General features: G+C 37.8%; 6 protein-coding genes, 6 long non-coding RNA genes and 4 pseudogenes across 48 annotated transcripts, besides 63 other annotated features; 7 read left to right on the plus strand and 9 right to left on the minus strand.

Annotated features, from left to right (window-relative positions):
* Nucleotides 1–17,629: 17,629 nt before the first annotated feature.
* CETN3 (centrin 3) lies at nucleotides 17,630–35,129 on the minus strand. 3 transcript variants are annotated; one of them, NM_001297768.2, is made up of 6 exons: nucleotides 35,018–35,129; nucleotides 33,072–33,207; nucleotides 31,058–31,172; nucleotides 24,845–24,922; nucleotides 21,866–21,937; nucleotides 17,630–19,480 (listed from the first exon to the last, which is right to left on the minus strand). In NM_001297768.2, the coding sequence occupies exons 1-6, from the start codon at nucleotides 35,032–35,034 to the stop codon at nucleotides 19,437–19,439; spliced, it is 462 nt and encodes a 153-aa protein (NP_001284697.1). In that variant the 5' UTR covers nucleotides 35,035–35,129; the 3' UTR covers nucleotides 17,630–19,436. The 3 variants fall into 3 exon arrangements, with proteins under 3 accessions (NP_001284697.1, NP_001284694.1, NP_004356.2); NM_001297765.2 differs by having other exon boundaries at nucleotides 24,731–24,922; NM_004365.4 differs by lacking the exon at nucleotides 21,866–21,937 and having other exon boundaries at nucleotides 24,731–24,922.
* Nucleotides 34,899–35,098: an enhancer, noted in NCBI's record as "active region_22777". NCBI's record gives its function as "activates an Ori minimal core promoter by ATAC-STARR-seq in GM12878 lymphoblastoid cells {active_cell/tissue: GM12878}" and the evidence as "EXISTENCE:reporter gene assay evidence [ECO:0000049][PMID:35858748]".
* LOC731157 (uncharacterized) lies at nucleotides 35,373–36,042 on the plus strand. The gene is made up of 2 exons (NR_105024.1): nucleotides 35,373–35,677; nucleotides 35,873–36,042. It is a non-coding gene; the product is annotated as an uncharacterized LOC731157 (long non-coding RNA).
* Nucleotides 59,614–59,703: a silencer, noted in NCBI's record as "silent region_16167". NCBI's record gives its function as "represses an Ori minimal core promoter by ATAC-STARR-seq in GM12878 lymphoblastoid cells {active_cell/tissue: GM12878}" and the evidence as "EXISTENCE:reporter gene assay evidence [ECO:0000049][PMID:35858748]".
* MBLAC2 (metallo-beta-lactamase domain containing 2) lies at nucleotides 83,582–100,144 on the minus strand. The gene is made up of 2 exons (NM_203406.2): nucleotides 99,212–100,144; nucleotides 83,582–86,925 (listed from the first exon to the last, which is right to left on the minus strand). Exons 1-2 carry the CDS (start codon nucleotides 99,663–99,665, stop codon nucleotides 86,540–86,542), a joined length of 840 nt encoding a protein of 279 aa, NP_981951.2. The 5' UTR covers nucleotides 99,666–100,144; the 3' UTR covers nucleotides 83,582–86,539.
* Nucleotides 99,302–139,930, plus strand: POLR3G (RNA polymerase III subunit G). Of its 12 annotated transcripts, none has more exons than NM_001370354.1 (8): nucleotides 99,302–99,691; nucleotides 110,898–111,057; nucleotides 113,373–113,502; nucleotides 121,050–121,106; nucleotides 123,029–123,079; nucleotides 127,279–127,361; nucleotides 131,901–132,047; nucleotides 137,426–139,930. In NM_001370354.1, the coding sequence occupies exons 2-8, from the start codon at nucleotides 110,941–110,943 to the stop codon at nucleotides 137,510–137,512; spliced, it is 672 nt and encodes a 223-aa protein (NP_001357283.1). In that variant the 5' UTR covers nucleotides 99,302–99,691; nucleotides 110,898–110,940; the 3' UTR covers nucleotides 137,513–139,930. The 12 variants fall into 12 exon arrangements, with proteins under 12 accessions (NP_001357283.1, XP_047272590.1, XP_011541403.1 ...); XM_047416634.1 differs by having other exon boundaries at nucleotides 127,282–127,361; XM_011543101.4 differs by having other exon boundaries at nucleotides 110,908–111,057.
* Nucleotides 99,847–100,026: an enhancer, noted in NCBI's record as "active region_22778". NCBI's record gives its function as "activates an Ori minimal core promoter by ATAC-STARR-seq in GM12878 lymphoblastoid cells {active_cell/tissue: GM12878}" and the evidence as "EXISTENCE:reporter gene assay evidence [ECO:0000049][PMID:35858748]".
* Nucleotides 101,748–101,887: an enhancer, noted in NCBI's record as "active region_22779". NCBI's record gives its function as "activates an Ori minimal core promoter by ATAC-STARR-seq in GM12878 lymphoblastoid cells {active_cell/tissue: GM12878}" and the evidence as "EXISTENCE:reporter gene assay evidence [ECO:0000049][PMID:35858748]".
* Nucleotides 139,931–140,998: 1,068 nt separating the features above from the next.
* On the minus strand, nucleotides 140,999–154,957 carry LYSMD3 (LysM domain containing 3). Of its 3 annotated transcripts, none has more exons than NM_001286812.1 (3): nucleotides 154,821–154,957; nucleotides 150,408–150,673; nucleotides 140,999–144,798 (listed from the first exon to the last, which is right to left on the minus strand). In NM_001286812.1, exons 2-3 carry the CDS (start codon nucleotides 150,660–150,662, stop codon nucleotides 144,670–144,672), a joined length of 384 nt encoding a protein of 127 aa, NP_001273741.1. In that variant the 5' UTR covers nucleotides 150,663–150,673; nucleotides 154,821–154,957; the 3' UTR covers nucleotides 140,999–144,669. The 3 variants fall into 3 exon arrangements, with proteins under 3 accessions (NP_001273741.1, NP_938014.1, XP_047272650.1); NM_198273.2 differs by having other exon boundaries at nucleotides 140,999–144,857; XM_047416694.1 differs by having other exon boundaries at nucleotides 140,999–145,834.
* Nucleotides 149,639–150,140: an enhancer, noted in NCBI's record as "H3K4me1 hESC enhancer chr5:89820083-89820584 (GRCh37/hg19 assembly coordinates)". NCBI's record gives its function as "activates a minimal SCP1, AML or CMV promoter by ChIP-STARR-seq in naive H9 embryonic stem cells {active_cell/tissue: H9 hESC(naive)}" and the evidence as "EXISTENCE:reporter gene assay evidence [ECO:0000049][PMID:30033119]".
* Nucleotides 154,228–154,728: an enhancer, noted in NCBI's record as "H3K27ac hESC enhancer chr5:89824672-89825172 (GRCh37/hg19 assembly coordinates)". NCBI's record gives its function as "activates a minimal SCP1, AML or CMV promoter by ChIP-STARR-seq in naive H9 embryonic stem cells {active_cell/tissue: H9 hESC(naive)}" and the evidence as "EXISTENCE:reporter gene assay evidence [ECO:0000049][PMID:30033119]".
* Nucleotides 154,994–155,243: a silencer, noted in NCBI's record as "silent region_16168". NCBI's record gives its function as "represses an Ori minimal core promoter by ATAC-STARR-seq in GM12878 lymphoblastoid cells {active_cell/tissue: GM12878}" and the evidence as "EXISTENCE:reporter gene assay evidence [ECO:0000049][PMID:35858748]".
* Nucleotides 155,354–155,613: an enhancer, noted in NCBI's record as "active region_22780". NCBI's record gives its function as "activates an Ori minimal core promoter by ATAC-STARR-seq in GM12878 lymphoblastoid cells {active_cell/tissue: GM12878}" and the evidence as "EXISTENCE:reporter gene assay evidence [ECO:0000049][PMID:35858748]".
* Nucleotides 168,041–168,782: an enhancer, noted in NCBI's record as "OCT4-NANOG-H3K27ac hESC enhancer chr5:89838485-89839226 (GRCh37/hg19 assembly coordinates)". NCBI's record gives its function as "activates a minimal SCP1, AML or CMV promoter by ChIP-STARR-seq in primed H9 embryonic stem cells {active_cell/tissue: H9 hESC(primed)}" and the evidence as "EXISTENCE:reporter gene assay evidence [ECO:0000049][PMID:30033119]".
* Nucleotides 179,638–180,438: an enhancer, noted in NCBI's record as "NANOG hESC enhancer chr5:89850082-89850882 (GRCh37/hg19 assembly coordinates)". NCBI's record gives its function as "activates a minimal SCP1, AML or CMV promoter by ChIP-STARR-seq in naive H9 embryonic stem cells {active_cell/tissue: H9 hESC(naive)}" and the evidence as "EXISTENCE:reporter gene assay evidence [ECO:0000049][PMID:30033119]".
* Nucleotides 182,790–183,291: an enhancer, noted in NCBI's record as "NANOG hESC enhancer chr5:89853234-89853735 (GRCh37/hg19 assembly coordinates)". NCBI's record gives its function as "activates a minimal SCP1, AML or CMV promoter by ChIP-STARR-seq in naive H9 embryonic stem cells {active_cell/tissue: H9 hESC(naive)}" and the evidence as "EXISTENCE:reporter gene assay evidence [ECO:0000049][PMID:30033119]".
* Nucleotides 183,955–184,064: a silencer, noted in NCBI's record as "silent region_16169". NCBI's record gives its function as "represses an Ori minimal core promoter by ATAC-STARR-seq in GM12878 lymphoblastoid cells {active_cell/tissue: GM12878}" and the evidence as "EXISTENCE:reporter gene assay evidence [ECO:0000049][PMID:35858748]".
* Nucleotides 184,170–789,810, plus strand: ADGRV1 (adhesion G protein-coupled receptor V1). Of its 16 annotated transcripts, none has more exons than NR_003149.2 (90): nucleotides 184,170–184,290; nucleotides 240,208–240,392; nucleotides 243,177–243,326; nucleotides 244,459–244,554; nucleotides 247,970–248,074; nucleotides 250,503–250,616; nucleotides 252,584–253,149; nucleotides 253,935–254,205; nucleotides 254,583–254,912; nucleotides 260,487–260,663; nucleotides 263,098–263,321; nucleotides 268,009–268,135; nucleotides 268,229–268,414; nucleotides 269,176–269,356; nucleotides 270,079–270,242; nucleotides 271,341–271,464; nucleotides 272,871–273,137; nucleotides 276,977–277,103; nucleotides 277,719–277,936; nucleotides 278,582–279,325; nucleotides 283,278–283,651; nucleotides 297,919–298,095; nucleotides 299,427–299,607; nucleotides 300,616–300,818; nucleotides 301,453–301,582; nucleotides 304,922–305,002; nucleotides 306,688–306,827; nucleotides 308,959–309,568; nucleotides 311,153–311,368; nucleotides 315,234–315,449; nucleotides 316,170–316,331; nucleotides 317,978–318,159; nucleotides 319,263–320,074; nucleotides 322,310–322,519; nucleotides 329,038–329,168; nucleotides 329,762–329,861; nucleotides 330,773–330,952; nucleotides 331,604–331,767; nucleotides 334,189–334,282; nucleotides 336,354–336,432; nucleotides 336,557–336,695; nucleotides 337,660–337,801; nucleotides 341,840–342,102; nucleotides 345,421–345,596; nucleotides 346,308–346,432; nucleotides 350,205–350,362; nucleotides 350,459–350,605; nucleotides 350,922–351,029; nucleotides 354,042–354,306; nucleotides 355,015–355,137; nucleotides 370,419–370,638; nucleotides 370,964–371,168; nucleotides 375,924–376,070; nucleotides 378,947–379,202; nucleotides 380,356–380,558; nucleotides 381,827–382,003; nucleotides 382,352–382,534; nucleotides 384,782–384,961; nucleotides 388,678–388,842; nucleotides 399,559–399,676; nucleotides 401,826–401,949; nucleotides 403,278–403,416; nucleotides 403,800–403,982; nucleotides 404,238–404,470; nucleotides 406,803–406,951; nucleotides 408,497–408,698; nucleotides 409,211–409,430; nucleotides 413,444–413,683; nucleotides 415,075–415,224; nucleotides 416,246–416,719; nucleotides 428,112–428,255; nucleotides 430,657–430,831; nucleotides 432,975–433,110; nucleotides 435,606–436,711; nucleotides 440,992–441,109; nucleotides 448,798–448,969; nucleotides 454,317–454,559; nucleotides 465,951–466,358; nucleotides 474,010–474,194; nucleotides 478,657–478,906; nucleotides 479,435–479,574; nucleotides 481,114–481,274; nucleotides 489,130–489,230; nucleotides 590,788–590,904; nucleotides 610,717–610,895; nucleotides 697,820–697,977; nucleotides 727,592–727,713; nucleotides 775,403–775,594; nucleotides 778,594–778,771; nucleotides 789,155–789,810. NR_003149.2 is itself a non-coding variant. In XM_017009963.3 (90 exons), exons 1-90 carry the CDS (start codon nucleotides 184,269–184,271, stop codon nucleotides 789,271–789,273), a joined length of 18,942 nt encoding a protein of 6,313 aa, XP_016865452.1. In that variant the 5' UTR covers nucleotides 184,170–184,268; the 3' UTR covers nucleotides 789,274–789,810. The 16 variants fall into 16 exon arrangements, 15 of the variants coding, with proteins under 15 accessions (XP_016865452.1, NP_115495.3, XP_016865453.1 ...); XM_017009963.3 differs by having other exon boundaries at nucleotides 316,170–316,414; nucleotides 330,752–330,952; NM_032119.4 differs by having other exon boundaries at nucleotides 316,170–316,414.
* Nucleotides 184,275–184,394: a silencer, noted in NCBI's record as "silent region_16170". NCBI's record gives its function as "represses an Ori minimal core promoter by ATAC-STARR-seq in GM12878 lymphoblastoid cells {active_cell/tissue: GM12878}" and the evidence as "EXISTENCE:reporter gene assay evidence [ECO:0000049][PMID:35858748]".
* Nucleotides 230,510–230,708: a silencer, noted in NCBI's record as "fragment chr5:89900954-89901152 (GRCh37/hg19 assembly coordinates)". NCBI's record gives its function as "represses an EF-1alpha promoter that drives an FKBP-Casp9 reporter gene in an ReSE screen in K562 erythroleukemia cells {active_cell/tissue: K562}" and the evidence as "EXISTENCE:reporter gene assay evidence [ECO:0000049][PMID:32094911]".
* Nucleotides 238,381–238,580: an enhancer, noted in NCBI's record as "active region_22781". NCBI's record gives its function as "activates an Ori minimal core promoter by ATAC-STARR-seq in GM12878 lymphoblastoid cells {active_cell/tissue: GM12878}" and the evidence as "EXISTENCE:reporter gene assay evidence [ECO:0000049][PMID:35858748]".
* Nucleotides 270,292–270,795: an enhancer, noted in NCBI's record as "NANOG hESC enhancer chr5:89940736-89941239 (GRCh37/hg19 assembly coordinates)". NCBI's record gives its function as "activates a minimal SCP1, AML or CMV promoter by ChIP-STARR-seq in primed H9 embryonic stem cells {active_cell/tissue: H9 hESC(primed)}" and the evidence as "EXISTENCE:reporter gene assay evidence [ECO:0000049][PMID:30033119]".
* Nucleotides 270,527–270,606: an enhancer, noted in NCBI's record as "active region_22782". NCBI's record gives its function as "activates an Ori minimal core promoter by ATAC-STARR-seq in GM12878 lymphoblastoid cells {active_cell/tissue: GM12878}" and the evidence as "EXISTENCE:reporter gene assay evidence [ECO:0000049][PMID:35858748]".
* Nucleotides 293,229–293,760: an enhancer, noted in NCBI's record as "H3K27ac-H3K4me1 hESC enhancer chr5:89963673-89964204 (GRCh37/hg19 assembly coordinates)". NCBI's record gives its function as "activates a minimal SCP1, AML or CMV promoter by ChIP-STARR-seq in primed H9 embryonic stem cells {active_cell/tissue: H9 hESC(primed)}" and the evidence as "EXISTENCE:reporter gene assay evidence [ECO:0000049][PMID:30033119]".
* Nucleotides 297,776–298,333: an enhancer, noted in NCBI's record as "NANOG hESC enhancer chr5:89968220-89968777 (GRCh37/hg19 assembly coordinates)". NCBI's record gives its function as "activates a minimal SCP1, AML or CMV promoter by ChIP-STARR-seq in primed H9 embryonic stem cells {active_cell/tissue: H9 hESC(primed)}" and the evidence as "EXISTENCE:reporter gene assay evidence [ECO:0000049][PMID:30033119]".
* Nucleotides 338,890–366,642, minus strand: LOC105379077 (uncharacterized). The gene is made up of 3 exons (XR_001742802.2): nucleotides 366,280–366,642; nucleotides 341,159–341,182; nucleotides 338,890–339,083 (listed from the first exon to the last, which is right to left on the minus strand). It is a non-coding gene; the product is annotated as an uncharacterized LOC105379077 (long non-coding RNA).
* Nucleotides 363,129–363,630: an enhancer, noted in NCBI's record as "NANOG hESC enhancer chr5:90033573-90034074 (GRCh37/hg19 assembly coordinates)". NCBI's record gives its function as "activates a minimal SCP1, AML or CMV promoter by ChIP-STARR-seq in primed H9 embryonic stem cells {active_cell/tissue: H9 hESC(primed)}" and the evidence as "EXISTENCE:reporter gene assay evidence [ECO:0000049][PMID:30033119]".
* Nucleotides 426,712–426,912: a silencer, noted in NCBI's record as "peak5350 fragment used in MPRA reporter construct". NCBI's record gives its function as "represses an SCP1 promoter by STARR-seq MPRAs in K562 erythroleukemia cells {active_cell/tissue: K562}" and the evidence as "EXISTENCE:reporter gene assay evidence [ECO:0000049][PMID:32103011]".
* Nucleotides 519,784–519,928: an enhancer, noted in NCBI's record as "145 bp 5:90190300 sequence used in MPRA reporter constructs". NCBI's record gives its function as "activates a minimal TATA-containing promoter with rs4580808 allelic activity by MPRAs in UACC903 melanoma cells {active_cell/tissue: UACC903}" and the evidence as "EXISTENCE:reporter gene assay evidence [ECO:0000049][PMID:36423637]".
* Nucleotide 519,856: a transcriptional cis regulatory region, noted in NCBI's record as "rs4580808 or 5:90190300 MPRA-significant variant associated with a GWAS melanoma risk locus at 5q14.3". NCBI's record gives its function as "allelic transcriptional activity by MPRAs in UACC903 melanoma cells {active_cell/tissue: UACC903}" and the evidence as "EXISTENCE:reporter gene assay evidence [ECO:0000049][PMID:36423637]".
* Nucleotides 542,376–542,520: an enhancer, noted in NCBI's record as "145 bp 5:90212892 sequence used in MPRA reporter constructs". NCBI's record gives its function as "activates a minimal TATA-containing promoter with rs28368305 allelic activity by MPRAs in C283T melanocytes and UACC903 melanoma cells {active_cell/tissue: C283T | UACC903}" and the evidence as "EXISTENCE:reporter gene assay evidence [ECO:0000049][PMID:36423637]".
* Nucleotide 542,448: a transcriptional cis regulatory region, noted in NCBI's record as "rs28368305 or 5:90212892 MPRA-significant variant associated with a GWAS melanoma risk locus at 5q14.3". NCBI's record gives its function as "allelic transcriptional activity by MPRAs in C283T melanocytes and UACC903 melanoma cells {active_cell/tissue: C283T | UACC903}" and the evidence as "EXISTENCE:reporter gene assay evidence [ECO:0000049][PMID:36423637]".
* Nucleotides 554,809–555,361: an enhancer, noted in NCBI's record as "NANOG-H3K27ac-H3K4me1 hESC enhancer chr5:90225253-90225805 (GRCh37/hg19 assembly coordinates)". NCBI's record gives its function as "activates a minimal SCP1, AML or CMV promoter by ChIP-STARR-seq in primed H9 embryonic stem cells {active_cell/tissue: H9 hESC(primed)}" and the evidence as "EXISTENCE:reporter gene assay evidence [ECO:0000049][PMID:30033119]".
* Nucleotides 593,878–594,022: an enhancer, noted in NCBI's record as "145 bp 5:90264394 sequence used in MPRA reporter constructs". NCBI's record gives its function as "activates a minimal TATA-containing promoter with rs6884254 allelic activity by MPRAs in UACC903 melanoma cells {active_cell/tissue: UACC903}" and the evidence as "EXISTENCE:reporter gene assay evidence [ECO:0000049][PMID:36423637]".
* Nucleotide 593,950: a transcriptional cis regulatory region, noted in NCBI's record as "rs6884254 or 5:90264394 MPRA-significant variant associated with a GWAS melanoma risk locus at 5q14.3". NCBI's record gives its function as "allelic transcriptional activity by MPRAs in UACC903 melanoma cells {active_cell/tissue: UACC903}" and the evidence as "EXISTENCE:reporter gene assay evidence [ECO:0000049][PMID:36423637]".
* Nucleotides 595,552–595,696: an enhancer, noted in NCBI's record as "145 bp 5:90266068 sequence used in MPRA reporter constructs". NCBI's record gives its function as "activates a minimal TATA-containing promoter with rs10056755 allelic activity by MPRAs in C283T melanocytes and UACC903 melanoma cells {active_cell/tissue: C283T | UACC903}" and the evidence as "EXISTENCE:reporter gene assay evidence [ECO:0000049][PMID:36423637]".
* Nucleotide 595,624: a transcriptional cis regulatory region, noted in NCBI's record as "rs10056755 or 5:90266068 MPRA-significant variant associated with a GWAS melanoma risk locus at 5q14.3". NCBI's record gives its function as "allelic transcriptional activity by MPRAs in C283T melanocytes and UACC903 melanoma cells {active_cell/tissue: C283T | UACC903}" and the evidence as "EXISTENCE:reporter gene assay evidence [ECO:0000049][PMID:36423637]".
* Nucleotides 598,860–599,004: an enhancer, noted in NCBI's record as "145 bp 5:90269376 sequence used in MPRA reporter constructs". NCBI's record gives its function as "activates a minimal TATA-containing promoter with rs6452920 allelic activity by MPRAs in C283T melanocytes {active_cell/tissue: C283T}" and the evidence as "EXISTENCE:reporter gene assay evidence [ECO:0000049][PMID:36423637]".
* Nucleotide 598,932: a transcriptional cis regulatory region, noted in NCBI's record as "rs6452920 or 5:90269376 MPRA-significant variant associated with a GWAS melanoma risk locus at 5q14.3". NCBI's record gives its function as "allelic transcriptional activity by MPRAs in C283T melanocytes {active_cell/tissue: C283T}" and the evidence as "EXISTENCE:reporter gene assay evidence [ECO:0000049][PMID:36423637]".
* Nucleotides 602,240–602,384: an enhancer, noted in NCBI's record as "145 bp 5:90272756 sequence used in MPRA reporter constructs". NCBI's record gives its function as "activates a minimal TATA-containing promoter with rs6881586 allelic activity by MPRAs in C283T melanocytes {active_cell/tissue: C283T}" and the evidence as "EXISTENCE:reporter gene assay evidence [ECO:0000049][PMID:36423637]".
* Nucleotide 602,312: a transcriptional cis regulatory region, noted in NCBI's record as "rs6881586 or 5:90272756 MPRA-significant variant associated with a GWAS melanoma risk locus at 5q14.3". NCBI's record gives its function as "allelic transcriptional activity by MPRAs in C283T melanocytes {active_cell/tissue: C283T}" and the evidence as "EXISTENCE:reporter gene assay evidence [ECO:0000049][PMID:36423637]".
* Nucleotides 605,782–605,926: an enhancer, noted in NCBI's record as "145 bp 5:90276298 sequence used in MPRA reporter constructs". NCBI's record gives its function as "activates a minimal TATA-containing promoter with rs10073898 allelic activity by MPRAs in C283T melanocytes {active_cell/tissue: C283T}" and the evidence as "EXISTENCE:reporter gene assay evidence [ECO:0000049][PMID:36423637]".
* Nucleotide 605,854: a transcriptional cis regulatory region, noted in NCBI's record as "rs10073898 or 5:90276298 MPRA-significant variant associated with a GWAS melanoma risk locus at 5q14.3". NCBI's record gives its function as "allelic transcriptional activity by MPRAs in C283T melanocytes {active_cell/tissue: C283T}" and the evidence as "EXISTENCE:reporter gene assay evidence [ECO:0000049][PMID:36423637]".
* Nucleotides 607,159–607,303: an enhancer, noted in NCBI's record as "145 bp 5:90277675 sequence used in MPRA reporter constructs". NCBI's record gives its function as "activates a minimal TATA-containing promoter with rs11742679 allelic activity by MPRAs in UACC903 melanoma cells {active_cell/tissue: UACC903}" and the evidence as "EXISTENCE:reporter gene assay evidence [ECO:0000049][PMID:36423637]".
* Nucleotide 607,231: a transcriptional cis regulatory region, noted in NCBI's record as "rs11742679 or 5:90277675 MPRA-significant variant associated with a GWAS melanoma risk locus at 5q14.3". NCBI's record gives its function as "allelic transcriptional activity by MPRAs in UACC903 melanoma cells {active_cell/tissue: UACC903}" and the evidence as "EXISTENCE:reporter gene assay evidence [ECO:0000049][PMID:36423637]".
* Nucleotides 607,347–607,491: an enhancer, noted in NCBI's record as "145 bp 5:90277863 sequence used in MPRA reporter constructs". NCBI's record gives its function as "activates a minimal TATA-containing promoter with rs11742722 allelic activity by MPRAs in UACC903 melanoma cells {active_cell/tissue: UACC903}" and the evidence as "EXISTENCE:reporter gene assay evidence [ECO:0000049][PMID:36423637]".
* Nucleotide 607,419: a transcriptional cis regulatory region, noted in NCBI's record as "rs11742722 or 5:90277863 MPRA-significant variant associated with a GWAS melanoma risk locus at 5q14.3". NCBI's record gives its function as "allelic transcriptional activity by MPRAs in UACC903 melanoma cells {active_cell/tissue: UACC903}" and the evidence as "EXISTENCE:reporter gene assay evidence [ECO:0000049][PMID:36423637]".
* Nucleotides 608,465–608,759: a silencer, noted in NCBI's record as "tiled region #3426; HepG2 Repressive DNase matched - State 10:DNaseD, and K562 Repressive non-DNase unmatched - State 8:EnhW". NCBI's record gives its function as "represses a minimal TATA promoter and a strong SV40 promoter by Sharpr-MPRA in HepG2 and K562 cells {active_cell/tissue: HepG2 | K562}" and the evidence as "EXISTENCE:reporter gene assay evidence [ECO:0000049][PMID:27701403]".
* On the minus strand, nucleotides 656,065–656,922 carry LYSETP1 (LYSET pseudogene 1; annotated as a pseudogene).
* LOC107986432 (uncharacterized) lies at nucleotides 777,195–890,646 on the minus strand. Its single transcript, XR_001742795.2, has 7 exons — nucleotides 890,036–890,646; nucleotides 870,193–870,383; nucleotides 868,314–868,375; nucleotides 833,006–833,161; nucleotides 827,984–828,073; nucleotides 820,869–820,965; nucleotides 777,195–777,561 (listed from the first exon to the last, which is right to left on the minus strand). It is a non-coding gene; the product is annotated as an uncharacterized LOC107986432 (long non-coding RNA).
* Nucleotides 788,079–788,128: an enhancer, noted in NCBI's record as "active region_22783". NCBI's record gives its function as "activates an Ori minimal core promoter by ATAC-STARR-seq in GM12878 lymphoblastoid cells {active_cell/tissue: GM12878}" and the evidence as "EXISTENCE:reporter gene assay evidence [ECO:0000049][PMID:35858748]".
* Nucleotides 788,149–788,278: an enhancer, noted in NCBI's record as "active region_22784". NCBI's record gives its function as "activates an Ori minimal core promoter by ATAC-STARR-seq in GM12878 lymphoblastoid cells {active_cell/tissue: GM12878}" and the evidence as "EXISTENCE:reporter gene assay evidence [ECO:0000049][PMID:35858748]".
* Nucleotides 826,287–826,499: a silencer, noted in NCBI's record as "fragment chr5:90496731-90496943 (GRCh37/hg19 assembly coordinates)". NCBI's record gives its function as "represses an EF-1alpha promoter that drives an FKBP-Casp9 reporter gene in an ReSE screen in phorbol 12-myristate 13-acetate-treated (for megakaryocytic differentiation) K562 erythroleukemia cells {active_cell/tissue: K562(+PMA)}" and the evidence as "EXISTENCE:reporter gene assay evidence [ECO:0000049][PMID:32094911]".
* On the minus strand, nucleotides 862,156–864,151 carry LOC107986433 (uncharacterized). Its single transcript, XR_001742801.2, has 3 exons — nucleotides 863,981–864,151; nucleotides 863,130–863,388; nucleotides 862,156–862,376 (listed from the first exon to the last, which is right to left on the minus strand). It is a non-coding gene; the product is annotated as an uncharacterized LOC107986433 (long non-coding RNA).
* Nucleotides 896,100–896,240, plus strand: RNU4-90P (RNA, U4 small nuclear 90, pseudogene; annotated as a pseudogene).
* Nucleotides 898,328–898,457: an enhancer, noted in NCBI's record as "active region_22785". NCBI's record gives its function as "activates an Ori minimal core promoter by ATAC-STARR-seq in GM12878 lymphoblastoid cells {active_cell/tissue: GM12878}" and the evidence as "EXISTENCE:reporter gene assay evidence [ECO:0000049][PMID:35858748]".
* Nucleotides 904,891–905,832: an enhancer, noted in NCBI's record as "H3K27ac hESC enhancer chr5:90575335-90576276 (GRCh37/hg19 assembly coordinates)". NCBI's record gives its function as "activates a minimal SCP1, AML or CMV promoter by ChIP-STARR-seq in primed H9 embryonic stem cells {active_cell/tissue: H9 hESC(primed)}" and the evidence as "EXISTENCE:reporter gene assay evidence [ECO:0000049][PMID:30033119]".
* Nucleotides 905,831–906,090: an enhancer, noted in NCBI's record as "active region_22786". NCBI's record gives its function as "activates an Ori minimal core promoter by ATAC-STARR-seq in GM12878 lymphoblastoid cells {active_cell/tissue: GM12878}" and the evidence as "EXISTENCE:reporter gene assay evidence [ECO:0000049][PMID:35858748]".
* Nucleotides 905,831–906,774: a biological region, named in NCBI's record as "H3K27ac hESC enhancer GRCh37_chr5:90576277-90577218".
* Nucleotides 905,833–906,774: an enhancer, noted in NCBI's record as "H3K27ac hESC enhancer chr5:90576277-90577218 (GRCh37/hg19 assembly coordinates)". NCBI's record gives its function as "activates a minimal SCP1, AML or CMV promoter by ChIP-STARR-seq in naive and primed H9 embryonic stem cells {active_cell/tissue: H9 hESC(naive and primed)}" and the evidence as "EXISTENCE:reporter gene assay evidence [ECO:0000049][PMID:30033119]".
* Nucleotides 928,359–939,775, minus strand: LUCAT1 (lung cancer associated transcript 1). Of its 2 annotated transcripts, NR_103548.1 has the most exons (5): nucleotides 939,453–939,775; nucleotides 939,011–939,150; nucleotides 938,451–938,602; nucleotides 929,246–929,344; nucleotides 928,359–928,534 (listed from the first exon to the last, which is right to left on the minus strand). It is a non-coding gene; the product is annotated as a lung cancer associated transcript 1 (long non-coding RNA). The 2 variants fall into 2 exon arrangements; NR_103549.1 differs by lacking the exons at nucleotides 928,359–928,534; nucleotides 929,246–929,344; nucleotides 938,451–938,602 and adding an exon at nucleotides 936,287–936,405.
* Nucleotides 936,649–937,848: an enhancer, noted in NCBI's record as "P300/CBP strongly-dependent group 1 enhancer chr5:90607093-90608292 (GRCh37/hg19 assembly coordinates)". NCBI's record gives its function as "activates an origin of replication core promoter dependent on BRD2, BRD4, P300/CBP, MED14 and CDK7 cofactors, with strong dependence on P300/CBP, by STARR-seq in HCT116 cells {active_cell/tissue: HCT116}" and the evidence as "EXISTENCE:reporter gene assay evidence [ECO:0000049][PMID:35650434]".
* Nucleotides 937,211–937,755: an enhancer, noted in NCBI's record as "H3K27ac hESC enhancer chr5:90607655-90608199 (GRCh37/hg19 assembly coordinates)". NCBI's record gives its function as "activates a minimal SCP1, AML or CMV promoter by ChIP-STARR-seq in naive H9 embryonic stem cells {active_cell/tissue: H9 hESC(naive)}" and the evidence as "EXISTENCE:reporter gene assay evidence [ECO:0000049][PMID:30033119]".
* Nucleotides 939,200–940,399: an enhancer, noted in NCBI's record as "MED14-independent group 3 enhancer chr5:90609644-90610843 (GRCh37/hg19 assembly coordinates)". NCBI's record gives its function as "activates an origin of replication core promoter dependent on BRD2, BRD4, P300/CBP and CDK7 cofactors, and independent of MED14, by STARR-seq in HCT116 cells {active_cell/tissue: HCT116}" and the evidence as "EXISTENCE:reporter gene assay evidence [ECO:0000049][PMID:35650434]".
* Nucleotides 939,287–940,074: an enhancer, noted in NCBI's record as "H3K27ac-H3K4me1 hESC enhancer chr5:90609731-90610518 (GRCh37/hg19 assembly coordinates)". NCBI's record gives its function as "activates a minimal SCP1, AML or CMV promoter by ChIP-STARR-seq in primed H9 embryonic stem cells {active_cell/tissue: H9 hESC(primed)}" and the evidence as "EXISTENCE:reporter gene assay evidence [ECO:0000049][PMID:30033119]".
* Nucleotides 957,532–958,032: an enhancer, noted in NCBI's record as "H3K27ac hESC enhancer chr5:90627976-90628476 (GRCh37/hg19 assembly coordinates)". NCBI's record gives its function as "activates a minimal SCP1, AML or CMV promoter by ChIP-STARR-seq in naive H9 embryonic stem cells {active_cell/tissue: H9 hESC(naive)}" and the evidence as "EXISTENCE:reporter gene assay evidence [ECO:0000049][PMID:30033119]".
* Nucleotides 964,256–964,850: an enhancer, noted in NCBI's record as "OCT4-NANOG hESC enhancer chr5:90634700-90635294 (GRCh37/hg19 assembly coordinates)". NCBI's record gives its function as "activates a minimal SCP1, AML or CMV promoter by ChIP-STARR-seq in naive H9 embryonic stem cells {active_cell/tissue: H9 hESC(naive)}" and the evidence as "EXISTENCE:reporter gene assay evidence [ECO:0000049][PMID:30033119]".
* Nucleotides 964,425–964,719: a silencer, noted in NCBI's record as "tiled region #9063; HepG2 Repressive non-DNase unmatched - State 23:Low". NCBI's record gives its function as "represses a minimal TATA promoter and a strong SV40 promoter by Sharpr-MPRA in HepG2 cells {active_cell/tissue: HepG2}" and the evidence as "EXISTENCE:reporter gene assay evidence [ECO:0000049][PMID:27701403]".
* On the plus strand, nucleotides 979,813–980,346 carry RPS18P7 (ribosomal protein S18 pseudogene 7; annotated as a pseudogene).
* On the minus strand, nucleotides 994,004–1,008,690 carry ARRDC3 (arrestin domain containing 3). 6 transcript variants are annotated; one of them, NR_138072.2, is made up of 8 exons: nucleotides 1,008,186–1,008,690; nucleotides 1,004,067–1,004,148; nucleotides 1,001,994–1,002,141; nucleotides 1,000,884–1,000,986; nucleotides 1,000,295–1,000,551; nucleotides 999,487–999,649; nucleotides 999,057–999,249; nucleotides 994,004–996,829 (listed from the first exon to the last, which is right to left on the minus strand). NR_138072.2 is itself a non-coding variant. In NM_020801.4 (8 exons), the coding sequence occupies exons 1-8, from the start codon at nucleotides 1,008,463–1,008,465 to the stop codon at nucleotides 996,773–996,775; spliced, it is 1,245 nt and encodes a 414-aa protein (NP_065852.1). In that variant the 5' UTR covers nucleotides 1,008,466–1,008,690; the 3' UTR covers nucleotides 994,004–996,772. The 6 variants fall into 6 exon arrangements, 4 of the variants coding, with proteins under 4 accessions (NP_065852.1, NP_001316599.1, NP_001316601.1 ...); NR_138071.2 differs by lacking the exon at nucleotides 1,008,186–1,008,690 and adding an exon at nucleotides 1,004,821–1,005,470; NM_020801.4 differs by having other exon boundaries at nucleotides 999,057–999,211.
* Nucleotides 1,005,582–1,005,761: a silencer, noted in NCBI's record as "silent region_16171". NCBI's record gives its function as "represses an Ori minimal core promoter by ATAC-STARR-seq in GM12878 lymphoblastoid cells {active_cell/tissue: GM12878}" and the evidence as "EXISTENCE:reporter gene assay evidence [ECO:0000049][PMID:35858748]".
* On the plus strand, nucleotides 1,005,720–1,046,088 carry ARRDC3-AS1 (ARRDC3 antisense RNA 1). The gene is made up of 3 exons (NR_027435.1): nucleotides 1,005,720–1,006,297; nucleotides 1,044,082–1,044,144; nucleotides 1,044,228–1,046,088. It is a non-coding gene; the product is annotated as an ARRDC3 antisense RNA 1 (long non-coding RNA).
* Nucleotides 1,006,382–1,006,451: a silencer, noted in NCBI's record as "silent region_16172". NCBI's record gives its function as "represses an Ori minimal core promoter by ATAC-STARR-seq in GM12878 lymphoblastoid cells {active_cell/tissue: GM12878}" and the evidence as "EXISTENCE:reporter gene assay evidence [ECO:0000049][PMID:35858748]".
* Nucleotides 1,008,597–1,008,906: a silencer, noted in NCBI's record as "silent region_16173". NCBI's record gives its function as "represses an Ori minimal core promoter by ATAC-STARR-seq in GM12878 lymphoblastoid cells {active_cell/tissue: GM12878}" and the evidence as "EXISTENCE:reporter gene assay evidence [ECO:0000049][PMID:35858748]".
* Nucleotides 1,008,597–1,009,456: a biological region, named in NCBI's record as "H3K27ac hESC enhancer GRCh37_chr5:90679204-90679721".
* Nucleotides 1,008,760–1,009,277: an enhancer, noted in NCBI's record as "H3K27ac hESC enhancer chr5:90679204-90679721 (GRCh37/hg19 assembly coordinates)". NCBI's record gives its function as "activates a minimal SCP1, AML or CMV promoter by ChIP-STARR-seq in primed H9 embryonic stem cells {active_cell/tissue: H9 hESC(primed)}" and the evidence as "EXISTENCE:reporter gene assay evidence [ECO:0000049][PMID:30033119]".
* Nucleotides 1,009,157–1,009,456: an enhancer, noted in NCBI's record as "active region_22787". NCBI's record gives its function as "activates an Ori minimal core promoter by ATAC-STARR-seq in GM12878 lymphoblastoid cells {active_cell/tissue: GM12878}" and the evidence as "EXISTENCE:reporter gene assay evidence [ECO:0000049][PMID:35858748]".
* Nucleotides 1,101,591–1,102,593, plus strand: RAB5CP2 (RAB5C, member RAS oncogene family pseudogene 2; annotated as a pseudogene).
* Nucleotides 1,112,714–1,113,261: an enhancer, noted in NCBI's record as "OCT4-NANOG hESC enhancer chr5:90783158-90783705 (GRCh37/hg19 assembly coordinates)". NCBI's record gives its function as "activates a minimal SCP1, AML or CMV promoter by ChIP-STARR-seq in primed H9 embryonic stem cells {active_cell/tissue: H9 hESC(primed)}" and the evidence as "EXISTENCE:reporter gene assay evidence [ECO:0000049][PMID:30033119]".

The raw sequence follows: 1,153,433 nt of genomic DNA on the forward strand, positions 1-1,153,433 counted from the left end.
TTATATGTTGTATGTATCATATACTGTATTCTTATGATAAAGTAAGCTAGATAAAAGAAAATGTTACAGGAAATCATAAGGAAGAGAAAAATATTTACTATTCATTAAATGGAAGTGGATTGTCATCTTCACATAGAGTTCACTGAGGAGGAGGAGTAAGAGAAAGGTTGGTCTTACAGTCTCAGGGGTGGTAGAGGCAGAAGAAGTGGAGAAGGTGGAAGAAGAAGCAGGAGAGGCAGGCACATTTTGTGTAAATGTATAGAAACACATCATAATTTCTGTCTGATGTTTTTGCTTTTTCATTTCTCTAAAAATGTTTTTATATAGTACAAATCCTTCTCCCACCATTTGCTTTAGTTTCAATGTCTATATCATTGAAGAATTCATGTCACTAAAGAAATTAAAAACAGTCTTGAATCATTAGTGCCCTTCTGCCAAAACAAATATCAATTTGTTTTCTGGCACTGCTTCTTCCACGTCTTCTGGCTCATCATCTGGCACTGGTTTGGAAGCACTTATCTTCATCAAATCATCTCCTGTTAATTCCTCTGATGTGGTGTCTATTAGGTCTTGAATTTCTCCAAGATTCCTATCTTAAAACCCTTCATTCTTCACCTATTTTGCCATATCCACAATCTCTTTCATGATTTCCTTGATGGACTCTGTCATAAATCTTGTGAAGTCATGCACAACATCTGGACACAGTTTTCTCCAGCAGGAACTTATTGTTTCAGGCTTGATGGTTTTCACAGCTTTTTCTATAGCAACAATGGCATCTTCAGTGGTGCAATCCTTCCAGACTTTCATAATGTCCTCTTTATCAGTGTTCTTTCTCAAAGCCTTGAAAATGGTTTCCACAGAATATTGCATATAATGAACCTTACAGGTCCTTATGGCCCCCGATTTAGAGCCTGAATTAGAGACATTGTGTTTGGAGGAAAGTAGACCACTTTAGCACAGTTGATGTTGAACTCATGCGGTTCTGGGTGGCCAGGGGCATTGTCCAATATCAAAAGAACTTTAAAAGGCAGTCCCTTACTGTCAAGGTACTTCCTGACTTTAGGAGCAAAGCATTGATAGAATCAGTCCTAAAAATGGAGTTCTTGTTCAGGACTTCTTGTTCTACAACCAAAAGATTTGCAGCTGTTTCTTAACTTTCTCTTCAAGGCTTAGAAGTTAGCAGTTTTATAACTAAGGGCAGTCCTCATCTTAAACCCAACTACATTTACACAAGGGTAGAGTTAGTCTATCTCTTCCTGCCTTACATTTCGGTACTTGTTTCTCTTCCTTACTAATAGATGTCCTTTATGTCATTTTTCCCCTAAAATAAGGCACTTTTATCTGTATTAAAAACTTATTCAGGCAGATAAACTTTCTCCTCAATGATTGTCTTCATGCACCTGAGAATTTGTATGCTGCCTCTTGGTCAGCAGAAGCTACTTCTCCTCTCATCTTGACATTTTTTAAGCCAAACCTCTTTCTAAATTATCAAACCATCCTTTGCTGGCTTTAAATTCTGCAGTTATAGATTCTTCACTTGCCTTTTGCTTTCTGTTGTCATATAATGACCTTGCTTTCTCTCAAATCATATTAGAGTCTATAGATGTGCCTTTCTTATAGCAATCCTGTAAGCAGATAAAAGTTGCATTTTCAATACTATATAAAAAGGTATTTCACAATAAGTGAAAGGTTTTCGAACTTGCTTGCCTAGCTGTAATAACAGCTTCATGACTTTCCTTTTCTTTTATTATAGTGGTGCTTATGCTGGACTCATTTATCTTGAAATGGTATACAACTGCATCTGCAGACCTCTATGGCACATTTTAAGCAATTCAACTTTCTCTTGTAATATCATGACTTTTCTTGGCTTCTTGGGAGCACTTGCAGCATCACTAGTGGTACTTCTTATGGGTCCTGTGATGTTAGCCAAGGTTTACAGTATCGCAGAAAACATGATGAAAAATACACAAGGATCACAAGAGATCACTTTTTACTTCAATAAGCAACTTACTGGAGAGAGGTACTGCTCACGTGGGGATGATTGGTAGTCACATAGCATTTTAAGCAGACATTTGCAACACTTCAGCTCACCACAATACCAAAGGATGGGGGTTAAAATATTATTAATAGTGGTGCAGTATTATTACAGTTCATTGTATACAGTTGTGATTTAATACTGCATCTTTATGTTTGTTTACATTTCTTTCAACTGTGAATGGCACCACATACACTCTGTGTGCATAAGTTCTGATACATTTTAACTTTCTATAATAGATTTGTGTGTATTTTTTGGTCTTAAATAATAAAATAGACTAGTGTTTACATGTATTTTATGCATTCATGGCATACCTTACTTTTTTTATTTTTTTATATTTCTAGGCCATGTGGTTGGTCTAGGAGTTTTTTTAAACTGTCACAAATCTCCAAAACATTTTCCAGTATATTTACTTAAAGATTCCTCACATAAGTGGACCTACAAGGTTCAAATCTACATTTTTCAAAAGTAAACTGTGCATGGAAAAATTTCTAGGCATTTGATAGATGCCATTCCATTGTGCATTTAAGATTATAGTTTTTCTGGCCGAGCATGGTGGCTCACGCCTGTAATACCTGCACTTTGGGAGGCCAAAGCGAGTGGATCACCAGAGGTCTGGAGTTCGAGACCAACCTGGCCAATATGATAAAATCCCATCTCTACTAAAAATACAAAAAATTAGCCGGGTGTGGTGGTGGGCAACTGTAATCCCAGCTACTCAGGAGGCCTGAGGCAGGAGAATCCCTTCAACCTGGGAGGTGGAGGTTGCAGTGAACTGAGATCACACAACTGCACTCCAGCCTGGGCAACAGGAGCAAAACTCCATCTCAAAAAAAAAAAAAGAGAGATTATAGTTTTTCTTCATTACGCAAAAAAAAATAATGATGCAATGGGAATTTATGTATATCAATCTTTACATATATTTCTAAGATTAAATTAATTAAAAAAATAACTAAGTCAAAAAGTATGGATTTTTTTCTTTTTTTGAGACAGTTTTCCTCTGTTGTCCAGGCTGGAGTGCAGTAGCATGATGTTGGCTCACTGCAGCCTCTGCCTCCCAGTTTCAAGTGATTCTCATGTCTCAGCCTCCCAAATAGCTGGGATTACAAGAGTACACCACCACTCCCAACTAATTTTTTTTTTTTTTTTTTTTTTGTAGCAATGAGATTTTGCTATGTTGGCCAGACTGGTCTCAAACTCCTGGCCTCAAGTGATCAGCCCACCTCAGCCTCCCAAAGTGCTGGAATTACAGGTGTAAACTACCATGCCTGGCCAAGTACGGACATTTTTAAAGTTCTTAATGGATATTGCTCACTTGCAAAATCCATGAGTTTAGGAACTTTATCTTATTTGCCTCTGGGTCAGTAGAACCAGAAAAGTGATGAACATATCATAGACACTCACTGAGAATGTACTAAATTAATGAATTAATACATCGCCCAAGGGCTTTCCAAAATAAATAGCACTTTCAAATACAATCATTCCCACAGGAAGTTAAATCTATTGCTTGTCGCCATCTTGGTCTGATTCATTATTTAGCTGATTTATTTCTTCCTAATACTCACTAAAGGAATTGCTATATTTAATAGGAAACATTTGCTGGGAGGTAGCTGATGGGAGGACACAAACTTACTTTTCCCTGCAATTCCCCAAGAGCTTTTCTTGGGACTTTAAGATTCAACAATTTATTTGATAATCTTGCAGTAAGAAAAAGAAATACATTGAATAGGCTAGAAATAATTGTAGTTTCCTAAAGCCTGGGTAGGGAATGGATGCTTATAGATAAGCATCTATAAGCATCTATTATCTTTTATTTTAAGTAGTATAAGTAACTGTGTGTGTGCCCATGCATGGGGGTGTGTGCATGCCTGCTAATTGCTACGATAAGATCATCTACATTTTGTTGCAGGTTAAATACTGCTCATATACCTCAAATTAATCCACATCCGAAATGCATATGTAGCTACCCATTTCTACACAGGACCATAATCCCAGTACAACCTTTGACAAATCCTTCAGCTTTCCTGGCTCACTCTTCTCTAATAATACAACAAAGTATACATGTAATAGTTTGATATAGAGCTTCTATATCTCAGTTCCTAAATTAAGGCCTTTCACAGAGCTTTTAATAATACAGCCCCACGCTCCTGGAATTACAGGCAAAGTTAAAAATCATTCCTCCTTTGCCTTTCAACAAATTTCAGTTCTCTCCTGTAACTATGTGCATGCAAATTCTATTAATGCTAATGAAGGCGATGTACATGCATACAGAGTGGAATATATCTCTAAATCACACTTTAATCTTTAGCTACATAACTCTGGCACCTGTTCAAATGATACATGTGCCTCAAATACACACTGTATGTCTGTTGTTTCCTGTCTGGGTATTAAAATTTATTCATGTATTTTTAGTAGCTATTACAATATTTGACTGACAAATTTTGTTATTATTGTTATACATGTGTTGAGTTTTAACTGGGTGCTAGATGTGGCCATAAACATTCCTGATTTATTATAATGCAATTAGAATGCAAATTTGATTCCTGACCAGGTTATATTTATTTTTTAAAATGGAAATTTTCTGTTGTTTTCCACCTGGTTAAACATATGTAGTAAAAAGAAAACATAATGCTAACAAAATAAATATAAGTAACCTGGTAGCTTGTTTCTGTACTGAATAGTGGTTATCTTTACATAATTAAAAAAACATTTTAATGCATGCATTTTTAAAAACCCAGTTGAATGAGGTCATATTTGGTTTATTTATACTAAAAAATATTTTATTAACTAATAATTTTTAGAGAAAAAGTGGTTAGCTAAACAATTTTACATTATTTTTACATATTTGACGTTCCCTGGACACATGTAAATCTAGCATTAGCCACTTCTCAAGAGGGCCTCCTGCACCTCCACCTTCACATTCTTTCTTTCCTTTTCCACCTTCCCACAATGTTCCCCCAAAAGTTGAAAAAGGTAGATAATACTGAAATCTGTACACTATAGCAAGGCCAGAAGTTTTATACTTTGAGGTGGAAAAAAAAGGTAATATTCTTTCTAACTGATCTCTTATTCTGGAGCCCCTTACCAATAGATACAGAAACTTGCCAATTAAATGCATTCAGTCTCTTTGCATTTAAAACTGTAAATATTCAGTCAGTGCAAAGTTCAAAGTCCCTCCCAGGACTATTTTCACTTTCCTTTCCCCTTTCCCATTCCTGAGAGAGTGGGGCAGGGTGTAAGCCTTGACTCCTCAGGCAGTGGCAGTAGAGATGCTCCCATGTGGCGCAGCAGATTTTGTGAATTCGTTTGAATGTAACCCAGAGAGCCCCTGGCCTCTGCCACAGCCTCCAGGCATAAAATCCACCTTCTGCAGAAACTTTGAATTATATAGAACCTGAACCCCAGGCCAGACCCATTCACCTATCCCCATCCTTCAGCCATCTTATCCCTTACACAGTGGCATGATTGGATGTGGTTTCATTCCAATTTCTGGACTTCTCTGAAAGACTTGCAACTTCCCAGCTATGTCTCAAGAAGCTAGGACTAAGGATCCCATCACTAGAAACTCAGATGTTTCTATCCCCCTCAATCCCACCCTACAATGCTCCTCCCCAGGCTTAAACCTTAAGTAGGGAGCCAGGCAGGACACTCATCTCTGACCCTTCCGCTTCTCTCTCTTCTCCCAGTAAAATAATTTTCTACTTTGCCACCCTATCTCACCAGAACTGTCTCTAAAAACTTCTATTTATTCTTCCCTATTCCATGGCATTTGCCCTTCTCCTCCACATTCTCTACTGACATAATCCTGACTTTGTTCAAGTATGGATCGGAGGTGTGTTTAGGGGAGCCTGAGCCCCTCCTCAATTTCAGAGAGAAAAATATAATTTGGATTAAGCCAAGCATGGCAATTTAATTTCTCTGGCTAGTTGGTTAGGAATGGCATGTGGTATAATTATGGCCACTGAGATATGAGGAGAAACGTGCTGGGGGCTTCTGGCAAAGTGTTCCTTTTGTTCCGGGAAGGGGTCCTGATTCAGACACCAAGAGAGGGTTCTTGGATCTCGAGCAAGAAGGAAATTTGAGGCAAGTCCATTGAGTAAAGTTAAAGCAAATTTATTAAGAAAGTAAAGGAATAAAAGAATGGCTACTCCATAGGCAGAGCAGTCCCGAGGGCTGCTGGTCGCCCCAATTTTTTTTTTTTTTTTTGAGACAGAGTCTCGCTCTATAGCCCAGGCTGGAGTGCAGTAGAGTGATCTTGGCTCGCTGCAACCCTCACCTCCCAGGTTCAAGCAATCCCTGTGCCTCAGCCTCCTGAGTAGCTGGGATTACAGGCACACAGCACCATGCCTAGCTAATTTTTCTGTTTTTGGTAGAGACAGTGTTTCACCATGTTGGCCAGGCTGGTCTTGAACTCCTGACCTCAGGTGATTCTCCCGCCTTGGTCTCCCAAACTTCTGTGATTACAGGATTGCCCATTTTTATGGTTATTTCTTGATTATATGCTAAACAAGTCGTGGATTATTCATGCCTCCCCTTTTTAGACCATATAGGGTAACTTCCTGATATGGCCATGGCATTTGTAAACTCTCAAGGGGCTGGTGGGAGTGTAGCAGTGAGGACAACCAGAGGTCACTTTCATTGCCATCTTGGTTTTGGTGGGTTGTGGCTGCCTTCTTTACTGCAACCTGTTTTATCAGCAAGATCTTTATGACCTGAATCTTGTGCCAACTTCCTATCTCCTCCTGTGACTTAGAATGTCTAACCTACTGGGAATGCAGCCCAGCAGTCCCTATTGAAGATGGATTTGCTCTGGTTCAAATGCATCTGACACTTTCTTAAAGAGAGACATGAAGACAAATGACCGCTTCTCCCACGCGGCCTTTGGATATTATTTATGAGGACCACGGCCTGCAACTGCTGCAGTCATCTTGCAGCTATGAGGAGAGTAGCCAGCACCCTAAGGATGGCAGCCGAGACTTCAGAAAAACACCTGGTCCTTAATAATGTCATTGAGTCACTGAGCTAGACATCCTACCTAGAACCACTCACCTCAAGGTTTCTTTTCACGTGAGATAATATTTACTTTTGGGTAAACACTTCTAGTTTCTAGTTGGCTTTCTGTGGCTTGCAGCCAAAAGCACACTAACTTCCTTGAGGTAAAAATGTTGAGAGGGCCATAGGGAGATAAAACAGAGGTCAGATAAAGGAAAATATATTGAAATATAATATAGAAATACTACTTCCATAGCAAATGTAAAATATTTCTTGTCAAATGATGTGAGAGAGGTGTGGAATTACATCACAGTTTTTTTCAGAGGTGGCTTGGCTACAAGAGTTACTGGTGAATCCAGGTTCCTGTCCATGAACCAGGAGTCCCAAGGAGCTACCAGGATATTAATAAGCTAGACTAAATGTAGCCTGCATTTATAGAAAGTGCCTAATGTGCCATTAGTCCCTATTGATGGCATCCTCTATAGAGCCCCCAATGTCCACGGTGCTTGAGAGTCTCACCTGAAACCTCACTATCCAGATGAAAGAGACAAGAAATAATTCTCATTTATCAGACACTACCTTTTTGGTTTGTTTGTGTTTTTATCAACATTATAAATATACGTAGTTTAGGCCAGGCACAGTGGCTCATGCCTGTAATCCCAGCACTTGGGGAGGCAGATGCATGCAGATCACTTGAGCCCAAGAGTTTAAAACCAGCCCGGGCAACAAAGTAAGACCCTGTTTCTACAAATAATCGAAAAACTAGCCAGTGGGGCGCACCTGTGGTCCCAGCTACTCAAGAGGCTGAGGCATGAGAATCATTTGAGCCCAGGAAGTCAAGGCTGCAGTGAGCTGTCTTTGTGCTACTGCATTTTGGCCTGAGTGACAGAATGAGACCCTGTCTCAAAATAAATAAATAAACAAACAAACATAGTTTAAGGAGTCAACAAGTTTGATAAACTTTTATTTAAACAACAACAACAACAATCTCTTTCCCTGCCCTTATATTCTGTTTCCCAGAAGCAACCTGTGTTTCAGTTTTTAAAATTTAATCTTTTGGTATTTATTTCCAAATCTTTCCACAATTTAATAATGTATTAGATTTCAAGAGCTGCCATAACAAAATAACATAGACTGGGTGGCTTAAATAATAGAAGTTTATTTTCTCACAGTTCTGGAAGCTGGAAGTCCAAGATCAATGTGTTCGCAGGTTTGGTTTCTCCCGCAGCCTCTCCCTTTGGCTTGGAGATGGTTCCCTCACTGTGTCCTCATATGGTCTTTTCTTTGTGCTCAGGCATCTGTGGTGCCTCCCTCTGTACTCATTGCAATTCAGGACTAATCTTTTCTTACAAGGATAACAGTCAGATTGGATTAAGGCCCATCCTAACAGACCAGCCTTTGAATATGGGCTCCTTCTGGGGAAAGGATGTAACCTCGGGCAAGGTAGCACATTTTAGTCACTCAGCTATGACCCCTCCACTACGGTCTTTAGCTTTTATTTTAAAAGTTTTCTTCATGGCCAGGCACGGTTGCTCATGCCTGTAATCCTAGTACTTTGGAAGGCCAAGGCAGGGGGATCATTTCAGGCCAGGAGTTTGAGACCAGCCTGGCCAACATGGTGAAACCACGTCTCTACTAAAAATACAAATATTAGCCAGCCATGGTGGTGCATGCCTGTAATCCCAGCTACTGGGGAGGCTGAGGCACAAGAATTGCTTGAACCCAGGAGGTGGAGGTTGCAGTGAGCTAAGATCACTCCACTGCACTCCAGCCTGGGCAGCAGAGCAAGACTCCATCTCAAAAAGAAAAATTTTAAATAAAGCTTTCCTCACTTGGTGAGTTTTAACTTTTTGTGCAGTACTAAAAAGTTATCTGAAAGCTCTGAATGCGACCTGGAGCCTGTCAACTGTGATCTATACTATAGGGGGTTCTGGCTGGTCATTTCATTGGTTCTTCAGTTGTCTTTTCTCTTGACTGCTCAGATTTCCCAAAGAAGCATCTTTTGCCTAGACTTATTGTGGACACTCTGAGAGCTAAGTGGAGAAAGAAAGATTAGAGAGAGGAGTCTGAATATTCAATATGCAAATGTTCAATTAATCCCTTTTTTCAGCAAGTATTGCTCCTCCCGACCTCCGCAATACCCCACCCTACCACCACTACTCTTCTTGATGCATGTCAATCCAGAGAGGTTTTGTTCTATCTGCTTTGGAGACTAACCCCATCAAGTTGGGTAAAGGCAGTTGCCCACCTGTACAATTGGGGATTTATTTAATGGCCTCTTAAGGAAACTTTCAACCAATCTTCCTATTTTTAGCCCCATTTTCAATCTCATTTTCAGAGGTACCTGGAAATGCCAATTCCTGAACCTTCTGGATATTCTGCAGTGTAAAAGTTTCTCAGCTTTTCCCAAGTCAGCAACAAAGAATTTGGCTTTCTAAGTTTGCTGAGTCAATATTATTCATTCATCTGCCTTCTAGCTTCCAAAATTTTTGCTATTTCTTTCTCCTCCATTCTTTTTGTCCTTGTGGGTATGTACCTTTTTAAAAATATCCCTTTACTGTCATCTTAGGGAGTAAAAGTATACGTGTCTACTTAAACTCGACTTACACATTTTCTCTTTCCCTCTCTCTCATTCTCTCTCACACACACTTTTTAAAATATAGGTAGAATATTCTAGCAAAAGAAAATAAGTGTCTTTCCTACCCCTGTCTGTCACCAGTTGCCTCTTTGCCTCCAATCCCAAGCAGGTAATCACTTTTATTAGTTCTCTATGTGTTCTTCAAGAGTTTCTTTATGTATATAAAATGAAATATAAATATATATTCTTATTCCTCCTTTTTTACACAAATAGATTACTATAAGACTGTTCTGCATTTTGCCATTTTCATCTAATATTGCTTGAAGCTCTTTGCATATCAGTATAGACCTCTTGCTCATTCTTTTTAACAGCTGTATAGTATTCCAATTATTTAGCCTCCCAACAAGGGACATTTGATTTGTTTCCAATTTTCGCTATAAAAAACCTATAATGAATAGTCTTAAACATAAACAATTTTGCATGTGTACAAGTATATCCATAGGCTAAATTCCAAGAGATCTGTTAGATCATGTGGTGTAGTTATTTGTAATGTTACCAATTGCCCTCTGTGGGAGTTGTACCAATTTGTAATGCCAGCAGTGAAAGGATTCTGGTTTATTTCCCCTCCTCCTTGCATTTAACAGAGTATATTACAAAAATAATTGAATAAGTAAAAGTGGTACCTCGGTGTACTTTAATTTTGCATTTCATTAATATGAGTGATTTCATATGTCTAATGTAAATTTTTATTTCATTATTATTGAACTTTATTCAGTTCTTCATAAGGTAGAGTTAATAATTTTATTTGGAGAAAAAAGTAGTGTGTGTGTTTATGTTTGTATGTGTGTGTACATGTAACCAAAAGTTCAAAGGCATCATTACAACCTTGCTTGGCCAAATGTATAATTGCAGTATATATATTTAAAAATCTCTTGCTACATCTAAAGTATGGTATTATGTAGGTTGGTGTTTATTCAGGACAAGGAAAATTATCCAAATAAGTTATTTAGAACAAGGAATTTATCACGCAGAAGAATATGTCTGGGATAGAAGGCCCATTAACACTCAAATTATGAGTTCACTAATCTGGTCTAGGTTGAGGAAGTATGTCAAGAACAATAGCTTGCTCATATCTGAGATGTGTTAAAATTAACTGTGTGTTTAATAATATTGGGCTTAGAATCATATGGTAGAAAACATTACATTAACTGAGTAACGTAATCATTCTCAGCGTCAATTTCCTGATCTGAGAAATGGACATGGTAATATCTGTCCCACAGTGTTGGTAAACTTTCTTCACCACTGACACCCATTAATATAAATCACTTCTAATCAATGAACTCAGAAAGGAGGTAGTCATATAAGTCAGATAAAAACATCTAGAATTTAGAAAATTATACAGCTCTCAGAAAGAGAATATTTGAACCGTAAAAAATAAGGAATATTAAGATATATATGACTATAAATAAATAAAATAGCACTTGATGCTAAGAAAGCATGCATAATCTCAAAGCAGAAAATAGAATGTCTCACAACTAGAAGTGAGGCAAAAGGATAGATTTACTAACTTTGTGATTATAGAACTTACCTATTTTGTAATTATAAATAGTATAGTATGAAAATGTTTCATAAAAACTATAAGCCTTTAAATCCCAGACAAAAGCCAGTGGAGTAGGGGATAAGACATACTGAATTCGCAAAATTTAGGAAGATATGTTTTCATGAAAAAGAGTTTTCTCTGCTTTCTTTAGGTAATCTTGTAGATATATTAAACAGAAATTCTTCTCAAATAAAGACTGAATTTATATTTTCACTTAATAGTTTATTCTACTTTTAAAAAGCTTAACTAACAAATCAAGAAAACCTCATATTTTGTTTATTTTTCTATTTTAATTACTAGATATAATGTAAAAATAAAATTATACCACAAGAAATACCATTATGTGGAATATAAAAAGCACTTTTTTTCAAATAGGTGTATACACTTAAAAAATAAAACTATAATATCATGTAACTGTTGTGTAAAACAAATGTTCTTCCTCAGATTCATTTTTTTGTTGCAGCAATAGGTCCCCCTGGTGGAGATTGAAAATATATTTTGTTCTATTTTTCTCTTTCCAAGTCACTATCTTAATTTGAGTAATTAAGTGCCATTCTTCCTTGAATAAATGAATAAAGAAGGAGTTTAGAAGGCCTGTGAATTGACTGTCATCCCTTCTGCAGGTGAATTTGTACCTAGTAACATTCATAATTGCAGGAATCAAACCCTTCTGCCTAGAAAGAACATTCCCCAAAACATAAAGTCTTAGTTGATAGAGACTAACAAAATTAAATATGCAAAATAATGAAGCTTTTAAAAATCACATTCATAGATTATAAGAGTCTAGTTAATGATTCCTCTTATTGGTCTATATATATATTCCTGTATACAAGGCAAATGTCTCCTTAGCTGGGAAAGAACAATCGTTGTTCATTGAAGACTCACAAGACAATTACCATATGGAAATACCATGAGATACATACACCCTTCATTGTTGGGTTACATGAGGTGATACCTTAACAAGTGATATATAATGGAAGGAAAAAGTGTGTCAACTTCTATGCATGAATAAAACAGGAGTTCTTAAAGTGAGACCAGAACCATGTGTTCCCATTCAGTTCTACCAGTGGATGCCCACCCAGAAGCATAATCAACTTGGAACAATATGGAACCCAGATTTCATTCCATACTCTCTTGAAAATGAAAGTTCCAGCAGTGTCAGCCTGGGGCAAAAACTGAAATTTAGATGATACTATCTTTTTGTAACTGTTTCCCACACTGTAGAGGTCCCGGAGATCCCAGAACATCCAAGATCCGATTATAGAGCTGCAAATCTCTTGAACCTATAGGTCAATAACCACTCCATGAGTCCTTTCTCTGGCATCAGCGTCCCACTGCCGCTCACCATTTCCCTGTGACTCCTGTACATTTCCCCTACATAAGCCCTAAATCTCTGGTTTCCCTGAGGCTTAAGAACAACTAAGCAGCTATTGATATGGATGGTGTATTCCTCAACACTGAATTCATCAGAATCCTGAGCAATGTTTTTAGATGGTCAAACACTACAGCAATCTTAATCTCTTTAATTTCATGTTTCTTGATTTTTTTCAGTAAGTAAGTAGTATATGGAGTATGTCATTGAACCAATAAAGAGTATGTGAATTAATTTACACTTCAGAAAACCTCTACATCCATACTGTAAGCTGTATTCTAAATTAAGCTCTCCTTTACCTCTAGGCCCTCATGCACCTTTTATTTCATCCTGGGTTCCTAGAACAAATTTCTTGATTATATAGGAGCAATTTGACTGGTCTGTAGACTAACAATATTAAAGTACAGCAGATGTCTAGCGTTTTCCCTCCCCTGTAGTGCTGGGAAGGTCTCCTTTGGGTTCTCAACCCTACTTTAACCAGACATGCCTCTCGTTAACTCAGCACTTCTCTAATCTCGTGGGAGACAAGGGGGAGAAGGTGAGAGCAAAAGTGGTAAACAGCAGCAATTACTTGGTTGGGAGATGAGCCTTGTCCAGGTCTCTGCTATGTTTAATATGGTTGATCTGAACACTCCTCCATCTGACCCCAAATAACTGAAGTTGACTGCATTTGTCTCTTCTTATTTCTATATAGTTTGTGATCTGTTATTTCTAATTTAATAATCTTACTGAATTTGTGTTGGAGAAGTGTGCTACAATCCTTTTTTGGAAAAAAAAAAGATGTTACATAAAGTATAAATAAAATAGAAACTAAGAACTCTTTTAAAAAGATTTGCCTTTTCTATCTCTTTTTCACATGAATTAACTCTTTAGACCCTAATAGCTGCCAGCAATCAAGTTTAGCTTTTTGAAAATAATTTTTAAAAACCTTTGACTTTAATATAACTTAGGTAGAACTATAAACCATGATTTTTAAGCTGATTTCAACCAAATGTTAATAGCATATATTTTATCCATGCTCCCTAAGAATACATTTCCTCCAAATGGACTGAACACTGCCTTGCTCACCTGTTTATGAATACTCCAAAGAAACTAATCTGAGTTTAGAATTTACCCCCAAGCAGTATCCTAGCTAGCTAGGTTTGGGTACAACCAACAGCTCCTTAGAGGCCCTCAAGACCCCAGAACTTCCAGGATCAGATTGTAGAACTATAAGCACTTGGGCCCATAGGCCAATAATTCAAACTACAGAAGAAGCATAACTATAACAATTAATTTTAATATAACTTTGCAATTCACAAAACATTTTCACAAACATAATGTCATTTAATTTTTCCCCAAACGACATGAAATAGACTGTTAATTTTCTAGTTTTTAAAAATCTTTCCCAGTTTTTTTTCTTGTATCTTTGCTACAGTAGTGAAATCAACCAATTAGATATAAACAAAGTTTTCTTTCACAAGGAAAATTCTTAGAATCCAAATCTTGCTTCTCCCTCTTTGAAAGAGTTATTTTGTTTTTATTGCCAGTGTTGAAAAACATCCCACTATCCCTTGGACTTAGATTAGCAACAATTATCTCCCAGCAAGACTGGTATAGAAAGTCTCCTGGAAAGCTCAGTTTTGGCTAGCTACTCAGATTTAATGGAACATTTTAAATCTTAATAGAAAAAGGAAAATGTAATCTTGCTGAAAGTATGGTTATATCTACCTGTTTGGTAGAAACCTTAAATGTATAAACTTTCAAAACAATCAAAATGTATATTTTCTTAAAAAATAAGCCAACCCCAAACCTTTAACCTGCTGTTAAATTTAAGGAGGTCCTAAATGGTAGGAAATATAATTTGAAAATATTTTTGTCACTTAACATTTAGTTTATGTATATTGAGTGGTCTTTAAAAAGCTACGTATCAGAAATAGGCTTCCATCAATAAGTCTCTAGTATTTATGCTCTACAACAGTACACGTTTCCATGCTGTCAAACGTACATGGACTTTTGGAAGACCCTGGGGATAGGCAGTCTAGGTAACACCATACAGTGAAAATGATCGCCCTTTTCAGAGAGCACAGTGGTGTGTTAGGCAAATGTTACAAGCATATTAAATCAGAAATGTTGGACTCCGGGGATTCTATTATCTCTTATTTATTTTATTATAGAATAAAGAAAACCTATTTTAAAATATCCTTAATTAAGTATAAAATGGAAGTAACCCTGCTGATGTTTGATTCTATAAAATGTTAGTAATATTCCTAAAATCATCATATAATGAAAATATATTTTACATAGTCTCAGAATAGCACAAGACATATGGGTTTCCAAAGTTCTCATGAAAGAGGTAATTTGGATTTCTGTAGACAGTTAGATAAAATTACTAATAAAAACACCTGGTATTTAGAGTTTACCTCACAAAGGTAACTTTTAACATACAATCATAAAGCTCAGATAAACCAGAACCTGGTTTTATTTTAGATTTTATTTGGCAATTTTTCATAGCATCTAGGATGAAGTTTTCAATGAATGGTTTAACTACAGTATATTCTGAATTCAGAATCAGGAAAGGTAAACAAATTACCTATTCCAACTGAAAATCTATTCCAAGATCTCCAAGACGCAACTAAGCTCTCATCCAGTTGGCTGCCATATTTCCTTCTGAGATTTCCTGCTTACAACCCAAATTCTGCACAATTCTAATATTAAAGTGACCTTTACTGACCACCCCTCCCCTCCAACCAATGCACCTCAACTGAGACCTACAAGAACTTTGCTTTAAGACTACCAGCTTGAGGTCCATAAACCTTGCTCCCTCCTCCTCTTTGGCTTAATGCCTAAGACCACCCACACAACCTTCTATCAACCACACTTCTAAATCTAAAGTTCCTTTCATTTTAAACAGTCCCTAAAATAAAATCTTCTCCACAAAAATTAAGTGGAAAAATGTTTCCCTAAATTTTACCCTCAAAATGAAAACCTTTTACAAGTCTTCACTACTCAATAATGTGTACTTTCTCAATAAGTATTTGCTTAACACTATTTTTAATGTATTTATTTTCCAAACTGATCTACTCTTTCAATGTGTTGTCTCCATGACTATATAGTTATCTAAGATTATAAGCTTCCAGAGGTCTGACACAAAACACTAACTTACATGGAATAGCACATAATATAATGCCATGCTAACTTCAACATGTTTCATGAATGTTTTTCAGCTGAGCTTCTGAAGCTCAAATTCTCTTTCATGTTTTGTGGTTTTAAAGGTCTGATGTATTACATCTTGAGGGAGTACGTAAAAGTCATTGTTAAGAAGATAGCATCAGTTATGAGTGGGCTCTAGAGTAAAACAGCTGGGGATCATATTCCAATTCAGTTACAACCTATTACCTCCAACATGTTATTTAAACCCTCCAAATGTTTGTAAAAGACAATCCTACAGTATCTACCCCAAAAGGTTATTAAGATTAAAATATGTAACTTCTCTAAAATAACAGTGGTTACTATTCCCAGAGATCAATCTTACGATTTGCCTAGGACAGTTCTGATTTACATCTGTTATCCCAGCTTAAATAATAGCTCCCCCCTACCCTCTAGCTCCTTCATTCTCAAAAGTAACCTGGTTCAGATAATAAAATACATAATCAGCTGTGCTAGTTATTGAACTACTTTTTTCCCCACAACTCCAAACCACTATTCTACACTCAAACTGTGTAATACTAGGGCTGGGACTGTGAAAACTACATTTCTCCTTTGCCACCTGAATTTTTGTTAGGCTCCACTAATAGCAGGACTAGAAGATAAAGACATAAAGGCAGGAGAGGGAAAGAATCTTGCTGTTTCCTGTTTGTTTGTAATTCCTGCCAGCATTCCCAGAGCAACAGCTCTTCATTCCAGTAGCGACACTTGGTTTGTCTCCAGCTTTTTCTCAGCATTCCCCGTACCAGCCTCATCATTCCCTAACTATACTACCACCACTTACCAGTGGCCCCTCCCCAAATGTCTGAGTCCCTGCTCTGCTGAAGCTCTCCCCAAAGTGTCTAGTAACCACAACCTCTAGCTCGGTCCCCTAGGCCTAGGGGTGGTAGCTGCCACCTGAAGTTATGTGTCCTTTCTGCTTTTGTTTTGGTTCTCCATTGTAACCTATTCCTTATATTACACTGTTAAAATTGTAATGTTACATACTACGGTTTTTTAAATTATTTTTTTCACATTGGTCATCAGAACATTGTAAACAATCTTTAAAAAACACATCGCCATTAAATCCCTAAGAGATTTTACTTCCAGTGACTAGCATCAAAGCTCACCAGGAAACCAGAGTAACAATGCACTAAGCAAGTTTAGTAGGTAACATAACTTTCTCACATCATGAAATGCCACTGCATGGTAAGTAGGATTATAAGGATAAATATGACGAATATCTTACCTCCCTCTTTTTACAAAAAAAATCACTCTTTTCTTCATACAGCCACCTCCACTAGTCAGTATTTTTTCCTTTCCACTCTACAGTTACTGATTATGAATACTAGAAGAAACAACAATAATTCATATCCTACTGTAAGGCAAGTCTTCCACAAACATGAAGAGCCCAGATGAGCACTCTTCTCTAACCCACAGTAAGAGAAGAAACAAATGTGTTAGTATCCCAAGAAGAAACTATGTATATTAACAAAAAAGACGGCCAGGCGGGGTGACTCATGCCTGTAATCCCAGCACTTTGGGAGGCTGAGGTGGGCGGATCACCTGAGGTCAAGAGTTCAAGATCAGCCTGGCCAACATGGTGAAACCCGACCTCTACTAAAAATACAAAAATTAGCTGGGCATGGTGGCAGGCGCCTGTAATCCCAGCTACCTGGGAGGCTGAGGCAGGACAATCGCTTGAACCCAGGAGGCGGAGGTTGCAGTGAGCCGAGATCATGTCACGGCACTCCAACCTGGGTGACAGAATGAGATTCTGACCCAAACAAAAAAAAAAAAAGAAAGAAAGAAAAAAGACAATATATCCGTAAAGTGGCAAAAAAATAGCTTCACTGTTCCAATAAAGTCACAGAAGACTCACAAAACTAGATTTACTTTTACTGTTTTATTTTTCACTTTCCTGGAAATCAATATATTTCATGATCAAGACAGAGGGAACTCATCAGTGTGCGACAAAAATTTTTTAATTTCAAGGTCTGTTGCCCTGAATATAATGACTGTGACCATTGAATTTGTATTCAAAATTAAGTTTTACTCTAGTTAACCTGCTGATATAGTTTGTATATCTGTCCCCACTCAAATATCATGTTGAATTGTAATCCCCAGTACTGGAGGTGAGGTCTGGTGGGAGGTGATTAGATGTCCTCACAATAGTGAGTTCTCATGAGATCTGGTGGTTTCAAAGTACTTGGCACTTCTCTCACTTGTTCACTCTGGTTTTCACCATGTGATGTGCCTGCTCCCCCTTTGCCTTCTACCATGACTGTAAGCTTCCTGAGGCCTCCCCAAAAGCAGAAGCACCATGCTTCCTGTAAAGCCTGCAGAACCGTAAGCCAATTAAGCTTCTTTTCTTTATAAAATATGCAGTCTTGGGTATTTCTTCGTAGCAATACAAGAATGACTTAATATACACTTGCTTCCTAGATAACTGTTTGAAATGTCACTACTGCTATAGTATTCCCTACTGATTTTGTGTTAAATTTCTAGTGGACAACCCTTAATGTAATACTCTTAAAAGGCTCACAACATTTAAAGCGCCTCAAATGATACTACACTTTAAACTTAAAAATTTAAAACAAGAATTCTAAAGAAAGATTGCTGAAATAGACAACTCAATTCCGTTCCTGGGAGAGCCCATAACACCGAGTACTAGATATGAGTGAAGGATCCATATAGGTACTATTTTTTTCTATGATCGATCTCCATAACCACTTGTTTCCCCCTAACATACACTTCTACAAGGCAGAAGAGCCCACCAGTACTTGGAAACTGTGTCTCTACTATTTCCTGGTGAATCACAGACTGTTCCTTCATATAGGTAAAACATAGACTTAAATTATTTCTGTGGCTTACAGTTTTCTATTTTCATCACTGTGACATGTAATTGAGTGATAATTACCTTAACAAATCAAAATTCCAAAATTTAAATCTCTCAGTCAAGAAGTTAGAAAATTCAAATTGTATTCATTCAATTTGTTTAAGGAAATATTCAGAAGAAAATTAACTTTCATACTTACAATGATACCAAGTTAAGAAACATAATACACAAGGATAAATGGGTCTATCTGCACAATACTTATTCCTTCTAAACTCAAAGACAGGACTCTTAAAAAAGGAATTAGGCTTATATTGAGTCAGCTTGTATTAAAATATAGAATGTCAAAATTGATGAAATGTTAGGTAATGGAAAAATGTGCCACTCTATTGCTAATTGTATTTCAATTTTTGTTTCAGAAACTAGTAAAATTATAAAGGGAAGATTTAAGAAATCCACTCTTGAGGGTTAACAGATACTAGGAATAAAAACAAATTTACCAAACTTTAAAATTCTAATAAAATAAATATTTTATTAACGAAAGTCTGGAAAATGTGTGCACTAAAAAGTGACTATAAATGTTAAATTAAAAAACCTTCAAAGAACACATATCACACATTCAATTTTTAAAACTTTATATAAAAGCTCTATTATAAATACAAAGCTAAACTATCTGAGTACTAACAACACAGTTCATACAAAGAAACTTAACAGTAGTAAAATACAGATATATAAGATGCTTATTTTTGGTCCTTTAGGATAAAAGAACTAAGTTGGTTTTTTTCACATGGCTCCAGGCACAAAAATAGAATATAAGATGGTAACTGCAACATTCTTAGTGTTTATCCTTGTAATTCTTTAAATGTCACCAGTCATAATAGCAATGAACTCCTCTTGGTTTACTGTGGTAAGAAAGAAAATGAAATAGTCAGAAATATAAACATTTTATTTTTTCAGAATCCACGACTACCATTTTACACTAAGTATTTAAAAAATTTTACATTATGCAAAATTATTACATTAAGACATGGCTTTTTGCTTTTACTTCTTTGTTAGGAAGTGGAACATGTTTATTAAATGTAACTTCTTGGATGCAAAAATACATATAATGTGATAAACATTACAAATTAGTATTCTATAATATTAACTGGGGAAAAGATAATGTTACCAAAAAAGTCAATCACAGTCATATTTGTACATACTTGCTAAAACATTTTAAATGCTTGACATTTCAAGGTTCTTTAAACAACCCTCTTTATAATCTTTATTCTACTAGTTCATTTAGCAAATCCTTCCTTTACAAGTAAGCTTGAACATATCATGCATGTAAATTAGATTTCTAAAGAATGAAAATATAATAAAATTATAAAAAGAAGTTAAATTATTATTTTTTGAACTTTTATATACTTAAAAGCCTATGTTAAAGAATAATTAAAACCAGGTCACCATACCTCAAAGGTATCAATAAAAATGGCAATTTGAAAAGATTACAGATGTAATCTTAATCACCAAAGTAATCCAGTAACTATATAGATGTAAAGGCAGAAAATAATCATGGATAAGGACTAATTTTTAGTTTGCCAAAATTATAAATATAGTAAGAATCTCCAATTTATAAAACATAATGTTTAAGACAGCAACCTAGAAATAAGAAATCAGATAATCTTATAGAATATAATTTTGAAAACCCGACATATGCGCACGTATCAATTAAGAAAAATGTTCAGAAGATACTTCTGGTAAGTATTTAGCATTTAGCCCTAAGACTTAATACATACCTAAACAATGCATAAATTATGAATGATAATTTTGATAATGCCAAAAGAAAACTACACTGAGACTTAAGACCTGGTCTCTAGTCACAGCTCTGCACAGAACAGCTCTGCATCTCATTTCCTTCATCTGAAAACACTGAACTATGAGATGATGTTTTAGATTGTTTAACTCTTATTTACCATAGAAGGTATTATATGAAAATACTCCATTGAATCAAACATTTTTAAGTGGCTAGTGAATGCCAACACCACAATAAGTGTTGCGTAATATATCAAAACAGACACCAGGCTTCCTATTCTGGAATACATTAAAACCGAAATGAGAAAGATATTATATGATATTATAAAATTATTGTTAACTTTCTTAAGTGTAACATTGGTATCATAGCTTTATGAAAGATATATCCTTGTTCTTAGTAGATGGATATGCTAAAATATTAAAGGATCAAGTTTTTGTTTTATTATTAAAATTTAATTAATTAATTAATTAATTTAGAGACCGGGTTATGAGACTGGCTAATCGTTGTATTTTTGGTAGAGATTAGGTTTCACCATGTTGCCAAGGCTGGTCTTGAACTCCTGGGCTCAAGCAATCCACCTGCCTCAGCCTCCCAAAGTGCTGGGATTACAGGCATGGGCCATGGTGCCTGGCCTAAAGACTGAGTTCTTGATATATGAAATTTATTTTCAAATGATTGAGAAAAAAATATACACACGACAGGTAAAGCAAATGCGGTAAAATACTAATTACTAAATCTAGGCAGAAGGTACAATGGTGTTCATTGTACTAGTCTGACAATTTTTCTGTTTGAGAATATTCATAATGAACAGTTAGAAAAAATTAACCAATTAAAAAATGTTGAGGAGATAAAACATGGTCATAGGGAATGAAAAGAATATATACTGCACTGGTTCTAGAAACCACATAGAAAACCGGTTTTGATAACTATGTTAGTCAGTTTTTATACTTGAAACAGAACAAATGTTTTATAACACAAAATACTATTTATTATTAAAACAAAGACCAAATCAGTGTTGAAAAAAAATCCTTCACAATGGTAAAAATTATTACTAATAAGAAAAATTTAGGTAAAGGTAAATCATTACTTGGGCTCTAAAATAAAAATACAGAATTTGGAAAGGAAGTAGAAAGAGAGCTGGGGTGGGAGAATACCATCAGAAATACAGTCAAAGAAAGAATAGTGTATGCCTCACAGAAATAAGCTATGAGTTAGGAAAAATGCACCCTCCAGAAGCTGACAGGGAACTATGAAGCCATGCAATCAGTATTTAACATCTACAAAACACTATGACAAACATGGTAAGAACGTAATACAAAATCTGTAATACTCCAAACTACTTTCAAGAATCTTACAAATTGATGTAGTGATCTTTAACCTTTGCAGTTAAATAGCCATGTCTGAATATCTTAGGAAAGCTATGATCCCTCTCTCTTTCCAATAAATACAGTTCAAATATATAAAATTATTAATCAGTTTAGCCAGTGTGCACCTTCACTGAAGAACTCCCGATTTAGACTGAGGCATCTAGACCAAATAGGAAGCAAGAGTATGTTCTTAAGAACTGTATTAAGAGAAAAAACATAAAACAGCCTTAGAATGATTTGATTACAAATCATTTTAACAGTGTAATACATCCATGATTAAAATATTCAAAATCCAAAAAGTACTTGTTACTTAAAGATCTAGAACTTTTTCTTGATCTGTAAAATTTCAATACTCAAACTGCAAATTTTAAGTTTCATATATAAGTTTGAAAACCACAAAACACTTAATTTTTATATTGTTTATATACAAAAACTTTAAACTATAATAGCATTTCAAAAGTATTTAAAATACGGTCAGCCTTCTGTAACCACAGGTTCCTCACATCTGCAGATTCAACCAACTGCAGATGAAAAATATTTGGGAAAATAACACAATAAAAAATAATACAAATAAAATAAAGTATAACAATTTACATAGCATTTACATTGTATTAGGTATTATAAGTAATCTAGAGATGATTTAACGTATACAAGAGGATATGTGAAAGTTATATGAAAATACTATGCCATTTTATACAAGGGACTTGAGCACCATAGATTCTGGCATCCTTAAGCGACTTGGAACCAATCCCCTGTGCTTATCAAGGGACAACTGAATTCCATGATTCATACCTAAAAACACACTACTTAAACCCAAGAAAGTAAAAATTAGAAAGTGGCTCAGGAAATTAAACTAGCTACTTTACTTTAATTGTCTTGTAGACAATTAAAAGACAATCTTCTATATCTCTGTGCATTTGATTTTATAACCTTCTCTATTAACAATATCTTATATCAAGTTCCTATATCTAATAAATCTACCACAATGCCTAGCTTAAAATAAGCTTTGGTAAAACATTTATTGAATCAAGAAAATATGACACTTTGTTTCCTTTTATACTGCCTTCTTTAACAAAATTTTTCATACATCAACCATTTCATAGAGCAAATCTTATTACAAGTTGCTAACAATAAGAATTTTACAGAACTAAGTAGATTAAGTACCTTAGAGACCATCTGGCTTTGAAGGGGAAAAGCAAATCTTAGAATTGGAAGTTCCAACTGAGTATGTTGCTAATACACTGCTTCCTATAATAGCATGTAATTTTTAAAACTCCATAAACATAGAAGTCTAGTTAATATTTTACTTCATAGCCCGAAAGGCAATACAATATTACGTTTAAAAGCACATTCTTTGCCATTTTGGAGATTTGATTTTGAGTTCTGGCTCTACCATGTACAGTATTAGCTTTGTGATAACCTGGGCAGATTAATAATCTCTCAAAGCTTTAGCTTCCTCATCTCTATATATGCATCTATTATACACATGTATAGGTATAATACTATATCTACTTTACAAGTTATTATGGAAATTAAGTGACATAATTAATGCTAATATCCAATATAGTAGCTGCTAAATAAATGTTAAAAAACATCATCATTATTTAAAAGATTATCCATTCTGGCTTTTCAAAACGTTCCTTTCATTTTTTCCAAAAGATGTGCTGTGTTTTATTTTATATATGCTGTTGAGGGGGCAGGGGGAAGTGACTCTTTCTGTATCATTACCACAGCTTTATGTCTATCTTGTAGTACATCTTATTTACCTTTAACTTCACATTCACCATGTTTATTATTCTATATACCCAATATTTTTAAAATTTCATTGCTCTTAGATACTGAAAAGCATGAAAAAGTCACAAAGAGAGAAGAACACTAAAGTCCACAAAAAAGACAGCAAGGTCTAATCTTTAGCAGTTTAACATACAAATAAAGTGGTTTTTATCTCAACAAAACTTAGTTTCCAGCCAAAAGATTCCATATTAAGTGTATGAAAGTATCAAAACAATTTGTTTCTCTAAATGCTATAGGCCTTCAATGGAAGTCTCATGATTCATAGAGCGTTATGGGAAGCTTTTGGGAAAAAGATGGTGTTTAATATTTACCTGAGAGAATGAATCACATTTTAGCAGGCAGAAATTAACAATTAGAGCATTCTAAGATTAAGAAACAGCAGGATGAAACGAATAGCATAAAAATGTGTTTTCAGGATAGCATATGTTGACAAAATGTGTACATACAGGAGGTGAGGGTTAAAGAAGAAAAGTGAAAGAATACACTGGAAAGTAAAATCAGTTACTCAAGGTGGGATAGATCATAGAAGGCTTTGAACTTTACTCTGTAGGCACTGAAGAATCGTTTCAAGTGTCTAAACACAGAAATGGCATTATCAAATGTATATTTTAGGAAAAGAATGATACCAAGAGACTGAAGAAGAGATTAGAGACTTTTATATGCCGAAAGGGCAATTAGGACACTACAAGAGACTGCAAAGTGAAAGCAAGAACCACATCTGCCTTTTTCATTGTGTAGCACCAGTCAACACGCAGGACACTGCACCCAGTAGGCAGCCAAGGCAAGAATAAATGAGGCCATTATAACATTCCTAACTAGAAATTAGGGCCTGAACTAGGACAGCCACAATGGACAAAGATAAAAACAGATTCAAAACATTTGAAGGGGAAAATCAATAGAACTTAGAACTTAGCATGTAGGTTGAGGGAGAAGCCATTAAAGACTGAAATTATATTGAAAGGCTGAAATTTTGGTGGTTTCACCTTCAGAGAAAAGTGAAGGACCTTCTTGAAGTATAATTGGTTTTAGAGATCTGCTTCATTCTAAATTGAATATGTGAATTATTTAGACAGAAGGTCCATTACAAGAAGCAGTTAAGTTTACAAAAAAGTCTTGCAAGTCATTTGGTTTTAGAAAAATGTATTACATGTGTAGCATCAGGAAAACCTGGAAAATACGTTTCACTTAAAACTTACTTTCTCCATCACCATCTTTGTCAAATTCTTCTATCATAGCTCGAAGTTCTTCATCACTCATGTTTTCACCCAATTCTCTAGCAACACGTCGCAAATTCCTCAAGCTTATTTTACCTGAATCATCATCATCAAATAGTTTAAATGCCTTGAGTATTTCTTCATGGGGATCTCTTTCCAATATCCAGTCTGTCACTACAGTTTAAAAACATATATATTTTAATAAACCTGCATAATCACAAAGGCATTCATTTGTGAAATCAACTAAATATTAGATGAGAATTAAAGCTGTGACTGTCAACTTTTAGTCTGACAATAAAATGTCAAATGAGATCCCCAAACCCCGAGATAAACCTGAAATTAGAAAAATCAAATCCATATTTTAAATGTTAACCTTTTTTATCATGAGCAACTTGTCTTATTATAAAAGTAAGCAAAACTATATCACACAGAGGCAAAATAAAAAGGACTACATTTATACCATATTTATTTAAGATCTACTATTATCAAGAATTGTACTAGGCTCCACTGACATCAAGCACACAAGGAGTGTGTCATCTACCTGTGGAGAGACATACCAACAAAATAATTGGAGCTAACTAAATAAAAGCTGCTTGCTGACTAAACGTCATACTAACACTGATTCTTCCTCAAATTTAATCCAACTTCAAAACAAGAAAAACTGCAAGAGACAAAAAGTACTGCCATCGCAGACACAGGCACAATCTCAGACAGCATTTGAAAATTCCACTAATACCTTTGTGATTAGAAGAACCTCTTGGTTTTCCAAAATTTACAAAGTAGTAAATAGGATCAAATCTGACTATAGCAGGAAAGCCCACCCAAAAAAAACCTCTGCAAAGAAGGTCTCCTTAAAGCTTACCCATTTTGTTTGGATAAATCACTCTCAGACAACTAACTAAAAATAAATGTAGTTTCAAACCTCAATGGTAATTGTGTATTTTAATACACTAAATATAATCACATGTAATAACATAGTAATAAGCTTAAGTATTTTCAATTTTACCAGTCTTTAATCAATAGCCACAATAAAAATTAAAATAAAAATCTATGGCATAAAAATTGGTAAGTTACTAAATAAAATTCTAACAGTATCTAAATAAGTATCTCTGAAGTAATTATATACACTATCTGCCACTACAAGAAAAGGTATTTATGGCCTTTACTATGCTATTAAAAATAACTCGGTCCTGTTGAAGGTTACAGAATCATTAAAAAAAAAAAAAAAAGCAACTGCTTATAGATGGAAAATACTGGAATGTTTAAGGAACCCAGAATGAAAAAAATACAATCGAAGTCTCCAACAAGCTGTTGTTTTGCTGCTGTTTCACCCGTATTTGGTTCAATAATCACCTATTCAAATGACTATTATATCATCTACACATATTTTCAATAGTTTCCTTTTATCCATTAATTTTATCCAAAAAGGCTTCCAAGTAACTAATTGAAGTATATTACTGTAAGTATGCAAATCATCAAAGCTCATAAATATTCAGTCAAAAAGAAGCTGGCATATCTACAGCCATAACACCAAAATAAAATACCACACTTAACTCTATGGCACATACTCAACTTATTTTGAATTTAGTCCCAACAAAAAAGCAGGACAAGGAAAAAAAGTGTTAAGAAATTTTCTTCACCAATTAAATAATTTACATGACAGGTGAACCAAAAAAGCAGCTTGCTGAAAGTATTAATGTACTTAAAGAAGCAACAGGGTGATTGGGGAACAGATGGGGCTCCAAGATGTATAAATTCTTATCCCACTGGTACTTTAATTGTGTTAGTTATTTCAGAGCTATGTGTCTATATATTCTTTTATCAATATTCTTCCTTAAAATGCAGCTTTTCTTGGGAATTATAAATGCTCATCATTTTGGACAGCAAAAACATTACCTAATATATAACTTTATAATGACTCTCCTCCATGCCTTCAGGTTCTATTCTTGTTCCACAAAGTAGAATTTAATTATAAGGAATATATTTATTTTCAATGAAAATATTAGTAAACTGATATAGAGGCAGTTAAGGTGGGTTTCATTTATTTCACAAAACTCCAAATTTCTGTCCATGCAACTGTATTTTCAAATGATTTAATTACACATACTATCAGAAATGTACTTCATCAAAATACTTTCTTAGACCTTTAATGTGTAAAAATCACTTAAGAATACGGCAAATCCAAAAACATCACATCAAAAGTAAATTAAAAATTATTATAGGTAATGCTAGAAATACAGCTTTAACTGTATTTCTCAATGTCTTTCGGAAATTTCTATCCAAACATACCAGTTAGACATGTTGGACTCCAAACTCATTCCACTACCACCATAGTAACTGCAGCTGCCTCCCCTACCCCAACCAAAAGATAACAGCAACATTTACAGCTAGATTCCATATTTGAAAAGCATAAATCATTTTCAGTCCCACAAACTTAATCAGGTCCTATAGTACTGAGAATACTGTTTTTTTTCTAATTTATTTATTGTTTTAAAACAAGGTCTCGCTCTGTTGCCCAGGCTGGAGTGCAATGGCGTGATCCCAGCTTACTGCAGCCTCAACTCCTGGGCTCAAGCAATCTTCCCACCTCAACCTCCAAAGTAGCTGGGACTACAGGCATGTGCCATCATGTCTGGCTAATTTTTTAAAATTTTTTTGTAGAGACAGGATCTCACTTTGTTGCCCCAGCTGGTCTCAAACTCCTGTGAGCGAGCAATCCTCCCGCCTTGACCTCCCAAAGTGCTGGGATTACAGGCATGAGCCACCAAGCCCAGCCTCTTTTTTATTCTTAAATGTATTTTCTTTTCACCCTCGCCATCCTCAGCGAAAAAAATAGTATTTTCTGTCTGCAGTCTCTCTTCCTTCCAACTCATCATCAATAATACTCTCATCAGTTTTCTTTCTCAAACATATCATATCCCCTTCCCTTAAAAATTGTGAATGATCTCTGCTGACTAGAATTCAAAATCTTCATGTTTTGCAAGACTTTACCAATCTGGCCCAATCCTATGTTTCCAGTCATTTCCCTATGTCTAGCCCAGAACACTACCTAGTTTCCCAAACATGCTATCCGTCTAGTACCATTCTTTGTTGTTGCTGCTTTCTAAGCCTAGAATGCTTTTTCTCTACTCTTCCTGGCAATCTTGGAATGAAATCTTACTCACATTTCCAAAGGCCTAAATTTAAAATCTCCTCTGCAAAGACTTCAATTCCTCTAGATCAGGGATTAACAAATCTTTCCTGTAAAAGGCCAATAGTAAATATTTTAGGCTTTGTAGAGGGCCATAAAGTCTCTAACTACTCACTCTGCCATAGTAGCACAAAAGCTGCATAAAAGAAGGGGTGTGGTGGTGTACAAGCAGCAGCTGAATTTGGTCCAAAGGCTATAGTTGCTGACTTCTGTCCTAGACAAAATTACAATTTACCACATAGTACTATAGCCTGTTGTCACCTATATTTACATTGTAAACTCCCTGAAAGAAGAACCTTTTAGTAACTTTTAATTAAGTCTTCTTCCCAACCCCAGTACAGTACCTAATACCAAAAAATTCAGTGTTAAATAAGCAAAATGAAGACAATAATACAGTATTACAATCTCAATCAGCAATAATAAGTAGTACATGTCAAAAATAGTGTACAAACGTTTGACTTATGTTAGTCTTAAAGACACTAATTCCTAAAATATCTATGTTACTCACTAGCCTCAGGCTGTCTTGACTCTAAACTTAAATTAAATATATTTTAAAGCTTTTTTCCAGTACTAGGAAGAGTCTATAATAGTTAACTGCCAAACTTCATCCAGATATATCTGTGGAACAGTGTCCTTGGGTAGTTCATAAAACTAGGACTCAAATGTTATGATTTAGAATCATCTGTCCCAAAGTATAAAACATATTAATCTGTGGTCAGTGATTAGTTAAAAATAATCAACAAAAGGGGTAATACATAGTTCCTGAATGATTCCCAAACAGTAATACATTTTTATTTGACACCTGGTACTCTCCATAGGTAGCCTTAAGATAGCTAAGATACATGTTGACCCTGTCAAAAGGTTAATCTTTTAGTGTCAAAGCTGAAGTTTAGCCACATCTATTTATTCTAGAAGGAACCCAGTATTTCTGCTCTGTTAATAACATAGAACAGATGGGGTGTCAGGAAAAAGTGGAGGTGGCATGGGATTCTGGTCCCAACTGCCAATAAAAATCACAATTTTTGGCCGGGCGCGGTGGCTCACGCCTGTAATCCCAGCACTTTGGGAGGCCGAGGCGGGCGGATCACGAGGTCAGGAGATCGAGACCATCCCGGCTAAAACGGTGAAACCCCGTCTCTACTAAAAATACAAAAAATTAGCCGGGCGTAGTGGCGGGCGCCTGTAGTCCCAGCTACTTGGGAGGCTGAGGCAGGAGAATGGCGTGAACCCGGGAGGCGGAGCTTGCAGTGAGCCGAGATCCCGCCACTGCACTCCAGCCTGGGCGACAGAGCGAGACTCTGTCTCAAAAGAAAAAAAAAAAAAAAAAAAAAAAAATCACAATTTTTAAATTGTGTTCATTTAAGGTGAAATAACATATTTTGTAAAATTATTAGTGATGATACAGTGCTTACAATAGCCTTTATGAAAAAAGTCAATAAAAAATATACACAAAGTCTATTTTATGTCCCAGTGATGCATATATGATTATTTCGAGCCCCTGAAACAAAGACAATTTTTTAAAGTAATAATAATAGCAAATGCTTAGTAGCACTTACAACATGCTAGGCCCTTTTCTAGGTACTTCACATATCATTAACTTAATCCTTAGAAGAATCTCATGAGAGAATACAATGATCCCCACTTTATAGTTGAAAATGAGGCATGGGGTATTAAAAAGACCAAGTTCCAGAGCTGTAAAGTGGCAAAACCAAGGTATGAACCAAGGGAATCTGGTTCCAAGTGCTAAACCACTATACTGTACTAAACATACCTGGATTATAGCTCCTTCCTAATAGTACCATTTCCACTATATACAAACACCTTGTTTCTACAAATAAACAATCTAAGGTAAAACTAGGAATACTACGATCATAAACTTCAGGAGAGTGTCCATTCTGGGAGAACAAAAGGTGGCTCTCTCCCTTTCCTCAAATAATTAATTCTACAAATTAGAGGAAAAAAGGAAAATGTCCCCAATGGACAAGTTGCCTCTCTAAACAGTCATATATTAGTTCATAAGTTGAGGATCTTCTGTGCTGTGTTTTTTTTCTCTTAGGTTCATCATTTATTTTCCATCTCAACTGCTTATGACTTGAGCTTTTGGATTTAAAAAACTGACTAATGACATGAATCTAAATTTTCTCTGCGTCTACTAATTGCCATTTCTTTTTGCTTCCCCTATTGCTTCTTGATTAATATTTAAAATAAGGGGTTTGTGTATATAGCAGAATTTGTTTCCAAATTTTTAAAATATCTTAAAATACTTATATGATGTGCTTATATCGTGACCCATTGGTTTAGAGAAAAAAAAAAAAAGAAATAAACCTGAATATTTACATATTTTGTAGATAATATTCTAGACAATACATTTAAGTTATAATAGCAACATCCTTGCCTTCCGGACTCTTCTATTTTGAAAAAGCCTGGTCTATATATGCTATAAATAATTCACTAAAATCAACTATAAAAAAATTTAGCCATATTAAGCCTATGACACATTATCTTCAGTTGGTGGTACTAGGATGTTTTCTCCTGCTTCCAGTATGCCCACTGCCTCCTTTACTACTACCCTCTAAACAGATGACTTTATCCACTGAGATCAAGGTCATCCAGAGGATGTAGCCTCTCATAAACTTTGTCAACCTGAAGTCGTGCATTTCATCTACAGCCAAAGATACCAACTACTACCAGTTCCCTCTTCTCCCACTTAGCCAACAAAAATCACATACCAGAAAGGTCTTGGGAAACATTTTCCAAACAGCAGGATATCAAATTTTCTGTTTTATTAAGCAAAAATAATTTTTTGATCACCCTTCAAGTTTTATCACATAATATAAATACAAACAACTTGGAAAAGCATCTTTCTATAAAAAGCTACACAATAGTTCCTTGGTTAGAATCTTCACAACAAAACAAAAGACAAAACTATAAATCTCAGAGCAAAGCCATATTTTTTCTTTGAAAAAAAAACCAACAAAACAAAACTGAGTAAGAGTCACATTATACACCAGTGTTCTATAAGAAAATTCCATAACCTAGAGAATTTAAAATTTAAAAAGTGATATTAATCAGACAATTTCCTAACAGCTGCTGATTACAAAGACTATTAAAATACACACCAACTTCATTAAAATCTTCAAAGGTGATTTTCCCTGTGGCTTCTCTGTCATAATCTTTAAGAATCTTCAGTACATCAGCTTTTTTTACATCAAACCCCAAGGCTCTCATTGCCACCTTTTGGATTAAAAAGGAAAAGCAAATTATAAAGCACTCTTTACAAAAGAATTTCTAATTATTAAGTTTTTACATCTTAAGAGATGACAACACATTAATAAAATATAACTTTTTTGCATGTTTTACCTCTTTAAAATAGCAGTGATAGTGTAATTGTTCTTCACTACTGAAATTAAGTATGCATAAGTTTTTTCATTTATAAATTGCATTTTTTATATGACAAAGTAACCAACAAGTGTTTACAGATTTTACTATATAAAATGCACTAACTTATTGCACAGATAATTTGATTGTTATTTGTTCTGAAGGGATTAACAATCAAAATGAGAAAAAGGCGTGGCATAAATATTAAACAGTTACATGATAGAAGAGATAAAACATTAAAACAAGAATTATCATCAGTCTTTCCATGATTAGTTACCAGGTAAATGATAGGGCTAAGGACCCTGAGTTTAGAGAAAAAAGAGATTTTGTTACTAATAATAAGGAAGGAGACATATTACTGACTAGAGAAGTCTTATTTGGAAAGATTCAAACTGTTCCTTGAAGGATAGATGAAGAGGAGCAGTAGGGTATTTGGGAAGGATGACTGGTATTAAAAGAAACACTGAAACGAATAGGTTCGAAGGACAATGAACAGAGCAGTTTACCTCACCTGAATTAGAAAAGTTCAGGTGAGGTAAACTGCTCACCTGAATTAGGAGGTGAATTCCACCTTAATTAGAAGAGTTCAGGAGGAAGAAAGCAGTTAGCAAATGAAAAAAGTAGTTGGTGGCAAAAGTGTAGAGAACATTCAGTAGAAAGCAAAGGAATCTGAACTTTAAGTAGTATACAATGAGGAGTTATGGTTTATGAGCAATGAACAATTTATGAGCAATGGTGAAAGAATTTTTAAACTATCTAAATTCAGTGGTAGTGTACAAGGTGAACTAGTAAGAAATCATTTAGGAAGCTCCAGGTATGAAATAAGGTCCCAAACCAAGATAGTCAATGGTTACAAATGGAACAGACATTATAAAGGAAGATCAAATCTGGGTAACCAAAAAAAAAAAAAAACAAAAAAAACAGTGGGAAAAGAGAGCCAAAGAGGACTGCAAGATTGAGAAAGCTAGACTTAGCAGGCCTATTAACTGCTTTTATACATTCTATCCTGTCACTGCATAGTTCCTATCCCTACTTGGAATTCTAATGCTTAAAAATCCCTTACGAAATTACAAAAATTAAAACTACCAAATAAACACTTACATTCACCTATCCATTAAGGCCATTAAAAATCTCAAAATACTATCTTTCCCACTGTGCTGAAAGTAAGTCCCATTCTACCCTAAACCCAAATCTCTCCTTATACCCTGACAAATAATAATTTACAAATCTCTCCCTACACTTTGACATTCTAGGTCTTAAAGCTGACATTTTTACCTATTAGCATGTGTCAACATCAAACAGCACTAAAGTTGTTTGCACCAGAGAAAGTGGATTGAGACTATGTTACTAACAAATCCAAATTATAAGATTAAAAGACAACACTCCCACAGTCTGAAAACAGTATGAGTCACCAAGAAACAAAAACAAAAACAAAAAACAGTGAAAAGAAGATGGTAAGAATAAATTCCAGTTTGAAATCCTTTAATTATGACAGTGAAAAATAAGCACCTTCCCTGGGAATGTATTTTTACATTTAAAATACTATTCGTTTTCTCATGTGAAAAAGATTTTCTAAAAACTATGTTAGGAGTTCTCTTCAGTTTTATTACAGCATCTAACTATGAATGCTTAAAATGCCTTCATAGTTCCAAAACCAATTTAGTTAAAATAATTATTTAGAAATGTAATGTAAAGCAACTGTAAAAATGCAAATCATTTTAACACAGAAACAAATATTTTAAAGTATACCATTACCTTTAATTCATGATAATCTATTGCTTCATCTTTGTCTGTATCAAATAGTTCAAAAGCATCTTTAATTTCTTGTTTCTGTTCCTCAGACAGTTCTCTTCTTTTTTTCCTCTTTGTTTTGTCCACTACAAGCTCACTTCTATGAAATGGAAAGAAAAAGCCCTTAGTCCACTTTAATTCTCTTTACTAACAGAAATTAGCCAATAATTACCTTCTAAATTTCAAAAAAGAAAGTACTTTGGAGAAAGATAGGGAAACTTTCCCTTTATGAGTCAATGACCTGTTTATTCCATAGTCTAAATTGCTATAAATCTGAACTTCGCAAAACTAAAGAGTGTTACAGATTATTAAAAGAAATGAGGACCAAACTTTTCTTTTTCCCAGCTTTTTATTTATTCCCACTAATGTTACTGTGGAAGAAACAAGAACTGTGAATAAGCAACACTACTTTTATGTCTGAAACTCCAACCAACTCCAACCAAAAAAACAAAAACACGTTATCCTACAAGAATGTTAAAGAATTTAAAAAAAATCTCCAAATGAAACCAAAATTCATAACTGACAATCACTATATATCGGTTTACTGTTGATAGTTCTGATAATTATGTTCATAAAATTACAAAAAAAAAGTGAATTAACTTATACAGTATTTTAGCACTGTTGGTTCAAAATGTTTTTAGATTACACGTTTTTAACAGTTTGGCAATTTATGTGTCATTTCCTCCATTGATATTAACAAACCATCGAAAATATTAATGAGTCTAAACATATGACAAATATTAGATGCCAATATACAATGTTTGTGCTTCATTCTATATAAAAATGTGATGAGTCTTGTCTCATTTAACATGTAAACCGGAGGTTAACTTCTCATAAACTCTGGAAACGCTTAAAGAAAAAAAGCAAAAATTATTTTAAAGCCAGAAATGTTTTCCTTAAGAGCTGCCCATCTAAATGTGCTCCAAATTTTCAAATGGAGCCGCAACACTGGAATAACGAGTTTTGAAACACAATCCGGTAACACATTAACATGTCAAACCAGTTGACTGTACTTAAAACACCTATCTAGTTGCATTTGAAAGTCGTTTTGGTCTCTGAAAGCTCCAAAAAAAAAAAAAAAAAGCTAGGAAGTGACTAGTAGGTGCAGTATAACAAAGCTGAGGAAGATCTTCCTTTCATGAGACCTGACTTGACACAAACTTGGGTATTCCTGGGGTCAGTCTTTTCCTTCCTGAGACTTTTGGAGGCCAAGTCCAGAACCGACCCACCCCTGACCCCATCCAAGGGTACCATGATTATCCCTTAGCAGAACATGGAATATTTTCGGAGTGTCGTAAGTGTATGGATAGTTTTACGGTACAACGTCTACATAGTGGGAGAGGGCAACAGAGGGTTAGAGGTTAGAACTGAAAGGTAAAAAAATGCAAGAAATTTAGGAAATCCAAGAGACAGACTGCCAATTAAAGTCACTAAAATGGGTCTCCAATTACACCGTAAAGCAGGGCCCTGGGAGAAGAGGAAAGAGTTTTTGTTATTTCCAAAATTTATAGGTGGGTGATTGCATTAGCAGCGGAGCAGCCGAGGTGGGGCCCTGACCAGGCACACGGATGAATGAAGGGATGTCCGCGACCTGATCTGAGAAACAAGAGTAGAAGCCTCGCGATATTTCATTCCCACCTCGCTCGCAACTAAGCCCAACCTTCTGGCAGTCCAAAGCCCTACGCGCTGACAGAAATAACCTCCTTAGCAGAAATGCACTGGTCTCGTTCCCTGCAGGGCATCAGAGCCCAGAGGGTGAGTGATCCGGGCAGGCTGCCCTAGGCTCCTTTCCCGCGTCCCAAACTACATCCCCTGCCTCGCCTCGGCCCCAAACGTCCTCCCTTCCACACACACCCTCCCTGGGCCCCGCTCCGGGGTGTGGAGAGCACTGCCGCCTCCTTATTACCGACCTCAGAGCTAAACTCATTATCTCTTCGCACAGAGACGTTCCTCTCAAGAACGATTTTAACCCCCTACCCAAGGCAGCAAGACGCCCACAGCCGTTCAACAGACACGAACGACCTCAGCGGCCTCAGGGACCTCCCACAACATAGACACTTTTGAGCTGGATTGGTTGAAATGTCGCTATGGTTCTGCCTATTAGGGGGCGGAAGCTTTACCAGTTCTATTTTCATTGGGTAGGTTTTACGTCAATCAAGGAAAAAAAAATTTTTTTTCTGTGCCCCGCCCACCTCCTAACGCCCCCCCGCCCCCCCAATCTAGGGCCGCTCTCGCCCTTCGGATTGGCTCGATGCGTTTTTCCCCGAATCCTTTGCGGGTCCGGCCTCCGATCCCTGTGTGGCTGTTTGGCGGGTGGGCGCTGTGTTCCTCTCTCGTAAAGCCGTGCGGTCTGTGGGCCGCCATTCAGAAACTGGATGGACAGCTTCGGCGGTGGGAAGGGAAGGGACATGCTGCAGGCCACCCTCCGGCTAGAAGGAGGGAGTACTTGAGGAACAAGGTCTGCGAAAATTGGCTGTGCTCTGTTCTAAAACTTGGAATGGCCTCAGTACCTGGGGAATGTGTTTAAAATGCAGACTTAAATGTCCGTTTCTCCATTCTAATTTCAGTAGGTATGAATCTGCGTTTTTACTCCTCACAAGCCTTCCAAGTGATTCTGAGGCAGGTGCTGTGGCTGTACTTGGATTATCACAGGGTTAGATTATCAGGCTATTTATGATTTAGCTGTATCTAAACCACCTTTCCCTCTCTTTCCTCCTTTGAACTGTTTGAAACGGATTTGTTCCCTTCTGTCTCTTATTTTTCAGTGCTGTAAGCTGTTAACACACATGAGACTGTCTTCACTACCAAACCAAGTCTCCTAAAGCTCACTTGAATGTCTGCTTATTCGTGTCTCTTACTAGGTTCAATTTCTTGGAGGCCGTGATTATATCTATTTAACGCTTTTCCTTGTACCTAATAAAATGTCTGGTGCGTAGGTGCTCGGTAAATTGAGTGGAATCTTTTGAAAATCCACAAAATACTGAGCTAAACAGCAAATCTCATAAACGTGAATAAAATAGCCTGAGGATGGGAGTTGAAGGCGGAGAATATATAAACATTATATGTTTAAGGGATGTATATAAAATTTTAGAGAAGGGAGAGAACACAAGATATGCTTCTTAAAGGAGGTGACATAAACGTTAGACCTAGAAGGATGGGCTAAATTTGCACAAGGAAAGATAGTATGATAGAATAAGCTAAAAATTAGCTAAGGGATAGCACCCCTAAAAAACAAAAGTGGAACTTTTATTTTGTTCGTATTTTAAATTTTAAAGTACCTTTATAAATCACCTTTGAGTCTAAAAGGAAAGAGAAATTGTAGTTACTAGAACATAATGATATTGAAAAAAACTATATGTTAAAATTTTAAGATACAGACCAAGTTATAGGAGAACATTATTTTAAATAAGAAAGAATAAAAATAGGCCAAGCATTTATTTGAAGATGTTAGAAACGAAGAACAAATTGTATAATTGAAATTAGGAAGAGGAAATTAGTAAAGATAAAGTTTGAGAACAGTGTTTTAAAAGGAAATTGGTAAAATTGATAAAGTACTCATAATCTAGTATAAAGCTGGTTTTTGGCAATACCAGTGAAATTCAAAGACTTATAGGAAGTGTAACAAGAAAAGGAATAGTGCCACTAGTAAGGTTGGTAATTTAATAAAAGGGAGGTTTAAAAATTATTAAAATATTTTATACAATTTTATACCGCCAATAAATATTAATAGAAAATGAAATAGTCACTTTTCAAGGAAAACATAACTCAAAAAAGGTGGAAAACTGAATTAAGTCAATAACTACAGACAGGACTGGAACAAAGATGCCAAAGTTCTGTACTCACAAATAAAAAGCCTCCAGCCCACTCAGATTTATGATTAAAAATCATAAGAGCTAAATCTTGTGCTTTAAACTCAAGTCATAGAAAATGATGGAGAGCTTCTTAGCTTAATTTTTGAAGCTGCCATAATCTTTCACATCCTAAAAGAACATTTAAAGTCACTCAGTGTAAGCTCAGTGATGATGAAGGCTATGCATGTTTCTCACCATTGTATCCCCAGTGCCTGACTCATGTTTGATGTTCATTTGTGAACTTAAGTGCAAAATTCCTAGATGTTAGCAAAGTCAGTTTGATACTGTCTTAAAGGAACATTTCTCTATAACTAAATTGAGTTTTTTTTTGTTAAGTGCAAAGATAATTCAAAATATAAATCTGTGTTAAATAATTATAATGTTAGGTTAAGGAAATCATCTCAGTGTCAAAAAGGCACTGAATAATAGGTAACACCTTTTCTATTAGGATATAAAGTGGGTTTAGAAAATACTTTTTTAAATATGATCGGCAGAATACTTAAACACCAGTGTTTCTCAAACCTCATTCCTGAAACACTAGGATTTTGTGAGATGCTTTTGGTCTCAGAGTGCGTTTTATAAGCAAATAATTTGGGCAAACAGATTTTAAAAGGTTTTCAATAGGGTGTCCTTTTAAGAGAGTGACAGGGAATTTACACGCATCACTTTTATTATATTTAATTAGTGAGAACTAGTGACAACCACTTCTTGCTTCACGGGAGGTTGAGGCAAGAAATCTCTAGATGGAAAACTGCTCTGCTGAAACTTGGGGTCTAATCATCTATTACTAAAGATAAGACAGGTGGTTACACTAATTATATTTTAAACCTAAATTTGATGCAATCAAAATTCTCATATTTTTCTTGAATTGAACAAAGGTATTCCAAAGACCATCTCAACAACAATTCTATAAAAATAACTTACTAAACTGTGAAAAAGAATAATAATACAAAAATTGCTGTATGGGACACTAAAATGTATTTGGTACAATGGTAATCAGACCAGAAATTCCAGAGACAGCCAAATGTAAATAAAAATGTCTGCTTTGAAAAGGTAGTGACATAAATATTTGTTTAGTCTGCCTCCTAAAGCCTTAATAAATCAAGAGTTCCTCTATCACCCACGCTGGAGTGCAGTGGCATAACTCACTGTAACCTCAAACTCCTGGGCTCAAAGGATCCTCCCGCCTCAGCTCCTGAAAAGTTAGGACTACAGAAGCATGCCACCATGCTCAGCTAATTTTTTTTAAATTTTACACTGTGTTGCTGTGTTGCCCAGGCTGGTCTAGAACTCCTGGTCTCAAGTGACCCTCCAGCCTCAGGCTCCCAGAGTGTTGAGATTACAGGAATTAGCTCCCATGCCTAGCCAATAAATTAATTTCTAAAGCTGAAGTGACCTGGAGAGGGACCATCAGCAGACTAGGTATTTAAAAAATTATTGGAAAGATCAAAAGAAATATGGAAACTTGTTGACAAATGAAACAGATCACTGAAGTGGCATCCTATAATTTTCCAGAGATGACTTATGTTTCACAGAGAGTTGATCTACCTAGCAAAGTCCCAGAGAGACTCCAGGAATAGAGTTCCCTTGTACAGTAGAAGGTGGAAATGAGAAGGGGGCTAAAAACAAAATGTCAATTTAAAACCTCTTTAGGAAACCACTGTACTTCAGTTCCTCCAGATTCCTCTCCCCAGTGTTTTGTCTCTTTACATCTATCTAGAACTCCACTCTTTTTTTTTTCCTTTTTTTAGAGACGGGGGTTCTCTCTGTTGCCCAGGCTGGAGGGCAATGACATGGCCTTAGATCATAGCTCACTGCAACCTCAACCTCCTGGGCTCAAGCAACCTCCCACCTTGCGCCTTGGCCTCCTGAAGTGCTGGGATTACAAACGTGAGCTACGGCACGTGGCCTGAGTCTTTAAAATGAATGAAGAATGAAAAACCATCAGAGATATGAAAATCAACAGCATGAAAGATAAAACTAAAAACCATTTCAGGAAGACTCTGAGTCAGCTAAGGAACCAAAATAAAATAATAAGAAATTAATAATAATAAGCTGCCTAAGAAGTACTCAAGAAAATATTAGAGAACAGAATACTCTGAAAAAGGAGCATTGGAGAATAAGAAAAGACTGTTGAAAATAAACATGAATGTAAAAATTAAACTGGCAAGATGATTTAATTGAAAAAATATCACAAAACTTGCAGTATTCAAACAAAAACATGGAGAATTTTGAGAAAAAAATGGAGGACTAATTCATTATTTGACTAATAAGAATTTCTGAAAGAGAGAACAAGAGGAGGAGGAGAAAAATATCACACATTGAAAAGATACTTCGAGGAACTGAAGATAAATACAGGTCTCCAAATTGATAGAACACATTTAGTACTGAGCAAAATAATAGTAAAAGAACCACACCTAGACACATAAAGAAGCCATTTCAGAGCATCAAAAATAAAGAAAAAGGCCTAAAAGCTTCCAGTCACAAGAATCTGACCTTTTATAAAAGAATTTAAGAATTGAGCTAGTATCAGATTTCTCATCAGAAACTTTAGATACCGAAAGATAATACCTTCAAAATTGTAAGTGAAAATTATTTTGAACTTAGAATTCTATTTCCTGTCAGAACAAAACTCAATTATGAGTACATAATAAAGATTTCAGAAAGTTCAATTATCATATACTCTTTCTGAAATATGTACTCCAGAAAAGTAAGAATGAAATCCAAAAATAAGATAGATGTAAAATACAAGAGTGTGGCAGATAGAATGACCCATCGAAGATGTCCATGTCCTAATCCTTGAAATTTGTTAATGTTACACTGCATGGAAAAAGGAACTTTGTAAGTGTAATTAAGGTTATTAACCTTAAAATAGGGAGTTTATCCTGGATTATCCAGTGGGCTCAGTCTAATCATGTGAGTCCTAAAAATCAGAGAACTTCTTCCACTTAGAGGCAGAAAAAATGAAGCAGGAGAGGTTAGAGAGATTTAAAGTATAAGAACTCTGGCCGGGCATGATAACTCATGCCTGTAATCCCATCACCTTGAGAGGCCGAGGCAGGTGGATCACCTGAGGTCAGGAGTTTGAAACCAGCCTGGCCAACACGAAACCCTGTCTCTACTAAAAATCCAAAAATTAGCCAGGCATGGTGGCACATGCCTGTAGTCCCACCTGCTCAGGAGGCTGAGGCGGGAGAATTGCTTGAACCCGGGAGATGGAGGTTGCAGTGAGCCAAGATTGCGCCATTGCACTCTCCAGCATGGGCAACAGAGTGAGACTCTGGCTCAAATAAATAAGTAGGTAAATAAATAAACCAAGTATAAGAACTCAATCCACAATTATAGGCTGAAATGAAATGAGATCATGAGTCAAAAGAATGAAGGCTGCTTCTAAAAGTTGAGATGACCCCAGCCAACAGCCAGCAAGAAATTGAGGACCTCAATTCTACAAAAGTACGGAACTGAATTCTGTCAACAACCTGAATAAGCTGGAAGTAGATTCACCCCGCAAAGCCTCCTGAAAGAAGCTCAGCCCTGTTGACACCTTGGTAGGCCTTGTAAGACCCTAAGTGGAAGACTCAGTTGAGCCACACTGTACCTAGACTTCTGATTTACAGAACTGCAACATAATGAGTGGGTGTTGATTTTAGCCACTAAATGTGTAGTAATTTGTTATGATAGCAATAAAAAACGAATACACCTCTTAAGAGGTGAAAGAGAAAAGAGGGAGATACAAGAGGCTTAGAAAGCAACTGGTCTAAGATAAATTGATAGACAACTAGGGGAATGTTTTCAAGAAAAAATTGAATGAGTTCCAAGCAGTAGATAGAAATGGATAAAGAGAACATGAACATACTCAGTGACATGGTGAAGAAAGTATTTATTTATTATTTACTCTAAAGGAAAAAAAGAAGGTAATTAGAAAGTCTTTGAAAAAAACTAAAATTTAATTGGAAAATTATGGCTTAAAAATGATGTAAACTAAAATAATCCATTATCAAGCTGCAGTGAACATTATGAAGTACCACCTACCATTCTCTTTTCAGAACCAAGGAACTTATATCCCCAGTTTCCATGAGTTTTGACTGCTAAAAACTCACAATTTAGTTCCCCCCAGGAAATTGCCCTCCACCAAAGGTATGTGCCTTGCAAAAGATTACACAACTTCCCTGGGGACAGAACACATCCAAAGACTGATTAGTGTGGAAGAAAAAAGGTTGGGCTCCTTGCCTCAATTCAAGGGAACTCTGAAGGTCTTCTCCAACTTCATAGTTCCCCATCTAGTTGGCTGAGGCGTCTGTTTTGACTGCACCATGGTTTAACTTCTCTCTATGCCCAATTCAGCTTCAGTCAGCTCCTTGTTTCTGAGAGGCTGGAAATCTCTTATCTCCTAATCTGTTTCCTAGAGAACTCACCCTAAGACACACCGTAAGAACAAGAACAAGACAAATATATTAGATCGCCACAAATACAGTTAGGCAGCTTAGCCTTAGAAACACAAATTTTAAAAGTGAAGTAAAAAACATGTTTAAAGAAAATGAGTGAACTTACTAGAAAAGAAGATGAAATATTTAAAAGACCACAGATGTTTAAAGCAGCTTTATTTATAATGGCCCAAACTGGGAAGAAACCAAGATGTCTTCAGTGGATTACAGGATAAACTATGGTACATCCACACAATAGACTATTACTCACCTCTAGAAAGAAAAAAAAAACAGGCCAGGCATGGTGGCTCACACCTGTAATCTCAGCGTTTTGGAAAGCCTAGGCAAGAGGATCACTTGAGGCCCGGAGTTCTAGACCAGCCTGAGCAAAATAGCGAAACCCACCCCACTGCCCCCCTTCATGTCTACCAAAAAAATAAAATTGTTTTTAGGGTTTTTTTGGTTTGTTTTGTTTTGGCTTTTTTTCAGATGGAGTCTCACTCTGTCACACATGCTGGAGTGCAATGGTGAGATCTTGGCTCACTGCAGCCTCTGCCTCCCAGGCTCAAATGACTCTGGTGCCTCAGCCTCTCATGTAGCTGAGAGTACAGACATATGCCACCATACCCGGCTAATTTTTTTATTTTTAGGAGAGACAGGGTTTCACCATGTTGCGCAGGCTGGTCTGGAACTGCTGACCTCAAGTGATCCACCCGCCTCTGCCTGTCAAAGTCTTGGGATTACAGGTGTGAGCCACCATACCCAGCCCCCAAAAATGTTTTAAATAGTTAGGCACGATGGCACACACCTGTGGTCCTAGCTGCTTGAGAAGCTAAGGCAGGAGGATTGCTTGAGCCCAGGAGGTCAAGGTTGCAGGGAACTACTGTGCCACTGCACTCTAGCCTGGGTGACAGAGTTAGACTGTCTCAAAAAAATAAAAAGAACTCAGTAAAAAGAAAAAAGCTATCAAGCCATGAAATAACATGAAGGAAACTTACATGCATATTACTAAGTAAAAGAAGGCAAATCTGAAAGGCTACATACTGTATGATTCCAACAATGTGACATTTTGGAAAAGATAAAAACTACGGAGGCAGCAAAAAGATCAGTGGCCATCAGGGATCAGGCAGAGGAGGCATGAATAGGCAGAGCACAGAGGATGTTTAGGGCAGTGAACACTATTCTATATGATCCTATAATAATGGACAGATTTAATGATATATTTGTTAATACCCATGGAATGTACAACACCAAAAGTGAATCTTAATGTGAGCTCTTTACTTCAGATGATAATAATGTGATAACACATCAATGTGTTACTGGCAGGTCTTTGTTCTTAAGAGTTCCCAAGATGGTGGCGGGCCACTCCCAAGATGGTGGCAAGCCTTTTGCTCTCTGACCTGGAGTTCTTGGCCTCACAGATTCCAAGGAATGGAACCTTGGGCCATGCAGTGAGTGTAATAGCTCTATTAGAAGCTGTGGGTCATGGAAGAGAACTGTGGAACCCAGCGACTAGTGTTCAGCTTGATTAGGACGAACCTGGGCACTTAGCTGCACAGGAACAATGGTGAGCCTTTAGCCCCATCAGGAGTGGCAATGGGTGCCTCACTGGATCAGAAGTGCAGTGGACACCCTGCTGGATCTGGAGGGTGGAAGTCAGCAGCAGTGTCTGCAATGACAGCGATCAGCAGTGGTGGACAGTGAGCGAAAGCTCAGCTCGAGCCAGAACAAACAGGGACCAGAAGAGTGTGCAGTTGCAAGATTTAATAGAGTGAAAACAGAGCTCCCATACAACAGGAGGGCACCCAAAGGGAGTTGCCACTGCTGGCTGGAACGCCTGGGTTTTTATCCTGATCATTGTCCCTCCCCCTGTGCTCTCAGGTGATAGATGATTGACTATTTCTTTACCTCCTGCTTTTAGCCTAATTGGTATTTTAGTGAGCTGAGTTACAAGCCCTGTGTTTAAAGGTAGGTGCAGTCACTTCCCCAGCTAGGCTTAGGAATTCTTAGTCAGCCTAGGAAATCCAACTAGTCCTGTCTCTCAAATGTAGGTTCATCAGTTGTCATAAATATACCTCTCTCATGCAAGATGTTGATAGTAGGGGAGAGGTTGCACAAGTATAGGGGCAGAGGATACGTGAGCTCTGAAATTTCTGCTCAATTTTGCTGTGAACCTAAAACTGCTCTAAAAAATGGTCTATTTTCTTAAAAAGATGAGACTGTTGGAGTACTTAAAATGTATTACCTCTGGGAAATGGGAAATGAGACACTGATTACCTATTCCAACTGAGACCAATTGCCCAATTGCTTTTTAGATCTGTAAAACAACAGTTGGATTCCTTGGTTAAACTCACTGTTTCTCATATTTCACATCTTCATCCTGTTATGTTTCACTCTTACTTTGCTGGAGTATATCTTCAGGAACTCAGAAATGGTATATGACAGGCAAATTTTCTAAATTCTTTATTTTGTCCCCACAACTGCTTTCACAGTTGAAACAGAAAATGGAAAAGAATGGGACAGGCGACTTTTACCCTTATGAACTATATTTAGTAAACCACATCTATGAAGTACTTTGATAAAAATGCAGAATAGAAGGAAAAATTCATCTGGACAAAATGTATTCTACAGTCCATTGGGAAAATAAAGTTAGATCCACATTTCAGATTTTGTATCAAAATACAATCAAAACAAGTTGAAAGTTTAACTATAAAAAAAGTTAAAAGAACATATACTTAGTTTAATAATTTTAGAATTCAGAAAGACTTCCTCAGCATAATTACCAACATTAGAAGCCATAAAATAATGATAGATCTGAGTACACAAATGTACTTTTTTTTTTTTTTGAGACAGAATCTTGTTTTGTCACTCAGGCTCGAGTCCAGCGGTGCAATCTCAGTTCACTGCAACCTCTGCCTCCCAGGTTCAAGCGATTCTCCTGCCTCAGCCTTCCAAGTAGCTGAGAGTACAAGCCCGTGCCACCAATCCTGGCTGATTTTTGTATTTTTAGTAGAGATGGGGTTTCACCACGTTGGTCAGGCTGGTCTCGAACTCCAACCTCGGGTGATCCACCTGCATTGGCCTCCCAAAGTGCTGGGACTATAGGCGTGAGCCACCGTACCTGGCCCAAGTGCACATTTTTATATAAATAAAATATCTTTATATAAATAAAATACACACCAAGCTATTTAACCAGTGGTTAACTCTGGAGAGAACAATGGCAACTGGAGAAAGGGATCAGGAAGGATCTTCAGTGGAAAGTACCGAAACGGCAAAACAGAAAATAATAAATTGGGCTTCACCAACAAAACAGAAAATAAATAAATTGGACTACACCAACAAACCAGAAAATAAATAAATTGGGCCTCACCAAAGCTAAAAACTTTTGGGCATCAAAAGATACTATGAAGAGAGTGAAAAAGAAACCCACGTGGGAGAATGGGAGAAAATATTTGCAAATCATATATCTGAAAAAGGACTGATATTCTGAATATATAAGGAACTCCTATAACTGAACAACAGAAAAACAAACAATTCAAAAATAGGCAAAGGACTCGAATAGACGTTTTTCCAAGAAGACATAGGAATGAACAATATGAACATGATAAGATATTCAACATCACTAACCACTAGGGAAATGTAAATAAAAATCATGATGAGATACCACTTCATATCCAACATCTGAAAATAGCAGATATTGGCAAGGATGTGAAGAAATTGGAACTCTATACATTGCAGGTGGGAATGTAAAATGGTAGAGATGCTGTGGAAAACAGTATGGCAGCTCCTCAAAAAATACACGTGATTCATGTGATTCAACAATTCCACTTCTGGGTATATACCCAAGAGAAATGAAAATAGAGGCTAGAACAGATAGCTGTTTACCCATATTTGTAGCAGCATTATTCGTAATAGCCAAAAGATAGAAACAACCCAAATGTCCATTGGATAAATCAAATATAGTCTGTAAATACAGTGGAATATTATTCAGCCTTAAAAAGTAATGAAATCCTGATATATACTACAACATGTGTGAACTTTGAAAACATCGTTAAATGAAATAAGCCAGATACAAAAGGACAAATATGATTCTGCTTAATTGAGGTACCTAGAATAGGGAAATTCATAGAGATAGAAGGTAGAATGGTGATTATCAGGGATTGGAAGAAGGGGAGAATGGAGAGTTATTGTTTAATGGGCATAGAGTCTCAGTCTGAGATTATGAAAATACAGGAGACAGAGGAACCATTTTAAAAAAAATTTTTAAGGTACATTGTGAGGAAACAATCAGATGAATCCAGAAAGTAAAACATTCCTTAGGAACTGGCCATTCTCTTCAGTAAGCCAGTGCAAGAAAAAAGGCAGTAAATTAGATTGAAAAAGATTGAAAGGATATTACAGCCAGATAAAATGTCTTGTCCCAGATTAGATACTACTCTGGACAAAGCTGCTGTAAAAGGCATCATGGAGACAACTGAGGAAATTTGAATATGAATTAGGAATTCGGGGATATAAAGAAAATATTATTAATTTTTTTCAGGCATTATAAGAATACTTTGCCCATGTATGAAAATGTTCTCTTTTTTTAGAAATGCAAACTGTGTTTAGAGGTGAAATGTTCAAAATCTCTGTAATTTACTTTAAAATAATATACAAAAATATTTTAAAATTGGGATACAATGATAAATAATGTTATGTCATCTAATTCCTAATTCATATTCAAATTTCCTCAATTGTCTCCATCATACCTTTTATAGTAGTTTTGTCCAAACCAATATCTAATCTGGGACAAGACATTTTATCTAGTTGTAATATCCTTTAAGTCTGTTTTTGAGTTGGTGCAAAAGTAATTGTGGTTTTTGCCATTATAAAGAAACTAAGGGGAATTAGATAGGAGGTGACCAGGGATTGAGTACTATAGATTTGCAATCTCTGAGAAAGTGACATTTGAGCTGAGATATTAAGTGATTGCCAGCTATGTCAGTTCAGGTCCTCCAAGGTCTAGATGACAAGACAGGATTAGTTTTAAAATAGATCAGAAAACACCTGTGAAGGATACAAGCAAGAGAAGGCAGGAGAGTCTTCAAACCACAATGCAGTTCTGGCACCTGGGAAAGGAGAGCAGGAAAGAAAGAGGATTGGATAGGAAGATTTTCAAGAGTGCAGCACAGTTGTGAGAAAGTCTCAGGCCAATGGGAGCCCCAAAGTAGAAACTGCCTATCAGAGGAGTCCTGCCTTGGGCAAGAATGGCCCAGCTGTGGTGTCCCTACTGACCATCCCATCGATACTGCTCAGTCGTTGGCTGGATGCAGTTAGCCTCAGTATGAATGCTGATGTGGGTCACAAGTCACGGCCACTAGAGAGTGCTAACTCTGCTCCTCACAGCAGGTTCTCTTGAAGGGAAATCTGAGCGGCATACCTTCATAGCTATCCTTCCAGCCTTGCAAAGATCTGGAGGGAGAGTCTATCAAGAGGAGGAAATGGCAAAGGCAAAGTCCCTAAAATATAGGAAAATTGTTGGTATATTTGAGGAAAAGAGAAAACTGAGTAAGTTTGCAGCATAATGAGAGTGGCAAACTGGCACAAGAAGTCAGATTGATAAGCAGAGACGTCGTCATATGGAGCTGAAAAGACTATGATGAGGGGGTAAATTTTATTCCAAGTATAATGGAAATCCATCAACCAGTTGTTTTAAGCAGTGACTTATTATGATCTGATTTAGGTTTTAGATTCAAACTTCCTAAAACATTAATCTGTATTTATAGCATCCATTTCTTCATATTTCATTTTCTCCCAACCCACAGCAAGTTTGATATTCATCCTCACCTCTCTATTGAAAATGCTTTTACTAGGTTACCAAAAGCTTGTTAATTGCTAAGTTCAATTGCTTCTTTCTAATTCCCATCCTAGTTGTCTCCTGGGTCACATCTACACTTAGCCACTCACTCCTTAAAATTTCTCTCATGGCTGCTTTTCACTACTCCTTTCTAATTTCCTTCTATGGCTTTTTAAAATCCATTCCCTAAATTTTTTTATTCTCAATTATATCTTTAATACTTTCCTGTTATCCCAAGGCACCCTCACCTGCTAAATTTCACCTACATGCTGATGACTCCAAAATTTCTTTTTTTTTTTTACCTCTAGCCCTCTATTCACACTCTTCAAACCTAGATTTTCATATGTGAGTCATTCATTTCCACCTCAGAGCATAATATACCAAAACAAAAATCATTACCGTCCTTAAGAATGCTTCTTATGTCCTGGTGCGGTGGCGCACATCTATAATCCCAGAATTTTGGGAGGCTGAAGTGGGTGGATTGCTTGAGCTCAGGAGTTTGAGACCAGCCTGGGCAACAGGGCAAACAAAACGTTGTCTCTACAAAAAAATACAAAAATTAGCTGGGCATGGTGGCACAGGCCTGTAGTCCCAGCTACTCGGGAGGCTGAGGTGGGAGAATCACTTGAGCCCGGGAGGTGGAAGTTGCAGTGAGCTATGATCATGCCACTGCCCTCCAGCCTAGATGACAGAGTGAGAATTTGTATCAAAAAGAAAAAAAGAAAATTCTTCTTATATATTCTCTTTCTTGGATAATGACATCACCAGTCACGCAGTTCACATAACTTCTTGAAATAACATTTACCTCCTCACTTATGGTCAAAGTATAATTTTCAAAATTTAAAGATATGACTGTCGTATAATTATAGAATGAATAGGTTTCAAATGTCTGTCTCTTTAATGAGATAACAAGCATGATGGTAAAGCTGGCTTATAGAAAAATTAGGGAAACAGTATACATAGCGAGTCACAAAAGATACGTTTAAAGTTATAAGCTGAAATAAGTTTGCTAAATTACAATGTCATACAAGTTAATGTTCTATAGGTCAAAATAAACTATAGCCTTTGGAGTTATGTTCTCTGCTAGATAAAAATGATTTGCTTCTCTATAGGGCAAAAATCTACAAGTTAACTTTTTACACAGTATTAGTTCTAATAAATGGCATATAAATCAAACAAAGGTATATCTCTTGGAGAATAAAATAATCATTGGGTAGATCTATTAAGCAATGCTCCAGGATGACACACAGTCATTCTTTGGCCTTATTTCCAAGTTCTGGATATTATTTTCTCATACTTGCTGTTGATCTTAAATAGCCATTATGTGGTGATGGAGCTATATTTTAAAGACAAATCTGCCTGACTTCAATGCCTATGTTTTTCCTCACAAAGAATGTGAGTTGCTGGCTAATGCAAATCCATGCATAAGATGAGATGTAAGGACTGAGAAGAGGCCTCTGCTTTTCAAAATCAGTAGGACACAGTGATTAAAAGAGTACGGCATTAGACAAAGAAAGAAAAATATATCAATAGGTAGACCTGCTTATACAGTCCATATGATCTACTACAAAGGCACCAATACAATTCAATGGGAAAAAGAAGACCTTTATAATAAATGGTGGGGCAGCAACCAGATATAACACACATAAAAAGACATGAACCTTGATTCCTGCCTTGTACCATACACAGAAATTTACTTGAGATTAATCATATACCTATATGTAAAATAAAAAGCTATAAAGATTCTGAAAGAAAGTATAGGGGAATATCTTTATGACTTTGGGGCAGGCAAAATTTCTTAAACAGAACTTAAATAGCCCCAATCATGAAATTAAAACTTGAAAAATTAGACATTACCAAAACTAAACATTTCTGCTCATCAAAGACACCAGTAGAAAAATGAAAAGGCAAGTCACAGACTGGGAGGAAAAATTTACAATACACATACCTGACACAGCATTACAAATCAATTATAAAAAGACTAAACATCCAATAAGAATAATGAATAAAAGATTTCAACGGCACTTCACAAATGTGGCTATCTCAATAAACACATGAAAAAGTATTTAACATAATTAGTTAAATACAAGTTAAAACCACAATAAATAATGTCATGCAGGCACCAAAATGGCTAAAATTAAATTTAAAAAATTTTAGATCAGGAGCAGGTTGCTCATGCCTGTAATTCCAGCACTTCAGGAGGCCAAGGCGGGCGGATCATTTGAGGTCAGGAGTTCAAAACCAGCCTGGCCAACATGGTGAAACCCCAACTCTACTAAAAATAAAATTTGCCAGGCGTGGTGGTGGGTGCCTGTAATCCCATCTACTCGGGAGGCTGAGGCAGGAGAATCGCTTGAGCCCAGGAGGCAAAGGTTGCAGTGAGTTGAGATAGCGCCACTGCACTCCAGCCTGAGTGACAGAGCGAGACTCCATCTCAAAAAGAAAAAAAAAAAAAAATTTAAAGACTAATGATATCAAATGGTGGCAAGAATGTGGATCAGCTCTCAAAATTGCTGGTATGAGTACAAAATGATACAACCACTTTGTAAAATTGTCTGTCTTTCTCTACTAGTGTTAAACATTCACTTACCTTATGACACAGCAGTTTCAGTTGTAGGTATTTACTCAAGAGAAGTGCATGTCCCCACAAAAAACTTTCACAAGACTGATCATTGCAGCTTTATTCACAATAACCCCAAACTGAAACAATTCAAATGTCCACTAACAGGCAAAAGAACAAACAAGTTGTGATATATTCCTACAATGGAATAGTATCAGTGATAAAGGAAAAAAATAAAAATAGAATACTTCTAGTGTAGTCTACAACCAGGTTGCCCCTCCTGCATATTGTTTTGAGTGAAGTAAGTCAGATATAAAAGATATATAAAAGACTACACACAATGAATATGTAGTATAGGATTCCATTTATAGAAAGTTCAACAACAAGCAAAAGTAAACAATGTTTATAGAAATCAGAGTAGGGTTTACCTCTGGATAGGCAGGGATGGAGGTTGTAGTGATAATATGTTCTGAAAAGAAACACAGTTGAGTTTTACGGGGTTTTGGAAATGTTTTGTGTCTTGATCTGCATGGTGGTTACCTGGGTGTATACATGTAAAAATAATCTAACTGTTCATTTAAGATTAGTGCACTTCAGCAAAGGAAAATGTCAGCAGAGTGAACAGACAACCTACAGAATGGGATAAAAATTTTTCAACTATGCATTTGACAGAAGTCTAATATCTAGCATCCATAAGGAACTTAAATTTACAAAAAAAAACCCATTGAAAGTGGGGCAAGGACATAAACAGACAAAAGATGACATATATGCGGCCAACAAGCATATGGAGAAAAAGCTCAACATCACTAATCATTAGAGAAATGCAAATCAAAACAACAAAGAGCTACCATATCTCACCAGTCAGAATGGCTACTATTAAAAAGTCAAAAACCAGCAGATGCTGTTGAGGTTGCAGAGAAAAAGGAACGCTTATACACTGTTAGTAGGAGTGTAAATTAGTTCAACCATTGTGGCAGTGTGGCAATTCCTCAAAGACCTAAAAACAAATATTATATGACCCAGCAATCCCAAGGAATATAAATCATACTATTATGAAGACACATGCACACATATGTCCATTGCAGCACTATTCACAATAGCAAAGGCATAGAATCAACCCAAATGCCCATCGATGGTAGACTAGATAAAGAAAATGTGGTACACACACCCCATGAAATACTATACTATATACCCCATGAAATACTATATACCTCATGAGATACTACGCAGCTAAGAAAGAATGAGATCATGTCCTTTGCAGGGACATGAATGGAGCTGGAGGCCATTATCCTTAGTGAACTGACAGAGGAACTGAAAACCAAAAACCAAATACATATAAGTGACATGTACTCACTTATAAGTAGGAGCTACATGATGAAACACATGGACACATAGAGGGGAACAACACTGAGGCCTGTCAGAGGGTGGAGGTTAGAGGAGGGAGATGACTGGAAAAAATGGCTAATGGGTACTAGGTTTAATACCTGGGTGATGAAATAATCTATACAACAAACCTCCATTACACAAATTTACCTATATAATAAACCTGTACATATACCCCTTAACTTAAAATAAAAGTTAAATAAAAATAAATAAATAAGGTTTAGCACACTTTATGCATTTTACTAGATATGTTATCCATCAAAAAGTCTTAGTTTTTCATGGGGCCTTGGGTTGCAAGTTTTGTAGAACCAGAGAAAATAGTCTAGATTATAAAGGATCGATGAATAATGATGTAATGAAAATTAACTTCGGTTTCAAGAAATTTCACTTGAAGAGAAAGGAGAAAATTAAGGAAGTAATAAAAGACATCAACAAGTCAAAGAAAAATGTTTTCAAAATTCCTTTAGAATTGGGAATGACTATGAGGGAGAAGAAGCCAGTGGAGAAGTGTAAGTTGAAGATGGGAACGGAGAGAAGAGAAAGTTGGTATCTTTGAGTTAGAAATGGAAGAGTTACCTAAAAAATGAGAAGGAAGCTATCTACCTTATCAACTAGAGCAAAGGAAGAGAGTAGGTGAAGAAACATAGAGACTATGCATCTGACAAAGGTCTAATATCCAGCATCTATAAGGAACTTAAATTTGCAAGAAAAAGACAACCCCATTAAAAAGTGGGCAAAGGACATGAACAGATGCTTTTCAAAAGAAGATATACTTTTCAAAAGAAGACACCTTTCAAAAGAAGACATAATTTAGGGACTTTTACTGTACCTGGCCTCAACCTTCTTACTAAAATGGGAAGTAAGAACATCTACTAAAATTCAAGAGGTGTAGGGAAAAGAGGACTGGAGGTAGAGAGCTTGATGAAGTAGCTATGTCATTATCTGTGAAATCCTAGGCAAGTTACTTTGCTTTTTGAGTTTCCTGACTCATATGATGGAAATAACATTCACCTCACAGAGTTGCTATGAAGATGTAATGAGCTAATGTCTACAAAGTGTCCGTATAAGGAAAACAGTGAATATTAGTTCCCCTTTTAAAGGAGCAGAGATGCTGAAAATTACCCTTCCTGAATAGTTTGGTGAAAACAACGAATAACCTGGAGTCAGCCTAAAAAAGACCCAACAGAGAAGGATACAGAATCTAGTGCAAAGCACTTCCCTAACATTTGTGAAGGACAGTGCAAATGAAGGCCAAAATACCTTATGTCTAAATATTTAAAACTTATAAATCAAGCTAGCAAAGTATTCAGTAAAAGATGTTCTGTCCTCCTCCTTTAATAAATATAGCTTAGAAATGACTTGAAGTCCAGTTTCAAAGTTAGAATCTCCAGATTCCTTGGGGTTTCACACTGAGTCTTGGTGATGTGAGAAGAGCCAGAACAACTCTGCCTTCTTCCGCCTCTGTCCCACACTGAAAGGGGTCTCCAGTGTATGTGTGAGGATACTCCAGCCTGAGAATCCAAGCTCTGTTCTCACCGTTGGCATCCTTGGGTCATTCTTCGGCTTAGGGTTATACACTCCTATGGCATGGTCTTTGCCTTACAAAAGCCCTAGCAGCAAGCTCAGAGCCATTTGGGCAGAAAATTCTGAGGGTCCGAGTACTTGGAGCTTTCTCTGGAAAGGAGCACTGTGGGCTTTGGGTTGGTATATCTCATTAGGCCCTGGAGGCTCCTCACCTCATAGTGGAGTGGTGTGGCTGAAGAAGAGCCAGTGTGGCTCCAAAGCATGGGCCCCTGAGCAGGGGCCTCTCATGCCCAGAGCCAAGGGCTATGTAGCTAGTCACGTTTAAGTCTAAGATTACTCACACTTCGCGTCCCAACAGTAAATGCAGGGAAACTCCAGTACTACTGACTAGAAAGAGCAAAAGACTCAAGACCAGAATATGCTAAAAAATAGAATGAAAATGAAGTACAACCTATAAATCTTTATTAAGAAGCTCTTTTCTACTTAAAAAGTAAGCAATGTAGCCTTCTGAGTTATTCTGACGAATTGAAAACTTCCCTATAAAGTATTGTGTAAAACTGAAAATGATATCTTAATCTCAGATATACTCTGCAAATCAGGATACTTTATAGCTAGCAGTGACCTGAAAATGCTTTGTGAGCCTTGGCTGGAGAAAAAGAAATTTTCTACCCTCTATTCTTTGTCTGGCTTTATATTTCTTAAAATCAAGCAAGTTGTATTTATATATGCATATTTGTAGATTCATAGGATGTCTGTGAACTCAAATGGTGTTCTTATTACAACAATCAGAAACAAAGAATTTTGCATTTTTTGACAAATTCTCATTAGTAAAGAGGCACTAAACATGCTAGTGAATACAACATAGAGGAGAATATTCATCAGATTATTTTTAGCTACCACCTACATACACCATCATGGCAACATCAAGAGCAGGAGGGAAATAATGATTCTTTTAGTTTAATAAACCATGATGTTTCTGAAAATTTCCTCTTTCCTTTCCAAATCAGGGCATCTAATTATATAAATTATTACTGTGGCAACAGATTAGATACCAGAAGAAAGAGAAAGAGTTGGGGGAAGAATGAAGGAAGGAAGGGAGGGTGAAGGAGAGAAAGAGAAGGTGGGAGGGAGGGAAAACTAGGCTATGAAACAAACAAGAAATAATCATTAAAAGAAGAAAAAAAGTATTTTTACTAAGAGTAGAATGTGGGAACTGGTAACTAGAAGAAAAAGGAAACACTGAAAAAATGTATTTAGGATTCAAACCAGTCAGTATCAGAATAAAGTAAAGGTAAACTTTGTGAATGTTGGTAAAAGATGCCACAAATCACAGTAGTAGGTTGCAAAAGATAGGATGAGGAAATATATACATATATTTTGAAACTATGTAATAAACCCTGCAAGTAAGATTCAATAGAATATAAGATACTGTGTAAATAAGAAGATACAAAGATTACATATTTTTTATAACATATACATTATATATTGTTACACATAATATGTGTTTATATTACAACTATTTGAGAAGACAGCTCACATAAAAAGATATACAAATCCTTTTTAAACATAGAGCTCAAACAACATCTCTAAAAATAAGATGAAAACAAACTACTTTGAGATAAAAATTTTTACCCAATGAATTTGCAAAGACCTAGGTTTGGTAATACAAATTTGCTATGAAAAGTGTAGCAGGACAAAACTTTCTTAAATATTGTAGGTGGTTAAATCATTTGGGGCAACTTTTTTGTAAAGCCTTGGAAACAGTATGTATCAAAATTTAAAATGCACATACCCTTTGAACTAGCATTTATACTTCTCAGAAATTATCCTTTAGATATACCTGTACTTGTACAGACAGTATGTACAAAGCTATTCATGTAGATTATAAGAGGAAAAGATTGGAAAAAGACTTGAATGTTCATTAATATAAGGCAGGTTAAATATATTCATTTACATTCATATTGTGCAATTATTATGCACCTGGTAAAAGGAATAAGGTAAATCTGTAGGCACTAATATGCAGTATGTTTGAAATATATCATTAAGTGAAATAAAAAAAAGTGCAGTGTATATAACATACTATCATTTGAGTTAGAAAACAGTAATAAAAAGGGGTTGGGGCAACTTCATATTGTCAATGCTTTTCAGCCAAAGATCCCCAGAAGTACTTACAGTTAAACAAGTTGGGTTTAATATTTTGTGCTGCAAGGGAGAAAGCAGGGAATTTGTGTGATATCTCAGCGAAAATATGTAAAAAGAACATAATAAGGATTTGGCTTTGGTTTGGGTTTATGGAAGTAAGGGCAATTTCATGATTGAATATCTTAAATTTTATCTACAGGGAGGAAAGACTATAGGAGGACAAAGCTATAATTGGGTAAAGTTAAAATCTCCCCACTTGGCCTTCACTGGTATGAGTGAGGATGGGGCCATAGTTTTGGTGTTTGGCAGCAGTAAGTTTGTTATTTTTCTATGAAGTTTTCTGTCTTGCTAGACTGCCTTTATCCTGGTCCTTTGACTCGACGGAGCCGACTTTTGCTGGGACATTTTTTTTGTCTGTGCCCATTGGCATTTCCAGGTTGCCAGCTTTGCAATTACCATCTGTGACATGTAAAGGGAAAACAAAGAGTAAGGAACTCACTGTCATGTCATTCTTCAGATCCTGAAGTTCTCTCACCTCTTTTGCCTTCTCTTTACTAATCAGAATCTTCATATGTTTGTTTTATATATTATGCCCAGGGTTTTTTTGTAGTACCGGGAAAAGTATATCTATTGCATCTTCCTGGAAATGGAAGTCCTCCTGGATATACTTTTGTTTGGTTTGAATTTTTTGTCATAAGCATGAATGCCATAGATTATTACATGCTTTTCTAGGACTGATAATTGTTCAATCTTAATGAAGAGAATAATGGAATAAAGTTGGGGTAAGTAAAGCTGCTTAATTCAGTTGATCAGGAAAGGCCCCTCTACAATACTTGAGCTGAGATCAGAATCTAGGCTTGTGAAGAACTGAAGAGCAGAGGAAGGGTAAAAGCAAAAGTCCTGAAGTAAGAACAAGCAAAGCACAATCCAGGACAGAGTGCTAGTGTCAGTGAAATGCTGGAGCTAACTTGTGTCAGCTCAGAAGAGCCAATTGTTAAAACTTCAGGAATTTTGTGAGCTGGTACACAATTATTATTAAAAATTAAATTATATAAACTTATAATTAAATATTTGAAACTCAAAAGCAATAAATAATCAAAAATTTACCATTTTTGAATTATTTTACATTTTCTTATTATCTATGTTTTTGAAATTATTTATACCTAATACACACACACATTGTGGAAATACTATATAATACCGCACTGCTCTGCATCTTCAGTGACCTTATATTGATGTATTTAAGTTAGTGAGAGTATTTACACCTCAGATACTGGCAAATGCTACAAATCAGGGCTTAATTTGTTGTTTTTCCAACTGTCTAGATTTAAGAACATGATGAAGAAAATGTTAACAATACAGATTAAACTTAAAAGTATGTGAAGTTAGTAACCATTACATTATGCATAGCATGAATAAATAAGGAAATAGCCTTCCAGTATTTAAAAACTATCATTTGATTCAGCCAAGAAGTCACTCAGATCATCGATAAAGGCATTAAATTTCAACATATGTCTTCATTGTTTTACTTTTATCTTACTTATGGAGGAAGGAGAAAGAGGGGAGCAGGAAAGAATAGCACTTGTAAAAATAAAGCAAAAATTTATAGACATTATCACTGCTTGCCTTATTTATTGTATCTCTGTCAGATGGCCATCTGTAACTGTAAGGGAGTCTTTGAACATGCATTTTAAACATTGCTGCCTCTAACTAAATAATGATTCTGTTAATAAGGAAGGAGAAGAAAGTAGTTGGCTAGAAAAGTAGACAAGGCAGATGAGGCAAGAATGGAAGCACAGAAACCAGTAGAGGCTATTCTAGTGGCCCAGAATACAGAAGATGTAGGCTTATACTAAGGCGGGGGTCATGGGAATGGAGAAGACTGAACAGATTCGAAGTAGTATTTGGAGACTGAATGAATAAAACAAGATTGGAGGAGGCTGGGGAAGGAAGAATTAATAACTTTCTTAGGTTTGGGGTTAGAGCAACTAGGTGGATGGTGGTGCCATTTACAGAGATGAAAAAGACTGGAAGGAAAGTATGGGTGCAGAAATGGGGAATTTGTTTGAACTTAGAGACAGCAACTTTCAGATGCCTTTTAAAAATCTATGTGGGGCCGGACACCGTGGCTCACGCCTGTAATCCTAGCACTTTGGGAGGCCAAGGTGGGTGAATCACCTGAGGTCAAGAGTTTGAGAGCACCTGGCCAATACGGCAAAACCCCGTCTCTACTAAAAATACAAAAATTAGCAGGCATGGTGGCGGGTGCCTATAATCCCAGCTACTCGGGAGGCTGAGGCAGGAGAATCACTTGAACCCTGGGGGTGGAGGCTGCACTGAGCCGAGATAGCACCACTTCGCTCCAGCCTGGGCGAAAGTGTGAAACTCCGTCTCAAAAATAAATAAATAAATATATACATAAATAAATAAATACGTGGAACTGTTAAGTAGGAAGTTATTTATAAGAGTCTAGAGCTTCAGAGAAAAGTGAAATCTAGGAATAAATTTGAATCATCAATATTTAAATAATATTTAAAGTAACGTAACTAGACAAAATCAACTAGGAAAAGTGTGTCTGTTATATATATGTTTATATATATGTCTATATATGTATGTGTGTGTGTATATATATATATATATATATATATATAGTTCAAAACCAAAGCTAGCATATTGTAAGAGGTATGACCAATGTAGTAGAAAGAAAACCAGGAGAAAAAAAGAAAATATATATGATGTATACACACACACACACGCATATATATATGTATATATATGTGTATATATGTGTATATATGTATATATATATGTGTATATATGTATATATGTGTATATATGTATATATGTGTGTATATATGTATATATGTGTGTGTATATATATGTGTGTGTATATATGTGTGTATATATGTATATATGTGTATATATGTATATATGTGTATATATATTTGTATATATGTATATATGTGTATATATGTGTATATATATGTGTATATATGTGTGTATATATATGTGTATATATATGTGTATATATATATAGAGAGAGAGAGAGAGAGAGAGTTCAAGACCAAAGCTAGCAGTTTGTTAAGTGGTATGATCAATGTAGAAGAAAAAAAAAAAAACAGGAGAAAACCGGTCATGCTGAAAACCATATAGGAGAAACTGGTCAACTCAGCTGGGCTTGACAAAATTGGTAACCTCAGCAAAAGCACATTTTGTGAAATGTTGGTATTGGCAGCCAGAATGAATTAATTAAAAATAGTCACAGCATTTCTATTATCAACCAAGACTTATGCAAAACGTATTCTAAAATTTTTTTCTAATTGTGAGAACTCTAAGGTGGAAACCATTTTAAAACTCACAAGTTTACCTGGCAATTGGAGACTGAATTCCTTCCTTTAAACTGACGCTATTATGAGTCTATCCCTTGCTGATTGCCCCTTTCCCCATTTATTATTTATAGCAAAGCTTGCATACTTATGGCCTGATGGCCAGAATGTGCCCACATATTTTGTTCAAGCTGTGTAGTACTGGCTTATGCAGAATTTTTAAATTTTTAAATCTTGGAAAGAAAAGAACCCTCATCTTTGTAGGATACATATTACTAGTCAGTCTCTCCTGCTTGCCCTCTACCTCCCCATCATCATTAATAATCTTTCCACAGCATTATTTTCTTTCTCACACATTCCTTAAAAAGCTGTTTAACTATTGAAGTATTTACAAGTGAGATGATGTGATGTCTTTAGCAGGCTTCAAAATAATGCAGTGTCAGGGGGAATTGGTTAGTGAGGGTGTAGATGAAACCAAATCGGCCATGCATTGAAAATTGTTCAGGGGCCAGGCATGGTGGCTCATGCCTGTAATCCCAGCACTTTGGGAGGCCGAGGCGGGTAGATCACCTGAGGTCAGGAGTTCAAGAACAGCCTGACTGACATGGTGAAACCCCATCTCTACTAAAAATACAAAAATTAACTGGGCGTGGTGGTAGACACCTGTAGTCCCACCTACTGGGGAGGCCGAAGCAGGAGAATTGCTTGAACCCTGGAGGCGAAGGTTGCAGTGAGCTGAGATCAAGCCGTTGCAGTCCAGCCTGGGCAACAAGAGTGAAACTCTGTCTCAAAAAGAAAAAAAAAGAAAAGAAAGAAAATTGTTGAGGATGGGTCAGTATGCAAGGGTTGATTATACTGTTCTCTCTACATTGTACGTGATTGAAAATTTCCAGCATAAAACCGTTTTTTAAATGGGGGAGGGGAAGAACTCGAGTAATCTTTACTATCAAGAAATTTATACTCAACTTGAGACGGCACATTACTCAAGAAGTTAAAACTCGGAGGCTGAGGGGAGAAGAGTGTGCACTGGCAGAAGGAGAGATGGCACAAAGGTATTTAAAGGTATGCCATGTTGATACAGAAGGCCAGATTGCAGTATGGTTGCAGCAGAGCAGGAACAAACATTCGTGGAGTACTTTGTGTTAACTTCTATGTACTGTGTTTTACAGGATTTTTCTCATTTACTGTTCACATACATCCTATGAGGTTGATATCATAGGCAAGAAAGCTCTGATACTCAAACAAGTTAAATTATCTGCCTTGGGTCACAAAGCTGGTGTAGGATAACTTTTGGAAAAGCAATCTCACTGGAAAAGCCAGACTGCAATTTGCTGAGGAAAACTTGTGGACCAGAGACCAGGGGTCACCTACAAGCTAAATAAAATGTATGGAAAGTATGCTTAAAATGTTTCATTTTGTTGCTAACATTTAAAAATCAGGAACAAAGACTTTAGATTTCTGACTTTTCTTTAAGAACTGAGAATCTATCCACATGGGTGCTGTACCACCTCACAGCCAAGGCACTGCTGCCCCCTTTAGGTGGGACTTACGCTCTCCTTTCTGTGGGAGTTCCTCCACTCATTATTGCAAATGTACTGCTTCACTTTACGCATTACGGCCTACATAGGTATTTGAATTCATTTATATACTAATTGTATTCATCCTGGAGTGTTATGACATGGTGGCATGGGTGTGATCAGTGAGAGAGAAAGGAGTACAGTCTTAGAAACTCAATGTGATTTGACCACCACATGTTGAGAACTACGCTCCAAACCACTTCTCTGGCAATTAATCCTGTACTCCATGCCTACTATAATGTCTCTTGCAGAGTTTTCTTGTGCTATAAATGCTAAGTGCCATATGATAAGTGGTGTGATAATAAACGCTTAGGGTTTCAGAGGAGGGCACAATTATTTCTGCAATCATTAAGACAAAAAATTATAAAAGTTGAATTGAAATTTTATAAGAGAAGACAAACCATTACATATGGAAGGAAAATCACAGGAAAAAGCATAAACTTAGGAAGGTGCAAATATGTGCAGAGAGTGGGAAGTGGACCAGTGTACTCGAAGCTGAGGTTCCTTCATCTAGGCAACTGTAACTCAGGGCTTGATAGAACCACAGAAATGTTTAAACTAGAAAAGAACTTACTTGAAATTATTCTTTCAGACCATCCATACTTGAAATTATTCTTTCAGATGACAACCAAGATCTTTTTTTACAATTTTTTGTAGAGGTGGGGTCTTTCTATGTTGCCCAGGCTAGTCTTGAACCCCTGGCCTTAAGTGATCCTCCTGCCTCGGCCTCTCTAAGTGTTCATATTATAGGCATAAACTACTCTGCCCAGGCACGATCTTTAGAAGTTAGGTGATTTGCTTAATGTCACATCGCTAGTTCATGAAGGAATTGACATTAAATCTTCCGCTTTCCATGGTTCTCCTCTGTACTTCCCTTCAACATGAATCATTTACATTGTAGACAAGGAGAGAAAAGTCTGAGCTGCTGCTGGGTTCTGGACACATTATTTTTCTTGACCTCAAGTAGCAATTGCCCTTTTCCTTTCATCATTCAATTTCACTTCAAATTCTTAACCAGGAACTGAACCAAGAAAGTACTGCAGGCAAATCTGACAAGTAGAAAAAAGAATTAAGAATGGTTGATGCATCATACCACTTTTTGCCATTATGTGACTACATCTGACCTTCTTCAAAAATGACCTGGCCAGCTTCTAAATTCTATATTACTACCAGGCTCAGAAAAGGGGAAGAAACTACACAGTGAATTTTTAACCAACTAAAGTGGGCATGAGGAAAGGGAAGATGTGCTGGCAGACGAGTCTCAGGCTCAGCATTTGTAATAATAAGAATTGAAATCTGAAAAGAGTAGTCAGTTTCAGTGCTGCCTAAAAGGCACTGAAGCAGGCTTCCTCTGGCTTTCAATCCACAGCTAGTGATGCCTAGTTTGCATCTTGGAATTCAGGACTGGCAATATAGCCTAGTGTTAAGATCACAGCCTTTGGATTTGAATCCAGGTTTTAGCATTTACCAGCTAAGTGATAGGGATAATTGATTTAACCTCTCCAAGCATAAGTTTACACACATATAAAATGGTGACAGGAATAGTTCTTACCATCCTCATTGGGTTGCAATGAGCATCGAGTACCTTAATTTAGGTTTCCCCAAAAGCACAATCTGAGATGAAAATTTGAGTGCAAGTAGTTTATTTGGGAGGTGAGAGTGTGATGATGTGAGACAAGGAGAAAAGCCAATAATGGCTCAGTTAACAAGCACATACCCCCTGGGTGAAGAAGAGGCCAAATCCTACCAGGGATTCTTCATCACAGGGCTAGGAAGCTGGGAAGGGTAGTTATCCTTAACTTCCCATTCCTCGCTGGTTGAGAATTTCTCCTGGGCAAGCGTCCCAGACACTTCTGGCCTCCCCTGAGCACAGGTCAGGTATAGTCCAGAACACAGAGAAAGCCCTCTCACAGAAAATCCATGACTTGAAGTAGAAAGCTTTGTTTTTATAGGAACCATCCACTAAGGCTGCAGGTGACTCCTAGATGGGGCCAAGGGGATATGGATAGGGCATTGACAGCATCTTCTATAGTGAGATAATGTATTTATCATAGTAATGCCTGGAACATAGTAAGCACTCAACAAATGATACAGCTACTTAAAGTACAAAGTGCTTGGCACAAAGATGGCAAAGGGAAGGTCTTCCCAATTAAAAAGAGGAAACACTATCACTAAAGAGATGAGATGAGTAGAATCAACCCAGAAACCTGGGAGTCATCCTTCACTCTACCTTCTTCTCTTCACCCCGCTACCCAACCGACCCCACCTTTTTCTCCATGTATCATCAGTTTAATCACTTTAGCATCTCTCCTTTCTCTCTTCTCCACTCCAGCAACACTACCTTAAGGTAGGCTTTCACATTCCTTGCTTTAAGTATCATATCAACTTTCTACCTGCCTGACCTTCCTGTTACTCTCCCTTTCTTGAATCACCCAACCCATTCATTCAGTAGTATCAGAATGCTTTTTTCTAAAACCCAATTCTGACAAGGTCAAACTCTACCTCAAATACTTCAATGATTCACCATTTATTTCTGGGTAAAGTTAAAACTCTTTAGGACACAAGACTCCTCATAACCTGGTCCTGCTTATTTACCCATCCTATCTGCACTGTACTTTACCTTCAACTTCCACACCCAGACATAAGATTTAGTGCCTAATGTATGGTACATTTTCTCATCATTCACTGCCATTGCCTGACTCCCACCTTTTTTCATCTAGAAAGCTCCTAGTTTTCATTAAGGAATTCAAATTGTTATCATCTTCTACAAAAAACGATCCCTGATATTTCCCCTTCCCTCTTGATCTGGATAGGCGATCAAATGACCATCTTTGTATATCTTTTTTTTTTTTTTTTTTTGACAGTGTCTCACTCTGTCACTCGGGCTAGAGTTTAGTGACACCATCATGGCTCACTGCAACCTCTACCTCCCAGGCTCAAGTGATCCCTCTGCCTCAGCTACCAGAATAGCTGGGACTACAGGCATGCAACACCACACTCGGCTAATTTTTGTATTTTTTTGTAGAGATGGAGTTTTGTCATGTTGCCCATGCTGATCTCGAACTCCTGGGTTCAAGTGATCCTCCCACCTCTGCCTTGCAAAGTGCTGGGATTACAGGTGTGAGCCACCATGCCTAGCTTGTATATCTCAAAACCTACCACTTGTATTATCAGTATTGGCTTACTTTATGTCTTACTAATTAAACTATCATTCTTCATAATTAGATACCAAGAGTCTGCATTCATAAAAAGTATGCAAAGTGATTTTTATCCACACTGAAGTCTAAAAACAGTTTTTTACAATAAGTGCTTCCTAAAGGGAAGGACCTTTTCTCCTTGTAATTCCAGTGCCTAACATAGCTCCTAGCATGTACCTGATACTCAATAAATAACACTTGAATTAATAAATGAAATTACTTGTCTGGAATATTTCCACTCTTTCACAGAGATTTTATCAGGTTGCCACATGTGGTAATAAGACTTATTAAAGAATGCTTCCCTGCACAGATGGTATTGTAATTTGGGTATCTCATTGTTGATCTGCCAGTCCTCCAGCTAAGTGGTTATTAAATAAGACCTGTTGTTCTACTTTTTCACCCTTGATTGCCTTAAAATCTTTTTTAAGTATTTAGTCTTATTGGTTTTGGTAATGAAGTCTAGAAGAGTGGTTCTTAGACACATCAGAATGACCTGGAGAGCTTGCTAGAAATAGAGATGTTTGAACCCCAATCCCAAAGATTCAAATTCATTATTTGAGTGGGAAGGAGCCATGCTCTGTATTTTTAATGAGATTTTGAAGAAGAAAGTATCCCCTGTAATAAACACAACTATAGATTGTATAATTTAGAGAAAAGGATGGCATTTTTACAAACAGATACACCTACACCCTTATGACTTATTTCCTCTAGACAAATACCATGACCTGTTTCAAAAGAGGTTATCAGCACACTTTACAAATAGCTCTTGAAGTTTGGCAGCGTTACAATATTTTGCCTTGATTGGCTTGCCTAGTAACTTAACATACCTAAAGAAAAATCCACTGTCTTTTTTTTTCCTTCCTCTTGTGAATATAAAGGTAGACTGCATATTTAACCAAGAAATTGGGAGTATGGTCATCCAACTTTGACTTGTGTGAGCTCACATGTTGCATGTTGCCTTCTTACTAGATGACAAAATCAAATCTTACTCCAGACCTCGAGTCTGTTCTTACTTTCCACAGCAGGCTCTGTAGTTACCTGAACCCTGACAACAATGGAGGGGGCTGCAGGGTGAGGACAAGTATACACCTTCCTCCCTTTACCATAAACTATCCAGGGTGTCATGGCAGTCTTTGGCCCAGACTGTTTTCAGAATAAAGGGTTTTATTATTTTACACGGGAATCATAAAGTGAGCCTCTTTGTTCCTCTGTTTAGTTCATCTCCCCTTTAAACTTGTATATCTACTCTAGAAGACTACTAGAAAGTCTAGATTACTCTAGAAAAGACTTGGCATCTTGTTTGTCTCATGCTGGATATATTCCACTATGGTACTCTCTAGACCAAGGATGAGAATTAAACTCTATTCTGTTTAATTCCGTTTAAGCTATTATAGTCTCCAAAGTGAAAAAAATTGCTTTAAAAGTGGTATCAGAATACTCAGGAATTGAAAAAAAAATAGTTTTCTCTTGACAATACTTGAGCTAATGGTGATCTGAAATGTCCAAGGAGAACCTGGGAAAATATTTTTCATGGTCAGATGGAGTCCAGACATCTATGGGAGCTCTTGTCTCTCATGCCGTTATTAGAAATAAAATCGTTCTATAGAATAGAGTGATTCCATTTTACTTAGTACTGCAAAAACTTATACCCATGCAGAAAGTAAATGATACCTGTGAATTTTCTGAGTTTACCTATAAATAAAATGTTTCTGGACTTCCAGATGTAATTTTTATAAGTATAAATGTCAAAGGTTTTTAGATTGGATAGTGTTATAGAAATACATTTTAAATTTTATAATAAAAGTCAATGATAAATTAATATTTAATAAAATATACTTTTGTAGCCAATTTTGCTATAATAGTGTATTTAACAAAAGCAAGGGACTGTATGTAGTTTTAGACTATATTTTAGAAAACATTGTTATATAACTGTATATAACATATACCTATTTATTTTATAAAGTTCCCTTTAAAATTTTGTTAGAACTATTAATTTCACCATTAATTTAATTTTATTATTTGGTTTTGGCTGTCTAATATCTGGCAATTTCTTCAGTGTAACATCATCTTTCATTAATTTTTTTTCAATTATGAGGTTTTTGTGTGTTTTAATTCAAATCCTACTTAATAGAGAATATAACTTGAAAAGAAAGAGCTAAGTGGCCAAGTCTGAATCCTTAATTTGAAAAAGTGTATTAAGAATTGCTTTCTACAAACAAATGTTTTTATATTCAGGGCCACACGAAAATATTAATGTGAAACTTCATGGAAAAACTTGCTTTACTGAATTTCTTGAGTTAAACCACTAGATGGCAATAGCTTTGTTTCTTTGTGAATGAACTAGACAAATGGCTCTTAAAGAAAACATTTGTTTTCTTGAAAGCTCTTATCTCAGCTACCAAATTGCAATTCCTCAATTCTTAAAAAAGAAAAGGAGAATGGCGTGAACCCGGGACGCGGAGGTTGCAGTGAGCCAAGATCGCAGCCACTGCACTCCAGCCTGGGCGACAGAGCGAGACTCTCTCTCAAAAAAAAAAAAAAAAAAAAAAAAGAAAGTCACTGGGTCACCGAGGTGGAAAAAGAATGGCTTCACTTTGGAGCCCGCAAACTTCCAAGATTTTAGGCCTGTAAAGATACTTCATACAGGAAGACACAGGTGAACCAGGGCTCATGAATCTGTCTTCATTTCTTTCCACTAATTTTTTTCCTTTCTCATCTAATTTCACTTTCTCTAAAACTTATTTTTGCTGTTTGTGGATAAAAAAACACAGCCAAGGGTAGAAGGAAGGAAGGTTTGCAGAGCAGATAACACTTCTGATGGATTTTCTCTACCACAGAAGATTTTACACACTGCATGGAAAAACTATAGTCACTGTACCCAAAATGCATTTTCTACCTCAGAATTACTACCAAGTTTTTATGGTTCCCATACCATGTGATATATTATATCCAGCTAGCTTTACTCATTTTACTTATCTGCTTTCGTCTTCAAAGCATTTGAGTTTGCAAACTTTGACCTTTTCACAGTTCGCAAGATGTACTGTGTTCTCTTATTTCCAAATCTAGTCTCTGGAGAAAGTGGGACACATTTCCAGATTTGAGAATATTGAGTGGCACCACATCCCATTTAGAATAGTGATCCAAGTCAGAGATAATTTATTCAACCTCCCAAACAGGCAACTATGTGTCTTCCTTGCCCTCACAAAAATCTGCCTAAGGACGTTTTCTAGAAACCCTCTTCCATTTAAAGTCAGTTGAAGGGGAAAGTTCTGAGAAGTAAGAGTGTAATTGGAGAAGTGGCAAGAATTGAGCAGCAGTAATGGGCAGGCAAACAGTAAGAATATATAGGCTATAGAGAGAATATAGCTATGAGCCAACTGGGAACCACCACAAACGGTGGGTCCTTTGGGAGTTGGGAATTCTCATGACTTAGGAAAAACTTGAGTATTAAAGAGTATCAATTATCAATTTTATCATTTGTTTACTGACACTCAAAAAAATTGAGTATCAGTTTCATCATTTGTTATTCTCATCCTCCACTCCAATGCTGTCAGTGCTGAGCTCACTTAAGGGAACCAATAAATATTTGCTAATTGGGTTCTCATTCTTATAGTAGGTCAACGATTAATATAACAACTTTAATTTTCTGTCAACTGTTTTATAACTCAGACATTGTACATGTGTGTGTATGTGTGTGTGTGTCTTAATTTCGTAAAATCAGTGGAGAAGTAAAGGTGTGATTGAATTATTAATGGTAAAATTCCAGAATGGAACTGGGAATATATTATCACCACAGCCTGCTTTACTCCTTTACTACCTAAGGATTTCACAAAACTTTGGATAATAGAAAGTGTATTTTCACTGGTCACAGTTTCTGTAAAGATGTATACTAAAGTCTCTCCCACTATCACTGTCTATTAGGCCACTTGGAGAACCCTGACCTAAACTGAACCAATCAGATTCTTTTTCTTGAGATGCTGAACATGGACATTGAGCCGACGAGTCAGACAATGCTAAGTACTTGAACTGAAAGCTCAGGGCAAGACCTGACAAAGGACAGCAAACCAAAGCCAAGTCCAAGATAATTTATGGGGGCAAAGAGATGCCCAGAAGTACAGAGAGAATCAGGGCCGTGCCACTCGGAGAGAGATGAAAGGAAGTATTGAGGTTTTAAAACTTTTTTTTTCATTTTCCAGGTGGACCAACTATATTTTATTTCTTCGGATGCTTTTGAAGTGACCAGTTTTGTCCTCTTGATAAACTTGTCCTTTATTAGTGCTGATTTGTGTATATTTGCTACTTACAATCACGCAATGGATAATCCCTGTCTGCTACCTGCAGCACTGCCAGATGCAGGAAACTTCTTTGGCAGAATGGAGAGACCTCATTTTTGTGACCTGAGAACATGCTGTGGTCTCTATGGTGATTTTTACAGCTGATTCTCAGTGCTTTGTACCATCATGATGCTGAAGGTTAAATTAAAATGTTGCTAAAAAAACAGATGAAGTGGAACCTTAGGGTCAAGTTGAGTCTTCCTTGGCATTTCTGATGTAATTCTCTCCACATCATATATTTTCATTAAAAATATCAAAGTTGTGGTGGCTCCTAGGCCTACATTTAAAGGTTACAGGCTGGGCACAGTGGCTCATGCCTGTAATCCTGGCACTTTGGGAGGCCGAGGCAGGCGGATCACCTGAGGTCAGAAGTTTGAGACCAGCCTGGCCAACATGTTGAAACCCTATCTCTACTAAAAATACAAAAATTAGCTGGGCATGGTGGCAGGTGCCTGTAATCCCAGCTACTCGGGAGGCTGAGGCAGGAGAATTGCTTGAACCCGGGAGGTGGAGGTTGCAGTGAGCTGAGATCATGTCATTGCACTCTAGCCTAGGCAGCAAAACCAAAACTTTGTCTCAAAAAAAAAAAAGTTACAATTTTTGCATTTTTAGCTATAAGAAATAGTATCATTTTAATATTTAAAAACTATCTCATTGTATTATCTATTTAATGGTCAGATTTTTTTAAAGCTTCAAATAAGATAACTAGGTCAATGGAAACAATTTACCTCAATATAAATGTGTTTTTCTTTGATTCTTTCATCAATGATTCAGTTACCTTTTTTCTTTTCACCATTTTGTATTTATTATAAATGAATAAGAATTTAAATTAATTATAGAAGATGCATATATAAGTATAAAATATAGTTTTTATTTTTAAAAAATCATCTTTTTTGCCACAATCTTCTACTGGCAAGTAGCTTTATAATCATATCTAATTATATCAACTACATGAACAATTATGTTACAGATCATTAAATTTCATTATATTTTGCTATGAACTTAGAGTACAACAATAAGAACAAATAGACTCCTCAACTTCTCTACCTCTAATAACAAGTTTCCTTTCACATTAGTTTTTATCATCAGTAAATAAATATATAAATTTTTTTTATTATTACTGTTATTATTATTATTATTTTAATTATACTTTAAGTTTTAGGGTACATGTGCACATTGTGCAGGTTAGTTACATATGTATACATGTGCCATGCTGGTGCGCTGCACCCACTAACTCGTCATCTAGCATTAGGTATATCTCCCAATGCTATCCCTCCCCCCTCCCCACTCCCCACCACAGTCCCCAGAGTGTGATATTCCCCTTCCTGTGTCCATGTGATCTCATTGTTCAATTCCCACCTATGAGTGAGAATATGTGGTGTTTGGTTTTTTGTTCTTGCGATAGTTTACTGAGAATGATGGTTTCCAATTTCATCCATGTCCCTACAAAGGACATGAACTCATCATTTTTTATGGCTGCATAGTATTCCATGGTGTATATGTGCCACATTTTCTTAATCCAGTCTATCATTGTTGGACATTTGGGTTGGTTCCAAGTCTTTGCTATTGTGAATAATGCCGCAATAAACATACGTGTGCATGTGTCTTTATAGCAGCATGATTTATAGTCATTTGGGTATATACCCAGTAATGGGATGGCTGGGTCAAATGGTATTTCTAGTTCTAGATCCCTGAGGAATCGCCACACTGACTTCCACAATGGTTGAACTAGTTTACAGTCCCACCAACAGTGTAAAAGTGTTCCTATTTCTCCACATCCTCTCCAGCACCTGTTGTTTCCTGACTTTTTAATGATTGCCATTCTAACTGGTGTGAGATGATATCTCATAGTGGTTTTGATTTGCATTTCTCTGACGGCCAGTGATGATGAGCATTTTTTCATGTGTTTTTTGGCTGCATAAATGTCTTCTTTTGAGAAGTGTCTGTTTATGTCCCTCGCCCACTTTTTGATGGGGTTGTTTGTTTTTTTCTTGTAAATTTGTTTGAGTTCATTGTAGATTCTGGATATTAGCCCTTTGTCAGATGAGTAGGAAATAAAAGAGGATACAAACAAATGGAAGAACATTCCATGCTCATGGGTAGGAAGAATCAATATCGTGAAAATGGCCATACTGCCCAAGGTAATCTACAGATTCAATGCCATCCCCATCAAGCTACCAAAGACTTTCTTCACAGAATTGGAAAAAACTACTTTAAAGTTCATATGGAACCAAAAAAGAGCCCGCATCGCCAAGTCAATCCTAAGCCAAAAGAACAAAGCTGGAGGCATCACACTACCTGACTTCAAACTATACTACAAGGCTACAGTAACCAAAACAGCACGGTACTGGTACCAAAACAGAGATATAGATCAATGGAACAGAACAGAGCCCTCAGAAATAACGCCGCGTACCTACAACTATCTGATCTTTGACAAACCTGAGAAAAACAAGCAATGGGGAAAGGATTCCCTATTTAATAAATGGTGCTGGGAAAACTGGCTAGCCATATGTAGAAAGCTGAAACTGGATCCCTTCCTTACACCTTATACAAAAATCAATTCAAGATGGATTAAAGATTTAAACGTTAGACCTAAAACCATAAAAACCCTAGAAGAAAACCTAGGCATTACCATTCAGGACATAGGCATGGGCAAGGACTTCATGTCCAAAACACCAAAAGCAATGGCAACCAAAGCCAAAATTGACAAATGGGATCTAATTAAACTAAAGAGCTTCTGCACAGCAAAAGAAACTACCATCAGAGTGAACAGGCAACCTACAACATGGGAGAAAATTTTTGCAACCTACTCATATATAAAAGTATACTGAGCTGAGGAATATCTGTTAAAACTGGTATTTGAGGGAAATTATTCAAATTGTAGTGTTCAGGATTGGAGAGATGGAGAGAGAGGAGTCAGAGAGAGAGAGAGAGAAAGGATATGAAGCATAGTAGGAGGTTTCTATAGTAATCCATGTGTGAGCTGATAGAATCCTGAAATAGACTGAAGGTAGAGTGATGCAAAGTAACAGACAAGCTTGACAGACATCGGAAAGATGATGACATTTTTAATAGGAAAGAGACAGGATAACTGAGCATTCAGCTCTGGATACCTATCAGAAAAGTAGGGAAATCAAGAAAGTTATACTATAGACTGAATGTCTGAGTCCCCTCCAAAATTCTTATGTTGAAATCTAACCTCCAGTGTGATGGTATTTAAAGATGAGGCCTTTGCATAGTGATTAGGTAATGAGAGTGGAGCCCTCATGAGTGGGATTAGTGATTTTCTACAAGGGACACCAGAGAGCTCTTTCTCTCCCTTCGTCATGTGAGGTTACAGTGAGAAGATGGCAGTCTGTAAACTAGGAAATAAGCTTTCACCAGACACCAAATCTGTTGGCACCTTGATTGGATTTTCCTACCACACGATTTCATTGTTGGTTTGCCCTCCTCTCCCCTCCCCTCCCCTCCACTCCCCTCCCCTCCCCTTCCTTCCCCTCGCCTCCCCTTCCTTCTTCTTTCTTCAGATGCTCTTGAAATGACCAGGTTTTGTTTTTTTTTTTCTCACTCTGTTGCCCAGGCTGGAGTGCAATGGTGCCATCTTGGCTCATTGCAACCTCCGCCTCCTGGCTCAAGGGATGCTCCCATGTCAGCCTCCCAAGTAGTTGGGAGTACAGGCATGCGCCACCACACCTGGCTAATTTTTTTTTTTTTTTTTTTTTTTTTTTGTAGAGGCAGGTTTTCACCATGTTGCCCAGGCTAGTCTCAAACTCCTGAGCTCAGGTGATCTGCCGGTTTCAGCCTCCCAAAATGCTGGGATTCTAGGTGTGACCCACCATGCCCAGCCTCATTGCTGATTTCTACCAAACATTTAAAGAAGAATTAATACCAGTCCTTCTCAAATTCTTCCAAAAAGTTGAAAAGGAAGAAACTGGAAGAGGAGGGACCAAAATTTTTAGCCAGAGCAATTAGGCAAGAAAAAGAAGTCATCCAAATAGGAAAGGAAAAAGGAAAATTGTCTCTCTTTGCAGATGACACAATCTTATATATAGAAAACTCAAAAGACTCCACTGAAAAACCAAACTAATAAACAAATTCAGTAAAGTTGCAGGATACAAAATCAACATACAAAAATCAGTTGCATTGCTATTCACTAACAATGAACTATCAAAAAAGAAATTAAGAAAAGAATCCCATGTGCAATAGCATTAAAAGTAAAATACTTAGGATTAAATTTAACCAAGGAGGTGAAAAATCTGTAAATTGAAAACTATGAAATATTAAATAAATTGAAGAAGACATCAATAAATAAAAAGATATTCAGCCTCAATAGATTGGAAAAATCAACATTGTAAAAATGTCCATACTACCCAAAGTAATATACAGATTCAGTGCAATCTCTATCAAAATTCCAATGGTACTTTTCACAGAAACAGAAAAAATAATCCCAAAATTCATATGGAACCACAAAAAAACCCTGAGTTGCTAAAGCAATCCTGAGCAAGAACACAACTTCCTGATTTCAGATTATATTAGAAAGCTCTAGCAAACAAAACAGTATTGCACTGGCATTAAAACAGATTCACAGACCACTGGCACAAAAGAAACCCATGCATATACGGTAACTAATCTTTGCACAGGCTTCAAAAATACATTATGGGAAAAAAATAATCTCTTCAGCAAATGGTCTTGAGAAAACTGGGTATCTACATGCAGAAAATTAAATTAGATTCTAATTTTTTTTTTCTTTTTTGAGATGGAGTCTCGCGCTCTCACCCAGGCTGGAGCGCAGTGGCGTGATCTTGGCTCACTGCAACCTCCACCTCACAGGTTCAAGCAATTCTACTGTCTCTGGCTCCCCAGAAGCTGGGATTACAGGCGCCCGCCACCGTATACGGCTAATTTTTTGTATCTGTACTAGAGATCGGGTTTCACCATATTGGTCAGGCTGGTAGAGATGGGGGTTTCACTGTGTTAGCCAGGATGGTCTCGATCTCCTGACCTTGTGATCTGCCCACCTCGGCCTCCCAAAGTTGTGGGATTACAGGCATGAGCCACCGCGCCCGGCCACTATCTTTTTTATATGCTCAATTTTCTATGCATTTATCACTACTTCATCATCCAAATATTCTCCAGGTATGTAAATCTCTTCTTAATATGGTTAAATAAATATCTTAAGTAGTATTCTAATAGTTTCATCATCTTGAAGAAGTTTCTCCTAGAGCCATTTGATCTGCTCCAGTACAACTGGGCTGGTTTCTAGATTCCTGTGGTTTGAGAAGCTCTTTCAACATTATATTGGCAATGCCTTTGTCTTGCTTTTGTGTTGAAACCATGTGCCTTAAATCATATTTCTTCACATTTTAAAGTTTACTCTGTTGTTTCAGTAGAAGGCATTCCAGTATATAAAAGTTTTTGTTCTACCCTCACACTTGACTGATAGTTTGGCTGGGTATATAGTTCAAAGTTGAAAAGCATTTGCCTCAAAACTTTTTTTTTTTTTTTTGAGAGGGAGTCTCACTCTGTTGCCCAGGCTGGAGTGCAGTGGTGCAATCTCGGCTCACTGCAAGCTCCACCTCCCAGGTTCACACCATTCTCCTGCCTCAGCCTCCCGAGTAGCTGGGACTACAGGCACCTGCCACCATGCCTGGCTAATTTTTTGTATTTTTTTTTTAGTAGAGACCGGGTTTCACTGTATTAGCCAGGATGGTCTAGATCTCCTGACCTCGTGATCTGCCCACCTTGGCCTCCCAGAGTGCTGGGATTACAGGCGTGAGCCACCACACCTGGCCTCAAATTTTTAATAAATAATTCCTCCATTGTCTTCTAGCATCCAGGGTAACTTTTGAGGACTCTAAAGTCATTCTAATTCTTTATCTTTTAAATAAAGTCTAACTCTACCCCCATTCCTGGCACCCCCCCCCCACAAAAACTGGAAGCTTGTTGAGTCTTTTGTCTGTATCTAGTGTTCTTAAATTTCATGGCTTGTATCTTGGTGTGTATCCATCTTCATTTTGTAGGCAGTCCTTTCAGTCTAGAAATTCATATTTTGTACTCTCATAAATGCTTCTGAATAATTTCACTGATAATATTTTCCCCTTTGTTTTCTCTTTTCTTGCTTTTTAGGATACTTACTATTTGAATCTTGGGCCTCCTGGACTGATACTCTGATTTACTTATCACCTCCGTCCTATTTTCCATTCCTTGGTTTACTTTCTAGAAAGTTTTTTTCAACCATATTGTCCAAAATATCTATAAAGTTTCTACTATCATCTTTTTTAAGAGTTATTTTTTCTTTTTGTTGCTTATTTATACACCATTCTGTTCTTTTATGGATGCCAACTTTTGTCTTACCTTTGAGGAGATTAATAATATATTTATTAAAGTATTCCTTTCTTTAAAAATTTAAATCTATACAAAAGTAGAATAGTATAATGAGCCCACATGGATCTATCATTCAGCTTCAACAATTATCAACTCACAATTTTGTTTTTTCTATACTCCCAATGCTTTCCCAACTCTCCTCCCACTTTGAATAGTTCTGAAGTAAATCCCAGACCACACATTACATTATTGTTTTTGGTATGGTTGTCTAAAAAATGCATGCTGTATATTTTTATATAACCACAATATCTTTATCTTGCCTTAAAAATTAACAAGAATTCCTTTTAATCTTCATCAAAATAATACTCTATTAAAACATCAAATACTAATAACAATGGCAAAAATCAAAAACCAGCAACTCTTTGCCTTATTCCTGCCCACCTATAAATCTTACTTTCCAGAGGAAACTAGTTTAGAGTCCTTAAGACATTTTAAGATATTTACTTATCTTGCAATTTATGGTTTATGTTTTTACAGGTTACGTGTTGATATACTATTGTAATAGATGTAAATTTAGCACTCATCTGACAACGCTTCCTACTATCTTCCCCAGAGTTACATAAAAATTTCTGGTTATATCAGTGTTTGATATATGCTTTTTTGCTATTTACATTTTTTAAAACTTGTTATTATTGAAAATTTCAAATATATGTAAGAGAATGTAATGTAATAAATCCCATGTATCTATCATCCAGTTTAATATTTACAACTGCATAGCTAGTTTGTTTCATCTTTGTTACATCTTTTTTTTTTTTTTTTTCCTGAAACAGGGGACTCACTCTGGAGTGAGTGCTGGATTGCAGTGGCACAATCACAGCTCACTGCAGCCTCAACCTCTAGCCTACTAAGTAGCTAGGACCACGGGTATGTGTCATTATGCCCAGCTAATTTTTTTTTTTTTTTTTTTTGTAGAGATGAGGTCTTGCTATGTTGCCCAGCTGGTGTTGAACTCCTGGGCTCAAACTATCCTCCAGCTTTGGCCTCCCAAAGTGCTGGGATTACAGGCATGAGCCACGGAGCCAGCCTGTTATACCCACATTTTGTAGCAAATCTGAGAGAGATATCCTTTCATTTGTAAACAATTTAATATGTATCTCCAAAATAACTTTTTTTCAAAACTGTAATGGTTTAACCATGACTAAAAAAAACACACAAAAAAATACATTTGTGATAGTCTCAAATGATCAAGTCAGCATTTGCATTTCTCCACGTTTTATTTTTTCTTTTTCCTCTGCCTCCTCCTCTTCTTCTTTTGTTGTTATACTGGTTTGTTTGAATCAGGATCTAAATACTATCCAAACCTGCAAATTTTGCATTCCATTTAAATGTTTTTTAAGCCTTTAAAACTACATGGGTTCCTTTTTCCTCTGTCCTTCTTGTCCTCTAGTTTATTTGTTGAAGAAACCATTATGTTTATCTTACAGTTTTCCACATTATGAACTTTGCTGATTACATTTTGATGATGCCATTTAACATGTTACTCTATGCTTTATGTTTTCTATAAACTGGCATTTAAGTGTCTAGACAATCTAGGTATTAACCTTTTGTGGCATAAGCTGAAAATAATCTTTTCCAGTTTGTTACTTATATTTTTGCTTTGTTTATGGTCTTTTTGTCATGCAAAATTAAAAAATATTTTTAATGTATGCAAGTGTATTAATTTCTTATTTTATTGCTAGTATTTGGAATAAGATCAGAAAAATTTTTCATATCCACAAGTTATACAGGAGTTTGCTTCTGTTTTTTTTTTGAAACATATATGGTTTTATTATTTTACATTTAAATCTCTTGAGAAGAATGAATCTGATTTTATCTTTTTCCATTTCACTGCTATCCCAAGAGCACGTACTGAAAAATTTATGTTTTCCTTTGCTAATTTAAAGTACTACCTTTATTGTACACTAATCAATATAATAATTGTATCTATTTATAAATTTTTACATTTTGTTTGATCAATTCTGTTCATGCGACAATACCATAATGTTTTAATTTTACAGAATTTGTAATATGATAAGACAGGACCCCTTATATTTATTCTTCCTTAGCATGGTCTTTCTAGCTATTGTGTTTGTTTGTTTTTTTGAGACGGAGTTTCGCTCTTGTTGCCCAGGCTGGAGTGCAATGGCGCGATCTTGGCTCACCACAACCTCCGCCTCACGGGTTCAAGTGATTCTCCTGTCGCAGCCTCCCGAGTAGCTGAGACTACAGGCACACGCTGCCACACCCAGCTAATTTTTGTATTTTTAGTAGAGACAGAGTTTCGCCACGTTGCTCAGGCTGGTCTCGAACTCGTGACCTCAGGTGCTCCACCCGCCTTGGCCTCCCAAAGTGCTGGGATTACAAGTGTGAGCCACCGTGCCCGGCCTGTTTTTGTTTTGTTTTTTTTTTTGAGACGGAGTCTCACTCTGTCGTCCAGGCTGGAGTGCAGTGGCGCCATCTTGGCTCACTGCAAACCTCCGCCTCCCGGGGTCAAGCGATTCTTTTGTCTCAGCCTCTCAAGTAGTTGGGATTACAGGTGCGTGCCCCCACGCCCCGCTAATTTTTGTATTTTTGGTAGAGACGGGGTTTCATCATGTTGGCCAGGCTGGCCTCGAACTCCAGACCTCAAGTGATCCACTGGCCTTGGCCTCCCAAAGTGCTGGGATTACAGGCGTGAGCCACTGCAGGCCCGGCCATTTTTCTGGCTATTTTTGCTTGTTTGTTTTTCCTAATGATCTTTATCATTAACTTGTTAAGGTCTAGAAAAAAAAAAGGTAGCAATTTTATGGTATCATATTAAATTCATAAAGTGACTTAAAAGATTGATATCTTTATAATACAGAATTATCCTTGTCTAAAACTATGAAGAGTACAAAATTTTGCCCTACTTACAAGTTAACTAGTAAGCCTACCACAGTTTATGGATGCTGGTCGAAAACAAGAAATGTCTGGGTCGGAGACAAAGGATTTCATTACAGCAGTTAGTAGCTAGGGTATTAGAATGTTCTTGCACTGGTTTCCTGAATTCCAATGGCCACAAGGTGATGTGAAGAGGGCAAGGTGACACTGGCACATGTAGGGAGTTGCTAAAAAGGAAAAAATATATATATATAAGCTTAGGAAACCCAGTGTTTTTATATTGGACGTTAAGAAAATACACCCTTTGCTCTGGAGGGAGACACCATCTCTATTTTTGAAAACTATTCACTATACAGCCATCTTTGAAAATATGAATTTTTTTCCATTCTTATTTTAGAGACAGAGTCACACTATGTTGCCCAGACTGACCTTGAATTCCTGGGCTAAAGGGATCCTCCTCCCCTCAACCTCCTAAGTAGCTGGGACTTCAAGTGCTTACCACCATGCCTAGCTAAAAAAGTGATTAAAAAAATTTTTTTAGGCTGGGCGCAGTGGCTTATGCCTATAATCCCAGCACTTTGGGAGGCCAAGGCAGGCAGGGGTTTCGGAGGCCAAGCCTGAGCTCAGGGGTTTGAGACCACCCTGGGCAACATGGTGAAATCCTGTGTCTACTAAAATACAAAAAATTAGCCGTGTGTGGTGGCACGTACCTGTAATCCCAGCTACTCAGGAGGCTGAGGCATGAGAATTGCTTGAGCCCCGGAGGTGGAGGTTGCAGTGAGCCAAGATCACACCACTGCACTCCAGCTTGGGCGAAAGAGTGAGACTCCGTCTAAAAAAAAAATTTTTTTTTGAGATAGGGTCTCATTCTGTCACCCAAGCTGGAGTGCAGTGGTGTAATCACAGCTCACTGAAGCCTCAACCTCCCCCACCCTAGATGATTCTCCCACCTCAGCCTCCCAAGTAGCTGGCACTGCAGGCATGTGCCACCACACCCAGCTAATTTTTTTGTAGAGATGGGGTTTCACCATGTGCCCAGGTTGGTCTCAAACTTCAGAGCTCAAGCAATCCACCTACCTTGACCTCCCAAAGTGCTAGGATTACAGGCATGAGCCACAATGCCCAGCCATAAAAAAACTGATTTTTGACTAGGGTATAAAGACAATAATGAGAAAGAACACTTTCAAACAAATGGAGATTGGACAACTGGATATACTCTTGCAAAAGAAGGAAGTCAAACCCCCTACCTCACATCATATACAAAAAAATAACCCAAAATGGATCAAAAAACTAAATGTAATGGCTGAAACCATAAACCTTGCAAAAGAAAACATAGGCATGAATCTTCATGACTTTGGATTAGACAACACTTTCTTAGCTATGTTATGAAAAGCACAAGTAGCCCCCCAAAATCTAGATAAATTTGACTTCATCCAAATTAAAAACTTCTGTGTTTCAAAGGACACTACCAAGAAAGTGAAAAGATAATCTGTACAATGAGAGAAAATATTTTAAATCCATATATTTGTAAAGAGCTAGTATGCAGGATATGCAAGAATCTCTTAAATGCAACCAAAGATAATCCTATTAAAATTAAAATGGGCAAAAGATTTGACTAGTTGTTCCTTCAAAGGGAATATACAAATGGCCAATGAGCATATAAAAATGCTCGACATTTTTAGCCAATAGGAAAAGGCAAATCAAAACTACAATCAAAATCTCATGCTCAATAACATGGTGTCTTTATTTTTGTTGTTGTAACATAGTACCTAAGACTAGGTAATTTATAATGCACAGAAAGTTATTCACTAACAGTTCTGGAGGCTAAGAGTCCAAGGTCAAGGGGCTAGCATTTGACAAGGGTCTTCTTGCTGCATCACCTCATGGTGGAAGGTGGAAGGCCAAGACGGAGTCAGAGAGGGGTGAACCCTCCCTTTTATATAGGCACCAATCCTCCCCGTAAGAGTTAAGCTCTCATTGCCTAATCACTTCCTAAAGATCCCACCTCTTTTTTTTTTTTTTTTTTTTTTGAGACTTCTTATTCTCTTGTTGCCCAAGTTGGAGTGCAATGGCACCATCCGGCCCAATCTCGGCTCACTGCAACCTCCATTTCCCGGGTTCAAGCAATTCTCCTGCCTCAGCCTCCCGAGTAGCTGGGACTACAGGGGCACGCCACAACGCCCAACTAATTTTTGTATTTTTAGTAGAGACGGGGTTTCACCATGTTGCCCAGGCTGGTCTCAAACTCCTGATCTCAGGTGATCTGCCTACCTCGGCTTCTCAAAGTGCTGGGATTACAGGTGCGAGACACCTTGCCTGGACAAGTCCCACCTCTTAATACTGTTACCATGGCAATTAAATTTCAACATGAGTTTTAGAGTGGACAAATATTCACATCATAGCAGATAGTATAATAAAAAAGATGCAAAATAATGAGTGCTGGTGAGGCTATGGAGAAATTGTAACCATCATACATTGCTGGTGGGGAATATAAAATGGGACAGCCACTTTGCAAAAGAGTTCGGCAATTCTTCAAAAAATGAAATGTTAGAGCTACTATGACCCAACAGCTCCACGTCCAGGTATAGAACTAAGAGAATTGAAAATATATGAATACACAAAAATTATTCTTGAATGTTCATAACAGCATTATTCATAATAGTCAAAAAGTAGAAACAACTGAAATGTCCATTAATTGATGAATGGATATTCAAAATGTGGTATATTACACAAGGAAATATTCATCAACAAAAAGAACTACTGATACATGCTACGACATGGATGAATCTTGAAAACATTATGCTAAGTAAAAGAATCTAAACTCACAAGACCATATAATTCCATTTATCTGGAATTCCCAGCATAGGCAAATCCCTAGAGACAAAAAGTAGGCGTGGTTTCCAGGAACTGAGGGTAAAGGAGAATTGGTAGTGATTACTAATAGGTACAGGGTTTCTTTGAGGGCAATAAAAATGTTCTGGAATTAGGTAATGGTGTTGGTTGCACACATCTGTGAATATACTTAAAACCACCAAATTGTACTCTTTAACGGATGAATTTAATGGTGTGAGAATTATGCTTTTATAATTTTAAAAAATTTAACATATGGAACAAAAGTAGTCAGTGCTTGTTTGCAAGATGCACAGAAATGTGAGAGACCCCATGGAGAATTGTTTCTCAATATTCCTATCCAAATATTAATACATAGTATTTGTTGTTTTTCTTAACATAGTTTTCTGTAAATAATGTTGAACATTTTTTATTTGTGCCTAGGTATTTGAAAAATTATTATAAGTATATGCTTTATTATATATTATAAATAATATTTTTGGGCCAGGCACGATGGATCACACCTGTAATCCCAGCATTTTGGGAGACCAAGGCAGGCAGATCACGAGGTCAAGAGATCGAGACCATCCTGGCCATCATGGTGAAACCCTGTCTCTACTAAAAATACAACAATTAGCCAGGCCTGGTGACACACGCCTGTAGTCCCAGCTACTCAGGAGGCTGAGGCAGGAGAATCACTTAAACCTGGGAGGCGGAGGTTACAGTGAGCCGAGATCGCACCACTGCACTCCAGCCTGGCGACAGAGCGAGACTCCGTCTCAAAAACAAAAAATACATACATAAATAAATAAAATTTCTGAACTCATTGTATGTATAAATGAACTCTCGATTTTTAACGTTAATTCGATATCTCGTTACTTTATTCTCATAATGCCTTTAGTGTTGGTTTTCCACTTATTTACATTTTTTTTCCATAGGATGTTTGCTTTTGGCATAGACACTTAAACTTATCAGTAGAAGACTTTAGAGTTTCTGTGGTAGGAGTGGGCAAGAAAGGGAGTCTCAACTGTGAGCTGCCTTATAGGGTAATCTCACTGGGCCCTTTCCTTGGGGACTCCAGATTCAATATCATGAAGTTCTTGAGTCAAATTTCTGCAAAATGACTCTTTCAACCTTCTGCTGGGAGGGTGTGATCCTACCTACATGCATTCTTTCAACTATGTCAGAAGAGTCTGGGAATGGTGGGTCTTTGCTTTTGTATACAGACTTTTTTTTGTTTTTTTTAGATAGAATTTTGCTCTGTCGCCTAGGCTGGAATACAGTGGCATGATCTCAGCTCACTGCAATCTCCACCTCCCAGGTTCAAGGGATTCTCATGCCTCAGCCACCCAAGTAGCTGGGATTACAGGCGCCTGCCACCACACCTGGCTAATTTTTGTATTTTTGGTAGAGACAGGGTTTCACCACGTTGGCCAAGCTGGTCTCGAACTCCTGACCTCTGGTGATCCACCCACCTCAGCCTCCCAAAGTCCTGGGACTACAGGTGTGAACCACCATGCCCGGCTTTTTGTTGTATATTAACCTTTGCCAAATTTCTCTTTTTTCAATATAGGGCCCGAGTCTTAATATTAAGTTTAGTCTCCTCAAAATAAGAATCCACTGTTTTACCCTTCTAACTAAAAATTATCTAGCCTGGAGCAGATCTCAGTTTTGTGGGCCCTGAAGCGTATGGGATTTGAGGGCTTTGAGAGAATGAATACAAAAATAACTTACTTTTGCAAATTAAAAAAAAAAAAAAAAAAAAAAAGACTTACCAGGCATAGTGGCTCCTGACTATAATCCCAGCAATTTGGGAGGCCAAGGCAGGCAGACTGCTTGAGCTCAGGATTTCGAGACCAGCCTGGGCAACATAGTGAAACCCCATCTCTACTAAAAATACAAAAACTAGCTGGGTGTGGTGGTGCATGCCTGTAGTCCCAGCTACTTGGGAGGCTGCAGCGGGAGTATCACCTGAGTCCTGGAGGTTGAGGCTGAAGTGAGCTGTGATCAATCCATGCACTACAGCCTGGGTGACAGAGTGAGACCCTGTTTTAAAAAAAAAAAAAAAAAGACCATTTTAGTACATATCTCAGGCTCCCCCTGGGTTCTTGGAAGGGGCTCATCCAAGTGCAGTGGCCCAAAACTATAGCACACTTTACCTCATGGCAAATCTATATTCAGGGAGTTCAATAGTCCTGAACTTCAATAGTCCCTGAAGTTGGGGAAAATTGCTTAATGGTGTAAAGGAGAAACTTGGTGGTCTAAATCACAAACAAAATTTGAATCAAGAAGACCTTTAACCTCCCTCTCAGAGTCACCTAGTAATATCAATTTCTAAGCTTTTTATGGGGTTTTGTGCTACAATAAGATCAATTCTTGGCTTTCCTCATCCCTGGCCTAGTTTTCAGCTTTCTTGGGTTTGTCAAGTCAGTTTTCATTCACCATCTGCTTTTTGGTGTCCAGAAATGTTGTTGCTGTTGTCTCCTTTGCCATTCTTGTTGTTCCTGGGAGTCTATGCCATTTAAAAAATCTCTTTCCTGTCATTTTATTAAGAGTTTTAGAAAAGAGCAGAGGGCAGTGTGTATATTCAAACTGCCCTTCTTAAGGCAAAGTCTGATGGTGCCAAATTGTACTTCAAAATTGCCCCCCAAATGGTGCAGCACTTTATACTTCTGGCAGCACAGCATGAAACAGCCACTTACTCTTACCAGTACTCCATATTCTTAAAATTTACCAATCTGGTTAAACTATCTCATTATTTTAATTTGCATTTCCCTGGTTACTAGTGAGGTTCAGTGTTATTTTATACGTTTATTGACCCTTTGTTTTTCCTCTTCTGTGAGTAACCTATTCATACAATTTACCCCCCACCCTTTTTTTTCTTTTTGAGATGGAATCTCACTCTTTTGCTCAGGCTGGAAGTACAGTGGCGTGATCTCAGTCCACTGCAACCTCTGCCTCCCCGGTTCAAGCGATTCTCCTGCCTCAGCCTCCCAAGAAGCTGGGACTACTGGCATGCACCACCAGGCCTGGCTAACTTCTGTATTTTTAGTAGAAACGGGGTTTCACCATGTTGGTCAGGCTGCTCTTGAACTCCTGACCTCATGATCCGCCTGCCTTGGCCTCCCAAAGTGCTGGGATTACAGGCATGAGCCACTGTGCCTGGCCCAATTTACCCATTTTTTATAGTATGTAGTGAAGGGGATCAGAACATGCTACCCCAAAATATGCCATTTTGGTATACTGAATTTTTGAACTGAAGGTAACTGAGAAAATGCAGATGCCCCCTTACTACACGAAAGCAGGGCATAACATTTCCCATGAGAGAGGTACCCTTCTCCACCATACCATAAAGAGAACATTCTTCTCACTGGAGATGAAGAGTTATGCCAAAATAAATCTGCATAAACAAACCTCCTAAAGTACTCCTTATCTTCCATTGGTTTCTCCCATATATTTTCTGTTCACTTTCCCACAATTTACCACCCTTAGCCAAAACTCCACTTTCCTTTGTCTTGTCACACCTCCACAATTTGTCATTTTTTGTTAAAACGGTATATAAGTGCTCAGGCCTATCTTCTTCTATGGGTCTTCATGAAGGCCTGTGTGTATACATAAAAATATTAACATTAAATAAAATTTGTATGCATATGCTTTTCTCCTGTTAATCTGTCTTTTGTCAGTTTAATTCACAGCCCCAACTATAGAACTTAAGAGGGTAGAAGAAACGTCTTTCATCCCTTACAGTAGTTATCTTTTTCTTACTGATTTGTAGGCATTCTTTATATTTGCTAAATTGTTTTATGTTATACAAATTGTGATTTTTTAACTTTATTTCATCTAAATTCTAAGACATTTAAAATTTTGATGTAATTTTGCTTTTTGTGTCTATATAAGGCAGATCTTCCCCATTCCAAGGTGTTAAATATGATTTCTTTTAATACATGTGTGGTTCTGATTTTCACATTTAGGTCTTTAACCCATTTGGAATTTACTTTTATAATGGCAGGGGCCATTTTTCCCACATCAACAATTGTAACATTTATTGAATAGTCTATCTTTTACCCATTGATCTGAATTGTCATACTTCTTAATTACAAAAGGCTTATATGAGTATTTTTCTGTTTCTGGGTTCTCTATTCTTTCTCACAAATTTAGTATCTTATTGACCATGAGCTTCTCAAAACTGCACTTTATACAGGAAATATCCTTGCAAGAAATTAAATAGAAACTTGCTAATGTTATAAAAATATCAATTATAGATTGAAATAAAATGACTAATATTTATTACACAAGTGCTTAGTTACACTTATCTGAAAATTATAATAGGACAATTGGTGCATGTCACATTCATATTACTATCCATATAAGAACAAATACATTTAGTCAACTATATCAGGATAACACACAAGGTTTTTGTTTGTTTTAGGCTTCTCAGTTGAAAGAAAACATCGAGTAAGGAAAATGAATTTCCAGTGATTAAGTATTAACAATATAAATAATAAAAATTACTTCTAAATGTCTTACATTTTGACAACTTTGAATTATACTTACATACTAATATTTCCAAAAATCATTTAAGTTACAAGGGTCACTGTCAGGGTGAAAATATATTTTGAAAAGCTTTTTAAAGATATGTTATTATTATGCTTTAACATCATTTCATTTATTCTTGGCACACACGGCATCTTGGAAAGTAAAAATACATCTTGCCAATTTTCTGCTATTGTGCAGTTACAAGAGAAAGAGAAGTGTGGGGCAGACAGACCTGTGTTCAGTTACTAGCTTTGTCCAAAATTGTGTTGAGGCTGGTCAATTACCTTTTGGTGCTGGGAGTAAGATTAAATTAAATAATGCATATTTTAAATGTACAGCATGGGCACTCAATAAATGATATACTTTACCTTATTTATTCACATTGAAGTAATAGCAAAATATCACAGTTCTATGTTGTGGTACAATTTGAAAAACTGAAAAAATTGGGAAATTAAAAAATAATAATGTGTTTTGAAAAATTGCACTTTTTATAAATAAATCCTTCAGCAGGTTTAAATATTTCCTAATAAAACTTAGTGCCTACTATACCCTGATTTTTTAAAAAAAGGCCTAAAATATGATAAAAATGGTCAGTGGTTAAGGACTTTTGGTTTTCCTTTGTGCTATTGATATAAAAATAATGGCTTTATTTAAGGCTTAGTAAGTGATTATTTGTAGTTGCCCTGAACCAAATCATTATTCTCAATGTTGCACTCAGTTGAAAGAGACCTACTACCTTGAATGACCATCATAGAGAAATGCCCATGATATTCTGTTAATATAATTGAACCAATCATACCCTCCTTTTTGATTGAAGTAAAGGTTCATTTGGTGGCATGTGGCAGTTCAGCTTGTCTCCCATTAACAATGACTCATATACACAATCACAAATCAATTTTTCTCATGCTAAATATGTGATGTTTGGAATATACTGGATTCCTGAAAATTAAATTTATATTTTCACAAGGAATAGACTATTCTAGACTAGCAATGCTTATATCCCTATTCTTGGATTGTTTTGTTTCCAACTCTGACTATCTAACAAGTTCATCCTTCCAAATTTGACTCAAAAACCCCTCCTCCAGTAAACTTTGCCTAACCAAAGTTCACACCCCTCCATTTATGTCCCTTACACGCATGTATAATGTACATTAACTTGCATACACTATTATTTATATTTTGTGTGCTTTCGACTTTTAGTTATAATGTTGTCTTTGACTTTTTTTAGCCTCCACAGTGTTTAGCGCTGTGCTACACATGTATATATGTGGCTGTGTGTGTTTGCATGTGGGATTGTGTTTGTGTATGTATATGTTTATGTGTGTGTGAGTTGAATGAATAAAAAACTAAAGAACCTGGGCATCTGTAGGGTAGAAAAGTTTTGTAATTTTTCAGAAACCAAAATTGCTGGATCTTCCTAACATTAAAAAATCTGATTTCCAAAGCGATTTCAGTTTGGTTTTAGATATGTCAATAATAAAAAGGCAGTGGGAAAAAACTGTTTAAAACCCTTTATGAAATATTCTAAAAGGCCTTTTAGCAAATTATTATTAACAGCACCAAACTAAAACTTTTTACTAAATAGTGGTATAACCTTTTATATGACTTTACGAACATAGACTTCTCTATTCAAGACAAAGAATACTGAACAGGAATAGGTGTTGTGAATCAGGATACAAAAGGCAATTCACTCTAAGTCAATAGCTAATGCACATTTTGCAATTAATTTAAAAATCCCTCTGTAGTACATATGCATGTTAAGTAAAAGAATAGCTGCAGATCTTCATAGTTGTTTTAACGCTGTAAAACATAACACAATACTGAAGTCGCTATTTAACAGGAAAAATTTTGTTCATAATAGCTGTTAATATTAAAATAGGATATAATAATAAAAAATTATTCTCAATGTGTATATTTTCAAATTTGCCTGACAGTGTCCTTTTAAGAAATCTGACAATTTGTAGTTAGATAACAGACATTTGCATTTCACTTTCATAATTGAAAATATTACCTACACAATAACAAACAACAATATATAGTAGCTTTTTACTGAAGCACTCTGAAATTTATATTTAAAGCTTTGCAATAAAGCAAAATTCACTGTACTTTTCATAAGTTATATTACATAACATGTATGCTATAATTATACAAAGAATAAATACATGAAATGAAGCATAAAAAATTCAGGACCATAACAATGGAATGTTTTAGTTGTCATTCTCAATGTTACTTTATATGTCTGCATTAAGTTCTAATGTATTTTAAACCCAAGAACCTTTATCTTTAAATAATACACTAAAAATATCAAGTTTAAAGTATAAACATAATACTCTACATGCCTTTTTTTCCCTAGGTCATCAAGGGAATAAAACAAGAAAAACAGAGGCAAGGGCAGTTCTCTTGCCACAAAATCTCTCTTTGCTTCCCCATAAACCTTTATGTCATTTCTAGAGCATATATTACAAGATGACAGCTTTGGCAAAGTATAAGCTTATTTAAGTGGCTTCTTTCTTGGAAGAAAGAAAACAATTTAAACTAACAATTTTCTTTTTGGCTTATTCATTCTCAATCTTTCTCTGATATATAATAGTGGTATAAAAGCACTTCATGAAATGCTCACTATTAATCAGTTAAATAGCACAGAATGAATTAATGTATATAATTAATCAAAATATATTATCAGTATAGATACTAGGGCGAGGTCCTAGAATTTGTTACACGTAGAGCTAAACTTGCAAGAGATCGCATGGCAAAAGTAGAAACTTTGTGACATATCCCAGCTTTTGAAATATAGTTAGAAGCCAATCGAAAAAGCCTTTCAGCACCAAAGGTATTGAAGTGCCCAGGAAGCACCTTCTCTACCAGACCTCTGTCCACTAATTCTATTAGACGTTCACAAGTTCCAACATAGTCACTTATCCTGCTGTATGGGAGCCAGTCAATCAGTGATCCATCATACACGACGTCTCCACTGAAGAGAATCTTTCGGTCTTTGTCATGTAAGCAAATACTGCCCCTGGAGTGACCTGGCATGTGCATAACAGTGAGCTGTCTGTCACCAAGGTTGATCACATCCCCTACAAATGGAAACAGAGTTTACAGATAAACATGTTGTATACTTGACTTAGCATGTAAAGCATACTAGAGCATTATATGCTTCCAAAGAAATTGGGAAGGATGACACTTTATTTCATAAATACTGTATTTCTTAATGATGATTTAAAAATAAGCTGCCTATAGTTCATTCCTATTGTTTGCTAGACCAGTGTTTGCCAAAGCAAGTAATGTGGAACACTACTTCTACAGGCTATCATGATACATAAATGAAAAGGAGGTAGTTCTGTGGTCAAATAATTTGAGGAACTCTCACTTTAAAGAAAATTAAGCAGCTTTCTTTTCAGAAAGACTTCTTTGAGCTTTTATTATATGAATGTATACTGTGGATATATACAAAGTAGATATAGTTGTACAATTTCTCAAACTTATTTGATCATGAAACTTTTACTTTTCAGCACATCTATGGTACCAGTATCCTGTTGACACAATTAATGAATGTTGCTCTAGGGAATTTTATTGTATTTTGCCTCTTGTATCACCCTGTCAGAATTAGGGCTTGAGGAATTGATATAAATCATGATGCTCTAATATGTGAGTAATAATCTCCTTAATCTCTGACCCAGGAACCTCAAGTCTTCTGTCAGAATACATTAAACTCTGGCAGGCTAACTTGCAAATAGGGTAAAATCTCAGACTTCAGTTACCGACAGCAGAGAGGAAATGGAGCAACATGGGTGGAAAATTGCTCTGTTTCACTGGAATTAAATTAGTATGAACTTGAAGTAAATCATGGTAAATTAAAAGATTCATAATGTAATCTCTAGTGCAAGCACATACACAGGAAAAAATTTAAAAATATATAGCTAAAAAATAATAAAGGAATCAAAATGGTGTAATAATCAGGATTTGGTAAACATAAAAAGGCAGAGATTGTCAGACTGGATTAAAAATCAAGATATATGCAGCCTACAAGAAAGAAACTATAAGACCAAAGACACAAATAGGTTGAAAAGCTTAACCATATTAAATATTACTGTTAAGAGAACTAGGGCAGCTAATATTAATATAAGACAAAATTGATTTTTACATGAAGAATATTACTAAAAAGAAGTAATTTTATGAGAATGTACATTAAATCAATACATTGATAAATAACAATTATAAATGTACATGCACATAAAACATCACCAAAAATACATGAAGCAAAAACAAACAAACAATAAACAATTCAACAATGATACTTGGAGAGTTCAATATTCTTCTCTGTGTAATTCATAAAATAAGTAAATAGAAAATCAATAAGGATATGGAAGACCTGAACAACTCTTATCAACCAACTTGACCTGACAAAAATAAAACACTTTACTCCAAAACAGCAAAGTACACATTCTTTTCAACTGTAGTTGAAATATTCAACAGGCTATAAAGCTAGGCCATAAAGCAAGAATCAATAAATGTAAAAGGAATAAAATCATACAAAGTATGTTCTCTGCCTACAACATAATTAAATTAGAAATAACAAAATGAACAGAAAATTGATAACATGTAGTCTTTTTGTTTGTTTTTTCTGAGACAGAGTTTTGCTCTCTCGCCCCGGCTGGAGTGCAGTGGCGCAATCTTGGCTCACTGCAACCTCTGCCTTCCAGGTTCAAACAATTCTTGTGCCTCAGCCAGCTGAGTAGCTGGAATTACAGGCGTGTGCCATCACGCCTGGCTAATTTTTATATTTTTAGTAGAGACAGGGTTTCGCCATGTTGGCCAGGCTGGTTGCCATGTTGCCAAGGCTGGCCTCAAGCGATCCTCCCTCCCTGGCCTCCCAAAGTGCTGGGATTGCAGGCATGAGCTACTGCGCCCAACCTTATTATGTGTTTTTAATAGACAAAAAATAACAAATTAGGAAGAACAAAAATAAATATGGGCAATATTCAAATATATGTAAAGCAAACAGCAAACTTCTACATTGTTTATGGATCAAAGAAGAAATCAAAGGGAAATATAAAAATATTTTGAATGAATGAAAACAAAATCAAAACATATCAAAATGTATAGAATACAGCTGAAGCAGTACTTAGAAGAAAACGTATTGCTTTAAATGCTTATTTTATAAAGGATTAAATGTTTAAAATCAACAATCAAATTACTATCCTAAGAAGTTAGGAAAAGAAGAACAAATCAAACACAAAGTAAGTGTTAATAGAAATAATAAAGGGCAGAGCAAAAATAAATGAATACAAATACCAACAGAAAAAAACAGATGAAACCAACAGTTGTTTATTTGAAAACTACAACAAAATTGATACACCTTTAGCTAGACAAATCAAGAAAAAATTAGAGAAGATACAACTTGCTAAAATAGGAATTAAAGAAGGAACATCACTACAGACCCTGAAGAAATTAAAAGGAGAATAAGGGAATATTATGAACAATTTTAAGCCAACAAATTTGACAACTTATTTGAAATGAACATATTCTTAAAAAGAGACAAATTATCAAAAGTGATCCAAGAAGAAATGAAGTCTAAATAAATGTATATCAAGCAAATAAATTGATTAACAATTTAAAGTCTCCCCACAAAGAAAAGTCTGGGCTCAAAGGCTTCATTGATCAATTCTGTCAATCATTTTATAACGGGACAATTTCAACCCTATAATAATTTCAACCCATATAAAGACTTTCAGAATACAGATGAGAAATCTAACTCAGTTATTACCCTCATAAAAGCCAGACAAAGACAATATATTAAAATAACAACAACATCAGGCCTGGTGCGGTAGCTCACTCCTGTAATCCCAGCACTTTGGCAACATGTGGGAGGACTGCTTGAGGCCAGGAGTTTGAGACCAGCCTCGGCAAAATAGTGAGACCTCCATTTCTATAAAAATTAAAAATAAATAATAATTTAAAAAGCCAAGTAGGGTGTTTTGTGCCTGTAGTCCCAGTTACTCAGGAAGCTGAGGTAGAAGGATTGCTTGAGCCCAGAAATTTGAGGCTGCAGAGATCTATGATGGCGCCATTGCACTCCGGCCTGAACAACAAAGGGAGACTCTTTCAAACAAAACAAAAAAAAGCCTATACACAAATATACCTAATGAATGCAATCTTAAAATTATTGACAAAATATTGGCAAATCAAATCCAGCAACTTATAAATAGGAAAATGACCAAGTGAAGTTTATTCCAGAAATATTAAGTTTGGTTTAACTAGTGAAAATAAATTAATGTAATATACTGTATTAATAAAGGAGAAAGCCATATGATTATCTCAATAGATACATAAAAAGCATATGACAAAATCCAATTCTCATTCATGATAAAAACTTCCAGCAAACTAGGAATAGTTGGGGAAGGTCCTGAACTTGATAAAAGTCACTTATGAACATCTATAGGTAATACCTCTTTGAATAGAAAGTCTCCTAAGATAACAAGGCAAGGATGTCTGCTCTTACCATTTCTATTCAACATTATACTGAAGATCCTAGACAGTGTAATAAGCCAAGAAAAAGAGAGTAAGGTCTCACAGATTAGAAAAGAAAATCTGTCTTTATTTAGACATAATCTTACATACAGAAAATCCTAAGTAGGAAAAAGCTAGAGAACTAAAAAGTTTACCAATGTTACAGGATACCAGATCAACATACAAAGATAAACTATATTTCTATATGCTTCAAGTAACTATCAAAAATGAATTTTAAGACATTTGACTCAAAATAGCATCAAAAAGAATAAAATACTTGGGAAAAAATTTGACAAAAGATGTTTTGTAATATATGAACACTGTATAATGAAAACTACAAAAACACTGTCAAGAGAAATTAAAGAAGACCTCAATAAAAGGAGAGATAGGCTATGCTTACTGACTGTCTCAATATCACTAAGGCTCAATATTGCTATGATGGTAATGTAACCCAATTTTTCCAATAGCTACACTGCCTAATAAAACTTTCTGCAATGATTGAAATGTTGGTTCTCAATACTGTTCAATATGGTGTGGCTAATGGTGCTTGAAATAAAGCTAGTACAATTAAGGAATTAAAATTTTAATTCTAACCAATCTTAATTATTTTTTTAAAGAGATGGAATCTCTGTCACTCAGGCTAAAGTGCAGTGGCCCGCTTATAGCTCACTGTAACCCCTGAACTCCTGGGCTCAAGGGATCCTTCCAAGTAGCTGGGACTACAGGTATATGACACCAGCCCAGCTAACTTAAAAACTTTTTCTAGAGACAGGATCTCGCTTTGTTGCCTAGGCTAGTCTTATACTCCTGGCCTTAAATGATCCTCCAGCCTCAGCCTCCTAAGTAGCTGGGATTACAGGTGAGTCACCATATCCGGTAATCTTAATTTAAATTTGATAGCCATACATGGCTAGTGGCTACTGTAATGGCCAGTAAAAATTCAACATAATCTCAATCAAAATCTTGATCTTTTTTCGAAGAAACTGAAAATCTGACTCTAAATTTCACGTGGAAATGCAAATGACCTAGAATAGCCAATACAATTATGAAAAAGAGGAACACAGTAAGAAGACGTATACTAATTTCAAGAGTTACAATAAAACATCACTTCTCAGTCTTTTGGCTAAGATCAAGTGTACAATAAAGCTACAGTAATCAAAATATTGTGTTACTGACTAAATAGACATAATCGATATAACAGAGAGTCTGAAAGTAGACACAATATTGTCAATAGATATTTGACAAAAGTCAAACAAGATAATTCAACGGATAAAATGACAGTCTTTTTGACAGACTGGACTGGGATACTTTGTATATCCATTTGCAGACAAACAAATAAGAATCGAGAACCTCTCAACCCTTACTTCACAAATATTCACAGAAATTAACTGAAAATAAGTCATAAACCTAAATATGGGAGCTTCTAGAGAAAAATTAGGGGAACATTTTTGTGACCTTGGGCTAGACATAGAGCTCTTAAATATGACACAACAATCATAAAACACGAGACAAAAATTGCTAACTGGACTTCAAGTTATAAACTTTCTTGCTTAAAAAGACACCATTAAGAATGAAAAGGCAGGGCACACATTGGGAGAAGGTATTTGCAAAATGTACATCTGATAAAATCTTGTATTCAGAATATATAGAGCTTGCATAACTCAATAATAAAAAAGCTGAATTTTTAAAAAAGATTTTAATATACCATTTAATAAAGTGGATATCTGATTAGCAAATAAGTACCAAAAAGATGCTCAACATCATTAGTTTTTAGTGAATGCAAATTAAATCACAATCAAGTACCACTACACACTCACTAGAATGGCTAAATTGAAAAGGATTGACAAAACCAAGTGTTGAAAAAGATGTGAGCTGGGCGCACTGGCTCATGCCTGTAATACCAGCAATTTGGAAGGCTGAAGCTGGTGGATCACTTGAGGTCAGGAGTTCGAGATCACCCTGGCCAACATGGTGAGACCCCATCTCTACCAAAAACACAAAATTCACCAGAGGTGGTGGTGCATGCCTGTAATTCCAGCTACTCAGGAGGCTGAGGCAGGAGAATCGCTTGAACTTGGGAGGCAGAGGCTGCAGTGAGATTGCACCATTGCACTTCAGCCTGGGCAAGAGAGAGACTCCATCTCAAAAAAGTAAAAAATAAAAAAATGTAGTTGTTGGGTAGAATGTTCTGTAAATATCTATTAAGTCCATTTGTTCTAGGGTATAGTTTAAGTCCATTGTTTCTTTGTTGACTTTCCATCTTGATGACCTGTCTAGTACTGTCGACAAGTGGAGTATTAAAGTCCCCCAGTATTATTGTGTTACCATCTATCTCATTTCTTATGTCTAGTAGAAATTGTTTTATACATTTGGGAGCTCCAGTGTTAGGTGCATATATATTTAGAATTGTGATATTTTCCTGTTGGACTAGTCCTTTTATCACTATATGTTCCTCTTTTTGTCTTCTTTAACTGCTGTTGCTTTACATTTTGTTTTGTGTGATATAAGCCTGCTTACCTTTGGTGTCCATATGCATGGAAAATCTTTCTCTACCCTTTTACCTTAAGTTCATGTGAGTCTTTATGTGTTAGGTGAGTTTCCTGAAGACAGCAGAAACTTGGTTGGTGAATTCTTATCCATTCTGTCATTCTATATCTTTTAAGTGGAGCATTTAGGCCATTTACATTCAATGTTAGTATTGAGATGCGACATACTATTCTATTCATCACGCTATTTGTTGCCTGAATACCTTCTTTTTTTGGGGGGGGCGGTTTGTTTGTTTTTTACATTGTTATTGTTAGATGTTATATAGGTACTGTGAGGTTTATGCTTTAAGGAAGATTCTATTTTGTTGTATTTCAAAGTTTTCTTTCATGATTTAGAGCTCCTTTTATCAGTTCTTGTAGTGATGGCTTGGTAGCAGTGAATTCCCTCAGCATTTGTTTGTCTAGAAAAGACTGTATCTTTCTTTCATTTATGAAGTGTAGTTTCACTGGATACAAAATTATTGGCTGATAATTGTTTTGTTTAAGAAGGCTAAAAATAGGACCCCAATCCCTTCTAGCTTGTAGAGTTTCTGCTGTTAGATAGGTTTTCCTTTACAGGTTACATGATGCTTTTTTCTCACAGCTCTTAAGATTCTTTCCTTTCATCTTGACTTTAGATAACATAATGACTATGTGCCTAGGTGATGATCTTTTTGTGACTAATTTCTCAGGTGTTCTTTGAGCTTCTTGTATTTGGATGTCTAGATCTCTAGCAAGGCTGGGTAAGTTTTCCTCGATTATTCCTTCAAATAAGTTTTCCAAACTTTTAGATTTATCTTCTTCCTTGGGAACACCAATTGTTCTTAGACTTGGACATTTAACGTAGCCCCGGACTTCTTGGAGGCCTTGTTCATTTTTTTTTAATTCCTTTTTCTTCGTCTTTGACGGATTGGGTTAATTCAAAAGCCATGTCTTTGAGCTCTGAGGTTCTTTCTTCTGCTTGTTTGATTCTATTGCTGAGACTTTCCAGTGCATTTTGAATTTCTCTAAATATGTCCTTGATTTCCAGATGTTGTAACTGTTTTTTATTTATGCTATCTATTTCACTGAAGAATTTACCTTTCATATCTTGTATCATGTTTTTGATTTCTTACATTCTATTCATCAGCACATGGAACATTCTCCAAGATAGACCATATGATAGGCCACAAAACAAGACTCAGTAAATTTAAGAAAATTGAAATTGTATCAAGTGTTCTCTCAGACCACAGTGGAATAAAATTGGAAATCAACTCCAAAAGAAACCCTCAAAACCATGCAAATATATAGAAATTAAATAACCTGCTCTTGAATGATCATTGGGTCAACAATGAAATCAAAATGGAAATTTAAAAATTCTTTGAACTGAACACTAATAGTGACACACAACCTATCAAAACCTCTGGGATACGGCAAAAGCAGTGCTAAGAGGAAAGTTCATAGCATTAAATGCCTACATCAAAAAGTCTGAAAGAGCATAAATAGGCAATCTAAGGTCACACCTCATGGAACTAGAAAATATAAGAACAATCCAAACCCAAACCCAGGAGAAAAAAAGAAATAACCAAGATCAGCCTCCCGAGTAGCTGGGATTACAGGCATGCAACACCACACCCAGCTAATTTTTGTATTTTTAGTAGAGACGGGGTTTCACTATGTTGGCCAGGCTGGTCTTGAACTCTTGACCTCAGGTGATCCGCCCTCCTCGGCCTTTCAAATTATTGGGATTACAGACATGAGCCACTGTGCCCAGCCACCCTACTATTTCTTTTCTTTCACCTTCTCTGTCCTATCTCTGCATCCATTATTCTAAGGCTGGATTTTCCAAACTGGTCCTCCTACTTATTTTAGTCTTTTTCTCTCCTAGTTCCCATTTTCCTGTACTGATCTTTAGTAAGTTTTTCAACTTTATCTTCCAGACCTGCTGCTACATAATTTCTGATGTTTTAAATTCTAAGAGTTTTTTTTTTTTGGTGAATATTGTTCTATTTATTTTTAAAGCATCCTTACTGACTCTTGGATATCTTGAATGCAATAGCTTGTCTTATCCCCCTGATGATATTGATGATAGTTCCCCACTCTCAAATTGCTTTATGCTGTTTGTTTTAATAGCTGATCTCATGTTAGAGAATTTTCTGTTTTTTTATAATGCTTGGTTGCCTATTTAAGAGTTGGGGGGCATGAGTAAAAATGGCTATTGTCAAAAAGACAGAAAATAACAGATGCTGACAAGGATGTGGAGAAAGGGGAATGCTTGTACCCTGTTAGTGGGGATGTAAATTAGTACAGCAACTACGGAAAATGGTATGGAGGTTCCTCAACAAACTGAAAATAGAACTACCATACGACCTAGCAATCCCACTGCTGGGTATGTACATCCAAAAGAAAGGAAATCAGAATACTAAAGAGATAACTGCATTCCCATGTTTATTGCAGCAATATTCACAATAGCCAAGATGTGGAATTAACCTAAGTGTCCATCAACAGATGAATGGATAAAGACAATGTGGGAAAATATACACAGTGGAATTATTCACTCATAAAAAATAATGAAATCCTGTCATTTGCAGCAACATGGATGGAACTGGAGGGCATTATGTTAAGTGAAATAAGCCAGGCACAAAATGACAAATATCCCACGTTTATACTCATATGTGGGAGGTAGTGCTAGTATGGTGGTTACCAGAGGCTGGAAAGGGTAGGGGGGAAGGGAATGAAGAGATTGGTTAATAGGTACAAAAATACAGTTAGATAAAAGAAGTAAGTTCCAGTGTTTGATAGACTAGAGTTAACAAGGATTTATTGCATGTTTCAAAATAGCTAGAAGATTTGGAATGTTTCTGACACAAAGAAATGATAAATGTTTGAGGTGATGGATATTCTAAATAACCTGATCTGATCATTACATTGTATGCGTTTATCAAAATATCACACGTACCCCATAAGTAATTACAACTATTAGGTATCAATTAAAAAAAAGAAGGGGGGACAAGAAGGCTGCTTGCAGCACATGCATGGGGCCTGGTGACCAAGGCTTCACAGTAGAGAAAGAGGCCAGGATTTCTTAGGTATTCCTCTACATTGGTATCTTAGTCTTTCTTCTAGGAGGCAGATTCCCTAGATAACATTTTTCTAATTTCCTACCTGGGTGGGGAAAGGCCTGGCTCTCATCCTTCTAGGAAACTAGTAGAACACACACACACTCTTTCTCCTGTCTCTCATCCTTCTAGAAAACTAGCGCGCGCGCACACACACACACACACACACACACACACGCTTTCTTTCTCCTGTTTTCCATACTGAGCCCTTAAGCTCAACAGTAATTTGGCATCCTTCAATCAAGAAACTCCTTTGTTTTACTATCCCCAGAGAATAAACTAATTGGATGGGAGAGGGAGGGGCATTCACTAGAGTTTTAAGAGCTTCTTAAAAGGTTTTCAAGAAATTCTGCTTACTCTTCCCTTTGCCGCCACTGAGGTACTACTGCCTATTGCAAATTCCTGAGTTTTTTAAGGCTTCAGCGGTGCAAACTGAATTGGCTCTTAATTTCCCTTTGCTGGCATAGTATAAAACTGTTAACTTAGTCACCACATCTACTTTCTAGCATCCAAAACAGTTCCCCCCGCCAATGGGGATTTAAATTGAAATCACGATTTTTTCACAGTTCAACAGTGCTTCGGAAGAGAGCCAAATTAGATGTGTCTGTTCAATCCACCACCTTCCTACAACCTGTTTTAGCCTCTGCAAATGACTTAAGTCCACCTGAAACCACTCCTCTGAGATAATATCTTGGTGACACTGGGCATATGGTTTAAACATGTATGTAATAGGGATCACAATGCCAGAACTTTGTATCACTTGACTATAGTGAAAAATGGGCAAAATGATGTATGCCCACTCGAGAGGTATGTACTATGTCAATTTAAGGTCTGCTGCTATCTTAGAGGAAGATAACCATTTCACTATTAGTAGGGCGAGTTGCTTTTTTATCCAGAATAATGCACTGGAAGATATGGCTATTCTCTCCTTGTCCCTCATTTACAAGTCGGCTTTTGGGTTAGAGATACAGTGCACAGATTTATGCTTCTCCATGACAAGTGATCATCAATTCATTAAAGGAAATGTAATAAATGATTTCAGCTCCTTGCATTCTACCAAAGCAATGAAGACTTTATGCTGTTCATGTGTGTAACTGTATACAAATTTTTAATACAAATATTTTATGTATCCTCCCAGGCACCTGGATTATGTTAACAGCAAGTTAGCAGGCCACATCATTCAGAAGATACGGGAAATTAATATTCTTGAGAAGAGAGGAAATTAGACACTACCTGAGAGGGTGGGGCATCCAGCTCCTAATGAAAAACAACTTTTGATAACACGGATAACACAGTACTATCACCTTCAAAGTGTTTGGTAAACATTAAGCTTTCTTTTCACCCTTTTAAAGGCTTAAAGCACCACACAAGTAGTTTGCAGGCCCCTTTCAGCTCCAAAAATGTTGGGATTCTACCATCAACTGGAAACCTGGGTTCTAGTCCCAGCTCTTTCCGAGATGGGGTATGTGACCTCACACATGATACTCAGCCCTGCATGGGTTCTTTCTTCATCTATAAAAAACCCCTATCATTCTCTCACCTTTGATTTCCCATTGCTGACACAGAATCAAAAGTAAATTTCAAAAGTAATTTATTCTTTTCAACAATTTAAGTATATTTTAATACCAATGTAAACATTTTTGATCCGGGTGTCAGAATTTAGTCTGAATACCTATCAACTGCATGGAAATGTTACCTCTAAAAGTACCCATTTTTATCAAGAAATACAGTAATTAGGTGTGACTTTAATGTGAATTAAAATTTAATGTACATGTACTTTCATCTCATATTGTCAGATAATGTAAGACTCTTATCTAAATCAGTTTTTTTTTTTAAATTTAGATTTAAAACTTTAATGAAGACTTGTTCGGTGGGTGTGAGGTACAGAATCTTGCAATTTTTTTTTTAGCACCGATAAGCAGTACAATATTGCAATTTTTAAAATATCTCAAATGAAGATGTCATCTGTGAGATAAACTGATTTTTGTAAAATATTTCATTATTTGCCATATTGTTTGGTCATAAAGTGAGCTTCATTATACTGCAGCAACTGAATTTTTCTACCATATAGAGGCACGTTTTAATATACCACATTGGTAATTAAAATGATCTCACGCTAAAGGAAAGAAGGGGCCTTTCACATTCTACTCAAAATCATCATATATTTATGAGGCAGGATTTATGTATGTTCTGCATGCCTTGATCTATTGTGCCTAGATTCATATCCTAGCTTTTATCATGATCTGGCTCAGGCAAGCCATTTAACTGGGGGGTCAGTGGCCTCACTTTAAATGTGTTGTGAAGATAAAATGAAATCAAAAGTATTTTAAAAAGAAAATAGAAAACTAATATACCAAATATTGCTGATGTGGCGAATTAGCTCAATTATTTAAGTCCCTACGTAGGGAGAATGGGCTGAGGCCCTATTTATTTTCATTCCATGAATTTCTCTCTGAATTCCATACTTGTCTTTCACAGAGCCAAAGAGGACCATGGCTACCTATGCATTAGTCCACATAATTTACCTCTACCGAAAATTACTTCCTTATTGATCTTTCTCAGGCTTTGCTTTCAACCGGACCAAATATCTGTCATAAAGTAAGACTCAGACATATTCTACGTTTATGATTACTATTAAGCTTTTGCAATCGTGAGGCAACATCAAGAACAGAAACCTATCTGAAAGGTTTCCAATCGCATTAGCGGATTGGAATCACTGGTCTGATGACTCTCTAAGGCTACAGGTGGGAACTGCCCATACCCGGTGGGGACCAAGCTGATGAAGTCTGCAATTCTCAAAAGCACAGATCATGACATGCACTCTCCGTGAGGGGTCATTCCTTAAAAGTCTGCTCACTACGAAAGCTCCTGGAAATGTCGGGCAGGTGCTTAGGGAAAGAATGAGAAATCCCTAGTCAGTCACAAGTCTTTGTAGTGTTACTGCTACAGCCGATGCAGGAAAGTGGCTAGGGAGGGGGTGGTGCCGGCTTTCAAAGGAGTACTCAGAATCTCTACACGATGCCAGAGCTGGTCTCTGGCAGGGAAGGCTGTGATGGCCTTGACTCTGGTCAAGTGGGTTTTTACTCAGGGAAGGGTGAAACAGAAGTGGCTCTGCGAGGTGCCAAAATAATCCCCTTTATGGCCACGCAAGTCTGCAACATGCGGCACTCGGACAGTCTCTTCCCAATACCCTCCCTTAACGAGAGCGCGCGCCCGCGGGGGCCCATTACCATCCTGCAGGATGAGGGTGGGCTGCACCGCCTGTACCCGGAACTGTCTGGCCCTCCAGCCGGGGCTGGGCGTCCGCACCACCTCGCTATCGGAAAGCCAGGTCACGGTCTCAAAGTTGTCCCCGCGAGCCAGCGCCTCGGCCTCGGCGTGGTGCACTGCCACGCGGTCGAACTGGTAGAGGCCGCCGGAGTGGTCGAAGTGCACGTGGGTGGCCACGGCAAGCAGTGGCCGGCGCGCCGCGTCCTCTTTGGCCTCTCGGTCCTGCAAGAGGCCGGAGGAGTACAGGTACTCCGGGAGGCTGCGCAGCCCCAGGCCTGTATCGATCACCACGTCCTGCTCGGAGCCGCGCACCAGCCAGATGTTGGCACGGTTGCCCGACTCGTAGAAACGTTCTTGAATCCAGAAGATACCATCGCCTAGAGACTTGTGGGCGTACCACTCGAGCGCCGACATGCTGGGCAGGGGTGCAGCCAGGCGGGGTGAGTGTGGGCGTGCGAGTCTCCCACAGGCTGTCCACACACAGGGCACTGCGGCTGTGTGAAGCGGTCTGCCTGCAGCCAGGGAGGAGGCGTAGAGCGAGGCGGGGGCGTGGGATGCGGGGGTCGGAATAGGAGGAGGAAGGACGCAGACCGACGCTGCCCGTAGCGTGCGCTCCCGCACCCTTCCGCCAGGTCGGCAGCAAGCAGAGGCTGCGCCACCAGCACGGGGGCGCAGGAGCTACCGCAGCCTCGGCAGCCGCACCACGAGAGAGCTTTAACGCAGGGGCCACTGCAGCAGAATGGAGACTCAGGTGGCGACCGTTTCGCCACCCCGGGCGTGTGACAGCAGAGGCCCGCAGTGAGGGTGGGAAGAGCTAGAACCGCCCACCCACTGGCTCTGCAGGGCGCGCACTCCCAGCTGGCGCAGAAAGTGTGGGGCCTCGCGGGTTGTACGGCGACTACGGCGCCTGCCAAGGGCAAAAAAACCTCTTTGCCGAGGGGGTGGGGCCTTCCTAGGGAGTGGGCGGGGCTAGTTGGTAGGGCTCACTCCGCGGTCCTGGTGCCGCGTGCAGGTCGGTGCGCGCTTCTCCCGAGGTGGAACGGGCGGCAGTCAAGCGCCGGCGTTCTCTGCCGTCACCCTTTCCTTGCCGGCCGGCACTTCGGCTGCAGAGTTTTGCCCACGCTTCGAGACTTAGGGAGCAGGTAACCGAGGAAGCAATCGAAGACTTGGGAGGGGTGGTGAGGGTAGAGGGGAATTAAAGGGGCACGTGGAAAAGGTGAGGGGAAGTCAGGGGTAGAGATTCATTAAAGCGCCTCTGGTTTGAGGGGCGTTTGGAGATAGCTTGGTACCTCCCCTCCTTGTCCTGCTCCCTTCAGAATTTTTTAAGTCCAATTTCCAGATCTTACCTAGTCTCTACTCCTAGGACTGTTTGCAGTGAGTTAGAAGGGTATTTATGCTCTTACTGATAGTAGGTTATTTTCAAAATCCATGGCTTTATGATTTTTTAGGCACTAGTCATTGCCGCAGATTGCAGCTGAGGACCGACTATTCAGTATCTGTTTTCGTAACTGTTGGCACTTTATATCGTAGGGAAGGGAGTTGTTAATATGGTTTGTCTTTTCTTATAAAAAATAAAATTCTATATCCACCCTTTTTTTAATTTTATTATTATTTATTTATTTATTTATTTATTTTGGTTTGTCTGCCCTTGGAAGAGAGTAAAGCGAGTTGGTAGAAAGGCTCAAATAAAGAAAAGGAGCACCTGGTGAGGACGGGAAAAGTGAATAATGACTGGGTGTGGCCCCGCCAGCCACATAAATCATCCGCTCTGTTAACATCAGGTCACTGTCTCCACTCCCCGCTTCCCAGCTATTGAAATATCTATTTAGGGTTTTTGTTTGTTTGTTTGTTTTTTGAGACAGAGTCTCTGTTGCCCAGTCTGGAGTGCGGTGGCGCGATCTCGTCTCACTGCATCCTCCGCCTCCTGGGTTCTAGCGATTCTCCTGCTTCAGCCTCCCGAGGAGCTGAGGTTACAGGCGCCTGCCACTGCACCCGGCTAATTTTGTATTTTTAATAGAAACGGGGTTTCACCATGTTGGCCAGGCTGGTCTTGAACTCCTGACCTCAAATGATCCGCCTGCCTCGGCCTCCCAAAGTGCTGGGATTACAGGCGTGAGCCACTACACCCGGCCAGAAGCATCTATTTAGGCTTCAGAAATTCCCTTGAGAACTTAACTAACCTCTTAAGTTAGTCAGGAAAAATGATAAAGAGACTCATGAGACAGCATTACAAAAGAATTATGATAACCTTTACTGTGACAACTACTAATAAGCCTTCATGGAAGGAGAGGTGTACGCTCCTTTCCTACCCTCCTAAAGTCTTTGGTGGGCATGCAGCTTTTCTAAATACTTTGCTAATCTTCACAGAGATTATTCGGTTACTCAGCTGGGGGCTTTCCTTATGCACAAGTCGCTGAGCTGGGTAATTCATGAACAGAGTTGTGTAAAAAGGTCATAATCTGGATTCTCAGGAGTTTGAGGGAAGATAATGTCTGTACACAATTACTTGCAAAATAAAGCATTACGGGGTATGTACCACAGAGGAAGTAAAAGCTAGATTCAGTAAGAATACAGGTGGAAGGGATTCGTGAGGAGTGGCTTTTGAGCTGGCCTTAAAAGACTACTTTTAGGGCATTCTCAGCAGAGTAATATAGGGCCCTCAGTAGTCTGGGTACTTTTTCTCTAGGCAGAAGCAAGCCACTAGTGGTGAAATGGAGTGATATCTCTACCAGGCCATGAGCTCAGCAATAATTTATCCAATAATCATTGGCCTTTTGCTAGGCTTTCGTTAGTAATGGGGACATAAAAAGGAGAATAAGTTTCCAAGGAGACCTTCACACTTCCAGGTCCCCCTGCCTGCATCCCACATCTCACTGGATATCCTTTTTTAATTCTCTACATGGCTCTTTGCCTTACTTTTGTCAGGCTTATGCTCAGGTATCACCAAGTAAGAGAGGACTTCTTCAGCCACCCTTTCCACAATAGCATCCATGTTTCCTGTCTTTATTTTTCTTATCATTTCCTGACATTTCCTATAAAATATATTTTGTCAGTTTCTTACCCTAGACTATGAGCTTCATGAGAGGAGAAATTTTGTTTTGTTCACTACTGTATTCCCAATTCATAGAAGACGGCCTGACGATGAGGGTGCTTAATAAATACTTGATTGGATTGAAGAGGCTCCCTGGGAGACAGATAAGAGCTGACAGTTACAACATGATTGTAAAAAGGGCTTAAAAGCAGAGTAGTACTTGGGAAACACAGAGAAGGGAGAGGCCTACCTCCATGTAGGGTGGAAGAAATTGTCATGGAGAAAGTGTCATTTGCATGGCATCTGAAAAGAACCTGGGGCTTAAGTGGATGTGGCAGGAAGGGCACTCCAGGCATGCAATGGTTGACTTGGCCACAGCGTGGGGTGCCTGTGGTGAGAGGCAGAAAGACTCCAAAGCTCTGTTAAGGAGAGTCACATGTCAAGATTTGTATTCCAGAAAGATACCCTAGACTGCAGAGTGGATTGAAAGGGAGAATCCGGCCACAGGAAGTTTATTTGTTCTGTTTTAGAGGTCCAGGTGAGAGATGAGAGGGTCTGAACTGAAGCAGAGGTGGAAGAAACAGAACATGGGAGAGAGAACAGAGCTGGTAAACCTCTACTATTAGATGAGGGGTTGGAAGTAGACAGGTCAGAATACCTATCCTGATTGTAGCAATTTAGGGGTCATTCATCAGGAATAATACCGTGACTTGACTTTCACTGCCTCCTCTAGCTTCTATGTCTGCTTCTATCTGTTTGTGCATTTATTCATGGAGCTGACGTTGTTACTGGTGGAGGGTGTCCAGGTTCTTGGCGTCTTGAACAAAGAATTGGACGAAACGCGCAAAGCAAAGAAAGAATGAAGCAACAAAAGCAGATACTTACTGAAAATGAAAGTACACTCCAGTGAGGCAGTGGGTGGAGCATATGGGCTCAAGGGTCCCCTTACAGAATTTGTGGGGGTTTAAATACCCTCTAGGGGTTTCCATTTAGTTACTTGGTGTACACCCTATGTAAATGAAGAGGATGAAGTAAAGTTACAAAGTCATTTACTTGGCATATGCCCTATGGAGAGGATATTTCCTGTCATAGCCGTAATGTGAATTGGCCTTTTGTTCCCTGCCTCCAGACCCTATTTTCCTGCCTCAGTGTGGACAAGGAACTGTGTAAGACGTGGAGGACAAGACATTTCAGTTACCTCATAACTCATAAAATGTTAGAACTAGGAGGAATTTCAGAGATTAGCTCAGCATCTGCTAGGACGTTGTTTTGGTAGTTGATTAAAATTGACTTTTTTATTTCAGCTCTTGGATGCTTAAACTACACCCATTTTCAAACCTCTCAGAACAATTCTGAATAGAAATTTTCAGGAGACATCCTGAAATGGAAGGGGCAATGCTACTGATTTTACATTTTTAATTGAGTCTGTTTTGCAGTTATTAATTCACTTCATTGAATAAAGACCTCCCTGGGATTAAAAAAGTCTTCTAACCAGCCTAGACCTATGCTTCCTGAAGTGTAATGCAAATGGAAGAACAGTGGAAAGGTAAAGCAGTCCTGCTTTTGTTAGGAATTAGCTTTGCGTCTTTAGGTAATCAAGTAACCGCTTAGGGTGTTGCTTTCCTCTTCTGTAAAATGGGAGGTTTAATCTGCGTGGTTCTTTTTTTTTTTTTTTTTGAGAGGGAGCCTCACTCTGTCGCCTAGGCTGGAGTGCAGCGGCGCAAGCAACCTCCACCTCCCGGGTTCAAGTGATTCTCCTGCCTCAGCCTCCCGAGTAGCTGGGACTACAGGCGCGTGCCACCATGTCCAGCTAAGCCTGTAGTCCCAGCACTTTGGGAGGCCGAGGAGGGCAGATCACGAGGTCAAGAGATCAAGACCATCCTGGCCAACATGGTGAAACCCTGTCTCTACTAAAAATGCAGTGGTTCTTAATTTGGGTTGCACACTGTAATCTCCTGGGATGCTTTAAAAAGTCCTGATGCTTAAATGGTACCTCCAGAGCTTCTGATTTTATTGTTCTGGGGTGAATCCTGGGTTTTCTTTTCTTTAAAACCTCTCTCAGTGATTCCAATGTGCAGCCAGGTCCCACTCAAAGAAAGGGGGAAAAAAGCCTTAATAATGGGCTGACTGAATTGTCCTTCTGTGGGTAGATTTGCTCATCAAATCACAGTGCACAAATAGGGTAAGCTTGACATTAATTGTGGAGCTGTTGCTATATAGGAAGCACTATGGTAGACAGTAGGGAGGATAAAATCCCTGCTTAACACAGAACCAACAAACAGCCAGGCGCGGTGGCTCATGCCTGTAATCCCAGCACTTTGGGAGGCTGAGGCAGGCACATCACCTAAGGTCAGAAGTTCAAGACCAGCCTTGCCAACATGGTGAAACCCCCATCTTTACTAAAAATACAAAAATTAGCCGGGCTTGGTGGCAGGCACCAGTAATCCCAGCTACTCTGGAGGCTGAGGCAGGAGAATTGCTTGAACCCGGGAGGCGGAGGTTGCAGTGAGCCGAGATCGCACCAATGCACTCCAGCCTGGGCGACAGAGCAAGAGTCCATCTCGGGAAAAAACAAACAAACAACAAACGAAAAACATAGGTGAAACTCCTCCCCTTTGGAAAAGATCAATTTCCCAAAAGTGGTATTCTATTTCTTTGAAAATTGACAAGTGTGGCAACATATATCACCTGAAATTTTTTTTTTTTAATCTGTGTTTTAACAGGAGGATCTTTCCAAGAGCAATGTGGGATGAAGTGGTTGTTGTGGTTGCTGAGGGACTTAAACTGGCTTTTTTGGTGAAAAGGGATGTAGCAAGTCAGGGAGGCAGAGGGAGTAAGTTGCAGTGGAAAGACTGGTATTCAAGACATGACTATAGTGAGTCAGGAGAATAGGGTGCAACCATCTTAAAAGGGCTCTGAGTAAATAGGGAGTTTGGATTTAATTCAGTTAGCCAAGAGGGAAGATGAGGAGAGTAGCAGAATCAAAACTGTGCTTTAGGATGAGTAATGTGGATCCATAAATTAAACAGGAAGAACAAGGGATACCACAAAGTTTGCAGTTAATCAGAAGTGAGGTGAAAAAGGACTGAGCTGGATTATGGTAGAGAAATTGCAAAGAAAGTGACATTTAGAAAGAATATGATTGATCAGTGCTCTCTGGCTCCTAGCACAGTGCCTGGAATGCTCAATATTGGTTGAATGAATGACTCAATGAAATTGGGCCATATGAAGTAGAGAAACATTTGGAGCATGAGGAAATATAGAAAGCACTAAAACTCCTTTATTCTAGAGTTTGGTGTATTGAAAAAGGAATGAGACAGTGGTTAACTCAACCACAGTCTCACTTGTAGGCTGTTTCTTTCATGATACATTTACCAGGATCCAGGGACTCTCTCTGAGCTCTGCAGGAGAAGAAAATGAATTTATCAGCTCCTCTGTGTACAGGGTAATGGATTCATGAAAACTAACTTAAAGAGATGGGTTTGTAGGCTGGAATGCCACATAATTATTAAATGTGTCAAAAGCTAGGAAGTTTTTCTGGCAAGGGTGGTACCTTCGCTAATGATAGCAATTCATACACCCAAAGATTGCTTGATAAAAATGGAAATTTAGAGTCAATAGAGTTTGTTATTTTTCAAGAGCTGTTCCATGAAGCAGTGCTAGCTGGTGTCCTCTTTTTTTAGGGTGAGTTTTCCAAACTTTTCCAGGGCCCACCTCCAAAGATTCTGGTATGGTAGGTTTGAGGGCTTGAAGAAAGCCTAGGACTCTATGTTTAGCAGGTCCTCCAGTTAATTTTCATGATGAGGAAAGTCTGGTAAACTTTACCTGGAATTGTTTTTAATCTTTAAGTAGTGGCAAATCCTGGACTGGAGTGCAGCCCAGTGGTTTTGAGTAGGCCTAGTGGGCTCTTGCAGTTGTTTCTTAGAGTGAAAGGTGTGACCCCTTCTGCTCAGCAGTTTTGATACTTGGGAGATACGCTTTCTCTAGGCTCAGCATATGTTTTAGTGACTCAGCAATTGAAACAAGTCCATTTGGATATTTTCCTGCTTTTTTAATGTAGAGAGATGTAATAAGCTGGGCTATTAAAATAAATATAGTTCCTGTATGAACTTTATTTCAAGGTAACTAAATAATAGATAAGAGAAATTGATCCCTGGTGGAATTCCAATTAATAAAACAGAAAGAAAGATAAAATTTGTATACCACCATTTTGCAATTCATAATGGAAAAATTGATCTAGATTGTGATCATCAGTGACTGCTAAAATCATTAGGTGAAAACTGATGGACACTTTATACTTAATGAAATAGACCAACACCTGAACCCATGACCAGCCTGATCAATACCAAGAGGGAGACTTTATGTTCATCTTGATGTAATAGAGAAGGAAAGAGAGAGCATCCCTTTTCAGTATTCTTGAAAAAAAAAAAAAAATCAAACCCAAATCTAAACCTCTAGTTTACCTGTTTATTGGAAATACACCCAGAGAATACAGGAATATGTTAAATCACATCTCAGGTATAAATCAGTCAAATCCAGAATATGGGAAATTATATAGCTTTGCTACTTTCAAAGTATGGTTTACAAACCAGTTGATGTCTCCTGAGACCTTGATAAAAATTCAGATTCTCAGTTTCTGTCTGCAGCCAACTGATTCAAAATCTGCCTTTTAACAAGATTCCTAGGTAATTCTCTTGTACCTAAAGTTTAAGAAGCATTGTATAGGGCACTGACCTAGTTTCTTAGACAAATAGAAAGAAAAAAAAATGGGAAAACCATTACAGTTTAAAAGAAAGTTAAATGTCATGTATTTTTTATATCTTGATTTGAACAAATTAACTGTAAAAACATTTATGTGATAACTAAGAAATGTGAATGTTAGTTCTATATAAGATGATGGTATAGAGTTATTGTTAAAATTGTAGATGCAATGTTATTGTGATTTTTTTAAAAGCCCTTAACTCTGAGAGAGGATACATACTGAAGAGTTTAAAATAATCTGAAGCATGGGAGTAGAAAAGTATAGTTAAAGTACAATAGTCATATACGGATAATTTTGAAGCTGAGTAGTGGGTATATGGAGATTTAATATACTGACTTTTGTGCATGTAAGTATAGTAAATGTAAGTATTAGTAAACCAAAAAAGGCATAGACTTGTAGTTTAAAACGACAACATTAAAGATGACAAATCAACTTTTAGTGTTCAAGCAGTTATGAAGGAAAACTCAAATATGGAGGCCTGCAGGGATAAATTTACGAAATGAATAATGTAAAACTATGAAACCCAAAGGGAGGGATTGAAACCAACTTTGCAAAAGTCATAACTGAGAAAATTATGACAGTGAAAGATATCAGACCTAATTGATCCCATCTTGCTTCTAACCTCTGAACTGTCCTTGTTCATTCTTGGGCGTGAAACCACCTTTGCAAAATTATGACTGAGACAGTGAAAGAGATCTAACCTAACTGTGACTCCATCTTGCTTCTAACCTTTAAGCTGTCCTTGTTCATTCCTGGGCATAGGCTGAACTAACTTTGGGAGGAAATTAGTTTATGGTTTGAAACAAAGACGATAACAGACTTTCCCAAAACAAACCTCCTCCTTGCCTGGGGACTAGACTGCCATTGTCGGACTAAGAAATTATTCACAAGATTAGAAATTATAGTTTCGGAGTCATGCAGCTGGAGGCTACAAGATTCTGACCCTCCCTAAACCACTCCAAAGATCAGTGCTTGAGATATTTTGCAGACCCTGCACTTGATGGATCAGGGGGCACTACCCAGATCGATTAACTGACTCTTCTGATCTTGTGGCCCCCACCCAGGAACTGACTCAGCAGAAGAGAACAGCTTTGACTTCCTATGATTTCATCCCCGAGCCAACCTATCTGCGCTTCCAGTTCACTGGCCCCCTACCCACCAAATTAACTTTAAAATCTCTGATCTCTGGCTGGGCGCAGTGGCTCACAACTATAATCCCAGAACTTTGGGAGGCCAAGGCGGGTGGATCACCTGAAGTTGGGAGTTCAAGACCAGCCTGACCAACATGGAGAAACCCCGTCTCTACTAAAAATACAAAATTAGACAGGCATGGTGGCGCACGCCTGTAATCTCAACTACTCGGGAGGCTGAGGCAGGAGAATTGCTTGAACCCGGGAGGCGGAGGTTGCAGTCAGCGGAGACCATGCCATTGCACTCCAGCCTGGGCAACAAGACCGAAACTCCTCCGTCTCAAAAAAAAAAAAAAAAAAAAATCTCTGATCTCCGAGTTTTCGGGGAAACTGATTTAAGGAATAATAAAACTCCGGTCTCCCGCACAGCCAGCTCTGTGTGAATTACTCTTTCTGTATTGCAATTCCCCTGTCTTGATAAATCAGCTCTGTCCAGACAGCAGGCAGGGTGAACGCCTTGGGCAGTTACAAAATCATATCTGAAAATGTTCTCAGTATCATAGCCATTATGTCAAATCAAATGCCGTGCATTCTACTTGAGTAATTCACAGAAAACAGGAAACGATGTTTCATTACATAAAGATGTTGAATATATGATTTGCTTCTGGGGCCTTAAATGTAGAAGGACATTAAAATTGGCCATCATTGGCAGGGTGCCATTGGCCGGGCACGGTGGCTCATGCCTATAATCCTAGCACTTTGGAAGGCCGAGGCAGGCAGATCACTTGAGGTCAGGAGTTTGAGACCAACCTGGCCAACATGGTGAAACCCCGTCTCTACTAAAAAAATAAGCCGGGCATGGTGGTGCGCGCCTATAATCCCAGCTACTTAGGAGGCTGAGACAGGAGAATTGCTTAAGTGAGGGAGGGAGGTTGCAGTGAAAAAAATAAATAAATAAAATATTTAAAAAATTAAATTGGCTGTCTAAAAGTGCAATGCCTTGTTACTGCTATTCCTTGCAAATGAATTAAAACTTGGACTGCCACATCCTGAGTGTTACATAGATTTACAGCAATTATAGTTATCTTACCTTTAAGGCAAATATTTTTAAGTTGCTAAGGCTAATTTTATAATTTTAAACCTCAAAGATGAGATCTATGAAGTCCTTGATTCTACATGTGTATTTTAACTCAACTACTCCTTAGTAGCTAAGACTTCCACCAAAACAGTTCTACCAATACTCTTAACATTTGCTGTGTATTAGAATCACCTGGGAAGCTTCTAAAACTGACTCTTGCCCAATCCTCACCCCAAGAGATCTGGATTGATTGGTTCAGTTCAGTGATTCACAGAACTTAGCATACATAGAATTATCTGGAAGGCTTCTTAAAACACCAGTGCTGGGCCCACTCACAGTTTCTTTTTTCTTTAGGTCTGTGGTGGAACTCACAGTTTGCATTTCTACCAAGTTCTGAGTGATGCTGCTGCAGACAGCACTCTTTGAGAACCATTGCTCTAGTTTCTTAAGCCACCCAAGTCATTCTAATGGCAGCCAGGGTTGAGAACTGAGAGCCGCTTGCTTTGTAGTGTTGGCCCTGTGATAAAGTGAGCTGGGAGTTTTCAGCCTTTTGGTCCAAAATAGTGCCTATATTCAAATTGTAGACAGTAAAATTGATATAAAGACGTAGCACCTTGTTGGTTTTACGTAGTGTTCCTTCACCATTAATGTGGTAGACTAAGAAGGGTAACATTAATGACCAGGCAAGAAACCCTGGTGAAGAGTAGAGCAGCTGTGTGAAGTACTGTGGCTTGCATAATTTTGCAAGGAGGGCAAGTGAGTAGATTCAGAAATGAGACTGAGCTGATGGGGCCAAAACCAATGCCACTCCTCTGACTTCCTCCGAGTGGTCCAGGGGACATACCATTTCTCTCTTGGGTTCAAGGGGTTAAATGAGGCTCAGTATTATCAGCAGGGAAAGAAATGTAAAGAATGTGCATTATAATCATCACTACAGTTGAATGCAGACTTCTATTGAAAGAACTCTAGCGTAGGGATCCCTGTTTATACATTGGCAGCTCAGTTCTCATAGTATAATCAGAGGATTCAAACGTTCAATACAACTTGCATATGTGATATCACTCCTGTCTCCAAAATTGAAGAGTACAGGTTTATCATAACTTTAATGATTTTAACTGTTTTTCTCTGAATTTTTTTTTTCTTGGACAGGCATCTTTCGAGTCTCATTGATCCCATTCCCATTTCTAGAAGGAAGACATTGGACTAGATCTCAGGGATTCTTCCAAACACTCACATGCTAAGATAAATCATTTAAAGTCTTAAAGTATATATGACTAATGATAGTTTTTATGTTGACATGAAAGATTTCTTCTCCTCATCAGCCTGGTCTTGTCTTGTGTCCACTTTTTATGTACATTACATCTGAGATCCTACTGCCAAACCACAGAAGGGTGGGTGAATTGCGTGGACTGGATGTGGGGCAGTAGTGGGTGAGGGGGTTGAAGCCATCATTATCTTACCTGCCAGAGGTGTGTGAGTGTGAGCAGTTCAACAGTCAGTTGTCACATGTTTATTTGTGTACATGTTTTGCTTTCCAAAAGTATTTTAAGTCAACTGTGCTACTTAAGGGGTGCAGTTTTATATTTTGCTTTAAAGTGTTGATTTCTTTTTTATATGTGATCCAGTAAATCGTAATCATTAATAGTGCCTTTCAGAATTTGCCCACTCATCTGGTATAACTGGTTCTGATGGCTGGGAATAAAGGAAGAGGACGTGCTGCTTATACCTTTAATATTGAGGCTGTTGGATTTAGCAAAGGTGAAAAGTTACCTGATGTAGTGTTGAAACCACCCCCACTATTTCCTGTAAGTATATGAACAGTTGAATTCTCATAGTGTGTTTTTTCATTTTTCAGAGAATATTAAAATTCTATATGGGACTGGATGTATGATTATAGCATCCTCAAGTATAAGAAAGTAAAGGAGAGTGTGTTTCACTTACCTTTAAATATTTTCATGATCTGCTTTCTTAAAATATAGAAAACAAAACTGTATACATCTTTCCATGAATATATTTAGTACTATGTGAACCAGTAAAGAATTAGTTTTCAATTCTTACAACTTGTATTGGTGTTATTGATAAATTCCAATATGAAAATAATAGTTTTAAAAGTCATTAGGTTTTATAATGGTTCTCAGTTCGCACCCTATCACACCTTCACTTAATGATTTTCTTATCTTGTATCTATAGAATTTAAGTTTGCTCCTTAGTATACCACTTGACTTTTTCCCCCACTGAACTTTTTTTGCTTATTTTAGTGTTGTTTTAAAATTTAGTGAGTATGCTGCAAGCTTAATTTCCATAATATATAATGTTTTCGCTTTATGTTTAGTTTAGAATGTATCCAGGGATCTAGATGTATCACACAAGGAGTCTCTGCGTTTTGCTCTTGGTATTTTACCTTTTTGATATTCAGCGCAGCATAAAAACAAAGACAAATATCTCAGGTATTGGCATAATGTCACTTTACAGTGCTTTTAAAAACAAGCTCTTTTCCATGTGTGAGGAGATTACCTCTAAACACTGGGGATGTTAGTACATAGTATTTCTTTATACTTGGAATAAAATTAAAATTCCTTACTACTGGGTAAAAGGCTCTGCCCGATCTCTCCGTTCTGATGTCTCTCTGACCCTTTTTCTACCACTGTCCTCATTCCCCAGCTACGCAGGTCTCCTTGGGTCCTCAGGCCTTTGGCCCTGCTGGTTCTCTGCTGGAACCATCTCTTCTCTTTGCATGGATGGCTCCCTGATTTTATCCCAATCTCTACTCAAATGTGACCTCCCCAAGAGGCCAGGCATGCTCACCCTGCATAGATTCCACCTCCATCCTCCATGCACTGTCAGTCATTTTTCCTTTACCCACCTTCATTTATTTTTATGTCATTTGTCACTATGTGAAATTGTATGTCACCTCATTTGTTTACTAATTTGTTGTATGTTGCTCTCCTAGAATGTAAGTTCCCTGTGGGCAGGGACTTTGACTTATTTATCATGGTATCCTCCATAGTCTAAACATGTTGAGTACTCAATAAGTAGTTGCAGCATGAATGTATACATTCCTAATCAAATTTTGAAAATGTACCTTATCTTTATCCTCTGAAATCAGAAATGTCTTTACTAGGTACCCTGGAGATCCACTTGTTAATGAACATATTTGTGTAAATATATACACACATACAAACGCGTATTTGTGTATATGTATGTGTGTGTATAATTTTTAAAACTTGAAATGCAGCTTCAAACTCCATCTTGCCATTTATTCACTTCTCAATTTCTTCACTGTAAAAGGATAAATATTGGTAGCCCTTTCAATGAGATACTGGATGTTGGATATTGAGTATATTGTAGTCATAGCAACCACTTACTAAATGATAGCTGCTGCTTTTTTATTTATTTATTTTTTTCCAATAATACCACCACTAGCTGAGGTTAATAAGAACCTAAAGCAGCTGCTCTCATTTGGGTACCTTAGTTTTTCTTTTTTTTTTTGGTACATTAATTTTTTTTTTTTTTTTTTTTTTTTTTTTTGTGAGACGGACTCTAGCTCTGTCACCCAGGCTGGAGTACAGTGGCGCGATCTTGGCTCACTGCAAGCTCCGCCTCCCGGGTTCACACCATTCTCCTGCCTCAGCCTCCCGAGTAGCTGGGAATACAGGTGCCCGCCACCATGCCCGGCTAATTTTTTGTATTTTTAATGGAGACAGGGTTTCACCATGTTACCCAGGATGGTCTCGATCTCCTGACCTCGTGATCCACCTGCCTCGGCCTTCCAAAGTGCTGGGATTACAGGCGTGAGCCACCATGCACGGCCTGGTACTTTAATTTTTAAAGTAGATAATCACATAGGTCAACAGACTGTTTGGCAAAATGATTATTGGTGTAGTTTTCAGGGCCAATAGGAAAATTACGCATCTTTCTTACCTCTAATAGAAGAGCAAAGTAGGAAATGGGTTAACAGGTTAAATAGACTACAGAAGTTCATCTTTTAAGTTGGTTGTAAAACTTAGTGCCTGTAAAACATAGTATTTCAATAAAACTGCTGTTTTCTATAATACAGATAAAAGGGATATTAAAATACATAATTGATTTGAAAAAAATCTTTGTCTCTTAATTTAAACAGGATACAGATTATAAACCAGTGCCACTGAAAACAGGAGAAGGTGAAGAATATATGCTGGCTTTGAAACAGGAGTTGAGAGAAACAATGAAAAGAATGCCTTATTTTATTGAAACACCTGAAGAAAGACAAGGTACTGTATTGGAGTCTTTGATTATGTGGCTTAATGTATACAGATGAAACAGTGTTTAAGCACAAGATATATAATCATTTAATGTTGATTGATTCGATTCAATAAAAAATTATCAACTACTTTGAAAAAGCTATTTATGTTGCTTTAACAGAAAAAATACTTTAAACTTTTTGATATTTTATTTTTAGAAATATCTTTCATTATAATTTTATATGTTCAGTGAAAATTATGAAAAACAGGAAAATTTTAAAAAGTAAAAATTACCCATTCTTATGTCTAGAGAACCACTATTAATATTTTAGTATATATTCCAGATTTTTTCTTATGCATGTATATTCTCTTTACAAAATTAGATTCACATTACTTTGTATCTTCCTTTTTTCACTCAGTAGCATATTAGCATTTTCACATATCCTTATTATTCTTGGAAAACATGACTTTTAATGACTGGTAGTCTACTCTGTGGATATATTATTATTAACTGTAACTAATTTCCTGCTTTTTAAATATTATTTTCAGTTTTTTGCTTGTATATATAATGCCGTGATTGTTATCATTATACATAAACCTTTATGCATGTCTCTGATTATTTAATATTTAGGTTAAAAAAATTTTTGAGACTTAATTTTGTTTGGTTTATCATTTAGGTGTTTGATATGATGTAAAATATGTATTCATTGGTGCTGCTTAGGGAAGAAAGGAAACATTATAGTTGGAGAGGGCTCAACAGTCTCAGGCTAGAAGTGGGAAGTGGTTTTATAGGAAAGGAAACCATTCCTGAGTAGCTGTTTAGCACAGCAGTACTATATTGATTTTTCACTTTCTGCCCTTGATTGTTGAGATTAGAGAGACTGATATCATCTTTGAGTTCTCAAAACAACATCATTAAAACATGAGAAATTCGTAGTGTCATCTCATTCCATTCGTATTAAAAATGCATTCCATTTTTCCTCTCTCTCTAGAATAGTTTGAATTGGCTGAGTCAAAAAAGGAAGCCTTATGTAATGATCTTAGCATGTGCTTATAATTATAGGAAGCATTTTAGACAAATTCATTTAATTCTCAAAACATAGCTGCTTTAAGTTATATAATGGTTTGATAAGAAATATTTTATCTCAAAAATACTTAATTTTTTTTTTTTTTTTTTGGAAATGGGATGGAGTCTCACTCTTGTCACCCAGGCTGGAGTGTAGTGGTACAATCTCGGCTCACTGCAACCTCCGCTTCCTGGGTTCAAGTGATTCTCACATCTCAGCCTCCTGAGTAGCTGGAATTGCAGACGCACAGCACCATGCCCGGCTAATTTTTGTATTTTTAATAGAGATGTTTCACCATGTTGGCTAGGCTGGTCTTGAACTCCTGACCTCAAGTGGTCTGCCCATCTCAGCCACCCAAAGTGCTGGGATTACAGACAGACGTGAGCCACCATGCCCGGCCTAATACTGAAATTTTTAACTCTCATGATGATGTTGCATGCTTTCGTCTGTTTGAGTTCTAAAATAAAACTTTTCATTTTAAAGATTTTAAAAAGTAAGACCAAATGAACTAATCAGTATTCATTCTTATTAGAAAAAATAGTAATGCAGGGTATACTTTAGTGCTTTTAAAATTGATCTTTTCTCTATGACACAGATGCACTTAGGTGAATGTGGTTGTTATTAAAGCACATGTCTAATTTAAAAGTATGTCAAATCAGACTGGACACGGTGGCTTACTCTTGTAATCCTAGCACATTGGGAGGCTGAGGCAAGCAGATCACCTGAGGTCAGGAGTTCGAGATCAGCCTGGCCAACATGGGAAAACCCTGTCTCTATTAAAAATACAAAAGTTAGCCAGGCATGGTGGTGCATTCCTGTAATCCCAGCTACTCAGGAAGCTGAAGCAGGAGAATTGCTTGAACCCGAGAGGTGGAGGTTGCAGTGAACTGAGATTATGTCACTGCACTGCAGCCTGGGTGACAGAGTGAGACTCTGTCTCAAAAAAAAAAAGTATATCATATAATTAAAGCATTTATGTGAGTGTTTTAGACAGGGATATTAAAAACATAATTTTGTTGTTGGTCTATGGGAGTGGTTGGCTAGTACTTGGATTAAGGGGCACTTTATCTTTGATAACTATGCAATAAAGTATTTCAAAATATAAGGGTTTTTTTTTTTTTTTTGCTTTTATTTCTTTCAGGGGAAAACTCTTGTATAGAAATTTCCAAATTGATACAAGTACATTCTCCCTGAGATCTTCATGTTTACTTCTGTCTTTTTTTATTTTATTGTTTTATATTTTATTTTGGAGATGAGGTCTCGCTCTGTCACCCAGGCTGGAGTGCAGTGGGACAATCATAACTCACTGCAGCTTCCAAACTCCTGGGCTCAAGTGATCCTCCCACCTCAGCCTCTTGAGTAGCTGGGACTACAGGCGCACACACCATGCCCGGCTAACTTTTAATTTTTTTTTTTTTTTTTGTAGAGACGGGAGTCTTGCTTTTTTGCTCACACTGGTCTCACATTCCTGGCTTCAAGTGATCCTCCCATCTCGGCCTTCCAAAGTGCTGAAATTACAGGCATGAGCCACCGCACCCAGCTTACCTCTGTTTCCTGATATAGTGTTTAAAAAACACACGCATGTTAAAAATAAAGGTTTTTCTATAAAATATATACATTTATATGTGCCTATATAGGTTTATATAATATGTGTATATATGTGCATACATAAATTTATATAATATCCATGCTATGAGTGAAAAAGAATTGGCCAGACTGAAGAGAACGACCCTACTGTCAGAGAGAATCATATTCCGGATAGAGATGTTGCATGACTGTACCTTCGCCAGGTGCATCACTTACCACCTGTGTGCTTTAGGAAACAGAGACTTAAGGGCTACTGTAAAGAACTAAATCACTAGACACTAGGACAGACAAATAGGGTGAGAGATCTCAAGACTTCCTGATAGTCAAGTGGCTGGTGGCTCAGGGCATTGAGATCAGTCCTCAAGAACTGATGGCATGGAATGAACATATTTCATGTTGCGATGTCTTCAAAGTTTGTTTTTAATGTTTTCAGGTAGGATTATAGAAATGATTAGTATTTTCTTTGCATCGAAATTTGTTATTTATATAATAAAGGAAAAACACCAATGAATATTATTTTAGTGAATTTTAGCTATAAGAGATCGTCTAGTCTAGTGGTTCCCAGCTCAGGTTCCTGAACCACAGGGTCCTCTGAAGTAGAAACATGATTCTGACAGTGGTGATAGTGTCATAAGTCATTTTCAGAACCTCAAAGCTTAATGGAAATTATACATTTACTTAAATACATCCACAGGTCTGTTACTGAATAAATGGAATTTGGCTTACTAATTCTTGATATACCATCAGTGTCCATGAGACCCAATATAAATTTTTGACGTTTTTTTTTTTTGGAGCAGTTCTTATTGTTTGTATGATTAATATTGATAACTTTTATTCTTGCATAGAGGTTTTCTAAAGAAGAAACAGACATTTTCTTAAAAAGGAAAACTCATTTTATCATAGAATACCATATCAGCCCATTGGACCCTTTTATATATCTAAAATAATTATGGAATCTGAGTGATCTTATTTTTTCTCTATATTGAAATACCTTGCTACTTTATCATCATACATATTATCTCATCACTATTCATCAGACATTCCCCACTATGCTGAAAAAAAGAATAAATTTAAAAAATGGGAGAATGATGAAATTGACTGTGCAATTCAAATAAATTATCACTATTATGTCATCATATAGTTTTCCTATGGTGTTGTCCAAAGCATTACATCTGTTTTTTAAGAAGTTATAAAGTCTTCAGAGACTCTTATGTTTGTAGTTGCTCTGTTTTAATTTTCATTTAATACAATTGAAAATTTCAAAAATTTTTAATTTTTTGCTCATAATGTCTAAAATTGACAGAAAAACATGTTCCACAATTCTTAGACGAATCAGAAGTCAAATGCAAAGAGATAGATAGCTCTCTGGATGCTCATGATGATGATGAAATTGATTGTATAAGCAAAATCTCAGACTGTGAGTCTTCAGATGACAGTGTCTTCAATGAATTTTCTCAAATTCAAGAATCAATGAGTAAACACTGTATCTCCAAGAATTAAAAAGGAATTATGGTGGCCTTCTACAGTCAATCTTTGAAAAAGAACTCATCATGTAATACTTTGTAACAAAAACCTGGAACATCCTGTTTGCTAAAATGAGACGATCATTTTTGTTCTATGATATTTGTGCACCAAAATTAATTTGATGTGTTTTGTAACTGACAAATGCTGAACATAAAGGCAAAGACAACAATGATTGAAAGGAAATTGATTATATAGACATGAAATTGTTTTCTGGATTGATTGTGTTAACTGGTGATTATAAATTTAATAATGAAAATATTTTGCAAGTATAGAGCAAAGAAGATGGCTGGGCCATCCTCTCTTCAATAGAAGTATGAGACATCAGCCGGGCGCAGTGGCTCACCCCTGTAATCCCAGCACTTTGGGAGTCTGAGGCAGGTGGATCACGAGGTCAGGAGATCAAGACCATCCTGGCTAACATGGTGAAACCCCGTCTCTACTAAAAATACAAAAAATTAGCCAGGCGTGGTAGAGGGCACCTGTACTCCCAGCTACTCGGGAGACTGAGGCAGGAGAGTGGAGTCAACCTGGGAGTGAGCCGAGATTGTGCCACTGCACTCCAGCCTGGGCAAGACTCCGCCTCAAAAAAAAAAAAAAAAAGTATGAGACATCAAAGTTTTTTAAAGTATTGCATTTTGGATATGTAAGTACAAGAAGAAGAATTGGAAGTAGTGATAAGCTAGATTCTACTAGAAATGCATTTATAATCTGAAATTATTTAGATGATACACATATGAGAAAACCAGAGGAAATTATAAGTTAGAACCTATTAAAGATGTCTTTGGAATCTGGGATCAGGACGTACAGAAGGCATATATTCTAGGTTTGTATGTGGCAGCCGATGCACAGAAAACTGCATTCAAATGACTTTGCCCATTTTGGTTAAATTTACCTTCAAAATCAGTAAAACATGTAATATAAATTTGGATTTGCTATACTTAATTGCTTAGTAAAATCTCCAATAACTTTATTTATTTATTTTTATTTGAGACAGGATCTCGTTCTGTCACCCAGGCTGGAATGCAGTGGCATAATCTCAGCTCACTGCAGCCTCCACCTCCCAGGCTCAAGTGATCCTCCCACCGTAGCCTCCCAAGTAGCTGGAACCACTGGCATGAGCTACCATGCCCAGCTAATTTTTGCATTTTTTGTAGAGATGGGGGTTTCACCATGTTGCTCAGGCTGGTCTCGAACTCCTGGACTCAAGGGATCCAGCTGCCTTGGCCTCCCAAAGTGCTGGGATTACATCCTGAGCCACTGTGTTGGGCCTAGTTTTATTGATTTTTAAGTAACAGCTTTACTGAGACATAATCCACTATATAAAATTTACTTTTTAAAGTGTACAATTCAGTGACTTTTAATATAGCCACAGAGTTGTGCAATCAACACCACTATTTAATTTTTTTTTTTTTTTTTTTTTTTTTTTTTTTTTTTTTTTTTTTTTTTTGAGACAAGAGTCTTGCTCTGTTACCCAGGCTGGAATGCAGTGGCATTATCTCAGTTCACTGCAACCTCCACCTCCTGGATTCAAGTGATTCTCTTGCCGCAGTCTCCCAAGTAGCTGGGATTACAGGCACGTGCCACCACACATGGCTAATTTTTTTGTGTTTTTAGTATAGATGGGGTTTCACCATGTTGGCCCGGCTGGTCTTGAACTCCTGACCTATTAGCAATCTACCTGCCCCAGCCTCTCAAAGTGCTGGGATTACAGGTGTGAGCCACTGTGCCCAGCCACTATCTAATTTTTTAGATGCTTTTCATCATCTAGAAAAGAAATTCTGTACCCTTTAGTAGTCATTCCCTACTCTCCCTCCTTCCAACCCATGGCACCAGAAATCTGCTTTCTGTCTCTAGAGATTCCATGTCATATAAATGGAATGATGTAACATGTGTCTTTGGCTTCTTTCACTTGCCATAATGTTTTCAAGGTTCATTCATGGCTTAGTACATATGAGTGCTTCATTCCTTTTTATGGCTGAATAATATTCCACTGTATGGATATATGCCACATTTTGTTTATCCACTCATCACTTGATGGGCATTTGGGTCAGTTCACTTTTGGGATTACATGAGTTATCTTGTCATAAACATTCATGTACATGTTTTATGTGAAGACATGTTTTCATTTATATTGGGTATATACATAGGATCATATGGTAACTCTGTATTTCACATTTTGAGGAACTGCCAAACAGTTTTCTAAAGTGGCCACCCGATTTTACATTCCCATCAATAATGTATGAGAGTTCCAATTTTTCCATATCCTTGCCAACATTTCTTATTTTTTTTTTATTCTAGCCATCCTAGTGGTTGTAACACAGTATCTCATTGTGGTTTTGATTTGAATTTCCGTAATGATTGGTGATGTTGGACATCTTTTCATGCTTTTTGTCCATTTTTGTATCTTCTTTAGAGAATTGTCTATTCAAATCCTTTACCTCTTTTTAATTGGGTTCCAATAATTGGTTTTCAATATCTGTTCTTTTATCTGTTATCTTTTTTATTTATTCTCTGTATTTCATTATTTGAAATTAACTTAAAAATATTTTAAAATATAAAAAGTGGTCTACTGTACCCAGAGAAAAAGGGTAAAAACTGTTTTTTTCCGGTATACTGAGGGTTAAAATTATTTAAAATATGGAAACTGTTTTGGAGAAAATTCTTAAAAAGAAGTCATTGTGTTACAAATTCTAGGAATCTCTCATTTGTGCTGACTTCGTTTTATAGATTAAAAACTTGGCAAGATTAGTTAAAACATTTTACCTGAAGTCAAACAGTTAAAATACCTAGAAAAACCTGATCTCTTGGTCTCTGATCTACTACTTATTTTGGTTATCTTTCTCTAATACGTGGTTGTATTATTTGGAAGCATATACTTGACATAGAAGAAAAATCAGTATATATTTGGTCCTTGATTTTTATCCATTCATCTTTAGTATTACCTTCCCTTTTTCATGCCTAACTCCTGAACTACTTTTTATGATGAACATGGCTTCAAGCTTTTGTGTGATAGTGTTGCTTTCCAACTTGTGCTGCTGGAAAAGAGTTTGTGCCCTCCTTAAGGGTGTTTCTTGTGATAAGGTGGACTAGTCTGAATCAAGAGCCGCAGTTATGGCTTTACTGGTTTTGGCAAGCTCAGAGGGTTCCTGCAGAGTTTTCAGCAATTGGCATGTAGGGCTTGCAGCTTGCTCATTTATGCCTCAGATCAGTAACCCCTCACCAAGTCCATCCTTGCCTACCCCTACCCTTTTTCCCATTCTCTTATGTACAAAGGTGGGAAACTCCCTGTATGTAAAATTAAAAATGTTGTCTGTTGTTTTCAATAATCTTAAAGGAATGGCTTAAGTTCAGGGTTACTGTTGATTTTCCTAATGAGTTCTTTATTCTTTTTTCCCCTAGATATTGAAAGGTATAGTAAAAGATACATGAAGGTATACAAGGAAGAATGGATACCAGGTAACTACAAAACACACAATATGAAAACAGTTTTTAAAGGCTGTCTCTCTCACCTCATGTTTTTTTTTTAGAATAAGTTTTCTATTTTTACCATAGGAAAACTGAGTCTGGTTCTTTTATTGTGATTAATTAGTAATCTGTTAGAAACTAAGGTGAAAAGATTTTTATGCTAAAACAAGGAAGAGTTGAAGTGCTTTTGTGGAAGTTCTTAAAATATATATATATGTATATTTTATTTTATTTTATTTATTTTTTTGAGATGGAGTCTTGCTCTGTCGCCCAGGCTGGAGTGCAGTGGCACGATATCGGCTCATTGCAAGCTCCACCTCCAGGGATCATGCCATTCTCCTGCCTCAGCCTCCCGAGTAGCTGGGACTACAGGCCCCCGCCACCATGCCCAGCTAATTTTTTGTATTTTTAGTAGAGACGGAGTTTCACCGTGTTCGCCAGAATGGTCTTGATCTGACCTCATGATCCGCCCGCCTCAGCCTCCCAAAGTGCTGGGATTACAGGCATGAGCCAACACCCCCCACCCTTAATATACATTTTTTACAAAAATAGGACAGGCCAAACAAACCCTTTGAATTTTCCAATTTAATTAGCCACAATCACAATTTTAATTTGTAATACCAGAAAGCACAAATACTATGCTCCTGAGCAATTTTAGAGCATTTGAAGAGAAAGCAAAAATCTCGTTTTAAAGATATTTTAAGCCAAGCTCATGGATCTTCCTTTCTTTTAAGCAGACATAGACTAGTTTTAGTTGTTAGGCTTCTTCAAAAGAACCATATCCAAAAAGAAGCTTTACCTTGGGTATGGACAAGTTAGAAGGGTCTGTAAAGGAGATCTCATCCCACTCATTCATTTTGCAAATAAAAACAGTTGTCATAGAAATAAAGTGACCTGTCAGGCCATGTGGCCAATACTGTTAGAACCCAGGTCTTCTCATTTTAATTCACATTCTTTTTATGTCTCTGTCCTTGGTCTTTTATGGAAACTCCCCTTATGTAAAAACATAGATGGCATTAACAGCCTTATCATTTTCACAGATTATAGTACTATCTTTTCAGTGTTGGTAAGGTTGGGGCACCCTGGAAACAACTTAGGTCTCTCATTTCTTCCGTTTCATTAGTATTCATCTCTCAAATGATTCTCTACATATTCCGTCATGATCTAAAATGAATAGCTTATAAAAACTAAAATATATTCAAAGCAAAATTTATTTTTCAGGTAAAATGACTTGAGATTTAAATGCTTTGTAAAAATGCTCCAAATTTTCTTTAAAAGCAGGCAATATTTTTAAATCAACTTTTATGTTGCTTCCATTTCCTGTTTAACTCTATGCTTAAAAATTAAAAGAAAGTGACACATTAGAGGAATTATTTAGCTAATACAAGCAAAATTATTTATTGGAGGAGATTTGTTTTTGACAGCTATTTATATTTTTAATTTTAAAGTTTTCAGATATTACAATTGTTTATTTCATTTTGCATGTTTTGGGATTATGGTAACATCCTTTTGAAAAAAAAAATTTGTTGCATAAGAAATATATCAACTACAGAATATATCAACTACAGAAAACTTATGAAATATAAAGTGGTCAAATAAATATAAATAATACTTAAGAAAAACTGTCATAATTCCAACACCCACAAATAATTACCATAAGGTTTCCTTCACCAAAAATTTTATAGCACTATTTCAGAGCTATTGTAATAAATTTTCTTTATAGGAGAAAATATATCATTGTCTGTAATATTTGGATTTGGTTTTTATATGTTTCAAGCTAAATTTGTAAAGTCAGATACTAAGGCACTTTATTGTCATTTTCTGGACAACTGTTGTGTCCTTCAAATAGTTATGTTCAATGCCACAAATTCCTAGAGGAAACTGCAATTTTTTATTTTTTATTTTATGTACAGATTGGAGAAGACTTCCAAGAGAGATGATGCCAAGAAATAAATGTAAAAAAGGTACATTGACTAATATAATAGTAATTCAGGTAGGAAAAGGTTATTTCTTACATTCTGTTAATATGGATTTGTCAACCCAAAGTTATACTCACTGTTCTTAATGCTTTTCTTATTTTGAGCCAGACAAGGGATCTCATGCCTGTAATCTCAGCATTTCGGGAGGCTGAGGTGGGAGGATCACTTGAGCCCAGGAGTTTGAGACCAGCCTGGGCAACATAGTGAGAACTTGTCTCTACAAAAAGTTAAAACAAGTATTAGCCAAGTGTGGTGGCATGCACCTGTAGTCCCAGCTACTTGGGGGTCTAAGGTGGGAGGATCACTTGAGCCAAAGAGGCAGAGGCTGCAATTAGCCTAAACTGCACCACTGCACTTAAGCCTGGAAGACAGAGCAAGACCCTGACACTCTGTCTAGGACACTGACTCTCTCCCTCTCTCTGTCCCCCCATGTATGTGTGTGTGTGTGTATATATATGCATTATAACTATTTTGCTAAAGCTTGTTTTTTGTTGTTTGTCTTTTGGGTGTTTTTTTTCTTAGTTGTTGCCTTTTCTTTGTGTATGTCTTATTTTTTAATTTTTAAATGTTTTATCTTTTTTTAAATTTCTGTGTTTATTTTAGATACAGGGGTACATGTGCAGGTTTGTTACATTGGTATATTGCACTCAGGTAGTGAGTGTACTACCTAATAGGTAGTTTGTTAACTCACTCCACCCCGTCCTCCCCTCCCGACTTTAGTAGTTCACTGTGTCTGTTGTTCCCATGTTTATGTCCATGTGTGCTCAGTGTTTAGCGCCCACTTATAAGTGAGAACATGCAATATTTGGTTTTCTGTTCCTGCATTTATTCACTTAGGATTTTCCTTTAGTTATGGAATTGTGGAGCTGCTAAGAAAGACTTTTCAATTATTGTAGACCTTTTCATTTGCATAACTGCAGATTTTTTATTATACTGGCTACATTATAAATTATTAACTAAAACATTTTAAAATTGGGAAACCAATAAAATGGAGCTTTATGTTGTATAGAAGAATGCCAAAGTGAATGTTTACAGTTTGTTTTTCTTTAGTAATTTCATTCAGTAAATAGTTATCTATTATTGCCAGACATTGTGCTGACAGGAATAAAACTGAGCAAAGTGGGAATAATCCTTGTCCTCATGGAGCTTGTAGTCAAATGGGGTAAAATCACTAAAGAAAAACACACTGTCCTCATTGGGAAGGGTTCTTTGAGGACATGGAATTGGAGTTGAGATTGAAGGATGAATAGGAGTTTACTGAGACATAGTTGTGGGAGAGGAAGTAGGGAAATACCAGGTTTGTGAGAGAAAATCAGAAGTTCAGTTCAAAGATGTTACTTATGGTTCCTTTGAAATATACAAATATAAATGTTAAATATATTCTTGGATACAGGGGAATGGACCTCAAAATGGAGATAGCAGTCATTATCAGAGATATGATCATTGAGACCAAGAGAAAGGATGAGATGGTCTAGGGCAGAATTAGATAATTAGAAGAAAGGAGAGCCTAACCCTGAGCTTACAGGAATGCCAACATTTAATGGGCTGGTAGAGGAGATTGAATGGCAAAGAAGGGAACTGGAAAGAGAGAGGGAGGAGGAGAACCAGGAGAGCAGAGTTACACAAGGTAGTCTGGTATTTCGGAAGGTGGTCAACAATGTTAAAAGATGTTAGACATTGCTGCTAAGAGGTCAGATAGGACGAAGACTGGAAAATGTTCACTCGTTTTTGACATGTTGGTTATTGTGACCTCAGTGAGAGCTTTTTGAAAGATTCACTGAGGTAGAATCCAGATTGGAATGGCTTAACCGGTAAATGGAGCTTAGGAAATGGAGACAGCTAGCATAGATGAGTCTTCTTAGAATTTTGCTATGAAGAATGAAGAGTGAAAAAGGAAGGTAGTCAGAGAGGTTAAGAACAGTGGGGTTATCAACTAAGAGAAGAGAAGAGAAGGAATTCCTATTCCCCGTTTTAACACCTTTATTGAGATATAATTGACATACAATACAATGCACATATTTGAAGTACATACACAATTTACATTTTTTGCACATGTGTATTTAAGGCAGAGTATTTTTATTTTATTTTAAAGATACAGTATATAATCATATTTAGCTTGCATAAAGAATATTTTGAAATATGACAATTTATCTTCTGTCTTTTATACCGTTGGTTTTTATTGGGCAAATATATTATTTTCATAATAAAATACATGTGCATGAATGATACTGGTCATGTCCTAGAGGATCACACATCTGTAGTTGACTTTAAAGCTGAGAAAAATGTGTTCATTTTGGAAGAGTTAATGTTTTCAAATATGTTATCCCTGGGATTTTATACCCACATTAATCAGTAAAAGCTCCCAAAGTGTCAGGATTTCCATTTGTTAATAAACAAAGCAACAATGAAACTTTCTCATTTTGCTCTAGTATTTTTTATTACATATTGTGTAATTTTTATGTCTTGTTTCTGATAAGCTTGTACTGTCCTTTATGTTAAGATGTCCTCCATTAATTTACATGGAAGTAAACAGTAACAACAGAGTCAAAGGCTGAAAACAGTTGTTTCTTGAAGAACCAGCTACTGCCATGTGTTAAAAGAAACTATTCAAATATATGCAGATACTTGGCCAAAGATGGAAAAAAAAAATAAGTTTACTTACCTGGCCATATTCTCTAGTATCCCTTCAACAAAGGTTTATGTTATGAAATTAAATAATTTGATAAAAAGTTCTTAGAAAAAGACTTCATGATGTAAGTAGAATACATTCTTAGCTAATGTTTTTTGGCATTAATATTATAATAATTTATTGAGATCTTGTTCATATGTGATGCTATATTTTATGTGTTACAGTTCATATTAAACAGTCTTTGCCCTCGAGGGGGTCAGAGAAAGTTACCCATCATTAAATCTAACTATTACTTTTGTTTGAGAAACCTCACTAATACATATGTTTGGGAGCTCTGAGCTCAGTAATTCCCCAAGGGGCAATTCAGTATAACACAGTAAATTGTAATTCCATCAGTTATGGGTCATCTACCACAATCTAAAAATTTTCTTTTGTAGGTTAAATGTTAATCTTTAACAAAATTACATCTTTCTGAGCCACATTTTCCTCTTACAAAGTAATTTCTAAGTGTTTAGCTTTATTTTGGAAAAGAGCTGTAATACTCTTTGACCACAATGGGACAATTTTGTAGCCTATCATATTGCTTCGGTAACTGACTGGCAGAATTTATATGTGAAATACTTCTCTAGACCCTGCACTTTCAGAATAGCCTCAAAATGCAATATTTTTGATAGGAGTAAAAAAAATAATTATGTAGCCCAAAGCCATTACAACATTTTATTTCACTTACATGCTTTTGAGTTTTCAGATTCATATGATGAGTATATTCAGTTTATTTTAATCTTTATTCCAAAGATACTTCTGTGTTGCACTGTCATCTCTTTCACCATTGGTAAATGAACATATTTGAAGTACAGACACTTTACATTTTTTGCACATATATATTTAAGGCAGAAGTATTTTTATTTTATTTTAAAGATACAGTATATAATCATAATTAGCTTGAATGCAGAATTTTGAGATATGGCAGTTTATCTTCTGTCTTTTATACCATTGGTTTTTATTGGGCAAATATTTTCATAATAAAATACATGTGCATGAATGATACCAGTCATGTCCTAGAGGATCACAAATCTGTAGTTGACTTTAAAGCTGAAAGGAATATTTATCCTGCACTTCCTTTTTATTTTACACACCTGCTAAGATTCCTCTGGTTAAAATGAAGTACACTTACCAGTGAAGGAGAAGCCAGTGCAGGTGGATTTGTGGGAGCCTTTCACTATACTCTTGGTACTTCTCTATCTGAGGCAACATTTTAGCAGTTTTGGCCCTAATGATATTAATTGCCAGTACCAATGTTCAGAACTAGTAAAAAATATAGTTAACTTCAGTCTTAAAAAAAAAAATCCTACTACGTGATTATCATTTATTCATCATCATTGGAAAATTGGTGAGGTATGATTTGTTTATTCTTTGAGAAAATTAATTTACTCTGAAAACTATGTGACTGCCTAGGATGCAGTAGCACGATGCTGGACAGCATACGCAAAGACAAGGAAATATAATACAGAGTTGCAGTTGCAGAAAAATGTGTTAACTGGTAGTTTTACTTCAGCAGGCCCAAAACCCAAAAAGGCAAAAGACGCAGGCAAAGGCACACCACTCACTAATACTGAAGATGTGTTGAAAAAAATGGAGGTAAGGTTTTCTTCTTACTATACAAGTGAACTGAAAAAATGTAAAAGATCCTACCTCGTTTTGCTCTGTTTCAACCTTTCAGCATTCTCTTACTTTTTAATAATGTAAATTTGGCAGAAGCGAGCCCAACATATAAGGTAACTGGGAAGGTTTGAACTTTGCAGGCTGGGAGATATGGAGGGTCTGTCCTGTCCTTCGTTACCACTCACCTGGCCACTTACCTCACCTTCTGTCACCTCTTTCTTTTTCACTGTATCCCCCTTTCCGCTTATATTTGAATCATGCAGGCAGAGAGAAACATGAACAAGTTTTAAAAAGAGTTACATATGTAACTCTTTTAAAAACCTCTCATTTTTCCTCCTGTTGGTTAATATGTACAGTTTTAATGCTTTTTTTTTGGTCTTAAGTATTGAAGACTCTTGAGGGAAAAATGTATTTTATAGAACTTATTTTTATAGCTTTCTTTATCTAAATATTTCAAAAATAAAAAAATGTAGATTCAGAAGGTTAAAGCACTGAAAATTTTAAAAATTTAATTTTTCAAAAATAAAAAATGTAAGATTCAGAAGTTTAAAACACTGAAAATTTTCCCTCCTATTCCTGTCCCTAGTCATCCAGTTCCCTTCCTATAGACAACCAATGTTACTAGTTTCTTATGTCTTTTTTCAGAAGTATTTCATACATAGCAAATACGAGGTTTCTTTTTCTTTTTAAAGACAGAGATAGCATATTACATTCTGCGTTTTCATTTTATCACTTAACTGAATACCTTGGATGTGGTTCCATATAAGTCTGTGTAGAGTTACCTCATCCTTCTTTTTTTTTTTTTGGCTGCACTATAAAAATGAACTGTAATTTATTTAATTAATATCCTACATAATTGGATATATGGACATTATGTTTCATCTAGTGTTTTGCTGTTATTAACAATGCTGCAATGAATTCATGTTAAGTATGTCATTTCACCTGTGTAGGGTAGATTTCTAGAAGTATTTGGTCAGTACATAAATGTGCACTGTATGAAATGGATAGCTATTGTTACATTGCTCTTTATGGAGGTTATACCAATTTACTACCGTTATCAATGCATGCATTGTCTTGCCTTGGTGATGATGATGATGACAGTAACAGCTAACACTTTATTGAAACTTATTCTGTGCCAGCCTCCTTGATGAGCTCTTTACATATGTTATGTCCATAAGAGTTCATAACAACAAGGAGAGGTGGATATTATTCCTTCTTTACAGATGAGGAAGTCAAGGCTTTAAAATTTTTACTTGCCTGGCCAAGTTGGCACAGCTATTTGGTAGTGGAAACTCATATTTTTATTTTATTATTTGACCAGTACTGGAGTTAGAGACAACATGTCTGAAAAATAAAGCCAGAGTACTGATGAAGGAGCAGTGATAACTGTCAGGTTTAACTATGGCGGAATGATGGGAATGCAGTTCTAGCCAGTTTGTATTGACTGAACTCAGGTTCTGGCTATTCTAAAAGCTTCCTGGAGAAAACTTGCTAAGATGACATGTGCCGTAAGGAAGATTGATCTGGACCTCTGGGTTTCTCCGTGTAACAAACTGTGTTTCCATATTGTCTACATTTAAACACAATTTTCAGGACACACACTGGAAAAACTGGAAATTTAAATCTAGAAATACCAATGAGTTTAGAAGAGCAAAAGTTGTTCCCAGATGACTTTCTTATTGCTGATTTTTTCAGCAAAAGCAGTTCCAAGTTTTTTTTATAATAGAGCATTCGTGGATGGAGAGGGAGTGACATACATTCAAATCTCATGATTAATGTGTGAGTAATTAGTGGTAAACTAATATCTGAGGTTTCTTATTTCTGCATAACAGGAGGCTCTGTATGGTGGCTGTAAGGCTGTATAATATTTAAACCAGAAGAACTGCTCTCTGTCCATAATTGAACACTGTTTTCAGTATCTTTATATTATTCATTTTATTCTTAAATCTGTAAAGTAGTAAAGTTAGATGGTTAAATCTCAACAGGAGAGAAAATGGAGACTAGTAAGTAGAAGAGCTGAAACTAGTAGCTTAATGCAAAAGGAATGAAGCAATGAGACAATATATGTGGCTTTGAGATCAATTTTTATTAAAAAGTTGCATAAATCTACTTTTAACCTATTTTATGAGTCTGATTTAGATCTGTGTGGTGGAAATAAAGATGAGGATTTTTTTTTTTAAAGGTATTTGAGGTAGCAATAATAGAAATAGAGACTTCCTGGTTCCTATGTGGCACTGAATGAATACTGTATTTAAAAAGTACTTTTGGCCAGGCGCCGTGGCTCACGCCTGTAATCTCAGCACTTTGGGAGGCCGAGGCGGGTGGATCATGAGGTCAGGAGATCGAGACCATCCTGGCTAACACAGTGAAACCCCATCTCTACTAAAAATTCAAAAAAAATTAGCTGGGCGTGGTAGCAGGCGCCTGTAGTCCCAGTTACTCGGGAGGCTGAGGCAGGAGAATGATGTGAACCTGGGAGGTGGAGCTTGCAGTGAGCCGAGATCGTACCACTGCCCTCCAGCCTGGGTGACAGAGCAAGACTCCCATCTCAAAAAAAAAAAAAGTACTTTTACATAACTGGTTTAAATAACTGTGTTCTTAATTATAAAAATAAAATAATAGCATGTTTTTTAGATATAGTGTGTACCCTGCACAGAGCTAAATAAATATGGCACTACAATTTCCTATTAACTATACAACTTATTGGTTGCAGGTCTTTTTACTGTGATCTGATTAAAATAGTAAAAAAATATAATATTAACATACCATCAAATATGTGTGTGTATATCTTATTATAGATGCTGCAAAAGATCCATAAGCACGATTTTCTTTACTTGCACTTTTCCAAAGGGATTGCCAGTTGGAAAAATTGCACACATCATATTGTAGTAATAACTCATATAAGACAACATATGAGTCAGTATCAAGATAAATCATCTTATGTCTGTTACCTTGGTCTTATTTGTTCTGCCTGAGTGGGTTAAGCAGACAGGAAAGGTGGAGTTTGAATTTTGATTAGAAATTGAGCCTATCTAATGTAGTCTCTCTGTTGTCTTTGATTTCCTTAAATTCAAATTTGAATTTAATTACAAGGATTTTTAAAGATAAGCGTTTAAGAACCAGTAAAGGAATAGCTAAGTTGTAGTTACTCCAGATATAAAATCTGCTTTCTCTCTATATGTAATCTACAAAGCAAATACCTTATAATAGAGATGGAGTGTTTGCAGATTCATGCATTAGTATTCCAATTTCTGTTTAGGAATAATCACATTTTAGCTGAGGTGACTTATGCCTTAATTATGCGTATTAATATGTGAAATTATTGACTCCTGGAAAACTTGTGAAATTCTATCATATGTGCAAATTGAGCATAGTACAATTTAGTGAACAGATAGTGACAGTAATGAAAATAAGTCACTTTTTATTAAATGAAAAAAATTGTTGGTAGTCATAATAGAAATACAAAGATGTAATTTTAAAGTTAATTTTGTGTACTATTCCCTGATGGTTCCACTTGTGGATAAGTGGGACTCTCATGGAATCAAAGCTTTCCTAACTCTGCATCTCTCTTTTGTCTTCTCTTTTAGAATTCCTAATAATTGCTAGTATTGACTGTGATTTGAGTTTTAATTTCTCTCTTTCTTCTCAATCTGCCAGATATATTAAGAAACAAGAATTCCTGGCAACAGGAAGTAAATAATGAGAGAGAAAAAAGATAAAGACACAGATAAAATGCAACTAGGATAATCTAACCCAGGATGACTTGCTATTATAATAATAGTATTAAATGGCCTCATGTATAAAGTGAAACATAGACATTTTGAGATAATACTATTACCTTATTTTTCCCCTTTTATGTTAGAAGGAAAACAAAATAACATTCTAAAAGTTCTCCATAAACTAAGTCACCTCAAATATTTTAGAAGGAGGTAAGATAGACCACCAGGTACTGTGGCTCATGCCTGTAATCCCAGCACTTTGGGAGGCTAAGGTGGGCAGATCTCTTGAGACCAGCAGTTTGAGACCAGCATAGCCAACATGGAGAAACCCTGTCTCTACTAAAAAAATTAGCCAGGCTTGGTGGTATGCACCTGTAGTCCCAGCTACGCAGGAAGCTCAAGCAGGAGAATCACTTGAACCCAGGAGAAGGAGGTTGCTGTGAGCCGAGATCGTGGCACTGCACTCCAGCCTGGGTGACAGAGCGAGACTTTCTCTCAAAAAAGAAGGTAGGAGATAAATTATAAAAAATAAAGCATTGTGCATTAGAGCTGATAAGCCCAATATTAATCTGAAACCCAATTATTAAGTAACAAAATCAAAGAAAATGCTGGTTTAGTGGTGAGACAGTAAATTCCTTCTTTCTTGAGTTGACTCATAGTTTCCTAGGTGGTAGCCAGGAGGTGGTGGTAAGATGGGAGTAGAATAAGGTGATAGATAACTGTTCCCTTAAGGCTAAGCAGGGAAGTCAGCAGTCTAGTGGTTTCCATACAAATTAATGAAACTCACTTATACCAGGAATTGGAAAAAAGAGGTGATGGTGAAAAATCAGATGAGGAAAATGAAGAGAAAGAAGGAAGCAAAGAGAAAAGTAAAGAAGGTGATGATGACGATGACGATGATGCCGCAGAACAGGAGGAATATGATGAAGAAGAGCAAGAAGAGGTAATGGTTCATTTGGGGATGGTAGCAAAATTAATAAGGTTTATCTAATAAGGAATCAGATATAGAGTATGTATTGAAATCAATAAACAGAAACCAAGATGATGGGAACCAGAAGTATATTATTATCAATGGCATCGATTCCTTGCTATCAAGAGAACTTCCTTGCTATCGAGAGAACTATTATAGCATTGAAATTATAATGATGTCAAATTGAATATAGGAAATAAAAATGATTGGCAACTTTGTAAGTATAAATCTGCAAGTTAAGGAGATTGATCAGATTAGTGCAGTTAAGATTTAACAACATAAAAATTTAAGTCAGCAATTCAGGTAACGGAGGGCTTAACCACCTAGGTCTAGAGGAGAATCCCTGCAGTGTGTTTCAAATTCCAAAGTGCATGTGGATACTATCAGAGAAGATTGATAATTTAACCTCAGGTATCTGGCTGAGTCAGGACTCTGTGTTTTCCATTTGGGATGTCTAACTTTTAGAATGAAATGCACATAGTACATTTCAGAATTAGCTGGAGTCAATCAGGTATTTTTAGTAGGGTAACTTTGCAGACCACAGCCTCTTCGGGACTTTGTAGACACCTCAGACCGTAACCCTAGGTGGAGAGTTTCTTCTCCATTCTGGTGACCTTTGTCTTCATTCCATTTCAGCCTCTTATACCACATTCTCAAATTTTGCTTCTCTGGAAACTTCCAACTATGAAATCTTTACTATAATTATTTTGCATTAAATTTGGTATTCTTTTGAAATTTGTATTAGTATAAACAGAGAAGTGTGGATACATTTTTTATCTGTTTCCAAGTGGCTAGCCAGCTGCTAACCTCATTTCTTAATTTGCTTTCCTCGTTGATTTTGAAATTCTTCTGGTATCAGCTATTAGATTCTCATTTCTACTTCTGTTCTCTGTTCCATTGATCTATTTTGAACCAACACTAAGCTGTTGCAAGTAGTAGAAGCTTCTGATTATTTGTTAATGTTGGTAGGGTATGTCTTCCTTCCTATTCTTTTTTCACAATTTTCCTGAATATTCTGTCTATTCTTTCAGATACATTTTAAGTCTAAACATTTAAAAATTAAATATGTCACATTTGTGGTAGATCACATTTGTCTCCAGCCTTCTTTTCAGATCATTCATGTTTTTATTTCCATTGCTCTCTGACATGATTGAAACTGTCAGTACTTCTGATCATCTCTTTCCCCTTTATTGGTTCTCTGTTTTAATTTTCTTTTCTAAGAAACTTAGACCCTTGCTCGCCCTTCATCTTCTTTTTTGCCATTATTGTCTCTTGTCCTCCCAGCGCACACACTAGACCAAAGCCAACTTTGATCATTTCCATTCTCTACCTATTTTCCCTTTCAAATCTGACCTATTGAGCATTTCTTGGGAATCACAGAAATTGATGCCCCTCAAAAAACACTAGCCCCATTTTGCTGGATAACATGTTTTCTGTTTTTAAGTCAGCTCTCTACAGCAATTATTTTTGATCAACTTCTTTCTTCTTATTTCCCTTTGTTTACTACCTTTTCTTTCACTCTTAGCAGGTGATAATACCTTCATACGGGAAATGAAGTCATCAAGAGGAAACTCTATTAAATTTCATGTCCTCTGCCTTCAAACTCAGTGTCTTCCTTCCTCCTCCTCTTTTTTTTTTTAATCAAGGGAGGAAATCCCCTTTATCCTATTTGGGGCTAACGGCCCTATCCTTTTTTGGAACCATAGTCCTCCAGTCATTTCCCTTTCCATATTTTTAACCTCTTTTTCTGCTTGTCTCTTCCATTCATGAATGTTCATTTCCCATTGTAAAACATGTTCATTTCCCATTGTAAAATATGTTGTCCACATTCTCCCTCATGCCATCTCTTGAAAAGCTTCTTTAGCTGTCATCACCCCTCCCCCTCCCCCACCATTAGCTCTTTTCAATCTTAGTTTCACCTCCATCCTATTCAAATAATTGCTTTTGACAAATAGAAGTAGCTTAAAGAAAGAAATTATTGCTACCACGCTCACCATAGACAAATTTTAGCCTTTATGTCACTTAACTTTTTTGCAGCATTTAACACTTCTGACAGCTCTATTATTAAAATATTATTTCCTGGCCAAGCGCAGTGGCTCACTCTGTAATCCCAGCACTTTGGGAGGCCAAGGCGGGTGGATCACGAGGTCAGGAGTTCAAGACAAGCCTTGCCAACATGGTGAAACCCTGTCTCTACTAGAAATAAAAAATTAGCCAGGCGTGGTGGCGGGTGCCTGTAATCCCAACTACTTGGGAGGCTGAGGCAGGAGAATCACTTGAACCCAGAAAGCAGAGGTCGCAGTGAGCTGAGATCGTGCCACTGCACTCCAGCCTGGGCAACATATATATATTTATGATTTCCTTTATTTAAATTCAACAATTTACAGCAATTATATGCATCTTCTATATGCCAGGCATTGTGCTAATTGCCAAGTCTTAGACAAACATGGTTGCTTCCCTTAATTTTTGTTACATAATGCTTTTCGTTTTTCTCCTATTTCTGGTACATTTTTATGGTCTCTGGAGTTCTTTCTAGTCTTTAAATGTCAGTATTCTTCAGGGCTCTTCCCTCGGGCTTCTTTTTCTTGCTGTAATCTCTCTGATTGCATCCCTCCCCATAGTTACCCTGTATAAACATGTAACTCCTCAGTTCTTTTTCATTCAACCTATAGTAAGTGTACACTAAGTATATGCTTGGAATTGTACTAGGCAATGGGAATATGAAGATAAGATACAGTTCTTCTCTCAGGGAAATTACTAGAGAGACAAAAAAGGTAACAGTTAATATACAGTGAATAATGCTGTGATACAGTAGTACCGGATGCTATAGCGGCATATAAGAGATGCTGTGGGCACACCAAAGTCTATTTTAGGCATATCAAAGATGATATTTCAAAGAAGACAATTTAGGTGATCTGAAGAGCTAATCAGATCAAGATAGGAACATGGAATGGAGTGGACACTTGCAGGGAGAAAAAAGAACATGGAGAGAGGCTTGCAGGTGATGGGAGTGTAGCTTCTTAATTTAACTGACCAGATAAATCGGTATGGCGGGACTAGAGGGTGTTAAGTGGGCTTGTGTTGAGAGATGAAGCTGGAGAGATGAGCAGGTCATTAAGGACTTTGAATGTCAAGCTGAGAAATTTGACTTTATCCTGAGTACTGTGGGGAGCATTGAGGGGTTTTAAACAGTGGAATGGTATAATCATGTTTATATTTTAGAAAGCTCAGTTGCTTTGAATGGAAGAGCCAAGTTTGGGTCATATTTGAAAGCTTATTGCTGTAAACCAGTGGTTTTCAATACTCTTGAAAGGATATTTGGTAGTGTCTGGAGATATATTTGGTTGTCACACTGCCATGGGGGTAGTAGGGTGGTGGTGCTATAGGTTCTAGTTTGTGTGGTCAATACTCTAGACAAGACTGGCATTTGCAATGCTCTGTTGACAATGTCTGCTTGCACTGAGTTCAGGATCAAGACCATCCTGGCTAACACGGTGAAACCCCGTCTCTACTAAAAATACAAAAAATTAGCCGGGCGTGGTGGCAGGCGCCTGTAGTCCCGGCTACTCGGGAGGCTGAGGCAGGAGAATGGCGTGAACCAGGGAGGCAGAGCTTTCAGTGAGCCGAGATCGCGCCACTGCACTCCAGCCTGGGTGACAAGAGTGAGACTGCGTCTCAAAGAAAAAAAAAAAAGATTACTAACGTCACACAATTACCAAATTTGAATCACTTAAACAGAACTTGGAGGAGGTACTCATGTCTAAAACACAAGTGACATATGCTTGATTTGGAATACTAGAGTATCCCTTCCTTATTCATCTCCACTTTATGTACAAATCGGCTTACTTTTATTTCTACACAAGTGTTCTTGCCAAAGGTCTCCTTTACAATGAGACCTCATTTGAACTCTCAACCATGCCACCCTCCCCTGGTACACAGGCCCCAAGCTTCACCCAGGTGTCTAAATATTGCCAAATTTTTTTGGCACCAGAAAAGCCAGGCCAACTTTCCAGAGATGGGAATGGTCTTAGCTGAATGCAGAAACTTAAAGTATCTAGGGAAGAAAAAGTAATGAGATAACTATCTAAAGAATGCATATACAGTGAATAATGCATGTTACCTTTCTTGCATTATGTAAATATATTAAAAATCCCACTATCCAGATTTAAAAAAAAAAAAAAACTTTGGAAAAAAATTAGTAAAATTGATAGGAGACTTTCTTTTGAGAGTAGTCTGTATTTCTTACTATAGATAGTAGAGATGTGGACATTAATTTCTTATTATAGCAGATCTCAATCATGTGCAAAAATGTAGTGACTAGTAAAAGAAACACCCATGGTCTTATCACTCAGCTTTAACAATGGTCAATTCATAGCTAATCTTTCAACCACTCATTCATCTACCCAATCCCTCCCTGTCCACCCATCCCATTCCCCGTGCCCCATGTGCCTTGGATTCCAAAGAAAATCCTAGGCATCGTATCATTTCATCCACAAATATGTCAGTATGGATTCAAAAATAAGGGCTCTTTAACAACATCACTGTATCATTATAACACCCCATACAATGAAATATAATTCCTTAATTTCATCAAATATCTGGCCAGTATTGAATTTTCTTGGTTGTCTCAAAAAGTTTGTTTGTTCCAAACAGAATCCAAATACAATCCATACATTGCAACTGATTAATAACTCTTAGGTTTAATTTATATCCAAAGTGGATTTTTGATTGTAAGATACTGGAGGCCCGGAAAAATAAATAAGAAAGTAATATTTGAATTTTTGATAGAAAGCACAGATATTTTCTGAGTTATTTGCATGGATGATAGTCTTATTCAGCCACAAGAAAAAGAAACTAAGAGGTCCTAGATAGAATATAATATAGGCATCTTTTGGATTTGGTTTGGTATCATGCCTTTTTTTTTTTTTTTAATAGGAAGTAAAAGTCTTTCTGGCTTATGCTTAGTTATGTTTTATGACTAAAAATCTCAGTACTGGTGTAGTCTAATGGATGTTAATGTAAACTGGCTTTTTTTCTTGTCTGTGCATTTTTTGGGTAAGTGTTTAGTGGTTTAGCTAACTAAACTATGTATCATCCCAGTAAGCTGTAATGTGTTAGTAGCTATATTATCCTATTGAGATGGTATGGGCAACCCTTCATGTTCTCTTAGCTAGTTAGTGCCTGACAAGAGTGGAAGGTGGTGGTCTTAAGGAAGAAAGCGGCACAGGTAAACACAAGTGAAAACTGTTGTGTTTTTGAAGCAGATAAAAAGCAGAGACTTTTAGGCCTGGAATATTTTCTTACTACTCATTCATTTTAACGTTTACAAAGGAATATATCATTTCACTTAGGAAAATGACTACATTAATTCATACTTTGAAGATGGAGATGATTTTGGCGCAGACAGTGATGACAACATGGATGAGGCAACCTATTAGGCATGAAATTTTTCAAAAAATATTTTTATGATGCAGCTTCTGAACATTTGGACAGACTTGATTTGTATTTTATTTCTGATAAGGAATAAGTACTTGTTTCTGTTGTTTTGGACAAATAGTTGTTACCAAAATATTCAAAACCACTTTGAGTTTACATACTAGTTACCTTAAAAATTATTCCCTGACACTCTGACATTCCTTCTAAACACCTCTGCCATCTCTCTTATGTACTCTCATGGGTTTTTTTGTATGATTTGAATATGAATGTGCCTAAAGAATTTTTGCTCTCTTAATCTATGTATACATACTTGAACAAATCATTCTTGCTTAACTGCTGATCTTTTGTAAAACTATTGCTAGTCATAATGGATTTCTATAACCTGAAAGTTGATATAATACAGCACGTGGAGCACTTTAAAAACAAAGAAACTTGAAAATAATTTTATTTTTTACCTTTACATGGTGTGTTCTAGACTACTGCATTATGACTACATAAACCTACCTGAGCTCTTACAAGTACAGAATTGTGAGACAGAGGTTTTGTGATGGAAAACATACACATAGGGAAAAATACCAAACTGAGCAATATAAATTTCACAGCTCACATCTTAGCCAGTACAAAGAAACTTTCACATGGGGTGAATATTATAATACTTGAATTTGAGACTTAATACTGTATATGAATTAATCATCCCACTGTAATAACTGACATCTTCAAATAGTTGGGCTTATGAAAAATTTGACTAAGACATTTTATTTTATACTTTATGTAAATGTGAAATAAGTTCTGGTCATATAAATATGTAGAATGCATGTGTGTGAACTCTATGAAGTGAAGTGTGGTGGCCTTTTATGTTTCAGAGTACTCAAGTGTACAATTGATTTATATAAAAATGCAAAATGAACTCAGGTCATTTTGAAATTAATATTAATATTTTTGTTGTTTAACTTTAAAGCTAGCTCCCCTAACTTTATATATTTTTTGGGAAAAAATACCTAAAAACCTCAGCCTACAAAGACTCTCAGAAATGCCAAAGATTTTCAAGGAAATTCATATTATATATTTCAAAAATGATTTATCAATGTTATCTACCAAAAGAAATAATTTTATTTTTCCCCTTTGGGGAGATATTATCCTCTAATATGAGAATCAGATCCCTAGATTCTATTTCTACCTATACTATTAAACTCAACCTTGAACCTGAGCTTGGTTGTTTCTGTGCCTTAGTTTCTCCACTCGTAAACAATTTCCTATAAAAATTGTTTAAACACCAACCAAAATTTACCATATGTATTCATTCTCTTGCCTTAAAGATCACTTCTTAACTTACATTTGGCTCTCACCCTCTAAAAATTTGTAGTTTGGAGAGTAACTGAAAGCACAATTTTAAGAAACATGTTTTCCTCACAAAATATATTGTAATCTGATTTTCCTATCTTGTATTCATGCAGAAAATTGGAGAAAATGTGTATTGTCTTGTGCCATTCTGCAATATGAATTTCTCAGGAAAAAGATGTTTCAATGGCAATACTTTCTTAAATAATTCAAGATGGGTGTGAGGACCTATCTTATTAGTTTAGTGCTGTGTTAACCATTTGTGAATTACTTCTTGTTTAAAGGAAGTTGTCAAAAAATTTTAAGATTCTAAATGGAATACACGAATAAAGTAAGCCTTAGAATAGAAACCTCACAAAAAGTTGTCATTTGCGGTTGATAATTAACATAGGTGTTTTATTCTCTCAACTCCTTAGTACCAGAGCCAAATACAATTTAGTTTTCAGAAATCTTATCAATATTGTTCTATTTACCTACTTATAAATCTGCAGATAACCACTTGAACCAGGCAAATACACTGAAGATAAAGGTTATTTCTTTTTTTAGCTTTGAATTTGTCATGACCATTTTAGTCTTGCAGATAGCAGGGCAGCCCCTTGGGGCAAGGATTTACTCTGGGAGGTACCGTTAAGAGCCTTCTTTCCCCCTTTGAAAGATCCTTTTACAATGTTAAAGTATACTAGTTGCAAGAACAAGCAGGATTTGCAGGTTGCTTTACCAGCATGAGTCTCATTTTTCTGGCTTAAAATCTGGGACTGTGAAATTATTCCATAGGAAAGTGAATGTTATTTTGCAGAATTAGCCTCTTACATAAAAGTATTTGTTGAAGTGTCTTTAAAATTGCTATCATGAGCAAAACTGGTTGCTGTAATGCTTGTTTTTCTGTATTTATTTACACATTAAATTCTTACAAAACAAAATGTGTTCGTTTGTTTTATAGTAAGATGTTTTATTTTGAACTTATTTAAATGTTTATTTGTTAGAGAAAACTAATTTGTTAATATAGATCTTAACTAGTAACTATTAAGCAGGGATGTTTGTTCCAAATATTCTTGAATAAACAATCACCACAAACAACAAAACTCTGGTTAATGATTATTCAAAAAAGTTGTTGTGAGATGGGCATGCTGGTCTGTGCCTATAGTCCCAGCTACTCGGGAGGCTGAGGTTGGAGAATTATTTGAGCTCAGGAGGTCAAGGCTTCAATGGGCCAAGAGGAGGCTGAGGTGGGAGGACTGCTTGAGCCCAGGAGGTCGAGGCTTCAGTGAGCCAAGATGGCAACACACACACACACACACACACGAGTTATGATAACTTAAGAGATTTGGCAGACAATATAATTTAGTGTGATCATTCATGCTTGGGCTGACTTATAGTGGATACCAGAGAATGTTAAGACATTCAGAAGATTCTTTTTAAACTTTTCACTTCACTACCTTCAAATGTACAGTGTCGATGGCTTTGCCTTTACATGGTTAAAATCTCAAGCCCGTGTGGTGGCATGTGCCTGTAGTCCCGGCTACTTGGGAGGCTCACATGGGAGGATCAGTTGGCCCCAGGAGTTCGAGGCTGCAGTGAACCATCATGCTATTGCACTCCAGCCTGGGCAACAGAGCAAGAGCCTGTCTCCAAAAAAAAATTTAAAAAAACCTCTGTAGTAAAAATTACTATTTATTAAAAAAAATTAACACAATATTAAGATCAAGATGCATTTGAAAATGGAAGAAAAAAATCAGGGTTTATACACATTCCTCCATTAAATAAATAAAAGCTCCAAAGAACTTTCTCAATTTTTCTGCTAATAATCTTTTAAACAGTATTCTTGAGGTTGTTTTATAATAAATTAAAATCACATATAAAGAGAGCAGGTTATAATCTATAGATAATGACTCATCTACAACTTCATAGCAATTCCTGGACCATGCCTTACCAGATCTTACCCTGAGGAAAATCTCCCAAAGAACATTCATCTAAAATATTTCATCTATGTCTTACAAATAATCCAAGGTATTCTGCTTCACTGTAGCAAATAAGAAATCTGAATTGGTAAACCTTTGGCAATCTGCTCTATCTTACATAATATCTCTATATTAGATAGTTTGAAAGTGGAGAAAAGCTTTGCTTTATTCAATTAAATTCACTGGCTTCCATTTTAGATTGAATAAGAGAAACTTTATTACATGTTGGAGATCTTTCAAAATATGAAAAATAAGGGGCAAAAAATTTTAAAAACTGGTTTTACAGATACACATGCTAACAATGTTCTACAGTTACATTTGTATAAAATACATTATACAAAAGATTTATAGATTTTGCATACATAAAAATTAAAGCATTCAGATATTTCTATGATCTAACAGTGCAATATGCACATACGTGGAAGAAAATACTGATTACCTGAGCAACATTTTTGTAATGCAAATTAAAAATGAATCCATCAGTGCACCATTTAAATACAGACTTTAAAAAACTCCACCTTTACCCTGTAACACTGACTAGATCCTTGCTTCATGATATTTCTAAAACTAAGCATATCCTTCATATTTTCAACTAGGTAATTTTAGAAGTAGATACTTTAAAAAAGAACTAATTACTAAGTAGTGGTTCATTTAAATAACTCTTCAGGACACTGAACCAAGCAGGTAGAGTCCAGGAAAAGAAAAGCTGTAAATAAAAAGTCCTTTGGAGGAGATAATTTAACATGAGTCTTCTAATTTTTAATGTGGCCAGCAGAGTGTGTAACCATTTTTAACATATCTTTTGAAAATATGAACTCCATAACTTCCTAGGAGTGAGATAGCAAAGAAATTTTATTTTAACCGAGACTTCATAAAACTATCAGCTTTTTGTTTACTTGCTAACTCCAAAATTTTAAGTAAACCAAATGCAATGATTCTGCTGTTACTTTTACATTGCATACAAGTACATGCGTGCACACATGCAGACACACACACAGACACACATGTAAAGCAACAAATTCAAAGAAGGGTGTCAACACAATTAAAATCCATAATGTTAAACAATAACTGTGCTTGTTAGTTATACAAGGTAATTTGCATTTGATATAAACTTAACTTACATTAGTACTTTTTAGAAACTAAAATTATTCCAAATGTATTAAATGCTTAGAAAATTCATTTCTTTCCTAAACAGATTAGAACCATAATTCAATATGTAACCTTTATATAGAATTATATGTAACTCAAATTATATTCAATTAATTCAAATATATAATTTAAATACAGAAAAAAGAAAACTACCTGATGTGTTATAAGGATGTATATTTCCTTCAAAAAAGGATACTCTGCAAGACAAATGATTTTTAATCAACAAATACACAGCACACCTTATTCCTTTAAAAAATAAGTTACATATTTTGGAAATCGAACCCATAACAATTTCAAAGTACAACTAGCAAAAAAAGTAAGGAATCACTGACTGTAATTTCATCAATTTGATGTAAACAAAGTTCTTCAAAGGACACCTGGCCTGTTTACCCTAAAATAATCTGCATTTTCTTCCTTAAAACCTCATTTTTCAGCAGACTTAATAAATACAATGTAAAATGACCAGTTAACACTAAGCATAAATTATATCACACTCTTCTTTTCAAGATGCCCAAGGCACATTAAAACTACTTTTTAAATGTTTAATTTACTAAGAGAATCATTTGCAACTTCCCTATTAAACACTTTTTGGTAATTGTCTAAGGTCCTCTAATATTTGCAAGGGCTTTAATGTTTGACTTCTTTGTCCTGTCTTTTCCTGATGGTCTTCTCCTGAAAGTACATAAAACTGCATTTGCCATAAATATTTACTTATTCTGAGTTAAATTTGAAATATATAAAATGACTTATCAAAAGCCTGAAACATCAACAATTAGGAAATAATGCCCAGAAAATGAGGTGGTATTATATATCTTAAGTATATATTATATACAAAACAGGCAATCCAGACTCCACCAAATCTCATTTCTATTGAAGAATCATTCTGGTTACATTTTTAAAACACATACTTTTAAAGATTAAATGATGGAATCAGTATGCAAATGCTTCTTACTTAGCCAGACTGTAGCCGACTCAACAGATCTTAAAAAGAGGCACTACCACCCCCTTTCAAGCAATCTATACACCTTTGGCCTTTGTTTCCCAATTTGATGCTATATATAGAGATCAGGAAAAAAGTCTAAATTGGATATTTTCTCTTTGAAAAACAGAGGTTAAGGGATTACTAAATAATTTGTCTGTTACTGCTAATATAAAATACCTCTACTCTTTTTTGCTTAATGAACCATTTTCTTCAACAGACCTCAAAGGCAGTTTTGACCCAATTATTTGTGCTTGATGGTGAAAATGGAGACAAATTTATATAGCCTATGTAACGAATCTGATTGGACCATATGAAATAATGCTTATTTTTAATTCTGAAACTTGGATTTACTTACATAAAGCAGTAAGGCATTAAATGTAATTAAGGCATGTTACTGTATGTAACAGCAATGATTTATCACAGTATATAAGGAATTATTTCCTAAATAATGGTAATATGCACGTTTAATATATTTTTCATCATCAAAACTACAAAAGTGCTTTCAAATATCAGAGGCAAATATAATCATTTTAAAAACAGATGCACAGAGGTGAGGTTAAAGGGTCTGTCCTAAAGAAAGCATTCTTAAGACAAAAATTACTGTCAGGTCTTCACCTATTCCAGTGTTCTACTGACTTCCCAACCATAATACATTATTTTGGGGTCTTGAAAATATTTTAATCTATTTCTTGGCCTCTGTTGTAGGAATTATAAATCACTTTCCCCTTTCTCTTTGTACGTATGCTTTCATAGCACATGTGCTAAATGTATTTTTTAAAAGTTTTGAAGGGGTGTGTTACGTATCCTACCATGAATAATTTTAGAATCAAATTTTCTTGCAACTGAATATTTTGGGGGTTCATAGTAGTAAATTTTTTTCAGCTGCAGACATCTGATGCTATCATTCTGCATCATAAATTTAACATTAATAAACTTTTTAAAAATTACTTAAAAAAATAAAATTTAAACATGCATTTTAAGAAAAATGATACATCTTCCAAGTTAAGTACTTCCTAAACACACATTTAAATTAATTTCTGCTTGAAACATTCACACACCAGATTTATGGATCAACTGCTCTCAACATCAACAACTAGTTGCTCAAAAAATTTTCAAAGTGTGAAACCCTTTTGTTAAAAACAAAAGCATCCTCAATCTCTCTAAATTCTGCCTTTGAAGCTATTATTGGATATAACTGATTCACCACATTCCAGATGCACATGTGACCACTAACATTTGATTATGAGCTAATTGCTATGTTTCCTGTTGAGCAGCAGGTGACTGAGAATCTTGACTATACAGTTTATGATCATCTTGTTGGCTGAAATGTATTCCTTTAGTTGGCACAATTCCATTTTCCATTTCTCTCTGCTGTGATGGGGGTGTGATTTTTGAATGTAAATGTGAAGAGTCCACTGTTGAATGATGACTAACATCCACCTTAGCTAAAATTTCATAATACAACAAATAAAACACTGGTGTTATTATACCTACTATCAACATTATCACTACAGCTGTCCACCACCCTATTCCCCAGTCTGCTCCATAATAGGGGTCTTTACGTTGAGTGTTTTTGTTATCAGGTTCAAAACGCATTTGTTGTGCTGTTAAGGCCGATACTACCTCATTGAGGTTCTCTCTCTTATTGTCTGTACACTTTACTATTTGTTCTATGTCTCGGTCTACTTCTTTTAAAAAGCTACCAGCTGAGTCACTGTAAGCAAGAGAATCATTAGCTGGCAAAATTTCCTGTTGTTCGGAAGAGTATTGAACAGATGAATGACGTGAAGTCTGTCTTCCTTTTGGAGGACAAAGTGTTTCGGTCAAGGAACTGAACTTTTTTACTGGAATTTTGATAGACCTAAGGGCAAAAAAGTCTTGATCACTGATGAGATTGTTAACTCTCTTGATATCTGCTACCTGTGGGGGGGAAAAAAAAGCAACATACAACTGAATTCCAATCAAAATAAAGGCAGCAATAGTCATTCATTCTAGTTACTTTTGGAGGAAAAAAAAAGTTGAATTATTAGTAGTATTAAGTTGCACCCAGAGAAATTTTAATTTTATTTGTAGATGAGAATTCTACACCACTTTAGATGTACCAATCTTAGGAAATCACCAACTACTTTTTACTATCACCCATATATGTTAGTAACACTAATTAATGCTATTTAAGTAGATTCTAGAATCCTTTGCTGCTTCCCTTTGTGCATCATGCATAAATACCACAGTCCTTCTGCTTGTAAACAATTTGTGAAGGAAGGATTATGGGTAGTTATGTTCTTTATTCCAGTTTGGAAACTGGAATATAGACAAATGCTACCCAACTAAAACTACCATATTTTATCAAAACTAAGATGCCATAACTCTAAGATGCAGTATTATTTTATGTATATCTAGGGAAAAAAAAAACTTCACCAAAAATTGAAGATGCCACCATTCCAAAAAAAGATGCTAAAATGTGTGGAAAAGCATATATACCTTAGAATTTAAAAAATTGGTAATTTATCCCCCTTATTTCTGAAGCCATTTCCCTCCCAAACTTCTCAGTGTAAATGCATTATTCAACTACTTTCAAGATTAATCACTTTTATAAGCTTTTTCTCTATATATTATACATTCCTCAACCTGTTTGTATTATCCCATCCACTGTGAGATAACCTGTCTGTATATCCTATTCCACTGTGTTGGGGGAAGAGGGGAGTGTCTGGCAGATTACCAATTGGTATGCCAGGCTCTCCCACCATCTATTAGTCCCATTCATTTCCATCAATACTTTAAAACCTAATCATGTATCACCTGATTCATGTCAGAGAGATAAAGTGGGTCTAGTATGAAGCTTAGATTTCTGGTTTGGTCAACTTGATGGACGATGGCATTCATTGAGAAATGGAACACTGTGGAGGGTAAAAAGAGGCTAAATGCAGATTTTAGATATGCTGACTTGGAGCTGCTTGAGATACAGAAGTGGAAGATGTTCAGGACAGAGTTGTAGATATATGTCTGAAACTCAAGAACGATCTCGGCTAGAGACACAGATTTATGGACTATCAGCAAAAATGTAATTGAAGTCAGCCAGACGTGGTGGCTCATGCCTGTAATCCCAGCACTTTGGGAGGCCGAGGCAGGTAGATCACCTGAGGTCAGGAGTTCAAGACCAGTGTGGCCAACAGGTGAAACCCCATCTCTACTAAAAATACAAAAATTAGCCAGGCATGGTGGTGCATGCCTGTAGTCCCAGCTACTCCGGAGGCTGAGGCAGGAGAATTACTGGAAGCCGGGAGGTGGTGGTTACAGTGAGCAGAGATTGTGCCACTGCACTCCAGCCTGGGCAACAGAGCGAGACTCCATCTCAAAAAAAAAAAAAGTAATTGAAGTCAAAGAGGTCAAAGAGTAGAGAGATTCACTAGAAAAAGCCTGAGAGAAAAAAGCAACAAGATCATCCCTGAAGAACTCCAACATTTGATGGGTATGCTGAGTAACAAAAATCCACAAAGGAGATTACGAATGGCCAGGAAGGGAATATACAATAGTGGTTAAAAGCATGGATAACTGGGTTTGAGGCATGGCTTTGACACTTTCTAGCTGTATGACCTGGGGCAAGTTGTTTAACCTCTTTGCCATTAAGGTTCCACACCTGCAATATGGCAGTAATAATACTACCTACATTATAGGGTTGAGGTGAACATTAATGATTTAAATGTTGTAGGACACTCAGAACAGTGATTTATGGTATGTCATATAAAAGTTAGCTATTATTAAATGTTAATAGTAGGAAAACCAGAAACCTGAAAAGTCAAGGTGGTCAAGCAGAGAGGGTCTTTAGCAGGGAGTAGTGAACAGAATCCACTGTAGATTCGTGATCAAGTACAATGAAGACTAAAAGAGGTCAAGCTGGAAAAACTATCTTGCAATGTATGTGTGGGGGGATTGGAAGGAAAGGGTTGAACAATAACTAAAAGATGAAACAGTAAAGATAAAGTGTGTTTTATCATCTTACTACCTTCGCACTGTTTTGTCTTATAGCAAATGAAGATTCACTGAAAAATCCCAGTCTGACCCCATTCTCTTTAAATGCTCTTTTGCTTGGTATTGTGTACTCTTACTAATAACTACTTAATACTCTTTTTGAATTAGGGTTCCAAGGTTTAGTATCTACCTAAGTTATCTCCCTGAATATCCCTATAATGACTTCTATGCTATGCCAACTTCCTTGGTTGCATTCAAGATTCCAACCTTGGACTTTTTATTCTTCTCATCACAGTTGTATAACTGACAGATTTTTAATAATTCTTAAGATTATTTCTAAGTGGAATATACCACTAGCTACTTACTGTATTTTTTAAATGATAGATCCTTTTATAATGATAAATATTTTTATAATTTTTTTTGTTGCTTATGCTTCCATCAAAAAGGAGCACTGCTTATCTTAACTAATTCTGTTCATCCCTTTCCCACTATAGTGGCTGATATGTCCCCACCCAAATCTCATGTCATCTTGTAATCTCCAATGTTAGGGGTGGGGCCTGGGGGAGGTGATTGGATCATGGAGGTAGATTTCCCCCTTGATACTGTCCTGAGTTCTTGTGAGATCTGATTGTTTAAAAGTGTGTGGAACCTCCTCCCTCACTCGCTCTTCTTCCTGCTCCAGCCATGTGAAAATGCCTGCTCTGGCTTTGCCTTCTGCCGTTAAGTAAAAGCTCTCTGAGGCCTCCCCAGAAGTAGATGCTGCCTGCTTATGTACAACCTGCAGAACCATGAGCCAATTAAACCTCTTTTCTTATAAACTACCCAGTCTCAGGTATTTCTTTATAGCAATGTGAACACAGACTAATACAGTGGCCAATGCCATCTCTCCATTTAAGTACTTTTCATCATTCTCATTTCACATAAGCATTCAGCTGATATATCCTGTGATTTCCCCCAATACATTAACACTTCTTCTCTATCCTTATCACAAATATTTTAGTCTAAGTCCTGATCATCTTTATTATTCCAGTAATCTCTTTATTGGATCCCCTTCAATTCATCAGCAGGCCCCTCTGCTATTCTGTATCACTCCTGTTAAAACTCTACAATAATTGTATTCTCTTACTATATGGATCAAACTTTTCCATTCTGTATCACTCCTGTTAAAACCTTACAATATTTGTTCTCTTACTGTATGGATCAAACTTTTCCATAGTGTCTCAAAGCATTTCATCCCAAATAGTCTGTGCCACTCACTTCGGAAATAACTATGAAAATTCCCTTTGTTGTTTACCATATTTCCTCCTTGAAATCTTCTTCACATCACTGTTGAATGCCTGAAACATCTTTACACCTCATTGGAAATATGACCTATTTTTAATTATTCAGATGGTATGTTAAATTTCCCTAAGAAAATTTTCTAGGTTCATTAAAAGAAAGCTAATGTCTTATAAAACTACTGAATCACAAACTCTCCTCTCGGATCTGTACCTTGATGTTTTTTAGCCTTGTGTCTCATTTTGAAGTGTATTCCACCATCTACCTTCTATGACATATTCTGTAATTTATTTATCAATGGTCTTATTTCTCTACAAAACATTTACTCACATGTTTATTTGCATTTAGAAATAAACTTAGATATTTTCTGATTTAATAATGGCAAGAATTGATGTTTTCATACATGAGCAAGGTAGGAGGAAAAAACTACCCAGCTCTTACACCACATCAAAAAATTCATTTTAATAAAATATTTTATTAAATTTTAATATCAAAATTTGAAATGTTTTGATGAATTGTGAATTGTAATAAGAAATGTGAATTATTGCAATAGTTGCAAATGTAGAAGAAAACCTCATGACCATAATTTTTTTAGAATATAAATACATTTATATAATATAAACTTATAGACATGTGTGTTCCTATTGCAGAGAAGTATTACAGGTAATCAATAAAAGGTTTTTCAAGTATAAAAATACTTTACATCATGAAAAATTTGGGGGGAAGATGAAAATATTAATGAGAAAAAGGAATGATATAAAATCTCATGCTATTGAAAAAAGAGCTCTCATACACACACTTTCCACTTTTTTTAAAAATACAAATTTCAGGTAGCAAATCCTGGTGGTACTTAGAATTCTGTGGATGCATTTAAAGAGCACTCTAACAGTCTTATTTTTAAATGTTAATACAACATTCTGAAAATTATACCATTTGTAACTATGTTAAGTCATGAGGAAGAATTTAGGAAGTTCACTTAAAAATGTGCAATGAGGTACATAGTACATATATTTCAAAATTCTATTGGGAGTATGAGAACAAAAAGTTTGAAAACAAATGTTCTAACCAGTTTCCATATCAATGTGGATATAAAAATATCCTGCTAAGGCCTCAAGATGGACATAATGACACAGAGAGAAAATGGGTCCAAATAGAGTATAGTATCTATTAAAATTAAAAATACACCTTTCCTCTTATCTGGCAATCCCACTTTTAGGATCTATCCCACAGAAGTAAAGGCAGTGCCATTTAAAGATATAGTTGTGATGATATTTGCCACACAAGGTAAAACACCAAGAAAATCCTGAGTATCAATTAATAGGGCAATGGCTTAAAAATACTGGAACGTTAATACTACAGACATTATACAACCATTTAAAATAATGAGTTAATAAGGCTTTGAGGGATGGTCATGAGGGTGTCCATGATACACTAAAGAATGAAAAATGCAAGTTGCAGAGTAAAATGCATAATATAATCCACTTTTAAAAATACAAAGATTACTAACTCCCCAAATATGTATATATAAATAAATACTTATGAGCACAAAAAAAGGTAAAGCATTCCTACATGCCAAAGTGTTAATGCTGGTTATCTCAAGAAATTGGGGCAGGGAAAAGCTTTTCCTTACACATTTCCACATTTTCTTACCATTTGAATAAGAAGATAACATAGTTGAGTGTTTTTCAATACTGAAATTCGTGGATTTGGAAATACACAGAAATTCAAGTATTTGTTAAATATTTAAAAAGTAAACATCTACAAATGTGACACAGATTTCTTTTTTCTTTCCTTTTTTGGAGACGGAGTCTCGCTCGGTCGCCCAGGCTGGAGTGCAGTGGCGCGATCTCGGCTCCTGCAAGCTCCGCCTCCCAGGTTCATGCCATTCTCCTGCCTCAGCCTCCAGAGTAGCTGGGACTACAGGCGCCTGCCAACACGCCCGGCTAATTTTTTTGTATTTTTAGTAGAGACGGGGTTTCACTGTGTTAGCTAGGATGGTCTCAAGCTCCTGACCTCGTGATCCACCCGCCTCGGCCTCCCAAAGTGCTGGGATTACAGGCGTGAGCCACCGCGCCCAGCCCATGTGACACAGATTTCTATGCAAAAAATAAGAGCAAAAAATGGAGAAAGGAATAAACAAGGTAAAAAAGGACACAGAATTTATTTCAGTGTGCGTAAACAAATAATTTCTTCTGAATTGCATTATGTAATATTAAAACTTACCGTACAACAGTACTGAAGGGCTATTGCATTTAATGTATCTCCTTCTTGTATATCTTTTGTTAATACTATAATGTCGTCAAGTCTATCTCTTGATGTACTTCTTCGGACTTTCTCTTTTCCTCTGGATCGAAGTTCATACACTTCAGCATCCTCCTCCAAAATATCACTGTCTGAACAATTTCCAAATGCATGTACTTGACCACTTGACTGAACTCCTGGAAGAGGAAAACTACGATTCTGATGCCTCCCTGCCATAATGTTAAAATCTGGAGGAAAAAAAAAGCAGAGAAAATTTTGGAATGTAGCTGATCCAACTGACTGATTTGCATGCATCGTACATTCAGGACACAATCTTTTGTTTTTGTTTTAATGGTTTTAGTTATTTAAACATTTAGGTTTAAGTTCGTTTTTTTGTTTTGTTTTGTTTTGTTTTGAGATGGAGTCTCACTCTGTCACCCAGGCTGGAGTGCAGTAGTGCGATCTCAGCTCACTGCAACCTTTGCCTCCCAGGTTTAAGTGATTCTCCTGTTTCAGTCTCCCGAGTAGCTGGGATTACAGGCGCCCACCACTACGCCCAGCTAATTTTTGTATTTTTAGTAGAGACAGGGTTTCACCATGTTGGCCAGGCTGGTCTCGAACTCTTGACCTCAGGTGATCTGCCCACTTCAGCCTCCCAAAGTGCTACGATTACAGGTGTGAGCCACTGCGCCTGGCCTAGGTTCAGGTTTTACAACTGTTAAAGTAGAACAAACGTATTTGGCAGTGGAGACAAAGGTAAGGGAAGAAGAGGTAATCTCCTCTATTAGATCATATATCACTAAACACGTGGAGTAATTACATATTAACAAAGGCAAATTGCTATAATTCTTTTGGTAAAAATATAACTTATAAAATTAAATACTATAAAATATTACATTAAATATAAAATCGTAAATTCCCCTTATTCTGAGTATGTGAAGAAAATCAGAGAAATAATTGTGTTATGTCTTAAAAACTTGTGACTATATAACTTATAGCTCTGATGGAATCAAAGCATGTTTTATATACACATAATACTTTCATGAATTCAAAACTTTCCAGCTTGTTCTGCATTTCAACTTCATTCAGGATTGGAGTATCTTTCGTATTACTTCCTCCTGGACTTTGGTATTTATATTTAGTGCAGATATGCCTGCAATATAGGTTATGATTTTGCTTCCCTGGAAGCAGGAATTTTTCTTCCCTGGAAGCTTTTTAGCCAACTTAGAGTCCTCATCAAATTCAACTTATGGTCCATAAAGACTGTGAACAGATTTTAGGTTACTGTGTTCATTTATACTTTAGAAAAACCATTGTAAGACTGACTGGGAGCTGACCTAAGTTAAAAACAGGCATCAATGAATACTTTTTGTTTACTTGCATACTAACTCTCAACTCACCATCATCAAGTTGATCTATCTACTCTCTTTAATTAGGAACACAAGAACCTAAAAAACTAATTCCACATTCACAGTTTTGGCTTCGTGTTAATTATTCACATAAGAAGGGGCAGACTGCTTTCAGTTCTTGTTGGGAAAGATGGAGGGAAGTAGTAAGAAGCACTTTGGAGATAAAATTCTTTGCACTCAAGGTGGTTCAGACATGAAGAGAGGGAGTAAATTAAGCATCACACCAAGATTTCTGATTTGCATAATACATTGTGGTGCCATTCTCTGAGATATGGAAGAGGAGCTGGGGGAGGAGGTGCATGGCTATGATTATGAATTCCTCTAAGATAGTAAAAAGGAATGGCAAATAGACAAATGGGCTATATAGTCAAACTCAGAGAAAAGGTCTAGGTTAGAAATAAAATTTCATGACTAATTTGCACATAGATGAAAATGAATTTGTGAGTACATATATTACCTAGAGAGTATAGAAAAAGAAGAGGGTCCAAGACTGAGCCTTGAAGAAGTCCAAAATTCAGTATCTTGGTGAAAGGAAATCAGCCTGAAAATATGGATAAGGAGTGTCCAGAAGAGGGAGAAACCATGGAAGTGTTATGTCATGGAAGCCAAAGCAAAATAACATCTCAAAGACTCACTATTTTTTGAATACTATGGATGAGTACCAAGCGAAACAAAAACAAACAAACAAAAAACAGAAAAGACCAACTCCAAAACTCTGAGTATATAAAATGGATGACAATAAATTACAAAGGTTGAGAATCCCTAACCCAAAAATCCAATCTTAAATACTCTGAAATTTGAAATACTTTGAGTGCTGACATGAAGCCACAAATGGAAAATTCCACAACTGACGTTTCAGATTTCAGATTAGGAATGCTAAACCTGTACAGGTATTCTGGTGATGTGCTTAGGTACCCTGAACACATTATTTTTTCACTGTATTAATGGTATTTTTTTTTTTTTTTTTACTGTTAAGCACTTATGTGTGAAAAAGTGTAAGAAAATGACTGCTTATTAGTAGCATACAAATTCAGAGTTAGGAATGACGGTGATGCCAAACAACCACAAATTTTCCACAAGGGTGGCTGAGATAGTGACACTTTTACCTGCTGATGGTTCCAGGTACAAGAACTTTTGTGCACAAATCATATAAAATTACCTTCCGACTATGTGTATAAGTTGAATATGAAACACAAATTTCATGTTCAGACAGGTCCCATCCCCAATGTATCTTATTATGTATATGCAAACATTCCAAAATCCAAAGAAATCTGAAACACTTCCGGTCTCAAGCATTTCAGGTAAGGACTACCCAACCTGTACTTTCTAGGCATATACTTATCATAAAATGCTTTAAAACTATTTAATATAGTTGAATCCAACCCTTGAAAAGCACTTTCTGACCTTGCTCTAATGGCAATATTATAATGCTTTAAAAGCTCAAGAGTTCCTATTCAGATAACACAGATAACTAATAGCTATATGTTAAGTAGATTATTTCAACTGTTCTCTGAAGTGCTACATTATTACCAAGAACTAGGATTCCTAACTTGACAGCTATGAAACTAAAGAAAACTATCACATTTTATATCTCAAAAGCAGTTTTGAAGTCATGACCACATCTTTTCCTCCAAGGATAACAGTTTTATTTCCACTCATTTAACCAGGTCTTTTTTTAATCTTGTGTCTTTAACCTAGGGAATGTCTTTGAATCCTGTAGATTCCAGGCAAATTTTATACATATGTATATTTTTCTGGGGAGAATTTTCATTGCTTCATATTCTCAAAAGGCATCCATGATCAAAAAAGTTAAGACTTAATATACAGCAATTTACACTTGGCTATACCGACCTACTTATGTGTCTTGTTAGACAGTTTCACCCTAATAATTTGTACTTAGAACTTCAAAATTGGCTTAGTAGTGCAGCTAACTGAAAATCACTAAGCAATGCCCCAAAGCCATTTTAGATACTTGTTTCTATCAACCTCTCTCCACGATATATTTCTAAATATAATTTAAAGGTCAGAACTTCACCTGTCTCACTATCTCTCCACTCCCCTTTATAATGAAATGCAGGCAGCTGACTATCGTGTTACAAATCTGGGTATTCTGAATGATCAAGAACTGGCTGTGTCTTCAACCGAAGTGAACAGACTGACCCAGGCGATCACTCCAGTCTACTACTCAGAGATTAGAAAATACATAATATTTAAGTCATCTGGCTCAATTCTATTCACCTCTCTTAATTCTCTTAGAGCAGGAAAAAGGCACGAACTCCCTTTCAGAAACTTGGAACAAGCCTGCGTGCTACCTAGATTACGAGGGGCCACAAAACAGTGTTAAAGCATTCTTCAGCTCAGTCTGTAACTGAAAACGGTTTCCCAAACACCTTCGTACTGTAGAATGGCTGCTGGGTGTTTCGCCTTGACCTTCTTTAACTAAGCAAGGTGCAATAAGAGGGTCACAGGGCACAAGTTAAAGCTGCAAAGGGACAGAATCAAAGGCACCCTATCCGCTGCCAGGGACAATTTTGTTTTTTAAAACTTAACTACCTCCTCCCTCTGTATTCCACACGTCAAGTTTTTCTTTCCCTGCTATCGTCAGCGAAGATTACGTCTCAGAGTCTTCTGTCACAGCATGACACTTGAACGATGTGACAAGATGCCGTCAGCGAATATTTCACGCCAACATAAAGTCGTGGGAGAAATGCTGTGTTTGGGTGGGAAATTAGCTGCCCAGGTAATCCAGCAGGTAGGCGTCCTTCCTCTGAGCCTCAGTTTCCCCGACAGTGTGACAAGAGGGCCTGGCAGGGCTGGTCTGGAAGTTCTTCCCTGTCTCGGGGGTGTCCGCCACACGGGCCGAGCCCGGCCCTGCAGCCCCCACCACACCTGTGGCCGAGGCTCAGCGCCTCCCGTGAGGACGCAGCTGGGGCTCAACCCCGCCCTCCTGGACCGGGCTACCCTCACCTCCTGCCACCATCTTTACCTGTCCCCGTTAGCAGGGAGCACTCTGCGAGAAGATGGCCAAAAGGTCCGCCGCCGCCGCTGTCCCGGGTAAGTTCATGGCCGAGCCTCTGCTTTGGGCTGACCCCGTCCGCCTCCGCCTCTGCCGCCAACGTCTCCGCCTTCCGGGCCGTACGCCGCCGCCACGTCCGCAAACCTGAGATGCGTCATCGCGTCAAGTGGGCGGAGGTGGGAAGGGGCGGGGGAGGACGCGGAGGGCAGCCCAAAACGGGGGAGTCCAACCACAGGTCCACGCCCGGCACGCAGGCGCAGGGACTCCTCCGGGGCCCGGGGGCGGGTCCAATCCCCGGGCCCGGGGGCGGGTCCAATCCCCAGCCCCGCCCTTGACTCCGCTCCTTCCGTGCCGCTTCACTCCCCGAGGAAAAGATTTGGTGGCCAAGTCAGCGGATCCAACCCGCGACCACCAGCGACCTACTGGCTGCGTCTTTGTCCAGCGTCCACACTGCGCTGGCAGAGACTGTCGGGTGCACCCTGAGGACGAGGCGTGGCTCAGGATGTGTCGGGGAGCTGTCTTGCATTTTTTTCTTGCTGTGCATCTCGAATTTTCTTTAGGGTGGGAAAGGACACCTCAAAAACACTGTTGACATCACGGTTTCAGAAAATTGCGCCATGTTTGTTACCCTTTTCATGCTGAAGACTCCAGACTGCTGCAGAAGAGGCAGAATTCTGGAGAGAAATCCTTGGGGGACCGAGGACGAGGGTTGGAGGGGGTTGTCTCACCCTTCCTGTTTTTAGGTGAGGGAAGTGAGCCACCTAGAGTCAGGCCCCAGGAAATGTTTTCCCTGGCTCGAGGAGTCAAGGGAGTCAACAAATTGTAATCTAACTTATTTTGGTTTGAAAATTAACTGAGTCATTGGTAGTCACCATTGGACTCTATGGAATATTAGCTTATTAAATAAACTCATGACTTCATACATGATTTTTATCACAAATGTGTTAAATGAGTATCATAATGTGTTTGAATTTATGTATGACTTTGGCAAAAGCCGCAACTACTTTTGCACCAACCTAATTAATGAATGTAAAGCATTTTAATGAGTCTGATGTCTCTCAGTGTTGATATTAGAGACGTTGCACTTTGACAACCATGCTAACTGTTACGACAATATCCATTTTAGGCACAAATAGCTGGGGTGCAGGGTGCAGAGCAGTGCTTTTCAGAATGTCTGAATATTTATACATTAGAAAGCCTTTGAAGCTTGGTTTTAAATTGTTTTTCAAAGAGTATGTTTTTGGTTTTCTGGTAAGTGCCTCTGCAAAGGTTAGGAGTTTTGCATTGCAATAGTTTTCTTTTATTAGCAGGGATAGGCACTGTGCTTCCCAGCGCCACAAAAAAAAACTGCAGGAGAAGACTTTTTTAAAAAGTTTGTCTGAATTGTTCTGTGTGTTGTTGCCCTCATGACACCCCTGTCTGTAACCATTTATCACTGAGACGTTCTCTCATCAGCAGACAAAGGATATATTCCCTGCTTGATATGTAGGACTTCGGCTGCTTAGCCCTCATGAATGTTAATGGGAATACAACCTTCTTTCTGTCTATAGGTTACTTTTCTTATTTTAATGTCAATAGACAGCGGAATTAATGTGAGAGCCAAAGTGATAGATTTCAAGCACTTCTATAGGACCGATACCTGTATCCTTCATATAAATAACTTTCTCAAAGATATCTGCATGCTCTTGAATAGTTATTTGTATTTAACAAGGATGCAAATATTAAACTTTTTATAAAAATGGAAGAATAGGATTATATTTTATTATTAGAATATACAAAAGAAGCAGTTAGCGTGAATTTTGGCCAAGTTCCAAAAAGCCGGCCAGTAGGAACAAGCATTTTGTCTTTGAGAAAAAGGATGTCCCCAGTGCTCAGCAGAGCCAAAGGATTTTTAGTGTTTCAAGATTTCACCTGACACAGTTTCTGTTAAAACGCTATAGATGAAAGAATATGTCATTTCTAGGAATATGTGTTTTAGTCACTAACGTTTAGTTTTTGTGAGTTGCCCTAGAGTAGAAGTTGTACTGAAGTGAGAGTGTAAATTGATGCAACCTGTTAGGCAATATCTATCAAAATTTTAAATGCAACTGACTGAACTATTACATTGCTAAGTAATTACCTTAGATTTACTTACAGACACATATGTGCAAGATTTAACAGATATGTTCAGGAATGTTTGCACAGTAATAGCCAAAATCTGAAAATATTTTAAATGTTTATCAGTAGTTGACTGATACTTCCGGTACATTAAAACAATATAATGTTATACTTGGTTTCAGAAGAGTGAAGTTAATCTGGCATTTGCTGATTTATTCATTCATTTACCTAATAAGTTTCTGTTGAAGAAAAACAGTGCTTAAAAAGACAAATTCCCCTTACTTATGGAGCTTGAATGACTGAAGCGTGTAGAAAGATCTTTAAAATGTATTTTAGTCTATTTTAGGAAGAAAAAATAGGAGGTATGATATTATTTCTATGGAATAAAATTTCAAATAAGCATCCCTCATCCTACCCCCCGTACCCCACCGACACACATATACACATACACATTCACACACACATATATGCAGAGAGATGCACTTAATTTTTCTATCTGGAAAGTCACTCAAGGAATTTTAACAGTGGCTGAAAAGGACTAGACATGGCAGGGGAGTAGGCAGGAAATTTTGCCTTTTCCTCTTAGAACTTTCTATATAGACTGAATTTTTATTACTACATGCTTTTATTATATTAAGAATTAACACATTTTATTTCTAAGTAACTGGACTTGTTTATTCTGGAGCTAACCTATAGTTAACCATCCATCTCTTAGTCATTCCTGAGTCTGTTTGTACTTTGTATTCAGGCGGCAAATGTCTGGAGAAAAGAACCAGATCAATTCTCTTATAAATCAAAAAATGAAAGGGTAACAAAACATTGAATTCTTTTTACACGTCTTCTTGATTTTCCTCTTTCTGATTTCTTTCAACCCTGCTCTTTTACTCTCTCCTCCTTCCTATTATTCCTATTTCTATCCTTATAGCAGCCTTTTCTATCCAGCTTCTACTTTTCAGAAGCAGAACTAGAAAGAACTGTTGGACAATAAGGAAATACTTTAAGTAATCTCAGATGAAGTTAAAATTGGATTATGGAGTGAAACTTAAAAAAAAAAAAAACTCCCACATCTCTGATCTTCAAATAACCTATGTAGAGAGAAAATTATTGTGTCTCTTCTCTCGAAGTGTTGGAAAAAAACAGACTGGATGATTTGGATATGTTCTGCTAGCAGGTGTACCACATGACCTCTCTAGCTGCCTTTAATCCTGTGATTTTTAAACATAATGATTATTGTAATCATGGCTTTGCCATAATGTGGACAAAAGAAGAGTCAGATATACTTCAGGAATCCAAAGCTGTTTATAAATGCTAGTAATTAATTCATGGATCTTAAACATGACTTGAAAACAACCATCTTCAAGTCTTCATCCATGCAGACACGATGAAAACTAGCCTCACAAATACTATCCTTATACTCTTTAGCTAGGTGGTTGGTACATGTAGAAAGGAACAGTTACATCTTTATATTTAAGTAGACTATAATTTGAAATGCTTTGTTTCCCATGTCTCTTATAATCACTACTGTCACATAGGCAAATCAGTGCAGGTGAATTCCCCCAGAACCTGCATCCTGCTTGTTTTCGTGCCTACTTCTCCAGAGATTTAAGATGATAAGACAGTATGTAATTAAGTTCACTAAACCAAAGGAAAACCTGAGGCATGACCCAGTCTATGGAATTGGGTGATGATAGATAGTGATCACCCAGAAGTGGAGAGCAAGTCAAAATGGAGTACAGAGAGTGGACGTCCAGTTTGATTTCTTAGGTCTTCAGCAGTGCATTCACAGAGACAGGAAAGATAGGGAGTGGGGAAGAATAAAAGGATAATGGGAGAGGCAACAGCATCTTCTCTTTCTAGTCTAGGTCTTTCCAGATAGAGACCACTTCTGTGACAATCCTCAGCTTAGTCAACACTATCTGACAAAACCAAGCAAGAATTTCAAAAGCAAAACTTCCGTGCTCATTTAAAGAATAATAGTGAGGTGTACATGCATACCTAAAATGAAGGTAGTTGCTTATCTGACAAAATATAGACAGAAATTACATCTGTTCATTCAACAAATGTTAATTAAGCAGCAACTGTGTTTCAAATCCTGCTTTAATAAAGCATCAGGGACATGCAATGAACAAACAAACCCAAATCTTTGCCCTCTTGGAGCTTATGTTCTTGTGATGAAAGATAAAAACAAAATAAATAAATGAAATTGTGTTAGATGGTGATAAGTGAATGGAGGAACACTGAATAGGGTAGGAGCTGCAGTGTTTTGGGTTGGGGGAGAGTCTCCACCCTATGAAAATTCTCTATCCCTGAGAGAGGAACTGTGCCTAGAGTATTGGAGGAACAACAAAGATACCAGCATGGCTGGAGCAGATTGCCGAAGCAGCGAGCAGTAGGAGAAGAGGTCAGATAGAGCCAAATGGGAAAGGACTCTGTCAGCCACTGCAAGGACTTGGGCTTTCACCCTGAGCAAGATGGGAAACGATTGGAGGGTTCTGAGCAGAGGAGGTCATCATCTACCCTTTAAAAGGATCCCATAGGAAAGTGGAGGCAGCAGCAAGGAGATCAGTTAAGAGGAAATTGTAGTAATTCAGGCAAGAGGGAAGATGTCTCAAATTAGGGAAAAACATCAAGTATCACATTGATGTGGGTTAAAAATACTTGATTTAAGAATTTTTTCAAAGCCCCCGACTCTATGAGGATGCTCAATTTTAGTTTTAAAGATATTTTTCACTAGTTCCTTCTTGCATACTTTGATTAGTGACTCTGTACTAGGGCCTGTTTTCCACATTAATTCTAAATAAGCCAGATTTACCACTGTAGCAATTGTTGGATCTAAGTAAAGTTTCCATTCTGCCCTCTCACCATGTTTTCTTTTATTTACAGTTAAGATTGAGCTGAATTTTTTCCCCTTATTCCAAGCCTTAATCCTATCTGGCTTCTAAATCCCTTCAGAATTATTTGAAGCAAAGAATGCCTGCTGATTTCAAAAAACATTTTACACTTGGACTTACTTGATGGGGTATATAGCAAGGGTCGTGGAGGCTTCCTTCCTTTCCATGCAGAAAAATGTGTTTGGAAATGTATATACTAATCAATGAGCAATCTGTTAGTAAGAAACATACAGAAGCTCATTTCTTTGATTTGTTGTTTTGAAAAGTACTTATTTTTCTTTGGAGTATTTTTCAGTTTAAAATCTAATCTGTTATTTTGTAGAATAATCAATTTATATTAGTTGAAACTTGATTAACTTTCCTTTTATTACCCTGTCCTTAAGATCATACTACAGATTTGGTTATATATCACATAACAATATAAATGAACACTTGTTTTATAAAGATTTCTAATTCTATTGTTTCAGTCATTTCATTGAAAGATAAATATTACTACACCAATCTTCTAAGGAAAATTTCTTGTGTGTTATTCCTGGCTTTGTATAAGATAATGTTTATAGGCATTGTATGTAATGCTGATGCAATAGAAGGCATTATATTTAAAAAGAATGGCTTTACTGTATACAAATATTAGGATTGCTTGTAAGGCAAAGCCATAAAAGCATTGCGTAATCTATTCTAATAAAATAGATACGCTAGCCCTTTGACTTTATTTGGTTTTAGCAACTGAACAGGATAGAGTTTCGAAATGAATATGGTGAAAATAGACAAAAGGATTTATAGTAAATTTTTTCCTCCTGCTCTGTGTTACCTCCCATGAGCCTTGTTCACCTTTTTCTCAATATCTGCCATTACTCATTAAAATTCTGGTTTCATAAAAACTACAAGTAGAGACTGCTGTTGCTTGTTGTATGTGTGTAATGACAGCACTCAAATGCATTGCTAAAGGACTGGAAAACACAAGCAAGGATTATGATAAGAATGGTAACAACAACCACTTTCAACATGTATAAAGTTAAGGCAGTCTGCGCAAAACTGACATTTTGATAACTATACAAGGTGTTGTCAAAGTATGATCTCAGAACCCCTGCCAATCCCCAAGACTCCTTAGTAGGGTCCTCAAGTACTTTCACAATAATTCTAAGAAGTTATTTGCCTTGTTCACTGGGTTATCACTTGCACTCAGGTTACTCTTGTACAGCCATGGGAGATGAGCCCACAGAGAGCCAAATGGGATAGGACTTTGTTAGCCACTGCAGGGACTTGGGCTTTCACTCTGAGCAAGACGGCAAACAACTGGAGGGTTCTGAGCAGAGGAGGTCATCATTTACCTTTTAAAAGAATTTAATAGGAAGGTTAGGGCAGCAGCAGAGAGATCAGTTAAGAGGCAATTGCAGGCAGATGCGGTGGCTCATGCCTGTAATCCCAGCACTTTGGGAGGCCGAGGCGGGCGGATCATGAGGTCAGGAGATCTAGACCATCCTGGCTAACACGGTGAAACCCCGTCTCTACTGAAACAAAAGCAGAAAAAAAAAAATTAGCCAGGCATGGTGGCAGGCACCTGTAGTCCCAGCTACTCGGGAGGCTGAGGCAGGAGAATGCCATGAACCCGAGAGGCCGAGCTTGCAGTGAGCCAAGATCGTGCTACTGCACTCCAGCCTGGGTGACAGAGCAAGACTCTGTCTCAAAAAAAAAAAAAAAAAAAAAAAGGCAATTGCAGTAACTCAGGCAAAAGGGAGGTTGACTCAAATTGGAGAGGAACACCACATACCACTTTAAAAGTGTTCCTTGATTAAGCAGTAAATATATATTTATTGTATTAAATCTCAGTCCTGGAGGCAGGATGCAGTGGCTCACACCTGTAATCTCAGCACTTTGGGAGGCTGAGGTGGGTGGATCACCTGAGGTCAAGAGTTCGAGACCAGCCTAGCTAACCTGGCAAAACCCCGTCTTTTCTAAAAATACAAAAATTAGCTGGGCGTGGTGACATATGCCTGTAGTCCCAGCTACTTGGGTGGCTGAGGCAGAAGAATCGCTTGAACCCCGGAGGCGGAATTTGCAGTGAGCCGAGATCGTGTCACTCCACTTCAGCCTGGGCGACAGAGTGAGAGTCTGTCTCAAAATAAATAAATAAATCAATCTCAGTCCTTGAATATATGGCTTTTATTATTCTTTCTGATGAAACGGGAAATGCACATGAAGTTCTTCTGCTGCATGTCAAAGTAATATGGTTGTCTAAGAAAAAAAATCTGGTGGCCTTGTTTGAGTTGGGAACTGAGCAAACCGTTTTTATCAAAGGACACTATTTTTAATAGAAAGAATGACTGACAGAAAAACTATGGTTGGCTGGGCACAGTGGCTCATGCCTGTAATTTCAGCACTTTAGGAGGCTGAGGTGAGAGGATCAATTGAGCCCAGGAATTTGAAACCAGCCTGAGCAACACAGGGAGACTCCGATCTCTACAAAAATAAAAAATTAAAAAAATTAGCTGGTCATGGTGGCGCATGCCTGTGGTCCCAGCTACTCAGTAGGCTGAGGCAGGAGAATTGCTTGAAGCTGGGAAGTTGTTGCTGCAGTGGGCTGTGATCATGCCACTGGATCCCGGCCTGGGTGCCAGACCCTGTCTCAAAAACAATGACAAACCAAATATGATCAATAAGACTTGGATATTTGATGGACAGTTTATTGAAAATGAGCAAAGTAAGCCAGTTACTTCCAGAAAAAAAAAAAAAGACAGTAGTTGCTACCATTGATAAAACTCAAGTTCTCAAGCAGAAATTAGAATTTTAGAAAACGTTTATTGCCTCTATGAGGGTTGGCAGCTTCCCAAAACTGAAAGGATTTTGTGATGAGATTAGCGGTGATATCAATAATGTAATTTTTCAAATATCGTATATATTGAAATTTGTCAAGACTTGGAACATCTCCATAACTCAGGGAACAATATTTTCCAAATAAGTAAAGTAAGATGCTAAAAAATCATGCACAGATAAAAGATCCATTTAAAGTGTAAGGCCAAGGATTTTAATGTGACTGATTTGAAGAAAAAAAAACTTATTGCTATAGTTTTATTAACCAAAAATTGACAGAGGCAAATCTAATTGGATAGAGGTTTATTTTGCCAAAATTGAGGATGTGCCTAGGAAAAAGAAACACAAGTTACAGTAAGATCTGTTACTTGTGCTTTTTCCAAAGAAGGTTTTGGAAACATCAATATTTAAAGTGAAAATAACAAGCAGAAGGGAAAGCAAAAAAAGGAGGATGGATAGGCAATGAGGGAAGTGGTTACATTGTTGTAACCACTCTGAATAGCACTCAGTGAATCCATGTTTTACATGCAAAAAGAAGGAGGTAGGCGAAAAGTCAATTTGTATTCCTCTTGTGTTCCATAAGTTTACATTTTACACAAGATAAAGTAAGCATGTGAAATGGCAGCTCTCTGTTTGGACAAAAAAGGAAGGCAAGTTTTGTGTCACTCAGTTCTCAAGCTTAACTTTGCCTTGGGCATAGTGAGTTTGGGGTCCTGAAATTCATTTTTTCCTTCAGAGCTTCAAATGCTACATTGCAACTTACCTTTAAGAAGCTATCACTGAGTCTTGGTATAATATCAAAGAAGAATATTCACAATTGTCTGAAAAACTATTAAAGTACTTTTCCCTATTCCAACTATGTATCTGCATGAGGCCAGATTTTTTTCATCTACTTCAGCCAAAACCACATATAACAACAGACTGAATTCGGAGCAAATACAAGAATTTACTGGTCATTACAGCTAATAAATGACTTCAGTAAACTTGAAAGATGCAAGATACACACACACAACATCACTAGTATTTCTGTACACTAACAATGAACAATCTGAAAAAGAAACTAAGATTGTAATAGCATCAAAAAATACTTAAGAATATACTCTTATCAAGAGATGTAAGATTTGTACACTGAAAACTACAAAATAATGCTGTGGGAAAATAAAGAATATCTAAAGAAATGGAAAGACATGATGTGTTGATGGATTGGAAGAATTAATATCATTAAGATGACAATACTTCCTACAAATATCTACAAATTCAATGTAATTCCTATCAAAATCCTACTGGCCATTTTTTTAGAATTGAAAAACTGATCCTAAAACTCATATAAAATGGCAAAGATCCTGAATAGTCAAAATACTCTTGAAAAAGAAGTACAAATTTGGAGGATACACACTTTTGAATTTCAAAACCTATTACAAAACTACAATAATCAACAGTGTGGTTCTGGCATAAGGATGTTCCATGGTGGCAGGTCTATGCAAGACTACCCTTAAAAGTCTGAGGAAGCTGAAAGGCCAAAGAAAGAAAATAAGGTATCCAGTTTTTCAGAAATAAACATGATTAAGGATTTATGAAGACAATCATGTCTGTGTCTCGGTGGTGGTGAGACAAGATGGTGGATATCAGCACCTTCACTCCTCAGGGATAATATACCATAGGGAAGGAATGTATAGGACAACTATAGAGAAAGGCAAGAATGCCATAGTAATCTCCTGAAGCACAGGATTTATGGTCAAGGTTGTTTTGACCTAAGGACAGGATTTGTAGTAAGTACATGCTCTTACACAGGAGCAGTAGATAAGATGAAAATATTAGAGGCATTCCTGGAACTGGGGTCAATCAGAAGTCAACAGGGCAGATTAGCATCCAAGATTAAGTTGCTTTAGCCTTTACAGATATACATATAGATTAATATTGTAGAATTGAAAGTTCAGAAATAAAAACATGCATCTATGGTCAATTGATATTTGACAAAGATGCCAAGACCATTCTATAGAGAAAGAATAATCTCTTCAACAAATGATGATAGGACGCCTGGATATCCACACACAAAAGAACCATGTTGGACCCCTACCTCATAACATATACAAAAATTAACTCAACCTGGAAAAAGACCTAAAAATTAGAGCTAAACCTATAAAACTTTTAGAGGAAGACATAGACATAAACAGTCATAATCTTGGATTTGGCAATAGCTTTTTAAGTATGACACAAAAGAATAAAAAACAAAAAGAAAAATAGATGAATTGGACTCCATCAATACTAAAAACTTTTGGGCATCAAAAACACTACCAAGAGAATGAAAAGACACCCTATGAAATGGGAGGAAATATTTGTAAATATGTATGTTGTCTCGTATTCAGAAATATAAAGAACTCTTGCAACTCAACAACAAAAAGACAAATGACTCAATTAAAAAAATGGGCCAGGCTAGGTGCGGTGGCTTACACCTGTAATCCCAGCATTTGGGAGGCCAAGGAGGGCCGATCATGAGGTCAGGAGATCAAGATCATCCTGGCTAACACGGTGGAACCCCGTCTCTACTGAAAATACAAAAAATTAGCCAGGCCTGGTGGCACATGCCTGTAGTCCCAGCTACTCAGGAGGCTGAGGCAGAAGAATTGCTTGAACCCAGGAGGTGGAGGTTGCAGTGAGCCAAGACCGCACTACTGCAATCCAGCCCGGGCGACAGAGCAAGACTTGGTCTCAAAAAAAAAAAAAAAAAAGAAAGAAAGAAAAAAGAAAAATGGGCCTAGAATTGAACAGGTATTTTTACAAAGAAGATATACAAATGACCAAAAAGCATTTGAAAAGATGCTTATCGTTTAGTCATTAGGAAAATGCAAATCAAAACCACAATGAGAAGCCACTTTGTATTCACTAGGCTGGCCACAATTTTTTTAAATGGAAAATGAATATTTGTAAGGATGTCGAGATTGGAACTCTCATACATTATCGGTGGGAATATAAAATGGTGCAGTTGCTGTGGAAAACAGTTTGGCAATTCTTCAAAAGTGAAAAATAAAATTACCACGTAACTCAGCAATTCTACTCTTAGGTATATGCTCAAGAGAATTGAAAACAGGTGTTCAAACAAAAACTTGTACATAAAGTTAATTACAGCACTGTTCGTAATAGCCAAAAGGTAGAAACAAATCAAATGTCCATCAACAGATGAATGGGTAACAAAATGTGGTAAACACATACAATTTGAGTATTATTCAGCCGTAAAAGGGAATGAAGTACTGCTATATGGTACAATATGGATGAACCTTGAAAATATTATGCTAAGTGAAAGAAGTGAGACATAAAAGGTCACACACATTGCATGATTCCATTTATACTGTAAAATCTAGAATAGGCAGATCCATAGAGACAGAAAGCAGATTAGTTGTTGCCAGGGAATAAGGAGGGAGGAATAGGAAGTGACTGCTTAATGGTTACAGGTTTTCCCACTGAGAAGCTACAAATGTTCTGGACCTAGATAGTGATCCTAGTTGCACAATATTGTGAATGTACTAAATGCCACCAAATTGTACACGTTAAAATGATAAATTTTATGTTATGTGTATTTTACCACAAATTTTTAAAAAAGAATCCAGCTATCTTCTAAGTCAGACATTAAAGAGATTTTTAAATGATAAATAATGCCACTGATCTCACTAAATATTTTTGTTTTCAAAAATATATTTTTCATAAAATATGTTATTTCAATTAACATGAAATCAGTTTATTTTTAATTGAATTAATGAATAGATACATAGAAGTTGTGACTAAAAAGTTTGAGACCCACTAAGTTGTTGTGTAAGGTGTAGCCTCAAAGGTATCTAAGCCAAGTTACTGCATGGGTTTTAAGGTTCAAAAGATTTTCTAATATAAGTCAATTGTGAATCAAAATGTTACAGATTAAAGCACAACTAGAAAAGATATTCTTCTGATCATATTAGCTACCAAAGTGTAAACTAGAAGGTTAGAAACTATATTTGTTGGAGGCATGGTCTGAAGAAAAGAGTGGGGAAGCTGAGGAAGGGCAAAGTTGGAGATGGAAAGCAGCAGAGTGGGTTCCATCTCTACAGCTGGAATGAAGGTGGCCAGGATGATATGGTTTGGCTTTGTGTCCCCACCCAAATCTCATCTTGAATTGTCATCTCCAGGTAATGAGGAAGGGACCTGGTGTGAGGTGATTGGATCATGGGGGCAGTTTTCCCCATCTTTTCTCATGATAGTGAGTGAGTTCTCACAAGAGCTGATGGTTTTATAAGGGGCTCTTCCCCCTTTGCTCTGTCTTCTTCTCTCATCTGCTGCCATGTAAAATGTGCCTGCTTCCCCTTCCACCATGATTGTAAGTTTTCTGAGGCCTCTCCAGCCATGTGAACTGTGAGTCAAGTAAGCTTTTTTTCTTTATAAATTACTCAGTCTCCAATATATCTTTATAGCAGTGTGAAAGTATACTAATAGACAGGGACAGAATAGTTACAGGGACCCGTCAGGATGAAGGAAAAAAAGTTATAGGAGCGCAGGCTGTGTCAGCCACTGAAGTCATGGAATTGGGGTGGATGCTGGGAATGGCGAGTGGTGGGTAAAGAGGGTGTTGGCCTAGAAAATTCATGATTCATTGCGTTAATTCAATTTGACATTCATGTAATAGGTTTAAATGTATTTTTTCTCTGTTTTCTAGCTGTCTGTGCTAATAACACAGAGCTTACACTTACTGATTATTGTGTCAGGTATTGTTCTAAGATTTATGATGTGGATGGCACTATTCTTTTTATTTTTAATACAATTTTTGAGGAAGTATTTGAGAATAAGCTGCAGATATCATGACACTTCACCCTTAAATACTACAGCATATGTCTCCTAAGAACAAGGACATTCTTCTACATAATCACAACACAATTGTAACTGAAAAAACATAAAATTGATACAGTATTATTCTCTAATATTCAGTTCATATTTAAATATCCAAGATTACCCTGATTGTGTCCTTTATCTGGTTTTCCTTTTTTCTTTTTGAGACAGAGTCTCACTGTGTCACCCAGGCTGGAGTGCAGTGGCACCATCTCCGCTCACTGCAAGCTCTGCATCCAGGGTTCACGCCATTCTCCTGCCTCAGCCTCCTGAGTAGCTGGGACCACAGGCGCCCGCCAGCACGCCTGGCTAATTTTTTGTATTTTTAGTAGAGACGGGGTTTCACCATGTTAGCCAGGATGGTCTCAATCTCCTGACCTCGTGATCTGCCTGTCTCGGCCTCCCAAAGTGCTAGGATTACAGGTGTGAGCCACCGCGCCTGGCCCTTTATCTGGTTTTCTTTTTGTGTTTATTTGTTTTGTAAACCAGAGGTATCTGATACAAATCTCAATCAATTTAGAAGTTTATTTTGCCAAGGTTAAGGACATGCCCATGACACAGCCTCAGGAGGTCCTGAGAACACGTGCCCAGAATTATTGGGTTACAGTTTGATTTTATACATTTTAGAGGGACAGAAGTTACAAGCAGACATCAATCAATACATGTAAGGTGTACACATTGTTTTGGTCTGGAAAGGTGGGACAACTTGAAGTGGGGCAGGGGCTTCCAGGTCATAGGTGGATTCAAAGATTTTCTGATTGGCAAGTCGTTGAGTTATTGTCTAAAGACCTAGAATCAATAAAAAGAAATATCTGGGATACAATAAGGGGATATGGAGATCAAGGTTTTTGTTATTCAGATGAAGCCTCCAGGTAGCAGGCTTAAGAGAGAATAGACGGTAAATGTTTTTTACCAGACCTTCAAAGATGCCAGACTCAGTAAATCTCTCTTACATCAGGAAAGTACTGGAAAGGGAATGGGATTCTCTACAGAATGTAAATTTACCCCACAAGAGACAGCTTTTCAAGGCCATTTAAAAGTATGTCAAAGAAATATATTTGGGAGTAAAATACTTCTGATTTCTTTCAGGGCCTGGGATCTGTCATTTTGCAATGTATCTTATTGCCGCAAAGAGTCAGTTTGGTCAGTCTGAAGATCTCTGTTTTAATGTTAATGCTGGTCAGAAGTGTCTGAATTCCCAAGGGAGGAGGGTATAATGAGGCATGTCCAACCCTCCCTTCCCATAATGACCTGAACTAGTTTTTTAGGTTTACTTTGGAATGCCCTTCACCAAGGGAAGGGGTGGTCCATTCCATCGGTTGAGGGGGCTTAGATTTTTATTTTTGGCTTATAGTTAATTTTAAAATGCAGTCCATGATTTAATCAAGGATTATGCATTGCATTTAGTTGTCAAGCTCCTTTAGTTTCTTTTAATCCAGAAGTGTTTTCCAGCTTCTCTTTCCCCATCTCAATTTTTTGGTCTGACATGATGATGGTATTTTTAAAAAATATAGGCTGTAGTTGTTTCGTAGACTACACTTCAATTTAGATTTGATTCATTGTTTCCTCATGATTAGATTGAGATTAAATGGTTTTTGGCAAGAACCCTACATTGGTGATGTTGGATACTTCTCTGTGCATCATATCAGAAGGCACATAATGTCAGTTTTCCTCATGATTGGACACCGAGCACTGTTCTATGTACTTTATGCATTTAATTTTTAAAACAAATTTATACTGTAGCTATTGCTTTTATTTATTATAGATTTCAGTACTTTATACAAAAGGACACTGAGAAATTAAGTATCTTGTCTGAGGTCCCAGAACAGTGTCCTGAACTCAGACAGTTGTTCCAGATTCTGCAAGATTAGCTAATAATTACATTGTGAAGAAAGAGACAACTGACTCTGTGATTCTTAGCTCATCACCTACCTCCAGGGTATATAAGTGGAGGCCAGAATATTGATCTTTAAGCCTTTAGTAAGAATCCTCTTAGAGTTGTCATTGTGCTGTGCAATCTACCTCTGCCACCCCTAGGTAAAAATGGCAGACAATCAGAGGATCACTTGGAGAATTTGATGTGGAGTTTGAGGGACAGAGTGACTGTTACTTGACTCATCTTGAGAAAGTCCAACAGTGAGTTTGACCCTGCCCTGGAGGCAGAATAATTGTAGGAGATAGGTGTGGTGTTCTGAGGGCCAGCTGTGGATAGGACAAATGTGTCTAAATTTCTTAAGGCACCTCATTCACAAGACCCATCAGAAGGGATGAATGAACCCCTGTGGAAAGCATCTGTGATGGACTGCCAGAAGTTAGAGACTGGGGGGTTAATTGTAAATGGGTTGCCCAGGAAGACCTAGCCCATGTTGGGGTCCCCACAGATGACAGCGCCAAAGAACTCATTAAGAAATAACATTTTTTTACATCCCTTATGCCTTTCCCTGCTTTCCAATCCTGGAAGAGCCATAAAAGAACATAGCAAAAGGGGATAAGTAGTACAGTTGGGAGGAATTGAAAAAAAGGATAAGCATGCCCTCTTTTTCCACTGTAGGCTTTATAACCTAGGTCAGGCAACGATCTAACTCTCAAAGCTTAATGAGAGGTTAAGCTTTGCTTTGTGCTATCTGAGAAATAAGGCTACTTGTTAATTGAAAATGAATGTGACAAATGGGATCTACTCAAGGTTTCATCTTGGAACAGAAAGGAACGAATAACAATGCAAGGTGAGAAAGTGGTCAGAAGGAACAGAATTTAGTTAATACGATAAATTGGCTACTGAAATATTGAACCGCTTTCTAGTATTTCTACACTGGGTTAGTTTTATACTGAACTCTGGGAAAGAACTGTTTTCTTGGTAACTGCCAGACTGTCTCTGACCTTTGACTCTAATTTAGGAAGAGTTATTAAAGTTCTTCTCTTGAGAAATTGTCCAGAGTTTTGTGCTGTGTTGCTTTTATGTGAACTGCAAATAGAACACTTCCAATTGTTGAGTGTAGTAGATTATCACTGGGAATGTGAATTTTTTTCAGTAATGCCACTGAAATTCTGCCCCTATAGTGGGAGCCAACTGCAGTTGTCCTGAGCATAGCTAAACATTTGTTTGGATATTGATTCTCCTCTAGCTGCTAAGCTCTGGAGTATGGATGACGACTGTCTGCTCTCCATCTCCCATCCCTAGTGCTATATTTTTAAACTCACTTGTACAGGCAGCACTCAGTGGCCAAGTTCTTTTTCTCTTTCAACTCAGTCCCATTCTGCTCCTCTTCTTCACCCTTTCTTCTTCTTTCCTTTCAACACTGTTCCTAAAATAAGCCAACTTCTAATCTTTGAACTTTACCTTCATTTCTAGCACTAAATTTTCTCTCTAAACACCTAGAGGTGTTTCTGATCAGAGCTGGGATGATCATCCACAGATAGGCTTTGCTCTTGCCCTCTAGTTCCATTAGTGTAAAGCTTCAATCAACCCCACTCCCACAGCTCCTAGTCCTCCCTCTAAGATCTTCCAATCCCCTCAATAAGCCAAAAATGCCTACTTCTGGGCCCCTCAAGGTACCAAAGGGAGAAAGGCTGTCACTTTGCTTACGTCAGCATTTTGTAGAAGGGTATAAAAGCAGAGCTGATCCACTTCTTCAAATGGGGAAGAGCATCCTCCTTTTACCATCATCACAAATAGATAAACGTTTCTCTTAAAGTGCCCCATGACAGCTGAGAATAGACTCAGACTGAGTAATGAGATATTTTTGTATATGCAACTTTAAAAAAATTCTTAAAGGTAGAAAAAAGAAACATTAATTGATTCATGTGTTTATGGAATTCCATATGAGGTGGCTAAAAAAGCTAAATAACTTAAATAAATAAAATAAAATTAAGTCAATGTATTTTGTTCCATTGAGTGATGATGACAAAGAACAAAATAGGCTGCCGTTTTAAAATAGGAAGAAAATTATATATTAGGTTGAACCATATGAAATTGCTCTTATTCAACAATTCTGGTAATATTGAACATTTTAACATAAGAAAATATCAATTGCATGTGGTTCAGCCTAATACTGATGTTTTAAAGACATTTCTGATAGTATTTCTCTGCTGTAAATACTTTTCTACTTAAATGATAATATATGTTAGTCAATTTTTCTTTTGTATTATTTTTAATTACTTCATAATGCCAGTAGAGTGCGTTGGCTGTGTGGTGATATCAATTAAAATTTAAGAATAAAAAAAAAGGCATATACACATCTGGTTATGATTTGCCTTTCTTGCTCTCCAGTTGCATAATTCAACTTGATGCGCATAATTCTCTTTCCTTTTATTCAATTCCATGTGGTGGCAGAACTACTACCAAAAGATGAATACTTTCAGTACCTTTCATATGAAAGCTGCCGCTTTCACATTCTGTCCTATTGATACTGCATTTTGGCAGTGGATAAAGGGACACAGTTAAAGTCTCTGCTCATAATTGGTTTTATCTGGGAAAGATTTTCTTTGAACTAGTGGCCACCCATGCTTTTATAATTATCAGAAATTAACTAGCTCAGCATTTCTTGTAAGAAATATTCACAATTCACTTCCTTGCTTTTGGAAGAAAAGAAAAGAAAGACAGAAAAGGAAAGAACTAAGGAGTATTAGAGAACTCCGTTTTGTTTGGGAATATTCCATGTGAGATTGCTCTAATGCAATGCTAAAACTGTGTGTTTCTTCATGGTACTCTTTGAAACACAATCTCAACCTTTTTTCAGAACCCTACAAAAAAAAAAAAAAGAAAACTTGAAAAGAATTTTTGTTTTCTGAAAAGTGAGACAATTTCAGTGTAAGTTTTCTGATATGACCTGACATTTACAAGTCACAAAGTATTAAATCTTTGTAGAATATGTATATGCATTTCAATATGATTTGAAAGGTAGAGCACTCCTAACTTCAAGTCTAAAACTGTTGGCAGAGATGTTTGTGTCAAGTGGACCAGGCATCCACACATAAGATGTAAACTTTGCAAGACCTTGCACAATCTCCAGACACACCATAAGTCAACCCTCTTTTCTCACTGGGCTTGGTTTTCCCACCCATGAGGGAATAGACAGTGGGAGCTTTGTTTGTAGTGTCTTTGTTTGCTTGCAGCCACTGGTAAAACAAACATTACTTCAGACTGAAGAAGTCCTTGGTTGAGCTTGGGGGCTCTGGGAGAACTTTTCCTATATCCCAACACAGATGACTTCATCAGGTTATCTGGTGTAGACTCGCCCCACTTAGGATAATTGGATTGCAGCATCCTGTGCATATCCATGTAGGACTGGATGTTTAGTGAGAGACTCCCCACCCATGGGAAGGGATCTGAAAGAGGAATATTGAAGAGAAACTTGCCCTCTTTCACTTTAGCCTGACTCTATCTGTCAATGAAGCTTCAAAGGCACTTCAGGGTCTTGTCAGGCAGCATTATAGTCTTAAAAATTTCTCATAATTTCATCTTTGGACAGTACTGATGAGCTCTGCACTGGACATAAGCCACTGAGGGCTGAAAATGTACACAGTGAATCCTTGAATTGAGAAAACAGTCTCATTTTGTGACCCAATCTACTAGAAACTTACGTGATTATAAAAACGTATTTGAAGAATTCTCAGTATTTTGCAATAGAAAGGGTCAGTTTTATAATTTTAAATTTGTTGAATGGTGAAGGCATTAATGCATGGAAGTGATTATTAATAAATAGAAAGGTTTGGTAGATAACATGCTTCTTGTTACTTCTGTTTCAAGATACGTTATATATAGAAGTGGAATTTAATATGTTTTATATCATAGATTTAAAGATTTTGTACCAAAAGATTTATACCGTCCCCTCATCTCCATCCCCCCCTCACATACCTCCCAGGAAATTAACTGTTTGAACTCATCGTTGGATAAGTTTACCACAGCCCACAGAATATTTCTGGAAAATTTAAATTCTTTTTTACTGTAGTCTCTGGAATGTAAATGCAAGCTTATTATAAGATAATTATGCAAGGAGTGGAAACCTTATATTCTATCCTCATAAATAAAGTGTAGACAGAAATAATAATCTTGGCTCAACTGGAACTCGAAGTTAGGAATGAAGGATTTGTTTGCCTTGTCTCCTCCCAAACCTCAAGTAATAAATCTCAAAAGCTTCAATATTGATTCAACAAAATGAATGGCTGAGTCATTTCAGAAGGACTCTGACAAGTGGACAAACGCTGCCATGGCGACATTTTGATATGCAGCGTGCTTACTGAGCCTGGCTGGCTTCCTCCCCCTGCCATTAAAGCAAAATGACAAACCATGGGAAGTGCCACACACAGCGTGCCTAAACCAGAGGCAACTGGGGGTGAAAAACAGATTTAATTAGCTGTTCTCAAAAAGTTAAAAACTGGATATACATTTATGTTTGATTTATGGAGGAATTCCTTTTAAAATGTGAGAAAAACTGCTCTGAGATGTGCTTCTTGCTAAGAAATAGAAACTATTATTGATTTTAAAGTCTCAGACAGCATTCTCTGTAAATGTTTTGTAAACATACTTTGTAGGATAAAATATTTTTAGCTTGGAAATACAGATTTAAAATATTTCCCATAGGACATAAATTCTACTCAATTCGTCTTTTACTGAATAATGTAATAAAGTATTACATGTGGCCAGTAAAAAAAAAATACAATATGTGTAATCACATACTATTACTGCTGCATATATTTAGATTTGTAAGGAAATAAATGTCGGAAAGTAATATGTATACTTGGATATTACTTGATCTTAATATTCATTTGATGGAGCTACTTAGGAATTACATATGTGTTCTTTTCTTTATTAGTATAAAGTATATCAAGATATATTAAAAGCAGGAGCAATTCACATCAATGAAAAGATGTTATTTTAAAACTTTTAGTGGGAAATTGCTATTATATATGCGATTATGTATTTGTTAACTTTATTTATGTATAATTAACACTGTAGTTTTTTCAATATTGAATTGGTTAACTGAGAAGAAAAACTGTCTCAATTGCAGCTAAAATACAACTAGAGTAGGCAATAACTGTTTTGTTTTATTTTGCTGTTTTTCTGTTTGTCAGTTATTAAAATCTCACTATGTAGCAGACTTCACTATCTCATTCAATCCACACACAAGCCTGAGCAATGAGTCCTAGGAGACTCTCTATTTTGCAGATAAGGAAACTAAAATGTGAAAGGTTAATAAATTAATCTAAGTTCACTCCACCTATCTACACTATATGATCTCTTGACATCATCTGGACCTAACCATATTAAATGTTTTTATTTTTGCTATTCTATGGCTTTAGAAATAGAAACCATACTAGTGACTGATATCACAAAGTCTCAGACATCATGTTCTATAAATAGACTTCTTGAAAAAAACATTTTTAACTTAGGAAGGTAAAGATTTAAAATATTTGCAGTAGAACATGAAGATAATACTTAATTTATCATTTGTATTTTACTTATTAATTTTAGAACATTTCATGAGAGTATAAAAATTTAGATAGCATTAGGAGATATACCTAATGTTAAATGAAGAGTTAATGGGTGCAGTGCACCAACATGGCACATGTATACATATGTAACAAACCTGCACATTGTGCACATGTACCCTAAAACTTAAAGTATAAAAATAAAAAAAAATTTAGAAAAGAGAAAGATAAACAAGTACAAAAAAAGTGAAGTATTAATTTCACATGAAGAAGCAAAGAGAAAAGCCTTTTTTGTTGGGTTTGTTTGTTATCACGCTTGTGGTTTCAGCTTCTAAAATGGCACCTCAACTTCTGTTGTCTGTGAGGATCTGGGTTGACTGCTGGCTTATCAAACATCTCAGTCTTAAAGAGGAACTACTTTTTGTATACTTCATCTATATAGGGAAGAAATCATTTACAGAGAAGATTTTGTCACATCACATTAAAGATTTCAAAATAGTCATAATAAATTATGATAAATTTGTCACCACTAGATAACCCACACATAGTCTAGATAAGATCCAAAGGCCTTGGCAAGACAGGAAAATGTGGAGACCAGACTCCTAGACGCACTTCAGATTCTTCCCTCTGGGTCACTCCATGAAGCTTTTTGAGAAGCAGCTTTCAGTGGGCCTACCTTGTCCAAATAGAACCAACCAAGGCTTGAGATGCTGCTCACACCTTAACTCCTTTCTGGGAAAGTGTGGTGTCATGTCTCCCTGGAGCTATTTTTGAGCTCTTGAAATCTTTCTGCTCTTCTGCTTTATACCTTCCAGAAGGACTTACTCCTCTCAATTTTCCAAAATCTTCCCCAGCTTTTCTTTTCTTTCTTTCTTTTTTTTTTAGTGGTGGTCAGGGAGTGGGGAGGAGATGGGATCTCGCTCTGTTGCCCAGGCTGGAGGGCAGTGGTGCTGTCATGACTCACTTCAACCTTTGCCTCCTGAGCTCAAGTGATCCTCCTATCTCAGCCACCCAAGCAGTTGGCACTATAGGCCAGCGCCACCACACTCTGCTAATTTTTTTTTTTTTTGAGATGGAGTCTCGCTCTGTCGCCCAGGCTGGAGTGCAGTGGCACCATCTCGGCTCACTGTAAGCTCCGCCTCCCGGGTTCACACCATTCTCCTGCCTGAGCCTGCCGAGTAGCTGGGACTACAGGCACTCGCCACCACGCCCAGCTAATTTTTTGTGTTTTTAGTAGAGACGGGGTTTCACTGTGTTAGCCAGGATGGTCTCGATCTCCTGACTTCGTGATCCGCCTGCCTCAGCCTCCCAAAGTGCTGGGATTACAGGTGTGAGCCGCCGCGCTGGGCTGCTAATTTAATTTTTTTTTTAGAGATAAAGTCTCACTGTATTGCCCAGGCTGGTCTCAAACTACGGGGCTCAAGTGATCCACCTGCCTCAGCTTTGCAGAGTGTTGGGATTACAGGCATTGGAGCCACCATGCCTGGACTTTCACCAGCTTTTCAATCTCCTCATAAAGTACATGTTTTCTTATGCAGTCCTCATTGGAGAGACAGCTCCAGGAGCACCAGTCACATAGATTTCATGTAAATGGTAATTACGTGAACAAGAGTTGCACAACTCCTGCACCCATGAAGGGACTGACATGGACAGGCATGGCCCTAAGCCATAAGGATGTCAAACCCCAAGGAAACTCAGTCCCCTTCCGTTAGCTGCCACACTGGAATTCATATGACTTTGATGTTAGACCCACAGTAAGGCTTTAATACTTCTTTAAAACAGCACTTCCAAATTGTATTTTGAATGTTAATTGGAATAAGACTGAAAAAAATGTTTCTATCTTGCTATTTTATAAATAAATTTGTGAAACAGCAAGTTAAACAAATTTAAACTGATTTTATGACAGTACTCATATTTTAATATTTTATTAAATTATTATTTTAATGATTTTCTAAGAATGTTTCCCACATTTGTGGTTTGAGGCTTTTGCCCTTTGCAAAATTGGGGAACTGAAATTTATAGTAACTTTTTTTTTTTTGAAGTGGAGTGTCGCTCTGTTGCCCAGGATGGAGTGCAGTGGCAAAATCTCAACTCACTGCAACTTCTGCCTCCAAGGTTCCAGCAATCCTCCTGCCTCAGCCTCCCGAATAGCTGGGACTACAGGGACATGCTACCACGCCCGCCTAATTTTTGTCTTTTTAATAGAGACAACGTTTTGCCATGTTGGCCAAACTGTTCTTGAACTCTTGACTTCAGGTGATCTGCCTGCCTCGGCCTCCCAAAGAGCTGGGATTACAGGTGTGAGCCACGGCGTCCCTCTCCATAGCAACATTTTTAGAAATAGTGAGACAACTGGTTTACTGAGGAATTTTAATTCAGTGGGGTTCAACATGAATCAGCATTGTGATCTCCCATATCTTCTGTAGGTGTCCTACATTCTTTCTCACTGGGTAGCAGATCCCTTGGGCAGATTTCACAACTGCAATATAATTTAAAGCACCAATCTCAAACCATATTTAAAGCTTTCTCCTCCAAGAGACCAATTTGAAGAGAGAGAGAGACAGAGAGTGAGAGAGAGAGAGAGACTGTGTATGGTGATTCTGGTTTTAGGAAGCCCCTTTTCTACCTGTTCCTTTTCAAAGCCTAACTCTTCTGGATACTGAGGGAAAATAGGAAAAGGACAAACATCCTTTTATTTAACATGCTTATAGGAACAGTGCCTTTCTTTAGGGTTGTGGTTGCTTCTCTTGATAACAGACTAGCTCCTGCCTGTGTGACCAGCATACTAACTTTCCCAAAAGCACACAGGTAAGTTCGGTTGGCTTCTGCGAGCCTAACCCATAGTATGGTTGCTTGAAGTATGTTCTTCCTTAACTACCTCCTTCAGCTATTGCCCAGAAGTACACAGTCTCTTATTCCTGGGATCTTCCTGCTGCATAGGCTGTTCTCTTGTCAGGTATTGGCAATATTTTGCTTATGAGCAGCTTACATAGTATCACAATTCATGGGAGATCTATACATCTTTGCACAAAGGTATGAGTGAGGCTTCTCCCTTGCAGTCCTTCTCTGGGTCCTACCATCTTTCTTTCTTAAATTCTCTTTCCTCTTAGTGGTAGGCTTAGGGCAGATCAATAAGGTATTGACATCCAATGAGAGAATGAGTTGCTGTTTCTCACTCTCTAATACAGTCTCCAATCTCTACCACAAATTTTCTGGACAAGAGAGAAAAGCCAGAACCTCCCCACTAGGCTAACTACTTATGACTGCCTCTTTCCTTTTTCCCTTCTTCTTGGGGTGACTATGGAGGCAGGTAATTGTCCTATATTCAATCCTTTCACCTCTAAGAAAGCTCTGGAAGTAGATTCTGTTCCGAATGGTTGGCAGATTTCTTTAGAAGTCATGTACTTGTTTCTTTGGTCCCAACCTGTACCTAATCACCAGTTCCAGGGGAGCAGAAGATGCCTCATTTAATGCATTGGTTTATAATATCATACAATGTTCATAGCAGTTGGACACGAAGTACCAGTGGGTGCAGATGCTCATTATACTTGTTTGAATTTTTTTAGAGGTTGAGAATGGGGAATTTGGCATAAGTCTGGTAAGAGTCAGAATTTTAGATCAGATTAAGCAAGAAGTTAACCAGAATCTGGATGTATAGCAGGTTTGAGAGTCTGAGAGTCAGGTGAAAATATTGATCAGAAACTAGGCAGAGAAAGAAGAAACAGAATATTACAAAAATGAAGACCTAGAACAGAACAGTGCAGATTTTTTTTTTTGCAAAGAATCAGAGATAGAATATATTTAACATGTAACACGCAGAGGAACCTTGTGGGACAAGCCAGCAAATTCTGCTACAGAAAGCTTCAGCCAGCAAATTCTGCTACAGAAAGCTTCTTGTGGGCTGGGACCATGTCCTTATTCACCTTTCCATCTCTGAGGCATTATGCAATATTGGCACTTAGTAGATGTTTGTTGAATGAGTTAGTCAATTTAGGACAGATACCAGTATCAAAAAAGGACTTGATAATTAAGTAATTTTTGCTTCTGCATAGAGTAGGCATTGGTACACTATGACCCTTTCTGACTGCCACTTTTTGTAGATATTTTATTAGCACACAGCCAGGCTCATATGTTTACCTATTGTTTTTGGATCCATTCACACTACAATGAATGACAAGGCTGAATAGTTGCCACAGAGACTATGTGGCCTATGAAACTGAACTGAAATACTTATTATCTGGCTCTTTATATTAAAGGTTTCCTGATGTCTAGGCATACAGGTTTAAAACTGTTTTTACATGTTTCCTGCTGACTCAGTTATAGCATGGCTAACCCAGGTCCTACAGGTAGAGGTGATTGGGAACACCTGGCTGTTCTGTCAGAAGTATAACAGTAAGTCCCAGAGCTGAAACAGGATGGGTGTGAGAGTTCTCTCTGAGCCAAGAGGGAAGTCATCTTGATTCAAACAAGTAATCTCTTCCCTCCTTTCTTTGAATCATCTTTCCTTATATATCTCTGATAGAACTGTTCACACTGTACTTAGAATTTATGTCTTCTTTCTCCTATTGAAGTGGACTAGATGAAGGCAGAGATCATATTTTGCTCATGTTCATATTCTGAGTGTCTAATGATGCTTCTGAATAAATAGGTACTCATTTAAAATATGCATTGCAGCTAGCTGGATTATGATACTATTGGAAGAAGAGGAAAAGCAAGGTCTGGCAGCTTAGAGGCAGCAGGTTATTAAGTATTATTAAGCAAGAGATCAATTAAATGAAAATCAGTTTGGAGCAGAGTGTCTGAGTGAGTGGCAGTACCAACACATAGCTCTGTGTGAAAGACTGTTTAGGAACTTCCTCAGACTTTTGGAGGCTTTTTATTTCCAAAAGCCCAAGAATATTCATCTTTTTCTGACACTGGAGCAGATTCTCAGGCTGAAAGTAGTCTTTGTTGTTAAACGGATTCTCTGATCCCTTTGGGACAGGAAATTCTTTCCTTTGACTTACAAATTCTGAATCAGGTTCTGACAATGGGGCCTCCTTCTCACTTATTTTCCCAATCATATCGCTCATTTAAAGAATGTTAAGAGCCTATTTATGTGCCTGACTCTGAGATAACTTGGATTTAAGTTCTGTTTGTTTTTTCATTATTGCTACAGTTTGGACATTTGACCCCTCCAAACCTCATGTTGAAGTCCAATCCCCAGTGTTGGAGTTGGGGCCTAATGGGAGGTATTTGGATCCACCAGGAGGTGGATCCTTCATGAATAGCTTGGTGCTGTCCATGAGTGAATTCTTGCTCTATTAGTTGCCGAGACAACTGGTTGTTAAAAAGAACCTGGTACTTCCCAGCTCTCTCTCTGGCTTCCTCTCTTGACATATGAGTTCTGCACCTGCCAGCTCTGCTTTACCTTCCACCATGAGTGGAAGCACCTGAAGCCCTCACCAGACGCAGATTCTGGTACCATGGTTCTTGTACAACCTGCAGAACTGTGAGCCAAATAAACCTCTTTTCTTTATTAATTATCCAGCCTCAGGTATTCCTTTAAAGCAATGCAAAAATGGATGAAGACAATTATAGAGTTCTAAAATGATAAACTAAAATCTATGGAGAATGTTACTACATATTAGTGTGCAAATGCAGTGGGGTTGGGGGACTGTTGATGTGACTGGGTGCCTTATTTTATCTTTAGATTCTAGGTGGGTCTGAACTTAAGAGTGGGGAGAGAAAGAGGAGTTCAAGTCCGTGGCTCCTGACAATCACTACTTTTTCTTTTCCTATCTGGGACCTAGGGCCCAAACAGAAAAAGCCTTTAAAGGCAGATTCGGGTACTCTCGAAGTATTATCCTACTTTTACTTTTGGGGGGTAAGAGAGAGTAGATATTGCCTGAACTTGATTTTGCTGCTTTGGTGAAATTCCTTTACGCATGCCTAAACTTAGATATGTGAAACCTAGGATATAAAAAAATACCATTTTCAAGGGAATATAAAGATCTTTTCACAAGATTTATAAGGTTTACTTAGTATGCAAGACTAATTAAATTGGAATAGGAAGGAAAATTGTATGACATCAGTACTTTTCTTATTGGGTTTAAGAAAACTAATTTATCTTTACTGTGTGAAATTTGGAGCTACTGGGTTGATTTTGATGAAGATTACTGTAGGAGAAAAGGCTTACATTCTACCATTGTTGCTTTTAGGCAGAATTGGGAATTGGGCTTTGTCTTTAGAACCTTAAGCTTTCCTTTCAACACCCTTATCTCTCAGTGGCACCTGACACCTCCCACCTCCAGGTGCCTAGTAATGCTTTTCCTTTCTTTTTTTCTTTCTTTCTTTTTAAATCAAAGCCTTTGAAGAACAAAGGATCTCTAAGATGTAATGATGGATGAGGTTTAAAGTATCTCTGATTCAGGCATATTTGTATTTTACATGGGATCAAGTCTTATGTTTTGTAAGGTTGGATTGTGAAATATAAAGAAATGAAAAATGGGCTCTGGGAAACTTTTTAATATGACAGGCTTTCAGGCCCTTCCTTCCTTTTCCTTCCTCCCTTCCTTCCATCCCTCCCTTCTTACCTCTTCCCTCCCTCCCTTCCTCCTTTCCTTCCTTCCTTCATGTACTGAGTTTCTACTATATCCCAGAGACTATTCTAGCTACTGAGTATAGAGCAGCAAATGACAGAGACATGCAAGCTACCCCCATGCAGCTTTCATTTTTATGGGGAGACAAAAACACCTAAATATCTTAATAAGTAAATGGGATATTTATTAGGGATAAGTTATAGAAATTACATAGAAGAGGGTAGTGGCTGAGAGTGGCGGTGAAAGTTATCAGGGCAGGTGCTTCCAAGGAAGAGATAGTTGAGCTACCCCTCAAATGAGGTCTATGATAGAAAGAGCCAGCCATATGAAGCTCTGCAGAAGCAGTGTGCCTGGCAGAGGAAAAAGCTTGTGCAAAGTCTTGGAGGCAGGAATGATTTTGCTGTGGTTGAGACAAAGAAAGAAGCGTCAGTGTGATAGGAATACAGTGAAATGGAGGGAAAGTGGTACTAGATGAGGCTGGAGAAGAAAAGAGAAATAGAATTATGTGAGGTCTCTTGGTCCATGTTAAGAAGTTTGGATTTAAGTTCAATGAGCATTTGTTTAATAATTTCAGCATTTGAGAGTATCTACACTACTTTGTCAAGTATTTGTACCACAATTACCAACTATGTTGTTTCTTGTGGTTTTATTCTTCAAAGCAAAGCTTTTTGGAGAAGCCTTCAGCAATCCATACACTCTCTTCTTCCTAGAGATTTCTAGCACTTGAGTGGCTTGTTTTTTGCATGGCATATTCTGCTTTTCGGTTGATTAACTTTCACCCCAGAAAGAGTGCAAATTAATAAACTTAGGGTGGTTTTAGAGATCACTGTTTTTCCCACAGTGCCTTACAGAGTCTTCTGCTTCCTAAACACTTAGTAATAATTGTTAATTACCTAGTTCCCTGAGGTAGATTGGGTGAGGGTGTAAATTTTCATTTACTCATCACAGTGCCTAGGGTAATGTCATACACAAAGTAAATATGCAAGCTGAGGAAGTCCAGTTGTGGGGAATGTGTTTAATCATGGGACTTGGTGAAACAAAAATTAAGATGGAATATTTGGTTGGTAGACGTTGACTTTGCCAGGGTATTTAGCCACAAATAAAGCCTTTACAAACGCTAATAAAACAACACTGTGGGTTGAATATACATTTTAGTAAGACGTTTTAAATAATCAGGAAGAAAACATTTTTCTGTTATTGTTTTCTGTTTTACATGTGACTACATGGATAATTGATTCACAGTTTTCACTTTAAGTTGCTTTGAAGTTACCGTTCATATATGGCAGGATTTAGTAAGCATGTCTGTCTGTGTCTACTCCGTTGATATGCTCGTGGATTTAAAGCCTCCAGACCCAGGTCCGACCTTTGTTGTTGAGCCTCACAGGAAAGCTGTTCAATCTCCTGGATCACCTAGGTTGCTATTCTCCCCACCTTTTGCAGCGCCTTGATGTGTCATTTGCATTCCCACACGGTTTCTGTATAAGAATCATTTAGTCTCAACAAACTTGCCGTTTGATACCCAGCTGTTTGTTGAGTATTGCAGCTTTCAGAGGAGGTGCTCAGCAACAGCTCATAATAACGCTAAATGAGTGCCCCTGGACGGCAGTATGTAACACAAAGTATCTAGTTATTCCTATTCCAATTAAGAAGAGTACTTGTGTGAGCTGCATTTAAAATGAGGAGGCTGAGAACCCATTTTTTTTTTCTATAAAAAGCGGTGAGTTGCTGTGGGAGTGCTAATCTTTCTCTTTGCTCCCAGTTTGAAACTTCCGTGATTCTAATAATGCTGCATTTGCTTTAAAAATCTCTGGTGCAGGCGGGGATGTGCACATTGCTGATGGTATGGTCTGACATTGAGCCTTTACCTTTGTGTACTGGGAAAGATAAGCAACATTTGCTGAGGGTTTACCACGTGCCAGGTGTACTGTAAAGAGTTGCACTTCACACAGTCTCATTCATCTACTCCTAACAGCCTTATGAGTAATTAATAATCCTATTTTATAAATGAGGAGACAGACAATTTATCCCAGATGTTGACCTAAATCCCTGCTTTGTAAGTTCAGTTGAGGGTAGATCCTTCCTTTCTAATATTTCATCAATTTATGCTCAAATTCTTATGGGGTAAACTTAGGGAGAGCTTCGGTAAACGTGAAACGAAACATTCTCTTAGGAACGAAAAAAGACTCAGTAAATGGGTTTTTTTTCCCTGAAAGAAAACTAGGAATTGCTTACAGTGGAGTACCCAGGGCAGTGTGCACCACTGTCCATGGTGAGTTCCTTGTGCCGAAGGGGGCAACTAGAAAGTTTAGCCAAAGGAGACGATTAGAAAGCACTGACCGCGCACTTACATTGGGACGCCCAGGCAGAGGCAAGACTCGCGCGCTCCTAAGCCGAGGCAGGTCAGCCTAGGCGCCTGGCTGCTGGAAGAGTCCATTAGGGATGGCCAAGGCAGGGTGTTCCCGACGCCAGAGCGCGGACCTGGCTGCCCGCTGCGGAGAGCAGAGTGCGCAGCCCGGGGCGGCCACCCCCGCTCCGCTGGTCAGGTGAGCGCTGCCCCGGGAGCCATGGGTCCTATTGGAGCAGAGCGAGGATGCAGAGGGAGGAGGCAAGGGAGGGGGAGAAAGGGGAGGAGGATGGAGCCCTCCTCCTGATCCTGTAGTGGTAGTAAGAATCAGCAGCGCGGGCAAGGAGTACGGACGGGAGTCAGAGGCAGAGCGAGGGTGTGTGGAGGGCCGGCGGGGACCGCCGGGAGCGCGCGGATGTCGGTGTTCCTGGGGCCAGGTAGGCTATGGCTGAGGGGTGGTGCTGCGAGCATCGCTGAGCCCCAGGGGAGCGCCTCAGCATCAGCACCTGTTGCTGCAGGTGGGCGGCGAGGGCGGCGCGGAGGGCGGGCCACAGCCGGGCCCAGGGAGGCTGGGCGCGCACCCGGCGCCGCGGCCTGCGGGTAATGGGGCATAGCTGCCCGCGTCGGTTCTGTCCAAGGCTGCGGTTTTGCAGGGAGCGTTAGGTTCCTGCACCCCCTACCCGCCCTTTCCAAAGATGTCTGATCTCAAAGAAGGTGAGAAGTGAATGAGCAGAGTGAAGAGTTTATTTTCTTCTTTTTCTGCCTGTTTGAAACCGGAACCCTACCTAGCTTTGATTTTAAAGTCTTGCTGAAAAATAACAGACCAAGAACGGTGCGCCATAGGTAATAATTGATAATGGGAAGGGTGAGATAAACTTAAGGAGACTTGTTTGTGTTCCAAAATAACCACTGCGTCGAAGAATTTCAGTGAAATATATTGATTTTAGGGAGCTTGGGATTAACATGGAGCTATAGAATAATATGTATATGTATATATATTTAAAAACTTACAAATTTTTAATTTTAAAAACTGTCTCAAAATTGATTTTTTTCTTAAAATCAAGAAATTATAGCAGTGTTCGTCAGGGGAAAATTGATTTTAAGGTGTGTTAACTTATCCTATGTAACTTGTTTTAAACCAACTTTTCCCACTTCATGAAATCCACAGCCTTTAAAATGTGTGTAATGTATTTACTAGTATGCTATACACTCTTTTAGAAACTGATATCAAATTTTAAAGATGCATAATTACTGAGAATTAGGATGAAAGTCAAAAATATACCTTAACTCATACAGCATGATTAGAAATTCTTACTGAAGTTATGATTACTTTAAATTACTAAAGTGTTTTTTCTCCCTTTGTGTGTCATTTATCAAAATAATTAGATCAAACAACAACAACAACAAAAACCCCCAAAAGATCATAAGGAAGAGAAAAAATGATATCTTAGGCAGGATACAAATGAGCACCAATAATTTATTCTGGGTTAATTTCATAGAGTAAGTGGCGAACTATTCCGCCTATATAATTTGAGAAAAATGTAGGTTACAGGGAGATGTCAAATAGACTCTGAACTGTGTTATAATAAAATATATTAAATATATGTGATTAGGTATAATTTTCTGGCTCTGCCATTAACACACAATGACTTCGGACATTCACCCATCCTTCCAGGCATTAGTTTCTTCATTTATAAAATAAAGTAATTGGACTAGGTGATTGCAAAGGTTTATTTCAGCTAAAAATATTATATCTCTCAAATTATTACTTTTAGAAGAAGTAACCAAGATACACAGACTTTAAAAATTTACAACTGAAGTACGACTGAATCCTATCTCCATTTTCTCATTTCCATGATGAATAAATATAGCAGTCACTCCTTAATGAATGCCTGCTATGTAGTGAATTCTTAGAAACCCTTTACATAGGTTATCTTATTTAACACAATACCACCATAAATTGAATAGTAGTATATCCCAATTTATAGATAATGATACTGAAGAATGAAAAGTTTAAGCTCCTTGCCCAGAGTTCCAGTTTATAAGAACTGGGTCAAATATTTTTTCCAAATGCTCTTAGGACCTATACTATACTGAATGGGATGATTAAAAGCTAAAATTGCCTATAAACTGAAGTAATCTTGGACTACTATAAGAGTCTATAATGGGGCAAAGGTAAATTATGTAACACTGAGTCTTCATACCATTAAATATATAAGTGCTGTATCAGTCTCCATTTATTATATCTTAAAAAGTTACATATTTATGCTGTATATTTATTAATTGAATGCCAGTTGTATTCTCAGAAAGTGATCATATGAGATATATTTGTAACACAAATGGTTTTATGGTAATAAATATAACTGCTAGAAAAAATGTGAGAGGGCAGAAGCTAGTATTAAGCAAATGCTGGTATTAAGTATGTCAGATGTCTTTCTACTTGAAGGTACTCATGCTTGAGACAAAAATGCTTACACCCAAGGGAAAAGGGTGTTCAGAGTAGAATTAGCTGTGACTAAACTCTTTTGTTCATATCCTATGATGAATCATAATAGTATGTCACATTTATTGAATATACGTTGTATGCCAGGAATTCTCTTAAGCCCTTTATTAGTATAATTTTATATTGGATCATGAATTAAATTGTATTATCCTGATTTGCAAATGAAGAAACCGAGGCAGAGAGATCTATGCCCTGGGAGGACCCACAAAAAAATACTTTTTATCTTAGATTAAATGTGTGATCGTTCATTGTTCTGAAATTCTTAGGCTGTGAATGTAACATGAAATCTTGAAGCACTGGAAGGAGACTTGGAGCCAAACTAAACCAACCTCTTTATTTTATATTTGAGGTAAAAGAGACCTAGAACAGTTAAGAGACGCACTTAAGGCCACATATTTTAGTCACCTATACATTCTCATAAACTATTAGGTAAGAAGTATCCTAATGGGTAAACTTGGTTATTAATTGTTTGATTTATTGTCACGCAAACAAATGCCACCTCATGCCGTTTCTTATATTGCTGCCCTACTTTTATTTAAAATTTCAAGGTTGCCCCAATTAGGATGCAAAATCCTTGAAGACAGTGATTGTATTATATATTTCTCTTATATAGTATCTATAGGGTTCAGCATAGTGGTTAACCTATTGAATAAGTTGCTTTGTTGCCTGTTTGCCTTTGATAAGTCATTATTTTATGCACCAGGTCTGAAATCTACACAGTGGAAGCACAATGCCATCACCATTTTTCACTTCATGTAGAGGGCAACTAGACAATTTATGATGCTTACAAAGTGTAATGAGCTTCTTAGATAATTATTTAATTTGGTTATAAAATGCAGTGTGTTACCATGGAGAGATTTGGATGTGTATTTCCCTGATTTTGGGGGGACAAATTGCATAGCTAAGTATCACACACAGTTCAATTTACCTCCCCACCACTCTGTTCTTTTGATTTGGAAATAACTTTTTTTTCTGAGTGCAAAGATAATGCAAAGTCATGCAGGAAATTCAGACAGTAAAGAAATAATGAAAAAATCACCAGAACCTCCCCAGTCTAAAGGTTTTGGTGAACAGCCAGCCAGAGAGGTCTTTCTTCTCTTAACTCCTGTCGAATCAGGGTGAGAGCTGAATTATTTATTGAAACCATTTACAGTAAAGTTCTATTTAGTTTTAGTATTCCATTACTCCTGGGCAGTTCAGACTTTATGTAAATAAAGATATTTGTTGAGCAATGAAGATAAACATACTACTAATAAACTAGAGTCTACTCCATGTAGAATGGAGTAGTACAGAAAGTTGATTTCCTCACATCGTATGCCTAATTTTTTCCTTTCACAAGGTAGGTTTGGGAGCACAGGGAGCATCTTTTGCATGCATGGAGGGTTCTCCAATATGCCAGGATCTTAGGCCACACATGAAGCCACAGCACCCCAGCTCTGTTGCCCTGAGTGAGGTGTGGCAGAGGAGGAGAAGGGTGGAGCTGAGGCACAAGCGGCTGTGGTAATACAAAGGCTGTGTTTTCCGATTCTACTGTGACACACTATACACTTAAAAATGTACCAGACCAAGTCCCTCCCCGAGCTGCTGGGCAGGTGGTCATGGGGCCCTTTTCTGGTGCAGTCACGCGTAAGTCTGGCTTTACCTCAAAGCCAGGGCAAGATGCTGATAGGGCATTTCTCATTCATTTATTCAGGATTCTGAAAACCTAGAATGGACCCTCTTTTATATTAAAGGGAAACACTGGCTGCTGGAATCATTGTCCATAAATGAGTCTTGAAGTAATACTCACAAAATTATTAAGTATAAAGAAAAGTTGGGGCATCTCTTTGAGAGAGACAATAGCTCTTTCTGTATGCATTCGGATGTAATTACATTGAAAATATTTGTTTTGAAGATTATGTTTTCTGGTTATTTTAATTTCATAAATCTATTTGTTATTCAAAACTTCTTTCCCTAGGCATATTTTCTTTGTTTATACTATACATTTGAGCAGAGAGATTTTTCATGCTTCACTTTATTAGGGGCTTAACATGGCTTTAATCCAACCATCTGTTCGCATCTTGGCACATCAGCATGTCTGAGGTGCTGGTAGGGGCCAAATAAATTTCCCACATTTTAAAGGTTAGGGAAAGAGCTACCTTTATGAATAGATTTCAAATGATTCTCAGCAAGACAATGGTATAGAAGTGGAGTAAAAATGCATTTCATTCTCTGAAGCACAAGGTCCCCTGTCTGTCTTCAGTTTTGCTGAAAGGCAATTAGCATTTCAACTAGCCAATTTGGTTACATGCAACGAAGTACTTGGGTTTATAATTTGCTGCTCTGTCTGAGGCTGTTGAGTGCTAGGTCTTATGTAATCCTTTCCAAGTAGCCTTCTCTCCAGCATAGTTATTGTTGCTGGTCTTAAATAACTAATCAACAGAGAGTTTTCCTTGCCTTCAACTGTAGGGTGCCATAGGGCAAGGAAAATGAAATACCAAGCAAATAAGGGGATGACTGTAATTATAAATAGTCATTATTGAAATGTGGCACAGGTTGAAAGACATACAATAGCTTCAAATAAAATGCAACTCCAAAAAGTCATTGTGTGCACTGTTAATGGTTTCTCATGCAGTATGCACAATAAGCATAGGGCATACATGCTGGGATTAATTCAGTTAACATGACTCAAAATTAACAAAGAAGGTGCAATTCCTTTATGCCAGAAAGAATTTTGTTGGGAATAGGTTTAAAAGAGAAAAGATTCTAAAGTGTTACAACAAATGAATAAGTGCTCTGAGGCATATTGTGGAAATAAAGGTTTTGTACTGTGTGCTAATTGAAAATAAGATTTTTGTCAGCTTCTTTAGTCGTGAATTTTGACAATTAGGTAGTATTAATATACTTCATGTATACACTCATATTTCTCTGAAGGAGCCACTGTATGGTATGGTAATCCTTTTGTTAGGATAATTAGGATGATATTTTCCTGTAATCCATGTCATGGACCAGCAATTCAGTGTAGCTCATCTTTTGGTGTAACACTGTTTTTGCATAGATGTACTTGTGTAATTATTTGGAGGTAAAATAGTACATTTTTCATTCTTCAAGTAATGTTTAACTGAAAGAAGGCATAATAGAAAGAAGTGTTTTAGATATGTCTTACAAGTGATCAGTATAATTTTGAGAACATATGTGAAAGAATTGATTTTCATTTATATTTCCAATCTGCGATTATAAAGCTTTTGTTACGGTTATAGTTAGAATCATTAGTTTTATTTAACTAATTTCAACAGTGTTGATGAGCAGGAATGAAATGAAGAGAGCTTGTTCCTTCTCTGGCAGACTAGTAAGCTAAGGTTGGAGAGTGTTCTGGAAAAAGTGGGACTTGATTGGGACTTTGAAAAATGGTGGAAGAGAGGGAGTGGAAAAAGGTAGAGAGGACTGGGACTAGCTTAGATTAAAGGTGCAGAAGCATGAATAATACAAGTGTTTTGTCCCAGACACGTATTAGATTAACCTGGCTGGAAATGTTGAAAGAAGAGAAAGAGATAGCTGGAAGTGCAGAGGTTTGATTGTTTTTTAAATTGATAGATAATTCACATATGAAAAACAATCACCTTTCAAAGTACACATTTCCATGGCGTTTAATATATATATATATTTTTTTTTTTTTTTTTTTGAGACGGAGTCTCGCTCTGTCGCCCAGGCTGGAGTGCAGTGGCGCGATCTCGGCTCACTGCAAGCTCCGCCTCCCGGGTTCACGCCATTCTCCTGCCTCAGCCTCCCGAGTAGCTGGGACTACAGGCGCCCGCCACTGCGCCCGGCTAATTTTTTGTATTTTTAGTAGAGACGGGGTTTCACCGTGTTAGCCAGGATGGTCTCGATCTCCTGACCTCGTGATCCGCCCGCCTCGGCCTCCCAAAGTGCTGGGATTACAGGCGTGAGCCACCGCGCCCGGCCGGCGTTTAATATATTTAAAAAGTTGTGGCCTGGGCGTGGTGGCTCACTCCCGTAATCCCAACACTTTGAAAGGCCAAGGTGGGCGGGTCACCTGAGGTCAGGAGTTTGAGACCAGCCTGACCAACATGGTGAAACCCTGTCTATACTAAAAATCCAAAAAAATTAGCTGGGCGTGTTGGCGGGCGCCTGTATTGCCAACTACTTGGGAGGCTGAGTCAAGAGAATCGTTTGAACGCGGGAGACAGAGGTTGCAGTGAGCTGAAATCCCGCCACTGCACTCCAGCCTGGGCAACAAGAGCAAAACTCCATCTCAAAAAAAAAGTTGTGCAACCATCACCACTGTCTATTCCAGAACATTTTCATCACCTCCAAAAGAAGCTCTCTACCCATTAGCTTTTGCTCTCTATCCCACCTTTCTCCACTGCCTTCCAATTCCTGGAAACCAGTAATCTATTTTCTATCTCTATAGATGTGCCTATTCTGGGCATTTTGTATAAATGGAATCATACAATATGTGGCCTTTTGTGTGTACTTTCACTTAGCATGATGTTTTAAAGATTCATCCATGTTGTACCATGTAGCAATACTTCAATCCTTTTGTAAATGCCAAATAATATTCCAGAGTATGGATATGCCACCTTTCATTTATGCATTTATAAATAGATGGGTGTTTGCATTGGTTTTACTTTTTGACTATTATAAATAATGCTGCTTTAAGCATTTGTATACAAGTTTTTTTTGTGCTGACATAAGTTTTTTGTTCTCGTAGTGGCCCATCTAGGAGTGGAATTGCTAGGTCATATTGTCACCCTGTGCTTCATTTTTTGAAGAATTTCCAGCTGTTTTCTAAAGTGTGTTTACCATTGTATATGCCCACCAGCAATGTATGAGAGTTTTGATTTCTCTCTGTCTTTTTATGTTAACCATCCTATTCGGTGTGAAGTGGTATCTCATTCGGGTTTTGATTTGTATTTCCTTAATGACTAATGATGTTGAGAACCTTTTCATATGCTTGTTGGTCATTTGTGTATCTCCTTTGGAGAAATTTCTATTCAGGTTTTTTGCCCATTTTAAAAATAGGATTTTGTTTTTGTTTTTGTTTTTTATTGAGTCATAAGAGTTCTTCGCATACTCTAGATACTAATCCCTTATCAGATATATCATTTGCAATTTTTTTTCATTGTGTGGGTTGTCTTTTTACTTTCTTGATGGTGTCCTGTGAAGCAAAATGTCTTTAATTTTGTTGAATTAATTTATTTAACTTTCCTTTGGTTGCTTATACTTTTGGTGTCACAGCTAAACAACTGTTGCCTGATACAAGGTCACAAAAATTTATACCCATGCTTTCATCTAAGAGTTTTATAGTTTAAGCTTTTACATTTAGGTTTTTATTCCATTTTGTGTTAATTTTTAATATGATATAAGCTTCCTTCATTTGCACATAGATATCCAATTATCCAGGTTCCATTTGCTGAATAAATCATTCTTTTTTCATTGAATTGGCTAGGCTTCACTGTCAAAAATTAATTGACTATAAATGTATGGTTTTATTTCTGGACTCAACTCTATTTTGTTGATCTAGTTTTCTGCCAGTACCTCACAGTCTTGATTATTTTACATATTTTGTTAAATTTCTTCCTAAGCATTTTATTGTTTTATTAATTATGTTGTAAATGCAATTATTTTCTTAATTTTATTTTTGAATTCTTCATTACTAATGTATAGAAATAACAATTGATTCTTGTATATTGATTTTGTATTCTGTAATCTTGCTGAACTCTTTTATTTTTTTATGTATGGTGTTTTTAGGATTTTCTATATACAATATCATGTCATCTGTAGATATAGTTTAATTTATCTTTTCCAAGGATACGTTTTATTTTTTTTCTTGCCTAATTGTCCTGCCTAGAACTTCCAGTAAAGTGCTGAATAGAAATAATGAGAGCTGAGATCCTTGTCTTGTCCTGTGATCTTAGAGAGAAAACTTTTGGTCTTTCAGCATTAAGTATGATGTGGATACCCATTATAGATACCCTTTGTCAGATTGGAGAATTATCCCTTTATTCCTAATTTGTATAATAAAAAGATGTTGATTTTTTTCAAGTGCTTTTTTTGTGTCTTTTGAGATGATCATGTGATTCCCTCTGCTTTTTTTCTATTAATTTGGTACATTGCATTAATTGGTTCTTGATGGTGAACCAATGTAGCATTCTTGGATAGATCTAATTTGGTTATATAGTGTATCATTTGTTTTATATGTTACTGGATTTGGTTTGCTAGTATTTTGTTAAGAGTTTTTGTGTCAATATTCATAAGGGATACTTGTCTTAGTTTTTTTCTTGGTTCTTTTTTTCCATAATGTCTTTGTCTGGTTTTAGTATCAGGGTAATACTGGCCTTATAAAATGGTTTGGGAAGTCTTGTGTTTTATATATATATTTTTAAGTTTGTGAAGGGTTGATGTTAATTATTCCTTAAACATTTGGTAGAATTCACCAGTGAAACCATCTGGTCCTGGACTTTCTTCATGGTAAGTTTTGCAATTACTAATTCAATCTATTTAATTGTTGTGGGCATATTCAGATTTTTAATTTCTTTTTGAGTCAATTTTGGATGTTCGTATCTTCCTAGGGATTTGTTTACTTCTAGGTTATCTAGTTTGTTGGCATGTAATTGTTCATGGTCATGCTTTATATACTCAGTTTTATTTCTGTAAAGTTGGTAGCAATGACCCCTTTTGAATTTCTCATTTTAGTAATTCAAATCTTCTTCCCTTTTTTCTTAATCTAGCCAAAGTTTTGTCAGTTTTGTTATCTTTTTTTTTTTTTTGACAGAATCTTGGTCTGTTACCCCGGCGGGAGTGGGAGTGCAGTGGTGCGATCTTGTCTCACTGCAACCTCCGCCTCCTGGGTTCAAGCGATTCTCCTGCCTCAGCCTCCTGAGTAGCTGGGATTACAGGCACCTGCCACCACGCCCAGCTAATTTTTGTATTTTTAGTAGGACAGAGTTTCACCATGTTGGCCAGCTGGTCTCAAACTCCTGACCTCAAGTGATCCACCCGCCTCGGCCTCCCAAAGTATTGGGATTACAGGCATGAGCCACCATGCCCAGTCCCTTTTATTATCTTTTCAAAGAACCAACTTTTACTTTTGTTGATTTTCTCTGTTGTATTTCTATTCTATATTTTATTTGTTCCCACTCAAATATTTTTTCTTTGTTTCCTTCTGCTTGATTTGGGTTTAGTTTGCCTGTTTTTTTCTACTTTCTTAAGGTGGCAGTTTAGGTTCTTTATTTGAGATCTTTCCTTTTTTTAATATATGCATTTGTGCCTGTAAATTCTCTTCCAAGCATTGCTTTAGGTGCATCCCATAAGTTTTGGTATGCTCTGATTTTATTTTCATTAATCTCAAATTATTTTCTAATTTACATGTGCTCTCTTTTTTGATCCTTTGGTCATTTAGGAGTGTGCTGTTTAATTTCAACATGTTTGTACATTTTGCACTTTTTTCTGTTATTAATTTCTAATCTCATTCTCTTATGGTTGGAGAATATACTTTGTATGATTAAAGTTCTTTAAATTTATTGAGACTTGGTTTAGGACCTTACATATTATCTCTTCTGGAGACTGCTTCATGTGTACTTGATAAGATATGTATTCTGCTGTTGTGGGGTGAAGTGTTCTATAGATGTGTATTAGGTCTAGTTAGTTTACAGTATTTTTTAACTCTTCCCTTTTCTTGTTAATCTTTTATTTAGTCGTTATATTCAGTATTGAACATGGGGTACTAAAGTCACTAACTATAATTGTTAAATTGTCTGTTTTTCCCCTCAATTTGGTCAGTTTTTAATTCATGTGTTTTGGGATTGGCTTTTTATGTGCCTGTAGGTTTACAATTGTTACATCTTTCTGATAAATTGAGCCCTTTATCTTTATAAAATATCCTTCTTTGTCTGTAGCAACATTTTCTGTCCTAATGTCTATTTTGTCCAATATTAATGTCTTAGTCCATTTTCTGAATACCAGAGATTGGGTAGTTTATAAGCAATAGAAGTTTATTTGACTTACAGTTTTGGAGGCTGGAAAGTCCAAGAACTTGGCTCTGGTATCTGGCAAGGGCTTTTGTGCTATGTTATTCCAGGATGGAAAGTTAGAGGGCAAACAAGCATGTGAGACAGAGAGGGGAAATTAGACCAAACTTATCCTTTTATCAGGAGGCCACTCCTGTGATGACTAACCCACCCCCCTAATAGCAGTATTGTTCCATTCATGAGGGCAAAGCCTTCATAATGTAATCACCTCTTAAAGGTCCTACCTCTCAACACCGTTAGTTACAATGGCAATTAAATTTCAGTATGAGTTTTGGAGAGGTCATTCAGACCATAGTAATGAATATAGTCACTTCAGCTTTCTTTTGGTTTCTGTTTGCATGATATATATATATATATATATATATATATATATATTTTTTTTTTTTTTTTTTTTTTTTTTTTCTCATTCTTAGTTTCAACCTGTTTGTGGCTTTGAGTTTAAAGTGAATCACTTATAAAGAGCATATAGTTAGGTCATTTTTTCCAATTCATTCTAATGACTTCTGCCTTTTAATTGGAGTATTTAATCCAGTAATATTTAATGTAATTACTGATAAGGTAGGATTGATGTCTACCATTTTGCTATTTGTTTTTTGAGTCTATGTCCCTTTTCATCCCCTGTTCCTCTTTTACTGCCTTCTTTTATTTTACATAGATATTTTCTAGTGTATCATTTTAATTTTGTGGTTGTTTCTTTTATTATATTCTTTTCATTAATTTTATTATTGGTTACCCTGGGGATTACATTTAATATCCTAACCTATAATAATCTAGCTCAGATTAATAACAACTTAATTTCAATAGCGTGCAATAATTTTGCTCCTATATAGTTTCATTTCTGCCCCTGCTTTGTGCTGTTATTGTGGTACAAATTCCTTTTTTATACAGTATATACTCTTTAGCACAAATCTATTATTATTGCTTTATGTAGTTGTCTTTTCAATCAGAGAGGCTAAAAGTAGTTATAATAAAAGTACATTTATGCCATCTTTTATATTTATCTGTCATGTGACCTTTTCTGGCACTTTACATTTTTTTCTGTGGATTCAAGTTACTCTCTAATGTTCTTTCATTTCACCCTGAAAGACTCCTTTTAGTATTTCTGGAAAGGAAAGTTGCTAACCACATAGTGTCTCACTTTTTGTTTATCCAGGAAAGTCTTAATTTCTTCTTAATTTTGGAATGACAATTTTGTTGCATATAGTATCCTTGGTTTATTGTCTTTCAGCACTTTGAATACATCACTGCCTTCTAGCCTCCTAGGCTAGAGGAGAAATCAGATATTAATCAGGATATCACTTTTATGTGATAATTTTCTTCTTCCTTCCTCTTTCGTGATTCTCTCTTTGTCTTTTGCTTTGGCAGTTTCGTATATGTCTACATGTGGATCTCTTTGTGTTTATTTTACTTAGAGTTTACTGAGCTTCTTAGATATGTAGATTAATGTTTTTAAATCAGATTTGGGAAGCCTTCAGCCATTATTTCTTCAGCCATATTTCTTTAACTACTTTCTGTTGTTAGTCTTCTTCTGGGAGTTCCACTAGGTCTATGTTGGTATATTTTGTGGAGTCCTATAGGACTCTGAGGCTCTGTTCATCTTTCTTCCTTATTTTGTCTTTTTGTTCCTCAGCCTGGGTAATTTCAGTTACTTTCATGTTCACTGATTCACTCTTCTGGCTGCTTAAATCAGCTGTTGAGCCCCTCTGTGAATTTCTCAATGTAGTTATTTTACTTCTCAACTCCAGATTTCTGTTTTTTTTTTTTAAACTATCTTTTTGATATCATTCATTTGATGAGAAATCATTTTTATACTTTTTATTGTTTATATAGACATGATTTCCCTTAGTTCTTTGAATATATTTAAAACAGTTGATACAAAGTCTTTGTCTAGTAAGTCTAACATCTGGTATGTTCTCCAGGGACAGTATTTATCGATTACTTTTTTCCTGTGTATTGCTCATATTTTCTTGTTTCTTTCCATGCTTGGTATTTTTCTTTTTTAAGAAACTGTATGGCTTTGAAGTTCAGATTCTCCCTCTTCCTAGGGTTTGTTGTTGTCCCTGATTTTATTGTTGTTTGTTTAGTGAATTTTCTGAAGTCTTTTTAAAGTATGTACTCTTTGTTATGTGTGGCCATTGCAGTCTCTGCTTGGTTAGCTTAGTGGTCAGCTAATGAGTGGACAGAGATTTTCTTAAATCCTGGGAAACAGTAAGTCTCCCAGTTTTTGCTTGGGAGCTCCATGTGCGTGTTGAAGAATACCTTTAGCATTCAGCCAGAAAATTTTCAACTCTGCCTAACCTTCACTTCCTCTTTGCACACAGCCTCAAAACCAGCCAGAGGTGAGAATGTAGGGCTTTTACAGGTTTTTCATGAACATGTGCACAGCCTTATACTTGTGTGTCATCTTCTAGGTTCTAGGAATATGTCAGAAATTTTTAAATTTGCAATAAATGTCTCATTGCCCAGTCTTTCCTTTTAAGCTTTTAGTTAGCTTATTGTTTTCCCAGCTGTTATCTATTACCTCTGGCAGCTATTATGTTACATAATTGTCTATAAACATTTTTGACAAGTGCCTCTAAGGAAAAGGCTTTCAAATACTGGGCAAACTTTGAGTCAGGTCAAATAAAGATACTGTGGTGAGTGAAGTCTTCAAGAAACCACTAGATAGATCAAACAATGACAACTCTGTGAATTGGGCTTTGATGGCTTTCCTACCCCATTCTGTTCCCTTCAGTGGCTGCCAGGATGCTGGTTTTAACTGTTATTGCAGGCTGTTAGTTTTTAAGGTGACTTTGGAGGCTGGGAGAGTTGTGTGGGAATAGGTCAAGTTTAAATGTAATAAAGTTCACTGATTTCCTGGAGATTCAGCTGTATTTCTTTAATAAATGCTCCTTGGAATCCTGCAAGCCCTTGGTTAATTTCTGAAGTTCTGCAAGCATTGATTCTGACAGTTTTTGCTAGTTTTCTCATTATTTTTATGGAGCAGAGGATTTTAGGAGGTCCTTACCCTGACATTTGCACTGGTTTGGATTTTCAGAGCAAACATTAGGGCTTCCCCCTACCTCTTGTTAGATATTATGGAATCACTGTCAGTTTTTGAACTACAGACTGATATAAAAATAGTCTTTTGAAGACTATTCTGTTGGTAATGTAGAGAAGGCTGATTGGAATGGGCAGAAGAGAGCAAATTAATAAAGGCAATAACAGTGGATGTATGTTGATAAGCTCTTGTTTTGGGTAGCAGCAAAACAATGTTAAATGAAGGATAAAGGAGGCATTTAAAGAGGGTGTCAGAAGTACTTGGTGACCTTTTGCATGACTTCTGTATTTAAGCAGGTTTGATGTCAATAATATAAAATAAAATAAAGTAAAATAAAATAAAAAAGTTCTTCTGAAGAATATGTCATCCATCCAGTCATCCATTCATTCACCAAATACATGTGAATGAACTGGTACGAAAGCAGAAACAAAGACCAATGGAACAAAATAGAAAACAGAATAGAAATAAAACTGCACACCTACAACCATCTTATCTTTGACAAGGCCAACAAAAACAAGCAATGGGGAAAAGACTGTCTATTCAATAAATGGTGTTGGTATAAATGTGCACACATGCTCACACACGCACACGCACGTGCACACACACATGAATTAACAATATCTAACAAATTATGCTTTGATGGATGTAGAGAAAAAAGAGTGAATAATTTTCAAAGGAAAAAAGTTGAGACCGTAGGATACGTGTTTTGGGACTAGCCTTGGAAAAGGGAAGGATCTCCTGTACTGTGAGAGAGGAGAAAATAAAGTAATTGGGGGAAATTGGAATTAGAATGGACTGGATAGGAGGAAGGATACGTCAGAGAATGTATTCATGCCCTTCCTCACCTACCAGGAAGGGTGGATAAAACAGACAGGTGGCATTTAAAAGGAATTTGTCCCCATTCTTCTGTATATTTTGTTAAACTCAGGATCAAGTTATGGGGCAAATGCATCACAGATGGCTTGAAGGTTTCCCTTAGATCTCTCCGTGTATAGATCTACTAATTAAGTAAGAAATTTAAGGCCACCAGATTGTGAGGAAACACAATAAAGTAATGCTTTCCAATTCAGTTTTTCCCTTCAGCACTGGGATGTAGCTTTTCCTAAGAAAGGAAGTATGGTATTGGTTGGCATAATGATTGAGCTCTCCAGGATATTGCTAAAATCAGAAATGTGGTTGAATATTATCTGATTCCCACTGAATCCATTCCCTGATGGCTTCTGTCTTTTTGGTGGAGACTTATCTAAATTACAGTCATGCATTGCTTAATGATGAGGATATCTTCTGAGAAATGTGTTTTTAGGTGATTTTGTCATCATGCAAACATCATAGAGTGTACTTACACAAACCTAGATGGTATAATGAACCACACAGCTGGGCTATATGTATATCCTATGGCTCCTAGGCTAAAAACCTGTACAGCATGCTACTGTATTGAATACTGTAGGTAATTATAACACCAAGGTAAGAATTTGTGTATCTACACATACCTAAACCTAGAAAAGGTGTAGTAAAAATACAATATTATAACCTTATGGACCACCATCATATACCTGGTCCATCACTGACTGAAACATCATTATGCAGTCTATGACTGTATGTTGGATGAACTGCCAAAATGAGAAATAAATTATTGTTTTCTTCTGAGACAAATTATTGAAGTTTTAAAATGTTGTTTTTTTAAATGAGAGAAATTTAATAAATCACTTGATTGAGAACTGGGCATTAAGTAAAAATTAAGTCCCATTTACCAAAGCATAATTTGTCAGATATTGTTCATTCATGTGTGTGTGTGCACGTGTGCATGTGAGCATGTGTGCATGTTTATACCAACACCATTTATTGAATAGAGAGTCTTTTCCCCATTGCTTGTTTTTGTTGGCCTTGTCAAAGATCAGATGGTTGTAGGTATGCAGCTTTATTTCTATTCTGTTTTCTATTTTGTTCCATTGGTCTTTGTTTCTGCTTTTGTACCAGTAACAAGCTGTTTTGGTTACTGTGGCTTTATAGTATAGTTTGACATCTGGTAGTGTGATGCCTCCAGCATTGCTCTTTATGCTTGGGATTGCTTTGTCTATTGAGGCTCTTTTTCGGTTCCATGTTAATTTCAGAATAGTTTTTTTTTTTTAAATTCTGTGAAGAATGATGTTGGTAGTTTGATAGGAATCGCATTGAATCTGTAAATTGCTTTGGTCAGTATGGATGTTTTTATGATATTGTTTCTTTCAATCCATAAGAATAGAATATTTTTTCATTTGTGTCATCTGATTTCTTTCAGTAATGTTTTGTAGTTCCCCTTATAGAGATCTTTCACCTCCTTGGTTAGCTGTATTCTTAGGTATTTCATTTTCTTTGTGGCTATTATAGGTGGGATTCTGTTCTTGATTTAACTTTCAGCCTGAACTTTGTGTATAGAAATGCTACTGATTTTTGTACATTGATTTTGTATCCTGAAAGTTTACTAAAATTGTTTATCAATTCTAGGAGCCTTTTTGTGGAGTCTTTAGGATTTTCTAGATATAGAATCATATCGGGTTGACGCCAGCTTCATAGAGTGAGTTAGGGAGAAGCCCATTCTCCTAGATTTTTGGAATTAGTTTCAGTGGGATTGATATCAGTTCCTTGTACGTCTGGTAGAGTTCAGCTGTGAATCCATCTGGTCCAGGATATGTTTTGGTTGTTAGGTTCCTTATCACTAATTTAATTTCAGAAGTTGATAGTGGTCTGTTCAGGGTTTCAAGCTCTTCCTGATTCAGTCTTGGGAGATTTTGTGCTTGCAGGTGTGTATCCTTTTCCTCTAGATTTTCTAATTTGAGTGCATAGAGTTGTTCATACTAGGCTCTGAGGATTTTTTATATTTCTCTGGAATCAGTTGTAATATAACTTTTGTCATTTCAGATTGTGCTTATTTGGATCTTCTCTTTCTGTTTCTTTGTTAATCTAGCCAGGGGTTTATCAATTTTATTTATTTTTTTTCAAAGATCCAATTTTTGGTTTCATTAATCTTTTGAATGAATTTTGCATCTTGATTTTGTTAAGTTCTTTAATTTTAGTTATCTCTTTTCTGTGGGTAGCTTTGGGATTGGTTTGTTCTTTTTTTCCTAGTTTTTTTTAGGTGCAAAGTTATATTGTTGATTTGAGACCTTTCTAACTTTTTTTTTACTTTTAAAAAAGACATTTTATTTTATTTTATTTTGTGTTATGTTATTTTATTCTTTGAGACAGAGTCTCACTCTGTCACCCAGGCTGGAGTGCAGTGGCATGATCACAGCTCACTGCAACCTTTGCCTCCCGGATTCAAGCAATTCTCATGACTCAGCCTCCTCAGTAGCTGGGATTACAGGTGTATGCATCACGCCCAGCTAATTTTTGTATTTTTAGTAGAGATGGGGTTTCACCGTATTGGCCAGGCTGGTAAAAAGGGATATTTTAATACAAAGGAAGTAGTCAAAGAATTCTGAGCTCAGATTGCAGGATGGCCCTTTTCAAACAGAGGCAGCTGGCCGCTTACCTTGCCTTCATTTTCCAGGGGTTTCTCCTCCCATGAATGGACAGCGAAAGCTTCATCCTAGACCAATCCTGTCTCCACGATGGCTTTGGGGACCTGCCTTGCCCCAGGGTTTTGTCTACAGGCCTGGCAACTTTGACCATGAGAGGCAGACTCCCTCTAACTGGAGGCTGACAAGTGGAAACTGTTCGGATTATTCCCAGAGGGCTTACATGGGGGCGGGTCATCCTGGTGAATTCTCAGGCATGATCCAAATCTGCCTCCTAGGCACAGAACACCATTCTCCAGGGTCGCAGTGCTGCCTGGACTCCAGGAAGCCAGTCTCTGCTGCTCCTGGTGTGCCCCTAGGGGTGGCCGAGGTTAGTAAGGCCTCCCCTCACTGGAGCAGAAGACAAAGTGATTTATCTTGATCCCTGTGAAATGGTTGCACAACCCCAAGAGCCTGAGACTCATCAAAGAATGTCCCTCTTTATTTCCTGTTCATTACATTGCCATGCGCAATTCAGACAAGACATCCCAGCACTGCTTCCAGTCCTCTGCTTAAGGGTGGGATTCTATTATTATTATTATACTTTAAGTTCTAGGGTACATGTGCACAATGTGCAGGTTTGTTACATAGGTATACATGTGTCATGTTGGTTTGCTGCACCCATCAACCCGTCATTTACATTAGGTGTTTCTCCTAATGCTATCCCTCCCCCAGCCCCCCGCCCCACGACAAGCCCCAGTGTGTGATGTTCCCCGCTGTGTGTCCAGGTGTTCTCATTGTTCAGTTCCCACCTATGAGTGAGAACATGTGGTGTTTGGTTTTCTGTTGTTGTGATAGTTTGCTGAGAATGATGGTTTCCAGCTTCATCCATATCCCTGCAAAGGACATGAACTCATCCTTTTTTATGGCTGCATACTATTCCATGGTGTATATGTGCCACATTTTCTTAATCCAGTCTATCACTGATGGACATTTGGGTTGGTTCCAAGTTTTTGCTATTGTGAATAGTGCCGCAACAAAAATACGTGTGCATGTGTCTTTATAGTAGCATGATTTATAATCCTTTGGGTATATACCCACTAATGGGATCACTGGGTCAAATGGTATTTCTTGTTCTAGATGCTTGAGGAATCGCCACATTGTCTTCCACAATGGTTGAATTAATTTACAGTCCCACTGACCAACAGTCTGAAAGCGTTCCTATTTCTTCACATCCTCTCCAGCATCTGTTTCCTGACTTATTAATGATTGCCATTCTGACTGGCATGAGATTGTATCTCATTGTGGTTTTGATTTGCATTTCTCTGATGACCAGTGATGATGAGCATTTTTTCATGTGTCTGTTGGCTGCATCAGTGACTTCTTTTGAAAAGTGTCTGTTCATATCCTTTTGACCACTTTTTGATGGGGTTGTTTGTTTTTTTTCTTGTGAATTTGTTTAAGTTCTTTGTAGATTCTGGATATTAGCCATTTGTCAGATGGGTAGATTGCAAAAATTTTCTCTCATTCTGTAGGTTGCCTATTCATGCTGATGGTAGTTTCTTTTGCTGTGCAGAAGCTCTTTAGTTTAATTAGATCCCATTTGTCAATTTTGGCTTCTGTTGCCATTGCTTTTGGTGTTTTAGTCATGAAGCCCTTGCCCATGCCTATGTCCTGAATGGTATGCTGAAGTTTTCTTCTAGGGTTTTTATGGTTTTAGGTCAAACATTTAAGTCTTTAATCCATCTTGAATAATTTTTGTATAAGGTACAAGGAAGGGATCCATTTTTCAGCTTTCTACATATGGCTAGCCAGTTTTCCCAGCCCCATTTATTAGATAAAGAATCCTTTCCCCATTTCTTGTTTTTGTCAGGTTTGTCAAAGATTAGATGGTTGCAGATGTGTGGTGTTATTTCTGAGGCCTCTTTTCTGTGCCATTGATCTATGTATCTGTTTTGGTACCAGTACCATGCTGTTTTGGTTACTGTAGCCTTGTAGTATAGTTTGAAGTCAGGTAGTGTGTTGCCTCCAGCTTTGTTGTTTTTGCTTAGGATTGTCTTGACAATGTGGGCTCTTTTTTGGTTCCATATGAAGTTTAAAGTAGTTTTTTCCAATTCTGTGAAGAAAGTCAGTGGTAGCTTGATGGGGATAACATTGAATCTATAAATTACTTTGGGCATTATGGCCATTTTCATGTTATTGATTCTTCCTATCCATGAGCATGGAAGGTTCTTCCATTAGTTTGTGTCCTCTTTTATTTCGTTGAGCAGTCCTTTGTAGTTCTCCTTGAAGAGATCCTTCATATCCTTTGTAAGTTGGATTCCTAGGTATTTTATTCTCTTTGTAGTAACTGTGAATGGGAATTCACTCATGATTTGGCTCTCTGTCTATTATTGGTGTATGGAATGCTTGTGATTTTTGCACACGGATTTTGTATCCTGAGACTTTGCTGAAGTTGCTTATCAGCTTAAGGAAATTTTGGGCTGGGATGATGGGGTTTTCTAAATATACAATCATGTCATCTGCAAACAGAGACAATTTGACTTCCTCTTTTCCTGATTGAATACCTTGTATTTCTTTATCTTGCCTGATTGCCCTGGCCAGAACTTCCAACACTATGTTGAATAGAAGTGGTGAGAGGGGCATCCTTGTCTTGTGCTGGTTTTCAAAGGGAATGCTTCCAGTTTTTGCCCATTCAGTATGATATTGGCTGTGGGTTTGTCATAAATAGCTCTTATTATTTTGAGATACATTCCATCAATACCTAGTTTATTGAGAGTTTTTAGCATGAAGTGCTGTTGAATTTTGTTGAAGGCCTTTTCTGCATCTATTGAGATAATCATGTGGTTTTTGTCGTTGGTTCTGTTTGTGTGATGGATTACGTTTATTGATTTGTGTATATTGAACCAGCCTTGCATCCCAGGGATGAAGCCGACTTGATTGTGGTGGATAAGATTTTTGATGTGCTGCTGGATTCCGTTTGCCAGTATTTTACTGAGGATTTTTGCATCGATGTTCATCAGGGATATTGGTCTAAAATTCTCTTTTTTTGTTGTGTCTCTGCCAGGCTTTGGTATCAGGATGATGCTGGCCTCATAAAATGAGTTAGGGAGAATTCCCTCTTTTTCTGTTGATTGGAATAGTTCCAGAAGGAATGGTACCAGTTCCTCTTTGTACTTCTGGTAGAATTCGGCTGTGAATCCGTCTGGTCGTGGACTTTTTTGGTTGGTAGGCTATTAATTATTGCCATAATTTCAGAGCCTGTTATTGGTCTATTCAGAGATTCAACTTCTTCCTGGTGTAGTCTTGGGAGGTTGTATGTGTCCAGGAATTTATCCATTTCTTCTAGATTTTCTAGTTTATTTGTGTAGAGGTGTTTATAGTATTCTCTGATGGTAGTTTGTATTTCTGTGGGATCGGTGGTGATATATCATTTTTTATTGAGTCTATTTGATTCTTCTCTCTTTTCTTCTTTATTAGTCTTGCTAGCGGTCTACCTATTCTGTTGATCTTTTCAAAAAACCAGCTCCTGGATTCATTGATTTTTTTGAAGGGTGTTTTGTGTCTCTGTCTCCTTCAGTTCTGCTCTGATCTTAGTTATTTCTTGCCTTCTGCTAGCTTTTGAATGTGTTTGCTCTTGCTTCTCTAGTTCTTTTAATTGTGATGTTACGGTGCCGATTTTAGATCTTCCCTGCTTTCTCTTGTGGGCATTTAGTGCTATAAATTTCCCTCTACACACTGCTTTACGTATGTCCCAGAGATTCTGGTATGTTGTGTCTTTGTTCTCATTGGTTTCAAAGAACATCTTTATTTCTGCCTTCATTTTGTTATTTACCCAGTAGTCATTCAGGAGCAGGTTGTTCAGTTTCCATGTAGTTGTGTGGTTTTGAGTGAGTTTCTTAATCCCAAGTTCTAATTTGATTGCACTGTGGTCTGAGAGACAGTTTGTTGTGATTTCTGTTCTTTTACATTTGCTGAGGAGTGCTTTGGTTCCAATTATGTGGTCAATTTTAGAATAAGTGTGATGTGGTGCTGAGAAGAATGTATATTCTGTTGATTTGGGGTGGAGAGTTCTGTAGATGTCTATTAGGTCCACTTGGTGCAGAGCTGAGTTCATGTCCTGGATATCCTTGTTAACCTTCTGTCTCGTTGATCTGTCTAATGTTGACAGTGGGGTGTTAAAGTCTCCCATTATTATTGTGTGGGAGTCTAAGTCTCTTTGTAGGTCTCTAAGGACTTGCTTTATGAATCCGGGTGCTCCTGTATTGGGTGCAGATATATTTAGTATAGTTAGTTCTTCTTGTTGAATTGATCCCTTTACCATTATGTAATGGCCTTCTTTGTCTCTTTTGATCTTTCTTTATTGGTTTAAAGTCTGTTTTATCAGAGACTAGGATTGCAACCCCTGCTTTTTTTTTGCTTTCCATTTGCTTGGTAGATCTTCCTCCGTCCCTTTATTTTGAGCCTATGTGCATCTTTGCACATGAGATGGGTCTCCTGAAAAGAGCACACTGATGAGTCTTGACTCTTTATTCAATTTGCTAGTCTGTATCTTTTAATTGGGGCATTTAACCCATTTACATTTAAGGTTAATATTGTTATGTGTGAATTTGATCCTGTCATTATGATGTTAACTAGTTATTTTGCCCATTAATTGATGCAGTTTCTTCACAGCATTGATGGCCTTTACAATTTGGCATGTGATTGCAGTGGCTGGTACCGATTGTTCCTTTCCATGTTTAGTGGTTACTTCAGGAGCTCTTGTAAGGCAGGCCTGGTGGTGACAAAATCTCTCAGCATTTGCTTGTCTGTAAAACTTCCTGTTGGGGAAGTTCTCCTGGATAATATCCTGAAGAGTGTTTTCCAGCTTGGTTCCATTCTCCCTGTCACTTTCAGGCACACTAATCAAACGTAGATTTGGTCTTTTCACATAGTCCCATATTTTTTGAAGGCTTTGCTCGTTTTATTTTACTCTTTTTTCTCTAACCTTGTCTTCCCGCTTTCTCCTTCACTTAGTTTGGCTGGATATGAGATTCTGGGTTGAAAATTCATTTCTTTAAGAATGTTGAATATTGGCTCCCACTCTCTTCTGGCTTGTAGGGTTTCTGCCGAGAGATCCGCTGTTAGTCCGATGGACTTCCCTTTGTGGGTAACCCAACCTTTCTCTCTGGCTGCCCTTAACATTTTTTCCTTCATTTCATCCTTGGTGAATCTGACAGTTATGTGTGTTGGGGTTGCTCTTCTGGAGGAGTATCTTTGTGGTGTTCTCTGTGTTTCCTGTTGGGGAAGTTCTCCTGGATAATATCCTGAAGAGTGTTTTCCAGCTTGGTTCCATTCTCCCTGTCACTTTCAGGCACACCAATCAAACGTAGATTTGGTCTTTTCACATAGTCCCATATTTTTTGAAGGCTTTGTTCGTTTTATTTTACTCTTTTTTCTCTAACCTTGTCTTCCCACTTTATTTCATTAATTTGATCTTCAATCACTGTTATCCTTTCTTCCCCTTGATCGAATTGGCTATTGAAGCTTGTGCATGCGTCACGAAGTTCTTGTGCCATGTTTTTCAGCTCCATCAGGTCATTTAAAGTCTCCTCTACACTGTTTATTCTAGTTAGCCATTCGTCTAACCTTTTTTCAAGTTTTTTTAGCTTCCTTGCGATAGGTTAGAACATGCTCATTTAGCTCGGAGAAGTTTGTTATTACCGACCTTCTGAAGCCTACTTCTGTCACCTTGTCAAAGTCATTCTCCGTCCAGCTTTGTTCCGTTGCTGGTGAGGAGCTGTGATCCTTTGGAGGAGAAGAGGTGCTCTAGTTTTTAGAATTTTCAGCTTTTCTGCTCTGATTTCTCCCCATCTTTGTGGTTTTATCCACCTTTGGTCTTTGATGTTGGTGACCTACAGATGGGGTTTTGGTGTGGATGTCATTTTTGTTGATGTAGATGCTATTCCTTTCTGTTTGTGAGTTTTCCTTCTAACAGTCAAGTCCCTCATCTGCAGGTCAATTGGAGTTTGCTGGAGGTCCACTCCAGACCCTGTTTGCCTGGGCATCACCAGTGAAATATTGTTGCCTGATCCTTCCTCTGGAAGCTTTGTCCCAGAGGGGCACCTGCCTGTATGAGGTGTCTGTCGGCCCCTACTGGGAGGTGTCTCCCAGTTAGGCCACACGGGGCTCTGGCACCCACTTAAGGAGGCAGTTTGTCCATTCTCAGAGCTCAAATGCCGTGCTGGGTGAACCACTGCTCTCTTCAGAGCTGTCAGACAGGGCTCTAACTTCTTGATAAAGGTGTTTTAAGGCTATTAAGTTTCTTCTTAACACTGCTTTGGCTGTATCCCAGAGATTTTGGTAAATTGTGTCTCTACTCTCATTAGTTTCAAATAATTTTTACATTTCTATTTTAATTTCAATGTTCACCCAGGAGTTATTTAGGAGTCAGTTGTTTAATTTCCATGTATTGTGTAATTTGGAGCGGTTTTGTTGGTATTGCTTTTCATTTTTATTGCACTGTGGTCCAAGAGTGTACTTGGTATATGATTTCAGTTGTTTTTTATTTATTGAGGCTTGCTTTATGACCAAGCATGTGTTTTTTTTTTTTTTTTGGAATGTGTTCTGTATGCAGATGAGAAGATGTATATTCTGTGGTCGTTGGGTGGAGTGTTCTGTAGATGTATATTAGGTCTAATTGCTCAAGTGTTAAGCTTAATTCCAGAATTTCTTTGTTAATTTTTTGCCTCAATGATCTGTCTAACACTGTCAGTGGAATGTTGAAATCTCCCACTATTTTTGTATGGTTGTGTAAAGTCTTTTCTTAGGCCAAGAAGATATTGTTTTATAAATCTGGGTGCTCTAGAGTTGGGTGTGTATATATTTAGGATAGCCAGAGCTTCTTGTCAGATTGTACCCTTTATCATTCTGTAATACCTTTCATTGTCCTTCTTAACTTTTATTGGTTTAAAGTCTGTTTTATTTGATATAAGAATAGTGACTCCTGGTCTTTTTAATTTTCTGTTATTGATAAATCCTACTCCACTCTTTTACTTTGATAAATTTTTTTTAGAGATGGGATCTCACTCTGTCACCCAGGCTGGAGTATAGTGGTATCATCATTGCTCACTGCAGCCTTGAGCTCCTGGATTCAAGAGATTATCCTGCCTCATTCTCCCAAGTAGCTGGGACTATCAGTGTGCACCACCATGCCCAGCTAATTAAAAAACAAAACATTATTGTAAGATATGGGGTCTTTCTGTGTTGCCCAGGCTTGTCTCAAACTTGTCTTCAAGTGATCCTCCTGCTTTAGCTTCCCAAGTGGCTGAGATCACAGGTGCAACCCTCCATGCCTGGCTTAGTTTAAAATGAATTCACTTCGTATCTTAAATTTTCTAATATAAATAAATGTACAATCATAAATACATCTGTATTAGGTATTTTCATTGGGTAGTGTTAAATTGAAAACATCACTATAATAAATATATTTCTAAAACTTATCTAGGATTTATTTTTCTACCAAAAGTATAAATAATTGGAAACAATCTTTGAGTATTATTGTAAAGCAATTTGATCATTGTGTGGCAGTTTTATATAGTATTTAAGTAGTAAAGTCGGGAAACTTTGGAAATTGTTCATGCTTTCAGGTGACTAGAATGCCCTAGCTTTTATAAGTCAGTAGCATACCTAGTAGTTGAGACCTTAGTATAATATATGATTAATAGACTTTCCTGAAGCTTTTTAGCTTCCGAGAGACTTTACTTCATCTCATTTTTCATTTCTCAGTAATATTCATGAGTGATATATATTAGGAATTGGTCATTAATTCATTCTTTTTTTACTGAAGCACTCTAACATGAGTTTGAAAAAAACATTGAGCTGGCAATTTCTGCTTTCACATTTTATTACAGCCTCAAAACTTGTTTTATAATGATTTTTAGTGATATTTTAACATCTTTATGATTTCATGGCACCATACATTTGGAAATTCCATTCCTACTCTTCTAGCTACCAAAAACTTTTCCCTCCCTCCCCTGGCACACTTCTTTCAGCATAGGAGATGAATGTAACCATAGAATTAGGGCCCCATACTTGCATTTTTTCATTACTTTTGTTCTGTTGAGGTATCATGATAGCCACAAAAAACATCTAGGCCTACAACTAATTACCTTGCAAATGGTAAATCACTGTGGGTTTGAAATTGTATGTAATATGACCATTCTTATTACATAGTTAATCACTAGGTGTAAGGGCTTTTCTATTCATTAATGTTGGAAATAACAGACTGTGCTGCCCATAAGAGACTGAGTTGGATTATAGAGAGAAGAGAGTAAAATGTGCACGTTTCATTTGATGGTATTTTTAATACGATAGGTGCTATAGATATAGTGATTTTGAAAATGATCTTTCCCATATGACTATTAGTAAGATTTCTTTGTTAATAGAAAATGTATATTTAGAATTTTGTTAAGAGTATAAGAGCTGGACTCTGATGGCTTGGGTTTATATCCTGGCCATTTCCAAAGTGTAATTTGGCGAATATATTTAATCCCTCTGTAACTCAGGTTCCTCATTTCACAATGGGCATACTAATAGTACCTATATTATACAATATTTTAGATGGTTATTGGGAGGATTAACTGAGTTTCATGTAAAGCAGTTAAAACAGCATGTAGTGCTTGGTAAAGTTAGCTGCTATTAGCTAATACTGTGACACGTAAAATTCAAATTATTAATGATTCGGGTGCCTAAATGAAACTTTTTTTTCCTTAGCTCCTTTTTCTTCTTCTAGAATCCCGAAGAATGTTTAAATTTACCTTGAAGCTGCTAGAGCTCAAGCTTCAGCCCCTAAGCATTTTGTTTTTAATTTTTACTTTTCTTCTTGAAGCGGAGTCCCAAATTATATGTATGTGCTTTAGGCATAACCAACTTCTCTAAAAATTAATGACTTAAAATAACCACTTGTTTTGCTCATGAATCTGTAATTTGGGTAGAGCTTGGTGGGGACCACTTGTCTCTGCTGTATACAGGGTTCTTGGGGCAGCCCACCTGGGGCTGGAGTATCCTTTTCCAAGATGTCTTACTCAAGATGGCTGGCAAATTGATGCTGGCTGTTAGTTCTCCATGTGAGCCACTCTGTGGGGTGACTTTAGCTTCCTCACAGCATCATGACTAGGTGTCCTGAGCAGTCATTGAGCAAGTGGTGCAAGAGACCAGAAGTGGATGCTGCCAGTTTTTAAAGACTTGGGACTGAAAGCCAGCCTGTCTTTGCTAGAAGTAAATACAGTATTAAGTTCTACTATATTTTATTGTTCAAGTGGCCATAGAACCCACGTTTAAGAAGAGGGGATAAACAACCCACCTTTTAATGGAGAAGTGTCAAAAAATTTTGGTTCCATATTATAAAACCACCACACTGCATTTGCTATTAATTAAAATAATAACAAGCAAGGTAGCTATTATGGACTACTTTGTTGAAGTGTACCCATTTGACAGAGGATGTGGTTTCTGGGTTACTTTAAAAAAGGAAAAAGCCACTTTGACCTCCTGATGATGATATATTCATACTTTTGTTTTACACTGGAATTTCAACTGAAGCACCAACAAATATATCAGATGTCAAAATGAGTTGTGAGAAATTATCCAAACACAAAATTTCAAAGAATATAACAAAATGAGTTATATAACTTTTGAATTCTCTCACTTACATTGAGTGTATAAAAAATTCAAGGGTAAAATCTGAGAGAGAATTTTCTGAGGAGAATTTTCTGAGGAGAATTTATATTGGGAGAACTGTGGGGGTGCATCCCCTGTCCCTCTGCCCCTCATGTGTATCTGTGCATCATCGTAAGTGTGGTGAGAAGGGCTTCAACAAAACCCCTTGGAGAGTATGATTTTTTGCTTCAAGACAATGACAAAAGTCCTGATCTATTACTGAGGGAATTAAGGAGGCCTAGGGTTGTAGGATGGAGGGCGGAGTCTGGATAAACTGTATCACCTCCCACAGCAGGGCAAATGGAAGTGAGCCCCAGGGCTGGCTGTGAAACCTGTGGTAAAGACGTTAGCCTGAGGTCATTTTAAAGGGATCCTGCCCAGAGGGCAGCCTGTCAGGGGAAGGGGAGCCCAGGAGTACATTGCTATGGGCATATTGTCAGAAGCCATATTGTCAGAAGCTGAAATTGAAGGAGATCTAGATTAGTCAGCTGAAAGAGAAGCAGTCCCGCATGTTAGGATTGAAGTTGATGGGTCCTGCAGTGAGACCTCTGTAGAGACTTAAAATTCCACTACAATGATTCAGCCAAGGACATAGAGAACGAAGCCATCTTATGGCAGTCCAGTCAAATAAGAACCTTTCTAACCTCTTCTCAGTTCTGATCTTATTCAACCCTCACCTTGCTCTGTCCTTAGTGGGGATGGGAAACCAGTTGGCCAGCCGAGTGAGGAAGAAAAGTATCGACAGGCAAAAAGAAAAGATGGACAATAACTCTTTCTCCAGCTGTAAGCCACCAGCTTGCAGCAGTCCCTAGTTGGGGCAGAAGAAGAGTTAATGTTAAATTTAAGTTAGAGCTTTGATTATTATGTGGAGTGTGCCATTAAATATTTTTATTATAAAAGCTTTCCAACATGCACAAAAGTAGAATAGTAAAATGAGCCCCTTTTTACCTCCGACTTAGAATTAGCAATTATCAAGATTTTGCCATACTTGTTTCATGTATGTCTACATAATATAGAGTGCAGCTATAAAATGTATGGATATTTTCCTACATAACTACAGTGCTTTTATCCTACCTAGCAAAACTAACAATAATTCCATAGTATTGTTCAGTAATAAGTCCACCTTCAAATTTCCTTGATTGTCTTGAAAATGTCTTTTTATAGTTAATTTATTCTAATTAAAATATAACTAAGTTGTAGATAGTTTATCTGACAGTAGTCTTCTTGGCATCTCCTACCCACCAACCAACAGTGATTTGTTGAAGAAATGTGGCAATTTGTCCCATAGAATGTCCATGTTCTGAATTTGTTTGTTCTCTTTTTTGGATTACTTCACATGTTTCTTTAGCCCCCATTTTTCCTGTAAACTGGAAGTTAGCTCTAAAGCCCCAATTAGATTTAGGTTCTGCTTTTTGGGCAAGAATGCTACATCGGTATGGTGCTGTGAATTTCATATTGCATCACATCAGGAGGCACACCGTGTCTGGCTCTATCACTTTAGTGACATTGGGATTCAGCAGTGGGTTCAGGTGGTGACAGCTCAGTCCTTTCATTGTTAAGTTTCCCATTATCTTTGTATCTAATTGTTTCATCCATGCATGCTGGCTTCCTTGATTATTTTACTAGGAGTTACAAATAGGTGCTTTTCTAACTCTGTCATTCTTACCTCATTAGCTGGAATTTTTCTGTAAGGAAAAACTTTTTCCTTAACAACTTGGCTATTTGGTTACCTGGAAAAGGAGTTTACCTAGGATAGACAGGATAAATGTTTAATTCTTTCCCTTTAAATATTAATTTCAGAGTAAGTAGTTTGTGCCCTAGTTACCTTCAGTGGTGGCCATTGAACTGACTTTCTTTCCATCTTTCTTTTCATCCCTATGAACATATGGATTTATATATTCCACGTGTTTCAAACAATCACATTCATTATCCCTTTAGATACTCAAAAATTTTAATCTTTAGCCAATGGGAACGCTTTCATGTTTCTCTTGTGACGTGACCCCATTACTCTTACCTGGTTTCCTTGCTCAAGATGTTCAGGTTTATTTTGCATATTTCTTTCCCCAGATACCAGTCATTCCTCTAAAAAGTGCTGCTTCCTTGTAGTGGGGAATGATGGTTAGAGGCAAAAGTCTGGGCCCTTATGATCCTTATTGTTATTGAGTTGTCATTACTTGGAAGTCTTTTTAGTGGACAGAGCCAGGAAATATGTATTTTTTACAAAGAAAAAAGTCATGACGTGATACTGATATTTCCAGTTTAAATTTAACCTTACAGAAACTTTACATGATTTCTTTGATGATTTTATTGTCATTTCTCTTTTCTGTGTCTTTTTTTTTTTTTTTTTTTTAAATGGAGTCTTGCCCTGTCATCCAGGCTGGAGTGCAGTGGTGCAATCTTCGCTCACTGCAACCTCTGCCTCCCAGGTTCAAGCTATTCCTCCTGCTTCAGCTTCCTGAGAAGCTGATACTACAGGTGCGCGCCACCATGCCCAGCTAATTTTTTGTATTTTTAGTAGAGATGAGGTTTCACCATGTTGGCCAGGCTGGACTTAAAACTCCTGACCTCAAGTGATCCTCCCGCCTCAGCCTTCCAAAGTGCTGGGATTACAGGCATGAGCCACTGTGCCCAGCGTGTTTTCTCTTAAGTAATTATTATTTGCTCTATCCTACAAAATGTATAGTTTCAAAATATATATCTACAGTATATAAAACGTGGTTTCAAAATGTATATTCTATAGCATAAACATTTAATTTCACATAATTATACTGATATTACCACTGAGAATATTTAATGAAATATAAGCTTTCTTTACAGCTGTATTTGTCCTTAGAATTTATTCTACTAGGTATAGACAGTGAAAATACTGTATTCTATAGCCACTAGAAAAATTTATGTCTGTGCTATTATCACTACTTTATATTCAGTTGCTTTATTTCAGTTATTTGCCAGTATATATGCATTTACTTATAAAAGAAACGTTGGTGACTTAAAACCTAGTAGAAATGATTATCTATAGAGGGAGGAAAAGAATGGGTAAATGGAAGTGAGCATTCTCTGAATATACTTTCTTATATAGGTTTAACTTTGGATTCATATAAATGTGTTATATATTTAGAAAGTAAAAATGAGATTAAAAAATCTTCACCTGGAGATGCCAAATAGTCTCATGGAGATAATGAGTTTGGAATTTAGGGGAAGTTAGGAAATTTTTGGAAGTTAGGCTGGAGATGTAAATTTGGGAGACGGTATTTTAAATTACAGGTGAGTGAATGAGACCAGAGTGAGTCTGAATGTGGATGAAGCAGTCTGAGCCTGAGAAGTGATACGTCCCATGACGTAGAGGTCAGAAAGAAGGCAAGGGTTCAGCAAAGGAGGCAGAGGGGCTTCTAGTGAGGTGAGAAGGAAAACCAGAGGAGTGTGGTGTCAGGAAGCCACAGGAAAACGTGACTCAAGAAGGAAGAACTGACCATGTGCCCTCCCACTCACTTTTTGTATTGCTATCCTTTCGTATGTTCTAAACCACAAATGAATATCTAAAGAGTCATAAGAAGTAGCTGAAGTTAGGGAAGCGGGGGATATTTAGAGTGGGAGGGTACAACTCTGATAATGGGAAAGTGAGTCCAAGTGAGAAGTTGAAGTAAACCAATTCATTGAAAACTTTAACTCGGAGCCTAACTGCCTCCTTATAACCTCAGAATTCTCAGCTGATTTTGCAACTTAGATGGAAATCAGGAATTAAAAGAGCATCAAACTAAAATTTTCAGTCAGAATAATAAGAAGCTAAAAGTATTGTCTTTCAAGAAACACAAAGAGAAAAATAAAGATATCTTCTATTTTTTTAAAGGCAATTGATTAGCCTAAATTTTTTGATTGAAGGAAAAGACAATTATCATGATAGAAAGTGAGGGTGGAGTGGGTGGTATAACTTCAAAGTGTTCTGCACGCTGGACACATTGATCAAAGGCAAAATAATAAAAGAGGGAAGTCTGAGGAGTCATTACATTATTACAAAAAGACTCCCCGTATTTCAGTTTATGACACCAGAGTTCCTAAGTTGAAGTCAAGAGATGAAAGATACCATAGTTGATGCACTCAATGAATTCTGTTAATGGCTTCCTTTTCACTTGTGAATTTTCTTCAAAGGTAAGTTTTAGGTACAAAGGATTTCACAGAAGGATGTGAAATACATGCATGTGGAGGGAAACTGGCTTCTCTCCTCAAGCAATGTATTATGGCTGAGAAAGAAAGTGTGGAATGGAAGAAAAGTGGGGAATGGTAAAAATACAATAGATGATCTGTTTTTTGTTTCAATGTCTATATGCTTGTGTTGATTAAGTGATATTTTTGCCTTTTTTATTTTATAAAAACATTTGACATGTATGAAACATGTTAAGGAGTTCCCTGTTTGCTTATGGGTGGAGAAGACATTAATCTAATTCTAACTATAAGGTTGTAATTAAGCCCTGGGTGTTTATACCCACAATTCAAGTGCTAGATTCTGGGTGTTAAATGATCTTAGTTTTAAGGTTTTGGTTCAGAGTTCTAATTTCTGGAATTTTGCTTTTCAAAAACAGCATCAGAAATGACCAAAAGTAAAATATATTCAATGTAGAAACTATGGAAAACATAGAAAAGCACAAAGAAACACCAAAATTACTGAAAAACTCTGTACCTAAAGGTTGACCACTGTTCTTCCAGTGCTTTTCTATGGATATACTCACTTATATACATAAATATATTTGTACATTTTTTTCTATTTTAATGTAAAATATTCCATTTTAGATTAACATGCTGCATCATGAAACTCATTTAAAATATACCTTGATATTTTATGATATGACTTCCCTTATTATTTTAAATAATTATAAGAATTAAAATGACACGTTTTGTTGTATTTCATTTGAGGAATTCATGTGTATTCAAACAGCAGGATCAGAAACAGAGATATTTTGTTATCTATTGCTATGTAAGAAGCCATGTCCAAACTTAGTGGCTTAAATTAATTTACGATGATTTCTCACAGGTCTAGGGTTTGAAGGACTTAGCTGGGCTCTTCTTCCTTGGGGTGCATCATAGTTGCAGCTCGATAACGGCTGAGGCTGATGTCATCTTACTGCTTAATCATTCATGTATCTGATGTCTGAGTTGTGATGTCATATCTGGACATGACATGTATGGATGGCTGGAGGCTAACTAGATATGTCTCTTTCCATATAGCCATTCCATGTGGCTAGCTTAGGCTTCCTGAAAGCATGGCAGTCTTAGGTAGTCAGATCCCTTATACTGTGGTGCCTTCCTCTGGGGCAGGCATTCCAAGAGGACTGGGCAGAAACTTCAAAACAACTTAATGACGTAGCTTCAGAAGACCAAGAATGTCACATTTCTACTCCATTCTTTTGGTTTAGCAAGTCACCAAAGCCCAGATTCAAGGGGAGAGGACTTAGACTCCATTCTCAAAGTGAGGAGCACTAAAGAATTTGCAGCTACCTGTAATCTATTAAAAGTGGCCCCATCCAATTTGAAAGTATAATAATACACTGTTATTTTAATGTTCTGTAACAACAGACATATCTGTCATGTTATATATTCATTTAAATACTATTACTGGAAAAATGGCACTTGTGTGTTTTTTTAAATAAAAATGCTGTAATAGTATTTTTGTATTGTATTTATCCTACTTGTTACCCTTGAACACTTCCCAGTGTCTGTAGTTTTCATAATTTTTTTAATTTTTAATTTTTGTGGTTACATAGTAGGTGTATAATTTATGGGTTACATGAGATTTTTTGATTCAGGCTTGTAATGCATAATAATCACATCAGGGTAAATGGGGTATCATCACCTCAAGCATTTATCCTTTGTCATAAAATATTTTTAATGAGGCTGAGCATGATGGCTCATGCCTGTAATCCCAGCACTTTGGGAGGCCAAGGTGGGTGGATCACTTGAGGCCAGGAGTTCGAGACTAGCCTGAGCAACGTGGTGAAATCCCGTCCTTACTAAAAATACAAAAAATTAGTCAGGCCTGGTTACAAGCCATACTTGTAATCCCAGCTACTTGGGAGGCTGAGGCATGAGAACTGCTTGAACCTGGGAGGCAGAGGTTGCAGTGAGCTGAGATCACACCACTGCACTCCAGCCTGGGCAACACAGCAAGACTCTGTCTCAAAAAAAATATATATATATATTCATATTTTTCTGATATATCACTTCTGAAATTATGTAAATATTATCTACTGGTTAGATAAAATAGTTACTATAATAATGACAAAATAATTGTTCACTTTAAATTGTAGGGGGGTTAAGCAAACCAGTATACATTATAAACAGCTAAAATAACTAGAGATTTGCTAAAGGAAAGGCATAATTGCTAATGGCTCAATGCTTAACTGACCACTAGGGAATTGTAAATGATTGAAAAAGTCAACTAATCCGGGACACTTAAAGTGAATTATTGTGTTAGTAGCTAAAAATACTTTGAACCTGAAGTCCCACTTGTTGAAACATTCTTTTAGTAGCTATGGTTTTGTTCATGTAAATTGGGTGAATTAATAAGAATTAATAAGAATAACACAAGTTATTGAATGGTTAACATAACTTAGGCATTGCGCTAAGTATATTACATACATTATTTCAGTGAATCCTCACAACTACTCTTTGAGGTGGGTGATTTAATTTCACATTTTCAGATGAGAAAACAGGTTTAGAGACACAACTGAGATTTAGAGATGCTAAGCCACTTGCCAAGCTAACTCAGATAATAAGGAGTGATTCAGGATGTAACTTAGGTGATGTAAACTCAAAACAAATGTTTGGACTATGGAAAACAGTGTGGAGATTCCTTAAAAGTAGATCTGCCATTTGATCCAGCAGTCCCACTCCTGGGTATCAACCCAGAGGAAAAGAAGTCATTATATGAAAAAGATACTTGCACATGCGTGTTTATAGCAGCACAATTCGCAATTGCAAAAATATGGAACTAGCCCAAATGCCCATCAATCAATGAGTGGATAAAGAAAATGTGGTATATATGTTCCATGGAGGACTCAGCCATAAAAAGGAATGAAATAATGGCATTTGCAGCAACCTGGATGGAATTGGAGACCATTATTCTAAGAGAAGTAACTCAGGAATGGAAAACCAAACATTGTATGTTCTCATTCATAAGTGGGAGCTAAGCTATGAGGACGAAAAGGCATAAGAATGATACAATGGATTTTGGAAAGGGTGGTAGGAGGGTGAGGGATAAAAGACTACACGTTGGGTTTAATTAGATCCCATTTGTCTATTTTGGCTTTTGTTGCCATTTGTTGCTTTTGGTGTTTTAGACATGAAGTCTTTGCCCATGCCTGTGTCCTGAATGGTATTGTCTAGGTTTTCTTCTAGGAAGGAACTTCTGCACAGCAAAAGAAACTACCAGAGTGAACAGGCAACCTATGGAATGGGAGAAAATTTTTGCAATCTACCCATCTGACAAAGGGCTAATATCCAGAATCTACAAATAACTTAAACAAATTCACAAGGAAAAAACAAACAACCCCATCAAAAAGTGGGCGAAGGATATGAACAGGCACTCCTCAAAAGAAGACATTTATGCAGCCAACAGACACATGAAAAAATGCTCATCATCACTGGTCATCAGAGAAATGCAAATCAAAACCAGAATGAGATACCATCTCATGCCAGTTAGAATGGCGATCATTAAAAAGTCAGGAAACAACAGGTACTGGAGAGGGTGTGGAGAAATAGGAATGGTTTTACAAGTTTGATGGGAGTGTAAATTAGCTCAACCATTGTGGAACACAGTGTGGTGATTCCTCAAGGACCTAGAACTAGAAATACCATTTGACCCAGCAATCCTGTTACTTGGTTTATACCCAAAGGATTATAAAAAATCATGCTACTATAAAGACACATGCACATGTATGTTTATTGCGGCACTGTTCACAATAGCAAAGACTTGGAACCAACCCAAATGTCCATCAATGATAGACTGGATTAAGAAAATGTGGCACATATACGCCATGGAATATTATGCAGCCATAAAAAAGGATGAGTTCATGTGCTTTGCAGGGACATGGATGAAACTGGAAGCCATCATTCTGAACAAACTATCACAAGGACGGAAAACCAAACACCACATGTTCTCACTCATAGGTGGGAATCGAACAATGAGAACACATGGACACAGGGCGGGGAACATCACACATCAGGGCCTGCCGTGGGGTGGGGGCTGGGGGAGGGATAGCACTGGGAGAAATACCTAATATAAACGACGAGTTGATGGGTGCAGCAGACCAACATGGCACATGTATACCTATGTAACAAACCTGCGCATTGTGCACATGTACCCTAGAACTTAAAGTATAATAATAATTTTTTAAAAAGAGTACACATTGGGTACAGTGTACGCTGCTTGGGTGAGGGGTGTATCAAAATCTTAGAAATCCCACCAAAAGAACTTACTCATGTAACCAAATACCACCTGTTCTCCCGAAACCCATTGAAATAAAAAAAATATGTAGTATTCAAAGAAAAAAAATCTTTTATCATTAACTATGATCTTGGTAGGAGTTTTTTTTTGGTACAAGCTTTTTATCAAATTAGCAAATTCTCTTGTATTCCAAGCATGCTAAGAATTTTATGTTTTTTACATAACTTTCTTGATATGTAATTAAATTAAAATAAACTTCTTATGTTTAAATTGTACAATTTGATCCACTACCACAGATGTATACATCTGCAAAAACATTACTACAATAAAAATAGTGAACATTTTTATAATCCACCCCTCAAGCAAACACAAGTGTTTGTAAGTCTGTGTAATACGATTTCTTCTTGAAATAAAAAAGTATAGATTGGTAATTTGGAATATGATTAGGTTTAGGGTAGAAGAGGATGCAAAGGTAAATAAAATATGACACACTTTGTTATGGTGTGGCTGTGTCCCCATCCAAATCTCATCTTGACCTGTAGATCTCGTAATCCCCACATGTCATGGGAGGTACCAGGTGAGAGGTAATTGAATCATGGGGGCAGTTACCTCCATGCTGTTCTCATGATAGTGAGTGAGTTCTTGTGAGTTGTGATAGTTTTATAAGGGGTTCTTCCCCCTTCGCTCAGCACTTCTCTCTCCTGGGACATGTTTGCTGCTTCTTCTGCCATAATTGTAAGTTTCCTGAGGCCTCCCCAGCCATTCAGAACCATGTGTCAATTAAACATCTTTCCTTTATAAATTACTCAGTCTCTGGCAGTTCTTTTTTTTTTTTTTTTTTTTTAATCATTCTTGGGTGTTTCTCACAGAGGGGGATTTGGCAGGGTCATAGGACAATAGTGGAGGGAAGGTCAGCAGATAAACAAGTGAACAAAGGTCTCTGGTTTTCCTAGGCAGAGGACCCTGCGGCCTTCCACAGCGTTTGTGTCCCTGGGTACTTGAGATTAGGGAGTGGTGATGACTCTTAATGAGCATGCTGCCTTCAAGCATCAGTTTAACAAAGCACATCTTGCACTGCCCTTAATCCATTTAACTCTGAGTGGACACAGCACATGTTTCAGAGAGCACAGGGTTGGGGGTAAGGTCACAGATCAACAGGATCCCAAGGCAGAAGAATTTTTCTTAGTACAGAAGAAAATGAAAAGTCTCCCATGTCTACTTCTTTCTACACAGACACGGCAACCATCCGATTTCTCAATCTTTTCCCCACCTTTCCCCCCTTTCTATTCCACAAAGCCGCCATTGTCATCCTGGCCCGTTCTCAATGAGCTGTTGGGCACACCTCCCAGACGGGGTGGTGGCCGGGCAGAGGGGCTCCTCACTTCCCAGTAGGGGCGGCCGGGCAGAGGCGCCCCTCACCTCCCGGACGGGGCAGCTGGCCGGGCGGGGGGCTGACCCCCCCACCTCCCTCCCGGACGGGGCGGCTGGCCGGGTGGGGGGCTGACCCCCCCACCTCCCTCCCGGACTGGGCGGCTGGCCGGGCGGGGGGCTGACCCCCCCACCTCCTTCCCGGACGGGGCGGCTGGCCGGGCAGAGGGGCTCCTCACTTCCCAGTAGGGGCGGCCGGGCAGAGGCGCCCCTCACCTCCCAGACGGGGCGGCTGGCCGGGCGGGGGGCTGACCCCCCCACCTCCCTCCCGGACGGGGCGGCTGGCCGGGTGGGGGGCTGACCCCCCCACCTCCCTCCCGGACTGGGCGGCTGGCCGGGCGGGGGGCTGACCCCCCCACCTCCTTCCCGGACGGGGCGGCTGGCCGGGCAGAGGGGCTCCTCACTTCCCAGTAGGGGCGGCCGGGCAGAGGCGCCCCTCACCTCCTGGACGGGGCGGCTGGCCGGGCGGGGGGCTGACCCCCCAACCTCCCTCCCAGATGGGGCGGCTGGCCGGGCGGGGGGCTGACCCCCCCACCTCCCTCCCGGACGGGGCGGCTGGCCGGGCGGGGAACTGACCCCCCCACCTCCCTCCCGGACGGGGCGGCTGGCCAGGCAGAGGGGCTCCTCACTTCCCAGTAGGGGCGGCCGGGCAGAGGCGCCCCTCACCTCCCGGACGGGGTGGCTGGCCGGGCGGGAGGCTGACCCCCCCACCTCCCTCCCGGACGGGGCAGCTGGCCGGGTGGGCGGCTGACGCCCCCACCTCCCTCCCGGACGGGGCGGCTGGCCTGGCGGGGGGCTGACCCCCCCCACCTCCCTCCCGGATGGGGTGGCTGCCGGGCGGAGACGCTCCTCACTTCCCAGACGGGGTGGCTGCCGGGCGGAGAGGCTCCTCACTTTTCAGACGGGGCGGCTGCCGGGCGGAGAGGCTCCTCACTTCTCATACGGGGTGGCTGCCGGGCGGAGGGTCTCCTCACTTCTCAGACGGGGCGGCCGGGCAGAGACGCTCCTCAACTCCCAGATGGGGTGGCGGCCGGGCAGAGGCGCTCCTCACATCCCAGACAGGGCGGCGGGGCAGAGGCGCTCCCCACATCCCAGACGATGGGCGGCCGGGCAGAGACGCTCCTCACTTCCTAGATGTGATGGCGGCCGGGAAGAGGCGCTCCTCACTTCCCAGATAGGATGGCCGCCGGGCAGAGACGCTCCTCACTTTCCAGACTGGGCAACCAGGCAGAGGGGCTCCTCACATCCCAGACGATGGGCGGCCAGGCAGAGACGCTCCTCACTTCCCAGACGGGGTGGCGGCCGGGCAGAGGCTGCAATCTCGGCACTTTGGGAGGCCAAGGCAGGCGGCTGGGAGGTGGAGGTTGTAGCGAGCCGAGATCACGCCACTGCACTCCAGCCTGGGCACCATTGAGCACTGAGTGAACCAGACTCCGTCTGCAATCCCCGCACCTCGGGAGGCAGAGGCTGGCGGATCACTCGTGGTTAGGAGCTGGAGACCAGCCCGGCCAACACAGCGAAACCCCGTCTCCACCAAAAAAATACGAAAACCAGTCAGGCGTGGCGGCGCGCGCCTGCAATTGCAGGCACTCCGCAGGCTGAGGCAGGAGAATCAGGCAGGGCGGTTGCAGTGAGCCGAGATGGCAGCAGTACAGTCCAGCTTCCGCTCGGCATCAGAGGGTGACCGTGGAAAGAGAGGGAGAGGGAGACCATGGGGAGAGGGCGAGGGCGAGGGAGAGGGCGAGGGAGAGGGAGAGCGAGAGGGAGAGGGAGAGTGAGAGCTCTGGCAGTTCTTTATAGCAATATGAGAACAGACTAAACACACTTCTTAAAACAAAAACAAAAAGAGTGGTGGGTGGTCTTTTTAGTTATAAGACAAAGAATAATATTACAGGTGATTTATAAGAGAGATATGATCAACTCATCTTCACTATGTGGACACAGGACAGAGGCAGAGGGTAGTTGGGAGGTTACACTTAGTTTTGGTTTGATACATGTTTGAGGGACTGGTAGGACATTTGTTTGGAGATGTGTAGAAGTCAGTTGAAAGTGTGAGCAGGATTGGGGATTTATTTCTTTAACAAGAATTATTGCCACTATAATCAAAAGTTTGCCAGAAACTTCGAGGTAGCTCAGTGGAAGTGTTTTGATAGCTGACAATATGAGTGTTGTTCTGCAGGATGTAAATATCAATGGGGAAAGTTGTTCTGTGGCCATTATAGATTTTGGAAATATTGAATAAAAGTTGTATTCTTTTAGGCCTACTTAGGGTTTGTTATAGACTTTAGTAAGTATTTTGAATATTTAAGAAGGTTATTTAGTATCTGCACAAATGTATTTCCTAAATGTATTTCTAACAGAATTCTTTCATCTGATCAAAATGTGGGCATAACATTGCATAGACCACACTGGGGAATATTGGTTGGAACTTAAATGAAAGGATAAGAGTTGCACTGGGAGACTTTTACAGGGACCAGGCAAAGCTGAGATTGCTCAGAGGACAGGGTTAAATCTGATATTGAAGGGAAGGAGGGAGTTGAAGTGGAAGCTTGAAGAGGAAACCAGGCTGAGAATGGGAAGTTGTTTGTAGGTAAGAAGAGTGCATTCGTGGGATGAGGAGCAAAGGAGAGAGAGAAAGAGGGAGAGAGAAGAGAAGAGAGGAAGAAGAGAAGAGGAAGATAAATTAAGAGGTAAAATCTTAAACATGAAAGAATGAGGTCAGAAGCATAGATGGTGGGTTATTCTTAGAGAAGAGTATGCATGTTCCATTTTTGGAGACAGTCTATGGAGATAGAGATGGATAATTTTGAGGGAAGGGAAATAAAATCTTTTAAATGTTTGAACTATTACAAAAGTTTAAGGGTGGACAGTTAATATTGATGGGGAATCTGATGCAATAATGAAAGCAAATAAGAATAAACATTCTTATTTTAAATGTATGAAGATATACTATTCATTTTCAGTAACTATTCACGCGGTAGTGTGGAGGGCGTAGTTGGGAGGCAAGAATAGATTTAAAAAGGATTTACTTTTTCTTAGGAAAAAACTCACTGGAGATGGAATCCTATTTAAATGCCTTGATTTTCGTCATGTTTACTGCGGTATACCCACGCCTTCAATTATGCCTGGCAGATAGTAGAGACTCAGTGAGTACTTTTTGAATGCCATTGAATGATGAATGAATGTTAGACACAGCCACAGCACATCAATAGTGCCCACATGCCACACATGGCTTTCCTTTAAGCTCTTTCAAACTTGTGTCCATGAACGAAAAGACTAAGCTCTTGAAAAGACTTGGCGCTAAGCCCTGTAGCCAGGGAGAGCTGCTTAGGGACCCTGTGGGCTAAAGATAGCACTAAAGAAATGGCATAGGCAGTGGAGCGTTTCTCCTCTGAAGAAAGCACATACAGAGTACGTGCTGACCCGTGCCAGGAGTTGGGGCTAGCGAGGCACATGGGACACAGCCTGAAGTAGCAGGCCTGGACAGATGGAGGAAGACTGGCTTAAGACAGGGCATCAGGTACCGGAGCTCAGTGGCAGCTGAAGTACTGTAGTCTGGGAGACACCAGACCTCCTTTAGGAATGCATTAGCCACTGGAATTCTTAGAGCATACAAGTAGGGGAGCTCCAAGAGGTAAAAATGGATTTCCTGCCAGTGTGATGCATGGCGTCTTGAGTAGGATTTAATTTAATTTGGAAAATAACGGAGTGCTGACACATTTGCACCATGGGTGTTGTGGACTAGTTCATACTTGTTACATGCTAGGGATACCAAGGAATTAATAATCTTCGTTACATCACAGCTATAAGACAATTTTAATCAAATCTATCAATCTAACCCTATTATCCCTCCAATCCCAGCAGAGTACTGAAACACAGTTTGGGCTGCATTTAAAACAAAAAAACCCACCAAATCCTTTAAGAATGAGAAAAGAAGAGAAACATTTAATTTTGGAATATGTGTAGGTAGTAGCTCATGGCCATAAAAAACCCCCAAAGAGTAGAGGCTTAAGGTAAGAAAAGAAATTAGATGGTTAGAGTAAATGCATTGAGAAAAACACAGGTGTACTTACAAAGTATGTTCGTGAAAGCCAAAAAAGTAAAGCCAATATAGTATTAGGCATTCACTTCTCTGCAAAGATGAATTTAAATCAAACCTAATGAATACCTTATTTAAAATTTTAAATAAAAAATTTTACAAAATGTTTTATACAGCTCTCACCCATCTAAATGATCAGTTATTGATAAACTCTTAGGCATTCCCTAAACTAGAAAATTTTCATCCCTTGACATGGAATTTTTAAATGTTCTGATAGCTGTTATTAACATTTTTATCACTAAATACATCAGTCTGAAATGAGTTTACCCTGGAGTTAGTGTTACTTCTAGAGGGTACTTAACAATCTTCAATGGATTTAGCAAAGAGTATTTTCACATTTGGTTTTTACCTGATTGATAAATGCTTTTGTAATCTTATCAAGCATTATAGAAAGTCATTAAAAATTGATCTTAGGCTTTATCATCTTTTTTTTTATTTATAAACTTCTGTGTAACTAAGAAGCCAGAGAAGCCCAATCTCAGAGATTTTTCCTTAGAGATATAAGCATATCGACAAAACATCGTAGCATACCGAGATGACATGAAATCTCACAAGTTCAATGTGTATGAGGCGGATGGAGAAATAATACTGTAAAGTCATTGGCTTCAAACTTCCTGGGATGGAAATGTTTGTAATCCAGGCTTAGGTTTTACAAGTTTCAAATTGATGGAGGATTGTAGAAGTTGGGGGAATAATAGAGCATGTTCAGGTATTTTGGTTGCAAATTAAGGCTCTTATTTTAATATAATTTTGTACAGTCCTTGAGGCCCTGTGGAAAATTGTTAATTGAAGGGATTGAATGTCTAAAAAATATTAAATATCTTGTTTTAGTTTGGTAAATGGCTCCTGGTAGTGACAATAGATAATATGACACGCAAATACCTTGCAAATGGGAAAGAGGTAGTACTTAGTTGGACCATAAGTGATCTTCCGGAGCTCTGCCTAATTCATTTGAGCATCACATATATATTTTTTATTATTATACTTTAAGTTCTAGGGTACATGTGCACAACGTGTAGGTTTGTTACCTAGGTATACATATGCCATGTTGGTTTGCTGCACCCATTAACTCGTCATTTACATTAGGTATTTCTCCTAATGCTATCCCTCCCCCTTCCCCCCACCTCACAACAGGCCTTGGGGTGTGATATTCCCCACCCTGTGTCCAGTTGTTCTCATTGTTCAGTTCCTACCTATGAGTGAGAACATGCAGTGTTTGGTTTTCTGTCCTTGTGATAGTTTGCTGGGAATGATGGTTTCCAGCTTCATCCGTGTCCCTGCAAAGGACATGAACTCATCATTTTTTATGGCTGCATACTATTCCATGGTGTATATGTGCCACATTGTCTTAATCCAGTCTATCATTGATGGACATTTGGGTTGGTTCCAAGTTTTTGCTATTGTGAATAGTGCAGCAATAAACGTACATGTGCATGTGTCTTTATAGTGGCACGATTTATAATCCTTTGGGTATATACCCAGTAATGGGATGGCTGGGTCAAATGGTAGTTCTAGTTCTAGATCCTTGAGGAATTGCCACATATTTAGCCAGAATAATAAAATGTTTATTTTTCTTCATATCATTGGTAAATTCACACAATTCCATTTTGTGTCAAAAGTAATAAATGAAAGTGAGAACCAGAAAACAGCACATTGTGAACAAAATTAAATAAAGACCTACTTCTTTTTAAAAACAAAAATTAAAAAAAAGATGCATTAAAAAAACATTCAAAATATCCTTTCACTTAGAAGCAAGGGAAAACCCGGCCGAGCGCAGTGGCTCACGCCTGTAATTCCAGCACTTTGGGAGGCCGAGGCGGGTGGATCACCCGAGGTCGGGAGTTCAAGACCAGCCTGACCAACATGGAGTAATTTCGTCTCTACTAAAAAATACAATAATTAGCCGGGCGTGGTGGTGCATGCCTGTAATCCCAGCTACTCAGGAATCTGAGGCAGGAGAATCACTTGAACCTGGCGGTGGAGGTTGCAGTGAGCCAAGATCACGCCGTTGCACTCCAGCCTGGGCAACAAGAGTGAAACTCCATCTCAAAAAAAAAAAAGCAGCAAGGGAAAACGAATTCTTGTAAATAAGCCTTGTGTTAAATAGGAACTCATATCTGTGGCAATAGGCTTTTTAGAATTTCATAATATAACAGACTTTTTAGAATATCATACCACTAGGAACTCCACTTACCAAACCTGAGATGCAGCCAAAACTATACATGAAGCAAAACCGTATCTTTTAAATAATAAAAAGTAACTTGGTTTTCAATTTATGAATCTTAAAAGAATACCGTACTAAACCAATCAGGATAGAGAATTGATAAAGATTAAAAATGAAATTGATGAATTAGAAAACAGAAAAACATTGGACTTAATCCCAGATCAAAATAACCAAATAAAGTCAGTAGTCTTATAACTTCATTTTACAGAAGAGGAAGTAGACTCAGACGTTAACAATAGACTCAAACATTAACAGCCTGCTCATAGTTGCCCTGCTGGTAAGTATCAGAGTACTCTAAGGGCATAGATGCTAGGCTCTGCTGCATTTTTTTCAGTGTGAAGATTGGAATTATCCAACTGGCCAATTAGTCTAAATTCTGGGTAACAGTTTATAGCTTTAATGGCTAGAAAGTGGTTTGCAAGTGATACTGCTGGAGGCTATAATTGCTTGAGGAAGCCAAGGAAATATAGTAAAAACCAGCAGTCATTTGGGGATTGCTGGAGGCTTGGACAATAAGGGTATACAGGCATCACTACAGCCTGGAACATTATGATCAAGAGCCTTATTAACAGAAGAAATAATGAACGTAGACACATGATTTCAGAGAATATTTGAAGAGGAAAATCTGAAATTGTTAATTAGCCTTTTGGCAACACATCTCCATAAATGTATGCTGTAATGATCCTGTATTCCATTAATTCTTTTAGACTCCCGTATGTGTATCCTATTCATCATCCAATTAGATTCCATTCCCAAATTCTGCAGATTTACAATACAACATCCTGACAATGTTTCGATGCCTGGTACAGTTTTTAATATGTCGGTAGATAGATGGAAGGAAGTAAGTTTGTTTGATTTAACGGAAAACAGTAAGAAATTTTCGAAAGGGGAGAGGGGTGCTATACATAATGACTTCCTTCCAAAGTAGTTGGTATGGAAAAGAGGGCAAGAGTAACTTTGCAGTGGAGCACCCTGACAAATACCACCTCGGCCAGGTAACCAAGCTCGACACCAATAGTGATAAGTCATGTTGATAGTATGTACCTTTTGTATAAGTGATGAGAAAGTCTTTTTGCCTTTTTGGTCTTCCCCAAAACCCATAACCCCAGTCTAATCATGAGAAAGTTATCAGACAAATCCCAGCTGAGGGACATGCTACAGAATACCTGACCACATTCCTCAAAAGCGCCAAAGTCATCAAAAATAAGAAAACTCTGAGGAAATGTCACAGCCAAAAGGAGCCCAAGGAAACATGACAACCCAATGTAATGTGGTGTCCTGGATGTGATCCTGGAACAGAAAAAGAAAATTAGCTAAAAACGAAGAAAACTGGAATAAAGTGTTGACTTTAATTAGTCAAATTGTATTATGCTTTGTATTTCTGTTGTGTTTTAGAAATGATTAATAGACATGGTGGTGGCTCAGCAGAAGCTGGGTGGTTAAAAGATTTGTGGTGTTTAAGCCTGAAGAAAGACTGGGCACATGCAAAGTGGTGTGGCAGTGGTTTCCATTTCAAAACACTTTCAGGGCCTCTTGATCTAACTTTTGGTTTCTATCATTTCTTTTTCCTTTTTATTTTCTAAACCTGGAGGAACCACAAATTATTACAGATGAAATACAAACTTTTTTTTCTAACCATGAAAAGTACTGTTCTCCTTCTCTGAGATCATACATGTAGCTGGGAGGGTAGGCATCTGCCAAGTTCCCAGACCTCTACCTGTGCTTCCCATGCCAGTTGCAGTGTGTAGAGGTGGCGGATACTGTGGTTCAAATTTTGGGGGTCATCCAGAACATCAGAAGCCCCAACATTTTGTTCTTTCACATACAGTGTTGTAATTCATTTCTCTTCTGACCTTGAAGTCCATGATGAGTTTTCATTGTTCTTTTAAACTTTCCTAAGTTCTCAATGTTTCCATCTACTTCAAACATTCCTTCACTCTAATGTTGCTACTGTGGAGGGTAGGCAGGAGCTTGTGGATGTATGGGTGGTGCTCATATAAGACAGTCCAGGATGCCCAATGCTGTTTCCTTTGGTCTCTTGACCATGTGGAGATTGAAGGTCTACAGCCTAGAAACTGGCACTTCATGGTGCACAGAGATGGATTCCCTCCCCTGGGCCTCATGACTACCTCAGTGCTGTAGCTTTTCATTTTGCTTCCCTTTAGCAATTGAGGAAACTCAAGGCCATGTGAAGGGAAGTGACTTGTCTAAACTTCTACAGCTGGGAAGATGGCAGAGACTAGATTGGAGCCCAAAGCTGAGTGGAATCAATGCTTGCCTCCTGCTTTGGAGGTGACTTGGGGCCCAACACCCCAGGAGGCACTTGCAGTGTCCAGCTAAAGGTTTCATGGCATCTGTGTTAGGATGCCCATGGAGGTACTGCCAGGAATTCTTCCCATTGTCCTATGAAATCAAAGTCCTGGGACACTGCATGGAGGCATTCCACAAGGTGGTGAGCGTGCATGTGTGTGTACGTGCCTGCACACACGTGTGTGCAGGCACGTACACACACATGCACGCTCACCACCTTGTGAACTGGTTTTCCGCCTCTGAATGACATGGAGATAAGAAATTTCTTACTTTCCTCTTTGACCCTAGTCTGAGGAGACATTAGGAGGGTATAGGAGAGCAAATTCTCTGTCTAACTGGCAGCTACTGCTTAGCTCCAGGCAAGGGATGCCATGGAGAAATGTGGACCCAGATTTGCCAATTCTGGTAATTTTTCAAAATAATCTAGACATCCATTTTTTTAAAATGTGAAATCTACAAATTTTAAATCTTGGCAAAAATGATCTTTTAGTATTGTTTTGTAATCACAGTTTGGACTAAAAAACACATATCTCTAGGCATCTGGGTTTGTAACATTAAATTCCCTCTTTTGCTTTCTTTCTTACTGGCAGTGAGTGCAAATAATTCATTTAGAAAGCATAAGCACCTAGATTCTTCAATAAAAACAGACTGTCTTCAATGAAGAGAAAGAAACTCACAGAAAGTATCCAAAGAAACAATTTTTAAAAATTAGATAATACTACTGAATTTCAGGAGAAAAAAAAAATTTTGTTTGACTAGAGCTAATTAAAGTTGTTTTCAGTGAGATCTTAATTTCAAGAAAACTGCTTTTCATGACTTTTTAAGATCTATGTAGGATTACAAAATTACGTTTGTTTGAGAAGAGTTACAGGGGTCAAAAATCTATCCTTAGATCCTTAAGACCGCTTCATAATATGTGAAATTGTTGCTGTTGATTTTTTTTTTAGACAGACGGGTGCCATCTAATGGTGGTTTAAGAAATCTTAGTTAAACATGTGATCCTTATTTTTTAAAGGACCTAAAAGACAAGAGTTATCTTACTACTTGACAGAGACACTGTCACATACTCAGATTTATAACCTATATGAGCAAACTTTGACTTATTTTATTGCTTCTAAATTGGCCTCAAAGGATTTAGATTAGTGAGATTTTCATTTTGTGCTTTGCAAATGTGGGAGAGAGAAAGCACAATTGAAACCCATAATCTTCTAGAGCTCCACAGAGCTCTGGAATTAAAGCTTCTCTACACTGTTCTTCCTGTTTCCATGGTGGGCATATGTAGTCCAAATATAAACAGCTCGAATGGCTTTTGTGATCTGTTTTTTGATGACTCATGCAAACGGGAGTACATGAGCTCATGGAAAATGTCAAGCTTAAATATTCTAGAAAGAAGATAGAAATCAGAAGTTCAGTTACATGAGTTAAAAGACTTTATGTAACCCCAACACTCTGGGAGGCCGAGGCAGGCGGATCATGAGGTCAAGAGATTGAGACCATCCTGGCCAACATGGTGAAACCTCGTCTCTAATAAAAATAGAAAAATTAGCTGGGCGTGGTGGCACGTGCCTGTAGTCCCAGCTACTCAGGAGGCTGAGGCAGGAGAATCGCTTGAACCCGGGAGGTGGAGGTTGCAGTGAGCCAAGATCGCGCCACTGCACTCCAGCCTGGTGATAGAGCGAGACTACGTCTTAAAAAAAAAAAAAAAAGATAAAAAAATAGAAAAAACTTTGTGTATTAGATCAGATATTTACTTGCCCTGTTTCTGTTATGTAAAATGTTACTTTTCCTGGAAGTATTTGTCTGTACTGCATTATTGTTCATGGAAATGGCCATTGTAGAATCAGTCTTAGTATGTACCATGGCAATTTGTGATATCATGGTTACTTTTCTGGAAAAAATTATTGTGTGTAGGTACATTTTTTGAAAGTTTACAAGCGTAACTCTCACACAAATATAAAATGAACATGTCAAGATTTTATTCAACCCATTAGTTAGTGAGGAAACTAATAGAGTGTTAATACTGGTGCAAAAAGCATTTTTGGAACAAAATATTTACAAGAAAATTAATAAAGAAATGATAAGGTAAGGTTTCTGGGTGAGATGTAAAACTGGTTAACATCCTACCGGGAAATAAAGCTGTAACTTATGGATTATATGTTTCACTGTACAAAAATTACTTGCACTTTTCAGCCAAGTAAAAGGATGATGAAAAAAAAAGAAAAAGAAAGTACTTGCACTTTTATAGGACAAATTTTTCCCAATTTACATGTGACTTCACTAAGTCTGAGATCTTTTATCAATGGTAAACAATTGTTGATTTAACTAAGTGTGTTTTATTGAGTGGTCTGTGCCTTGTATGATCATTAAAAGCATAGTCCACACACTACTTTTTGGCTTGTATTCAAGCTTGGGATACCTTTTTCTTAAAAAATAATCAGACGTTAGCCTCATGTCTGTGCCTATGCCATTGTCAGAGTAAAATAACTGTGTTTGTCTGAATCTGACAAAACTAAATAAGGCAAGGGAGGATGAAGAGAGTCTCTTGCTTTCTTTTTCTATACCATGCTTTTCCTACCTTCTCATTACTCTAAGATGGTGGGTTAATCTATTTCTTTACTTGTTTTTTCATTAAATAAGCATGTCTTGAGGGTCATTGTATACCAGGGACTGTACTAGGTGGTGGACAGGTAAAGCTATTCAAGATGGGCAAGCTCAATGTCCTGCAGGTGTTTTTGTTCTAAGGAGAGAAACACAATAAATGCAAATAGCGACAACTACAAAGAAGGAAACAAAAGGGCATTGTTTAAAAGAGGAATATTAGGCTTCCAGGTAGACATTCGTGTTGGGAATTTATTTATTGTCTCAGCTACACACCATAATTATTGTAGAACTCATCAATAAAATGGCAGTTTCCATTGACTTTCACTACACCTATCCATTCATTCTCCAGGGAAGGGTAGACACAATTATGGTAACTTGCACTTTCCTAGACCACATGTTGTGAAACGTACATCAATCAAAAGTGGTTGCCCTCTACACCTAGGGGGCAGTAGATATCCTGGTATTCCCCTTTATATCATCCTGGGATTTCCTTTGATGCTTTGCTGTGTTTGACTCTTGATTGCTGATCCTATATTTTCTTCTTTCTTAGTTTACTTGGTTTATTCCCTTGTTTAGATGGAGAACTCCCTCCAGTAACATCTTGAGAAAGGGTATGTAGAGACAAAAGTTTTAGGTCTTTTATATTAGGAATTATCATGATATTATCCTTCCACTTAACTAATAGTTTCATTGGGTATAGAATTTTAACTATTACCTTCAGATAGTTACCTTTAATATAGCACTTTACAGAAAAGGGTTTTCAAACAATTAGAGAAACCTGCAAGGACAAAAGGAAGGCGAGAGGAAACAGTTGCAACTCAGTTTTGGAGCCAGAAGGCAAATGGATGAGTAGTGATTCTCTTAGCAGATCCAAGAAAGCTTAGCAGTAAGCTAGGAGGCTGAGAAATAGCCAAATTTATACAGAATAGCCACTAAAGGCACAGGAAATAATAGTATCAGGTACCTTTAAAACTTTGGTGGTGAGTGAGCAACTAGGTGGGGAGAAAACTGCTGCAGGAGATCCTTAAAATCATCATCCCTTCCATCCTGTGCTGCTGCTGACCCCCTGCTTACCCCTCCAAATCTGGTGTTCATTCTCCAGGAAAGGTAAAACAGGATCTCTTGAATGATGATGTGAGCCGTGTTTGTGGGTTAGGATCCCTAAATAAAACAGGGGATTAAGTGACCATATGATGATCGAATTCAGAGACTCCAGTTTTTTACCCCCTTCTACTAGGTCCCAGATGTCCTGGTAATTATATCTGTACCCTTTAGGTGGGAGAATGGAAGATTCTTCTTTGGGGAAACTGATCAATGTAAGAGTAAAGTTTTTTCTGTAGATACTAAAATTGGGACTTTCTAATAAGTGGTTCACTCGTTCACTGAAAGTTGACAAGCCACATCCTTCTGCACATGCTCAGAACTTTCAAGTATTATTTTGGTCACTTATCCTTGATCATATGAAGATATGAAGATCCATATATTCAGAGCATCCCAGTCATCAGTTTAGTCTCATAATTTTAAGTATATATAGATGATGAAGAATTACCAGATATAGAAGACAGATTCCAGAATAAATAACAAATTATTTTTGTTAATTTAGAGGTAACAAAGAATACAAAGAGGGAAGATTTTTTTTAAAATCAGTATTTTCTAAGATACTTTACAAAATCATTGGATTAATGGAAAAATAACAGGATACTGTTAAATTCTTAGAAATTGAAAACGATAGCATAAATTTAAAAATAGTAGGATAATTGAAATTTGATGATGAATTAAATTCTTGGGAAGCAGAGCAAAAATCAAAGAATCGGTAATTAAGATATAAGGAATAAGATATAAGGAAATGAGAAAACTATCCTCAGAATATCAGTGTGAAATAATAGGAGTTCTAGGAGAGAGATCAGTGAAAATGGAGTGGGGGCAGAAATCACTGTGAAATAATAAAGGAAACTTTGTCCGTTTGAAGGTTATGAGTGGCACATTGAAGGGAATTTACAGAGTGTTCATCCAAATGGACAAGAATAAACTAATTCCAAGATGCATCATTCTGAAGTTTCAGAACACTTTACAATGAGAAGAACCTTCCAAAGGGAGGACAACACAAACAATCAGAACGGGTCACAAACACTTTAGAATCAAAACAATTTTAGATTTTTTAGTAGCAACACTAGGAGTTTGAAAACAATGGACTGAGGCTCTCAAAATTCTGAAAGAAAATTATTTTTACCTACAATTCTATACTCAATTAAACCTTTAGTTAAGTGGAAGGATAATATTGTGATAATGCCTAACATACAAGACCTAAAACATTTATCTTTACATAAGCTTTCTCAGGCTGTGACTGGAGGGTGTTCTCCATCAAAACAAGGGAATAAACCAAATAAACTACTAAGGAAGAAGAAAACATGGGATTAACAAACAGAGGATGAAACACAGGAAAGGATTCAAAGAGATTCCAGGATGATAGAAACAAGGATCCCAGGATGACTGTTGCCCATCATGTGTAGAGGGCAACCACTTTTGATTGATGTAGGTTTGATAATATGTGGTCTAGGAAAGTGCAAGTTACCATAATTGTGTCAACTATTCCCCAAGAGTGAATTGATGGGTGTAGTGAAAGTCAATGGAAACTGGCATTTTATTGATGAGAGATACAATGTTGATGGTATGTATCTGAGACAATAAACATATTCCCAACAGGAAAGTCTACATGGAAGTCTGGTATTCCTTTGTTAACTAACATCTTGGAAAGGTGTGCTGATTTCTATAGTCTGTCTTCTGTAGGAATACATATATTTCTGTATATATGTACACACATAAACAATCTCTTGAGAGATATAAATGAAGTTGATAACTGGGATTGACTGTGGGTAGGAGCAGCATATGGCTGGTGGAGGGTACTGTGAGGGAGGCTTATTTTTTACTGTTTATCTTTTTATTCCTTTTAAATATTATGCCACATGCATATATAAGTTATTTAAAGATGAATAAAATAAAATGTATTTCTTATAAATTAAAAATAAATAAAAATAAAGACAAATAACATTAACTACAGTCTGAGTAAGAGACTATTCGTTTTATTTATTACTTTAAAAATGTTTAGCACTTACTCTATTTGTAACATTAGAGTACTTTGCTTTTGAAAGTTGTAAATTTAAATTCTGTTTTGGTTTGGGAGAGGGCAAAGATCATTTTTTTTTTGGTGGTGCTTGCCAAATACAAATAAGACAGATTAAGAATGCTTAGAAGCTGAATAATTGATGATAGGAATGATGAAGCTTCTCTTGTTCCACAGGAGTAATTCTATAGTTTTAGAATGCCCCTTAGTAGATGTAATAGAATTCAAGTAATTCTAAACTTGAAAACCTTGTTCCTTTAGGATCATATTTTCAGTATTAATTACCTGGTGGTCACACCATGGGAAGATGCTTGCTATGGCATTGACAAGGTAAAAGATGAAGCTAATAAGGTCAATGCGTTCATTCAATTCTGCACTAGTAATGTTTGTCTTTTCAGGCCCTTGTCCCATCACTCATAGATACTGTACAGTTGTTTATTCTGAAATGTAAAGAGATAGAGTCAACTTTCAAATTGAGGGAAGGTTTTATTTTTAATCGAAGTCGATTAATGCAAAATTAATTGAATTATGACTTTCTTTCATTGTCTTCTATTGGGTCCTAATTCTCATTTATTTTACTCTCTTCCTTATTCTACTCCGTTTCTATATAGTTATTGAGACATAGAAAAAAAGACTCTTTGACTCTTTCCTTTTAATCAGAATATGCTATACCTATTACATTTCCTAAGGTGCCCATCATTTATTTGAGTCAAGATGGGAGGAAGGTACTGTCCTAGATAAACAGGATTTAGAATTTATTGCTTATAATGACACGTTGTTGATGAATTTTATAATATTTGATGCTCTTATGGGCTACGTAATCCAGGTAAAAAATAAAGTAGGGAAAATAGGAGTAGGTTTTTAAACAGGAACAATAAAGCATCGTGGGAAACAGCAATAGGAATAAATTAATGTCAGACTAATGTAAAGAAGCAAGATATTGGGGTTCCTTGGTGACAATCAGAAGGGGCTTAGCTTTTTCAGGACACTGAGTCAATATGGTACACTCTTGTCCTGCTGTGTTCTATTCTGAAGACATCCTTAGTTTGTCTAAGTGTCTTATTAGTCATTACCAGTTTTGAGGTGGAGGGGAAAATATTAGACTGTGAGTACAGATGGTGGTAATAATTGCATGGGAACAGAAGATAGCTAGCGTGGTGTCCTTTCATGAATCCTTAGAGAAGAATAATACTGTTGAATGTTAGAGTGGGACAGAGGGGACTTTCCACTTTGTTTATCCTAATATGAGTTTGCAGTATCACAAACTGGAGATTGGCGGATAAATATTGATGTTGAAAGTGACGGAAAACCCAACCCAAGCCAGCTAGAGCACAAAACGTAATTTATTGTCTCAGAAACTGAAAACTCTAGGATAAAGCTGGATTCAAGAGCTTAAGCTTGATTATCAAAATGTGGCTCCTTTCATCCCCTTGGCTCTGTGGCTGTGTTTGTTTCATTTCCAGACTGTGGGAGAACTTGCCCCAATTATCACAATCCCAAATACAGTGGTAGAGGGAATTTCCATTCTTATGCTTAAAGGAAAGTCTCCTAATTGTGTCTTCTGTCTTCTTGGCTTTGATTGACCTGATCTGAATGGCCAACCCTATGACTCTGTTTAAGCCAAGGAACATATTTTAAGTATCTTTGTGTTCTCGGTGATTGATGAGCACAGGGCGTTGCATGATGTACAGGTACACAATATACAAATGTTATGTTAAACTGTAAGCTGCTTTTCTGAAAACAACCATTTTACATTGTAAGAGCTGGTCTAATATAGTCCAGATTTTAATTCTGAAATTTTTTTGGAGCAAAATTAGGTGACTTGTTGGAGAGACTGAATATGATTACTAGAATTCAAGAATTTGAGACTTTCTGCCTGTGTGCTATCAGGACTCTGTCAGAACCTCACAGTAGAATTCAGGAAATAAGCAAGAAATTAAATTACATATCATCTTAGCATGCTAAGAGATCTATTAAGAGATAAGGGATATAGTGGAAGAAAGAGTTTTAATTTCTTTTGAATCATACAAAACAAAAGTGAGAGGTGGGAGAAGAACATGGATGATAGCTGGAAATGAGAGGATTTGAATATTGGAATATCATCCCATTAGAGAAGAGGAATGATGTCAGTGATGCTAAAATTATTCTTTCACAGTTGCAACAGAATACAAATTACGCACATCATGATCTTAAAACATATGTTTGAAATTCATTTTATAGAGAAGTTTAAAAATAAGTGGTCTGATGGGGCATGAAAAAATTTTGTTAAATCTAGTAAGAGAAAAAAATGACCTAAAATAGATTTAAGACTTATGTGCTGTGTCAATTACTAATGCCTTGTCTTCTGAGTTTAATTTAAAAAAAGGGAATTCCAAAGACTAGATTTTTAGTGTGATAGAGGAAAGTGTACCTAGCTACTCTAAAAAATAAACTATTCAGCATTTGTGTAATTATGCCTGTCTTCTAATGGGAACTTCATTTTCAAAGCTTTTTTTAATCTTTAAATTCTATTGAATGCCAACTTTGCCCGAACAACTTTTCATACAGTGTGAAAAGATGAAAGCAAAGGAGATGCAATTATCAATGATGTCACAGAATTTGAGGCATTTCCAATCATGCCTGTGTGCTCATTTTGCATAATCAAAACTCACTGATGGGGACCAATTTAAAATGAATTTACTGACTTAAACACAGGATCTTGGAGCTCTAATTGCCTGGGAAACTGTAAGAATGCAGCATTTGAGCTCATTGGTCCTGACATAAAAAGATGCTGTTAAATATTTAAAGTAGTCAAGAGAGCTGTAGTGTCATTTAAATAAATGTAATGTTTATTAGAGTAATAAAGTGAAACTTTTAGGAGATTCATAATTATGCAATCTTATGAGAGTTTTGGTTATTGTGCATGAGCTTGAAATATCTGAATGCTTGGAAACGTAGCATAAATGATCTATCATATTATTCAAGGTGGTGATGTGTGATTTGTTGAAATAAAATGTAAATGGCAGTACAGTGTGGTTATTGGGTAGAGAGTTTGGAGTTAGCCTCCAAAGCCTACATAGCCACTTAACTGAATAATATTGCATATGTTGACTAACCCATCTCTGCTTTAGTTTTCTCAGCTATAAAATGGTACTAATGCTATGCTCGCCTTCTTCATAGAGATATTGTAAGGATTAAATGTGTTAATGTATATAAAGTACCTTAAAACAGTGCTTATATAAGCATTTGCTGTTATGATCACTCTGTAAAAGTCATTACGGTTTTTCTTCCGAATGCACAAAATCTTAAAATGCAATATCAGAATATGAAAAAACATATGAGGAAGTTCGCACATATAGCATTGAAAAGTTCAGTAGTTAACTCATAACTACAAATTTGGCCTTTTGTATGTTCACTCCAAGACACACTTCTAACACGATTCCTCACACTCTAGGACAGTAATTCTCAAAGTGAATTATACCAAGGATGAGTTGGATCAGAATTAATAGGGCTACTTGTTAAATGCATATTCCTGGTCCTCACTTTAGACTCACTGAATCAGAATTTTTGAGAGTGAGAATTAGCATTTTAACAAATGCCTGAGGTGATCCTAATGCAGGACAGATTTTGAGAACTGTTCTTACTTGTTCATGATTCCCTCTACTCATGCTGTAATTTCACTTTCACTCTGTCTCACATTGCACTTCAGATGTCTTATTTCTCTCAGTTCATGGTTCTGTCACGTCTCCTGTTCAAGGACTGTAGATTTTTCTTTCAAAATCACAGTAGATTGTAGTTGATCTTTTTCTTTCACATTCAAAGCCTAGTTTACTACCTTCTCCCTCTTCCATTTTGTGCTCTCTTCATTGTACCTTGTTCATTTCCTTGCCACTATTTGTCCTAAGTGGGATGTGAAATCATTCTGGCTTTAGAATTCCATAAAAGACCTTCACCTGGCTTTGGTTTAGCTCAGAACTGCTCCCCCTTTCCTGTCTCACACATGCTTTGCTTTTTCCCTTCCATTTCTCTCATCTTTTTCATTTCCTTTCTTTCCATGAACATTCCTGGGTTGGAAGACAGGGAAGAGTTTGCAGCTGGTCAAGGAAAACTCTTCTTCAGATTTCATTGGTCTTCTGGCAGGTTTGCCTGGAGAGAAGGGACAGGTACAAAGGAAGTCCCAATCCTTCAGCATCTCTGTCCCTGTTAGCTTATATCCCTTTCCTGGACTCCATTTGAACTCGGCATCCCTGTCTGGATTTTAGAGTCAGAAGTGTGTGAGACATCATTGAGCAGTCTCAGACTGCATTGTCTGTATATACTTAACGGAGAACATTGCACTTAAATCCTAAAATATATCAGGAACTCATATATTTGGCGTGTCTAAGTATAAAGCCATGTGTAGCCAAGTGGAAACACCACATACAAGAAAATTGTATTACTTCTTGGCCAAGGTAAAGATTAATAGGAAGCATTTTGGCTCATAGAGTATGTAATGCAGCTCTCCTTTAAAACACGTGAACTTTTTATGTTCGTGTGAATGATCACATAGATCCACGGGAATCTTAATGATCCGTGAGGGAAATTGTTCACATTTTTAGAGGTATATCTACATTACAAAACAGCAGCACTTTCAGGAGACCACTGCACTGTTGTGCTTTGGAAAGCACTTGAATCCCAGAGTGCTGAAAGTAGGAACAGTATTGATGACTCATAAACACACATATCATAGTGAAAAAAAAAAAAAAAAAGAAAGTTGTCATGGAAAAAAAGGAAATATATACTTTGGCAAATTTAAAGCAACATGGACATTTTCTTAGACGTGGTCTTAGTATTTTAGCTAGTAAAATGAAAGAAATTTAAGTCCTGGAAATTTATCCCTTCTTTGAAAGGATTAGAATTTCTTTGCAATAACTAAGAATTTAAAAAATTCTCAAAGAAGACAAGTTTAAGGAAAAAGTAGACACCAACCAAGAAATCAATTTATTGCTAAAAATTTGGCTTCAACTGTTTCAGTTTTGGCTGGTATTTCGTAGTTTTATTTGTGTAAATATGGGCTTTAATTAAATTTCCATGTTGCTGCTTAGGTTTTTCTTAAAATGTGGATGTCAATAAATTTTTTACATGAACTAAATTTAATAAGTAAGTTTAACTTACAGCTATTATCTTGGTATAGAAGCTAAAAAGCAAAAAGTACTTCTGAATAGTAGAAAGAGAACCGTAAGAATAGAATCGTGTTTTTTTAACTTCTGTCGTCACATATTTGAGTTTGATGGCTTAATAGTAGATGTATTTATGTCTTAGTTGTTTGCTGTCTAACTCTTCATACTATGTTTATATCTATAGACAATACAATCTAATGAGAATAGATTAGATATATTTTGTGAATAATATTTTTTTCTTTTTGTTTTAGGGATGCCCTCTGCATCTTTATTAGTAAATCTTCTTTCAGCTTTACTCATCCTATTTGTGTTTGGAGAAACAGAAATAAGATTTACTGGACAAACTGAATTTGTTGTTAATGAAACAAGTACAACAGTTATTCGTCTTATCATTGAAAGGATAGGAGAGCCAGCAAATGTTACTGCAATTGTATCGGTAAGAAATTATTATAGCTCTATTTTTACTGAAATAGATATGACGTTTCTTAGTTTTAATGGCAAGGATTTTTTTTTTCTGTTTGAGATTTTGAGCAGTTTCATTATGATAAATGATGGATAATTTGCAGATAATGCTATTCCATTTTTATCTCTTACAGGTTTATAGAGTGCTCCAACATAATCATGTATATTTAACAGTACTATTTTTAAAGATATAGACTGATCATTTTGTAGTGTTCATATATTTATTTTAGAACAAGAACTTTTCATTTTGGGTAATTTGGATTGTAGCTATCTCTGCTCAGATATACTATCTATTGTAAGGTGGTGTAGAGAAAACGTATGGAATATTTAAAAGTAGAGAAACGACAATAGTAAAAAAAAACTTTAGTTATGTCCAAGAGCTCTTTTAGTGGGAAAAATTAAGTATATTAACTTAAGTAAATGTTGGGTAGAATTTGTTAAACTATTGATCTATCTAGCACACAATTTAGTTACTGGGTGGATTGTGTGTGCATAAGTATGTGTCTATTTTTAACCAGAAAGTTATGTCATGTGACCACTAAGAGTATTGCTATATTTGAGTCTCAAAGTACTTATACTTTTTGTTTGCAAAAATAAAATCTTAAGAAATAGGCTTAATTATCACATTGTGAAATATTATAAAAAGAGAAGATGAAGAAAAATGACCTATGAACGAATCCAGTGCTATAATTTTAGTTATTTGTGACATATATCTATATATAGAAATTATTTTTAGAGTACACATTATATGAGATAATCTTTTTCATAAAATTTTGATTGAATCCTAACAATTTTTTCAGGTTCCTTTATCATTTTCACAACTTTTCTTAATGGTGTTGTAATTACTTCCTGATCATTCTTCCTTTTCATTGTGGTTGCTTCTAATTTTTACAGTTACGAATGTTATTCTGGTGAAACTGTTTACATATATTTTGATTTTTACCTATTTCGAATTGTTAAACGATTTTCATAGGCTGAATTACTGTGCTTTTCTGTTTGTTTCAGTGGCTCTTGATAACTCTTTCTTAAAGCTTGTGTCATTTTCTATAGTAAGGTATATTTTCCAACACCCTTCACAACTTACTTGGATTTCTCAAGTATTTAAAACTTAATTTATTGTTATGTATGAGAACTAGAAATTGACTAAAATTTCCCTATACATGATTTTTATTGGTACTAAATCAAATATTTTTTCTAGTAGCTTAATTACTCATTTTGAGCTCTTTCGTGAAAGAGATCTCATTTTGATCGCACAAGCTCATGCAGAATCTTACTAATAATACTGAGAATCTTACCAGTAATGCTGATTTCACAGAATAAGATCCTAAAAAGTTAAGGAAAAGTTTATGATGACTAAAACATTTGAAATGCTAAAATAATTAGATCTTTATTGGAGATGTGGGAGAATATAAGTACAACTTTAGGTTGAGTTTGGGAAAGAGCAGTTTCTTTGAAACTGATAGGGAAATAATTGATTTTCCTGACACAGTTTTTGGCAGGCCACATACATCTCTTTCTTTTCCTTTTCTCTTTTTTGTTGATATATAATAGTTGTACGTATTTTGGGGGTATATGTGATATTTTAATATTTGTATACAATGTGTAATGATCAAATTAGGGGAATTGGGGAATATCCCCAATGATCCCCAATGATCAAATTAGGGGAATATCCCTCACTTCAAACATTAATCTTTTCTTTGTGTTGGAAGCATTATAATTCCTCTCTTCTAGCTATTTTGATATATACAATAAATTAATGTTAACTATAATTTCCCTACTGTACTATCGAATACTGGAACCCATTCCTTCTGTTTTTGTACTCCTTAACCAACTTATCTTCATTAACCTCTTCCCTTCTCAGCCTCTGGTAACCACCATTCTACTCTCTACCTCCATCAGGTCCACATTCTTTAGCTGGATGAGAACATGTGGATGAGAACATGAGATATCTATCTTTCAGCACCTGGCTTATTTCACTTAACATAATGACTTCCTGTTACATCCATGTTTCTACAAATAAAAGGATTTCATTCTTTTTGATGGCTGAATAATATTCTGTTGTGTAGCTGTGCATATATACAACATTTTTTTGAGAATTTTAGCTATAATTTGTCTTATTGTTAGGTTTGCTGTTGTCTACTCCAGATCAATCAAGAGCAGAGAAAAAAATTCACATAATTGCTTTCCTATATAATTCTTTTTCTATGTAATATTTGTTTTCGTTTCACAGCATGAACAAATGATTTTGTTTAGAATCATTTCTTTTTTCCTTTTTTTTTTTTGAGGCAGAGTCTTGCACTGTCATTCAGGCTGGAGTGTAGTGGTGCGATCTTGGCTCACTGCAACCTCCGCCTCCCGGGTTCAAGCAATTCTCCTGCCTCAGCCTCCCAAGTAGCTGGGACTACAGACACACACCACCACGCCCAGCTAATTTTTGTATTTTTATTAGAGATGAGGTTTCACCATATTGGCCAGGCTGGTCTTGAACTCCTGACCTCGTGATCCGCCCGTGTCGGCCTCCCAAAGTGCTGGGATTACAGTAGTGAGCCACTGCGCCTGGCCTGGAATCATTTGTTTATTTCTGAAGATAAGTTTTTTCAGTTGTTAAATATTTATGATTTTTGTTTTTGTACACCCTATCTATAAACATAAATGTCACTTGATTTATGCTTTTTCTCTTGATTGCTGTAATTAACATCAGTTTTACTTGTCCTAATACTGTGTTAAATAAGAATGATCTATATTTTGCATTTGATAGCTGTATGGAGAGGACGCTGGTGACTTTTTTGACACATATGCTGCAGCTTTTATACCTGCCGGAGAAACAAACAGAACAGTGTACATAGCAGTATGTGATGATGACTTACCAGAGCCTGACGAAACTTTTATTTTTCACTTAACATTACAGGTAAGTCCGTGTTTCCTCCTTATAAAAATTATAAGGAGGACTTATAAAACTTATAAAAATCTTTTAGTGCTTAACAATCTATCTATCTAGAGATGAGCCAATTCAGATAACTGGTGGTGGTATTCATAGAATCCAGAACTGACAACCTCTTCAGCGCTTCCACAATCTGGTTATTCCTTGATCTTGTTCAGAAACTCTGCAGGTAGTTTTTGGATCCATTCAGCTTACTCGGGAATTGCCATGACAGTTGCTCCAGAAAACTTTGCCTTCCCTTTGGCCTTTTTTTCTTTTATTCCTCCCCTGCTACCAAATGTACAAAGAATGACTGTGACTTCTGAGATCAAAGGACAAGAATACAAAAAGCGGGCATGGAAGTGGGAGGTCCCTGTGACTTAAATTCAGAGTACCGCTGGGAGAAAAACCTGAATAGCCTTAGGTTTAATTGAACTTTATGGCTTGGTTTATTAGGTTGAGGCAATGACTCGCTAACACCATTCTGGTTGTTTTTTCTAAAGAACATTAAGAATTTTTTTTTGAATAATTGTGTCACTACCATTAAAATGTTTGTGAAAATTACACTTGAAACAGTTATGTTTTGCTCTTTTAAATCATTCTTTAAAAAATATACTTTTGTGCTGCTGTTGAATATCAGTACAAATGTTACAGAAAACTCTCCATTTTATAAACAGTTTTAATGTTTTATCTTCAGTTTGGTTCTGTGATTCATAGAATAACTAATTCTAAAGTTCCAGTACCTTCAATAGCATAGGAAAAATTACATTGAATAGAATTTTGTACTGTGTACTTAATTCTGTTATATTAGTGATAACATAGTAATTATAACTAATTTATAATATAGTATTATTAGCCAGTGATTATTTATAATTATACTATCATATATTATTAAGAGTCAGTGACTAATGGTTTTCAAAACTTTTTTGAAAATTTTTCATTTGGAACTTCTTAACCATATTGATGTAATTAGAATGTTTACTTAATCTGTGCATTAAGATTACATATGTATTTTTATTATATTCTGAATAACTACTTGAAGACAAATTCTACAAAAATAAATTTTTAACTTATTATTTTATTTTTAATTCATTATTTTATTTTTGGGATTTTATTTTAGAAACCTTCAGCAAATGTGAAGCTTGGATGGCCAAGGACTGTTACTGTGACAATATTATCAAATGACAATGCATTTGGAATTATTTCATTTAATATGGTATGGACACAATTTGATGATAATTGTGGTTGCTAGATAATAGTTTATTAAATTTTAAAAATTAGTTTTCATGATGTTAGCTAGTATCATGCTGTGTTTTGATATTTAAATAAAATTTGCTTTAACTTTGTCCCTGTTTCACATTCTGTAGACCATTCATTTGTTCTACCTAAGATGTTTGTGAATTGAGGACGCTTGTATGATCGTGGTCATCTTTTGTCCTAATCTCTTTCTGCTGATTGTTCCACCTGACTCCTTTGTTAACTCTTCTGTCTTTAACTCAGATATACCACCCATTGCCTTTTCCTGATTTCCCCAAATGTCACCTAAAGAAAGTGTTGTTTGTTTGTCAGACTCTTCTGAAAGTTTGGAGTTAATGGGAGATGAGAAAGCATATTGAAAGAATACTTTTCTTTTTTTTTAATTATTATTATTATACTTTAAGTTTTAGGGTACATGTGCACAACGTGCAGGTTTGTTACATATGTATACATATGCCATGCTGGTGTGCTGCACCCATTAACTCGTCATTTAGCATTAGGTATATCTCCTAATGCTATCCCTCCCCCCTCCCCCTACCCCACAACAGACGCCGGTGTGTGATGTTCCCCTTCCTGTGTCCATGTGTTCTCATTGTTCAATTCCCACCTATGAGTGAGAACATGCGGTGTTTGGTTTTTTGTCCTTGCGATAGTTTGCTGAGAATGATGGTTTCCAGCTTCATCCATGTCCCTACAAAGGACATGAACTCATCATTTTTTATGGCTGCATAGTATTCCATGGTGTATTGTGCCACATTTTCTTAATCCAGTCTATCATTGTTGGACATTTGGGTTGGTTCCAAGTCTTTGCTATTGTGAATAGTGCCGCAATAAAAATACGTGTGCATGTGTCTTTATAGCAGCATGATTTATAATCCTTTGGGTATATACCCAGTAATGGGATGGCTGGGTCAAATGATATTTCTAGTTCTAGATCTCTGAGGAATCGCCACACTGACTTCCACAATGGTTGAACTAGTTTACAGTCCCACCAACAGTGTAAAAGTGTTCCTATTTCTCCACATCCTCTCCAGCACCTGTTGTTTCTTGACTTTTTAATGATTGCCATTCTAACTGGTGTGAGATGGTGTCTCATTGTGGTTTTGATTTGCATTTCTCTGATGGCCAGTGATGATGAGCATTTCTTCATGTGTTTTTTGGCTGCATAAATGTCTCCTTTTGAGAAGTGTCTGTTCATATCCTTTGCCCACTTTTTGATGGAGTATTTTTTTTCTTGTAAATTTGTTTGAGTTCATTGTAGATTCTGGATATTAGCCCTTTGTCAGATGAGTAGATTGCAAAACTTTTCTCCCATTCTGTAGGTTGCCTGTTCACTCTGATGGTAGTTTCTTTTGCTGTGCAGAAGCTCTTTAGTTTAATTAGATCCCATTTGTCAATTTTGTCTTTTGTTGCCATTGCTTTTGGTGTTTTAGACATGAAGTCCTTGCCCATGCCTATGTCCTGAATGGTATTGCCTAGGTTTTCTTCTAGGGTTTTTATGGTTTTAGGTCTAACAGGTAAGTCTTTAATCTATCTTGAATTAATTTTTGTATAAGGTGTAAGGAAGGGATCCAGTTTCAGCTTTCCATATATGGCTAGCCAGTTACTTTCAAAAAACTTACTATGAACTTAAATTGAATAGCAGGTATTACATCTCTTCAAAATTCTGTAGTCATCCCAACTCTTAGGTTTTCCCATTAATTAATATTTTCTGAAGATTGAAACTTCCTTTCATTTCACTCACCTTTGCTCAATAGTGTATTTTCTGTTCCTTAACTGAATTCCTGTGGCTCTGGCCAATCCTGTGATCAGAGAGTTTTATCTTTAGAAACAAATACACAAAATAGGGCCCTTCTTGAGATAAATTGTTTCCAGCTCCTAAAACCAAGTTTATCTCCAATACAACTGAATCTGGTCGCTAAATTTTAGACTCCAGTAACATTCCTGACTCGGAGTCTCCTTGAATCACATTACTAATTATAATTAATAAAACACGTTGCAATACTTCCCAGCTTTTCATTTATTTTTAGATTGCTACTACAATTGGTTGTATTGTATGTCATTTTCTTGGTACCTTAACTTATCTTTGAAAGAAGTGGGCTATAAGTAAATATGATCTTTATAGTGCAGTATCTTTGTTAAAAAGGGTATTTGGCCAACCTCAGTTTAGTAGAAATTCGGTAACCTCCATTATACTGTCATTTACAGACATTAAGTTAATTAATCAACCATCTCTTTTATTTGAATGATAAGGAATTGAATGATAAAGAATTGTTAATGATGAAGCAGGCTCCCTTAATTGCTAAATTTCTCTCCATGTGGCTTTCCTGCTACACTTACTCTCTGTGTATCACCTCCGACCTCATACTGATTTGTTTAAAGGTTTCTTTTGTTGTTGTTGACATTATATATCTTAGCCTATGGGAATGAATCCTAGTTTCTGTCATGGGTCCTAGGTCCCTGACTGGTGGGGGTCTCAGTGCTGCCAGGCAGCCTCTGACATCCTTAAAATTAAACTAAATAACCATTGAGCTCACGGTGGTGCTCAATAGGCTGGCTTTGCTTTTCAGCCCTGAGGATGATTATGTTGGTAGTGAAGATGACATTGATGATGATGATAATAATAGCAACATTTACTGTGCCCTCAGTATATGTCAGGTACTAGGATAAGCACTTGATGTGAACTATCGCATTGAAACCTCATCACAACCCTTCAAGACGGACATTGCTAACCCCAGTTATGTATGGGGCTACTGAGTTTTGCTGTCACCCTGAGAGCTGGCAGCTGCTTCTGTAGCCTGTATGTACTTGGCTGTGTCCGTGTTCCTCCTCTTCTACCCTGAGTTTCCACCAGCTGAACCAGCATATTTCTTTTGAAGTCTTTGCTTTCACCTCCTGCAGAGATCCTGTCCTGAAAGTTATTAGCAGTGTCTGCTTTTCACTGACAAGCTGGCTGATGTGGAGAAAGAGTGGTTGTGGACAAGGCCAAGTGGTGGTCCCAGTGACCTGCTGCCTTGGTCTGGAGGCTTAATTCATGTTTGTGACCTCCTGGGCCCCTGTGAGCATTTGAGTTTGTCACCTTTCAACTAAAAAACCTTTAAATTCCTCAGCAGAACAGCTAGTTGATGGTAGAACCAGGACAAGAAACCACATCTTTTGCCTGACTAGTTTTTATGTTCCCTTTACACTATTCTTTTTAACTTTTTCAGCATTTTAAAGCTATAGTTCATTGATGCTAGGAAATATCACATTCTTATCGTACAGTGTGGATTGATGTGTCTGTGGAAATTGAGCGTTTCTGAGGTAATAGTTTTTACCGCCTCATACCTCTGATTGCTCAGCTCCTGATCATCTGTGCTTGCTTTCCTCAATAGCTTCCCTCAATCGCAGTGAGTGAGCCCAAGGGCAGAAATGAGTCTATGCCTCTTACTCTCATCAGGGAAAAGGGAACCTATGGAATGGTCATGGTGACTTTTGAGGTAAGTTTACTCTGAAGTCATTTTATTTTATTTATTTTTATTTTTATTTATTTATTTTTGAGACAGTCTTGCTCTGTTGCCCAAGCTGGAGTGCAGTGGTGCGATCTCAGCTCAATGCAACCTCTGCCTCCCAGGTTCAAGTGATTCTCCTGCCTCAGAGTCCCGAGTAGCTAGGATTGCAGGCATGTGCCACCATGCCTGGCTAATTTTTGTATTTTTAGTAGAGACAGGGTGTCACCATGTTGGCCAGGCTGGTCTTGAACTCCTGGCCTCAGGTGATCCGCCCGCCTTGGCGTCCCAAAGTGCTGGGGTTACAGGCGTGAGCCACTGCACCCGGCCCTGAAATCACTTTAAATGCGAACACTGGGGTTCATACCAGATGGCTGCAATTTTGAAAATCAAAGTTCCTTGTATAATAAACATGACACAATACAATTAAAATAAAGATGAATACTTTTCTGATCTGATACATTTCATGATTAATATAAAAATGTTTTCCTTGCTGCTTGTGTATACAATGCTTACATGAAATACAAGTAACATTTTAGATATGTGGGAAAAATAAATCATAGGATAGAATAATAATGTTAATTCTATAAAATTCATGGAACTTTTATGATAAATGTTTTCAAAGACAGGAAATTTTAAAATACCCATGGATTACTTAGGTTTACATAAAATTATTTAATATGTTGTCTTTCTCTATTTTATTTTATTTTATTTTTTTTGAGACAGGATCTTACTCTGATGCCCAGGCTGGAGTACAGTGGCACTATCATGGCTCACTGCAGCCTCAACCTCCTGGGCTCATGCAGTCCTCCTGTATCAGCATTCTGAATAGCTGGGAGTACAGGTGTGCATCACCATGCCCAGCTAAGTTTTAATGTTTTTTGTAGAGATGAAGTCGCATTATGTTGCCCAGGCTGGTTTTGAACTCCTGAGCACAAATGATCCTCCCTCTTCAGCCTCCCAAAGAGCTGGGATTACAGTCATGACCCACCATGCCTTCCCCCTGCCCCCCATTTTTTTCAGTACACCAAATGGATGGTGTTTGTAGCCATTGCACTCCACCATGGGAATCCATAAATGTTACAGGATGTGGCATGAATATGATAAGCTGTAGGTGAGGTGTATTTTTCAGGGGCTAGCTCTAATCATTTTATTTGATTGCTTACTGACCATGTGCCAATCATTGTGTCACCACATTGCTGTTCTATGAGATACACATTTAAATCTTCAACTAATTTTTGTGTTTTTTAGGATCCACAACATGATTATATACTATTTTCAAACATTAGAGTATTAGCAATTTCAGATACCAGTTTCTTTCCTAATTATTAATTGTAATATCAATAAAATGGAAGCATATTTATTTAACACAATTCTATGGTAGCATAGAAGAGTTCTGTTCATGCTTGTGGGTGTCCACATCATATGGTAGTTATGTTAACTACACAGAACATAGAATAGCAGAAGACAATAATGCATGAAAAACACAGTAAACACTAACTAAATATGCAGTAGTCTTGCAAGTTTTACACTGGAAGCATTACACAGTTTTTCAGGTACTTAGGAATATGCATTTAGACAATAAATTTTTGAAAATTTTTCTGATAAATATTGGAAAAATTAGAAAATAATTGGCTGTAGAAAGGATAAATCATCCAGAGTAGAGTGTTTTCAACTTATCTATGGATGTCTAAAGTTATTTTATCAGGTTTGTAGCCTGTTTTTTGTTTAAATAATTATAAGTAACATTTTTGGAGTGCTTAATATTGCCATATACTGTTGTAAGTGCTTTATATTGATTATTACTGCATACGTATAGCACCCCTCCCTGGCACTTGATCTCTCTCATGCTATTCTTAATTTTTTCTCTATGATACTTATTATCATCTAACGCATACCCATTCATTTATTTATCATTTATTCCCTTCCTTTAAATGTCAGGACTATATGGAGGGGAATTTGCTGTGTTCACTGCTAAATCTTTAGTACCTAAAAGAGATGCAGCATAGAGTACTCAACAAATGCTTTTTTAAATGAATGATTTTATTTATTCTTCACATCTTCACATCCAGCTTGTGAAGTGGAAAATACTGGTATTACTTGAGGGAATTTACTAATCTTGAATACCCTTTCTTCCAAGAAGAAATATTTGTAGAGTTTTTTTTTTCCCCTCAGGTTTAACATAATGGTTGAGAAAAAACAGCTCGTAGAAACCACGTAGTTTAATGCAGTTATAGTCAATATCTATAATTACGTTATAGGACCTATTAATTTGAAGGGCAGAATGATGTATGGGTTAGTGTAATTCTTGCAGAACATCTTTAAACTTCAGATTTTTGTCAGCTGACATCACAATGATGCTTTCTCAGTCTTGTGAAGTATTTTGCATTTATTGATGGCATTTTGTGTTTCTTTGCAGGTAGAGGGTGGCCCAAATCCCCCTGATGAAGATTTGAGTCCAGTTAAAGGAAATATCACCTTTCCCCCTGGCAGAGCAACAGTAATTTATAACTTGACAGTACTCGATGACGAGGTTGGCTAATGTTACATACCCAAATGGGACAAGGATTCTGTGTTGCAGGACACAGTCCTGTATAAACTTAGTGTATTGTGGCCAGTCGCACCTCAGCTATAAATAGCTGACTGTTCTGGAATACATCTTATTACTATTTATCTTACTTAATTCACATTAAATTACACATCTAAAAGCTGATGAATCTGAATATAACTGGCAACCATACATCATACAAATATTTAAGCATTTTGTATACCCTGGTAATCAATTTTTGTTAGTGCTTTCAATTTTGAGCAAGAACAATACTAACCTAGAATAAATATTTTACCATAAAAGCAAAGAAAAATTCTACTGCAGTTGGTATTCTTTTGTTTTTATTTTTTTGTTGTTGTTTAGAAGGAGTCTCGCTCTGTTGCCCAGGCTGGAGTGCAGTGGCGCGATCTCGGCTCACTGCAAGCTCCGCCTCCAGGGTTCACGCCATTCTCCTGCCTCAGCCTCCCGAGTAGCTGGGACTACAGGTGCCTGCCACCATGCCCGGCTAATTTTTTGTATTTTTAATAGAGACGGGGTTTCACCGTGTTAGCCAGGATGGTCTCGATCTCCTGACCTCGTGATCCACCAGCCTCGGCCTCCCAAAGTGCTGGGATTACAGGCATGAGCCACCGCACCCGGCTTGTTTGGATATTTTTAATGTTCACATTTATGGGAAGATTTTTATTATTTTTATATTTCACATTGGAACTAGCAAGGATAGAGATACATGATACACCTAGCTTAATTGCTAAGAATGAATCTGAACAATAATGTGCAAGGATGTCCCCCACATGAGCTAAACGAGAGAAAACATGACTTTTTATAAAAGAAACTAAGTTTTGCCAGAAAAGAAAACAAAAAGAAAATAGCTGGCAATTTGTAACCCTCCCTCTACCCTCCTACAAAAATTCTGAAACTAAATCACAAGAAAACTCAAGAGAAGGGAAAAAATGTATTAGAGTATTAGAAGACATTATTAGAAAAGAATTTTTCTCTTGAAAAAAAATGAAATATTTGGAAGCATTGATATCTCCAGTTCCTCTGGTTCTGGAAGCAAGCAAAAAAACCTTTTTGTTTTAAGATCTCAGAGCATTGAACGGGCTATAATTTGGGGAGATGATTAATTATACATTTTGATTGTAAATTTGAAAGATCAATCGAATCATAACATTTTATTTTTAAGATAAATAGCTTTGCTTTTTATATTGCTGCTGATGGAGGTAAAAGCATGCATTTTTTTCACTTTTATTTCTAAAATAGAGTTTATGGTGAATGAAAAGCTCACACAGCACAGTGGAGATTAACCCCAAGATTTCTCTGCAGCAGCATAAATAAAAGGAAAAAAAAAAGAAAGAAAAAAATGAAAAGCAAAAATTGCACTTTAACAGTGTCAGCATTTTTCCTAGTAGTGACTCTTACAGCTTTTTCTCCAGAGAGGCATGATGTGTATCTTGAAAAGCATATATTGGTGTCACGTGTTTAACTCCTGAATTAACAACCATTTGGAGAAAAGCAAGAATAATTCACAAGGAAAACTAACAATTTTTATGTAATGTTTAACGTACTTTCCAGATTCTTAGGTATTATTAGACTTTCAGTACTACTTCTAAGCATATCAAACTGATAAAACTGATAGAAATGTATGACAGTTTTTTACTGTTTAATCTTTGGAGTTATCTAAGGACCAGTTAAGGCTGAAAGACATTATACCTGGACTTCATTACTTGTACTATTGCTTCCTTACGTTTTCTTTTCCTGTGTAAAATACATTATTTACCTGTGGAAAATATTTTATTAATTGGAGACTAAACAAGCCTTTCTATTTGCTCCCTCAGTTAAAGAATTTTTATTTCTATGTAATTGTATTGAAACATAATGACTTGTTACACTTTAGTTTATTTGCAGGTGTTTTGGCTGTTGATGTTTTGCCTCTGTTTATATTCCTTTAACAGGTACCAGAAAATGATGAAATATTTTTAATTCAACTGAAAAGTGTAGAAGGAGGAGCTGAGATTAACACCTCTAGGAATTCCATTGAGATCATCATTAAGAAAAATGATAGTCCCGTGAGATTCCTTCAGAGTATTTATTTGGTTCCTGAGGAAGACCACATACTCATAATTCCAGTAGTTCGTGGAAAGGACAACAATGGAAATCTGATTGGATCTGATGAATATGAGGTTTCAATCAGTTATGCTGTCACAACTGGGAATTCCACAGCACATGCCCAGCAAAATCTGGACTTCATTGATCTTCAGCCAAACACAACTGTTGTTTTTCCACCTTTTATTCATGAATCTCACTTGAAATTTCAAATAGTTGATGACACCATACCGGAGATTGCTGAATCGTTTCACATTATGTTACTAAAAGATACCTTACAGGGAGATGCTGTGCTAATAAGCCCTTCTGTTGTACAAGTCACCATTAAGCCAAATGATAAACCTTATGGAGTCCTTTCATTCAACAGTGTTTTGTTTGAAAGGACAGTTATAATTGATGAAGATAGAATATCAAGGTATGATTTATTTTAAATATATTGCTACCATTATTTTATTATATTATTCCAGATTTAAGTTTTGTGGTGTTGGACACAACAATGAACTGTTAGAATATGTGTCATTTTTTCCCACAAAGTTTCATGACAAACTCAGAAAAGACACACACACACACACACACACACACACACACACACACACACACAAGAATATGTCATTTTTTCTACCATGGCTTCACTGTTTTCTTTCTTATTTGGAGTGTGATTTAATTATGCAAATGATTCATAGTATAGTAGTTCCCTAGGACACATTCACATATCTACACCTTCATATTAAAAATACTTTTTTCCGCCAGGCATGGTGACTCACACCTGTAATCCCAGCACTTTGGCAGGCTTGGGGGAGGATTTTCTGAGTCTAGGTGTTCAAGACCAGCCTGGGCAACAAAGTGAGACCCCGCCCACAAAATAAAATAAAATAAAATAAAATAAAATAAAATAAAAAGATTAGCTGAGTGTGGTGGTGTCCACCTGAAGTCCCAGATACTTGGGAGGCTAATGCAGGAGGATTGCCTGAGTCCATGAAGTTGAAGTTGTAGTGAGCTCTGATCACACCACTGCACTTCAGCTTGGGCAACAGAGTGTGACCCAGTCTCAAACAAACAAAAATAACAAATCAGTTATTTTTTTGTTGTATAGATTCTGTTTTTATCAGTGTCTAATGGACAACTTGACATTGGGAAAGCTTATCTAAGGGAAATAAAGTGTACTATGTGACAATATGTATTTCTTTTAAAACATTTAAGATATGAAGAAATCACAGTGGTTAGAAATGGAGGAACCCATGGGAATGTCTCTGCGAATTGGGTGTTGACACGGAACAGCACTGATCCCTCACCAGTAACAGCAGATATCAGACCGAGCTCTGGAGTTCTCCATTTTGCACAAGGGCAGATGTTGGCAACAATTCCTCTTACTGTGGTTGATGATGATCTTCCAGAAGAGGCAGAAGCTTATCTACTTCAAATTCTGCCTCATACAATACGAGGAGGTGCAGAAGTGAGCGAGCCAGCGGAGGTATAACCCTTGTTATGCTTTATGCTTGTTAATATTTCTGTGCTGTACAAGAACCAAAGAATTTGGTCATACACATCAACTTTATGTTTAGTTTGAAGGGACAGGAAAAACACTGGCTTTGCAAATGATAGTTTTCTTACTCAGTATTCCTTCTGAAAATAAATATTTTACCCTCTAAAAAATTCCACAAACTGTGATTTAGGAATATTTCCAAATCTGTTTTTGGTTCATCTTTTGCTCTATTATGTATAAGAAGTCATCATTTTTAGACATAAAATATTAATAAATATTAAAATTAGAATAACATGGAAAATACAGAGTTTGATCATCTCAGATGCGAGAATTCTGTACTTTAATATTTTATTCCTTTACTTCAGCTTTTGTTCTACATTCAGGATAGTGATGATGTCTATGGCCTAATAACATTTTTTCCTATGGAAAACCAGAAGATTGAAAGCAGCCCAGGTGAACGATACTTATCCTTGAGTTTTACAAGACTAGGAGGGACTAAAGGAGATGTGAGGTTGCTTTATTCTGTACTTTACATTCCTGCTGGAGCTGTGGACCCCTTGCAAGCAAAAGAAGGCATCTTAAATATATCAAGGAGAAATGACCTCATTTTTCCAGAGCAAAAAACTCAAGTCACTACAAAATTACCAATAAGAAATGATGCATTCCTTCAAAATGGAGCTCACTTTCTAGTACAGGTACTTGTATGATTAAAATAATCGTAATTTTGGTTAACCTTCAAGTGTACTAACCTGTGTGAAAGAATTAACTGAACATTATTTTGACCTTGTTATTTTGCCGTCATTTATATGTTGTTACTAAAAGTTGTTTAGGTAGTCGGAAGAGAGATTATGCCTGCTCCTAAGGTATATAAGTATAAATAAGACAAGAATTTTTACCAAAGTTAATATTTTAATTAAGTGACATTAAAAGTACACCAGACGTGAAATGCCAGTCATGCAAGTCAGACTGTCATGGATGACATAGTAGAGTAACTTACAAACTATTACAGGGGAGGGCGAGAGAAAGAGAGGCTAACCATGCTTTGAATTGATTTGGGAAAATATGACATAGGAATAGGATTTGTAGGATAAGTATGTTTTCATAATGAATATTGCAAGGAAAATATTTCAGAAACAAAGCAATATGAGATATATATTTTTTCTTTTTTTTTGAGACAGGGTCTCACTCTGTCACCCAGGCTGGAGTGCAGTGGCGGCATCTCAGTTCACTGCAGCCTCCACGTCCCAGGTTCAAGTGATTCTCCTGCCTCAGCCTCCCGAGTAGCTGGGATTATAGATGCCTGTCACCACACCTGGCTAATTTTTGTGTTTTTAGTAGAGACGGGGTTTTCCCATTTTTGGCCAGGCTGGTCTTAAACTCCTGACCTCAGATGATCCATGCGCCTGAGCCTCCTAAAGTGCTGTGATTACAGGTGTAAGCCACCACGCCTGGCCCAAGAAAAATTTTATAAATACTTTTAAATAATATACTCAAAAATCAATTTCTTTGTCTAGGTAGACTCTCTGGACCTTCAACTGTTTAGTAAAGTCCCCATGACGTATCCTTCCATTTTATACATTTCATTTCTTCTGTTAACCAAAATATTATTTTTATGGCCAAAGTATAAAATATCTGCACTCATTTATGATACTGTTGTTGTTTTCCATGTGTTGATTGCTTGATACTTAAAATTCTAAATCAATAAAGGGTACTTATTAAATTATGTAAATCAATTAAATACAGAATCAGGTAGTGTGAATGGACTGACAAGGAAAGAGCTAAAATCTTATGTTGCCATACATTGTGCCAACTGAAGTATATAGCAAATGAAATATTCTATTTCACTAATTTCTTTGAATCATGCCACATTTAAATATGTTTCATATTTTGCCTTGATTTTGTTTTATGATGGATTTATTATTCCTTTCTCTGGAGTTTCTGATTGTCCCTTTTCTGTATGTTATCTTCACTATATTATTGAGATCTTGCTGCTGTCTTCCTGTGTGTGTTGAATGTTGAGTTTAGCTAAACTAACTGCTTTCTGTGCTTGTTTCACATCTGTTGTCTGGGATTTTTTTACTGAGCTCCTGAATTTTCTTGATCTGTTGCGTTTCTCTTTTGGGATTATGCTGTAGTTTTGTTGTAGTATATCTACCCTCAAACAAATGTGCTGAAAGTATATATGTAAGGTAAACTTTTTGAGTCTTTGAGCACCTGAAATGTGAAATTTTATACTCATATTGATAGTTTGGCTTGGTAGAAATTTCTGGATTAAAATAATTTATTCTTCAGAACTTGAAAGGTATTGTTGTTAAGCTTCTAGAGTTGCAGATGAGAAATTTGAAGGGAAGGAAATGATTTATCTTTTAGATAACTCGATCTTTGTCTCTGAAAGCTTTTTACAACTGTTCCTTGGTGTTCTGAATTTTGTAAGACTGTGTCAGCACTTGGTAGGGTGACCGTTTTCATTTTGAAGACTCCCGCGTTTTTTTAAGCTGAGCCTCCAGGCATACTTGTGCTGTTAGGGCATTTTTCGAGGACTCTTGTCCAAGGGGCTTAGTGGGTGACCTGTTACGGGGATGTAGGATTTGTCAGTATGTACGCGACACCTTTTTGTAATATACCTACACAGAGGGAGGCATTTGCCATCTTCCCCAGAGCCCTACACTAATGGCAGTAGATCCTGATCTTCATCTTTATTATTATTAATTTTTGTTTTCTTGCGTCTCCTCCAAGCGGGAAAATTTTCATGTGATGCGAGCTTCTGCCTGTGAGGATAACTTACTCTCTGGAGGACCCTTGGATTTTTCTTGGAGTGGAAAGATAGGGAACACGGCTCTATTCACAATTGTGTCTGGTTTGTCCTGTGGCTTGTGGATGCCAGGGAGTCTGGATCTGTGAAGTGAAATACTGCAAATGGCCACGCACATGACTTGGGCCCTTGTGAGCATTAAGTTAAAACAACTAGAATGCTGCTACCAGAACACATTTAGAGCTATATTTAGAAACTAAAAACAAAAACAAACAAAAAAATCTCTGACTTTATACAAAAACATGACATAATTTGTTTGCTTTTAAAAATTGATTTTATTAATATGGAAGTGCATATTGATTTTACCAGTTCACACTTAGAGTAGCATTTCTGAAGTTTCAAGACTGTGTGGGATTCAATTTTTTGAGTTTCAGAATTTAATGGAATTTTTTTGACATTAGCACTTGTTTGTCTTCTCTGCTGTCAGTGTCCTCAGGTTTCAGGGTTTCAGAACATTCCCATAAGTATATGTTTAAGGGCTTTTTTTGGGATTTTTTTGGTCTTACTGTTCTCCCTTCTGTTTGTCTCCAGTCTTGCATAATCTACAACTCATGCAAGAACCAGATTATTAAAACAAGTGGAATGAGACAGAGATTTTTACACAGTTGCTTTTGCTTTCATGGAAGCCTGGGCATTCTGGCATATGTGGAGTAGTTGCAGTGATGTGATAGAAGTTTGAGAATTGATGATGCAGAAATGTTGTTTTGGAGTTACAGAGAACGTTTTTGTTATCATTTGAGCTTTCTAATGTCTTTTCTCATAATGCCTCAAAACTAGTTTTTACTGTGGATAAGGACAGTAAAAACTGTGCTAATATATAAAAAAATCTGTACCAATATCAGTATCCTCTATGTTAAACTTTTAATCTTTTGAAAAAGTCCAATATTTCTATCCAAGTAACTGCAGAGAATTCTTGTATAAATACATCCTTATTAGGAACTTTGTACAAGTCAGATATTATCTTAGCTACTCTGCTTCAGCATTCTATATAAACATGACAATTAATTTTTGATGACACTTGAAAGCTAAGAAAAAAGTTGAAGAAGGATGTAATTAATATCTGATTTTTGGTGATCCTGGGTTAGAAAGTTGCACCACTAATTTCAGACTCAATTCTTTATGTATCTATATAGTTAAAACCAAAGGTCTTACAGTGCAGTTAATTTATCACTTGCTTAGGGTGAACAAGGCATTATTAGTCACTGACACAAGTCATTGAGGTTCAAAACAGCTGTAGGTTCTGGAAGGCTAGTTGGAATAAGAGGGCTGTGTAGTTTGCATAGTACATAATGGATGAGCAACTCAAGAATAGGAAGCCTCAGCCTCTGCATGCAAAGTTGAATGAAACTAAAGAAAGCAGAATTCTTTAGTCGCTCCTCATTCTTTAGTAACCCTCTCAGCTAAATACGTTAGTCTGAGATGCAGCTTTTGGCAAGCATGGGGTTACTAATGTGCTGTCCCAGTGGCAAACTATCTGAAATAAAGAATGATTCTTTATGAATGAATAGAGCAGTTTGATTTAGCAGATGGAACCCAGACAGACAAAAAAAGGCTTATAGGCTAGGAAATAAGCCCTGTACAATTAACATTTTCTTTTCCATCAGTTCATTTCATAACCATCTACATTTTCTTTCTATTTGTCAAAAATCCTATATCTAGGATTAATTCTATAACTTTTTTGATAAGTGTAGGGAAATATGACTTATATATTTCTTTCTTTTTAGAAAGTTTTGTGTAAAAATTATTGTTTTTTTCTTGATGCTTAACACAGTATTATCAGTTTAGCTCTTTTTGAATATACAGCAATGACAATGTTCATTCACGAATGTGTGCTTGGTCATACATGACCAGTGTATTTTAGAAATATCTTTGCCTTATAACAATGCACACCCTTATATTTATATACCATTCAAATATACATATTTTATTTAACTTTGTGCTATTTTGTAAGATAAATAAATATATATGTGTATATATATATATTCCTTTTCTCTAGAAAGAATGACAGTTATGTGACTTTAATTATTTATCTTTACATTTTATCTACATTGTAAGGTAAATGCAGTATACTAAAGATCACGTTTTATTTTATGTGGCTTCATCTATATGCCAATACTTGACAAAATTGATCAATCTAATTTTTTTCTTTTTTCAAATGAATATTTACCAAAACCAAAATTATTCATGTCTTTCTCCTGTATATGATTTTTTAAAGCAAAATGTGTGACATTTAAAAAAGACATTTACTTTTACTATTAAAATGTACTATCCATCGCAAAATAGGAGAGAAATCAGTACCAGTCCTGTCCACGTGTGGAAAATCAATTTAAATCACAGGTCTACTGGTGATTACTTAGTGTCATCATTTCAATATTATAAAGCCTAACAGAGGGCTTTAAAGAGTGGCAGAGACATGTTTTATTAAGTTAAAAGTTGCATTTTATTTTAATATTTAAAATTCCTATGGTTTTTGCAGTCCTGTGACGATTACCTATTCCTGCATTCCTGAAGTGAACACTGTGTGCATTGATTGAGAAGTTAGGTTTTGAAAAGTTAGAATATTTAAGACGTTGAATGTTTGTGATTTATCAGAATTCTTATAGAGCTCAGATTGTGTAGAAGGGAGGAATTAACAAATATTTATTGTGAAGCTGCTGCAGTTTCAAGTCTATGTCAAGCCTACGTCATGTATTGGGAAAATGCTGAAAAGGACACAGACCCACAAGAGCTCTGCAGACCTGTTGGGAAGTAAAAATCTGGAATGAATCAAATGATGAGAAACCAGCAATATGTAAAATGTATAACTGCAGGGACACTATATGTTATACATTGCAGTTCTTTAAATGTAAAGATGCATGAAGTTATAAATGGAGTTCTGAGTAGTCTTCTGATACTGGATTTTGTCTGGAGGAGAAGGGAAATGGGGGATGATTGGAAGTGTGGGTCAGTGGAAGACAGGAAGGAGATGTGGATGACTCTCTGATATTTGGCTTTAAGGTCAAGGTAGTTGGATGTAGGTGGCAAGGAGGAAAAGCAGGTGGTGGCACTGCTGATGATACTAGTGAAGGGGCATGGAACAGGGACAGTGATTTCTGTTTTGGATATTGTATATGTAAGGTGTTTGTGTGACATTTATATGATGTCTGTGGCAGTTAGTTATAATGATTTGGAATTAGAGGGAGAGATGCAGAGATTATTAAGGAGCAGGCATAAAATTATAAGATAAAGGGTTTAGGCAGACCCTTGGGGAATAATAACAATTGAGGGGCAGAAAGAGCTCCAGAGGCCAGGGAAGGAGATTGAAAAGGGATGGTGAATGAGAGAGGAGGAGAATAACATTGCGAAGTTATTGGTGACCTCTACCTACGCTTACTTTGTCACCCCATGCTGTTAAGCTTTTTTAAAAAATTTATATTCTATCAATTCTTACTACTTTTTGTGTATTTGTTTATTATAGTTGGAAACTGTGGAGTTGTTAAACATAATTCCTCTAATCCCACCCATAAGCCCTAGATTTGGGGAAATCTGCAATATTTCTTTACTGGTTACTCCAGCCATTGCAAATGGAGAAATTGGCTTTCTCAGCAATCTTCCAATTATTTTGCATGAACCAGAAGATTTTGCTGCTGAAGTGGTAAGTAGGCTCTTTCTTACTGATGGGGGCTAATGAGTATGAAGTAATGTACAGACACTATTTTTAAAATAAGATCAGCATATAGGGTTAACATCTTAAAAAGCTTCAGCATGTACAAGAAGCCTTCAGTATGTCATTTGAAATAGGTAACTGATGAGTATGTGATTTTTCCATCATCGTTTACAGTATTAGATAGAATGAAATTGGAATTAATTGCTCACAGTGAGTGTCGGATATTTTGATGTGACAGCTTTCAGATAGTTCTATGACATTCGATACTACAGTGGTAGCCAAACATAAACTTTTTTTTTTTTTTCTTTGAGAGAGGATTTTACTCTGTCGCCCAGGCTGGAGTGCAGTGGCGTGATCTCAGCTCAGTGCAACCTCTGCCCCGGGCTCAATAGATCCTCCCACCTCAGCCTTATGAGTAGCTGGGACTACAGGTCTGTGCCACCACTCCTGCCTATTTTTTCTTTGTATTTTTAGTAAAGATGGGGTTTTGTCATGTTGTCCAGTTTGGTCCCCAACTACTGAGCTCAAGTAGTCCACCTCCCTTGGCCTTCCAAAGTAATGGGATTACAGGCATGAGGCATTGTGCCTGGCCTATAAACCTTTTTTTTTTTTTTTCTTAATGGCCAAGACATGGTACCACAGGTGTGCTTGACCTACTTCATTTCTGAGCATTCCATATGCTTGGGTTGGAGTGAGGTGGCCAGGTTGGGCCTTATGCTTGATGATGGAGATGATAGTGGTAAAGTTGTGGAATGCTAAATCTTAAGAATTTTTTACTTTATATATACAATATATGTAAATTTTTGCATATAGACATACAAAACGTTCACATGCACAGCACCCCATCCCTCCCCTTGCCCCCACCCCGACATGCCCTGGTTGAATTTTTCTCTTAGGGATGGCTCTTCCTTCAGCCTTACCATTTCCTGAGTCATAGTTGATCCCTGAGACCTTCTCCAAGTCCCCCACACTTAAATTTGATTTAAACCTAGTTGAGGTTTGGATCAGAAAGAAGGAGAGCTGTTTTTGTTATCAAAGCCTTATGTTAAAATATGGTGACCTCAATTTCCATTGTATATTAGCTTCTATAAATGGACAGAGAAGTTTCATTTTTCAAGATGGTTTTGATTTTTCATATTTTTCTGAATACACTCTTTTCTTCTTAAAACGGAAAAGCATTTAGTTTGCTCTTAAAGAGTTGATTGCTTTTATCTTAGATAGCTGTAAATTTACCGTTTCATATTTTTCCCTTAAGAAAAATTAGCTTTTAGGAAGTTTTGGGCTCCTTGGACCTGCATTCTTCCCTGTTGGGAAACAGCAGAAAAACTAGGAGTTTTCCTTTGTTTGTTCCAGATACAGCCTGGATGATGCCCACTCCCTCAAGGTGATTCAGGGCCCCAGCCCTCTGTTATAAGAATCTTTGCTCACTAGTCTCAGGTTATGACGATTGTTAGCTGAAGTAGCAGAATGATTAATGGAGAAAATGTCTTGTTTTTTTTTTTCCAAGATGAGCTTAAAGGGCAAAGAAAAAATAAAACAGGATACTCCTCTTTTAGGAGCATAAAAAGAATAGTGTAATCTAGCATTAAATATTCCTTTATATTCCTCCTTTGAAAAAAACTTCATCATGATATGCAGCGATCCTTTTATTATACATTTTTTAAAGTGTACTGCCCTTGAATGAAACCTCCAAATACAATTTGTTTCAGAATTATTATAATAGCTTCCATTTATTTAGCTTATACTGTGGAGAGGCACTGTCCTAGATACTTTACTTAAACAATTCCTAATCCTCACCACAAACTTGCCAAATAGGGAATCATTAGCTTTATTTCACATGAGAAAATTAGGATCAGAGAGGTTAAGTAACTTGCTCAAGGTAACCCAGAGTCATGATAAAAATATCTGATTTTATTTCTGTGGTATTTATCCTATTGGTTAGAATTTTTTTTTTAATTTTACCCCCATCACTTAGGATGTATTTTATATGAGATAATTTTCCAGTTTTAATCACCGGAGTTTATTTTTCAGTTTATATTGTGATAGTAAGTTCATTTTATTTTCAGAGAACCTCTAATGGAAATATATTCTTTAGCAAGATTGCTGTATGTTTTTCACAATTCTTTGGGTTTTAAAATATTTGCCTTTTATTAAGGCAAACCCAGATTAGACACATTTTTGGGTGAGGGTAGTTTTGTATATAAATTTGATTAGCAAAAATTAATAAAAATATATCTAAAGTGATTTCCATGCTTAAAGGATTGTTTGGTTGTGTTTTAATGCATTTAATAGTTCGCTTCTCTATATAGAATACATATGTTCACACAGTAATATATGTACAAACTAATATCAATACCAAAGCTTATATAATTTCTGAACATATATTTTAGAAGAAATTGTTCTGTTCTTTTCTTTTTATAAGGTATACATTCCCTTACATCGGGATGGAACTGATGGCCAGGCTACTGTCTACTGGAGTTTGAAGCCCTCTGGCTTTAATTCAAAAGCAGTGACCCCGGATGATATAGGCCCCTTTAATGGCTCTGTTTTGTTTTTATCTGGGCAAAGTGACACAACAATCAACATTACTATCAAAGGTGATGACATACCGGAAATGAATGAAACTGTAACACTTTCTCTAGACAGGTAATAACCCATTTAGGTAATGTTTAGTATCATTTATGTTTGAGTTCTCTTCAATAACTTTGATTTTTTTTTTACTCTTTTTTTTCTATATAAAGTAAAAAAAAAAGTCAAGTAAATAGTGTTATACTGGCCTTCAGACTTTTCTGTTATTTGTTGATGGCTTCTGATTAGACTATGAGTATAATTATATCTTTCAGTGAATTTTTACCCTGCTTTTCATTGTGAAGAAGCACTACAGAGAGAATTTATGGAAGGTATCAGATAAATATGAAACATAGCTAATATGTTGTTATATTAAAAAAAAAATAGGCACCAGCAAATCTAAAATGTTAGGTTAAGCAAACAGTTCTGCTGGCTTTATGTTCAACAGAAGAGAGGACTAGAGCTTGTGAGTAAAAAGAAAACATTAATCTTCATGTAATAAAATTCTCTTTTTTACATGGAACTTAAACATTAATTTTATGATTATTTTCTAAAGAATCAAAAATTGCACAAAATTAAGAGATACTTTTTCAGTAATAAATAATAAGAATCAACAGCATTTCTCAGTGGGTAATTTATATTAAGAAAACTTCACAATCTCTCAAAGAGTTTTTTTTTTCAGTTTTTCAGAAAATCCTTTCTAAATATATAAAATACTGTGTTTAATGATTTAATAATTCTAAAAAATCAGAATCAGTCTTATCCCTAACACAAGTCTCTTTATATGAAAGTTGATTCATATTAGAGAAGGTTACTGTGACTTGAGGGCTTTGTGCAATTCATATTTAGAAACAATAAAATTCAAGATAAATTCAAGGGACATTTTGTGTTACATTATTCAGGACTAAAGTAGTAAGTTATTTTATATAGTCCATGGATCTCTCTATAACAGTGTCTTATAGATTTTTCTTTGTAGATGCTTTGTCTAAACACATTTTTAAAAATCTGATGGGTAACTGATTTTTATTTTTATGTGAAAGAAAAGTATAGAATGTAAGCAACAAATTATTGAATGTCCACTGTTCCTTTTGCTTTCTTTCAAAACCACGTTGTGTTTACTTCCTTTCTTACATAAAGAGTAAAACAAAACAACCAAAATACCAAGCAAACAAAAAAACCAAAAAGCAAAAACCAATTTACAACACACACACACACACACACACACACGCTCGCGCACACACACACACAGAGTCTAGATGACTTATGGTTTTAATATATGTTTCAGACTCGATCTTAAGAAAAGGTATTTCATACGATGAAAAAATCAGTAAAATGTAATGAAATGTAAATTGGAAATTATTTTTTTCATTTTTGTTTTTTTCCTTAAGTAAGGTGTAAGCATTCAGTGGACAATCTTGAAAACAACTAAAGAAACAGAAACAGTGATGATAAACCAATGCTGTGGGAATCTGTAGAAACTTTGTTAGCTTAGCTGACAGTTTCTACTCTCAACTAAATGTTTAAAGAATGATTTACACTATCCATCTGCAAATTGATAGTGACTATTCTTTATATTCTTTCTAACTATTCATTTTTAAATCTTATGTAAACATTTGAAATTAAGTATAATTTTTAAGGGTTTATTTTGTTCTTCTTTTTCTATCCCCTATGGGTAAAAATAGTACATAGTAAAAAAAGTACATAAGGAAGTACAAATCATGAGGTAGAAAATTTCAGAAATTATTGGTTCTTTTCAAATAGAGGAAATTAGTTCAAATATATATTAAAATGTTTTAATTTGACTAGTAATTGGTGCATACTTGTATTATCTCATTTGTGTGTGAACAAGAATGAGCAAATTACATTTGAGTGTTCAGAAACATTTAGTTAAATAAAATTTAGATACTGTATTTTATCAAAAACTCCCTCTTAATTTTGCAAATTTTTAACAAAACTTGAGTGAAAGAATAAATGAATGATAGCAAGCATGATTACAATAAATCACATCACAATATTGCAATGAAAATAGTTAACAGTTTATTGTGATAACAGTTTATAATTTCCTCTCAATGTCAAATCCAAGTTCAAATTCTCTATATTTCAACTCAATATAGACAAAAGTTGCCCTGATACTAAAAAACTTGTGGTGCTTTCAAATAACATGCTGGTTAAAAATATTCTATTTAGTTTTCCTCAAATCACAAACAATGTCATTATGCCAGTTTATTTCAGAAAAATTTTGGTGTATGTGGTATATAACCCTATATTTATAAATGGTGCATTTGACTTTAAAAATGAAGCTCTAGGGCTCTACATTTGACATGTGCTTTCAAGGCTGTTTGAAAATGAAATACACTGTGGATTTGGAAAAGTGTTTTGGTTTCCTGATGCCAAGTTGTATTTAAGTAATTTTTGGCAGAATTAAAAGGTGCAATGATATGGCTTCTTCAGTATGTTCCTGTGCAAATGATATAGGTATAGATTTCTCTAGTTACACAGTTTTGTTTTTTCTAACTCAAAGAACAACTGGCTTTAGATCTGAGACTAAAGGTTTTTATTTTTTTTTAAATCTAATTAAAGCTACTAAGTAATTATAAGCAGGGCTGAATGAAATTTGTTCAGCTGCTGTGGTTTGTGAGCCTGTACAGTGCTTGGCAGGCACAGGCGCCTTGGAGGAGGCCTGGAAAGGAATGTCTTGAATGGGTCTTGACAAGCTTGCTGGCCATGGGGTCATCTTCCATAAGTGGGAACTGCCGAACCTCTTGCTAGCATTTGTCAATAGCAAAGAATCCAGGGTGCAGAGTTCCCATAAAACGCACATTACTAGCTCTTGGGAAAAAAGGAAGCCTTTCTTTAGCTTTATTTTTCCCTTGCCATTCTAAGTTTCTCACAGTATTAGTGAGATTTTAGCAAATGGTGCCCTGCCTCCTTTTTCCCCTTCCCACACTTCTTTCTGTGTTGACAGGGTAGAAACTGAAAGGTTTGTCGTGTATTTTGGGTAAGTGTACAAAATAATACCTTGTTTTTGGTGATTCAGTATTTTGTTTTGCAAGTGATTGTTTTTGGACGAGACTGCTGTTCTGCATGATTACAGGTCTTGGGAAATTTTGCTTGTCCACCTGGCCATGCATGCTTTGTGTGCAGTTTCATTTTCTAATGATAAGGGGAGCTTACACAAAGTTGTTTATTTATTTTTGGTCCTAAGAGTTTTGCACTGTGAATGCATTTAAAGTATTTTGAAATTTGAGAATTAGTGTAATGACATTTAGACGAACTTAAAATTTTTAACTTTCCTTGTAGGTCCACATAACCTCAAGAACAATTACTGTGCTGTACTTCTGAAATTTTTACCCAATGTCTTTTATGAATCTTGTAGCTTGTTTAACAGAGAATTAGCAATCAATTATCTGAACGGTTCCATTGGTTTTCTGAGAGCATCTAAGCAATTTATTGCTTATATCTCAGAGCCGTATACAGAACTTTTCAGAATTTGCATTTCACTTAAGGGTAGCATATTTTAAGAAAGTTTAAAAATAAATTTGTTTAATGTTCAGAATGGATTTTTATATTTTGCATTCTGATCCAGTTTTTTCTTTCCTAGCTTATGTGGATATAAGAAATTTTAATTAATGAGGATATTGATATAAATGATGGACAAATTTGGTATGAAAATTATGACTGTTTTAACAATATAAAATAACTCTCCTATTATTTAGACTATTCTGTGGCCACTAGCATGCTAAGTATTATCAGATTTCTAAAAACTAGGGAAGGATGACAATTCAGATTCTCTGTTAAATAGGAAGTGAGCTTTTTTTCTACATATTTCTACATATGAATTGTGGTTTCATTGTGATTTGAAGTCTGAGCATGAATATATTTTTGGTTCAATAGGACGTGACATTTCGCAAGGTTTAGAGCAGCTTGCAGGATTGATAATTCTTAAGAGCCTGCTGGCTTTTAAACTCTCAGAACATTGCAGTCCAAGTCCCTTTGATCATTCTAATTATGCTTTGAACGTTAAAACCAGAAATTTAAAAAACATGTTGTTTTAATATGTTCTTTTGGAGATACGTAGGAATTGGTATAACATGTCATGCATCTCAGATCTATTCTATTCTTTTTTTTCTTATATTCCCTACATTTTCTTTTATACTAAAAGACAAAAAAGCACAGGTTTAAAATTAAGGAGAATAGAAGGCATTTGAAACCACAACATATTCCTAAAATGTAATCACAATTGTGTTTATTTTTTATCAGCGTGGCTTGCTTTAGTCCATTTAGTTATCCAGCTATTATGTGCTCTATTCAGTTAGTATAATCTTATGTAATGAGTTTTAAAAATAAATTCAAGTGTATGTAAAATTGAAACACAATTTTGTTTTAAGCTATCTTCTAACTACATGTTACAAATTAAATTTTTCTAAAACTGGAATCAAATCTGCAAATTTTGATGCTTTATATAAATAAAATATATTGATAACATTTGGTTACAGTATTCTTGGTGTACATATGTAGTGTTTGGTTTTTGTCAAATAAAAAAAGATGTAATGAATTCAGAAATAGAAGTTCTTTCATAACTGTTATGAGTAAAACTGTTTTGATCTTAAATGATTTCAACACACGTGAATTCACTTAAGGTCTAATTCCTCATAGCCTTCCTTTTCATTATCTGGAAGAGTTGTAAATATTGCCTTAAAAGCCTGCAAAATTCAGAAGTAAAACTGGAAGTAGCGGGTGCCATTTGTCTCTCTGACTTCTCTAGGGTTAACGTGGAAAACCAAGTGCTGAAATCTGGATATACTAGCCGTGACCTAATTATTTTGGAAAATGATGACCCTGGGGGAGTTTTTGAATTTTCTCCTGCTTCCAGAGGACCCTATGTTATAAAAGTAAGTACGAAAAAAACTTCCATTTATTCTGTGCTCACAACTTTAGAAGAATGATCTCAAAGGGTTTCAACTTTTGTGGATTTGTTTTTAAAGGAAGGAGAATCTGTAGAGCTCCACATCATCCGATCAAGGGGGTCCCTTGTTAAGCAGTTTCTACACTACCGAGTAGAGCCAAGAGATAGCAATGAATTCTATGGAAACACGGGAGTACTAGAATTTAAACCTGGAGAAAGGGAGATAGTGATCACCTTGCTAGCAAGATTGGATGGGATACCAGAGGTATGGGATTTTATATTTTCTTTGTGTTTCTCTGTAAGATTGATAGTATTTGGTATATTATGAATATAAATATTTTGAATATTGGCAAAGAGACAGGAAAGAGGTGGGCAAGAAAAGACTGAGAAGTACATAGATTTGGAAAATTTTTAACAAAAGGTTTAAAAATGAAGACTCATTCATATTAGAATGGTGTATTTTTGCTCCACATGAAGAAATAACAAACAATCTTAGACTTTCAGTGTGTGATCAGTTTTCATCTCCTTTTAGCTTTATTCATGTTAAGGCTTCCTTTAGGTAATATGTATTGACTGAACTTTTAATGATGTGGTTTTAAACTGAAGAAATTTTGCTATAGAATTACTTTGTTCAAAAAAAGAAATTTGAGTTTTATATTAATGGAACCAGGTATAGTTCTATTATGCTTACTCACCAATACATATGTAACTCTAATTTTATTTTATTCACTTTTGTAAGTTTAAGTGACTAGATCATCAGAGATAACATCCACTTTTCTTACCATTTTAGAGTAGTATCATTGTTTCTCTTTTTCTCTTTTTGGACAATGTATACGTATTTCTGGTGTCTCTTAATTGATAGGAGAATGTTAATTTTTAAAGAAATGATACCACCTCTTTTGTCCTTTCAGTGAGTTATATGCTTCTGAAACTTTGAGTATATTAATATTCTTGAATATTTATGTTTTTAAATTTGTTGTGAAAAGTCAACTTTATAATTTCCATACTTTGACACATTCACTTTAGTTGGATGAACACTACTGGGTGGTCCTCAGCAGCCACGGAGAACGGGAAAGCAAGTTGGGAAGTGCCACCATTGTCAATATAACGATTCTGAAAAATGATGATCCTCATGGCATTATAGAATTTGTTTCTGATGGTCTAATTGTGATGATAAATGAAAGCAAAGGAGATGCTATCTATAGTGGTAATTTATTCTGTGTCTTATATTGTATTTCTGTTTACTGAAGAAGAAATATAATTTTTTTAGTTATTTCTTTAGTAACTAGTTATTTCTAGTTGCTCACCCTGCCTTAGAAATTACACATAGTGCGGAAGTTTTTTTTAGAATCATATTTAGGACCATGATTTTTATTTCTTACATAGTATCGTGATGATACTGATGACTTCAGTTATATTTTGATACCATTTAAGCATATGCAGTGCAACTCAAACACTCAAGAATGAGTCCATCCAAATAGCGAGAACCTTAAAACTAAGAACTACTGCTACGGAACTGTTGAGGTGACTGGAAATGATAAATAGTTTATTTTTAGAGCAGTGTCTGTCTGGATAAGGAAATCACACTTGAGCATGCAGCTTCCTGTAACTGCTTTTAGCAGATATCCTTACAGGACTTTATGATAGGTGTGCCTAATTCGTCATCATTCTGTTTCCCATGCCAACTGACTTCTAAAATCCCAAACTAGAAAAAAATGAGTCCATTTACTTTATTTATTATATACCTACAGAGGGAGGAACAGGCTAATATATTTTTATATGTACCTTAAAAACTGTGCTAAGCAAATAGTTGGCAGTTATTAAAAAGAGGTGTTGTTTTTATTTTTGTTTATTTAACCGATTTCTTTACTCATCATTTTAAAAGTTTCGTATGTCTTCATATGTATTATGTATGTTTCCATTTCACAGCTGTTTATGATGTAGTAAGAAATCGAGGCAACTTTGGTGATGTTAGTGTATCATGGGTGGTTAGTCCAGACTTTACACAAGATGTATTTCCTGTACAAGGGACTGTTGTCTTTGGAGATCAGGAATTTTCAAAAAATATCACCATTTACTCCCTTCCAGATGAGGTAAATATTGCATATAACTTTCTGCCTTACTTGTTGTAGTTGATCAATAATTATTTTTTATTAAATAATTAAACATCTGGTAATATATTTTGTGATAAAAGTTTGTAATAAAGAACTCAGGTGTGACAGTGTCTGACCATAAACCAGAAGAGCAGTATTATGTTTTGGTTTCCCTGAAGACATGTTGAACTCTAGAACTGAGAGTGGTCAGTGACACTGCTCATGTATCCAGTATCAGGGATTCTTAGTTGGAGAGGCGAAGCCCTCGGCTTGTATTTAGTCCCTTTGAAGGCAAGGTCATCTATCAAGTGTCCTGTGGTGCAGTCTCAGCACCGGGACACGGGGTCGCATGAGTCATGGACCAAACATGGCATTTCTTCTTACAGATAGTAAAGAGAAAGATCTTAATAACAACAGGAAGTGAACCTTTCCTAGGAGAGTGACACTTAGAACAGCTGTGGAGGCCAGTCCCCTCTCCCTCAGACCCATTCCTCAAGAGACAAAATTCGAATACCTTTCTGTTTTAGGGGGAGGGGAGCACCAGTTCACAGGGATGACGTGAAAAAGAAACAGCGTCCACCTGGGGATCCATTTAGGCTCAGAAATGTGGGGAATCAAATCTTGTTAGGACATGGAGTGAGGCCTTTATGACCCATGCAGTTAAAACTTCAGTAAGGTTTGTAAGAAGCCTTTGTGAGCTGGCTGAGCTTTAGTTACTCTAAACTCTGCTCTAAATGTTCAAAAAGTTATTTTTATGTTTCATCTTAAAAATCAACATGTCTCCCATTTTCCTGCAGAAATAATATGACCTCTGTGGTATATCAGTTTTTAGCTTATATAAGGCAAAATATCTATATTTCCATTAAATTTCATAGTTAGTCTAAATGAAGTGGCTGTTTGTATGAATGCACATGAAACTAATTTTTGGGGGGGTCTGAGTCTTACCTGAATGTGTTAGGGGAAGTTCTGCCTCCGAAAAGGAAATGAATAATGGTAGTGTTAATGGTGCTTTTTTAAAAAAACTGAATAATTTAAGAATATATGATGTAATTTATATGTATAAGTCACCTGACTTAAAACGTGTAACATTTTCCAAAGATTCCAGAAGAAATGGAAGAATTTACCGTTATCCTACTGAATGGCACTGGAGGAGCTAAAGTGGGAAATAGAACAACTGCAACTCTGAGGATTAGAAGAAATGATGACCCCATTTATTTTGCAGGTGGTATTGCTGTCTTATTTGAATGAGTTTACATATTTCTTAAATAGTATATATAAATGTATATATGCACGTGCATATATACATTTATATGCACGTGCGTATATACATTTATATACATATATATTTAGCAATTTTTTTCATTGAACATTTTCAATAAAGCACAATTGATGCTTGTTTAAAGATTTTGTAATTCATTCGAGGATTGTTATTTAATTGTTCGAAGTTTTGACTAATACTTCAAAAATTTTTTGAAGCAAAAAGAAAATAAGTACTGTTTTATTATCTTTTTCCCCCTTTCAGATTTCTCGGTATTTTTTTTTCTTTTGTGCAGAAAACACTTCTCCATGTGATTTCTTCAAATAAACAGTCTAGTTGGTTCAGGGCTAGATTATGTATTAGAAGGACCTGAGTATTATGCCTAATGGATGGCCATACACTATAATAACTAATTTTTAAGGGAAATATTAATTAAAATTTCTTCGTTTTGCCACTTTAACGCTTTCTTCAGAACTGTCTTTGGCCACCTGAGGCATCTTTTGGTTTTGTTTATGAAACGGTTGTTGTGTAACTCTTTCTTGAATCCTTGTTGTCAGCTATATATGGGTTAATTTACCTAATGCAGGAATTGCAGGAATCTTGTAAGCCTTTTGTATTTTATTGATTTGTATTCTTTCTTTCTTCTTCTTTTTTTTTTTTTTTTTGAGATGGAATATTGCCCTGTCACCAGGCTGGAGTGCAGCGGCGTGATCTCGGCTCACTGCACCCTCCGCCTTCTGGATTCAAGTGATTCTCCTGCCTCAGCCTCCTGAGTAGCTGGGACTACAGGCACACACCACCACGCCCAGCTAATTTTTGTATTTTTAGTAGAGACGGGTTTTCACTATGTTGGCCAGGATGGTCTTGATCTCTTGACCTTGTGATCTGCCCGCCTTGGCCTCCCAAAGTGCTGGGATTACAGGTGTGAGCCACTGCGCCCAGCCTGATTTGTATTCTTAACCTTCAGTTAATGTGTACTTAATGAATTAGCCTTATGTTCAACCTTCTGGTAACTGCTGTGACAAATATAAAACATAAGATCTCTGGGCCTGTTCTCAAGGAAGTTACATCCTCAACTTAGAAATGAGGTTTATGAAATAGTAAGCAGAGGATTTGAAATAGCATGCAATTTGCTGAGAAATTCGATGTTGAAGATAATGGATTTTTGTAGGATTAAGGCAAGAGGATGGCCATTGACTGTTGAAATAATCAGAGGGTAGTCATGTCAGAGTTGGGAACAGAGCTAATTATTTTGGCAAAGACACAGTACAAGGCTTCTCTCTTGGAGGGCAGGGAGAAGCACAATGTGATCTGAAAATATGTGATGGAATCAGAAAAGCTCATGTGTTCTTTCTTTGTGGATATTTCAGAACCTCGTGTAGTGAGGGTTCAGGAAGGTGAGACTGCCAACTTTACAGTTCTCAGAAATGGATCTGTTGATGTGACTTGCATGGTCCAGTATGCTACCAAGGATGGGAAGGCTACTGCAAGAGAGAGAGATTTCATTCCTGTTGAAAAAGGAGAAACGCTCATTTTTGAGGTTGGAAGTAGACAGCAGAGCATATCCATATTTGTTAATGAAGATGGTATCCCGGAAACAGATGAGCCCTTTTATATAATCCTCTTGAATTCAACAGGTAAGTAAATTATGCTTTTTTATGGCAGATCTGCCTCAGTGCTTTAATAAGATGAAATTAAGCACTGCAGTCCAATAATGAGGACAAGTAGGGCCTAACTACATTTGTACTATTCAAGAGTAAAATTATTTCATTGCTTTCTTGAGAAATGGGGTGAAGAATGTATGTGTTGAACCTTTATGTACTTGTTGAACCTTTATGACATCCTTTTTAACCTTTTCTTTATGATATGGCACAAATAGAAAATTCTGATATATAAGTAAGTGAATTCTTACAGCTAAAAGTAACAGGACTTGGGAATACGGCTTCCCTAGGTATTGCTTAGTCACCCAGCGACTTAAGGGATAGGTATCCTGTAGCATTTTCCTTGGAGCAGGGTGCTGGCACACTTGATTGGGAAGCTTAATTCTGTAGGCAGCTAACTTCAACTGTTTGATAATTCTCTGGAGCCATGGCCAAAATGAATGACAATCTGCAAGTGAAAAAGATGTGTTCGTCCTTCTCCATACTGTAAATGAAACAGGATGTTTTAACCCCACTCTTTGGGATTTGAGAATGTTTTGGCTCTACCTTCTGTAAATTGGAAAGGCCTATGGCTTCTCTTGATAGTTATTTTATTCTTTTAATAGTACAAGGAGTTTTTTTTTCCTTGAACCTTTTGAGAGTAAGGTAAAGACATGATGTCCTATCACCCTAAATACATTAGTGTATTTTCTCCTATAGAGATGCCCCCATGAGCTCTAACGTTTGCATCGGGTCACCATGATGCCCTGTCTGCCACCCCCAGTGGAATGCCAACGTTGTGTTCCACCTTGTGCCTTTTGGACTGAAAGACTGAGGAAGAGAAAGAGATCTCTTAATTATTGTTTTAGCTGTGTCTTTCATTCTCCCTATCTCTTTGACTTTCTTCATTGCTGTCTCTGTTTCTATTCTGCTTCCTCTTTTTCTCCTTTTGTCTTTCTCTGCCTCTCATTTTTCACACAGCTTAACAAAGAAGTTAAAACTAAAAACTATTATCCTGTGAGGAAAATTTGAATTTGTAGAATAAACCCACAAGGGCAATTTCACAATTGCAAAAAACATCGTCAGATCTTACGTAGACTAAAAACATTTGGTGAATCCATTCGTTGTTCTAAAATTTAAATGAAAGGAGTTGCTACAGATAAAAATAATTTTAGTGAAGTAAAAGTGGAAAACAAAGTTTTACTGTGAAATACAGAAAAGCGATGAAGGAATGATATTATTAATATTATTATTTTTTACGGAGTCTCACTCTGTCACCAGGCTGGAGTGCAGTGGTGCAATCTCGGCTCACTGCAACCTCTGCCTCCCAGGTTCAAGTGATTCTCCTGCCTCAGCCTCCCGAGTAGCTGGGACTACAGGTGCACACCACCATGCCCAGCTAATTTTTTTATTTTTAGTAGAGACAGGTTTTCACCATGTTAGCCAGGATGGTCTTGATCTCTTGACCTTGTGATCTACCCGCCTCAGCCTCCCAAAGTGCTGGGATTACAGGCGTGAAAAATGATATTATCTTAATAGAATTTATTTACTCTAGAAATAAGTTCTTGATGACATTTATTAACTTAGTGTGATTCTGGTAAACATTTTTGTCTCAAAAATATCACTGTGGTTAAGCTGTCATTAGGAAAAAAACGCCAATATGGTTAAATAGTGAATGAATCAAAACATCCTGAACCTTTTGTAAAGAGTAGGGGAACTGACATTTTTTTTTCTTTTTTGAGATGAAGTCTCACTCTGTTGCCCAGGCTGGAGTGCAGTGGTGTGATCTCAGCTCACCGCAACCTCTGCCTCCTAGGTTCAAGCAATTCTCCTGCCTCAGCCTCCTGAGTAGTTGGGACTACAGGCTGGCAACACCACACCCAGCTAATGTTTGTATTTTTAGTAGAGACGGGGTTTCATCGTGTTGGCCAGGCTGGTCTAGAACTCCTGACCTCAAGCAATTCGCCCGCCTGGGCCCCCCAGGGTGCTGGGATTACAGGCGTGAGCCACCGTGCCTAGCCAGAAATTGACGCTTGAAAAAGAGGTTTAGTTAGTTTGTGAAATATGTCATTGGGAAAATATATTTATTAATATTTGATTTTGAGAGAGAGAGAGAGAGAGGGAGAACACAAGATGTGATTGGGTTACTGGCCTGAGGTATGTGTGCTACCTCGTACTGCTGCTGCATTTGTCTTTAATATTTTTCCAGAAATGATGACATTTGAGAATCCAATTACTTTCGTTAAGAAGGCTCAGATGACAAAAATCTCTAGAGCTTGTGATTTTTTAATACATCCTTTCTTAGCTCTTTCCTCCTTTTCGATGTCAAAACATCAAGGACTTGTGGGACCCATGATGGGACACTGTAGAGGCAGCATCTCTGACATGACCTAGTGCTGGCAGTGGCTGTTTATCCTGATGCTAATCATTTAGAGCATATGCTCTGATATTGGATCAAAGGATATGGCCATCCTTCAAGCCCTTGTTAAATATTGCTAGTTCATCTTGCAGAGAAACAGAATGAATTTTCAGCACCACTGGGACATGTTTCATTACAAATGCATATGATAATAGAACCCTGCCAAAATTAGGTTTTATTATTATTTATTTTTGTTAGATTTTATTATATGCTCTTTATTTATTGTCAGCGTTTTCTACACAATGATTTGCTATTTTTGTGTCTTTTTTCCATTGAATTATCAAGTGAAGTTGAGTACAGTTGTATATTTGTATAATTTTTATTGATAAGCTGGTTTGCTATATATAAAATTTGTTTCTATAATTTTAGCTGTAGGTGTTGTATACATCTGTTTTTGAAAGTGTTAGTTGCATCAGTTCAGCAATAAATAAATTCTGCGCACCGGTTACTGAGCATCTATTTTTCTAGGGCATGGAATTGAATAAGAATCATTAGTCCAATGAGCTTATAGTAAAATTATGTGTATGTCTGTATGTGTATGTGTGTGTGTGTGTGTCCCAATATAATATGATCATTGTTATGATAGATTGACAAAGAGCAAAGTGCCGTGGGAGCACACTGGAGAGGCACTTAGCTTAACCTGGGGATTCAAGGAAGAATTCCTGGAAGAGTTGTTGCTTGAGCTGGGTTCTCAGGAATGATAAGTTAGGTGAGTGAAGATGGGAAGGACTTTTGCTCCCCTGTGCAACAGCTGGAGTAAAGATGAAGAGATAGGCACTTCAGGGAAGTGATGAGAAGAGACCCAATGTGTAGGCAATAACAGTGCCAATATACTGTGCAAAGAACTGGAGTAGAAAGGAATCAAGCCCAAACCATGGAGACTACTTTGTTCTATGTACAACCAGATCAAACTTTGCTGCCTGAAGGCAGAGATGTAAAGGGAAACACTCAAGCCAGTGATTCCAATGAACACAGACAGTAGTATTTTTATGTTATTGGGTAGTCCTTTATTATTTGTATGAAATAAAAGAATCCACCTAAGAAATTTGAAAATAGAAGAAATTATGTTTTTAATTTCTAATTAAGCTATTGAAGGTATATTCCTTTTGTGAAGAAAAGTGTGTTTTTCAATAAAATAGTTCATTTGTAACTAAAAAAAATGGGAACTATTTCATCTTGAAATTATGTAGGCATCTCTCTTTCTCTCTCTCTTTGTATGTATGTTTGTACTTATGTGTGTATACATAAACATCTTTGGAAATATGGAGCAGTATTTTGCATTTATTATATGACCTTCAGTGAGGAAATTCTTGCTGAAATTTTCAACTTAATTGTAAACTTTCTTAATTTAAAAGTATAAATTTTACAGCAAGTTAGCTACTTCTTTGTTATTTTGTCTTTTCCACTTTTAATTTAGGTGATACAGTAGTATATCAATATGGAGTAGCTACAGTAATAATTGAAGCTAATGATGACCCAAATGGCATTTTTTCTCTGGAGCCCATAGACAAAGCAGTGGAAGAAGGAAAGACTAATGCATTTTGGTAAGCATATGTAGATAAGGCAAGTTTAAAATTGGGTGAAATAAAACCATTAAGTATGTGAAATTCTGAAATATTCCTTCAAAATTTAAAAATTGGTTAAGAATTGAGTAATTTCAAAGTTGGCAGTCTGAATGAGTGGTAAACTTTGTTTATGCTGTTGCCACTTATCTTCAAAAAAAAAAATCTTTTAGCTAGTAAGCAGAAATTATTCTCCCCACCCCCCTCGTTCAAACTTCAATCCTTTGTGAGACTGAGAAACTTGAATTATTCAAGATCTTCAGGAACTCTTCTCTCAGATGATATGTGACTACCCCCACCCTGTACTTTGCTTTTGGAAAACTTTTTCCAACTGTCATTTAGTATTTTTTGATGGAGCTTAGAATTTATCTTTCAGTTTGGATTTTGAAGACAAGACTTTTATGACTGTTTCTCTTTTATTAAAGTTCTACCTTATTCTTCTCTTCCCATGAAATTCTTCATAGTTTGCCTCGTAGAACCAGCTGGTTTGTTTCTTTTAAGACAATAGATAGTAAAAATATGTTTCCTTAATAACACAGGAAGCTCTCATTAGAGTAAGATTCACTACTTATAAATTTTCTTTAATTTATTTTGTAGGATTTTGAGGCACCGAGGATACTTTGGTAGTGTTTCTGTATCTTGGCAGCTCTTTCAGAATGATTCTGCTTTGCAGCCTGGGCAGGAGTTCTATGAAACTTCAGGAACTGTTAACTTCATGGATGGAGAAGAAGCAAAACCAATCATTCTCCATGCTTTTCCAGATAAAATTCCTGAATTCAATGAATTTTATTTCCTAAAACTTGTAAACATTTCAGGTACTGTGTTTTTCCATGTCTTATTTTATTTCCATGTCTTATTTATACTAAATTTTACATTTTATACTTAGATAATTAGAGCCATATACAAAATGCAATTGGTGAAGTATTTGTGTCATGACTATCTGATTTTAAATGTTAAAATACCCTTCTTGTTTCAAGTGTTATTCTTAACATTCACTTTTTTGATATCTTAGTTTGGTTCAGTTTTAGGGATGGAGGCCTACATCCATCCTCAAACATGCAAATAGACTTTCTCCACACCAACTATAGTGTCTCCAACAAGACGTTAGTGGAAGGTAGGAGGTAAGGATTCATGGTAGCTTAAAGCTTGATCTTTGTGTCATAATTTAAGCAATCAATTTTCGCATCACTTTTGGTTTTAAAAAGCACAGAATTAAACCTTTCTAATTCATATACTCTTTTCAGGCTTGACTGATTATCAATAAAATTATGCTGAACAAATATTATTTCATATCCTGCCCCTAAAATGTGGTGAAAGCCACATGGTGACACTACTTTTCATTGATAATGAGTAAATTATTTAACCAGAAGTTTGTCTGCTAAACAAATTCTTTTTTCTTCACATTATACTAGAAAGTACTTGAAATTCTAGTTTCTCACTCATAAATTTTCTTGTTACAGGTGGATCCCCAGGTCCTGGGGGCCAGCTAGCAGAAACCAACCTCCAGGTGACAGTAATGGTTCCATTCAATGATGATCCCTTTGGAGTTTTTATCTTGGATCCAGAGTGTTTAGAGAGAGAAGTGGCAGAAGATGTCCTGTCTGAAGATGATATGTCTTATATTACCAACTTCACCATTTTGAGGCAGCAGGGTGTGTTTGGTGATGTACAACTGGGCTGGGAAATACTGTCCAGTGAGTTCCCTGCTGGTTTGCCACCAATGATAGATTTTTTACTGGTTGGAATTTTCCCCACCACCGTGCATTTACAACAGCACATGCGGCGTCACCACAGTGGAACGGATGCTTTGTACTTTACCGGACTAGAGGGTGCATTTGGGACTGTTAATCCAAAATACCATCCCTCCAGGAATAATACAATTGCCAACTTTACATTCTCAGCTTGGGTAATGCCCAATGCCAATACGAATGGATTCATTATAGCGAAGGATGACGGTAATGGAAGCATCTACTACGGGGTAAAAATACAAACAAACGAATCCCATGTGACACTTTCCCTTCATTATAAAACCTTGGGTTCCAATGCTACATACATTGCCAAGACAACAGTCATGAAATATTTAGAAGAAAGTGTTTGGCTTCATCTACTAATTATCCTGGAGGATGGTATAATCGAATTCTACCTGGATGGAAATGCAATGCCCAGGGGAATCAAGAGTCTGAAAGGAGAAGCCATTACTGACGGTGAGGGTCATCATCACAACTAGGACACTGAAATTTGCAGTTTCTAAAATTTTTCATTAAAATTTAGATTTTTAAAAAAGTGCTAACATGTATTTGAAAACTCTACTTATGCATTGGTTTAATTTCTTTAATCAAAACTATGTGCCTACCAAGATAATGAGAAATTCTGTCCTGAGTGTTACAGAAATGAATCAGAGAATTTTGCCCTTAAAGAACCTGGAATAAACCCTAGCAGAGAGATGTGTGATATATCACAATGACACCCTGTAGGAAGACAGAAAAAAATATGAAAGAGGAATGTTTGTCCTTCTGTGGGTAGTAGGAGAGATGGGGAGTGATATTCCTGCAGAGGAATGAACAAAGGAATAGAAATGTGAAACAGCGTGTTGCACCTGGGGAACTGCTGCTAGTTCAGTATTGCTGAAGGTAGAGGGTGGTGGGCGTGAGGTTGAAAAGAAAGCAGGAGAGAAGAATCACAGTGAAAAGTGATTATAGGGTTCATACTATCAGCAGGTAACTTGGTGAATTCTACAGAGTGCTTTGAAGAGATATTCTTTGTTGTCTTTAAACTAGATCATATGCTGATTCCTCAAGAAGCACATTTGTGTGTGTGTGCACACAAATACTGGTTATATGCATTATAGTCACCATTCCCTCTCAGCCCCTCCATCTTATGATTTTATTCTTTTTTATATTTCGTGAAAGATAGAGTAGAGCTTATATGGCTATAGCTTAATAGAGTATTTTCCTCTGAACCTCTTACATTAGTTATTTGGTTCTATTTTTTTTCCCAGAGGGGGAAAAAAAGATAGGCAAAGGAAAATGCACGTATCTACCAATTTCAATCCCATGGATTTTGGTTACAAGCACTTTGTGGTATTATCCACTTTTTGGCTGTGTGAATACCTACAAGTATCTGTTAGCCTTGATTCTTTTGGTGATGGTAGTGGTGGTGGAATGAGAATGGAAACGATTGGGGGAAGTGGGAGCTGGTGTTTTTTCCTCTGACTTACTGCAGAGGAACTTGTTATTTTTGTACTTTGTAATTTGGAAAGATAATTTTTAAACTATATGTAAAGTTATTGAACTGTAGTGCCCTTTATATTATAAAAATATAAAAGTATGCATATTGTAAGTGTACAGATAAGTGAAATTTTTAAAACTTAAATTCATCAGTTTCAGCACTCATGTGATCAGCCCCCAGACCAAGAAACAGCATTCCAGAAGCCCCCTTTGACTCCTCCAGTTGCTAACTCACCACCCTGCCTACTGACTATTGGCATTTTTAAGAGCTTAAGATTCACTTTTCCTATTTTTAAATTTATATAAATAGAACTGAACAGTATGTACACTTGAGTGTCCAGCTTCTTTTGCTCAGTATTGTTTGTGAAGTTCATCCATATTTTTGCCTGCTGTAGATATTTCATGCTCATTACCATATAGAATTATCTTATGTAACTGTAACACAATTTATTTATTAGTGCTACTTTCAATTTCTGTTTTGGTTGTTTTCTGTTCTGCCTACTACATATAGTACTTCTATGGATACTCTTATACATGTTTTTTGATGAACATATGCCTGCCATATGCATTTCTGTTGAGCACATTCCTGGGGATGGAATTGCTGAATGACAGTGTGTGCAAATATTCGGTTTTAGTAGATAATGCCTATCCTTTTTCCAAAACAGTTGAACCTAATTATACTCTCACCTCTAGTGTATGAGAGTTCCACTTAATTAATGCTTAGCTTCTTCCATCTTTACTTTTGGTTTGTAGTGGCATCTCACAGTATCATAAAAGGTGTATTTAAAAAAAAATAATGCTGTGTTCAATATAGAAAAATTGTAAAGTACACATATACAACAAAAATAGAAATCATTTACAATAAAAATCATTTACAATCATTATAAGAATCATTTACAGTCATTCAGAGATAGCCACTATAAACATTAAGCATACTGTTAACATGTTCGTATACACACACTGTATACATATTTCACAATTTTTCTTCTTTATTGTCAAAATGATACATGTATATTGCATGAAATTTGAAAAGTATAGAATAGTATTAAGATGCAGAGTGAAAGATGCCATATTCCCTCCATGAACCACTGTAACATATTGGCATTTTTATAACTTTTATTTTGAATGATTTAGCATTGTAACTTAAGTAGTTAACACTACAAGTAGAGAAATAATGATCAGGTTTGTCCCAGAGAATTAGTCATAGAAGCAAAGTGCTTAGAATCCTCAAATATGTATAATGTTTTACATTTATAAGGCATTTTCCATACATTACCTAATTTGTACTTCATAATAATTCAATATATTAAATAGAGGTCAGAGTCAGTAAATAAATTCGCTAGCATCACACAGGCAAGTAACAGAGGAACCAAGACATGAAAATAAACCATTAACTCCTAGGTCAGTATTCCTTTTAACATACCATAGAGACAGAACTAAAGGAGATGTGATCATTTCTATATCCTTGACTCCAGATAGCATCCTAACAGTGAGAACCATGATGTGGTTTTGTGAGAATCAGGGGAACTTATATCATTACAGTTGCCAGATAATTCAATAGGAGAGACAACATAGGATTTCCCATTGAATCTGGAGCTCCAGTGAAAAGGTGTTTCTGGTTTGCTGGGCAGGAAGGTGGTCTCTGTAGTCGGTATGGGAGCTGTCATGACAGTAACATGCCAGATACTTGTGACTACCCTGAAAGACATCTGGGTGGAGATTTGTGAAACAGCCTCCACTGAGGTTATTGACAAGAAATATTGCTTGTACTTTTTTTTCCAGAATCTCTGCCAATATCTCATCTTGCCTAAAGATCTTACATAAATATCTTAGTTGAGTTATTAGAGTACGAACAGGTAAAGAAAGGAGAACTAGTGAAAGCATGAAAAGGTTTGTTATTGAGATATAGTGACACAGTTGGGCTACATGTTATTATTATTTTTAAAAGTCCCCAAGACTTACATATAATGTTTCTGAGAAGAAATATTTCTATTTTTACATCTATTCTCTTAGTTGTTTGGATAGAGAGATATATTTGGCCTGTAGAAATACTTCTTATGAATTCTCACAACTTTAACTCAATGAGTGTCTAACATATCAAGCCTTGAAGTTCTTAAATAATAATATAGTACTGAAGTTTAAAAATTGTGATGAGGCTAGGTGCAGTGGCCCATGCCTGTAATTGCGCCTCAAGCGATCCTCCCATCTAAGCACTTTGGGAGGATCGCTTGAGGCCAGGAGTTTGAGACCAGCCTGGGCAACATAGCAAGACCCTGTCTCTACAAAAAAAACAAAACAACAACAACAAAAAAAGCCAGGCCTGGCAGTGGACTCCTGTAGTGATGTCCTTGCTATTTGTTAGTCTGAGGTGGTTGGATTGCTCGAACCCAGGAGTTTGAGGTCACAGTGAGCTATTAACATGCCATTGCACTCTAGCCTGGGTAAAAGAGCAAGATCTTGTCTCTAAAGTACATAAATAAATAAATACATAATTAAAAATTGTGATGAATAAGTCCATTTTTAAATGTGCAAGAGTAAATTTTAAAATACCATAGAATAAATTTCTATCCAAATACGTGCACATACATACATGCATACGTGTGTATGTATGTGTGTGTATGTGTATGTTCAGATACTTTTTTTTCTAGAAATGTTGACAGACTGATAGAAGTTACTTTTAAGTATATCATCTAATTTGAAGATAGTTACCAATTCTTTTAGTACAAAATATAAATCCTAATGATTATGGATTCCTTTTTTAAAATCATAATAGAAGATAATATCCAATTCATTGTATACTAGTTATGCAAAAGTTTCATTTATCCAAAAATATCTTTCAGTAAAATTGTCTTACTTTCTGAATCACACGTAAAATTTAGGACAGGACACTTGAAGGTATTGTAGCATTTAAACTTGTCTCTAATTTCAGGTCCTGGGATACTGAGAATTGGAGCAGGGATAAATGGCAATGACAGATTTACAGGTCTGATGCAGGATGTGAGGTCCTATGAGCGGAAACTGACGCTTGAAGAAATTTATGAACTTCATGCCATGCCCGCAAAAAGTGATTTACACCCAATTTCTGGATATCTGGAGTTCAGACAGGGAGAAACTAACAAATCATTCATTATTTCTGCAAGAGATGACAATGACGAGGAAGGAGAAGAATTATTCATTCTTAAACTAGTTTCTGTATATGGAGGAGCTCGTATTTCGGAAGAAAATACTACTGCAAGATTAACAATACAAAAAAGTGACAATGCAAATGGCTTGTTTGGTTTCACAGGAGCTTGTATACCAGAGGTAAGTAGTGAGCTTGGAGAATTTTGGATTTAAAAATTCATTGTAGGTGGATTTGTTTGGGACTCGGCTTTCTTTCATTTGGTAAGATTGGTTGCGCATCTACTCCAAGTCCAGAAGTATGCTAGGGCCAGTGATTGCAAATATAAATTACAAAATTCTTACTCTTATGAGTTCACCCTTTGGATCAACTTAATGAGCTGATAGAAGTAATAACAAGTTAGCAAATGAAACTTTAGCAATTCGCCTGAAAGTTAATGCTCTTCAAAGAACGTATGTGTATACTCTACCTATTTATTTTTGGCTACTGTTTTGGATGTCATTAAATTGAATGAAATAATATATATTGAAGGCTTGTATGAATAATTGTATTTGCAACTTTATTAAAATATGATTTTTTGATTTTTTTTTTTTTACATGTGAAACGTACTTGAGTAGTTAGTTATCACTTTCTTCCATGTTGGGTGTAAATACCTTTCTTATCAACCTTCTTGGCCAGCTTAATTCATTAGGCTGTCTTACTGTCCTTATCAGTTCTTTCCATGTTTTCAAAGATTCGTAATCATCTTGGTTTCCTGTTCAGTAATGTGAGAACTCATGAAACTACTTCCCAGGTGTTCTGTGTGACAGCAACAGCTTGGTGACCATGAAAGGATGCCAAGGAACAAGAGTCTTTCTTTTTGCAAGTTGATTCTAATTGGTTTAGAAGGATGTATAAGTAAATTGAAATGATTTTTTAAAAATGGATGAGTAGAGTTTGAAAAAAAATCTAGGTCATAGGCTCATTCTAGCTTAAACTGGGATGTCTGCCTCTCTGGAGTGTCTTTCTTGCCACTTTAGCCCTTTGGTTTGGTGGCAGTCTTAAGAGATCTTCAAATAGTATGGTCCTTTTTTTACATCAGAAATAGCATATCCTAGACTAGCAATAACAAATGTCATACAAATCTACAACTTGAAAAGAAAGATGTTTACATATAGTGGATAATACCTTTAAATAGGTATTCAGCTATCAAAGAACTTCTACATATTACATTTTATGCACCTTTCTGATAATCCATAATATAGGTGCGTTATTAACCAGTGTGATAGTGATATTAACCAGTGTGATAGTGACATTAACCAGTGTGATTATTTTGTATAATATGTGTCAACATTTTGAAGATCTGTATAACTCAGTAACTAGTATTTTTCAAGTAATCAATGCATATTGTTGCAAATCATGCCTGGGTAAAAGACTGTTCCAAAGTACAAGGTAGACCAGTAGATTTTAAAGTACTAGAGTATGTTTCCAGGTTGCAGCTAAATGCTAAGAAACTGCCACTTGTCAAATTTTGGATTTTGGTATAATGTCAAGGAAAAATACCCATAATTATCTGAAAAGACTAGTAAAATCCTCTTCCTTTTTCTGTTACACACATGTATATATAAGGCTGGATTTTCTTTATACACTTTAACCAAAGTAAAAGATAGAAACAGGCCGGGCGCGGTGGCTCACGCCTGTAATCCCAGCACTTCGGGATGCTGAGGCGGGCGGATCATGAGGTCAGAAGATCGAGACCATCCTGGCTAACATGGTGAAACCCCGTCTCTACTAAAAATACAAAAAATTAGCCGGGTGTGGTGGTGGGCACCTGTAGTGCCAGCTACTCGTGAAGCTGAGGCAGGAGAATGGTGTGAACCCAGGAGGCAGAGCTTGCAGTGAGCCGAGATGGTGCCACTGCACTCCAGCGTGGGTGACACAAGACTCTGTCTCAGAGAAAAAAAAAAAGAAAAAGAAAAAGAAACAGACAAATTGATTGCAAGAGGAGCTAGGAGAATCCAGCTGTCTTCTATTAAGCCAGACATTAAGGAGACTTTTAAAAATATAAAATAATACCCCCTTATCACTAATTTTTTTTCGAGAACTGTAGTTATTTCTCATAAAATATGTTGTTTATGTTAGCATGTAATGGGTTTATTATTGCTGTCTTAAAATGAGTTATCAATATTTAAATTTTTAATTTTTCATTTGAATATGGAAAATATCAGCAGATTTTAATGATATCAACAAAAACTCTCTGGGGTTCTCAATAGTTTTGATGTGTACAGGGGTCCTGAAACTAAAACATTTGAGAACTGCTGGTTTAGTCTGTGCTTGTAATTATCTTCTGAGTTCAAATTTTATGATCACTTGCTTCATTTTTAGAAATAAAGACTACAGCCACTTCCATAGATTCTTCTCCATTATGTTGTTGCAATGACATTGACAATTTAACGTTAAAAAAAATTCCCTCAAAATTTCTGAATGCAATAGAGACCCTATAAAGACTCTGGGCTGGGCACAGTGGCTCACGCCTGTAATTCCAGCACTTTGGGAAGCTGAGGTGGGAGGATCTCTTGAGCCTAGGAGTTTGAGAACAGCCTAGGCAACATAGTGAGACCCCCTTGTCTATTTTAAATTGAAATAAAAATTAAAAAAATTTAAAATAGGCCTTCTGAGTTATGTTATGCTTTTACCTTTTTCATAGATTAATATGACATAAAGTAATATTAAGGTTAAAATGATAGCATAATGACATCTTAAACAGATAATGAAAATATGTAGACTCTGACATAGCCTGCTATTTGGCACATTGAAAGAGAAGGTAATTATTCTGTGATTTGTTTTCTACCAACCAGGTACACTATGTCCCGGCAAAGAGCAGGTGCTTAATAAACTATAATTGAAAGAATGAATAAAACCTGTGAAGCAGTTTAGGGTCCTGGTGAGGCATGCCAAATAGTGCTTTGGATTCCAAGTGGGATCTGTATTGAACAGAAGATGGATTTTGTTAGATCTATAGCCTAGTAACCACATTCTCATGTTTCTTCCCCATATTTTGTTGTTCTGTGTATTTCCTATGTTATTTTCTCTGTACCATATTTTAGCACTGTTTTTACGTGTCCTGCCAAATTGTATACCACGTAATTATAAATTAATGAAGTTGCTTTCATAGTGATTCATAGAACTTGCTAATCGTATTGTTTTATTTTTTATAACTAATACTTGCATTATATGTTATATTTATAAACTATGGCTTAAGAATCAATTAAAGACACTTTGGGAAGATCTTCATGAAAACAAGAATATCATTTCAACTTGGACTATATTTGTTTTTAAGTGCCTACCATGTGCTATGTGAATAGATTCCTTGGGATATAAGTGATATTGGTATAATCCGATATCACCAATCATCACCCATGCATGAAACAAAATTAAAAATTAATTGGATTTGTAGCTTTAATTTTCTATTGCAATAGAGAAGGCCAATTCATGGTTCAGAATACTGCATTATTTTTTCTAAGAAAATAGGTTTCAAAAACTCGTCTTACTATTTCTGTTTATTATTACTGTTCTGATGATCTGAATATTTGGCAAATTCCTGACTTAAAAGAGGAGACGGTAGTGAGTATTATTGTGTCTAGTGAGAAACTGTTTGGGGATGGTTTGATGATTATTATGGATGTTAGGCCCCTTCATATACTGGCCTAAATGTTTGTTTGTATCATAATTCTAAACTCAATTAGATGAATATTTTAATATTAGAAAAAAGGTTTAGATATTTATTTTCTATGTCTTATGCATTTCTGTATTAATAATTACATACCGGAGTCTAGTATTTCTGAAAGTGTTGCCCTTGGATGACCTTGTCAGAAATATCTAATGCTTATTACTGGACATTATTCCTGACTCAGGACCCCATTCCTGGATCACAATCTCTGGCTAGGGGAGAGGGGAAGTTTAAGCTGAATTAGAAAACCTTTTTAAATGAAAGTTTTCATATATAGAGTATACACAAAAATAGAGAAGATAAAGGAATGAGTCACAGTGTACTAGCTTCAATAATTATCAGCCTTTTGGCAATATTGTTTAATCATTTTTGGTTAAACAACTTTTTTTTTTTTTTTTTTTTGAGACGGAGTCACGCTCTGTCGCCCACCCAGGCTGGAGTGCAGTGATGCGATCATGGCTCACTGCAAGCTCCACCTCCCGGGTTCACGCCATTCTCCTGCCTCAGCCTCCCGAGTAGCTGGGACTACAGGCGCCCACCACCATGCCCGGCTAATTTTTTGTATTTTTAGCAGAGACGGGGTTTCACTGTGTTAGCCAGGATGGTCTCGATCTCCTGACCTCGTGATCCACCTACCTCAGCCTCCCAAAGTGCTGGGATTACAGGTGTAAGCCACCGTGCCCAGCCAGTTAAAGTACTTTTTAAAGCAAACCTCAGGCGTTATGTTATTTCTCTGTAAATTCAGAAGTATTAAAGGTGGATTTGCACTGAGAATCCTGGTAGTTTTTTTTTTCTTTTTTTCTTTTTTTTCTTTTATTATTATACTTTAAGTTTTAGGGTACATGAGCACATTGTGCAGGTTAGTTACATATGTATACGTGTGCCATGCTGGTGCTCTGCACCCACTAACTCGTCATCTAGCATTAGGTATATCTCCCAATGCTATCCCTTCCCCCTCCCCCCACCACACAACAGTCCCCAGAGTGTGATGTTCCCCTTCCTGTGTCCATATGATCTCATTGTTCAGTTCCCACCTATGAGTGAGAATATGTGGTGTTTGGTTTTTTGTTCTTGCGATACTTTACTGAGAATGATGATTTCCAGTTTCATCCATGTCCCTACAAAGGACATGAACTCATCATTTTTTATGGCTGCATAGTATTCCATGGTGTATATGTGCCACATTTTCTTAATCCAGTCTATCATTGTTGGACATTTGGGTTGGTTCCAAGTCTTTGCTATTGTGAATAATGCCGCAATAAACATACGTGTGCATGTGTCTTTATAGCTGCATGATTTACAGTCCTTTGGGTATATACCCAGTAATGGGATGGCTGGGTCAAATGGTATTTCTAGTTCTAGATCCCTGAGGAATCATCACACTGACTTCCACAATGGTTGAACTAGTTTACAGTCCCACCAACAGTGTAAAAGTGTTCCTGTTTCTCCACATCCTCTCCAGCACCTGTTGTTTCCTGACTTTTTAATGATTGCCATTCTAACTGGTGTGAGATGGTATCTTATTGTGGTTTTGATTTGCATTTCTCTGATGGCCAGTGATGATGAGCATTTTTTCATGTGTTTTTTGGCTGCATAAATGTCTTCTTTTGAGAAGTGTCTGTTCATGTCCTTCGCCCACTTTTTGATGGGGTTGTTTGTTTTTTTCTTGTAAATTTGTTTGAGTTCATTGTAGATTCTGGATATTAGCCCTTTGTCAGATGAGTAGGTTGCGAAAATTGTCTCCCATTTTGTAGGTTGCCTGTTCACTCTGATGGTAGTTTCTTTTGCTGTGCAGAAGCTCTTGAGTTTAATTAGGTCCCATTTGTCAATTTTGTCTTTTGTTGCCATTGCTTTTGGTGTTTTAGACATGAAGTCCTTGCCCATGCCTGTGTCCTGAATGGTAATGCCTAGGTTTTCTTCAAGGGTTTTTATGGTTTTAGGTCTAATGTTTAAGTCTTTAATCCATCTTGAATTGATTTTTGTATAAGGTGTAAGGAAGGGATCCAGTTTCAGCTTTCTACATATGGCTAGCCAATTTTCCCAGCACCATTTATTAAATAGGGAATCCTTTCCCCATTGCTTGTTTTTCTCAAGTTTGTCAAAGATCAGATAGTTGTAGATATGCGGCGTTATTTCTGAGGGCTCTGTTCTGTTCCATTGATCTATATCTCTGTTTTGGTACCAGTACCATGCTGTTTTGGTTACTGTAGCCTTGTAGTATAGTTTGAAGTCAGGTAGTGTGATGCCTCCAGCTTTGTTGTTTTGGCTTAGGATTGCCTTGGCGATGCGGGCTCTTTTTTGGTTCCATATGAACTTTAAAGCAGTTTTTTCCAATTCTGTGAAGAAAGTCATTGGTAGCTTGATGGGGATGGCATTGAATCTGTAAATTACCTTGGGCAGTATGGCCATTTTCACGATATTGATTCTTCCTACCCATGAGCATGGAATGTTCTTCCATTTGTTTGTATCCTCTTTTATTTCCTTGAGCAGTGGTTTGTAGTTCTCCTTGAAGAGGTCCTTCACATCCTTTGTAAGTTGGATTCCTAGGTATTTTATTCTCTTTGAAGCAATTGTGAATGGGAGTTCACTCATGATTTGGCTCTCTGTTTGCCTGTTGTTGGTGTATAAGAATGCTTGAGATTTTTGTACATTGATTTTGTATCCTGAGACTTTGCTGAAGTTGCTTATCAGCTTAAGGAGATTTTGGGCTGAGACAGTGGGGTTTTCTAGATATACAATCATGTCATCTGCAAACAGGGACAATTTGACTTCCTCTTTTCCTAATTGAATACCGTTTATTTCCTTCTCCTGCCTAATTGCCCTGGCCAGAACTTCCAACACTATGTTGAATAGGAGTGGTGAGAGAGGGCATCCCTGTCTTGTGCCAGTTTTCAAAGGGAATGCTTCCAGTTTTTGCCCATTCAGTATGATATTGGCTGTGGGTTTGTCATAGATAGCTCTTATTATTTTGAAATACGTCCCATCAATACCTAATTTATTGAGAGTTTTTAGCATGAAGGGTTGTTGAATGTTGTCAAAGGCCTTTTCTGTATCTATTGAGATAATCATGTGGTTTTTGTCTTTGGCTCTGTTTATATGCTGGATTACATTTATTAATTTGCGTATATTGAACCAGCTTGCATCCCAGGGATGAAGCCCACTTGATCATGGTAGATAAGCTTTTTGATGTGCTGCTGGATTCGGTTTGCCAGTATTTTATTGAGGATTTTTGCATCAGTGTTCATCAAGGATATTGGTCTAAAATTCTCTTTTTTGGTTGTGTCTCTGCCTGGCTTTGGTATCAGAATGATGCTGGCCTCATAAAATGAGTTAGGGAGGATTCCCTCTTTTTCTATTGATTGGAATAGTTTCAGAAGGAATGGTACCAGTTCCTCCTTGTACCTCTGGTAGAATTCGGCTGTGAATCCGTTTGGTCCTGGACTCTTTTTGGTTGGTAAACTATTGATTATTGCCACAATTTCAGAACCTGTTATTGGTCTATTCAGAGATTCAACTTCTTCCTGGTTTAGTCTTGGGAGAGTGTATGTGTTGAGGAATTTATCCATTTCTTCTAGATTTTCTAGTTTATTTGCGTAGAGGTGTTTGTAGTATTCTCTGATGGTAGTTTGTATTTCTGTGGGATCAGTGGTGATATTCCCTTTATCATTTTTTATTCCGTCTATTTGATTCTTCTCTCTTTTTTTCTTTATTAGTCTTGCTAGCGGTCTATTTATTTTGTCGATCCTTTCAAAAAACCAGCTCCTGGATTCATTAATTTTTTGAAGGGTTTTTTGTGTCTCTATTTCCTTCAGTTCTGCTCTGATTTTAGTTATTTCTTGCCTTCTGCTTGCTTTTGAATGTGTTTGCTCTTGCTTTTCTAGTCCTTTTAATTGTGATGTTAGGGTGTCAATTTTGGATCTTTCCTGCTTTCTCTTGTGGGCATTTAGTGCTATAAATTTCCCTCTACACACTGCTTTGAATGCGTCCCAGAGATTCTGGTATGTTGTGTCTTCGTTCTTGTTGGTTTCAAAGAACATCTTTATTTCTGCCTTCATTTCGTTATGTATCCAGTAGTCATTCAGGAGCAGGTTGTTCAGTTTCCATGTAGTTGAGCGGTTTTGAGTGAGATTCTTAATCCTGAGTTCTAGTTTGATTGCACTGTGGTCTGAGAGATAGTTTGTTATAATCTCTGTTCTTTTACATTTGCTGAGGAGAGCTTTACTTCCAAGTACGTGGTCAATTTTGGAATAGGTGTGGTGTGGTGCTGAAAAAAATGTATATTCTGTTGATTTGGGGTGGAGAGTTCTGTAGATGTCTATTAGGTCCGCTTGGTGCAGAGCTGAGTTCAATTCCTGGGTATCCTTGTTGACTTTCTGTCTCGTTGATCTGTCTAATGTTGACAGTGGGGTGTTAAAGTCTCCCATTATTAATGTGTGGGAGTCTAAGTCTCTTTGTAGGTCATTCAGGACTTGCTTTTTGAATGTGGGTGCTCCTTTGTTGGGTGCATATATATTTAGGCTAGTTAGCTCTTCTTGTTGAATTGATCCCTTTACCATTATGTAATGGCCTTCTTTGTCTCTTTTGATCTTTGTTGGTTTAAAGTGTGTTTTATCAGAGAGTAGGATTGCAACACCTGCCTTTTTTTGTTTTCCATTTGCTTGGTAGATTTTCCTCAATCTTTTTATTTTGAGCCTATGTGTGTCTCTGCACGTGAGATGGGTTTCCTGAATACAGCACACTGATGGGTCTTGACTATCCAATTTGCCAGTCTGTGTCTTTTAATTGGAGCATTTAGTCCATTTACATTTAAAGTTAGTATTGTTATGTGTGAATTTGATCCTGTCATTATGATGTTAGCGGGTTATTTTGCTTGTTAGTTGATGCAGTTTCTTCCTAGTCTCGATGGTCTTTACATTTTGGCATGATTTTGCAGCGGCTGGTACCGGTTGTTCCTTTCCATGTTTAGCGCTTCCTTCAGGAGCTCTTTTAGGACAGGCCTGGTGGTGACAAAATCTCTCAGCATTTGCTTTTCTGTAAAGTATTTTATTTCTCCTTCACTTATGAAGCTTAGTTTGGCTGGATATGAAATTCTGGGTTGAAAATTCTTTTCTTTAAGAATGTTGAATATTGGCCCCCACTCTCTTCTGGCTTGTAGGGTTTCTGCCAAGAGATCCGTTGTTAGTCTGATGGGCTTCCCTTTGAGGGTAACCCGACCTTTCTCTCTAGCTGCCCTTAATATTTTTTCCTTCATTTCAACTTTGGTGAAACTGACAATTATGTGTCTTGGAGTTGCTCTTCTCGAGGAGTATCTTTGTGGCGTTCTCTGTATTTCCTGAATCTGAACGTTGGCCTGCCTTGCTAGATTGGGGAAGTTCTCCTGGATAATATCCTGCAGAGTGTTTTCCAACTTGCTTCCATTCTCCCCATCACTTTCAGGTAGACCAATCAGACGTAGATTTGGTCTTTTCACATAGTCCCATATTTCTTGGAGGCTTTGCTCATTTCTTTTTATTCTTTTTTCTCTAAACTTCCCTTCTCGCTTCATTTCATTCATTTCATCTTCCATCGCTGATACCTTTTCTTCCAGTTGATTGCATCAGCTCCTGAGGCTTCTGCATTCTTCACGTAGTTCTCGAGCCTTGGTTTTCAGCTCCATCAGCTCCTTTAAGCACTTCTCTGTATTGATTATTCTAGTTATACATTCTTCTAAATTTTTTTCAAAGTTTTCAACTTCTTTGCCTTTGGTTTGAATGTCCTCCCGTAGCTCAGAGTAATTTGATCGTCTGAAGCCTTCTTCTCTCAGCTGGTGAAAGTCATTCTCCATCCAGCTTTGTTCCGTTGCTGGTGAGGAACTGCGTTCCTTTGGAGGAGGAGAGGCGCTCTGCTTTTTAGAGTTTCCAGTTTTTCTGTTCTGTTTTTTCCCCATCTTTGTGGTTTATCTACTGTTGGTCTTTGATGATGGTGATGTACAGATGGGTTTTTGGTGTGGATGTCCTTTCTGTTTGTTAGTTTTCCTTCTAACAGACAGGACCCTCAGCTGCAGGGCTGTTGGAGTACCCTGCCGTGTGAGGTGTCAGTGTGCCCCTGTTGGGGGGTGCCTCCCAGTTAGGCTGCTCGGGGGTCAGGGGTCAGGCACCCACTTGAGGAGGCAGTCTGCCCGTTCTCAGATCTCCAGCTGCGTACTGGGAGAACCACTGCTCTCTTCAAAGCTGTCAGACAGGGACATTTAAGTCTGCAGAGGTTACTGCTGTCTTTTTGTTTGTCTGTGCCCTGCCCCCAGAGGTGGAGCCTACAGAGGCAGGCAGGCCTCCTTGAGCTGTGGTGGGCTCCACCCAGTCTGAGCTTCCAGGCTGCTTTGTTTACCTAAGCAAGCCTGGGCAATGGCGGGCGCCCCTCCCCCAGCCTCGCTGCCGCCTTGCAGTTTGATCTCAGACTGCTGTGCTAGCAATCAGCGAGACTCCATGGGTGTAGGACCCTCTGAGCCAGGTGCGGGGTATAATCTCGTGGTGCGCCGTTTTTTAAGCCCGTCGGAAAAGTGCAGTATTCTGGTGGGAGTGACCCGATTTTCCAGGTGCCGTCCGTCACCCCTTTCTTTGACTAGGAAAGGGAACTCCCTGACCCCTTGCGCTTCCCGAGTGAGGCAATGCCTCACCCTGCTTCGGCTCCCGCATGGTGCGCGCACCCACTGACCTGCGCCCACTGTCTGGCACTCCCTAGTGAGATGAACCTGGTACCTCTGATGGAAATGCAGAAATCACCCGTCTTCTGCGTTGCTCATGCTGGGAGCTGTAGACCAGAGCTGTTCCTATTCGTCCATCTTGGCTCCTCCCCCTGGTAGTTTTTTTTAATGGACGCTTGACATTCGAAAGCTCTTTTAGAACTTAAAAAATTTACTTTATTGTACAAAATATTCATTAAATTTTCTATAAAGTGTTGATATATAGCGTGTAACTGTACATTCTTTTATTAGATATGAATAGTGATTTTTTTAAACTGAAAATATTCAGGAAGCTATAGGTTTTGATGAAGGTTTTAGTAAATAAAAATATAGTTAGGTAACTTTTCCCTGTGACTTTTGCAAACAAAATCCTCATCTTAGTCCTAAATGCTATGTGCTAATGCTTACTGACTTGATAAAAATTTAAGTTTGTAAAAGAAACCATTATACATTTCTTAGTGTCTCTTTGGATCTATTTAACTAATGCCTCTTGCTGAAAAGGGAAAAGATTTTATATTTACATATTAAGATTAATGGTTTATTAATTTAACTCATGAGATGTTACGATCCCCATTTTCAGAGGAGACTGTGAATGCTTGATAAGTGGTAGAATGAGGAAGCTCAGGACTGCTTGGCCTTAAAGCCATACTCTTTCCACCACACATTTGCTCATGTACCATTCGGCTAGCATGAAAATCCTGATGTAGATCCCTAAGTGGAAATTAAATCTGATGTTGTATTGACACCTGGGTCTCAAGCTGCATTCTCCTCTTCTGTCCAACATCTTAAGGTTGGAGTGCCCTACCTTCAGGACAGTCAGTTCCGCCATGACATGATGGATGGATTCTTAAAAATCATCACACTATGCCAGATGCATAATGAGAAACACAGAACTTATGGAAAAGATGGGGTTAGGAAAACACTGCTCAAGGACTTGGTCGTTGACACTTAAAAAAAATAGAGACCTGATAAAAATGTTGTACACATTAAATATTTAATACTTATAAACCACAATAGATATGGCATATTATCTTTAAAAAACTTTAAGTTTACTTGTAGAAGTGGGCATCAGAAGGATTGCAGCTTGTGTGTTATTGTGAAATGATAGAATGAGCATTATCTAAAATTGGAGGAAAATTATAACACTAGATGTGGTTAAGTGTGGCTAGTAACACAGGTGTTGAACTGAGTAGCTGGTAGTTGTTTGAGGTATGTGTTTGAGGTATGTGGCTTGTTTCACGTGGGTACAATTTTCTGTGTTCACCAAGTTTCTTGTGGATGAAATAGCACTTATAAGCAAATGCAAGTTGAGGCTGTATTCAAATTGTTCCCCAATATATTATCAATTGCATTGGAACAATTTCATGATTTCAAAATAAGTGTTATAGCAGAATTAAATGTACTTGGTCCTCTTCTCCTCTCCATCTACACTCCCCCTGCTGTCGCAACTGGTTTTCGAATACCATTTGTATAATTATATATTTATCCACCAATTTTACATGGCTTTAAATATCATTTATATATTGATAACTTCCAAATTTATGATGTCAATCTCATCTTTTCTCTAAAATTCCAGACTCATTTCTTTAGTTACAACTTGATGCATTTCTAGGATATTTATTTCATAGACACTTCAAACTAGGCATATTTTAAGCCCTTTGATTCTTACCCAAAACCTGTGACTGATACAGGAGGAAAGTCAAACCTGCTTCAGAGATGCCTGGGCTTCATATGTTGCTACTTGCTGTAAGTGGGCTGATGCTTCTCTAGTGCCCTAATCAGAGGTGTTTCTGAAGGTCAGAGGGCAGAGCTGTAAACTGTCCACTTAGCCATTTATCTTTTGTGGATGGAGAAATGGCCTGAAGTATGAAGCTACTGCTTCAACCCTGAGCAGTGCTTATGGTGTAGTTGATCGGTGAGGGGCTTGGAAGAATCAAGACTAGAGACAAAGATGTTTGGGGAGAAGTCATGTGAATAGATTGCCAGGAGTTAACACTGAGTATGAGGGGGTGTTTCCCAAAAGGTTCTCAACAACCGTGAAATCAGAGTGAGGCTCTGTTGCATATCGGCCAGACTCTCCTTTGTCACCACAGTGCCATTAACAGCATGATGGTAGGGATGGAGGTTATGCATAGGTTTGACAGCATGAGCTCCCTCTTACCAAGACTGATGTAGCAACTGGTGGTTGCTGAATGTCCAAACAGCAAGCAGCAGAGACCAAAGCTAAGTACTTCTCAATAAACCATTTACTGGTACACTGATCCCAACCAGACTTTATCACTCCAAAGGAAACAGCAATTCATTCTTATTGGAATTAATACTTTGGCTAATGTATTTACTTTAGCCTCCTAATACATCCTAATACAAGCACCATCATCTGAAGGCATAAAGAATGCCAGCTTTAACCACATGGAGACCCGCATCACACGGCCTCAAAGGGACTAATATGAAGGAGGTGTAGCAATGGGTACGTAGTGATAGGACTGATTCACTGGCCTCACCATATACCATGTCACCTCAAGTAGCTGGCCTCATACAATTTAATGGCCTGTTGAAGACCCAGGCACAGTGCTGGCTTAAGGACAGCTTCTTGGAAGGTTGAAGTATTGTCCATCAGGATGCAGTGTGTGCATTCAATGGCTGGTATCTGTTTCTGTGTCCCCAATAACTAGAATGCAGAGGCTCAGGCAGCAGGAGGTAAAAGTGAGACTGACCCCTGTCTCTGCTACTTTTAGTGACCTACTGCCTGAATTTGTTTCCTACTTTAGACTCCACTGGATTAGAAATTCTGGTTCTGGCAGTGGGGCTGGGGGAAGAATGTGCCTGCTAGGAGACAACTGAGGGCCCCACTGACCTATCACCTGGTTGTTTTGGGCCTCTCATGCCCATGGACCAGCAGGCAAATAAAAGAGTTAGAATGTTGCCCCTGGTGTACTCGATCCTCTTTACCATGAGAACACCCAGGTTGCTGCTGCTCAGTGAAACTCAGAGGATTTGCTGGAACATCTGGTGACTCCACACTCATTGATAACTTTCGACTATTGTCGGTTTGTAGACAAATCCCAAATCTGTCCTCTCCAAAATGTCAGCACCAAAATGGCTCTATCTTATCCTGATCAGAGATGCTTATGGTTCATATGAAAAATACAGATGGCATTTTATATATTAAAACTTGTATTTTTATCTGTATTCATTTTTGGTTCTTTTTTCTCCAAACTATATATTTGCTAACATAAAAATAAAATTGAATTGAGAGACTGAGGATTTGACAGTAGGAAGGCCTTACTCTAAATGATATTCCAGCTGCTTCCACCATAGAGTTTTAAAGCATTATCTTAAAGTGTTTAGATAAAAAATTTTCCACTTGAAAAAAATACCTCTAGGTTTATATGATAAAAACACCAACAAATATATTAAGCATGGTATAAGATGCCCTCTTTGATCTGACTGTTGTTCCCACACTAGGCATCTCTCAAGGATCTCCCCATTTGGCACTTCATGCCACCCCGCCAAAATGATACCACCAAATATACTATATTGCTTCTTATGTCTGTGCCTAGAAAGTTCTCTCTGATGTCATGTTCCACCCTCTACCCCAACCCCCACCCCATTTGGTCTGTCTGTGCTGAGCCCATTATAAAATTGCAAGTTTGTCTTTCTCTTTAGAATTCTACTTATCCAGAGAAAGGACTATGCATTAAAAACTATTTTGCAACCATAGCATATGGCACAGTGGTTGGAACACAGGAGGTATCAATGAATGAATTACTTGTGCAGTTAAGACATTATAATTCTTTTTGCTTTATTTATCTCTATAATGGAATGGGAGAAAATGAATGATTGTAAATATTTCTTAGCAGTCAAAGTTTATCTGGGGGAATGCAGAGGCCTCGTTAGTCCCTTTTAGAGAGGTAGAAAGTTGTAGAATTAAGTTTATGGTAAAAGGATTTCATGGAAGCATTGTAATTTTGTCACTGATTTGAATTGCTATGCACCTATTAATAATTTACATTCAATTTCAGATTGCAGAGGAGGGATCAACCATTTCTTGTGTGGTTGAGAGAACCAGAGGAGCTCTGGATTATGTGCATGTTTTTTACACCATTTCACAGATTGAAACTGATGGCATTAATTACCTTGTTGATGACTTTGCTAATGCCAGTGGAACTATTACATTCCTTCCTTGGCAGAGATCAGAGGTAAACCCTACCTTTTTTGTTCCTTTGAAAGCCTCCTGGAAAGCTTTTCCTGAAGTGTTTGTTCTGTAATTTCTTTGCAGCTTTTGATTGAAGTGTCGCTTCCCATTATTATTTACAACTGTAACTGATACATTAGAATTTGCTTCAAACATGTCTGCTGTAAAACCTTTATCAGGTAGAGTTAGTTTCTTCATCACTTTATTTTGTACAGAACTTTATCATGACATTTTTGCGTTGGATTTTAAGTGATTTCCTATGGATCTGTCTCCTATGATAGATTGGGACTGGGGCCATGTCTAACCCCAGCATACTGCATATGTCAAAACATGTTTGTTTAATTAATAAGAAAGGAGAAATTGTTTTTTCACTTTAAATTTTGAATTAAATTTTGTAGAGCATGGCTCAGTTATTCCTATTCCTTTTATAACTTTTTTTGGATTAATTGCTTGTGCTGGACTCCTAAGGCCCATTATGAATCTATTTTCTAAAATACTGTTCCTGAGCACGTCAGGCTCTCCTTAGGCAGACGCTAGCCACAGATACATTGCCCTTGCTTCTTATCCTATCACATCTCATCATAGAACATGCAGTTTCTTAATTGGGAAGTCTCTACCTGTTGTTGGTAATACCACGGTCTTTGGTACAAAAAATATATGATATTATATTGATAAATCAACGTATCATATATGATGTAATACTGATGCATGTATAGGCTACTGTCAGAAAATGCTACTGCTCAGCACCTGCCTTAGTCTGTTGGGACTGCTATAACAACATACCTTACACTGGGTAACTTATAAACAACAGAAAGTTATTGCTCGCAGTTTTGGAGGCTGGGACGTCTGAGAGCAGGGTGCCTGTAGATTCTGTGTCTGGTGAGGGCTTACTCTGCTTCAAAGATATGGTGCCTTCTCAATATGCCCTCCTCACGGTGGAAGGGGCAAACAAACTCCCTCAACACTAATTCCATTCATGAGGGCTCTATCCTCAAGCCCTCATCACCTCCTGAAAACCCCATCTTTTAATACCATCACTTTGGGGATTAGATTTTAACATAGGAATTTGGGGGACAGGAGGATAAGACATTCAGACTATAGCAGCATCCATTATTTTTAAGGAATTAATCTATTCAGACTTCTCTTTCTCTTTATATGTCTATATACACACATATGCACACACACATACAATGTTTTAATGTTTTAATTTATGCAGAAATAAGTCGTAAGTGGTAACTTCATTTAAATATAATTTAGTTGCCTTTTGAATTTTCTTCTAGTAAGTAATTTCTAAATGCCTCATTGCTTAGTGCCTCTGGATATTTATATTTTTAGGTTCTGAATATATATGTTCTTGATGATGATATTCCTGAACTTAATGAGTATTTCCGTGTGACATTGGTTTCTGCAATTCCTGGAGATGGGAAGCTAGGCTCAACTCCTACCAGTGGTGCAAGCATAGATCCTGAAAAGGAAACGACTGATATCACCATCAAAGCTAGTGATCATCCATATGGTAACCTGCTCCTTTTGCAAGAAAAATCCTCTCTTCTCTGGGTGTACTTAGTTTTGTTAAGAACTTCTTAAGGCACTTTTTGCAAATGACGGAAGTAGAATGCCTTCAGACCTCCTAATTTCTAAACTCTTTAACTTGTATGCTACTGTTTTGAGAGACATTGTTTATGAGAGAAAATATAAAGATCAGTTTCCAAACTTCAATAATATGTTTTGAAAAGTTTTTGCAGGATTATTTAAAATGGAACAAAGTATTTCTGTTCATAGCTATCAAATTTCTTTAATTTAATAATTATCCTATGGTGATTTGTTAACACCTAAGTAATTGAAATACTTTGTAATTTATATTTTATTAAGCTTCAAGAAGTGAAGCTATCACTCTATATTAATTTCTTTTTGTCTTATGCTTAATAGTGACAATTTTCTCGATTGGGGAACTATCACAGATGTCTGTCCTAGTAAATTGAGAATGTTTTCTGTATTGGAAAATAATATTTCTTCTATGGGAATGAATCAAGAACATCTGTTAAAAGGTTTGGGTAGAAATCTTGAGAGGCTTTTCACCTTTAGTTTTCATAGTTAGGTTTTGTTTGTTTGTTGATTTGTTTATTTTTAAGTGTTGCAACTCCTTTAAGGTGCCATTTAACCTGTTCTACTATATGTTCTAGAATGATTTCTGGAGAGTCTAAAAAAATATGAGTAAAAGTTAGAAAATATGTATTTTAAAACTGTATCAGTATTCCTGCTATTGATGCTGCTGTGGGAAGAAAAGCTTTCTTTGAGTAAAGACTTGGAAAATTAACAATTTAACTTTCATTATTCTGAAAGCTTATGAACATATTCTGTATCAAAAGCATGTTAGTTAAATCTTTGCTAAAATATTTTCTAAATAAAGTCCCTCAGAATTTTGGCCTGGTGATCAAAATAATTGTGTAAGATCGCTTTAATTGAATAAGAAATTCTTGCACAGTTCATTGGGACAATGCCCTGGCCCCTTTGTCTCCACTAGGCTTGCTGCAGTTCTCCACAGGGCTGCCTCCTCAGCCTAAGGACGCAATGACCCTGCCTGCAAGCAGCGTTCCACATATCACTGTGGAGGAGGAAGATGGAGAAATCAGGTTATTGGTCATCCGTGCACAGGGACTTCTGGGAAGGGTGACTGCGGAATTTAGAACAGTGTCCTTGACAGCATTCAGTCCTGAGGATTACCAGGTAATTTACTCAGTCCTTTTGAAGTTGTATTTGCACTTGTAAAACAGACATAATCCTTCTCTGGAAGGGATATACACTGTACCTGGAACATAGTGACTCACGCCTGTAATCCTAGCACTTTGGGAGGCAAAGGCGAGAGGATTGCTTGAGGCCACCAGCATGGGCAACGTCGCAAGTCACTTTCTCTACAAAAAAAGAAAAAACAGATTAGCTGGGTGTGGTGGTGCAGCTACTCTGGATGCTGAGGCAGGAGGATTGCTTGAGCCTACGAGTTCAAGGCTATAGTGAGCTATGATCCCACCACTGCACTCCAGCCTTGGTGACATTGTGAGACTCTGTCTCTAAAATAAAAAAAGAAAAAAGAAAAATAAAAAAAGAAAAGAAAAGAAAGAAAGAAAAAAGAAATAATCTACTTTATCTAATTAATTGGAGAATATTTATTTAGAATTTACATTGAACATTATTCATACACACTGAAGTGTTTTCAATGTTGTATTTTACTTGTCTTCTTAGCATTTATAATAATTTGGGATATAACAAACATTCTGATTTTACAAATTTGTGTACAGAATGATTGTAATCTATTCATATACAGAATGATTGTAATCTAATGGATCAGTCTTTTATATTTCAGAATGTTGCTGGCACATTAGAATTTCAACCAGGAGAAAGATATAAATACATTTTCATAAACATCACTGATAATTCTATTCCTGAACTGGAAAAATCTTTTAAAGTTGAGTTGTTAAACTTGGAAGGAGGAGGTAAGGCTGGTGATTCAAAAATGTTAAATATTTGCTTGTCTACCCATGCTGATGAAAGTAGATTCCTTTAGGGAAGTAAGTTCCTTTGAATTAATCTTACTTAAATAAATGAATAAATTATTAGTTTTTGAAGAGAGCAGCCTGAAAGTTAATAATTGCTTAAGATACATGATAATATATACCATAATATATGTGGTAATATAATCTATATCAATCATTTTTGATTGATAATCCCTTTCTTGGTAAAAAGAAAATTTTCCTCTTTACATAAACTTTTAGAATTAGTTTTAGAAATTAATATTCAACTCATAGTTTCACATTGATATGCTTTCGCTATGAGGTTTGGTTAATTCTGAGTAATATCTCTGTTTATTATATGGACAGCATGTTCGTGCTATTTTTCCCCCTTATTATTACCCACTGATATTTTTCTAGAAGAGACGTGCTTTTAGAGTGAAAAGTATAAGTGTACTAAGTCACCAAATTACAGTTTTCATTCATGGTAGGTTCCCCTAAGGTCACCTCTCTCTTTTCTGTTTTTTGCTGTAGCTCTGCTAGATCTATCTACAGATATAACGCTGTAAAATCTGGTCCTTTTGGATGATCTATAATGAGTTGATTATTAATAAAAGAAGTCAACAATACCTTAACTTCAGTTCTGCTATTCAGAAAGCTCTGATTATCAAGGGTTATTGGAGTCAAACTTATTTCATGACAGAACTCATCTGCGCTAAGTGAGGCTATTGATAATATGTATCCCAATTAGATGGAATACTTTGCAAAAGTGTTAATGTGTTTATCAGGTGCTACTGGGAGTGTTATGGAATACATACGATATGCATTGTTAATTACCTTTATAAGTTTGAGAAATTGAGAGATGATATGGTGTTTATCAGGACAGTCCCTTTCATTACAAAACCCGGTATCATTACCTCATTATTATTATTTATTATTTTGATGAAGAAAGCCATAGTACATAAGCCATCCAAAGGAAAAATTGGTAGGACTGAGATACGAAAATTGTCTTTATGTATAAAATAGATAATTTGGGTAAATATGCAAAAATTTTTCTTTCCTGTGTTCCCAAATCTCAGGTAAGAGCAAGGAGACCAAGCCAGTGTTTGGGAGCAGGGAAGTGGTTAAACAGTGCTGAGCTTGGTTGAATGCATAAAACAGTAGAAATGTGCTGTCTAGTAGGTGGCATATAAAAATACCAGCTTTTCTTGTCTTCCAGAGACAAGTCCTTGTATCTCCAAATCACTATTTGCATTACTAAAAAGGTTACTATAAAATATTTGAAAAGTTGCCCTTTGTGTCACTTAAAGCTAAAAATCCTTATGTAATAGAAAGAGAAAATGTTAGTGACCATGAGCTAATACTGATTAATAATTGTACATGAAATGTTATTGAGATGATAATAATACTTGTGATCATATGACCACTTATAGTGACACTTGTTATATTATTGAGAAACTTCTCCCCATATCTCTAGAATATGCATTGTTATATATTAATTGGACTTGAATACTCACTAGAAAACCAACCTTGCAGTTGCGTAGGAAGCAATAGTGGCCGAGAATCTGATTTATCCCTCCGTGAGTTGGGATTGGAGGAAAAGGAATTTATACAATGACCTCTACTCCTGGACTCATATGTAGGGACTGTCTAACATGTCAAGTAGCTTATAGAGCTTAATTCTTTGGAGAGTCAAGGACTTATTTCATGCTTTTTGACTATAAAACTGATGAAACTGATGATTCTACATAAGGTAGCCACAACCTGAATAGATGTCTTACGCTAGCCAAAGTATATATGGTGTTGAACTTCTTTTTTATGACTTCTGGATAATGTGGGAGCAAAGCCATGTACCAGATATTTGCTGCAAATCCATTTTGCCTTTTGGATCTGTATGATGATTTCAGGTTCTGGGTGCCATACATTCTCATGTCTGGTATATTCCCATCCTATTGACAGGCAAAAACACAGGGCAAAAGGAGAAGAGAGGGCAGATCTTACACTAGCATGTCAATCAAGGATATTGGTAGAAGCGTATACGTATGGATGTGGCTTTGCTATTTTTACTCTCCTTTTTTTCTATTGCTGTCATCACTGCCCTTCCTATCTTCTTTGTTTGCAAACATTTGGTAAAATAATGGTTGGGGTACAAGATGTATTAGAGGGAAAGGTATAACCACTTTCTCTTTATTATTGCCAAAGTACTTTATATTTTATATTTTGATGATATTATTTATTTTCCATTATTTTATTTGATCTTTATAACTCTTAGTCCATTTCGTGCTGCTATAACAGAATACCACATACTGGGCAATTTATAAGCAATAGAAGTTTATGTGGCTCATGGTTCTCGAGGCTGGAAAGTCCAAGACTGGGGGACTGCATCTTTTAGGGCATTCTAGATACATAATAACGTAGTGGAAGGCTCCACATGGTCAGAGAATGCATGTGAGAGGGCAAGAGAGGGCTGAACTTGCTTTTACAAGAAACCCATTCTTGCAATAATGAACCCACTCCCAGGATAACAACATTAATTTATTCATGAGGGCAGAGGTGTCATGACCTGATCACCCCTTACAGGTCCCAATTCTCAACACGGTTGCATTTGCGATTAAATTTCCCACATGTGAACTTTGGGGAACACATTCAACCCATAGCAACAACATTTCTATAATAAAAGACAGCATCTTTCATAGGTGAGGAAACTGAGATACCAAGAAGTTTAGTGACTTGCTGAAATTTTTACAGCTGGCATCTTTCACAACCAGGAAAGCAGAATTGTTAGGTGACTTGTCTAGGACTCTTTCCACAATGCCAGTGGCCAGAGGGTGATCAAGTTTGAGAATGGTAAATAAATGTGGTGGGGATTTGAATGTGTGGATGGAAGGAAAGGTTAGATGCATTTCTCAATATTGAACTGGTTGTTGTGAATGGTAAGGTGATTATCACAGGCATATTAGGCCTAAGTGTATGATTATATAATCAGATAAATATATTTTAAATATCTAAGATATTAGAAAATAATTTACGTTGGTGTAAAAAAATGAAAATTTAAAAATAATACTAGATTGACAGAATTGGGAAGTAACAGTTACAGTCTACATGGAGTATTTCATGAAACTGAATGAAATTTTGATAATTTGGTAGCTTGACTGGTGCTATAATTCTACTATTTAAAATGATCCATTTCTTATGGAAGAATGCATGTTATTGGGTGAATATTACTGCATTTTCCTCTTTGCTTGATATGTTTTAAGACCTCTCAATTTTCTCATTGTGTCAATGTGTGTTGTGTGGGTTGTGTCTCTGTGTCTCCTTGTGAAGTAGCTGAACTCTTTAGGGTTGATGGAAGTGGTAGTGGTGATGGGGACATGGAATTCTTCCTTCCAACTATTCACAAACGTGGTAAGCAGTTTTTCCAAGGTCCTTTACTATTATAGGTTTTTATTTTAACTTCTCATTTTAGAGACAATACTAACCACTTATTGACACCTACTATGTGTAGGTCCTTTACATATTTTATCTTATTAACTGTCACAGAAACTTTATGAAGTATGATTTCCTTCATGTTGTAGTCACCCAGCTAGTAAGGGATCAAGTCAGAATCACATCCCTTTCTGCTTCCAAAACCCAGACTCTCCTTCTTGTATGAACCTAATGTAGTTTCCTGATTCTAATTGTGATAGAAATTTCACTTGAATGTCATTTATAAAAATGGTTGTTTGGAAACATTTTACATAGCTTTGAATACATAAAAAGAGGTCAATAGAAAATTTGTATTTTCGTTTTAAATACATCACACTTATTCTCTGTACAAAAAAGAACTATGAATCCTTATATGTAAAATGTAATCAAAACAAATGGGGAGTAATCCCAGCACTCTGGGAGACCGAGGCGGGCTGATCACCTGAGCTCAGGAGTTCCAGACCAGCCTGACCAACATAGTAAAACCCCGTTTCTACTAAAAATACAAAAATTAGCCAAGCGTGGTGGCATGTGCCTGTAATACCAGCTATTCAGGAGGCTGAGGCAAGAGCCCAGGAGGCTCTTGAACCCAGGAGGCGGAGGTTGAGTGAACCAAGATTGCGTCACTGCACTCCAGACTGGGTGACAGAGCAAGACTCTGTATCAAAGAAAAAAAAAAAAGAAAGAAACAAATGGGAAAAATAAATAAGGAAGAAAATAAATGGAAGGATAGTTGGCAATTATTGAAGGTGATATTGAAAAGAGGATGCCTTTTGAAGTAGATTTATATACAAACATGATTCAGCTTTTTACCTCAAATATTTTTTTCATATATGAAAAGCATACTTAGAATATTTGTTTCTTGAAGAAGAGCATTTTCTAATCCTCAAATCCTTCTTTTTTCACAATGTCAGATTTTATATTTTAGTGTCAGAACTCATGATTTCACTGCCTTCATTCCTAACTTCCATCAGTGCCTAATGCAACCTCTGTAGTTAATTACACTATTACTTTTAGAATTGTTCATTTTCTAGTCTGTAGACATTAATGCAACATAAAATTTGAACATACTTTTTAGGAAAAACTTAAATGCTGCTTTAGATCATGGCATCTTTTTAGCTACAGAATGGGACTATTTAAGATCAGGAGAGATAGATTTATAGTATCATCACATGATGAAAAAATAGGCCTAGGATTCATGCACGTTGGAAACCAAGAATCTGTTCCGCCAGAATGGGAAACTACTTATTATTTCATGAAGGTAAGAGTCATTTTGGCTCAAGTTCTTTTGAGGTCAGAAAGGTCGTGGGAGACCTTCCTCATATACTCTGTGTGGAAGAATGTTCTCTTTCATAGAGAAGAAAAAGAAAAACAAGTTTTCCTTATTCATCTCCAAGTGCTTATGCAGCACTTGTACATCACGTTGGTGCCAAAGTAGAGAAAGGTCATAAAAGCATGAATATGTGTGGCACCCATTTGTGTCTGCCTTTCTTTCTAAAACAAATTAGAATGTACTCAATGAATGGAAGGACTCTTTTCAAAAAGTTGTTCCTTGGCTTTTTCTTTGATTTGTAAATTACTGATCATCATTTTTTTTTTCTATTTGTTGGAACTTGTTCATGCAGCCAGTCTAGGAGTGGCTTCCCAAATTCTAGTGACAATTGCAGCCTCTGACCACGCTCATGGCGTATTTGAATTTAGCCCTGAGTCACTCTTTGTCAGTGGAACTGAACCAGAAGATGGGTATAGCACTGTTACATTAAATGTGAGTACCTTTTCTTCCTTCATTCCTAGACACTTTCTGTTGTTTTAAAAACTGTACTGTGCTATGAAAGTGTGTTTTATGCTTTCCTTTTTTTGTGTAGGCTGAGGGGAATGAGCCTATTGGCACAGGCAATACAAATTGGTGATCAAACAGTCGTTTGGCATTTATTTTTGTCTTTAGTATTGCACATGGAGTCATTGTTTAATTCTGAAGATCCTTGACCCTTTAAGGAACATAATGGAGCTGTACTACAAGTATTTATCTTACATAGATTTTTGTGTTTGTTCAGATAGGCTGTGGTAACAAACATCTCTAAAATATCAATGGCTAGTACAACAAAGAATTGCCTTCCTCCCTCCCTCCCTCCCTCACTCCGTCCCTCCCTCCCTTCCTTCTTTCCTTCCTTCCTTCCTTTCTTTCTTTCTTTTTTCGAGACGGAGTTTCGCTCTTGTTGCCCAGTGGAGTGCAATGGCGTGATCTCAGCTCACCACAACCTCCGCCTCCTGGGTTCAAGCGATTCTCCTGCTTCAGCCTTCCAAGTAGCTGGGATTACAGGCATGCACCACCACGCCCGGCTAATTTTGTATTTTTAGTAGAGACGGGGTTTCTCCATGTTGGTCAGTCTGGTCTCAAACTCCCAACCTCAGGTGATCCACCCGCCTTGGCCTCTCAAAGTGCTGGAAAAGATTTGTTTTTCATTCGTAGTATGTATATGTCCAACTTAAGTTAGCAAGGGGCTCTGATTATTAGTCACTTTAGGCACCAAGGCTATATCTCAGCAGGTGCTTTTATCTTCTTGGCGGAGGGAAATGTGGATGTGAAGAACAGCATACCAGCTCTTATAGCTTCTTTCTGGAAGTGATTTACATCATTTCTACTTAACTTCCTTGATCAAAGCAGGTCTCCTGGCTGTGCCTAATGTCAGTGGGTGAAGTGCAATCCTATCCTGTCTCTCTCCCATAAGGAAAGAAAATCTAAAACATGGGTGAACTGGCAATAACAATAACTCTATATGATGTGTGTGTTTGTGTACCTACTCTGCTTTGTTCCAGTAGAAATTAGGAAGGATTCATTGTTCAGTGACTCACAGGAGCTAGCTGCTTGCTCAGCTTCCATACGAATAATGAAGAAATATCACTCAAACATATCCTTCTGTACTATTATGGCAGATTTTCAATAAACTGTTGTGCGATAAATTCAACACCTTAGAAAGGATAACTAATGACTCAGGAAAGATAAAAAAAGCGTTAAGGGAAAGGATCAACTTTTATAAAATTACTGTCTCTAAATTTTATTTTGATGTAACCATCATATTTCAAGAATAAATAAAAATTACTCTTAGTTGGGATTTACTTGGAGAAATTTTTAAACTTTTCATTCTTAACATATTATTGACAAAAGCATATCTTCCTTCTTAAATGTATTTTCTTATACTTTGGGTCAAATATGTTTTTTGATGAGTTTGTTTACATAAAATATTGAAGATAAAAGTAAATGTGATTTGTTTTAAAATGAGTTTTACAGATCACTTTTCAGAAAAACACCATTTATACATTCCTTGCAATGAAATATATACCATTTTTGCAGTGAGTGTGAAAATTTTATGAGTGTGCCTGAATGTAATATGTTGTTAATCACATTTAATTTATTGGGCATAAAAGATACACAAAAAATAGTTATAATTTAAATAGAAGCTACGTTTTTTTCATCAATTTATAGTTTCATGCAACAATCGCCTTTGAAATTTCAATTGTGTTTTATTTATTTTTTTTAAGAGATAGAGTCTTGGTGTGTTGCCCAGGCTGGAGTGCAGTGACACCATCATAGCTGACTGCAGCCTCGAAGTCCTGGGCTCCAGGGACCCTTCTGTCTCAGTCTCCTGAATAACTGGGACTACAGGCATGTGCCACTGCACTCGGCATAGTCACTTTTTAAATATCCTCTATTTGTAAGACTCTCTGTGGGCCTTCAAAGATGGATAGTATATGACCCCTGCCTGCAGCAGTCTTGTAGTCTGGAGAAGAACTTATATAAAATAAAATTGTGCTGCTATCATTAATGTATTTATAAGCCTCTAAGTAACTGGCTTTAATCTCTCTTTTAATAGATTTTAATATTAAGTATTTTGTAGGTTATAAGACATCATGGAACTCTGTCTCCAGTGACTTTGCATTGGAACATAGACTCTGATCCTGATGGTGATCTCGCCTTCACCTCTGGCAACATCACATTTGAGATTGGGCAGACGAGCGCCAATATCACTGTGGAGATATTGCCTGACGAAGACCCAGAACTGGATAAGGCATTCTCTGTGTCAGTCCTCAGTGTTTCCAGTGGTTCTTTGGGAGCTCATATTAATGCCACGTTAACAGTTTTGGCTAGTGATGATCCATATGGGATATTCATTTTTTCTGAGAAAAACAGACCTGTTAAAGTTGAGGAAGCAACCCAGAACATCACACTATCAATAATAAGGTTGAAAGGCCTCATGGGAAAAGTCCTTGTCTCATATGCAACACTAGATGATATGGAAAAACCACCTTATTTTCCACCTAATTTAGCGAGAGCAACTCAAGGAAGAGACTATATACCAGCTTCTGGATTTGCTCTTTTTGGAGCTAATCAGAGTGAGGCAACAATAGCTATTTCAATTTTGGATGATGATGAGCCAGAAAGGTCCGAATCTGTCTTTATCGAACTACTCAACTCTACTTTAGTAGCGAAAGTACAGAGTCGTTCAAGTAAGTATCCCTTAGTGTGTTATTATTATTATTAGCTCTCAGAATCCTGAAACAATCAGTTTTAAATTTTATTTAATAGAAAATTCTATAAAAAGTAGTAAACTCTAACTTTGAAAATGTCCTCTTACAACAGTTTACCTGTAAGGTAACTGGAAGCCAGACACATTTTTTTCTTAGAAATTATGTTTTAAAAGTCAGTAGAAAGTAAGATGGGAACTTTAAAATTATCTAGCACACTCTATTATAACAAGGTTGGTGTAGTCTTGAGGCTGCCTCTGATTTCTGGATGAGTGGATTCATCCACTGGGGTTGCTGTAACAAACTGCCATAAACTGGGTGGCTTAGAAACAACAGACATTTTTCCTCATAGTTCTGGAGGCTGGGAAGTGCCACGATTAAGGTGCCAGCAGATTCAGTGCCTGGTGAGGGTCTGCTTCCTGGGCCTTGTGGAGGGTTGAGGGGTCTCTGTCTCTCTCAGGCCTCTTTTACATGGGGACTAACCCCATTTACAAGCGTCTCACCTCCTTAACCTAAGGGCTCCACCTCTTAATACTATCACCACTGGGATTAGGATTTAAATGTATGAATTTTGAGGCAGGAGAACACAAACCTTCAGACCATAGTAACACAGTAGTTCAGTGACAGTATTAATTAAGAATGGGCCGTGCAGAACAGGTTTGTCAGGGAAGAAGGCGAAGCGGTTAAAGAGGCAGTAATTTAGAGTATGATGATTTGCAGCTAGTTTTTGAGGTCAAGGAACTAAATTAGTTTCCTACTCAATCTTGTAACTGAAATGCAGTTTTGTTTTAATGGCACAGTGAACTAATTAGAAGAGCATCATTCTGTTGTAATATTATGTAAAGTGATGATTAATTATACTCTAATGATTTTTTCCTTTTTGATAACTTTTCAACACATATTAAAATATTTCTGTAGGTAACTGTTCTTTTGTTATAAATTCTATAATAAAAATTTCTCTAGAATGTAAGCTACACTAGAGCAGGGACATTCTGTTTAGTTTATTTTTGAATCCCGAATGTCTAGATTAATGCTGGTGCATATTAAACAATACATATTCTTAAATATTCTTAAATATAAATAGTAGGGCTGGGCGCGGTGGCTTATGCCTGTAATCCTAGCACTTTGGGAGGCCGAGGCAGGCAGATTGCCTGAGCTCAGGAGTTCAAGACCAGCCTGGGCAACATGGTGAAACCCCATCTCTACTAAAATATAAAAGAAATTAGCCGGGCATGGCAGCACGTGCCTGTAGTCCCAGCTACTCTGGAGGCTGAGGCAGGAGAATTGCTTGAACTCAGGAAGCGGAGGTTGTGGTGAGCCAAGATGGCGCCACTACACTCCAACACTCCAGCACTCCAGCCTGCGTGGTAGAGAGTCCATCTCTATAAATAAATAAATAAATAAATAAATAAATAAATAAATAAATAAAATAAATAGTAGAGGGAAAACCCCAAATGAGAATCCTATTTGGCTGATGGAATCTTGCTGAGGTTTCTTGATGACTTTTGGCCAGTTCTTAGAATTTTGATAGCTTTCTGTGTTCTGTGTGGATCTTCTGTCTTTCAGTTCCAAATTCTCCACGTCTTGGGCCTAAGGTAGAAACTATTGCGCAACTAATTATCATTGCCAATGATGATGCATTTGGAACTCTTCAGCTCTCAGCACCAATTGTCCGAGTGGCAGAAAATCATGTTGGACCCATTATCAATGTGACTAGAACAGGAGGAGCATTTGCAGATGTCTCTGTGAAGTTTAAAGCTGTGCCAATAACTGCAATAGCTGGTAAGAAAAGACATCTAAAAAGCAGTACATACAGAGGGATGTAAGCACAGAGGGACATGTATCCTTGATTAACACAGCCTCTCAAAGTTGCAATTAGGATAATCAACTAGAAAACTAGAAATACTCTTGTATCTTTTTCAAGGGACAAATCTAGAGTCTTTTTTTTTGGGGGGGGGGATGGAGTCTCGCTTGATTTTACAATTTTTTTATTTTTATTTTTATTTTATTATTATTATACTTTAAGTTTTAGGGTACATGTGCACAACGTGCAGGTTAGTTACATATGTATACATGTGCCATGCTGGTGTGCTGCACCCATTAACTCATCATTTGGCATTAGGTATATCTCCTAAAGCTATCCCTCCCCGCTCCCCACACCCCACAACAGTCCCCAGAGTGTGATGTTCCCCTTTCTGTGTCCATGTGTTCTCATTGTTCACTTCCCACCTATGAGTGAGAATATGCAGTGTTTGGTTTTTTGTTCTTGTGATAGTTTACTGAGAATGATGATTTCCAATTTCATCCATGTCCCTACAAAGGACATGAACTCATCATTTTTTATGGCTGCATAGTATTCCATGGTGTATATGTGCCACATTTTCTTAATCCAGTCTATCATTGTTGGACATTTGGGTTGGTTCCAAGCCTTTGCTATTGTGAATAGTGCCGCAATAAACATACGTGTGCATGTGTCTTTATAGCTGCATGATTTATAGTCCTTTGGGTATATACTCAGTAATGGGATGGCTGGGTCAGATGGTATTTCTAGTTCTAGATCCCTGAGGAATCGCCACGCTGACTTCCACAATGGTTGAACTAGTTTACAGTCCCACCAACAGTGTAAAAGTGTTCCTATTTCTCCACATCCTCTCCAGCACCTGTTGTTTCCTGACTTTTTAATGGCTGCCATTCTAACTGGTGTGAGATGGTATCTCATTGTGGTTTTGATTTGCATTTCTCTGACGGCCAGTGATGATGAGCATTTCTTCATGTGTTTTTTGGCTGCATAAATGTCTTCTTTTGAGAAGTGTCTGTTCATGTCCTTTGCCCACTTTTTGATGGGGTTGTTTTTTTCTTGTAAATTTGTTTGAGTTCATTGTAGATTCTGGATATTAGCCCTTTGTCAGATGAGTAGGTTGCGAAAATTTTCTCACATTTTGTAAGTTGCCTGTTCACTGTGATGGTACTTACTTTTGCTGTGCAGAAGCTCTTTAGTTTAATTAGATCCCATTTGTCAATTTTGGCTTTTGTTGCCATTGCTTTTGGTGTTTTAGACATGAAGTCCTTGCCCATGCCTATGTCCTGAATGGTAATGCCTAGGCTTTCTTCTAGGGTTTTTATGGTTTTAGGTCTAACGTTTAAGTCTTTAATCCATCTTGAATTAATTGTTGTATAAGGTGTAAGGAAGGGATCCAGTTTCAGCTTTCTACATATGGCTAGTCAGTTTTTCTGAATGGGCAAAAACTGGAAGCATTCCCTTTGAAAACTGGCACAAGACAGGGATGCCCTCTCTCACCACTCGTATTCAACATAGTGTTGGAAGTTCTGGCCAGGGCAATTAGGCAGGAGAATGACATAAAGGGTATTCAGTTAGGAAAAGAGGAAGTCAAATTGTCCCTGTTTGCAGATGACATGATTGTATATCTAGAAAATCCCATTGTCTCAGCGCAAAATCTCCTTAAGCTGATAAGCAACTTCAGCAAAGTCTCAGGATACAAAATCAATGTACAGAAGTCACAAGCACTCTTATACACCAATAACAGACAAACAGAGAGCCAAATCATGAGTGAACTCCCATTCACAATTGCTTCAAAGAGAATAAAATACCTAGGAATCCAACTTACAAGGGACGTGAAGGACCTCTTCAAGGAGAACTACAAACCACTGCTCAACGAAATAAAAGAGGATACAAACAAGTGGAAGAACATTCCATGCTCATGGGTAGGAAGAATCAATATCGTGAAAATGGCCATACTGCTCAAGGTAATTTATAGATTCAATGCCATCCCCATCAAGCTACCAATGACTTCACAGAATTGGAAAAAACTACTTTAAAGTTCATATGGAACCAAAAAAGAGCCCGCATCGCCGAGTCAATCCTAAGCCAAAAGAACAAAGCTGGAGGCATCACGCTACCTGACCTCAAACTATACTACAAGGCTACAGTAACCAAAACAGCATGGTACTGGTACCAAAACAGAGATATAGATCAATGGAACAGAACAGAGCCCTCAGAAATAACGCCGCATATCTACAACTATCTGATCTTTGACAAACCTGAGAAAAACAGCAATGGGGAAAGGATTCCCTATTTAATAAATGGTGCTGGGAAAACTGGCTAGCCATATGTTGATTTTACAATTTTGTTTTGTTTTGTTTTGAGATGGAGTCTTGCTCTGTCACCCAGGGTGGAGTGCAGTGGTGTGATCTTGGCTCACTGCAATGTCCGCCTCCCGGGTTCAAGATTCTCCTGCCTCAGCCTTCCGGGTAGCTGGGACTACAAGCGTGTGCCACCATGCCCAGCTAATTTTTGTATTTTTTAGTAGAGATGGGATTTTACCATGTTGGCCAGGATGGTCTCGATCTCTTGACCTCATGATCCGCCCACCTTGGCCTCCCAAAGTGCTGGTAGAGTTTTTATATATTTATGGCACTGAGCTTGTAGACTTTGCAAAAAGTTTTGGCCAAATTATCTATGAATTTGAAAGCTATGATGACCAAAATATGCACAAATCAATGAAAAGTAAACTGAGGAAAACACTGGTTTTCTCTGAGTGTACTCCTCATTTTTGAAAGGGATTCACTTGTAAATGACTACTGAGGAATGCAGGGAAAATGGGCAGCTACATGCTTTCAGTGCTTGGCAACAGTCTTGTCTCTGGATCCCTTTATCTTCTTGCTTATTTATTTGTGAAGAGCAAGGAAGAGGCAACAGTTAGTATTAACTATTTTATATATAAGAAAATGACTTCATTGCCAGATGTATATATAAGAAGACTGCCTACTTTGATAGTGCCGTCCCAGCATCCAGAGGGAGATTTGCCTGAGAACTATTCAATTCGAATCTTTCTAGTGTGCTTTCAGAGGAACAGGAATGTGAATGGATGGGATACTGTGCTTGATTTAAAAAAATAAATCATCTGGCCATAATACTTGCTTGAAAAGACAATAAACCAGGCCCATCTAATACCTAACTGGTGTAGGCTGGGGTAGCTCCTAGGAATACCTGGCTGCCTGTAGAGGGCCTCACACACTGACAGATGGTGGGGATTGGTTAGTGTACTAAGACATTAGTCCTCAGTCTTCACATGAAGCACCCCTCCTTTCCCCACCCACCTTTTTTTTTTTTTTTTTTTTTTTCTCTCCTGCCATCCTGAGCAGTACTCAGTAGCGGCTTTCAATCTATGCAAGAAAGTCTTTTCATGTCCAGCTGTATCATTGATGATGCTAGCGTTCCCATATCTGTGCAGTGGTATAATTTATCTTTCCAGTGGCATTACAATTCTATTTCTGTTCTTTTTTCTAAAAGTACACATTTTTTTCTTGTAGTTAAGGGGGCCTATCTTGTAATGAATGATTCTCTATTTATATAAATAGACCAAATAGATATACATCTTTCTGAAAGTGAAGGAATGAACTTGAGCACCCCTAGGAAGTCTTTTTCGTTATTTTGTGACATTATCAAACCCATTTTTCTACTGAGAGGCATAAAAGTCTTCTTGCTTAGAATAAATGTAGTCAATATCCTCAAAAAAGTATTTCCAAGTAGATCCATAAAGTTTGTTACCTGATAGTTTTTCCCTAGTATATGGAATGTTTTGATCATATTTTAGAAGTCTTAACATTTTACTTTTGGTCTTTTCAGGTGAAGATTATAGTATAGCTTCATCAGATGTGGTCTTGCTAGAAGGGGAAACCAGTAAAGCCGTGCCAATATATGTCATTAATGATATCTATCCTGAACTGGAAGAATCTTTTCTTGTGCAACTGATGAATGAAACAACAGGAGGAGCCAGACTAGGGGCTTTAACAGAGGCAGTCATTATTATTGAGGCCTCTGATGACCCCTATGGATTATTTGGTATGAAGACTAATTTATGTCTCTCTTTGACTTGTCTGCATGTATAGATCATAGATAATGATCTTTACTTTTGGAGACTCAGAATTGATCTGATCATGCTTTCTTTCTTAACCTGCTGTTACTGACATATAGGACATCTGTACACAGTTATTGGCAGTTGTTAGTGATTGTTTAAAAAAGAAATTAAATCAATCTCTTAGCATATGTGGAGAAGTCACGAACTATTGGCTTTAGGGTGTGACCTGGCTCCTATATGTGTTTTGTGAGTCTTAGGCAATTCTTTAGAAAAATAATTTAATTTATAGAAATTTACACAAAAATTTGGATTTCTGGGCTTTCTTGATAAATAGGAAATGTGGCAATATCAAGTTCCCTTTCCTGCATAACATCAGTCATGGGAACCAAATAGCAACTGCCCCTCTGGAGCAGGCTTGCACTGTGCAATCAGCTTCTGTGCTCACTGGACCTGTCACTCATGTCTGGTATAGACTTGAGCCCTATGGGCTTTGTGGTTTCTACTTCTATCACAGTGAAAAATAATTTGGAAATTTTGGCAGAGCAGACCAATTTGTATCACAGCATGTTACTCTGGTTTTTGTGGGTTATAGCTACTTAGATTGCTTAGGGGGGAAGAGAATCCACTATAGGATGGTGCTTGGTTAACTGTTATCTCTGTTTCACTTTGTATTTGAAATGAACTCTGCTCTGTCTACCCTTCAGGTTTTCAGATTACTAAACTTATTGTAGAGGAACCTGAGTTTAACTCAGTGAAGGTAAACCTGCCAATAATTCGAAATTCTGGGACACTCGGCAATGTTACTGTTCAGTGGGTTGCCACCATTAATGGACAGCTTGCTACTGGCGACCTGCGAGTTGTCTCAGGTAATGTGACCTTTGCCCCTGGGGAAACCATTCAAACCTTGTTGTTAGAGGTCCTGGCTGACGACGTTCCGGAGATTGAAGAGGTGAGAGGACTGGCTAGTATAGAATGACACTGTAAATCATACCGTATCTATAGTGACTAGAACAGATGGCCATTGTAACATTTTGGAGAGGATGTCAAATAAATTATTCCTGCAAGAATGTTCAAACTATGCTAGTGTGAAAGTGATCCTTACAGTTGACAAAAGCAGGAATATTCTAGAAATAGATTGTATACATATGCCAGTTTACTACTATAAGACTTTTTTGTACAATTAACTTGCATTGTTCAACATTTTGGTTAAAAGGTTAAATACATATATATATATGTATATACACATATATAGTCTTAATTTATAATACATTTGCTCTGTATAAACTTTTTTCTTTTTTTTTTTTTTTTTGAGATGGAGTTTTACGCTTGTCGCCCAGGCTGGAGGGCAGTGGCATGATCTTGGCTCACTGCAACCTATGCTTCCTGGGTTTAAGGGATTCTCCTGCCTCAGCCTTCCGAGTAGCTGGGATTACAGGCACATGCCACCATGCCTGGCTAATTTTTGTATTTTTAATAGAAACGGAGTTTCACAGTGTTGGCTAGGCTGGTCTCGAACTCCTGACCTCAGGTGATCCACCTGCCTCAGCCTCCCAAAGTGCTGGGATTACAAGCATGAGCCAACGTGCCCAGCCTGTTCTGTATAAACTCTTAACTTATATTTATACTCCCTTTTGGCTTGGGTGTGAGCCAGTCAATCTTAAGTATTATTGTGGTTTTTCATTCATTCATTCATTCATTCACTTATTCTTCAACCATTGTTGAGAACTTACTATATGAAAAATAGCATGCGAGATGCATCTTCTTGATATTTCCTTTTCCTGATGAAGCAGCAAGGTAGCAAATATAAGTACAGTATCAGTGGAAAAGTTAATCACTAACATACATTGGCTGAAGATAATTTTATTGTATGAAATTCAAGTATTAACATTTAGATCTCATAAAATTACTTTTGATAGCATTTATTCTTTAATAGTATAAAATTTTATACAAGTTCATAAAATTTATTTTGAATGCTAATTGTGCCATTTTTCACTTCTAAAATATTAGATATTCATTAGCACATAAAAAACATTTCTGTTTTTTTCTCTCTAAATTTAGGTGGCATTACAGTATGTTTTTGTTTTAAATTTTGTCAAATAATTTTATTTAAGATAATGTGGGAAATAAAGCATAGTATATTAACGCTCCATTAAAATGTATATTTCAGATTTTTTTTAAAAAAGTTATAGGACGTAAAAGTACTATTATTGAAATGGTAAACATAAACAGGGATATTAAAATTGAGTCACATGATTATATAACAATATTAAGGAGTTTAAACAGCCTGTATGTCTTATATATAACTAGGTTCTGTTATTAAATGTTGATGATGGGTTATTCTGTTACATGCTGGGTTTGTAAGTGTAATTGGGGAGTTCTTTTAGTCCATTTATATTTCATTCCATTTTGTTCTTGTACTTGTATGTATATGTTTGATTTTTTTCCCTTGAATCATTTTTATTCTAATTTCAGAACTGTGATGCTGTTAAGGAAGTTTTCACTGTATTTTTAGGTTATCCAAGTGCAACTAACTGATGCCTCTGGTGGAGGTACTATTGGGTTAGATCGAATTGCAAATATTATTATTCCTGCCAATGATGATCCTTATGGTACAGTAGCCTTTGCTCAGATGGTTTATCGTGTTCAAGAGCCTCTGGAAAGAAGTTCCTGTGCTAATATAACTGTCAGGCGAAGGTATATGAGATAGCTACTTGCCTCTGTGGGAGTGATGAGAATTGTGGGGTGGTGGGGAAGGATCCCTTGCACAGTTAAATCATTTAGGTTTTGTGGTTTTTTCTATGCCATAAATTATTTTATAGGTTATTTTAATGTGTTAACTGAATTATGCTTATTAGTATAAAGGGCCTTTCATTTATCATACCTATTGTTAGTGAAATGGGTAATAAATTTTACATCACTGAGCTCTCTAACCCCAGAAATGCATTGCTCTAATCTGTAATTTGTTACAATTAGTACTTAAATATAACTGGCTTTTAAATTAAAGAGCATTTGTATGATGTATGAAGGAGCTGATTTCCAGGTCTGTTTTTTTTTTCTTTTTTTGTGAGGCAGCATTGGGCTCACTGAGCTCCTTCAGAAATAGAAAACAGGATCTTGGGAACTTGTGACAAGTCCCTGGTATCCACAGGGAATTGATTGCAGGTCCTTGGATATAACAAAATCCTTGGATGCTCCCCTTTAATATAAAGTGGTGTAAAATATAATATTTGCATATAACCTATGCACAGTCATCCATATACTTTAAATCATCTCTAGATTACTTATAATACCTAATACAATGTAAATGCTATATAAATAGTTGCTATACTGGACTGGTTTTTAAAGTTTGTATTTTTTAAATTTTTTTTTTTCTGAATATTTTTGATCTGCGGTCTTGAATCCACAGATGTAGAACCTGTGGATAGGGAGGGCTGACTGTTACTACATTTCCTCAAAATGTAGTCATGTTTGTTATCATTGTTACTTTGTTTCAGTTAAGTAAAGCAATAAAAATTAACTTTGTAATTTTGTTTTGAAACCCTGAATTTGCATACCTTGGAAAATATTTTCATAGCTTGGTTAAAAATAAGTGTTGTTTGATTGAAAATTAGCAAGGTTTCCTCACAGGAGAAAACAAAATGTTGGGAGACAAGTGTAATTAAGAAACAGGATTGTGTTTGTACTATGACTTTAAACATTTTTTTAAAAAACTAAAGACCACAGTCAGCATTCCTCTTCTCTATTTGTAATTACTTTGAGTGCTTAACCTGTCTTTTAATTGTCACTCCACATTTTAGCGGAGGGCACTTTGGTCGGCTGTTGTTGTTCTACAGTACTTCCGACATTGATGTAGTGGCTCTGGCAATGGAGGAAGGTCAAGATTTACTGTCCTACTATGAATCTCCAATTCAAGGGGTGCCTGACCCACTTTGGAGAACTTGGATGAATGTCTCTGCCGTGGGGGAGCCCCTGTATACCTGTGCCACTTTGTGCCTTAAGGAACAAGCTTGCTCAGCGTTTTCATTTTTCAGTGCTTCTGAGGGTCCCCAGTGTTTCTGGATGACATCATGGATCAGCCCAGCTGTCAACAATTCAGACTTCTGGACCTACAGGAAAAACATGACCAGGGTAGCATCTCTTTTTAGTGGTCAGGCTGTGGCTGGGAGTGACTATGAGCCTGTGACAAGGCAATGGGCCATAATGCAGGAAGGTGATGAATTCGCAAATCTCACAGTGTCTATTCTTCCTGATGATTTCCCAGAGATGGATGAGAGTTTTCTAATTTCTCTCCTTGAAGTTCACCTCATGAACATTTCAGCCAGTTTGAAAAATCAGCCAACCATAGGACAGCCAAATATTTCTACAGTTGTCATAGCACTAAATGGTGATGCCTTTGGAGTGTTTGTGATCTACAATATTAGTCCCAATACTTCCGAAGATGGCTTATTTGTTGAAGTTCAGGAGCAGCCCCAAACCTTGGTGGAGCTGATGATACACAGGACAGGGGGCAGCTTAGGTCAAGTGGCAGTCGAATGGCGTGTTGTTGGTGGAACAGCTACTGAAGGTTTAGATTTTATAGGTGCTGGAGAGATTCTGACCTTTGCTGAAGGTGAGCAATGGTTCTAAATGAATTTCCGTTGCCCCAGTAAAGTCATCATAGTCCATTTTTATGATAAAATTTATAAGAATTCTTACTGTGTACATTCTTGTTAATATACAGAAATGTAGTTTGGCTTTAGAAAAAAATAGAAGTTAATTGGCTTGTTAATGGTTGACATGACATACATAGACTGACATGACTGTACATATATATCTTTTTAGTTTAAAAAATAGATTTTCCGGGAATATGTGAATTTTATCCCTTTATGTTTGATAGTAGTGTCTTTGACAAAGCACAGAGGAAACTATAAGGCAAGTTCTAATTTTGTAAGGGAAATTTTAATAATGACCCATGTACTTACAACCATACATGTTGGTAAGAAGCAGTGGTAGCTAGGAAAATGAGTATTAATTGATAAACATTTTCATATGCACTAGACAAATCAGGAAATATCATCAGAGAAAATTATTTGTAAGTAAAAGTAGCATAAACTTTGGTGACTGCATTTATATTACATTAATCCTAATGATAAATTTATAATACTGTTCCTACACTTGAGATCACTATTGTAAAATTTCATAAACAATATACTGATATTTTACATGATCAGCTAATTAGAATTAGGATCAGATTGAGTGGTTCTTTTTCAGGACTGGTTGACTCGTGTGCTATTTAAAATTGGGAAAGTTAGTATGTTTAAAATAGTTTTCTCTGGGTGTGGGACAGGTATCTTTATTGAGATTATTGATTACATCCTCATTTGGGCAGTTATATATTCCACAAAATTTTAAAAAACATAGTGCTTTTCTGGTTGAAAAAGTAATGTATACTCTAAAAACCTCAAAATATACAACAAAATGCAGGAAAGAAACTTTGTTCCTAATTCTATATTTTAGAACAATCCATTGTATTTGTTGTTTAACTTTTTAAGGCATATACTTTTTTTTGGAAACTAATTAGAGGTCATGGTACATATGTAATACGCTTTTTGAAACACATAATAATCATTATGTTTTAGAGTAAATTTTAAAAATTGTATAAAATATTTTTATTATGGTTATTTTCTAGTCAGTGATTTGAGGATTTAGTGGGATATGATATGCTTGACGGAAGATGGGAACAGGTTAGTAATTGGTAACTTTTCTATTTCAAAAGGAATAATGAAAATGTGACGAGGAGGGAGTGGAAATGAAAATATAAAGTTGGATTTTTCCAGTGGTTATGTTAACTACAAAGAAAGTTATATATAAAGAAATAGCATTATATAAATTACCATTACCATGAATTATAACCTTAGCATCACACAAAATGGACTCTATTGCTAACTTAGATTCTTAGATAATGCAGACTCTCTTAAAGCAATCTTGACACTGCTGTATTGATGAAAATGCAGCAGGGTCACAAAAGAGAGAACATGCATTTAATCTCCTTTCTCCTTTTCCCTGCCTTTTCTTTTCCCACTCCTTCATTGTCTCTCCAGAAAGTGGGGAGAAAATAAATAGGGGACACCTTAGGCTGAATGGCAGAAAGTATTGGATTTAGGGACATTCTGTGGTGCCCTATCTACTAGATCAAATTGCAAAGTAGATTGCTTGGACTTTTGTTGCTGTCACTTGTCCCTTTGAGTTCCTCTTTTGTTTTCTTCCTTCATTGCACTACTTCCTGGAGACTGGTACTTGATGCTGTCATCTCATCGAGTTACTCAAAGATGCATCTCATTTAGGCTGGTTCTTTTGCTCAGAATTTGACATCCCTTTTTAGTTCCTCATTTTGACCACGATTCCCTAAGTGTTCCTGGTTTTTCAGGAAGGTATTGTGTTGATATCTGATTAAAATTATCACAGTAATGCCAGAATGAGAATGAGACTCCACTTTCCTAAAGGGAGTTGTTTCTAAACAGGATATCTTTGGAGCTCTTTTCCTAGCTAGGTCACTGTTCTTGGCTAACAACCAGGAAGTAAAGCCATGATTCTTTGAAACAATTCTACCTTTTAACTTTCCCATAATTCAAAATGTCCTTCTCCACAATCTGTCTTCATTAATGAAATTTTACAGTGTTTGATATGTGAAAAGATATATATATATATAATTAAAATTTGCTTATGTTGCCCATGATATGGAACTGTTATAATTCACTCATATTTTTATTTAACTTTTAAACATAGAAATTATTTTGGGCCTTTCTGAGTTCTCTGTGTTGGTGATTTTGTTACTTTGGTTTTTATTCCATTGATGTTTTTATAGGTGAAACCAAAAAGACAGTCATTTTAACCATCTTGGATGACTCTGAACCAGAGGATGACGAAAGTATCATAGTTAGTTTGGTGTACACTGAAGGTGGAAGTAGAATTTTGCCAAGCTCCGACACTGTTAGAGTGAACATTTTGGCCAATGACAATGTGGCAGGAATTGTTAGCTTTCAGACAGCTTCCAGATCTGTCATAGGTCATGAAGGTGGGTTCCTTTTTTTGTTAAGCATATTCATTTTCTTTTCTATGGATGTTGTCTTTTGTCTAGTTCTTTAAAACTTGATAGTTTTTCCCTTTCATTATTTTGTTGAACTGTGTGTGTGTTAATCTGCATAGAACTTCTTTGGGAGAAGGCTTTATAATGAACTGTTTAGCCAGATTTAGGAGCCTTGCAAACCAATACCATGTTCTAGCTTGCCATTCTCTACTGGTATGATTTTAAGGAAGTTAAACCTGAAATGCTTAGTTTTCCCATTTGTTAAATGATTCAAAATATTACTTCATAGGTTTCTTTGTGAGGATTAAATGAGCTAATAAAGGTAAAGTGCTTAGCATAGTTCCTGGCAAGTATAGCGTATGCCCAAGGGTAGCTGTTGGTATCAAACAGTGAAACATTGGTAACCGGTTAAAAACAAGTAATAGTTTGTAATCAGTGAATATTTTAGCCTGGATTTTATATTGTGTTTGTACATTTTATGAACAAAGTGCCAAACCTTATAAAATTTCTTTTTTTCCTTAAAAAACAGTAATTTTCTTGAATTCTTACTTAATATTTTACATCATATGTAGGGTTTTGCATAGATGGGCTAATTTTTGTGTGTTTAAAACATAACAGTGTTTTTGTCTTCGAGTAAGCCTGTTTTGGGGTAAATAGGTATTGGTAGCCTGTGTTTCATTACATAGTTTATCTGGAATTAAAAAAATAATTTTACCTTGAATAGTTAATAAATGAAAAGGATATAGATTGTGTACTTGGACATCTATTTAATAGATGAGAAAACAAATTGAGACATAGAGAGATTAAAAGACTTGACAGTGTCAGATGGTTAGTGGCTGTGCCAGAAACAGAATGTATTTTACTGTATTACCTTTTCCCTTACTGTACTTCCAACTTGCAAGTTTATTTATCCATGCAAATATTCGAGCCATTTTCAGTACTCTACTTTTATTAACGGTTTGGAATTGCATGTTGTCATAGCAGTAATGAGTAAAAGTGAATAATTCCATAAATCTAACCTAAAGACAGATCATCAACTATCAAAAAGTTATTTGTAACATAATACAGAGTTACTGCAGGAATAGTTAATAATAATGACAACAGTAACACTTACGGAGTGTTTTCTGTGTGGCAGACACTCCACCTTCATTATTTCACTTAAGTTTAACAGCAGTCCTATGATATAGGTATAATTGTATACACCAGATTTTCATACAAGGAAACTGAATTTGAGAGAGACTAAATAGCAACAATTATTCAGTGGTAGTGCTTATGCCCAGCTGTGTCAAATCCAAAGCCCATGCTATATAGGGCACCTAGTGAGGAGAGACTTTGTTTTGCTTGAACTCACGTCTGCTGCAGAACCTGGCAATGCAGGGACTTTTGGTAAATATTTGAAGTTATTTGAGTTGGAAGCATAATGAATTTGAGTAGCAGTGCCTGTGTGAGGGAAGGAAATTAGTGAGAGAACCTGACTCTGTTTCAGGTTAAAGATGGACATTGGTTAAAGATGATAGCTGAAATCTGGAAAATGAATATGATGACTTTTGTGGACAGAGGAAAAAAAAGCAAATTATCGGAATGGAACCATGAAGAACATCAGACTAAGGTGCTGGGAAAGAAAAAATTACCTGAGAGGAGAGAGAAGCCTTTGCTGGAGAGGCAGGGAGAAACCAGGGAGAGAGTGTGTTTTCAATCAGTTACACTGATTACTCCGTAATCAGTGAGTAATCAGTAATCAGTGTGTCTCATACTAACATGGCCAAAAAGGGGAGTTAGATCTCAAATGGGCCAAATAAAACAGTGGCAATGGTAGATGAATTTTAAAGGAGTATTGGGGATAGGAAGCAAATATCTAAGGATGACAAACATAGAGGTCTTCAGGGGTTCCTCCTCAATGTGGCTTTCAGGAGGCTGCCTGTTCAGTGTTTGCTTCTGGTCTGTGACAAGAGGATTGGAAACTCTTTTAACAATTTCACTTTGCTGTGATATCCAAAAGCAGTATCTATGGGCTGGTATTTTGTATGTCTTTTTTGTTTGCGTTAGTTTTTTGCTATTTAACTTATCTAGTCATTTATTTTATTCTGTTTTATAAGAGGGTCAGCCTCTAATGGATTAAGGCAAACAAAACAAAACACAAATCCCTGTCCTTCACAGCATGAAGTTTTGAGAAGCACTGCTTATTGGCTATAACAGCAAGGAGAGGAGAAGCATTGGATAGAACAGATGACGGGAGCATTTTGGATTTGTTTTGTTGAAGAAATAGGGGGAAGGAAAAGAGAATCAAAGTATTAGTGGTATGGAAGGTACAAACAAGAGCTGAGATCAGGAAAGGATAGACGAGATTTAAGGAGGGACTTAGAGCTATACTAGGCATGCACTTTTCAGCAGTGTGATGAAATTTCTTTTCTAAGGAATACAAAACAATTTGGATGTCTAGGATCAATTTAATGAATTTTAACTGTAGGGCCACTAATGTTGTGAAAGTGCATCCTATGAGCCTGGATGGTGGTGCTAGTGGTGAGTTGGAGGGCTCTGAAGACACGGAGGCCCTCCTGCTGGGTACCACAACATCTTGGAGAAACTGCAGATATGAACACCTACAGTCTGTTTGGCCCAGATGAACTTCACCTGAAAACAATATTGTAGCCTCGTCAGTTTCCAACAGCTAATTATCTGCAGGAGAGGCAAAGAGGAAAGATTATTAATTAAAATAAATGGTCCAAAGGTGTTATTGGTTAAAAATCTGCTTTAGCATATCAATCTAAAACACCAAATTGCTTTTCTTGCTGGCATGAGTGCTCCCTAGATTTTTTATGTTTTCTACATAAAAGTTGGAGTCAATTTCTATTTTTTACTTACTTTTTTCTCTTCATTCCTAAGCCTTTTCCTAGATTATAAATTATTTTTTTCAAAAACATATTAAGCCACAATAGTTCAGTATTTTGTGTATGCTTTATATTACCATGAAAATTGCACAGAGAAATGTGTATCATGATGATTTTATGAAAGTGAATTAATGAAAACATCATGGTGATTCTTCAGAGATAACCGCTAAACAAATGGGGTGAAAATAATTGTGCCATGTGAGCTTTTAACAGTGTTAACGTTGCTTTTAGCCTAGTGTTGGAGTTTCATTTATGTGATTAGATTTAAAATGTGGACTATGCTGAACTTCTGGCTCTAGAATGCATTTTTGATTCATGGGAGGAATTGCCTTAGTCTCTAACAATGTATTGAATTCTGTAGAATCCTATTTCTACATTTTGTCCTAATGCAGTTGGAGAGCTGCCCAGTGGTAAATATTACTTTCTTTCAAATGTAATGGACAGAATTTAGAAATATGGGACAATGGATTTTACTGTGGTTGCACACTGGGTATAAATGTGCTCTTTATAAATCTGTGCTAGGTGTTTCTCTCAGTCACCCAGCTGAGCAGCAGCATAATCATCATGTCATGTTCGATGGATTTTAAATTTTTTCTTCTCTTAGGGACAGCGTGAATCTTTTTTACACAAAGATTTGAGCAAGAAATGTGATTCTTTAAAGAAATATATAGAACCGCTCTACTGGAAACACTCAACTTTTTCTTAACTGTTCTTTTTGACAGTCTGCTTCACATTATTCATATTCCTATAATTGTTTTATCCCGTTTTCTTTTTTGTTATAGAGGGCAATTTGGATAGTATATGTATGTCATGTATACACGAATCTATTAAATATATTTTCTGTATTTTGGTTTTCCATTAGTTTTATGTACATTGTAGTTGGTGTTTATCTTTGTAAAAAGAATTCTGGTCTTGAAAATAAGTGTCTAAAACACTTAGGTTTATTAAAATGCATTCTTCATTCATATTCTTTATCTGCATTAGGTTAGTCCTAGACACCATGTAACAGATCTGCTTTAGAGTTGAAATATGTCACTAACTTTTGGTAAACTCTGGATTTCGTATCAAGATGATCGTCCAGTTATGTAGTCAGACACTTTGTTATGTAAGGGTTGTTCTGCCTTTCATCTTGGGCAAAAACTAGAAGGCTGTTTAGTACCTAGTAAAGTCTTTGTCATCTAAAAATAACATACTCTCTCTTAAGACTTTTCTTCTGTCTTTTCCCTTAAATTTGGAAGGCTAAGCACTTATTTTTAAGTTTTTCATTTTCCTGTGACTGTTTGACTTTTCATCCTGGCAGAAGGTATCTTTCTGATATGTCCAGTCATTTTTTCCAGGAGGCATTTTAAATGGACCTGGCTCCTGGGAGTCTGCAATAAAGAGACAGAATAAATACCTCCCTTTTGATTATTGCTTAGAAAAAATTTCACACTATTCTTGCTGTTGACATGATACATTTTCACTAGGCTTACAAGATTATGTGTTTAAGAAATATTTCATTTATCTTTTATTTATATGTGCTTCTCTATGTGCGTGTGTGTGCGCATGTGTTTGTGTATATGTGTGTGTGTATCATACTTCAAATTATATTTTTGCAGTATTTTCTTGCAAGTTACTTTCATAGTAACTTTTTAAATTTTCAGAGGGGATATTGATGAACTAGTATTAGACTTTTAGTGTTTTTACATGTAGTAAGTTTGTCTGAATATTTTACTTTCTTTTCTCCTAAGCATTTTATTTTTACTTTTACCTAAAAATGATGTATTTATGCCCAAATCTCTGTGTCTAAACTTGCAACTGCAATTTTATTATTGTGATTATAGATTACCCTTCAACATGGAAATTTTTTGACCTGCATTTTGTTTTCTTGCCATTTGTGTTCTCTTTGCACTTTAGTACTTCATTAAACTTCCATAATTTTCTTTTTGAACCATTAACAAATTTTGTGATTTGAAAAGTTTGAAAACCATGACTCTTATGAAAGAGTCACCAGACAACACTGTAGGTGAAATAGCTTAATAACTTCAAAGATTTTTCTATGCTTTTTAGTAATAAATTTTTGTTTTTCAATATTCCAAACTTGCTCTATAAGAAATTCTATATATTGTACAATAGAGAGACACCAGAGTTTCACAGTAGTGTCTATATTTTGTTCACAAGTTTTACAAATACAAAATTTTTAAATGGTATGCTAGCAATGGCTGACTATACATAGTCCTTCATTTTCATCCCAATCTTTGGACAATCTGATCTAGAAATTCCTGTGCTTTTAAAAGATAAAACTAAGACATAGTCTACTAATGTAAAGGTAACTAATTTTTTTTGTATTGACACACTTAAAATGTGTTTTAAGAAGCCTTTCTAATGCTTTTGTTTATATTATCCACTCTCCTTAAAATGTTCATTTTGTTAAAATTGTGTTTAAATTTAGTATGAAAAATTATTTTGTTTTTAAATTGAAATTAAGATGGTCTCTAAATTAATTAATTCATGATATTTTAAGAAATCTTCCTATAAGAAATATTTGTTTAGTTGTCTTCAGAAATAAAAAATGTGGCGGTTTAAAAAATACTTGAAAATAGTGTTTAAAGTTTATTGCTTTATTTCTACTTTTTAAAAAATGTTTGAAGATATTACTTATATACACAAAAGTTACTTGGATAGCTAACTGAACTAAAACTAACTAAAAGTGACATTTTTAGTGAATGTTTGTGGTTTTTAACTATATGTCTATGCTATACAGTTTGATTAAGGATGTCGTCTTCTAAATCTTTTTAAACATCATTCTATCCTTGCATAATAATAATTTTTTAGTGATACAGTTCATTGGTATTTCTTAGTTGTGTTCATCATCATATAAAGCTAGTGAATTGAGCATATTTTCAACAAGTCATATGGCCATTAGCACGCTCCCTAACAGCTTACTTTATGCTTTTAGCAATTTGAAAGACATGTTATGATTTTCTTCACTTTTGTGAAGTATTATATGGGGAAAAAAGCCAGGAATAGAAGAGATCTAAAATATCTCCATTATCCAGGAAGGATAACTGTAACTTTGGCAAAGTTACAGATGTTGATGTACAGATTTGACACCTTTCCTTTGTATTTCTTTTTATAATACAAAATCATTGATGGTATATGTAAGTTACAACTAAAGAAATGTGATTTTCAGGTATTTGCAAGCATTTTTATGCATGCATTGTGTAAAATCACATTGCATATCAGTGTAAGGATTTGTGCCCTTTTGAAAAGTGAAGGAAGAATTTACTTGTGTTACTATCATGAGGACTTTATTATTTTCTTTAATTTACAGAACACTTATGTTCTGGTGCATGTTTTGGAGTGTATAAAAGTTTGTGTTTCCCATTTTAGCATGTGCTTTTGTAACTTTTACATATTAAATTTCCTCAAGTTCTACTAAATTGAAGTATTTAGAAGTGGGGATAATAAACAATAAGCATGTATAAAGATTCTAGAAAATTCAAAACAAAACAGCTTTGTAATGTTCTTGGGAAAGGTGCTGTAATAGTTGCATGCTTGGGATTTGGGTTTTGTTGAGTTCAAATGTGAAGTTTATTTTCCATTAAGTATTTATCAATTTACACATTTTACTTGCAGGAGAAATTTTACAATTCCATGTGATAAGAACTTTCCCTGGTCGAGGAAATGTTACTGTTAACTGGAAAATTATTGGGCAAAATCTAGAACTCAATTTTGCTAACTTTAGCGGACAACTTTTCTTTCCTGAGGTAATACTGCAAAGAAAAGTCGATCACAAATATCTAGAAAGAATGGTGTATTTTGAGGAAAATGGGATAGAAAAGCAGCACTATTGTAGTTATTATCTTTCTCTCTTCTCCAGACCTACTTCGTATGAATTCTTTGATGATGTATTTAATTGTTTTTATCTTCCTTCTCATTGCCTCAATATTAAGCCAAGCCAATATTACCCTCTGCCTTGAGTAGTACATTGGACTTTTAATGACTAGTGTCCCTGCAGCACTTGTCTTCTTTTCTCTGCTCCAGTTTTTTCTACTCACCATTGTTGTAGAAACCTCTCCAACTTTGTGCTTTGAGATTTCCAATAGTGTTACATTGCTCAATAAATAAGATTTATGTTCATTAGCTCAGCATTCAAGATCTTCCACAATTAGCCCCTGTCTGCTTGGAGCTTAGGTTCCCATGTGTCAGTGGTTTTTATTTATTTATTTTTAAGCCACAGAACTTTTGTTTAAATGAAAATATATTTGCCTGCACAATTTATAAGGTGAATAAAAATAAAGCAGGAGATAGTTCATATTCAATAACGACAGCGGGATTGATTTCTTTCTGTATGACATAGGGGTCGTTGAATACAACATTGTTTGTGCATTTGTTGGATGACAACATTCCTGAGGAGAAAGAAGTATACCAAGTCATTCTGTATGATGTCAGGACACAAGGTAATTCAGAATTTAATTTTAATTTTTTTTGGTATATTCTTTTCGTAAAAGAAAGAAAATTGTTATCTCTGTATTTAACAATTAGATGCATACCAATTTTTAAAATGTTACTTTATTATGTGTCCCCTAGAAATGTTAGATCAAAAAAAATTAGCACCATATGGGAATACTTATCTTTATAGACTAGGAAAGAAGCCCTGAAACGTTTTGCTAAATGGTTACTTACAGAATAAAATTCATTTCCGAAGGTAGAATTTTTTTGAAATTAATTTGAGACTTACAAGCCAATTTGAATTTTGGACCAATTATATGGATAAATCAAATTTAGTCTTTTTTTTTTTGCGACAGGGTCTCACTCTGTCACCAGGCTGGAGTGCAGTGGCGCGATCTCGGTTCACTGCAGCCGCCGCCTCCCGGGTTCAAGCGATTCTCCTGCCTCAGTCTTCCGAGTAGCTGGGACTACAGGCATGCACTACCATGCCCAGCTAATTTTTGTATTTTAGTAGAGATGGGGTTTCACCATGTTGGCCAGGATGATCTCAATCTCTTGATCTTGTGATCCGCCTGTCTCGCCCTCCCAAAGTGCTGGGATTACAGGCGTGAGCCACCACACCCGGCCCAAATTGAGTCATTTTTAAGCAAATTATCTGGGTACTTTCCTCAGTTTCTATTCAATTTCTATAATTCTGATAACCAGTATAACCAATAATGACAGTAATATGTGAAGTAAAGAAATTCATGATCTTCCACCTGAAAGAAAAATGGAATGTGGCTTTTGTTAACCTGAAGATTTGTTAGAGAAGTAAATAGAACACTTTTGATTACCTTAATGTTTCAGAGAGTGAGGCTATGTTTCCAGCGATTAAAAGCTAATGCCAAATCACTGTTAGATTCCTGCCTGACATTTTTAGGAGTTCCACCAGCCGGAATCGCCCTGCTTGATGCTCAAGGATATGCAGCTGTCCTCACAGTAGAAGCCAGTGATGAACCACATGGAGTTTTAAATTTTGCTCTTTCATCAAGATTTGTGTTACTACAAGAGGCTAACATAACAATTCAGCTTTTCATCAACAGAGAATTTGGATCTCTAGGTTTGTGTTACTCTAGAATGAATGGGGTTTCCAGGCAAGTGCTTATTAATATTCTACTTGTGTGGATGAAAGCCATTGCTAAAATAAATCGGGGACAGGAGAAAATTAATATTTCTTCATTCAGGACAGAACTTTATAACTTCTTTATCTTTGAAAAGATTAAAGGAATTATCTGTTTTCACAGAAATGCTGTGTAATTAACAAACATAACATTTCAGCAGCATACAGTAATTTAGGCTGTCTGTGGGTCTACTAATCTACACTGGGCTTGGCCATGGGTGGCTCTATTCCATATGTCTGTCATTCTTCTCCGGGAACAAATGGTAGCACAAAAGACCAAGTGAAAATGTGTAAGGCCCCCTGAGGTCTAGGGTTAGAACCAGCACATCATCATTTTTACCTTGTTCTATTGGCCAAAACAAGTCACATATCCAAATTCAAAGTCTAGAGGCAGGGAAATATGCTTTTCCCACAGTGAGACACCCATGAGCCATCACATGGTAAAGATTATGGATATAGGAAGGGGTGAGGAATTGGGACCAATAATACTAGCTACTAAAGGTGCTTTTAGGAAAGGCAAAAAATTCACAAGGGGATATTATTGTAAACATTTAGATAATTATAAAACATTTTTGCAACCTATTCAATTAGGAGCTATCAATGTCACATATACCACGGTTCCTGGAATGCTGAGTCTGAAGAACCAAACAGTAGGAAACCTAGCAGAGCCAGAAGTTGATTTTGTCCCTATCATTGGCTTTCTGATTTTAGAAGAAGGGGAAACAGCAGCAGCCATCAACATTACCATTCTTGAGGTAAAACTCTTTTTTTTTTTTAATCTTAGGGGGAGATAGTTTAATAAGTTTTTTTTATTATACTTTAAGTTTTAGTGTACAAGTGCACAATGTGCAGGTTTGTTACATATATATACATGTGCCATGTTGGTGTGCTGCACCCATTAACTCGATAACTCATATATTTTTCCTTATTATTGTATTAAACCTGAAGTAACTACATAGAAGGTAGAAATTGATGGAAGAGTCTATCTATAACATAAGTGGTAACATTTAGTAAGACACTTCTAGTAACTTTGCATTTTAAGACATCAAGTTTCATGAAAACTAAGTTTACCTGAGTTTTTTTCTATTAGTAAAAAAAAAAAAAAATTACTCTGACTTTAATATCAGGTTTGGACACTCTACAATTATAATACCAGAAACCTGGTGAATTCTCTTCTGCTTGTTCCCCCTGCTGGTACCTTTAAATCATCTTATTTCTTTTCTTGATTTTGTTGTTGTTGTTGTTGTTTTAATCATACAGGGGTTTCTGTTCTTGTTTAGATAGACAGGCCTGCTGTTATGTATTTTATTACAGACATGTCCGTGATAAAGAATTTTCTTAGGGCAGTCACCTTTGAGATGCCATAGACCTAAGAGGTTTCAAGGAGTATTTTGATTACTTCAAAGGATTCTTTGGACCAGAAAATCCGTGTATGTCAGAATCTTTGTTGGTAGTAGGACCACTTAAATTAGAGATAGGGAGAAACTCACCAGAGGCAGATGGCACAAAATGCGATTATGGTTACATTAAGCTTAGCATAATCATTAATGATTGAAATTGCATTTTAAATAATTTTTCATATTGTGGAATCTCATGTTGTTTTGGGGACTTAGTGTATCAGTTACCTAAATACAGTTCCAAGAGGTTTATAAAAATGGTACTCACGGAGGGAGTAGGAGATAGTGTGTAGGATAGGGGAAGGGAAAGAGGGAGAAAGCATGAATATTGCAGTTGAGAAAATATTTTTCAATTACTATGTATTTTGGGAGTTCTATTTTAAAATGTATTTTATTATCTTGGAGGCTTGTGCTTTTACAGAATTATAAGTGGTGTAAACCATCTACCAACTGAAGTCAGTAACTTATTTTGTTGATTACTGTGGCACTGTGACCTAATATAACAGTATAAAAATTCCAAAGCTGTAAAATTAAAGGTAATATTATGTCAGTATATGGGATATAACACAAGATTTGATAAAGCTTTCAAGTAAGTTATCTTTCAAATGTATACTCTATTAATAACAATATAAATAAATGGATTGATTATTCCTTAGATATGTTAGTTTTTAAAGCAGAGAATACACAGTCACCCTTCTTTTCTCTGAGGAGTCTAGATTTTTTTGAACATTGGGTTTTTGTTTCCACCTTTATTTGATCCTAGATCTTTGCAACCTTTTCTGCTCCCTGATTAGCACTAAGATTAAGAGACTGCAGGCCTATGCATATAGGAGCAAGCTGCCCTGGGGAGTGGTAGGGAGGAAGTATTGCGTGGGGGGTGGGGGACATTAAGAGTAGGCACAGCAGTCCTTCTATATCACTGACCTTGTAACTCATGTTGGTCCATATATTACATAAGACAATCTAGAGACCATGATTTTCACTTATATTTTCACATGGAAACATGACTCCATTAAATAAAGTGAGGAGAAAAGCATATGTTGGTGAGTGTGTACTGACATTATATATGCATAAATATACATACACATTGTGTTTCTTTGTAAATATTGATGGCTGGCTGATCACTCTTGACATGGATTTTGCTAATCCTTATGTTTTTGGTATCTGCCTTGTTTTCATTGCTATTATGTGGACTGGTGATTAATAATAATAGCTATTAATTTTAAAGCATTTTCTCTAGGCCACCCTACACATATGATTTGTGATCATTATTACAATCTCCCACCCAAAAGGAGCTATTATTGCCCCGTTATAGAGATAGTAGAATTGGGAGTTCTAAAATTTAAGTAACTTACTTAAAATTATAGAATTTGGTACTAGGCCTCCTTGAACTGCAGAGCCTTTTTTTTTTTCCATGGTGTTCTATTCCTCCTTCTACACATTAGATATTAAGGTAATTTCAAATGTTTTGTTCATATTATGCTTAAAATAATTAGGCTTATATATTTATATAATTGGTTTACATATTATATAAATCTATATTTAAAATGTTAAAATATTTAAGTGGTTTCATGTGGGTCAACCTAATTACTTCCTATACAACCAAGTATAAGTTTAATACGTTTATGTTTATTTTTTCTAATTTACATCTGTCTACTTTATGGTTGCATTTTTGTATCTTCTGTATACTAATTATACAGTTTAATTTAAAAACAGTTTCTGAGGGTTAATTACTTTGAGAGTATAACTAAAGGAATTTAATGAGTGTAATTTTTTCAGGATGATGTACCAGAGCTAGAAGAATATTTCCTGGTGAATTTAACTTACGTTGGACTTACCATGGCTGCTTCAACTTCATTTCCTCCCAGACTAGGTATGAGGGGTTTCTTGTTTGTTTCTTTTTGCTCACTTCAAATGAAATGAAGAAACTTCATTTTTGAATCAGAAGTGATCATTGTGCTGTTTTGTTAATCTTAGCTATGTGTTAAAATATGATGGGCTTTTATATTTATTTTTGATACTCTCATATATTGCAATTTTTACAATGAACAATGTAAAGACATTAAAAATTATTGTGTGATGCTCTTTAAATTTTACAACTATTTTATAAACAAATTTGTAATCCTCAAAATAGCTCTTTGGAAGGTATTTTCCTTTCATTTTCTTTTAAAATTAGCTGTTTTCAGTAGATCTCCAAACTCTCAGATGTTTTTATTTTCTTTTAGGTTAAGCAGTGCTGATATTTGCTTCTTTGTTGCTTTATTGTGTTCTCTGCTTCTTTCATGACCTTTTATCTTTTTCTTTTCATGCTTTTAGAAAAGACTCAGTTAATTCATTACAGACTGAAAGGTAAAACCTGAGCCTTGGTACAAACTTATCTAGATTCCTTTGAAAAGATGTATTCCTATGTTTAAACACAAACTCCTCTTTCAGTGTGGACATTTACTACTGGGAAATTTTGTCTGAAGCCTGTAGGTGTGATGGCCCACTAGAGGGTGGTGCTGAGTTGGTTAGAAGGAGTGCTGGACAGGGGAAAGTTAATTTGGATTAAAGGAAGAGAAGCATGGCCAGGAGCAGTGGCCTGGGAAACAGGCATTCCTCATTCATTTCTGAAGCTCACTGTGATAACTTTGAAAATATTGAAAGGAAATAATCAGTTTCTAACCTATTGTTTGAATAAATTCAGTTCTTTTGCTAAAGAAATAGATGATTCCAATGAGTAGGCTGTTTACATCAAGTATTATTACAAGATAATTATTATTCACACTAAGACAACTAACAAAACAATTCATATTTCTTTCATCCTCTTACTGAGATAATTTGAATAGTTAACTTCTGTTGAGTGGTTTCTAATGCTCCTATTTCAAGTGCTTTGTAGATTAGTAATATCATTACTTACATTCTTCTCATTTTACAGATGAGGTAGCTTAGGCTAAGAGAAGCTGCGTAATATGCCCCAAATCACACAGCTGGAGACTGGTAGAGCTGACTTCAATGGTGTGGTCTGATTTTAGAATCTCTGCTTTTTAGCCTCTTGTCTGATGGATGCAAACCCTGATTTTATATGCTTTCCTGGACAGTGTTGTTCTTTTCACTCTACAGAGAATTACACTCTCCCTACCCTTTCCCCATCCAGGCAGCTACCATAAGTGTCCTAGACTAAGGTAGCACCTCTGAAATTTAAAAGGTAAAGAACAAAGTATTAAAAACAAAAATCAAAACCAAACCAAAACACTAATCAGGAGCAGGATTAGTTAATATTTTAAGACTAGCCCAGGAGCAGGGTTAGTAATATTTTAAGACTGAAACCAAAAAGCCAACCAGGAGCAGAGTTAGTTAATATTTTAAGGTATTGGTAACATACTAAGTTTGGTGGATAGAATAAAAATAAAAAGGGAAGATAAGTTTACTTTGATATTAATCTCTCTTGACTTCACCAAACTTTTTCCCCATCTTTCCCATGTGTCTCTACTTCTGTTTGTGTCCATGTCTCTCTGTGTCTCTTTTGCACACCTCTGTTTTCTCTGTACCTTTCCTTGCACTTCTTTCATTTATTTTTCATTTTTTTTTGCTCTTTCTACTCCTTCCAACTGTCCCCATTTTCCTTTCCTCCTGAAATAGTGATATTATAGAATAGAGATGCCAAATATGTTTTAACTAATTAAAATAATAGAAACAAAATAGTAATCTCAGTTGTTTATTATTTTATACTGTTCTCAGTTGATTAAATTTCTATAAATCAGTGGCTCTTGTTAGCCAAAAGTGTCCTTATTCAGACGTGATAAGCATTGTCTCTTTATTTTCTTAAACATCTTTTGAGTAATGTTGATAATACCTGTACATTATGAATTATATAATTTCAAAGGGACTGTCTTTAAATCCTATATCAAAAATATTTTTAATCATTTATATGTATTTTAAGATATGCTTCTATGTTTTTTAAGATTCAGAAGGTTTGACTGCACAAGTTATTATTGATGCCAATGATGGGGCCCGAGGTGTAATTGAATGGCAACAAAGCAGGTAAGGCCAAGGCTGCATGAGAGCCCTCTTCTGGGTTTCATATTATTTACTATCTACCAAATAAAAGTTTCTAAGGGAAAAATTAATTTTTTTTGTTTGTTTTTGTTTTTTTGCTATATTATAGGTTTGAAGTAAATGAAACCCATGGAAGTTTAACATTGGTAGCCCAGAGGAGCAGAGAACCTCTTGGCCATGTTTCCTTATTTGTGTATGCTCAGAATTTGGAAGCACAAGTGGGGCTGGATTATATCTTCACCCCAATGGTGGGTCTCAAAATCTATCACAGATGACTTTTACAAATTATTTTATAATCATTATTCCTTGAGAATTACAGTGATTTAGGTCCCATATAAATAAATTATTCTTAAAAACCATTGTATTTTTCACAGTAAATTAGGACAGAAGATTTCCTCATGGTAAAATAGTTCCCTTAACTATTTTAGTAAATATAAATTGAATTTTCATTACTATTCTAAATGTTATTCTGTATGCATTAACTATTTCATTACAGTATTTGATACTAGAGAATACAAGCTGTAATATTAAAGAATTTATATCATTAGATAATCTTCCCAGAATGTTTCTTACACTTCACGAAAATTTTAACTCTTTCATTTCTTTGTTTTTGCTCACTGAAACACGTTTAGTGTTTTAAAATACTTTTACTTGGTCTCTTCATGCCTTTTATTTCTTAGCCAAATGTTTACTTTCTTCTCTTCCCCTATAATTTTTTTGGAGACAAAGTCTCGCTCTCTCACTCAGGTTGGAGTGCAGTGGTGCGATCTCGGCTCACTGCAACCTCCACCTCCCAGGTTCAAGCAATTCTCCTGCCTCAGCCTCCTGAGTAGCTGGGATTACAGGTGGCCACCACCATGCTAATTTTTTTTGTATTTTTACTGTATTTTATATTTTTAGTGTATTTTACCATGTTGGCCAGGCTGGTCTCTCAATCTCCTGGCCTCAAGTGATCAGCCCGCCTCGGCCTCACATAGTGCTGGGATTACAGGCGTGAGCCAATGCACCCAGCCCCCTCTTAATTTTTACTTTTTAAACTTAATGTTGCCAATTTAAATAAAAAGATATAAACCAAAATATAAGGAGACAAAATTCAATGTAAAATAGCTTATTCTTTACATTCACAACTATATTGTATTTCTTTCCAAACATTCTATAGAAACTCACAGTGTATATAAATATAATACATTCTGCTTTTACCTTTTTGACCAGATTCTTCATTTTGCTGATGGAGAAAGGTATAAAAATGTCAATATCATGATTCTTGATGATGACATTCCAGAAGGAGATGAAAAATTTCAGCTGATTTTAACAAATCCTTCTCCTGGACTAGAGCTAGGGAAAAATACAATAGGTAATTAATAATTTCTTATAAACAGCTTCCTCTCCTTCATGCTGGGTTCCTTAATATGGGGGAAGATGTAAAGGAATGAGAAAGTCTTGGTGGTTTTCTGTGCTTAAAATGAGAATGATTTTAAGTTAGAGCATTTCAGAATTCCTGTGTCTGTGTAACAGTGCCTCTCACGTGTGTATGTTGGTGTATATATGCATGTATGTAAAAGACAAAGTAGGTTGATACTACAGATAATATTATTTCCTCAGTTATTGTAGGATTATTTAATTTGTAGATGTCTTTCCTTTGGAATTTGAATTTTGTTCTGGTTTCCTACTTAGCAATAGAAGGAATTACAAAGGTAGTAATTCTACCTTTGTAGAATTACTTTGTACCTTTGTACAAAGGAGTAAAGGAACTCCTTTAGTGTCATCTACTCTGTAGTATTTCCGCATAGTGTTGAGGTATACTGATACTTCAGACAGATTATGGGAGACGTAATTCTTGGTTGGAACAGTTTGATATTGTTGCTAAGAGTCATCCTACTCCATTGCTTGATAGGTATTGTGCTGACTGTTTAGAGAAGGTAAGAAAGAGACAAAGGAGAAAACTCGGGAACATACAGAACTTGAGGGTTGGAAGGGCTCTTAAAAAGTCACTTCCGTTCATTCTGATGATAGACAAGCCAAATGAATTTCAAGGATTGAATGCTGACTGACCCTTCAAACTCCTGTTTTAGTCAGTGGCTGAGCTGGTTTTTTTTAAAAAAAATTTTAGTTTGATGAATATTTGCATTCCTGAATTATTGGCCTTTATGGAGAAATTTGATTTGTAGTAGAAAATATAAAAGAATTCTGAGTAACCCAAGGATTGGTTTTTACTTTTCTTGCTATTTTGATAAAATACATTGATATTTCTAAGTCCCCAGAAGCCTTTTTTTTTTTTTTTGAGGCTGTGGCTGTTGTTTCAAGTTCAAAGAGTATATGTTTGAGATCAAATCATTTTCTTGTAGAACATAGTGGGGTGGTAAAGCGTTGTATGAATGAATACCATGTGTTGGTTGAGAATAGTCTATGTACAAATAACAGAAAACCCAATGCAAATGGATTTAAACACATATAATTTATTGGTTTATTTAACCTGAGGATACAGCGACATACACCTTTAGATGAGGCAGGAGCAGGACTTAATGCTGCCAGAGATCCTGAGGTTTTCTGTCTCTTTTCTTTGCCTTTTGGAATATTGGCTTCATTGCAAGGCTAATGTTATTCATTGTCATAAGATGGTGATCAGGACCATTCTTCTGCATTTCATATAACAGGAAAGAGAGAGTATTCAAATTCATGCATTCCTATAAGGTCCTTATAAAAATCTGATTGAAATTACATAGGTGACATGCCCACCTCCATGAGTAGGAGAAAGGAATATAGTATTGGGCTCTCTCAAGCTTACTTTATATTTGTAATTTTCTATTTTTAAAGATTAAGAAATTCCTCAGAGCAAAAAGTGCTTTGACAGTGAGTCGTTTCTTAAACCATGCCCCATTGATTGACCTTGAGACTATTTCCAAACCCTTATAAAGTTTCAATAAATATCCTTTTACATAAATCTCTATATATGTGGATAATTAAGATTATCTGTTGAGTACAGTGCATGTTGAGTGAAAGGACTCATCCGTTGCCTTCTTTGTTAGTTACATTTCAATGTGTACATATACGATAGTTTCTCCATATCCTTACCAGCAATTTCTTTAGTCTTTAAATTTTTATATGCCATTTCTAATGACTGAAAAATGTGTGGTTGTATTATACATTATTGTGCATTTTTTCTTTCATTTTCCTGATTGTTAGTGAGCTTGACACTGGTTTGTTTTTTTTTTACTTTGTGATCCTGTTTTTCGTATCCCTTATGTACTTTCCTGTGGTTTTTGCTTTACTGGTTTGTAGGAATAGTTATATATTTTGAATTCAACACTTTGCCTCTTAAATATATTGCAGATATTTCTCCCAGACTGTCATTTATCTTTTATTATAATGTCTCTTATTATAAAAATTTTTTTAAATTTAAAATATCAAATATTTTCTGGTATGCTTTTAAATCCTACTTTCTTAGGTCTTTTCACCCAAATGCTATAAAATATTTTACTATATTTTCTACTATTTTCATTGTTTTGATTTATATTTACATTATTGCACATATCAGGAATTTATTCATTGGTAGTGTGTGAGGCAAGGATACAACTTCATTTTTCTTCTAAAATGCAGAAAATAATACCCTCATATCGTACAGAGAATGAAACATCCATTAGCCATTAATTTTCAACATGAAATATCTACCCTTCTTTTTTTCCTTTTTTCTATCCATCTACCTATCATTTTCCTGGACTCTGTTTTGTTCTATTTGCCTATTTATGTGCTAATAGCATACTGCTTTATTTATCATAGCCTTGAAGTACATTTTGCTAGTTTTTCAGGCCAAATATTTTTCTTTTTCTTTCTCTAAATTATCTCACCTATTCCTTAAAAAAGTCTCTTTCATATGAACATTAGATTCAAACTGAGATCTATAAAACAAACAAACTATTTTGATTGGGGTTGAATTAAAATTATGGATTAATTTGGATGGATTTGACATCACTGTAATATTGAGTTTTCCAATTTAGAAATATAAAATGCCTCTCCAGTAATTTAGATCTTTTATACCATTGCCTTCCCTTGTGTTCTCTCAAAACCAAACTGTAAGACAAGGATTTGGACAAGGATTTAGTTTATTTGAGAGGTGATCTCTGGAGGCCTGATGAGAAATGAGGAGGTGAGAGAGAGGAAAGCTGATAGATGATGTCCTAATGAGCAGTACTGCTGTGGGCAACTGACACTCAGTCCTGCTGGTGTTCCTCTTAGACACTGGGTTGAATGAAGCTTAGGACTGTCCCATGACAAGGAAAGAAATCTGGGCTGTTCATTTACCAGCTCCTATTTCTGATCATTTGAGAGTTGCTCTTGGGTGTTAAATTTGCAACAGTTCTGTCCTTACTCCTGCATGGGCTGATGCTGTCTTCAGGTAGAGAGAGACCACTAGGCAAATAGGAACTGCTGCAGGTGACTTTAGAGTGGGTGAAAGGGAGGTGCTGACAGTGTCTGCCACAGTTATACATTAAAATTTTGTGATTTTCTTCATATAGGTTTTATAGTTTTTACATTAGGCTAATTTCTAAGTATTGTTGCTATTGTGAATAAGGTCTACTTTTCTTTTTTTTTTTTAAATAGCTGATCTTTAGAGATATTATAATAGTCTTTAAGAATGTATGATCTGAAGCAGACTTTCTGACTTTGTGCACCAGGTCTGCCACTTCCCAGCTTGTAAACTTCTTCAAATTACCTGAATGTCCTTCAATCATAGGTTCTGTAAAATGAGAATAATAATATAATCAATATCATAGGGTTATTGTGAGAATTAAAAGAGTTAATATAGGTTAAGCAATTAGTAAGTTCTTAATAGTATTAGTTGTAATTATTATTAATATAAGTGACAGTAAAAAATAGAACACTCTTGATTTGTGAAGGTTACTCAGCTTGCTTTGTGTTCTTACTGTAGTTCTAATATTTTCTCTTACATTTTCTTAGTAGACAATCATGTCATCTAGAAAATAGTGACAGTTCTGACTCTTTCCACTACTTTTACAGGTGTTATCTGGCTGATAGCCCTGGGACACTGTTAAATAGTAACAATTATGACAGACATTATTATTTTGTTTCTGTTTTTAGTGGGAATGCTGCTAATGTTTCAATATTTGATATTTGTTGTTGACTTCTGAGAGATACTGCTTCATCAGGTTAAGGAAGCTGCCTTTTATCCCAAGATTACTGAGTATTTTTCTATCATGATTGAATATGTTATTTTATTAAATGCTTTAAAAAATTCTGTCATTTTTAAGATCATCTTAAGACAATCACCTTAGGTAAAGAGTTGGCCTAGTTTTCAATTAGACATCCACACTTTTTTCAGCATTTATAACCTCTTCTATTTTCATTTGTTGCTTTAATATTTTTATTTTGGCAGCCTTAATTATTGTCCTTGCTAATGATGACGGCCCTGGAGTTCTATCATTTAACAACAGTGAGCACTTTTTCCTAAGAGAGCCAACAGCTCTCTACGTCCAGGAGAGTGTTGCAGTATTGTACATTGTTCGGGAACCTGCACAAGGATTGTTTGGAACAGTGACAGTTCAGTTCATTGTGACAGAAGTGAATTCCTCAAATGAATCTAAAGATCTGACTCCTTCCAAAGGCTATATTGTTTTAGAAGAAGGTGTTCGATTCAAGGTACAGTAAGAAGCTTTAATGAGAATGGAAGTTTATCTTTAATATTTACAAAATAAATTTCTCTTAGATGAGCACTCAAGTCCTAGAATGAAAAAACAATACTTCCAGCTTAGGTGTTAGACAAAGACATGATTCATTTACTATGTGACAAGTGCTGTAGTTCTATTTACTCTGTATAAAGCGCAACTGGAAAAATTTACTATTAATAGGGTAAAAGAATATGCAAATAATAAAGAAAATATATGTATGGCTATTTTAAATTTTCAGCACATTTAAATTGCATATGTCACTTTATATTGTGTATAAACCATATAAAAGAAAACCCAAGCCAACTTTTGTAAACATTAAGTCCCAGCCAATCATTTCCCTTTCACCACATTTTTGTTGAACAAAATGTAACTGCTTACTTCAGACTGCTTGTTTGACAACAAGAATAGTTTATTGGAGAAAAAAATGCTGGATTTGGGATAAATATGATCTATACTCACAGTTTACCTTCCCAAACCTCTTTTTCTATATATTAACAATTTTCTGTTCCTGCTACTAAACTTTATTTTTTAAAACAGTTTAAGTTTAAAATGCAGCACACCAACATGGCACATGTACACATATGTAACAAACCTGCATGTTGTGCACATGTACCCTAGAACTTAAAGTATAATAAAAAAAAAAGCAATTTGCAAGATTATGTTGCAAATGTGATTTTTTTTTTTTTTTTTTTTTGAGGCAGAGTCTCACTCTGTCATCCAGGCTGGAGTTCAGTGGCGCAATCTAGGTTTACTGCAAACTCCACCTCCCAGGTTCAAGTGATTCTGGAGTGCAGTGACGCGATCTCAGCTCACTGCAAGCTCTGCCTTCCGGGTTCATGCCATTCTCCTGCCTCGGCCTCCTGAGTGGCTACAGGCGCCCACCACTACAGGCGCCCACCATCATGTCTGGCTAATTTTTTGTATTTTTAGTAGAGACGGGGTTTCACCGTGTTAGCCAGGATGGTCTCGATCTCCTGACCTCGTGATCCGCCCGCCTCAGCCTCCCAAAGTGCTGGGATTACAGGCATGAGCCACCACGCCCAGCTATTCCCAGCTAATTTTTTGTATTTTTAGTAAAAATGGGGTTTCACCATATTGGCCAGTCTGGTCCCAAACTCCTGGTGCCAAGTGATCTGCCCGCCTCAACCTCCCAAAGTGTTGGGATTAAAGGCATGAACCACTGTGCCGGGCCTGTGATTATTTTGACTCATTTTTTATTGTGGAAAAATACGTGTAATATAAGATTTACCATTTTCACCATTTTTAGTGAACGTTTCAGTGGCATTAATTATATTCACAGCAATGTACAACCATCACCACCATCTATTTCCAAAATTTTTCATCATTCCAAGGACAAACTCTGTGCCCATTAAGTAGTAACTCCCTATTACTCCTCTCCCTAGTAATCTCCAGTCTACTTTCTGTCTCTATGAATTTGCCTATTCTAGATATTTCGCATATGTGAAATTATACAGTATTTACCCTTTTGTGTCTGACTTCCTTCGCTTAGCAAAATGTTTTCAAGGTGCATCTGTGTTGTTACAGGTATCAGAACTTCATTCCCTTTTCACAGCTAGATTATATTTTATTGTATGTATATACCGTAATTTTTAAATCCAGCTATCTGTTGTTTCCACCTTTTGACTCTTGTCAATAAAGCTCCTATTATTGTGAAAATAAAATAAAATAAAATAGCTGATTATGTTAGCTTTAGGCATTTTTCAAGCCTGCTGTAGAAAATATAATAAATCTAAAATAATAGATTTAAAGCTATTTTGTCTAAAACAGTCCATCTAATAATTATTTTTTTAAATGATCATTTTATGTAACTTCAGCACATTTGCAAATGCATATTCATTGTCATGGTTTTTTTTCACATTTTGGAAATTTAAAACCTTAATTGGTTTGTGCAAGATCACTTACATTTAAATCTTGAAATATATATATAAAAATTCAAATTTGAAATATTTTATTAATTTTCTATTGCTTTATTCATGTTTTTTCATCTTTAAAATTTTTCTCAAATTTGTTGTTTTTTTTTACTGTGACTTTTTTCATAAAAGACTCCTTTTTCACAGTATAGCTATATACTTTTCTTTTTATTAGGCAAATTAAATGTTAGAGCAAATTGGATTAAATAAATTTTTTAACCGACATAACTGTTTTTATTCCAAAAAGTTTTTATTTTGAGGTATAAGTAGTAAAATACACAAATCTTAAGTATATGGCTTAGTGACTGTAAAGATATATATATACATACATGTAACTACCACTCAGATTAAAATATTTAACATTAAAGCTGGGCGTAGTGGCACACGCCTGTAATCTTCCGGGGGCTAGGCGGGCGGATCACTTGAGGTCAGGAGTTCGAGACCAGCCTGGCCAACATAGTGAAACCCTATCTCTACCAAAAATACAAAAACTAGCTGGGTGTAGTGGTGTGTACCTGAATGGTACTCAGGAGGCTGAGGCAGGAGAATAACTTGAACTTGGGAGGTGGAGGTTGCAGTGAACAGAGTGCCACTGCATTTCAGCCTGGGTGACAGCACAAGACTCTGTCTCATAAATAAATAAATAAATAAATAAATAAATAAATAAATAAATAAATGTATTTAACATTATCATCACCCGGAAGATTCCCCCTGTCTCTTCCCCTTTCCAGAGGAAACTACTTTCTGATTTCTATCATTGAAGACTCATTTTGCTGGTTCTTGAGCTTCATATAAATAGAATCATACAGTGTGTACTCTTTTGTGTCTGGCTTCTTTCACTCAATATAATGTTTAGGTCTGTATGGTTGCATGCATCAGTAGTTGGACATTTTTTTTAATCACTGAGTAGCATTTTATAAAATAGACCACTATTGGTTTGTCTGTTCTCCCACTGATGAACGTTCGGATGTTTCTAATTTGTGCCTGCTATGACTACAAATGTTTTTTTAACAGTGAACCCTAGATTAGAATGAGATTAATCAAGTTATGTAGCCAGAGCAGGACAAAAAGTTCACAAAAATGAAGACATAGATGTAATTTTTAATCAATGTTATTTTAAAATGCACTAAATATTTTTTGGACACTTTAGTGCAGTATATCACAAAGTTGAAAATCCTAAAAGTAGTAACCTGAAACAGATGTAACCATCACATTATAGGAATCAGTATTAAATCAAAGTGAGATGATATTTTTCAAAACATGCTATTTTGTTGTCAGAAATGTTCAGTAGATTTCGCTATATATGTGTTACAAAAATACTGTATTCTAGTAACCTTATCTTTTGATTTTGTTTTCAGGCCCTACAAATATCTGCCATATTAGACACGGAACCAGAAATGGATGAGTATTTTGTTTGCACCTTGTTTAATCCAACTGGAGGTGCTAGACTAGGGGTGCATGTTCAAACCCTGATAACAGTTTTGCAAAACCAGGCCCCTTTGGGGCTATTCAGTATCTCTGCAGTTGAAAATAGGTATAGTTTATTCATAAGGAAATTATCACTTCTGAAGCTATAAGTAGGGAATATTTTTTGACATAAGAAAATGCAGAAGGAAATTGATATCTGATTATTTTAAAAGGGATTTTTAAAATGAACTCTAGAAAAGATAGGTCTAGAGAGACCAGTTACTCTCCTAACTGGGAGTATCAAAAACCTAAACTCACCCTGTTATTAGAATGGTGTTATTAGAATTCTTATTTTCTCAGAGTTCACACTTTCAGGTAAAGGTCTGTACTATTTTGTGTTTTAAAAATAATAAAAAGCAAGAAATAATAGAAAGCAGACTTAACTGCTCAAACCAAGTGAATGACTCTTCAAATATATATTAACATGATTGTGGTTTTAAAATTTCTTCTAGAGGCTGACAAATATTTATTTTTTATATCATAAAAATATTTTAATAGATCTAGTTTCATTAATATGTTAATTTCCTGACTCATTTTTTTCCTATAAAGTGTTTTTGATACATGTGTGAAGAAACATAAGAATGACAATTTTATTTCTTTTTCAGAATATAGAGTGCAAAGTTACTGAAGTAACTGATTTTTAGTATTTTCTTATCATCTCATCTTGGATTGTGTAAATTTAAAAATGTATTAAGTATATGCTAGCAATATGATATATATTTCAAATATGTAGAATGTATACTTTTTCTGCTTCCCTCAATCCATGTATTTCTTTCAGAGCCACCTCCATAGACATCGAAGAAGCCAATAGGACCGTGTATTTAAATGTATCTCGAACTAATGGCATTGATTTGGCTGTGAGTGTGCAGTGGGAGACAGTATCTGAAACAGCCTTTGGCATGAGTATGTTTCATTTCTTATGAGAACAAAATTCTGTAACGAAAAAATATTGCATGTATAAGATTTATATTTTTTCCTTTGAATTGTATGTTATTGATCATTTGAAAATGGAAAACAGATAATCTAATTCTTTTATTGCATCTATAAATATGTGTTGAGGCTGGGCGCTCATGTGTTGAGGCTCATGCCTGTAATCCCAGCACTTTGGAAGGCCGAGGCGGGTGGATCACAAGGTCAGGAGATCGAGACCATCCTGGCTAACATGGTGAAACCCCATCTTTACTAAAAATACAAAAAATTAGCCGGGCGTAGTGGCAGGCGCCTGTGGTCCCAGCTACTCGGGAGGCTAAGACAGGAGAATGGCGTGAACCTGGGAGGCGGAGCTTGCAGTGAGCCGAGATCGTGCCACTGCACTCCAGCCTGGTCAACAGAGCAAGACTTGGTCTAAAAAATAAAATAAAATAAAATAAAAATAAAAATAAAATAAAATAAAATAAAATAAAATAAAATAAAATAAAATAAAATAAAATAAAATATGTATTTAGTGCCTATGCCAGGCATGGCACTGAACTCGTGGATCTTAGAATTTAGGGGATGGGGGTGACAGAAATGAATCAAGTAAGTAAAAATCAATGTATACTTTAAACTTTAGTAAGTGCTTTTGTCAAAGGAGAAGTTCTAAGTGTTGAAAGAATATAGGGGAATGCTTTCAAGGGGTATTGATCTTTGAGCTAAGACTGAATGATGAGTAGAGATTGATTATGCAAAGGACTGGGTTGGAAGAACATGGAGGTGAGAGTGAGAAGCTGTGAAGGCAGAAAACTGAGGCATAAAAAGCACACATAAGTGAAGAACTTGAGTGGATAGTAGGTACAGAAATAAGGAGGAATGTTGAGCTTGGATAGCTGGACAAGACCATATCATTCAAGAACTTAAGGAATATTTTATAGTTGCCAGTCTTTATAATAGTGTTAATGGAAAGCCTTCGAGTGGTTTAGGAATGGAGGAGAGTTACCATATGTAATGTGGTATGGTATAATCATATATGGATTTTGAAGATATTATTCACAGTGCCATGTAAATAATGGGTTGATACAGAAGAGAAGTGAAGATACAGGGAGGCAAGATGGTGGTAGCTTAGACTAGGTGTTGAGTATGAAGGTGAGGGACAGGGAAGTACCAAAGATGACTCAGGCTTCTAGCTTGTGCAGTTGGATGGGAGAAGGGGTTCATGCTATTCATTAAGATGGAATTCCAAAAAAGAATAGATGTATTTTAGTAAGGGGAGTAAAATAAATGTGGTTTAACACATTTTGAATTTGAGTTACTTTTGAGAATAAATTTCTCTAGACTCAAAAGAAGGTCTCTGCTGGGCCGGGCGCGGTGGTTCATGCCTGTAATCCCAGCAGTTTGGGAGGCCGAGGTGGGCGGATCACCTGGGGTCGGGAGTTTCAGACCAGCCTGACCCACACGGAGAAACCCCATCTCTACTAAAAATACAAAAAAAATTAGCCGGGCTTGGTGGCGCACGCCTATAATCCCAGCTACTTGGGAAGGCTGAGGCAGGAGAATCGCTTGAACCTGGGAGGTGGAGGATGCCGTGAGCCGAGATCGCACCATTGCACTCCAGCCTGGGCAACAAGAGCAAAAACTCCGTCTCAAAAAAAAAAAAAAAAAAAAAAAAAAAAAAAAAAAAAAAAGGTCTCTGCTGGAGAGATAAACCTTGGAACTTTAGCTATATATATTGTATTTGAAGTCATGGAAATTGATGTAATAATCTGAAAAGAAAGGCTGAAGATGGAGAAGGGAAGAGGACACTATAGACTGAACTATAAGAAGGTTCAACTTGAATGGCTGAGGATATGGGATGATGGCCTAGCAAAGGAGACTTAGGGGACCTGGTAGGAAACTCAGGAGAAAACAGGATGGCAGATACCAGCAGAAGAGTGCTTTAAAATGGAGGAAAAAGTAAACGGTGTCAACCCCTGGTGAGAAGTCCAGTAAAATGAGAACCTGGAAAATAATTATTATAATTAGCAACATAGAAGGCATTAATGACCATAGAAAGGGCTATTTGTATAGAAAGATGGGGAATTAATACCATTTTGAATAGAGGTGAAAGAAGAGAGACCTCAAATATATGCAACCATTTCAAGAAGTTTGGCAGGGAAGATAGGACCTGGAGAAGGTAGTAGTGGTGTGGTGTCGGAGGTTTTTTGCATGTTTAGTTTGGAGAGACCCAAGCATGTGTAGGTTGGATGGAAAAGGTAGAGAAATGTTAAATATTTAGAAGAAAAAGGAGATAATTAATAGTGGTATGGTTGTCTAGAAGACAAGCTGAGATGGGATCCAAAAAAGAAAGTCTGGTTTCTAATTTAGATTTCTGCATTACGCTTGGACTTTGCATGTGTTTTTTGGAAGTACTCATGAGAGCACATGTCGGAGATTCTTAATTGTTAGCAGTCATTGCTTATTCTTCATTTGTGGTCGTCTTGAATTATTGTAGAGAAGGATTTGTCCATATGTCAGGACCATTTGGGACTCTAAATGAAAAATCTGCAGTATACCTTTAAAAGGGAGCAACATAAAAATTTAAAATGCTGGATTTTTAGGAAAGGAAATTGCTATTGGATATTACATGTAAGGCATTGACAAATTCTCTTGAATTAGTAATCTAAAAATGATCAATCATTTATAGGGAGCCCAGGTTTCAACCTTGATAGTTGTTCTTACTGCATCATGTTCACACCATTAACCAAAATTTAAAAAGAACTTAATGTTTTGGAGGGAAGCAGCCATGTTAAGAGACTATACATTTTTTAAAAAATGTTTACTCCTCATTAGTTAGGGGATTTTTATTTTTGCCCTTTTTTTTTCTTTTTTTTTGTAGTACAGAATTTTAAAACATGTACCAGTTGTAGCAGTTTGATAAAACCTTGACAGCCATTTGAAATATGTGAGTCTGCTTGGCATTCTTAAAATGTATAAAATGTAAGTGAAAAATTAGATAGGCATAATTTCAAATTTAATAGCGTAAATTTTTTAAACCAAATATCATATTTCTATAAAAAGTATTTATTATTATAAAATTTCTCAGTTATATTTTCATCAGCTTTACAGAAGTTGATAAAAATCATGTTCTGCATATTTCCCTTTAAAATATACATTTAGTATTTATTTAGTTAGTTTTTGAGCCAGGGTCTGGCCATGTCACCCAAGCTGGAGTGCAGTGGCACTATCTCGGCTCACTACAACCTCCGCCTCCCGGGTTCAAGCAATTCTCGTGCCTCAGCCATCCGAGTAGCTGGTATTACAGGCGCACACCATCATGCCCAGCTGATTTTTGTATTTTTAGTAGAGAACGGTTTCACCATGTTGGCCAGGCTGGTCTCAAACTCTTGACCTCAAGTGATCCACCTACCTCGGCCTCCCAAAATTCTGGGATTACAGGCGTGAGCCACCATGCCCAGCCACATTTAGTATTTATTTCTAAATACACCTTGGAAAAGTATGTGTAGGTATAAAGCAGAGCTTTAACAAATTTTCTTGGTTTTTAAATAATAATTTAAAAATATTCTTATTTGTAGTACAAATTCATTATTTGTAGTTATTTTAAAGTTTTCCCACTTGTGTCTTTTCACACTCATACACACGTCATGAAAGAATTTTCATTTGTAGTCACAAATGCACTTGTCTCATTGTTTAAACAATAAATTAGAATAGATAAGTTTTTGAAGGAGTAATAAACTAGTAAACCATGATTTGTGTTTTTCAGGGGGAATGGATGTTGTGTTTTCCGTATTTCAAAGTTTTTTGGATGAATCAGCTTCTGGCTGGTGTTTCTTTACTTTGGAAAATTTAATATATGGTATAATGTTAAGAAAATCATCTGTTACTGTTTACCGATGGCAGGGGATTTTTATTCCAGTTGAGGTAAACATCAGTATTTTTTTATAGTACAAAAATAAAATGTGCAGATAAATTTTAGATGTATAATGAATAACTGTATTCTTATTCCTCATTTTCTAGGATTTAAATATAGAAAATCCTAAAACTTGTGAGGCCTTTAATATTGGTTTTTCTCCCTACTTTGTGATTACTCATGAAGAAAGAAATGAAGAAAAGCCTTCTCTTAACAGTGTGTTTACATTCACATCTGGATTTAAATTATTCCTGGTAAAAACATTTTCATTTTTAAATAGATTACTTTCTTTAAAAGAAATTAAGATTTGTAAGATTGTTCAAATTGGAAGATAATGTATGTTTTATGTTAATGTGAAAAAGGACTTTTTGTGAGTTGATATACATTTTAGCAAAGTATCTTAATCCGGGGATATTTTTGTCTTTTTAAAATGACACTTAGTTATGTGTAGCTTGGTATTAAAATTTTTTAAGTCTTGCACTTCAGATTTTAACTCATGCTATTAGTGTGTTCAGTGGCTTTCTTAGTTCAACTCTCCTTTAAGTTTTCATTCCCACTCTGTCCTTGCAGGTACAAACAATCATTATTCTGGAAAGTTCTCAAGTAAGATATTTTACTTCAGACAGCCAAGATTATTTAATCATTGCAAGTCAAAGAGATGATTCCGAATTAACTCAGGTTTGATTCTTTTAAAATGAAGTGGGTTTTTTTTTGCTTTTCTTTTTAACATTATAATTGAAATTTACCAAAGGTATGGTCTGCTGGTTTAGTATAAAAGAAAACCAAAATTTGATTGTGGTAAAGTAGAATGTAAAGACTGGTTAGTTAAAAGTTAATTTTTAAATACCAGAGTCATAAAATGTTATATTATCTTCAAGAGCCAAGGATAATGTAACAATAAAAATGAACATTTAATTAGAATTTAACTGAATTGCAAAACATTGTGGAGAAACATCACACAGCCAGACAGAGTATCACTAAAAATTCATGATTAGCATTGCCACACAGGCATTCAGTATCACCTCAGAAATCCCACATTTCTTTAGTAAACTAGATCTTGTAATTCTAGTAATGCTTATTTGATAACTTTTGTCACTCCTTAAACTTCCATACATGCTTCACAATTCCATTTTCAGCTAATTCCCTTGTTGAAGTGAAAGCTACCAAAAGGGGTATTATTCATTTTCCCAACACCAAATTCAAAAACCCACTTGAAACCCAATCTTAGTCCTCATTCCTGCTACGACAGAGAAAGTGTCCCTTCTAAAAAGCCAGGCCTCTCACATAAGTGCCCACCTTGTCCTTATAAGGTTTAGCTATTCCCTCCATCTCTGACATCTCTCTCTCTATTTGGTTACTACAATCAGCCTAAATGTTCTAGCTTCACCCAGCTTAAAAAGAAATTCCTCCCTTGATCTCATTCCCTTCTAGTTTTCATTTCATTTCCTTTCTCCCTTCTATAGTAAGACATCCTGAAAGAATTTTCTACTTGTTTTGTCTTTACTTCCCCGTGCTCACCAATGACAACTGCATTACCAGATCCAGTGGGTGTTTTTCTGTGTAATCATTATACATTCCACCAGCATGTGACAGTCACCTCATCCTCAAATATAAATCTTACCTTGCTTTCTAACACACTACACAAATTTTCCTTTTCCCTTTCTCTCTCTGGGTATGTGTGTGTGTGTGTGTGTGTGTGTGTGTGATCCTTCTCAGTCCCCATTGCCAGTTCCTCTTCCCTTTCGTAAACTTAGATGTCTTGGAGTTTTCCAGAAAGATTCACTTATAGTTCAAATTTCTTTTTTCTTTCTCTTCACTCACTTGGATACTTTTATCAATCCTGTGGTTTTAAATATCAGCAATAGGCTAGCGTATTTTAAATTATATCTGTAGCCTTTCCTCTGTATTCCAGGCCTACATACCTAACTGCCTATTGACATGTTCACTTAAATATATTTTTGGTACATAATATTTAACATATCCCAAACTGAACCTTTGATTTCCACTATGAAACTTGTTACTTCAGTGCTAGCTTTCATCTCAGGAAATAGCAACCCCACGAACTCAGTTGCTTAGGACAGAATCCTGGGATATTTCTTCCTTGATTACTCCTTTTTATTAGTGGGGGGGATGGGGTCTGGCTCTGTGGCCCAGGCTTGAGTGCAGTGCCATGATCACAGGTCACTATAGCCTTGACCTCCTGGGCTCTGGTGATCCTCCTACCTTAGCCTCCCGGGTGGCTGGGTCAACAGGCGTGTGTCACCACACCTGGCTGATTTTTTGTATTTTGTAGAGATGGGATTTCACCATGTTTCTCAGGCTGGTCTTGAACTTACTCCTTTTTATTCTTTCACATCGAGTTTATCATTAAGTATTTTTGATTATATGTGTCAATAAGTGAAGACATTTTGTCTCTACTCCTCCCTACTCCAGGTCCCCATTATTTCTCTTCCACACCATTATAGTGTCCTCCTAGCTGTTCTCTGAATTTCCTTGACCTCCTCAGATCCATTCTCCATTGAGTAACTGGAGGCATTTTTTAAAAATATTAATTGACTAATGTTATTTCTGATTTTAAAACCACTCAATGATTTGCAATTATACTTAGAATAAATTTGAAATTATTTAATATGGGCTTAACATAGGATAGCTATATTTCCTGATTTGCCTTGGAAAGTACTGGATTATGCCTGTTCTGGTATTGTTATTAATATTGCCCCTTTCACTCTTTAAAGGATCCCTGTTTAGGTGATTAATTATATGGTCATCCTAATGGAAGGTACTCCATGATGATCTTACCTCTCCAGCCTTAACTCTCATCATTCTCCCAGCACTATCAGATTCCTTCCAGTCTTTATTCAGATAATGACAAATTTTTTCTGTCTTAAGAACTTTGTCATGTTGTTCCTTCTAACTTGATTTCCCAAATACCTTCATAATTCTCTATCAGACCATCCTAATTGTCATCTTCAGTACTTGACTCATTTTATACTTATACATTGACTTAATTATTGATATGTTTCTTGTTTACCTTTTCCTAATAGTTAATAAGATCCATAAAGGGAAAGGTCGCTGTATCCATAGTTCTTAGCATAATGTCTGTGGCTCAAAAGTTCCTAATTGTTGACTGAATAAGTATAATTTTCTGTGACATTGACCAGCTTGCCTTCAGGTAGGGTCTGAATTTTAATTTTGCATTTATGAACACTTACCCTGAAAACTTGCATACGTTGACTGCCACCATGGGGACAGAAAGGATTTAGGTGTTTCTCTGTATTCTATTGCTCGAGCAATTGATAATAATATTGCAGCATTAGAATGTTTCTTATTCCGTTCTAAATTTTTCATATGTAGTGTATTTCCTGGTTTTAGCTTTCCCTTTCCCTGCTGTCAACAACCCTTACCCAGATGTACATTTGATACTGATTTCTTTTCAAATATCTTCTCTTTCATTCACTCTGTGTGTGTGTATGTGTACTTATGTGCATAGACATATATGTGCACACTCACACAGATTAGATAAGGGAGAGAGCAGCAAGGGAGCATCAGTTTTAGTATTTTCTTATTTATGAAAGTATCTTTTTAACTAAATAAAAGGATCCAAGAGAGTAAACATATGGTATTGATTACATTCTTGCAAGTGCTAAATTCCTAGTCATAAAGGGTTTTGTATTTCAACATTTCCTTCAGGTCTTCAGGTGGAATGGAGGAAGCTTCGTGTTGCATCAAAAACTCCCTGTCCGAGGTGTGCTGACCGTGGCCTTGTTCAACAAGGGAGGCTCTGTGTTCTTAGCCATTTCCCAGGCTAATGCCAGGCTAAACTCCCTTTTATTCAGATGGTCTGGCAGTGGGTTTATTAACTTTCAAGAGGTGCCTGTCAGTGGGACAACAGAAGTTGAGGCTTTGTCTTCAGCCAATGATATTTACCTAATATTTGCCGAAAATGTCTTTCTAGGTGAGAAGATAAAGTATTTGTAGTGTATATATAATTATTGAAATCATCTAGCATTCATATGGTATATTTTATATGAAAATGCTCTTGCAATAATTTTTTACTAATCCATAGAATATTTCTTGATAGATAAGTATTAATTGTCAGCTGTAAATGGATTTTTGAGAAATATTTAAGCATTATACCCCTAATCTTGTGTTCTGACTACTACCTGAAAGTTATATGAAAACAAAATTGGAAGTAGGTAGGTAAAGTTGAAAGATACATGAATATTTTATACGCAGGATGCAAACAAGTAACTTTTTATATGTATTTACTTGATGTGCCATGAATAATTTATAGTATTAGTAAATAATGTTCAGAACTTTTTATAAGACTCTTTCAGAATATTCTTGGAAGGAAAATTTGCTTTCTGCTGCTGAGTAGAACTTTCATGGGTAAAATTGCAACATTCCTAAAAAAATTAAAAAAAATTGTCCTTGTTCTTTCTTTAACATTATATCATGGTTAATGACTAATAATGTATTCCCGTCATGCAGTAAATGCAAAAAGACTTTTGAAGTACTTCCTATTAACTTGTATTTTTATTGGACTAAATGGATTCTGAGGAAATTTGTTTCTTGATATTTTTATTATAGTTTTATTATGTAATTTTGTCATTTTTTTCTGTAACTTTTGCATTAAGATTTGACTTCTATTTCATTATTGCAGGAGATCAGAATTCAATTGATATTTTCATCTGGGAGATGGGACAGTCTTCCTTCAGGTATTTTCAGTCTGTAGATTTTGCTGCTGTTAACAGAATCCACTCCTTCACACCAGCCTCAGGAATAGGTAAGGACTTTTCAACTGCTCACCAATTCTAAAGGTAGTATGGAAAGCCAGAATGATTTTAATCTCATTGATTTAGATTTAGTATCACATTGCCAGACACTGGGTATTTTTTTTTTTTTGGAGATGGGGTCTAGCTGTGTTGCCCAGGCTGGAGTGCAGTGGGGCAATCTCTGCTCACTGCAAGCTCCGCCTCCCAGGTTCCGCTATTCTCCTGCCTCAGTCTCCCCAGTAGCTGGGACTACAGGCGTCCGCCACCATGTCTGGCTAATTTTTTTGTATTTTTAGTAGAGACGGGGTTTCACCGTGTTAGCCAGGATGGTCTTGATCTCCTGACCTTGTGATCCGCCCACCCAAAGTGCTGGGATTATAGGCGTGAGCCACCACGCCCAGCCGACTCTGGGTATTTTAATAGGAATGTAACATCAAGAGCTTTACAATACTCCTTCCAGAAATCCTATAATTTTTTGAAATTCTTTTGAATTTCAATTTTCCTTTTGCAGATTAATACTTTCAGAATGGACATTGGCTTGAGAATAATCAGAATAACTAAAATATGGAGGAAAATATTAGTGAAGAATGAAAATAATATATTTCTTTTGTCTAGAGAAACATGAAGAGTGACATTAAATATATATTTTTAAAATATGAAAGTATGTATATGGCAATAGCAAGTATTTGCATTTATGAATTTTTTTTAAGTTGGAGAATGACTATGAGAATTCTTCCATCTTCATGAACTCTCCCAACCTCCTCCACAGTCTGAAATCCTTTCTTGGTCTTCTGTACTTTAATCCACACATCAGAAACATAAGCAATATTTTTAATCACTGTGGTTTCAGAAACAAAGTCGATTGGAGAGAACCCAAGGTATTATTGCTGTCTGCAGGTTGTAGGATTATTTTAGGGTTGGCAAGGAATCCCTTGGGTGGGCCAGTGATGATAAGGAGATGAAGCTGAGGCCAGTGGCATGGTGAGCTTATCAAGCTGGCTCATGGGGTGGGTGTTCATAGCACAGGGAGGAGACACAGACAGTGGGTCATCATGTCTCCTGTTGAGGTGTCTAGAGAATTTGTGAGCCAAGCCTGAGTGGCTCCACAGGTGACTCTGGATGAATCATAGTCCTGCTTTTAAATTGAGATATGGCAATTCTGTATGAATTAAATGGCACACAGTTATTAATTTGATATTATATGTAAGTCAATGTTACCATGCTATGAAGAATTCCTCTACTTAAAAGCCTTAATGTATGGTTGGAGAAGCAAGAAAAAATATTAAGATACTAATTCAAGGTACAGGACTATATTAGTCCATTCTCACACTGCTTTAGAAAACTATCTGAAACTGGGTATTTTATGAAGAAAAAAGGTTTAATTGACTCACAGTTCCACAGACTGTATAGAAAGCATGCTTTGGGAGGCCTCAGGAAGCTTACAGTCATGGCAGAAGGGTGAAGGGGAAGCAAGCACCTTCTTTACATGGTGGAGGGAAAAAGAGAGCGCGAAGGGGGAAGTGCTGCACACTTTTAAACAACTGGATCTTGGGAGAACTCCTCTACTATCACAAGAGCAGCAAGCGGGAAATCCGCCTCTATGATCCAATCACCTCCCACCAGGTCCCTCCCCCAACACTGAAAATTATAATTTGACATGAGATTTGGGTTGGGACACAGAGCCAAACCATTTCAATGACCAATACCATTTGCTCTGTGAGGGGTAGAATTGGAGTGATTAAGAGAGACAAGAGAAAGCTTGAGCTATGTCTGCGTGGATTGGCAGGACACACTTTGGGCAGAGGGAAAGGTATGAGCAAAGGAGAAAGGCAGAAGTGTTTATAGCATTGAGGCCACCATTGGTAGATGAAAGTGCCAGCGACAGAGGATTTGACCAGAATGTTGTGGTGCTGAGATTGGAGATACAACACTGGAATCTAGAGAAGATGGCCTGGAATGGCAGGCACATGGTGCGCCTGTGCCTCAAATCATCCAGCAGTTTTCACACATTTTGCTCTTAGAATCTATTCATATTTATTGTGTAAGAGATTAAAACTGAGAAATGTTAAAGTCATCTATTTTAAAATGACAGCAATATACTCATTATGTGTAAATACAACGTTATTTTTAAAAAACACTTTCTAAAACGAACACTTTTATGAGAAGAGTGGCATTGGTTTTATTTTAATTTTTGAAAATCTCTTTAATGTCTGGTTTAATACATGGTATATAGATTCTACTTTATGTATTTAATTAATTTTTTTAAGGGACAGCATTTTGCTCATTTGTCAGGCTATAATGTAGTGATGCAATCATAGCTTACTGCAGCCTTGAACACATGAGTTCAAGCCGTACTCCCACCTCAGCCTCCTGAATAGCTAGGACTACAGGCATGCTCCATCATGCCCACATAATTAAAAAAAAGTTTTTTTTAAAAGTGGAGTTTCTTTGTGTTGCCCAGCCTGGTCTTGAGCTCCAGGCTTCAGGAGATCCTCCTGCCTCAAAGTGCTGGGATTACAGTCATGAGACACTGTGCCCAACTGATTCTCCTAATTAATTAACTTTTTTCCATCTTTATTAAGGCTTGATTGACAAACATTGTTTATATTTAAGATATACAATGTGATATTTTGATATACATATAATGATATGTATTTCCTCAATTGAGCTAATTAACCCATCCATTACCTCACATATTTACCTTTTTTTGATGAAAACACTTAAAATCTAGTCTCTTAGCAATTTCAAGTATACAGTACATTATTGTTAACTATAGTTATTATGCTGTAGATTAGGTCCACAGAAATTACCCATCTTATAACTGAAAGTTGGTAGTCTTTAATCAAAATCCCCCATTTCTCTCACGCCCTGGCCCCTGGCAAGCACAGTTCTACAATTTGCTTTTTTGAGTTTGACTTTTTCAGATTCCACATATAAGTGAGATCAGGCAGTACTTGTCTGAGTCTGGGTTCTCATGTCTGCATCTGAATTCAGTCTACTCCAGTATTATCAGTCATTTAGCCTCTGCTAAGTTCTGTACACTCATGAAAGAATGAGAATGAAGTAGAAAAACAGCATTATTATGAAAACAGCATTATTTTCATTTTATTATGCAAACAGTTTTGACCTCTGAAATCCTCTAAAAGGGTTTCAGTGTCTCTTAGATCCCTGGATCACACTCAGCAGTAGTGAGATAGAGAAATCCTTGAAGGCTTTTCAATGGCAAATGATGATCAAAGGCATGTTTTACAACTCCTCATAGCTTTGGTGTATAGAATATGCTGGATGAAGTAACTTGCAACTGCCTGGGCAAGAGTTGAAGAGGGCCTTTAGCTGGGGTGAGAAATTAGGAATGAAGATTCTTGTGAGAAAGAGAAATTAGAAATGAAAATCCTTGTGGGAAAGAGAAGTTAGAAATGAAGATTCAACAGCACTTGATGTCTGTTCAAATGTGGGGAGCAAAAGTTATTATACCTTGGCAACTGGGAGGAGAATGGTTTTAAATTAGGAAAAGACACAGAAAATGTCTGTAGTGGGAAATGTGATGAACTTGTTTATAGGTGTCTTTAGTTTGAGATAATATAGAAGCATGTGTAGGTGGTTAGTAGAGATGTGGAACTAGAATCAGAAAGAAATTGGAGTTAAAGGTTTGGATTTTGGAGACATCCATGCGTGGGGATAGTCGAACTCATAAATGTTAAAGTGTACAAAGTAAATGATATTGATTGCGAAGACTAGAAGATTTAGCACAAATACAGGAGTCAGTATTTGGAATTTTTCCCTTAGGTGCCCAACTACTGCTTTCTTTATCAAGCATTTAACATTTAGGCAGTGTTACCTTCAGTCACCTCAACTACTGACCAGGAATCACGGTTATTTATGTCTAACTTTTAAATTAGTATTATTTTTAATTTACAAGTTATAATTATATTACACATATTGAGTGTAATATGATGTTTTGATAAATGTATACAACATGGAATATTAAATCAAGCTATTAACATATCCATCACTTACTTAACATTTTTGTGATGATACAGTTGAAATGTACTCTTAGTTATTTTGAAATATACTATACATTATTATTGATTATAGTCACCCTGGTGTGCAGATCTCAAAAATTCCTCCTGTCTAGCCAAAATTTTGTACCTTTTGACCACCAACTTCCCATTCTCTTGCTCTTCCCCGCCCTGGTGACTATTGTTGTACCCTTTGCTATGAATTCAACTTTTAAAAGATTCCGCAACTAGTGAGATCATGCAGTATTTGTCTTTCTGTGCCTAGCTTATTTACTTGGCATAATGTCTTCCAGATCCATCCATATTGTCCCAAATGACAGAATTTTGTTCTTTTTTTGAAGCAGAATAGTATTCCATCGCGTATATATACCACATTTTCTTTATCCATTCATCTGTTGATAGATATATAGTTTGAGTTCACATTTTGGCTATTGTGAATAGTGCTGTAATGAACATGGGAGTGCAGATATCCCTTTGACATACTGATTTCAATTTCTTTTGACATATTCTTAGACAGAAGTGGGTATTGCTGGATCATTCTGTTCATTGTTGGGGGAACCTCCATACCATTTTCCACAACATCTTACTAGTTTACGTTTCTACCAACAGTGCATCTGCAAGCATTTCCTTTTCTCCTCTTCTTCAACACTTATTTTTGTGTAAGATTTATTCTAATAGGTGTGAGGTGATAGCTTATTTTGGTTTTAATTTTTATTTTCCTAATGATTAGTGATCAGCATTTTTTTCATGAACCTGTTGGCCATATATAAGGCATCTTTTAAGAAGTGTCTTTTCAGGTCTTTAGCCTATTTTTTTTTTTTTTTTTTTTTTGAGACAGAGTCTTGCTCTGTCGCCCAGGCTAGAGTGCAGTGGTGCAATCTCAGCTCACTGCAACCTCTGCCTCCCGGGTTCAAGTGATTCTTCTGCCTCAGCCTCCCGAGTAGCTGGGATTACAGGCACCTGCCACCATGCCCAGCTAATTTCACCATCTTGGCCAGGCTGGTCTCAAACTCCTGACCTCATGATCCACCTGCCTCAGCCTCCCAAAGTGCTGGGATTATAGGCGTGAGCCCCTGGGCCCGGCCTAGCCTATTTTTTAATTGGGTTGTTTCCTTGCTATTGAGTTATTTGAGTTTCTTATATAGTTTGGATATTAACCATTTATCAGATAGCTGTATGGGTTTAAAATGTTTTTTCCCATTCTTTGGGTTGTCCCTTCATTTTGTGATTGTTTCCTTTGCTGTGCAGAAACTTTTTAATTTGATGCAATCCCATTTGTCTATTTTTGCTTTTGTCGCCTCAACTTCTGGAGTCAATCAAAAAATCCTTGCCCAGATTAATGTCATGGGGATATTCCCCGTTTTCACTGAGTAGTTTATAACTTAAGGTCTTTAATTTATTTTGAGTTGATTTATGTATTTGGTATGAAATAATGGATCTAATTTCATTCTTCCACATGTGGATATCCAATTTTCTCAACACCATTTATTGAATAGACTCTCTTTCTTCATTGTGTGTTCTTGGCACCTTTGTCAAAAATCAATTGGTTGTGAAAGTGTGAGTTAATATCTGGGCTTTCTATCCTATCCCATTTGATCAGTCAGTCTGTTTTTATGCCAGTACCAAGATGTTTTGATCATAATTGCTTTATATTTTGAAGTCAGGTAGTGTGATGCATCCAGCCTTGTTCTTTTTGCTTGAGATCGTTTTGTCTATTCAGAGTGTTTTGTGGTTTCATATGAATTTAAATTTTTTTTATTTCTGTGAAAATAGAAAAATGATACCAGAATTTTGATAAGGACTGCATTGAATCTGTAGATCACTTTGGGTAGCATGGACATTTTAACAATATTCATTCCTTCAATTCATGAATATGGGATATCTTTTTATTTATTTGTGTTTTTTTCTATTTCTTTCATCAGCGTTGTACAGTTTTCAGTATACCAGTCGTTCGTCTTTATTGCTGTTGTAAATAGGCTTGTTTTCTTAACTTTTTTGGATAGCTAGTTATTAGTGTATAGAAATGCTACAGATTTTTGTATGTTGATTTTGTATCCTACGACTTTACTGACTTCAGTTATCAGTTCTAAGAGTTTGTTTTAATGCAAACTTTAGGGTTTTCAATATATAAAACATGTTGTCAGCAAACAGAGACAATTTAATTTCTTCCATTCCTATTTAGGTATGTCTTATTTCTTTCTCTCGCTTAATTGCTTTGGCTGGAACTTTCAGAACGATGTTGAAAGGAAGTGACAATAGTGGGCATCTTTGTCTTGGCCAGGATCTTGGAGAAAACCTTTTTCAACTTTTCACCATTGAGTATAATGTTGGTTACTTGTTTGTTATATGTGACTTTTATTGTACTGAAGTACATTTCCTCTATACCTATTATTTTGAGAGCTTTTATCATGAAAGGATGTTGATTTTTTTCAAATACTTTGCATCAATTTAGATGATTATTTGGTTTTTCTTCTTTATTTTCTTAGTGTAGTGAATCACATTTCTTGATCTGCATATATTGAACCATCCATAAATTCCAAGAATAAATCCCACTTGATCATGGTGAATGATTCCTTTATTGCATTGTTGAATTCAATTTGCTATTGTCTTACTAGGGATTTTTGCATCTTTGTTCATCAGAGATATTGGCCTGTAATTTCTTTTTTTCTTATAGGGTCTTTGGCCTTTATATCAGGATAATGCTGGCCATGTAAAATGAATTTGGAATTATCCTCTGTTCTTCAATTTTTTGGAGTATTTTAAGAAGGATTGGTATTTGCTCTTGAAATGTTTGGTAGCATTCAGCCATAAAGGCATCAGGTTCTGGGACTTTCTTTGATATGAGTCGTTTTATGACTGATTTAATTTCCTTACTCATTATTGATCTGCTTAGGTTTTCTATCTCTTCATGATTCAGTCTTAGTAGGTGCTATGTGTCTAGACGTTTATTCATTTTTTCAAGGTTATCCAATTTTTGGCACATAACTGTGGTAGTTTCTCTTGATCCTTTGTATTTCTGTATTTCTGTGGTATCTGTTGTAATGTCTCTACTTTTATTTCTGATTTTGTTTGAATCTGCACTTTTTTTCTTAGTTGATGTAGCTAAGGGTTTGTCAACTTTTTCTTTTAAAAAAAAACAATTCTTAGTTTTATTTATTTTTTTCTATTGTTTTTCTAGTCTTTTATTTATTTTTGCTCTTTGTTATTTGCTTCCTTCTGTTAACTTTGGGCTTAGTTTGTTCTTTTTCTATTTCCTTTAGTTGTAATATTAGACCATTTATTTGAGATTTTATTTCTTTTTCAATACAGGCGTTTATTGCTGTAAATTTTCCTTTTTGGACTGTTTTTGCTGCATACCATACATTTTAGTATATTATTTTTATTTTTGTCATAAGGTATCTTTTTATTTCTTCTGCAAGTCATTTATTGTTTAGAGTATATTTAATTTCTACATATTTGTGAATTTCCCAAGATTTCTTCTGTTATTGATTTCTAGCTTAATGCCATTATGATCAGAAAACATACTTGCTATGCTTTCAGTGCTCTTAAATTTGTTAAGACATGTTTTGTGGCCTAACATATAGTCTATCCTGAAGAATGTTCTGTTTGCTTGAGAAGAAAGTGTATTCTATTGCTTTTGGATAGAAGATTTTGTATATGTCTGTTAGGTCTATTTGGTCTACAGTGTAATTAAGTCCAGTGTTTTCTTATTGATGTGCTGTCTAGATAGTCAGTTTATTGTTAAAAGTGGGATACTGGGGTCCCCTACTATTATTGTATTGCAGTCTATATCACCCTTCAGATCACTTAATAATTGCTTTATTATTTAGGTGCTCCAATGTTGGGTGTATGTATATTTATAATTGCTATGTCTTCTTGATGAATTTACCCTCTTGTTGTTATAGAATGGTCTTCTTTGTCCCTTTTTATAGTTTTTTACTTAAAGTCTATTTTACCTGATATAAGTATATCTACCCTTCTGTTTTGACTTACATTTGCAAGGAATGCCTTTTTCCATTCCTTCATTTTCACTTTATATGTGTCGTTATTGGTAAATAGTCTCTTGTAGGCAGCATATGATTGGATCTTATTTTTTTTTAATACATTAAGCCATTCTGTGTCTTTTGATGAATTTAATCAATTTCATTCAGGATAATTATTAATAGGAGCAGACTTGCTACTGCCCTTTCATTATTTGTTTTCTGTTTGTTTTGTAGATCTTTTGTTTCTTTCTTCTTCTGTTGCTGTTTTCCTTTGTGGCTTGATGGTTTCCTATGGTGGTCTGCTTTTAATCCTTTCTTTTTATAGTTTTTGCTTCCACAGTAGTTTTCTGCTTTGTGGTTACCATGAGGCTTACATAAAACATCTTGTACTCAGAAACAGCTATTTTAAATTGATAAAAAATTAACTTCATAGCAAACAAAAACTATATTTTTATGTTCTCTCCCCTAAAACTTTTATGATTTTGATCTCAGAATTTTTTTTGTAATTTGTATTTCCTAACAGTTTATTATAGCTACAGTTATTTTTAATAGTTTTGTCTTTTAAACCTGAGAGATAAATTTGCTTTATATAATCACCTTACATTATTAGAATATCCTGAACATGACTATATTACTTATACCATTCAGTTTTCTTTAAATTTTCTCATGTTTTATGTTATTAGTTATCAGACTTTCATTTAAGCTTAAGTAACTCCCTTTAGCAATTCTATAGAGCAGGCCGAGTGGTAACAAACTCTCTTAGCTTTTGTCTGGGAAAAATTTAATTCTCTCTTGTTTCTGAAGGACAGCTTTCCTGAGTAAAGTATTCTTGGTAGAAGTTTTTTTCCCCTTCTTCATTACTTTGAGTTTATTATTCTACTCTCTCATGGTCTGCAGGGTTTCTGCTGAGAAATCTGCTAATTAGCCATATTGAGACGCCTTTGAATGCGACTATATTCTCTATCTCTTGCTGCTTTCAGTATTCTTTCTTTGTGTTTGATTTTTGTCTGGGTAAACTCTTCATTGAGTTGAATTTGACTGGAGAACTTTGAGCTTCCAATTTCTAGATAGTGTTGTCTTTCCCCAGATTTAGGCATTTTTCAGCCAGTATTTTTAAAAATAATGATTCTTGGTATTTTTTCTTTCTCTTCTTTGGGAACTCCTGTTATGTACAGCTTAGTTCTCTTGATTGTGTCACATAATTCCTATAGACCTTCTCTATTCTTTTTCATTCTTTTTTATTTTTGCTTCTTTGACTGGATAACTTTAAGTATCCTATCTTTTAATTCACTAATTTTCTTTCTTCTGCTTGATCAAGTCTGCTGTTGAAATTTTCTACTGAATTTTTAGAATAGTCATTGTATTCCTTATTTCTAGCGTTTCTGTTTGTTTTTTTGTTTGTTTTTATTTCTTTGTCAAATTTCTTATTTTGTTAATGAATTGTTTTCCAAATTGCATTTACTGTTTCATCTGTATTTTCTTATAGTTCCCTGAACTTCAAGAGAATTATTCTGAATTTTTGTCATTCATTTTATAGATCTCCATTTCTTCAAGATCCATTATTGGAACTTTATTAATTTCTTTTGGTCATATTTCCCTGATTTAAAAAAAATCCTTATGTTGGCATCTGCACATGTGAGGAAACAGCCACCCTTTTCAGGCTTTTCTAGTGTTCTGTGGTGGTGATAGAACTTCACTATTTAGTCTAGCTTGGGATTCTGGTTGGGTTAGTTGGTAGTGACCCCAGACAAGTAGACTTTGTTATCATGTTTTGTATTTGGGCTGGGCTGTTACCTGTGACCTGGGATCAAATGGAAGTGCTGGCTGTGCTCTGAGATCCAGTGACATCTCTGGTTGGGGTCTTCAGTAAGTCAGAGCTGTTGCCTGGGCGTAGTAATTGCCTCTGATCAGTGTTGTAGATTGTCTTCTCTGGCTGGATAGTGCTGTGGTTTGGGATCTATATCTGCACAGGGCCACCTACTTGGCTGGGAGGCTGGGTGAGGTGTCTAGATTGCTACTTAACTACTCAGGGTAGGCAGGACTGCAGGCTATGCTGCATAGATATGCATGGACATGGGCTTGCCTCCCATACTAGGGTAACCTTAAGCACAGCACTGAGGTTTGGTTTAGTAGCTGTTTAGCTGCTGTAGTTGAGCAGAGTCAGATGCTCCCCTCAGAAGACATTCACACACATGCACATGACTCCTTGCCTGGCAAGGGCTTAAGGAGAGCCCCAGGATTTGGTTGGATTGATGCTCACTAGCTGAGTCTGGGCAGGACTAGATTCAGATAATTGCTGACCTGCTTTTAACTTCTAGCTTGGAGCGAAGTTAAGGAAAGTACTGGGGCTTGGCTAAGTCACAGCTCTGCAGCTGGGTCTGAGTAGGGTCAGATGCTCTCTTTGGATAATCCGTGGGTCTGGGAAGGGTCAGAGGGTCCCTTTGTGGATAATGCTGACCTGCCCTTGCTTCTTGGCCTGGAAGTGGCTGTGAAGGAGATCACCAGGGCTTGGCTAGATCACAGCTCTGTGGCTGCATCTAGGTGGGGTCAGATGCTCCCTCTGTGAATGATGACAAATGTACCCCTGCCTTCTGGCCTGAGAAAGGACTAAAGAGTACTCTAGAGCTTGGTTGGGTTGCAGCTCAATCACTAAGCTTGGGTGGAGCTAGATGTTTACTCAGCAGATAATTATCAACATGCCGCTATCTCCTGGCCTGGGGAAGTTTTAAGGAGAGCACGCAGGCTGGCTGTGGAAGCTGGCCAGGGATTTGGGCCTGGGAGGCCTGTCAACTGTGCCTCATTCAGAGCAATGCTGTTGGGTATTCTTTCTGGTGGTGTGCCTCCACTGGCCACAAGGCAGAGCCGCCACCAAGATCTGCTTGTCTGTCACTGTGAGCCCTACCCCTGTTCGTTGTTTCTAAGTGACCTCAGGTGGTCTAGCCCTGTTGATAGCTAGTGTTTCCAGTGGGGCAAGACAAGGGAGTGTTACCTGTGAATGGGCCCAGAATGTTGGGGAAGCTGAATGTCTGCCTCCAACTCAACTCTCTCTTCCCTCTGTAAAAACCCACAGTTCCCGGGGAATCTCTTGTGTGCCGGACTGTGCTGGCTTGGGGGAGGGGCAACATAGTCAAAGAGAAACTGTTCCTCTTACACTTCAATTGTAGCTGTTCTTTGTCTGTGGTCCAAGGGGTTGTTTCAGCCTCACTCCCATGTTCTGGGATATTCATCAAGGTATTCTTGTCTCTGAATAGTTGCAAATTGGATTTCTGTAGAAAACGGTGGAGCCAGAGAGTTCCTATTCCACCATCTTGCTGATGTCATTCTATTTACCTCTCACTTTTTATAGATTGTTTCTCACATTGTACTTTGTTTCCATGTTTTCTACTCCTTCCTCCTCATCCCTGTGGAATGCCCATACCACATTCTCCCAGTCCCCAGCCACCTTCTACCTGGACTATTACATCACTTCCTGGCCTCCACACTATCTTTACTTTGCCATCAGAGTCCTCTGCCTGTCTCTGTTCTGCTCATTCTTTCCTTAAATAACTTCTCTTTACATTGTCAACACTTTGACTCGTCATAAATCTGTTATTATCCTAAGATATACAACTTGAGTGACTTATCATTCAACAAGTGATTTGTTGAGTAAATTATGTATCTTTCATCATATATTTGTTTAGTTTTTGTCTACCTGTCCTTTAATTTTTTGCCTTTATTATATTTGCTTTTCTTATTCCTCAAGTATTCAAGTGGACTAACTATGTCTCCTTGAGTCACTTATTATTATTCAAAATAGTTGCCTAATGAATGTTTTTAAAGATGATGAGTGCTGCCTGAAGGGCCATTAATTAAAGTTATAGAATTCTCTTTAAAGATTTAAAAAATATATAATAGGCATACTTTCTAAAAGAATTTGCAAAAAATTCTGCCAGAGACTTATTAAAGGACCCATTGTGAGGTCTCTTTATTTCTTTTGTTTCTGTGACTTGAGGCTGTAGAAGTATGAAAAGATTGTAGGTAATTATTTAGAATGGCTTATTATAGATCTCCTGAAAGCTGAAATTATGCATTAAATAATGTTCAAGGGCTTTCTTATTTTGAATGTGTCAAATATTTTATTAAAAGTATTAGATTGGAGCTATAACCATGAGGATCACATATTTATTCTGGTTAATGACTTGACAGAGATTATTGGGTGGTGACTGAATTCTTTAAATGGAAGAAGAAGAATGAATATGACAAAGACTACAAGGACATACAAACTTATCTTCGCTTTCACCCTTTTCTCCTTTAGTAGTTAATAGATATTTTTAAGTGCAATTATGTGCCAAGCACATTGATAGACCCTGGGGAAACAAGGGTAAGCAAAACTACATATAAACCCTGCGCTGAAGAAGTTTTACAAGTAGCAGGGAAGAGAGATATTATGTATAATCATACATATAAGTTTCTAGTTATAAATGGATAACTGCTATGAAAGGATAGAATACTTTCATACTACAAAATGAGAGGACTTGCCCTGGTCTAAGAGATGCCCAGAAAACTTACTTAAGGAAGAATCATTTAATTGAGAATTATATGTTGAGTAGGAGTTGAAGAGGCAGAGTTGATGATGGATCAGCTCTAGGCAAAGAGAGGTCAGGTGGTGGTGGTGAGCATGTGCTTTTAGGGAACTAGAAAGGGACCAATGTGGCCCAAATACAGACAGTAAGGGAACAGTGATACTGGGTTTAACTGAAGATGTAATCAGATAGGGACTTAAAGGATTATGGTCTTTATCCTAAAAGTATTGAGATGCCTTTCTTGAGGAGGTGATGGGGAGGTGGAGATAGAGAGATGGGCAGAGAGAAAGAGAGAGCATGTGTGTGTGTGCGCACGGGTGTGCATGCATGTGTGGCTGCCATGGAGGAAAAACTTAAATGTTAGAAGAGAAGATGTCTGAGAAAGAGCTGGAGGCGCATTCTTTAGAGATGTTGAAAGATGAAGCTTGGAAAGTGGTAGGTGATGCTGGTTAGAGAAGTAGATTGATTCAGATGATGTCTCACAAGTAAAACCACGGGGGTTGGTGATAGATTAGATACGGAGGGAGACAAGAAAGAGGATGTCAAAGATGAGCCCTAATTTCTGCAACTGGTGGGTGAATGGTAGTACTGTAACTTTTGTGGTGGTGATTGCTTGGGAGAGGACCAGGCTTTTAGGGGCAGAGAAAATGAGTTTGGTTGGAATATGTTAAGTTTGCCATTCACATGCAGAGTAAGCACTACTGATTATAGAGTTTAGAGGAGGGTCTTGGTTTGCTGATATACATTGGAAGTCCGTGAGTACAGAAGGTCATTTTACTACAGGCAGAGGTTATCTTGGTTGAGACTATTGAATCAGCTCATTTTAAACTTCAGAGATGTTGAGATGCCCCTGAATTAATTTTTTTACTCAGTGTCTCCAGTTTTATAAAACTTGATGAAAAATATATGGCCATTTAAAATGCAAATTTATTGATAGCCTTTTTATTGACTGCCTTAACTTTTTATGCAACGTTTGCTGAAGTGTGATAGTATTTAAGTCCATTACTATAAATAAGCACGAACAGTGGTTCTTGATATGTAAGAGTAAGGATATGGGGCTTTCCGTTGTAACCTATGGGCTAAAATTGTAGAAGAGGCTCATATGTTCTTATTCTTGGTGCTATTTTAATATCTAACCAATCTCATTTGATATCTTTTTTTTTTTTTTTTTTGAGATGGAGTCTTAATGTGTCGCCCAGGCTAGAGAGCAGTGGCACGATCTCGGCTCACTGCAAGCTTCGCCCCCTGGGTTCACGCCATTCTCCTGTCTCAGCCTCCCAAGTAGCTGGGACTACAGGTGCCCACCACCATGCCCGGCTAATTTTTTGTATTTTTAGTAGAAACAGGGTTTCACCATGTTAGCCAGGATGGTCTCGATCTCCCGACCTCGTGATCTTCCTGCCTCTGCCTCCCAAAGTGCTGGGATTACAGGCATGAGCCACCGTGCCCGGCCTCATTTGATATATTTATGTTCCAATGTGTTTATCTAGGTACTGGAATTTGTACATGTTTTTCTATGATTTCTCATTTTTTCTCCCAGTTTTATTTAAGTCTGGAAATTATTTAGTATTGTATATAATATAGTAAGCCCCCTTCCTTCTTAACTTGTGTAGATATAAATATGTCCTTTGGCTATTTTTTACTTCTTTTTTAGAAGCAACCCTATTAACTGATATATATATATACATATGGACAAGATCTAACTCTGTTGCCTAGGGTAGAGTGCAGTAGCATGATCATGGTTCATTGCAACCTTGACCTCCTGGGTTCAAACGATCCTGCCACCTCAGCTTCCCAGGCAGCTGGGACCGCAGGTGCTTGCCACCATGCCTGGCTAATTTTTGTTTTTTGTAAAGACAGGCTCCCACTATGTTGCCGGGTCTCGAACCCCTGGGCTCAAGCAATCTTCCTGCTTTGGCCTCCCAAAGTGCTAGGATTACAGATGTGAGCCACTGCACCCAGCCTTGCTTTGAACTATCAAAAGTATGGTTTCCTGATAACATTTCAAAAACATTGGAAGAATATACTTTAGGAGTCATAAATTTGTTCATATCCTTTGGCCTAATTAATTAACTTGAAGAATTTATCAAGTGAAGATAATTAACATGAATAATTCTGTCTCTACTTAATATTTAATAATTAAATATACAATAACAAATATCAAATGTAGGGAAATTATTAAATATATTTTGATCAACCATATATATTATCTATGCACTGAAATCATAGACTTGAAAACTGTGTAGAAACAGAAAACTGTAATAGTATGGACATGGTGTAATATTGTTAATTAAGAGTTTTTTGTATTTATACTGTTTATAACTGTGTCAATTATGAATTCATATGAATGATAACTAGAAAGGAAAATGAAGCATTTCATGATGGGATTATGAGTATGTTTCACTTTTTAAAATATCCTAATATGCTATCTAATAAATATTAAGATGAATATAAAAGAGTTTAAAATTAGTTTCGGTTTTAGCAGCCAGTAATTTCTTTTTTATTAAATGGGTATGGAAACCTCATCAAGCTGGCTTGATCATTCTAAAGCACTTAAAAAATTATTATTTACGTCCAGTTATTTCAGAAATTGAAGTATATTTAGTTACCTCAGAAATCACAATGGAACTTTGAGATTTTGGAAGATTTTGCTTTGGAACCGATGCAGGGAGTGTGGGAGGTGACAGTTTATATCTCACTCAAGTTGTTTTTTCTTTCCTTCCTGCAGCCCACATACTTCTTATTGGCCAAGATATGTCTGCTCTTTACTGCTGGAATTCGGAGCGTAATCAATTCTCTTTTGTTCTGGAAGTACCTTCTGCTTATGATGTGGCTTCTGTTACAGTAAAGTCCCTTAATTCAAGCAAGAATTTAATAGCTCTAGTGGGAGCTCATTCACATATATATGAGCTAGCCTACATTTCCAGCCATTCTGACTTTATTCCTAGGTAGGTTCAACATTTTTTGCTAAGTATCTTTATGTTCACTGTAATTTTGTATGACAGCTCATTTCCAAGTCATTATTTGGTGACTGAAAAATATACAAAATATAAGAGCTATTTATCAGCCTGAAATTTGGTTATTATCCATGTTTCTAATATCTATTCTATCAAGTTTATCAGTATTACATGAATATTTTGGATTAAAATTTTCGTTATGAAATGTTGTGATTCTTCCAAACCTTTAATATCAATTAATGTAATGAGTAGTCTACTATGTATATATCTTAAATTTGTTGTAGTTGACTTATTTTGTATATGCTTCTTATGGTAGTTCAGGTGAACTGATATTTGAACCTGGTGAGAGAGAAGCTACAATAGCAGTAAATATCCTTGATGATACAGTTCCAGAAAAAGAAGAATCCTTCAAAGTTCAACTTAAAAATCCCAAAGGAGGAGCAGAGATTGGCATTAATGATTCTGTAACAATAACCATTCTGTCTAATGATGATGCCTATGGAATTGTTGCATTTGCTCAGGTAATGATACTGAAGACCCCACACTTGCAATGCAAAATGTTTTATTTATTGTATTTGTGTATTAGCTATTATTAGCACTCAGCAAGTCATAGTTTGAGTGTCATCAGCCTCTCTCCCTTCCCTTTCCCCTGCCTCCCTTTTATGTGCATTCTAGGGTGAATTCTACTGACATTTTGCAATTTACAGTCTTACACACTGGACTCTGAGTCAACTTGTCCTAATCATTTTATTTTCAGATTCCTTTTATAGGATTGACTTTGAAATGTTACAAGTTGATCTTGGTCTGAAAGTTTGGCTCTGCTGTTAGCTGTTACCAGAGAGAAAGGATGAAATAGATGCTAAATGCAATATATACTGTGTGATATACACATCACATACAAATATATTACTATCCTATTATGCTTTGTTACTTCTGTGGAGAGGGGAAGAGAATGAGAGGTGGGGTGGGGGGAGGGTGGAGGAGAGAGAGAGGGTTGTAATTATATGTATGTTGGACATGTAGATGTCTTCCTGAGGAAAGAGAACCATGCAAATCCTAAGTTACTTCCGTGCCCAGATTTCATATTTCTTTATCAGCAAGCAAAAGGACATCTATTATTTGCATCATTTAGTCCTTTTGGTAAAGTGAATTCTTACTTCTTAATTTGAGTTATAGCTGCAGCTATCATGTATCTTTCTCTGAAATATTTTTCATATGAGGAAAACCTAACCCAAGTTTGCCTGCACACCAAGAGCATGTCCTCAGAGAAAGTGAGCTTCGGGGTTAGTTGGATACTCTACCATGTCATTTTGGCTTAGATTGTTTCCATCTCTCTACTTTGCCATCACAAAATTGACTTTCATTTGGTTGTTTGAAAGCTGATGTTATTGTTAAGGTTACTATGTTCTGCTCATGTTCATTTGGGGCAGAGAGAGATATTTTATGAGATTCTCAAAGTAAAGAAGACATTTCCCAAAAGACTCTAGAAAATGGCTTATGTCTCATTGTCCAGAACTGGGTAACAAGCCCACTCACTCATTCATTCATTAATTCATGCAGCAGTTATTTAACAAATGCCTGTTAGGTACCAGATACTGTTTCAGATGCTACAGTCATGTTAGAAAATAAGACGGTAAAATTCTTTATTTTCATGGTCCTTAAATTCTAGAGAGGGCAAGGGGAGAAAGGCAGTAAACACAGACATAAGAAAATATGTACTATATCTGATGGTGATGAGTGTACTATGAAGAAATGTTAGGCAAGGAAGGCAGATGGAGAATGCAAGGGAGGGAGTGGAGGTTGTATGTGGGGAAATCTAAAATAGGATGATCAGTAAGGGCTGTTTGGAGGAAATGACAGAATGACAAAGACTGGTGGGGGATGAGGGTGTGAGCTATGTAATATCTGGGGTAGGAACATTTAAAGCAGAAGGACCCATCAGCAAGAGCAAAGGCCCTGCAGTGTAGCCCTGCCCATCTGGAGCAACAAGGAGGCCACTGTGGCTGATGTCTGCATGTGATAGGGGATGAGGTTCAACAGGTGCAGGGCCAGGGCTCTGTGTCAGGGATCCCCATGACCACCCACAGTTTCGATGAGTCACTAAGAAGACTCGCAGGACCTAGCATTTAGTCATATCCATGGCTATGATTTATTACGGCAAAGAATACAAAATAAAATCATTGAAGGGAAAAAGCTCATGGGGTGTAAAGTCCAGAGGAAGCCAGGGCAAGCTTCTAAGATTCCCCCTCCCACCCCCATCCATTGACACAGGACACACTTAATTCCCCAGCATTGAGTTGTCACAAGATGTATAAAATGTTGCCAACCAGGGAAGCATACTAGGGACTCAGTGCCCAGGATTTTAACTGGGGTCTGATCATGCAGGCACCCTCTGCCTGGCACATACCAAAATTCTAGACTCTCAGAAAGAAATGAATGTTCAGCATAAACCACAATTATTACACAGTTTAGGCACTGGGAGCCACTTAATAGTTCCAGAATGGTGGGAACTCTCCTGAAATTCCAGTTCCCAGACACCAGCGGATAGCCGACCTGTGAACAAGCCTTTAAGGATAGCAGTCAGGTCTGCTGTGTGAACACTTTCCTGCATAAGCCCATTAGCATTGTAATGAGTTTGGGCCCTGAGGGAATTAGAGAGCCTTTGAAGGGGAGGAGTAGAAAAGTGAATGATCTGACTCACATTTTAGAAGGAACAACTCTGACCATAGTATAGAGAATAGATTGTAAATGGGCAAGGACAGAAATAGACCAGTTAGGAATTATTACAGTAATAAATGATGGAGCTATGGGAAGCATGAATTTGCTGCTCATTGAGATATGGATGACTATAGGAAGAGCAGGTTTAGGGGATAAGATGAGGAGTTTTGGATGTGCTTAAAGTCTTGTGTCTGTTGCATGCAAGGGTCAGAAGTTTACACTACTACTCAATCTGGTCCATTCCTGGAGCTAAGCGTAGTAGATCAGCTTCCTCTGAGGCATCTCTGCCCAATAGGGATATAATGTGTGCCTCATATGTAAATTTAAGTTTCCTAGCAGCCTACATTTTTTAAAAAGTAGAAAGAAGCAGGTCACTTGATTTTAATATATTTTATTTAACCCAATGTATCTGAAATATTTTTTCAACATACAATCAACATAAAATTATTGAGGAAATAGTTTACATTTTTCATATCTTGTCTTCAAATTTTAGTGCGCATTTTACACTTATAGACTAGCTACACTAACTACATTTCAACTGGTCAATAGCCACATGTGGCCAGTGGCTACTGTGAAGGAGAAGGCAACCCTAAGACATGAACTGGGTCTTGAGTAGGGAGAGTTAGAAAGAAACAAGAGGACCCTATTCTTATTAGGTACTCACTTGTTTCTTCACTTTCTTCAGATCTCTGCAAAATGATACCTTACCAGAAAGATCACTGATGGAAAATTGCAGCTCCCCACCATCATTCTGTATCTTTTTATCCTTATAAAAAGTTTCTTCATGACACTTATAATTGCCTAGTTTGTCTATCATCAAGTTTTTTTTTGTTTTTTTTTTAACTAGAATTGAAGAGTATGAGAGCTGGTATACTGCTGTGCTCACAGCTTTATCCCTGCACCCAGAAAAGTGCCTGGCACACATTAGGGGCTTAGGATGAACCTGTCATTCTGTGGGAGAGGCAGAACACTTACAAGGCCTTCTCAAGGCCTTATACAACTCTATAGGGCAGAGCTGGGCTTCCTGGGGTGAGAACCGACATGCTCTGCTGTGTGGTTCCATCTTCTCACCCTGCAGCCTTGCAGCAGATGGAGAGCACATGCTATTCCTCAACTGTTTGAGAATGGTAGATTTCCCTTTATGAAGCTTGTTCCAAAATTGTTCTGGAGACATACAATTACTGTTATTCAATACTTGCCAATAGATACTGAATTCTTTCAATCTGTTCAGTAGAATTCTTCATTACAGGTCTTTGATGTCTGGACAATCTCATTTCAAAATGAGATATAGCAGATAATGAGAATTTCTTGAATATTTTCTGGCTGCATGAAGTGCTCATTTTATTAACCCTCATTGATGGAGGGCATGGAGCCAGAGAGAGCTGGCTTTTTAAAAAGGCATTGTCTTTTGTGAATAAATTATGTGCATATTTTAAAATCAAGGCATTTTATTTAGGAATGTTTGATTGCCTGGAGCAAGATTTTATTACTATGTAACATCTGTAACAATGTGTTAAAATGCTGTGTAAAATATTGCTAAAGGATAGGATCGCTACTCAAATTAGCATTCTAAGTAAAAGCTCTCATAAGTTTTAAGAAATTAATGGGGGAATCTCTTTTCAGGTTATCATAGTGACCTGAATGGGAAGATTTTCAAAAATCTTTACACTCCATATTCTTGCTTTACTGCATATGGAAAATCCAGGGGTATTGTAAGAAGAGATTCTTTGAAGCATTCATTTTGAGGAACAGTTCATGAAATGGCTGACAAGAGACGTTGTGTATGTTTGGTGAAGAATGGTGTAGTCACACAGAAACAGATAATTAGTTTGGGACAAAAGAAAGAGGCTAGGAAGCATAGATAAGAAGAAAGAAAGTAAGTAATTCTATCATAAGGGAAAGGGATATTTCAGGCAGGAAAAAACAGTTGTAAAGGCCATGAGCTAAGGATGAAACACCATCAAAGGAGGCAGAAGAGCCCACAGAAACATTTCCGAGGATATGAATTTAAGAATAAGAGACATTTGCCAGTGATCAAGGAGAAAGCTCTAATTCTCATGACATCGTTGTGCATGGATGGGATGTTGGAAACCATATAGGTCAAGCTCTTCTTTTACAAATAGGAAACAAAGACCTAGTGGGATTGCCAGAAGTTACACAGAGGAAAAAGGCTTCCCTACTCTCCTGACTCTATATCCGTTCTCTTCTACAAACTTTTTACATGCTATGAATACTTTTACAAAAGTACACGCTTTCTGAGTATGAATGTAATATATGTTCACTGAACAAAATTTGAAAAATATAGAAACAGAAACATAAAATAATCCTAAAATAATTAACATTTTTGCTTACTTTCACTTAGTCTGTTACTTATTCAAACATGTGTGTTTTAAATCATGGTCATTCTATATGACTGTTTTTTAATTGTCGTTTTCACTTACTATGTCATGTTGCTTAGGACCACAAAGTTTGCAAATCCATAATAACATGAGACAAAAAAAGAAGTCTGATTAGGTAATTTCAGGGAACCCCTTGTGACTTTCTGTGTATTTTTTCAGAATTCATTATATAAGCAAGTGGAAGAAATGGAGCAAGATAGCCTAGTAACCTTGAACGTTGAACGCTTAAAAGGAACATATGGCCGTATAACCATAGCATGGGAAGCTGATGGAAGTATTAGTGATATATTTCCTACCTCAGGAGTGGTATGTAATTTACAAAGTTATAGGAAACACTTTTAAATTATGGTTACTAGTGATGTATGGGACCAAATCCTGCCTTATGGATGAAGTGTTTGAGTTTGACCATATCAACACTGAATTCCTACTAATCATTGTAGAGAGGGATACAATTTAAGGTTAGTTTTCTGGTTGTGGGTATTGTTCTTTTTTAAAAAAATATAAAACCAAAATTGTCCTTTAAAAAGTCATTCTTTCTGAGTTTCAGTACATTCGTTGGCCACATTGTGGGTGCATTACATTGTTAGAAAGATAAAATTAACCAAATAGGATCAAAATGTGGTTTCCAGGTTTAGGCACAATGGAAGTAGTAAGTAGGGAACAAGTCTGTGTAAAACAGTCGGACTTATGAAAAAGTAGATCTGAGTTGTGGAGTGATATAGGTTGGGCTTCCTGTAAATAGACTCTGAGATTGAGAGTTGTGGACAGAAGGATTTTGGGGAGATACATCTATGAGGATGTGAGGAAGGTGAGGATGTGCAGAGGGAGAAGTTGATCCACAGGCAATTGCAACTGAGGTTGATTGCAACTGAGTTCAGGAGATGAGCTGGTCCTTAGGAGTTGTTCCCAGTTTAGAGCTAAGCTATTGATATCCCCATTTTAGCAGTCCTTGGCTTTAGGCCACCCTCAGGGTTGGGTATAACCTTGAGTGAGACAGTTTGCTGTAGGAAAGGGTGATTCCCAATGAGGAGCACAGAACCTGTTGTTCCTAGCAGCCGAGGGATGGGTACATCAGCCCCAAGAAGGGATCTGGGCAGACGACGAGATTATCTATTACTGGAGAATAGTATAAAGTTGGAGCTGAGGTTCAAGAATGGAATAAGAATGAGCCAAATAAGTACATGATTAACAACAAGAGGGATCAGAGAGCCTTTTGTTCCTAGCTGGAAGATGGGTTGTCTTCTTGGCTTGCCTTTGGTTTCATAGATTAGTCTGTGTATATGGCCCAAATGCTTCTCTGAAGAGTTCTTTTAAAGGAACTCTCATGGAACTGTCTCAAAAAAAGGACAGGTATATATCATGGTTCATCATTTCTAGGTTTCTGTATTATTTCAAACGTGATTGGAGCTTCTGTATATTAAGAATGTTATAGCAAATTCTATTGCATTTAATATTTACTTTAGGTAAGCTACCAGAACTGTAAGTTGTGTCTGTCAGGTTCTATATGTTCTGATTTGTGTTTCTCCAGTTATCATTTCTTATATAAACATGATTACAATTATTTCTAATTTAAATATATAATGGTACCTTAAACATAGACTATAGTTTGGAAGAATTAATTATTTCATTCAGGGAGCTAGTATATCTTTTTTCTGTAAAGGGCCAGATAGTAAATATTTTAGGCTTTGTGAGCCATTTGGTCTCTTTCACTACTGCTTTGCCTTTGTAGTAGAATTGTGCTAGGCAATATAAGCAATATTAGCAGACAATATAGGCAGCGATAGACAATATGCAATTGAATGAGCTTGGTTGTGTTCCAGTAAAACTTGATTTGTGACAAATGGGTTTGGCCATTGGGCAGTAGTTTTCTGACCTCTGATTTTATTAATAAAGCTCTTGAATTTATTTTTTTAACTTTTATTTTAAGTTCAGGGGTACCTATGCAAGTTTGTTACATAGGTAAACTGGTGTCATGGGGTTTTGTTCTACAGATCATTTCATCATCCAGGTCTTAAGCCTAGTACCCATCAGTTATTTTTCCTGATCCTCTCCCTTCTTCCACCTTCCACCCTTGAATAAGCCCCAGTGTGTGTTGTTTCCCTCTATGCGTCCATGTGTTCTCAACATTTAGCTCCCACTTATAAGTGAGAACATGTGGTATTTGGTTTTCTGTTCCTGTGTTAGTTTGCTAAGGATAATGGCCTCCAGCTCCATCCATGTCCCTGCAAAAGACATGATCTCATTTTTCTTTTATGGCTGCATACCTAAAGAAAGAAATACCATTCAATACAGCAATCCCATTACTGGGTATATACTGAAAGTTATATAAATCATTCTATGATAAATACACATGCATATGTATGTTCATTGCAACACTCTTCGCAATAGCAAAGACATGGAATCAACCTAAATGTCCATCAATGATAGACTGAATAGAGCTTTTGAATTTATATTCTCCATTGCCTTTTCCAGGTGGAAAAACGAATGTCAGCAAAGGTAGATACATCAGCCTATAATGCTAGTTTGAGTAATTATAAATAGTTTGTAGCTGCATTGCTGGAGAGTGGTGTGTGAGGTGGGAATCAGTGAAAAATGGCATTCAAGAAGTCCTATCAGCAAGGTCTTCCATGCTTTTTAGCAAATTTGGATTTGACTCTTTAGACAGGAGAGACATAAAAGGAGAAGAGAGTTGCTATGATTTGTATCTCTCCCTATCTTTCTCTCTCCACCTGTGTTTTAGTTGATTCATTGCTTAGTGATACATCTGTTCAGAGTTAGTCAAAGGAAATAATCCGGGCAAAAGTTTTGCAGAGAAAAATCTTTAAGCTAGTATGCCACCTTATTTTACTTTTATGGATCTTTGTATATGGTATCTAGAACTTAGATTCCCAGAGAGACTGTATACTTTATCTTAGAATGGAATTCAGTCTCCAGTATTTGACAATTTGGCTGCATTTTTTTTTATTAGCTTAAAGTTTATAAATGGTTTGCTCTTCCTTTTTCCTAACAATCTTCCATTAATATGAAAGACATCTGATTTGTAGAATCATATTATTATGTTGCTTAAATATCTCTTGCTATTTAAGTTATAGGTTTAATAAAAGAAAATCAATTTTTAAAATATTCTTACTACATAGTGACAATTACAAAATAAATAACATCTTCTTTCTTTAAAATTCTAGATTTTATTTACTGAAGGCCAGGTACTGTCAACAATCACTCTAACTATTCTTGCTGATAATATACCAGAGTTATCAGAGGTTGTGATTGTAACCCTCACCCGTATCACCACAGAAGGGGTTGAGGACTCATACAAAGGTGCTACTATTGATCAGGACAGAAGCAAGTCTGTTATAACAACTTTGCCCAATGACTCACCTTTTGGCTTGGTGGGCTGGCGTGCTGCGTCTGTCTTCATTAGAGTAGCAGAGCCTAAAGGTAAATATTGTTAAATATCTTTCAAGTTTTAATGAGAAGCTTCATTGGATAATTTAATTCTAATATTTATAAGGAATGTAAATTTCTCTTTTTATATGACTTTTTCAGTTTGGCAGGTCATACTCAATCCTTTTTGTTTATTGTTGTTAAATCTGGTAATCATGTGAAATTACCTAGCAGTAATGTTATAGGAAATGTGTCTTTTAAAAGATACATTATATTAGAAATATTAATATTTTAGTTGTGAGTACAGTAGAGGTGACTGTTTTTTATTTTACTTTATCTTTTTCATCATTCATCTGTTCTCTTTCTTCACTCAGCTATATTTTCTATAGATTTTCACTAGTTACAGAGAACAATGAGCAACACAATGAAATGTGTACATGGCACTAAAGGTATTAATTGTTTAATCCAAAATAGTAATTAGAATAATTTTATCCTGTGAAGTGTACAGTGGTCAATTTCTCTTTTGAGTACTAAAATCATCACCCAAATAATTATTCATATTAGCTGCTGGTGAAGGTTCTAAGATTTTCACGTAATAACATGGACATCCAGCTTTCAAGTACCTTTCATTTGAATAGTCAATGGGAAAAATACAACATGTGGTTATGTTCCTGGGTCTTTAATATGGCAAATTAAGTTTTTAAAATCTAAACAATGAAATAAAAGTTAGGTGCTGTGAAATACTTTGAGCCTCCTGATAGGCACGTCACTGTAAGAACAAAATCACTCTTAATGATTAGTCATTAAATGACTTTGTATATATAATTTTTCATTTTTTGAAGAATCTTTTGAGCCTTTATAATTATCATCTCTGTTCAACCTGCATATCTGTACTTCCCTAAGACTTTGCAGCAATTTCTGTTAAAGTGTATGACATGTGCAACATAGGAGGGTGCTTTAGAGAATCAGAAGTGGGGGATTAGAACTGGGATATAATGCTAGGAGTGGATGGTGATTCTCTGCCCAACTTTGGGGACCAGGAAGACCAAGCCCAGAATGATCCTTGGGAGTATACATTGTCTTTGTTTTACTTCTTTTTCCTTAACTGTCTACAAGGGATAGAGTAGAGTGTTCCACTCTAGGTCCTTGTAACAGCATTGACAGCAAATAGAAAAGACTATTTACTCGTGGCATGTTTCTCTCACAGAAAACACCACCACTCTTCAGTTACAAATAGCTCGAGATAAAGGACTACTTGGGGATATTGCCATTCACTTGAGAGCTCAACCCAATTTCTTACTGCATGTCGATAATCAAGCTACTGAGAATGAAGATTATGTATTGCAAGAAACAATAATAATAATGAAAGAAAACATAAAAGAAGCTCATGCCGAAGTTTCCATTTTGCCGGTAAGTCAAGGCTGCAAAGAATGTGATCTAAAATAGAGGAAAATTCTCTTAAGTAAAATTGTGATGCTCTTGTAAGTAAAAATCTTTTTTTTAATAAAAGGATTCTTTTAAACATAAAAATGTAAGTATTCTACTGTTGCCACCCACCTAAGTATTTAATAATGAATAATATTTTATAACTGGCTGGCAAAAATGATGTCTATTACTTGTATTTATTCTTGAACTGGAATATTGTTTGAATGAATTTTGAAGCACTGAATTTAGATTAATTATATCTGATTGGATCCACTGTAATTTTGTTTTGTCAGTTTTTAAACTAATGACAACAAGTGAAATGCCCAAATCAATCTGGTTATTTTTATTATTCATTTAATAGGACAGTATTTTCCTTTCATGATATGATTACTTGAATCAAGATTAGTCTTCAGATGGTTTAGATCTGGTTTTAGCTATCTGTATTTATCCATGTATGTATGGAGAGAGAGAGAAGAACAGAGAAAGAGAGGGGGAGAATATGTGACTATATCAGTAATGATGCACAAGAAATTTTAATAGTGGATTAGTGTTAATAATATTATAAAATAATAACAAAATGTTGTTTTATATTATATAAATAGTATTAATCTTATATATTATATACCATAGAATATATTATATGTTATTAAATAAATATGATATTATATAATGTTAGTGTTACTAATAGTGGTATTAGTGGTTTTAGGTAATAGTATCTCCTGAAGAGTATAATTTGGGAAAGATATAAGGGATGGGATAGAAATGAGGGTTTTCCCCCCCTTTTTAGAGTATTTTTTATCTCTGGAAATTTTTCATTATGCAAAAACAAAGTAAGAAATTTTTAAAAATTAAATATAGGCTTATATCTAGATTTTCAAGTCTAGAGCTTTTGCTTTAAAAATGTATGTAGCATTTACCAGTGTTTCCTAAATTTTCTTTTGGGATATTAAATATGTAAAACATACAATAGAATATGGTCAAAATTTCAGGATAGATTTTTAAAAATTATTTTATTTGCTAATGAGTGTGAAGATTCCATTGAAACATCACCAGTGAGCTAGAATATTCTATAGATTCTGAAGTGGTCAGTGGGAATGTATTAAAATATAACAAGAATCTTTTTTATGTTTGACAGAGCTGCCCATTCCTGTGAACAAAGTCAATTATTTCCTTACTGAAAAATATCAAGTATTCAATGCAAGTTAAATGTCTTAAAAAAAAATGAAACACCATCTTTTTCCCCCATCCCCCAGGATGACCTTCCTGAATTGGAGGAAGGATTTATTGTCACTATCACTGAGGTGAACCTGGTGAACTCTGACTTCTCTACAGGACAGCCAAGTGTGCGGAGGCCCGGAATGGAAATAGCTGAGATAATGATAGAAGAAAATGACGATCCCAGAGGAATTTTTATGTTTCATGTTACTAGAGTGAGATGAACTTTCATTTGTTTACAGTCATACAGAGGCCTCTCCCTGCTGATTTGGCCAGTGTTTTATGTTTAGCTTTGCCTGTATTTATTTTTAAATAGATAAATAACCAAATTTGTCTTATAAACTAATTCTTAGGTCTCTTTGGGCTAGACCAAAGGATTCAACAAGTTTACTTTCATTAAATATAAGAGTTCAGAAGACCTTTTATGCATACTTATATCTGACTATTAATTTCTACTTTAAAGGGTGAAATATAGAAAGTTAAGTAGAAACAATAACTTTAGAAAGATGACTTATGAGAGTTACCATTTTATCTTGCCTTTCAATTATATTCTTTACTTAAAGGGCGCTGGGGAAGTTATTACTGCCTATGAGGTGCCTCCACCCTTGAACGTTCTTCAAGTTCCTGTAGTCCGGCTGGCTGGAAGCTTTGGGGCAGTAAATGTTTATTGGAAAGCATCACCAGACAGTGCTGGCCTGGAAGACTTTAAACCATCTCATGGGATTCTTGAATTTGCAGATAAACAGGTATGCCAGTCATTAACATATTAGCCTTTTTGAGTTGTGCTTCAGACATTTTGTAGGCATCCATCAAATGAATGTACATTGGTGATTGCTAAATGCATTATACTCTAAATGTTTCTATGTTAAGTCAAACAAATATTATTAATTGAAATACAATTTATTAATGGGCATAGGAAGAGACTTATAAAGATACAACAATCTTACCCTTTTCTGAACCCCCGCCCCAGTTTTATTTAAAATAAATAGAAGTTACAAAACAGGATAATAATTGACTTAGAAGTGCCTAACAATGTATAGAAAACTGTCTGATGAACTAGACTCTTCCTGTGGACTTTAGTTTCTTTTATCTTTTATTTTGTTTCTTAATGCCAGTAAATATAGATATTTATTTAGAATTTGCACTAAAAGTGTGGACAGTTTTTACTTAATATCTAAAATGCCCTTTATAATTAAAAAAATTGACTAAAATAAGAGAAAATGAACAAAATAGTTAAAACTTGAAAAATTGAAAAACAATATTCTAGATTTAGGCTAACCAGTCTTAAATATTATAAAACATTCCCCAAGAATTACAAATTTTGTAAACTTGGCATTTTGTAATATGTAAGAATAAGATGTTTTCATACCATTTTTTTATCAGTAAGTGGAAAAGGCATATGAACAACCATGAAAATGTTAGTAACTTTAACTAGCACCTCTATCTACAGGTAGCCTTATTTTGGCTAGACAAATTACCAGAGTATGCGTCAACTTATTTGTTGCTCATGGGGGGCGGTAGTAAATGCTGTTAAAAGGTAAGCATACAGATGTAGATTTTCCTACACAGAAAAACCCATTATTGTTAATATTTTTGAAATCCTGAGCTTTTAAAGCAGATTTAGAACTTGAAACATTTCCTAAGTAAAAAGAGTGGAATGCAATCCCAGCACTTTGGGAGGCCGAGGCGGGTGGATCACGAGGTCAGGAGATGGAGACCATCCTGGCTAACACAGTGAAACCCCGTCTGTACTAGAAATACAAAAAAATTAGCCGGGCGTGGTGGCGGGCACCTGTAGTCCCAGCTATTCCGGCGACTGAGGCAGGAGAATGGCGTGAACCTGGGAGGCGGAGCTTGCAGTGAGCCGAGATTGCACCACTGCACTCCAGCCTGGGCAACAAAGCGAGACTCCATCTCAAAAAAAACAAAAAACAAAAAACCGGAATGCAAGTCAATGAGATTCTTATGTTAAAAGCAGAAACAAATACATTGATTATTCATTGAAGCAGCCTTTCAACTTTAATGACATTATCAGCACTTTATCTGTGCATGAGGTTCAAGTTCCATCATTAACCAGCATCCATAGGATCCTACTTATTCTTAAAATTCACATCCTCTAGGGAAGGGACTCTGTATTCTACAGCACAGATTTGAGGTGCAGGCAATTTAATTACCTTCTATTTGAGCATTTGATTTTATTCATGTTTCTATCTGTCTGAGTGTGATATCCAGGTTTTTCACTTTTCTCTGTTGTTAAATTAAAGATTTTAGGTAGATTTAATTTCATTTTCTGATAAATGTCTGTCAGAAACATTGGAATATTTTTATGACCAATAGTGAAACTGCAAGCTGGATCAAGTTTTATTTATTTATCAGTTTATAAAAACTTTTAACATAGACTCAGAAAATTGAACTAAATCCTGATTATAAACATCCAGGAATAGCAAATTTGGGTTTTCTTTCTGCCTTTCTTTTTGACTACGTTGCAAGAACAATATTTGAAACCAATGGGATTTATTTTAATTGTAGAAGACTGGTAATTTTTATGTAAGTTTCATATCATGTAATATTAATACCAAGCATACTGCATTTTATGTTTGTGCAATGGTGTTAGAACCTGCATGACATTAAAAAAATTTTAAGAATAAGGATTTATTGTTTTTAATCTGTAAATAATACTCTTATCACATCAATAATGTTTTATCTTGAAAATAATAGACTGTAAATTTCTGACTTTGAAATACCATAAATATACACAACTTTAAAATGCCATAAATATACATGCCATAAATATACACAACTTTAAAAGTATTACAAATATAATACGCAAAAAGAACTACTTTTTAGTACCATGTTTCTGAGATTTTTGGTTTCAACTAAAAAATTAAAATATATGTCAGCAAAAACTGTGATTACATTATTTCTTTCCTCATTTCCTATCTTCCTCCTTCTTTTCCTCCCTCTCTTTCTCCCTTCCTTCCTTTCTTTCATAGGTTACTGCAATGATAGAAATCACCATAATTGATGATGCTGAATTTGAATTGACAGAGACGTTCAATATTTCCTTGATCAGTGTTGCTGGAGGTGGCAGACTTGGTGATGATGTTGTGGTAACTGTTGTTATTCCACAAAATGATTCTCCATTTGGAGTATTTGGATTTGAAGAAAAGACTGTAAGTTAAACATATCAGGGGAAAGCCTTGTTTCAGGCTAGCGTTTCATGTAATTTTGAGTAGAAAGTGTCTCACATTTTTGTTTTGGAAGTCTTGGCCAGGCATGGTGGCTCATGCCAGTAATCCCAGCACTTTGGGAGGCCGCAGCGGGCAGATCACGAGGTCAGGAGATTGACACCATCCTGGCCAATATGGTTGAATTCCCGTCTCTACTGAAAGTACAAAAATTAGCTGGGCGTGGTGGCACATGCCTGTATTCCCAGATACTTGGGAGGCTGAGGCAGGAGACTCGCTTGAACCCAGGAGGCAGAGGTTGCAGTGAGCTGAGATCACGCCATTGCACTCCAGCCTGGCGACATAGAGAGACTCCATCTCAAAAAAAAAAAAAAAAAAAAAAAAAAAAAGGCCGGGCGCAGTGGCTCATGCCTGTAATCCCAGCACTTTGGGAGGCCGAGGCGGGCGGATCACGAGGTCATGAGTTTGAGACCAGCTTGGCCAATATGGTGAAACCCCGTCTCTACTAAAAAAAATACAAAAATTAGCCAGGTGTGGTGGCGCATGCTTGTAGTCCCAGCTGCTTGAGAGCCTGAGGCAGGAGAATCACTTGAACCTGGGAGGCGGAGGTTGCAGTGAGCCGAGATCACGCCACTGCGCTCCAGCCTGGGCAACAGAGTGAGACTTCGTCTCAAAAAAAAAAAAAAAAAAGGAAAGAAAGTCTTCATTACCCTTCATGTATGAGTCTCTTCTCAAGGATCTTTTGAGTGGTCTATTGAATTAAGGGCCAATCCTCCAGCCTGTGCACACAGTTTGATAGTAATGTGAGCTCTTAATATCAGGAAATTACAAAGGGGAACAGATTCCTATTTATTGGCTGTAGTAGATCAAGATGTACTTTTCATCCATACCACCTATTCTCTGCCTGCTTTACTGCCAGACCACCAATCTGGTCACAGGCAGGATTCTGTCATGGGTCTGGGTGTTACATCCCACAATGGGTTTATCTGGTGAGGGATTTATATTACCCACTGTTATGCTAGTCTGTTGTGACTTATGTAGAAAAAAACACCACAGTCACCCCCCACCCAGCTCATGTATTTCTCTATATTTCTTCTCTCTTACTTCTCATTGGCTGTTTACTTCCAAGACTTGAAAGAAGGAACCCAATTATTATTGATTCAGCCACAAAGAGAGAGAGAGAAAAAAAGGCTAATTAATCATGAAAACTAAGTATTTGTGCAGCCATATTTGGTACCTAGTACTAAATTATCACTACATCTTAAGTATAAAACACTATAAATTCCATCATAATTGTTATTACATGATAACTATGACATAATATTATGACCTTACCTTTCAAAAGAAATTCCAAGGTATGAATTAGCCATAAAAATATTTAGATAATCCCCATATACTCAGCAACTTTTCCGGCCCCATATGTCACCATTCCCTTCATTTAATCACTTATAGGTTGTCAGTAATTCACATAGATCACTTTTAATTAATAAACCAATTGCTGAAATGCCCATTGTCTACTGTCCTGTGGATGGAAGGCTAGACTGACAGCTTGCCTGCAAGGGCTGGACTTCCTGATGCTCCAAAATTGAAATATAACAAATAAGGATTTGGCTATTGAATTTCAATTTCATAAGAAAATGGGACCTGTAAGAGGGAGAGAACAAACTTTCACTGTAGCCCAATGAGCTCGTCCTTGGAAAAAAAATGGGCAGCTGTGTTTGTAAGGAGTGTTGGATTGGCAAAAGAGTAACTGTGAATATCTCTCAAGCAGCAGAAAATTACACATGAATATGTAATTTATTTTTTATAAAATGTCTCTTAGCTTATAAGTTTAGATTACAAGTTCAGCATTTAGTATTCAAATCTTCAATTGATGAAACTTCACAATAACGTTTTTCATCAAACTTCTGGACTTGGGCACTGGACAGTGTGTTTATAATCTACTTTTACTGTTAGAGAAAATGAAGACCTACACTAGTATTCATAAATAATTTTTGTTCATTTTATTGTAACTGCGGTCATAAACTCTAGTGTTTTAAACCTAGTGTTAAGCACACTTGTTCTGGGAAATAATATCGTTACAGCTACAAATTTTCAATTTGTCTTAGAGTCTAAAGGGAAGATTTAGGTTACCCAATTCCTACTGTATTGTTGAATATGTAAAGCATGCGTGCTTGAGCTTTAATTCATTAGATGTCCATGGCTATTTTGATTGTTGATGATAATAGTAGCTGCATGATGCTCAGCCCTTTGTGACTTTTTTCCTTGCTTATATCCTGTCTTTCCTATCACAAAAGTTTCTTGGTAACATGAAGTTTATCTTTTAACCTTAATAAGATATACAATATTGTGCACACAATAAACATTCTGTTAGCATTATTCGGTGACACAGATTAGATTCACAGCTGAGGTACATTGAGAAAAGACTGTTAGTATAAATCCATCAAAATTAACAAGCTGTTCACAAGGGCAATGTGGTTAAGTATACCAAAGCCCTGAGAATAGCAGAGACCCATGGAAATCTACTTGTGAAACCTAAACTAAAATGTTACATCTATGGAATCAAAGAAGACTTATATAATGGATTTTCTCTATTTTTTTCTTACTAAATTTCACTGGTCCCTGAGGAGTGGTATGAACAGTTTGGAGTCAAAATACCCTAATTAGACTCCAGGCTCCTCATCTCCAGATATATGTATATATCTGGCCCTCAGATTTCTATGAGTTTCTATGAGGCTTAAATAAGATAAGGTATATGTAAGAACTGACACACAATAGAAGCTCATTTCAGTTTGTTTTAAATCTGTGCTGTTGACATCAATGCAAATCTCATGAAGAAAACAAAACAAGATTGTATTGCATGTTAAGCTTCTATCCGTGTTGAAAGTGGAAAGCATTGTGTTATATTTTCTGTTTGTATAGCGGATGGATGATATAGGTTCAATGAGAACTTTGCTTCACAGAGTCAACATATGTACTTCACTTATACTAGATCTGTTAATAAGGACTTGTATGCAAAATAAATAGTTCTGGTAAATCAATGTATTGAATCTCCTCTCTTTATCTCAGATTAATAAAAACCACTTTTAAATTTTGACTCGCTAAAGTAGGTACACCATAATTCAGAGGACAGTTTAGGTCTGTATTATGTGAGGAGCCTGATTGTAGTAACAAAGATCCCGCCAAGTCTCAGTTTCTTCATATGGTAAATGTGCATTTCTTCTTCACGCAGGAATCCTGCACCAGCGTGCCCAGTTGGCTGATGCTTATGGACACCTCTTATTCAGCTGGCAGCTCTCAGGCCCTAGACTCTGTCCATCTTGGGGTTATGTCCTCTTCTAGGTCCTGGGCCTCCTCTCTATTCACCTGCCAAATGGAAAAGTAGAGGATGTGGGGTCTTGTGTGGGTGTTTATGGCAAGAGTATTAGCAGCATAAATCATTTCTGCCTCTATTCTCTGGGTCAGAATTCAGTCACATGCTCTACCTAATTGCAAGAGAAGACAGGAAATGCCAACTAGTTGAGCATCTAGGAATAGAAAGTGGGATTTGGTAAAAAAAATTTTTCTGCCACATGATAATTACATGTAACATTCTAAATTATAAAACTGCAGTCATTGTAAACAGAAATAAGATTCTACTTGTTTATCCTGCTCTTTTTGTTTTTTTTTTTGTTTGGCCTTACTGAATTTTCTTCTTTCAGGTAATGATTGATGAATCCCTTTCATCCGATGACCCTGATTCATATGTGACATTGACGGTTGTCCGGTCCCCAGGAGGAAAAGGAACCGTCCGACTTGAGTGGACCATAGATGAGAAGGCTAAACATAACCTTAGTCCTTTGAATGGGACCCTTCATTTTGATGAGGTATAGTCAGCATTAGCACTCCTGTAATTTTTCCCCAATTTGTCTTTGATTTTCTTTTTCCTTTTTATTGTAAATTCAGGGAGCACATGTGCAGGTTTGTTACATGGGTATATTGCATAATGCTGGGGTTTGGGCTTCTAGTGAGCCCATAACCCAAATAGTGAATATAGTACCCAATAGGTAGTTTTTCAACCCACACCCCACTCCTACCCTGCTGCCTCAAGTAGTCCCCAGTGTCTGTTGTTTCCATCTTTATGTCCATGTGTATCCATTGTCTGGCTCCTACTTATAAGTGAGAACACATGGTATTTGATTTTCTGTTTCTGCATTAATTCACTTAGGATAATGGCTCCTAATTGCATCTATGTTGCTTCAAAGGACATGATTTAATTATTTTATATGACTGTGTAGTATTCCATGGTGTATATCTATAACATTTTCTTTATCCAGTTCACTGTTGATGGACACTAAAGTTGATTCCATACCCTTCCTATTGGGAATAGGTTGACTGATGTCTGATGTTGAGTGGAAGCACCTGCCCTGGTGTGGGCTGCAGGGAGGGAAGGATGGTAAAAAGCGATCATGTTGGAATGTATTGGGGTCTCTTGGGGAGTGATAAGGGGGTGTACCAACTTCTAGTCCTGAGCCAGCAGGAATGAAGTTTGCTTCCCTCTCGTGCCCGTGTTGCAGGACTCATGACTCAATTCATAAAGACTTTGTCCTTTGGCTCTGCAGTGCAGCTGCAGGCCACAGATATGCCCCTCTAGGAGCTGTTACCAAAATGGGCTCAGGGCAAGGCCTCTTCCCCAACTCCAGGGCAAGCAACTTCACAACTTGTCTGTCCGCCATTGCTGGGACACTGCTGCTCTGTCTAAAGGCGGGGAGTTGGGCCCTGTTCTTCCTGTAAGCCCAAGTGGCACAAGCTTACTTTCAGCAGGGATTGAGCCACTGAAAAAAGCACACACAAAAAATGCTTTCTTTGTGTGTATGCACTAAGTACCAGTGGGAAGAACCACAGCTGTGTCTGCAACAGTCTAGAGTGGGAGATGACTCCCTCTCTACGACTGTCCCTAGGCATTGGTGCTGCCCCCTTCAGTGACTGGCCCCATGCCTGCATTTCCTTTGTCCCAAGGGGACTTTGATGGGCTGTGCTCCCCCTCCCTTATGGGCAGCCTACACTGTGGGTTTAGATCTTCAGAAGTCCTTTAGCCCCCTGGGACCCACCTGTCCCCCATGCTTCCCAACGTCAGAGCCAGTTGTGGGGTATATTTGCAGGAGATCTGGTGGTACAGTGACTCTAGAGCAGAGAGATCTCAGGCAGGGCAGTGGCACTATGGGTACACAACCAGTATGGCACCCTCCATCTCATTTTGGGTCTGAGGGAAACATAGGTGTGCCTGCACAAGCTAGCAACCTGGTTCTCTGTCCCTGGGAAGTTCCTGAATAGCCACTTATAGCATTGTCTTGGGTCACTAGCACAGAGGGGCTCCTTAGAAGCTTGGCAGTCAGGAGATTGTCAGAGGAGTGAGGGGAGGAGAGAAGCACTCCCACCTACTTTCCATGGGGCTCCAAGCTCCTTGGGGGTCAATCTCTGTGGACTCTTGCTGCTTCCCTTTTCTACACCCTGCTTCTTCCCACTGGCCCTCTGACAGATCCTGGCTCTCTTCCCCCAGTTTTCTGTTCAGAACTGGGCCTTTCACCAGTAACTTTGATCATCTTCCTGAGGAGAACTGGCACCTGATGTCCCTAGAGAGCCATCTGCTCGAGGCACTGGGCACTGTGCACTGTGCTGTCACTGCTGAGGGGAATGGTGACTGTAGTCACCCTGTGTGGCCACACCTCGAGAGCTGTCTTTGATTTTCTTTTGCATAGTATTACTTGTAAATTCATGTGATAATATTTACTATGTCTGGGATTTTTTTGGAAATCCATATGCATGATGGGGGGAAAAATCACAGACCACACACACACACACACACACACACACACACACACACACACAAACTCTAGATATCTGAAATCAAATTTTTTTTGAAGTTTTTATTGCTACATAATTGATATACGTATTTTCAGAGTACATGTGATAATTTGATGCATTCATATAATCAAATCAGAGTAATTGAGATATCCATCACCTTAAATATTTTTTCTTTATGGTAGGAACAGTCTAATTATTCTGCAGCTGTTTTGAAATGTACAATAGATTATTGTTACCTATGTCAAATTCTTTTTTTTTGTTTGTTTGTTTTTGGAGACAAGGGGTCTTATTCTGTCACCCAGGCAGTAATGCAGTGATGCGATCATAGCTCACTGAAGCTTCGACCTCCCGGCTCAAGCAACATTTCCACCTTAGCCTCATGAGTAACTGGGACTACAGGCATGTGCCACCATGCCTGGCTGTTTTTTTTTTTAATTTTTTAAAAATTTATTTTATTTTATTTTAATTAATTAGTTTTTTGAGACAGAGTCTTGCTCTGTCACCCAGGCTGGAGTGCAGTGGCGCGATCTCTGCTCACTGCAAGCTCCACCTCCCGGGTTTACGCCATTCTCCTGCCTCAGCCTCCCGAGTAGCTGGGACTACAGGCGCCCGCCACCACACCTGGCTAATTTTTTGTATTTTTTAGTGAGACAGGGTTTCACTGTGTTAGCCAGGATGGTCTTGATCTCCTGACCTCATGATCCGCCCGCCTTGGCCTCCCAAAGTGCTGGGATTACAGGCGTGAGCCACTGTGTCTGATCTATAGTCAAATTTTTAAGTTCAGATTCTGCCCCTGTTTTCCCATCAAAACTACCCCTCTCTCACATTTTTCCTCTTCTGATTGAAGGCAAAGCCAATCAACCACGCTGGATGTCTGGATATCATCCCCAGCTGCACCCTTTCTGTAATCGTTACATGTATTTGGTTACCAAGTCTAGTCAGTTTTCCCTTTAAGTGTGCTTTCTGACTATTCTGACTGTGGAGAACTTCTATACTGACTCAAAATACTGATGGTGTAACATAATAAGACAATGTCAAACTTACAAAAACTTGTAGTTTTTAACATCCATGTACACTTTGAAAAAAAATTAAGGAAGTATTTCAGCCAATCAAAAAACTGAAACACAATAAGTAGTTTGAGAATAACAAGCATATTACAGTCCATCTTTATGTGTCTCAGCCTCCCACAGTGATAAGAAGTGAAGGCGCAAGGTCCTATCTACTTTGAAGGGGGAACATAATCTTTTGGCCCATGGAGTTGGTTTCTGTAACTTGTAAGAATGACTCCCCTTTTCAAAGTTTGGTCGGACATTTACAGATCTGTTTCTTTATGTCTTCATCAGCATGAGCCTGAGAACCTTGGCTGGAGTATCAACCAACCCACTGTAGGATGCGATTTTTCTGGTTGCCTGTGTGCACTCAAGTTTCTTCCTCCTCTTTCCCTTCTTTGGCTAGTTTTAATAATCAAAAGAAGGTGGGGAAGCAGCATATGGGGCCCAGTTAAGCTGAGCACAGAGTTGTTTTTAATGAATAATTCCAACCTAACCACAGGACAGTGGTATTTACCAGTCAAACTCCTAAGTCTTTTTCTGGAAGGGAGGATGGGGAGGTGGAAGAGACAATCTGATTATAAAATATACATGGAAATACAAAATGCCAAGAATAGCCAGCAACTCACAAAGAAGAATATGGAGGGTGGCCCTACTTAGCCAATGTGTCAGATAATACACAGTTAAAGTAAATAAGGCAGTGTGATATTTGCTCTGGGATGAACAAACAGGCCAGAGAGAAGAAAATAGTCCAGATTTGTCAGTCGTTTTATAGTTTTTGCTTTTAGAATCATGTTTGATTCTAAACAGCTTTCTTAATACCTAAACAGCTTTCTTAAATTAATAAAGATGAAACCAGAATGCAATTAATTAAAAAACAAAAATACCAATAAAACCTGATTCATAAATTAAAAAACTTAGAAAATAAGAATTGACGAGAAGGAAATAATTATTAAAAGAGAAAATATTGAAAATTGTAAGAGACTATATAAATGTCGACAAATAAATTTTAAAAACCTATGTGAAATTGGCTCTAGCAGATATACAGCAGATATAGAAAGTCTAAACCTATGCACTTTTGAAAATGAATGGAGAATAAACATTAAAAACATTAAAAGCTCAGTAGGTGGTTTTCCAAAGGAATTCCACCAAATATGTTTACATGGTCCATGTCTTACTTTTTTTTTTTTTTTCAGTCTAATGACTCTTCTTCAGAGCCTTCAACATGAGATAGCACAGAAACGAATACCTTTTTTCCCTTCGGTATTGCAATATGTGATTAAGGAAGTCATCAGTGATGCCCTCTGGCAGTCTATTTGCCATGCACATGTTCTGCCATCATTCTTGAGGTGTGATTACCCTAATGGTATTAAATCTCAATCAAGATGTTGCAGGAATATCATCCGTTTACTTCTCAGCTTCTGACACATGATGACTCATGAAACATCTAGGTTGTGTGCCCTAGCCATGATCTGAAAACCTCTCACCTGAGGAGCATTTAGAATTTAGAAATTAGTTTCAAATGTCTATAAAGATTTTCCTCAGTAATAAGAAGCAATAATTTCCCAGTTACCAGATTCTTACTGCTAGATACACTTCCCAGGTGATTAAAAAGGTTTTCTTGTTTTGAGCATAAAATCTACATTAAAATGGCAAATAGTCTGATCTTTTCTTCCAGCGAATAAGTTCATCCATTTTTAGAGTACTGCATTAGGAGGCATGGGGTTGTTTCTAGATTCCACTCTCTCCATCTGCTTGTTTGGTCATCAGCCTGGTACATTTCATGTACAACTGTGTAACGGCTCCATTGTTTTTATATGTCTAGTTCTGAATATATACAAAGATCTATGTCTCCCACGGGTTCTAATTTGGTTTTGAGGATGTCTTTCATCATCTCTCAGTTCTACTTATGGCTAGTGGTATCCACTCCATCAATAATGCCCAGGTGGAAATCGTTCTCATAGCAACTTAGTATTCACATTGGCAATAAGGAAACCTAGTCTACAGAAGCTGTTATACCTACGGTACATCCCAGGTTGTACCAATACTTACTGTATAATAGTTTCCTGGACTTTCTCAAAATGTAGCAGTGACTGTGGAGTCACCATTGCCCATCTTACAGGGAAATTCTCACAATAATTCTGTTCAGTCCTACCTTGGTAACAGGGCAAAGTCCTTCTTTCCTATTTCTACTTTATGCAGGACAACTAAGCTCCATACTTTGTTTATAGAAACATACAACTCTCCGGAACTGATGAATGGTCTATAGGTGATGAGTCAGGGGGATATTGCACTTTACCTTCCTTGGGGAGAAAATTATGAGGTGGAGATTCGTGTCCAGAGGCTTTTTAGGAAGTGCTCTTGAGGTCAACACCTGTGTAAGTGAAAGAAGCAAGATTGGGCAGGGATGAAGGCAAAGCATGAGGCAGTTGAAACTGATGCTACAGTATACTACAGTTTGTTTTGAAATGGGACTGACCCTTCAGAGCTGTCTGAGTTAGAATGATGGTGAGTTTTATAATCTTGTGTTGAGCAGTCATTGTGTATGGACCATGCCAGGAAGAGCATTTGACCATGTGAGAAGGGGTTGTCTTCAGATGAGACAATTTGCAAAGGAGCCTGTCAGATGAGGGTAATAAGTCCTTTCCAGAAGGGGAATCTTAGTGAACATCAGAGCATCCACCACTGAGATGCAGGGTACAGCCACGTTCAAGAGAAGTTTGTTCTGAAAAGCTCTCCCTCTCTTTCCCTTGGTCTTTTATGATATACCTTATTTTTTCACTGCCCACTTTGACTCTTTGCCTTCTACCCATTCCTGTTTCCTTCCTGCCCCATCCACTGTTGTTGGTCCCAAGAGTACTCCCTATTATGTCTTTCCTCTCTTGTCTTTCTCTTAGCAGAGTAACTTCTAGAAACTTTGTTAAGTATCACTGTAGGCTGGTAAAAATAAAATGGTCCTGGGAAGATAAGAGGAAAGAAATATACAGAGAACAACTATGCCAATACTTTGAGAGAGAATCATGATGCATATCATTTTTATCTCTACCTTTTCCTCTGCATTCTAAAACAACTTGAATTTGTCCTATGCATCACTGATTAAATTTTCTGCAGTTTGAATTCTGTATTTTATTGTTTCTCATGAACATTGTAGTTTTGCAATTGCATTTTTTCTTTGAGATTTTTATTATTAAATAGTATTATTTTAATCTCTTCACTCAAGCTTTTGTTTCTTCATAGTTGCTTATTGTTATTTTTAAAATATATACATTTAAAAAATTTTGTAAGGGCTTCTAGGAAAATATGTGCTCCCTGCCTGAGACCTCATTAGATGTACTTATGAAAAATCTGTAATTCTGGGATGCAGTGCATCATTCCCATTCCTTTTACTCTCTACATATTACGAATTGGAAACTCAGAATTGATATAAAGATGAAAGAGCTGATAACAGTGGGAACACTAAAGCTCTGAGGTAGGTGGCAGCCAGTTATTCTTGGTTAGTGTAGTCTCTGTGGCCTGGAGTTCAAAGAAGTCAGGAAATGGGTCTTACCCCCAGTATTAGTTTGTTCTCACACTGCTAATAAAGACATACTCAAGACTGGGTAATTTATAAAGGAAAGGAGGTTTAATGGACTCACAGTTCCACATGGCTGGAGAGGCCTCACAATTATGGCAGAAGATGAAGGAGGAGCAAAGGCATGTCTTACATGGCCACAGGCAAGAGAGCGTGTGTAGGGGAATGGTCCTTTATAAAACCATCAAATCTTGTGAGTCTTACTCATTATCATGAGAACACCACTGGAAAAAACCCACCCCCATGATTCAACACCTCCCGCCAGGTCCCTCCCATGACGTGGGGATTATGGGAGCTACAATTCAAGATGAGATTTGGGTGGGGACACAGCCAAACCTTAACACCCACTTTGTGGTACTTCTTGTTATTTAGGTTCATGGCGTGGAATGTGTATCCTCTAGTCTACTCCAAACTGATTCCTTCATTAGTGAAATTTTACCTGTATTTTAGAAAGATTTTAATCTTTAGTTTCTTTCTTTCTGTTAGTCTTGGCCCTTTATGGTGTCTACATGTGCATTTGAAGAAGGCACAACTCATGCAACCAGTCTCTGCCAGTTTAACTCAGAAGTCTCTTTCCTACATCTTTGTTTTAATTTGCTGTAAAAATATATGTGCTCATGGAAAACAAACAAACAAACAAACAAACAAAAACAAAAAAACCTCAGTCAGTACAGAAGGATGTAGAAAAATGAGTAAAATTCCCCTGACTCCTTCTGAATCTTATATTCCTACTTCCCAGAGGTAACCGCTATTGACAGTTTTTTATATACCCTTTGAAAAATTTTTATGCGTATCCAAACATATGTGTCTTATTCTTACACAAATGGAATTTTACACTGCAATCTGTTCAGTAACTTGCTCTTTTTACTTTATAATCTATCTTAAACATTTCTTTTTCATACTAGCTAAAATCCATTGCACTAAAAAAATTGGTTACATATTTTTCATTGCATAGATTCCCCTTAGTATTTGATACTATTGACATTTCTTCATGAGCACTGTTTTACTGTGGTGTTTATAGTTCTCTTACATTTTTTATATCTTTCTGGGATTCACATTTCTTGTTTAGTATTTAGTTCTGTCTAGTTCTCCTTTCCCAAATGTTTATATACTTTTGCAGACTTCCATCACCTATATTTGTATTATTTTCCTCTCCTTTACTATCTTCGCAATCTTGGTTCTCTTGAGATATGGGAAGTAGCCACTGAAAAGTAAAAAGGATATAGATTTTATAGCCAGCTAGACCTTAATCCAAATCTTCACTCTACTGTTTAATGCCATGTGACTTTAGGAAAATTAATTTCTCTCACATTTGGGTTCTTTGTTGCAAAATGAGGATAATAAGGCTTAATCTAAACAAAGGCTCTGAGTATTGCATGAAATAATGTTTGTGAAGAAACTAACCAATTTACAGACATTTAGAAAGTGTTTTATACAACAACTGTAATTTAGAAACATTTTAATGAAATAGCAGGTTGCTACCTCAACTTAATATCTACATCATAGGATAAAAATTAAAGGCTTTAAATTTTTAAAATTCAACACCTTTTCTACATCATAGAATAAAAAATTAAAGGTTTTAAATTTTTTAAAAACAGGAAAAATTTATATTTCTATTTTCCTGAGATAGCCTATATATAGTACCATTTCTCAAACTGTTGCTCTGCACTGCTATTCAGCAGAATAGAAATAATTGTTCTGAATTTTAAAGAAAGAAAGGGATTCCAGGTTCACATGGACTTGGGAAAACCTTGATTGAGCTAAGTAGGCTCTTTCTATGCAGGATTATTTTTAGACACTTTAATATACTGAATTCCATTTTGAATCTCTAATATTCGGAATTTATTCCCCTATGAAACTTCCCCATCACCTTTTTATCCCAGAACATTTATTACTATCTTTCGTAACCATTGGCTGGGATTTTCCACCTGTAATCACCCTTTTCCCCCCTCTTACTGGTTGTAGATTTCTTTGAGAAATGAAGAGCATATGATATGAAGAGCTGCCTTACATATACAGTAGATAAGGTGGAAGGCAATATAAACATATAAAATATAGTTGATTCTCATGATTCACAGTAGCCAATCCTTATCATTCACAATCCCCTACTTGTGAATTTCCCTACTCACTAAGGTGTATTTGCAACCTCCAAAGTCGATACTTCTGGTGTTTTCATGGTCATTCAGGGACATACAGAAAGTGTTGGAGAATTTGATTCACCTGATTTGTGCATTTCCAGCCGAGGTTGAAGAAGCCAACACCTTGACTTTGTTTCAGCTCTCATGTTGTAAACAAATGTTCTTTTTCCAGTCCATTTATTATCACTTTTTTAAATTTTTGTGCTTTCTGTTGGTGAGTTTTCTGTTTAAATTTGCCCCCAAGTATAGTGCTGAAATATGGCGTTCCTAAGCACAAGAAGGCTGTGATGTACCCTAAGTAGAAAATATGTATGTTAGATGAACTTTATTCAGGTGTGAGTCATAGTGCTTATTAAACATGAGAAATGTATTTGAATGATTCTAAGTTTTTGCCAATATGTACATGTCTGCAAATTACCACAAAAGTGCTCAATATTGATTTTGGGGTTACAAAGTTGGATGAGTAGACAAATGTGCAAATAAGGAATCCAAGAATAGAGGAACCAACTGTATATAAAATCAGTAGCACCTTGGAGAAATTACTGTACATATAAAGAAGTATGTAAAGATGTTTATGGCAATATTATTTGTAATAGTAAATAGCCATTGTCAGATAAATCTTGCAAATAGTATAAAGGCAAACAATGGAATCCCCACAGCAATGAAAATAATACATTGAGTCTGATAGCGGTGGCTCATGCCTGTAATCCCAGCATTTTGGGAAGCCAGAGCCTGGTGGATCATTTGAGGACAGGAGTTTGAGACCAGCCTGGCCAACATGGCAAACCCCCGTCTCTACTAAAAACACAAAAATTAGCTGAGCATGGTTAACGCACACCTGTAATCCTAGCTATTCGGGAGACTGAGGCAGGAGAATAGTTTGAACCTGGGAGGCAGAGGTTGCAGTGAGCTGAGATCGTACCACTGCACTCCAGCCTGGGTGACAGAGTGAGACCCTGTCTCAAAAAAAAAAAAAAAATACATTGAGTCTACATAAGAAAACATGGGTAACCTCAACAGTGTGCATTGAAGGAAAAATTAAGGAGACACAGTGCATTTTAGAGTGAATAATATGATGGGAAGAGTTTTGCAAAGGGAGATCGAAATGGGCTAATAAATGGGTCAAAAAGAATAAATTATAATAAAAGACCATTTGTTGTCCAGTAGAAACAATGCTGTTGACCGAAGTAGGACCAATTCAAACTATGCACCTGAGATCCAAGAAAAAAAATAAGAAAAAATAAAATCATTAACATTCTTATGAGTTACCAGTAATGAGAAACAATGTACTATGAGAAAGAAGTATAAAATACCTAGGAATAGATTCAGCAAGAAACAAGTGGAACTGATATGAGTAAAGATAAAAACAAAATCTTAAAGGTGAAGGTAAAAGAAAACTGAAACATGCATATAAAAGACCAAGGTCTTAGACAGAAAAACTACATTTTCTTGTGAATTAGGCCCTTTACTGCTGCCTTTAGATATTTTTGTTAACTAGAAGCTGCCATTACTAATTTAACATCAGCAAAATATACCATGAATTGGATATCCAGTGTTGATGAACAACGGCTGGCATCTCAGGGCTGTGGTTGCCCCTACAACTGTGATCTAATGTCATTCACACTTTGTTTTCTCCTTTGAATGGAGCTGTTTCTTATAAAGTCTATGACCTTTGTCTGTTTACATCATTGTGTGATCATTTGGCTTTCTTTAAAGATTGGATTTTCAACGGTTAACATTTTTCAGTAAATTTAGGGGTTGTATTCTTTTCCCATTTTCCCCATAAAGAACCTAAGTGGAATTTGTATTCAGAACTGATTTTTGTGGAGTAATTCTTTCTAGCTGCAACTCGTAATTCTAGTGACAAAAAAGACACCCTTAAAAATGATTATGGACATAAACGTTATTCTGCTAATGACAACATTCAAACTTTGGCTTTGGTCAATCTGGAAAATGCACTGTTTCTGTCATTGGATGTAGACTGAGTCCCAGAAGACCATTGTGTTGCACACACTTCAAGACACAGTGTTGGAGGAGGACAGGCGTTTCACCATTCAGCTGATATCAATTGATGAGGTAGAAATATCTCCAGTAAAAGGTAAGAGAAATTCACATTTTTGGAAATTAAAAAGTAAATTCTCAGAAAAAATGTAATAAAAATAACCCGTAGTTACAAAAATGGACAGGGTTAGGTTTCATAATTCCTAAAACATAAAGATACCATTTTCCACATGTATTAAAGGTTAAGAATTTTTTAAATTAAAATTATAATACCCAATCTTGGTAAGGTCATAGGTCAAAGATTTCATACAGCTTAGCTGTGTAATTTTTTTCTAATGAAGATGTTTATTGTAGCAGTGTTTATAAAATGTAAAATAAAATATGTCAGCTTCCTAAATGGTCCAACAGTAGGAGACTAGTTAAATGTGTCAGAATACTAGGCAGCCATTCAACGTGACATAACAGGAAAAACTCTCAATTACATTAAAAATTAAGAACACATAATTACATGGATAATTGTCACGTTAAGAAAACAGGTTTTGCAACAACATGCTAAATGTAATCTGTTTTGTCATGTGCATGTCTTACATGAGGTTGGAATTATTTATTTGAAATGTTAATAGTGGTTTTTGATTACCTATATTTTCTAAACATATTTACAATTATCACACTTTACCTTTGTAATAAAACATTATTTTTAAATGTGTCATATTATGTTTAGCATTATAGCCTATGTACGTCTGTTTTCATCTGAAAGTAGTTACTCAAATATTTTGACACTTCAGAAACAGGCATTTTAATTCTCATTTGCCTCCAGTTGATATGATGATTTGTTTTTTGGATCCATAGAGAAAAGAGTAATGATTCTAAAATGGTTTTATTGTGCTATAAACAATAATAACCAACCATAAAAAACTGGTTCAGAAACTTTTAGCATGAAAATTTGGTGATTAATACATTTCTTTTTTGCCATCAAGAACTCCATCCTATGTGACTAAAAGCAGATTTAATGTCCAAGGAAATTTTTAGAATTGTAGAGTATCTATCACTGTGTATACTTAGGGTAGTTATAATTTCTGCATTTTATTTAGGATATTTTCCATTAAGGGAATGACATCACTGCACCATATTCTTTTATAAGTCTTTAGTTAGCTTTAGTTAACTCTTTCATAAGTCTTTAGTTATCTACATCATGTTAAAATGACAGATGTCACATAGGCTAATTAAACATAGAAGAATATATGATTGGATCAGGATAAATCATTTACCATATCAAAAAAATTTTTTTGAGGCAGGGTCTTGCTCTGTCACCCAGGCTGCAGTGCAGTGGTGTGATCACAGATTCCTGCAGCCTTGAATTCCCAGGCTCAAACAAACCTCCCACCTCAGCCTCCTGAGTAGCTAGGACTACAGGCATGTGGCACTATGCCCAGTTAATTTATTTTTATGTTTGCAGGGATGGAGTCTCCCTATGTTGCCCAGGCTGGTCTTGAACTCCTGAGCTCATGGGATCCTCCCACCTCAGCCTCCCAAAGTGTTGGGATTACAGGTATGATCCACTGCACCTAATTCTTAATATCTTTCTGTCTGACTGTGACACTTGCTGTGACAAGCCACTCTTGATTCCATTAATCCATTGCCAAAGAAAGTGAGAGTATAGTGATACAGCTCTTTGTGTCATGAACCCCTAATATGTGTTTCTGGAAACAATTTTCTTTAAGTTTCTGCTAAGTTATATGGATACTCAAATACTTGATATAGTTTTCTATTTCCATCTTAATAGAAATATTTGACACAGGTTTATAAATGCTTACAGTCAAATGATAGAGTCAGAAAATTAAAAATGAAAAAGTGCCCCCAAGAAATCTTGCTTTTGCCATATAGCCAGTTGACATAGCTATGTAGTCAATTGCAGTGAGCTGCAAAATGGTTACTGTAGAAACAAATTAATGCCAATGGTAGAGGAGCCCTTGCTTTTCATGAGCATGATAGGGCAATTACTGCCAATTTTTTTTTCTGCCCCTTTCATTAAAATGTAATCTTGGGCAAGCGATTTGCCTCCATGTCTTCAAGACCTCAATGTGCTTCAGAGTCATAGGTAAAATGAGGATATTAATACCTTACTGATATGAGAGTCATGAGAATGAACTAGATTCCTGTGTGTAAAGTGCTTAGAAAGTTTCCAGGCATATACTAAGTGCTTATGTGCACCTGCTACAAAGTGGTCTATATCATCTTGAATTTAGGTAGTGCATCAATAATTATTCGGGGTGATAAGCGAGCATCAGGAGAAGTTGGGATAGCTCCGTCATCTAGGCACATCCTCATTGGGGAACCCTCAGCAAAATATAATGGTACCGCTATTATCAGGTAAGGACTTCATGATTTTTCTTTGCCTATATGGGGGTTACGAAGTTTTATTTAAATCATTAGTCTTAAGTTTATCATTCTCAATACATACATAGTCTTCAAGCATTAACATTCTATATACTGTTAACATCCTGTGGAGAGGAGAACAAATTTGGGGCAGAAATTGGAATAATATCCTGACCTATCTTGATATTAGATCATGAGAAGGTTTCTGACTCTTGAGTGATTTGCACAAATTACACCAAGGAAAGCACATGGAGTTGAGATCAGAAAATCTATGTTTTCACCTCTGTTCTGTTACTAAACATGTGATATAAGGGAGTTATTTCATCTCTGCAAGCTTGTGTGTCTTAGCTACAAAATCATTCCTTAGAACATCATCAGGGCCAAACATTTTGCTTTCAAGTGTTCTAAAATCAGAGTCTGTATTAGTCTGTTCTCACACTGCTATAAAGAACTGCTTGAGACTGAATAATTTATGAAGAAAAGAGGTTTAATTGGTTCAAGGTTCTGCAGGCTGTACAGGAAGCATGGCTGGGGAGGCCTCAGGAAACTTACAATTATGGCAGAAGGCGAAAGGAGAGCTGACGTGTCCTACCTGGCTGGAGCAGGTGGAAGGGGTGGAGGGGTGCTATGTACTTTTCAACAACCAGATCTTGTGAGAACTCTATCAGGAAAACAGCAAGGGGGAAGTCCATCCCCATGATTCAGTCACCTCCCACCAGGCCCCACCTCCAACACTTGAGGTCACACTTCAACATGAGATTTATGTGGGGACACAGAGCCAAACCATATCAGGGCCTATCATATAACTAAATTAGTATGATCATAGGCAAGTTTGTTTCTGGTAAATTTTCTTATGGGGGATGGGAAGCAACTATCAATGGCATAGCTGGGTTTGACTTTATACTTTATCCTCATGGTAGTTATCCAGAAGTAAGACTATCCCTTCCCATCAGCATGCCCTTATATGAAGGGTCTTCCAGTCTTTAGAGAACTTAGACTTTTCATATTTTGTACCTTGCGTGTTAAGTGAAAAGCCTATAAATATTAATACTTCTTTTTATTTCTTTAAACCTTCTGCTTTTAGTAATCAGTTTTTGCTTGTATTCCTGTCAAGATAGATTTACACTAGCTTAATACTTTGGGTGTTACTATCTTGGAACTTTAAGACTTCCTTTGGTTTATAGTTTGGTAAATGAGGTTATTTAAAAGAAAACTGTTATTGAAATGGATGAAAATTGATTACTGTTAAAAGACAGAGAAAATGTTTAAGAAAAGTACCTTCAACTGAAATGTATTGGATATACATTTGTTTATTGTTGTAGCCTTGTTCGAGGCCCAGGGATTTTGGGGGAGGTCACAGTGTTCTGGAGGATATTCCCTCCTTCCGTGGGGGAATTTGCTGAAACATCAGGAAAACTGACAATGCGAGACGAACAGTCTGCAGTCATTGTAGTAATACAGGTATCAATATTAGCTGGTTTCTTTTATGCCCTTTACTCTCTGTGCTGGTGTGTGCACATGTGTGAGCATATGTGTATGTGTGGGTGTGTTTGTGTGTGTGTGGTTAGAAGTGGGGGATGGGGAGGAGGTAAATATTACAGCATTTGTGGTTGGCGTGCACGTGTGTGTGTGTGTGTGGTGTGTGTGTGTACGGTTGACAATGGAGATTGGGGAGAAGGTTAATGTAACAGCATTTGGTATTGTGGAGGTGCCTGTGTATGGGATTAAGAGTGGGAATGAGGAGGAGATTAATATTACAAAATCTGTTGTTATTATTTAGAGGTTAGGAGTTTTTCTTGAAATTCCACAGATTCTACTGTTGATGACTCTTTGTCTTTTTCTAGGCTTTGAACGATGACATTCCCGAGGAAAAAAGCTTCTATGAGTTTCAGCTCACTGCAGTCAGTGAGGGAGGAGTTCTGAGTGAATCCAGCAGCACTGCCAACATCACGGTGGTGGCCAGCGACTCTCCCTATGGCCGATTTGCCTTTTCACATGAGCAACTTCGAGTGTCAGAAGCACAGAGGGTATAGTATGAAATGCTTAAGATTTTAATATCATTTTTATTTTTAGATATGAAAATGTTTTCTTGTTTCTATTCCAGAGTTTTCATAAACTGATTAATTTGCTCCAAACATCATTATTTTAACATATAATCTATATAATTTTATAACCTTATATGTAATTTTAACACAATCCTGGTAAATAGAACGTTTAGTTACAGACAGTATTGTCTGGTAGATTAAACATCCAAATCAAATAAGAAAATGCATTTTGCATAGGTTAACATCACAATCATCCGTTCCAGTGGAGATTTTGGCCATGTGCGACTCTGGTACAAGACGATGAGCGGGACAGCGGAAGCAGGCTTGGATTTTGTTCCTGCAGCAGGGGAGCTCCTCTTTGAAGCAGGGGAGATGAGGAAAAGTCTGCATGTTGAAATCCTTGATGATGACTATCCTGAAGGCCCAGAGGAATTTTCTCTAACAATTACAAAGGTGGAACTCCAGGGAAGGTAAAGGAGAAAGGCAATTAGGAAAAAGAAAGCAAAGAGCAGAGAGAAAGAGAGAAAGTTCTATTGTGTAGAGATTAATACTGAGCTCTAAAGCAGTTCTTTCCCTACTCTTTCTCAGATTTGTGTGACATTAGAACAGGACATACAAGGGAAATTATGACAATGACTGAGTTTTTTTTTTTAATTTTGTTAAATATAACTTCCCTCTGAAAATTGAAAGTATGTGTTTCTATTGTGTGGACTCACTCTGGGTAGCCAGGAAGTTGAATATGATAACGGCTTCTAATTGGTGAAGACACAGCCTAACAGCTCTCTAAATCAGAGGTCAGCTGGTGTGGCTGAATTTGCTTCTTTTGATTTCCATACTTGTGAAAGGGCTGAAGGGAGGGATTTCTTTCATTGGTGCATCTGAAGTCTGTATCGTCTTCTCTGTGGGTGAATGACATAGATGCTTGCCCCATAGTTTTAAAGTGGGGAAAAATTTGAGTGAAAGCTAGTTGGCCATTAATGTGCACCATGTTTTCAAGGAAGATAATGAATTAACCTTAATGAGTCTCTTTCATTCCCTGATTTAGTGAGGCAGATTTGATGAGGTGGAAAAACATCTTTAGCATGTTTAAGTACTCACAGGTTCTGCAGCTCACAGGTTGAGAGAGACCTACCAGCATCTCTGCCCAGATAGCAGATAGGTGGGCCCTTCAACTAGAGTAATGCCTGCATTTAGAAGAATCATAAAGACATTTTTCTTGTGCATGAAAATATTTTTGCCTTTGTAATGTGAATATCATGCTTTAAAAACTTTTTAAACTAAAATATGTTACTCAGTGACTTAAGTGTATATCATCCCATCTGGGAAAAAAATATTGTGGGCTCACATACCCTTCAAATTTTAGATTTCCCAAAAATGCTTCTATGCCTGGCAATGAGAGTGAATTTGTACTCCTAGTAAATATAGTAAAAAGTTTGAGCTGATCACTGACTATTTTAATTAAATAAATGCAATTTGGTAAAAGTAGTCGTTTAGTGTGAGATCATATTTGTGTTACTGACCAGCTAGAGCTTGAGGATTTTGTCTTCTTTGCTACTGTTTTTTTAAAAAGCAGTTTCTATGTAAGTTTAATTCTGGGGAAACAAGTTTTTCCTTCCAGATAAATTTCTAGGTTTTCTTTGATCTCAAAAGGTAAGTAGTACAATTAGCTAATCTACAGCCCATCTCAGACTACTGGTAACAGTTACTCTTATCATTTAATATTCTAAATCTCAATTTTCTAATTTTGCCTTTTATATAATTCGCCAACTTTCAACCTTTCAACTCTAGGTAGGGTATAAATACCAGAATAGAATTTGGGAATTGAAGGAAGGACTAAAATGGTTTATCGGCATTTTTTAGCATGAGGAATTAAAGTCATATTTTAAAGCCTTGGAAGTTGAAGCTTTGTTTGATGGGAATAATATTAATCTAAAAAAAGACTTCTTTTGCAGAAGTATCATTACAGAAGTAAACTACCATCTATATTAAGGATAGAGGAATTGATTATGATTGGTTTCTGTAGAAATTGAAATACTTTTCTTTCTTTTTTATTTTTCTTTCTTTCTTTTTCTTTCTTTCCCTTTTTCTTTCTTTCCAAAGTCTTGCTGTGTCACCCAGGACAGAGTGCAGTGGCACAATCATAGCTCACTGCAACTTTGAATGCCTGGACTAAAGGGATCCTCTCACCTCATACTTCTAAATAGCTATGACTGCAGGCATGTGCCATCATGTCTGGCTAATTTTTTAAAATTAGTTTTTAGTAGAGACAAGGTCTCACTCACTATGTTGCCCAGGTTGGTATTGAGAGATATTTCTTTTGAATCTTGATGATTTAGTTTGAAATTTAATTAGTGTCATGACACTCACTATTTCTTTGAATAAATCATCTTAACCTAACACTGTAAATCTCAAGGCCGCCTGCTTACTTACCTATCTCTGAGTGCACTAGGTCTATTACTGTATATGTATGTATTCAGCCGTGATTCCCAAAGGTTCATTTTATGACAGCATCTTTCTGATTTCCTCACAGTTTATTATCTTCCCATTGCCCAAGTTTAGTAACTTTATATTAGTTTTGGCTTCGTACAGGCACCACTCATTGGGAGCAACACAGAAATCTGTTTCAAAACATCATTTCAGGAAAAAGAGAATATTTTAGCGTTGAGGATCTTTAAAAGTATTGCAGTACTTTATAGAACTAAGTTGTAGGAGCTAAGAGGATCTTTTAATTCATGCTATGCAATTATGTATTTTTTGTTGTTGTTGTATTTTATTTTATTTTGATTTGTATGACTTTGGAAGAGGGTATGATTTTACCATTCAAGAAAATGGACTTCAGATAGATCAACCTCCTGAAATAGGAAACATCTCCATTGTTCGCATCATAATAATGAAAAATGATAACGCAGAAGGCATCATTGAATTTGACCCAAAGTATACTGCCTTCGAAGGTAGGTTCAGTCAGCTAGCTTGTAAGTAAGTTTACTACCACTTTCCAAATTACATTAGTTTGAATTTCCGTGTGTAAATTGTTTTAGTTTGGTGTGGGTGTGTGTGTTTGTGTTTACACATATACACTTTTATATTTATTTACTTATTTGAAATACATTTTCAGTTATCTTTGGGTAGTCTTGAACCTTACTGTGAATGGCAATGTTAGGAACAAGCCTGTCTAGAAAAACTATGTTTAACATTAGGATTATTAAAATGTTTCTGTTTCAAACATTTTAATGAAAGCCTTTGTAATTTGTGCATATTTAATTTCCTATGTGACTAGAAATCAGTGAATATTCACTTCCTAATGAATAATCATCTTTGAAATGAATATTTTACTGGCCTAGAGATGCAGGTAGTATCTGGATCCTTGATCTTGCTTTCTCGAAACAGTCCCCAGTAGCAGCTTGCCTAATATTGCCAATTCTTTCCTCTTGTAGAAGCAGAATACAGAATATATGGTTATATTCCTTCCCAGGTAGGAAGAGATGGCTGCCTTTCTAGGAAATGATTTTATTCAAAGGCAGAATATGAATATGACTTTAAAAATAAATATCTTACTGCTGCATTTAACCTGATTGGCTTCATTGCCTCTATCAAAATTCTTTGGTTATCTAGCCATTTTTAAAGTTCATAAAAAATTGCTTTAGGAGTTGGTTTATAATGAGTTTATGGGTAAGTTGTGGAATACATCACTATTTTGTGAACTTCAATCTGTACCTGGAAAAAATCATATTACATTTTTGCATTAAGAAATAAATGAGACTTGGAATTTTTTCAGTTCATTGTTTTCTGTTAGATTCATTATCTTTGGGAATTTTGGTCAGTGTATATTTATATTTATAATATACATTGAGTATTATTTAGCCATAGCTAATGTGAGCCCTATTAAATTATATTTTAATATGCAGAATTTAGCATAGCTTAAGAAATATATTTTTGAAAATAATGTTTAAGTTGAAATCAAACATTGAAGACACATTTTCAGATTCACAAGTAGATTTCATAGGAACTGAAAATGTAATCAAATTGTACTTGTATCTGGACTTTTAAAAATTCATATGATATACATATCATAAACCTCATTTATTTATATTACCATATTTATATTTCAATTGAATGTGTGGAAGCAATCCAGAGTGGTTTCCTATGAGCACAAACAACTTAAATGTTTTTTTGTATCCATCTAACATTGTCTTAGAAAGCAAGGATCATTTGTTTTTATGTAGTACACAGGGAGAATGCCAATGCTACTGATTAAATACATTGTTTAAATGCTAATTGTACTGTTCTCTGTAACTTTCAACATCTGATAAACTATGTTCCTCCTAAAAAATGTCATGAGGTTTTCACTAATCCCCCTTTAAAATGATAAAAGAACTATGAAAACATAGAGTGCTTACTTTGTGCCATTATGTTTAATTGCCAGGTTTAATTTGGCTGAATCTTATAAGTTAGTTGCTCTGTCTGGCTTACCAATTAATTCCAAGTTCCCATTACAGTGGAGGAAGATGTTGGGCTGATCATGATCCCAGTGGTGAGGCTACATGGAACTTATGGCTATGTGACAGCTGATTTCATCTCTCAGAGCTCCTCTGCCAGTCCCGGAGGTGTTGATTACATTTTGCATGGCAGTACAGTCACCTTTCAGCATGGGCAAAACTTAAGTTTTATAAATATCTCCATCATTGATGACAATGAAAGGTTGGTATATAGAAAATAATGTGGGCACATATAAGACATAAGTATTGTGTTCAAACTCTTACATATGTTTTGCACTGACAATAGAACTTTAGATAATATGTGTCCATTGGAAAACAACAGGTGAAATACTTTTGGGGTACTAGGGGTAGGGAAAGAGGGGCTAGGAGACGATGTGGTTGCATATGTCACTTCATTTCAAATAAAGGAAATAATATTTTCTGTTTCTCTAGACTTAAATAATCTAATCAGAATGTGGAAACATTCTTTAATTCACTTTCTTTATGCATTAAGCAATTAAAAAGAGGGCAAGAAAGTCCCTACAACTGCCCTAGGTCATGTAATATTGATGTTAATCATTCATTCTTTTAGCTAAGCACCCACTTCTTACCACTTGATGTGTGACTACTGTGCCTTGAATATGTATGACCAATTTGGAAAATGACTGGTTATTGGGATTTTACAAGCACTTTAATATGTTTAGACTCACAGAATTGCTCCTTCTTGCCATGCAGTGAATTTGAGGAGCCCATTGAAATTCTACTCACTGGAGCTACTGGAGGAGCGGTCCTTGGGCGCCACCTAGTGAGCAGAATCATAATAGCTAAGAGTGACTCTCCCTTTGGAGTTATAAGGTTTCTCAATCAAAGCAAAATTTCTATTGCTAATCCCAATTCCACAATGATTTTATCACTGGTGCTGGAGCGGACTGGAGGACTCTTGGGAGAGATTCAGGTAGATTTATGTTCCCCATGACTTTAAATATAATTTTTGATAGACTGAGTATGGTAGTGTGTTTTCTCATTGCCCAAGTATATTTCTTTATTCACAGCCAATCAATATTTATTAATTATCTTGTATGTGTACAGCAGCTTTTGAGCCAGATTAAGTACATAAAAATGTATAAGGCATACATCTGTCCTCAGGGAACCTTGAGGGCTTGTTAGAAATGAAGTGAATGATTCTGATAAAATTCATTAATTCAACAAGTATTTGTTGAGTGCTTTCTGTGTGTCACACACTGTTCTAGGTACTGAGAATATACTGAGGAACTAGATAGACCTCATCTCCGTTCTTACAGAGTTTTCATTTTATTAAGCAGAGCTGAGCAATAAACAACTAAAAATAAATTGATCTGATAACAGTAAGGGCTCTGCTTGTAAAATTGGGAGACACAATTGCGAGTGCTGTTGGTGAGGATGTGATATTTCAGCTGAAAGATGCATTAGGAGAAAGAGGTTAGAAGGGTGAGCATTTGGGCAGAAGGAACAATAGCTTCTGCAGAGGCATAAGCTGGCATGTTTCAGGCATGGAGGGGTTCATGTGGTCGGGGCCTGGAGTTAAGGGGATAACAGCACAGGATAGACCAGAGGGCCCAATAGATGTTCGATCACATGGAACCTCCTAAGCCAGGTTAAAGATGTCCATTGCTCAATGAAATAAAAGAGGACACAAACAAATGGAAGAACATTCCATGCTCATGGATAGGAAGAATCAATATAGTGAAAATGGCCATACTGCCTAAGGTAATTTATAAATTAAATGCCATCCCCATCAAGCTACCAATGACTTTCTTCAAGGAATTGGAAAAAACTACTTTAAACTTCATATGGAACCAAAAAAGAGCCCACATTGTCAAGACAATCCTAAGCAAAAATAACAAAGCTGGAGGCATCATGCTACCTGACTTCAAACTGTACTACAAGGCTACAGTAACCAAAACAGCGTGGTACTGGTACCAAAACAGATATATAGACCAATGGAACAGAACAGAGGCCTCAAAAATAACACCACACATCTACAACAAACCTGACAAAAACAAGCAATGGGGAAAGGATTCCCTATTTAATAAATGGTGTTGGGAAAACTGGCTAGCCATATGTAGAAAGCCGAAACTGGATCCCTTCCTTACACCTTAGACAAAAATTAATTCAAGATGGATTAAAGACTTAAATGTTAGACCTAAAACCATAAAAACCCTAGGAGAAAACCTAGGCAATACCATTCAGGACATAGGCGTGGGCAAGGACTTCATGTCTAAAACACCAAAAGCAATGGCAACAAAAGCCAAAATTGACAAATGGGATCTAATTAAACTAAAGAGCTTCTGCAAGGCAAAACAGACTACCATCAGAGTGAACAGGCAACCTACAGAATGGGAGAAAATTTTTGCAATCTATCCATCTGACAAAGGGCTAATATCCAGAATCTACAAAGAACTCAAACAAATTTACAAGAGAAAAACAACCCCATCAAAAAGTGGTCAAAGGATATGAGCAGACATTTCTCAAAAGAAGACATTTATGCAGCCAACAGACACCTGAAAAAATGCCGTCATCCCTGGTCATCAGAGAAATGCAAATCAAAACCACAATGAGATACCATCTCACTCCAGTTAGAATGGCGATCATTAAAAAGTCAGGAAACAACAGATGCTGGAGAGGATGTGGAGAAATAGGAACGCTTTTACACTGCTGGTAGGAGTGTAAATGAGTTCAACCATTATGGAAGACAGTGTGGCGATTCCTCAAGGATCTAGAACTAGAAATACCATTTGACCCAGCCATCCCATTACTGGGTATATACCCAAAGGATTATAAATCATGCTGCTATAAAGACACATGCACACGTATTTTTATTGCGGCACTGTTGACAGTAGCAAAAACTTGGAACCAACCCAAATGTCCATCAATGATAGACTGGATTAGGAAAATGTGGCACATATACACCATGGAATACTATGCAGCCATAAAAAGGATGAGTTCATGTCCTTTGCAGGGACATGGATGAAGCTGGAAACCATCATTCTCAGCAAACTAACACAAGGATGGAAAACCAAGCACTGCATTTTCTCACTTATAGGTGGGAATTGAACAATGAAAACACTTGGACACAGGGCAGGGAACATCATACACTGGGGCCTATTGGGGGGTGGGGGGCTAGGGGAGAGATAACATTAGGAGAAATACCTAATGTAAATGACGAGTTGATGGGTGCAGCAAACCAACATAGTACATGTATACCTATGTGTCAAACCTGCACGTTGTGCACATGTACCCTTGAACTTAAAGTATAATAATAAATAAAAGATTTCATTCTAAGTGCAAATAGGATGCCATTAGAAAATCGTAAGCCAGAGAACAATGTCACCAGATTGTCTTTTAAAGCAGCTCATTTAAGTCTAGTGCAAGGAAAATGGATTCAAGAAGCTGGTGGGGCAGCATAGGAGCAGGAAGGATGGCTAGGAGGCTGTTTATTTCCCTCTACTCTCCATGTCAAAGCTGATGGTGGCTCAGACAAGGTGGTGGAAATAAAGATGGCGAGAAGTGGGTATACATTGATATTTGGAAGAAAAATTCATTGGGCTAGAAGTAGAGGCTGAGGGAAAGACAGGAATCAAGGATAACTCCTTGAATTTAAGTTTGAGCAGCTGGATAATTTGTAGGGTTGTTTACTAAGATGCAGAAGCTCAAGGAGAAATTAAGAGTTCTGTTTTGGGCGTGTTCTTCTGAGATACTACTGACATCCCAGGGGAGGGTGGTCACATAGGCAGGGCAGCATGCGACTGTGTGTTGTGGGGTGGTCAGGGCTGCAGATGCAGGTCTGGAAGATGTTGACACATGGGGAGGTGTTTGAACACGTGGGGCCTAAGGGGCATATCTGGAAACAGGAAGGATATGGTGCTGAGTCCTGAGCTTCCACCATTTAGAGATCAGAGGAAGGAGAACCAGCAGAGAAGCTTGAGAAGTAAAGGAGGAGGAAAACTAGGAAAGCAGGTGGCACATGAGTATCACATAAGCCAAGACGACAGGACATGGTGTTTCAAGAAGGAAATAGTCAGCTGGAGGGCTGCTGATGAAAGATTAAGAAGCAAAAACAAGTGCCCAATGTTCTTTCTTTGTAGATTGTGTGAGAGGCATACCATTTCAAATCATAGAAATGTAGAAAACTTTGTTTCTTATAACAATGTATGAAGATTTCCGTGTCTTTTACACTAGGAATATAAGTAGATTTAGCATTTTTGCATGGTCTACAGCAGAGTTTTTCCATGGTTTTGTTGTCTTATTTATATAGGTTTTGATTGGCACAGCCTGTGCACACAGCAGGACAGTATTGTACTTATATATTTTTAAAATGTTTATATTTCTCTAATACGTATTTTAATATAGATTTTTATATGTTTTTATCCTATGTGATGACAAATTATTCATGAATACTATAGGTATGTAGTTTATAGTTGCAAATATCTTTTTGTCTTTCTTTCTTTCTTTTTTTTTTTTTTTTTTGAGATGGAGTTTCGCTCTTTGTTGCCTAGGCTGGAGTGCAGTGGCGTGATCTTGGCTCACTGCAACCTCCGCCTCCCAGGTTCAAGCAATTCTCCTGTTTCAGCTCCGAGTAGCTGGAATTACAGGCGCCTGCCACCACGCCCGGCTAATTTTTGTAATTTTAGTAGAGACGGGGTTTCACCATGTTGGCCAGGTTGGTCTCAAACTCCTGATCTCAGGTGATCTGCCCGCCTCGGCCTCCCAAAGTGTTGGGATCACAGGCGTGAGCCACCACACCCAGCTGCAAATATCATTATTTTTAACAAAAAAAAACAAGTTTATGAAACAGGAATTTGATGGAATTATCCTAGAATAATTTTCCTATATGTGTATATATTTTCTTAATACTAGATACCCTGAAATAGTTTTTTGCTTAAAATTGATCTCTATTAAAGAAATACCAAAACCAAAAACATCCCGCAGGTGAACTGGGAGACAGTAGGACCCAACTCTCAAGAAGCCTTACTGCCACAGAATAGAGACATTGCAGACCCAGTGAGCGGGTTGTTCTATTTTGGAGAAGGAGAAGGAGGAGTGAGAACCATAATTCTGACAATCTATCCTCATGAAGAAATTGAAGTTGAAGAGACATTCATTATTAAACTTCATCTTGTGAAAGGAGAAGCTAAATTAGACTCCAGAGCTAAAGATGTTACATTAACCGTATGTATGGCTTTATTTTTCTCACAAAATGTGGATTTCATGGATTTATCAGAAAATACATTTACATTTGTTGAAACTCTATAAGCTTGTGATAAATTGGAAATTATAAAACCAAATAATATCATAATAATTCTGAAGGGTCAAACTTTTTGGTTTTCATGTCAGCTCATTGCATAGCCTGATTATTGGTAATATTTTTTTTAAAAACATTTTAGTATATGATACTTATTTTATAAGCTTGGAGAAAATTTGGTGTTTTTGGAATATTTGACAGTTTTAGAGCAGAGGTATTTGTTATAGCATACCAAACATTGGATATCTTTGTCTTCAGGGAATGTAAAAATTATTAACTAGTTATATTCCAGATAGTTTGAAGGAAAAAATGGTACTTGTTTAGTTAAGGCAAAAAGTGCTGGGACCAAGACTACTGAAAATAATGCAGAGGGATGACCCATTTTTTTGAAGTTTGTAAAATACTCTTATTTGAGATCTATATCAGTCAGAGTTTTCCTGAGAAACAAAACCAGTAGGACAGACATGCACACAGACACAGACACACACACACACACACACACACACACACTCACACACACAGCAGGGTGGAGGGAGAGAGAGAGATTTGAAGGAACAGACTCACATGATTGTGAGGGCTGGCAAGTCCAAAATCCATGAAATAGGCTGGCAGGAAGGAAACTCAGGAAAGAGTTGAAGTTGCAGTTTTGTGGAGCAGAGCAGTTCAGTAAGCTAAAAACTCAAGCAGGATTCCTAAGTTACAGTCTTGAGGCAGAATTCCTTTTTCTCCAGGAAACCTCAGTTTTTGCTCTTAAGGCCTTCAGTTGTTTAGATGAGGCCCATTCACATTCTTGAGGGTGATCTCCTTTACGTACAGTCAGCTGATTGTAAGTATTCATCATATCTCCAAAATACCTTCACAGTGACATCTAGATGAGCGTTTGACCAAACAACTGGGCACTATAGTCTTGGCAAGCTGATACACAAAATTAGTCCTCACAGGGCCTGTTTGCTTCACTCCATGTATATCATAGCTAGTAGGAAGAATTTAGCTAAAATTAACTGATTAAATGTAGTAAATATGAGATGAATAAAGCGAAATTCAGGCATCAAATTACTATTCTCTTGGGATTCTACAAATGGGAGTTTTCTGGATTCTTATTCCCATCATCTTTGGGGAATAAGAACCTACTTGTTTTAGGTAACAGTCAATGTGATAAAGAAGTTTTCAAAAATTAGGTAGCTAAGTAGAGTATATTCAAGTGTCATTTTTATGTTTCTTTCATTTCCTCAGCTTCTCTGTTTGTTAATATGTTGGATACTATAATTTCATCCCTATTGTTTTATAAATTATTTTCTCTGTTGTTTATATTTTTTAGATACAAGAGTTTGGTGACCCAAATGGAGTTGTTCAGTTTGCTCCTGAAACTTTGTCTAAGAAGACTTATTCAGAGCCTCTGGCTCTGGAAGGGCCCCTGCTCATTACCTTCTTTGTCAGAAGAGTCAAGGGCACCTTTGGAGAGATTATGGTATTACTTTTCATTTGATTTTTCAAAGTACCAGTTTGCCTAACAAATGTGGTTAAGAGGGACAGGGAAACTGCATGTTCTAGTTAATTAAAGTTTTTGATAAACTAAAGTTACGTGAGTTTTCAGAGAAACAGAGGCTTTATTTAAACATCTTTGGGCTCTCTCATCAGCATCAACCTCTAGCTATCTCTCTAAATTAAAATTGGTTACAGTTAGTTCAGAAAGATTTTCCTCACACTTAATCATAAAGAACCAAATGATTTTACATTTTATTGTTTGCTATAATGTGAAGGCTTTCCTACTTAAGCCTCTCAATGATTTGTGTAAATTCTCCAGGGCCTTATTTCTCATTAGAATTTTTCCATTTAGCAACTGTTTTTTAAGAGGTTGTCTTTGCATGTATATTTAGATAGAATGTTTGGGGATGCCCTTGTAAGTTTTCATGATATTTGATTAACAGATCAAGGTAATTTGTTTGCAGGAAAAACATATTTTGTGAAATTTCTCTATACACTGACCTCTCTTTCTGTATTGGATATTAACTGGTGCTTCTTCAGTTGACACTTCATAGTTTTGAGGCCAGCAATTCTTGGAAAATAATGATTGATTTTTTATATCTCATAGATAGTCCTTTTTTATTAAAAACAAACAAAAATTCTGATTTGAATTGTCAAATTATCTACTTTTTACCTTGAAATACTGTGTGTGGTGTACTACTAAAGTTATTTGTGGAACTGGAATTTTTAAGGTAGCTTGCTTCTCTGTGTCCCTTCAAATTGTGCTGTTATTTTAGAAGCAGGTAAAATAATGAGATTTTGTAATCTTATCCTGCAAATAGCATTCAACAGCCTGAGTCAATATACCTTCCAAGCTAACATATACTTAGAGAGTTTGGCTTTGAATATAGTGATGCACAATTATATTTTTTTTTTGTATATTATAGAGAAAAACATAATTTAAGGGAATTTGGTGCAATATACTGAATTATATAACTTTGTTGAGTTTTTTTCTTTTATTTTAGGTTTACTGGGAATTAAGTAGTGAGTTTGACATTACTGAAGACTTTCTTTCCACCAGTGGATTTTTCACCATTGCTGATGGAGAGAGTGAAGCTAGCTTTGATGTTCATTTGCTACCAGATGAGGTACCTGAGATAGAGGAAGATTATGTGATCCAGCTTGTTTCTGTAGAGGGAGGAGCCGAACTGGATCTGGAGAAGAGTATCACATGGTTCTCTGTTTATGCAAATGATGACCCACATGGAGTATTTGCCCTGTATTCGGATCGCCAGTCAATACTTATTGGGCAGAACCTTATTAGATCCATCCAAATTAACATAACCCGGCTTGCTGGAACATTTGGAGATGTGGCTGTTGGGCTTCGAATATCATCGGATCATAAAGAACAGCCGATTGTTACCGAAAATGCAGAGAGGCAGCTGGTGGTCAAAGATGGTGCCACATATAAAGTGGACGTGGTGCCAATAAAGAATCAGGTTTGTGGCATTTCTTCAGTTTCCTGATCATTCCAATAAAACCCTTTCAGGAGTGCCCATGCTTACCTCATAATCAGTTTGAAATCTTATTCAGGTATTTAAATGGAACCACAAAAAAATGCCCTCGAAAATGTTTAGTAACTACTGGATAATACATTTGCAGATTATAATAAGTATATTACTATTTGGATGGAGATAATAGATTTTTGTGTAGAAAGTAACAGACACTTATTTAATACTTACAAAGTTCTAGGAAATGTTTCCAGTGGTGTGCATATACACCTGCACACCCATGGACATGTGTATGCACACGCACACACACTGATACTTGTCAAAGGGGAGAAATTTATAGGCTTCTTTGTGCTTCTAGCAAAGAGTAGTGCAATGAAATAGATTACATGAAGAGGATTTGTGAATACAGAGACTGGTAACTGCTTCTCTTTTTGAAAAGTTGAAATGTAGGAAATTGGCTATGATATTCTCTAATGGTAATGAGGAGAAATCATAGCAGGCTGCTCTGCCAAGATCTGGGGTGGGTGATCAGAATGCATGGATGTCCTGTGGCTCAAGCAGACAGCCCAGCAGTCTTTCTCAGTCTGAACCACAGAAAGTGATTGAGTGACTTTTTTTTTAATTCCTCCCAAGGATGGTACATGTCATATCATCCTCTGTGCATGCATTATGGCATTCATTGCCACTGGATGCATTATGGCATTGGGATTAATTATCTCATGGGCAAGAAAGGCTGTCCAAGAAGTAGACAGATTGGTGTCATCTTGAGAAAAACTTGCAGGGTGAATTATGTAGCTAGAGAGAATGAAAAAGGAGAATATATTCTCTCTGTCGAGGAATGGTGAAGAGGGGAATTCTGAAGCCTTTGGGAACACCCAAATCAACTCCATGAAGGCTTGAGCATTTGGGTGCTGCTTTCATGGAGGTGTGTTATTCAGCCAGTGTCAGCTTAGTTTCATATAAACTTGTGATCCATAGAAAATAGGCTATCATTTCCGGATAAGCAACAAGCCTATTACACTAATCCATACTTACAGTGCTACCTTTTGATGTGTTGTGTACTCGAGCCTTTTGTAGTTGCTTAATAAAGAAAACAAATGGGGTCTTCTTAGTGAGACATGGGTTTCATAGCTATTCCTACATTCCTGTACAATATGTCCTCAGTTAATGTCCACAGGTTCTTGGAAACTGCAGCTTTAAGTGAAATGATGTACAATGTAACCAATTTTACCGTAAGCTAATTGATATAAAAAACAATAGTTAAGTTCCTACAGCATATTTCTGGTCACAAAAACAGCGCCAGACTTATAATAAAGATCAGCTACTTTGAAATTAAACATTGAAATAAATGTGAGCTATACCTGCATTTGAGAAAGAGTAATAAAAACAAAATAATTATTCACCCTATTTTTCCATTTCAAGGTTGTAGGTTGCCAGAGCCTTCCATGGTAGCTCAGGGCTCAAGGCAGGGATCAACCCTGGACAGGACTCCATCCCATCGCAGGGCACAGTCACACTCACACCCACACTCACTCAGACTGGAATCATTGACACATGCTGATTCAGCCTCACGTGCACATCTTTGGAATGTGGGGGAGACTGGAACACTTGGAGAGACCCATGCAGATATGGGGAGAATGTGCAGACTCCACACGGACAGTTGCCCTGGCTGGCAATTGATTTTTTTCTCATCAACATTATATGAAACAGCATTGAGTGAAACTGTGTGATTTGAAGACCTGTTGTAGTTCCTTGGGAAACTGACTCAATGTCATGACCTTACTTTATCAATTTCTAACCTGCATTTCCTGTATCCGACAGCTCTCAAGGCTAAACAGTACAAAAATGGAAAAAGAGAAGTGGATTAAGTTAACCAGAGTATCATTGTATCAAGTCTCACTTACAAATTAGAAAAAGTTTAAAAAATACAATATGCCTAAATTGTGTAACTCGAAACATTTTCCCATGTATTCATAGCATTACATTCTGAACATATTCAATTTATAAGCTGCTAAAGAACACTAGGGGGCAATCCTTTAACTTTTCCAGAAATAGCTGGTATCATTTTATAGTAAGTTTTCATTTGACAATAAGGCAGGCCAAAGAGAAGATTAGATATTGTATTGTTTTACTAAGCAACGTGTATAGTACAAAATTGCTCTCAGGCATAAGAAACCCAAAATATGTGATGTATATTACATGGACTAACACCCTTGATCTGCCTAGTTGTTAGATTGTTTTTCACGGTACCTGGAACATTTTGAAGCATGTGGTAGTGCACTTTTCATTTCATTTGAAAGCTTAGCATTGCATTTCATAAAAATACTTAGCTTTCCTAATATGATAAATGAATTATCATTTATGAATTTCTTAATATTGTCTTTGAACCCATTTTAATTATTTTTATGATTTCTATTTTCATAAAGAGTGACAAAAGTTTACTAGTTTATGCATGCATAAAAACCCTCTTTTTTGGTCACTTTAATATCTCTTTTTAACCTATTTCAAGTTGCACAGCTTCCTTCTCTCTGGCACATTCCAGGATTGTGGTGTAAGACTGCACATAGATTTTTAGGTGTTGGTGAGTTAGTCTTCCAAGGAACTGTTTGGGGAAAGGTGTGACATGCACTTAAACCAAAGACAAGATTTTTTTCAACGGTTTCTTTCTTCCCTCTCACCCGGTATATAACCCATTGCTCTTTGAAGATTGGGATATTAGTTACAAGAGTTTACATCCTGTCCTCCCTCTTCTACCTTCTTGGATAAAAGTTGAGACTTTGGACAGGTAAGCCACAGAGAAGGACCGCAAGGGCCATGATGTATCTAACCCTCTGTGCTGTGGCTTCTAACCTGCAAGTGGGTCTTTTAACAGGGTAGGTTTCCATTAGGCTCTAAGAACAAAAGAGTCTTGATGTAGGTTTAACACCAGAACCTTCGAGTGTCAACTGTTAGCACCTGGTAAGTTGTTAACACCTGGTTAACAGCTGGCTTTTTTTTATGAGGCACAGACTGACAATAAGAATCATTGACCTGCTAAAGAAACAAGCCTAGGCTTGAAATACTTTTTCAGAATGCAAGAGGAATTTTATATTTGTGGCTGGGTCATTTATTGAGCACTTATTATGTGCCAATCACTGTGAGAAGCTCAGCAGATACGAAGATGACTGAGAAATAATTCCTGGTGCCATGTTGCTCCCTGTCTAGTGTATGAACAGCCAGTTATAAGAGCATGTGGATAAATAGTGTTGGCATGTGCACAGGGTGTTAAGGTACCATAAATCGTTTCTGTTTGTGCCCAATGCCATCAAGAACAATAGGCAGGAATTGCTGGCAAGATGGCCGAATAGGACAGCTCTGGTCTGCAGCTCCCAGTGAGATCGACGCAGAAGGCAGGTGATTTCTGCATTTCCAACTTAGGTACCCGGTTCATCTCACTGGGACTGGTTGGACAGTGGGTGCAGTCCATGGAGGGCAAGCCGAAGCAGGGTAGGGTGACGCCTCACCTGGGAAGCACAAGGGGTTGGGGAATTTTTGCCCCTACCCAAGGGAAGCCATGAGGGACTGAGCCTGAAGAACCATGCATTCTGGCCCAGATACTGTGCTTTCCCCATAGTCATCACAACCTACACAGACAGGAGACTCCCTCTGGTGCCTACACCACCAGGGCCCTGGGTTTCAAGCACAAAACTGGGCAGCTGTTTGGGCAGACACCGATCTAGCTGCAGAAGTTTTTTTTTTTTTTTTTTTTTTTCCCTTACCTCAGTGGTGCCTGGAATGCCAGCGAGACAGAACCGTTCACTCCCCTGGAGAGGGGGCTGAAGCCGGGAAGCCAAGTGGTCTTGCTCAGCAGGTCCCACCCCCAAGGAGCCCAGCAAACTAAGATCTACTGGTTTGAAATTCTCGCTGCCAGCACAGCAGCAGTCTGAGATTGACCTGGGACGCTCCAGCTTGGTTGGGGGAGGAGCGTCCACCATGGCTGAGGCTTGAGTAGGTGGTTTTACCCTCACAGTGTAAACAAAGCCAACAGAAAGTTCGAACTGGGCTGAGCCCACCACAGCGCAGCAAGGCTGCTGGGGTCAGACTGCCAGATTTCTCCTCTCTGGGCAGGGCATCTCTGAAAAAAAGGCAGCAGCCCCAGTCAGGGACTTATAGAGAAAACCCCCATCTCCCTGGCACAGAGCACCTGGGGGAAGGGGCGGCTGAAGGAGCAGCTTCAGCAGACTTAAACTTCCCTGCCTGACGGCTCTGAAGAGAGCAGTGGATCTCCCAGCACAGCGTTCAAGCTCTACTAAGGGTCAGACTGCCTCCTCAAGTGGATCCCTGACCCCCGTGTATCCTGACTGGGAGACACCTCCCAGTACAGGCTGACAGACAACTCATACAGGAGAGCTCTGGCTGGCATCTGGCAGGTGCCCCGCTGGGTCGAAGCTTCCAGAGGAAAGAACAGGCAGCAATCTTTGCTGTTCTGCAGCCTCTGCTGGTGATATCCAGGCAAACAGGGTCTGGAGTGGACCTCCAGCAAACTCCAGCAGACCTGCAGCAGAGGGACCTGACTGTTAGAAGGAAAACTAACAGAAAGGAGCAGCACATCCACTCAGAGACCTCATCCAAAGGTCACCAACATCAAAGACCAAAGGTAGGTAAATCCACAAAGAGGGGGAGAAACCAGAGCAAAAATGCTGAAAATTCCAAAAACCAGAACGCTGCTTCTCCTCCAATGGATCACAACTTCTTGCTAGCAAGGGAACAAAACTGGACAGAGAATGAGTTTGATGATTGACAGAAGTAAGCTTCAGAAGGTGGATAATAATAAACTCCTCCGAGCTAAGGGAGCATATTCTAACCCAATGCAAGGAAGCTAGGAACCTTGAAAAAAGGTTAGATGAATTGCTAACTAGAATAACCAGTTTAGAGAAGAACATAAATGACCTGATGGAGCTGAAAAACACAGCACAAGAACTTCGTGAAGCATACACAAATATCAATAGCTGAATCAGTCAAGCAGAAGAAATGATATGATAGATTGAAGATCAGCTTAATGAAGTAAAGCAAGAAGACGAGATTAGAGAAAAAAAAAATAAAAAGGAATGAACAAAGCCTCCAAGAAATATGGGACTATGTGAAAAGACTACGTTTGATTGGTGTACCTGAAAGTGACAGGGAGAATGGAACCAAGTTGGAAAACATTCTTCAGGATATTATCCAGGAGAGCTTCCCCAACCTAGCAAGACTGGCCAACATTCAAATCCAGGAAATACAGAGTACACCAAAAAGATACCCCTTGAGAAGAGCAACCATAAGACACATAATTGTCAGATTCACCAAGGTTGAGATAAGGAAAAAATGTTAAGGGCAGCCAGAGAGAAAGGTTGGGTTACCCACAAAGGGAAGCCCATCAGACAAACAGCCGATCTCTCAGCACAAACCCTACAAGCCAGAAGAGAGTGGGGGCCAATATTCAACATTCTTAAAGAAAAGAATTTTCAACCCAGAATTTCATATCCAGCCAAACTAAGCTTCATAAGTGAAGGAGAAATAAAATCCTTTACAGACGAGCAAATGCTGAGAGATTTTGTCACCACCAGGCCTGCCTTATAAGAGCTCCTGAAGGAAGCACTAAACATGGAAAGTAAAACCGGTACCAGCCACTGCAAAAACATACCAAATTATAAAGACCATCGACACTATGAAGAAGCTGCACCAACTAATGGGCAAAATAACCAGCTGGCATCATGATGACATGATCAAATTCACACATAACAATATTAACATTAAATGTAAATGGGCTAAATGTCCCAATTAAAAGACACAGACTGCCAAATTGGATAAAGAGTCAAGACCCATCTTCAGGAGACCCATCTCATGTGCAGAGACACACATAGGCTCAATATAAAGGGATGGAGGAATATTTACCAAGCAAATGAAAAGCAAAAAAAAAAAAAAAAAAAAAAAAGCAGGAGTTGCAATCCTAATCTCTGATGAAACAGACTTTAAACCAACAAAGATCAAAAGAGACAAAGAAGGCCAGTACATAATGGTAAAGGGATCAATGCATCAAGAAGAGCTAACTATCTTAAATATATATGCACTCAATACAGGAGCACCCAGATTCAAAAAGCAAGTTCTTAGAGACCTACAAAGAGACTTAGACTCCCACACAATAATAATGAGAGACTTTAACACCCCACTGTCAATATTAGACAGATCAATGAGACAGAAAATTAACAAGGGTATTCAGGACTTGAACTCAGCTCTGGACCAAGTGGACCTAAGAGACATCTACAGGTATCTCCACCCCAAATCAACGGAATATATCTTCTTCTCAGCACCTCGTCGCACTTATTCTAAAATTGACCACATAATTGGAAGTAAAACACACCTCAGCAAATGTGAAAGAATGGAAATAATAACAGTCTTTCAGAGCACAGTGCAATCAAATTAGAACTCAGGATTGGGAAACTCACTCAAAACTGGGTAAATAACAAAATGAAGGCAGAAATAAAGATATTCTTTGAAACCAATGAGAACAAAGACACAATGTACCAGAATCTCTGGGACACAGCTAACACAGTGTTTAGAGGGAAATTTATAGCATTAAATGCCCACAAGAGAAAGCAGGAAAGATCTAAAATCGACACCCTAACATCAAAATTAAAAGAACTAGAGTAGCAAGAGCAAATTCAAAAGCTAGCAGAAGACAAGAAATAGCTAAGATCAGAGCAGAACTGAAGGAGATAGAGATATGAAAAATGCTTCAAAAAATCAATCAATCCAGTAGCTGATTTTTTGAAAAGATCAATAAAATAGATTGACTGCTAGCCAGACTAATGAAGAAGAAAAGAGAGAAGAATCAAATAGACACAATAAAAAATGATATAGGGGATATCACCACTGATCCCACAGAAATACAAACTACCATCAGAGAATACTATAAACACCTCTATGCAAATAAACTAGAAAATCTAGAAGAAATGGATAAATTCATGGACACATACACCCTCCCAAGACTACACCAGGAAGAAGTCGAATCCCTGAATAGACCAAATAACAAGTTCTGGAATTGAGGTAGTAATTAATAGCCTACCAACCAAAAAAAGTCCAGGCCAAGACGGATACACCGCCGAATTCTACCAGAGGTACAAAGAGGAGCTGGTACCCTACCTTCTGAAATGATTCCAAACAAAAGAAAAAGAGGGAATCCTCCTTGACTCATTTCATGAGGCCAGCATAATTCTGATACCAAAACCTGACAGAGACACAACAAAAAAAGAAAATTTCAGGCCAATATCTGTGATGAACATCGATGAGAAAATTGTCAATAAAATACTGGCAAACCAAATCCAGCAGCACATCAAAAAGCTTATCTACCATGATCAACTCGGCTTCATACCTGGGATGCAAGGCTGGTTCAACATATGCAAATCATTAAAAGTAATCCATCACAGAAACAGAAGCAATGACAAAAACCACATGATTATCTCAATAGATGCAGAAAAGGCCTTTGACAAAATTCAGCAGCCCTTCATGCTAAAAACTCTCAATAAACTAGGTATTGATGGAATGTATCTCAAAATAATAAGAGCTATTTATGACAAACCCACAACCAATATCATACTGAATGGGCAATAACTAGAAGCATTCCCTTTGAAAACTGGCACAAGACAAGGATGCCCTCTGTCGCCACCCCTATTTAACATAGTATTGGAAGTTCTGGCCAGGGCAATCAGACAAAAGAAAGGAGTAAAGGATATTCAAATAGAAAAGGAGGAAGTCAAATTATCTCTGTTTGCAGATGACATGATTGTATATTTAGAAAACCCCATCATCTCAGCCCCAGATATCCTTAAGCTGATAAGCAACTTCAGCAAAGTCTCAGGATACAAAATCAATGTACAAAAATCACAAGTATTCTTATACACCAATAACAAACAAACAGAGAGCCAGATCACGAGTGAACTCCCATTCCCAATTGCTACTAAGAGAATAAAATACCTAGGAATCAAATTTACAAGGGATGTGAAGGACCTTTTCAAGGACAACCACAAACCACTGCTCAAGGGAATAAGAGAGGACACAAACAAATGGGAAAACATTTCCATGCTCATGGATAGGAAGAATTAATATCGTTAAAATGGCCATACTGCCCAAAGTAATTTATAGATTCAGTGCTATCCCCATCAAGCTACCATTGACTTTCTTCATAGAATTGGAAAAAACTACCTTAAACTTCATATGGAACCAAAAAAGAGCCCGCATTGCCAAGACAATCCTAAGCAGAAAGAACAAAGCTGGAGGCATCACACTACCTGACTTCAAACTACACTACAAGCCTACAGTAATCAAAACAGCATGGTAGTGGTACCAAAACAGATATATAGACCAATGGAACAGAACAGAGGCCTCAGAAATACACCACACATCTACAACCATCTGATCTTTGACAAACCTGACAAAAACAAGCAATGGGGAAAGGATTCCCTATTTAATCAATGCTGTTGGGAAAACTGGCTAGCCATATGCAGAAAACTGAAACTGGACCCCTTCCTTATACCTTATACAAAAATTAACTCAAGATGGATTAAAGACTTAAAAGTAAGACCCAAAACCATAAAAATCCTAGAAGAAAACCTAGGAAATACCATTTAGGACATAGGTATGGGCAAAGACTTCATGTCTGAAACACCAAAAGCAATGGCAACGGAAGCCAAAATTGACCAATGGGATCTAATTAAACTAAAGAGCTTCTGCACAGCAAAAGAAACTATCATCAGAGTGAACAGGCAACCTACAGAATGGGAGAAAATTTTTGCAATCTATCCATCTGACAAAGGGCTAATATCCAGAATCTACAAAGAACTTAAACAAATTTACAAGAAAAAAAACAAGCCCATCAAGAAATGGGCAAAGGATATGAACAGACACTTCTCAGAAGAACACATTTATGCAGCCAACAAACATGAAAAAATGCTCATCATCACTGGTCATTAGAGAAATGCAAATCAGAACCACAATGAGATACTATCTCACACCAGTTAGAATGGCGATCATTAAAAAGTCAGAAAACAACAGATGCTGGAGAGGATGTGGAGAAATAGGAATGCTTTTACACTGTTGGTGGGAGTGTACATTAGTTCAACCATTGTGGAAGACAGTGTGACGATTCCTCAAGGATCTAGGACTAGAAATACCATTTGACCCAGCAATCCCATTATTGGGCATATACCGAAAGGATTATAAATCATTCTACTGTAAATACACATGCACACATATGTTTATTGTGGAACTATTCACAATAGCAAAGGCTTGGCACCAACCCAAATGTCCATCAGTGATAGACTAGATAAAGAAAATGTGACACATACACCATGGAATGCTATACAGCCATAAAAATGGATGAGTTCATGTCCTTTGCAGGGTCATGGATGAAGCTGGAAACTGTCATTCTCAGCAAACTAACACAAGAACAGAAAACCAGGCACCACGTGTTCTCACTCATAAGTGGTAGTTGAACAATGAGAACTCATGGACACAGGGAGGGGAACATCACACACTTGGGGCCTGTCGGGGTGGGCACTAGGGGAGGGGTAGCATTAGGAGAAATACCTAATATAGGTGACGGGTTGATGGGTGCAGCAAACCACCATGGCATATGTATACCTATGTAACAAAACTGCATATTCTGCACATGCACCCTAGAACTTAAAATATAATAATAATAAAAATAAAGAACGAATGATAGGCAGTATAGAAAATGGTATTGGTGATGCAGTCTTGGATTACGGAAATGGAAGAGCGTATTGAGAACATGATCAACTCCTAAAAACTTTCAAATTCATTTTTAAATTAATCTAACCTCTTTTCTTCTGTAGGTGAACCAGCTTTTCCTCAAATCTGCTCTAACTCATGTTCCATTTTAGCATTTAATTACCGCTCCCTGGGGATCTGCCACATCATACAAATCTGTGTGTACCGGATGGGCCTGTGAGCAGAGGAGCTAGGCGGGAAGGCACAAGTGACCTGGTGCTTTAAGCTGACACCTGGCTATTCACTCTTAGGAAAATAAAGATAAAGAAAAATCATTAGCTGCCCAGCCAGTGACTTTCATGGGGGGAGGGGTACACTCTTACAGGAGAGGTGCGATATACATGATTAAAATTTTTCTGTGATTTATTTGTTTTTTTTTTTTAGCACTTGACCCATGATTCATGTTCAGTGAATGTCATTTTGAATGAATAAAACACCTGTTACCCTCATGTTGCCCAATATTTGAAACCATCATGGTATATATTTTGCAAATTTGAGGATGTGTTGTCTAAATTCATTATATTTAAAAGAAGAAGAGACTTTACAGAAATGGTTGATTTTTACATTCAATCAAGATATGCAAAGTTTTTGGGAATATTCCAGGTTGTGAGATAACTTGGGGGTTATTACCAAGACCAACGTTTCTATGGGAAAATGTGCTGTAAGTTTCAAAAATAACTTTTTGCATAACATCAATACATAAATTCCAGATTCCCCCTATTTTGTTGGATTCTAAAATTTTGAAAATATGTAACACATAGGATTAATTTTTATTTATCCAACATAAATCAGTACACTGAAATTATTCATTTTGAGTAAATATGATGAATTATTAGTATTCAATGAGGAGGAGGAAATTATTCAATGAGGAGGAGGAAAGTGAGTTTTGCCAAGTTTATAGGAGCTGACACTTTGCCAGAGTGCCCCTTCCGTTTTCTTGATACTTGATCCTATCATGAACACTGCCTGTGTGGCTACTGTCATTGGTGAAGCCATTTGGGCACATGTGAAAAATTTGAAAATTTGTGTTTTTTTTGTTTAGTTTTGTTTGTTCTTTTTTGGGGGAGAAGGGGAGACGGAGTCTTGCACTGTTGCCAGGCTGGAGTGCAGTGGCACAATCTCAGCTCACTGCAACCTCTGCCTCCTGGGTTCAAATGATTCTCCTGCCTCAGCCTCCCAAGTAGCTGGGACCACAGGTTTGCACCACCAAGCCCAGCTAATTTTTATTTTTATTTTTTATTTTTTATTAGTAGAGACAGGGTTTCACCATGTTGGCCACGCTGGTCTTGAACTCTTGGCCTCAAGTGATCCACCCGCCTGGGCCTCCCAAAGTGCTGGGATTACAGGTGTGGGCCACTGTGCCCAGCCAATTTGTAGTTTTTTATACTCTACATCTTCCACTCCTTATCTCACACCCTACATACTGGTGGTTTGTTTTGTGATGGGGAAAAGTGCATGTATTGATGAAACTGTTTGCTACTAAAGCAACCTCAGGCATTATGCTAATGGCTCAAGTCAAAGAACAGCATTTTTCTCTGAAAATTATTTCTAAATCACTGACACTGTTTGTTTATAGGTCTTCCTATCACTGGGCTCTAATTTCACTTTGCAACTGGTGACTGTGATGCTTGTCGGTGGACGTTTCTATGGAATGCCAACAATTCTTCAGGAAGCAAAATCTGCTGTCCTTCCAGTCTCTGAGAAAGCTGCCAATTCTCAGGTAATTGGCCCTGTGTGTGGTTCTCTCAGCAGAACACTAGAGGGCAGCTTTTACAGGAAGGACGGAGACTCTTAGAGCTAGAATTTCTCATGAGTAACTATTTTCTTAAATATAAATAACTCTGTGAATATCAAAGTAGATGTAACAGATATATTATATAAAATAATTAGTCTATTTTCAACATTCAGTAGGAAAAAAAGAGATATGTCCATATCTCTTCTTGATATTTTGTATCTAATATTGAGGTATTTTATGTTAAATAATTAAAATTATAATGAAGCACTAATATTCCACACTTTTTCGCATACTAACATTGTGAATGTTTATGTTTAATATTCAGACTTTGGTTTACAGGGGCGAGTTTGTCTTGATGTAGATAAATGCTGATGGTCAGATCCTGTGATATGGTTGCAACTAAGTATTTGCATCTTCTGTCTGAGGTCGTTGTAGGAAAGATTATTTCCCAATCATTTCATAAATGCACATGAGAACAAAGAACAACTTGAGGGCTTTCCTTTCCTTTCAGGCGGATTCTGTCAATATATGAAAAAGACAAGGCTGTTATCTGTGGCTATGGTAACGTGTGTATGTTTGAAGCCATTGTGTGATATAATTCTATCCTACTCCTTCAGGTGGGAGCTGAAGTGACTCGGGCAAGCCTGGCTCAAGATGCTGAGGTGGAATCTGTACAGATGAATGGGCAGGAATATGGGCAGATATAGTCTCTGGCCACTAAGGGATGCTCTTCAGCTACTCCCGCCTGAGCATCTTCTCCAAGGAGAATGAATGTGCTTTTTCTCTTAAAATAGAATACACTGGCTATTAAAATAACTGAGAGTAAAAGGTTTTTTTTTTCTTTACCTCCTCTTCTTTAAGAGTGAATGAGGAAATAGAATTGATTAATGCTTTGAATTTTGTTGTCTTCTTTTTGTTCATGTGTTGTTATAAAAAAAAAAGATTCAGCAAAACCATTCATTTGGAGGAAAACATTTCCTACTCCTTATCCATGCACATTGTCACAATACTGTATCACCCCAAAGGGCAAGGTTAGAGTCCATCATGGTACATTCACATCTTTGGTGTAACCTCTATACTTGTATCAGTGTTTGGTGTGTGTGTGCACGCATGTGTGTGTGTATGTGTGATGTGGCTAGGGCATTTCAAAATAGCCCTCTAGTCATGTAGCAAGAATGATCTCACTCAAAGCTTTTGGCAGTTGCTAAGCAGAAGCCTCACTGGGCTGGGCATGGTGGCTCATGCTTTTAATCCCAGCAATTTGGGAGGCCCAGGTGGGTGAATCCCCTGAGGTCAGGAGTTTGAGACTAGCCTGGCCAACGTGATAAAACCTTGTGTCTACTAAAAATAGAAAATTAGCTGCATGTGGTGGCATATGCCTGCAGTCCCAGCTATTGGGGAAGGTGAGGCATGAGAATCACTTGAACCTGGGAGGCAGAGGTTGGAGTGAACCGAGATCGTACCATTGCACTCCAGCCTGGATGACAGAGCGACGCTCTGTCTCAAGAAAAAAAAAAGAAGAAAAAGAGAAGCCTCACTGTAACAGAGAATCTAGGCTGGGGTCAAATTAAAGTAGTTGTTGTTTCTTTTCCTCTGTGGCTCCAGAAGTTATCCTGCGGAACCCTCTCATGTTTTTCTGTTATTCTTCATTCCAATTTAAGAAGGGGAGAATGAGTTTTAATATATAACTCTTGATTAAATGGTATCCCAAATTTATAGCTATTGAGACCAAAAGAGGTAAACTGAATTGTTCAAATCAAAATGTGAAGCCAGGAATCTGCTTTTATTCTTACTCATTGCTCAGAACTTATTTCATCTATAAATCACATACCCTGGGAACGTTGCACATAAAACAAAATCTTACTTGATGCTTGTGATAAAGATGGGTATTAAAAAAAAACTTTGAAGTTTTCTGGTCTTCAAAAAAAGATATAAAATTAAGTCAGAGCTGAAAAGAACCCTAATAGAAGGTCTAGTTCATGGTGCTTACTTTATAAATGAAAAAATACACTATTATATCTTAGAAGTCAAATTTTAGTTCTACAAATGAGGTTCTGGAAAGACCCATGAACAAGTCATATTAAATGCCATTTAACATATTTTGCTTTCATTTAACCATAATTATGCTTATCTTTTTTTGGATGTTGTTCATTCAAAAGATAACGTTTTGATTAAAAAAAGAAAAAGCTATCAACTATAACCTAAATAATAAAGTAAAATAAATTTTAAAGTCTGAGATGTTATTTCTTAAGCACTTCTCTTTAATTCAGTATGAGACAAGGATATATATTGTATAAACCAAGGGAAAGTTTACGTTTAACCCATTCCTCAGAAAACAGGAAGGTTTAGAGAGAAATAAAATACTCTAAGCATGATTTTCCCTCAGGTCGGATTTGAATCCACTGCTTTTCAACTCATGAACATCACTGCTGGCACAAGCCACGTTATGATTTCTAGGAGAGGCACATATGGAGCTCTCTCGGTTGCCTGGACCACTGGATATGCTCCTGGGTTAGAAATTCCTGAATTCATTGTTGTTGGCAACATGACCCCAACACTGGGTGAGTTGTAGTTTTTCTAAGATGAGTCCTGTAGAATATTGGAAGGATATCACTGGCCACTAATTGTCTTGGGTTATCCTTATTCTGGACACTAAATGTAGTTTTCGAATACAATGCTCCCATATTTAAGTGATCAGAGTAGTGCAGGCTGCTTGGTGAGAAAAGGAGAGAAGCTTTTTTCAGTCAAATTAACAACTCCATGCCTTACCTCAAAAGACTGGGGTCACTAAGCAAACTACTCTGTCCATACAATAGGAGTTTGTTGAAAGTAGTTCTAAGAATCTAATTTGGCAAATACAGTAATAAGAAAAATAAAAATACATACAGCTCTTGTATGCATTTCCATGTTCACCTGACTATTTCTGGCAGTAGGGCAGCTGTTACTTTAGATACTTTATTTTTTAAAGTATACCATTAGGTCTTTGAGAGCTAGTGAGATGCAAATGTTAGATGGTTTGACCTCTACCGTGTTATAGCAAGCTCATTGCAAATTTAGATAATGAGAGTTTATAAAGAACCCTCCAGTGGGCTCTGAATCTGAGGATCTCCCTCCTTGATTCACAGGGTCTTGTTGGTCACCAGCCAAACGCCATTTACACTCAGTAAGAAACCTAATGAATCCTGCAGAGGACTGAGATCCTCAGTCTCTCAGAAAGGAGGGAATGATTTTCATTTTCCCAAGATCTCGGCATCACTGAGAGATAAGAAGGAATGAAAGCTAAGGTCCTATAGAAGATGGGGGATGAGGGCTAGGCCAGTGAAAATGACAACATTTTCATGCCAGCTTCCATCCTAACAGGAATCCCAGAAAACAGAAAGAGAGAAATTAGCTGCGTGATTGAGAGACACCATAGTGTGATAACTGCCTTGGATACTGGGGTTTCTTTAGCCACTGCATAGGTGCCCCTGATGTGATGTCTCAGACATTGTCTCCTCTTGTTTTCCTTTTGGCATGTCCCCTAAGTTAAAGATATTTAATTATTTTTTCCTGTTTATTTTCTAGCCCTTTTTTTCCTGCAGAAACTCTTGTCTTTTACTTCCTTACCCCTCTGTCACTTTGGGTGATATGCATAGCTTCATATAATCTAGGGTGTTTGCAAAAATTTTTTATGTTAGTAACCACTTGCTACATATGAAAAGACTTATGTGTAGAAATATTGCTTATTATGAGTGTATATGCGGCTTTGTGCTTACATATCACATTAGTCTTCAAACGCTTTTGTGAGTTTATGTTAACTTGATTCAGCTAAAATAACAGGAGTTCCCAAATAATAGATCTGTATCTTCAAACAGGTTCATTTAGTTTTTTGAGCCTTTGTAATAAATTTTCAAACACAATGGAAAGTACAGTGAACACCCATAAACTCACTGACTAGATTTATTTATTTATTTTATTTTTAATTTTTTTTTTTGAGACAGAGTCTTGCTCTGTCACCCATGCTGGAATGCAGTGGCGCCATCTCAACTCACTGCAACCTCCACCTCCCGGGCTCAAGGTATTCTCCTGCCTCAGCCTCCTGAGTAGCTGGGATTATAGGCTCGCACCACCATGCCTGGCTAATTTTTGTATTTTTTGTACAGATGGGGTTTCACCATGTTGGCCAGGCTGGTCTCAAACTCCTGACCTCAGAATCCGCCCTCGTCGGCCTCCCAAAGTGTTGGGATTACAGGCGTGAGCCACTGTGCCTGGCCTTGACTAGATTTAATAGTTGTTACAGTCTGCTATATTTGTGACATTTTTTCTGAAGCATTTTAAAGTAAAATACATAGATTATGATATTTCACCCCAATCTACTTCAATATGTATCCTAAAAATATGCTGGGGCCAGAATTTAAACCAAAGCCTGACACTAAGTCTATATTAAAGCTTGCCTAACACCAGTATCTTTTCACTACTGGATTTTGTCATTGAGCCAGGAAAGAAAAAGATATAAAGGAGAAAAGTAAACAGGGACCGAAAGCAAGATTTGTGTGGTCTCCTGTAAGTTTACCTCTCCCCCGACCCCTTTTTAAAAATGTTTTACCTTTTGTGAACTATAATTGAATTTTGGAAAAGAAAATACACTACTACAGTTTTAAAAGTCAAATCCCAATTTAAGAAAAGAAATAATACCCTACTTTGCTTTTTCATGTTTTCTTTCAGGGAGCCTTTCATTTTCCCACGGTGAACAAAGGAAAGGAGTTTTCCTGTGGACGTTTCCTAGCCCTGGTTGGCCAGAGGCCTTTGTTCTTCACCTATCAGGAGTGCAGAGCAGTGCTCCTGGCGGAGCTCAACTCCGGTAAGACCAACCTCATTCTCACCCAAGAAATTCTCTGAGGAATAATCTGGAATTCATCCATCAAAACAGAAAAAGGCACAAGGGTTATTCTCCTTGAAGCAAACACAAACATAGTTTTAGTGTAGAGCATCACGTGGCGTGCATGCTGGAGAGGGAGGTGGCTCTTAGGAGCCCCACCACCCACTGTTTGCTCTAAAGAGAGCTCCTCATGCCCCACCTTGAGAATGGGGTCTGGGGTACCATCTCCACTAAGAGCCATGATGGCAGTTCTCCTCTTGTTAAAGACAGCTATCTTCTGAGAAGCTGAAAATACCTGATTGCCCCAAGTGATTAAGAGTAAGAATAAGATTAAGTAAGAATAAGACATCACAGTAGGGTGATAATATTACTTATTTGGACCAGTGGCCCTTTGACTTTAATTTAATTTTATTGAATTTTACTATGTATCTATAATGACTGTTTCTGCAAATACAGTATATTTGCAGATAAATACGTACCAGCCAAAAGCAATTTACTTTCCTTATTTCTGGGATAGACTCGACCAGAGCAGCAGAGGGCAGACCTGCTATTCAGACTTAGGGATTTAGTCCTGGCTCTGCCACTTACTCGCTGTGTAACTTTGAGAAAATTACTTGATCTTTCTGTTCTTCAGTTTACTTGTAAAATAAAGAAAATTTTGGGGTATGAAAACTAGAGTGTATTCAAGTATGTTTGTGTACATGTTTATGTGTGGGGGATCTCCATTGGGGAAATAAAATATGACTTTAGATTATACATATGCCATTTTTAAAATGTTCATCCAGAGAACATATTTTAGGGTTACAAATTCAAATGCTTTAACAGCAACAATAGTTATTAACAGTATTATAGTGCTTGGCCAGGCGTGGCGGCTCACGCCTGTAATCCCAACACTTTGGGAGGCCACAGCAGGCAGATCACCTGAGGTTAGGAACTCAAGACAAGACTGGCCAACATGGCAAAACCCCATCTCTACTTAGAATACAAAACATCAGCCAAGTGTGATGGTGCGTGCCTGTAGTCCCAGCTACTTGGGAGGCTGAGGCAGGAGAATCGCTTGAGCCCAGGAGGCAGAGGTTGCAATGAACTGAGATCGCGCCACAGTGCTCCAGCCTGGGCAACAGAGTGAGTGAGACTCCGTATCAAAAACAACAAGAAGTAGTATTATAGGGCTTACCCTAGGCCAGGCATAAATGTTTTTTTTTTTTTGAGATGGAGACTCGCTCTTTCGCCCAGGCCGGACTGTAGTGGTGCTAGCTCGGCTCACTGCAAGCTCCGCCTCCCGGGTTCACGCCATTCTCCTGCCTCAGCCTCCCGAGTAGCTGGGAGTAGTTGGGACGACAGGCACCTGCCACCGTGCCCTACTAATTTTTTGTATTTTTAGTAGAGATGGGGTTTCACTGTGTTAGCCAGGATGGTCTCGATCTCCTGACCTCGTGATCCGCCCACCTCGGCCTCCCAAAGTGCTGGGATTACAGGCGTGAGCCACCGCGGCCAGGCATAAATCTTACAGTGCTTACTCTAGGCCGGGCATAAATACACACACACACACACACACACACACACACACACGCTCTGTCTCTCTTTACTCTCCCCAGCAACCTTACAAAGTAGATTATATTATTTGTCTCATTTTATAGATGACGAAAGTCATAGATAGATTATGCGATAAACCCAGAAGCACACAGTTAATATATGTTGGGGCCATGATTTCAACCCAGGCTGAATGGCCTCTGTGTGAGGTATTAACCACTGTTTTATGTACTGAGTGCTGGCTGCTTGACAAGAGAGAGTAATGGGACCTGAAGAATCCTCCCTAAAGGCATTTAAATTTATATTAAAACCAAAAACTTGTTAGCAAAAGAAAATAAACCTGTAGACAGAATTAGGCCGAGAGACCAGCAGTTGTAACCTCTGATATAGCTATTAACTCACAACAAAAATCTATAGGAAAAAAACTAAGAATAAATGATTCTATCATGGGTGTCTGTCCTCATTCATACATAAAGTTTTAGCCACATTTGCATGAGAGGTTAGTTCCATTACTGGCAGCTGAAGAAAGCAAGGATTTTACTGCTAGTGCCAGTAACTATTTCTATTTGGTAGATAACAAAGCTGGCAGAGGTCCAGAACATTGTAGTAATATTGTTCCCCTTGTACTGATCCTAAGAGAGAGCCTGATTTTCACATCCCTCAGACAGCTGCTCTGGGATGATGGAGAAATAGACCAGAGACCTATAAGCTTTTCATTTAGCTCAGACTTGTTAGTTCCTGTCCCTGCTTTTGCAGCTCCTGTTCTTACATTTCTTTTGCCCTTACATATCAATAAATAGGGTTTGATGGAATTTGAAATGGCACGTCATTGTTAAGTTGCTGCCCTCATGAGCAGCATTTTAAATATGTGAATGATGAATCTCTACAGTCATATTCCTATTTTTTAAAAAATCAATTTCTTCATGATTTAATTTTTTTCCCAGATCAGGTTTCATTGTTGCTGAAATTGAACCAATGGGCGTCTTCCAATTTTCCACTAGCTCAAGAAATATCATAGTGTCAGAAGATACACAGATGATCAGATTACATGTACAAAGACTATTTGGGTTCCACAGCGATCTTATTAAAGTTTCTTATCAGACCACTGCAGGAAGCGCCAAGCCACTGGAAGATTTTGAGCCTGTTCAGAATGGGGAACTGTTTTTTCAAAAATTCCAAACTGAGGTTGATTTTGAAATAACCATTATTAATGATCAGCTTTCTGAGATAGAAGAATTTTTTTACATTAACCTTACTTCAGTAGAAATTAGGGGATTACAAAAGTTTGATGTTAATTGGAGCCCACGCCTGAATCTAGATTTCAGTGTTGCAGTGATTACAATATTGGATAATGATGACCTGGCAGGAATGGATATTTCCTTCCCCGAGACAACTGTGGCTGTAGCAGTTGACACAACTCTCATTCCTGTAGAAACTGAATCCACCACATACCTCAGCACAAGCAAGACGACTACCATTCTGCAGCCAACCAACGTGGTTGCCATTGTTACTGAGGCAACTGGTGTATCTGCCATCCCTGAGAAACTTGTCACCCTTCATGGCACACCTGCTGTGTCTGAAAAGCCTGATGTGGCCACTGTAACTGCCAATGTTTCCATTCATGGAACATTCAGCCTTGGGCCATCCATTGTTTATATTGAAGAGGAGATGAAGAATGGCACATTCAACACTGCAGAAGTTCTTATCCGAAGAACTGGTGGGTTTACTGGCAATGTCAGCATAACAGTTAAAACTTTCGGTGAAAGATGTGCTCAGATGGAACCAAATGCATTGCCCTTTCGTGGTATCTATGGGATTTCCAACCTAACATGGGCAGTTGAAGAAGAAGACTTTGAAGAACAAACTCTTACCCTTATATTCCTAGATGGAGAAAGAGAACGTAAAGTATCAGTTCAAATTTTGGATGATGATGAGCCTGAGGGGCAGGAATTCTTCTACGTGTTTCTCACAAACCCTCAAGGGGGAGCACAGATTGTGGAGGAGAAGGATGATACTGGATTTGCAGCTTTTGCCATGGTTATTATTACAGGTATATCTTTGAAATGATGGAGATAAAAATATACTTTTATGGTACATAATTTGTATTAAGGTGAATCTAGCTTAAATTTAATGGAAGAAGGTGAAGTTCTTAAGTTATTCATAGGAATGCATTAAAGTGTTGTTTTTCTGTAGCATGGACCCATGACATGAACTCATGATGTGCTGTTCTGAGGGCCCTATAATTTAATGTACTATAAATGTCACTGAGATCAGAGCCAGTAATACAATCTATAAATCTATACTCTCACAATATAAATAACGTTTAATTTAATCATCCAAACACATGATTGCCTATCCTGTTTTGAAACTTGATTCTAAATTTACCAGCTACTTTCAGTAATCCATCCTAAAGTCAAAGATCTCATTGGCAGGAAATTCTTTTTTTTTTTTTTCTGTTACCAAAAAGATTTAAACTGTTGCCTTTTGTTTTGCTTTTGACCCAATGTAGTTGATATAGCCATCATACTATTGTGTATATACGTTACAATAGCTTAAAATTTTAATAATTTTTTTGTTTCTCATGTATCTTATGCAATCTTTTCATGACAGTTTGCAGTTTACCTCTGAAATCATACTGTATTTTTTTTTTTTTTTTTGGAGATGGAGTCTTGCTCTGTTGCCCAGGCTGTAGTGCAGTGGCATGATCACAGCTCACTGCAACCTCTGCCTCCCGGGTTCAAGCAGTTCTCTGACTCAGCTTCCCGAGTAGCTGGGATTACAGGCACCTGCCACCACGCCCGGCTAATTTTTTTTATTTTTAGTAGAGACAGGGTTTCATCATGTTGGCCAGCTGGTCTTGAACTCCTGACCTCGTGATCCACCTGCCTCAGCCTCCCAAAGTGCTGGGATTACAGGCGTGAGCCACTGCACCCGGCCTGAAATCATACTGTATTTCTTTAAATGAAATACATCAGCATGTCAATACCTTATAGGAATTAGAGAAGTGACAGGCTATCTCATGATTCTTTTCTTTTTTCATTTTCATGTTTTATTGTAAAGTGACAACTTATAATTGTACATATTTAGAGGGTACAAGGAATGATGTTATGATTATAAATGCAGTGTAGAATAATTTAATCAAGCTAGTTAACATGTACATTACCTCAAGTACTTAACTTTTTTTATAGTGAGAATATTTCAAATTTACTATCTTAGAAACTTGGAAATGTACAGTACTCTATATTAACCATATTCACCATTCTGTGCAATAGACCTCAAAACATATTTTTGAGATTTGATGCTTCCTAGAGTTCGTATTTTATTTTAGCCACTCAGTTTTAATTCAGTCATAATTTTGCAATCTTTTAACTTCCTTTCATATGCTCAGCATTATCTCATTTATGTTAACCTACAAATTTACATCAATTAGTATGATTTATTCCTGTTTCTACAGTTTATGAAGTGTGTTGTAAATTCTTATTCTATTCTACAAGTTATTTACTGATTTTGATTCAAATTGGCTTAATGCCATTTATATATTTCTATTAAAATTAATTTGGTAGCTGGGCACGGTGGCTCACACCTGTAATCCCAGCACTTTGGGAGGCCGAGTCGGGCGGATCACGAGGTCAGGAGATCGAGACCATCCTGACTAACACGGTGAAACCCCATCTCTACTAAAAAAATACAAAAAATTTGCCAGGCATGGTGGCAGGCACCTGTCGTCCCAGCTACTCGGGAGGCTGAGGCAGGAGAATGGCGTGAACCTGGGAGACGGAGCTTGCAGTGAGCCCAGATCACGCCACTACACTCCAGCCTGGGCGACAGAGTAAGACTCCGTCTCAAAAAAAAAAAAAAAAAAAAAAAAAAAAAAAATTTATTTGGCAGTCAGCATCCTCCTTCTCATTCTAATAGAGACACAGATATTTTATTACAGGTATTTGAATATAACCAGGGCTGATAGTAAAAATACTTAACAATTAGTTTGGCACTGGCCAGGCCCATTAAAATGGCTTCTGGAGGTTCTTTGCTGTTCCAAGCCATACTCCATTAATTACTGGATCATGGGGAGGTCTTGTTGTCCTGGTTAGGGAAGTGGCAGAGGACTCTTTAGGGGCTCAGGATAGAAGTTAGGTACCAACTGGAATGGAAGTGCTTCCCTGTTTTATCAGACAATATAGCCTACCAGTGCCTACCCCTTCATCAGCTCTGAGCTTAGTTTTAACTCAACAGGCAAATGGTAACTCAGCTGAGCTCTGTGAGATTCTGTAATGTTTACCTTCCCTACATAAGGCACACTCATCACACACCTGTTGCAAATGACCGATACCCTACCATAGCTACCACTAATGTCGTATGATGTAATTGGCCTGACTACACCACCAGGCACATTCACGTGGTCATAATACCTTAAGTTCCTTTACCTGCAAATGTTGCCCTCATCTTTTCCCTACCTGACATTTTTTTCTTAATAATATTTCTCACTTAACCGGATAATTAATTTTGCTGCATCCACCTACCTTTATAATCTTTTCACATTTAGATTTTAGAACAAACTTTCTGAGTAAGTCAGGGAAAAAATAGTTTATTTAGTTTTGATTTTGATCATTGGCACATTACAAGTCTGGAATCATTTTACTAGAAATTTGAAATCAAATTTATTATTGTAAATGTGACAAGGGAAGTGTTTTTTCATTAGAATCATGCTAGTTGCTATTGCCTTGGAAAAGGAAATGAGGGTTCTGCTGTGATAGTCTTGTAATCTACTTGAAGAGCCCAAATCCTCACTTAAGGTGACAAGAAAAGAATTGCTGCCAAAGATAAAAAGTCAATGTCAGATTCTGATACCAGGCTACGAAGTGATTGCAGTGATTAATTGGTGAGGATGAGAATTGGCAGTCTGAAACAAAACACACATGAGACCCTAGGACAAATGTAGCCCATCACTTGCATGTCCCTAATAAAGGGGCTCCACATTTACTTTAAGACCAGGGAAATGGTCCAGGGGCTGATGACTACTAGTTCTTCCCTATCAGGACAGTTCAGTGGTTTTCTGTTTCCTTAACCCAACCTACTCCCTAATTTCAGAAGTTCTGTCTCCTTAGAATGCCAGGAATCAGGTTTCAGGGTGATGGGTACACATGATAATATGGTTTGGCTCTGTGTCCCCACTCAATTTTCATCTCCAGTTGTAATCCCCCAAATCCCCATGTGTCAAGGGTGGGATCTGGTGGGAGATTATTGGATCATGGGGGCAGTTTCCCCCATGCTGTTCTTGTGATAGTGAGTGAGTTCTCGTGAGATCTGATGGTTTAAAAGTAGCACTTCCTTTGCTGTCTCTCTCCTGCCACCATATATGACGTGCTTTGCTTCCCCTTCCACCGTGATTGTAAGTTTGCTGAGGCCTCCCCAGACATGCAAAACTGTGAATCAATTAAACCTCTTTTGTTTATAAATTACCTAATCTCAGGTAGCATCTTTATAGCAGCATAAAAATGAACTAATACACATGGTTTTCGAGGCCAATTGCTTTAGGATCATTGCTTCTAGGACCAATGCAAAACAGGGCCATGGAGAATAGAAAGCAGTCAGAACTATGCAGTGGTATTTCTCTAGTCTGAGAAGCTGGCTTAGTTGCTGCCTAGGGTTTGAAGTGATGATTTCTGTATAGTATGAACCCTAGTTTTGTTCCAGTTTAAACATTTTTTTTTTTAGTATAATGGTACCCGTAACCTCAAGTGTTGCTTAGGAAAGTTTCTGATACCGAGATGCTCAGGAGTTCCTTAATATTTCTGTTTTGTTCTGGGGCAAATAGCTTCATGGATAGCATAGAGGGTCTTTTAATCAAACGTCTTATGTGAAGGTAAATCCGTTGAACAGAGTTCATTTATTTGACAAGTATTTATTCAACACTTACTATATGCTCAGTTCTGTTCTCGGAGCTGGGGATACAGTAGCGAATAAAAGTTGATGCTCTAGTAGGGCTTACATTCTGTGAGGGATATATAGCCTTAAAACAGATAAATATCTAAAATTTCAAGGACTGTCAAATGTAAAGTAGGATCTTAATAGAAAAATGAATATGTGTGTGTCAGGGGGAAAGAGTGGGATTTGATGTTTTATTTCTTCTTTTCTTCTATTCCCAGTTAGACACCTTGATGTTATCACAGTTTAGTTTATTTTTAATAAAGATCTTTTAACAACTGTAGCTCTCCTCACCACCTGTGAATTTCTCACTTTTAAACCATCTGAGCTGGCAAGATTAGTGGAGCATGGGAGGTCTTTTAAATAATTCTTGAATATATTATAGCCCTCCATTCTTTTTTTCAGGGAGTGACCTTCACAATGGCATCATAGGATTCAGTGAGGAGTCCCAGAGTGGACTAGAACTCAGGGAAGGAGCTGTTATGAGAAGATTGCACCTTATTGTCACAAGACAGCCAAACAGGTATGTGTATATATAGTATATGGAAGACGTAACATTCTGTGTGTCTGTACAAATGTAATTTCAATTCATACAATGGTGGAGGGCAGGGTAAGATAGAAGGAGGTAGTGTCGAATTTGGCACGTCTTCAGATGCTCTAGTTCTTAATTTGTGATTATGGTACTTCGTTTATGATCATAACTTAGGGTTACCTTGAGTGTTTTCTACTTCATGAAGTACCATACAAATATCAGACTATGTAGGTCATCACTTCATCATATTGCCTATTATCTGCTCACTCTACATACATACCATTTTCCTGTGATGAAAACTTGGAGTACCAAAACTTTGTTTGCAACTTAAAACTGTATAGTAGCATCTTTAGATGCTCATCACATACACGTGCTTGGTATGCACACATGCACATGTGTATATATTACATTTTCCATTTTGGGCCTAAATAATCTGTGAGAATGTTGGTCTCCCTTTGCCCTATTTTACAATAGCAACCATTATGAGTGGAAGTGTTGTTTCTTTAGAAAAATCCTTTTTAAAAGAGAAATGAGGAACATTTACTTGCCTTTAGGACCTCCCTATAATTCTCATTTTCACATTTTTTGGACATAATAGAAAAATATATTTTTTTAATTTTCTGTTTTTTTTTAAATTTTATTATTATTATAATTTAAGATTTTTTAAATTTTATTATTATTATACTTTAAGTTTTAGGGTACATGTGCATAATGTGCAGGTTTGTTACGTATGTACACATGTGCCATGTTGGTGTGCTGCACCCATTAACTCATCATTTAGCATTAGGTATATCTCCTAATGCTATCCTTCCCCCCTCCCCCCACCCCACAACAGTCCCCAGTGGGTGATGTTCCCCTTCCTGTGTCCATGTGTTCTCATTGTTCAGTTCCCACCTATGAATGAGAACATGTGGTGTTTGGTTTTTTGTCCTTGCGATAGTTTGCTGAGAATGATGGTTTCCAGCTTCATCCATGTCCCTACAAAGGACATGAACTCATCATTTTTTATGGCTGCATAGTATTCCATGGTGTATATGTGCCACATTTTCTTAATCCAGTCTATCATTGTTGGACATTTGGGTTGGTTCCAAGTCTTTGCTATTGTGAATAGTGCCGCAATAAACATACGTGTGCATGTGTCTTTATAGCAGCATGATCTATAGTCCTTTGGGTATATACCCAGTAATGGGATGGCTGGGTCAAATGGTATTTCTAGTTCTAGATCCCTGAGGAATTGCCACACTGACTTCCACAATGGTTGAACTAGTTTACAGTCCCACCAACAGTGTAAAAGTGTTCCTATTTCTCCACACCCTTTCCAGCACCTGTTGTTTCCTGACTTATTAATGATTGCCGTTCTAACTGGTGTGAGATGGTATCTCATTGTGGTTTTGATTTGCATTTCTCTGATGGCCAGTGATGATGAGCATTTTTTCATGTGTTTTTTGGCTGCATAAATGTCTTCTTTTGAGAAGTGTCTGTTCATGTCCTTCACCCACTTTTTGATGGGGTTGTTTGTTTTTTTTCTTGTAAATTTGTTTGAGTTCATTGTAGATTCTGGATATTAGCCCTTTGTCAGATGAGTAGGTTGCGAAAATTGTCTCCCATTTTGTAGGTTGCCTGTTCACTCTGATGGTAGTTTCTTTTGCTGTGCAGAAGCTCTTTAGTTTAATTAGATCCCATTTGTCAATTTTGGCTTTTGTTGCCATTGCTTTTGGTGTTTTGGACATGAAGTCCTTGCCCATGCCTGTGTCCTGAATGGTAATGCCTAGGTTTTCTTCTAGGGTTTTTATGGTTTTAGGTCTAATGTTTAAGTCTTTAATCCATCTTGAATTGATTTTTGTGTAAGGTGTAAGGAAGGGATCCAGTTTCAGCTTTCTACATATGGCTAGCCAGTTTTCCCAGCACCATTTGTTAAATAGGGAATCCTTTCCCCATTGCTTGTTTTTCTCAGGTTTGTCAAAGATCAGATAGTTGTAGATATGCGGCGTTACTTCTGAGGGCTCTGTTCTGTTCCATTAATCTATATCTCTGTTTTGGTACCAGTACCATGCTGTTTTGGTTACTGTAGCCTTGTAGTATAGTTTGAAATCAGGTAGTGTGATGCCTCCAGCTTTGTTCTTTTGGCTTAGGATTGCCTTGGCGATGCAGGCTCTTTTTTGGTTCCATACAAACTTTAAAGTAGTTTTTTCCAATTCTGTGAAGAAAGTCATTGGTAGCTTGATGGGGATGGCATTGAATCTGTAAATTACCTTGGGCACTATGGCCATTTTCACGATATTGATTCTTCCTACCCATGAGCATGGAATGTTCTTCCATTTGTTTGTATCCTCTTTTATTTCCTTGAGCAGTGGTTTGTAGTTCTCCTTGAAGAGGTCCTTCACATCCCTTGTAAGTTGGATTCCTAGGTATTTTATTCTCTTTGAAGCAATTGTGAATGGGAGTTCACTCATGATTTGGCTCTCTGTTTGTCTGTTGTTGGTGTGTAAGAATGCTTGTGATTTTTGTACATTGATTTTGTATCCTGAGACTTTGCTGAAGTTGCTTACCAGCTTAAGGAGATTTTGGGCTGAGACAATGGGGTTTTCTAGATATACAATCATGTCATCTGCAAACAGGGACAATTTGACTTCCTCTTTTCCTAATTGAATACCCTTTATTTCCTTCTCCTGCCTAATTGCCCTGGCCAGAACTTCCAACATTATGTTGAATAGGAGTGGTGAGAGAGGGCATCCCTGTCTTGTGCCAGTTTTCAAAGGGAATGCTTCCAGTTTTTGCCCATTCAGTATGATATTGGCTGTGGGTTTGTCATAGATAGCTCTTATTATTTTGAAATACATCCCATCAATACCTAATTTATTGAGAATTTTTAGCATGAAGGGTTGTTGAATTTTGTCAAAGGCTTTTTCTGCATCTATTGAGATAATCATGTGGTTTTTGTCTTTGGCTCTGTTTATATGCTGGATTACATTTATTGATTTGCGTATATTGAACCAGCCTTGCATCCCAGGGATGAAGCCCACTTAATCATGGTGGATAAGCTTTTTGATGTGCTGCTGGATTCGTTTTGCCAGTATTTTATTGAGGATTTTTGCATCAATGTTCATCAAGGATATTGGTCTAAAATTCTCTTTTTTGGTTGTGTCTCTGCCCGGCTTTGGTATCAGAATGATGCTGGCCTCATAAAATGAGTTAGGGAGGATTCCCTCTTTTTCTGTTGATTGGAATAGTTTCAGAAGGAATGGTACCAGTTCCTCCTTGTACCTCTGGTAGAAATCGGCTGTGAATCCATCTGGTCCTGGACTCTTTTTGGTTGGTAAACTATTGATTATTGCTACAATTTCAGCTCCTGTTATTGGTCTATTCAGAGATTCAACTTCTTTGTGGTTTAGTCTTGGGAGAGTGTATGTGTCAAGGAATTTATCCATTTCTTCTAGATATTCTAGTTTATTTGCGTAGAGGTGTTTGTAGTATTCTCTGATGGTAGTTTGTATTTCTGTGGGATTGGTGGTGATATCCCCTTTATCATTTTTTATTCCGTCTATTTGATTCTTCTCTCTTTTTTTCTTTATTAGTCTTGCTAGCGGTCTATCTATTTTGTTGATCCTTTCAAAAAACCAGCTCCTGGATTCATTAATTTTTTGAAGAGTTTTTTGTGTCTCTATTTCCTTCAGTTCTGCTCTGATTTTAGTTATTTCTTGCCTTCTGCTCGCTTTTGAATGTGTTTGCTCTTGCTTTTCTAGTTCTTTTAATTGTGATGTTAGGGTGTCAATTTTGGATCTTTCCTGCTTTCTCTTGTGGGCATTTAGTGCTATAAATTTCCCTCTACACACTGCTTTGAATGTGTCCCAGAGATTCTGGTATGTTGTGTCTTTGTTCTCGTTGGTTTCAAAGAACATCTTTATTTCTGCCTTCATTTCGTTATGTATCCAGTAGTCATTCAGGAGCAGGTTGTTCAGTTTCCATGTAGTTGAGCGGTTTTGAGTGAGATTCTTAATCCTGAGTTCCAGTTTGATTGCACTGTGGTCTGAGAGATAGTTTGTTATAATCTCTGTTCTTTTACATTTGCTGAGGAGAGCTTTACTTCCAAGTACGTGGTCATTTTTGGAATAGGTGTGGTGTGGTGCTGAAAAAAATGTATATTCTGTTGATTTGGGGTGGAGAGTTCTGTAGATGTCTGTTAGGTCTGCTTGGTGCAGAGCTGAGTTCAATTCCTGGGTATCCTTGTTGACTTTCTGTCTCGTTGATCTGTCTAATGTTGACAGTGGGGTGTTAAAGTCTCCCATTATTAATGTGTGGGAGTCTAAGTCTCTTTGTAGGTCACTCAGGACTTGCTTTTTGAATCTGGGTGCTCCTGTGTTGGGTGCATATATATTTAGGATAGTTAGCTCTTCTTGTTGAATTGATCCCTTTACCATTATGTAATGGCCTTCTTTGTCTCTTTTGATCTTTGTTGGTTTAAAGTCTGTTTTATCAGAGACTAGGATTGCAACCCCTGCCTTTTTTTGTTTTCCATTTGCTTGGTAGATCTTCCTCCATCCTTTTATTTTGAGCCTATGTGTGTCTCTGCACGTGAGATGGGTTTCCTGAATACAGCACACTGATGGGTCTTGACTCTTTATCCAATTTGCCAGTCTGTGTCTTTTAATTGGAGCATTTAGTCCATTTACATTTAAAGTTAATATTGTTATGTGTGAATTTGATCCTGTCATTATGATGTTAGGGGTGATTTTGCTCATTAGTTGATGCAGTTTCTTCTTAGTCTCGATGGTCTTTACATTTTGGCATGATTTTGCAGCGGCTGGTACCGGTTGTTCCTTTCCATGTTTAGTGCTTGCTTCAGGAGCTCTTTTAGGGCAGGCCTGGTGGTGACAAAATCTCTCAGCATTTGCTTGTCTGTAAAGTATTTTATTTCTCCTTCACTTATGAAGCTTAGTTTGGCTGGATATGAAATTCTGGGTTGAAAATTCTTTTCTTTAAGAATGTTGAATATTGGCCCCCACTCTCTTCTGGCTTGTAGGGTTTCTGCCGAGAGATCCGCTGTTAGTCTGATGGGCTTCCCTATGAGGGTAACCCGACCTTTCTCTCTGGCTGCCCTTAACATTTTTTCCTTCATTTCAACTTTGGTGAATCTGACAGTTATGTGTCTTGGAGTTGCTCTTCTCGAGGAGTATCTTTGTGGCGTTCTCTGCATTTCCTGAATCTGAATGTTGGCCTGCCTTGCTAGATTGGGGAAGTTCTCCTGGATAATATCCTGCAGAGTGTTTTCCACCTTGGTTCCATTCTCCCCATCACTTTCAGGTACACCAATCAGACGTAGATTTGGTCTTTTCACATAGTCGCATATTTCTTGGAGGCTTTGCTCATTTCTTTCTATTCTTTTTTCTCTAAACTTCCCTTCTCGCTTCATTTCATTCATTTCATCTTCCATTGCTGATACCCTTTCTTCCAGTTGATCGCATCGGCTCCTGAGGCTTCTGCATTCTTCACGTAGTTCTCGAGCCTTGGTTTTCAGCTCCATCAGCTCCTTTAAGCACTTCTCTGTATTGGTTATTCTAGTTGTACATTCTTCTAAATTTTTTTCAAAGTTTTCAACTTCTTTGCCTTTGGTTTGAATGTCCTCCCGTAGCTCAGAGTAATTTGATCGTCTGAAGCCTTCTTCTCTCAGCTCGTGAAAGTCATTCTCCATCCAGCTTTGTTCCGTTGCTGGTGAGGAACTGCGTTCCTTTGGAGGAGGAGAGGCGCTCTGCGTTTTAGAGTTTCCAGTTTTTCTGTTCTGTTTTTTCCCCATCTTTGTGGTTTTATCTACTTTTGGTCTTTGATGATGATGATGTACAGATGGGTTTTTGGTGTGGATGTCCTTTCTGTTTGTTAGTTTTCCTTCTAACAGACAGGACCCTCAGCTGCAGGTCTGTTGGAATAGCCTGCCGTGTGAGGTGTCAGTGTGCCCCTGCTGGGGGGTGCCTCCCAGTTAGGCTGCTTCGGGGTCAGGGGTCAGGCACCCACTTGAGGAGGCAGTCTGCCCGTTCTCAGATCTCCAGCTGCGTGCTGGGAGAACCACTGCTCTCTTCAAAGCTGTCAGACAGGGACATTTAAGTCTGCAGAGGTTACTGCTGTCTTTTTGTTTGTCTGTGCCCTGCCCCCAGAGGTGGAGCCTACAGAGGCAGGCAGGCCTCCTTGAGCTGTGGTGGGCTCCACCCAGTTTGAGCTTCCTGGCTGCTTTGTTTAAATAAGCAAGCCTGGGCAATGGCGGGCGCCCCTCCCCCAGCCTCGCTGCCGCCTTGCAGGTTGATCTCAGACTGCTGTGCTAGTAATCAGCGAGACTCTGTGGGCGTAGGACCCTCCGAGCCAGGTGCGGGATATAATCTCGTGGTGTGCCGTTTTTTAAGCCGGTCCGAAAAGCGCAATATTTGGGTGGGAGTGACCCGATTTTCCAGGTGCGTCCGTCACCCCTTTCTTTGACTCGGAAAGGAAACTCCCTGACCCCTTGCGCTTCCCAAGTGAGGCAATGCCTCGCCCTGGTTCGGCTCGCGCACGGTGCACACACCCACTGACCTGCGCCCACTGTCTGGCACTCCCTAGTGAGATGAACCTGGTACCTCAGATGGAAATGCAGAAATCACCCGTCTTCTGCGTTGCTCACGCTGGGAGCTGTAGACCGGAGCTGTTCCTATTCGGCCATCTTGGCTCCTCCTTCATGTGGCGTTATTTCTGAGGGCTCTGTTCTGTTCCATTGATCTGTATCTCTGTTTTGGTACCAGTACCATGCTGTTTTGGTTACTGTAGCCTTGTAGTATAGTTTGAGGTCAGGTAGCGTGATGCCTCCAGCTTTGTTCTTTTGGCTTAGGACTGACTCGGCGATGCGGGCTCTTTTTTGGTTCCATATGAACTTTAAAGTAGTTTTTTCCAATTCTGTGAAGAAAGTCATTGGTAGCTTGATGGGGTTGGCATTGAATCTATAAATTACCTTAAGCAGTATGGCCATTTTCATGATATTGATTCTTCCTACCCATAAGCATGGAATGTTCTTCCACTTGTTTGTATCCTCTTTTATTTCATTGAGCAGTGGTTTATAGTTCTCCTTGAAGAGGTCCTTCACATCCCTTGTAAGTTGGATTCCTAGGTATTTTATTCTCTTTGAAGCAATTGTGAATGGGAGTTCACTCATGATTTGGCTCTCTGTTTGTCTGTTATTGGTGTATAAGGGTGCTTGTGATTTCTGTACATTGATTTTGTATCCTGAGACTTTGCTGAAGTTGCTTATCAGCTTAAGGAGATTCTGGGCTGAGATGATGGGGTTTTCTAAATATACAATCATGTCATCTGCAAACAGGGACAATTTGACTTCCTCTTTTCCTAATTGGATGCCCTTTATTTCCTTCTCGAAAAATATTATTTGTTTTTACATTCCTTATACAGAGTATTAGGATACTTATTCATTGTTGAATGGAGTGTATTCAAAGAAAACCACATAAGCCCTGAGGCTTAATCCTCTTATCTGTAGTGAGGAAAATTGGTCATTTTCTGCATCATCAGTGGTAAAGTAAGTGCTATACTTTGGATGAAGAGGTACCATTTGGTATACTTTGGATGAAGAGGTACCATTATTTGATAATAAACTCTATTAGACATGGGGATGACACCCTCTGTTAAGGCATTGGTGGGTTTCTTGCTCACAGGGCCTTTGAAGATGTCAAGGTCTTTTGGCGAGTCACACTTAACAAAACAGTCGTCGTGCTCCAGAAGGATGGGGTAAACCTGGTGGAGGAACTTCAGTCTGTGTCAGGGACCACAACCTGTACAATGGGTCAAACAAAATGCTTTATCAGCATTGAACTCAAACCAGAAAAGGTAAGAAATGAAGAGACACACTAGTGTCAACTTCTAATTATATTTCTTTAGAATTAATCATTTTAAAACCACTATTGAAACTTACACATTGTTGATAGGGAGATTCTTTGTGTTTTTCTTAGCCATAATGTCTAAATCTCTTTGCCGACAACAGGCTTTAGACAGACTTGATTACATTATGGTATTTTGTAAATAAACTTGTCATTTTTCTATTTTTTTGTTTCTTGCCATTCTAAAATAACAACCATGTAGGTTTAACTTCTTTTATTTGTATTCTTGGTACAATTCTTTCCTTTTCTAGAAATAAATGTCTTATTCACAATTCTTTTTGTTAGCCCCTTCCTACTTACATACAAAGAAAAAAATGTTTATCATTGCTTAATAAATGAACACATGCTTAATAAAAGACATGTCGATATGCTAACTCTTCTACACATTAAAATTAATAAAATATTAAGTATATGCTGTTAGAATCACATTTATCTTGCATGGTATCTCTTTTTTATATTACAATAACATTTCTTTCAGTATCACTATAAATTCAAATTCAAATAATTTTTATTACTTACTAAGTGATTTTCTTTTTGGTATTCAAATAGTCATGGCATGGCCACTGGTAGTCTTATTAAGCTGGTCTTTTGTCTTTTCAATATTACTTTTAAAATATCTGGAAGCATACTTGCTTTATAGCAATAACAAATATTCTAGAGCTGTCTTGATTTTTTCCCTGATGTAAGACAGCCAATTAACTAGTGTCAAAGGACTTGATTTCTTTGATCAGAAAGGATTTTAGAGATCTATATGTATGTACTACAGCTATATAGGAAAGTTGATGCAGGCAAATGTGTTGCTGTTGTGGCCACCTTGGTGGTGGTAGTGCTGGAAAATATATTTTCCTTAAAGCCTGGAATCCCCACTCTTTTTCGTAGTTTAGCATATCACATCATTGTTTTTTGCTTTTCTTGAGTGGAGTTATCATCAGCTACTAAAACTTTCTGTCACACTGACAATGAGGAACTGAAATTTCAATACTCAAGACATTTGATCATATAGTATGTCCTCACTTCACGTCCTCAATAGGCTCTTGGAAACTGCAACTTTACGTGAAACAATGTGCTGTATAATGAAACCAATTTTACCATAGACTAATTGATGTTTATATCAGTTAAACAGTTGACTTCCTACTGCACACAGTATGTCCTTTCATTTAAAGTTGCTGTTTCCAAGAACCTGTCATGGTTAAGTGAAGACTTACTGTATTCTACTTGAATTTAAACTCTTCTTCATGCATTTCTTCCAAATATTTTTATGCTTCCATCAACCCTCTCAACCCCATATTTCTTTTTTTTTTCTTTTTTGAGGTGGAGTCTCACTCTGTTGTCCAGGCTGCAGTGCAGTGCTGTGATCTCGGCTCACTGCAACTTCCACCTCCTGAGTTCAAGCGATTCTCATGCCTCAGCCTCCTGAGTAGCTGGGATTATAGGTGCACACCACCATGCCCAACTAATTTTTGTATTTTTAGTAGAGACGGGGTTTCACCCTGTTGGCCTGGCTAGTCTGGAACTTATAGCCTCAAGCGATCCGCCCACCTTGGCCTCCCAATGTGCTGGGATTACAGGCATGAGTCAGCATGCCTAGCCCCCATATTTCTTAACTATAGCTTTCCGTTAATCAAAATACCACTTTCTCCATGATGCCTCCCATGAAACCTCTAGTTGGAGTCGTTGATTCTCTAAATTTATAAAACATTATCTGTTCCTTTCCTATGGAAATTATCAGTTATATGCAGTGTTACAACTTATGCATAGTTTATATAGACTATAAGACTGTTAGCTGTTCAAAAATTAGAATATGGTTTTGCATTCTTCATAAATATGTTTTGCATACATGATTACTAAATATTATATTGTGCATTTTATCTCAAATAGGATTTTTGGTGAATTAGAATACTGATACGATCTCACTAGGCTTTAAACATCTGTCTCGTACAGTAGATGTTAAACTTGTAATTCTAAGAAGAGAGAGGAGAAGAGCCATTAGGAGTGGGCTTGGGCAAGCTGAATAAAGAGAAATAGGAAAGTTAAAGTATAGGTGGGGTTAGGGTAGACTACTTCCTCTGAGCTTGCCCTCCTTGCAGAAGAATATATAATTAAGGGGTAAGAAAATGTTGTATGCAATACATGGGATGCTAACTGTATATATTTGTTTTCCTAACTAGAGAAATGCTACTGAGCCCATTATCAAAAGTTTCAGTTAGGTAAGAGAAAAAAATTAGTCACACCTCTTCTTTCTCTTTCACATATGATATTCAAATCGTAGAGTTTTCTTCTGCATTCTGAGAAGCAGCTAATTTTCAAGACATTTTTTCCCTCATTATCTTTTCACCTGTTAAAAGGCAAGGAACAAGCAAGGTTAATATATATTCTAGTTTCATTAAGAGGAAATTTAAAAAGAGAGAAGATGGAAGATGATTATTTTCTCATGAAAATGAAAAAGTGTTTTTCAAAAAGTACTATGAACTTTTGATATACATTTTAACATTTTACATGTTATTAGTAGAAGGGAATTTATTACTCATCCAGTTCAAATTATTATTATGTCAGATAAACTGAGACCTAATGATATACACAATACATGTTCTGTGACAATATTCTTCTGTAGTGGGCTTTGAGAAATTATTTGGAGGTCCTAGTAGAGCCACCCAATTATTGCTAGATTTTTGACCTAAGCACCATCTTCTTCATTTTTTGTCAAAGGAAAGACATCAGTTACACTGAACTTATTCTTGGAGTCACTGGAGTCAGTTTAAGAGTTAGGGTTCTGATAATGGAAGACTTTAGTTCAAATATTAACTCTTCTACCAATTAGCTGGGTGACATTGGACAGGTTGCTTAGCCTTCCTGAGCCTCCCAGGTTTAACGGGGTTAATAACAGGGCTGTGAGGCAGATAAAGAAAATAATGAATGAGAAGTTCTTAGCACAGCTCTCGGCAGAGTTGGCCCTTCATAAGAGATGGTGAGTATTGAGATTATTCAGAATGGATGGAGATGGAGCCCGAGGGAATGCAATGACTTGAGTAATAACTACATCAACACAAGTGGTAGAAGAGTTACAGATATTGCAGACACAACAAATGCATCCACAGAATTACACCACTCATTAATGGCAGTGTCCCTCACCTCAATCCAGTCTATTGGCACTCAAAGTTTTTTGACTCTGTCCTATCTCAGATTATCATCTCTACAGTTTTTCAATACTTTCACTTTTGAATTATGAAGAATTTAAGTAACTCGCCCAATTCAATTACTGGGCCAAGATTAGAACTCATCTCTTGAATTCCAGTCCATTTCCCCTTTTCCTGATTATTTATCTTATGATTCTATATTAGTAAAATGTAAAAGGTAACAACTTAGGAAGCATGCTCTTAACCACAAAATCTGTTTGAATCCAGTGTTTAAATATTTGTTGCAAATATTTTCAAAAATATTTAAGTAAGGTATTGTTTCATTGTTACTTTGGTTTTTCTATTGCTGAATAGTTCTGGTCCCTGGAAAAATCATCTTATACTAGTTAGGGCAAAAGATCATCCTGGGATGCTTCTGACCTAACCAGGAAAAGAACCTGCTGGGAATTACACATGGAATGGGCTCTTATGAGGTCTCTGTCATTTTTAGGAGTCTAGGGAGGTTCACATATGATCTGCAAGTCTTGATTTCTCATTAGACTTCAGAAATATTGTTTCAATAGAGTGTTTATTTCTAAGACTTGAAGACTCTTTATGTTACTAGTCTAATGATATGTAGGCACCCATCTTTACACTGTTCAATTTCAGATGATTCTTAACTTAGATTATAACATATTATTTTGTTTGTAGGTGGCTATAAGTATGTTCTAATCATCGTCACAATGAAAAAGGAATATTTTTCTAGAAAATAAAAGTCTGTTGGAATGTAATATACCGAAATCCTTAGTTAAAAGAAACTACTTTGAATTCAAGCTCGCTTGGCCATACTAGGTCTTGAATATAGTTACTATACTTTGATAGTGCTTTAGTTTATTGTATTTGCCAAATGTAGTTTCTCAAAAGTGGACACAGTACAATTATTTCCATATTTCAATATCAACTGACAGTTAATCAGCAACAGTAAAGAATGATATGTGCCACAGAAAAAACTAAGTATTTCTTCAGAAAACAAAAGGAGATTAAGTTGATTTATGCTATAACTAAGATATAACTTACTTATAAACACTTGGATAATTCTGAAGGGTTGGTTGTATCATTTCATGATGTAATAGTTATCATTAAAATGGTCACAAAACATAATGGTCATTGCTGGTAGGTAAAAATGATACATTATATCAAATTAGACAATGTCACTGCAGTTGTAAAGGCATCAGCTTAGCTCCTTTGAGTTATGCCAGATGGGTAACAATATTGCTAAGATTTGTGGATGATTTTGTTAAGAGTGAATCATTAGTAAAAACAGGTGATTGCCAATATGTTATAAAATTGAATTCAGGCTTTAGAAAATAAATTATTTGAGACTGTTGAGAAGGAACCAAGGTGAAACATGAGCAAACTGTAACCAGCAGACTATATTTAGACTATATACTGAATTTTGGAAAATTTTGAAAAATACATAAAACTTCAGAATTGACTATTATAAATATTTGATTATATTTATTTAAAACACTTTAAAAATAAAAGAAATAAAAATAGAACCTTACAAAATTGAAGATCCATTTTTTTCCCCCTCCTCAGTAATATTCTCCAACTCCACTCCCTGCCCTGTCCCCACCCAAACCCTCCACCCAAGGCAACTGCTGTCAGGGTGTGGTAGTTAAAAAAGAAAACTTTACATAAATATGTATCTATTAATAAAATATAGTAAGCTTTATGTAGTTTTAACTTTACTTTTATGGTATCATTCTATACATATCATTATACAGCTTGATATTTTCACTTACTGTCATATTTTGAGATGCATCTGTGTTAAAAAACATTGAATTAGTTTATTCCTTTTAACTACTTTATAGTGTTTTGTGGTATGAATACATTTAATTTATTTTTTTGCTGATCGTAGTAAACATAGGTTGTTTCCTGACATTGATTTTCTAGTAAGAAGCTCGCCCAGAGAAAGTAAATGTATTTTTAAAGAAAGACCAAAAATAAATGTCATGATAATCTAAGAATTTAATTCCGTAATTATACAGAATATATCTCTAGATTTATATATTTATTTCTCTAAAAATGTATATGAATTATACAATATTTAAATATCAGAACTATCTACAGATAGAAATATATTAGTAATAGTTGTTTTTTTTTCCTTTTTCTCATTGTCAGGTACCACAGGTTGAAGTGTATTTTTTTGTGGAACTATATGAAGCTACTGCTGGAGCAGCAATAAACAACAGTGCCAGATTCGCACAGATTAAAATCTTAGAAAGTGATGAATCTCAAAGCCTTGTGTATTTTTCTGTGGGTTCTCGGCTGGCAGTGGCTCACAAGAAGGCCACTTTAATCAGTCTGCAGGTGGCCAGAGATTCTGGGACAGGACTAATGATGTCTGTTAACTTTAGTACCCAGGTAAGCATGGAATATATATATTCATACACGTTATGGTTTTCTTCTTTAACTACAGCAAGAGTAATGACATAGGGAATAATTGATACATTATTTTCTGAGGATAACATCGTAATTCACTTTTTATTCATTACATTAAGCTTTATCCTTGAAACAGCTCAGCTTTTCACTCATCAGTAACAGATCATGTTTTAAAACGACAGACTTCTTTTTTCTCTCTTTTGACAAGATTGATTATACAGTGCAAACTATCTTACATAAATCTGTTTTATAAAATCTCTAGGGAGTTAAAATTTCTTCAGAATGTAACTGTTGAAGGCCAGAAGCAGAAAGTGAGGATCTTGTTATGTTTTGTTTCCAAAACAGTTGAAAATTTTCTTTTTCAGAACCTCCAACACTAGCTGATCTTTACACTTCTTCAAATCCATGTGTTCACAAAGCCTCACTGCCACTTTTTTCACATCCATCCTCTTAGGTGACATCAGATAAAAGACAGGGAGGCTATCTGGGGACTCAGAAGATCAATGCTGCATAACACTAAGTCACCAGACCGTGGGCTTGGCCCCAACAATACCATATACCTTTCAGCCTTATTTTTTTGCTTTTGTTTTAGCAGTGAAACTCTAATATAGTAAAGCAAAAATCTGTCCCTACTCTGCTTGAAGTATGATTGTTAGGATCATAGCTGACCCACCTTAGTCCTCTCTTTGTTCCCCTTACTTTATATAACTTCAGGAAACCCACTATTTGAAAACTGCCATTCTGGACAGCTCTTCTATTTCCAATGTTTCAAGATTCCAAACCAGATGAATCCTTGGGCCTTAAGATTTCACAGTTTCATTAAAAGTTCCCTTTAGTACCTGCCTGGTTGTGTCACCATTGGGTGGCTCAAACAGGACATTCTGTGCATAAAACAGAACATATGTGTGGCCAGTATGTTGTAGCAGTTACATGAGTCAAGATGAGAGAATAGGCCTCAAGCTGTGGATATTAAGCCGTTCTGAAAGTTTGCCAGGCAGTAAAACTTATCTTTACGACAGAGTCCACAGTGCAGCAAACAAAAAGAAAACTCCCTATTATATGAGACCCTAGAAATAAAGTCTATTCTAAATAGCACAAAGTGAAGTATGTTGATTTACAGTAGGAAGACTTGAGTATTTTTATTGGAGTATTTAAGATAGAAGATAAATTATAGAAGTCTGTTTCATTCTTCCTCTTCTCCCATAAAATGTATATCGTTATAACTTACTACTTTGGAGAATGGAAGAAGGGGGACTGGAAATGAAAAACCAGATGATAAAAGAGATTTGAGGCACATCTTAAGCGAGTTTATGTGCTCAGTCAGATGAGAGGGGAATTGAAGTTGCCAAAAGAAGAATCTGAAGGCCAGCAACTCTATCATATTTATTTATATGTTTTCTAGATTCTTCATAAGTGATTCTTTGCAAAATGCATGCTGTCAGTAGTGTATAACTCATAAAGGGCACTTATTTATGGAACAATATATTTTTAGGAATTTCCAGTTTTCCCTACTGAAATGGTTAATTTTATATGTCAACTTGACTGGACCACAGAGTACCCATATATCTGGTCAAACATTATTCTAAGTGTTTCTGTGAGGGTTATTTTTTGGAATGAGATTGGCGTGTAAATCAGTAGACTGAGTAAAGCAGATTGCCTTCATAATGTGGGTGAGCCTCATTCAATCAGTCAAAGTCCTGAATAGACCAAAAAGCCTGGCCCTCCTTTAAGTAAGAGAGAATTTTTCCTGTCTGATAGGCTTTGACTTGGAATAATGGCTTTTTCCGGTCTCTGGACTCAAAATGGAACATTGGCTATTCCTGGGTCTTAAGCCTGCTGGCTTTTGCACGGGAACTACACCATTGGTTCTCCTAGTTCTCAGGCCATAAGGCTTGAACTGGAACTAAACCATTGACCTCCTTTGGTCTTCAGCCTGTGAAATCATCCTGCAGATGATCTTGAGACTTCTCAGCCTCCATAACTGCATGAGCTAATTTCTTACCTTATAATAAATCTCTCTCTCTCTCTCTCTATATATATATACACACACACACATACGTATATATACATATATATACACACACACACACACACAAAAACATAAGTACACGCACACACACACCCTATTCTGACCCTGACCAATAAACATCCTACCCTGCGATTATAGGCTTAGTAGAGAATGTTTGTGGCAGTGCATTAATACCAGTATTTTTATTTTTTAATTTTTGTAGGTACATAGTAGATGTATATATTAATGGGATACATGAGATATTTTGATACAGGCATACAATGCATAATAATCACATCAGGATAAATGGGGTATCCACCACCTCAAGCATTTATCCTTCCTTTTTGTTACAGATAATTCAATTATACTTTTTTAGTTATTTTTAAATGTACAATAAATTATTGTTGACTATAGTCGTGCTGTTGTGCTATCAAATACTAGATTGTATTCATTCTGACTATTTTTTGTACTCATTAACCATTCTAACTTCCCTCAACCCCCTCTGCCCCACCGCCACCACCTTCTCAACCTTTGGTAACCATCATTCTACTCCCTATCTTCATGAGTTCAATTGTTTCAATTTGTAGTTCCCACAAATAAGTGAGAACATTTAATGTTTGTGTTTCTCTGCGTGGCCTATTTCACTTAACATAATAACCTCCAGTTCCATCCATGTTGTTGCAAATTACAGGATCTCATTCTTTTTAATGGCTTAATAGTACTGCATTGTGTATATGTAGCACATTTTCAATATCCATTCACCTGTTGATGGACACTTTGGTTGGTTCCAAATCTTGACTGTGGTGAATAGTGTTGCAACAAACATGAGAGTGCAGGTATCTCTTTGATACACTTTCTTTTCTTTTGGGTATATCCCTAGGATTTCCTTTCTTTTGGGTATATACCTGGGAGTGGAATTACTGGATTATATGGTAGCTTTATTTTTAGTTTTCTGAGGAATCTCCAAACTTCTCCATAGTGGTTGTACTAATTTACATTCCTACCAACAGTGTATGAGGGTTCCATTTTCTCCACCTTCTCACTAGCATTCATTATTGCCTTTCTTTTGCATAAAAGCCATTTAATTGAGGTGAGATTATATTTCATTGTAGTTTTGATTTGCATTTCTTTCATGATTAGTGATGTTGAGCACCTTTTCTTATCCCTATTTACCATTTGTATGTCTTCTTTAGAGAAATGTCTATTCAGATCTTTTGCCCATTTTAAAATTGGATTATTACATTTTTACTCATAGAGTTCTTTGAGCTCCTTATATATTCTAGTTATTAATCCCTTGTCAGATGGGTAGTTTGCAGATATTTTCTCCCATTCTGTGGGCTGTCTCTTCACTTTGTTGATTGTTTCTTTGGTTGTGCAGAAACTTTTTAATTTGATATGATTCCATTTGTCCATTTTTACTTTGGTTGTGGGGTATTACTCAAAAAAATCTGCCAGTCCAATGTCCTAGAGAGTTTCCTCCAACATTTTCTTGTAGTAGTTTCTTAGTTTGAGATCTTAAATTTAAGTCTTTAATCCATTTTTGTTTTGATTTGACTTTCTGTGTATGGTGAGAGATAGGGATCTAGTTTCATTCCTCTGCATATGGATACCCAGATTTCCCGGAACCATTTATTGAAGAGACTGCCCTTTTTCCAATGTACGTTCTTGTCACCTTTGTGGAAAATGAGTTCACTGTAGAAGTACGGATTTGTTTCTGGGTTCTATTCCATTCTGTTCCATTGGTCTATATGTCTGTTTTTATGCCAGTACCATGCTGTTTTGGTTACTGTCACTCTCTAGTATAATTTGAAATCAGGTAATGTGATTCCTCCAGTTTTTTTCTTTTTGCTCAGGATAGCTTTGGCTATTCTGAGTCTTTTGTAGTTCCATTTAAGATTATTTTTCCTATTTCTGTGAAGAATGTCATTGGCATTTTGATAAGGATTGTGTTGAATCTGTAGATTGCTTTGGGTAGTATGAACATGTTAACAATACTGATTCTTCCAATCCATGAACATTAAATATCTGCATTTTTGTGCCTTCTTCAATTTCTTGCATCAATGTTTTTCATAGATTTGTTTTGGTTTTTTGAGATAGGGTCTTGATCTTTTGCCCAGGCTGGAGTGCTGTGGTGTGATCATGGCTTACTACAGCCTTGACCTCCTAGGCTCAAGCAATGCTCCCACCTCAGCCTCTCAAGTAGCCGTGACTACAAGTGCACACCACCACACCTGGCTAATTTTTGTAGTTTTTGCAGAAATGGGATTTTACCATGATACTCAGGCTGGTCTCAAACTCCTGGGCTCAAGCAATCCACCAACTTCAGCTATCCAAAGTGCTGGGATTACAGGCATGAGCCACCATGCCTAGCCAGTTTTACAGTTTTCATTGCAGAGATCTTTCACTTGTTTGGCTAAGTTAATTCTCAGGTATTTTATTTTACTTGTGGCTATTGTAAATGGGATTTTTTTAATTTTCCATATGGTTCACTGTCGGCATATAGAAATGCTACTGATTTTTGTATGTTGATTTTAAATACTGCAACTTTACTAAATTTGTTTATCAATTGTCATTTTTTGTTGTTGAAGTCTAGTTTTTTCCAAATACAAGATCATATCATCTGCAAACAAGGATAATTTGACTTCTTCCTTTCCAATTTGGATGGACTTTATATCATTCTCTTGTCTGATTGTCATTAAAATAATTGCCATTTAAAATAATTGTCATTATTTTAAAATGATGTCATCTTATTACAGATTGCATAAACATACAAGTGAACTAACAAACAAGCAAAGAGGAAACGAATAAAAATTTGACACCTAAACTTTGTACCCCACTTTTTAACTTTTTGTTGTTTCTATTTATATCTTATTATATACTGTCTATGTCTAGAAAAGTTGTTGTAGTTATTATTTTTTATCCGTTCAGTGTTTAGTCTTTCTACACAAGAAATGAGTAGGTTACACACCAAAATTACAGTGTTATAGTATTCTGTAATTTTCTGTGTCCTTGCTATTAACCATGAGTTTTGTACATTCAGATGATTTCTTATTGCTTATTAATATCTTTTTCTTTTAGGTTGAAGAACTTCCGTTAGCATTTCTTGTAGGATAGGACTGGTGTTGATAAAATCTCTCAGCTTTGTTTGTCTGGGAAAGTCTTTCTCCTTCATGTTTGAAGGATATTTTCGCTTGATATACTACTCTGGGATAAAAGTTTCTTCAGCACTTACTAAACATGTCATGCTACACTCTCCTGGCCTGTAAGGTTTCCACTGAAAAGTTTGCTACCAGATGTATGGGAGCTCCACTCTATGTTATTTGTTCCACTTTACTTGCTGCTTTTAGGATTCTTTTTTTTTTTTAAATCCTTAACCTTTGGGAGTTTGATTATTAAATGCCTTGAGGTAGCCTTCTTTGGGTTAAATCTGCTTGGTATTCTGTAACCTTCTTGTACTTGAATACTGATATCTTTCTCTACGTTTGGGAAGTTCTCATTATTAACCCTTTGAATAAACTTTCTCCTTCTATCTCTCTCTTTACATCCCCTTTAAGGCCAATACCTCTTGGAGTTGGCCTTTGGATGATATTTATAGATCTTGTATGCATGTTTCATTTTTATTCTTTTTTCTTTTGTTTCCTCTGCCTATTTTCTTTCTTTCTCTTTCTTTCTTTTTTCTTTCTTTCTCTTTCTTTTTCTTTCTCTTTCCTTCTTTCTTTCTTTCTTTCTTTTTCTTTCTCCTTCCTTCCTTCCTTACTTCCTTTCTTTCCTTCTTTCTTTCTTATTCTTCCAATCCGTGAACATGAAATATCTGCATTTTGTGTCTTCTTCAATTGTTTTGCGATGTCATGTTTTCCTGGATGGTCTTGATGCTTGCGGATATTTGTCAATATCTGGACATTGAAGACTTAGGTATTTATTGTAGTCTTCACAATCTGGGCTTATTTTTACCCATCCTTCTTGGGAAGTTTTTCCAGATATTTGAAGAGGCTTGGGTGCTGTGATCTAAATTTTTGGTTATTGCAGCCATATCTGCATTAGGGGGCATCCCAAGCCCAGTAATGCTGTTGCTCTTGCAGACTCCTAGAAGTACTGCATTGGTGGTCTTGGATAAGATCTGGGAAAATTCCCTGGATTATCAGGCAGAGACTCTTGTTTTCTTCCCTTACTTTCTCCTAAACAAAAGGATCCTCTGTGTCTGTGCTGAACTTCCTGGAGCTGCCAGAGGGTTGATTCAAGGACTCTTGTGGTCACTGCCACTGGGATTGTGCTAGATCAGACCTGAAGCTAGCACAGCACTGGGGGTCTCACCCAAGGCCCATGGTGACCACTGCATAACATATATCATAGTCTAACTAATAAAAATAAAGGCAAGAAAAATATTGAAAGAACTGAGAAAGAAAAGTACCTTATCTTTAGGGCAAAAGCAATCGGAATGACAGGAGATTTCTCATGGAAAACCATGGGTCCCAGGTGGAAATGGCACGCTATTTTTCAAGTGCCAAAAGAAAAGACCCTCCAGCCCTAAATTCTATATCCAGTGAACATATCTTTCACAAGTGAAGAGGAAATTAAGATATTCCCAGATGAAGGAAAAACTAAGAATTTGTTGCACACAGACCTACCCTGAAAGAATGGCTAAAGAAAGATCTTTAAACAGAAAGGGAATGATAAAAAGGAAAGAACTTTGGAACATCAGGAAGGAAGAAAGAACACAATAAACAAAAGTAGATTTCACCAGAAAGGATGTACAGATGAAGAATAAGCATATAAAATGATGTTCAACACCATTAGCTATTAGCAAAATGAAACCACAGTGGGATATCACTAGATGCCTACCAGAATGGCTAAAATAAAATCCATGACAATACCAAATGCTGGTGAGAATTCACAGAGACTGGATCACTTATTCATTGCTGATGGGATGCAAAATGGTAAGCCACTCTGGAAAACAGTTTAGAAGTTTCTTCAAGAATTAAACATGAACTACCTTATGACTCAGGAGTTGCAGTCCTGGACATTTATTCCTGATAAATGAAAACTTATGTTCACACAAAAACTTGCACATGAACATTTATAGTAGCTTATTAATAATAGCCCCAAAGTAGAAACAATTCAGGTGTCCTTCAATGGGTGAATAGTTAAACTGTGGTATATCCATGTATGGAACACTCCTCACTAATAATAAGAAACATACTATTGATACACATAACAACCTAATCTCCATATAATCATACTAAGTAAAAAAAAAAGCTGATACCAAAAGATTATGTACTGTATGATTCCATTTCTATAATATTATTGAAATTACAAAATTATAGGAATGGAAAAGAAATTGGTGGTTGCCAGAGATTAAGGAGGGAATGGGCTGGGGTGACACGAGTGTAGCTGTAGAAGTTAACATGCAGAATTCTTATGGGGATGAAAATGTTCTGTCTCTTGACTGTATCAATAACAAAATCCTGGTTGTAATATTATATTACAGTCATGCAAAATGTTACTAATGAAGGAGTTTGGGTAAAGGGTGTAGGAAATCTCCTTTATTATTTCTTATAACTGCATGTAAATCTGCAATTATGTCAGAATAAAAGTTTAAACAATTGGAAATGACAGTTTCACCTCTCTGGTATTATTTTATTTTCCTGTTGCTTAATTGCCCTTGTGTTGTTCTCTAAGTGCTAGGCATATTACTAGAAGACAGAGACATACAATTCTCTTTTCCAGTAGCTGGCATGAATGAGAAAATAATTATGGATCAAGTTGTTATTCTGTTATGATATTGATTTTCATTTTACTTTAAATAGATTAATGCAATTAAAACAGTCATTGTAACATAGATACCCTTTGGTAGACCAGCATTCCCATGTACGTAAGTACTGTAGCCTTAGCATCTGTGGCTTATATCTAAGTTTGTGATATAAAGTTAAGAAGGAATTTCTGGTCCTTCCTATTTGAGACAATAAAGACATCTATTATTCTAGTTATCTTTCAGTTAAATAGACCTATAGCTAAAAACAAATTTGAAACTGATTCCAAATACTTTCTTTTATATATGTGTGCTAGCTGAAAGCACACAAGTTCAAGAAAGACCATGTGTTTTCCTTATTTTCACGTTGCCTATTCCATTCAAAGACTATTTCTATATTGATTTTCTTTTTTTTTTTCTTTTTTTTTTTGAGATGGAGTCTTGCCCTGTCGCCCTGGCTGGAGTGCAATGGTGCGATCTTGGCTCACTGCAACCTCTGCCTCCTGGGTTCAAGCTATTCTCCCGGCTCAGTCTCTCGAGTAACTGCGATTACAGGCACCCACCATCATGACCGGCTAGTTTTTGTATTTTTATAGAGGTGACATTTCACCATGTTGGCCAGGCTGGTCTTGAGCTCCTGACCTCAAGTGATCCACCTGCCTTGGCCTCCCCATTGTCACTTTTAAATTGCATAATTCTTCTTTGTGTTTATTATATGTATTTTATAAACACAAGAACATTTTGATTGTTTCATTTCCTTTAAATATTTGAACTATGAAATAAATCCTGCGAAAAAACAGTGGGCCAAATGTATACATACAGTTTTTAGTAATCAAATCACTACCACCTTGTTTCAGAAATTTAACTTTATCTGAATTTTAGTATAAAACTTTCCATTATGAACCCCTCTGATGCCATCTTGCTTTTTCCTTGACTATCCCCACCTTGCAGATAATTTATATCTTGAATTTTATGTTAAATTATTCATATTCTTTTTAAGTAGTTCTATTCTTATATATTATTTGGGTTTACCTGTTTTGGAAATTGTGCAAATGAAATTAATCCAATTGTATTGTTCTATGGTCCCTGTTTTGTTCAATCATATGTCTGTGAACTATCCATGCTGATGTGTGTACTTGAAATCCTTTCATTTTAACTGTTATATAGTATTTCAGGGAATATTTTAATGTATCCATTCTAAAGCCATTAGATTTTTGAGTTATTTCCTTCAGTAAGGCTTTTTATTTTATCGTTACACTGCAGATGCTCTTAAAAAGCATTCATTGATTTTTTTTTTCATTTTTTGACACAATCAATCACTTCCTCCTTCCTGAAGAATGCTCTTCTTTGGGCTTTTGTAATAACACACCTTCCTGCTCTTAATCCTTACCTCACTTGGAGCTCCTTCCTGTTGGCTATGTTGGTCTTCCTAGCCAGTAAATGTTGGGATCCACCAAGAATCAATCTCCAGGCTAGACTATATAGAACTGTTTATTAAATATCATCTGTACACTGAGGACTTCCACATTTTTATCACTAACCTCATCACCTCTCCTGATCCAGACCCATGTATCTGATTGCTCTTACGTGATGTCGTCACTTGAATGTCTAAGAGGCATCTCAGACTTACTATGTATAACAGATAACTCTTGATTTGTCCCTTAACAATATTTTCCCCAGTTTTCCACCATTCATTATCCATTTACCCATTCATCTAGGCAAGCAGCTAGGAGTTACCTTCACTTCTCCTCTTCCTTCCACCCAATATCAAATTCATCAGAAAGTTCTATTGACTCTAAGCTGAGCGTAGTGGTGCAAGCCTGTAGTCCCAGATACTTAGGAGAATCTCTTAAGCCCAGGAGTTGGATACCAGCCTTGTTGATATAGCGAGACCCTCATCTCGAAAAAAAACCCAAAATGAAACAAACAAAAAAGTCCTATTGACTCTACATTTAAATATATTTCTAGTCTGAGTGCTTCTACTCATGTGTATTTCTAGTCTGAGTATTTCTATTCATGTGACCCTATTTATTCTACCACTGTTTCTTGCATGAACGAATGCAAAAACCTCCATGCTCATTCCCTACTATATCCTAATATACACAATAGCCAGAACACTCATGAATAATGATAAATAAAATGTGTCATTCTCTTGCTTGAATCCTCTAGGGTCTTCCTGCCACATTTTGAATAATGAACCTACATGCCTACATGATCTGACTCCTATCTACCTCTCTGTTTTTTGTTTTTGTTTTTTGTTTTGTTTTTTGTTTTGAGATGGAGTCTCACTCTATTGCCCAGGCTGGAGTGCAGTGGCATAATCTCAGCTCACTGCAACGTCTGCCTCCCGGATTCAAGCGATTCTCCTGCCGCAGCGTCCCCAGTAGTTGGAATTACAGGTGCTTGCCACCATGCCCGGCTAATTTTTTGTATTTTTAGTAGAGATGGGGTTTCACCGTGTTAGCCAGGATGGTCTTGATCTCCTGACCTTGTGATCCACCCACCTCAGCCTCCCAAAGTGCTGGGTTTACAGGTGTGAGTCACCACACCCAGCCTCCACCTCTCTTACAGCAGCATCCAGCACTCTCCTTCTAGTCACATTGGCCTTAGGTTCTTCCTTGAACAGACTAAGATGGTTCCCATCTCCAGTGCCTTTGTAATTATTCTTTCTGCCTAGAATATTTCCCAAGATCCTTATGTAGCCTATTCATTTATTTCCTTGCAGTCTCTGTTCAAATATCACAAGAGCTTCTATGTCCAGTTTTATATAAAATGCTACCCTTTCCATCACCGTGCATTCCCTTACCTACTTTTATTTTTCTTCATAGAACTTGTCTTCAGGTAAAAATCTATCATTAATTCCACAACCCTTGTACAACCTGTATCCTCTGCTAGAATAGTAGGTTCTATGAGTGCAGGTATTCTGCTGTTCAAATCTATATCCATTGTATGTCACTTGGCTTGTACTAGGAGTTTAATAGTTCTTGGCTCAGTAGTAAATAAATGCACATTCCTTTGATTCTTCCTTGACTAAAGTGTTCATGCTTCACGTTCCAAAACACTTTTTCCAAGAAAACTTTTCAATAACCATAATTTGAAGAAGAGCAGAGGTATATATGTCCAGGACCCTACTCCTTAGGATATTTCCATATTTGAGTGTAAACATGAAACCAATTTCTTCTACTTCTGCTTTCCTCCCCTCTGCCTTCTCTCTACTCTCCCCAGCCTGCCCCCCAAAATTTCTATGTGACAGTGAAAATATAAATATTCCTCCTTTTCCTGCATACTTATATTTTACCACATGTGTTATTTGAAGCACGATTTTCAATCACAATTGGAGAAATGGAGGCAAGAGTGACATTTCTGGTCTAATTTGCTTCCTTGGTCCATTTGAAGGCATCTCTTTCCTAATCTCATCACTGTATGTTATGTATTTATCTCTCTAATTTATCTTAGCAGATTATGAAAAGTATAAAACCCCATCTTTAGGTAGTACTGTCATCATCATTGCCCTTCAGTTTGTTTAAGAGAAATTGAATTTGTTTAAGAAACAAGAATTTGTTTAGGACAAGATCAGAGGTGTCATAGATTCACTTAAATGGTGTTGTTTAATTTCTAGGAGTTGAGGAGTGCTGAAACAATTGGTCGTACCATCATATCTCCAGCTATTTCTGGAAAGGATTTTGTGATAACTGAAGGCACATTGGTCTTTGAACCTGGCCAGAGAAGCACTGTATTGGATGTCATCCTAACGCCAGAGACAGGATCTTTAAATTCATTTCCTAAACGCTTCCAGATTGTCCTTTTTGACCCAAAAGGTGGTGCCAGAATTGATAAAGTGTATGGGACTGCCAACATCACTCTTGTCTCAGATGCAGATTCGCAGGCCATTTGGGGGCTTGCAGATCAGCTACATCAGCCTGTGAATGATGATATTCTCAACAGAGTGCTCCATACCATCAGCATGAAAGTGGCCACAGAAAACACAGATGAACAACTCAGTGCCATGATGCATTTAATAGAAAAGGTAAGTTTTTGTGAATATTAGTAATTTGTTTAGTGAAATTTTGTAAATTTAAAAACCCAAGTAAAACCAAAATCACATTCTCTTTTAACATTGGTTATTATGAAATTATGATAAATTTAGATTTCTGAACATAGGAATAGAATGCATCATATCTGACACTGTCCTCTTCCTTGGATATGACTGATGCCTCTTTGGAAATCTCAGTCTTAGGCTTGGAGAATGACCTAGTGCAGTAGTAAAGACAGCCTAGTGCATGAAAAAAAAGGCTCCAGAGGTTGGGAGCTATAGGCAGTTGGCGACTCTCCAGAAACTGGCCAATTAACTTTGTAGTTTGAGCCTCAGTTTTTTTAGTCCATTAAGAAAAAGGACTTGAGCTAGATTATCTACATAGTCCTTCCAGTTTAAATGCCATGGAATAGAAATTATCACCCTCTGCTTGTTCTTTAGTCCTCACGGGCACTGAAAACTTTCACAGAAAAGAAAAATTAAGAAATGACTAGATAATTTCAGACATTCCATTTGGTATATACTTGTACAAAACAGATTTTATTTTAAACCTATTTACTTACAACTCTGCAAATGATGGAATTAAATGGAGATGTGAGAGCCTAAGAATATAAATTTTGAAAGATATCTATAAAGTTATTACTTAAAAAAAAAGCCTCCTTTGGAGGTTTACTTTGGGCTTTCTTATCAAGATATTTCCTATCAATATATTTATATACAAGAACTGAATGTTTTGAGTACATACCCATGAATGTATAATTACTACATCTCTTACATAATGACCTTAAAATACTTTAGATGTTAACAATGGGGTTTTAGATAGTCGTGCATACTTTCCATCCAGTGGTATCTCTTAAAATACAATGCTTGAAAGATAGAAAAGAAAATTATAAAGTACAGAGGTAAAAAGAGCAGGCCATGGCAAACATCTTATAAAGCAAAGGGAAGCGATTGCTATTTCATGCAGAGAAAATTCTGCAGTAAAAACTCACTCCACAAAATATTATTACTTGAATTTTCTAATGGCCCAATGGCGTAGGACAATGCCAAGTTGTTTTTGGCCAGGGAAAGAGAAAGAATGTCCAGTAATTACATTTTAGGGAAGGAAACAGGACCTCACTTCATATGATTTAGGGAAAATATATGGAAATTCTGCTACTTTTTGTTCTCAATAAGTTATGTATGTTAACCAAGTTATTATTGGTTAAGAATCAACACTTATTTCAGTAGAGTTGTCAGATAGTACATCTTGACTGTTACTAGTACTATCGTGAATAATACAATGGAATTATAAAAGTAGCTCCTATGGGAAAATGTAATTAACTTTTTTTGAGTAACCATTAGCAAACAGTACAATTTTCTCATATATGAAGATACTTAAATAAATAACCTGGGAATACTTGGAGGGATAAAATATATTTTAAATGTTATAAAAATATTGTAATATTGTAAAATATTGCCTGTAATCCCAGCGGAGGCGGGATTGGGAGGCGGAGGCAGGCAGATCACTTGAGGTCAGGAGTTCAAGACCACCGTGGCCAACATGTGAAACCCTGTCTCTACTAAAAATACAAAAATTAGCCGGGCATGGTGGCACATGCCTGTAGTCCCAGCTATTTGGGAGGCTGAGGCAGGAGAATCGCTTGAACCCAGGAGGTGGAGGTTGCAGTGAGCCGAGATGGTGCCACTGCTCTCCAGCCTGGGCAACAGAGCAAGACTCCATCTCAAAAAAAAAAATTGTAAAATCAAGTAGAAAACATCATTTGAATTCTTAAAAGAAAATGACTAGTATTTTATTTCAGCCAAAGCCTTCTTTGCTCTGGTTATTTTCAAATCAAGTTATTGTCACTACTTTTTTAAAAATAGTATGATATAATGTACTCTCAAATTCCTTTTTTATATGTACATCAATACTGAAATCTGTTGATTTAACTGACTTATTTAATAATTATAGAAATATATATTACATATGTACATACAGAAAATATATAAAGAAAACAAAAATTCTACTAACATAGACTTCAGTAAATGGAAATTCATACCTTGTTCTGCAATAAGAAGATTCAATATATGGACACAACAGTTTTCTGTAAATTAACCTATAAATGAATCGTAATTCCTATCAATATATCATTAGGTTGTTTTGGGGTTATTTTTACATTGATAAAATGATACTAAAGTTTACCTGGAAATGTAAACATGTGAAAATGGGCAGAACTTTCCTGAAAAAGAAGAAAAAAGGAGAGGGACCTTGCCCTAGCAGATATGAAAACATATTTGAAATATGGTGTTACTGTGATTAAAGGGGCACCGGTGCAGACATAAACATTCACATCAATGGAATAGAACAAAAAGTTCAAAAACTGAAGCATAGATGAAAATTTTATATGTGATAAAGTGCTATTTAAAAATCAATGGGTCGAAAATATTATTCAGCAAATAGTGTTGGATGGCTGATGTAACCATTTGAAAGCAAAATAGAGCTGAACCTTATCCTAAATTCTACCCCCAATAAATTCTAGACAGATCAAATATTTCAGTGAAAAACTGAAACCATGAAAGTAGCAGAAAACGTGGATCAGTCATTTCATCGTTTTAGTTTAGAATGGGGAAGATCTTTCCAAAGCCTCAGACAAAACCCAGAAGCCACAAAGGAAATGACTGATAACTTGACCACATACAGTTTAAATAAAATTTCTCTTAGCATACACCAAAGCAAAGTGAAAACACAACTAATGAGTGTGGGGAACATTTTTGCAAATACACGTGTGATGAGAATGTTTATTTCAGCATTACTTCTTATAACGATAAAAACTGGGAAAAACGATAGCCATTATGAGGGGCCTGACTAAATGAATGCATGAAATGTATTTAAAAGTGCAAGAAATACATATTTTATATTTTAAGCATAGCAATAATAATGAGAATAATAAAACAAGAACTGAAAATTTGGATTATCACATAAAGATAAGGTGGCAAAATTTACCAAATAAAAAGAAGGAATGCTCAGTTAAGTTTGAATTTCAGATAAACCACAAATACATTTTTTAGTATAAGCATATTGCAGATACTTATTTGGGACATATTTATACCAAAAAGTTATTGTTGCCTGTCTAAAATTCAAATAAGGTCATTTGTACTTTACCTGGCAAACCATTTATATATGCCATATGAAATTATATACACTCTAAAATAACCTCATATTAAAAAGGACAGAATAGAACTTCCAAGTACTGGAAGGTACTTCATTCTGTAAGATATTATATTTTAAGTGAAATTGTTTTACATTTTTAAATTTTATTTTCCCCCACATTCTAAGTTCTTTGAAACAAAATCTATTATATACAATGTATTTCTTTTAAAAGATCTCAATAAATCTTAAGTAATATTATTACACATGCTAGAAGTGGCACAAGTATTATACTAAAAAAGAGCATCAGCTTTAAATGCCTCACTATAAAGACTTTCTGTATGAAATCCAGCTGTGGGTTCAGGCAAATTTTTGCTATGACAGAATATTCTATCCCCTGATTTTCCCAGGCATAGTGAAATAAAAAATATTTTAAAAGCTCTTAGTCGTCTTAATAGCAAGAGCAGTCTAAAACCCCCCTGAATCTGATATGCTAACTTTCAATTTCGTCAGGTTTTGATTTTGTCGTTATCAAAGCTTGGCAAAGCCCATCAGGAGGTGTTGACTCTAATTTTTTGTTCTGAAACACTTGAAAGAGCACAGGAATAATTAGTTCTGTAAAAGTTTGATAGACTATCCCCTACCTCCAAAGGCCTCCGTCTTTGTCTTCTATCCTGACAACTTCTTAAGTTTTTTCCATGGTTGATTCAGGTCTTCTACTTGTTCGTAAGGCAATTTTAATAATGTTGGGAGTTCTTTTGTTGTTTGTGTAAACTGGCCTTGTGGAGCCAGCCTGTTTCTTTTCATCATATACTTTTTAATAACAGATACCTTATATTTCAAGAATTAGTTTTTACACTTGATTTATTTTGTAATCATACTAACAAGGATTTTGAGTTAACTCTGTATTTTACTGGCTGGTTTTGTATTTCATGCTCGAGGTAATTTTGACTGACTTGTCTGTGAACTGAGTCAGTCCAGGTGGTTGCTTTGGCACAAGCAAGTGGGGAGTGTTGCCAGGCAGTGTAGGGCGGCTGTCAGGAGCACCTCCTAGGCTTCGTGGTCACCAACTGTGTGCGAACACAATTGTGCGCAAACAAAAAGAACAAGTTAGTCATCCTCCTTCTGCCTTAGTTTCCCTAACTGGAAACAAAGACAATAGGACCTTCCTCACAGGTTGTTGTGAAGAGTAGTTGCTAGAAAGTGCTGAAAACTACAAGGTCCCTGTACTAACTGAGTATTATAGAAATGGCCTTTTTGTTTCAGTTTTGTGTGCTTTACTAAAAGAAACTTTGTTTTTTTTTAATATGAATGAAAGTGTGGGTAGCCATAGAATGCCTGGATCACAGCCTTTAATTCTTACAATTCTGAACATATTGCTTGGCTGGCTTCTGACATTTCATTTTTAGAAAAGTCGGAAGTTAAACTAAATTTTTGTTTTTCTGTTGGTAATTTTTTTCCTGTCTGGTTTCTGGTATGATTTTTTTTTTACTCTTGAAATAATATTTTTTAAAATCACCCAAATATATCTGGTGTTGTCTCTTTTTCTAATTTTCCCTAGTATAAAAGCAATCTCTACATTTTTAGACATGAATATTCTTCAGCATTTTAAGGAGCTGTGTTATTTTTTGCCTCTGCCTGCTCTTTTATATATAGAATTATATCTTAGGGATTTGTCAAGATTTGTCCTACTAGCCTGTTATCTTTTCTCTGAGTTCTGGGAGATTTTCTTGAGCTTGTTTCCATTTATCATATTCAGTTTGCTTGTTTCAGTATCCAGTGGTTGTGCTCTGTCTCCATTTGTAATTTTTGCATTGCTAAATTTTTATTCTGTGTCTTTTACATTTCCCTGTGGGTTATTCTCCACTCTGCCTTACTATGTGGGAGATGACTATTCTTATAAATGCCAATCTTGAGCTCTACCATGAGCTTGGAACTGTACTAGATTACAAAGTCATAAAAAAATGAGGAACATGATCCACTTTCACGATGAGCTTGAAACAGATAAATCATTTCAAGGTTGTCATAAGTTCACTGATAAAGTTACATGTAAGTTACAAAGAGAGTGATAATGTAGGTTGGTAGATGGGGCATAGTGTAAGAATCATAGAGCTTGAAACAGATAAATCATTTCAAGGTTGTCATAAGTTCACTGATAAAGTTACATGCAAGTTACAAAGAGAGTGATAATGTAGGTTGGTAGATGGGGCATAGTGTAAGAATCATAGAGAAAGTGATGACTTTTAGAGTTTGAGGAAGTAATAGGGACTTATCAGAAGGTAATGGAGTAAGTGGCTTCACACCAATGCTTAAACGATAAAGATGTGGTCCTGTGTCCGGAATTGGTGGGTTCTTGGTCTCACTGACTTCAAGAATGAAGCCGTGGACCCTCGCAGTGAGTGTTACAGTTCTTAAAGGCGGCGTGTCTGGAGTTTGTTCCTTCTGAGGTTCGGATGTGTTCAGAGTTTCTTCCTTCTGGTGAGTTTGTGGTCTTGCGGGCTCAGGAGTGAAGCTGCAGACCTTCGCAGTGAGTGTTACAGCTCGTAAAGGCAGTGTGGACCCAAAGAGTGAGCAGTAGCAAGATTTATTGCAAAGAGCGGAAGAATAAAGCTTCCATAGTGTGCAAGGGGACCCGAGCAGGTTGCCACTGCTGGCTCAGGCAGCCTGCTTTTATTCTCTTATCTGGCCCCACCCACATCCTGCTGATTGGTCCGTTTTACAGAGAGCCGATTGGTCTGTTTTACAGAGCGCTGATTGGTCCATTTTGACAGGGTGCTGACTGGTGCATTTATAATCCCTGAGCTAGACACAAAAGTTCTCCATGTCCCCACTAGATTAGCTAGATACAGAGTGTCAATTGGTGTATTTACAAACCCTGAGCTAGACACAGAGTGCTGATTGGTGCACTTACAAACCTTGAGCTAGATACAGAGTGCTGATTCATGCCTTCACAATCCCTTAGCTAGACATAAAGGTTCTCCAAGCCCCCACCAGATTAACTAGATACAGAGTGCCAATTGGTGCATTCACAAACCCTGAGCTAGACACAGGGTGCTGATTGGTGTGTTTACAAACCTTGAGCTAGATACAGAGTGCTGATTGGTGTATTTACAATCCCTTAGCTAGACATAAAGATCTCCAAGTCCCCACCAGATTAACTAGATACAGAGTGCCTATTGGTGCATTCACAAACCCTGAGCTAGACACAGGGTGCTGATTGGTGTGTTTATAAACCTTGAGCTAGATACAGAGTGCCGATTGGTGTATTTACAATCCCTTAGCTAGACATATTCTCCAAGTCCCCACCAGACTCAGGAGCCCAGCTGGCTTCACCCAGTGGATCCCGCACCAGGGCTGCAGGTGGAGCTGCCTGCCAGTCCTGCGCTGTGTGCCCACACTCCTCAGCCCTTGGGCGGTTGATGGGACTGGGTGCCCTGGAGCAGGGGGAGGTGCTTGTCAGGGAGGCTTGGGCTGCTCAGGAGCCCACGGTGGTGGGGGGAGGCTCAGGCATGGTGGGCTGCAGGTCCCGAGCCCTGCCCCGCAGGGAGGCAGCTAAGGCCCGGCAAGAAGTCGAGCACGGCAGCTGCTGGCCAAGGTGCTAAGCCCCTCACTGCCCGGGGCTGGCAGGGCTGGCTGGCCGCTGAATGCGGGGCCCACTGAGCCCACGCCCACCCGGAACTCGCGCTGGCCCTGGTTCCCGCCCTGGTTCCCGCCTCTCCCTCCACACCTCCCTGCAAGCTGAGGGAGCCGGTTCCCGCCTCGGCCAGCCCAGAAAGGGGCTCCCACAGTGCAGCGGTGGGCTGAAGGGCTCCTCAAGCGCGGCCAGAGTGGGCACCAAGGCCGAGGAGGCACCGAGAGTGAGCGAGGGCTGTGAGGGCTGCCAGCACGCTGTCACCTCTCAGTCCCCCGTCATTTTGGATTTTTCCTCCTTTTTTCCCCTGTCTCTCAAAAAAACAAATAACCCAGTTTTTTTTTAGTAGGAAGGGTCATACTTACTGAAAAAGGCAAAAGCTCTTGACTAATCTTGAAAAGGATTTTCTCATTTGGTGCTTTAAATATTTAGTGATTATGGTAGCTTCTGTTTACTGGAAAAAAATAATTTTGCCACTATTATAAACAAATATTCTTGAGGTATTTATTTCCTTATTTGTTGGTCAAAAGAATAAGAATCCCTAGGGTAGATGTAAAAGTGAGACTAATTTTAACTCATGATGTTAATTATTGTAGTTAAAATTAAATAATCTGTGCAGGCATTTAGGACTTTATCTAATGATTAAGTAGAAAATATTTTGGTGATTATGCCTTTTCTTTATAGATGATTACTTATGCCTTTTCAACTGCAAATATATATATTTGAAATATAATTTTGATACCAATTTCTCTTAAGTTTTCATAGGTTTATCCTTACTAATGTTAATAACTATTAATAAGGAACACACACACATATATGTATAGCATATAATTTAAGAAATTTATTTTTATAGATATATTTTTATACTTAGATTCTTTTTCCAGATAACTACTGAAGGAAAAATTCAAGCTTTCAGTGTTGCCAGCCGAACTCTTTTCTATGAGATTCTTTGTTCTCTTATTAACCCAAAGCGCAAGGACACTAGGGGATTCAGTCACTTTGCTGAAGTGACTGAGAATTTTGCCTTTTCTCTGCTGACTAATGTTACTTGCGGCTCTCCTGGTGAAAAGTAAGTATCTTTTAATATATTAGCAGTACCTTTTATGCATTTTTTTCACTGTTTACAAAGCAATATGTAATGCAAAATGACATTTAGATGATGTAACTAAGAATGATACAGTCAATGCATTGTACCACTTGGAAAGTTGAAGTTAATTATTTGAAGGAAACATAGCAGGTACATCAAAAAAATAAATGTATACTGTCAACAATATATTCCACTTATTTTGAAGTGTTTTTTGAAAATAACAAAAGCCTTACTGTTTACTCTTATTTATTTAATGAGTGAAAGATACATTCTGAATAGAAAAAAAAAGAGAGATTACAGCCTTTAGGAGTGTTTTGATGTGTTATTAATTGTGCTTTCCCCAATCACAAACAACTGTGATTGTTCTGTCCATTTGGAGACAACTCTCAGACTGTTGTTGAACTTCAGACTAGTTGTCGGAAAGCTAGCAAGAGGAAAAGGAAAAAATAAAATGTGGCTCATGTTCATTATTAACTACATAATTAATTTTATAACTATATGTTAACATACCTCTATGCTATAGGTACTATACTAATTACCTCTATATTAACTATATATATATTTTTTTAGATGGAGTTTCGCTCTTGTCGCCCAGGCTGGAGTGCAATGGCGGGGTCTCGGCTCACTTCAACCTCCGCCTCCTAGGCTTGGGTGATTCTCTCACCTCAACCTCCCTAATAGCTGGGACCAGAGGCGTGCACCACCACACCTGGCTTATTTTTGTATTTTTTGTAGAGATAGAATTTCACCATGTTGCTCAGGCTGGTCTTGAACTCCTGGGCTCAAGCGATCCACCTGTCTTGGCTTCCCAAAATGCTGGGATTACAAGCGTGAGCCACTGTGCCCAGCCCAATGTTAGTTCCTAGGTCACAAGACATACGAAGTTCAAAGAGATAGTCAATCCAGATAGAAAAAAGTTATAAGAACAAGGAATAAAATAATAATGATACAAATGATATTAATTATACCTCTGCTATAGTCCTGACATTGATTTAAATTGAACAATATCGATTGCCTTTGTTAATAGGTAAAAACAGTATAATGAAATTTCCATGTGGTTCAACCTAATCCTTGCTAAAAGTTGTACATATTGTTTTGTCCTTACAGAGATCATTTTAAGTAGCTATTCAGGATTTGAGTGAGGGCTTTTAATACCCCTATTTACAGATGTAGACACTAAGGCTAGAAATCTTACACAGCTTGCCAAGGGTCACACAATTAGTTCATGGAGAGGCCTGGACTCAACCCCAGACTTACTTGAGTCTACAGCCCCTGCTGGACACCTGTGGTCAGAATAGATTGTAACCACCTACTTCATAGCAAAATCTGCCCCCTCCAGCCCATGGCTCTGAAGTGCCCTATACTTTCATCCCAGATCAGTGCTAGGGTGTGACTTGAGGTAAAGGTACAGAATCAACATATCCCTATACTCTACTTTTCCTTTAATTTTGATGAGTGAGTCCTGGAAATTGAGGTTTTTTCTTAATGTGCAAAATCAGAAAAGCCTCACATGGGGCTTTTGAAAGGATTCTCCAATCCTCACCACTGCTCCTAAATGTCCATCTGAGACCAATGATTAACAGTTCAGCTCCTTAGTGCCTCTTATAAATGTCTCTAATGCTGTCTTCAGAAACCTCTGAAATGGATCATTTATTTGCTTCAAGTAAGTTTGCACTAAGTGAGGCCACAGTATGCATTTGTGTGTGTGTGTAGTCAAGAATACCTGTTATTGTTTTCCCCTGTTGAACTATGTTCAACTATTTTGTTCAATGAAATCAAGCAGTTCATAGCTTTGCAATCCCCACAATCTCATTCTTCTTTTCCATTTTCCCTATATCTCTATAAGATCACCAGCATGTTAAAATCACAAGGTTGTCTTAGATGTGAACCATCTACCTTGCTGTGCATGTTGAGTCCCATATCTATGCCTTCAAGGGCCCAGTGAAAACTCAAGAGCTTATAAGATGCACAGAAAGAGTGGCCTTTTCTGTTTTGTTTTGTTGAATGCTGTATTCACTGGGCCTAGAACAATGTCTGGTATGTGGTGGATTTTCAATGGTTACAATAAAATGAGGGAGTAGAATGAGTAAATGAATCAACATGTTTTCTGCCATACGCTTCCACTAAATAGACTTACCTTTCCTTTTGAGTTGTCCAGGAAGAGGAAACAGCATGTACAATGGCAGTCAGGCAAGAATTAGCATGGTATGTTTGGGGAGCTCATCAGTTTTTTAAAGATTGAACATGGAGTAAGCTAGGTAGGGTGTGTGTGTGTGTGTGTGTGTGTGTGTGTGTGAGAGAGAGAGAGAGAGAGAGAGAGAGAGAGAGAATGAATCTGACTTTGGATTTTAGAGACATTATGTTGAGAAGAGTGTTAAAGGTTAGAGAATAGGGCAAATAAAGAAATAGGAAAACCACATAGGGGATTACTGTTCAGGTAAAAGAAAATGAGGACTGAAATTAAGGCAGGGACATGGGAGGGTGGTACCTTGAAAACAATTAGGTGGTAGAATTAATATGAAGATGACAAATTGAACACAGAAAATAAGAGAGAGATCAAGACTAGTTTGTTTACTCAGGAAGCCCTAAAGATGCTGAACATTCTGATATGCATTATTTATACATTGTCTTGAGCAATATTAAGGGAGTCTGCTGAGAGTTAAGCATTTGGGGAGTGAGCAAGGATATTGAGGAGAATGACGGAATCTAGAACAATCACTTGGAAGCCAAGTAAAAATAATGCCAGGTGGCACTGAGGGTCCAACTGAGGTTGGTCACTGTGAATTTGCGGTGGTGCCAATCTACATGTCAATGTGGGAGTTTTCCCCCTCATATCAACTTAGGTATAAAGCAGACTGTGGGATTGATCAAGGTGAATGCATTTGAGGGACATAGGTGTCATAGGATAAGGTATCAGGGAAATTATGGTTATCAGCAAATAGAAGGTGTCAGGAATTTGTTATGCTTGCATCAAGCTTAGGAAGAGTCACTGCATGTGGTGATGTTCTTAGTTTGACAAGATAACAGAGTCCCTGACTGGACTGAGTCTCAGTAGATGACAAAGGGTGGGAGGGGAAAAGGGATGTGGAGTCATGTGTTTGAGGTTCACTGGTCTCTTCCACATTGTATCTGGTCAGGGTGTCTGCAGTGACACCTTTTAGGCTGAGAGTCACCATTGAAGATGTGGTGACTTCAGATTAAAAGATGAGATTTTGACAAGCTATGGTGGAGGTGGAGGTATGTGAGGTCCACACAAATTGAGGTGTTTCAATAGGAGACATGGACAAAGGACCTAGAGCCCCAGGTGAATAAGTGGATTCAATTCAGGTATTTGAAGGCACCAATTCAAATAGGGTAGCTGAGGTTACAGAGGAGATTTTTTGTAGAGAGGATGTACCACTACAGGAAAAAGTTGGCCCTTACTCTTTCTTTTCCTGACTCAGTTTAAAATTCTCTGCTCCATTTCCTACGTCTGGGGTCTTGACAAGATATCATGTAAATCTACGACGTAGTTGTACATACTCTACATCTATTGTGACATATATAACTTTTAACATTTAATGCATAAATCTTATCCCAACATTCTAATATTCTCTCAACTTTTCCAGGCAGGTTTAAGATCTGATTTATCTGTGTGTCTCCTGATTGTTTGCAAACATGATGGGTCAGCCAACAGGATGCATCTGATTCTCTGGGGGACTGGTTACAAATATAAATTCCTAGAACCCCTAATCCCCTCCTTCAGTAGGGATTCTGATTTAGTAAATCTGTGATGTAATCTAGAAATCTGTACTTTAAAGCAAACTTCCAAGTAATTTCAATGCACACTGAGGTTTAGAAGCAATTTCACTGAGCCCAGGCTCTTATTATGCCTAGTAGATCTTCAAAACAGACTTGTTAAGTGAAAAAAGATCACTGTTCAGTGCTGTTTCTCTTATCAGTCAAATAAGATTATATTAGGCAGGCTCTGGTGGATTAGAAAGGCATGAGGTAAACTCTTGTTGAAAACATGGGCCTGGATATATAAGGTTTATGATGTTCTTAAATAAAGTGAAGGGCTTTAGCTCAGTGGGGGGACATGCTTTTCTCAACCTATTCCAGCAATGCTGATGTGACTAACATAGAAAAGCACACTTTTAAAGCCACAGATTTCATCTTTATGGCCACAGATTTCATCTTGATATCCATAAAACAGTTTTCAAAAACCCATGTTTTAGGTTACTAGGAGGATCAAGCAAGAGGATGCAGAAAATTCTGTGCAAAAAATCATGACAATTATCCACAAAAGAACTGAAGGCACATTCTATTTACTGCTTCTGGGTTTGTTGTGTTATTGTTATACATGAAGAATAGAATCCAAGTGTAATGCACTTTAACAAATATAAGTGGATATATGTATTCAAATACATGCCATTTTTACAGACCCTTTGCTTTTCTGTTGTAGAAGCAAAACCATCCTTGATAGTTGCCCATATTTGTCAATATTGGCTCTTCACTGGTATCCTCAGCAAATCAATGGACACAAGTTTGAAGGAAAGGAAGGAGATTACATTCGAATTCCAGAGAGGCTACTGGATGTCCAGGATGCAGAAATAATGGCTGGGAAAAGTACATGTAAATTAGTCCAGTTTACAGAGTATAGCAGCCAACAGTGGTTTATAAGTGGAAACAATCTTCCTACCCTAAAAAATAAGGTAATCTTTCATTCAAAACACTTATGTGGTTGGAATCTGATTTATTTCTTTAGCAGGCACACTTGGAATGCATTTGTTTGATCACAGTTTTGGTAAGTGCTACACATGGTGAACTACTATGAAATGTGTTCCATCTTTATGAACTATTTGTAGAAAGTTTAGTTTCTAAATGAGTTGGAAATATATCCTTCATGTTTTGAGTAAAATACATATTATATATGTGGGGAAAGTAAAAAATATATAGCTTTAACTAATATACTATTACGTACTTAACTTTTAATGAAGTCATCCAGTTAGAGTCAAAGTGAGTGTTGTCAGCTGAAGACTGCTGAATGGCTAAGGCGGGGTAGAAAGGGCACAATGGAAAACCAATCAGATGTCCTGCATGCATAAGTGAGCTAAATACTAACAGTGAAAGAAAACAAATGACTGTAGCTACTAGAAAAATGAAGTCAAGTTCAGGGTAAGAGACTCAGTCATTACACCAATTGTAAAACATCATTATATGTTCTGTTTTTAACATTCTAGGTATTATCTTTGAGTGTGAAAGGTCAGAGTTCACAACTCCTGACTAATGACAATGAGGTTCTCTACAGGATTTATGCTGCTGAGCCTAGAATTATTCCTCAGACATCTCTGTGTCTCCTTTGGAATCAGGCTGCTGCAAGGTACTTATTAATAAAATAAAAAAATCAGAATTTGGTCCTTCCCCATTTCGGTACCACTGAGCCTAATGTTTTGTACTGAGCATAGATGGTGGCCCCAGATGACATTAGACTGGAAAATAACCTCCACAATAAATAAGAGGAAGCAGCATAGGAAATGGTCTAGTATTGTTCTGATGGCAAATGCAGCCCAGCATTTCAATATGTGTGTAACACATTATTTACTTCTTCATTTTTACTACTTTCACGGGATGTGGCATGAATTCTGCTCAATTCTGATAACCTTGAAGTTACTAGTAAATTTATTGGGCAGGAAAGAAATTCCTTCTTTTACCCTTTCCATCTGGGCTTGTGGTTCTGGAAACTGATGCCTTGTGTTTAAGAAGAATCAGCAGGAATTTATAATTCTAGTCCACATGGCTTGAAGTACATTTTGAGATTAAATCCATGGACACAAATGGGAAGGAAAGAATGATTCTTTTTTTGAATCTCCTCGGCCTCAGGCCTCAAATTTCTGAGCAGTTACAGTCACTAGGAGCTCAGTCAATGCTGCAGGATCAGGCAGTGCTGGCCTAGAAGGGTCTAGGGTTCCTGTCAGCCACTTGATTTTGTTTATTACTGAATTTCAGCCACACAAACTAAAATTCTAAATAGGTTTAATACAATAGCTTAGTTTGGTAACCAACTTTCCTCAAAAACACTGAAATTTCTGCTTTCTTTCTCTTAAAAAAATTCCACTTGAAATTTCTTCCTAGGTTTAAAACAAATCTTAAACCTAATAAATAGAAATACTCTGAAATCTTCAATATATAATTAATAATGAATGTTTCAAGCTGCATCTGGAGTTTGGGTAAGGAAGTTTTAGGTCCTTAAAAAAGTAAAGAAATTAAGAGGCATTTTAAGGGAAGAGGCTCAAGTGATAGTCACTGAGGAAGGCTCAGAAGGCTTGGCATCAGATACAATGTTTGCTAAAATTATGACATGGTTTTTCTGCTAAATTAGCCAGAATTCATAAAGGAAACACTTTTAAGAACCTTAGAAAACATACACATAAGTCACTCCAAAGTAGAAAAAAATTGAGGAAGAAATCTTAGATAACCATACAAGTAATTTATATGGTTCAAAATACAAGGACTTGTGGAAGAAAAAAAACAAAGAAGAGTAAACACATATCACAGCCATGTTGTTCTTGTGTGAGTTTTGAATGGTAGAGAAGAGTGCCTTCTATTGAGCATGTCGGGTAGGTTTGCTAGATTAGGTAGGAATTTGTACTGCCCTGTTGAGAGGACAAGCTCCTTTGGTACCAGGAATGCCTTCAAAGCTTTGGTTGGTATTTAGGCTGCTTCTTAAGACATCCTGTGGAATCTGTCATGTCATGTCCTGGACAAGATGTTCCCTTCACTGTTTCTTCTTGAAAATGTGGTCTACTTAAGTCTTGAGCAAAGAACACTTAATTTCAGTAAGCTATTTTTCTTTAAAAGCCATCTCAACACCTTCAGTATTGATGAAAGAGGAAAAATGACTATTGTGTTTTTGCCCTAGCTGGTTGTCTGACAGTCAGTTTTGCAAAGTGGTTGAGGAAACTGCAGACTATGTGGAATGTGCCTGTTCACACATGTCTGTGTATGCTGTCTATGCTCGGACTGACAACTTGTCTTCATACAATGAAGCCTTCTTCACTTCTGGATTTATATGTATCTCAGGTCAGTGACAGTATTTTTGAATCAATGGTTATAAATATTTATGAAAATGAAAGTCTGTTTTCCCATAATCCTTTTACGTATGCAAGATGCAAACATACCGTAATTCATCAGCACTAGAAGAATACAAATTTTTCGTTGTCTTAGTCATTAATTCATTCAACAAATATTTATGGAGGGCCATCTCTGTACTGAGGATACAGTAAAGAATGAGACAGTTTCACCCCATAAAGAATATGTAATACAGTGTAGGATAGAAGCTAGATAATAGGTAAGGAAAGGCTATAGTTTACAGTACCATGGTTTAGAGGGCAGGTACTGCAGTTACAATGTGAGGACTATGTGAGATATTAAATAATACATACAAAGAATTTTCAAAAAAATACATGCAAAGAATTTTGTGCTTTTATTGTTTTTAAAGCTACCTCATGGGTAGATTTTGTATTCTACAACTTAAGAGTTGTGAATATGCCAACCACTGTGTTAAAAAATAAATCATCTTTCACATTCCACATCTAGGCCTCATATTTGGCAGTAAGAAGAAATTAAATTGTATTAATGTCTGTCAAACTATTTACCCAACAACATAACAATAGAAGTATTATTATTTGCTGTATTAATTATATGGTCGGGCATCTGAGAATTCCTTAAACTATAATTCTATACCCCACCCTCACCCATTCTGTGCCCTGATTCTCTTCTTTCAGCCCCACAACTTTTTCTATGAACAAGGTGCTATACAGTGAATTAAATTAAGAGCTGGGCATAGGGTAATGGTTAAAAAATGCAAACTTTGGAGCCAGACTGCTTGGGTTCAAATCCTAATTATGCTGTTAGCTAGTTGTGGGACCTGGATCAAATTACTTAGTTTCTCTGTACTTCATTTTTCCCACCCATGATATTTGATTATAAATTGTGTCTATGTAACAGGGTGATAAATATATGAAGTCAGACATTTCTAACATTCTGCTTTAGTGATATTTTGTCTGTAAATGTGATTATTATTGAATGCATATCTCTTGTATTTGGTATGCAAACAGTCTCTCTAATAGTCATTATCTTTTAGGAAGTTTATCTGGAGATAGAATCAAGTAATTAATTACTATTTGTTCTGGTTGCCAGTCTTTCCAATATAACTTTATTTTATATAGTTATAAATTTTCTTTAATGTATTTTAATTCTGAACCTAACTTCAATTCAATAGCAAGATAATAACTTCTTATTCTTAATATCTTTCATAAAGGATGACATTTCTTATTTAATAGAATCTTCTAGGTCCACATAGTTCCAAAATCAGATGGAGACATCCTATTTTACTTTTATGCTAATGTATTTAAAGAGCAAAGAAATTTTATAGAATGATGAAATAAAATCAAAAGATATAATGTTGAAATACAATCTAGATGTCATTTTACATGTTTCCATAGAGGCATAGGTTTATGTGCTGCTATGACCCACAAAATCCCTTGCTTGTTCCCAAAGACTGAATATAAAAAAAAAAAGGAGTTTTAAAAACTAAAGAGAGAATGTTATCCTGATTTTATAGAAAACTAGTAGGACTGAATATAATGAGTTTCCTGGAGAATCATTAATAAATACCTGTATATCTTTTCTGCAACTTACTCTAGAAAAGGCTACATGGATTTGCTCATGTATTTGAGAATCAACACCTAAATGTTAGTATCTGCTTTTATCACTTTTGACTTGGAGTCATATTTGAAATTATTTTATTCTCTCTGTCCATGTCATATTGTTATGTAATTGCATGTTCTGTCGATAAGGAGACACAAAGTCTTGTCTTTGTACCTCAGTTTCAGCTCATCCCTCAGGGCTGGATGAATTCCCATCCCTCTGATGGATCCCCAGGAACCAGAAAAGAGAATTTTATATATCTTACATACATATTCTTTATATATCTTATATACATATTCTATAATTTAGGTCAAGACACATTGAATATCACTCTGAACTTGATAGAACTTGGCTAGTACTTTTCCTGAAATACGGCAGTATACAATTAGACAGGAATTTAACCTTTTTTTAAAAAAACAGAGTAGATCACAATGTATCGGTACCAATTCTAGTTTGCAGTTCTATTTACTATACTAGAGCAGAACTACCCAAATGATCAAAGTGTGTCAAATAGTTGTAGAGGCCAAAAAGCTTACCACTTCTCAGCTTAGAAAGATGAAAGAAAAGGGCATATACCTGTGACTTAAAATTGTAAACTAGTTTGCCAACTATCAGAAAATTAAACTAAGATCATTCCTTGAGGTTAAAATGAAAGGACAAATCATCCATTGCTGTGGGCATTAGAGTGCAGCATTATGGAACTCAACACAAAGATGGCTTGGGAGAAATATAACAAAATAATTACATAATAAAGCCATAATTTTGTAGTATAATTATTAAGAAACTTCAGCATGGTTTGAGATACACATTGCTATTTTGAGGATGTCAAGGAAGCCTACTCTGCCTTCCCATAACTCTTTTGATATTGTACTATCAAAGATAAGGCTATTGGTTATGCTACTGCATTGAGTTTGACTCTGAATACAAGTCTTATAGTCTTGTAATCTTTTTTTTTTGAGACAGAGCACCACCACACTTGGCAAATTTTTGTATTTTTTATAGAGATAGGGTTTTGCCATGCTGCCCAGGCTGGTCTCAAACTCCTGGACTCAAGCGATCTTTCCACCTCACCCTCCCAAAGTGCTGGGATTACAAATGTGAACCACCATGCCTGGCCAATATGGACATATTATTTGGGATGAATTTGGCTACAAGTAACAGATGATGACTCAAAGATATCTTAAACAAATATATTTAGTTCCCAGATTAACTAATTCAGTGCCTTAATGGTGTTGTCAGCAGCCCAGGCTCTTCTCTTTTTATCCTCAAGGATTTTTTTCCCTCAGCTTTGTTTGTACATGGTCTTAAGTTGGCTCTAGCAACTCTAAGCATCACACTAGCAATGTCCAGGCTTGCCAGGGGGAAAGCTCTTGAGTCCAGTTTTAACAGCAGTGAGAACTTTCTAAAAAGCCACCCAAAATGTTTTCCCTTGTGTCTTTTTGATCAGAATTATATTCTGTGTGCTTTCATAACTAGTCTGTGTCTTGGAGAAGATCCAGATAGAAATACAGAGAGACAAGCACTGAAAGAGCAGCAAGGATTTATCTTTCCGAACATTGCCCAGCAGTCCCTGACATATACTAGTTCATTGGTTGTTTTGTAGAGATGGTGGGAGTGAGGCAAGTGGGCGCAGGAGTTCCTACTATATTGCTCAGGCTGGTCTCTAAAACTTCTGGCCTCAAGCGATCCTCCTGCCTGAATCTCCTAAAGTGCTTGAGTTACAGCTGTGAGTCACCACACCAGCCTGACATACAGTAGGTTTTAATAGATATTGGTTAAGTAAATAAATACACAGTATTGATCTGATGATATCCTCCAATAATGAGATGTATTTTTGCTATGTGTCAAGTTCATACTTTCAAGTGCCATACCATATTTTTCTAGCCATTTTTAATAAAAATTATTTTATTTATTTATTTTGAGATGGTGTCTCTCTCTGTCGCCCAGGCTGGAGTGCAGTGGTGTGATCTCGGCTCATTGCAACTTCCGCCTTCTGGGCTCAAGCGAGTCTCCTGCCTCAGCCTCCTGGGTAGCTGGGATTACAGGCACCGTGCCGGGATAATTTAAAAAATTATTTTAAAATGTGGCATATTCTTTCTTGCCTTCACTTAGGATAGTTTAACACAACACTCTCCAATAGAGTTTTCCAGGTTGATGGGGATATTTTACACTGTCTAGTGTGGTAGCCACTAGTCACCAGTGGTGACTGAGCCCTTGAAATATGGCTTATACAAGTGCAAAGATGAATTTTTAAGTCTATTTCATTTTAATTAATGAAAATTTAAATTTAAGGCTGGGTGCTGTGACTCATGCCTTTAATCTCAGCACTTTGGGAGGCCAGGAGTTCGAGACCAGCCTGGGCAACATAGCGAGACCCTGTCTGTACAAAAAGTAAAAAAAAAAAAAAAAAAATTAGCCAAACATGATGGCACATGCTGTAGACCCAGCTACTCAGGTGGCTGAGACAGGAGGATTGCTTGAGCTCAGGAGTTCAAGGCTGCAGTGAGCTATGACCATGCCATTGCACTCCAGCCTGGGAGACTGAGCAAGACCCTGTCTCTTAAAAAATAATAATAATAATAATGAAAATTTAAACTTAAATACCCACATGTGACTAGTGGCTATTATATTGAACAGCGTTAAGTTCAACCACCCTGTTTATCTGGAGGCTAGTCTCCTGGCAACCTCACCACTCTAGAATAACTCCTTTCCCCTAATACACAGAACTTTTATACTGTAAAATGCTTCGTACTGACTTTTGTTCATACTAGAAATCTTTTTTTTTTTGAGACGGAGTTTCGCTCTTGTTGCCCAGGCTGGAGTGCAATGGCACGATCTCAGTTCATTGTAACCTCCACCTCCAGGGTTCAAGCACTTCTCCTGCCTCAGCCTCTCGAGTAGCTGGGATTACAGGTGCCCGCCACCATGCCCGGCTAATATTGTATTTTTGGTAGAGACGGGGTTTTGTGCCTTTAGCTTATTAGTAGCAGTAACCAAAAGGCATTATGCTGAGAAGAGAGTTGCAGAAACATGGGAATCAATAGTGATAAGCAACAAAAAGTACAAAAAGTGACAAGCACAGCAGTTAGGTTGGTGCAAAAGTAATTGCAGTTTTTGAAATTAAAATTAATTAAAATTGTTGCCAAAACCATCATTATTTTTGCACCAATCTAATACATTAGGTGGTATAATAAAAAAAAAAAAGCCTAAGCTAAAAAGCTAATAGTGGATTTAATAATGAAATAATGATAATTTGGTTTTATTTGGATTTATCTGTAGAGAAGGCAGACAGATAAACAAATAATTTGTAAATATTTTAAGGAAAATTTCATGAGAAAACGTACTAATACTTGTCTTGTGAAAGAGTAAACTTAAGTTATTTGGAAAGTATCTCTCATTCTTAAGTGATGCCAAATAATGAAGATGTTTATAAACATATGTAATGTATATATGTAATTTATGTACAAACATTTCATATGTTTATATGTATACAAACTTTCAAATATTGTAGAGATAGATAAGAGAATCTGTAGTCCAGTATGATAATAAAAGACTTTAGCTGTTCTTTACCAATTAGATGTTCTTTTAGAACCGAATCTCTAATCCACATAGTGGTAGGAAAAAAAAGAAAAGGCAAATTACTCAATTAGCTGCTTGTTTTATCTACATCATTGCCAAGAAATCTGTTTTTTAAAAAAACTGTTCAGAGTATACCTTTAAGTAATACCTGGAATTGTGATACTTTATTTTTTAAAATTTTTATTTATTTATCTATTTTTTTTTTGTTTTTGTTTTTGGAGGCAGAGTCTTGCTCTGTCACCCAGGCTGGATTGCAGTGGTGTGATCTTGGCTCACTGCAACCTCCGCCTCCAGGATTCAAGCGATTCTCCTGCCTCAGCCTCCCGGGTAGCTGGGACTACAGGTGCGTGCCACCATGCCCGGCTGATTTTTTGTATTTTTAGTAGAGACAGGGTTTCACCGTGTTAGCCAGGATGGTCTCGATCTCCTGACCTCGTGATCTGCCCACCTTGGCCTCCCAAAGTGCTGGGATTACAGGCCTGAGCCACCATGCCCGGCTATACTTTATTTTTTAAAAAATCATTCTATTTATAGTTATAACACTTTATGCTTTGTAATTTGCATATTTATATTAAGGAATTTCAACCAAAAAGTTTCTGCAATTAAAAAAAGATTTCTAAGTTTAAATAGATGTTAAATATAGCTATTTAATTTCAGATGAAAAAATAAAAGATAAGTATTTAGTATATAGTGTCTTAGAAACCTGATAATTGAAATAATTGTTTCTTTAAATTTTAGGTATTCAATATCCTCACCCAAGCCAGATGAGTTTCCCTAGACTAGGACCCAGCCTGTTTGAGGTTTTATCAATATTATTCTCCCCTACGTAAAAAACGCATCTAGATAACTATGATGCGTTATAGTTATAGGCTGGTAGAATCTCACCTATCTTCCTGCCACTGGCTTTGAATCCTGAACTGCCACCAGGTGTCATGCTAGCATTTTAACTGAAGCCTAATATACTTAATTAAATATTTCTAAGCTGGTCAAATTTAGTATACTAAATGTATATCATGAAACAGGAGTATAATAGAGCATTACTAAGTTAAAGGAAAAGGCTATAAGTAAGCTCTTCTTGTGCACTAGAAAAAAGTTGACTTGTGTATGTCTCCTTGCTGAGCACTAATTCCTTGCCTCACATTGTCATCCTCTACCACAGTCAACTTACAGCAGAGCACATATTTGTGATCATGTGCCTTAAAATGAAAAAAACCTTGCAAGGCTTGCTTTAAAGTCAGTATATTACTCACACACACACACACACACACAGACATACACATGCACACATACATGCACAGGCATGCACATTCACACACTCAACTTAAGACTTGAATTTAAGCTGGCTTTTATCATCCTAGGGAATTCAAAGTATGCATTACTTGAGTTCTGAGCATCAACTCCAGTAGTATATAGACTACCTAAGTCAAGATGCACAATATCTAGCATGACTCTGCAGTTCCTGAAGATACACTCTGTACTTGTGTGGGTGAATTTTGAAGCCAGACCCAGGACCTACACACCTGTTCCAGAACACCCCATGGAAGCCTTCCCAAAAAACGGATTGCTCTAGATTTCTTGGCCAAATTTCTAGGCCAAAAGCCTTGACTAACGCAAAGCTTCCCTTGTTGTGGAGAGCCTTGTCTACCTTGTTAAAATTTAAAAATATAACTCAAATGGTTTCTCAAAAAGAAGTTATGAGAAAATGAGTAACAAGACCCCATGTGGACCTTTTGCAGATGCCCAGTCCACTTATGCCAACATGCAGTGTATTCTGAAAGTTTGTTCCACAGCTTCAAAAGAAAACAAAATGTTAAATGAGTGCAGTGCCTCCTGTTTATTAACGAGGCATTGATATAACTAAACGGGTAAAAATGCAAAGCACATGGCAAAGCAGTATACATATGTCAATTGCTGTTATGTTTCAGTAATCCTTAGACAAAATAACCCTACTGAGAATAAGAGTGGGGTAAAAGCTTAAGTGAAAAAGCAAATAGGTTATCATATGCAGCACATTTAAGTCTTAAAAGGCAGAAAATATTTTTAAAACACATGTATACCCTGCCTTTAAAAATCTAACATTAAAAGAAATTTATATGAATTGCAAGATAAAAGATTTGTTGGATTAGTGCTAAGGTTCTAACTATCCCTTTGAAGTAGTGTAAACAGGTGAATTCAAACAAACTCAAAGATAATAAGAATAATTTTCTTCATACAACTTAGAAATGTAGAAGTTTAAGTTAAAAGTCATTGTGGAGAAAATAGCACACTTTCTTCCTGGTTTGGGCATCCAGTATTGCAAAGTTGCCTTTAAAATTCATAACTAACACTATTGTAATTACAGAACTATTTCTAGTAGATAAAAAAGGGGTAATTACCAAACCTGAGTTTTGGTAGGACCAGTCAAAATTTTATGACTGAAAAATCCTATTCACATGCCTGAATATTGGGCTTAACTGGTAAGTGTAAAGATCTTACTTGTCATGGAAAATGGAGTAGATTACAATTGCCATGTCATCTTTTCCAGAGGTACTGGGCAGAGGCAGGTGGCAGACCTGACATGCCTAGCTGCCCCCAAAGATTCTTGCTATGATGCTGTTAGAATCTTCATGGATTATTAAACCATATGTGGACTTTTTTGTTCCTACAGGTCTTTGCTTGGCTGTTCTTTCCCATATCTTCTGTGCCAGGTACTCCATGTTTGCAGCTAAACTTCTGACTCACATGATGGCAGCCAGCTTAGGTACACAGGTAGGAGAGCGCTGGCATTTTTGATTTATCGTGAGATGTTTGTGTTTCTTCTTCTTTGGTTCTTGAACTGAGTGTAAAAGTAAAGTTTAATCTCAACTTAGTTGAAATAAACTTGTTTAGTTTTGCAGTGGAAGAGAATGGGGACAGGAGAGTCATATAAGGAGAATCAGGCCTAAAATGCTTCTTTCTACAGAGAAGCACCTTAATATCATCGCTTACAAAAAAAAAAACTTCTTATCACAAAGCATCTTATTGTCAGCTAATATATGCTGAATGTATTTGTAATTTATATATACATTAAAATTAACATTTTATTAATCTGTTTGAAATATGCTGTGTTATAAATTCTTTATGTTTAGGGCATTAAGATGATATAAACTTTTAAAGCATCTGGACACTATGTATTGTTTCTTATAATAGTTTGATAGAACATTTTCTTTTGAAAAATCAGTTTTCTATGGTAGAAGAAACTGTGTGAAAAACAATGACTTATTAGCACACAATTTAAAGTATCTAGTTTAAAGCACTGTGTAAAGCACAGAAACCAGAACAAAAGATGAAATTAGATGCTTTTTCTATCCATACGGTGTTCATAGTCTAGAAAAGTAGATGTACATATAAATAACTAATTCAGTGTGATGTGTGAACATAGACCATTTGCAAACTACTCTGTGAAAATAGATGAAGGCTTAATTCATTTTTTTCATTTTTCTCTGAAGGTCAAGAAAGTCTTCATAGAGGAGATGATATTGAGCTGGGACTCAAATGAGTGAAAATTCAGTTTGTTGTTAAGGACTAAAAAGGGCCTAGACATTTATATAGGCAAAGGAAAAAAAGCATAATCACTTCTACTTTAAGGCTGAAATTATAGATCCAGGCAGAAAGAATATTCTATATAATGCTCTTATGGAGATAATTTTTAATATTGTTTTATAAAATTAAAAAATCCCACTTTTCTGGATGGGGAGACACTTCTGCAATGCAGACAATACTCTATTGATTGGGTGCTGGTCATATGTGTGTATTGAATTTGTGTGTATTTATTGTGCTGTAGACATGATTTGCACAGTTTTTTAGAATGCTAAAGTGCATTTATTGAACTCTGGATAGAACTTGAAAAAAATAGCGTTTGTGGTGGAGCTGAAATATAAAATGGAAAATTATCTTAAACATTGGGATTCTGTCACCCTTTTTTGTTCTAGGAGTGAAAATGACTGTAAATTCCATAACTCTGTTTTTCAGGGAATAATTAAGTGCTGGATTCTAAGCAGAGGTCTCTGATTGGTTTTTTAAAGGCCCTATGAGCTATGAGAAGTAGCAGTGGTTACCAAAGGGGCTTGCTTTGAATTTCACAAGGCTATTTATATTGCCTTTGTAACCTGCCTTAGCTGTCTGATCTCGCCTTTGCTTCTTGAATCTAAGATCTTAGAAAACCCGCCTTCCATAATTAGAGTTTACTTGGCTTTATTCACCACCCACTCTGGTGATTTTTTGGCAGCAGAATTTGTACAAGACTTAATTATAGCACTATAGAATTACAGACAGCTCTTCAGTGTCCTAGCAGACAAATTTGCTCGTGTCTAGGGATGTGAAAGACAAAACCAGGATTTCTATGTTGGAGCACTGACTTTTGATTCATATTGTACTTAACATTAATTTTGGACAAAACGGTTAGTCATATCCATGTTTTTCAGTATATTTTTAGAATACATGAAACAATGTGGCATGAAAAATCATGTAGTGTATGACTTGTGACATGAAATAACTAAAAAAGTATTTTCATAGCTCTTTTTTGGCAGGAAGAATTGGTATGTTATTGATAGAAAATAGTTTATTTCAAAATGCTTTATCTACTTAGATTTAACAATACCCTCTGAGTTAAGAATAGTTATCTCCCTTAAAACCTTTTAGCTAAGGCTTTAAAAAATTCTTAGACCCCCCAAAACAAGAAGCTGACTACAGTAAGTTGGGCTCCCACCCTATCTAAATTTTAAAGTCATGTTTATAGCTCCAGTTATAGAATCTTGCCAACAGGAGTTATTACAGTTCCAGCCTTGGATCTTTCATTTGGGATCCTCTGTCAATGTTATATTGTCATTTTTGGAGGTTAAATCAACTCTAGAGAAGTCTTAAAAAAATGCAGGCTTGGCCTGTGGTTCTTTAGCTAAGAGGGAAAATTCTATAGCTGACCTAGAGTGTTTGAGTTGTGAATACTTTGCAGACAAGTCTGCCAAGACCATTCATTTTCAAATCTTTATTAATGAACTAGGACTAAGTAGAACGGCTTTTGTGGAGAAGGAAAGAATGGAAATGTGGTAGTCCTGGACTTCCTTTTGGAGCAGTGTGGTATAATGGGTCCGTGAATCAGAAAGTCAGGAAAATATGCTCGTCCAGCTCTACTTTCTACTTCTAGAAATATGTAGACTATTATAACTATAATTTATTGTGTATGTGTATATGTGTGTGTGTGTGTGTGTGTGTGTGTGTATTTTCTTGATTGGAGGAATATAGATACAAATCCAAAGATTATTCCTGCTTTAAAAATCAAGATTCTGCTTGAATCTGGAGTTTGTCATTATAGCACCCTTGAGAATCATTGACTATAAAATATCAGTAGGTGGCAGTAGAAGATTTATTTTTCTCCCTTAAATTTATCGATCTCTCTTTAGCCATGATGGCGTTCAGTAAAAAACTTGAGAGATGCTTTCATAGTACTTCTTTAACTGGGCAAGAGGGTATTTGCAGCATAGCAAATACACATTTGTGGTGTCCTACCTTTCTCTTTTTATCCTCTTTATTCAGAATTTAATTAAATGCAAATGTACCATAAGAAAGATTGTACTCCACTGGCTTTGAATATATCTTTCTACTGCTTATATATGTTTAAATTCAGGGACATAAAATTAGCTTCATCATTATATTTATGAGCATTAAGTGTGTTATTGATACAGAAAAATGTTTTTATTATGTCATAGAAGCTTTGAGATAAAGGTCTCTATTTTCAGTTTATCAAAAAATGTACATATTTCTTCAATACCAAGTTATTTTTTCTCACTTATATAAATGAAAATGATTAAATGACAAGAAATTGTGGGGCTCTTCAAGTATGATGTGAAGAAACAGCAAACAAATTTTCATGGTATTGGGTGATATTTCTGAGAAAAACATCTAATTATATCTTTGGGATTTTTATCTTTGAATCACATTGCCAACCCATGTGTGCCCTGATAAGGCTGGTAAACAACTAGTGACAAAGAGCAAGTTTGCAGTTCAGGGTTCTCAGTTCTGGAGGTTCTGTCAGGAAAAGCAATCCTCCAAATCTAAAAAAAGAACAGAAGTTTCCTCATAGAAAACATGATGAAAAGATAGAACTGTATTTACTCTGATTAATAATACTTAACAAGGGAAAATATTTGTTTTTCTTCTCTATGGTTTGTTATTTGTACAGCATAAACACATTTTCTGAAACTAAATAGCAAATTCATCTAGAAATGTGTATAAGTCCGTACATTAACCGCAAGACTATAGCTTAGGGGTCTATTCTCTGGAATTTAAAAAAGTTGGACTGTTACTGTCTTTTGATCACTTTCTCATTCTGCAACATTTTGGGATGTCATTTTGCAATGTCCTGTTTCCCAGGGAGGATCCTACTCAGACACCCTTGCGAAAAGATTCTGCTTTAATCTGGAATTATGTCATTCTCGCTTTGAGTACCTAGCATCTTTGGGAATCTTTGTGCATGACTAAAGGCAGAAGTCCTGTGTGACTTCCCAAATGCTGGCTCCTTCTGGATACTATGAATCCTGGTTTCTGTTCCAGCAGCTTGCGCTGCTTTGTTGAGATTGCCAACTCAAGAAAGTCATTGTGTGAGTAAGGCTTGAAGACACATATGTAACAAGCATATTTTAATCAACTGAAGCAGAGTAAGATAGAGATGGTAAAATGTTCATCAGTCAGAAAAGAATTTTCCTTAGTTGGAAGTTTTTGTTAATCACTTATTAACCAGAATATCCTTTGTTATTTCTACTTTTTTGCTGAATAAAAAAGTATGTAAGCGTTTAAGTACAAGGATCAAAATTAAATCTTGCTTTGAAGATTAGGAAATTGAGAAGCAGAGGGTCATTTTTCAGTAGAACATTTATGATTATATGTTAGTGGAGATATAAATGGATCAAGAAAGTAGCAAGGAAAGTGTTTCCTAAACTTCAATGCAGGCATCTTGTTAAAATTCAGGTAGTGCATCAGTGAGTCTATGGCGGGTTTCCGGATCCTACTTGTTAAGTAAGGTATTAGATTAGCTATATTATGACCCCAAAACATCTCTGGTTGTTGTTGTTGTTGCTGCCACTGTTGCTGTTATTATTATTACTAAATCCATATAATCAAGCTATTTTTCTTAGTATGAAATTTTATTTAAGAAATCCCATTAATTAATTTTTTTAGTTTCATTTCAAATATTATTGCCTTTAAAACGACTGCACACTTGTATCTTTCCCTCATTAATGAAAGGCTGCTGCTGTGTCCTTCTGATTTTTTTTATTTCTTTTTTCTAAGAAAGGGAAAGGTCCTTAGGCAAGTGGACTAAGAGATAATTTAGAGTATGAACAAGGCCTTTATTCTGGTCATTCTCATAGCATTTGACAATTTGTAAAACTTCTCAGTGTTGTTTTGGACATAAAATAAACTACTAGAAAGAAGATATAACTAGTTCCCCTGCCCCAAGTTCATTCTTTTCTACCAAGATCCTGTAGGTGCCCTCCCCCCGCTAGAATAATATTGAGTATGTAAGCCTTTTTTTTTTTTTTTGTACAATTAACTGTATTTAAATGTGTCTTTATGTAGAGATTGGGGTATTTAACTGTATCTTTTCTTCATGTAGAGATTAGTTGGGTGAATATGAATAAAGACATTCTGCACACAGATATGAATATACATTTAAGTTGAATTTATTAAACTATTTGACTCAATTTAGGTATGCTCAATGGCATGGTGAAAATATTATTACATTCATGACTGAGTGACCATTCAACATTCAATTGTGAAATTAAACCAAAAAACTGAGCCAGACCCGCATCTCAGGTCAAGACCATTATTCATCCAGCAGTTCGACCACTTCCATCTCATCTATCATATGTACAATATTAAGATTGCGCAATGAGAAATACCAAGCAAGATGCATACATGCACACAAAGCGTGTAAATAATAACCTAAAGCACTAACCTCATAGTAAGAACCAAGTATATACAGAGAAAAAAATCTCTTCCTCTGTAGTACTGCATAGGCTGAGAATAAGGGACCCCAGTTTGCAAAGTCTCTGTGGAGGAAATGGAATCTGACCTGGTTGTTGAAGAATGTATAAGATTTGAAGACTTGGAATGTGACACATTCTAGGCAAGGAAAAGAACAAGAACAAAGACATCTAAGTTATAGTGATCCTGGCTGCTTTCACTTGAGTAAGGCTTGCAGATCCCACAGAGAAATAGGTAAGTTTTGACTGCAGGTGAGGCAGCTTCCCATTGTCTGAGAACCATGAGGAGTTACAGAGTCACCAATGGAGTTAGTCCAAAAAGTCACAATATGAAAGGAGTATTTTTAAGGATTGATCTGGCAATGAAGGATTAAAGGAAAAATGGACTAAAGAAGGTAAGAGACTCTAATTAGGGAGAGTAGAGAGGTTGGGTGGACTGCTTTTACCATCATCCGATTAGGATGGGTTCTGAGCTTAGACAGTGGTAATGGCAATGAGAATTCAAAGGAAGGAATAAGGACTAATAAAAATATCTTATTTTGCCTTATTAAATTTCTGCACTTTTCTTGTCTGTCTTTAAATCAATAAAAAAGCCACATTGCAAATTTTATTTACTAAACATTAATGTAATATTTATTACATATTACAGGAGGTAGAGATTATGAGGTAGGTACTAATATTATTCTCATTTTACAGATTAGGAAATTGTGACATAAAGAGTTTAATTACTTGCCATAGGTCACATAGTGGTAAGTAACAGAACTAGTATTTGAACACAGCAGCCAGCCTCCAGTCATTTTTAAAACTGCTATACTAAGTTGCTTCATAAATGAGGAATTAATGAAATTTACTCTGTCACCAAATGAGAGAGAAGATTTTTAAGGTGACTGTGAAACTAGTGGTTTCATTTGACTTAAATATGAAAGTGGAAAGGTTTAATAATTGGAGAACGATATGTGCAATTTTGAGCATGAGGGGTTTAAGGTTTCCATAGCATGGAGATTTAGATGTTATCTACATAAATGTACAGCTTCTTGACACTTTAAAATAGGTTCTCTGAGACAGGTTGGGTAGAGAACCTGTGTATATAGAATACATATAACTAATGTCATTAAGGGCTGGGCTTTGTGGCACTGAATTTAGTGATTTACACATATTGCATTATTTACTCTTATAACAACCAGATGAGATGGGTACTGTTATCATCCCTAAAGAGACTAAGAGATATTCAGTTACCTACCCTAACTTACATAGGTAGAACATTGAAGGAAGAAGAATTTGAAGCCAGATGTGTCTGGCTCCAAAACTCACGTATTTAGAGACCACGCTATGTGGAATGAGAAGGATCACTACAAGAGGATTGGAAAATGTTAAAGTTTTTGAAGCCAAAGAAGGAAAAAGGTTTCAAATGGAAAGATTTGAGCATCATGAGGAGATTAGTCCTCAAATTTGGCAAGAACAAGGTCCCTGGAAACTTGGAGAGAAATGATGAAAATTAGAAAAGGTTAAAGAGTAAATGGATAGGAAGAAAATGGATGAGGCTACCAGACCACACCTGTGAAGTTTGTCAATGAAAGAAGAAGGCAATCAAAGCACAGGAAGTGGGGAACAATTCTGGTGGCTCTGATCATAGGTTTGCTGCAGGGAATCTGGGCCCTGGGGCTGCCACACAAGGGGCAGGTCTCCCCCATCTCCTCCACTAATATTTTCTTTCCTTGAAAGAGAACTTCCTGTTGAAGTTTGTTGAAAGGGTAATAGGAATTAGTAAGTTTCTCTTTGATCCATGTGTTTATTTATATGTTGTGATTAATTTGAATTTTTTAGGTCTAGGCAAGTGACTCCCTGCTAATGCACCTAACTTAATCACCTTATATCTAGGAGAAAATTAGAGCTGTAGTTTGAGCTTTCTTTTTGCATTTCTTGAATCCAAATTTCTGTGATGGCCTTATATTTTTGGTATTGTTACTATTGAACTTTATGTAAACTTGCAATCAATCATGAAACAAATTTATAATTAGCAATTATCAAATAATTATATAAGTCATTCTACAACCAAAAATATTAATATTATGCTATTCACAAGTGTGTGCTTTGGAGGATTACAATGATTTTGGTACTCAAAATAGAGTGAAATTTGCATATTAAGGTATTGAATTCCCCAAAAAAATATTATTTTATTTTTGCTTTCTTTTTATTTAAGGCTACATTTTCCTTTATGTATCAAATTTGTCTTTCTTAAAGTCTCTTAATAATAAAATCGAATTCCTTTTCCTCAACAAGCTTTCAAAATTCAGCTCAAATAGACTGTTCTCACTACATTGAAAATAAGTGGACACTAAAGATACAAAAATAGTATCATGGTCACAATACTGGGAAATTCAGACTTTCCCAAGTGCTGAAGTAGCAAAGCAACAGAAAGAGTGAGTAATATTCTGAATGAGGCTACAGTGACATTATCATGTTTGCAACATAGCTTTCGTTACTAGGAAAATTTGTGAGGCAAATCCAGACTTTACCAAAAAATACCAGTTTGGAACCTTTTATTACAGCTTCAGTAACATAAACTATCCTTGACCTTTAAAAGCCTTCCTTCCTTGATGTCCCTGACTAGGCAAAAGCAACATATGAAAAAAGTTGTTTTTATGAATATTTAATGAGAGCTCTAAAGAACTGTAACAGATATGGAGCGTAGGGGGAAGTGTCTCAGTTTTGGAATTAGAGAGACTGATGGGGTAACATCTGTCAACTACAGTGGAAAAAAAATCACTAGGAAAATAATAAGAATGCCTGATTTGCAGCATTGTTGAGAAGATACATAGTGGATCATGTTCAAATGCCCAAGACACAAGATCCGAGGAAGGAGATTTCAGAAGAGGAGGGCAAGGAGGATTCCTGCTACCTCACGACATGCAGAGGCCCTTCAGGTTCTGCCCTGAGTTGAACACTGAATCCTTCCAGAGAACCTGAGCCCCTGAGCCTGCTTTTCTGTGCTTCAGGCTTTCTTAAATCAGCTGCAAGGGAGGGGAGAATTTGGGGCCCCACCCTTTTTCAATAATTGGCTCTGTCAAGCCTGTAACTGTGCCTTTCCTTGTACTATAGGTAATGTAGACCATGAAATTTGTTTCCGTTGGTCTGCATTATCTGTAATGGACATCATCAGTAATTTTGTTTATAGTTTTTAAGAGTTTTTTTTCCCTGATCTGAGTATTTTCTAAGTGTTTGTGTCCTCATTGCTTGTGTTGAATTGTTATAACCTTAAAAATTGGATATATATAATATGCTTGCCTATCTAGAAAATTATACATATGGTATGAGCTTGTGTGTGTGTGTGTGTGTGTGTGTGTGTGTGTGTGTGTGTGTACATTTGAAATTTGAAATAGACTTATATTTTGAAATACAGAGATACTTGGCTCCATAGCTGAAGGGCTAGAGCACTGGTCTTGTGAAAATACAGAGACACTTATTTAATGAAACAGTACTGCTAAGGACGATGATAAACACTTGATAAGTTAATTCCAGCACTCTATGGCATAGTCAGTATATGTATTATTGCCTCTGCATTGTGTGTAAGAAATCTGAGACACTAAACAATTCTGTGACTTGCCCCAGGTCTCAGATCAAGTAAGTCTATCTCCAAAGGGTGTTTCCATAACCCCTTCTCCACCCCTTTACAGAGGAGCCCTCAGAGACCCCGGTAGTGCTTCTTCCCTCCACTTCCTTGGAGCCTAATAGCATGGTCTTCTTGCAGACAGTTTTAACATTTACTCTGTTACTATAGTAAGCATGCTAGAACTAAAGACTTCTCTTTAGTTTCCTTTGTAACTCTGTGAAATCTTGCTTCCTTCTGTGAAACTTTTTAATGAGTGGTCCTTACAAAATTGGTTTTTAGATTTACATTGACCTAAACCCCAGGAAGTTGTGTCTCCTGAGCTTTATCTGCTTGCTGTACAGCAGAGTGCCTTTTATGTAGTTGCCTACCTGCCTGGCTGAACTTTAAGCTCCCAAGGGAAGAAACTGTTCTTTTTCATATATCACATCCAATGCCAAAAGGTAAAAGACCAAAATAACATCAGTCACAAAGACAGGGCAGCCTTTCCTATAGGCTAGTTGTGTGCAGTCTAGAACTGCCTTTCTGGCAGAGCCCTATTCAGATACCATCTTTCGGGAACATACACTCTGTGTTCTGCCAGGATGGGGGAGGAGCTTGGTTTCAGGCACTATGTTTTGGTTGTAAGGGCGAATGTTATTGCCAAACTGAAACATGTCAAATATCAACAACCAAGTGGGTTTTGTGGTCACATTTCATCTGTAGATGATGGCATGTGCAAGTGATTTTATGGGGTTTGATGTGGAAACTATGAGAAATTCCACAACTCCAGAGTGCACCTCTAAGCCCCAACCCCCCGTTTATTCTCGCTCTTCTGCAAGACAGAGATCAAGGTTGAATGAAAATCTTGAGTACAAATTCTCAATTTTTGCATTTTTAAAAACTTTTAAAGTATAGATTTCTTTACAAAAAATGCTCAGAGAAAAAAATTAAAAAGCCAGGCATGGTGGTGCACGCTGTAGTCCCAGCTGCTCTGGAGGTTGAGAAAGGAGAATTGCTTGAGCCCAGGAGTTGGAGGCTGCAGTGAGCTGTGATCACGCCACTGCACTCCAGCCTGGGCAATAAAGACCTTGTCTCTTAAAAAAAGAAAGGAAAAAAAAAAACCTTAGTTAACCATATTTGGGAATTAAATGCTTTTCTACTGTCTGTTTTTTGGGTTTATCCCATTTGTGATCCCTTCTGTCAATTGTCACCATTATCTTGCTCACCTAAGCCACCTTTCTTCTTTTATGGACTCCAAACTCTTCCCTGTGGTCTTAACCTGACCCCTTTCTCCATAGTCTGTTCTCTCAGCAGCAGGAGTGGTCCTTTTAAAGACTAAATTGACTCTAATCATTTTCCCTAAAACTTTTTGGTGTCTTCCTATTGCACATAACAGAGGGACTCTGACCTCCATCTCCCTCAGGATCAGTCTCTGCCCATTCTCTGATCTCATCTTCTACCACCTCCCCGTTCACCCAGCACAGCCACAGTGGGCACAGTTCTTTAAATATGCCCAGCTTCTTCTTGTCCTACATCCTGTGTTCTAGTTAATACCTAAGCCTGGAAAGTTCTGCCCCAGTGTTTTGCTCATCCGTATTTCCATTTATACAGCATTGACTCACTCAACTCTTACGTTACCACCTCAGAGTGGCCTCCGCAAGAAGACCCACCCCTACGGGGTCTCATCACTGTTATGTTTATTCATATCATATATCCATATCTAAATTTTCTTGTTCATGTATTGTATTCTGTCTCCTTTTCCCCTTTCTAATGGAATGTCAACTCCATTAGATCAGGAATTGCCTGTCTTGTTCATTGCTGTTTCTAGCACTCATAAAAAGCTTTTTGGCTCATACTAGATTTTCAATTTAAAAAACTGGTTAAGGCCGCGTGCGGTGGCTCACACCTGTAATCCCAGCACTTTGGGAGGCTGAGATGGGCGGATCACGAGGTCAGGAGATCGAGACCATCCTGGCTAACATGGTGAAACCCCGTCTCTACTAAAAATACAAATTAGCTGGGCGTGGTGGCATGCACCTGTAGTCTCAGCTTCTCGGGAGGCTGAGGCAGGCGAATGGCGTGAACCCAGGAGGCGGAGCTTGCAGTGAGTGGAGATCGCACCACTGCACTCCAGCCCGGGCGACAGCAAGACTCTGTCTCAAAAAAAAACAAAAAACAAAAAACAACCTGGTTAAATAAGAAAAACAATGAAGTTAAAAGAAATCTTAGGCTTTCTTATAAAGAGCATTCTTGGCAATCTAAAACTAACCTATCACCATTTTCTCATGAAAATAAGCACTTCCTATATTCTCAATTCCTTAAAGCAAAACAAAACCAGAACTGGGTATGGGGCACATGCCTGTAACCCCAGCTACTGGGAAGGCTGAGGCTAGAGGATCCCTTGAGTCCAGGAGTTTGAGCCTGCAGTGAGCTATGATTGTGAATTATGATTTCACCACTGCACTCTAGCCTGGGAAACAGAGCAAGACCCTGAATTTAAAGCCAGAATTTTAAAGAAGAAATTATTCATATTCTTAAATGTAATCTGTAGTGATCTACATCTTTTATAAACAAATTGTATTATAATTCTTGGTTTATAATTTAGATGTGTTCAATGCAGAATTAATTTTCCCAGAAAAGAAATGCTTATAAAGAGAAGTCAAGATCTCAAGCCAGCCACCAAAGCTTATTTGACTCTTAATCTGTCTGACTGTTCTGGATCCTAATTGAATTTGTAACTTCTCTTCGTGTTAAAACATTCTGATTTCTAACTGGGAACTTCAAGAAAGCCCATACTGCTCCCACAGCCTCTGTTATATGGCTCTTCTTCCTTCAAAAGTCCATAGAAGCAGACTACAAGGAAACCAGGTGGTGGTGGGGTCAGGAAAGGTGAGATGGAGGGGAAGAGGGAGACTTCTGGAAACTAGCTTCCTGGGTCAGGTAGGTGCTCTGCAAATAAGTTGGATAGCAAATGGTAAGTTTTCTGAAACTTGTGGTCACAGAGTGTGCAAAGAGAATTGGCTCTTCAAGCAGCTTTAGTAACTTATTAAGAAGCAGGTTTGGAGATGAGAGAACAATTATTGGAGTACAGAAAAAGTTTTCCTAAGTAATGTCTGTGTTCCAAAGGAATGAAATTTTGTGTTAAAATTTAGATACTCCAAGATAGATAATAACTAATTGTAAAAGCTAATTTTAATAGTGTTAACTAGTAAATGTCTGTAGTGCCAAAATAATTAAAATGGGCCATTAAAATATGGCTATAAATATCAAGGTTATTACATTGTTAGTATGTTGAAATTGAGAAATGAAATACCCCAACATACTGCAGGATGTCTAGACATAATGAGCAATCCTGTCATGTTTAGGTCATGTTTATAATTGTGATTAATCTACTCTTAGTTTCTGAGTTTATTGTATCTGATACCACACTCCAAAAGCCTTTTAACCTATGAGTAGTTGAAAGCAGTCATTACAATGCCTGGTATTTTGTAAATAAATGGATTAATAAGATATAACAATCACAAATCCTAATCCTCCTCTCAGAAATATTTAAAAAAACTAAAATCTTTGCATTTAAGGAGCATGGTTTTGTACCTTGGAAATCTTTAAATTAAATTGTTGGTTTAACTTTTGGAACACTTTTAAAGTGTTCAATTAAATATTTATTTTAGAAGGGCAATATAAGCATTTACAATTATATAAAAATATCCATGTAGGCACTGCTAACACAGTTTCTTCACTTCACAGGAGGACAAAGGCTGCAGGCATCTAAGAGATTAACCCCAGGAAGCCAGAGTAGCTGAATTGCCAGTGTTTTACCATTTATTGTTAACTCACTAGATACTCGTGAAACTCCATTAAAAAATGCCCTTGTATTATACAAACAATCCACACTTGAGCAACCTTTCACTCTAAGATTAGGAATTGCTCTTTGACAACCTTTGTCAGGGTTAATTATTGAAGACTTTTGTGTGAATTATAGGAAAGTCAGATGAGGTCAAGCAAGTCTGTCTACCACCTCCTGTTTGAGTCTTAAAGTAGCAGAAAAATCTATTCTCCAGGTAATGAAAAGAAGACCTTTTCTGAAAATTTTGTTGAAGCACAATTTAAATTTATCTCATGTTTGCAGTTATTCATTCATTGCTCCCGTTCTCCAACTATTTAGTGTCATATGTACTATGACGCAGTAATGTCATGTTATGTAAAATATAGTAATGACATAGTGAAAGACATAGTTTAGACCCTCCAGTAATTTTCTGTCTACCAGGAGGGTAATAAAGAAGTAAATAGATGAATACAGTAGAATGGTGTAAGCATATAATAGCAGTCTGTACAGCATATAGTGGGAACCAAAAAAGAGTTATTAATTCTATCCAGGTTGAGGAGTGGAGTCAGGAAAATCTTATAGCAATAAAAATGCTTAGCTGTCTTGAAAGATGAGATGTCTTCACCAGGAAGAATCTACATATAATTAAAAGACAGACATTAGTAAAGGCAGAGGAATGGGCAGTATCTGGCAGGATTAGTGACGCAAAAAGGATTGCTCTACCTTGGATTATGTTCTGTTTAGTTTGCAAGGAATCTGGGTTGGTTCAACTGGTTAAGAGCTGATGGTGAGGAAAGGAGAGCTACTCCTGGGCAGACCTGTTGGAAAAGTAGAATAGTCGCCAGACCTGAGCAGAACTGATGTATGGAGGAGCAACAGAAAATGAGAATTTTTTGGAAAGAATTTGGGTTCCACAGATACATTTTAGTGTCTCACAAGCATTTTTTTGGAAATGTGTTAACTTGTCTAATCTGAAAAGGCTGAAGTATCTAGTTCTGTACTACTGCGTATGGAGAAATGGAAAGTTTCTGTCTGTTAGGCATCAGTAGGGTTTCAGTGTGTGGTTTTTTTTTTTTTCATTTAATGTCTCTTACAAATTTCATATTTTAAAGAATAATTCCTCATAACATCCTCCAGTGAACCCTTTGTGATTAGTTTAAGTGAAGAGATAGGAAAAAATAGTTAGGTGTAAGGTATATTTTTTCAATGCTTTTTCTTTTTTTTAATGTTATTTCAAACACAATTTACTGCTATCACATATTAAAGACTCACAAGACATAAATCAATACAACTTTACCTTTTGAAATATTTAAATTTATATAAAAATATTAACATTACCTCTTACATGCCCTTTCGTGAAATTCAGAAAAAAAAATGAAACTATTAAAACTGCAGCTGCATGACTATGGAAAATAAATCGTGTGTATAGTTTCTGTGATATTACCCTTTGTGAATTTGCTATTGAATTCATATTCTTGAGGTAAAGATAGAGTTCAGACCTTAGAAAAATACAGTGATAATGCCACAGGAAAATATTTGTGGTGTTGTTTAAGATTCAGCGTGTGTAACTCTTTTCTAGGTTATTAATAGGCTTGGGAAAAACAATATAAGCAATTTCTCCTAAATAGAAGCAAGTTTGAGAGAATAGACTTCCGTCAGAATTGGCTACTGTTAGGGAGAAAGGAAGCTGAATTCAAACAGTTTTGTGAGAAACTGGAAAAGAGGAAGCAATTGAGCTTCACAATCGGTCACTGATATTTGATTTACTTTCTTTGGAGTTTACAAGTGGCTGCCAAGTTATGTCTAACGCACACTGCCTAATCCTTGGAGGCCTCTCTTCCAGCTGATGTCTGCGTCAGTGGTGGCCATGAGAGAGGAAGCAACTTGAAGAAAAGATTGTTTACCACTTAAATTTAACATGGAATTCGAAGGCTAACGTTAAGTGGTTTAGAACACCACTAGAATGCTGTTTTGTATGTTTGTGATTCCCGAAACAGTCACCCAGCATCTAGTCCTAAATATGAATTAAGATCTCATTCCGAAGAACACCTTCTTATCACTTCTTTGAAGGTAATTATGAAAAGTCAAAGATGTACTTCTAAAAAATGCCTCTATGTTCACAGTCATTTATGAGATTAAACAGATAACCAGCTGACTAACAAACTCCAACATAGTCATGATGGTGTCCTTAAGCAGATTATAATCTCAGGAGTGCTGGGGAGATTTATACAGATATGAAAGGAGGGCAAATCAAGGAGGTATGAAGTCAGCTACATGGTGTAGTGTAGGTGTCACACATTATTTGTTGTTGCACTTTACACTTTCCCCACTTACAGGTTACAATTTGCTTGAAGATTAAAAACTCGAACCATATTTGGTTGTTAATTCTCCTTCTGTGGACAGACTGGAACAAATGGCAAGAGAAACGATTGCCCAGCTACATGTGAGTCATTCTTTCCTGGGATAAGGCTACTTCAGCTTTAAGTGGAGAGTGGCTTGGGGAAGCTGTTGTGGAAGTAAGGTCACAGGGTTTGAGACATGTTTGAAGCAAGGCTTTTGTTCCAGTTCTTCCAGTCTGCATGCAAAAGGAAGGAAGGAGAACATCTACTAGCAAAAGCTGAATGAGGACTTCAACCTCACCTCCATGGTTCCCCACACAGGAGCAGAGCCCAGCCAAGGTTCCCACCTAACACCATCTTTCCAGAAATTGTTTTGAGATACATAGGAGAGAAAGGCCCTTATATTCACAAGAAAACCCAGCAATCATATTCATTTGAAAAGCAATCCATATGCACATTTTGGAAACAAAAGAAGTATCAGTACACAGGGTGAAATAAACTTGAAAGGAGATTTGTAAAGAAAAGAACAAGCAGTATTCATTCAAAAAAACAGAAGGTAGGATGTTATGGAAGTAAAACAGTTATTTTGTTTAGGTTTAAATTTTTTTAACTTTTAAAATTTGTGATATAATTTTGATTATGGGAATCATAGATTCCTGTTATCAAAGGAAGAATGACCTTTTCCCATTTCCTTTTGAGTTTCTTAAAATTTCAATTTTCTCCTTAATTATACTATTTTATGCTTTTTTTTTCTCCAAATGGTAAGGCGTATGTTTAATTTAAAATTTTAATTTAAATTATTTTGGCCAGGCACAATGGCTTGTGCCTGTAATCCCGACACTTTGGGAGGTCAAGGCAGGCAAATCGCTTGAGGTCAGGAATTTGTGACCAGCCTGGCCAACATGGTGAAACCCCTGTGTCTACTGAAAATACAAAATTAGCTGGGTATGGTGGTGCACGCCTGTAATCCCAGCTACTTGGGAGGCTGAGGCAGGAGAATCAATCGCTTGAACCTAGGAGGCAGAGGTTGCTGTGAGCTGAGATTGTGCCACTGCACTCCAGTCTGGGTGACAGAGCGAAACTCTGTCTCAAAATAACAATAATAATAATAATTAATAATTATTTTAAGAAGCAATTTTTAGATTTCTATTTTTTTCCTTTTATTTACTTAATTCCAGAGAAGTAATGGTATTATTAATAATATTCTTCTTGAGCTCCTGTTATATTCCAGAGACTTCAGGTATGCTACTTTATTTTATTCTCACAATAGTGCTATCAGTAGACATTGCCATCCTCATTTTATACTAAATAAACTTAAATCTGCTCATGATCCCATAGCTATGAAGCAGGGCTAAGATTTGAACCTATGTGTGTCTGATTCTCTTTTAACCACTAAATTACAAACACAGGTGTATAAAAAATGTGTGTATAAATATGTATATCATACATACATGAATGTATGTCATGTACAGTATCTGCTGTTTCCTTTTCCTGAAAATTGCTAAAGGCTTTAATCAGATAGATGGAATTTGAACAATCAGAGGTGGAGCTTGCCTCTCAGTGGGGAGAAAGCATTTTGAGCAAAGAAAACATCAGTGACACACATTGGGTTTAAGAAAGTACAGGACATGTTTTAAAATACACCAAAGTAGGACATTGACTGACATGTACTATATCTTTGAATGAGAGTGTTGTGGGTTAGCTTGAAAAGCAGATTCAGATCAGCCTATGGGAGGTCATGAAAGCTTAGTTTAGTAGTTGGGACTTTACTTTCCAGTTTTTGATGATTTTTATCAAGAAATGATATAAGAAGATTTATCCTGGAGCCACCTCTCAGCTCAGCTTCTCTGAACATTGTGGAATTATTATACTAACGTGCACAAACTTGTAACAATAGCAGCAACCATTCCAATATGTCAGCTTTCTGGAGAATATTGTCCGTATGTCAGGATATGTAAATAATTTCAAATTTCTCACCCTTAGTAGTCTCCCACCCATATAAATAAGCTTACAGTGAATAGTGGCCAGATTTTAGCAGTGAGTTTTCCTATGTAGTCCATTCCTAATCAAAGACTGCATTACAGGATTCATGGTTCTGTCTGGTATACTTAGTATTGTAACATCCTCTGCTTTCACTCTTTGGGGAAGCTTAACCTCTGTCTGCTCAATGATGTATTCTTTTCTTCATACCTGGATAATGTTTTGGAGTACATTTTAATAAAACCAGATCATGAGGGTAAACACCAATGTGAGAAGCTTCATTGTGCATCTCATCTTTAGTTGATAATTGATGGAATATTTTGTATTTCATGGATCCTACCTCAGTACATGGCCAAGAAACTGCTGGACTCCACCTGTGCAATTTTTGAAAAGAAATTGAATGATGCGTTCCAGGAAGGGTTTGCATTTGCTCATTATTTCTGGCTTAATCAAATTAAAGGAGAAGAATGAAAAACAGCTAACTCCAGAGCACCTGTAACCAGTGTTGCCGGAAATTATGACCCTGTTAGCTTGACATTGTGTGGTGAAGGGGTCTAATTATTGGACTGTTAATAATATTATTTAAGCCCTCATTAAATGTGCTACCATTTAATAGGATTTTCTGATCACAAATCTTCATTAGAGTCTTAGAAAGTTTTTTTTTAATCTTGTATTTTTCCATAAATTCATCCCATTGAATAACTCAAGGGAGGTGAACTTTGGCCAGTGGGTCACAGCAAAGGATAAAGATTGGGTGATGTATATCAGGGATGGGCGGAATTTGTAATAGTTTCCAGCTGTCTCAGCAGTATTAATGAAAGTATTAGAAAATAAATATGGAAAAATGATTAGAGATTCGAAAGAAGAGACATCAAGTATGCAATGTGGGACTTTAAAAAAAAAATACAAGATCTTGCTCTATTGGTCAGGCTGGAGTGCAGTGGTATGATCATAGATTATTGCAGCCTCAAATTCCTGGGCAGTCAAGCGATCCTCCTGCCTCAGCTTCCTGAGTAGTTGGGACTATAGGCTCAACTTTTTTCTTTTTTTGTGGAGATATGTCTTGCTTTGTTGCTCAAGCTGGTCTCCACCTCCTGGATTCAAGCAAACTGCCGGCTTCAGCCTCCCAAAGTGTTGGGGATTACAGGTGTAAGCCACTGCACCCAGCCTGCTTTTCAACTTTTGAAAACAAACCAACATTTATACCAAGGACTGAGCCAGAAGAAAAACTTCTAAATTTCATATATGGTAGAAAATTGCAGATTTCCTCACAGATGTAAAGAGATTACCTTTCATATTAATATACTCACCTTCAAACAGAAAGTTATCTATAGATTTTAGATTGAAGTTGATATTTTGCTATACTATAATTATTTTAAAAGACAGACTTTTTGCCTTTCTGAAAGTAGTTTTCACAAACCTTTTCAGTACTTCTTTTTGTATCTTTCTCATTAATTTTGAAAGAGAAGAAAGGAAATATTGAATATTCTGTTGAGAAAGGAAATATTGAATATCGTCTTAAGACCCATGTCTTTTACCTTTTTAATTCCTATTTCCTGATGTGGAGAGAAACTTGCTCACAGTCTCCTGTACTGATGGAGCTGTAAATCTAACATACATCCAGATCATTTCAAAGCCTATTTTTTCTCACTACACAGATGCCTATATATTTCTTCATTACAGCCTTTTAAATACTTTTCTCTGTGATAATTCCCACTTTAAAATTTCGAGAAAGCTATTGTTCTGGATGGGGAAACTCCCTTTGTGCCCTGCAGGGCCTTTGGGTACACTCACCCCCTTCCTGCTTAACCAGAATAAAGTGCTGAGTTTGCATTTCAAATCTAGAAAATAAATACCTTTTCTTTTTCTAAAGGAACTAGGGCATATGGATTAAGGTAAAGGAAGATGAGAAACAACATCCAAAAATACACATTTTTTAAAAAATAGTCAACTAATAAGTTCATGTTTTATAAAAATATAAGTAATAAATTATTTTTAACATGAACGTAATTGTGATTTCAAAATTTCAAAATTATAGCAATGTCCTTAAAATAGTGTTGAATTTAAAATCTTCACTTTACAAAATGTCTGTGACCATATTATCTATTATGCTGTTAGTAACTAGAGATTTTTAAGTAAAGATAGCTTTTTTGGGTAGTAATATTTTCATCAAAATTGCAGTGCAGTAAGAAAAAAAATTCAGTCTCTACCTTGAAAGTTTAGGGTTGGAACATAATCTTAGTGAGTATATCTATAAAACTGTTAGCCTCAATTATCTCTGAATTGATTTTGTTTGTTCAAAGACACAACTGTGAAGAATCATTATTCTTTCTACTGTGTTTTCAGATGAACCCTGACAGATCTTTCATGACAGATAATACTAAAAATTACATGTTCATCTGTGGGAACCAGAAGGAAGGTCATATCTTGCTTCTACCTCCTAGAATAGCTCCATGGTATTTCAGGCCATCGAAGAGGATTTTTATGCTGGAGAGGCAGCAAATATGTATTGATCCTTAAATAACAATCTAATTTCTTCTTTCTTCCTATTACTTTAGTAGGTATAAAATCCAGTAGTGAGGTATGCCGAAAATGGGGTGGTCTTTAGACTCCTGGTTAGTACTTTGAACATTTTCATTTTAAATAATGATTCTCTTGCAAACTGGTCATTCCTGTGATACATATTTCCCTTTCACAGCTTCTGAATATAACTTGGAGTGATACTGGTACAATGCTGCCTTTCTCTCCCACCTTCCAAATGTATTTGCATATGTGCAGACTATTCCTCCTTCTAACTGCTACTTCTCTGTTTTTTGCTTCTTCGGCCTTTCACCTTCTCACACCCCCATTTCCTAACTCCCCAAGGCCATCATTCTCACCCTGCATTTTGTAGCTAGCAGATATGTCCATGTGCATATCATCCTTTCACTTACGGGACTGTGGCATGGAGAAGTGAGTTGCAGTAACTAGACCTCTGCATTCCTGAGTGGAATGTTACAGGGCCTCTGCAGGAGTTGATGGGAGTGGGCCCCAGTGAGCTGGAAGGTTGTAGTTTGACAGTCGAGTTCTCTTCTCCTCCTTGCATGTAGCCCTTAGTTTGTGCATCATCCATAGCATTCCTTATTCCTCATTACTTCCCTCCTTGTCTCTCTCTATTGCCCTGTGTCAAGTTAGGAATCACATTCATAGAACTAAATTACTATCATGCACATTAACATTACTGGCATTAACCAAATGGTTTTTATAAAGGATTTATGGCCTTAGACTAGGATTTCTCAACTCAGACACTGTTGACATTTGGGACCAGATAATTTGTTGTGGGGCACTGTCCTGTGTATTGTAGGATGTTTAGCGGCATCCCTGCTCTCTACCATTCAAATGCCAGTAGCACACTTCCCCTAAAACATTTTGCAAAAACTAAAAATGTCTCTAGACATTACCAAACGTCCCCTGGAAGCCACAATCACCTCCAAATGAGTACCACTACTCTAAACAACCAATCTATTCTTTTCATCATTTTTTTCTGCACATTTTATGAAATGTATCTTGTTTTTAAATTACAGAACCGTTACCTCCTTTGACTTTAGGATGCTGGTTTTAACACAACTGGGTCATTAAATTGCTTCTGACTTGTTTCATATTATGGTCTCTTCAAGAGCTGCTACATTTTTACAGTATTGTTTTTGTGTGAGATATTGAAAAGACAATGTTAGTGGTATGTATCAGGTGCCTATGACAATTAATTGCCTGATCACTCTAACTATTCTTTGGAGACTGTCTTGGTGATTACTCTGCCCTCTTCCTTATGTGCTTTGTGACTCGAACCAAACTACTAGTTTCAACTTTTTGTAAAAACTAGACCCCACATTGTTGTTATGTTTTGTTTCTCCAGCCCAAAGCATAGCACAATAATCGTCTTGATTTAAGGTGACCAGTTATCTCCACCTGCCTAGGACTGTCCTGGGTTTAGCACTGAAAGTTCTACATCTCAGTAAATCCTTCAGTCCCAAGCAATCCAGGACAGTTGAATACCCTAACTGATAATTTCCTTTTATTTCTTTGGCAATCAAAGTAATGAATCCTACTCTCATTCCTGTACAATGGCCTGGGGAGTTTAGTACAGGGGCACTGAGGTCCTGTGGGTTGAGTTTGGCCCACAATCGTGGTATGTATGTTCTTACAGTATGCTTCCCATGGACCATGCAGCCCCACATTGTTTTATATCTAGCTCCTCTACACATGTATGTTAATAGTTTTGTGCCTGATAACCTTTGCTTTGCAACCCTTCATTTAAGGACCACTTCCAGTTTTATTTGGTGAAGAAAATCTTTAGCTCTCTGTAGATTTTTCACAAGACAGACTCATAGATGTACTTGTTGTTCAAGATGTTTTTCTGCTACCACATAACAAGAAATCAGCTTTCTGAAGCAATTAATAATCTCTTGGCAGTCTTTCTAAAGGTTTTCTTGTTCCCAGGTGATTAACTCAAAGACTTCTTAAAGTCTCAGGACTTTATAGATGAAACAGATAGCAATCTGTTGGATGATGACTAAGGATTGTTAAATTATCTTCTCCATACTTACATCTTCTCCATAATGATATGGAAATATTCCAACTTTAGCTTAACTCCTTCAAATTAAAGTTTGTCTCTACAAAACCTCCAGTTAAAGTGAAAATCTGTGGGAAATAACAAACCCATCAGCATATAGTAAGTTTATGGATCAAATGGTTATTACACAACCCTAGGTGAAATGTGATAAGCTTTGAGAGGAGATGGAAGGAAGCATTCTGAAGCTTAATTTGTCTGGCACAAGGTGAGGACTGAAAGGTGACAGTTCTAAGCAGTTAAAATACTGTGGAGATAAGGAGTGCCAGGAGAGGGGTTGGAAACAGGATATTGGTTAGAGGAAGAGATAGAAATGAATCTGCCCCATAATTTGTCTGGCCCTTTTATTCTTAGCCTATTGTTTTAAGGAGTTGCTTAATACTCGGGTCTTGAGGCTACTGCATGTAACATGAAGAAGAAAGGGAAGGAGGGAGAGAGGGAGGGAGGAAGAAAGGAAGGGAGGGAAGGAGGGTGGTGATGTTGCTCATTACCCACTCCCAGTATATGGAAGTGGCTGGATCAAGATCTCATTAACTTTAAAATATCGAATACTAATCCCGTGATGTCCTCCCCTGATTTTAGTGTAGCAGGATTAATAGTTGTACTTAGAAGGCACCAATGATCCTGTTGCTGACATAATCCATATTTTTTGAGCAGCATCAAGAGCTTGCAGCAACCTATCGTTCTGGAGGCTGGCTATTGGCACTATTTTATAGGAAATTGCTCAAAGGAACTCTGATCATATTCTCACTAGTATTACCTAATAGTCGGGAACCTTTATTTTCCTTCTGAAGATGGTTCAAAAAATTATATAGATCACCCACTCCTGGTTGGTCTTTGGCTTCAGCTTCTCAGACTCTTCCTCTCCTGGCCAACTACCAACTGCTAGAGGTTGTCAGCTCACTAGTGGGCTCACTTATTTTCTGTCTCTATAGCAGTATTTAACAAAGTACTGGGATGAGACATGCCTGGAGAGTTTAATAAAAATGCAGATTCAAAGCCTCCACCCCAAACATACTGAATCAGAATCTCCTCAGGAATTGTATACTAAAATTATAGAAATATTACTCCATACTCTCTCGATAAATGATCTCATCATTAGCCATAGCGTTAAGCTTTAACCATTTTTGTATACTTCGTGACTCACAAACTTTTATCTCCACCGTAAACCACTCTTTTAAGCTCTGGTCTTATATACTCTGTTGCTCCTTGATAGCTCTTCTTGGATGTCTCACAGGTATCTCAAATTTAACATGTCCAGATGACAAGTTTAACATCCGCTTGAAAACCATTCTTCCCAGTTTCCCATATCTTAATAATTGGGGCCATCATTCACAGAGTTTCTCAAGCATTATTCTTTCCTTGCTATAAGTGTATTCAGCTTACCAGCAAGACTTTTGTGTGCCAGCAAATTCTTTTAATTCTACCTTTAAATGATGCCATGAGTTCATCTCCTTTTTTCCGAATCCATCTACTACCTTTTGCCAAATGTACCACGTCTTATGTGACAACTGAAATAGTCTTTTAACTGATCTGCCTGCTTCACCTCTTCTCTCAACCAGTTTGCTCTCTAGTTAGGAGCCAGTGTCATCTTTTAAAGATGTCATGCGTGTCCTCTATTGATACCCTTTTACAGCTTTCCACTGCTCTTCAAGATCAATTCCACATCATAATATGGCTGTTAAGACTGTATCACCAGCTCCGGTCCATATCACCAATCTACCACCCACACCACACGGACCTTGCCTTCATTCCCTGAAGCTGTCGTGCCTTGGAACCTTTGTGGGTGCCGTGGTCTCTGCCTGGCATGCTCTTTTCACTGATCCTTGGCTGTTTGTATCAGAGGTTCCTTCTCTCACTTCAAGGATCAGGTTAAATGTCGCCTTTTATGGAGGGCTTCATCACTCTATTTCACTCTATTTAATCCTCCCATCTCTCCAACAGACTGTATTCTCTCAGTTCATTTTCCTGTTCTCTATAGTACTCAGCATGTTGTGGTTCTTGACTTATTCATCTCTGTTTTCTCATGGATGATACACTCCATGAGGGCAAAAACCATGGCTGTTTTCATCACTGCTGTGCACTCATTTTCTGCTGCAGTGCCTGATGAATGATAAGCACTGAATGCATATTTGTTATTACTTATTAAAGTTTTATTTGTTTGTCTTTAATACAAGGCCAAGAATGTCTTCAGTGTAGGGCCAAGAAGTGTTTATATGGGAAACAATTTGGGTGAGATTTTATAATAAAAAATAACAAATTTGATAGCGAAAGTGTAAACCTAAAAACTAAAACCTAACATGGAGTTGTAATAGTTCAACTCTACCTTGTCCCTCCTCTCTCATGCTGTTATGCAGATTATATGTCAATCTTTGATAACATTTACTAGCCAATGCTTCCTTTAGCTGTATAATTCACAATAGCATTTTTGTACCACAGTTTTTTTAAGTCAGGATTCTAGACACAGTAACTAATTTTTTTTCTTTTATGTGGAAAAAGAACACAGGGTTGATCTCAGATACACAGATAAAGTAGGCATTTCCCTACAGAGTCTAACTCTAGGGAGATTATAAAAGCAAATAAAATGAAAAGTATTCTTTAATTCCTGTTTTTGTTGTGTGTCCCAAATTTCACCATTTTGAATATTGTCCTGTTCTGTTAAAATCATATATGCTTGAAAATGTCATTACAGTATCAAACTACAATGTGTATGAGATCTGTCATGTCACATTTATGTTGACTAGTGGAACAGAGTAGCATTAAATAATGTTTTCCCTCTAGAAGGAAGAGTGAGCTAAAGTGAAAACTGACTACCATATAACTCTGTGATAGCATAATTTCATTTTTAAGCAGAAATATTTATGTAGATTTCTGCCTCATTACTGCACTGTGAGTTCTTAAAGAGAAAAAGTTTTTTTTTGTTTTTGCATTTGCATCATTAGGACATAAAATCATAGGTGTTCATAAAATTGTATTAAAAATTGGTAACTAAAATATAAAATAGCAATATCTTCTGGCTGGCAAAAGTGCTTAAAAACAAAATAATACATTCTTGGCAAAAGTTGGAATGATACATTCAAACATATAAATGTGCTTGTGGACTTTGCAGGAAAAAATGACTAATGGGCCTTCATACTTTACAAATGGATAATGTATTTGATGTTGGATATCATATATCATTTGGTGTTTTTATCATTGTACTGCAGATTTGCTTAGTCAACTTTATATTAGTTGCCTTTGTTTTCTCCTTTCTTATCTAGCCATTTTCACCTTCTATGCTTGGCTTATTCAGGTTCAGTGGTACAAATATTGAGTAACAACTGTTGATGTTGGCATACTTTTCACAACCCCTCTGTGGCCTTTCTCCTCATTACCTTATCTGACACTCCTTTCACTGTATTTTTACTATTCCTGCAAAACAGACTCTAGTGAAATATAGGAGCCATAGTGTAATCCTCTGTCTACTATTTTTCTCATAGTAGAAACTGTGGCTACATCTGGGATATCATTAGCAAGCTAAATGCTGACTATCAAATCTTGGATTGTGGCCTTCTATGAGTCATTTGTCTGTTGAATAAGGTGTGTACAATGTTGGAAAGAAATCATAGCAAGGTCTACACTGGAGTGCCAACAAGTTTTTCAAAAAGAGTTACCACACCCAAACAAGCATTTTTTCAAGAGCTAACATTAAGAGTAATTAACATTTAATATACCCCCACTTGTTTGTCCATTAAGTATTCTTGAAAACTAACATTTTAGCCATGTGCGTCAGTGCTCAGTTTAGCCCCTTGATCTTTTAAGTGTTTGTCTTTATTAGGTTTGTCTTCTCTGAAAAGAGACCTTTTTAAATATTAATTGCTTTTCATACAAAGTGAACCTACTCTGTGGAGGTTGATGGTTTAGTTGAATTAACATCAGCATTGTGGTCTCTTAACAGGCCTCTCCTCATTATAGAGAAGACTTATTCAGGGAATGAGGAAGAGCTCAGGGCTCTTCCTTGTACAGACCATTGTTTTCACTACTAGAATATCCCCTTAAGTATATATTCTTAAACAGGGTATTAATACATTTTTGTTGATAGTCTGTTACAGTAAGAGGGAAACTTCTGGTGAATCTTTCATCTACAACAATATAAAAACTATGCAATTTTATTTTTTCCTCATTTTTTCACCTTTTTTGGTCAGATAAAAATAGCCAGATTTTTAAATTATTATATAATTTTCCATGAAATTTTTTTGTGCATAATTTGTTATCAATACTCTTCCATGTACTTGAGAATACCATATTTAATGTATATCAAGTTAAATGATGTTGTGATACCATTTGTTAATGTTTCATATGAGGATAATTGTCCTAAGTCAAACAGATAAGCCCTATCAAAAGTGTGTACTGACACATTTGATAGGAAGCCTGTGGAGAAAGAGAGGGCTGATGGAGACTGAGTTTCTTTCTTGCACATAAATAGTTATTCTCTTACTTGAGAGACTTTGCACACTTGTTCTATACAGCTGCAAAACCTTTGCCCATTCCAGCTGCTCACTCCTAAACCCAGTCTGGTTGATCAGTCTTGCAGCTCATTATATTGATACACTATTTTAGGTGTGATCAATCCTTAACCCCAAGGAGGGAAAAAAGGAATCCCTTTCTTTGTTTGATTCCATATTTTTAAATATAGTCTAAGATTGCTTTAGCTATTTTAGCTATTGAAAATAAATCATAAGGGTGACTTTAGTTATTACACAGTGTGAATCTTTTTGCAACTCACCTTTTCATACCATGTTAGGTTTCTGAAATGTACACTAGCTGTGTGTAGGTCTGTTTTATGCATTTGAAAGGCTATTCTGCCCTGTATAAAGGTCCTATTGTGTGTTCATTCCTTCCTGTCTGGATGAACTCTGAATGGTTTCCACCCTTTTGCTCTTACACATGGTGTTTCAGTGAGCAATACAGCACAGCGGTTAACAACATTGACTCCAGAGCTGGATTGCTTGGGTTTGTAGTTCTACCACTGCTAGTTACAGGACCTTGACAAGTCATAAAACCCAGTGCTCAGTTCACCCACCTGTTAAATGAAGCATATTTCCTATGAGGTAGGCATATTATGAAGATAGCAGAGTAAAAACACATGAAAGACTTAAACAGTACCTGTCACATAAGAAACACTATACAAGTGTTCCATTTATTAACATGACCCTTTTACACGCCTCCTTACATATAAATGTGACACATTTTCATGTGTAAATGTCTAGAAGGGTAATTTCTGGGCCACAGCATAAGGATATATTCAGTTTGGCCCCCAAATTGTTAAATTGTTCTCTAAAGACATTGTAACAACTTATATTTCTATCAGTGCCATGTAAATTACTGTTTATCCTCATCTTCTTCAACACTTCGTGTCATCAGATTTTTTTACTATTTTTTATCTGCTGATTTTAATTAGCATTCCCTGATAAAGAGTAAAGTTGAAAATCTTTTTAAATTGGCATTTCTTGGAGTTTTCAATTAATATACTTTGTACAAAACAAAATGTATGACAGTGGATATGAGCATATGAAATTAAAAGGAAATTCACTTTTTACCTCTAGGAAGAAGGAGCAGGAATGGAATGGGAGAGCGGGTTTATATGCATCTGTAACATTTTTTTTCTTTAAACAAAAAAGTTTGAAAAAATATGGAAAATTTTTATTGTTTTAATTTGGATGATGAGTAGCTGTTTATATTTTATATTATAATATATATTATTTATATATATTATATAAAAGCCAGCATTTAGACTTCCTTTTGATTAGACATACTTTTGTATTTCTCACTCTTTGTGTGTGTGTTGGAGTTAGCAATAGATGTGTGTATTGGGGTAATGATGTTATAGGGGTGTTAGACAACACAAACTGAAAGGTAATATCGAAATAGCTTTTAAGAAAATATCACCTTCCTATAGATGACTGATAAGTGATAGCTATATTCTAAATATAATTAAGAAAATTAGTATGTGCAGGGAAGCAAATTACTTACGGTAAAACTTTAATTATAAAAGTATAAATGGGAAAATGAAAATAATATCTAACATGAAAAATATATTTGGAGCATAATAGGAGCAAAAAGGAGAAACTTTTTCAGGTACTGATAATCATCTCATCAATTATGGTGTGATGATAAAACAATAAAATATCCTATAGAATATCATATTTAAAATGTTTTACTACAAAATTAATTAGATCAATAAAATTTTACTTGGCTATAGCATAAAAAGTTCCTTTCTTTTCACTTTTAGAAGAATTTCTGTTTTAGATAATATCATTAAAATAGGTGAAATGTTATTGACAATGAAGGGAAGCAAATGTCATAAACCCGCCTGCTATCATTGCTTATCCATGTAAATATGTAATATTTAATTTGGGGAAGCAGTAATATATTTGTAATTATTAATGTAGTTAATATGGAAACTTTGGTTCTAACATGGACAAATTATATATGGTATAACCTCATCTAGGTAATTTTTCTTTAGTCTCTATTGAAAAGTTATGAGTTCAGAGTAGAAAATGCACTTTAAGTTTCATCCTTTAGAATGTAAAGACTAAAGGATGGATTCTTTTGAAAAAATTGACTAGAACTCTTGATTCTAGTTTCAAGGGGAAGTGTCATAGAATCTTTCATGGAACTAAAAAATCATTAGTGTAGATTTATCCACTTCTTTTGCTTTGAAGTGCTCACCTCTCTCAATGTTGCAAAATTTCATGTGAATGTGAGGTCACCTTTCCATCATATTTCTTAACATGTTTCATATAATAAACTTTTATTATCTTGAGAAATTTTCAAATTTGTTCTGTTCTAGTACTTTCTGATTCAAATTGTCCAACACAGTGTTATAATAATTTATGAGACTGTTTCATTGATATGAAGATAGAATAATATGTGATAAAAGTATGGTTTTCTTAATTTCCCAGATCCCAAAGAACAAAGTCTTATGTCATTCAGGCCTGGCAATTTGAAAATCATAACCATTTGAAAATTAGGTCAGTTATGGATCCATTAATCAAATACATTTAAAAAAACTTTAGTGAAGTAAATTGGAAAAACAAAGATACTCATTTAAAGTGTACAATTTGATAAGTTTTGACATATATGTATATATACATACCATTAAAAATCATCAGCACAATCAAGGTAATGAGGATACCCCAAAAGTTTTCTCTTACCCCTTTTAATCCTTCACCCCCACTCTTCTATCTCCAGTTAGCCAGTGGTCTGTTTTCTGTTACAAAATATGAGTTTGTATATTCTTGAATTATATATTTTTGTTAATGAAGCATATTCATTATACCGCAAAAGAGAATTCCAATCCAGTTTGTAATAGAGTGATATACTAATTCTAAATGATTTTTCTATATTCATTCATGTCCTTGGGAAGTGTCCAAAACACAGCTTATTTCTATCCATAATCTTTAATCAAAACTTACCCAATTGACTTTGGCTCTGGCCAAGATGGAGTAACAGGGGTAGATGAGTTGCAAGCAGATTTGTCTATTAGTTATCTATTGCTGTATGACAAATTATACCAAAACTTGGCAGCTTAAACAACAATCATTTATTATGTCACAAAATTTCTGACGGTTGGGTATCTAAGAGTGGCTTTGCTAGGGAGTTTTGGCTTCTGCTGTTCATGAGGTTGCTCTCACTATCAGTGAGGAATGAAGTTAAATGCTTGACTGAGGGTAGATAGTCTGTTTCCAAGATGACTGACTAGTGTGACGATTGGCTAGAGGCTCCAGTTCCTTGCTTTAGGAAGGCTTTGGATTCTCACCTTTTGGGCTTTTTATAAGACTGTTAATGATAGTATCAGCTTCCCCCAAATTGAATACTATGAAAGAGAGAATGAGCATGACCAAGGTAAAAGCCACATTTTATTTGACAGTCTACTCTTAGAAGTCATGTGCCATCTCTTCTCCCATATTTTACTGGTCGCACACAACTACCCTAGTCTACTGTGGGAGGGGACTACGCAAGAGTATATCAGGAGGTGGGGATCACTGGGGCCGTTGTGAAGGCTGGCTGCCGTGATATGTTTGGCTATATAAAGTCAAACTATTCGACAAGTTTTAAGACTCTTGTGTAATCAGCCCATAAAATCTATTTTAGCAGTATCCATTTGCTTATAATTTATGAGCTGACTACACAATAGTTTTACAGTTTTATCGAATAATAACTTTTAAAGCATGTATGTATTTAATAATTTTGGAACAAAAGAGAACCATCTTTATAGGTTAAACCTTCAGTGTGTTGTAAAAGAATCTGAATCTTATTTACTCATAAGGATTACTTGTAAGGACTAATAATAAACATTAAAGATTAGCTAATTCAATATTTATTTTTTCCATGCCCTGCAGTGACAAAAGGTTGTTCATTTTGGAGATTATTAATATGTTGTTCACACTGTTCAATGTATTTCCAATATTTTAGGTGTAAATGTATCTTAACAATTAATGTTGCTTTAAAAACTGGTATTGGGAAACATAAAGAGGATATCATTAAATCTCACATTAGCATACTTTCAGAAGGTCATCTAAAGCTGAATTATAGCTTGTGGCTAAACCCTAATAAAGACTCAAAATATTAATGGATGTTCTCATATATTAATGGTAAGAGAGTATGTGACTCAAAATAAGCCCCCAAATGCAAACAATAAAAACTAAATTGAACACAGCATCAAAAAATCTGTCAGTAAAATCATTGTGCCCCACCCTATGGCACATGCTATTCCCAAGGCAGAGCAGCAAGCTCCAAAGCTTAAGTTTTGGCAAAGGTTTTCATCATTCTCAAACCTTTTTCCAGCTCCAAGATCTGTGTTCATTTTCATTATTATTTTTATGCCCATATCCCACTGCCTCATTCTCTGCTGTTACTTATCACTTTATGACATTAGGATTACCTGCAGAATTGGATGTAATTTTAACTGCACCCAAAACCAGAGCAGCATATAAAATGAGTAGGTGAAATAGCTTGCCTTTGCTTAGTGAGTTGTGGGGATGGCCGGCTGTGGGGTGGGAAGGACTGTGTATGTCTGCTAGCTGACAAAACTGAGCAGATTAACAAATTTTGACTATTCTGCTCCCATGACAACACTTTATTTAGCGATATTTCAGTACCTTGTTAAAACCACAGCAGTCACCGACTCTGCAAGGCAGCACAGTGACTTCCCAGACTCCAGTGAGTTCCCTGAGTTTGACAGACACAGATTCACTCAAGCACGAACACAAGAAATCGCAGAGTGCAAGACAATGGGTATCTATTTCTAAGAATGAATATGGAACCTGTTTCATTTTTCACCTTCAACTTCTTCAAGGTGATTTTTGATTAAATGAGGAATGTCCATATTAAGAAGCAATGTCTTGTTTCCTAAGTCTGGTCCTTAAGTCAAAGTGCTCTAATTAGATCAATTTTAGCCATTCATTACATTAATCAGTATTTATTAAGTTTCTCTTTTCTTTCTTTTTTGTTTTTTTCAGACAGGGTCTTGCTCTGTCACCTAGGCCAGAGTGCAGTGGCATGATCACGGCTCATTGTAGCCTCGACTTTCTGAGCTCAAGCAGTCCTCCCACCTCAGCCTACTGAGCAGCTGTGACCACAAGCATGCACCACCATGTCTGGCTAATTTTTTTTATTTTTTATTTTTGTAGAGATGAGGTCTTGCTGTAATGCCCAGGTTGGTCTTCTGGGCTCAAGTGATCCTCATGCCTTACTGAGTTTCTAATATGGGCCAGGTAACCATGTTCACAGTGGTAAACAAAAAAGGACACAGTCTCTGCTCTCTGAAAGTAAATACCTTGGCATTTGAGACAGAATGAAGGGGTACATAAACACACTTTAGCTAGTGGTAAGTGTAACAGTGAAAATCAGAGAGTAATTGAAGGGATGTGGGGTCAGAAAAAGCATCACTGTGGGGCTGACATGTGAATTGAGAAGAAAGGAAAATATCTAAGACAATAACAGTCTTGACAGAGAAAACAACAGGTGCAAAGGCCCAGAGGCCTGAAAAAGCTTGGCATGCTTGAGCAACAAAGTGGACATTGTAGCTGGAATTTTAACAAGATGGGGAGTCTTAGAAAATGGTGTCAAGAGGTGGGTAGGGTCTTCACATAGCACATCTTTAAAACTTCACCTTTCTTTTCTCTTTTTCTCAGTTAAATAACTACATAGAATATCTGTCGCCTTTTCAGCAAATTTCAAGATAGAACACTGAGGAGAATGCCATTATTTTGGCTACTTAAGAGTTGAAATAGCTTCTAATTTGCTGGTAATAGTTTTAACTTGCTGTCCTCCAGTTTGGGAGATACAGTGTAACAGGGAGCATACAGCCAAAATCTGAGACATCTGTAAGCAAGCAGTCAGGAGTAGCTTGACTATACATCCAAAAGTATAGTCTTCATAACTTTGCTTTGTGAACTGCTTCTGTTAATTTTTTATGAACAGTTGGCCTGAAAGTTGTTTATTTATAAATGTGTCATTTATTAGAATAAGATGTGCTCTATTCTGTTTAGGAGGGCCAATGGGGGTGCAGATAAGTGCTTGAATTCCATTCTCGGAGGTCATTGACTATCAAAATGATCAAGCTAACTGGATTTCACTGTAGTTGAAAATATAAATTGTTGGATTGTGTCATTGTTAAACTGTGATAAATTAATTTAAATGCAATAGATCTGAAGTTTCTTCCTCAGAAATTTCAGTTTAAGGAAATTTATCTCTTTATGTTTGTTGGTCTTACAAATTTATTCTGAAATAATCAGATTTTAAAATAAATAAATCTGATATTACGGTGACCAGTGGTTTTTTTTTTTTTTTTTTTTTGAGACAGAGTCTTGCTCTGTCTCTGGGGCTGGAGTGCAGTGGCGTGATTGCAGCTTACTGTGGCCTCAACCTCCCGGCTCGAGAGACTCCTCCCACCTCAGCCTCCCAAGTAGGTGGGACTACAGGCATTTTCCACCATGCCCAGCTAATTTATTTTTGTATTATTTGTAGAGATAGGGTTTTGCCATGTTGCCCAGGCTGGTCTCGAAATCCTGGGCTCAAGGGATTGACCCCCCTCAGCCTCCCAAAGTGCTGGAACTATAGGTGTGAGCCACTGCACCTGGCTGATTTGTTATGTATTATGTAAGAATTGAAGTTATTTCTTGAGAAATAAATAGATAACAATTTGCACTTTAATAGGTAATGTATCAGGCAAGTTGACACCCATTCATCTGGTTTGGCCCCTGACAGCTATGCTTTATTATATGGTTTAAATAGATTTGCATTAGAAGTGAAACTACTGTAAGAAAATAAATATCTCATGTAAATGAAAAAGTAAATACTATGATCTCTCATGAAAAAGACTATAAAAATGTAGCCTTATCATGAACTCCTTGTGCCTGCACCAGCACAAGACAGCATTAATTGGGCAAGAAGGGGCCTATCAGGCTGGATGACATTCCCCTTATGGCAGGTTCTTGTTGGGGGGCTGACCCACAGAGTGTAGACCATGAAGTCCCACAAAGCAATGACCTGTATGGACAGGTTAGGAAATTTGAATCCTTGCTTTAGGGAGTGAAGTGATTCTTTCACATGTATTTGCTTCTGAAATAGCTATTTCTTATTGGCTCCTTATTGTTTGTTGTTTGCACACATTTTAAAGAGGAAAATGTCTCACCTTAGAGAAACAGAATTGAATACAAAACATCACTGAGCTAGCACAAAGTTTAGCACATTGAATATATACTTACATATAAATATAAATATTATGTAAAGTTTTAGTTTTATAGATTTAGTTCAAATAAAAATAAACTGTTGACAGAAAGGCAGGATAATGATTCATAGTTAATATTTAAATGATTCAACATTGAATTCAACAGGTCTAGATTTTTTACCCTTACCTGCTGCTTGTTAATTTTGTCCTTGTTTCACCAGCTATAAAATTTGAATAATATAGTGTTAATTATTTAGAAGAGTAATGTGTGGATGTAGATATATGTGTGTAATACACATATATTGTAGAATTAAATTTATTATATAAGGGGTCCTTGAAGTACTGCAAGCATTAGCACAGTGCTTAGCACTCAACAAATACGAATATCATTGATAATCATATTTTCTCCTTTTTGTGCCCCCAAGGTACTCTTTGGACAAAGTACTCTTGGACATTTTGTATTCTACTATTGTAATATCATTCAGGACTAAATCAACTCTAAAATAAGTTTTTACATCTATTTGGAAACCTAGATCTTCCTTTTTGAGGGCTATCGTTTTGCCTAGGAGGCCTTCTTTGGCTTGGGTTAGCTATGATTAAGAGGGCAAGAAAATGTTTCCCTTCTGCCGTGCCTTTAGAGTATGTGTGGGTGGGAACAATGTGCTCATGTAACCTAACAGCATAGGAGAGGGAATTGCAGATTTGGTGAACTTGCCAAACCCCATAACAGTAGCAGATGGATGAGGTTTAGAGGGTGTTGTGCCCTGTCACCAGACCCTGCTGACTTTAGCCTGGCTTTTCCAAATTTCAGAGTCTTTGCCTTTATCCAGTTCCCTCCAGGCCCAGGAGGATCTTAAAAGTAAGATAGAGGTTTTCTAATGAACAAGATTGCTTGATGTGTCCCCTAAGAAGCACTCTTCTTTTGGCTAGGCATGTGTAGTATTACTTTGGAAAGTGTTTGTTTCATTCCCATGGCACATTTATATGTATTAATCCCTGAAGGCACTATGAAGTGTAATATGAATTGCAAGTTCATTTTCTTCTGTCATGTTTGACTATTTGGTGCTGATGATCTTTTGCAAAGAGAAAATAATGGATAACACTTTCTGTTCAGAACCAGAACATGAGTCTCGAATGACCTTAATTTTTATGCTTGGGCCAAAAAGTAGAGGATCCTGGCAATTTCAGTCACCATTGTTTGGTCTTCAGTGCTCATACCATTTCCTTAGGTGGTTATCATATTTTAGTTTAGCTCCTACATTTTAAATAGATAGTAGAGATTCATTTTTAATGCTTGATAAGCAGCCAAGTTTCAGGCTTAATTCACTTAGTCAGTCTTGAGTCATTGCTCTATCCTCACTTTCATAGCAAATATCATCATTGGGATTACACCACAATGTTTTCCTTCTGAATGAACAGTTTCACAGCTTAATATAGGTTAGTATTTTCAACATGCTTGATTTTCAAGCATGCTTGAATAAGTTTACATGCTAGAAACTGGCTGGGTGCGGGGACTCACACCTGTAATCCCAGCAATTTGGGAGGCCAAGGAGGGAGGATCACTTGATGCCAGCAGTTTGAGACCAAGCCTATGAAACATAGTGAGACCCTGTCTCTACAAAAGATTTAAAAAATTAGCCAGGTGTGGTGGTGCACACCTGTAATCCCATCTATTCAGGAGGCTGAAGCCGGAGGATCTCGTGTGTTCAGGGGCTCGAGGCTGCAGTGAGCCATGATCACACCACTACACTCCAGCCTGGGAAATAGAGTGAGACCCTGTCTCTAAAAAAATAAAATAAAATAAAATAAATGCTAGAAACTGGTTGAAAGTAACTGAACAGGAGGAACTGAGGATGTGGCACTCATTCTTGGAAATCAGTTCTGGTTAAAGATTAAAACAGACTCTGCTGCTGTCTTTCTTATGTAAATATAAAGTCCAAGGGCCACACATGACATAGAAAAAATATCACTTAGCTTCTGTAAAACTTTTTAAAAATTCCTTCTTTAAATGTTTCATGATTATACATTGTTTGCAAAGTAAATGAAACAGGTTAACTTCCTGGATGCTTACTTTTAGCAGAAATATATCAGATAGCAAACTTGCTGACAGATGAATCACAGCTTTGCCCACCTGTAATGAGGATACACTGCTGGATCCCAGGTTGGTCCCAGACTTTCAGGGTGGTATTTCTGGCCTCCAGTCCACTTAGGGAACTGATCATTCTGCATACCTCTCTGGGATTATGTTCTCCACCTCATCTGGCCCTTGATAGGTAAACATCCCCTACCTGGCCAAAAGTAACAAAGCTGAAAAAACTTGGCCAAATCTGGGAACTTGTTAGTCTGCCTCTTCCTGTACCAGAACCGCGTTCCAGATTGTTTCCCAGGGTCTGACTTCAGGCCACTGTTCTTTGCTGGCCTTGACCTCAGTACTTGTCTTATAAATGACTTTATGCTTTTCTCCCTCTGCCTCATCCCACCCTCGTTCTTTGTATCCTACCTCTAATTTTTATCCTTCAGACACTTTTTATTTTTCTCCCTTGTTTGAATATATTTTTAGTTTTCTCTAGGCCTTGCTTACCAACCTATCATACCTTCCAGACTCTCATGCTCCATTCCTTCCACTCTTTCCACCTCAATCTGTTCTACCTCACCTGAAGACTCTGATAACGAGAGCAAGGTCTTCCACCTGAGCCTGATGGGGTTTTGGCCAGCTGACATTCCTCCATCACCTAATGGTCTTAGCTGCCTTGTGTCCTGTCCACCTGAGATGACACCCCTTGCATCCAGTTCTTTGAGAGAAATAATTCTTATTATAGATTTGTCTTAACCGATCCGTCAGGTTTCCTTTCTCTGACTCATTTAGTCATTACTTTTTCTCAGCGAATTTCATGTTGGATATACAAACTAACAAAGCAGAACATACTTATTTCATTTACAATTTTGGTAAAGTTTTATTATGACACCTCATTTTAGGTGTCACTCCCATTATCTTGTTTAATCTGTTAACATGCAATAAAGACAATAATAAATAGAAGGGAATAAATTTTATGAGCAGAAAGTAGTATTTGAGAATTTTCTGTCCATCCATTTAGATAGAGATTTAATAGTTCTCTTAAAGGCATTATTTGTATGCCCAAACTTCTGCTTATAGACCATTGCCATTCTTTTTTTTTTTTTTTTTAAATCTAGATCTGTGCTTCTGGTGTGTAACCATGAATATAGGTTTGTATATCAAAACAAATAAATATCTACTTGTACTTGTATGAGCAAAATCACCCTTGAAAATCCTTTACACTTTGCTTGATACCTCAGAGTTTGTTTTGTTTTGCTTTTTCATTTGCTTAGGTTTTTAAAATTTAAATAAATTGCCACAATTTAAAAATCAGAAAGTTTCAACAAAAACAGATTTCAAGTGCAAAAAAAAATTTCGAGATCTCTCAACAATGCTACCTGCATTTCTTTGCCGCAACTATATGCTTGTGCTAAGGAGCATCTGCCTCTTGACATGGGAATGTGCTTGCTGCTTTGACACAATTCATCACTCACCTACATTACTTGCCTGGGCTTTATAGACATATGAGTTTGTGCTTCTTGTCTTAAAGGAGAAGCATAGTTGGAATCAAAGAGGTAAAGGCATAGACTTCCACCCAGCAATGCTTTTCTTTTAAAAGAAAATAAAATATGTCCCCTACCCCAAAATACAAAGAATAAAATAACAGTCTTTCATAGTACCACTACCTAGAATAAATCATTATTAATATTTTGGCATATTTGTTTTCAGATTTTTTCCCCTGACTAATCCCATTTTTGTCCTGTAGAATTTTATTTCTATATGCAGGGGTGAATTTCTTCTCAAGAAGTCTCCCTCATTCTTAAAAATTTACTACCTTTTTCCTCAAGAGATATAATAATCTTGGTTTTGTAAAGTCCATTAGTTTTGTGCCTAAGGCATTAGACTTTCCTCAGATCAGAGACTCTCATGGTTCCTAGTCAGACCATTAGGCCCAAGTCAAAAACATGGTTATCAGTTAATTTCATAGGGATTTAAATAGGATAAAGACACAGCTCTAAATTCTTTAGTAGGTTAGTTTGTAAGTGTTCATAAATGTGGAGCATTTCAAGCCAGATTCATCTTAGTCCTGACCTTACTTGGTTAGAGAGTTGTCAGGCCAACTTCAAGCCAATGGAAGTGAGATATGAGTATAATCAAGTAAGCATCCAGACCAAAGTTGAGAAATTCAGCTGCCCTTCATGTGTGGTATCATATCCACAGTCCCAAGTCACCTCTATTGCCCCTAAACCTTTGTACCCAAGAGCTCTCCCATTAAGAATGAATGTGAATCCATTTGACTTTTGCTCCAGCTACTTACATAATGATCAACCTCTGATTTGTAATTCCTGTGCATGTTAGCAATTCTATCTCAGGTGTTTAGGATGCAAATAATTTTTTAAAAATTAGTACTTGGCCTCCTTTGCTTGCTCCCAAAGGAGAATTTAATACATAGTATGACTGTGACATATGTATTTATTAAAGTATAAAATATTTTTTCAGTTAGGTGAAATATAGAACTCAACAGTTTGGTATATAGTTGGTGTTCAACTGACGTCAACTTCTTCCTTTTTAAAAATATGTACTATTCTAGCAATATCATGGATTAAATGGGATTCTGATAGCTTCAGTTTGTGTTTTATTCTAAGTGTTCTAAGTGTGATAGGTCATTGTAAAGTTTTGGTTCCTGGGTAGAGGGTAGACTGTAGTGTGAATAGTGGCCTCTTGGGATAGTGGAAGCAGAGAGGACAGTTTAGAGGCCTTTGCAGAAGTCCAGGTGAAAGATGGTGCTGATTTTAACTAGGAGATTAGTAGTGGGGAGACGAGGTTTCAAGGTTGCCCTGTATTTTGAAGGTAAAGCTAACAGGACTTACTGCTAGATTGGATGTTATGTGTAAGGAAAAGAAAGGAGTCAAGGAAGATCCCTGGGTTGAATCATTCAAGCTTTATTGATTTCTTTCCCTTAAGACACCAATTATCCACGTTATTTCTACCTTTAAGAAATCACCTTTGAACCATTTTCTGTTATTAAGTGGCTTCTCATTCCTCCTTTTCTGTCACCACCTACCTGTGGAAGGTTACAGATTATACCTGTTTTGTGAACTTTCTAACAGATTTTGAAATCCCTGTTCTTTCATCAAACTCTCCTGATTAAGGAACCAAAGACCAGACTATTTCCACATAGTTTGTTCAGTTGGAAGGAAGGGTTTCCATTAGCTATTCCGTTCTCAACCAAGTTACATATGTTGCCTCCTTGCTGTGGTGCACTTATCTTTTATTTGGACAATACCTGTTTCCATTCATATATTTGCTCTGCAAGTCTTAATTCCGTGTTTCAATATATGCGCATCAATATAAGTGCCCATCTTTGATTGTTAGCACCTAGAGGGCAATTGTTGTCTTACTTGTGCAATTAGGTTCTAAATAAATCATTTTTAAGCGATGATAACATTTTGATTCCAACGTAGTGGCTGTATTTGATAAGAACTTTAATCACATTTTCTCCAGTAATTAGGCTCTTTTTGGCTGACATTTAAAGTGATGGAATGGTATCTTTAGAACATCTGGATTTTTCAGAAGGCAGCTTCTGCTTTTAGTTTTCAAGTGTTGGCCTCTTTACCACGCTGAGTTCACAAGTTCTCCATTTATGACGGCATCATGCCTTTGCCATTCTGCCACATGCATCACATAATTCTTGTTACTGGAAAGCCACTTTTGTGTTTGAAACTATTTCGAAAGGGATGGAAAAATCCCTTATTTTAAGAAAAATTGACATCTTATGGTAGTAATCTAAAATTTTCATTGAGTTGGCTTCAATACTATGTTTTTATGAACCATGTGTAGCAAAAGGAATTAATTTTCTTTGAGTATCACCACACAGACTTTTAGGAACCAAGAATGATTTATTTACTTAGTGTCTAAGATTTACCAACTTAAGAATGGAAAAATCCTATTGGATCATAAGAGACTGTTCCCTTCCCTACTGCAGGATTATGTGCTACAGTGTATTTCCTAATCTTTGTTCTTTTTAATAACATTCTTCCGGTATTCATTTGAAAGTCATTACTCCAAAATATTTCCATGAAATTATAATATCATGCCTGGTTTTAGATGGAGATAAATTTCTGATGTTTGTTTTATAATATCCACCAAAGTTTATTTTTTAAAAATATTAAGCAATATTTATCTCTTTAAAATGGGACAATTATACTAGTCCCCTACCAGTTTAAATAATAGCAATATTTTCTTTTACTTTACTAACTTTATTATTTTTGGATTAGTGATATTTTGCTTGGAACATACTATGGACTGCAGATTATTTCTCAGATATACTTTAGAAAGAAATTAGCATGGACCTCAAGCCAACAGGCAAGCAGATCAGGGTTTGTTTTCTTTTAAAATTTTTTTTATTTTTAATTTTTGTGGGTACCTAGTAGGTGTATGTATTTACACAGTACGTGACATGTTTTCATACAGGCATGCAATGTATAATAATCACATCATGGAAAATGGGGTATTCATTCCCTCAAGCGTTTATCCTTCATGTTACAAATAATGCAATTATATTTTTTTAGTTATTTTAAAGTATACAATTAAATTATTATTGACTATAGTCACCCTGTTGTGCTGTCAAATACTAGGTCTTATTCATTCTATTTTTTTGTACCCATTAACCATCCTTTCCTTTCTGTCCAACCCCCAACTACCCTTCTCAGCCTCTGGTAACCATCCTTCTACTCTCTATGTCCATGAGTTCAATTGTTTTGATTTTTAGATCCCACAAATAGGGAGAACATGTGATCTTTGTCTTTCTGTACCTGGCTTATTTCACTTAACATAGTGATCTCCAGTTCTATTTTGTTGCAGATGATAGGATCTCATTCTTTTTATAGCTGAATAGTACTCCATTGTGTATGTGTACCACATTTTCTTTATCCATTCATCTATTGATGTACACTTAGGTTACTTCCAAATCTTGGCTATTGTGAGTAGTGCTGCAACAACCATGGGAATGCAGATATCTCTTCAGTATCCTGATTTCCTTTCTTTTGGGTATATACCCAGCAGGGGGATTGCTGGATCATTTGGTAGCTCTATTTTTAGTTTTTTGAGGAACCTCCAAACTGTTCTCTGTAGTGGTTGTACTAATTTACATTCCCAGCAACAATGTCTGAGGGTTTCCTTTTCTCCACATCATCATCAGCATTTGTTATTGCTTGTCTTTCGGATATAAGCCAGTTTAACTGGGGTGAGCTGATATCTCACTGTAGTTTTGATTTGCATTTCTCTGGTGATCAGTGATATTGAGCACCTTTTCATATGCCTGTTCACCATTCGTTTGTCTTCTTTGAGATATGCCTATTCAGATTTTTTGCCAATATTTTTTTTTCTAGAGAGTTGTGTGAGCTCCTTATATGTTCTGGTTATTAATCCCTTGTCAGATGGGCAATTTTCTTCCATTCTGTAGGATCTCTCTTCACTTTGTTGATTGTTTCCCTTGCTGTGCAGAAGCTTTTTAATTTGATGTGATCCTGTTTGTCCGTTTTTGCTTTGGTTGAATATGCTTGTAGGGTATTACTCTAGAAAATTTTGCCTAGACCAATGTCCTGGAGAGTTTCCCCAATGTTATCTTGTCAGAACTTCATAGTTTGAGGTCTTAGGTTTAAGTCTTTAATCCATTTTGATTTGATTTTTTTTATATGGTAGGAGATAGGAGTCTAGTTTCACTCTTTGGCATATGGATATCCAGTTTTCTCAGCACCATTTATTAAAAAGACTGCATTTTTTCTCAGTGTATGTTCTTGGCCCCTTTGTTGAAAACAAGCTCACTGTAGGTGTGTGGATTTGTTTCTGGCCTCTCTATTCTGTTCCATTGGTCTATGTGTCTCAGTTTACACTGTACCATACTGTTTTGATTACTACAACTGTGTGGTATAATTTCAAATCAGGTAATGTAATTCCCCTAGTTTTGTTCTTTTTGCTTAAGACAGCTTTGACTAATCTGGGTCTTTTCTGGCTCCATATAAAGTTTAGGATTTTTTTCCATTTCTGTGAAGAATGTCATTGGTATTTTCGTAGGAATTGCATTCAGTTTTTAGATTGCTTTGGGTAGTATGGACATTTTAGTAATGTTGATTCTTCCAATCCATGAACATGGAATATCTCTCATTTTTGGTACCCCCTTCCATTTTTTCATCACTATTTTATAGTTTTTATTATAAAGTTCTCTCACTTCTTTGGTTAAATTAATTCCTAAGTATTTAATTTTATTTGTGGCTACTGTAAATGGGATTACTTTTGTGTTTCTTTTTCAAACTTGTAACTGTTGGCATAAACAAATGCTACTGATTTTTGTATGATGATTTTGTACCCTTCAACTTCACTGAATTTGTTTATCAGTTCTAAGATTTTATTATGGAGTCTCTAGGTTTTTCCAAATATAAGATCACATAATTTGCAAACAAGGATAATTTGACTTCTTTTTTTCCAGTTTGGATGCCCTTTATATCTTTCCCTTGTCTGATTGCTCTAGCTGGGACTTTGAGTACTATGTTGAATAATGGTAGTGAAAGTAGGCTTTTTTGTTGTGTTCCAGATCTCAGAGGAAAGGCTTTTGGTTTTTCCCCATTCAATATGGTGCTAGCTGTGGGCCTGCTATATGTGGCTTTATTGCATTGAGATGTTTTAATTCTACATCCAGTTTTTTGAGAGTTTTTATTATGAAGGAATGTTGATTTTTATCAAGTGATTTTTCAGCATCGATTAAAATGATCATTTGGTTTTAGTCCTCCATTCTTCTCTTGATATATCACATTGATTGATTTACCTATATTGAACCATTCTTGCATCCCCAAGATAAATCCCACTTGACCATGATGAATAATGTTTTTAATGTATTGTTGCATTCAGTTTGCTAGTATCTTATTGAGGGTTTTTTCATTAATATTTGTTGAAGATATTGGCCTGCATATATGTTTTTTGACATGTTTTTGTCTGGTTTTGGTATCAGGGTAATATTGGCCTGATAGAATGAGTTTGGAAGTATTCCCTCTTCCTCTGTTTTTTCAGAACAATTTGGGTAGGATTGGTATTAGTTCTTCTTTAAATGGTTGGTAGAATTCAGTGAAGCCATCAGGTCCTGGGCTGTTTTTTACTGGGAGAAATTTTATTACAGCTTTGATCTCATTACTTGTTATTGGTCAGTTCAGGTTTTGGACTTCTTCTTGGTTCAGTCTTGGTAGGTTGTATGTGTCTAGGAATTTGTCCATTTCTTCTAGATTTTCCAATTTATTGGCATATAGTTTCTCATAGTAGTCTCTAAAGATCCTTTGCATTTCAGTGGTATCAGTTATCAGTTGTAATGTCTCCATTTTCAACTCTGATTTTATATATTTGGATCTTCTCTCTTTTTTCTTAGTTAGTCTGGCTGAAGGTCTGTCAATTATGTTTAACTTTTCGAATACCAACTCTTTGTTTCACTGATGTTTTGTATTATTTTCTTCATTTCAATTGTATTTATTGCTGCTCTCTTCTTTATTATTTCTTCTACTAATTTTGGATTTGGTTTGCTCTGCTTTTCTAGTTCTTTAAGGTGCATCATTAGGTTGTTTATTTGAATTTTTTTGCTTTCCATTGTTTTAATGTAGGAAAAGGCAGAATTGCTAGACTCATGATCCGGACATGAATAACTTGAGTAATAATATACATAATTAATATTCTGAAGCAATTTGGAGATGCACATCTAAACCTGCTAAGCCTCTCTGTAGGTGGCTTCCGTTTACGGTCCATGATTTCCAGAGGATAGTACACCAGCACTTAATTGCCCATCTTTTCCAAGTTAAGATACATATATGAAATATAACTCAGGAATAGTTTAAATTAATCCACATATTTGTTATTATGGGCATTATGAATACATTACATGGTGGCATTGTTGACATTTCTCTTTTTAACCTCATGGTGTACATATTTTATATTCCCAAATATAGTTTGGAAATCAAATGACTTATAAAAAACAAAATAGTTAACTTTGGAAACAAAAGAATGAGCCCTAATGTTATGTATCACTTTGGTTGGATTCACATATTGTCCTGAAGCAGTCTATAATTAAATAATCATTTAAATTAATAAATATTATTTTTTGTCCAGCAAACCAGATAAAAATCTGCTAATTTGCTACTTAAAAATTGGCAGTGGCTCTTCAGTGCCTCGAAAACAAAGTCTAACCTCCCTAACATAGTGTATGCTTTAGTACCAGGCCACATTTTAGTCCTACCTTCCATCCTTCCCTTTCTCACACCTTCTTCCTGCCCCACCCCTCATATGTTAGTTTGTCTCATATCTTTTTCCTTGTGGATTCCGCAATCCAAATTTTGCCCTTCTGCCAACTGTGATTTCTCCCATCTTTACCTGGTGAATTGCTATTCATCCTTCATACCCAACCTCAAATGGCTGGGCATTTGAAGACTTTCTGGACTTGATTAGGTGGACCTGAAATATTTTATATTCTCTAGGGTTTTCTAAGGCAGAGATGAAACTTTCTTCATCTCTGTATTCCTTTCTTCATCTAGTACCTACCACAGTATCTGCTAGGTGTTCGATGGTAGGCATATTGTAGGAGCTTATGGAATTTGCCAAATTATTTTTTGTTTTTGAAATAGAGTCTTACTGTGTCACCCAGGCTGGAGTGCAGTGGTGCAGTCTCGGCTTACTGCAACCTCCATCTCCCGGGTTCAAGTAATTATCCTGCCTCAGCCTCCTGAGTAGCTGGGACTACAGAGGTGCACTGCCATGCCAGGTTAAGTTTTCTATTTTTAGTAGAGACGGGCTTTCACCACGTCTCTCTGGCTGGTCTCGAACTCCCGACCTCAGGTGATCTGCCCACCTCCGCCTCCCAAAGTGCTGAGATTAAAGGCGTGAGCCACCGTTTCAGGCCGGAATTTGCCAGTAAATTAATGTTACGATAATCCATACATGGATAGATTATACTTTTTTATATTATTTAATTTAATTTTAATTTTTAATTTTTGTGGGTGCATAGTAGGTATATATATTTATGGGTTACATGAACTATTTGACATAGGCATGCAATGCATAATAATCACATCGGGGTAAATGGGGTATCCATCACCTCAAGCATTTATCCTTTGTGTTTCAGACAATTCAATTGTACGCTTAGTTAATTTTAAATGTATAATTTTTTATGATAGCCTGTTATGCTAGCAAATACTAGTATATACACATTCTTTCTATTTCTATACCCATAGATTATGATTTAATGACCACTTGCCAATATTTCCTATTCTGATTCTTCATATTTCACATATGTGAAGAAATCTGTGCCTATTGTATTTTGATACAGACTTTTTGCTTGCCTTTACTTTGAATTCAGTGGTAGAATTTTATTATAATAACCTAAGATAAATTACCTAATCTTATGTAAGTATATACTAAATATTGTGTATATGACCTTCTGCGCATTTGCCTGAGTGAAGAGTGATATATTATTAAAGGGACTCTCGGAAGCATTTAAGAAGCATTGCCTATTAAAAAACAAAGTGTAACATGAATCCATAGCTCTCCAGGTGTTTGGAATCTCTTTGGAGGAAACTCATACATGAAACAAACAAACAAAAATGTAAACACAGTTGAGTTAAAATGCTCAGAGGAATAATCACTATAGGAATTCAGAGAACGGTGTGTTGAGATTGTTAAAGAGTAAGGGAGGAAGTAGGATTTTAGAGTGATTTTAAGGATGAGTAGGAGAGGAGTATATTGCGGGAGATTGGGAGCATTAGAGCAGAGGAACAACCTCTGAAGAGAGTAAGAAATCTTTCCTTTCCTTGGTCCCTTCTTATGCCATCTTTTCTCTGGACAGTGTTCTTTGCCTGCTGCGTTGTTGCTCAGGGTCACATTAGCTTAGTTCTGGGAAAGCATCCAGTAGGAAACGTGTAAGAAACTTCCTGGCCATAGCAGAAAATTGCTGTAGTATCAAATTGCTTTGTTGCTTGGGCCTCACATCTGTTTCCTTGCCCTTTCACCAACCCCTGTGCTACTAAAGTGGATCTCCTGATTCCTGAGTCCTTGATCTTTTGACCATTCCAAAATGTTGCTATTATGCCTTGGTGCTCTCTGCCTGTTTGATTTCTCCTCTACCTTTCTTGTCTGCCCTCCTGTGACCTATATGTTGTAACGTTTGCCTGGCTGAAGTCTGAAGACTCAGACTCTTGGCTGGTTAGTATAGCTGGCTTACTGTCCAGCTGACCCACTCCATAGGTGATATTCCCAACCAGACAAATTGGAGTCCTGGTCTCTTGCCCAGCTTCTTGTTCTGTCATAACAACCAACTTGCTTGGTATGAAGGGTTCATTTGTGGGAATACTAAAAACTTTGTGAGAATACGCAAAAAGAAAAAAAAGAGAGAGAGAGACAGAGAGAGAGATAAAGCTAGGCTGTGGAAAGATTTGCAAGAAAGGTTGAAGTTTATATTTCGTTCTCTAGGCCAGTGACCTTCAAAGCTCAAGTTTGCACCTCAAAAGTAGGCAAGATGATCCATGGGGTATGGACAGAAATTATTATATTATAATGACTGGCTCAGTGTGTTTCTATCTTTAAAAAGTTTTTTTCTAAGAAATACAGTTATTTAAAATACAGAAGAAACAAAAAAACCAAACATTTAAAATATAAAATAAATTAAAAATACAAATGTTTAAATTGTGGATTGACCCAAGTCACCCCATGTGTCAGTTGGTCACATATCAACTTTGGTAACAGGCTTCTGGAGGAAAGAGTATGAACTCCGCGTCCTGGAGGCGCTGACAGCAGGACCTTACTCATTTATTCACTTTCAGCTTGTTTGAGGTATTGCTGTTTATGCGTGCCTAGATTTGCAGATTGTGTTTTTAGCCTTAAGCAAAATAACATTTGTAAAGTGGTCAAGTGCCTTTAAAAGATTCCTGCCAAGAGCCTGCAGGTTGAAGCTACTACTTGTGACGCAGTCACATGGAGGAGCTGATACTTGTGCTCCTAATACTAGCTTTAGCCACACTTAGAGCAAAAATCAGTGGTATTTTAATCAGATATAACCGAACTTCTACCACCAAAAGTTGATAATTTCCAAGAAGACTATTAGAAAAGTGAATGTATCCAAATGCCTTTGACAAAGAACCTCACCCTAAGTGTATATTCCACTTTGAGATAATGCACATTGTGAATATAGTATTATGATTAGCCAGTCATTTAAAAATCGTGTTTATTTCATTTTTATACTCAACCTTTAAAATGCCCACTTTTAATGGACACTTTTAGTGTCTATGTTTAGTTTTATATATATATATTATCTATCTATCTATCTATCTATCTATCTATCTATCTATCTATCTATCTATACACCCGCACACACCTGTATGTATTTAATTTTGAGAATAAACATATATATTATAGATAAATATTTATATTTTGGGCACATGATCAAAAAGTTTTCAGGGGATTATTCTGTGGTCATCTGATTGGAAATTTTTAGAGAATACAGGTACTCCCAGTGAGGGGTGGTTTCTTTAATAACAAGAAACTGAAAACTGACTGAAAATCTAATCTTTTATGAAAATTACTTCTTAGATGCTTTCAGAAATGTTGCTTCTTACCAATGTGATACATAAAACTAATCTCGTTTGACAGTGGTGATGACAAGTTTTTTAAATCAGTTTTCCTATGTATTCCTGTTACAGTTTTGGTTGTTTATTTGAACCTTGAAACACCAGAGCAAAAGGAGGATGATGTTAACCTAGTATGATATGGTTATTGTATTAGCTAAGTAGTAGCTATGTCTTATTTAATATTAAAAAACAGCGAGTAATTCGTGTGTTTTCTGTCCGTTCTACAAATAAACCTGGTAATGGAGTTTTTTCAGAGAACCATAACATCTGAAACACATTCGATGGGTTTACCAAAGAAAGTAATTATGGCTGTAAAATCTGTGTGACTATTTTTAAGTGAAGTTCTTCAGGAAAAGGGGGTAGACAGCATAATGAGAATTCTATTTTTAACTTAGGTCACTTTTTTCATGGACTGACAATGCTGTGACTTTTTCAGACAGACAATGAGCCATCTAGCTTTTGAACTCTTTCGTATTCTGTAAACATTAGGAAGCACCAGTGTGTCTCCTAATGTAAACACACTGATCCAGACCTCATGAGGTATATTCATGATCATTTACTTTGTTTATTCAAAGGTCATTAAAAGATGTGATTTAGATTTGTTTTCTTAATATTTCTGTGGAAACTAAAAAGCTAATCTACAATGTTGTTTTACATACAGGTTTACCTGAAAGGAAAATAAAGTTTATTTTAGCTTTTGGCAATTTTTATTGATATAAAACATATAAAGTGAGTCACACAAAAGTTGACCTTGAAACTTCTCATTTTTCATGTTAGTGGTTTTAATACTATTGCATTTGAAATTTTTAACTTTTAATAAAATTGGGTTAAATTGTATCCCTCCTTTTCTTTATATATTTATTCCGCCTCTGTTATCTTATCTTTCTGCATCTTTAGAAGATTATAAGCTTTTGGAATCAGAAACAATGTCATAGACTTTTCTTTTTTTTGTCTTCCCAGGAAGTTGATTAAAGTAGAAACTGTCATGGTCCCACAGTTTCCTCCAGTAGCTCAGGTTGAGGACAGATTATACATAGGACATAAGGAAACAGCTGCTAAGTCTCCTGTTGAGCAGCAGCATAAAAGCAGCATGTCAGGTCTGCAGTACTGGGTTCAAATCTTGGCTCTGCTAATTCTAAGCTTTATGGAGTGGGAAATTGACTCCATGAGTCAATCTCATGGAGTTGTTATGAAACATGTAAGTTTCCTAACAAGGTGCTTGGTAAGCGGTAAGTACTTCATGAATATGAGCTGTTTTTATTATCAGTATGATTACGTGGAAAAGAGAACCTTGTTAGCAGGGGTATTTAAGGAGAAAGTAACTTCTCAAAAAGACCAGTGGTGAAAGCAGAAAGGCTATTGCAGTGTGGATGCCAATGCCCCTTCTAAGGAAGCAAGCAGGAGGGAAAGGGAAAGGAGAAGCAGCTGGACAGAAGCACCTGTGTCAGCTTAAATGACAGTACCAAACATTTCTCCTGACCTTCTGCCAGCATCATCTTTCTTAAAAAATAATTTCAACTTTTATTTTAGATTCAGTGGTTGCATATGCAGATTTGTTAGTTACAGGGTATATTGCATGATGCTGAGGTTTGGGATACAAATGATCTTGTCACCCAGGTAGTAAGCATAGCACCGAGTAGTTAGCTTTTCAACACTTTCTCCCCTCCCTCCTTCCACATTCTAGTAGTCCCCACTGTCTATTGTTGCCATCTTTATGTCCATGAGTACCTAATGTTTAGCACTCCCTTACAATGTGGTATAAGTGATATTGGTTCTCCATACCATGGAGAACGGGGGTTATTTGGTTTTCTGTTCATGTGTTAATTTGCTTAGGATAATAGCCTCCAGCAGCATCCGTGTTCCTGGAAAGGACATGACTTTGTTCTTTCTTATGGCTGCAAAGTATCCCATGGTGTAGAAGTACCACATTTTCTCTATCCAGTGGACTGTTGACAGGCACGTAGGTTGATTCCTTGTCTTTGCTATTGTAAATAGTCCAGCATCATCTTTTGCTCAAAGTTAATTAAGTCCACTTCTCAATCCTATATTTTCCACATTTATTTCTCTGTAGTAGAAATTTGGGACTTTGATGTTGGGGTTCGAAACATATTTTTATTTTCCTTCATGAAATACTGCATGAGAAACAAGACTAGGCAAACATTTTAACTTGTAAGTAGTAAGTTTCTCATTATTAAAATATTCAATGTATAAATCATGTGCCACACTTAGCCAGGGGTTCATTTTTCCACTGGCTAATTTGGGGCCCCAGGAAAACTGAGCATTATAGACTGTGGAAATATAGCCAGGGCCTTCTCAGTGATTAGATATTACTGAGGGCAGGGTGGAATCAGTGCTCTGCATTTATCCCATTACAGCTTTGGAGTGAAAGTGTCACCTCTTCCCATAGCAGCAATTACACTAGCAATTAGAGAATCAACACTTTTATGAATTTCACATCTGGCCCAAAGTACAAGCCTGAATTTCTAGACTTTTTACTATAATTATCCTGTTATATCAATATTTATCATTTTCTTAGTGGGAAGTCTTATTTTTATAATTTGGTAGAAGTTATCTAACCAATTAGTTCTAATAAAAGTTTAACATTAAAAAGTGGTAGCATAAAAATAGTTTTAGATTTAATGATTCATATACACATCACATTATAAAATGTCTTTTGCAGTAAAGTTAAATAATAAAATGTTTTAAATGTCTGAGTTTTATTTTTTTTCTTCGTTGCAGGAAATTTACATTTGATGAGGAAACTAAATATCTTCCATTTAAAGTCATAGGCCTAGTTTATCATAACTCATGCTTCTCTTCCCATTTTAGAGTGGTTTTCTAAATATAATCACAAAGTATGAAGTTTCTTTCATAAAACCTTATTCTGAAATGAGTTCCATGTGAGTGTTTACAGGGAAAACCAAGCCAACCAAAAGGCACTTTCAAGATTCATGTGTTTGCTTTATTTAAAAATATCTATAATTAGTTGCTCATAGATAAATGATACTTTTGTCCTGCCTCAACATCATAAATCTTTGCGGGTGAATATTGTGCTATAATGTTTTTTCACCATGATATGAATTTTAAAGACTTAATAAGCCCCTCTTAGCATGGTTACTTTAACAGGGAAAATTGAACCCTTGGTTTAACATATGAAGTAGTGAGTGGGGCTTTAGTAATGGATCCAGATTTAGCTGAATAATACAGTTTGAATATCCCTTATCCAAAATGCTTGGGACCAGAAATATTTTGGATGTGGGGTTTTTGCACATTTTGGAATACTTGCATTGTACTTATCAGTTGAACATCCCTAATCCAGGAGCCCAAAATGCTCCAATGAACATGTCCTTTGAGCATCATGTAGGTGCTCAAAAAGTTTTAGATTATTGAGCAGTTCAGATTTCAGATTTTCAGGTTAGGGATACTCAACCTGTAACACTAACCTTAATTGAAGCTTTACCTTATTCCAGACGCTGTGCTAAATCTTTCATAGAGACTCGTCTCATTTAAACCTCACAACAAATCTTTGAATGAGATACTCTTCTTGTCCCTATTTTTAAAATGATGAAACTGAGTTTAAATAAAACTGTGAATGTATTTAACTCTTCTAAGATCACACAACTATTAAGTGGAGATAAACCTTAAGGCTAGATGAAGAGTTTTAATTTTATGTTGAGTAAAACATACCTTTACAGCAAATGTACTATTAATATGTAAGTCAAAGTTTTGTAAATGTGATTATTTTATCTAATCTTTAATTAATAAAAGAGATGATTTCCCCATTTCTGATTGATTTTTACTTGCCAGCAGCTGCTAGATCCTTTCCATTAAGTTTATAGGTCAAGTTGTTAATAATCTTTAAACAGCAGTTTAAACCTACCAGCTAAGTTTATTTATTAACAACAACAGAAACAAAAACAACCTGTTTTTCAACATTCCTTTTCTAATAAGCAGTTGTTATAGGACCACAATGGAATATATGTTAATTGCCTTCAAGATCTCTTAAAAGACAAATTCTCTAAGTAACCACTGGAGCATTTATGAGCAAAGAGATTTTATTGTCCCTGCCTACATGCTCCCCTAAAAACTGGATGAGTTGTGATGTAACTTTTTTTCTTCTAAGAAATTTAACAGTTACAGAAAATTCAAAGAATATACCAAATATCTCCATAATAAAATATTACTACTGTTATATTTTCCTTCAATTATTTTGTTAAGAAATATTGCAAACATAAACTTTTAAAAAATGTTCAGTATTATTAATTTGTGGGAATTATTTATTACCTAGAAAATGCTCACTTATCCAGACAGCGTTCTAAAAGTAATCATAGAAAAGGTATTCCAATGTACTTTAGGATAATATATTCTTAATTATCGTTTGTATAGGGCATTATTTATTATTTTAAAACAGCAAGTAAAGAATTTAAAATGATCAGTAATCTGGTTTAAAGGACTCTGATGCTAAAATAATTATTTTGAGATTTGTTGTGTAGAATGACTGGATTTTGACTTAAGAATTCAGTGGCTGTTTAATCCCCCTGACTTTAGTATTACTTATTAATCTCTGTGTCCTTTGGTCAGGAATTTGGGGAAGAGCCACATGAACTGAGCATGACTAGGTCCACAAGCTTGTTTATTTGTTTTTCCGTTGTGACTGAAGGCTAAACTCTTTTAGAAAGGCAAAAGGAGTCTGCAAAAATTAACGCTGATTGTGAGATTGGTGGAAAGAGGGTGGGAACAAAGTAAAAAATACACATCAAGTTCTAAAATTAGCCACTGTGATCAATGCATGCTACCAAGGGGGTGCTGCTGGCTGACCTATGATGGGAAGACCCTCCCCCAGCCCCCGTGGGTGCTGATCATGCTAAGTTGGCACGCTTCATCATTAAACAAAGTACTAAGATTAATTACTTCAAAGGGGTAGATTAGTTGATTTTAACTGTAAAAATGCACATATTTAACAGTTTAGCATTTCATGATTTATGTGTATAAACACTGAGACTCTAATGGTAAGGCGTTTGGCCATACCTAACATAATTTATTTGTTCATACTTTCAAGCCCTTGAAAGTTTTTGATCCCCTTATATTTAAGGTGGCAGGTTTTGGTTTAGAAGGGTATGGGCAGAGAATGTTGGCCTTTCTGTAGCATTTCTAAGAGGTTTTTGAGTGTGAACTAGCACCAGGGCTTAGGGAATTGGAGAGATAGGAAGGAGGGGATATTTGGATGCAAGATGTCATTGGCCTCTCACTGAGTATTCAGTCTAGGGGCAACCTAGCCTTAATTATGTTTTTATGGATTTTTTTTTTTCAAGAATCCCATCCCAGTGAGTTGTTTAGAAGCAGGATTATATTTAATAAGGCAATGGCAATTTTTTAAAACATGGATTTAATATAATAATTTTTCATTTCATTTTAAATGACAATTTAATAACTGACTTAACATTTAAATATATGAAGATATTTTTTAATTGGTAACATCATTACAATGTTTTATAAATCTAAAAGAAATTTAAATTTTCAACAAATTCACCACTAATACTGGGGGACAATTCTAGATCAATTGATTAGGCCTCCTTTTTGATGAGGCCCAGGCATTGAATTTTTAGGAGCTCTGCTGGTGATTTCATGTGCACCCCAGGTAAAGAAGCAATGTTTTATATAGTTTCATCCACAGTGTACATATTATTCGATATTCAATTTACATATTCTATTTCACTTAATTTTATAGGGAATATTTTCCTTGTTTCTTCAGCGTTCACAAATTTTTTTTTTTTTTTTTTTGAGACGGAGTCTCGCTCTGTCGCCCAGGCTGGAGTGCAGTGGCGGGATCTCGGCTCACTGCAAGCTCCGCCTCCCGGGTTCACGCCATTCTCCTGCCTCAGCCTCCCGAGTAGCTGGGACTACAGGCGCCCGCCACTACGCCCGGCTAATTTTTTGTATTTTTAGTAGAGACGGGGTTTCACCGTTTTAGCCAGGATGGTCTCGATCTCCTGACCTCGTGATCCGCCCGCCTCGGCCTCCCAAAGTGCTGGGATTACAGGCGTGAGCCACCGCGCCCTGCCACAAATTTTTAATTAGAATGTATATTTGTGTATCTCAATTTATTAAATTATTCATATAATATTGAATATTTCATTGTAAGTTAGTAGAAAACAATGGTGCAGTATCATTTGATTTCTCTGTTGAATCATTTCCAGACCATATCGAAAAGAATGAACAAACCTTGCTGTTTGTAGTTGCCACATTGCTTTCATAAGGGATGTAGCAATCACAATACTATCAGCAATGAGTGCTTGTTTCACCACAACTTTCCTGGAATTGGGAATTATCGATTACTAAACTCATTTTAAATCTTCATTGTTTTCAGGACTCCAAAAATGAAAAGAAGGGGAAAATGCCACAAATAGCTATGTTTATAAATGGAGCCATTGGTAGTTCCCTGGAAGTAGAGAGATGTATACAGTGATGTGCCTACAACTAGATCCAAGTAGGTTATTCTAATTTAAGTGACTTTTTAAGTCATTACCAATAAAAACTTTAAAGATATAAATTACCTACAACCATCAAGAATGGATAAAAATTAACTACTACAGCTTGTGCCAACCATGTGCTAGCAGTGGGAATACTCAAAATAAGCAAACAAAACTTCAGTGAATCAAAACAAAATCAACAGGTGTAACCTGCTTCACATTCTTCAAGCTTATATCAAGCTCTGAATCTGCCAAACTCCTGAGGAAGTCAGTTTCCTGTATAATTGAGAGATAAGCTCTATTATTGAGAGAACCAACTTCTTTCCTTAAAAGAATAAACCAGCTAGAGTCTCATTTTGTATTGTTTATTATCCCTTGACTACAGAAAGCGTGCTACCAAGCAGAAAGCAGGCTTTGTCACAAATACCAAGAAATCCAGATGCTTAGAGAATCTGAGTTTTTATTGTTCTCTTTCTCCTCTTCCTCTCCCTCTTCCTCTGTCATTTGTACCATCATCATCTTCATCATCATCACCACTATCATTTTTTTTAAAGAAGCATTTGTAAAGTGCTCATTATGCTGGGTACTTTATCTGTCTTATTTTATTTAGTCTTTATTGGTAGTAGCTCTTAGGCAGATATATTTCACTATTTCATTTTTCAAATGAGAATGAGCTGCAAAAGGATGAATACCTAATTCAAGGTTACACAACTAGCAAGAGCAGAAACTGGAATTTGACTGAGGCATATTAGATCCTACGATCTGAATAGACTTGCTAAGGCTGTTTGGCTTTCACAGTTCAGATCAGTTTAGAGTGCTGGATCAGTCCAATCTGGTGGCTGTGGCAGGTGCTAAATCTTGTAGGAAGTAGTCCCAATGTTTGGGACCAGCTCTGGTTTTAGTGACCCCACAGAAAGCCTAATTTGACTTTCAGGAAGCCTGCAATGGTTTTATGACGGACCACATCTACTAGACTAAGTGAAAGCCCAGATCCGGAGAGAAATGATCCAAACATCTATTTCCCAGTGGCCAGATCTGTTTTATTAAGAATCACATTATTAGGTTTCAATGTTCGGGCTATTTTCAGCGATTTTATCTCTTGCATCTTCTACATCCATGAGTCACCAAGTTCGGTGTGAGAGGTAGATAGCAAAGATTAGTGGAACAATTATAGAATTTGAATGTACATATATCTGAGCTTGAATTCCAGCCCCATTAGTTAGTATTTTTATAACTTTGGATACTAAGTTTCTTAATGTCTGTGTGCCTCAGCTTTCTTGTCTTTACACTGTAAATAATAATAAGTTTCCAGGGTTGTTATGGAGATTAAATGAGATATCTATATATAAACATGTTATGCAATGTCTTGCATATGATAGGCTTTCTTCCTCCCATGTATATTTACTCCACAATGATTATTTAAACCATTATTTTATATTTCCACTTCTTATGTTACTACAACCAAGGCCTCCCTCTCTTTACCTCTTAGTGGAAGAAATTTACACCAGCCATAGGGGTCTTTCTCAATTCCTCCTTTAATTGTGTCTGTCCTTGGTTTAGGAATTCACAGTGTGCATAACCCAGAGACCTAATCAATCTGGCCATAGAACATAACCCTGCCCTACCCTGCCTGATGCATCTCATACATTTTGAGTTACATTTCTCTAAAAGCTTTGTTTTAATTTGCCTGCTAAAGATCATCCTCTGGTTTTCTGGCAATACATAAAACATTTCAAATTACATGCATCCTCAGATATCAAATCCAAACTTCTTTTTCTAGTTTTTAATATTTTCCAGCTGCTATTAGCTTCCTTCCTGTCACCCAGATCAAGAACCACAGAATCGTAAAGGAGCATAGAACTCATGTAATTATTTCCTTTTAGCCCAAATCTACTGTTCCTATCTCATATATACTTCTCAGCAGCATCTATATATTCCCAAACAATGGATGAAAGAGAAAGCCTTGCCCGATCATAAAAGCAATGTTTTCTGATTACTAGACAGATGGTATTTAGATAGGATTGGAGACTTCAAAATGATGTTGATAAGAGAAAGTAATATTGGGAGGTGTAGTTGATACATATAAAATTCTGTTTTTACACCTTCTAATTTGTTCACTTTATTTTTCTGGGTCTTATAGTGATTATGACTATAACTGAGATAAAAAATAACAACTGGACTTTGAGAAATTAAAGTTGTTCCTCAAAGTGATCTCTTTTCTTGCTAAAATGTACTATAATTATTAAATGTATTTGTGATTCAGGTAAGTTTTAGTTTAAGCTTTGAGTGTCGTTTCATTAATGGAAATACAGATAATTGCTTGAGAACTCATTAAATGTATGTACTACTAGAATAGAAAGGAAAAATATTTTGGGCTGGGCGTGGTGGCTCACACCTGTAATCCCAGCACTTTGGGAGGCCGAGGTGGGCGGATCACCTGAGGTCAGGAGTTCGAGACCAGCCTGACCAGTATGGAGAAACCCCATCTCTACTAAAAATGCAAAATTAGCTGGGCATGGTGGCACATGGCTGTAATCCCAGCTACTCGGGAGGCTGAGGCAGGAGAATCGCTTGGACCCAGGAGGTGGAGGTTGTGATGAGCCAAGATCGTGCCATTGCACTCCAACCTGGGCAACAAGAGTGAAACTCCATCTCAAAAAAAAAAAAAAAAAAAAAGAAAAATATTTTGGAAGAGTAATATTTACATAACTGTCTTAGCCTGTTCAGGCTGCTATAACAAATTACCATGGGCTGTGTGGCTTATAAACAACCAACATTTATTTCTCACAGCTCTGGAGACTGGGAAGTTCTAAATCAAAGTGCCAACAGGTTCAGTGTCTGGTGAGGGCCCACTTCCTGGTTTATAAACGTTTTTTCACTGTGTCCTTATGTGGCTGAAAGGGCCAGCGAGCTCTCTTGGGCCATTTTTATAAGGGCAGGAATCCTATTCATGCAAGAGGAACCCTCATGACCTAATAACTTCCCAAAGGCTCCTAATGCCATCGCCTTACGGGTTAGAGTTTCAACATATGAATTCGGGGAGACGCAAATATTAGAACATAACAAATACTCTTTTGAAAATGGTTTACTGGCTTCCTAAATTTAAAAAAAAATTTCTCTTCAGAGTCTTTTTACTTTTCATTATTTTACATTCAGGTGCCCACTAGAATTTATGTACCTTTAACAGATTTAAGAGTTATTTCTAATATACTAGTGAGAAATGATTAATATTTTATAGCTGATTCCTATAATAAACTAACCCAATCAAAAATATTTTATTAGATGAATTAGAGCAGTTATCATCTCATTAGTATCTTTTCCTCTAATTACTACAGAATGTAAAATTTATTTATTTCTCCTCATTATAAGGCAATTTCCTAGAGTGAATAGCACAACAAAAATAGTGTAATGTTTAGAATGTAAATGTGGAATTTTACACATTCCATTTTTTAAAAATCTAACTCAGTTCCCCTGTACTTACTAAAATTCCTCTTCTAAATGTCATTAATTAACTACTGGCTGTCAAATTCAATTGTCATTTTCTATTTCTCATCTTCCTTTGTTATTGTTAACTGCATCCTACTTTGTAAAACTCTCTTTCTTTTCTGCATTTTAGGTTTAAATTTTGTTATCAAATCATGTGAACTATGTAAAAAGTGAGCACTTCTGTACCTGCTTCCATTTTAATAAATAAAACACTATCAACAAATTTCAAGTTCCCTATGTGTTCCTCCCAGATTGTATGTTCCTTCATGCCCAAATGAAAGTGTAACCATTATCCAAACTTGCATGTTTACAATCACATGCATTTTAAATATTCTTTTGCTACATAGTATGTACCTGTACATAATGTGTCATGTCATATTTTGGTATATTTTAACTTTTCTTTAAATAATATCACACTGTGTGAATGGGTGTGTTTTTTAGCACCTATTTTTTGTTTTTTGTTTCATCATTCAACATTGTTTTTATGACAGTCTTCCTTATTTATTTATTTATTGCTTTTGGTTTCTGGGGGTCTTGTAATTGACTGCCTTCTCTTCTAGCTGCACAACCTCTCCCTATGTATTCCCTGCCGCATCTGGCTTCTATAAACCTTTCATATTTTTCTCAGATCCAGGACTGTCTAAAAACCTACTGAATATCTCCAACAGGATATCCCACAAGTAACATAAACTTCATCCTTCAAAATGTGAGTTTATTATCATCTCCCCAGAGCTGCAATTTCTTTTGCTTTTTCTTTAACTCAAATAATGGCACACTATCAACCCTGCCATCTGTGCTGTTAAATTTAGTCATTGTGAAATCCCTGGTGTTCTTTACCCTTCATGGCTACTTAAATCACTAAATCCTCTAGAGGCTAAAAGTAAAAACTAAGCTGCTGGAACAAGATATATTAATGTAGTAATGCATATATGTATAATAAGTAAGACCAAACCCAATAAAGTTGTGTCTTGTTTTTTTTTTTTTTTTTTTTCTACAAGAGTCTGAGATGTCTGAGCCCCAGGTCAATGCAGCACTACAACATGTCTTCCATCTTCAGCATGTGACTTCCGAGGTCATCCTTCCAGCCTGTGGGAGAGAGGACAGTGCAAGTCCGGGGTCAAAAACTGACTCATAAGCAGGGCCTAAGTTGTTCAATCACTTCTATTCACACTCTACTGGTTGCAAGGGGTCTAAGAAAAACAGCACCTAAGTGGGTAGCCACCCCCTCGCCCTAACTCTATCAGTATTGGAGGATAGACTTTGGTGGACAGTCCCGTATCTGTGCCACACATAGGTTCATAAATGTCTTCCAGGGCCTTTCCTTCTTTACCTCGTTTCACTGCCACACTGTATGGTGTCAACATCGCTTGCTTAAACTATTCCAAATAGTCTTTTGACTGATTATATTTTCTTCTTCCAATCCATCTCCTATGTTAATGTCAGTTATCTTTCTAAAATATTGGTGTTTTGTTGTTGCCCTTCAGGAAAATTTTAAGAAGTCCAGTATCTCTCTGTGGCCTCTGAAATTTTTATGGGATAAACTATATGACATGTGACAGGTATATAGAATACTTACAACGTGGCCTTAGGTTGTTTCTCTGGCTTTTCACTCATTCCCTATATTCTATACTTTGAACACATTTGCCGGCTCACTGTCACTTACTATGTCGTGTATTTTCATAGCTTTATGTCTTTATTTTCGGAGTCTCCTGTGTCTGGAAAGCTATTTTTCCCTTCTTCCTCTACAGTGGTCACCTCCTATCAGTAGCTTTCCTAGATAACCTTACAACTAACCAAAGCAGAGCTCATTGCTGCTTTCCCGGTGTTATCATCTATATAAACCTTGCTACTCAGAATGTGGTCTGCAGACCAGTGGCACCAGCCTCACTTGGAAGTTTGTTAGAAATGCAGAATGCTGGACCCAACCTGACCTACTGAATTAGCATCTGCATTTGTAACTAGTTCCCATACGATCTGGTACGGCTGGTCCTCAGGCTTTAGAAATAGCATTCATCATATTAATGACAGTTGGTTCTTGATGCATGGTCTCCTGTAGGCCTTAAGTTTCTCATGCAGAAACTGTATCTTGTTCAATGTGGAGCCCTCAAAACCTTCCACAGAGTATCTGCTACATAGTGGCTCCTGCTAAATTTATACTGAGGGACTTGATTTGTATTTTGTCTTATCTAATGGTCCTATAAGAAGTTATGCTTAGAATTTGGGTGTTTTCAGCACTAAACCCACCAAATTATTTATTTCTATGAGAAATAGAAGCATTTTTGCACCTTCTAAACCATATCCTTTGAAACTTGTGAGCATTACATGAATGTGCATGCATCACATAATTTGGATAGGATTTATTGCAGTTTATGATTATAATTTTTCATTATGCTGCTAAAGGAACCATTAGCTAAAAGGATATTTTCATAAACAAATATTATAGTAAGGGCTAGCCTAATGTATATAAAGGATAATATATATTTTTAAAGTTAGAAATTGCCTCTAATTTTTAATATGTACTATAAAATCCACACAATTTAGAAATTTTCTTTGAAATCAATTTAAAAGAAATTGTTTTTTAAAAAGTATGTAAGTGTTTAAATATATAAAATTTAAATATATACTAAAATATAACTCTGAAATTTAAATATTTACTAGGATATATACATAAAACAGCTTGCTGCATTGACCTGGGGCTCACACACCTCAGACTCTTGTAGAAGAAAAAAATCAAACAAAACAATACAGTCAGTGTTGCAAGCTGCAATATAGAACAGTCCCAATCTTGCCTTAGGTTATTTGTTCTTTTTTTTTATTATTATACTTTAAGTTTTAGGGTACATGTGCACATCGTGCAGGTTAGTTACATATGTATACATGTGCCATGCTGGTGCGCTGCACCCACTAAATCGTCATCTAGCATTAGTTATATCTCCCAGTGCTATCCCTCCCCCTGCCCCCCACCCCACCACAGTCCCCAGAGTGTGATATTCCCCTTCCTGTGTCCATGTGATCTCATTGTTCAGTTCCCAGCTATGAGTGAGAATATGCAGTGTTTGGTTTTTTGTTCTTGCGATAGTTTACTAAGAATGATGATTTCCAATTTCATCCATGTCCCTACAAAGGACATGAACTCCTCATTTTTTATGGCTGCATAGTATTCCATGGTGTATATGTGCCACATTTTCTTAATCCAGTCTATCATTGTTGGACATTTGGGTTGGTTCCAAGTCTTTGCTATTGTGAATAATGCCGCAATAAACATACGTGTGCATGTGTCTTTATAGCTGCATGATTTACAGTCCTTTGGGTATATACCCAGTAATGGGATGGCTGGGTCAAATGGTATTTCTAGTTCTAGATCCCTGAGGAATCATCACACTGACTTCCACAATGGTTGAACTAGTTTACAGTCCCACCAACAGTGTAAAAGTGTTCCTATTTCTCCACATCCTCTCCAGCACCTGTTGTTTCCTGACTTTTTAATGATTGCCATTCTAACTGGTGTGAGATGGTATCTCATTGTGGTTTTGATTTGCATTTCTCTGATGGCCAGTGATGACGAACATTTTTTCATGTGTGTTTTGGCTGCATAAATGTCTTCTTTTGAGAAGTGTCTGTTCATGTCCTTCGCCCACTTTTTGAGGGGGTTGTTTTTTTTTTTCTTGTAAATTTGTTTTGAGTTCATTGTAGATTCTGGATATTAGCCCTTTGTCAGATGAGTAGGTTGTGAAAATTTTCTCCCATTTTGTAGGTTGCCTGTTCACTCTGATGGTAGTTTCTTTTGCTGTGCAGAAGCTCTTTAGTTTAATTAGATCCCATTTGTCAATTTTGTCTTTTGTTGCCATTGCTTTTGGTGTTTTGGACATGAAGTCCTTGCCCATGCCTGTGTCCTGAATGGTAATGCCTAGGTTTTCTTCTAGGGTTTTTATGGTTTTAGGTCTAACGTTTAAGTCTTTAATCCGTCTTGAATTGATTTTTGTATAAGGTGTAAGGAAGGGATCCAGTTTCAGCTTTCTACATATGGCTAGCCAGTTTTCCCAGCACCATTTATTAAATAGGGAATCCTTTCCCCATTGCTTGTTTTTCTCAGGTTTGTCAAGGATAGATAGTTGTAGATATGTGGCGTTATTTCTGAGGGCTCTGTTCTGTTCCATTGATCTATATCTCTGTTTTGGTACCAGTACCATGCTGTTTTGGTTACTGTAGCCTTGTGGTATAGTTTGAAGTCAGGTAGTGTGATGCCTCCAGCTTTTTCTTTTGGCTTAGGATTGCCTTGGCGATGCGGGCTCTTTTTTGGTTCCATACTAACTTTAAAGTAGTTTTTTCCAATTCTGTGAAGAAAGTCATTGGTAGCTTGATGGGGATGGCATTGAATCTGTAAGTTACCTTGGGCAGTATGGCCATTTTCACGATATTGATTCTTCCTACCCATGAGCATGGAATGTTCTTCCATTTGTTTGTATCCTCTTTTATTTCCTTGAGCAGTGGTTTGTAGTTCTCCTTGAAGAGGTCCTTCACATCCCTTGTAAGTTGGATTCCTAGGTATTTTATTCTCTTTGAAGCAATTGTGAATGGGAGTTCACTCATGATTTGGCTCTCTGTTTGTCTATTATTGGTGTATAAGAGTGCTTGTGATTTTTGTACATTGATTTTGTATCCTGAGAGTTTGCTGAAGTTGCTTATCAGCTTAAGGAGATTTTGGGCTGAGACAGTGGGGTTTTCTAGATATACAGTCATGTCGTCTGCAAACAGGGACAATTTGACTTCCTCTTTTCCTAACTGAATACCCTTTATTTCCTTCTCCTGCCTAATTGCCCTGGCCAGAACTTCCAACACTATGTTGAATAGGAGTGGTGAGAGAGGGCATCCCTGTCTTACGCCAGTTTTCAAAGGGAATGCTTCCAGTTTTTGCCCATTCAGTATGATATTGGCTGTGGGTTTGTCATAGATAGCTCTTATTATTTTGAAATACGTCCCGTCAATACCTAATTTATTGAGAGTTTTTAGCATGAAGGGTTGTTGAATTTTGTCAAAGGCTTTTTCTGCATCTATTGAGATAATCATGTGGTTTTTGTCTTGGGCTCTGTTTATATGCTGGATTACATTTATTGATTTGCGTATATTGAACCAGCCTTGCATCCCAGGGATGAAGCCCACTTGATCATGGTGGATAAGCTTTTTGATGTGCTGCTGGATTCGTTTTGCCAGTATTTTATTGAGGATTTTTGCATCAATGTTCATCAAGGATATTGGTCTAAAATTCTCTTTTTTGGTTGTGTCTCTGCCCGGCTTTGGTATCAGAATGATGCTGGCCTCATAAAATGAGTTAGGGAGGATTCCCTCTTTTTGTATTGATTGGAATAGTTTCAGAAGGAATGGTACCACTTCCTCCTTGTACCTCTGGTAGAATTCGTCTGTGAATCCATCTGGTCCTGGACTCTTTTTGGTTGGTAAACTATTGATTATTGCCACAATTTCAGCTCCTGTTATTGGTCTATTCAGAGATTCAACTTCTTCCTAGTTTAGTCTTGGGAGAGTGTATGTGTCGAGGAATTTATCCATTTCTTCTAGATTTTCTAGTTTATTTGCGTAGAGGTGTTTGTAGTATTCTCTGATGGTAGTTTGTATTTCTGTGGGATCGGTGGTGATATCCCCTTTATCATTTTTTATTGTGTCTATTTGATTCTTCTCTCTTTTTTTTCTTTATTAGTCTTGCTAGCGGTCTATCAATTTTGTTGATCCTTTCAAAAAACCAGCTCCTGGATTCATTAATTTTTTGAAGGGTTTTTTGTGTCTCTGTTTCCTTCAGTTCTGCTCTGATTTTAGTTATTTCTAGCCTTCTGCTAGCTTTTGAATGTGTTTGCTCTTGCTTTTCTAGTTCTTTTAATTGTGATGTTAGGGTGTCAATTTTGGATCTTTCCTGCTTTCTCTTGTGGGCATTTAGTGCTATAAATTTCCCTCTACACACTGCTTTGAATGCGTCCCAGAGATTCTGGTATGTTGTGTCTTTGTTCTCATTGGTTTCAAAGAACATCTTTATTTCTTCCTTCATTTCGTTATGTACCCAGTAGTCATTCAGGAGCAGGTTGTTCAGTTTCCATGTAGTTGAGCGGTTGTGAGTGAGATTCCTAATCCTGAGTTCTAGTTTGATTGCACTGTGGTCTGAGAGATAGTTTGTTATAATCTCTGTTCTTTTACATTTGCTGAGGAGAGCTTTACTTCCAAGTATGTGGTCAATTTTGGAATAGGTGTGGTGTGGTGCTGAAAAAAATGTATATTCTGTTGATTTGGGGTGGAGAGTTCTGTAGATGTCTATTAGGTCCGCTTGGTGCAGAGCTGAGTTCAATTCCTGGGTATCCTTGTTGACTTTCTGTCTCGTTGATCTGTTTAATGTTGACAGTGGGGTGTTAAAGTCTCCCATTATTAATGTGTGGGAGTCTAAGTCTCTTTGTAGGTCACTCAGGACTTGCTTTATGAATCTGGGTGCTCCTGTATTGGGTGCATATATATTTAGGATAGTTAGCTCTTGTTGTTGAATTGATCCCTTTACCATTATGTAATGGCATTCTTTGTCTCTTTTGATCTTTGTTGGTTTAAAGTCTGTTTTATCAGAGACTAGTATTGCAACCCCTGCCTTTTTTTGTTGTCCATTTGCTTAGTAGATCTTCCTCCATCCTTTTATTTTGAGCCTATATGTGTCTCTGCACGTGAGATGCGTTTCCTGAATACAGCACACTGATGGGTCCTGACTCTATCCAATTTGCCAGTCTGTGCCTTTTAATTGGAGCATTTAGTCCATTTACATTTAAAGTTAATGTTGTTATGTGTGAATTTGATCCTGTCATTATGATGTTAGGGGTGATTTTGCTCGTTAGTTGATGCAGTTTCTTCCTAGTCTTGATGGTCTTTACATTTTGGCTTGATTTTGCAGTGGCTGGTACTGGTTGTTCCTTTCCATGTTTAGCGCTTCCTTCAGGAGCTCTTTTAGGGCAGGCCTGGTGGTGATAAAATCTCTCAGCATTTGCTTTTCTGTAAAGTATTTTATTTCTCCTTCACTTATGAAGCGTAGTTTGGCTGGATATGAAATTCTGGGTTGAAAATTCTTTTCTTTAAGAATGTTGAATATTGGCCCCCACTCTCTCCTGGCTTGTAGGGTTTCTGCCAGGAGATCTGCTGTTAGTCTGATGGGCTTCCCTTTGAGGGTAACCCGACCTTTCTCTCTGGCTGCCCTTAACATTTTTTCCTTCATTTCAACTTTGGTGAATCTGATAATTATGTGTCTTGAAGTTGCTCTTCTCGAGGAGTATCTTTGTGGCATTCTCTGTATTTCCTGAATCTGAACGTTGGCCTGCCTTGCTAGATTGGGGAAGTTCTCCTGGATAATATCCTGCAGAGTGTTTTCCACCTTGGTTCCATTCTCCCCATCACTTTCAGGTACACCAATCAGACGTAGATTTGGTCTTTTCACATAGTCTCATATTTCTTGGAGGCTTTGCTCGTTTCTTTTTATTCTTTTTTCTCTAAACTTTCCTTCTCACTTCATTTCATTCATTTCATCTTCCATTGCTGATACCCTTTCTTCCAGTTGATCGCATCGGCTCCTGAGGCTTCTGCATTCTTCACGTAGTTCTCGAGCCTTGGTTTTCAGCTCCATCAGCTCCTTTAAGCAGTTCCCTGTATTGCTTATTCTAGTTATACATTCTTCTAAATTTTTTTCAAAGTTTTCAACTTCTTTGCCTTTGGTTTGAATGTCCTCCCGTAGCTCAGAGTAATTTGATCGTCTGAAGCCTTCTTCTCTCAGCTCGTGAAAGTCATTCTCCATCCAGCTTTGTTCCGTTGCTGGTGAGGAACTGCGTTCCTTTGGAGGAGGAGAGGCGCTCTGCTTTTTAGAGTTTCCCGTTTTTCTGTTCTGTTTTTTCCCCATCTTTGTGTTTTTATCTACTTTTGGTCTTTGATAATAGTGATGTACAGATGGGTTTTTGGTGTGGATGTCCTTTCTGTTTGTTAGTTTTCCTTCTAACAGACAGGACCCTCAGCTGCAGGTCTGTTGGAATAGCCTGCCGTGTGAGGTGTCAGTGTGCCCCTGCTGGGGGGTGCCTCCCAGTTAGGCTGCTCGGGGGTCAGGGGTCAGGGACCCACTTGAGGAGGCAGTCTGCCCGTTCTCAGATCTCCAGCTGCGTGCTGGGAGAACCACTGCTCTCTTCAAAGCTGTCAGACAGGGACATTTAAGTCTGCAGAGGTTACTGCTGTCTTTTTGTTTGTCTGTGCCCTGCCCCCAGAGGTGGAGCCTACAGAGGCAGGCAGGCCTCCTTGAGCTGTGGTGGGCTCCACCCAGTTTGAGCTTCCAGGCTGCTTTGTTTACCTCAGCAAGCCTGGGCAATGGCGGGCGCCCCTCCCCCAGCCTCGCTGCCGCCTTGCAGGTTGATCTCAGACTGCTGTGCTAGCAATCAGCGAGACTCCATGGGTGTAGGACCCTCCGAGCCAGGTGCGGGATATAATCTTGTGGTGCGTCGTGTTTTAAGCCGGTCGGAAAAGCGCAGTATTCGGGTGGGAGTGGCCCGATTTTCCAGGTGCGTCCGTCACCCCTTTCTTTGACTTGGAAAGGGAACTCCCTGACCCCTTGCGCTTCCCAAGTGAGGCAATGCCTCGCCCTGCTTCGGCTCGCGCACGGTGCGCGCACCCACTGACCTGCGCCCACTGTCTGGCACTCCCTAGTGAGATGAACCCGGTACCTCAGATGGAAATGCAGAAATCACCTGGCTTCTGCGTCACTCAGGCTGGGAGCTGTAGACCGGAGCTGTTCCTATTCGGCCATATTGGCTCCTCCCCCCAGGTTATTTGTTCTAAGTGCTGACAACATCTCAGATTAAAAGTTGTTTTCAGTGCTATTCTTTTTATGTTACTATTAATGATTAGGCACATTTTCTTTAAATAGCTTTTGATCATATTAGTTGGTACAGTATGGATTATACTGCATTGACTACCTTTAAGTTGTTGACTAATATGTAGATATGTTTCTTTTTTTCTGTACAACGTTAAGGAAAGTAAATGACTGTATCCTACAGAAACATTAAGAAATCATTTTTAAGAAAAGTTTCCATTTCTGCTTGTATTTTAGTTTAGTTTTTTATCCATATTCTGTTTTATAGCAGATGAATTTTAAAAGGCCAGTCTATATTTAAAATAGGCATTAATTTTAGCCATGGGTGTTGGCTTTCCATTTTAATGGCCTGACCACTAAACATCTTCTTTTTGTTGTTTCTTTTTAAAAAATATATGATTTGTCTAGCAAATCTTTGGTAAAAAAAATACATTTCTTAACAGTACTATTTTAAGGACAGATTATGCTGTGATTTTGCTGCAACAGCCTCCTGAGTGATAGAGTCAGATGTTCTACTTTCTTATTAGAAACATCGATGCCAATATTTACTTTCAGTCCTGGTCTAACAAAATGAATACGTTGCCAGAGGCATATCATGAGTCCTTCCGGCAAACTCCAAATAAGAAACAAACAGAAATAGTGAATGAGAATGCCAACTTAAAAAAAATACGTATTTTTATTATAGACTTAATTGGCCAAGAACATTCCTACATAATCTAAAATTCATAACGACCAAATGGTAATACTTTTATTGCCTGGGTGGTTTTGTACATGGACTTTTATAACTTGGTATTCAATGTATGAATTCTTGTCAATGAAACAGTATCATTTTGTGTCTGAGTATTTATGTGTCTTTTTTAACCAAAGAAAAAAGGACCAAATATTAGTGTTAGCCAAAATTTTAATTTTTAAATACTAGAGAGTTATTTCTAAATTTACGTGAGTCCAAATTTTCAAGCAGAAACTATAATCCTCCTTTGCTTACCTGATAATTTTTACTGCCCTAATCAACTTGGTCTTGCACTACTGTAAATAACTTACATGAGGAAATATTGTGGTTTCATGTTCGGTAACAATAATTTTACCTAGGTTTTAATGAAATATCTCTCACAATATGAGAGCCTGCATAATATAGAATATCCAATTCATTAAACACTTGCAGAGGGTCCCCTCTGGGCCATCTGGGATTACTACTGCCTAACTTTGAAGGAGAAACCTAACCAGAATATTTTAGTATGTTGCATCAGTGATAAGAAAACTTCTGAACTTGTGCCATGAGACCTCAGAGAAGGGGCCACTTTGTTCATCCCAAGGTGACTCGGAATAGATGACACCAAAGCTGAAAGATTTGTAGATTTTTTTATAGGTGAAGAGAGAGAGGAGGGAGAAGGAGGTACTTGCTGGAAGTGTGTCCTGGCAAAGCAAGCAGCACTGGTAAAAGCAGGCAGATCCGACAGAATGTCGTGTATGGATGGAGAAAGAGAATGAAACAGCAGTTTAAGATGACTGGTGGGTAATGCAAATTTGAGAAGTCATGGGGGATGAGGCTGGACTGGTAAACAAGAGCTAAGTCATCAAGGGCCAGATATCAAACAAGTTTATACAGTGAAGATTTAGGGCAAAGGGGTGATGTGGAAGGGATGAGTTTTCCAAAAAGTTAGTCACTTATCCAAGAATGTATCCAGCTCACTTAATGAAGCTAGCTCACTTATGGAGCTAGATACATTCAAATAGTTTCTATAAATCAAATTCCTTTTCTTAGTTCAGTTCTCCTAGTGATGCCCAAATTGACAAATTTCACTAGGTAAAATGTTTGCTTTTCTTGAAGTAATATAATTCTACCTGGAAGTCAGCATATTTTTAAAAATCACAAATTGTAAGAAAAAAATCATTTTGCTTATGTGCCAAATTTTATATGTGATTATGTTGAAGTATGGAAAACAGCATAATTCAACAAACATTTTATTAAAATTGACAACACAATTTCTTAAAAGAAATATTTTAATAATGGTTAATTCCTACTTGTTAGTCTATAATTACGCATGTTTCCTAATTGATGAAAAGAAATGAAATCACTCTTTCTGGACAGGCATATACTTGAAAATCCTTTACCGTATATTGGCTTAGAGAAAAATTGATGTTCCTTGCTGCTTAAATAAATTTAAGCCCCTAAAATCTGAAAACTTAATTGAATATTTAGTGGACATAAAATGAATGGTCCATAAGAGCAGAGGCACAAAGTTGAAACAGCAAAGATAAGCATGAGGGACTCTAGCTTTAGATTTTTACTTTACTCACTTTGTTTTATTTTCCTTCTCCACATAAATTGTTATAAATTTTCCACTTGCTAGAAGGGATTTCTCAAGCATTGCAGGGCAGCTTAGTTTATTTTCTTCGTGGGTAAATCTGTATGTAATCATTTTAGCAGGTGAGAGAATTCAAGGAAGTGGTAACTTGCCAGGAAATGAGTTCTCAGGGCTGTGAATGTTTTTTCATTAGTGGTATGATTTCCCAAATATCCCATTTCATTTTCGTGTAAAAGGTACTTTTCCATCTCATCACGTCTACATTGAGTTAGTTTGCCCACTAGGAGGCACTCTTTCCAAGCTCTGTTTCCCAGGGTGTCCCGCTGACTTTCCCCAATAAAAACCTGTGGGTATTTACTCATCTTTTGTGTTTTTGTTACTAAGCTAAGTTTTGTACCTTGCTTCTGTTTGCTAGTGGAAATGGCCTTTTTTGTTGTTGTTTAAAACAAACCAACAAAAACAACTTCCAAATGTTTTGGTTGGTACTTGTTTTTCAAGGTACTAGTTTGTGGAGAGATGCTTAACTTACTAGAAAAACACAATGTGTTTGATATCAAGTGTTCACTAAAAGTTCTACTATTACCTTTAAAATAGTAATATTCTCCCTGATATTTATTTTCAAATGTAAAAACATATAGATCTCTAAGTATAGCTCAGTTGTGAACAATTGAAAACATTAAGTCACCATAGAATGCATCGCTGCAAAAGACAAACAGTGATTTGTGTCAGAAAAAGCTTTCAGATTAAAAAAAATCAGAGAATATAGGCTTGTCGTGAGTTGTGTGTGTGTGTGTGTATACATACACATAGTATACACACATACATATATGTATACATGTAAAAACACACAGCAACAAGACTGTATAAAAAGGACACTTGCTCAGTGGCATGTGAAAGTCACTCTCATCACACATTGTGCTGGTCACATATTGATATGCAGGCCCCACGTATATAATTATACGTATAAAATTAGAGTTATTAGTGATCCCGGAATAATCACTCTCTGAAGACTTTTAATGAACTTCAAATTGAAAGTGGTTGGTTTACTTAAAAAGCATGATTTCTCAAATTTTTTAATCTCAGAGCTTGAGACCTGGTCCCATCAATTCATTCACTTATTGAGTGTCTGCTCTGTGTCGGGCCTTGTTCTATATTTTGTTTACGGCAATGAACATACAAACAAAATTTACTCATGGTGTTTATGTTTGGTGGTAGTGGTGGCAAGGCAGGGGTGCACACCAGAGTAGGATTAATTGCAATGACAAAGGGTAATGTTGTAAAAGGATTAAGAGTGTTAGAAGCAGAACTATTTTATATAGGGATGCCAAGGAAAATGTATCTGAGAAGATACTATTTGAGCAGAGATCTGAGGGAAATGAGGAAGAAAGCTATGCATGTAGCTGGGGGATACATTCCAGATAAAAGGGCAAAGCAAATATAGTCCTGAGGTTTATTTTAAGGGCAGTAAGTGAGTCTGGTTCTGGAATGTGAGGGGGAGTGGTGGGAGATGAAGTTAGTGAGATGTGCCAGGACCTAGTAGAATTTTTCTCCAAATGAGATAGAAAGTCACTGGCAGGGTTTGTGCAGAAGAGTTGGTTGATGAGACTAACTTTTCAGAGAATCTCTCTAACTTTTGAGTTGATTTGGTATTCAAAAACCCTCACTATTAGGCCTCTACTTGGTTCTCCCGGGAAGTTCTCTGCCCTCCAATCCTTCTGTTTTTTGTTTAGGTTCCTTCTGCCTGGAATGCCCATTTTCTTGTAGCAGGTGTGAATCTCAGTCCACACACAGAGATATGTGAGGAATATAACTATTTGTTCACAGCTGAATTGAGCCCTATTCTGCTAGGTGGTATGAACAATCTGTCAATTCTGGTCTCCTTTGGCCTTATTCTGTGGCTGCACGTAGGCCTTTGGGGACTCTTGTAACATTGAGCCATCTAGGGAGGTAGGCAAGGGGCCTGTCGCAGGCACAGCTGCCTAGACACAGACTGTAGCCTTTCTACTCCAGAAACTATTTCAGAAAAGTAGCCATGGGTTCTTACTGACCTCAGATCCCTAAACCTCTGCAGGGGTTTTGTCTGTTCTTCTTGCTGGAAGTTGGCATAGTCTCACCTCATTTTTTCACTCTCTTTGCTTCCTCTTCATCTCTCCCCTTCCGACCCTACAGGTCTCTAGATCTGTTCTGGCCTAGCATGGGAAGTCTTGCCCTTGCTCAGTATTCTTCCAGGCCTTTGATCTCTTCCTTATCTTCATTCTGCTTATAATTGATGTCTTCCCTGGGCGGTGAATGCTGCTCAATCTTGCTATTGCTTGAAGGGGTGGAGACTACAACAGATGAAAAGGAAAACCAGAGGGAAAAAAACCTTGGTTATTTCGGAACATTATTCTGCCACTTACCCTTCTAAGTCTAATAAAATCCTGCTTTTCAGGCCCATCTTGTTTATCAGCTCCTTTTAGCAACCTGCCCACAGCTACTGATCTCTCTCATGGTAGGAGATAAGCACTTCCTCTCGTGTGTTCCCTGGGCGTTTTGTTTGTGTCCTCCATCCTGAACCTTGTCCATGGGTATCATGTCACCTTTTGAATTGTTGTTCCAGACTTTCAATTGTTGGGTCCTTGAGATCACAGGGACCACTGCTTCTTCAGAGGTGTTTTGTTTTTGTCTCAGCTAGGGCTGCCATAACAAAATACAACAGACTGTGTGACTTAAACAACAGAAATTTATTTCTCGCAGTTCCGGAGGCTGGCAAGTAAGAGCAGGGCACTTACAAAGTAGATTTTATTCTGAGGCCTCTTCTCTTGGCTTTTAGGTGGCCTCTAGCTCACTGTGTGCTCACATGACCTCTTCTGTCTGTGTACTTGGAGAAGGAAAGAGAGCAAATTCTCTGGTGTGTCTTACAAGGGCACTAATCCCATGATGAGGGCCCCACCTTCATAACTTCATCCAACCTCATCTAAACCTAATTACCTCCTAGAAGCCCCATCTCTAGTTACCATCACAGTGGGGGTCAAGGTTTCATATATGAATTTTGGAATGACACAAATGTTCAATCCATAACAGTTTTGTTTTGTTTTCCTTTGTTTTCATCTCTGGCATTTATGATGGTGCCAGTTATAATGGAGAACAGTAAATGCTTAATCAGTGAAAGTATTAAGCATATTCACCTAGACAAGAAATCCTTCCTATTCCTGTCAATAAGGTTCAAGGCTCTCCAATGAGAAATTAGATTGTTCAGCTCTAATGTTTGTCAAAACAGAAGTTAATACTTTCACATACTCCATAGTTTTGCTTTTAAGCCTTTTTGATGTCATAAGAAATATAGAAAATTATATTTGTTAACAATGAGGCTGCTAATGGCCAGGGGTGAGTACTAGAGCTTTGCATCTCTCTGCTACATTCAGTTCCAGCTTCCGCACCTCCTAGACCCTGACTGGTATCAGCTGGCAGAGGGGAATAGTTGTAACCTATTTGATCATGTTTTGCTTTCTAATATAGAGAATAGAGATTGATTATGCTTTTAAAAATTATGGAAAACCATAGTTATTCAACAGAAAAAAACCTGTAAAAAATGTGGCATGTGACTTTCTAATACTGCTTTTGTTGTTGTTGCTATTTAGTTCTTAAGTCTGTGGGCCCCACAAAATTTATGCCCTTACACCTATACACATAACTCTGGTATGTGTTCAGCACAATTAGGAAGGACAGATGTGTGTCCGAATGTCATATGACTCGAGGCAGTGTTTCTTAGAATGTGGTTTGAAGGCCACCTTGATTGTGGTAACCTGGATTGCTTGTTACAAATGAAGTTTTTCCAGCCCAGGCAGTGACACACACCTGTTGTCCCAGCTACCCAGGAGGCTAAGGCAGGAGGATTACCTGAGCCTGGGAGTTGAAGGCTGTAGTGTGTTGTGATGGTGCTTGTGAATAATCACTGCACTACAGCCTGAGCAACATAGCGACCACCCCATCTCTAAACAAAACAACAAAAAAATGCTTTTCAAGAGTTTTAGAATAAGACTCTTCCATGATGAGGCCTGAAAATCTGCATTTGTAATAAGTTACCAGGATGCTTTTTATGTACCCTAGACTTTATGAATCATTGCTCTATGTGGTGCAGAAAGACAGTAGCAATGTTCTGCAGTATTCTTCCAATCTTCTTGATTTCTTCTGGGCCAAGACATTTTGGATTATGGATCCAATTTAGTTATTACTGGATCATTCTGTTTTTTTATTTTCTGTATATTTCTAACATTAATTATGGTGTTCTCCTCTCTCACACACACACATACATGCACATACACACATTCTAGCTGTATCTAAAAATATATCTATCTATTACTTTCAAATTTGTAAATATATTTTTGCATCTCTTTAGGATTTTTAAAAAATGACATCAATTGAATCTATAAAAATCTTCCACTTTTTAAAATGCGTGCCTTTTTTCTTAAGCTTTGTTCAAGTTTTATCTATTTTATTGATATTTTCAAAAACCAAGCTTATGGTTTTGTTGACTATCTCTACTTTTATTCTAATTAATATTTTATCTTCTTATTATTTATTTTCTTCTACCTAATATGTTTATATTTTTATCTTTACTTGGCTTTTAAATTAAATTATCTTATTTTAGTTTTGTTTTGTAGATACAATTAAGTCTAAATTTACCTTTAAGTATCACCGTAGCTGCTTTCCAACAAATTTTAGCATATAGTGCTTTTCACTGTCATTTAGTCCTAAACAGTTAATAATTTCTATTTTAATTCCTTGAATTAATTTAGAAGTGCATTTAAAATTTCTTAAACATATGGTTTTTTTGCTACTTTTTAATTATTGATTTCTAATTTAATAATATTGGATAAAAAATGTAATATGTCTAAAATGTCTTTATTTTGCCTGCAATCTTGCATAATATAATAGGTTGACAGGGTATAAAATTCTAGGTTAATACTTATACTTCCTTAACACCTTGAAAATATCATTTCATTGTTTCTTACCATCTGTTGTAACCAGTAAGAAGTTTATTGTCAGTCCATTATTCTAATGTAGATAATTTGTATTTTCTCCTTCTACTAGACTTTAAGATTCTCCAGTTTCATTACAATATATATTCATCTAGGTTTAACCTTATATATTTGATCCTTATTTTTTCTACTTAGTACTTTGTACTTTCAACCTAATGACTTATGTATTTCTTTAATTCTGGAAAATTCTCAGCAATACTTTTCATATACTTTTACTATTTCCTTCATTCGCTTTTTCTGGAAGATTTGTTGGAGGTCTTTTCTGTAGCATGAATATTACATCATAATTTTAAGCCTTATCTTTCTGTGCTGCATTCTGGGTAAGTTCCTTAGTTTTTGTTACCCCTTCATTAATTCACCCTTTGATCCCAGTTTAAAGTTATCCCATTTATTGTATCTTTTAATTGCAGTAACTGTATTTTTTTTTTTTTTTTTTTTTGAGACGGAGTCTAGCTCTGTCGCCCAGGCTGGAGTGCAGTGGCGTGATCGCGGCTCACTGCAAGCTCCGCCTCCCGGGTTCACGCCGTTCTCCTGCCTCAGCCTCCCAAGTAGCTGGGACTACAGGCACCCACCACCACGCCCAGCTAATTTTTTGTATTTTTAGTAGAGACGGGGTTTCACCGTGTTAGCCAGGTTGGTCTCGATCTTCTGACCCCATGATCCGCCCGCCTTGGCCTCCCAAAGTGGCGGGATTACAGGCGTGAGCCACAGCGCCCGGCCAGTGATTGTATTTTTTTCAGTTTTAAGCTTTGTGTTTTTCATCTTTACCTATTCTTATTTCACTTCTGACTGTGTATATTTTATGAATTCATTGTTTTTATTGACGGTTTTGTCTTTATTAATTTCTGGTCATTGTTAGCATATTCTTTTAATACCTTTGTCAGATTGTTTCATAAAGTTAATTTTATCTAAAGTGCATTTATGTTCAAATTGTTGATTTTATTAATTGCCTTTTATTTGTACCTGCCCAGTGTCTTGATTTTTGTTCCGTTTCTGGTTCACAAAAAATGTTTGCTTGTATTTGTCCTTGGCATCATTTTTACTCCCCAACCTTATTTTTTTAATCCATCATTGGTATGTATTTAGAGTGGACTTTCCTGCTTGAACTCATTGTGCATCTTGAACTGAGAGTCCCAAACAGCCTGGTTGAGTAAGAGGGGAAAATAAAAAAAAAATTTTTTGGAGTTGTCTGTCATTCAATAGTTTTTAATGTCAATTAGGACAAAAGCAACCTTTTCTTTCCTTACATCCATGTTGGTACTCATGGCTCTGAAAAGTTTACTTTGAATTAACTTGAAGCTATTCTTATTTAGATTGGCTTAATCTTAGAACTGTTTGGCTGTTACTTATAATTTACTTCCTAATGCAATATACTACCATAAACATTGAAAAGTATGGTTTTTTGGAGGGAAAAGATAACAGTGAGACTGGCGATGTTTGAGTGCCAAAAGATATTACTTAAAGACTTCCCCAGTGAATACTTGTATGAAAGCTTTCTGTGATCTAGTCTGGATATGATGGTGCTCCCTCAGCCAGAACCTCTGCTTAATTCCCCTCTCCCTTTCACTCAACACATATTTTATTGAGCACCTATTATATGCCAGGCACTGCTCTATGCACTGGATATATGACAGCAGACAGATCATATAAAATCTCTACCCTCTTGGAACCTACATTCCAGCTTATTGTTAATAATAGCTTTGCTCAGAGAGGGTTTTTATTAATCACTGAAACACTGAAGAAAGTATAATTCTAGGATTGTTTATTTTACAAAGTATTGGTAGGAAAAGTAAAGTGATGATTCTAGGATCTGCTTTTGTTATCTTTCAACCCAGGAAGTATATCTAGGGGAAGCCACTTTTATTCTTATTACATTTCTAGAAACCTGCCACAAGAAATCCTAACCACATACATATATACTTGTGTTTCTCTATTTTCGATAGTAAATCTATGCTGGTGGAAGACTATCAGTTATTCTAATGTTATTGTTATGGATTTAAGATAAAATAAGCACAGGAGAAGACTGATAATCTGTTTTATTTGTCTATCAATCAAAGGTGCCAGTTTTAGAAAACATGTTCACTTCTTCCAGCTTTGAAAACAAAGTTAAACTAAAGCAATGAAAGGGAAGCACATTGTCAGTTTAAACCTCAAAGTTACATTTTAAAACATAATCAAAGAAGGGGCCCATATTTAATTAGATACAAGATACAGATTAGAGTTTCTCTCATTAATTAGGTAGCTGTGTGAGAAATCACTCTTAAAAGCAGTTTTAGGGTATTAGTTTTCACTGACTTACACATTTTGTTCTGATCTGCTGCTGTGATTAATGAATTTTTGAGCAATGACGATTAGGTTAATTTGAGTTCATTATTCAAATACCAGCGCCTAACAGATGGAACACTAAACTGAAGGTCAGGAAATGTGAATTCCACTCTAGGCTCACAGCTGACTTTCCATGCAATTTGAATTTCTTCTGCTTTGTGAAGATATTTGTGGATTAATGTTACTGTAAATAAAATGCTCTAAATGACAAGGATATAAAGTACTATGAAAGCAAATGGGAAAAAATGATAACTTAGGATAAAGAGTCTCTCTTCATCTGGGAATAATATTTAGAATTCATAAACAACCTTTTAGGGGAAAATTTAGATGCTGTACAGGTGGCAGAATTGCTTTTTTTTACTTGACTTTAAAATAATAATACCTGATACTTGAATAGTGATTTCCAGGTTTTTAAACACTTTCTTGTCCTACTCTTATGTGAACCTTAGAAAAGCCCTGTAAGTTAGACCATTATTCTCTGTGGCCTCATGTGGAAAATAGACAATAATCTGATTTCCTGGAGAGATTAAGAGAGATTAGACATATATATGTTGTCCTTCAAACCTGATGCCATTTTAGAGTTCTCCATGTAAGAAGTTCCTGTCATTCTTACCTAGCCTCATATCTTCACATAGTTCAGAAATAACGTGTTTTCTCAAGCATATAACTTGGTCTTCTTATTTTCCTTAGGCCTTCAAAATGCATTGTCGACTTGTTTTCTTCTGAAGAACTGTTCCTGTAAACAGCTCCTAGCATTTATTGCAGACTAGCAGAGCAGTAAAAGAACTGCAGTTATTTCAGGCTAAGAATCTACCTCCCCTCACTGACTGTCTTTTGAGGACTTGGATATAAATCTGATTCTGTCTTGTAACCAAAATATGAGTTGCTTTGATTTTGTGAAATACAAGAGCACACTCAGTGTTCAAACTATTCCACAAAGAGAAAATATATTATCTGTGTTACTATCTAGTGTTCACTAAGAATCCAAGCTAAGTCAAAAGGCCAGGTATGGTTGGCATTTACTGTGAATTTATGAATCATCCATGATTTTGTTGCTGCTGCTTCTTATTCCATACTTGGCCATTGCCAGCAATGGGACTTTATACAGGTGAGTTGGCTGAGTTTCAGTACAATGCTCTGTTTAATTGTAAACATATATGCACTGGGTATAAATAGGGTGGTGTTTTGTACCAGGTATTTTTTTCAGGTAACCAGGTCAATAATAAATTATTGAGTGATATACTGTGATGTTTTTCAGTTTGTGGATTAATTTCACAAACTGCATGGAAGCAAAAAGCCTTGCTCTGTTATAACTCAAACAAAAGCCCACAGAAGGAGAGAAAGGATGCTGCAAAGGCTGGAGCCAGCCAGTTTGAACCGGCACTAGTTAGTAGTGACACAGAGAAAAGAGGTGGGACCAGCACAGGAAGGAGGAGCATTCACACTCAGAGGGGAATTACATTCAGCCACTGCCTCATTTCTCAGGTTCACTGTAAAGGCCATTTAGAGGATGTAATTTAACTGTGTGGTTATAGGCCTAATGTTTTCACAAACTTCTTATTCTTCTGTGAAGGAGACACAGAAGTAGCTGTTTGTGCTACAGCAGTGCTTTTTGCATTTCCCCTCCTGAGATTTGCTTTTTTCCCCCCTCCCATTTAGAACTGAATGTGGATACTGGTAAAATAGCATCCTTAGTTTTGGACATTTCCTGAGAAAAAAATGAAAACAAAACCAGCTTTTAGAGAATTTCTAAGATCATGGCAAGGAAAAGTACTTAAAAAAAAAAAAGTCTAAGCAGATAACACCATCCAAAGCAAATAAAACTCCTTCAAAACGATATCTAGTTACAATATTGTAGAATGTGCATAAAGAAACTCCATTTGCTCTAAATAAATAGAGACAGGATATCTTTTATAACACCTGGTGAAAATTAAAGTTACAAAAGACTTTCTTAAGTAAAGGCAGTCAAATTGATTAACATTATATGATCAGTCATGTGAATATTTAAAATACAAATAGCCATTTTTTAAAATGAGAATGACTTTTAAGAATGAGTTAAATTGAGTGGGCAAGAAGGTGATTATAGGTCTTCTGGTATCTTTCAAGCTCATCATTGTCAAATCAGTTCTGTCTCATTAATTTCAGGGTTTACTACTACTAGGCAGCAATCCAAAACTATTTAAAACCTGCTGGATGGTTTTCACTCTAGGAGTCACTGCCAACCCCATCCCCCAACCAAAAATACAGGGACTGGAGACAAAACTGGGAGAAATGTTTAACACAAACACTCTGCCATGCAGACATCCTTAGGAATTTGAAGATTCAGCAACTTTAGGGTAGATTCTCACCAGTTGAGTTCAGGTGCATATGAAATAAAACCCACAGCTAAGTTAGGCGTGTATGTTGATGTTTCATTTAGTAGATGCTATCCAGAATTAACTCATAATATTGTAATGACTTTGGAAGTCAATATGTGATGATACAATTGATTTTAAATTTTCCGTGGTAATTGTAGTCATGAAAAACCTGAATAATCTAATAATCTTATTTTAGACATCGGTTTCAATTTTTCTTCTCACAAAGCCTTATATTGGAGCAATTTGCAAGAAAACCATGTTCTTTATTCCTCCTCACTCTTTGGTAGATACCCATGGGGTAAGGAATTGTCCAGAAATAAGAGGTTGTACAAGAAGCCTATCTTATCTAAACCAAAAGTGAATAATTTGCATTGTTAACTAGCCACTTTTTCTTAGTTGTCGACTCATTGACACCGTACATTGGCCAAATATTTTATGAAAGCTAATCTGTACTGTAGCTTCAGAGTGCTAAGATGATAGCAAGTGAGTTTATGATGATCCCATAATCTTTGAAGAAACTTATGTACTGGACAATAAACTAACAATGCCAGGTAGTAATCAATTAAGAAAACTCTTAAGAGGCAGACACAATAAGGAGTTAATTCTGGAAAAACAGTGGACTAGGTGTATTTGGAAAAGGCTATAACTTGAGTTATTCCCTGGAAGAGGGGTCCCATTGGCTGAAAGGAGAGAGGAGAGGGAATAGTATGAAATAGTTATGGAAGATTGGAGAGTTTCTCAGGGTTAATAGTGGGTTCTGAGTTTGAGACTAGTGAGAAGCTTAAGTTTACAGATACAGTGGGGTCAGGTTAAAGATTGTAAAGTTAATCTTTTTCTAGATCAGGGATTAAAAACCCAAATGCCTTCTGGGGCCAGAGAAGCTACTTCAGCGAGGCTCTAGGGACTGGCAAAAGGGGTGGTAACAGGTGAATATGTGCCCTAAGAGGAAGCCATTATTTACCTCCACCTAATCATTCCTTATGGCAAGGACTTCTTATTTTTCAAGAGAAATTGATTATCTGAACGATTGTGTGAAGTACCTGGATTTTTAAAACACTAGGCAAATCAAACAAAACCCATTTTGAGGCAGATTTTAAACTACACCCATAACTATGTAGGAAAAGGGAGTCTTGGAGCTTTTTAGTCAGGCCAGAGATAATGATGAATACTTTAGGAAGGTTATCACAGTGGTTACCTATTGGTGATTTTGAATGGAAAAGACCTGTGGACCCAAGTCATAGACTCCAGGAAGCCTTTTCTGCCCCTTCTGCAATGAAGAGTTAGGAAGACATTTAAATAAGTAATCAGCAAGATTTGATGACTGACTAAACTGGCTGTCACATGTGTTCTTTAGGGTGCTTTGGCTAGGGGGACAGATTGTAGTTCTTTAAAGCTGGCCTTTCCCTGTCTCTCATAAAAGTATTTTTTGTCCACAATATCTGCACCACCTGCCTCTAGCCAGTGGTGGTGCCTCTACAACTTCACTTGTAATTGCTCAGAAAATTGAACAGTAAGGGGTGGGTGGGTGGGTTGGTTAGTTCTTAAGGTTCTTCTGAGATATGGGATGTAGTGAGAAAAGCTTTAACCACTCATCTTACAATCAGAAGACTTGGAATCAAGTCCCAATTTTGCTACTTCCTGGCCTTATGACCTTGGACAGATCACACACCTTCTTGAACCTGGCACATTCTTCCTTATCTTGGGGCTGTGGCACAAGCTGTGTTCCCTGACCTGCATAATCTCTCTCTTCACCTTTACCTGACCCTCACCTTCTTGTCCTTAAGATCACAGCTAAAATGTCACTTCCTCAGAGAGGCCTTCCATGACCTTCCCATCTAAAGTGGAGCTTCTATCAGTTTCCTTGGGCTAATGTAACAAATTACCGTAAACTGGGTGGTTACATGTCCAAATTCAAGATGTTTCCAGCAGCATCCTCCATCTAAAAAGTAGGGAAGAATCCTTCCTGGCCTCCTTCTAGCTGCTGGTGGTTCCCAGCAATCCTTAGTGTGCCTTGGCTTGCAGCTGCAACATTCCTACCCCTTCCTTTGTGGTCACATGGCCTTCTTCCCTGTGTGTGTCTGGGTCTCTTCACATGGCCTTCTTATAAGAACATCAGTCATTGGATTTAGAACCCACCTCACTTCTGCAAGACCTCATTTTATCTAATGACGTCTGCAAAGATTCTATTTCCAAATAAAGTCAACTTCTAAGGTTCCAGGTATACATGAATTGAGGTGTAGGGGGGGCACTATTCAACCCAGTACCAACCCCCTTTTTAAATTATCTTTATTGTATTTACTATATTTGTAGTTATATATTAATTTGTTGGTTTATCTTTCTAACATGGGAATTCTATGAAGGCAAGCTTTAAGTCCATTTTATTCATTTCTATATACTCAATGCCTGGATAATTTTTGATACCTAAAAGCTAACCAAAAAGTATTTATTTAGTACATTAAGTAATCTTTTTTCCCTCTGGCTAATTGTCTTCATTGATGAAATAATGGGGTTGGAATTGCTAGTCTTTAAGGTATTTTGCAGTTCCAGTAGTATGTGACTCTGTTTTTTACAGATGCCCAGTGACCCCAAGTTGCTCTGTGAATCAGGGCAGCAGGCATTTACATGTATACATTTTTTTATTATGATGATTGTACTGTACCTTCCCTTTAGGTCCTACTTGAAGAAAAAGAGGAAAAAATAAACACATGACATTGAAATACCAATTGGTTTGCCTGGTTTTGAAGAGAGAATTATAAAAGAGATAACCAAGGTTGTATATTCTGATTAAGTATAGTAAACACTCATTCTGTGTTATGTAGTAAATACACTAGAGATTATATAAACTGGACCCCAAATCTAAATGTATGTCAAGCAGTATTCACTTTTATGCTCAGACTGGCTGGTACCCAAAACACCTTTATACCTCAAATATTTTTTCTCCCATAGGAGTATAATATAACTCATTTTAATTTAAGAAGATGTAGGATGATTATTTCTCATGGAAGTTAATTTATTAGTTCGAATTATTTAATTGACAAACTGTTGGAAACATGTCATCAATTTTGACACTTTTCACAGTACAGTGTTGCTGAAACTCCTCTTTGGGACCTTTAAATGCTGTCAAGAAGAAAAATCCATTTAATTTTATTGCTGAGAAAATGGGAAGTCCTTTTGATTAAACATGATTTTGTTTGTATTTAATTCAGGAATATTTACTTTTTAAAATTAAATTCCAAAATTTCTAAGCACTTAAAAGATGACTCTGTGGTTAAATCGAAAATAATTGACTATATTAATATTTTTAGGCCATGACTAAACAAAAAGCTTGTCTGTAAACATATTTTATCTTACTAGAAATATCACCAACACAATCATGGTTATAGTGTTGATTACAGATGCCTTCAGTTCAATTCAACATATGTTTATAAATCCAGGCCCTCTTTAAATCCTGAGGTTAAAAAAGCAAAACCACAGGGCACTTCATGGCTAATGAACTGAATTTCTTCCTATTCCAAAAACAGATTTTTTTTTTTTGTTCTTCTCTGTTCTCTTTAATATTCTAAACTGGTTACTTCAATAACGAGAGAGGAAGACTGAGCCCACCAAAACTAGGAGGAGGCAAGACCACTTATTTCCCACCTTCCCAATCAAGTAAGCTGTGGTTCAAGCAGGGCTTCAGAGGGTAGCAGGGCTCCTGGGCCTCTAAGGGATGCTCAGTCACATGGACTTGACCAACACTGAGGGCATTGGTGAGAGACTTCCATAGGAGGGCATTGGCCAATCCAGGGCTTGTTTTCAACACAGCAGATTACTATCTTGGGGCCAAAAGACTAAAATCAAACTCCACTGAGGGAGGGTACTAGATGAGAAAGGGAGCAGTGGATGATACCTAATGCCTTCATCCTACAGATATTTATTGAACACCTACTCTGATGCAGAGCTTGTGCTGGGTGCTGAAGTTATCATAAAGAAATATAATAGTTTCAGCCAGACATAGTGGCTCACTCCTGTAATCCCAGCACCCTGCAAGGCTGAGGCAGATAGATCACTTGAGCCCAGGAGATTGAGAAGAGCATGGCGAAACCCTGTCTCTACAAAAAATACAAAAATTTGGTGGGACATGGTGGTGTGTGCCTGTAGTCCCAGCTACTCTGGAGGCTGAGATGGGAGGAGCACTTGACCCCAGGAGGTAGAGGTTGCAGTGAGACAAGATCTTGCCACTGTACTCTATCTAGCCTGGGTGACAGAGTGAGACCCTTTCTCAAAAAAAAGAAGGGAAGGAGGGAGGGAGGGACAATTAGCAGACTTATACAATAAGAAGTAATACAAGGAATATGATCAAGGATTATCTTCCGAAGGAAATGACGTTTGAACTGAGACAAATAAGATGGACAAGAACCACCTAGAAGGAGAATATCCCAGGCAAAGGGAAGAGCACGTGCAAAGAATCTAAAACAAGAAAGGGCTTGGTTTGTTCAAGAAAATGAAGGGACCGCAGTGCCGCAGCTGAGTGAGTAATGGGCACAGTGGTATAGATGATGAGGTGACAGAGTAGATAGGGCAAGATCATATAGGGCATTGCAAGATCATGGTAAGGCTTTTTAATTACATTGTAAGAATCACTCCATTAGTGGAGATGGACAGGTAGAACTTTGGCAAAAGATAACATAATGAATTGAGATTTGAACATAATCATTTTGCAATATCTGTGTGGCTATACTTATTGGTTGGATTTTTTTTTAATTTAATTTTAAGTTTCAGGATACATGTGCAGGACACGTAGGTTTGTTACGTAGGTAAACGTGTGCTATGGTGGTTTGCTACACTTATCAACCCATCATCTAGGTATTAAGCCCCACATGCATTAGCTATTTATCCTGATGCTCTCCCTCCCCCCACTCCCCACACACAACAGGCCCCAGTGTGTGTTGTTCCCCTCCCTGTGTCCATGTGTTCTCATTGTTCAGTTCCCATTTATAAGTGAGAACATGCGGTGTTTGGTTTTCTGTCCCTGTGTTAGTTTGCTGAGGATAATGGCTTCTAGCTACATCCATGTCCCCGAAAAGGACATGATCTCATTCCTTTTTATGGCTGCATAGTATTTCATGGTATATATGTACCACATTTTCTTTATCCAGTCTATCATTGATGGACATTTGGGTTGATTCCATGTCTTCGCAATTGTGAATAGTGCTGCAGTGAACATATGCGTGCATGTATCTTTATAATAGAATGATTTATATTCCTATGGATATATACCCAAAAATGGGATTGCTGCTTCAGATGGTATTTCTGGTTCTAGGTCTTTGAGGAATCACCACACTGTCTTCCACAATTGTTGAATTATTACATTCCCACTAAATGTAAATTATTACATTCCCACTAACAGTGCAAAAGTGTTCATATTTCTCCATAGCCTTGCCAGCATTGGTTGTTTCTTGACTTTTAATAATTGCCATTCTGACTGGCATGAGACGGTATCTCATTGTGATTTTGATTTGCATTTCTCTAACAATCAGTGATATCGAGCTTTTTCTTCATATGTTTGTTGGCCACATAAATGTCTTCTTTTGAGAAGTGTCTGTTCGTGTCCTTTGCTCACTTTTTAATGGGGTTTTTTTTCTCGTAAATTTGTTCAAATTCCTTGTATATTCTGGATATTACGTCTTTGTCAGACAGATAGATTGCAAAAATTTTCTCCCATTCTGTAGGGTTTAGTTTAATTAGATCCCATTTTTCAATTTTTGCTTTTGTTCTAATTTTTTTATGTTTTCATCATGAAATCCTTGATGAGTGGATTATTTTAAATGTTGATGTGATTCTCAGGAAGAAGTTGAAACGAAAATACAGGTGTAGACGGCATTAGAGTATTGATGGATGAAAGTGGGGATATAAAAGACATATGAAAGAAGGCCCAGAACACCAATATTTAAGGGAGGTAGGAGGAAGAGAAAGCAGGTCCTGAAATAGGGTGAGGAAGGTCAGTACAGGCACTCTACCTAAAAGTCTTATCAAACAAAGGTATGTTTATCCTCCAGGCACAGAGAATAATTTTTCAGAGTGAAACGAGAATCCACATGTCCTATCTCCCTATATCATCAATCATTGATGTTATTTTATGGCATAATGACATTAATATGTAGTTTAAATAAACATGATATTGAGCAACAAGTATTATAAAATGCAGATGAGTTTTAAAAGATTCAATGTGACACACACACTCACATGTAAACACAAAAGAAGTCTTTGGCAAAGATGTAGCCCCAGACTTCCCAGGAGAACTCAGACATTCATATCCTTTCCTTACAAAGGTGCTTGAGCAGAAATGTTTGAGATATACTAAATGAATTATGACTTATTCTATGCAGCTACTCCACAAGGCAGATATAATTAACTTGATTTTAAAGCTATCACTAATGAAGTTCAGAAAGTTAAGTAACTTCCCTGACATTATTCTGTTAGTTACTAGGTGATATTAGAATTTGAATCCAGGAGTCTGGTTCCAAAGTCTGAAATTTTTATGTTTTATAAGGAGGTGAGCTAGGAGCAAGCAAGTATAAAGAAAGAGGACATGGTCAGTAATATAAAATACCAAGCAGTGCGAGTAGGATGAGGACTAAAAGGTTATCTTGGCCTTAGGTGACCACGGAACCTAAGTTAAAGAACATTGAAGTATGTTGTATACCACAATGATATACAACTGTTCACCAACTAGAATGGCTAAGATTAAGAAGAACAAACAGTGGATAACATAAGTGTTACCAGTAGGAATATCTGCTTAACGTATAAACACATGGTATCCTATGACCCTTCAACTTTATTCCTAGGTAAATACCCAAGAGAAATGTCCCATAGAAAACAAGTAGGGATGGTCCTTGACTTACAATGGGGTTACATCCCAATAAACCTATAAGTTTAAAATGCATTAAATATACCTTACCTGTCAAACATCATAGCCTAACCTAGCCTACCTTAAACAAGCTCTGACACTTACATTAGCCTACAGTTGCACAAAATCATCTAACGCAAAGTCTATTTTATAATAAAGTGTTTAACATCTCAAATAGTTGATTAAGTATTGTACTAAAAGTGGAAAACAGAATGGTTGTGTGAGTACTCCAAGCACAGTTTCTACTGAATATGTATCACTTTTGCACCATCATGAAGTCAGAAAATTGTAAGTCAAACATCATAAGTCGGGGCCGTCTGTGTATAAAATATTTATTGCAGCTTTATTAACACTAGCATGAAATAGTAAACAACTCAGGTGTCCATCAGAAGTAGAATGGATACATTTTCCTGTATTCATTCAATGGAATACTATACGACAATAAAAAAAGTGAAATATTGCTACATGCAACAGTATGGGTTAATCTCACAGATACTTGTTAAGAGAAACCGGGCAGGAAATAGCACATACTACATGGTTCCATTTATATGAAGTTCATGAATAGGCAAAATTAATGATGATGATGCAAGTATACATGAATACTTTAGGTTTCAGGGTAATGAGAGAGCCTTGCAAGGTGTTAGAAAAGTTCTATACCATGATCTGGTTTGTGGGTCTATACTTTATATGGGTCTGTGTGTAAACTTTAACTATAATTTAAGGTGAGTGCACCCTACTGTGTGTATGTTAAACTTCCATCTAAAAAATTTTTAAGGTGATGATAAAGGGAAATCCCAGGTAGAAATTGTTTTAACAACTTTTCTGTTATGACCTTATAAAACTATTCGATCTTGCAAATCATGTAGTACATGTATTCCTCTTGATGACTATAAAATTAAAAATGAATGGGGAATTAGTAAGAAACATTATAGATATAGATGTTAGAGGTAATAAATGGAAGAGCAAGTTCCAGAATAAGTTACTGAAAGGACAGGTGGTGGGAAAAATAGAAAGAGGACATCACCTTCCCACTACAGGGAAATTCTCTAGGGGCTTTTTGCATAACAGAGTGCCCTTGCACATAATGGCTAGATTTGGTTAGAGTCTAATGCAAGTATTCTGAAATGCTTTTGAATGATAAGCCAGAAAGAAGCAAAAAAAATAAAATTATAGAATGTTAGAGCTGTAAGACAAGGTATATTACATTTCATCCAGCCCAACCCTCTTATTTTAAAATGGACTGTGTGCATTGACTCTTTGGAAGTGACTCAGTACAGTACAGAGTGCTCTGATGTGGTGTTTCTTTGACAAGGAAGGATGCCTTTACTGAAGTTTTGTTAATCATTTCCAGAATAATGCATGTTAAACATGAACTTTGTACAATGGTTTGTCCATGATCCCTATCAGCATCTTAACAATTGAATGTTTCTGAATGTCGGAGAACTGGAGATACATTCATTAAAATGTGGTACCCATTTCAATGAAAAATGTAGTAATGAACAGACTTTAAAGTACCATGCCACATCTTAAACTGCATTTATCTCCTGGATGAAAAGGAATGTCTTATTCCCACTTTAAGATATATTAGTATATCTCTCTTAGTGTATGTATATTGCTATATATCAATGCAATTACACTGTTCACTGTGGAGAGGAAGTATTCCAGGTGAGAAATAATAGTGGAAAGGGGTAAGGATGGACATATTTAAGAACTATTTTATTTATTTATTTTTGAGATGGAGTCTCGCTCTGTCATCCATGCTGGAGTGCAGTGGGGTGATCTCGGCTCACTGCAACCTCTGCCTCCCCAGTTCAAGAGATTCTTGTGCCTCAGCCTCCCGAGTAGCTGGGATTACAGGTGCCCGTCACCATGCCCAGCTAATTTTTGTATTTTGAGTAGAGACAGGATTTTGCCCTGTTGGTCAGGCTGGTCTCGAACTCATGACCTCAGGTGATCCACCCACCTTGGCCTCCCAAAGTGCTGGGATTACAGGCATGAGCCACTGCGCCCAGGCTTTAAGAACTATTTTAAAAATATAACTGATAGAATTTGAGAACCAATTATACAGGATAAAGAAAAAAAGGGAGTCAAAATTTTGAGTAACTTAAACCATTGAGTGATGCACAGATGCTGGAGTAGCGGGAGTACTTTAGTTGAAGGGGAACAAAATTTCAACTTGGCACCTTGTAGTGAGAGCTTAGGCTTGAGTATTTATCTCTGATCAACTTGCATAATAGTAAATGAATTATAAATAATGTTTTTCTGTTACCTGTATCTCTCTTTCTTCCTATGGATGATATGGCTAATTAAAAAAACAATGATGAATATTTCATATTATAGGTCACAACAAAGATAAGCCTCGCTCTTCTTTTATATCCTCATTCTCATTTTGCAGAGCAAGCAATTGTGTTATAAAATCTGTGGTGAAAACATAAAAACAATAGGCAAAAGGGAAGCTGGTATGTAACTCATGCCTTGATAATGGCATTTGCTCATTTTTGCATCTAGATGGTCCTCTCTTTCCAAGTAGGAAACATTTCATTGCTCTGTAATGTCGTCCGTATAGCCCACCTCAGTGCTAGGTAGTTTCTGCCTGCTAGGGAAGAACTAGTTTAATTGGATTGTAGAGAGGCAATAAGAATGCTTGTTTTCCAAAACTGAATTGGGGACAAGTCAGCATTCTGGATGATTTTTTAAGTAATACATGTTTTGAAGTTACCTGTGGTCATTTATTGAGGAAAGAGTGAATTACATTTCTGTAATTATTGTGGATTCTTGAAAATAGACAATAGGATTTTAATGATTTCCTGACATTTTTAAGTTTTAAACCTAATACCGTATGACCATGACTTAAATAGAGCCTAGTAACTAAAATTTTATTTTATTTTTTTCACTGTTTACTCCTAAAAACTAGCATTTTACTTACATTAATGCAATTTCTGTTTTATTAGGTGCCAGGGCTATCAGTAATTGACATGTACTATAGTTAATAATGTATTTGTTAAAGTAAATAACTTTTAATGGGGCTACCAATAAGTGAATGTCTCCAATTCAAACTTAAATTTTAAATCATAGGTTTGTAAATATTTCTAAATAAGTTAGAATACTGCATATAACAAATGTTTATTCAACAACTATATAGTAATTATCAGATCTTAGCCAATATGCTCAGTACTAGAGATATGTCAATAAATAAGATCCCTGCCCTCAAAGTGCTTAAAATCTGAACTTTGATTCATGAAATCCAAGTTATAAAGAGTTGACGCTATTTTTAAGATATAAATTATACTGTATATAAAGCTATATTAATTTTTCCAGACAATAGCTAAATTGCCATAATACTGTCATGCAAATCAGTGGGAATACTGATAAAGCTCAGTTATTTGTAATTATTGAAGTAAGAATTTTCTCTAAAGACTGAAGACTGGAATTTCTACAGATGTAAAATAAATAAAAGTTGTATGTGGCTGTCCAAAACTTCATTATACTATTTATATTTGCCCATAGTCTGCATTGTACTTTTAAAATTCTTTCTCTCTTTTTAGTACTGGTTGTCACCACTGCCAAGATAGTGCCTCCACTGCTAATTTCTATGACCTGCTGCTACCACCTCCACCTCCCTCTGTTTTCTCTCTGACTTTCTTTTGATTTCTGCCACTTCTCCAGAGAAAATTCACCTTCATTCAAAACAACTGATTGTCTATGGGTGTTCTTAGGCAGTTGGCATGCTCTTTTCTTTCTGATCAGCCAATTGTGGAATACCATTAGTTATCTTTGTGCCCTTTTCATCTTTATTTCTACTTGCTGTTCAAGAGTACTACCTTTGTGTTAAAATTCATTTATGATGGAGGGAGGGGGTCATGATAAACACTGGAGTCTGTGGAAGGATGGGCTATCTTGACATCTGGAGCATTCTGGATACTTGAAGTTGCTGAAAGGCTGATCTATAGATATCCAGGACATGTAATATGATTAAAGTACAGTTGAGCTTCCAGAAGTCCTTGTCTTACTCCAAATATTATTTTATGACTTAGGAGAACCAAATTTTCTGTTTGGGACTTGAACTCAGGTGAGCTGTCTGTATAGATAGTAATAAGTGAAAAGTATTCAAATCTCCTCTAAAATTTCCGCCATTAGATTCGGAAGTGAACTTTTATGTAGATCTTGACTTGTCTCTCTTGATTTGCCTTGTTTTCTTCCACACAGTACTCCTTTATTTTATTTCCTATTTGCTACTGGATTGTCTGTATCAGGACATGTTTTTTTAAGATAACCACTTGAATTTTCTGTTGATAATTGTTTTGTCACCTATTTTGTCAGTGCGAGAATATAAATTTTAGTGTTCACATAAAAGGAAAACCAGTTTAGTGATTATTCATTGAAAAGACCACAATTTTACTCACCAGTGAGGTTCATTGGTTAGCTTGGACCAAGTGTACGGGAACACTGGTATTAACAGAAATATTTTTGAAAGCCATGTGAAAAAATCTCAATTGCATCTCCATTAATTCAAAGAACTCATGATAGCCCTTGTTTGAGTTTCAGAAGTTTTCGTAAAGCAGCATAATGGCAGCAGAGAATAGCAAAAAGAGAACTGAGCTGAGGTCAGGTAAGCCCAATGCAAGTTTTGTCATTGGTTAGCTGTCAGACCTTTGTTACCTTTGCTATCACACAGGGACAATAACATTATAAGACTATTATAGGGATTAAAATGAAATAACCTATCTGTAGAAATCACAGAAAGCCTACCACACTGTAAGAATACAATAAATGTTGATTACTTCCCTCCTCATTTAGTTGAGTCAAAATATTACTCAGTGTTCCCACAGCGTTCAATATTTTAGGACAGTTCTGGAATTTATATGCTTCTTTCTCCAATTCTGGTAATACTGGATTTTTTTGAAGGATCTAGTTTATTTTTATCAGTTTGCGAGTTTTTTGTTTTGTTTTGTTTTTTAACTGACCTACTCAGATAATGAAGACTCTTAACAATTCATAAATGTCTTGATATTTCTTCTCTAACAGTCACACAAAATAAAAACAGCTCTTGAAGAAAAACAATTCAAAGTTTAAAACATATAAAAATTTAGGTATTTAATGTAATTTGAAGTAAAAGTTTGAATTGAAAATAATTATAAAACTAATATGTGCCATTTCTTTGTAATAATTGTTATAATTTTCTTGCATAATTCTTAAAGGGGAAATGGTGCAAAGAACAGCATAATAGTATGGTAATGGTTGTAGAAAATTTATTTCATTTTTCATTCCTTAAAAATCTAGATAAAAGATAGGAACTGTTTTCTTTAAAAACCTGTAGGCATGTGTTTTATTTTTAAATGTTAATCAAATTTATGCTATACTCCTTTATTTTAACTATGCCAATGGACTGATCAAATAATTACCAATAGTGATTAAAAAGGACTTTCTATATTTAAACAAATATTAAGGTAACTAAGGGGTAACTCAGCTAACGTGGCTTTTTAATGATAACAAAATATATTAGATATCCACATGTCATGTAAAACCTTGTGTAAAATATTGGGCTGCTTTTCCCAGCCTTGCTTTTTTTTTTTTTTTTTAACATCCTATTTATAAAGATTAAAAAGCCTGTGGGTGAGAGTGGGGGATGAAATTTAGTATCCCTTAAAGCACTTTGCTAATGCTTTGATTTGTATATATGTGCTCACTAAATGTTGGATCTGTATGGGTTAGCATATTTTCTATTATACGTTAGAAAATACTAATTCACTTTTTTAAATAGCTGAATGAGATATGAAAAGACAGAACTGGTGAGTTAGTAGCTGCTGCTTTTTAGGCATGCCATACTATCAAACCAAGATAGAACATTTTAAGTAAAAACATTTGAACAAAATCCTAAAGACATATAAAGGAAGTCACTTTATGAAAAATATAACTGCCTTTCAACATCTTTACCTTTTCTCGTACTTGCTCAAATTATGACTATGATGCATTATCTATAAACATAAAGTCTAAAAAGTATAAACATTTGATATATTTGTGCATATGTTGCATTTTCTTTTATTATTTCTATTCCTAGTATAATTCAATTTAGGCCAAAATGTTGAGTTTAGTCATGATTTTATATTTCCATAGGTTAACTTGAGACATGTAAACAAGTAAGTTATTTATGTGCTATATAATCCTCTACCTACTAGGATATTTACTTAATAGTAGTTTTGTGGCTTAGGAAGCAGAGTAATTAATTAGAGTGAATTAATGGCACACACTGGTTGCTATGTTTCTGATTTGCTTTGGACTGAATCTTTATGTTCCTCAAACATTGTTTCTGCCATTTAGCAGTTGCCTAACAGAGTGATGGTATTTGGAGATGGGGCCTTTATTTGGGAGGTAATTAGGTAATGACAGTGAAGCCCTCATGACCGAGATTTGTGCACTTAGAAGAAAAGACCAGAGAGAGCTCGCTTTTTCTCTCTCTGTTCTCTGCCATGTAAGGACATAATGAGACGATGACCGTCTGCAAACCAGGAAGTGGGTCCTCACCAGACACCAGATCTTCTGGCACTTTGATCTTGGACTTTCCATCCTCTAGAACCATGATAAATAAACGTTTGTTGTTTAAGCTACCCAGTCTCTGTAATAACATTTGTCATAACAGCCCGAACTGACTCAGACACATTTCTTCCTCATTGATGAGCAAATAAACCAAAATCATAATATTTTTCTTGCTTTCTGTCTGAAAATAATGCATTTCCCAATTTTGTATTCCAAAGACCTGTATATTTTATTGTCTATACTTCTGGCCTGCTGCCCCAAAGCAGAGAGTCCTTTATATGTTTGTTTATTCAAACATCCCAGGCCTTCTCAAAATAACCCCCAACCTGAAATAGAATGTGATTTAAAATAACAGAACCTTGGCTCTGGAATCAGGCATGTGGCAAGCACACAGAATATATTTGTTGATGGAATGAATGAATGATTAGATAAAGGAATGAAAAGATCTGATTTGTAAAATGCTCTCATATTGAAATACTTTCCCCCTCTTTTTTTATCTTTTTATAGGTCATGCAACACTTTTGTACTTGGGAAAGTGTTCTAACTAAAGCAATTATGCAATAAAAGTAGTCTTTGATGTTGGCTTCTCTGTCAACTTTATGTTGGATAAAATATTTGGGAATTCTGCTCTGTAGTTAAAAATATACGTGTATGTAGCAGGGAAATGATAACTCTCTCAATAATTAAGGACAAGCAATCATATCCTCGATGTAAAATGGGAGGAATAACAATTTTTTTTAATTTATAAGAAACAGCTAGTGTCACTGCACTTAGAGAAAACACATTAATTTCTTTTATGTTGTCAGGCAGAGAAAGTATAAACTTTGGAGGTTGCACAGTAAGGTTAGGCAATGGCCTGTGAGTTAATAAACACTATTGTTAGATTTATATAGAATTTTATTAGTCTTGCTCAGTTTCTCTTCAATTCCATCTAACAAGGTTTCCTTTCCAGCTTATATGTATGCTTATCTAAGTCCAAGGAATTCCATAAGAAAGTTGAATCAAAATATTTTCAATTGATAACTTATGAAGCAAAAACAGCAATTTCCCATTATATATTTCAAATAAGTTTACTGTACAATTTTGAAGTGACTGTAGAGTCTGAATTGTATTCAGACTATGTATCAGTTGTATTCAGATTCTGGCCATGTATCCACTACCAAAATAAAATGAAAAAATGAACATGGTTTTGTCACAAGTTAATTGTTCAACAACAATAATGACAACAACAAAATTATCTAAAATCTGAATTTTCTGAGTAACGACTCAGTACCATCAGTAAAGTAGTAGAATACAAACCTTAGTGTGCTATCTATGTAAAGAATTTAATTATGTTCACTCCAGATATAGAGACTGTTTTGTTTCCACAGAATTCGTAAACTGTCATTACAGAACTGAGAAATGTGACTTTGAAAATCCAAATCTACGTGTAAAATTTAGTTCAACCTTTGTAATATTCAAATGATCTTGATGTTTCAGCTTGATATTTCAGCCAGCCTTTGCACTCGTTGTTCTTCCTTCAAATGAAGGTACTTTATGTACTTCTAGAGAATCTCCTATACAAACAGGAAGTATGAGTATGTGGCTTTAGTGATTTTTGGAGTACATGCTAGCATCGGTGATTTTAAGTGGTTATTTTAAGTATTAAAAGTGGTTAGAAGCACAGGCTTTGGAGTCAACAGACTTGGCTCAAGTCCTGAATCTGTTGTATCTTAGGCATAACTGTGTGACATCTGTGGAAAGAGCTGTAATGTTAAGATGCTATCAATAACAGCAAATGTTAAGATTTAGTATTGACAGAATATTCCTGACAATTAAATATTCTCTTAAGGGACTGAGTAGAAACACTAGTGAAAAAGATGCTAGCCCAGAAAAAAAAAAGTAAACATGCTATGTGGGCACAAGGTAATGAAGAAAAGATACAGAAAATGCAGGAAACTAAGTATGGCATTATTCCAAGTGGCACATCATCCAGGCAATCTCTACTAAGCATAATTAAGCAGGAAAAAAGTCTTTCCTTAGGTCTGTGCCCTTGGCAAATGTATTTACTTTTATTAAGCCTCAGTTTCCTTCTCTATGCAATAAAAAAGAAGTGATCTCTAAATTGCATATATTATTTAAATATGATGAAATAATATCTCTAGGGCCTTTAGCACAGTACCTGGCACATGAAAACCATTCATTAAATGGTAACTATTATTATTGTTGCTGTATTTCTTATAAAAATAAATTAGTACTTCTTTGGCTGTATACCAGATGAAAAAGACTAGTCTTGGTGTTAATGACTCATAAAGATCTGTTTCTCAGAAGATGGCTTTTTAAAGAAAAGAGAAAAAATAAAAGCATATTAAAATACCTCTATAAAAATTCTGTAGTGAGGGCTAATTTTGCTTCCTTTTTCTAATTTCAACTGTTTATATATATATATATATTACATATAGTATATATATAACATATATGTATATATTTTAACTATATATGTTATATATTTTACATATATGTATATATAAATATATGTGTATATATATTACTATATGAAGTTTTTCCTAGTATCAATCTATTTTAAAGATAATTAACTATTGAAGAAAAAATAATAGCAAAGTAGTGTGAGGTTTGCAACATATATAAAAGTAGAATATATGCCAGGAGATCAGGAGAGAAAATAGTAAAGTATGTTATTGTGAGGTTTTCATGCTATATATGAAGTAGTATACTACCAACCAATGTCTTTCATAAACATAGATGCAAATATTCTTAATACAATGTTAGCAAGTCAAAAGGATAATATATCACAACAGAATGATAGCTATCCCAATAATGCAAGGATGACTTAAAATTCAAAAATTAATCAATGTAATTAATAACAAACTAAAATAAAAATATTTTTTATTTGGGAGGCTGAAGCAGGTGGATCACCTGAGCTCAGGATTGCAAGACCAGCCTAGGCAACATGCCAAAGCCCTGACTCTACAAAAAAAGAAAAAATAAAAAAATTAGACAGGCCAGTGGTGCATGCCTGTAGTCCCCAGCTACTTCTGAGGCTGAGGTGGGAGGATTGCTTGAGTCCAGGAGGATGAGGCTGCAATGAGCCAAAATTGTGCCACTGTACTCTGTCCTGGGTGACAGAGCCAGACCTTGTCTCAAAAAAAAAAAAAAAAAAAAGAAAAGAAAAGAAAAAGGGAAAAAGAAAAAGAAATATTTTGGATAATTTCAATAGGGAAATATAATTAACAAAATTTAATATCAATTCTCAATAAACTCCCAGCAAACAGCAAAGTAAGAATAGAAGGAATGGTCTTAACCTAATAAAGGTATCTATGAAACTATGTAACTAACATCATACTTCTATTTGTTTGCTAGGGCTGCCATAGCAAAGTAACACAGACTGGATGGCTTTAACAACACTAATTTTCTCACAGTTTGGAGGCTAGAGTCTGAGTTGAAGGTGTCTTCAGGGTTGACTTCATTCTGAGGCCTCTCTCCTTGGCTTTTAGGTGGCCATCATCTCCCTTTGTCTTCACGTGGTCTTTCTTCTGTGCATGTGCGTGTCTGTGTCCAAAATTTTCACCTCTTGTAAGGATACCAATCATAATGGATTAGGACCCATTCTAAAGACCTCTTCTTAACTTAATTACCTCTTTAAAAACCTTATCTTCAAATACAGTTACATACTGAAGTACTGGGGTTTGGGACTTCAACATGTGAATTTGGAGAGGAAACAATTTAGCCCATAACAATACTTAATGCTGAAAAACTGAATGCTTTCCCCCTAAAATTAGAAACAAAACAAAGATGTTCATTTTTGCCACCTCTATTTAATAGTGTGTGTTTATGTGTGTGTGCATATATTTTTCCCAGCAAGTACAATAGGCAAGATAAGACAATTAGAGCTTTCTAATTAGCAAATAAGTAAAACCCTATTTATATAGAGATGACATGATCCTATATTTAAAATACAATGTTATCTACAAAACAGCTCCTCAAACTAATGTGATTCTGTAACTTTACAGGGTACAAGATCAATATATAAAAATAAATTTTATTTCTATGTGTCAGGAAGGAATGATCAGAAACTAAAATTTAATAAAAATATCAATTACAATAATATCAAACATATAAAAGAATTAGGGGTAAATCTTTTTTTTTTAATGTGTGAAGGAGGTATATGTGGACAACTACAAAACACTGCTGAGAGAAGCTAGAGAAGACCTAAATAAATGGAGAAAGACACTGTATTCATGAGATGCAAGAGTGGATATTGTTAATATGTCAGTTCTCCCCAGATTGAAATTCAGCTTTCTTTTGTAGAAATTGACTACCTCATCATAAAAGTCATATGGAAATGCAAATGACTAAGAGTAACCAAAACAACTTTGGAAAAGAATAAATTAGAACCTAACACTACCCTTTTCAAGAAATATAGCTACAGTAACCTAGATGATGTAGTATTGGTGTAAACATAGACAAATAGATCAAGGGAACAGATTAGAGAGTCCAGAAATAGACTCCCACATATATAGGCAAGTATCCAAAGGCAATTTACTGGAGGAAAGATGAGTCTTTCAACAAATGGTGCTGAAAAAAATTGGTACATTATTTTGGAAAAAAATCAAAATAATTATGCTGAGTGAAACAAACTAGACACAAAAGAGCACATATGCCTATATTTATATAAAATTTAATAGATGCAAACTAATGTATTAGAAATAGATCAGTGTCTGGGCGCAGTGGCTCACGCCTGTAATCCCAGCACTTTGGGAGGCTAAGGTGGGCAGATCACGAGGTCAGGAGATCAAGACCATCCTGGCTAACACGGTGAAACCCCGTCTCTACTAAAAATACAAAAAATTAGCTGGGCATGGTGGCGGGCACCTGTAGTCCCAGCTACTCGGGAGGCTGAGGCAGGAGAATGGCGTGAACCCAGGAGGTGGAGCTTGCAGTGAGCCGAGATCGCGCCACTGCACTCCAGCCTGGGTGACAGACCGAGACTCATCTCAAAAAAAAAAAAAAAACAAAAAACAGATCAGTGTATGCCTAGGGTGGTAGGGGTGGTGGTGGTGCAGAGAGGTACTACAAAAGGCAGGAGAAAACTTTTGGGGCTGATGCATGGGTTCATTATTTTCATTGTGATGATGGCTTCACAGGTGCAAAAACCTATTAAGTCAAATACTCTAAATGTGCACCTTTTATTGTCTGTCAATCATACATCAATAAAGCTGTTTTTTAAACAAACACCTACTATGTTCAAACTCGATAGAATTCCGTACAGGATGCTTGCCGTGTTCTCTTTTTTACAAAAATGTACTTTAAAATAATTATAAGAATGGATAGGATCAAATTGTTTTTAAGAACTTGACAGTTTTCGAAGACATTAAAATTAATTTTATTTAAAACGAGATTTATAAGAAAAATTATTACAATAAAATCTTATTTTAAAAATTCAGAGGAGGAAAAGTTTGTTTATGATTGAAAGGAATAACCAGGTATTAAAAAGTAGGAAAGTCTAGGAATCTGCCGTGATCAGAGTAAGCAGGTAGAATTTCCAGTTATTCATGACAGAGTTCTACCACGTTTTGAAAGGTAAACATGAGTTCAACCTGGGAAGATGAGAAAAAGAAATTCTAGATAAAAGGAAGAGGAAGAACAAAGGCAAGAGTCAAGACATGAAGAAGTATGTTTAGGGAATAGCAGTAAATGCATTTGGATAGAATGGTGTACGAAGAGTCTTATGGAAGATAAACTTAGCAAGAGAAAGTGGGGCAGATGGGACTTGGGTTTTCTCTCTGAAAATTTCTTTGAATCCCCACAAGCAGCGCTAATACTCTCATTCTCCTAATACTCTGCATTCTCCTAATATTTTGCTCCATACCCTGCTACAATACTTGTCACATTTTATTGTATCATGTGTCTAGCTTCACCCTTAGGCACCCGTCTATTAGAAAGAACTACATTTGGCTCATTATAAATGCTCGATAACAAAATGCTCCCACTTTAAAAAATAGGATAGTCTAGGTATCTGCCATGATCAGAGTAAGCAGGTAGAATTTGAGCTGGTCCTTTAAAAACTGACTAGTTTTGGCCGCGCGCAGCGGTTCACGCCTGTAATCCCAGCACTTTGGGAGGCCGAAGCGGGCGGATCATGAGGTCAGGAGAGCGAGACCATCCTGGCTAACACGATGAAAACCCGTCTCTACTAAAAATACAAAAAATGGTGGCACGCCCTGTAGTTCCAGCTACTCCGGAGGCTGAGGCAGGAGATTCGCTTGAACCCGGGAGGCGGAGGTTACAGTGAGCCAAGATCGTGCTACTGCACTCCAGCCTGGGTGACAGAGGGAGACTCCGTCTCAAAAAAAAAAAAAAAAAAAAGGGGGGGTGGCGGTCATTTCAAGAATAATTTTATAGGGAAAGGAGTGAGAGTATCCGTAGTAAACTGAGGGAGGAGGGTGTATATATTAAGGAGCACTGAGAATTGAGGTTTATAGGAAAACTAATATTTATCATTAGTTGTTATTTAGCCCAAGCAAGCGGGGACACATGCTGTATATTTAAGTTTTCTAAAAAGTATTTACTCTTCATTTCCTTCGTTGGCTGGCACAGTAGAGCTCTAAGCAATCAGAATAAGCAGAGAATTTTATAAGTCATTTTAAAAAGAATATCTCAAATACTTTTTGGGGGAACTATATTTATTTTTCTTTTCTCTTAAGTTGTGTATATGTTATATAAAAATGGAATTGAGAATAGTATTATATTTGCTCTTGGCATTATATTTGATTGTCATTATGAGCCTGTGGTGGGCCATGGAGTAAAACGAATTGAGAAACAGTGACCTAGAATGTTAGCACTTCGAGAGGGGACTGTGCTCGATTTAGCTTTGTAGGCAGTAGCATGGTGCTCAAGAAAGAATGCTGCTCCTGCAAATCAGGATACCAGAATTTGAATCCCAATTTAAATTTAAAACTTGTTTAAGGACCTTTAAACATGTTAATTATCCTATAGTTCTTCCTTCGTTATTTACTAAATTGGGATACAAACAATAATAGTTTCACATCATTAATATGTGAGTTATACACAAAAGAACGAGGGAAAACATGTAGCGCCATGCTGGTATACAGCAGTTTTCTGTAATCATGTACTTCATCTTGCCCAGCACAATACTTTGTAGATAGAGGGTACTTAAGCACTCATTCATACTGAATAAATCAATGTATGAACAACTGAGAACCTTTGAAAAATTCCTTTTTTCTGTTCATGTTCAACTTAATGCTTTCAGAGAACTGACTGTGAAAATAACCTTTTTTCTGGTAATCTCTATGTGTTTGAATAAAAGAACAATGGTGAAGCTCCATCTATTTTTAGGTTATGTAGCCTTAAAAATGAGAAAGCTAAATATGCTGGGAGATTTTATTTATTTTGTTTTCTTGGTCTCATTTTATTTCTGTCTTAAATTAAGTTAATGAAATTTTGGGTAGGCCTGGTCACATTTAATACCTAGTTCTCCAAGTATTTTTTGTGCATCCCTTTTATAGCAGTGTGCAATGTGACAGCTCAGCCTCCTCTTGCTGACTAATCTCCTGTACAGACAGAAGCAATTCCCATAATTCAGATAATAACCTGGAACAACTTTCATGATTTACAAAAGTAGATTTGTAACTGATCTTCTTATAATTTAGAAAAGGAGATTAGAGTGTAATAAAATATCAAATCATAGCTTAGGAATAGAATTTTGGATGTTAAAACTATTCTGAAAGTAAATACAGTTTTAAACAAGAACCTGTACTGATTTAATTGCTTCAAAGAAAACATATTGAAAAAGAAAAGAATTATTTAAGTTAGCATATACTTATAAATAGTTTCATAGAATGTTTAAAGCTAAACATATTCAATTATAATTTGGATTACACTATTCTATTACATAACAACCTACATAAGTTGATTAGAACAAAACTACGAAGTAAACTTCAACACAATCCATATAATAGAATCTGAATTAGAAAGGCTTGAATTTATTGTATGTAAATTTATGAAGACTTTATGGAAATAGATGCACCTTTGTAAAAAGACAGAACATGAAATGTTAAAATGATTGCTTTTTTATCCTTTATTTATTTATTTTTGCTAAACCATACCATACTCTTAAGTCATAGTTCCAGTGCTTAGTGCATAGAAGGTGTTCAAGGAATAATTGTGGAATTTAGGAAGGTTTAATTTCTGACCTATAATAAAGGTCAGAATAAATGGTAAAATTAGACAAAAAAGTCAAGGAAAATATAAGCATAATCTCTAATAATTCAAAAGCTATGTTGTGGTGCATTCTAGAAAGGTGAATTTGTGGACTTTTTTTTTAAGGGAACTCATTTGTATCAGATTGTCAGGAAATAATGTTACATAAATTTCTATTTTCTGCTTTAAATGCTGGCATGCGTTCTTTTTAATAGTGTGTATTACAAATGCACCAAATCTAGGGCTAAGTAAACAGAAAGTTGAATCAAGGTACTTCTCATTTTAAAAATTGTTCTGGAGTCTTGGAGTAGAAAGGGACTTTGGAGTTGATTTTTCCCAACTTCCTTCTATTATTGATGAGGGAAGTAGAAGGGGAAAATGACTCGTTCACTGTCTGTAGCTTGAAAAAAAAGATTTTTTAAAAATCTATACTTGATCAGGCAGGCACAGGAAGGTACTTAATGAATAGTTTCCAAGAAGAGTCACTTCGGCATAAGAGATACATATTGTAGATTAATTTACAGGCAATATCAATTATAGTAATAAATTATTGGTGATTATTAATAATTATTAATTTTAAATTAGCATGTTGGGTCTTATGTAATTGACTGAGGAATCAGGTTAAGGTGCATCTTTCATTGTGAAATTGAGATTTTGGGAACATGCAAAGCCTCACTGCAGATCCTAATGAATTTACCACAGGGATGCTGCCCTACCAATACACTTGAGTAGAAATTTTCAAGGGGAGTTGAGGGACATGTCCTTGGTAACAAGAGGATTGGGGAAGGGTATATTTCACTTGAAATTTAAACAACATTTTGTTCCATGGTCTTATTTATTTTTGGGCACATTATTGTTTTTTTAATAAATTCAAATAGCATTAAAAGCATTCATGTTTTCTTTTTAAAAGTTAAGAGGTTTTAAGGCATAAGTCAACTAGTTTTTTCCTCTGTCCTTTTGGAATAAATCATTCATTCTTTTAATAAACGCTTATTGATCATCTCTATATTCCAGGCATAGTGGTACCCTCTGAAAATACAGTCAAAAAGTTGATTCCTGTCTATAAGGGGGAGCCAGAGTTTATTCATTGAGAATTTACAGCAGAATATTATTGCTCCAAGTTTCCCCCTGCCATCTACACTCATCATTGCAATATTTGACACAGTAGTCATTTATTGGAGAAAATACAAAAAGATAGAAATCACAAAGAGTCTTTCACTTCACTTGCTCATTACTCAGCAAGTATTTATTGAGTACCTATCATGTGCCAGTCACTGAGCTAGGTGCTTGGGTTCCATTAGTGAGTAAAACAGTCAACGATCCTGTCTTTGCAGGGATTATATTCTAGGAGGTGAGACTAATAGCCAAAAAAAAAAAAAAATGCAAATTACAAAGCATGTTAGAAGGTGATGTGTGCTGGTTAAAAAAGAGAGAGAGAGAGTGAGAGAGAAGTAGAGTTAGGGGAATTATGTGTGTGAGAAGGAAATTTAGTGTGGTCAAGAGAGGCCTCATTGTGACTTTTGAACAAAGGCTTGAAGGCACTTGAAATAAAAATCCAAAAATTAGGATAACCATAGAATTTGAATTTTTAAACTCATTTTAAGTCTATTTTGTTATCTATGTTACTTCCTGGCAAGAGGCTGCAGGTGATGGTAAAGTCAAGGATTTTATTTTTCTTTCTTTTCTCTCCCATTAGCTTTGATTTTCACAAGGAGTGGCATTTCCACTATTTTCTACTTTGCTAAAATAAATGTATTTCATGGGATTTTTGTTCATCAATGATAAGAACAAGGTTTACTTTGAGAATTTTCTCTTGAGAGCCTAGAGCAACATGTAGCATAATTTCATATCATGCGCTGTTTCTTAGAAATATAAAAATCCATATATTGCCATTTTTAGAATGACTCTTAGTCATATCAGTTTGGGCAAGAAGTCAACTTACTTTCACATGGAATCACTGAGTCATAGATTTAGATAAGAAAGCAGTTTACTTTCTTAATATTCTTCATCGATTTTAGCATATTTTAAAAATAGAAGTATCTGTTTCTTACAGATTCTGTTTCTGGCGTCTGCATACGCAAGTCCCCAACTCGCTGAGGAGAGCTGTTCAGCTATGGCTGCTGTCACACATTACCTGTATCTTTGCCAGTTTAGCTGGATGCTCATTCAGGTTGGTACCTCATTCCCTCTCCCCGCCCCTTTAATCTTTTAATGAATCTGGGTGGAGTGGTCTTAATGTCTGATACTCTGTACTGAAGTAGAAGTAATTCCGTATATCCATCACTGCATTCTCAGGATATAAATGACAAATAAAAACACCCTATAAGCTGTACAACAGTAGAGAGCATTGTGAGTTTGAAGAAATGATGGAAATCTAGTAGGATTGGAAACAAGGGAGTGGTTAGAGATGAAGTCTGCAATGTGGGCCCTTTAAAGCACAGTTGGAAATTTGAACATTTTTCTAGGAAAAGTAATAGAATGATTTTAAGCAAAGGAGTGACATGATAAGATTTAGATTTTAGAAAGATCTCCCTGTTTGTAGTGAATATGAGACAGGAAAGAGTGGATAGGCAAGCCAATTAAGTAGATTTAGCTGTATTCATGGGGAAATCATGGTAGCGTGAACTAAGGAGGTGGCAGTAGAAGCAAAGGGAAGTGGACTGTTTTGGAGATTTTTTTAAGCTAGAACTATAGGATGTGAAGACTTGTTGTGGGGAATGCAGAAGTTGGAACCCAGGATGCTTCCCAAATTTCTGGCCGGGTATCTGGTGGATAGTGGTAACAGAAATTACGATCACTGAACAATGGGGAAGAGCTGGTGAGTTTCGTTTGGGACATGCTGAATGTGAAGTGCCTATGAGACTTCCAGTGGGAACTTTGAGGAGAGGGCGATACATTTAGAAATGCACTGGGAATGCCAGTGCTTTGGGAGGCCAAGGCAGGCGGATCACCTGAGGTCAGGAGTTCAAGACCAGCCTGTCCAACATGGTGAAACCCCATCTCTACTAAAAATATTAAAAATTAGCTGGGCGTGGTGGTGGGCACCTATAATCCCAGCTACTAGGGAGGCTGAGGCAGGAGAATCACTTGAACCCAGGAGGCGGAGGTTGCAGTAAGCCGAAATGGCACCATTGCACTCCAGCCTGGGCGAGAAAAGCGAAACTCTGCCAAAAAAAAAAAAAAAAAAAATAGAAAGAAAGAAAGAAATGCACTGGGAAGCTATTGGCTTAGAGTTGGAAAATGGAGCCATTGGTTTGGAAGAGATTACTTGGCGAGAAGGTACAGAGTGAGACCAGTAGAGTCCTAGCATACTCCCCTGAGGAACTAGTAAATGTTGGGGGAGAAATTTCAATTTTCCTTTTCTAAATAAAATCCCAAATTCTCTCCATTATTCTATGCTGATTTGGTCGATAAAGAGGCTAAGAGAGGAGGATGGTGCGTAGTATTTAAGTGGCTCAACTAAAATGCTGCCTTTGGTAATGCATTCTGTGTAATGGTATTTTTAAGGTTTTCATGTGATACTGTTTCATATGCATTTCTGAGTATGGATGTAAACTATTTTAATGAAACAGATGCATTCAGGCCCTTGCATATTCTTTTTTCTTGTTGAAGAGGAAGGTTGTGGGACTTGATGATGTAGCAACAGTGAATTAATGGTAAAAGGAGAAAGAAAGTGAGGTGGTGGTATTATGAGAGAATACCACATACCACACAGGCTCAAGGAAGGGTTGTTTTCCCCAGTATGATATGATAGTAGTGGGGGCTGAAGAAGAGAACTGAACTATTTAGCTAATAGAACTAGTTGAAACAAGTGGCACCCTGGATCTGGATTTGAATTCTGGCTCTGCCACTATCTGTGTAAGCTTAATCAAGCTATTGACTCTCTCCAAGATTTGTTTCTAAATCTGCATATAGGGATAATAATTCCTAACTCATAGAATTATTATTAATATTTTATAGCTCTTTGAGCAGTTTTAATCATGGAAAATTAATGGTGTTTTCAAGCTCCCCTCTCAAAAAAATTTGCAAATAAAAGTGAATTTAAACCATATAACATAAAACTTACATATCTGCTGAAATTAGAATAACATTTGCGAGATTTTCTGATTGCAAAATTCTGTAAGAGTTTATCTGAGTTAAACTTTTTTAAATGTGCCCTATTTATGTTGTTATCTGTCTGCCTGTATTGAGGTCCCCAGTGCTATGCTAAAGGTCTTTGTCCATGCCCCTGACCTATTCAGAATTTTTGATTCATTACTTGGATGAAAACACAGGAAATTGCTTATCAGATATGTACGTGGTACAGAACTGAAAGGACAGCTGCAACAGAGAGCTGCCTGCATTAAGATTACAAGTAGAGCCAATGAAGAGAAACTGTACTGTGATAAATTAAAAACTAGAGTGAAAGAGACATCATCTGATGGAAGTTAATGTAAATTACTCAAAATTATAATTTAACATAAACTCAGCAGCAATTGAATATGTGACCAGAATGCTTAACAATAACAACTACTGTAACTACAAAAACAACACACACCTAGGTTGCGTTGATAGCAGTATGGAAGCAGACATGTTTACGTTGTAATTTACAAAATTCAGACTATTTTGGGACATAGCAACCACTCTCATGGGTCGTGTTTCAGCAGGAACATTAATTATCCAATGAGAAGTTGGAAAACAACCCCCTAAGAAACTTTGAGGCAGCTGGACATAACTAACCTGGAAAGAATTTAGGTAAATGTGATGGCTGTCTACAAATACCGGAAGGGCTACTGCAGGAAAGGGTGGACTATGTAGCTCCATTTGGCACAACTCAGAGCAAATGGGTCAAAAATTAGGGAAGGAAATTTTTGATTCAGGTTAAGAGTGTTCATAGCAATAAAACTGTCAAAGTTGAAGAGGCTTTTCTAAAAGTAGAGTAAATTCAATCACTGAAATATATGGAGAGGGAAATGACCAACTTTCAAACATGTTTTAGATGGATTTTCTGCTTTCAGGGGCATTAGACAAAATCATATATAAGATTTCACCCAAGTTAATGAAGATTGGTATATTCTACATCTCTTCTTTGAGTTAGGTAAATATGATTGTGCCTGATTCACATTTAGTAGACCAATTAGATTCTGGATGGCTAATGGCTTAGGAAAGCTATTTAAAGTACCAGTGAAGTTTAATGTATTTCAGATGGTACACCACACATTTTTCATGGTTTGTGATTTGACCACAAGGGAAAAAGTCAGTCAGTTCTGAATTCTAGTTAGGTTACTTTTAATGAATTATTTTATGATCAGAGGTTGCACTTCACCAACCTACATATTCCCATTTATAAAACAGTGACTGCTGAAATCTTTTTTTTTCTAAAATCCGTTTTAAAAACATTATGTAGAAGGTTAGACTATTATTAGTTCAATCCTATTAGTTGAATTAGGTTGAATAAAATTGAGAGAAGTTTTTACTTTAATGATTCTACTTCATTTTTTTAGTAATATAGGAGCGAATATGATACTACATATGTCTGTGCATAGCTTATAATGACAATAAATTAATCATTAATTTGTAATTACTGAGTTAAGCATGTCAGAATTGTTAACGTTTATTTTTATCTGCGTATCTTCAGTCTTAGAATAAATACATTGAAATGACTTTATCTTGAAAATTATTTTACTTTTATATCCTATACTTTTAGTGCCATATAATAAAGTTAGATTATATTTTAGAGTAGCTTAGGGAAAATTTTATTGGTAAACAAGTTACATAACCTCTCTGAGCCTTGATTTTCTTATTTGAAAACTCAAGTTGTAATAACAGTACCTCTCTTTACAGACTGTGAAAAGACAAAATGAATTAATGTATAGAATGAACTTGAAATGGTGTCTGGGACAGAATGCATACTCTGTACATATTTACCCATATTATTTGTTAAGATAATATGTTGTGGCTAAAATTTCATAGATTTGAAAACATCTTGAATACTCTGCTATTCCAATATAAATTTATACCTTCTTTTTAACCAAAGAAGATCATCTTCATGTAGTGGAAAGAGGTCCGACTTTGAGTGAGGTGGACACTAACTAGCTGCAAAGCCTTAGCAAGCTGGAGAACCTTTAACTCCTTATTAAAGTAGATGCATGGCTCATAACAGGCTCCATAAATAGCAGCCTTGCCTCTGTTTCTTCAGGCTTCCCTTTTCTTTGACAGAGAAGTCACACAGTGCAAAGCGAGGATGTATTAACAAATTATTTTGCTTATTTTTTAAAAGGAAACAATTCATAAATTCCTTTCTTGGCCATAGATATTGAATTATCCATCTGTTTGCTCTTCATGTAAGATCACTCCTTGAAACTATTGAAATCATTTCTCCCTTAAGAAGGCAGGGTTGGGGCAGTTCCAAGATGGCCAAATAGGAATAGCTCCAGTCTACAGCTCCTAGCGTGAGCAACACAGAAGACGGGTGATTTCTGCATTTCCAACTGAGGTACTGGGTTCATCTCACGGGGCCTGATCGGACAGTGGAGGCAGGACAGTGGGTGCAACCCACCGAGCGTGAGCCGAAGCAGGGCGAGGCATCGCCTCACCAGGGAAGTGCAAGCGATCAGGGAATTCCCTTTCCTAGCCAAGGGAAGGGGTGACGGACAGTACCTGGAAAATCGGATCACTCCCACCCTAATACTGCGCTTTTCCAATGGTCTTAGCAAATGGCACAACAGGAGATTATATCCCGTGCCTGGCTCGGAGGGTCCCACGCCCACGGAGCCTCACTCATTGCTAGCACAGCAGTCTGAGATCGAAGTGCAAGGCAGCAGCGAGGCTGGGGGAGGGGTGCCCACCATGGCTGAGGTTTGAGTAGGTAAACAAAGCAGCAGGGAAGCTCGTACTGGGTGGAGCCCACTGCAGCTCAAGGAGGCCTGCCTGCCTCTGCAGACTCCACCTCTGGGGGCAGGGCATAGCCAAACAAAAGGCAGCAGAAACCTCTGCAGACTTAAGTGTCCCTGTCTGACAGTTTTGAAGAGAGTAGTGGTTCTCCCAGCACAGAGTTTGAGATCTGAGAATGGACAGACTGCCTCCTCAAGTGGGTCTCTGACCCCCAAGTAGCCTAACTGGGAGGCATCCCCCAGTAGGGGCAGACTGACACCTCACATGGCCGGGTACCCCTGAGACAAAGCTTCCAGAGGAACGATGAGGCAGCAACATTTGCTGTTCAGCAGCCTCTGCTGCTGATACCCAGGCAAACAGGGTCTGGAGTGGACCTCCAGCAAACTCCAGCAGACCTGCAGCTGAGGGTCCTGACTGTTAGAAGGAAAACTGACAAATAGAAAGGACATCCACATCAAAACCCCATCTGTACGTCACCATCATCAAAGACCAAAGGTAGATAAAACCACAAAGATGGGGAAAAAACACAGCAGAAAAGCTGAAAATTCTAAAAGTCAGAGCACCTCTCCCCCTCCAAAGGAGCACAGCTCCTCACCAGCAACAGAACAAAGCTAGACGGAGAATGACTTTGACAAGTTGAGAGAAGAAGGCATGAGATGATCAAACTTCTCTGAGCTAAAGGAGGAAGTTTGAACCCATCGCAAAGAAGCTAAAAACCTTGAAAAAAGATTTGACAAATGGCTAGCTACAATAACCAGTGTAGAGAAGTCCTTAAATGACCTGATGGAGCTGAAAACCATGGCACAAGAACTACGTGATGAATGCACAAGCCTCCGTAGCCGATTTGATCAACTGGAAGAAAGGGTATCAGTGATGGAAGATGAAATGAATGAAATGAAGCAAGAAGAGAAGTTTAGAGAAAAAGAGTAAAAAGAAACAAAGACTCCAAGAAACATGGGACTATGTGAAAAGACCAAATCTACGTCTGATTGGTGTACCTGAAAGTGATGGGGAGAATGGAACCAAGTTGGAAAACACTTTGCAGGATATTATCCAGGAGGACTTCCCCAACTTAGCAAGGCAGGCCAACATTCAAATTCAGGAAATACAGAGAATGCCACAAAGATATTCCTCGAGAAAAGCAACTCGAAGACACATAATTGTCAGATTCACCAAAGATGAGATGAAGGAAAAAATGTTAAGGGGCAGCCAGAGAGAAAGGTTGGGTTACCCACAAAGGGAAGCCCATCAGACTAACAGCAGATCTCTCCGCAGAAACTCTACAAGCCAGAAGAGAGTGGGGACCAATATTCAACATTCTTAAAGAAAAGAATTTTCAACCCAGAATTTCATATCCAGCCAAACTAAGCTTTGTAAGTGAAGGAGAAATAAAATCCTTTACAGACAAGCAAATGCTGAGAGATTTCGTCACCACGAGGCCTGCCCTACAAGGGGTCCTGAAGGAAGCACTAAACATGGAAAGGAACAACTGGTACCAGCCACTGCAAAAACATGACAAATTGTAAAGACCATCGATGCTAGGAAGAAACTGCATCAACTAACAAGAAAAATAATCAGCTAACATCATAATGACAGGATCAGATTCACACATAACAATATTAACCTTAAATGTAAATGGGCTAAATGCTCCAATTAAAAGACACAGACTGGCAAATTGGATAAAGACTCAAGACCCATCAGTGTGCTGTATTCAGGAGACCCATCTCATGGGCAGAGACACACATAGGCTAAAAATAAAGGGATGGAGGAAAATCTACCAAGCAAATGGAAAACAAAAAAAGGCAGAGGTTGCCATCCTAGTCTCTGATAAAACAGACTTTAGACCAATAAAGCTCAAAAGAGACAAAGAAGGCCATTACATAATGGTAAAGGGATCAATTCAACAAGAAGAGCTGACTATCCTAAATATATATGCACCGAATACAGGAGCACCCAGATTCATAAAGCAAGTCCTTAGAGACCTACAAAGAGACTTAGACTGCCACACAATAATAATGGGAGACTTTAACACCCCACTGTCAACATTAGACAGATCAATGAGACAGAAAGTTAACAAGGATATCCAGGAATTGAACTCAGCTCTGCACCAAGCGGATCTAATAGACATCTACAGAACTCTCCACCCCAAATCAACAGATTATACATTCTTCTCAGCACCACATCGCACTTATTCCAAAATTGACCACATAGTTGGAAGTAAAGCACTCCTCAGCAAATGTAAAAGAACAGAAATTATAATAAACTGTCTCTCAGACCACAGTGCAATCAAACTAGAACTCAGGATTAAGAAACTCACTCAAAAGCGCTCAACTACATGGAAACTGAACAACCTGCTCCTGAATGACTACTGGGTAAATAACGAAGTGAAGGCAGAAATAAAGATGTTCTTTGAAACCAACGAGAACAAAGACACAACATACCAGAATCTCTGGGACACATTCAAAGCAGTGTGTAGAGGGAAATTTATAGCACTAAATGCCCACAAGAGAAAGCAGGAACGATCTAAAATTGACACGCTAACATCACAATTAAAGAACTAGAGAAGCAAGAGCAAACACATTCAAAAGCTAGCAGAAGACAAGAAATAACTAAGATCAGAGCAGAAATGAAGGAGATAGAGACACAAAAAACCCTACAAAAAATCAATGAATCCAAGAGCTGGTTTTTTGAAAAGATCAACAAAACTGATAGACCACTAGCAAGACTAATAAAGAAGAAAAGAGAGAAGAATCAAATAGATGCAATAAAAATTAATAAAGGGGATATCACCACCGATCCCACAGAAATACAGACTACCATCAGAGAATACTATAAACACCTCTATGCAAATAAACTAGAAAATCTGGAAGAAATGGATAAATTCCTGGACACATACCCCCTCCCAAGACTAAACTAGGAAGAAGTTGAATCCCTGAATAGACCAATAACAGGCTCTGAAATTGAGGCAATAATTAATAGCCTACCAACCAAAAAAAGTCCAGGACCAGATGGATTCACAGTCGAATTCTACCAGAGGTACAAGGAGGAGCTGGTACCATTCCTTCTGAAACTATTCCAATCAACAGAAAAAGAGGGAATCCTCCCTAACTCATTTTATGAGGCCAGCATCATCCTGACACCAAAGCCTGGCAGAGACACAGCAAAAAAAGACAATTTTAGACCAATATCCCTGATGAACATTGATGCAAAAATCCTCAATAAAATACTGACAAACCGAATCCAGCAGCACATTAAAAGCTTATCCACCATGATCAAGTGGACTTCATCCCTGGGATGCAAGGCTGGTTCAACATATGCAAATCAGTAAACGTAATCCAGCATATAAACAGAACCAAAGACAAAAACCACATGATTATCTCAACAGATGCAGAAAAGGCCTTTGACAAAATTCAACAATTCTTCATGCTAAAAACTCTCAATAAGTTAGGTATTGATGGGATGTATCTCAAAATAATAAGAGCTCTTTATGACAAACCTACAACCAATATCATACTGAATGGGCAAAAACTGGAAGCATTCCCTTTGAAAAGTGGCACAAGACAGGGATGCCCTCTCTCACCACTCCTATTCAACATAGTGTTGGAAGTTCTGGCCAGGGCAGTCAGGCAGAAGAAAGAAAGAAAGGGTATTCAATTAGGAAAAGAGGAAGTCAAATTGTCCCTGTTTGCAGATGACATGATTGTCTATTTAGAAAACTGCATTGTCTCAGCCCAAAATCTCAAGCTGATAAGCAACTTCAGCAAAGTCTCAGGATAGAAAATCAGTGTGCAAAAATCACAAGCATTCTTATACACCAATAACAGACAAACAGAGAGCCAAATCATGAGTGAACTCCCATTCACAATTGCTTCAAAGAGAATAAAATACCTAGGAATCCAACTTACAAGGGACGTGAAGGACCTCTTCAAGGAGAACTACAAACCACTGCTCAATGAAATAAAAGAGGACACAAAGAAATGGAAGAACATTCCATGCTCATGGATAGGAAGAATCAATATTGTAAAAATGGCCATACTGCCCAAGGTAATTTATAGATTCAATGCCATCCCCATCAAGCTACCAATGACTTTCTTCACAGAATTGGAAAAAACTACTTTAAAGTTCATATGGAACCACGAAAGAGCCTGCACTGCCAAGACAATCTTAAGCCAAAAGAACAAAGCTAGAGGCATCACACTACCTGACTTCAAACTATAGTACAAGGCTACATTAACCAAAACAGCATGGTACTGGTACCAAAACAGAGATATAGACCAATGGAACAGAACAGAGCCCTCAGAAATAATACCACACGTCTACAACCATCTGATCTTTGACAAACCTGAGAAAAACAAGCAATAGGGAAAGGATTCCCTATTTAATAAATGGTGCTGGGAAAACTGGCTAGCCATATGTAGAAAGCTGAAACTGGATCCCTTCCTTACACCTTATACAAAAAGTAATTCAAGATGGATTAAAGACTTAAATATTAGACCTAAAACCATAAAAACCCTAGAAGAAAACCTAGGCAATACCATTCAGGACATAAGTATGGGCAAGGACTTCATGTCTAAAACACCAAAAGCAATGGCAACCAAAGCCGAAATTGACAAATGGGATCTAATTAAACTAAAGAGCTTCTGCACAGCAAAAGAAACTACCATCAGAGTGAACAGGCAACCTACAGAATGGTAGAAAAGTTTTGCAACCTACTCATCTGACAAAGGGCTAATATCCAGAATCTACAAAGCACTCAAACAAATTTACAAGAAAAAAACAAACAACCCCATCACAAAGTGGGCGAAGGATATGAACAGACACTTCTCAAAATAAGACATTTATGCAGCCAACAGACACATGAAGAAATGCTCATAATCACTGGCTATCAGAGAAATGGAAATCAAAACCACAATGAGATACCATCTCACACCAGTTAGAATGGTGATCATTAAGAAGTCAGGAAACAACAGGTGCTGGAGAGGATGTCGAGAAATAGGAACACTTTTACACTGTTGGTGGGACTGTAAATTAGTTCAACCATTGTGGAAGACAGTGTGGCGATTCCTCAAGGATCTAGAACTAGAAATACCATTTGACCCAGCCATCCCGTTACTGGGTATATACCCAAAGGATTATAAATCATGCTGCTATAAAGACACATGCACGTGTATGTTTATTGTGGCACTATTCACAATAGCAAAGACTTGGAACTCACCCAAATGTCCATCAGTGATAGACTGGATTAAGAAAATGTGGCACATATACACCATGGAATACCATGCAGCCATAAAAAAGGATGCGTTCATGTCCTTTTTAGGGACATGGATGAAGCTGGAGGAACCATCATTCTCAGCAAACTGTCACAAGGATGAAAAACCAAACACCGCATGTTCTCACTCATAGGTAGGAATTGAACAATGAGAACACTTGGACACAGCAAGGGGAACATCACACACCGGGGCCTGTCCTGGGGTCGAGGGAGGGGTTAGGGAAAGCATTAGGAGATATACCTAATGTAAATGACGAGTTAATGGGTGCAGCACACCAAGATGGCACATGTATACATAGGTAACAAACCTGCACATTGTGCACATGTACCCTAGAACTTAAAAGTATAATAATAAAAAAAAAATAATAAGGCAGGGTTATATCTACTTTAAGAAAAATTGACAGTAAGAATTTAAAATCTTGCAGTATCTTTACTCTGTTTTGCTAGTTCTGTTTTTCCTTCTTCTGTTCTGATTTGGTTTCATTTTAGAGATAGCATATACTAATGGTACAAAACATAATCGAATACTAAATAAAAAGTACATCTTTTTCTCACTATTTCTTGCATTCTCCATTCTTTGCTCTACCCTCAATGCCAATTCCTGAAAGTAAACACTACTGTTTTCCTGTGTATCTCTCCATCAATATTCCATGCATAGACAAATATTTATAAATATTTAAATAAGCAGACATGTGTTCTTGTGTGTGAGTGTGTATATATATATATATATACACAATGTACATATATTTATATATAGTGTATATATGTTTACGTGTATCTGTATGTGTGTGTATATGTGTGTGTGTGTGTGTGTGTGTGTATATATATATATATATATATATATATGTATATGTATATATGGACATCTTTAAGTTTACCATGCATGGGTATACCTTTTTCCTATGCTATAATATGATTATTACATAAGTTATTTTTCTGGCTTCCAGTTGATGAAATTACATTATTTTTTGGGTATTGTGTTACTTTTTGCTATAGTAAACAATGTGTCCTTGAACACCCTTGCACTCTGAATATTTGTTTACTTGAGCCATATCCATAGAATAAATTCCTAGGAATTATGCCTTTGCTATTCATGTCTACATGAAACATGCTCTCAGTTGGATTTCCAAAGCATGAGGTAAATAAATTGCAAGTAAATTATTTGAGATATTCATATATGATATAGGTAAGCAGACAAATGATTTTTGCCTGTATATTCATTTGGCCGAATTTTATGATCACTTCCTGTCACCAAGTTAAATGATTGTATAGCAGTCTGCATCAGTTATGAAAGATATACAACCCTTGCATTGTTTTTGCAGTCTGCTCATCTCATGCCTAGAGTCACAGCTTAATTTGAAATATAATCTTTTCTTTTGAAACTACAGCTTAATTGAAGAACACATTTTTAAAATGGTAGAATAAGGTTAGAAATTATTTTACAGTTGTACTTGAGCATTCACATCTTGTGCGTTATTTTCTCAATATAACCAGGCTATGAACAAGCAAATGTGCGTGTTATTTATTCCTTGGTAGAAAGGCTACTTAGTGCCAGAGCATAGCAAAACAGGAAGGAAAATGCTAAAATTAGCCTTGTTTCTCGTTCATCGTTGATTTAATTTTGGGGGACATCAAAGGTATTAAGGACAACAGACTGGGAATTATCAAGATAAAAATGACATACCCAGAAAATACTGAATTCTCCAGTCCTCAAAAAGTCTTGCAATTTATTTCATGCAATAAATGTTAAGAAAGAGGGAGGAGAACTGGGGCAAGGACGAGGGATAACATTTCTTAGACTCCCATCTGAAATGAATGATTAAGGGCATATGGAATAGACAGAATTAATAGCATCTGTGATCTGTAACTAAACTTGTTGCTATAGTCAGTTTGAGGATTCTGGTGACACAGTTAATAATCAACTATTAAACAACAGTCAGGATACCAATCTTTATTTCATATACCATGAAAATTATGGAGTTCAAATAGCCTATTTTTAACTTTAAAAGGCATTTCTCCTTTATATTTTACTCATATGCTAATATGCATTATATGAAGATATATGAATAAGCGAATGAATGTGTGTTTATGGAACATATGAAATCATAACTATGGCCTATGACAATCAAAACACTTAACAAGATATGTCTTCAATTTTTCTATCTGGATATTGGGAAAAATAGTAGGGAAAATGTTATTGTAAAAATAAATAGATAGGTTTGTGTAGGAATGTAAGTAAATATGCTTATAGACACAGTCTTTTAGTTTACTGCTATCTATATTTGACCTAAATTATATCTGGGTATTTCAGTTGGTTGCTTGCATTTAACACAGAATCAGTTTAAATTCCAATAGCCTGAATTACTAATTCTGAAAAGTATACTTCTCCCATCCTCCGTTTCCTCCGGTGTAAACAGAACATAGTAAAACCTAGGGGGAAAGTCTTGATTAAATGATATATAACTTTATGTTTGGCCTACGTTTATTAATCAATGAATAAATATTTGTTTTGACTGGGCACGGTAGCTCAAGCCTGTAATCCAAGCACTTTGGGAGGCCGAGGTGGGGGGATCATGAGGTCAGGAGATCGAGACCATCCTGGCTAACACAGTGAAACCCCGTCTCTACTAAAACACAAAAAATTAGCCAGGCATGGTGGCAGGCGCCTGTAGTCCCAGCTACTAGGGAGGCTGAGGCAGGAGAATGGCGTGAACCCGGGAGGCGGAGCTTGCAGTGAGCCGAGATCGCGCCACTACACTCCAGACTGGGGGACAGAGCGAGACTTCATCTCAAAATAAATAAATAAATAAATAAATAAATATTTGTTTCATTCTTCCCCTCTTAAACTATTACCTTCAACGTTTTTCACTTTTCACCAGTTAACTTCTGTCCTTCATTGGGAGTTCAGCCAAATCGATTAAAATTATGGAGTCTTCTAAAATTCTTTCTGGAGGAGATGGTTAATGGGCGCAAAAATATAGTTAGGATGAATAAGATCTAGTATTTGATAGCACAACAGGGTGATTGTGCTCAACAAAAATTTACTGTATATTTTAAAATAATGAAAAGAGTGGAATAGAATGTTCCTAATGCAAAGAAATAATAACTGGTTGAGGTGATGGATACCCCAATTACCCTGATTTGATTATTACAGATTGTATGCCTGTATCAAAACATCACACTTACCCCATAAATATATACCTATTGTGTACCCATTTTAATTAAAAATTTAAACACATTTAAATAAAATTATTTTTAACAAGGTGGCATATATATGTATATAAACAAACTCAAAACTAAACCAAATAAATTGTAAAATTATTGTTAAAGTCAATAAAATGTTTTAAATGCTCAAAACAAATTGTGTACATCTTCATTTATTTCATATTTCTCAATTAAAATTATATGCAAAGCATTTTAATAGGTACTACAAGGTAAAGAAAAATTAATCCATAGTTCACAATTGTTTTGGGTATTATATTCTGATAAGCCTTTGTAAGTTTTCCTTAAGACTTAGGAAAAAAATGAAGATACAGAACAAATTATCTTTTTACTTCTACAAGTAAAACATATCTCCACTGGCATTTAAAGTGAGTGGTGAAAAAAAATGAGAACAGGAAGTTCTCATGTAAATAATAATATTGTCAATATTTGTGTCAATTTCTTTTTTTTTTTTTCTTTTTGAGATGGGGTCTTGTTCTGTCACTGCAGCTGGAGTGCAGTGGCGCAGTCTCGGCTCACTGCAACCTCCGCCTCCCTGGCTCAAGCAATCCTCCGCCTTATCCTCCTGAGTAGCTGGGACTACAGGCATGTAATCATCATGCCTGGCTAATTGTTTGTATTTTTTGTAAAGACGGGGTTTCCCTATGTTGCCCAGGCTGATCTGGAACTCCTGGGATTAAGCAGTCTTCCCACCTTGGCCTCCCAAAGTACTGGGATTGCAGATGTGAGCTACCGTGCCCAGCCTATTTGTGTCAATTTATATGGAAATAAATCTTAAATATAATCAGCCTTTACAAGGCAGTTTGGAGTATGTTGCACTCCCAGTTCTATAGCTAACCAGAAGATGAAAAAGCTATGCTGTTCTTTCATTGCCTCAGTTTCCTTATAAGAGGGCATGGTAAGATGACTTGTAAGATCTGTGTTGCTGCTAAAAAAACATAGTCTGCATACATCCATGCCATTAGTGTTTTTACTTAAAGAATTGTCATTTCTGCAATAATCAATCACAGTGTTAGGAAATTATGAATAACTAAAAATGTAACCTCTCCTTTTACCACAGAAGGAAATTAAAACCCAGAGAAGCCAAGTGAAATTGGCCAAAAAGCAGTTTATCCATTGCAGAACCATGTCAAAGACCCAAATCAAGTTACTAATAATCATGTCCTTTTGAATTTTGTAGATTTTTAAAAAATATATAACATCTATATAACTTATTATTCACCTGGACCTTTACTTCTGGATGAGTCCTTTGCAAATCTTCCTTTTCCGTATTTGTATAGATTGTGTTTGTAATAGGAAATTTTCAAAAATAGCATTACATAGTTTTCTTTACATTTATTAAAATGGGCTTTCAATTAGGTACTCCCAAGTACAGTTACCTAGGTGATCATGATATGCTGGTAATTGTGAGAAGTGTGAGAATTCAAGAGTACATCATCTTTCCTGATAAGCAACAATGAAAATAAGAAGATGGTAGCTCTAATATACTAATGTTTAGAGTTATTAAAGATGAGACTATTTAGTAACATCACTGATTTTTAAGCTAAAAAAATTTTCATTTAATTGTCTCTTTCCAACTGACAAATTTGGTGGTTTATAATGCTGAAAATATTTTGGAATTTTTTTGGACTTGTCTTCAGAGACTATATCGTATCTGTTTAAATGACCTTAATGCTAGGAAACTTTGTATTCGGAGTGTGTATGAAATGTAGAAACAGTCAAGTAGGATGAATTTAGTTGGTTAACTTTGGGCATAATAACATTTCGGCTAAAAATGACATGACTACATTGTGAGGGTGGGTGGTCTTAAGATAGTTTATAAGATCCTTCTAACAACATTTTAAAAGCTTAGAAACAGAAGTGTAAATAGAGACCTACATATTGAATATTTTAGTACAGTCTTTAGCAGAAAACGTGTAAGATAAACAGTGAACAGTAAGCTATGTTTAGTTAGCATGAAGCATATTTAGGTGAGCGACACCCTTTGACTTGCGTTCTGTTAGTTCCACATTGGATAAACGCATAGTCAATCAGGCACACAGATCACATTTGCTATATATCTGTTAACATTAAATTATTGTGCAAATATAATGATCTGTTAATACTCTTAAGTTAGATTATGAAGGAAGAACAGTGATTTCAAGGAAAGGAATACAACAGGTCCTCAAGTAATATCATTTCATTCAATATCGTTTTATTGTAACATTGATGAGAAAATAAATAAATTGCTAGCCTTGGTTACTCTCTGTGAGATGTGAACCCTGAAAATTTGAGACAGGTCTCAGTTAATTTAGAAAGTTTATTTTGCCAAGGTTTAGGACACACGCCCATGATACAGCCTCAGGAGGTCCTGATAACATGTACCCAAAGTGGTCAGAGCACAGTTTGGTTTTATACATTTTAGGGAGACATGAGACATCAATCAACATATGGAAGGTGAACATTGGTTCAGTCTGGAAAGGCAGGACAACCCAAAGCAGAAGTGGGAAGACTCAAAGTGGGGAGTGGGCTTCCAGGTCATAGGTAGAGAAGATACATTTTTTGAGGCATTATTTTGAGTTTCTGATTAGCTTCTCCAAACGAAGCAATCAGATACGCATTTATCTCAGTGAGCAGAGGGGTAACTTTGAATAGAATGGGAGGCAGGTTGGCCCTAAGCAGTCGCAGCTTGACTTTTCCCTTTAGCTTAGTGATTTGGGGGCCCCAAGATTTATTTTCTTTTCACAGTGGAGTTTGCATGTTCTCCCCATGTTTGCATGGGTTTTCTCTAGTACTTGGGTTTCCTCCCACATCCTAAAGCTGTGCACGTTGGCTTAATTGGTATGTCTAGATGTTCCCGCTCTGCATGTGCATGGGTGTGTATGTGTGAGTGCACCCTGTGATGGGATGACATCCTGTCCAGGGCTGGTTCCTGCCTTGTGCCCTGAGCTGCCAGAATGGGCTCTGGTCATCCTTGACCCTGAACTGGAATAAGCAGGTTATAAAATGAATGAATAAGTGAATACAAATTATTGTAAAATAAAAATTTATAAAGTATATGAAGAAAGTAAATCATGTAAATGCAGGACAATAAACAATGCTGTACAGAAGTGCACAGGGAGCCTGCCATGTTTGTGATTGTTTTTGACATGCCTAGTGGTAGAAGGTGCTCCTGACAATTTTCACTGTGCAAACATTGATTCCTTGATTTAACCCACCATCATGACAACCAGTGGCACTCATTGATTCACCAAAACCTGGATAAATTACTTACTTGAGAGGCTGAGGTGTCAGGATTGCTTGAGCCCAGGACTTCAAGGCTGCAGTGAGCTATGATCATGCGACTGCACTCCAGCCTGGGTGACAGAGCAAGACCTTGTCTCTAAAAAAAAATTTTGTAAAAATAATCATCTCACTTGTTCTTATCCATCTTTCTTAAAGGTATGTATAGGTCACACTTAATTCATTGTTTAATATGAGAAGTATTTAGGTCTTTATTTAGAAGCTTGGTCATTGTTTTGTGACCAGAAACATGCCATAGGAACTTAACTCTTTTCTGTATCAGTTAATCTATGGTAACGTTGGTTTCATGATACTTTGTTTTGCTTAATTTTGCAGTTTCCAAGAACCTATTGATGGTATTAAGTGAGGACATATTGTATAGTCAAATGCTCCACCATCTTCTTTTGGTTTTTAAAAAAAATGGCAGTAACTAGAGATTTTAACACCACTGCTTTGGGAAAGCAATACATTAATACATCTCATTCAAGTTTTGGGTGGAAGAAGAAAGAAAAACTAAGTTAACTAAGTTGAGCTAATGTAAACAAACATTGAAATTGTAAAGGCATTTTGGATAACTCATTGAACCTAAGAACTGTAACTACAGTTAGACCTCACAGGGACTGTGAGCATTCTTCTCTACTAACACACCTCTGCTTCACTGCCCTCATGGCTACGCCCTTTCTATGTCCACTTACTTCAGTCGACCAGCTTAGACACTCATGGAACATCAAGGAATTCAGTGTAGATGATTGGCTCAGCCGGGCCAGGCTTCTCCCCTGATTAAATCAGCTGTGGCCAGGGGAGCAATGTCAGGGAGTACACAGAGCACACTGAGCGCACTCTGCATGTGGTGGGAGGAGGGTTAGAGAGGCAGGGTTTGGAAAAGGGCTGCTCATGAGCTAGGCATTTGTCCAAAAATGTGCCTACCACACTACATTAAAATAAAATTCAAGTAAAACTTGAAATGAGCTAGTCAACACAAATCTTACGTTTGGCCTATGTAATGTTTCTAAAATAATTAAATGTTGTTCCATTACATTCTAGTATTTCTAGTCCATAGCTTTAAAAATGATATATTATGGGAAATACTTCTCTAGAGTATATTTCAGTGATCATATTCTTTTAAGAAGAAATTTAAATTATTTTTTATTTATAATTGGCAAAAGCTTATGACATTTGAAGCTTGTTTTACTTAATCAAGTATTCAGTAATTCAGCCACTCTGGGCCTTGAGCTCTTTGGGACAGAAGCACTGCATGTATAAATCTAACAATTACATTTGTCTCAGTCTTATCTGAGCCTGTGGTCAAGGCCAGACAGCTGCTGACAGGTTGAGTAATTCTGACTGATGGAACTAATGTCCTTCTGCGTAAAAGCAGACATTTTGAAAATGTCTCAATCTTTATCATGGTGAATCAGCTTAGAGTCATTTAGCAATCTGTACCCTCCTCCTTGACTCTTCCACCTACTGCACCACCGAGTTACGATGTCACATGGATGCACACAAGCATCTATCCAACATAAATAATTAGTACTTTTGTTTAGAAGATGGATTAATCAATGATTCTTGCTTTGTATGAATTTTCATTCTTTAACAGGCAGTATTGATTACCCCAGCAACAACACTTTACACAACCCCGCTTATTTGAGTCCACATCCCTATATTAATTATAGAAAGAAAAAAAAAGTTGGATCTAGTAATTTTTAAAAATGAATTAGAACAAAGTTACATAAGCAACAACTCAAAACATGCTTCATAATTACAGATATAAGCAGATGTACATAGAGATATGGAGTGCTGGCAGGAAATAAAATTCAGAGACACAAATCTCTAAGTAACCAAACATTTTTATCCTTCCCTGGTTTAGCCTAATACTAATCCCTCAAGGCTAATTTGGTACAGATACAATCTTACTCAGAAGCCTCAGTAAATAAAACATCTGAAAGCCTTCCCACAAACATTAGGAATGCTTATTTTTCAAATAGAAAAGTGTTTATCTTTTGTCTTTCACACTGTCTGACCTCTTAATAAGAGATTTAAGAAGAGGCAGTCACATTTTCCAGCATTGACTATGTATGTGCTCAGCACTTTACATGTAACATCTCATTTAATCTTTATAATAACCTTGTTGTATACATGCAACTGAGGCTCTGAAAATGTTGTGACTTGCCCAAGATTATCCACTTAAAGTATAACATTAATGAGTATGAATGAATTATAGACATATAATAATATAGACATAATATATAATTCATTCATACTCACACTCTTTCTACCATACAAAATTGAGAAGGAGGATTTATCCAGGCAATAAGTATTACTGTTTGAAATATGTATGGCATGGCATTCAATATTGTTACTGTACTAAATGATAATTAAATATGAGCATTCCTTATGGAAAGAAGACACTAGAAGACTTAGATCCAAGTTAGGTGTGGGATTTGGAGCCAACATAGCATTTATAGGCCTCAGTTTTCTTACTCTTATTTATTTAATGTGTCCCCTCATCCCCCTTCACTCTACACACTTGTCCCATTTATATGTTTTATCTCAGTAGGAAATAACAGATATAAGATGTGATGTAAATATAATATAAAAGAAATATTGCCCTTAATTATTTGTGTCCCACTTATTTGGAAACTAAGGTTCAAGAAAGTAAATACCACCCCATCTCTTTCACTGCTGTATCCCCAGCACCTACACTGGTCTGTGAAATTTAGTAAGCAATAAATATTTGTCATGTGAATGAACAAAAGGGAGAGAGTATAAATTGGGAAACATGGACCACAAAATGAACACCACTATAGTACTTTCTCTCTGTGCGATCATTTTCTGTTTATTTGTCTACACCTTCCACTGGACACTGAGATCAAGGTTGTCTTCAACGTTATTTCCCCACTAGAACAGTATCTGGCCCTGCCATATGATAGGCCCTCAATAAATAAAAATTGTCAAAAAGCTTGAAAATATAGGGCTTTTTATTTCATTATCACCTGGAAGTTAATGTGGGAAGTAGGTTTGCATATCAGAGTATGTTTCTTCAAAGACACGTTTACAAAACAGTCATAGAAGATTGTAACTGAGAGTAAATCAGAGCAAATTAAGGCAAATAAAAAATACAGCAAATCAACTAAATATTTCCCTGTGTTTCCAGAATTTTGAGGTATCCTGAATTTCTTGGATAAGAATGAAATTGTTATGAAAGAATGAATGTATGAACTAACTTAAAAAAATCAAAACTAATTATTAAGTAGATCCTGGCCTTTTGTTGGTCGGTAACATTGCCTAAGCCAGTAGAGTTTGTGTTCTGTGCCATTAAAGAAGAGCCTGTTCATTTTATGTTGTTTTCTTCCTTAGTCTGTGAATTTCTGGTACGTGCTGGTGATGAATGATGAGCACACAGAGAGGCGATATCTGCTGTTTTTCCTTCTGAGTTGGGGACTACCAGCTTTTGTGGTGATTCTCCTCATAGTTATTTTGAAAGGAATCTATCATCAGAGCATGTCACAGATCTATGGACTCATTCATGGTGACCTGTAAGTACACCCAGGCAACACATTGCCCTAGCTTTCATGTACCTAAGCAGATTTCGTTGCCATAAGAGCTGTGATTGAATAAGTACCAGGAAGATCTTTGCTTTTCTGCCACAGTGTCTGAAGCTCTGCTTACTCTAATTACTCTTTTAAATAGGAAGCTGTGGCCTCTCAAGTTTCTTTGGTAGATGCAGTTTTCTCAAGTGAGTTGGTGTATCAAACAGTTCATGGTAATTTGTACCTTAGCATTTAGTTTATTAGATTGGAGCAAACTAATATTTAGCAAAATCAGGGCACTATGAAATTTTTGATAAAGAATTTGTGAAAACAGTTGGAGTGTGGCACATTCTCTAAGCAGTGTGTTTTTGGTGAGGGTGGGGGATGGCAGCCACCATCACCCATAAGATCCCTGAATACTGAACGACTGCCTCACAGTGAATGGAGAGTGTCTGAAGAAGTGCATAGGAACAAGACAAGATCACCTTGGTCTTAGATATTCTTATTAAAATACCCTTTTAATCTTGAAATCTTAACACTTTTTTATGTACATATGCACATATATATGCATAATATATATATATATATATTATGCATATATATATATATATGTGACTTAATCCTAAATCCGGTATGTTGTAGCTTTGAGGACCACTGAGCCCCTCTTAATAGCTCCACATGTAGGGGGTGGAAAAACACTTTGCAATAATAAAGCTCAACCAATTCTTGGTATAAGGAAGAGAAAAAGTAGAATTCTAAATAAGAAAAAATAGCCTATTCACAATCTTTTGAAGACAGTATTACTTAATTATCTCACAGGTTATTATGAAGATAAAATTAGCTAGTAGACATGAAAAATATTGAAAGTTAAAGTACTATATCAGCAGTCATTTTAATAGAATTATTGCTTATGATCAATTATATACTTAATAAATACTTGTTATTGATGTATACAAATGTATTTCACACATAGGCAATCACAGACACATACCCCATACCACATTCAGATAAAGGAGGCTAGCTATGTAAAACACACCTAAACACACAAACGTACACAAACATGCAAACACAATACACACACTAATATACTATGTATTTTTGTAATTCTGTCTTTTTATTGAAATTCAAAAGACTCCCTAATACTGATTATTTTATATTATAATGTATTTTATGCATATACAAGTCTATATTCCTATAATCTTCTAAAAAGGAACGATGGCATCTTTCAGAATTATATTATGATTTTTTACATTTTACTATCCCTTGCATTAATTTAAATCGTGGACTGCCAGGATTAATTTCAGAAAATTCTACGTCATTCTTTGTGATATGCAAAGTAACCACGAAGCAAGCCGTGGTGGCTAGCAGATCATTCTTTTCATGAGCTCCCTGGCAAGACAGGACTTATTTAATTTTAGCATTACATGTATACCCATCCAGCCTTGCTAAATGGACCCAATGAATGTAATATTAATTAGAAAAAACTATCTTGATCCTTTTAAAAGGATTTTTAAAGGGAGAAATAAACTATGATCAAAGAATGTCCAAATGAGCTTACTCAAAGTATTTGCCTTCTTAAGCTTTTGGTAAATGTTCTCTATGACCAACTAAATTATAATAAGTGAAATGTAAAATATAGTTACTTCTACCTGGTTTTAATCTTAAAGATTTGTTAGACCAGAGGCCGGGCGTGGTAGCTCACGCCTGTAATCCCAGCACTTTGGGAGGCGGAGACAGGCTGATCACAAGGTCAGGAGATCAAGACCATTCTGGTGAAACCCCATCTCTAGTAAAAATACAAGAATTAGCCAGGCGTGGTGGCGCATGCCTGTAGTCTCAGCTACCCGGGAGGCTGCGGCAGGAGAATCACTTGAACCCAGGAGGCGGAAGTTGCAGTGAGCCAAGATCACGCCACTGCACTCCAGCCTGGGTTACAGAACAAGACTCTGACTCAAAAAAAAAAAAAAAAAAAAATTATTAGATCAGCGTGTCTAACCTTTGCATTACAGGTTACTTTTCTCCTTAATTCACAAAGAATATTCCTAAGTCATTCCCATACGAATTTATTCTAGCTTATAAAAATTCTATATCTTACTTCAATTTTAATATAAGGTTATAAACTGATATATTATTTATACTAAAATATTGTATACTTATATCATCATTTTAAAGCATGCCATTTCTCTAGAGGTCATAATAGATTGATGGTTGTATGAACTAATGGCCCATCTGTTGGGCAGTGGTTACTTCATAGTATTTTGCTTGTCTTCTAGGCTCTTCCCTAGAAGAATTTTAAAATTCTTAGCTCATTATGGAAGAGCTAAGAATTTTTAAAAATGCCTCAAGGGGAAAATCTCCAAGTGTCTTGTTCACTTCTTTCTGGAACGTGTTTTCTCAAGTTCTCTTTCCTGCCAGCCCTGAAGTCTAATTTTTGTCTCCTTAGCTCTTTGAGATTGCCAGATAATTCGCTGGCTTTCCTGACTCTCAGCATCTTTCCTCATCCTGGATTTTCAGTCTCCCTTTCTTCTCCAAGTATTAATAGGCGGATACCCTGAAGGGAAAAGTGGTATGCTGAATGTAGCGCTGATTTCAATAAGCTTCTCTTCTTTACAAGATTGGCCTGTCAATGTTGGCTGCCTCAACAGCTTTACAGTGCCTTCAAACAAATGGTTTTGTTTGGTTGATTTTGCTTTAATTTTATTTTGTCTGATTATTCTAGATGGAATTATAAATCATGTACAAGCTATTTCATTATACATAGTTCAGTATTTTAAGATGGATTTTATAGATAGTGTGCATGTCTGCATTTTAAATAGTAATACCCTGGTTAAGTGTTACTGATTAAATATAGACAAAGTCCAAAATTTTACCAAATTTATATAATCTAGGGTTAAATTTCTTATGGAAAGCAGTGAAAATACTTTAAATACTGGTGTTTCCTAAGTGCTGACTTTGGTCTACTTTTCCCCCTGTACGTTGTTATCTATTCTTATGGCTTGACATTTTCTATATGATAACCCCTGAAGTTGTGTCTCTAGCCTATAAAACACTTTTCTGAGCTCCATACCCATATTATATATTCAAATGTCTTATAAATATCTTTACCAGAGTGACACACAGCTATTTCTTTTTTTTTTATTATACTTTAAGTTTTAGGGTACATGTGCACAACGTGCAGGTTAGTTACATATGTATACATGTGCCATGTTGGCGTGCTGCACCCATTAACTCGTCATTTAAATTAGGTATATCTCCTAATGCTATCCCTCCCCCCTCCCCCCACCCCACAACAGGCCCCGGTGTGTGATGTTCCCCTTCCTATGTCCATGTGTTCTCATTGTTCAATTCCCACCTATGAGTAAGAACATGTGGTGTTTGGTTTTTTGTCCTTGGGATAGTTTGCTGAGAATGATGGTTTCCAGCTTCATCCATGTCCCTACAAAGGACATGAACTCATCATTTTTTATGGCTGCATAGTATTCCATGGTGTATATGTACCACATTTTCTTAATCCAGTCTATCATTGTTGGACATTTGGGTTGGTTCCAAGTCTTTGCTATTGTGAATAGTGCCACAGTAAACATACGTGTGCATGTGTCTTTATAGCAGCATGATTTATAATCCTTTGGGTATATACCCAGTAATGGGATCGCTGGGTCAAATGGTATTTCTAGTTCTAGATCCCTGAGGAATCATCACACTGACTTCCACAATGGTTGAACTAGTTTACAGTCCCACCAACAGTGTAAAAGTGTTCCTATTTCTTCACACTATTTCATATTTAGTATGTTTAAAATTGATATCCTAAAATGCTTTGACCCACATTCTCTATGAAATGTCCACTATCCACCCACATACACAGGTTGTGAACCCAAGTTACTTTCTACTTCTTTCACCTTACACTCAATATTCTATAATCATGAATTATTTTCTAATCTAACTCCTAAATGTTTGTTTTCCTAATCCAGTTTCTCATTTCAACCATCATCTCTTATTTCATCTCTTCAGTTCAGCTTCTGTCTTCTTTGGTATGTTGCGTTGCCTCCTAACTTGTGCCCCTATCTATAATTTCTTCATTTTATAATCTATCCATTAAGTTCTGAAATATGGAAATGATTGTATTACTCTGATGCTTAAAACCCAATGGTTGCCTTTTGTTACCTTCAAGGTTGTAGCTTGATAGGTCATCCATGGTTTCACACTAAACTGCTGAACCAGTTTTTTAAAAATCATTCTTCCCACTCTCCTCCCTTGTTTTCCTTTGTAACTGAATTGCTTGATGTTTCCCATGATCTCTTATTTCTTTTTTATTTTTTTGAGACGGAATTTCACTCTTGTTGCCCGGGCTGGAGTGCAATGGCGTGATCTCAGCTCACTGCAACCTCCGCCTCCCAGGTTCAAGTGATTCTCCTGCCTCAGCCTCCTGAGTAGCTGGGATTACAGGCATATGCCACCACACCTGGCCAATTTTTTGCATTTTTAGTAGGGACGGGGTTTCTCCACATTGGTCAGGCTGGTCTCGAACTCCTGACCTCTGGTGATCCGCCCACCTCGGCCTCCCAAAGCGCTGGGATTACAGGCGTGAGCCACTGCGCCCAGCCATGATCTCTTATTTGTATACCTTTGAATATATCTTTTATATCTCAAATCCCTTTCTTTCATTTGTCTACCTACAAAGTCCCTGTTTTTCCTCAAAGCATCAACTTAAATATCAACTTAGTAAAGTATCTGTTTTCAGATTAAAACCCTACCTCTTATATATAGCCTTGGTAGACTCACAACCCTTCATAAATCCTAAGATTGTACTAATTATACTATATTGAAAATATTTGTTTATGCCAGCCATGTAACTTGAAATTCAGCCTGGAGAACAGTGATTACTTACAGACTCTATGGAAAGGGTTGGTAAGTTTATCCCTTAGTGGAAATATCTAAACTAGAAAAAGGAAGGCCTTAACAATGCACCGTTCACAATAGGGTTCATACTCCTATTATAATCTAATGCCTCCACTGATCTGACAGGAGGCAGACCTTAAGCGGTAATGCTGGCTCTCCCACCGCTCACCTCCTGCTGTGCGGCCCTATTCCTAGTAGGCCATGGGCAGGTACCAGTCCACGGCCCTGGGTTTGGAGACCCCTAAAGGATATATTTATCGCTTTTGAAATTAGTGCTAGAAATGCTTCCAACTTCTTTTCTATCTTATAATTGGACGGTGCTTAAACTAAAACAAAGGCAAAAGTAAATGAAATCTGCCCCTGAGTGATTGCTATTGGTTACCCGAAGTAACTCTATTGAGAGTACCTGGAAGTAGTCTCTATTGAGTAGTTTTATATTGAATGTCTTTGGAAGTAGTCACCTAGTTTTCTTGGGACAGATTCTTGGCTACTTTAGGTAAAGAAAACAAGCTAAAGGAGACCTTATCATGCAAAGTGTAGGGAGGGGAAAAGAGAATATAAAAAGAGTCAAGACCCAGGGTGGAAGTAAAGGGAATGTGGTCCTGAGGAATGTTCATACATAGAGAATATGCCTTTTATCTGGAACCCCAGTTATGTGAATATTGATAGAGTGATTGGAGTGAGTGTCAAAGACATGCCATACAGAGGTGAGAGGACAATGAAGACATTACTTTGATCTCAATATTCTAACTTCTAAGCAACCCCAACACATTAATAAATGTCAATAACAGTAAAAATGACACAATAAAGATGATAGGTTGTTTTGTACTTCTAAAATGCCTGCTTTGTTTCATCCTTACTAATTCATATGAATTCAAGCTTAAGAAAAATCAACAAATAACTTATTGAATAATGACTATATACAAAGGCTTAAGTGAATTCTCTTATGCCTAAGCTTAGAATTTGATTGTAATGAAAAAATTGCGTAACTTCATAACTTAATTTTAAAATTGATTACTGTTTTTTAGTTTTTTTGTTTTTTGTCTTTAATTTGTAGAGACAAGGTCTTGCTGTGTTGGCCAGGCTAGTCTCAAACTCCTGAGCTCATGCAATTTTCCCACCTCCCAAAGTGCTAGGATTACAGGCATGAGCCATCATGTCCAGCCTAGTTTTTTAGTATTTCAGTTTTTTAGTATTTCAGCATTATGTTTTACTTTAGATACACTAAACAAATCTTTATTATAACCTACTCTGATTATCCTGCTTCTGAACTAAATTACCAGTTTTGCTAAATCCTCTGAAAATAATCTAATTTTGCAAGCTATATTAGAAGAAATGTTATTAATATAGAGGACAAATCTCTATTCTAAATTAGAACTAAGTAGAAGTAATTGTACTCTATGGGAAATATGATATCATATGAGAGTCTTTATTTTCATTAAATTACTTTAAAAGAGAATCATGAAAAAAAAGTTTGTTAGAGAGCACATTTACTTATTGTCTGAGGAGTGAACAAAGTCACCATACATCTTTGAAAAGGAATGTTGTCAGGATCTCTTCATGCATTTGCTCAGGTAGGGATATATTACTGCCTGTGGGTGCACATGCACACGCATACAGAAACACAAGTACATCCACATAAAAATAGCAACCTTAGACTAGCATTTTCTATCTATTCAGACCTTAAAATTAAAAAATCTTGAAAGTACGCTTCCCCACGAAGTCTTCTTAGGTTAATGGAATCTAAGAGTTAGATGTCTAGCTTGCTTTAATAAAGTTTCCCACACATCCTTAAAACATGATTCAAATTCTTATTCAAAGGCCTGTTAACTCCTTCAAATTTTTATTCTAAACATGCTCAGTATATCTGACTTTTTATGGCGATTAATTATACAATTTGTTCTGCTAATACCTTGTTCTCTTAGTTTGATTTTTACATTATTATCACTCCAAACCACAACCTTAGCTTTTCTGATTACTGCTTTGTCTCTCTGAGAAAAATCCAACTAATGTTTTGAGTTATATCTCTCTTGGCTTCCCTTAGTTCCTGGATCCGCTTTGCACAGAAGGTGGAACCTAGGTGTAAAAAGAACTTTATCAAGCTTTTCATCCAATCTCCGTGTAGTTCTTGAGTAACCTTCACAGCATTGCTGACAAACATTCTTTCACTTTATGTTTGAACTCTTCCGTGAGAAAGAACACACTTTCTCCCAAGACTTCTTTGTGTAGAATAGGAAGCTATCTCTTTTAGATTCTGGTTTAATTTCTAATTGCTGGGTTCATTGCAAGCAAGCAAAATAATGTGATATTTTCCACATGATACTCCTTTAAATATTTCTCCCAGTTCTTTTTTCCAAGCTAAACATTTCTGATTGGTTTATATAGTTTTTCATGCAACATCTCTTCACTATTTTGATAGATCTCTTCTAAACTTGTTTTATGTCAATTCTTTTTACTTTTAAGAATTTTAAACTTATAGAAAAATTGCAAAAATTATAGAGTTTACATATACCTTTTATCCAGTGTGCATACATACTTACATAATTATAGCACAATGATCATAACTAGGAAATTAACAATGATAAAACCCTTTAAACTGCAAACCTTGTTCAAATTTCACCAGTTTTCCCCCAATGTCTTTTTTCTACTCTGAAATCCAATGCACTATGTCCCATTATCTTTAGTGCTTGTGTGTCCTTGGTCTTCAATCTGACAATTTCTCTGTCTTTCCTTGGTTTTCACTTTTTTTTTTTTTTTTTTTTTTTTGACGGAGGCTTGCTCTGTCGCCCAGGCTGGAGTGCAGTGGCGTGATCCTGGTTCACTGCAACCTCCTCCTCCCAGGTTCAAGTGATTCTCCTGCCTCAGCCTCCCGAGTAGCTTGGACTATAGGTACGCACCACCATGCACAGCTAGTTTTTGTGTTATTAGTAGAGACGGGGTTTCACCATATTGGCCAGGCTGGTCTCGAACTCCTGATCTTGTGATCCACCCACCTCAGCCTCCCAAAGTGCTGGCATTACAGGCGTGAGCCACCATGCTGTGCCGGTTTTCACTTTTGAAGAGTACTGGTCAGTTATTTTATAGAATAACTCCAAACTTGTCTAATGTTTTTTTCAAGATTAGATGGAATTTACACATTTTTGGCTAGAATGACACAGAGTGTTAAAGTACAAGTTTTTTCATATGAACATATGTTTTCAATTCTCTTGAGTATATGTCTAGGAGTAGAATTTGTTGGGTCATATGATTTAACTTGCTGGTTTCAAGTATCTCGTTGTCTTTGGCTTTCAACAGTTTATATATCTAGGTGTGGGTCTCTCGGAGTGGAGTCTGTGAAACTTCTTGGATGTGTGGATTAATGTTTTTAATCAGTTTGGGGAGTTTTCAGCCATTGTTTTATCAAATATCCTTTCTCCTCCTCTCCTCTGAGTCTTTTATTATGCATATATTGGTACATTTGATGCTGTTCCACAAAAATCTAAGGCTATGTTAATTTTTTTGGTTCTATTTTTTTTTCTGTTCCTCAGACATGGTAACCACAATTGACCTGTCTTCACATTTACCAATTTTTTTTTTTTCTTCCTGGTTATACCTATTGTTTGGCATCATTAGTGAAATCTTCATTTTGGGTATTGTACTTTTCTTTTCTTTTTTTTTTTTTGGAGACAGAGTTTCGCTCTTGTCATCCAGGCTGGACTGGAGTGCAATGACATGGTCTTGGCTCACTACAACCTCTGCCTCCCAGGTTTGAGCAATTCTCCTGCCTCCGCCTCCCAAGTAGCTGGGATTACAGGCACCCACCATGACACCCAGCTAATTTTTATATTTTTAGTAGAGATGGGGTTTCACCATGTTGGCCAGGCTGGTCTCGAACTCCTGACCTCAGGTGATCTGCCCATCTCTGCCTCCCAAAGTGCTGGGATTACAGGCATGAGCTGCCATGCCCGGCCTAGTTATTGTACTTTTCAATTCAAGAATTTCTATGTGGTTCTTTTTTATGATTTCTATCTCTTTATTGATATTTTCTATTTGATGTCATTCTCATATGCTCATTTAGTTATATAGACATAGTTTCTTTTATGTTTTGAACATAATTAAAATAGCTAATTTAAAGTATTTGTTCAGTAAATCTAACATCTGGGTTGCCTGAGGGATAGTTTCTATTCATTATTTTCTTGTGTATACATCATATCTTCTTGGTTTTTTGCATATTTTGTAAATTTTTGTTGAAAATTGGACATTCTATGTGGAAATTTTAGAAATCATAAATTTTTCTCTCAGGATTTGTTGTTTCTGTTCACAGTAGTAGTTGCTATTTATTGACTTTTCTGAATTTACAGATTTAATTTCGTATATCTATATTCTTTGTCACACGTGGCCACTGACATCTCTGTTTCATTAATTTAGTGGTCAGCTAATGATTGAACAGAGATTTCCTTAAATGCCTGTAATGAAGAAATCTCCTAGTCTTTGCCAGAAGGCTCTATGTGCATGTTGGGGCATGACTTCAACACTCTACCAGGAAGTTAGTAACTGCCTTAACCTTCACATTATATATACCCTCAAAGTCAACCAGTGGTAAGAGAGTCTAGGGCCTTCTCAGGTCTTTCCTGAACATGAGCAAAGCCTCAAGCATGCACATGGCATTTTAAATTCCCAGGAATGTATTGGAGCTTTCCAAAGCTTATGTGTATATCTCATGCTCCAGCTTTTCTTTTAAGCTTTTGAGGTTTTTTGCTCCATTGTTGTTATCCACTGGCTCAGATAGCCATGATGTTAAATCACTTGCTTTTAGTTGTTTTTAACAAGTAACTTCCTGTCTCCTTACCCTATACCCAAGGAATAGATTTTTTGCATTGGCTGAACTCTGAGATACGTGAAATACAGAAAGCCTTGCAAGTTGGGATTTTCTTTGGGACTGAAGCTTTGAAAGAGCTCCAGCTTCATTTTGCTCCCCAAACCTCCTCCCCTATGGGTGCCAGAGTGTACCCAGAATGAGGGCTATTTTTCCAGGCTATATGAGTCTAGAGAGTCTCCCCAGCCATGCCTTCTGTACAGCCTGTGGAACTGTGAGTTAATTAAACCTATTTTCTTCATAAATTACCCAGCCACAGGTAGTTTTTTATAGGAGTGCGAGAATGGACTAATATAGAAAATTGGTACCTGGAGTGGGGCATTGTTATGAAGATACCTGAAAAGGTGGAAGCAACTTTGAAATGGGGTAACAGGCAGAGATTGGAACAGTTTGGAGGGCTCAGAAGACATGAAGATGAGGGAAAGTTTGTAACTTTCTAGAGACTTGTTAAATTATTGTGACCAAAGTGCTGATAGTGATATAGACAATGAAGTCCAGGCTGAGGTGGCCTCAGATGGAGATGAGGAACTTACTGAGAACTGGAGTAAAGGTCACTCTTGCTAACCTTTGGCAAAGAGACTGGTGGCATTGTGCCCCCGCTCTAGGGCTCTCTGGAACTTTGAAATTGAGAGAGATGATTTAGGGTACCTTGCAGAAGAGAAATTTTTAAGCAGCAGAATGTTCAAGATGTGACCTGGCTGCTTCTAAAAGCCTATGCTCATTTGCATAAAGAAATGACCTGAAATATTTAAAAGGGAAGCAAAGCATAAAAGTTTGGAAAATTTGCAGCCTGGCTATGAGGTAGAAAAGAAAAACCCATTTTCAGGGTAGAAATTCAAGCCAACTGCAGAAAATTGCATAAGTAAAGAGGAGCTGAGTCTTAATAGCTAAGACAATGGGGAAAATGCCTCCTAGGCATTTCAGAAAACTTCACAGCAGCCTATCCCATTACAAGCCCAGAGGCCTGGGAGGGAAAAATGGTTTTGTGGGCCAGGCTCAGAGCCCCACTGCTCTGTGCAACCTCAGGACATGATACCCTGCATCCCAGCCCTTCCAGCTCCAGCTGTGGCAAAAAGGGCCGCAGATATGTCTCAGGCCACCGCTCCAGGGGGTGCAAGCCATAAGAATCCTTGGCAACTTCCACGTGGTATTAAGCCTGTGGGTGCACAGAGTACAAGAGTTGAAGCCTGGGAGACTCCAACTAGATTTCAGAGGATGTATGGAAATGCCTGGATGTCCAGACAGAAGTCTACTGCAGGGGTAGGACCCTCATGGAGAACCTTTACTAGGGCAGTACAGAGGGGAAATGTGGGGTTGGAGTCCCGACACAGAGTCCCTACTGGGACACTGCCTAGTGGAGCTGTGAGGAGAGGGCCACAGTTCTGCAGACCCCAGAATGGTAGATCCACTGACAGTTTGCACCATGTGCCTGGAAAAGCAGCAGGCACTCAATGCCAGCCCATGAAAGCAGCTGTGGAGGCTGTACCCTGCAGAGCACAGGGTCAGAGCTGACCAAGGCCTTGGGAGCCCACGCCTAGTGTCAGTGTGGCCTGGATGTGAGACATAGAATCAAAAGAGATTATTTTGGAGCTTTAAGATTTAATGACTGCCCTGCTGGGTTTTGGATTTCCATGGAACCTGTAGTCCCTTTGTTTTGGCCAATTTCTTCCTTTTGGAATGGGAGCATTTACCCAATGCCTGTACAACCATTGTATCTTGGAAGTAACTAACTTGTTTTTTATTTTGCAGGCTTATAGGCAGAAGGGACTTGGCTTGACTCAGATAAGATTTTGGACTTGAACTTTTGAGTTAATGCTGAAATGAGTTAATATTTGGGGGCTGTTGAGAAGATATGATTGTGTTTTGAAATGTGAGGACATGAGATTTGGGAGGGGACAGTGGTAGTATGATATAGTTTGGTTATGTATCCCCACTCAAATCTCACGTTGAATTCTGATCCCGAGTGTTGGAGGTGGGGCCTAGCGGGAGGTGATTGGATTATGGGAGTGGTTTCTAATGGTTTAGCACCATCCCCAGAGTGCTGTCTTGCGATAGAGTTCTCATGAGATCTGGTTGTTTGCAAGTATGTAGCTTCTTCCCCTTTGCTCTCTCTTTTTCCTGTTCTGGCCATTGAAGACATGCCTCCTTCCTCTTCACCTTCTGCCATGATTGTAAGTTTCCTGAGGCCTCCCCAGCCATGTTTCCTTTACAGCCTGCAGAACTATAAGTCAATTAAACCTCTTTTCTTCATAAATTACCTAGTCTCAGGTTGTTCTTTATAGCAGTGTGAGAATAGACTAACACAACTTCATATCTAGAATACCCAGGTACTGAAATACAAAGACCTAAAATTACATTTTCACAAACTCATTGTACTAAATATATCTTAAGATATGCCTCTAAAATTATCTTTGATTGGAGTACAGTGGAAAGAGCAGGGGCTTTGGAGGTAGATAGACAATGAGTCAAATACCAACTCAGGCATGTTCTAGTTGTGTGACACTGAGCAAATTACTTACCCTCTGTGAGCTTGAAGTTTTCCATCTGTGCAATGGGCATCATAAAACCTGTGTCCTAGGATTGTGATGTGGATTAAGCGAGATGATGTGTCTAGGGAAAATGCATGTACAGTACCTGGCACAGAGCAGGGGACAATAAGTGAGAGCCATATGTATAAGTCTATGAATGTGTGTCTCATATGAAGTAGTAATTACATGTAAACAATCAGACAAGCCCAGTTAAACATTGTTGACCCTGTAAGTCCTGAAGAGTTGCTTACCATTTTGCTATCTCCAGCTATTTTGAAAGTATTATTTACATCATTTCCATCCTTTTCTTCTGCACTCATGTTTGACATAAAGATTGCAAGCACTAAATTCTTTAATATTTCTGAAACTCAGAAGCTTCTACCAACCTGAGTTAGGAGCTTGTTTTATTTTCATCATAAATGAGAAAGAAAAATGTCTCTAAAGCTTACAGTCTTCTATGAGACTGTCTTGGTCGGTGAGTGCTGCTGTACTAGAATACCATAGACTGGGTGACTTAAAAAGTAAGCATTATTTTTTTTTACACACAATCACAACAAAAATGGGATATCATGTGCACTTTCCAATTTACTTTTTATTTACTGAAAAGTAAATAAAAAGTTTGCTTTTTATCAGTATGTAATACCCTGTATCGGTATGTAATACTCATTTTCTGTGTCAGTATGTAATACCCATTACATTATAATTTGTAATGTTCTATTGTGTTGATTTAATCAACCTTTTTGACAGACTTCTGAACTATTTCTAGTTCTTCTTTTTATCATTGTTGTGATGAATATCCATATATAGGTATCTTTGTACACTTATGTTAATATTTTTATAGGGAAAATTTCAAGCAGTGGAATGACTCAATGATATATGTATAATTTTTTACTTTAAAAGATATTGTCAAAGTGTTTTCTTAAAAAGATGCACGTGTTTACACTAAAGCAACAAATAATGGCAGTGCCTGTTTCCCAACATTCTTGCCAACTCTGGGAATTATAAGTTTTTAATGTTTGCCAGTGTGATTTGCACACACCTAAATATACACATATATAGTACCTTAAACTTGTATTTCTTTAATTATTAGTTATGTTTTAATAGCTTCATTTATCATGTACCAGACACTCTACTAAGTGCATACTCTCATTAATTCTTATACAACCCTGTGAGTTTGAATATCTTTGCATAGATTTATACAGCATTTGTTTCTTTTTTGGATTACTTGTTCATCTCCCTACATTAATTTTTCTGATTGCTTGCTCATGTTTTTCAATGATTTAGAGAGTGTGCTTTGTTCTTGCTCTTTTCTTGTTTCCTTCTTTTCTTTTGGAGGTGAGGTGGGCTATATTATAGCTATTAGCTTTTGTCTCTCCTGAATTTTTATTTCTCTATTAACACATCTTTCTCCTATCTATTTTTAAGGAAATTTACATCTTAATATGAGATGAGTTTTTGTATGATATCAAATTGTTTCAGATAATTATTTTAAATATTTTGTGTGCTAATTCAATTTTCCATCTACAATAATAGTACAGTTAACATGTTGAGAACATTTAAAGTTATGTTTAACTTTAACTCAGGGTTAAAACGGTGAAAACATATGTTGCCATAAGAGTCTCAGTCTATATTCATCCTAATTTATTAACTAGATGCAGAATCAGGAAGATTAATGATTACTTTTTAATGCAAAGTGCTAAGAATTTAGGCATTTGAAATATCAAGCGGAATAGAGCATTAGGAAATAGGTAATTGTAAAATTGCGGGTGGCAGAGTTGTAATGATAGAGATATTCATGAGATCACATTTCATCTTTTTTATTCCCATTACAAATTTTAGTGATAAAATGGAAAATTGGGCACCTTTTGTTGTCAGAAGCTCTATAATGCAAAGTTTTTTTCAGTATTTCAAAGATTTCCAGTTGGAAAACTGAAAAAGCTCGTACAACCACAGATGGTCAAGTGTGTATTATTCAGGAAAGAAAACAGTTCTTTATAGAGGAAGTTCTGTTGTAGATGTCTCTAATGAAAAAGGGAATACCTGCAAATGTAAGCATCTTGTCAAACAGGATACTTCATACAATTTAAGAAAAACCATTCCTGGCTCAAAAGGATTTTCTGACAATTGATTTGAGGTTTGTATTATTTACTTTGTAGCTTCTCAGAAGCAAGGATCTGCCTACTCTTTCTTTTTCTGAAAATAATGTTATATTTTTCTTATAAAATTAATCAATATTTATTTTAGAAATTATGGAAAGCAAAAATATACAATAAAAATAAAAATCAGAGGTATCCTCATCATTCAGATATAAACACTTGATGTGTTTCTGTTTATGTCTAGATTTATACATTTTTGTTTTATAATAGAAAATTGAGATCTCTCAATTTTATCTCCTGCTTATTTCACTCAATGTTATATTATTAGAATTTCCCATGCATTGAGTATACCTCAGCATTTTTTAATGGATTCACAATGTCTGTCTCATGATAGATTTATCAAACATGTTTACCTTTCCTCAGCATTGAATGTTAAAATTCTCTCCATCCCCATTTTTAATATTTAAAAATCTGCAGTGAATGTGCTATGTTGTATTTCTACTTCACAGATCCCTTGAAATGAAATTACTAGATTAAGGATATAAGATTTTTAGAAATATTGGAATTATGAAACTGTCTTCCAGAAAGGTTGAAAATTTACAATCGTAACATTTTTTGAAGGTACCAGTCTCCCAACGCAAGAGCTAGTTAGTCTTAATTGTTTTATTAGCAGTATGATTTTGATAGTAAATATTGTATATTAGGTTGATGCAAAAGTAATTGTGGTTTTTGCCATTACTTTTGGTGACTCTCCAGAGAAACAGAGCTTACAGGATCTGTGTGTGTGTGTGTGTGTGTGTGTGTGTGTGTGTGTGTGTTTATAGACATTTATTATAAGGAATGGCTCACACTGTCATGGAGGCCAGCTCAAGATCTGTAGGGTGAGTTGGCAAGCTGGAAAACCAGGAGGGCTGATGTTTCAATTTGAGTACAAGGGCAGGAAAAAAAAATGATGTCCCAGTTTGAAGGCTATTGGGCAGGAAGAATTCTCTGTTACTCGGGGAAGGATCAGCCTTTTTTCCTCAGGCCTTCAACTAATTGGATAAGGCCCACCCACAGTAGGGAGAGCAATCTGCTTCACTCAGTCCACCAATTTTAATGTTAATCTCATCTAAAACCATTCTTACAAAAAACACCCAGAATAATGTTTGACCAAATATCTGTCAAGTTAGGTTCTCCTTTGTGTTTCCATTTTTCTTTTATTTTTGAGACAGGGTCTCATGTTGCCCAGGCTGGAGTGCAGTGGTGCAGTAATGGCTCACTACAGCCTCAACTTCCTGGACTCAAGTGATCCTCCTGCCTCAGCTTCCCTAGTAGCTGGGACTACAGGCATGTACCACCACACCTGGCTAATATTTTTATCTTTTGTGGAGACCAGGTCTCACTATGTTACCCAGGCTGGTCTTGTACTGCTGACCTGGAGGAATCCTCCCACCATGACCTCCCAAAGTGCTGAGATTATAGGCATGAGACACTGCACCTGGCCATTTTTCATTTTTTAAGAAGTCTGCAGTGAAAGTATTATGTCATATTTCAAGTTGACACATGAAATTAACCATCACATGTCATAATATGTTATTGTTTTTGTTGCTATTTTTTTAATGAGACCAGGGAGTTTAGGCATACTCTTATTTATTCATTGGCCATTTTGTACTTACAAACTGTTTGTATTTTTTGTCCATTTTCTTGTTTTGTTATTGATTTGTGAGAACTTTGTTCCTATTAAAGCTATTACTTTGTAGTATTCGATGAAAATATTTGCCACGCTTTGTGATTTATGTTTTTAAATTGCAGTAAAATCTATCCAACTTTTTGTATATTTTTATTGCATGTTTCAGAACATTTTTCTTCAATTACATCTTTCAATACCATTTTATTCCATTTCATTTTGGAGGGTTCTTTTTTTCCTGAATATCAATTAACTTATTTGGTCTTTCTATCTCACACATTTGCATTATATTTTCTCTAATTCTTTTCTCTTTGTGTCTTTTTCTCTCAGTTGTTGCTAATTCAATTGCAAGCTGTGTTTATTTCCTATGACACTAAATATTGTAACATTATTTTTGCTTGATATTATTCACATCAGAACTCAGAAAATATGATATTGTTTTTTCTAGCATTTTGTGTTAAAGAGATTAGCCTGATATTTTTCCATTTAGTTAAATTTTTTCTTCACCTTCATGAATGCTTATAGATCTTAATATTTTTATTTCTATAATGTAAAACTTTGAGCTGAGTATATATAATTGTAGCTATTTTTTCTTAAACTTGTCTGGTCTTGGGTGGGCTCCTAAGTCCACAGACGCGGTGTGTTCTGCTCAATGAAATTTTTCAATCTTACACAGTCTATTTGCTATTTTTTCATTGTTCTGGAATCAGAGACGTCAAAGTATTGTGAGTACTTTGTCTTTCATGTTCATAATAATCGTGTTTTTTAAAAACAGTTTGCAGCTCTTTGACTTTATCCCATGCATCTGTCACAGCTTCTCCAGCTTGTCTGCTATGAAAGTGATTTTGGATTCTGCAGTGTCATTTTGCTTATTACTGCTTCCAATGCGAATGTCAGGTGTTATTTCATTTTCCCCCATTTCTTTTCCTCTTTTGTTAAATCCCTCAGACAACCTTTATTTGGGCCTTATTTTGCTTCTTTTCCTTTGGGTTTGTCTTCTTGGATCCTATTTAGACTTCCAAGCCATTTTCTAAATTTTTTCTGGCCCCTTTAATAATTTTCAAAATTATTATCTTTTTTTTCTGAATTTGAGGGCTTTCACTTTTTCTTCTCATGTACCCATGTTGATATTTTTTGTTAAATTTATTTACTCATTCTAGAATGAGATCCCCATGGGGCCTCATGTTGTCCAATACATGAAGTTATGACTTTGGTTCTGTTCACTTTCTTCTTAGAATCTCCATTTTCAAATATAGAGCCTAATTTTAAATGTATGTACATTATAATAGCCCAATTAACAGTGATTAGTAAGTATTCATTTACTACAGATCTGTAAGATGGATGTGGTAGTTACCTACTGTTACCTACATAGCCTAGTTATCTGATACTTTAAAAACCAATGAAATATATGGAAAATGTCAGCCCCCCAGTAGACTCTACTCCTGAGGTTTTTCTTGTCTCTGTACCTGTGTAATAGATCTTTCCTTACCTCCCAGGGTACCACACTCTAACACAGTCCCTTTACTTCAGCTACTCATGTGGAATTGGTGAGCTGCAGCCTCTAAACAGTATATAAAGGTAATTAGGACTGGTTGAAGGGATGGACTGCTAGCATAAGAAAAGGTGGTACTCAGTCCCAAAAAGAAATTATTTGAGCTGCCCAGCTTTTTAGTGGATAGAAATCCTGCGCCTTTTAATTGAGTGAATACCAGGTAAACCATTAGGTAACTTGTTTCTTCTTGGGAAATTAAGGTGTAATGAGGTACAGGGACAGAATAATTATAGGTAGCACAGCTAGAATTAAACCACATGTATCTGACTTATCCACAGATCCATAGCTGCTCTGAAACATACGCTAGAAATCCTATTCTGCTTAAAACACAGTCACTGGTGATATTTTATATGACTATCTGACAGTTTCTCTGAAGGTAGAGGAAGCAGTGAGGCAAACTACTTGACATAATTCTGTTCAGTTCTAGAAATAGAAATGACGAGATCCCAGGAGAAAACATCTCGCCTTGTGGAGCCCTTGATAAACAGGGAGGGAAATCCTGAACGTAATTAAATGTGTGTACACACTAAAATTTAGGAAGATCCATTTTTAAACACTCAGACAAAAATTGGATATTTCATGAACAGAGGTACTGAAAGGAAAGAGTGCCAGAGGAATAAAAGTTTCAAAAGTTAAGTTCAAATGGAATGGTTGGGAATAATTTTAAAGAAAAATATTTACAGTCATCAAAATCAGTATGGGTACATGTATTCTTCCCGGTGGACTCAGATGTAAGAAGGACATGTATAATGAAAGAAAGTAGGAAAGTATCATTAATGGGAAAAGAATAGCCAATGTAAGAAAAAGGGAAGCTTAAATCTAAAATGAAGTGAGGCTTGCTAAAAAATGATGAAATGGTAACTGTAGGAAAAGAGAGGCCATTTAAAGTATACATTCAGATTAAACATGCACTCAACACTGGAGAAAATGTCGACTATAAGGAGATGTTACAGTATTAGAAAAAGGAAAGAAGCTTAAGTCCTATTTTGCTTCAATCTTCTCTGTCAAATAGAATATTTGGGGATGGGGGAAGGCTACCTGTAAAAGACTTCCAACTATCAGATAAGTGAACTGATGAAAAAGCATCTAGGTGTTCTAAGTAACATTGTATTTTCTTCCTGCATGAATGATAATATTCAAATATGAGAGAACCTGATGAACTGACTTTGAGGAATGTAGCATGCAGGACAGTTTCGTAATGGAAAACAAATGAAAAGCAAATATTTTTATAAATCTAATTTATAAATCTCAACCATCTTATGAATCCTCAAAATCTAATTTATCGGCTTTATAAATTAGATTCTGAATCCTCCCGGTCCTAAAAAAAAAAAAATTTCGTAAAATATCTTATTCATCTGATTTTTGGGGAACGCTTAGGGAAAGAAAGTGGTGATAAACTAGAAGATTATGTATACTATTAGACCAACTTCCTTTGCAAGGTGTATACCAACATAGGAGAATGCTATAGACATTGTAATCTTTCACTTTGACTCCTGACTTTCTTAAGGATGAAATGGTGAAATATAGACTGGATATAGTTGAGTTGTTTTGTGATTGCTTTAATAAATGTACCTAAGTATTGATTTAATCATTTGTTGTGAATTCTAAAGCTAAAGAGAAATGCTGGAAAACACTGGGGCTTCAGGGGGAGAATGGCCATGATGGTTAGGAGGATGTCATATGCCATCATGGAGAGGGTCACAGATAGAAGCGAGGGGGAGGGCTCAAGTGTGAGAAGTCCTAGGGGAGAGAGCATGGCTTTCTTCAAATGAATAACTGACATAGCCAAAAAGGAGGCCTGGAGAATCGACTGGGAGAGGCAAGCATTGAATGGAAGTTAACTGAATGAACTCTGAAGTTCTTCCCTCAATGTTTTATAATTTTGTTCTCTTTTATAAACCTAAAGTACAGACATATTTTTTAAATTGTTGTTAAATGCACCACATTCAACCCTACACTAAATTTAAGTGGATATTTTGTATATTTTCTCAGAATTCATCTTAAACTTTATAGCTTCTTTATGCTGGTTTCAGAGTAAATGCTCAAAAAACTATTTGGTTGGCTGATTTAAGTTTCTTGTTGCTAAAATATCACCTAAGATATGGCTTGTAAACCAAAATTACCTTCTCTTAACAGAAAAAGACAACGTAAGATACTTATGTAAAGAAATTTAACAGAATTTTAAAATTATATCTTAAAATTGTATCATAACTTTGTAAGGCAACAAATCCAATTTGTTTGCTATTGCTGTGTATATATATATATATTTTTTTGAAGTGCAGTGGCGCAATCTTGGCTCACTGCAACCTCGCCTCCTGGATTCAAGCAATTCTTCTGCCTCTGCCTCCCGAGTAGCTGGGACTACAGGCACACGCCACCATGCCCGGCTAATTTCTTTTTTGTATTTTAGTAGAGACAGGATTTCACTGTGTTGCCCAGGCTGGTCTATTGCTATTTATGTTGTGAAAAATCTGCTTATGCTGCACTCTCCTACTTTATTATCCACAGTCTTGTTCCTCTAGGTGCTCAAGCTAGATCATTTGGAGTCATCTTTGGCAGCACTCTCTCACCAATTTCTGTATCCTGTTAGTCACAGGGTTATTGATCCTTTCGATAACACTTAAAACCTGTTCTCTCCTGTCCATTCTTATTTCACAGGCCTAATTCAAATCCTCATGATCTTGAGCAAAGTCTATTGCAATAGCCTCAAAACCAGTTATATCATTTACCCCCATTCCAATGCTTTGCCTCTACCATCGCTATAGTTCATTCCAAAACACAGATCTGCTTAAAACCCTTCAGGAATTTTTAAATCCCTGGGGAAAAAAAATCCAGACTCTTCTACACAGTATGCAATGTCCTTAATTCATTGGCCCCAACCTTCATTTTCCCAGCCTTTCATAGCCACTCATGCCTGCTAAGCCCTGAGTCTGTATTTTTCAAACTAGAATACTTGTAGAGTGGCCAGAGTCACAGAGCCACAGGATAGACATCGCCCATGTTCCTGGAAGTTTAATTTTATTTAAATATCTAGGATTTTTTAAAGTAGCTCAGCTGGTAAATAAGTTAAAATGCCATTTTTATACTACACAAGTTATACCCTGTGACGTCTGAAGGGGAATACAGGTACAGAGCCTTACAGGGGCAGATGCAGGTTTCAAGGAGACTGACATGTCTGTGATTTGGAAAGCCAACCATAAGAAATATGTACAAAATTGCAAATCCAAAATTAGATACAAAAATGAATATTTGTAAAGAGAAAAAAGTCACAACATATTGTGTACTTAAAATTTTGACAAACACCACAAACATACAAAATCCAGAAATAAAGTAACTTTATTATTAGTTGTCAGACATACCTCTCTAATTTTTTTCACAAAATTTTTGTATACTTTTTGATCACCTCTCTGCATGGTATCAATTAGTAAGATGTTCTATGGAGAAACCTGAATGATAGATAAGTACTTCCTCTAACACGGTCAATTGAAATCTGTTCCTATACTCATAGATGTTCTCACTGTTCATAGTATTGCTACAGATTATTCACAACAAAGACAGAATCCTCATAAATTCTACTTCATGTGATTTTTTAAATTAAAAATAAGTATATTAAGCATTTATAATTTAATATACTAGATATCTTTCTGATAAAAAGAGAAATACGGGTATGATAATTGGAAGCATTTTTCATAGATCAGCTTCTGTATCTGTTCTTCTGTATCTGGACCCAGTTGGACATTTTCATATCTTTGTATAACCTCTGACCCTGCATGTCCCTGTCACTGTTGCCACAGGAGGTGGTACAGTGGGTGATTGCCAACAATGACTTCATGATAAGTGGAAGTGCCTGCAAGCCACATGAATATTTCCCACACACTCCAGCAAAATTAAATCTCATCTGAACTTCCCCTTAACCACATCCCAAATTACCAGTCATTCCAATATACCCAATGCAAGAGCGGTTATGCCAGAAGGAAAGTTGGGATTGAAAAGACAGTGGCCTTAACTAATCGTAATTAAAATATCTTAGTTTTACAAACTTAACAAAAAATCTTCACCAGTTGAACATATTGCTGGGGCCACTCCTGACCCTGGAAGGGGCCATGCAAGTGAGTGGCCCTGACACTTAAACTTCATTAGCTTCATGGTACATCTACCTCTGGTTCATTACAAGAAAGACCACACTTTACTGGCTCCTGATAATTAATACAAAATGTTTTTTAACATATACTCATAGTGTAGCCTTCAGTGCTTAGACTCATTCCATTCTTTTCCTCCTTTGATCTCCCTACCTACTTCCTTTTCTCTCCCCTGGGTCCTACTCCATCCTGCTACTGCCTCTTGTGGTCACGGTCAAAGATGCCCATTTCTGTCTCCATTTTGAAAGGTTACTGGTGAATCCTTATATCCTCAGAACAGAGCATATATAAGAAATACAAATGTTTTTCTTGATAATATTGATTTTTCTCTCATAGCTTTAAGTATTAGTATTTTGATGTACTGAAAGACTTCCCCCTACCTTGCAGAGAGGTTGAGATGGAAAAGAGAACAGAGCCGTATCGCAAGTGAAAATACATAAGAAAGATAATGGGAAATTCCAGTGCATTTTTAGGATGAAACAGAAGAAATCAAAGAAACTCCATCTTAGCAGTGGGCCTTTTAAAGCTGCAACTTCAGATCACCAGAATTACCCATTCGTTCTTTGCCACTTTTCTAAGTGGAAAAATCTGAGAAACACTGCTGTGTACATATTCAATTATACTACTAATAGTATTATTTCCTATTTTGCCCTTTGCTTTTTTTTAGAAGAGCATTTCCCATCTCTGCCAAATGATTTTTTACTCAACTTTCAAGGTCTAGTTCAAAGGTTATTATTCTATGTTATTCTATGACACGTCCTCAGGACACTTAAAGCAAAATTAATTGTGTCTCTTTCTTCTTTTCTAATGGCTTTAACCCCTATTTTATCATTTAGAAGATATCTTACAGTCAAATATTTATCTCTCATAAATAAATATTAGGTCATAATATTTATAAAGGCGATGTCTCATTCTTTTTTGTAATCCAGGAACCTATCCTGACAGTGTTGTGCTGGTAAATGTTTAACAGCTGACTTCCGTGGTCAGGAGACAACTGACTTGGAGCATCAGTTAATTTCTGTGTTTTAAATTCTCCCAACGTGGTAGCTTCCAAACTACCAATGGAGAATCACTGACCACAGAATTGGAAAGAGATGCATACGGCACACTATTCTGGGGCATTTCTACCAGATAGATATAGTAGATGCATGAATAATAATAAAATGTAGCAAAATAATTAAGAAGTCATGAGTTTTCAGTATTTATTACCTTTGCTTTTAATCTACTTAATTGTAAGTCTATATAATTTTATTTATTTTTTTATTTATTTGAGACAGAGTCTCGCTCTGTCACCCAGGCTGGAGTGCAGTGGCATGATATCAACTCACTGCAACCTCCACCTCCCAGGTTCAAGTGATTCTTGTGCCTCAGCCTCCCAAGTAGCTGAGGTTACAGGCAGGTGCCACCATGCCCGGCTAATTTTTGTGTTTTTAGTAGAGAGGGGGTCTAACCATGTTGAGGCGGGTCACAAACTCCTGACCTCAAGATATCCTTCCGTCTCGGTCACTGAAAGTGCTGGGATTACAAGTGTTAGCCACCATGTCTGGCCTGTATAATTTTACATAATGGTTGTGTTTAATAACTGGTTCACCAAATTCTTGAAAATTTAACCATCAGTTCTCATAGAGCTAGTACAAACCAGCCCCAGCACAGTATTTTACATGGCTCCTTGAAAGTGAATATTGACAAATCACAACAGACATTTTCAGAGGATTCTAGAAAAAATTCATATTTGTAGTGGAGGAGGAACACTAATTCTGACCCTTAAATTGATACTGATGTTATCCTCAGATAATCTGTTGCATTTATATGCAGCTTGCTATCTCTTCAATTCATAAAAATTCTCAAAATGTGTTGTTCATAGAAGTAAATCACAGAGTAACACAAAAACTGTTGATCATTCCCTGAGTTCTTTCAAGCTTGACATTTTCCTTTGTATAGATATGAGGTCAAAGGGAGCAACTATGACTTTCCACTCACAGAATCTGGGCAAAATGATCTTTCATCAAGGCAGATGATAAAGAGAATAGATGTGACATCAAGAATTGTTGGGATTTCCTCGGATAAAAACTCTTATAGACTCATTATTGCAATTCTGCCACAGGTCTCAGATTGTACTTACTGGTCCTGTTGGAGACAATTGAAACAAGACAAGGCAAATAATACAGCTCTAGTGTGTTCCAAGAATAACAGAATGACTTACTGTTATCCGTCCCATGAGATGAAATTAGATATTTCTGAGAGATTTCAGAATAAATTTTATTTTTTATTCTAAATGTTCATACCTGTAATCTTTGCTCTATCATATAGTAAATATCTGTCTATAACAGACATTTAGAACCAGATAATGAAAAATAATTGGAAATTTTCTTTTCTAAAAGCTATAACTTTTGAATATGATTTTAATAAAAGAATTCCATGTAAGTTTTTTTTCTATTTTGCAGTAGCTAAAGAGAAATTAATTAGTCATGTCATGAACCAAAGTTATATAATATGTGTTTATAAAATAGTACTAATTCACCACACTAAATTGACTGGATTTCAAAACATTCTATCACAGCCCTTCAGGTATTTAGAGTCAAGGAGAAAGAGAGACTAAAAGCATCGGAAAATTAAGGACATACAATTAAATATGTTTCAATAAATTAAGGATAGTTGTATAAATTATAAGTACAAATTTCATGTGTTTCTTAAAACATCACAAGTTGCTTTAATTTTTGAGTTCCATTAAGGCATTACAGAGCAAAAAAAAAAATGTTGACTTGATCAGGGTTACTCTGGTAATTACTCTTATCATCTTAGCATTTCATTCGTAAGAATTGGCCTATGGTAGATTACAAACATAATAGTCTTTAAACATGAATTACTAAAAACTGGCCGGGTTAGGAAGTCTGTGTTAATAGGGGAACAAAATGAATGGGGATGCATAAAAGCTAACTACAACATGACACACAGGCTTCCTTAGAAATAAATAATGAGCTAATTCACCATTTCTGAGAAGCAGTAGTTTCATACGCAGTTCCTGGGGTGGATCAAAAGAATCACCTAAATATGAGCACACATCTATCCATCTTCTAAAAGAAAAGGAAATGCTCAACTATACACAAAGGCTATGTTAAAACACCAGGCTTGTTCTCAGAAATCAGATGATCTTGGAGGGACTTTTCATTGACTTTTGTTTGGCCTGTGCAGGCATATTTATGAATTGTAAGAGAAGCTGAAATATTTGAAATAGAGATATCAAGTTCTCATTTATTTAGATGAATTTTTAGTGGACCAAAAATGAAATGAAAGGTTTTAGGCCAAAGATATTTTCATATATTAAACCCACCAGGAAATGAGTACTTTAAATGACAGTCACCCCATAATACAAAGAAATTTTGTCTGATTTATCTGAAATGCTAAATCATGTACTACTTACAGTGGAAACCTTCTGTAAATTTTCTATAAGTTAATCAAATTTGCATCCTAAGAATCACTTTTCATTCATTTAAACTGTATTGATCTTAATCTCTGAAAATATTCTGAAATTTTTGAAATTTATTTAATAATTATTAGACAAAGTAATATTTTCTTAGTGCTGTGTGCTGTATTGTAATAATTGATTTACCTTTCTTTCCCACTAAACTATAAGTTCCCTGAAAATAGAATTTCAATATCATTTGACTTTGGATTTTCAGCATAGTGCACTTAAACTCACTATTTGATGAGTGAATGATTTCTTAGAGAAAGATATTGAATTCAATTTATGTTACAATTGTTAATATGCATAAAAAATATGGAACAATATACGTCAATCTACTAGCAGTAGTTTTCTCTAGGAAATGGGATGGGGAAGGGGTATCAGGAGTATTTTACTTTCTGCTTTAGATTTGTATGATTGTCTTCATCACAACCTTGCTTTACTACTTTCATAATAAAAATGTTGAGGACATAAAAAAGTAGCACCTTAAAGTTAGTAGATGAAAAACTTGGCAACTATCCAACTTCTTGTTAATGTTTATGGTAAAGTCTTCACTAAATTGTATTACCAGTTATTTTATTTTCTGAGGAAGAAAAATTGGATTTGAATACTTTTATAGTCAAGAACATATTATTTCTAGTTCTTTTCTGATGTTTTGGATTTGTCTTCTCTTCACAGTTGTGTGTCTGTTTCTCTTTCTTCCAGAGTTATCAGTTTCCTTATTTAGTCATCTTCACCCTAATAAGTGGCAAACAAGCACTACTGCCTAGATTCTAGGGAATTTCACTCCACATTTTACCTCATCTATTTAGAACATTATGATGTTCAGAATACTTTTGTAGACACTCTATATGTATTAACATATTAATACATTGTGTATATATCCAACATCTCTAATCTATAAAACTAGAAAATGGTGAATTTAAATTTCTGTGTTCTTTCTCTAACTAGTATCATCATTATCAAGTTATATGTTTACGACATTGCCGGTATTTTCCATTCACAAAGGCTTTTCCCATTTAGATTTGATAAGGCCAGGGGGGAAAAAAAAAAGCAATGCTAACAGAAATGGTTTCGTGGTTAATAAAGCTACTTTATTAGCTTGGAATTGCATTTCATGGATAGTAGTAGCAATTAACCAATTTATCCATTTACACCAAAACACTTCTCCCTGGGAAATGAGCTACAATCTCCTTCAATACTGAAAATTCCCCCAGGTATCTGAGCACTTCATTCCCCACCCCTCTCTTCACGGCCAATAAAATTACCCTTTCTTTTTGATTAACCATTATAGTGTATCTCACATTTAACCTTTCCTTTTCATTCCCACTATTACTGCTTAAATCCAGGACCTGAAATACAAACGACTTCAATAGCTTGCTAACCGTGTTCAGTTTTTCTTTACACTGGGGCTAAGTTGTTCTACCTTCCTCTATTGCCAATTCACCTGGTAGCTGGTTTCCTACTTACTTCTAAACAAAATTTGATTTCCCTTAAACCAGTGTTCAAGGTCCCTGGATACCTTTCAGCTTGGTCTACAACTGTTAGACATTCCGTTTATTCCAGTCTGGTTGGAATACTTGTTATTATTCCCCATTGAACAACTTACGCTTTCCTTTCTCCGCCCATTTTCTTATACCATTTATATTAATAAGTTGCCTTCAGTTCTCCTTTATAATCTATTAAAATCATATTCTTTAGACCTTTAAATTATTTAGGGTTCCATGACCTTCTAGAAGCCTTGCTTTATTTCCATTATAGCTGGGTTCTTTCCCCTATGAATAGCTATTTATTTGAACCATCTTATGACACTTACCACATATTTTCTTGTATCATCATTTATGTAGCTCTCCTCCCATTACTTTCTTTATTTCCTATGTGTCAAGTAATGTGCTCAATGCTGAGGGAAAAGTGGAAAACAAAAAGCAGTTTTCTCCCTCTTGAGACAGGGTCCATGGTAATGTATATTCATAAATGTTTAAAATACATAATTATATATATGTTTTTAATTCCTTTTTAAACTTTTATTTTAGGTTCAGGGGTACATGTGAAGGTTTGTTATACAAGTAAATTTGTGTCATGAGGGGTTGTTTTACATATTATTTCAAGTATTAAGCCTATTACTTGATAGTTATTTTTTTCTGTTCCTCTCCCTCCTCCCACCTCCACCTTCAAGTAGACACCAATGTCTGTTGTTCCCTTCTTTGTGCTCATGAGTTCTCATCATTTAGCTCCAATTTATAGGTGAGAATATGCAGTATTTGGTTTTCTCTTCTTGCGTTAGTTTGCTAAGGATGATAGCTTCCAGCTCCATCCTTGTTCCCACAAGAAAAACACATGATCTTGTTCTTTTTTATGGCTATATAGTATTCCATGGTGTATATGTATCACATTTTCTTTATCCAATCTGTCATTGATGGCATTTAGGTTGATTCCATGTCTTTGCCATTGTGAACAGTGCTGCAATGAACATTCACATGCATGTGTCTTTATGATAGAATGATTTCTATTCCTATGGATATCATACCCAGTTGAATGATAGATCTGCTTTTAGCTCTTTGAGGAATCACCATACTGCTTTCCACAATGGTTGGACTAATTTACATTAGCACCAACAGTGTATAATTGTCCCCTTTTCTTGGCAACCCTGACAGCATCTGTTATTTTTTGCCTTTTTAATAATACCTGTTCTGACTGGTGTAAGATGGTATCTCATTGTGGTTTTGATTTGCATTTCTCTAATGATCAGTGATACTGAGCTTTCTTCATATGCCTGTTGGCCACATGTATGTCTTCTTTTGAAAAGTGTATGTTCATGTCCTTTGCCCATTTTTTAGTGGGGTTGTTTGCTTTCCTCTTGTAAATTTAAGTTCCTCATAGATACTGAGTATTAGACCTTTGTCAGATGCATAATTTGAATTTTTTTCTCCCATTCTATAGGTTGTCTGTTTTCTCTGTTGATAGTTTCTTTTGCTGTGCAGAAGCTCTTAAGTTTCATTAGATCACATTTGTCAATTTTTGCTTTTGTTGAGATTGCTGTTGTTGTCTTTGTCATGTAATCTTTGCTATTTCTATGTGTAGGGTGGTATTGCCTAGGTGGTTTTCCAGGGATTTTATAGTTTTGGGTTTTACATTAAGTTTTTAATTCATCTTGAATTGATTTTTGTGTATGGTGTAAGGAAGCAGTCCAGCTTCAATCTTCTGCGTATGGCTAGACATTTATCCCAGCACCATTTATTGAATAGGGAGTCTTTTCCCAATGGTATGTTTTGGTCAGCTTAGTTAAAGATCAGATGATCCTAGGTATGTGGCCTTATTTCTGGGCTCTCTATTTTGTTCCGTTGGTCTATGTGTCTGTTTTTATACCAGTACCATGCTGTTTTGCTTACTGTAGCCTCATAGGCAATCCCATTCACAATTGCCACACACACACACACACACACACACACACACACACACACCCCTAGACATACAGCTAACCAGGGAGGTGAAAGAACTCCCGGGGCTGAAGCCTACTTGATCATGGTGGATTGGCTTTTTGATGTGCTGTTGAATATGGTTTGTAAGTATTTTATTGAGGATTTTTGCATCGATGTTTATCAAGGATACTGTGCTGAAGTTTTTCTTTTGTTGTTTCTCTGCCAGGTTTTGGTATCAGGATGATGCTGGCCTCATAGCATGAGTTGGAGAGGAGTCCTTCCTCCTCAATTTTTTTGAATAGTTTCAATAGAAATAGTACCAGCTCTTCTTTGTACATCTGGTAGAATTTGGCTGTAAATCCATCAGGTCCTGGGAGTTTTTTTGTTTTTTGTTTTTTTTTGGTTGGTAGGCTATTTATTACTGACTCAATTTTGGAGCTTGTTATTGGTCTGTTCAGGGAATTTATTTCATCCTGATTCAGTCTTGGGAAAGTATATGTGTCCAGGAATTTATCCATCTCTTCTAGGTTTTCCAGTTTGTATGCAAAGGTGTGTTTGTAGTAGTTTCTGATGGTAATTTTTATTTCTGTGAGGGGCAGTGGTAACATCCCCTTTGTCATTTCTAATTGTGTTTATTTGGATCTTTTTTCTTCTTTATTAATCTAACTAGCGGCCTATATATCTTATTAATTTTTTCAAAAAACCAACTCCATCTTTCGAATGGTTTTTTTGTGTCTTGATATCTTTCAGTTCAGCTGGGATTTTGGTTGTTTCTTGTCTTCTGCTAGCTTTGGGGTTCCTTTGTTCTTGCTTCTCTAATATTTGAGTCGTGATGTTTGACTATTAATTTGAGATCTATCTAACTTTTTGATGTGGGCATTTAGTGCTATGAATTTCCCTCTTAACACTACCTTACCTGTGTCTCAGAGTTTCTGGCATTTTGTATCTTTGTTCTCGTTAGTTTTGAAGAACTTCTTGATTTCTCTGTTAATTTCATTTTTTTACCCAAAAATCATTTAGGAGCATATTGTTTAATCTGCATGTAATTGCATGGTTTTGAGCAATTGTCTTAGTCTTGACTTCTGTTTTTACTGCACTGTGGTTTGAGAGTGTGTTTGGTATGATTGTGGTTCTTTTGCATTTACTGATGATTGTTTTATGTCCAATTATGTGGTAGATTTTAAAGTATGTGCCATGTGGCGATGAGAAGAATGTATATTTTGTTGTTTTTGGGTGGAGAGTTCTGTAGAGGTCTAGCAAATCCATTTGGTCCAACTTTGAGTTCAGGTCCCGAATATCTTTGTTAATTTTCTGCCTCAATGGTCTATCTAATACTGTCAGTGGAATGTTGAAGTCTCCCATTATTGTTGTGCGGGAGTCTATGTCTCTTTGTAGGTTTCTAAGAACTTGTCTTATGAACCTAGGTGCTCCTGTGTTGGGTGCATATATATTTAGGATAGTTAGGTCCTTTAGGTGAATTAAACCCTTTACCAATATTTAATGCCCTTATTTGTGTTTTTTAGTCTTTGTTTGTTTAAAGTCTGTTTTGTCTGAAATTAGAATCGCAACTTCTGCTTTTTTCTGTTTTCCATTTGCTTGGTAGATTTTCTTCCATCTCTCTATTTTGAGCCAATGGGTGTCATTATGTGTGAGATGACAGCGTACAATTGGGGCTTGCTTTTTTATCTGGTTTGCCACTGTGCCTTTTAAATGGGGCATTTAGCTTGTTTACATTCAAGGTTATTATTGATATGTTTGGATTTGGTCCTGTCATTGTGGTGTTAGCTGGTTATTATGCTGGCTTGTTCGTGAAGTTGCTTTATAGTGTCACTGATCTGTGTATTTAAGTGTGTTTTGTATTAGCTGGTAACAGTCTTTCTCTATTTAGTGCTCCTTTCAAGATCTCTTGTAAGGCAGGTCTGATGGTAATGAACTCCCTCAACATTTGCTTATTTGAAAAAGATCTTATTTCTCCTTTATGTAGGAAGCTTAATTTGGCTGGATGTGAAATTTTAGTTGAAGATTTTTATATTTTTTAAATTATTAATCAGCCTTTAATTGGCTAATTTGGACCATGCCATGCCTTAACAATGACAAACAATATCTTGTGTTTTTTAAGGATTTATTCATTATCTGGTTTCAGGTATTGTGTGGTAGGAAGTTCTTTAGAAATTACCAGACCCTGGAGGGTCCTTGTTCTTACACACTCTAGCCCCCATCCTAGTTCTCAGTCCCTGCAAGCTTCACACACATGTGAACAAATGCAGAGAAAAATTACTTGTGACCCAGGTCATTTACCTGGTCTCTTTTTCTGTCTTAATTTCCTTAAGCTGATTATTGATTACAAAGAAAACCTCTGGACTTTGGAGGTAGGGGAAATGCTGGCCAATATTTCATGAAAACCATTCACTGTCCTCTGCATCATTAGTAGAAGAAACAGACATGCAATCCTATAAGCCTACCAAAGGTCAGATTGATGAATTTTAGGTATCCTGTGGCAAATGGTGAAAATCAGAGATGACGCTCACCTGCTCCAGCTTGAGGATATAGACTAAGTTAAAATGGAATAAAAGATAATGTGACCAAAGAAAAGAAAGTCATTTAGTTCATTTTTTTGTTGTTCATCAATTCAATAAATATTTTTTAAGCACCTTCTATGTGCCAATTGCTCTAGTAGACACTAGAGATACAGTAATAAAAGTAGTCCCTGATATTAATCCTTGGTGTTAGTAAAAAGAGAAAGTACAGGGATGAAAAGGGAAGCTAATGAGGGAACAGAGAAACAGAGAAGAGAACTTTAACATTGATCTAGACTGTAATATGATTGGAAGACGTAGGGATATTCAGGATATAAACTGAAGAGTTCCAATGGGAGAACCGTTTATGAAATCATTGTTCCATTGCACTCAGTAGTACCAAGCAGTCCACAAGAATTGACACACATTTCAAACATGACTTACTACAAGCATGGCTTTCAAAATGGATATATGTGACTCATGAAGAGCCTTGTTCAATCTACTATTGCTAAACTTTCAATTTTGACATATTTTTCATTAAGAGGTGCTGTTCTGTCTTGCAATACTGATTGACCAGCCGCCAAACCACATGAACTACATTTGGACCACAATTGGCAGAATGTATTCTAATGTGAAAGATAATACAGCAAGTACTTCTTTGTAATTCCATGTTCAAAATGAAAGTATAAAATAAGCACCAAAAAAAAAATGATAAATTTTCCATTTAAAATGTACCAGTGGATCTGTGGGGGTCTATGAAATGTCTTTTGCTTTCCTATCTGAAGGAGAGCTCAAGTTGTTTATATTGTGCTGTTACTTCAGCAGTGAGTCAGGAACACTTTATCCTCCCGTGGCATGAATACAGGGGGTGATTGCAGGCAAAACAACCAGTCAGAGCAATTATTACATGCTCTTTGGAACTCTGTGCTGTGCCTCTTGGTAAATAGGATTTTATGATAAAAGCATCAAGATGTAGACATGTCACCAGTGATGTGAATTGTTGTTAAGTAGAGTTATAAGGTACAAATGTATGTATGCCCTTGGATGTGAATTTACCCCCAGGACAATGTTTTCCAGTGTGTGGTTTCCAGGTGACTTGTATCACTAGAAAATTTCGATTTCTAGTCTCCTACAGAGATTCTTATTTCTCAGGTCTAGTGTGGGCCCTGGGTGTCAGCACTTTGAACAAGTCCTCAGAGGATTCTAATGCAGATTGAGGTTTGAAAGCTATGGACCTAGAAGAAAAAGAATCACTTCCAATCAGTCAACATAACTAAATTGTTAACAGAAAACTATAATTTTATATATTCAGCAGTATAAAGTATATATGATATTCTGAAAGAATGTAAAACAAATATATTATATTGAGAGTATTCATAATCTACCCTACTATGTTTTTAACAAGTACATGCTGGATCTTCTATATTCACTTAGAAAAAGAAAATGATATACAGAGACCTAATAAAGAACCTGGTTCTGAAAGGGAAGGAAATACCTTTTCTGAAAGTCTCTGAGCATCTTTTCTCTCTTCTGACCTTGTCTGTTCTGAAAGATGAATGTCCTACAGGCAATCCCAGGGGGTCTTCCTAGACTGCAATTCTCCCTGCCCTTAAATATGTGGAGTTAACTGAAGCTCCAGACAGCTCAGCTCCAGATGAATTTCTCAAACAGTTCCTTCTGCTGTCCCGGGACCTGGCCAGAGATTCCATGGGAGATGCCTTTGGTAAACTGGATATGGGAGATTTACATAGCAGCATAGTGGGAGAGAGGTTTTGGCAGAGCCTCTTCAAGAGAAGTGTTGAAAGAAAAGCTGAGATTTATGTTACACAGTATCTTGACCTCAAGTAGTGTTTGCTTTGGGTTCTTAGGTGTGAAAGGCAACTTTTGCATTTCTAAAAAGAAGAAACTTGTAGGTCTTGCATACCATGTTTGCCCTAAGTCAGCTAAAGGGGAAAATGCAACTGGACATTCATACAAATAAATTAAGAAATTAATCTTAAATCCTTTTGTTAAATAGTCACATTTGGATTCCTTTATGAAGCTGTCTTCTAAAGCAGAGTTATACTGATTCAATAAATAAATATCCCTATATTTGATGAAGCAAACTTAGGATTCATGCTAATACAAATGACAGAAATCCAGTGTAAACTGCCATGGCTTAAGCCTTAAAGCTTAAGTAAGTTGGCGAATGACTGGCTTCAATCATTGCTGAATTCAGAGGTTCAAGATGTCACAGCATTCTGACTTTCACCATCTAGGTGTTGAGCCGGTGTTATAGAAATCGGTCATTTCATCACTGTAAGATGCCTCCCTCAGGGTGGCAACATAATGGCTGGTGGCTTCAGGTTCTCATCCTTTCAGCCTACCAGTCCAGAAGAAAGATAGTTTCTCTTTTCAACAGTTCCAACAGAAGTTCTAAATAGGAGTCCTGTTGGCTGCATGGATTCAATATCCACGCCTGAACTTATCATTGTGGCTAGGAGAGCAGATAACATTGATTATCCAGGTCATATGCCCATGGCTAGAGCAAAAGCAGGGAAGATGAGGTCAGTTATGATGAAATCACATGAATTTCAAAGGAAATTCTAAACTGCTGTTACCAGAAGAACAGGGAATAAATGTACTGGCAACTAGCATCTATGTCTGTTACACAGGTACACCATAATTAGTAAGTAGTAAGGAAAGTAGCAGTGGGCTTTTTGTGCATTCACCTTTGTGATTGTTGTCTCCTTTAATCTGGTATGGATGATCATTTTAGCCAGAACACCTTTAACCACTTTTTCTTACCTTAAGACTTATACTATTTGATGAGTCTGTTATACTTTAGAGCAAAGTGAGACCAACATTAAGACAGCTCTTCTTGCCCTTGGCTAACAGCAACAGATGTAATAGCTTTGAACATTGCTGTACATTAATTTACTTGGTTATTTCTCTTCTGTGGGAAAAAAATGGATATGATGCCACTTGATCCCTCTTTTTTCATAAAAGTCTGATGACTTGGAAACTGTTTTGTAATTATTTTTTAATCCTTAAATTCCTGGGATTTCGGTGATAGATGTCATTCAAACAAACTGGTTGTTAGTGAAAATACTGCTATCTGAGCACATGACCCTTAAAAAATGATTATTTTCTATTTCTCCACATCGTTAGCTCTTCAGATTCACTATGATTATTTAAATATATGTAGAGCGAAATCTAATTATTCTGGTGCAGAACATTTTTCATACATTTGTTTAACTATTTCCTACTCTCTGTCTGTCTTCCACCCCCAGGTCTCATGCTTTCTCCCTGTATAATTGTTTGAGCAGCTAGAATGTTAAAATTTTCACCCAATAATTGGGCCTGTCAAAGCCTTAGTGATTAAAGTATGTCATGTTTAAGAAAGTTTTAGAAGAAATATAGTGTTTCTAACTTTAATTTTTAAGGCTTATAGTTACGGCATATTGGCTATGATTTCTTCCCCATGGATGGCAAGTGATGCTCCTATCCGTATAAAGTTAACTGGTTTACATTATTTCTGAGTAAGTCCCAGCAATTGTTCTTGTCAGGCTACCACTGGTGTATGCTTTTGTAAGCTGGCCTTGATCCCAAAGAGTAGGGCTAGGAATCTAACATGTGTCCGGTTCCATTTCTCAACCCTCTAAACTATGTAACTTTCTTAGTGCTGACACACTCACTGGCCTATATTATTTAATCAGCTGATCACAGAAAAAAGAATTTGCCAGATAGCTTCCATTACATATGACTTTTCATTTTAGAAAGTACTTTCACGTATATTATCTCACTTGAATCTCATAACAGATGAGGTCCTATTATCTTAAATTTGCAGGTCAAGAGTAGAACTTAGGGACCTTAATGACTTGCACCAGGTTACATCACTAGGAAATGACAGAGTCAGGTCTTTGACTCTGGACTGTCTGTGTTCTTTCAATCACGCCATTGCCTGGAATCCATTCCAGCATTTGCAGACTATGAGACAGAGCTAAGCATGTGTGAAAGACCCACTGCCATTGTTCACATCCATCAAGATGGCTTTAAGGCTGAAGAATGTGCAGGCATCTCAGTTGGAAGGCATGCGAGCTTGATAGAAATTGAGACACTAGGAAGACACTGGAAGAGGAATGAACCAGCAGAAGACATTTTAAAGGATATTAAGCCTACTGAACACCACTGCTTCGACATCTAAATCTTTGAAATATTATTTAAGGGGTACTGACTTTGAGTACAAGTTAGTTCTTGTGCTACCTGTACACAATTCAAATAAAAGAAGTATTTTCGTTGAATGTCATTTCATTTGAAATATGTTTAAGTTTGAGTACTTTCAAGCTTATTCATTCCCAGTTTGCTAATATGTAAATGAGAGTTTACTTTTTCTCTTAAGGCCTTTTTATATGTTTTCAAATTTCAGTAGGAATTTAAAGCAAATCTTTCCATATCAGAAACAGACACAAATCAATGCTTTGGATCCTAAGAGCAGTTATTTAAAGTCAGTTAACTTATTGTTGGAACTTTGAATTGCTAAAGGAAAATATTTTATCTAACCTCATTTTTGTATTATTTCTAGAATGTCAATAACAACTGTCACAAATGATATTTTTGAAGAGCTATAATGTAAAATGGCATTAGGTTGTCAGTTTCACTTACCAGCAAGTAAGATATGACTTGAATTCTATACGGGGCCTAGCCTACTGTCTTTCCCTTGGTGGTATTATTTTTCTCCCAATTTCCTCACGATGTTGTATTTACAAAGTTAAGTACAGAAAATCCAATTTGAGAGGCTGGAAGCAGATCAAATGGTTTAATGAGCTCAGTTTTATTTATATTAGGTGGGGAAATCAAAGCTGAGACTAATAATTTCTGTGCCCATAAAAGAATAAGAGACCTAATTAAGCCCACACAGTGAACCAGGTTAGAGACTGCTTATCTTCCACATTTCCTGTGTGAAATAGTCCTGTCCCATCTCATCAGCTTTCATGTGAATCTTTACCAAGGAAGTGCAAATAGAGGTATCTGGCTGTCCTGAAAGGATAGCAGCAGGTAGATACAGTGTGATTGCACCCCTAAATTATTGTTTCTGGTGTGGCACAGACAAACAGTGATCCTTGTCCTGGCTTTTGAGGAAATACCTAGGAAGATATGAATTTTATTTCAAAAGAAGAGTAGTGCCTAGATAGGAGGTATCATAATGTCTGCATCTAGAACAGCTGTAACATTTGGAATTCAGATCTAGCTGCTTCCTGTGAGCAAAGATATACATCCGAGAAACAGCCAATGACTGTCAGCTTGTAACTGATTGCCTACCTGTAAGCATGGGTCAGCACCATATTAGCGTAGTCTTCAGTCAAGAAAAGCGGCAATCGAGAGTATCAATATAGTGACACAGATTCTAAAATCATACAAACAAATGATAGCGCATGCAACTTGAAAACTTTTTGAAATTGAAAAAACACAGTGGAATACCTGATATAGTTACTAATCACAGTCCTCCAAACAATTTCATTTTGAACTAGTTAAAATAGCATAATCATTATCTTTTTTCTAGCTTTATCTGCCGGATTCGATTGTAGCAGATTCTATCCAGTGTATTTATCAATGTAATCTAGAATCTATGATGACAGATCTTCATGAGTAGAATTTATAACTGAGTAAACCTAGTATTTGTGCTAAATCCGGACTTAGGCTTAGGTCCATCCAACTACTCATCGTGTCAGTGGAGCCCAAATGGTGAGACCACTAAATTTATCATCAGGGAGAGTTTAGTATGAACTCCAAAAATTCTCTATGGCTTTTTGCTGCCATAAAAATAGGCAGGAAAAAATATTTCAGTAAAACATTTGATTCAGAGGCTCAGTAGGTTACCTACTCCCTGTGCTTTAAGGTTTATGGAAAGAAAAGCATCTAGGCAATTTTCTAAGTTCTAGATACATTTGTAGTCTTATTTATGTAACTCCTGTAATCAAGGCTAAATGCAGACAGCTGAGAGTTCGGTTTGGCCTGTATTTACTTGAAATGGCTAACACCCATTTACAGGCTCATAAATCTTTCAAGTGTTACCACTGCGTGCATTTGTGGAACCCCACCCCCATTCATGAACAACTAAAATTGGGTCACAGATAAGCTTGATTACTTGTGGGGAAACAATTTGGGGAGATGAATATGTAATTTAGTTTCCCTTAATGTGAGGGATGAATTTGTTCCAACAGGTTTACAAGTTACAGTTTTAGCCTGCAGCTTTCTGTGTTGCTATTTTAAAATGTCATATTTAAAGGAGACACAAGAGCTAAAAATAAGTAAATTTAGGTGTGAAGTCCTAGGGCCTTGGGGTAGGACATTTGGGATCCTATGGATCTTTCGATAACTATGAAGCCCACAGTTGTCTCAGGACTTACTTATTTTTGTGTGTGGGTTAAAACAGAAATGATTGATTTTTCCCCATTGAAGATACCACAGATAAAAACTAATTATCTTAATGGAAACTTGATGCTTAAACAGAAACCTTTCTTTATAAACAAGTGTATATTGAATTTTTACAGTTAATAAAGCTAGTGCTTATATATTAAAAACACTCTTGTGATTCAAAACACCATAATGTGTAGCTAAACAATGAGTTTTATACAAGTGCTATGTACTTGGAGTAAGAAGATTAATCTGCAGCTATTCACAAGGTGAGTTAGGGGTAAGATACCAGAGCCCAGGTGAAAAGCAAGGAGGTCCTTGTTACAGTATAAGGAAGTGAGGAAGGTGAGGTGATAAAGTGGGAATGGAAAGGAAAGCAAATACCTGATACTGGAGATAAAGTTGTTGCTGTATATTCAAATGAAAAGGTATATATGTGCTCTCTTTTTCTTTTGTTTGGTTTTTGAGTTAGGGTTTCTTTTCCTGAATTGTTTAGTTGCCAGAATACTGGGTGAAAGAGATTTGGAAATTCTCTCTAGTATCAGGTTTGGAAATACACCATATCCCCATCCATGGTTTCTATTTCAGAATGGCAAAAAGATCCTGGGCCACCCAAGCTCCAGGGCTGGCTTGATGGGCAGGGAACTCAGGGTCCTAGCAGTGCTTTCTCCTGAAGCCATGAGCAAGGCTGTTGGAGTTACATTTCTTTTTTCGAAAATTCGAGTGGCTATACTGACAAGAGATAGATGAAAAACAGGGAGTATCACTAAAACGCTTCTAAAATATTATTTTTGTTTATTTTTAGGACCTAAATGTAATAACTAATATATAGTAACTTGTCACCTACGTGTAACTGAACCTCAGTTCTCTCAAGTTCATCTTTTCGTGTTTTTCATCTTAAATAACCACTATGTCTCAAACTTGAGTACACAGTGGAATCACTTGGAAAACTTTTTAAAAGTAGTACTAATTCATAGGCCCAATCCTAAACCAATTTCTGCACCTAGGGCCTCGGGGCCAAGCATGAGTAGGTTCTGAAATCTCCCCAGCTGATTCTAATGTGCGGCAGGATTGAGTTCCTCCTCTCTAAACACTCACACCTGTAACATCTGTTTATCTCAGTTGATTCTTGGTGATCTTAGCCATTTCTTCCATTGTATGGCCACCCTGTCTAGTGTTGGATGACTTTGAGGCAGAGGAGAATGACAATGAAATTGAAGGTTTGGGCATTTTCGGCCTAAGGGAAGAAAGGAAGCATGTTAATAATATCCTGTTTTAGAAACACAAGCAGCCTCTGTATGCCTGAATCATTTTAGTAGGTTAATAAACCCTAAAGTATTGCTCTATTAACTACTGTCTTTACTCTGCCAACATTTAGGATTTGAAAACATTAAACCCTTGTTTACATCCTCTGTAAGTCAGCATTGATTTGTTTCTCTTCTGGGATTCAGTTAAAAGCAGTGCTTAGTTGCACACACATTTTACAAAACTGAACTACACAAAATGATTTAAAAATACAAAGTAAAATTCCTAATCCCTCAAAAATGCCCCTGATCGTAGGCATACTTCATAATGAACAATCCAGGGTTCCATAAAAATTTTTTTTGTTATTAAAAAAAAGTTACTTTGTTCTCTCAGAATACAAACTACAGCATGAGCGTTCTCCATAGGGTTTAGAATGCGGCTTATTGCTTTAATGGGTTAAAGTTAAATCTTTCTTTTCAGTAGAAGGCATGCCCTTTAAATTTCTTGCCAGGCTAAGTGACACATGAGACAATTTATATCCACTAAGATTTCGGTAACTTGATGCAATAGCCTTGGCAACAAAATTCTACCAAATGAAAAGCATCAAATTGCGCAGAATGGTGTTCATAGCCAGTGGGTCTCCCCATCGACTTCCCTGGGAATTGTGCCAAGGTAAAAGGCTTTAGAGTTTCCATTGGTTATAAACGGCAGCTTTTTGAGCTCTCTTTAGACTAGGAAAGTTGATTACCTATAGCAAGCTTCTCTGACCAACACTGGCAACCTTGAGACCACTCTGAATCCATCATCACAAAAGACCTGCCACATATTAATTACGGTATAACTCCTCTTCTGCATAATTCTCCTTCTCTCTAACATTTCCGTGCTTTTCTGTTCTGTTTTCTGCTTACTCTTTCTCTTATTCACAGTTTCCCACCTCCTCCCCCATGCAGAATATAACTTGCATAAAAATCACACAAGTAGTCAAGGGGCAAAGTCAGGAGCTAACATGTTACAGAAGCAATAATATTGCCTAAGGGCAAAAGGAAGATTTTTTTTTTTTTAGGCCATGTCTTATCTAAGCCAGATAGTTGAGCATTTTAATACAAATTATCAAAATAGATGCATAACTACTACCCAAAAAGCATATGGGATTTAGTATAAAAATCAATGACCTTTGTGGACATAGAGGTTAAATAACAGATATAATTACTTTTTAATAGAAAAGATCATTTTTTCTGTTTGTGAGACATAAAGGAAGGGCATGCTGTCAGATAAAACAATTTGTTTCAGCTGATCTCCCAAGAGACTGCCACAGGCAAAAGACATAGCCGGTAGAGTACCCGTCTCCCCACCCTTCTGCTGCACATTCAGAATGGCAGCCTGGGAACCAGGGGCATCACCAATCAGCAACAGTGAAAAGGGCCGCAAAACCCACACATTTTCATTTCCATTGCATTTATTCTAGTTACCTTCACTGATAAACAGGGAGGTGAAACAAAGCTGTTTTACTGTTGTTTCACTGTGATCAATCCAGAAACTATGAATATACTGTTAAGAATAAGCTTGGCAGGTGAGCTTCAACACGTGAAAGCATCTCAGTTCTCAACAAGGCAAGAGTGACAGACTTGAAGAGTTAGGCACAGTTTATTGCTGAGATAATAACCAAGAAAATGCCGTCTAATAATGACGGTAATACTTAAGTGCTTACTACTCAGTGCTACAGTGAAATTGATAGTACTCTTATTATCACCATCCCCATTTTAAAAATGAGAAAACTGAGGTACAAAAAAATTACATACAATTAATACAAAGTCCCACAGCCAGCAATACACAGCTTAGCTGGTATTGAACCTGCTCCAAGGTCAGTGCTTTGAACCATTAGGCCATGGTTCTGTTAAGCTTTATGAAACTTCTGTGCCTGACAAACAAGATTAAATATTTGCAAATGCTCTAAAGCTGAATAGCATGATGCCAAGAAAGGAAATATGAAATATTTCATTTGAGCAAGGCATAAAACAATGCCTTTCAAAAAAATAAGCCAAAGATCATTTCACTGCTTTATTGCTTTGTAAATATTAATTAAGCCTCCATTCTAAAGTCCTGCGATTTAATTATGAAATAATATTTTTCTTCTATCTCAGTACAATTCCCTTTCCCTACATTCCAACACAGTCCTGAAAAGTGAACAATTTCAAGATTAAACCTCTATTCTTGATATTGAATTAAGTACACACTATTAAGTAGACATGACTTTGGATTGGTACCTCCTTGGATTTCAGTTATGGAGGGAAAGTGGAAGCTCTTAGGGAGGCTTCATGACACTTTGAACATGAGCATTCCTGAACTCAGAGGCGACAGAGCCATTTGTGCTGTGAGTGGATTTTGGAGGAGTGCCAAAAAGACCTGGCAGGTAACAAAAGTTGGTAACACTGAGGGCCTCAGTTAAAATGTGTAAGAAATAAGTAAGAATTAATGTCTTCGTAAAGATAAGCTAACCTCAGCTTTTATACTGCAACGAGAATAGGATCCGAGACCCACAGAACCAGAAATTAGTCCTTGCTGTCTAACTAGGTTGGTGCAGTGGCTCACACCTGTAATCCCAGCACTTTGGGAAGCCGAGGCAGGCAGATCACTTGAGGCCAGGAGTTCGAGACCAACCGGGCTAACATGGAAAAACTCCATCTCTACCAAAAATACAAAAATTAGCCAGGTGTGGTGGTGCATGCCTGTAGTCCCAGCTACTCAGGAGGCTGAGGCAGGAGAATCTCTTGAACCCAGGAGGCAGAGGTTGCAGTGAACCAAGATTGTGCCACTGCACTCTAGCCTGGGCAACAGAGCAAAACACAGTCTCAAAACACACACACACACACACACACACACACACACACACACACACACACTGTCTAACTAGAGGAGAGGAGCAATCTCTCAGTTCTTCATCTTCTAATCTATAAAACAAATAATGGACTAAACAATGGTTGCTAACCTCTTTGATAATCTAACAGAAGGAGTCCCTGGACTCCTCATCCTACAGGTTAAAAACTTGTAGATTAAATCCCTCAATCTCTTTACAATGCCTACAGTGGTGATTTCTGTTCATTTGCAATACTGAGAAGGTGAGATACAGTGAGTGTATTTCCTTGGTTGGCAAGATGGCAAGGCCAGCCCAGAACATTGAAAGATATGGAAACAGCATAAGAAGGAAAGTCAAAAAGGCTACTGGGCTAGTTAGGACAGGCACTCTGGAAGGAGGGCAGTCACTGAGGAGATGGCTCTGCTCTGTGCTGAAGGCAAACTGGAATGAACTGACAATTTTGCTTTCAGGGGAGGGGGTGATGAAGAGTTCAGTTTTGTTCTCCTGCTTTAGTGTACTATGCTTTATACATTGGTCCAGACTATCTAATCAGGATCTCATTAAGGGAAAGCTTAGCATTGTTTGAGTTCTCTTTCACACAGCAGAGCTAAAAGTAAACAGCGGCCAAAGATAAACAAGGAGCATTGCTTTTTCCTGTGTTGTACAATAGTTAAGTCTAATTTATTGACAATAATTGTTGGTAGTATAAATACTGAATCTGAGATGAACTTTGCAAAGAGCCTGCTGGTTTTTAAGCTTTACCAAGCCAGCAGACTTTCTTTTGTTGCTAAGGGAATTTTTTTCCAAATCAGGATTTCTTAAATAGCAGGCTTTGTATGCTGGAAGACACAAGTGACCCACTCACTACTGAGATCCAGCTTTTTTTTTCTTTCTTTTTTTTTTTTTTTAATTCTTTAAATCAATGAATGGCTGAACTTCAACTTTTCTCTGCTGTTGTTTCTTATAAAAGAAGTAGATAAGATAGATTTATGAGCAAAGAATAGAGCTTCTGCTTCTGAATCCTCCTTTGGGGTCGTCTGAGTCATGGTTTAGGAAAGAATTCCTACCAAAATCCCTGAAACAATGGACCAATTCCACTATTCCCTCTTCTCCCTCATATCCAGCTATCCCCATAAACCCAGAGAGAGGACCTGACCCCGTAGGAGCAAAGGTGCCCTGGATTATGGTCCTGGTTTGTGAAAGAAAATTGCATTTACCAATATCTGCCTCACAGTTCTTTCTTGACTGATTGCTTATTTACTCCTGGCTATATTTACAAAACACTTCAGGCCGACTTTGATATCCTTAAAGTTGGTCTTGATATCTTTTCATTTTGCTCTTTTTTGTCCGGCCCAATCCACACCCTGCCCTAAGCATATTTTCTCAGTAATGACGCCCATTTACACATGACCAGACTTATGTAATTTACTAGATCTATCCTAGTCATGCTGCACTATCTTGCCCTCCTCCAGTTTAAGACATCTCTACCATCAAGGACCAGCCTCTTTAAACACAATCTGTTCCAGGCAGATTTATCATGACACCCAACATGTCTGAGCCAAAGTCCAAGTGAAAACACTAGACTCTGTTTTTTTTTTTTTTTTTTTTTTTAGGAGTCTTGCTTTGTTCTGTCGCCAAGGCTGGAGTGCAGTAGTGCAATCATGTCTCAGTGCAGCCTTGAACTCCTGAGGTCAGGGAGTCCTCTTGCATCAGCCTCTTGCATAGCTAGGACTACAGGTGCACCTCACCATGTGGCTAAGTTTTTTTTATTTTACATGGAGACAGATTTTGCTATGTTGACCAGGCTAGCTTGAACTCCCAAGTTAAGTGGTCCTTCCACCTGGGCTTCCAAAAGTGGTAGAATTACAGGCATGAGTCACTACACCTGGCCAAAACATTAGAACTTTTTTCTTTAGGGTTTTTAAAAAGAAATGTATCAAATGTACAATTCCACTCCACATTCTACTCCTTCATATTATGAAAGTTGGTGTATATTTTTTCCATCTATCTTTTTATATTCTTCATGAACTACATAAAAAATTAATTGATGGAGCGAGACTCCGTCTCAAAAAAAAATTAATTTATGCAGATGTACCTATCCTTCAGCAATTTGCCTGTTTAATCAATATAATGTTTTAGATGTGATTCCAAATGATATGCATAACTTTAGTTGACTCACTTAAACTATTACTTTCATGTCAAGGTATGAATATGATACAATTTATTTCTCTATCAGTTATTAATAGAAATTTAGATTTTCCTGAATTTTTCATTGTTATAAACAGTAGTTCAATGAACACATTTCCATATACATATGTGCAAAGTTTCTCTGGAACATGTAACTAGAAATGAAATTGCTTGACCTCATGTAGATATATCTTAAATATTAGTAGACATTGACAAATTACTCTGAAAAATGGTTGCAACAATTTAAACATAACCAGCCATGTTGAAACATATCCCCACAGCTTCACCAACACATGGTGTCTTGCTCTTTCAAATAGTTGTCCAACAATTTTTTGTAATCGGTTGTTTATTTTTTCTTATTGATTTGTAGAAATTTTATTTATTTCATGAATATAATCATTTGTCAATTAAATACATTGCAAATATCTGCTTCTAGTTTTCCTTGTCTTTTAAATTCCATATATCAAATGAAGTATTCAAGTTTGATACAGTCATATTAACCAATATTTTCCTTAACTCTTGATTTTAAAAAAATCACCTACAGTATTTCAATGTCATACTCTCTTACAGTGTTTTCTAAACTATTTAAAGTTTTATTTTTTACACTTAGATATTCTATTCATCTGGAATGTATTTTGTGAATGGTGTCAAAGAGGGATCTACTTTTTAAAAATAATAACCAATTGTCTCAAGAGCATTTATTAAGTAATATCTTTCCCCATTTACTTGTCATATACTAAAATTACTATTCACATGTGGGTAAGCTCTCTCTTCTGTTCCATTTGATTATCCCTGCACCAACACCATACTCTTTTAATTGTTGTATGATATTTCTCCTTTAATCTGCTAATGATGAGATTATATTGATAGATATTCAAATATTAAAGTCTTTGAAATGCTTAGATAAACCCTTTATTTTAGTCCACTCTTGGATTCAAATTATTATACTTAATTCAGTTTTTGCATGTATATTCTAAGTAAAGCAGGTTTATAATGATTCTTTCTCATATGTTTTTGGTATTTTGGTATCTAAATTATGATAACATAAAAAATGAAGTGGAGAGAAATGGTACAGTTTTTTTAAGATGGAGTTCTTTGTGTGTAAAGATTTGTTTAACTTTTGCTCGTAAAACTTTATTGATTTTAGAGGTGTAGGGTGAATTTTGACTCTAATTTCTTCAATAATTTTTGGTCTAGCCATGTTTTCTATTTTTATTGAGTCACTTTTGAGAGTTCTTTTTATGTTTCATCTTGTATAAAATTTAAATTTTATGATCATGTGTAGACCTTTTTATACTTAACACAATGGAAATGTTCATATTTATTTTTTCCCCAAAGGAAAAATTTCTGAATCATCACTATGTTGCACAGTAGAATAGGAATTCAGGTACTTAGTCAAGTTAAGAATGCAAATAACAGACAAGATTAACTTCTAAAGTCTGAAGTCATCAACATGATTTTGTAGTACTCTGTCTCAGGCTTTACCTAAAAATTCATTATTATTCAGATAAAGATACCCCCTAATTACATGTTTTTGAAAAGCCTCTGCCCCACCACAATTTCCTGAGATCTGTGAAGAAACTGCAGTCTTGTGATCAGAGTCCATATAGTACTGGCAGTTTTGTAATCAAAGGAAAAAACGTCGACTGATTTTATATGTCAATCAGTTGTAGTCTGCTGATCTGATTAGAAACCTTGACAAATGCCTGGTGGCGATTGCAAATAACTGCCAATCATATAGGGATGATACAGTAGCTCAGTGTTTTGGGATCAGCTCTTGTACACAAGTAAAAGAACAGAAACATCTGTAAGTAAGGTATTAGAAAAATAATTGTCCACAACCAAAAAGGCAAGAAGAGTAATCGAGATTTCCAGGAGTGTGTCCATGTGGTTCCTTCAAGGGGCTCCTCAGGTTGCTGTTGAATGTGTTCCAAGGCCAGCCTGTTGTAAGTCTCATTGATTTCAAACATAGTAAAATGCTGCTGCACTTGCTAACAGATACAATCCCACTCCAATCTATCTCATCCGCTGACGGAAGTTCATCATTCTGCATGCTCTGTGCCATGGTCCCGAAAACCTTCCTGTTCCCATGGCCAGCATTAAAGAGTCACTCAACTCTGAATAATCTGGTGGCTTTGGCATTTCAGAGAAAGCCACCATAAAGTAAATCCCCTGGGTCACCAGGCTGGGAGAAAGGTCTGGAGCACCAGCTACTAGTGATTAAGAACCTTGTGACTGTGGCAGGTCACACCCCACTCCTGAGAGTTCTTTTTAGAAAATAGTTTATAATCTAAGTATTCAAATATGTTAGCATAAGATGAGTCATATTATTTTCTGATACCTGAGGTTATGTCTCATTGTTTTTGTGCCTTCCTTCTTCTTATGATCAATAATGCCAAAGATTGTTAGTATCTTTTCAAAGAATTAGCTCTTTAAACACTTATATTTCATTTATGTGATCAATAAATTTTATTAACTGCTATATACCAGACTGTTCTAACTAATTGGGTTTCTTTTTAAAAAGTAAAGAGTAAACTAATCCTAGATCCCTGCGCTTGCGGATTTTATGAGGCAGAGATAAGTTGTTCAAAAAAGAAAAAATAATTAATTACGTGATATATTAACAAGATAATAAATGCTATGAAAAAATAAAGCAGAGTGAGGAGAATCAGAAGTGCCACATGTTGGGAGCAGCATGCGGGCTGCAATTTTAAAGAAGGTGGGCAGAAATATTATTGAGAAGATGAGATTTGAGCAAAGATTTAAGGGAGGCAGGAAAGTTAGCCATGTGAGCATCCCGGAAGTAATATTCCTGGTGGAGGGAACAGCCAGTGCAAAGGCCCTAAGGCGGGAGCAAGCTGGGCATGTCTGGGGATTGCAAAGAGGCCAGTGTGGCTCCAATAGAGTGAATGAGAGGGAGAAGAGAGAAGTCAGAATAGATAAGGATAGTGAGTCTGAGTTTAAGAAGGCTGTGGGAGGAATGACATAATCTGATTTATAGTTTTAAATATAAACGGAAGCAGAGTAGAAAAGTTATGATGCTATTGTGATGTAAAGGCAAAAAATGATAGGCGTTTGGATTAAGGTGGTAACAACTGACATGTAATGGTGAATTTAGAGTCGTCTATCTCTGCTACCTTCATTTGTCTTTATTTCACCAATATTGGCTTATATCATTAGTATTGTCTTCCTACTTTCTATAGTTGAGTCATTAACCACCTTGTCTTATCTGTTTTGTTCTGCTAATTATAATTATATATATATTTTACTAAGTCTCTTAATTATATAATTTATTCTTTCTTTGCCTTACTAAGTTTTTGTTTTTCTCAACTTAATCTGTCAGTTTCTGAAAGAAACAAAATCTCCCATTATGGTTTTGGATTTGTAAATGTTACTTTATATTAGTGTTTGAATTATATATTTTGAGGCTGTTTTCTCTTAGATGCATATAGATCCACATTGTTATATCTTCCAGGGGAAATCATTTTTTGAGCCTTTTTAAATCTCTATGAATGTTTTAAAGACTTACTTTGTATATGATTTCCTATTAGTATTAGTACCCCAGCTTTCTGTTCTGCTGTGGCATTTCCTGGCCATTTACTTCAGACTTCAAGCGTCATTCGTTATTTTAGGTAAATCTTATATAGCACAGATCTGGATTTGTTTATATCAAATCTAGAGCCCTGTTAGTTAGTGGGTTTTATACATTTACAGTTATTTTGATTGCTAATAAACTTTGAGTTATTTCTACTATCTTACTTTGTGTTTTCTATGAACTGAGCTTTTTGTTAACTTCCTTTTTTACTTTCCTTCCATTGATGTGATTAAACACTCCACTTTTTGTTTACTAATTTGTATGGTTTTTAAAATACATATACTTAAAAACATTTTAAGTTAATAATGTCTTTAACTTGTTCTTGAATGATACAAGGACCTTTATTTCCTTGTGTGGCTTATAATTTTTTTATTATAAGCATGGCTAGAGTTTTCTATAGGAATTCCTTGTGCCCTTTGACGGGGTCCTACATGATTTAAAGATTCCAGACCAGTTTTATGTTACTTTCTCAGCTTCATGTTCCTGATCTCTGTGAATAGTGTGAATTTGGATGTCACATGTACATGGGACAAGGTTTGCAGTTCAAGTTTCTGACTGTTAACTATTTGCCAGTCTCCCAGGGCAGTGAGCAAAGATTTTTCTGATTCCCTGTTCATGATTTTGGCAGCCATTCATGGCTCCTAGGTCTCTGCATGTAATTCAGTCCTGGCAATGTGCAAACAGGGCCCTGACACCTCCTCACAGGCATTAAACTTTGCCCTTCCCAGTTCTGATTCTCTGTGAGCCGCAGGACTTCAGTCCTATTACCCAGTGTGACATTTTGTTGTGGCTTTATTTTTGGCACATGAGGATTTATGATTCCAAATTTTGAGTTACACTATAAATTCCAAATTGTATTATTCTTATTTATTTTTTAAGCAGTTTATTTGTTTTGAGCAGGGATGGGGGATTCTTACACATCAGTACTGTCAACCATATTGACTTGAAGTTCATCTTTCACATTTTTACATTTAACAGATATTCAAATCTTAGTGATTTTTTATATTCTGAATACTGCATTATTCAGAGACATTGTTCATTTAACATTTCTTTTTCTCTTATTTAAAGTCACCAAATATTTTGATTTCTTTATGTAAGAGAAATGAAGCATGCAGAAATTCCTAACCAACTACAGTTTTGTGATAACCCGATTTTTTCTATAGATACTAAATTTTAAAAAATTTAAAGTTTGTATTTAATGTGATTGCTTTCTGTCCTCCAAATCTTCCAAAATATAGCTGGAAGACCAAATCTAGTATAGGCGGGGAGGTTACCTAAGCATTTTGCTGAGGCTTGTGAAAACCAGCTATGGTTAGTCTAACTACAAATGCATTACATTTAATTTTAATAAGGTTTGGTTTACAAACTTTAAGCAGGTTAAAGTCTACATAACACAGAACTCATGGAAAAATCTGCCTCACTGGTTAGACTGAACAAAGTTTCCTTAAAATTTGAAGAGAGATTCAAGAAGGGTAATATGTCATGGTAGATTATTAACATTAATAATTCTGTTTTATTTTAGAAAAGAATGTGTTTTTAGAAGTTTTATTCTTAAGTACTACATCCTCCTAAAGTCATCCTTCCATATAAATGTTTTGAGAGCTTGGCCTAATTCCTTATCACAAGAAAGTCAGGGCGTACAGTGTCCTCACCAGTATCTCCATGGAAACTTGTGCTTCGAATTTCTGCTTTCCCTGTATTATCTCTCTCCACTCTTGATTCTAGCTTCTTTCAGGTGTTTTCTTCTCTCTGTCTCTTATCCACACAGACATGAAGGACAGACTCCTTTTGTTTTTTTGCATCCTGCCAAATTCTAAAAGTACAAGTCAGAGTGACAAGCAGACAAAACAGCATAATGGGTGTTTTGGTGGACATCCTCTTTATCCCCCTGTTATGTTGCCAAGGCTGGAGTGCAGTAGCATGATCATAGCGCACTGCAGCCTCAAACTCCCAGGTGCAAGCGGTCCTCCCCCTTCAGCCTTCCCAGTAGGTAGGACTACAGGCATGCTAATTTTGTTATTTTTTTGTAGAGACAGGGTCTTACTCTTTTGACCAGGCTATTCTCCAACTCCTGGCCTCAAGCAATCCTCCCAAAGTACTGGGATTTCAGATGTGAGCCGCTGCATCCAGACTAACATCCTTATTTTTAAAGCTTCCTCTGTCATCTGTAACACAGGGACTTTTGCAATGGCTCTGTTTCTCCTTCCAGCCCTATACTTCTTCCACCATCCAGCCTGCCACCATATGTTGTATGCCATCAACCCTTTTTTATGTCCTTAATTCTCACTGCCTCCCTCTTGAGCTGCCTCTGGAAAGAAACCAAATTTTCCTCACTTTCTGTTGAAAAGCAAATCCATCTTCCCTTGGTGTCACCTTGTCTTTGTCTTGAGGCCCATTCACTTACTTCCCAATGGACTATTAAGGAGTTTTGCTGAACAAATTATTTCCCCAAGAAGAATTCTGTTTATAAGATTTTAAGATAACATTTTCCTCTTCCCCAATATATTTTTTAGAATGATTTTTCAACTCTTTGCTTAACCCCAATTTTCTGAAATGCTTTGATATTACTAACTTAGGTTTTATTAGATAATGAAAATTTCAAGAATGTAATTCTTGTGAATGGCAAACTATTAGTTTATATTTATAATATTTACTAGGCTAATTTAGTTAGAGCAAAAGGAATCTAAAAATATCTTGAATTGAGAAACCAATGTAGCTTGGATATGAATGATATAGATGAAATCATGTATCTGCCTGCCTAGTTTCAAATCTTCCTCTATCACTTACTAGCTGGTGTGACCTTAGACAAGTTATTTAACCCCTCTGTTCTTTGGTTTCCTCATCTATAACATCGAATAATAATAATAACAATAATAATCTCTATCTCATATGGATGTTGTAAGTAATAAATGAGTGTGTATATATATATATATATTATATATATATATATATATATCTTACAACAATGCCTAGCACCTGGTAGGCACTATATACATGTGTCAGCTAAGATTTCCTTACTTACACACAGAATCTCAAGAACAAAAATATGAGATAAAGGAAGCTTGACAGATGAGGGTTTTAGATTAAGTATTGTAGATATGTGATGTTAAAAATATACTTAATGAAGAAATCATTATGTTTAAATGTATTCTAATATACACTAAATGAATTCACAATATACTTCACATAAGGAGGTAAGGCATGTATCCTTAAACAGCTCTTGGTATTTTTTTCTGGCTCCTTAGAAAATCTGGTAACAGTAACTTAACTCATTTCAAGAGCTATGTTAAAGCTGGGTATGGTGGTTCACACCTGTAATCCCAACACTTTGGAAGGTTGAGGCAGGAGGATTGCTTGAAGCCAGAAGTTCTAGACCAACCTGGGCAACAAAGCAAGAGCCTGGTGGGCGGATCACTAGGTCAGGAGATCGAGACCATCCTGGCTAACACGGTGAAACCCTGTCTCTACTAAAAATACAAAAAAAAATTAGCCGGGCGTGGTGGCGGGCACCTGTAGTCCCAGCTACTTGGGAGGCTGAGGCAGGAGAATGGCGTGAACCCGGGAGGCGGAGCTTGCAGTGAGCTGAGATCGCGCCACTGCACTCTAGCCTGGGCGACAAAGCGAGACTCCGTCTTAAAAAAAAAAAAAAAACGGCCAGGCCTGCGGGTGAGCGCCTGTAGTCCTAGTTGCTAGAGAGGCTGAGGCAGGATCACTTGAGCCCAGGAGTTGGAGTCTGAAGTGACCTATGATTGTTCAACTGCACTCAAACATGGACGACAGAGCGAGACCCTGTCTCAAAAACTATATATATTATTAATTGTTTTTAAAAGGAACTATGTTAAAGTAGTGATTACCCAGGGGATTCACAATGCCCGTGAAGCACATTCTTATACCTCAGATTAAGAATCCCTGGCTTAAGAGTTTCTGGCAGGAAATTAAATGCAAGAAAATAAAAATAAAATATTTTTAAATGTTAAAGATTATACAACTTAGATGACCTTTTTGTTGCCAGGGACTCTGATGGATCTGAAATACTACCCTACTTGCTAGCTAATAAGTTAGCCTGCCACAGTTTCATGGATACTGACAGATATGAACATTCTGGGTCAGAGACAAAGCAATTTTATCATTCATGGCATAGCAAGCAGCACTGCTCCATGTTCGTATCAGTTCTCCTTGCCCCAAAGACCCAGGCAGGCAACACAAAGGAGCCCAGGTGATTGCTGTGCATGCAGTGGACTTGCATCACAGCTGAGGATATCCAAGTTTAGGAAAGCCCAATCTTTTATAACAGGTACAAGCAAACATGCCTTATCTTTTCAGTAGAAGGACACGTCTTTTTTGTACTAGACAGTAAGCAAATCTGCTGTCTGCTGTAGAGGAAAGCAACTGTGTCTGTCCTCCAAAGTGGATCATATATTCTTAAAAAAAAATAGTCCAGAATGAAAGCTGTCAGTGCCTTTGCTTGCAAGCCATGCAGAAACAAAGAAAAAGAGTTGTCTTCCAATGTTTGTCCCATCAAGTCAGGAAGGGAAAATATTATCATATATTAGTTAGGAGAGGGGGGATAAAGTTAGTTATGTGGATGGAAAGATAACTAATAATCTCTTCACTGTAATCAGGAATAAGAAAAGAACAAGGTATATGTAATGTTTGCCTTCAAGGAGCTAACAGTCTGGTGATAGTGACAGGCTTTAAACAGATAAGCCATAAAAAGATTATTTGCAATTTAGATAAGTTTCACCAGAAGAAATGAAGATTTATGAAATTATATATTCGAGGGACTTGATCTAGTTTATGATATCAAAGAAAGTGTCCCTGAGGAAGTAACATTTGAAAACAAGGCCTAACAGACAGAGTAAAGTTGAGCATCTCTAATCCTAAAACCCAAATACTACAAAATCCAAAGCTTTTTGACCACCAACATGACATCACAAGTGGAAAATTCCACACTTGACCTCATGTGATAGGCCACAGTCAAAATGCAGTCAAACTTTGTTTCATGCACACAATTATTAAAATTATTGTCCAAAAATTATTGTATGTGTATAAGGTATACATGAAACATAAATGAATTTTGTGTTTAGACTTAGGTTCCATCCCTATGATATCTCATTATATGTATGCAGATATTCCAAAATCTGAAAAAAATCCAAGGTCTAAAACATTTTGGGTCCCAAGCATTTCAGATACTTCACCTGTGGTAGGAATTGTCAGGTGAAGAGTAGGGAAAACAATATTCTGGGTAGAAGGAAGACCCTATTGAATGAAGGAACCCTGTATTATTAGAGAAACTACAAGAAAGCGAGGATTACTAGAGCAGTGTAAGATAAGCAGGAGCCAGATTGGGTTTTGGACTTGATTCTGATGGCAATGCAAAGGCAGTGAAGGGTTAAGAAAGAGAATCACCTCATTATATTAGCATTTTAAAATGCCCCTCCATTGTTGTATGAGGGATTTGTTGTAGGGGAAGGGTGAATGCAGACCTTAGAGTTAAGAGCTTGTTGCTACAAGCCCAGCAAGAGTTGATAGTGCTCTGGCTACAGACAGTGGCAGTGTAGATGAAGAGAAATGAATGGATTCAAAAAATATGTTTATAAAGTGTAGTTGTCAGACCTGGGTGATTGATTTCATCTAGAGGGAGAAAAAGAAGGTCGTGGATGATTCTCAGATTTCTGGCATGGGCAACTGTGCAGGCAGAGTGCCTAGAAAGAATTAACTAGCCTCTTGGGGATTTATCTCATAAATTCACTTCTATTTCAGTGACAGCAAGCATCTTAAATATATACACACAGGGAACCTGATTCTCTCCAGAGCCCTAAGAACTAACTTTGGTACAGATAAAAGATGAGCTGTAGGGAATTGAGATGTCACACTCACCTCAATATACAGGTAGTTTTTACTTGAATTCATTGAAGAAAGAATACCATTGTGCTATCAGTTGGTTAAAAATTGCACCTCAAATTTTCCTACCAGTATGATCCCTTTTAAGCTGTATAATTTACACTGGGGTGTGATGCCATCATTAATGCTCCCCATGTTGATTCTAATGAGGAGTATGTCCTTTTCTCATTCTGAGAAAAGTATGCTCTTACTACCCACAGATATTCTGAATATATAGTTGATATTCAACCATATCAAATATTGAACCTGGTGCTTCCAATATATAAGTTATTCCTTAGGATTAAGAAACTACTGAAAGCATTTCCTTGGAGTATTTAAAACGCAGCTGACAAAAATCCAACTCAAGCTAGCATAAGAAAATGTGTAGCTCATATAAGTAAAAACTTTCAGATCAGGGTAGGACTCAGGCAGCCATAGATACCCAAGATGTTTTCACGCTGTTGTCCTGCTCCATGACTTCCTTTCTGGAGTCCTTTGTTACCTTCGTTATCGGTTAGGCTTTCTTCATGAAGTACAAAAGGAAGTCACTGGTAGCTCCAGGCCTACACGGTCCATCTGATTTCCCAGTGGAAAAGTGTCTTGCTTCCTGACCATGAAAACAGGGAAGACTGTTTGAGTCATGTATTCACCTCTGAACCAAAGCTCTGATTGTCCAAGTTGGGTCACTTGCTTGCCTTGGCCAGGCTAACTGGAATCATATTTGGTTCTGGTTCTAATCTGTTCTCCACAAGAAGAGGGGATTTTATCCCAGAACATGGGGAAATAAAGATGGATGGGCATGCAAACAAACAAATAATAAATGTCCACTTCCGATAAGTAAATTGGGAAAGAGCTGAAACATCACAGAATGATTTCAGTACAGGCCAGTGTAGAATTGCAGACGTGGAAGGTTAAAACAAGGTACATTGATATAAGATGAAGGAAAGATAATGATGCAGTAATATACATTAAAAGATGGAAGGACTGTAGTATGTTGCCTGTGAATCAGCAGGTGTCAAGTTTTGAAAACAAAGATGTACAAGGATGAATAAAAAGTATGTCTAGAATATGGGAGTGGTGGTTTAATTTGGCTATTTTACTACTCTTAAATTAGATCTTTGTATCTGAGGTGGAACTCCTCAGCTAAAGAAAAATGAAAACAATTGGAAAGAGCCAGAAGAGACCTATGAAGATGAGTAATGGGTAGAAAATAAAATTTAAAAATCAATAAATATATATGTAGTGTTTTGTCCATGCAAAATAAAGCCCTTTGAGGAGGATAAAATGTAGAAAATTATTGTAATAGCAAAAGAGAAATATAATGCTTTTACATATATGGTTTCAATTCAGAAAAAAATGCAGCTATTTTTCTCTTTGCATCCATACTCAAAATAAAACAGAATAAAAGAAGTTCAAGCAGGTGCACGAAATATTTATATGAGAGATAAATATTTTTAACTTGGAATTAATAACTGTTAGAATGAATTTCAAGCCTTCTCTGAGATCTTTTAAAATAGAGTTCCTTCTCATATGTTTGGGCTGTGGGGCACTGTACTGCTCAAAGGTAAAGTGACCAGTTAGACGACTATATGCTTCATGAGGACAGGAATCCTGTGTTGGGTGAATTCACATCTGATAGGCTGGAGCATAATGGTCTCTAAAATATTTGCTAAGTATGTGTTGATGTTAATTTGCATTTCACTTAGTTGTTAATTATATATGTTTGGAATCTGCTTTATGGATCTGCTTAACAAATATTACGTTTATATTAGGTGGTATCATCATACATACATGGCATCATACATAGACTGCCAACTTTCTAGCTGCTGTGTTTTCAGTGAATAGAAGCTAGATGTGCTAAGTAAAAGATGATGACAACAAGATACTGATAGAATTTCCAGTTATCTGCAATTTTGGATCATCTGATCCATTATCTCCATCTATTATCAACTAAGCATTCATTTGAAGAGTAATTATGGAAGATGAGGTTTGTTAATATTATAAGTTATACTGAATACAAAGGACAACGGTCATAACACCTTTATGAATAGACTCAATATTGCATCCAGGTCATCATGGAATTGAGCAATAGAATTTAGGTTCAGTAAAGAAACTTAAGGACCATCTTCTACCCAATCTTCTCTTCTTCTCTAGTTATCTCATTATTTAAGTGATGATGTGATTGAAACCTAACTATGTTAAGAGACTTGCCCAATTACACTGTTGGTGGGAGTGTAAATTAGTTCAACCATTGTGGAAGACAGTGTGGCAATTCCTCAAGGATCTAGAACTAGAAATACCGTTTGACCCAGCAATCCCATTATTGGGTATATACCTAAAGGATTATAAATCATTCTACTATAAAGACACATGCACACATATGTTTATTGCAGCACTATTCACAATAGCAAAGACTTGGAACCAACCCAAATGTCCATCAGTGATAGACTGGATAAAGAAATGTGGCACATATACACCATGGAATACTATGCAGCCATAAAAAAGGATGAGTTCATGTCCTTTGCAGGGACATGGATGAAGCTGGAAACTATCATTCTCAGCAAACTAATACAGGAACAGAAAACCAAACACCACATGTTCTCACTCATAAGTGGGAGTTGAACAATGAGAACACATGGACACAGGGAGGGGAACATCACACACTGGGGCCCATCGAGGGGTGGGGAGCTAGGGGAGGGATAGCATTAGGAGAAATACCTAATGTAGATGACGGGTTGATGGGTGCAGTAAACCACCATGGCACATGTATACCTATGTAACAAAACCGCAGGTTCTGCACATGTACCCCAGAACCTAAAGTATAATTAAAAAAAAAAAAAGAGAGAGAGAGAGACTTGCGCAATTTGAAATAACCTCTTTATGGCAGAAACTGAACCAAAACCTACTTGAAAGAATTTCAATTTCCTGAAGCTAGATGAGAGTTTTCCAAGGCCTAGCTTAACATCAATATTAATTTCAATTGGTCAATATAATCTCTACCTTCATATCATCTTGAGACTCAATTGGTTGGCCATTTTCATGATGCTTTAAGAACAAACTCAACACAGACATTAAACACATGCATATTATGTTAGTTTTTCCTTATCTATATTTAAGGAAAGTATTATATTTGAGGAGAACTTAGGGGATGTGGCTAAAATTAGCCCTCCACTAGGAAGTATTTTTGAGTGTGAAGAAATGTGGAAGTTATTTAACTGTTTTACAGATGTTTTAAACTTGAGGCTCTTAGTTTTATTGATTTACTGTGATCTAATTAATCCATTCACCACTGACCAAGGAAGTCATAGTGATTCAGTTCAAAAATCTCCCCAAGCCCTGCCTGAACTTCTCTGAAATCAGTAGAGTAGTTAATACATGATGAAAAGATTGTGGTTTGCTACAGAAAATTATCTTTATCTTAAATAATAAAAACAATCAAGGTGTCATAATGGTGGGAGTCACCAGCAATGGTAATGAATTATAATAAATATCACAGTACAGTTGATATATTAAAAACAACAGCTTTCTTACAGCCACCAAGTAAACTGTTTTATATCATTTACAGCTAGGCCAGAGTTGTCCCTTGGACATAAGGAGACATGCCTACCTTGGATGTTCAAACAAATGTTATATTGCCTAAGCAGGATATGTTCAAGGTTTTAGCCAATCACATTGCAGACAGCTATCTTTAAATATTAAAGGTTATTTCAAATTGCACAAGTCTCTCTCTTTTTTTTTTATTATACTTTAAGTTCTGGGATACATGTGCACAACCTGCAGGTTTGTTACATAGGTGTACACGTGCCATGGTGGTTTGCTGCACCCATCAAATTAACCATCAGGATAATTTAATCTGAATTGAGTTTCAGTATTAGAAAATAGAGCAGCCTTTTAAAAATAATGCCCTCCACATTAGCAAACAATCTCTGTCCTGTTTCCTTTATGCAGTTATAAAATTATGGATGTCAGGATTTTAACAAACTTGTGCTTGTAGACCCATAAATGGGAGGCACCCTAGAAAGCAGCCTCCATGACAGTTTCACATGTGATTCAGAGTGCTGAAAGGGTTCACTGTTTGGCTTCAACTCTTTATTGAGATCCTTAAAACTTAATTTCTGGGTGTTTTTTTTTTCCTTCACAAGAGAACAAACAAGCTATATTTCGAGCCAGTAGTAACCCCAAGCATTTTTATTAATGTTTGCTCAGCAACAGTCTGAGCTTTGTATGGTTGCTTTATCCCCAGTTCACTGTGTATCAGCAATTTCCTGTTCACCATCTGGGAAAGTCAGATGTAACTCTTATGAGAAGAGGCACCAACGTTTCCTCTGTACTTCATTATTTCAGATGTAATCAAAGGAGTAAATCTACAGTGTGTTCTTGGCTGTAATACAGTGGAGTTGTCCATTGTCTGGATACAAATCCATTTGTGTTCATCTTCTAAAGGAAACTCTTTTCCAGATACAGTTCTGTTAAATACTATATCAATACTTAATGCTTAAGGTTTGTCAGGTTCAAGCTGATAAACCCTACTTTTAAAAAACCTAATATTCTTATATCTTGATGGTGATACTCTTCGGGGCTCTAGAGGTTCTTGCTACCACTTTTGTAAGGAGACATTGCTCAGTGCCCAGCCCCAGCAGCCTTTTTGTTCAGAGAAGCAGTGTGCACAGTGGTTAGAGCACAGACTCGGGAGCCAGACCAATGCTTGGGTTCAAACTCTGGTTCTGCCTCCTCCTAGGATTTAACCTTGAGAAGTTAAATAAGCTCTCTGTGCCTCAGTTCCTCCATTTATAAAATGGGGATTATAATTCTAGTAATTACCTCTTAGGATTATTGTGAGGATTAAATAAGTTATTCTAAGTGATTACTGAAAAGAGTGCTTAGCACTTAGTGGGCAATACTTAAAGGTTAGATATTTGTATAGCTGCTCTTATCTCAAGGATTTGCATTTGCTGTCTCTTCTATCTAGGATGTTCTTTCAGACTCCACATGGTATGCCCTCTCCAAATGTCACTCCTCAAATAGGCCTTTCCTGGTCATCTTTTTCACTGTTCCTATTTGCTGCTTTATTTTTTTTAAAACCTTGACCACCATCCAATATTATATTTTATATTTATTTTATATTTTGAACTCCCTGTTTCTTCAAAAAGAAAGCAATCTGAGTGAGGTCTTTTGTATAAGACTGTATACTTGGAGTCTAGAACAGTGTCTGGAATGTGTATAGGAGATACTCAACAAATATTTGGAGAATGAATGAAGAAATTATTATAGAAAGATATTTATATTAGAATGCATTTCTGTAGATGCATGAATCTCTCTATCAGAACTCTCCAGAGCACAAAATAATCACAATTACTACAAGATAAATTAGATCTTGGTTTAGGCTGTGCTTGCACTGAATTGAACACTAAGCTCATATGAAACACTTAAGATTGTCTGCAGTGATTCACAACATAAGCCTGATATTTTAGTTTGACTTCTCAAAGTCAGTTATATTTTCAGTATAAATGAAGTAAAACATACACTTGAAACTGAAAAAAATAGTACAAGTTTAAAGATTTAAGACAGTTCTCTACACACAAAAATGATAATACTTTCTATCACTGGTCAAGAAAAAGTCACTTTTTTAAGTAGTAATCACTTGTGTGCATTTTTTTCAGTATTGCTATTAAAAGAACTTTCTCATTTTCAATTTTGAATCATTCAACAATGAAATGTTAGAGCTGTTGCCTTGCTTTACCACATACCACAGGGTAAAATAGCCAAAGGTTGTTTAAGTGGGTTAAGTAAAAATGGAGAATGTCAGTAAAATGGAAGACCTCCTAACCCACAGCAGAATTGCACTTGCTTTGATACTGTTATTTCAATAATGTCAAACAAAAATGAATTGACTTTGCCTTTTGAAATTTTATTTAGGTACACGCTGTCAGTACTTTAAAGATAAAAGAATAAATGTTTCTTCTTTCTTGAACCCTTGTTATGTACCAGTATGCTTAGCATTGAGCTGGATACAAAAATGCATAAAGTTCTGTTCTTGAAAAGTTTATAGTCTGTTTAGAGCAACAAGACAAAAAACCTGTAAGAAATCAGTACATATCAGTAAATCATTAGTTTCTAAAGAAATTCAGATGTAGGAAGATTATTGTGGGTGGTTGAGAACACAAGAAGAGAGTGATGCTTTGCCAAGCATTAAAGGATGAAAAGCATTTTATTAGGTAATTTGGAAGGAGAAGAGAACATTCCATGCATGAAACACAGCCTGAGCAAAGATAAAAATGAGCAAATTATACCAGACATTCAAAAAGAAGAATTGGCACCATTACTGTTGACACTATTCCACAAGATAGAGAAAGAGGGAATCCTCCCTAAATCATTCTATGAAGCCAGTGTCACCCTGATACCAAGACCAGGAAAGGACATAACCAAAAAAGAAGACTACGGACCAATATCCCTGATGAACATACATGCAAAAATCCTCAACAAAATACTGGCTAACGGAATCCAACAACATATCAAAAATATAATCCACCATGATCAAGTAGGTTTCATACCAGGCATGCAGGGATGGTTTAACATATGCAAGTCAATAAATGTGGTATGCCACATAAGCAGAATTAAAAACAAAAATCACATGATCCCCTCAACAGATGCAGAAAAAGCATTTGACAAAATCCAGCATTCCTTTATGATTAAAACTCTCAGCAAAATTGGCATACAAGGGACATACCTCAAGGTAATAAAAGCCATCTATGACAAACCCACAGCCAACATAACACTGAATGGGGAAAAGTTGAGAACTGCAATAAGACAAGGACGCCCACTCTCACTACTTTTCTTCAACTTAGTACTGGAAGTCCTAGCCAGAGCAATCAGACAAGAGAAAGAAATAAGGGCATCCAAATCAGTAAAGAGGAGGTCAAACTGTTGCTGTTTACTGATTATATGATTGTTTACCTAGAAAACCCTAAAGACTCCTCCAGAAAGTTTCTAGAACCGATAAAAGAATTCAGCAAAGTTTCTGGATACAAAATTAATGTACACAAATCAGTAGCTCTTCTATACACCAACAGCGACCAAGCTGAGAATCAAGTCAAGAACTCAACACCTCTTATAATAGCTGCAAAAAAATAAAATACTTAGGAATACACTAAGGAGGTGAAAGACCTCTAGAAGGAAAACTACAAAACACTGCTGAAAGAAATCATAGACAACACAAACAAATGGAAACGCATCCCATGCTCATGGATGGGTAGAATAAATGTTGTGAAAATGACCATATTGCCAAAAGCAATCTATAAATTCACCACAATTCCCAACAAAATATCATCATCATTCTTCACAGAACTAGAAAAAACAATCCTAAAATTCATATGGAATCAAAAAAGAGCCTGCAGAGCCAAAGCAAGACTAAGCAAAAAGAACAAATCTGGAGGCATCACATTACCTGATTTCAAGCTATGATATAAGGCCATTGTCACCAAAACAGCATGATACTGGTATAAAAATAGGCACATAGACCAATGGAACAGAATAGAGAACCTAGAAATAAAGTCAAATACAGCCAACTGATCTGTGACAAAGCAAGCAAAAACATAAAGTGAGGAAAGATACCCTATTCAACAAATGGTGCTGGGATAATTGGCAAGTCACATGTAGGAGGATGAAACAGGATCCTCATCTCTCACCTTATATAGAAATAAACTCAAGATGGGTTAAGGACTTAAATGTAAGACTTGAAACTATAAAAATTCTAGAAGATAACTAACGTTGGAAAACCCCTTCTACGCATTGGCTCAGGCAAGGATTTCATGACCAAGAACCAAAAGCAAATGCAGTAAGAACAAAGACGAACAGCTGGGACTTAATTAAACTAAAGAGCTTTTGCATGGCAGAAGGAACAATCAGTGGAGTAAACAGACATCCCACAGAGTGGGAGAAAATCTTCACCATCTATACATCTCACCAAGGACTAATATCCAAAATCTACAACAAACTCAAACAAATTAGCAAGAAAAGACAAACAATCCCATCCAAAAGTGGGCTAAGGACATGAATAGACAATTCTCAAAAGAAGATATACAAGTGGCCAACAAACATATGAAAAAATGCTCAGCATCACTAATGATCCGGGAAATGCAAACCAAAACCACAATGCAATACCACCTTACTCCTAGAAGAATGGCCATGATCAAAAAGTCAAAAAATAATAGATACCGGCGTGGATGCAGTGAACAGGAACACTTCTAAACTACTGGTGGGAATGTAAACTAGTACAACCACTATGAAAAACAATGTGGTGACTATTGTAGAATAAAATAGTACTGATCTGGGAGTTCAAAGATCTGAATTTGCGCTCTAGTTGCCACGCCTAGTAACTGTGAACAAATTTCTTAGTCAAACAGTTCCCTTATTGTTATAAAAAAGATAATATCCTTTATTTTTCCATAATTTTTCTCTTTACATGTATGTATTAGAGTTCTCTAGAGGGAGGGACAGAACTGTGAGGATAGATGTGTGTATAAAGAGAAGTTTGTTAAGGAGTATTAACTCACATGTTCACAAGATGAGGTCCCACAATAGGCTGTATGCAAGCTGAGGAGCAACGAAGCCAGTCCAAGTCCCAAAGCTGAAGAACTTGGAGTCTGATGTTTGAAGATAGGAAGCATCCAGCATGGGAGAAAGATGTAGGCTCGGAGGCTAAGCCAGTCTCATCTTTCCATGTTCTTCTGCCTGCTTTTATTCTGGCTATGCTGGCAGCTGATTAGATTGTGCCCACCCAGATGAAGGTTAGGGTCTGCCTTTCCCAGTCCACTGACTCAAATGTTGATCTCCTTTGGCAACACCCTCACAGACACACCCAATAACAATACTTTGATCCTTCAAACAAGTTGACACTCAGTATTAACCATCACAGTGTGACTAATGTGTTAGGATTCATGAGGTCTAATCATAAAGTGATACTATTTTGTCACTGGTTGTTTCTTTATAATTTATTCAATGAAAGAAGTCTTCTGCCACTGAATAAAACCTTAGAAAACTTCTTGAAACCTCTAATAATTCTTTGGAAATAGAAAGCCTTGTGATTACTGTAAATCACAAAGATAGTCTTGACGCAATTATTTAAAAATCTAGTCCCATGGGATTGTCAAAGTAGCTAACTTTATTTAGTTAAAACTACTATCCTTCCAACAGCAAGGACTTACTAAGGCATAAAGTTTATGAATAGGGAAGAGCGTGTGGTTAGCCTCTTTTTCCCTGCCTCTTTACACTTCTGCTAATTAATCTTTATTTCTGTCTCTTCTGGGTTGGAACATGGGGAGGAAGAATATGGAAGAGAGGCAGGAAAATACTGGCACATTTATTTGATTGGTACTGTCATAAGTTGGCTGCCATCCTCTGGACAGTTGCTTATGATTTGCACAATCTCTAGCAACTCAGTACCTTCTGCCTGTCTCTGCTGAGGCCTAATGGCCCTTCCAGAAGGTTCTATCAGACAAGAACTAGGATCATATTATTCTAGCTTTCTCTTGTGCAATGTACCAGATAAATCTGTGCAACACTTTGGCCCAATAAACTTTTGAAGTGCAAGTTTACCCAACCTAACCACCTCTTTTTCTAGCCTGCTGCTAGAGTAGCAAGCCAGCCTCTCTCTCACACTGGAGATTTTCCAAAGAGGGTCAAAACCAGAACTCTTCATCCCTTCCCCTCAGCTCCAGGGGACACACAGTTACTTCTACATAGCACAATTGTAGGTATCTTGTTCTCTCTTTTTCCTATACAAGTGCATGCCAAAAAAATAAATAAATAAAACTAATCCTTTCCTTTTCTAAACTTTCTTTCTCTCTTTCTGACTTTCTTTCTCTCTTTCCTTTGACATGTAAAGATATCTAGCCTGTTCTCAGCCACGTAGTTTCACAAGTTGCTCTGATGCTTTCTGTCTTCCAGCTTACTTCGATACCTGATGCCTTAGGTTCTTGATCAAAACTTCCAGTTTAACAGCAAGATCTATCAATTTTTGTAAAGTGACTTAAATAAATGAAAGTCGCAAAAAAGATACAGCTTTTTTTGCATCTTCAGTAGTTAGGCAACACTAACAGAAGTTTATTTGACTCTAGTTACTTTGCCTACAATTCCATTAAGTCACCTGTAGATGGGTGATGGTGACCGGATTATAACCAATTTATCTAAAAACCCAGGCCTATTGGTGTGACTTTCATATTGCAGCCTATATTTATCATGCATTCTGCTTTTCCTTAAAAAAAAAAAATAAACCAAGACCACTGAACTGAACCAATTGATAATTATCCATGTTAACAAAATATATCTTAAAAAGTGATATGGTTTAAAGATTTAAGAATAATTTCTAGGTAAACTAGTAAACCTTTCTCCTTTACCCTAGAGTTTATGTGACACAGCACTGGTTTATTCTCATAAAGCTTGTGTTTGTTTATGGATTTGTCACTGGTTTATCCCCATAAATTCACATGTTTGTTTATGGATTTGTCAGGCCAAGTCTCTGTTTAAATGCATTGTCTGATGATCCAGGATGTCTACTTCATTCTTTTGAAATAGTTAAGTCTAGGCTCAGTGGACCTTACAGTTAGGATAACAGCAGATTATTTCAGCATTTTAAAAAAAGTCTTAAAACTTTCCATATGGTGATCTACTTGGAACAAGTTAGCCCATTTGGAATAAATGATTAAATACTTAACTAAATACACGAATTTTACACTAAATGGCCATACCTGGACACTTGTTGCCCTTTATATTAATTCAAAATCAAGACAAATATTATCACTCAATGTAATTCTGGATAGCTTGTGTTTAGGCAAACACTGGGATTTAAGGGATGACTATAACCAAATGAAATGAATTTTCATAAGAAAAATGGCAATCTCAGACAAATATAAAGCTCACATAACCAGTGTATCTTGATTATTTTTGAAGGGGGAGTGCTTTAGATGAAAGAAACAAACTGGTTGTAAGCAAGAATGACAATACAGTGCTACGGGTTCCACAGGGCCAACTTTAGGGCTTGAGCATCCTTAGATTTTGGTATCTGCAGGAGGCCCTGGAATCAATGCACCACAAATACTGAGGGACAACTGTATGTGAGGTTTGGAAACACCTCATAAAAATTTACAGACTTATCAGTTATCTAATGCAACTGTTCCTCTGACATGAGTCATGTGCGGGCCTGCCAGGGAGAATTCCAGATGTCCTCCTCCAGATCCTGCTGGTAAGGAATTAGAAAAATAATTAACTATACCAATCTGGGTACTTGTGCTGACACTAAGGGTCTACATTTTTTGGAAATAAAGCATTAGGACTCTTTTCCAGTTGGATAAGGTATTCCTTGGGTGGTATCTTGACATTTGAGGACTAGCATTAATTTGCTTGAAACAACAGCATGTTAATAAGAACACTGCAATATTAATTCAGTATATCTTTTCCCGTTGTTCTGAAAGAGACATCAGCGGTCTAGCTCCCTGATTTGGTAGTAGGAAATCTCAAATCTCAGTTTGGCTTCTAAATAGTGTACTTTGTGCCTCTGACCCTTTCATATAAAATTAACAATTCTCAGCACTTCACAATGTCCTTATCCTATTTTATTTTTCCATCATGGCATTGTTGATATCATTATCAATATCAGGTATAGTATGTATTTATTTGTATGCATTTTCATATTTTCTGTATTTCAGGTATCTGTGTTGGATTCTGGCTTGGGTTTAAAAGACAGTTTTTTGTTTTTTAAAAAAGTCTTTCTAATAACTTAGCTCTGAACAAGGTTAGACTAAAAAGAATTTGGGAGGCTGAGGTAGGAGGATTGCTTGAACCCAGGAGTTCAAGACCACCCTTGGCAACATAGAGAGACCCTGGCTCTACAAAATAAATTAAAAATTAGCCAGGCATGGTGGTGTGTGCCTGTGGTTCCAGGTACTCAGGAGCTGAGGTGGGAGGATTGCTTGAGCCCAGAAGGTTGAGGCTGCAGTGAGATGCAGTTGTACTGCTGCATTCCAGCCTGGGTGATGGAGTGAGACCCTGTCTTGAAAAATAAAATTAAATATTTCAAAAGGATCCAGACAAAGTGATATCCACTAGAATGTAAGCTCCAGGAGGGCAAGGACTTTTTGCAGCTGCGGTTGTTCACTTCTCTAACCCTGGAGCCTCGAACATTTTCTGACCTATAGCCAATGCTCAATAGTCAGGAAGGAATGGAGATTAAAATTAATGCTTGTCTTATGGATTTCTTGTGAAGATTAAACTAAAGATTGCATATAAACTTAGCACAACATGAGATACAGAATCCAAAAACCCTAAAAGGCTCCTTATGGCACCCAGACTTTTAAATGTATGAATTTCATCCCATAAACTGAAGATACTGATTATATGCATGTTTTAAATATATTCAACTTCTAAATATTATACAGGAAGTCCCTGATTCACAATAATTCAACTAAACAGTTTTCCAACTTTAGAATGATACAAAAGCAATATATATTCAGTAGAAACTGTACTTTGAGTACCCATACAATCATTCTTTCACTTTCAGTATAGTATTTAATAAATTACATGAGATATAAAACACTTTATTATTAAATACGCTTGTGTTAGATTACTTTGTTCAACTGTAGGCTAACGTAAGTTTTCTGAGCATATTTAAGGTAGGCTAGGCTAAGCTATAATGTTCAGTAGGTTAGGGGTATTAAATGCATTTTGACTTAGGATTTTTTTTTTTTTTTTTTTTTTTTTTTGAGGAAGAGTCTCACTCTGTCGCCCAGGCTGGAGTGCAGTGGCGCGATCTCGGCTCACTGCAAGCACCACCTGCCGGGTTCATGCCATTCTCCTGCCTCAGCCTCCCGAGTAGCTGGAACCACAGGTGCCCGCCACCATGCCCAGCTAATTTTTTTGTATTTTTAGTAGAGATGGGGTTTCACGACGTTAGCCAGGATGGTCTTGATCTACTTAGGATATTTTTGACTTAAAATGGGGTTACATCCCAATGAGCATCTATATTTGGCATCCTTGTTTATGTAAGTGGACTTTTTTACAATGATGAGAACCTCACTCTGATGTCATTAACAATTCACCTTATGTTTGCTATATAAAAACTTCTTTCATATAAAAGGTGGAAGAATATCCTGTTTACGATATTCATTTTAGCTAACCATAGACTGAAGACCACTTGTGACTTTATTTGATCTGTATTTTGGCACTATTTATTTAATAATTATTACAGCCAAAACTAGAGAACAAACTTATTGGTTTTTCTTTTTTAAAATTAATCTCCTTTTCTTTTTCTTTTCAATAGTTAATCTAGAGGCAGTGCTCCACTTTGAACTTTAAGCAAATATAAGCCTTAACATTAGGGTCTCTGCAGTGAGTTTTTATAAGGATTGAAGAAAGGGAGCTACAAGAAATAAGACATCAAATCTTAGGTTGTGTGATAGCCTGATACCTTCCATGTTTTCTTGAACATTTCTTCTAAAAAAAAAAAAAAGTGTATTTTAGAATCTAACTTTCCAAAATTGCTTTGTAGTAGCATTTACTGAATGGATTGTAGTGTTTTGTTAATAGCACTGTTTTGTTGATAGCACTGAAAAAAATGAAAACCTCTGCATATTTCTTTTTTTTTTTTTTTGACAGAATTTTGCTCTGTCGCCCAGGCTGGAGTGCAGTGGCACAGTGATCTCAGCTCACTGCAGCCTCCACCTCCCGGGCTCAAATGATTATCGTGCCTCAGCCTCCCGAGTAGCTGGTATTACAGGCCCCCACCACCACGCCTGGCTAATTTTTGGATTTTTAGTAGAGACAGGTCTCACCACCTTGGTCAGGCTGGTCTCGAATTCCTGACCTCAGGTGATCCACCCGCCTTGGCCTCCCAAAGTGCTGGGATTACAAGTGTGAGCCACCACGCCCAGCCTAGACCTAGCATTTTAAGTATCCTGAGGCTTGTTAAAGATGTCTATGTCACAGTCCAGTTGTAGTTTAAGAGAAACTTTTCTGTATCAATAAAGGGCAAATTTAGATTAAAAAAGTCAGGGAATAAACAGTATCAAAGGCCTCTCCTCCCCCCAGAAACATGCTTCTATAGTATTCTTCAGTTTGCTGATCTACTCAATATTAATGCTTTCTTCAGCTGTTAAGTTTTGATTCATTGCAGGCTAATAAAGGAAAGTGGAATTTTTCAGGGCGTGGTGAATTATTTTACCTCTACTACACTTCCTAAGGCCCCTCCACTCAGCTTTGATCTTATGGTTCATTCCTTGTCATTTTCATTGGGTTGAAGGGACCTCCAAAGGGAACATTGGTTTAATCACTGCTTCCTTCCTAATGTAGCTCTGATTGCTAAACTGTCTGGGGTTCTTTTGAAATCCTTATATTACAGCTCTCTTGGGCTTTCCTCTGCAATCACCCTTCACACAGTCTTTATTGGAGGGGTTACAAAATGATATATGTCACTCAGTCTCTCTAGGCCCTTTTTCTAAAATTAGTAAAATGCACAGTCCTTGTATCTTTGGACCCTCAAGCCTTTATTTTAATTCTATGTGTTTATTAATTGTGGTCCCTACCCCTCAGAATCAGAGCACATATACAAATCCTTGACCTTGAAAGTTTTATGGCCCCAGAGAAACAAAGATTAATCATAATTGTTATCTTCCTGAAAATCTCAAGCCCTGCTTCCCTTTTTAAGTGCACAGATGATTCCTGAACCAACAGGAAACAAAGTTGAGAAATTTTTGAGCGTTTCTTTTCTTTGCCATTGTCCAGAAAGAGAATATAGTTCTCCCAAGACTGTCCAATTCATTTTCATATTGTTAAAGTAACAAATGTCCTTCTTGATTCTAATCTCATCTCGTTCTTGGCAAATAAGATTTCACTGTCTTAACTTCCCTGCACATAATAATTCACTCCTTTCCTTGCGCTCCAGCCAAACTCCAGGTGGTTTTGCTATCACATTTAAAACACTGTCTAAGTTACTGCATAGTGTGAGCCTCTTCTCCATACCAAACTCTGATCTCCAGCTCAGGAAGCATGTCTTATTCATCACTGTATGTCCAGAGCATAGCAAATAGCATGCACATAGTTACTGCTTAATAAATGCATATACAATGAATGAATAATGAATAGCAGTCATGTAGAAGTCAGTAGTGGGTTTTCCGTTAGCATAAGATCAAGAATTTTGTCCATTATATGGCACAATAGCCCTGCTGCTTTCATACTGAAAGTTGTGCTTCATTTCAACTACTCTGTGTGTGTTTGTGTGTGTGTGTGTGTGTGTGTGTGTGTGTGAGAGAGAGAGAGAGAGAGAGAGAGAGAGAGACAAAGACTCTGAAACAGCTGCTAAAGAGAGCAAACCGGGATGAATGTATAACCTATTATTAGCAGATAGCATTTTGATACCCCACTCCTAGTTCAATCCTAGTTTATTTCTTTTTTGCCTCATTTCTCTCATTTTTAATTTTTTTATGTTGAGCAACTTTATAAGCAACTTAAAACCTTTTTTAGGCACATCAGTTAATCTTTTGTGTTTTGTAGAAATAATAAAGAAGCATAAAAAAGATCTAGTCCCTCTTTGCTGAAGAGGAAAGTATGGGGCAAAAAATCATGAGGATGCTATTTACTGCTGCCTGGATATTGAAGTAACATGTTAGGAGCCTGTCTTAGTCCATTTGGGATACTATAACAAAATACCATAGACCAGGTAGCATGTAAATAATAGACACTTATTTCTCTTGGTTCTGGAGGCTGGGAAGTTCAATATCAAGGCACTGGCAGAAGGATCCCATGTTGGTTTATAGACAGCCATCTTTTTGCTATAACCTCCCTTGTCAGGAAGGCAAGGGCCTGTCTTGGGCTTCTTTTATAAGAGTTCTAATCCCATTCATAAGGGCTCTGCTCTCATGACCTAATCACTCCCCCAAAGCCCTTCCTCCTAATACCATCACGTTGGGGGTTAGGATTTCAACATGTAAATTTTGGGAAGATACAAACATTCAAACCACTGCAGAACCTTTAATAGAACTGCCTCATCTTCAAAGTCACAATAGAGGAGGCCACTGAGATTGAGTGTGCTTCCCCACCTATCAAAACAGCAACCATAAAGAACACATCCCTGAGTAGGTAAGTAATCTACATCCCAACATGAAGGCTTAATTACCATTTCCCCTTTCTGTGATTTTACACGTAGGATTTACTGTAGACAGTTTTGAGTTACCTTGACAGAACCGAATAAACATTTAAACACATATTATAAAAAGGTTGTAAGTTTTTCTTGCTTTCAAATGACTGAGCACCAACCCAGAGCCTTCACATTTAACTCACTGCTATAAGTGCTCTAAAGGAAATGTTTGCTCTTCTGAGAAATGGTATTAGACACTGGATTAGAGGTGATGACAACTTTGTGGATTAAGACCTCTGATAAGCTTGCTGTTGCAAATATATATATATATATATATTAACCAAACATTTGAATAGCATGTAAAATGAAATATGAATACAGTTAAGTGTCATATATGATTTCTATACATGAGTAGACATTACAGTGTTACAGCAAAGAAATTAAACCAATTTGCATACTAAAGTTAATGATAATAATGGCTGTCCTTTACTGACTCCTTATCACATGCTAGGTATATGCTAAGCACTTTGATTACCTCATTTATCCCTCACAACAAATTTATGGGGGAAAAAATAGATTTTATTTATATTTTACAAATAAGGCTAATGAGGCTCAGACAGGTAATTTCTTTCACCCATAGTCACAAAGCTATTAAAAAGCAGTGCTGGTGCTCAAAGCCAGGGCTATCTGATTCAGAGTTCACATCGGTAAGCTCTTCACTTTCTCACTGTTTTGTGAAATTATCATGTTCTTTTCTTCACTTCAGAATGACCCAGACAGTGGTGAGTTTTGGTGTATTTCCACACATAATCCAACCCAGTGAGATTAGTCTCTGTTCTATGTGACAACAGGCAACAGAATCTTTAAGCAAGTCTTTAATTTAGAGGTTGGTGCAAAAGTATGAATTTTAAATCATTTTATAACTAAACACATCTTTATTAATCAAAATAGAATCCATTACAATGAACACATTTTTGCCAACAAGAAATAAGTTTGTTTATTCCTGTAGTGTAAAAATCTGTGCTTCTGGATTTGATGAACTGTTGGAAAGCATTTTCTGCATCCTGCTGGTTGTGGAAGCATTTTCCCTGCAAAAAGTTGTCGAGATGCTTGAAGAAATGGTAGTCGGTTGGCGAGAGGTTAGGCGAATATGGCAGATGAGGCAAAACTTCAGAGCCCAATTCATTCAACTTTTGAAGCGTTGGTTGTGCGACGTGTGGTTGGGCATTGTTGTAGAGAAGAATTGGGCCCTTTCTGTTGCCCAATGCCAGCTGCAGCGTTGCAGTTTTCAGTGCATCTCATCGATTTGCTGAGCATACTTCTCAGAGGTAATGGTTTCGCCAGGATTCAGAAAGCTGTAGTGGATCAGACCAGCAGCAAACCACCAAACAGTGACCATGACCTTTTTTTTGGTGGAAGTTTGGCTTTGGGAAGTGCTTTGGAGCTCGGTCCAACCACTGAGCTGGTCATCGCCAGTTGTCCTATAAAATCCACTTTTCATCGCGCATCACAATCCGATTGAGAAATGGTTCATTGTTGTTGCATAGAATACGAGAAGATGACACTTCAAAACGACAATTTTTTTTTTGAATTTTCTTTCAGTCAGCTCATGAGGCACCCACTTATCCAGCTTTTTCACCTTTCCAATTTGCTTCAAATGCCCAATGACAGTAGAATGGTCGTCATTGGGTTCTTTGGCAACGTCTTGTGTTGTTGTAAGAGGATCAGCTTTGATGATTGCTCTCACTTGGTCATTGTCAACTTCCGATGGCTGCCCACTAGGCTTCTTATCTTCAAGGCTGTCGTCTCCTTTGCAAAACTTCTTGAACCACCGCTGCTCTGTACATATGTTAGCCACTCCTGGGCCAAAATGCATTATTGATGTTGCAAGTTGTCTCCACTGCTTTATGAGATATTTTGAACTAGAATAAGAAAATCGCTCGAATTTACTTTTTGTCTAACATAATCTCCATAGTCTAAAATAAACATAAAACAAACAGCAAGTAATAAGTCATTAGCAAAAAAACCATAAATCGAGAAATGCCCACTAAAATGATGTATAATATAACCACATTTATTTAAGAATGTATTCCATTATCAAATGGCAAATTCCAACAATGGAAATTCCTTTTGTACCAACCTAATATTTTCTCCTGACTCCTCTCCACACACCTAGGTAATAGGCCAACTATATGAGTAAGGAAGAGCAGCCCTGACCTTTACGAAAATTGTGTTGTTTAAAAGCACATGATACCTTCCCAAATGGGATGGATATCACACTTTTGAATTTTCAGTGTGTTTTTAAATTATTTCCATTTTGTAGCACATGCAAGATTTATTTGAAGAAAGAAAAAAAATAAAGAAAAGAACAAATAAACTATTGTACCATCATAAAGGGAAGTGTTTGAAGATATTAGCTGGCCCAGCTCCACAATTAAGAAGTTTGGCTACAATTAAAAACTTAAGAATATCAGTCAAAAATATTTACTGTCTATTAGATCATCATTTTTTTAATGAGAAGAAATTTAGAAAGTGCATAAGGAGACAGCCTTACATTGTTTAAAGCCAGTTTTAGACTATTTGGACTTTTCTTATACATGCATGAGTATGCTCAGAAATTCAAATTACTCTGCTGTTCCTATTTTATTTCACTGCCCTGAAATCCTGTTGTTGAAACTACAAGACTTGAAAATAACAGGAACATCCTGTTGACAAAAATAAATTCCTTATGATAAAATATTTTTCAACTGAAGCCAATTTTTTTTGGATGGGGAAAGGGCCTTGGTGGGAGAGGGGATTGTGAGTGACAGAATGTTGGTTTGGGTTCATTGCTCTTTCCTCCTAGCTTTGCTCTCTCTCCTTCTAACGGAATTAGTTGTATTATTTTACATGAATTTTTGTATTATGCAAAAATGTTGATGTGTGGTGTCTTTGAAAACTGTTTTATGGAAGGAATACGTGTGTCTGTGCTGCCCAGGTATTACTAGTGAGTATTATACTTAGGAATGAGCATGTTTAGTGTGATGTTCACTAAACACTTGATTTATTCAATAGTCCCCTAACCCCTGGGAATGCATATGCAAAGAATAAAATGTTTCAGACATTTGCTTAACAAGGGATTTTAGATTATTTGCAGAATATGGTCCCTGAAAACATTTTAGGTTATTTTTCCATGGAGTCTGACTTACGCTGAGAAGCCTCATTATAGCACTGACCAGGAGTTTAAACAGTCAGGTGCTGGGCAGGCCTCAGAAGTCCTTGCACTTGGTTTCTTCACCCATCATGCTGGAGGGAGGGTGGCATGACCTCTACTATCCCTTCTAGTGCTCAGATTCAATGAAGGAACTTATTTTTTAAAGAAGGAAGTGCTGTTATCTTTCTAATGGGCAGCTCAGAATGGCAGGGATATTAATAGTGGCCTGCATTCCAATAGTCAACACTGAGATCTTCCAGCAGTCACCCCATCCAGAATGCAGGCTTTGAAAGGCTAGAAACCCTCCCTCTTCCATAAAATCGTTAGGTAATTGACCTTTTTTTTTTTTTGGCATCTTTTGCCCTCTTTTTGGAAGCTTTGTGGGAGTGGGACAGTAGTATGGAAGATAAGAAACCCTAAGTTTAAATCCCTAGAAAAGCCCCTGAACCAATAGTCAATTTACTGCTGCTAACACCACTGGCCAGACTGGTTTGTCAGTCACTGGTGGTGTGATGGTGTCATGTTGGGCTTCCTTATTACGTGCCTCTTTTTGAATGACCCATCATTACCTTGACTTTTCAAATTGGACCAAGTTTCAACACTGATTTTGCAGAAACACACATGAGTCATGAGGAAAAGTAGCAAAGGGAAAGTTTTCCTCCTTCCCCTCATGCGGACGTGCTGTGGACACAGGCAGACAATCATAATTGCATGACTGAGTCACCTTACACACCTGCTGATCGGTAAAGAACTCAAGAGAGAAAGAGCTGATTTCACCTGCCTCTTCCACAAAGTCTCCTGACTACCCCAACTGAGGCACTGTTTTCTTTCACTGAACTCATACTGCACAGCACTTTTCTCTGACACATAAATAAATGTGATGAATGTTCACACTTTCCTCTCTACTATTTGGTATCTTCTCTTTTTTAATGCAAATTAAATCTTGTATACTGTATACATAGGAGGATTTGGGCTTAGCAATAGACGACAGTGATCATGGTTATCTTTTATTGAGTACCTACGGCATGCCAGCCTCTGATCCAAGACCTTTACATGTATTCACTCATTTGGTTCTCACTGCACTCTTGTAAGGTAGATGCCATTGTTTTCCCTATTTTATTTTTTGGAAAACTGAGCTGTGGAGAAGCTACATACTGAGTATGTGGAGAAGCTACATAGTTGCAAAGTCAATAAGAGGTGTACCTGGGATCCTTCCAAATATCTGGCCTCAGAGCCTTCATTATTACCAGTATTTTTTTTGCAAGCAGAATTATTCTAACCCATCAGTAAAAGGCTTCTCCTCACTCTGTCCTTCCCCCTACATTATACCCTCAACAGCAAGATCATTTTCTTTTGAGAAGCTTCTTTACAAAAATCATAAAGGAGCTCTCTTGACATCTGTCTATCTAGCTCATTAGACGTGTCTAGTTTAGGGCAGTTCAAATTGGGACTTTTAAAATGTTGCCTCTACATATGTATGATCTAATTCTTACCACTTCAAAGCTTCAGGGAAAGTGAAATGTGTCATTTCCCCCTCAATATTGGGAATTCCCCATAAAGTGGATAAAATTTTAGCCTGTATTTCCTTTTAGTTTTACTTTCCTCTTCTGAAATTAATTCATGACCTCTATCTCAAGTTTTCTCCAGATTTTTGGCCCATATTTCTTTTTAACATTTATCAAATATCCCTTGCATATTGGCCTTTTACATTTCTTAAGTTTCCAGTTTTAACTGTAACATTGCAGGACACATAAAAATGATAAATAAATACTAATTAATAGTAACATCATAGACTAGCAACAATCCAATATGAGCATATTTAGGGTTTAGATATCTTAGTACATTTTTATGTACTAACCCATTACACAGCAAACACCAACGTCCTTACATATTTATTCAATTAAAAAATTAGGATACCAGGATTGAAATGGGCTCTGCAACAGAGCTGAGTATTGGATTTGAGACATAAGTCATCTACAACTTAAGATAATAACCTTAAAATGATGGACATATAACCTCATCTACTCACACTGTCACTGTTTTCTTGCTGTTTGTTTGTTTGTTGCTGGGGGGCGGGGCAGCAGTTTTGGTTCTTTTGCTTGTTTGTTTGTTTGGTTTTTTGAGACACTCTGTTGCCCAGGCTGGAGTGCAGTGGCATGATTATGGCTCCAGCCATCCTCCCACCTCAGCCTCCCAAGTAGCTGGAACTACAGGCACACTCCACCATGCCTGGCAATTTTATATGTGTGTGTGTATATATATATATATATATATTTTTTTTTTTAATAGAGACGAGGTTTCACCATGTTGTCAAGGCTGGTTTCAAACTCCTAGCCTCAAGAAATCCCCCAACCTCAGCCTCCCGAAGTGCTGAGGTTACAAGCATGAGCCACCACACCAAGCCACTGTTTTCTTAATAATTGAAAGTTACCTTACTATTTCCAGAATTTCATGATTAAAATTTTAATAATAGTGCAAAGAAATGTATAGTGTATTTTAAACAGAGTATGACTAACTTTAACCGATGATTTCTTAATGGTTTTAAGTTATTTAGGATCACCAGTTATTGCAATGTGCTGCAAATGTTAATGTGACTAAAGATGGCAAATATGGGTGTGACTGAATGTTCACCCCTGCAGGGGATGCTCTAGAAGTTTTTTCTTGGAGCATTTGTAACTATCACATAAAGCCACATATGGGGCTAATTTCCAGGTCAGTGTAATGTGGCTACTGTTCTCTAAAATGTGATGAATAATTAAACGTTTAATTATCCTTCTACAAAATGATTTTTGCCCTTTTGAGGAATCAAACCATTGCTGTGAGGATTTTTTTGCCAGTCAGACATCTACAACATGAATAGTGGCCAAGAGTGACACTCATTGGGCATAGACCCATCCAGAATGCAGGCTCTGAAAGGCTAGAAACTCTCCCTTTTCTAGAAAATCATTAGGTAACCAGCCTTTTCTTTCCAGGCACCTTTTGCCCTCTTTTTGGAGCAAGAGGTAAGAACAGGACACCTTGAATACTCTAGGACAACGATATTTTCCAGTACCAAACAATTTTGTTTTATGAGAGAACATAGAGCATTCATACATACAAAAAATAACAAGTCAGCCTGACCTTATTCTGATGAAATGCTGATGGGGCTTGATTCACTGGAACCTACCTGGAATGAAGTTGGCAAGCGGTGTCCAGTGGATTTATTTCAGCAGTTTTATCAAGTTGCTTAGGGAACAGGCTGCTCAGACTTGAGTTTCTTGGAAAAAGACTTTAACCTACTAATAGTTGGAGTCCATTATTTGCCTTTGGAATTATATGTAAATATATTTAACTCCTTAATGAGCCAGGGATGTGGGCAATTCTTCCTTATTAACCAAGAGCTAATTATTTACAATATAAGGTGGTATTTTAATGTAGCCAGTATATCTGACTACTTCAAAATCTTAGTTTAATATCAAATGAAATCAAATACCTGCTCTTTTCGAATTAGATGAAATAATATTGCTGTAATGTGTCCATTTTTCTTTCCTCAATCTTTTCAAGCAATATAAGCATATAAGTACATTTTAAGCACTTAAAAATGAGCCCAATTCTTGTTCCTTGGTCCTTTGGCATTTTTTGAGGGATTTGTCAATATGTAGAGTTAGTTAGCAATTCTCACCATGGTGTGGAGTGTGCTCTAAAACAGGTAGACATGATAGTGATCCTGTGCATCTTCAAGAGCAATGTTGTTTAAAGAATAGTTGTGTGTTCACTCCCTTTTTCTCTCTATCACTTGCTCACTAGCTATGTTTTAACTATGGTCATTGTAGTTGCAGGTAAATCCACAAGAGTTATTTCAAGTTGAAGGGGGGTGGGAGTATAGCAGTATACCACAGGCATTCCCGTGGATATTCAAAAGTGGTACAGTTGGACCTCAGGAAACCTAGAACTAGCATGCTAGAAACCAGAGCCACATTGTTCTTCTTTTAGAGACCACAGAGTCTCTCATTTGTGTGTTGTTACTTGCATCTGAACCCTCTTCTTCTTCTCTCCCCTTTTCTCTTGCTTCCTCTTCCCCTTTCTCTGTTCATTTATTCTGAAGATTTGTTTGTTTGCTCCAATATGGCCATTTGCCCTGACATCAACTCTAGTGTCCACCAATAATGTGCAACTGTCCCTGTCAAATTCTCAAGGGCAAAAGACAGATTGGCTCAGCTCAGCTTTTAGAGCAGAGTCACCAAATTATAAGTCAGGGGCAAGCAAGAATCGTTGTCTCTGAGGCAGGTGCTCATCTCAGAACTAGTCATCTGTGGCTGGGAGAGTGGGGGTGGAGGATGTAGCACAGGGGTCCCCCTTTCCAGAAACTTTGAGTAGCACAGGTCACTGTGGAATATGTCTGTTGCACTCACACAGAAACCTTATTCCTTCAACAGCTGTTTAGATGCAGCAGAACTGAATATTAACGTCGTAGCACACCCACTGCACCCCAGCACTTTCCTTCCCATCTCGTTTGGCCAGTCTGCAGATCTGCGGTATCCTCTGTCACTTTACTGCTAGCTCTCCTTTTCTGCAACATTCAGATTGCTTCTGAACATTGCATCTGAACAGCCCAGGCTTCTAAATATCACAGATCTCTGTTTTTCTATCCCTTTTGCTTTCAGCTGTTTTTCTTTCTTGCTGGTTCTTCAGGCTGTTGTGACCACCATGTGCTGTGAAATCTCTGTCTGATTCTTTTTGGAGTTCCATAGCCCCTTGGCTCCCTACCAAAGAGATGTAAAGATTAACTAGTTAATTAGGTTAAGCTACTTTATGTCTAAAGAGTGTGCTAGAAGAGTGTTTCTCAAACTTTTTTTTTTTTTTTTTTTTTTTGAGGCAGAGTTTCACTCTGTTACCCAGGCTGGAGTGCAGTGGCACGATCTTGGCTCACTGCAACCTCCACCTCCTGGGCTCAAGCGATCCTCCCACTTCACCCTCCGAGAAACTGGGAACACAGGCATGGTGCCACCACACCTGGCTAATTTTTGTATTTTTTGTAGAGATGGAGTTTCTCCATGTTGCTCAGGCTGGTCTTGAACTCCTGAGCTCAAGCGATCTGCCCACCTCGGCCTCCCAAAGTGCTGAGATTATAGGCATGAGCCACTGCACCAACTGTTTTTCTCAAACTTTAAACCCTTTTCCTGTTTGCTCCAAGAATGCCTGGCAGCGGTGCTCGTGGCTACAGTGTTTACCCCAAGATAACTTCGCCACAAAATATCTCGCTTTTATTATTTTCATATCTGTCTAGTATATGGATTTTGGAAACAAAAGACATAATTCTATTCATAGCATTCTATTTTTAGTAGTGGTATTTTCATTTACAATATATAGTAATTCCCTATCGTTTAAATTGTCAAATCCTAGAACATGAAGCATTCCTACGCATGATGTTAACATCATTTTGGAACAGTTGGCGGAAGATTCATTTGATGAATCAGATTTTTCCAAAATAGAAGATTCTGATGATTCAGATGATTCTGATGTTAGTTCTGTTTAGAAATAACTCCAAGAACAGTTTTTATGTTTTCATTTCACATTGAAAATCAGTCAAATTTGCTTCAGCCTCAAAGAACATGTTTATGTAAAATTAAATGAGGCTGGCAGTGAGGTGCACTTTGTTTTCTAAACAGGATTAATACACATAGGAAACACCTGGGAAACTTGTGAAACTGCAGATGAGATTCAGGAGCTCCATAGGGGAGCTGGTGGTGGTGGTGGTGGTGGTGGTGGTGATGGTGGTGATGCTGATGGAAGAACAACACAAATTCCAGTAGAAGACTAGATTCAGAAGTGCTGTGCATTTATTGTAAATATATTCTACCTGATAGGAGTGACCATGCCTTAGGCATCTTTATATGCCCTTCCATGCCCAGCACTGTAGCTGGTATGTGATTGATATTTAAATGTTGATTGGATTATGATTGAGCTGAGGACACTTGAAATACAGGATTTTCTATGCCATATTTTTAAGTGAGAGGTTTTCAAAAACTGCTAAGAACCAGTTAAATCAATAAGCATTTCTTAAGGATCTGATTGTGCAAAGCCCTGGGAGAAATGTAAAGAAAATGTTACAGTCCCTGTCCTCAAAAGAACACTGGCATATTTACCACTAACTTGAATATGTCTATACTGGAATTGTGGAAATAATTGTCAAATTGTAGAGGTACAGTGAAGGCCAGTGAGCCTGTTTATAGTCCTAGCAATTTGACGTTTTATAATTTAGGTGTTATTTTCCCCATATATACATAACAATAATGGGTTCTAGTTATGTTTCAGTGGGATAATGCATGTGAGGATTGGGTTTCATACCCTGCACACAGTAAATGATTGCTAGCAGTAGTAGTAGTGGTAGTAGTAATACTTAATTAGTCTTAATTATCCAGCCAGTCCAGTTTAGGAAAAACTGTTCCCCTCTCCCTCTCTTTGCTTTCTTAATGTTCCATTTCACTTTGTAGAGATTATCTGTAGTTTAATCTTGATGTTGTTCAAAGTATAAACTTAAACAAAAATGCATTTTAGAATGTAGTTGATTCCCCTGGATATGAAAATTGCTGTATGCTCTACAACAGAAAGACAGGAAGAGGAATATATTTTCCTACCTTACAACTGTTTAAACCCAAGCTGTATTTCTCCTTTTCTCTGATGTTTTCATAAATTTATTCCTTTAAAAAAATTAATGTGCTTAAAGTGTTTCTCTAAGTCTTTCCAGCCATTTTGGATTGACCAGGAAATACGTACACACACAATGCATGCATGCATAAATTCACAGGCGAATAAAAATGTATGTTAAATAAGAGCGTTATCTTTGGAAAGAATGTAAATTGAGTATACAAGGAAAGGAATATTGAAATCATAAATAGTGTCTTAGACTTTATAAAGGATAAGCATCTACAGAATTAATAACATCTGTATTCTTCAACTAATAAAACCAATAAGCAGATATACTGTACTCTCTATACAAATTAGAAACCAGTTTGTGATAAATGGTGAACAATTCTTGATTGCTAGATCATCCCATGTACTCCCCATATAAAGTAGGTCATCACTATGAATTTCCATGTAGAGAAGAAAAAGTTGAAGTGACAAATGTATCTTTTAATGTAGAGGCTATCATTGAAGAAATACTCAGGAGACCTCTGAGGGAGGCTGGCACATGAGCCTGTGAATCATGACTATTATCCTTGTCTTAGAAGTACTCACAAAGAAGACCTTGGAAACATTTATTGTCCTTTCACTACCTGGGTCCTTTTCATTACCTATGTAACCCAGATGTAACCTGGCTGTCCAGCTGCCTGGATTCCTTCAGATTTTCCAGTTTGCCAGGGTCAACTTGTTCTTTAAAATATAATGTAAATGGACTCAAATCACAATCTCATGCACAGGGAGTTCCCAGCATCCATTCCAGTATTTTTAGTGGTTGTAAGCGGAGTTCATGTCTCTCCTGGACCCCTCTGCCTCTGAGTTCCTTCTTACGAATATTTCAGACAGGAATAAAGAAGTTGAAATACTCCATGCCGCCCACATAAAATTTTTTTAAATCAAATTGGGTAACGCAAGTGAAAACATTTCAGTAAGTATAAAGCATTACCGAGGAGAGATAATAATCTTACTAAATTAGAAAGTGAGTTAAAGCATTGGGAATGCTCCGAGGGTAGACTCAGAGGAGGAAAAACTGAAGGTAATGAAACAGCATCTACTTGTTTCATCTGGCGAAATATAGGGAAAAGGATGAAGTCCTGACAAGACTTTGAAGTGAATTAGAATTGTCTGTAGGTTCTAATAAGAAAATCTATCCATGAAAGTTTAAAAAGGAACAGTAAAAGTTATGTGGTTGTAAGACCCCAAAAGACTATTCAACACCCGAAGAGAGAGAGATTCCTGAAGTTCTTTGAAGCTGGTTGAGCTGCAATTACAGAGAACACATTCTCCTCACCTTTTTAAGGAAGCAAATCCACATGGCCGTTGTCTCATTTTCTCTTCTCATATCTGCCAGATGTGTTCTTGAAGCAATAGCTGCACGTTAATCAGCTACTTCCACAGCCCTGGTGCGGGCATTGCCTTCTTTCTGCTTATTTCTTATGTTACATTCAGTTTTTCCAAGAATTCATTCCCAGCCTTATTTCAAAAGCTACTCTAACATGATATTCACAGTTTCCTAACACCCCTGATCACTTTATGTGCTCTAATCCTCAAACTAACTACCTGAATATACTGTACCTCTAATTTGGGTGGACTGGAGGAAATTCTGGTTGGCGAGGCTACTTTTTTTTTCTCTCAAGGGTAGAATATAGTTCATTTATCTTGAACATTTTTAAGTATTTGGGAGAAATTTTATTATACAGCAGTAGAAATTTTATTCAGACAGTATTGCTCAGAAAATAATACCTATCAGCTTTAAAAGAAGAGTTAAAAGGTAATTTAAAACAAGAAGGTGTTAAGTATATGAGACATAATTTGGGGATGTGGAATCATAGCTGGTCCCAGCTCCTCTCCATGGACCATCAGGGAGTGGCAGCCCATTTGTTATCTGCACCATGGGTTACCCTGATATCCCTGCCTCCTTTGCAAATGTTAAGTGTTTCACAACAGTGTCTGACTCCCTGAACCCTAAGAGGTAGTACACAAGGCAGGCAGTTTTTGTTTGAAGGAGATTGGGATGGAGTCCTGGCTGGACAGCAGTGAGCAAGGGGATGGGCCCTGCAGTTCTGCAATGCTGTAGATAGAGAAGAAGGCAAGAGGAGCTGCCAACGAGAACAGGCATGCTGTGGGAGCAAGCCCTCCTCCTTAACATTCTGGCCCAACATTGACCAAGTGGAGGATGAACATGGAGTAGGTACTCTCAGGGGCCTATTACTTCTGAGAAGTCATGACTTGTGGAGCTCTGAATAAAAGGAGAAAAGGGGATGGCTTCAGGATTGGGTCATTTTCCTGCCCCTTTTCTGAAAGGATGAGCCATCAATGTCAAGTCATCCTATAAGTAGGGAGAATTGCAAAGGAGATTTTTTTTTTTTTTTTTTTGAGACGGAGTCTCGCTCTTGTTGCCCAGGCTGGAGTGCAATGGCGTGATCTCAGCTCACCACAACCTCTGCCTCTGGGTTCGTGTGATTCTCCTGCCTTAGCCTTCCGAGTAGCTGGGATTAAAAGCATGTGCCACCACACCCAGCTAATTTTGTATTTTTAGTAGAGAAGGGGTTTCTCCATGTTGTTCAGGCTGGTCTTGAACTCCCGACCTCAGGTGATCTGCCCACCTCAGCCTCCCAAAGTGCTGGGATTACAGGCGTGAGCCACCGCGCCTGGCCGCAAAGGAGATTTTTAAGATCATTAGCGCTTAGAGAGTTCCCTTCTCTTCCTGAGTGGAGCAGTGGATATGTCTGGTTACTTCCAACCTCCCAAAGGTTCACATTGCTTGTTTAATTTTTTAGTCAAAATGATGTGTCATCAGCTGGAGGTCACCTTTCAAAGTCTGCTCTTATAGCACTCTGTACAAAATCTTTATATTCCTAGAGTAATTCAATAATTGAGTCAGTAATTTTCCCTATTTTGCTGTCCCAAATTGAATTGTGATGACATTTTTCAAGACACAAATAAGGCAGTGAAACCTACCTGTGTTTCTTCATCAGTATCTGAATTTGTAAAAGCATCTTTAGGCTACTTGCTGTCAATGGAATTCATAATTCACATGAAAAAAATAAGTGACCATTTGAAGCCAATATGCATAAGAATGAGTAACCAGCATGACCACTGTTTTTAGTGCAGGAGTGTGTTCAATATTAAGACCATTAATGTTTGCCCATTTTATTTAATCATGTGCCCTTCATGTGGAAGAATCAGGTCTTATTGCATACAGATGAGTGTTCAGGTAATGATTCAGGCTTCATGCTATCAAAATTAAATTCTAAAAGCCAAGAAATTTATCATTTTTATATCCCTTTGCAGATACAGAGTATGTGTAGAAATATCTCTTGAAATATGCCTTGTTTACGTGAGAAATAAAATAAGCAGATTATGTTAATTAGAAATAGTATCTGAGTGGCCAGGTGCAGTGGCTCACGCCTATAAACCCAGCACTTTGGGAGGCCAGGGCAGGTGGATCACAAGATCAGGAGATCAAGACCATCCTGGCTAACATGGTGAAACCCCATCTCTACTTAAAAAAAAAAACAAAAAACAAAAAAATTAGCTGGGCATGGTGGTGGGCATCTGTAGTCCCAGCTACTCAGGAGGCTGAGGCAGGAGAATGGTGTGAACCCAGGAGGCGGAACTTGCAGTGAGCCGAGATCGCACCACTGCACTTGAGCCTGGATGACAGAGCGGGACTCCATCTCAAAAAAAAAAAAGAACTAGTATCTGAGTTAGGCCTTTAATAATATATTTCTTTTTAATATAAAATTGAGGCACTCACAAAAAAAAAATACCTAAGAATACCTCTGGCCAAGGACAAGAAACATCTCTACAAGGAGAACTACAAAACACTGCTGAAAGAAATAATACATGACACAAACAATTGGAAAAGCATTCCAGCTAGTGGATTAGAGGAATCAATATTGTTCAAATGGCCATACTACCCAAAGCAATCTACAGAGTCAATGCTATTCCTATCAAACTACCAACATCATTTTTCATAGAATTAGAAAAAAGCTATTCTAAAATTCATATGAAACAAAAAAAAAAAAATAGCCTGAATAGCCAAAGAAATCCTAAGCAAAAAGAACGAAGCCAGAGGCATCACATTACCTGGCTTTAAAATATACTAAAAGGCTATAGTAACCAAAACAGCATGGTACTGATACAAAAACAGACACATAGACCAATAGAATAAGTTAGAAAACCGAAAAAAAAGGCTACACACCTACAAACATCTGATCTTCTGCAAAGCTGACAAGAACAAATGACAGGGAAAGGACTCTCTATTCAATAAATGGTGCTGGGATAACTGGCTAGCCATATGGAAAAGATTGAAATTGGACCGTTCCTTACACCACATACAAAAATTAACTCAGGATGGATTAAAGACTTAACTGTATAACCTACAACTATAAAACTCCCCAAAGAAAACCTAGGAAATACCATTCTGGACATAGGCCCTGGCACAATGTCCATGGAGATTTCATAACTATGACCCCAAAAGCAATTGCAACAAAAACAAAAATTGACAAGTATCAACAGAGTAAACAGACAACTTTCAAAATGGGAGAAAATATTCACAAACCATACATCTGACAAAGGTCTAATATCCAGAATGTATGAGGAACGTATACAATTGAACAAGCAAAAAACAAATAACTCCACCAAAATGTAGACAAAAAACATGAACAGATACTTCTCAAAAGAAGAATTACAAGCAGCCAACAAACATATGATAAAATGCTCTACATCATCAATCATCAGGGAAATGCAAATCAAAACCACAATGAAACACCATTTCACACCTGTCAGAATGGTCATTATTAAAAAGCCAAAAAACAACAGATATTGGCAAGGTGGTGGAGAAAAGTGAATGCATGTGCACTATTGGTGTGAATATAAATTACTTCAGACCCTGTCAAAAGCAGTTTGGAGATTTCTCAGCGAACTTAGAACACAGCTCTTTGTCCCAGCAATCCCATTACTGGATATGTACCCAAATGAAAATAAATCGTTCTATCAAAAAAGACACAAGTACTTATATGTTCATCACAGCACTATTCACAATAGCAAAGACATGAAATCAACCCAGGTGCCCAACAATGCTGGGTTGGATAGAGAAAATGTGGTACATATAAACCATAGAATACAATGTAGCCACAAAAAAAAAAAAAAATGAAATCATGTCCTTTGCGACAGCATGGATGGAGGCCATTATTCTAGGCAAATTAACATAGGAACAAAAAACCAAATACCACGTGTTTTCACTTATAAGTGGAAGCTAAGCATTGGGTACTCTTGGACGTAAAGATGGCAACAGTCACTGGAAACTGATAGATGGGAAAGGGATGGAGGGGGGCAAGGATAACAAAACTAACTTGGATATTTTGTTCACTATCTGGGTGATGGGGTCATTCATGTCCCAAACCTTAGCATCATGCAATATACTCATGTAACAAACTTGCACATGGACTCCCAGAACCTAAAATAAAGGTTGAAGTTATTAAAAAAAAGTTAACACACTATTTTCCCAAATCAGAAGAATGAGTGTTTCCCTGGTTACTTATATTTTGGATTCCTTCTAAACAGGCTATGCGTGATTCCCCCTGAGTTGTCTTCAAAGTCTAGTGTTTATGGCTGTATCATAATCTAGGTTTGTAGATATTATATTTTGGAAAAATAGAGGAGGTGGGGAAAATACTTCAAAAGAGGCACTTCTTACTATTAAGGTTTCTTGTAATTGAAAGTATAGTCTTGTAACTTGGAGGTATATCCCTTATAAGAATACTTCAGAAGCAGTTTTAGATATTGAGAACCTGTTTAACGTTCCTCCATTTGAGATTTTCATGCAAGATTTTATGTAAAGCGCAAGTGGATGTTATGTTCCATAAGTAAAAATTTCTAGTTATATCTCTAAAACCATTTTGCCGATAATTTCAGTATTACCAAAATAAATAAATAATCTAAGTTTGCCTTGGACCCCACTATCCTATCTAAACTCTGGTAATAATAAATATAATTGTGCAGTATAGCTTCTAAATGGAAAAATTATCTTCATTTTCAAGAGAGAATAGATGGCTCTTGGGGAAATGTATAGTTAAGGAATAAGAAAACTGTCAGTCATTCAAAAAACAAGATTGTGGAGATGACAAGAGTGGAGCCCTGGGAATCCTCAGATTTGCCTTTAAACAATACCATCTCTCTTGTGGTTTCCAAAGGATTCTGGAGCTGGAAAAGCAAGGCAAACTCACGCTTTCTTATTAGCTCCCTAATGGTGATATGATCCCTCATCCTTTATTTCCTCTGTTAGGAAGAAAACTCCTCCCAGGAAGAAAACTCCAAATGGAGAGAGAGGGAAGGAAATAGAAAGGGAGAGAAGGGAGAGGGGGTGGAGGGGAGAGAGCAGGTAGCTTGGCCTCCTCCTATGCAGGAGCAACAATGGTCTCTGTGACCTTTTACCCTGAGGGGCCAGAGAGGTCAAGAGAGGTCCCTGCAGACATGATCAGTCATTGATAGGACACAGTGACTTTGTCATCAGCCCCATGGCCATAAATCCTGATGGCATTCTTCTTCTTTTGAGGTTAAATAGAGGAAGGAAATAGAAAGGAACCTGGTACTCTCCCTGGAATCCACCAACTAATTTGAAACATAAGCTGGGCATGACTAGATCAGTGGTTCCCAAAGTGTGTTCCAGGGCACATTAGTCCTATAGCATGACCATATGTCTGTGTATCTGTGTGTGCATGTGTGTGTGAAAAAGGAGAAGGGTTTAATTTTCGTTGAAGTCTAGAAATGATGGGTTAAACAAAATTTACTAAATGCTGTATGTGAATTATTTCGGTTAATCTTGACAACTAACTTTTGTTGCAGATGCTATTATAATCCTTATTTTATTTATTTATTTTTATTTTATTAATTTTTTTTTGAGATGGAGTCTCCCTCTGTCACCTGGGCTGGAGTGCAGTGGCATGATCTTGGATCATTGCAACCTCTGCCTCCCGGTTTCAAGCAATTCTCCCTCCTCAGCCTCCCAAGTAGCTGGGACTACAGGCACCTGCCACCACACTCAGCTAATTTTTTTGTATTTTTAGTAGAGACGGGGCTTCACCATGTTGGCCAGGCTAGTCTCGAACTCCTGATCTCAGGGGATCTGCCTGCCTCGGCCTCCCAAAGTGCTGGGATTACAGGCATGAACCACTGCACCCCGCCTATAATCCTTATTTTAAAGATGAGAGACAGTTCAGAGAAGTTAAAAAGTATATCTAAAGTGACTCTTTTTTTTTAAGATGTGGTGCTGGATTTAATAGCCTGATTTCAGAGCCCAGATCTCTTGACTCCATGACTTTCTGTGGCCTTTTTAAAATGAACAGATATGTACCCTTAACTTCTATGAGATGTATATAGTGTGCATCTCTCAAATTTATTTGGCCATAAGCTTTTTTGAAGTTTTCTGAACTTTACAAGAGGTGAATGTTCCAGGGAACCTACTGTGTGAAGCAGTGGGCTAGATTTAATCAGATGTTGTACTCAAACAAAACTTCAGTTTGGCAAACCAAAAATCTGATGTTGCCAGCATCTGGATACAAAGAGCTAGTATAAAGTAGTGATGTGATACATTCTGCATTTAGAAATATTTGCGCTGAAAGTGTCTGAGTTACTTCTTCTCATTTCTCTTCCAGGTGTTTTATTCCAAACGTCTATGCTGCTTTGTTCACTGCAGCTCTTGTTCCTTTGACGTGCCTCGTGGTGGTGTTCGTGGTGTTCATCCATGCCTACCAGGTGAAGCCACAGTGGAAAGCATATGATGATGTCTTCAGAGGAAGGACAAATGCTGCAGGTTTGAAAGGAACTATATTTGTACTTTGGAGATGGAAACGCTTTAATGGTGGGAAAATGTCACTGAATTTTTTTTATCAAAAAGAGGGAAGTTCGGCTCATCTTTCAGCTCTGAAGCCACAAGTTAAGCTATAGCTCTCCAGTTTCTCCTGCTTCTTGGTACCTCTGATGTCTCCCTTTCTTCAGGGCTCTGTAGGTTTTATTGTTCATTCCAATTTTGTCCTTAAGATATTGATATCCAAGTAAATGAGTCGCAGCCTTGGGAGCCACTTCCCAAGCTTTCATTAAGTGAAGCAATAATAACTTGTGTTCTACCTGTGAAATCTGTTCATTTCTCTCCGATTCTGAGACTTCTGCACAGTTTAACAAACCTCCGCAGTGCTCATGAGTGTGCATGCAGAGCTCTGGTTGTGCTGACAGATGTTTAAAAACATGTAATCAGACAGCTACATGAGTGGCTACACATGTCTGGTTACTTAAGAGTGCAAGCCTTTCTAGTTCAAATTGGCTTTCACTACAGCTCATTTTTTCCCTTTGAATCATACCTAACAGAGGTTTTTATGATCTGATTCTTTTTATTATTGTTTTTAGACTAGAGTCCCTCAGGAATTTTCTTAACTAGAAGCAATAGCCACACACCTACATACAGAAAATGCTCTGTAAAATGTTATGTGAGTGACTGGGATATTAGGGAGCAGCTTAAGAGCTGGGAGTAGAGGATCCCTCTTGGGCCAATGAGGAACAGAAGTCTTCTTTTTTCTAAAGTTTTACAAGTCTAAAGCCAAATGAATGACAGTCTTAGAGGAATTCCTCACGTTTTAAGTGCTTGTCAAAGTTTAAGCAAGTAGCATATATAAGGTCTCTAGAATAGTGTCTAATACATTTTTAGGGGCTCAGTAGCTACAGGGCGTCACTCTAATGTAATGCAGTTCTAGTTCCTGAACTTGATCAGTTAATATGCAAAAGGATTTTCCTTGTAGTATAAAGAAAAGACACTCGTTTGTATTACTTTGTGGGATAGTTTGTAGCATAGCAGTATCTAGCCATCTCTTTTCTAATTCTTTCTCATTTAGCATGCAATCATTGTGTTGGCAGAATTTTCTTTTTTTTCTGAGACAGGGTCTTACTCTGTCACCCAGCTTGGAGTGCAGTGGCATGATCTTGGCTCACGGCAGCCTCTGCCTATAAGATTCAAGCAATTCTCCTTCCTCAGCCTCTTGAGTAGCTGGGACTACATTCATGTGCCACCATGCCTGGCCAACTTTTGTATTTTCAGTGGAGATGGGGTTTCACCACATTGCCCAGGCTGGTCTTGAACTCCTGAGCTCAGGCGATCCACCTGCTTCAGCCTCCCAAAGTGCTAGGATGACAGGCGTGAGCCACCACGCCCAGCCGAGGAATATTGTTTAAGGTTAATTAATTAATCTTAACTCCTTTAATAAAAAATATTCAATGTATAAATTCTACTTTTTCACGGGACACAGAAGTTATCTAGAAGCTATGCTTGTTTTTTCAGTTTTAATACTCTTTATTTTTTAAATTACTTTTTAAAAATGTAACTTCTTTCTTTTTACATTTATTTTAGGTTGAGAGGTATATGTGCATGTTTATTATGTAGATAAATTGCATGTCACCTCATGGGGGTTTGGTGTACAGATTATTTCACCACCCAGGTAATAAGCACAGTATCCAATAGGTAGTTTTTAAGTCCTCACCCTCCTCTTTCCCTCTACCCTCAAGTAGGCCCCAGTGTCTCTTATTCCCGTCTTTGTGTCTATATGTACTCAATATTTACTCCCACTTATTAGTGAGAACATGTGGTATTTGGTTTTCTCTTCCTCTGTTAGTTCACTTAGGATAACAGCCTCCAGCTCCATCTGTGTTGCTGCAAAGGAGATGATCTCGGTTTTTTATGACTGCATAATATTCCATGGTGTATATGTACCACATTTTCTTTATCCAGTCTACCACTGATGGGTATTTAGGTTGATTTCATGTCTTTGCTATTGTGAATAGTGCTGTGATTAACATATGTGTGCATGTGTCTTCATGGTAGAACAATTTCTATTCCTTTGGGTACATACCCAGCAATGGGATTCCTGAGTCAAGTAGTAATTCTGCTTTGAGTTCTTTGAGAGACAGCCAAACTGCATTTCACAATGGCTGAACTAATTTACATTCCTACCAGTAGTGTATAAGCAAGCATTCCCTTTTCGCTACAGCCTTGCCAGCATCTGTTATTTTTTAACTTTTTAATGATAGCCATTCTGACTGGTGTGAAGTGGTATCTCATTGTGGTTTTGATTTGCATTTCTCTAATGATTAGCAATGTTGGGCATTTTCATATGCTTGTTGGCTTCTTCATGGCACATATGTCTTCTTTTGAAAAGTATCTGTTCATGTATTTTGCCCACTTTTTAATGGGCTTGTTTGGTTTTTGCCTGTTCATTTGTTTAGGTTCCTCATAGGTTCTGGATATTAGACCATTGTGAGCGCATAGTTTGCAAAAATTTTCTCCCATTCTGTAGGTTGCCTTTTTACTGTGTTGATAATTTCTTTTGCTGTGCAGGAGCTCTTTAGTTTAATTAGGTCCCATTTCAGAAGCTATGCTTTTAATCAACTTGGGATTCATCTTATTAAAATGTACATTCTTTTGGGGGGAGAATGGTGGTTTGTTTTTTCCTCTAAGTGACAAGATTTATTGTTTTATATATAATGTAAAAGTGCCAATGTTTGCATGTTTTCAATAATGCTAACATAGGGGCCTAACATAGTGACTTAATTCTTTGAATGCCTAAATCACCCCTGCACCTCTTGAATATGCTTCATTACTGATATAGTAGATAAAACAGTACCCTGATTATCAGAAAAAGATAGCCCTCAAGCATTGAATATAAGGCAAAAGTTCCAGCACAGTTGTATCTTAATGAGGGAACCCTCTCTTGCAATAAAATGTGAATAGAAGCATTGCCCTATTGTTGTGTTACAAATTTAAAAAGTGTGATATTTCTAATTCCCCTATTCCCATGGCAATTTATTCTAATAGTCATTATACTTGGACTTCCACAGCAGTTTTCTGATTGGTATCTCTGGTTCTACTCTTTTTCTTCTCCATTTCATTATCTCAGATGTCTACATTTTAAAAATATAAAGTGGATTTTCTCATTCTCCAGCATTTCAGTCAAGGTTTCTCTCATTGCCCCAAAAAAAAGTCCAGTCCCTTTAGCTTACAAGAGTTTCCACGGTCTGACCCAGGACCATCTTTCCATTCCCAAGTTAGTTACTATTATCCTGCATTCTGACATGCCAATCTATTTACTTTTTCCTAAATTTTCCTGATATTGCCATCTTTGCTTATGTAAAGAAATCTTTACTTTGAGCTCCTCCTCATTAGTTGGTAAAACCCACGTGCTCAATAAGTGATATGGGAAAATGTAGATGAGTGAGAGACAGATGCAAGGGGCTTATCACCTTCCCATATTCTTTATTAGCTCTACAAAGCTTTCCAAAATAACTTCAGAATCTAAACAACAGTGATGTGCTTGACAATCACAAGTTAATTCTCCTGGACATCACTTTACTTCTTTACAGAAATTCTAGAAACTTTCAATATTCTCCCCCTTTTGTGAAGCCTTAGGAATTGCCTCTTTATGGAATCACACCAAATAAGAATTACTCATTCCCTTCTTTATGCCTTTAAAGTATTTGTCCCTTTAGTCATTGTAGCACTTATCTTAGAATGGAGTGGTCACTTGTTTTGGTGTGTGTGGTTGGTGGATTTCCTTAATAAATTATTAATTCCTTGAGGGCAGGAACCATTTAGTATTCATCTCTGTATCCCCAGGGCCTTGCAGAGTGCTTAGTGGATAGCAGGAGCATAATTAATGTTTATTAATTAAATGAATAAATTAATAATCATCAATGTACCACAAAATTATATAACTGTAAAAATGGATACCCAAGCTAAAGATAGCATTAAGAAGAGAAACTGTAATATTATCAAAGTAGAAATTAAATGACTTAATTCTCTGATCTGTTTGTAAATATTCCTCAAAAGTTATTATTATTAGGACTATTTTTATAAGAAATATTTTTTAAAGCTTTACCTCTATAATTCCCAAAACTACATGTTCAGCTTTGCCCTCAACCTGATCTTTTGTGTTTTTATATTCAACATACTATAACTCACCTCTACTTGAATATGCTCCACTTAACTCAAATTCAAAATTTCTTTTTTTTTCTTTTCCAGATAATTCTTTTTTTATTTTTAATTATACTTTAAGTTCTAGGGTACATGTGCACAACGTGCAGGTTTGTTACATAGGTATATGTGTGCCATGTTGGTTTGCTGCACCCATCAACTCATCATTTACATTAGGTATTTCTTCTATTTACTCTACCACGGAGCACTTGACACTCTCTTTGAAACTTTTTGCTAAAATTCTCTTGTGCTGACTTGTAAAATATCCAGTTAAGGTGGTACTGTAAATTCACGTTTTGCCTTCTGCCTTACTGTATATACAGAATAGCCAAAGAATAACGTATAACAAAAGAATGTTAAAAATACCGTGGGCATCTCTATAGAACAGAAATCAAGCAGAAACACCAAATGTACTGGTAGACTAGGCCAAAACCATAGACCTGATATCTCCTGGGGTCCAGAAGCAGGTAGATGCAGGACATTTTGTTAGGCTCAAAATCTTCCATGATTTCTGTAGAACTGAGCTCCAAGCTAATCACTCTTTTTGTGGATTAAATGTGCCTGACAACAGAAGCAACTTTGCATCACATTTGTTCACTGGTTATAATGAATACAAGTAACCATCCCTTACACCGTGTATTTTGAGTGACTTTTTTGTTCTCAACATCCCTTAATTTCAAACAGAGTTCAAATAAACTCAGTGAAACCCAAAGGAATGGGGAGAACAAAGAATAAGCACCTCATAAATGGAATACACTCAGTGCTATAGATGCCCACTGTCAACCCCTTCCCTCCCTGAGCATGGCCTGGGACAGGACAACTCGGCTTTTTGTGGCCCTTTGACTGCCATGAACCAAATTGTTGAAGGTCAGTGGCTCCTAATGAGAATCACTTGCCTCCTCTTCCCTTCAGTGGGTGGATGTGCAGTGAGAATGAGTTATGATAAAGGTATGTACCTGAACTAAATTTCAATATCTCAAGCAGCATTTTAAACAAAGCCTGTAATTTTCGGGCTTGGTTTTGATCTCTGGCAACGATAAGCATGTCTCTCTTTTTAGGCTCATTAGAATTTACTGACTCCTTTCTGATTCATGATCCAGTTCTTATATGAGGAATGATTCATGGATCAGGAGAGGAAAATTCATTTCAATCAAGAAAGAAAGTAGATGATTACAAATCCCCTTCTTCTAAAAATCCCACACATAGGTTTCAATATGATATATGAAAATGGAAATGTGGCTGGATCCAGCTAGTCATGTAATGTGAACCTGAGGTATTTAGAATCTCCTGGTACTGTAATGGCCACATCTCTTACATGGGAGCATTATTTGAGGATGAATGCTTCCATTTCTTCAACCTTAGAGTGAACAACAATAGTAATATAAATCAATATTTTATTATTATTATAAAAATTATTGAAAACTTTTTATAGTGAATATTGTAAATGCTCATCCCTTACATCCTAAAGTTGAGTGCCTTTTTTACTCTTGTCGTTTTTAAAATTTCAAATAGAGCAAAGGAAATGAAATCCAAAGGAAAAAGAGGGAAAGGAAAGAGCTCCTGGTAAATAAAATAAACTGTGTTTCAGTCTCCAAAGATGGCTGCCATCAGTTACTTTTCTCCTTTTATGTAGGTGCTACTCCTCACATCAAAGGATGGAGACTAGTTCTCATCCTTTTACATCTGGACTGTCTTTGGACTTGCTTAGACCAATGTAATGTGATGGAAGTGATGCTTTTTCATAATGGGCCTAGACTTTAAGATGAATGGCAGTTTTAGATTCCTTCCTCTTGGAAGCCACCATCTAAGTTCAATTACCCAGAGACCACCACGGTGGTAGAAACCCCACGCTGGCCATGTGCAGCAGACATGTGCAAAGGCAGGCTCAGCCAGCCTCCAGTTGTGTCAGGCAAACCAGCTCTGATTCCAGACATGGACATGTGAGTGAAGAAGGCTTCTTGTAGGTTCCATCCCCAATGGACACCACACAGAGTTGAAAACCTGCCTAGCCCAGATTGCAGAATTGGGAGAAATAGTACATTATTTTAAGTCACTAAGTTTGGTGCTAGCTTATTTGAAGCAGTCAGTAGCTGAAACATTCTGGTGTTTCAATATCCTCATTATTCTCACATCAAACTTGTAAGTATGTCATTGTCCTTTTAAATGTTACTGCTTGCAGAAACCTTCAGGATTTATAAATAAAAATGGGAAAACATGATATGATTTTTTTTCCTAAAGCAGAATTGGGGCTTCTGCTAAAGTAAAGTAAAAGTGATCTTACCCAGTAACAGTATGTACTTGAATAGGATCCAGAATGACCAACATTACAGGTTTCACATGTCCTTGGCAGTTAGATGCCTGTTTGCAGTCTACTCCAAGCTCCATTTCTGAAAATAACATTTTAAAAAAACAATGCCTTGGGGCCTAAGGAAAACCCCAGCTTCTCACTCAACCGTGAACAGACACTCCCACTCAAGCTTGAAAAAATCTTTGTGAAGCACAGTTCACTCTTCCCACATTTTGCCAATAGTGGTGGGGGAAATCCCACATGTTAAAAACACATACATATGGATGCCCATTCTCTGCTTAGGTTTTTGATCTCAATCCTCGAAGATTCATATCAGAAATCTCTCTGCCTGGAAGATGATGTGTAGTCATTCAGTGTTTGTTTTCTTCATTATTGTTTCTGAAAACACTTAGGATTTGATACTGCTCATGAAAAACTCCTAGAACAATAACATCAGGAGTTGCCTAAGGCTTTGCACATCATCATGAAAAGTAAAAAGGAAAATCATATTTTTGAGAGAAGGTTTAAATTTCTGTTGAAACACCCCTGATTTACAATGTAGCCAAGAAGGAAAAGGGGCTGACCACTTGTGGCAGACCGGGCCTTTCTAGAACTCAGGTTTCCTGGATTTCTTACTTTAGTGAGCTGCCTTTTACCAGTCTCAATTGGAGATGGATGAGGACAAAGGTAATCCCCAACTCTGGCTATTTCAGTACTAAACTATTATGTTTAATTGACATCTTTTTTCTAGGTGGACAGAGGGCATAGAGCATGGATATGGGACGGGGGTGAGAGAAAGAGTAAAGGGCTGGCACTGCATGTAAGTGCAGGTGTGCATCTCCCTTTGCACCTTGGTGGTCCACATCATGGTTATTGTCATCATCACTGCCACCCATTACGATTCACCATTCATCAGGCACTGTGTTAAGAATTTCACGTATGTTATCTCAGTTTAATATATATATATATGTACATAATATCTGTACATATTTATGGGGTACATGTGACATTTTGTAACATACATAGAATGTGTAATGATCATGTCAGGGTATTTGGGATGTCCATCACCTTGAATATTTATCATTTCAATGTGCTGGGGTCATTTCAAGTTATCTCTTCTAGCTATTTTGAAATATACAATACATGTTGTTAACTATAGTCAACTAGTTTGCTATCAAACATTTTATCTCAATTTTTACATGAAGCCTATTAAGCAGGTATGATTTCCTCTAGTCAGACAAGGAAATCAAGGAAATGAGAGGCTTAGAAACGTTTTCACATTTACAGGGCTGCTCAGTTGTGGGATTAGAATCAGAGGTTGATTCACAAGCTCTCCAGAGCTGCCATTGTTGTTCACATCAATACTTCTGCCCTTACCATTTTGTTTTCAAAACTCTTCTTGGTAATAGTGACATGTAAACATTAAATTTTAAACTTAGAGAACTCTAATTTCATAAAAGTAGTATTAGACTTTACACCCAGCTCCGCACACCCTGCAAAAAAAAAAAAAAAAAAAAAAACTTGAAGTGATCAGGGTTGGAAAATTACTCCTTCATCTTCTACTTAATCTTCTGATTTCCAAGAAAGATTGCCCCTCTTTATGGTACCAAAACATCCCTAGTTTTCCTCACTATTCTCATATGTAATGCAGGTGTAATAACACTATTTAATTTCGTACAGTTGTGTGAAAGATAAAATTTTAATTCATATAAGTATTTAGTATAGTTCCTGAAACATACTAAGTCCTCAATATGTGTTAGTATTTTTATTAGTATAAGAACCCTTTCAATATGTAATTGGTACAGAATGCAGTCAGATATGTAACTCCTTTCTTCTCTACACTTCATCAATATCTCTCAAATGTTCCCCTCCCTTTCTTCATGATTTTGCCTGGTGTATTAGCTCAGGCTGCCATACAAAATACCATAGACTGGGTGTCCTAAACAACAGACATTTATTTGTCACAGTTCCAGAGACTGGAAGTCCAAGATCAAGGCGTCAGCTGATTCAGGTCCTGGCGAGGCTTGCATGGACATTTTGCTCTCTCCTCTCATGGATGAGAGAGAACCCTCTCATGTCTCTTCTTATAAGGACACTAATTCCATCATGGGGGCTCCACCTTCATGAGATTATTACCTCCTGAAGGCCTCATCTCCAAATACCATTGCATTGGGAGTTAGGGCTTCGACATACAAATTTGGGGGATGGAGGAAACAATTCAGTCCATAGCACCTTGGTGATGTCTCCCATCATCTCATCCTTAGACTATTACAGCTGTCTTGAGACCAATATTGTTCAATTCTTGTCTATCCCCATTCCACACTGAAGCATTCTAAAAAGCAAAATTGGCCATGTCATAAAATCATCTAATGACAATCATTAGGCTATAGAATAAAAGGAAAAAATCAGGAGCTGGGCATGGTGACTCACGCCCGTAATCCCAGCACTTTGAGAGGCCGAGGCAGGTGAATCATCTGAGGTCAGGAGTTCGAGACCAGCCTGGCCAACATAGTGTGAAACCCCGTCTCTACAAAAAATACAAAAATTAGCCGGGCATGGTGGCAGACGCCTGTAATCCCAGCTACTTGGGAGGCTGAGGCAGGAAAATGTCTTGAACCCGGGAGGCAGAGGTTGCAGTGAGCCAAGATCATGCCATTGTACTTCAGCCTGAGCAACAAGAGTGAAACTCTGTCTCAAAAGTAAATAAATAAATAAAAATTTAAAAAATAAAATAAATATTCACTACTTCTCCACATAGTCTTTAATGTCCTAACCATACTTAACTAGTGCTGCCACCTAAAAGTGATATGACTTCTGATAAAACTTGACTTAAATAGCACAACTAAATTCACTGTTGCTTGCTGAGTTCATCACTTATGGTGATGAGAGAGGAGACGGAATAGAATTGAAACTAATTTCCATCTTGATACCCATGATAAATAGGCTTCAGTAAGGTGTTAGTGGAAGATATGCTAATGTGATACACACTTAAAGCTAATATCTGAGGGTAACAAAGATGTTGTTGTTTAGGTGTGTTGCACACTCTTTAACCCTTAATGTGGCTGGCATCTCTTATTGACATGTGCATATCACTGCCATGCCATACCATGTTTGACCCAGAGAATTAATGAAACATTCCCATTGTTTATCAGTTTTGTATTCAGGCTAAGTAAGTTTCCTATCTATTTCCTTGCCATTGTTCTCCAAATTAATAATAAATTTTAATTTTCCTGGCAGATCCTATTTTTTTTCTGAGACAGAGTCTTACTGTATTGCCCAGGATGGAGTGCCGTGGCACAATCATAGCTCCCTGCAGCTTCAATCTCCTGGGCTCAAGAGATACTCCCACTTTGGGCTCCCGAGTAGCCAGGACTATAAACACGTGCTACCATGACCAGCTAATTTTTAAAATTTTTTTTACAGAGCATTTTTAAAAGAGCACTTTTTAAAAAATGGATGACCGAAGTCTTCCATTCTACTCTTGGGTAATGAAAATACAGTTACCGATTTTTTAAAATGTATCTCTCTAAGATTTGTATTCAGAAATAGTATGTATAAAACTTGACTAGAGAGTAGAAAAAATTTTTGAGGCTGTTTTATCTTGGAATAAGTATGGCAACGAAAGCACTGTGTTTCTCTCTCAACCTCGTCTATGAGCCACTTTAGTTGGTATCAACATGGTGATACTGTAACACACTATGGCTCTCTCTCCCAGGTTCTTACCTGTATTTCCATTCTTGGTTTGCAACTTTTTCCATGTATTATTTGTTGTTATTTTCATTATTTAAAGTTACCTCTAATTTATGATTCAGTGCCTACATAGTTCTTTAAGGAAATATATAGTCTACAATCCTTTGTATGATCATACTTTAATTACATGAATCAACTGGTACATTATTAAAGAGGAGATCCGGAAATAAAGGAAAATGGGTTTACCAGTACTAGAGAAACAGGAAGTAGGGAAAGGTAATTTGGGGAATTAGCAATTGAATCATAAATTTCTTTAAAAATGAATGGTTAGCCATCATTCTCAGCAAAGTGTCGCAAGGACAGAAAACCAAACACCGCATGTTCTCACTCATAGATGGGAATTGAACAATGAGAACACTTGGACACAGGAAGGGGGACATCACACACTGGGGCCTGTCATGGGGTAGGGGGGATGGGGGAGGGATAGCATTAGGAGATATACCTAATGTAAATGACGAGTTAATGGGTGCAGCACACCAACATGGCACATGTATACATATGTAACAAACCTGCATGTTGTGCACATGTACCCTAGAACTTAAAGTATAATAATAAAAAGAAAAAAAATTAATGGTTAGCACAATACCCATGATCTAATGCTGTACTCAACAGTTTACATATTATAAAACTCAAGTGAATAGAAGAAAGTGACGTTTTTACAATATGTTGTTTTTTGTTTTTTGTTTTTTGTTTTCAGAGAAAAGTATACCATATTAAAGGTGAAGTGTGAATATCACTGGGCCAGAGGCGGTAACAAACTTTGATCCTCACAGAAGTACTCTCTCAGTTGCTTTAGCATAACTGAAATAGCCTGCCTCATTAAGTATCACTTTCCTTGCAGTCAGTTGCTAAAGATCACTCCTCTAATAAGATGTCAGAAATATTTTTGTTCTTCACATATTTTGTACTTCAAGGCCACTATGTCCCTGCTTAATAATTTCTTTTGCTGGGTACAGTGGCATGCACATATAGTCCCAGCTACTCAGGTGGCTGAGGTGAGATGATCACTGGAGCCCAGGAGTTCAAGACTGTAGTGCACTGTGAGTGTGCTTGTGAATAGCCACTGCATTCTGGCTTGGGCAACATGAGAGAAATAAATATTGTTTTACAAAATAATTTTTCCTATTTTCGAATCTGTGTTTTTTGCTTATACCATCATTTTCCTATTCATGTTACTGTGGTTACCATTTCTTATGATCTTCTCTCTTCCCAGGCCACCATTTTCCTCTCCACATCTCTCTGAAGACACCATCTTTCTGTCCCCTTCTGCCGGTTTCTTACTCCTACTTGTTCTTCATCCTCATTGTAACCTCCCTTCCTTCCACCCTTAGTTGTTCTTGAAAAATACAATCTGGAACCTCAGATTGGAACTGTTAAGGATATTTTCACCAGCCCCCCTGATTTCCTCACTAGCTTGGCTTCCTCCTTAAGAAATTTTGCCAATCACCCAACCTACAGAATAGGAGAAAAATTTTGCAATCCACCCATCTGACAAAGAGCTAATATCCAGAATCTACAAAGAACTTAAACAAATTTATAAGAAAAAAACAAACAACCCCATCAAAAAGTGGGCAAAGGATATGAACAGACATTTCTCAAAAGAAGACATTTATGTGGCCAACAGGCACATGAAAAAATGCTCATCATCACTGGTCATTAGAGAAATGCAAATCAAAACCACAGTGAAATACCATCTCACGCCAGTTAGAATGGCGATCATTAAAAAGTCAGGAAAGAACAGGTGCTGGAGAGGATGTGGAGAAATAGGAACGCTTTTACACTGCTGGTGGGAGTGTAAATTAGTTCAACCATTGTGGAAGACAGTGTGGTGATTCCTCAAGGATCTAAAACTAGAAATACCATTTGACCCAGCGATCCCATTACTGGGTATATACCCGAAGGATTATAAATCATGCTACTATGAAGACACATGCACACATATGTTTATTGAGGCACTATTCACAATAGCAAAGACTTGGAACCAACCCAAATGTCCAACAATGATAGACTGGATTAAGAAAATGTGGCACATATACACCATGGAATACTATGCAGACATAAAAAAGGATGAGTTCATGTCCTTTGTGGGGACATGGATGAAGCTGGAAACCATCATTCTCAGCAAACTATCACAAGGACAGAAAAGCAAACACCACATGTTCTCACTTATAGGTGGAAGTTGAACAACGAGAACACTTGGACACAGGGTGGGGAACATCACACACCGGGGCCTGTCATGAAATGGGGGGCTGCAGGAAGGATAGCATTAGGAGAAATACCTAATGTAAATGATGAGTTGATGGGTGCAGCAAACCAACATGGCACATGTATACCTATGTAACAAACCTGCACGTTGTGCACATGTACCCTAGAACTTTAAGTACAGTTAAAAAATATTATATATGTATACACACATATATATAGAAAAAAGGAAATTTTGCCAATCACCAACCCACTCTATGCCACACAGTTCTCTTTTGTCAGCCAATTAGTGCTACTCTGTAACGGATACTTATTTATTATAAGTACTCTTAACTAAGCCATCTCTGCTTCTGAGACATCCTTTGGATTATTTTTAATTGATAAGTCTTAAGCGATCTTTGAAACAGATTCTACTGCCCTGAAGTCTGTGTTTTATACATTCTATCCTCACTGTCTAGTCAAGACATGAAAACAACATGCTGTTATCTCACACGACTTTCCTTATGTTCTCTGATCATTTCTCTTTGCCGTCTCTCTTCTTTGCCATTTTTCGTTTCATCTTAGATGAGAAAGTAAGTAGCTCATTCTCACCAAAGCCAGCTCTCCCAATTGTGCCTTTCATCTGTTTTTCCTACTCTTGGAACTTGTTTCATTGAATTTTCCACAACTGCCTCACATCTTAAATATTTCTCTCTCCTGTAGGTCTTTCTTGTCCATCTAGAAATATGTATCACTTTACACTGCCTAGAAGAGCTTACTCGTAATGCCGCTGCTTTATCAAATTACTGCCCTGCCTCTCTTCTTTCTTTAACCAACAACTACTCTTGAAGAGTAGTTCATACAAGTTGCCTGTTCTCATCACCTTGTGTTCACAGTTAAGCCTTCAGAGTACCTTGCTTATTCTCTTTCTTTCATCACTCATAACGTTGGACACCAAATCCACTGACCACTCTTCTCATCTGCATATCCTTCAATTCTTCTGTAGAAATCAGTACTGATAACCAGCCTTCCTTGAAAAGTCCATCTCTCTTGGTTTTCACGACACCCTATTCTTTTACAAGTATTTTCCTGCTAACTCCCAGGTCATAGCCCTTTCTTCTTATGCCTGAAAACTCTGAAGTATATGTATTTTCCAGGGATTGCCTTTGCATTTTTTATATCATAGTGATAATTTTCAGATCTATCAACTTGAGCCTAACTTCTCTCTCCAAATATAAGCTCACATTTTCAAATGTCTTTTGGATACATTCACTTGGGTTTCTCTCTGATCGCTTGTCCTTAAGATGTACAGATATTGTCATCAACTTTGCTCCTCTGCCTTATCCTAATTGCTCTGATCTCAGTGTTATTCTTTCACTCCTTTCTTTTCTTCTTCCTCTTGATACTTTTTCTGGTTTTCCTAACCTAAAAGCTAGGGTAATTTCTTTCACTTCATACTCATACTCTCAGATGAGTGGCTGTCAAACTAACTGATCATCAGAATTGCTTATGCTTTCAGAAATTATGGTTTGATGAGTCTCACTATAGACTTACTAAATTAGAATCTCTGGTGATGAAGTCCCACAATCTGTATATTTTTAAGCTCTCTTACTCTTTTCTGATTTGAGGGTACTACTAGAGATTCTGTCTCTAAATTTCTGTGCCTACCCCTTCATTACATTGCAGGGGCCACTCCTATGCCATTCCCCTACCTCAGGCCTTCATTACTGAGACCACAGCAATCCTTCCCTAACTGGTGTCCCTGCCTCTAGCATTCTCTCCACCAACCTATTTTCTTTCCTGTGAGTTTAAGCTATGTGAATATGCCACACCTCTTCTCCGAAATTTAAAATGGCACTCCATTTTTCTGTAAAGTAATTATGTATTGTTTAACCTGGCCCTCAATATTCCTTCATGACCTAGTGCTACAAACATCTCGTTACTCACCTTCATGGGAACCTTTAACACCAGCCAAAAGGAACAACTTACAGTAATTTATGCATTTGCTTTTTGCCTCTCTTTATGCTGCTCTCACTGCCTTTGCCTCAATATTTGTATGTTCAAATATGGCCCATCTTCATGGCCCAGCCAAAATTCTTTCTTCTTTCCCCAAAGTTCCCTGATAATCATCAATAGGAAGAACCTCTTGTTTTCCCTGAATTTTTATGTAACTTTTATAAATCTCTCTTATAATACTTATCTCCTACCTTTTCTTATAGGGTATATACAAATATATATGTAATATGCACAACTATATAATCTTTTTGTTGTTGTTTTTTGTTTTTTGAGACGGAGTCTCACTCTGTCGCCCAGGCTGGAGTACAGTGCACTCGACTTGATCTTGGCTCACTGCAACCTCCGCCTCCCGAGTTCAAGCGATTCTCCTGCCTCAGCCTCCCAAGTAGCTGAGACTGCAGGCATGCACCACTGTGCCCGGCTAATTTTTTTTTTTTTTTTATGGTAGAGATGGGCTTTCACCATGTTGACCAGGCTGGTCTTGCACTCCTGACCTGAGGTGATCCACCTGCCTCGGCCTCCCGAAGTGAATGTATATAATCATTGAGAGCAGATCCAGATGTAATTCAACATTTTATCTATCACATTTTATCTAATACATTTTGATGCTGAAGAAATATATTTCTTGAATAACAAACAGCAGCCAAAGTTTATCTGGAACTGTTCGAAGTGTTCCACTTTTCAACCAATAAATCCTCACAATCCACAAAACCTTATTTGGGAGGCACTAATAGTATATTCAATTTACAGATGAGGAAATTGAGCCTCAGAGCAGTTAAGTAACTAATACAAGGTCACACAGCTAGTGAAGGCCCTCAAGTAGCCTGGTTCCAGAGTCCATGCTTTTAATCATTCTGCCTTTTTTTGTGAATAAATTCCACCCAGTCATATTTTTTAACCTCAGTGCATTTTTTAACATTTAATTGGCTGAGGGCTTATATTCAAAAGAGATCTTTTTCTTTTAATTGAATTTGACAGAGGCAAGCTTTAAATTTTATCATAAATAGCCTTCGAGAAGGCAAATAATGTGATTTACAATTAGGATTCATCAACTTCAAGGAAGAAGTGGAAATTTGCTTATAGGAAAAATTTAAATGTGTTGCATAGTTACATAAAGCTCTGTTGTACAATTTTATAGAGACTGTAAAACAGAATACTTATAAATTAATAAGTAATTGAAATAAACATCATTTGATTCTTATACTCATTGAATTATACAATCTCCAAGACATGTGATTTCCTTCTCCCCATCTTTTTCCCCCAATGCCAGAGTATTTGCAAATAAATATTTAATCCATGGTTATATTAAAGCTGCTTTGCTACCATGAAAAAAAATTTTTTTTACAAACATCTTTCACAGACTTTGTAACTGGACAAACTCCACCCGGTAAAAAAATAAGTGCATGGAAACAAAACAAGAATGTAGCAAGATCTGCCTAGTTTATTAAACATGAAATTGAATAGTGGAAATAGCTCCATTTGGGAAGCTTAGGAAGCATAGTGACCAAAAAACTGTATGGCTGCTCATTCATTAGTCTTAAACTATTAATGTCAAACTCATAGTACCCAGAGTTAAATAAGATTCTGATGCTTCTACTCTTAAAAAGAAAAATGGAAGCATGTAGTTATGAGCCTGGGGCAAAAAGAAGCTCTAATATCTACCATATATTTGCTAATAATATCAGACACACCTGTGAACCAGTTTAACCATTAACAATTTAAACTCTACATTTAAAAAAGAGAAAAAAAATCCTAGAATTAAAATATCACAAAAATTAAGGTCTACATGTAATATTGACAAGCAAATACAGAAATCAAATTTGATAGTCTATCATTGGGCACAAATCACTTTGATCACTAATATACAAGTATTAGACAGCCTCTTTCTCCCTAGAGTATATACATAGCATTCAATCCAGGAATTGCCTTTTTTTTCTGAACACCATTGTTTCCCTTTTTTTTCTCTGTAAGGGCTTAGTCCAATGTTGCTAGTAAGAATGAGCAATAAGATATTAGTTCACTCCCTTATGCATTAAAATCCCTGCCACACCTGTGGGTATTGTGCCATTGTTTAAAAGGGTAATAATAATAAGCCTTTATATAACACAGATATCAAAGAGCTTTGTGGTCAGTCGTTGTTGTACATGCCTAAAAACAGCTCTGCGTGAGTTTTGTATCCATTTGCTTAATTAAAAATATAATTATTTAACAACAGAGAGTAAGTAATATACATACAGCTGTTGGGAAATACCATTATTTCTAAGACCAGACAATACTTTGATAATCTGATAGCTGTTGGGAAAAGAGATGCAGTTAATCACATTAATAGAGAGTCAAAGGATTTAACTCAAGTAGACCTTTTAGAACAGTGATATGGCAAGGGAAGTAAAAAAAAAATCAAATCAAATTTTAAATTTGTATTACAGTTTTGTGTGTGATGGTTAGAGAACCAAATTAAAGAAACAAAGGCAGCTTTGAAGTATGTTGGCATTTATCCAGATTGAGGGTCTATCAGAAAATAGTTCTGGGAACTGACATTTATGATAACTCATTCAAATATTTTCTTGCACAATTAGGGTTATCTTTAGGGTTAATTTTCCTGAGACATCATGCCATATTTGACTCAAGATTTCAGCATTGAATTTGAGCCTATTAACTCTTAATGAGTGCTAACTGATGTCTTATCAAACTATCTGTAAAAGATAACTGGCTATTCATGGCCAAATACATAGTCATCTAATGTCCAAAAATTATGAGACCATTTAGCCAGATTCAAAATACAGACATAGGCAAGTTTAAAGATGCATTGTACATTTTCATTGTATTACAAAAGTTAAGTGTGTTGGAAAATTGCTGTTAGCTGCCTGAGCATGCCTGTAGCTGAGTTTTGAGCTCCTTAATAGCTGAGTAACTGGTAATGTAGTTAGAAAACTAGGTTAAGCCAGTCTTCAGTCATTAGTTGGCTGACTTCATATTTGTTTTAGAACTCTAATCTTCTAAGAACTTGTTTTCATAATTCCACCTTATGAAACATTTATGAAATGTGTAGAAAATTACTACGACAGCTGTAAACCCAAATGATAATTCCCTTTCCCATAGTTTCAATAATTTTTTTCTTCACTAGAAGAAAACAGAGCACTTAACCTTTTCCTTAAGAATCACAGATCTATTTGATCCCCCCTCAGCAAAATATTATCTGGCACTTTTGAAGTACATGGTTCAAATAGAATTACTCTAATAATAGTTTTTGCGAGGTCTGTGTGGGTATGTCTCATCTAACTTGGTTATTCTCCTTAGATTCAAAATTATATCCTGCAAATTGAAAATTATATATAGCTTTTGCAAGGCAAGACCATAATTCTAGGCTTGTACCATTTTTTTTTCAACCCCAATAAATCACATTCAAAGTAGACCTGACACTGGACTGTCTTTTAGCATCCAGGAGAGCCCTAAGTCAGCTCTTGACAAAGTACTGCGTTTTAAGTTCCCAGAAAACCTTGAGACTCCACTGAGAATTTGCTCACATTCTCCTCTTTAACCCTGGAAAATATACTCTAGGCCAATACTGATTCACTTCTCTGCCTGCAGATCTAGTGTGTCACCTGCACAGATCTTTCCAAATCATGCTTGTATCCTTCACATATCAGTAAGGGTCAGGGTAAATCCATGTCAGAAGGTAGTCGGTGGAAGCCTCCACTGTGGTTATGTTTACTGTTCCTACCTTTACCTCTAAAGTACAAGCTGCTTAAATTACCTTCTAAAGCAAAAATTTAAAAATTGTGGGTCACACAGTGCATTGATGAGTCCCACTGCCAACCTATTTTACATGGAATAGGATGGCATGGGAGAGAGTAGAGTGGATGGGATAGGATAGGATAGGATAGGAATCAAAGTGTGTCATACATTAACTTGGGTTTCATAAAAGTTTTCTTTCAAGATTGTGTAGTTCACATGTAAAATGCATTTCTCACCGTGGTTTGTGGTCAGAGTTTGAAAGTCAGTATTATACAGTAAATTTGACTTCTCAATGGCCCTGGAATTGACATATGTCTATGGAAATCTTAGATAAGGTGGATTGTTTCTGGGAAGCATTCAATGCTTGCAGCACACTTTTTCTCCCTCCCTCTCTTTTTCCCTCCCATTAAAAAACAATCCCATTGAAGTGTCTCTATGGGAATGTTACTCATAGGCAGCTTTGTTTACAAGCCACAAACTCAAATTTTTTATCAAGCTCCTGCAGCCCAAAAGCAATTCTCTCCCTGCTGTGACATCCACATTTCTCTGTGCACCTTCCCTACTCTTTAAAGAGTGAAGGAGATAGTGGGGTTACAATTTCTTGTCAATTTTACTTTTAACTGTAGCATGTCTTGTCAATTTTACTTTTAACTGTAGCATGTCTTCTTAGCCAGTCCCATAGGCCTTTTTTTAATTCATTAAACTAGAATCAGAAACTGTCTTTTTTAATTCATTAAACTAGTGCTTGAGAATTATCTCAATGCTTCTGTGAGCTCACATTCTAGGAGAGTATTAAACAATAAACAACTATGTAAATTGTGTTAGGATTCTCCATAGAAACAGAACCAACAAGAGATCACCTGCAGATTGGAGACTGAAGAAGCTGGTGGTGTATTTCAAAAGCCTGAGAGGCAGAGGTGAATGGTGTAGATTTCAGTTTTAGTTCGAAAGCCTGAAAACCGGGAATGCTAAGGGCAGAAGAAGGAATGTTCCAGCTCAAGCAGTCAAGCAGAAGAAAGGTGAAGCTAGCCTTCCTCCACCTTTTTGGTTCTATTGAGGCCCTTAAGGTGTTGGGTCATGCCCACTTACATCAGGGAGGGCCATCTGCTTACCCAGTCTGCGAATTAAAATGCAAATCTCTTTTGGAAACACTCTCACAGACACACTCAGAAATAATGTCTAATCAGATATCTGGGCTTCCTTTAACCCAGTCAAGTTGACCCATAAAAGTAACCATCACATAAATCATATAGTAAGTTAGATGTCAGTAAGTGCTATGAAGAAACTGAGTTAGAAAAGAGAGAGTGGCAGGGAAAATAGAAGATGCTGAGATGTCCTTTTTTTTGAGATAAAGTCTTGCTCTGTCACCCAGGCTGGAGTGCAATGGTGCAATCTTGGCTCACTGCAACCTCTGCCTCCCAGGTTCAAGCAATTTCCTGCCTCAGCCTCCCGAATAGCTGGGATTACAGGTGCCTGCCACCAGGCTGGCTAATTTTTGTAATTTTTGTAGAGATGGGGTTTCACCATGTTGGCCAAGCTGGTCTCGAACTCCTGACCTCAGGTGATCCACCCGCCTCAGCCTCCTAAAGTGCTGGGATCACAGGTGTGAGCCACCATGCCTGGCCCAAGAGGTCCATTTTAAGTTGGTTAGTCAGGAAGTTTTTGGTGACAGTTTGAATGTGATAGAACTTCAGGTCTGCATGCTGAAAACAATACTCCTCAAAGTCTAGGCTTGCACCTGATTACATCAGGATAAACAAAAGGGTTCTATAGCCAAACAAATATGGGAGATTCTGGTATATATATAAAAAACTTAAACATGTTTCTTTACTATGTGATACTTTAGAACTTCAAACCTACAAAGGAAGAAATAGAATGAGACAAGATGAGAAGCAGCAAGGTAATGGGAATGGAGGGAAACTTAGGGGCAGAGTAAGAAAAATAAAGTTGGAAAACTATAGAAGATGAGAGATGAAGTCAATTAAATAGGGCCATGGTTGCTCTTTGAAAAATACTACCCATATGAGAACAATACAAGCAACAATTGCAGGGTATCTATAGCCATGTGCTCTTTTCCTAACGTGACTAAACTGATGGTGGTGAGAATTAGGATGATAGTAGCTAGTGCTTATTGAACATGTGCCTGATGCCCGGCCTTGTGCTGAGTGCTTTGTGTGCATGGTTTCCCTCTCTGGAGTGCAGATCCACACAGGTAGAGGCTGCCTCTGCCTTGGCTCATCTCTTTACTTCCAGCGCTTAGCACAGTAGGTATTCAATAGGAACATGGAATTTGTCTTATCAGCATTAACTAATACTTACCAAATTGATGCATGAATTATTAAAATTTCTACAATTATCCTTTATTTTTTATCAGGACTTACGGTACAGAGAAGTTAAGGAGTTTGGCTGAGGCCCACCCAACAGGCTCAAAAGTGATAGAATTGGAAGCCAGATGCAGATCTATCTATCCCTCGAGTTCATCCTCATTCAGAATATTGCCACAGAGCATTTATTTTCCTCCATGGATCATATCTTAAACGACTAGTGTACCTTAGACCCACTGCTGCAAAGCAAATTAACTTTTCCCTGAAATGCATTCTCTTCATTCTTGTACTTTCGAAGTCCAGGGCTTCTCTAAAAAGAAATTCAAGCTTTCAGATGAAAAGAGCAGCAGTAAAAAGCAGGGTCATATCGACAAGTCACATCAACAATTCTTTTATTGAACAAACATTAAGTGACTTACTTATGCCAGACCATGTGCTAGGCACTGGGAATATAAAGATAAGTAAGATAGACTGAGTTAGTGCACTTAATAACCTTGGTGAAAGAGATAGACACGTAACAAGTAATGACAAAGAGATACAGGCATGAAGAAATACAGTGTGCTCAGGGTGCCTGGAAGACTAGAGAGCATTCACTGGGAAGTAGGCAGGGACTGGTGGTGAGGTTTATCTTTTATGATATGGGAGGCAGTTAAAGGGTTTTTAGCCTTTAAATGGCCTGATCATATATGAAAATACATATAAACATGAACTTTTAAATATTCATACGTGTGTATCACGTGTATACATACGTAAGTTTTTTTTTTTTTTTTTTGAGATAGAGTCTCACTGTGTCACCCAGGCTGGAGTGCAGTGGTGCGATCTCTGCTCACTGCAACCTCAGCCTCTGGGGTTCAAGCAATTCTCCTGCCTCAGCCTCCCGAGTAGCTGGGATTACAGGCATGCGCCACCACACCCAGCTAATTTTTGTATTTTTAGTAGAGATGGGGTTTCGCCATGTTCGCCAGGACAGTCTCGAGCTCCTGGCCTCCAGTGATCTGCCAGCCTCCACCTCCCAAAGTGCTGGGATTATAGGCATGAGCCACTGCACCCAGCCATAATTTTTTAAAAGATGTTTCTCTGGGCCGGGCACAGTGGCTCACGCCTATAAACCCAGCACTTTGGGAGACTGAGGCGGGCGGATCACCGAAGTCAGTAGTTTCAGACCAGCCTGGCCAACATGATAAAACCCCATCTCTACTAAAAACACAAAAATTAGCTGGGCGTGGTGGTGGGCACGTGTCATCCCAGCTACTCGGGAGACTGAGGCAGGAGAATTGCTTGAACCCAGGAGGCAGATGTTGCAGTGAGCAAAGATCAGGCCACTGCACTCCAGCCTAGGCAACAGAGTGAGAGTCCTTCTATGTAAAAAAAAAAAAAAAAGATGTTTCTCTGGCCATAATAGGAGTAGGAGGGATGAATTGGAACAGACAGCTCTACCTACGAAGCTGTCAAAATAGGTTCACTAAAAGAGATGAAGTCCTCAGGAAAGACAATGTTCTAGGAAGGATTGTAGAGGACAAATTTCAGAGCAACTTAGAAGATAAAATAGACAAAATATGTTGACTAATTTGATGCAGCATATGAAGGAAAATGGGGCATCAGGGTAAATCGGTGCGAATGGTGATACCAGTACTCAGGAGGAGGAAAAAGTGTGATGAGAAGAGGGATACTAAATTCAGCTGTGGAGGAACTCTGTTTGAAGTGGTTTGGGGATCTCCAGGCCTGGAGCTTAAGAGAAGTGAAGATGCAGATTCAGAAAGAGTTGGCCCTAATGTGCTTGGAGGAAGATAACATTGGAGATTATTAATTTAGGAAGGATATCTTAATAAAATGAAGAACCTGGCACATAATAAGTGTTGATAGAGTCTAGCCTGCTGCAACAAATATTTGCAACCGTATCTGGAGACAGAGGCCAAAGGACCTAGAGTGAGTTTCTTATTATCTGAATGGGTTTTCAAGAGCTCTTTTGGAAGTGAGTTGGAGAACTGCTGAAAAGACAAGGAAATTCTAAAATTAGATCTGAGTATAGAACTAATGACTAAGGGTTAGGAATGCCAGCTACCCAAATGAGGTGGAGGGTGTTTCTTTGAACAATTTGCAAACCCAGTATTTTTTTTTTTTTTACACGGGGTCTCACTCTGTCACCCAGGCTGGAGTGCAGTGGCACAGTCAGCTCACTGAAACCTCCACCTCCCAGGCTCAAGAGAGCCTCCTACCTCAGCCTCCTGAGTAGCTGAGACTACAGGCATGCGCTTCCACACTTGGCTAATTTTTGTAGTTTTTGTAAAGACAGGGTTTTGCCATGTTGCTCAGGCTGACCCCAGTCTTTAACTTTGTTGTTCACTCTCCCATGCACAGTATCCTCATGGTGATTTGGCAGTTCTGTGAAATATGTGCCTTATTGCCTTCCTGTATGACCCTCAGTTTATTTGCTGAGAACAGTGGGGGCTGACTGCTGCGGAACTGGTGTTAATCCTTGTCAGGAAACCTCAAGGACACCAATATTTTCTCACCAAGAAAATATTCAGATCACGGAAACATCCTTGTCTCTAAGTATCTGTGAATTTCAGAATAAAGACCTATGTTTTAGAAATAAGGCTCTTTGATACCCTTTTGTTTCAATCTATCTTTCTAATTTAAAAATAATGTGTGCCTACTGTTGGAAATAGATCCATTAATATCTTTTTATTTAAATTTTTTTTTTGAAATAGTTTCACTCTTGTTGCCCAGGCTGGAATGCAATGGTGCGATCTTGGCTCACCGCAACCTCCACCTCCCAGGTTCGTGTCATGCTCCTGCCTCAGCCTCCCGAGTAGCCACCATGCCTGGCTAATTTTTGTATTTTAATAGAGATAGGGTTTCACATTGACCAGGCTCATCTGAAACTCCTGACCTCAGGTGATCCCCCCACCTCAGCCTCCCAAAGTGCTGGAATTACAGACGTGAGCCACTGCACTTGGCTGATATCTTAAATCCACATTTTTTCACAGTTGTGTTCTATGTTTTACATTGATGGGTTTGTTTTAGTAGCACATTCCAAATTGTTAGTATCAGAAGGTCAGTGAGGTAAAATTAAAACAAGTACTTTGGAAGGTTGTAAACATAGAATAAATTTCAGCTTCATGTAAATGGAGTGTGATTTCCATAATAAAGCCATTATTGTTGTCAGTGGTGCATAGCAATAAAGCCAAGGCTGCAATTACAAAGAAAACAGATAATACAACACCATACTTTCTTTAAAAATGGCAGTTAAATTCGTGGAAATAATATTTTTCACTAAAAATAAAGAGATGTGATGTAATCTCAATGGAATCTACTAACTCCCATGAGTAGACTTTCTTAATGATAGTAGCACTAATTGACGTATCTACTTGCTGGTTTGTTGTTTGTTGTTGTTGTTTGTTTTGTTTTCTTTGCCTTTCCAGAAGTAATTTCTTTCACTAAAACCTTTTCAAACTATTTTGGTTTTCACATTCGTGACTCCTTGTTAATTTAAGTATGTAAATTAAGTACTGTGATGATTTGATTTTTTTTTCTCCCTGCAGTGGAACTTCATCTTGACACAGCCTGAGTTACTTGGCATAGTCTTTTTTCTTTTTTGTTAATTGTAGTAAAATATACATAACAAAATTTAGCATCTTAAACCATTTTAAGTGTACACTTCAGTGTCACATAAGTACACTGACAATGTTGTGCAACTGTCACCACTATCCATGTTTCCAGAACTTTTTCATCACTCCAAACAGAAACTCTATATCCATTAAACAATAACTCACTATTCTGCACTCCTCCCAGCCCCTGGTAACTTCTGTTCTACTTTCTGCCTCTGAATTTGCCTATTCTAGGCACCTCGTGTAAATGGAATTATTATTTGTCCTTTCATGTCTGGCTTGTTTCACATAACATTTTCAAGGGTCATCCATGGTGTAGCATATATTATAATTTTATTCCTTTTTAAGCTTCAGTATCTCAGTATGTTTAGGCTATTACAGAATACCCTAGAGCAGGTAGCTTACAAACAGCAAAAATGTATTTCTTACAGTTCTGGAGACAGAAAGTCCAAGATCAAGGTGCCAGCAGATTCAGTGTCTGGCAAGGGCCCAGATTTCTGGTCCATAGATGATGCCTTCTTGGTGTGTCCTCACATGGTGGAAGGGGCAGGACAGCACCCTGGGGCCTCTTTTATAGGTGCACTAATCCCATTCATGAGGGCTCTACTCTCACAACCTAATCACCTCCAAGCAGTCCAACCTTCTAATTTTATCATTGGTGATTAGGTTTCAACATATAAAGTTTGGGGGGACACAAACATTCAGAACGTGGCACTGACTAATATCACATTATATGCAAATAGTATATTTTATTTATCTATTCATCTGTTGATGGACATTTGGGTTGTTTCCACCTTTTGGCTATTGTGATACTGCCATGAATATTGGTGTGCAAATATCCATTTGAGTACCTGTGCCTTCACTTTTTTGAATATATACCTACAAGTGGAATTGTTGGATCGTATGGTAACTCTGTGTTTAACATCTTGAGGTTCTACCAAACTGTTTTCCACGGCAGTTGTGCCATTTTACATCTCTATCAGGCATGCACAAGGGTTCCAATTGCTAAATATGCTCACCAACACTTACTATTTCTTGTTTTTTTGATAATAATCATTCTAGTGGGTATGAAATGGTATCACGGTGGTTTTGATCTTCGTTTCCCTAATGACTAGTGATCCTGAGCATTTTTTCATGTGATTATTGGCCATTTGTATATCTTCTCAAAAGAAATGTCCTTTGTCCATGTTTCAAATGGATTGAATGGGTATTTTGTTGTTAAGTTGTAGGAGTCCTTTATTTTATATAGCACAGTCTTATATAGATACTCATTTCTTGGGTGCAACACTGTGTTTTTAGGGCCTCCTTTTATTGAGAACATTGAAATGATTCTGTTTTATCTTCACTAATTCACTCCTAAACACAACTTGTTTCCAATATTACCAATTACAAATGCTTTCTTTGGTAAATATTGAATTATAGACAGCAGAGAAGTTATTAGTAGTTCATCAAATGCGAAATAACAGCTTAGGAAATATAAAACCAAAGTGATTTTCAATTGAATGGAGCACTGTTTTTCAGTTTGCCAAATGGAATTTATAGTCACTGTTTAACAACAACATGCCCCCCAACCAACTTTCATCACCATCACCCCCTCCCAATACCTCTTTCCTTTTGACTTAGGCCCTAAAGAGGGTTAAAGGTGCCTCCTCAGAGGCAGATTAACCATAAAGCTAACGTAGCTTAAGTTTCAGGTCCTTTCACCAGCCTTGGCCCCTTCCAAGATCCTGCACCTAATTACGGTTTTGTAACTTTTGTTTTTTAAAGAAGCCTCCCTAATATAAGCTTCAGGCCCACAAAATCTGGATATGCCTCTGGATATGTTTCTTCTATCTGAAATCATCATCCTAATCATTGTTGTACTTCTGGAAGGCAAGCCTGGGATCTATTAAGTATGCTGAGTTATTTATGACTAGCTTTTTCCTTACGGAGTTTCTAGTCTGGGGTGCCAAACTACTATACTTTTCTGCAGAATTCCAGGAAAATATAAGCCATGGACATTCTCATGAGCCCCAGTATGCTCCCTTAGCTTCTCCACTAAGCTCTGTCAGCACATACCACTCGCTTTGCTCTAAGCACTTAGATGAACATGCAGGCCAAACTTTGAAAATTGGTTCCTAGTTGTTCATACAAAATGTGCATGTCCCTTTGTACTCCGCCCAGAGCCATAAATAGAATTTTGTTCTTACACAGTGGAAGAAAAGAATGCAGTTGCCAGACTTGATACCTAATCTTTGAAAATTTTGTGAGCACAGCTTAGGGGTTTTCTAAATATTAGGGTATCTTGTCAGAAGTAAAAATGAGCCTTCTGGCCCTTTAGCAAATTATATTATTTCATTAAATAAAAATGAATTTTTCTAAAAATTAAATAAATCTTAATGTATATTTTCTTGTCCTGCTGCAAAGCATTAGTGACAAAGAAATTATTCATCTACGTAAATCTTCTTGTATTAGTCTTACTTTCCCTGTACAGTTATAATAATAATTTTGACAATTTGTATATATTGTGATGAAGGGCATATATCAGCACGGTCCCTTCTAAAGCCTTATTTCTCTCTCAAAAAAAAAAAAAGTGTTCGGGTTCCCTTTCTCCTCACCACTTCCTTTCTCCCTCTTTGCCTCCTCTCCTTGTTCTTTCTTTTTCCTCCCTTTCCCGAACAATTCCATCTACAGCCACCAGGTAGTACAGAGCAAGGTGTGCATCTGCAGGAAGGGGCCCAAGCCTCGGTGTCAGAAGCCAATCGTTGTGAGGAAGGAATCCATGTGAGGGGTGCAGTGCTGCCCAGCTGGAATTGTGGGACACTGAGTGAGTTTGGGAGGCCACCTGAGCGAGGGAATGGGTAACAGCAATAGGAAGTTGGTTACATGCAGGGGAGTGGATCGAATCAGTAGATATATTAAGAATAATAAGCAATAGCGGGGTGCGGTGGCTCACGCCTGTAATCCCAGCATTTCGAGAGGCCGAGGTGGGCAGATCACCTGAGTCCAGGAGTTCAAGAATAATGAGAAGTAGATCTCTTACCAACACAGAAAAGTTACAAATATGGAAAGGGAGAAAACTGGAATTAACCCCGTGATGTTGGGTTGGAATTAGAAGCATTGAAATGAACTAATGAATTTCAATATATAGAGATAGATAGAGTAAAACAGATCTAAATGTGTTTGTGTGTGCATATGCATGTGTATCCTCTATCTACTAAGAGAGCTTAGGAGCAGCAACAGCAGTGACCATACCTAGCCCCAGATCACAGTTTCTAAATACCATTCTCCCCTAAAAGAAACCAGGACTGGGGCAGAGAATATTTGAAACATCTTGGGCCAAAAAGCAAACAACTGCTAGTAGAATGATGAGGATATAACCAAAGTCACAGAAACCATCTTGAAAGGGCTCCTGCTAGGGACAACTTGGCATCGAAATAAACAATGATAGTGGCCGGGTACCATGGCTTATACCAGTAATCCCAGCACTTTGGGAGGCCAAGGCATGCGGATCGCTTGAGCCCGGAAGTTCAAGACCAGCCGGGGCAACATGGCGAAACCCCATCTATACAAAAAGTACAAAAATTAAGTGGGCGTGGTGGCATGCGCCTATAGTTTCAGCTACTTGGGAGGCTGAGAGGTGGCAGGATGGCTTGAGCCCAGGAGGTCAAGCCTGCAGTGAGCTGTGACAACACCACCACACTCCAGTCTGGGCAATGGAGAAAGACTTTGTATGACCCTATGTGAAAGAAAAGGAGAGGAAAAAGAAAAGAGAAAGAAAACAAAAAAGGAAAGAAGGAAGCAGGGAGGGAGGAAGGAAGGATGGAAGGAAGGAAGGAAGGGGAAAAGAAAGAATAATGGATAATATGCTAAATAAGCAGGAATATATTAGTCTACATTAGAAGATAAATAAGTGGATAAATCAAACATTTGATAAGGAAAAAGATATTTACATAGTTTCAAAGAAATGCCACATATAAAACTTCTTAATTACACAGGGGAAAATGCTAACTTTACAGTGAAGAATTTGTGCAGCCATCATCTTAATCAAGTGACCAAAATGAACATCTTCAGTAACGGGAAAAATTGAGTTCTTGCGTCACCTTATAGAATGCTGTAAGATGAACTCAGCATCCCTTCTGTGATTTCTAACGGCTTATAATCTAAATCTAATCACGAGAAAAATCAAATAAACTCAAATTTAAGGACACTGCAAGAAAAACTGGCTGGTAATCATCAAAAGTGTCAGGGTTACAAAAGTCAAGGACACACAGAAGACCCATTTGGGATTAAGAATCTACGAAGACGTGTCAACTATACACGACTGGATCTCTGGATCTCTCTGCTAAAAAGGAAATTACTGGTATAATAAAATGGAATCTGAGAATGATAGTACTATATCAGTGTTAATTTCCTAATTTGATGGCATCATGTTTATGTAGGAAAATGTCTTTGTAGAAAATACACATTATTCAGAGGGTAATGGGGGATCAGATTCACAATTTTCAATTAATTCAGGGAAAAAAAAACTTTCTCATTGTACTCTACTTGCACGTCTTCTGTATGTTTGAGATTGTTTCCAAGTAAAATTAAATTTGAAAATTGCTAAAGTTGTAAGCAACTGTTTAAATTTCCATAGTGGACGAGGATTTTAGGTGTTAATTGATGATAGTGGGTAAAGAAGGGCTTTGAGGTCTGTCATGAAAGTTGTCAGTGGTGTGGTCTACCCTGATGTCTTTCAACAGCTTGAAAATGTGTTTATTTGTGGCTGCAAAGATCCGATTCACTTTCTAAATCTTATATAACTTGTCACTTAAATATTAAGATCGCCTCTATATGGTTATTATTCTAAAACTCAGATAGCAAAGAAAACTCAAAATAGACAAGTGGAAAGGGTAATAAAGTCCCTTGGCCCTGAGAAAATCTATTCTGAAAACGTCTGAAACAAACTGCATTAGAACATGTGTAGAATAAGTTTAGTTGATCATTATGAATCAGTCACTTCATCTTTGCTCTTAAACTTACCAATAAATTTTGGTGTCTTCTCAGTCAGAAAAAAGATGTGAGTACAGGTTTTTCCAACACACACACACGTGCGCATGCACACACACACACACGCACACACGCACGATGTTATATAATTTCTGTTCTTAAGTGCCTGGTTGGAATATGCTAATTTCGGGAGCACACTACTGCCTGCCATTTTCTGGTGGAACAGTCTTTTAAGGAGATTTCTACAAATCCATTGTTGCTTTGTGGTACTTACTGAACAGTCCAGCAGGTGGTAGTCTAGGAGAGGAACAGTTCTCATCCTCCCCCAGCCATCCCTGGGCCTACCAGCAGCCCCATTTGCAAAACAGAATGTGGACTCAGCAATGTGCCTTCTCCCCTCTGGCATAAGAATGGGATTTCCAAGGTTGTTCTCTCAAAATGGGCACTAGAATACCACAGAAAGAAGCCAAAAATAACTGTGTATACATGTGACTGTGCAGTATTCTGAAGCTCAAAAATTCTTTTTTTTTTATTTCTAGAAATTCCACTGATTTTATATCTCTTTGCTCTGATTTCCGTGACATGGCTTTGGGGAGGACTACACATGGCCTACAGACACTTCTGGATGTTGGTTCTCTTTGTCATTTTCAACAGTCTGCAGGTAAGCCTTACAATTTGGTTAGTGACAACATACATTTATCTTAATGAACACAAGGCATAGAATTTCAATATTAAAGAGTCAAGCATCCACACACAGGTGAATTTGTGTACATAATAACATCATATAGAGTTGTAAAATAAAATGATAGGAACCTAAATCCTTAACATTTGAAATATGACTGGGATTCTAACTTGCTCATTATACAATTAGGGAAGACAAAATATTTATTCTCCTTCATTTTGAACATCGAAGTAACTACACAAACATATTTCTTTTTCAGTAGGATTGATGTTTATCAACTTTGCAAATGGCAGTCATGTAAGATCAATGCACATATTTGGATTGTGGCTGGGTCTAGAAATTAGATCAATTGAGGAGTGAAATAGTGATGTTCAAGCAGTCCCCTCTTAAGTGTGATGCTTAGTGAAATGAGAGTGTTTGGTTCACTAAAACATGACTGACATCCCCTAAGTCCAGCAGTGCCCAGCTTAAATTAGTTTTATAAGCATGCTTGGATAACTAGAAATTATATAACTGCAGCAAAAATGAAAGCTGAGATTTTTAGTACTTTTGTTAAATGGAAAAATGTTGCACCCTGATATTAACAAATGGAACAAATGAACACATTTTCCTTGTTTTCCAAAGTGAAACGATCTGTCCTAGACTAAAAGAATTTCTTAAATTTATTAAATTATCTCTAAATAGTCCTTCTTTTGGCTACCATCTTGCAAGGATCATGTGTGGCAAACACACAGACATATACACACCTTCAGAATTGTAGCATACAATTGAAATGTGACTCCAGTCATTTTTTAGGTTTGCACCTGAGCAGACAAACTCTTCAGTTAGATCATAGCTTACATGATGGTGCCTAATCAAGGACATTATCAACTTAGGAAGGGGAAAATACAAAACAATTAAAAGTTTAGAACCAAGTTGCTACAAGTTTCTATATAGACAACTGTCTGTGGTTATAGTTACAGGTGAGCACTTACTATTGCCAGGTGGTAAAGAAGACAGTCCGGCCTCTCTGGGATCTGATGATTCAAAGAGTGAACAATCAGCTCTAAGAATCTAGTATGGCAGGTGCCATGTAAAGAGAGCATTTTGAGAGTGAGTAGGGGCCTGTTGACCATCAGGGCAGAGCCATCAGGGCAGAGGCTCAGTCTTGGTCACCTTTAGATCCCTAGGGCCTAGTGGAACTAAGAACAAGGTCCAAACTGACAGCCTGCAGGTGTGTTTTGCTTGGCAGACACACAGTGTTATATGAAAGATTGTTTTAGATTTTCAAATAGTTGCTTCAAACTTTTAAAATTGAGAATTTTCACATTAAAAACCTGAATTGCTGGCTTTTTTTGAAGGCAGTATTTGCATGGCAGCAATTTCCAAGCCCTGAGCAGACCTGATATACTTCATTCATTTTACTTGCCCCTGAGATTATGACACATTTAATGCTTATTAAATAATAAATGAGTGTATGGTTAGAGATGGGAATTTCAGGCAGAGAAAACTGTTAGCCAAGGCTGCAAGAAGGGAAAATGACTAATCTCGCCTAGATTAAGCAACGTGTTGAGAAGGAAAAAGAAAGGTCTTGCAATTAGAGAAGAAGTTGTAGGAGAGGAGACAGAAAGGGTAGATTGGTTTAAACGCCGGCTTTCCATGCTTGGGATGCTGAGCTTCAATCTTTAAGCAAGGGGAAGCCATCGAAGTTGTGATTTTTCTTTGTATTGTTCTAATTTTTTTAATTTTGTCAATTAATTTTTTTTTCATTTTGAATGGGATGACATGTTTGTACTGGAAAGATAACTGGAAATGTTTAGGAGAGGATATTGAAAAAAAGAGCAGCTCTAAGTAGGTAGGTTATTGTTATATTTCAGACTGTAGATGTTCTGGCAGTGTGCCTGGGAATAAAAAGTAGGTGACAGGTTTGACAGTTGTTACAGAGATAAACACTTTTCATTTTATTGTTTAATTGACACATAATAATTGTATATTTATGGGTACATAGTGACGTATTGATACATATAACATGTAGTGATCAGATTAAAAGAATTAGCATATCTATCATCTCAAACATTCATCATTACTTTGTGTTGGGAAGTTTCAATATCCTCCTTCTAGCACTTTGAAACTATAAAATATTGTTAACTATAGTCATCCTGTAGTGCTATAGAACACAAGAACTTACTTCTTCTATCTAGCTGTAATTTTATATCTTTTAACAAATCTCTCCCTATCCCCTTTTTCCCCCTACCCTTCCCAGCTTCTAGTACCCTCTGTTCTACTTTTTACTTCTATGAGATCAACATTTTTTAGCTTCCACACATGAGTGAGAGCATGCAATGTCTAACTTTCTGTTCTTGGGTTATTTCACTTACCATAATGTCCTCCAGTTCCATCTATGTTGCCATAAATAATATTGGGTTGATGCAAAAATAATTGTGATTTTTGTCATTAAAAGTAATGGCAAAAACTGCAGTTACATTTGCACCAACCTTTTCTTTTCTTTCTTTTCTTTTCTTTTTTTTTTTTTTTTTGAGACAGAGTCTCACTCTGTCACCCAGGCTGGAATGCAGTGGCGCGAACTCAGCTCACTGCAACCTCCACTTCAGGCTCAAGTGATCCTCCCACCTTAGCCTCCCACGTAGCTGGGACTACAGGCACATGCCACCATGCCTGGCTAATTTTGTTTGTTTGTTTGTTTGTTTTGTAGAGACAGGGTTTCGCCATGTTTCCCAGGCTGCTCTTGAACTCCTGAACTCAAGCAATCCACTCATCTTGGCCTCCCAAAGTGCTGGGATTATAGGCATGAGCCACCGCACCCAGCTGTCATTCTTTTTTATGGCTGAATAGTATTCCATTGTGTGAATTTACCATTTTCCCTGTCCATTCATTGGTTGTTGGACACCTAGGTTGATTCCACATCTTGGCTATTGCAAATAGTGCAGCAACAAACATGGGTGTGCAGATGTCTCTTCAATACACTGATTTTCTTTCCTTAGGATAAATGCTCAGTAGTGGGATGGCTGGATCATATGTAGTTCTATTGGCAATTTTTTTTACGAACCTCCATACTGTTCTCCATAGTGGTTGTACTAGTTTATATTCCCACCAGCGGTGTAGAAGAGTTCTGTTTTCTCCGCATCATCACTAGCATTTATTTTTTGTCTTTTTGATGATAGTCATCCTAACTGGGGTGAGATGATAATTCACTGTGGTTTTGTTTTGCATTTCCCTGATGATTAGTGATGCTGAGCATTTGTTCATATATTTGTTGGTCATTTGTATAACTGTTCAGATCATTTGCCTGTTTTATTCAGATTGCTTTTGCTGTTGAAATGTTTGAGTTCCTTGTATGTTCTGCATATTAATTATCTGTCAGATGAATAGTTTACAGATATTTTCTCTCATCTTCTAGGTTGTGTTTTTTACTTTGTTAATTGTTTCCTGCTGTGCAGAGGCTTTTTAGTTTGACATAATCCCATTTGTTTATGAAATAAGCATTTTATAAATGCTTTAGAACATTGGTCTAGGGAAAGATTTTATAAATAAGAATCTTTAGATTTTTATAATTTTATAAATAGATTCTTATTATATTTATAAACCTTTTATTTATATTTAATAGCCTGTAAAATCTTTTATTTATATTTAATATCCTTTTATATTTATAAACCTTTTATAAATATGAATCTATTTATAAAATTATAAAGTGAAGCATTTCACCTTGTTTTCTTCCAGTAATTTTATAGTTTTGGGTCTTACATTTAGGTCTTTGATCCATTTTGAGTTGGTTTTTGTATAGGGTGAGAGTTGGGGGTCTAGATTTTTTCTTTTGCATGTGGACATCCAGGTTTCCTAGCGACCTTTATTGAAGAGACTTTCCTTTCCCCAATTAATGTTCTAGCTGCCTTCTGTCAAAAATCAGTTGGCTGTAGATAATGTGGATTAATTTTGTGCTTCTCTATTCTGTTCCATTGGTCCATGTGTCTTTGTTTATGCCAATACCATGCTGTTTTGGTTACTATAGCTTTGTAGTATATTTTGAATTCTGATAGTACAATGCCTTCAGCTTTGTTCTTTTGCTTAGGATTGCTTTAGTTATTTGAGGTCTTTTGTGATTCCACACAAATTTTAAGATTTTATTTTATATTTCTATTTCTGAGAAGAATGTCATTGGTATTTTGATAGGAATTGCATCAACTCTGTAGATTGCTTTGGCTAGTATGGTTCTTTTAACAATATTAATTCTTCTGACCCATGAGGAGCATGAGATAACTATTAATGAAATTTGGTTAACCAATTAAATATAGGAAGGTAAAGTGTGACAGAGGAACATCACTTAGAAATTCCTGGTTTGAATGAATGGCTGGGCACTGACATCTTTAGTCCAAATGGAGATCACATAAATAGCAAGGTCTAGGGAATAAGCAGTGAAGTTGGTGAAATTTAGGAGACGTTGCTAAATACTGTATACCAATGTTTTAGCAACTGGGTACAGAGATAAGGCTAATGAAAGAAATTGTTAATGAGTGATCAGAGAGCTAGGAAGAGAACCTGGATAGGGTTTGCAGTTGCGGGTAGAAAAGAAAGCTCAAGAGGACGCAATGCCTAACTCTGGCTAGTGTAGCAGAGAAGTTAAATAGGATGAGAACTGAGGAGCAATGCGGTCTACAGCTGTGGTTCCCAAACCGTTATGTGTAGCAGAATTCCATGGGGAGCTTGTTAAAACACAGATGATAGGCCCCACACCCAGAGTTTCTGATACAGTAGGTCTGGGTGGAATCTGATCATTTGCATTTCTAATAAGTTTCCAGGTGGTACTGATTCGGCTGGTCTGGGAACTACAGTTTGAGAAAAAAAAGTGAAATAGAGACTGCAAAGAGAGAAAGAAATAGCTTAGGAAGGGAGGTTGGTTGGTTCAAAGGAGATTTTTTGGTTTTGTTTTCTCGTGACAAGAACCAACAAAGGAGAAATTGACATCTGGAGGAAAGATTTGTTGCCATGGCAAGATCATGGACGAGGCAGGAAGAACAGAAGAGATAGAGGGCTTCTCTGAGGGAGGAGTAGGAATGTTTCGTTTTGTTTTGTTTTTGTTTTTGTTTTTGTTTTTGTTTTTGTTTTTCTCTGAGGCTGGGGAAAGAAAAAATGATTGGTGAACATGAAAAACTACTCTGGAGCTGAAAGTGTGGAATGTTGGCATTTGCATGTAATGCCCTCTCTTTTCTCTTAAAGGCAAGAGGCAAGGTCATTTGTTGAGAGGAATGGGTTCAAAGCATGAGATAAAAATTTTAAAAAGGTATGGAGCAGTTTCTAGACAGAACAGAAATAACTTAAACTATGTTGAAAGATCATCAAGAAATGGATTGCTTAGAGAGAAATCAGTGGGATCCAATGGAGATTAGACAACTTAAATCTGTAATTGAGCCAGTCAGCAGTAATTAAATAAATATAAGCCTTAGGATTATAATGATAGCCTGGGTAACCTATCAAATCACATAAACAGGAAAAGTTTATTGAGCTCTTATGGAGGTTTGTAAAGAAAGGAGGACTGTGACACATAATAGTATATGTCACTGGTACATATAAGAAAAAATTTTGGTCTCTTTCTTTGAAGAACTTATTAGAAGCTAAGAATAAGTAAAAACTAAAAATATTTTAAACTCATGTTTAATGAGCTTAATTCAATCCAGGTGACATTACTGAAGCAGCAATGATTATTTGTACTACTGTTGGTTGTTACCTGGCGCACTGGCACATTCCTGGTACCAGATGCTTAGTGAATCAGTCCTAAAAGTAATGCCTATTAAGAAACACTTGGAAAATATCCTTTCTCTGGAGTTTATTTTGGTTCATTTAACTTAAAAATCGCTTGAGGTATTCAGTTTAGGCATTTCCATGGAATATGGCTACATAGTATTAACAGTAAGATTTTTTAAGTATGTTCCATAAACACTTGTTTGTTTTTTTACCCCCCGAATGGCTTTCATATTTCTCTACTGATTTTATCAACACCTGTGACCATAAAAGCATATTATGTATCTTATACTTGCTTACTACATTTTGCTCAGAGGAGATTACTGACTTACTTTTTATCTAGATTATTATGATGTCATAGGTGCTCTAAAACTATGATTGAAAGGGATGGTATTTGTATAGTATTCTGATCATTTTAAGTTTTTTAAAAAATATTTTTAAACACACATTCTAGAATCTGAGATCTCAGGATCTCTAGCCACCTCTGTCCTCTTTCTCTACAGTCTTTTTTTTCCTTTGAGACAGGGTCTCGTTGTTTCTCCCAAGCTGGAGGGCAACGACGTGATCATAGCTCATTGCAGCCTTGAACTCCTGGGCTCAAGCAATCCTGCCTCATCCCCACAAGTAGCTGAACTACAGGCACATACCACCATGCCTGGCTATTTTTTTATTTTTATTTTTTTGTAGAGACAAGGTTTCACTATGTTGCCTGGACTGGTCTTGAACTCCTGGCCTCGAGTGATCCTCCCACCTCAGCCTCCCAAAGTGCTGGGATTATAGGCATGAGCCACTATGTGTAGCCTGATTTTTTGATATTTAGTGTCTGATGCACTTTAAGTAAGAAAATCTTGATCACTTAAAATATTATCTAAAATATTTACCTAAAATTTATCACTTCCTAAAATTTCAAAGGTGAACTACCAAACTTACAATACATTTGCACATTTAGGAAAATGTATGTGTAATATTTTGCAAAGCATTATGGATACAAATGCAAATGTAAGGTTTAAAAATCATCATTCTAAATGTTTACTGTTAATTTTTATTGTTGAATACTCTTCTTTAAACGATAAGGACTTCTTCTCGCCCAAGAACTGAACTTTTACTCAAATTCTTATTGGTCTATCCTTATTATTTACATTTTCTTGATAGTTTAAAAAATTAAACTGTTGGATATCAAGAGTGAGCAGAACATAGAGAATGAAGGTGAAAATGCCCTTTCAGTTTATTCAATCAGAATTGTTTCCTAATTCCAGTAGCTACTATATAACATGTGAGCATGATCATGATAATTGTGTTTTTGCCACTTCCCCATGATGTGAGGTTAACAAATCCTGATTTTCACTGTGCTTTATTTTATGTCAAAAGAGGGACTCTGACTTCAAGAGAGAAGAAAAGTACTTTTGTACTTACATGCCTACTGAGCCCAGATTCCAAAGGCCTTGGGGTTCTATGTTTCCTTAACACTGAATGGGCTTTCCAAGTGCATTGATCATGGTGGCTGCCACGGTGCAAGACTCACCTCCTGCCAGCTTTCCAGCCCCAGCAGGAAAAAGCTTATTCCTAGATAACAAAATCCTATGGAAGACCAGATGGTACCATCCTGGGTCACATCCCATGCAGGAACAAATCACAGGGTAACAGATACTCTGGCCAGGCCTGGGTCATGAACAGCATCCAATAATGGAAAGAGTCAAGTTGGTTTCATAAAAAACCACATGGAGTGGAATTCCTGCCAGAAGAAAGGATTCTCTGACCAACAGAAGGGGGCAACAGTGCTTGGCAGGCCAAAGTAACAGACGTCCACTATACTTACTTTCTAAATTTGCTTGTTCATTGATATAAGTTTGAACAAGGCCAATGACAGCTTCTGTCACAAAACTAGGAAACTTTATCAGTGTGATTTCAGTTTATTAGAATAGTACTTGTGATCTATCATATAACCAAATGTCTCTATATTGTCCACAAGAAATTCATAAGAAACTATGTTTAATATTTTTTATTTTCCCGTTCCATTAATCCAATAACCTCTATTTTAAAAAAATTGAGTTGAGTTTGTCATTTCTAAGGGGATTCATGCTAATACTTATAGGTCATAAGTTTCTTAAACTATTCAGGCCAAGGTATATCCAAATTTATATCATCATTTATTGGTAATAATCACCTGGGGTTTATACTCAGCTGGTAGGCCCTGGCAGAACCCTATCAGTTAAAATATTGAAAATAGCTACTGTCCAAACCTTGCAGGTGTTCCAGGCTTCCATCCACTGAGGTTAGAAGCATCTCTAGGCTTCCTGACAGGGATCCTCCAGGATGCTAGTGCAGCGCTAGACCTGCAGCCATTCTGATTGGGCAATGCTTATGCCACACTCATTATTAAATATTTTGCATATCACTCCTAGCTCTAATTATGTGCTGAAATATTCTTTTTAACCTGAACCAGTCAGATTCAGGCTGAAATACAGCATTTATTTCAGGTTTTCTTCTAGGAGTTCTCTCACACTTACTGTGTTAGAATTTTACTGACAATTTTCTCACATGTAGAGAGAATCCCATGTAAGATAATGAGAGTAGCCAGCAGTAATAGACATGAGCTGCTTGGAGATGCTAGAAAATACGTTTGTGGAGAAGGTTCATATGCATAGAAGCTTTCCAAAATCTGAAACGCATTCTTCTTGGAATGCTTAACCTGGCAAGTGAGCAGAGCTTTGCACAGTGTTGGGATATGACACTTCTCAGTATGTCAGTTATGAGACTGCATTCTCCAGAGTACTGTTTGACTGTTTCTCTGTGACTGACTTGTACATGTTCGTTTGTACAAGCATCTGGTCTCGAGATGTTCCCTGGCACGTTTTGAATCATTCCCTATTTCAGAGAGGGGAGTTACAACATGGAATTTGTAGCTAAAAATATATAGTCCATCTTCAGACTTAAAGAGCCAGTTGGTTAAAATCATTTTCATTCCTATCCCCATGTCTTAAGCTGCTAAATGGTTGGGAAATAAGTGATTGAAAGATAGCAACAGTTTCTTCCACCTGTTTTTTAAAAATTGTCCTTTGGTGGTCACTAGAGTGTCTTAAACACATAAAACATTTCTCTTATTTAAAATAACAAACAGTTCTCTCTCTCTCACTCGCTCTCTTACTCTCCACCCCACCCTGCCTTTTACCCTTTCTTTTCTTGTTTTCTATGTGTCTCTCGTTGCTATATGTTGAATTTCAGTTTTAAAATTAAAGCCATCTTTTATGAAGAGATTTTCCCAAATGAAAATAGTTTTTGAGGTATCGTAAGAAATGGAACGTATTTCTTTGCTCATAGAAAATATAGATTCCATCCCAAATGGAATATTGGATCAAATTAATAATCCCCCTTCAATTCCCACTTAGTATCCAGAAGGGTTCAGTGCAGGTGTCTGCTTAGATACAGTACATATTTAGTCTTGGCTGCTTCCTTTTGAGGATAAACAGCTCTTGGGAAATACACATTGTTAAATAATCAGTTACAGAGGACTAATTGTTTCAAGGCACTCCCTTTGCAGTTGCTTTCCAACAGCCAACAGTAATAAGAAATGTCACTTTGTTTCCATTGGAGACTAGCACATGAACTATTCATGAAGAGCGGAAAAGCAGTCTTCCCAGAAAACCCTGGAATAAACATGTAGAAGCCAAGGGAGGCTGGGACTCTATCATTGATTTGTCCCAGAGCCATGTCAAATTCAGTGAAAAAAAAATCACTACATTTGTTTTCTAGAGTGAGAATTCAGAGAGACTAATGAATGCCTCATGCACCTTTCAAAACATCCCCAAAGGTTTCTATAACTTCACAAATAAATATATAGAAGCTGAGACAAGGAGGTGTACTTAAATTTTCTTAATCAGGTTATGCCTCTCTGCCCCGTGTTCAGTAGCATCTGGGCTGGTGAAACACCTCTGTGTTTTTGAGCAACAAGCTAACTCCATTTCACAATGAGTGACAGTGTCTGACATTGCCTGCTCATTAGCCTGTTGATTGACCAGGCATAGTTCTTTAGATAGACTGCAGGATTTTCACTTTTGTTTCATCTGGATTCTCTAAATAAAAGTGTCAAGGTCTGATCTGCCAGTAAACATCTTCCACAAATATAGTTTTAGTAATGAGGGGCTTGAACAGACTATACCTTTTCATACCTGGCTCCCTCCTTCCAAACAGGTGCCTCCATTTCTTCTGCTCTAATTCGTGCTATCTTTTAATCTTTTAGGTTTTTTTCCTGTGATTTTTCCATTTTCTGAGCATTCTATGATCACATTTATTGCATCTTAAACAATGTGTTAATAACATGCTTTTCCTGGGCTCTGTGAGCCTTTACTTTGCCTGCAAAAAGATCTAGCACACTCCAATACTTGAAAGAGCAAACCTACAAGATTTAAACTAAACAAGATGCGTACGTCCTCTTTAAGAGAGTTTGGGAGAGCAAAGCAAATGACATTTGGGACTCGTTTTTACCTGGTCATTCAGATTCTTTGTCTTCATGTTAACTGATAATTTTTTCCAGGATCTAAAACTTTATTCTTCTCTCTCATATTACTCAAATGTTGGGGTGGGGAGAATACATTTTTTAAAAAAAAACTTTATATGAATATTTTACACCAACATTTTGTAACGTTCAGCCATCAGATTTAGTAGAAGGTGCATGCAGTTAAGTGTCAAGCAACCTCTATTTTACCAAGCAACGTGAGTTATCCGCTTTTCAGAGGTGCTGATTTTGCCTCTAAATTTTGTCCTAAGGATTGTGTAAAAATATATGTGTATAAATAAAATCTGTAAACTATGCAATATTTTACAAATGCAAATCATTATAGATGAATAAATGAGCAAAAAGAAGTGTTTATCTCAGGATATATATAAAGAAAACTGAGAGGCCAAAGAGCTGAGACTGTAAACCTAGTCTTTGACTCTTCTCCTATGGCATAGGCTCTCCCCATGAATGTTCGCATTCACCCACAGGTATTTCCTTCGTGCAGATCCTGTAGCTCCTCTGTAACTACCATCACATTCCTTGGTTTGCAGTATAGATCTGTTGTATGTCATTCACCTGCTTTCAGATATGTACCAAATGCCTTTAGGCTCAAGCAGGTAACTTCTATGGCTGAAATATGCTTATTGTGAGACTATAGGGATCAGTGGGGACTGCAAAAGAACTGGAGAACTCACACTCCTCCTAAAAGCACTCAAATGCAAATGAAAAAAGCAAACACTGTGCAGGCCAAGCAAAAGCTGTTGCAGGCGAAATTTCCATGGATGGCAGTCAGTGTGCAATCTCAGGATAAGTTCAAATTTTTCCCTCTTAAGAGAATTTAATTTCTTTTGGAAGGCAAATTGAATATAGGCAGACCACCTTGATCCAGTAGAAAATGGGTGTCCACAGCTCAAAGATTACCTTCCCATTGAGGCCTTCCTTTACCTCCTCTAAGAGAGTCAGTTGTTCCATAATTATAGTCCCTCAGTATATTCTGTATATATTCCTAATAAATCCTAGCATATTGTATGATTAGAAAAAGAAATAGGCTGGGTGCAGTGGCTCATGCCTATAATCCCAGCACTTTGGGAGGCCGAGGTGGGTGGATTCCCTGAGGTCAGGAACTCGAGACCAACCTGGCCAACATGGTGAAACCCCATCTCTACTAGAAATATAAAAATTAACTAGGCATGCTGGCATGTGCCTTTAGTCCCAGCTACTCAGGAGGCTGAGGCAGGAGAATTGCTTGAACCCGGGAGGCAGAGGTTGCAGTGAGCCGAGATCACGTCACTTTACTCCAGCCTGGGCAACAGAGCGAGACTGCATCTCAAAAAAAGAGAAAAAAAATGCCAGGTGCAGTGGCTCACGCCTGTAATCCCAGCACTTTGGGAAGCCAAGGCAGGCAGATCATGTGGTCAGGAGTTTGAGACCAGCCTGGCCGACATAGTGAAACCCCATCTCTACTAAAAATACAAAAAAATTAGCTGAGCATGGTGGCAGGAGGCTGTAATCCCAGCTACTTGAGAGGCTGAGGCAGGAGAATCACTTGAACTTGGGAGGCAGAGGTTGCAGTGAGCTGAGATTGCACCACTGCACTCCAGCCTAGGCAACAGTGAGAGACTTCGTCTCAAAAACACACAACCACACAGAAAGATGGCTGGGTGCAGTGGGTCAAGCCTGTAATCCCAGCACTTTGGGAAGCTGAGGTGGGTGGATCACCTGAGGTCAGGAGTTCGAGACCAGCTTGGCCAACATGGTGAAACCCCATCTCTACCAAAAATACAAAAATTAGCTGGGTGTGGTGGCACACGCCTGTAATTGCAGCTACTCAGAAGGCTGAGGCAGGAGAATTTCTTGAACCCAGGAAGCGGAGGTTGCAGTGAGCCAAGATCACACCACTGCACTCCAGCCTCGGCAACAGAGCAACTCTGTCAAAAGAAAGAAAGGGAAGGAGGGAGGGAGGGAGGAAGGGAAGGAAATGGGTTTCAGGCCATGTGAAGGTTAACCAATCTATTTATAGTTTTCTCTCTCTTGAGACAAAGTGGAAATTTGTTGAGGGGACCCAGGACTCCAGTGAAAGCCTATTGTGTTTTGTAGAAACCTCCCCTCCTTGTCTCTGAACTCCATTTTTTCATTCCCCAATACTATGAGACTCTTGAATTCATTACTGAGCTTCTTAGCTTCTGAGCAGCTGCTTTCTGCTTAGTCCCCATAGCCTTTCCTCTCATGCACAGGCAGCTTCAGAAGTGGAACATGCTGTCATTTCCTTTTTCTTTGGAATCGTGGCCCCTCAAGTCTTGGCTGCCTTGGAGGACTTGAACTCTGTTGTTTGTCTCCCCAACCCTGTCAGATTCCTGCAAATCCCAGGCTGCAATTTTCTGTTCAGCTTCTAGGCATCTCACTGTAAACTAGAAAGTCCCTCAGAAGAAAAAACAACGCTGAATATAGGGCTCCCCAATAAATGGGTTTTGCTTCTCTCCAGGATCTTGGCCCTTCAACTACTGGCTGTTTTGAATACTCTCTGATGCCTTTCAACTCATTTTGTTATTGTTCTTGTTCTTGTGTTATTGGTTTTGTTCATGCTCCTATTTTTGTTATTGTGTAAGTGTGTGTAAAAACATTTTTCTCCAGTTTACATAGTTGTACTCAATGAGGTTAATCTGATATACACTACTCCATCAGAGCCAGCAACAAAAATCTCAATACATTTATTTCAACAAATTATATCTAATAATTGTTAACATATACTGATTGCCTACTAATAAATGAAGATACTTAGAGGTGCTGAAATTCATCAGATATTTAGTGGATACCTTTTAAGGCATATACTCCTGGGCCGGCATCCTAAGAACATCATGATGAGGAAGCCTGTGCATGCAACATCTTATGGTCAGCTGATGAACTGTACTTTTTCTCATATATCACCAAAACTAAAACAATAAATATGGAAGTTGAGTAAGATCTTAGAATCTGTAATCCATCAATTGAAGATTGAGCTTCAGAAATGATATTTCAGCTTCAGAATGACCACACCTATCTCACAAAACTGAAATAAAACAATAGGGAAAACAGACTGGCCAGGTGCAGTGGCTTATGCCCATAATCCCAGCACTTTGGGAGGCCAAGGTGGGCAGATCACTTGAGGTCAGGAGCTCGAGGCCAGTCTGGCTAACATGGTGAAACCCCATGGCTACTAAAAATACAAAAATTAGCTGGACATGGTGGTGGGCACCTGTAATCCCAGCTACTTGGGAGGCTGAGGCAGAAGAATCGCTTGAACACTGGAGGCGGAGGTGGCAGTGAGCTGAGATCATGCCATTGTACTCCAGCCTGGGTGACAGAGTGAGCTTCCATCTAAAACAACAACAACAACAACAACAACAGACTAATAACACAAAGGGCAACTACAACTAAAGGTACTTGCGCCAAATGGATAGCACTCCAGGAAACAGATCTGCCTTCTCAGAATATGGATAGAAAAATGTCAACTACAGTTCTACTGAAAAAAATATAAAGAGCATGAATTCAAATATAAACTGAACTTTCTTCTTAAACTCTTTAGATAGATAGGTCTGGGAAGTTTTATTTTCAGTCCTGCAGAATAAACCAATTCCATGTCACCATTTTCCTCTGCAAATATTTTAAATAATGTTCTCTTTACTTTGAGAAATGGCATGAAATAGCAAATTGAAAATACCTTGAAATACAAATCCTGTCTTATTAATTTTTAGTTTTGTGATTGTAGGCAAATTATGTAATTTCTCTGAAATGAGGATAGCACTACTTACTTTACAAGGCACCTATGGAAATCAACCAAAGAATGTGAAATTTCCAGCACTTAACTGGTGTGTATTAACATTAACTGCCTTTCTCTTGTCCCTAATATGATACCATACATGCATATGTGTTTCATGTAAGATTACTTCACATAGTGTATCATTGAAATCAGTTAGCAGTGTTTTCTCTAATTCCCTTCAGTTAGTCTGATTATTCGGTCTCTTCAGAAGCCCAATGATGTCACAGGCTGCATTTACTAAGCTACCAACTCAGTGATCTTATTTGTAAATAAGACCTCAATGTATGGGTGCTATATAAATGTGAAGTAGACATAAAATCTGCCTGTTATATTTGTCCTTTGTTCCATAATTAATGTTTTGGGACATGTTGGGCCAGTACCATACTGTCAGTCTTGGAAACTCTCAGTTATAAAGTGGTAATATAGTCAAGCATTGCAAAAAGGGGGCCACTACCCTAGGTGGATAATATTTAATTTGGCATGTGATACTTAGGAAGAAAATTGGTAAAATCAGGATTGGCTCATTACCTTCATAAAGAATTTTCAGGAAGTTTTGTTTGCATGTTGATTGCTAGAATAGGGAGTACGCAGAGGAGTACTATGCAGAGTCACCTATCAGGAATACAATTATTAGCTAAGACTAAATAATAGTAGGTAAGAAGTAGGTGAAGTGGAATGTTAAGATGGTCATTTAAAAAGGTTTGCAAGAAAAATCTAATATGTAAGCATTTGAGGAAAACAAAAGAATTTGAATTCATCAGAGTATTCCTCATAGCACAATTGATTATCAAATTTTATAGTAAAATTTTTATTTGGAAAATTTGTAATGTCAAAAATATAAAGTAAATTATACATAGTTTATTGTTTGAACCAATATCATAACACTGGAAATCTTATATTTATTTATTTATTCATTCATTCAGAAACATTAATCTATCCAGACTATGTTCATGTATGTATTTGTAGACTGGTTATTCTATGCCCTCAATATATATTATAATAAAAATCAGAACAAGAACAATAATATTGATTAAGTGTTTATTATGTGGAATTGTACTTATTTCATTAAATCTTTGCGACAACCTGAATGGTAGGGACTTTTATTCCTGCCATTTTACACATGGAGAAACAAAGTCTTAGAGACTTTTAGGCAAGGTCACATACCCAATAACATATGAGCAGGGATTCTATAATCAGTTTCTTCATCATGCACTGCAACGCTGAAAGAAGAGTACCTTTTGTATTATATTGGAAACCTCAGTTTTGCCTTTTACTAAAACCATTTACTCAAATACTACACTGAAAATAATTGAATAACTGTACAATAAATAGCAACTCAAGAGACACAAATAATCACTTCATAGTTAAATGCTAAACTGATGATACTGACAATAATTCCCTATCACTTACTCTGGGTATCATTGGGAAAGTTACTCAGTTTCTGTAAGCCTCAGGTTCCCTCTTCAAAAAGTGAGAATAATAATAGAACCCACCTTAGGACTAGGACTGTTGAGAGGACTGAGTAGTATAAATAATACATGTGAAGCATGGCCATGTGTGCAAAGCAGGAACAGTGCTCAGAAAATATTAGCTACTCTTATTGTCAGGGTGGTGGTTGCTATCTAGTGTTATTTGTAATTATTCTTAGCAATAATAATAATTTGATAAGTTCACAGGAATATCTAGAAAAGTCAGAGATGGCTTTAGGAAAGATGTGGTCCTTAGCCAGGCTGTAAATGTTACCAAATTTGGATGAGTCTAGAGGCAAAGGAAGTCTCTTCAGGTTCTTCATATAGAAGTCATGAATGGGAAAATGTACAAGGTGGGGAGAGCATAGTTATCCTTGTCTGGCTGGAATGAAGCTTATGATAGGAGAATAAAGGGAAATACTGTTGAAAAGGCCTTGGGGGAGGGGGATGGTCACATGAGCAAAGTCTTTGTGCCACGCTATTATGGGATCTATTTAAACAGTTTAAAGTAATTGGCAAAAAAAAAAACTTCCAAAAAAATTATTTTTTGTAAATACCATAACCACTGCAATTATTGAATTCTGGCCTTTTGCATTCTATCTATAAAGACAAGTCCAAAGACAGCCACCAGGGAGTTTATTCCGCTGGAGGACAGAACCATTATCACGGATGCTTTTGCTCCTTCCACTGATACTGACTCTGAGAATGAGCTCAGAGCAGCATGAAAGGAATTTAACATAAATAAATAATACATAAATGCATAAAACACAAACTGTAATCCAGAGTGTGATCTTCTTGAGATCAGGGGCCATGATTTAAAAATCTCCCATGCCTCTCATAGTTGTAACACCTCTTACAGTGCTAAGAACCTACTGAATTGAATTCCTCGAGCACTTTTTTTTTAAGACACTGAACAAATGAGCACTGAAGTGAAAGAACTTTATCTAATCCTTAAGGCATAGAGAATGGCACCAGTCAGGGGCCCTCTGAACTTGGCACTGCTTGTATCTCTGTGAACTCATAGGGGATTCTCTTTTTCTTTTCCTGTCTCCATCTCTGTTTCATCAACTAGAACTTATCATTTTCTTCTCCTTTCAACATCTGTTTTCTATTGCATCCCATTGTTTTCATTTTTCATCTATCTTGATCATTCTCATACATTCACAGCTCTGTTAGTAATCCCACAGATAACTATGTATGACTTGTTCTCTGAGAGAGCAAGCCTTTAGCATACAAGGACTCAACTCTGCTTTGAAAAATCAAACAAGTTTTTAAATCCACCTAATAGTATTCATCAGGGAATTTTTTTTATTTTTAGAGACATGGTGAATTTTCCAATTCAGTAAGAGCAAAAAGAAATAATAAAACACCCAGATTTGTGCCATTTCAGAATGCCAGTGCACATTCCTAGTGGCAGTTAATACTGGCAGGTGCTGTGAGGAATCATACATAGGCAACTGGGTTCCTGAAGTCAGCCAAGAGTTGATTGCTTATGTTTTTAGAGCTGTGCGAAGAAGAAAAATGTAGGCACACCACTGCTGTGCAGTCCACGGGAGTCTTACAGCTGCAGGCCCTGAAGCACTTTGAAAATCGTCCCTAATTGTCTTTTGCCTCTGTGTTACCAACTTATCGCCTACCCCCATGGTGGCTTTCATGCTGTGTGTCACCAAAAGCTAGCCTCTGCTATTTTCTAAGGAAGGAACTGGCAGCTGTTCCAAAGATGAAATCTAAATGTAATCTCCATAGTTGCAGGTAGAAGCAAAGTAAATGTTTTAGAACTTTTCTTATCTTGACTTCAGGCATCATACCTCATATTTATCAACTTTGTAGCCAACTTTAGGGCAAACATTAAGAAATAAAAAACCACACACATCCACTTCTCCTTTGGCCCTCAAAAGTCTCTCCATTGGCATGACTTTGTATCTTTATATTGGCAAATACTTGGCTCAATTATAGAAGTTATAGATCTTCCTCACTAGCACAAGTCTTTTCCAGCCCAAACAGCTATTGGATTTGCAGACAGAAGGACAGCAGAGACTGCAGCACTTTGGCTTTGCTTGGCCTTTCGGACCCTTTTGGCAAAGGAAAATGGTTCTTACTAGTGAGTGCCTATCCAGCCTTAGGCAGCTCACAGGCAAGTAGAAAAAGTGTAGAAAAGGTGAGACTAGTAAGAACAAAATCTTGCTAGAGAGCTACTGACAAGAACATAGCACTTACACCAGGTGATCACTTGGATACTCAGGGTGATTACACCAGACGCTGCAAACTCCTTTGTCTACAAAGGCTGGAAGCAGACTCGCCTGGAGCACGTGGTCAAGTGGGACTGTGTCTTGTAAAGAGGGATGAAGGGAGATAAAGGGGCAACAGCTATGTGGCTTCGGTTAAACATTTGCTGGACAGGAAGCAGATCCAGTGTCAGCCAGATCTTCTGATTTTTCTAGAGAAGCCAGAAACCAGATTTTTTATGTGAAACCTCCTAATTTGTGAATGGTGGCAAGTATTTAAGACAACTTTTAAACACTATGTGGGCCAGTCACAAACTGTCGGCAGGCAGTATTCAAGCTGCCAGTTTGTGGCCTCTGGCTTACCTAATAGGCATTCCCTCATAGTCCATGTGGATCAGGAAAAAGAAATTTTTCCAGCTTTGTCTATCTTTTACAAATTTTCTACACTGAACATTTTTTTTTTCTAATCAGAGTTGTTTTCAGAGCTTTTGGACCCCTTTTCTGAACATAGTCTGGAACAAACCCCAGCTCCCAGGGTGGCCTCAGGATGATCCATCCCCTTGAGTGACCTCAAGTCCATAGCTGATCTGAGAAGAGAGGAGGGAGAGTCTGGACATTCGGGGCCTGTTCTAGACTAGTACAAAACACTGGGCTCCACCTGGCTCAGTACTACAGATGCAGGGGAGGCAAAAAGTCACTCATTCTAAGTCAGGCCAGAACCTCTTTAGCTGTGCTTGGCAATGTGGAGTATAGCTGTACAGAAGGGAATGAGATGCTGTGGGAGACAGAAGAGATATGAAAGTATAGAATGGGGCCAGGCACTATGGCTCACGCCTGTAATCCCAGCACTTTGGGAGGCCAAGGTGGGCGGGTCACTTGAGGTTAGGAGTTCGAGACCAGCCTGGCCAACATGGTAAAACCCCATTTCTACTAAAAATACAAAAATTAGCCTGGCATGGTAGCAGACACCTGTAATCCCAGCTACTCGGGAGGCTGAGGTAGGAGAATCGCTTCAACCCTGGAAGAGGAGGCTGCAGTGAGCCAAGATCATGCCATTGCACTCTAGGCCGGGCAACAGAATAAGACTCTGGCTCAAAAAATAAATAAAAAAGGAAAGTACAGAGTAGAATGGGGAGTATAGGGGAACACTATTTATTTCTAGTCCTCAACTATAAGTAAGAAAAATAAATCAAAAGTAGAGGTGCTAAATCATGAGACCATGGGAGATGCTCATTGCTCCTTTCTAACTTGTTCCATGAATGCACCCGTCCTTGTACCACACTATTGGAAATCTTCACCACAACCAGAAGCCGTGCCAGGGGTGCAGTGGCTAGGATGGAGACAACAGGCTATTTTTGTTCCAAGTGAAACAGTAGGCCAAGTGAACAGGTAAATACATGGGGCAACTCAAAAGGGATGTCAACCCCCGGAGCTGATGGGTGTGTTTCTTCTTTATGGTGTGAGAGTCGGGCCAGAAGTCTGGGTAACCAAGTCAGGACCTGCAGTTTGGGCAAGATTCGAGCTGCGGTTCAGAACCACAGCATTGGAGACAAAAGCAAGTCCTGCATGTCCAGTGTCATCTGGGCCTTGTGGTTTTTTCCTTTCTTCCTTTTTATAATGGATTTTTTTTTTCCCAGAGAGAAGATGACATCAGCCAAATATGAGATACAGGCTCAAGTAATTAAATATTTTTTGGTTTATTTACTTGTGATTTTAAAAGAATATGAAGCATGCTTGGGAGACATTTGTGTCTGGAAAGAGTTGAGCAACTCTAAAGCCGTAGCATGCAGCAATTGGTGAAAAATTGCTAAATTATGTTTCTTTTTTTTCCGTGAAATGTCAAATGTTGTTCTTTTGCTTCTATAAAGGTCAGTATGGTTTAAAGAGAAGAAAAAAAAAACAAACTTGGACCATTAACTTGTTATTGAACTTCAAAAGTGTTGTATTTACCAGTAAAAATAAATCTAAAAATGTTTTGGTGGCTCTGAAACAAGAAAGACTAGATTGTAATCAAATTAGTGAATTTCTGGTACTTTCCTCTTCTTTCTGGGTCTTTCCGTGAAAAACAACAAGGAGAAAACTAATTCAACAGCAAAAGTTGTTTATAAATACTCTATATGTTGCTTATTTGTGGAGTATGAGTTACCACACTAGGTGAGTGGGGTGTCATAATTTTCCCCTCATGCTTTTCTGCCCTTTGATGTTCTTGAACAAGAATATAGCTGTGGAAATATAATTCTTTTAACGAATACATTTCACAGTGGCATTTCCCAAATGGTAACAAGGGACTTACTCCTTCAGCAGAAAAGTCATCTCCTTTTTATAACTGATGATGTACTTGTATACACACAAACACACATAAAGAAAAGCAGAAAGTCCTATTTGTTCAAGTTTATTTTCTAATAGCCATTGTTATTTATTAGCACTCTCTGCTCTAGTCATAGCACATTACTACTTCATACCTCTTTTTGGGAAAATTATTTTGGGGGAAAAAATAAAATAGCATTACTTAACAGTGTGAAGCCATAAGTTTTTATTGGATTGTATCTTATAATCTTATTTCAAAGGCAGAGGGTAGGCTGGCAAAATGTAGGCCAGGAAATGATTATTGTTGTCCCTGACAGAACACATACTAGTGACATTTTCAAAATAGAATATGCAAAAGTTTATCTTTAGTAGCTCTGCACCCAACTGCCAATGTTTTTCTCTTTCTCTTGCCCCCTCTCCGCTACTCTCTAGCTTGTGTTCTTTTGCTGAGCTTGGCTTACTCTCAGTTAATCCCTGCTAAAGATTTCACACTGCTAGTGTCAGATGTGCTTCCTGCCAGGATACTGGCATTTTAAAGAGGGACTCCTAGACTTCCTGCCTGTTTCTCCTACTCCTGGAGCGAAAGTGAACATACAAAAATCAATTTCCCCTGGTCATCCTTTTTCCATGGCATTAGGAAGCACAGCCTCTCCACCATGCTCCTGGATTCAAATCCTGGCTCTGCTACTTGCTAGTCCTATGATCATGGGCCAGTTACTTAACATCCTTGTGTCTCAGTTTCCTTATCTGTAAAGTGAAAAAGATGATTATCTCACAGGGTTGTTGGGAGACTGAATGAGATAATATATGTAAAACATGTAAAAGAGTGGCTATACGTAATAAATACCCAGTAACTGTTCATTATTATGTTATTATTCTGTCTTAGTCCATTCAGGTTGCTCTAGCAAATATAAGGGTAATTTATAAACAATAGAAACTTATAGCTCATAGTTCTGGAGGCTGGGACGTCCAAGATCAAAGTGCCAGCAGATTTGGTATCTAGTGAGGGCCTGTTTCTCGTAGATGGTGCCTTCTCTGTGTCCTCACATGGCAGAAGAGCAAAGGGAAAAGGGGGCTAACAAGCTCCCTCAGGCCATTTTATATCAGCACTAATCCCATTGATGAGGGTAGAGCCCTCATGACCTAATCACCTCCTAAGGCCCCACCTTTTAATACCACCACAATGGGGATTAGGTTTCAACATGAATTTTGGAGGCAATTGCCAAACCATGGCAATTCCCAACATTACCATCCTTGTTTTATAAATCTCGTTTTCTGAATTGACTTATAATTACTTCTCCATTCCCTGAGCTAAGTATTTATTGTATTAGAGCCAGAAGATGCTTCATTTAAATCAGTTAATTAATTTATCTATTCTGTTGCAGGAACTGTTGTATGTGCTTTGGCTAAATCACAAAATAGACAAAATATCTGTCTGTTAGCAAAACATGCAAAAATGCCTGCCCTTGAGAAATGTATATCCTAGCAGGGAGTGGAGGGTGGGTGAGGTAGAGACAATAGATAGATAATTCAAATAAACATGACTAGATTATGTAGCATGTTAGAAGATGATAAATTCCAAGTCCAGGAGAGCGAAGGGCAGGCCAGTGGGATGCATTTTAAATAGGTGGCCAAGGAGAAGGCCTTGAAACGTTTGAGAAGGCCATTAATGAGCACGGGTAGAAGGAAGCCAGGGAGAGTCTCAGTGTCCGTCTTCAGTTGCTTTTACTTCCTTTCATGATTCACATAGTTATTTTTAAACTTTTTTACTGAGTAGAATTTTTTTGTGTGTATTAATTCTGAGTACCATTATTCATTACAGTGAGTTCCATCACATTACTAGTACCACAAAGATAATATCTTTGAGACTAAACCTTTTGGGCTATTTTTTGTCCTTTATCCTAAAATTTTCTATTGTGTTTATTATCTGGTATATTTGAATTTATCTCTCCAAAATCACCACAAAATAAAATTTTTAAATGTTTGTCTTGTTTTTCTCTCACCATTAAGTGGGGTTAATATTAGGTTCATTAGGTAAGGTTTAATTTTAAATTGTGGCCATCTGATATTGCTACATCAAAAGGAAGTTAAAATTTGCTTGCCTAACATCACTTACCAATGTAGTTGTACTGTGAGCAAAAATAGAACAAAAATAGTTTATCTGGAGATTGAAAATTCCCAGTATTGACTTTAGCATGACTGCAAAAAACTCATAACCCTCTAGTGAAGACCCCTGAAGTTAACATAATGAAGGATAGAAAAAAATGACAGATGGGACAAAAGCAAACTTCCTGGTAAAATGTGGAAGTATTCCTCAAAAAAGGCTGTTCATAATAAACTTGGGTATTTTAGTTACGGGGTCAGAAAGAAAAATTTTAGATTGATTTATTTAGTTCAGAGAAATTACATGAAAATATAAAACTGTAAACTTTTCTATAATGCTCTCTTTTATTTGAGCTTGTATGATTTTTTCTAATTAATTTCTAAAGACATTTTAACTATTGAATACTAAAATGAACTATCACTTCAAAAGTGAGATTTAAGAGTCTCTAGAACTATACTGTTTGTATTTATAAGACAGAGGAGAAGGGATAAGAGAGAGAGCCAAAGACAGTCCCTTGGAGACTTGGGGTTTCAGCAACTGTGCCACGGGGCAGTGCAGACCTCCGAGTGACCAGGTTTTCAGTCCAGGATCTTCAAGACTATCTGCAGTAAAGCCAGCAGAGTGGACAGAGGGGAAGTCACACACTGCCTTTCTTTCGTCTTCCTATTGCATGTATTCTCAACACTCAGGACTTGCCTCCCCTGAATGGATGAGAGTGGAGAAGCACAGAGGTTGACATCCCCTAAACTTGTACGAGAGTCTTTTAAACTCTGCTGCTGACATGGCGTACAAACAGTGGTCTCTAAAAGTGCATTTCATTCACTTTGGGTAGGTCATGCATTATAATATCATTTCCCCCCAAAAGTAGCTATTACTATTACTTCCTTGAAAGGGCCAGGAATATACTTGGAAGATACAGTGAGAGCTACAGTCTGGAGCATCACAGCACAGAGCTGTTGCCTGATCCCTGAAAGTACATTGACAATCCCTAAGGTCCATAGAGAATCCAGGCGACACTAGTCTTGGGCAAATCACAGCATAGAGTTAGACTTGGAATCAGACAGGCCTAAGTTTGAATTCCAGTTAGAGTGCCATCCCTAAATCCCAGTAAATGAAATAACACATAATATGCTTAGCCCAGTGCTTGCCACACAGTAAACACTCAGTAAAGGGTAGCTTTATTATTTTTTTCAAAGGAATAAAGGAGAAGAGTTGCACGGCCTTAAATAATTCTCCAAATTTATTTTGAGTGAATGCATTTTGTGCTAGAGCTTTTCATTGGTAACCAGATCAACAGAGCTTAGAAAGCACTATTTTGAGGTATATCAGATGAAATGAACACATGCAGTGATTATGTTCATATTTGATACAGAGGGATCTTATTTCATTGTCGTCTTCCTTCTACCATGCTATATCCATCTGTAGTTCTGTTTTCCTTTTTAAATGTTTCAAACCTTACCTTTCTTTGGAATCCAGCTTTAAATGGACTACTTCCTTGAAGCTTTCCATGCCCACTCTAGTTTATAGTAACATCTTCTGATGCAACCCCCACCTCATTGCATTCCATATTTTCACTCATTTGGCACCTCATCATACATTGCCTGGGGCAGTTCCCTAACCAGTTCCCTGAAGACCCACTCTCTTGGTTCTTTTGTACTGCCTGTAAAGCTTAATTACAGAGCTGGCACAGAGTTCCCAGTAAATTCTTGTTGAATTAAATCTCTTATTTGAAATTTCCAATGCCTCCACTCCCCTTCCACAAATTCTCTCAATGTAGGGAAATCTCTTTAGATGACTAACCGGTGTTAACACCTCAACCCAAACTGACATTTTCAAATTATTTAGATGCTTCATAATTTTCCAGTGTGTTCTACCAAAACAATGTTTACATGAAAAGAATATAATTATTCAACATTTTTCCTAAGACTATGGTAAAAGCCAGCAGCATTGCCCCACTTAGAGGAGCTAAAATAGCTAAAGGTTACATGCTTTGCCTCAAATAATAGACTTAGTGAAGAGGGTAGAAGTAGAAATGAGGTCAGCCCCCCAGAGCAGTCTGGTGGCCTTGAGCAACCAGGAAGGTAAAGCCGGTACCTCAGTTAAATCACCAAGTTTACTGGAAGTGCATATTTTTCATGTGCCAAATTCAGTAAGTCATGGAGCAAATGTTTATTTTGCTATGCTTTAAAAAGTTGCTTTGCTTCTTGTAAGTTTTCTCAGTGGAAGGGTTCCAAGTTATGACTTAATCTATGTTTGCAGCATTGCACTGGAAACAGGATTTGTCTGTGAAATGGCTCTGTCATTTGTGGACCACTTCTGTAGGGAGATTGTGGATTTAGGAAGGGCAGAAGCAACAGCAGATATGCCTGGTGTTTGAATGGATGTGCCTCTCTCGGAGGCAGCAAGCAGCATACCCATATTATAAAGTTTTTGATTTTCTAACATCTGAAGACAGGCATCCAGCCTTGCAGAACAGCCAGGTGTCTGTTCTATAGACTACAGTTCCTTGTTTCCAGAATTACGGTAACCAAATAATACACAAGGTCACCTGATTGCACTTCCCAACAACCTGAACAAAGAGCACCTTTGCGCTTGCTGGTAGGTGCTGTACCAGACTCTTTGTAATCTGCCTTAGGTCAGAGAAGAACAAGCCATTACCAGTATGGGAGTCCATCCCTAGTCAGGGCTAGTTGCTATTATCCCTTGAATACTCTGCAGGCATCCCACAAGACATTTGAGACTTCATATTTGTCAAATAATAGAAATCTGGCTGGCCTAGTGGCTCATGCCTGTAATCCTAACCCTTTGGGAGGCTGATGTGGGCAGATTGCTTGAGGCCAGGAGTTTGAGACCCACCTGGGCAACACAGTGACATGTTGTCTCTACAAAAAATTTAAAAATTAACTAGGCATGGTAGTGTGCCTATAGTCCCAGCTACTCCAGAGGCTGAGGCAGGAAGATCCCTTGAGCCCAGTAATTCAAGGCTACAGTTAGCTCTGATCCTGCCACTGCACTCCTGTCTTGGTAAAGGAGCTAAACCCAGTCTCACCAAAAAAAAAAAAAAAAAATCTTACTAGAGATTTGGGTTATTACAAAAGGGATCACTTAAAGACTTTATGTCTTAGAGACATATTTCTTCAGCTGGATAAACAGTCCATATAATCATACAGTAGACAAAGCAAAAGGAAGATCTTAGTGACAGCTTAAATCCAGGATAAGAAATTAGGAAGCTGCCTTTATAGAGACACCAGTACTTGCCCTGAACCATTTTAATTCTCCTCTGTTTTCATAATACAAATTTGGGATGTTTTCAAATTCAACAGACCAGCAGTGCTGTTGATTCATAACCTAAACAAGCTTGTTAACCCTTTCCAAAATAAAGTCACTCTGCTTCTTGAACTCACTAGAGGTGTGCTAGTTTTACAAGTCTTCAGAGTTTATTATGTTCCCTGGAAGTGTGCCTCTTTGTGTTAAATCTAATCGCTCTGGTTAGTATTTTAATTTTAAACAATCAACAGCCTTGTCCTCAAAAGCAAAATGAAAGAAAGCAAGCCTTTGGACATGTTGTCTGATCTGCTTGCAACCTGTCTCCCAATGCCCTCCCCTCCCTCTCTCTGCCTCCTGCCTAGCTTTCTGCTTGTCTTTTTAAACTCTCCAAAGTCAAATCTTTCAAGGGAGCTTCTCTCTTGGGCCCCAATTACCCCTAGATTTATTGTCTCTGAACTCCTGCAATATAATATTTTCCCCTTATCGCAGCATTTATGTATAGACAGTCCCTGACTTAGAATGACTTAAGATTTTTCAACTTTATGATGGGTTTATCAGAGTAGCAAATGCATTTGGATTTACAATATTTTCAACTAAAAATGGGTTTATTGAGATGTAGCCCCATCATAAGTCTAGAAACATCTGTAATGTAATTATTTTTGTCTTTCCCTCACTGAACTAGCCACTTGAAGACAGGTGCTATGCGTTTAACCTCTGTGTTCCAACCCTAACAATGCTTGTTCTCAGTAAATGTTTAATGATTGAATGGATCCCTGGATGAATAAATACTTGGATGAATGCTAAGAAAAATGAAAGGCTTATTGTACCTTTCCAACATGTTGACTTATGTTGGCACATCCTAAATTCAAATGACTTCTCTACCACCACCATCCCCATACACACCCTGGAAAAAATAGTAATAGCATGGGTGGCAGGGGGAGGGGGCAGGTAATTCTACTGTCCTTGCAGCAAGCTAATAATGGCCACATTAATTCCAGAATGGTCTATCCTGTGTTCCCAATACTTAGCACTTGAATCATCATCATTGTTCACTCTCAGGCAAATCAGGCAGGACAGGATTCACTGGGAAATAAATGCTCTTTTTAAGTTCCTGGAGGATTATTATAGAATACAGTGAGGCAAAGATTCTTTAATGTTGGAAAAATGAAACAGTACCTCTGTAATTAAAGCCAAAAGCCGTAGTGTAAATGAGGAAAAATGGTAATCAGCCTAAGCTAGGAAAAACCTCGGTTCAAAATACTTAATTTTCTCTGTTCTAAGAAATCAATGCATACTTGTGGGTGTTTTAAGATCAAAATGATTTAGAATGTTTTCCTATGGCATTTATGAGTTAGAACAGAGAGTTAGAACTATCTCTGAAATTCATTTCCTTTCTTTGTAAACAAATATGGTTAACATTTACTAGAGGTGTTCATTCTTCTCTAACACATATGATTTTGATGTATGTTGCGAGAACAGCAAAAATCATTATTAAACATCTACTTTTAAATTTTCTCCCCACTGTGATTATCATGCAGGCCATGAGCAGGCTAAATTAGAAAGCATTTTGGAAAAGGAAGAGTTCTCCCCTGCCTGTGAGTTCTATAATTACTTGCCCTTATTGTATTCACCACTAGTTTAATGATGGGTAGGGTATAGTACTGTTTGTTGGTTTTCTCTCAAGTATATTTTAAAGTCTGCCTTTATTTTGGGCGACATCATAGATCAAAGTTTGATCCTCAGTTTTACAGGCTCAAAAACAACTTCATTTCAACAATACTGTGCAGAAAACTGACCACTATTCAAGTATTCATGATGTATTAATTTACGATGGAATTTATGCTTGGCTGAAGAAATGGATTAGTTGTCTACAGAAAAGTAAAATTCAAAGGTTGAAGCTTCTTTGTGATATACTCCAAGAGGAGACAGAATATAAGTTCTGCAACTATGTTGTTCTTTTCAACTATTAAAAAAAATCAAATTTTAATGCTAGAAATACTTTATTTGACATGATCCAGTCTACGGCACACCTTGATTCTGCAGAAGAGGAAATTGGAACCCTGAGTTTTTAACACTATTTAGTGTCAGAGCTGAGACTGGAGTTCAACTGAGACTAGAGTCTGAGAGAACACAGATCTCCATTCAAGAAATACCCTTCTTATGTAGTCATAATTGTAATAAGAAAAGAAAAAAATTTTTAAGAAATACTCTTCTTAGACATTGGCCTGTTTGAGAGATCTGTGTACTTCTCATAACCCTTGCTGCCTCCCTGATTTTGGAGTGGGATTGGTGGTCAGAAGTTGGAACTACAGATAATCCAAATTTTTTAGTGACTGTAAAACAAAATATGAAAAAAATGCTCTGTAAAATTGGAGAAAAATTAAATAGGAAAAAAGGGATATTTCCATTCAGCTAAAGTCATCTGATAACATCCCTTTCTCTCCACTTTGGGAGAGAAACTGGTATATTTCTAAATTGAAAAAAAAAAAAGAGGCCAGGCACGGTGGCTCATGCCTGTAATCCCAGCACTTTGGGAAGCTGAGGTGGGTGGATCACTTGAGGTCAGGAGTTCAAGACTAGCCTGGCCAACTTGGTGAAACCCTGTCTCTACTAAAAATATAAAAATTAGCCGGGCGTGGTGGTGGGCAGCTCTACTTGGGAGGCTGAGGCAGGAGAATTGCTTGAGCCCGGGAGGCAGAGGTTGCAGTGAGCCGAGATTGTGCCATTGCACTCCAGCCTGGGTGACAAGAGTGAAACTCCATCTCAAAAAAAAAAAAAAAAAAAAAGTCTTGATGTCTTGAATAGGAGACATCAAAACATAAAGTATCTGGGTTACTGGTTACTGAAAAGGAATCTGAATGACAGACTCTTTTCATTTTTTAAATTTTAGATTCAGTGGGTACATGTGCAGGTTTGTTGCATGGATTTATTGCATGATGCTGGGGTTTGGGCTTCTAATTATCCTGTCCCTCAAGTAGTGAACATAGTGCCCTATAAGTAGTTTTTCAACTTTACCCCTTCATCCTTCCCCCTTTTGGGATCACCAGTGTTTATCCCCATCCTTGTGTCCATGTGTAGTCAAAGTTAGTTCCACTTATAAGCGAGGACATGCGGTATTTGATTCTGTTTCTCTATTAATTTGGTTAAGATAGTGGCCTCCAGCTGCACCTGTGTTGCCACAAAGGATGTGATTTCCATTTTTTATGGCTGCATAGTATTCCGTGGTATATATGTACCACATTTTTCTTATCCAATCCACCATTGATGGGAACCTGTGTTGATTCCATGTCTTTGGCATTGTGAATAGTGCTGTGATAATAATATGAATGCAGATGTCTTTTTGGTAGAACAATTTATTTTCCTTTGGGCTTATACCCAGTAATGGGATGGCTGGATAGAATAATAATTCTATTTTTGGTTATTTGAGAAATCTCCAAACTGCTTTCCACAGGGACTGAACTAATTTGCATTCTCGCCAACGTATATAAAAATTCCCTTTTCTCTACAACCTTACCAACAGCTGTTATTTTCTGACATTTTAAGATTGGTATGAGATGATATCTCATTATGGTTTTTATTTGTGTCTCTGATGAGTAATGATGTTGAGCATTGTTTCATATGTTTGTTGACTGCTTGTATGTCTTCTTTTGAAGTGTCTGTTTGGGTTTTTTTTTTTTTTTTGGTTTTTCTTTTTGTTGTTGTTGCTGTTTTGAGATGGAGTCTCACTCTGTTGCCCAAGCTGGAGTACAGTGGCATGATCTCGGCTCACTGTAACCTCTGCCTTCTGGGTTCAGGGGATTCTCCCTCCACAACCTTGCCAGTAGCTGGGATTACAGGCATGAGCCACCATGCCCGGCCTTTGTGCAATTTTTAATGGGGTTGTCTGTTTGTTTTTCTGTTGATTTGTTTAAGTTACTTATAGATTCTGGACATTAGTCCTTTGTCAGATGGATAGTTTGCAAATATTTTCTCCCATTCTGTAGGTTGTCTGTTTCCTCTGTTGATAGATTCTTTTGCTATATAAAAGCCCTTTAGTTTAATTAGGTCCCAATTGTCGATTTTTGTTTTTGTTACGTTTGCTTTTGAGGACTTAGTCATAAATTCCTTGAGTAGCCCAATGTCTAAGAAGGGTATTTCCTAAGTTTTCTTCTAGGATTTTTGTAGTTTGGGAGTTTTACATGTAAATCTTTAATCCACTTTGAGTTAACTTTTGTATATGGTGAGAGTTAGGAGTCCAGTTTCATTCTCCTGGATATGGCTATCCAATTTTCCTAGCACCATTTATTGAATAGATATGCTTCCCCATTGTTTATTTTTGTCAACTTTGTCAAAGGTCAGTTGATTGTAGGTGTGCAACTTTATTTTGGGGGTCTCTGTTCTGTTCCATTGGCATGACAGATTCTTGACTCTCACTGGCTACCTAAATGATCATTTGTCATTAGTTTACTGGATTTTTTTCTGTATAGAACAAATTGTTGAATTTATTTTAACTATTTATATTAAAAATCAAAAATCAATGTGGCTTTAATTAGAAGGTCCTTGGAATTTTTTTATAAATTTGATTTTTATTGTTATCCTCATCACTAATACATTTACAAATCACATTTTAGGTATTTCTGAAAAGATTTCAACAAGTATCTTCTCTCATCATTTATTCATTCGAAGGTATTCATTACATAGATGACTGCATTAAGTTCTGAGGGTACAATGGAGAACCAAACAGGAATGGTCCCAAACAGAATGCATAAAATCACAGAGGTTGCATTTTACTGTGGGAGGAAGATTTGAATAAAATAATCACACAAATATTGTTATAAACTGTGATAAGTTCTACAAGAGAACAGTATGGGGTGTTGTGAATGCGTAATCAGAAGAATGCCGTCTAATTGGGGGAATTCCTGAGGAAGTGAAATCAGATGGCTGATGAGGTGGCACCAGGCCCAGGAGGGACTCTCCATTCAAGAATAGTGTTCCAGCCAAAGGGAGCAGCATGTAAGGGGGAGAGGGCAGCACCTGCAAGATAAATATTCATGGAATGACTGAGTTAATGAATGTGCAAAGGCACTGAGGTGGAGACTGGAAATCAGATGAGTGGAGCTAGATATGGACAGTGAAGGAGGGGTAATGATGACCTTGAAAAAGTGGGCAGAATTCAGGTCATGCAGAGGCCTGTAAGACAAGCTAAGATTTAGGTCTTTATCTTGAAAGTAGTGGTAATCATTAAAGTGTTATAGGTAGTGAAGTTGCATCTTCTATTATGGAGAATTATTATAGGAGAGGAGGGGAAGAGACTAGGGAGTGAGCTGATAGTGAGATTTTTGTCCAAGTGAAGGTGTGATATCATGGTGTTTTCTTTTTCTTAACTTTTATTTTAGGTTTAGGGGTACGTGTGCAGGTTTGTTATATAGGTAGCAAAGACTTAAATGATTATTGTGTTTTCAACTAACATATTAGCAATGTACTTGAAGAGAAGTTGGAGGTTCAAGAGATAATTCTGAGGTGATATTGACTAGACTTGGTGATAGATTGGACTTGGGGCCAGGGGAGGAGAGAGAAGGGGTCACCCTAGGTGGCCTGGGCCATCCTGGTGACTCAGTATCTATAGATGATTCATCTGGCACTCTCCTGCTCCAGTAATGCCACCTCTAGTACTCACATCTCTGGTCCCACCCTGGACTTTGCCACTGTCCTAAGCTACTCACTGCTGAAATAGAAGGGAACTACAAATATCCTTGTGCTTCCAGCCACCTCACATCCAGGTTTCTGAGCTTGCTAAGGAGAACCATGTACTTGAAGAAGTTACTGACCCTCTCTGAAGGCTCCTAGGATGAAGGATGGTAATTCCTACCTTATTAGACTGTTGGAAGATGTGGACGACAATGTTACAAAGACTCTGATATAGTGTGTGGCACATACATAAACGCAATGAGATAGAAATCACCTTTCCTCTTTCATGTGCTGGTTCTTATATCTTAAACTTTTGCGAATCCCACTAACTTTGATTTGCTACTGCCATAAGTATGTTTTTAATTCAGGACTTAATTTGTCAGGATTTTATACAGAAGTTGCCCCATCACACAGTGTATTAAAGAAATGTATTTATCATTAATTAGGCAATAACTGTGCTTTTAGTACCAAGAGGGTGCCCTTTTCAAAAAGTGTAGCTATGCTTTTAAAAAAAAAGGTAAATCCTCAGTATGCCACTGACTTCAGTTCCATAAACTAATAATTTAATAAAATGAAAATGACCCAACTACTACTATATCAAGCCTATTAATTTCACACATGTGTAAAATCTGTAAGGAAGAGGAAATAGCATGTAAACTGGAAAGATAAGTGTCTTGATTCTTCAAGGGAAGAAAAGTAGGCAAGTACAGAGAACTCTGTTTCTTCTGGGTCATATGTTTTAAAGGAATGACCTGCTGTTTCTTTCTTTTTTTTTTTTTTAAAGACAGAGTCACATTCTGTCACCTCGGCTGGAGTGCAGTGGCCTGATCATCGCTCACTGCAGCCTCAACCTCCCACGCTCAAGCAATCATCTCACCTCAGCATCCCAGGTAGCTGGGATTATAGGCATGCACCACTACGCCTGGCTAACTTTTTGTATGTTTTGTAAAGACAGGGTTTCACCATGTTGCCCATGCTGGCCTCACTACAAGGCTGAAGTGATCCCCACCCTGCCAGCCTGGACCTCCCAAAGTGCTCAGATTATAGACGTGAGCCACTGCGCCCAACTGCCTACTGCTTCTTTGTGCTCAGACTTTGCTATTATTGACAAATCATATAAAGGATCACAATCATCCTTTTGCCATGGGGAGGAATATATAGATTCACTATTTTTCACTAAAGATCTGTAAATAAATATTAATGAATTATTTTTATTAATTGTACAAACATTTCCTCATACAAACCTAGAATGTTTCCTTATGTTAAGATTACTTTTTCAGAGAATATGAAGATTTTATTTCTTTGTCTTATAAATCCCAAAGTTTTATTTGTTCTAAAAATTACAATCTATATTAGACTAATTTTATAAAAATATGTTCTCTTATAAGAGTGGTGAAATTTAAAGTCAAGGTATAAATAACTCTCTGCATGAAAGACATGCAAAACTACCTAAAGGAAACCAAAATTGGAAATTTGGGATTTAATTTTTTAATTTTAGAAAATTTTCTTTTTCTTGGGAGGCCAAGGTGGGCAGATCACTTGAGGTCAGGAGTTTGAGACTAGCCTGGCCAACATGGTGAAACCCCGTCTCTACAAGAAAAACAAAAATTAGCTGGGCATTTGGCACACACCTGTAATTCCAGCTACTTGGGAGGCTGAGGCAGGAGAATCGCTTGAACCAGAAGGAGAGGTTGCAGTGAACCAAGATCGTGCCACTGCACTCCAGCCTGGGAGACAGAGTGAGACTCCATCTCAAAAAAAAAAAAAAAAGGAAAATTTAATTTTTCTACATAGACATTTCCTTGTGTACTAAAATTAAAATTATTTTAACCCAATAAAGTAGTAAAATTTGGCATGCTTTTACATACATTCCCGGGGGCTTTAAACATGCACACGCATACATACATACACACAGAATTCAGCTTTTGTTGCCTTTCCTATAACATGCCTTTCATCCCTTCCAACTATAGGTGTTTTTAGGCCCAGCCTATAAAATCTGATTACATACCTTCATACCCTCACTTACTTGGGATCTGAGTCATAGGAGCAGCTTGCAAAGAAAGCATCCCAATTTAAGTATTTCAAAATTTCTGGAAAGATGTATTAATGGCATAGATGATACATTTCGACCCATTTCTTAGTTAAGAGTGAGCTTTTAATTCATAGAAGCTGTTCCTGTAGGGAATCTGGTTTTTCCTGCCCTTGTTTTCTAGGCCCCAGGCAATACAGGCTTTTCTGGAGTTCATATATTCACTCATCTACCCAACAACTATTTATGAAAAACTTGCTATTTGCAGGGCACCATGCTGGGCTACGACATTGCAGAAATCCAGTTTTCTTGCTTAGAGAAGTTGATGGATGATGATGTGACATTAGGGTAGAGCATAATAAGGACTGTGAACAGGGATTGTGCAGGGTATAGTATTGGGTTACCTAACCCAGTATGGGGTGGTGGGGAGGCCAGAGAAGCATCTCCACACCGTGGAGGAAGTTGATACTTAACTGATAAGTAGGATTAGCAGGTAGTCAGGGAAGAGCAGCAGAGGGAACCACAAGTCCACGGGGCAAACCTGAGGAGAAGCACAGCACATCTTGAGGAATTGAAAGTATGGCTGGTTCAGTATGCTTGGAGTGGGGAATCTGAGGCAGCGGGTGGCCTTGTTCAGTATGCCTGTAGTGGAGAATCTGAGGCAGGGAGTGGTGGCAGATGAAGCCCAAACTACAGAGGTCTTATTAGCCAAATTACAAAATTCTGTTCTCTATTCTGAAGGTATTAGGGAACCACTGAAACATTAACACCTCCCCCATTGCCCCCTACCATTTTCTGAAATGACTCAATAAAGAATAAACCTTATTGGTGAATCAAAAGAGGTGCCAGTGCCTTAAGGAAGGTGGTCAAGAATTGTATTTAGACCTACACTTAAGGCAGAACAGCACCTTGGTTCACATTCTCTACCAGTTCTGGGAAAGAAGTGGTTCTTAGCCAGGTAAAATATTCAACCACGAAGATCCTGCTTGGCCTTGTAATGTTATGTTATTTCTCAGAAGACAGCCTTGTGGCAGGCCACCTCAACTGGTAGGAATGTGCTGTACAAAGAAATCAATCAACCAGGTTAAGGATGAGATCAACTTTGTGCAAATTCTTTTAGTAGTAAAAACAACAATATCACCTTTCTTTATAAATTTGATCTACAGCTTACAAATATATATAGTACATTTTATTTGAGATGCATAAAAATCCATGGAAGTAATTGGTATTGAAATTCCTATTTCCCAGATTTAAAAAACTGAGGTTCATATAAATAAAATGTAGTTACACATAATGATAATTAGCAAGCAGCAGAGCTGAGATTCATTCCAAGATATCAGACTTTAAACCACCCTGTTCTTTACAAGAGACTGGCTATTTTCAATGAAGAAAATTAAGCTTGGGGCTGGACTAAAATCTTTATTTGGATTTTTTTTTGTCAAATTACCGATTACAAGAATTGATCACTCCATTTCCTTTAGAAGTAGAAATAATAGTCATTTTGCTGATTTTCTTTATTATAGTCTAAGAAAAAGAAATGCTCTGTTTAAAAATGTACTTTTTAAAACAAGGTTGATTTGAGGTCATGGCAATTAAAAGTGGCACTACCAGAAACTGAGCTATGAAAAATTGGCTATGCAATAAATATGTATATGAAATTCTTGTTTTCCCTTTTCTTTTATCCTTTTTTCTTTTCTTTTTTTTTCACTGTGACCTTGAACTCCTGGGCTCAAACGATCCTCCTGCCTCAGCCTCCCAAAGTACTGAGAATACAAGCTTGAGCCACTGTACCCAGCCCTTTGTTTTCCATTCGACTTTCATCACAAGATGGGTGACACAGGACCTCACCTAAAACTTACTTGCTCTTGATAAAGTTGAAAATTTTCTGTTGGGAAAGTAATTCGGGAGTGTGGACCCACATCATGGCAGGCATTCTAGGCCACAGGACTTAACTGTGTTCATATGCCTCATATTTTTAACTGCCTCATATTGTAACTGAGTTAGGCTTCATATGCCTCGTATTTTAACTGAGTGTAGCTCTATGAAGCAGGTACCATATATTTTACATCCTTTTATGTGTTCACAGAGTTTCCAATATAGTAGACACTCAAAAACTTTTAAAGAATAGTATACAACATTATTTTGTTGAGGAAAGATTAAAATATTTGGAAGGACTTCCCTAAATTTAGGCAAAGCCTTCACTTGGACCCATCTTCCACTTTACTGTTTTCCTGTTCAAGCAGTGGTCTGAGATTCAGGGATCAGAGGAACTCCTGGTAGAATTCCAATCATTAGACTACATGAGTGGCCATGAAACACTTTGGAGGCAAGACCAAGCCTGTTCTGTTCACTGCCTGCATGGAGCCTACAGTGCATTACCAGGTGGACACTTAGCTATTAGTATTTACTCAGTGAATGAACCAAAGATGATTAAGAGAGAACTTAAATTGCTGGCTGGTTAGAATCTGGATTTACGTAAGGATAAAGTTGCTAGTCCTGCTGTATCAAATAGGATGGCTTCTACAATGCTGGTCCCTTGGCAAGCAATTACTAGTTTGCCATATAATTCACTGTCGTTGCCGGTTGAGTGAAATGGGGTGATGCTAATAAAAATGCTGAGACAACAGGCTAACCCAAGAATCCCACTCAAACCAGGACTGTCACAAGCAAACCAGGATCTGAGGTTACCCTAGTGATTGCCCAACCATAAATCCAACTTCAGCTCTTATTCCAAAAAAGTGCTTACATGTGAAAGCATCTCGTTACATAATTAATGGGTTGGAGAAAAAAAAAAAACCTTCTGTAGAAATTGTAATTTTACAAAAGTTTATATCCAAGCTGGAGTGGTTATTTCTGAGTGCTAAAATTTGATATCAATTTTGGGGGGCTTCTCTGTATTTTCTTTCTTTCTTGTTTCTCCTTCTGCAATAAATACGAACTTGGTTTCCTTTTCAATTTTTATTTTTTTAAGTTAAAACATCTATTGAGTCTTAGTGTTTTGCTAATAAATCAATGATTCTATAGAACATCCTTAGAGAACTCCTAGGTCCCTTGTTTCACTGATAAGAAAATAGCAACAAAAAGATATTGAATGATTTGTCTCTACTAAACCGTCATCAGAAAAGAGTATTCGAAAATAATAACATAATCTTTTGACAGTATATATGCTGGAATTATTACAATATTTATTTCTGTTTAGATGCTATATTATCTCAAAGCCATAAATGCAAAAATTCCAAGAAGTATGATACCTCAAGGAATATTTATCTGCTAGTGAGACTTCCCAGAATTCGTCATTTTGCCAATTTTATTGGTAAACTTTTTTTTTTTTTTTTTTAAATGGAGACTCACTCTGTTACCTGGGCTGGAATGCAGTGGCACCATCTCGGCTCACTGCAACCTCCACCTCCTGGGTTCAAGCAATTCTTGTGCCTCAGCTTCCCGAGTAACTGGGATTACAGGTGTGTGCCACCACACCCAGCTAATTTTGTGTTTTTAGTAGAGACAGGGTTTCACCATGTTGGCCAGGCTGGTCACGAACTCCTGACCTCAAGTGATCCACCCCCCTTGGCCTCCCAAAGTGCTGGGATTACAGGCGTGAGCCACCGCGCCCACTGTATTGGTAAACTTCTTATCTCTTCAGGGCATAGTTTACACCTATGTCTTTCGGTACCGCAAAGCATAGCACGAGAAGTTGCACATTTCTGTAAGAGTCTACGTGGACTATATCATTGTCTTAGAATGGAGTCACATGAGAATGTTTCTAAAACAAGACCATTTAGGTCACCTTTGATACGAAGTTCCATTATAATGAAGTCAATAATATATTTAAAGTTTTTGAGTTTTTTTCCTGTTATTTGCAGCATAAAAGATTTAGAAGCCCAGTATATATGTATCTTTGGCAAACTGACTCCCTTCAGCCACTTGTGGGACAAGAATAAGTCAGGAATACAAAAATCGGGTATCTCTAGAAGGGACATTGGTGTGAGATAAGGCATCTCATTTGCAGGAAAGCACACCACCCTAGTCTTGCATTGCAGAGAATGTGAAGTTTGCAGTGTGCATTCAGTATTTCTCTTCAAATGGAACACCTGATTCAGTTTGTAGTTTAAAGAGATTTAATTGTGTGCTATATAGTCTTTTGCTCTGAATAAGGAAAATAATGATTGAAGTGGATGGGTTAGAAGGAGTAACATGTAGTTATCATGTAGTTATCAAACTGGCTGATTTAATGGACCAAGTCAGATTATTCCCCTAACCTGACACCTTTTTTTGACACTAGTACATGTTACATAGTTCAGCCTGTTCTCACCACTCTCTCTATTGTAATTGTGGTTTTTTTCCAGAGACATCAGTTACTTCTGAAATGAACAAATGCCTCTTTCTCTTTCTCCTTGATGTCTGTTTTGACAATGTGGACCACCTCATTCTCTGGGAACAAAATCTTCCCTTGGCTTCCCTGATATAGTTGTGGCTGTCCTTAATCTGACTTGCCTGACCAGTCAGTTGTTCCTTGTTTACTTCACTGGTTCTTCTTCCTGTTCATGTCCTCCAGCTGTGTTTAATCCTGAGCACTCAGCTTTTTTTCTCTATAAAGTGTCTTCTTTAAAAAGTCATACACCCATGTGGCTTCAGCTTTCACCACTACACAGCTATTTTCTACACTCACATTCTAACCTTGCCTTCTCTCTTCATCTTCAGTGGGGTACTTAACACATCTCACATATTTTCACCTCAAACATGTATGAAATTTAATTTAGCTTCTACAGCAAAGTGATCCCTTCTCCTCCCTTATTATTATTGGAATGGGGTCATCAAATTTTCCCCTTTCATCATCATCAATACTGTTCTTTGGTCACCTATCACTGGCCAATTAAACTTATCCATACAATGAGAAAGATATCTGAATGCTAAACTCTTAAGGCCTTGTTTTCAAAAAGGTAATTAAAGGACACTGACCAAAACTATGTTTAAGACTACTTATAACAAGATTTAAATAAATAATCTTATTTATTACAGCACAATTTGGTATTTTTGTAATTTTTTAAAAAAATTCCTATTGAAAGACAATACCAACTCAATTCTTTTCTCCAGTTTTTATTAAAACTTTTTAAAAAATTATCCTTGGATGCCAAACCTTTTCTATATTATTAAGTCCCACCTCAATACCATTTGACCACCTCCAATCTTCTCTACCCCTCAATCCAACCACCCAGATTTGTACTTCGGAAAGTTTTTAAATCTGGGAAACTATCCAAGCAGGGTTAGTGGGGTGAGGGAGTTTGGATTCTTGTAATCTGTTAAAAACTTACTTTTCAGTTCCTTCTTTCTTGTCAGAAATAGTCTGGCTCCTGATAAGTCCTATCATGACTGATTAGCGTTCCATGCTTTGAAACTTAACAGAATCATGAAGAACACTGAGAGTCTCAGAGACAAAGCACTGTAAAATAGGCTCAAAAGGAAAGGCTGAAGAACAGGGATCAGATTATCTGGAAATGAGATTACTGAAGCATGTCCTAATACTTACCTTTTCACTTATGGGTATTTACCACTAAGAGACTCTAACCTAATGTTTCTTATGTCCATAAGTGACACACAGAGAAATATGTTCTTAAATTCCAGATAGAAACCTTGGTGTATAAAAAGAAGAATACCTTGATGTATACTGGATATTTATAATTTAAAAACTACAAAATTGTTGTTCCTAGGAATTGCAAAATTTAGAATAGACATCTGTCCAAACCTTAAAAGTGAAGGCCTGCTGCCTAGATATTTAATGATAGACATGTCTGAATCCTGCAGACTTCTTTTATTATCTCTACTAGTTTTGAATAGTGTCCCCTAAATTATTAAGTAATTATAGAAGAATTTGACAAACCCATGGTGAATACTAGTTAATTACTTAAACCATGCAAATATTTTAAAAAGCATTTGAGCAATAATTGCTTACACAGATTTCCAAGTATTTCAGTTGTACTAACCTATAGCTATCAAGATGAACTCACTTGTTTCCTTTTTCCATATATTTAATACACAGTTAGATTGTGGATTCTTATTATAAATAAGACCATCAACAAAAGCAATATTGTAAATAAGACCATCAACAAAAGCAATTTTAAATGAAAAAAACTAAGAGTAGTTTTTAAAGATGAAGCAATTAGAGATTAAATGCCTACTCTTCACATACCTGAAAAATATACAAATGCAGAAATACTGTATATATTTGTTTTTTCAATTCTGTCACTGGCACAATATCCGTTATCTTTGCTGCTAAGTCATTGGTGATGCAAAACAGCAGTAGGTCAGCAGCCCAAGAGCTGTTTGAAGCCAGAAACAAGAGATCACAAAGACTTCCCAGGGGTGTCTGCCAAGGGGACAGCAAAAGCAACAAGCCCTCTAAGGAGATGTAGCCACAGGAAGGAGCATGGCAGTATGCAAACCCGGTTTCAGCAGAAAAGCCAGAGACAGCCAGGATGTCACCTGAGGGCTCAGCACAAAGTGACCATACCGCCAGGAAGACACCAACCCAGAAAAGCATTGACCTGGCCAGGAAGGGATGCTTCATTCTGCCATGAAGCCGTGGCACATGTTACATGTTGCAACAGAAAGACTAAGCTGAAACAAAAGTAGTATTGAACAACTACTGAAATACCTAGCTATAGTGGTGATAGAATTAGAGGACTGAAACCAACACATCCCTCAGACCCATGACTGTCTCTACCCCTTCCTACTCTGTCCCTCTGATGAAATTAAAAGCTATAATTCCTTATTTAACAAATATTTCCTAAGCTCCTCCTGCATGCCAGGGACCATACTATAAACAAAAATAAATAAATAAAACAGTGAACTGGACATGGTCTCTTACTTTCTAGGAGGTTACAGCTTAAAGGAAGGTCTTCCTTTTTTAATTCCAAATTTGTAATTTTTGAGATGAAGAGAGCATAATTTGAATGGAGATTTCATTCCTCTGAGTCCCTCATACCACATTGTCTCAGGAATCCACACTGATTTCGAGAACTCATCTGAAACCTGAAGATGTCCCTCAACTAGGAGTTGTTGAACCTTGGAGAACTTGTAAAAAGGTCTCAAAAGAGTGTAAAGCCCAGCTTAATCACTTTCCTGTTTTAACCACTTCTTCCCACCCCACCCCACTTCCTGGTTAAATTTGTGCAATGGTAATATTGAGTCTTTCCTATCTCATACGGAACTGATAAAAATTTTTGAGATAATTGTCCAGAATCTCCTGTACTTATTTTACTCCTTGATGACGTCAAGAACATTTATTAACTCCTTTAGACTATTACGATTTCATTTGTGTCTCACTGAATGTTTGCTAATAAGTTTAAATTCTTGAATCAAAAGAAATACAGAATTGGTCATAGTGTTACGGGATCCTTGGGGTTTCGCTTTGCCAGCTGGAAATCTCTGTGGCCAGTGATGCCTTTGCCTGAGTTTTGCTCAGGCCCACTGGGCCTGCTCAGCCTGGCAGACTACGCTTGGCTCATGCTACTGGCCTGGATCCCATGCCTGCCAAGGGCGAGTGGAGTGGCGAGGGGTGTGTGAATGAGCAAGTATGGGGTCCGGCCACTGCACACAGTGGTGGAGCTGGCAGCTCCAGACACCGCCACAGGCACTGGCTGTCTGTGAGGCTGTGGCTGGACTAGGCATCCCGCAAGTAGCTTCCATGGCTGGCACCAGGGGACACAGTCATGCCCAGAAGCTTGGAAATGCCAGGACCTGCAGAGCCCCAAAGAGGGTGTCACTGCCCTGGCTTGGGGCACTCCTAGGTCTGGGCTCCCCAAGGAGCCACAGCTCTTCTCTCCTTGTTGCCTGCAATATGGCAAGGAAGGGGTGTGTTTCAGCCCTGTTTGTGTTACAGCTCTTTCAGCCCTGCCATTAGGCAGGTTCCAAGTTCTTGTCCCATGCCCAGGTAGAAGGAGGTATGCAGACAAGTGGGAGATGAGAAAGGTGAAGAGGAGCTTTATTGAGTGATAGAGCTCAGAGGAGACTCGCAGTGCTCCTCTCCGCAGCTGGTCGTCCCTACGTCTGCTCAGCTCTCAGCAGAGAGGAGACACCAGAGTAGGTAGCTTGTCTCCACAGGCAGGTCGTCCCATCAAGTGCTCAAGGCTGGCTGAATCTGGAGTTTTTATGGGCTTCAGAGGGAGGAAGTGCATGCTGATTGGTTCATGGGTGGCCATAGGTGGGCCTAGAAAAAGCACCATAAGTTCCCACTCCAGTTTGCAGGACTGACAGCCTGGCCCCCAGGCTTCAGGCCTTCCCCAGCTTGAAGGTGGGGCCTCAACAGGGGCCTTCCCCCTCTACTCCAGAGCCAGTCTGCCTCATGCCACTGTTCATGATGCCCAGGCCATTCATATGGAGGGGTGCCTGCAGGCCAGTGCTGAGCTGCCCTCAGCCCCCCTCAGCCTCCCTCCCATGTTCATTGGCATTCTAAGTCTGGAGGGGGTCAAGGCAGCAGAGGGCTAGTATGTCAGTGCTTCCCTGAGTGTGTGCATGCCTGGCTGGGTTGCAACAGTGCCCAGGCTTGGCCTCAACTTTGCTGTGAGATTGGAGCAGGCACTGGGAGTGTGGAGAGGCCAGGCAGTGGGAGCGGGCCTGCAGGGGCAGTGGGGGGCTTCCTGGGCCCTTGAGAGTGCAGAGATGCCCAGGTCTGCAGCTGCAGCTTGGGTGGCTGCAGTGGCACCTGCCTGCTGCCAGCCCCCCACCAGCTCTATGGAGTTCAAAGCCCAGCCATACCTCCCCTTCTGCAGCCAGCATCTCCGCAGTAGCCACTCCAGATGGGCCATCGCTACCATCAATAGTGGGTATGGTCAATCCAAATATTACTGAGGACACTTTCTTGTTTGTTTTTAGAGGCAGGGTCTGGCTCTGTTACCCAGGCTGCAGTGCAGTGATGCAAACATGGCTCACTGCAGCCTCAACCTCTTGGGCTCAAGCAATCCTCCTGCTTAGCATCCTGAGTAGCTGGGATGGCAGGTGTGTGCTACCATGCCTGGCTAATTTCTTTTTTATTTTTTGTAGAGATGGGGTCTCTAGGTTGCCCAGGCTAGTCTCAAACTCCTGGTCTCAAGTGATCTTCCCACCTTGGTCTCCCAAGCCACTGGGATTACAGGCATGAGCCACCACGCCCAATCTAACAAAAGACTTTTGAAAGCATTTTTTATGATTATAGTAGGAGAGCCAACAAAATAATCAAAATGGTAATGCATAGAAAGAATTCCCTTCCCTGTAAGCTTTCACTAGGTAAAGAATAGGAAGAACAGATGGATTATATAGGTCCAGCTTCTAAAACAGTTAAGCTGTTATATTGTAAGGTATTGTTGTATTTGTGAGTAACTTGAGATTAGGAGCCAAATATTTTATCCTTACGTCTCAGTGCTTGCCAATGCACGTAGTGGGTGATCAGCAATATTGGATTAAATAATTGAGAATCCAGATTCTCTCTTATAATTCTTTCACAGACTGGCATACAAAAGGGAGCCTGAGATTTAACATGCAGTGTTTGGAACGGGGACTTGTTTTTATCCTGAGGTCAGAAACCTCCACAGCTGAGTACTTTGGATAATGAAAGTCCATTTTCTATATTTGCCCAGCTTGGGCTGGACACAGGCAAATGTCATACAATCTGCGTTTAAACATTCTTTTCTTTCCATTTTAAGCATTTGTGTTTCCTGCAGCACATCTAAAAGATTCACAATATTTACTGTATATTTCTATGCTTTTAAGAAAAAAAAACATGCAGCTTTCACATGCAAGTTATTTTCAGCAGGCAGTTCCTTTCCTGAAACACAAAAGGCTAGATATAAAAACAAACAAGAGGGAGAATACACTGTTTTAACAAATGGGTCCTCAGAGATGGATTTTAAAGCATGGATTTTGTTTCCCGATCTAGCTTTTACCCTATCACTTCACAACACTGAGAGAAATCCTGAAATAAATCAGTAACGTTTGCACAATTTTTAAGGCTGACAGTTTTATTTTTTTCCTGTTTTGTCTATTGCTGTAGCCAATTTAATTAGGTCATACCCATGTGAAAAGTTTGTTGTACAAGAAAAATTTTGGATGTGTGTGAGTATTTTCAGGAAGATTTGTTTCTGCTAATGTTCATGATGTCCTTTGCACATGAAACTAATTCACTTATTATCATACACAATTTAGAATATTATTATTGTTTCCAAAAAAAAAAACAACTCTAATTCAAGGGGAAATACATGTTTGTTTACTTTTAGATCATGGTTAGAGCAATTACACTTTATTTTTAGCAGATAAACCACTGATTTTAAAACATATTTTTTTAACAATACAGATTAGATGCCAACCCAAGAAGGGATCATTTGAGTAGAAAGGGGAGAAAGGACTAAATTATAATAGTATTCCAGAAGTGGCAGCAGAAATCAAACACTAGCCTACATACCTAGAGCATTGCCCTCTAATTTCACTTTTATAAAAGTTGTTTGTAATTCTTAGGTCCTGGGTATTTTCTAATAGACTTTTTATGATTATACCAACAGAGGTAAGTTTCAGGCCCACAAGAAAGTTATTGCTTCTACACTCCCAGAAATGTTAAGAACCACGGGAGAATGCCATTTTTCGCAAAATGAAGATACTTATTCATGTTTTCTGAAAAATCTTGATGTTAACTCCTTTTCCTCTTTAATGAGCTGAATGCCTTGCTTTTATTTTTATGTATTTAATAATTTTAGTAACTATTTAATTGAGATTCTTACTTGCTTCCGAAACATCAGGATAAATAGATACAAGAGGCACAATTTAACATATTTTATTGGCTGAACATAAAGGTCACAATTACCAAGCTTTATAGACACACCATTAGAAGTATACAGTAGATCCTTTGTAGAGACCATGAATGAGAGCCAGTGTAGGCGATGTCAGGAACAGCAATACAAATTTTGAGTTGCTGTCTGTGACGAAAGCCCAGCAATTGTCAAGAGTTTGACTGGGTCGCAAAAGAATTTAAAGGGCCAGCAGCTCTTTAAGAATGCATGCGTTAGCTTTATCCTTATGTAACATTTACTGTGAGGCAAGGCATGCCAAATATTAAGCAATCTACTGAATTCTGCTGAGTCCCTACCCAGTGATTCTATTTTCAAATGAGATAAGTAGGTGAGATATACAAATGAAATCAGAGGCTTGATTAATGCTGCCCATCCAGAAATCTACAATGTGAATGGATCACTATTAGTACCCCAGTTTCAGCATTTTCCTAAGAAAAAATGGAAATAAGTGAAATAGATGGGAAAATATGGTACTTTTTTGGAAGTTAAGAAGTTTGCTTTCTAAAACAAAATGTACATAGCTAATCAGATATACTTCTGCAATTCTGTTTTCATGTATTAATAAAGCTAGATTTCAGCATCACTTAAGTTTTTACCAAGAAAAGAATTTGAAGCTGGGCATGGTGGCTTGCACCTGTAATCCCAGCCCTATGGGAGGCCAAGGTGGGCATATCTCTTGAGCTCAGGGATTCAAGACCAGCCTGGGCAACATGGCAAAACCCCATCTGTACAAAAAATAAAAATAAAAAACTAGCCAAACATGGTGAAACACGCCTGTGGTACCAGCTACTGAGCAGGCTAAGGTGGGAGTATCGCTTGAGCCTGGGAGGCAGGTTGCACCACTGCTGTGATTGCACCACTGCACTCCAACTGAACTCCAGTCTGGGTGACACAGCAAGACCTTGTCTTAAAAAAAAAAAAAAAAAAAAAAAGATTTGTTAGTGAGATGTCAGTTTTCCTAAATTACATTGACTAAATTTTTTGTGACATTCAAAATTTGCCATGGTCTCTTGCTAGATTCCTAACATGTTCTGTAAATTCTCAGCTTTTAGTAGAATTTGAAGAATGCTTGTGGAAAATCAACAATGCTTTCAACCATTGGTATGGTTTGGTTCTATGTCCCCACCCAAATCTCGCCTTGGATTGTAATAATCCCCATGTGTCAAGGGCAGGACCAGATGGAAGCAGTTGGATCATGGGGGCAGTTTATCCCATGCTGTTCTCATGATAATGAGTGCATCTCATTAGATCTGATGGTTTCATAAGCATCTAGCATTTCTCCTGCTTGCACGCATTCTCTCTCCTGCCTCCCTGTGAAGAGGTGCCTTCTGCCATAATTGTAAGTTTTCTGAGGCCTCCCCAGCTGTGTGGAACTGAGTCAATTAAACCTCTTTTCTTTATAAATTACCCAGTCTCGGGTATTTCTTTATAGCAGTGTGAGAACAGACTAATACAGTAAATGGGTACCTCAGAGAGTGGGGTGCTGCTATAAAGCTATCCAAAAATGTGGAAGCGCCGTTGGAACTAGGTAACAGGCAGAGGTTGGAACAGTTTGGAGGGCTCAGAAGAAGACAGGAAAATGTGGAAAAGTGTGGAACTTCCTAGAGATTTGTTGAATAGCTTTAACCAAAATGCTGATAGTGATGTGGACAATGAAATCCAGGCAGAAGTGGTCTCAGATAGAGACAAGGAACTTGTTGGGAACTGGAGTAAAGGTGACCCTTGCTATGCTTTAACAAAAAGACTGGTGTCATTTTACCCCCTCCCTAGAAATCTGTGGAACTTTTGAACTTGAGAGAGATAATTTAGGTTATCTGGCGGAAGAAATTTCTAAGCAGCAAAGCATTCAAGAGGTGACAAAGCATAAACGTTTGGAAAATTTGCAGCCTGACGATGCAGTAGAAAAGAAAAACCCATTTTCTGGGGAGAAATTTGAGCTGGCTGCAGAAATTTGCATAAGTAATGAGGAGCCAAATGTTAATCGCCAAGACAATGGGGAAAATATCTCCAGGCCATGCTAGAGACCTTCACCGCAGCCCCTCCCATCACAGGCCCGGAGGCCTATGAGAGAAAGATGGTATCCTAGACCTGGTCCAGGGCCCCGCTGCTGTGTGCCATGTGTGCAGTCATGACTCTAAGGGGCTAAGGTACAGCTCAGGCCATTGCACCAGAGGGTGCAAGCCCCCACCCAGCCTTGGCAGCTTCCACATGGTGCTGGTCCTGTGGGTACACAGAAGACAAGAATTGAGTTTGGGGACCTCTGCCTATATTTCAGAGGGTATATGGAAATGCCTGGACACCCGGGCAGAAGTTTTCTGCAGGGGTGGAGCCCTCATAAAGAACCTCTGGTAGGGCAATGCAGAAGGGAAATTGGGGTTGGAGCCCCCACACAGAGTCCCCACTGGGGCACTGCCTCAGTGAGAAGAGGCCCACCATCTTCTAGACCCCAGAATGGTTTATCCACAAACAGCATGCACTGTGTGCCTGGAAAAGCCACAGACACTCAAAGCCAGCTTGTGAAAGCAGCTGGGAGGGGGTCTGTAATGTGCAAAGCCACAGGGGTGGAGCTGTCCAAGGCCGCGGGAACCCACCTCTTGCATCAGCGTGAACCTGGATGTAAGATATAGAGTCAAAGATCATTTTTTGACTTTAAGGATTAATGACTGCCCTATTGGATTTTGGACTTGCATGGAGTCTGTTGCCCCTCTGTTTTGACCAATTACTCACATTTGGAATGGGTGTATTTACCCAATGTCTGTATCCCCATCATATCTAGGAAGCAACTAACTTGCTTTTGATTTTACAGGCTCAGAGGTGGAAGGGACTTGCCTTGTCCCAGATGAGACTTTGGAGTTGGACTTTTGGGTTAATGCTGGAATGAGTTAAGACTTTGGGAGACTGTTGGAAGGACATGATTGTGTTTTGAAATGTGAGGACATGAGATTTGGGAGTGCCCAGGGGCGGAATGATATGGTTTGGCTCTGTGTTCTCCACAACTCACCTTGAATTATAATAATCCCCATGTGTCAAGGGCAGGACCAGGTGGAAATAATTGGATCATGGAGGCAGTTTTCTCTGTGCTGTTCTCATGATAATTAGTGAGTCTCATGAGATCTGATGGTTTTATAAGCGTCTGGCATTTCCCCTCCTTGCACTCATTGTTTCTCCTGCCACCCTGTGAAGAGGTGCCTTCCACCATGATGTTAAGTTTCTTGAGGCCTCCCCAGCCATGTGGAACTGTGAGTCAATTAAACCTCTTTTCTTTATAAATTACCCAGTCTTGGCTGGGCACGGTGGCTCACACCTGTAATCCCAGCACTTTGTGAGGCTGAGGTGGGTGGCTCACTTGAGGTCAGGAGTTCGAGACCAGCCTGGCCAACATGATGAAACCCCCGTCTCTACTAAAAATATAAAAATTAGCCAGGTGTGGTGGCACACGCCCATAGTCCCAGCTACTCGGGAGACTGAGGCAGGAGAATCACTTGAGTCTGAGAGGCAGAAGTGCAGTGAGCCAAGATCATGCCACTGCACTCCAGCCTCGGTGACAGAATAAAACTCCAGCTCAAAAAAAAAAAAAAAAAAGAGAAAGAAAAAAAGAAAGAAAGAAAAACAAATTACCCAGTCTTGGGTATTTCTTCATAGCAGCATGAGAATGGACCAATACAACCATGTTTATTCTTCAGCTACGGTAGCAGGACTGACTTTGACATGCTGATGTTCTTTTTCTTTTTCTTTTCTTTTCTTTTTTTTTTTTTTTTGCAGGGACTTTATGTTTTCATGGTTTATTTCATTTTACACAACCAAATGTGTTGCCCTATGAAGGCCAGTTACACTGTGGAAATGAATGGGCATCCTGGACCCAGCACAGCCTTTTTCACGCCCGGGAGTGGAATGCCTCCTGCTGGAGGGGAAATCAGCAAGTCCACCCAGAATCTCATCGGTGCTATGGAGGAGGTGTCTGCCCTTGCCCTTTCATTCTCTGTCTCTCTGTCTCTGTCTCTCTCTCTCTCTCTGTCTGTCTCTCTCTCTGTGTCTGTCTGTCTCATTGACAGGCTCTCCACCTCATAAAGAGTACAAGATGAATCACACTAGGTGACTTTTAAATCAAGATGAATCACACCAGGTGACAACTTCTGACCTATGGTACTTGGTTTCCTTACTATAGCGTCACACCCATTATCTAATTCTTTTTCTTCCTCACCCTGTGAGCTAGACTGACCAGCAGTTTGTGTTGGGAAATCAGATGGAGTATAATTTGACATTTCTTTCTTCAGAATCTTTCTAATTTGACATGTCAGTGACTGGGTCTGCCAAGGAAATGGTTCTTAAGATGCTATTTTTCCTAAAAATACTTTCATAGCTCTCTTCCTCCACCCATTCCAACTCACTACTTCAATCCCAGCAAACAGAGAAAAGAAATTAAGCCAAACCTCTTTTCAATTTACATACCAGAAAATATTTTAGAAAACAAGCTCAGAAGAGTGCTTCTGCAGCACTATTGGAAAATCTAGCCAGGATTTCCTCTGTACAAATCTACCTCCCATTGCTCTCTGCATTCTGTCCACATCATTTTTATTTCCTGTGTGTGAATCCCATTGCCACCAGCTTGTCAGTAATGCTGCCCCTAGCAGTGGGGCCACTGCTCACATTTTAAAACATCCCTGAATTCCTTTGGCCAGGAGGAGATAGTAACAAAGGCCTCTAAAAATTTCTGCAGTGTCCAAGATGTGCTTGGTTACCATTTTTTTATAAGCTCATATTGCCCTCTTTATATTAAGGAGCCAAGGAAAACAGTATTTGTGTTTACTTCCTGAAAAATGGCAGGAAATCAAGGTACATCTGTCTGAAAAGGAAACAGTTTATATTAATAGATGGATGGAGAGATTGGTAGATAGATAAATCAATAGACTGATAACTTACCTGTCCAGAGATAACTTTTGTCCTTCATAGCAATATGGAAAGGTATTTTATTTATGTTAGGTTAAAATTAAGGTAAATATTCACAATTCAAGTACTATATATATTTTTAGTTTGAATGAGAAATTTTTATATACAGAATTATTAACTAGTAACAGAAACAGAGTAGAAAGGTGGTTGTCAGGTGCTGGGGGTGAAAGAAATGAAGGATTTTGATCAAAGGGTACAAAATTTGAGTTATAAAATGAATAAGTTCAAGTACAGTCTTTAAAAATCAACCTATATCTTTAGTATCCTTAATTTTTTGGAAATCTAGTACGATTTCTCTATCCCCAAAGTTCTTAAAATAGACTTATTTCATCACAGCAGGCCCAATGGAAACAGGGACTTTTTTAGGATCAAGAATTCAGAAATGAATCTTAAAATTTTTTTTGAATGGTTGCTCAGTCCAGCATTTGTTTACATCTGAACTGTTCAATACAATAACCATTAGCTGCATGTGGCTATTTAAATTTAAACTAAAGTTAGGCAACATTAAAGAGTCAGTTTATCATTCACCCTCACCACATTTTAAGTGCTCAACAGCCACATGTGTTTGGTAGCTGCCATATTGGAGAACACAGATATAACACATTTGTATCAGTGCAGAAAGTTTTATTGGACACTGCTGGTCTAGATGTTCAACTTCCTAGTGAAATTTTTTAAGGTTCATCTTTTCCTCTCAAGTTCATTTCTAAAGTTCTCAGATCGCCATTTTCAGAAACGAAGTGTCTTTGCTGTTTCTCAGAACACCCTGTGTTGATAGGCAGTAGCTGTAACCTGTCTCTCAGAACACCCTATGTTGGTAGGCAGTAGCTGTAACAGTCCAATTCTTGGTCCAGAGCCACCACTTGGGTGCTCACTTGGGTGTTGTGCAACAGGAGAGCCTGAAGTATGCTCTGCATTCCTCAGAGGCATAGAATTGGCCTTGATTCAGCTGTCAGTGAAGTGCCGTCAGAGACATTCTAAAAAACCATGCAGAGAAGGGAAAGTACAGGAAGGAAGGATTAAGGGGTTGTTTACCAGTAACCTAGAGGGATGTAAATACATTTAATCATTCCAGGATAGAGCTATCTTTTTAATCATTCAATCAAAAACAAGGAGGAATGCTATGAAAGTATTTTTCTCAATTTAGTATATCCTTATAGATACCTACTATATTTAAAATCCTATGTGGCATTTTAGATAAAGGATTAGGAGGATTCTTCTCCATTTCTTATATTTTTTAACAGAATTTTCTTTGCATACATCTTACCAAAAAAAAGTATTTATTGGGTTAAAAATTAGTTTTCGTTCCCCACACATGACAACATAGAAATCTACAAGTAATTCAAATAGAGACATGGTTTAGAATCACAGATTAAATTGTCTCAGGGAGAGACATAATTTTCTAAAGAATGAAGATAAAATTAAAGTTGTTTTATTTTGTTTTGTTTTGTTTTTGTTTTTGTTTTTTTAGTAGAGACAGGATGTCTCTCTGTCACCCAGGCTGGAGCACAGTGGCATGATCATAGCCCACTGCAGCCTCAAACTTCTGAGCTCAAGTGAGTCTCCCACCTCAGCCTCCTGAGTAGCTGGGAATACAGGTGCACACCACCATACCCAGCTAATTTTTTACATTGTAAAAATTTTCGTAGAGATGGGGGTCTTACAGTCTTGTCCAGGTGGGTCTCTAACTCCTGGGCTCAAGCAATCCTCCCACCGAAATTTAAGGCCAGGCATGGTGGTTCACACCCATAATCACGGCACTTTGAGAGGCTGAGGCAGGATCTCTTGAGCCCAGGTGTTTGAGACCAGCCTGAGCAATGTAGTGAGACTCCATCTCTAGAAAAAATAAATTTATAAATAAGTAAAGGTCTAGTTTCAAAACAATGCCACTGCCGTTTAGCAAGGTCTTTGTACGGAGAGGCAGAGATCAATTGTCCATTTGGGTTTCATAGTGAATGTGTATGCATTCATATTATGGTTTCTTTTTCCCCCCATCCCAATCTAAAAAGGTGCCACCTGACTGGGAGAGAGCATCCTTCCAACAGGGCAGTCAGGCCAGCCCTGATTTAAAGCCAAGTCCACAAAATGGAGCCACGTTCCCGTCCTCTGGAGGATATGGCCAGGGGTCACTGATAGCCGATGAGGAGTCCCAGGAGTTTGATGATTTAATATTTGCATTAAAAACTGGTATGTATGAACCCATGAACGACATTAGAAGTAGGCACTCTTGCTATGTTACAATTTATATTTTCTTTCCATGAAGTTGCAAAGTACTATCAGTCACCCTTAGCACATCCTGATTCTCATGACCCATTCCTAATCCCAGGAAAACTCTAGGATATTTTGTTCTTGGCACCAAATGTAAGACAACCTAAAAATAATTTATAACTTGTTTTCAAAAAAGACATACTCTAACTAAATGTAAATATCCCTGTCCTGGAATCTTGCTAGAACACCAAGATACTATTAAGTTTGCTATAGACAGTCGATAGGGATCTCACTGAGGGAGTTTTGCCTCTGGCCTGCCAAAGAGACCTTCTTATGCAGTGCCTTTGAAGCAGAAACTTTCCAAGGCAACATAATGAGCATGGTATAGTTCTATAATTTCCAAGTGCTATCACATACAATAATTCTTTGACCCTCCTATTTACTCAGTCCCACTCAACTTTGACCCCAGTGGATAGTTCTTACAGAATGAGAGGAAAACAGTCCAAGAGGTCCCAACTCATCAGCATATGATACTAGAAACATGCTAAGGCAATAAAAGACCATGAAACCGCCTGATTAAGGGTCACACGCTCCTGGGTGAAACAGTTAGTGGATATCATTCTTTCCAGTGTGTCTAAATGATATCTGCATTCATAATATAAACATAGTGGATATTTTATTGGTCAGAAATTCTATTTTGAACATTAAAAGAAAACCGTAAACTAATTTGAGTTTTCAAATCAAATATGCAGTTTAAAAATTTTTTCCTCAGAAAAATGTTGAACTGACACTTATAAAAATTCCAGTGAATTTTAATTTCTAGATAACCACATAAGCAAGAAAATGTGTCCATGCCCAGTTGAAGTTATTGAAATATTTATTCAGAAGTGCATTTTACTTTCTTATAGTTTTATTGTTTGGCTATGAAGTATATTGCTTTGCTAAAACATTTTTCTTTATTATTTTGAAGTTAAAATTTTATTATATCTTGAAAAATACTCCAAAATTCCTAAGAATAACAGCATATTTTCATGTATCATATTTTACAACCTTCCCAAGGTTACATAGTTAAGCGGCGGCGCAAAGCAGATGCAGGCCGCCTGGCCTTGAGACCGTGCTCTCAGCCGCTGTGGCACAACCGCCTCTCGAGTGCTTTGTTAAGAATGGCACATCCTATCTGTATTAGTCCATTCTCACACTGCTATGAAGAAATACTGGAAACTGGGTAATTTATAAAGGAAAGAGGTTTAATTGACTCACAGTACCACATGGCTGGGGAAGCTTCAGGAAATGTACAATCATGGCGGAAGGCAAAGGAGAAGCAGGCACCTTCTTCACAGGGTGGCAGGACAGAGTGAGGGCAAGCAGGGGAAATGCCAGACACTTGTAAAACCATCAGATCTCGTGAGACTCACTCACTATCATAAGAATAGCATAGGGTAAACTGCCCCCATGATCCAGTTGCCTCCACGTGGTCCTGCCCACCACACGTGGAGAATGTGGGGCTAGAATTACAATTATAATTGAATTATACAATTACAATTGACTCTTACAATTCAAGATGAGATTTTGGGTGGGGACACAGCCAAATCATATCACTATGGAAAGGAATAAGAACTCAACCCTATACTCAGATTAGTGCTTAGAATAACCTTTGCTAGATATTGCTGAATCCTGAGTGAGGGGATGAATTTGAACAATGAAGCTTAGAGTTTGCTAGGAAAAATAGACATTCACATAAACATGACATAAGAAAGAATAAAGTAATGGAGAGAGTTAAAAAATGACAGAGGAGATGAAAAAGTAACAAAAAATTCTCTATTAATTCTTGAAGGATGTATAGGTTTTGAACAAGTAAAGAATGGAGGAAAGGGCATTAGGGACTGAGGGAATAGAATTAGCAGGAGCCCAGAGGCTTAATGGTGTGTGGCCTGTTTTAGAACCAGTGCTGCAGTGTGGCAGGGGCAGAGAGTGAGAGAAGCCGGGCAGCAGAAGGCAGGCCTGACAGGTAGCTTGCCGGCACCATCAATAATCTACTAGAGTTCCCCAGCTGGGTTTCAGCAAACACCCTCCCTTAGCTATTCATAGTCATTCCGCAATGGGAGGATCCCTGACCCAGTATATTTGGGCAATTGCAGAGATTCACAATTCACATTAGCATTTTAGCAGCTCTAAAATGTTCTAGACCAAGGAAACCCATTTTGCTTAATTTAACCTGGTCTTTCCAGAACACTAGCAATACAATCATTGTGGGGGAGCAGAACACTCACTGATACTTTGCATAATATTAAAATGCTATTCGGATGCCATGGTAAGGAGTGAGATTTTTATAGAACATAGTGAGCCATGTAGGTTTTGGAGGAAAGAAATGGCATGTTCCTATTTGTTTTGAGGCAAAATAACTCTTATGAAAGTATGAAGAAATAAATTTAGAAGCAATATCAGAAAGGCTGGGAGGTTATTACAGTGTTCCAAAAGAATGAGATTAAGGCCTCAAATCTGGAGAGTGGAAATAAAAATGGGAAATGAGCTTCCCAACAAGAGGAATGCCGAGGAAAGACTGAGGGACAATCTTCCAAAGCTCATGCTTCTCACCACAATGGCTGACTAAAAGAAAAGTATATAGAGCATTTGTTTGTTTATTTGTTTGCAGGAGGAAACTGATGAGTTCAGATGTAGGCCTGGTGGCTCCTAAATATTCAGGTTTGGATCTTAGGTGAGGGACCAGGATAAAAGGTAATGATTTGAAATGCATCAGCACAGAGATGATATTTGAAGCTATGGAGATGAAAAAAGGTTGATCTGGGAGACTGGAAGGAGAGAGAAGAAAGGAAAAGAGATGAGGAAGTCAGGGGAGAAGAAGGAAGGGAAACAGGAATGTTATAGATAATACCAACATTTAAAGAGTGAATTAGAAGACAGTCTCACCAAGAAACTGTAGCAAGTTCAGAAAGAAAAACAAAGAGGAAGGAGTTTCAGGAAGGAAGAAATGATTAGCTGCACAAAACTTTCCTTAAAGTCAGGGCTGAAAAGAGGCTATCAGACTACAAGTAATTCTCAGGGCAGATTATGTCCTCAGTGCTACAGTGTCATCAGTTGTTGAAGTTATGACACCGGAAACATAAAGTGAATTCTTGGAACATAATTAAATTAGATCTATATTACATTACATCTTATATTTATGTAACTATGAAGTGCATTTGGTTCTAGAATGTAAGGAATGTCTTCCTTACTTATAGATTTGTAGAGTTCCCTGAACTCACTAGGAAATAAATACTTTAAAAGACCAAAATAACAATCTCTAATACTTGGTTCCCTATATTTTTAGAAAAAGTAATGTAGTAATCATGTATCAGCCACTGGACACTTTCCCTCCTAGAATATGGTCAAATAAAGGTCAGTCTACATGCCATTTTGTCTACAGCAGTTATAACTGACCCATAAGGCCAGATTCAGCCCAACAAAGTGCTTTGTTTGATCCATATAACATCTTAACATTTTTTGAGCCAATATGAAAAATACAGAGCTATTTTCTAAAAATATAGAATTTCTAGAAAAATCTAGCAACAGAGTCTTTGAAGTCGAGCACAGCGCTGCTTGCTTGGAACTGAGTAATAGCAGCCCCTTTGGACATGAGCTCTTCCACTGTCTAGTGCCTACTAGGCCCATGTCACTGGTTTATGCAAACCTCCTTGGCCACTAGGACATTTGAGTTTGCAAACCTTGGTCCCTCTCAGGTCCACCTTCACTATGGCCCATTCCAAGTCAAGTACTAAAACAGTGGGCCTTCCATGTCTCTTTCATTTGAACCCCTAAACAACTTGTCAAAGCTATGTAGCCTTTTGCATGTGTTTAAAAAGTTTTTCATAATCAGTTTAAATGGTATCAAATAATGTAATTTCCACTATATCATACATTTTGGTGTTTGAAAATAAAACTTTTACATTATTGTTTGAAACTAACCCAAAGGCTCTTTGCTAACTACCTTAGCAATGCAATACCTAGTTATTCATTTTTTAAATATGTGAACAGGCTTTTTTTTATAATTGGAAATTTGACATCACTTTCTTTTCTCCTTGAACTTATATTTCCATTCTACTTTCTCCACAGAATTTTATCCTACTATAATATATTTTATACTTAAAATTCATTTTACTCATATTTCTTTCCAACAGAACATGTTTTTAAATTAGAACTTAATTTTTTTCTGTGGCCATAAGACTCTAAGGTGTTCAACATTTCTTTTATACTGTTACCATTACAATTATTCCTAGTGTACAGTTCAACAAATCAACATGAGTAACAAAAACATCTGTTTTGATAAATGATTGTCAAAAATGAAAAAGACTCATCAGAATAATAGATATGGAAATTCAAGATCTGGGAATGTATTCCCTTAAAGCTGTCCTTCCCATACTATCTTGTACTCCTTGAAAAGGCATCATGTACCACAAGTTAAAGGAATCCCAGCCTGAAGACTTCTACTTCAGGTGCTTTACATCCTGCAGAGGCACTGACCTGGAGCGATGTGCAACATTAGATTATGAGGAGGGGCAGCCAGCTCCCACATTGACCACTGACGTTAGCCAAATCGTTAACCACCTCTTCTCACCTATAATAACTGGGCTAGCACACTCCTATTTTCCCTTCTACTTCAAAAATCCTACATTGCAAAGATTTCCTTATTCTCAAATAACAGTTTCTACCATGTATCTGATAATTTTCTACTTGAGATTATGTGACAATGAGCCACCAATTTCTGCCCATGTCCTAGGCTTTCTGGCAGGCCTCCAATCTCTCCTTACATCTGCAGCCAACCTTAGAGAACACTGGAAATTTAAGGCAAAAATGGGCCTTTGGCATTCAACAGCCATTCTTTTTAACCTCCTCCTTTCTTAGCTATAGCATCATTCATAATGAAGTTTTCTATAAACAGGTAGAAGATAAAAGCTTTTTCTGTGGTTTTTACATCTTAATAGAAAACCCTTAAAAACCAAAACCTACAAGGTGGAAAAAAGTTCATTTTTACTTGTGGGACTTCAGGGACTGTGGTAGCATCAGATGAAAGATCAAATTTGAAAATCCTTCTCAAATTGTACCACCTGTTAATCAGGTTTGTTCTATGTACTTCCCTTCCCCTAAGATCCTGCACTAAAATATGTGTCAGAGAGTATGTAATAATCAAGACAGAGGTTAATAAGTCTCAAATGAGCAAGTAGGTCACAAGAATAGGAAGCATGGTCCATCCAATGCAAATTCCACATAGAAGCAGGAAGGGTGGCCAGGTGAACATGTAGAAATAAGAATCTGGCCTAGTCCTGGGCCAGAGTTTATGTTCTGAAAAACCAGGATTCATCTCAGTATCCCTGGAAATGTAGCAGTGCTGAGTATCTCAGTTGATGCTCCATATTGGATGGATACATGGATGGGTGGATGGATGGATGGATGGATGGATGGATGGATGGATGGATGGATGGATGGATAGATGCATGGGATTCAGGAAGAGTGACTAGGCCTTTCAATAGCCACTGATACTATCTCCTGTGCCCTTTTAATCTCCCTTACAATTCATCATCTTTCAGTTAGGAATAATGTTCAGATATTCAAGCACATACTAAAATGCTTGCATTAATTCAGTAGGTAGAATGCCTTTACTGAGTGCAATAGAGAGAATTTAATGTCAGAATGCCATTGCTCTAAGGGGCAAGGAGGAGACCTAACACTCTTTAGCTAAGACATTCTCTTTTTAATTATGTTAAGATTAACCATGAGAAAGACTATATCTCTAAGACAGAAAGCTTAAGTAGTCAGTTTCCAGATTAAAAAAATCATCACTTCTTTACAAGCATTTACAAATGCTTGTCAGCAGGCTCCAAATTCATGTTTGACAGCTACAAATGAATTCTGATGTGGGCAAGACAGTGTTTTTGAAGCCACTGTGTTAGTGCATACTTTGTTGCATACTTCAAACTTATATTAAAGGCAAGTATATTAAAATTGTTTGATCTAAAATAGAAGCCCTGGCCCATAAAACAGTCATGGACTTCTTTTTCAATCTAATTTTAACCATATTACATTTTTAAAAATTTAGAAAAAGAAAACACTATTGACGTTTTAAGTTTTTAAGTTAAAATATTCGACTTTCTATGAGAAATCCACATTTCACTCTCAAAAAAGATGACATAATGTCCTTCAATTATTTGTTCTTGAAGTACATCGGCACTTCCACAGGCAAATGAGACACTGAGTTCTAGACTAGTGGTATCCTGATTATTATTAGTTTTTTTTTTTTATTTTAAATAGAGCTGTCTAATGTATCATCAGTGTCCCCAACCAGGACTTTAGGAGAATGGGAACAGTCACCCTGGGACAGCCTCCATTTTAGGGAAGAGGAGAAAGTTCAGAGCAAACTAGAACAAAGACTCAGGATGAGGGTAGGATGGAAAGGAATGTCTCCATTTACATGCTTAACAAGGTGTGCCTTGAGTACTGGCATTTCTGTGTTGATCCCAAGTTGACAAGATTCCTGAAAATGTCAAGCTTGGAACATATTGGGCTTAGAAAGGAGTCTTTCTTCAGCGAGGGCTTCTCCCAGAATGACTAACCTGATTCCCCACCATCCCCAGCCCCCTAGCCTCCTGGTGTTATCCCAGGCCAATGACATCAATGTCATGGTAAACATTTCCATATGGGAAACCTAGAAATGATTTATTTTTCAGTTAGAAGAAAATAGATGACAAGTCCTTGAACACAAATGAAAACATTCAGAATCAAGGCCCAAAATACTCAAACTTCTCCAAGAACTCATCAATAAATTTCTCTTTGCAAGATATCCCATCAAACCACAATGACTTATTTAACTTCAAGAACTTATGCAGCCCAGTGTAGTAAACAAAGTTAGGTAAGAATCAAAATGGAAAGGTGGAATTTTGAAAGATTTTGAATTTTTTCCTCAGAAAAAGATGGAAGGGGTATGGTCTTTGGATCATTGTCACATTGATGTGGGCCACTCAGCTAGCACCTCTCATCCTCACTCAGTCCGTGCATCTGTAAAACAGGACTGATACTCACCCTATCCTAACCAAAGTATATTAAAATGTTAAGAAAAGATGAAGCTCATGATGAATGTAAATTATTACTTTTAGTTCCTTTATAATTGCCTGTTCTATTGACCAAAGGAAAGTGTCCCTGTTATCACAGTCGCTGGATTTTTCTTAAACTTTTGGTTTGAAATTTAAGCATGGAAACACCTTTCAGAAAATCAGGATACTTACTGCAAACTACCCGCCTATACCATTTAATGAATTGCAAAGGGATGGGAGACCTGGTTTGTGCTCCCAGGTCTCGGCATGTTATACTTGTGTGTAATATATGCCTTTTCTGAGTCTCAGTGAGGGATGAGTATCTGGATATTTGTGCATTTCTTTGAACTTGGAAGAAATTGCAAAGGAGGATGATGAGATGGGTCAGTAGATGTGGTGACTCAAGACGAGTCTAGAACTTGCTTACATATCTTGAGTTGCTAAACAAGCTCAGCATGCTTTCAATAAGGCAGAGCTTGTCTTTCTAGTGTGCCTTGTCCCAGTTGTCATCACATGCTTTATGATGATATTCCTAGTGGGATTTAGAGTAGGCAGACACTGAAATCACTGGGAGTTGGTACTAGTTAAGTCATTCGGCCTCAGTCTTCCCTGAGGCTAATCATGGGGTCCTCTCTGTTCCTCCCTAGTGCTTCCATATTTAGCTCTTCCTTGCTACAGGCCCCAGGGCCTTAGTCACCTCCTTATAGAATGGCCACTGTCTCGCCAGTTCACTGAGGTTCTTCCACATAACACGGTTCTCCTGTTCCCAGCAGAGAAGCATGGGCCATTTGTCCTTCGAAGGCCTGGAAGTAGACACAAATGTTACCTTCGGGGGCCAAGCATTATTTATGGTAGTCCATAAATGATTGAAGAGGGCTGGGTGAAAACAGAGACAAACTGAAGGACTGCCTGGTCCATGGGTTTTTTGTTGTTGTTTTTTGTTTTGTTTTGTAATGCGGAAATGCAGGCCCAATGTTGCCTGATCTTCTGGTTGTTGTTTTTGTTAGTTTTTTTTTTTTTTTTTCAAGAGAAACCAGAAATCTGATTTTTTTGATGTGAAATGTATTAATTGGTAAATTTTAGCAACTTAGTAAATTTTTAAAAATACATTGTCACTGGCAATATTCTGGTTCTTGAAGAAAGGAGTTTATGAGTGTTTGTTAAGCATTTTGCTTTATGGCTTATGTATACATTGTAGATAGGAGTATTATTAAATTTATCATCAAAACCTGGGCAGTGTGAGAGAATAAAGGGGAGGTGATTAATGATTTTGTCAGGGATGAGAACTTTTCACATTTTATGTCCTCCAGCTCCCTATTTTGAGGAGATGGAAAAATAAGTATCTGTAAAAAGGTATAGAGATGGGCCCTGATGGGCAGGCAGGAAGACATTCAGGCTGGAATTAACATGGTGCATTCAGGGCATCAGGAGACCTGATCAGTTTCAGAGAAAGCGCTCCAAAAGGCAATGGTTGGGATACATCTATTTGATAGGCTAGAGACAGATTAAAGACTGATATGAAAGCCAAAGCAGAGGGTTCCCAACTCAGTGTAACTGGCAATAGGAACTAACACTCGTTCTTGAGAAGGAGAGGGCAGTGGAATACAGAACAGACCAGAGGAACAGAACAGGAGATGAGATGGAGCAGGCAGGTTCACGACTTAGGATGCAGAGCACAGTTTAATACTACATTCAGCACACATTTGCTGAACACCTGCAGTGTACTGAGCACTGTCCTATGAGCTAGGAGACAGAAAGATAGGAAGGACATAATCCAGTGGGGGGGTCAGAAATTTTAAAAGAGAATCATCATGTTTCAAGGGATAGCAGAGTTGATATTGGTAGGAAGAGTGGAGGCAGCCAGATGAAGGAGGTGGGAAGTGAGAAGAGCACCCCAGGCAGAGGTGCCAGCATAAGAACGTCGTGTGAAAAGGCAGTGACCTGCTGCTCCGTGTCCTGAGCTTGGAAACCCTAGTGAGACATTAGGAGAGAGTGCAGGCAAGAGGATCCTGCAGGCCTTGAGACAGGGCAGAAAACAAGGCCTCCAGAAATGAGGCAGCAGGAGGAAGTGTATGAGAAAGCAGAATAGATCTAGAAAGAGCCAGCAGATCAGAGGATAAGATGGGCAAGTACCATGTCACAGAAGCAAAGAGAGGAAGTGGAGTTTCAACAGCGGCCTTTAACAGAGAGAGTGCGAAGGTCAGAGACCCAGAAGAAGGAGGGCTTGGCTAGAAGGTCACTAGTAGGCTCTGGCTTCCATCTCCAGATAGGCTAAGATTAAGCCAATTCACCATTTTCCCACAACTGTCAACTCTGCAGAATTGCCTTTTCTTCCTCTCAGACAGAAAGGGAAATCCCAGCTGCCTGAGCAACCGGTTTTTCACTTTCCTCCTTGTTTGCAGAGTCTAGTGGGGCTGGCCCTGGTAACCTCTGGTGATTCATCCAGCACACCCTATGACCACATCCCCATTGTGTGTGTGTAGAGAGGATGAGAGTTTATGTGTTCCTCTGAACGTTATTACAAAAGAAAAGAACATTGTTCTCTAGAAATATGAAAGAAAAAGAAAAGAACAAGGTGTTACTCTAGCATAGTTTTTTCTCAATTATCTGAGTTGTGAAAAAAAAAGTAATGAATAGTGGAGCTTCCTCAAAACAGATTCTGAGCGCTGTCAGTAGTTAACAGTAACTACTGTGGTGGAATTCCTGTGTGGATCTATTTTGGCACTGTGTTACGTAATTATTTTTATCTTAGGATCAGATCTGAATCATTCAAAGCCAATGTCTTCAGGGCACTGGTGTGACTCCAGGTGTTCTCACATGCCTGTCTTTCTTCTCAGATCACTGCCCAACACTGAATCTCAAGTGATGGACCTCAGTGCATATGAATTCGGGGCCTATATGTTTTGTAACAGCAAATCCTACCCCACTGGTGAAAAAGTCTAATAACCTGACTGATTTTCTATTTTGATGAGCCCTCAATTGAGAGATTATATTGTGGTAGTAGGTTACACCTGCCCACCATGTGAAAAACAAACAGTAAAGATTGAGAACCCAAATGTGTGTCTTTAGAAATTAATCCGTACAATTTAAAAAACTGCCAAAGGAAATGTAAAAGATAGTTTCATAATTGTTAGGTATTAATAATATCTATTCTAAATGTATGGCTTATTTTTTACTAATATAATAGAAATAAACAGGCTTGGACCTAATGTAAATTGATTCTTAAGAATTCACTGCACTAATAGTTTGGATTTTTGTGTTCATTCTATTTCTGTGGCAGGTGCTGGTCTCAGTGTCAGTGATAATGAATCTGGTCAAGGCAGCCAGGAGGGGGGCACCTTGACTGACTCCCAGATCGTGGAGCTCAGGAGGATACCCATCGCCGACACTCACCTGTAGCACCTCACTAACCATTCGACTGAGCACACTTTCATATTTGTATCAGCTTTTGTGCTAAAACTCTCTAAGTACATCCACCTGTGTAATAGGAACCTGTGAATTGTACTGGATGATTAATACAAACGTGATTGTTGTATTTGGAGTATAAATTACTGATTGTATGTGACCTGAAAATTCACTGCTATAAGAAAGGTGGAGTCAGTTTGTATCAGTTAATAGGATGTTCATATTCCAAGGATATTAGTTGTTTTTTTAATCATCCTATATGGCTAACATTGTTTAATGAAAGTAATAATCAATAAAGCAATAGAATCTATTTGGTATCATCCAGCTTCATTATTGATAAAGAAACATTGTGCATGGGCAAAAAAAGCTAACTCTATATGTAGATGATGACAAGCACCCTGTGCCATCTTGCATGAATCCAGGTGATCCAGATTCAAGACTTCACTGCAACTAGAAGACTTTAATTCTGAAAACTGTAAAATGGTCTGTCTGTTGATGATCCTGCACATAAATGTTGATTGGAGTACTGAAGTTGGCCTAGTCTTTCAACAGTATGTATTTCTGCTCATTATAAAATTAGGGATCTGAACACTTCTCAGAATGAATGTTCTGTCCCCAGTTAAAAATAACTCCATCAAGCATTTTTTTCACGCAGTTAGAAGAGGATCTTTCAAACAATGCAGAGTTTGTTTTAGAGAAACATTTCTCAGTTTGGATTTTTCAGTCTTTCTTTGTCTTGGAATGAGACATCAGAAAGTCTATCCCAGAACAAACGCTGTTGTGTTCGTGATGATTTCATTGACTATAGTTCCAGAAGAATCATCAGGAACAGAACAAGTTTGTCCTGAGGAAGGCATTTTGACTTTTTATTTTGGAATTCTTAAGTATGTTTGAGAAAATCAGTATCATCTCAAGAAAGGTTAAAAAGATTAGCTAAGAGAAAATTTTGTTCTGTTAATAATTTTCCTTAGAGCCATAATTAAAAGATCCAAGTGCTTTATCATCGCTATTAAGGGTGGCTTTATTTGTTATAAAGCCTGAGGTGGCATTATTTATCTTGATAAATTATAAAATGTCTCCTTTTCCTGTGAGTCCTCCCCTTCCCCTACCCCCTTCGTCTTATATTGAGTTTCGATAAGTAGACTGTCACTGTAAGTAGAAAACAAAGGGTCAGGAGCAGTGGCTCATGCCTGTAATCCCAGCACTTTGGGAGGCCAAGGTGGGAGGATCCCTTGAGTCCAGGAGTTCAAAACTAGCCTGGGTGACATGGCAAAACTCTGTCTCTACAAAAAAATACATTAGACATCTAATTGTCTAACAAAGGCAATTGTTGGTAGCTCTTTTCTTTTCTACGTGTTGCCAAAATTTGAGAAAACCTGACCAAAAAAGGTTGCTGGGTTTCTATTGCTATTCAAATTGCCATCATGATAAAAAATCAAAAGGGCTACCTGCCACTGTTCAGCTTGATTCTTTTAAATATTGGAAGGAAAACCCAAGGTTTTACAAGCCACAGTGCTAAAAACAAATAAGATTCATATGCCAATAGCAACAATAGTTTGCCATTCTGTTTCCTCCAAATGTGCATTAAAGTGGGACACCTGCCATATAGTACTATGTAGGGAGAAGCAAATAAAATCAAATTCTCAAAAATGAAAACGGAAAGGCTAGGACTCTAACACTTCACCTGTGATCTTTCTCTTTAAGTAGGATTGGTCCTCTTTTTCTCCATGACATTTCCTTAACGCCTTTACTGAGATATCATTCACATTCCATAAAACCTATTTAAAGTATACACTTCAATGGTATTTGGTATATTACGTTATTGGAGTTTTTAAAAATTGTAGTAAAATATGTATAAAATGTATTATTTTAACCATTTTAAGGGTATAATTCAGTGGTTTAATTACATTCACGATGTTTTGCAACCATCACCTTTATCTATTTCCAGAATGTTTTCATCACTCCAAACAGAAACTCTGTATACCCCTTCTCCATCACATTTTCTTTCCTCTGTAGGAGATACCTGACATTTCCTTGGCAATGTCTTCACTTTTCTGCATTTTTGTGATTACTTTATTGCATTTGTTTTTGTTTTACGTTTTTAGTATTTTAGAACATTAAAATAAAAAAGGATTTTTCATAATTTGGATACAAGTACAGAGAGGTATGCACATGGGTTACAGGATGATGATAGAACTGGTGGAATTTCAAGACAGGAAATACCAGTTGAATGAAAATCTTAGTAAACAAAACACAGAAAAGCATTTCATTCTGGAACTTGAGTTTTGCGTTGATTTTCAATCTCTTGAGATACTTTAAGGTTTAATCAACATTTTCCATGCCTCCCAAATCTGATCACGGAAGTTTAAACATAATGGAGGTATGAAAAAAAATGCCATTTGGGAACTGAACTCCCAAACAATTTCACCTTGTGTTTACCAGCACTTAAGATCCTAAGGCCTCTGGGTAGATTTGTTTGAGGTTAAGTGTCAATCAGATAAGTAAGTGATGTTGACCTCAAAGTGTCTGGATGCCAGAGTAGATCTCCCTTGGACACCCTGACTTTGGCAGAAACAAAGAAAGCACCAAGGCCATGCCTATGTTCCATATGGCCTTCTAATTGTTAATGTCATAGACCCAGTCCTTCCAATGCTTCTCTAGCAGGATCCAAGTCAAAGGACCACATATTCAATGAGTAATATTTACAGAATGGACCAAATGACTGAGGCTGGGAAACTCTTTCATCATCTTGCATCTCTTCTACTCTTTTTTTTTTTTCTTTTTTGAGATGGAGTCTCACTCTGCCTCCCAGGCTGGGGTGCAGTAGCTCAATCTTGGCTCACTGCAACCTCACCTCCTGGGTTTATGTGATTCTCCTGCCTCAGCCTCCCGAGTAGCTTGGATTACAAGTGCACGCCAGTGCACCCAGCTAAGTTTTTGTATTTTCAGTAGAGACAGGGTTTCACCATGTTGTCCAGGCTGGTCTCAAACTTCTGACCTCAGATGATCTGCCCGCCTTAGCCTCCCAAACTGCTGGGATTACAGGCGTGAGCCACCATGCCCAGCTACTTCTAGTCTTTTTGACTGACTAGTGAAATAAAATACAACTCAGCTGAGTGATATTGAGAAAACGTAGTTCATACATTCTGATTTTATTCTTACTCAATTATTCTCACCTACCCAAACTTTTATTCCATAAAAATGTCAACACTGTAGTAGAAAAGCAAATTCACCTTTATAAACATTTAGAAACACCCAGATGCTTTATTAAACTATAGTGCATACTAGCTAGCACATGCGTGAATACATGCACAATATTCCTAAGGAAAACACATTATTTTCGTGGTAATCTATAACTATTCAAACCACCTTGACAAGTTAGGCAACTACTTTAATTAGGAATTGACTACACTGGAGATAAAAGTGTTTAACAAAGAATTTATTCAAAACAACCCAGATACTTATTGATGCTTCAGTATCATTGATTTATGGTTAACAAACATCTTTTATAAACTAAATTACATGGTTTCAAGAAGAAATGCAAATGGCGAATAACCATGCTTCCTGTCATCTGTGACAATGGGATACTGTTATCAAATACTACTGTCATGGTCCTTGGGAATACTATGGATGTCTCATTTCAGTTCCCAGCCTGGCCCCTGCAGTGGACTCAGCAACTGGATCTACCTATTAGAACCAAGGTTGGAGCCAAAGTTTCTAAAACTGACATAGCTCTAGAAATTTATGAGCACTTTCAGTACATGAAATAGTATTTTAGGACTGTGAAAAAACGTAAGTAATCACTGCTTTCTAATAGATACAATAATTCAAATTTTAGCAAGATCAAACTTTACTTTTTGCCTGTGATAAACCTTTATGAGTTTGTAAACAAATCACAAATTTGATTTTTTTTAAATTTAGGATTGTACTCCTAGCATTTGTTTTGTAACACTAATGAAGGAAAGAGACAATGCAAACCATTTCAACATCACTATTTTGAGCTTTGGTATGGTTACATTTATTTCAGAGGTAATGGGGTGTGTGTGTGTGTGTGTGTGTGTGTGTGTGTGTGACGCTGAAAAGTTCTGGGGGCCGGGTGCAGTGGCTCACACCTGTAATCCCAGCACTTTGGGAGGCCAAGGCAGGCAGATCACTTGAGGCCAGGAGTTTGAGACCAGCCTGGCCAAAATGGTGAAACCCAATCTCTACAAAAAATACAAAAATTAGCCAGGCATGGTGTCAGGTTCCTGTAAGGCTGAGGCAAGAGAATTGCTTGAACCCAAGAGGCAGAGGTTTCAGTGAGCCTAGATCGTGCCACTACACCTCCAGCCTGGGCTACAAAGATAGGCTCTGCCTCAAAAAAAAAAAAAAAAAAAAAAAAGTCCTGGGAATTCAGAGCAAGAAAAAAAGAAAAACAGGAAAATTACAATAATAATAGTTTCCATGATTAAAAGATGTTTTCAAAAGCTGACTTGTGAAGTGTGTGAAACAGTCCATCATCCTGCACCACATTATATATCCTTATTCTGCACATTCATCAAAATCATTTTGAAGACTTTTGTACATTACAGGAGGGGAGTAGTGGTCATTTAATGAAAGACTTGAAAGAGTGGGTAAGAACACTCACACAAACTAGAAAGATACTCAAGAACTATCAGGGGTACTATGGTTTCTTTCCTGAATGTTCTATCAAATAATACACGTATTATATAGTAAAGGGGTTGTTTCCCCTTTTAAAAGATCACCTTTATCCTGAAGGTTCATCTGTGCTGTCACATTTTGCAGAATTTCCTTTTTAAAGGCTGAGCAGTATTCCACTGTATGTCTATACCATACTCTGTTTATCTATTCATCTGTCAATGGACATTTGGGTTGTTTGCACATCTTGGCTATTGTGAATAGTGCTGCAATGAATATAGAAGTGCTAGTATCTCTTCAAGATTCTGATTTCATTTCTTTTGGACAAATATTCAGAAGTGGGATTGCTGGTTCGTTTGTTAGTTCTATTTTAAATTTTTTTAGAAAGTCCCATGCTGTTTTCCATAGCAGCCACACCATTTTGTATTCTCACCAACAGTGTACAAGGGTTCTGGTTTCTACACATCCTCACCAATACTTGTTGTCTTTTTGTTTTCTCATAATAGCCATCCTGGCAGTTGTGAGGTGAAATCTCATTGTGGTTTTGATTTTCATTTCTCTGATGACTAGTGACATTGTGCATTTTTTAATACATCTGTTAGCCATTTGTATGTCTTCTTTGAAGAAATGTCTGTTCTAGTCCTTAGTCCATTTCTAATTGGGTTATAAGGTGTTTTTGGCTATTGAATTGTTAGAGTTCCTTATATATTTTGGAAATTAACCCTTTATCAGAAACATGGTTTGCAAATATTTTCTCCATTCTATAGGTTGCCATTTTACTCTGTTGATAAGTGGAATAAGACAATCACAGAAAGACAAATACTACATTATTCCACTTATATGAGGTATCTAAAATAGTCAACTTCACAGAATTAAAGAGTGGAATAGTGGTTGCCAGGGGATGGGGGAGGGGAAATGGGGATTTAAATCAATGGGCATAAAGTTTCAGTTAAGCAAGTTGAATAAGCTCTAGAATAAGCTCTGGAAATTTGGCATACAACAGTACAACATTGTACTTATAGTCAACAATAATGTAATATGCACTTAAAATTTTGTTAAGAGGGTAAATCTCATGTTGGGTATTCTTACCACAATAAAATAAATTTTTAAAAAATTGCTTACAGGGCAACTTGATCACTATTTTTCACTGTAAGTGCTGGCACTGCATGGAAAAATAAGTTCAAAAAAATTTTTTGAAAACTTTCCCAATCTCTTCTGGAACCCCTAATAGTAACTTCTCACAGAATCCCTAATTACATCTGCAAAACCCTAATTAAACAACCTGTGCTAGACTATATGCTCAAGAGTGTTCCCACTTTTACTTGTCTCTGTCTCATTTGTTTTGTTATCCTAAGCAACTAACACAGTGCCTGAAACAAAATGATGCCCAATAAATTTGTTGAGCTGAAAAAAAGTCATCTTTACCCTAGCAGCTAAATTAGAGCATCTTTTTTCTTGATTTTTTAAAATTGATTTGGTTACAGAAGTTATGCCTTTAAAAATCCAAATGGATAGCAATTATTGAACAAATAAGATGCCATATCATCTTCATGTTACCAAACAGCTTTCATTTTCAAGGCTATAGTTTGTTGAATTGTATCTGTAATTCACTCTGCTTCATAGTTATCCAAGGAGTCTTGAAAACCACTAAAGATCTATGAAAAACTTGTTATTTTCATTTTGGCAGTAGTCTGTATAACAGGTTTCAAACTAGAATAGATTTTTAAGGATTACTGGGGTTAGGGGAGGACAAAAGGAATAAATGAACAACAAAAGATGATATTTACTTCTCTCATCTCATTCTTGTTTCAAGACCTGTTAGTCATAAGGGCTTTGTGTGGAAAATTACATATGCATGAGTATTTCATAACCAAATGGTTGTAATCTCTTCTACTCATCTGGTTCCACAGTAGGAAGTCAAAAAACTGTGTATTCGTCATTTCATGGTTGATTCATTATGCCTGTACTAAGTATGTTTGAAATAAGTCTGCTCCATAATACCCAACTCTAGATAACATGTAATTTCTCATTGTAGTAAACCAGGGAAATAAGACTCACTGTACTCTGAAGGTAAAGCAATGTAATCAGTTTAACTGTTTGTGTCCAAGGTTCAGAAGAACACACTATCATCTTCACAACCGAGCAATGACTCTATTCCACAATTTTAGGAACTACATATTGATAAGAATCAAGACCTTTCCATATCCAACTACATCATGATTTCTCAAGACAACCCAAAGGATTCTGAGTCAAAAGTTGTTGCTTCTTGTCAGTCACCAAGATAAAGACTAACCTGTGGAAAGTGGACCCTTTTTCCTGGCAAAAGATAGAAAAAGTTTGAAAAGGAAAATAATTTTTTAAAGAAAAAACTTTAAAGTCAGCACAACAAAGTTTTGATAAAATGCACAGAATTGCAACTTGCCAGTGTAGATTATAGAGCAAATACAACAGAATTGACAAATTTGAAGGATGAACAAAAAGATGAACAGATTTTATTTTGTCTTAGGTCCAGTTATTCAAAACCTCTATAAACTAGAACACTATAGGCAATTTTGAAAGAGAGAAAAAGCATTTTCTTAACCCTACCAAATTTCTCTTGGAAGACTGGTCACATAGAAAATTTGGAATCTTTGCTCTTTGTCTTCTTATTTATCCTTCCCTCTTCCTCACACTTCATATTTTATAGGGGAGAGAGTTTTTGAAAATTTATATTGAAATTATTTTTAAATAAAGTATATTTTTCACACTATGTGGGCCTGTCTGATTATTGTTAAAAAAGAAAAATGTCAACAAATTCAGTTTAATGATTGATTGTTTTTTATTAGTGATTCATGAATTGGACAGCATCTCATCTACAAAACAAAGGGAGCCCCATTGGGTATGGCAGGACAATTGATTTTTGTAAGGAAACTTGAGCAGGAACAAGGAAACTGCTTAATACAAAAAAGCAAATTGTTTAACCTCAGGTTACTTCAGAGTACCTTCCTCATAAGGGTTAAAGCAGAAAGGACTTCCTTATCATGCCGGCTCAGGTCAGCTGGGTCCTTTTGGATTGGTTGCTGTGAATCTTTTGTTTTTTGGAAAAACTGGCCTACTTAGAGATTTTCCTGTTCATTTTAATTTCAGTTTGATTATGTGGCACTGAACACAAGTGACTCCATTTCGGTTTGTTCTGCTGGGGCCTCGTGCAGAAGCTCAGTTCAAAATAATGGCTACCCTTAAATTGTATTTACCATTATAAATCAGAATACCAATAAAAGTTTGATTTATATTAAGATGAAATCAAGAAATAATTTTAAAATAAATAATAAATGCTTTGGAATTGGAAATCAAGAATTTTAAAGAAATAAATAATAAGATGAAGTGCAGCCGTCAGCTCATTAGAGGGAAAAGAATAAATTCAAAAATATTAAGATGGGTGATGTTTAGCCAGTTCTCTGCAGGACCTAAGTCACTGCCAGTGATGATTAAGCAGCTTGAGATTACACAAAAATTCAAGTGCCAAGGCACAGACTAACTGAGGCAGGACAGGGGATCAAGCGAAGCAATGAAAAAAAATATCTCTTTCCGTTTCTACCTTATTACCCAGAGTTTAAGACTGATAGCAGTTCTTAAAGGTTTTAGTTATTTTATAACCCAGAGATGTTGAAAGTGAGATTGGATAAGCTGCTGGAGTAGAGGCACTGTTTCAGTATTCAGTCCACTAAAATATTTAGGGAGGGTATGGGCCTCTGTCCCCCAGAGAACAGGCCGAGATTGCAGAATAAGAATCCCCTTCCTTCCTGCTCCAGCCCCGCCCCAATGCCAGCACCTGCATTTGTACATTAGGTGCTTGGGATATTAGGGAGTGGAAGAAGTCCCATTTCAATTCCTGATTCTGATCAGAATATTAGTAAAGAATCAAAATAATTGGCATATTCTTCTCACCACTACCTCCCACCGCTACCTCTACTCACAGATGTTTCTTTTTTTTTTTTTTTTTTTTTTTTTTTTTTTGAGACAGAATCTTGCTCTGTTGCCCAGGCTGGAGTGCATTGGTGTGATCTCAGCTCACTGAAACCCCTGCCTCCCGGGTTCAAGTGAGTCTCCTGCCTCAGCCTCCCGAGTAACTGGGATTACAGGCCCTCGCCACCACACCCAGCTAATTTTTGTATTTTTAGTAGAGATGAGGTTTCACCATGTTGGCTAGGCTGGTTTCGAACTCCTGACCTCAAATGATCCGCCTGCCTCAGCCTCCCAAAGTGCTGGGATTACAGGTGTGAGCCATTGCTCATGGCCACGCAGAGGCAGTTTTTAATACACATCCCTTCAATTTTGAGCCAGAAATACCAGATTAATTTTTCCTCACACAGCTCCCTCCTATATCCTTTCTATCTTCTCTATCAATCAATACCAGCCACGTTTCTGCCTTAAGAGAGATTATGAGCAATTGGCATTTTCTGCCTTGTAGGAGTTTCACCAACAAAGTACATACATTTCATCCTAGATGAGATAGAAAAACACTCAATGTAAGTGTTCTCAAAACAATTTGCATTGTGGCAAAGGCAGGGAAAAATTTTTTTCTGTACATAGATGAATTATTTTGATGTAAGATGGAGGCAGAAGCAGAATGGAATGAACCATTTTGCTCTCCCCACAGCACAGGAAGACTGTGTGATTTCTCTTTTGCACACGTGCACAATCTTTGTCTCTCTCATAAAAGCACCTTAAAACTGTAAATAGTCTGAAGTAGTTCTTAGGGGTTAACAAGTTCAAATAATTATCCATGATAGGTTCAATAATAATTCATTTTATTTACACGAATGCTCAGTTTCCTCTGAAATTCAGACTCGTGGACTCTGCCTGCTGATAGTATAATAGAAAATTTTATAAAGGAAATTACTTTCCTGGATATGAAACAAAGAAACTTATACAAGTAAATATGACCAATTCTGTACTACACAACTAAGGAAAAATATATAGACTATATTATAGATTTTTATAATAGGTCTAATATTAAGAGCAAATAATAAGAGAAATAAATTTCATTCAGGTTGAGAAATTATTTTTTAAAGCGTTACAGGTTCATGTACTTATTAGAAAGGAAGTAGGAATTGAGCATGCCTTAAAAACAAAAGGTAAATTGGAATTCTTTGGCAATGCAAATATTTAAGTCAAGGAGTCAAGGACACAAGCATTATAAAATACTTAACAAATTTCAAACACAGAAGAGTTACTGCAAGATTGGAAAATTGTAGTACAATTCTAGATTAATGTCTGCCTGGTTTGCTGAAAGGAGATTTTTACCAAGAGACAGAATTATCCACTAAATGGTTGCTCGGGAAGGCTTCCTTTGCAAACACACCCAATATTTTTTTTAAAAAAAAATTATTAAATTTAGTATACCATGATTTTATGTAAGCAAACTCAGATACTGCTTCATTTCTATTATTATTATTATATTTTGTTATACTTTCTACTAACAAAATACATACTATTATATACTTTTCTTGTTTTCTGGGTACTGTACTCATGATTATATTGTTCTATCTCATCAAACCTATAGAAGTCTACAGGTAAAGTTGAGTGGATTTTGTATTTTGCCCATTACCACCTAGAATACAAGGTTGTCCAGTTGGAATTGTGATATTCGTTTATTTTGCAGAATTTAAACTATTTGACTAAGCTGGACGTGGTGGCATGCACCTGTAGTCCTAGCTATTTGAGAGGCTGAGACAGGAGAATTGCTTGAGTCCCAGAGTCCAAGGTTGTAGTGAGCTATAATTGCACCACTGCACTCTAGCCTGGGTGACAGAGCGAGACCCTGTCTCTTTGAAAAAAAAAAGAAAGAAACTATTTGACCATTTCCAAATAGAGAAGAACTCCAAGGTTCTTCTCCTTAGAGAACAACCATTCTTCACAGGATTTAGATTGTGATAAATAAAACTGTGACCACAATTTTAAAACTCCCTAAAAGATGACAAGCCTTTTAACTTCAGTGATTTGTACTTCCCTTAGCCTCCACCCCTTCTCCTAAGCATGGTTGCTGAATAGTTAGACCTTCAGAATAGACAAAGACCAGCTGGAAGTATAATACATTTCCACTTGGTTCCAGATGTCATGTAGTAAAATATATAGAACCCAAGGCCCTGAATGACTCTTGGAATAAGCAATAGTTGCTTTCTATTTTAGGTCTAAACTGTGAACATGAAGCAGAGAGGAATTGCTTACATTCTGCCTGCTTCAAGGCAAAGTAAAAATTAAGCTCAGCATGCCATCGCATACTTACAAGTGACTTAGGTGAACATTCCTTATAACAGATTTTGAGAGTGCCAAGGTTTCCAATGAAATAGGAAACCATTAAAATGGCTTATCATTTATCATTTTGGGAAAAATGGAGAGACTACTGATTCACCTCCAGCAGTAAGTGACCCTTCACGGACTCTAAAAGCATCATAGACAATGGCCAAAACTATTAAATTCATGGCCAAATTAGGGAGACTTTTTAAAATATGGCTTGTACAGTCACCCCCAATGGCAGTACAATACACTTATGGTATGTAAAGAAGTACACATGATACTTGATTTAATAAGCCTCCTTTTGGGGATGTTCATGAGTTATATATAGTTCACAGTTCTAATAATTATAAAGCTTCATTTCAAAGAGAATACCATGTGTTTTAAAGAAAAATGTAATAGTGGTAAAATAAGATTATACAGTATACATGCTCTTCCATCATACAATTTTTTTGGAGAATGAAATAAATGACAGCAGAAAGTTCTTGCATAGTCACTTGAAAGAATATTTTAGAAGTTCTTAAGAATATTAACAATTAAAGTGAGATAGCTTTTATAATACAATCCAAAGTTTATCACTAATAAAAATATGTATAATAAAATTCTAAATATGTACATATATATTTACATATAAATATATAATATGAATACAAAAACTATACATTTATAGAAATATATAACATACCTTTACATGTTATGTTTATAATGTAAACATATTCACAAATCTTCACACACAAATATACACATACATACATATAACATGTTGTTAATAGTGTAATTACAGTGATTTTCAATTTCTTCTTTGGCTTTTCCGTATTTTTCAAGTTTTCTACATAGAGTGTGTGTTAAATTTGAATTCAGAAAAAATATACATATAGTTTGCTGGAAATTATTTAAGCCCTGGGTTTAGCACAAGTGGTGTTTAAGACATCTATTCTTTTTGTTCAGTCAATCTCTAGAGTAGCAATTATAGCAGATAAGATTTTCAGAGGCTAAAGGCCACAGGCTTCCCGTTCCTGGTAGAAATGACACCCCTGTGAAATCTGCTTCATAGATGACATTAGGTGACCACAACGATTAGTGTACCATGAACCTCAGAACCACTGGAGCTGTGGGTGCCAAACCCTGTGGGACCTCTATTCATAAACTAATAGATTTAACTTCTCAGTCCAAGCAAATCTCTAATATAGGCATGGGGAAAAAGAAAGGAGAAGCCCCAAGCCAAAGGAATTGTCTGTCACTGACAGTTTGTGAAAGGAACACACGAGTGCTTTTATTCTAATCAATGGGTGCCACAATGTTAGCATATTTAAAAGATAATGACATATACTTGATGGTCACAGAGGAATCATTTATGGAAAAATGAGCATTTGCAGTATTATTTCAGACTTTTGGATTTGTTCCATGTTTCAGAAAAAAAAAAAAAAAACTATGCTAAATTTCAAAGGAAACTTGAGCCTTACCATTCACACGTTCTGTAATTTCAAATAACTGTTCCAAACCTGATAATGAAATTTTTTTTTCATTGAATGAAGATTGACTTCTAAGTCACTTTATTTAAATACTAAAAGCGAAGAGAAAAACCAGTCCTCTCCTGCCACTTTCTCTGGGCTCCCAGGCCCTGCATGCTTCCTAGTTAATCATACACAATCCAAACATTCTCCACATACAGTGCACAGCCTCACAGCACTCCCCAACTCAGCAAGCTCAGGGCCTAAGGCCTCTCCTATTCCTCCACATGGTATTCTGAAATACATATAGTGTACTTCAGCATTTTTAAAAAGTCTCGGTATGTACATATGAACTTGATATTTGATATCTGATTTTTCCTATTTCATATTTTTAATAAACTTAATTTATCGTGCCTCATTTACACTTGCATAAACTAGAAGGTGGTATATCCTTTTAACTGTAGTTGTCAAAAATATGTCACTCTACTTTCATGCAAATCAAGGTACATTTAGAGGCATCCTGCTCAGTTCTAAAATTAGGTCAGTTCACCAACACAATGTTTCCTATCTCATGAGGCCCTCCATGCCCAACGCCATCTGTTTTCTCCTGCTCCCTCCCCCGTCCACTAATACACTCTCCCTGAGTAATATTTTTCTGCTTCTGTATTCCTTTTTTATTCTCTTTCTGTGACAATGTCAAAGACAATAGCAGAATCAAAGAGATATTGTATTAATCAAAATAATTGATACTAGCTACCATAATAAACAAAACCTAGTTTTCAGTGACTTATCATAATATCAAGTTATTTCTTGCTTATGCAAAGTCCAGTATCCCTCTTTTCAAAGCGATGACTTGGAATCCCTTCTCCTTTCATTCTGTGGTGTCACCGTCCTTTAGACCCTCAGAATCCTTCATTTCTATCAAGGTGGTTGGAGAAAGAATGAGAGAATGGAAGCTTTTGTGGAATATGTGGTCATCGTCACTAGAAGTGCGTTGGCCAGCACTCAGTCACGTGGTTCTGTCTAGATGCTGGACAGGCTAGGACATGTGTGTCAGGAAAGAGCAGATGTAGGTAAATACCAACTATCTTGGCCACATACAGAGCCTCTCTCAATTTTTTCCACAATCACATCATCTCAGGTGAACCACCCTAATCCAGTGTGCATCTTTAGGCATGCACTTCCCTTACCACTCCAGCCACCCTGCTTCCCTCTCCGCCTTTTATCTCTGACATTATTTTTTTTTTTTTTAAGAGATAGGGTCTCACTCTGCTGGACAGGCTGGAGTGCACTGGCACAATGATGGCTCACTGCAGCCTTGACCTCTCAGGCACAAGCAATCCTCCTGCCTCAGCCTCCCAAGTAGCTGGGACTACAGGCATGCACCACATGCCCGGCTAACTTTTTAGAATTTTTTTATAGAGACAAGGTCTCACTAAGTTGCAAACTCTTCTCAAACTCCTGAGCTCAAGCGATCCTCCCACTGCAGCTTCTCAAAGTGCTGAGATTACAGGTGTGAGCCACCACACCTGGCTCTGGCATTAGCATTTCAGCCCACCCAAAGCTATTCTTCCCACGAACCAAGTGTATTACTCCCTGCTGACTCACCACTCTATCTTGAGTTCCAAAAAAAATCAAATGTTTCTAAAGTTAAATAGTTGCCCTAGATTGTGTTAATTTCTTCAGTCTTTGCAAGGAATAAAAACTGAGGGTGAAATAAGCTGATAGAATCACCACTGGCTACCATAATAAAGCATTCATACCAAGTGCAAGGCAGGGCTCGGTGGCTCATGCCTGTAATCTTAGCACTTTGGGAGGCCCAGGTGGGTGGATCACCTGGGCTCAGGAGTTCGGGACCAGCCTGGGCAACATGGTGAAATCCTATCTCTACTAAAAATACAAAAGTTAACTAGGCATGGAGGCCCACACCTGTCCCAACTATTCGCGAGGCTGAGGTGGGAGGATAGCTTGAGCCTGGGAGGCAGAGGTTGCGGTGAGCTGAGATCATGCCACTGCACTCCAACCTGGTTGACAGAGTACGACCCCTTCTCAAAAAAAAAAAAAAAAATTCACACCAAGTGCAAGAAGCAATACAAACGACACAATAAAGAAAATCCCAGAGGAGATAGAAGCAGAAATAAGAACTTAAATTTTTCATAAAAGACTAATACAATAATTTTGGATACTCTGATACACGTATAAAATTCTTCAAAATTTCCTGAGATGAAAAGGTAAATCCCCTGCACCAGGACAGATAGCCTGAGTTACTAGTTTCATAACTAGAATTATGAAAGAGGAATGCTCAAAGGAACAAGCTGCATTTGGAAACATTTTGCAATTTTCAGACCTGAGATCAGTTACCCAAAAGATGAGTTAAAATATTCTGAAAAACAATCTCTTACAATAGACGTCACTAAGCCAGATATGATCCTTCCCCAGAAACAAAAGGAAAAACTGATCATGAAAAGATCTTACCACTTCCTGTGGAATTCAGAATCATCTGAAACACTACTGGAGAAGAAAATAGAGGGAAATATTGCTGGATTTCTTAGTCTTTGCTTGTACCCATTCAATTAATCTTATAGTTTTTCAAACTTATTTTTAGGTTTATCTTATTAACTCTTTTATCTATATTTCATGTGGGAGTATGACAGTCCCTTTTATTTAAATTATCCTACCATTACTATTGAAACTTTTTAAATCAATATTATTCTAAAGCTTTATTTATATGAGGTCAGACTTTTTTTCTGGCTGGATAGGGTAATAGTAGTTGTAATAATTAAAAGTGAAGGAATAACTTAGATCAGAATAAAAAAATATTCCCTGGCTTTTTTACTTACAGGAAATTGTAGATTATTCCTTTCCAGAAGGTGAAAAAAAAATCTTGTGTGAGTAATAAGACAAATTTTCACACAAATAACCAATAACATGAGCTAGACAGATGTTGTTTATAAATTCTTTTACTTGCGCCATTTCTTTGGGAAGTTAGGAAAAAGAAAATCACTTAAAGTACAAAATAATAGATGCTTTGCCATTGGGGCCCTATTATAATATGAAATAGACAAAGTTCAAGTGGTTTTTAATATTAATAGTCTAAACTGTAAAATCATGAATGGTACTGTAATTGGGTTATTTTGGTTGCAGAAAGATCTACTTGTAACCAGCTGCAGTGATAAAGGGCAATTAACAAAATAAAGTTACAGGGATATTTCATGGAAGCTATAGAACTCTCTCCCCTTTATGTCTCTCAACTAGATCGCTATGCTTCCCGGTTAATATGGAAGAAAATTACTGACAACATATACCAATGTATCCTCCACTTAAGAAAGTACCCCAGGCTAGGCATTGTGGCTCATGCCTGCAATCCCAGCACTTTGAGAGGGCCAGGTGGGCAGATCACTTGAGTCCAGGAGTTCAAGACCAGTTTAGGCAACATAGTGAAACCTTATCTCTACTAAAAATACAGAAATTAGCCAGGTGTGGTGGCACTCTCCTGTAATCCCAGCTACTCGGGAGGCTGAGGCACAAGGTTGCTTGAATCCGGGAGGGGGAGGTTGCAGTGAGCCGAGACTGCGCCACTGCACTCCAGCCTGGGTGACAGAGCGAGACCCTGAATAGAAGGAAGGAAGGAAGGAAGGAAGGAAGGAAGGAAGGAAGGAAGGAAGGAAGGAAGGAAGAAGGAAGGAAGGAAGGAAGGAGGAAGGAAGGAAGGAAGGAAGGAAGGAAGGAAGGGAGAACTAAGTCCCCATTCTTTCTTTTTCTTTGAGATAGGTTCTCTCTCTGTCACCCAGGCTGAAGTGCAGTGGTGTAATCTCAGCTCACTGCAGCCTCGACCTCCTGGGCTCATATGATACTCCCACCTCAGCCTCCTGAGTAGCTGGGACTACAGATGTGTACCACTACGCCCAGCTAATTTTTTTTTTTTTTTTTTTTAGTGTAAAGATGGGGTTTTGCTATGTTGCCCAGGCTGTTCTCTAACTCCTGGACTCAAGCCATCTGCTCACCTTGGTATTACAGGTGTGAGCCACTGTACCAGGCCTAAATCCTAATTCTAAATTCCTGCAAATGGATCTCAGATTGTTCCAGTTTAAATCCAAATTTCAATCTCTAATCACCTTTGACAGTGCTAAGTCGTTTTGTACAAATGGTGGTCAGAGGCCCACTGCTGGTACAGTTCAAAGAAAACACAACATACAGCAATAAAAAAATGCCAAGAACAGACCAGGCGCGGTGGCTCACACCTGTAATCCCAGCAATTTGGGTGGCCAAAATGGGAGGGTCACTTGAGGTCAGGAGCTTGAGACCAGCCTGGCCAACATGGCGAAGCCCCATCTCTACTAATGATACAAAAATTAACCAGGCATGGTGGCGCACACCTCTAATCCCAGCTACTCAGGAGGCTGAGTCACGGGGATTGATCGAACCCAGGAGGCGAAGGTTGGGGGCAGTGAGCCAAGACTGTGCCACTGCACTCCAGCCTGGGTGACAGAGTGAAACTGCATCTCAAAAACAAGGAAACAAATGCCAAGAACAATGTTAACATTAAAGCCAAGAAAACTTAACTTGCACAATGATTAATTAGCTACTTCAACTGCAATTTTTTATTGATCTGACTGATTGTCTGTTTTGGTAGCATGCTGAATGCAATCTCAGTGAGCTAATTATAGATCCAGATTAACGGATCTTAATTTCTATATAGATATATATATAATATGATGTAATGGAACTACATCATTGGCTTCAACAGACATCTCATAACTATGAGAGATTCCCAGACATATCTTGAGACTTGTATAGTCTTCTCACTGTTTACCCAAATCTTATCAATTCAAACTTTTATAACTTTGATTTCTTCCTTTAAATTATTACTTGTTGTCAAGTCCACAGTGCTTCAGGACCTGCAGTTCATAAAGACCATCATGTGGATGTCATCCCCTGGAGTTCTACTCCACAGCAGTCCTGTTCATCTGATAGAATGTTTAAATTCTTTTGTAGTTTGTTATTTTTTTTGTGCCTATAACCTACTTTTCCAACTACATTGTAAATTTGTGGAGGCCAGGGATCATGCCTTCCTGTGTTAGTTACCTACTGCTGCATAACAAATTCCACCAAGATGTAGCAGCCTCAAACAACAAACATTTATTATTCACATAATTTCTGAGGGTCAGGAATCTGGGAATGGCTTAGCTGGATCAAACTGTCAGCCAAGGTTGCAACCACATGAGAAATCATCTGATGGCTTGACCATGCCTACAGGATCCGCTTCCAAGAGGGCTCACTCAGATTACTGTTGGCAGAAGGTCTCAGTTCATCCCAATGTGGGATTCTCCACAGGGCTACCTGAACATCCTCACAGTATGTCAGCTCTTTTCCCCAGAGTCAGCGATCATACACAGAGAAAGAGAGAGAGACAGAGAAAGAGAGAGAGAGACAGAGAGAGAGAAAGTGAGCAATAATCACAGCACCTTTTTGTGACTTAGTCTCCGAAGTTACACACCACAACTTCCACTTTATGCTATTGATTAGAAGCAAGTCATTAAATCCAGCCCTCACTCAAGGGGCAGGAAATTAGACTCCACCTCTTAAAGGGAGGAATATAAAAAAGTTTGTGCATGCAGTTTTAGAAGTACCGCACCTTTTTGATGGCATCTTCAGAGTCTACATTTGAGCCAGTACTCAATTTTTATTTTTATTGTGATTGATCACATTGTACAATACTGAGAAAATTCACCCAAGTGAAGTATAGGAGCAAATCAAGCTCATATCTCAGAATATTTGCTTATATTTCCAGCTTTCTAGAAAAAGGTTTAACTTACATGTTTATCAATTAATTAACACATCTATCCTTTCCTGTTATAACCATTATTTGGGGGGCCTTATTACATGTTAGACACCGTTATATAGTAAAGGGACACAAATAAATCTTTGTGTCTCTGCTCTTACTGTACTTTAGAATCACCCTGGAGAAATTTAAAAAATAATTTTGCCTGACCCCCACCCAGAAGATTAAATCAGAATATTCTGGAGTAGAGCTTGGTACTGGTATTTTGTACAGTTCTCCAGATGGTTCTAATATACAGCAAGGGACAAGCTCTACTGAACTAGATAATTTTGGTTGTCTTTTGCATAACTTGTTCTCTTCCCAAAGAGTCTTCTGACATTACAGCAGTTCCCTGTGCAAGGCCAAGAGGTCCAGGTGACAGTCCAGGGAGGGGAAAAAAATGTGTGTTTCTTGATCCTTTGACACATGGTGCATGTGTTTGGGTATATGAAAATTATATTTCCTATTGCTCATTCTTTTCCTAGATTGACAGAGGATGCCCTGGATGCCACTTGTATCTCAGAATTAAGATTGTAACTAAATAGGGCATAGAATTTCTCTCAGCTTGGGTAGGAACAGGCATTCAAGAGACCAGAGAGGCCTCCTCAGAGATTCGCAGAAAGGGAGGACCTGGGTTACAAACTTTCTTGGAGTTTGCTCGCTGAGCTTAAGACTAGATGGTTGCCTGTTTCATACAAACAATGTACCCCAGGGTAAAGCTTCCTCTTCCAGCTTCCTCCTTCCTTATTTCTGTATTTGTAGAGCTTTACAAAGTGGTTTCTCTCTGACTGGCTACTGACTCCTCTCGCCTCTGGGTGGAGCTGAGTTCAGTGAAAAACAGGGTGACTTGAAAACACCACACCTATAATTGAAGAGTATTTCTTAAGGTCTTTTACGATCTGTCTTTTCTAGTTATTGCCTCTCACACTGTCCAAAATCAAACCAGCTGAGTCCACAATCCGGGTAACAGCTGTTCAGGCTTGGCATCAAACAACCCTTGGGACTCAGGGCATGACTCTTCAGTGAGATTAGTCGTAACCTAAGAGGCATCTCTGGCTACTTTCAAATTATTTCCATTGCAAAAGATACTGAATTATTTGTTGAATCACGTCATTTTCTTGGAAAAACCTCTGCCTCCGGGGTTCAAGGGATTCTCCTGCCTCAGCCTCCTGAGAAGCTGGGATTACAGGCAGGCACCAAAACAGCCAGCTAATTTTTTTGTATTTTAGTAGAGACAAGGTTTCACCATGTTGGCCAGGCTGGTCTCGAACTCCTGGCCTCAAGTGATCATCTGCCTGCCTCAGCCTCCCAAAGTGCTGGGATTGTTGGCATGAGCCACCACACCTGGCTCCACTAACTTTCCTAAAAGCTATTTACTATAAAAAAAATCAATATTATCTCTGTGTTACAGAAGAGGAAACTGAAACCAAGAAAAAAATAAGAGCATTGCCCAAAAGTGATTTCCACTTCAATCTTTTCCTTTTGTTTCTTTTCTAGCTTTCTTTCTGTTCCACCTTCATGTTTTTTTCTATTTTTTTTTTCTTGATTATTCTTTCCCTTTCATTTGCCTCTTTGAGTTTCAGGAATAAGAAATGCATTCTTAGAAGCATAAATGTTGAACTCAAGAAAAGACAAGTAAAACCTGAGTCAACTTGAAGCTGCTGTTCAAAGAGGGGAAAAAAGAAATCCAGAACAAGGATTTATTCCTGACCCAAACTACTGTCTTCATAAGTTGGCTGGCTCACCTGACTGTCAAAACAAGTTTGGGAAGGAGGAAGAAATGAACACATTAGCTTTGCAACAACACTTGCCCCACTGCCCGCCCACTTACTTGAAGAGGAAGTTGGTAAACTTCACCTTTGGGATTCTAAACGGCCTAGCTGCAATTCAGCTCTAAACATTGTACTATCCTGTGGCCAGGCGCCCCAAGGAATCTGAAGGATTCAGACGGGTGAAGTGATAACCATAATAATGCCTTCCATTTGTATAACCCCTTTACAAAGAATGTTTTCATGTGTCATCTCATATACTCACTTATGTCATTCATTAAAGTATATGGAAGGTCTAACATGAAAGTAATGATAGTGTTCCCCTAAATGAGCTCGAGACCTTGGTTTTTTTAAAAAAATCATACCTTTCTTGTCTATTTTGATAGTTTTCTAATGCAGTTTCATGGGGAAAAAAATCACAGAGATGACCTGATGGTACAAACTAAAGCTATCTCTGGAGACACCTGTCTAAAGAGTCATGGGTAGTTTCTTCTTAATATTTGCAAGTTGGCAATATTCCACTGAAGTCTTGGACTCTGTTGGCTGCCTGTAAGATCTCTCCCTGGAACACCCCAGAAGTCTCTACTGCTTTTCTAAAGAACTCATGAATGGGAAAGAGCTTAAAGTTATAAGGACTTGGAAATACTTTTTATAGAAAATCGGGAAAGTGAATCGGGAGAATTAACCTAAGGGTTTAATTAATCTTCACAGTTGGTTTGTGACCTATGATTATATTAGTCTCTTTAGGATTTGTCAAGAGAACTTGCATGAGATTAATATCCTTCCCTTAATCCCTACTTTTAATAGAGTTTTGTTTAGCCTCATGTTCTCAGCTGCCCTGTGCCCCTGCCAGAAATCCTAGCCCTTCCCAGAGGTCAGTTAGAGGTGGTTTATCAGATGGAAAGAATGAAATGGTAATCCCTATCAAACACTGAAATTTCTAAATCCAGGCAGAATTTTTATCATTATATGTAAAAAAAATTTGGGAAGTCCTCACACCTCCTAGAAGCAACACTCATTTAGAAGGTTGTTTGGTTTGTTTCCAAACGAACAGGTAGTTTCAGTTAGAGCTCTACTTTTGCAAATCAGACAATTTTAGTTAGTCAACATATAAAACATCCTTCATCTAATTTTACGTACATAGGATGAACATTATTGTGAAGAATGAAAGGAGGCATTAAAAACAATCACAACAGGACCACACATGCGAACATGGACTATCCAGGGTAAAACAGGACGTGTGGCCAACCCGCATATACATCAATATTTGAAACAGTTCTTCTCTAGTCCTCATATTTTTTTATTATATTGGAATGTGGCAAGGATATTGTTCACTTTCTTTTTTATACTGAGAAGTAAATTTATTCAAGTTTCTTGAAAAATAATCTTACATTCTAAGTCTCCACTAATCTGTTTCGAAGCTCATCATGTATTTATTTCTATGAAACTGAGATGTAGGCTTTCCACATAGCTATATTTTTGTGAATCCTCCAGAAGATTATTTAAAAATACCTACAGTTTTTCCCACTATTTCAACATTTATTCAAAGACATTTAGTTTTATTTTGAAAAACTTCGAAGTTTATTTTGGAATAAAAGTGTCAGTTCTTCCCCCCAATTCTCCAAGTTTTAGTAGAACAATGGATTTACCTTTTAGAAGAACATTGAGTATCTGAATATAACAACACTTTACTGTTGATTATCAGATGTCAAAACTGACAATCTCCGTCTCCCACCCATGAGTCAGTTGCCTGCCTAATTTATGTATAGACAGATAGAGATGTAGAAACATAGAGAGAGAGAGATCAGTGATAGATAGATAGTGCTGGGGCTTAGAACACAATACCCCAAAATATGGCACTTTGGTATGCTGAGTAGTTGGAACTGAAGGAGACTGGAAAGGCTTCAGAAGCAAGAAGTCCTCCCTGGCCTTCTCCAACCCTCCTTTCTGCTTTCCCACTTCCCCTCTGAGCAGATCATAGAAACTAGAACTCCTCATCCCAAAGCAATTCATAATACCTGTAAGTGTCACTCTTTGCCCTTTTCCCTTTTCTCCTGAAGACCCTCGTGTGACAAGTATCCTGCCCTATACCCAGAGGAAAGAATGCCAAACAGAGGGGCCAAAAAGAATCTGATTAAACAGGACTTCATAAGTTCCCCTAGTTTATGACCATTAGATCATAACCTTTTTGTCCAATTACATTTCTACATGGTTGTCCATTCTTCATTGAACCTAAACATAAAAGTACACAGTTTTCCCTGTGTCTTTAGGTCTTGATTTCTGAAGGCTCCTTATCACATAAAACTTTAATTGAATACATTTGTTATGCTTTTCTTTTGCTAACTGGTCTTCTGTATTGAAGTGTCAGCCATGACCTTAAAAGGTATTACCTTCTCACTTTCTACCTCTACGGTTTCTGGCACCCAACATGGAGTGGCTGAGGCACTTGACTCACTCCGGAGCCTGCAGTTGAGATCCTGGGACAACTGACAAAAAGCCGGAAAAAAGGTTAAAAAAAAAAGTTTTTACCAAGGTCAGTATTTCGGGATCTCTGCCTATAGTGCCCGTGAAGGGAAAGTGGAAGGTAAAAATTTATCTTTATCCTTTCCTTTCCAACTTCAGGTTAGCAGAAGAAAATATTTGTTTGAATTGTAATTTGTGTGTAAATTTGGTTTGGGCATACTCATTTGCTATTAATCCTTTAAATAAATGTGTTATGCTTTTCTCTTTTTAACTTGACTTTTGTTACAGGATGTTAGGTATCGACCTTGGAATGGGTGAGGAAGAAGGACCTTGTTGTCCCCAATTTCATAGATAGATGATGGATGAATTTTATGGGTCTAATTCAAACACACACGGGACAAATTGGTTTGAACACACCAGATTTTAAGAGGGCTCATTTTGCTCCAGTTTTAAATTTAATTATATTTAACATCGTGTTATATTTTTATTTTTCTCCTGCTATACATGTATTTGTAAAATGTCTGAAATTCTTTGGAAGTAGGAGAAGTACAAAAAAAATGACCATATACAAGGTTGTGATGGGGGAAGGAACAAGGGGGCTTAGAACTGGGAAATTCAGAGGTTTAAGCAATGGTCCCCTGGGGGCGAAGATGACACCACATTCACAAGAAATGGAGAGGATGTCTAGCATGTGATCCTCCAGTCTGAATTATAAGGTCTTCTTGATTTATCTATTTTTCCCCTGTATTTGGGTGCGAATATTAGCTTCCCTTTCTGCTCTAGTGTACATGGTTGCTTAAGGTAAGGGCACTAAGGAATTTCTGGAATACCTGTTCTTTAATAAAGTCATCAGCCATTTATGAACATTCCGCTCTAACTTGTTGGCATTGGAAAGTCATTCTGGATTTTTGAGTGGGTAATGACATGATACAATATGCCTTAGTAAGATTAACTCATCAGTGAGTAAGACAATAACAGCTAACATTTTATATCATGCTTGCTTTTACTGGATACAATTTTATATCTACTCCATCATTGAATCTTCGAAAGAACCATATGTGAAATAGATACTTTTATTATCTCCATTTTCCAGACAAAGAAATGGGAGCTATTTCTGTTGAAATAACTTGCCAAGTTCATATCACTATAAAGAGGTAGAGCTAACAGTCAAACCCATGCAGTAAAGTTCTAAAGCTTGTCTAATTATCTGCTACACGGTCAGGACTAGATTGACTAGAAGGAGATACTGAAAGCAGGAAAACTATGTAACAGATTATTGCATAATTCAGACATAAGAGGATGAAGCAAGGGGAAAGAAAAGGCAAGGGTGGTGCTGCAAAGGAAGAGATAGTAGGATCGTGAAATTCTTTGAAGTTGTCAGGTTGTAAAGAGAACAAAGACATATTTAGCTTGATTAATAGGAGTAATGTGGCTGGTAAAAAAACACTGAAAAAAGTGAGACTGTTGCCAGGCACAGTGGCTCACGCCTGTAATCCCAGCACTTTGGGAGGCTGAGATGGGTGGATCACCTGAGGTCAGGAGTTCAAGACCAGCCTGACCAACAAGGTGAAACCCTGTCTCTACTAAAAAAACAAAAAACAAAAAAAAACCCCAAAAACCTACAAAAATTAGCCTGATGTGGTGGTGCATGCCTGTAGTCCCAGCTACTCGGAGGCTGAGGCAGGAGAATTGCTTGAACCCTAGAGGTGGAGGTTGCAGTGAGCCGAGATTGCACCACTGCACTCCAACCTGGATGACGGAGCAAGATTCAATCTCAAAAAAAAAAAAAAAAAAAAAAGTGAGACTGTTGAGTGAGGGAATAACTTCTTTCTGGGTATTTGAAATTTTAGAAAAATCTAGAATGAACAAAGAAAGTTGGTGTATTAATCTTATTCACAAAGCAAAATGAAACACCCAATTAAACGTTAGCTGTTTCTCCATTATGTTCCACTTCACTGAGAGGAAATCACATTGGTGGAATGTATAGGATGTCTCCTCACAAGAATCATTAAAAAAAAAAAAGTATAATTTTGTTGCAGAAATGAAAAGAACAGACTCCTGAAAACTTAATTTGTTCAAGGTCACACACCTTGTGAATAGCCAAATCTTTTCTGTTTCCTTGATAATCAATAGTTATACATCAGAATATTCATCACTAATGATGATTTTCAATCCCTTAGGCAAGGAGAGCTCAGAGTGTGAAGAAATGTGGAGAGAAGGAATGAATAAACAAACGAATAGATCTATGAATGGATAATATGTAAGTTTTAAGAATAAAAAAATCTCCACCTGAAATTCTCTTTTCCTACTTTTCCATTAAACCATGTAGGTTCTTTTGTTCATAGCATTACTCAAAACTTACCCTTTATTAAAAAAAAAAAACAACTTTCTAAATGGAAAATCATTGGTCTCTAGTTCCTTTGGATTTAGGTGTTTTGGGTTTTTTTTTTTTTTTTTTTTTTAAAGCGACCCTTAAAACACATTGATGTGATCTCAAGATATTTCTACTAAGCACCTATACAGGGGTTGGGTATAATCTCTTTCATGAACTACAGCTAACCCAGAGAAGTGGGCAGCAACTTTAGACCTTCAGTTTATTTGGAAATCTCTGTTAGGCCATATTTTATGATTCACTGGGCAAACATATCTTATACACTGCATGAGTCTTTGTATTTGTGTGAATATTGACTTATCCTTCAGCTTTTAAGGCACTAGTTGCAGGAACAGAGATTTCTTTCTGCTAAATGAATCTTGACAGGTGAACTTTACATTGTTTGAAGGCATTTTAATTCCTTCCAGATATACATTAATTTATCTAGTTTATTGACTGGAAGTTATAATTGAGTTGCAAAATGAGAGCAACATGTTCTTTTCCTTCTGACAGATTCATTTCCATCGGAATACATCGTCTTCAACGACAGGTGACCAACCCACTAGGTAAGTGTGAGGATTAATAATAGGGCTTGGTCATGTTTATACAATTTTCAAAGCTCTCATTAGAAAAGTGCTACGGTGGCCCTAAAAAGCTGGTCTTCATCTACCTATGCTCAGGCTAAGAATCTGCTTTCATAAACCCAACTTTTTTCCAAAGATATTCAGGAGTAGTAACCAGCTGTTTTCCAAATCAAGTTAACATGTCCTTAAGATCAGTTTAAATTATAGCTAATGTTACTAGAACAGAGGTCTTCAAATTTTAGCATGACTCAGAATCACCTGGAGACCTGGACTCCATCCCTAGAGTTTCTGATTCAGTAGGTCTGGATGGAGCCTGAGAACAGGTATTCTAACACATTTCCAGGTGGAAGGGTTTCTCCTGGCCAGGGCATCACACTTTATGAACCACTGCCTAGGAAGGCACTCTCTTAGCAGTGGGACTGCAAGAGCAATAATATCAAAGAGAAATTGTAGAAACTTCTCTAGACAGATTAAGATGTGGTCATTTAAAATTAGATCTGGTTTTCTTATTGTTTATTTGTTTGGAAGAAAGTTGTGAACTAAAAAACAGAGATTGCTCCTAATACTCTTGACTTGATCTAGAGTTACGTGATTAAATTTCTCTCGGTGTCTGCGTCCGAATCCAGTACCTCTACTCTCACATCCTCTCCCTCAACCAAAACCAAAAGTAAAACAAAACAAAGCAAATATCTAAACAAAATGCTGTGGTCTCTTACCAGCACTTAAAAAGTTAACAACAGCACCGAATAGAATTGCTCAAGGCAGTGAAGGTTAAACCAGCATTTGGAAATGCTGTGAGAACACAGATAGTTTAAACTGTGGAAGAGGCCTGAGGAAATAACAGAGGAAAACTTTCCGTCCAAGGTTCCAGTTGCCAAGGAGTTTGTGTAGGTTGCTGGAGACCTCACCCCTCCGTGGCTCCTCTGTGACTCACTGTGTCCCTGGGAAGCCTTGGACTCAGCAACCAGCGAAAACTCAGAAACTCTGCCTTTGATCTCACTAGGATGAAATGCCCCAGAGAGCTTTGGTTTCTAAAACATGGATGTTTCTGATCACACAGACAGTAGCAAAGCCTAGACTCCGATTCCTAGAATTTGGCCTGATTATGACCCAGGTGGAAAGGTTGAGATTAGAGAAAACCAAGTAATGGATCCCCCTGGAGGTGCAGGAGAGAGGGAGGAAGGACTCACACACCCTTAGACCCGGCTCAGATGTCGGGTGGCTTGACACTTCAAGGTCACTCCTGCTATGTTCCTGAAACCCAGTTCTGTGTGAATCCCCTTTTTTGAGAGCTGAATCACCTCCTATAGGTAGAAAATGACACACAGATGAAATGGCTTTTTGTTCTGGATACATTTTATCTTTAGCCATTTCACATTTTGCCCTTGCAGGTCTGAATCCAATTCTAACCAGAAGCAAGTATGTCCATTTTCCTTTCCCCCACAAAGAAGAATCCTTCATGCTGCAGTGCTTAATCAAAATTTTACCTAGTTCAGATCAGCGCTTCTCACACTTTAATGTATGTAGATATGAATAACCTGGGGATCTTTCTAAGAAGCACGGGCTAATTCTGTAGGTCTACAATGGGGCCTGAAATTCTGCCTTTCTAACAAACTCCCAGGTGATATAGAGACTGCTGCTCTGAGGACCAGGCTTTGAGTAGCAAGGGGATGAGTTTTCAACTTTGGCTGCGCAATAAGATCACTCTGAGAGGCTGATTGCTGGTTGCTGGTTTTTAAGACTAACATTCAGGTATCCAGAGACTGGTCTGGAGTGGGGCTTCATATTCCTTAAGAACTTCCTTGGTTATTTATGATTATGCAACCAGGATTGAGAAAACAAATCCAAATGAATGTTTTTCAAACTGTGAGTAGCAATCATTAGTGGATCAGAATCAGAAATAACATTTAAAATATTATTTAAATGAAACAGAATGGAGCAGAACACAGCAGAGCACATTAGAATAGTGTAAGTATTGTTTCGTGAAACTTTTTAGCTATGTACCTATGCGACTATACAGCTCTCAATGTATATTACTAAGAATTAGAGTCAAAAAACTTTGAAAGTCTGTTGCAACTACTTAACTCTGTCATTGTAGTACAAAATTAGGCATGGACAACATGTAAATGAATGGACATGGCTGTGTGAAATTTGCATTTCATATAATTTTTACATGTCACAAAGTATTTTGTATTGATTGCTTTTCAACAGTTTAAAAATGTAAAACCATTCTTAGCTCGTGGGCTCTACAGCAAAAGAGCAAATTGGCCAGCTTGGCACTTGGGGCTTGTATAGGTTGTTGGCCTCTTACCTAGATTGAGATATATTCTTTGTTTGGACCCTAAACTTGATTTGATCAGTTCAGTTATAACAAATTGCCTCAGGCTTGGTCCCAAATTAGTCTCCTATTCTGATTCTACTGCATCCTTTGTATTTTGATTAAAAACACCTGTATTTAGAGGCCAGGCCTTTTGTGGTTGTTAGTAATAACAACAATTGTTGCTGTTAAAACAAGACAGTATGATACTTTGGGCTTTAAAAATCCATGTCAAAATCCTGTATTAAATATGCAAAGTAGTTTTGGCTAAGAATAACTGAGTAACTGGATAAAATATGTGTCTTCCCACCACTTTACGTAGCAGCATTTCACTTTGATAATAAAATCTCAACACTTCCATTAATAAATTGGCAGTTTATCCTAAAGAATAGATGTTTTAAAAGGTGTGCTTTGCAAATGAACAATTGAGGACATATAATGATCAAATGCAAGTAAGTTCCTTACAGGAAAATATGATTCTTTTTTACTATTGAACAGAAAACTAAACAATTTCAATGAAAGCCATGGTTTCATTGAGATTTCAAAAGGGAAACATGCTTCCCTTTTCTCAGTTACTGGGCATATTATACATTTTGTAGTAACTTGTTGGAGCATTCTATTTTAAGATTTTCAAGGTACCAGAGTTAAAAGCTTAGATCTTGGGTAACTTTTTGGGGTGGCAGACAGTGTCCCACTCATTTTTGGCTATAATTGTAAGTATTTATTGCATTTCCACTGTGTACTTGGTTGTTGGCTTACCCCTTGAAGATATGGCAGTTAAAAATGCAAACTTCCCCTGTAATCCCAGCACTTTGAGAGGCTGAGGCAGGAGGATTGCTTGAGGGAAGGAGCTTGAGACCAGCCTGGGCAAAATATTGAGACCACCCCCGCCAACCCGCCATCTCTACAAGAAACAAAGCTAACAACAAGAACAACAAAAATTAGCCAGGTGTGGTGGTGCATGCCTGTATACCTGTAGTCCCAGCTACTTGGTAGGCAGAGGCAGAAGGATCACTTGAGCCCAGGAGTCGGAGGTTACACTGAGCTATGATGGCACCACTGCACTTCAGTCAGAGACAAAGCAAGACCCTGTCTCAAAAACAAACAAAAAAACAAACAAACAAACAAACAAACCATGGCTTGTGAGCACACAGAGCTTAAAAGATTGTAAGCAGATGATGGCAGAGGCCACTCTTAGGCAGTTACAGATAAATCTGTAATTACCAACTATAATAAAACCAAATGTAAATGCTATGAAGAGTGTGTTAGACGCGACTCAGTTTTTAACTAGGTGTTTCATGGGAAGCATCTTTGAGGCGTAACATTTTAGCTTTTATACAGCTTTTTGTAAAAAATATAACTTTTATATAGGGTAGGTACATGAACAGATTTCCATTTTAATCTCTGAGAAGGTCAAAATTCATGTTTGGTCATCTTCAAGTACCAACAGAGTACGGGCATGTGGTAGAACTCAATAAGCTTTCACTCTTGCTGTTAAATACTCAGAATTACTTTGGCTATTGTTTCAAAAACAGATAAGGAGGGGTGTGTAAAAAACGAAAGTGGAAAGACCTGTTGAAAGATGTTGCAAGAAACGGTGGTATTTTGGACAAGAGTGCCATTGGTAGAGATGGGGCAAAGAAGAGAGTCATGATGTATTTTAGAGATAGAATTAGCATTTTGTTATTATAGGGAGATGAGGAAGGGGGAAATTAAAAGTCATTCCCAGACTGTGTGAAGAGAAACATGAAAAAAGACTCAGGTTTCATGAGATGGATTAACCAGTTTTGAAAACTTTGCATTTGAGATGTTTATGAAGTAATCAGTTGGGGACAACCAAGTAGTCAGTGGAATATACAGACCTGGAAATCAGAGAGAGGACTAGGATAGAAGTACAAATGCCGGAGTCGCTGGGCTGTATATAGTATTTTCTTTATTTTTTGTAAAGAGTGCTAATTCAGTACCTACTATGTATCAGGCACTGTTCTAGCTATTAGGAATATATAGAGAAAGAAAAAACAACAAAGTTTCATATGAAGTCTTTTGAAGATAGAGTAGTCACGTTGACCAGAACATATAGTTAGAGACAATTGGGGAAAAAGGAACATTTTAAGAAGTTGACAGGCTGGGCATGGTGGCTCACATCTGTAATCCCAGTGCTTTGGGAGGCCAAGGCAGGAGGATCACTTGAGGCCAGGAGTTTAAGACCAGCTTGGGTACATGGTGAGACTCCATCTACACCAAAAAGAAAAAAAATTAAGCAACCATGGGGGTGCAGCACCTGTAGTCCCAGCTACTCAGGAGGCTGATAACAGAGGATTACATGAGCCCAGGAGGTGGAGGTTGCAGTGAGCCATATTCATGCCACTACACTCCAGCCTGAGCAACAGGGCTAGACCCTGCCCCAATCAATCAATCAATCAATCAATATCTGAAAAAGTGTGCTCCAGATAAAGGGGACAGCAACTGCAGAGGCCCTCAAGGTGAAGTGCATTTGATGTGCCTAAGGAATTCCTAGAGACCGGTATGTTAGCAGTGAAGTAAGCAAAGGAGAAACTAGAAGAAAGAAGGGTCTGAATCATGCAGACCCTTGTAGTCCATGGTATATTTTTCTAGATGTGATGGCAGTTACTGGAGGATTTGAACAAGGAAGTGATGTAATCTAGCTTATGTATCTTTAAAATTCTATCTCCACTGAGAGTAGATTGTACGGGCCTAGTGAGGAGCAGCGAGATCCACTAAGAAGTTCCTCAAGCGCTCCTATTCATAAATTATGTTAGGGCTATGCGCTGAGTTATGCTCCCAACATTCATATGTTGAAGGCCTCACTCCCCTCATCTAATGATATTTGCACATGGGCCCTTTGGAAGATAATTAGGTTTCAATGAGGTGTTCAGAGTAAGGCCTCATGATGAGATTAGTGCCCTTAGAAACAGAGACATCAGAGAGTGAGCTCTCTTTCTCTCTCCCCGCTATCCCTCTTGTGAGGACACAGCAAGAGGACAGCCATCTGCAAGACAAGTAGAACGTCCTCACCAGAACTTGACTATGTTGGCACCCTGATCTAAGACTTCCAGCCTCCAAAACTGAGAACAAATAAATTTCTATTGTTTATGCCACTCAGTGATAGTTTTTGGTGGCAGCCTGAGCGGACTAATGCAATTAGAAAGAAAAAAATTCTCTGGAGGGTGGTAGAGAGCAGAAATACCCACTTACTGTGTTAGCTCGTCTAGCATTATGCAGAGTTCCAATTCCCAATGTGAGTTGGCTTGGCTTGAAAAAAAATTACTATGAATTTGAATAAGATTCAGTTCCTGAACAGTACAGACAAAAGAACAGCTCTAAGCTCTGGCAGCTTGCTTTCCTCCTGTCAGTTTCTCTGTCTTATTCATTTATGGTCTCTGAAAAAGGCCGAGGAAAAATGTAAAGAGAGCAGTTCCACAGGTTGTAGGATTAGTCAATTCTCCAAGGAGACTCAAACTCCATCTGCCGCTGTTTATTAGATCACTCTGTGCCATAAAAACCTATTGATGAGTGGTAGCCAATGATATGCCATTACAACAATAGAGATAATGCAATAGCCATGTCATAAAATGGTTACCCCTCATCACAGCTATGTTTCAATTGTTCCTCAATGCACTGAGCGCATTAAAGGGCTGTATTCCGCCCGCCAAACAATTCTGGTGCAGGAGCTCCTTGGAGGCACCTGCTGTGAGTGAAAGGTAATATTGTGACGATTATTACTGCTTGGAGAGCGATTGCACAGACACGTGCCAACTGCCTGTGCCAGTGCTGGACTATGTAACAGAGTGGATCTAAATTAAACTGAAAATGAAATCAGTTAACTTTAAATTGTTTAAGTTTTCCAACCAAGCAAAATTGCAAGTAGGGTGACTTACCCTGTTTAATTTTGTGACTATACTTTTGGGGACCAGCAGGAATGCGGCTGCATTGGGGCATATAGTGTCCACTTTTTCTTCTGAGGAGTGAAAAAGCCTGGAAAAAAAATATTCCATTTGTTTTCTGGATGCTTGTACCCATCCAGTCTTATTTCTCAATCCAGATCACCGAAGAAAGGCATCTTCCCCCCACCATATTAAGTGAATTACACTGATTTCAAATAACTTTCCCAGCTGAGTCAAACCTGCAGCCCAGACTCACTGGCCAACTGATCCTAGCGCTGGGATAGCTCAGAAGCCAACAAGTAGCCCCCAGATCTCGGATTCTACCCCAACCTTTGTAGTCCTGGCACGATGTCCATACAACCTGAAGGAGTCCTAAAATCCAGAGCCCCAGAACCCCAAATGGGATCGCTACAGTCCTAAATCTGTGATTCTACCCTCATGCCACTCTGTTTCTATTCTCTCCAATACCATCTGCTAGGGAACCCACTGAGAGGGAATGTGCCCTTTTCTAATGCTGCTCGGTTCTAAAGGAGCTACAGTGAGAAAGTTGCTGAGGTTTTCCCAAATACTAGTTAAAAAAAAAAAAAGAAAAAGATGAGGTTTGGATTAGAGGACAGAATGTCAGAATGTTTGTAACAAATATCCATGTGCCCTTCACATTCCCCAGCCTCCCTGAGGGTGAGATCTGGGCCATGTGACTAGTTCTGCAAATAGGATACGGACAGAAGGAGCAGAGACACTTCCAGATCTGGCCTCTCAAGACACCCCATCCTCCAAACCTTCCCCTGCCTTCCCACCTGGAGACAACTGGCCCAACTGTGTAACTACAAAATGGTGGAAGCTGTCAGATCTGTATCAGACCAGAATTTGAGGAAGAAATATAGATATCTTTGTTGTATGAAACCACCGAGACTTCAGGAGTCTGTGTTTTGTTGCTGCCTGCACTGATAATCCTGAATATAGACTGTCTTCTGGCTACATCACTGAATTCGTATTCAGGTACTGTATCTTGCAGTTTGGCCAATCTGGTCCATGATTTTGAAGTCCTGGAAGCAACCATCTTTACTATATCCAAGAAGTAGTATTCTCAAAGTTGGTATTAATGGGAGAGAAAACTCCATTAAATGCTTAGTTAAATGCATTATGCATTACTGACTATATGTCCAAAGCAGTGAGCTGAAAATTGGGGTAAACACCAGAAAAGTACAAATCATATTCAAGGAAGTGACCTGAGAGGCAAGGAGCATTTCCAGATAAAGCAGTTAAATAACAATGGTTCTCATAAAGAAATGCAGAATATGGGAAGACCAGTGTGGGTTGGATGTACCTAATGATTCTTCAGGTGTAGAGGGCCTTGGAGGTCAGGTGTCATGGGCTGAATTGTGCTCTCCTCCCCCAAATTCATCTGTTGAAGCCCTAACCTTTGGCATCTCAGACTGTGACTGAATTTGGAGATAGGGAATTTAAAGGGGTAGTTAGTTAAAATGAGGTCATTAGGGTGAGCTCTAATTGATATGACTAGCGTCCTAATAAAAAGAGGAAATTAGGACATAAACACACACAATGGAAAATCATTCAAAAACACAGGGAGAAGATGGCCACCAACAAGCTAAAGAGGCTGGGCCTGGTGGCTCACGCCTGTAATCCCAGCACTTTGGGAGGCTGAGGTGGGCGGACCGCTTGAGCCCAGGAGTTCAAGACCAGACTGGTCAACTGGCAAAACCTGATCTCTACCAAAAATACAAAACAAAATTAGCTGGCCATGGTGGCTTGTGCCTGTTGTCCTAGCTACTCAGGAGGCTGAGGAGGAAGGATTGCTTGAGGCCAAGAGGCAAAGATTGCAGTAAGCAGAGATCACATCACTGCACTCCAGCATGGGCAACAGAGTAAGACCCTGTTTCAAAAAAAAAGAAAGAAAGAAAAAGAAACCTACCCTGCTGATACCTCAATCTCAAACTTTTAGTATTCAGAACTGTGAGAAAATAAATTCCTGTTGTTTACGACCCCCCAGCCTGTGATACTCTGCTGTGTGGTAGCACTCGCAAACTCACGCAGGCACAAGTTTCTCCAGAGAAAGAATGGGACAGTAGTTTACGCAGTATTATTTCACTGAACTAAAGCACAGTGGGGAGAATAAACATCATAAATTTGGAAGAAAGTAGGGAGAATATCTTCCCTGAAGATATTGAGAATTATAATTGGAAGGATAACTTGGAGTAATATTTGTGAGGGTCTTTATTCCCTGATTGAGAAATTTTGATATTATTCTACAAGTGATTTGAAGACTGCAGTACATAACAGTTTAAGAATATGACTTCAAAATCTCCAGGGTGGCGTCCAAACATTAGTATTTTTAACAAGCTTCCAGGTGATTCTGAGAGACCATCAGTAAATTTGAGAACCATGGGTATAAGCAGTTGGGAATTCCTAAAAGGATTGCATAGGCATTTTGCTGTATGGGTGATAGATAAAGAGGCAGGGGGCATGCAGATATTCCACAGCAGAGCACTCCTTTACCTCTGATCTAGTCCTACCCAGAATAATGGAAGCCTGTAACTAATGGGACTCAAAATATTAAATCCAGTGCCTCCTGGCATGTAAAAGTTCACCTCCACTTAGTTAACATTCATTCTTATTTCAAATAGCAAGCTTGTTTTTCTTTCTAAATTGTTTTATTGTTTTTAAATGTATATACAAAAAGTACCCCAAAATAAATAAATAATACTTGAATTATCACTATCTTGTCATAAGCATTTTGTTGAACATTCCTTCTGTGATCTATCTGTGCATCTACTCGTATTGTATAAGCATACAGTTCACATAAATGTTACGATGCTAATTGTGCTCTCTTAATCTATAATCCACTTCTCCACTCAAAAGTAGATTGCAAAAATACCTCCAAATCTTTATTTTATATCTTCATCAAAATATTCCATTGTTTAGATGTTTTCTAATTATTTAGCCAGACCTCAACTAATAAACACATAAATCACTCTGCATTTTTGACCCTTAAAAACAACACTGACTTGGGGTCACAGGGGAGAAGAGTGATAGCTAACATGTACAGGGTTTCTTTTTGAGGTGGTGAAATGTTCTAAAACTGACTATGGTGATGGTTGCACATATCTGTGAAAATACTACAAACCACTGAATTATATACTTGATATGGGTAAACTGTATGGCATGTGAATTATATCTCAATAAAGCTGTTTATAAAAAAGACATCCCTTGCCCTCTCTCACCACTCCAATTCAACATAGTATTGGAAGTTCTGGACAGACCAATCAGGCAAGAGAAAGAAATAAATGGTATTCAAATAAAAAGAAAGGAAGTCAAATTATCTTTATTTGCAGATGACATGATCCTATATATAGAAAACCCCATTGTCTCATCCCAAATGCTTCTTAAGCTGTAAGCAACTTCAGCCAATCCCCAGGATTCAAAATCAATGTGCAAAAAACTACTAGCACTCCTATACACCAACAGGCAAGCAGAGAGCCAAATCATGAATTAACTGCTATTCACAATTGCTACAAAAAGAATAAAATACCTAGGAATACAGCTAACAGGAGAAGTGAAGGACCTCTTCAAGGAGAACTATAAACCACTCCTCAAAGAAATCAGAGAGGACACCAACAAATGGAAAAACATCCCATACTTATGGACAGGAAGAATCAATATCATGAAAATGGCCATACTGCCCAAAGTAATTTATAGATTCAATGCTATTCCCATTAAAGTACCATTGACATTCTTCACAGAATTGGAAAAAACTACTTTAAAATTCATATGGAATGGAAAGAGAGCCCAAATATCCAAGACAATCCGAAGCAAAAAGAACAAAGCTGAAAGCATCATGCTACCTGACTTCAAACTACACTACAAGGCTACAGTAATCAAAACTTCATGGTATTGGTACAAGAACAGACACATAGACCAATGGAACAGAATAGAGAACTCAGAAATAAGACCACATACCTACAACCATCTGATCTTCAACAAACCTGACAAAAACAAGCAATGGGGAAAGGATTCCCTGTTTAATAAATGGTGCTGGGAGAACTGGCTGCCATATGTAGAAAACTGAAACTGGACCCGTTCCTTACACCTTATACAAAAATTTACTCAAAGTGAATTAAAGTTTTAAAAGTAAAACCGAAAACTATAAAAACCCTAGAAGAAAATCTAAGCAATACTATTCAGGACATAGGCATGGGCAAAGGTTTCATTATGAAGATGCCAAAAGCAATTGCAATGAAAGCCAAAATTGAGAAATGATATCTAATTAAATTAAAGAGCTCCTGCAAAGCAAAAGAAACTGTCATGAGAGTGAACAGACAACCTACAGAATGCGAGAAAATTTTTGCAATCTACCCATCTGACAAAGGTCTAATATCCAGAGTCTACAGGGAACTTAAACAAATTTACAAAAACAAAATACAAACAACCCCATTAAAAAGTGGGCAAAGGACATGAATGGACACTTCTCAAAAGAAGACATACATGTGGCCACAAACTTATGAAAAAAGCTGAACATCACTGATCATTAGAGAAATGCAAATCAAAACCACAATGGGATACCGTCTCACATCAGTCAGAATGGCTATTACTAAAAAGTCAAAAAACTGGCTGTGCGCAGTGGCTCACGACTGTAATCCCAGCACTTTGGGAGGCCAAGGTGGGTAGATCACCTAAGGTGAAGAGTTCGAGATCAGCCTGGCCAACGTAGTGAAACCCTGTCTCTACTAATAATACAAAAATTAGCTGGGCGTGGTGGCCAATGCCTGTAATCCCAGCTATTCAGGAGGCTGAGGCAGGAGAATCACTTGAACCCACGGGCAGAGGGTGCAGTGATCTAAGATCGCGCCATTGCACTCCAGCGTGCAATGGGCGACAAGAGTGATACTGCATCTCAAAAAAAAAAAAAGTCAAAAAACAACAGATGCTGGCAAGGTTACAGAGAAAACACTTTTACACTGTTGATGAGAGTGTAAATTTAACCACTGTGGAAGACAGTGTGGTGATTCCTCAAAGTTCTAGAGGCAGAAATACCATTTAACACAGCAATACCATTGAATTGCTAATGGATGCTGGGCTTAATACCGAGGTGATGGGATGATCTGTGCAGCAAACTACCATGGCACACATTTACCTATGAAACAAACCTCCACATTCTGCACATGTATCCCTGAGCTTAAAATAAAAGGTGAAGATTTAAAAAAAAAGACATCCTCACAACTACATCTATTCACCCTCTGCAGTTATTATCCTAATGGCAAATTCTGAAATATGTACCCATTAAGATGATTAATAATAATTATTAATGGATTAATAATTATTAATCGATTAATAATTAGTTATTAATGGATTAATTAATACTCCAGGCAATTTCATTTTACAGATGAATACATGCTTTTAAAAAAATACACCTGAGGCCAGGCACAGTGGCTTATGATTATAATCCCAACATGGGAGGACAAGGTGGGAGAATCACTTGAGCCCAGGAGTTCAATACCAGCCTGGGCAACATAGGGAAAGCCTGTCTCTACAAAACAATTTTAAAAAATTAGCCAGGTGTGGTGACGTGCACCTGCTTTGGAGGCCAAGGTAGTAGGATGGCTTGAGCCCAGAAGTTTGAGACTAGCCTGGGCAACATAATGGGACCCTATCTCTACAAAAACTAAAAATATTAGCCAGGCATGGTGGTGCACCTGTGATTCTGCTACTCAGGAGGCTGAGGTGGGAGGATCACCTGAACTTGGGATGTCAAGGCTGCAGTGAGCTATGATCATGCCACTGCACTCCAGCCTGGGTGACAGAGTAAGACCCTGCTCTGGAAAAAAAAAAATTATACACCCGAAATACACTAATATGAGAATATGTATTTCCCCTCATAATTACCAACACTAGGTTTTGATGACCTTTTTTTCATCTTGAAAATCTAAGTTGTAAAAGAAAATGTTTTGTTATTTTAAAAATTTGATTCGTATCTTTCCTTGTATTGGTTATCTATATTTCTTCTTTGTGTATTACCTACTTATTTATTTACTTTGCCTATTTTCTTTAAAAAAATTTACAATTGCTTTCTAAGATTCCTTTGAATTTTAGAGAAATTTTCCCATGTCTTTGAACCAATAAGGATGTGATATTTTTCAGGAATATCTCTGTAAAACTAATACAGTTGACCCTTGAACAACAGACTTGTAATGCATGGATCCACTTATACACGGATTTTCTTCAGTCTCTGCCACCCCTGAAACAGCAAGACTAAGCTCTCCTATTCCTCCTCCTCCTCAACCTACCCAATGTGAAGACAACAAGGATGAAGACCTTTATGATGCTCCACTTCCACTTAATGAACACTAAGTGTATTTTCTTGTTCTTATGATTTTCTTAATAACATTTTCTTTTCTCTAGCTTATTTTATTGTAATAATACAGAATATAATACATACATGTACGAAATGTGTGTTAATCAATTGTTCATTTATTGGTAAGGCTGCTGTTCAACAATAGGCTATTAGTAAAGTTTGTGGTTTGTGGGGAGTCAAAAGTTATACCTTGGTTTTTTTGACTGTATAGGTGGTCAGTGGCCCTAACCCCCATCTTATTCAAGGGTCAACTGCAGTTACAAAAAGTAGCAATGTTTCATCAAATCTAAAAACTTTCATGATTTTTAAAATGCACTCATATTTTTATAGTACAAAAAGAAAAAAACTGCTAAGATATAAAAATTGCTAAAAATTAAGCTCAAAGTAAGTAGAACTAAGGAAATAAGGAGTAAAAATCAATAAAATAAAAAATCTTAAAAATCAACAAACTCAAAAGTTATTTCCTTGAAGAAAAAAATGTGTAAACTTGATTAACTCCCAATAAAACTGATCAAAAAAAGAAAACAGGATAGGAAGAAGGGGGAAATTAAACTACTAATATCAGAAACAAAACAGAATATCACTACAGAGCTATAAAAATTAAAATGATAATAGGAAGGCATCATGAATAATTTTATGCCAATAAGTTAAAGAATCTATATGAAGTTAACAAATTGTTTGAAAAACACAGTGTATCAAAATTGACTCAAGGAGAAATAGAAAATTTGAATAACTTTACCTCTGTTGAAGGAATTGCATTTGTAATGAAACATTCCTAAAATCAAAATATCATCTTCATATGGCTGTACTGGTGAATCACATCAAATATCTAAGGAAGAAATAATACCAATCTTGAATCACCTCTTTCAGAAAATAGAGGGAGAGTTTAAGCATACAAGAAAGCAAATATGATGGATAGGACTTCATCAAAATTAAATATCTCTGTGTGCTCATTAAGAGATATCATTAAATAGATGAAAAGACAAGTCACAGATTTGGAAAAAAAATCTGCTATATGATGGCACAGGACTTGTATTTAGAATATTTAAAGAACTACAAATCAATAATAAAAAGACAATAACCCAATTTCAAGTGAGCAAATGATTTCAACACTTCACACACACAAAAAACCATAACTACTAAGTTCAATATGGATAATACTCAATTCAGCAAAGATAAAAAGCAACAGGAACTCTTCAACATTGTTGGTGAGAGAGTGAATGGCACAATCACTTTGGAAAACTCTTTGGCACTTTCTTGTAAATTAAATATACACCTAATTCATTACCCAGCAATTTCACTCCTAGGCAGTTACTCAAGATAAATGAAAGCATGCATCCATAGACATACTTGTAAAAGAATATGCGTGGTGGCCAGGAGCAGTGGCTCATGCCTGCAATCCCAGAATTTTGGGAGGCCGAGGCGGGTGGATCACCTGAGGTCAGGAATTCAAGACCAGTCTGGCCAACAAGGTGAAACCCTGTCTCTACAAAAAATACAAAAAATTAGCCAGGTGTGGTGGTGGGCGCCTGTAGTCCCAGCTACTCAGGAGGCTGAGGCAGGAGAATGGTGTGAACCCAGGAGGTGGAGCTTGCAGTGAGCCAAGATTGCGCCACTGCACTCCAGCCTGGGCGACAGAGCTAGACTCTGTCTTAAAAAAAAAAAAAAAAGAATATGCGTGGCAACTTCATTAATAGTAGCTAAAAAGTAGAAACAGCCTAACAGGCTATTAACAGTAGAGTGGTAGAGTAGATAAATAAATCATGGTATAACCATACAGTGGAATAGTATCCAGCAATAAAAAGAATAAACTAGTGATGCACACAAGATGGAAGAATCTCAAAAATATGTTGAATGAAATAATCCAGACACAAAAGTAAACACTGCGTAATTCCATTTAAGTGACGTACAAAACTAGACAAAGTAATCTATGCTGATAGAAAGCCTAACCATGATGGCTTCTGTGTAGGCGGCCCGTGTGTGGGTGCCAGGCAGGAGAGACTTTCTAAGGTGATGAAAATAGTTTGTCTCTAATATCTGTTTCTGTATCTTGATTAAGGTGTGAGTTACATGAAAATATTCGTTTATCAAAGTTCATTGAACTATCATATGTAAATTATGCCTTAATTTTAAAAATATGATACTCCAATGATTTCAAAGCATCTTGATTTTAGGGACATTAAAGTGTTTCAAATGTACAAAATGTACAAATCTTTGAAATATAGGATACATTGTAACTTTTAAAGTAAAGGTATATTCACAGTAGGCAAAAGGTGGAAGCAACTCAAGTGTTCATGGCCTGGTGAACGAATAAACAAAATGTGGTCTATACATATCATGGCATACTATTCAACCTTAAAAAGTATGGAAATTCTGACTTATGCAACAACATGGATGAACTTTGAAGATGCACCAAGTGAAATAAGTCAATCACAAAAGGACAATTACTATGATTTCGCTTATATGAGAAACCTAGAATAGTGAAATTCATGGAAACAGAAAACAATAACGGTGGTTGTTGGGGCCAGAGGGAGGGGAAAATGGGGAGTTACTGTTTAATGGTTATGGAGTTTCAGTTGGGAAAGATGAAAAAGTTCTGGAGATGAAGGATGGTGATGGTTGTACAAAGATGTGAATGTACGTGGACTGAATGTCACAGAACTGTACATTTAGAAGGATTGAAATGGTTTTACATTATATACATTTTACTACAGTTTAAAAAAAGAAAAATTAAAACTAGTCCAGACAATAAATATTTCGTATTTCAAATTCGGTCCAAGTGAGTAATCAAAAGCATAGCTCCAAACCAAACAAAGGCAAACAAAAACAGTAAATAGCTAAGTGATTCGAAAGAAGCTATTTCTGTTTGGATCAATTTATGCTGGGCACAAACACTTTCAAAGCTGATAAACAGGGCTCACTGTCTTCCCATTTGGCTTTCAGGCCTCAGAGTGGCTTACAGTTCTTCTAAAAATCAAGAGCCTATCATCCCACCACACAGCCTTACTTCACAATGCAACTTCTCAAAGATAAAAATATACAAACAGCACATGATTTTAATTCACAAAGAGCATAACGTTAACAATAAATCGGAAGAAACACAAACACTGTGTAAGAGACCGCTTTCAAAAAGACAAGTAGACCAGTTCAGGAAGATAAATATAACTATAACATGCCATATGGATTGGAAAAGGTGAATTACACTAATTATTACTCCAATACAAGTCCAGCATTTTCCTCGGAAACTTAAGCAAGATTTTGGAATACATAAAAGTCTGTTTAAAAAAATAAATAAATAAAGTACATCAAAAGTGTAGAAAAGCCCTGTATCAGAAATATGTGTCAGTATGAGCTCATTTTTAATTCAAGAATAGATTGTCCCCAAACATAGAAAACTAAAGAGATCTCCTATAGACTGTTCTAATTTCATGTTATAATAATCATTAGAATCATTGTTTAACTGAGGAGTAAATGTAAACTTTTCTAACAGAGCAAATAAAATTGATTGCAAGGTGTTTATTAAGGCTCTATAATATGTATCAAATTGCTTAAGACACAGATGTTGCCTTGCCCTCTGAGAAAATAAAAACACAGACTACAGGCAGTGAAAGAATAAATAGAAATTAAGTAGGTAATAAAGAGGTGAGAGTAGGCATATACATTGTTTAAAGATCAAAAAGTTTAAGTGAACTCTGTGGCAGCCAGTGAATTATAGTTGGGTTTATACTGTGATAAAATAAATAAAACCAGGCTGAAAGTTAAGTGATCACTTATATAAAAAATATTTATATAGGCCAGGTGTGGTAGCTCATGCTTGTAATCCCAGTACTATGGGAGGCCGAGGTGGCCGGATCACTCCTGAGGTCAGGAGTTTGAGACCAGCCTGGCCAACATGATGCAACCCCATCTCTACCAAAAATACAAAATTAGCCAGGCCTGGTGGCATGTACCTGTAATCCCAGCTACTCAGGAGGCTGAGGCAGGAGTATCACTTGAACCCGGGAGGCGGAGGTTGCGGTGAGCCAATATCACACCATTGCACTTCAGCCTGGGCAACAGGAGTGAAACTCCATCTCCAAAAACAAACAAACAAACAAACAAAAAATTGTATAAAAACATAAAAAGCCAATCCACAAAGATGCTTGATTTCTTCAGATCGATGTGTCCTTTTTTTATGTTTATGTTTTAAATACTTAGTGCGGTCAATATTTCATCCTGAAGGACAGAGCTTGTTTGCCCACGTCACACTTTTCTTATAAGGCTCAAATATCAGCAGTCCCCACTGAGAATTTCAAAAGAAGCTTTCTTGAAACTCACTTAACTTTGCTGGTTGATTTTTGTTGTTTACCTAGTGAAGTACAGTCATGTATGGCTTTATGACAGGGATACATTCAGAGAAATGCTTCATTAGGTAATTTCATCATTGTGTGAACATCGTAGAGTGTACTTAGACCTAGATGATACAGCCTATTACACACCAAAGCTGTATGGTGTAATATATTCTGTTGCTCCCAGGCTAGAAACCTGTACATCATGTTACCATGTTGAATACTGTAGGCCAGGGGTCCCTAGTCCCTGGGTTGTGGACCGGTAGAGTTTGCGGTCTGTTAGGAACCAGGCCGCACAGCAGGAGGTGAGTGAGGGACCAGAAAGCATTACCGCCTGAGTTCTGCCTCCTGTCAGATCAGCTGCTGCATTAGATTCTCATAGCAGCACGAATACAGTTGTGAATTGTGCATATGAGGGATCTAGGTTGTGAGCTCCTTAGAAGAATCTAAAGCCCGATGATCTGAGATAGAACAGTTCCATCCTGAAACTGTCCTCCCCATCCCAGCCCTCCCCTGTCGCCCTCATCCATGGTAAAATTGTCTTCCTCAAAAGGGTCCCTGGTGCCGAAAAGGCTGGGGACCACTGCTATAGGCAATCATAACACAATGGTATTTGTGTATCTAAACATATGTAAACATAGAAAATGTATAATGAAACATGGAATAAAAGATTCTTTTTTTTTTAAAGGAACACTTATATAGGGCACTCATCATGAATGGAGCTTGCAGTTCTGGAAGTCGCTCTTGGGTGAGTCATTGAGTGAGTGGTGAGTGAATGTGAAGGCCTAGGACATTACTGTACACTATTGCAGATTATAACCACTGTACACTTATACTACACTAAATTTATTTTAAAAGTTTTTCTTTCTTTAATAATAAGTTAGCTTACTGTAACTTTTTTACTTCATAAACTTTTTAGTTTTTTAAACTTTTTGACTCTTTTGTAATAACATTTAGCTTAAAATGAGAACATTCAGCTTAAATTTAAAAAAAAATTTTTAATTAAAAAATTTTAAATTAAAAAATTGTTTTTATCTTTATATCCTTATCTGTGGCTACTTTCTGGTAATTTCTTTTTTTTTTTTTACTTTTTAAACTTTTTTGTTAAAAACGAAGACGCAAACACACACATTGGTCTAGATGTACACAGAGTCAGGAATACCAATATCACTGTCCTCTACCTCCACATCTTGTCCAGTGAAGACATTGGAATGTCTTCAGGGGCAGTAACACTCATGGACCTGTCATGTCCTGCGATAACAATGTCTTCTTCTGGAATGCAGGCACACTTCAGAGATACTACAGTGCCAATATCAAAATAAAGTGAGTCACACACTTTTTTTGGTTTCCCAGTGCATATGAAAGTTATCTTCACACTATATTGTAGTCTATTAAGTGTGCAATAGCATTATTTCTAAAAAAAAAGTACATACCTTAATTTAAAAATACATTGTTGCTAGAAATGCTAATGATCATCTGAGTCTTCAGAGAATTATAATCTTTTTGCTGAAAGGTCTTGCCTCAATGTTGATTGCCACTCACTGGTCAGGGTGGTGTTTGCTGAAGGTTGAGGTGGCTGTGGCAGTTCCCTAAAATAAGACAATAGGGTTTGCTGTATCAATTGACTCTTCCTTTCACAAAAGAGTTCTCTGTAGCACATAATGCTGTTTGACAGCATTTTACCCACAATAGGACTTCTTTCAAAATTTGACTCAATCCTCTCAAAGCTATTGCTTTATCAACTAAATTTACATAATATCCTTCATTGTGATTTCAACAATGTTCACAGTCAGGAGTAGGTTCCATTTCAAGAAACCCACTTTCTTTGCTCATCAACAAGAAGTAACTTCTCAGGTGTTCAAGTTTTATCGTGAGATTGCAGCAATTCAGTGACATCTTCAGGTATTCTAGTTCTCATCCTGTTTTCATCACATATGCAACTATTTCCTCCACTGAAGTCTTGAACCCCTTGAAGTCATCTATGAGGGTTAGAATCAACTTCTTCCAAACTCCTGTTAATGTTGATATTTTGACCTCTTCTCATGAATCACAAATGCTCTTAACAGCATTGACTTCTCTCTAGCCATGAAAGCCCTAGATGGCACCTTCTTCCAATAGAAAGCTATTTCATCTAAATTGAAAATCTATTGTTGAGTGTAGCCACCTTTATCAATTATCTTAGCTAGATCTTCTGGATAACTTGCTACAGCTTCTCCATCAGCACTTGCTGCTTCACCTTGCACTTTTATGTTCTGGAGATGGCTACTTTCCTTAAACTTCATGAATCAACTTCTGCTAGCTTCACACTTTTCTTTTGCAGCTTCTTCACCTCTCTCAGCTTCACAAATTGAAGAGAGTTAGGTCTTGGCTCTAGATTAGGCTTTGGTTTAAGGGAATACTGTGGTTGGTCTGATCTTCTATCCAGACCACTAAAGCTTTCTTTATATCGGCAACAGGGCTGTTTCATTTTCTTATCATTCATGTTCACTGGAGTAGCACTTTTAATTTCCTGCAGGGAATTTTCTTTTTTTTTTTTTTTTTTTTCTGTTTTTGAGACGGAGTCTTGATCAGTCACCCAGGCTAGAGTGCAGTGGCGCAATCTCGGCTCACTGCAAGCTCCACCTCCTGGGTTCACGCCATTCTCCTGCCTCAGCCTCCTGAGTAGCTGGGACTACAGGCGCCCGCCACCACGCCCGGCTAATTTTTTTGTATTTTTAGTAGAGACAGGGTTTCACCATGTTAGCCAGGATGGTCTCGATCTCCTGACCTCGCGATCCACCTGCCTCGGCCTCCCAAAGTGCTGGGATTACAGGCGTGAGCCACCGCGCCTGGCGGAATTTTCCTTTGTAGTCACAGTTTGTTTGGCTTAGGCCACCCAGCTTTCAGACCATCTCAGCTTCTGACATGCCTTCCTCACTAAGCTTAATCATCTATAGCTTTGATTTAGAGTAAGAGATAATGAGAGTCTTCCCTTCACTTGAACATTTGGAAGCCATTGTAGGGTTACTAATTGGCCTAATTTTAATATTATTGTGTCTCAGGGAAGAGGGAGGCCTGAGGAGAGGGAGAGAGATAGGGGAACAGCCAGTGAGTGGAGCAGTCAGAACGCATACAACATTTATTGTTTGCTGTCTTCTGTGGATGCAGTTTGTGGCACCCAGAACAATTATGACACTAACATCAAAAATAAAGAATATTATAATAATAATGAAAAAGTTTGAAATATTGCAAGAACTACCAAAATGTAACAGAGACATAAAGTGAACACATGCTATTGAAAAAATGGCACCAATAGACTTGCTCAATGCAGGGTTGACACAAATCTTCAATTTGGAAAAAATGCATTGTCTTCAAAGCGCAATAAACCAAAGTGCAATAAAACAAGATGTGCACGTACCATCTGAAGGACCTACCTGAGGCTGTTTTGTAGATTATTTTTTTGTAAGTAAGATTACACTCTAAAATAATGATTTAACATACATTATAGTAAATGCATCAACCGGTAGCATAATCATTCATTACCATTATCAAGTATTATGTACTATACAAAATCATATGTGCTATACTTTTATATAACTGGCCACACAGGTTTGTTTACACAAGCATCACCACAAATACATGAGTAATGAATGCAGTGTGCTATGACATTATGACGGCTATGATGGCATGGCACTAGGCAAGAGTAATGTTTCAGCTCCATTTTAATCTTATGGAAGTATATGTGTTCCATTGTTGACCAAGATGTCATGATGCAGTGCATGACTATATATTATCTGTAGAAATGAGATTATTTGGAGTCAATTAAGGCTACTATACCATTACGTTTTTTAGAACTGTAGAAATCTAAATTAATATTTCTACAGGACTTTTTCACAGACATTTTCTCATAATAACCCAATTCTTTTAAAGAAAATAAGAAGTGGCTTGTTTTCATCACCACTAATCTATAAAACAAAGAAATAAATAAAAATACGGTTGGTTTATACTTCAGATATATATCTTTGGTGATTTTCATAGAATCAAAAAAAAAATGAGGCCTCAAAAGCCATCATTTTAACATTAATTTTCCCAAATTAAGCTCACTTAATAATTTTTGAAATTGTGTTTATTTTCAGTTGAGTGGAGTATATTCAGTAAATCAATTTGCAATGCATTTGTTGCATCTACATCTCTCTTGCTGGTATTTCTCCTCTCACAGAATGGTTAGCACAGAAGAGACTTCCTCCACGGGACCCTGGCTTAGAAATGGTTGCATTTCAGAGCCAAAGTAGTATAAGCTGCCAAAATGATTCTGAGCAATGGAAAAAGAGTCCTCATGTATCCCTCACAGCTCATTAAAGAGTTTGCCCCACCATTATCCCCAGGCTTTTCCATCTTCAATGTCTTCCCCTTAATTGCACCCATTTCTAATCTTGATGCACATTTTCAAATGTTTCTTCTTCTCGAGAGACTTTTTCCTCCATCCTGCATTTTTTGCAGTCTCTAGCCATTTTGGAAAATTTCTTGAAAGAAGACATTTCCACATCTGTGCCTTCTTCTCATTCACCATAATCTGGCCTCCACTCCCACTCTTCTACTAGACTTTTCCAAAAGGTCTCCAAGGACTTCTATAGGAGCAAGTATAGAAGCCTCTTCTGGGCCAGGCGCAGTGGCTCACATCTGTAATCTCAACACTCTGGGAGGCCGAGGCAGGTGGATCACCTGAGGTCAGGAGTTCGAGGCCAGCCTGGCCAAAATGGTGAAACCCTGTCTCTACTAAAAACACAAAAATTAGCTGGCTATGGTGGCGCACACCTGTAATCCTAGCTACTTAGGAGGCTGAGGCAGGAGAATCACTTGAACCCAGGAGGCAGAGGTTGCGGTGAGCCAAGATCACACCACTGCACTCCAGCCTGGGTGACAGAGTGAGACTCCATGTCAAAAAAAAAAAAAAAAAAAAAAAAACTGCTCCATGGCAGTGTTTCAAGTGCCTGCTGTGACTGTGCTGTTCTGGACGCCAAGCCTTGCTTTGGTGTTGTTTTCCTCCTACTTTTGTCTCTCCTTTCATTTGATTGGCTGCCAAAATGTAAGAGGCCTCTAAGCTTCCTCACTTAGCACTCCTTTTACCCCGGCTAATCTCTCTTGCTTTCATTCAGACCTGTACTGAGACTGCTATACACTGATAGTACTCCACAATTTATCCTCCCTTTTTTTGGTCTGTAAGAGTCTGAGCATTTTATTTTTTCCAAATGAAAGCTCAACATTTCCACTCAGATGTGCCTCAGTCACCTCAGAATCAGCATTTCAAAAACCAAACTTTTCTTTCTTTTTATTGTAGAGACAGGGTCTTGCTCTGTCTTCACCCAGGCTAGAGTGCAGTGGCATGATCATAGCTCATGGCAGCCTTTAAACTCCTGGGCTCAAGCAATCCTTCCGCCCCAGCCTCCAGAGCAGCTGGGACCATAGGTGTACACCACCATGCTCAGCTAGCAACCTTTTCTTTCTTCTGCAAATTTTTCTTCTGCCTATGTCTTGGGCCCTTTTTGGGTGAGTAACATCATCATCTCCCTACTCACACAAAATAAAGAACTGAAGTAAGCTCTGATGTTTGTTCCCACCTAAGCCCCTTCTTTAAATTGCTTAGTCTGTTTGTGAATTCATCCTGTCTTCTCCCTTTCCTCTGACTCTGCCCTTGCTCAGACTATCATCATCAATGTTCTGGACAATACTGGTAGCTCTGAACATGTCCCCTCACTTCCAATCTTTCCTAATACAGCACATCCTGATCCATACACAATGAGACTTTTATCTCTTAGCAATGATAAGATAGAATTCCTTGGAAAACATCACAAAACACTTTTGGTAGAAAAAAACCAAACACTGCTATGTTAAGAGACTACATAAACCCTAATCTGTATTCTGCATGATTTTTCACCGGAGGAATATTTCTGAAGTAAAAATATGTTCCATTACTCCCCTGCTAAAAACTCCAGAATAGCACTTCGCTGTCTTCAGAATCAAGATAGGAAGAAAAAGGGTCTGATTTTCCACTCCTACATTACTCCATCTATGCTAATTTGTGTTGAATTTCCAGACATATCTATGCTCTGTAATAACTCGGGGCTTGGGACCTTCAGTTTTTTCTGCCCAGAATGCCCACTTCCCATCCTGTCAGCTGTCTATTCATCCTTCATTATCCAGTTCCTTTTTACCTCTCAAGACTCAGTATCTCACCCTTCTCCTCAATGCTGACTCACTCAAACTAAGTCCGCATTGAACTCCCTCCTAAACTTCTTTTAATCTTTTGAAATTGCTCTTTCTTGCCTGCCGAGCCTTTGTACACACATTTCTCTCTGCCTCGAACACTCCCTCCTGCTTAGCCTGCCTGACACTTACCTAATCTTCAAAATTCACTTCAAATGTCATTTCCTCTGTCTCTGACTCCTCAAGCTGTCCTATGTACTGGGACCAGAGTATGCTTGATCACTTTCAAAGCACTGTACTGTATGGTGGTTTTTCTAACTCTATTTTCCTATTTGATTTTGAGTGTGGCATGTTAATTAGGGCAATGCTACTTATTGCAGGAGACAAACTCCTACATCTGAGTAGCTTAATATAATGGAGGTTTCTTTCTTTCCCATTGAAAGTCCAAACAGATGTTCCTAATTGTCAGGTGGCTCTACTCCAAGCATGAGTCAGGGTCCTAAATTCCATCCTGTGGCTCGGCCAGTTTCAATACATGTTCACTTTGAAAAAGAAGTTTTATGGGCCAAGCCTGCTGGTGCCTCACATGACCACTGCCCATAAGTCACATGGCCACACCCAATTATAAGAGGGACTGGAAAAAGTAGTTAAGCTGTCCACCTAGGAAGAAGAGGAAATGCTGTGATGTACAGACATCTAGTCTTTGCTGGAGCTAGGCTCTGCTTTTTCTCTCTCTATCGCCAGTACCTGTCATGGACCTGACCCATATTTGTTGAACAAATGAGTGAATGAAAAGCATAAAAGATTCATAAAAGATCTTATATTTTAACTTAGCACTTCCAGTAGTTTTTTTGGTTGTTGTTGTTTTGTTTTGTTTTTGTTTGTTTGTTTGTTTGAGACAGAGTCCTGCTCTGTCACCCAGGCTGGAGTGCAGTGGCACAATCGGCTCACTGCAAGCTTCGCCTCCCGGGTTCACGCCATTCTCCTGCCTCAGCCTCCCGAGTAGCTGGGACTACAGGTGCCCGCCACCACGCCCGGCTAATTTTTTGTATTTTTAGTAGAGACGGGTTTCACCATGTTAGCCAGGATGATCTCGATCTCCTGACCTCGTGATCCGCCCGCCTCGGCCTCCCAAAGTGCTGGGATTACAGGCGTGAGCCACCGTGCCTGGCTCCAGTAACTTTTAAAGAGCACTTAGACTCCCAAATCCACTTAAAAAAAAGTCTTCTCTTTTTTCTATACCCAATGAAATAAAAATAGGTTTTTAAAGGAAGAAATATAAAACAAGTTGTAATTGGTGGCATGTACTACCATAGCAAAAGTCCTTACTCAAGTGACTGACACGGAAAAATCACCCTGATGTGGTTTGTCTCTGTGTCCCCCTCAAATTTCATTTCGAATTGTAATCCCCACATGTTGGAGGAGGGGCCTGGTGGGGGATGATTGGATCATGGGGGTGGATTTCTCCCTTGCTATTCTCATGATAATGAGTGAGTTCTCATGAGATCTGATGGTTTAAAAGTGTGGCACTTCCCTTCGCTCCCTCTCCTCCTGCCACCATGTAAGATATGCCTTGCTTCCCCTTCACCTTCTGCCATGATTGTAAGTTTCCTGAGACCTCCCCAGCCATGCAGAACTGTAAGTCAATTAAACATCTTTTGTTTATAAATTATGCAGTCTGAGGGTAGTATCTTTATAGTAGTGTAAGAACATATTAAAACACATCCCTCTGGAAATTTAATAATGATGGTAGTTGTATTTGTTTCCTAGGGCTACTGTAACAAAGTCCCGCAAAGTAGGTGGCTTAAGTAGGAGAAATTCATTGTCCCACAGTTCCAGAAGCTAGAAGTCCAAGATCAAGGTGTCAGCAGGATTGGTTCCTTCAGAGGGCTGTGAGGGAGAATCTGTCCCATGCCTCTCCCCTAGCTTCTGATGGTTTTCTGGCAATCTTTGGTGTTCCTTGGCTTCTGCAATATCACCCCAATCTCTGCCTTCATGTTCATATGGCATTCCCCCATATGCATATCTGTATCCAAATTTCCCCCTTTGTAAGGATACCAGTCATATTGGATCCGGGCCCACTCTACTCCAGTAGGTCCTCATCTAGCCAACTACATCTGCAACAACCCTATTTCCAAATAAGGTCACATTCTGAGATGCTAGGGATTAGGACTCCAGCATGTGAATTTTTGAGGGACAGAACTCCACCTACAGTGGGGGGGTTATGAAGCTCAGATGTATTAGCCTCCCTGTTTGTCCTTACTTTGAGATAAAGCTTAAAAAGAATCTTGTCATCCAAATTAGACTCTTTTCTGCCAAAGGGCAGCATTCTGACTGAAGAGGAAGGTTGGGATGGAAGGCAGCCATGGCATCCAAGGCACGGGCCCCACGTGAAACAACAGTAATACTAAGAATTTACTTTCGTAACTGATAGCTCTTAGAAAAAGAGGCGTATTTGTAACCCCAGTTACAGTACTTTGCTTTGACTGAAAAGTCAATTTCAACTGTTCATTATGAGCACATTCCTTTTCCCTGAAGTTCCATCAAAATGCAAATATAGACATGTGGGACATGAGGGATCTTCTTGCTTTAACAAACACATATACAAAATGATTTCTAGCAATTAAAATGACAGCTTCAATAATCATCTGATCTCTCACATCATCTGCCCCTTGAATCATAAATATAGTCATGAGAGAGCCTTCAAAAACATTAATTGGAGCAAATGATGTATTTTCTCATTTTCTTTAGAGTTTTCCTCAAAAATTTCATAGAAGCATCAAATTAATGAGCTTGAAACAATTGTGGGAATTGTTCAGTGTAGGGATTTCGAGGGGTGCTCAGGAAAGCCCTGAGAGTTCATTCAAGTCCAGAAGGGTAGAGGCATGTGTGGTGGGTGGGTAGAGTAGTGGGGCAATGGGGAGGAGACTGGGAGGAAAGAGATTCTGGACAGTTGGCCCACCTGCAGCCCACCTGATCAGGGCACTCTCCTTTCATCTAATGTACATATTGTTGCTATGTTTGAAGAAAGTATTTCACATTTTATAAAAGTAAGAAAATTTAGACCCAGAGAAATTGTGATTTATTGAAATTCCTGTAGCTAGCCAAGTGAGCAGCAGAGCTGAATGAGAATCAAAGTTTTCTTCTGTCCATCCATACATACTAAGCTACATCTCTCCCAACTTCATACAAATGCAAGAAGGAAACTCACTACAGGTTCATTTAAGGCAAATATGCTGTCTGCCTTGATCTGGTGATTTATGACAACTCAATCCATGTCTTCATAAAAATAACCAAGCTGGCTAGGTGCAGTGTGGCTCATGCCTGTAATCCCAGCACTTTGGGAGGCCAAGGTGGGCGGATCATGAGGTTAGGAGTTCAAGACCAGCCTGGCCAACATGATGAAACCCCATCTCTACTAAAAATACAAAAATTAGCCAGGTGTGGTGGCAGGCGCCTGTAATCCCAGCCACTCGGGAGGCTCAGGCAGGAGAACTGCTTGAACTGGGGGGACGGAGGGGGCAGTGAGCAGAGATCACGCCATTGCCCTCCAGCCTGGAAGCCTGGGTGATAGAGCAAGACTTCGTCTCTAATAATAATAATAATAATAATAATAATAATAATAACCTAAGCCTAAATTGGGGCATTTTTAGCTTAGCCCTTTCAACATAAAATATTTTTATGATATAAAGATGTAACTTTTATGTAATGACTATTATATTTCAAGTTAATCACAGATCTAGACCTTTATTCTTCACCTGCAATTCTTTTCTTTCAGCTCAATGAAGAGCATCTAATTTTTAAAGGACCAGTTAGGGCCAGGCGTGGAGGCTCACGTCTGTAATCCCAGCACTTTGGGAGGTTAAAATGGGTGGATCACTTGAGGCCAGGAGTTTGAGACTAGCCTGGCCAACAAGGGAAGACTCCGTCTCTACTAAAAATACAAAAATTAGCCAAGCGTGGTGGTGCACCCCTGTAATCCCAGCTACTTGGGAGGCTGAGGCATGAGAATGGTTTGAACCCAGGAAGTGGTAATGGGGTGAGCAAAGATCATGCCACTGCACTCCCACCTGGGTGACAGAGTGAGACTCTCTGTCTCAAAAAAAAGGCCCAATTAGCACAACTGAAACTGATCCAGCCAGAGAAGTGTTCCATCAGGTAAAACATTACATAAGGTTAAGTTCACTGGGCATTAGTTAAATGGGCTATTTTAAATAAATATACTCCCTGTGTTACATTTTAATATGAGCAATCTCTTTCTTACATGTGCCCAAGTGGTCCTGGAAATTCCCTCCTCTTCCCTCCACATGGCAGCCACTCATTCTTATTTAGGGTAGAGATGAATAACACTTAGAGAGGAGCAGGGATGGCAAAAGGAAAGGAGGGGCCAGGCACAGTGGCTCATGCTTGTAATCCTAGGGCTTTGAGAGGCCGAGATGGGAGGATCGCTTGAGGCCACGAGTTCGAGGTCAGCCTAGTCAACATAGCAAGACCTCATCTCTATTTTTAAAAAAATTGACTAATTAATAATAATAATTTAAAAATAATAAAAGGAAAGGAGGCTCTCTTCCTCTTTGCAAAGAAGAAAAGGAAGGAGTTAAACACAGAAAAGGAAAAGGATCAAGGATTTGGAGAGATGAAAAATCATTTTTTCATTCCCCTAACAATCTTGGTTGAGGAAATCCAGGTGGAAGGAAAGGTGGAAGGGGGAAGAGAGAATGGAGAAAGATTGGAGGGAGAAAGCAGTCACAATAATAAGACACAGCTCATTATAGCTGTGGTTCTCCTTAACTCCTGGTTGTCCTCTCACCCAAGAACACATTTCAATTAGCTTGAGTGAGACAGAAGAGTTTATTGGGCAGATACAAAAATATCTTATAGAAAGCACACTCAGACCACAGGAGGGATTGGTATCTACAACAGCAAATTGATAAGCTGTAGGGAAAATTCTTTCCCTCTGGCTTTCTTGCTGGTTTTCTCTATTTCTCCCTTCCTCATCTATTCCTTCTCCCTCTCCCTCCCCATCTCCAACCCATGGTTCCTCATCTCTTCTCCCTGTGTGTTTTTCCTTCTTCCTCTATGTGTGCTGTTCTCTGCCGGTCCATTCGCGAGATAGGCCTGGCTTCCTGTAGCTCCAGGGAATCTCTTCATTTCAAACAACCAGTAGTTAACTGGTATTCTTGTCCCAGGTCCAAACTCTCAAGTTGAAATATTTAGTTGGCCTAGCCTAGATCAGGTGTCCACCATGGTTCCATGAGATCTGGTCAGTTAGTTCCATCTAACTGCCAAGGTATCTACTTTTGTTGGGGAGTTGGGAGAGACACCAAGTAGCAGAAAGGGGAATTACGGACTAAACAAGCAGCTTCATTTAGTTCTACAACCCTTTGCAACCTTGTCCCAGGCTCTTGCGTGGTGTCCTTAGTCTCCAGCCCCTATCCCAAGAGTTTTCAACCTCTTACAACACTGTTTCTCACGGTGTTGTCCAGGTCGCTTGCATCAAAGTGTGTTCATTAAAAATGTGGATACCTAAGCCCCTTACTCCAGACCTATTCCAGAAGCCTTGTGTGTTAAATACACCTTAGGGACTGGTTTGAAAATCTCAGTGCTAAGAAGACTGTATTGGAAAACTCACTCTGAGTTTTGAATAAACTTTTGAAATAATAATTATAGATATAATTATGATATTAATAGATAATATTTATTAAATATTATAATAATAATCCTATAAATAATTATGTTATATAATTATAGATAATATATATTATTTTATAAATAACTATTATAGATAATATTTATTATAAATAATTATTATTACAGATATTTATTATAGATAATAAATGTAAAACACTAGTTATAAAAAGTATATAGCACTCTCTAGATTAAAAGGATATTTATTTTTGAATTTCAGAAAGTACAGAGAAGTTGCTATTATGCCAAAAGTAATATGCAGAATTTTCTTCTTTATTTACATGCCATACCATTTACTTTGTGCATCCACAATTCCTATTAAGTCTGTAAGGAGCCCAAGAAATCTGCATTAGTGTTTATCACATTTCTGGCTTTTTCACAGCCATCTTGATGAGTCCCTATTCTGAGTTTATTTTCTCTTCATTTCTAGCTCTATCTAGATAATCCTAACATGTTTATCTCAATACAACTATGTACTAGGTCTCAACATCAAATGCCACTGCCACTCTCCTATGAAAGTCATCTACAACAAAACTTACGCTAGTCCTCCTTACCTACGGATTGATCATCAGTACACACTCATTTTCTCTGACTAAATTCTCTCCTTCACTATTTCTCCAAGCTTGTGCTTCTCAAATTTGGATACATACATTTCCAGGGAGGTATAATTTTAGATCAGGAGCCATAAGACAATGTTTCTCACTGGAGCATTTATTTAAGTGAGGATTTGGATGATTAAATAACTTAACTGGAAAGCAACTATATGAGTTATTTTTGTCTTAAATAAGACCTGGATATGTTAAATAGAAAGATACAAATTTACATTAAATTTTAAGAAAAAAGGTGGGCCTTCAAAAAATATGTGCTATGTCCTCCAAGTTCCCAATCTTGGGTGCCTTATTTACTTGATAATATGTTATCAGTTTAGCTGATCTTCTTGAAACACACACATTCAACAACTATGCAAGTACTAGTTTAAACGATAAGAAAAGCTTGCAGAAAAATGTCAGTCAGGCCCAGCATATCATCTCCCCTTTCTATCTCATTCTAACTGAATCCCAAGGGTCGCTGGTTTTCAAGGGGTTGGGTCAGAGCCAAAAGAAAGCAATTTCATTTTCAAGTAAGTGTAGCATTCAGTAGATCTTGAGCAAAGTAAATATCCTCGGAGCTGGTTTCATAATAGGTTCCTCCTATGAAGACTGGCTCCAACCAGTTCTTGGGAAACGTGCTTACAGACAAGAATTGCCCAACTGATTTCAGTAGACAAGAAAGTACACAGGGCAGCAGAGGTCAAGCCAATGACTGTACAGCCTATACACATCTTTATGGATAAATTAATCCCCAAAACAATGGCACATACTTACTTAGTATTAAGACTTAGATAACACAATCTAAAGAGCTCAAGGCATTCTTCATAAAAACTTAAAAGTAAACAATGATGTTCATTCTTTTCTGGCTGACAGGGTGAAAATTACCTCCATGGGGCTTGGCCATACAGATAGCTTGAGTAGACAGCTGCCCACACAGTGTAATTTGAGGGGAGCCACAAGGTTCTGTCTGTTGGAAAACATATTCCCCTTTGATTTCTCAGAGCATAGCCTTCCCCAGATTCCTGGCTTCCATTCTCACCATTAGTCACCAGAGTTAGATACTAAGTAGAAGCAGTACGTCCATAAAGTCATTGCGGAAATGTATACTTAAATGACCTGAGAGGGGCATTGGGTTTTTTCCCATTTATACAATAAAACACATTCACACATTAACATGGATTAGTTTACCTTGGTTAATTGTCAATCTGGAAAGCAAATGCTAGGATTCTGATGGCATGTGACATAAAATAGTAAGCTTTTGATGACAATTGAGGCATGGGTTTCATGGGAATCAGAAGACCTGGTTGGGCCCAGCAGAGGGCACTCTAGGAAACCAGCACAAGAAGATTAGACACAACATAGTAGAGATAGACTTACTAAATTTAGCTTTTTATTCCTTTGTAATTTTTGCTAAGCCAGCCCCGACCACCACAAAGCAAATAGGACCACTTTAAAGTTAACTGGTCATGAGTAGAGTGCCCAGGAGGCAGCAAATTGCTTCTGAATTCTGAAAGTGCCAAAACAATCGTCATCATCATCATCATCACCACTACTAAAAGCCATATACATTTCTCAATAGCTTCTGGTAGAATCAATCGCTTTCATCCCTCTGGTGGGTAATATAAAGGAGCTGGCAGAAAACATGGAGAAAGAGAATTAGAAAGGCCAGAGGAAACTCACAACTGATAAGCAGAGGCTGGGGATGGTAGTAAAAAGACAGCTAAGGCTGAACACAGAGGTTCATGCCTATAATCCTAGCACTTTGAGAGGCCAAGGCAGGAGGATCACTTGAGCTTGGGAGTTCAAGACCAGCCTGGAGCCAGGCGCGGTGGCTCACACCTGTAATCCCAGCACTTTGGGAGGCCAAGGTGGGTGGATCACCTGAGGTCAGGAGTTTGAGAGCAGCCTGGACAACGTGGTAAAACCCTGTCTCTACTAAAAATACAAAAATTAGCCGGGCATGGTGGTGCGTGGCTGTAATCCCAGCTACGTGGGATGCTGAGGCAGGAGAATCGCTTGAACCTGGGAGGCAGAGGTTGTAGTGAGCCGAGATTACGCCACTGCACTCCAGCCTGGGTGACAGAGTGAGACTCTGTCTCAGAAAGAAAGAAAGAAAGAAAGAAAAAGAAAGAAAGAAAGAAAGAAAGAAAGAAAGAAAGAAAGAAAGAAAGAAAGAAAGAAAGAAAGAAAGAAAGAAAGAGAAAGAAAAAAAGACCAGCCTGGACAACATAGCGACACCCCATCTGTACAAAAAATACAAAAATTAGCCAAGTGTGGTGGTGCACACCTGTAGTCCCAGCTACTAGGAAGGCTGAAGTGGGAGGACTGCTTGAGCCCAGGAGGTCGAGGCTGCAGTGAGCCGAAATTACACCACTGCACTTCAGACAGGGTGACAGAGCGAGACCCTGTCAAAAAAAAAAAAGACAGCTAAGATAACATCGTCACTGATTGCCACGTAAAGTAGATTGCTGGAATGGCTACAAAATTCTTTTACTATCTGACACTGGTTTGTTCACATACCTGTAAAGTATTTATAGAAATTCACAGATAGATCAGGTAGAGCCAGATCAGTTAACTCTTAGAGAGCCAGAGGACACTTTCTCCACACAGCAAATCAAATTGTTCCTGAGGAAAAGCATGGAGTTCACTTTAGGTACACAAAGATAATCCCAACATAGACTTGACAGTGTGCTTGCTGTAAAAATGAGTTTTGAAAAATTATCAAAAAAATTAATAATCAGTGATCATGTAGAGCAAAACACAGGTATCCAACACATTAGGTTAATGCAAAAGGAATTGCGGGTTTTACCGTTTTAAAAGTAATACAGCAAGGCCAGGCGCAGTGGCTTATGCCTGTAATCCCAGCACTTTGGGAGGCCGAGGTGGGTGGATCACTTGAGGTCAGGAGTTCGAGACCAGCATGGCCAACATGGTGAAACCCTGTCTCTACTAAAAATACAAAAATTAGCTGGGCGTGCTGGCGGGTGCCTGTAATCCCAGCTACTGGGGAGGCTGAGGCAGGAGAATCACGTGAACCCACGAGGCGGAGGTTGCAGTGAGCTGAGATTGCACCACTGCACTCCAGCCTGGGTGACAGAGTGAGACTCCATCTCAAGAAAAAAAAAAAAAAAAAAAGCCAGTTGCACCTATAATCCCAGCTACTCAGGAGGCTGAAGTGGGAGGATCGCTTGAGCCTAGCAGTTTGAGGCCAGCCTGGGGAACAAGGTGAGACCCCCATCTCCAAAGTAACAAGAATAATAATAATAAAAATAATAATTTGTCTTTAACAATGATCCTATCTTCTGACCTAAACCAATATAAAAGTGTTAATCTTTGATGAGAGAAGAGGATATAGGGAAGGTCAAGGGCTAGAATTGTCCCTGTCACTGTATTTATTATACCTTTTGTTGTTTATCTTGCTCCACTGTACTGTATACATTTTCTGTGTGCAGAGACAAAGTGCTTGGGCTTGGTAAATGCTCAGTAAACATTGATTGATTGAATAAACACAATACTTTACTTAGGGCTGAGGTAGAACTTGAGTGATAGCACAATTGGAGGTGATAGGAGGAAATCTAGTCAGGCTGATGGAACTTGGTGCACAGTATGTGTGCTTACGGGCAACAGGTATCAGTGATATCCAAAAAAGAAGTTCTCGACAAGCCATTGGTCAAATGGCAGAAGCCCAAATATGGGAAATCCAGAAGTGGCAGCACGCAAAAGTACATGTACATGGAGAGATAGAATTAGGAAAATCTGTCAGCCAATAGCCAAATCCCGCCATTGGATTGGTGTCAGAGGAGATTACAGTCATTGAGAAGGCATCCACATCAACAAGGCAGAGGCCAGGTTCTAGAATATAAAGTTATCAAGATAGAAATACAGATGTTTTTAGAAGTGGGAGCTTCCAAAACCAGGTTAAACGGAAGCAGTGGTTCGGTTTCATTAAGAAGGAAAGCAATAGTAGCAGTCTGGCAACAGATGTTATTGGTCCATTTTACAGATCAGAAAGCTGAGGCTCAGTGAGAATATGTAAACTTGTCGAAGGCCATACAGCTAATTTAAATTCGTGATTCTGGTTTAAAAATAAAGCCTACCTATGTCGGGTGTGGTGGCTCACACCTGTAATTTCAACACTTTGGGAGACAGAGGTGAGTGGATCACTTGAGATCAGGAGTTCAAGACCAGCCTGGCCAACATGGTGAAACCCCATATCTACTAAAAATACAAAAATTAGCCAGGTGTGGTGGCACACACCTGTAATCCCAGCTACTCAGGAGGCTGAGGCAGGAGAACCGCTTGAACCCGGGAGGCAGAGATTGCAGTGAGCTGAGATCATGCCACTGCACTCCAGCCTGGGCAATAGAGTGAGACTCTGTCTCAAAAAAAGATGTCAAAAAAAAAATAAAATAAAGCCTAGCTAAATCCAAATCCAATTATTCTTCTTTTTCTTACTTTAGCCTGTAACTCTTAAAAATTTAGTTACTGGAACTGGTAAGTCAGACTAGCTTTGTAACTCGATTTTGAATCTTTCAGACATCTTGCAGCACTGGACTAGAACTCCTCAAATTAGCTCTTAATGGTTGCAGAGCTGGGGATGGAGCTGAAACTACAACAATGGTTCTCAACCTTGCCTGCACATTGGAATTATCTCCAGTGTTTAAAAAATGCAGATGCCTAGGTTCCACCACCAGAGATGATAATTTAATTGATCTGAGGTATGGCTCATGCATCAGGACTTTTTTTTTTTTTTTTTTTGAGACGGAATCTCGCTCGGTCGCCAGGCTGGAGTGCAGTGGCGCAATATCAGCTCACTGCAACCTCCGCCTCCCGGGTTCAAGAGATTATCCTGCCTCAGCCTCCTGAGTAGCTGAGCCTACAGGCATGCGCCACCACACCCAGCTAATTTTTGTATTTTTAGTAAAGAAGGCGTTTCACGATGTTGGCCAGGATGGTCTCAAACTCTTGACCTCGTGATCTGCCCACTTCGACCTTTCAAAGTGCTGGGATTTACAGGCGTGTGCTACTGTGCCTGGCCACATCAGGATTTCTTAGGGTCCCCCTAGATGATTCTAATGTGCATCCAAGCTGGAAACTACTGGCTTAGAAGCAGAAGTCAAGAGGCCTCAGCTGTTTGCAGAGGAAACCTATGGTCGCTTGTATATTTCAATGGGATAGGAAAAATACTAGAAGACTCATGGGCTTGCATTTTTTTTTTCTTGAACAAGTGGACCATAGCCGACTCTTTGTTTTTCCAGTTTAACCTTAGAAAATATGCCCAAAGTCAACAGGTATACAATTAACCTTACAAGTCAAATGGTTCCATGTTCTTAGATTCTAAGTGCTAGTTGTGTGTGACCCTAGGCAAGGTTTTAGAACTGAATCTCCCAAATTGCTCATTACTATTCTATGCTTGGCTAAAACTCTTACATCACCCCACAATGGAATGTGACCCAAGTCAAGAAGAAAACAAAAACATTTGTGTTGTTTTCATGATTAGTAATGGGAATGAAGAAGGATTGAGGTATCTCAAAACAACTTGTACTTTTCCCAAACTATTTAAGACCTGATTCATGTAATACTTACTAATCTTGATGCCTACAAATGATACAGTACATGTATAATTTCTGGATGTGTAAATTCTAGACATTTAATTTGCTTGGACCAAATCCTAATCATAGAACTTGTTTATTATTTAAGGTACACACTTAATACAGCAAATACAACAAGTTTCCTATCGCCAGCTTCCATGATCAGAATTCTTGTGCACAGCTCCCTAATAGGAAACAATTAATTATACAATAAATACATGTTTGTTTAGGGTCACTATACATCTTTGTGTGCCTGGAATTGTCCTGGTTTACACCTGTCATTCCAGAATAATTATTAATAGCACCCTCTCTCACTCTCAAAATTGTTTCATTCTTGGTGATAAATTTTCTGGGTACCCTTACACATAGCTCACTCAATCTGCCCTTGCTCTGAAACCACTATAGTGATACATCATGTTTGGAATGTGGTCTATTTCTATTTTGAACACTCCAATAGCTATTCAAGAAAATAAGGCCATTGAAACATTAATCAGTGGATCAACATGTCTTCTTTACATTTTTAAAGAAACATAGAACTGCTTGAACAAATAGGAAACAAATAACAAACTGATAGACATAATCCTAAATATATCGGTAATTACATTTATTCCAGCATAAATGAACTGTAAGTAATTGTATTGTCAATCGATTAACAACGTGATGATAAAACACCATTTCCTCAAGCACAAGGTGATAGTGTGGGTTTCTTGTGGCTGCATAGTTGTCTTTCTCCTTGAACGTGCTCCATCTGGCAATGTCACAAATATCACACAGTCCTCTGAATAATTAGACTACCTAGACAAAGTTTTGAAGCATTATTATCTAGCACTGATCAACCAAAAGTACATACTTGTCCAGCATGGAAACTCCTTGACTCAATCAGCACATCTGACCTGGATGAAATCCAAAAACTGAACAGGTTGTAGGTTTTGCTACCTCTGGCACATAGCCAAAACTTGTGGTATGATTTATCTCAAACTATGAACAGTATATGCAGATAGTGGTTCAAGACTAGCGTGACCAAAATAAGGTTTTGAAAGAGAAGGGGGACACCATAATAATTACACTAGCCCAAAATGGATAATTTGAGACTGTCTTGGGTAAACCAGACTACAGTCACTCTAGTCAAGACAAAAAAGAAAAAAGAAAAAGAAAGCAGGACATTGCATTTTATCTACTTCCAAATCCAAGGATTGCTCTTCTAACCAAATCAGGCTGCATTTAGAGAGATGGGTCACAGTTAACAAAATGATTTCTGTATTTCATGGTGTACTCTCATTTCCTTGTTTTATTTATCTTCCAAGTATGTTCTTTTATAGAAGTATATTTTATGGCAACATCAATGAGCAAGAAAATGTCTTGGGGAAAAGTGTCCAAGATAATAAAGGTTCTGGAGAAAAAGAGTCATTTGAGAAATGGGGTGCATTATTTGTATGAAATCTGACTTCAAACACTGTAAGGAGTGTCATTTTTAAGTAGGAATGGGCACGTGCTGAACTCCACGGAGCAGAGCATAAACAGATAGATGTTTTTAAAATCCAAGGAAGCAAATTTTAATTCCACATAAGGAAGAACTTTAACACTTACTGGCAACAGAATAAGTTGCTGAATAGAATAGAAAATATATCAGTATGGGAAGTATACAAGTAGAAGCTCAGTAGCCATCAGTAGTGTTACAGAGGAATTTTGTTTGTTTGTTTGTTTGTTTGTTTTTGAGACAGGGTCTCACTCTGTCACCCAGGATGGAGTGCAGTGGCACAATCACAGCTCACTGCAGCCTCAGCCTCCCAGGCCCAACCAATCCTCCAATCTCAGCCTTGCAGTTAGCTGGGATGACAGGCGTGCACCACCATGCCTGGCTAATTTTTAAATCTTCTGTAGAGGTGTGTTGGGGTAGGGGGAGGGGTTGGTCTCCCTATGTTCCCCAGGCTGGTCTCCAACCCCTGGGCTCAAGCAATGCTCCTGCCTCAACCACCCAAAGTGCTGAGATTACAGGTGTGAACCACTGCGCCCGGCTTCAGAGGAGTTTTGATGCACCAGGTGGCGCTGGTAATTTAAGGTTCTCTCGTGAAATTGGTCTTTTCACCTGGCCAGCATCTTATTCCTTCTTCTGGTAACAGCATCCCATTGTTCTTTGTTGAACCACCTCTCCCCCATTTCTACAAGGTATGGTAGAGCTAAAATCATCCTCAGCTTCCAGAAATGGGCATCTGATCCTTATATAGACATTCAGTGACTTTTATCTCGTTGGCCAAGAAAGGGCACATGGTCCACGCTCGGAAAATTTGAAGCAGTCCTAAGACTTTTAAGGAAACTATTGGGAAAAAGAAATCGTTTCCTTTACAGGTTGCTGAAAGGGTAAGAGGTAGGCCCAGAACTTCTGGCAACTATCTTGCTAGCAAGTCGGGTAGGGCTTGCCTGAGAATGACACCAATACAGAGGAAACTATAGCCAAGCAGTGGAGAGAGGGAGACTGAGTCCTGGCTCTTTTTTTAGCCCATACATCTAATAATGTCTGAAGCCAGATTAACCTCTGGATTTTTAAGTTCTGTGTGTCAAGACATTCCCTTTCATTTTTAAGCCAGTTTGAGTTCAGTTTTTAAAAATTATTTGAAACAGAAAGAATCCTGAATAATACAGGTCCCTTCCAACAAAATAAAACTTGATTATACTAACATGTACTCTATATATCTAGCTTGGCAGATTTCTAGTTATTTCTAGTAGATTTCTAACATTTCTAGTAATGCTTTGATGGTAGTTAGATGCAGTTACTTGCTGTAAGTAATTGGAAATAATAAAACCTCATTGTTTTAAAAGTGAGTATTTCACATTGATATAGACAATCTTTCCCATTTCATTTGAATTAATGAGATGTTGCTGCACAATATATGCTTGGTTTATCTTATGCTGGTGATCCTCAACCTGGGGCTCCTAGAAGTGGTAATGTTAACGAATGCATTTTACTTAATATTAAAATATTTTAAAGTACGAGGTCCATGGCTGACTTTTAAAAATAAATATTTGTAAAGGGGTTGTTTAAAAAGAATTTTTAAAAAGGAATTCATAACAGTAGTAAAATATTGGGAAATGCCTCAACAAATGCTATGGTAGTTGATATCATGGTTTCTAGCAACTCTAGCTGGAGTTAAGCAGGAAAGGAATTTATTAAAAGGATAGTGAATAATTTGTAAACACATTGGCAGGGCTGGAGAGCCCAATTTCAGGATAAAATCTGAAAGTTTCACACTAAGTTTAGCTTTATTGTTTATAAGGAAGTAATATTAATAGGTGTCTTTGCCATAGTCACAAGAAAAAAGACCCCTGTTCTTGATTTCTTCCATCACTAACCCTTAAAGTCCAGTTCTGAACCTAACTAAGTCTCATGACAATAAACTGTCTTCAAAAGAAGCTGTTAAATGTCTGGCATTGTTAGCCTCATTAGCGATAGACTCTTTTTGCCCCACACCAAGATTCATGAGTAGGAATTCTCAAATAGAGTATAGAATGGGACTTGGTTGCCATACAGTCAAAATGAATCACGAATGTCCACTATAAGCCAAACTTCCGGCAGCTCAACACCAACTTACAAGCTTCTCCCCATGCTTAAAGTTCCAGGAAAAAAAAATGTTCCTACTTAACTTAAAGTAACTATTCTTCCTCATATAAAAGGGACCAGTTGAAGTTTCATCCAGATCAAAATTCAGGCATTCTGGAAGATATCCAATTATTCTGGAATTGTGCCATGGTATTGTCTCAATATTCTGTAAACTATGGACTAATTTGTAAAAGCCACTATTAATAAAGAAATAATAGAACGGAGATACAAGGTAGGAAAAACAGTTAAGATTTATACATATATACATGAAAGAAAATATGGGTAGGTGTTACAGTCTTATTTCTATAATTCGTCTTGGTGCTGTATTTGCACTGATGACTCAACTCCTCTATTATCAATTTCAAGTTTCTTTTCCCCTCAACCAAGGATTTACCTATACCTTGATCCTGAGAAAGCTGTCCCTTGATCATTCTTCCCATACTGGGTTGCTGTGGATTTCCTTTAACTTTTGATGCTGGACATGGCAGTATTAAGAAGCACCCCAGAGGATTGCTGGATTTCTACCAACACCCTTCTTGATCCTATTGCATAATAGCAACACTGTTTCCCCATTATAGCTAGAATCATCATTTCTGTCATATCATAGTCTTCTTTTGACTTTTCATCCTGTGGTTTTAGAATTGGAAACGAAAAAGTGGCAAACTCAGTTTCCAATGCAATTAAGCCAGTGTTTACTTGGTACCCTGTGGAAGCAACCCTCCTTTGGCCTCTAAGACCCCCTAAACCAGCAGAGCCCAGGGGGACTGGAGTGTGATGCAAGCTTCTGTGATTCAGCCACTATGTGATTTTATGAGAGGTGTCATTCCAGTTCTGCCCCTTAATTGCTAAATTCATGCATTCAGGCCATGGAAGCATTGGTACCATAAAATTGTCACAGCTTCAGACCACATACCATATTTCATATGCTAGCACCCCAACTGCACAACGTGTTAACTTCTGGCTGGCATCATAGTTGAATATTTGGTATCCCATCTTATAGTTTTATAAGGCAGACTGCTACCATGTATCATGAGATACATGGTAAAGTCAGTAATCCCATCAACTTTAATCCATTTTCTTATTTTTAACTTTCTCAATTAGAAGTTATACTGTATGGTACTTCTTGATGGAGAATACATTTAATAAGTCTATAAATGGTAAGGCTGACAGAAACATATGGGGAAGAAAAAGCAAATACAGTAGTCCCCCCTTATCCATTGTTTTGCTTTCCAGTTTCAGTTATCTGCAGTCAATAGTGGTCCAAAAATATTAAGTGGAAATTCCAAAAATAGACAACTAATCAGTTTTAAATTACACACCATTCTGAGTAGCATGATGAAATCTTGCACCATCCTGCTCTGTCCTGCCCTGGACATGAATCTGGACATGAATCATCCCTTTGTCTGATATATTCACACTATACATGCTACCTGCTTGATACTGTATAGGAAAAAAACATAGTGTATGTAGTAGTCCTTTCTCATGCTGCTATAAGGACATACATTTTATAAAGAAAAGAGGTTTAATTGACTCACAGTTCCACAGGGCTTGGGAGGGCTCAGGAAATTTACAATCATGTCAGAAGGGAAAGCAAACATGTCCTTCTTCACATGGCAGCAGGAAGGAGAATGAGTGCCTAGCAAAGGGGGAAACCCCTTATAAAACCATCAGATCTTGTGAGAACGAATTCACTGTCATGGGAACAAGATGGGGGAAACCACCCCCATGATTTAACTATCTCCACCTGGTCCCTCCTACAACACATAGGGATTATGGGAACTACATTCAAGATGAGATTTGAGTTTGGACACAGCCAAACCATATTATTCTGCCCCTTGCCCCTCTGAAATCTCATGTCTTCACAATTCAAAACACAATCATGCCCTTCCAACAGTCCCTCAAAGTCTTAACTCATTCCAGCATTAGCCCAAAAGTCCAAGTCCCAAGTCTCATCTGAGACAAGTCCCTTCTACCTGTGAGCCTGTACATTCAAAAGTAAGCTAGTTACTTCCTAGATACAATGAGGGTACAGGCATTGGGTAAATACACCCATTCCAAATGGGAGAAATTGCCCAAAACAAAGGGGCTACAGGCCCCATCCAAGTCCAAAATCCAATAGGGCAATCATTAAACCTTAAAGTTCCAAAATGATCTCCTTTGACTCCATGTCTCACATCCAGGTCACACTGATGCAAGAAGTAGACTCCCATGACCTTGCGCAGCTCTGCCCCTGTGGCCCTGGAGGGTACAGCCCTCCTCCCAGCTGCTTTCATGGGCTGGTGTTGAGTGCCTGCAGCTTTTCCAGGTGCACTCTGCAAACTGTCCTGTTGGCGGATCTACCATTCTGGGATCTGGAGGACAGTGGCCCTCTTCTCACAGCTCCACTAGGCAGTGCCCCAGTGGGGACTCTGTGTGAGGACTCCATCCCCACAATTCCCCTTTCACATTGCCCTAGCAGAGGTTCTCTATGAGGGCCCTGTCCCTGCAGCAAACTTCTGCCTGGACATCCAGGTGTTTCCATACATCCTCTGAAATCTAAGTGGAGGTTCCCAAACCTCAGTTCTTGACTTCTGTGCATCTGCACACTCAACACCATGTGGAAGCTGCCAAGGCTTGGGGCTTGCACCCTCTGAAGCCATGACCTGAGCTGTTCCCTAGCCTCTTTTAGCCACGACTGGAGTGGCTAGAGCACAGGGCACCAAGTCCCTAGTCTGTACACAGCAGGGGGGCACTGGGCCAGGCCCAGAGGGCCATTTTTCCTCCGAAGCCTGCGGGCCTATGATAGGAGGGGCTGCGGTGAAGTTCTCTGACATGCCCTGGAGTCACTTTCCCAGTGTGTTGGCCATTAACGTTCAGCTCCTAATTACTTATGCAAATTTCTGCCCTGGGCTTGAATTTCTCCCTAGAAAATAAGTTTTTCTTTTCTGTTGCATTGTCAGGCTGCAAATTTTCCAAACTTTTATGCTCTGCTTCCTCTTGAATGCTTTGCCACTTAGAAATTTCTTCTGCCAGATATCATAAATCATCTCTCTCAAGTTCACAGTTCCACAGATCTCTAGGGCAGGGGCAAAATGCCTCAGTCTCTTTTCACAGCAAGAGTAACTTTACTCCAGTTCCCAACAAGTTCCCCATCTCCATCTGAGACCACCTTATCCTGGACTTCATTGTCCATATCACTATCAGCATTTTAGTCAAAGACATTCAAAAAGTCTCTAGGAATTTCCAAACTTTCCTACATCTTCCAGTCTTCTTCTGAGCCCTCCAAACTATTCCAACCTCTGCCTGTTACCCAGTTCGAAAGTTGCTTCCACATTTTTGGGTATCTTTGTAGCAGCACCCTACTCTGCAGTACAAATTTACTGTATTAGTTTGTTCTCATGCTGCTATAAGGACATACACAAGACTGGGTAATTTATAAGGAAAATTGATTGACTCACAGTTCCACAGGACTGGGGAGGCCTCCAGAAACTTACAATCATGGCAGAAAGGGAAGCAAACATTTCCTTTCTCACATGGCAACAAGAAGGAGAAGAATGAGTGCCCAGCAAAGGGGGAAGCCCCTTATAAAACCATCAGATCTCATGGCTGCGCACGATGACTCATGCCTGTAATCCCAACACTTTGGGAGGCTGAGGCGGCAGGCAGTTTACCTGAGGTCAGGAGTTCGAGACCAGCCTGGCCAACATGGTGAAACCACATCTCTACTAAAAATGCAAGAATTAGCCGAGCGTGGTGACAGGTGCCTGTAATCCCAGCTACTCAGGAGGCTGAGGCAGGAGACTCGCTTGAACCCAAGAAGCAGAGGTTGCAGTGAGCTGAGATCGTGCCACTGCCCTCCAGCCTGAGAAACAGAGTGAGACTCCATCTAAAAATAGATAAATAAACAAATAAATAAAAGATAAAACCATCAGATCTCGTGAGAACTAACTCACTATCACTAGAACAGGATGGTGTTGAACCTCCATGATTCAATTATCTCCACCGGGTCCCTCCCACAACCCATGGGGATTATGGGAGCTACAATTCAAGATGATATTTGGTTGGGGATACAGCCATTCCATATCAGTGTATATAGGATCCATTACTGTGCAGTTTCAGGCATCCACTGGGGTCTTGGAACTTATCCCCCATGGATAAGGGGGGACTACTCTACAAATGCTATCCCAACTTAAAATTATTTATTTATCATTTTACTTATTTTTTATATCTTTCCCGACTGGAAGATAAATTCCCTGAGGACAAGAACCTTCTCTCTTTTGTGTGCCACTCTATTATAGACATATTCCTGTGGGAAATTATGATCTTTCAGACATTATTCATCCATAATTCAAAAAACCTTTGCACATGAAACAACAGGCAAAGGTTTTAAAAGTACAAATTAATCAGAACAATAAAAACTTTCCAGGAAAATCAATAACATTTTAAGTTGGACACTGCTTAAAATACAACACTGCAGAGCAATAGATGGCATGGCTTTGTGAAAAAGAGAAAGACCTCGCCTTACTACTTACAATGGAAACACCTACAAAATTCTTTTTAATGGGCTATAAAAATAGATGTTCAAATATAGCTGCCTTGAACAATTTCTTTATGTGTTTATAGCTTTAACCCAGGGCCTCATCCTAAGAATTTTTGCTACTGATAATGAAGCTGTATTTTTTTAAAAATGAAAATGGTATGTACCTGTGATCTTTTAGGATGACAGTCTAATTAAGATTAGCAACTAGAGAGAAAGAAAACCCAAGCTAAACGTTTCTGTACTTTAGTAAATTCTACCCTCTATGGTCCTAATAGCAATAGCATGGCCACTTTGAGCAGTGCTGCAAGGCAGTTGCTCACACACACACTACTTAGCCATGAATGGGTGGCTTGAAGCCACCAGGAAGACAGGTTTAAATTGGCAACATCATTTTCCTGATTCGACCCTGTGACTAAAGCGTCCTGCTTTGGGATTTGGGTCAGTCAATCAGCAGGTATTTATCTGGTGCTTACTTTGTGCCTGGGATGCTGTTAACTCAGCAGAAAAAACATAAGCAAAGACAAAAAAGTTAGAGGCAAGAGAAAAAAAGCCAAAATAACAAAAACCGAGATTACAAAACACTGAAGACAGTGTTAGTACCGCTGCAAGGAGAAAGAGATAATTTAATGTTTACAGATACAAGAAGTGAAGAATTAACTCCACCTAAACTCTTGATTTAAATCAAATATGCCTGATAAACATATGCTAAATGCATTGGATACATATTTTAAAAACACATGTTTTAGTTGTTATTCCCCAGTGAGAAGTACAGGTGCAGCATGGCCTTTTATAATGATAATAGACAATTATATGCATTATCCTACCCTAAAAGTTCTCACTCCACTCAAACAGTTATTTGACAATGTTTATTAGCTCAAATATGAGGTACAGGCAAGCATTATCAGACAGTCCCTAGAACTGTGACTGATTCCTAAATCACTCTACTGAAAAGAAAAATGTGGTATCCAGGCCTGAGAGTCAGTCACTGTGAGGGTCTGACATTTACATTCAGAGAGGATCTGACCTGCTATTGCAGCTACTTTCACATCCTTGACCTTCAAATCTTCTCCTCTGACCTTGCATCCCTATTGCTGGGCCAGGAGAGACCAGATCAGACCGTGTGCACACATCTGCAGAAAGGTCACAGCCTCGAATATTTTACTTTATATGTAGGTCCAGTCCTCATAGCCATGAACCCTTGACATGTAAAACCACTATGATTTTGTACCAACAGGTATCTCAGCTAAGTTGCTGAGATGAGGTAGCCACTTACCACATTGTCTAGCCTCTTAGCAGTGGCCACAGCTCCTACCTCACAGAAGAAAATTGCAGTCAACCGCTGTATAACCAGGCCATGACTCTTTTCTCTTCTCTACCCATCTCAGAGTTTGTTCCTCTACTAAATTCTTCTTGGTTTCAAAAGCAGAGTCCCTACCCTCTCTTGCAATATTTTGTTTCATAAATTGTTTTCTCAAATATTATATTTCAATCTTACCTTCCTTCTGTCTATAAAACCATTAGCCTCATCTAATCTAAAAAATACAAATAAAACACTCTAACTCAACTCTGTATCCACTTCATAGTTGTGTACCCACTTCACGGGGATTCACAAGAACTACTCTGTTCCTCTGCCCCCTCTTTCCTCTTTCACAGCCAAACTGTGCAGAAGAATGGTCTTCAATCTCCAGCTACATTTCTTAATATTCCAGTTTCTCCCCAGTCTCCACCTATTTTCCTTATATCTCAGTTTCCCACATTTCCCTGGCAAAGCTCATCCACGACTTTCCTATTGCCAAATCCCTTAAGGTCCTTTTAGTTCTTACATTAAATTATCCATGTTTTTGCTATGGACAACTTGAAACTCTCCCCCTCCTCGCTTTCAGAGACATCAACTTTTCTGACTATTTCTTGTCTTCATTACTGGTGCCTGCTTTTTAAATGTTGGTGTTTCTTTTTTTATTACTCTAAAATTTTTCCCTGGGAAATTGTGCTGGTAACTTTTAGATCTACATGTCCTTCTCTACCTTTTAGATAACTAGTCCATATCCTTCCCCACATATCCAATTGCCTATTCTTCTCTCCATCTTGAAGTCCCAGATAAATTAAACTCAACAGATTCTAAGCAGAGTTCATCTTTCTCTCAAAAATTCCTCCTCAGTCTGTTGTCCTTATTTTAACAAATGTCATCACTACTTTTATCCCAATGGTTTCTTGCCTTCCATATTTTAATCTAGTCTGTTCCCTCTGCTGAGATTACACTTTTGTCCCACTTGTCTGCCTATGAATGCTTCCTCAACTTCAAGCTTGAGAATCACCTCCTTCATGGAGCACTCCCAGCCTGGCCAGGTAAAAGTGACCATTGCTAGCTGCCTGCTACCACCCTTAAAGAGATACCCCAAACAGTATGTGTAGCACTGAATTATGAAGGAGGAGCATGTTTTAGGGAGAAAGAAGAGCACATGGAAAAGCCCTACGATAAGAAGGAGTTTGGGCTTTTGAGGGACCACAAGAAGCTCTGTGGCTGGGTGGAGCACTAGGCCAAAGGGACAGTGGCATGAAACCAGCTAAGATTGTTGGAAACTTGAGGGATGGTGGAAGAATGGAGAAGGGAGGTGGGGTCCCAGTCATTCAGGACCTTGCAGGCCATGGTATAGCTTTTTCCATGCTATTCTAACTACCATGGGAAGCCAAGGACATTTCTAAAGCTGGGAGTGACAAAATCCAATGTAGATTTTAAAATGACCTCTCCAGCTGCAGTGTGAATAGATTTCAGAGAAGCAAGATTGTTAAAGAGGTGACTAGTTAGGAAGTCATTACAATAATCCAGCCAGAAAAAGATAGTCACTTAGCGTGGAGTAGTAGTAGGGATGACAGAGAACATAGTCAAAATTTTTGTCAAACTTTCTCGTACAAGCAAACAAATGAGACTGTGTTGCTTGATTAAACTAATAATCAGTTTCAGGATGTTCCATGGTCATTACTGGCTGCATCCTGTGACCATCTGGAGACCAGAATGACCAGCCAAGCCCCTATGTCTTTGCACACGCACAAAAACAACTTCTACAGAATTAATTGGCATGCTCCACAAAGTTTGCTGTGTTCTTTGAACTCTCTTGACCTTGGGAAAATGCTTTTCTCACAGAAAACTTTTCAGCCAATTGAGCTTGGACTCTTCTTAAAGGTCACATGGACTCTTGTATTGGAAATACTATTTGTACATTTGTATTTCCTTTGTTAGTTCCAGAGTCTACATTCCTCTCATAGAGCAAACAAAGGCTAAAGGAAGATCAATGAAGAAGAGAAATGAAGGACATACTGGAAATAAACTTCCTGAAGAAACTACATGGGAAACAAATGCCACTAAAACTACTAGGTAGAAATAATATCTATATGCCAGACAGAGCAATAAAAAAATCGATAATCACATACAGACAACTTTCATGAGATCTGTGTGCCTAGGAACAGAGTAGTAGGTAGTGTCAGAAGATAAAATTATAAAAAATTAAGTTTAAAGATTTCAAATGGCTTAGTTGTGATTCTAGAATCAGGCAACACTCCATCCCATAAAATAGAATAAGTGTTCCAATGAGTTGGACTGAGGAGGTTGGCTTTAGAGACAGAAAATGAGCTGAAGAAGACTGACATAAAGAACAAAAAGAGACTGATCATTTCAAAGTTGCTTTCCTTGTAAGACAGGGACAGGGAGACAGAATAATAAAGAGATAACTGATTGGTTAACACCAGTTTACTTCAGATCACTCCTTAATGTAAGGATTAAAACAAGAGGAACTTCATTATCATGCCAATTGAAGATTGCAACAGGCCTGTTAGAAAAATTAAGCTATTTTTCCCTCTTGATTTCTTGGAAAACCAGATAATAACTCAGTTTTATTTTGGTGAGTGTGGGTGACTCCATTTGTGGTTTTTAGTCTAATCTGCTGGGGCCTAGTGCAGGAGTTAATGGCCTCCTATAATGCTTGTTTAACAACTTCCCTCTTTTGGTGAGGTTCTCACCCAGGTGAGAGTGTGATCAAAACTAAAGGCATCGGCCAGGTGCGGTGGCTCATGCCTGTAATCCCAGCACTTTGGGAGGCCAAGACAGGCAGATCACCTGATGTCAGGAGTTAGAGACCAGACTGGCCAACATGGTGAAACTCCATCTCTACTAAAAATACAAGAAAGTAGCCAGGCACGGTGGCGGGTGCCTGTAATCTCAGCTACTTGGGAGGCTGAGGCAGGAGGAACACTTGAACCTGGGAGGCTGAGGCTGCAGTGAGCTGAGATCATGCCACTGCACTCCAGCCTGGGCAACAAGAGCGAGATTCCGTCTCAAAAAAAAAAAAAAATTAAAAAAAAAATTTTAAATCAAAACGAAAGGTATTAACACTACTCTTAGTTACCATCATTCTGGGTTTCCAGTCTCAACATGTCATTGGTAGGTTACAGTGTTCTCATGAAAATGCATTTCTTTGCACTGAAGGAAAACCATTTGATATTTGACAGATAGCTGTGTGCAAAAAGTTAAAACTTTTCAAGAAAAAATAATGCACCAGGCAGACTATTTGTATGACTATTAGGAAGATATTACCAAGAGTTTGGAGTATGCTCCTAAGCCAGGGTCTTGATGAATTGAACCACCTAAAATTGAATAGATCAAAGAATGAATCAGATGAGGATCTACCCATTTTAACCAAGTAGGCTGATCGTTAAGTTTTTGCAACTGTCTCCACAATACCCTATGTATTTATCTATGTGCAACAAGAAGTGTCAACTGCACAGATTCCTCCTTGTTCAGTAAATAGTAGGCAGCAATTCTATCATCTAGCAACACAGGAAAATGTCAAATTAAAGCAGAGAATACTAACTCTATAAAAGAGACCACTAGTACAATGTGAACAAACATTGTGTTAGGAATGTTGCTAATGTTACCCGTTAGGTACATTCAAAGATCTCTTAAGTCCTGTAAAGGTTTAGGTTTGAGCCAGGCATGGTGGTACATTCCTAAATTCCCAGCTACTCAGGAGGCTGAGGTGGAAGGATTGCTTGCACCCAGTTCAAGGTTGTAATGTGCCATGATTATGCTTGTGAATAGCCACTGCACTCCAGCCTGGGCAACATAGCAAAACCCCATTTCTTTTAAAAAAATGGATTTGACGTGACAGATTCAATGCTTTGTTAAGTTACTCACAAAAACTACTGACTGAAATTCTAACTACAGCATTATCCTGTCAAGTGGAAGAGATAAGCATAAATAACCAAAAATTAAGAAGGGTAAGAGTTGTCTGAGCTCAGGCATTTCAGACCAGCCTGGGCAACATGGTGAGGCCCCATCTTTACAAAATATAAAAGAAAAAAATTGTTAAAGAAAAATAAGAAGGGTAAGAGTCTTACTATGGTATGGAGTCTTATTCCTCTGGTTTTGTGAAAAGCTATCCACAGCATGAAGTCAGAGACTTATCCTAATTTGCAGTTTGAATATCTTCAGTTGTGGCATCAGACATTCTCACAAACTATCTGTGTGGCTCAAACATCAGGCATGAGACTTGTCCCTTGGAATGTATATTGAATTGTCAAACTTTGGCTATAGGGTTTCAGGAACAGAGCAGTTCTCATTCTTTGTTGAAGAGTTGTACCCAGATATTAGAGAAAACTAGAAAGAATTTGGAATCCAGTTTACAGATAGATCATAAAAATTCAAAGGCAATAAATAGGGCTACAAGCAAATAACAGATGTACTGTACTTTTCTTCTGAAACATAATTTTTCTCTCTACAGTTACCCCCATTTTTATTAAAGATAATCATGGTAAGACCAATATGATTGTAAAATAAGTTTAGCCTCAAACTTGGCCTGATATTTACATAAGTGCAGCAAGAATAGCCACATAAGCTCACTCCTTTTAAATTTGCTTTACTGTAAATTTTCACAAGGAAACTCAAATTGGACTTTTAAAAACCTCTTCATGCTAGGATGTCAAACCAAGGCAGATATCAGACTTTGCCTACAGTATGTAATATCTTGAAGTTCTCTGGCCTGCCAAGAAGTGATAACTGTTTATTCACTCTCTGAAGGGTTGGGAACTCCTGAAGCCAGGCATTCTATGCTCATTTTCAAATATGACATTCCAGTCAAAGCCTCAGTAATATATTCAATATTTCAACTGTACCTTGTTAAAGGATACAGTTAAATTCTTATTGAACTTATGTAAATACTCATATTTAACATAAAAATAAGAATACTCACTAATAGTTTCTGAATTTTGGAGAGATCAAGTAGGGAAGAAAAGCAAATGTTTCCATTTTTATGTACAAAAGAATACTTTATCAAATTGCTGTAAGCTGTACATAGCTGAAAAGAAAAAGAAATTCCTTAAATTTGAAAAACAAGACATGAAAAGAACCAGCATTGGCTCAAATTTTTAAAAGCCATGAAACCTCATACGTTTTCTTCATCAGTTCATTCAGTCTAATGTGATTAATTTTTGCTCTATTTAATCTTAGTTAGCAGCTTCACAAACGCATCAGTTTTGTTGTTATTGTTGTTTTTGTTGTTTTGAGACAGAGTGTCTCTCTGTTGCCCAGGTTGGAGTGCAGTGGTGCTATCTCGGCTTACTGCAACCTCTGCCTCCTGAGTTCAAGCAATTCTTGTGCCTCAACTCCCCAAGTAGCTGGGATTACAGCGCTACCACACCAGCCTAATTTTTGTATTTTTTCAGTGGAGACGGGGTTTCGCCATATTGTCCATCCAAGCTGGTCATGAACTCCTGACCTCAAGTGATCGGCCCACCTTAGCCTCCCAAAGTGCTGGGATTACAGGTGTGAGCCACCACACCCAACCCCATCAGTTTTTTCACTTGAGTTTTAGAAATTCCTACCCAGTTTAATAATATCTCAGTTATCAGAAACCTGTACTTGTCAGAATTCGTTCCATTCTCTTCATGAACCTCCTTGAAGATACAATGCTTTAAGATTGCAAAAGGCTTTCAGAAAAGCATCCGAATAAAGCAATTAACTGCAGGCAACAAGACATAAAATGGCCATGGTTCAAAATCTGATGAGCGTCCATAGTGACCCACTTGATAAGGAAATTTGGTTTTCTCTGTGGTGTACAACACTGGAACATAATAACCAAAATTATTACTGATAACATCATAATTTTTGAAATCTCATACGATTTTGGAGCACATATTAATAATATGTCCATACAAATATAACTCAAAGAAGGTTAAACATTTCTTATTTGACAATATTTCTTATATAATTTAACATATCAAATAAGCCTACTTCAGTTTAATACTTATTTAATAGATCATTTGAGAAGTTCTGGAACCCTGTGGAACATCTCAAAGTTAGTTCAAGGTTAAAAAGACTTAAATTGAGAATTTGATTTGGGGAAGTCTGTAAAAATAAAGGTTTCAAATGTTTGATCAAAAATAGGATCACACGGCCAGGCATGGTGGCTCACTCTTGTAATCCCAGCATTTTAGGAGGCCGAGGTGGGCAGATCACTTGAGGTCAGGAGTTCGAGACCAACCTGACCAACATGGCGAAACCCCATCTCTACAAAAAATACAAAAATTAGCTGGGCATGTTGACATACACCTATGGTCCCAGCTATTCAGGAGACTGAGGCAGGAGAATCACTTAAGCCCGGGAGGCAGAGGTTTCAGTGAGCTGAGATGGCACCACTGCACTGCAGCCTGGGGGACAGAGCGAGACTGTCTCTAAAGAAATACATATATAAATAAATGAAACTTTGACTAATATTTTCCAATTCTGAATCTGACAAGTCATTCTGAACTCCATTTTCAAATTTCATGGCCTTTCTATAACTAAAACCACTTCCATGTTTCCTTTTCTTTTTTTCTTCACCTAACATAATGGTGTGCTGGTAATGTTTAACAGACAGCTCTCCAGGGTAAAACAACAAGAACAACAACAAACCCTGATTTATTGTGTTCACCCATTTCTGTGGTATAACTACTCCTGTCTACCACGCCTGATTTCAAACTATCAATATGACGTCACTAAATGTGGAGTTGGAAAGACACACTCATGACTGGTTCTCATTAATCAGTTTACAGACGCGCCAGCACACCATTGATATAACATACCTCTTCACATCCCACTACAAGTCATATAGAATTTGGTCTGTGAAAAATTTTTATTTAACTGTTTAAGGCAGCTTTTGGGGTTGTAGTTGAGGAGATTGGACATAAGATATTTAGCTCTGGAATCTAATTGATAAACAAGACAACTGCCAAGGTACAGTTAATAGTGTTAATAATGATGATAATTTTCTACCTCAAAGGAAAAAACTAAAATTTTATTTGAATTAAAAAGTCCTAATATGTAAATTCCCCAATATATATTCTAAATTGACTATTATTTTTCATTGAGAAGTAAAGGCCTTATGAAATTTTATTCTTGGCATTCCTGTACAGAAATACCGGCTAGCTTTCGATCAGCTGGCCAGCATGTGATTAATATAAAAGTTTTATAGACATAGCAATATGTAACTATAATGACTTTGGGTTTTTTTTTTGTCAAAGGAGAAAATTGTGTTTTTCTTGATTATAACACAAAATAAACTATTTTTAAATTTTACACAAAATCCCCAACAATAAGAGTTTTAACAATCCTGGTAAACTAGGTTTAGAAATAGCAACATTTTAAACCTCCAAAATATTATACAATACATTAAGTCCATCTCATACTTATCAATTACACATGAAATTATATGAACAAACAATTTTTTTGCCATTACACAGATACGCTGTGACTTTCCTATCGTAGTCCCTGTATAAGCCAGAGAGAGAGTAGATAGTGGATAGTGGCCTTCGACGACATATAACTTGTTTAGTTATACATGCACACAGACACATGCATGCAAGCTGTTTTGGGATTTCGATTAGGATTTTATGAAGTCTAGAAATCAGCTTGGAGAAAATGATATTTTTATAGTGTTGAGTCTTCCGGTTCATGAACATGACATATCTCTCTGTTGATTTAGGCCTATAAAAACTTCTCTCAATAATATTTTATATATTTATGCATAAGGATCTTGCACATGGCCAGGTGCAGTGGTTCAGGCCTGTAATCCCAGCACTTTGGGAGGCCGAGGTGGATGAATCACTTGAGGTCAGGAATTCAAGACCAGCCTGACCAACATGGTGAAACACTGTCTCCACTAAAAATACAAATGTTAGCCAGGTGTGGTGGTGTGTGCCTGTAGTCCCAGCTACTCGGGAAGCTGAGACAGGAGAATCACTTGAACCCAGGAGGCAGAGGCTGCAGTAAGCCGAGATGACGTCACAGCACTCCAGCCTGGACAACAGAGCAAGACTCCATCTCAAAAATAAATAAATAAATAAAAAGACCTTGCACATCTTGATTGGCTCTAGGCATTTTAAATTTTTATGATGTTGTGAATTTTATATTTTCAAACTTGTATTTTATAAATGCTGCTGATGTGTAAATACAACTGATGCTTGCTCTGGGTCTAGATGCCTTTTGCAGATTAGGAAAGTTCTTATCCATTTCTTTTTCTTTCTTTTTTTTGAGATGGCGTCATCTCTGTCACCCAGGTTGGAGTACAGTGGTGCGATCTCAGCTCACTGTAACCTCCACCTCCTAGGCTCAAGTGATCCTCCTACCTCAGCCTCCTAAGTAGCTGAGACCATAGGTGCATGCCACCATGCTCAGCTAATTTTTTGTATTTTTGGTAGAGATGGGGTTTCACCATGTTACCCAGGCTGATCTTGAACTCTTGAGCTCAAGCAACCCACCTGCCTCAGCCTCCCAAAGTGCTGGGATTAGATAGATAGCACACCTGGTGTCTATCTATTTCTAATTTGCTAGAAGTTGAATTTAAATCATGTATGAGTATTGAAATTATTAAAAGATATTTCTGCATCTTTTAAGATGATCAAATCATTTTTCTCTTTTATTCTGCAAGTGTGATGAATTACATTGGTTAATTTTCAAAAGTTAAGTCAATTTACATTTCTTTAATAAACCCCACTTGAATGTAATATATATGCTTACATGGTAGTGTTGTTTATTTTAATTCTACATGCATATTTGTCAAGAACTATGAAAGATATGAGATTTTACTCTACTTGCAAGCTAGCAAGTTAGCCTGCCATAATTTCAGGGATGCAGGCAGAAGCTACAACATTCCTGAGTCAAAGATAAAGGACATTATTACTCATGGCACAGGAAGAAGTGTAAGCTTTGTGTTTGTGTCAATTCTCCTCACCCCCCCGAAAAGCCCATTGGGGTGACACGGAGTGGTCCAGGTAGATACTAGGCACATAGTGCATTTGCATCATAACTGAGAAATCCTGAGCAGACAAACTTACTGTGCTTTGGAGAGAGACACTATCTCTACCCCAAAGCTCCTTGCTGTACAAACATTCATTAAAAATAGTCTGAAACAAAACTTTTAGTGCCTTTGCTCACAAATCATGCAGGGAGGCCTATAAAGAATTGTCTTCCAATAATATTTAAATTACACAAGATACGATGATTAGTATATTTAGTCAACTTCCATTTAGGTACGCCCGCATATTTACCTTTCTCATTGCTCTTCTTTCTTTCTTGAATAGTTGATCTTCCATTAGGAATGATTTTCCTTCTGCCAAAAGAAGTATTTTCTTTATTGTAGGTCTGCTAGAGATCAATTATATCAGTTTTTGCTTAAAAAACAAATGTCATTATTTCATCTTCATTATTGGAGGATATTTTCCCTGTGTATAAACTATAGGTTATCTTCTTTGGGTTCTTTGGAAATATCATCCCATTGTTTTCTGGCTTTCATTATTTCTTTTGAAAAGTACTATGTCAAATTGTTTTCCTTGAAAGTAATCTGTCTTTTCTCTTCTGGCTGCTTTTAAAATTTACCTTATTATTGTTATTTACATCAGTTTTACAATGATGAGCCTAGGTATGAATTTCTTTTTATTTATCCTTAGGAATTATTGAATATAGGCTTATTGTTCTTTATCAACTTTGGAAGATCCTTAGCCATTATTTTCTCAAATATTGTTTCTGTCCTATTTCACTCTCCTCTACTTCTTGGATTCCACATGTATATCATATTTTCTCACTGTAATCTCATCATTTCTCTCTTTTTTTTGTCTGCCATTAATTGTGATTTATGATTTTCTGCATATTTTCTTCTGTCCTACCATTCAGATCACAGATTCTCTCTTCAATTGTGTTTAATCTGCTGTTAAATCCATATATTTTGTTCTTAATTTTAGTTACTGCATTTGCAAATTCTAGCTTTTCTATTTGATCCCTTTTCAGTTTACCATGGTTTAATATTTTTAGCTCTCAGCTATAATTCCAAATCTTGTCTTTTATCTCTATGAATGTAAGAAAGCATAGCTTTTAAAATCAATGTTTGAGGACCCTAATTTTTGGAGTGTTTGCAAGACTGTTTTTAGTTATTTTTCATGAAGTTCTGTCTTCTTAGAGTCTTGGTTATTTTCTATTGTGCATCAGAACTTGTGTTTTAAAAATTATATGTTGACATAATTTGAGGTCTAGCATAATGTCAACTTTACCCAGGAAAAAGTTTGCATTTGGGACATTTGGGACCTCTAGCAATCTGGAAACACTTAAGATAATTTCAGTGATAAAAGTAATTTGGAACTGGGCTACAGTCTTTGAGAGAGCCAGTTGGCTTCTACTTCACCCTTATTCCTGGCTATAGTTCTTTGGAGTTACAACCTTATGTGCAAAGAGTTTGATAAGCTTCCACTTGGGAAGGACTTTTATACCCCAGATACCTTTTCTGGAATTTTCAAATGTCTCTAGGAGAAAAGCAGCCTCAATCATAAGGCACAAGGTCTCTTGATTTTTATTTTTTCCAAATCGTGAACTAATTATGCCCTACTTCTTTAGCTTTCAGATACCTTCAAATGGATTTTCCCCCATCTTTTCTATTAAAACTCAGTAGGAGGTTTGGTCTGAATTACTAGTTTGTCACTACTGGAAATGAACATCTCTATTACTTAGTTTTTGTTGCTGTTGTTGCTGTTGTTGTTTTTAATCTCCAGATACTAAATTCTGATGTATAGTTACTGTTGAAGAACATGGAGTGGAAACAAGCTGTCATGTAACATTCCTTGTCCCCCACCTAAGCCACATACACATACCACCACTATCACCACCACCACTACAACTGTAACAACAGATGTGATTACTCTTCAGGATTCTAGTCAAGGCATTCAGCAGCCGGGCCCATACGTCAGCAGTAAAAGTTGATTGAGACTGACAGGATTGGAATGGGAGGTGAAAAGGGGTGCCAAGGGAAGCAGAATAGACAGGAATTGGGTAATTTTCTGGGGCATGTGTTGGGTAAAGTGGTGGTTCCACACCTACAAACTTGTGCTGCTCTGCTAAGTTGTATCAGGAAAAAGGAAGAGAAACAAAAAACAGATGTACCTTTTCCTCTAGGAAGCTCAACTCCTCTATACGTAAAGTTGTTTCCCTGTAGTAGTTTAACTCCACCACTAGGTCTCCAAAGATGGTGATGTTCCTTGCCACTTGGCGTCATTGATAAAGAGACTAACAATTAGAATTAGAATTTCCTCATTCGGTGGAAAAATCCATGCTTAGCACCGTGTTATTTCAAGCTGCATGATAGAAAAATGATATTAACTAAACAAAAACAAAACAAAAAAAAGGTCAATACACTTTGCTTTTTAAATTCTTTCTGATGAGATATTAAACTCATATATGACCAAATTTCCAGCTTTCCATTTTAGGGACTGTCAATCAGGAGCAGCATTGAGGAGCTAAATGTGGTCATGTCTGCACTCCAAGCCTGCTAAAAATGTTTTAGCTTCCAAACAGACAGAGTGACTGTTTCGTCAGCATGCAGCTGAGGGGTGAATGAGGACAGCCAGGCTGGGTACACTGCCACAGTTGCCTGTGCATGTTCACCTCACATCATAGGTTTTCTTTTCCCCCAGTGCACTCCGTCTTTCCCTCCTTTCTGCTTAACAAGCACTCGTACATTTAAATTTAATTGTAACTTCTTTGTATATCTGTGTGTATACTTGGGTGTGTTTTATATCTCTTTTCTAGAGATAAAGTTTATTAAGGGTAGAGATTGTGTCTTCTTCCCTTATAATTAAAGTGATCTGACCACAATCATGTGGATTATGGAGCGGGGCTACGATGCAGTTAGTTAATCCCCTCAGCTAGACTGAACTGAATAATTTCACCATGTGCATGGAGAACTCTGTTAAGCTAGAGTTATCACTGAGCCGCAGACATTTATTGAGCACCTTCTATGTGTCTAGAACTATCCTAGATTATGGAGAAAAAACACAAAAAGACTCAATCTTTACTTCCAATGTGATCACACCCTAATTATGAGTATAACTGTGTTTTAGGGAATAAGGCGGTGTGATGAAGACCACAACCATATAAATAAGTAAAACCAACAACGATATTTGAAAACACATAGAAAACACAAGCAATTCTTTTTGGGGGACTCCAAAAAGACTTCTGAGAAAAGATTACATATAAACTTTTGGTGATTACAAGCCTAACATGAGGGCAAACAGTAATAAAGAACTCCAAGCACAGAGAACAAGACATGTACAGATTAAAAGGTGAGAGAGAGGACTATATGTTTGGGGGTTAGGCTAATGGGTTTCATGAAAAAAGCATAGAAGAACAGTAGGGGTCAGAGTTTTAATGCTTAACAAAATCTGTGGATATCTCCCAGAAATGTAAGTCCAGAAAATTCATCTTATTTCTGTCCTGATAATTCTCGAAGCATCACCATACTGGTTCCCAAACTAGCTCACAGCATGTCATTAACATAAAACAGCCTTGGAGCAAGGATGCTCAAGGAATCTGGGAATCAATTCTCCTGGTTTGAATCAGATTTGACATATTATAAATTCAACTGCAATAGATGGGTTATAAACTATTTCACTGATTTCTTACTCATTTTTTTCATTTCATTTCGCAAATTTACATTTTCTAAATCCATTAGAGTCCCTAGAGCCCTCCTTGGTGACAGAGATAATGCTATGTATTCACCAATTCCTTTTCCTCAGCACACAAGAAGACTATATTTCTTGACCTCCTATAAATTCATTTTTATTTTATTTTATTTATTTATTTATTTTATTTTTTTGAGACGGAGCCTCGCTCTGTCACCCAGGCTGGAGTGCAGTGGCACAATCTTGGCTCACTCCAACCTCCGCCTCCCAGGTTCAAGCTATTCTCGTGCCTCAGCCTCCTGAGTAGCTGGGACTACAGGTGTGCACCATCACACCCTACTAATTTTTGTAATTTTAGTAGAGACGAGGTTTCACCATGTTGCCCAGGCTGGTCTCGGATTCCTGACCTCAAGTGATCTGCCAGCCTCCATCTCCCAAAGTGCTGAGATTACAGGCATGAACCACCATGAACGGCCTCTTGGCCTCATATAAATTTGACTGGGGCAAAAATCTGGCAATAAAACATAAACAGAAGTGTTGCCTTGAAAACTTCCTTCTTAGTCCTACAATTCTTCCTACAGATACTTCTGTAATGCCTTTGAAAGCCAAATGTTCCAGGTACTGGAGCTCTGCAACGTAAGCACACAAAATACAAGACCACCGCTTGGAAGAGAATCTCTGGGAAGACCTGACTATTCCATAAAGAACTGTGATGTGAACAAGAACTAAACGTTGCTGTGTACGCCATTGAGATAGCTTACCATATCCCCACTGCCTGGAGTGGAGATGGGATGCAGCGGATTGAAATCTACAAATTCTAGGGGGTCTAAAGCTTCAGACTTAATGGTTTAGTACAAATGATAAAAGATAGGCCAGGTGTGGTGGCTCACATCTGTAATCCCAGCATTTTGGGAGGCCGAGGTGGGCAGATCAGGAGTTCAAGACCAGCCTAGCCAACATGGTGAAACCCCGTCTCTACTAAAAATACAAAAAACAGCCAGGGTGTGGTGGTGGGCACCTGTAATCCCAGCTACTTGGGAGGTTGAGGCAGGAGAATTGCTTGAACCTGGGAGACACAGGTTACAGTGAGCTGAGATCACCCCACTACACTCCAGCCTGGGCAACAGAGTGGGACTCTGTCTCAAAAAAAAAAAAAAAAAGATAAACATGAGGGCCTATTAACTATTGCAGTTCTTATTTGAGACCCTCCTCCAACCAGAAACAATTTTGTTCTCTTTAATGAGGCAACTAAGAAAAAGGAAAATAGTAAAGAAACTTGCTTTCCTTGGTCTTAATTATGGATGAGGGTGAGAGGTCTCTCTCGGTAATATGTAACCTCAAGTGGCCCTCAACCTGAACTTAGGGTCAGAATTTACACTCTCTGTATGGCTCAAAGTGCCCAAACTAAAAATTTACATTAAAATGGTTCTAGGTTGGCAGTGTTTCCAAGTGGTACTGATAGAAGAACTTGTAGATGTTTTAAATTTAGGTCGCAAAGAGCTTTCACAGATAAACTTCCAAGGAACAAGAGTACAGATTGGAAAAATCTCAAAACAACAACAAAAGAAGCCACGGAGAGCAAGAGAAACAAAAACAGAAAGAAAGCAGAATGGTAACAGAAGCAAATCTGCAAAGACATAGATTCTGAAATGATAATAAGCATGTCGAATGTGTTTAAAGAGGTTATTTTTGGCCAGGCACGGTGGCTTACGCCTGTAATCCTAGCACTTTGGAAAGCTGAGGCGGGCAGATCACAAGGTCAGGAGTTCGAGACCAGTCCCCGAACATGGTGAAACCCCGTCTCTACTAAAAATACGCAAAATTAGCCAGGCGTGGTGGTGCACACCTCTAGTTCCAGCTACTTAGGAGGCTGAGGCAGAAGAATCGCTTGAACCCAGGAGGCAGAGGTTGCAGTGAGATGAGATTGAGCCACTGCACTCCAGCCTGGGTGACAGAGCTAGACTTCCTCTAAAAAAATAAAAAAATAAAAAGTGGCTGATAATATTCTGGAATTGATAAAAGACACAAATCATCACATTCAGGAACATAAGAAACCCAATGCAAGGTAAACAAAACCTACACTTAAACCCATCCTAGCTAAACTGCAGAACACCAAGACAAACGAAAAGGAAGATTTGTCTACAAGGACAAAAAGGATGAGAAATTTGAATAGGAATCTGAAACCAAATGGGTTCAACATAATTCAGGAAGCTTCATACTCTACAATGACTGTAGAGGAATTAAAAAAGCAATGCAATGTATGCCTCCAAACCCACAAACAGCTCCCAGTAATCGTGTCTGGTAATTTTGGAAGTGGGAATAAAGTTGGGCCTTAAGAAGGAAGATTGAGTCAATGTTTAAGAAGCAGTTATATACCCAGAGTCTGGCAACTCCTTGTAGTCAAGGGATTGCCATTTTCTTACTCCAGCACAACACTGAAGGTTCATCACCTAGAAAGAATAGAACAGTATTTCTTGACCAGAGGGCACAGGGCACTGTGAGAGCAGGCTACCATATTGAAAACAGATTAAATAAAATGGGTACATACTAAAGATTGAGACACTACCATTTCTCCACCAGCCTTCTGACTGAAACATTAGCCACCAGTTTTTACCTGCAAGGCAGGAAAATGGAAGACTCTCTTCCAGGTGTCATAAAAATACTTATGGGCACTATAAGGTATATATACATAGATCTTATATTATATATGTTATATATGTTATATATAACATATATGTTATATATAATATAAGATATACTATAGTCAGGGCTTCCCGAATAAAATGTTGCAGCCAAAACATCTCATAATAAATCTCCTGGTCAGTAAGTCCCATACATGGACATGGAACTCTAAATTATCTTTTTTTTTTTTTTTGAGACAGGGTTTCACTCTGTCACACAGGCTGGAGTGCAGTGGCACAATCACAGTTCACTGCAGTCTCCTCCCTTGGGGGCTAAAGTGATCCTCCCACCTCAGCCTCCCTCGTAGCTGGGACAATAGGCACGAGCCACTACACCTGGCTAATTTTTGTATTTTTGGTAGAGATGGGGTTTTACCATGTTGCCCAGGCTGGTCTTGAACTCCTGGCCTCAAGTGATCCACCCACCTCAGCCTCCCAAAGTGTTGGCATGAGCCACCATGCCCAACCCAAATGATCTCTTTAATGCTCCATTTTTAGTGAGAGCAGGCGGCCAAGGATCACTATGAAATACTGAGGAATATGTGAAAGAGAAACCAAAACAAAGAAACGAGAAAAAAAAATGTTCTCAAGGAAACGGAGACCGTGCAAAGAGAAGAAAAATAATTTTTAAGTTTCTTATATCTTCAGAGAGATAATATAGAACAGCCATAAAAGAATAGGATACTTTGTTAAAAAGACAGGAATAAAGGAGCTATTAGAAATTATAAATATGGGCAGGGCATGATGGCTCACACCTGTAATCGCAGTACTTTGGGAGGTGGAAGTGGGTAGATCACTTGAGGTCAGGAGTTCAAGACCAGCCTGGGCAACATGGTAAAACCTCATCTCTCCCAAAAATACAAAAATTAGCCAGGAGTGGTGGCTCATGCCTGTGGTCCCAGCTACTTGGGAGGCTGAGATGGGAGGATCACTTTTGACCTGGAAGGAGAAGGCTGCAGTGAGCCAAGATCACACTATGGCACTCCAGCCTGGGCAACAGTGCAAGACCCTGTCTCAAAAAACAAAAGAAAGAATAAATATGTAAATATGATAGAAATAAGAAGTTGGAAGGGCATGAAGATAAAGTTGAGAAAATCTCCCAGAAAGTAGAGCAAAAAGGCAAAGAGATAAGAGAGAAAAATGAAAGAAAGTTAGGACATCAACCCATCATGTCTACCCTGAAATAATAGTAGAGAACATAGAAAATGTTCTGGAGAAAAATCATCAAAAAAGTAATCTAATAACATTCGCAGGGCAGAAGCTCATGAATTTCCAGATTGAAAGGACTCATAGAGTGTGCTTGGCACACTGATAAAAATAAATTCATACCAAGGTACATCGTTGTGAAATGTCAGAACCCTGGGGGCAAAAGTTTCCATAGAAGGGAAAAGTAGATTATATACAAAGGAAAAGGAATCAAAATGGCATCAGGTGCCTGAACAGCAAAATGGGAAGCCAGAAGATAATGGAACAATGTCTTCTTCTTCTTCTTTTTTTTTTTTTTTTTTTAATAGAGACAGTCTTGTTGTGTGCCCAGGCCGATTTTTGAGCTCCTGAGCTTAAGCAATCCTCCTGCCTCGGGCTCCCAAAGTGCTGGGATTACAGGTGTGAGCCACCACGCCTGACCGGAACAATGTCTTTAAAACTTCTGAGGTAAAATTATTTCCAACTTAGAATTCTATATTCAGTCAAACTGTCAACCATTAGAGAGGGAAACACAGAAGCCTCCTAAGATAGAAGGAATGTTCTATTTTTTAAAGTTTGCTAAAGAGTACATGCACATTCATCTTATTCCTTAAGCTATTATAGGTATGTTCTATACACTATTAAAACTGTCTATAAGCTGGGCGTGGTGGCTCACGCTTGTAATCCCAGCACTCTGGGAGGCCGAGGCAGGTGGATCACTTGAGGTCAGGAGTTCAAGAACTGCCTGGCCAACATGGTGAAACCTGTCTCTACTAAAAATACAAAAATTAGCTGGGCATGGTGGTCAGCACCCGTAATCCCAGCTACTGGTGAGGTTGAGGCGGGAGAATCGCTTGAACCTGGGAGGTGGAGGTTGTAGTGATGCAGTGAGTGGAGACTGCGCCACTGCACTCCAGCCTAGGAGACAGAGAAACAGAGTGAGACTCCTTTTCAAAAAAAAAAAAAAAAAAAGAGGAAAAAAATGTCTATAACATAATTTAAAAGTAATTTAAAAAAAAGTTACCAAATATGTCAAAAGGTTAAATGATGGGTACACGCATGTTTCTTATGTTATTCTCTGTACTTTTATTATACTTAATATATACTGTAATTTTTTTTTTGAGACAGGGTCTCACTCTATCACCTAGCCTAAAGTGCAAGGCATGATCATGGCTCACTGTAACTTCAAACTCCTTGGCTCAAGTGATCCTCCCACCACAGCTTCCCAAGTAGCTGGGACTACAGGTGCGCACCACCATGCTGGCTACTTTTTTTATTTTTAGTAGAGACAGGGTTTTACCATGTTGGCTAGGCTAATCTCGAACTCCTGACCTCAAGTGATCTGCCCGCCTCGGCCTCCCAAAGTGCTGGGATCACAGGCATGAGCCACCTCGCCGGGCCAAAAGATGCTTTTTTAAAGTTGCTTATGTCTTCAGAGAGATAAGATAGTACAGCCATAAAAGAATAGAAACCATAAATTCGTATCATCTTAATTTTGACTTATGTATAAATTTCTGCCCTTTGAGCACCCATACAAATTTTTTGAATTAGCCCTAAAATCATAATACTAGGCCATTATCCTCTAGGCCTTTTTTTTTTTTTTTTGGTAAAGACAGAGTCGTGTTATGTTGCCCAGGCTGGTCTCAAACTCCCGAGCTCAAGCAATTCTCCTGCCTCTGCCTCCCAAAGTGCTGGGATTACAGGTGTGAGCCACCATGCCCAGCCCCCTGGGCCATTTTAAACTTGAAAAATTGAATTATATAGAGTTTCTTCCACCAAAATGCATCATCTATAGAGGTCAACATCAATAAAATTTGAATGTTAAATCTGGAATACTTTGGTTATGACCCTGATTAAATCAGAAGAATGGACTAAATGAACTCTTATTCCCTTCTAGCCTGTACAGTTCTAACACCTTTTTGAGTTTGAGCTATAATATAGTTACAGATACTAACGTAAAATACATAATATTCTTCCAATCTTTTTTTGTTTGCTCAGACTCCTTCTGTCATTCTCAATCCTAAAGGCTGACATAAAACCTACACCATCCTCTGGCTAGAGTGGGACTCTGAAAAGCGAAAAGAGTAGCACATCCTCTTGGGTTAGAGATTGGTTTTCTTCCTGGAGCTATTGAGAAAAGTCTCCCTTTATCTGCTGAGGTTTCTAAACTGCTAGCGTGTAAGCTTGAAGTTGCTTCTTGCCTGCTTGCTAGGAATGCCTGCCTGAGAATGAAGTGGCTCAGAAGACAGGAGAGCAGATCAAAGGAAGGAGATCATTTCTTAATGACAGTATTTGAATTGTGAGTGAAAATAGGTCGATTCTTAAACTTTCAAATTTCACAAATGAAGAAACAAGACAAAGATTAACTTAGAGGAAAGCAAAAGATTATATCGGAAACAAAAAGAGAAATTATAAAATGCTACATGTCTCAGCTGTGAGCAGCTTTTATGTAGTCATAATAATGTAAATTGTGAATACTGGTTTAGCCAAAATTAAAACATAATTATACGAGGTGAATGGTAAGAAGAGAAGAATAGATACATAGGAAGAAAGTAATGAGTAAATAATGCTCATCCTAAAATAGGAAGTCAATAGATGATATGGTTTGGCTCTGTGTCCCCATCCAATCTCATTTCCAATTGTAATCCCCACGTGTTGAGGGAGGGAGGTGATTAGATCCTGGGGGCAGTTTCCCCCATGCTGTTCCAGTGATAGTGAGTGAATTCTCACAATATCTATGGTTTTTAAGTGTTTGGAAGTTCCTCCTCACTCTTCTCTTTCCTGCCAACTTGTGAAGAAGATGCCTGCTTTCCCTTCCACCATGATTGTGTTTCCTGAGGTCTCTCCAGCCATGTGGAACTGTGAGTCAATTGAAACTTTTCCTTTGTAAATCACCCAGTCTCAGGGGAGTTCTTTATAGCAATGTGAAAACGGACTAACACAATAGATGACATCTAAAGCTGAAAACTCACAAAGCAGCTATATAAGCATATTATTTAGAAGTTAAGACATGGCAGGTCATGGTGGCTCATGCCTGTAATCCGAACACTTTAGGGGGCTAAGGCAGGAGGATCACTTGAGCCCAAGAGGTCAAAAGTAGCCTGGGCAGCATAGTGAAATCTGTCTCTACAAAAAAAAAATTTTTTTTTAATTAGCCAGGTGTGGTGGTGCATGCCTGTAGTCCCAGCTACTTGGGAGGCTGAAGCAGAAGGATTTCTTGAGCCTGGGAGGTCAAGGCTGCAGTGAACCATGATTGCACCACTGCACTCCAGCCTGGGCAACAAAGTGAGACCCTGTCTCAAACAAGAAAAGAAAATATGACCAAAAAACTCTCTCCCAACCTCAAAAAAAAAAAAAATCCCACTGAGGCCAGACATGGTGACTTGTGCCTATAATCCCAGCACTTTGGGAGGACAGGGTGGGAGGATCATTTCAGCCCATAAGTTCAAGACCAGCCTGGACAACATAGTGAGACCCTGTCTCTATAAAAGCAATTTTTAAAATTCCACTGAAACAATTAGAATTACTGCTTGGGGCCCTTGGTAGTCCCCTTTTAATGTAGAAATTCATATCCTTCAGTTCCGACAAATGTTCTTGATTTACTTATTTGATTATTTTCTTCTATCCATTTTCTCTTATCTCCTTTTATGAATTTTTTTCTTCTTCTTAAAAAAAATCCTCAGATTCCTTTTACCATCTGAAATACCTGTTATGCAGATATTGAACTTCTTGCACTGGTCCTTTAGTCCTCTAAATCTTTTCTCTATGTAATTATCCTTCTCATTGTCTTTTCACTCTACCTTGTGAGAGATGTCCTCAATTTATATAATTATCTTTCTCTCTCTCTCTTTTTTTTTTTTTTTGAGACAAAGTTTCACTCTGTTACCCAAGCTGGAGTGTAGTGGCACAAGCATAGCTTAGTAATCTTGACCTCCCAGGCTCAGGTGATCCTCTCACCTTAGCCTCCCGAGTAGCTGGGATTGCACACACATGTGCTACCATGCCCAGCTGATTTTTGTATTTTTTTTTTTTTGTAGAGATGGGGTTTTACCATGTTGGCCAGGCTGGTCTCGAACTCCTGGCCTCAAGTGATCCACCCTCCTCGGCCTCCCGAAGTGCTGGAATTACAAGCGTGAGCCACTACGCCCGACCTTCAACTCTTCTATTGGGTATTTTTTTAATATATATTCTCGTGATTTGAATATTAAGGATGTCTTTCTTACTCTTTTTAGAGACAGATAAATAGATGATAGAGAGAGAGATAGATGATGATAGATAGATAGATAGATAGATGATAGATCATCAAACTGTTCACTTTTATGGATACAGCATTCTCTCTTCTCCATCAGAGATATGAAAGTATTTCCCTTTTCTCCTCCTGCCTGTATCCATGCCTTCAATGTTGTTTTAATCTACTTGTTGCCCTCTCTGTCTTTCACATAAGTGGATCCTCTCAGATGTTGAATGACCTTGGATTCCCTAAGAGCAGGTGACTAGAAAGCGAATAGAGAGCTCTGAGCATCTTCTGGATGCACTACATTTAGATGGTCCTTTGCTCTTGGTGGGTGATATGCGTGGCCCATTTCTTTGAAGGAACTCTGATATCAGGATCTTTAGGTCTTCTTGGCTCATCAGGTTCCCCAGAGATGACTTTTCCACTCTTCAGCCTAGAGAGAGTAGAAGCTGGAAGCAAACATTCTGGGAACTAAGGATAGGAAGACAAGCTGACTGCTCTTAGAATATATGTTAAAAATCACTTAATTCCACTGTTCTTTGCAGAGTAGCCCCTAGCTTCGATGTTGCCTAGTGTCTTCCATTTCCAATACCCTCTTTTGAATAAACCTGCAATATTTTGTCCTTGTTGGGCCTACACTTGATCTACTATACAGAGTAGAGGAGGAGCTCTGGGGTGAGAGGTGTCCAACTGCATCTTATAAACACTTTCAGCACAATCTCCTATTTATAGGCTCACGCCTGTAATCCCAGCACTTTGGGAGGCCAAGGTGGGTGGATCACCTGAGGACAGGAGTTCAAGACCAGCCTGGCCAATACGGCGAAACACTGTCTCTACTAAAAATACAAAAATCAGCTGGGCGTGTGGCAGGTGCCTGTAATCCTAGCTACTCAGGAGGCTGAAGCAGGAGAATTGCTTGAACTCAGGAGGCGGAGGTTGCAGTGAGCCAAGATGGTGTCACTGCACTCCAGCCTGGGCGACAAGAGCAAAACTCTGTCTCAGAAAAAAAAAAAAAAAAAAAAAAAAAAAAAAAAGAGTTATCTCTGCTAGGTTATAAGTATCTGGACATCAAAAATAGGTTAATATTTATATTCATGTATTTCTTTCCGTGTCTAATACAGTGAATTGTACCTTGACCTTGCACAATAAATGATTGTGCAATTGATATTTCAGCATAATTACCATAAGGCAAGACTAGATAAAAAAAATCTAGTAGGTTGATAAGCTTTTAACTAATTTTTACCAAAAATTTGGCACAATAACAATAATTATTATTTTTTCCTTCTAATGAATACCACAAATAAGTGTTTTGCGCTGTGTAGGAAAAAAGAAAGATGATCGGGCAGAATGCCTAACAAGGTTGAATAATTAGTCAAATTTTATTTTTGAGCATTTTTCCTAAAATTCAATTGCATGGTTTAAATGCTTGCTCTTTGCTGCTTTGGAAATCTGTTGATAAATGACATTGCAGTCCTTGATATGCACTTGCACAGGCATTCATGTGTTTCTTGCCAGTGCCAGGAGGCAGAACCAATATTATTTTTCCTTTCTGAGGGTGAAGGAGTTCACAAAGATCACCTGACTAGTCAAGGCCTTTTCTACACTGAGATCTTTCTAACAGGTCATTGAATCATCACCAACTGAAGAAAATAAGGACTGTTTGCACTATATATTTTCACTATCATTCATTTGCTTCTTGGTACCCTCCAAAAGAGATGAGCGATTTTTTTTCTCTTTCTTTAGGGGGGCAGGGTGGGGGTGGGGTCTCACTCTGTTGCCCAGGCTGAAGCGTAGTGGCACAATCGTGGCCCACTGCAGCCTTAACCTCTCGGGCTCAAGCAATCCTCCCACCTCGGCTTCCCATGTAGCTGGGACTACAGGTGCATGCCACCAAGCCCAGCTAGTTTTTTAATTCTTTTGTGGAGACAGGGTCTTGCTATATTGTCCAGGCTGGTCTTGAACTCCTGGGTTCAATTGATCCTCCGACTTCAGCCTTCCAAAGTGTTGGGATTATAGGTGTCAGCCACGGTGCCTGATGAGTTGAGTGATTCTGACAAAATTTGGTTCTTTAAATAAAGGTATCAAGAAGCATCTAAAGCTTGTATTGGCCACCCTGAAATGAAACAGTCAGGAAGAACTAGATTATAAATTCTTTGAAGGCAAAAAACTCTTAATTTTCTCTCTCATATCTCATCACCCTATACCACTGGTGGACATAAAATAGATGTTCAGGCCAGGCGTGGTGGCTCACGCCTGTAATCCCAGCACTTTGGGAGGCCGAGGCAGGAGAATCACGAGGTCAGGGGTTCAAGACCAGCCTGGAAAGCATAGTGAAGCCCCATTTCTACTAAAATCACAAAAAATTAGCCAGGCCTGGTGGCAGGTGCTTGTAATCCCAGCTACTTGGGAGTCTGAGGCAGGAGAATCGCTTGAACCCAGGAGGCAAAGGTTGCAGTGAGCTGAGATCACACCACTGCACTCCAGCCCGGGCTCCACCCCCTCAGCCTCCCAAAGTGCTGAGATTACAGGTGTGAGCCACTGCGCCTGGCCTAACTCTAGTGCAAGACTCCATCTCAAAAAAAAAAAAAAAAACATGTTCAATACCATTGTTGTTTGAACAGGTAACAGAAGTTTCCAAATGGGATTATTCTCTCCAATTTGAAATGATTTTATTGAAATTTGCTATCTGGTTAATGCTAACTACTGTTATTCCACTGAGTATAATCTTTAGTTCACATTTCTGCTGGCTAATAGGCTTCCCAAAGCCATTTACTAACATGAACATGATACTGCAACCAGCCGTAAAATCTGGAAGAGTAACTAAGAAACCTTCCTTCCCTTATTAGTTTATTGATTGGTTTATTTATTCTGATGTTCCAGAATTATATGAATCTAGACTATGCTTCTTTTGAAAGCCTGGATTTTATGTGGAAAAGGTGATCTTTTCCAGTAACATTTTATTCCACTTTCAACTTATACCATATAAAATGTGCATTTGGAATCTCTCCAACAGCAAATACAGATGTAGTTTAATCCACCCTGACTAAAGAACAGTCCAGAAACAAAAATATTCTGGGGCTCACTGATCTGTAAACACAAAATTAATGAATCATGTTCTGGTACTCATTCTGCTACTCATGTGATTTAGCCTATTACACATTTAAATATTCATACCTTTGTCTGTAAAATAGAAATAGAATTGCTTATTACCTTCTGAATAGTTTTAAGGAAAAACCAATAATATAGATTTTAATACTAAAATATATGTGTGTATAGATGTCATGACATCTATTTATTAAATATTAAATAATATATGGCACATGACTGGGCACCATGAAGGTTAAAATCACAGCTTTAGAAAGAAAAAACTCACCTTTAATTTCCAAAATTTGGTTAAAAGCTTTCTTTACAAAGTTATGTAGTTATGTAGTCTTAAGTATTTAATAAAATATATTTATATCAAGTAAACGATAAGAGTCTTGCTAGCCATCTTAGTTTGGTAAACAATGCTCCCAGAATTATTGAAAAATCGAATTGTCATTAACCTTTGCAAATACACACAGTTGTAGTCTTTAAGAGTGACAAATTACGATTATGGCCTAATTACTGAGGCTTACTCTGGACAAATGCAAAATATTTACCATGTAATATAAGAATCCATACAACCCAATTGCTTCAGTACAGATAAATTCTATGGCCACCTCATGCCTAAACTTTTTTTTTTTTTATTTTAGAGGAAATAATATAATTGTCATTTTATGTGCTCAACATCATAGAAGTAAAAATTAGTCTCCAAACAAGCTTTGTTCAAATGTGTTTGCAAATGTTCTTTCTGTGTGCATTTCTAAACACCCCCCACCAAAGAAACCCCCCACCAAAGAAATATTTAAACAGATTTTGCCATTGCAGAGTAAGCAGTAAGGAAATCTACACAATTATAGATGTTTCGATGGCCAGGCATGGTGGCACATGCCTGTAATCCCAGCACTTTTGGAGGCCAAGCCAGGCAGATCACCTGAGGTCAATACCAGCCTGGCCAACATGGTGAGACCTCATCTCTACTAAAACTACAAAAAATTAGTCAGGCATGGTGGCACATGCCTGTAGTCCCAGCTACTCAGGAGGTTGAGGCAGGAGACTCACTTGAGCCCGGGAGGTGGAGGGTGCAGTGAGCCAAGGTCACACCACTGCACTCCAGCCTGGGCATCAGAGCAAGACTCCATCTCAAAAAAAAAAAAAAAAACTATAGATATTTCAAAATACTTAGGGTAACTGATATAGAACATAAAGACTTAGAAATTGGTTCTTCCAAGCTCTTTGTACTTCAGTGAGCTATCCTTTGGTGGACACTTCTAAATTTAACATTGTGTAGGATCTTCTTATACCATCTATTGCTGTTTCAAAATGCTTGTCATGCGTATGGTATCAAATATTTGATACCTTTAATTAAAAATAGGCTAAAAAGGCAGGCAACCTTGAGCGTGAGTCAGCAATTGATCAAAGAGTATCTCTGCTCTAGAATTAGAATCCATATACCCTGATCCTAGTGCTTGATTAATTGGATTTGACCAAAGGGGCCATATATTTATTGTGACTTTATAACTCATGGAATGGTAGGACTAATAGTTGTTCATCTCATACTTCACAGGATTGTCATGATTCTCATTTTACTTTTAGTTATTTTTCAAACTTGAGTAAAGTATTTTTATATGCACAGAATTCTAAAGTATTCACAAATTGCATACACTCTGTGTATTATCCGTTTTCATAACACTGAATGTGCTTCAGGTTGACACACTGAGCAACTTAGTTTGAAGACATTTTGGGTGATTAAAATAATTTGGATTTGCCAGTGACCATGAGTTTTTTCCACTGCTTTTCTTCTTTAAATAGACTTTTTTTTTCCTGCACTTAGAGGAAGTGTGAGTTCAGAAATTAGATTGACCTGAGTTTGGCTCCTCTTTCAAAAGATAGTTCCAATTCATTGGGAATATTGTCAACTCTTTTTCAAAAGATAGTTCCAATTCATTGGGAATATTGTCAACTCTACACACAGAATAAGTCCAGAATCCAAATTCTTCTCTCCAGCTTCACTGGCTGCAATGCTGGTCCAATCTCCTACTTGAACAATTTTAATAATCTCCTAGCTGGTCTGTGTGCTTCCACTCTTGCCCCCATAGTTTATTTCCCATACCAGAGTGATCCTTCTAAAATATAGGACATAATATGCCTCTCTAATGCTCAAAAGCCTCCAGTGATTTCCTGCTTCATTCATTTCATCCATTCAAAAGTTCATTGGCCTACAAAGCCCTGCATGAGCTGGGCCCACCTACTTATCTCACTTCGTCCCCTACCATTTCCCCATCTCGCATTCCACAGCAGCCCCACTGGCTGCCTTCATATTCCTCAAACACACCAACGAATGCACTTTTGCATGTGCTGTCCTCTTTGCCTTCTGAATGCTGTTCCCCCAGGTATTTTCATGGCATCCTTCTTTACTTCTTCCAGATCTTGGCTCAAACGTCTCTTTAAGAAGACTTTTCTGATCATCCTCTATATCTAGTAACATATCACCTCCTTGCCTTTTTTATTTTTCTCTGTAGCACTTATTCCCAAGGAAAGCATCATATATTTATGTGTTTATTAGTTTGTAAATTGACTTTCTGCATTAGAATGTAAATTCCATAAGGCCAAGGACTTTATGTTGTTTATTTTTGTATACCCGACACCAACAATAATGTCTGTCTGGCATGTAACAAGTGCTTAAAAAATACTTGGTGAAGGAATGTACATAACTTGTTAATTGCTTGACACTGGGCAAATTGAAAATTATTTTTTTCTTATCTCTACAATAGGGCTAATAATATTTCACAGTTATTGAGATGATAACTAAAATGAAATATGTAAAATCTCTATAGCATAATGTTTGCCATATTATAGTTTTTAATACATAATTATTTCCTTTCAATTCACTATGATTTATTCTGCAATACAAACTTTGAGAATGGCTACTTAATTTATAGAAAAATGTATGATAAGGAATTTCACCAAAACCTCATAAAGGTGGGCCAACAGCTAATCATCTTTCAAGACTCAGCTCTCAAGTATTACACTTTCCTTTTATTTGTTGGTTTATTTAACCTACTTTTGTTTTTTTTATTGACGGGGTTCTCACTATGTTGCCCAGGCTGGACCTGAACTCTTGGGCTCAAGTGATCCTCTCCTCTCAGCCTCCTGAGTACTGGATTGCTAATTCTGTAAAGACTTTGTCTGACCTCTCTGAGAGTCTTGACCCTTATATTCACTGTGATCCATGGTACCCTCTAACCACTTCTGGCATAACAACAATAATTCATTATACATACTCCATTGTTTATCATTTTCCCACATTAGACAAGTCCTTAATGCCAAGTTTTATTTACCTTTGTATTCAAGTCAAGCAAATATTTACCTTTGTATTCAAGTCAAGCAAATATTAAATAAATGTATGTGCAATAAAATTGGGCATTTGAGGCACATACAAATAAAAATATCATTCCCAATCCCTATAGAGAGAATGGCCTGACCAATCTGTGGAGAGAACACATATAAGAAACAATTGCAATATATGATTGTAAAGCCAAAGGCTAAAAATCAAGGGTTAAGTTTCTACTAATGGCATTATAAAGTGGTCAGGTGAACTTTTATGCAGATAACAATGATAAAAACTGGACAAAACATTTATTTAAAACAATGATTTGAAGACTCTGGAGAAAACCAGAAGTTGCAAACAGTTTATTGTTGAAAGACTGTAACAGCAGCAGGTAAGAATTGCAATTTGAGGGTTTTTTTTTTTTTTTTTTTTTTTTTTTGCCTGAGGAGAGTTTGCAATGCCCAAAGCTCCTGGGACAGAAAACTGCAGTATTGCTGGTGGACAAAGACAGAGTACACAGCTTTCAGAGTAGCTGGAACTTTAGGAGGAAATATTAGAAGCAAGAAAACCACAGAAGGGATAAGGCCCAAATTCTGAGTATAAACTCTACCCAAATCCCTAGCTGACTGCTAAATTATGGATAAGTAGAAAAGACCACGTGGGAATAGCAAAAGATAGGTAGAAAAGAGAGAATAATGTATCTGCACATTGTATCAGAACTATCTCAGGCAAGATTTGTGACTTCATTGGTCTTTTGACAGAGTATATTCCCAACCTGAATGCAGCTGAGGCAGCAGAAAGCTGAAGGCTTAATGGCCTGAGGTGCCAGAGGAATAGGTGGAAATTTGTGGAGAGTGAGAAGGGGTAGCTCTGAAATTAAGGGAACTACAGAGAGTGCAAGCTCCAAATTGGATTTTAAAAAGTTCCCCAATCCTTGGCTAACAACTAAACTACATAGATCATAACTGGAATCTATAGGTAGGAAGGAAGAATGCTGGAAATGGTAACTGTGTGGGTAAATAGATATGTAGTATATTGTACACACATATATTTCCTCACTTTATTTAAAAGATACATAACTGCTGAAAGCAAATATTGTAGCACTTTGTTACTAATATGAAGAAGAAAGCAGGAGTGACACTACAGATCCTACAAACATTAAAATGGGAATATTTAAACGTAAAATAAGGGAATTTTTTTTTTTTTTTTGAGATGGAGTCTTGCTCTGTCACCCAGGCTGGAGTGCAGTGGCACTATCTCGGCTCACTGCAAGCTCCGCCTCCCAGGTTCATGCCATTCACCTGCCTCAGCCTCCCGAGTAGCTGGGACTATAGGTGACTGCTACCACGCCCAGCTAATTTTTTGTATTTTTTAGTAGAGATGGGGTTTCACTGTGTTAGCCAGGATGGTCTCGATCCTGGCTAACACAGTGAAACCCAGTCTCTACTAAAAATATTTAAACATCCTTATGCCAATAAATTCAATGGTTAGATAAACAAATTCCTTGAGAGACCCAAATTACTAATTTTGTTAATAGAAAATAGAAAATATGAATAGTCAAATTAAATTCAAATTAAAAACTTTCACACACATATACACACACAACTCCAGGTCTAGATAGCTTTACTAGTGAACTGTATTAGACAATCAATAAAAGAGTAATACCAATTCCACAGAAACTGCATAAGAAAAACAGAAAGAGTGAACCATTTTTGACTTATTTTACAAGACCACCGTTATATCAGTACCAAAACCAGTTAAAGACATCATGAGAAAGAAAACTATAGATTAATCTCTCCTGAACATAGACAAAAGGAAAAAAATCATTAAACTATTAGAAAATCAATCCTGCAATATATAAAGAGGATTAATATGTCATGACTATGACCATGTATTTGTAATTGCGGGATTTCAAACTTGATTTGACATTCAAAATCAGTTGATATGGCCAGGCACGGTGGCTCATGTTTGTAATCCCAGCACTTTGGGAGGCCAAGGTGGGTGGATCACCTGAGGTCAGGAGTTTGAGACCAGCCTGGTCAACATGGTGAAACCCTGTCTCTATTAAAAATACAAAAATTAGCCGGGTGTGGTGGCACGCGCCTATAATCCCAGTTACTTGGGAGGCTAGGGCAGGAGAATCACTCTAACCTGGGAGGCAGAGGTTGAAGTGAGCCAAGATTATGCCATTGCACTCCAGCCTGGGCAACAAAGCGAGACTCTCTCAAAAAAAAAAAAAAAAAAACAATCAGTTGATGTAATTCACCATATTAATAGAATAAAGAAGAAAAAATATATAATCATTTTAATAGACACAGAAAAGGTATTTGGCAAATTTCAACACCCTTTCATGGTAAAACTCTCAACAAATAGGATGGAAAAGAGAATCCTCAATCTGATAAAGGACACCCGTGGAAAACCTAGAGCTAACATCACACATCATATTGAAATATTGAGTATTTCCCCTCCAAAGACAAAGGGATGGTCTGCATTTATCACATATATTCAACAAAGTACCGGAAATCCTAGTCATTACAATAAGGCAAGAAAAAAAATACAAAGCAAGATTGGAAAGGAGGAAGTAAAACTGTATTTACCCATCAACATGATTGTGCATATAGAAAAGTTTAAGGAATCCCAAATAAACTACTGAGACAAATAAGTGAATTTAGCAAAATTATAGAAAATAAGGTCAATATTAAAGAATCAATTGTATTTCTAGATACTAGCCAAGATCCCTTGGATATGAAATTAAAGAAACAATTACATTCACAACAGCACCAAAAAATATGAAATAGGGATAAATTAAACTGTTCAATGTCCTTAGTCTTGTCCTTAGTCTTCAGGAAACTGCAAGTTAAAATCACAATGATATACCTCTGCAAACCCACTAAAATGACTAAAATTATATACTTAATCATACAACCCAGCCATTTTCTCCTAGATATTTGCCCAAGAGAAATGAATACTACATAAAGATTTACATACAAATGTCCATAGCAGCTTTACTCAAAATAGCCCTAAAGTGGATACAATCCGAATGTTCATCAGCAAAAAAATGGATAAACTAATTGTGGTGTATTCATAAAATGAAATAAAACTCAGTTGGGGAAAAACAGAAAACACAAGTTACACATGCATGCAACAACATCGATGAATCTCAAAAAGTTTATGCTAAGTAAGAAAGCCAGGCCAAAAAGAGTACACACTGTTTACAGAATAATCTGAAAAAGGCAAAAGCAATCTATCATGTTAGAAAGCAGATCAGTTGCTTGCGACTCAGGTTGGAGGCAGAACTGACTGAAAAGAGGTATTAGGGAGGCCTGTGGGTGACGGGGAGAATGCTCCATATCTTATAGTAGTGGTTTACTCAAGCATATACGTTCATCAAGATTGTATGCTTAGAATGGGTGCATTTTATCGTATGTAAATTATAACTCACTGTAGTTCTTTAAAGGTAGCTTCATAAGAAAAAGAACTAATCCATGGCTGACAATAGTATTTTTCATTACAGAGCTTAGAAAAGAGGGGCTCTTAGGGGTACATCATTGAAAAACTTTTTTTTTTCAACTACAAACCCAATTCCACTGTGTGTTACAAATTAACATGGCTGATAAAAGCATTCTGGTTAGCCTGATAAGAAAGATAAATAAATCACACTGAAATCAAACCACTAGGATTCTTGTTAGGCTCAAGAGCTGGTAAAGAAGCCCTGTCCCTCAGGAATATAGTGGTGCTGGAGATGCAACCACCACAGAAAATAAAACCCAAAGGGCTGGGGAAGAGGTGAAAAGAGGATAGTGTGAATACCAACCTGGATCCTTTGCTGGGAACTCTTGTTATCTTGTTCTGTATTTATCCAGTGCTGTATTTAGAAAAGATTAAATCAAAACTGTGAAATTAAAACATGATGAGTGACAGTTCTGAGAGACAACAGCTGTGGCACTAGATTTTCATCATGTCAGGCCTGAGATCTGTATTTCAGGTCACTTTTTTCCATTGGCACTGATCCTGAAGGACAAAAATTATCTTTCTATTGGCTCTTTTCTAAACCACCTGTTGCCTCCATGAGGTAGAAGATTAATAGAGTTTAAATGGGAAGTGAGCCATTTCAAAGGTCTGGGTTGAATGGGGTCTTCATAGAGCACTCACCTCAGGAGTTTAGGCAAAATATTATCTGGTGTCACCAGCAATAATAATTTCCATGTGTTGTATTCCCCTTCTAGGTAGAGAAAACTTTTGAATCACAATACACATTTCAAATGCAAACCCACAATTAGAGAGTTGAACAAATATCTATTGTTTTCTAAGGTATATGAAAAAATATATCTTTTGAAACAGTTATTCCTAATCATTGTCAAATAAATCCCAAGTAACTAATTTAAGGCATTATGAGAATGTACCTTTCTTCCTTCTTTTTTTTGAGATGAAGTCTCGCTCTGTCACCCAGGCTGGAGTGCAATGGCGCGATATCGGCCATTCTATGGGTGTATTTTATTGTATTCACTGCAACCTCCGCCTCCTGGGTTCAAGCGATTTTCCTGCCTCAGCCTCCTGAGTAGCTGGGATTACAGGCGCCCGCCACCACGCCCGGCTTTTTTTGTATTTTTAGTAGAGACGAGGTTTCACCTTGTTGGCCAGGCTGGTCTTGAACTCCTGACCTCGTGATCCACCCACGTTGGCCTCCCAAAGTGCTGGGATTACAGGCATGAGCCACCACACCTGGCCCCTTTTTTCCTTCTTAATAAATGCCTAGGCCAGGGGTGGTGGCTCATGCCTGTAATCCCAGCACTTGGGGAGGCCCAGGCATGTGGATCACTTGAGGTCAGAAGTTGGAGACCAGCCTGGCCAACATGGTGAAACCCCATCTCTACTGAAAATACAAAAATTAGCCAGGCATGGTGGCGCACACCTATAATCCCAGCTACTCAGGAGGCCGAAGCATGATAATCACTTGAACCCGGAAAGCGGAGGTTGCAGTGAGCCGAGATGGTGCCACTGCATTCCGGCCTGGGCAGCAGAATGAGACTCCATCTCAAGAAAAAAAAAATGTGTAATTTCAAAAGTCATGAAACTACCCTTGTCTGTAAAATAAGGTCTTGATAAATGGTTAAATATCAATATTTGGATAAGCTGATTCTGGCATATCTGTATGATGGAATACTATCAGCAATAAAAAGGAACAGACTACTGATGTACTCAGGAAAACTGATAAATCTCAAATTCATTACGCTAAATGAAAAAAAAAAGCCTACATACTCTCTGATAACAGTTACATGGAATTCTGGAAGAGGCAAAATTATACAGAAAAAAAAAACAGATGAGTGATTTCCAGGGGCTGCAGGGCAGGGGTGTGTTTGACTTCAAAAGGATACGAGGTTGGAGGGAGGTAGGAGGGACTTTGAGGAGTGAAGGAACTACTTGGTATTTTGATTGTGGTGGTGGTTACATGACTGTATGCGTTTGTCAAAGCTTACAAAACTATGCACTAAAATGCATAAAAATTACTGTACCTAAATCATACTTTATCTTTTTCAAAATAATATTTCAAAGAACTATTTTTTAAAAAATGTGTTTTAATTTGAAGGAGGTATTTATGGTCATCACAGGTACTGCAGATCTGGAAATCCTCATTACACTCTAAATGTGCAAAATGAGTCATCAGGCTGTTCTATTAATAGAAAGTGAACTGCATGAACCACAATATTTTAGTAAGGATATAAGCCTTATGAAGAGTTGTAGATACCATTGTTGCGGGGAGTTTGCTTTGTTTTGTTTTGTTTTGTTTTGTTTTCACCTGTGTTTAGATGTAGTGAGTAAGAATGAGATGTATTGTATATTTGAAATTTGCTCTTTTACATTTAAGGAATTAGGACATTGGATTGAAAGAAAACTAGGAATTTTTCACCAGTAGATTGCTACATTTAGTTTTGGAATGCTCTATATGTGTCTTTTAATTATCTTCATAAATTGTTAAAAGTGGATAGATTGTTTAGCTTGTGCCTATAAATCCTAGCTTTACAACCTGAAAATGTATTTACACACCTATTTCTTCATCTTTTTCTCTGATAAAGCTCTAATAAGTTTATCAGAGAAATTCTATTGAAGAGCCATGAATTTTCCAACTGAAAGTTTCTGCTAAATGATGAGCAGAATAAATGGAATACCCATAAGTAAAAACAATACCCTAAAATTACAGAAAGCTAGGAATAGCTAAACTAAAAATAAAGAATAGGCTGCTCTGCCTGTAGAGTAGCCATTCTTTTATTCCTTTACTTTCCTAATAAACTTGCTTTCACTTAAAACAAAAATAGAATAAAGAAGTATGGGTGCAGTGGCTCATGCCTGTAATCTCAACATTTTGGGAGGCCAGGATAGGAGGATCATTTGAGCCCAGGAGTTCAAGACCAGATTAGGCAGCACAGCAAGACCCCCTCTTTGAAAAAAAAAAAAAAGAAGAAGAATAAAGAGAAGAAATTCAAAGGTTAGAGTGGAAAAAATAATAAAAATTCAGGCTTTCACCTGACTTCTCATCTGCAATACTGTTAAGACAATGAAGCAATGCTGTTGGTTTTTGAAGGAAAATGATTTCAATCAAGAGTTCTAGACAGCTTAAATATCAATGAAATGGGCCAGGTGTGGTGGATCATGCCTGTTAATCCCAGCACTTTGGGAGGCTGAGGCTGGTGGATTACCTAAGGTCAGGAGTTCGAGACCAGCCTGACAGACATGGAGAAACTCCGTCTCTACTAAAAATACAAAATTAACCAGGCGTGGTGGCACATGCCTGTAATCCCAGCTACTCGGGAGGCAGAGGCAGGAGAATCGCTTGAACCCAGGAGGCGGAGGTTGTGGTGAGCCAACATTGCGCCATTGCACTCCAGTCTGGGCAACAAGAGCAAAACTCTGTCTCAAAATAAATAAATAATAAATAAATATAAAGAAATAAATAAAGTCAATTAAATGTAAAAACAAAAAAAATTTAGATACGCAAGAATTAGTAAGTTTATCTTTCAGGCATTTTCTCTTTAAAGATACTTGAGAGTAGAGGGAATAAGTCAAGGAATGAAGATATGGGATCTACAAGACAGTGGCTCCAACCTAATATTGCAATGTACAGAAGTCTCAAAGTAATAGCTGTTCAACAGGGCTAGAAAGCAATCAGTTCAAAGAGGCCAGAGGTACACCAGAGGCTGGAGGTCTCCTAGAAAGAAAAGTTTCCATAGACCAAGTAGTACGTTTGAGAATTTTGGAAGAAATTATGGGCAATAATAAAAAATTTTTTTAATTAGAAACTCTAGGAAAAATAATAGATTTCAGAAAAGGACATGCAATTATACTTGTGATATAATATATACATATATTGATTTTAATCCACAGTTCCTGGCTCATAATTCCCATAGCTTTTGTTTTAATATTTTGTTATAATGTTGGGGCACTTAAGGCCTCAGAAGCAAGCCTCAGAAAACAGAACCTTTTTCTTTCATCTTCTCCTGCCCTTCTTTTTTTTTTTTTTTTTTTTTTTTGAGAAAGAGTCTCGCTGTATCATCCAGGCTGGAGTGCAGTGGCGCGATCTCTGCTCACCGCAACCTCTGCCTCCCAGGTTCAAGCGATTCTCCTGCCTCAGCCTCCCGAGTAGATGGGACTACAGGCATGCACCACCATGTCTGGCTAATTGTTTTGTATTTTTAATAGAGACAGGGTTTCACCATGTTGGCCAGGCTGGTCTCAAACTCCTGGGCTAAACTCCACTCGCTTGGCCTCCCAAAGTGCTGGGATTCCAGGCGTGAGCTACTGCTCCTGGCCTTCTCCTGCCCTTCTTTCACCTGTTCCTTTTTGTCACCAAGGAAGGACCCTAATCTTCCCCTGCTTTTCAGAAGAAGTCATGCCCCATATACCCTGGAGGAAAAAATGCTGCACAGAAAGGCCAAGAAAAATCTAAACAGACAGGCCTCGCTGAGTTTTCCCACTCAGCTCATTACCATGAGATCATGCTTTTGTGTCCAATCACATTTCTACATAGCTAGCAATCATGCCAGTCCAATGTAGTCTCCACCAAAGACCCAAGAGAGCAGGATTCACAGAGCTTCTGGATAGCTGAACACGTGGATGTTCTACAGGGTGGTGACCTCAGGGTGGGCATGGAAGCTCTGCTCCCATTCCCCCAGGCCTTACCCTATGCATCTCTTCATCTGTATCCTTTGTAATATCCCTCATAATAAACCAGTAAACAACATAAATGTTTCCCCAAGTTCTCTAAGCTGCTCTAGCAAGTAGCTAAACCCAGGAGGAGGTTGTGGGATCCCCAGTTTATAGCTGGCTGATCAGAAACACAGGTAGAACAAGCTGGGGCTTGTGACTGGCATCGGAAGTGGGGAAGAGGGGCAGTTTTGGGGACGTAGGCCTCAGCCTATGGGATCTGACACTATCTCCAGGTAGATAGTGTCAGAATTGAATTAGAGGACATGCAGCTGGTATCCACTGCAGAAATGATTGCTTGCTTGTTGTGTGGGGAAACCCCTCCCCCACACTCAGTCAGAAGTGTTGATTGTTGTGGCAGAGGAGAAACAGTTTGTGGTTTCTCCACACAATACTACATTATTTTCTCTGCCATGAAGAGTATTCATACAGTCTTTTTCTTTTCTTTCTTTCTTTTTTTTTTTTGAGACAGGATCCACTTTGTCTCCCACGCTGGAGTGCACTGGTGTGATCTCAGCTCACTGCAGCATCCACCTCCTGGGCTCAAACAATCCTCCCACCTCAGTCCCTAAAGTAGCCAGTTCTACAGGTGTGCTAATTTTTTGTAGAGCTGGGGTTTTGCCAGGTTGCCCGGGCTGGTCTCGAACTCCTGAGCTCAAGCAGTCCACCCATCTCGGCCTCCCAAAGTGCTAGGATTATAGGCGTGAGCCACCAAGCCCAGCCCATACAGTCTTTTTTTTTTTTTTTTTTTTTTTTTTTCCCTTTTTAGACAGAGTCTTGCTCTGTCACCCAGGCTGGAGTGCAGTAGCGCAATCTGGGCTCACTGCAACCTCTGCCTCCCAGGTTCAAACAATCCTCCCACCTCAGTTTCTCAAGTAGCTGGGATTACAAGTGTGCGTCACCATGCCCAGCTAATTTTTGCATTTTTTAGCAGAGATGGGATTTCATCATGTTGGCCAGGCTGGTCTTGAACCCCCGGCCTCAAGTGATCCGCCCACCTCGGCCTCCCAAAATGCTGGGATTACAGGCATAAGCCACTGCTCTCAGCCCAGTCTTAATAATGCAAATGGTAAGACTTTTTTTACTTTCATTGTCAACCTATAGACAAATCTCAAAACAGTTAATTATATAAATGTCATCAACCTCAATAAGGTCAAGGGACACACAGATGACAGAATTTAACAGGTACAAAGAGAAAAGACAGGTAAAGAGAAAGACAGGTGTGCATACCCTCTTCCAACGAAGTAGGTATTCACATTGTCATTGATTTTTTTTTTAATTGGTTGAGTCTTAAGTATTTTACTTAAAGTCATAGGTGGTATAAGAGAGCTCAATCCTCACCTATCGTATGCAGGAAACCAATGAATTTGGTTGAATGTAGTTGCAGGCACATAATATGCACTAAAAAATGTCATTTCCCTTACTTTGGTCAAAATCCATTAACGCATTCTGTGTAAGTGTGGAGTCCTTATCATGGCATTCATGATTCACTGTAATCTCAAAATCAGTTACCATTTTGGATTTACTTTCCTTATATGCCCCCTACACTCCAGTGAAATGAAACCGTATCCACCATGCAGCCATTGATGCAAGCATGTCAAGAGAGGGAGACTTACAAGAGTAAGCAGTAAGGATTCTGAGAAGCTGATATACCTTGGTCAAATTAAATTTTATCAGGAAGCTTTGAGCAGTGGCAGTATGGTAGCCAATGCAGTTTATCCAATGTGCAATTATTATTAATTGAAAACTGTTCCCAATACTTCACTGTAATGACTTGCGATATAGTCAGTATTGGCAATTTTTTGTTTGTTTGTTTAAGAAATGGTCTGACTCTGTCACCCAGGCTGGAGTGCAGTGGTATAGTCACAGCTCACCACAACCTCAACCTCCCAGGCTCAGGTGATCCTCCCACTTTAGCCTCCCAAGTAGCTGGGACTACAAACACCTAACACCATGCCCGAATAATTTTCATATTTTTTGTAGAGATAGGGTTTACCATGCGGCCCAAGCTGGTCTCGAAATCCTGGGCTCAAGCGATCCTCCCACTTTGGCCTCCCGAAGTGCTAGGATTACAGGTGTGAGCCACTGAGCCCAGACTCCAGCATTAGCAAATTTTGACCATCTCTACAGAGACTGAATAATAAATAAATAAATGCTAAATTTTATCAGGAGAACTCAAAGCACACACAATTAGTGTTAGTCAATATGAAAGCTTTAGGCTAATATTATTTCTTTGCTTGCAGAAAAAAGATCACATTTAGCCTGGCATAACAATGACTCTGTTTCTATTATGCCAATTAGACCCTTGGTAAACTCGCTCTAATGAGGAACCTTGGAGCACTTGTTATTAATCTTAATATCACAATTATCATGAAAACCATTTGGAGACAACATAAAGATTATTGGGGCCAGGTGCAGTAGCTCATGCCTGTAATCCCAGCATTTGAGGAGGCCTAGATGAGGGGATCGCTTGAGCCCAGGAGTTCAAGACCAGCCTGGGCAACATGGTAAGACCCCATCTCTACAAAAGAATAAGTAAATAGGCCAGGTGAAGTGGCTCACACCTGTAATTCCAGCACTTTGGGTAAGGCCAAGGCGGGTGGATCACCTGTGGTCAGGAGTTCGAGACCAGCCCAGCCAACATGGCAAAACCCTGTCTCTACTAAAAATACAAAAATTACCTGGGTGTGGTGGCACGCACCTGAAATCCCAGCTACTCAGGAGGCTGAGGTGGGAGAATCACTTGAACCCAGGAGGCGGAGGTTGCATTGAGCCAAGACTGAGCCACTGCACTCTAGCCTGGGAGACAGAACGAGACTCCATCTTAAATAAATAAATAAATAAATAAATAAATAAATAAATAAATAAAATTAGCTGGGCATGGTGGTGTGTGCCTGTGCTTCCAGCTATTTGGGAGGCTAAGGCAGGAGGATTGCTTGAGCCCAGGAGGTCAAGGCTGTGGTGAGCCATGTTTGTACCACTGCACTTCAGCCTGGGCAACAGAGCAAGACCCTGTCTCAAAAAAAAAAAAAAGGTTTAAAAGATTATTGGTGTCTTCAAGTAGCATAATAATAGAGATTTTCTCATTTTCACCCACTGGCAATTTGGGTAGTTAGAAAGGAAAAATGACTCAGCTTGAAATACAGGGCTAGCTGGATGCAGTGGTGCATGTCTGTAGTCCCAGCTACTAAGGAGGCTGAGGCAGGTGGCTAGCTTGAGTGCAGAAGTTCAAGGCTGTAATGTGCCATAATTGCACCTGTGAATAGCCACTGCACTCCAGCCTGGGCAACACAGTGAGACCCTCCATCTCTAAAATAAATAAATAAGTAAATAAAAATGTAAAAAATATATAGGACAATAATGGTAAAATCCATTGAAACAAACTGAAAAAAGCTTCATTATATTTCAAGAGTGCATATTTTATTTATCATGAATGCAGACTACTATTTCAGGTGTCTTAGTGGGTGAGCAGTATGTGTTCTCTCCATCAGTATCTTTGTTGCTTAGGTTTCTTTGTAAGCAATAGAAATCAACTGAGGCTAGCTCTGGGCCCATTAAAAATAATTTAAAGTAAGTTATAATTAACTAAAAATAACAATATACAAGTTAAACATTGACACCTAAATTTTTTTAATAAAATAACATTTGGAAAGATACTAGGTAGCATTTCAAACAAAAGAAATAACTAAACAATGGGGACTAGGTGGGCGGATCACCTGAGCTCAGGAGTTTGAGACCAGCCTGGCCAACATGGTGAAACCCCATCTCTTCTAAAAATACAAAACTTTACCAGGCATGGTGGTGGGCACCTGTAATCTCAGCTACTTGTGACGCTGAGGCAGGAGAATTGCTTGAACCCTGGAGGCAGAGGTTGTCACTCTACCCTGGGTGACAGAGTAAGACTCTGTCCCAAGAAAAAAAAAAGAAACAAAACAAACAAAAAACCAAGGGGGACTTGTGGAGGATAGCAACTAGGGTTGCTCTGGGATTCTCAGTGGTAAAACAAACAAAATATCTGGTTGGTGTCTCTGATCACTACCACTAAAATGACTCAGCTTCAACCACCTTCTTCATTTTTGAGACTATACTCCATATTCAGATGGCTAGGACAAAAATAGCCCTGTGTTTCAACCTTGGGGGAAGGGACGAGGGGAAGGCAAACACTGTGGCTGAGAGTTCTACACAGAAATGTTGGCCAGGATGACCTGAGGCTTCTCAAAGGAAAGAGGGAGAATTAATGCTGGGCAGACAAAAAGAGATTCCTACTACAAACTGTCAAGGGCTTTTAAAATGACATTACTTGTAAATTTGTTTGAGTTCATTGTAGATTCTGGATATTAGCCCTTTGTCAGATGAGTAGGTTGCAATAATTTTCTCCCATATTGTAGGTTGCCTGTTCACTCTGATGGTAGTTTCTTTTGCTGTGCAGAAGCTCTTTAGTTTAATTAGATCCCATTTGTCAATTTTGGCTTTTGTTGCCATTGCTTTTGGTGTTTTGGACATGAAGTCCTTGCCCACGCCTATGTCCTGAATGGTAATGCCTAGGTTTTCTTCTAGGGTTTTTATGGTTTTAGGTCTAACGTTTAAATCTTTAATCCATCTTGAATTGATTTTTGTATAAGGTGTAAGGAAGGGATCCAGTTTCAGCTTTCTACATATGGCTAGCCAGTTTTCCCAGCACCATTTATTAAATAGGGAATCCTTTCCCCATTGCTTGTTTTTCTCAGGTTTGTCAAAGATCAGATAGTTGTAGGTACGCGGCGTTATTTCTGAGGGCTCTGTTCTGTTCCATTGATCTATATCTCTGTTTTGGTACCAGTACCATGCTGTTTTGGTTACTGTAGCCTTGTAGTATAGTTTGAAGTCAGGTAGTGTGATGCCTCCAGCTTTGTTCTTTTGGCTTAGGATTGACTTGGCGATGCGGGCTCTTTTTTGGTTCCATATGAACTTTAAAGTAGTTTTTTCCAATTCTGTGAAGAAAGTCATTGGTAGCTTGATGGGGATGGCATTGTTAGAATGGCAATCATTAAAAAGTCAGGAAACAACAGGTGCTGGAGAGGATGTGGAGAAATAGGAACACTTTTACACTGTTGGTGGGACTGTAAACTAGTTCAACCATTGTGGAAGTCAGTGTGGCGATTCCTCAGGGATCTAGAACTAGAAATACCATTTGACCCAGCCATCCCATTACTGGGTATATACCCAAATGACTATAAATCATGCTGCTATAAAGACACATGCACACGTATGTTTATTGCGGCATTATTCACAATAGCAAAGACTTGGAACCAACCCAAATGTCCAACAATGATAGACTGGATTAAGAAAATGTGGCACATATACACCATGGAATACTATGCAGCCATAAAAAATGATGAGTTCATGTCCTTTGTAGGGACATGGATGAGACTGGAAACCATCATTCTCAGTAAACTATCGCAAGAACAAAAAACCAAACACCGCATATTCTCACTCATAGGTGGGAATTGAACAATGAGATCACATGGACACAGGAAGGGGAATATCACACTCTGGGGACTGTGGTGGGGTGGGGGGAGGGGGGAGGGATAGCATTGGGAGATATACCTAATGCTAGATGACGAGTTAGTGGGTGCAGCGCACCAGCATGGCACATGTATACATATGTAACTAACCTGCACAATGTGCACATGTACCCTAAAACTTAAAGTATAATATAAAAAAAAAAAAAGAAGAAACAGGTGAGATTTATTATAATAAAACATTTTATTTAACCAGAAAAAAAATAAAATAAAATGACATTACTACCTTGAAGCTGCCCCTCTGGTCCTACTCTTATCCTTTCCTGGGATTATAAGGATTCCCTTCTCTTTTTTGCCCTGGTCCTATGATATTTTTGGTTTATCTGTCAATGTGATTATAATTTTAGCTATAATTTTTTTTTTCACTTTTTTTTTTTTTCCCTGAGACAGAGTCTTGCTCTGTTACTCAGGCTGGAGTGCAGTGGTACGATCTCAGCTCACTGCAACCTCCACCTCCTGGGTTTGAGCAATTCACCCTGCCTTACTTAGCCTCTCAAGTAGCTGGGATTACAGGCGTGAGCCACCAAGCCCTGATTTTTCCCTTTTTTTTAGAGCTTACTTTCTATGGTCAAACTAACCCTTTGTGGTAGAAATTTGTCTTGCCTTGTACCATAGGTAGATTTAAACATGTGAGATTTTGTATGCTTGTCCAGAGGTATGCCATAGCTTTGACTATTATTATTAATAACTACTGAGTTCTTACTTTCAACTTGGCATGATGTTATAAGAGATGCTAAGTTGCCCTTGAGGCTGGGCGCAGTGGATCACACCTGTAATCCCAGCACTTTGGGAGGCCAAGGCAGATGGATCACTTGAGGTCAGGAGTTCGAGATTAGCCTGGCCAACATGGTGAAACCCTGTCTCTACTAAAAATACAAACAAACAAACAAACAAAAAATTAGCCAGGCATGGTGGCATGCACCTGTAATCCCAGCTACTTGGGAGGCTGAAGCAGGAGAATCACTTGAATTCAGGAGGCAGAGGTTGCAGTGAGCCGAGATCGTGCCACTGCACTCCAGCCTGGGCAACAGAGTGAGACTCTGTTTCAAAAATAAATAATAAATAAATAAAATTTAAAAATAAAATGTGATCAGCTTATTTTAAAATAATGCTTATTTTTTAAGTTATTTTTCACATAATGCATTTCAACTTATTGGTAATAAAATCTCCACATCTCCCTATTATGGGATAACTTGTGTTCCCCCAAAGTAATTTACTGACATCCTATACCCAAGTACCTGTCCATGTGACCTTATCTGAAAATAGGACCTTTGCAGATATAATCAATTTACAGTGTATTCACTGGGCCCTAATCCAACATAACTGGTGTCCTTATAAGAAGACGACGTAAAAGACAGGCACTCAGGGAGAATGCCATGTGACCACAGGAGCAAAGGCTGAAGTAATACAGCTACAAACCCAGGAGCTGCAAGTACCCATGGTCACCCCTGGAAGCTAGGAAGATACAAGGAAGGATTCTACCCAGAGTTTCAGAAGGAACATGGCTCTGCCGACTTCTTCACTTTGGACTCTGGTTTCCAGAACTGTGAGAGAATAAATTTCTATTGTTTTAATCACCCAGTTTGTGGTATTTTGTTATTGCAACCCTAGGAAACTAATACATGTCCCCTCCACAACCAGACTCGTTTCTTCTTCTTTCTTCCTGCACCAGCCTTAGATTGTAACTCTTACAATTACTGTAAGAGTGGTTCCTGAATTTTAATACACACACATCACCTGGGGATCTTGCTAACAAGCACATTCTGATTTGGTAGTTATGGACGGGGTCTGAGAGTCTGTTCCCAGGTGATGCTGGACCAAGGACCAAGCTTGGAGAAGCAAGGCTATAAAAAAGTCAACCAGGCCCAGTGCGGGAGCTCACACCTGCAATCCCAGCACTTTGGGAGGCTGAGGCGGGTGGATCACTTGAGGTCAAGAGTTTGAGACAAGCCTGGCGAACATGATGAAACCCCGACTCTACTAAAAATACAAAAATTAGCTGCGCGTCCCAGCTACTTGAGAGGCTGAGGCAGGAGAATCACTTGAATCTGGGAAGGGAGGCGGAGGTTGCAGTGAGCCGAGATCATGCCACTGCACTCCAGCCTGGGCGACAGAGCGAGACTCCGTCTCAAAAAATAAATAAATAAATAAAACTAAATTAAATTTTAAAAATTAGCTGGGCGTTGGCCGGGCACAGTGGCTCATGCCTGTAATCCCAGAACTTTGGGAAGCTGAGGCAGGCAGATCATGAGGTCAGGAGTTCAAGACCTGCCTGGCCAACATAGTGAAACCCCGTCTCTACTAAAAGTACAAAACTTAGCAGGGCATGGTGCCTGTAGTCCCGGCTACTCGGGGGGCTGAGGGAAGAGAATCTCTTAATCCAGGAGGCGGAGGTTGTGGTGAGCCAAGATCACACCACTGCCCTCCAGCCTGGGCAACAGAGCGAGACTCCGTCTCAAAAAATAAAAATAAAAATAAAAATAAATTAGCTGGGCGTGGTGGTGTGCGCCTGCAATCCCAGCTACTCTAGAGACTGAGACAAGAGAATCACTTGAACCTGGGAGGTGGAGGTTGCAGTGAGCCGAGATGTCTTTGTCAGGCATGTTTCAGATCTAGGATTTTTGGCTTTTTGCCACAATGCTAGCAGAGATTAAATGGAAAAACCCAGTGGAACGAAAAGAAGTATTCATGGAACTTGTGTCTTGTGCCTCTCCCCTAAAGAAGAAAGAAGAATGAGGAGGAGGAGGAGGAGGAGGAGAAGGGGGAGGGGGAGGGGGAGGGAAGGAAAAGAAAAGAAGTAAACAAAATATCCAAGGGGAAAACAATTACTTTTCTTTCTTTCTTTTAGAGACAGTGTCTTGCTATGTTGCCCAGGCTGGTCTTGAACACCTGGGCTCAAGCAATCCTCTCTCCCGCCTTGGCCTTCCAAAGTGTTGGGATTGCAGGCATGAGCCACCACACCTGACCTAAAAATTTCAAAATACACTTGAAGATTATTGTCCAATCAACTCCCTCTCCCCACCTGCACAAAAGATTTAGAATACAAATATTTCAACCTTGTTTTCTAAATAAGTGAATTTATGAATATAATAGTGAGCTGATATTTTATGTGGTCACTTTTTTCTCTTTTTCCTTTTATCTCATCAAATTCCTTTTTAGCATAATTTTATTTTTAAAATGGTGATTTCCAAATGAAACACTGCAGACTGAGAGATGAATGAGCACCATAATGGAACAATATAGGCCAACTACCCTGGAGTTACTGATGTTACTACTTGGGAATAGTGGTGACTTTGAAAAAGTTCAAAGACTAACTTTGAAAGCATTTCAAAATGCCTATTTTTGGCTGGGTGTCGTGGCTCATGCCTGTAATTCCAGTACTTTAAGAGGTCTAGGTAGGCGGATCACTTGAGCTCAGAAATTTGAGACCAGCCTGGGGAGCATGGAAAAACCCCATCTCTACAAGAAATACAAAAATTAGCCAGGTGTGGCACACGCCTGTAGCCCCAGCTACTTGGGAGGCTGAGGTGGGAGGATCACCTGACCCTTGGGAGACTGAGGCTGCAGCAAGCAGTGATCATGCCACTGCACTTCAGCCTGGGCAGCAGGGTAAGACCATGTCAAAAAAGAAAAAAATGCCTATTTGGGGGGCTTCACTTTCAGAGATAGTGTCTTTAAGCCTGAGGGCTGGTCAAGGAATTAAGAGTTTTTCTATAACTCTTTGGGTAATTCTGACACAAAGTCAGATTGGAAAAATATTACTCTGAAATAAAGAAAATTTATAGAAACTTGATTTTATTTTATAAACAAAGTTCTAATTAAAAAAAAAAAAAAAGAGCCGGCCAGGTATGGTGGTACACCCTTGTAATCCCAGCACCTTGGGAGGCCGAGGCAGGCGGATCCCTTGAGCCCAGGAGTTCGAGACCAGCCTGGGCAACATGGTGAAACCCTGTCTCTTAAAAAAATACAAAAATTATTCAGGCATGGTGGCACACACCTGTAGCCCCAGCCCCTGGGGAGGCTGAGGTGGGACTATCACCTGATTCTGGGGAGGGTGAGGCTGAAGTGAGCCAAGATCCCACCACTTCACTTTAGCCTAGGCGAGAGAGTGAGACCATGTCTCAAAATAAGTAAATAAAAATAAAAAGGAAGAAAGAAAAAGAGCCGAGTGGTGGTGCACGCCTGTAGTCCTAACTACTGGAGAGGCTGAGGCGGAAGGGTTCCTTGAGCCCAGGAGTTCGAGGCCAGCCTGGGCAACACAGAAAGACTCTCTCTTTTTTTTTTTTTTTTTTTTTTTTTTTTTTTTTTTTTTTTTTGAGACGGAGTCTCGCTCTGTCGCCCAGGCCGGACTGCGGACTGCAGTGGCGCAATCTCGGCTCACTGCAAGCTCCGCTTCCCGGGTTCACGCCATTCTCCTGCCTCAGCCTCCCCAGTAGCTGGGACTACAGGCGCCCGCCACCGCGCCCGGCTAATTTTTTGTATTTTTAGTAGAGACGGGGTTTCACCTTGTTAGCCAGGATGGTCTCGATCTCCTGACCTCATGATCCACCCGCCTCGGCCTTCTCTCTTTAAAGAAAAAAAAAAAAAAAGAAAAGAAATTTGTCTATATAAATATACAGTTAAAGCAAACAATATAATATATAAAACCAAATTTGGAAATATTTTTTCCTTCCATCAAAACTTAAACATCAATTTTAGAACACAGTGTTCTATATCGTAAGGAGTCCTAGAGTCTACCCAGTATAATGTCTCACATCCTCGCCCTCTTGCTATAGTTGTCAAACCTAAATGTACCTAAGAATCACTGATAGGTAGTTGGTTAATACGATGGATTATTTCTAGGCCCCGACCTCAGACAGGTGCCTCCATGCCCCCACCCAGCCAGGACATTCTGAGTCTGTAATTTGAAGTGAGCTTCAAGAATCTGCATTTTTACCGCGGCGCTTTTGATGCAGGCGGTCCACGGTAAAGTTAGAGAAATGCTGCCCTGCTGCTGCGCTGCAGATTGAACTCTGGGGAAGAAGAAATGAGCACGACCGGGAGCGGTCCATCTAAACCGGTCCATTTAGATGGACAGGTTTTAGCAGTCCATCTAAATCTGTCTCAGGAGCTTTCTTTCTTTCTTTTTTTTTTTTTTTTTTTTTTTTTGAGACGGAGTCTCGCTCTGTCGCCCAGGCTGGAGTGCAGTGGCACTCACTGCAAGCTCCGCCTCCCAGGTTCACGCCATTCTCCTGCCTCAGCCTCCCGAGTAGCTGGGACTACAAGCGCCCACCACTACGCCCGGCTAATTTTTTGTATTTTTTAATAGAGGCGGTGTTTCACCGTGTTAGCCAGGACGGTCTCGATCTCCTGACCTCGTGATCCGCCCGCCTCGGCCTCCCAGAGTGATGGGATTACAGGCGTGAGCCACCGCGCCCGGCCTGTCTCAGGAACTTTCAAAGGGGAGTGGCAGACAGAAAATGAGCACGGTATCTAATCAGCAAGTAGGATTGCAAATAAGAACGCCTTTATGAAGGCCCCAGTTTTTACAGTAAGTCCCTCACTGCCCGCACACAACGATGCCAAGTTCCAACCTGATTTGCGTCACCACAGTTGTGGGTTTGCGCCAAGGTTAGTTATCAAGCGTAGTGAGAGGATAAATTCACAAAATGAGGGACAAAAATAAGACGAGAGCTGGGTACAACGGAAGTGAAACCTGGGTGGAGGTCATCTCCAAATCACAGTGGAAGGACGATGTCAGGGATTTGTCCCAACACTCTTTTGATGAAAGAATTTGATTAGTGGACTATTGCACTCTTAAAGGCAAAGAAAACAAAGCACGGCAGTGCCCCGCTCGGTCGGGATTCAAAAGCAGTGAAAGCTGCCTTGCTCTGTTTAAAGCGACAGGACTGCTCTGCTATTCAGGAAAGACTAAGGAGGCAGCGGTATCTGCGAAGTCCTGCGAGCTCCCGGCGACAGGAGTAGCGCGAGCAGCTGACGGGGGAAATCCACTGGCAGCGAGTCGGATGAGTCAGCGCTGAGTCACGCTCGGCGCTACGTGCCGGCCTGGGCGGCCGCAGCCCGGGGCCCGCAGCCGCGGAGTCAGCAGAGATCCGCCGCTTCCTGGAAGACCCTCCCTGCGCCTGAGGGAGGGGGCGGCGTCGCCTCCTCGCGCCGCCAAGGCCCCCTGCAGTCACACACTCGCCCGCACGCACGACCTCCTCGCTCCATCCTGGGGACATCCAGGATTCACCCCCGAGGGGAAGAGTCCCATGTGACAAATGGTTAGAGCTTGGGCGGATGCTTTCATCCCATGTGTTTCCTCAAAGCTGAGATTCCAGCGCTCTTGCTCTTTTCGTGTTGTTGTTAGGTTTTTAACTTTTTTTTCCCGTTTCCTGGCAGAGGATTAACACGCTGATCTTTTTATAGTTTCCAATATTTTAAATGAAGCACAAGAAGAATGGATTAATAAAACGTGTTGAAACTTAAGCATCAAATCGTCACACTGCTCTGGGTTCTAAAATGACTAGAAAGTGACTGCACTAGAAGCTTTGAATGTTGGGTAACTGGGAAGGATTAACTCGGTTCTGATGTGCCCTTTGTTAATGAAAATCAAATCTTTGCTATTTGTCCAACCACCCTTATAATAACTAAATTTGTCTAAAGACTGGAGACATGTGTGGTAATAATTAGATATGGAGTCACCAAAGAACAGGGTAGCCATGCCTTTGTGTTTTCTGTGCCTTAACTAACATTCTGTTGTCCTAATGTGCAAATGATACATTGTTGGTTTTAAAAAATATTATGGCAATGTTTATATCCATGCTGAGAGTTAATAGCAGGTATTGTGTCATGAAGTGCAGCTAGTCAGTGAGATAGTCCTGATACAGGTGGGGTAATTATTATTTAGGGACAATTTGCGGCTGTTTTTCAAGACAGACTGGGTCTTTAGAAGTTGTGCCAGCTGTTACCGGTGGTTCTGCTTCATTGGGAGAATTATTTCCCTCCTTATCCCTGTGTACGTGTGAAATGATGCAAAACAATAGAGTGTTCGTGTAGTTTGACTGCTTTTCTTGCAGGCAAGGAGACTGAAGTAATTAGAGGTTGAACTGACTCACCAAGGTTACTGGAGAAGCATGACTACCCAATTTTGTAAAGGAGAGAAAAGCCCCAAACAAATACAAATAGGAAACATGAAAATACGAGAGAGGATCAGAGCCCAAGAAAGCAAAATGAGTAATATGGACCAGAAATGGAATCTCATATACTTGAACTAGTTGTAATGGGAGGTATACTTAATGCGCTAGCCTTAAAAAAAAAGTCAAATTATTGCATAAAAATTTAAGATTTTAAGTAATTACATACATCATTTGATGTTTTAAAAACTGTGCCTGATTCTGATTCATTATTCTTAGCATATCCATATGGATATTGCCTTGGCATTTACCAAGTCAGACTTCAGTTCAAAAACCCAAATTCATCTTATGACGGTGTGAACTTGGACTTGATACTTAGCTTCTCTAAGCCTATAATGGAGATTATAATCACCATTTCACCTGTTTGCAAAGCAGGCAGGATTAAATGAGATGATGCCTATAAAAGGTTTAGCACATTTCCATGCAAAAAATTTCTCAGTAAACGAAGCTTGTATTGTGTTATCAGTATTATTGAACTTGACTAAACTATTGATCAGATCACAAAGAGGTAGTACAGGTACTTTGTCCAGATCCTAGAACTAATAAAAGCTTTGGGAATGTACATCACAAACGTAGTGGTTCAGTGACTGATATGGTTTGGCTCTGTGTCCCCACCCAAATCTCATCTCGATTTGTAATCCCCACGTGTCAAGGGAGGGACCTGTAATCCCCATGTATCGAGGGAGGGAGGGGATTGGACCATGGAGTCAGTTTCCCCCATGCTGTTCTCGTGATAGTGAGTTCTCATGAGATCTGATGGTTTTATAAGTGTTTGGTAGCCCCTCCTTCATTCTTCTCTTTCGTTCCACTTTCTGAAAAAGGTCCTCGCTTCCCCTTCACTTTCTGCCATGATTGTAAGTTTCCTGAGGCCCCCCACCCAGCCATGTGAAACTGTGAGTCAATTAAACCTCTTTTTTTTCTTATAAATTACTCAGTCTCAAGTATTTCTTTATATATAGAGTGTGAAAACAGACTAATACAGTGACCTTGGGCAAGATCCTTAGACAAGAGTCTAAAACACCTGAGCAAGTACTTAATGTTCTTTGATTATGAGTGGAGAGATGAAAGAAATAAAGGAAATCTAAATAAAAGGAATGCCCTACAATCATCAGTTGGCCAGAAAAGTGGTAGGTGATGCAAAACAACCAGGCAAGAACGCTTTTCTCCCATCCTCGGAGAGAGCTCCTTGACAAAGTACCATAGCAGTCACTGGGCAGAGAGGATATACTATTGTACTATTGCCCCTTTGCCATACAGGAATGCATTATTTAGCTGAGACAGAAATTTGGTTCTGTCCAGATATAAGGCTGATGAGCTTAGCTGTTGATAGAAGTTAGTGACCAATCTCCCATCAACTTCCCCAAGCAGCTCATAAGAGATAAGTCACTAAGTCATTTTCTTTTTTTCTTTTTCTTTTTTTTGATGGGGTCTTGCTCTGTTGTCCAGGCTGGAGTGCAGTGACATGATCTCAGCTCACTGCAACCTCTGCCTCCTGGGTTCAAGTAATTCTCCTGCCTCAGCCTCCCAAGTAGCTAGGACAGGCACACACCACCACCCCCAGCTAATTTTTTGTATTTTTAGTAGAGGTGGGGTTTCACCATGTTGGCCAGGCTGGTCTTGAACTCCTGATCTCAAGTATCTGCCTGTCTCCAACCCCCAACGTGCTAGGATTACAGGTGTGAGCCACCGCACCCAGTAATAAGTCACTTTCTTGAAATAGTATTTGTCTTACTCAGCTTGGGCTGCCATAACAAAGTACCACAGACTGTGTGGCTTAAGCAATAGAGATATACTTCTCACAGTTCTGGAGATTGGAAAGATCAGGGTGCCAGCAAGGAAGGTTTCATTCTAAAGCCTCTTCTCTTCGCTTGCAGGTGGATGCTCAAATGATCTCTTCTTTGTGTACACACAGGGTGGTGAGGAGAGAGAGAAGGGGCGGGTTTTAGGCTTCAATATATGACTTTTGACGGTGTTAAAAGACAAAATTAAAACAAATTTAAAGATCAAACTGGCTTTTATTTGGGATTCTAGAATCAGGCAGCATTTTATTCTATAAAATAATGAGTGCTCTACTGGGTTTAGCAAAACAGTTACTTTTTTGTTTTTTGCTTTTTTTGAGAAAGGGTCTCACTCTGTTGTCCAGGCTGGAGTACAGTGGCATGATCAGCACTCATTGCAACAGTTAGTTTTTATATGAGAACAAGGAAACAAATATAGAAAAAAGCAGAATGGTTAACATCAGGTTACTTCAGGTTACTTTTCTTATAAGGTTTAAAGCAGAAGGACTTCCTTATTAGGGTGACTCAAGTTGACTGGGTCTTTTCCAAGTGATGGCTGTGAGTGAACCTCTTGTTTTCAAGAAAAACTGGTGTGTTTGGGGATTTATCTGCTTCCTTAAGGTTTTAGCTTGATTATGTGGTTTGGTCTATTGGGCCCTACTATGGGACCTCAGTCCAAAATAATGGCTTCCCATAAATTTTATTTACCAGGAGGGACATGACTCAGGACACAGCAATTTCTTTTTATTCTTTCTCTTATTTTTTTCTCTCTTTTCTTTTTCATTCTCTAATGTGCTTCAAAGAAAGGGATTTCAGCTACCACGGTGGCTCATGCCTGTAATCCTAACACTTTGGAAGGCCAGGGCAGGAGAATCTCCTGGGGCCAGGAGGTTGAGGCTGTAGTGAGCTATGATAGCACCACAGCACACCAGCCTGGATGACAGAGTAAGACCCTGACTCAAAACAAGACAAAACAAAACAAAACAATACCCAAAACCCCAAAAAACAGAGAAAGATATTTGTTTCAAAATTACCCCCCACCAAAAGAACACAACTCCTTTGTAAATGAAACAACAGACTCCATACATGATGATGGTTCCATAAGATTATGATGCAGCTGAAAATTTTTTAGTGACATCATAGTCATTGTAAGGTTGTAGCACAATGTGTTACCTTTTCTATGTTTAGATATGTTTAGAGATACAAACACAACTGTGTTACAATTGCCTATAGTATTCAGTACAGTAACATGCTGTATAGCTTTGTAGCCTAGGAGCAATAGGCTATGTAAACCAAAAAGTGAGACAAATCTCATCAATTTAGAGGCTTATTTTACTCAGACTGAGGACACACCAGGAAAAAGAGACACAAGTTACACTAGAATCTGTGGACTGTGTTTTTTCCAAAGAGTCTTTAGGACTTCAGTTTTTAAAGGAGAAAGAGCAGGCAGGTGGGGAAAGAGCAACAGTCAATTATACATTCCTCTCACAAAGTAAATCTGCATTTTATGTAGTATAAACATAGAGTAGAGAAAGAAATTGTATTAGTCTGTTTTCACGCTGCTGATAAAGACATACCTGAGACTGGGTAATTTATACAGGAAAAAGAGTTTAATGGACTTACAGTTCCACAATGGCTGGAGAAGCCTCACAATCATAGCGGAAGGAAAGGAGGAGCAAGTCATGTCTTACATGGATGGCAGCAGGCATAAAAAGGAGCTTTTGCAGGGAAATTCCCTCTTCTAAAACTGTCAGATCTCATGAGACTTATTCACTATCACGAGAACAGCATGGGAAAGACCCGCCCTCAGGATTCAATTACCTCCTACAGGGCCCTTCCCAGAACAGGTAGGAATTCATGATGAAATTTGGGTGGGGACACAGACCATATCAGAAGTCAAACATGAATATTTCTCAGGGTGGGCAGAGGGATGATTTCTAATCTTGTATTTGTCCAGTACCTGTGAAGGTAAACTGTTAATTTACGTTATCAGGATGTGATTCCACAGAACTCTGTTTTAGGATAAAGACTTGGGCCCACAAAGAATTTCATTGTGAGCAGTTTGTGAGGGAGGCCACGTGGGGAGCTATGTGGCCCTCTGTGCTGCAGCTGTTTAGGAGCAAAAGGAAGGCAGTTTTTGCATGACTTCTTTCCCAAGCTTAACTTCTCCCTTTGGCATAGTGAGTTTAGTATTCCAAGATTTTATTTTCCTTTCACAGCTATACTATATAGCCTAGGTGTATAGTAGGCTATACCATCTAGGTCTGTGTACTCTGTGGTGTTCACACAATGATGAAATCACCTATGGATTTGTTTCTCAGAATGTATCTCCATCATTAAGCAATGCATGACTGTATTGACAGACTCAGAATTATTTCCTTTAATAAATTCATTCAGTAATCTCTGCAATTTTCAGTACTAAATCGTGGGACGCTTAACGGTGACTATCTTTACCTCTGTACTTTTGCACTAGTTCAAGGCACATGATGACTTCCCTTCTCCTGTCTCTGTATTCAAATCCAACTCAGCCTTAATGCACAGATAAAACTCCTATTTTCTCTTTGAAGACTGATCACTAACACCTCAAGCCAAATGGATCTCACCCTCTGCAGGACCTTGTGGCATACATTGCTGTTCATGTCTTATCCTTTTGACATTTGAACTTCAGCCATGTCAAGTGGCTATGTCAGTGGTTTACATGTCTCATAAGTGTCTATATAAATGTCTCTCCAACTAAACTGTAAGCACTCTTGAGACAAGAGACAAATTCTTACATGCATGTTATAGCATCCACAATAGGTAGCAACATTCTCTGAACATTGGCGCTCAATAAATAGCAATGCAATCTTTGGCATTTTTAGATGGATACAGAAACTTTGTGATTATGAAGTTTAATATTTCATATATTTAGCAAGTAGGAGAACAGATCACAAAGAGACCTATTCCAGATCGTAGAGCTCATAAAAGCTTTGGGAATGTTCATCACAAGCATTGCTAATTCAGTGACCGTGGGCAAGATCCTTAGCTGCTCGGGCTCCGTTTTTCCTTTTGAAAAGTAACAGGAGTCGGTGCAGGGACGGGTAGGGACACACGAACACACACACAAAGAAAAGTAAAAGAGTTTATACTTTGTGATCCCAAAAGTTCTTCCCAGATTTTTTTTTTAAAAACACAGCTTAATGAATACTGTTATGAGCCAGATAGATACTAAACACTTTGTCAACATTTTAAAATTTGATCCTTGGAAATACAGCTTTGTGAGGTGAGGTGGTATCATTCCTATTTTCACAGATAAAGTAACTGAGAAATAAGAAGTTTAAGTAACTTTCCCAAGGACACTCAACTAATAAGCAGCAGAAAAGAACTGGATTGGAATCCAGGCCCGTCCAACTGCAAAGCTTGAGATCTTATACTATTCTGCTTCATTTCTGCACTCTTCATTTTTATAGAGAGACTATAACTGAGAAAAGTTAAATATTTCACCAAGAATTTCACATCTAGGAATTGGTAGAGGTAGGACTGGATTCCAAGACTAGCTCTCTTTCCCTTATCATATGCTTCAGGTATCTATTTTATCAACAAAAATTCAGAAGGGGATTGTTTTAGTTGATTTCAGTGAGTTAATTCGTATTGAGTATAATTCAACAGTGAATGTAGTTGATTGTGTTTGTTGAATAAATAAATGAGTTTATTTTCTAGTTTAGAAAACTTTTCTGTCTGGGCACAGTGGCTCATGCCTGCAATACCAGCACTATGGGAGGCTGACGTGGAAGAATTGCTTAAGACCAGGAGTTGGAGGCCAGCCTGGGCAATATGGCAAAACCCCATCTCTACAAAAAATACAAAAATTAGCCAGGTATGGTGGTGCATGCCTACAGTAGTTCCAGCTACTCAGGAAGCTGAGGAGCAAGGATGGCTTGAGCTCAGTAGGGAGGCTACAGTGAGCCATAAATGTACCTGGGCAACAGAGCACTCCAGCCTGGGCAACAGAGTGAGACCCTGTATTTAAAAAAAGAAGAAGAAAGAAAAAGAAAAAAAAGAAAAATTTTCTGACGTACCTCTGTGCTTCACCAGTTCTAAGCAAAAGTGGGTGAGAAGGTTGTTAGGGATTTCAATAACGTAAATGTAGGAACACACCAGGGTGTGAGGGGTGGCAATCACTATAATATATGAACCAGCCTTTATAGGGATGTTATTGAGAAAAGTAGAAGAATATAAAATATATTCCCTTTTAATCAAATCCAAAAGAAATAATGACACAATTCACATCATCGCTATCTCCAAGGAAGAATAAACATATCTCCCTATCTTGAGTTCAGATTACAATTTGAATCTCCACAGTACCCAGTTTTCCTCAGGGAAGAATCTCTGAAGTTATAGCCCATGAACTACGTAAAATAATTGCCACAGCCTCCTGCCTACAGAAGTTTGTTTTCTACTTTAAGGAACAAAGTCAAGAGAGAAATTCTAGGGCACTTGAGGCAATCTTTGCCTATGTTCTTTCCTTGAATAAGCCCCAGAAATGTCCTTGCGGGGTACCTTGTGGAGCCAGGCAGGCCTTGACCCATTAGGTGATGAGAGCCTACCTGAGAGCCCTCTGTGGAAAAGAAAAAATATGGAAGGCCAGGATCTGCACTGGAAGGATGATGACAATGATGACCTCATTATTTGCCCCCAACCAAGATATTCTTAGATCTACTCTGGGATTTTCTACAGCCAGACCAGAGCATAAAGTTGGCATTCATCCCAGCAGATGAAAACTTAAGCAATTCCTCAGCATTTCCATGGACCCTGAGGAAACAAGTAATAGAAAAAAAAAGGCCAGACTCTTTCCCATGGCTTCAAATATCAGAGTTGCCTTAAAGTGATTATTTACAACCATGTATGTGTTTATTCCACGAGTGTGCATAATATATGCTTTTGTTAAATGTGATGGGGAGAATGATTCACTAACATTTCTAGATAAGTTTTGAAGAATACAGGAATTTTGGATACTCTTAATGCCATATGTACTTGCCAAGGAACATTTCTTCTTATTATATTAATAACTGTAAGAAAACACAGTATGCTTATTAATACTTGCCAAATGTTGATGTACAAACAGCTTTTCTTTTCAACAAGATAATCAGATTACGTAAAAGATCTGTGTGAACCAGGGCAGGCCTAATTCAGCTGACATTTAGCCATGTGCATCTGTCCTTTTTCATCTGGCTAAGCCTGCGCCTGCCTCTAAACTGCATGCCTTGTAGGAGAGAACCTCCTTTCTAATGGAAAAGGAGGATCTTTGTTTCAGGACCCAGGAATGAAAGACTCAGAGACCCAAATGAATTAAAGACCTATCTGGAATAAAATCTAGGAGTTACCAGCGATGGTGGAAAGCACCTGTAGTCTCATCTACTTGAGAGACTGAGGTTGGAGGATCACTTGGGTCCAGTTCTGGCCTGTAATGCCTTATGTATGCCCATCAGTGTCGATACTGGAGCTGGGCCTACCAAGTGGCCTAAGGAGAAATGAACCCACCCAGATTGGAAACAGCAGGTAAAAAGTCCCACGCTGATTAGAAGTGGGATCATGCCTGTGAGTAACCACTGCACTCTAGCCTAAGCAACATAGGGAGACCATCTCTACAAAATAAAACATAAAAATAAAAATAAAAATTCAGAAGTCCACTGTTAAGATGCTGCTATCCAGACTTTACATTGATATAGGGAATGGCTGTAGTAAACAACACACAAAGCAGTTAATGGTTTTATTCATATGATGAATCATTTACATTCAGTTAACCATTATCTGAATAATGATAATCATAGCATTGCATAGTTTGCCCTTCAACCTGTATTGTTTTTGTTTTTGTTTGTTTGTTTTGTGTGAAGTCAAGGTCTTTCTATGTTGCCCAGGCTGGCCTTCAACTCCTGGCCTCAAACCATCCTCCCATCTTGGCCTCCCAAGCGCTGGGATTACAGGTGTGAGCAACTATGTCTGGCCTCAGCCTATAATCTTTAGCTTTATATAATACCTCTTGAGGCGAACTATCACAGAATGATTATCTCCCTTATACAGATAGATGCTTTTTTTTTTGGATGCTTTTTTGAGGCCACTCAGAAATCAGGAAAAGACTTTATGCCCTTCTTCCAAATACAGCATAGACCACTGGAGACTATGACTGAGTTTTTTATTACCTGGGGATGGGGACTACTGCAGGCTTTGCACCTTGTTAGCATAGAGGGTGGAACCAGGATTGCCAAACCACCATTAAGATGCTTAGGCCAGAAGCACCTTGGAGAATCAAAAGGAAGCCCCAGAGATTTTGCTGTAGATACTGCTCTCTTATCAGAAATGTTCAAATATAACAACTGCTTGGTTACTATATAAGTGCTGTTGCATTAATAAGCCCACCTCAGGACCAGACATCCTACAGGAGCCTTGGACGAAAGCCCAGCATGAAGCAGTGCTCTTCAACGGATGATAGGTTAAGGACCAAGTGTGCAGTGCCTCTGAAGACCTTGGCAAAGAGGAAAGAAACGTCCTTGAGCCCACCCATCCTGGTTCCACCTAAGTAATGAGAAGTGGGGCTGGGGAACAGACTTTCCTCATTTAAAATTTAAGTTTCTATTCTGGCTCAAAAGAAATTTTACCTCAAATTTCCCCAAATCTAGAGGTGCATATCCCTCCCTAAGGGCAAATTCTCAAAAATAAAGAATTAAACATATAAACAAAAATATAAAAGGGGATACATCTTATACACTGACAATAAAGACCTGTCATGAATGTTTTCTTAGCCTCTGTGCATGTACAATTTTGGTAGCTGAATGTGACATGCCATAAGCACAACAGGTAATTATATCCTGCCAGTCAACAGTTCAGCCTCACTGTCAGAATGAGCAAACATAAAATTATAATAATAATTATTTACTACTCTATAATTATAATTATAATAATCATGATCATGATAAATAACATATATTAATGGCTTACTATGTGCCAGGTCGTTGGGTGAACTATGTATCTCATTTAATCTTTATAACAATCCTCTGAGGCACTATTCTTATTACCAGTTTTCAAAAGCAGAATTTTGGATTAAGAAATTTGCCCAAAGCCATCCAGCTATTAAGTGGATAAGCCAAGATTCAAGCTAGGTCTGTTTGCCTCCAAGGCTTATGTTTTAAAAAGACACAGATGGCTGGGCACAGTGGCTCACGCCTATAATCCCAGCATTTTGGGAGGCCGAGGCGGGCAGATCACAAGGTCAGGAGTTGAAGACCAGCCTGACCAATGTGGTGAAATCCCATCTCTACTAAATATACATAAAGTAGCCAGGCGTGGTGGCATGCACCTGTAATCCTAGCTACTCAGGAGGCTGAGGCAGGAGAATTGTTTGAACCCAGGAGGTGAAGATTGCAGTGAGCCCAGATTGCACCACTGTACTCCAGCCTGGGCGACACAGCAAGACTCTGTCTCAAAAAAAAAAAAAAAAAAAAAAGACACAGACACATTTAGTCGTGCAGGTACCTGTGTGTGTCTACACAGCAGGCATGGATAGTCCAGACATAGACTCAGGTATCCTAGCATGTAGCTCTGTACCTCTATCACCGACCTTAACCTAACTCTAGAGTCCAGTAGTTTCCACTGCCAGTGGAAAACTGCATTTTACTGATTGAAAATTCATTCTCTTTTGGGTAATTCTCACTTAGCTCGAGATTACCTTTTCTCTGCCTTCTTCCATCCCCTTTTTGGGGGATGGGATAGCAGGGGGAAGAGTAGAGTGAGGATATGTATATCATTCTGATATCAGGTGGGAAGGGGCCCTTTGCCTTCTATCCTTCCCTATCCTTGCCGGTCCCTGTTGAAGTAGAAACAAATCCACTCGGCCCTACTGGCCTCCACCGCTCATGTCACAGTCCATACACTGCAGAGGTAGATGTAACCTCCTTAGTCTACCCCAAACTCCTTTGGGTCCCTTAGCTACTCCCAGCTACCCTGGTGCTCCTCTTAAGAACTGTGGGATCTGATGGATGCCCTCCTGCCCTACGTAGGTGTTACTGGAAAGAGGTCCGCATCAAGACCTCAAGAGAGGGTTCTTGGACCTTGTGCAAGAAAGAACTGGGGGCAAGTCCATAGAGTAAAGTGAAAGGAAGTTCATTAAGAAAGTAAATAAATAAAAGAATAGCTACTCCATAGCCAGACATGGGCTGCGCAGCTGCTTATACTTCCTGTAACTTCTTGATTATATGCTAAACAAGGGGTAGATTATTCATGAATTTTCTGGGTACCTGGTGAGCAATTCCTGGAACTGTGGGCTCCTCCCCATTTTAGACCATATATGGTAAATGCCATGGCATTTGTAAAGTGTCATGGTGCTAGTGGGAGTGTCTTTTAGCATGCTAATATATTATAATTAACGTATAATGAGCAGTGAGGACTACCAGAGGTCCCTTTTGTTGCCATCTTGGTTTTGGTGGGATTTAGCCAGCTTCTTTACCGCATGCTGTTTTATCAACAAGGTCTTTATGACCTCCTATCTCATCCTGTGTCTTAAAATGCCTAACTTACTGGGAATGCAGCCCAGCAGCTCTCAGCCTTATTTTACCCAGCCCCTATTCAAGATGGAGTTGCTATGGTTTAAACGCCTCTGCCTCTGACATAGGGGTGAGGCTCCTCTCAGTTCCACCCACTCAGATCTTTCCTCATCCACTGTGCTGGACAAGGCATTTCTCTGAAAGACTTGCAGTTTCCCCTGGCTATACAATGAGAATAGAAACAAAACTCCCCATATTCTCCATCTTCTTAAAGCTTTTTGGGGTTCCTGCTGCCCATCTCTGGGATGCAAGCAGCATGTAGACACTAATCAGGTCTCTTTTAATCCCTCCCTCCTTTAAGCTGGAGAAACTTTTATCTCCTTTCTTAGTGGTGAAAAAACTAGCCATTTTACCTACTCTCTGATAGAAACTCTGGTGTTCTGCCTGTTTCAGGTTCTTCTTAGTTTTATGCAGCTTTAAAACCCTTTCTTCTCTTCTAAGTGTTGAATTTCAAGATGATTTTCTCTACCTTAGCCTTCAGAAAAGCTATCGAGTTCTTTGATTTACTTCTTTAGCCTGTATCCTCCTTCTTTCTGGGGCCATATTTTCTGTTAATCTACTGGTCCATGTGGGTAACGAAATGCAAGAAAGTAAAACCTAAGACACTATCCCAAAATAGTAATTCACGATACTTCTGTACAGAGACGTGTGTATTTATGAGTATGAACTATAATTTTTTATAATTGTCTTCTATGAGAGCAGTATCTTAACCTCAACTTTCCTCATCAATATGAGTTCTAAAGTCACTTTTCACCAAAATTCAAGATACATCATCCGCTGATGAAATGGAATTAACGTGTTAGAGGCTGTTATAATTTTATGACTTGCAGTTACACTTTCTTTAGCAGAAAAGCAATTAAGATGTGTGAAAAGCACTCCTTTGTGTGTGTGAACAACTAATCAGACTACCATTTTTCACACACATCATAATTACCTTTTGTGCTAACAGCAGTGCAAATGTGAACCACAAAATTTTAGCCACTGGGAAGTTTCATTGCAATTTCATTGCAGTTAAATCATTGAGATCTTCAGCTGGATCATTTATTACAAATTTATTCACTAGCTGGTTAAAAATCAATCAGACACTGGACTATGCCAGGCCCTGAAACCCAAGCACCTGTGTCTTGGCTGTATGACTTGTATTTGAAAACCACAAGTTTGTTGTGTCAGTGGCCAGACCCCTGCTGCATTGCCTGAATGCCACAGAAATCTCTCCTGTCATGAGGTCACACAGAACCACAGCATGGGGCAAGCAAGCCTCAGAGGGAGGGGAGGGAGGTAAATTTACATCTGGCATCTCTTCCAACTGTCATCTGCACACACATTTTGACAAGTAAAGAGAACATTGAAATCTCATTTTTGTAAAAACAAAACAAAACCCAAAAAACTCAGACATACCTACATACATAATATTTGCATGTATTTAGAAAAAGTCCAAAAAAACACATTAAAATGTTCACAGTAGAACAGATATGGTGGCTCACGCCTATAATCCCAGCACTTTGGGAGGCAGAGGCTGGTGGATTACTTGAGCCCAGAAGTTTGAGACCAGCCTAGGCAACATAGTAAGCCCCCGTCTCTACAAAAATTTAAAAAATTTGCTGGGCGCAGCAGCACACGCCTGTCCCAGCTACTTGGGAAGCTGAGGTGGGAGGATCACTTAGCCAAGGAGGTCAAGGCTGCAGTGAGCCATGACCATGCCACTGCACTCCAGCCTGGGCGACAGAGCAAGACCTGGTCTCTTAAAAAACAAAAAATTCAGTGTAATATTACCTCCAGAGAGTGAAGGTGAAAACGATTGGTGAGGTGAACTTTGTCTTCATTTTTACAACTCAGTTTTTTCCCCCATAAGTATAGTCTATGGTATAATATAAAATATATATGGTCAGCCGGATGCAGTAGCTCGCGCCTGTAATCCCAGCACTTTGGGAGGCCCAGGTGGGCGGATCACCTGAGGTCAGGAGTTCGAGACCAGCCTGGCCAACATGGCAAAACCCCATCTGTACGAAAAATACAAAAATTAGCTGGGTGTGGTTGCACATGCTTGTAATCCCAGCTGCTTGGGAGGCTGAGGCAGGAGAATTGCTTGAACCAGGGAGGTACAGGTTGCAGTGCACCAAGATCACGCCACTGCACTCCAGCCTGGGTGACAAAGTGAGATCCCATATCAAAAACAAACAAAAAAAGAAATATACATGGTCTATGTCTCTGATTCCTGTCACAGAGCTCCTGAAACACTTGGAATTTCTGGAGTGACAGGAGTGCTTTTTTGTTATTTGCAATATGCAGCTTTGATAACACCTGAGTTCATGCTAATGAGGTGAATTAGGGTGGGGCCCCTCGGGCAGTCTCAGGATGGGAGTGGTCAGCAGAAAGACCTAGTGATTAGAGGTTTGGAACCTCCAACCTCCAGGAAAGTTGGGGAGAGGCTGGAGATAAAGATCTACTAATATAAAAATTCTTTTCTTTTTCTTAAGAGATGCTCGGAGGCCAGGCGTGCTGACTCGCGCCTGTAATCCCAGCACTTTGGGAGGCCGAGCTAGGTGGATCACGAGGTCAGGAGATCAAGACCATCCTGGCTAACACGTTGAAACCCTGTCTCTACTAGAAATACAAAAAATTAGCCGGGCGTGATGGCGGGCCTCTGTAGTCCCAGCTACTCGGGAGGCTGAGGCAGGAGAATGGCGTGAACCCTAGAGGCAGAGTTTGCGGTGAGCTGAGATCGCGCCACTGCACTCCAGCCTGGGCAACAGAGTGAGACTCCATTTTTTTTTTTTAAAAAAGGATGCTCTGTTACCCAGGTGTTTGCATTGGCACCTCAACCTCCTGGGCTCAAGCAATCCTCTGGCCTCAGCCCCACAAGTAGCTGGGACTACCAGCATATGCCACTGGCTACTTTTTGTATTTTTTGTAGAGAGGGAGTTTTGCCATGTTGCCCAGGCTGGTCTGGAACTCCTGAGCTCAGTAATTTGCACGTCTTGGCCTCCCAAAGTGCTGGGATTACAGGTGTGTGCCACCGCGCCCGGCCAAGTTCTATAAAAATTATTGAATAAAAAGATTTGGTGATCTTCTGGGTTGCTGAAGATGTGAAGGTGCTGGGATCAGTGTGCCCAGAAAAGGCATGGAAGCTCCATGTCCCCCGATACCTTGCCTCCTCCATATCTTGTCCTATCCATAACTTCATTGGGCTATTCACCTATATCCTTTGTAACATCCTTTATAATTAACCAGTAAACACAAGTAAAGTGTTTCCCTGTGTTATCTAAATTATTGAACCCAAAGTGGGGCGTTAGGGGGACTGTGGGGACCCTGATTTATAGCAGGTTGGCCAGAAGCACAGGTCACAACCTAGGACTTGTGATTGACATTTGAAATAGGCACCAGTCTCATGAAATGGAGACCCAAATCTGTGAGATCTGACACTATCTCCAAGTAGACAGTGTCCTAATTGAATTAGAAGACACCCAGTTGGTATGTGCTGGAAAATTACTTGGTGTGTGGCAAAAATCCTACATGTCTAGTCAAATAAGTATTCTTTTTTTTTTATTATTTATTTTGAGATGGAGTCTAGCTCTGTTGCCCAGGCTGGAGTGCAGTGGTGTAATCTCAGCTCCCTGCAACCTCCGCCTCCTGGGTTCAAGCAATTTTCCCACCTCAGCCTCCCAAGTAGCTGAGATTCCAGGCACTCACCAACATACCTGGCTAATTTTCATATTTTTAGTAGAGACAGGTTTTCACCATGTTGGCGAGGCTGGTCTCAAACTCCTGACCTCAGGTGATCCGCCTGTCTCGGCCTCCCAAAGTACTGGGATTACAGGCGTGAGCCACTGCACCTCGCTTAAGTGTTCTGTGTTGAGTGTGAGAGTAGAGAGAAAAAAAATGCTTTTCTTTTCCATTTACATCTATCATTGTAGTTTTCTAAAAACTTATTTGTATTAAAGAGAATATCAAATGCCTGCATTATAAGGGGATAGGTTATGTCAGAAGGGGAGATTGGGATGTGTTTGCCTCTTTCTGATGCAGTGTGGGAACCACTGCTCTGAAAGTATTTGGTTATGCAAAAGAAGCAAAGGGAGAGGCTGGGCACAGTGGCTCATGCCTGTAATCCCAGCACTTGCGGAGGCCGAGGTGGGTGGATCACTTGAGGTCAGGAGGTGGAGACCAGCCTGGCCAACATGGTGAAAACCTGTCTCTACTAAAAATACAAAAATTAGCGGGGCCTGGTGGCGCGTGCCTGTAATCCCAGCTACTCCGGAGGCTGAGGCAGGAGAATCACTTGAACTCGGGAGGTGGAGATTGCACTGAGCCGAGATTGCACCATTGCATTCCAGCCTGGGCGACAGAGCAAGACTCCATTTCAAAAACAAAAAGAAAAGAAAAGAAAAAAGAAGCAAAGAGAGAAACATGAGCTCTTTACTCTTAAGAAATATGAAACAAAAGCGTTCATTTCCAGGTACAGTGGAGACGGGGGCTAATTTCTGCAGGCCACAGCCTGACTTTCATCTAATATGTGCCTCCCAAAGCTGAGATAATAGACCCAGCATGTAAATCACATCTCAATTCTGTCTCAATAGTGTCTCTGCCCAGTCACCCAGAAATCCACTATACTAATGAAGTGAAGGATGTGTGGCAAGCCCAGCTCTGCGGTTGGGACACAGCCCTGGCACAGCTCCTGCTGACATGTGCCACTCCTGGAATGCTGGGCCACTCCACCCTCAAGCTAACTTCTGGCTGAACTGGGGGTAACCTGGCTTCAGCAGAGGAGAAGCGTCAGTCCTGGTTTTCACACTTGAACTTTTGGTTCAAGAGCAAAAGCCAAAAAATGCAACCTATCCCAAGTAACAGCCAGGATGTTGATGCTGCCAGGCAATTCCTGGCTCACTGGACCACCACCTCCTACTTTCTGGACCAAGAGGATACACCAGAGACCAAACTCCTGTGATTCAGACCTTGGTGACAAATCATTGATCCAGCCAGCTTTTTTCCTTTGCTTAAGTTACTACCTAGTAATGAGCTGTGCACTTTGCAAAGAGTATTAATACTTTTAGACTAGCAAGATGTAGAAGAAATATTGCAGTATTTATGAAAAATGATGGCCTTGGAGACTAGAAGAACTTTAGAGGAGGTGGGATTTTATTTTTAGTACCATATCTGCTCTAATAAGTTTAACACTTCATATAATAAGATTCATCATATTGTCATCTATTGTCATCAAAATTCTAGTGTGATGTTCTTTTTCTATACAGAAGTGTTAAGTGCATAGGATTAAAAATGCTGTGATAGGCTGTAACCCGAAAGGGGTATGATTCAGACCCCAAGAGAGGGTTCTTGGATCTCACACAAAAAGAATTTGAGGCAAATCTATAAAGTGAAAGTCAGCTTATTAAGAAAGTAAAAGGCTGGGTGGGGTGACTCATGCCTGTAATCCCAGCAATTTGGGACTCTGAGGCGGGTGGATTACCTGATGTCAGGAGTTCGAGACCGGCCTGGCCAACACAGCGAAACCCCATCTCTACTAAAAATAAAAAAAATTAGGTGGGCGTGGTGGTGCATGCCTGTAATCCCAGCTACTCGGGAGGCTGAGGCAGGAGAATTGCCTGAACCTAGGAGGCGGAGGTTGCGGTGAGCTAAGATTGTGCCACTGCACTCCAGCCTGGGTGACAGAGTGCGACTGCATCTCAAAAAAAAAAAAAGTAAAGGAATAAAAGAATGGCTACTCCATAGAGCAGCCCTGATGGCTGCTGGTTGCCCATTTTTATGGTTATTTCTTGATGATATGCTAAACAAGGGGTGGATTATTCATGCCTCCCCTTTTTACACCACATAGGGTAACTTCCTGATGTTGCCATGGTATTCGTAAACTGTCATGGCTCTGGTGGGAGTGTAGCAGTGAGGATGAGCAGAGGTCACTCTCATCACCACCTTGATGTTGGTGGGATTTAGCTGGCTTCTTTACTGCAAGCTGTTTTATCAGCAAGGTCTTTATGACCTGTATCTTGAGCCAAACTCCTATCTCATGCTGTGACTTAGAATGCCTAACCATCTGGGAATGCAGCCCAGTAGGTTTAGCCTCATTTTACGCAGCTCCTATTCAAGATGGAGTTGCTTTGGTTCAAACTCCTCTGACAAGGCCATAGCTGTATACAAGAATAATTCATAATCTAGGTCCGGTGTTGTGGTTCATACCTGTAATTGCAGCACTTAGGGAGACCAAGGCAGGAGGATTGGGCATAGTTCTAGCTACTCTAGAGGCTGAGGCAGGAGGATCACTTGAGCCCAGGAGTTCCAGGCTGCAGTGAGCTATCAGCCCTGGGGACAGAGCAAGACCTGGTCCCAGAAAAAAAAAAAAAAGGATAATTCTTAATCTATATGGAAAAGTTGACTATGACTTGAAGTAAATAAACATATTTGTTGCACCCATTAATACAATGTAGTATGGTAAAGATGAGAAAAATCTCAGAATATTGAGAGAATGCATAGTGTTATGGGTCCTACAATAATAAAGATTGTCTTAAAGGCTTGCTTCTGGAACTGGCAATAAAACACTTAATTTGGCTTTTATTTCCATATAATCTATTTATATTACTTGTATTTAGTTGGCTAATTTACTTATTTAAATAGTTTTTTATTTTTATTTTATTTAATTAATTAATTAATTTTTTTGAGACGGATCTTGCTCTGTTGCCCAGGCTGGAGTGTAGTGGCACAATCTCGGCTCACTGCAAGCTCCGCCTCCCGGGTTCACGCCATTCTCCAGCCTCAGCCTCCCGAGTAGCTGGGACTACAGGCACCCACCACCACGCCCGGCTAATTTTTTGTATTTTTTAGTAGAGACAGTGTTTCACCGTGTTAGCCAGGATGGTCTTGATCTCCTGACTTTGTGATCTGCCTGCCTTGGCCTCCCAAAGTGCTGGGATTAGAGGCCTGAGCCACCACACCCGGCCAGTTTTTTAATTTTTAATTGCCAAATAATAATTGTACAGGTATATATTTATGGAGTAAAGTGTGCTGTTTCCATATATATATATATATATATATATATATATATATGCGCACACACATATATGAATGATCAAATCAGGTTAATTAGCATATACATCACCTCAAATATTTATCATTTTCTTTGTGGTAAAAATATTTAAAATCCTCTCTTTTAGCTATTTTGAAATATACAGTACATTTTTTTTCTTTTCTTCTTCTTTTTAAAAAGCAGAGACAGGGTCTTACTCTGTCACCCAGGCTGGAGTGCAGTGGTGCCATCTCAGCTCACTGTAACTTCCATCTCCCGAGTTCAAGTGATTCTCTTGACTCAGCCTCCCAAGTAGGGGGGACTACAGGCATGTGCCACCACGCCTGGCTAAGTTTGTATTTTTAGTAGAGACAGGGTTTCACCATGTTGCTCAGGCTGCTCTTGAACTCCTGACCTCAAGTGATCTGCCCTCCTTGGCCTCCCAAAGTACTGGCAATACAGGCGTGAACCACCACGCCCAGCCTATTTATTTATTTTTGGGAAAGAGTCTTGCTCTGTTGCCCAGGCTGGAGTGTAGTGCCACAATCTCGGCTCACTGCAACCTCCACCTTTCTGGTTCAAGTGATTCTCCTGCCTCAGCCTCCCGAGTAACTGGGATTATAGGCACATGCCACTATGCCCAGATAATTTTTGTATTTTTAGCAGAGACAGGGTTTTGCCATGTTGGCCAGGCTGGTCTTGAACTCCTGGCCTCAAGTGATCTACCCACCTTGGCCTCCCAAAGTGCTGGGATTCAGGAGTGAGCCACCACACATATTTTATTTAAACAATCTGCCTCAGAGCCAGTCATTTCCTCTATTTTATTGCTGCTATTCTTCTTCTTTTCTTTTCTTTTCTTTTTTTTTTTTTTTTGAGAAGGAGTCTCACTCTGTTGCCCAGGCTGGAATGCAGTGGCAAAATCTTGGCTCACTGCAACTTCGGCCTCCCAGGTTCAAGCAATTCTCCTGCCTCAGCCTCCTGAGTAGCTGGGACTACAGGCATGCGCCACCATACCCAGCTAATTTTTGTATTTTTAGTAGAGATGGGGTTTCACCATGTTGACCAGGCTGATCTTGAACTCCTGACCTCAGGCAATCCACCCACCTCGACCTCCCAAAATGCTGGGATTACAGGCATGAGCCACCACGCCTGGTCTTATTGCTGCTATTCTTAATGCCACGTCAGAACTTTATTTTCTTTTCTCCTTGACTATTATTACTTAACTATGTACACTGTACCAGAAATGCTCTCAACAGAGGGTGGAAAACATACAGAATCTTGGAGACAGTGAGTGGGCTAACTGGTAAGTACCAGCAGAGATTCTCATAGGTGCTCATCATAGGTGCTCAGACTGGTGAACATAAAAGAACAATAATCTTTTTTCTTATTCATAATTATATTGACCTTTTCATAACATGAGAGCATATACTTTATATCTGGGACTGTAAGAGATTAATAGCTTTATTTTTATATCTTTTCAATCTAATCCCCAGTTATTTTTTTTTTTTTTTGAGATGGGTTGTTGTTCTGTTACCCAGGTTGGAGTGCAGTGGTCCAATCTCAGCTCACTGCAACTTCTGCCTGCCCGGATCAAGCTATCCCCCCACCTCAGCCTCTTGAGCAGCTGAAACTACAGGTGCGTGCCACCACACCTATCTACTTTTTTTATTTTGGGAGAGATGGGGTGTATTAGTCCATTTTCGTACTGCTATAAAGAACTGCCAGATGGCCAGGCGTGGTGGCTCACACCTGTAATCCCAGCACTTTGGGAGGCCGAGGCGGGCGGACCACTTGAGGTCAGGAGTTTGAGACCAGCCTGGACAACATGATGAAACCCTGTCTCTACTAAAAATACAAAAATTAGCTGGGCGTGGTGGCACACACCTGTAGTCCCAGCTATTCGGGAGGCTAAGGCATGAGAATTGCTTGAACCCAGGAGGCGGAGGTTGCAGTGAGCTGAGATCATACCACTGCACTCCAGCCTGGGTGACAGAGCGAGACTTTGTCTCAAAAAAAAAAAAAAAAAAGAAAGAGCTGTCGAATGGATCACTTGAGGTCAGGAGTTTGAGACAAGCTTGGCCAACATAGTTAAAACCCCATCTCTACTAAAAATACACAAATTAGCTGGGTGTGGTGGTGCGCGCCTGTAGTCCTAGCTGCTCTAAAAAAAAAAAAAAGTTTGCAATCTTCATGAGCACACTGACTACAAGAATGTTGAACACTGTCAAGCAAAGAAAACTCGATTTCCCTTCATTTCTCCCAAGTTTGACTTTGAAGGAGAGAGAAAGTTTTCTTATTAGGCATTGTTTTTGCTCATGTGCTCAGATACAGCAAGCTAATAAATCTGTCAGAGAAAAATTTACATTTCTCAGGAGATTGAACATTCACACCAGCCAGCATTCCCATCAAGGAACATGAATACATAAATGTACATATACTTGAAACTCTACAGTTGTTGTTTCCAGTGTTTTAAGCTTCAGTTCATGGGCTTGTTGACATATGAGAGTCTTCCCTTTTGAAAGTCCAAACAGATTGAAAAACAAATTGTGAAATCACAGGATGACACTAAGGAATATTGCATCACTCTCCTCCCTGCCTCAACACCCCCACTTCCATTTTCTGCTCAAAAGATTTCCTAACATCTGAGAGCATCATCAGTGTAAGTTGGCATTTAAAAGGGCTGAAATGGTTTTTAAAGCTTCCAAAGCATTTAACCTTAAAAATCATATATGGAACAAATTTACCACTGAAAGTTAATCTCAGATATGTTTATGTCTTTTATTTATTTATTTTTTGACATAGGGTCTTGCTTTGTTGTCCAAGCTGGAGAGCAATGGCACGATCACGGCTCACTGCAACTTCGACCTTCTGGGCTCAAGAGATTCTCCCTCCTCAGCCTCAAAAGTAGCTGGGACCACAAGCACACACCACTACACTCAGCTAATTTTTTATTTTTTGTAGAGACACGGTCTTGCTATGTTGCGCAGGCTGGTCTCAAACTCATGGCCTCAAGCAATCCTTCCACCTTGGCCTCCCAAAGGGCTGGGATTACAGGGGTGAGCCACCATACCAAGCCTGTTTGCATCTTATTCCATTTGAAGCACAACTAAAAGGAATACTGTTTTGTCATCAAAACAATATTAAGATGGCATTTCTTTTACTTGTTGTTTTTACTGTTTTGATAAGTAGGAAACAAAGAAGTAAAGTTCGTTCTAGTAATTGAGTTGGTTCTAGTAATTTAAAACTAACAGTAAAAGAAAATCACAATGCTGTCAGTTCCAGCGGCCTTTACAGGAAGAGTGGTCGATCATAAATTCATTCTCATTGGTGGATGCATCGCCAACTAGAGGCAGGCCCAACAACAGCTTCTTCTGTTAGAGAGGCCCAAAGCTGGAACATTTCAGATAGATTAGCTGTGTTATAGTCAGTGGATGCAGCCCCAAATAGAATGCTGTTCACACTGAATTTTGACATATTACTCAACAAATAATTATTAGTGCCTGCTATATTAGCTATTATTGTTATTACTATTGTCAACTTTGGTCATTATTATATTTCCAATACAGAGATGAGTGCTCAACACATAGAAAACAATCAGTATGTATTTATTAAATGAATGAGTAGGTGACTTAATCAAGAGATAAGAATTACTACTTAAAGAAGAGTAATTTTGCCCATGTTTTACTGTGTAAAAACAGCACTTGATAACGAGCTATATTTATTTTCTTTCAGAACCCTTCTTTGCTAAAACTTTTTCTTCTGTCTCTACTGCTTAGAGTCAGTGAGCCCACACACTCAGGTTCAGGTTGATTTTCTTCCTATTTGTGGGTGTCACCTATGTATCTGCCTTTTCAGGCAGTGAAATCATTCCAAAAGTTCTTGTTGACTGCAAGAGCTTGAAGGCTCTTTATTTGTGAGGGGATGAGAATACTGGCATCCATTGTGTCTTATTTAGTGACTGAAATGTGTGACACTGAGCAAGGCCTTTATCCTCGGGTTGCCTCTGTTTATCCATCTGGAAAAGGAGAAGGACAATACTCACTTGTCTGGTATGGAAGTGATTGCCAAGGACTTTGTGATCCCCACAGAGAAGGTGACATTTTAGTTGCTACATATTACAAATGTTTTCCTTTCATTAATTAGGTGTTCAGATACAGATATTGAGCCAAAAATGAAAAAGGAGAGGTAGTCATATAGATTTTAATAATATGTACATGCCTCCTTTATGTGCTAACTTTACATTTGATTATTTATTTTTTCTTTTTTTTTGAGACAGAGTCTCACTCTGTCACCCAGGCTGGAGTGCAGTGGCGTGATTTTGGCTCACTGCAACCTCCACCTCCCAGGTTCAAGCAATTCTCATGCCTTAGCCTCCCGAGTAGCTGGGACTACAGACATGCACCACCACACCCAGCTAATTTTCCGTATTTTTAGTAGAGAGGGGGTTTTGCCACATTGGTGAGGCTGGTCTCGAACTCCTGACCTCATGTGATCCACACACCTCAGCCTCCCAAAGTGCTGGAATTACAGGTGTGAGCCACCGTGCCTGGCCAACACGGTGTAGATTGTAGATTATTCTTTAATCTACAATCACAGATTAGAGACCATTTAGTCCAGTATTTCTTAAACAGATCGTGCCTACATTCCCCTGTGTAATTTTTAAGTCTGCACATGCCCTGGCCCCACTTCATTTTCCCCTGGTTAAGAACCAGGGATCAGGACCAACCTCTCTTTTTTTAAGAAGTAGAACACTGAGGGACAGCTGGTAAGTGTAGCATCAGGACAAAAATCCTTATCTTCTGACATCTTCTGATGGGTTTTGTTCCTGTACAATATGAAATATCTAATTTATTTGTTTGTATTGATATATTTCAAGGTAACTTTTTTTTTTCTGGAGACGGAGTTTCACCCTTGTTTCCCAGGATGGAGTGCAATGGCACGATCTCAGCTCACTGCAGCCTTTGCCTCCCAAGTACAAGCGATTCTCCTGCCTCAGCCTCCTGAGTAGCTGGGATTACAGGCATGCTCTACCATGCTGGGCTAATTGTGTATTTTTAGTAGAGATAGAGTTTCACCATGTTGGTCAGGCTGGTCTCAAACTCCTGATCTCAGGTGACCTGCCCGCCTTGGCCTCCCAAAGTGCTGATATTACAAGCATGAGCCACTTTGCCTGGCCAAGCTAACTTTCTGTATACACATTGGCAGTAACCATTGAAAACTTGTCTGCCCTGCTTTATAGTTCCTAATTATTTTTACCCCTTTCCATTTCTTCTCTAATCTATAAAGGCTTCTGAGAGTCATCTTGCTGGAAATAAATTCAACCTTTTATAAATCTTCAAAGCACATTTAACCTGTATTATATTCAGGTATTTATCAATCAGTATCGTTCTGCATTAAAGAATTTTTGTCTTCCTTTCCCTAGTTCTCCAAGTCATGAACTCCTGGAAATAGAAGTCAATACACACATTGTCCTTAGAACAATAACAACAAAATAAGAGCTTATGTACCAGGCAATGTGTTAGACCAGTGGTTCTCAAACTTTAACAATCATTAGAATCACCTGGAGTGCTTATTAAAGTACTTAGTCCTGGGTCCCATCCCCAGAGTTTCTTATTTGGTGGGTCTGGTGCAGTAACAGGAATTTGCATTTCTATCCTATTACCAGGTCATGTCATTTTGAAAAACATTCTTCTGCATGGTCTAAATTTTAATCTTTGCTACTGCTCCAGTAAGTAAGTTTTATTATTCCCATTTTCTTTTCTTTTCTTCCTTTTTTTTTTTTTTTGAGATGGAGTCTCGCTGTCACCCAGGCTGAAGTGCAGTAGCGCAATCTCGGCTCACTGCAACCTCTGCCTCCTGGGTTCAAGTGATTCTCCTGCCTCAGCCTCCTGAGTAGCCGGAACTACAGGCACATGCTGCCATTCCCGGCTAATTTTTGTATTTTTAATAGAGATGGGGTTTTGCCATGTTGGCTAGGCTGGTCTTGAACTTCTAACCTCAGGTGATCTACCTGCCTCAGCCTCCCAAAGTGCTGGGATTACAGGCAGGAGCCACCGAGCCTGGCCTATTATTCTCATTTTCAAAAGAGTCACACAACTAGTAAATAGAAGGGGTACGATTGAATCTACCTCTTGATAGTGCTTTGGTCTTCCCCTTAGCACACCGTCCTCTTATTTTGGAGTTTCTCTTATATATCATAAGCCCTCAAGAAATATACACGGGATAGCCGGGTGTGTTGTCAAGCCTGTAGTCCCAGCCACTCAGGAAGCTGAGGCAGGAGGATCACTTGAGCCCAGGAGTTCAAGGCTACAGAAAGCCATGATCTCCATGATCGAGCCACTGCAATCCAGCCTCGGTGACACAGTGGATAAAAAAGGAGAGACAGAAATGTACACAGGAGGCCACTGAATTGTTTAGACCTGGAGATAGGCCTTTGCCTAGGTTCAACTGTGACACTGGGCAAATTACATAACCTCCCTCCCACCACATGCCTCAGTTTTCTCATCTGTGAATTGGAAATTCATAGTATTTACCTGTAGTACACATTGTAGTTGACTCCCCAAAATTCAATCTATTCCTCTTCCACTTTATAGCAATCAGTGTGGTTCAAGGAATTGCCACAGCTCTGAGAGTAAATTCTAATTAATTCAAATCAATTCAGATAACCCTAATCCTCTGTATGAGCCTTAGTTGATTACACAATAGTATTCCTTCCCACCTCCCAATAGCTACTGTTTAGTAGCTAAGCAACTGACTAAAGTTAAGCTAACTAAAGTTATAAGGAGGAGAAAGATTTTTTTTTTCACTTTTTTCATTGTTTGTAGAGGCATTCTCTCTCCTTTGCTCAACATAAATAAGGAGGTAGGGTCTGATGGCCCAACCTACAGAGAGGAGTTGATGTGAAGAGGAATCCAACACTGGATGTCAGGACAGAGGCAGAACCTGGGGGCCTGGAGACAAGGCAGAGATACAGGATTCATCAGCCAAACCTGAAGGTGCCTTCTCTCTAGACTCTCTGTTATGTGAGTCAAAAAATGCCCCATTGTTTTAGTCAATTGGAGTTTGTTTTTTTTTTTCTTCCTGTAACTTATAATCAAACACTCTGATAACCTATGACAAAGGATTAGTATACAATTAAATGAAGTAATGCATAAAGAGGTTGGGCATATAATAAAGACTTACCTCATGTGAGCTAAAACCACTATCAAGGCAGTTTCTAGGACCAAGAGCACAAGTGACCTTAAATGCCACTGAAAGCTCCCTTGGAGGTGTTCTCACCAGGAGGATTAGAGAAGCCAAAACAACCAGGTGAATATCTCTGTCAATGATAGACAACTTGGCTATAACAGGAAAAGATTCTAGAATTTATGGGATTATGGAACAATAAATAGAGTTAACTTTAGAAAGGAGATTTACAAAATAAGTAGCGGGTATGGATATTGCTAGTCCGTAGCTGATTAAGGCTCTGATTAAGTGAATTGCCCCAAGTCTCAGAGCAGACATAGGCCTAGTCCAAACTTAGAGCTCATATTACTTGCAGTGGATGTTTGTTCTCTTGGCTGTCCAGCAGGCCACCTTTTCCTTCAGGACACTGCTCTCCCACTGCATTTCACATGTGACTCGTTTGGGGCTGCCAAAATATATTTGGTTATCTTTTTTTTTTTTTTCAGTAAGCTAATACAAAATTACTGTTTCTTCAATAATTACTTTGCATTTATTGTCATCATTTCACTCCCAAATGTATCAAAATTAAAGTTTAAGAGGGAGGAAAAAAGGATAAGTAGAAGATCCTGATTACCTTTTAGTCATAGATAGTTTCATTATGTTATCTTTTAGGGTCTGGAATACACTGACCAGTGTATTAGACAAAATTTTATGAGAATTGGTTAAAGATATAGGGAAGAAATGTATTTGGAAAAAAACAAACCAAACCAAACCAAAACAAAACAAAAACCATTATTTTGAGAGTAAATACTTGGGGGGAAGAAGCTTGCAAGCCACCCGAATATGGCCTGGACTCTGGCGTGTGTGTGCGTGCTGGGGAGTATCTTGGTGTTGGACTCTGGCATGTGTGTGCGTGCTGGGGAGTGTCTTGATGGTGATGTTGTGTCATTGCTTCATTTTTGGCACTCAGTCACTACTCAAGAAAACCAGATTGAAAATTTGGAATCTGTGCTTCAGTGGATTGAAACTGGCCTCCAGTCACTAAGGAAAAAATCAAAACAAAACACACAAGAATTTAGAGAGAATATTTTTCTGCCAAAAAATAATTTTTCCTTTATGCTATTTCTTATTTGGGTCAATACTCCAATGGAAAAAATAGATAGATTGGTCAAGAGTTCAATATAATTTTCTGTGACATTTGAACTAAAGTAACTCATAAAAACTTAAACACAGGAAATTGTATCCTCTCCTGCTGATGTATGTGTGACTATTTGTCTCTCTTAAAAGAAAAAAGTAGAAGAAGAGAATTAATTGAATGGTATTTTGTTTTACTTGAGATGTTAAACTAATGTCAAACTAATTTATTTATTCAATAAATATTTATTAAGCACCTACTACATGCTGGTACTACAAGCCAGGTATAGATGCTTGGGATGTATTAATGAGCAAAACAAAACCAGTAGCAAACTTGTACACGCAGATAAGGGTTTCAAATATTGTTGGCATGGGCCAGGTGCAATGGATCACACCTGTAATCCTAGCACTTTGGGAGGCTCTTTAAATAGAGACCCCCATCTCTATTTAAAGAAAAAAGAAAAAAAATTATTGTTGGCACAGTCATAAAAATGGGAACAGTAGACACAGGGGAATACAAGATTGGGGAAGGGAGTGAAGTAAATGTTAAAAAAACTATCTGTTGGGTACTATACTCACTACCTGGATGACAGGTTGGATTCATGCATACTCCAAAACTCAGCATCATGCAATATACCCGGGTAACAAACCTGCACATGTATCCCCTGATTCTAAAATAAAAGTTCAAAAAATAAAAATAAAATAAAAATCATTGGGCTTCTGAGACTCATTTGTTAACTAATTTATTTTCTTGCTATTATTGCTATCATAATGCTTGGCTAAATAGCTGTTATAATTGCCTCAATTTTGAAAATATCAGGTTTGTTCGTTTGTTTGTTTTTGAGATGGAGTTTTGCTCTGTCACCCAGGCTGGGGTGCAATTGAGCAATCTCGGCTCACTGCAACCTCTTCCTCCCAGGTTTAAGCTATTCTCCTGCCTCAGCCTCCTGAGTAGCTGGGATTACAGGTACAAGCCACCAAGCCTGGCTAATTTTTTGTATTTTTAGTAGAGACGAGGTTTCACCATATTGGCCAGGCTGGTCTCGAACTCCTGACCTCCAGTGATCTGCCCGCCTCAGCCTCCCAAAGTGCTGTGATTACAGGCATGAGCCACTGCTCCCGGCCTCAAAATATCAATTAGAATCTAGCTTCCTGCCCTTTGTTGAGCCAAATGATATGATAGGTGAGGAGAACTGGGAAACTTAGAGGAGGTTACGTAGATCTTTACAAAAACAGAGGGGCTGACTCTGGGATAATATGGAGAATACTGGGGAAGAAAAGTATTATTCAAGTGAGGAAGAATCCACATAAAAGAAGAGATTGGGATTTCTTCTTTTTCTTACTTTCTTTCTTTTTTTTTTTTTTTTTTGAGACAGTCTCACCCAGGCTGGAGAGCAGTGGCGTGATCTCGGCTTGCTGCAACCTCTGCCCTGCCAGGTTCAAGCAATTCTCCTACCTCAGCCTCCTGAGTAGCTGGGATTACAGGCACACACCACCATGCCTGCCTAATTTTTGTATTTTTAGTAGAGATGGGGTTTCACTATGTTGGCCAGGCTGGTCTTGAACTCCTAACCTCAAGTGATCCTCCCACCTCGGCCTCCAAAAGTGCTGGGATTACAGGTGTGAGCCACCGCCCCTGGCCGACAATATCTTCTTGACAGAGGATTTCAACTGGAGGTCAGTTTAAGATTTTTACAATTGTCAAAAGAAGAGCAGGGTTTAAAAAGGCTGAGATACACTGAGCCATAGAATTATATCATTAAACATATGGCCATTGTCATACCTTGGAAAAATTGCTGGCTCTATCAGGTGCAACCTAAGTTATAGTAGTAGAAGTAGTAATGGTTTCAGTGTGTTGTCCAGGGTTTTTTTTTTGTAAAAAAAAGTAGTAATGGTAATAATAATGAAAGAAATAGTAGTAGTAATGACTTCCACTTACAAAAAGCTTACTGTTGGCCAAGCACCATTCTAGACAGTATTTCACTTTGAAAATGTCAATTATAATCTAGTTTCCTGTATCTTTATGAAATATTATTACTATTATTATTATTTTTAAGGCAGGGTCTCACTCTGTCATCCAGGCTGGAGTGTAGTGGGGCAATCATGGCTCACTACAGCCTCAACCTCTGAGGCTCAGGCAATCCTCTGGCCTCGCCTCCTGCATAGCTGGGATATAGGCAGGGTCTCCCTTTGTTGCCCAGGCTGGTCTCGAATTCCTGGACTCAAGCAATCCACCCACCCTGGCCTCTCAAAGAGTTGGGATTATATGCATAGGCCACCATAACTAGCCTAGTTTTCTGGGTTTTGTTAGTCAAATGATGATAGGTGAGGAGAACTGAAGAAATTTACAAGTTACATTGATCTTTATGAAAACAGGTGGGCCGACTCTGGGATAATTTAAGTCACAGCTCTTCTGTGGGGTGATTAGATTACTTGCACAACATTACAAAGATCTTCATCTATTCTTGGATGAATCTGTTGGGCATGGACCACTAGAGGAATAATAGATGCTCTATCATTAGGGATTCTAATCTACTCTGAGGAGAACAAAGAGCCTTTTACTCTCAGAATCAATTCTCAGGACCTCTACCTAGTTCAGAAGAGGCCTCCTCTGGTTAAGAGACCACATGCTGGCCAGGTGCGGTGTTCACGCTTGTAATCCTAACGCGTTACGAGGCCGAGGCAGGAGAATTGCTCGAGCCCAGGATTTCAAGACCAGTCTGGCCAACAGAGTGAGACAATATCTACAAAAAAAAATTTAAAAATTAGCTGGGTGTGGTGGTGCACCCCAGTGTACACACCTGCAGTCCCTACCTTGGGAGGTCGAGGCTGCAGTGAGCTGTGGTTAAACCACCGCTCTCCAGCCTGGGCAACAGAGCAAGACCCTGTCTCAAAAAAACCCCCAAACATATGTAAGCATATTCATCTACAAAAAATTGTTTTAAAGTTAAAAAATAAAAACAAAAATAAAATAAACAACAACAATGAAAAGAAAACAACCAAGAGACCCCATGTGTCCTGAGGTCCTGAGGTACTGGAGAGTCTCTAGACCCACCTAAGAGCAGAAACTTTTAGTCTATTTGAAACTCTAATTACAGAAGGAAACAAGTACCTTGGTGCTTTTGTCTTTGCTTGCAAATACAACAAAAAACTAATGGTAACTTTCTTTCTTTCTTTCTTTCTTTTTTTTTTTTTCTGAGACAGAGTCTCACTCTGTTGCCCAGCCTGGAGTGCAGTGACATGATCTCAACTCACTGCAGCCTCCGCCTCTCGGGTTCCAGCGATTCTCCTACCTCAGCCTCCCAGGTAGCTGGGATTACAGGCACGCACCACCATGCCCTGCTGATTTTTGTATTTTTAGTAGAGATAGGGTTTCACCATGTTGGCCAGGCTGGCTTACGAACTCCTGACCTCAGGTGATCAGCCCGCTTAGGCCTCCCAAAGTGCTAGGATTACAGGCGTGAGCCACCGCACTGGCCGTAATTTCTTTTCTCTTCCTTTCTCTGCTTCTTTCTTCTCTTCTTCTCTCCCTTCTTCCTTTCCTTCCGCCCTCCTTTCTTCCTTCTCTCCTTCTTTCTTTTCATGTATCTATTCAACAAACAAGTATTTAGAGCAGGAGTGTTCAATCTTTGGTTTCCTTGGGCCACATAGAAGAATTGTCTTGGGCCACACATAAAATACATGAACACTAACAATAGCTGATGGACTAAAACACATACACACAAATCTTATAATGTTTTAAGAAAGTTTACAAATTTGTGTTTGGCTGCATTCAAAGCCATCCTGGGCCACATGTGGCCCGTGGGCCTTGGGTTGGACAAGCTTGATTTAGAGCCTCCTTTATGCAACGCCAGGTGCTAGATGCTGGGGCTGCATGGTGAACAGAGGAAGGCCCCTGCCCCGGGAGACACAGCTTGATTCCCTTATGGTGTAGAACACATGAGCCATGAGGTCAGGAGCTGTGGGGTCTTGTTCACCACTGTACCCTCTACCCCTACCTAGCACAGCACATGGCAATAAGTACATGCTCAAAAATACTCTGAGTGAGTGAATACAAGTTGAGTGCTGCCACACTGATTAAAGGGTGCTCTTGAAGTCCCTCAGCTGGTAAATGCCACCCTGCAGACTGCCCAAGTTCCCCTCAGGAAAAACAGAACCAGTGTACATTCAGATCTTAAGAGTGGTCATCCGGAATACGTACCTTATGAAAAAGTAAGGATATTCAGGTTCAGTAATGATATACTTGGTTTGCAAATAACACACGTTCGTTTTCATGTTGCTAAAGACTCCTTGCTAGGAAACGAAACACTTGTAATTTAATATGCAATGTTCTCAAGAGTCTGAGGCCAAACCACCTCAAGCTGTGAATGCCTTGGCTCTGAAGAGCCAGTCAGGGTCAGGGCAGGGCAGCACTTGGCCTGATGCTCCTCCAGAATAAACCAAACAGCCACAGGAAGTGGTTTCTGTGATTCAGTAGGTGGCACACTTCCTTTTGAGTCAGAACTGAATCACAGCTGTGAGAGGCGAAAAATACCTATTTCTTTATCCCATACTTTTTCCCTATTCCCAGTGGTAAATTTATCACAGACTGTCATATAATGTATCCTGTTTAGTTCCGCGTATTTAAGCAAACAAAAAAAATTTGGCAAATCAACTACGGGGAGGCAAGAAAGGAGGGGAAAACACAGCCGACTGGAATTAATCCAAACGTCATTATGTCGTCACAGGGCCATATTCTCAGAGGTGATTGAAAGAATTGCCACAGTGATTTTGCTGGGGTCATTCAGGCCCCTGGTTCTCTCAACTGGAGTCTGACCCATTTCCAGTGAAAGCAGTTAGATCACACTTACATAAACTGTGTTGCTTCAAATGGGCCTGCCCTCCTCTTCACTCACTGACCCTGGCTTGCTTCTTGGCATGTCTGCTGGAAGGCCATTCTCTGTCTGTCCCAGGCATGGCCCTAGTTCAGCTGCGGGTGAAATTATCCTGTTCTGAATGTACTGAATGCTGCTGGCAATGCTGTAAATTGTTGTGAGGCTTAAGGAAAAACCCTGTAGATATCAACAAGTCATAAAAACAGGCGTATTTTCTCTTCGTCTCTTTCCCACTGTGTGTTTTATTCTTCAATATTAACAGTTCTGGGAATGTAAATGTATTTAACTATATTTTCCTCTGATGAACTAGATTTTAGTATATAATTTGTGGCTTCCTTCCATACCAATTTGTTCATATTGATAGCATGCTTCAGAACAAAGCTTCAGAGCTCAGGCTATACATCCTATAACACTCTTGGAAGACCAGTAACCAGACTGGAACCAGAAATCTTATTGCCATGTTAATATGTCATTTTCCTTCTGTGAAATATTCCAATAATGTAAAGAATGCAAGATTCAAAGTCACATAGACCCATGTACACGTTCAATCTACACCAAAGTTTGTGGAGCTGTGTGACCTTCAATAAGTCTCTTAACCTCTCTGAGCCATAATTTCCTCAGTCTGAAAAATGGGATGCTAACATAAGGCCAACATTACAGTGAGAACTAAATAAAACTTTTACATAGTGTCTAGGACAGCTCCTAGCTCATATTTAGTGTTTAAAATAAGCCTCTGATCTTTCTCTTTATTTACAATACCTTTTCATTGGGAGATGAGGACAGCATTTGGACACAACTGTACAGGCACGCTAAGTCTCATCCTTCCAAAGACGTCAGTCACATTCAGCCCCTTTAGCAGTTTCATCAACAGCATGTATAGCACATGTGATAGCAAACAGCAAGTTGGATTCCTTAATAAAGCAGTAAAGAAGGTCAGCCAGGATGTAGGCTTTAAAGCCAAGGCCAGCTCTTCTGGGCAGGACAGTTGTGGCTGATGTATGACAGCCAAATGTAATGAGAGTCCTCATTTGACATATTGAAGCGAGCACCTCAAGGATGGGCAGGGAAAAGAACCATCAGCAGTACTCACCACCAGAGCAGCAGTGAGTGCCCAGGTCAAACTGGACAAGGGCTGGCAGACAGGTGGAAATGTGAGTACATCGTTAGATTTGAAAAGGCCTTTGGCAGGGCACAGTGGCTCACGCCTGTAATCCCAGCATTTTGGAAGGCCAAGGCGGGTGAATCATGAGGTCAGGAGAACGAGACCATCCTGGCTAACACGGTGAAACCCCGTCTCTACTAAAAATGCAAAAAATTACCTGGGTGTGGTGGCGGGCGCCTGTAGTCCCAGCTACTCAGGAGGCTGAGGCAGGAGAATGGCGTGAACCCGGGAGGTGGAGCTTGCAGTGAACCGAGATCGCGCGCCACTGCACTCCAGCCTGGGCGACAGAGCGAAACTCTGTCTCAAAAAAAAAAAAAGAAAAGAAAAGCCCTTTTAAAATGTCCATCCTCCCATAACCCTTTGAAGCCTCCCACGTCCCCCCAGTTCCTCCCAAATGGCATATAAAAAGGGTGATGGCTTTTAGACAAAGGCAGTAGTACTCCCCAAACAGTTAAGGTCCAGAACATCATCTTGTATATACCTGTCTTAGAGCTATCACGTTGTGTACTGGAGTTTCCTGATTACATGACAGACTCCTCTGCTAGACAAACTCCTGAAGACAAGGAGGGGTTCTTATTCATCCTTTAGCCAAACCTTACCTGTAGCTCAGCATGTAGCCCATGGTAGATGCTGAACCAATTTTGTTAACGTGAGAGAAATACAAGAAAGCCAAGTCAGAAATACCATTGTTGCTGTTAGAAAACTTCAAAGAGGAATTTGTGGTCTCTGGTGCCAAGGTCCCATAAGAGTTCCAGCTGGGTGAGCTTCTTGTGAGGAAAGGAGCCAGAAGTCAGAACACATAGTGTGACAATATGAGAGAAAAGAGGATGAAAGCTGTTCTTAAATTGCACCTGTCTAAGGCAATCCGAGCTTGACACATGGTTTCTGGAGGTCTGGGCATTGTCTGAGTGGAGTGTTGATTGTATGTCTCCTGGAGCCTTCTGTTTAAATAACTGCCAGAGCAGGATGACTCAGCAGCCGGAGGATGAGATGCTCTTGATCTGCCGTCCTCTTTAAGTGACAAATCACATTGCCCTGGGTGTCTGTGGCAATCTCTGATATGACACACTCCTTCCTGCCAGCCCATCAACCAGGGTGGCAAGTCACAGTTACTAATCTGGAGACGGCTGAAAATTGCTGACAGGCAAGATCCCATGCTCCAAGTGTAGAGAATCATCTTTAAAATGAACTCTTGTCAATCTTGTCAATAGATTTTCTTTTTTTTTTTTCTTTTTTGAGATGGAGTCTCACTCTGTAGCCAGGCTGGAGTACAGTGGTGTGATCTTGGCTCACCGCAACCTCCACCTCCCGGGTTCAAGTGATGCTCCTGCCTCAGCCTCCCCTGGTAGCTGGGACTACAGGCGCATGCCACCACACCCAGCTAATTTTTGCATTTTTAGTAGAGACGGGGTTTCACCATGTTGCCCAGGCTGCTCCGGAACTCCTGACCTTAGGTGATCCGCCCACCTCAGCCTCCCAAAGTGCTGGGATTACAGGCGTGAGCTACCACGCCCAGCCTAGATTTTGTTACTGAGACTGAGTCTCACTCTGTTGCCCAGGCTGGAGTGCAATGGTGTGATCTTGGCTCAGTGCAACCTCTGCCTCCTGGGTTCAAGCAATTCTCTTGCTTCAGCTTCCTGAGTACCGGGGATTACAGACGCCTGCCACCACACCTGGCTATTTGTATTTTTAGTAGAAACGAAGTTTCGCCATGTTGGCCAGGCTGATCTCAAACTGCTGACCTCAAGTGATCCGCTCGCCTCGGCCTTCCAAAGTGCTGGGATTCTAGGCATGAGCCACGGCACTCAGCCTTGTTTCTGAAATGTAGAGACTGATTTTACATTTCTAGTCTGTCTCCATATCAAAGACTCCCTATTGTCTTCAGGATAAAGTCGAAATTCAATATCCTGACCATTAGGGTCCTATAGGAACTTATCTATACCTACCTTCCTAGCATAATAGAATCTTAACTTGTTTTGCTTTTTTTTCTACTTGATATCGGCTTACTTCTGTTTGTTTCTTTGTTTTTGTCCCTGGCAGATAAATGGTGACAGGACAAAGCTTTAAGAACGTGGCCTAGAGGCCAGGTGTGGTGGCTCACTCCTATAATCCCGGTACTTTGGGAGGCCGGAGCATGCAGATCACTTGAGATCAGGAGTTGGAGACCAGTCTGACCTAACATGGTGAAACCCTGTCTCTACAAAAAATCCAAAAAATCCAGATGTGTTGGTGCACTCCTATAATCCCAGCTACTCGGAGGCTGAGGCAGTAGAATCGCTTGAACCTGGGAGATGGAGGTTGCAGAGAGCCCAGATCACCCCACTGCACTCTAGCCTGGGTGATGGAGCGAGACTCCTTCTGAAAGGAGAAGAAGGGGAAGGGGAAGAGGAAAAAGGGGAAGGAGAAGAAGGGGAAAGGGAAGGGGGAAAAAAAGAAAAGAGAAAAGTGGCCTAGGAGGAAATCCTACCTAGTAGCTATTTCCTGAAAATTGCAGAAGTTACCATTATTAAAATTTAGTAGGCTGGGTATGGTGGCTCACACCTATAATCCTAGCACTTTGGGAGGCCGAGGTGGGAGGATCTCTTGAGCTCAGGAGTTTAAGACCAGCTCAGGCAAGAGTGACACCCCTGTCCTTACAAAAATATCAAAAAATTAGCTGGATATGGTGGCATGCACCTGTGTTCCCAGCTACATGGGAGGCTGAGGCTGGAAGATGACCTAAGCCCAGGAGATGGAGGCTGTGGTGAGCCATGATCATACCACTGCACTCCAGCCTGGGTGACAGAAAGAGACCCTGTCTCAATATAAGTAAATAAATAAATAAATATAAAATTTAGTAGCACAGTACTTTCATGTTGGTCATTAAAGAGCAGTATTCTCTAGATTTTTTTGTTTGACAAATGTTGGTCAACTTTCAAGTAGGGATTCAAGGATAGCTTAGATACGAGACTCAAAAACTATACCTATAGGAACAGAAAACTTAAATTTGTGATTTGGACTAGCTGCTCTGTGCTATGCCCGAAATAAGCTAAATAGGTTTCTAACTTTTTTGTTTGTTTGAGATGGAGTCTCGCTCTGTCACTCAGGCTGGAGTGCAGTGGCATGGTCTCGGCTCACTGCCTCCCAGGTTGAAGCGATTCTCCTGCCTCAGCCTCCTGAGTGGCTGGGATTACAGGTGCACACTGCCACACCTGGCTAATTTTTTATTCTTTTTGGTAGCGATGGGGTTTTACCATGTTGGCCAGGCTGGTCTCGAACTCCTGACCTCAAGTGATCCACTCGCCCAAAGTGCTGGGATTACAGGTATAAGCCACCACACCCAGCTGGTTTCTAACACACTTTTAAGCATTATAAATGCTTTAACTTGTCTGCAAGGGCTGATTCAAATTTCGGATTATGTTTTTGCAACCCCTGGTTCAGATCAAAGGAATGACAATCCACACTATCCATAACCCCACTATTCACCTCTACACCATCCTTCCTACTCACTGCAAACCGTTTTCTAACAGGAATTTCCTTGGCTACATAAGTATTGTCTCTGGCGAACAAGGACTTTGGGTCACACATTTTGTGTTTCCTCAGAGTTTAGTCCAGTGGGTCCTGTCCACACTGTGGTGCTTAACACTATTGACTTGATTTGACTTTGAAAGAGGAGCTCTCCACTTACCTCCAACCTTTGCAGATTCCACTCAAGGATAATTGTGAATTGTGGTTTTTTATTTACCCCCCAGAGTTTAATTACTATTTGCAATATTAATTTCTTTTGGCAGGCAGTAGTAATTTTACAAATCTCTTTTGGAGCCCAGAGGGAAATATTTCCACTTGAGATAAATGTTTGGGTAACAACAATGAAAACAGAAAATATTCAGACTTTTTGTGATTCTAATTCACTTGCAAGTTTTACTTTTTCTGCTTTGAGATATTCTGTAGCTATGAGTCCTTAGGAAATCCACTTTGGTTTACTTATAATAATTTTAAGCAGTATTTTAAAATGAAACAAAGTAAAACAACATGTTGTTTCATTAGGTTACTGTAAACATTTAAAAATACATATGTAAGGCTGGGCACGGTGGCTCACACCATTGGACTCCAGTCTGGGCAATAGAGTGAGACTCTGTCTCAAAAAAAAAAAAAAAAACAAAAAACACACACACATAGAAGAAACTCTGAAACATATAATCTCACAACCAAGGAATAACAATGGTAGGTATTCTGGAGTACACACTTTACAAAGTTGTTTGTTTGTTTGTTTTTGGAGTTGGAGGTGAGGGTAGGTGGGAAGGTGAAGTTGGGGGCGAGGTCTTTGTTGTTGTTTTGTTGTTGTTGTTTGAAGCAGGGTCTCACTCTGTCACCCAGGCTGGAGTGCAGGCCGCGATCTGGGCTCACTGTGGTCTTGATCTCCCTGTGCTCAAGTGATCCTCCCATTTCAGCCTCCTGAGTAGCTGAGTAGCTGGGACTACAGGTGTGTGCCACCACGCCCAGCTGAATTGTTTTGTTTTGTTTTTATTTTGTAGAGATGGGGTTTCACCATGTTGCCTAGGCTGGTCTCGAATTCCTGAGCTCAAGCGATCTGCCTGCCTCAGCCTCCCAAAGTGCTGGCATTATAGGAGTGTGTCACTGTGCCCGGCCATCAGAATTTTACTTTTATAAGGAATACTGATCATGCTAGTTTGTTAACTACTTTTCAAATTTAATAATAGATGACACACCCTTTTCTATAGCTATTTAATTGTTCTAACAATTTCTTTGGCTATAACAATTTATTCTTTTATGGCTTCATAATATATTTAGCCAAACCTTGTATTTCCCATTACTATATAATGCTACGAAGACAGTTTTGTAAATTAATATTTATTTGAATCTCCTATTCAGCCCTACATGTAGACTTCCTGAATTGAATGTCATGATATTTCTGAAGCTGTTTTTTTTTTTTAATAGATGGCGGTCGGGCACTGTGGTTCCCACATATAATCCCAGCACTTTAGGAGGCCAAGGGGGGCAGATCCCTTGAGGTCAGCAGTTTGAGACCAGCCTGGCCAACATGACAAAACCCCATCTCTACTAACAATATGGAAAAAAGAAAAAGATGGTTAACATTTATCTTTAGAAAATTTGTATCAACCTGGCCAAGCGCAGTGGCCCATTCTTGTAATCCCAGCACTTTGGGAGGCCGAGGCAGGTGGATCACATGAGGTCGGGAATTCAAGACCAGCCTGAACAATATAGAGAAACCCTGTCTCTACTAAAAATACAAAAATTAGCTAGGCATGGTGTCACATGCCTGTAAGCCCAGCTGCTTGGGAAGCTGAGGCAGAAAAATCGCTTGAACTGGGGAGGCGGAGATTGTGGGGAGGCGGAGATTGTGGTGAGCCCAGATCGTGCTATTGTACTCCAGCGTGGGCAACAAGAGCGAAACTCCTTCTCAAAAAAAAAAAAGAAAAGAAAAGAAAATTTGGGTCAACAGATACTCCTATGAGTGCTACGGATTTTTAGAATCACCGTGATAATCTCTTTCCGCTGCCAAATACTGTATGTGTGTGTGTGTGTCTGTGTCTGTGTGTGTGTGTCTGTGTGTGTGTGTGTGTGTGTGTGTGTGTGTGAATTAGCAAATATTTATTGTGCACCTCCTAAGTTCTAGGCACAGGAAGGGTGAACAAGGTAGAGAACTTACTTTAATTTTTTAATTTTTAATTAATTAATTACTTGTTTTTGAGACAAGTTCTGGCTCTGTCACCCAGGCTGGAGTACAACCTCTGCCTGCCAAGTTCAATCAATTCTTGGGCCTCGGTCTCCCCAGTAGCTGAAATTACAGGCGCCCGCCACCACGCCCAGCTAATATTTGTATTTTTAGTAGAAATGGAGTTTCACCATGTTGTCTAGGCTGGTCTCAAACTCCTGACCACAAGTAATCAGCACGCCTTGGCCTCCCAAAGTGCTGGGATTACAGGCGTGAGCCACCGTGCCCGGCCTATTTTTATTTTTTTATTTTAAGACTGGTCAAGTGCACTAGTGAGAAGTGGGGAAAAGTAGAACAGAGAACTTGAATCTTATTGATGGAATTGTGCAATGAACGAATTATATAATTTCAGGCTGAGTTATATGCTATAAAGAAGAGTAAAGCAGTATGTGTATGCATTTGTGTGAAACTGGATTGTGAAGTGGGGTATAATTATTTTTTTTTAATTTTAAAATAATGTCCTATTTTTATTTTATTTTATTTTATTTTATATTTTATTTCAACAGTTTTTGAGAAACAAGTGGTTTTTGGTTACATGGATAAGTTCTTTAGTGCTGATTTCTGAGATTTTGGTGTACCTATCACCCGAGTGCTGTACACTGTACCCAATATGTAGTCTTTATTTCTCACCTCCCTCCCACCCTTCCCCTCAAGTCCTCAAAGCTCATTATATCATCCTTATGCGTTTGCATACTCATAGCTTACCTCCCACTTATGGGTGAGAACATACAATGTTTAGTTTTCCATTCCTGAGTTATTTCACTTAGAATAATCATCTCCAATTCCATCCAGGTTGCTGTATGCCATTATTTTATTCCTTTTTATGGTTGAGTAGTATTTCATGGTGTATATATACCACATTTTCTTTATCCAGTCTTTGGTTTATAGGCATTTTGGTTGGTTCCATATCTTTGCAATTGTGAATTATGCTGCTATAAACACATGTACGCAAGTGTCTTTTTTATATAATGACTTATTTTCCTTTGGGTAGATACCTAGTAGTGGGATTGCTGGATCAAATGGTAGTTCTATTTTTAGTTCTTTAAGGAATCTCTGTACTGCTTTCCATAGTGGTTGTACTAGTTTACATCCGTTCAGCAGTGTAAAAGTGTCCCCTTTTCACCACATCCCATCCAGGTCAACTTTTTGTTTGTTTGTTTGTTTGTTTGTTTTTTTAGAGATAGGGTCTTACTTTGTTGGCCGTGCTGGCCTTGAACTCCTGAGCTCAAGTGATCTGCTCACCTTAGCCTCCCAAAGTGCTGGGATTAGGGGCATGAGCCACCACACCTGGCTCAACATCTATTTTTTAAAAATTTTTATTTATTTTATTTTATTTGAGACAGAGTTTTGCTCTTGTTGCCCAGGCTGGCACGCAATGGCGCCATCATGGCTCACCGCAACTTCTGCCTCCCAGGTTCAAGCGATTCTCCTGCCTCAGCCTCCCGAGTAGCTGGGATTACAAGTATGAACCACCATGCCCGGCTAATTTTGTGTTTTCAGTAGAGATGGAATTTCTCCATGTTGGTCAGGCTAGTCTCAAACTCTTGACCTCAGGTAATCCATCCCCCTCAGCCTCCCAAAGTGCTGGGATTACAGGCATGAGCCACCACGTCCGACCTCTTATTGTTTTATTTTTAAATTATGGCTATTTTTACAGGACTAAGGTGGTATACTATTGTGGTTTTAATTTGCATTTCTCTGTAATTAGTGAGGTTGAGCATTTTTTTTCATGTTTTTTGGCCATTTATATATCTTCTTTTCTTTTTTTTTTTTTTGAGACGGAGTTTTGCTCTTGTTGCCCAGGCTGGAGTGCAATGGTGTGATGTCAGCTCACCACAACCTCCACCTCCCGGGTTCAAGTAATTCTCCTGCCTCAGCCTCCCGAGTAGCTGGGACTACAGGCATGCACCAACACGCCTGGCTAATTTTGTGTTTTTAGTAGAGACAGGGTTTTTCCATGTTGGTCAGGCTGGTCTCGAACTCCTGATCTCAGGTGACCTGCCTGCCTTGGCCTCCCAAAGTGCTGGGATTACAGGCGTGAGCCACCATGTCTGGCCGGCCATTTATATATCTTCTTTTGAGTATTGTCTATTCATGTCCTGTGCCCACTTTATTTGTTTTTTTCTTGCTGGTTAGTTTGAGTTCTTTATAGAGCCTGGATATTAGTCCTTGTTGGAATGCGTAGTTTGTGAAGATTTTCTCCCACTCTGGATTGTCTGTTTACTCTGCTATTTCTTTTGCTGTGCAGAAGCATTTTAGTTTAATTAGTTCTCATCTATTTATCTTTGTTTTTATTGTTGCATTTGCTTTTGGGTTCTTGGTCATGAACTCTTTGCCTAAGCCAATGTCTAGAAAAGTTTTTCTGATGTTATTTTCTAGAATTTGTATGGTTTCAGATCTTAAAGTCTTCAATCCATCTTAATTTTTGTATAAGGTGAGAGATGAGGATTCAGTTTCATTCTTCTACATGGGGCATGACAATTATCTCAGCATCACATGTTGTATGGGATGTCCTTTGCCCGCTTTGTTTTTGTTTGCTTTGTCGAAGATAAGTTGACTATAAGTACTTGGCTTTATTTCTGGGTTCTCTATTCCGTTCCATTGGTCTACATGCCTATTTTTAGGGTATCAGTATTTTAGACAGTTGGTCAGGGAAGCCCAGTATAAGGATGCAGTATCAGAATAGAAACTGTTTCTAAAACTAAGACCTTTTTATTTCAGAAACGTTTGAATGTGGACAAGTGTATAGAGGAAATAAAAGTTACCTAATTAACTTATATTTAACCCTAGCAATTTGGTTTCTTTTATCTTTTAATGTGTTCAGTTTTTGTTTTCCTATACACATATCGATATATTCTTAGAATACTACTGGGCCAGGTGCAATGGCTCATACCTGTAATCCCAGCACTTTGAAAGGGAGGCTGAGGTGGGTATATCGCTTGACCCCAGGAGTTTGAGACCAGCCTGGGCAACATAGTGAGACCCTATCTCTCTCTCTTTTTTTTTTTTAAGATGGAGTCTTGCTCTGTCGCCCATGCTGGAGTGCAGTGGCTCAATCTCGGCTCACTGCAACCTCCACCTCCCAAGTTCAAGTGATTCTCCTGCCTCAGCCTCCCAGGTAGCTGAGACTACAGGCACGTGCCACCACGCCCAGCTAATTTTTGTAATATTTAGTAGAGATTGGGTTTTGCCATGGTGGCCAGGCCTGACCTGGCCATGGTCTTGAATGCCTGACCTCAGGTGATCTGCCCATCTTGGCTCCCCAAAGTGATGGGATTACAGGTGTGAGCCACCGTGCCTGGCCAAGACCCCATCTCTACTAAAAACACAAAAAATTAACCTGGCTTGGTGGCAGGTGCCTGTGGTCCCACCTTCTTGTGAAGCTGAGGTGGCAGGATAGCTTGATCCCAGAAGGCGGGTGCTTTAGTGAGCTGAGATCATGGCACTGCACTCCAGTCTGGGTGACAGAGTGAGACCCCATCTCAAAAAAAAAAAAAAAAGATACTATTGAACATACTGTGCATATGCTCAGCATAGGCACACCATAGTAGCCATCATCAATTTTTCTGACCAGTGGATCTAGTGAGGAGGCTCTGTGCTTGGAAACTTAAGGTTTTGTTTTATGGGCTAATATGTGGGCTGAAATTGTTACAATTGCAATAGTCCTCTGTAATTCGGTTTAAAATATTCACTTTCCTCCTTCTCCTAAAGAGGCAGAGTGGGATATATATGGCTTTTTTGTTTTTTGTTTTTTGTTATGTAGTCTTGCTCTGTCACCCAGGCTGGAGTGCAGTGGCACAATCTTAGTGCTCACTGCAACCTCCACCTCCCGGGTCCAAGCAATTCTCCCTCAGCCTCCCAAGTAGCTGGGACTACAGGCACATGCAACCACGCCTGGCTAATTTTTGTATTTTTGGTAGAGAAGGGTGTTTCACCATGTTGGCCAGGCTGGTCTCAAATGCCTGACCTCAGGTGATCCGCCTACCTCTGCCTCCCAAAGTGTTGGGGTTACAGGCATGAGCCACCAGGCCAGGCCAGATTTGTTTTTTTTAATAAGTGGGTTAAAATGTATTCCCTTGGGTGAAAATACGTGCAACATTTTAGATATCACTGGAGAAACCACAGAAGACCACAGGATAGGGACTAGGCATTAATAGTGTTGAGATGAACACTACAGTAGCAAAAAAAAAAAAAAAAAACTTGTCAAAGCAGTCTTGCAAATTCTTGGAGGATATCCTGCCACCTCTGGAAAAAAAGGAAAAAAAAAGCCACAGTCAATTCTGTCTCTGTCAGACCTCTAAATAGCGCCTTTCTGTTCCGCAGATTTGCAAAACTAGGAGTCTTTTCTGAGCTTTTTCTCTTGTGTAGTCCTTATCCCAATGCATCAGCAAGTCCTGCTGGCTCTACCTTCAATTTAAAGCCCAACTCCAACTACCTCTCACCACTTCCGTGGTTACCACCAGGGTGCCCAGCACCTTTGTCACCTGATTACTGCAATAGCTTCTTTAAAAAAAAAATTTTTATTAATAGATTAACATTTTGTTTATTTTTTTCTTTCTTTCTTTCTTTTTCCGAGATGGAGTCTCCCTCTGTCACCCAGGCTGGAGTGCAGTGGTGCGATCTTGGCTCACTGCAAGCTCCACCTCCCAGGTTCCTGCCATTCTCCTGCCTCAGCCTCCCAATTAGCTGGGACTACAGGTGCCCGCCACCATGCCTGGCTAATTTTTGTATTTTTAGTAGAGACGGGGGTTTCACCATTTTGGCCAGGCTGGTCTTGAACTCCTGATCTTGTGATCTGCCCACCTCAACCTCCCAAAGTGCTGGGATTACAGGTGTGAGCCACTGCGCCCGGCCCATTTTGTTTATTTTTAGATTTTTTTAAAATAATTTATTTCTATTTTTATTGCCCTTTCCCACATATTCTGAAGATTATTGCAATGAATTTTTTTTTTTTTTTTTGAGAATCTGGCCGCACCGCAGCCAGATTCTAATTGGCCTGCTTTTGTACTTGCCTCCTCTCTCCACCCCTCACCCCAGGCCCCACACGTCCTTCTCCCCTCAGTAATCTTGTCCTCACAAAACATCAAGAGCAACTATATCTATTTATCAGTTAGGGTATAGACAGGAAAGAGATGCTCACGCAAACTGGCTAATTTCAAGACAGTTTAATAAAGGAACAATTTACAAAGGTAAGGATAGGTTTGAGGGAAATAAAAAAGGAATAGAGCAGTATCCCAGAGCGCAGGAAGTGGTTACAGGGAATGTGGACAGAGAAATAGCCAGGCCTTGGATCAGAGCTCTTTGATTTCCTTCTGACAGTCCAACCCCTCTTCCCCTCACCCCTGGCACAGGGCAAGTGGAGGAGAAAAAAGAGTGGATCTGGAGGGGCAAATAGAAGAAACTCTTTTAAAATGTAAATCAGAGATTTTTATTCCCTTTTCTGAATCCCCTAATGTATGCCCATCTCAGTGTTTAGAGGGATATACCTTTTTTCTTCCCATGGTTTTCTTTTTTCTTTTGAGACGGAGTCTTGCTCTTGTTGCCCAGGCTGGAGTGCAGTGGCACAATCTCGGCTCACAGCAACCTCCGCCTCCCGGGTTCAAGCGATCCTCCTGCCTCAGCCCCCCGAGTAGCTGGGACTACAGGCATGTGCCACCACGCCCGGCTAATTTTTGTATTTTTAGTAGAGACAGGGTTTCTCTCCATGTTGGTCAGTCTGGTCTCGAACTCCCGCCCTCAGGTGATCCGCCCGCCTCGGCCTCCCAAAGTGCTGGGATTACAGGCGTGAGCCACCGCTCCCGGCCTGGTTTTCTTAAAGAGAGATTATTCCTAAGCACCTCCTGTTCTTTCTGTCTGCAGAAAGACTCCGCTTCCAGAAAGATGACTGACTTACTGATTGATACATGTGGAATGGAACACCAGGCCTGGCTCTTGACCCCCCTGGGAAGGAGTCAGCTAGCAGAAAGCAAACATTCTGTTTTGCTCTGTTGTCAGGTAAGCCTTCCTCAGGTTCTTTCTGTCTAATATTGGGGGTGTAGGATTAGGAAGTCCCCTTACTTAACAGCCTAAAGCAGCATCTAGCAACTGGACCTTTATCTGTAATAAAGTTGATCTGCTGGTTTTCATCTTTACTTTGAAAAGGAACTTCATTCACTCACTCACCAAGTGCTTTTTTGAGAGCCTGCTTTGTGCCAGATACTGTTCTGCTGCTAGGGGAGAAAAAGAAAAACAGACAAAAATCTCTTGCTTTGTTGTACTACTTATTTAAAACCTACGTGGAGAACAAGGACACAATTTATTGCGGGATCTCTTATGAGACCTTCAACTTTTTTCTCATTTATTTTTGAGATGGAGTCTCGCTCTGTCGCCAGGACGGAGTGCAATGACGCGATCTCGGCTTACTGCAACCTCCGCCTCCCAGGTTCAAGCGATCCTCGTGCCTCAGCTGCCAGAGAAACTGTGACAACAGGCGCCCGCCACCAAGCCTGGCTAATTTTTTGTGTTTCTGGTAGTGACGGGGTTTCACCATGTTGCCCAGGCTGGTCTCAAACTCCTTAGCTCAAGCGATCCGTCCGCCTCAGCCTTCCCAAAGTGCTGGGATTACAGGCGTGAGCCACCGCGCCTTGGCTGCCTTCAACTTTATTCAGAGCAATGTGCTCATTAAAATACAAAGTTCTGGCCGGGCGTGGTGGCGCTACCCTTTGGTCCCAGCTACTCAGGAGGCTGAGCCACGAGAATCGCTTGAACCCGGGAGCTGGAAGTTTGCAGTTAGCGGAGATCCCACCACTGCACTCCAGCCTGGGCGACAGAGCCAGACCCTGTCTCAAAAATAAGTAAAGAAACAAAGAAAATAATAAAATAAAATAAAAAGTACTTCTCATAGCCTACAAAGCTCTTCCTGGTATGATCCCTGCGCCTTCTGTCCGCATCTCCGGCCTCGCTCCCACTCCCTTTCTGGTAGTGTTGGCCTTCATGCTGTTGTTTGGTCACACCAGGCATACTCTCTCCCCTGTCCTTTGCACATGCTGTTCCGTCTGCCTGGATGGCTCTTCCTCTACATAGCCACATGATCTGGTCCCTCGCTTCTGTCAGGTTTACCTTCACAGAGAGGATTTTCCCGTCCACCTACAGAAAATGAACCCATCTCTGTCTTTGTCTATTTCCCTTCCCCAATTTCTTTTTTCTTTTCTTTCTTTCTTTCTTTTTTTTTTTTTTAGGGCGGAGTCTCACTCTTTCGCCCAGGCTGGAATACAGTGGTGTGATCTCAGCTCACTTCAACCTCCGCCTCCCTGGTTCAAGCGATTCTCCTGCCTCAGCCTCCCGAGTAGCTGGGACTACAGGTGCCTGCCACCACGCCTGGCTAATCTTTTTATTTTTATTTTTATTTTATTTTTAGTAGAGATGGGGCTTCACCGTGTTAGCCAGGATGGTCTCGATCTCCTGACCTCGTGATCCGCCCACCTCAGCCTCCCAAAGTGCTGGGATTACAGGCGTGAGCCACCACGCCTGGCCCCCAGTTTCATTTTTCTTCATATCACTTATCACCACCACATAGACATATATGTGTTCCATGTTCCTCCTTGTCTAGCACAGGGGAAACACTTGATCTGCTTGCTCTGTTGACAATGACTGTGAAGATGCACATATACTTGTATCATGCTTATTTGTTAGCCAGACAAAGTTCTAAATGTTTTACAATGATTACCTCATTTAATATTATATCATATCACCTCATATCAACCTTCTAAGATAAGAACTGTTATCGTCTGTACTTTCTAGATAAAGAAACTGAGGCACAGAGAGATTACAAAATCTGCCCAAGGTCACAGAGCTAGTAAGGGGTGGAGCAGATATTTAAACATAGTCAGATTGTATCCTTGATGAGAATTACAAACAGGAACAGAGCAAAGACATGGTTTTGTTCATGTTCTACCCTCAGGGCATGGAATAATGCCTAGCACTTAGCATAAATGAATGAATAAATGAAATAATGTTATCCGTTTCTTAGAATTATTTTGAAGATTAAAAATAGTCATGTAAAGGGCTTAAACCAGTCCATGGCACATAGTCAGAGCTCAATACAGATTAAGAAAAAACAGAACTTCTGGTTAACTTTGGGCTGTATCAATACCCTCTCTCTTTATGTTCTGAACAGTAATTTGATATTGTAATGGGTTCTCAACTTAAAATTTGAAGAACAGTTCTCAAGCTATGCTCAGATCTATCAAATGTATAATTGCTAGACTCTGAACCGGACTAATGTCTTTAGTTCTAAAATCAAATAATGGGATTTTTCTCAACTCTCAGAAAACATCAAACAAGTGAATATGATTTTCTAAATTTTAGGTGTTTCTCCCATGTATTTTTCTTAAAACATCAACTACTACATCTTATCTGCTGGGTACAAGAATGAGTGAATAAGTAGCAAATACTAACAGGAAAAGATGGAAAGAGCCCTAGTTGGAAATCAGAAAGCAGCCATGGTTTATTTATAAATATAAGATCAAGGGAATGTGATTTACAACACCAACACTGAATATTCTTGAAAAAGAAATTAAATAAATGCATAAATATTTGTTTATCTGTCTAGGTATCTCCATTTAGATTTAGATATGTAGATACATTTATTTGGTACTAAATCAGAGTTTTTGGGATTGAAATAAATCATCCATATTTTATCATAACACAAGGAGCACCTTTAATTTCAGGATATTCTGCTTCCTGAACAAGTTAAATAGCCATTGAACTAGGAAAGCAAAAATAAAAAGTAAAAACCTGGCAAACTCAGTGTTAGAGATTTCCCACCGGCTCCCTCTCCACTTCAATGAGGAAGCCCACGAGAATTTTAGCAGAACTGTATTTGCAGTGTAACTTTGGTCTGAAGTTTCTTCTCCACCCAAATGGAACTCAATCAAATATGTGGATTGCCAGGAAGTATAGTTCTATAATTTTATTTTATTTTATTTTTTGAGATGGAGTCTCGCTCTGTTGTCCAGGCTGGAGTGCAGTGACATGATCTCAGCTCACAGCTACCTCCACCTCCTTGGTTCAAGCGGTTCTCCTGCCTCAGCCTCCCCAGTAACTGGGATTACAGGCACATGCCACCACACCCGGCTAATTTTTGTATTTTTAATAGAGACGGGGGTTTCACCATGTTGTCCAGGCTGGTCTCCAATTCCTGACCCCATGATCTGCCCGCCTCAGCCTCCCAAAGTGCTGGGATTACAGGCATGAGCCACCACACCCGGCCTAGTTCTATAATGTTATTCAAAGACTGTAAAGATAACTCACATAGATGATTAATTTTTTAAGTATAACTATCAAAAAATTATAATTTTTGTTTTTAATTTATAACATTTATAAAAGAAAAACCAACATACATTTTTCAGAAGTTACTCAGGAGCCTAGTGTTATCTTGCTTAATTATTTTTGCACAGTGATAGTTTCAATCCAGGCACTGGATGGCAAGAAAAATTTGCACCTTGAGAGTAAAAATGTGAAAATCACATGTCATTTGAAGGGCCTAATTATACTTTTGGAAAGGGCGCTGAACTGTAGCTATTTTCATTAGTGGGCACTGACTGCAAATTCCCACTTCAATAGAGCTTTGCTATTGCCCCCAAACCATGCCCTTCGTGTAAATATTAGTGCAATTTCTACCGCAAGCAAAAATCATGGGGATATTAACCAGATCTCCTTGAACAGTTTCACTGAGTTCCTCCTGGCTGTAATGAATCTCCCCTAGCAGTCAGCTGAAACGTGTTTATTTAAACTATTTAAACATTCACTTGGTGCAAGATAGAGGAGCAGCAGCAGCAGCAGCAGCATGTTTAATGGTAATTTTCTTAGCAGAAAAGGGAGAAATACACATATACATTTATAATAACTCCTTCTTACTTTACAGAAAGGTGATACATCCCAAATCTAAAAAAGGGAAAGATAAAAAATTTTCCTCAAAAATCACTTTTCAAAAAAAACCAAAAAAGCAAACAAATAAACAAAACCCCCAAAACTCGGAATGTCCTCGTTCACTAGTTTTCCTTTCCTCTTCAGTGTTGGAATTTCATCTCCTTTCCATTGTATCTTTCATGTTGGTACATCCCCTTAGATTAAAAAAAAAAAAAAAAGTTTCTTCCTTAGGCTATGTTACTGAAACCAGTCTAGTCTCACCTGTAAGATCTAGGCAGCCATGGGAGTAACTTCTTCCTGTAACAGAATGAGTCTCTCTAGCTCAAAGAATCAGCCTGGTTTTCACAAGCAAGCCACAAAAAAATGTTATCAGGTCTATGGATCAGTCTGAGACCTGCTCTATCTTCCTAGAACAGTTTCCACATGTGATAAGAAGTGCATAATATGCTTCAGAAAAATGTATATAGAGCTGGAGCTGGAGGACTCCCTGTTTAAAATGTGGATTAACACAGAAAAAAATCGCAAGGAACCATGTATTGTGATCACAAGATACAGCTGCTCCTCACAGGTGCCCAGCCTCATGAAAGACACAACTAAGCTTCTGTTGCATTTTATTTTTTAAAATATTTGTTGTTTTGTATTCCCAGTAGAATGACTACTCTGCTGCATTTTAAACACATCTGGTCACGTTACACAGTAAAATAAATAATTTCCATATCTCTATTTCAGTTGTCTTGTATATTTGTGGTTCATACATCAACTAGCCCACTTTGTGGTGCTTCAGCTTTGCCTAGAATGTAACACAAATGTAAACCTCAATGTATCTGAAGAACTAATGCTTATATTTCATTTTTTCCTATATCTCCATTCGTTATAACCTATAATGTTTTCTATAATTATGTAAAAATAATCTTTATGTTTCTACACAGAACGTAAAAGAATTGAAGATTGCATTTCCTTTTTTTTTTCTTTTGAGATGGAGTTTTGCTCTTGTCGCCCAGGCTGGAGTGCAGTGGCACCATCTCAGCTCACTGCAACCTCCACCTCCCGGGTTCAAGTAATTCTCCTGCCTCAGCCTCCCAAGTAGCTGGGATTACAAGCATGCGCCACCACGCCTGGCTAATTTTGTAATTTTAGTAGAGACAAGGTTTCTCCATGTTGGTCGGGCTGGTCCCGAACTCCTGACCTCAGGTGATCCTCCCGCCTCAGCCTCCCAAAGTGCTGGGATTACAGTCGCGAGCCACTGCACCTGGCCAGAAGATTGCACTTTTAAAACTAAAGTTGAAATATTTAGTTTACCATGTAATTAAAAGCTACAAATAATTGTAGTAAGTTAGGAAATTGCACTTGCAGCATGTAATTGGTATTGACAATAAATGCAAAGGTTTATAAAATTCAATTGCTATTCTTATACTTGGACCTCATCAGCCAGTCATAAGCCAACCTCTAGAAAACTTCCAATACACACTCATGTTCTGCACTTGTGCACCCTGAATCTCAATCATAAGGTATATTTTAAATAAGCTCAGGAATAGTCTCAATTTATTTATTTGTTTGTTTATTTCTTTATTTATTTTGAGACGGAGTCTTGCTTTGTCACCCAGCTGCAGTGCAGTGGCAGGATCTCAGCTCACTGCAACCTCTGCCTCCCAGGTTCAAGCAATTCTCCTGCCTCAGCTGCCTGAGTAGCGGAGATTACAGGCACCCACCACCATGCCCTGCTAACTTTTGTATTTTTAGTAGGGATAGGGTTTCACCATGTTGGCCAGGCTGGTGTCGAACTCCTGACCTCAGATGATCCACCCACTACAGCCTACCAAAGTGCTGGGATTACAGGCCTGAGCCACTGAGGCCAGCCATCAATTTTTTAATGATGAAAATGAGGTGGGCCAGAACCACTAAGTCTATTTCACATTTATTTATTTATTTATTTATTTATGAGACAGGGTCTCACTCTGTTGCTTACTGCAGCCTCGACCTCCTGGGCTCGAACCATCCTCCCACCTCAGCCTCCTGAGTAGCTGGGACTACAGGTGCACGCCATAGCACCGGCTTATTTTTTATTTTTTTAGAGACTGAGGTCTTGCTATTCTGCCCAGGCGGGTCTTGAACTCCTGGACACAAGCCATCCTCCCACCTCAGCCTCCCAGATTACAGCCTATTTCACTTTTAGAGTTTTTAGAGTTTAAGAGGTTTGCTACTGCCTTCATTATATCTCATTGACTTTATGAATCCAGTTCATAAAAATTTTGCAGTGAAGAACACAGTTTAACATATGTTCTGGTATCCTCAAGTTTATAGGTGAAAATGAGGACCAGAAAGAAAAACAAGTGTACCGAAAAATTTATGGGTGAATGAATTCTCTATTTTCACCCCCTCACAATATACCATGAAGTCCTGCCTATTCTACATTAAAGATCTAACTCTCACTTTTCTTGTTACCATCCGCCAGACCTCGTTATCATTCTCGCTCACCTGGACTAGTGCAGAACTTCCTGACTGTCTTCTCACCTTTACTGTTGCCCCTGTTAATTTATTCTGCATGCAACAGCCAAAGAGGTATTTAAAAATGTAAACTAAATTATCTGGCTGCTTTCTCACAAAGGCGTCTCTTTGCACTGAGAGTAAAATTCATACCCCTTGGCATGGACCACATTGCACTACATACCCTGGCTCCTCTTGTTCTTCCACCCTAGTTCTTTTGTTTTGTTTTGTTTTTGTTTTCTGAGACAGGGTCACACTCTGCTGCCCAGGCTGAAGTGCAGTGGCATGATCACAGCTCACCATAACCTTGAATTCCTGAGCTCAAGCAATCCTCCTGCCTCAGCTTCCCTAGTAGCTAGGACTACAGGCACATGCCACTTCATCCAGCTAATTAAAAAAAAAAAAAACTTTGTTTTGTAGAAATAGGGTCTTACTATTTTGCCCAGGCTGGTCTCCAACTCCTGGCCTCAAGAGATCCTCCTGTCCCACCTCCCAAAGTGCTAAGAGTACAGGTGTGAGCCACTGTGCCCAACCCCTCACTGTTTCTCATTCACAAGCTATACATTGGTCTTTTTCCTGTTTCTTTGATGTGCCAAACACTTGCTTCTCCTTCTGCCGGGGACAATTGCCTCTGGTCTTTATCTTTTCATCCACACTAAATGTATTGATATTCTAATACAGATAGCATTTTCAAACAGCCAAGTTATTGTTTTTGTCATTCCCTTTTTCTCTGAGCCATTGGGGAGCTGTTGGCTGGTTGATCATGCTCTGTTTTCCCTTCCTTCTTAGGCATACAGGAGACTCTACTTCTTAACTGACCATGTGGTCAGTTAAGGCCACGTGGTCAGTGCTAAACAATGAAATGTGAGCCTAAGTAAGAGATGTCACTTCTGAGCTGAGGTTGTGGCCCGTTTGGTATTTTCATGACTCATTTCCCGTTATCATTCAGGTCTTGGTTCAAATGCCACTCAAGGATCCCTCTCACCTCCAACCCAGTCACTGCTCACATATTTCATAGAACAAGGACCCTTTTAAAAATTGCTTGCACTGCTTTATCTCCTGTGTCTAGTACAGTGCCTCGCACATAGCAAGTGCTCAAGAAATGTGTTAAATTCACAAACAAAGTGGAAATTAGAAACATCCATGCATCTATTTATCATCCATCTATGCATCCGTTTACAAATTCATTCAACAACTTTTACTGAATCCCCATTATGAGTCAGGTACTGTGCTAGACAATGCAAAAGTAGATAAAGTAAGATCTTAGCCCTTGAGGTGCTCATAATTGCGTTTGGACAGTAAGACATGTGAGCATATAATTATGATGCCATGTAGTATGTGGGCAATAAGAGCGAAACTCCGTCTGGAAAATAAAATGAAACAAAATGGTTCCCAGTGTAGTGGCAAGGTGCTGTTTAGTGTTCCTAAGCACTAGACATGTGTGATGTGTCTTACAGATAAATCCTTGTATTAGATAAGCTTCATTCAAGCATAAATTACAGTGCTGTGGCCATAAGTATATTAAGTAATTGTCTTTCTTTTTTCTCTTTCCTTTTCTTTGGAGACAGAGTCTTGCTCTGTTGCCCAGGCTGCAGTGCAGTGGTACAATCCAGCTCACTGCAACCTCCATCTCCTGGGTTCAAGCAATTCTTGAGCCTGAGCCTCCCAAGAATCTGGGACTACAGGCGCGTGCCACTAAACCTGGCTAATTTTTTCTATTTTAGTAAAGACAGGGTTTCACCGTGTTGTCCAGGCTGGCTTCGAACTCCTGAGCTCAGGCAATCTGCCCACCTTGGCTTCCCAAAGAGCTGGGATTGCAGGCATGAGCTACCGTGCCTGGCCAAGTAATTGTAAACCAAAAATAAAATTCTAAGGCCCCCCAAGCATCTGAACGGACCTCTCCTCTCAGCCAAGGGCATTCCAGAGTTAACCTGAAGATACAGTTCAGGCCATGATGGAAGCAGGGATTAGATATATCTCATTTTACTCCTCCAGCATCAACATCAATACAGTCCTTCAGTTTGATAAGATACATTTACAATCTATTCTCTCTGAAGCCTGCTACATGGAGGCTTCATCTGCATGATAAAACATTAGTCTCCACAACCCCTTATCTTGACCCAGACATTCCTTTCTAGTGATAATAACTCTTTCAATCAATTGCCAATCAGAACATTTTATAATCTTCCTATGACCTGGAAGCCCCTCCTCCCTTTGAGTTTTCCCGCCCTTACAGACCCAACTAAAGTAAATCTTACATTTATTGATTGATGTTTTATGTGTCCCTAAAATGTATAAAAGCAAGCCGTACCCCAATAACCCTGGGCACATGTCAGAACCTCCTGAGGCTGTGTGATGAATGCGTCCTTAACCTTGGCAACATAAACTTTCCAAATTGATTGAGACCTGGCTCAGATGCTTTTGGGTTCAGATCTTTAAACAGAAAAACACATAAAACAAGGTTATGTATTGATCAGTTGAAAAAACATTGTCACCAAGGGCTGTCGGAACCTAATCTTGTATTTTCCCTAGGAGCAATGCGTCAGTATTCACTAATTCAGTGTTTGTGGAGACTTTACAGAACATAACTGCCACAAATAATGAGAATCAACTCACCGGAGACTTGCTTTAAAAACACTTGCAAGAGGCCAGGCATGGTGGCTCACACCTGCAATCCTAGCGCTTTGGGAGGCCGAGGCAGGTAAATCGCTTGAGCTCAGGAGTTCAAAACCAATCTGGGCAACATGGTGGAACCTGGTCTCTACAAAAAATACAAAATTTAGCTGGGTATGGTGGTGCACACCTATAGTCCCAGGTACTTGGGACGCTGAGGTGGGAGAATCAGATGGCTTGAGTCTGGGAGGAGGAGGTTACAGTGAGCAGTAATTGCACCACTGCACTCCAGCCTGGGTGACAGAGTGAGACCCTGTCTCAAAAAAAACAGAAAAACAAAACCAACCCACTTGCGCTTTAGTTGATTTTTTTTTTGAGATGGAGTCTCACTCTGTCACCCAGGCTGGAGTGCAGTGACATGATCTAGGCTCGCTGCAATCTCCGCCTCTTGGGTTCCAGTGATTCTCCTGCCTCAGCCTCCTGAGTAGCTGGGATTACAGATGTGCACCACCATGCCAGCTAATTTTTGTATTTTTAGTAGAGATGGGGTTTCACCATGTTGGCCAGGCTGGTCTCAAACTCCTGGCCTCATGTGATCCGCCTGCCTTAGCCTCCCAAAGTGCTGGGATTACAGGCCTGAGCCACCAAAACCCAGCGTTTTTTTTTTTTTGTTTTGTTTTTTGAGCCAGGGTCTCACTATGTTGCCTAGGCTGTGTTCTCCAGCTCCCGGGCTCAAGTGATCCTCCCACCTCAACCTCCCAAATAGTTAGGACTACAGGCATACACCACCATGGCTGGCTTCCTTAGTGTAATTCCATACAAACAAGAACATTGGGATACTCAGAGTCACTTTATTCTTTTTTTTTTTGTTTTGTTTTTGTTTTTTTTTTATTATACTTTAAGTTTTAGGGTACATGTGCACATTGTGCAGGTTAGTTACTTTATTCTTATTAATACCAGAAGTACCTACCTATGTCTATATTTGACCTGTAAGCCAGCAAATGCTAATATAGATCCAAGGACAAATCTAATTTATGCCACTCTAACTAGGGTTTTTCTGGTTTTGTTTAGGTCAACCTGGTATGTGGTGAAATCAAATGTAAACATACTATACAAAAGCATAGATTTATTTCCAAATACATGACTTAGAAGATATTTTGGAAAAAAGATTTTTTTTTCTTTAAAGAGAGAAGCATTCTTTCTCTCAGTCGAACTCACATCCAGGACAAGACATTAAAGAAGAATTGCCTTAAAGGGAGAGAGGTTGTCACAAATGCTCTCCCCATGAACCTGCAGGTATATGGATAGTCCTTGCCACTGGTTACTAGTTTGTGTAAAAGTGTCGAATGCAATTACGGAGAGGAGATCTTGGGAGCAAACAGATAAAAACATCAATAATTATTGCCTGAACATCTCTCATATGATTAACTTTGGCAGATAATTGGGTACGAGCATGTGATAATTGGCTTTGTGTGGTGGCTCATGCCTATAATCCCAGCACTTTGAGAGGCCGAGGCAGGTGGATTGCTTGAGCTCAGGAGTTCAAGACCAGCTTGGGCAAACGTGGTGAAACTTCATCTCTACACAATTAGGTGAATTTTTTTTTCATATATATATATGTGTATGTGTGTGTGTGTGTGTGTATATATATATATATTTTATATATATAGTGTGTGTGTGTGTGTTTGTGTGTTTTCTTACCTAAGAATTAGGTGAATTTTGATTTGGGAGAAAGGTCAGGAAAAAATCTAGACCAGAGCAGTAGTTCTTAAATATGGAAGACATTTAAGAATCATAGGCCTGGCGAGGTGGCTCACACCTGTAATCCCAGCACTTCGGGAGGCCGAGGTGGGTGGATCATGAGGTTAGGAGATCGAGACCATCCTGGCCAACATGGTGAAACCCCGTCTCTACTAAAAAAAAAAAAGTTATCTGGGTGTGGTGGTGCGCGCCTGTAATCCCAGCTACTCAGGAGGCTGAGGCAGGAGAATCTCTTGAACCTGGGAGGCGGAGATTGCAGTGAGCTGAGATTGCGCCACTGCACTCTAGCCTGGCAACAGAGTGAGACTCTTTAAAAAAAAAAAATTCATGCTAGAATCGAACTAAAATGCAAATGCCCAGTCCCACCTCCAGAGATTCTCACTCAGTAAGAATAGCTGGAGTCCCAGAAATATGTATTTTTCACAAGTGCCCCAGAAACCCTGATGTAGATTGTCCTAGACCACACTTTGAGGCGCTGATGGGGTGGGCAGCCAGCTTCCAGGAGCTGGGACACCTGCTGATAGTCCTTCCTGCCACTCACTGTGATGCAGGTCTATGCTGTGTTCTGAGGACATAATGCATAGATGGAGTGACTCTGGGAGAAGAAAACTTGCAAGGATGTGCTGAGCAATCTGGAAGTATGACAGGTCCTGAAAACAAAATTTGTCCGTGTATACATTTTCCCATAACTGTTCCTGTCCTGTTGGGAGCCTAGAGCCACTATTTTCTGAAGAAAATAAAAAGAGGGTATGTTGGTATTGTGTTGGAATGGGGCCTTTCACAATTAAAGTGGTGATAATCATTGTTTCTAAATTTATATTTTCATGTTAGTGATTCATTAGCATTCCAAATATCTGCATGCCAAAGAATAAATTTGCCCAATAGCAATACATTTCATATGCTTTTGTGGAGGATTTTCTGACTTTAAAAGCCAGCTGCATTCATTTTTCGGGGTCACTGTGACCACTTTTTCATTCATTCCTTCAACAAATATGTATCAGCCCAGTGTGGTGGCTCATGCCTATAATCCCAGAACTTTGGGAGGCTGAGGCGGGCGGATCACCTGAGTAGTCAGGAGTTCAAGACCACCCTGGTCAACGTGGCGAAACCCTGTCTCTACTAAAAATACAAAAATTAGCTGGGTGTGGTGGCACACACCTGTAATCTCAGCTACTTGGGAGGCTGAGGCAGGAGAATCGCTTAAACCTGGGAGGCAGGGGTTGCAGTGAGCCAAGATGGAGCCACGGCACTCCAGCCTAGGCAACAGAGCAAGACTCCGTCTCAAAAATAAAAATAAATACATAAATAAATAAAATTAAAAAAACAACACAAATATATATGGCACTTGAGATAACTTAGTGTTCACAAACTTGAATACTAATAGAGAAGACAGAAAATAAATATAATGAATGAGAAGTAGAATAAATTACTTGCTATAAAGTGTTAATGCTATGGGAAAATATTCAAGTAGAGAGAAAGAAGAAAGAAACGAGGTTCAGTAAAGACTGGTGCAGTACCAGTTTTTATATATATATATATATATATATATAATTTTTTTTGAGACAATATCTCACTCTGTCACCCAGGCTGGAGTGCAGTGACATGATCTCGGCTCACTGCATCCTCCGCTTCCCAGGTTCAAGTGATTCTCCTGACTCAGCCTCCCTAATAGCTGGGATTACAGGCACTTGCCACCATGCCAGCTAATTTTTGTATTTTTAGTAGAGACGGGGTTTCACCATGTTGGCCAGACTGGACTCAAACTCCTGACCTCAAGTGATCTGCCCGCCTTGGCCTCCCAAAGTGCTGGGATTACAGGTGTGAGCCACCTCGTGCAGCCCAAAATTTAAAATAGAGTTTTTAGGGTAGGCCTATCATTTGAATAAAGACTCGTAGAGAGTGAGGAGACTGGGTATGCAAAATTCCAAGCAGAGGAAATGGCCAGTGCAAAAGCTCTAAGGCAGCAAACCTGCATGGAATATTTGAAAAACTGCCAGTAGTCAGGTGTAGTTAGAATGCTATGTGCAGGGAGGAGGTCACCACAGTGGTGGTGATGAGGGAGAAAGTGCAGAGAGCAGAGGGCCTCATATACCATTGTAACAAATTTGGCTTTCACTCTGAAAAAAATAGGGAGCCACTATTGTCAGAAGACACATGACTTGATGCGGCTTTTCATTTTATTTTGTTTATTTATTTACTTATTTTTTTTAGACAGAGTTTTGCTCTGTCGCCTAGGCTGAGTACAGTGGCACGATCTTGGCTCACTGCAACCTCCGTCTCCTGGGTTCATGCGATTCTCCTGCCTTAGCCTCCTGAGTAACTGGGACTATAGGCATGCACCACCACGCCCGGCTGATTTTTATATTTTTAGTAGAGATGGGGTTTCACCATGTTGGCCAGGCTGGTCTCGAACTCCTGACCTCAAGTGATCCTCCCGCCTTGGCCTTCCAAAGTGCTGGGATTACAGATGTGAGCCACTGCACCTGGCCCTGGCTTTTCATTTTAAGGGATATCTCTGACTACTGTGTTGAGAATAAATTGTTTTTTTTTTGTTGTTGTTGTTGTTTTTGAGATGGAGTCTTGCTCTGTCACCCAGGCTGGAGTGCAGTGGCACCATCTCGGCTCACTGCCAGCTCCGCCTCCCGGGTTCACGCCATTCTCCTGCCTCAGCCTCCCGAGTAGCTGGGACTACAGGCACCCGCCACCAGGCCCGGCTAATTTTTTGTATTTTTAGTAGAGATGGGGTTTCACCGTGTTAGCCAGGATGGTCTCGATCTCCTGACCTTGTGATCCGCCCACCTCAGCCTCCCAAAGTGCTGAGATTACAGGCGTGAGCCACCGCGCCCGGCCGAGAATAAATTGTTAAAGGGGCAAGGGTGAAAGCAGAGATAATGTCTGGAGGTCAGTGCAATAATGCAATGTCAAGGTGACAGTGACAAAGACCAGGATGGTAGTTGTGAAGATGGTGAGAAATGGTTGGAGTCTGGGTATATCTTGAAAGCAGAGCAATTTAAGTTTCCTGACAAGTTGGATATGGGATGTAAGAGAATGATAGAATTCAAAGATGCTTCTTTGGACTGAGCAAACCAAGTACAGATGTGGCATTCACTGAGATTGTCATCCTTTGTTTTAGCTAACACTGTACTGTATTCAAAAGCCAACCAGTCAGCATGAACTTAATTACACTGAGGCATGAATGCACATTGCTTAGCCTTTGGAATGGGTAGCTTTCATAGGCAAATTGCCTGTTTTCTAATCCTGGCTCACTGCCTGCTAGCTGTGTTACTTAACCTCTTAAATTTGAGCAAGTTACTTAACTTCTCTGAGCCTCAGATTCCTTCCCTGTGAAATGGGGATAATAACAGTACTACCTTGTGGAGCTGATAATGTTCAGGGAATTGATATATGAAAGCACTTAAAAACAGAACCTGGAATATATTTCAGCTAACAGTACGATTAAAATAGTAGATGAGAAGAGATTGCTAATTTTTTTCCCGTATTCCATTAGAGTTGGTTTTCCCCTTTTCTTTCCAGAATGAGTCACTTGGTGACTTTTAATTAGGGAGTTGCAAACATTTCTGGGAACTTTAGATAAAAGGTAAGTATTATTTTCTTTTGTCTGTCAGATGAATGTTAAAGATAGCCAAGATGGTGCCACTGCACTCAGCCCAGGCGACAGAGCAAAACTGTCTCAAAAAAGTAATTAAATAAATAAAATAAAATGAAAACAAAAGAAGAAAAACACTTGGACATATGAGAGGAAATGTATACACATTCAACATTAAAAATTAAAAGCAATTATTCTCAGATTTATGCTTAATGGTGTTAATGATGTTAGAATGAAGAAAGCAAATTTCAAAAACAAAGAGAACTTAGATATCATGTGACTCAATCCTTTCTTTATTCATTTTACATTGTTATGTAATCTGGATACCAGTGCCTGTCACCTGTTTGGAGGCAATTAGACTTCTAATATTTAAATAACTCGTGCCCTTTTTACAACACAGTGAAAACTCAGAGTCTATCCCAGTAATCCTCGAGTGGCTAACATTTTAGTCATTCTACTCCAATTTGCTGTTATTTGTTGGCATCTCTGGCTCTGCCCTCTCTGATGCCTTTTTTCCATCCTGTTCCCAACATTTATTTATTTATTTAGAGACAGAATCTCGCTCTGTCACCCAGGCTGGAGTGTAGTGGCGCTACCTCAGCTCACTGCAATCTCCGCCTCCCAGGTTCAAGCGATTCTTGTGCCTCAGCCTCCCAAGTAGCTGGAACCACAGGCATGCACCACCATGCCTGGCTACTTTTTTTATTTTTAGTAGAGACAGCATGAGCCACCGCACCAGGCCTCCTGTACCCAACATTGGACACAACCTAAATTACTCCCATTTCACAAAGCACCACTAATACAAGGTCAAGGGTGTAAGTTTTACTGGAATTTGTATTAACTGTAAAGGGTTGCAGAGCTACACAGTACTGGAAAAAAGTTCAAAATCATTACTGTGACTCTACTAAAGTCTACTAATTAGTCCCCGTCATAGAGAATTTCTATATCTCCTTAACAGATCACTTCCAGTTATATTTTTGCTGCAGGTCTCTCCTCCCCAGCCACCTCCCATTCCCAAGCCTTCTAATTCTTATTTTATTATTCAAAGCAGTTTACCAGTTTAAACTTTTCCTACCTATGCTTTTCAGTTTCTCGTCTTTAATAGCAAACGATTCATTAAGGTATATTGATAAATGTAAGTGACATTTACTCCAATAAATGTCACCGTGAATAGCAACTGCACTCCAGCCTGGGCAATGTAGCAAGACCCCATCTCTAAAAACATAAATAAAATAAATTTTTTAAAAAGAAAAGCACAGAGATAAGAGAGCTTAGAGCAGACTGGCCTCATCTAGTGATGATGAGTTAAGGAAGGCTTACTGGAATTAAGATAGATGTGAATGATAAGAAAATAAAGAGGAGGCCGGGCATGGTGGCTCATGCCTGTAATCTCAGAACTTTGGGAGGCTGAGGCGGGTGGATCACTTGAGGTCAGGAGTTTGAGACCACCCTGGCCAATATGGTGAAAACCAGTCTCTACTAAAAATACAAAAATTGGCCGGACATGATGGTGGGTGCCTGTAATCCCAGCTACTGGGGAAGCTGAGGCACCAGAATTACCTAAACCTGGGAGGTGGAGGTTGCAGTGAGCTGCGATCATGCCACTGCACTCTAGCCTGGGTGACAAGAGCCAAACTTGGTCTCAAAAACAAAAACAAAACAAACAAAGAAGATAAAGAGGAGTCAGACAAAGCTATTGAGTAACTTAAAGAAAGCCAGTATGGCTCCAGGGTACTTGGTGTGAGGCTGCAGAGAGAGGCAGGCGTGCAATCCTGCAGAGTCTCATAAGATAGGAAGCTTATCATGATCTAGGCTAGCAATGGGAAACCCCTACTCTGGCTGCTCTAGGAGAGAAGGGACTAGAGAAGGCAGAAGTAGAAACAGGGAGGCCAGTGGAGAGGCTATTGGAGAAGTCCAGGTAAGAATTTATGGCAGCACAGTTGAGGGTTCCGGCAGTGCACATGGCAGAAAGGGTTTGTGCTGAATTATTTTCTCTCCCTGTGCACTACATTATGTCCCAGGTCCCTGGGGCACATTGCATATTTCAAAAAAAAGAAACAAAACTATTTCTACATCAAGGTTTCTCAGCCTTGGCACTATTGACATTTTGGACGGGATATATCTTTGCTGTGCTGTGCATTGTAGGATGTTTAGCAGCTTCCCTGATCTCTACCCTCGGGTGTCCATAGCAGCTCCCACCCACAATATGACAACCAAAAATGTGTTCCAGACATTACAAAATGTTCCCTGGGCCTGGAAGTAGACAGTGAAGAGGGCAAAATTGCCCCTTTTGAGAATCACCATTCTATAGGAACATAGATATTCATTTGTTCGAAATTATCTGAGACAGCTGGGTGTGGTGGCTCACGTCTGTTATCCTAGCACTTTAGGAGGCTGAGGTGAGAGGATCACTTGCCTGGGAGTTAGAAACCAGCCTGGGCACCAGGGTGAGATGCCGTCTCTACAAAATATGTTAAAAAAATTAGCCAGGCATGGTGGCATGTGTCTATGGTCTCAGCTAATAGGGAGGCTTAGGCAGGAAGATAGCTTCAGCCAGGACTGCCAAGTTACAATGAGCTATGAACACACCACTGAACTTCAACCTGGATGACAGAGCGAGAAACGATCTCTCTCTCTCTCTCTCTCTCCCTCTCTCTTTCTAAGACAGAGTCTCGCTCTGTCACCCAGGCTGGAGTGCAGTGGCCTGATCTCAGCTCACTACAGCCTCCACCTCCCGGGCTCAAGTGATTCTCCCACCACAAGTAGCTGTGATTACAGATGGTTACCACCATGCCTGGCTAATATGTATTTATTTATTTATTTGAGACAAGGTCTCACTCTGTCACCCAGGCTGGAGTGCAGTTGCATGATCTTGGCTTACTGCAACGTCTAACTACCAGATTCTCCTGCCTGAGCCTCCCAGGTAGCTGGGAATACAGGCATGTGCCACCATACCTGGCTAATATTTGTATTTGTTCGTAGAAACGGGGTTTCACCATGTTGCCCAAGCTGGTCTTGAACTCCTGACCTCAAGTGATCCGCCCGCCTTGGCCTCCCAAAGTGCTGAGATTATAGGTGTGAGCCACCATGTCCGGCCAAGAGAGATTTTTTTTCCTCTTAAAAAAAAAAATTAGATAAATGTTAACAATTAAAATTTCTAGAATGGCTTCTCTGAAAATAATTGAGATGAAAATTAAGACAACAAGAATGTTTTTGGAAGCATTCTATAATAAAATTAAGGTTTATATGGGTAATAAGGAAAAAAGAAGCTGAATTGAAAAGGGGGTTTTGTCCATTTATTTATTTATTTATTTTCTCTCTTTCTTTTCCCTACATTTCCCCCTTTTCTATTCGACAAAACCGCCATTGTCATCATGGCCCCTTCTCAATGAGCTGTTTGGGTACACCTCCCAGACGGGGCGGCGGCCGGGCAGAGGCGCCCCCCACCTCCCGGACGGGGCGGCTGCCGGGCGGAGACGCTCCTCACTTCCCAGACGGGGCGGCCGGTCAGAGACGCTCCTCACCTCCCAGACAGGGTGGCGGTGGGGCAGAGACACTCCTCAGTTCCCAGACGGGGTCGCAGCCGGGCAGAGGCACTCTTCACATCTCAGACGGGGCGGCGGGGCAGAGGCGCTCCCCACATCCCAGATGATGGGTGGCCAGGCAGAGACGCTCCTCACTTCCTATATGCGGTGGCGGCCGGGCAGAGGCTGCAATCTGGGCACTTTGGGAGGCCAAGGCAGGCGGCTGGGAGGTGGAGGTTGTAGCGATCTGAGATCACGCCACTGCATTCCAGCCTGGGCAACATTGAGCACTGAGTGCCGTTTATTTAATCTTATGTTTCATTACGTCAAACTAGGTGTTCTACAAGCCTTACGTTATTACAGGAAAAAAAATACCAAAATAAACCCCATTTTGGCCTCAACATTTATAAGAAGATATTTCTCAAGGTCTTCTTCTTTCAACTCTGGCATGATATCCCAGAATGACCGAGATGTACTCCTGATTATTTACATAATATTTCCTTAAGAGAAATCAGGCACATTGCAAAAGCAGATGCAGAGGGTAACTTAGAAGAGTTTTGGCTGATAGTTGTTTTTTCCTCTTCTTGATCATAGGGTCTGAATATTTCAGAATCACACAAAAAATAATTTAGGTTTAAGGGTATTAGAGGCTCCATTTAAGACTTCATTACTTAAAACTGGCAAAAAATTGTGTTGAATAAATTACCATCTGAAAATCTCTAAATTTGACTAGCTGCTGAGATCACATTGGGAAAGAAATCTGACCCTAAATTAGTTTTTTTAAATAGTCATAACTTGTTTTAAAAAGGGGAAAATTAAATCAGTGTAAGGATTTTAGTATCTTTGGTCTTACTGGAAGCAGATCTGCTAGTATTGTTATAGAATGTAAAACTTTTTCTTGTCCCTGCCCCTCTGCTTTCATCCCTAAGCCCCAGCTCTCTTCCCAACCGACAGTCAGTACAACCCATAAACTGTCAGTCTGGCAGCCATTCTCAAAGGCCTCATGGCAGGAAAAGTTCTCTTGGATTTTATCCTTTCCCTTCTATAGACATGTTCATCTGAACGATCTGTGATTTAGTTTCCAAGTCATTATTTGCAGATCAGTGGAGTTTAAAATATTTATTGTTTTCAATTTAAAGCACTGTAGTCCAAAAAAATTTTTGTAGGTGTGGAGACAGAGTCTTGCTTTGTTGCCCAGGCTGGAGTGCAGTGGTGCCATCATAGCTGACTGCAGCTTTGAGCTCCTGGCCTCAAGCGATCCTCCCACCTCGACATCCTAAAGTATTGGGATTACAGGTGTGAGCCACTGCACCTGGTGAGAATGCACTGCATTCTGAATGTATAAGTATAATCTTTGATAGGCTTCTTTCTTCGACTCTAAGCACTTCAGCGTGGGAACACAGGATTTTCTATATTGTTTCAGACTTTTCTTGTAGGACCTTTTTTTTCTTTTTCTTTTTTTTGAGATGGAATCTTGCTCTGTCGCCCAGGCTAGAGGGCAGTAGTGGGATCTCAGCTCACTGCAACTTCGGCCTCCCTGGTTCAAGCAATTCTCCCTGCCTAAGCCTCCTGAGTAGCTGGGATTACAGGTACCCACCACCATGCCCAGCTAATTTTTGTATTTTTAGTACAGATGGGGTTTTGCTATGTTGGCCAGGCTGGTCTCGAACTCCCAACCTCAGGGGATCCACCCACCTTGGCCTCCCAAAGTGCTGGGATTACAAGTGTGAGACACCGTGCCCAGTCAGCACAAATTAAATACATAAATGCTGTACGTGCTAACAGGTCCACAACCTGTCTACCTCCAATAAATAACTATTTTTACTGGCCTTAAAGGTCTTGAGATGGACAACTGATCCTGGAATGTTTTCCATATCCATTACTTCATATCCTCAGGGCATTTTAGAAGGTGACTATGTGTTCTTTAAAAATGTGGCTATTAGTCGGGCATGGTGGCTCATGCCTGTAATCCCTACACTTTGGGAGGCTAAGGCAGGTGGACCACTTGAGATCAGGAGTTTGAGACCAGCCTGGCCAACATGGTGAAATCCCATCTCTACTAAAGATACAAAAAAAAAAAAAGAAAATTAGCCAGGCGTGGTGGCAGGCACCTGTAATCCCCCTTACTCAGGAGGCTGAGGAAGGAGAATCACTTGAACCCGGGAGGCCGAGGTTGCAAAGAACCGAGATCGCACCGCTGCACTCCAGCCTGGGTGACAGAGCAAGACTCCATTTCAAATAAATAAATAATAAATAAATAAAAATGTAGCTATCATAGTATAGTGGATAAAGAATAGGCAACTCCCTGAGTGTGACTTTTGGAAATTTCCTATGCTTGTTTAGGCCTTACCTTCCCATCTGTAGTGAAGATGATAACCATACTTACCCGCATCCATGAGCATGCCTTTCACTTTGTTCTCTACTGGCCTCCCTCATGGTTTTCAAATGTGTGCTACCATTTCTGGCATCACATGCAGACAGAACAACATCCAGTGCAAGAAGATATGCTGTTTCTTTCATTTTACTTTAAGCGAGAGGGAACATTTCCCAGATGTCTCATGGTTCACTGGCCAGAACCGATTCATGTCCTCTTCCTTAAGCAGTCACTGGCAAGGGGAGAGGGTTTATTTGATTGCCCTTTTTTCCTTTTTCTTTTTCTTTTTTTTTTTTTTTTTTTTGAGACAGAGTCTTTGTCACCAGGGTGGAGTGGTGCAGTGGCACAATCTCGGCTCACTGCAACCTCCGCCTCCTAGGTTCAAGCAGTTCTCCTGCCTCAGCCTCCCAAGTAGCTGGGACTACAGGCACACGCCACAGTGCCCAGCTAATTTTTGTATTTTTAGTAGAGATGGGGGGTTTCACCATGTCGGCCAGGATGGTCTCGATCTCTTGACCTCGTCATCCACCCGCATCAGCCTCCCAAAGTGCTGGGATTTCAGGCGGGAGCCACTGTGCCCGGCCTTGGTTGCCTGTTTAACCAGGATTCAAGTCACCTTTGAGGGACGGATGCATTGAATAAAATAGAAATTCTGTCAGCATATAAGTGATAATTGTAAACTGGGCCACGCAATCATTTTGCTATACTATCTTATAGGATTATTAGAAAACTAAATGCTATAACTCCTGTGAAATACTTAGTAATGATGATCATGGCACTTGCTGTGTGCAATACATTGTCCTTTACACATACAGCTTTACATGTACTGAAATCCTTACAAAAGCCCCATTGACTGTGTGTGTATTATTGTTGTTGTTTTTCTTTTTTAGAGATGAGGTCTCACTATGTTGCCCAGGCTGCAGTGCAGTGGTTACTCACAGGCACAATCATAGGGCATTGAAGCTTTGAACTCTGTATCAGTCCGTTTTCATGCTGCTGATGAAGATATAACTGAGACTGAGTAATTTATACAAGAAAAAGTTTAGTTTATTTGTTTGTTTGTTTTGAGAGGGAGTCTTGCTCTGTCACCAGGCTGGAGTGCAGTGGTGCGATCTCGGCTCACTGCAATCTCCACCTCCTGGGTTCAAGTGATTCTCCTGCCTCAGCCTCCCCAGTAGCCGGGATTACAGGCACGCGCCACCACACCCACCTGATTTTTTTGTATTTTTAGTAGAGACGGGGTTTCACCATGTTGGCCAGGATGGTCTTGATCTCCTGACCTTGTGATTCGCCCACCTCAGCCTCCCAAAGTGCTGGGGTTACAGGCGTGAGCCACCGCGCCCAGCCAGGAAAAAGGGTTTAATGAACTGACAGTTCCACATGGCTGAGGAGGCCTCCCAATCACGGTAGAAGGCGAGAAGGAGCAAATCACAGCTTTCGTGGATGGCAGCAGGCAAAGAGAGAGCTTTTGCAGGGAAACTCCCATGTTTAAAACCATCGGATCTCATGAGACTTATTCACTATCATAAGAACAGCACCGGAAAGACCTGTCCCTATGATTCAATCACCTCCCACTGGGTTCCTCCCACAACACATGGGAATTCAAGATGAGATTTAGGTGGGAACACAGCTAAACCAGATCATTCCACCCCTGGCCCCTCCCAAATCTCTTTTCCTCATATTTCAAAACCAATCATGTCTTCCCAATAGTCCCCCAAAGTCTTAAGTCATTTCAGTATTAACTCAAAAGTCCAGAGTTCAAAGTCTCATCTGAGACAAAGCAAGTCTCTTCTGCCTATAAGCCTGTAAAATCAAAAGCAAGTTAGTTACTTCCTAGGTACAATCGGGGTACAGGCATGGGGTAAATACAGCTGTTCCAAATGGGAGAAATTGGCCAAAGCAAAGGGGCTACAGGCCCCATGCAGTCTGAAATCCAGCAGGGCAGTCAAATCTTAAAGCTCCAAAATGATCTCCTTTGACTCCATGTCTCACATCCGGGTCACGCTGAGGCAAGAGGTAGGTTCCCAAGGTCTTGGACAGCTTCGCCCCTGTGACTTTGCAGGGGATAGCCTCCCTCCTGGCTGCTTTCACAGGCTGGCAATGAGTGCCTGTGGCTTTTCCAGGTACACAGTGCAAGCTGTTGGTGGACCTACCATTCTGGAGTCTGGAGGATGGTGGCCTTCTTCTCACAGCTCCACTAGGCAGTGCTCTAGTGGGTACTCTGTGTGTGGGCTCTGACCCTACATTTTTCTTCTGCACTGCCCTAGCAGAGGTTCTCCATGAAGGCCCTGCCCCTGCAGCAAACTTCTGCCTGGTCATCCGGGCATTTCCATACATCATCTGCAATCTAGGTGGAGGTTCCCAAACCCCAATTTGTGACTTCTGTGCACTTGCAGGCTCAACACCACATGGAAGCTGCCAAGGCTTGGGGCTTGCACCTTCTGAAGCCACAGCCCGAGCTCTATGTTGGCCCCTTTCAGCCATGGCTGGAGCAGCTGGGATGCAGGGCACCAAGTCCCTAAGCTGCACACAGCACAAGGACCCTGGGCCTGGCCCACAAAACCACTTTTTCCTCCTAGGCCTTTGGGTTTATGATGGGAGGGGCTGCCGTGAAGACCTCTGACATGCCTTGGAGATGTTTTCCCCATTGTCTTGGGGATTAATATTCAGCTCCTTGTTACTTATGCACATTTCTGCAGCCAGCTTGAATTTCTCCTCAGAAAATGGAATTTTCTTTTCTATCACATTGTCGGACTGCAAATTTTCCAGACTTTTATGCTCTGCTTCCCTTATAAAACTGAATACCTTTAACAGCACCCAAGTCACCTCTGGAATGCTTTGCTGCTTAGAAATTTCTTCTGCCAGATACCCTAAATCATTTCTTTCAAGTTAAAAGTTCCACAAATCTCTAGGGCAGGGGCAAAATGCCACCAGCCTTTTTGCTAAAACATAACGAGTCACTTTTGCTCCAGTTCCCAACAAGTTCCTCATCTCCATCTGAGACTACCTCAGCCTGGACTTTATTGTCCATATTCTATCAGCATTTTGGACAAAGCCATTCAACTAGTCTCTAAGAAGTTCCAAACTTTCCCATGTTTTCCTGTCTTCTGAGCCCTCCAAACTGTTTCAACCTCTGCCTGTTACCCAGTTCCAAAATAGCTTCCACATTTTTGGGTATCTTTTCAGCAGCACACCACTCTACTCGTACCAATTTACTGTATTAGTTCATTTTCACACTGCTGATAAAGACATACCAAAGACTGGGTAATTTATACAGCAAAAAAGGTTTAACGGACTTACAGTTCCACATGGCTGGGGAGCCGTCACAATCATGGCAGAAGGCAAGGAGGAGCAAGTCCCATCTTCCCTGGATGGTGGCAGGTGGAGAGAGAGCTTGTGCAGGGAAACTCATTTTTAAAAGCATCAGATTTCATGAGACTTATTCACTATCAGGAGAACAGCACAGAAAAGACCTGCTCCCATGATTCAATCAACTCCCACTGGGTTCCTCCCACAGCACATGGGAATTCAAGATGAGATTTGAGTGGGGACACAGTCAAACCATATCAAACTGCTTGGCTCAAATGATCCTCCTGCCTCAGTCCCCCCAGTAATTGGACTACAGATGTGCGCTGCCACACCAGTCTATGTTATTATCTTAGTTTTACAGATAAAAAAGCTGTGGCACAGACAGGTTTAGTAACTTGTCCAAGGTTTCAAGTTTGTAACTGGCTAAACTGTGGTTACAACCCTGACAATCTGCCTCTGGAAGCTACACACTTAACCCATGTTCTGGTCCTGGAGCAAATGTGCTTAACCATACTCCTGGTATTATAGTTTGAATTTGTCCCCTGAAAATTTCAGGTGTTGAAACTTAATGAGCAATGTCATCGTATTAAGAGGTAGGGCCTTTAAAGGGTGATTATGTCACAAGGGCTTCTCCCTCCTGAATGCAATTAGGCTCTTTTAAGGGAGGCTTCACACAGTGTTTTCTTGTCTTTTGAAGTTTGCTTGTCCTTTCACCTCATACTATGTGAGGACATGGTGCTCCTCTGAAGGATATGGCAACAAGGTGCCATCTTGGAAACAGAAAGCAGCCCTCACCAGACAACTGCACCTGCCAACACCTTGATCTTGAACTTCCTGAACTTCAAAATTAAACTTTTGTTCTTCAAAAATTACCCATTCTGTGGTGTTCTGTTATAGCAGCACAAATGAACTAAGACACCTGGCAGTTAGTAAGTACTCGGCCCCTGTTAGCTGTTATTATAATCTCTGATGGTCTATGTTTCTCAGGCAATGTTTACAAGATCTTTCTTCTTTTTCTCTCTGTCCTCTGAAGACATGGAAAGACATTCACATCAAAAAAAAAAGTGGGCTGGGTTCGTGGCTCACATATGTAATTGCAGAATTTGAGAAGCTGAGGTAGGAGGACTGATTGACGCCAAAGTCAAGACCAGCCTGGGCAACATAGGGAGACCCCTCTCTACAAAAAATAAAAAAAATTAGCCAGGCATGGGGGTATGTGCCTGTGGTCCGAGCTACTCAGGAGTCTGAGATGGGAGAATCGTCACAATTCACTTAGACAGAACCTGCCTTGTCACTGAAGCACTTAAGTTGATGACCTCTGGGCTACATCATCCCAGTTTTAAATTTTTTCTCACAGATCTTAATTAATCTGCTGGAGCCCAGGAGGTTGAAGCTGTAGTGAGCCATGATCACACTATTGCACTCCAGTCTTAGGGAACAGAGAGAGACCCTATCTCTAAAGAAAAAATTAAATTAAATTAAATAATTAAATGATAAAAAGTAATATAAAGGGTTTGAATATAAATTTAATAGAAGTGTTTTTTTTTTTTTTTTTGGAGACAGAGTCTCACTTTGTTGCACAGGCTGGAGTGCAGTGATGCGATCTTGACTCACTGCAACCTCTGTCTCCCTGGTTTAAGTGATTCTCATGCCTCAGCCTCCCGAGTAGCTGGGATTACAGGTGCAGGCCGCCACAGCCAGCTAATTTTTGAATTTTTGGTAGAAACAGGATTTTGCCATGTTGTCCAGGCTTGTCTATATCATAAGCTATTAATGGGCCATAACATCTATTTAGTGAGTCATGACCAACATTTACAAAATAAAATATAACATCATAGAATGGGGTACAATAGTGGGACTGAATAAAAAACATCAGGGTACACCCAGGTAATGAAATAAGTTTCATCTTTTGAAATTTTTGTTTCAATTATATGTGTACATTTGTATATGTATTCTAGCTTGCCAAGTAAAATGCAGTGGTGGTCAAAAAAGTTTGAAAAATATGCTCTAAAATCTTGCTGCTCAAATTGTGAACCAGCAGCATCATGTCTGGGAGCTGCTTGGACAATGCTAATCTCAGGCTTCACCCAGACCGGCTTGAGTAAGAAACTGCATTTGACAAAATCCTCAGATGATTTTCCTTTGCATACTGAAGGTAGGGCTGGTCATTGTCTGTTAATTCCACGTGCCCCCATGGGGTGTTCTCCAGGTGTTGGGTGAAGAGGAGAAGTGACCATAGGTGGAAAATGATGCCCTGGTGATCCGTCTGATCCTCAGGCTCCTTTAGGATGACTTCACTAAAGGAAAATTCTGAGAACATGGCTCATTGGCTCACTGACTTCCTTTTTTCTTCTTTCCTTTTCTGTCCTGAAAATGATTTTTTTTTTCTGATCTCTCTCTCTCTCTTTCTCAACACACACACACACACACACACACACACACACACACACACACACACACATTTCCAGCTTTTGAAAAAAGTTGGAAAATCCAGTAACACAAGCTGATGTTTCCAGAGGGCACCAATCAGCTGGAGCTGAGTAGCCCCTGTGTACATTGGACAGAGCCCAAATCCCCTGTTCTACCCCCTGCACACAATTCACTTAGACAGAACCTATCTCGTCATTGAAGGCACTTAAGTTGGTGACCTCTGGGCTACATCATCCCAGTTTTAAACTTTTTCCTCATAGATCTTCATTAATCTGCAGTAATTAGATCCTCTTTGGATTTTCCTACTCAAAATGATTTGTTTTTTAAATTAAACTTCTCTGTAGTCCCCCCAGCTACTCAGGAGGCTGAGGCAGGAGGATTGCTCTAACCTAGGAATTCGAGGCTGTAGTGCACTATGATCATGCCTGTGAATAGCCACTGCATTCTAACCTGGGCAACATAGGAAGATCTTATCTGTAACAAAACAAAACAAACAGGTGCACTTGGTCTTGCAAGTCGTCTGCTTGGCCTTCTTCCAAGTGTACTTTCCTTCCTTTCATTACTGCTCTAAAGATTTTAATAAACTTTCATTCCTGCTCCGAAACTTACCTTGGTCTCCTTCTGCCTTATGCTCCTTAGTCAAATTCTTTCTTCTGAGGAGGCAAGAATTGAGGTTGCTGCAGATCCATATGGATAACTACCACTGGTAACATATTTGATGCCATGTGACTCTGGCACATTTTAGCGTTGTGATCTAGTACATTTCCTTCTTGCCTAAGCCACTTTGAGTCTTGCCTTCAGTTGCTTGCAGCCAGAAACATCCTCCTTACATAAAAAGTGGTTAAGAGATCTCTATGCCTCGCCTTCTTCACCTGGAGGCATCCGACCCCCATGTGCGGATTTTCTTCTTTTTCTCTCTCTCTCTTCTGCCTACTAACCAATCCCCAGGACAATTCCTCTTGGCCTTAAGTGACTCTGCTCCCCCTCGCTGATTTCTCAGTACACCCTGACAGGTGGCTCATGGGGGTGGGAAGGACTTTAGGGTCTGCACTGAGTAGATCTGAGGCACTAATGGCCCTCTTGGACAGGGTTAAAGCCTAAACTGTGCAATGTCTGGGGCTTCCTCTGCTTTTTCAACTAAAATCCGCTCTTTCCCAAAAACCTGCACCACCCATTCTCTTTTCTCTGTTTGTGTTCAAAATTTATTTAAAAACACACACATATGGCCAGGCGCGGTGGCTCACACCTGTAATCTCAGCACTTTGGCAGGCCAAGGTGGGCAGATCACCTGAGGTCAGGAGTTTGAGACCAGCCTGACCAATATGTTGAAACCCTGTCTCCACTAAAAATACAAAAATTAGCCGGGCATGGTGGCAGGCACCTGTAGTCCCAGCTACTCAGGAAGCTGAGACAGGAGAATTGCTTGAACCCAGGAGGTGGAGGTAGCAGTGAGCCGAGATAATGCCACTGTCCTCCAGCCTTGGTGAGAGAGCAAGACTCTGTCTCAAACAAACAAACAAACAAACAAACAAAAAACCATACATACACACAGAAGAAAACAAACAAACACCTTCTGACCCTTGGGTCAACAAGCGTTTAGCTAAAGTGTATTATTCCAACTATAACAAAAATATATCCCCCTCGGCCTCCTGTCATTTGTAATTGGCTTCCATTTATTACATTGTGAGCTCCCATTCTGCTTCTAAGGCCTTTTTTTTCAGTGATCTTACAATCATTTCTCAACTCCTTTTAGTGGAGTTTTGATCTTCTTACATATACTCCCTTGCAGTGTCTCCTCAAATGTTCATCCTGTTGTTCCATTTAGTCTATCAGAGACCTTAGTTTGTTGATCCGAGAGGATAAATTAATGTACGTTCCAGTTTAATGTGCTCCAGAGTAAAGTGCCTCAGGCTATGAGATGGACTAGCAATTAGCAGAGACATAATACTTGAGAGGACGTACAAATGTCTTTACAAAGAAGGCATTTGGGGTCGAATTGGGTCAGGTGCAGATACAAAGAGTGACAAGGTCTGAGTGTTCTCCTGTGAATAATAATTATCTCGTTGTGATGGGCTTAGCCTTCCCTTCTATCAGAAGGATGTTTCTGGCTGCAAGTAATTAAAGGCCAGACTCAAAGTGGCTTCCGCAATGAAGGAAATTTATTAGCTCACAAAGCTAAAAAGTGCAAGAGGCAGTCAGGTTTCAGGTATAATCAGATCAGGGCTCCAGCTTGACTTCTATTTTGAGTCTCTCAACTCTGCTCCTGTCTGTGTCTGCTTCATTTATATCCTGGCTTTTTTCACAGTAAATAACAGCTGAGGTAACTTGACATACAACGATTTCCAGAGGAAGAGAGAACATCTGTCCTGACAACTGTTTGGCAAGAGCAAGAAAATTTCCCAGAAATCCTCCCCAAATTATTCTTGTATCCCTCTGGCGAGTATTGGGTCATTTGCCCATCCTCAAACTATTCATGGTGGCCAAGGTGATAAGATTAAGCTAACCAAGGCTCACTGTTTATTAGCTCATACATACCTCAAGGCTAAAAGTTGTGGAGTAGGGAACACTATTACCATGAAGGAGGGGTACAAAGTTGGACAGAGACACCTATGTTAGAACTTATGCAATCAGGAAGAACCTTCATTAATTTTGATAATCCTCTCAGTTGCTATTTCACGTACAGAAACAAATACTTTTAGGGTTGCCCTTCCCTTTTCTTCACAAGGATGATTTTTTTTTTTTGAGATGGAGTTTTGTTCTTGCTGTGCAGGCTGGAGTGCAATGGTGCAATCTTGGTTCATCACAACCTCTGCCTCCTGGGTTCAAGCGATTCTCCTGCCTCAACCTCCCGAGTAGCTGGGATTACAGGTGTGCACCATCATGCCCAACTAACTTTTTATTTTTAGTAGAGATGGGGTTTCACCATGTTGGTCAGGCTGGTCTCGAACTCCTGACCTCAAGTGATCCACTTGCCTCAGCCTCCCAAAGTGCTGGGATGACAGGTGTGAGCCACCACGCCTGGCCAAAGGTGAAATTTTAATAGTAAAAGGAGAAGATAAGCAGCACTGGTAACACCAGCATCCCCACTTTCTTGTCTTTATCAGCTTGGGCTGTCATTACAAAACACCATAGACTAGTTGGCTTAAGCAACATGAATTTATTTTCTTCCAGTTCTGGAGGCTGGGAAGTTCTAGATCAAGGTGCAGGCTGTTTCCACAGGAGGCCTACGTGCTGCCACTGTGCTGCTGCCATGTCTCTAGTGATCCCTGAAAAGTTCCAGCGTATTTTGAGAGTATTCAAAACCAACATTGATGAGTGGTGTAAAATAACCTTTGCCATCACTGCCATTAAGGGTGTGGGTCAAAGATATGCTCATGTGGTGTTGAGGAAAGCAGACATCGACCTCACCAGCAGGGTGGGAGAACTCACTGAGGATGAGGTAGAATGTGTGATCACCATGATGCAGAATCCACACCAGTACAAGATCCCAGGCTGGTTCTTGAACAGACAGAAGGATGTAAAGGATGGAAAATATAGCCAGGCCCTAGCCAATGGTCTGGACAACAAGCTCCATGAAGACCTGGAGTGACCCAAGAAGATTTGGGCCCAAAGAGGGCTGTGCCACTTCTGGGGCCTTCATGTCCGAGGCCAGTACACTAAGACCACTTGTTACCGTGGCTGTACTGTGGGTGTGTCCAAGAAGAAATAAGTCTGTAGGCCTTGTCTGTTAATAGTTTATATACCTTAAAACAAACAAACAAAACAAAACAAAAAACGGTGCAGGCTGACTCAGTTCCCCAGTGAGGGCCCTCTTCCTGCCTTGCAGACTGCCACTTTCTTGGTGTGTCCTCACGTGACAGAGAGGCCAGATTTCCTTCTCTTTCTTCCTCTTTTTTTTTTTTTTTTTTTTTTTTTGAGATTGAGTCTCACTCTGTCACCCAGGCTAGAGTGCAGTGGCACTATCTCAGCTCACTGCAACCTCTGCCTCCTGGGTTCAAGCAATTCTCCTGCCCCAGCCTCCTGAGTAGCAGGGATTACAGGCATGTGCCACCACATCCGGCTAATATTTTTGTATTTTTAGTAGAGACAGGGTTTCACCATGTTGGCCAAGCTGGTCTCAAACTCCTGACATCAGGTGATCCACCTGCCTTGGCCTGCCTAAAGTGCTGGGATTACAGGCGTGAGCCACTGTGCCCAGCCTCTCTTCCTCTTTTTAATAAAGCCATAGTCCTATCAGATTAGGGCCTTACCCTATGAACTCATTTAACTGTAATTATCTCCTAAAGATTCTCTCTCCAGATACAATCACATTGTGGGTTAAGGCTTCAATATATAAATCTCGGGGGGACATAATTCAGTTGATATCAGTAACCGAAGTTACTGCCCAAGTATTTTTTGAGCATCTGTCTTAATCATTGCCCAAGTATTTTTTGAGCATCTGTTTTGTACTCAGCTTGATCCATGCATTGTGAGAGCTGAAGGGTTGGGTGGGAAGAAGTACAAAAGAAGTAACTAATATAGTTCCTGTTTTCAGGAGCTTATTGTCTTTTTGGGGAGGTAAGACCAATAGGTTGTAAATAAGAACAAATGCTGTGAGGTAGAGTGAATGCTGAGGGCACTCCAGAGTGACAGGAATCAATAAGGGTTGGAAGGGGCCAGGAAACTTTTATGTATTTATTTATTGAGATGGGGTCTTGCTTTGTTACCCAGGCTGTATTTTTTCATTTTATTTTGTTTTTTAACACAGTGTCTCGCTCCATCACCCAGACTGGAGTGCAGTGGCATGATCTTGGCTCACTGCAACCTCTGCCTCCTGGGTTCAAGTAATTCTCCTGCCTCAGCCTCCTGAGTAGCTGGGATTACAGGTGCATGCCACCATGCCCAGCTAATATTTGTATTTTTAGTAGAGGCAGGGTTTCACCATGTTGGCCAGTCTGGTCTCGAACTCCTGACCTCAAGTGATCTGCTGGCCTTGGCCTCCCAAAGTACTGGGATTTCGGGCATGAGCCACTGCGCCCGGCCCCAGGCTGGTTTTGAACCAGGCTCAAGTGATCCTCCTGCCTCTACCTCCCAAAGTGCTGAGATTATAGGCATGAGTCACCAGTGGCCGGCTGATCAAAAAAACTTCATGGAGGAGTTTGACACTTATTCTGGGTTTTTAGAATGGTTGGAAGGGAGTAAGGAGTGTGTGACAGGACAGAAACCTAGACCAAGAGAGTAGCAATGGTAATGGAGGGAAACGGGCCAAATACCATCTTGTTCTCACAGAAAACGGACTTTCTAATTGAGGCAGTGGAGTGAACGGGTGAAGAGAGTGGTTCCTTTAACAAAAATCAGAAATTCCAGGAGGGAAAGTATAGGGATGTGGTTAGATATATGAGGAAGGATGAGGAGTTCATTTTAGAAATATTTATTTTGAGAAACTGGAGAATTTACCAAGTAAAATAACTGTAATGATGTTAATAATAAGGGTAAAGAGATGAGTGAAAGTCGGACTGATGACAATAGATGTTTAAATCGTCACAGGGTTGATAATTTAAGCTGAGGGAATGAATGATCTTTTTGAGAAAATATGAAGAGTGATGTATGTAAGAAAAGACCTTAGAAACCATCACCATCACCAAGAAGGATCTAGCAATAGTTAATGGCGTAATAGCAGGAAACTATTGAAAATATAATGGATCCAGTTCTAATTTTCTCAGTTTATACATAGCATTTAGTGCTAAGTAAAATAAATGTTTGTTGATTGACTTGATAATTGAAAGAATGTTAGAAGTTTAAAATTCAAAAAGCCTAATGTGCATTAGGGATTTAAAGAAAAAAATATATACATACTATGTTATATATAAGTGTGTGTCTGCGTATATTTTAAATTTAGAGATGGGATTTTGCCATGTTGCCCAGGCTGTGAACTGCTGGGTTGCTTTTTCATTTGCTTGTTTGTTTTTTTTTTCAGGGATGTTTTGAAGTCAAACCAGTTTTTCCACTTCCGTTTAATTAAGTGTTTTGAGCATTATTTATTATTCATAACACTGAAGAAATGAAAAGCTGAAGAGATTCTCCCATCACATGAAAGGATTAATTAGTTCAGTTTTCAGAGGCGTCATCTGACCGTCAGACAGTCCAGGTACATTCACTGAGGCATTTCCAGTGGGCAAGGAGCCTGGGAGAGCACTGCGCTGCGACCTAGTTTTCCCTTTGGAATCAGGTCCTCTCTCCTGCGTTTACATTGGCCTCTCCCACCCCTTGGCAGGTCCACTCCCATTGACCTTTCTCTCTGTACCAGCAGCTGCTGCTGACAGTCCAGCCGTAGTTACTTCTGTGAAAACAGTGTGTAGTGGTCTGCCTTTAAATTTCCTATTCCCATCTGGACCTCCCTTAGGAGCTCAATGCTGCTCACAGTTGAACCTGAAATTCCAGGTCTTCTAATCTCTTCTCTCCAACTGGCAATATTTACCACTCTGATGTCTAGTTCTTGTGGAGTCTTGTTGTGGGATGCATGAATTTTATGCTAATGGGGTATTTCTGAAGACAAAGCCTTGGGTCAGATAAAAGGTTAATTGATATGTGTAGTGTGACAGTAAAATGCAAGGACTTTAAATTCCGACAATCCTGGATGTGGATTAGTTTTAATTTGACAGCTGTGTGATTTGAGACAGTTGCTCAATCTTTTTGTGAACGTTGTTTCCCCAACTAAAAAAAATAGACAAAATACTAATCTTTGAAAGTTGTTGTAAGGATTAATAAGATAATGTACATAAGGAGACCTTGCACAATACCTGGCATATTGTAAGAGCTTGATAGGACAATATTTATATGACATACCAAGAAAATATGTGTGCCATTTTCCACTTCCCAAATCACTTTACATGGGTTTAGAAAGGAGATTAAGAAAGACAAACATACAAACTTTTCCCTAATTTCAGAATATATGCTCCAAGTACTACCTGGTTAGAGCTTTTTGATTCCTATGATGTTATTTTGTAAGCTAGTGCTTCACAGTGCTAAAGAATAGTACCTTAGAGAACTTAATGCATTAATCGATTTTCCTTAAATTGGAACTTTTTTTTCTCCTTTATTGAATCAAGAAAGTTAAGTGTCAAAGAGGCATGTAGATTATACTCTAAGGTAACAAAACTCTATTACGTTGTATTTCATTAGAGCTGAACCAAGGGCATTTTGGAAAGAAATCGTGCTGTGTAATAAGAGGGATTGTTAGCAGAGACTTTTTGCTACCATTTTCTCCAAGCTTTTCCATTCTGTACTTGAGTAGCATTGTCCCAAATAGAAATATCCCAGGATCCCTTTTTCCTCTTGAAAGACTCTAACATTAAGACTAAATTGGAGATTACCATGGAAGTAAATGACATTAAGGTGAACAGACAAATATTCAACCTCCCTTAGAAGGAATGTTTCTGCTTACCTTATGGTCTTCCTGTTTCCCTCCCTTCATTATGTAAGCCAGAGTCAGCAGTACCTTTACCATAAATAAGCAGGCAAGTGGCTTTGCAGTGGCTCCTGAGTACCAGCCAACTCTTATACCAACTAAGACTCAAATGCTCTTTCTACAAATTAGTTTCCTAAGCTTTGTGTACACACACACACACACACACACACACACACACACACACACACACACATACATAAGTTATAATGTATAATCAAATATATTTCTGGCCAGGTGTGGTGGCTCATACCTATAATCCCAGCACTTTGGGAGGCAGAGGCAGGCAAATCACTTGAGGCCAGGAATTCAAGACCAGCCTGGCCAACATGGCGAAATCCTCTCTACTAAAAATACAGAAAATTGGCCTGGTGCAGTGGCTCACGCCTGTAATCCCAGCACTTCAGGAGGCAGAGGCAGGTGGATCACCTGAGGTCAGGAGTTCGAGACCAGTCGGGCCAACATGGTGAAACCCTGTCTCTACTAAAAACACAAAAATTAGCCAGGCATGGTGGTAGGTGCCTGTAATCCCAGCTACTCGGGAGGCTGAGGCAGGAGAATCGCTTGAATTCGGGAGGCGGAGGTGGCAGTGAGCCAAGATCGTGCCACTGCACTCCTCCCTGGGTGATAGAATGAGACTCCATCTCGAAAAAAAAAAAAAACAAAAACAAAACAAAAAAAATCCCAGAAAACTAGCCCGGTGTGGTGGGCCATGCCTGTAGTTCCAGCTACTTGGGAGGCTGAGGCAGGAGAATTGCATGAACATAGGAGGCTGAGGTTGCAGTGAGCTGAAATCCTGACACTGCACTACAGTCTGGGTGACAGAGTAAGACGCTGTCTCAAAAAAAAAAAAAAAAAACAGAAAAAAGAAAAATCAAATACATTTCCTAATACATAATTATGTAGTAGTAAATACATAATTATTTACTAATAATTTCCTGGAGATTTTTAAATTTATATCTTGGCTTATACATTAAAATTACTTAACACTAGGCAAAAATACATATCTTCATGCTGGAATTAGGAATATTTTAGTTACCTTAAGTGGAATTATAATGAGATAACCAAACCAACCCCAAATTACATAGTATGTGGCATTATAAAAGAAAGATCTCTCCTGAATTTCATTTCCATTGAAAAGACATAGAATATTTGGCTAGAAGAAATTTCAGAAGTCATGGAAAACTTTCACTTGTCTTGAGAGGAATGAAGAAACTAACATCCAGGGAGTTTACTGATGGGTGCCTTGCATTGTGATTGGTTGGCTATAAGAAGACTGGGAGTTAGAATAAAAAAAAATTTATTAAACAAATTATTAAAAAAAAAATAGAGCTGGGGTCTTGCTATGTTTCCCAGGCAGGTCTCGGACTCCTGAGCTCAAGCGATCCTACCACCTCAGCCTCCCAGAGTGCTGGGGTTACAGGCGTGAACCACCAAACCTGGCTAAGGATTATTAATTCTTAGTTCAGTATACTTCCCAGAACACTGTGGTCACTGGATAATTTTGTGGCTAGCCTTGAAAGAATGTGGTGAGCTTCAGCTGTTTTGAAATTTGGTAGTGGCCTACATAGTAGCACAAATTATTTCCTAGAGTAAAATGAAATTGTGTAAGTTCTTGTTTTAATTTTTAATTTATTTTTGTTTCTTTTTTTACTTTTTTATTACTTATTTTATTAAAATTTTTTATTATTTTTTGTCTTAACATTTTTTAATTTTTTAATTTTAATTTTTTATTCTATTCATTATTTTTTACTTTTAAATTAAATTTAATTAATTAATTATTATTTTTAAGCCAGTGCCTTGTCCATTAGGTGACTGGAGTTAAATTGTGCAAGTTTTAAACTGCAATATTGGTTAAAATCTAGGGAAATTATAAATGTTACAATAATATGAAATCTTAAAGCCTGGATACAAGGCTATCGTATTTTAACTCCATTATATCAGGCAGTCTAAGTAGAAAGATATTGCTGGAAGGGTCTCAAAAGATTTTTGTTTTGTAGGTTAGGAAACAGGAAATGGGGCCCCCAGAGAACTTAAATCACTTGTTCAAGTTCATTGGGCCGCTTAGGGGATGTGGACCAGAATTTACATTTCTTTATTTCTTTCTTTCTTAAATTTTAGACCCAGGGGGTATATGTGCAGGTTTGTTACAGGAGTACATTGCATGTTACTGAGGTTTGGGCTTCTATTGATCTCATTACCCAAAAGAAAACATAGCACCCAATAGGTGGTTTTTCAACCCTTCCTGCACTCACCTTTTGGAGTCCCCAGAGTCTGTTATTGCTATCTTTATGTCCTTTGTACCCAGTGTTTAACTCCCACCTATAAGTGAGAACATGCAGTGTTCGCTTTTCTCTTTCTGTGTTAATTCAGTTAGTATAAAGGCCTCCAACTGCGTTCATGTTGCTACAAAGGACACAATTTAATTCTTTTTTACGGCTGCACAGTATTCCATGGTGTAGATGTACCAGATTTTCTTTATCCAATTTGCCATTGATGGGCACCTAAGTTGGTACCATGTCTTTGCTATTGTGAATAGTGCTGTAATAAACATGTGAGTGCAGGTGTCTTTTTGGTAGAGTGATTTCTTTCCCTTTGGGTATATATGCAGCAATAGGATTGTTGGGTTGAATGGCAATTCTATTTTCAGTTCTTTGAGAAATCTCCGATCTGCTTTCCATAGTGGCTGAACTAATTTACATTCCCACCAACAGTGTATAAGTGTTTCCTTGGCTCTGCAACCTCGCCAGCATCTGTTATTTTTTGACTTTCTAATAATAGCCTTTCTGCCTGACGTGAGATGATATCTCACTGTGGTTTTTTTTTTCTTTCCACAACAAAAGCCACATTCAATCTCATTGTGGTTTTGTTTTTCATTTCTCTGATGATTAATGACACAGAACTCAGGTTATTTATCTCCCATTTTGAGTACTCACCCACCACAGTACCAGCGTCTAGAAAAAAAATAGTTTCCTTTAATCTCTATTGATTTTACAGTTCAGGATTGAATCTGCTCTATAAAGTTAGGAATAGCTAACTATATTTACTCTAAACAGGAAGCTCTTCCCTATGGGTACTACACTGTTATCATGTTTTATTTTGGGGAGAGAAGGAGAATGTTATGGGTTGAATTATATCCTCCAAAAAGAAATATTGAAGCCCTAACCCCTAATACCTCAGAATGTGGCCGTATTTGGAAACAGAGTCATTGTAGGTGTGATTAGTTGATACGAAGTCATGCTACAGTAGGGTAGGCCCTTAATCCAATATGACTGATATTCTAAAAAAAGAAAGAGACACAGGGAGAAGAATGCCACATGGAGAGAAGGAGATACACAGGGAGAAGATGGCCCTAAAACAGTGGAGGCAGATTTTGGAGTGATGCATCTACAAACCAAGAGATGCCAAGGATTGCCAGCTGTTAGTCCATCCACTTTGTGTTGCTGTAAAGGAATGTTGGCTGGGAATGGAAGCTCATGACTGTAATCACAGCACTCTGGGAGGCCGAGGTGAGAGGATTGCTTGAGGGCAGGAGTTCAAGGCCTGCCTGAACAGCATAGTGAGACCCTGTTCCTAAAAAAAAAAAAAAAAAAAAAAAATAGCTGGGTATGGTGGCACACACCTGGAGTTTCAGCTACTTGGAAGGCTGAGGCAGGAGGATCAGTTGAGCTCAGGAGATTGAGTCTGCAGTGCTGCAGTGAGTGAGCTATGATTGTGCCAGTGCACTCCAGCCTGGGCGACAGAGCCAGACTCTGTATTTTTAAAAAAGAAATAAAGTAAAGAAAGAAAAAAAAATAAAAAAGGAATACCCAAGGCTGGGTAATTTACAAAGAAAAGAGGTTTATTTGGCTCATGGTTCTGCAGGCTGTACAAAAGGCATGGAACCAGCATCTGTTTCTGATAAGGGCCTCAGGAAGCTTTCAATCATAGTGGAAGGCAAATGGCAAGCATGGTGAGAGAAGGAGCAAGAAAGTGATGGGAGAGGGAGGTGCCAGACTCTTTTTATCAACCAGATCTCCCATGGACTAATAGAGTGAAAACTCACTTATTACGCTGGGAAAGGCACCAAGCCATTCTTGAGGGATCTGCCTCCATGACCCAAACACCTCCGGTCAGGTTCTGCTTCTAACACTAACACATTTCAGCATGAGATTTGCAGGGGACGAACATCCAAACTATAACATCAGCCATCACCGGAAGCTAGGAGAAACAAGCAAATATTTTTTCCCTACAGGATTCAGAGGAATTATGGTCCTGCCAATACCTTGTTTTTGCAACCTCTAGTCTCCAGAACTGTGGGAGAATAAATTTCTATTTTTCTAAGCTTTGTGGTTATTTGTTATAGCAGCCACAGGAAACTAACCTAGGGAGCAAGTCAATGAGAGAATTTATCAGGATTTTCCTGATCAGTCTGCTGATCAGTTTGCTCAAGACTCATGAAAGCTCACCAGCCTGGGGCATTTGTCTGTGGCTTCCCTTACACAGCATGGATTCCTATGGCTTTTCCTCACAAAAGATTTTCTAGAATTGGCTTTCCAAATGGGAGGAAGAATGGTGAAAGAGAGGGAACATAACATTTTCTCCTCTGCTTTTGTATTTGGAATTGACAAACTGGAGAAGAAAGCATGTATGATTTTATTGCCGTAGGTTCTGTATATGCTTTTATAGGCTACCAGCATACTATTAGTTTGCATGATGCGTGTGCTGTTATCTTAGTTTCCTGCTATTTTCCTTTTATTCTAACCATCTTAATACTATGCTTTGGGATTCAGACCTGTCAAGCTGTCTGGATTATAAAAGTGTGCCTTGCACTAGAAGGTGGAAATGTGGAATTTCCCTAAAAAAAAGCAAAAAAAAAAAAAAAAAAAGCAAATAAACCAGATCCTGACTGCTTATTCTAACAATTTGCCTTTCTCTTATTAAGTTGTAAATTAATTTGACAAAAATTACCTAATAAGTATAAATTCCTATATTCTATAAGAATCAAACAGCTTTTCCTTTGGCAAAAATTCACATTATCTAAAATAATTACTGCATAATACTTTGACTATCATTAGTTTTATCATCACTGTTAGATCTATGAGTTGGTGAACTTTGTTTGTTGCCCAGGCTGGAGTGCAGTGGCATGATCATTGCTCACTGCAGCCTCCACCTCCTGGGGCTCAGGTGATTCTCCCACCTCAGAATCCCAGGTAGCTGGGACCACAGTTCCCGGCTAATTTTTGTATTTTTGGTAGAGACAGAGTTTCTGCGTGTTGCCCAGGGTGGTCTTGAACTCCTGGGCTCAAGCAATCCTTTCTCCTCAGCCTCTTAAAATGTTGGGATTACAGGTGTGAGCCACTGCAGCCATGAGTTGGTGAAATTAACATCATTTTATAAGGTCAAAAATTAAGAGAGTAAACTGGGCACAGTGGCTCATGCCTGTAATCCCAGCACTTTGGGAGGCCGAGGTGGACGGATCACCTGAGGTCAGGAGTTCGAGACCAGCCTGACCAACATGGTGAAACCCCGTCTCTACTGAAAATACAAAAATTAGCCATGCGTGGTGGCTGGCACCTGTAGTCCCAGCTAACAGGAGGCTGAGGCAGGAGAATTGCTTGAACCTGGGAGGCAGAGGTTGCAGTGAGCCAAGATTGCGCCACTGCACTCCAGCCTGGGTGACAGAGCGAGACTCTGTCAAAAAAAAAAAAAAAAAAAATTAAGAGAGTACATTTTAATCTCTCATTTCCTTCTATTCACTGGTAAGACTGTTTTATGTAACTAGTAAACAGACTTCTAAATTGTACAAAGTTATGTTCTAACTTACTGTCTTATTAACTTCCCCAGAGACCTACCAATGCCAGAAGTAGTAATTATTATTTGGACAGGAAATTGATGTGAGAACTTATCTAGGTCTTGAATTCAGAAGTAGCAAAAAATCATTTCTAGTTAGAATTAGCTATGCTGTATTAGAGATTTGTAATATAAACATCGTAAACATTTGTTTTCTTGAATTACCTTAGGATAAATATTTTTGACATGTAAATGCTAGAAACTATTCCAAAGCAACTTTATTGCTTTTTTGCTATGTCAAGATATACTATCTTGATATCATATATTTAAGTTGGTATTGCGAAGGTGGTTCAAAAAATTTTTTTTCCTTATATGTTTAACTTTATGCTGTCTAACAGTCAAATAGAGTGATACTGGTTCCATTTCCAGGTAGACATACCTTTGGATTTTCAAACCACTAGTTGTCTTGGATTTGCAGTGATCCTTCCATATTCATTCATTTATTTCATTTCCCCATTATTTTTCTGTTATTTTTTGTTAAAATATTGCAGATTATATTTCTCAAAAGTCAAAATAAACTATATTAATAAAGTTTTTGTCTAGTTGGAAACATTTGTCTCCCTTCTGTATTGACTTTGATATCAAAAAATGAAGAGGTAGAATTATGTCATTATTTTGTAATGGAAGTTTTGAGAAATGTTGATTACTGACATAAAAATTCCAAAGGTAAGGCTGGGCGCAGTGGCTCACGCTTTTAATCCCAGCACTTTGGGAGGCCGAGGTGGGCAGATCACCTGAGGTCAGGAATTTGAAACCAGCCTGGCCAACATGGCGAAAACCTGTGTCTACTAAAAATCCAAAAATTAGCCAGGCGTGGTGTTGCGCACTTCTAATCTCAGCTACTCGGAGGCTGAGGCAGGAGAATCACTTGAACCCAGGAGGCAGAGGTTGCAGTGAGCCGAGATTGTGCCACTGCACTCCAGCCTGGTCAACAGAGTGAGACTCTGTCTCAAAAAAAAAAAAAAAAAAAAAAAAAATTCTGAAGGTATAACTGCCTACTATTTCAGTAGTTACGAAGTTCTATCTCAAAAATGTCACCTGGGTCATGTGGGTCAGTGTTCTAGGGTAGATCTTGATAGTCGATTTTTCTAATGAGCTTCTGCGGGATGCCATTGCTGCTGGTTTAGACATCACTTGAAATAGCAAGACTGTAGTAATCACTTTGTCCTTTCTGGAAACAGAACTCTTTCTATTGAGAAACCCATTTTAAGTGGTATAAAATATGACCCAGGTATTGGCCAATCACAATCTCTCTTAAGAAGTGATTTTGGCACCAGGTGCAGTGGCTCATGCCTGTAATCTTAACACTTTGGGAGGCCAGGAGGGAAGATTGCTTGAGGCCAGGGGTTCAGGACCAGCCTGAGCAACATGGCAAAACCCCATCTCTACCAAAAATACAAAAATTAGCTGGTGTGGTGGCACATGCCTGTAGTCCCAGCTACTTGGGAGGCTGAGGTGGGAGGATGGTTTGAGCCTGTGAGATGGTGGAGGTTGCAATGAGCAGAGATCGCACCATTTTCCTCCAGCCTGGGTGACAGAGCCAGACCTTGACTCCAAAAAAAAAAGGTGATTTGGGACTCTAGGTGGTATGTCATCCTTCAACTATAAAAGGGGTCATCTTTCCTGGTCCATCTAACATGAAAAAGTAAGGCTAATATGAAAGAATAAGGCCAATATAAAAAAGGGTAAGATGAAGCACTAAAAGAGTATGTCCTCGGGGCATTATTTGGATTCCTGGATTCAGATGTGTTTAATATATTTTATTCCTGGAATTACAAGTTAATATATTCAGTTTTTTCTTAAGCTAGTCTGAATTTCTCGCTATCCTACAACCAGAAGTCCTGATAAATATACCAAGTTCAGCCATTCAACAAATTATAACTAATGGCAATAGGACTTTGATCAAAGTGTAGTTGAGTTAATGCAAAAACAGAATATAATTAATGCTCTTATGTAACCTGAGGGACGTTGAACTCAACGTCTATAAGTATTCTAATACAGTCCTAGAAGCAATGTGGTGACTGTCCAATATAACTTATTTACAGCATTATCTTCTTACTTAAAAGATGTGTAACAACGCTTTGGGAGGCTGAAGGGGGAGGATCACCTGAGGCCAGGAGTTTGAGGCCAACCTGGGCAACAAAGCAAGACTCTTGTCTCTATAAAACACTAGCTGGGCATGGTGGCACATGCCTCTGGTGCTAGCTAATCTGGAGGCTGAGGCAGGAGGATAGAGACCCAGTCTTGAAAAAAAAAAAAAGATGTATAAGCTCATACCTCCAGTGGTGAAAATGACCTTGGGTAGCTACTTTTCCACTTTGTAGATAAGGAAATCAACTTGCATTTTGTTCAATGCTCCATCTAAACTTACTGAACCCAGAACCTAGGTCTACCCTTCTCATTCTACAACTCCCCTCTTCCACACTGTCATTGCTATTCCTTAATTTTTTTTTTTTTTTTTTTGAGACAGAGTCTTACTCTGTCACCCAGGCTGGAGTACAGTGGCATGATCTTGGCGCACTGCAGCCTCTGCCTCCCGGGTTCAAGTGATTCTTGTGCCTCAGCCTTCTGAGTAGCTGGGATTACAGGCACATGCCACCACGACCAGCTAATTTTTGTATTTTTAGTAGAGACGGGATTTTCCCATGTTGGCCAGGCTGATCTCGAACTCCTGACCTCAGGAGATTTGCCCACCTCGACCTCCAGAGGTGCTGGAATTATGCGCCTGGCTTGTTATTCCTTAATGTATTAAGACGTTACTATGTTATCACTGGCTTCTGGTTGAGTGAAAAGGATGCCAGTACTTCCTAAAATTAATTAGCTATAAATGTATACAAAATGTATATATTTGTATGTCTATGTCAGGCTCTGTGGCTCTTGCCTGTAATCCCAACACTTTGGGAGGCCAGCAGGATTGCTTGAGACCAGGAATTTGAGACCAGCCTGGGCAACATAGAGAGACACCAGCTCTACAAACATTTTAAAAAAATTAGCAGGCATAGTGGCACATGCTTGTAGTACCAGCTACTGGGGAGGCTGAAGTGGGAGGATCTCTTGAGCCTGGGAGGTCAAGGCTGTAGTGAGCTGTGATCTTATCACTGTACTCCAGACTGGGCAAAAGAGCAAGACCCTGTCTCAAAAAACAAAACAAAAAACCCAAAATGTATGTCTAGATGCCTCTTTGTAACATACCTTGCATGTGAATATATGTTTGGGAAGAAATATTGGAGAATCATATAGTAAGGCCCATATACAACTTGATAACTCATGCATTAATGTATAAACACTGAAGAAAAATTCTAAATGTGATTCCAAAAGTACTTCTAAGGTTATCAGACACTATAAAATTAAGATTCTTTTAAGACAAAGAATATTCACTGTTTTTAAAATTTAAAGAAATTTAGAAATATTCTTCAAAAATTAGAAATTAATGTAACTTTTAGGCCGGGCGTGGTGGTTTGTGCCTGTAATCCTAGCACTTTGGAGGCCAAGTAGGGTGGATCACTTGAGTCCAGGAGTTTGAGACCAGCCTGGGCAACATGGCAAAATCTCATCTCCACAAAAAACACAAAAATAAGCTGGGCATGGTGGGGCATGCCTGTAGTCTCAGCTACTTGGGGGTCTGAGGCAGGAGGATTGCTTGAACCTGGGAAGTCAAGGCTGAAGTGGGCCGAGATCCTGCCACTACACTGCAGCCTGGGTGACAAAGTGAGACACTCTCTTAAAAAAAAAAAAAACTATGTTATGTTTATGTACTCTTGAAATACTGGTAATTTGAACACAACACAGTGAGAAGGAATTGGTGCCTGAAAGTGAATTATTTTACCTGGTTAAGTTTGCTTCATATTTAAGATTGAAATTTAGAGTCTGGACATGGTGTCTCACGCCTGTAATCCCAGTGCTTTGTGAAGCCAAGTTGGGAGGATCGCTTGAGGCCCGAGTTTGAGATCAGCTTGGGTAACATAGTGAGACCACGACTACAAAAAAATTAGAAAATTAGGTGGGTGTGGTGGTGTGCACCTGTAGTCCTAGCTACTTCGGAGGTTGAGACAGGAGGACTACTTTAGCCTAGGAGTTGGTCAGTAATTTTCTTTAGTACAGACCTAGATACAATTCTTACCCAGAATGGCTTAAAATAGAGTTTAATAGTTTAATTTAATGTGTTTGCATGTATGGTGAGTTACTAATATGATCAAGATTCAAATAAATCTCCAAACAATTATACAAAACAGAAAAAAACAAAACACTTTATTTTCCACAAGGAAGAGCAATAGGAAAAATTAAATCATTTCCCACATATTGTTTTCTTAAAACAGAGCCTACAAGGACATATTCAGCACCAAATAAAAAAGGAAAAAAAGAGAAATTACAAACAGCCATAGAATATAATCTATAAAGCAAACATTTAATATTGCACTTTGTTTTGCTAACATTTTGGATTTTACTTTTCCTAATTGAAAAATCAGGAATCTATCTTGAATACTGGAATACAACTGTGAACCTCACATCTTATGTCAGGAATTGACCAATATTTTTAAAAAAGTAATGCCTCTAAAGAAATACATTTTAAAGGGGAAAATAAAACTTTATTTGATAAAGTTTTATACATTTAAAGTTTTATCACATTTTGTGATCCAGTGCCAATTATCAGAATATTGGTCATTCTTGCTTCATGTGTTATTTGTAAGAGTATATAATGACAAGTATTCCAATGCTATGCATATCAACAATTGTTCCCTAGTCAGTTAGACGTAAGAGAGAAAAGGGATTTTCTGACAATCCCCCTCAAACAAAAATAAAACCACCAAATGCCCTTTATGCCAAATATTCCATTAGCTTTTTTTGAGGGGGACATTCACAAAATGATTCAACAATAAAAAAATATTTCACCCCCATTTCCTTATTATCTAGTATTAGTTTGCTACGGGAGCCCAAACTCTTTAACCGAATCACTTAAAACGCGATTCATTTTTACACTGGGCTTTCTTCACCCTGTCAGCATTTGTCAAACATGAATTGTCTTCCATGTTTTCTTAAAGGCCACTTATGGAAAAGCCTATTTGTTTTGTATGAGCTTTAAGACAGTATTTAACCAGGTCAAGCACCAAGCCAGAGCTACTATTATTTTCAGCCACTTTATTAACTGTGGGGTTAAATGGCAGGATAGATGTAACACCCATTTTACACGTATGTTGCAACATCAGAGATGCTGGTTTTCTTTAAAAACATCAGAGCTGAATTCCTTCTAAAATACAACAACAACAACAACAACAAAATAAGTACACTTGGTACCTTGGAAAATGCTGAAATGCTATCATGAATGCTGGTATATTTGTTATGAGCCAACAGAAAATTACCTTTAATATAAACTATAACTTACTGATGTGATTGTTCTTCCTATGTAATCTATACATAATCAAAGTGAGTGATTTCTCATGTTTAGCAAATTGTTCTTTAGGTAATGAAAAACAGTATTCTCATTAGAAAAACACAAAAATCCAAAAGATTTATCGCAGCAAACGTTCTAGTATTTTAAATTTTGAAGTTACTTTTGGAATAAAGTCGAGTTTTCATGCCATACCAAGCTTGAGCAAGACAGCAAAGGTACAAATTGAGCTCTCTATTCATAACCTCAATGTATGTATTCCTGCTCATTAATATACTTTGCACCAGCAAAAGCGATTTCCAACATATGTGTTTTGGAGGTAATTAAGTAACTCTGTATAAAAATAAATGCACTTTTCCCTCCTTTCCCCAGTGAATGGAAAACTTCCATACTTTCAAAATAATAATAAAAAAAATAATTTTTAAGAGCAACAGCCCTCAACTCTTTGCTGGTGCCTGCCATACTGCCTTTCTTCACTCCATTCTTAGCTCTGCTAGTTTCTTCTTGTATGTCATGATAAAAAGGGAATGTGGGTGTGTAACTTTTGTGTATGTCCCGTTTCCAAATTTCCCTCTCCAAAAAGCCAACCAAATAAACAAACAAACAAACGAAAAAAACAGTGCAACAAAACACAAATAGCATTCCAACAGTTTGGCAAGTGATGCGTTCACCTGAGATTAAGTGATTTTAGGCAGTCAGTAACAAAATGCTGCTTTGCTGTAATAGTAGAAAGGCAACAAATTCTTAAAAGAAACCAAGAAGGTATACAATCTTGACAGTCTCTTATTAGCTTCCTCCTCTTATCTCTTTTTTTCCCACATTATCTGTTGCGTATCTACTACAGTAGGCTGCAAAACATACAGCAAAAAGGATTGGCTTGAAGGCATTTGATGTTTGTAAATAAATCCACAATTGGATCCAAGCTGAAGAGGTGATACATAGTCAGCCTAGTAGACAATTCTGAGCATGTGCATACGCAGGTAAAGTCCAGGCTATATTAAATAAAAAAAAATGTCAGTGCGTTTTTTCATGTTAAAGTTTTTTCAAAGCTTTGTTTTGTTCCTTGTTGTGCTGACCACAAACAAGTTTTAAGAGTATCAAGAGTCTGGCAAAAATAGAAAAAAAAAAAAAAAAAAAAAGAAGCTGTAGTGACGTCGAACCGCACAATGTAAGCATTGAGCATGTGCAAATTTTCAAATCAAAAGAAGGAAATCATCCCTCTTTACAACGTGATGTCTTGACACGTACGACCATAGGCTAAGAAGACTGCTCTGAGTATGTGCCAGTTTTAAAAGAGAAAAGCTTAGATCTTCAAGCATGTTGGAGCAGTCTCAGAATGTTGCTGTAGGCTTCTAAAGCATGATCACTGGTTGTTTCATGTATTCGCCATTTTTCTGGGCAAAAGTAATTCCACTTCCTCTGAAACGTGTCTCCAAGATACTTCTCTGTCCTCAGCCGGAAGAGATACAGTTCGGAACCCACATCAACTTGATTCAACCAAGTGTTCCTTCAACGAGAGGGGCAGGATGGTCTATCATCTGCTGACTGATCAGGATTTGGATCAATCTAGAAAGAAATGAGAAAAAAAGTTTACAGAGTTATTTCATGAGGTCTAGGAAGAATGTAGCAAATGACTACAATTCTGAATACTAGTCAAGAAATGTAATCAGAGAGCAAACACAGCTTGTTAGCATATTATATCCAATTATTCTCTTTTCATACGTGAAATGCTATGTGGGGAGGAAAGGGTGTTGGTACCTACAGTACCTGATATTTAATTACTAGATTAACAAGCTTTATAAAGGCATGTCTGAATAGTCCCCTATTTCACAAAAATTAACAGTAAAATTTTATCAGTGAATGAAGACTTTTACTCAGTACTTTAGTAGTACTTAATTAAGACCTAAATACACAACGTAGAATATCTTCATAGCAATCATCTTCTTTTGTAAAGCACCCCTTTCATCCTTCTACAAAAAAGTTAACTCATCGCTTCCTCTGACTTTGGAAAAATGAAATCGTATAAACAATGCTCTTTGTTTATACAATGTGCAAACAATTTGTTTACTCACATGAACAATGTGCTTATGTGAGGTAATAACTCATGGGTGTAAAATCCCACAGAGGGCCAAAAACGCAGTGTATCAGGAAATAAAACTGCTGAACCCAAAACACTCAAGAGGTTTCCTCCCACCTTCTTTATCTTCAGAGTGACTTTTATATGCACATATTTTTAATGAAAAGTTGCTTCTCAAGTACAAAGAGAATGGTCATAGAAAAGCAAATTGTTGGGTTTAATATATTTTTTACTGAAAGAGCTTTTGGACGAGACCCCATCCACTTGCATCTAAATGTGGAACAACCCAAATTGCCTCAGAAGCTTTAGGTAAAACACATTTTTGAAGGAAAAAAGCCAAATAACTTTTAGTTAAATCACACCCTGAACATATTTTAGGGTTTTAAAAGTTGTAAATTATCTTTAGTGCTTTTTAAAAGGAGGCAGAATTTTCCCACAAATTGCTTAAAAGTGAACTATACTTAGATTGTCATTCTTTTTAAAATGCCTCCTTGGACAGCCAGGAAGCCTCAAATCAAGCCAGAAATGACTGACTTAATAAGCAAGACAGAAATGTCCAAGTAAAAATGTAATGACAAAATCTGTAACAAGTGGCAGAACACTTTTAGCATCTAATAGAAATTGTATGTATTAGAAAATAAATAGAAAAAATTATGTCTCATCAATAATTCTGAATATTCTATAATCAATGAATGAAGAAGATCTCATATCATCACAACCAAAGGAAAACTGACCCTTCCAGTTATGGTGTTAATAAAAAAAAAGAGAAATATGATGAACAATCCCCTAATGTTTAATTTGGGAGTAATATTTCAGAGTAAAACAGCTATGTAAATTACAGTAACCAAAAGAAAAAGCTGATTCTAGTAATTTACAGAATTATTTTGGTATCAAAACCAACTCCAAAACCCCTTAAAAATGTGTACTAGTGGCTAAAGTCACTCTGAAATATCCTGAAATTACTGGACACCCCACCTACTCACTCCTTGTCTTTACATACACTGTTCTTCCTGCCTTTTGAGGACTACTCATTCTTCAAAATTCAGCTTAATAGTCACCTTTTCAAGAAGCCCCACCTGATGCCCAAGACCTAATAAGCTGCTTCTCAAATGAGCTGTGCATTTTATCACATTATTACATAATATTTTGCTTCTTAGCTTGTTTTCCTCAGTAATCTGTGGGTTTCTCCTAAGGGCCATGTTTTATTTACATTTAAGTGCTTAGCTGCCATCAATATGAGATGAACGAAAATAGTCTAACCATGTGGGAATGTTGTTTTAAGATGTTATCACAAATACATTATTTCTTATGACTGAGAATGTCAAAATATGCAATTGGAAAAGCATCATGAATAAGATAAATTCTACTATTTAATCAGTGTTTGCAAAATGCTAGTTCTTCCTATTGATGCTTGGATATACAAAATTCTTCCTTCAAAAAATGTGTCTCAAGATAAAAGTTTAAGAGAAAAAAAAATTAGTAATTCAACATGAGGTTAGATCATTATCTTAATTCCCTAATAAGTGAACAGTCCTACCTCTGCATCAAACTTAGTAAATATTGATGAACCTAATATTAACTTTTAATCTGTTGTTTTAAATTATTTGTTCTGTTAACATGATAATCAAGATCTAATAACATTAAGAAAAAAAAATGCCTGCAATGCTATTTCCCAAGATAGCCAGTTCATTTCATACTTAAGGAGTAGGTACTTACCTCTGAATAAAGAGGTGGAGGCAAGAATCGAAACTCCTGGATATATGCAAACAGTGGTCCTTGAAGGGCTCTCTCAAAGTCATCACAAGCACTCACTGGTGCAAGATTGTTCCGCCTTTGTTCCTCTGTTACCACTTCTGCATAGCTGGGTGGTGCTGAAGGAAAAAGATACACGCAATTCGAACAGCATGTTCTTATGCATGTCAAAATACACAGAATAGTAGGTATTAAAAAGCAACGTCAAGGTAAAATAATTATTGTTTGGTGATCAAAACTATGAAGACATATAATCAAAACTGAATATTAGGGGCACATCTACTTTCTTTAGGAAAAGATTATGTTCATCTAGGGTCATAAAATATCAGAGGCAAAATAATTTTCTTGATAATAGTAGTAAGAGATTAAGCTTAGACGTGTATTATCAAATTACCTTCAGGTCTTTCAGGAAGTGATAAACTGAGCCAGTTCATATTCATGCTACACTGACTGCTTACACTTGAGGTTCTGCTACCAAATGGATGTAGAGGAATGGTACCGATGACAAGTGGCAAATTAAGAAATAAATCCATAGCTCCAGGAATATCCACATATACCTAAACATTGCAAAGAAATATTAAGTTTAGAATGCCAAGTATGATTTCCTTTTCAAAAACTCATAACCAATTTTAATGTTATTTGAAACCCCCATTTACTTCATTTTTAAACTTACATACATGAAAAGTTTCTCTTTTATGTATAATTCTGTATAGTACATTTACATATAAGGTATAATTGTAAGTCAAACTATATAAAGAGTTATGTATTTTATATGTCACTATATATGGAATTTAAAAAAATCAAATCCTGGATGTAAGACAAAACTATGTCATAACTTTAAGACTTAAAAACAAAACAAAAAAAAACACCAAAAACCTCTTGGGCCAGGCACTGTGGCTCATGCCTATAATTCCAACATTTTGGGAGGCCATGGTGGATGGATCACTTGAGCCCAGGAGTTCAAGACCAACCTGGGCGACATGGTCAAACTCCATCACTACAAAAAATACAAAAATTATCCAGGCATGGCTATAGGCACACCTGTAGTCCCAACTACTTGGGAGCTGAGGTGGGAGGATCACTGGAGCCCAGAAAGCAGAGGCTGTAGCGGAGCTGAGACTGTGCCACTGCATTCCAGCCTGGGTGACAGGTGTTTCAAAAAAGAAAAAAGAAAGGAAAAAACCTCTTAAATGTGTACATACCATTAGTGAATATTCCACGCGGATTATACTACAGTCGAGGATAGAGGGAGAAACTGGTGGAATTTTCAGCAACTTGCCATTCCACGTCTCTGTCTTTCCAGATGATAAGGATTCCCCACGCAAGTTAGCCACAAGCTGTTTTACTTCCTTCATTTTCCCTTTGGCATAGAAGGCCTGTGTTTGGTAAATGGCTGCCTTTGGCACCACCATTCGGGAAGAGCAGTTCTCAATCTCAGCAAATATCTGAATTGATTCACCTAGAGAGGGAAAAATATATACATATCTACTGTTAGAAAAAAACAACAAAAGAAGTCAAGATTCTTAAAGCTAAAGTAAGAAAGTGCAACTAACATACATGAAAAGATGTCCCAGGAACTGCAAATAACTTGAGTCATAGAAATGAACTAATCAGTAGCTATTTGAAAAAGGAAACTACATTCTACTTTGTGAAAAAAACAAATGGATAAGCACAATTTGTTATTTCACAAAAGAATACTATATTATGTTTATATTTAGTAGTCATATTATAAATTTAAACACAAAAGCTAAGTGAAGAAAAGTTTTTTGTGGGAATCTACCTCTTACATACCTGGGGTATAGCCCTTCCTTTCAATTTTGGCACTTAAGGATATTGGGCCTGAGGTACAGAACCAGCAACAGAGTGTCTTTTCTTTTGTGCCTGCTTGGGGTGACTGTAAGAAAAAAATTAAGAGAAAAAGGTCAGTGTATGGATTGGTACAATCAATACCAGAATATTTTAAAATATAACCCTAAATTTATGGAAAATTAAAAATTACAACTGGTTTTGCTTTTTTTTTGTATCCAGACATACTTCTTATTTTTTAACTAACCGATGGTTTTGAATTATACCATTACTTTTATTTTCATATAAATTTCCATTCAATTAGAAAAAAAAGGTAAAGGGTTTACAGCCTATCCCATAAACATAGTTTTTTAGCTCACACTATTTACAAATATAGTAATCAAAAACCAACCAAATAAAAAAAACCCTTTCCACATTCCATTTAAACTGCCTTAAAAAGGCAGCAAAGAAAGCAATCTGATTATAATTCCAAATGTTAACATCTTTCTCTGAGACTATTAAAAAATCAATATGTAAAAAAGGAAAATGCCCATTTCTTATGTGCTTTAAAGATGTTACCATTTGTTTAAATCAAATAAAGTTTTAAGTCAAATTTGAATTATTTTCAGACAAATGCAATTAAAAATAGATTTCTTTAAAAAAGGAGTTTTTTAATGAAACTAATGATTCCCCATTATTTGACAACTATCCCTCTATTGGAATAACAAAGTATAGTACAAATTTTAGATTATGATATTGTCAAGTAAGTGATATTGTATTATAATAAAAGATACTACTGCTCTTCTTCCACTCAAATCATCCAAGGACCAGATCTGTTTTTTGTTATGGCTGTCATACTCTGAGTAAGAGATACTTCATATCATATACTGGTCTTAGTTTTATATTTACTTAAAGGTATACTACAATGTCAAAAATATGAGCATATTTTTCATTAATTTCAGTGTTCTTGACTGTATTTAAGAAAATGTATATTTATGAAATTTTAAAAGAAAACCAGTATTTTTAAATTATGACAACTGCATAGTTTAGGTGATTGATTATTCTTTAATATTTATATGCCAAAAACAAAGAATAAATAATTCAGTCAATTCTTACCAGTAATGAAGGAGTGTTGATATCTATATGCTCAAAGACTGTAAATTCCTTCTTTAATTTTACTGGTAGTAGCCAAGGCCTGTGCAATTCGGCTTTCACCCAATAGCGCACACTGCCATGTCGGCCTTCGAATGAGGTAGCGAGTGGTCTGTGCAGAATATAAAGGTCAATATATTAATTTTATACCTCTTTCTAACAATTACACAGTAGGTCAGAATAGAAGTGTTAATATATTGTATTGTTTATGTTCCAATGAGGTATCAAACATATAATTTAAAAAATTTCCAAAGGGATAAGTCACTGGGGAAAAAACTTCCTATTTCCAACTAAGAATAAACAATAAATATCTTTAAAATTTTGCTTTAAAAAGCCAGAAGAATACAATCCATTTAAACTAAGAGGAGGCTACTTTTAATGATGGTGGCAAAATCATGAAAGTTTAATGGGCATTTTTTGAAAAGGCCAAGAATTCAAACACAAAGTTGAGAATGGTTTAACTATTTCTACTGATAAATTCTAGACACTGGTTAAACATTCAGACCAAATTCCCTATAGTACTCCACTTCTCATTAGCCGGGAATTATCATCTTTTAATAGCAACTAACTAAGGTCTAGAAAAGGCCTGGAATAGTCATTATAGTTTCAAAAATTTCACATTTCCTAAGTTTACTGAAAAACTACTTTTGTATCTCTCAGTTTACTCATGTTCTAATTCTTGTTTGGCTGTTCTCTAACTTTACGGGCTTCAAAAGAAAAAGATATAGTCCTCTTGATCTATGTCAAGAGAATAAAAAAAAATTTTTTTTAACTCTGTCAGATTTTACTTGTGGAAGGTTTTATTTTAGCAAGTTCAGTATCTTTTTCATAATTTCATTAGTAAAATACTCAATGTTCAGTTATTTACAAGAGTGCTAGCTTAGATTAGCATAAGAAACACTGGTGTTTTCATAATTTTTTTTTTTTTTTGCATTTTAGACTCCCACATTAACTTGTATAGCAGAGAAATAAAATCTTAAACTGTATGCTAATAGTTATCCAAAATTTATGTTAAATGACTTTGGTTTATGGATAGAACTTTAACATTAAATGACGCTGAAAATACTCAGGCCCCATATTGGCCTTATTCTATCAACAGACTTTAATATTTTTCTCAGAAATTAGATGAGGGCATTATATTCCAAATAAAATTCTCAAATAATACAGTAAATAGAATTTTCTAAAAAATACCATTTATGACTTCTCTCTCTATATATAACATCTCAAGCACTAGAATTAACAAATGCAGAATTAATGTACATTTGTCACCTGACAAAATCTTATGTAATCTGTTTATTCTCCAGAATAATCACCACAAGTGCCATTTTGCAGGTTTTAATATTTGTTAAAAGGCATTTTTTTTTAAAAAGTTTGTATCATCTCTTCCAACAATCTGTCATTACTTTAAGAATATACCACTTTCCTTTTTCCTTTCTTACTAGATTCCAAGTTTTATATTAATGTATCCTTGATGCATGTTTCCTTTTAAGCCTGGGTCATATCTCTTGTGTGACCTTCCCAATAGTTCTTTGTACAGAAGCTATTAAGTTCATATCAGAAGAAAAACATTTCTAAAGTTAGGATATTCCTAATTATTTTTATTTTCGAAACTTACTGCTATTGGTTAGTATTAGCAGAAAAAGTAGAATATAGAATTTTTTATAAATTGAAGCTACTAAGACTTGATAGGGTCTATCTTTTCTCATAATGATAATTGATAATAAACTAAGTATAAAGTGGTTATTATTCGACTAGCAACTTCCAATTCACTCATGTTAAAGGAAACCCTATTCCTATTTTAAAAACCTCATAAACTTTAGGAAAGAATACTGAAAATTGAGTATGCTTTCTATAATTTTGCCACGCTAGATTAAAAAATAGCTTCTTATGTTTAATATATTGTTTTCCTCTAGCAAGTTTCAGTAATGAAAAGGGTTTTTTTTTCAACTAAAAATGTTTAAATTTAGAATACTTAATTTTAAAATAATGCTCTGATCATAAGTATCTATAAAAATGCCTATTATTTATAATACTTACGTCTGTGGAAGCTCGAAGCTGAATGCATATTCATGCCTTCCTGAATGAATAGTGTGGAAGCCTTCTTCGGAATTATCATCATCTAAAACAAACATAAAAAGAAAACAAAGAATTTATTATTCAACATTTACATACTCCGCAGGGTGGCATAACTTTAAAGATGCTTACATAACAATTAAGACCACAAAACAAGCTTTGGAGTCTGAGAGATCTGAGTTCTAATTCTAACTTCATCATTTCCTCTGGACAAAATAAAAATCCTGTCGTCAGCTGCCTTATCTGTAAAATGGGGATAATGAATACTCACACCCCACAGGCTTTTTATTTTTTCTAATGGAAAATGACCCAAACTGCAAAGCATCTGTTTATAAAATAGTATATATACTCAAAAGGCTCGGGTCTCACATCATGGTAAGACAATGCTATCCTTTGTCTCCAACGGTTTGCTTAAATTTATCACATTAAGACTATAATGTATCAAAGAAAAACTGTTCATGCAACCCTCTTAAAATATGTCAGTTTATAGGGAATAATAATACCAGATGTGAATAGAATAGATACTCCAAAACCACTAGAAAACCTTGTCAAATAGACGGAGTAAAAAAAAAAAAAAAAAAAGCCACACATTGATTTTAATGTCAGATTTATAACTAAAAATAATTATTTATTGAACTAAAAATAATTATTTATTGATCTAAAATGATCACAACACTCAGTTGGTCCTAGCAACGACTAAAACTTGCATAAACTATACCTTAGATAATTACAAAGAACCGCATTTAGGTGGTGTCGGCTTATAAGGAAACAATATTTTCCAACATCCTTGAAAAAAATGAAGTCTAACTATTAATAGTTTCCAGTTTCTATAAAAAAGGGATGACCTTTCATTTTACAACCAATTTTTTTGGTGAAATTATTTTTTTTCAAGTGGCATGAAAATAAATATAATCGAAAATATGGGAGGGGGTTCTAGATCATTAAAGTGCCTATTTAGCGTTTTAAATAATTACAGAAATATCTTTTAAAGTTTTCTTGGTGTAGAAACCTTTACGATTAGCCCCCAGAGTAGAAAAAACTGGCACATTATTTAACTTTCCTTCAGCAAAGTATTGGATATACACAAAAAACGTGATGCCTCCCTGATATTAAACGAGAAAAAGGGGGAAAAAAGCATGTATACGTCGATACTTTCATTTAAAAATCATGGTGATTCGCTTATGTCTCCATACAATTTTCCTCGTCCCCTGTGCAAATTCCCCTGAACGGATTTCAGAACCAAAAACTAGCTGATGAGCTGGGGGCCATTTAAATTCGCTCCCCTCGAAGGCGCCCGAAGTTCGCCTTCCTTTCCCTTTCTTCCCTCTTCGCTCCCTTTTTGTGCCAGCTCAGCAGTCTCATTGAAGCGAGCGGCGGCGGCCGCGCCGTGGTAAACAAGTGCCGGGCTGTCAATCAAGAACTAGACCGGAGCAGGAGAGGACCGGCCTAAACCGGCGCGAGCAGATCCCAGCCGGCCTGCCCGCGCGCCGCCGCCGCCGCCGCTGCCGCCCGCGCGCCCCGCTATACATACGGCATACGTCGCGCGGCGCTCGCGCCCGTGCCCGCGCAACCTAGCCTGCTGGCCGGGGGGCGGGGCGAGCGAGCCGCGGCGCTTCCGCTTTACACGCCCCAGCCGGCGACCGGTTCCATCTGGCTCGGGCCACTCTGACACCTTTAGTTTCGGCAAGGGATATTGGGGTGGCGAAGGGGAGGCGGGGGCCCGAAGGCTTCGGAAAACGATGGGGGAGGGGGCAGAGGATACCCGTCGAAGCCCCCCCCTCCCCCAACATTTCGATATTGGAATCACTTTCCTTCTTCCTCGGGCCAGCCTTTGCTCTGTCCCCTCAGGTCAACTCAAGGTAGACAGTGTGGCGACTGGAGAGGTCGGGGAACAAGCTTTGTTTCAGCTAAGGGGAAAACAAGCGTTCACAGGAGTCCCCTGACACCTCCCACTCGGAAGATAGCTAACGGGGGTCCTGCCAACCCTTCCCATCCAACTTCCATCTGAAAAGGATTTTCTGCTAAAGTTGGGTCCATGGCCATCCAGCACCTGTAAGGCCGGCAGGAGCGTCTGCCCTCTACTCAGTTAAAGCCTGAAGTCGTTTCCTTTCGATGGCCCTTAGGAGGCCCAAAAGAGGGGCGACAGAACATGATGTTGACACGGGCTGGGCGCCCCCAGAAGCCCGGGAACAAACGTGAGTACGGGCTGGGTGGGGGTCGCTCTGGAGGAACCTTTACCGGCGCACGCCGGTTTCCTAGCCTCGCCCCAGCCGCGGCGCGAGCTCACTCTCCCCACCCGCCCGCGCCCAATCCAATCAGCGCCTGCCATCGCCTTAGCAACAGGCTAACAAACCTGGCTCCGCCTATCCCGGGCGCCCGGGGCGGGGTCTCAGTTACCAGGCTAGTTTGAGAGCTCCCAGTTTCAAGTCATTGAAACTATTCCAGACTGAGCTCGTCTACGCGTTGCAGGGTTTGGGGGGCATTTTGTTGGGGGTGCAGGGCATTTAGTTTTCTTTACCACGAAATCATGGTGCAACTAATGAAATTATATTTGTCCTCACATCTCGTTGTTCTACTTTTCCCCACTGCAAGTCTTAACCCCTTGAGGAAAAATCTGTTTTCTTTCATCCGTTTCATAAAAGGCTGCAATATTCAGAAAGGTACAAACACAAAGTCATCTATCTGCTTTTCAACAAATACCAAGGCTGTCATTAGGCATTTGCATCTCCTATCAGTGTTAACACTTGGAGAGATTAATTAGTTATTTCAGGATGCAAAGTACCTGTATCTAACTACGAAAATCCTGCTAAAGAACTGAGTTCACCTTAATAGTTTCAAAAATAATGCATTAATACTGTCCCTCAAAGCATCCTTCATTTCTCACTTGCCTTAGTCATCAGCACTTCTCCAGGATGTACGTTTTTAATATAAAAAATAAGGTAAAATATGTCTCTAATTTTTTTTCTGAAAAATCGCCAACATCTGAACTAAATACTGCATTAAAAAGGAGAGGCACAAAAATTACATAACCAGTTTTAACATTATATTCTTCTTGGGCTAGGAATTAAGTCATCGCCACCACCTGACGCGTGTAACCAATCTGCTGAGAGCAGAACAAGCGCCCCTCCTCACCACCCCCCAGAACTGGTCCGAAACAGGATTGAACCGCTTCTAACAAAGGGTGGAAACTTAGAAAAACAAGCCTAGAGTCTCCTATATTTCCACAATGTAACCATTTAAACAATAGATTGGAAATCTCAGGACTCCTTCTCCTTTTGACAACCCTTTATCTCTCTCTTCTAACCAAAAATCAAATCCAGTGTGCCCTATACTTTTCAATTCCATTTGACTGGCATGGGTTTCATTGAATGCACGTTCCAAAGTTAGACATGATGCTCGGAAAAGAAAATTACTGATCCTAAATGGCTTCTAAACCTGACTCGATACCTATCATAATGACAGATAGTCATTCCTTTAAAATAAGGAATGCTGGGTGTAAATTTTTAAAGGAATGGTAAAGAATAGAGAAAAAACACGTGGGGTGTTGATACCATATGTCAAAATAAGCCACAGAAATCTTTTATGAAAGAACAGTCATCAATTATTTAAAGTCTTTTGCATTCCAATATTAAAAATGAAACACACCCATTAAGTCTCTTAAAAATGTTATTACATTTCTTGATCGAAGTTCAGTTTTTACATCTTAGGTTGCAAGTAAAAGGGCAAAAATCTAAGACTGCAGCTTTTACCAATTCATTTGAAAATATATTAGTAAAACGACTGAATTGGATTCAAACAGAATTTATAAGTAAGGTGCAAATGGACTACAAGTGCGTGTGGCACAGACCGAGCCGGGTACAGAGGTAGCTGAATAAGTGTAGTTTGCAGTCACTTTGCAGATGCCTGCATGCATTACGGCTTAACACACGATGAACGTCAAGGAGAATCCAAACCTTCCAACTTTGCTAACCTTTCTCAAACTGCTTAGTTATGCTAGGAGTAGAATCACGTTAATTCAGAAAACTGAAAAGGTACGTTTCCAAAGAAAATGAGTCCAATGACTTATGAATAACAAAAACTTACCTCTTTCGTGCCCAATTAAGATGTCTTTATGGTTGAAATACTCTACTTCTTCAGTGTAATTCTGTGTATAGGCAGTATTGGAGCCGGCGTTTCTAGATTCAGTCCAGCGTACTTTCGCATGTCCTCTTGCATGAATTTTAAGAGATTTTACTCTGATTTCCCCAGTAACTTCTAAATTTACCCTTCCTGAGACGGTATCCCCACTAGAATACACAGGGACATTGCTGTCATTAAGACAGTCAAAGCTTATTGTCAAACTCTTCACCTTTCCCAGCACCATGTTTATAACAAAATCTATAAAAATATAATGTAAGACAAAAAAGTCAAGATCGCATATAAAATGTGATCTTCACTTAACACTGATCGATATTTTTGCCGTGCAAAATGCTTGCAGGCCGGATCAGTGATTCTCTACAAATAGTTCATTGAGATTTCTTAAAAAGTCAGGGCAGCAGAGGCTGCTGCTCCGCGCTCCCGCTCGTCTCAGTGGTCTCCTTACAAAGACGGGCGGCTAAAAGCTGCCAGCTCACTTTAAGAGCAGCTTTGTGAAAAACAACCCCAGTGCGCAGGCGCAGGCCGCGGCTGCTGTCCGCCCTCCCTGCGCGCCCCCTCCCGCGCCGCGCCGCGCCGCGCTCGCTCCCTTGCCCGCTCGCTCCCGGGTACAGTAGGTGTAGAGCTAGGGGAAGGAGATACTGGAGCTGCTGGCCGGCTGAACCTGACTTCTCTTCATTGTGGGCTCCTATTGGTAGGCAGGCTACCGTATACCCTCGACGTGCTATCTGGAGCCCGTTACCGAGCGCACTCTACTAGAAAGATAATGGCAGAGTGGGGTGCGAGGGTACAAGGGCTGGGTGGGGAGTTTGCAAAGCCAAGTTAGGATAAACTGCAGCGACCAGCCCGAAGCGTGCGTTACCGGCACTGCAGCGTTTTACCAACTGCCTGGATGGGAGGAGGAAAAAGTGATGTGTGAAGAGAGATGGGGGAAGGGAGAAACCGGTTGGGCAAGCGGCCGATTGTTGAGCATAATCTAACGAATTTCCAAAGAAAACGTAATAAAACCGGACAAGAAATATTGTTCATAGACAAGAGCATACTTTGCTTGGATTTTTTTTTTTTAAACCAGTACTTTGTAGGCAGGTTGGAAATGAACTCAGTCGAGGTCAAAGGAACCTTAATCCTTTGAAGAGCGAGGTAGAGAAGCAAGTACAATGTAATCAATAGGCTTTGCTGTCTCCTCAACTTCTTTCTCCTACATTGCTTAATTAGCACCGAAAAACAACCAAGTTGTTTCCAGGATGACACGGGTGGGGGCTGGGGGAAGCTTGATCACTTCCTCGAAGGAAGAAAAAGTCCTTTTAAGACACCACCTACGGCTAGATTTGCAGAGTAAGACATGATTACAACTCCTGTGTCCAGAGGAATAAGAATAGAGTTCGGCCTAAAAAAGTACTACCTTATAAAAGGCATATGACATAGTGGTTTAGCTGACATATTGTTTGCAACAGAATCGGAAAATCTTTGTTAGAAATTAGTGAAGCGCATAAAATTGTTTTTAAAAAGCATGATTTGGTATATAAATAGGGATTTAACTGTGTGAAGCTTTAATTTTCGGCCGAGAGCCTTGGACCATTTAACGTAGTAATTCTCATGATACATCTTAAATATAGGTACATTTCTCTTTTTATTGTGAATGTTTGGTAAAAAATAGCAGTGCTTTCGTCACATCACACTGGGATTCAGAGCATAACAGCATAAACTCATCTAGATTACTGGCAATCAACAGAACTGCCTTACAAGAGAAATGTAGAAAGAAAAAATATGAATCTGGTGCTCTCTCTATATATATATGTATGACCAAAAATACCTTGGAAGATTTTTGGCTGTCCGTGTCTAAACGTTTTAGATTCTTTTGCGTAGTGTATATGGATAGGTTGAGCCTATGAGTCACAATAAACTAAACTTATTGGTCTTGCTGTTTTATTTCAAAAGAAACTAAGCTTTTGGGGGTTGGATTTTAGTTGACAAGGCAATATCTTGGACTCAACAGCAATATATAAAGAGTATAAATATGCAAACTAGACAATTAATGAGCAGGCCATTTATTTCAGAGTTTAGATCGCTATGCATAAAATTATAAATTTGCATATTTAAGTGGGAAAAACAGTCTTATCTTTTCCCTACCTCTTGGTTGACACCTGGTGGAAATTCTAGGTAAAGTACCTGGGGCCTTGTACTAGCTTTGATTACAGATACTACTTGTGTTTTTTCTCCACCTAGTGGTAGAAGTGGTGAATTTCCTAGAATGACAGCTTTTCCTCAGCATAAGGTCAATGATATTTAATAAGCATTCGAAAACCACTGAGCAAGGAATGGATTTAAAAGTGTAGTCCATAATGAATACATAAATTCATTGCACATTTGTGTCTACATTTATGTTAAAAATTATTAAGGGTTAGTGAACAGCTGAATTCGGATTTTTTTAGTAAAATTTATTTAATTAGAATATAACTCATTTCAGAAAAAATAAGAATTAGCTATATAAATACACCAGAATTGCATTTAATAAAAAAGAAGTCTAAGAAATTTATTTGTAGTTTGGAAAATTGTTTTAAAATATTAAATGTTTCATTCCTGTCACTGTGTAGTACATTATTCTTTGTGTTTGAAGCTTTCAGGATCTTTTGAATAGTTGTCTTTATTATTTATTTTGCTATTTTTAAAATTTTCTTTTTACTGTGTCTTCTTAAATACTTAGGTAACTGGCAAATTTCCAAGAAATTCTTACCAGCTGCCATTTTCATTATATTTTTATTTTTTGAGATGGAGTCTCACTCTGTTGCCCAGGCTGGAGTGCAGTGGCACAATCTAGGCTCTCTGCGGCCTCTGCCTCCCGGGTTCAGGCGATTCTCCTGCCTTAGCCTCCGGAGCAGCTGGGATTACAGGCACGCACCACCACCTCTGGCTACTTTTTGTATTTTTAGTAGAGACAGGGTTTCACCATGTTGGCCAGGCTGGTCTTGAACTCCTAGCCTCAAGAGATCCACCCGCCTTGGCCTCCCAAAGTGCTGGGACTATAGACATGAGCCGCTTGCGCCTGGTCTCGCTTTATCTTTTCAATTCTTAAAAACAAAAACAAAAACAAAAACGCTTGGACCAAATTTTGAATGTTTTCTCTTGTCGCTTTCATAACTTCCCCCTTTCAGATTTTTTGTCTAAATAGCTACTCCTTAGACAGCTTGAAATGCTGTACTGTAGACATTATCTTGGGCTTCTCAGCTTGCTTCACTGGGCCATTATTGTATTTTGTATTATATTTAAACTATTCGTCTTTACCATCAAGGCTCTTTCCTACTTCTCCCCAGCCTACGTCTCATATGCCATCTCCTCCTACTCATCTGCTAACTCTCTATAATCCTGTCAAGTACATCTTCTGTCCCCTTTGTTAGCTTGTCTCACTGTTGCCAGTATGCAGTTACATGTGCTTTTGGTGCCCAGAATAACATCCCACTACTATGTTATCTCCTTTGCTTTTTTCTAATCCCTCCACTAGATGCAGTTGGCACTACTGAGTAAAATTCCAACTAGACTGAATAACTAGCTTCCCTTCCCCTTTCATTGCTTCTTCAGAGCTTAAGTAGGAATCTCTTTTTATATTAGCTTTTGAGTCAAATGGCTCTTTCACCTTAATATATTAAAGTTTGAACTCAATCTCAAGAACTCTATCAAAGACTGATAAATGATCATTGCTGTCAAGTTGTATGATATTGAGGAGATATGTTAAGATTACTGCCAAGTTTGGAGTTTTTTGCATATTATATCAACATGCTCAATATTTTTATTTTTAAAAAAAAAGGAAGCCATCTCAACTGGAAGTTTTGGTGTTTGGTTGAAAAAAAAAAAAACCTACCAGTAGTCAGAATCTGTTTCATAAAGAAAAATATGAAATCTATGCTTAATCTATTTTAACTAGCAGCTGATAGGCTCGAGTGCTATGGGACTAAGGGGGATTTTTTTCCTTTGGTCTTAATTCTGTATTTCAAGATTTTGTAACTCTGACTTAACTCTTTAATATCGTCACAGTGCAGCAAATTTGGCATGCAGACTGGACAGAAGACTTGCTGTATTATTAGCAAAATGAGTAGTATTTGTTTTTTAGCTTTGAGAGCTATTACAAACATAACGCATATTATGTTTGTTATGTTCTTCATACTTAATAGACTTTTAAATATGTTATGGATTTTGTGATGAAACTCACTATCAAATTTGGATTCTGATATCCTTCATTAATAAATAGTATAATTTGTGTTATGTGAACACCATTTAATCTGTTATATTTTATTTCTTGATTAAAAGAAAATCACCCATAATTCTACTGTCCGTCCATTCAGAGACACCACTGTTAACATTTTGGTGTATTTCCATCCAGATGTACAACTAAAGAAGAGCATTGCCAGTGAAGCTATGGCAGTGCATATTATCATGTAGAAGATGAGTTGGTAAAGTTTATTCATCTAAGCTCAAATGGCATCTGGTCTACAGAAAGAATTAGGAATGCTAAATTTCTTTTCTGAACTACTTTATAAATTTTGACTTTTGACTATGCACAACTTTATATAATGAGGGTAAAATTTTATTTGCTGTAATAAAATATTTTCTGGCTGAGTGTGGTAGCTCATGCCTGTAATCCCAGAACTTGAGAGGCTAAGGTGGGAGGATTGCTTGAGTCCAGTGGTTTGAGACCAGTCTGGGCAACATAGCAAGACCCTGTCTCTACAAAAAATACAAAAATTAGCCAGGTGTGGTGGCATGTGCCTCTAGTCCCAGCTATTCAGGAAGCTGAGGTAGAAGGATCACTTGAGCCTGGAAGGTTGAGTCTGCAGTTAGCTGAGCTCGTGCCATTGCACTCCAGTCTAGGTGACAGAGTGCGACCCTGTCTCAAAAAAATTTTTTTTAAATTTTTTTTCAAACATTTGATTATTTTATTTTGAGACAGCTCTGTTGCGCAGCTGGAGTGCAGTGGCGCAATCTCAGCTCACTGCAACCTCTGCCTCCTGGATTCAAGCCGGGATTACAGGCCGTCATCACCATACTCTGCTGATTTTTGTATTTTTAGTAGAGGCAGGGTTTCACCACGTTGGCCAGGCTGGTCTTGAACTCCTGGCCTCAAGTGATCTGCCTGCCTTGGCCTCAAAAGATGCTGGGATTACAGGTGTGGGCCACCGTTCCTGGCCAACATTTTGATAATTTTATATAGGATATGTAGCTTATATAGCATAGCATATCTACTTTGAAATATTTTACTCTCCCAGGGATGAAAGGGCTGAAGAGGCCCATTAAAGTCATTAAGTCAACTCCCTGCCTTTAAGCAACCTGAGAACCCATTCTATTTTTGTTTTTATTTTCTTATTTATTTAAATTTTAACTTTCATTTTAGATTCAGAGGTACATGTGCAGGATTGTTACATGTGTATACTGCGTGATGCCGTGGTTTGGGGTATGATTGATCTCATAACCTGGGTAGTGAGCACAATACCCAATGGGTAGTTTTTCAACCCTTCCTACTCCTGCTCCAGTAGTCCCTAGTGTCTGTTGTTCCTATGTTTATGTCCATATGTATCTGGTGTTTAGCTCCCACTTGTAAGTGAGAATATGCAGTATTTGGCTTTATGTTTCTGTGTTAATACACTTAAGATAATGGATTCCAGCTGCACCCATGTTGCCGCAGAGGACATGATTTCCTTCTTTTTTATGGCTGCATAGTATTCCGTGGTATATATGTACCACATTTTCTTTATCCAGTCCACCATTGGTGGGCATCTAGGTTGATTCCGTATCTTTGCTATTGTGAGTACTGCTGTAAGGAATATACAAGTGCATGGGTCTTTCAGTAAAACAATTTCTTTTCCTTTGGGTATGTACCCAGTAATGGGATTGCCAGGTCGAATCGTAGTTCAATTTTTAGTTAATTGAGAAATCTCCAAACTGCTTTCCACAGTGGCCGAACTAATTTACATTCCTACCAACAGTATATAAGCATTCCCTTTTTTCCACAGCCTGCCAACATCTGTTATTTTCTTACCTTTTTTTTTTTTTTTTTCGAGACAGAGTCGGGTTCTGTCACCCAGGCTGGAGTGCAGTGGCGTGATCTTGGTTCACTCTGACCTCCACCTCCTGTGTTCAAGCAATTCTCCTGCCTCAGCCTCCCGAGTAGCTGGGACTACAGGCCACCACACCTGGCTAATTTTTGTATTTTTAGTACAGACAGGGTTTCACCATGTTGGTCAGGCTGGTATCAAACTCCGGACCTCAGGTGATCTGCCCACCTTGGCCTCCCAAAGTGCTGAGATTACAGGTGTGAGCCACCACACCCGACCTTTTTTGTCTTTTATAATAAAATATTTTCTTGATGGATATTGAGTTTTGTGGTAAAGTACAACAGAAAAGAACCAGTTCCCAGTTTTTAAATATCAAACTTATATATAGCTAGCTGGAATTTCATATTCAATACCTTACCTGGAGATAATTGCCCTTCTAGGTATCCACATTTCTGTGTTGATGAAGGGGATCACTATTATAAATGATTTTTTAAACCCTAAAACTTGTCATTTACTGCCACTAACTTCTCAGTACTGTTTAATGGAATATTTTTCCAACAGTTCACCACCTAAAGTTAGTTTTATGTACTATTAATTATTATCTTTATGTTATCATAATTTAGAAATTGTAAGGGAGAATTTTTGCTTTTCACCTATCCTTAATCAGCCCAGTTTTTATGTTACTGTCTTTTCTAGTGTTGGGGACTTTTACTTGAAGAAGTAGCTATTGCAGCACTATTCACAATAACAAAGACATGGAATCAACCCAAATGCCCATCAATGATAGACTGGATAAAGAAAATGTGGTACAAATATACCATGGAATACTATGCAGCCATAAAAAAAGAATGAGATCATGTCCTTTATGGGGACATGGATGATGCTGGAGGCCATTATCCTTAGCAAACTAACACAGAAACAGAAAACAAAATACTGCATATTCTCACTTGTAAGTGGGAGCCAAATTATGAGAACACATGGACACATAGAGGAGAACAACACACACTGGACCTTTCAAAGGGTGGAAGAAGGGAGAGGATCAAGAAGAACAACTAATGGATACTAGGCTTAATACTTAGTTGATGAAATAGTCTGTACAACAAACCCCCATGACATAAGTTTACCTATGTAACAAACCTGTACTTGTACCCCTAAACTTAAAATAAAAGTTTAAAAAAAGGCTGGGCGAGGTGGCTCATGACTGTAATCCCAGCACTTTGGGAAGCTGAGGTGGGCAGATCACTTGAGGTCAGGAGTTTGAGACCAGCCTGGGCAATATGGTGAAACCCCGTCTCTACTTAAAATACAAAATTAGCTGGACATGGTGGCAGGTGCCTGTAATCCCAGTTACTCGGGAGGCTAAGGCAAGGAGAACTGCTTGAACCTGGTGGGTGGAGGAGGTTGCAGTGAGCTGAGATCGTGCTACCACATGCCACCGTGGGCGACAGAGTGAAACTCCATATCAAAAAAAAAAAAAAAAAAAAAAAAGAAGTAGGTGTGATAAAGGAACTGTTTGCCAAGGGAAAGCTGTAAGGAGGAGGGGCAATTTTAGTTTGTTTGCTGAGAACTTGCTACCCTCAGAATTCTAAGTATTTTGTTTCAGGGTCAGGAAACAGGTTAGGTGACAGCTAAACCTTAAAATCACACATTTAATCTATGACCTAGCAAATTCCCTTGATGATCAGCAATTTTTTTTTTTTTTTTTTTTTTTGAGACAGTCTCGCTGTGTCACTCAGGCTGGAGTGCAGTGGTGCAATCTTGGCTCACTGCAACCTCCACCTCCCAGGTCCAAGCGATTCTCCTGCCTCAGCCTCCCGAGTAGCTGAGATTACAGGCACCCCCCGTCCACCATGCCTGACTAATTTTTGTATTTTAGTAGGGACAGGGTTTTGGCATGTTGGCCAAGCTGGTCTCGAACTCCTGACCTCAGGTGATTCACCTGCCTCGGCCTCTCAAAGAGCTGGGATTACAGGCTTGAGCCACCACACCTGGCCCAGCAATTGGTTTTACATTTATTGTTTTTGTAACACAAATGTCTTTTTCATTCAAGTATAAAGTACGTTTTTAAACCAATACATTTTAGTGAAAACATGAGGCAACTGAAATTTCTTGCTCAAAATTGACATAATATTTTGTAGTTATGTATAAATTTCAAGTTATTTTGCTGAAGAGAATGCAATAGAAAGGAATTTAATGCTTTATTAATTTGGACTTTGAAACATATATGAAGGAATTTACAAGCAGAGGGATATGCATGCTATTGTAAAGATGCATATAACAAAGTATCCAAAGTGAGGAACAGAATTAAATCATGAATAATTTACAGATGAAAATAATTTATTCAGTCCTGGTCTTTAGAAAGTGGGAGTAATGTTTAGTAAAGCCAAAATATTTTTGGAAGTTCCAAAGGAAGGGCTCATTAAAATAATAATAAACTAATACTTTTTTTGGTAAGGTACAGGTTAAAAACAGAATTCGAAAGCTAGAGTAGATATCATTTTATCTAATAGTTCTAATGTCCAAATCATCTTTTACAGTTAGAAATAAGGAATACTTTATTTGTACTGGTGGTCCATTTGATTACAAATAAGTCCTTTAGATTTATTTTTATATTTATTATTTTGCTATTATTTGGGTCTGTTTTGGTAAAACTTGGAAGAAGCCTTCAGAAAAGTCAATGGATAAGAATACTGGGCTGAGCCTTGCTTGTCTTTTGGGTCTTTCTGCCAGTGAATGAAGAAGAAGAGAAGAACCTTTAAGACTGAGTCCCTTCATGGTCAAGTGCCCAATGGGAGATTGTTGCAGGGCAAGATTGTAACATAGATTCTTTTTTTTGAGACAAAGTCTCATCTCATTCTGTCACTGTTGCCCAAGCTGGAGTGCAGTGGTGATCTCGGCTCACCACAACCTCTCCTACCCGGGGTCAAGAGATTCTCCTGCCTCAGCCTCCCGAATAGCTAGGATTATAGGTGCCTGCCACCACGCCCAGCTAATTTTTTGTATTTTTAGTAGAGATGGGTTTCACCATGTTGACCAAGCTGGCCTTGAACTCCTGACCTCAAGTGATCCGCCTGCCTAGGCCTCCCCAAAGTACTGGGATTACAGATGTGAGCCACCATGCCCGGCCGATTGTAACATAGATTCTTGATGCTTAAGAGGATAATATGGGAAAGAACAGAAGGTGATACTGTTAATTCTATTTATAGTAGTATAGTAGTAACCTTTCTCATTTTCACAAGCCCTAGTGATTTTGTGTTCTAAGCACTTTGCTTTTTTTTTCTTTTTTTGGTCTGTCTCTGCAGTGATTTTTTATTTTACTTTGTAAATGTTTTTGTTGTCATATGTTCATTTGCACATAATTTGAGTTACTTAAAATTTGCTGGTCACCCCAAATGAAATAAAACATTGGCCAGTAGCTAGGAGATAGTGGTGGTGAATAACTGCAAAGATGGTTTAGTGAACTGCATAAAAATCACCAAGACATCATTAAGGAAGTCCCATCAGGGGAGCAGTATGAGAGTGAAGGGCAGACAACGATATGTCTCCTGGTGGATGTGGGGACAGAGAGGGATGAGAAGACAGTCATATTAGATAGTCCAGAGACACCTCAGGTGGTTAGGCTCGCATTAAAGAGCGAACATGAGGCAGGCATGTCTGGTAATGACAGGAAGTCAAGAAAACTTTTCAGGGGATTGGGAAGCTTGGCTGATAACAGATGATGAGAGGAGTGGGAGGAGCGGCAAGTGGTGGTGGAGTGAAGCAGTTTTTTTCCTTTCTAGGTGTATAGGACATGGGTACATTAGCTAAGAAGTCCAAAATCCATGAGGTTATTTGTTGACTGGGGGGGTGTGTGCGTGCGAGAGAGAAAGAGATCACATCATATTGTTAACAGCCGCAATAATGGCATATTTTATGGCAGGCACTGTGCTTTTCACTCATTATCCTGTTTGGTCCTTTTAAGAGTTCAATGAGGTAAATCCATTTTATAGAGAAAACAGGCTTAAGGTGATTAAGTAACATCCCCAAGCTGAAATAGCTAGTAAATGGTAGTGGTAGGATTTGAACCTTTGTTTTTGATCATTAGGCTATAGTTCAAGCAAGTACTATAGAACTATTTATCGATAAGATATGGCCTCTTCTGAGAAGGCTTCTGTAACCATCCTCCCCTCCCTTAGTTTGGATATGTTTTTCTTTTGTGTTCACAACGCCTTTTAAAATCCTATTCCTTAACAATTTTATACATAGTTTGTACATATTATCTCTTCCATAATATTCCAAGCCTCTCAAGGGCACTTTCCTTGTCTTATCTAGTGCCCAAATGTCAAACATTTTCATATCTCCAACACGTAGCATAGTGCCTGTCACATATGCACTCAATAAATGTTTATTAATATGGGATAGATTGATAGTAGAATGTTATCTTTAAGAAATTTTTCATTGTATGATTGTAGATACTGATGAGTAGTTTTTCTGGATAACCACATGAAAACCATGACACTGATGAATTAAAAATAAGACTTAGGTTCACACCATCATTTTCATAAATGTATGCTGATTGCCACAGGGTCACTATTGTGAAGTAAGTATCTGATTTCAGTTAAAGTAAATAAGGATTACTAGCTTTTGCTAAAGTAAAATTTTATGGTTAAAAAGCAATATTAAAAATACATATATTGGGCCAGGTGCGGTGGCTCATGCCTGTAATCCCAGCATTTTGGGAGGCCGAGGTGGGCAGATCACCTGAGGTCGGGAGTTTGAGACCAGCCTGACCAACATGGAGAAACCCTGTCTCTACTAAAAATACAAAATTAGTTGGGCATGGTGGCACATGCCTGTAATCCCAGCTACTCAGGAGGCTGAGGCAGAAGAATCGCTTGAACCCAGGACTCAGAGGTTGTGGTGAGCCAAGATCGTGCCATTGCACTCCAGCCTGGGCAACAAGAACGAAACTCTGTCTCAAAAAACAAACAACAAACGAAAAACATATATTATCTTTTAGCATTTTTCTGCTTATATTACACTTGGTATATTATTTAAAACTGATGAACAAGGAATCTTTCAGCCTGCTTTTAATTGGACCTAAGGAAAAGTGCAATTGTGTACCACAGCAAAGAGCAAAATACCTGAGAGGAAGCTAACTGAAACTTGTAATATTATTTATCTGTATTTTTAACATAGTATATAGCTTATATAGCTGACATTTAAAGTGTTCTGAATAGATTTGCATCTAGATAATAGAAAGGTTTATTTCAAAGGCCTTGATTACTGAATATTTTGTTATATATGTTGAGATATATATATATACATGATGTCCCTCTTAAAAATTAAAATCTCTAAAAACATTTCTTTGTAGAGGCACTTCTTTATTCATAAATTTGGTAAATTCAGTAGTCAGGTATGCAAAACCCTGGTCGCTAAAATATATATGATTTCAAAACAATATTATATACATTTTTTAATTTTTAAAATTATTATTATTTTAATTTTTTAATTTTTTTTTCCAAGATGGAGTCTTGCTCTGTTGCCCAGGCTGGAGTGCAGTGGTGCTTTCTTGGCTCACTGCAACCTCTGCCTTCTGGGTTTAGGTGATTCTCCTGCCTCAGCCTCCCGAATAGCTGGGATTATAGGTGTGCACCACTGCGCCCAGCTAATTTTGTATTTTTAGCAGAGACAGGGTTTCGCTATGTTGGACAGGCTGATCTCGAACTCCTGACCTCGTCATCTGTCCTCCTTGGCCTCCCAAAGTGCTGGGATTACAGGCGTGAGCCACCACGCCTGGCCTAAAATTATTTATTAAAATAATGAAATAATTAGGTAAAATCATCATATCTTGGTGTGTAATTGAATATGGGTATAGAGGAAGGGTGTTAATTGAATGTTAGAGGGAAGAGTAATCAAGGATGACACTGGATTTCTGGCCTAGGCAACTTGCTAAATGGTGGAGTTCCTCGCTGAGATGTGGAACATGGGGAAGGAGGAGGAGGATGAATTTCAGTTTTATATTTGTTCATTTTTTATTTTTTAAATTTTGAAACAATACAAAATATACAGAAAATTTGCAGGTACAGTACAGAAGACTTTTTTTCCTGGACCATTTGAAAGTAAGTTGCCAGTATGATGCCTCACTGCCAGTAAAGACTATGCCTTCATAGCCATAGTGCAACCATGGAAATCAAGTCATTAACATTAGACATTACTACCATCTAATACTGAAGTCCCAATCAAGTTTTGTTGGTTGTCTCAATACTCTCCTTTAGGGCAAAAGGATCCAGTTTAGAATCACCTGTTACATATAGTTTTCAGGCCTTTTTAGTCTCCTTCTGTTGGGAGCAGCAATGTAACTTTTCCTGGTCTTTAATGATCTTGACCCTTTTGAAGACCAGATATTTTATAGATTGTACCTCTGTGTACAGTTCAACCTGTTTTTTTTTTCAACCATGGTTCTGGGTGAGAATTAAGGCTTAACACCCTAAGAAATCTGTATTAGTGAGTTCTCCAGAAAAAACGGAATTAATTAATTTATTTGTTAAAAAATAACAAATAAATGGCTCATGACGTTATGGAGGCTGAGAAGTCCCATGATCTGCTGTCTGCAAGCTGGAAATCCAGGAAGCTTGTGGTGTAATTTAGTATTAGGTTGGTGCAAAACTAATTAGTAAAACTAATTTACTTTTAATTAAAAGTAATAGCAAAAATCGCAATTAGTTTTGCACCAACCTAATACAAGTCTGAATTCAGAATAAGTCTTAAGACTTAGGAGTGGTGAGGGGAGGAATAGATCCACATACCAGCGCAAACAATCAGAAAGCAGATTGAAACATCCTCCATCTTTTTGTTCTCTTCAGGCCCTCAGGGGATTACATAATGCCCACCTACACTGGGGAGGCCCATCTGCTTTACTCAGTCCACCAATCCAAATGCTAATCTCTTCCAGAAACACCCTCACAGACACAACCAGATAACCTTTAGCTAGATATCTGGGCATCCTGGGGCCCAGTCAAGTTGACAGATACAATTAACTACCACAGCATGTATTGGATGAAATAATTAAGTTTTAAAAACACATTTAGAATGGCATTAATTATGTACCATTCTTGAGAGAGTTGAGCAAATAGTCACTATGTGTTAGGGTTCAGCTGAAAAAGGCTGAATGATTCGATTTTGATAGGAACACTTCAGAAGTGATGCTGTTTTCTCCTCATTGATTCCTGTCAGATAATGTACAATTTTGGTTTGTCCCATTACTAATGATCATTTGAATAAAGATGTGTCTGTCTGAATTCTCAACTACTTGGTTCCCCACCCTGACCCTAGGGAATTTGTAAGTATTTTGTATGGAAGTTTTTTGAAACTTTGCAAGTATCCTATTTCTTATCAAACTTTCTATTTGTTTGTTTATTTATATGACCATTGATTCATATGAGCCTTAATTTATTGTTATTTATCTTGATCTTCAAATTGTGCCCAATTTAGCTAGTAGAAATCCCTTCAAAGTGGCTTATGACATGTCTCCATCATATTTCGACTACCTTCTTTTTTTCTGGCATATGAAACAAGCTCATCTTGTACTTCTCCTGTACTTCTTGTACTTAACAAGCTCATCTTGCAATTCCGCTGCCTAGCCCTGGAATCAGCCATTTCTCCAAGTTAGCCCTGAGTCTTTGAAGGAGCACTAGGTATACACCTTGCTTTTAGAGTGTGGTGTACTTTGAGGTTGTCCCCAGTGGAGAGAGCTATCATATATATAGATGTACATATGAATGTATAGACACACAGTTGCAAATTGCATCTATATTTCTGTCTGTCTGTCTCTATCTGTAAAACCATGAGTGTACATTGATACCATAAATTCTAATCAAACACCTCAGGGTTTGTTCTAATTTTCTCCCTTTCCATATAGGTAACCTTCTTTTTGACACTGAGAAACCAGGCTCCCATTGGACTTGTCATATTGACTTATTTGATCAATCCCCCCTGCATGTGATCAATCTCCTGTTTCCACTGTCATCCTCCCTTGAATGTGGATGCCCTCTTTCCCTACCTAGGCTCTGCCACCCTGTTTCAGACTGCCCCTCTAGTGGATGTATCCTCACCCTAACCAGGCTGGACCTCTCCATGCTGGACTGGCCTTTGTGTGGTGCCTTCTGAACCCTGTATCAGGTGGGCTTTGCTTACACACTGCTCCCACTCCCCCTTTTCCTGTGCCCCACTGTTGTAGGAAAAATATTGGTTCTTGTCACATGACCAGGAAAGATTAGGCTCACAGATACACAGAAGGGTGAGGAATGGAATTCGTTGGGTTCTGCCAACAGGCTCTCCACCTCACTGATTGAATCCCAGGTTACCACCCAGGAACAGCAGAGGCCAGACTCCTTGTCCTAAGGCTCCACTCCATCCTCCCAATGCACAGGCCAGTCAGAGAGTCTCTGGGACCGGCAGTCCAGTTTTTCAGCCTCAGGCTGTTTTAGGCTTGAAAGTGGGGTTTTGCCGGGGGACCCTTGGCTGGCTCCTTGTCTCTATCACCATCCTTTACATGCTGGGCAGATACTACTTTAATTTAGTAGAGAATGAGAAAAGAATAATAAAGCAGTAGCTAAAAGGAGACTCCTTCAGGAGTTTTTGATGAAAAAGTATGGCATTCATCATATTTACCTGTAATCGCCTTGGAGCCAATCTAGAGAGTGAGGTTAAAGATACAGAAGAGACAGAAGTAATCGATAAAGCCACTTCTCTCAGAAGGAAGAAAGGGATAGGGTCTGGTGCACAATTCTGAGGATTAGTCTTAAGTGCAAGAGAAGACTGCATTCCCACTTAAATTCAGAGTGGGAGAGAAGAATGGCTTGAATACAACTTGGTTTGAGAGTCTTCTGGCCGGAAGAAGAGTGAATTTCCATCCCATGGCTTTTACTTTATTTGTGCAGACATTGCTGAAAAGGAGTGATCTAGTTGGAGATTAAGGAGATTGAAGAGAATTCTGAAAATCCTGTGGAGAATGAGAAGTGAAATGAGCAGGAAACCAGAAAGGCTTCTGATCACTATGGAAAACCTAACTGAGAATAGAAACTGAAAATGAATTCAGACACCAACCCTAATGACTGTCAGGTTTTCTCCAGCAGCCCCCAGGGCTGGTAGTGGAAAAGGCAGTTTTTTATTAGGCAAACAGTTAAGTAGAAATACCTAGGACAAGTAAGTTGAGGATATTGACTAGGGAGAGCTTGAATTGAAGGAAATGGATGTTGAAATATTGAAGAGTTCTGTAAAGTATTAGGAAAGTAAAGAGAGATGGAATCTGGAAGAAGGACAGTAGATGGGTCATGTCCTATCCCAAAGGTTTTTGTGTGGTTTAGTCTTAAACAATCAGAAACCAACTCTAACTTAAGGGTGAAGTGGAGGTTGGGAAGTGGAGTTTGTTATAAATATATCAGGTAGCTCACAGATTTAAAACTCAGTCTGAAGAAAAAATCATGCTTCAGCGATATAGAAACTATTGCAGCTTTGGTGTCCAGGGTTTTAGAAAGTAATGGACACCTTCAGTATCACTACTGGGAAAAATTAGTTCTACTATTTGTTCATTCTTGTTACTGCTTAGGGTTCAAATACTGAGAAGAAAGGTTAAGATTTAAATGATCTTGCTTAGATTTTGTGCCCACCCCCTTGGGCAGGAGATTGACTATTCTATCAAGACTATATGAAATTGGCTGGGTGCGGTGGCTCACGCCTGTAATCTCAGCACTTTGGGAGGCTAAGGCAGGTGGATCACTTGGGGTCAGGAGTTCGAGACCAGCCTGGCCAACATGGTGAAACCCGGTCTCTACTAAAAAAATACAAAAATTAGCTGGTCATAGTGGTGCACACCTGTAATCCCAGCCATTCAGAGGCTGAGGCATGAGAATCACTTGAACCTGGGAGGTGGAGGTTGCAGTGAGCTGAGCTCATGCCACTGCATTGCAGTCTGGGTGACAGGGTGAGACTCCATCTCAAAAAACAAAAACAAAAACAAACACAAACAAAAAACCCCAAAAAAGACTATATGAAATGGAGTTTGGGAAGTTCCTCAAAGGAAAACAGAGATGCCGTTTACAGAAGAAGGAGAATGGAAGCAACACTGGCAAAACCAACAGATGCTCAGCATTTGTAGATTTTGTGTGTGGGTACTGAGCTTATGCAAATAAAGCATGAGTTGGTATGAAGAGGGAGACATTGAATAAAATACTAATTCTTTTTAAAGTTTAATTTTTCTGAATTACAAAATAATACATGTACATTGTAAAAATAATTAAAACTATCCACCTTCTCTGATCTTTAATTAATATGGATTAATGACCAAAATATTGCTATATATGATAGCAAAGGGCAGAAGCAGGTAGGAAGTGATAGATTAATTTGAAATCACTGTCTGAACATTTTCTATGGTCTAGATTCCGTCGCGTACACGGTGGATATGAAATGAGAGTTTGTTCTCTTGCTCATAAGTACAAGTATGAAATGGTGCTTTGAAAACTAAGATCATATACACAGCCAAGCTTTATAGTACTAAAAATGTCTCCTTTTGAGAAATATATAGATAAGTTTGTGTCTTCAACTTATATAATGCAATCAAATATGAATATAGTTTTAAACTTATTTTGAAATATGCTTACATAAGCCCTATATTTCACTTTGGTTTTGTTGTTGTTGTTTTTTTCCATTGTCTACTATTATGAAGACTATGTATAACTTTTCCCCAAAAACACACCCCTTCCAGCCTGCTTTAGAAAGTCAACATTTTAGTATAACCAGTATTATTGAGTACATTCTACTTAGTATATAGTAATACAGTAATGTTTGTTTTTCCTCCAATCACAATTCTCAATAGTGCTTTGTAGAGAGTCTCTCAAGACAATTTCTTGGTCACATTCCACAACTTTCTCATCATTTTTAGTTATTAAAAACACAAAACAAAGCCAAACTAATTTCACTCCAGTGTAAAAATTCAATCTTAAGTCTGATTCAAATACAATCTCCTCAGCTCCCTTTATTAGTATCTGACTCCTTTGTCAGGGAGGAGGAATATTAGAGATGGTGGGGTTGCTTATTGGAGATGAGGCAGTGTCTTTCCCCTCAAGACTTTGTATGATTTTATTGCTGTTGGTGGTCTCATAACTTGTTGCAATTTTTAGGATTGTTTAGCTTCATCTTGATTCACTGTATCAATGAGGATGTCTGCAGAGAGAGGGGCCCATGTCTCCCTTTAGTTTTGCCTTTGGTGTGCATTCTAACTCCATTAAGAAGCAGCTGTTAGGTAACCCCAGGGCTTGTGCTTTTCTCCTCCCTTCGGTTTTTTTTTTTTTTTTTTTTTTTTTTTGAGACGGAGTCTCACCCTGTCGCCCAGGCTGGAGTGCAATGGCACAGTCTTGGCTCGCTGCAACCTCCACCTCCTGGGTTCAAAAGATTCTCCTGCCTCAGCCTCTGGAGTAGCTGGGATTACAGGCGCATGCCACCATGCCCAGCTAATTTTTTTTTTTTTTTTTGTATTTTTAGTAGAGATGGGGTTTCATCATGTTGGCCAGGCTGGTCTTGAACTCCTGACCTCTTGATCTGCCCAGCTTGGCCTCCCAAAATGCTGGGATTACAGGTGTGAGCCTCTGCACCCGGCCTTCTCTTCCCTTCTTTATATTCCTTCAAATTGAGTCAAACTTGAAAGTCCTCCTTCTGTACCCGTTGGTAAATGAATGTTGTTTTAGTCAGTTTGGGCTGCTATAACAGAAAACCATAGACTGAGTGGCTTAAACAACAAATGTTTATTTCTCACAGTTGTGAAGGCTGGAATTCTAAGATGAGGGTGTCTGCAGGTCCTGTGTCTGGTGGGAGTACTTTTCGTGGTTTGCAGATGGTCATCTTTTTGCTGTGTCTTTAGATGTTGGACAGCAGAGAGGGCAAGCTCATGTCTCTTCTAATGAGGGTACTAATCCCATTCATGAGGACTCCACTCTCATGACTTAATTACCTCCCCAAAGTTCTACCTCCTAGTACCATCATATTGGGGATTAGGATTTCAGCATATCAATTTTTGGGGGTGGGGGGACACAAACATTCAGTCCATAAAAATAAGGAAACCTAGAATGGGATGGACATTTTCTTCACCTTCTTTTAAAGCGCCCCACAATATGGTCTTTTTAAAAAATTCCACTTTTCCGGGGTTTGCTTGCCAGTCTTCCATCTTCAAAATCTTCAGGAAAGAATCAGGCGCAATTCTTGATGTTCAGATATGCTTCCAAATTCCAAAAGACACATGTCAGTTTCTCCCACAGACTCTCTCACTCAGCGTAGTGAACTTTGAAGTCAGACTTGGGGTGAGTCTCTAGGTTCCCAACTCTGTAAGTATTCAACTAGGTAGTAGCTGTCAGTCTTTCCTCTGTGCAAGCACTCCCACTCTGTATTCCTTTGAAACTCCCTCTTCACTTGGCTTCTAGTGGGTTGAGGGAAAATATTTTCCTGCTCACTCACTCAGGGCTGAAATGTTGATTGGGAGTAGCAGATGTGGTTCCTTTGCATCTGAATAAGCCTTTAGAGAGGTTTCCGGCCCAGTGGTTGGAGAGGCCTTTAACAGCCTAGAATCTTTATGAATTTTTGTCATCATTTTTTCAGTCATAATAACAATTCCAAGATAACAGAAAAAAATCCCTTTTAACAGTTTATTATTTTATTTTATTTTATTTTATTTTTTGAGATGGAGTTTTGCTGTGTTGCCCGTGCTGGAGTGCAGTGGTGCAATCTCTTCTCACTGCAACCTCTGCTTCCCAGGTTCAAGTGATTCTTGTGCCTCAGCCTCCCCAGTAGCTAGGATTACAGGCACGTGCCACCACACCAGACTAATTTTTGTATTTTTAGTAGAGCTGGGGTTTCACCATGTTGGCCAGGCTGGTCTTGAACTCCTGACCTCAAATGATCCACCCACCTTGGCCGCCTAAAGTGCTGGGATTACAGGCGTGAGCCACTGTGCCTGGTAGCATAAAACTAAACTAAATGATATCCATTCTTATGTGATACTGTGGTCTATAATGAAAAGCAAAAAACACAAACTCTAACCCACAGGATATAGTAAACCAGATCCTTTCAATGCTTAAGATTTTTAAGTTAGGAAACTTTAAAGTAGCATTAACTTTTCAAGGTCCCCAAAAGTACTATTAATGAATAATATTAGAGTTGTTTTGTTTTACATTCTGTCAGAACGTAGTAGGTAAAACATGGGTGTTAGAGTGAGGGAGAGAGGTTAAGCCTATCATGAAATCACTGGTCAAGAACATAACTCAGTAAAATGTTTAATGATCTTTATTAGAAGGCCTTTGTGTATAAGCAGGTTTGAGATTAATTTTAAAAAAACAGATTTCCTTTTAAAATTTTTGATAGGCATTTTTAAATTTAAGTTAATGCTAAAATGTATTTGTTAATCTTAAGCCTCATAGTTCCCTTAAAGAGGCTTGAGTAAAGAAGTATTTTAGGTTCTGGCTTAAATATGAAAATGATTTTAAGCATACCCAATGGCTAACAAATATAACAATTATCATTCCCAGTGCAGTGCTGTCTTCAAACTTTCTCAGCTGAATTTTTTCTGAGTGACATTTTTGCTATCCATATCCTTCTTAAGAACTCAATAATGGACTAGGTTAATTAGAGATAGGTAATCTTACCTAGTGTTAATCATCCTTCTGTCAGAATAAATTAACCTTTTTAGCTCCTATTTTGTAGAATTCCCAGCCTCCACAGACAATGTTCTCGAGGCATTAGATAGCCTTATAAAATTTTAAACTCATTTGAACTTGGAAATACCCATTACTAATAGAATCATTAAACTTAATAATCATAGAGATTTACTCAGATCATTGAAGATAAGCCTAATTTAGGCACCTTGCAGTCTTGCTGCTTCTTCATTGTGTGATTTGGAGAAATTCATTATCATCTGAGTCCTCATTTCTTGACTGATAGAATGGGGATAATTATATCCACCTCAAATTATGGAAATCAAATGGGACAAAGCTATAGTAGGTTCTGAAATGCATTGCTAAAATGTTTAGGATCATTATTATTAATATTGTTTTGAAATATCAAGTCAGAAGACTTTACTTTCTACTGTTAATGTCAACTGATCCCTAATATACTGAGATCCTTTCCCCTGGCTCTTTTGTATTATTTTAAAATTAAATTAAATTATTAAAAAATAGAGATGAAGTCTCACTATGTTGCCCATGCTGGTCTCGAACTCCTGGGCTGAAGTGATCCTACTTGGCTTCCCAAAGTGCCAGGATTGCAGGTGTGAGCCAATGTGCTTGGCCTCTTCTGTATTCTTGACAATGAGAAAAAAAAAGGTATAAGATTGTGTGAGATTGTATTCTGACCATCTCTGGTTCCCACAATTCTTTGGTACATGTGTGGCCCATGGAGCAGATTAGTTAGCCCATAGTGGAGGTTCATGACACCTCATGGCAAATAAAATGAAAAACTAGCATGCATTGAAATAAAATTATTAACTGTAAATATAAACTTATTTGCTTTTATAAGGTGAAATGATACAGTAGATTTCATCAGAGGTAATTTGGGAAATATTAAAACATTTGGCTTTAATTAGAAAGGCAGGAAAATATATCAAACTAGATTCCATTTGGGCAGGGTTTGTTTATCCTTCTCATCTTGAGTTTGAGCCAAAAATCCTTAGTTTTGACTAGTTCTTAAATGTTTCTCCAAATTTGGGCAGAGCCTTTGGCCTATTTAAAGACAGATGCAGCTTAGCTCAGCATTAGTTAAGAGGGATGGTGGTACATGCAGATCAGGACCCACCAAAATGAAAAGCAGGAGGGGGTCCTAGGGTGGATAAAACTGTGTGTGTGGATAGAGGGGCACCACTCATGAGTAAATGAGTGCTTCATTGAGGTGGAACAAATCTCATTCATCAGAGTTTCTCTTTGGCAAAGATTGTATGTACTGTATTTAGAAAAAACTTTAATAAACTGCTTGTGGGTAGTTCTCCCTTACCCCCCAACCTATCCCCAACCAATAAGGACAAATTGCCTTTCATTTAGGAGCCTGTGTTTTGTTCATTTCCCTAAAGATTGGTAAATAGGTTTGGAGGTAGAATTTGGGACAGGGCGATGTTGCTGGATATTTATGAGGAGAATGGAATGTGAGATTCTGGGGAATACTGAGAAAAGAAATGAGGGCCAGCTTGCTGGATCATTTATGTCGGGAGGAATGGGAAGTAGCTGCTTGGTTAAAGGAAAGAATTTGGGAAACAAAAATGTCTAATGAGAGATTTTCAAAATTAATATCGTGAATAGATGATAGAGACCCATGTTAACAGAAGTATAAAAACGTGGGCCAGAAAGTCTCCTTACCATCCTGGGGCCTCACTGCTCTCACTTGTCTATCCACCAAGTAACCACTGATATTGTTTTCTTATGTACTTTTCTAGAATTTCTTTATGCAAATATAAGCAAGCATGCATATTGCTTTTTATTTTTCTCTGCTTTTTTGACACTGAATTTAGCGCATTGTATATACTGTTCTGTACCTTAAATTTTTTTCACTATGCTATATATTTTGGACACCTTTCCTATGACTACATAGAGCTTTCTAATTCTTTTTCATCACCCCACTCTATTCCATTTTATCAATGTATCATAATTTAACCTATTTATGAACTTTTTTTCCTGATTATTTGCATTTACAACAATATTAAAATGGGTAATGTTATACAGATCTTATTTTTCATTAGTGCATGCATACCCACAGGGTAAATTCCCAGTAGTGGTATTGTTGATCAAGGACATATGCTATTGTAATATTGATAAATATTTCCCTCCTAAGGAGTTCTGCTGATTTATAGCCTCAAAATAAATAAAAGAGTGTTGGGCTGGGTGCTGGAACTCATGTCTATGATCCCAGCACTTTGGCAGGAGGATTGCTTCAGCCCAGGAGTTTGAGACCAGACTGGGCAACACAGCAAATTTTTAAATAATTTTAAAAAATTAGCTAGACATGGGGGTACAGACCTGGGATTCCAGTTCTTTGGAAGGCTGAGGTGGGAGGAGCCCTTAAACCCAGGAATTTGAGGCTTCAATGAGCTATGATCACTGGAGTGCCACTGCACTCCAGCCTGGTTGACAGAGGGCTACCAGATCTAAAAAAAAAAAAAAAAAAAGGGTCTATTTGCCCACAGCCTTGCCAATAGAGTGCATTGTCAAACTTTTACATTTCCACAAATCTGATAGCTGACAAATGATATCTTAATTTTCAGTTTTTTAAGTTTAATTTTAAAAAATGTTGAAGCTACCTCAAACGTATCCAAAAGTTGCAAGTATAAAGAATATTTTCCCCATGGAACTATTTAAGAGTAAGTTGCCAACATAATATCCTTGTACACCAGAATATATAACCCTAGGTTATATATGTTATAAACAAGTACATTCTCCTACATATTCAAACTACAGTCTTCCCTTGGTATCTGTGGGGATTGGTTCCAGGATCCCCCCTTCAGATGCTCAAGTCCCTTATATAAAATAGTGTCATGTTTGCATAAAACCTGTGGACATCCTCCTGTATACTTTAAATCAGAGGTGTCCAATCTTTTGGCTTCCCTGGGCTGCATTGGAAGAATTGTCTTGGGCCACACACAAAATACGCTAACACTAATGATAGCTGATGAGCTAAAAAATAATTGCAAAAAAAACTCATAATATTTTAAGAAAGTTTACAAATTTGTGTTGGGCTGCATTCAAGGCCATCCTGGGCTACATGTGGCCCATAGGCTGTGAGTTGGACAAGCTTGCTTTAAACCATCTCTAGATTACTTATGATATATAATACAATGTAAATGCTATGTAAATAGTTGTTATACTGTATTGTTTTTATATTATTTTCATTTTTTAATTCAAATATTTTTCAATCCACAGTTGGTTAATTCTACAGATGTGGAACTTGTAGATATGGAGGGTCAACTGTGAAACCATCAATATCAGGACATTAGCTTTGATATGTTACTGACATCAAATGGAGTTAGACTCCATTCACAGTTTGCCTGTTGTCCCTAATATGTCCTTTATAGCAAAAGTATCCAGTCCAGAATCATGTGTTGTGCTTAGCTTCTGCCCTACCTCTTCAGTCTCCTTTAATCTGAAACAGTTCCTTCTGCTTTCCTTCATTTTTATGACCTTGGTACATTTAAAGATGATAAACCAGACATTTGTAAAATGTCCCTTAATTTGGGTTTACCTGACATTTCCTTGAACTCAATTCAGATTGCACATCTTTGGCAAAAATATGACAGAAAAGATGCCTTGTTCTTCTTGCAACCTATCAGGTGGTTCATGATTTTGTTTTATCCCATTACTGATGATGTTCACTCTGATCATTTGACTAGGGTGGTGAGTGCCAGGATTCTCCACTCTAACTTAGCCTTTTTTTCCTTTGTAATTATTAAGTGTTTGTGGTAGGGTACTTTGAAGTTATGTAATACATACTTTGGCATTAAAAATTCAGTTGATAAATTGGTTCTTTTGGTTACATCACCATGTACTAATAGGTTTCTATAATAATCAATAGTCATAATCCATTCCTATCATTGTTTGTCTTGATGTTCGAACTGTCCCAGATTTGTTTGGTGGGAGCTCCTTCAAGCTGGCTCCTGCACAGCTTTTGACTTATCGCTATCATTCTGTCAGAACTTCCTTGCTTTCTTGTCTAAAGAGATATTCTAGGCTCATCTTATACTTGTCCTACTCTGGACATGGAATCAGCCATTTCTTCAAGGAACCTTTTAATGGAGAATGATATTTAGAAGCCCGAGTGTGGCTGGGTGCGGTGGCTTACACTTGTAATCCCAGCACTTTGGGAGGCTGAGGAGAGTGGATCACCTGAGGTCAGGAGTTTGAAACCAGCCTGACCAACATGGTGAAACCCTGTTTCTACAAAAATACAAAAATTAGCCGGGCATGATGGTGGGTGCCTGTAATCCCAGCTACTTGGGAGGCTGAGGTGGGAGGATCCCTTGAACCTGGGAGATGGAGGGTGCAGTGAGCCGAGATCGCACCACGGCACTCCAGCCTGGGCAACGGAATGAGAAAAAAAAAAGAAAAAGGAAAAGAAAAAAAAGAAGCCTGAATTCTATGTGTGTTGCTGGCTATTGGGGTGTGTCTTTTCCAAGGCCCTCTTAGTAAACAGACACATACTGACATTGGTTACTATCTCCATATATAAACAACTACTAGTTGATACCTATTCCTTCAACTACTATCCAACATCACCAGATCCATTCTAATTTTCTCCCTTTCCATATTTTTAACACTCTTCTCTCACAGTCGAAGTCCTGGCTCATGTTATTCTTAATGTACTTACATATTTCATCAACATCCCTGTAGGTAACAAGTCTCACACTGTTGCCTCCTCCTACATAAATACCTTTCTCACTTTGATACTTTATGTCAGGCACTTGGGTTTTGTGCTTGGCAACTCCCTCCTCCACACTCTAATCTGTAGCAGAAGTTCTCTTCACTCCTCATAACCTCTAATACCTCAGGCTTCTTGGTGCACTTTTAATTTGCATTCTTTTTGTTATCTATGAGGTTGAGCAATTTTTAATGAAGAGTGCCAGTATAAATCCTTTCTCCATTTCCTACACAAAATCTTTAGTAAAATCAACATTGCCCAAAAATATTTTTGTGTGAGTGAATTATTTAATAGTTCTTGAATGAAAGCTGAGTTTTATGTTTAGCTGCACAGAGTGAATATATTATTTAAGCTATTTATTCATTTAACAAATATTTATTGAATTCATTGTATGTTCCAGCCACTTCCTAGGCACTGAGGATCAAGTGGTAAAAAACAGACACAAATTGCCTTCCCTCATGAAATTTATATTTTTAATGGTACAGTTGAATAATGAACAGGCTAACCTGTAAGCTTAGAATGTAATTTCAGGTAGTGGAGAAGCTACAAAGAGACTAAAGCACAGAGACAGTGTGAGCAGTTGCAGGTGCTGGAGTAGCAGAGAAGTGTCAGTAGACACCTGGGTGACAGAATGGAAATAAATGTTTGTGCATGCATCCCAAGTATCAGCATTTGGGGAATCATGGCTACCTGGAAGGAACAAGCCAATGTGGGGGTCTGAAATCCTGAGTTAGAGATCCAAACTGGATAGGAGGCCAATCACTCAATCTGGCTTTGTAGACTTTTTGGTAATTAACTCTAGAGGTCGCTTCTCAGACCCAGGCCTGTGCAGCACTGTCTTCTCAGCTTCGATTCTAACAAAAACAGCAGAAATAAAACTTCATGAGTAACCAATAAAACTCTGTCTTTTAAAAAAGATACCTACTTTTAATCTTTATACATCATCATTTTAAGTTAGAGAATATTAGTTCCATCTCACAGATAAAGGAATGGAGGCTCTAGAATAATAATAACTTACCTAGCATCATATAACTAATAAGACAGTGAGCAGTGATTGACTGATTCCAAAGCCCAGCTCTTTCTACTGTTGCCCATGGTCAATCTTCAACTTTTTATTTTGGCAAAGTGCCTTCCAGAGGAAGTTCCACTATAAGGCAGAGTAGGGCCTCATGAGCCAGCATTCCCTAGACCATGGGCCTCTTGTTAAAACTTAAATAAGTATACCCCTGTAAAGACTGAGCAGTGATTGATTCCAAAGCCCAGCTCTTTCTCTGTTGCCCATGGTCAATCTTCAACTTTTTATTTTGGCAAAGTGCATTCTAGAGGAAGCACCTCTGTAAGGCCAACTAGGGCCTCATGAACCAGCATTCCCTAGACCATAGGCCTCTTGTTAAACTTAAATAAATATACTCCTGTAATATAGACTTGTTTCCATTTCAATCACAAAAAATATAAACTAATTTTTATTTACCTTTTTAGGCTGACACATTATCTTCTAGTGACCAGAATCCAGGGTATATTAGATGGTTAGTCATATACTTAGAGTAAACAAAAGTTATTACATCCTTGCAAGATATAAAATTGCACAATATTATTTCACAGCAAGTGCAGCTACCACCTGATATTCTTGTAACTGTGCATATCTGAGATATCACAGATGAATTCATTCAATGAACTCAGCAAAGCCCTGATTACAGACAGACTAGTCACTTAAATAGATGTATTTGGATTAAATATGAGAACTCAGTGACTAAACTGTAGTAATGGTTATTTTGTCTTAATTTTTAGTTCTTCAGAGATCCCTGTTCTGAATAGTAGTTGTTATTAATACACTTAAAAGCATTCTATAATTGAAAAGACAAATTGTCCATGTTTAGAGACTAAATAAAATAAAGTAATAATATTACACCCATCAAAAATAAAGTTTGAAAAATAGGAGAGGTAACAAAAGCAAAATATTTGAATCATTTTATGTATAATGAAAAGGAAATGCCAATATGTAAGAATGCAATTTGCTTCATTTGTGATTTGGCCTAAAGCTTGTATAGCATAATCTTAGACTATGTAGATATAGAGGGTCACTTGGGAGTGGTTTCCTAGAACACTATATTGAGAATATAGTGAAACCTAATCAGATCTCAGCAGTATAGAGTGCAGGGATTGATTAGCGATGTCTGCCTTGGGAGCAGGGCAGGAAAGAGTGATGACTTTCATCTTACTGTAACCCTGGAGTCACCACCAAGGCTCCATTTGACACTGAAACCAGCTCAGCTGTTCTTCACTCAAGGAAGCTGCAAAACACAATGAAAATAAGCCCCTGAGAGATAATGGCTATTCAAATTTACTTTGACTTACAGTTAGTCTAACATCCACTAGCCTATGAGAAGAGCTTCTAGGTACAGTAAGTCCTCGATGTGGATAACTTCCTGGAAACTTCGACTTTAAGCAAAACAACATATAAGAAAACAAATTTAGGCTAGGCGCCGTGGCCTTACGCCCATAATCCCAACACTTTGGGAGGCCGAGGTGGGCAGATCACTAGAGGTCAGGAGTTTGAGACCAACCTAGCCAACATGGTGAAACCCTGTCTGTACTAAAAATAAAAAATTAGCCTGGCATGGAGGTGCGCACCTGTAATCCCAGCTACTTGGGAGGCTGAGGCAGGAGAATTGCTTGAACCTGGGAGGTGGAGGTTGCAGTGAGTTGAGATTGTGCCAGTGCGCTCCAGGCTGGGTGACAGAGTGAGACTGTCTCAAAAAACTGACCAAAAAACCCCAATTTTACCATAGGCTAATTGATATAAACAAGAGTTAAGTTCCTACAACACATTTTTGTCACGAAAATATCACCAAACTTCTAAATAAAGACCCAAGACACTTCTAATATTAAACACTGAAATAAATGTGAGCTATATGTATATTTAAGAAAGATCAATAAAAACAAGTAAGATAATTATTTACCCAATTTTTGGTGAATCAATGAGTGATATTGATATAGTGGTGGGGAGTTAAATCAAGGAATAAAAGTTTGCATAGTGAAAATTGTTAGGAGCAACTCCTACCACCAGGCAGTTCAAAAACAACCAATATGGCAGGCTCAGTGAGTACCTTCAGATGGCATCATTTATTGTCATGCATTTGTATGATTACAGTAGACTTTACGCATGTTTATTTTATAATCATTTGCATTCATTTATTCATTCATTGCTTTTCCAGCCCACTTATTCTAGTTCAGGGTCACAGGTGGCCCAAGCATATCCAGATAGCTCAGGGCTCATGGCGGAAACCAGCCCTGGCCAGGCCGCCATCCCAAGCTGGGACCATGTAGACATGCCAATTCACCTAACATGCACATCTTTGGAATGTGGAAGGAAACCAAGCTACCCAGAAAAACTTATGCAGACATGGGGAGAACGTGCAAACTCTGCATGGACAGTGGCTCTTCTGGGAATTGATTTTTTTTTTCCCTCTACCAACATTACAACAAAACGATGTGGACAAAATGATGTTATTTGAGGACCTGTTACATACACATCATGTCAACAGGAAAGAGCTGGAGTCTCTGAAGCTGTAGAAAAGGAAATGGCCTGGGAAATAGAAGCACTGCTAGGGTCTTCAGGAGTTGGGCCTTTTGCAGGGCAGAATGAAGGCGCTGGCCTGTTACAAACCACGCAAAAGAGGATATATGAATGTGGAAAGGAATTCTGCTTAGGGAAACTGTAATAAATCATGTCAGAAATAGCAGCAGTTGGCAAAAGACAAATAGTCACTTTGGGGTATCTTTTTCAATACAGGAGAATAATAATGACTAAATACATCTCTAAAGTATAAAAATATGAAAACTTGAATAGAATATTATATCAAATCTTTTCTGAATTCTGGCTCCCCTATTTGTAAAACCTTGAACCGCAGTTCCTTATCAGTAAAATGGAGATAATAATAATAATTCTTACCTCATAGAAGGTCCCTGGTACATAGTAAGTGCTATGCAAGTGTTAGCTTTCATTATTAAAAAAAAAATGACCTCTTTGGGTGGTCAGGGATATGTGAAACATATTTACTGATTATACAGAAATGGATCACTACACACAGCCATTCAAAAATATGAAATGATATCCAAGAAATATTGTTGCTTAAAAAAAAACCAAGGTGCAGAATAGTGTGTACTGTATGTTTGCATTTTTTAGAAGGATATTTAAATGCATATATGGAGTGGTACTCAAGAAACTGTTATGACCTGAGAAGGAGACTGGGAAGTCTGGGCAGTAGATAAGCCTATTTCTCATTGTGTACCTTTTTGTACTGGTTGAATTTTTAAGTCATGCACATGTTTTTTTTAAGTGACAAGAACAAATTCAAAGTTAATAATATATAGAAATTATTATCCCTCAAGTTAGGCATTTTTCCAATATAGTGTTTCACCTATTGAAATAGAAAATTTTCATTAGCCATTTGTAGAGGTGAGCTATTGCTAACAGCATGACCTTTAACAATTCTATGAAATCTGGATAAAGTTATCTGCAGTCAATCATCACATATAACAACTTAAGGTATCATATTATGGTGAAATATTTGTTGGATCTCATTTTAATCCTAATGTTTAATTCAGTAATTTGGTTTATAAATGTATTCGGATTCACTGAAATATATCATAATAGTAACATTTATAATTTGAAGCATGTGACATGTTTTGGCCAATAATAAACTTAGATTTTTAAAATGGTCTAAGCCACCAACAGCTTCTGGTGGCTTTAACATGAATAGTAGGACAAAACTTTCTTTTCTTTCTTTTTTTTTTTTTTTTTTTTTTTTTTTTTTTGAGACACGGTCTGACTGTCACCCAGGCTGGAGTGCAGTGGTGCGATTTTGGCTCACTGCAGCCTTGACCTCCCTGGGCTCAGGTGATCCTTCCACCTCAGCCTCCTGAGAAGCTGAGACTACAGGCACTTGCCACCACACCCAGCTAATTTTTGTATTTTTAGTGGAGATGGGGTTTCACCATGTTGCCTAGACTGGTCTCGAACTCCTGGGCTCAAAGCCATCCACCTATCTCGGCGTCCCAAAGTGCTGGCATTATAGGCATGAGCCACCACACCCAGCCCCAACACTTTCTTATTTATTAAAATTATATGTATTTGTTTTAGAATATTTGGAAATGATAGAAATAACAAAACTGGCCTCCCCATAAGAATCCTACCTTGTACACTTCTGTGAATGTTTTTTTAAAAGCATTTTTCCTTTTATTTTTTATAAATTACATAAGGGGATACTGGGAAGATGGTGACTGGAATATTTTTTGGTATACTTCCACACCCAGTTCCAGTCTAGGTGCTTTTCTTAAACCCAATTCAGAAAACAAGAGTATAGGTAAGCTGTGAAGCCCTGGGGCTGGGAGGGCAGAGGAGAACCAGAAAGCCACGGATCCAGGGGAGACTTTGGCCGTCTCAGGGAGAAAGTACAGGCTCAGCACAAGTATACTCAGTCTCCTTGGCCTCCAAAAAGTCAAGAAGGAGTTTAATGGGTTCGCTGAGTCTTCCCTGCTGTTGAGGCTGGGAGATCTTTGAGAGGCCAGATAACAGGGTGGCTTCCTTCAGTTGCTGCAAAAGGGCAATGGCTTTCTGCCTGCTCCTCCACTTGCCACCTTGACATGATCTTTGCCTTGCATCCTGCAAGACCACTGCCATACAGAGTTCTCTAGCAACCAGAAGTGAACCAACTGAGCCAAAAGGAAAAATAACATCCTATTTAAATAGGGTCAGGAGCCAGAGGAGCTGACCCAGCAGAACAATCACTGAAATAGAACTTCTGGGAGAAGAAAAAGGAAACCTTGAATTCAAAAATAATAAGAGCACCCAAAGAAATAAAAGTGTTGCACAAAAGAGGCTCTCTGGAGCTAAGAAAAAATTCCAAATAAATAATTTAGTAGAGGAACTGGGGGAGGAGATGCTATGCTCACTGTTGAAATCTGAAATAGTTGTCTAGAAATCAGGACCAAGACATTTCTTGAAGTACAGAGTAAAAATATAAAAAGATGGAAATCTGGGGGAGATACTTAGGAAATATGTCCAGGAGGCCTAACATGTGAGTAATAGTAGTTCCAGAAGAAGAAAAAAGGAAGCCAATAATAAATAGTCAAGACAGTTTCCATAAGACGAAGAAAAAGGCTGGGAGTGGTGGCTCATGCCTATAATCCCAGCACATTGGGAGGCCAAGGCAGGCATATGGCTTGAGCCCAGGAGTTCAAGACCAGCCTAGGCAACATAGTGAGAAGCTGTCTCTACAAAACATACAAAAATTAACCAGGCATCATGGTGCACACCTGTAGTCCCAACTATTCAGGAGGCTGAGGCAGGAGGATTGCTTGAGCCCTGGAAATGGAGGTTGCAGTGAGCTGAGATTTGGCCATTGCATTGCAGCCTGGACGACAGAGAGAGACCTTGTCTCAAAAAAAAAAAAAAAGAAAGAAAAAGTGCTTGCAGATGGTAATATCTCACCAAGTTCCAGACTGGAGACACGAAGAGAAACATACTTAGTATATAATGATAAAATTCCTGTTGCCAATTATTAATAGAAAATGTTGTAAGACTTCAGGCGGAAAGAACAAGTCCTAGATAGGAAAACATTTCAGATTTGGTTATCGGTTCTCTAGTACCACCCAGGCAGCCAGAAGACAATGGAGTAGCATCTATTGACAGTTACGTTACTTCTTCAGTGCCTTAGATATATTAATTATACCAATTTATTTGTTCCTCACAGTAACCCTGTGAGGTAGGTTCATTTTTATCTACACTTGACCAGTGAGGAGACTGAGGCACAGAGATGTTATGTAAATGTCCGAGGTCTCACAGCTAGAAAATGACAGAGCCAGGACTCGATGAAACTGATCTGGCTCCGGAGATCCCATACTACATCATCATTCAGCCTCTTAAATGGGGTATCACATTTGAGGAAGACACTTTGGAAAAAAGTCTAACAAACAACAGAAGAACCAGAAGACAGAAGAAATAAAGTGAGCAATGAACTCAAACTGTGGTGTGTGTTCTTTCCCCGCTTGTCCCCTTCTCTTCCTCAGCAGATTTTACCATTGTGGAAAAGTGTTCATTTCATTGACTGACACCCCAGGCGGAAAAGGAAAAGGAAAAGGAAAAAAATCTCAAATTGATTGTTTTAACCTCAAATGATCATAAGAATGTGGAACATTTCTTAGGAAATCAGAGTTTTGTATTATAATTTATACTGAAAAGTTGATGAAAATAAAGCATAGACCTATTTTATCAAGCTCATTTCTCATTCTTTTTGAAGATGTAACGTTTCTTGTAATTTATATTTAACTTACAGAAAAATTTAGATAATGAATGATAAGAGTGAGATAAAGCTTTGTTTCTTTTAAGTTCCCTGCTGGCTGGAAGAGAATAGAGAGCTTGGAAACAGATGCTCACGTATTAGAAATGTGATATATGAAAGAGATGCTATAAAAATCAAGGAAAAGAGCATTATTCTATAAATGATGCCAGGGCAATTCTTCACCCACATGGAAACAAATAAAATTAAATTCTTACCTAACATCATACTAAAAAAATATATTTTAGGTGTATAAAAGACTTCAGTGTGAAAGAACAGCTTTAAAAATTCTAGAAGAAAATTCTTTATGCCCTCAGAATAGTGATTTAGAAAAAAAAAAGACACAAGATATAAAAAACACCATAAAGCAAAAGAAAGCAATCTGCACAGTGAGTACATACATGGGTATTCTTTAATATTACTTCATGTGCATTAAGGACAAGCATTAAGAAGTAAATATATGTGCCATAGATTGAGAGAGATATTTATAGCGCTTATTATTGACTTTCAAAGAAATGATATTGCAAATATATAGAGATACCTACAAAATTAGAAATAAAAGGCCTGGTGTGGTGGCTCATGCCTGTAATCCCAGAACTTTGGGAGGCCGACTGGAGGATCGCTTGCGCCTAGGAGGTTGAGACCAGCCTGGGCAGCACAATGAGACTTCACCTCTATAAAAAATTGAAAAATTAGCTGGGCAGTGGCTTGTGCCTGTGGTCCCAGCTACTCGAAAGGCTTAGGTGGGAGGACCGCTTGAGCCCGGGAAATCAAGGCTGAAGTGAGCTATGATTATGCCACTGCGCTCCAGCCTGCACAACAGAGTGAGACCCTGTCTCCAAAAACAAACAAACAAAAAACTTAATCAACTCAATAGAGAAACAGGTAAAGAGATGAAGAGGCAAAGATGCTTAATCTCCCTGGTAATCAGGAAAAAAGAAATTAAAATCTTTATGCAACATCATTTCATACACATCAGATTGCATGAAATCAGAAAATTTCATAAAAGGATGTGTTGGTGTGGAGGAGAAGAAAGAACTTATACTGCTGGTGAGAGGCTGTACAGGGCGATGATGTGGAATTTAGAGAAAGTGTTGCATGTGCATACAAGAAGATTGGGACAAGACAGTGATGGCAGCATTGTTCATAATACAACTATGGAAAAATATCTAATTGTTAAACAGGGGAATGATTAAGTAAATTTTATGTGATGGAAAATATGAATGAACCATAGTTATATGTGTCAACCTGTGGCTAAATCTCAACGTTATGTTGAGTGAAAAAATGAACATGGGAAAGGCTATATATAAAGTTTTAAAATGTTCCAGACAGTATTGTATATTGCTTATGGATGCTTACATATGTAGCAAAGTCACAACAGCATGTGTGATAATAATGACACACATCAAATTGAGATAGTATTTATCTCTGGGATGGGAAAAAAAATCTGATTAGTGTGTATGTGGAGGTGCCCAGATTATTTTATTTTCTGTTTTATGTTTAAAACTTACGGGAGGTACTTAGATTTTTTTTCTTTTTTTCTTTCTTTCTTTTTTTTTTTTTTGAGAAGGAGTTTTGCTCTTGTCACCCAAGCTAGAATGCAATGGCGCAAACTTGGCTCACTGCAACCTCCACCTCCTGAGTTCAAGTGATTCTCCTGCCCCAGCCTCCCGAGTAGCTGGGATTACAGGCGCCTGCCACCATGCCCAGCTAATTTTTGTATTTTTAGTAGAGACAGAATTTTGCCATGTTAGCCAGGCTGGTCTCGAATTCCTGACCTCAGGTGATCTGTCTGCCTCGGCCTCTCAAAGTGCTGGGATTACAGGCGTGAGCCACTGCTCCTGGCCTGGATATTTCTATTATTCCCTGAATGTTTTGGTGAGCTTGAAATATTTTACATTTAAAACAGAGGGGAAATTTACTATTGTTATTGTTTAAAAACATATGGCAGTAGGCATTTTCCAAAATGATGCATAACAATATAATGAATTTGATTGGATGTTGGATTTTTAGTCATCTTAAAAAAATGATGCCATCTGTTGATTTATTTGCGGTGGAGAAGAATGCCCTATATAAAGAAGTATGTTTTAAAAGTTAATTAATGCAGACAAGGTTTTTTTCCCCAGAAAAATAAAGTATTATTTTACTACAAAGAAAAGTACTGTGATTTACTTAGGTTAAAACTACTTGCAGATAAAATATGCTCTTAGTTTAATAAATTCTTCTTCTTCTTTTTTTTTTTTGAGACAGAGTCTCACACTGTGGCCCAGGCTGGAGTGCAGTGGCATGATCTCGGCTCACTGCAACCCCGCCTCCTGGGTTCAAGCAATTCTCATGCCTCAGCCTCCCGAATAGCTGGGATTACAGGTTCCTGCCACCACCCCGACTAATTTTCATATTTTTAGTAGAGACGGGGGTTTCACTATGTTGGCCAGGCTGGTCCCGAACTCCTGACCTCAGGTGATTCACCCACCTCGGCCTCCCAAAGTGCTGGGATTACAGGCGTGAGCCACTGCGCCTGGCCAGTTTCAATAATTCTTGATAAATACTTGTAGTCTAAGCTAAGTAATGCTTTCCTTCTTCAGAGTTGCAAAGGTACAAATAACCATCTCATACTTTAGTACATGGCTGTTCCTCAGTATTGTTTTCATGTAGCTGCGTGGTTGAATGGGTCATGATAAAAGTAAAAACAAAAGTGAGATCAGAGTTACATAAACAAGATCAGTTTGCTGCCTTCCCCAGGGGTCAAGTCTACCAGATGAAGGTTTAAGTAATAGCCCCTAACCCGCGGAAGATGTTGAAATACTGTTCTTTCTCATTACTGGATTATATCTTTGTTTATGTAGCATTTTTTCAAGATCTATGGACCATTTTGATGTGTTAGACATTTAAGAACTCTGTTTGTTATACAAACCATTAAAACCAAACCAAACCAAAACAAACTAAACCTTTCCTCCAGTGGGAAAATAGGCTTATTTTTAAGGTTTCCTTTTGGTTTTCCTTCTAAAATACTCCTCTCCTTTTTCTCTGTCTGCATCCTAATCTAGGTCCCCATAAGTTTCAGGGTTACATCAGGGTCATTTTGGAAGTTCTCACTTCTTCTAGATTCCTTCTTCCAGCTCCATCCCCCAATTCTAGGCAGCTCTCTACTTAAAGATGTACAGTAGTTGTTCATTGCCAACTGGATGAAATTATTAATCTCAATTTGGACTTTCCATTTCAGGTCAGCTATTCACAGAAACTGGCTTGTGACAAAGTTTTTACTGGTCCACAGTAACATGATAAAGTTAGGGTTGTATAAAGCTAAAATTATTCAAAATTAAAATTCCAATATTATTTTAGCTTTTTGTGATAAAATATTCTTCATAAAATTGAGTTGATAGTTGATGGAAGAATTTTAAAAAAATTTTCCTTGGGAAAAGTGAGTTGGCAACTTTGAGGATTGATTTCTTTCCACTATCCCACCCGTCCCACTTCTCTCCAACACACACACACACACACACACACACTCTCTCTCTCTCTCTCTCTCTCTCTCTCTCTGTCTCTGAAAATGTTTGCTGATCTGGGAAACTTAGTAGAGATTTTGTAAAATTCTTCCTTAACATCCTCATTTATTCCTGTCTGTCTGTCTGTTTTTTCTAATGTCCTCCAGCTACTTCAATACAAATGCTGCACTTCTGGTGACACCCAGATAAAATCTCCTTGCTTTCAGTTACTCTTTAACTAACACCTTGTGCTTCCTCACTCATCTGCTTTAGCACTTATGAGAATATTTGTCAAAATTTCTGGCATTGGTTGTCCCAAGAATTTTTATTTTTCAAATATGTCTTTTCTCTCCAGTTTTAATATCTGTAAAAAGAAGAACTTTTTACATTTTCTTTAATCTTTTACCCTACATAGATTGAAAATACAAAGAAGATTTGGTAAGGACATAGAAACTCTTATAAAATTTTTTTTATCATAGTAGCCCCAAAACATTGTTATATATGGGTATAATGATTTAATATTTATGAATTATAGCAACTCTTCATCATCTATTTCCAGGTTTCTACTTTCCAGGTCCACTGGTGTTTGGTGTACCCATGTGACTAATTTGTCCAAAGAGAGGTGAGTGAAAGTGATGTGTCACTTCCAGATGGAAGCTTTTTGGGCAAGTATGTATTTTCTAGCTCTTTTCTTCTGTGTTATAGAAACTAGGAATATTCCAGTTGGTGACTGACCCCTTAGTTGGGTTCCTAGAGTGAGTTTGATGTGGAGGAGCCCAAAATGACCTGCAGTGAAGTTGGAGTGTGAGCAAGAAATAAACTTTTGTTTTTTAATTTTCTGAGGTTTTGGAAGTTGTAGATTATAACTGCATAACCTATCAATATTGATATGTTTCAATTCTTAATGAAAATTTCTAATATTCTTTTTGATTATTTCTAACTTATTAACTTAAAATGTCAAATATCTATAATTTCAGTATATTCTGTATCCTACATTTAAAAATAAAAAATAGAATGTTGAAAATGAAATCATTTCAATGAGATGACAACTCAAAATCTTATAGTATCATCCAGAAACATGTAGAACAGATTTAAAAATACACAGTACTGAGATTGGCAGGTTGAGAAGAAGACACATATGAAGGGTAACTTCTTTGGAAAGAAGCAGCTATGCACAGTACTTAAGAATGAAATTTCCATGTCCCGTTAATACATCTGAAACAGTTTTACTTTCTATCCCAAACTTTAATGATCCTAGAAAGCTGGTTTGAATCAGTTTTTACAGGGTTGTTTTGGATTTAAAATAACTAAAACTTGAGAGCTGGGAGAAATTTTATTTAACACTTTTTTATCATTCATGGTTTAATGTTTAATGAATAAATTCTTCACTAAGCTTATGTGGTGAGGGTCTGGTGGTGAAAAGTACTTTTTCAACTAGATATATTAGAATGACAACAGCAAAGCAAGAATGTGGTAGGGTCACATAAAGGAGTCGTGATCTGTGGGAAATTATTTTTTATGATTCTCCAAGATGGCTGTACATATAAGCATAAAAGTCAATAAACAAGTGCCTAACCTTTAGCTCTAAATTAACTTTTGAGCGCTTTGAATGCCTGGCACAAAAATATTTAGGGGTTTGGCGCCATCTGGTGGCCAAATATCAACTTTTCAGCTTCTCTTTTATGACTAAGAAGTGAATTACTCTGCACTTTCCAATAAACACTATTAATAAATAAAATTATTTAAAATGTTGATTTCCAGAACTTGAGAAGACAAATCAAAGACAGATTTCTGTTATGTTACCTATTGTTATATGACAGAATTTCAGTCTTGAGTAGGTTCTTTTATACTTGCATTTGATTTATTTATGAAAGCATTATAGACATAAATCTGCTATCTTTTTCTTAATACAAGAGAAGACTCTTTCCCCAAAAGAAATTAGACGTGCTCAATAAAATCTAAATTTATTTTTTCACAATTCTGTAAAAGATTGAGCTAGGGGTGCGTGTGTGTGTGTGAATATCAGAATTTATTTTAAAAATGCAAGAGGGAGAGGGGAAGGAGCTGGTAGTGACATTGTTAATTGTCTGCTTTGCAATAGCAAAGACTTGGAACCAACCCAAATGTCCATCAATGATAGACTGGATTAAGAAAATATGGCACATATACACCATGGAATACTATACAGCCATAAAAAAGGATGAGTTCATGTCTTTTGTAGGGACATGGATGAAGCCGGAAACCATCATTCTGAGAAAACTATCGCAAGGACAGAAAACCAAACACTACATGCTCTCACTCATAGGTGGGAATTGAACAATGAGAACACTTGGACACAGGGTGGGGAACATCACACACCGGGGCCTGTCGTGGGGTGGGGGAAGGTGGGAGGGATAGCATTAGGAGATACACCTAATGTAAATGATGAGTTAATGGGTGCAGCACACCAACATGTGCTGTTGTACACGTGTACACATGTATACATATGTAACAAACCTGCACGTTGTACACATGTACCCTAGAACTTAAAGTATAATAATAATAAAAAAAAATTGTCTGCTTTGTACCCAGGGCTGTTCTAGATGCTTTCAGTGGATGGCCTCAATGAATTTCCGCAACCATCTTTCCAATGGGAAGTGTTGTCCCAGCTTTACTGCTGGACAAGTGTCTAAGAGGTTAAGGACATAAATGCTCAAGTTTTGTGAGAAAGCCGTTTATTTTAACAGAATGATTGCAATTGCTCATATTAAGCTATGACAGAAAAACTGGATTAACACTTTTTTTAGTCTTTTTCTTTTCAGCTTTTCAAGATAAAAGTTTCCTGTGTCTCCTGATTAAAGTGCTTCTGTGATTGTTGCTCTGCATTAAGTTGTATACTTCCTCGTTCTTTCCTTAGAGCTTCTTTTCACAATCCAGGAAGCAACTCGGTGGGGCACAGCATGGGGTAAACAAAATGCCAAGGGAGGGAAGAGTTCATATTGGTGGAATTTTTTAGTTACCTCTCTAGAAACTAGTGGAAACTTCTTTGCTTCTCTTCTTTTTACTGACAATTTAAAAAAATAAATTATTTTATTTTAGATTCTGGGGTACATGTGTCTGTTATATGCGCATGTTTTGTAGTGGTGGGGATTGGGCTTCTAGCGTACCCATTATCCAAATAGTGAGCATTGTACCTGATAGGTAACTTTTTCAATCCTTGCTCCCGTCCTACCCTCCTTCCTTTTGGAGTCCCCAGTGTCTATTCTTTCCATCTTTATGTCCATGTGTACCCATTGTTTAGCTCTCACTTATAAGTCAGAACATGTGGTATTTGGTTTTCTGTTTTCTGAGATCATTCTCTTAGGATAATGGCCTCCAGATCCATCCATGTTGCTGCAAAGGACAAGATTTCATTCTTTATGGCTGCTTTTAAGTCATTTTTTTTTCTTTTGTAGTGACTCACTTTTATCATTGTTAATTAGATTAAGTGGGTCTTTGGTTTAATTCTATTTTTAGGGTAATGTAAACCACAAGATTGCTTGTGTTCTGTGCTACTACACTTTTGTTCACTGCTGTATCTTCAGTGTCCAAGAGAAGCATTATACATATAGGTAGCAGGCACTCAATGGGTTTTAACAGAAAGACACATACACATACACACACACACACACACACACACACACACACACACACACACACACAGAAAGATAAAGAGAGAGCACGCACAAGTCAGTAACGGAAGGAAGCAAAGGAAAGGAGGGAGAAAGGCAGAAGGGGAGAGGAGCTGCTTGGTAAAGGTGCAGTAGGAAGTTTCACCTACAGCACTGGGTATTGTGGAAGTCAAGTGGAGGAAAGTTAACATCTACTGGAGGCTGTTGTGTGCCATTCACTGTTAAGCACTTTATAACTGTAATTTCATTAATCCTAAAACCAACCAAGCGAGCTGGTTATTATTGTTTCCCTTTTCACAGATGAGAAAATTGAGCTCACTGTTGTTAAGTGATTTACAGAAGGTCATACAGCTTACAAGTGGCACAGTCAAGATTTAAATTTTGTCTCTCTTTCTTATGACTTACATTTTAAATGAGTTGTTCATTTATTCATTCAGCAAATATTCATTGAACAATGTAGCACTCTTCCCTGATAATCTCAGAACCTGCAATCCTGTAGGCTAAAGATTCCCCTAAAGTATTCCTATAGGCTAAGTAATCTCCCAAAGTATTTCTTCAGTCAAAACCTCTCCTCTGAACTCCAGATGCATATACCTACATGCCTTTTTGACATTCCCACTAGGGCTTTTGTACATACCTCAAGCTAATATATACCAGTAAAATTTTAGATTATAGACCCAAACTTGTCTTTTCCTCAGTCTCCATTTTCTCTGCAAATTACATGTAACCATCAATCCTTTATAATCAGAAAATTGGGAGTCAGCCTCAACTCTAATTTTTTTAACTCTCTAATTTTATCTTCATGTTCTTAAAGCTTTACATGACCTGCACCTGCTTCTGTCTCTGACCCCATTTCCATTCTGCCTTATATCTGTTGGTCATGCTGGCAGTTTTGAAAGCTAGATCAAGTTCTTTCTCACAAAAGGATTTTGCACTTGCTATCATCTTTTTTAATACTTTCTGTATCTTTCCTCTCAGGTCTCAGCTGAAATGAAACCTCCTCAGAAAAATTTGTTCCTGACAAATTATAACTCAAAAATCAAAAATTTCTAAGGCCTTTGTTATTCTCTTTATCACAGCATTGTACTCATTTTCTTCTTAGTACTTAGAAACGTCTATAATTGTTTTACTTCTTTGTTTACCATTAAATGTCTGTATCCTTTATATACTGTAGGTCCTATGAGTTCATCAAATTTATCTAGTGTTTGTTTTTTGCTGTAAGCCTGTGGCTTGGCACTGGGCTTGGTACATAGAAGGTATTTGAGAAATATTGGTTTAATCAACAAATATTTTTCAGCGGAATGTCTTGAAGCCTATCTGTGTATTCAGAATGCTTGCTTTAAGGCACATAATTATATCCATTTTACAAACAGGAAGGTTTTTGTGTCTATCTCCAGCGTCTAGCAGGAGCTTTTTGCATAGTTGGTGTTCAATGACTATTCTATAAATGAATGATGATCAGAGAGGTTAGGTTGGTCCCCTACAGTATTGAGCTTAGGTTCTTTGGTACTCTGACCCTTTTACCTGCTATAGTGTGGGCATAAAGGGAAGCTTTGAGGAGGAGACTTTATATTCTTCTGTAATCTATAGCATTTCTTCCTTTCATCCTGGAAACCAATTCCAAGTAAATTCCAATCACAATCTATACATTTTTTTTTTTTTAGAGACAGGGTCCCACTCTGTTTTCTAGACTGGGGTGCAGTGACATGACCATAGCTCACTGTAGCCTCAAACTCCTGAGCGCAAGTGATCCTCCTGCCTCAGCCTCCTGAGTAGCTAGGACTACAGGTATGTGCCTTCATACCTGGCTGATTTTTTGTTTTGTTTTGTTTTTTCGTAGAGATGGGGACTCACTATGTTGCCCAGGCTGGTCTCGAATACCTGCCTTCAAGTAATCTTCCTGCCTTGACTTCTCAAAGTGTTGGGATTACTGGCATGGTCTACCCCACCTGACCCAAGTAAATTTACAATTTAAAGAAAAGTAGTCTGGGTGCAATGGCTCCCAGTAGTCTAGGAGGCTGAGACAGGAGGATTGCTTGAAGCCAGGAGTTAGGGACCAGCCTGGGCAACATAGCAAGACCCCCATTTCAAAAATAAATAAATAAATAGAATAAGGAAAAAAATGTGTTTGTTATGCAAACAGTCCAAGACAAAGAAGCCCCAGCTTCCAGCCAGTTCACTGATATCCCTTTATACAATGACATTCTATAGTTGCCTTTTTTTTTTCACTGCTCCTTGCAGAGCAGGGCTACCCTATGGGCAGTGTGCCCAGTGTAGTATGCAGTTGCTTTTTAAGATTGCATCACTTAAACTTCACAGTTAATTTAAGTATGCAAATTAACACAGTGCACTTGAAAAACTTTGTGATATAGTCATTCTTTTTTTTTTTTTTTTTTTTTTTGAGACTGAGTCTTGCTCTATTGCCCACGCTGGAGTGCAATAACGTGATCTTGGCTCACTGCAACCTCCACCTTGCGGGTTCAAGTGATTCTTGTGCCTCAGCCTCCTGAGTAGCTGGGATTACAGGCACATACCACCATGCCCAGCTAACTTTTTGTATTTTTAGTAGAGATGGGGTTTCACCATGTTGGCCAGGCTTGTCTTGAACTCCTGACCTCAAGTGATCCACCCACCTCCCAAAGTGTTGGGATTACAGGCGTGAGCCACCATGCCCGGCCTCATTTTTGTTTTAGTAGTCATCAGATATAAGATTACTCTACCTTAAAAGAACAAGTTAATGAGATGAACTCTATCAGCTTTTAAATAAGTCTGAGATAATTTGTACCACTTGGATTTTTGTATACATGTTCATTGCATTTAATAATTCGTCAGTAACTCCAGCATATAGCAGTGAACCAACATGAAAATAAATTATTTTTTGAAACACTAGGGCTATTTTGTGTTCATCTGGTTATTAAATGTTCTCATGTGATATTCTTGCAAATTGAATGTCATCTCCCTTGAGATTTTATAAGTGCTTGGTAAATATCTTCATAGTCTAAAACAGGGATTGGCAAACTGTGGCCTGAAGGCTAAATACAGTCTGTTTTTTGCATGGCTGCAAACTAAGAATAGTGTTTGCATTTTTAAATGGTTGAAAAAAAATCAAAAGAAGAATAACATCTCATAACACATGAAAATTCTATGAAATTCAAATTTGTGTCTGTAAATACAGTGTTGTTGAGACACAGCCGTGCTCATTTATGTATCGTCTGTGGCTGCTTTTGTGCTGTAACTCCACAGTTGCATAGCTGTGACAGAGACTGTAATGGCCTGCAAAGCCTAACATATTTACTCTCTTGTCCTTTATAGAAAATGTTTGCTGACCTGTGCTCTGAAATATCTCATATCAGCAACTGTCTGTATGTCCTCAGGTCCTACCCCTGTAGTGCAGTGGTTTTGCTACTGCCTTAGGGCTTTCTTCTGGGCTGAGCACCCTGCCTGTGTTCCCAGCAGGTGGGAAGGGTCCATGAATCAACACTTCTAGGGAGCAGCCCTCAAACCATGAGAGCCAATGGATAAATATGCCAGCTCTCTTGCCCCTAGGTTGGGCATGTTCTACACCAACTTCAAGTCTCCCACAGTGGTAACTGCTTTGATAAAACACACTTCACTGACTTCTCACTCTGCCAGTGTCTCCTTAGATCTCCCAAATCAACAACTTGCAGGGGAATCTTGGTTGCAGAATATGCTGCTAGGGGAAATCCAAACTAAGACAAATGTGGATTATTCTCATATATATTATTTATGGTGTCACTTTGATGTATAAGTTACTCAGGTGTGATGAAAAATTTATAATACCAAACATTTGGGCCATTTTTTTATTACTACTAATGGAAAGACAGATTTTATTAATTGATAGTTTTATTTTGTATGACATTTATTGGCCAAATTTATCCTGAAAAGTGCAGTTTGATAATTTTCTGATATTTTGAACATAAATGCCTATTTCAGGAGAGTGATTCTTGAAGTATTGAATTGATCTTTCATATTGCAAAGTCTTTCTTTCATCTTTTGTAAAATTTATATTTTCTTGTTTTATACTAATAAAGTTTTCTGCTACCTCCTCAGAAAACTTCTGTTCAAATTTTATTTTGCATCAATAATAGATGGAAGCAAACCTATCTAAGAGACAGCCAAGGTAATTTTTTTCATATGATGATTAGCAATAGGTTCAGGATGTTTAAAAATAAGTATTTCAGAATCTGTGGAAATGTTCATACTTTTTCTTTTTATATCCCTCATTTCCCCTGCCTAGTGGTTAAAATCAGTTAAATAGTGTTAGACTACACCTCTGCCATTTATCCTTTGTTCAAGACCTTTGTTCAAGGTATAGATGTCTATACCTTGAATATAACTTTAATATTACTACTTAAGTTACATCACATATTTTATCCATTTGCTTAGTGAACCTAATACTTGATGTCCCTTGACCATTACAAGGAGTAGAACAGATAATTTAAGAGATTTCATTAAAAAAAGACCCTGAGTAATAAAATATTTGATTTATTTTGGCCACATTAATGTTTTATTGTTTAAACAAATAAATAGACTGCCTCAAATTACTATCTGATTTCTAAGTTTTTACCTTTTTTTTTGTTGTATGGGGATATAGCATATTGTTTAAAAACTTTGGAGGACAGGTTCAGTGCCTCACACTTGTAATCCCAACACTTTGGGAGGCCAAGGGAGGCCAAGGTAGGAGGATCACTTGAACCCAGGAGTTCGAGACCAGCCTGAGAAACATAGTGAGACTCCTATCTCTACAAATAATAATAATAATAAAAAAAACCTTAGCCAGGTGTAGTGGTGCATGCCTGTAGTCCCAGCTATTCAGGAGGTTGGGGTGAGAGGATCACTTGAGCCTGGGAGGTTGAGGCTTCAGTGAGCCTTGATCGTGCCACTGCACTCCAGCTAGGGCAACAGAGTGAGATTCTGTCTCAAAAAAATAAAATAGTATAGTTGGATTGTAACACAAAGGATAAATACTTAAGGGGATGAATACCCCATTTTCCATGATGTGATTATTACTTTTTGCATGCCTATTAGTCTGTTCTCACATTGCTAATGAAGACATACCCAAGCCTGGGTAACTTATAAAGGAAAGAGGTTTAATTGACACACAGTTCCATATGGCTGGGGATGCCTCATAATCATAGCAGGAGGTGAATGAGGAGCAAAGTCATGTCTTACATGGTGGCAGGCAAGAGAGCTTGTGCAGGGGAACTCCCTTTTATAAAACCATCAGATCCCATGAGACTTATTTACTACCATGAGAACAGTATGGGGGAAACCACCCCCATGATTCAATTATCTCCACCTGGCCCCACGCTTGACATGTGAGAATTATTGCAATGTAAGGTGAGATTTGAGTGGGGACACACCAAAACCATATGACCTATATCAAAGTATCTCATTTACCCCATACATATATACACTTTTTATGTACCCACAAAAATAAAATAATAAAAACTTTGGAGACATCTTGTAATATGAAAAACATTGAATAACTGTATTTAAAATACTACCATTTGTGTAAAAAAGGATACACATATATTTGTATATGTATAGGATATATTTAGAATGATACACAGGAAACTAGCAGTAGTGCTTTTCTTTGAGAATGGGAACTGGGAGACTAGGGTCAGAGGTAGGAAGGAGCTATCCTTTTCACAGAGTATACTCTTTCACAATATTTGTATTTTTCTTCTGGCTATATGAAGGAAGTTAAAAATAAGTAAAGAAAGGAAGAAAGTAAGCAAGAAAGAAGATGACTGGCATTAGAGGGACTCAGGGTTGAACACCAGTTATGCTACTTACTAACTGTATGATTATAGTCACATTACTTAATCTCTCTGCTCTCACCTATAAAGTAGAGATAGTTGTATTTATTTCATATAATAGTTATCAAATAAAATTGTATACATATGTAAAAACACTTAGCATAGTGCTTGGCACATAGTTAAGTCTTCAGTAAATGGTTATGTGACCATATGAAATGATTAATACTTAAAGTAATCCTCTGCCCTGACTTCTACAGAGGGTAGATTCTTCATTTGTTGATCTGTTCCACAAACGTTTTCCAGTATCCTGTCACTGATAGGCATAATAATTGGCCCAGGAAGTCACACTGCTTCACTTTTGCCATAACATAGTTGGTCAAAACAGTCACAAGACTCAAGGGGAGGGGAAGTAGCCTCCACCTCTCACTGAGGAGACTAGCAAAAAATTGGCATTCATCTTTAATTTACCAGAGCCTTCCTTCTGTTTGCAAATTATTTACATCTCTCCCACATGCAAAATATACTCACCTCCCTTCTAAGGTCCTTTGAAATACCAATTTATTATAGCATCAGCTCGAAATCCAGGACCTCCTCATTTGAATCATATCCAGATGTGGATGAGGCTTCTCATGTGTTGTTCCTTGGATACAGCTCCTAAATTCAGTTCTAGTTGTTCTGAACATGTGTACATTAAAGAGGCAGATTATCTGTCCCTCTCCCACATTGTCACTCCTCCCCATGCCCACTCCCTGCACATAGCCTGCTAGGACAGAGATAGGAGAGTCACAACAGATGTTCCCATTTGAAGCCCGGCATGGTGGCATGGATCTGTAGTTCCAGCTTCTTAGGAGGCTGATGTAGGAGGATCATTTGAAGCCAGGAATTTGAGGATATAGTGTGTGCTATGATTGCACTTGTGAATAGCCACTGCCCTCCAGCCTGAGCATTGTAGTGAGCTCCCTCCTCTTAAAAAAATTTAAAAAGGAATTTCCATTTAAAAGGAGGACAACAGAAGGCTTATAGCAGTTAGTTATTATGACAGGAAGAAAAAGCCTCTTCAAAAACGTCCAGTCCTAACCCACAGAACCTGTGAATATGTTACCTTACACGGCAAAAGGGGCTTTGCAGATGTGATTCAGTTTAAGGGCTTGAGATGGAAAGAGTATTCTTGTTTGTCTGTGGGCCAAATCTAATCACCTGACTCTGTGAAAATGGAAGAGGAAGACAGCACGGTGAGCCAGACAGAGGCTGCTGCTGGCTTTGAAGATGGAAAAAGGAGTCTGTAAGTTAAGGAATATCATGACATCTAGAGGCTGAAAATTACCCTCATTTTACAGTTAGCAAGAAAATGGGGAGCTCAATGCTATAATCTCAAGATACTGAATTCTGCCAATAATCAGAATGAGCAGGAAATGACTTCTCTCTTAGAGCCTCCAGAAAGGCAGCCCTGCCAACACCTTGATTTTAGTCTGGTAAAAAATGTATATAACTTCTAATCTAGAGAATGATAAGATAAAGAACATATGATGTCTTACTCCCCTGAGTTTGTGGTAATTTGGTATGGCAGCAGTTGAACTCCAGCTGGGCACAGGTTGCCAATTCCATGATCAGGTCCCAGTTCTGGCCCCTGCGTATGTTTCTGTGCTTTGGGTTCTATCCTCTGGGCTCCTTAGTTCTATCCCCTGGATCATCCTTCCTTTGGTTTACCATGCTCCATGTAGGTAGTTGCATAGATTTCTCAACTTGCTTTCTATCCTTTGTAGAACATGGGTGGCCTATGGGCTCTTCTTTTTAACTTTCTTGTCTCCTTTAGTCTAAGCCAATGGTGCTTTTTTTTAGTACAATTTTCTTAAAAGCTTTGTGGGTTTTCTATAAATCTTGTTGGGGTTTACTCTGTTAGATAATGCCACACCCTCAAATCTCTTCAAGAGCAGTTCCTCTTCAGCTTGGGCTGACAGTCAAGATACTGTGAGACAAAGCCACTACTAGACATAGAAGTCTGTTTGTCTAATGGAGAGGGTCAACAGAAAGTCTTATAGCCACATCCTTAAAATAAGTAATCTTTATCCTTAAAATAAGTAAACTTTATCCTGAAGCTGCTTCTTATTTTGAGAGCCTTTTGTCCTCTGGAGAGGCTGGGAATGAGAAAGAGTTTTATTTTCAAACCTAGCATGTGCTGGTTCCTTTATCATTCCCCTGAATTTTGCTTAAAAACAGAATAGTTCCTTTCTCAGTTCATCTTTCTGTATTCATATCTTATCATACTTGGCTAAAAGAAACTAGTTAGCACTTTTTAACATTTTGCCTAACAAATCTTGGCCAAATCTACCTCTTTATTAGGAATATTTTCTATTTTCCATGTTTTCATAGGTGACAGTGTTGCAAACTTGCTGCTTCTGCATAACATGTCACCTTTTTCTAACCTCCAATAACAATTTCATTTCCAGTCTTGGCCAAACTCTTTGAGGCCTGTCCAGAATTTACTAACGCTCTCCTTAAGGGCTTTCCAGCTTTTGCTAATGGTCACTTTAAGGGCCTATATGTTTTTGACCCCATCTGGTCCTAAAGTCCATGCCGTATGTTTTAGGTTTTGTTGTGAAAGCACCCCCACTTCCAAGTACCAAGTTCTGGTCCAGTTAGCTACTGCTGCCTGACAAACTAACCGAAACCTCAGTGGCTTGAAACAATGACCCTTATATTATAGCTTGCATTTTGAGGATCAAAATCTTGGACAGGGCTCAGCTGGATGATTATTCTGTTTTATATAACATTGCAGGCCGGGTGTGGTGGCTCATGCCTGTAATCCCAGCACTTTGGGAGGCCGAGGTGGGCAGATCACAAGGTCAGGAGATCGAGACCATCCTGGCTAACATGGTTAAACCCCATCTTTACTAAAAATACAAAAACTTAGCCAGGCATGGTGGCGGGCACCTGTAGTCCCAGCTACTCGGTAGGCTGAGGCAGGAGAATGGCGTGAACCTGGGAGGCGGAGCTTGCAGTGAGCCAAGATCATGTCACTGCACTCCGGCCTGGGTGACAGAATGAGACTCTTGTCTCAAAAAACAAAACAAAACAAAACGAAAAAATTGCAGAAGTCTCTCAATGCTGCTCTATAAATGGTCTGGTCTCTGAGGCCCACATTTACTTCACAACATGTCTGAGGCCTTAGCTGGGTTGGCTAGGAGGCAGTACATAGCTGGTATAGTCTACCTAAGTGAGTGTACCTCACCTGTCCTGCGTGGAAGCCCTAGGGTAGCTGAACTTACTACATGGAGGTTCAGGGCTTGAAGAGCAAGTGTTTCAGTTATTAAGGAAGCTGCATGGCCTTTTGTGACCTACCCTCCAATGCCATGTAGCATCACGTATGCCATACACTATTGATTAAACAGTCATAGTAGTCTCAGATTCAAGTGGAGGGACATCAACTCTTCCTCTCAGACAGAGCAACAAAGAATGTATAGCCATCTTTAATCTACCACAGACATACTTTTCAATGTTTTCCAGGTATTATTACATTGCTAAGAAATCCTTGAGCCTCTTACAGGGAACTAGATTAATTTGTGTCATGTCAGCAAACAAAACAGCAAATTCTTTTGGAGATTCATCCATAGATGGTTGAGGGCAGGCCTCCTCCCATGGACCTATGAATTAGCAGTTATGGAAGGGAAGGAAGGATACTCATGGAATTAGAGAACAGTTTTAAGAGCATGAACTGTTAGTCACCCTGCCTAAGTCCCTATCTGGCTCTTCCATTTTCTCTGTGTGACCAGGAGCAAATGAATGACTTTTAAAATTTTTAGCCTCAGTTTACTCTTGTCTACAGATAATAATAGTAACAATAAAAATAATAAAGCCCTTATAGGATTGCCTGAACATTTCAGTTAATATACACAAAGCAGTGTTTTTAATATTCAGCTGAGACTCACAGTAAGAAACATATTTTACAATATATATGCGTGCTAAATGAAACAGAAGTATCACAAAATAACCCTTATGCTTGCTAAGTATGATAGTGATATACTCTGATATTTTCTAATATATTCTATTTTAAAAATGTATGTTGGTAAGACCCATACTACCTTGTTTTCCCAACTGACCAATAGGTCATAATTGCAGTTTGTTAGAAATTTATGTAAATGAGTTTTTCAATGTTGATTACGTGGATCCATTGCATCTTTATGTAAGGCCATTCATAAATAAGTGATGCTGGGGCTGAGTCTAAAGATTAGTAAACACGCCTTTATGGCCATAGCTTTCAGTCAGCTTGGACCTCAATTTTAAAACAATTATTTATCATTTTGTGACTTTAAAAATTCTATCAGTATTCTACTTTTACTTCTAATATTTAAAAAGACTCAGCTAAAAAGACTTTAAACAACTTTATTTTGGAAGAAAAACGTATCTCCTTTCCATAAATGGAAAAGCAACACATGCCATAATTGTAAAATACCTGCTAAATATCTAATGAGACAATTATTAAATTCTCATTTGATACTCTGAGCCCAAGGCTGGCTCTCTCATTCAAAAGCACTATTAGTAAGTCGTGAAGATGTTCTGCAGGGACACTGGCACTGTCATCTCCTTGTGACTAGAAGAGAAAGAGAATTGAAGAGGGATTTCTTTCTCACTAGCCCCACACGTACCAGCATATGATGGATCCCACTTTGGGACACTCCTCATAGCATTTGGGCCTAGCCTACCTATGAGCTTCATTATTATAGTCAAATCAGATGGTTCATTATTTCTGGAATGACTCCTTTTCTCAACTTGGGTACTTTGTACAGTTTTTCCCTTTGAATTCAATCATAGGAAATTAAAGTGCTTTCTTTTGCCCTGTCTAAAATGTATTTGTGTCTGCCAGCTGATTATAAACACACTGTAAAACAACTATTCTTAGCTTTGAACACACTTTGGAATTACTTGGGACCTTTAAAAGCACTGATACCTGCGTCTTTTTTTTTTTTTTTGAGATGGAGTTTTGCTCTGTCGCCCAGGCTGGAGTGCAGTGGCGCGATCTCGGCTCACTGCAAGCTCCGCCTCCTGGGTTCATTCCATTCTCCTGCCTCAGCCTCCCGAGTATCTGGGACTACAGGCGCCCACCACCACACCTGGCTTAATTTTTTTTTTTTTTTGTATTTTTAGTAGAGACGGGGTTTCACTGTGTTAGGCAGGATGGTCTTGATCTCCTGACCTCGTGATCCGCCTGCCTTGGCCTCCCAAAGTGCTGGGATTACAGGCTTAAGCCACTGCGCCGGGCCTGCCTGCCTGGATCTTAAACAGAAATTCTTATTAATTTGTTTGAGGTGTGATCTGGAGAGTAGGAATTTTAAAAGCTCCCCAGGTGATTTTAATATGCATCCACGATTGCGAGTAGCTGACTTTAAGTAACATTTTACTATTGTCTATAATCAAAGAGAGTTTCAAAACATTTATCTTGTCTTGAACTCCTAAACATTTTTTTTCCAAAAGGAATTTTTTAAAGGACCAAATGCATGATAAAGAAGTATTTTTAGGTCTCTGTATTTCAGTAAACTATAAAATTTAGCGTAAGAAATGCCTATAGAGCTTTTTAATTTTATAAAATCAAAGGATAAAATCAGAAACTTCATAGCCATCATAAGAATAGTGTGAATGGATGCTTTCAATTAGTTCTATGGAAATATTGTTTTTATTTATTTTATTTATTTTGTGGTTGCCCAGGCTGGAGTGCAATGGCATGATCTTGGCTCCTGCAACCTCCACCTCCCGGGTTCAAGCGATTCTCCTGTCTCAGCCTTCCGAGTAGCTGGGATTACAGGTGCACACCATCAGGCCTGGCTAATTTTTGTATTTTTAGTAGAGAAGGGGTTTCACCATGTTGGTCAGGCTGGTCTCGAACTCCTGGCCTCGTGATCCACCCACCTTGGCCTCCCGAAGTGCTGGGATTATAGGGGTGAGCCACCGCAGCTTGCTATTTTGTGGTTTTAAAATCTAGCTTCAATATTATGCACTTTGGGAACTATTATCAGTTCTTTAGTAAACTGTGTAGTTTATGATAGAACATAAAATTTTATAAGAATAAAATAACATGAAGGTACAACTTCCCCTACAGCCTGCAAATGAACACGTGTGCAACTGCCTACATTGCTACATGTAGCTTTAAATGTAGGATACTCTGATTCATTACTGTGTCCCCCACCCAAAATCTCATCTTGAATTGTAATCTGCATAATCCCCAAATTCCCATGTGTCAAGGGAGAGACCAGGTAGAGGTAATTGAATCGTGGGGGCAGTTTCCCCCATGCTGTTCTTGTGATAGTGAGTGAGTTCTCACAAGATCTGATGGTTTTGTAGGTGTTTGGTAGTTCCTCCTGCATTATTTCTTCTTCCTGCTGCCTTGTGAAGAAGGTGTCTTGCTTCCCCTTGGCCTTCCGGCATGATTGTAAGTTTCTTGAGACCATCCCAGTCATGCTGAACCATGAGTCAATTAAACCTCTGAATATTACACAGTCTTGGGCAGTTCTTTACAGCAGTGTAAAATGGACTAATACAATTACATTCACTCTTTCTGAGCAATGTCTTTTTAAAACTGGTTTTGGTTTATGTAAGAAGGAGTGCTTTTCTTGTTCAGCACCTGGGTATGAATTTAATTATTGAAAATAAATATGATCTAATGTTTCATTGAGCTTTATGAATAATCGGGTAATTTGGTTAGCACTGTTACCTAAAAAGGCCTGGAAGAAAGCAGAATCACAAAATCCAATGGCTCTGGTGAGGAGGAAATTAGTGGCATATTCATGTGATTTACTCTATATAGAATATAATTAAAAGTAGTTGTAGATTTGTGTGTTACTCTAAATGCTTCTGTATTTTGTGACTTGGTTCAGAGAAATGTTATAAAAAGAAAATAGTTACTGATGTATGTTCTACATTTAAAATGTGGTTTCAAAACTAAAGGGTGTGTAGGAGTGGCTTCCTGTAATGTGCCCACTCACCAGCCAGCTTGTTTTGAAGGTGTAAGACCAGAGAACATATTGTGATGTAAACCTGTCCTTGGCTCTGAAAATATGTAGGCACCACAGAGAAATAGGTTGGAATTGTATAGAACCCAAAACTAGTTACATATAAAAGAAACTTAATGAGAGGTTTTCTCAAATTGGCAAACAACCCTAAAAGTTTACTTGATATTACAAGTAAACTAAAAGATGAAACTAAAAGAAAGTTTTAGAATCTATCAGTAATAAAAAAAGAAAAATCTGTCAACCAGACTAAAAGGAAGATTGGATTACTATTCTATTTTCTTTCTAGACAATATGACCAAATTATTGCCATTTGAAAAGGTGATCAAAGAATATGTAAATAAAAAAGGTAGAAAAATGTATTAAAAAGGTATGTCATATATGTCAGCTTTTAGAAATTAGCAATTCGTTATTTCTTTTTTTCACACTAAATCAACATTCACTTTTATCCCCAATTTTTTTTATTTATAACTTTACATTCCACACAAATGTGGACCTTCCCCTGCCATTCTCATGGAAGCAGTTCACCTTACTGCACCGACTTTTAAAAATCTCCTCCCAGATTATAACTTCTTATGCCATCTAGTTTCTTCATTTCTGTCTTTAAATCTGTGATTCTGCTGATAACTGATCATATCACAGCTAAATGTCTAGGTCTATGCTATTTGCTGCTGAGTTTTTCATTCCTAGCATATGAGTCCCTAACATGTGAATGGCTATTTATGTTCTAATTTTCTAGAGCTGCCGTATTTTAAGAGTTGTTGTAGAGAGACTAGCCCTTAACCTTCTCTTATGGTTATTAGTGATGGGAATTTGGGGGGCAGTGTTAACTGTTACATAAATGAAAAAAGCACCATAGAGGTTTTTAGCATCTCCTGAGTTACAGCTATTTTATTTTCCTGTACCTTTCTATTTGGGAACTAATTTGTTGAACCAAAATTGATTGATCCAGAACACTGAAGTGGAGATATTCATAAATAGAGATGAAGGAGGGGGAAAAGGGAATGAAAAAGGGAGATTTTGATTTGTAGATATGTAGTTGGGTGAAATAAGTATTAGTTCTGTAGCTGGTAGTGGGGATACCTGCACACTTCCTTAGGTATAGGACATTATAATAAGGCTTCCCTGCTGACCCCACTAGTTAACTTATTTTGGGAGGTGATTTACTTTATTGGAGTGTAAAAGGTCATTCCTACTACTTGCTAATTAAGGCAGCAACCTGGCAGCATGAATGATGCCAGTTTTATGAATGATCAAATCAGTTTGTATTGTGGCTGATAAAGCTTTGGAAAACTATTGTAGCAGTTCGTCAATGCGATAAAAAAAGCAGAAACCACAAGTAAAAATCTTCCAGATATTAGAGAAAAAAGTAATGAAATTTAATTGTTCAGATTGAAGGAGAATGGAAAAGTAAATGAAAACTGTATTGATGTTTTAAAATTTAAGTAGAAAAAGGGTTATGTTAACTCAGTGATTTAATTCTATTATCTGGCTCTAGATGATTTTTAAAATTGTGAATGATTGGTGAATGAGCGAATACATTTATTATAAACTTGATGCTAACAATGTGACAGTGGTATAAATAATAAATGCAGAATAAGATTTCCATAGTGGAAAATCACTGTTTTGGCACAGACAGAACTTCTTTCCATATTACTTGCCCAGGGTTAGAGAAACATTACTATTAAAAACGATTTTAAAATTCTTTTACCAAGTTATGATGTTAAGTCATATTGGTGATGAGGTAGCTTCTCTCTGTAGCAACCATCTGGTTTTGGGTTGTGATAGTTCAATAGGGTAAAGGTATCATTGCAAAACTCCTGTACTCAGTCACTCTCCACCTCCACGTTAGCTGTGTGCCATAGTGCATGCAGGTACAAACTCCGAACTGCATTTCAAATTTTCCATATCCTGTTTTCTCTTGCCCTTAATTTTCCTTGTAGGTTCTGGTGGATGTGTTGCCAAAGTTTGTTCATACATTAGCATCTGTTCTTTGACCTTCCTCATCTGTGAAATAGTGTTGTTACATACCTACATTGGATAGATGTAATGGAGAATTTTATTTTGCAAGGCATTTTCAAATATTTTTTTCTCATGGAGTCGAAAAGTAGAATATTAACTCATTTATTAGGAGACTATCATGGGAGAAATGTGGCTGTACAAAATAATATGTGTATTACTAAGGTGTTTTTGGCTGCAGAACTGACACTGTCTCTAGTGAGTTTAGGCCAAAAAAGGGAATGAATTAGAAGTATGCTCCACAGGTTTAAAAGCAGAGGGAGAGTTGAAAATTCAAGGCCTTGGGAAGGTCAACAAACAGGGTCCTAAGGGATCTGTACGGTGATCAGTCATGGAAAGTCTCTGTAGGGCACTAGCCTTCAAATGCCTCAGCTCAAGTTCCTTCTGTCCTATGTGACTCTACTCAGATTTCAGATTCTAAGACAGAGGCTGATTGCAAGCTTGGGCTGGGAGTCTTCTCCAGGGCCAATGTGCTCACCTTTTGTTTGGAAGACCCATCCTGACTTAAATAAAAGCTCATGGGAAGAGCAAGGTACTATTACCATAATACAGTGAAGAGGGTGTAGGGCCAAATAACAGATATCCATTACAAGTCCACTGGAGCACACTGCCAGTTCTTAAACCTCAAAAGAATCCGGAAGTAGGATAAAATAATTTATCTACTTTATGATGATAGTTTTCTAGTGTTGCCATTACAGGTACCACAGACTGGTGGCTTAAACAATTGAAATTTATTTTCTTTACAATTCTAGAGGCTAGAATTCCAAGATCAAGGTGTGAGTAGGGTTGGTTTCTTCTAAGGCCTCTCTCCTTACCTTGTAGATGGCCATGGTTCTCTGGTGTCTTCACATGTCTTTCCTCTATGTATCTGTGTCGTAATCTCTCCTTATAAGAACACCAGTCATACTGGATGAAGGCTCACCCATATGGCCTTATTTTACCTTAATTACCACTTTAAAGGCTCTATATCCAAATAGTCACATTCTGAGGTAGTGGGGGTTGGGATTTAAAAAAATAAATTTTGGGTGGGGATACAATTCAGGTCATAACAACTACCTAGTAAGTTGTTGTAGGTTCAGTTGGCTAGCCTAGTAAGTCTTTAGCCAACGACAGTTAATAAATATTGTTATATAGCTCAGGCATTTATGTTGAGGACTAGGTACGTGATACTTCACAGAGTACTCTGATCCAAAGATGGCTATGTATGGTTTGTCTTTTTAGGAAGCATACTAATATATAACATAAACATATGTATGTATGTGTGCCGTATGTCTAGCTGTATATATTTACATTTGTAGCACTTGATAATAACATTACCTAACCTCAGAAGACAAACATCAGTTCCTGCTTTGGCAAACTGCAGCCTCTCTTTTGTTCTCAGAGAATTTATAATCTTGTATCTATCCTTCACAATACTTACTGTTTAAGTCTATTTCTACAAATGGCCCAGAGGTGACAGCAACTCAAGCGAACCAAGAGTGAAACTTAAAGTAGGAATTATTCTGTGTTTTATCTTTCGTTATCTTCTTTTAAGGATGTTTTTCATAGATTGTCATATTTCTTGTTGAATTTTTTTTAGGAGAGGGAGAGTTTGGTTTAAATAAGGCCACATATTTGCTTAGGGAAACCTCTGGTGTATAGGATTTTGTTTCTTAGATTTTTGACATTCAGCAAGTTATTTTTCTGTGTATTAAAAACTTTATCTTTACCAGTCAGGTGTGGTGGCTCATACCTCTAATTCTGGGGCTTTGGGAGGCTGAGCAGAAGGATCATTTGAAGCTAAGAGTGTGAGACCGGCCTGGACAATATAGTGAGAGCCCTATCTCCACCAAGAAACAAAGAAACAAACTTTATCTTTATAAACACTTGCACGTAATACATGAAAACATGCTTATTGTAAAAATTCAAACAATGTACAGCAAAAAGTCACGGAAGAAACACAGAGGAGAAAGTCAACACTTCTCTTCATGTTTTCTCTCTTTAACTCCATTTGTCCCCTTCTCCTCTCTAATGACAGGCATAATTCAAGAGTGTGGTTTGTGTGTTTTCAAAATCACTGAAGCATATACCTAGAATTTGGGAACATATTTATTTAGATAGAGATAGAATTATAATGTAATTCTCTAATGTAATTCTTAGAACATTGTTCTAAGACTTTTCTTTCCTCCCTTAAATATATTTGTAGTTTTGTTGGTTGGAATTTTAATACTAAATCCTACTGCTGACCCGCCTTTTCTCCAGGACTCTTGAATAAGAAACAACAGCCCAATAGAGGGCAAAGTACAAGTAATAATTTCTAAAACAGAATTGCTAAGCAGCTGTCCCATATCTTTAAATCAGATTTACCTCAGAAGACACCTGTATAAAAGGAAGAGGTCCCTATGAAGTGGTGATGGTCCATGAGGAAGAGGCCTGGAAATCTAAGCAGGGCTTCCAGCTCCCTGCTTCCTGTCTAAGTCCAGGTACTTACCCCACCTATAGGTGAGCATGGCAACCTGCCTCAGAGGCTAGACTTTGCTCTGTGAACTGACAGTGTAGGAATAGACAGCAACAGAGTAGATGAAACCTACTCTTGCCTTTAAGAAATAGTAACTGTGGTCAGGCACAGTGGCTTATACCTTTAATCCCAGCATTTTGGGAGGCCGAGGCAGGTGGATTGCTTGAGGCCAGGAGTTTGAGACCAGCCTAGCCAACATGGCGAAACCCTGTCTCTACTAAAAAAAAAAAAAATACAAAAATTAGCTGGGTGTGGTAGTGCATGCCTGTAAGTCTAGTTACTCAGGAGGCTGAGGCATGAGAACCGATTGAACCTGAGAGGCAGAGGTTGCAGTGAGCTTGTTGACAGAGCGAGATTTTGTCTCAAAAAAAAAAAAAAAGTACCTCCGCCACTAGTAAGATTTCATTCAAGAATGAGGCTGATGTTAGCAATTCTTCCTCCCATAGCAGGCAGAAGAGTAGCTAGAACATGGGTGGACACATGGCTGGGAAGCATAGGTGGTATTAAGTCCTCCCCCAGAGGCTGATATAGAAATACAAGGCAGAGGATAGAAATTTCTTCTCCAGCAAACATATCTTGGAGATTTTACCATTTCAATACATAGAGATCTAAATCATTTAAAAGTGTCTTATTATTTTATAACTTACATTTATGTAGGATTTGAGTTTTACAGACTCCTTCATAATTTTCCCTTCATTTCACTCTCACAGCACCTCTGCAATAGGTCTTGTTTTATAGATGTAGGAGTAAAACCTTTACATGGACAAGGGATTTGTCTGTGAATTCAAGATCTATGGATTCTTGGTTCAGTTTTCTTTCCATAATAACATAACTGTTTTTTGTTAAATGCAGTTTATATTTAAATGAGATAGAAATAGTTAGCTACTGTTAAAGTTCTTAAGAACTGCTTTTCTGAAAGTCCTGATTTCAGCTGTCTAATGTAAATCTGATTCAAGTATTTATTGAAAACTACCATTGACATGTTTATTTTGTATTCATTTTTAGTTTCATATTTTGATTCCCAGTATCTGAACCTATTCCTATGTTGGAGATAATTCCCTCCTTATTAATGTTGTTGGGGGTAGCATTTGCTTGTCATCATAAAGCCAAAACAGACACTCATCTTTCCAGCCTCCCTTGTAGCTAAGATGGGTGTACATGATCTAGGCTCTGCTAATCTTTTGCACTCACCTTAGACTTTGACTTGGTAGCTAGTGGCCTAAGAAGTAGGGGTGGAAAAGCTCTCTGGTGGCAGGTGGTTGCCATGAAAGTATCAATATTTGGTCTCCAGGGGAAATAGGGAAATGGGGGTAATGAGCCCCAAGGGCAGCTTCTCACATTCCATGCCCTGGTTGGTGGTGGTGGTGGTGCAATCCCTGGCACCCAGTGTCCAACAGCCTGGCCTTCTTTATTTCTGCTCAATTTCTAGGCCTAATTCTCCAAATATCACAGTGATTATGTGAGCTCTTTAGTAGCCTTTCATTTTAAAAATATACATACAATAAATTCACTCTATGAGATATGCAGTTCTAAGAACTTTAACATTGTATAAAGTCGTGTACCCACCACTGTCATGATATAGAACAGTTCTATTATGTCTCAAATTCTCTCATGCTGAACCTTTGTAGTCAACTCTCATCCACCCCAATCCCTGATCTGTTTTCTATCCCTATATTTTTACATTTTCCAGAATCATAGAATATTACCCAATAATTTCTTAATAACATGTTATTGTAATATTAACATTTTAAATAAATATTAATACATTTGTTTTCTGCTTAATAGCTAAGATTTATTGGATATTTTAACATTTGCTCTATTCTGTTCTTACTAAGTGCCTTACATGAATAAACTTACTTTACCCTCACTAGAGTTCTAATAGGTGGATCCTCTAATTATTCCCTTCTTATATATGAGAATGCTATGGCACAGGAAGGGTTAAGGAACCCATCCAAGGTCACAAGCTGGTAAGTGGCAGTCAAGACCCAGGCAGCTTGATGCCAGATGCAAGATTTTAACCACTATCTATACCAGCTTATAAATCAGCTGAATTGGTTTTTGTTGCTTGCAATTGTGAGTGATAGGATTAAATGATAGTGTTGAATGAGAAGATCAGTAAGCAAAAAGTGATAGTGTTGAATGAGAAGATCAGTAAGCAAAAAGACTCAAAAAGTAAGCAAAAAAGGATTAGTAAGCAAAAAGACTCAAGGTCCACACTCACGGAGAGTATGATTGAGTTGAGGAGACAGATATTATTCAAATAATTTTATCAGTGAATATAATTACAAATGTAGGTAAGTGAAGGAAAGGATCATAATCTTTAGTGTTCATCAGAAAGGAACCTGACCTGGACTAGGGGTTATTGAAAGCTTTTCTGAGAAAGTGATACTTTGACAGTGATGTGAATGAATGAACTAGGTCAAGAGTGTTTGTAGACCTATGGCACATGCAACTGGAGTCTTCCGGGGGAATCCATGGGTGCCAGGACCCTGAGACAGGAGGCAAGATGCCCACTCTAATTGATGTGTGGATGATGAGGAGGGGCCCCACTGCTAGCTGAAGTAGATGAAGCTAGGGAGTTAAGCAGGTGACCAACTCATGCAGGGCCTTGAAAGGACACATCAAGTACTCATGAGGCTTTCCTCTCTCTGGCTCTACTCACCTACACAAGGCAAGAAAATAAAACAGAGGACAGTGTGCATAGTCCTTGGTTTTGTTTTCTCATGGGCCAGGACTCATAATGGGAAGGGAATAAGTGCAGGATCTTCTGTATAGATGATTCCTGGAAGGTATTCCTAGACTACATGCTATACCTCAAGAGGTTTCAGGGAATGTAACGGGATCCATGTGATATGCACCAGAGCACTATGGGGTGTGAAGTTGTTTAAGAATTTCCACACTTCGCATCTGTAAGCTGCAAGGAGTGCAATACCTTGTATTTGGTGTCCTTGAGTGATTGGTAAGTATCTCAATAAGCACAATAAAATTAGTAAATAGATACCATCTTTCCTCTCTGTAGGCTTCATAGACCAAGACATCAACGAACCATGGCAATTTAAAAGTGCAGCATAATTTTACAAGTAAGGGCACCAAACACAAAAGTGCAGGTTAATGTGACCAAGGTTGCACAAATAATTAATGGAAAGAATACAACTAATTCTTGTATTTTCTGACCCCCAAACGACTTGATGAATATTTTGACACACATATTTCTAAAACAGATTGACAAAATTTTTTGTTTAAATGACTTATTAACACCAGCCAGTGCATTGCTATTTGATAGAAAGAAACTTTAGACATCCAAGAAACACAAAATTGAATTTTTCCTAGATACTACACATGTATTTTCAGTAAACTAATTTAAAAATCAGTAACAGAGGCCTGTGATAAAATATTTTTAACTTTTTTTCATAATTTCACATTTGACTAATCTTTTATAACATCTAAGTGTATGGGCATTAAGTTAGTGCTGAGAGGAAAACTTTCACAACTCTATGAACTCAACAGGCTTTGAGAAAATAAGTTAATATTCTGAAGCACATTAATTAATACTTTTGACTACCCTGACCAGTTAAAGATCCTTGGAGACATATACCCCAATTTCAAATCCAATTAAAATGATATCCATTACTAAATTAACCCATGTACACTCAAATCTTGATATAAAATGACATAGTCTCAAGACACTGATTAATTAATCAAACATGCAAAAATATTTCAAGAAAATTATTAATCCACCTGTTTCGATGTTATATCTCAAAGGTCTTCAAGCTCCTCATATATTAGAAGTATTATATACTACATTCATTCTTCTTCACTTCATTTAAAAGATAACACTGAAAAATATTTCACCATATGCTCGTTTAAATGCAGTGATAAATATGTTCTTTTCAAAGCATATGGTGATATTATTAGGTGTCTCTGAATATAGCAAGGTTGAAATGAGACAATCTGAACTAAATGGAAATTATTTGCTGCTCTCATGTCCATACATCAGTATCATCTCTGGATTATTATTGTTTTAATAAAGAAAAACTAACCACTTGAAGATTAGAAACATCTGTTGTCACCTACCATAGCTATAGTGGGTAGAATTCCAGGACTACTTTTCCTTTGACTGTGTAAGCCTACTTGACTCATTTTCCCAGACTCTGGCACTGAGAACTTTTGCTATCAATTAATCACTGTTGACATTTGTGTAATGCTCCATAGCAAGGAGTCTACTTTCATATGTGGCTTAGCCACCTTGCTTCATGCCACGCCATGGGATTGTCTTCTACTAATGGTGAGGGGCCTTGAGATTCTTCTCCAATAAAAGAGTTTGTTTCCAACATTTCTTCCTGTTCTGATGTACTCAATCTTTGAGGAAAAGAAAAAACTTGTAGATTCTATGTGGAATGATGATAAAGACTGATTATTTGTTATGAGAAATATAAATCTAAAAATTAATGTATTGAAATCTGGGAAAAGAGAGGTTTGGTCATGATATTCTATACAATTTTTTCTTCATTTATTCAATGAATTAGAATGTATACACATTTAATAGTGTATTAAGGACTTCTCACATTTTAAATAAGTTCATGAGTATATTTGAATAATAAACCTTTCATTTTATAACATCAGTGCCTTATAGTTCATTGATAGCCATAGTCTGGATTTTACTTTATTTTTCTTTAAAGTGTCTGACTGGAATGGATAATATATATTTATCTTAGGCATATGTTGTTTTCAGCCAGCTTCATTGCTATCTGATATGGTAAGTTGCACTAATCTTAAGTCCTATTTTTATGTCAAAGTGAGTATTCTTGGTTTTGGTTAACAAGTACAACTGTCGGCAAACAAATGTGGATTGTACAGCAGTATATATAGAAGGTAGATACTATTAAGAGTGATGACTCATGATTATTCAATGGATTATTTGCCTTGCCTTTCTTGTCATGTTTTCTGCTGGCAAATATATTGAATAAATGAATGATTTTCTCTAGCTTTTTCCAGCACAGTTACCTTCTAATCAACTTGCTTTTGTTTTCACCTTTTTTTCTAGGGGAATAGTACTTCCTGCAGTGAAATGCTGTAATGATCCAAATCCTATCCCCTAGTGCAATGGTTTGCAAACTTTCCTGTGAATCATAATCACCTAGAAGCTTGTTAAGATACAGATTGCTAGCCCTCATCCCCAGAGTTTTGGATTGACTAGGTCAGGAATGGGGCTGGATAATTTGCATGTCAAATGAGTTGTCAGGTGATGATGATGTTACTGGCCTGGAAACCACATCTTTTTTTTTTTTTTTTTTTTTTTTTGAGATGGAATCTTGCTCTGTCACCCAGGCTGGAGTGCAGTGGTGGGATCTCAGCTCACTGCAAGCTCTGCCTCCCAGGCTCAAGCCATTCTCCTGCCTCAGCCTTCCGAGTAGCTGAGAATACAGGTGCCTGCCACCATGCCCGGCTAATTTTTTGTGTTTTTAGTAGAGACAGGGTTTCACCATGTTAGCCAGGATGGTCTCAATCTCCTGACCTCGTGATCCACCCTCCTCAGCCTCCCAAAGTGCTGGGATTACAGGTGTGAGCCACCACGCCTGGCCTTTTTTTTTTTTTTTAATTTAAAAAAAGGACAGGGACTCACTCTGTTGCCCAGGCTGGAGTGCAGTGGGTAATAACAGCTTACTGCAGCCTCAACCTCCCAGGCTCAGGTGATCCTCCCATCTCAGCCTCCTGAGTAAGTGGGACTACAGGTACATACAGGCATGCACCATCACACCTGGCTAATATTTTTTTGGATTTTTTGTAGGCATGAGGTTTCACCATGTTGCCCATGCTGGTCTTGAACTCCTGGGCTTAAGTGACTTGCTCACCTAGGCCTCCTAAATTCCTAGGATTACAGGCATAAGCCACTGCACCCAGCCTGGAAACCACATTTTATTATAAGCATGTGAAAGGAAAATAAATCTTGAGACCCCAAAATCACTAAGCCAAAGGAAAAAGTCAAGCTGGGAACTGCTTAGGGCAAACCAGCCTGCCAGTCTATTCCTACAAAAGATAAAAAAGGTACATACTGCCCTCACAATTTGTACACGAGGAATTTCCTTGCAGAATTGCTTTGTTTGGAAGGGCTAATCAGAAACTCAAAAGACTGCAACTCTTTGTCTCTCATCTACCTATGACATGGAAGCCCCTCCCCACTTTGAGTTGTCCCACCTTTCCGGACTGAACCAATATACATCTTACATATATTGATTGATGTCTCATGCCTCCCTAAATTGCATAAAACCAGGCTGTGCCCCGACCACCTTGGGCACATGTTGTCGGGATCTCTTCAGGCTGTATCATGGGCGCATTCTTACCCTTGGCAAAATAAACTTCCTAAATTGACTGAGACCTGTCTCAGATATTCGGGGCTCACAAGAACCACTCTTTTAGTGTAACTCTGAGTGCCTGTCCTGTGGACAATAATCAATTATCTCTGTGTCCCAGGGGAGACAGTGAATCGGTCTCCTGCTTATTGAGAAAGATCCCCCATAGCTCCCAGTGCTCAAAGTTCATTCTTTCCTTCCCTGCCGCCCCCCCCCCCCCCCCCGCCCTGCAGGGCTTGGCCACTTAACCACTGCAATTAAAAGTCCTCTTTATTCTCCTCATTAGGCCTGGTTGTTATCAAGAGTAACTTACTTTTTCTTTACTGTGCCCAAAGCACCCAGGCCCTTTTCTGTTTATGGGGTTTCAACTAATCATTTTAGAAAAAGGAGAAGATACACAAGATAGATACGTTTAAGAAAATTCCAAGGTTTGCAAATTCTTCCAGCAGAGATCTCTGGTTCATACTTCTGAACTCCCTTTCAGATGGTAACCGGAAGTCTCAATGGGTTTTGCTCTTGGCTTTTGACCTCGTTTTAAAGGGGTATTTCTTATTCATAGTAAGGCCATAGGAAGAAGAGTGACCCAAGGAAGGTGAGTTTCTTGGGATAATTTTCTGAGGTGTCTCTTGATAATATCATTAGTTTTCTCTACCTTTCCTAAGGATTGGGGTCTCCAAGCACAGTGGAGATGGTATTCTATGCCTACTCCTTTTGAGACCCCTTGTGTGACAGCTGCCTTAAACAAGGGTCCATTGTCACTTTGAAGATACCTACGAAGACCGAAGTGAAGAGTTATTTCATTAACTAACACTTTTATTACCTCAGAGGCTTTTTCTGTATGGCATGGGAATGCCTCTATCCAGTTAGTGAAGGTGTCTACCCATACCAGCAGGTATGGATACTCTTTGTCTTTGGCATGTGGGCAAAGTCTATCCCCTGGATACCCTCCTATTCTTTGGGTTTGAGGAGGAAGGAGTCGTCTGTTCAGGGGATTATTTTAAAGACAGACTTCACAAGCATTAACAACTTGCGTAATTGTTCTTAGCAAGTTCTCTCCTAAAAACAATCTCTAGCCACATTGATACGTCTTATCCTTTCCCAAGTGACTTTCCGTTGGCTAGAGGCTGGCAAGTGGAGCTTGCCAACCTCTGACTGTAGCTCTCCTGAGGGCTGAAATGTACACCCTCGAGAAGTGGCCCATTCTACTTCTGTAGTGGAGTACTGAGGTTTAATTTCTCTTATGGAGCCTTCCCAGATTAGAGGGGTTTGAAGTGTGTTGATGTCTTGAGGCTTTCTTGCCGCTGACCTAGCTACCTGACTGGCTAATCTATTTCCTTCGGCTACCTCATCTGTTCCCTTCTGATGTCCCCTACAATGCATTTCTGTGATTTCTCGTGGAAGGAAAACTGAGGAAAGTAACCTTTTAATTTCCTGGTGATGTTTTATAGGAGATCCATTGGTGGTAAGAAAATGCCTTTCCTTCCAAATGGCTGCATGAGCATGGAGAACTAGGAAAGCATACTGGGAGTCAGTGTAAATATTAGCTACCTTTCCTTTGCTTAATTCAATTGCTCTTGTAAGAGCTATTAGCTCAGCTAATTGAGCGCTTGTGCCTGGAGGAAGAGACACACTTTTAATGACGTCATTTAGAGTGACTACTGCGTATCCTGCCTTGTGGATCCATGCTCTACAAGAGAGCTCCCATCTGTGAAGAGGGTCCAGTCTGGATTCTCTAGGGGAGTTTCCTTGAAATCCTCCCTGGCTGCATAGGTCTGTACTATGACTTGTTCACAATTATGCTCAGGTTCCCTAGTTTCTTCAGGGAGGAAGGTGGCTGGATTTAGGCTAGAACAAGTCTTTAATTGGATGTTGGAACCCTCTAACAGTAGGGCCTGATATTTAAGGAGTCGGCTATCTGTTAGCCAAAGGCTTCCTCTAGAGTACAGTAGTCCTGCCACATTATGTAGGGTGTAAACAGTTAAATCATTCCCCAGGGTTAATTTGGAGGCTTCTGGGACCAGCAGAGCCACCGAGGCAATGGCTTGGAGGCATGCTGGCCACTCTTTAGCCACCAAATCAAGTTCCTTACTTAGATAACCCACTGGTTGAGCTGGTCCTCCAGCCTGTGTTAAAACTCCCAGGGCTATTCCCTTCCTTTCTGATACATACAGATTGAAGACCTTCCCTACAGGAAGGCTGAGAGCTGGTGCCTTGAGCAAGACTTGCTTTAGCTGGTTAAAGGCCTTTTGAGCTTCAGGTTCCCAGGTTAAAAGATGAGTTTTAGCTCCCTGAGTTTCTTTTATGAAGTTATATAACAGACGGGCTATTTCACCATACCCAGATATCCATAGCCTACAGAATCATGTAATACCCCAAAATCCTCTTAGTTGCTTGAGAGTTTTGGGGAGGGAGAAGTAGGAGATAGGCTTAATCCTCTCTTCCCCCAACTCCAGTGCTCTGGTCCCCTTTGACAGCTTACATTGTCAGGATGTGACACTTATTATAAGTAACTTCCTCTAAGAACTTGGAAATAAATTTATTGTCTGAGAGTTAAATTTTAAAAATAGTATAATAGATGACATTGCAGATACGTACATACTCACCTTGTAAGTGGTTCCAGGCCTACAATATTGGACTCTAATCAAGAGGTTGCAAACTCATATGCTCCAGACAGCTAGATAGTTACAAACGCATAGAGAAATACTTCAAGGCCTATATGCATATAGCAGCACAATTCGCAGTTGCAAAAATGTGGAACCAGCCCAAATGCCCATCAATCAATGAGTGGATTAAAATAAACTGTGGTATGTATATATGATGGAATACTACTCAGCCATAAAAAAGAATGAAATAATGGCATTCACAGCAACCTGGGTGGGATTGGAGACTATTATCCTAAGTAAAGTAACTGAGTAGTGGAAAACCAAACAACATATGTTCTCACTCATAATTGGGAGCTAAGCTATGAAGATGCAAAGGCAAAAGAATGATACAATGGACTTTGGGGACTCAGAGGGAAAGGGAGGGAAGGGGATGAGGGATAAACAGTGTATATTGCTGGGGTGATGGGTGCACCAAAAGCTCACAAATCACCACTAAGGAACTGGCTCATGTCGCCAAATACCACCTGTTCCCCCAAAACCTATGGAAATAAAAAAATAAAAAAAGATAAATACTTCAAGGCCTGTAAAAGGTGTAATTTTTCTTAAACACCATTAATCAGAGTTGTTATTTTGTTGAGTGTTAGTTCAAAGTCATATTGATAGTAGGAATATACTTGCCTCAGATAAACTAGATTATATTGTCAATGTCAGAAAATTAATACTTGGTGGTGTTGTGGGTTGAATTGTGTGCCCTCAAAAGATATGTTCAAGTCCTAACCCTTAGTACAAATGCATGTGACCTTATTTGGAGCTAGGGTCTTTGCAAATCTAATCAAGTTACAATGAGGTCATACTGGATTAGGGTGGGGCCTAATCCAGTGATGGGTATCCTTATAAGAAGGAAATTAGAACATGGACAGACAGAAGGAGAATGCCATGTAACTATGGAAACAGAAATTGGAGCGATTCATCTACAAGCCAAGGAACCCCAAAGATTGCAACCACCAGAACCTAGGAAGAAGCACAGAAAGATTCTTCCTTAGAGCTTTCAGAAAGCATGGAACTGCCAATGCCGTAATTTCAGACTGTTAGCCTCTAGAATGGTGAAATAATAAATTTCTGTTGTTTTAAACCATCCCAAGTTTGTAGTAGTTTGAAATGAAACCTGTAGGAAACTAGTACACTTGATGTTGGGGGTGGTATGTTTGCTTTTAGATAATTTAAAAGGAAATGTGTTGTAACTATTGTTGGTAGAAAGATTGATATGGAATCTTGGCACATACTTTCTTCCTTGTGTTCACAGGATTAAAGTCCACTCCTTTTCTTTTGGGGAAGGCAGAAATTGGAGCAGAAAAATGAATACTAAAATCAAGACTAAATTAAAAAAAATTAAAAATCAGACTGAAACCAGAGGCATCAATGTTTAAAAGACACACAAAAAAGGAAGTGGTGTGGGACTTATCTCATTCGAGGAGAAGTAGAAATTCTTCAGAAGGGAATTGGAGCTTCTGGACCAGGGAGGGACCTAAAGAAGGCCTGAGGCTTGATGATTAGAAAGCATAATGGTGGTTGAGAGGAAACAAGACAGTGTTGGAGTGGGATGCCTTTCAAAAATACACTTCTTCACCCCTTCTTTTATAGTATAAATGCACTCTTTATTTAGCGTATGTTTACTTCATACATTTTGGATGAAATTTGGAAGTAGTTTTCATAAGTAAAAGAACTGCTCAAGCTATCACACCTCTCCCAGAGTTCATATGAGTCTGGAAGAGACAAGCATGGCTGAACTTAAGAAGGGGACTAGGCAGAATGGACATAGGTGCTCTGTCATACACTACTAGTTGGAGTGGGATCTAGACCAGCAGAGAACTTTTAAGTAGAAGGCACTTAGGCTATTTCTCAGGCTTCTTCCCATAGAATAATGAGGAATTCAATTTCCATCCACTCCTAAGGGGCAAGAAGAATGAGTACTGCCAGCCACTAGTCCATATAGTTTTATATAATTTACTACAAAACATACCCGTTCCTCAAGATATTTGACTTCCATCTGGTTAGATAAATGCCATAATAAATATACAAATATATGGAATTCATGTGAATGGAGATATCGTTGCCTTATATGTGGCCATTGTACATTGTACATTTCATACAATCTGTATTACTGTTCATGGTGACCTTACCTGGCAAATTTGGATTGCAAGAATATCCTGAAAAGAACATGTCAATTCAAAAAAGTTGGTCACCTTACCTAGGAAACAGAAGAAAGAGAATCCCTGGGGAAAACGTTAACATTGTCCATGCAGTCATTCTTCTGGAAGAGTTGGATTTACAGGTCTGTCTGTCCCCATAGTTTGATGATCATATCATACTAACTTACCCTGGTTCTGCTTAGCATCTGAATCATGCTATAATTCCTTTACATTGGCTGCTTACTCACCTGCTAGCTGTAGTTTGACCGCCATGACTTGAGCTGACTAGGCTAAGTTACCTGCTCTGTGTGTTTATTCTGTCTCATTTAAATGCCTTCATTTTGCCTTCTGGTGCCAATGTTTTTGTTGTTTTTTTAATATGTGTCCCCTCCGAAACTCATGTAGAAATTTAACCCTCAATGTGGCAGTATTGACAGATGGGTTTTTAAGAAGTTACTGGGTTATGAGGGCCCTGTCCTTGTGGATTAATATATTAATGGGTTAATGGGTTCTCATGGGATTAATGAGTAATCATCTCTGTGTCCCTGGATAACTTTGTATAGCAGAGCCACTTTGCCAGCCCTGAAATGCTCACTTTTTGGATGGTTACTAGTGTGTACTAAACTTATGCTTTATTTCCCTAACGACATTTTGGAGCCTCTTCATCACAGCAACTTAACTTATACCTGACAAGTAGCAGTTCATTCTACAGATAGACTGTCTCAGCATGGTGGGTCACATGGCATTTCTTAAATCATGAGAACTTCCTATTGACCAACCTGAACTGGGGGATAGGGTGGTAGACAAAAAGCAACAAATATCTACTACAAAAGATTTTACAAATTTTTATATTTAAAAAAAGCTCTGAAGCAGATACCCCCAGTTTAAAAAGAAGATGAAGGTAGCACCTTAGTGAAACTTTTATATGAAAGAAAGACAAAACTTTATAAAAGCTGCTATAGGAAAAAAAAAAACCCTAGTTTCCAATATTTACTTAATTCTCTTGGCATTTTTAAGGATTAAAAACCATTAATTATTTTAGGAGAAAACTGTCCCAGTTATCTATTGCTGTGTAACAAATTACCTCCAAACTTAGTGGCTTAAAACAAGAAGAATCATTTTATTTTTTTCTAGTCATGACTCTGGGGACAAACTGGGCTCTACTAGGCGGTTCTTACTTGGGATCTCCATGTGGTGGTGGCCAGATGGTGGCTGGGGCTGAATCATCTCCAGGCTCACTTTCCCCCATGTCTGGAGGTTGATACTGGCTTTTGGTTGACACCTCATCTGGGACAGTTGGCAAGAACACTTTCTATAGTCTCAATGAGGTCTTTCCTCTTCTTCATAACATGTGACTGGTTTCAAGAAGGAGTGTCCCATGAGGCCGAGGTAGAAACTGTATTCCCTTTTACAACCTATCCTCTGAAGTGAGATCACTCCATTTCTGCTATAATCATAGGCCTGCCCAGGCTCAAGGAGGAGGCATATGGCCTGTCTGTGGGAGAAGTGTCAAGATCACATCCCAATCTGGAATGGGAGATCTTATGGTCATGTCGGAAAGCAGTATCTGTCATGGTCCCCCCTTTGGCCATAATAATTTACATCCCTCCTCTAGGCAAAATATGTTTGTCTTTTTATCTTCTGCCAAATCGCATTTCATTATGGCATTTGCTTGAGGTCTAGGAATTGCAATCAGGCCCAGGTGCAGGTGAGGCTCCTTCATTGTGGTTCCTTGGGTACATCTCCTTGAGGACCATTGCTTTCAGTGTGAAGACATGTGAATTAAAGAAACAGGCTATCTCTCTTCTACATCCCCAACATATAATGGTAGGATAGTTCCCAAAGGGTAGGACAAGGGCACAGAGCAGCCACTGATTGCTAGCATGTTTCTATATCCTTGATGAGGGCTCAGTCCACTTGCCTGGGAGGTGTTCATCATGACTCTTGGCTCTACCCTCTGGGCTCTAGGTGCCCTCAGAATCATCCTTTGTTTTCAATAAGAAAACCTAAGTTTGCAATTTAATAGTCTCCTTAGTCTACTTTCTGCCTGTAGAAGGGTAGAGGTTTAAAGTCATCTTGTTATTAAATATTTAGTATTTATCTGTCCTTTTCAGTCCAAGCTGACAGTGATTCCTCCAGAATATTTCTTTTGAAAGCATTGTGTGTTTAAATATATCACTTTATAATCCTGAGGCACACCCTCCTATTATTCCAGGTAAACCCCTTTCTCCCTCAGGCTCATATGAGACTGCAGGACACAACATCCTTGAGACTCTTAAAGCCCAATCATTTAACTGAGAAGATCTGCAAAGCAAACTCTTAAGATCCTTAAAAGGCTTTTGGTCTGACTGAAAGTTTCTATGAGCCATTACTTTAAATCTTTTTAAAATCTTGAAGAGTTTTACCGTCATGCCCTACGTTTCATTTGTAGACCACGTTTTCCCGACAGTGCACTGGATTTCATCTATGCCCAGAAGCTACTTTTAATTTTGGAATCCTTTGCTGTTGTAAGAGGTTGAGAACAAGAAATAGTTTTATTTTCAAATCCAACAAGTCTTGGATCTTCTATATTTAACAGTATATTCTTTAGCCCATCTTTTTCCTCCTGCCTTTTATCATAGGCAGTGAGAAGCCAGGTGGTAATTTCAATATTCTGCCTAAAATCTTCTTAACTAGATCTTCACATTCATTAAGTACATTTTCAATTTTTCACATTACTAAGGGTGACAGTGTTGCCAATTGCATTTCCTGTACTTTGCTTGAGCCCTGATTGACAGCCTCCTTCAGCCCTCTGGGCTTCCACTAACACTTTGCTGGAGGCTAAGTTTCTACTAACAGTCTCTTCAATGTTCTCCCACTTTCTGCTCACTACCTGTTCCTAAAGATAATACTACATGTCTCAGGATTTTGTCATGACAGTGCCCCACTTCCAGGTGCCAGAATCTTTCTTAAATATCTACTGTTATGAAACAAATAATTCAAAGGTATTATGACTTAAAACAACAGTCAGCTCATGATTACGTCTTATGGTTCTGGCATTGATTAGGCCCAGTTAGGCAGTTCTCATTTGAGACTGGTCTTGCGGTGGCAGTCAGATGGTGGCTGGGGCTGGGACCTTAGCTCCAGCTATTTGTGGTAACACCTACTACTCATGGCCTCCCTGTCTCTGTGTGGCCTGCTTTCTCATGGCATGATTATTGGGTTCCAAGAATGAGCATCCCAATGGTCCTAGGAGGAAGCCAGCCTCTGAAGTCACATACTGCTAGTTTTGGCTTAGCCACAGGCCCACTTCAAGAAAAGGGAATGTAGATGCCATGTCTGGATGGAGGAAGGGTCATATTATAAAAAGAAAATGTTGAATGGGAGATCTTTTTGTGGCCATATTAGAAATACAATCTGACACAATAGCTGTATCAGAATCGTTTAAACTATAGCACTGTAGGATGACTATAGTTAACAATAATATATATTTTCAAATAGCTAGAAGAGAGAATATTGAATGTTCCCAAAACAAAGGAATGATAAATGTGTGAGATGATGGATATGCTAATTACCACTCTCTGATCACTGTGCATTGTATGTATCAAAACATCACTACGTACCTCATGAATATGTACAATTATTATGTATTAGTTAAAAATAAATAAAAAATAAATTTTAGATCCTATATAGAGACTTTCACTGGTTTATTGAAGCAGGAATAACAAAAAGAGGGAACTTACTGGAATCAGATTGTTTAAATTATAGAACTGATGGAATGGCAGAAAACCAGCCTCAGAAAATGCAAACCAAAAAGCCAGTAGAAGGTAAAGACAATGTTGGACTGGCTGGAGGATGGACGAGGAGAAAGATGTAATCTTCAGTGAGACAGAATCTATCTGACTTCTTACCTGAAAACATGGAGGTGGTGGGAGGATGTACATACACTGAAGAGGGCTTGATATGTGTTGGTAACCTTGTGCTTTATTGAATTTACACTTTGATTTTGCTGCTTCTTTTATTGTAATAACCACTCTATCATCTCCCACTGTTAAAATCTATTCATCTTTAAAGAGTCAGCCCAAATGCCAATACTCTCTAATGCTTTGTGGGTTTTGTCAGTTAAAATTGCTTTCTTTCTCCACTATTCATATTACACTTTTCCCTTCTCTTTTAAAACTTATTGCACAATGGTTAGTATTTAAGTATGTGTTAACCTGCCTTATCAACCCAACCAGGTGTAAGTTCCTTGAAGGCAAGTTCCTTGGCTTAGTTTTATTTCCCTAGAGTATCTCAAAGCAACAGGTGCTCAGACATATTTGTTGAATAAATACCAAGTTAGAGATTCTACAAATAGTTTAGTGATAAATTCTGAATGAATATTTCCTTTTCGTTTCTTTAAAATCCAATAAAGATCATTCTTTTCCCTTCACGTGTCATTAATAAAAAGCTTTTATTTGCTTATTAAAAAATAGTTCCAGATTAATGATTGATATTACCTCAGAATATTGAATGAAATGAAACAATGAAACAATAAAATCTCTCTAAATAATTAGTTTCCTGATCTGTAATTTTAACCAACTACCTAAAATGATTTTAGCTTTCATTATTGGGTAAGTGCTTCCAGTGGGTTACAAATAGCTGTTGCTTTTAGATCAGATACATTTTTCTTTTGCTGAGTATGGCTATGTCTATAATTTTTAGATTGATTAAATTATTACAGTAGAGAACCTCTGTTTTTACTTCTATGCTACTATTTTAATTCTCAGCCAAGACAGAAAAGTGAACATATGCAAAATCAGATTTCAACCCAATAAAAGTGTTTATACAATGGAAGCCTATAAATTTGAAAATAAAATTTATTTAAGAGTGTGGTAGCCAGCCTTCAGGATGGCTCTAATGATCCTCATCTCCAACTTTCAACTTTCAACTTTCAACACGGCTGTAATGATCCTCATCTCCAACTTTCCTTGTAGTCCCCTTCCACACTGAACCAGGTTTAGTCTGCAAGTGACCATACAAGTGATGGCGTGGGTCTTCTAAGGCTAGGTCATGAAAGGCAGCACAGTGCCTCTTCTACTCTGCTCCCTTGGATCAGCCACTCTGGGAGAATCCAGAAGCCATGTCATCTGGATATTCAAGGAGCTGTCTAGAGAGTTCCACATGAAAAGTACTGAGACTTCTTGGAAAAACAGCCATAAACAGCAAACTAATAACACGAGTGAGTCATCTCGGAAGCTGATTTGCAGCCACAGTAAAATCTTAAGATGACTGTGGTCCTGGCGAGATCTCATGAGAAATCCAGAGCCATAACTGCCCAGCTAAGCCACTCCTGATTTCCTGATTACCAGAAACCATAAGATAATAAATTGTTATTTTAAGCCACTAAATTTTGGGGTAATTTGTTACACAGCATAGATAACTAGTACAAAGAGATGTTTGCTAAATTTACAAAATTCAAATACAAGGCAAATAACTATGCTCAGACTGAGGACACTGTAAAGAGTTCTTTAGATAACCATAAAGCTCACAGCGCAGATATTTTCCCAGTAAGTAGTATAGTTGTCAAGAACTGAGTAGAAAATGTGTTGGACATAGATTTGGCATGGAAATTATTGTTTTTTACTGTATGATGACTTGAAGATGGGTACCATACCATACATATGTTCAACTGTGACAGCTAAAGTTATTTCTCCATTAGAGACTTTTGCAACAGGTTCCACCTATATACACTAAGCATATAATTCTATTCACAAAAAAACCAATATACCCATTTTTAGAAAAAAAAATTTAGTAAAAATATCATTCTTATTATTTTTGAAAGTTTTGCTTCACAGTAAATGATGCATGGGTTTTGTGACATTGCCGAGTGCCTCTCCATATGGGGAGCTGAGCCTGCACACAGGCGGTAATGCATGCATCACCACATACTCACTAATGAAGCAAGGTAAAGAAATAGAAAAGCTTTTCATTCCCTCAATATGCAGCTGGTGTGTGATGCCAGATGTAAAATCATTGATGTTCTTGCCAAGTTCTCAGGATCATGTCATGATTTATTTAAACTAAGACAATCAAGAATAGGTTGATTTTTGTAAAAAATAGTCAAATACAAGGAGGCCGATGAGTAGGTGGATAGGAACATATCTTCTCTAAAATATTGACTGTGTATTAAATATAAGATTATTTGTATCCTTCATTCTTTCTTTGTATTATATTGTGGTTTTCCTCTGAAGAGAGTAAATGGCTCTACTTTCTAATCCCTTAACTCCTCCAGAATTACTTTATAATGAAGCACATAAATTCAGTAGAGCTGTAATTGAAAAAAAAAAAAAAACATGTTATTTTGAAACCAATGTTACAGATGCCTATCCAAAATGGAAAGTAGATGGCATGTCTTCTTTTAATATCTCAAGCATTTCCTTTGGCAATTTGTAATTCATGATATTAGAATTGATTATAATAGAGACCAAGCTTTAATGTTTCTTCTGGTGGAGTGGAGGGGGGCGGTGTGGGGGCGGTTATTGCCACCATCCACAGTATCAGGACATGAAGCATTACAAATGTTGATTCCCCCCCTCCCTATCCCCTGAAAAACATTTTTATCTGGCAATAGAAACTACAGGGGTCATTATTCATGACTGTCACCATCAGGGGCAGTTGTGATTCAGAACTATTGGAAGGGGAACTAACTTTTGTTGAGCTTCTGCCATGTGCCAGGCACTTGGGTACCTTACTTGATTTTCAAAAAAATATTTGAGCAGCACAACTTTACTTTCTTCTCACTGTAGATCCTTGGCAAACATTTAAAAAACTGTGGTAAAATATACATAATACAAAATTAGCCATTTTGACTATTTTTAAGTGCACAGTTTAGTGGCATTAAGTGCACTCACATTGTTATGCAACCATCACCATTAGCCTTCTGTAGAACTCTGCAGGGGCATTTAAAATAATGCAACACTTCTCAAAAGCCCTTTGTCTTTCAAAGAAAAATCATACAGGAAGGGACAATGGTAAAATTACATTATAGTATGTTATGTTTATTTAACCTAATAGCAACTCAATACATATTTTGTTACCTACCAGAAACAAGATGTCATACTAGGCAGTTCAGAGGATATACAGACTCATGAGATAAAAACCCTACTCTCAAGTATAGACTGGAATTCTGCAGTCTGACCTTGATTCTTTTAGTAAATGAATTCATTCAACAAGTCAAGAATACCTTCTCTACGCCCAGAGCTCTGCCAGTGTTTGGTATGTATGTAGTGGAGTCATAGCCCTCTTGGAGCTGCATTCACATAATTATCAGTGTAGCTTGTCTGCTCTTCCCTGCCTTCAGGGAAGAGAGTCAGAAAGGCAATCCTGAAATCTGTGCAGAAGTCATAAGAGCAACTTTTACTTGAATATTTATTTATTAATCTCACTATAAATAGAATTCTTACAATGACCCTAAAACGAGGCTATATTTATAATCTCTATTTTATAGGTGAGGAGTCTTAGGCACACAGGTGTTAAATAAGACCTATGGTCATGTAGTGGCAGAACTGGAGTTAAACCCAGGTCATTTGATTCCAGAAGCTCCATGTTTAATCCTACCCCACATGGCCTTTGTTATGTCAATGTGTGAGTGTGGACACAGGACCTTTATGGAGCTGCTTCAAAATTAGTCATCAAAGATAAATCACTCTTCAAGGGAGGATTCATTGAGAGTGAGGAGGGGCAAAGAGGGGCTTGTAGTGTTACTGTAGGAGAGCCCTCTCCATATGGAAAGAAATATCAGATTAGGGAAAAGTGTTTCCTATCATAAAGCAACACTGTTAGTCCAAACGGTCCTTTGCGAAAATCAGAAAAAGGCAAACCTCTACTTCATAGTGGCGGGAAAAAAGGCAAATCTTTCTCCAGACACTTTCTGCAGGAAAATTTTTGTTAAATAATACAAAAATTTATGATAACTGCTATGTGAGCGACACATCCTATAGCCTGTGCAATACATAACTGGCATAACCATGTGTGGCAACTATGCCTCCCAATGCCCTAAGCCTTTAACTTCCTGTCATGGGCTGAATTGTGTCCCCTACAAATTTATATTTCAAAATCCCAACCATCAGTACCTCAGAATGTAACCATGCTTTGAGATAACATTTTTAAAAGAGGTGATGAAGTTAAAATGCGGCCATTAGAGTGGGACCCTAAAACAATATGATTGGTGCCCTTTTAAGAAAAGGGAGAGACACTAGGGGAGCGTGTTCACAGAAGGATGACCATGTGTCATGTGAAGTGACAGCAGGGACTGCCATCTGCAAGCCAAGGAGAGGCCTCCCAGGAAGTCAACCCAGCTGGCATCTTGATCTTGGATTTCCAGCATATGGAACTGTGAGGAAATAAACTTCCATTGTTTAAGCCACCGAGTCTTTGGTATTTTGTTATGGCAGCCTTAGTAAACTAGTACACACCGCTAACAGTTTCAACTGATTGGGTTAAAGCATGGGTGTGGATATGCCATGATGGGCATTTACAAGAGAAAACACACACACACATACTCTCTATTTATCTCTTACACACACATACACATACATACTTACACACATGTGGTGGGGGCAGAGGAAGGGAAGGTCGGGAAGAGAGAGCAAAAGAGAGGGAGAGAGAGACCACTATCCCACGAGAGAGAACTCTCAGCGTTGTAAAAGCTTGCTGCTGCTTTTTATAAATTTATTTTAATTTAACTAATTAATTTATTTATTTTGAGACAGAGTCTCACTCTGTCACCCCGGCTGGAGTGCAGTGGTGCTATCTCAGCTCACTGCAATCTCTGCCTCCTGGGTTCAAGTGATTCTGCTGCCTCAGTCTCCTGAGTAGCTGGGATTACAGGCCACCACACCCAGCTAATTTTTGTATTTTTAGTAGAGACAGGGTTTCACCATGTTGACCAGGCTGGTCTCGAACCCCTGACCTCAGGTGATTCACTGCCTCAGCCTCCCAAAGTGCTGGGATTACAGATGTGAGCCACCTTACCTGCCCAAAGCTTGCTGCTTCTAATTCCACATCCTCCACTCCTCACTCAGAACCATGCCACCTCGCCTTTGTAACTTCAATTATAATTATATAATTATTTGTGTTCTTATTTGAATATTTTCCCCATTATGTGTCTTCACAAGAAGAGACCTTCCTTGTATCCTCAGTATCTACACAGTGAATGTCACATACTGAGTGATCAATAAATATTTCTTGGGTGAATGAATGAAGGAAGGAATGAGTGGATCTCTGAACTCGTGACTATCTTCAATCAGATTATTACCTGATTAATACTGACATATATATTCCAGAAAAAATAAAAACATAATAATTATACAGAATAACAATTTATATTTCCAGTTAAAATGACTGAAGTATACCCAGAAGAAAACCTTTCTTCATTAGAGTATCTTACTTTAAGGACTTTTTTTTAATTTGATGACATAAAAATCTGAGGTCTGGACTGTTTTCTATCATTAAAAGTCCCATGACTTTTCTTCACGCCCCAGATTCAATATGCCAGCCAAATTCTAGTAATTATGTGTTTCCTTCTTAGAATTCCCAAAGAGTATGAATTAGGAAGATAATTCTTTTCTTTCCTCTGTTGGCCATGATGGTCATTTACTGAAACTACCAATGTGTAATGCAGCTGATGGGAAATATTAACTTGGGCCACAGCCATAGTGATGTTCTTTGGCTCAACAAACCTCCACAAGTTAGTGAAACAATGATTTGATTTAGGAGAGTTTGAACTCAAGGGTACACTAACTAAATTGTTGATGGTTAAAATGATTAAGAATAGAAGAGGAGGGGAAACTTGAAATTCCTGTACAGCTCTTGTAGCTTGTCTTTTCAAACTTCCATTTACTCATGTACCAGTGCTAAGAATTTTACATGAATTATATTATTTAATTTAATTATTACCCAACACTAAAAGGTTGGTACAATTATAGCCCCAGATTTTTAGATGAAGTATCTTTGGCTGAATGAGCTTAAGCAACTTGCTCAACGTGACCCAGCTATCATTAGAATCCAGGTATTTTCTTTTTTTTTGTTTTGGTTATCAAAATATTACATGTTTATTATAGATATTGTATAAAATAGACAAAGTATTAAAAACAAAATAAAATATCAGCCATAACCTCCAAGTCAGAGATGAATAAAATTAACATTTTGGTGACTGTTTTACTAGTGTTTATTTTCCACGATTATATGTGTCACAAAATGTTACAAGTATACCATGTACAGTCATGCACCGCATTAATGATGTTTGGGTCAACGACTGCATATGCAACGGTGGTCCTATAAGGTTATAATACCGTATTTTTACTGTACCTTTTCTATGTTTAGATACACAAATACTTACCATTGTGTTACAACTGCCTCCATTATTCAGTACAGTAACATGCCGTACAGGTTTGTAACCTAGGAGCAATAGGCTATACAATACAGCTAGGTGTGTAGTAGGCTATACTATCTAGGTTTGTGTACACACTGTGATGTTTGCATAACAAAATCACCTAACCTCACATTTCTCAGAACATATCCCCATAGTTAAGCAGTTATATGACTTTATAGTATTTTGCAATCTGCTTCTTAAAAATTTGAATTTTATTTTAGTGAATATATTTCTACAGCGTCACTTTTAGTGATTATACACTATTCTGATTTATTAAATTAATATATTTAATCAATTGTTTATACATGTAATTTGTAGTTACTTTGCTATTAAAAATTATGTGACAACACATAATGACACTCATAGGCTCAAAATAAAGTGATGGAGAAAAGTCTACTAAGAAAATGGAAAACAAAAAAAGTAGGAGTTACAACACTAATTTTAGACAAAACAGATTTCAAACCAACAAAGATCAAAAAAGACAAAGAAGGGCATTACATAATGGTGAAAAGTTCAATCCAAGAAACCTGACTATCCTACATATAAGTGCACCCAACACAGGAACACCCAGATTTATAAAGCAAGTTCTTAGAGACCTACAAAGAGACATATATTCCCACACAATAATAGTGGGAGACTTCAATACTCCACTGACAGTATCAGACAGATCATTGAGGCAGAAAATTAACAAAGATATTTGGGACCTAACCTCAGCATTGGACCAAATAGATCTGATAGACCTTTACAGAAATCTTCACCCCCAAACAACAGAATATACAGTCTTCTCATCACCACATGGCACATACTCTAAAATTGACCACATATTTGTACACAAAACAATCCTCAACAAATGTAAAATAACTGAAATCATACCAAATATTCTCTTGGACCACAGCACAATAAAAACAGAAGTCAAGCCAATGAAAATCTCTCAAAACCATGCTATTACATGGAAATTAAACAACATGCCCCTGAATGCCTTTTGGGTAAATAATGAAATTAAGGCAGAAATCAAGAAGTTCTTTGAAAATAATGAGAACAAAGATATAACATACCAGATTCTCTGGGACACAACTAAGGCAGTGTTAAATTCATAGCACTAAATGGCCACATCAAAGAGAAAGATCTCAAATCAACAACCTAACTTCACAACAGAAAGAATGAGAGAAACAAGAACAAGGTCAGTGAGGTGGGTCACGCCTGCCCCAGCACTTTGGGAGGCCGAGGCAAGAGGATCATTTGAGGTCAGGAGTTCAAGACCAGCCTGGCCAACATGATGAAACTGTTTCTACCAAAACACAAAAATTAGCCAGGTGTGGTGGTGCGTACCTGTAGTCCCAGCTGCTCAGGAAACTGAGGCAGGAGAATTGCTTGAACCCAGGAGGCGGAGGTTGCAGTGGGCCGAGATTGTGCCACTGCACTCCAGCCTAGTCAACAGGAACAAATCAACCCCAAAGCTAGTAGAAGATGAAAAATAACAAATATCAGAGCTGAACTGCAGGAAATTGAGACATAAAAAACCATTCAAAAGATTAATGAATGCAAGAGTTGTTTTTTTTTGAAAACAGTAATAAAATATATAGGCCACTAGCTAGACTAATAAAGAAGTCTAGCTAGAGAGAATATACAAATAAACACAATTAAAAATGATGAAGGAAATGTTACCAGTAACCCCCACATAAATAAAAACAACCATCATAGACTACTGCGAACACCTCTGTGCACACAGAGTTGTGCACACAAACTAGAAAACCTAGAAGAGACGGATAAATTTCTGGACACATACACTCTCCTAAGACTGAGCCAGGAAGAAATTTATTCCCTGAACAGGCCAATAATGAGCTCCAAAATTGAATCAGTAAAAAATAATCTACCAATCAAAAAAAGCACAGAGCCTGATGGATTTACAGTTGAATTCTACCGGATGTACAAAGAAGAGCTAGTACCATTCTTGCAGAAACTATTCCAAAAATCCCTCCTCCCGAAATCATTCTGTGAGGCCAGCATCATTTTGATACCAAAACCTGGCAGAGACACAACAAATAAAGAAAACTTCAGGCCAATATCCTTGATGAACATCAATGCAAAAACCCTCAACAAAATATTGGCAAACCAAATCCAGCAGCACATCAAAAAACTCATCCCCCATGATCAAATAGGCTTCACTCCTGGGCTGCAAGGTTGGTTCAACATATGCAAATCAATAAATGTGATTCATCACATAAACAGAACTAAAGACAAAAACCACATGATTATCTCAATAGATGCAGAAAAGGCTTTTGATAAAATTCAACACCACTTCATGTTAAAAACTCTCAATAAATTAGGTATTGAATAAACATAACTTAAAATAACAAAAGCCATCTATGACAAACCCACAGCCAACATTATATTAAATGGGCAAAAGCTGGACGCATTCCCTCAAAAAACTGGCACAAGATAAGGATGCCCTCTCTTACCACTTCTGTTCAACATAGCATTGGAAGTCCTAACCAGAGCAATCAGGCAAGAGAAAGAAATAAAGTGCATCTGAATAGGAAGAGAGGAAGTCAAACTATCTCTGTTTGCAGATGATATAATTCTATATCTAGAAAACCCCATAGCCTAGGCCCAAAAGCTCCTTCAGCTGATAAATAACTTCAGCAAAGCTTTAGGATACAAAATCAATGTACAAAAATCATGAGCATTCCTATACACCACCAACAGCCAAACTGAAAGCCAAATCAGAAAGGCAATCCCATTCACAATTGTCACACACACACACAAAATACCTAGGAATACAGCTAACTAGGAAGCGGAAGATCTCTACAATGAGAATTACAAAACACTTCTCAAAGAAATCAGAGAATATGCAAACAAATAAAAAAAATCCCATGCTCGTGGATGGGAAGAATCAATAAAATTAAAATGTCTATACTTCCCAAAGCAGTTTACAGATTCAGTGCTATTCCTATCAGACTACTGACAACATTCTTCACAAAACTAGGAAAAACTATTTTAAAATTCATATGGAACCAAAAAACAGCCTGAATAGCCAAGGCAATCCTAAGCAAAATGAACAAAGCTGGAGGCATCACATTACCCAACTTGAAAATTACAAGGTTACAGTAACCAAAACAGCATGGTACTGGTACAAAAACAGGTACATAGACCAATGGGACAGAATAGAGAGCCCAGAAATAAGGCCTCACATCTACAACCATCTGATCTTTGACAAAGCTGACAAAAATAAACAATAGGGAAAAGACTCTCTATTCAATAAATGGTGCTGGGATAACTGGCTAGCCAACTGCAGAAGATTGAAGCTGGACCCTTTCCTTACACCATATACAAATATCAACTCAAGATGGATTAAAGACATAAATATAAAACCCAAAACTATAAAAACCCTGGAAGACAACCTACGCAGTACCATCCTGGACACAGGAATGAGCAAAGATTTCGTGACAAAGACACCAAAAGCAATAGCAACAAAAGCAAATATTGACAATTGGGATCTAATTAAACTTAAGAGCTTCTGCACAGCAAAACAAACTAACAACAGAGTAAACAGACAACCTACAGAATCGGAGATATTCTGCAGGTTGCAATTATGCATCTGACAAAGGTCTAATATTCAAAATCTATAAGGAACTTAAATTTACAAGAGAAAAACAACTCCATTAAAAAGTGGTCAGAGTTGGCTGGGCGCGGTGGCTCATGCCTGTAATCCCAGCACTTTGGGAGGCCGAGGTGGGCGGATCACGAGGTCAGGAGATTGAGACCATCCTGGCTAACACGGTGAAACCCAGTCTCTACTAAAAATACAAAAAATCAGATGGGCATAGTGGTGGGTGCCTGTAGTCCCAGCTACTCGGGAGGCTGAGGCAGGAGAATGGCTTGAACCCGGGAGGCAGAGCTTGCAGTGAGCTGAGATTGCACCACTGCACTCCAGCCTGGATGACAGAGCGAGACTCCGTCTCAAAAAAAAAAAAAAAAAAGTGGTCAGAGTACATGAACAGACACATCTCAAAAGAAGACATACATGTGGCTACGAAGCATATGAAAAAAAAGCTTGGCTGGGCGTGGTGGCTCACACCTGTAATCCCAGCACTTTAGGAGGCTGAGGCAGGTGGATCACCTGAGGTCAGGAGTTTGAGACCAGCCTGGCCAACATGGTGAAACCCTGTCTCTACTAAAAATACAAAAATTAGCCAGGCATGGTGGCACACACCTGTAGTCCCAGGTACTTGGGAGGCTGAGGCAGGAGAATCTCTTGAACCCAGGAGGCAGATGTTGCAGTGAGCCAAGATCACGCCACACTATACTCCAGCCTGGGCAACAGAGTGAGACTTGGTGTCAAAAAAACAAAACAAAAAAACAAAAAAAAAGAAAGGAAAAAAGCTCAATACTATGAATCATTAGAGAAAGGCAAATCAAAACCACAATGAGATCCCAGTGAGTAGTCAGAATGGCTACTATTGAAACATCAAAAAATAACAGATGCTGGCAAGGCTGTGGTGAAAAGGGAATGCTTATACACTATTGGTGGGACTGTAAATTAGTTCAACCATTGTGGAGAGCAGTATGGTGATTCCTCAAAGAGCTAAAAGCAGAACTACATTCGACCCAACAATCCCTTTACTGAGTATATACCCAGAGGAATATAAAGCATTCTACCATAAAGACACATGCATGTGAATTTTCACTGCAGCACTATTCACAATAACGAAGACATGGAATCAACCTAAGTGCCCATCAATGACAGATAGGATAAAAAAAATGGTACATATACACCATGGAATATTATGCAGCCGTAAAAAAGAATGAGATCATGTCTTTTGCAGGAACATAGATGGAGTTGGATGCTATCATCCTTAGCAAATTAACACAGGAACAGAAAATCAAATACCACATGTTCTCACTTATAAGTGGGAGCTACATGATGAGAACTTATGAACACAAAGAAGAAAACAACAGACCCTTGGGCCTACTTGAGCCAGGAGGATGGGAGGAGAGAGAGGAGCAGAAAAGATAACTATTGGGTACTGGGGTTAATACCTGGGTGATGAAATAATCTGTACAACAAACCCCCATGACACATTTACCTATGTAATAAACCTTCACATGTACCTCTAAACCTAAAATAAAAGTTAAACATTTTTTAAAGTAAAAAAAATTATGTGACTAGATCTTTATATATTAATCTTTTATATAGCCATGACTATTTATTTTGGCTGTGTTTATTGAACTAGAGTTAATTCTTTTTTTTTTGAGATGGAGTTTTGCTCATTGCCCAGGCTGGAGTGCAATGGCACGATCTCAGCTCACTACAACCTCTGCCTCCCTAGTTCAAGTGATTTTCCTGCCTTAGCCTCCAAAGTATCTGGGATTACAGGCATGCGCCACCACGCCCAGCTAATTTTGTATTTTTAGTAGAGACGGGGTTTCACCATGTTGGTCAGGCTGGCCTTGAACTCCTGACCTCAGGTGATCCAGCCTCCTTGGCCTCCCAAAGTGCTGGGATTATAGGTGTGAGCCACCGTGCCTGGTGAGTTAATTCTTTAAGGGTGCAAAATTATTTTTTCCTCTTAGTTGGAATGAAATTCTGTAATAAAATATAAATTGTTAAAATTTCTACAATTCATGTTGTTCATGTATAAATTCTGAAGAGAAAATTAATTCTCTTTGAATTTATGGATTTCTTGCCTCTGTATCTATTAGACTATTAGAATATTGTTTTAAAGGCCATTTGGGAACTCATGGTAGTTTTGTTTAGGTATTGTTTGATGTAGAAAAGTGTGAAGAGAGGTAAAGATGCTATGAGATGACAAAATAGAAAGTGTAAACATCTTAGTTCAATTCAATTCTCCCTCCCTTTTTTCCTTCCTTCTCTCCTTCCTCCCTTTTTCCCTTCTTTCCCTCTTTCATTTCCTCTTTCTTTCTTCCTCCTTCCCTTCCTTCTCTCCCTTCATTGCAATGTACCAACACATTATCATGGTCTTTCTCTGTAAGGAATGGGACCATGTAGATGGCTTTCAGAAAAGGATTCCTGTGTACTAGATAGTCCATTGTTTAGTTTATTATAACCAAGTTACTAAAATTTTGAACCTATGAATGTCAAGTGGAACACAGAAACAACTTTGTAAGCCAGAACCACTTCACTATTATGATATTCATTGAAAAAGGTTTGACTTCACCTGTGTAATACAAACAGCATGTAAATTAGCAGAAGGAGCTATAAAATGTTTAGATAAATATCAAAGTTGACTTTACAAGGAAACAGAGAGAGCCTGATTAGATTCTGGCTCTATGCAAAAGCCAGTTGTTTAGAAAAGATGGGTCTGGTTAAGAAAAAAACCGATGGTGATTTCTTCCTGAAGCCACACTTGACTAATTCACCTGCATTGGTCTTTTTGAATTCCTCTAATACTTACAGGCCATCCTATGAATCCAGCATTTTTTTTTGAGATGGAGTCTTGCTCTTGTCACCCAGGCTGGAGTGCAATGGTGTGATCTTGGCTCACTGCAACCTCCGCCTCCTGGGTTCCAGCAATTCTCCTGCTTCAGCCTCCCGAGTAGCTGGGATTACAGACTCGTGCCACCATGCCTGGCTAATTTTTGTATTTTTAGAAGACATGGGGTTTCACCATGTTGGCCAGGCTGGTCTTGAACTCCTGACCTCAGGTGATCTGCCTGCCTCGGCCTCCAAAAGTGCTGGGATTACAGATGTGAGGCAATGCGCCTGGCCAAATCCAGCACTTTATATTGTCTATAAGATTTAAGTGAGTGAGAAATACAAGTAAATAGTCCACAATAGACCATGACAAATAGTTCTGAGTGCACCATTAGGGTCATGGAAAATTTTCCTCAATTTTTTTTTCAAAGCAGCGAGAGATGATTATAGAGATGCATTTTATTACCACTGCTAATATTTTCTTTCTTTCTTTCTTTTTGGTTTTTTCTGAGGGACTTTTAAATGACTTTCCTACATTCTCCTGCAAATAACCTTGCTTTTCTTCCACCTGAACTTGGTATCTAGCTCTACCCTTGACTCTCTATTTAAAGACTGTCTTTTTCACTTTTAAACTTTCACGATGTGTGCCACCTAATAGGTCAAGTGTAGATTTGGGATTAGAATGAGGTAAAATTGCAATTTTATTTGTGTTTACTTAATCTGTATTCGAAGTTCCTTGTATGGACAGTGGCTTTCCTAAGAACTAATAAAGAGACTAATGTAGACTGATTCAGTGGTAGGACTTCCAAGGAAAGGTGACCTTTACACAGATAGGAAATACTTGCAAAAAAGCATGGTGAGACCAGAGTGCAAATAGACAAAGAAAAGTCTCCATTCCAACATAAGTTAAGAAAAGTCTTTTTTTTTTAACCTTCTATTACTTGCTGTTGTACAATAGTAAAGTATAAGTTATTTGAACTTTTAGGATCAATAAGAAAAGTTGTGTAGCAAACCAAAATCATTTCTGTAAGAAAATAGACTTATTTTTGTGCATTTTTTGATAGTGCATTATAGTAAATATTGTAGAATTCTTTTTTGCTAGGAATGCAAATAATTTTAAACAGAAGTTGTCAACTAAAATATTACTTTGCTTGATTTATTTGATCTAAAAGGCATCCCAAGGATAAAATTTTGTTTTAATTAAAAAAAATTACTTTTGTAGAGATGGGGGTCTCACCATGTTGCCCAGGCTAGTCTCTTGGCTCCAAGCAATCCTCTTGCATCGGCCTCCCAAAGTGCTGGGATTATAGGTGTGAACCACTGTGCCTAACCTAAAATATAAAATTAAACTCCAAGTGATATCAATTTATTAGTATTATTGAACATAAATTTATTATTAAATATGAATTTATTATTTAACATCAATCTATTATTATTGAATATTAATTGTTTTGCCAGGTTGAATTATGCAATTTTAATAAGAGTTTTTTTTTTTTAAGGAAGATTATTTTGTGTGGGCTCTATCTCAATATCTTAAATTATGAGTTGAGTTGGTAACAACTTTTTCCATGGAAACTCATGGAGTTTTAGTTTAAAAAACACTTAAAATACATATTTTTCGGTCTTAGACATGACTTTTTGAATAAAAATATCTGAACAAGCATTCACAGGTGAATTTGTGGCATTAATGTTTGTGCGGGCAGCGTGCTTGGAATTTCTGAGGGTGCAGAGATTGTATTTCAGAAAAAGGAAGTGGTAGGAATTAAGGCAATAGAGTATCGTGGGGAGTAGGATGATAGCTAGTTTGGCTGATGCCCAGGAAAATAGGAGAAGGTAAGACTGAAAGGCAGTTGGGGGTACATTTGGAAATAGCTTGCAGCATCTTTGTTCAGCAGACAAGCGGGTATCACAGAATCTTTTTGATAAGCAGCAGACCTAAACAAGGCAGAGCTCAAACTCAAAATGGAAACTACTGCCAGATGCATTGTTTGGAAGAATAATGGGCTTAATATGGGGTCAAAACCAAATTAGAGATAAAGCATGGGAAAAGAGAGCAACAGAGAGTTGCAAAAAAGTGCTGAAGAAAAAAATAGATGCAACTTGGTGTTTAATTAGATATGGTGGGGGTGGGAGAGAAATAAAGCAAGATGACTCATGTTTGGAGCCAGAGAGAACAAGTGTACCCTTAACGAACAGGAAGTCAGCAGAAACTGGTTCTTGGAGAAGTTTAATTTTAGAAATGTTAAGTTTGAGGTGCTGCCAGGACATCCAAATTTAACCCCTTTCTTGGGCCTTTTATTGTAGGGGATAAGAGGCAAGTCCGTTCTTTCAGAAAGGGTCCTGCTGTTTACCAATCGCCTATCTTAATTTTCCCAGTGAGCTTCTGACCGTGTCCCCCGGGTTCTGTTTTTGTTTGTTTGTTTGTTTGTTTTTCAGACGGGCAGTATGAGGTCTTTTCTGTATATTTTTGGGTTTAAGATATTGGTGAATCTACAAGATAACATTTTTCCTTTGTTAGTTAGTACGGATTATTTTTCACATTAAAGTGTCAGTGGTTATCGTAGTTCTCTTCACTAGAGCTTACCAAAGATGTCTTCATACCAGCAGTAAAGCTGTGGAGGAAGGCTAGAGTGAGTCACGGGAAAGAATATCCTATCCACCCAGTTCGGTTTTACAATCGTGTAAGTAGAACTGGAACTCTGCACAGAGGTCAGGGTTAGAGAGAGAGATGGATTGATTGATTTATCAATGTGGAAGTGAGTTGGAAGGCAGCAGTAATTCTTCTGAGCGCATGCTTGAGCGTATTCTGCTTTACAACTCACATTTTGTTCGTGGCTGGCTGTGTCTTCTAAAACAGATCACACTGTTCTGGGGCACAGTGAGTCATTCCACGTTCTTTTCTTCCCTGGTTCCACTCTGCACTTGTTCCTAATCAACTTCCTCTTATCTCTAACCATTTTGCCAGTGTTTCTGTCTAAGCACTTCTGTCTCCACTGAGGTCAGAAAAAAGGGAAATAGACTGAAATCAACATCGCATCCACAAGGGTTTATGAAGTATCCTGCATGTGTGGAGCATCATTACAGGTTTTTCAATCATATTATATAAGTGACTGAAGTTAGATAAAAGAAAAGCTTACCTTTATATGACAATTACTAAAAGTTGGAATGAGTTATGGAGAGAGGCCACCGATTCTAAGTATAGAAGAAATGACTAGGTTGGGTGCTACCTGCTAGTTGATAATGGAACATAAGATCTTATATGTTCTTGGGATAACGTGAATTTTTTAAAATTCTATTTCTTGTGACATATGGGCTGAAGATTTTTTCCCACTACTTTCTGTGCCTGCGTAAGCAGACCATTATCATTGAGCTTGTGTCTCTCTTTATATATGATTATTTGTATCTGCCACCTCCTCCATATTGGTTTATATGTTGGCTGATGAAAGTGGAAATTCTATTCTTTCACTTAAATCTTATTTTCAATCATGTTTTCACATGATTATTATGTATCATAATCAATTCAGAATCATGTTTTTAAAGTGAAAATCATAAATAATTGTCTTTCTATATGCAGCAGGTCATTATGCAAATGACAAAAATATTTCTTTCACATTAAATAGAGGGAATGAGGAAATAATGTCCTAATTCAGGCGGAACTATTTTTGTTCTGCGTAACTAAGACATTTCCAATTTAGGGAATGCTGGTAGGTCAAGGGTCAAGGAAGAGGTCAGCAAAAGACTAATGTAATGCATTTTCTCTTTTTCTGCAGATTTCTGTGAATAGACCAGAAGCCGACCTTTACAGTGTGTTTGGGTGCAGGTGAGGCTGATTTGAGGCAAATGTGCTTTACAGATCTACAATCTTATACCTCACTCTGGCTGAAGCACCAGTCCCCAAGTGCAGACTTCTTGCCTGTTTCCCGTGTAACACTGTCCAACTCTGAAGGCTCCTACCCTGACCTTGGCCCTTGCTATTTTCTTCAGTGGTTCTGATGATGGAAGAATCAGAAGTGCCTGGTGTATACTGGAAATAGGGTGGGTGGGGGGGGGGTGGCGTGTATATTTTCGGGGAGTATTTTTCCTTTTTATCATCTCTATTCTAACTGTTTTCTCTGGGCACAGCTTTGCTCTAATTATAGCAAAGGCTAAACAAGGTGAACTTCAGTCTAGGAATTTTTAGTTCTATAATTTTATGAGAGAGAAGACTTTTTCAAATAATTTCCTTGCTTATTGGTTACTTTTTAACCTGCTTTGTGGGATCCATGCAGTTAATTGATTAATCATCTAATTATTACTGGCATGGTTATGGATGTTACTTACAATCTCAAGGCTTATTTTCCTGCAAGTGGGCATAAAAACACAAATTATAGGTTTGTTCTGAGTATTAAATGAGATTATGGCCAGTGCCTAGAACATATATTTGATGAAAAAATCAATTCAGTTCTATTGACACCAGCATTGAGATATGCTAAATTCAATGGTAATTCTGAGTTTCAGAGTTCTGAGAATGGCTTGAATAAGTTTATACTAACTTACAGTAGCAACAATTGTTGAATGCTTACTATGTAGAAGGCATAGTAAGGCGTATGTTAAATGTGTTGTATTAACTTATTTAGTTCTCACTACAGCATCAGGAGGTAGGTTCCATCGTCTATATTGTTTAGCTTGGATAGAAATAACTTGCTTAGGGATAGCCTGTTAGGTCTGTCTGATCCTGAGGTGTGTACTCCAAACTATATTATACTGCCTTCCTGTGACCATTTTCTAAATACAAGTATCATATTTTGAAAGTAAGATACATAAAATTGAGCAGTTGTTCTGTGATTACTGTGAGGTAGACTGTGAGTTGGGAAATGTTACATTTGGAGTGGAAAACATTATAATTATGGATTCAGAATTCCATGATCAGGGATGGCTGGGGACAACTTCTATTCTAGAACATGGGTTGGGAACATGGACTCTGGACTCATATTTTCTGTGTTTGCATCTCAGCTCTGCCACTTTGTAGCTCTGTGACCTAGGACTAACTCAACTTCCTGAGTCTCAATTTTCTTGTCTATAAAATGATGAAAATGCTGCCCATCTCATAGAGTTATGAGGATTAAATGAGCGAATACATGTAGATTCCTTAGAATAGTGGCTGACACTTGGTAAGTGTCATTAGATATCATTAGCATTTCTATATCTTTCACTTTATATGTCTCTTCTGGCTGTCTTCATGTGTGCATAGTTGTACTCTTGCTAAGAAATGCATAGATTTACTTAAGGATGTTGTGAAGCTTGTCCACAGAATTATAATGTGGTTTTGGAGTCTTTAGTATATTATAATAGAGGGAAAAGTTATTACTGTCAATTTTTTCCACCTTCAAAAACAATTATTGCTTAAGAATTACTGGGATTAATTATCTTTTAAATGTTTAAATCTGAATTCATATTTATAAAATTAATACCTGTTCAAAATCAATATTAGTAGAAGCCAAATATATTGAGTGACTTAGTTGGCCTTATCTTTAGTCATAATTTCAGATTGGAAGTGAAAGCGAATTTAAAAGATGTGGTTGTGTAGAACCATCTCTTTTATTCTTTTTATACATGCATGTGAGTGAGGTAAGTGGTTAGACATATTCTTAGTCTTTTTGCCCAGCTCAAGGAAGAGTTAATAAAATTACGTTATGTAAAGTGCATTGAACTCCTCAAGAGAGAAGTGTTACATTAATACCTGCCTCACAGTGATGTTCTCAGACTTAATGTTTGTAAATTGCCTTGGTACTCCCAGTAACATCCTGATGAAGCATCATTTTGTTTTATTGCAAGGAGCTCTAAGTTACACAGAATACAAGTTAAGGGGGAAATAATATCCCAGTCTTTATTTTACAATCAGAAGTACATAAAATAGAGAGAAAACATTTTGTTCCAGTTGTGAATGGTAAAATTGATCATTTATTTTTTTCTCTCTGTTACTTTGGGGATGACGTAGAGTTTATAATGTAGTTTAATTGAGCACTCAAGGTTAAAGTATTTAATGGCAGAATTGGTGATCATGATACAAAGAGATCTTTAAGGACACTGGTATTCAAATTTTTAAAGTTAAATTCCAATTTTAAGAGTCAGTTTTTTATATGATTACTATTAAGTTTGGCATTTTTGAGACATGTCTTAAATCGATATCTGTAATACTTACAAACATCAGTAGAGAGAATCATATTGTAAACACATATTCTTGCTGTAGGGTACATTTTAAATGTCTAAACACTAATCAATATAGCAAAATTAAGTATTGACTAAAATAGCTTTATAATAAGTAATTATTGGTTTGCTCTTTTAGAAATTAGACATTTTCACTTTGGGAATAAAGAGTAAATTTACTGTCATGAAATTAAAGTGTTTTTGACCTTTTTGTACAACTTTCCTCTGTCTATGAAATGATTAGGTTTAAATATGATTGCACAGCTGTATTATGTTGCAAGCATCAATTTTTAATTATTATAAGGTCAATGTTAGAACAAATGTGATTAGAACAGTACCTCTGTGCAGTTATTTACTTTCTACTCAGAAACCACTCTGTGTTTACTAAAACTAACCCAAACCTCTCTCGGTTGATATGGCTAATTAGATTCTTGCCAAATATTTTATTTTCCTCAGTGTTCATTCTATGTATGTTATTTTGTTGATTCGTTCAGTTTTTTAAAATACGAATTTCGTGATTTATTTCTTCCCTTCATAGGGGGACATTTATTTTTCTATGTGTCTGTGTGTACATATCTCTCTGTGTGTATAACCACAGATAACAATAGCTTCACAATCCTCCTGCCTTGTATAGCACAAATATTTCTTCCCCACAATATTATTGAGAACTGATTTGTATAAAGCACATCTAAAGAGAAAAGGAGTTTCCTTGCCAAGCCTAGATTTTTATGATTCTATAGTCACAGAGATTTGCTGCTCTTCCTGATTTTCTCCTGCCACTCTATGTGACTTTGGATTTGGCCTTCAAATTAAAAGTTTCCTGCTATATAAAAAATGACAAAATAATACATGATCTACACATTATTCATGAAAATTCCCAAGATTTTCAGCATTAATAGTAATTCAGGTTTTAATCACAAAAGTGGTTTTCTAATTCTTAATTAGTTGTTCAGATTTCATTTACTGTTGATATATTATCTACATTTTAAAAACAGCAATAATACTGGGCAAAAAAATTTTGTTGCCTTTAGTAAATGAAGCAGCCTAAGATTTCCTGCACAGAACACACAGGCCAAATAGTCCATCTCTGTGGTCTGGGGAACGAATGGTCAGATGTTGGCTGGGCTCCACTGGGAGTCTTAAGATGCAGCAGTAAAGGGAGGAAATCACTTGGCTATGGCAAGTGGAAGAAGGGCTGGTGGAGTAGTGATTCATTAGTAGGAATAAGCAGAATGTGCTACTAAGAAGGTAAGTTTTACTTTTGATTCATTAATAATTCTTCAGTCAATTTCATAGGGGTATAAAGGAACACTTAAAAGAACTTACTCCTATGTTAGATGATGCAGCTTTCACCCCATACTCCCTTCTCATCTGTTACATTATTTTTGAGTCATGTATTCTGAAAATAGTTGCTTTTGAAAAATAAATATGTAGGGTCCTCTTGTCGAATACTTTCAAGTTCTATGTAGGGTGTAATGATAGAATTCTCCACAATGTAACAATGAGTGAGAAGATATTTTGGAATTGGATGGTTCTTCCCCAAATCTCTTAAATTATATTACCCAAGAGGAAGCTATTTCTGAGTGGTGTTGCGGAAGCCTAGTTATGGTAGTCAATGCTGAGAGCATCTTGGAAAATCTTGACATAAATGTCTCCAGAACCTCCGACTGTAAAGGTTCATGTAAAACATAAGCCTGTGACAGGCTTGCATTTCAAAGTTTCTAGTTTCAGGAACTGCTCTTAGCTACTGTGCTCTTAGTTACTAAGCTATTTAGACCCAGCATATTTAACATATTTATAGTTATTATATTTAGTTGCTCAACAAATCTAAAAAAAGATAGCTACAAAACTGTTTTTATGTTTCTGCCAATAGCTTAAATATCATTATTCACATTTTCTAAATAATATTGAATGGAGAGATTCTATGATTAAAAAATAACAAATCTAATTGCCAAGTTCCTGTTATTCTCCATCCCCTCTACTGCCTCCACCATCACTACTTATTGACCAAAATATTTATGAATAATGCACTGTAAACATTTCTACAGAAATTCTTCTTCTTATAAACAAAGCACCATAGAAAGATCATGAATGAACAATTTTATAGAATTTAAAAGCCAAAGAAATGTTAATCAAGGTTAAAATTATGCCTTATTCCTGTCAGCCACAGAAATTAGGTAAAAGCTTTGTTTTCTGATGAGGCAATTTCATGGAGCCTTTCTCAGTTACCTTCACTGAGCCCAACCCTTTTTCCAAGATGTCATTAAAACATCTTCACAAGAGGAGACGGCCAGCTATGGCACTTCATTTTTCAGTCTCTAACTGCCTCTGGATTTGTTTTACCTCTCAAGTCTGTACTAACATCCAGGTTTTGGATAATATGACGATTTGCATGGATTACATATTTAGAGCAGATTATACCATGTTTGGTTTGGTGGTCAGATGAGTCTAGTGTAGGGAATATAAATATGGCTCACTATGTGAAGGTGCAAGGGTAGCATACTGTTATATTTCTAAATCGAATAAAATTGATATATTCATTATCCAACTTAGTTTGGCTAGATATTCAGTAGTGGCTGTAATTGGTTTGTTGCTCCCCTCTTTTTTGGTATGATACAGGAAGCTTATGTGGCCTACACACTAGGAAAAAGGCAGGGAAGGACTTTTGGACCTCAGTTTACTTTTTTTTGCATTGTGATAGATGCTCATGGTTTTAAGTCTTGATGGTCCAATTTTAGGTGCTCCACTTAACTCCAAGCCAAGCTAGGACAGGATAGGAAACTTTGCCAAAGCTTAAAGCCTTCTAGGAAATGAAATTTTTGAATAGCCTGGAATCACTTTGCCTACCTGGTCATATCACCTCTTCTAGGGTGTGATGAAGAATTTTCACGAAGCCACCTGAGGAGCCAATTATTCTATGAAAATATGATCAGCTACATCATAAAAATGAAAATTAACATGATAGGAGGCTGAAGTCTGGGACACTGCCTTTGGGGAGAGAAGCAGAGCTGGTCCAAGCCCTGGCCCCAAGTAAAGCCACTGTCCTGGAGCCACCTTGGAGGTCCCCCTCCACACTAAATGCCTCTTTGCACAGCACTGGTCCCTGCTCCCACCTCTCTGGACCACTGCAGCTGGATGGGCAGTGGCGAGTTGGGGAGGCACAGCATGACTCAATAAGATCTGTCTATTTAAGCGTGTTCTGCTGGGTCTGCAGTGGGCAAATCTAACCTGTCCTCTGCCTTGTGAAGGGACAATTTCATGCATACTAGGAGAGCACACTCGGAGCAGCCTTCCTCCCACAGAATGTCTGCTTGGACAACACAACAGTTAGGTTTGAGATCTGGGACACGGTTGGACAGCAGTGGTATCACAGCCTGGCCCCCATGTACTCTTGGGGGGGCCCAGGCTGCCATCATGGTCTATGACATCACCAATACAGATACATTTGCCAGAGCCAAGGACTGAGTGAAGGAGCTACCAAGCAGGCCAGCCCCAACATGGTCCTTGCGCTCACGGGTAACAAGGCAGACCTGGCCAGCAAGAGACCCCTGGAATTCCAGGAAGCACAAGCCTATGCAGACGATGACAGTTGGCTGTTCATGGAGACATCAGCAAAGGGTGCAATGAATGTGAATGAAATTTTCATGGCAATAGCTGAGAAACTTCCCAAGAACAAGCCCCAGAATGCAGCTGGTGCTCCAGACAGAAACCAAGGTGTGGACCTCCAGGAGAACCACCCGGCCAGCCCCAACCGGTGTTGCAGCAATGGAGCCCCCCTTGCCTGTCCACTGCCCCCAAGTCTTCCACCTTAGTGACCTGGAATCCACTCTAACCAATTGTACTTAACGACTCGGGCCACCTCTTGGGTAGGGGGGTAGGAGTAGGAGTCCACCATGATTTCTCCATATAATTTTGGTCATAGGCCATAGTGAGTTATTTCACCTGTACATTTCTGTACAAACACTAATTGGATTTTAAGTCTTAAGTCACTTTTTAAATGTATATGATCTTCCGCTCTTCCCACTTCCTCCTCTTCCTACTGCTTTCCCACTTTTCTTTTGCTGGTAGTAGCCACGTGCTCCTGTCTCCTGAACCTTGTATATGGGGACAGTGGGGTCCAAGCAGCTACCTTCTTTCCCTCTTGTGGAATAGCGGACCCAGCAAGAGCATCCATATTCTTACCTTGTTTGAAGTGGTCTTGGGTTTGGGCGGTGGGGCAGGCCTTGGGGCTAGGGAAGGAAGAGGCAGCTCTTTCTTCATCTGGCTGTCATCAGGCTGCAGCCCTCTCCCTGCCCCCTACTCCCCTCTGGGAAACCACAGCATTATCACAGCATTATTGTGACAGCCACAAACCCGTAGCCTACAACCCCTCCACCCTCTGTCACCCTGACCTCTTGCTCTGAGCCCAGTTCTGACCAAATCATCATGAGTATTTGGGGGTGGCTGGGTAAAGGGGATAGTGGGAGGAGACAGAACCAACTTTTACTTGTATTTTGTATTGTATGTTTTCTTCAAAATGTAACCAATCAGTATCGTCAATATAGTCAAAATGTGGTTGATCATATTTTCATAGGATAATTGGCTACTCATGTGGCTTCATGAAAGTTCTTTGCCATACTCAAAAGGGGGTGATATGACCAGGTAAGGAAAGTGATTCCAGACTATTCAAAAATTTCAGTATAGTCAGATAAAGAAATTAATATGATAATGAGATAATAGTTTATACTCACTACATAGCAAAAAATAAAAATTAGCACTATAACAAGTGATGATAAAGAAAGGGAGTAATGAAACACATAAGCTGTCAGTGGGAATATAAGCAGGTGCAACCACAGGCAATGCTCACAACACTTAACCACGGTGTCAGGCATTAATGCTTTAGTTACTGAATTGTGGGAAAGTCTCTGTTGGCTAAGAGGCTGGCTAGGTACAATGACAAACTTGTCCTATTTTAACTTCTCTGGCTTAAAACTGAAATGTCCTGTCCTAGAAACCCTCTCAGTCCCAGGAAAGCTGGGATAGTTTAGGTTACCCTGTGGACATAGCAGTTGCAAGGGGATCCTCCAGGGACTTAGGGCAGCAGCTGTTTATCAAGTGTGGAACTATTTCAATATTTTACAAACAGGTCAAGTCATGCTGGTGTGTAGCAGCTGGATACATGCACTTTGGAAGACATTTTGGCATTTGGCGTTCTGTGAACTTCAATATACATATGCTCTGTGACTCCCAAGTTCCTCTCAGTGGCATATAGATTAGAACAACTCTTGAGCATGTGTGTTAGGAAATGTGTACAAGAATGTCATGGCGGCATTGTATGTAATAACAAAAAAAGTTGGAAACAGACATCCTGCAACAAGACATTAGATGACTGTATTGTGCTTTTCATACAATGGAATACTGTGAAGCAGTAGCATTGAAGGGACCAGCATGAACTCATCTCACAAATGATATTGAACCAAATAAACAAGTTGAAAAATACAGAGGGTAAAGTTAGAATCAGGCAAAAGTAAGTAATATTTTAAGGAGATACAAACATATAAAATTATGAAGAATAGCAAGTAGATAATAAATACAAAAATTTGTGGTGGTGATTCCCTTTGGGATAAAGGAAGGGGCTCACAAAAGCCTTCAAAGTTCTTGCAATGTTCCATTTTTAAGCTAACTAGTGATATGTGGTTGTTCTTTTTATTCTTTTCACCTAATGCATGCTTTATAAATTGTTTAATATGTTTACAATATTTAATAAAAAATTTTAAATCTCAAAAGTTAAATTTTTGGGGGACACTGTCAATGTTTGTATCTTTCATATCCTTCAAAAGGAAATGGAAAACTAATCATTTAACGAATATTTATTGATTCATTACTGTGCACGAGGTACAGAAAGATTGAAAAAGAAATGAAAAACAAAATTCCTCCCTTGAAAGGCATAAATTCTAGTGAGGGAGAATAACAATAAGTCTCTATATAAATAAATATGTAAGTAAATGGGTACAATATATCTGTGGTAAAATTCAGTTTGAGATTATCGTTAGAAAATAATAAAAACCAGCCCTGGCACTGTGGCTTATGCCTGTAATCACAGCACTTTGGGAGACTGAAGTGGGCAGATAACTTGAGGTCAGGAGTTTGAGACCAGCCTGGCCAACATGGCAAAATCCCATCTCTACCAAAAATACAAAAATTAGCTGGGTGTGGTGGCACACACCTGTAGTCCCAGCTACTCGGGAGGCTAAGGTAGGAGAATCACTTGAACCTGCAAGGTGGAAGTTGCAGTGACCTGTGATCATACCACTGCAACTCCAGCCTTGTGACAGAGCAAGACTCTGTCTCAAACAAACAAAAAACCAAAACCAAAACCAAAACCAAAACCAAAACAAAAAATAATAAAAACCACAGGGAATATAAGGTGATGATGGGGTGTTAAAAGTGGCTATTTTAGACGGAGGTCAGGAAAAGCCTCCAGGAGCATGAACAGAGGATTAGATGAAGAGTGGAACCAGCCATGTAAATATTTGGGAAAAGAGCATTCTGGCGAGTGAAGAGCCTGCCAGCTCATCTCCCAAAGCTCTCTCCAAAACCATCTCTTTCATTTAGTCTCAGGGAAGCCATCCTCTTTCTCCCAGTTAGGGCCACTTCCCATCCATCAACTCCACACCTCTCTCCAGACTTTATTGCTTTTGTAAGCAGAGGCTTTTCCAAATCAAGGCCTGTTAACTTTGGCAAGACAGCCTTCAGGCCTCCACGATTTTCAGGTTAGTTTGCTCTCTTGTTGGAGGAAGAGGGCAACATTGTTCATTCTTTTGCGTCTTTAAAGAAGCAAAATGCCGGGCGTGGTGGCTCACACCTGTAATCCCAGCACTTTGGGAGGCCAAGGCGGGTGGATCACGAGGTCAGGAGATCGAGACCATCCTGGCTAACATGGTGAAACCCCATCTCTACTAAAAATACAAAAAAATTAGCTGGGCTTGGTGTCGGGCGCCTGTAATCCCAGCTACTCAGGAGACTGAGGCAGGAGAATGCTGTGAACCTGGGAGGCGGAGCTTGCAGTGAGCCGAGATCGTGCCACTGCACTCTAGCCTGGGTGACAGAGTGAGACTCTGTCTCAAAAATAAAATAAAATAAAATAAAATAAAATAAAAAAGCAAGAATGCATGAATCATCTCAATAGATTACCTTGCCACATTAGGCAGGATAACAGTTTTTGAAGTCTGTTTGATGACTATAGTGCCTACTAAGTCTGCAGAACCAATCTTCATAAAGGCCTAGAGAAGATTTTCTATGGTCAGTTTATGTAGTTATTTTCGGGTTAGAATGTTTTGTGTGGTCAACTTATGCAACTAATATCTTCATATCTTCGTTCAGACTTTTTTTTTAACTCTAGACTTGCATATCTAACTGCCCATTTTTAAAAATCTCAGCTTGGATATATTATAGATGTTTCAAATTTAACATGTCTGAAAAACAAATCTTCAATTTTTTCTTTAAATATTTCCCTTATCTCAGTAAATAGCAGAATCATGTTTTAATTTGCTTAGGCCTTAAATCTCTTAATCATTCTTGACCCTTGTTTTCTCTCATAGGCTATATCTAATGTAGCTGAAATTCCTGTTGGTTCCAGAACCTGACCACTTCTTACTCACTTCACTGCTATCACCCAGGCTGTGTCCACCCACATTCTTTGCCTGGATTATGGCAATGGACTTCCGACTTGTCTCTCTACAGTCCACCTAAGTTCCTTATAGTTCAGGCTCTCATAATGTGTCCCATAGATCCCTGAGGGTCCCCAAGACCCTTTCTTGGGGTACATGAGGTCAAATCTAATTTCTTAATTATATGAGGATCTACTGCTATTTTTCACTCTTACTGACATTTGTGTTGTTGGTGCAAAGGCAGTGGTGAGTAAATTGCTAGTGCATTATCACAAATCGAGCCAGTGGCACCAAAGTCTACTAGCAGTCAAACTGTACTTCACTAACAATCCACCAAAAAAAACGCAATTTCACTTAAGGATGTCCTTGATAAAGTAGCAAAAACTAAGATTTGTTCTCTCTTGAGAATACAACTTTTTAATATTCTATATGATGATGTGGGAAGTATGCAGAAAGCATTTCTGTTGCATACTGACATATGGTGCCTGTCTGGAAGGAACACATTGTGCAGTTGCTTTAGACAAAAACTAAACTATCTACTTTTTTTCATGAAACATCTATTTACTTGAATGAAAAACAGACAGAAAACAATAGTTATTCAGATTTGAACATTTGGCAGACATTTTCTTAAAAATAAATAAAATAAGCCTAACAGTTCATGGAAAGCAATTTACAGTATCTGTTGCTGATGATAAAGTTTTTAAGTGAAAATTCAAATTTTGGAAAACTTGTATGTGCTTGAGAAATTTTCAATACCTAAGAACTTTTCATTTGATATTAGAAGTGCTATTAATGAATATGATTTTTGATATTATGTAATGAAATGTTTGCAAGTTTGGAGAATCTGCATAACTCAATGAATCAATAATTTTTTCAAATGACCAATGCATGATGTTAAGAGATCATGTATGGATAAAATATCCATTCAAAGTGCAGAATAGCTGGATAGTCCCAGCTACTTGGGAGGCTTGAGCCCAGGAGTTTGAGACCAGCCTGGGCAACACGGCGAGAACCCATCTCAAAACAAACAAACAAACAGTACAGAATAGACCAATGGATCTTTCTGAAACAGAGTAGACGAGGTTTATTAACATGGTTTGAAAATCACCTTTAAGAAACTAGTACTTGTTAAGTTTTGGTATAATATCAAAGAAGAATATACAAAATTATCTGAAAAATTAATTGAAACACTCATTCCTTTTTCGATTACATTGTTGTGTAAGGTTGGATTTTCTTAATATACTTTAACCAAAACATCATATAGCCATAAATTTAATGCAGAAGATTTGAAACTCCAACTGTCTTTTATGAGGCCAGATATTCATGAAATTTGCAAAGGTGTAAAGCAGTGCTACTCTTCTATCAAGTATTTTTTTGGCTTGAAAATATGCTTATTTAAAAAATATGTTATTTATCTTATTTTGTAATGGGTCATTATTACTTTAAAATGAATTAACAGACATTTAAAAACATTCTTACTAAATAGACTGAGATACAGTAAATATTTATACATATAACCCTGTTAAAGAAAATCTCTTTGGAGTCCTCAGTAAGTTTTAGGTGTAAAGTGCCTGTGAGATTAAAAAGTTGAGCTGCTGCTTTTATCTCTTTCCTGAGTGACAGGCAGAGTCAACCATGCCACTCCTACCCCAACACAACCCAATGGTTCCTCCTTCACTCATGGTAAAAGCCAGAGCTCTCACAGTGGCCCATGAGGTCTCTCATTGAGCTTGTCTTCTCTAACCTTACCCTTTGTTCATGTTGCTCTAGATACCCTGACTTTGCTGTGTTCAGGAACATGCCAAGCTTATTTGGCCTAAGAGTTTCTCTGCTTTTTCCTTTTGCCCTGAGCCCTCTTCCCCCAGATTTTTGTTTATCTTTTCATTTCATTTCTTGGCTATGCAAATGTTACCTCAAGGGAGTCACCCCTCTTGCTTTTCCAAAACTGTTATTTACCCCACTTGCTTAAATTTTTGTGATGGCACTTCTCATTACCTGATAATGTAATTTGCATTTATATTTTTACTTGCTTACTACCTGTCCTTTCTAGTAGAACTGCCACTGTATTAGGTAACAGGTTTTGTTATGTTCATTGATTCAACTATAGGATCTAGAATGCACCAGACACGTAGTATATATTTGTTGTATAAGTGATTTAATGGTCTGTCTTAACATCTTAGAGGTAACTGTGGCAGCTTCATTCACCCTCACTTTGCAGCCCAAAGTTGGAGAACTTTTCTGAAGGACTTCTATATGTCCATTTTGAAACAAGTCAGAGAAAGAGTCCTTTGTGCTAGGCTGACCAGATAGTTCCAGGCCAGGATTTTCATGGGATTTCCACTTTACAACAGAGGTCTTGAAATACCATAGTCCTGGACTACTTATGGTCTACTTTGATGGCAAGTTCCAACTAATAACACACCATTTAATACTATATTGTGGAGTTTACTTGGCCGATGTAACAAGTCATAGAGCGTATATCAGTTCCTACAGTCTGTTGCTTTTCCTAAGCTCTCTTACTGGTTGGATACCTTCCTTATGTTGTAAAATCCTTTCCCTAGTCATACTTTTTTGGCGGGCTAGATACTATGAGTTTTTGCAATCACCAGAGAACATTGCAAAAATTCAACATCACTAAAATTTTGTCTGTATATAGGTCAGACCTTGCCTCTGCATGCAGGAAGCTTCTTGTACCATAAAGCAAAGAGCTTGTAACGATCCATTTTTCTCTCCTTATAATACTAGGGCCATCAGCTCTTCCCACTCTTTCCCTTATTCCAAAAATTTGTGTAAGAAAGATTATGAGAGAATTTGTAAGTATAGCATACATTTGTTTGAAATATATCAGAAGGAGATAAGTTTTCATAAAAGAAAACCTCAGAAATAATATGACTTTTTAAAAACCAATTGTATTTGCAAAGACTTAGGCTTATAAGCAAAAAATTAATTGCACACTTTAAAAGAGGTATTTATTGTGGAATTCTCTATGTGTTATTTTTTGATTTCATAGTAATTATACCATTTACCATCAAGATAACATTATTAAGATCTTAGAGTGAGCTATTTTAAAGGTTCATTTAAATATATTATTTCTTCAAATCCTCAAATCACTCTATTATAAATACTCACCGCCATTTTGTAAATAAACTGAGGCTGGACTGGGTGCAGTGGCTCATGCCTGTAATCCCAGCACTTTGGGAGACCAAGGCACGTGAATCACCTGAGGTCAGGAGTTCAAGACCAGCCTGGCCAACATAGTGAAACCCCATCTCTACTAAAAATATAAAAATTAGCTGGGTGTGGTGGCATGCGCCTAAAATCCTAGCTACTCGGGAGGCTGAGGCAGGAGAATCGCTTGAGCCCGGGAGGCAGTAGTTGCAGTGAGCCAAGATGGCGCCATTGCACTCCAGCCTGGGTGACAGAGCAAGACTCCGTCTCAAAAAAAAAAAAAGAAGCTGAGGCTGAGAGTTTAAGTAATGTGTACAAGATTCTGCAGCTAATAAAATAAGTGGGAGCATCAGAATTCAATCTCAGTTCTTCTGATTTCTAGTCCAGTTCTCTTTCTATTTTTTCTCTTTCTATTTTACCATTATACTATTTTGAGGTAACATTGAGTAAGGGTTCTTTATCATCTTGGTTAGTTAAGTGCATATTGATTTAACATTCATGTAATAATTGAATAATCACCTTTAGCAAATACCAGAGAATATAAATGCAGCCCAAAAATTATAAAGTACCATTGAAAGATAACAATTTCTTCTGAAAATCCAATTTCAACAGGAGGCCAAGAGGAAATTTATATTATCAAATAAATAAGGGACTGAAAGAAAGCAGAATTTGTATGAGCTTGTACTATGAGATACCATCATAAAAAACTGATGGCATCTTTCAGAATTGGTTAAAAGCCACAAACTTAAGAAGGAGAGGGAATTGGAAGTCTCTTCAAATATCTACTGTGTCTAGTCATGAGGCTATTTCCTGGACACTAGGAATGACAATTATTTTATCCAAGCAAAGTAAACACTCTTCCCTGTTGCCAAATATCAGTAAGAAACATAGCTGGCAAAGAGTGAGGTGAAGGTTAAAAAAACAAGAGAGAATATATTTATACTGATTTTTTAAGTGCTGAGTGTAATAGTTATTAATGTTAGTAAAAATGGATTAATTAGACAAGCATTCGACATTGAAAACAGCAGGCTTCTCTGTGATTTCTCAAAGTAATTTTTAATTGAAAATATGGGAACCCAAGAAAGTGATTTGATTAAAATTCTTTACTTTCAACATTGGTAATTACAACAATAATTTCTTATTGCAGCACTTTTGAATATTAGTTAACTATTTAATTTTATGATGCATGTCACTGATATACCTAACTGCTAGAAGATGATATGGTAATACACTTGTCATTAGTGCTTACTGATGTGTGAATTAAACATTGGTATAAAAGATGCTTCTCACAGTCATGTAAATGTTAATTAAATTGGTAAGTATAAAAACACTTCTTCTGAGCAACTTTTAATTTAAGCAGTTAGAATAAATATGTTACACATCAGGATGTTCTGATTCATATATTTTGGGATTGAGGAAAAATGACTTTGGCAGGTTCCCTCTTAGAGTCATCAAATAGCTGTCTGTTCTTCTAATTAAGTATTTTGACATAAACTTTGAATGTAATAAGATAATATTAAAGAATTGTTTACGGAAAGATAACTAATAAGTCAACATGATGAGGCATACTAGGAGAGCACAATCGGAGCAGCCTTCCTCACAGAAATTAGGTAATGAGGCAGCTGCAAAAAATGCTGGTATAATTTTTAACTGATTTAAAAATACATCACAGAGAGGTGAGAGTGCTGCTGTACTTCATATTGGTAGGGGCAAATGTAGCATATTGTCTTCATCAGCGAGGGATGTGGCCTTGTGAGAGGGGAGAATAACCAGCAATGGGAGAAGCTTTACAACCATGACAGTGCAGCCAGATCTGAAAGTCATGGGGATGTTTCTTCTAGAGAGATAAAGACATAGATAGATTAATGTTTTTTTTGAGAAAAGTATTTATTAGCCAGTGTCCTTGGTGTGTCTTGAAATTAGGACACAATTGTTGTAGCTACAGACCAATTACCAGAAAGAATAGGCAGTGAAATTCATACACTGTTCTCTTACTTGTTTGTACTGTCTTCCAAAAGATTAGCATTAGTTCTTGATTATAGAATTTTCCAAATGAAAATGTTTGCATTTTGACCTTTCAGAATGAAATTTAAAAACTGTGTTTAAAAAGACTTTAGATAAATTTAAGGAATAGTTGTTAAGCAAAATTAGAGGAAACATGAAGAAGCTGGGACTTTCTGTGTTAAAAAAAATGTTTCTCATCTTTAGCCTCTCCCAACAAAAGATTTTCAAAATCAGTGATGACACCAGAAAAATGAATAATGATCAGATCCAGCATGCTATCAATAAGGCATAGTCTCAGATTAAAACCTCAAGGGTTTGCCTGTAAGACGTTTGTTGTGACCTAAGAAAAGTTTAAGGGTGTGCTTAGGGCTTCCAAAAATATTAATGCATGCCCTTTCTGATAGAAAATAGGTCCCCTAAAGATCTTAAGAGTGTGACTCTTAGATATTTTAAACTAGAAAAAAGGCTTCTAAGTACCCTAAAGTCCATGGACTTTGATGCTTGGGCCAAGTATTTTTAGAAAGAAATTGGGGTGTGAATTTTGTTGAGTGGAGTGGATTATAATTTGACACACAGGAGGCCCACAAAGCTTCTAAAGGAGTTACACAAAGTTTGACTTAAAGGGATGAGATGATACAAAATGAAAAGGAAATTCTTTGTATTCCTAACTCGCAGGAGACAAGTTAAAAAAAAACCCTGCTTATTTGCAAAGATGACTATTCTCATGAAGAAAGAGGGATGACTCAGAGGGCAGAATCAAGATCCCAGGAGGAGCAGTCAAAAGCTACAGAGAATCACTCCCAGGAAATAGGACTGTGCCATAATTAGGGAACCAGTGACACATGCCCAAATAGATTTCAGAACGTCTGTGGACCTGCTATGTACCTACCATTTTGTCTCTTTGTGAAAGAGAGAATCTATTTCAGTCATCCTATGCCTTTTCACTATTGTGTGATATGTGTATGTGGCAGATAATTTGTCTCTTAAGTTAACAAGTCTTCAGATTTACAGAAACTGTACTTGCAAGATTTGAACCTGAAGAAACATGGCACATCTGCACTTGGACCCAGTTTAAATAACAAGATCTTGAACCTCAAACCTGAGCCTGATGCCATAGTGGGATGAGAATATTGAGAATCTTGAAAGAGTGAGTGGTACAGGCACAAATTTTGGTGGCCAAAAGGCAAACTGATAGTAAAAGAATGTCCCTATGAATTCTGTTCCTTTTTATATAGACATGCTTCTACTTATGTCAAGAAGAGGATTTTTAATTTCCCTCTTCTTGAATCTGGGCTGACCTCAGTGACTTTCTTGACCAATAAAATGTGGTGAAAATTATGTTATGGGATGTCTGAGGATAGGTGATAAGAAGCTACACAGATCCTGTCTTGTTTGTTGCAATGCTTACTTATGAGACATTTCCATTCAGAAAGTTGCTGTTGCTGTGAGAAGCTCCAGCCACAAAGAGAGGCCACTTGTAGGTATTCCAGTTGAATGCTGCAACTGGGCTTCCCACCAGGAGCCAGCATTAATTGCTATCTTGGATGAGTGGCTCAGTTAAGCCTCAGCCATTGTCTTCCGTTGTATGAGACACTTCAAATAAGAGCTACTCAGCAGAGCCCAGTCAATCCACAGAGCCATGAGAGACTATACATTGCTTTAAGCTACTAGAATTTGCAACGTTTTGTAATGCATAGATAACCAAAACAATAACCATTTATTCCCACTTTGCACACTTCTTTCTCTCCACATGGAATACCTTGCTTTGATACTTTTCTAGCATTCCACTAGCAAATCTTTCATCTGGCCTCTATTTCAAAATTCCAAATAGAATTCACCCTCTCTTGAGTAACTTTCCTTGTTTTCGACTCTTCCCTCAACACGTGGGATTTAATTTGTCTCATGATAATTTTTACTTAGTGACACTGTGTTTCAAAAGTTTTTGATTCATTCTCTAGGGTATATGCTCTGCTTTTTTTCATATAGTTGTAACATTTTTAACACAGATTAAATTTCTTATACTCCCTCCACCCCCAACCACAGCTCCAAGTTCATACTCATCACTTCAAAATTTTAACCAACTAAACCTCTTCTAGAGTGCTTCTTGGACTTGAAGGATAAGTTTTACACTCTTTGATGGTCTAGCCACCATACTGAACTTGTTTAACATGAACTATTGATCACCACATGAAACTTTCTGTTCTATACCACATTAATGGTTTGAAAGTCTGTGGGCTGTTTAGTTATCTTGAGTTGCTATTGACCCGTTTTCTTATTTTTCCCTGTTGCTGCCTTGACTTGGCCTATTACACCTCAGCCCTGTGGCCCTGGTAGTTTTTTCCAGTGTGCCCAAATTATTTCTGGCTTTAAGCCTTTGCCTTTGGGTTCCTTCAACCCCAAATTCTTTGCCCAGGCTCTCTCATATCCTCCTGCTCTCAACTGAAATGTCACATCCTTCAAGCCCTTTTCTGGCCATCTACTCCACAGTAGCTCCAAATTCCATGCTTGTCTCTCCTATTATTTGACTTTATTTTTTCATGACATTCATAGTTACATGGAATGATCTACGTAATTATGTTTTTTTTGTTGTTGTTGTTGACTATAGATAGGCCTGTTTGGGGTACATAGCATGAGTGAGAAATTTTGGTGTTTGGCCACTGGGATTTTGTGGTTGTTTACTCCCTGGCTCCCCTTACTCTTGTTTGTCCTCTCACTAGTATGTGAAGTTCAAGAAAAAAAAAAAACAACTTTTGTTATTTCAGGTATTGTCACATTCTCAAAAGAATGGCAGAGTGCCATACTATTAGGCATATTGTAGGTATTCAGCAAATATTCATTAGATGAATGATCAAACTCCCATATTCCTCTTGCCACCAGCATAGGGTGGGCCTTAGGAAACCAGCTGAAGGTAGGAGCAGTTGATTCTGCACTCTGGGAACTACAATGACATCTTCTCAATGGTTTGGGCCAGGGGCACCAGTAACAGTGGGTTTTAATAAGTTTGAAAGAACCTCAACCCATTCTGTTAAGGTTAAATAAGAAATATTAGATTCTTAAATTTCTTATTAATATTTTTGTTCTGAAAAATCTGTCTTTATGCTTCAACAAGCCAGAACTGGGATGACTGTGCCAAAACAACAATTTTTATTTTAAATTATTTTTATGACTCTGCCAATTGGTAAAAGGTTTCAATTTTAAAGATCAGTGCTTTTATTAAACTATGGGCAGAATATTTGCCTTCTTCTCACTTAAATATACACAGTCACTTAAATAATGGAATCAGTTGGTCATCTCATCTAGAGTCATATAGGTAATTTTCTCTCTCACTGTGTAAGATGACAGATTCCAGAGCTAATATATGGTTTTCAAGATTCTACAAAGAGAGTTGCCTGGAATAAACGTGTACATTTTTTTTTCTTTGAAAACCTGCAAGTTTAAGATGTTTAGCGTTCATCCATATCCTGTTTTTTCCTTCCAGGCAAATGGGGGGATTATGTTTCTTCCCCAACTTCCAGTTGGAGAGGAACCTTAAAACTAGTTCTGGCCAATGGGCTCTGAGCACAAGAGACATGTGCTCAGGTGTGTAATTTCATCATTTAATCACTAGCATGAGACCCTGCCTTCTCTTTCCTCCTTCTGTGATGTGGAAATTATTACTACCCAGCTCTCTATGGTGTCTCAGGAGGCTGCAGATTCCAGATGTGCAGACATAGGAGAGCAGAGTCTTCACAAACCGGGTTCCCTAAGTGACTCCCTGGTGGCCTATGTGGAGTCTGTAGCATGGGTCCCTCAGGCACTGCATCCCTAAGTGACTGTGGACCTCTTTGGGGTACATAGTATAAGTGAGAAATTATGGCATTGGCCATTGAGATTTGGTGGTTGGTTGTTATTGCACCATAGTCAATTCTAAATGTATAACATAGTTCAGGAATGAGATCTGAGGTTGATTTTTACTAGCTTTTTTCTAGTAGAAAAGATTTATAAATATTTGATAATCACTTTAAATTGCCTTTCAAATTACTTTTTTAAAGAAGAAATTTCTACAATGTGTATCCGAATTTAATGAAGGAGAATAGTTTGTGTGTTCCTGATTTTTCTTGATAGCATTGAAGAATATGTGGACACAGAGGAAAAAGCTCTAGGACTTCTGTGGTTTTAATTCACAAAATCATCTTTTATTTTTTCTTAAATTAGCTTCAGCTACTAGCACTTAAGATATTTCTCAGCTTTCATTTTTGTCATAGAAATTAGCATTTTTATTACCACAAATTATTCTTGTTTGCTAATTCCAAATATGTCCAAAAGCAAGAACAGCCTCCTGAGCTGTTAGACTTTGGAAGAGAATAGTAAATCAACTGGTGGATAGGACCATATATCATATTAAACACGGGAATTCACCACAAAATCATTACACTAAAAAGCGACAATTTTGATTGATTAAAATGGTATGGGCTGGAGAGTGTTAAATCACTGTGAGTAATATGACATTATAATTTTACATATCATATTTCTGCCAAGACAATGATGGTAAAAGGCATTGTCATCAGATGATAACAGACAATAAGAAGAATCCTGATGTTAGATTTATTACCGGGTTTAGATTTAGAAAGAAGTAATTCTTGTCCTGTTCCACTTATCAAATGACTGTAAATTCAGTGATGATGTAAAATTCTAAGGCAGAGCCACTTATAGATTTGACAAAGTGCCAGTTATAAACTATTTATTGTTCTCAGTGGTTCTGCCTTACACACTTAAATATTTATCAGAAACATAAGCCCCTCTGATAAATGTTTTGGATCTTTGTGGCTAATTTTTTTTTACATTTAGATTTTTCATCAGAAACAAAATCTGTATTTTTATTGTGTTAATAACACTGAATTCATAATTTGAAAGGATAATATATGAGTTTTAAAATTTGACTCCTTGTAACTTCTGACTTTAAGTGTGAAACTTTTGGAATAGTTCTTTATCCATGGGAGCATGCAGTCTTTGCTTGGTAGCATAGCCAATCGGACCAGGGATCAGCCTGTGAGGTAAAGAAAGGCAACTATGTGCTGGCCACTAATCCTGGGGTGGCAGGTTACGGCGTGAGAACCCTGGGACATAGCAGTGTTTTTTATATAGGAGACAGGAGACTGGAGCTAGCTACATCTTTTTATTAAGGCATTCAAATGTGAGACATATAAATGGTATAGCAACTCCAAAGCACAGAGAATCACAGAAAGAAAGCAATTAGTGGACTCCATAACGTTGCCAAAGCCACCAAATACAAAAGCCAAAAGTTGCAGGTAGAAAGTCAGAGTCACTAAGAAACAGCAGGAGAAGTAGATATTATAAAAACTGAAATAGAAAGTAGCTGAACCATCAGAAAACTGAAACATCACTCTAAAAGTGGGCTAGGTTGCAATCATAAAGCTGTTGAGATTATTTTTTGTTATTCCTCAATTCCCTGGGTATCCTTACCGCAAACTAGCTTTAACTACTTTAAACTGGGCTTCTTACTCTTCCTCCAACTTCAAGAAGTCTAACACATCTAAGAAAATATAATGAATTCATAAGATCACAGAATTTCAACTCTACAAGAGCGCTTAGAGACATCTTGCTGAAACATTTCTTACTTATTTTTATTATGGGGAATTTCAGTGCCAGGGATGAAAAACAACGGAGACAAGCCCTTACTTTGCTCTACTAGCTGAGCATGTACTGTGATCATAAGCTTCTTAAGGTTACAAACATGTTTTCAGTATCTGTTTCTTCTACCCCAGTATAAAGTAGGAGCTCAATAAATGCTTTTTGAATAGTGAGTCATAGTAAAATCTTATGGCATTAGACAGTTTAGATTTGTTTGCAGGTCTGGTTAGTTCTAAATAGTTAAAAGCAGATATACGGTAAAAAATGAAGTGACTCTTTTTTTTTTTTTTTTTTTTTTTTTTTTTTTTGAGATTGGGTCACACTCTGTGGCTCAGGCTGGAGTGCAGGGGCATGACCACAGCCTTGACCTCTCAGGCTCAAGTGATCTTCCCACCTCAGCCTCCTGAACAGCTGGGACTACAGGTGTGTGCCACCATGGCTAGCTAAGTTTTTTTTTTTTTTTTAATTTGTAGAGATGAGGTCTCACTATGTTTGCCAGGGCTGGTCTCAAACGCCTGGGCTTGAGCAATCCATCTGCCTCAGCCTCCCAAAGTGCTGGGATTACAGGTGCCAACCACCACACCGGGCCGAAATGACTCTTATTTATCCCCCCCACCCCAATCTGTTGTGTTAACACTTCCTCTTCTGCACATAATACATACACATACTCATATACATACTCAAATAAAGGAGTTATTAATCTCTTAGGAATATAAACTGATTAAAGAGGTTTTATGTCCATCAAAATTGGTCTTGGAAAATTCATTGCACAAGGCTGGCATTTAGGGTTCACAAATTGCATGGGCAGTGGGGCAATGACAATATCCAACTAAGTTACAGTTAGGTCTCCAGACTTACCTAGATTCATGGATTAAAAATGAAAAGAGTGTTGTGTTCTGGAACATTTTCTGATTCAAGTGTAGGGAAGGTTAGTATGGAGCTAAGTTCTCTGACCCTCTAATAATTTACATGAAGCTTTCAGCATCAATCTCATTTCCTTGAATATCAAAGGCTACAGAGTTTTTTTGAATAAGTCAAAACTTTAAAGAAGTCTCTGAGAAATAATATATGCTGTTCAGCAGACTGTTTCGTAGAAGAGAACAATTAGTTGAATTTAGGGATATTTCTATTTCTTCAATTTTAGCCACCTCTGCAAAAGAACAAACAGTAAGAACTATCAAAGTCACATCTGCCATTCAATTTTGTTTTAACTTTCAGTTTTATTTTCCCTTGAGAGAAGTCCTTCAAAGCCAGAATAAATAATTCTCCTAGATAGTACACAGCAAATACAGAATGCTAGTTCTAATCTTCCCCTAGATTTTGTCTTAGGAGGTATAAAGACAAATCTTTAGTTTGGACTAATTCTGAATTATGAACTATATTGGAGGCCTGGCTTCCTTTTGCTAAGAAAGTTTCCTAGTCTAAATTTCCTAAAAAAGGTCTTCTGAGAAGTGTGATGATTTATTAGACATTACTAAGGGATAGGGCTTAGGAAAGAGAGAAAAGCTAGCAACTTCCATATTGTTCTCCCTTGGAAAAGTGGAAGTAGTATTTAAGGTCAGGGCACATGCCAACGTGAATTCTGACCATTCACAAAATTACTCATTGTGTCAGATGGGGTGGTTTGCATTCTGTGTGACACAGTTTTTTTTCCCATAAATTATGGGAAAAAAAGTCTTAAAGAAGGGACAGTCCAGAAAAGTTTGGTGTCCTTATTCATGTGAAATGAAAGAAAAATTAATAAAGGTTTGATGTCAACCTTATAAACAGGTAAACTTTATATCATGTGCTGAATGCAAAAAATCATTTCAAATTGTCAAGATTTCTGTGCTAAAGAGATTTTCAAAATTGTACTCCCAACAGCTCAGGATTGCTAGCATTTGTAAGGAAAGTTTACACACTGCTGAGAAGATACCTAAGATCATCTTAACATCTTCATAATTGTTTGTGAGCCACACTTTTGTTTTAAAAGTAGTTCTAAAGAACTCGGGGGACTCTGACTATCTTAATTGTATAGAAGTTGAAATTTAAAAAATGGTTCTTTCTAGCTTGATAAATTTTCATTCTGCATTAGTTAAGTAAGTTTTCACTCTGTTTCACCTACGGTTGCTCGTGAACCTTGGAAGAGGAAGTCTAAGGTAAACTTTAGAACAAATAAAATGCTATATAAAGCTCCTTGATGGTGCGGTGGCTCATGCCTATAAGGTCAAGGTAGGAGGATAGCTTGAGGTTAGGATTTCGAGACCAGCCTGGGTAGCATAGTGAGACCCTGTCTCTACAGTTTTTTGTTTTTTTTTTAATTAGCAGGGTATGGTGGTGCACACCTGTAGTCCTAGCTACTTGAGAGGCTGAGGTGGGATGATTGCTTGAGCCCAGGAGTTCAAGGCTATGATCACATCACTGTACTCTAGCCTGGGCAACAGATCAAGACCTATTTCAAAAATAAATAAATAAACAAATAAATAAAGCTCCTTGAGTGGGTGTTGGTATCCACACAAGGTGTGGGATAACACTGTAGATATGCTACAGGTCCATTAAACTACAGGGCAAGGACAAATAAGATTGGTGAATATTGAAATTTTAGCTAAAACTGGTCTTGCAATTGCCTACTTAATTGTGAATGCTTGATATCCATTAATTATTGCTTTTTGAAATTGAGATTGCTTTGAAGCCTAATTTGTTATATTTGTGTTATCACATATCTATTCTTTCTATCCATCCATCATCCCACCCTATATCTTTTTATATATTTCAAAATAACTTGCAGATGCCAATCAGTACACTTCCCCTGAAAGCACTTCAACATAATGATCACTAGAATTCAGTATTTGATTTTTTGAGCTACAGTTTATATACAGTGAAGTTTTCATGATACCGCTGGTGAGGATGGAAGTCAGGGAGACCATGAGGGGAAGCTTGACTCCAACAGCACTCAATCAGCGTTGGCATACTTTAATCTGCTTTTTTGCCTAATCATCTGAGGAGCAATTCACTTGACAAAATGGTTTCACAGCTAAAAAAAAGTTTCAACTTCACTAATCTTAAACATTATGATTTATTTTCAGGAAACAGGAAGCTCTCTTTCTGAGATTTTAGCCAGTCTTGATATTACAGATTTACTTAGTCTTAGAGACTCAACAAGCCAGTTTGTGTTTGTGAGCTGTCTCAGCAGGGGTGGCATCTCATCTTAGGTAGGATAGTCAATCTCTATTCACGGAGAATTTCAAAGGGATTTCGTATTCTGTGGCTTTCTCCATGCCTGAAATTATTCCTCCAGTATCACTTCCTAAGATCCTAAGTAAATCATTTATCATTTTTTTTGTGATTTTAATTATATTTAGCATTATATTAGTGGTGCAGACTTGTTAAAAATAATGCGTTAGTTTTATATTGCTGCTGTAACAAATAACCACAAACTTAGTTGCTTAAAACAGTACAAGATTATTACTTTATAGTTCTGTAGGTCAGAAATCTGGGCTAAAATAAAAATGTTAGTAGATCTGCATTCTTTTCTGAAGAATATTTTATGGGATAATCCATTTACTTTCTGTTTTTCAGATTCTAGAGGATGTCTGTGTGCCTTTCTCCCCTTTCAAACGATAGGGAAGATATACTGAGTCCTGTCTTCAGCTAGGGGATGCCCTGGCCTCCTTCCTATCTTCAAAGCCTGCAAGAGTGGGCTGAGTCCTTCTCACTCCACCCTCTTCTTTTGTGTACCTTTTCCACTTGTAAGGACCCTTGTAATTGCATTGGATTCACCTGGATAACCCAGACTGATCTCCCTATTTTAAGGTCAGTTGATTAACAAACTTTTTGCTATGTAATTTAACATAGGTTCTAGGAATTAGGATGTGGTGGAAAGGTATTTTTGCACCAGTCGCAAATGACTTAGTTATCAGTTTCATTTTATTATCAGAAATCAACTCATTTTGTTATCAAAGTTATTTGCTATTCTTTGCTACTTCATTCAAAACTGGAATCCTGAGTAGTGCTCATTTGGACATAAAGCCCCATGGTTCTACCCACTTGCTTTGGTTGTACTATTGAGAGCAGAAACTTCAAATCCAGGATCTGTTGTCCTCTAGGGAGTCCTGTAATTCATTCTGCTTCTTCCTGGAGGAGTTGCAAAAGGGAGCCCCCACTGGGTGGAGCAATTAGAAAGTGGTTCCAGGACTCATGGTTTGGTGAGAAGATAAAGGATAGATTTCAGCACCACCCCAGCAGGGTACAACCTACACACAGCAGCCCTCCCACCTCACTTAGAGTTTCTATAGACTATGCCCCATGTTTTCAGCCTCTGCCTTAAACATTTATTTGCTCTAAGCTTCTAAAGGGTAACCTGTGTCTTATAAAGTCCCTTTACGGCTTATCTTAGTGCTGAGGACGGGGTAAACCCTCTGGACCCTGTCTTGCTGTGATCTACAAGTGACAATACAAAACCACACCCTCTTTTTAGACAAAATTTAGGCATTTAAAAATAATAGTTTATAGATTTCTAGCTATGTAAGATGATTTATTGAGTGATTAAAAGCAATCTTATTTATGATAAGTTAAAAAAATCAGGATTCATCTTCTATACATTTCTGCTCACAGTTAGAATCTGAATGTCCTGTCATCTGTGTAGGCTCAAGGAATTAGCTACTCAGAGAACCCAGAAATGGCCAGGAGCCCTTGGAAGAACAGTCTCTCTGTGACCCCATTAGCTTCGAGTCCCAGTTTCCCTGGAAAAAGTAGGGTGAGGTGTCTGACATTTTATTGAGATAAATTTTCTGGAATAGGGTTCACTCCAAGTAGAACTTCCCTGCTCTTAGGTTTATTAAGTTTCCTAGATATTTGGGGAAGGAATTCTAGATGTCTTGCGGTCATTTTCTCATTCTGCAAGTTCTGCTGAAATCCAGCATATCAAGGAACAGTTGGAAGCACAGTATGTCTAAGAGGGAGTTTTGAAAATACATAGAGGAATTTAGAAAGAAGTTTTAGGACACGAATTACAAACTTCAACTAGTTCCTAACTTTTTTGGGGCTGTTTTTGAATGAAAAGTTGTGATGGATTTCTAGTACAGTCATGCACTGCTTAGTGATGGGAATATATTTTGAGAAATGTGTCATTAGATGATTTCATCACACGCACTTTATACAATGTACTTACACAAACCTAGATGGTATAGCCTACTACACACCTAGGCTATGTGGGATAGCCTATTGCTCCTAGGCTACAAACCTGTACAGCATGTTATTGTACTGAATGCTGTAGGCAATTGTAATACAATGGTAAATATTTGTGGATCTAAACATAGAAAAGGTACAGTAAAAATACAGTATTATAATCTTTTGAGACCACTGTCATATCTTGTCTGTCATTGACTGAAGTGTCGTTGTGCAGCGCATGGCTCTAATTCCACAGGCATCTCAGGTCATACGAAATGTGTCATGTTATTAAACATTTCTCCATTTGTCATGGGACAATACTTAGCTCTCCGTGTAGGAATATTTACCATCCTGAAGGTTAAGGTCTTCAGGTTAGACCAGCCAACAGAATTCAGGAAAAAGTTTTTTTTTTTTGGGTGATAATAATAGACATCAAAGAACTTTTAGAGATGGGATCCTGAAATTGATCAACACTCTTTTGGAAACATGTGACAGAAACCTAATTCAAATTACCTTGAGCAGAAAGGAAACATGGTGGCTCTTGCAGCTCCACTAGTTCACATGCCTGAAGGAATTGTTGGGGAAACTAGGATGCTGAAAGGGTCTCAGTACCTCTGGACTCTCTCTTTCTATCTAGCTTTTATCATGCTGGTCTCTGATTGGCTTTGTTCTGCACACAAGCTTTTTTCAAATGATGCAGAAGATGCCTGCTGGTAGCACCAGAGACCTAGCTCCAGACTCAGCAGTCCCTGAGGAGTGGGAACTCCTTTCTACCAGTCCTGTTCTAAGGAAGAACTCTGGCCTTCCTCGTACCCTATGCCCAAATGCTTGGAGAAAAAAATTTCTCTTGCCATGGGTGTACTATGAGTTAAAAGTGCTGGCTTCATTTTCCTCGAGCTTGTTACTTAACCTCTTGCTGGAAAGGTCCCTGAGAAGAAGGTTACAATTCAGAGGAGCTGGCACTAGGGGAGGAGAGTGAGGTGTTCAGATGCAAAATATAAGGAGACATTGAACAATTCAGAAATCAAGATAAATTTTAACACAATATTTTAAAAAGTCAGGTTGGTCTCCTATGCCTTATGGATTGACTGCCTGTTTTGGTAAATAGTTTTTAGTGAAATGAGAGCTGAGATGAGGCCGAGGTGAGTAAGTCAGGGTCATACAAGGTAGGGTCAGATCCTGTCTTTGTTTAAAATTTGATATTTGGTTCAAGAGTCTTTAGGCAAGCAGAAAGTATAAGATGGAAGAGTGGTGGTGCTGATGTGACTTGTCAGGGTTTAGAAAGGCTAACTGGATGCGCTTCTTCTGCCTGAGTTGAGAGATAGATGCAAGGGTTAGGCAGATAAAAACTTTTTTCGTGAGAAAGTTTTTGGAGAAGGTGGTTTGGTAATAGTCCATTGTCCTTCCTCCTCTATACCTGCTACGTCTCCCCTGCCGCTAGCTATCACTTGGGATAGTGCCTCAGGTGATCCCATGAGTTCCATTTACCCAGATCCCTGGTTGGCACTGGTTCAGGGCAGACAGGAAAGAAAAACCCTTGATGTTCATTCCTTATAGTTTTTAATAAGTGAACACCACCCACTAATCAGATTAATCACTCCTAATTCATGTAAATAAAATGAGGCAAGAGGCTAGGGATGCTACCTGAAGGCATCTTTATATGGAAACGAGGGGTCAAGGAGAAGATTTTCCACTAATAATGACTGGAAAATGTCTATTCATTTACTGTCAGATGTTTGAAAACCATGGTTTCATCAAAGAAAATTGATCTGTGGGTTGAAGGTGGACTGAGAAGCTGCCATTTATACCCTTGCCTAAGGGAATGCCATACACCTGAACTTCACAACGTCCAAACTTCAAAATTATAAACAGCTGGTGTCTGCTGAGTACCTATTATATGAAACTGTTCAGTGCTGGACCCTGGGTCCTGCCCTAAAGCAGTGTAAAATCTAGTTGGAAGGGGTATTAGTGAAACAAGGCAGGTCATGTCAAGAACCAAATAGCTGCTCTAGGAACTGGAGAAAGGAGAAATGTAAGAGACATTATTATTAAGGCAGCCTTTCTTTCTGGGAGAGGATATACTTCAGCTGGGCCCAGAAGAAAGGGTATTCTAACCAAAGGGAGCAGCTTGGCTGTGTAAATTTACAAACTGAGTAAAGTTACACAGCTTGGCATATATGTTGAATATTTGGGAACTGGCAGGATATTTGTCTGCTTGTGAATTCAGTGGAAGAAAATTACCAAAGCAAACTACCAAACACATTAAACAATCTCTCCGGACCAAGCTCTGTGGTGCTTCTTATGCATCATCCAATTTAATCCCCCGAAAACTCTATGAGGTAAGGATTAGCTCCATTTCATCAGTAAGATAGCTAAAATTTATAGAGGTTAAACAATGTTTCCTGGTCACATAGATCACATTTAGGAGATAAGAATAAAATCTACGTCTATTTAAATTCAAATTTCATGATCTTAGCATCTGTAATATTGTGAAGCCAAGGAAAGAAAGGCTGGGCATGAAGAGGCTTAGGGACCTGTCCCCGGGTTTGTTCAGTTGCTCTGGAGGAAGAAGAAAGTAAAATGAGGTTGCTATTAAGCTGGTTTTGCGTGTGGTAAAGTATTTGCTCACATGCTGAACAACATTTTTTAAAAAAACAGTTTTTAGTTTTTTGAGACAGAGTCTGGCTCCGTCGCCCTGGCTGGAGTGCAGTGGCACGACCTCGGCTCACAGCAAACTCTGCCTCCCGGGTACAAGAGATTCTCCTGCCTCAGCCTCCCAAGTAGCTGGGACTACAGGCGCACCCCACCACATCCAGCTAATTTTTGTGTTTTTAGTAGAGATGGGGTTTTGCCATGTTGGCCAGGCTGATCTCCAACTCCTGACCTCGGGTGATCTGCCCGCCTCAGCTTCCTAAAGTGTTGGGATTACAGGCATAAGCCACCGCACCCAGCGTGAACGATTATTTTGAATCACCTATGTTATTAACTTATAGCATAAGGAATGGGTAAAGAACCTGAGTACAGCAAATACAAGACTTGATCTTGTATCTTTTCACCTTACGCAGGCAAGACAGAAAAGCCAGCAAATGGGTGTTAAACAGTATAAAAGCTAATCACCTAAGGACACACAGAGTGGTAGAAGCAATCAGGAAAGGTCTTCCCACACTTACATAGAGATGGAAGATCCTCATTGAAATAACATCATTTTTAATGGATCAATTTCTACTTTTATACTAAATAGGAACACATTCGCTAGTATAACCGTTTATCACCACTAGATGTCACTGTAAGACTAAAGTTAAATTGCTGCACCTCCTTCCCAGCCCTCTCTTTTCAGATTTTTTTTTTTTTTTCAGTGAAAAAGTGGATTAAGAAGAAGAGATGAAGAGATACATGATGATACTGGTGGTTGGGGGGAGTTAAAAAATGGAGTGCTTTTATCCTAAACAGATCTCTTATTCTACTGTGTTTCCTTTTGCAGAACATTATATCACTTGTAGAAAAATAAGGTAACTTCCAGTAAATCTATTTAGAGTTAATATTTTTAGTTTTGGATTAAGAATGTACTAATTCACTCAAAAGTAGCCACAGCTTTAGATCTAGACTTTAGTTGTCCATTTGTGATAGTATTTTAAATTGTAGTTTTAATAAAAAGAAAGCAGACATAAGACAGTGTCCTCTGACTACTGCCGTCTACATTTATGAGAACAGTATATCTTCATGGTGATAAGGTGTTGGTGAGATATTCTTCTGATTTTATGGTCTCACTGAGTGTAATAGAAGGAAGCTCAGCTATCTTTATGAATGCCATTTTATTCAAAGATATCTTGCTTTGTTAAAATCCACAGAATTTTATTGCCTAAATTATGTGATGAAGATTTCTCAAAAGGAAAAAAATCTTTTTCCTTCCTGTTATAGTCCTTACATTATTATGTAGATTTTACTGTGGATAAAATATTCTGAATTTTGGAATTCTGTTTTCACTTTTTGATATTTTAGAATGTTAATGTAACTTTACAACTATTTCCTTCATTCCAATGGTTTTGTCATGTTGTGTCTCTGTCCTGACCTGTGACTTCTTCACCTCCTTCCTTTTCCCGGATCCTCTCCGCTCTCCACAGCCCTGACTCCCTGATAAAGTCTTTCCATTGCAAGGAGCCTTTCCATTTTATCTATTGCTTGCATGCCTTGCTTTTTGCTTTTCCGTACTTTTTTAGCTCTTCTAAATTTAGTTTCTAATGAAGTCCTATACTTTTCTTACCAGCTTTTTTTTCCAGAATGGCCTCTATTAGCTCTTTATCTTTGATGACAATAAAGCTCTTTATCTTTGATAACAATAAAGAACATGAAAATAATAATGGCTTATTTCCCCCAGCCTCTCTTTCTCATAATGTTTGTGACCACATGGCACCAAGTAACTGGTTGAGAAACCAGTTTGGTTGACCAGTTACTAGTTTTTACTACTTCCTATCAAATACTTATTTGGGTTGGTGTTTATTCCTGGTGAAAAGACTGGATGTTTGGATTCATATGGACATAGCCTTTGTCTCATCCCATTTCTTACAGTTCCTCAGTTTTTTACTGTAACTACCCAATTTCATGCAATTATTTTCTGGTACCTGTAGGGGAGTGACCTGATCAGTCAGCCTGAAATTGTCTTCTTCCAGTTTGTTAGGAGGAGATAAGTTTCTAATGTTTCATCAATAATCAAATAACCTATATATGATATATAGGACAGAAGGGAAACAATAATCAAATACCAATTATGAAATACTCCATGGTTCCCATGGAATGTGGCTAAGAAACATGAAGAAAATAAGGCCCAGAGTATGCAAAAGAGAAATTGAGAAATTACAAAGTTAAGCCAAGTATTAGATCTACCTTAAACACCTAAGAGTAAAACAGACCAATTATCAATTTCTCTTTGAAAGGCTCCATCTGCTAGGAACTTCTGCTGATTTGCAGTGGAATTTAGGTCATAGCTACTCAAAGTGTTGTTTTGTGGACCAGCAGTGTCAGTATCACCAGGGGCCTTTTTAGAAATATAGAATCTCAGGTGCCATCTCAGACCCACTGAATCAGAACTGCAGTTTAGCAAGATCTCCAGGTGATTTTTATGCACATTACAGCTTGAGAAACACAGATTTAGGTCATTGTTAGAATTAGGACTACTTTATTTTCTTAGGGGTTCAAATGGTGGTTTTTTTCTTCTCCTCTTCCCCCCTCTCTTAAAACATTTGGGAAATATTCTCAAAGCAATAAGTCTCAATTTTTTTTAGCCAACAGAAAACAGTAAGAACCCTGCTTTACATTTTTCCAAATCCAAATGGAAACAATGGATTTGGAAATGAAAGAGAAGCAATGAAAGAGAAGGTATAAAATAGTTCCAATGGTTTGAGTAGTAATATATTACTTGATCTCTGTTCTGTATTAGACTTTGTCCCCAGTGAAACAATTATACAGAAAAACTCCACTAACTTTGTATTCTTTAATTTTCTGTTGTCGCCCTGTCTCTTTCAGCCATGAAATGACTTCTTTTTTTCTTTTCATCAGTCTCTGTCTCCCATGCCTCACCTCCCTGGCCCATGTTCCAGCTGGCAACAGTTTATGAAGCATGTTGCAGTGTTAATACCTTGTTAAGGCTATTTTAGCTGTTGGGTCTTTCAGAGGTCAATGTCAGGACTGTTTTACTTTGAACCCTTGATGGGCAGGGTAAAGCTGGGGACATGTCGAACTTCTACCTTCTCACACTGCAGGAAGCCTTACAGCTGTAGGCATCTCTTCCCATGATGCAGTATTGCTGCAGGCCGTGTAAGCAATTAGAAGTATTCTGCTTCTAGTCAAATAATGAGGGGGGAGTTTTAAGACTTATTTAAAATTATTAGTGAAGTAGACATGGAATCATTAGGTTTCTTTTATATTTTAAAATTCAGTGCAGCCCAATATAGGTGTTAAAGACTGGATACATTTTATATCCTTTATTTCTAACAGGTGTCAAACATTGTTGAGTTTATAACAAAGAAAAGAAAATGAAACATTTTCCTCCAGTTTTATTATACTAGCATATTGTTTGACATCATTAGGATGTTTTAGTTTGGCAGTTGATTTTTCAGATTTTAAAAATAACATTTTAAGCATTTTTTTTTTGTTTAAATGCAGGGTGATTTATTGAAACCATGTTTTGGTTGTTTTGTTCAAGAAACATACATCATTCAGGTCTCTAACTATGAGGAGAGGAAGCAGGGATAAAACATATTGGTGGCACAAATCTAATATAATCCAGTTTTATTCCAATTGCCGTGCACCTAATCTCTTTTTATTCCTCCACAAAAATATATGCTGTATAAAGCATACTTTTTTTCACACTCTTTTTTTGGTTAATTTAAACAGGGAACTTGAGTGGTCAATTTTTCCTCTTGCTTGTAAGGTTAACTATAGGCCAGAACTGTTTGTTTCTTTAATATTGACTTTGACTGCTGTTGACATTTTTTAAGGTCTATTTCTTTTAATAGTACATAGTTTAAGGAGAAAAATCAAGACTAATTAGTTGTTAATGAGAAACGTGTATAATGAGAAACAAATGTAACATTAATGTCATGTACAATGTATGTCTGTGTGGTTTAAGAGGTAGGAACACAACCATTATTCAAAATTAAGGAATAAAATCATCGTAATAATTACTAGCAGATGTGTTGTAACTTGTATTGCAAGTCAAAGTTTCTTTGTCAGAACAACGTGGTGTAATATTTGATAGTATGCAGTTGATATGATTTTTGAAGGCTTTACATATTTTTTTTTACCATTTTTTAAAAATCCATCTGCCTGGCATCTTAGGAGATTGAAAGAGATTTAGGCTAATATTTTCTTTTCCTTGCAACGTTATTATTCCCTTATCAGCACAGAGATATTTGTTGATACACTCTGACGTCAGATGGGGATGTGGCAGCCTCTTACTCGGCCAGGTTGCTGTTCTCTCATGGTCTAAGGAGCATCTTGTATGCTGCCCAAATACAAGTTTACAAATTGTATGTTTTCCACTGGAGACTGTTGAATTCCACTCAGTAGCTGGAATACAATGATCATATGACCTCCTGGATTCCTGGCATAGAGATGGACTCACTAGTTCTCAGCCTCATGTGCACAGATCCTGTACCACTGAGCAACATCTTGGGGTCAAGCAATAACAGAGTTCACTTCAGGGAACTCTGAATGGAGGCCACTCTGAAACATTGACCTTTTAGAATTACGGATGAGCAGGACTAAATGCCTGAGCTAAGGGTGTTGAGGATATGGGGTTGAGGGCAAGGAAGGGAAGACAGACAGTGAAACTTAATCCGAGCAGGTGTGAGGTTAAATACTTGGGCTGTTGAATGGTGTGAACCTTAGAAGATGACAGTGATAAAACCATTTTCTGCTCATCTGTGCATCCATCCATCCATTATTCAGCAAATATTTATCATATATATATGTGTTGGAGCAAAAGTTACAGCAAAGAGTAAAACATAGGAAGTTTCTTTTCTCATGAAACTTATGTTCTAGTGGTTAATAATATCTGACATTATTGAGGCTCACTATATTCTAAGCACTCTTCTAACTACATATAATATCTCATTTAATTCTTATAACAATCCTTGTAGATTGTTCTAATTAAAACAGTAATAAGAAACCTCTGTTTCAGATATGACATCACTGATGGTAAAAATGAAAATAACACATTCTTACAGAACACATACTTATACAAAAATATTTTTGATTATTTTCAACCAAATACACATTTAAACTACTGAGTTATTTAGATATCAGCATAAGTGTAAGAACACCTTTCTATCACACACACACACACACACACACACACACACACACACACACACACATATTTAAGTAAGAGGGAGAAAACCCTCTAATATGATATTGAAATTAACCCTGATAAAACAAATGTGTAGGGAAAAGCAATCATTGGAGTATGTGTGGGAGGGTGTTTTACATTTATGTTAGAGCCAGTTACTAATTTGTTCCTAGTAAAGGATACTTTTAAGTATGGATACATGCACCATTTGCGTCAGAATCAGCAGGAGTGCTTGCTAAAACTGCCAGTTTGGAGGCATCTCCCTAAGCACAGTGTACCAGAATGACCAGAGGCAAGTCTCAAGAATCTGCATTTCCCACCAAATCCCTAGGTGATTCTTAATCACACTAACGTTTGAGACCCACGGATGTAGAATGTTATTTCACAGTCTCATATCTCAGATGGTCTCTATTTGAAATTCTTGAAGAGTTATGTTGTCAGCTGGTGAACATCTGTCTAGAATTCTAATACAAGCAATAATAGCGCATAATAACATACAATATCCATTAATGTTGAACAGGGTGTCTGTTCCCTGGCATTATGAAACCTAGAATATTGCTTTTCTTTCTATGTGTGTTATGAACTAGTAGCATAAATCTCAATTTTTGTCTTACTGCATTTCTGATGGCTGTTCTTCCATTTATCATATTCAATGCTTTAGTTCCTTTGCTTCCTGCTATTTTATCATGTCCCTGATCTTCTCTCCAAACTAATTTTTAAAACTTATTTTGAAAATAATTGTTTTTTAGAAGGGTAAGGATAAGTAAATATGTTTTGTCTATGATCAGGCCAGGATCACTAAGTTATTAGATACATATTTTTTTCTTTTTATTGGTCAAGGTGAGAAGTTGAACTTCAGTAACAAACAATTCCAATATCTCAGTGGCTTAACATACACACAGAGTTTATTTTTCCTTTGTGCTACAAGTCTAACATGGGTGTGTGGGGCTTTGTTTTAAATAGCCTTGAAGGAATATAGGCTATAGGAGACTCTGCTTCCTATGAATGCACTGTCTGAAGCACATGGCCTCTTTGACTAGGGCAGGGATGGAGCCTCACACATAGGCTTTTAAATGTTTTGGGCAGGAAGAAGCACATACCATTTTTTCTCTTAGACCGTACTAATTGGTCATGGGTCTTTACCTAATAAAAAGGAGGCAGGAAAATGTGGGGAAGCACATGTATATTTGGTAGGCCGTTAACACTTGCCGTATTTTTGGTAACTTTGAATTTTTACTTCAGTCTCACACTGCTTGCTATGAACAAAGCAGATGTGGATTACTGTATTTCATTCACCCAGGAGGGAGGCAGAAAGAAGACACCTTTGTTAAAAGATATTGTTGCTTGTATCAGGTAGTCTGAAAACAAGTTTCTCTTAAGCCCACAAGTTAGGTGCTACAAAAAATACCAATAATGAGTAAGCTACAGACGGAGAAAAATCATGCAACAAAAGAGAAACAGAATATTTGACAAAAGAAGACCCAAGTGATAGTTTTTAATCCAACAAAAATTTTTGTTTTTAATACATGACAATTCTAAGAAAAGGGCATATTGGATAGGTACTACAAGAAACTTTGAAGACTTTTTTTTTGGTCCAAATTCTTTTTGTAAGTAATTTATTTGAAAATGTGCCAGGTGCTGTTGAGGGAGCAAAATTTCAGCAGTGAATTAAACAGGAAGTTCCTGCTCTCCTGGAACTCAGGTTGAAGAGGATAATAATGGCTAACTTGTATTCAGGCCTGCTATAAATACTCCTGTTACTACTTTATGTATGTTATTTCATTTAATCCTTACAACAATTTCATGAGGTGTTAGAATTGAAGAGGGACTGCTAAGATGAACTTTGAGGGCACAGACATCTTCCTCTGATGTTTTTATTCCTATGAACCAGTAGTAGGCTTAGAAATATTAGGTTGAGCTGTATGAAACGATCATTTTTATAGGTAAAATGATTAAATATTGGAATTTTTGTTCAATTTAATTTCAACAGTCAAAATTTTTGGAAATTATCAGAACCAAAATAGACATGCATCATCATCATCCATCATTACCATGTGAACAGTTAGTGAGTACTTCAGTGTATCAGGGATATTGCACTATGCATTTTGCATTTACTTTCTCATTCAGAATACCCTCTCCATCTCAAGGTCCTTAACTTAATCACATCTGCAAAGTCCCTTTGCCATATGGGGTAACAGAGTCACATGTTCCAGAGATTAAGATGTGGACATCTTTGGCAGAGGGGTTGCTATTCTGCCTACCACACATTCTAATACGGTTCTATGCAGTAGGTACTATCAATATTCCTGTTTTGCGATGAGAGAGCACCGGATGAAGAGGTCTGTTTCACTGGCCAAGGTCTTACTGCTGGACAGTGATGGGGCTTGGATGTGGACAAAGCTATCTTACTTAAGAAATTGTACCCTACCTATTAAACTAAGGCAACAAACATTATGTTCTAGATGTTCTACAGTGCTTACATATCCAATAAAACAACTCAATCCAGCAAGTCAATGCACTTTTTCTGGTAGAACCAAAGGAAGAAGGTCATTCTACTTACAGGTATTTTTTCTGGATCATTTTTTTTTTCTTTTGTGCTTTGGAGTGTGGCATTTAAAGACATTTGGAGATTTTCTTTGACGCTTATTTGACCCTTATAGTTATTCTTTTTTTTTTTTTTTCGAGATTGAGTCTCACTCTGTCACCCAGGCTGGAGTGCAGTGGTGTGGTCTTGGCTCACTGCACGCTCCACCTCCCGGGTTCACGCCATTCTCCTGCCTCAGCCTCCTGAGTAGCTGGGACTACAGGCACCTGCCACCATGCCCGGCTAATTTTTGTAGTTTTAGTAGAGACAGGGTTTCACTGTGTTAGCCAGGATGGTCTCGATCTCCTGACCTTGTGATCCGCCTGCCTGGGCCCCCCAAAGTGCTGGGATTACAGGCGTGAGCCACCGCGCCCGCCTATAGTTATTCTTTAGGCCCACCTTTATAAAAATCTTTATGCCCTTCTGCCCAGCTGAGAACACCAGTCAGGCTCATTAATTTCAGAAACAATATGAACTCTGTCCCTTTCTCCTATTCAAATCGAGTACTTCTATTAATTTTTTGTTTATTTTGAGACGGAGTGTCACTTTGTCACCCACACTGAAGTGCAGTGGGAAGATCTCAGCTCACTGCAACCTCCACTTCCCAGGCTGAAGCGATACTCCCATCTTAACCTCCCAAGTAGCTGGGACCACAGGCGCATGCCACCACACCTGGCTAATTTTTTGTATTTTTGGTGGGGGTGGGGTTTTGCCATGTTGCCTAGGTTGGTCTCGAACTCCTGAGCTCAGGTGATCCACCTGCTTTGGCCTCCCAAAGTGCTGGGGTTACAGGCATGAGCCACTGCGCCCAGCCAAATGGAGTATTTTATATCAAACATACATGTAAATATGTATCCCTATCTCACATATTATAATGTAGATGTGTGTATATATATGTCTGTATACTAATATATAAAACTCACACACGCAAACACACATTTCAATCTCTAGTAATAATTGTTAGTTAAGTTAAAACAGAATATATGCTCCTTAGGCATTAACCTGAAGGTCCTATATTAAAATGATTTTGCAGGGATAAGAAAGAGCATAGTAAAATTTAGTTTAAAATAGAAAAGCAGATAACTGAATTTAATGTTTTTAAGTTTCAGCCTTGGGAAAGAAGAATATTATTATGTTTTTAAGTTTCTGCCTTGGGAAAGAAGAATATTATTGCTTTGAATGCCTGAGATGCTAATGAAAAAACCCAGGGAGCCATGTGAATTAGCAAAGAGATGGTTTCTTACCTTTCTGTACTTAGGTAGTTGGCAAATAGTTGATGCTTAAAAATACTGATGAATGAATCAACTAATGAATATACATGAAAACTGAAGGTTTTTTTTTTTTCTGAGATGGGGTTTTCTCTTGTTGCCCAGGCTGGAGTGGAATAGTGTGATCTCCACTCACTGCAACCTCTACCTACCAGGTTCAAGCAATTCTCCTGCCTCAGCCTCCCGAGTAGCTGGGATTACAGGTGCCCACCAGCACACCTGGCTAATTTTTGTATTTTTAGTAGAAACGGGGTTTTACCATGTTGGTCAGGCTGGTCTCGAACTCCTGACCTCAGGTGATCTGCCCGCCTCGGCTTCCCAAAGTGCTGGGATTACAGGCGTAAGCCACTATGCCCGGCTGACCATTGAGTCTTAAACGTGTTGAAATACATTTAGATGGAATCAGATTAATATTTTAGATGGAAAACTTGGCAGAAGTGAAAATAAACAATAATAAAAAGCAACTCAAATAGGGAGAATAGTAAAGTCATCATTAACTTGGGTGAGAGGTGATAATAACCTAAACCAAGGCAATATTAGTGGACACAGAAATAAAAGAGACCAATTCAAATGATACGCAGGACATGGTAATCCATTAACCCATTTATGCCTGAGGTTGCAATTTTTTGAATTTTGAAATCAGGCCTTGGTGATGACCTTGAGCAGTAACTCCCACATGCTTAGCGTTCCAATAATGGAATACTAGGCATAAATGGGTTTTAATGTGGGTGATGGGGAAGAAAGAAAGACAATGATGATCCAAAGGTTTCTAGCTCATAGAGTATGTAGAAATTCTGGTAATTAAAATAGAGAGCATAGGGTAGAGAGTATTTTAACTGAAGAGTACAGCTTTTGAATCAGAATGTTAGAGCAGACCAAACAGGTGCTGAGGCAATCGAATGGGGGAAGTTATCATCAGAAAACAAAAATTTAAGAAGCAGACATTTAGTTAATATGTAATCAGAAACAATCAGGAGTAGAAACAAATGAAACATTAAATAATTTGTTCTATAGAGCATCTACCAAATTTTTGAAACTAATTTCCTGGGAATGAGATAGGTAGGTTTCATTTAAAATGGTTTCAAGTAAATTGAAGATGGTTGAAGGGTAGAATGAATGAAGACCCTGATATGTTGAATATTTCTTTCTTTTTTTTCTAGACGTACAACAGGTGTCTGGATATGATTCCCATACATTTGTTTGCAGATATGGCAAGTTTCCTTAACCCAGGAAACCTGAACACTTCAAAGCACAGAGGAAGCATTTCATCCAGGGCTTATTGTTTCTCTCTAATTAGGGTGTTCAAATTGGTGTCTGGCCTGATACTCCAGGACTTCTCTCCTATTTCAGCCTTCTTAAAAATAACTAGAAACAGTATTATCTCTAAAAGCTTAACAATGATCCAACAATTCTTTCTAACAACTGAAACCCTCTACTTTTTCTTAGAGTGTTCAGGAGAAAAATAAACCCTTTGGGACAAAAGAAAGTGAAAGTAATACTTCATTTTAATGTTTAATGCTATTTCTCCTACAGGTCATCAAAATTAAGTTAAAGCAATAGATTTTAGAGAGTACAAACAGAAGTTCTAGATTCAGAATTGATTTATTTTGTTTTATTGCCATTTAACTATTTAACTTTTTTTAAAAGTGGAGATGATAAAAATAACTCTGAAAGAATATAGCATAAACCTTAGCATTTATTCAAAAAAGTGTGTGGCTAGAAATTATACATATATGGACATGATTGATATATTTCATTTTTATCATAGAAATATAGCAATCCATTTAATACATTTTAATCTAGTTATTTTGGATATGAAACATTGGAAATTAAATATTACTTAAATTCATATAAAGTCAGATCGTTGTTATATTGATAGTTATTTCATCTAATACTTTTTTCTTTGAATTAAAAAAATTCCAAAATAATATCCCACTGGTGCCAGATAAAAAATCTAGAGATATATAAAGGAAAAGATAATGATTTCCACATATGTGTCTATTTCTATCTCCCCTGAAATCAACTACATTAATAGTACAATGTGTGATATTCTGCATCTTTCTTCATGTCTATGCCAATGTATCAAACATGTATACACTTACTTAGGTTTTTAAATAAGAAAATCTTACTTTACATATTGTCATCACTTTGCTTTTTTCGTAGACTTCCAGATTAATAAAGTTAAAACATTCCCTTTAGTGGCTGGTTTATATTGCATGGAATGGACATACTACAGTATGTTTAATCATATTCCTATAGATGATATTCAAGCTGATTTCAGTTTTCTTTTAACACAAAAGTATCCTTGTACCTATATTCCTATGTTCTGATGCTCGCATTGTTGTCCAATATGTTTCCTAAAGTGGAATTTCTGCTTTTAAGAATATTTGAAATTTCACTTTTAATAGGTATTACTAGATTATTTTCTAAGAGCTTTTTAGCATTTTATATGGCCTCCATTGCATAGAAAGTACTAGTTTTTCTACATTCTTCGCAGCATGCATTAATATTTTTAACTTTGCCATTTTGACAGGTGGCATCACATGTTTTTTAAATTTTAATTTCCCGACTATTAGTGAGATTATACACCATTTCATTTGTTTGTTTATAGTTGGAATATGTGCTTCCTAAAATTGCCCACTTTTGTATTGGCTCTTTTTCATTTATCAGTTTGTACGACTGCTTTCTACTCTCTCAGGCTAGTAATAAGTTGTGCACATGTACCCTAGAAATTAAAGTATAATTATATATATATACACACACACATATATATACACACACACACACACATATATATATACACATATATATGTATATACATATATATATAAACTCAGGAAAAAAAAAGACTTGGCCAACTCTCACTCTTCTCTTACTTGTTGGGAAGAAGATTCTCTGGTCTGAGATTTTTTAGGGTCCAAAGTTAGTCCTCTCATCACAGAGACTGGGAGCAATTTAGTTTTGTCAAGCAGCTAGCTGTCTTCTAGGACAACTGGGGCCAGTGGGACTGTGCTGCTGGCCCAAGGACTCCACATAGCATGTGCCTAGGAGGAATTTTCTCTCACTGTTCAGTGGATGAATGGATTCTGTTGACTTTTGCTAACTGTACTCTGTAGAAAAGCCAACAAATTTGAGATCTCTGCCTTGGAGGAGAAGCTGTTCCTTTTCTTTGTAATTTTTCCCTTGACTGTCATCTGCCTTTTAGAAGGGAGTTTCGATCATGGTCTCCTTGGAGATGTGGATAGAAGTAGGGATCTCAGAGACATCCCCTAGTCTCTGCCAGTATGCTTGCAGTGGTTGTTGAATTACTCCAGAGGGACTGTAGAAGGCAAGTGTGACAAAGATATTTGCTGACACTACTTAGATTTTCTGTGTTCAGATTTTAAATTACAGATTTACTTGACTTATAAGGAGAAGTTTTTGAATTTGGGCTTTCAAAATTGTTGTTGAAATGCTTCTCACTTTGGAATTGTCTAACTAATAAAGTTGTGCAGCCAATATAGTGTAGCAATTAATAATTAGAATTTTGAAAAGAAAGAAATTTAAGATCCTAGTGATTTTGCTTGTTAACAGGGCGTCATTTCTTTATAGAATAAACATCATTATTCTTACATTGTAGGATCATTTTTGAAATTGGGAGTTAAATTTTAAGAAGTTATCTAAGATGCTTAGCAGAATGTCTGATGCATTGTAAAGACCTACTATATAAGAGCTTTAAAAGAATGTTTAAAATTAAACCTGTAAGTGAACATTAATATTAAATTAATTTTCTGGTTCTGGTAAGTCTAACTACTGTGATTTCCCTTTACTTAGCAGTTTTCACCATTGCTATTCTAACAAACATCTCTCCATGTAATTTCTTTACATGTATCAAGGTTTTTCAAGCAGTTTATTCTTTTTCCAACTCTGCAAAAGGGACAGGTTTCCCTTACAATTTTAGAGTTTTCACTTAAATTGCATTAAATATAAAATGCACATTTGCTATGGTCTCTGTGGTAATCAATATTTTACTTATTTGATTTTTTTGAGAGAATCCCAATCATAGTTTTTGAAACTATTTTTAATAGATTAAAATTGGTTTAATAAAAGTAATGTCAGTAACAGACAACTCACTGAATGGAACAATCATAAATGTTTTCCCTCTCCTTTCGTAAAGGTTTCAGGTAAACCTTGAGTTTAAAGTAAAGACTTAAGCAGCCTTAGGCTCTGCAAATAACAGCTCTAGCAACAAATCAAAGAATGATGTTTATGTTCTTCCATAGAAAGATCGTTACCAATTGATCTTTTCAGCAAAACCTACACACGCGAGTAGCTGTAGAATAATTGCAGTAGAATCAGTATACCTTTTGAAAGTGACCAACAATGTTATTTGATGCGATAAACCATTTGAAGGCATTCTATCTGGAACACATGGAAATATTGAACTTTATTTTGATTATGTATTGGTAAAAACTCATGTTTTTTTCTTGAAGTTTAATTATTGTGTTTAATTGTGTATTTCATGGTGAAATGTACCAGTAATGACTATCCATGATTCAAGTAAAAGGTAGTTGATCTTAGAGCTTTTAGACAAAAAGGCTTGCATTTACATCCATTCAATGAGCATTCTTTAAGCACTTCCTGTGCAATAGTTCCTGTGCTAGGTTCTGGGGATGCAATGATGGAAGACAGAAATGGTCATGGTCCTTGTGAAGTCACAGCTTAGTGGAGGCACCATGTGTTAAACAGATAGTTATAAGAGTAATAAATTACAGTTGTGGTAAATGCCATGAAGGGAAAGTATAGACAGAAGGAGAATCAGGGAGACCACTACATGGTTGCCTTAATATTCAGATCTCGCGCAATAGAATTCACTGTTATTAACGTATCACCACATTTTACAGTAGATGTCTTGAACTTATTCCTCCTTTCTAACTGAAATTTTGTGTCCTTTGACCAACGTCTCCCTGCTACAGCCCCCATCCCCTAGCGATCATCATCCTACTATTTGCTGCTATGAGTTCAACTCTTTTAGATTCCACATATAAGTGAGATCATGTGATATCTTTCTTTCTGTGTCTGTCGTATTTCACTTAGCTTAATGGCCTCCAGGTTCATCCATGTTGTTGCAAATGACAGGTTTTTCTTTTTTTAAGGCTGAATAGTAGTCCGTTGTATACATATACCACATTTTTGTTATCCATTCATCTGTTGATTAAGTTGATTCTATATCTTGATTATTGTGAATAATGCTGCAATGAGCTCAGGAGTGCAAATATCTATTCCAGATCCTGATTTCAATTCTTTTGGATAAATACCCAGAGGTAGAACTCTTTGATCACATGCTATTTTTTTTTATTTTTATGGAAACCCCATACTGTTTTCCATAATGGATATACTAATTTACACTTCCACAAAGTGTACAAATATTCCCTTTTCTCTACATACTTGTCAACACTTATCTTTTGTCTTTTTTATAATATCCATCCTGGTGTAAGGTGATAGCTCATTGTAGTTTTTATTCACATTTCCCTGATGATTAGTGATGTGTTGAATGTTTTCATGTACTTGTTGACTGTTTGGATGTCTTTAGAGAAAGGGCTGCTCAGGTTTGTTTTTTTTTTCCCATTCTAAAAATCAGGTTATTTGTTTTCTTGCTATTGAGTTATTTGAGTTCGTTATATTTTTTGTATATGAGCTCCTTATCAGATGCATGATTTGCAAATATTTTGTCACATTCTGTAGATTGTCTTTTCTTCTGTTGGCCACTTCTTTTGCCATGCAGAAGCTTTTTAATTTGATGCGATTTCATTTGTCTATTTTTTTCAATATTGCGAAGTTCCAGATGTGTTATTTGTAACTGGACAAGGGAAGGAGAGAGGATGTGAAGGGAACTAATGTTTATTGATTCTTTACTATGTGTCATGTACTTTAAATACTCTAATTTAATTTGAATAACAGCTTCAAGAGAGAGACATCCTTATTACCATTTACACACGAAAAAACTGTGGTGCAGGGAAGTCAGGTTAGCTCTCCCTGCTCTCTCAGCAGCTGTGCGGAGCTGAGCTCAGACCCCTCTGACCTCACTACTTCCAGTTTCTTTAGCCCTTCTGCTAGATTCTTTACATTCACTAATAGCCTTCCTTTGCCTTAGGCCAACACACTTCACGGATATTTTCTGTAAAACTGTTACAGAATATCATAACAAAGTCAGAGTTCCTTCTCTTCACTTGAGACTCTCGAAGCAAATAGAAAATGAGACATAATTTGGATTTCCTAAGGGAAAAAATTAACACCCATGAATACTTGAAATAGTTTCACTTGAAAACAATCTAGAGATGGTCAGTAAAACTAATCTTGTAAAAATGGAGTAATGCAGAAAGTATTGTTGCCTTGGTGGTTACCAGAGAAAGTGGTCAATTCTATAAGTACTTCTTTAGCTATTTACTTTTATGCAACATAAGATCTTTAAATTAGAATCTACGAAATCTGGCTTTTAAAAAATATTAAATTAAATGCAAAAATGTCTCACAGTCATGCAGGCATGTGAGGCTGTACAATTTTTTTATATACATATGTGTATATATATGCGTAAGCTTGTGATTCATGTAGTATCCTCTATGAATGTAAAAATGATCCACAAAGTAGAGAAGACTGACACAAATACACAAATACCGGAAAGGAGAAGAAAACTGCTTTCAGGTGCAGAGTATTGAATGCATAATTCAACAGTTAGAAAGAATAAATTTATGGCCAGCTGATCAGTTAACATTATTTGTGGCTTCCTGTGGTTACATGATATAGCTAATTCCATTCTCTTTCATGAGCCACAAACAACATTCATTTGCCAATATGAGAACTAAGCTGACCCACTCAGTAAATGGGTCTAAAAACCAACTAATAAAAGTGGAAGTTTGTGGATATTAGCCTATCGGTGTCAGTTTCAGGCTTCACACAAAACACCAAGCCTGCTTCCCAGAAATCTCTATTCCATTGATATTCATTTGGTATTGGACATTAGTTATTTACTTATAAAATACGTGTTCATTACAAAGGTCTGTTAGTGCAGTTACATTAATTATTCATCCTGAGATTCTGAAGTACGTTGGAGGTTCCGAAAGGTAATTTCTAGCTACTGATGGGAAATGTTCCACATGAGAGCCCATCAGCAAGATTTCAGGAAATAGTTCATGGATTTGGAAGGTAGGAACAAATCGGTACTTTTATCATTTCCCTTAAAGTTTTCTACCATTTAGAAAGATAAAATAAGATAATTAGAAACGATACTTTTTTCCCCTGAAAAGTCAATATGTTACAAATATGTCAGAAGTGCGTAAAGTTGTAACTTAATTAACCCTCCCCCCCACATTTCCTTAGTATAGACTAAGAATTGCAATATCATAAGATTATAGAAGTTAGATTTGGTTTCACTATTTTTACTGCTTTAACGGGATAAATGTATGTGACACTTTATGTATAGCTATATGAATGTAGAGACCTAGACATAAAGGCAGAAGAATTAAAAATTTGTTAATTCATTTAAAAATGCTTCATTTTTTAAATGTTTCGGATTGTTTTCCATGGTATTTGTTTAAATACTAAGTTCTCAATGCCCTAAAATGATTTCATTTTAATTTTTTAATTTATTTTATTTTATTTTTTGTGGACAAATTTAGTTTTAACTACTCTAAAACATAGTCATCGATTTTATACGTATTATGTATAACATATAACATACATATGTACATAATACATATATATGTTACACAAAGCATAACTATATCTCATTGTTAAAAATTCAAACCACAGAGAACTCTGGTCAGCAAATTATGGAAATCTCCTTTTATTATTTCTTCCTACCACCTCCATTTCCCTCTTGAGAGGTAACATAGCAATTTTATGAATATCTCTTCTATCCCTTTTCTCTTCATTTACATACAAATACATGCATACATACACATGAACACATATATACACACGTACACATATATATACACATATATACATATATATTTCTTATTTTTTGCAAAAATGGGATGTGTTTTTAAGAATTAAATTTATTAGACATATTAGGATAAGTAATCTCACACATGAAGAAATAATTATTTTTATAATTATTAACTCACTGTTTTCTTTTGGGTTCAATTACCTCGTGTCTTTCATCAGTGGTAAATATTGTAGTCTTTTGTTCCATGGTATCAAATGCAAAGTGCTTGGAATACATTACTGGTTTAAATTTTTTTTTAATTAATCCTGAAGATTATGTTTGCATTTTCTGATTAGATAATCTGCAAAGGCAGAGTATAAGAGTAGAATAACTACGTAAATATGTACTATTTGATCTTGGAATGAGAAGAAAGAAGGATATATGACAAGGAGTCTCTGACTTCCTTGGGAAACTTAGTGAACAAAAATGAATCTTGGTGTTTTAAAAGAGTTAGTGCCCTTTTGTTAAAAATATGAAGATGCTACCTTACTTGTAAGGGGAAATAGAGGGGAAAAAGTAGATGTTAACAAGTTTAATATGTATTATTTTCCAGAATATATTTAAAATATTTCATCTTATTGTAAACCATTTCTCCTTTTAAAATTTAAAAATGATTTATGCACATAGATAAAATAATTAAGAAATATAGAATGCTACCAAATATCAAGTAATTTTCTGACCCTGGTCCTAGGCCCATTTTCAATTCCACTCCAAGAAGTACTTTTTAAAGTGTTTCTTTATCCTCTCAACCCCAAGAGTCCAGAAGCTAATTATTTTTATCTTATACAAATGGAATTTTATGAAAACCAACAGAAATAGATTTTTTTATTCTCCAACAAGAGGAACTTGTGATATCAAGATATTTGAGCCCTCAGTCATAGGTTGGGATTGTCTGAATGCCTCTGGGGTTCTGATTCCCAAAGCTGGGGATATTCCCATGATAATTTATGCAGACAAGAAAGGGTTATCCACATCTTACTGTTCCTATGTCCCTCTGGCAATGTCTGTGATTAAGAAGGAGAGGCGAAATGTACATTCAATAAATATTTATTGAGCATTTACTATATGAAGGCATGTTCTAGGTTTTGGGAATGCAAACATGAGCTAAACAAAGTACTTGTCCTCATAGAGCTTACATTTTAATAGGGCATATTGGCAATCAACAGGAACAAATACGTAATATAAGGTGAAGTAGTGATAAGTTCTATAAATATATAATGCATAAAAGGATGTATTTTGGATAGGATGTCAGGGAAGGCCTTTAAGAGAAATACACATTTCAATAGAAACTAGAATGAAACCACGAAGTGAGGCATCAGAATGAAAAGCACTCCAGGCAGAGGGAATGACGGGTGCAAAGGTCCTGTGGCAGAAGCAGTGATTTTGGAGAACTGCAAAAAGGCAAGCCTCCTAGAATGCACAGACTATAGGGGAGAGTAATAGGACTTCAAGTAAGAGACTAGAAATGTAGCCAGGGAATACATCAAGTAGGGTTTAGAGATCATGGGAAGAAGGACTTTTGATTTATTCTGTATAATCGGGAGCCATTGGAGGGTTTTGGGCAGGATATTGGCATCGTGTATTTTACATTTAAAAATGTAAAAGCAATTGGTCTAGCTGCAGTGTGTCTGTTTATGGACTGTGGTTGGATATTTTAGCATAGGATGCACACTACAGAGGGTAAATACAGACTTTAGAAATGTAGACAAATATCACTCTCATGCGGGAGCTATTCTATGTGAAACCCTTCTTTGTAAGTTTCTTCAGGCATAAGACGCTTTTTTTTTCAGATATTTCTAAAGTTCATCAAGGAGGAGGAGGAGGAGAAGGGGACACAAAGGGCAGGCTGGGAGAATAGCAAAACACATCCTAGAACGCAAGCACACTCCTAACATTTACAGGGCCAGAGGCAAGAGTTTAAACAAAGGACCATATACAACATTTCTAAATATTTAAAAGTTATTAATCAAGTTAAAAATGCATTCTGTACTTATGCCTTGACAATTACACTTGGAAGATAAAGTGTAAATTTAGGATCCTCAAACTTGTTGAAGTTCTGTGAACAAACATAGCTATATAAGAAGAGCCAGCTCTTACCCTGTCCCTGGCCCAAGGCCTCTTTTCTTTTACTACCAATGGCCGAATGCCTGAAATTCATATGTGTGAACAATCTTTCTCTATGTTCAAACTCCATCCCTACCCTCTACAGACACCTGTTCCTTGGTGACCACCCAGGCAAGGGTATGCACATGGCAGGCGCGGTGTGGTGTTCACGAGAGTGCACTACTCAGGTAGTCTTTCAAGAAGGACTGTGGTCTCAGTGCTAGGAGTGTTGTTGGCATACGACCTTCAGATCATCCTTTTGGAGATACTTTAGCTTCAGAGAGCTGACTTGCTTAAGTCATACCCTTACAGACAATGCATATATAAGGACTTTTGGAGGAAGGTCTTCAAAAGGCCAGACATTTGAGCCCAGCATGAGACAACTCTGACTAAGAGTTGTCAGTTTAGATCCAGGCTAAGTCTCTCTAATTGCAGTTAAGGGAAGAGTAGTAAAAGTCATAATGAACCACTTCTGAACTGACAGAGGATAAAGATGAACAGTAAAAGCTCTTGATCAGATAAACTAGCCCCACCTCCAAAGACCTCAAAACTTGACTTGAGGGGCCAGAGTTTGTAAATGTGCTGTACTATGTGCTATGGAAACCAGTTAAGAGATAACATGGTGTTTCTCTGTGACTACCACAAGGCCCCCATTCTGGGAAATATTATATGATGAATGGGCAGGTACAGTGTTTTAGAACAATTGTGAGGTATATTTTGTTATGTTTGTCTTCTAAATAGCAAAGAGGTTTTTTTTTTTTTTTGGTTAAATTAAATGTGAAAAAAAATTTTAAAGTTACTTCATCCAGTTAAAGGTTTTTGTTTGTTTTGTTTTGTTTTGTTTTGTTTGAGATGGAGTCTCCTTCTATCGCCCAGGCTGGAGTGCAGTGGCATGGTCTTGGCTCATTGCAACCTCCACCTCCTGGGTTCAGGCGATTCTCCTGCCTCAGCCTCCCCGAGTAGCTGGGACTACAGGTGCGCACCACCATGCCCAGCTAGTTTATTTTTGTATTTTTAGTAGAGACAAGGTTTCACCATGTTGGCCAGGCTAGTCTCGAACTCTTGATTTCAGGTGATCCACCTGCCTCGGCCTCTCAAACTGCTGGGATTACAGGCATGAACCACCATTGCCTGGCTGTTAAAGGTTCTTTATCTGAATATTATTCAGTTCAGCAAGTCCCTTTAGTATATACTGACTTCTTACCCTTGAAACAGAATAACTAGAACTTTGCTGTAAGATGCTATGCATTATTTAAATTAAGTTGGTAGATGTATTGATTTTGCACAATAACCATTTGGAATATATAATTTTAAAAAGACCATTTACAATAGCAGTAAAAATATAAAGTATCTAGAAAAATATTGCCAATGATTTATAAGCTCTTTGGGAGGAAAATTATACATTTTACTGACAGATATGAGAATAACTAAATAAATGCAGAGTGGTCTTATAGTTATACGTAGAAAACAGTTGTGAAATTGTCAATTCTCCTCAAAATAATTTTCAGATTCAATCAGTTCCAATAAAATTCCAAATTTCTTTTCTCTTAGGAACTTAAAACAATCTATTGTAATATGTTTACAAAAGAGCAAGAGGATAAAATCAGCCAAAGCATGCCAGAAGAATAGACACAGTGAGGTAGTAGAAGGGAGACTTTTTGTTTTTGCCACATTCCAAAACTTATTATAAATGCATAGTAATTAAAATGTAGTAAAGGCAGAGTTATAGGCAGATCAACAGGAACAGAATAGCAATGACAGAAAGATGCATGCTTAAATGGAAATTTGATTAATAACAGGATAGGCATTGCCTATTAGTTGGAAAAGATAGACTCTTTAATAAATGGTGCCTCTGTGATTGGTTATCAATACAGAAAAAAAAAAACAAACCAAAAACCTTTTATTCCTACATCACCTCACAGACAAAAACCAGTTTTTAGATAGAAAGGAATAAGGCCAGGTGCAGTGGCTCATGCCTGTAATCCCAGCACTTTGGGAGGCTGAGGCGGGTGGATCACTAGTTTTCAGAATATATGAGAATCAAAAAGAAAAAGATTATCAAATAGAAACACTGACAAGACACATAGGTTTGAGATCAGCCTGGCCAACATGGTGAAACCCCATCTCTACTAAAAATACAAAAATTAGCTGCGCATAATGGTGCGTGCCTCTAATCCCAGCTTCTTGGGAGGCTGAGGCAGGACAATCACTTGAACGCAGGAGGCGGAGGTTACAGTGAGCCAAAATCGCGCCACTGCACTCCAGCCTGGGCGACAGAGCGAGACTCTGTTTCCAAAAAAAAAAAAAAAAAAAAAAAAAAAGATAGAAAAAAATAAAAATCAAAACATTGAAGCAAAGTCAGCATAGAAAATAGTTTTTGAAATCAAGACATAAAAGAACAACCTATAAGTAAAATAATTGCTATAGCTAATCAACTATATTAAATGAAATTCTTTCCTCATCAAAACACTTGAGAGACAGCCAGAAGATAAGCCACAAATTGTAAGAAGGTATTTGAAACATCAGTAACGGACAAAGTTAGTTTTTAGAATATATGAGAATCAAAAAGAAAAAGATAATCAAATAGAAACATTGACAAGACATATAGGTATTTCACAGGGACAAAAAGATAATTAAATGGCAAAACTATGGGATACATTACAATCTCATTAAAATCAAGGAAAGTCAAAGTAAAATCAGAATGAGATGCCACTTTACAACTCTATATAAGCAAAAAATTAAAGTTGAAAAATATTGTTTTGAAGCGGATGTGTAGTTCTAAGAACTTTCATACAGTGCTGAAGTGCATATAAATTAGCAAACCACTTTAGAAAAGAGCATTACTAATAAAAGTGAGTATGTGCATATCCTATGACTCAGAAATTCCACCTGTAGGTATACACCATGCAGTCATGGAGGAGAGCTTACACATGAGCATGAGGAGAAATGTACAGGAATATTCAGAACACTGTCATCTGTAATAGCCAAACAGCCACAGTAGCAACAACAATGATGACAACAACAAAACAACAAGACACAACCCACCCTCTATTAGAGTAGAATGCATACATAAATTGGAGTCTATTCATGTAATGGAATACTCTAATGCAGTGAAAAACAAATTATCTGTAGCCTGCATGTATCAGCATGAATGAATCTCAAAAATATGTTGATTAAAGAAAGGAAGTCACAGGAGAACATTTACTATGTGATATAAAAAAATGGGCAAACCTGAAATAATGTATTTTAAAGATACATAGATACGTGATAAAACTATAGATACAAAGCCAGGAAACACTTGACATAAATAGAGGATAGTGAACAGTTCTGAGAAAGAAGGGTGTGATCGGGGCATATCATAGATGCAGTGGTATGTGTAGATGATGGTAATATTTGAATTCTTAAGTTGGGTGGTAGGTGAATGAATTTTCATTTTATTCTTAGTCACTAAACGATACATATACGTTGCATACATTCCTTTTATCTATGTATTTTATAGTTACACCAGGAATATTGGATGTAGGAAATTCAGTGATGATAGGGTGGCTCGATTACACTCCAGAACATAAGTAAGTTCTATCTTTATACTTCATCATTCTTAGGGCATGGCTTTTGCTGCCAAGGTCTCCTTCTCTCCAAGATGTCTGCTGAATCTGCAAACTCTACCTTCTAAGCAGAGAGAAGAAAGAAAAGGAGAAGGACAAAAATGTTCTTTACAATTTAGCTAGCTGCTTTTAAAAAGCTTCCTTTTAAGCCTCACCTAATGGCTTCTGTTTACATATCATTGTCCCTCCAAATATACATGAGTGTGAATCATTTTAGCTACAACATTGACATCTTCAATACAATAAGATTCCCATTAAGAAAGAAGAGGAGAAAATGGATAGTGGATCAGTATCTTGTGGTGTTTGCCACAATCTTTTAAGTAGTTCCTTTAAAGAGGTTCAAGTGAAGTTAACTTTTTGACTCTTTGCGTGTCTGAAAATTCCTTCACTTTATTTTTATAGTTGCTTAATTAGTGATGTAAAGAACTTTAGGTTCAGAGATCATGTCCTCTGCAGGAACATGGATGGAGCTGGAGGCCATTATCCTTAGCAAACTAACGCAGGAATGGAAAACCAAATACAGCATGTTCTCACTTATAAGTGGGAGCTAAATGATGAGAATACATGGACACATATAGGGGAACAACACACAATGGGGCCTATTGGAGGGTGGAGGACGGGAGGAGGGCAAGGATCAGGAAAAACAACTAATGGGTACTAGGCTTAATACCTGGGTGATGAAATTACCTGTACAACAAACCCCCATGACACAAGCTTACCTATATAACAAACCTGCACATGTACCCCTGAACTTAAAATAAAAGATAAAAAAAGAATTTTAAGTTCAAAACATTTTTCCCCTCAGAATCTTAAAATAATTATTTCACTTCGTTCCCCCTCAGAATCTTAAAAGCATTCAGAATCAAAAAGTAATACAATGAAGCTCCAATATTGGTTTTATTTTAGGTAATTTTTTTGTCTTTTTCTCTGAAACACTATAAATATTTTTCTTAAAAGTTTTGTAATTTGTTTAACATATTCTTGAATAAGGTTTTTACATTTTATTTATTTAAACATTTAAAATTTCAGCCTGCCAGGGTTTATCGGACTGAAGATTCTTTTCTTTCTTCAGCTCATATATTTTCTTGAGATTATCTTTATCTTATTTTGTCCGTTTGTTTGATTGGTGTTCTCTCTTTTGAGTTCCTTTATCTTATGAGTTTCTGCTTTTTTCTTTTGGGTTCTTATATGATAGACGTAGGAATTTATGCTTTTCTTTTCTATATCTCAACTTTTTGCTCACATTTTTAATCTTTGCTTTTTTGTTCTATATTCAAGAACTTTCTCTGAGTTTTTCTTCCATATCATTCCTTTATGTATCAGTGTAATCTATTACTTAACTCCTTCATTCATTTATCAATGTTATTGATTACTTAACTCTTTTATTCAATTTCTTTTTTGATTAATATTTTTGTTCTTTTCAAAATACAAATTAATTTTATTTTTTAATTTACAAGGTTTTTTTTTAAAATTTGTTCTTGGATTGCTTCTTTCCCCCACAGTAGCTTATTCTTCCTTTATGGATACATACAATAGCCCCTCAAATCCTCTGATAATATCAATTTACCATTTTTGTTATGTATCCTCTTTTCTAGAGTTACTGCTGTTCTCCTGGGGTCATTTTTCCCTGTTCAACTTTATCCCTCTCTTTTTTGGTATTGGTTTTCCTGAAATAGCAGAGTTTTAGCTTGTTCATTCATATTTAGGAATGAAAGATTAGGTAAATTAATGTAAAATCAGTTGTAATATAACAGAAGGGTAAACCTAGTAAGATTATGCTTAATTTTACTGATTTTAATAGGCAGGAAATTATGAATGTTTTGTTTCTTCTGTTAAGTACATGCCTGTTTATACAACATTATAGGTACTTGTTTTGATCTGTAATCGGGAAAGAGGGAATAAAAACTAGTGAGTGAACCATACAATTCTGGGGAAAAAAATGGAGCTACAGCAGGAATATAATGAAGAATTTAGGAGAGATTAGAATAACTAAGTAGGTAGACAAGGAACTCAGTTCAGTAGCTACAGATGTCCAATAAACATTAACACAATTAAAAGAGGGTCCAACATTTCATTCCAAGAATGATAAATCCACTAAATTTTTTTTGAAAACAAAGCAACTGTACCTCATGAAATCTAGGATACATTTGAGTATAAGATGTACTGTTATTTTTCGGCCGGGCCTGGTGGCTCAGGCCTGTAATCCCAGCACTTTGGGAGGCCAAGGTGGGGGGATCATGAGGTCAAGAGTTTGAGACTAGCCTGGCCAATATGGTGAAACCCCATCTCTACTAAAAATACAAAAAAAAAAAAAAAAAAATAGCCGGGCATGGTGGTGCATGCCTGTAGTCCCAGCTACTGGGGAGGCTGAGGCAAAAGAATTGCTTGAACCCGGGAGGCGGAGGTTGCAGTGAGCCAAGATTGCACCACTGCACTCCAGCCTGGGTGACAGTGCGAGACTCCGTCTCAAAAAAGAAAAAAAAAAAAGATGTATCATTATTTTTCATACCACCAAGAAAAAAATTCACTGCCAGTTATACCCTAGCACATTTTTTATAGCTCAGAATATTTAGATTTGGTTAGACACAAAACATTATTTTTGTGCATGCATAAAAAGGAAAATGTAAGCAAAATAAATTAAGATATAATTAAAACTTCTTCCCATTCTGAGTCTAAGTCTTCTGAACCACTTGACTCAAAGTCATCAGCATCTGTGATTTTCTATACAATTTGGCCCTTTTTACTATTAAGAACATTGGTGATGCAGCCTTTCTAGGAGTGTGCTGCACTAATTATCTCCGAGATTTGCTTCTAAGCCACTGATATCTCTTCAACAGGTTTTGATATTGACACCTTGTTTATGTGTTCTTCACAGCAGGTATCAATAGGAAGTTTTCAGTCAACCACAAGGTCTCATAATCCTTCCTGGAACTATTCTTGAATAGTTTGCCGTCTGAAATGTTGAGAGCTTGCCCCTTGGATAACATGCCCCTTGGATAACAACCAAGTCAGTTCATGAGCAAGCAGTGGCAAACACTGTGTCCCACCAGCTCCTGACTGACTGAGACTACACGATACCATTCATCATTAAGATGTACCTGGATTTCAAGCATGTTACTGTGAAAAATAAAATGGAGTCTTAGAAATGATGATATAAGTAGAATTTATTTTTTGTCTCTGAAAGACGAAACTCCTAATTTTTATAACCCCTACTATTTATAATAAAATACTGAAAAGAAATAGTTATTTTTAATCACACCAATAGGCCAAATCAATAGATCATAATTATAGGAAAATTGGTCAGATATAGCTGGCTATTTGATTCATAAAGAACGCCTTATTTCTGAGAAAGGAAAAATATCTCATAACTAAAATTAATATGAATGACTATGTGTAAAGGTTTTGAGATGGAAAACATCCAACATTGTGAGGAAAAGGAGTTCAACTAAGTGATCAATAACTTCAGTATGAATGCTTAGATTGTGGAATCAAGTATTATGTTCCCCCCAAGTGTTAACTGTTGAAAACCTAGGTCTACAACTTTGGCTTGAATAAATTGGTATTTTTATCCTTTTGGGTTTAAAAATTACTGAAACCCTAGGAATTAAAAAAAAAATAGGATTTTCATGGCCTTATCCAGTGGTAAATGCTACTGCCTGGTACTCCATCTGAGAAGAAGGAGAAGGGCTTGAGGGAAGAGATCACTGATTGGCTGGTCCATGCAAAGTCCTTTAAATTTATTTCCCTAATTACAGCCCCATGGTGTTATGCTGTTCCCTATTCTTTTTCACTCCAAATTTGATACCTCCCTGGTACTCTGCCATTAAAATAGCTTTTGCCTCTCCTGCAGTCTTTTCCTATGGCTTTTCAGCATGTTCTATCTCATCCAGTTTTTGCTGCAAAATTGCTAAAATCCTCTGGTCTACTGATGGCTCCCCTTTCCAGTCTCAGTGCTATTTAACATCCAGTCCCTCCTGTTCATATTTCTGTTCTTTTAATGTGATTTTAGGAAAAAGGGACAGTGAATATGTACACAGTCTGCCATCTTGAACTAGAAAACTCCAAAATTGAAAAAGATGAATCAAATTGTACTTTCAAAGAAGTTAAGACTTTTTAAGTGTATGATTTAGATGTGCCTTAAATTTTATGATATAAGTGGTTTGTTGAATCTGCAGCTAGGTATTATATTTAGGTTATGCTCTCATGTCATACAGATATAGTGGGTGCATGCATCAATTTTCCAAAAAGATTTGGATTTACTCTTTAGGTAATCTAAATTTAGTTTGAGACATCCCAGTTGTGTATCTCAAATTTAGAAAAATTTAGAGTTCCTAAGGAACAGATTATGTTTTAATTATTGCATTTCAGAGTCACAAAATATTCAAAGTGATTTTTACCACTAGAATATGTTCCATAAGGAAATAAAATCTAAACTGAAGTACCATTCCTTCTGTTGCTAAGAGAAAAATGTTCTTAAAAGGCTTATCTAATAGATTTGGATTTACAGACTACTTTCTAAGCAGCTCACCTCACAGTCATCACTGACTTCCATAACTTAATATAAATAAAATCAGTTTCTTCATAGATTATGGCTGTAAGATTTATTGGTGACTAAAGCATGTAATCTCCATAAATTAGCCAGTTCTGGGTTAGATTCTTCAAGGCCAAAGAGCTCACGTGACATTTTTCATTTGGGTACAGAATGGCCATTTGGGCTTATAGGATCATTGAGTCTACATTTCTAGTAGTTGACACTGATCCATTCAAAGTCTATAAAATATAGGAGATGCCTCACACACCTTCAAAGTTTTAAAATAAATAATTCAGACACCTCTATAATTTTTTGCCTGCAGGCTCTCTGAAACTAAGTGAAGGCAACTTTGGTCAGTACTTAAATGGGAAACAGTCAAATAAAGAATGAAGCAAAGGATGACTAACGTATCAGTAATTTCTTTTCTCCCTATATTTTTACGATATTCATGGAATGATTTCTGGTGTGGGGTTAGTATTATTCTGCTGTTAAGAGGACTTTTTTAGGTAGGGGCATTTTTAGTTCATAAAGTAATAATGCAAAATAAAGCTGTTTGGGCACAAACTTATTTAACCTTTAAAGTTTGACTAAAATAACCTGCTAGGAATTAAAGGAAACATTTCTAAATGTTAGCAGAATGTCACATTTTTTTCCCAGAAATTCCATTTCAGCATATATATTTTTCATTTTCTCTTATTCTGTTCACAAGTCTCAGAGGAATAAGAAAGTAGATTAATGCATATTCCAAACATTTAAAATATAAAAGTACTATTTGTATGCACTGTTTACTTACATGTTTTTATATAGGTACAAATATAGTTCTTCAACAGTTGGGTAAGATTTTCATAAGTTGCAGAATGTAGTGTTTAGGTTGCTTCAAACTCTTTTTGCAGAGTTGTAGAGTATAAAGAAATAACTATGATAGTATTTGAGCTTTTATTTAGTAGGTCATTATAATAAAGAAAATAAGCTGTACATATGTGCTATGTGATCATAGATTGGAATAAAGCAACATTAGCTACTTCCATCTTGCGTTTTACATTGCCTGCATCTGATCACAGATGATAGAGAAATGACAGTGTTTCATTTTTCTTGCTGTTTTTTTTTCCTTTTTTTTTTTTGAGACAGCATTTCACTGTCACAGCTCACTGCAGCCTTGACCTCCTGGGCTCAATCTATCCTTCCACCTCAGCTTCCCGAGTAACTGGGAGTACAGGTGCACATGGCCACACCAGGCTAATTTTTGAATTATTATTATTATTTTGTAGAGATGGGGTCTCCTCATGTTGCCCAGCTGATCTTGA

The sequence above is a fragment of the Homo sapiens genome, chromosome 5 (genome assembly GCF_000001405.40).
Source record: "Homo sapiens chromosome 5, GRCh38.p14 Primary Assembly".
In the NCBI taxonomy this organism is placed as follows: Eukaryota; Metazoa; Chordata; class Mammalia; order Primates; family Hominidae; genus Homo; species Homo sapiens.

Coding starts and splice junctions, on each gene's coding strand:
- CETN3 (NM_001297765.2), bottom strand. Junction 31,173..33,071: donor TAGATTATCATGAATTAAAG/GTAATGGTATAC, acceptor TTAATCCAAAAG/GTGGCAATGAGAGCCTTGGG. Junction 21,938..24,730: donor CAAAGATGGTGATGGAGAAA/GTAAGTTTTAAG, acceptor CTCTTAATACAG/TTCTTAAGAACATACTCTTG.
- MBLAC2 (NM_203406.2), bottom strand. CDS start 99,665: ATGTCGGCGCTCGAGTGGTACGCCCACAAGTCTCTAGGCGATGGTATC. Junction 86,926..99,211: donor CACCCTCATCCTGCAGGATG/GTAATGGGCCCC, acceptor TTCCATTTGTAG/GGGATGTGATCAACCTTGGT.
- POLR3G (NM_001370354.1), top strand. CDS start 110,941: ATGGCTGGGAATAAAGGAAGAGGACGTGCTGCTTATACCTTTAATATT. Junction 113,503..121,049: donor AACACCTGAAGAAAGACAAG/GTACTGTATTGG, acceptor TTTTTCCCCTAG/ATATTGAAAGGTATAGTAAA. Junction 132,048..137,425: donor ATGAAGAAGAGCAAGAAGAG/GTAATGGTTCAT, acceptor CATTTCACTTAG/GAAAATGACTACATTAATTC.
- LYSMD3 (NM_198273.2), bottom strand. CDS start 150,662: ATGGCAGGGAGGCATCAGAATCGTAGTTTTCCTCTTCCAGGAGTTCAG. Junction 144,858..150,407: donor CCCTTCAGTACTGTTGTACG/GTAAGTTTTAAT, acceptor TCCCCCCCACAG/GTAGCAGATATCAAGAGAGT.
- ADGRV1 (XM_017009963.3), top strand. CDS start 184,269: ATGTCGGTGTTCCTGGGGCCAG. Junction 370,639..370,963: donor CATTCTGACTTTATTCCTAG/GTAGGTTCAACA, acceptor TTCTTATGGTAG/TTCAGGTGAACTGATATTTG. Junction 430,832..432,974: donor CAACATGACCCCAACACTGG/GTGAGTTGTAGT, acceptor GTTTTCTTTCAG/GGAGCCTTTCATTTTCCCAC.
- ARRDC3 (NM_020801.4), bottom strand. CDS start 1,008,465: ATGGTGCTGGGAAAGGTGAAGAGTTTGACAATAAGCTTTGACTGTCTT. Junction 1,004,149..1,008,185: donor CTTAATTGGGCACGAAAGAG/GTAAGTTTTTGT, acceptor TGTTTGTTTTAG/ATGATGATAATTCCGAAGAA. Junction 1,000,552..1,000,883: donor AAGGAAGGGCTATACCCCAG/GTATGTAAGAGG, acceptor TTCCCTCTCTAG/GTGAATCAATTCAGATATTT.